This window comes from Podarcis filfolensis, assembly GCF_964270895.1.
Source record: "Podarcis filfolensis genome assembly, chromosome: 16".
NCBI classification, from domain to species: Eukaryota; Metazoa; Chordata; class Lepidosauria; order Squamata; family Lacertidae; genus Podarcis; species Podarcis filfolensis.
The window spans coordinates 30,139,606-31,254,051 of record NC_139620.1 but is presented as its reverse complement, the minus strand read 5'-3'; the positions used below and the strand labels follow the sequence as shown (position 1 = coordinate 31,254,051).

Genomic DNA, 1,114,446 nt, shown 5'->3' with positions numbered 1-1,114,446 from the left:
ATTTGCTAGTTTGTAGAGGTTAGTGGAGCTTCCGCAGCAATTATTACACAATCCTCTAGGTGTACATTGATGTACAGTGGTATTGTCTCATCAGGTTAAGAAGCATGGATAGGTTTAGAAGTGGGCATTATTATGTTCTTGGTGTAACCTTGCCTCCGTCTGTTACATGGCCACCCCTCCACCTCATTGCCTGTTCTGTGATGGAGCACAGATATGCAGCTGAGCATCACCTGTTGAATCAAAGCCTGCCAGGTAGTTGTTGAAGCCATGGAAAACTTGTAAGAAAAGGAAATGGTCTCAACCTTAGATTAAAGGTCACCTTACATGAACTCCCAGGTGTGTTGTTGCCAGTTTAACTCTGAGCATGTGGCAGCTCCTGATTAAGCTGTCATAACACAAAGATTTGGACTGTTTGGTATGTTAAGACACCATCACAAATTTATGCACAATTTGCCTGTAGGAGTTGCTCACAAACGAAAGGAACTAACTTGCACTGAGTCACCGACTGATGGTCCGTCTAGCTCAGTATTGTCTACTCCAGAGGTGAAGGAAGTTTTAGCTTGAGGGCTTCATTCCTTTCTGGACCATTTTGCAATGAACACATGTCAGGGGTGGATGAGGCCAGAGGTGAAAGTGGGTAGGGCTAAGAATGTAAAATTAACACTTGTACAGTAGGCTACTTTCTACAAACACAGAGCCACTATTACTGGTATATGCCATTCATGTAGGCAAGGATCTGTATGAGAGTTCAAGGACAGATTCTAGCCAGGCAAAAACAGCCAAGGAGGGTCCAAAGTAAGGCTAATGAGGGATGTAAGAGGATGCGACATGGGAAGAGTCCCAAGGCCCAGATGATGATGATAATGATGGTGACATTATTATTATTTATTAGATTTGCTAGTCACTTGTTACCTAAAGGTCTCAAAGTGACTTACAATACTGTTACAAATAAATAGATTATGCCATAACAGATGAAAACTTGGAAGGCTGCATTTGTCTCCCAGGCCTGAGATCCCCCATCCCTCGTCTACACTGCCTGGCAATAGTTCTTTGGGTTTTAGACCCAGGAGGAGGAGGAGGAGGAGTTTGGATTTGATATCCTGCTTATCACTATCCGAAGGAGTCTCAAAGTGGCTAACATTCTCCTTTCCCTTCCTCCCCCACAACAAACACTCTGTGAGGTGAGTGGAGCTGAGAGACTAGCCCAAGATCACCCAGCAGCTGCATGTGGAGACTTAGGGCAGGGGTTCAGCTGCCTTCTAAAGGTTGCATAGTTACTGTACTTGATCTTCTTGGCTCCAGGATCGCACGACTCCATGCCCTCACAACGTTTCTCTGATCAAAACAGGGACATCATACCACACCCTCCAACATTTCTCCGATGGAAATAGGGGCGTCCGAAGGAAAAGTGGGACTTTCCGGGATCAAATCAGAAACCAGATTGGCTTCTGTAAATCCAGGACTGTCCCTGGAAAGTAGAGACACTTGGAGGATCTGTACTCTCTCACACACACCCCTGCAGTGTCAACCAACAATCCACAGCTGAGGGTGTTTCTTAAGATCAGCTGAATTTGTTTTTATTTTAAACCAGAACATATGCCTCAGTTTGTAGAGCACGAGACTCTTAATCCCAGGGTGGAAGCCGTGCCATGTTGGGCAAAAGGATTCCTGCATTTCAGGAGTAGATGACCCTTGTGGTCCTTTCCAACTTTACAAGAGCTGTTTGAAATGCTGCTAAGTTACCCATTCCTGCAAAACTCTGGAATCCACAGCTAAGGGTCAACAGACACTGCTGTCAGTACTGGGATACGAACCATGCTTCCATTCAGAGACCAGAACAGAGGCAGAAGTACGAATGGCTTTCTGCTGTGAATGCCAGCAGGCAGACGCAGCAATACAGAGTTTTGCTGCTTAGCAAGAGATTTGGGGAAGTTGCAACCGTTCTTCACTGTGATCAGATTACACACTGAGTACTCGTCTCCCGTTTACTGTGCAAGCAAGTCAGGCAGGCCATAGCATGAGTACCTGCCAGCCATCTCATCCTAGGTCACCTCCTATGCAGCATCAGGCAGGTGAAGTCACTAACATCCATGTGGGGGGGAATACCTAAGGCAAATTCTGGGACTCCAGAATCCACAGATACCTGCACAGTCTCTAGCTCAGGTGTCGGGAACCTTTGGCCCTCCAGATGTTGCTGAACTCCTGCTTGCTGGAGTTGACAGGAGTTGCAGTCTAGCAAGAGCTGGGGTGGCCAAAGGTTCCCCACACCTCACCAGAGGAAAAGGATTCTGCATATGCTCAGGAGCATATTTGCCCTGCGGTCTTTGAAATGCTACATCCCCCTTGGAGGTCAAGGATTTCTGTGCATGCTCCAGGACACTCAGCCAAGGTGCCAGAATTTTGGTCAGCCAAAAGTTAGCTGCTGCACTCTTGAGACAGAACTTCTGCTGAAATTGCAGATAAATTTGCACTGGCTTCCTCGCCCTTTGAGACTATCTGAGGGGGGGACTGGAACAGGCCTGCCTCTTTGAGGACTTGTTAATTGATTTTAGCACTCCTTTGGAAAGAAGCAGGTATGTGCTCTTTAGGACTGGGCATATTTCCAAATGTGAATTCCGCAGAAAAACAACAGACTGTGAAGCATTCATGTGCCCATGGCTCTGGAATTCATGTGCTCCCATGCCAGAGAGGTTTTATGAGCGAATTTGACGGTTCCTTTCCCCACTTAGGCCGGACAGGTCCACAACGTGCCTGCCTTTAATGTTATGGCCCACCGTTAAACTTGCATGCACCACGAAATGTGCCCCCACATGGAAAGAGCAGGCTGCATTTACCCTTTTCTCTCCCGATTTGTGTTCCACCTGAAAATTATGTGGCAGAAGTTACAAATGCTTGCAAATCCATGCCCTGCTTAATCCACAGAGTGCAGAAGGGTAGTGATATTCTTAAGCCCCCCGCAGCAAACGTAGAAAAAGAGAGCCACCAAGCACCTTAGAAACAAATGGATTTATCGGGGCAGAGCCAGTCGTAGGGCTAGAGAGTTTGGGATCAGAGCATTCTGCAGGTGGAACAGCAGGTGCCTCTGAGTTCTGACAGAGGAGCATCACCACTCAGGAAGGGCCAGGTGGGGCCAGGTCCTGGTGGGGGGGTTGCCACGGTGACAAGGACCCGCCCTCCTTTGTGACATCTCTTGCTTCTCCTTTAAAAGCCACTGACTTGCAGGAGGCCATTGTGGGTTAGTGAGGAGAGCTTAGAGGAGGTGGCAGTTGGTGGTGGCAGTTGGTGAGAGTAAGCGGAGATTTAGTGATTTGTTCTTTTTTCATTTTGTTATTTTGATTTTGATTTCATTTATTACTTTTATTTGATTTATTTGATTTGATCTATTTTGATTTTCTTTTATTCTTTTATTTTAACACTTTTATTTATTTTATTTTATTTTTTGTTCTTTGTTTTAATATTTTAATTTTTTGGTTTTTTTGTGCACACCTGTGCATAGTCTGTATATATTTTTATTTTTTAGATAGAGGAATAGTTAGGGTTTTTGTGGACGACATGGGCAGACTGTGAGTAGCATCCTTTCTCTTCATCTCCGGGGGGTGGGTGAGTGGGTGTGTCACAAACTGGGAGGTTTTTCTGGTGGACACCTGAGTATCAGGTTTGTCCCTGTCCCTCCCTTGACCTCCACCTTACACCCATTCAGTAAAACAAAGAAAAATATATACATGTTCCTGTTTCCCAGCCAAGTTGAGTACCTCCTATTGTCCTGGCCAAGTCCCCAATCCATGTAGGTTGGATCTGTAGCCTTTTTAGCCTTGGGTGAGAAGAGCTTTGCGCCCGGGAAAGGGAAATGGGAGTCAACAGACACTCAAGGAATAGCTTCAGAGAAAAAGCTTTATTCTGCCATCCAGCTGGTAGAAGGAGCAAGTGTGATATAGTCACAAAACAAGCACGAGTTCACAGCCATTTGCACAGAGTATACATTCCCCTTCCAGTTCCCTCCCCTTCTCTTCCTCCTCAAGAGTCCTGCCTCTGAGCATGAACAGAAAGCTCCTGTCTTGGGACTCTTTTGGACTCTTCCCAGGAGAGGGGGATGAGAAGCCATAGCGGGGTGGGTCGAGGAGCCTTGCGGTTCAGCGTGTTCAAGATGTTGCAACTAGAGCGAGATAAGACTCAGTTCTCAGGCTTGCTTGACAGAGTCTATTCATTGGCTTTTTGAAGCTCTCTCGAACTGATAAAAGAGTAACATTTTGCCTTTCAACAGCATCTTGTTGGAAAACAGAGGAAAACTTTAGCTGTGGATTTTTTAGAAGAGGGAAAAGGAATTTTGGACAGTTTGAGGCCTGGTTGCGGGGGGTGACTTTGGGCCTAGGTGGGGTCACCTGTCCTCACCTCCTTCAGATCCACTCTTGTCCTTGAGATGGCTACCTGTCTGGCACTCAGAGACCAGGAGGGCAGTGATGATCACCCCGGCAGAAGGGTTGCTGTGTACGTGGTCTCATGCTTCAGGGATGATGGCTGCCCCTAGCCATGTCCCAAGTGCCTCCTCTGGTCGCCATCTTCCTTCTGAGCAGAAAAGAGTGTTTTAAGGCAGATCAAAGAAAAGGTTTTGCCAAAGAACAATCACTATGGATGAAGAGGTAAAAGAAACAATGGGCAAATGGGCACAAGATATCGGCCATACTATGTATTTAGAACAATGGGAGAAACTCTGTCGCGAGGATATTCGCTTTACCACCTGCTATACGATAAAGGAAAATTTGGTTAAAATGTTTTACAGGTGGTATTTAACACCAGTTAAACTCGCCAAAATTTATAAATTCAAATCCAACCTTTGTTGGAAATGTAACAAAGAACCTGGAATGATAATTCATATGTGGTGGGGTTGCAAGGAAATAAAGAAGTTTTGGGGAATAATACATGAGGAACTTAAGAAAATGCTAAACAAACCCTTGATAAAAAAATCCCAAAGCTTATCTGTTTGGGTTGGTGGGCAAAGCGAATATCCTCGCGACAGAGTTTCTACCATTGTTCTAAATATATAGTATGGCCGATATCTTGTGCCCATTTGACCATTGTTTCTTTTACCTCTTCATCAAATCATAGTCCAATAATAGTGTAAATTTTTGATAATAATTTCCTATTGTTTCGAAATATAATGGTGCTAAATAGCGATTGTTCTTTGGCAAAACCTTTTCTTTGATCTGCCTTAAAGACACTTTTTAATTGGATATATTGCCAATTATCCATCCCATATTGTTTTAATTCTTCATATGTTTTTAATTTTAACTTTCCTTGGTCTTCTTCCAGTATTTGTCTATATGTTGCCTAGCTCGGATTCATATTGTGTTTTTTAACTGCATGGGCTTCTAATGGAGAGATCCATAAAGGGATTTGTGGCTCTAATAGCTGTTTATTCCAAAACTTTAAAACTTTAAAGTTTATTCCAAACTTTAAACAATGAATTTCTGAGTATATGATTTTTGAAGCCATTATGTACCTTAACCTTCTCGTATGCTAGGTAGGCGTGCCATCCATACCTATTGTCAAAACTTTCTAGATTTAAAATACTAGTGTTTTCCAATGTAATCCATTCTTTTAGCCACACCAGACATTCTGCTTCATAATATAATTTTAGATTTCGTAATGCCAGTCCTCCTCTCTCCCTTTTATCTGTTAATAGTTTATACCTTATGCGTGGTTTTTTTGGTTTGCCATATGAATTTTGTTAGATCTTTTCTCCACTCATCAAAACAATTTTCTTTCATTATTATTAGTATTGTTTGTAACAAATATATCATTTGGGTAAAACATTCATTTTAATTATAGATATTCTCCCCATTGATGTCAGCTTTAATCTACTCCAGGTTTCTAGATCTCTTCTAATTTCCTTCCAGGCTTTTTCATAATTGTTTCCAAATAGATTAATATTTTTCATCGTCAATTCTATACCAAAATATTTTGCTTTTGTAACAATTTCCAAACCCAATTTCTCCTGTAGTTCGCTCTTTTCTAATTCCTGTATGTTTTTTACCATAAGTTTTGTTTTTGACATATTTATCTTGAAGCCTGCTACTTTCCCGAACTCATTCATTATCCTCAGTGCTTTCATTAGACTGGTTTCTGGCTCCTCAGGTGCTAATATAATATTGTACGCAAAAGCTCTAATTTTGAAAACATCCTTGCCTCATGTAATTCCCTTTATTTCTTTTTCTTTCTTTATTTCTAAAATCAGGATTTCCAAAGTTAGTATAAAAAGGAACGGTGAAAGCAGGCATCCTTGCCTGGTACCTTTCTCTAGATTTCAAGGATCCGTCTTTTCACCATTTCTTATTAAACATCCCTGCTGGTTTTCATATATTGTGTTTATTGCTCTGCAGTAGTTTTCGCCCAGTCCTACTGCTTCTGCTACTTCCTGAAGGAACGATCTTGATAGGTTATCGAAAGCCTTCTTGGCATCTGTTAGCATAAACGCCGCTTTTTTGTTGGGTCTCATTTCCAAATATTCAATTAGATCAATTACTATTCTCCTATTTGCTTTTATATGCCTATTTGGGAGGAATCCTACTTGGTCTTGGTCTATTACATCCTTTAGGACCGATTTCAGCCTATTTGCTAATATCCCCACGAACAATTTATAATCATTATTTAATAATGATATGGGTCTGTAATTGTTAACTAATTCTCTAGCTGTGCTTTGTTTGTGAATTAATACAATATTGGCTTCTTGCCACAAATTTGGTATTTTTCCTTCTTGCATGATCTCGTTCATTAATTTTTTAAAAGGCATTGTTATAGCGTCTTCTAACCTTTGGTAGTGTATCGCGGATAGTCCATCTGCACCTGGAGCCTTCCCCAGTTTAAGATTGGAAATTGCTTGTTGTATCTCCATTGTTGTTACTGGTGCGTTTAGCTGCTTCCGTTTGTTTTCACCTATTTTTGGGATTTGTTTTCCTTGAAGATATTTTATAATTTGTTGTCGAGTTTCTGCACCTTTTTTATATAGATTGGTGAAGTATTTTACAAAGCATTTATTTATTCCTTCTTCCGTCTCCACTGCTTTTCCTTCATATACTACTTTATTTGTCTTTCCCTGTCTTTTCTTTATCTGCCATGCAAGTAATTTACCTGGTCTGTTTCCAAATTCAAATGATTTTTGTTCATCCATTTTATATTTCTTTCTATTTCATGATTTAAGAGTGTTGAGAGCTGTGTTTGTAATATTTTAATGATTTGGTTTGCGATTTCGTTTTTTGGTGTTTTCGCTAATAATTTTTATTGTTTGCCTATTTCTTCTTGTAAATGCTTGATTTTAGCCTCTCTTATTCTTTTTTGTATTATATTTTGTTTATACAACATGTTTTTAGATTGGCCTTGAGATATTCTTTAAACCTCTTTTGTTGGCCACCAGCATTTCGCCTTCCATTTTTAAGTTTGGAGTAGAGTCGTTGCTTTGGAAGACAATCATCAGGCATCCGAACCACATGACCAGTCCAACGAAGTTGGTGTTGAAGAATCATTGCTTCAACACTGGTGATCTTTGCTTCTTCCAGGACACTGGTGTTAGTTTGCCTGCCTTCCCAAGTGGTGTGTCACATTTTTTGGAGACACCATTGATGGAATCTTTCAAGGAGTTGGAGATGGCGTTTATAAGTGGTCCATGTTTCACAAGTGTACAGCTGGGATGGTAGTTCAAGAGCCTAGACTGAAACTTGAAAGACTAGTTTCAATGGACCAAGAATGCTTTTCATGGCTGGTTCTGACTTTCCCCTTTTCCCAGTGGGAATTCCTACTTGTAGAGCAGAGGCCACGGCTGGTTGGCAGCTGCAGTGCCTGTGTGCTTTGTTCTGTTGTTGTCGTCATTGCTTTGTGCTGGAGGGCACTGTTTCGTGGTGCTCATTGGTTGCTATTGGATATTTGGATAGTCTGAGCTGATTGGTTGAGCGCCTTGCGAGCGAAAGGCTCAGCCTTCATTAGGGCAAATGTTCTACCCTTATTTATGGCAGCCTTTGGAATAGAAAAAGGAAAGGACTGTGTCAGGATGTTTTTTGTGGGGACATTTGCAGACGTGAAGGTGTTGATCTAGGGTACAGTCGGAGTGGGGTATGGTGCCTGCTGGAGGGCGAAACCCCCGCCACCCTTTCCAAAAATTCTGGTAACAATGCTTCATGAAATTTATACACTGCTTGACTTCATGAATGAGGGGGCCAGGCTCTCTGGGCCCTGACATGGCGGTAGCTCTTGAACCCAGAGCACTTGGGACCTCCTTTCTCTCTCTGCCAGCCCTTCATGCTTTGGGCTGCCTCTTTCAGGCTCTGATGATGCCCCTTCAGGTCACTGAACTGCAGAGAGATGGAAGGAATTGGTCAGAGTGCGCTGGCAAGGATCAATTAGGCTCCACATACATATTTCTGTTCTGCCAATTCGGCAGTGGTTCACTGTTTTCTCCAGACTCCCCTCCTCACCCCCAAACAGCCCCCAAGAATTGGGGCTGCCAGCATCTGAGTCACTCTTTCCACTCATCTCTTCTAGGATCAGGTGCTTAAGACGCCTCTTCAGGCGCTGCCACAGGGTGGCCCCCCAGCCAGACACAGAGCAGCCCGTGGCACCAGGTAAGCCAGTGGCCCTCCTTTTTTGGACAGAGGAGGGCAGGGATGGGCATGGGGGGCGACTAGACCAAGGATGCAAAAGAGGACTCACCTCTTCCCATGTCCTTCTGTTTGCAGTTCTGCTGCGGTTCAGCATCCCAGCCCCAGGGGTAAGTATTGGAGAAAACAAGAGCAGGGACTGGATCCCTCAGACCTGCCCCCCGCTGTCCCCCGGACTCTTTGCCCCCCACTCTGCACTCTCAGATGTGGAGAAGTCCTCCCCTCACAAGGAACTGACAGCCTGACTTTTGCATTTCAGCTGCTGGAGGATGAACAGCGCTACATCCTGGGGGTCATCGAGAGCTGCCAGGCAGCGGAGCTCAGGGGGCTCCGATCCCTGAAGTGCTCCAAGGAGGAGACGGCCCATAAAATTCTGGTGAGTGATGGGGGGGGTGAGGGACCCCCACAGGGAGGTGGGGGGAAGGGGTTGTGCATCTGTGGGGAGGAGGACCCTGCCAGCTTAGGGCATGGGGTTGCCATTCCCCTGCAAAGCCAAGCCTGGTGTTTGGGGTCGGAGCTGATTTTCCTCCTCTGTTCTTTTCCAGGACATCTTGGGGCCCTTGGAGCACTTCAGGGATTGCCCCCTGACCCTGGCCCTTGCCTTGGAGGCCCTCCTCCAGCTAAGGTGAGTGGGGTCTTTGGTGTGGATGGGGTTGTGGGTGGGGGGCAGAACTCCAGTGGGAAAGAGCAGGTGGGAGGGAGAAAGGGGCAAGGGAGACTCTAACCCTCTCCCTTTCATTTCTGCAGCACGATGAGGCCCAGATTCACCACTGACATGATCAGTGCCATCCTGCACAGGATGTTGGAGGCTGTACTGAGTGGGGCCAAGGAGGAGAAGGAGGAGGAGAAGAGAGATGTATGTCCTTTGTTTTGACTTCCCTTCACAGGCTCTTTCTTCCTCTTCGACACACCCTTGCAGAATCCAACCCAGCATTCAAACTCTCTCCTCTCTTTTCCCGCAGGAACTGAAGAGGCACTACCGGCTTCTGCTGGGCAGTCTTCTTATGGAGGCACCCAACCCTGGCACCCTCCTCCAGCTTCTCAGTGTAAGTGTCCCTATGGCATCCGGGGTGGTTTTAGGGTTTTTTCCCCTCCCATCCCTTACCCAACGGACTGCCCCATTTCTGGGGCACAGAGCCTGTTTGGCCCCCAATTTGGTCCAAGACCAAAGCTGACAACCCCTCATGGTCCAGAAGTGCCAGGGACTCCGTGGTGGGGGCAGTGGGGGCCGCTTTGGCCCAGATTGGCCCCTGACTCTGAAATGCTCTTTCCTCCTGCAGGACCTCAGAGGATACGCCCTGGGAGAAAGTGGGGAGGCCCAACAACTTGAGGCCAGCAGCATCTCTTTGCTGCTGGCCATTGCCAGGAAATACCCCAAACTCAGAGTAAGTACTTGCCTTCTTCTATTCATTTCTTTGGTTACTTCCATCCCCCCCAAGATCACATCCCCAAGTGATCTTTAGCGCAGATGATGCGGGGTGTGTCCCTGGGGGTCAGGATGAGGCCAGAGGCTTTTCCTGCCCCCTTTCCTGCTGCTGCCCTTCCACCTCTGCCCAGGAGGCTGCAGGGCCCAGGGAGGTCCTCTGGAACAAGGGATTGGGCCCAAGACAGAGGGAGACCCGTCCTTCCTGACTTGGTGTGCTGTTTCTGTGCTCTCTTGCTCCCATCTGACCCCGATTTTTCTTTCCTCTGCAGATGACAGTCGTTCGGCCGGAACTGGCTTACTTCCGCCGGAAGCCAAAAGAAGGTAAGCCCCACACCTTGGAGACAGCGCCCTTTGACTAAAGGCCTGTGGGAAAATCTCATTTTCATTTGCATTTGCATTCTCTTCTCATTCTCTTCCATCCAGATGACATCATCATTGAAGATCTATAGCCGTAACTGTCTGCAGCGACGTTGGAGCGGCTAGGGTCTGAGGATCAGGAAAGCACTCAGCGTCGGCTACTGGAACAGTTTGAACTGCTAGAGGACCACAGTAGGCGACTCACAGAGCGGCTACACCAGTTGCAGAGCCAGGCGGGACCTGAGGGTCAACAGAGGCAGCAGCTAGAAGCCGGTGAGTGCCAGCCAGGACTGTCCAGTCGGACTCTAAAGAGAGAGTCAGGAGAGATCGCTGGAGACCCCACAGAAGGGGCTCAGCAAACACCAGCAGAGATGGCAGATTTCCAGTCTTCCCAAGTTGTAAATATTGGGGGAGGCATCCCTTTTGAACTTCTCTCAGAAAGCAACTGGCTGAGTTGGTCAATAAAAATGCAGCAGTTGTTAAGGAGAGATGGACTATGGGACTGTGTTGAAACTGAGGTTTTGAGATGGGACTCTACTGAGAAAAGACGGCTGGATGAAAGGGCTCGTGCCCAAATTATGCTGTGTTTGAGCAACTCTCAGTTATTGCATGTAGCAAATGCCAGCACAGCGTTTGAGTGCTGGAATTTATTAAGGGCAATGCATGTCAGAGAAACTGCTGGAATTATAATTTCTCTGACCAGAAGGCTGTTCAGGACTGTTATCAAAGAAGGTGAGAGTTTGGCAACTCATCTTCAAACGCTGAAATCTCTGTTTCTTCAACTACAACAGAGAGGTAAGCGTTATGATGAAACTGACCAAACCTACATTATCCTTTCAAGTTTGCCTGAAAGCTGGTTGCCTGTGATTAACAGCATGGAGAGTATGCGTCCCCGAGATCTGACCCTTGAGTATGTGGTTGGAAGATTGACCGAAGAAGCAGAAAGAAGGTCAGATAGACAGGCTGAACTCCAAGAGCGGAGGAGTTACAGCCGAAGGGGCCAGCAGCAGGATCTGCCAATGGGGCAATGCCAAGTTTGGGACTTGGCCATGGCGGTGAGGAGATGCTATAGATGCAGCCAAGCCGGGCATCTCCAACGTCAATGCAGGGCAAGACCTCCAGGAGATGACATGGAGCAGAGACAGCAATCGACGCAGAAATGTAAGCAGAAGGGGTTCTCTTCAGGGAAGAAGAACACGCGTTCTGCTCAACTTGTGTCTGCATTTTTTTGAGAGGAGAGGAAGATACCTCGAGGAACATGGTTGCTGGACTCTGGTAGCAGCAGGATTATCTGCAACAGTTGGGAGGACTTTAAGACCCTGGGGAAGCCAGCTGATGGAAAAGACTCAATCTATCTTGCTGATGGTCATAGAAGCAAGATTGATGGCCAGGGAACATGTTTCCTGCAGTGCTTCAACACTACCAGAGACTCTGTTTGTCAGCAGTTTGGACTATTGTTTACTGTCTGTAAGCTGTTTGATTAATGCAGGGTATAGTGTTAAGTTCACGCAGGATGGTTGTCTGATAAAGAATGGAACTCAGGTATGTGGCCATGCAAAGTTGGAAAATGGGTTATATGTAATGCAGGACAAGTCTGTTAAAGCAGCCCAGGTGGTTCAGGATAATTTGCCAGTTCATAAGGGATGTACATGAACTGCACAGAAAACTGGGTCATGCCAATTTCCATGTGCTTTCAGAGATGCAAAAGGTGTGCAAGAACCTAAAAGTAAATAGCTGTAACTGTTTTCTAGATTGCAATGTATGTAAAATGGCCAAATCTTAGAGGAAGCCTTTGGCTTCTAAAAGTGACAGAGTATCTAAAGAGGTTTTAGAACTTGTCCATTGTGACGTGATAGGCCCTTTTCTACAGAAGACTGAAGGGGGCGCCAGATATGCTTTTCTGGTAATAGATGATAAATCACGTTTTAGTTGGTTGTTTTTGTTAAAGCAGAAATCGGAGTGTTTCCCCACATTCAGAGAATGGGTTGTCCAAGCTGAAAAGCTCTTCGCTCACCCTGTTGTGCAGTTGCAAACAGACAGGGGTGCAGATTTTCTGAACAAACAATTTGGAGCATGGTTGCGACGTAAGGGGATCACTCACCGTTTGACTAACTCTTATAGCCCTGCTGAAAATGGTCTGTGTGAAAGACGTGGGGCTGTAATACAGTCAGTAAAGGATTGCCTGCTAGTGGATGCAGGATTGGGTAACAACCATAGGCTGTGGGGTGAGGCTTTCTTTACAGCAAGCTTTTTGATTAATAGAACCTGGTCTAGCTCTATAAAAGATATTCCTTATCGTGTGTTGTTTGGGAAAGAACCAGAGTGGACAATGCTTCATAACTGGGTTCTTGGGCTCATGTAAATATCCCCAAAGCTCAGCGCCAGAAAGGGGGGGCTAGAGCGCAGAGACTGCGGTTTGTGGGATATCAGCCCTATGGCAAAGGGTGGCGTTTCAATTTATGCCCAGAACGCGTGGTTCTGTCACAAAGCGCAGACTTTGCTGACCAGGACAGATGGACTGCGATCCATGCCAACCCAGATTGCCTACTGCCTCTGCAAGTAAGAGAAGAGGCTTCTTCTCAGCCATTGGCAACACAGGAGCAGGATGAGGAGGCACAGATTTCTCCAAAAGATGTGGCAATAGATAATACTTCTCTAGAGGAAGAGGAAGAAGAGCCAGAGATAAGGGGGGAAGAAGAAGTAGTTGTACCTAGACGCTCCCAGCATTCAAACAAGGGCGTACCTCCTCAGCGTTTGACCCTAGGAGGAGTGAGAATATGCAATGTGAGTTGTGTGGAACCACAAAGTTATAATGAAGTCTTAGACTTACCCCCTGGGGAACGTGCTTTGTGGGAACAAGCTATGAAAGAAGAAATGGACTCTTTTAAACGTAACAAAGTATTTGGTGTCATGCAAGTGGGTTTATAAAAGGAAAACCCTTGCATCTGGGGAACCACGTTTTTGAGCCAGATTAGTAGCCAGAGGGTTCACTCAGATTAAAGGGGAGAGTTATGATGAAGTGTTTTCTCCAACTGTAAAGAGTGAAACTTTTCGTTTAATACTCTCTATTGCTGCTGCAAGACAATTAGCGGTGCACCATTTTGATGTTGATGCTGTATATCTGCATGCAAATTTAGACCATGAAGTGTTAATGAGACAACCCCCTGGGTTTGAAGAGGGGAATGGTGCAGTCTGGCCTTTAAAAAAGGCTCTTTACGGTCTCAAACAAAGTGGAAGGTGTTGGAACCAGTGTTTAAATGAAGCCCTTGTAAAACTTGGTTTTAAAAGGAGTGTGGTTGATCCATGCCTGTACACCAAGGGGACAGGCAACAAATATCTAATGCTCTTAGTCTTTGTTGATGATTTGCTTGTAGCAGGGAGTTCCACAGATGAGATCCAGAAGCTCACAAGTCAACTGGAAAAGAAGTTTAAGCTTAAAGCCTTAGGGCCTGTAAGCAATTACTTGGGAGTAGAAGTAAGTCAGGAAGCTGATGGAAGCTTCCTATTGAGCCAGAAAGAGAACATTCTTCGTTTGATAGAGCAGTTTGGCATGGAAAACTGCAAGCCAGATCAGACTCCCATGACACCAGATTTCCCAAAGACAGTGTGTGATGATGAATTTGATCAGCCTGAGTTGTATCACTCAAAAATAGGATCACTGTTGTAAGCCAGTGGTCAAGGCCAGACATTGCATGTGCTACAAATGTTCTGAGCCAACGTGTATCTAAACCCAGTACTGCCGAGTGGTGTGCTTTGAAAAGGCTTATCGGATATCTAAAGGGGACATTAAATGTATGTTTGAAGATATATAGTACACAAGACGAAAAACTAGAAGTATTTGTTTATGCGGACTGGGGAAGCTGTGTAGCTACTAGAAAATCTACAAGTGGAATGGTTATGATGTCTGTCAATTCCATACTTGGATGGAGGTCAAAGAAACAAGGATTTGTTGCGACCTCATCCTGTGAGGCAGAATATGGGAGCCTGTCGCTAGCATGCAATGAAATCATGTGGTTTATACAGATACTAAAAGCTCTAGATGGTAAAGTAGATTTGCCTATCCAAGTGTATGAAGATAGCCAATCGTACATTGCATTAGCGGGCTCGGAAATAATGAAATCCGCATCAAAACATATTGCTATCCGTCATGCAAATGTTAGAGATTGTGTACAGAATGGGGTAATCAAACTGGAGTATTGTCAATCACAAGATAATATTACTGATTTGTTTACCAAGCCTTTGCCAGCAACATGTCATAATGAATTGATGACAAAACTGGGTTTATGTATATAGTGTACTGTATGTATGTATGTATTTGACCCGCTGGGGTTTTTTGCATTTAAGAAACAGAAGGGGTGTCACAGCTAAAATGGCCGCTGTTTCTTTAATGCTTAAAAAAGCTGGGTCAGCATGAGTCAGCGGTCTGCACCAGATTGTATATATAGAGTGAGAAATGTTAGTTTGGTGTTGGGTTGGTTGGTTAGTTAGTGAAAGCTGGAAGTGTTGAGGTGTGTACAGTTGGTCAGTCGCTTTTGCACAAAGACTTTTAAGAATAAAAGCAGAAAGCACTCTGCAAGGATATTCTTGTGGACTCTTTTATGCCGACAAGGGTCTGAGGAGACAAAGGGAGGTCAGAACCCTTTCCTTTTTTTTTTTTTTTTACAAACACTGACAGGGATCCCATCGGATGGCTTCAGGGGAAGAAAAGGCTCCCAAGTAAACCCTACACAGATGCAGAGTGGAGTCCCTAAGATGGTTGGGTGGCATTTTGCAGGCCTCCTTCTGGCAACTCCAGCAGCCCAGCTGGTGCCTTATGCCTTGCTCTTCTTTCCTCTGGACCACCTCAGGGAGACCGAGGGGGGAGGGTCTTGCTGTCTGGGCACAGGGTTGACACCTTTGTTTTGCAAAAGACAGGACAGGGCAGGGGACAGAGAGAGATCCGAAAATTGTTAATATTATTTTGCCTCAAAAGATCTCACGGAATTTTAGGCTTTTCCATTCCTTAGGATATATGATCTACTCCCTGTGTAACTCCACGTGTCAAGAAGAAAAAGAACTGGAAGAGAATGGAATAAAAATAAATATTTTTAATGGATTATGAATAAATGCACAATAAATTGTTACTGTCTTGAATTTCATTGTCTTATTGTCTTCCATTCATCTGGACACCTTTGTTGTTGCAGCCTGAAATAGAATTAGCATTTTTTGCTGCTGCTGCATCACTCTCAGGTTGACTCATGTTAAGCTTGTGGTCCACTAACATCCCTAGATCCTTTTCCCTACCAGCAAACCAGGTGTCCCTCATCTTATATTGGTGCAGCTGGTTCTTCCTGCCAAAGTGCAGAACCTTAGATTGGCTACAGGTCCTCTTTGCTCACCATCCGGGAGTGACCATGTTGCAGTCAGTCCTGTGGTAGCTCCGTGTGGCAGGAAGAAGAAGAAGAAGAAGAAGAAGAAGAAGAAGAAGAAGGGGAGGAGGAGGAGTAGATCTTGATGGATCATGAAGATTTCATTAGAAATTGAGAGGAAGGGCATGGCCTCTGCTATGTAAGTGACCCAAAGCATTCTAAATGAATGCTACTGTATTCCTTTCTCTCCTGCTTATATCCAGCCCCCATCCTTTTTTTGCAAAAATGACCAAGGCAATCCAAACATCTCTTAACCTGGGAGTAAGCCCCAAAAGGACTTCTGAGTAGATATGGTTAGGACTGCACTGTACTACATTTATTGAGGCATAAGCCCATTTCAATAGATGCATGACAATTTTTTTGAGAGACGATGCTCTCTACTGGCCACATTTTGTAACACAAGGGACATGAATTTGAGATACAGATAGGTAGCCGTGTTGGTCTGCCATAGTCAAAACAAAAAAATTTTTTTTCTTCCAGTAGCACCTTAAAGACCAACTAAGTTAGTTCTTGGTATGAGCTTTCGTGTATCTGAAGAAGTGTGCATGCACACGAAAGCTCATACCAAGAACTAACTTAGTTGGTCTTTAAGGTGCTACTGGAAGAATTTTTTTTGTTATGAATTTTTTTTGTTATGAATTTGAGAGTTCAGGAAAAGTTGGCTGTAAGCACAAGTCAGGGCTGGTTCTGCCATGAGGTGGATTGCCTCAAGCGGCAAATTAAAAGGCAACAAATTATTAGTTGTTAAGATGACAATTTCACTACCCTATTTGGGGAGGCTGTGGATTTATTGTTGCAGAACCAAAAGGTCATAGGTCATCTTAAAACATAAATTCTAGCTCTTTCATATATTCCACCCATGGTATATACACATGGTATTTTCCACTTGACTCATTTGATGACTGCCAGTGAACATTGCCTGGTTTCTGTGGTCCTTGTAACTATTAATCAAGCACTTGGTTGCTCCATGCTGTAAAAAGGAGATGGGGTGAATCAATTTAACAAAAAACAGCAACCCAAAACTCAGCCTAAACAACAACAACAAAAGGAGCCAAGTCCAAGGTGCTGAAGACCAACTTATTTGAAAAACGCTCCACTAAAGGTCATAATGAGTTTCAAGTGCAATTGTTCTTCATCACAGGCAAGAATAAAGTGTTCTCTAATTTTCAATATATAAATTCAATAAATAATAATAAATGTAAGAATTTTAAGGTCATATATATAAAAAATAAATGTTCATAACTGTATATATAAACCACGTCTGAAACCCCACAGAAAAGGTCCTGAACAAATTGACCTCAAATATTTCTCTGCAAGGTCAAAGTGGGAAACCTCCCCATTGTCTCTTTCCTCACAAATCCTGTCTTAAGGGCACATTCAAGATATGAACAGGGTGTGAGCCTGTGACCTAGATTCAGGAATTAGTTATCATAACAAAAGAGTGGCCAGGATGCGATTTAATCCAATCAGCTAACCTGCCAGACAGGAAGAAACACACCCAGATTTCTGCTCCTTCTCTTATGTATTAAGGGGGTGGTCTGGGCTACACCCCTTCTGTGATGTATTCTGTGATGTATTTATGATGCTTCTGGGGGTGATCTTGTTCTCCAGGGCGGGCAATTTCAAATGTTTATATAGGGGCTTGTGCGCCTGTGCTAAGAAGTCTCCTCCCCGCCGCCCTGTGTGTGTGGGGGGAGCACCCTGTTGCAACAGCTTTAATAAAGATCAGGCTTACTAGCTGCCTTGCTTCTCAATATTCTCTGGTTGGCCTTTTATTTTCTCCTACCAATAGAGAACCTAAAAAGAGGACTCTGTATGGGTTCTTGGGTACCCCATAAGGGGAAAAGAGCAGTTTTTTCCTTATAAGAAATAATAAACATGCTCATATCAAAACAAGATTCTGAAAATAAGACAATATTGCTTCTGATGGTAAAAGGTAAATATAAAGGACCCTTGGATGGTTAAGTCCAGTCAAATTCGACTATGGGGTGCAGCGCTCATCTTTGCTTTCAGGCAGAGGGAGCTGGCATTTGTTGACAATACAGTGGTACCTCGGGTTAAGAACTTAATTTGTTCCAGAGGTTTGTTCTTAACCTGAAACTGTTCTTAACCTGAGGTACCACTTTAGTTAATGGGGCCTTCCGCTGCTGCTGTCAAACCGCCGCCGCGCAATTTCTGCTCTCATCATGAAGCAAAGTTCTTAACCCGAGGTACTATTTCTGGGTTAGCAGAGTCTGTAACCTGAAGCATCTGTACCTGAGGTACCACTGTATTGCCTTTGATGGACAGCAGCTACTCAAAATGGGTCAGGCACCACAACACATTTGCTAGAGTGTTTTTCAAAGAAAATCAATGTTCAGCACTTTGGGGTTCACCTTTCCTTTCTTTTTCTTTTTCTGTTTCGTGTTGCCCAGCCAATGTAAAAGAAAGTAGGAACATGTAAATCTAGTAAGTCTACAGGAGTTGTAAACTTTGAATTGAAGCAAAATGATTGTATTTGCTTTTGTTATGCCCAAACCTGTGAGTTGTTTTAGACTTCCATTAGGGGTTAGTTTTGTTTTTGCCTCTGAAATGCATCTCTGGCTTGAAGCAGTCTTCTAACTTGAAGAAAGGTAAGGTCCTCTGGAAAATAGGGGTGGGGTTTGTAGCCTCCCCCTGCTCCTGGACATCTCACTTCAACTATTTCCATTCCTACAGCAGGAAATATAAAATCAAAACTGCTTTTAAATCGTGAGTCATAGGAAAAGAGGAAGCTGCCTTATACTCAAGTCAGATTACTGGTTCATCTACCTCAGAAGCAGCTCTCCAGTATTTCAGAAACATAAAAATACAAAATGAGAACACAAAATACAGTCATACCTCGGGTTAAGAACTTAAATTCATTCTGGAGATGTTCTTAACCTGAAACTGTTCTTAATCTGAGGTACCACTTTAGCTAATGGGGCCTGTAACCAGAAGCATCTGTAACCTGAAGCATCTGTAACCCGAGGTACCACTGTACATAATTAAAGAAGAACAAAAACTCCAATAGGGATCTTCTACATACTGTGATAGCCTGGGGGGACCCCCTAAACTCTAGAAATTAATAAATGATAGGATTTTGATTATTTGAGGTGTGAAGGGAGAAATATAAACTGCAGAGGAATTCCTGGGCTTGGAAGCTTGCCAGGGTAACTGGGTGTGAGGTGTCAGGAAAATAAAGTTTTGAGCAGGGGTTGCTAGGAGTAAGAAGGTCTGGGATCCATCTTTAGGCAGGCTAGCTGAAGGCTGAGGACGATATGGTTGGACAGTGTTCTCGAAGCCACAAACCTGAGTCTGACCAAACTGCGGGAGGCAGTGGAAGACAGGAGTGCCTGGCGTGCTCTGGTCCATGGGGTCACGAAGAGTCGGACACGACTCAACAACAACAACAACAAGCTGAAGGCTGGCTGGGAGAGATGCCTTGGACTCTGGGGCTGCATATTCCTTACTCCACAAAGAATAATGGGAACTGTAGTTTACCCCTCACAGAGCTTCAATTCTCAGCACCCTCAATGAACCAGTACTCAAAACTGGAACATTTGCAGCTATCACAGTGGAAACAGAAAACGCAGACACTGGTAGTCTCTGAAGAACTAAAGACAAGGCATTAGCTGGAAAACGATAAGAGGATAACTTTATGACAGGACATCATTTTCTATTGCACACACAACGGATCCACAGTGGCACCCAGCCACCTCACTTGCACCTGACAACTTTGGGACAATGTTTTCCTATAAGGACCCTGTGTTTGGAGGGTATGGAGTGGGAAGTGCATAATGTTGGATGGGGAGGGGGGATAGTCATTATTTAGAAAAATCAATAAAATATATTTAAAAACAACAACACAAAGCAATGCATGACCACTGAATAGGGGAGGCCAGGCGCTCCGGCACATTTAAACAGCTGCATAGAAAAGCGAATTGCTGCCCTTCCAACCGCACCTTCTGAAATTCCCTTTTGTACACCACTACTAAAAGCCCAGTCCTCTTATGCATCTGGCTCCCTAAACACTGAACCGCTCCTATTCTGCGATTCCCCCACCCGTGCCAAAAAAACAAAGCAAAACAAACAAACAAAAGTTTTAGACCAGTTATTTGGCACCAGGCAGAAAGTCAAACGTCACAAAACCACCCAGAGCAACTTCCCTCCCGGCAGGTCCGACCACATAAACCGTCCGCCGCCGTGTGCGTAGCGGTGGCGGGGAAACACCGATTCCCTTTCCTGGTTCCGCCCCACCCTTGTTTTGACTCCTAACCTTCCCCTCCTTCCCACCCCCACCCCCGTCTTTTCCTCCGAGCTTTGGCGCACTGTGACGGGGGCGGGATCCGGGAGGCGCTTTTTTGCCGGCGGAAGGGGAGATAATCACACACCTAGCCCCGCGCCGACGGTTCTCGGCCCAACAAGCCGGGCGGTTGTTTCCGGGGGGACGGGAAAAAACGTCGCGCCGCTTTGGCTGGGCTGGAGATGCTGTAGCAGCGCCACGTCTCGGGCAGGAGGGAGGGAGAGAAAACATGGGAGTCCAGCTCGGGCAGGTCAGTGGGGAGGGGATGGGGCCTGGCTCGGGGTGGGTGGTGGGAGGGGGGATTGGCTTGACCCCCGCCCCTCCACAGCAGCTGGGTGTCTTGGGGCTGGTGGGTGCTGCCAGGGGGGAAGACAGTGGTGGCTGGAGGTGGGAGGCAGATGCTTGTTTTGAGGAGGAGGAGGAGGGTGGAGGAGATCAGCTGAGCTGGAGAGGGAGGGGAGCCTCTGTGTCTTTCTCTGTGTGTCTGTTTGTGAGAGAGGGAACATATTAGTGCATATAATGTATTTTGGGAAATATTCGGAATGGTCTCTGGTACTGTGTTTAGAATTCTAGGGCAGACCAATCCTATTTTTGTGTGTGTGTCTATGTGTATTACATATGAAGGAGAACAAAAATTTTTTTTTCCTTCCAGTAGCACCTTAAAGACCAACTAAGTTAGTTCTTGGTATGAGCTTTCGTGTGCATGCACACTTCTTTTTTTATTTTTTTGTTTTGACTATGGCAGACCAACACGGCTACCTATCTGTAATATGAAGGAGAGGATGCAATAGTGGATGTTGTGGATTTTAAGGAAACAATCGAATGCTCAGTGGCATAAATATGTTTAAAGATCTAATATATTGATTCCCAAGCTTATGCATGCTTAGTCAGAAGTAAGCCCTACTTAATTCAGTGAGACTTAACCCTCAGGAAGGTAGGCATAGGATTGCAGCGTAAGAACTATGTATCCTGGAATGATGATAATAATAATAATAATAATAATAATAATAATAATAATGTGCTTTGAAGTTCTTCTTAGATCTCTGCACAAAAACAATCTAATGTAGTGTGTGTTCTGTGTGTAAGAGAGAGGCATCCAGCTGGCTAAAAGGAAGAGGATGGAGACTTGAGCAATGGAGATGTATTTATGCCCTTATATGTGATTTTTCCTGCCTTCTGAAAAGGAGTTCAGGGCACTGTGCATGGCCCCTCCCTTTTTTTATATGTATTGCAACTCTGAGAGGTCGAAACTGAGTGACAGGCCCAAGGTTGCTCCATGAGAAGATTTTGGCCGAGTTCTGCGCCTGGCTGGAACGAATTATTAACTTTTAGGATGGAAAGGAACTTGGTGTTTGGAAGTCTGAGTGTATCGGAGCTGAATGTATGTTGTTGGTTTTTCATTCCATTTCTGCCTCAAGTTTCTTCATTCATGAACCCTGAGGCAATGTTCATCAGGGTTCTTGGGCAATTCAGGAAAAATGATCTTTTCCCAACAGATCCAAACCTGTTGAGGTTCAGACCATAGCCTTAGGTCTGAGTGAATTTTTGGGAGTCAGCAGCTGAGTAAAATGCTAAATTTAGATCACCCTAGAGCACCAGAAAACATTTTGATGCAAGTTACTCTATGAAAATTACTCTAAATTTCCTGAAAACCTACTTTACTGGTTTAATGATACAAAGCCTGTGTTTTTCTGTTTTGTTCAGTACCCTCACCTCAATTGTATGTGTGTAGGCAACAGTAACTGCTTTAGTCCCAGAGACTTAAAATATTTATAAATGGCAGTGATCTTTTAATTCTTGGTGAAAAGTATGAGTATGCAAGGCTTTTGATCACACAAACCATAACTAAACAACAAAGCCATATAATAGTGCTCTATTATTTTCAACAGGGATTGCTATTTTTGGTGCATGATCTATCTTCTCATTCAATCTGATCTCTCTAAAACAGAGTTGGAGAACATGTGGTCCGCCAACTGTTGTTCCCATTGGCCTCAGCCAGCATGGCCAGTGTTCAGGGATGCTGGGAATTGTAGTCCAACAACAGCGGGAGGGCCACAGGTTCTTCGGTATCCCAGAGGTTCCTTAGAGGACTAGTTGATGAGGAAAGGCTCCCTTTAAAGTAGGATGCTTAAACTCTGCTGGTCTAAAGGTTGCATTTGATTTCCATGGTTCTTCTTTCCTCTCCAATGCAACTTTTGCTATCATGTCTCTCTTTTCAATCTGACCATCCTTGCACGGCAGTGAACCCTCCTCACAGCCCACTCTTGTCCTAATTCATTCGTCTGCAATATGATATGAGTGTTGGTTGCTCTGCCAGATGTATAAGACTTCAATAAACAAGTGCTTAGTCCTGTAAGTGAAACTGTCTGGGCACGGAAGGATAAAATAGTCTAGCTGTCAGTGGGAATGGTGAAAATAAAAGGCAACTGGTGGTACAAATTGCAAATGAAAATAGTTTATGCCTATTGCAAGGGGCAGCCTTATTATTGCTCTGATCCAGCTAGTGCCGTCAGTGTACAGATATATGTTTCATGCACAGTAACCTCATAATTCTTGTGTGGGTGGGTTACTTGGGACTTGCACCTGTCTGGTGCTTTGTTTCTTACATCTTCATTTCACCATCTACACTCCAGATACAGCTCTGTGCTGCCGTTTCCAATCTGGTTGTTTAGTGCAGTCCTATGATAGCTGCACATTTGACACTCTGGTTGTGCTTTAAAGAGCTACTGGAGGCACCTTATGTTGGCTGCTTTTGTACCTTGTTTGTTCATTCTTGGTATGCGTTTAGTTTTAGGTGCTTCATATATGTTACCATGTAAACCTCACAATAACCTTGTAATGCAAGTAACTATTATTTCCTTATTGCATCTAAGGAACGGAGAGCAGGGAAGCTGAGTTTTTGAGGAAGTGGGTGATATCAAGCCACCTGGTCACTTAGAATGATTTTGCTTATTTCTCTAGCTGTTTCTTTACATAGAGTAATGCTGGTATGCTCTGAATACTACACGTGGGCTAAGCAAACCTTGCTTTCTAGGGAGTGCCCTTTTATCAGAAGCTTATTTGTTTAAGTATTGGGAGTGTTGTGCTACTACGCAAGCTGAGCGGTTATTGACACCTGCAAAAATCAGAGCTGGTTCTGTTTCTTCCTGGGCAACTGTAGCTCAGTGGTAGAGCCTACCTGTTTGGCAATCAGAACATCCCAAGTTTGATCCCTGGCATCTCTACTTTAAAAGGTCAGGTGGCATATAATGGGCAATATTTCACCCTGGAGAGCCACTAACAGTCAAGCTAAACCAGTGGTTCCCAAACCTTTTCCACCGTGGACCTCTTGAAGGTTGCTAATTGTCTTGGCAAACCCTTAAAATGTTTCTTCTGCCTGCTTCAGCAATTGTAATGTGCTGTGCCAGAAGCTGTACATTTTTAAATTGTATTTTTATGGCTTCTTTCATTTTCTGTATTGTATTCTTTTATATTGCATTTCGAATTCTGTATAGTACAATATAAAATACAATACCATAATAAACCATAAAACATAATAGAAGAAAAAGAGAGAGCAATAAGAATACAATTAAAAATCTGATATTTAATGCACTGTGCTCACCTTCCACAATTGCTGCTCCCACTGTTCTTCACAGACCCAGAACTGTCTGAATGAAGCTTGCCGTGGACCACCGTTTGAGATCCCCTGAGCTAGATTGAGTTTTGTGGTACTAGTTTCAGTTGATGGTGCCTAAGATTGTGGACACAACACTTGTAGCTATTTGATGTATTGTGTGTCCTCCCAGTTCTTCCCCATCATTCAGGTTAGGCAGGTGGGTCAAGCGAGTGGTGGATGCATTATTACTCCAGCCACCCTTAAAGAGGAGGTTGTGTGACAACATCTAAAGAAGCCAGAGGTCTATGATAATGATCACCCAGTCATTAATACCATTCTTGGGCTGGGATAGTCTAAGCTGTTGTGACTCATGCTTAGGAACCTTGAGGGTAACCTCACAACTGGATTCCTGTGATGTGCTCTGTGAAGAGCTACCCTTGAGATTGGCTCAGAAGCTGCAGCTAGGTTGCTCAGTGGGGCATCTGCTGCACAACCCCTCTACTGCCAATTAGCCACCGAGTCAAGTTCAAGGAGGGTGTTTGTTATTGTTGATTCTGGCTGCTGTAGTTGCTGCAACTATGTTCTATGGTTATCAGGGTTGTTTGCTTATTTTAATTATTTTTGTTTGGATTGTGCAGCACTTTGAGATTTTGGAATTGGAAAATTTGTATGTGTATGTATAAGTAGATAGAGAGATAGATATGAAATAAACAGATAAACAAATAGTCAGCCATAGGATCCCTGTCTCTGATGGACCTGCCATGCAGAATTCAGAAGAGAGGGCAGATTTCCCCTTTAAGTGCAGTGCTTTTTTTACTCTCTCCATAGGAGTGAATTCACACCAACAAGCTGATGGCCACCCACTTGGATGGCTTTAAAAGAGTAGACAAATTCATGGAGGCTAAGCCCAAGCTCTGCTTCTTTGCTTGGTATCTTTAGGATGCCTCCGAATACCAGTTAATGGGATCACCACTGGGGAGAGGTGCTGCTGAGCTTTGTTTCTGCTAGTGGGCTTCCTGTAGGCATCTTGGTGGCCACCTACCTATCTTGTGGCAGTGAATCCCATGTAAGGCATTTCCTGCCCCTTCATCTGCATGTAGTTCTGCCAAGGGTTGTGTCTGGGACATGCTAGAGTGCATCTAGGTTTTCGATGGACACAAGTGGGATCTGGAACAGAATGTCTCAGTGTGGAGTTGCAGCTAGCTAGCCATAACCTTTCCCAAGATAAAGTGTTACCCCAGTTTAAGAACAGCCCTGTTTACATACTGTTTGGTTTATGAACTCTGCAAAACCAGAAGTAGTGTCCCGGTTTGCAAACTTTACCTCGGTCTAAGAACGGAAGCCAAATGGTGAAAGGGCACCGGTGGCGGGAGGCCTCATTAGGGAAAGCACGCCTCGGTTTAAGAACGGTTTCGGTTTAAGAACGGACTTACGGAACGGATTAAGTTCGTAAACCGAAGTACCACTGTACTCTATTCCATCCCTTTCTCCATTTTCTGTTCTCCCTCCCAACACAAACACAACCTCCTCCCCTGACATGTTATGGGGCTGCTGAGTATGTCCACTCCCTCACTAGACTGTTTTGGGGTTCCCTCTTCCCTACGGTCCCCCCTCCCCAAAAAAATTTCTTCCTACTTCTGAAAACCTTTGTGTTCTGCCAAGCCAGCTATTATTTCCCTCTTGTGTATGGATGGTGCCATTTTCCCTATATGAGGTCCAAATAAAGAGAATCAGTTAACTATTGGTTTAAGTAGTGCATGTGATTGTTCCACTGTAACAGAATGGGGATTTTGTTGTTGTTGTTGTTTTACAAAAAATAAAATGCCTTTTTGTCTCTAGAGCAGGCTTCCTCAACCTCGGCCCACCAGATGTTTTGAGACTACAGTTCCCACCATCCCTGACCACTGGTCCCATTAGCTAGGGATCATGGGAGTTGTAGGCCAAAAACATCTGGAGGGCCGAGGTTGAGGAAGCCTGCTCTAGAGAGTGACACAACTTAGTAATTGCTTCCCCCCCCTTCAGGCTGCTGTAATGATCTCGTGGAAATCCTGAGCTGCCTGCTGACCGGACTTGGACTGAGTTGAGTTGCCTGCTGTAAAACTACAGATGAGAAGCTTGGTATTGTGTCCTCTTGCGCAGTCTCCTTGCTGGCAGTTCTTCTGATGGATAGAACCAGGACTCGGCAGTTCTCTTGAAAAGTGTGTTTTGTTCAGCTGGGGAAATATTTCCCCTGCATCTTAATAGCATCTGCCATGGACTCTTCGGGGATCCTGCTGGAGAAGCAAGCCAGCAACGGGGGCCCCTACAGCTCTGAGCAGCCTGTGGAGATGGAGGCCAAATTGGAGCGGCCAGCAGAAGGAGATGGCCTTCATGGTAAGCTGTTTCTGCAGATCAGATTTGTGTTGCTGCGAGGAATGTGTTTCTGAAGGTAGTGCAGTCAGGCTAAGGACATAAGGCGGGCAGTGGACAACCTGATGAATGCCATCCCACTTTGGGCCTGTCAAGAGAACACAGGTGATGTCCACTCTTTCCAGGATCTCTCCTCGTTTTGAGATTTTAGTGCAGTGGTTCCCAAAGGGCATGGCGTGCCACGCTGGTGTGACAGGAGAGGATGACAAGGGTGGCAGGAAGATTAAAGGACCATCAAAGAAAAATTCAAATGTTTCAGTGTAGTGTAGTATAGTATAGTATAGTATCCGTTTTTTAATTTCAAAATGAGAGCAAGAGCATCAATTGATAAATTTGGTGCGTTCCAAGCAAATTTTCATTCCGAAAGGGTGGCACAGAGAAAAAAGTTTGAGAACCACTGCTGTGCTTGGTGAGCTGAGAGTTGGTTTAAACCCTGGGTGAGAATCCAGAGGCTGAGGGTAGTGGTGTGTCAGAAGGAAACTGAATATATATTTAATTTTTAATGTACATTTTTTGTAGCTGTGTATTTTTGTAATATTTTGTTTAAGTTGTCCGTTGTTGCTTTAGTTTTTTGTACATCGCTGAGACATATTTTTAATATATTAAGTGATACGGAAATTAAATAACCCAATCGAATCAAATAAGGTGAGCCCTGCTGGATAGGACCAGATGGCCATCTGCGTTAAGCCCCTGTGCCTGAATTCCCCCATCCTTGTCCTAGCAGGTCTGGTTGAAGGGTCAGGAGCAGGCAATTTGACAGAGCTCTGCTTGAGGACCCAGAGAGCTGCAGCCAGTCAGGGTAGATAATACCCCTTTACAGATTTCATATAATGCTGTTGCCTGTGTTCCCAGTGCTTTTCTTCTGAACAGCCAAAGGTCCCAGGCTAGTCAAACCAGGTGAGCCTTTGCCAAGGTATTTCTTATAGCAGGGATGCTTTAAAGACCTCTCTTTAAAGGAAGGGGAAACAGACTGGAGACCCATCCTTCCACCCCTAAGTTTGTAAGGGATGTGAACCTAGTGCAACCCAATATTCTGCTCTTTTCCAGTGACTAGTGTAAATGACAGCAAAGTACCAGCTGAAGGGGAATGCCTGGTTCCAAAGAGCAGCGAGGTGCCATGTGCGAATGGACCAGCATCTCGCTACCCTGTCTCTTCTGACCCCAACGGCAGCCCACGTGAGGAAGTACCAGCTCCAGGTGTGCCCGGTTTCCATGACAACCTAAAGTCGTCTCAGGGAGCTAGTGCTGAGGGCATAGTGCTTAGGAAGGAAGCGTTGCAGTCCCTCAAACTAAGCCTTCCCATGCAAGAAACCAAATTGTGTAAGCATCTGTTTATGGCGGAGCCCCCTGTTTTTTTCTCTTGCTCCAAGAAAAAAAAAAAAAAAGCTCCCTCCCCCACTTTCCATTACTCTCCTGGCCTCTGCAGACTCTGTCTCCAAATATCACTTCAAAGAAGCTTGATCTGATGTTGTAATTTTGCTCTGTGGCAATTGGTGCTTGTGACTCTGTATTTAACACACTTACTTTACTTAACATTGTTGGGCTGAGTAAATGTTGCCATTAAAACACTGTTAAAAACAAAGGACCCTTATTGCTTTCCTTTTTTTTTCTTTTTGCATTCCAGTTAGACAAGTGCAAATTCAGAATAATTATATTGTATAAAGCCAGGCTTGTATTTTAACAGCTTGCCATGGGTGACCAGGAAATCCATGCAGGTGAATAAAAGTGCTGGCAGAGGAGAGATGAATTGCCTACTTGGTAGAAAGCTATATTTTTTCTACTAGAATCTTCTCCTTGGCCAGCATGAGAATACAGACTACATACTGTATTTTTCGCTCTATAAGACGCACCCAGACCATAAGACGCACCTAGTTTTTGGAGGAGGAAAACAAGAAAAAAAATATTCTGAATTTCAGAAGCCAGAACAACAAGAGGGATCGCTGCGCAGTGAAAGCAGTAATCCCTCTTGCTGTTCTGGCTTCTGGGATAGCTGCACTGCCTGCATTCGCTCCATAAGACGCACACACATTTCCCCTTACTTTTTAGGAGGGAAAAAGTGAGTCTTATAGAGCAAAAAATACGGTATATTAGTACGTATATATGTTTTTGCAGGCTGATAACTGTTTGTTGCACTTACTTACAAGCCTGTAACCCTGCACAACATCACCTGTTTAGATAAAAGCCCAAAACACTTGAGGTTTAGCTAGTTGTTTATCTGTGGGCATTTATATCTCACCTTTTAAAATGGTCCATAATATTAAAAGTTAATGTAATGAAACAAATATGAAACAAGCAGCATTTTAAAAAATAATAAATCAATTGGCAGAGAAGAAAAGCACATAATTAAAATACTTGGGGGTGAAACTTTTGCTAAGGTCAGACAAACCTTCCTTGTGGAGAGCTTTCTACAAGTGGGATGTCACCACTGAGAGTGATTGTAATAATCCGTTTTCAAATCTAACCGCGAGACCACAGTTCAGTCAACTTGTCCTGTGGCTGCCCAGCCCTTCCCTCATGCCAATAAAAACATGGCAATTAGGGTTCCGCAACAGGCAGTATTCTTAATCTGGAGGGAGCTGTTAACAAGTTGATTGAAGAGCTGTGGATCCTAAACTGTGCACTCTTAATATCAGTGCTTACACAAGGCATTGGGGTTTGGGGCACTTTTTTCAGCTGCACGCTCACCTGGCTAAAACCGCATGCTTTGCTTATCTGCATGAATATTGTAGTAAGTCGTGAGATAGGGGTAGTTATAATGCCCCCCCCAGATGTTACAGGACTCCCATCATCCTGACTGTTGGCCACAATGGCTGGGGCTGATGGGAATTGGAATCCAGCAACATCTGGAGGCCACCATGTTGATTAGCCCTTGAGTTACGGAAATAAGTTTGGCATCGCCCAGCTCCGTCCTTCTACACAATTCACATATAAGCGGGACTGAAGCCAGCTTTCTATGAACAACTTATATCGGGAGATGATGCATTTCAGTGGATAGCCAGTTGGAGGAGAAGCCTGGGAATCTGGATCCAAGCTTCTGCTCAGCTCACGGTGACCTGAGGTTGTCACAGTGCCTCAGTTCCTCATTTGTAAGAGGAGACTCTACTGACCAGACCCTTGTGGGGATGTAAAAATGGAGGATTCTAAATTTGCTTTGCGTCCAATTTGATTTGCTTTGTGTCCAATTTAAAGCAAGCAGAATCTTCAGATGTAACCAAATTATACATTGAGGTGGGTCTTGCTGACTAGTCAAACCCAAGAGCTGGAACTGATGTCCTTGTTCCCTTGAGCTGCATCTTCTCCATGACCAATTGTTAACAATCTCACAGTGCATCCCAAAATTTCTTTGTTTGTTGGTGTCTTTGAGGTACTGGGTCCCATTCTGGGCAGGGTACAGAATGGGTACTGTTAAGCCTTGGTAGATAGAAGCCTCATTGGATGCTCACTAAATTAACTTCATTTCCCCCAAAAAAGCATGCAACCTTTCAGTCTAGTAATTGAAATGAAAGAACTGTCACTTTTCTGCCTCTCTTGCTGTTTTTACTTTTTCCCTAATTTTTGCTAAGAAACATACATTTCTACCCAGCCTAGTAATACACACACACACACATCTAAATACATAAAACCTGTCTTTCATCCTGTAGGTTCAGCCGATTCTTCTCTCCCTTTAGAGAAGGAAGAACAAATCAGACTTCAGGCAAGAAGGCGCCTTGAAGAACAGCTCAAACAGTATCGTGTAAAAAGGCACCAGGAGAGAGTAAGAGCCTAGCAAGTGGTTTCTCTGGTGTTTATGAATTCTAATGACTTGGGAAATCCTGTAAACTGCTCCTTGGTGCTGCAAAGCATCATTTGAGGTGATGCTGTGGGGTGGACTCAGTTTGCGGAGGGGGTCACAGAATTGCAGCAGTGTGATCTACATATCTCCATTTATCCCTTTTTAAGGCCAGGAGCCTTAGCAGCTTTCACAGACAATGGGCCCCATTCAAAAGTAACAGATAGCTCATGTTCTCTTTCTATATGAACAGGCTGTGGTGAACATTGGGCTTATGCACCCATCACTCCCCTATCTTCTTCAGAAGCTCTTGCCTATGGTTTTACACAAACCACAGTTCCTTGTGACATCTAAACCTGAGGAACTGTTGTTTGTTTAAAGCCTTTGTTGGTCATTAAGCCAGGATCTGATACAGTCGTACCTTGGAAGTTGAACGCCTTGCAAGTCAAACGTTTTGGCTCTGGAATGCCGCAAACCCAGAAGTGAATGTTCCGGTTTGCGAACGTTCTTTGGAAGCTGAACGTCCAACTTGGCTTCTGTGGCTTCCAATTGCGTGCAGGAAGCTCCTGCAGCCAATCAGAAGCTGCACCATGGTTGTTGAATGTTTTGCAAGTCGAACAGACTTCCAGAATGGATTCTGTTTGGCTTCCAAGGTACGACTATACTATGGTTTGATCCTGGCTTGTTTTCACTAATTCTAGTTATAATTAACTGCAGTACCCTGAGTTTGGAAGTGCTGTGGCTAGCCCCAGCCATAACTCTGCGTTGGGTGGCAGATCACACTTCCATATCACATGGACATGCCAGTAGTATACTGAGTAGTGAGCATTCATTCACCCTCTTTATTCTCTGAGCATATACAGTGTGCATGCCCTAGAAGGTTACTTTCCACTCCCATCTATATTAAAAGCTAGCGGACAATTTGCCATTGAGGCTGATGCTTCTTTGACTTTCACTCTGGTGTGCCAATAGAGAACCTGTTGCTGGACTCCCAACCCCTGCCGTTGTTGATCATTTGCCATGCTGGCTGGGGCTGATGGGAGTTGCAGTCCAGCAACATCTCAAGGGCCACAGGCTCCCTATTTCCATTCCATACAATCACAGATAACTGAAAACAACAGTATTTGGCTCAAATCAATGACCTGGTTCCCACTAAACACTAAGCCAAACCATAGTTTAACTTGAATGGGTGGTCTCCTTGTGTGTTCGCCTGCTGCACTCAACCAAGCCATCGTTTGGTGTAGCATGTTGTTCAAACAACACACCAAGTCATGCCATGGCTCAGCTCAGCTCAGTGCAGCACAACAGCAGAGTGACTGAGGAGGAGCAGAGTGGCTGAGATTCACTCTCTCAGAGCCCACGTTTTTAGCTATGGTTTGATTTGGTGTGATGTGCAAACCAGACTGATGTCCACCCATGGATCTTTCACAAAACCGATGACCCTGACACTTGTTTGTTCAGGTAGAGCCATTTTGATGCGTTAACCGTACTGATATGGCAGGGATGTTTGCCATCCCTAAATCTGGTGGTGCGGGAAGAATAAGCTGGAACTTTAAATAGTAAATTTAAATATAAACTTGAAGTATTACATTTAAAGTTCTCGCACTGAAAGGAGGAGACTGACTTTTGCATTCGGGAACCTCAAAAAGAAACCTTGGTTGCCATTCTGTGATGATTTCCATTTATTTACATGATGGGCAGTTGATTGGTTTAAAATAAAAGACTTTGGTGATCAGAAATTGCATTCCATTTATACTACTGCTTGTCATCTTCTTTTTCTTGTCCAAGCAGTCTACAGCTAAAAGCCGTCCCTCCAGTACCCTCGATCCTGAGCTGATGTTACATCCAGAGTCTTTGCCGAGGGCCAGCACTGTGTCTATGACAAAAGAATACTCATTCTTGCGAACCAGCGTCCCGCGGGGACCAAAACTGGGAAGCCTGGGGCTTCCGACACAATCAAAAGAAAGGAAAAGTTCTAAATCTAACAGGTCAAGTAGAATCCGCTCTCTGGCAGACTATAGAACTGAAGATGCAGAAGGCCATGTTCCGCTTGATTCACCAAGTGGCTCCCTGAAGCAGAATCGAAGCAGCCTGACGTCTGTTGTGTCTGAGATCAGGCTAACCCCTGATCCAGATGACCGGCTGGAGAATTCCTCTCTGGCCGGAGATAGCATCTCTGATATTGACGGAAGTGAAGTAGGATTGAGGCTGGATGGCAACGAGAGCGACAGTTCTACGTACAGTAGTTTATCGGGAAGGGGGCCCTATGGCGCTTTGCTCAATTCCGAAAGCAGGCAGGGCACTTCGCTGACTGTAAATGGCCAGGAGGTCCCTTTGGATGCAGTTGGACAGTTTCCCTCCATCAGGGAAGTCTTGCAGGCTGCTGCTGCGACAGAGCACCATCCCGACGATCAGGAAGTCAATGGGGAAGTGAGAAGCAGGAGGGACAGCATTTCCAGTAGGTAAGTGCATTGCAGTGGCTTTCAAATATTTGAACCTCCAGGGAATATTTTCCTGCCTTGACTTGTCTGCGAAGGAATACCATTTGTCTCTGCTGTGAAAGGTGCTGCGGCGTCTTCTGCAGTGTGCAGTCAGCTTGTGAAGAGCATTAGCTTGGACTGTTATATGAAGGCGCTCTGTGCTGCCTTGGTTGGCAAGTCCATCAAGCTCAGTGCTGTCCACTCCAGGGATGGGGAGCTTGTTGCCCTCCAAATGTTGTTGGACTACAGCTTCCATCACACTTGACCACTGGCCATGCTGGTTGGGGCTGACGGAAGTTGGAGTCCAGCAACATCTGGACGGGCTCTGATCTCCTCATCCCTGGCCTACCTTGACTCACAGCAGTTCTCAAGAAGTGTCCTGATAGTTGCGACCAAAAGGCCCCTCTAGTCCCCACAGCAGCCAGCCAGGTGCCTCCTGGGGAGCCCACAAGCTGGGCATGAGCACAGCTATCGTTCCCCAGAGACTGGTATTCAGAGGCATATGCTGCCTTTGATTCCTGGAGGCAGCGTTGAGCCATCATGGCTAGTAGGCAGCAGCTTGGGTGGGAGACTCCCTGGGAAGGTAGGAAGCAGCCTTATACCAAGTCAGACCATTGGCCCTCGTTCATCCTGCATTGTCTGCTTTGACCAGCAGCATCTCTCCAGGGTTTCAGGCAGGAGCTTTTCCCTGCCCTACCTGGGACACCAGGAGTTGAACCTGCGACCTTCATCGTGCAAGGTGTTAACACTCTGCTACTGAGCTTGCAGTTCTTCCCAAAGCTACAGCTCATGTACGCTGCCTTGAGATCCATCATGAAACAAAGGTGGGATATGCATGGAGTAAGTGTAGTTGCAATGCATTGGGGAAGGGCCATAGCTTAGTGGTAGAATGACTGCTTTGCCATGCGGAAGGTCGCCAGTTCAATCCCCAGCATCTCCAGGTAGGAGAGCCTCCTTTTCTGAAACTTGGGAGAGCTGCTGCCAATCAGTGTAGATAAGCCAGAATGACCAATGATGTGACTCAGTATGTAGCTACTCTGAGTGCCTTTTTGCCTAAAGGGCTGGCTATAAATGCCTTAAGTAATAAGTGAACAATATGCACCCAGACCACCCCTGTGGGTTGACCACTTTCCGTGTCAGGTGGTTGACTGAATCGCATTCAGCATTTTGTCATAGAAGAGGACCTTCAGCGTGTCCCCCTGTTTATGAACCTTACAGCATCCTTCTCACACAACCCATTAAGTATTTAATCCATGCACAGATCTTTCCAGCTTTTAGCACTTAACGAGACGCAAGGGTTCCTGCCCTAGATGCACTTATCCACTTTAGCCCTTTTAAGAATGGGATTACTTGTTGGTTCTCAGAAGCTTACTCACCCATGATACTATAATGAGTTTCTCAGTGCCCATCTCTTTAGGACAAGTATAGAATTAGCAATTGGTCAATATCGCAGTGCCGATTGTGGTTGCTGCTCTTTCCCTTCCATCTTTCTTATAAATTGATGGCCAGTTTTTAGGTATCCTTTTGGCTTGAAAGTTATTTGAATGAAATAAAAATATTAAACACCCCATAGTTTTTTTTAAAGTGTCCATTTGCAGGGCTCAGAAAATCTATTCTCCATCATGCTCAAGAGGGACTAAATTTTCTGAGCAAGTGTAGGTTGGCTGTAAAGAGTTCCCAAGGGCATTTAGCAATGGCCCACATTGCATCGTTGTCATCATCCTGTGCCATCATCCCGCTTCAGTCTCATGATACAGTGTCACTTCGATGTTTTCAAATGGCAGCCGCGCTCATGGAGTGTGGTGGCGGCAGCAGCAGTGGCATGTCAGCAAGGAGGGTTGGAATACAATCAGATTGCCTTAGTATCTCATCTGGGGCTATGGAGAATCTATTGGGAAACAAGGCCCATCCTGTCAGCTCTGCTGAAAAACCAGCTCCATCATGTTGCTCCTGCCTTTGTACTCTTTCCATCCTGGTGGTATTTCAGTAAGGGGCTATCGTTTAATTTAAGAATTGGTCCCTGCTTTTGCTTTTTCTCTCCTCTCCCGTCCTCTTTTTCCTTTTGTGTCAAATCTTTTCGATTGTAAGACAGTGGGCAGGGGCTGTCTTGTTTTAATTCATTGTATGTAAGCCACTCTGGGAGCCTTTTTTTTTTTTTTTTTTGAAAGAACAGCCAGGTACAAATGCTCCAAATAAGAAAATAACAGGGACGATATCATGAGCTGCGAAATAGCCATGTGTATCACTGGCACAACGTGTACATTGATAAAGTGTGCGCACGCTTTTGTCTCTCCCCAGTATATCGATGGAGAGTTCTATCGCAGGCACGCATGACGAAATGTTGCAGGTCCTCAAAGAGAAGATGCGTCTTGAAGGGCAGCTTGAGGCGCTGTCATTGGAAGCCAATGAGGTACAAATGACGTCACCCCTTCTGTACAGGATGTTACTGAGGCTACTTAAAGCAGGAATGGGCACCCTTCATATGAAACTGCTGGGAGAGGATATCCAGAGCTTTGGGGTTCGGTGCCACCAATATGCTGATGACACCAATCTGTCTCTTTTTCATCTAAATGTGAGCTATTTCAGGGCTTAAATCAGTGTCTGGTGTCAGTAACAGGCTGGCTGAGGGTGAACAAATTGAAGTTTAAGCGAGAAAGAGATGCTCCTGGTTGGTGGAAAGGCAGATCAGAGAATTGGGATTTAACCTGTGCTGGTTGGGGTGACATTCCTCTGACAACTCAGGTTCGCAGCTTGGATGTACTCCTAGATTCAACCCTGAGTGTAGATGCCCAGGTTTTGGCAGCGGCTGGGAGTATGCTTGCATATTTAAAACCAATGCACAATATGCACCCGTTCCTGGAGATGTCTGATCTGGGAACAGGGACACATGCCTTAGTCACAAGGCAGCCCTGTATAGGGAAGTTTTTAATGTTTGATGTTTTACTGTTCTTAATGTTTTAATTTGTTGGAAGCCACCCAAATTGGCTGTTGCAACCAAATCAGATGGGTGGCATATAAATAAATTGTTGTGGTTGTGGTTGTTATTTGGTATACTCTAAAACACCGTATGTGTGTCTGCCTTTGGAAAGTGTTCAGGAACTTCAGTGGTCCAAGATGCTGCAGGCAGATTATTGCAGAACCTTACTGCAGCACCTTATTGCAACAGCTCCACTGGCTGCATGTCTGTTTCTGGGCACAATTCAGTATGTTGATTATTCCCTACAAAGGCCTATACAGTTGATTCCAGGCTGTCTGAAGGACAGCATCTCCCTCTGTGAGCCTGTCGGCTTTTGAGATCTTCAAGAGAGGCCTTTTCCTCAGTTCCGCCAGCCTCATAGGCACGTTTGGTGAGGACATGAGAGTGGGCCTTTTCCATCGCAGCTCCCAGATTGTGGCACTCCCTTCCACCGGAGGCTCGCCTGGCCTCCTCTTTGTTTTCCTTTTGCCAGCAGGCAAATACTGTTTCGTTCCCTCAGGCCTTTGGCCACTAACTGGCTTTTGTGGCAGGGTCTTCTAAGGGTGAAGGGACGCGGGTGGCGCTGTGGGTTAAACCACAGAGCCTAGGACTTGCCGATCAGAAGGTCGGCGGTTTGAATCCCCGCGATGGGGTGAGCTCCCGTCGCTCGGTCCCTGCTCCTGCCAACCTAGCAGCTTGAAAGCACGTCAAAGTGCAAGTAGATAAATAGGTACCGCTCCAGTGGGAAGGTAAACAGCATTTCCGTGCGCTGTTCTGGTTCACCAGAAGCGGCTTAGTCATGCTGGCCACATGACCCGGAAGCTGTACGCTGGCTCCCTCAGCCAATAAAGCGAGATGAGTGCCGCAACCCCAGAGTCGGCCACGACTGGACCTAATGGTCAGGGGTCCCTTTACCTTTTACTTCTAAAGGTGGGTGGCGTAAATGGTTCTAAGTTGTTTTGATTTGGTGGTTTTTTATATATATAATAGCTTATTTAACTGTTATTCAATATTTATAATGGATTGGTGTGCAATTCTGTGGCATCTTGTGAGCCACCTTGGGTTCTGCACTGAGAGAAAGGCAGGCTATAAATAAAATAAATTGTTTGTGGGGTTTCAAGCTGTAGTTTTACACTGAGGAGAAAAGAGGCTGTAGAGGAGTTAGGGTGGGGTGGGGTTTTCTTTTTCATTTGGTGGTGACATTTGTAGAAGATTATGCAAAAGCTGGATTTTATGGAGGTACTGAAGAATCCTATGAACCTCATTTGATTTTTCTGGTGCCTTGTGAAACCATCATTTTAAAATTATTATTTTTTAATCATTGTTTTTTGTTCAGGCTCTCAAAGAAAAGACGGAACTGCAAACCCAGCTTGCTGCTTTGAACATGAAGCTTCAGTCCCAGATGGAGCACAGTCAGAGCAGCCAGCAGAGGCAAGACTCGCTGAACTTGGAGGTGGCCACGCTGAAGCAGTCTTGTTGGGACCTGGAAAGAGCCATGGCGGAACTTCAGGCTGCCTTGGAGGCCAAGAATGCCAGCCTGGCTGCCTCCAACAATGACCTGCAGGTGGCAGAAGAGCAGTACCAAAGACTGATGGGGAAGGTGGAAGACATGCAGAAAAGCGTCCTCAGCAAGGATAGCACAGGTGAGTAGGTGCTGCTCTCTTTATTCTTAAGAATCATTAATTATCGAGCGGCGCTTTGTAAATTTATTTAAAATACCGTAGATTCCGGTGTATAAGGTGACTTTTGAACCTCGGAAAATCTTCTCCAAAGTCAGGGGTCGCCGTATACGCCGGGTATGGGTGGCGCGGAGCAGAGCCCGCCCCCTGTTGCTGCCCAGTGTATTGGGCAACTGGGCTTATAAGATGAACCCCCAAACTGCAGCTGCCAATTTGGGGGGTCGTCTAATACACCCAGTCGCCTAATACGCAGGAATCTACGGTATTTATTAAATGGCTTGATCTGAAAGGCCTCCCAGCAGTGTAGTAATAAAGTGGTAGAGAAAACGCAGCTAAAATCTACAAATGGATTAAAGATAGATAGATAGATAGATAGATAGATAGATAGATAGATAGATGCAAATAAATCTATAAAACCATCATCATTAAAGCGAAGGTAAGACCAATGAGGAGCTTTAAAAAATAAATATAGAAGCAAACAAAATATTTTCAGCAGGTGCCTGAATCACTTTAGCGATCATAGATTTGTGTTGCCCTTTTCTGCAGGTTCTGCAGCTCTCCTATAGTCAGAGAGAGGTCTCTATTGCAGTTGACTTAACTGCAACAAAGCATAAAACATGTAATCAAAAAACAGTAATTAAAAAAAGCTAAGAACTACAGTAATTGTTTTTAAAGGTGCGATGGAAATGTCTATAAAATTTGATTTTTGTTGCTTGATCGTTGCTGCTGATCAGCCTTCATAACCTTTCGAATGATTTCGCTTGGCTTCTTAGTTCATGATCTCCGACAGCAGCTTTCCTCATTGCAAAGTCAGCTCCAGCAGGTGCAACTGGACCGCACCACGTTGACCAATAAGCTGAAGTCGTCTCAAACAGAGATTGCGTCCCTGCAGAAAGTGCGGCACTGGTACCAGCAGCAGCTGGTTGTGGCCCAGGAGGCAAGGGTTAGGCTGCAGAGTGAGATGGCAAACATACAGGTAAGGGGGACTCTCCCTTGTTGGCTGCTGTGGCACTTCTTGGTGCGTGAATAATATCTTGCAATTGAGATGGGAGAAGCTGTTTTATACGCAGTGGCGTAGCGTGGGGGGTGCAGGGGGGGCTGGCCGCACCGGGCGCAACATCTGGGGTTAGGGCAAATCCACGGGTTAGGGGGCGCAAATCCACGGGTTAGGGGGCGCAAATCCACGGGTTAGGGGGCGCAAATTACTTGCCTTGCCCCGGGTGCTGACAACCCACGCTACGCCACTGTTTATATGCACCAATGGTCAAGCTGTCTTAGTAGTTTGCACACTGATTGGCAGTGGCTCTCTAAAATTTCTGGCAGGGTTCTTGTCCAGTCCTACCTGGAGATGCCAGTGGTTGAACCCTAGCATGTTCTGCATGCAAAGCAGATTCTCTTCTACTGAGCTACACCCATTCCCCAGTAAGTTAGGCTAAGAGGCTTGGCCAGGATGCACCTCTTGAGCTTTAGCAGCTGAAAGGTGATTTGCCCTGGCGGTCTTCCACCACAACACACAACATATTTCGAGAAACCATTGCTTCATTATTTGCATGTATATCAGGGGAAACTAATGTGTTGTCCTCCAACTCCCATCAGCCTGAACCAGCATGGTGTGAGTTGTAGACCCAAAACATCTGGAGGAGCACCAAATTGGCAACCCTTGGTATATCCATACATAAATATTCCTTTCTTCTTCAAGTTAGAAGAAAGGAGATTCCGACTAAACATACGGAAAAACCTTCTGACAGCAAGAGCTATTAAACAGTGGAATGGTCTCTCTCGGGAGGTTGTGGACTCTCCTTCCTTGGAAGTTTTTAAGCAGATGTTGGGTGGCCATCTGTCATGGATGCTTTAGCTGAGATTCCTGCAATCTAGGGGGTTGGGCCAGTTGACACTCAAGGTCCCTTCCAAATCTGTGATTCTGTGATTCCATGTATTTGACACTTGGGGCCAAATTAGGCCACTATGGAATTAGACAATTGGAGCCTTGCCATCTAGAAACCTAAGATGTGGTGCAACCCTAGTTGGACACCCTGAAGATTATTTAATTAAGATGAGAGCCCCTTCACTCCTCCCTTTGTCAGGAGCCATGATTAGACAGGGAAAGATTTGATTAACCATAGTTCCCTGTTTTGTGTGACCCGGGAAACTATGGTTACCAGCTTTTGAACAAGTTGGGCATTAAAATCATCACCAACCCATGGTTTAATATTGTGGCTTGTTCCGAAGCTGGTAACGCATTTCCAAGATTGGACAAAATGAGGAACTATGGGCTTCATGGTTTAATCATGGCTTTAGGTGAAGAGAGGAGCAGAGAAGCTGTGCTGGCAATGAAAAGATTCATGCATATCCCAGCTTCTTAAGAAGGTGAGAGATGGTTGTCCAGGTACAGTTAATTGGGAGAGGTGGTATCCAGCATTGGTCCTGATGTCATTCAAACATGCGGCAGCTAAAATCATGTGTTGAAAGGCCCACTGGAAAGGAGTGTCTTCAGTTTCTGGCAGAAGACACTCAGAGAGGGAGCCTTGATCGTGATTTTATTCCAAGACCATGGAACCACCACAAAGAAAGCCCAGTCGATTGTTCCCATCTCTCAAATATTGTGAGATGGCTCTGAGAGCAGGGCCTCTGAAATATGTCCAATAAAATGAAATATTTGTATATTTCTTTGGAACAGAGGACATGAACCTGACTGATTCAGTTCCCTTCCCCTTTGAACTGCTGTTAAGCAACATTTAGTATGACTTTTTTTCTCTTCCCTTACTGTCTTCCACAGGCTGGTCAAATGACCCAGGTGGGCATGTTGGAACATCTCAAGTTGGAGAACGTAACACTCTCTCATCAGTTAACAGAGACACAGCACAGGTCCATCAAAGAGAAGGAGCGTATAGCTACACAGCTGCAAAATATTGAGGTAAACTTCATAAGAATTTTCTTTGGACTCTCTTAGTGTTTCCTGCAATATGGGGATCTCTAAAACTTCAGAATTGTAATAGCTTAGAATACTGCAGTCAGCTTAGAATACTGCAAGAATATTGCAGTCAGAAGCAGTGTCTGGGCGGAAATGGCTAAAATGTCCAATTTTTTGGATGATTTTTCTTAAAAATAGCTGGGGGTGGGGGAGTGGTATAGAATTGTTCTGTGCATCCTGGGTACTTATGGAGTACAGTGGTACCTTAGTTTAAGAACAGCTTAGTTTATGAACAACTTGGATTAAGAATGCTGCAAACCCAGAAACAGGTGTTTTGGTTTGTGAACTTTGCATTGGAAACAGAACATGTTCCGCTTCCTGTTGAGTGTGTTCCATTTGTAAATTGAGTCCCGCGCTGCTATGGGAAAGCACGTCTTGGTTTAAGAACGCTTTGGTTTAAGAACAGACTTCCGGAACGTATTAAGTTCATAAACCAAAGTACCACTGTAGTGGGGAGCTGAGGCTAATACAAATGTCTCTATAGTATAGGCACTGGAGAAGCACATTCTCTATTGTTTCTATTTGTCCAGAATCGGAGGGACATTGTCTCACCGAGTAAGCAATCTTCCTGTATCGCTCTTCAATGACAGCCGAGGGGAGGGCACGACATCGTTCCAGGGTAAAGGCCCTCTGGTGCTTAGGGACTTCGAGATTAGTTAGATATGCCATGGGGGAGGCAGAGTACCTGATGGATTCATTGGCCATAAAAGTTGGGATCCTGGCTAGATCCAGTTGGCGCTCTGTGTCTGCTACACATTGCTTAATGAGTGCTTTGGCTTGATCGTATCCCATACAGCCATGGATCACTGCCTTGTTGTGGTGAAGGGGCTTGAATAACTCAGAGAAGCTATGAGCTGTGCCGTGCAGGGCCACCCAAGACGGACAGGTCATAGCCGAGAGTTTAGACTAAATGTGATCCACCTGGAGAAGGAACTGGCAAACCACTGCACTATTTTGCCAAGGAAACTCCATGGACATAAAAAAGGAGCAGCTTTGAGAAGAAAGTGAGAGAAGAAAGTGAGAGTTTCCAAGGCATGCTCTGGTTCATGGGGTCATGGAGAGTCGAAGACGGCTAAACAAAACAACAAAAATCCCTTTCAGAGTAGAAGACCTGAAGAGAAGCCTGGTCTCTGAGATTTTAGTTGCCACTGCCTGTTTCCGTGTGGATTGAAAATCATCATTCATAGTTAGTGGGGCAAGGCCAAGGGGAAATAAAGAAGCAACACCATTTTTCTGCCTCCCTGGGGCATTTGCACTCTCAGTTTGCAGTACAGCACGTGGTGCTTAGCAGTGGTTGTTCAGTTGCTAGCTTGCCCTCTGGTCTGAATATTTGTTAAATGAATAATAGGACAACCTTGTCATAAAATACTTTCCCTGCCCCCCTGTACCACCCAAAAGAAACCAGAATGCACATTATTTATTGAATTTGGAGGGGGTAATGTGGTAAGTGAGTGATTTTTTTGGAGCAGATTCTGGATCATCTGGGTGGGAAATTAATTTGGGGTGGTGGGTTTGGTAATTGAACTGATTTGGGGTATTTGGGGTGGGGTTTAATTTAATTTTAAAAATATTTGGGGTGATGAATAAGTGGAATATCAACCATATGTATAGCCTAACATCAACACTGGCCTGAAGAGTCATTTCTTCAGAGCTCAGCAATCTTGATTAAGGTTACATAACTTATTAAGAGAATGAAGGACTGGATTGTTTGATTCCCAAAACTCCTGCCTGTATTGTGTTGGTCACTTCCTCTTTCACTCATTAGAATTGTCTGCTTCTTCCTGACAGGCTGACATGTTAGACCAGGAGGCAGCCTTCTTGCAGATCCAAGAGGCTAAGACCATGGTAGAAGAGGACTTGCAGAGAAAACTGGAGGAGTTTGAGGATGAGAAGGAGCAGCTTCAGAAAATGGCGGATTCTGCAGCAATATTGGAGCAGGAGCTAGAACAGGTATATGCATCTGGTAGAGCAAAGAGCTTTTCACAGAAAGCCTTGCAAAAGCCTATTCCTAGTTTGCATCTTATGACTGGAGAGAAACAAAACTGGAAGCAGGAGATGCAATCCAGCAAACAGGAGTAAAGGACCCCTGACAGTTAAGCCCAGTCACAGACAACTCTGGGGTTGCGGCGCTCATCTCACTTTACAGGCTGATGGAGCCAGCATACAGCTTCCGGGTCATGTGGCCAGCATGACTAAGCCACTTCTGGCACAATGGAACACTGAAACCAGAGCAGCGCATGGAAACACTGTTTACCTTCCCGCCGGAGTGGTACCTATTTATCTACTTGCACTTTTTTTTTGTCCTGCTTTTGAACTGCAAGGTTGGCAGGAGCTGAGACCAAGCAATGGGAGCTCACCCCGTTGCGGGGATTCGAACCACCAACCTTCTGATCGGCAAGCCAAAGAGGCTCAGTGGTTTAGACCACAGCGCCACCCGCGTCCCCACAGCACCATCCACATCCCCCATCTATTACTCGTCTACATTCCACATCATCCTTGTTTGCCTACCACACTGGTTTCAAATTCCGACCCTCTACTCCAAGCCGCATGAAAATTGCTGCAGGTCTAGGGGGACCGCTTAAATTTTTTTTTGTCCGTTGTAGCAATTGCAATGCACTGTGCTAGATGCTGTAGGATTTTTAACTGTATTTTTTATTACTTCTTTTGTTTCTTATATACAGTAATGTATTACACCTTATTTATTTATTTATTTATGTATGTATTGAATGTATATACCGTCCTATACCCAGGGGTCTCAGGGCAGTTCACAGAATAAAATCAAGATATAAAACCACAAAACCACAAAATCAAGATATAAAACCACAAAATACATAATAAAAATAAAAACCCAGTAGTGCCCCCCCAAAACACATTTTAAAATGGCATAGGATGTCAATAAAATCAACCTAAGGCCTGGTTAAAAAGGGACGTTTTTGCCTGGCGCCTAAAGGTGTATAATGAAGGTGCCAGCCAAATTTCCCTGGGAGAAGCATTCCACAGATGGGGAGCCACTGCAGAGAAGGCCTGTTCTCGTGTTGCCACCCTCCAGATCTCTCGAAGAGGAGGCACATGAAGTAGGGCCTCAGAAGATGATCTCAGGATCTGGGTAGCTTCATATGGAAAGAAGGGGTCCTTGACGTATTGCGGTCCTCAGCCGTTTAAGGCTTTATAGGTCAATACCAGCACTTTGAATGGGGCCCGGAAACTAATTGGTAGCCAGTGCAGTCGGACCAGGATCAGTGTAATATGCTCAAACTATCTTGCTCTGGTGAGCATCCTGGCCGCTGAATTCTGCACCTTGACTTCCATAGAATGCAACCCCAGGAAATGTTCTCTTCCTTCCTGCCGCTGACCTAATCCCTTGGATTGGGGTAGCCAACTTGGTTCCCTGCAGATGGTTTTGGGTTACGACTCATACCAGCCCTTGTCAGCATGGCCAGTAGTCATAGATGATGGGAGTTGTAGTCTAACAACGTCTCAGGGTACCATGCTGGCTACCTTTGCCATAGGTGATAGTACTCTAGGCTCAGGGATGGGAACCTGTGCCTGCCTGGATGTTGTTGGTCTCCAGTTCCGTTCAGCCCCAGCCAGCATGGCAAACAGTCAAGGATGATGGGAGCTGTAGTCAGGCAACATCTGGAGGGTTCATGGGTTCCTCACTCCCACTCTGTAGACCTTAAGCGCTGGGTACGTGATGTGTGCATTCATAATGGGAGAACACCCTAACACATTTTCCCTTCTATCCAGCTGAAATTGACGTTGCATCAACGAGATCTTCAGGTTGAGGCTTTGCAGCAGGAGCAGCTGGACCTCATGAAGCAGCTGACTGCCACCCAGGAGACTCTACAGACCCGAGAGCAGTCGCTGGGCGACCTCCAGACACGTTATGATGAGCTGGAGGCCAGGCTGACGGAGTTGCAGGGGGAAGCCACCTCAAAAGACGACGCTATCCAGTATTTGCAGAACGAGAAGATTGTCCTAGAGGTGGCTCTGCAGGTAGCAAAAGCCGGCAAAGAAGGACTCAAGGAAGGAGTCCAACATTTAGGAGAGAGCACTGAGGCGGCATCAGATGTTCTGGAGCAGCTGAGACAAGAAATAGTTGTAAAGTCAAGCCAGGTAATATACACTCTTCTTAATTGCGTTTCTGCTCTTTTATGCACTTATAATCATCAACACACCTGTGGGCCAGGGCAACCTGAACAGAAAATGTTCACAAACCTTTTATAATTTTTTTAATTTAAATATTTTTATTGGTTTTTAACATGCAAAATTATAAAACATACCACACAATTTATCACAAATACATTCTTATTGGACTTCCATCAGCACCTCTGATAATCCTCCGTCTTAATCACTTCTTACGCATTTCCTAACTTAATATTGCCTTTACATCTCTTAACATACCACGTCTCCTTCATTTTTGCAATATTTCTAATATCATTCCTTACAGAACTTCTTGCAAAATTCACAAACCTTTTATAACAGGGATGGCCGATGTGGTGCCCTGCAGGTGTTATTGGACCACAATTCCCATTATAAAAAAAAAACTATTAATTTATATGCCACTTATGTTCCAGAGTGTCTTTTAAGCAACTTTCCCCTTCTTTTTCCCTGTTCTGGCTGTTGCTATTAAACAGCAGGTGCACTTTGGGATCATGTGCTGTAGAAATTACACCTGGGAAAATTCTTGCTTTGGATGCCACAAAACTAGTTCACTACTCTAATCCTCATCCAGTGCCCAAGTAATATTGATATTATTATTCCACCCCAATAGGTAGAAAATCTTCAGCTTGAGAGTGCCAGTCTCAAGAAGCAAACCCAGAAGGTCAAGGAGCAGTTCCTTCAGCAAAAGGTGTGTGTCTATATAAGTGTTTTAAAATACCGTATTTTTCCGTGTATATTTTCCATCTATTTTTGGGGACTCAAATTTAATAAAATGGGGGGAGGTGGCTCAGAGTTGTTGAGTTTTTTTCACTTTTGGGGGGGGGGATTGCACAGGGTTGTTCAGCTTTTTTTAGCGGGGGATTGCTGAAAATCGCTCACCCGCACGAAACGCAAAATCCGCCTATCACCTGTCCCCTCACCAGCAGAAGCTGCCAATCCCCCACCCAATTGCCGGAGCGTCAGCCAATCCACACCAGCCCTTGACGCAACAACCAATAACATGCCCAATAGCCGCTGACAGACATGGCAGCAACCAATCAAACGTTCACCCTATGCACTACCCATGTATAAGACAACCCCACTTTTAAGCATGATTTTAAAAGAAAATAACGTAGTCTTATACCCAGAAAAGTATGGTAATAAAAATAAATAAATGGCTCATAAGGATGTCAGCTTATGACTGGGGAACTTGGGGGTCGAAATATCACCCTTCAGGCCTTTCTGTCTGGCTCTCAGAACTCTTCACAGACCATACACCTCACCAACCTTACTTCTCTGCCTCCTTGAGTGCTTGAATATGTCCTTGAACCTGGACGGAGAATAGAGGTTTGTGTGTATGTGTGTGTCGAAACTTTCCTCCTTTACAAAGGCAAAAATTTCCAATGGTTGCTCCACCCACTTTTGCCTGTGGCCACACCCACCAGTGGCATGCGGCCTTTGGAATATTGGCGAGAAGGGAATGTGGCTCTTGAGCTGAAAAGGAGTCAACACTCCTGCTGTAGTTTTATATAGTGTAATTGCCAGAGTGGTGTAGTGGTTAAGAGCGGTGGACTCGTAATCTGGTGAACCGGGTTCGCTTCCCCGCTCCTCCACATGCAGCTGCTGGGTGACCTTGGGCCAGTCACACTTCTCTGAAGTCTCTCAGCCCCACTCACCTCACAGAGTGTTTGTTGTGGGGGAGGAAGGGTAAGGAGAATGTTAGCCGCTTTGAGACTCCTTTGGGTAGTGATAAAGCAGGATATCAAATCCAAACTCTTCTTCTTCTTCTAAAATGAGGACGCCCTTCTCTTAGTCCTGCCAGCCCTACGTGCTCGCTTGGTAGGAACTTGGGAGAAGGCCTTTTCGGTGTCTGCTCCCGGATGCAGGCAACTCCCTCCCGAGAGAATCTAGACTGGCTCCCTCCTTCACCGGCAGGTGAACACTGTCTTGTTCCAACAGGCTTTTGGTAACTGACTGCTTTTAACGAAAGGGTTGGTGCCGTGCTGTCTCGATTGTAATTATTGGTTTGGTTTTAATATGTTTTGTATACATATATTTTACCAATTTTTAAAAATGGTCCTCCCCCCCCCCCCCCGTTTTTTAGTGGGTCTTATTTTTAACTGTAAGCCTCTTTTGAGTCCCATTAAAGGCGGGGTATAAATAAATATGTAATGATATATAATGATAATAATAAAGCTAAGCATATCAATTTTTTTTCTAGGTGATGGTGGAAGCTTACCGGAGAGATGCAATTTCAAAGGATCAGCTGATCAGTGAACTGAAGTCCACCAAGAAGAGGCTGGACTCTGAAGTGAAAGAGTTAAGACGGGAGCTGCTCCAGCTTCAGGGTGAAAAGAAATCCGTGGAGGTTGAGAACTCGAGGCTGGGGAAGGAGGTGTCTCGAGTTCAGCAGCAGATGGAAGAATTGGAAAGCCAGTTGCAAGCAGTCCAAAGAGAGCGAGATGACATGGAGAGAGAGTTGCAGGTGCAGATGAAGCCTTTGTTGTCCTTCTTAACGTCCATAATAATGCTTCGGATCAGCCTGTTGGAATACGTAGACAGTAGCTATGCTGTGGACATTTTTTTGGAGGGCAACAAGCCCTCCATCCCTGGTAAACCGTGATGGGAATGAGCCTAGCCTTTCCCAAAGCTCTCATGATCTCCTGCTTCTCCCTTCAGCATGGCCACAATGGGGAAATCATAAGTTTTTACTTCCTTTACAATCATTGTTTAGTGTATAATTTGAAACTTGTTTTATGGGCGATGGTGGATTTTCCTTCCTTGGAGGTCTTTAAGCAGCGGTTGGATGTCCATCTGTCATATATGATTTCGTTGAGATTGCCAGATTGCAGGGGGTTGGACTAGATGTCTCTTGGGGGTTCCTTCCAACTCTACAAATCTATGATTATTATATTTAACAATGTATTATTTGAAGTCAGCCAACTGTGGCTTGAAGTTGCCTTGTTTCAGATAAACCATTGTTAAATTTAACCGCGGTTCAGCTGGCCAAACAAGCTGTGGTTCATTAAAAAAACACAAGTGAGACCTTCCTAATTCCTCGTGCCTGCAATGGAGTAGGATGGAGGGGAAGGACTAGGGGAAAGCAAGGCTCATTCCCATCATGATAAACTATGGTTTATAATGACAGCGCCGCCAGAACATTGACCTGCATAGATGTTGGAGTGATCTAGAAAGGCAGTTCATAAATTACCATCCCAGAGTAAATTGGATTGTTTGTGGGCCATAAAAGGTCCACAATTTAGTTTTGTTTGAGTTCAGCCACTGAATGTGTCGCCTTTGCCAAGTATATAAAATTAAGACCTTTTTATTAGAGAAGAACATGTAGCTTACAGTTCTCCTGTCCTGCTTTTCAGACTTTGCAGTTTGACAGAGAACAGATGTCTGCTCTAGCTGAAATGAATGAAGTATTAAAACGGCAGGTTGACGAAATGCAGCAGGAAACCAAAATGTGAGTATGACAGATTACGCCTTGCCTAGAATAGCCACAGCAACTAGTACTGGGCATAGTCTTCTTTTTGCCTTTTATCTGGCTTTCTGATTCCTGTAGCATTAATGTCATTTGTCACATAAAGGTAATCTAAGAACAATGCAGCACCAAATTAGCTTTTGACATGTTGGGATCACAAACATGCATTATTTATATGGGAGTGTCTCTTTTAATTAAAGGTAAATGGGTAGTTTGAAGTAGCTTCAATTGCCTTTAAAATAAGATAAGCTTTTCTTGCCCAATGAGACTAAAAATGTATGTAAGGCAGATTAAAAAGCATTAAAGCCCAAGAGTGGCTTTGATTCTTACAATATGCCTTTGTCTAATTGTGTGGTATGATTAATTTGCTTGCCTGTGTTAATGCGGTGCATGCTTGTGATCCCATTTGCTACTTAATCCTCTTTAGTACCAAACTACAGTGGAATTATTGTTGGGAACGTTGCCAACGTTCTGCTTTTAATGCTGTTTGTTCTTTAGCATATGCTGTGTACCACTGATGTCATATCGGTCTTCTGGGTCAGATTCAGGTTGGATTAAATTTAGAGTGATAGCCAATGTCTTAAGTAGGCTCCCCCCCCCCGCCCTCCTAGCGGGGGGCCAGCTCTGTTGCAACATCCTTGATGCAAAATGGGACAGGCTTTGGGTAGTCCTTAAGCTAGCAGTTCGGAATACAGACTTAAGGGATATAGCCCATTGGAAAGTTCTCCTATGGGTCTTAATGCAGTCCCGCTTTCAATGAGGCTTGGGCATGAGCTTGTGTAGTAGAGTGGCTAGACTAGGTCCTAGGAGGCCATGGTTCAATTCACCACTTGGCCATGAAACTCACTGGGTGACCTTGGGCAAATCACTGCTTCTTGCCCTAACTGTACATCATAGGGTAGTTGTGCGGATTAAATGAAAAGGGACTTTGAGAGAGTAATTCCTATTTCCCTAGTTATTGTGCTGTTGGGTTTATTTCAGAGTTTCCTGCCTATTTCCCACTTTGCCCATTTCACTTAATTAACAGTTGAAAGAGAACATGATCCTAGTGAACAATGACTAAGACTGGCCATCTTTGTCTGCCTTCTGTCTCCAACTTATCCATTCAGGTGTTAAGTAGGTTTTAAGGGTAGCTAGATTTACACCTGCTGACCTTTATGCAAGGCATGAGAATCTCGGGATGTTTCTAAATGCTCTCCAGGTTACATTTTTTGAGAGCAGACTGGTACCAGGGCCAGGAAAGTTTGTAATGGAGGGTCCCCCGTCTATTAAGTTATGTCAACTTTTTATAAACCTTAGAATAAGTTCAGATTGAAACATGCTTATTCGCATCATGGAAGAGTGTATAGCTGGCTGGAACCTTTAAATGTCCAGAAGGTGAGGTCCTACTTGTTCATCTTAATGTGGAGCTTTTTTTGAGGTAGTTTTTTGATATAACTTTTTTAAAAAATTACTTTCAGGGCCTTTACTGAACAGAAGCAAAAAATGAAACGACTGGGCTCAGATTTGAGCACAGCACAGAAGGAGATGAAAGCAAAACACAAAGCTTACGAGAATGCAGTTGGGATCCTCAGTCGCCGGCTACAGGAAGCTCTCTCAGCAAAAGAATCGTCTGAAGCAGAGCTGGCCAAGTTGAAGGCACAAATCTCTGACAGTGAAAACAGCCAGGCTGGCCTAGTAAGCAAAATTCCTGAGCAGGCCTAACTTCACTCACTTAAAACAGGAGTGGGGAACTGGATCTGGCCCAGTGAGTCAGTTGTCTATCTCCTCCACTGGAGATCACTGGTGGGAGAGGGCACCCACCTGACATCCAGAAGACATCAGGTGACCCATTTTGGGGGGCCTGCACAGTTTGAAATCAAACTGTTTGGGCAGATGTGCAGCCCGCAAAACATGCCTTGAAGCTATTTGCAAGACCCAGTGATCATTGAGTTTTGCAGAACCCTTTCAGAGTGCCTTTCCAAGCGCTCTGCAAGTTCTGAGAATCAGCTTATTGCTGGATTTTGCAGAGTGATTTGTGATGGACTCTGCACAACCCGACGATCAACTGATGGTAAGGTTCTGCCGAGTGCTTTGCACAGGGCCTGCAAAACCCCTTTTGGCTGAGCTATCTATCTATCTATCTATCTATCTATCTATCTATCTATATGATGGCATGGGGTGTGGCATCGTCGAAATGGCCTTGTGGGGCCTAATGTTGCTTGTGGGGCCGATGTTCCACACCCAAACTTTAAGCAATTGAATTCCTACCCCAACTGAGATGCCTAACTAGACTTACTTTGTCTTTTCGCTTTCAGGAAAGGATTCAGGCACTGGAGACAGAACTGGAGGTTCTCGGCCACAGTAAGATGGTTCTAGAAAAGGAGCTGCAAGAAGTGATCTCGCTCACCAGCCAGGAACTGGAGGAGTACAGAGAGAAAGTCCTTGAACTTGAGGACGAGGTAATTGTGTTGGCTTCTTGTTATCCTATATCTCCTTGATGTGGTGCTGCTTCTGTAGGCTGGATGCATGTAACCAGTTCCTGAGGATCAGCACTGGTCTAGATCTGTCTAGTGGAGGCAGACTGGTGCAGAAACTGACCTATGAACTACAGCAGTTGTGCGGAATATATCTCAGCCAAAGGGCCACATTCCTTTCTGGGCAGCCTTCTGGGGTCTACATGCTGTGGTGGGCGGGGCCAGAGGCAAAAGTGGGTGGAGCCATGAATGTACATCTTAGCGTTTGTACAGAAGGCAAATAACAAAAACAACAACAACAACACTATTATTATTTGTACCCCACCCATCTGACTGGGTTGCCCCAGCCACTCTGGGTGGCTTCCAATATATACAGTCATACCTCGGGTTACAGACGCTTCAGGTTATGTTTTTTTGGGTTACGGACGCGCCGAAACCTGGAAGTACCGGAATGGGTTACTTCCGGGTTTCGGCGGTCACGCATGTGCAGAAGAACTAAATCGCGCTTTGCTCATGCGCAGAAGCGCCGACTCACAACCTGCGCATGCGCAGATGCAGCACTGCGGGTTGCGAACGTATCCCTCACACGGATCATGTTCGCAACTCGAGCATCCACTGTATATAAATATAATGAAACATTAAACATGAAAAACGTCTGTATACAGTATATGCCCCTCTCTATCTAGGCAAAAATGAGGCATTATCAGATTTTAAGGATAGCTTCCAGCCAGACATAAAAACACTCAAGGCAGGTGCAAAGCCGGGCCAGTAAGGTGTGTGGCCTTGGAAAAGTACTGAGGGTCAGATGGAGAGACTTGGAAGTCTGCATTTGGTTCCTGCCCCTGAGGTTCTCAACCCCAGAACTATGGAGCTCTGATTCAAATTTCACCTCTGCCATGAGCTCACTCTGCCATTGCTGGCACAGAAGGTCAACAGTGTTGGGCACCTGCTAAGGCCCATGCAGGGGTGGGGTGGACTTTGGTAATCTTTTGTAATACGGCACCCCATGCGAGGCCAAAATTTGGTGCCCCCAAATGGATCTTCTCAATTATGGGTTTTCTCAGTTTTGCTTCTCCTCGGCTTGGTGCCCTGTGCCACCAACTGCCTATGTTTCACCATTTCCCAGCAGCCTCCTTGCTCTTCTACCACTGCTATTCTTCTTTGCCCGCTATGCACCTGCTCTCTCCAAATGAGTGTAACCTCTGTGTGCTTTGCCCTGCCCTGCCCTGTCTCTCCCCTGGGAGGCGAGTGCCTGTTGAGGCCAAGAGAAGGAGGGAGGTAAATGTGCAGCAGGAACAGCAACCAGCTGGAGGGCCCCCCTGCTAAGAGAGTCTCTTGCCCAAGGAAACTTGCACTGCCTTTGGCAAATCTATGCTTTACAAGTCCCTTCTGCAGTATGGAGGCAATCCTGCTCTGCCTTCCAGCATTGTTACGTTACAATAACATCGTATATGTCAAGCATCTTGAGCGCTGAAAAAAGCTGTACAAATGCTTGTTGTTGTAATGCCATATGTGGTGCTTGGGTTCAAGGCCTAACAGATTCCTTAGCCCTCTGGTTAATGCACAATAGCCAGTGTAACATGAGGCACTACGATGCTCTAGACTGGGCATTGATTTGTGAGTTTTGCCGTGCGGGAAGCTCAGCTGTGCAGCGTAGGACAACATCAAAATGAATGCAGATGATGAAAGGACATCCTCCTTCAGGTCCGGACAGAACTAGATTCGCGGGTGCACCAGCTGAAGTCAACCTGATGCAACAGCTGTACCTTAAATTGTTTTGACCAGGATGCCTCCAGGGTCTGAAGCTATACACAACACTTCTCAACTCTGCAGTTACACAAATATACTCGTTATCTCGTTTTCCTCCTCCTGGGAGAAGTGATTTTCTTTTAACGCGTGATAATTTTTGAGTTGAAAACACTGGAAATTTCTACAGCCCATTTAAAAAGTAGGAACTCCACAGCGGTCTGTCCCAAACCATCTTTTAGATTTGTATTTAAACAACCTGAAAAGCTTGGTTGAAAAAACCAATTAATTCCTCTGTGCTGTGCGTATCTGGGCAAGTAAGGTGATACAAGGATACATCTGGAATACAGTTTGATTGTTTTACTTCGCCAGCTATATTTCTGTACCACCCTTTAGCCAAAAAAAGTTATCTGGGCAGTGCACAGACAAAAGGTGAAACCAAGAAGTGAAACAATCAAATGAGCAAACAAACAAACAAAGAAACATAGTCATACCTCAGTTGGTTGGAGCCTGGTGCTGATAACACCAGGGTTACAGGGTTGATTCCCATAAGGGACAACTGCATATTCCTGCATTGCAGAGGTCTGGGCTAGATCAGGCACACCCAAACTCAGCAGATGTTTTGGGACTGCAATTCCCATCATCCCTGACCACTGGTCCTGTTAGCTAGGGATGATGGGAGTTGTAGTCCCAAAACATCTGGAGGGCCGAGTTTGAGGATGCCTGGGCTAAATGCTCCTCTGGGTCCCTTCCAACGCTATGATTTTAGTGTTGTATCCAACTTAGTCCTACTCAGAATAGACCCATTGACATTACTGGATGTAAGTTAGTCATGCCCATTACTTTCAGTGGGTCTCCTGTGAGTAAGAATATAAGAAGAGTCTGCTGGATCAGACCAATTGCCCATCCAGTCCGGCATCCTGTTTTCCCAGTGGCCTGCCAGATGCCGTTGGGAAGCCTGCAAGCAGGACCTGGGTGCAACACCACTCTCTCCTCCTGTGGTTCCTAGCAGCTGGTGTTCAGAAGCATCCTGCCTCCAACTATGGCAGTAGCATTGGATATAAAACAGCATCTGAATAAAGCCAGCAACAGAAATAAAGCAAATAACTTTAAAAGCACAAAAAATGGAACGCAGAAAGGTTTTAATCTGTACTAGATGAGCCTCTCTGGACAGTGCATTCCAAAACTAGGTGCCACTACTGAAAAGACCCTCTCCCTAGAAGCCATCTGACAGGTATTCGAGCAGAAGGGCCTCTGAAGATGACTTTAGGGTCTGGGAACTTCATCGGTTTATAGTGTTTCTTCATTGTTTGCTACTCAGTGACATTCAGTGAGCCTGCAAAGTGATTCCTTATGGTGGCTGCAGTAATCGTTCCTATTGTTCATTTAGCTTCAGGAAGCCAGGGGTTTCCGGAGAAAGATAAAGCGGCTGGAAGAGATGAACAAGAAGCTTTCCCTTGAGCTAGAGCATGAACGCGGGAAGCTCACTGGCCTCGGCCAGTCCAACGCAGCTCTTCGGGAACACAACCGCATCCTCGAAGCAGCGCTAGCAAAGAGAGAGGCGGACCTGGTGCAGCTGAATCTTCAGGTACCTTGAGCTGTTTCTGCCTGGGCTGGTACTGTAAATCGGTTCCAGTTCTTTAGGCTCTCATTCATTTTGGTCTGCAGTCTGTGAATATTACATAGGAGGGATGTATCATATTGGAGGGACACGGGAAAGGGCCTTCTTGGTGGCTGCTCCCAGGCTTTGGAACTCCCTCCCTGGAGAAGCTAGACTGGCTCCCTCCTTGTTCTTCTGTTGACCAGTGAAGACCTTCTTGTTCCAACTTGGGAACGACTGCTTTTAATGAAGGGCTGGTGCTGTGCTGTTTTTATTGTAATTATTAATATGTTTAAACAGATTGCATATATGTATATAGTTTTAATAATTTCAATGTTTAATTCCCCCCCCCCATGTTTTTAGTGGTTCTTGTTTTTATCTGTTAGCTGCCTTGAGTCCCATCAGGGGGAAAAAGCAGGGGATAAACACACAAAAACACACATTTGTACACCATTTAATCACTGTCAGCTCTAAGTGGTGCGCAAGAGGCTCAATACACTAAGACTAAAAATGAGCTAAAACTCATTATAAAATCAGAGTTTGATTAAAAAGCCTGCTGGAAAGGAATTGAAATCAAACTCAACAGGAAGAGAGTTTCACAAAACTGGTTCCACAATGCTGAATGCACAGCTCCTTGTCACTGTGAACCATGGGGAATGTAGTTTGTTAAGGTTTCCGAGAGTTGTTCAGAGACCCCTATTCCCTTCATCAAGCTACAATTCCCAGAGTGGTTTACCAGCCAACCCCTCTTTCCAGGGTGCTGTGGGAACTGTAGCTCTGTGAGGGGAATGGAAGTCTCAGAACAACTCTCGGAAACCTTAACAAACTACACGTCACATGATTCTTTGGGAGAATCATTGGCTTTTTCAAGTGGTATGTTGACTTTTTCAAATATGATGCTGCTTTAAAGAGCATGTGGGGCCTTAGTTAAGCACACGTGCTTTCAGAAAGCATCAGCCAGTGCAGTGAGCAAGCCCAAGGACACCAGCTTTAAGTCCTTTGTATCGGGAGGGTTCACCTTGTGGGTTTTGTTGATGGCCCAGGTCCAGGCAGTTCTGAAGCGCAAAGAGGAGGAAGACCAGCAAATGAAGCAACTAATCCAAGCCTTGAAGACGGCCTTGGAAAAGGAGAAGACAAAGGTCAACAGCCTTAAAGAACAGGTAAGAACTGGTGTGTGTGTTACTTTTCACCATGAGCATTTTAAGACTTGCCTGCACAACTGGGTAGAGGGTCCTGTGTGTGGTATGCATATAAATGAGCAGCAGCCATTAAGGACTGTTGCATGATTATGGTTAAATGGCAATGAGCTGCAAAGCCCTCCATTTCAGATCTTGGCTGAAGCCACTAGCTCACTGAGTGGCCTCTGATATGCTAAGACCTCCTTAGTCCCTATTTCTATCTGCAGCAGGAGGATGCCAAAATTGTCACATGTCAGGGTTTTGCTATGATTGCCAAGATAGTGCATGTAAGTGTTTGAACTACAATTCCCATCAGCCCCAGCCAGTGTGGCCAGTTGTCTGGGATGGGGGGAGTTGTAGTCCATCAACATCTGGAGGGCCAAAGGCTCCCCAGCCTCGAATGAGAGTGAGAAATCGCAGGTGATAAAGATGGAGAAGGGACAATCTTGAGTTGTAGGCTTGTGGTCCTTAAACAGAGATGCAGCGCACATGGGAGAAAGGGTCAGGGAAATGGATGGGTTAGGATGGTGGAGATATAATGATCCATACACTGATGCTCTTTGCTGCTGTAGGTTGCAACAGTCAAAGTTGAGGCAGCGCATAATCGCCGTCATTATAAAGCAGCTGCCCTTGAACTTGGCGAGGTGAAACGAGAGCTGCAGGCCAAAGAAGTCCTCATCCGGGCCCTTCAGGCTGAAGTGGACAAACTGCAGTGAGTATCACAAGGAAACTGAAACTACATTTCTATTAAAAATATGTATAGTTTGGTGTTTTTGGAGCAAAAAACCGTATATTTTAGGAGGAATTGCAAGGCCTCCTCATGGGTTAACTATGAATGAAGGACGAACACATGAATAACGAGTTTTGGGGCCAACCTGCTGGGCCTGCCCCCCAAAATCCCACCTGGTTCTACCCCACTGATTGTGGGCGGCGCTGTGGGTTAAACCACAGAGCCTAGGACTTGCCGATCAGAAGGTCGGGGGTTTGAATCCCTGTGTCGGGGTGAGCTCCCGTTGCTCGGTCCCTGCTCCTGCCAACCTAGCAGTTCGAAAGCATGTCAAAGTGCAAGTAGATAAATAGGTACTGCTCTGGCGGGAAGGTAAACGGTGTTTCCGTGCGCTACTCTGGTTCGCCAGAAGCGGCTTGGTCATGCTGGCCACATGACCCAGAAGCTGTTCGCCGGCTCCCTCAGCCAATAAAGCGAGATGAGCGCCACAACCCCAGAGTTGGCCACGACTGGACCTAATGGTCAGGGGTCCCTTTACCTTTATTATGTGGGGAGGAGCCTGCACAAGTGCAGAACTTCAGAATTTTGCCCAAGAAGTGGAGGTCAAGGATGGAGTCAGGTGGCTGAGCTGTGTTGGAAGCCAGAATGGAGAGCTGGTAACTGAAGGAAGCTGCATGTATCTGCCTTATCCCCAGGAGGGAGCTCCCTTTCTCCTCTGGGAAGCAGCTCTGAAAGAATTCTATCCGCTGATTGCTCTGTTCCTCCTACTGCAAGAAACACGGCAGTTCTCCTACTTTGTGGCCCTTTGGTTGGCTGCCTTTGGTGCTTACAGTCCCCCATTTTCATTCTAGCACAATTGCAACCTTGGTTGATAATGTATTGAACTAACTTTAACGTGTACAGTTTATCTCCCCTCAGTGTTCTTGCCATGCATCCTCGAGAGGTGTGCTCTTCAATCTGAGAGCTGTGTTCTCCTCACCGTGCTGTGAATCTGTCTTTTTCTTCTAGAGTTGAAGATGGGAAGCATTCAGCAGAAGTATCCCAGTTCCAGGAAGAGCTGGCAGAAGCTCGTTCCCAGCTCCAGCTCCTCCAGAAACAGCTGGATGAGCAACTTAGCAAGCAGCCTGCAGAAAACCAAGAGGTGAAGCATCAGTATTGCTCATTCTCTGCTTCCTTATATGAATGTCGATCCAGGGGCATTGTTAGTGGTGTGACATTTGACATTATCTTTTTCTGAGTGGGCAATGATTTGATGGGTGAATCTAGGTTATTAAACAGGGTACCAATGGGGTGAAATATGTTTAATTCAAAATTACATTATCTAGAGATTATGGTGGGGGTGGGGGGGATGAATGGGATCAACTGAGAGCAAACTGAATTTATTTGGGAAATTAATTGGGAGTAAATGAATTTAAAACGACTGATTTGGAGTTGGGAGCAAAATAATTGAAGAATTTACCTTGTGTGGGAATTTGCCGGCCTGCCTCCTGCGGCCTTTTAGGTTCTAGGTTTTGCATTAGTATGTATAAATTAGCAAACACACATTTTATGCAAAATTGTGAGCTTTGCAGAGGCATCTGTTTGGGCACAGTGAGAATAGAGTGCTGGGTTAAATAGACCATTTAGTCTGACCCAACTGGGCTCCTCTCCTGTTTTTATTCAATCAATCAATCAATCAATCAATCAATTAATCTTTATTACAATCCAGAGACCCAACAAATCGTTACAAAGCAATACACAATTCATACAGCCTACCTCCAGGTTAAACATGCATTTTGTTCAGAATATAGGGATCATTGGTTCTTGCAACCACTGATAAAAACTTTGCCACTGCTAGTGTTCTAGCATTTGTCCGGTCTTCCAATAGGAACCTGACATAGTGAGCCTCTGATTTTCCCAGGAAAGGTACCAGCAAGGGTAGTATCAGTTCAGCCCTGGCTTGCTCATATTTTTGCACAGCTGTTTTTAGTAAATCTCACTGAACTTCAATGTGATTTAATTGACCTGAAGTATTACAGCTTCTTATGTAATTATATTTTGAAATACTCCCCCCCAAAAACCCCCCACACACATTTCTTAGGTTGAAGATCTCAAGTGGGAAGTGGAGCAAAAGGAGAGGGAAATCCAAGCCCTGAAGCAGCAGTTGGACTTGACTGAGCAACGCAACCAGAAGGAGTTGGAAGGCGTACAATCCGTTTTACAGGTATTTAATTGGACTGTCAGCCAGTTGTCATGGAAGATCTGTTACGAGACATAATAAGACGCTAATGAAATAAAAGGTTTATGAGTGTTCCAAGCCTCCAGCAGAGTTCAGATTCTATAAGACTTGTAAGACCACAGCTGCAATCCTATAACTCCATGTGGGAGTTACCCACATTGAACTCAATGGGACTTGCTCCTGAGTAGATAGGTAGAGGCTTGCCATCTAAAAGAAGTGACCTCTTTCCTTTTTTTGGAATGATCTTTGGTTAATGCAGAAGGTCAATGTCTCCAACAATCCTTCTTCATTCTAGAATATCAAGACAGAGTTGGAGATGGTTCGGGATGACTTGTCCTTAACCCAAAAAGATAAAATCACGCTTCAGGCAAAAGTGACTGAACTCAAGAATAGCATGAAGACTCTACTGCAGCAGAACCAGCAACTGAAGCTGGACTTGAAGCATGGAAAGATGAAAAAGGTACTTAAGAAACACAGTCTTCATCTGTATTTCATCCTTTTCCTAGAGAGCACAATAATCTTAGTTTTATCATAATTAATTTGTAATGGTTCCTTTTTTGCAATAACTCCCCAAGGCTCTCAGCAATCGCCTCAAGCCCACTTTCTGTCAGAGACAAAAGTACTACATCTTCTGCATATGAAAGAATTGGCAGGGGTTCGTTTGACAGACTAGGATAGTGAGTATGTTCCACTGATAAGCTTCCTGCCAAATAATTCATATAAAAAGAATAGGGGCAAAGATGCATCCCTGTTTCATTCCTTTGAGAGCAAGGATGGAGTGGGATAGATTACCTTTGCTATTACTGCCCAAAATAAAAGGGTAAATGCATGTAACCTTCCAAATTGTCCCCCAGTAACCATCTTGGAAATTAAGAGTCTTATCTCTAAACTCAAAAGAGGCGAGGCCCCAGGTAATTGATGGTACTTGAGAAACAACAGCAGAACAAAAGGGCTTTTCCCTGAGAACAGTTGAGCTGTAAGAGCAAGACCATTGGTTGTATCTCATCCTAGACCTACTGAAATTAATGGACCAAAGTGAGTAGTGTCTATTAATTTCAATGGCTGCTTTTTATTTGAAACAAATACACAGTGGCATTTATGGCTGTTAACTTAAGCTTAAATGCCTGGTGAAGTGTTAGAAGCAGCTGTTGTCTTTTCAATAAAGAAGAAACAATGTAAATTGAGACGTGCTTCATTTTAGACTGGTCACAGAATCCAGCTTTTATTGGTTCATAGTTGTCGTACATTGTGTGGAGTGGGATTGTGCACACAGGGTAGGATGCACAGAGAGAGAGTGTGTGTCCCCCGCCCCCCAGTACAAATGCATTGCATTATGAGTTGCTTTGAACCATCTGTCTTGGCTTATTGAACTTTCACAAGCTGCAATTAAATTAGGAAGCTTCTAATGAACTGAAAAACAGTTGTTACCAGCTTCGGAACAAGCCAGGATGTTAACTAACTCCCAAACCCTGGATTTATCATTGTGGCTTATTTCAAAGCTGATAGCTCTAAGTTGGATGAAATGGGAAACGGATAATAAAATAATCTAAGCTGCCATTTATACAGTGGCATTCATGGCTGATTAAATGTCCTGACCATATTTGGGGGTCTAGTGAGAGCGTAGTCAATTTTAATAAATTATTATTAAAAATTATAATGCACAATAATTATGCAATTACAGAAAATGAAAAATAAAACAACAAACACTGAGAATTGTCTCTGAATACACCAACAAACTTTTGTCAGAGTGTATATGCTAAAACCATTATAATTTTAACAAGCAGCAAAAATGTAGTGTATCGGCAGCAATTATGGTCTATAGCAGTTTATATAAAGGCAAGAGGAAAAGAGAAAAATAATAATTAAAATATGTGCTTCATACATGCCAAACTGTGCTGTAGACCATAGGTCCTGTCCTACCGTATGCTTCACTGTGTAATTAGACAAAGGAAACATGACAATTTTTATGCAGTCTGGGACGACTTTATTAAAGAGCGTAGTCAATTGAACAGGATGCCAGCCCTATTTAATTCCAAAATATTTTCTTCTTGTTCTTTTCTATCATCTATCTATCTATCTATCTATCTATCTATCATCTATCTATCTATCTATCTATCTATATCTATCTATCTATCTATCTATATCTATCTATCTACCTTTCTATCTATATCTGTTATTTAATAAATTTGTTTACCACTTGATTGTAAGAAGCCTCAAACAGCTTACAAAAAAAAGACAGTAATATTATTGGGAAAAACAATTATAACTAATTAAGGTGTTCAAAATTTAAAACCAGCAATAAATTAAATCTGCATTCTAGATAGCTGGGTTGGCTTGTCTAAACAGGTGCCAAAAAGAGTACAGTGAAGGTGCCTCCTATAATAAATAATAATAATAATAATAATAATAATAATAATAATAATAATAATAATTTTTTATTTATATCCCACCCTCCCCGGCCAGAGCTGGGCTCAGGGTAGCTAACACCAGTAAAATTACAATAAAAAACCCAATTTAAAATACAGGTTAAAATATAATTTAAAATGCAGCCTCATTTTAATAGTAGTCCATAGATCAAAACCATAAGGGGAGGGAATCATAAGGGTCAGACTGAGTCCAAACCAAAGGCCAGGCGGAACAGCTCTGTCTTGCAGGCCCTGCGGAAAGATGTCAAGTCCTGCAGGGCCCTAGTCTCTTGTGACAGAGCGTTCCACCAGATCGGGGCCAGTACTGAAAAGGTTGAGACCAATCTACCCACCTTGCAACTTGTGACCTACAAGGTATTGTCAGTTGTGGACCTTAAGGTCCTCTGCGGGACATACCAGGAGAGGCGGTCCCATAGGAGTTCCAAAGCGTTAGCTGCTGCCATGATAAAAGATTGAGTTCTTACAAATGACCTTTTTCTGCTGGTGGAAAGCATGTCTTAAGAATTGTGCTTCAGGTATTTACAGTAGAGAGAGCTGCTTATTGTGTGTGGATTGATTTGTTTCTTCTTTCAAAAAGAGGAAAACACTGAAGGGAGAGTCAAATCCTTCAAACCCGGTGACTCCAGTGAAGATTCCTGACTGCCCCGTCCCAGCAGCTTTGCTGGAAGAGCTGCTGAAACCTTCAGCAGCTGTGAATAAAGAGCCTTTGAAAAACCTCAACAGTTGCCTCCAGCAACTCAAGTGAGTAAAATCCTGCTGTCTCTCTGGTATTTTTTTTTTTAACCTGCACATTACTACTTATAAGTATTTTAGCAGCTTCATGAACAGTGGCATGGACAGATGGTGTTTGCTTTTTTTGTCTGAAATGCTCAGGTCTTCTGTGTTGGAAATATGTCAATATTTATGTTCTGCTTTTAGGGGTTTTTTCTTTTTCTTTCTTTTTCTTTTAAGATATATTATTATCAAATGACAACTAGTAGGATATTGGGTTAGAGAACAAGGCTGCCATCCTACTCACACTTGCTTTGGAGTTCAGAATTACATTTTTTGTTTGTTTGTTTTGGATTTTTGTTTTGTATTTTTTCCCCCAGAGACACAACTATGACATGGACAGATGGTGTTTGCTTTTTTTGTCTGAAATGCTCAGGTCTTCCGTGTCGGAAATATGTCAATATTTATGTTCTGCTTTTAGGGGTTTTTTCTTTTTCTTTCTTTTTCTTTTAAGATATATTATTATCAAATGACAACTAGTAGGATATTGGGTTAGAGAACAAGGCTGCCATCCTACTCACACTTGCTTTGGAGTTCAGAATTACATTTTTTGTTTGTTTGTTTGTTTTGGATTTTTGTTTTGTATTTTTTCCCCCAGAGACACAACTATCTTTAATGAGCACATAACTCGTCTCTGTTCACTCCCATTTAGTATACAATTACTCCTCTAGCAGCGCAGTCCTATGCATGCTTGCTCAGAGTTGTAAGTCCTAGATTGTTCAATGGGGCTTACTTACTCCCAATAAATTGCTCCTAGAACTGCAATCCCAGACATATGCACAAAGTGGGTAAGTCCCACAATGGGATCCACTTCTGCAGACATGTTTGGTTCAGAATTACTTTTGAGTAGACGTGGTTAGGATTGCAGGCTAAGTGCTCCATCTCTGTGATTCTAAATGTAGAAGTTTCTATCCGTACAATTTAATTGTTTTCCTTGCCGTGTACATTGCCCTCTGTCACTATTCAGTTCTACCTTCTTACCTAACACTTTGTTTTCCTCCCAGTTCTGCTTTTTGATACTGTTCTTTTCGCTTGCTAAATACCAACAAGAAAGGGTGCCAAAGGAGTCCTCCTTTCCAATCCAAAGTAGACAACATGGCAGGGCATGGGGCATCTTTGCCCTGCAGATGTTGCTAGACTCCAGCTCCCATCATCCCAAACCTTTGGTCACGCTGGCTGGGGTTGATAGGAGCTGGAGTCCAAGAACGTCTGGAGGGCCACAGGTTTATCCCTGCAACACTGTGTCTGTCTTGTATTTATTACATTTATATCCCACTTTCCTTGCCAAAGAATTCAAGGCAGTGTACATGGTTCTCTCCAGTTCTTCACCTTTGGTAAAGGACCCCTGACCATTAGGTCCAGTCGTGGCCAACTCTGGAGTTGTGGTGCTTATCTCGCTTTATTGGCTGAGGAAGCCGGGGTACAGCTTCTGGGTCATGTGGCCAGCATGACTAAGCCACTTCTGGCGAACCAGAGCAGCACACGGAAACGCCATTTACCTTCCCGCTGGAGCAGTACCTATTTATCTACTTGCACTTTGATGTGCTTTCGAACTGCTAGGTTGGCAGGAGCAGGGACCGAGCAGGGAGCTCACCCCATTGTGGGGATTCAAACCGCTGACCTTCTGATCAGCAAGCCCAAGGCTCTGTGGTTTAACCCACAGCGCCACCCATGTCCTCTTCACCTTTGACCTTGCAACAAATCTGTGATGTGCATTTGGCTGGCCCAAGCTCACCCAGAGAGCTTCATGACTGAGTAGTCCTAGTTCAGCACTGACCACTACCCCACACTACACCTCTAAAGTTGGTTTCCTGCCCCCTTGTTAATGCTACCGTTAAAGTGATATAGACTCTTGTATGTTACCATTGTGAAAATGGAAAACCTGTATTTTTTCTTATAATATAGATGTTAATATAGAAGACATGTTTTCTGGCCATCGCAGTGCAGACTTAAGAGAGGTTCTAGATGATAAAGATCTATAATCTCTCTCAAGTCTGCATTATAACAGCCAGAAATGTGTCTTCCTGAAGTCTTGGTGAATCCTGTGATATAAACCCATCCCCTTGTGGAAATACTGCTAGCTGCCACTCAGCCTTCATCTGTAGTCTTGCCTTCTGACTTCATTATTTCATCCAATGAAAACTGACTGGCACTAGGTTCAAGGGCAACCAAATAACAACCTTCACAAAACTTAATTTCTGGAATTTTCTACCGTAAGCGTGGCAATGGCCACCAGCTTAGTTTGTCTTATCCTCGTTTTAAACCCAAGTCATGGAAAATAAGTCTGCCGGTGGTGATGACTAGAGAGACCTGTAACCAAACGTTGTGGCCTAGGGCTAGAGTACTCCAATGCGCCTGCTAGCCAGCCATAACCTCTCCTGGGGTACTCCAATTCTTTCCCCTTTGTCTCGCCACCCAAACAAGTTAGTCTTCTTAGTAATCATTGGATAGTTTTGGTTCCTCCCCCTTCCCCAAGATGCTTTGTGTTTCCACAAGCCTTAGTGTTCCATGAAGGCTGCTGATACTTCTCTTGTGTGGGTGGTATCATTTTAGCTACGTAAAGAACAGTGGCATTTAGGAGAATTGCAAATGCTATAGATCAGGGGTGGCCAACTCTCAAGAGACTGCAATCTACTTTCAGAATTAAAAACTGGCAGTGATCTATCCCTGTTTTTAGGGGTTCAGCTCCAAGTTGTTGAGCTTTTTTTAGGGGTTAAAGAAAGCTTTTGGGGGGATTAAGTCACTCACAAAGGGATGCGGGTGGCGCTGTGGGTTAAACCGCAGAGCCTAGGACTTGCTGATCCGAAGGTTGGTGATTCAAATCCCCGCAACGGGGTGAGCTCCTGTTACTTGGTCCCTGCTCCTGCCAACCTAGCAGTTCAAAAGCACATCAAAGTGCAAGTAAATAAATAGGTACCGCTCTGGCGGGAAGGTAAACGGCGTTTCCATGTGCTGCTCTGGTTCGCCAGAAGCGGCTTAGTCATGCTGGCCACATGACCCGGAAGCCGTACGCCGGCTTCCTCGGCCAATAAAGCGAGATGAGCGCCGCAACCCCAGAGTCAGCCACGACTGGACCTAATGGTCAGGGGTCCCTTTACCTTTTAAGTCACTCACAAAGGAATCGCTTTGGATTAAATCAGCAGCACAGAGAAAGCTTCTTTTCCTCTTCCCTTCCAGAGATCAAACAACAATCGAGGGCGGGGCAGGAGTCAGTTTTAGTGGCGCTAAGGAAAGGGAGCCACAGATCGACCGCAATATACCAAAACCTCACAGGGATCTACCAGTACAGCGGCTCTCAACCTGTGGGTCCCCAGATGATGTTGGACAACAACTCCCACCATCCCTAGCTAGCAAGGCCAGAGTTCAGGGATGATGGGAGTTGTAGTCCAACAACATCTGGGGACCCACAGGTTGAGAACCGCTGCACCAGTACATCGCGATCGACCTGTTGGACATCCCTGCTATAGATGATAACAAATCAGAATTTCCATGTTCAGCGTCAGTTTGCCACTCAATCCTGATTGCTGAGCAAGAGAGAGCGGGCTTGCTGTTTTCATTGTGGGCTTCTTGGAGGCATCTGCTTGGCCACTGTGGAAAACTGGATGCTGGACTAGACGGGACTTTGGTCTGATCCATTAGGGCTCATATTACATTCTTATCCCACCCTTTGCTCCTTTCTGCTTAACAAAGGCAGGAGATGGACAGCCTTCAGCGTCAGATGGAAGAGCATACGATAACAGTCCATGAATCGATGTCTTCATGGACCCAGATAGAAGGGCAACTAACGGACTTTACATCTAACTTTGCTGCAACTACGACGGGCAACCAGAGCCTCTCCATTGTAGACCTAAAGGATAATAACCTAAGTGCTGGGGAAAATGAAGAGCCGATGCAGTGACTTCTTCGCCTGTTGCTTCACTTCACAGCTGTTCGAAGTATGTGAAACATGTTCATCAGCCCTATTTGAAACCAAGTTTTAGAGATCTCCATCTGTTCTTCCTTTTGAGTAGGGGGGGAAATGTCAGAGGCAAAACATTTGAGGATAATGCTATATTAAAATACATTTTAATCTGTCTTGGAGGAAAAAGAAATGTGATGTTTGGTCTCCAGTAAGACATTTTCATCTGTTCAGAAGTGGTTAAAGTGATATTGTTGCAGAGGAATGTGGGCTTCATTACGCCACTTCCAACCTTTTTTTTTTGTTGTTGTTAGTAAAAAAAATCATATAGAAGGCTGAGGATTTTGCTGATATGCAAAGCTTTGTGAGCAGGGGTGAGCACACTAAGCTCCTTCCCCCCGCCCCGCCCCCAAACTTATGAAGGGCAAAGGTTTGAAACAAGGAGTCTTTTCTATTTGTGGGTTGCATAATCAGGGCCAGAGACTGAGGTTATAAATTGAGCTCTCTGCATCAGGGCTTCACCCTCCATAAGTGGAAGGATGGCAGGGGTGGGTGGAGCTGAGTGCATCCCCCCCCCACTCACATGGTACATTTTATATGAATTCAGAGTGGCCAAATAAGGCTAATGACTCGGTCTGCTGTAGACATGAGAATATGAACAGGAACTTTCATACACCCTAGGCTGGTAATTGAATCCCTTTTTTTTTTGTTTTGTTTTAGAGACACACCCTTGATTGATAGAGACGACCAGTTCTAACCAATAACTTATTGGTGGCCATGAATCTCAAAACCACCAACTCTGAAGTAGTTCCATTGCATCAATTGGGACTACTTCAAAGGAAATAGATTGAGGATTCACAACCAAAGGCCAGTGGGGAGCTTTGATTTCACTTTGGCAGATGCATTTTGCACCTTTATTTTTGTTGCTGTTCCCGTCTTTTGAGGACTCCTCCAGTGCAGGGTGTATATAAATACTTCAACTCTGTTTTTGTCCTGGAGTATCTGTTTTTAAGTGGACTTACTCTGTAGGTTACAAATCACCAGGGGTTTGGTTTTATTTTTGCTTTGTTAATCTTTTTGCATCTTATATTTTGGTTGGAAAATGAGATATATATATATATGTATGTATGTGTTGGGGCCTAAGGAAAGCCAGCCCCTAAAATACGGAGTTTTAGAAATTTACTTACTGTATATTTCAAACATGAATGTCATACTGCCTGTAACCCTTGTTTGTTGGCTTTAATCCCCCCTCTCCTTATGCAGGGATCCAGACCCTGCAGTCCTTCAGAAGTCATTAGACTCCCACACCCACCATCCCTAACCATTGGCCATGCTGGCTGTGGCTGATGGGAGTTGGAGTCCAACGTCATCTGGTCTAACGACTAGTTAGGAGCCTAGTGCTCATGTAGCTGCCTTTACAGATAGACCCTGCTGAGCTATAATTAGCAGGCTGAAACAACATGCCTTAGGTTTTCTCTTTTTATCTCCCCCTCTCCCCTCAATTACTGACAACAGAAAGCCACCTTTGCTGTGTTCTGAAGCACATTGACTTGGCTTGATTTACTTTCTGTTTTGAATATTGCCCCAAGATGCTTTAGAGAAAAAATACTGCTAGAGAACGAATGGATTGTCAGCAGTCTTGACTGAAAGGTATAGAAATCTGGGATGTAACAATTGCAGAGTCCGGAACTAGAAGTTAAGGTGCAGACAAAGCTGTTTTCAAAATGATAGCTACTTGTCTTACCACCACTACCACCCTGCACTGGTCTTCTGCAACATCACATTATGGTGTAAACCTAGCTACTACCAAAAATGGTGGCAACCTCTGATTTCCTGCAATATTAAATGCAGCTCATCAGTGATGTTGGTGTGTTTTACTGACTGATGATCTTCCGTGGGTGGGCCAGGAGCCACAGCGGATCATGCCCCACCCTAAGGTGGGTCACACCAGTGACAACATTTAGCAGTAGCTGACTTAAGGGGGAGAAACAGGGAAGGCAAAATGGAAAGCAAGATAGGCACTTAACAGTGGGTTTTTTTAAGCATCCCATGTTGCAAGCTGGGGTTAAAGGTGGACCCCAGCTTTGAAAAATTTTAAGATTTCTATATTAGATATTACAGTGGGGAAACAGGGTACTAGATGCATGATTGCCACTTCCATAGTGTTTAGTTCTGACCTGACTTTCAGGGTAGATAGCAAAAACAAAAACTCTGGGGTAAGTGGCTTTGAGGGTCTTGGCCTCTGCATCATTCTCAAACTGCATACCGTGTTAGACTCGAATTTAAACAAACTTACTGAGGGGAAGGAATGTCTTTGGATAAGGATAGTTTTATTGTGGGTTTCCTTCCAGATAACATACAGAGACCATCTTCCCATCAGAGTATGGTCTTCCCATGTTGCTTTTAAGAAAAGAAAAGAAAAAACCCGCTCACCACAACCCTGGCTTCATATTGAAGATTTGATTTTTCTACGGTTTGCACCCAATTTTTATCATATTCAGAGCAGATGTATTGAAATTAATGGACATAAATAACTTAGGTCCATTAATTTCAATGGATCTACTCCAATTATAATTTATTGGAAACATCCCATAGTCTTTTTTTTGATACTATGAACCATAATTTTGAAACTGCAGTAAAACATTTTAATATTTGCATATAGTATATGAAGGAAAGGTACTTTTAAAATGTAAATGTTTTTTGTTTCTGTTAATGTGACAATGACTATTTTATAAGACTAATCAAACTGTTATCGAGACGAAACATTGAAAGCTTTATTGATTAACCCGGATATGCTAATAGCTTTTACTAGTAAGTCTATTTTGCAGAGTAAATAGTAATGAGTGATTTCTTTTTGCTGCTGTTCACAATCTTGAAGCTTATGTACTTGCTAACTTAAAGAGGAAGAAATTCTATAGTATTTAAACACCAAAGGTAATACTATGTAATGATTAATATATATTCAGCTCCCCAATTTGCACCAGTGGGATTTTCATGTTGCTGTTCTACTTAGCACACGGTATTATTTCTCGTATTTATAAATCTTGATTCTCGTATTTATAAATCTTGACAACTTCTGTTCATGTGTTAAATACTAAATTAGGTAACACACCTCTTTCAGGCCTTTACAAATTCCTGACCAGCTCTTTAAAACAGAACCAGATTGTATATTCATAAAGCAGTATGTAGCCTTGTATGTCTTTCTCCTTTGGGAAAGGAAATATTATTTCTCTTCTTATTTCCCAGCTGAAAATGCTTCCTTCCTTTCTTTTAAGACATCTCCCCTCCCTTGTTTATATCTACTATTAACATGCCATTTTGACCAGGAAGGAAATAGGTCTAAACCTGAGAGAGCAAAAAAGAGCACACTTAACTAGCAACAAACCTAATTACAGAACTTTTATTGTTCTCTCTCTCTCTGTCTAGGATACTGTGCCCTTTTTAAAAGGTGCTGTCTTTTAAATCCATAGTTCAAGGAAAAGCTTCCAGAGCAACCACAGATTAGCTAAGTGGACAGGTGCCTCAGTTTAACACTGGCATGTTTTTAGAGACTGGAAGAATCATCTTGAAGGGATCCAGTGTATAAGATTATTGGAATGTGCTTCTTTTGTTGGCTTCTTCATCCCTAGAGGTCAATACCTATTAAGGTATATTTTTAATTGCAAAATGTTTTTTTAAAAAAAGCTTCAGCATTCCTTTTGGAGCATTGTTTGAGGGATTTTCTGCAGTCTTTCAGTGTTACAGTAAAAAGAAAAAGGCACATTTTATGCTTCTCTAAATTGAGCGTCTGCATTATTGCAGAATGTTGCATGTTAATTCCACTGTCTTCCAAGTTGTTTGGAAACTTGGGTACTCTGTTAACACACTTCTTCCTTTTCCTTGTGGAGGACAATGTTCTCTTTTTCCTATCAGGAAAACGTTATTGCTATTTCGGTAAAGACAAGCAGTTTTCTAGAATGACATATGCATGTTGGATGTATTGCGCATTACTGCTTCTTCAGTATGTACAATTCAGTACTTGTGGGAGTATCTATAAGCAGGTGTGCTGTTCAGCATGAGAGCATTAAAGGTAGATAACTCTGATCATTATAAACCAAAATGTATCAAATTCTTCTTTGATATGATAGATACGCAATTAAAAACAGTTAATCCCTGTCACTCTTATTTATAAGAGGGCTCTAACTATGCTGATCTTTTTACTCTTCCTCCTGAAAACTCAGAGTTAATGCTAACCTGCTGGAATTAGATGGTTTATGTCCCAGTGGCGCATATCATTCTAGCCACTAGGAAATTATCTATGAAAACCTGCCTTGCCTTGAATGGACCTGCACAGAGTTATTTGAAGAAATAATACCGAAATTTTCTCATACATATTCTGTCACATCTTAAAGGTTTCAATCAGTTGCTGTGTTGATAAGGAAAAGCATCCCCTCCATAACAATGTTCAATTGGGAGTTCCAAACAAGAGAGGAGTTATGAAGTTTTTGACTTAAGGATTCATGACTGTGACCTTTTTAAAAAGCATGTTAATGAAAAAAATAATTAGGATGTGCATAAAAGTTCTTGAACAGGTTTTGTGCAATAAACTATTTTTCATAAAAAGTGTTTCCATTGTTTATTATGGTAAAATGGGGAGGGGGGTGATTCAAGACAACAGCAAATTTTGAAGAGCTAACAGCACATTTTAAAGGACAGGAAATGGGGAAGATGACCCACAAGCTGATGAAGGTCAGTATACCAAGACAACAGAAGAATGGAGAGCTGTCCAAGATCAAGCTAGGGATTGAAATTCTACCAGTTCCCTGTTTTAAACAAGGAAAGTTAGAAGGATGTTAAGAGTATCTATCCAAGCTTTATAAGCTACAGTATATGTATTTTAAAAATAGGGTGGGCTCAGCGGCATAGCAACTTTTTTTAGGAAGTGCCAAAAAATTTTTAGACAGCGTCTGCCCTCAAGCTCCCCCTGCTGCCCAGAATCCCAAACCCTGACACACAGCAGCCAATGTGCTGCAGTACAGACCCCCTACGCCGCCGCCCCCCACCTGGTGCTGACTGCACTCACACACCACCCTGGGTTACCTACACTACTGGGTGGGCTATAATTGAATTCTCAATTCAAGGGTTCTTGCATCTGTAGGACCATATCACCGTGAGGATGAGACGTGGCACCAGAACCTCTGTTCCTCTCACTGAACTGGTTTATGATGACATCCTGCAGAACAGCAAAGGCAAGAATGAAGTGGCAACTTCAAAGAAGGGGCTTTAAATGGAACCTTATCGAAGTTCTTTTGGTAACTGGCTAGAGGTGAATTTCCCAGCTATGATACACTAGAACTAGATCAAATGCCAGAAATGGCTAATTTAATGAGTAGATTAAGAGACCAGGATGAAAGAACCTGTAAGGAAGATTGGAAAAGATTTGTAGATAATTGGAAAAATCATTGTAAAGATATTAAAACGTTGACAGGATTAGAATAAATTGAGCAGTGTGAAGTATACTGAAACCAAACTGAAAAAGAGAAAATATGGAAAAATTTGAATATGTGTTCTAAACGGAGGGAAGGGGGGAGGGTTGACCTTTTGGAATTTTATATGGTAATGTTCAGTTATGCCACTGGAAGAACAGCTGCACTATGGTCCAAGTCCTAGTTTATTGCAGGGAATCAAAACCATAGATTCTATAGCGTTCTGTAGCCATGCTTGTACTCTTTAGCATTGTTTCTGTGAAAAGGGTAACATAAAGAAGACAAAATAACTACCCGCAGAACAGTGATAAGGAAAAACACACATTTTATTCACAACTGCTATCAGCAAGGATGTGGGCGGAAGACTGAGATATATGGTTATGCAAAACACTAGGATGTGCCCAGACTTGTTCCGAACAGGAAAAACAATTAGTGCCTCTAGCAATGTCACACCTGTGGGGAGGAAGCAGACAGAAAACTACTGTATTAGCACTCTGTCACCCCATCCAGGCTTTACACACACAAGGAAACCGCGAGTTGCCTCATAGCATGCTTGTTATGAACACTGACCTGCTATTATCCTAAGGTAAGGCTAATATTGGGACGTGGGTGGCGCTGTGGGGTAAACCACAGAGCCTAGGACTTGCTGATCAGAAGGTCGACGGTTCGAAGGTCGACGGCTCCCGTTGCTCAGTCCCTGCTCCTGCCAACCTAGCAGTTCAAAAGCATGTCAAAGTGCAAGTAGATAAATAGGTACCACTCTGGCAGGAAGGTAAACGGCGTTTCCGTGCGCTGCTCTGGTTCGCCAGAAGCAGCTTAGTCATGCTGGCCACATGACCCGGAAGCTGTACGCCAGCTTCCTCGGCCGATAAAGCGAGATGAGCGTCACAACCCCAGAGTCGGTTAGGGGTCCCTTTACCCTTTACCTTTAAGACTAATATTAATAACTTAGTTATTACACGGCCCCCATACATAAGGGCAGCCGATACTGCCAATTGATCACAGGAGAAGTGCCACTGATTCAATAACTTGGGTAGACCGTTCGTACAAAACACTGTCAAAATGATCTGTCAAGTTTTGACCAATCAATGTTACTGCACAGTGCCACCTAGGGTATGTATTGCTGGTACTACAGCCTTACATTGCACTCCTTTCCATTCAACCCATTCCATCAAGGGGAAAAAATCCTATCAAGCCCGCAAGGCTTCAATGTAGCAACTTTTATTAATTACTTCCCGTCTAGGTCAAGGCAGTTTGCAGATGGTTACAGACTAAGGTAAACTAATATATATATATTTTTCCAATTTTTTTATTAGTTTTCTCTTATAACACAGACAAAAACACAAAAGAAAAACATTACATTTGACACAACATAAAAACTTAACAACAATAAAAACACACAAAATAAAAGAATAATTTTTTCTTCTTATTCCCTGGTGTATTTACATTGCTAAAAGACTTCCTCGACACCCTCCAATATGGATTTCATCCTATTACATATTTAGCAGTTCCCAATTTCATATTAATAACATCAGTATCTTCTTTCATTACAAACTTCTTAACCTTACTTCTAATTGTCATCCATTATAATCTTTATTATTAATCCTTTTCTATCCCTTAGCCTGATCTGTTACTTCTAGGGATTTCCTAATTATCTTATATTACAGTATCTCACTAAATATTCTTTAAATTTCTTCCAGTCTTACCTTCCATGGAAGAAGGTAAACTAATATAAATTCACTAAAAATCAACCACCCAACTGATCTTCTCCATTCCACCTTTGTTCCACTCAGAAAAACTATTGGGAAATATGACTCTAGAAGCCATGGCTGTGTTTCTTCTACGTTTTTGACCACAGAGAACTCTTGGACTCTACCGGGCTTTTGAGCGTCCTCTAAAGACCAGGAGCAGTTCTGTTTTTTACCCTTTTCATGTTGTTGTTTAGTCGTTTAGTTGTGACCGATTCTTCGTGACCCCATGGACCAGAGCACGCCAGGCACTCCTGTCTTCCACTGCCTCCCGCAGTTTAGTCAAACTCATGCTGGTAGCTTCGAGAACACTATCCAACCATCTCGTCCTCTGTCGTCCCCTTCTCCTTGTGCCCTCCATCTTTCCCAACATCAGGGTCTTTTCCAGGGAGTCTTCTCTTCTCATGAGGTGGCCAAAGTATTGGAGTCTCAACTTCAGGATCTGTCCTTCCAGTGAGCATTCAGGGCTGATTTCCTTCAGAATGGAGAGGTTTGATCTTCTTGCAGTCCATGGGACTCTCAAGAGTCTCCTCCAGCACCATAATTCAAAAGCATTGATTCTTCGGCGATCAGCCTTCTTTATGGTCCAGCTCTCACTTCCATACATCACTACTGGGAAAACCATAGCTTTAACTATACGGACCTTTGTTGGCAAGGTGATGTCTCTGCTTTTTAAGATGCTGTCTAGGTTTGTCACTGCTTTTCTCCCAAGAATTTCGTGACTGCTGTCACCATCTGCAGTGATAATGGAGCCCAAGAAAGTAAAATCTCTCACTGCCTCCATTTCTTCCCCTTCTATTTGCAAGGAGGTGATGGAACCAGTGACCATGATCTTCGTTTTTTTGATGTTGAGTTTCAGACCATATTTTGCGCTCTCCTCTTTCACCCTCATTAAAAGGTTCTTTAATTCCTCCTCACTTTCTGCCCTCAATGTTGTGTCATCGGCATATCTGAGGTTGTTGATATTTCCTCCAGCAATCTTAATTCCGGCTAGGGATTTATCCAGCCCAGCCTTTCGCATGATGAATTCTGCATATAAGTTAAATAAGCAGGGAGACATTATACAGCCTTGTCCTACTGCTTTCCCAATTTTGAACCAATAAAGGCTTAATAAAATGAACCACGGAGAAGGGAAGTCAATGATAAATTTATGGTTTGTATTCGGCCAAATATTGTGCAAACTTGTAAAACTGAAAACGATACATAAAATGAAAAAGAAATTAAAAGTGGCACTTTGCAATCCGTCTGTTTCTGGGAATGTGTATGGCACATCGCCTCCCTCCTTCCCATCAACGAAATTCTAGCCTTAGGGTTAAAGGGGCGGCGCCTCGCTCAAGGCCACCGCCGGACTCCCGAAGGAAACTTCATTTCCCATCATGCGCCGCGGCAACATTCCCACCCGTGACGTGACTCGATGCGATTTGGTATCGCTTCCGATGCTCCCTCATCTGTTTTCCTTTGGATTAAAATTCCTGTCAGGGAAGCAGGGGAGGGGGGGCAGGAAACCCACCCTGGCGTCTTGCCTTTCCATTTTTATCCTCGCTCAGTCCCTTGCCCTCGCTTATTTCTCCCCCCTCGCACCAAGAACAGGCAGCCTCAAACCCGTGAATGCCATTCTAAGGAAGGGGCTCCGTGTTATAAGAATGTCACCCCATAGAGAGCTGGAAGGGACCCCAAGGGTCGTCCAACCCCCTTCAAATGCAGGAATCTTGCGGGGGGGCCGTATAAATAAAACGCTCCCCGTTCAACTAAGCTAAGCGCCACTTAGAAGAAGGACATTTCCTTTTTTCCTCAGGCGCTAAACTGTTATAAAAATCCCTGACAGGCAGTACACTAGACAGCCCTCTTGCAGGTAGGGAGGGTTTACTGTGGCAAGTGGCCGTTGAAAGAGGTCCTCGCGCGCGAGGCGCCTGCGCACTGGGCCGTCTCCGCGAGGAGAGGGAGGGAGGAAAAAAAGCGCGAGGGAAAGAGACGGAAGCCGGGAGGCTTTTCCTGAGGTACTTGGATTTGTCCCTTAAAGGGCGTGGTGTGGTGTGTTTTTTTCCCCCTTTTGCGGGAGGGGGTGGGGCCGTGGGAATCGTCCGCGCACGCGCGCGCGCACTGGCTCCCTCATCCCTCCTTCCCTCGTTCGGTTCCAGAGGGAAGAAGAGGGGAGCGATGGAGCGCTGGGCGGCGGCCGCCGCTGCTGCTGGCTGGCCGGGCTGGGCCGGGGTGTGGGAGGCCTCGTGGTCCCGCTGGCCGACCTGGGAGCTGCTGGCCGCCTGCGCGGTGATCGGCGCCCTAGGCTGGATGCTGCGCTTGCTGGAGAGGAGGCCCGGCGGCCGGCGCCGCTGCCAAGGCCCCGGACCTGCCGCCCAGGGGGCCTCCTTGTCCGCCGCCGCCGCCGCCTCGACTCCTCCGCCGCCTGCTGCCGAGGAGAAGCAGCGCTGCCGCGGGAGCCCCCACCAAGGTGAGAGGGAGAGACGCCCCACAGACCCCTCTGCTCCTGCGGCTTCTGCTCCTTATAGCATGTGGACATTTGGCAACTGAGCGTCACGGCTTTCTTGTGGAAAGAATGATCTCTGAACGATTTTATATATATATATATATATATATATATATATATATATATATATATATAGACACACACACACACACACACACATATACACACACACACACACACACACACACACACACACACTGTATCTCGTTTTGCCTTGGTAGAGTTATGATCCCTGGTGTGCGTGGGGAGTCCGTGCTTTGCAACAACTGGCAACAAATGCGATTGTGCTGTTTTTCCTTCTCAAAATACATTTTAATATTTTGTTTTCCTTCATAGATTTAATAATCTTTGAAGATTGTCCTTATCTCCTGTGACGTGGCTCTGGTTTTATGTTTTCTTTATTTCCCCCCTGGTGGTTTTTCTTAAGTTTGTATGACGCAAGAAAGCCCTAAGCGTTGGTCTTAAAAATAGTAGGATGGATTATATCAGGCATCCCCAAACTCAGCACCCTGCACATGTTTTGGGACTGCAATTCCTATCGTCCCTGACCACTGGTCCTGTTAGCTAGGGATGATGGGAGTTGTAGTCCCAAAAACATCTTGAGGGCCGAGTTTAGGGGTGCCTGGATCATATATGGTGGTTTTGGTTTTTTGTGTGTCTCATTTGTTATTTGTAGGCCTTTGGGCAATAGAGGCCTTCAAGGTGGTGTACAAAGCGAATGCAGATACATATTGGGTTAGATCATAGACACGTTGAAAATGATGAATTTAAGTTCGCCATGGCTAACAATTGATTTTAGTATGATTGCTGGAAGTATAGCCTAGTTAAAACTCAGTAATAATAATAATGACATAAATGTGTATGGTATTTAACAAAGCGCAAGAGTGGAAATCCTTCTAATGTGAGAAGCAAACAGGAGCAGGAGCAGAGGAAGCTGTGTGGAGACTGGTGTAAGCATATACCATGCAGATTATGTGGAAATAATGTGCAGTTGTTTTAATTAATCAAGAACATAATGTTGTCTAACCTTGCTTTTAATTTGTGTCTAGTATTTAGCTTAATTCTCATAGTAGTTGTCATGTTGGAGATGAGTGTCATATTGTTACATGCCACCCCAATCACTGCCCAGCGATTCCAGGGGGTTCCAAGCACCCACCCAGCGTTGTGCTTCCGTAGAAATCAAGGCACATCAGAGTCTGCAGTGTATAGGAAATGTGGTTTATTCACACACATTTACACCTGAAGCCTGCAGTGGAGGGGGGCACAGAACATTACACCTCAGGAGTGTCTCGTGGCTCTTCTCATAACTTCAGCAAGATTGGGTCCAGCAGTCAGTCGTGGCCCCCTGCTCTCTTGCTGCACTTTCTCCCAGCCAGTGAACATGGAGTTCTGCCCAGTTTCCTCCTTGTTCCCAGAACACCTTGCCAGAATTCTCTGTGTAAAAACCCCTCCTTTACCTGTAGGGTCTTTGACTTGATGGCTTTTGCAGTGGGATGTCAGGGCCATCATCTCCCTTTGTCATTCTGTCTGGCAGAAAAAACAAGCTCAGCCTGTCAGCTCACCTTAATTATCAGGCTCTGATTAAACCCCAGCACCCAAGAATGGGGGGGACGGACCTGAGAGAACTAGGGATAGGGAAGAGAAAAATACTTTACCATGCTCATTCAGGTCTAATAACTTGAGATTTCAAGCTGTCAGAAATTTATCTCACTGAAGCTGATGAATTTGTACAGCATAGCCTGTCTTATCACATCCTGTAGTCTTATTTTCTCTCTTGCATTTCTTTCTTGATGTTCCACTTGATTTCTTTAATATTTCTCAGTTTTCCTACTTGAACCTTTAGATTTTTGTTTTTTAGTCTCACCCAGCCAGTTGTTGCAGATTTCCTAATTGCTTTTTTTTAAAGAATTTTTTTAAAGCCTGCAGATGTACTTCACCTTGACCTAGTATATATTTTGGGCACTTTTATAAATAAGTGTGGATGATTCTTCCCCCAAATTGATGTACATCCCTATGTAAAGAGATCTGTATTTATAGTTACACCTCTATTAATACATCTGAACTGTCGCTGCAAGCCTGCCTACTCCTGGGAACATTCCACTTGCAGAGTAATTGCCTACTCATCAATACATTTATTAAGATGAATTCCAGCTGCCAGCACTGACTCACAGTTTGGGAGTCTTTTCTATCACACATGGAGTTCTTATTGACATGAATACTTTATTGAGACTATTTAAATGTAAAAACCTTGCCCAGAAAAGTTAGCTCAGATCTCAACCTGCCCCTCCTTACCATATTTCTTTTCCCTTTGCTCTTAAATAGATTTTTCTTGTATGGGGCATGCCACCTACACAATACAATACTCAAATATTGTATTTTACGTTTTCCACAATATTTTTCTACTTTTGTTTTTAGGCAAATAAGAATTGCCTTTATCCTTGAGGTGCTAGGAAAAAGTGCAGTGGAATATTACTCAAGAGTGCTGTACCTTGATTATGTTGTTGGAATATACCTTCTACCAACTGGCACAATGTTTGGTAGAACAGAGGTGATGCTTTTCACCAGGGGTCAGCAAACTTTTTCAGCAGGGGGCCGGTCCACCGTCCCTCAGCCCATGTGGGGGGCCGGACTATCTCCTTATCCCTTTTGCTGCTGAAGAGGTACCCACACTTTAAAAAACAACTCAGCCTCTTAGAACAAAGAAACAGATTAAAATTTTCCTCTCTTTCCTAGCAATCATATCAGTTGGCAAAATCCTCCGTTTTATTTCTGTCAGATTCCGGTTTCCTGCTCACTTCCATTTTTTTGCTCATTTTTTCTCCCTTAGTTGTTTCACCTCCAAAACTTAGGTCCTCGTTTCTTTACAATCCACAGCCATCCACTCTAAATATTAACCCTTTTCTCTTAGCCTTCCCTCAAAATATATTACCTGATCTCTTCTGATTTTTACCTAAACACTTTCCAAAAGCCCCATTACCCAAACTCCCTTATTACCATCACAACCTCCCTTTCTCTTACTATAAAGCCAGCGCCTTCTGTCAAGAGCTTGGGTGTAACCGTCCACGCTTCCCTTTCCATGGAGGCGCAGGTTGCAGCCACAGCAAAGGTGGCATTTTTCCATCTCCGCCATATCAAGCAGTTGGTCCCTTACCTTTCTCACCCCAAACTGGCCACAGTGATCCATGTGACGGTTACCTCCAGGCTTGATTATTGTAACTTTCTCTACACGGGGCTGCTCTTGAAGCTGACCCAGAAACTCCAGCAGGTGCAGAATGTTGCGACGAGGCTCTTTATGGGGTCCTTGCCGCGGGATCACATTCATCCTGTGCTTTACCAGCTGCACTGGCTCCCAGTGGAGTACAGGGTCAGGTTTTAGGGTCTGGTTTTTACCTTTAAAGTCCTATGCGGCCTGGGACCCGCATACCTACGGGACCGCCTCTCCTGGTATGCCCCGCAGAGGTCCTTAAGGTCCACAAATAACAACACTTTGGAGGTTCCAAGCCGCAAGGTGGTTAGATTGGTCTCAACTAGGGCCAGGGCCTTTTCAGTACTGGCCCCGACTTGGTGGAACACTCTGTCACAAGAGACTAGGGCCCTGCGGGACTTGACATCTTTCTGCAGGGCCTGCAAGACAGAGCTGTTCCTCCTGGCCTTTGGTTTGGACTCAGTCTCACCCATATGTTTCCCTCCCCTTATGGTTTTGATTTATGGGCTACTATTAAAATGAGGCTGCATTTTAAATAGTATTTTAACCTGTATTTTAATAAACTGGTTCCCCCCCCCCATATTATCTTTTATTGTAATTTTATTGGTGTTGGCCGCCCTGAGCCCGGCTCTGGCTGGGGAGGGCAGGGTATAAAATAATAATAATAATAATAATAATAATAATAATAATAATAATAATAATAATTCACCCATGATCTATCCTCTTCTGATAGCGCCACCAGCCAGCATCCTCACCCACCTACTTTCCCTGACTGCATCCTAGTTTTCCTAAATAATTCTTAGGAATGCTTCTAACAAGAACTCTTATACAGTGGTATCTTTGTTTACGAACTTAATCCGTTCCGGAAGTCCGTTCTTAAACTGAAACCATTCTTAAACCAAGGTGCACTTTCCCCAATGAAGCCTCCTGCTGCCAGTGCCCTTCCACTGTTCAGCTTCCGTTCTGAGACCAAAGTAAAGTTTGCAAACCGGGACACGACTTTCAGTTTTGCGGAGTTCATAAACTATATAGTTTGTAAACAGGGCTGTTCTTAAACTGAGGTGCCACTGTATTTGGTTTTAATTCTCCTAAACTCAGACTACTATTTGCATGCTTATTGATTTTGTCTAATATTTTCTTAGTAAATTCCCTTTTGAGACAAGTTAATTCCCTCTTGATAGAATAAATTCACATTTGCTTCTCATCTGTTCTCTGTGTTAACTCTTGGGGTGCCAAACTCTGGAGAGTGACCAGGTCTCAATGCAAAAGACCCCTAGAATTGAGTGTCATATTGCATGTGAGAATTGCAGGCTTGTGTACTAACTGCACACCCTCCATAACACAATCTTATGCCAGGAGAGTCAGTTTACTTTGAATGTTAATAAGTAGCTAATCTGTTTCAAATTATTCACTGGGAACGTGGGCAGTAAGTTTGCTGTGACCTAAAAATAGAGGCAGTAGGTTAAATGGTTGAGTATATTTGATGTTCTTATCCCACTGAAATATTCTATTTATTCTAATCTATTTTAAAACTTCTTCCAGTTTTCCTTTTATGGTTGAATTCTTGCATCTGCTTCATTCTCTTTTTAAGTAGAAGAGCAGATGTGGATCTAAAGCTTCCTGCCAGATGCTTAATGACTAAGTACTGAAATGGTGCTCAATATTCTTGCTGCTAGCATTAGTCAGTATTTCTCAAACATGGGTCTCCAGCTGTTGTTGGACTACAACTCCCATCATCCCTAACCATTTGTCCTGCTAGCTTGGAATAATGGGAGCTGTAGTCCAACAACAGCTGGAGACTCAAGTTTGAGAAACAGTGCATGTAGTTAGTATACAAGAGGAACAGTCTCCCTTGGGAGGTTGTGGACTCTTCAAGGTTTTTAAGCAGAGGTTGGATGGCCATCTGTCAAGGATGCTTTAGTTGAGATTCCTGCATTGCAGGAGGTTGGACCAGATGATTCTTGGGGTCCCTTCCAACTCTACAATTATATGAAGTTACAGAATAAATAGTTTGAGGCTGGAATTCATATATTTGAATACACAGGTTTCCTAAGAGGCTCTTACTGAATCATAGCTTTGAATTCTGTAAGTTATTGACAGTAGCTATATATGAAAAGGGACGCGGGTGGTGCTGTGGGTTAAACCACAGAGCCTAGGACTTGCCGATCAGAAGGTCGGCGGTTCGAATCCCCGCGACGGGGTGAGCTCCCGTTGCTCGGTCCCTGCTCCTGCCAACCTAGCAGTTCGAAAGCACATCAAAGTGCAAGTAGATAAATAGGTACTGCTCCAGCTGGAAGGTAAACAGCGTTTCCGTGCGCTGCTCTGGTTCGCCAGAAGCGGCTTAGTCATGCTGGCCACACGACCCGGAAGCTGTATGCTGGCTCCCTTGGCCAATAAAGCGAGATGAGCGCCGCAACCCCAGAGTCGGTCACAACTGGACCTAATGGTCAGGGGTTCCTTTAACTTTACTATATATGAAAAAAACCACTGTTTTAAATATTTCCCTGTAAAAATTTGAAATTATTAGGAAATATTGCAAAAATGGGGAAGGGGTTAATACTGGGGTTTCTGTCTTAGTGCTGTACCCCTCTACTGAATTAGAATCATAGCATTGTAGAGTTGAAAGGGACTCTTGAGGGTCATCTAGTCCAACTCCTGCAAAGAGGAATCAACAATCCTGAAATTAAGTCTCATGCTTTACCAATGGAGCCATCCAGCTACATTTGCTAATCGCATATTTGCCTTGTTGATAGTAAACATTTGTAAACTTGAGAGCTTACAAAGTTTTAGCATTACATAGTGTGTTTAAATTTAGTTGCACAGTGCTATTATCTTCCCACACAATGCACATGATTGAGATAAGATGTATTTCAAAGTTGTCTTTGTAATCTGAACCTTTGCATTCAGAACAGAATTGCAAGTGTAATAAACAAAATCTGCCCTTATTCTCTTATGGGGGACACAAGAGCCCTTATAGAATCCTTTGTAGGTTCTCCATCGGTAGGAGAAAATAACAGAGGCCAACCAGAGAATATTGAGAAGCAAAGTAGCTAGTAAGCCTGATTGGCACAAAATATTCTTAAGAGTTGCTTTGAGCAATGCTTGTCATACACCTGGGTTTATTAAGATACTTCAGCTGCAAAGGGGGCCAGATTCCCAAAACAGATACAGGAGAGTGCAGGAGTGGTGTAAATTCTCCCCTTGCATTTCTAGTTAGTGCATTGATCTGCCCATCAAGCACCTTATCAACCCTTCTCTTCCCAGTTGGTGCAGCTATCCACTAGTGTGAGAACCTAGTATCTGACTTTGGAGACTTTGGTTTTCTGTACACTGTTTCAACCTGCACCTTCAGCTAGACTAGTCTCAGTGAGGGCCAAGCTAAGCAACCCTTGGGAGAGGATTCGAACGTCATGGGGCCAGCCACCTCTGAGGAAGGTATTAATGAATGAACAGGCTCACATGCAAGCAAGTGTTCCTTCTTTAGAGATTTAAAAACTTACCATAGGGTTCACACAGCCCCAATTACCCCTTTAGCTTTCACTTACCTATTCTTTGATAACAATGAGCTGACTTATTAGGAGAAATTGCTCTTCAGTATTTGAGCCCTCAAAGCTAATAATCTGTTTGGTCGTCTTTTCCTTTGGTGGTGGTTGTTTTTCCTCTCTAGGAACGGTAACAATGGATGCTATTTTATCACGATTAAAGCAGCTAACTTCTGATGAGCTCAGAGAAGAGATCGTTAAAGCTGGACAGAAATGTGGGCCTCTTACACTTACAACGAGATCAATTTTTGAAAAAAGATTGGCCCAGGCACTATTGGAACAGCAAGGAGAATTAGAGGCAGAAACCTCACTTTTGAATGGTGTACTTGGAACTGCTGCAGCTGATGCCAGCCAACTGCAAACAAAGAAACCTTCAAGGAATCAAAATGGTCACATAGGCTCCTCTGAGGATGGCGATTTTGGGTACAGTATGGGATTGAACCCCCCAGAAGAGGAAGCCCTAATGCACAAGGCAGACAATGATTCTCTGATCAGTTCTCAGACTCCATCTAAGGAGCCTCTGCTATACTATGGTGTATGTCCGGTTTATGATGATATATTGGCAAGAAATGGTAATTTATTTTTATTTTTACCACTGCAGTGTAGTTAAAGATCAAGTTAAGCAAATGTACCTTTCATGGAGGAAAAAGAGTGCTATTGGAGAATAGTAATTGTGGTTAATTTATTTTACAGATTAGTTATTTAAAATGTATACCCTACTCTTTTATAATATGTTGAGGGTGGCCAGCATTTAAATTTTTTAAAAGTGCAAAAAAACAGAATCCTGTATTCTTTCATATAGCCTTTTCATTTATTTCATTTATTTCTAGCTTTAGGTTTTTCCTATATTCATTATTACTATAGAAGAGTTTGTGGGTAATCTACCAATAAGCATTCCATTGGGAAGTAAATTGAAAGGAAATTCTTGCAATTAAGCAGTTTTCAATAGGTACTGCAAGCCAGTGTTAGAAACTAAGATGAAAGCTAGGAGCTAAATGGCACCTTAAACCTAAGTTATGGGCACAACAAGAGTGTCTAAGCGCGCTTTTTTTTTTTTTTTTGTAACAAGAATACAAAGCTGAAAATTAATGAACTGCAGCTAAAACATTATGTTCATTTTTCACATGGTCTAGTCCTTCCCCTGCCCACCCCCTAATATTAAGAGGGTCTTGTCTTCAGAGAGTAGCTGGAAGTGGGGAGGCAGAAAAGGGTCCTCCTTTCCTTCCACTCTGCAGTTTTAATCTGAAATCTTGGGCGCAGTACCACGTCCAGAGCTTAGAAATTGCTTGCTGTAATGAAATTCCCTGTCGCAAAATGCGCCTAATACAATGGGAGTTTCGAACACTGCTGCAAGCCTGAAACTAGAGAATCTAATGTTCTCTCTTTGAGGAAGCATAATCCCGAACAACCAAGGATGACATAACAGCTCTTGGGATGCTCAAAATATTTCAAGACTGATCTTAGTTCCACCCTTACTTGGTATGGGATTAGATTTGAGATTAAGTATTTAGGAGACTAATGCTATTTATGGAGTCAGTCCTAGAATATACAGATACTATTTTTAAGCTGCAAGAATACCAGATGTGCACAAATATCAGAACTTCACTGAAGAATTAGCCTAGTTTATCTCAATATATTGTTATTTTTTTATTATAGTAGCAGAGGATATTCAGGATGGGAGTGGGAGAATGCATGCCTTAGGCAATGAGAACTGTGTTCAATAAAGATTTTTGACAGTGTCACATTGATGTAGTTTGGTAGGGAATTTTTCAGTGACTTGTCCTTTCTTTGCCTGCTGATGAAAAAGTGTTTAGGGTTGTTGCATCATCATCATGATGAGAATGATTTGTAATAAGACAGATTTGCGGCATTAGTGCAATCTCATCACGATTGTTCACTTTCTCTGTAAGACCCCCAAAATTTGGCATATTACTGCAAATTTGCTATCAAAAAATGTATAAGAATTTAAGCCTCTTTTCCTGAAAGTAAAATTCACCAAGCCAATTTTGAACTCACTTGAGCATTTTCTCCTGCAGACTACCACGATGGAAATAAACTAATTTGATTTGTTTCTGTTCCAGAGAGGGTGCATGTGTATGAGGATAAAAAGGAAGCCTTGCAAGCTGTTAAAATGATAAAAGGGTCAAGATTTAAAGCTTTCACAAATAGGGAAGATGCAGAGAAATTTGCCAAAGGCATATGTGACTATTTCCCATCTCCAAACAAGGCCTCCTTATCTTTGTCGCCTGTGAAAGTTTGTTCCGTGTTCAACAGAGGTAAGTGGAGGCTTTTAAATGTTTTCCAATTCTTTAACTACTTAAGTGGCTTTTGGAGTTGGGACTGTAGTTTATACTTAAAATACTGCCAGTGCTGTTCTTTTTCTGCTTTTAAAATGTAGCTCTGAGAACTTTATTTTGACAGGGATCATGTGAATTCCTAAACTGGTTTAAAGCTTATAAATATTCTTTATTTTAAAATTAATGCTGAAGGATCTGTTCTTAATTTACCTCCCTAGAAGTTCTGAACAATAGGTATACAGCGTTTGCATATAAAATAACCTGACACACTTTCATGAGCAAAGATCACATCATGAGTAGAATACCATTTTTATTTTGATAGACGGCTTATGCTCTCCTGAGATGGAAACCGTTAGTAAAGAGAGAGCCAACAGTTACAAAAGTCCTCGTACGCAGGATCTTACTGCCAAGCTTCGGAAGGCGGTTGAGAAAGGAGATGAAACAGCATTCTTGGAACTTATCTGGAGTAATCCTCGCTATCTCATTGGCTCTGGAGACAACCCGACAATTGTTCAGGTGTGGGAATGGTTTGGCCTTTGCTAAAACGAAGTTTGAATTAAACCCTTTGCATCCTTTCCCCAACTTGCTAACCGAGGGAAATGGCTTCAAAACTCATCTGCACAAGAGATGGGCATAGTGTTAGTTCTACAGTGTTTTTCTGTGCTGTTTCTGGCGGCTTTCTTTCATGTAGAGAACTTCACTTTTTTAAAAAATGATATTGGGAGGGGGATGAGGTTTGAAAACAAAATCAGTAAAAAAAATAATTAAATTTGCTGGCTGTTTTTGGAAAGTCTGTAACCAAGAGTGACTAGCTTTTGTGGCCCCACCAACACCTTCCATCCCCTTCTGGGTGCTACATGCCAAAAAAGTAGTCATAGCCACCTCACAGCTGACATGCACACACAAATACACATACAAGGGACGCAGATCTTCCATCCTTTCAATCAACATTGTGCTAAAAAAAAAACGGATCTTGTTCCTGTTTGTTACAAACAGGTTTGCTCTACTCTCTCTCTGTCTCTCTCTCTCTCTCTCCCTACACTTTAAGCCAGGCACAGGCAAACTCTGCCCTCCAGATGTTTTGGGACTACAACTTCCATCATCTCTGACCACTGGTCCTGTTAGCTAGGGATGATGGGAGTTGTAGTCCCAAAACATCTGGAGGGCAGAGTTTGCCTATGCCTGCTTTAAGCTGTGAAAACTGAACATACAGGCTCAAATGGTAGCAATAACTTGTATAAATATGAGAGAGGCTTGTTCTCTGAGCAGATTGTTGTGGGGCTTTACTAGTATCCCCAAATGTGCCATGTTTGCTGTTTTCCAAATTCTTAGATTTCCCCTCTGAGACCTAACACCATCAGCTTGCTAGTATAGAGTTCTCCAGGTAGACTGAAGGCTTTACAGTATATGTTTGTGTTTCCTGAATTTTTGTGTATGTAAGATCTGGGGGAAAACAACAACATTGCTGTAAGCGTATTCCTCTCTAGCAAATCGTTCAGATTTCATATTTAGTGAATGTGTGCCTATTTCTTTTTAGGAAGGCTGTAGATACAATGTCATGCATGTTGCGGCCAAGGAGAATCAACCTGGTATCTGCCGGTTGCTATTGGACACTTTGGAAAATCCTGAATTTATGCGATTGATGTATCCTGATGATGATGAGATAATGTTACAGAAGCGCATCGGGTACATTGTTGACCTTTATCTTAACACACCAGATAAAGTGGTGAGTTTCAGTGTCTCACTGGTTTTTTTCCTTTTTGTTTGTGTTGGATACTGAAGAATAACACTGCTAGCCTGTTATTTTAAATGAAGAACATATGGGGTTGGATCCAGGCTACCATTGCATATCCACTGGAAATTAAGCCCTTTTGAGTTAGAGGGGACTTAGGCCCAGGTAAGTGAGGACTGGATTGCAGCCTAAAGATAGCCCTGTTAGACTAATGTGAAAAGTTAGTCATGACTTAATTTGTCTCATTGAGACAAAGTGCAAGTAATTTAGTCTAGCTCCAGCACAGACTTAATTAAAAGCCAGTGCGACTTAATGCCATATTAGCAGTTGGGGCAGCAGTAGCAACCTCCACATACTGTGACTATTATACATCACGGCCTCCCCCTGCCTTCCTCAATCACCACTGCCTTTTAAAGCAATATTTTTTAATCTTTTGTTTTTGTAATTATTGATTATCCCATGGAGGCCTGTTGTCAGACAAGATATAATAATGTTTTTAGATATGTAGTTTTAGAATTGGGGAGTTACGGGCCTGGTTTGCAGCTTAACCCAGCTCAGGTTTGGATAGAACAAGCTGCAGTATGTGGTTTGTTACTCCCTGTGCACCCAGGAGCTGGAGAGGACTAAGATGTGGACATTTAAGCAGTGGGCCACCAATGCATTGCTCATTTGTATTAAACTATAGTTAAACACTAATTTATGGGTTCATGTGATGGGTGAACACAACCATAATCTATTTTGCAACTTAAATGAGTTATCAAAGAGATTTAAAAAAAATAATTGAAAATTAACAACCCCAAAATAGCCTGCTTAAAAGGAAAAGTCTTCATTGTTCATCTAAATGGGGCAAGCCTATGAACTCGGTGGATCTCAAGAGGTAATGAAATTCCAGAAGTCTAGTCGGATAATGGTTAAAGTAAAAAATCGGCACCTTGAAATTAACCCACAAATGGGGCAACCAGTGGACTCCTGCAGTATCGGGGTTAATATGTGGTTATGTGCATCCCGACTCTTAATTTATTAATACACATACCTTTCCACATACCTCAAGTGAGCGTCACATGGATCTCGTTCACCCATGCAAATGGAGAGGCTTTTCCAAATGCACATATATACTTAGGTGAAAACAAGGGTCCAGAATAGGAAATAATTGTATTTTTTCTTTTTATAGGGATTTGATACACCACTACATTTTGCTTGCAAATTTGGGAACCCAGATGTGGTTAGTGTGCTTGCTTCACATCCAGATATTGTAAAGAACCCAAGGAACAAGTACAACCAAACTCCAGCAGAAGTAAGTTTGAAAGCACGTCAAAGTGCAAGTAGATAAATCGGTACGCTCTGGTGGGAAGGTAAACAGCATTTCTCTGTGCTGCTCTGGTTCGCCAGAAGCGGCTTAGTCATGCTGTACACCGGCTCCCTCGGCCAATAAAGCGAGATGAGCGCCGCAGCCCCAGAGTCGGTCACGACTGGACCTAATGGTCAGGGGTCCCTTTACCTTTATAAATTATTGGAACAGAAGTTCTGCCTATTGAGCTGTTCCAAATGGATAGATCAGTACAAAATGTGCAACTACTCTGTTCTTTAACCAATACCTTGATGCTTTTTTCTAACAGGTAGTTTGTGAAAGAAGTAAAAATAAAACTGTGGATCTGAAAGAGAAAATCAGGGAATACTTGAAAGGTTTGTATTTAATCTTGGTTGTCTTTAGAGGCTCTGCAGAAGTAATACCAAAAAAATTGTATCATCATTTAACTTTTTATTGGATTATGCCAGAAGCAAATGGCATGTATTATTTTATGTAACTGGGGTGTTAAATAAAACTTACATGGTCTCTGAAGTAGAAACAGAATGATGCAGAATCAAGTGAGTGTTTTATTTTTGAATTGTAGGGAAATTGAAACCACCGACCTGGGTAGTATTTAAGTGTATGATAAACATTCCTAGAAACTTAACACCATTTTCAATTATTTGTGACCTAGGTCAGTGTTATGTGCCACTCTTCAGAGCAGAAGACAATGCCTCACAACCTGTGATCGGACCACCTGTGATTGGAGCACCTTGGTCACCTGATCAGACAGATGATAGCCCTCATGCTTCTTTACCCAGATATTTTGGCAGCCCCAAAGATCCTGTGCTGACAGTAAGGGCTTATGGAGGCCCAATGAGCCCTTCTAAGGTAATAGAAACCAAGAAAATATTTAGTCTTGTTTTTCCTTTTTGGTGTTACTTTGGGCTATCATACACCTGGATTAAAATGAAATCAAGTACACCTGTAGAAGTCCAAAATCAGGTACATTCTGTAGAACAGTCTACAACAGGGGTCAGCAACCTTTTTCAGCTGTGGGCCGGTCCACTGTCCCTCAGACCATGTGGTGGGCTGGACTATATTTTTTGGGGGAAATAAACGAATTCCTGTGCCCCACAAATAACCCAGAGATGCATATTAAATAAAAGGACACATTCTACTCATGTAAAAACACACTGATTCCCAGACCATCTGCGGGCTGGATTGAGAAGAGGAATGGGCCGCATCCGGCCCCCAGGCCTTAGGTTGCCTACCCCTGGTCTACAAGTTTAGGAGCTCAGGTGAGGTTAGTGTGCTTACTTCAAACCCAGATATTGTAAAGACCTTCCTCACATGCAAATTCTTTTTTTTTTAAAAGATATTTATTGAAATTTTCAAAAAAAATAAAGAAAAAACAAAACAAAACAAAAAACAAAACACACATATAATTACATTCCTTTCTTTCAATAACATATTTCCTTGACTTCCCCACACCTCCCCTTCTTGTATTCCAATTCAATTTTTAGTTCAGCAAGTTCTTATCCCCAAATTTTACCTTATTATATTTAAATCCTTTTGGTTAACCAATTTTAACATAAACCTCAGTCTTTATGCATCAGTACTTATTCTTAATATCTTTTTCTAAGGTCGACCCCAATTCCCTTTCACGAGTTCCCCATTTTAATATAAGTAACAAAACAAAATATATAAAAACAAAGTATAATTGTACACCCTTTGGATACCCAAATCCCCACTCCCCACCTTTCCCGGTTTCAAGCTCCAACAGATGTCCATCAGTCTATCTGCTGTCAGCCTGGTGACCTCACGTCCGAGGCTCTTAAGTCTCTCTCATTTCCTCTCTGCCGGTTTTTTTGGTAGTCCTTTATATTAAACACCAAATCTCGGAGAAGCTCTGTCCCAATAAGGTCCATGTTTCTTCCAGCCAGACCTCCATATTTAAAATTGTAGTCCAAATCTTGTTTCTTACTTCTTTTAAGTCCAAATGTCCCAGAAACTCCAGCTTCCACTTTAGTCAGGTTTGTAATCCATAAGTCTTCAGATCTCCACATGAGGAGGTCTCTCCATTCCTCATTCTTCCATTTAAACCAGATTTTCATAATCTCATTCTTCTTCTCCTTTATATCCATCTTAGCAGGCCTCTGGCTCTCCTTAATCATCTGCGGCCTTATAGCTCCTCCTTCCTTTCCCTCTAAATTATCATGTATCTCTTTTCCCACTTTCTCAAATTTCTTGGATTTCTTTTCTTGTTCAGCTGCAAGAATTTTTAGCTCAGTTACAAAAGCTTTTTGTTCTGATACAAAGACTTGAGTCAAGTCCCTTCCAGTTTCAGCCAGTTTATTTACTGTTTCATTCAATGTTGTAACATTTGTAGCCAAAACATTGCTTTGTTCTTGAAATTTTCCCAAGAGAAGAAAAGTCTTTTCCAGTTCAATCAGCATTTTTCCACTTGCAGCCATTCTTGTAATGTCCCAGAGCCCCCTCTAGAGGAGTTCTGGTTACTTAGTATTCCTTCCGGTTCCAATCCAAAAATCAATTTAACTTTTTCTCTTTATTTTCAACAATTTATTACCTGAATGTAACAAATATAACCAGCCGAGGCAACAGAAACAAAGTTCTCTTTTTTCCCCAGCTTTGACAGCTAGTTTGACAGCTGTCAAAATCTTCTATGTCTCTTCAACAGGCTCTCTCACGGATCGCTCCCGGGTCCTGGGGGGTGGGTGGCGATTCCACTCTCAAAATTAACTCTTATCCTCCAGCAAAGTCACTTATACTGCCAAAACGTGAAATTAATTACTTTTATCCTCTCAAGAAGAAGGTGTTCTCTCAACCTTAGTTATCTAGTCCTTGCTTTAAGATGTTTACAAGACGGGGAGACGGACTTCCTCTTTGCGCCTTCCCCGCTCGTGCCAAATCCAAAGAAGAAATTTTAAGTCCAATTTCCGTATTACTCACAGGTTGTTACTTTTAGTCCAAATGTTCAAAGGAAGAAGTCAGCGCTCTCCGACCATGGCATGCGGCTTCACTCCGTAGGGGAAGCAGTCGACTCACAGCACTGCGCTGCTCCCTGTCCCCCGTTCCGAAGCCTTTAAAAAGGCTCCTTCGCGGGTCGGGGGGGCGCAAATGGTGCCCGCCGAGTCACCAAGTCCACAGGCTTCAGCGCCTGTGGTTTCTGAGGGTCCCCGCGTCGCCGCCGCGGCAGGACCCGACCCCTACTGAGCAGATTCCCTCCGGAGCTCGGAGGGAATCCGCCATTAGTCGATCGCACTAACCCGGAAGTCGCCCTCACATGCAAATTCTTCCCTCCCCCCTCAACCCCCCTCTGTGGGTTTAACATTTCCCGTGACACTTCTCAATCTGGGCTAAATAAAACCAGCCTTGGTGAACTTGAGAACTTGCTGTGAGGAAAGCTGGGAGACTGCTTGAACGAGTGGAGGAAAATTCCAGTCAAACACAATCAAAGCATAGTGAGGACTCATCACTGAACCTACCTAGTGGCAGTGAAGGCGGCAAAGAAGGCATACTTTTCTGCCTCCATTGCATCCTCATTGTGCCGTCCAGCAGAGCTTTTGCCAGGTAGTGCAGACCCTTTTACAGTCTGGCACTTATTTTACTTTAACATGGGTTATCTAACAATTTCACTTTGTGGGGAGGGGGAGTTGAGTGTGTGCAGGTGGTACCAGTAGTGCAGTCTTGCAGCCCAAGCCAATCTATTAATTATGGTTGTGTTAAAATTGGACCTAGGTTTGTTTGCCATTACATAGACCTGAAAGTGCAGCAGACCCTTGTTTATAAAGAACTAAATTTATAAAGTGCCACACTGGGTGCTCTTTGCAACTAACAAAATAGTAGCTCCCTAGAGGTCTCCATTTTATCTATGTAGCCAAGCACCTTATTGGCTCAGAGGAATTAATTGTCCTTCAGTGTCATAATCTTAAGCACACATGCAAAAATACAGTACATAGAAAATAATTGCTGTCTTCAGATGTCAGCTATGGAAAAGGTAGTTGGAAAGAATTAGATATTTTCAATTAATTTATTCATTTCAAGCTTATTGATAAATTACTATTTTATCTTTTTGGGGGGCATTTATGTCCTGCCCTTGTACTGTAAATATGCCACTCAGACTTATAACATATAAAACTGAAATTTCACAAAAACCAAACTCAAGCAAGGGACAAAAAAAGAGGTATTTGGGGGAAGAGTGCAATGGCTATATTGATGGGGGGGAATGGAACAACCCATTTTTATGCTCTTAATTTCTTAGCATAAGATATGCATGTACTACTTTACATGGTGTTCTAGACCTCTGATAACTAGTGTAAGCTGTAGTTTTTAAAAGTCAATAAAGCTTGCTTTGCTCTTGGTATTTTGTATAATTGAATAAGAACTCATTTTGAATATAGTTTAATGAGTAGAATCTCATAACAGAGACAGTAACACTGATAATGTGGACACAATGAAGCAAACTGTGTCATTTGACAAGGTTATATGGATCGTCACTATTTCGCAAAGCAATATAGGAATAGCTTTAACTTGGTAAAACAAATAAAGTAGGTGTTGTGCTGCATTTGTGTAATTGTTCAGATAGAGTCAGTTAAAATGTAGGAAACAGAAGTTGTGCTTCTGAAATCCTGTGTTGCAAAAGTAGTGTTTCTTGGGACATACTGATCTTGCAGCTCCTCTCTCCAAAACTAGGGCAGTGTTCTTGTTGGAAGTTACATTGTGAGCCTCATCCATGTGGCTCAAGGCTGTTTGGTGTTGGGAGCTGTACTATGCTGAAGCAAATTCTGCATCACAAAGGGTTACATCAGATGGGCCCCTAAGTTGATTGGAAGTTTGCATGAAAGCTGGATGGTTCTGGATGACTAAAAGATGCTCATTCCAGATTTTTAGGAAGAGAAGATTAGCATGCTCTAGAACTACAGTAACTGAATGCAATTTTCCTCCCTTAAAGGCAGAAGAGTTCCACAGACTTTGGAAGACTCCACCTCGAGAGCGAGCAGGATTTTTTAACAATCTCAGAAAATCTGATGTGGAAAGAGGCGTTGAAAGAGTTGGAAGGTACTTCAGAATTAATGCATGAAATAATATAGCAACAGGAATAAAAGATATTTCAATTGTATTAAATATCAAAACTTGGTAAAATGCTACGGATGAGAACAAACTGCGTCTGGAGAGGCTTAGGAAGTTGTTGAGAAAGCTCCCAGCTTCTATTAAGGTCTATCTGTGCATAAGGGCAGAGGGAGAATGGAACTTTGGAGGTGGCAGTGTGTTCTGTTAACTTAATTGACTTTATTTATTTTTAAATTTCTATACTGCCCTTCATCCAAGGATCACAGGGCAGTTTACAATATAAAAACAAAACAAAAACCACAATAACAAACAAAATTAAATTTTACACAGGCTTTTTAAAAATTCCATTTTGAAGCATATTCTGGATCTTAAAATGAATTTAAAATTAACTCAGTGAGGATCACTTGATGATGACTGTCTGCAAATCTACCTCTGAGATTTGTCATCATCTGTTTCCTGATTTCCATGCCGTCTGTCATTCTGTCTTCTTCGATTGCACCTCCATGACATGTATCCATGGCACATTTCATCTCTCTCTCTCCTTAAGGGCCCAGAATGTTTCAAAAGGCAAAAACTCCCAATCATTTTGTTTTGCAACTAAAACGTCCAACCTTTGCTAAAACTCTTAGCCCATGCTCTGATTGCAGCATCCAGGATTGTGAACACTCTGTGCTTAAATTGAAATAGCATCCCAACAAAAGCTGACTTCTGCAACCATATGAAAAAGATCTTGATATTTTAAGAATGTTGAATTCTGCACTGTTATTTTTATCCTTTCTGGTCTTGCTCATGCAATACACAGCCTACTTTATTAAAACCTCTTCCTCATTGGCTTATTCTGTCTTCAGTGCAGAAGTCACTGCGCTGTTTTGTCCTGGGTCCATGTTTTCCAAATCCGTGTCAAGCTTTTGTTTCATTAGCAACTTTGGCTCATTCCCTATCTTATTCTCCTTCCCCCTCTTCCTTCACTTGCATGCTTATGTCTTTTGCCATGTTGGAACCTCCTCTACTTGTCAGGCAATCCCCATTTTTCCTGCACCCTACCTTTCCCGAACCATTTCTTCTACACCTTTTCACTTTCCCTACCACCTGGCCTTATTTGTATCATCTGTGTTTTGTAAGTGCCAAATAAATACATTGCAGAAACAGGAGCAATGCTAGTAGACTTAGCAGTGTAGTGCATACATATGTGCTCTGTTTTTGGAAAGCTTCTGTCTCTTTATTTCTCATAGAATGCTTAATTCATTTTGTGTTAAGAGTATTTTATGTGCCTTTAAAGGTTTCATTCAGTAATAGAATTTCTGTTGAGATTGCTCATATGCTTTGACAGTAGAAAGCAAGATGGGATGGAAATTATTCTGAATTGTTTTTTGAACATGCGGGAATTATAACAATTAAAAAGAATTTGGTGAAGGCTTATGGTCATGCTTGGTGCAGAATTCACTTGTTAAAAGGATTTTTACAGTTGATGTACAGACTTGGGGCTGGCTAATTAAACATGTTTTAGTAAACTTGTCAAATTAATTTTATGTCTTCACAAATGATTCGTTCTATCTTGTTTATTGCAGGGAGTTAGCTCATGAACTGGGGTTCCCGTGGGTTGAATACTGGGAATTTCTGGGCTGTTTTGTTGATCTGTCTTCCCAGGAGGGGTTACAAAGGCTAGAAGCATACCTGAGTCAACGGGAAATGAGCTATAAGGCTCAGCAAGAGAAAGGGGAGAATGAAACCCACAACAGATACAAAACCCCACAGCTTTCTGGTAAGAGCAAAGCATCTCTTAGTAGCTGAAGGTTTGAAAATGTTTGATTACTGAATAGATCATTTTTCAGACGTTCCAAAATAAGTCTAATAAAAATTTCTCAAGTTTTGAGATTTACCAGTGTTAGATTAGTTGCTTAGCACAGGACACTTTAGAAGTATAAGTCAGAGCAGTGTTGGCAGCAGCTTTTCTTGGGCCTTTGGGCAAGGTGTTCTCTGTGGGGCTCCCTCTCACAGAGTCTCTGGGGCTCCTGTTAATGAGACCCCTGCTGGGATGCGAACTCTAGGCAAATGCCTATTCATGCCAATCCTTGAGGCCAGTATTGAACTGGAAGGTCGCTGCTTGTTAGTATATTTGGGAATAATAAAAATGCAGAAATTATGATGTCGGGTTCTTGGGGATGGGCCAAAGAATTTAAAAATCACTTTCATGTTGCCGGGACTTTCAGAACATGCCTTCCATGCTACAAATTGAACTCCGTAGCCCTACTGACATTCCCACTGTTACACTTGGAACAATCAGTTCAAAGTGACAGTTGCCCACAGTTGTATCAGTTTTATAGTAGAGGTGCTGAACAAATTAATAGATTGTATTCTAAACAGTGTAAATAATATTTCTTTTGAAGACTTCAGTATCTCTTATAAAATCTCTTCCCCCCCCCAGCTGTGAATTGAGTTTTGTTTGTAAGTTTAAGGGGGGAAACTCCCAAGTTTTATGAAGGCAAGAGCTTGTAGACGGATTCTTTGGGTTTATGCCATCTGCAACAAGGAAGAGGCACAGGAATTGCTGTAGCTGTGTAAATGGCAAAATACTGGTGTTGTGTTCAGTCTCTCCCCATACCAGCCCAATAAAGTGGGGTAACTGCTACCCAGAAATCTGTCAAACTGGATGAGGAATATCAGTGTACTGAGCAAAGGGGTTAAGCAACAGAGTTGAAGAGAGACAAGCAGAAAATGCACCCCTGTGTTGTCCTAGATGCATATTTTGCCACCACTAAACCAGCTGTACATTCTGTAGATGGAGGTGGGACATGTGCTTGGAAAACTTTTCCAATCTGTGCAGGTATAGCCCAGCTCCCTCATCCCTAGGTAGTTTTCTCAGACCTGCTCTAAGGAGCTGCTTCAGGCCTTGAACAGATACTTGTACAAAGCTTCCTCAATTAGGTTTTCACATCATCTGGCTACTGCTTGATTGCAAGCTATCTTCCATGCCCCTTTAGCCAAGGCAGCATCAGTCCAGGCATTATTTTGGTTGGGGATTTCAAGTCAGCAGCCCTTATCTTTCAGGGAGCAGTATTTGACAGTTAAAGGGTAGTGGTGCCCCATCTGAGAGAATGCTATTTGTATTTCAGGGCTGGGTCAGGTAACATTGTTTGTTTGAATCTGACTGAGTCCCTTGAAATGAAGTGGAATATAGAACGTTTGTTATTAAAAACTGACTAGTCAGGCAGATGAGATGTCACACACTAAAATTCTTTTATTTTGTTTTAAAGGCAAAAGTAAAAAAAGCTGCAATTCTATTTCTGTTGGGGCATTTCTTGATGATGATGATATGAGTTTGGAAGAAGTAAAGAACAGGCAGAACGCTGCCAGAAATTGCAGCCGAACTGTTACATCCAATGAACCAACCATCACCGACATCAGAAGCTCAGAGTGTGACATCCTGTCCATTGAGCGGACTGAAAGCATAATGCCTACAGCAGAAACTTCTGACAGGCACTCGGAGAAAGGAGTTCCTGCCAGTAAAAATGGATTTTGTAGCCCTGTGACCAGTGATAGGACATTAAATCCTCATAGGAGGCACCCAAGTCGAGGAGAAGAGTGCCTTCCGTCTCCAGTCTCCAATTTAATGGAAGAATTTGATAAGCTGTCTTGTCAGGATCAGATGGTGGCAGGAGAATGTTCACCAGAGAAGCCAAGCCAGGCTGCCACAAAAAGCGGGTGTGAGAGTGCTCAGATGGAAAATACAAGGCAGCTTAGAAAACCTAAGGACCATCTCACTAAGACTTATTCACCGCTTCTCAAGGCAGGTGCAGCTGCTGAGGATACAAAAATAAGGACAGAAGAAAAAACACCACTAGAAGTGGGGAGGCTGTCAGCAGAAACTGATGTCCGGGGAGGGGAGACAAAACAGTCTTGCAGTTCTGAATTGCAGTCTGAGATGTCCTCGCAATGTCTCCTAAAAATCTCATCCTCAAACGAAAAAGCCAAGCAGCTGTTTCTCTTAGGGTATGAAATAAACTGTTGCTTAACAAACTGACCTCTTGTCTTGTGGGCAATAATCATTGGGGATTGTGGCACTGCCAGATTCTGTTTTCCTAATTTAGCTCCCTTTCTGTCTCTAGGGAACAGCCAACAAAACTGGACAATGATGTGTTAACAGCATTACATGGGTTAGAGATGGATCCACAAAAATACCCTGCTATTTACAAGTGGAGTGTGTCCGTTCAGTCCTACTCTCCTTCTGACCGGCAAAGGTATATACTTGGTTTCAATAAAAGTTAGCTGATGTGCTCCATGGGTATGGCTTGCTAAAAGGACTAAACCTGGTCTGTGTGGTACGGCTTATAGGTTTACAGTGTGGCCATGGCATAATGCTTGCTAATGAACTGATTGGCTATTATGTTTCCCACCTTTCCCCAGTAGCTAGTTGTTCCTGGCAGGGTAGGAAATTCGCTCTGTCTTCTCTCCTCAGCTTGAAACATGAGGTAGAGGCATAGTGCCTTCTTCAGTACCTGACAGGCAGTTGGCAATCCTGTCATGTTCAAATACAAGCAGAAGTGTTTACTTCCAGTTTGGAGGTGGGACAGAGGAAAGCACAGGGTCAAGTCAAAACTCCGCAGCTACTTTTAAGGGTTCACAGTTCCAAGACTTTCTCACCAGAACCTGGCTGACCTCTAGGCTTGCATAATACTAAGTCTTGCATATTACTAAGAACAGTGGTACCTCTGGATGCGAACGGGATCTGTTCCGGAACCCCATTCACATCCTGAAGCAAACGCAACCTGTGTCTGCGGGTCGCAATTCGCCGCTCCCGCACATGCGCGTGACGTCATTTTGAGCGTCTGCGCGAGCAGTGAAACCCAGAAGTAACGCGCTCTGTTACTTCCAGGTTGCAGCGGAGTGCAACCCGAAAATATTCATCCCGAAGCTACTTCAACCCGAGGTATGACTGTAATTAACTAAACTGTTCTACAGTGGTACCTTGGGTTACAGACGCTTCATGTTACAGACTCCGCTAACCCAGAAATGTACCTCGGGTTAAGAACTTTGCTTCAGGATGAGAACAGAAATTGCACGGCGGTGGCAGCGGGAGGCCCCCTTAGCTAAAGTGGAACCTCAGGTTAAGAACGGACCTCCTGAACAAATTAAGTTCTTAACCCAAGGTACCACTGTATTTGGGTGCTCAAAGCATAACCACCTGGACAAGGTCTTTCTTAGAAGACAACAGCCAATTTACTTACAAATGATATTCAGTGATAAATGCTTGCATTTAAATATAATGTCTCAACTATATGTGGGTATTAATATTGATATCTAGAATAAAGGTCCTCACAGCAATTCAACTTCTCCACCTTGTTACATTTTCCTGATATATAAAAAGTGTTGTCTTTTCTTCCAGTTGGTCAACTCCATCACTAAAAGGAAGATTCAAATCTCAAACAGCTTCAAGCCCTTCAAGTGGTCTGGCATGCTGTAGCCCAGGAAAGAGCAGTCCAGTATTTGGTAGTCCTGGGAAATACAATGTCGGTGCTGCCAGCTTCTCCCCCGATTCTGGGAGCCCTGGATGGTACAGCCCAGCATATGTGAACTACGTTATGTCATCTAAGCGCCATCACTTCTAAGCACCCGCTCATCTATTAGAATGTGACTCTCTTTAAAATTTCAGTTAAGTATTTTTAAAAGGAAGGCATAAAATAGGGTGTTGAAACACAAATAATGTACCCCAAACTCATTTTATTTATTGCTGTCAGAGAAAGGGCTGCTTGTAGCAAATATTTTTATTCCATTTACCAGATTATTGGTGATTTGCAGATTAGTAAATTAAATTAGAGCACCTGAAGAGTTTAAGCATTTCCTAGAACCTAGAAGTTACTTTTCTTGGACATTTATCCATGTCCATTTTACTATCTGTACCGTGCTTCTCACTGGGATCCCTTTCACTGTAGCAACTGTAGATTAAAGGGAACTCAAGGCAAGTTGTCAAGTTTTAAGGTCTTCCAGTTGAGCTGAAAGGAGGAAAGCTCTTTTCTATGTATGTAGACTGCAAATTTATAGTTTGTTAATTTATCTAATTAGAGGTATTTTAAAAGAGCCAAACACTTTAGTGTCCTATGTTCTTAATGATAGAAACGAATATTTTGTATCCAAACAATTTCTCTACCACAATCCCACTTACCATGGGCAGATTTTTCTGTTCTTCAGGGGGGCAGGGCACATTAACTTTTAAATGAAAGGCCAATGCTAAAGTTTGTTAGCTACAGGAAAACTAATTCCCTTTTGGAGACTTCTGGAATAGATAATGCAGCTGCCATTAAAATAGTAAAACTTCAGGCAGCTTAAGTTTTGACATTTTGGAAGGACTCCTTCAGACTTTGATAAAGTCTGTGTTATTAGTGGCTGTATTCACTGCAAGCCTTTTTAGTAGCCTAGATCTCTACTGCACATAGAGCTGTCGTGGCTTCCTTATACCAAGTGTGAGCATTTTGTATACTGTTTCTGAGTGTGATGATTTGGTACAAAACTCCAGAACCGCACTTAAGATTCTTCCAGTTTTATTAGTGCCTTTTGTAACATTTTTATCTTGCTTTTTAATAAGTGCTGTTCTCTTATGCAAACAGTAACCATGTTTAACTTTCCAACACTTTTGGATGCAGGTTTTTTTAAGCTGTTCCCTTATAGTTTAAAGACTTGAAGAGATGCTGTAACCATCCATTTATTATTTTGTATATTTAATGTAGGTGGTCTAAATGTAAATTACAGAATAAATATTTCCAGATTGGCTGGGTCTTTATCATTATCCCATTGTTTAAATGGGCATGCAAATATACAGCCTCTCTTGGGTGCACCTCAATTCCCTTACATGACTATTATTTTCTGTATAATTTTCCATTAGAAATTAGCGTGCCGTTCAACAGATATACATATTGAAACTGCCTTCTAATATAGGTTTCTATGACTTTGACAAGAGACTATAGAAGGAATTTCTTGACTTCTGTAGTGGAATATTTAGAGGTGCTTAATTTAGAAGTCAGCTTTTATAAATCTGTCACCATGGTATATGGTTATCTAGGAAGTCCAAACCAACTTAAAATAGCTTGCTAAAAACACTATCACTCTGAGGTACGATGCCTTCCACAATATTGAAAATAAGCTCTCAACACTCACTGATCTTTAAGCTAATATATATGCCACTGTTCCAAGGCACAGCTGCCCCTTAAGTGACGCTCTCTATGGTGTATAAAGAGCATTCTTGCTTAGAATCTTCAGACTGTTGGTTTTAAAAGAAAACCAACTTTAAGAAATTGACAGTGTTTTGTTGTAACTTCTTTGCTTTATCCTTGTTATGCATACCTTTTTGTATTTAAGAGTAGGGGTTGTAGTGACCAAGTCATACTTGGAGCAGACCCAATGAAATTAAAGGACCTAAGTTAATCATGCTCATTAATTTCAGTGGGTGTACTCTCAGTAAGACTCACATTGGATATAACCCTGTGTTGTCGCAGCACAAGCCGATCAGTTTGTAACACTTGCCAGGGGGGCGTCTAAAGGGTTAGTGTTAGAAACATATTAATGTTTAGAATTCACATTCGAGTCCTTTTTGTCAATGTGTTCAAGTGAATTTTTAACAATCTTATTAAATTTGTTTATTTAAAAAGCTCTTGCCTCTATTTAGTGATTGTGTGTTGCAAATATATTCTTTTGCATATTGGACTTCATTCTTGCCCCCAGCCCCTGAGCAATATTGGTGGCAACCTGGTAGAATCAGGCTTCAAAAATAATAAACTTGCACTCACTCAATTCATAGAGGATAGGACTCTCGACTATGAGTCGTAATGCCCATATACCCACCACGTTTGAAGGCAGCCACCTCCAGCTGCTTGTTATGAGTGGAAGAGTGCCATTGCCTTCATGTCCGTCTGCTGTGAGAAAATGCTGGACTAGTTTGGTCTGATAACAGCAGAGTGCTTACGTTAACTGCTGCTGATTACAGTTCCTTAGAGCTGGTATTGTCTGCACAGTCCTACATAAAACACAAAACAGGAGAAATAAACAAGAACAGTGGGGGCCCAGTACCTGCTACTGCAGAGTGAAGCAGCCAGGAACAGCAGCAGCGCCCAAGACAAGAGGATCCATGGAGCTGGGCAGCGACAGCCATGGGGCTGGGGGTGTGCAAGGATCCCCATGGGTAGGGAAGGGGCTCCACAGTGCCATGCATGCGGCGAGATTGCCATGCAGCTCCCCTTGGGTATGCTCCATCAGTGCCGTCACCGCTTCCCGTTCCTACGGCTGCACTGAAAGGGACTCTAAATTCAGGGCTTGGCACCAGCTCATGAGTTTCACCCCTTCAGATCTTCCCCACACACTTAGAACTTACTCCATTAGCAAAATCATGTACCTACAGCACCATAAACAGACTAAAAACCAGTCTATAAATGCTAAGAGGTCAATTGTTTACCTGAAGAGAAAATAACCACTGCTATTTTAGCAACTCTTGATATCAAGGAAGCCTCGTGAAAGTTAATAAAAAACTATATTTGCAGATATTTTACAAAGACAACTTTGTTTGCATTGATTGAAAGACAGACCACCACCTTTTTCCAGGTAGCATTTCAGCAACAGCAGATTCCATTTCAAAAAGTAGTTTCGATACATTATAAAATAAGACAAATAAGCATGCTGAAGAAATAGTGCAGGCTATGCTCTTGGGGGTGGTAAGGAGGAGGCTCACTTCTAAATTTAGTTTAGCACCCGTGTCCCCAGGTGTGCTTTGCCTCAATGGGAATAATGACAAATGACATGTAACCATAACTACTGCTAATAAGTCCAGGCCTTGGAGAGTGGTTCAATTCAGACTTTAACACTAATTGTGTGAGAGGGGCATTTGTAAAGCAAACGAGAACACTCATTTTCATATAAGAACAATCGTATGTGATATTGAAGGGCAAGAAGAAAAGAATCAAGTCCAGTCTCCTTTTAGATAGTCTCTCTTCACCTTGGATACCATCGTGAGAAGGGCTGTTCCAAGCAGCCATTGCAGCATCATATTCTACTCTTGTTTCCAACATTTGCTCTAAAGTAACACAGACATGTAAGGGAGCTAAATTATTAAGTTATGAAAACTCAGCCACAATTGTAGTTGCTGAAACCGCTTTGCCCCCAACTCTTGCTGATCTAGCAAAAATAATTTTGCCGATTACCAATGCAAAGAATAGCTTTCTAATCCTGTGGTATTTCTGTATCCTCTTTCCACAGAAGAGAGGGGGAAATCATCTCTACACACAGCAATATGCTTTGGTAAGAAGCCTGGGAACCTTTCTTGTTGCAGCCAGGCAAGTGGCACCCTCACATGAGTTAAGTTTGTAGATTCTCTGGTTTCAGGTTCATTCATTAAGTACTGCTGTAAAGTCTCCATTCATTTTAATGGACCAGGAGACTGTACTGCAGAAGTACTTTGTGGAATGTGCCAAAGCACCATGAACACAGCAATGCTGAACAGCCCTTCTATTTACAGATAAATGAAGTGGGGGAAAGAGTAGGCATTCACTGAGTACACTGTGAAACGCAATTTCCTACCAAGCCATAACCTTGTACACCACAGCGGCACCAGCGGTGCCAGAAAAGGCCCACTCAGCTGCGTGTGATTTTCTCAGGAGGCATAAAGCCTGTGTCACCGAGCAATCGAAGCGCCACTTTGCCACTAGGGCGGATGACCAGGTGGGTGATGCTGCCATTGTTGAGGGATATCCGAAGCCAACCTTCGGGAGGAAATTGTAAAGCTCTGAAAAAGATAAGGAAAGCAGTTACTTCAGCATTTTGAAATGAGTTGTGCTTCTTTTCGCTGTTCTTTTTGCATAGAACACATTAGCATTTCAGCTGCAATATGTACCCGATAGCAAATTCAGAACAGAAACACTCCTACCCTTTGCAACTGAGACATAAACAAGGTGTGGTTTTGGTTTGCTTTTTTACAGAAATAAATGACATTGCAAGCACAGTAAAATCCTTCTGATTACAAACCTGAAGTCTCAGTCACAACTTAGTCCTCCTGCCCTCTTGCTTCCACCCCACACACTTGGCATTACAGTAAGCTTAGAGATACTACTTTCACTTTTGGCAAACACCTGCCTGCCGCTTGCTTTTGATGGCTAACTTGCTGACGTCCCTGCTACAACATGTGCTGCCTTGTGCAGATCCCACCTTACTTTTAACAAGCTGAAAATTCCCTCCAGGGAACCTTGCTTTGCCTCAGGAGTTATCCAAAACTGATTAACATTCCTACAATTCACCATAGCACTTTGCAAGTTGCAGGTACTTTAAGTGGGAATGAGATTCCTGTAAGAGGCTGGATTCTACAGTACAGAGCACAAGGCCATCCAAAGCATAAGGCCATCCACTGAACTGCACTTCAGTATCAAGGGTCCCAACTTCAACCTGAGGCTCTCAGTGGCTATGAGTGGCTTCCTAATCAGCAGCCAGGGCCAACTTGATATTTTTCATTTTCATTTTTCGGCTTACTGAGGGATTTTAAACTTCACCCAGCAAATCCATAGACAAGTTTCCAGAGGCATCACACAAAGAGGTGAAGCCAGCTTACCTATCCCTCATCTCCAAGGTTGGTTCACCCACCCTCACCATCTAGTGACTCAACCCCAATTCATAAGGCAAATTTATTCCAAGCAAAAGGACCTTTTGGCTCTTGCATTGTGTGAGATTATCACTTCCAGGTAGGAAGAAGAGACGGCCGCTGGAAATAACAAATCACCATGAGCATCAGTGGAACTGATCTCAGAGACAGCGTAAGAACATAAGAGTCTGCTAGATCAGGCCAATGACCAGTGTCTTGTTCTCACAGTGGCCAACCAGATGCCTGTGGGAAACCAGCAAGCAGGATCTGAGCACAAGAACTCTCCCCTGTCCTGTGATTTCCAGCAATTAATAAAATCCTACTTGGATTTAGAGGCCCAATACATTCAAGAAAATACCTAGCACACACAGTAAGAAGACGGGCTAAGCTATTTTGCCTGTTAATTGTAAATGTGGAAGAAAAATATACTCTGGGGAGATAATTTGTGATTTTGCAGTGAAAGGCCAGACAAATGAAGATATAAAGTTATCTAGTCTTTTTATAACACAGTGGTAAAGTCTGCGTCCATTACATTTATTTAAAAAAACACTGACCAGGTGAAACGTTAGGACAAATAAAGTTACAATGTAGTCAGCAAGCCTTCTTATGTGAAACAATATCAAAAGAGAGAGGTGGTTATGTGCACAGGAGAAAAACCCCACCATAGACCAATATGTAATTTCAGAAATGTAAAACATGGGATTTCATTGTGCCCATATAACATTTGTTAAATTTCAAAATTAAAACAAACATTTGGGATTGTATGAACGGTGAAATGTAGGAGGGGGGGGAGAAGAAAGGTTCATTGCTTCAAGGGTACAGGCTATAAATACTTAAATGAGTGTGCCCAATTTTGAGGAAGGAGGCAGACCTGCATGATCTTTCCTTTGACCTGAATTCCAAAGAGATACATTAAGTTGAACAGTAGTCCCAGAAGCTAAACTGTTCTTTTAAGTTAGTGTAATACTCAACCACCTTGCCTCAAGTCCAACAACCGTGCCCATCTTTTGCAAGAGTCAGTTACTACAATGGTTTCAAGTACAAATCACTCTTTCAAAAAATGAACATTTGTTGGCATAGTTTGATAAGTTAGAAGTTCAGCAGAAAGACATCAGTACAACTCTGAAACCATACAAAGAGCTTAATGTACCATCTGTTTCTACATACACTGAAATATGGTTCACACACAAACTACTCATTATGACTTGCACTGTTAATCTAGTTAGCCAGCGCAAGCACATATGTCACCCTCTATTAGAAATGTAATGTAACAGATGTGTACTAATATAGACAGGATATTAAATATTAAAGGGAAGCTACACGAGAGGTTGTTATGGAGGTTATAATCTAGCAAAAGGTCAGCAGACACCCTAGGTTTTAATATGCAGCTAAGAAGGCTTTTAACCTCTCTATGTGGCAATAGTCACGTTTCAATGTGGAAGGTTCTAGGAACAGGGTCAGCCTCTTATCAGGCTTGCACCACATGATATGACATTCCTTAAGGCAGATCCCTATCCAGAAGAAGGTGATCTTATCAACTTTTGAAATTTCAGGTCTCATTTGCTTTTGCAATGTTGACTGCCAGCTCATTTCTTGCTTGTTTGCAGTACATTGTTAAACAAATGCAGATGGGTGCATGAGTCTTGCAACACGATAGTCCAGCTCAAAACAGCTGAGCTGTGATGGAATATTTGATCTCATACTAGCTATTCCTACCTAATGTTTCTTGCCTACGCAAACAAAGCAACTCTAAACATACTCAACTTTCTGAGCTCATAATGTTCAATTCCTCTAATATATGGATGGCATACTGCGCTCCATGTCTCCCAGAAATGTTTAAGCCTCCCAGAAAACTACCACTGCACACATTTTCAACCACTCCTCCTGGATAGCAAACCCATTCTGAGCACACACCACCCCAATGGAACCTGTGAATAGATAATTAATTCCTTCACAGCATAAAGCCATCAAGGTGGTGTACAAGATAAAAACATAATCTCTAAAAATAAATTCAACAAGTTCTAAAAACAATGAAGTCATCCCTACGAGAAAAAGCAGCAAAACTACCTTTTCAGATATAAAATATTGGTATTCCACACATAACTGAGTCACAACATGGGCCAAATCCTTAAACAGAAATTTCCTCAGTAGGCACCTAAACATCGTGAGTTTGGATGGTACAGTCATACCTTGGTTTTCGAACAGCTTAGTTCACGAACAACTTGGAACTCGAACGCCGCAAACCCGGAAGTAGGTGTTCCGGTTTGCGAACTTTGCCTTGGAAGCCGAACTTACGGCGTGGCTTCCACAGCTTCCGATTGGCTGCAGGACGCCCCTGCAGCCAATCGGAAACCGTGCCTTGGTTTTTGAACATTTCGGAAGTCGAACAGACTTCTGGAACGCATTCTGTTCGAAAACCAAGGTACGACTGTAATTGATTAGAGAGCTCAAACTTCAGCACTAAAAGCCCAAGTATCCAGTGCAGGCTAAGTGCACTTTAGTTATGGATGCTTAAGCCTGTATGCTCTGTTCTCATGCTGCACTTCCAAAACAGAAGCACTTAACTAAATTCAGCATCTCTTTCAACCCAAATAGGTCTTCAGCACAGTTCAAAGAAACCAAGGTTACACTTAGAAGATGCAACCAAAAATGGTAGAGTTGAGCAGGATGTAACATGAGGGACAACTGTACATGTCTCAAAACATTTATTTGATGCCAGAACGGAAATCCAGTTTCACAGCTCAGGGGCAGAAGACCTGCTAGACAGTTACTTTGGATTTAAGTAATAATTTGTTTTGCTAACCCAAACTTTGGTCCAGGATTTGGAAGTTCTGCAAGCAGAGCATTAGATAAGCTGCATTCTCATTTTTCCATTTCTAAATTTCATAATACGTTTAGTATGGAAGGTCTATTTGTTTTAAAATCCCCTACTCAAAAATAGAGATTAGAGCAAAGCTTCAAATTAATCTGGCAGTCATATGCTCTCTGGACAGCTGTTCATTTTACTGTGCACACACCCTCTCCAAATAACTCAGAACCGCTAAATGCATTTGATTGCTTAAGTTAAGGGGTTAGCACATTATTGTTTTGGCCATGAAGAGCCAATCTAAATTATTTCAGAAGGTTTCCCATACCCACCAGTTTGTTTCAATGCCATAGTTACCTGCACACTATGTAACGAATGACATTAGCATGACAGACGTAGATTTCATAGCTATCCTCTTCCTGCTTTACATCAGCCCTATGAATGTAGTTTCGGAAGGCAGCTTCAATCCGAGCCCCATCTTCATAATACTGCTAAAAGGCAGATAATTGGTTATTGATGTATATATTTAAACATGCACAAGCTTTTCATCTTTAACTTACCATTAGTGTTGGCTACAGAAAAGGATTTTGACATTTCTGATCAAGATACAGAGGTCATTATCCAACCTCAATAACCTGATGGGATTACTGCCCTACTGAAGGCTATTTTTCTCCACCATCTGAAGTCCATCTTATCAATAGAAATGGACTGCACAGAACACACCTCTTCTGGACCAAACTCAGTGTGCTGGGTTGTGCCTTTTAAACTCTACGCCGCCTGGGCAATGGATAACTTATAGGAGGTGCTACTAACTGTGCATCATCCTGTTTATTAGGTCATTAAGCTGGGCTTTGTTCTGTGTTTCCTCATTCACCGAGTTCAGAATGATTAAAGAAAAAAGGTAGGACCTTGCTGCTGTGGCTCCCATTCTTTAAAGTTCTCTCTCTAGTGATATATTGAAATGTTAATTCCTTTTGCTGTTGGATGAAAATATTCTTGTTTAATAAAATATTCTGTTAATCAGCATGTGCCACTTTGGGTGGATTAGCAGTCAGAAGAAACCTGAGGAAACTTGTCTACATTGCTGTAAGTAAAGCCAAAGATTACACAACATTAAGGCAATTGCTTATACAAAAATCTTACCACAGCTTCTGGCTTCCAGTGGGAGCTAGGAGGATTCGGTTCAATTGGAGCTCCTTCACGCAGAAGGTCAGTGCTCGATTTCTTCACCCCTGGGGGAAGAAAAATGAAGACATGCATTTCAGAGCCTTGTCTCCAGGGCCATCTCTGACATTAAACTCTAGATCTTCATCTATACAAAGTAAGTTAGCATATCAAAGGTACTGCAAATCTTTTAATACCCTGGTTGTAAACTCGTGTTATGACAAGCAAGGAAGAATAGTGCATGACCTGAAGGTTTTGTGCTAGAATGTACTCCTTGTACAAGTAACGTGCATCATGTCAGAGACAGATTAAGAGAAAGGGTCTTGTTGGTGACTTGTGGAAGTCAGTTGGTTTTTCACATCTCAGCCAGTGTATCAGTATCAGCCAGTGTGATGTATCAGCAGAGTATGTGCAGCCCCCAGCAGAGTCTTAAGAGATTTCTTGCTTCCAGCAGCCAGTTTCTTCTAGAATTCCAAGTTAAGGGAAAAACTCCTCCCACTCAGTTCAAAGTAACAAAGAGTTTACTGTCTCCAGACACAAGACAAAGCTAAGCGCTACTACCTACTATGTACATTTCTTCTGGTCCTTGACGTAAAGATATATCACCATGCTAGCTAACGCTGCTGTGTAAAACCCACAACCTCTTCCCCCAACTCTCACAGATTCAGTCAGACCCTGACAGCAAACAGAACAATATCAGGACAGGCGCAACATCAGAACAGGACCAGACAAGATGTCACATAATGAAAGCAATGCCCCAGTGACTATTATACCTGTCTCTACTCGTAGGCATATCTCCTGAACCAATGGAAGGGTGAATGACTCAGCAAGTCATACACTTGAGCTTGCTCTGTTGCTATGGTAACCCAGTGCACCTGCGCTCTTATCTCAGAACATCCAGACATGGGGGATCAGAGTGGTTCCCCACCACTAACATAGAGGAAAGAATTTGGGCAAACCTCTGCAGCAACACCTTGGTAGTTTAGTCGGTAGAGCGCAAGACTTAATTTCAGGGCCGTGTGTTCAAGCCCCATGTTGAGCAAAAGATTCCTGCATTGCATGGTTGCACTAGATGACCCTTGTGGTCCCTTCCAACAGTACAATACAATTCTATGATTCTATGTACTAATGTTTTCTTAAACATATCACTATGTGTTATTTCCCACATTTCAGTCAATATTGGTTCTCAAACAATTAAAATTAATAAACAGTAAATATATTAGGAATACATGGGAGGTGTTTATCAAAAACATTTAACAGGCCTTCATCAGAATATTCCAGGGCAGGCAAACAATTCACGTAACACACAAATATAGTGCTTTTTTTTTAATGACATAAAGGCAAACTGAAGACATAAAACTTAGGAACAAAAAAAAAAAAGCCCAATTCCAACTATAATTCCCCATCTAAAATGCCTATGGCAAGGGCTTAATCAGGCACCATATGTCAATGCTTTGATTCAAGAATGCACCCAGCTTAGTCTGCATGGCCCACTCTGTGTTTATTAAAGCCACACTGTCTATTTAGAACAAATTATGTTTCCTGATTCAACAAGAGAATTCACTCACCAGGAAGATGCTTGCTGATGATGTTGGTTGTTTCAGTTGCTCTGGTCATAGAAGAATGGACAATTTTATCAAATTTCAGTCCCAAGCTTGCAAGCCTTTGCCCTGTCAACTCAGCTTGTTCACGACCTAAAAATTAAGGCGACGTATAAATTGCAATGTGTCTCTTTTAACACATTCGGGTGTGTGTGTGTGTAAAATAAGATTTCTACATTAGGTAGACCTTTTGTCCCAGCACAATGATACACAAACAGTTATTGCCACTGTTGTTCTTTCAACTTGTATCTTCATCCAAACAGATACAATGAATTTTTGAGTATGTGGAAGTACAAGTAGAATTCCAAATGGGGCCTCCTTGCTAATCAAGGGTTTGTTTAATCAGGAAGAAGGTTGCATTGTTTGTAGAACTATTTAATAATATTGTTTTATATATATGTATATATAAATATATTATAAAATATATATGTACGATGCTTTATAGCAGTACAAAATTATAATCTAAAATTCAACAGAGGATAAATAAGTAGAAGGGAAGGGTAGCGTAGGCAAATGTAAAGAAAATATATGCATTTGTTTCAGTTACATATGCATAGCCTTGGCGACAGGAATAGTTGCTAGGAGATTGGAACTAGGGTGCTGAGCCAAAGACTATATGGAAAAGGAGGGCTTTGAAAGATTTGAAGAAGCGGGGGGTGGGGCAACATACAGGTATTCTGGGAGGCAGTTCAAAGCATACCAATCAGCAAGGGTGGGGTCTTCTCAAAGAGTAGGAAACCTTCACATGGATTAGGGTAGTCAAGTACAGGTCATGGGCAAATAAGAGCAAAGGGATGAGAAGCAAGGGAAAGAGGGATTTGAAAGCCACTAGACTTAGTGATTTGATGAATAGGCAAGACCAAGTGAACCTACAGAGAAATGCTGCAATATAAAGTTTTCCTGTGCATCAGAAAAGCCAGTCATATTGGAGAAGAGGGAAAGAAATCATGTGTCCAGCTGTGCTCCTTACTGCAACAGCAAACTAGGCCAAATATTGCTCTTCCAGCATTGGCAGAGAAGGCACTGGGGGCAGAAAAGGCTGGGCAACAGACTTGGGGATGAAATGACACAGCTACTGCAACTATTTATTTACACAGCTGACCAACAAAAGTTTGTAATGCCTAAATGCCAATTCACAATGGAAATAATCTACCTGTTAAGAACACCACTCTGGTCTCTGCCACGAAGTACTAAGGGTGACTGAATAGTTTCCCTACCCCACATTTTAACGAGAGGCAATCAAATCAGTAAATAAACTGGCAAGTTTGCTTTCTCCCCCAGCTCTGAGGTATGAAAGGGCCAGTCATACATACCAAGCTTGGTCAGAATTCTCTCTTTATCACTGTTCCCATCTGTGTTGTACTGAGAATGGCGTATGAGGAATATGTGTCTGGTAGCTTTTGCTTTGTAGTGGGCTAGACGAGATGAGTCCTCCTCTTCCCCAGTCTCTTCATTTTTCTTTTTCAGGTTCATAAGAGCCAGTGGTTCTCTCCTGAAAATCATTTTGAAGTTTATCTTTCTGTATCAATAAATGATGGGGCAGAGGTAGCCAACATAGTGCTCACCAGATGTCTGACTACAATGCCCATAATTCCTGACCATTGGTCATGTTGGCTGGGGCCAGTGGGAATTGGGCAGTCCAACAACATACATAGAGCTCTATGTTAAGATACCCCTGTAATAAGATAACTGGACATGCAATTGAAGTGACCCAACAACATCCTTTTCAGTGCCAAGTGTTCGCTTGACAAAATCAACCAGATTTACAGTGGTACCTCTGGTTACGAACTTAATTCATTCCAGAGATCCATTCTTAAGCTGAAACCGTTCTTATCCTGAGGCGCGCTTTCGCTAATGGGGCCGGCCTCTGGTGCACAATTTCCATTCGCATCCTGGGGCAAAGTTCGCAACCAGGAGCAGCTACTTCCGGGTTAGTGGAACTCATAACCTGAAGCGTTCATAACCAGAAGTGTTTGGTACAGACGTACCACTGTAACAATGCTCACTTTATATCCCCCACGCAATCCCTCATTAAGAAGTTCAACATCTCAATAATGTCTCATTTCTACCCATTGAGAAAGGCAGTTTGGGGGCAGTTTGTGAAGCCAGAAAGAAAAGGCAGCAGTGCAAAGCTTCGGGAGTCTAGTGCAATGAGAGATTTAGAGGTATGACTGGTGCCCAAAGAAACACTTTTAGACATACCAAAGAACTGAGGCATGAGCCTGCAATGCGTGCGTAAAAAAACATACAGTATCTAAGCACAGTGCACTACAACTACTACAGCAGGCAAATAATTTATTAAGTGGTCTGCCAAGATCCTAAGCAATTTTTAAGTGATCTGTGGTGGGGAGAGGTTTGGGAACCACTGCACTAGTACATGAACCAGCCCTATACCAAGACTCATCTTCTGAAGCAGCCATTTGGAGTTGCTCAGTTTCATTCCAGTGTCTGAAATTATTAATCACTGTATTTTCACTGGTCCATTAATGCACCAGTTCAGCCAATATCTTTGGATCTTTTCTGCCAACGGGGTACAAAATTGTAGGTTTTCCCATCATCCATCTGGAACATCTCTCCATTCTTTTCCTTCTGTTCTGATTTCTCACAGCTGTCTCAGCTTTTAGCAATGAAAGGGGAAATTCTTGGAAGTAAATATCAGCTTATGTACTCAAATGTGGTTTTTTAAAGTTTTGGAATATTATAGAAGAGTCAAAGAGTTATTTTAACTTCTGGAAGACAAAGTGGACTAGCACAAAAGAAAGTATATATAAGACAGCCCTATCACACAGAACACATTAAATATTGATACATCTTTTTGATGATGTTTATGCTATTAATACATTTCACAACAGCAATATAGCAGCACCAAGTATTTCTCTTCTCACATACTTTGTAGGGGTGTGCACCAACCACTAGATTTGATTCAGACCCCGATTTGGTGCTTAAGAAACTAACCCAATTTAGTTTGACCCAGTTTGAATCAGATTTTTTTTAAGGGAAGAAATTGTAAATGCTACTTGATGAAGCTGCTACAATAGGAACAACTTAGTTTCCACAATACCACTAGCACAACTGCAAATACATGCACCACTTAATGCAATTCCGAAGTCTGGATGTTAGAAACAAGCCAGAACTGTACCCACCCCACATATTTTCCTTTAGTTTATTTACAGATAGTCTTATGTCCCATTCACACCCAGAAGTTATCTTAGTACTTAACAGTTTAAGCAGAACCATGAGATAAGAGGTATGAGATACAGAACAGAAGACAGATATGTATGGCCTTCACAGCTTTGGGGAAGGGCCATAGCTCAACAGAAAAGCATATAGGAGGTCCCAGGTTCAATCCCCAGTATCTCCAAATAGTGTGGGGGGAGGGAGGTCCAAGCCTGAAACCCTGAAGAGTTGCTGCCTATCAGTGTTGACAATATTGAATTAGATGGACTATTGCCTGGCTAATTAATTTTGATGAACTCTATTTTTTTTTAATATTAACAAAATTAAGAAAACTTGAAGTTTTAAAATGAAAAATATTGGCCTGGCAAGCAATATAACTAATTGTTCATTGCTATCACACCGATCCAAGGAACTTCTCTGCAAAGTCCTCAGGGACCCAAAGAATATTTATTATATATATTACTTCCTTCATCTGAAGATCACAGGGCGGTTCACAGCATAAAAGTTAAATGTGCTAAAAATTGAAACATGCTAGCAAGGCAAAATTTTAATACCAAAGTTTACAATTCTAGCATATGAGCTGACACATGATTGTGCACCTGTTCTGAGTTTACCTATTCACTGCTCTCAGAACGATTTTGAAGAAAAGCTAAATAATATAGACTTTGAAGTGAGACAGAAAAGTGGTTTTTCCCATGGTGGGTACAGTTGAGAAACTGCAGTGTTGTGCCATAGAAGGGAATAAGCCAAGTTTGAACAGATGTCACCAAATGACATATCCGTAATAAGCCTCTCATTTATTTGTGCACACATCTGCAATGTGTAGTGGTGCCAAGCCATTATAAAATTAGGAGGTGGGAGGACTTTTGCTCAGATTTAGTGTTATTAAACCAGAGATAGAACCATCTGGGAAGGAATTAAATAAAAGTATAAGCTTAGCACTTCCCTCTAGCTCAGCCTTCCCTACCCTGGTACTCTCCAGATGTTTTAGACTACATCTACCATCAGCCCCGTGGGACGCGGATGGAACTGTGGTGTAAACCACTGAGCCTTGGGCTTGCCGATCGGAAGGTTGGCGGTTCGAATCCCTGCGACGGGGTAAGCTCCCGTTGCTTGGTCCCAGCTCCTGCCAACCTAGCAGTTCAAAAGCATGTCAGAGTGCAAGCAGATACAGTGGTACCTTGGGTTAGTAACTTAATTCGTTCCAGTGGTACCCCAGTGGCCCAGTCTTAACCTGAAACTGTTCTTAACCTGAGGTACCACGTTAGCTAATGGGGCCTCCCGCTCCCGCCGCGCAGCCACTGCACAATTTCTGTTCTCATCCTGAAGCAAAATTCTTAACCTGAGGTACTATTTATGGGTTAGCGGAGTCTGTAACCTGAAGCGTCTGTAACCTGAGGTACCACTGTATATTATTTAATAGATTTATACCCGATCTCATCAGGAAACTTTCTGTTATTTTGAGATTCTCTAAAGGTTCTCTAACCCCAATTATTAAAATGTCCTTTCACATCCAATACTGGTGTAGAAGACTCTCCTAAACTGCCAGGAGTCAACATAACCACCTAAATATGTTAAGTGGGGAATTATATTTGCATTGTTGTGGCATGGTAAAGAGTCAAGTTTATTAACAATGAGTGCTGAATTCATAATTTTGACTCATCACCAATTTAAATCTCCTTGGATATTAAGAGAATGAATCCACATCCTGCTGAAAATTGCTAGGTATACTCCTCAATTTTCATTTTCCACCCCAGGCACAGCTGTGCTTCAGCAAACAAGGGTGAAGCATAAATACCAGTTCAAAAGCAGACATCCATTAGAGTTTGTTCACATTAAGCTTTCATAAACTTGGCAGACTGAATGCAACTTCTCCTATTAAGTTTCTCAACATTTCTTAAGGCGAACATAGGGAAGTGGCAAGAAGTACAAGTGTGGTTCTCAGATATATGTTCAGCAACCACATCTCACAAGATTTACCAGAAGTCTATCTAAATCACATATTCACAGTAACATACATGTGCATTTCAGCACTGCCTGTAGTTAAAAGCTGTGTAAGAAGCCCTCCGAGCCAATACAAGCCACAACTAGGGATGAATCTTGACCTGTGGCAGAAATAGTTGAAAATATAAAACTGCTTGCTGGACAGAGGTAGGTGGGGTAGCAAGTGCTGAGTACAAGTGACCATCAGGTTTCTGGGCACCCTGAGCATCCAGATACAATGGAATAAATGTTTGGCAATAAATACACTGGATCACATTTACCTCTTCAAAACAAAAAAAAATTTTTTCTTTCCAGTAGCACCTTAAAGACCAACTAAGTTAGTTCTTGGTATGAGCTTTCGTGTGCATGCACACTTCGTCAGATACACTGAAGCAGAAGTTGCCAGATCCTTCTATATAGTGAGAAGGTGGGGAGGGGTATTACTCAGAAGGGTGGTGGGAATGGGTGGTTGGCCACCTTCTCACTATATAGAAGGATCTGGCAACTTCTGCTTCAGTGTATCTGACGAAGTGTGCATGCACACGAAAGCTCATACCAAGAACTAACTTAGTTGGTCTTTAAGGTGCTACTGGAAAGAAAAAAATTTTTTTTGTTTTGACTATGGCAGACCAACACGGCTACCTTTCTGTAACATTTACCTCTTGTCACTCAAGGTGTTAGTAAGGAAAAACTACAGCCATTTAGTGCTGTAGTCAAATGCTAATGCAAATTAAAATGTACAACCATAACTGAACACTGAAAAGATGGGAGAAAAGTCTTCTTGTAAAAAATACAAGTTTGTTTTTTGAGGTATTTTTAACATTTTGCAGTCACTGAATAGATTGGGATTCTCTCCCAGTAAGAATATGGGCCTTAAAATCAATGTTAAGAATGGCAAGCAGGGAGTAAAAAATGGTAGGAAACAGATCGTGTGTATAGACTGCGTAACTCTCCAGGAAAAACAGGGAGATAATCCATTCTAAGATTGCAATTCAGTAAAGTTACTCAAAGTGTTTGGGTTAAGAATGTGCTTTTGTTTAATTAGGCTGCAGATATTTTAAAAACTGTACTTTTTTATTAGAGGTACTGAAGGGAATGGTTGTGTTATATTAGGAGAGACATTTCCCATCTCTCCACAATGAAGACTGCCCGCTGCAACAAATTCAGGCACTTAACTTAAAACATACATCTTTCCTGCAGAATTGCATTTACTCACATGCACGTTTCATCAACTAAGCCCCATTCAAAATGGATAAATTCTATTTAAACAAGTTATTTTTATTTGGACTCCTAGCTCATACAAAACAAAGACCCCCTCATAGCCTTCATTTGTGCCAGGGCAGAGTCCCTGCATCTGTTTATATTATGCCAGAACTCCATAATAAAGATTACACAACACATCATTTATGAAATACACTGCTACAGGATGTAGAGGTACCGAGGAACTTAGATGGCTTTCAACTAGGATTAGACAATGGCTCTTAAGCCGCAACTACTTTTCCCATATAGCATTCCCAGGAGCTATGCATTACCTTTGGGCTTTGCAGCTTCCTGGAGACATTTACCTGACTTTTTTTGGGACACATGAACTAAATGACTTTTTAGAATCCTTGTTTCAGCAGATTTATGTTCCACTTTTTGACTAAGTTCTCAAGTTTCAACTCACAAAAGTCTCTCCCTTATTCCCCAAGAGGGATTTCTCGCCATATTTTGTATTAACATGACGAAGGGCCTGTCATCCCTGCACTAGACGACGATAAAGTCAATCAAAGCTGTACCACCAACTCTGATTTATGAAAGTATTTCTGTATCAGGATGTCTTAAAACACCAGAACCTTACAACACAAAACACCTATTACAAAGCACATGATCTATCCGCCACTCCATGCCCTCAAATACATGTAATTAAGAGGCAGCAGCTCCTTAAAGCAACGGCCGGGTAAATCCACCCCCTCACTTTTAGCAACACTGCACTTCAAACCCACGAAATCGTCTGGAGATGCAGCTCTTTCGACAATCGGGAAGAGTCAGCGTTTCATTTTTCACTTTCATTTTCTTTTCTGGTGAAGGGAAAAGCCCTTTATATAAATAATAAAGCAACCGAACGATTAAAATATGACGACGGCGAAGTCCATGGCGGGGGGTGGGATGGGGGGTTGCCAACAGAGAGCAGCCTGGAGTGCTCCTGTGCTTTTGAAGGGTTGCCAACTTACGGCATCTTGGCCTGCTCCTATTACCTTGGGGAGGTGTTTTTTGGCGGCGGGGGTGGGGAATGGGATTTTCGCCCGCCCGCCAAGAGGCCTGAAGATGCTTCGCTTTACCTGTCCCAGTTGTCGTCCCAATAGCCGCAGTTGGGCTTCTCCAGCCAGCCAGGCGCCGTGGCGGGGCAGGAGGCTGCGTTGGCCGGCGAAGACAGAAGCAGCAGCCCCGGCGAGGGAGCCGCGGATGGAGGTAGGGGAACCGGGGCGTCGCCGGAGCTTTTCCCCACCACCTGCTGCTGCTGCTTCCCGAGAGGCACCGCGGAGAAGAAGACAGAGCCGCCCGCCAACCCGCAAGCGGCGGCCGCGGCCACCGCAACGACCCGCCTGAACGCCATGGAAGGAACTGAGGGAGGTAGGCAGGCGACGAAGAAGAAAGCGCGCGAGCGAGCGGCGCGGAATAGGGGCGCCCGAGCCTAAATAAGCGGCGAAGGAAAGGCGGACTGAGGGAGAGGGAGGAGCAGGAGGAAAAGGCACCGCCGGCAGCCCGCGTCACACGCCCCCTTCACAGCGCCGCTCTGCCGAGGCGGGCAAGGCAGGCAGGCAGGCAAGCTGACTCCCGCCGTCGACGGCGCCCAGCGTGGGACAAGATTGCTCCGTTCCTGAGGAGAAAAGCGTTTCTGAAGGAAACTGGCGAGAAGGGGAAGGGGGCGCCAACCTCCTCGCGCACGCGCCCTTTACCTCCGTTGTTTTTGCGCGTTTCCTTTTTTTTGCATTCTGTTATATTACTCGTTCTCCAGTCCTTTTATTTTATTTTAATCGAAGAAAGGAAACGAAGCAAACGCCTCGCCTCGCGTACATGATGTGAGCATACAAAATGAAGATGGGGTGCGGGATGGGGAAGAGAGCGTAAATACCGGTTTTACCTGAATATACACTTTGGAAAAGGAAAAGAAAAGAAAAGAAAAAGAATAAAACACCCCCTCCCCAGTGAATCTAATTGTGAGAAAAAGACTAGGAGTGGGTCACGAAAATACTAGTTGTTGAAATTATATATTTCTTTTATACGCCGCCTTTTCCCCCGGACGGGACTCGAGGCAGCTCGCAGATAAAAATAACGACTGTTCAAAACCAAAAGTTAGCGTCCAGTTACTTCCCGAAGAATTTATACCAACGTGTTTGCTTGCTTTGGTATTTGCATCTGCTCTTTCCCCCTCCTAACAGGAGTTTTCTGAGCGACTTTTCTCAAGGTTAGGTTTAAAACACACTTAACGTATCCACGCCATGCGTTTCAAATGCATGCAATGCACACACAACATGAAGAATATTTGGGAACTGTAGTTTCTCCCCTCACAGCTGCACTGCGTAGCATTCCTAATACAGTTCACAGATTCTTTGAGAGAAATCCTCTGCTTTAAATGTGTATCACAGAAAATTACATGCACTGAATGTGATTTAAATGCTTTGTGTGGATCTGCATGTACGTGCAAAACTAATATAGAAAAGCACGCACACAAAAAACTCAATCAATTCCTCTCTCTAGGCTTTATCAGCACTATACATTTAAGGCAGTATCATACCACTTTAAATTGTCATGGCTTCCCCCAAAGACTTGGGAACCGTAGTTTCTTAAAGGTGTTGCGAGTTGTTGAGAAACCCCTATTCCCCTCAGATAAGTGACTTAAGAGGGTGATGACCCATTTACTCAACAATCCACAGGCCTAAAAAAGGTTTCTGTGCCTTATTTGGGTTTTAAAGGTTGACTCCAGTAATGCTAAGACGATTGTGTTGACAATCACTGCTGCTGTGAAAAGTATTTCAATTGTAGGGTCACAGACTGTACTTCTAGCAGTTCATTGCCAATTCACTCCATCCTCACCTGCCATGTTTATATGTATGTGTATATATCACACATAGCCCCAAAATATTATTTCCAAAGTAGGTGAAAGGGGATTAAAACAACAAATAATATTAAATGTAAGCAAGTGTAAAGTAATGCACATTGGGGCAAAAGAATCTGAACTTCACATCTTGGAATTTCCATAGCTGAATGCAAATGCTGACCCAATGTGCAGCTGTAGTTGGTTTTTTTTAAAAAAAGATAAATTCTGTGGTAGGGATCGTTACAATTGATTGATAATAAGACTGTCCATATCATAATGCCCTTACACGACAGGGTTGGCCCTGTTAAACTTAGGCCAACCATCTGTCATTGCTACTACACCACACTTCAACCAGTGTGATCAGCGGAGCATGCACAGCTCCAGCAGAGTTTTCCAGCAGAACACCAGAGTTTTCCTAGGCTGGATCTGCACTGATCTGTAAAAATGCTGTAAAAACAACAATGTAATATACAGTAGCTCTCAAAGCAATTTCCCATTGTCGAAGGTTTGCTGCTCTACAGCGCCATTTGGTGTCACCTTTTTATAACACATGTTTAACGCTGTAACCGACCAGTGTAGATTCGCCCCTGCTTTCCGGTAGTCAATCTTTTACAGAGTTCTTGGTTAAAGAAACTCCTTGCCTGCTCAGTTCATTTCAAAGTATGAAGTGTTTAAGACAAGCTTAAAACACACTAGCAATATAAACTTTAAGAGTACATCATGAACTAATCTCCTATAGCACAGTTCTTCCGGTTTTAGCAAGGATGCTGGCTCTTGGGGGCTGAGCCCTTTTGGACCGCCTCAATATTTTTAGGGTGGGGGCCAGCCCTCCCCTGACTCTTCCGACATCACATGCATGTCATAGCCCCCCCCCCCATTGCCTTTGCAAGCTGGCGCCTCTGGATTTTAGAAATAAAGCTTGGAAATGTACAAGTTTACAGAGATCCACTAGGATTTACCATACCAGCTCACAATTCTCTACCATATAGCATGTAACCTTTAGCTTCACTGCCGATACCTTGCACAAAGCAAATACCTTGCTCTCAAGTGAACACCTCACACTCCTGCCGATGATATTGCATGTACACAGATTGCTTAAAGAAAGGGTGCGTGGATGAGCCATGCTTTAGGCGTTAACCTTTGACTGTTTCTAACCACCCCATTGCAACGGGGTCTTTCTCTAAGCAGAATCCGGACGTGGGGGTACGGGGGTGGGATGCTTAAGACATGCTCTATGCACCTGATGCAATTTCACCCATTTCCCCAAATTACACCAACAATACTGTGCTCAGTTCTGGTCACTGATGTAACATTTGTGCTGTTTGGTGATAGAGGCGCATAAAATTAAGCAAGAAAGTGGTTAGAGAGAAGTTTCTCTCTTTATTTCATAATAGTAGAAACCGGGGTCTCCAACGAAGCTGAATGGTGGAAGATTCAAGGCAGGCGAAAGGACACGTGGTTAGTTCAGCTATGGAACTCCCTGCCACAGGATGCTATGATGCTCATCAAGTTGGATGGCTTTAAAAGAAGACTATGTTCCGCCTCCACTGTCAGAGAGTCCCAGCTGCCTGGAATTAAAAGTGGGGAGAGTGCTGTTGCGCTCAGGTCCTACTTGCGAGTTTCCCATAAGCCCCTGGTTTGCCACTGTGAGAATTGCAAGCAGGACTAGAGAAATAGCTCTTTGGTCTGATCCAGCCGGCTGTCAAATTAGTTACAGTACTTTGGGCTGGCAAACTGAGTCTGTGCAGTTTATGCCATATACTGTTTAGCCACAAGGTGGCGCCGGACTTAAAGGTTAAGGCCAGCACTTTGAATGGAGTCCAGAAATAAACAGGAAGTCAGTGCAGATGGCAAAAGACTAATGTATCTTCCAGTCTCAGTTAGCAATCTTACTACCATGTTTTGGACCAGTCTCAAGTCTCCAGATTGTTTTCACAAGCAGCTCCAGGTAATCCAACTGGGAGATTTTACGAGAGCGTGGATACACTGTAGCATTTGTTATATTGATTTTAATGGATTACTGTTCCTACCTATTATGAATTACTGATTTTATATTGCAAACTGTTTTGTGAATGAGCATTGCAAAATGGCAGGTGAATGCAATTTCCCATCCCATTCAGTATTTTCTCACTCTTTCGCCACATCTTGTCACAACTTTTACACCCTCCCCTTCCTCCGTGAGCGAAAGATTTTCTGTTTTGCAAAGGCATGGAATCGTACGCGTGTAATAAAGAGAACTGAAGAGCTTGTGGTTATTTTCAGTTCCTGTTTTCTTCCTTTTGTGGCAAGAGCTACAGTTGCTTGTGAAACCCACAAAGTAAGAAAAACAGCTGTAAGGGTGGCCCTTAGGTAATTATGGTCTCTCTGCATTCATTTATTTATTTATCAGTGACTTTATATACCCAGTACTTTTTTCCCCGGGGGTACGCAGGGGTACGCATACCCCTAAACATTTTGTGAATCTTTGTACTTTTGTCCATTTACTGTATTTATTTTCCCCAATTTGACCTATAAAAAGGTGATTTTCTTGCATCAAAATTAGAGTACCCCTAAACATTTTTTAGAAAAAAACCACTGTATATACCAACTATTAGGGACGTGGGTGGCACTGTGGGTTAAACCACAGAGCCTAGGACTTACCGATCAGAAGGTCAGCAGTTCGAATCCCCGCAACGGGGTGAGCTCCTGCCAACCTAGCAGTTTGAAAGCACGTCAAAGTGCAAGTAGAGAAATAGGTACCGCTCTGGCGGGAAGGTAAACGGCGTTTCCGTGAGCTGCTCTGGTTCTCCAGAAGCAGCTTAGTCATGCTGGCCACATGACCCAGAAGCTGTATGCCGGCTCCCTTGGCCAAAAAAGCGAGATGAGCACCGCAACCCCCGAGTCGGCCACGACTGTACCTAATGGTCAGGGGTCCCTTTACCTTTACTTTATACCAACTATTACAAATCTGTCTCAATGGATCGTACAAGTTAAAATGATAAAATTGTAAAATTGTAATAATGTAAATGCATTCATTTGTTGCACTTATATCCCACCCTCTTCTCCAAGGAGCTCAATTTGGCATACATTGTTTCCCCCCATCTATTTAATCACTACCACCACAACAACCCTGTGAGGTAGGTTAGGCTTAAAGGCAGTAACTGGCCCAAGGTCACCCAGTGAGCTTCATAGCCAAGTGGGGACTTGAACCCTGGTGTACCAGTCCTAGTTTGACACTCTAACCACTATATCATAAATTAAATGGAAGTGGCAACCCAAAATTGTCATTAATTAATTTCTGACACTAAACACCAGAAAAGTTTAGACTACACAGGTAAGGTTTTGGCTGAATAGTGGAATTAGATGAAATTATTATGATTGGCCGATGGGGCCTGTTGATTGCATATACACCAGGCTTCCTCAACCTCGCCCCTCCAGATGTTTTGAGACTACAATTCCCATCATCCCTGACCACTGGTCCTGCTAGCTAGGGATCATGGGAGTTGTAGTCTAAAAACATCTGGAGGGCCAAGGTTGAGGAAGCCTGATACACACCATACATTTACAGTAAAGCAATTTTCCTCCCACTCACCCCCAGAAGAATCGTGAGAACTATAACTTACTTGTGACAGAGCGACGGTTCCAAAGCGCCTGCAACAAACTTCACTTCTCAAGGGCTCTTTGGGGGATTGTGATTTGAATCTGTGGTGTGTGTGCAGTCAACAAGCTCTAATAATAATCATCATCATTTTATTATTTATACCCCACCCATCTGACTGGGTTTCCCCAGCTACTTTATCAGCCAATCATAAACCATTTCATCAAATCCCAATATTCAGGTTGTGAGTGCCATTGGTGCTGTTGCTCGTGAAGCCAAAACAGCACCACCCATGCACAAGAGGGAGATACCAGCAGTCTTGGCATGAGGCCTCAGGTTTGCAGAAATAATAATAATAATAATAATAATAATAATAATTAGTGCTCTATGGAAGGATAAGAGAGGTTGACAACCCAAGAACAGCCCAATGAGGACTCAGTGAGAACACACCACAGACTTACTCTAGAGCAGGTGTGGTGGGAGGTAGAAAGGAATGAGAAGCAGTAGCCTGAGTGGAATAACCCTGAACGGGAGTGCTCTGCACTGCAACATTTTGCTGCAGTGCTTGTGAAAGAACAAATAGTATATTACAGGTGTGATGATAACATGTCACATCACACCATACAATCTGGCTTCTCCCAATGAATCCTGGGAACTCTAGTTTTTTTAAAGGATGCAGATAGATGTCACGGGAAATATTAACAAATACAGTTCCCAGGGTACCTTTGGGGAAGCCTTGATATAAGATAGCTTTAAATATATGGTGCAGATGTGGCCAACTCTCTCTCCCCACCCCTGCATTCTGAGTGTGTGTGTTTTTGTGGCTTGCTCCACCTTTCCTCCATTCTCTTTCTTAATGTTCTTTTTTTCTATATTTGCTGGATTTGGGACTCAAGAATATGATATAGGATACCCAGAGAGGGTGGTTACTGCTGCAGGCTCTCTGTTTTGGTATTCTAATGTCAAACTTTCTTAAATGAAGAATGTGAAACAAAACACAGGGTTTGGAGAGGGAGCCTGTACCAGAGTTGATGACAGAACACTGGTGATGCAAAAGGAGTGATTTTCTAAAATCAAACCATTTCGTAGACCTTCTTCATTCAGGAGTGTTGCCTTGGATTAAAAAGCAGTACAGTGGTACCTCGGGTTACATACACTTCAGGTTACATATGCTTCAGGTTACAGACTCCGCTAACCCAGAAATATTACCTCAGGTTAAGAACTTTGCTTCAGGATGAGAACAGAAATCGTGCTCTGGTGGTGCGGCGGCAGCGGGAGGCCCCATTAGCTAAAGTGGTGCTTCAGGTTAAGAATGGACCTCCGGAACGAATTACCGTAAGTACTTAACCCGAGGTACCACTGTATATAAATAAACCATAACAGGAGGCTAGCTTAATTCAGCTGAAATTATAGAATTCCTTTCGCTTGCTTCTTTTTAAAAACAACAGTGACCCCTAGAGGTTTGATATTTAACAGCCACATAAACAATTTTAATTTACTGTGGCGTAAACTCTTGTAGATTTGAGGCCACTTCAAGTAAGCCTACTTGAAGTGGCCTCTAATCCACAGGAGTTTAGGCCACAATAAATGTAAATAGTTTATGATGTGACTGTTAAATATCAAACCCCCATACACACACCCAAAACGCTTGATTTGAGTAAGCTGCAATTTTCTGCAGCATATATATGCATTGCCAGTGCTTTTTTTCTGGGGGGACGCGTGCCCCTAAACATTTCGTGAATCTAAGTTTGGCCTCATTGAGGAGCAGTATTTCAATATGAGTAGGAAAATGAGAGTACTCCTAAACATTTATTTTAGAAAAAAAGCACTGTGTATTGCAAACAGAAGGGGGAAAACATTCAGAAGGACTTTTTGCTGTGTGAAATCTACTACCTCCAATTTATCTGAAAGAGAGGCTCATTCCCTTTCATATTTGTAGGGAGCAAGGGGGGCAGTCTGTTTGTTGCTACGGCAAATGGGGGTGACTGGTTGGTACTTAGCCAAATTTTGCTTCCTGTTGCATCACAGTAGGCTTTGAGGTGTTAAGAGGAGTTTGGAAAGGTGGGGCAAGGACATAAGGCTTCCTGAGTCCAATAGTGCTTACTCCCAGGTAAGCATGCATGAGACTGAAGCTGTGGCGCATGAGCCTGTTCCATTAGATGTATTATCTTTATCCCACAAAGCATCTTACAAAATTTAAAAATTGTAAAACGTGCTCAAAAGCCTCATTGACTTTTATTGCATCACACTACATTGCATCCATATTCCAGATTTTCTCCACACAACAATCCTGTAAAATTGATTAGGCTGAGAGACTGTAACTGCCTCAAGGTCACCCAGTGAGTGTTATGGCTGAGAGCAGACTTAAACCCTTGTCCCCCAGGCCCTAGTCCACTACACTTCAGTGGGGCTTACTCATGTAAACATGTAAGGCTACAGCACCCAGAACAGATCTATTCAGAAAGATGTTCAACTGAACTCAATAGGATGTGCTCACAATTGTGCTCTGCATGGGAGTGCAGCCGGTGGAGGACAAGGATGCAAGACTCCTTTGCAAATAGGAGGACCAGATGCTGTGATTAAGAACATGTAGGTTTAACAGTTGTGTAGGAGAGGGGATTTTAGAAGTTGCAGCTTCTGTATTTTCGCGCTGCCAGTGCGAAAAAAGACACACCTGCTCAAATTCTTCCTTATGCACAGTCGGCTGATATGGACCAGACCAAAGTCCTGTCTAGTCCAGCTTTATGGAATACATAATAGGTTTTGTTGTTGTTGTCATATTGTATTTTCTCAATTAATGGAGCCTAAAATGACAACAAATAGCATGTGGGGTGTCTGCAACATTTTTTGAAGTTAAAAAGGGGTCATCATAATTGTAAAGATTGGGAACCGCTGTCCTAAATCATAAACTCCAATAAGTGTTTCAACAAAACTGCTTGATTGCTGTTGTTAGCAGTGTATGCAGTGTGTCCGTTGTGAGATTCTCTAGTGCAGTCTCCTTCTTTTATGTACTACTACAGCAGGGGTAGGGATGCGGGTGGTGTTGTGGGTTAAACCACAGAGCCTAGGACTTGCTGATCAGAAGGTCGGCGTTCGAATCCCCATGACGGGGTGAGCTCCCGTTGCTCGGTCCCTGCTCCTAGCAGTTTGAAAGTATGCCAAAAGTGCAAGTAGATAAATAGGTACCGCTCCGGCGGGAAGGTAAACAGTGTTTCCGTGCGCTGCTCTGGTTCGCCAGAAGCAGCTTAGTCCTGCTGGCCACATGACCTGGAAGCTGTACGCTGGCTCCCTTGGCCTATAAAGCGAGATGAGCACAACAACCCCAGAGTCGGTCACAACTGGACCTAATGGTCAGGGGTCCCTTTATCTTTACCTTACAGCAGGGGTGTCCAAACTTTTTTCAAAGAGGGCCAGATTTGATGAAGTGAACATGCAGGAACTGCCTGTGGGCTGAAGGAACTGCCTGTGGGAGCTGGATTAAACCGACTGCCAGGCCAGATTAGACCCCTGGGCCGGACTTTAGACATGCTGTACTACAGGGATCCTCAAAATGTGCTCCTTTGACCACCAGTGGTCTGAGAGTTTCATTAAGATTATTGGCATCCATCTGTCTCAGGAGACAATGAAAAAGTGCACCTTTTCAGGTAAAACCAAACCGTTGGAGCATTACACTGTGACTGTAGAGAGGGATACAGGAGAGACATATTTTATTTCAGGTGAGGCAGATGAAGGCATCCGCTTTTTTGCTGCTACAGGTGCATTAAGGAGTTTATTCCCTCTGCGCTCCTCCCAGAGGTCCACAGTATATATCTGTGACTTTGCAGTTGAAGACCAGAAACAGTACACGGCATTGCATTAAATAGGCATCTTGATTTTTAATTGTATGTCTTATTGTTTCTTTTATTGAATTTCAATTTGAATACTGTGGAGTTCAAATTGTAATACAATTAAATGCAATATAGAAGAAATAAAAAAGCAGCAGAAGGTTAATTAAATGACCCTACAGCATCTTGCTGTAAGTGTTACATTGCTACAGTTGGCTGAACAATCATTAAGGGGCCCACCGTAAACCTCAGTAATTTTAAAGTGGTCCATGCGAAAGGAAGTTGGGGGACACCGATTTGCCACATGCTTCTGCTCTGTGTGTCATTCCATACTTAATTCTAGGGGGTATACGCTGGTGGCCGTATTGTGGTGGCACCTGGGCTTGCCCCCCCCAAAGGGTTTGAACAACTAGTCTGAGATGGTATTTGATGGCAAGAGCCAGAATGATGAAGTAGCAAGTGTTAAGACTAGAACTTGAGGCCCCATCATGAATTTCGCTGCATGACTTTGGGGGCAGTCACCCTCTGAACCTAGTCTGCGTGATAGGGCTGTCGTCAGGATATAAGAAAGGAAGGGTAAAAGTGTGGGTGGCACTGTGGTCTAAACCACTGAACCTCTTCGGCTTGCCGATCAGAAGGTCGGCGGTTTGGATCCCTGCAACAGGGTGAGCTCCTGTTGCTCTGTCCCAGCTCCTGCCAACCTAGCAGTTCGAAAGCACGCCAGTGCAAGTAGATAAATAGGTACCACTGCGGTGGGAAGGTAAACATTTCCTTGTGTTCTGGTTTCCGTCACGGTGTCCCATTGCGCCAGAAGCAGTTTAGTGCTGCTGGCCACATGACCCGGAAAGCTGTCTGTGGACAAACACTGGCTCTCTCGGCCTGAAAGCGAGATGAGCGCCGCAACCCTATAATCGCCTTTTGACTAGACTTAACCATCCAGGGGTCCTTTAGAGGACCAGGTACGCCCCAAGCACTTTGGAGGAAGAATGGGAGTTGTCCACACAGGAGCAAAATGTGGACTGCCCTGCCCTGCCATGTCATTGTTGTCACTGATCTTTCTCACTTAAAATGGAGGTTGTTGTTTGTTGTTGTTTTTAAAAAAATCATTTTGAAGGCTCAAAACCACCAGCATTTAAAAGGGCGAAAGTCCAGGACAACACTAGGATGGGAAGAACATAATACAGACCCCCAACATTAAAGAGACAAGATGCCGCAAATGCTTCCTTGTGGGCAAGCCGAAAGATAAAAAGTGTAAAACTATACCTTTATCAGGGACTTTCTGATTATATGAGTGTGGAATCCTTTATGTACCTATGCTTTCCCATACCACAGGTATGAATGCCAACCAAATCCAATAGCGCAATAAATGTGTATGAAACATATTACAAGATGGCAGAGCTCATATACAAGAATTTGGTGCAGAGAGGACATAACAAAGAAAAAAGGAGGGAAGGAGAAGGTAACAGAGAATACATTTATTTTTCGTAGGTGATATGGGGTCTGCAGGGTTGTGTTTAAAGCTGCATTAGGTGACTTGTATGCCCAAATTATATTGCAAATTAATGGAAATTAAAAGCATTAAAAGGTTTTTTGGAGGTTTCAGAAAATCTCAGGCCACACATAAAAGCTTTGAATCATAGGTTAAAGAATCAGCTTGTGGGGTTTTTTTTTAATCACTCCAGTGCAAGGACAATCTAATCCCCAGCCTTCTCAAGCTACTCCTGTTTTATATGTAATCAGATACAGTGAGTGCCTGAGAGCACCCTCCCCACTTTCAAAAGAGCTGTTCGGCTTGTCTGGACTGCTTTAAAACGTTGAAACAGATTGGGGGATGCTGGCAAGAGATAATTTCCAGACACAAACTCATTTGAGCTTTTTATAGCTGGTTCTCTTCCAATTGTAAAGGATTTAGATTGTACAAATGCTGATATTTCAATATGAATAGCAAGTGAGCCTGTTTCATAGAATCAGACAGTACATAATTGGAGCCCTCGTTAAAAATAGATCTGTCAGACGTGTGAAATCATTTTCACTAATAACAATTTTTAAGTCCTTGTCCAATTTTTTTTTTAAATTAAAAAACCGACATTGATTGGCATTCTGCTGAGCGACACCATACTGTGTTTTAAACAAATGTCTTGTCTGAGTGAAAATAATTCCAAAGTTTCATGTATATATATTTTGGAATGTACAAAAAGGGCAGCGTTCAATTTGGATGAACATATTGCCATTTTCCAGCATTTTCCCTACGGAGAATTTTTACCACCATCTTAAATCCATGACAGTCCTAATGGTGGCAGTACTCTCTAAAGGTTGTAGCCATGGCTGACACTGTCTCCCAGGGGTAGCCAAGGTCCAGCAACATCTGGGGGCAATCTCAACAGCCACAGTTAGCTTGAACAATGAGCAGGGGTGATGGGAATTGCAGTTCAACATCTCCCTGCCTCCTTGCTTCCAACCAGACTCAGGGGTGACATATAGCCTGTCAGCTTCCTTCTCCTCCTGCTCATTGCTGCCCCCTGCAGAACTCAGCAGGGATGAGGATGGGCACAAATGAGTTGGCTGTGCCTGTCGTTGGCTCTGGCGCCACCTGCTGTTGGGCTCCCTGCTTTCCACCCTACAAGTCCCAATGAACACAGACCACCAGTGGAAATAAAAGGAGGTGTTGCCTGTTATGTACTGAGTTGAATAGGATCCAAAATGCAGCAGTCTGATTGGTCCTAGAACAATACAATCCAGAATGCAGCAGTCTGATTGGTCCACAGGAGCCACCCAATCCAGCTCCAGGTGGAAGAGAATCCGCAACCTTATTGGCCTACAGGAGAATCCCGGAATTAGCCAATCACGTGGGGCCCATTGTGTAAATAATGTATATAAAGCAGACATTCTGGGGGAACTTCCATTCCTCCTCACCACTATGAGCTGAATAAAGAGCATAAAATCCACTCTCGACTCCGAGTATATTTCATTGCCATTGAGGACTGATCATGCTCCATGGGGATGGAAAGCTGACTGTGGCAGGCCGGGGGAGGGAAACCAGAGGGAAGGCCGAATGGAGTGGGGAGACTGGGATCCTGGACAAAAAAACACTCCACATTGCAACGATCCCTAACTCCTATTCGTTTTGGTGCAGGGACACACACACTGACGCCAAAGCTCTGTCTTACCAATTGTGTGCCTCTTCCTTGGCTATTAATCAGGACTTGGTGTGCAGCTGCGGTTGTGCTACTCCTACACCCAGCGGTTGCTCCACCCCATCCCATTATCTTCTTGACGGCCGTGCAGGGCCATCTCTCACACAGATGCTAACAATAGCACCAAAGTGTGTCCGCAGGGATTAGCATAAGGGTGTGCATGTTTAATGCAGCTTCCAGACAGAAGCTTTCTTTCCATGTCTTCTCATTTTGATGCTTTTACTTTTTGGTGCTCGGGTTTCCCTGTGCTCCCCCCAAGCAGCAGTGGGAGTGTCGGGACCCACAATGATGGTATTGGGAACCTTTGACTCTCCAGATGTTGCTGAACTATAACGCCCATCCTCTCAGCCAAACAGGCACACTTGCCAGGTGGCCACTGGAAGCGATAGTTCGGAAGGCAAGGAGCCCGATAGTTGACCCAACACAGAGAGAGCCAGAGACAGCTGATTTTTGTCTTGTCCCCATTATGCCAAGTTCTGCAAGGGAAACACTCAAGACTGAGGAGGAACAAGCTGACAGCCAGTCTGGACAGGTTGTAAGAAAGAAGGCAGGTAGCTGGGGGCTGGCTGAAGACCAACTGAGTTTGGTGGGGCTGTGCCCCATTTGTTCTAATGGACTAGCGATGGGAGTTGTACCGTATTTTTCGCTCTATAAGACGCACCAGACCACAAGACGCACCTAGTTTTTGGAGGAGGAAAACAAGAAAAAAATTATTCTGAATCTCAGAAGCTAGAACAGCAAGAGGGATCGCTGCACAGTGAAAGCAGCAATCCCTCTTGCTGTTCTGGCTTCTGGGATAGCTGCGCAGCCTGCATTCGCTCCATAAGATGCACACACATTTCCCCTTACTTTTTAGGAGGGAACAAGTGAGTCTTATAGAGCAAAAAATACGGTAGTTTAGCAACATCTGGAGGGCCAATGGTTCCCCAAACAGAGAGCCAATGGAAATACAGTCATACCTCGAGTTGAATGCGCTTCGGGTTGAGCGCATTCGAGTTGCGCTCCGCAGCAACCCGGAAGTAATGGAGCGCATTACTTCCGGGTTTCGCCGCTCGCACATGCGCAGACACTCAAAATGACGTCACGCGTATGCGCGGAAGTGGCGAAATGCGGCCCGCGCACGCACAGGTGCGCCATCACGTCTTGTGTTCTGTTCGGGATGCGAACGGGGCTCCGGAACGGATCCCGTTTGCATCCCAAGGTACCACTGTATAGCAGCAGAGGCAGATTTATACAGTGGTACCTCGGGTTACATACGCTTCAGGTTACATACGCTTCAGGTTACAGATTCCGCTAACCCAGAAATACCTCGGGTTAAGAACTTTGCTTCAGGATGAGAACAGAAATCGTGCTCCGGCGGCGTGGCAGCAGCGGGAGGCCCCATTAGCTAAAGTGGTGCTTCAGGTTAAGAACAGTTTCAGGTTAAGAACAGACCTCCAGAACGAATTAAGTTTTTAACCCGAGGTGCCACTGTAGTAGCATGACCAGTTCTACTACACTGGGCACCGAGCCTAGGGGGTGACACAGGGCATTGCAACTATGGCACAGTGAATTTAGCTGAACGGAAGGTGAACAGTGGGGTGGTGGTGCCAAATTTTGGGCATGCACAGGGCGCCGCTGAAATGTGGAAGACTAAAGTCTGCTCCTGATGGCAGGATGCTCAAGGCCAGTGTTTCTCCTCCGACACAGGGAGAACAATGGGGATGGACACTGTGACGTGATGGAGGGGTTGGGACCAGGCAGCGTATCCCACTCTTCTTAAACATGTGAAGGCTGTGTTTTCTGCCATGTATAGGAGCCACTCACCCATAATATGCCTGGCCTCCACAGGCCCTTGATTTATTTGGTTGCAACTTGGCAGGCTTAATCTACTCTGGTGGCTGTGTGTGCAAATTTCATCTACTTCTGCCAAAAGGCGAGAGGGACTTGCAGACATTTTTAATACATTCCCCATAATAAGAAACGGTGTTTCGTTTTTAACGAAGTTGCTGCAGATCTGACACATGAGTCAGTTGGGACAGATCACAGAATGTCTCAGAACAGATTGGGCTTCTTCCTGAAGTGATGAGAGATCGGAACCAAATGTTATAAGGCCAGTGCAGATCCCTAAATTATAGTGATTGTTTCTAATTCATGCATATATTGGCACAGGAAGATTTTGTGCAAATATGGACCCTCCTTTCTTCTTTTTGCAGGGTGTGTGTTTTGTTGGTGACACAATAGTGCGCAATCAAGAGCCATTACTAATTAGACACAGTACATAAAACACAAACATCATCCAGCATTGTGTTCTCACAGAGGCCAGGTAGATGCCTATAGGAGGGCTATAAGAAGGCCCTAGAAGCAAAAGCACTTTTCATACTTGTGATTCCCAGATACTGGCCTTCAGAGGCATACTTCCTCCAATACTGGAGCCAGAACAGTGGAGAAGAGACAGTAATGGACTAACAAGATTGAACAGTGGTCTGATTCAGCATACAGCTCCTTATATCCCATACAAAATTGTGATATGAGGTACTTTTGTGCTTCTTTCCCAGAACCCACTATGTCGATAAGTCAAAACAAAGTGCTTAAATGCTGCAATTTTACACACCTCCTTCAAAAAAAACCACCACATTTAACTCAAGAAGCTGAAAAATATATACATATGTATTGAGAGCCACAGAAATTAGAATTACAGACGGAGGTCCACAAAGCCTGCACAGATACATTCCAAAAATTCAAGGTAGTAGAACAGGTGAAATACAGACTGTTAAAGAGATCCCAACGACAAGGTCCTCAAACCATGCACTTGGTAACAACATTTCCTCCAGTCTTCCAGTCAGTTTTGTCTTTATCTTTTAGGCTCTGGTGTCGATCACTCCAAACACTTTAGTGGCCACCATTTTGGTCAGGGATGAAGAACCTGGAACTCCTCCAGTTGCTGTTGGGCTCCAGCTCCCATGAACCTCAGTTGGCCATGGCCAATAGCATGGAATGATCGCAGCCGTAGTCCATCATCATCTGGGAGAGCCCCAGTTTCCCCATTCCTGATTTAGGGTCCTCCTACAGGCATGTAGTCCTCACTTGGGAGAGGCTCCCTTGTAGTCCCAATAATACAATAAACCTGGGCAAATATTTACACAATCCTGGGTTTGCCTTCTTCAGCAAGCCAGCTTTGCTGCTGCATATCAGATTTTCAACATTAAAGCATACATCTGCATAGTTTTCATGTGTGCATGTATGTGTGGTTGTTGGGTTTTTTTTACAGTTGAGGTTATCTACCGAAAAAAGATTAATTCATTTCACTTATATATATATTTATATATATATATATACAAAATAATAAAGGCCTTGGGAATCTCTTTGATACCTCTGAAAACACAGTTGAAAACTTGTCAGCCATTCCCATGAAAAATATATATCCGAAAGGAATGTTCTCTGTTCTCCCATCCTTAACATTGCAAGAGCCCTTTACTTTGTCATCATCAACTATATATATATTTTTTTAAAAAAGCATATCAGGGTAAATTCTGGTCTTCAACCCAAGCAGAAACATAGTACATGGAGTGTCTCTCATAAACTGTTCTCCGTTGCTAATTCAGACAAAGAAGTAAAATGTTAAGGCTTCAAGTTAAAAATAATAATCAAAAAATCAAAACTAATTTCTCTTTCTCTCTCTCTCTCTGCAAATATAAAACCCACATAATGTCAGAAATCTCAGCATCTTTTATCAAGAATTCAAGCTACAATACTGCAGTTTGCCCAACTCAGTGAAATGACAGTGATGGGAGGAGACGGGATGGCATACCCCAAAATCTGTAATGCAAAACTATTGCTGTTTATTCAGTACGATGGAGACTTCAATGCAAAAGCTGAATTGTACGGACCACATTTAAGAACGTAATAAGATTTCTGCTGGATCAGACCAAAGGCCTATCTGGTCCAACATGCTGTTCTCATAGTGACAACCTGATGCACCTGTAAGCCTGTAAGCAGGACCTGAGTGCCTGGAAGTGGTACTTAGCACTCATGACTCCTGGCCACCAATAGCTTGATCTGCCATTTGTCCAATCCTTGCCCACATCGATGGTAACCAAGACATCTTGCGATTGCATATTCCATTATCACACTGTGCGAAGCATTTCCTTTTATCTGTCCTGCATCTCCCACCAAAGATTTGCTTGAAAGGGTTTTGAAGGACAGGCTTTGAGAAAACTAAGATTTACCTGCATTCAATCATTTGTTGTCAGCTTATTCTGCCTTGATCATAATACAGTAAAGGATCCATGGCTGGTGTAGAACACCAGAATGGGGGGAACCCAAGTTACATCTTTGGCATATTGTGTTATGGCCCCCATAGGTGACTCCATCTAATTTAACCAACCGGAATAAATAACTCTGCAATCCCATACACATCTAGTCACAAGTGAGCCCCACCAAGTGCAATAGGACTTGACTCCCAGATTATAGGATTGCAGCTTCATTCTCACACCGGCCTTTGTTTTACCCAGTCAGGAGCTGGAAAAACACACCAGCTTGCTTGAACTTGATTGGATGCCTGTGTCCCCCTGATAGTTAAAAGAGTTAGCCAAGATCCAATGGGGTGTATGTGAAATCAGAGCATATGCCCTGAGTCTTATAATACAGGATACCCTTTGCTTTGAGACGCAGGTGACGCTGTGGTCTAAACCACAGAGCCTAGGGCTTGCTGGTCAAAAGGTTGGAGGTTCGAATCCCCGCGACGGGGTGAGCTCCCATTGCTCGGTCCCAGCTCCTGCCAACCTAGCAGTTCAAAAGCATATCAAAATGCAAGTAGATAAATAGGTACCGCTCTGGCGGGAAGGTAAACGGGGTTTCCGTGCGCTGCTCTGGTTCGCCAGAAGCAGCTTAGTCATGTTGGCCTTATGACCCGGAAGCTGTCTGTGGACAAACACCGGCTCCCTTGGCCAGTAAAGTGAGATGACTGGACTTAATGGTCAGGGGTCCCTTTACCTTTACCCTTTGCTTCAGCAATCGCCAGGTAAATGGGTAACCAAAAGGAGGAGAAGCAATTCCCTCCATTTTCTCTTGCTCTGTCCTTCCCCCAAATCCCCCTGCTTACAGTTGATGCTGAATAGGCTCTTTTCAATTGAGAACAGGCTATTTCAGGGCTCACCCCACTGCCAATGATGCTCTGGCATCATTATTGTCACTTTTTAGACATTGGGTTAAGAGACATTTTTTTTTACCCAGGCTATTGGTGGTTATGGTTTTGAAATCATACTTCTGCGTGATTTTAGCCTTAATTGTGGTGCTCAGCTTTTAGAAGAGTGGGATAGGATTCATATGTTTTTAATTCTATTTTTGGATAAGCACATGGCAGTGTTCTTTTTTAAAATTTTATTTGGCTTTTATTTTATCTGTTGGTACTTTACCTTCCTCTTAAGTTGCCCTGCAGCATTTTATTTTTTTAAAACAAACCGACAAACAAGTGCAATAAATAATATTACTGACAAAAGAGAGAGACCAAATCAGTACACAGAGAAACAACCCCTTCAGGTCTTCAGAGCACCTTGGTTGAGACAAGCCAGGCTGGATCAGAGCCTGTGTGCGAATCAAAACTGGCACCTATGAATTGTAAACTTTTATGGGATGCAATAGCCCTGTTCATATAGGGTGCCGTGTGCAGCCTCTCGCTCCATTGATGTTTGTGACACAAGTTTTATAAGTATGATTGGAACCATAAGAGATCCAGAGCTTAAGTGCTGATCCAAAGGTATCTATTTAAATCTATTACTGATTCGGGAAATTATCCTGTCTTTCCACAACCTTCCACCTTTTGTCCATTCCCTTCCCCACCTGCCACGGACACCCCTGCAATCCTGTTCGCCACCATAAATCTGCCCAATTCAGTGGCAAATTTAGCAAAACGGAAGGAATCTCTGGATTGACACCTGACAAGCTCGTCCTAACCCGTACGTGCACCAAAACTGTGCTGAACTCTCTGGGCCTTTCTTCTTAGCTGATGTATGTAGAATCACAGCATTAGACAGAAATAGGGCAGAACTGGGTGCCTCTGCCTTTTTTCAGGTTAATGCTAATCTGCAGATGCAGACTTCCAGGAAGATTTGAATAATTTACTGTCGTCTCTGGGCCATTCAGGCTATTTTAAATGCAAACTTCAAAGAAGAAAGGGAGGGGGGAATCTGGGGCTATCATAAGCCTATTAATATGAAATGTATCTCCCCATCCCAGAGGAGTCTTGTGTCTGGATTTAACAAGCTACTGTTTGCAGCTAGTGTGTGCACGGATCCATCATACATCTTAACCTAATGATATGTCTCCCCCAAATGCATTCAGTTTTCAACCACTATCCCTACAGCTACTGTAGCTTGGCAATAAAAGCTTCAGAATCACCCAACCCCCACATAAAAATAGGGTTTTAGCCAAGTAAGTGCTACTCGGAGTAGACCTATTGAAGTTAATGCACCAAAATTAAGTCATGTGCATCCGTTTCAATGGGTCTGCTCTGCATGGGACTAGCATTGGATACAGTCCATAGTCTTACTCAGGGGTCAGCAAACTTTTTCAGCAGGGGGCTAGTCCACTGTCCCTCAGACCTTGTGGGGGCAGACTATATTTTTTGGGGGGGGAAATGAACGAATTCCTATGCCCCACAAATAACCCAGAGGTACATTTTAAATAAAAGCACACATTCTACACATGTAAAAACACCAGGCAGGCCCCACAAATAACACAGAGATACGTTGTAAATAAAAGGGCACATTCTACTCAAGTAAAAACACACTGATTTCCGGACCGTCCGTGGGCCAGATTTAGAAGGCGATTCGGCCGGATCCGGGCCCCGGGCCTTAGTTTGCCTACCCATGGTCTTAACTTTGAGCAGGTATTCTGAAGTCTCAGGTGTGTCTCTTCAGCGGGCAACACTGAAGTTAACCTTTACCAATCATCTGTAGCTGATATTTCCCCCACAAAGTCAGGTAAGCACTGCTATCACTTGCTGACATTTCAGTAAACTAGGCTGCATCCTAAATCAGTTAAAAGGTGAAGTCAATACATAATAGATAAAGGCCTTTCAGCCGTTTGGGCTTCATAGCTTGAAAGGACACATGTTCAATGCAGTGAATCAAAAACTGGCACCGCTGTCAGTCTCTCTGTGCACCAGCTGCCCCCTTTACATATTAAAAATAAGTTTTAAGAGCACCGCAATTAGCACCCACGTGCTTAAGTTATTTGCTGCCTTATTGTGTGTGCTTTTAAACATTAAGAAAAAAAATCCAAAGGAGGCTGCTGCGCTAGTTTGGTTGCGTCTGTGGTGAGGCAAGATTCCATCTTTGTGAGTTCCAATATGAACCAGTGTGAATGATGACGCTTGAATGAATGGATTGTGGACGTACCCAGAGTAGACCCACTGAAATTAGTGGACATGGATAACTTAGGTGCTTTCATTACAATGTGTCTACTCTGAGTAGAATTTAGTTGGACCTAAGGGGACGCAGGTGGCGCTGTGGGTTAAACCACAGAGCCTAGGACTTGCTGATCAGAAGGTCAGCGGTTCGAATCCCGGCGACGGGGTGAGCTCCCGTTGCTTGGTCCCTGATCCTGCCAACCTAGCAGTTCGAAAGCACGTCAAAGTGCAAGTAGATAAATAGGTACCACTCCGGCGGGAAGGTAAACGGCGTTTCCGTGCACTGCTCTGGTTTGCCAGAAGCGGCTTAGTTATGCTGGCCACATGACCCGGAAGCTGTACGCCGGCTCCCTCGGCCAATAAAGGGAGATGAGCGCCACAACCCCAGAGTCGGCCACGACTGGACCTAATGGTCAGGGGTCCCTTTACCCTTTACCTAACCTAGTGTGTGGATTGGAACAGGGGTGTTGTCACAGATGGGTTGACAAGGCCTCAAATCTCTTCCTAAGTGCTCTGAGTGTTTCTGGGTTGGGTAATGGGGGGTGACCTAGTTTACTGGGTACATTATTATTATTATTATTATTGGAGGATGATAAATTGATTTGAGATGGCTTTATCTAGAGATGATTTGGGGTTAATGAATGGAGGTGAGGGAAGGGGACTTGGGTACAATGAGTGGGAATGAGTGAGAAATTAGCTAGCTTGTGACATTTATATTTTAAATTTGACTCTATTCATACAAATCACCATATGCTAATTTTATGCATTTCTGTGTATTTGGGCCCATGTCCCAAATCTCTTAAGTACATAGCAACAACTCTGGGAACACAGCTAGCCATTCGACTTTGCATTTTGCCAAATTTTGCAATGCAGCTCTCAAGTTTTAGTTTTTTTTAAAAAAAATATCAAAATAGGAATGCATATTTTGATAGAAAACGTGTTCAAAAGATTCATATTTAAATATGTACTTAAACGCAAACCTTTGAGCAGTTGTTTTTTAATTGAAGATGAATGTAGAAACAGGACACAGCAGAAGGGACTTGAATGAACACTTATGGTAGTGAGATGGTCCAGAAACTGAATGATTTAGCTATCCCTAACCCACTGAAGCCAAAACCACAATAAATCTTGTGGCACCTTAAATGCTAACACATTTATTAGGATACAGACTTTCATGACCCTGAGAACCTTCTTCATTGAATTCACAATGCATCTGATGACATTAGTCTGCAAGCTCATAAACAGATGCATTGTCCCAGTGAACTCAATGGGCTTGCAGGGGTCAGCAAACTTTTTCAGCAGGGGGCCAGTCCACTGTCCCTCAGACCTTGTGGGGGGCCGGACTATATTCTGAAAAGGAAAAAAAATGAACAAATTCTTATGCCCCACAAATAACCCAGAGATGCATTTTAAATAAAAGCACACATTCTACTCATGTAAAATCACGCTAATTCCCGGACCGTCTGCGGGCCGGATTGAGAAGGTGATTGGGCCAGATCCGGCCCCCGGGCCTTAGTTTGCCTACCAATGGGCTTGCTTCTCTTACTTCTGAGTAGGCATGCATAGGATTGCACAGTTATTTTAGGAACAGAACAGAATACAAACAACAGATAACAAAGCAGCTTACCAAAAAGGGAAAATAAAACAGTAGAATAATACCTCCATCAAAACAACAATCAAAAGACAACAGTACTAAAACTCCAGGAAAAGACCCACACTGTAATGAATTAAATTAATAAATGCTAATCACTAATTAAATTCTAGCTTGAATGAAAATATTTTACCATCCATCGAAAGGCACAGAGGGAGCCTAACGAATTTGCCCCAAAAGGCGTTTCTTCATTGTGGTGCCAGCACAGAAGAGGCTCCGTATCTCATGCCCTGCACTCCCTGCCAGATCTCACATATGGACAATATTGTAGAGATTCAGGGCCTGTAAGGCTGATTACAAAGACTGAGCAGATTCACACAAAAGCAGGTACTATAGCTTCTGAGATAATCCAGTCCTAAACCATTTAGGGTTTCAAAGGCCAATTATCACCACGTTAAATTGAGCCTGGAAACAAACAGATTACCAAAGCAGATGAAGTAAAATTGGAATTATATGCTCTAATAATCTCCAAGCACCAGTTAATCTTCTTTTGCAGGGCAGAAGTGGGCCCTGGGGCCATGAATGCTTCTAACACAATGTATTTGTCACAACATAAGGTGCCACAAGACTTTCCACTGTTGTTGCTGTAGCTGCAAAACTATCCCAAAGAATTGGGAAGGGAGAAATTTCTTGCTGATGTCATGGAAAGCCAGCCAATCAGCATCATGAACAGCCAGCCAGCTTTGGCTGCAGACTTTCAGAATTATTATGTTTTAGAGTTTTGCCCTGGAGACAAGGAGTCGTTATGGTTGGACTGAATACTGTAAAAGGATTCCCAGGCTAGTCGCATTGCTTCTTAAACATCACGTTTGTCTTTCCCCTAAAATCATGGAGTTTGCTTAATATTATGCAAAGGATCAGGCGCTAGGTTGCCAGTTCCAGCAAAAGGGAAGACCTCACCCCCTTGCTTGCTGTGACACTGTAGTCTAATTACATACATCCTGTCTTCGAACACTAAGCACTATCAATACTGGTGCTCCAATATCCCGAGGCAGCCCTCTGCACACCACTGTTGCTTTTCACTGTCCCATTTTGAAACTGCAACAATTTTAACCACCTCACCAGCGCAGTGCAAAGCCACAGCTTGTATCCAATGGTAAACCCCACTAATGGACATGGCTAACTCATTGTCTATGGGACGCGGGTGGCGCTGTGGCTTAAACCACAGAGCCTAGGACTTACCGATCAGAAGGTCGGCGGTTCGAATCCCCGCGACGGGGTGAGCTCCCATTGCTCGGTCCCTGCTCCTGCCAACCTAGCAGTTCGAAAGCACGTCAAAGTGCAAGTAGATAAATAGGTACCGCTCCAGCGGGAAGATAAACGGCGTTTCCGTGCACTGCTCTGGTTTGCCAGAAGCGGCTTAGTTATGCTGGCCACATTACCCAGAAGCTGTTCGCCGGCTCCCTCTGCCAATAAAGCGAGATGAGCGCCACAACCCCAGAGTCGGCCACGACTGGACCTAATGGTCAGGGGTCCCTTTACCTAACTCATTGTCTAATTTCCATGTGCTGTTCTATGACCCTGATCAGCTGAAACACTTGGACCAGGTTCATGCTCTGGTACTAAATTAGCTCCATATATTTTGTTGGCACGTATACCCATGTGAAGTCTGCAGGCATGAGCCGTCCAGCCCCAGGCTGTGATCCTGTGCGCAGTTACAGGGAAGCAAGGGCAGGCTCACACAAGTCTCCAGAACCATACATGCACTCAGGCAGCATATCTGTGCATGCACAGCCACTCACACATACATACCACATACATGATGGAACATGTGATGCAGCTGTACACATGTACATTCCTCCATCTGCACCTCCCCAGTTTTCTATGATTCCTCCACCCTTATTCTTTTGGAAGGCAGGACCAGAGGATGCCACACATTTTGGTGCGCACTGAGTAGGTTGTATTCGTTTTGCTAGACATTGTGCTGTTTCCAAATTGGAGATGGCACAAAACTGGCCACATGTTCTGTTGAAATTTCGCTCGGTAGTTCATCATTCCAGTAATAAATATCCTTGCACCTTTCCGTGAACATAAGAATGATGCTTCTGGGTCTCAAAATTGTAGTTTGAGGAATGGCCTCCACTGCGCCGAACCTTTAGCAGAACCCCAGGCAGACGGAACCACGGGGCTAGTTGGCTTCAGAAGACGAAGACTAATGACAAAACAAATCAACAAACCCACAGGTGCCATGAAACATTTCCTGATCCAGAATACTCATAGAGCGATGTGCTTATCCAGGTGTAAAATCCTGTACCATTCCCATGAAACACGTTTTTTGGGGGGGTTGTCTGCAGTTTAGACTTAGAACCTTTGCAGCCTTTTTTGCTTCCTCTTTAGAATCCTTTAGCAGTCCCCCCGCTCCCCTTATCTAAGAAACCAAAACAGTTGGGAGAATAATGAAACAAGGATGAGAGAAGAAAACTTAAAAGGCACTGAAGGTTCAAACCAGACATGGTGTTGAACACATCTTTGCATCTGATCTGCAGGTTTAGTCAAATGCAAAATCCATCAGTTGGAGGCTGGGGGCGGAATATGACGCATTTATAATGGGATTAAGAGAAGAGCGGAGGGGGGAATTCAACTTCCTCTTGCGATGTGGCCATCCTGGGGAGAAAACCTTCTTAGGAACTCCTTATACTGAGTCAGATCATTGGCTCATCTAACTCAGTATTGTCTATACTGACTGGTCACAGCATTACAGGGTCATAAACAGGCCTCTGTCGCAGTCCTACCCAAAGATGCAGGGGTCTGAACCTGATCTTTTGCATGCAGAGCATATGTTCCACCACTGAAGTATGGCCCTCCCCACTTCTGAAGCATGCATTGACTTGGGGAGGAAATCCCACCATTGATATCAATGGTAACTTTCCTTCCAATGCAAACGTCACCTTCAGATTAAGGATTTTCCTCTGGTGGCAGCAGAGGAAGAAAGGATTACCGCATTTTTCGCCCTATAGGACACACTTTTTCCCCTCCAAAAATGGAGGGGAAATATGTGTGCATCCTATGGGGTGAACGCAGGCTTTCGCTGAAGCCTGGAGAGCGAGAGGGGTCGGTGCGCACCGACCCCTCTCGCTCTCCAGGCTTCAGGAAGCTCTGCGCAGCCCTCAGGAGCCCGGCGCGAAGTCGCGCCAGTCTCCCGAGGGTTGCGCAGAGCTGCCTGCTGAAGAGCGCGCCCGGGCTTCACGCAGCTCTCCGCAAGCCTGGGGAGACCGGCGTGACTTCCTGCTGGGCTCCCTAGGCTTGCGGATAGCAGGCTGTTCTCGGGGCTGGGGTTGGGGGAAGCTCGGGCTTCCCCCGCGCCAGCCCCGCGCCTGGGGGGGGGGGAAATAAATTTTTTTCTTTATTTCCCCCCCCCCCCAAAGTAGGTGCGTCCTATGGGGCGGTGCACCCTATGGGGCGAAAAATACGGTAACTTCACCACTCCCCGCCTACGTGGATCCCATTCGTTATCACTAGTTGACCGGAAGGACCGGAAGCATGCCCCAGAGAAGGATCCATGCCTCTTCTATCAAAAAATCACCCTGCAGAGAGGAAGCCAGCTGTGGCTGTCACCAGCTGTGTGAATTTGCAGGGTGCCAGTGTCGGCTGAAGGGCTCTTGACTGAGAGGGCCTAAATATGCTAAAACAAAACACTCAAGTTTTTGAAAGCAGAGCTGTTTTGAGTGTCAGCTGGACATGACTTGGCTGCATGGTCCGCTGAAGTTGTGTGTGTTTGTATTTATTGCCACGTTTAGTTAATTTGATGTGCGTGATTAAATGCAGCAATGCAGGGAGGGGGCAAGAATAAGATCAGGATTGTTGGCGCTGCAGTGAGATCCTAGCTTAGTAGTAGAGACAGTTCCAGGTTCAATTCCAGGCACCTGCAGCTTGAAAAAGATTTGGGTGGAAGGATCAGCCAATGGGTGAGACTCTTTACTTGAGACTCTTAGTGGGCCGCTGACAGTCAGGGCAGATAATACTAGATGAACAAATACAAGGCATAAGACATCTTTCCGTCTTCTGCTGAGGAAACAGGGGCTAACTTTTCCACTCAATGGCTGTTGGTCCATTAGGGCGAATGGGGTACTGCCCCACCAACCTCAGTCTGCCCTCAGCCAATCCCTACCTGCCTCCCTCCTTACTTGCAGCCAATCCAGCTGTTGCACTGACTGTCACCTTCCTCTGTCCTAGTCTAACTGTTGCCCTTGTAAAACACAGTAGGGAGGAGGATAGGGACAAAATAGAATAAGCTGGCTCTGCTTGTCATTTGCTCTGGCACCACCTACTGTTGGCCTCCCTGCCTTCTACCCTACCAGTTCGACTGGCACCTGACATCACTGTTTCAGTTATTATTTGGAGACTCCCTTGCCTCATAGCTGGTGGTTGTGCTGCAAGGGAAAACCTCCAGGTTTCCCTGCAAGGAACAAATACAAACTTAATGGAGGCCATTTTTAATTAGTAAATAGAACAGGATTTACCTCCTCCCTATTCAGCACTGTAGTCATGATCTCATTCAGGTCTCCTGCAAATGGTCTCTGGTGTCACCTCTCATAAGTACACCTGGATGTAGAGGTTAAACTTTTTAAAATTCTTACCCCTTCACTTAGGGACACTTATAAAAGAAATCATTTGAATAATAAAAAAGAAAGGTTTAAGGCAATCACGTTAAGCATCAGGTCCCTAAATGCAATGCTTTTACAACTTGCTTTTCTCTAAAAACGTGCAAATCCAATAGTGTCCGTGATTGACAACTCTGGGGCGGCAGGGCAAGAAACACTTTCTAATTCAGAGAATGAACATCTTGAATCTTTGTAAACAAGTCGCTTGAGGATTTCTTTTGTCTCCAGATTCGCATTCATGGGAGCTCTAGCCAGCATGCGCACCAGCACTGGAATATACCTGACTTGTCTCTAAATATTTAGCGTTCACTGATCATCAGGCAAGCAATAAAATTTATCTCCTACAGGCATGTGCCCGGCTGACAATCACACACTATCAGTTACGCACGCAATCATGTGCGTGCACACACACACACACACACACAGCAAATTTCAACAGATCATAGAATACCTTGCATTGAGATTATACACACTGCACCTGTGCAAGACAATACACTGTATTACAGCCCATCTCCAGTAGCACAAAAAGAGGAGGAAGATGGCTGTTTACATTAATAGGTTACCATCTGGATATTTGATTCTCTCTCTCTCTCTCTCTCTTGAGCAAGACAGGCTTTTTTCTTTTTTTAAAAAAAACCTACCTAAAATTGTCCAAGGAAGAATGGAAGTTCCTTACTTGTTTAACGGTTCTAGGACATGGACAGATGCAGTTGTTGACACAGAATCTCCTACACAACCACAAATGGCAATAGGGTAACTAAAAAACCACCCTTATTTTGCCCATATAGACCAGTCTCCAAGATGGTTGCTAGATGACTATTGGGAACCCACTGGCCTCCTTCAGTTGAAGAGGGATACCATCAACATCACTTGGGAGTTCTTCCTCATGTGTTTGCTCACCAATGCAGAGATCCATACATGGCCACTTGTGCGCATGACCTTCAATGTACGTGTGAGCTTCCCCATTCATTCCAATGGAAGAAGCAGATCTGCCCTCATGAACATGAGGACAGGCACAAAGAATCTGCATTCTCCACGGAAATGAACCAGAAACCATTGTAGGCAAGGAACAAACCAACCCTGCTGATTGGGGGCAACGGTCTGCTACATATGCAACTTCTCCAAGCAGTTGAACAGTTTGATCACTTGTAGGCCAAACCCACTACCCAAATATATAAAACCCTTGTTGGGCCCAGCTGCTCCTTCATATTCTTTTCCGTCAACCCTGGAGAGTTTAAGAGAAAACACTAAGCCCACATGAAATTGTTTTTAGACCACAGCACGACAATGTCCACATGACAAGGTTTGGTGGACAGAGACAAACGCACAATAGCTTTCCCATTCTCTTCCACACACAAAAAAACCAAAAAAAACCTCTGAATTGTGGTGCCATACGTCAGTAGATGTTAAATTAGTTCCCAATTGTCTGTTCAGGATAGTTTCCAATGAGCTGTACAAAGTCTGATTCCTTCAAGAATAAGGCTGCAGCTGGTTTTTGGCCAGGAAAAAAAAAAGATTGTGTGTATGTATTTTTTTTTTAATAAAAACAACACAAAATAATACAGAAAGGTCACCATCAGCTGCTGCTCCTACTTTTCATCTTGTTGGCATTATTGTGTGACTCTTCACAGTGCACCTAGCTTCACGGCCGGGTTTGCGGATGGCTCTTTATATTACGAATTTCTTTTTATACTGAAATTTCGTAGGTTGTTCCACCCACTCCAGACACTTTCTTAACGTTTGAGTGTCTAGCAGGACTCATGGGGGCCCCCTGAGAGCTAGACGTTGAACCTAGTCGACACTCTACTCTGGAAATTCCTTTTGGCTGTCCATTAATTTTACTGTGAGGTGTCTTCAACTGGATGTCTTCCCTGTGTTGGAAGAAAGACAATGGGATTGGGAGTTAGTAGACAGAAAGCAACAGAAGCCAAAGCTCAACATAAACTTCCAAGAGGTTGTTTATGCTCTGGTTCTGCAAAGAACAGCCAAGGGAACACATTCGCAAGAGCCACTTGCTTAGCAGACAGAAAGACCTAATATGAACCATTGTTGGAGTGTAGTCACTGAGTTTTGTTTAGGAAGACAGCTTTTTTCCTTATGGCATTGGATGGGGAATCTGTAGCCCGCTAGATGCCAGACTACAACTCCCATCATCCCTGAACATTGGCCATGCTGGCTGGGGATGATGGGAGGTGCAGTACAACGACGTCTGGAGGGCCAAAAGTTCTCCATCTTTGTGTTATGGAATTAGCTCAGAAGAAAATGGTTCCATGTGTTTATGGTGGGAAAAAAACATGTTGTGTACAGGACTGATTGGCTGAAATATCACCCACATACCCAAGGCAGTTTTTACTCAACGCTTTAAAAAATAAATAAATCTGATTTAAGAAGAGAGAGAAGTATGGGCATACATTTAATTTAACAGATATGTGCCATTTTAATTATTTTTCAACATTGGGCAGCTTGGCTGAAGTAATGGCAAAAGGCAGTGTCTAATGAACTGCACTTGATTCACTGACTGATAATAATAATAATAATAATAATAATAATAATAATAATAATAATTTATTTATACCCCGCCCTTCCTGATTCAGAAAACCGGGCTTAGGGCGGCTAACAACTAATTTAAAACACTTAATTGATGCAACAAAAAAACAGCATAAAATACAGTATAAAACGTGAACAACAATAAATTCAGAATTCAAAAATCAATTTAGGGGGAAAGTCCATCCAATAAACATTAGATGATCACCAGGGCTAGCTGGCTAAATTAGTCCTATTTGGGCCAGCGAGGAGACCAGGGGAGAATTACTGTATTTTTCGCTCTATAAGACGCACCAGACCACAAGACACACATAGTTTTTGGAGGAGGAAAACAAGAAAAAAAATATTCTGAATCTCAGAAGCCAGAACAGCAAGAGGGATCGCTGCACAGTGAAAGCAGCAATCCCTCTTACTGTTCTGGCTTCTGTGATAGCTGCGCAGCCTGCATTCACTCCATAAGACGCACATACATTTCCCCTTACTTTTTAGGAGAGAAAAAGTGAGTCTTATAGAGCAAAAAATACAGTAGCTGTGGGATCCCAGAGCAGGTAATCTTCATAAAACGGGGAGGGGGAGGGAAGGAAGGGCCATAAAAGATCAGGCTAAGTTCAAATTGAAAGCCAGGTGCAATAGCTCTGTCTTACAGGCCCTGTGGAAGGAAGTTAAATCCTGCAGGGCCCTGGTCTCATCTAGCTGTCAAAGGTGGTGGGGAAGCTGGGCTTCAGCTTCAGGAGAAACACACAAACATACCAAGTCCTGTCACTGTAATTTCTGAATGTTATCTGCCTGACCTCCAAGGAGCTCAAGAAGACATACATGAGGTTGTCCCACTTTATCCTCACAATAGCCCTGAGAGGTAGGTCAGCCCATGACCCAATGCCACCTAGTAATCTTCATGGCTCAGTAAGTCTTTCAACCCATGTTTGCCTTCTCCACGTCCAGTAAGACAGGCTCTAACATACAACTTGAGAATGAAATGCTTCAGAAATGCCAGGTCCACCACCTACACGTGTGAGAGGAGAGAGGAGGATTCCACACACCTATCAGGGAAACCTAAATGTTATTCTACTCCAATGCAAACATGGCAAAATGCAGTTATTGTTGTTGTTTTAAAAAAATTGCACGTTCCCACACATCATTCAAATGAAACTGCTACATTCCCCAGGAACTATCCCAGGAATTGTCATTCCAATTTTAAAACGAGCTGCTGCCTGCACCACATATCTTTAGGCAAAGAAATCCCACCATGTTAGCTCATAAAAGGTTAGAATTAGGTCCGGCAGATATCCTTGATCCAGGTCACAATATATTTATAACGGGTGGGTGATTTTTTTTAAATAAAAAACCCCACTGTATCTGTTTTTAATTCATATTGTGAGCTGCCTTAGGTCCTGAACTAGGAGAAAGGTAGAATAATTAATTAATTAATAATGAGTTAATTAATGGTTAACACTGCAATCCTATATGCAGCACCTCTACGCAGACATCAGGAGTGCCACAGGTGGTGTCTTAACCCTGGTTTCACCAGCAATCCAGACACAGAGAGTCAGAGGCACCAGCTAAAGAGTTCAGGGCTGTGAGGTGACTGCTGGAGATCAGAAATCTACTGTGCTTGAGGCTGTCAGACAGGAGATCCCAGAAGAACCTCTCAGAATAGCAGGGCCCGTAGGATCAGAGCCTGGAGCCAGATGCCTCCCCCTACATGCCGCTGGGCCAGCAATGCAAGGAGGGCACCAGGAGGGAGGCTATGGAACAGAGAAGTGCCCGTCTCCAGATCACATGATTGGCCCTTGAAAGCTATGGCATTCCCCAGCAGGGGGCAGAGCCTGGGAACAGCATTTCCCAAGGCTTCAGCCTGATCCCCAACCCTTGTTGGAGCACGTTGCTCACTTGGAGCTATCCATGGTCCTGCAACTTCAGATGAGTCCTGCCTCTTCCTCCATGGGATGTTACAAAAGGCCCTTAATTATTGCTCAGTGACTTCCTTAGAAGCTTCAGAGGCTTGAGAATTTATTTATTTTCATTAAAAAAAGGGGGGGAACACTTCTGCTTTTAAAATCTACCCAACTACAGAAACAGCTTGAAAAAGGTGGACAAAGATTTAATCATTTAGTTATTTCTATACTCGTTTTTCAATATGTTTCTATAGTTGGCTAGATTTTAAAAATCTCTCTCTCTCTCTCTCTCTCTCTCTCTCTCTCTCTCTCTCTGTGTGTGTGTGTGTGTGTGTGTGTGTGTGTGAGAGAGAGAGAGAGAGAGAGAGAGAGAGAGAGAGAGATGTCAAGCTCATGGAGTTTTGCTTTTTTTTTTTTACTGAGAGGCACTGAGCTATAATAACAAGTCTTTCATCAGTGAGCACCAAAGCACTCTTTGTTCATTTGAAGTGCTTCTTCCCCCTTTTTCTTGCACGCCTGCTGTCAACAACAACAGTGATATGAAAGCTTATCCGTACCTTGGAGTCCCCATAGGCTGTGCCTCTGTTATCTCCATGGTGTTAACGAAGGAGACAGCTTTAGGGCCTCCATAAGAGGGCGACCTGGGAATCCCCCCGGGGGATGATGGGACTTGGTGGCTGGGTGACTTATAGGAGCCATTGCTCATCCTGCCCTGCAGTGCCTGATGGGCCTGGACATTGTTATTGGCTAGGTCAGCTTGGAGGGAAGGAGTGGAAGTCCTTGAGGTTCTGGTCATCGCACTTGAGAGCGAAGAAACGGATGCCTGCAGCACAGGATTCCTCACGCTAAAGCTGTTGCCGGTCATCAGGTTGTCCCTAGAGCCATACCTCATGACTATGCTACGGGGGTCTTCTGACAGCATGCTGACTTGCTGAAGGCTGTAGGAGCTAGGGGTGTCGTATACACCAGAGTCTGCAAACACCGAGTCTGGGTGAGAGAGGAGGAGCTTCTCCCTCTCTTCCATTTCTTTCCTCTCCTGAATGGATGCCATGATTGTTTTCGATAGGTTGTCGTAGCGCACTGGCGAGGGGTCACGTGGGTGCAGGGCCGAGCTGCCCAGCACAGGGCTGAAGCTTTGCGGGGGCACGCGCTGAAGCTCCCTGCCCCGCAGGTGGCACATTTTGGCAGACAAATATGGTGAGTGGTACCCGACGGAGCCCACGGCGGAATGAGCTATGCACCTCCTCCCTGAGGGGGACATGGGGTTGAGCAAGCTGTCGTACGACAAGCTCCCATTCCTGTTTGAGAGGGAGTTGGGGGAAAAGATGCTTTTGTAAGGTGTGGAGGTGGCCCCTTCTGACTTCATGGGATGCAGGGGCATTTTGTCTGGTCCTCCTCTCCTGCTGGCAGATTTCAGGCTCAAAGACCTCGAGTTGACAGCAAAGGAATCTATCTGCAGCGGGGAAGACTGGTAAGTCTTGTGAAGGGAACTCTTCCGGTAGTTGGGGATATCCAGGCTGGGCTCCGACTGGTAATCCAGGCTGCTGTCATTCTCCTCCATCACAGATCCTGGCTTGTGTCCTTCCTGAATGGAGATCTGATGGAAAAGTAAATATGAAGAGGGAGGGGAGACAGGTCAGGAGCAGTAAAATGTTGATGGTTGTTCCCACATCTCAAGCTATGACAGATCTCTTTTGCCATCAATGTACAGCTCTCCTAATCTCAACTTCTGAGTAAAGGTTTTGTAGCAGGGATGATGGGTTCATGACCCTCTAGATCAGCCATTCTCAACCTGTGGGTCCCCAGATGTTGTTGAACTACAACTCCCATCACCCCTAGCTAGCAAGGCCAGAGCTCAGGGATGATGGGAGTTGTAGTCCAACAACATCTGGGGACCCACAGGTTGAGAACTGCTGCTCTAGATATTGCTAGCCTCCCATCATCCGTGACCATTGGCCATGGTAACTGATTGATGGATTGATGGAATTTCTATGCTGCTTTTCATTCAAATAAATTCCAAAGTGGCCGACAAACAATAAATAGCAGTAACATAACAAGAGCACCACAAATTAAGCATAAATCATATAAAATAATTTAAAAATACCAATGAAACAATTACAATCTGTAAAACCCTGTTAGCAAAGCAGCAACTAAGAAATAAGATCAATGTCATAATTATAGCAAAAGTCAGTATTATACAGGTAGCGCCCTGTTTAATTGTGTTTAATATACACACGACTGTGCATACACGCATTGCGTCGGAAGTGACCCTAAAACGTCATAAAGACATCACTGAAACATCACTAAAAGGGCAGAATGGAGGCGGGGCTCCCGAACAAACGGGGGGCTGCCTGTATGATTAACAAATCAATATGGCATTTATGATCTATAACAACAATACTGACAACATTAACAGAGCAGCAACTAAAAAAATAAGCTGAGCACTGTTAAGTTCATACATATACACTCCACATGACTCAAAGACTCATAACCTTTCACTCTATTCCATTCATTAAAATGCACATCAAATACACCTAATGCCCATTGTTAAGTCCTTGGTGGAGATGGTGGGGCCCTCAGGCCTACTGGGGCCGAAGGGATTTGAAGTCCCAAAACCTGTTTCCCAATCTCTGTTTGACTGCATAGGCTGCTGAATTTATCTAACCCCTCTAAGAACATAAGAGCAGCCCTGCTGGATCAGGCCAAAGCTCCCCTGGCCCACCCCCTCAGTCCAGCGTCCTAGTCTGACGACGGCCCACTAGATGCCTGTGAGAAGCAGGACCAGAGTCAAACAACAAGCCCTCCCCACTTGTAACCTGCATCATTTCTCCTGTTTTGTGGGGGTAGATAAGAACATAAGAGCCAACTAGATTAGGCCAATGGCCCATCTGGTCCAGCATCCTGTGCTCGCAAGTGGCCAATCAGATGCCTGTGACAGGCACAGAAGTAGGACCTAAGCTAAACAGAACTCTGCCCAAGAACAAGGCATACTGCCTCCAACAGTGGAGATGGAACATGGCCATCATGCTGAATAAAGGTAAGGTAAAGGGACCCCTGACCGTTAGGTCCAGTCGTGGCCAACTCTGGGGTTGTGGCACTCATCTCGCTTTATTGGCCGAGGGAACCGGCGTACAGCTTCTGGGTCATGTGGCCAGCATGACTAAGCCGCTTCTGGCGAACCAGAGCAGCGCACGGAAACGGCGTTTACCTTCCTGCCGGAGTGGTACCTATTTATCTACTTGCACTTTGACGTGCTTTCGAACTGCTAGGTTGGCAGGAACTGGGACCAAACAACGGGTGCTCACCCCGTTGCGGGGATTCGAACCGCCAACCTTCTAATCGGCAAGTCCTAGGCTCTGTGGTTTAACCCACAGCGCCACCCACATCTCTTGTATCATGCTGAATAAAAAGGTAAAGGGACCCCTGACCGTTAGGTCCAGTCGTGACTGACTCTGGGGTTGCGGTGCTCATCTCACTTTATTGGCCGAGGGAACCGGTGTACAGCTTCCGGGTCATGTGGCCAGTATGACTAAGCCGCTTCTGGCGAACCAGAGTGGCGCACGGAAACGGCATTTACCTTCCCGCCAGAGCGGTGCCTATTTATCTACTTGCACTTTGATGTCCTTTCGAACTGCTAGGTTGGCAGGCGCAGGGACCGAGTAACGGGAGCTCACTCCATTGCGGGGATTCGAACCGCCGACCTTCTGATCGGCAAGTCCTAAGCTCTGTGGTTTAACCCACAGCACCACCCGCATCCCTTGTATTTTTTTTTTTTTTTTATAATATATTTATTAAAGTTTTCAAATAAAACATATATCAAATAAGCACTTATCGTTGTCCATTTAACATCTTTCAATTGTTACATGGGACTCCCCCACACCTCCCGCATACACTTACATCATTATTAAATTATTTTCAAGCAAATTATCATTTAACTCATCTTAATTAATAATCTTAATTTGGTTTGACATATAATTCGACTTTAAATCTATTTTAATGGTAGACAATTGTCTGCACTGGCATCCTATTCAGCACTCAGCCAGATTACAATATTTTTGTAAATAAGTCTTAAATTTCCTCCAGTCTTCTTCCATCCTTTCTTCTCCCTGGTCTCGAATTCTGCCGGTCATCTCGGCTAGTTGCATATAGTCCATCAGTTGCATCTGCCATTCTTCCACAGTGGGTAGCTCCTGAGTTTTCCAATTCTTGGCAATTAATATTCTTGCTGCTGTTGTTGCGTACAAAAAGAATGTTCTGTCCTCTTTTAACACACTCTGGCCGACAATACCCAGGAGAAAGGCCTCTGCTTTCTTAGTAAAGGTGTATTTAAACACCTTTTTTAATTCATTATATATTTTCTCCCAAAAGGCCTTCACTCTAGGGCAGGTCCACCAGAGGTGAAAAAATGTTCCTTCATTTTCCTTACATTTCCAACATTTGCTATCAGACGAATGGTATATTTTAGCCAGTTTGACAGGGGTCATGTACCATCTATACATCATTTTCATCACATTTTCCTTCAACGCATTACATGCAGTGAAGTTCAGCCCAGAGGTCCACAACCTTTCCCAATCTTCAAACATAATATTATACCCAATATCCTGCGCCCATTTTATCATTGTTGATTTTACCATTTCGTCATGTGTGTTCCATTTCAGCAGCAAGTTATACATTCTTGAAAGTACCTTAGTCTTAGGTTCTAACAGTTCAGTTTCTAACTTTGACTTTTCCACTTGGAATCCTAACTTTTTGTCGTTTTTAAACACTTCTTTAATCTGAGCATAGTGTAACCAGTCTCGCACTTTGTCTCTCATCTTTTCTAAACTCTGCAATTTCCAGTTGTCACCATCCTTTTCTATTATCTCCCAATATTTTGGCCAATTGGCCTCCATATTGGCTCTTTTCCGAGCCTTAGCCTCCAGGGGTGACAGCCACCTCGGAGTTTTATTCTCCAGTAAGTCTTTATATTTTGTCCAGACATTAAAAACTGATTTTCTGACAATATGGTTCTTGAAGGCCTTATTTATCTTAGCTTTATCATACCATAAATATGCATGCCATCCAAACGCATTATTAAAACCTTCCAAATCCAAGACATCCGTATCTTCAAGAAGTAACCAATCTTTTAACCAGCAGAAAGCTGCAGCTTCATAATACAACTTTAAGTCTGGCAGGGCAAAGCCCCCTCTTTCTTTCGCATCTGTTAATATTTTAAATTTGATTCTGGGCTTTTTGCCCTGCCAGACAAATTTAGAGATATCTTTCTGCCACTTCCGGAAGCACTCTGTCTTGTCTACAATCTGCAGTGTCTGAAACAAAAATAACATTTTTGGCAATACATTCATCTTGATGGCAGCTATTCGGCCTAGCAATGAAAGTTTTAATCTTGACCAACTATCCAAGTCTCTCTTAATCTCTGACCAACATTTTTCATAATTATCTTTAAATAAACTCAGATTTTTTGCTGTTATGTTTACCCCTAGGTATTTAACTTTTTTAACCACATTTAGTTCTGTCTCTTTCTGAAGCTGTTCCAACTCAATATCTGTCATGTTTTTCCCCAGAACTTTAGTTTTTTGCTTATTTAACTTAAATCCTGCCACTCGACCAAAGTTTTGAATCAGTTGTAGTACTCTTTTCAAACTAGACTCCGGCTCCTGTAATGTCAGAACTAGGTCATCTGCAAAAGCTTTAAGTTTATATTGTTTCGCTCCGACCTGAATCCCTTCCACCAACCGGTCCCCCCTAATCATATTCAGGAGCACTTCCAGAACCGAAATAAACAGTAATGGGGAAATCGGGCAGCCTTGTCGTGTACCTTTTTCAATTTTAAACTCTTCTGTAACCACATTGTTAACTATCAGTTTAGCCTTTTGTTCTGAATATATTGCCTCAATCCCGTTCTCAAACCCCCGTCCCACTCCCATTTCTTTTAAGTTCCCCTTCATAAATTTCCAAGAAATGTTGTCAAAGGCTTTCTCCGCGTCTATAAAAATTAAAGCTGCTTTAGTGTTTATGTTTGTTTGTAAAAGTTCCAATATGTCTATAATGTTCCTTGTGTTAGTAAACATATGTCTGCCCGGGAGAAAGCCTGCCTGGTCTTTATGGATTATCTCACTTAAAACTTTCTTAAATCTTCGTGCCAAAACATCTGCAAATATTTTGTAATCCACATTTAAAAGGGAGATGGGACGGTAATTCTTAAGTTGTGTCTTTTCAGTTTCTGACTTTGGAATCAATGTGATAAATGCTTCTTTCCACGATTCAGGCGCCTTCTTCCCCTCCATTATTTCATTACTGACCTCCAACAAAGGTTGTATCAAATAATCCTTCAATGTCTTATAGTAGTTAGAGGTCAGTCCATCTGGCCCTGGTGATTTGCCCTGTTTCAGACTCAGGATGGCCTGTTCAATCTCTTGTTGTGTTATTTTGCCATTTAAAATTGTTCTGTTTTCTTCTGACAGCTTTGCTAATCCATTTCTCTCCAAAAATTGTGTAATCTCTATTTCATCTTGTGGCCCTTGAGTATATAACTTTTTAAAATACCTCTGGAAGCACTTTCTAATCTCTCCCGGGTTCTGAATGTTCCTTCCTTCAACCTCTAAGTTTGTTACTGTATTTAATCTTTGTCTCCTTTTCAACTGCCAAGCTAGCAGTTTCCCACATTTATTTGCCGATTCAAAAGTTTTTTGTTTCATTGTTTTAATCTTCCATTCTATTTCCTGATTTATCAGCTTGGACACACAACACCTGAAAGGGGGAGAGAAGTACTCAAAGGACGAGCAGAAATGTGAGAAATTGAGGAGCCAGAGTGGTTAATTCTCAGGCTAGAAGCTGGGATACCAGAGTTTGAATCCCACTTGGCCATGAAGCTCAATGGATGACTTTGGGCCAATTGCTCACTCAACCTATCCTACCTCACAGGATTGGTGTGAGCATAAAATGGGGGTAAAGGTAAAGGACCCCTGACTTCCGGAGGCGGCGCGACCGGTAATGGCTGCCTTCTCCGAGTAAGGAGAAGGGAGCTCCGCTGTAAACGGGTCGTCCGCTACGGCGAAGCGGAGACCCATCCAGGAAAACCACAGGTGGCAGAAGCCTGTGGTCTCGGGACCCGGCGGGCGCCAGAAGCAGCCCCCAAAACGTTGAAGGGACCCCGTAAGGGGCTCCGGATCGCGGAGGGGGTAGCGGCGCTGTGGGTCGTTGCGCAAACAGCGAAGTGAAGCCGCATTGCTGTTGCCGGTCAGCGCTGTCCTTTCTTCCTGCAACTTTTCTGAACTTTGGAAACTACAACCCGTGAGTAAATTTGGACATTGAAAACTTTCTGAAACTTTCGTCAACTTTCTGAAACTTTTTGAGAACTTTATGGAACTTTTAAAACTTTTTAAAAAAAAAGTTGAAATTTGGCTGAAAACGGAGTGAGAATAAGCAGGAAGCCCATCTCCCGCGATACTGAACTTTAAGCAAAGAGCAGGAGGAGTGGAGACAAAAAGTTATGCTTTAACTAAATGCTGGCACCCTGTTAAAGCAGTTTTCTGAGAGAAAGACTTTGAGCTATTGACTTTTGCTGGTCATATGTGGGATGCACTGATATTCTTCTTCTGTGGTACCAGTGGATTATAAAATAAATAAGAATCTCTGGTGCTGGAGCTGCCTGAATGAGCACCAGTCTGCAACTTTGGATATATTGAATTCAGGTTTTGAAACATTCTGAGCTGGAACTGGATACTTTGAAACTGTTGCAGTCAAGGCACTGTAAGAAACACTGTTTTGCTTTAAGTTTTACTCTGCTAAAAATAACACACTGTGGAGGCGATAGACATGGATTTAAATTTATAAGTTTAACTTGGATTTGATCTTTTCCCTGAAGACGTATTAAGCTCCCTCTAGAGGATTTTGGGCTTACAGCAGTGACTTTGTTTTACTTTCCCTTTCCCGGCCTCTGTTTGACTATTGCATCTGGGACTCTGCTTTCTCATGGGAACAACTTGGATTGACCTTGGATTACAGATAACTTTGGAATGAGTGGCGCAAGGAGAAGAGGAAGGACTAAACAAACAACTTTAACTTTATCTGCAGCCTCACAGCGTAGATCTTCTGTGCCGGCCTTGCCTTCCACTTTGCCTCCAGACATAGAGGCGGCCTCCCTAATACAGGCAGGGGAGGGTGAGACAGAGGAGCTGCACCTGGGAGATATGGCTTCAGGGACAAGTAGCTCTGTCTTGGAGAAAATTTTGGAGAAACTGGAGGCTCTGGACAAGAAGGCTGATTTGCATACAGCTAAAATTGAACAGAACACAGAAAGTTTGAATAAGCTGACTGGACAAGTTGCACAGAATGCCCAATCCATTGGAGAATTAAAGGAGGCTGTAGGTGAAAATCGTAAACTGGCTGAAGATACTAGTCAAAGATTGGAAGAACTTGAGAAAGAAGTAAGACCACTCAGCAAACAAGTTGGAGAACATCAGATTTACTTTTTGATGACAGAACTGCGAAACAGGGAGACCAACTTGAGGATACGGTCAATACCAGAGGTGGAAGAAGATAATCTTATTGAATTTCTAACTAAGGAATTTGCCAAGTTTTGGGAGTTAGAGGAAAAAGACTTTAAAATTGCATCCGCTTTCAGGCTTGGCAGAGTCAGAAGGACAGAGAAGCCCAGAGATTGTTTGATAACATTGAGATCAAAGGAGGAAAGGGACAAGATTTTGGGCCTGCACTACGAAAAGTCACTAGACATCTTGGGCAAGAGAATTGAAATCTACAAGGACATTCCTAAGCAGTTGCTGGACCTTAGATCTAATTACACGGAATTGGCAAGACTGTTGAGAAGCAACGCAATTATCTTCAGGTGGGAGTTTCCACAAGGATTATCCTTTACCTACAGAGGGAGAAAGATCAAAATCAAAACAGTGGAAGATAGAGACAAGTTTTTGGGAGCACACGGAGAAGACCTCCACAAAGGACTTGGATTGCCAGCGCCAGAACCTCCAGGGGAGCCCGCCCCCTCGGATCCTCAAGGACCGGAGAACAAGGTACCACCCCAGAAAGAATAACCAGATCTATCCAGGATGTCTCTGCAGCTTTTGAGTTGGAACATAAATGGCTGTAACAGTCCCGAAAAAAGGTCTAAAATTTTTCATATTTTAAAAAAGGAACAATTGGACATCATATGCTTACAAGAAACGCATGTGATTAGGCTCCATAGAAAGGTGTTAAACAAATAAAAGGCTTGGTCAAGAATTTATATCATCGGATACAGTTAAAAAGAGAGGTGTAGTGATCTATGCAAAAGAGAGCCTTTCACCAAAATTTCTCTTTAAACACCCGCATCCCTTGTATCATGCTGAATATTCTGTTCTAAAAGGTGCAATTCTGTGCTTGCTTGCTTTTCTTGCCCAAGAACACAATATACAGAAAGTTGTAAGAACCCAAAAAGAGCCTTGTTGGACTGGACAAATGTTCAGCATCCTGCTTCTGTGGCATATGAGCATAGAAGCTCCACATAGTATACAAAATCCTGCTTTTTACCAAGATTCGCCTTGATCTATTCAGTTCCATGCTACAAGTTCAGCACTAGCTGAAGCACACATAAAGCAATAGCGGAGGGAAGCAGCAAGCCATTTGTCAAGATAATAAGGTGAAGCAGTTGAGATAATAAGCTTTTCAGCCAAGGCTAACTCAGTGCTGTAATCTTGCACTGCAAGGCTCCCTTTCAAAAGCTCTCCCTCCATCAGCCAGCAGACAAGTCCCCTTAGAGAGACTGATGAGTCACCACACTGAACTCCAATCCCCAAAAAACAAAAGCCCTGCATGTTTCTTAAAACCAAAGTTCTCGCTCGGTATCTCTGCCTCAGTTTTAAAGTTAAAAAGGATGGAGTGATTGCTTTATGCGAAGAGAAGAAACTTCAGCTCATAGAGAGTGAAAAATAAAATGGCCTGCACTGTAGCTAATTGGGAGGGACAGAAAAGTCCACTTCTGAAGTCCCCCCTCTGGTTCTTCTTGCTAGAAAATGTAATAAAGACCATCTTGGCTGTGAGACCTGCAAGACTTGCTCCCTCCCTTGCTGGCCTGGGAGGGCAGAGCCCAGATTGACTCCAGCTGCAAAATCTGAGGCTGCTGAAGAGAACAGAGATAATCTTGGCTGTCTCTCAGTGCAGACCCAGGTAATTGAGCCTGGGCTGCCAAGTCATCACCTGCCATGAACCACCACTGGCAAGATTAGCAGCAACAGCAGCAGATATGTATTTTGCTTAAGAAAATATTTTATTCTCTTGCTAATTATACTGTTTTAAATGTGCATTTTATACTTGACTTCTTTTAATTAAGTTTTCTTTTGAAATGTAAATATATATATATATTGTTAACTTTACTGCATTAAATGTGCATTCTGTCCTTGACCTCCTTTTCTAACGTTTTATTTGGAAATCTTATAATATTTTAGTTCCCTTTTAATTATGTTGCTTGGAATGTATACTTTATATTTTACTTTATTCTGTAATGTTTTATACTGGATTGTTTGATTTGATGAATTAATGTAGTTTGTAAACTGCTTTGAGATCCCCCCTCCTTAAAAATATAAAGCAATACAGAAGTGAAATGAATGATAAAAATTATCAAATTTGTTCTTCATGCAGATTTTTTCCTGCATAATTGCTGGTTTTGGAAAGACATTTTGATTATATTACTACAATGTAATCCTGTGCTTCTTGAGCTGGAAGTAGGCATCACTGTATTCAAAAGGGTCGTATTCCCAGTTACATGTCCATAAGACTGCAAATTATTGATAGGCTTACCTGTTCAGATGCTCCGTGGTAGTGCACTTTGGGATCGTTGCTGAAAGCTGGACGATACTTGTACATTGCAGGTGTGGGAGGGCTCATCAGTTTGGGTGAAAGGCTGCTCTCTGGTTGTGGGGAAGAGGAAAGAAAACTCACTTACTCCCTTTCTTTCCACTAAGTCACGTTCTCTGGCTTCAAGCCGCCCCCCTTTGGCTTTCTTCAGTAGTGATATATAAACAGACACCATATATTATTCCACAAGGTATAGTGTCTTTTACTATTCAGTGCCACTCAAGTTTAAAAGCCAGAACAGAGGCCCTATTTTGAAGCAGAGGATCAGCAGCCTCCTCACCCCAGGACCTACAAGGCCAGAAGTCCTGAAAGACTGTGCTTTCCTTGGCTGCTGCAATCCTTTGTAACCTATCTTGACTCTGCCCTGGACAATAGGATTCTTCTCTTCTAGTAAGTTCCACCACTTCAACCCAGCTTCCCCCGGGAACCTCAAGGCAAGCTGGGACAGTCACAGATAAGGCAATAATTTGTTCATGTTGATGTGCAAGCATATGAAAGAAGCACATGTGTAGTAGCACTGGATAAACAAGATGTGTTCCCCTGGATAATTTACACTCAGCATACGAAACCGCCCCTGAGCTACAGCCCCTTCGTGTTACAATGTGCAAAAGGATTTGGAGGTGGTGATAAAATGTTTGGCAGAGACTGGCATAGATGGAACAGAGCAGGTAAAGAAGGCAAGAGTCTTTGGCTGCCATTGGCTGATTTGTTTGGCTCTTCAGAGGGACAATGCAGTCAAAAAGGTCATAAGATGAGGAGAAGGGGGCGCGTCTAGGAAATGAATCAGGGGCCTGAGGAAAGTTAGGGAAAGCTGTGAAAACAGACTATTCTGTGATTCAATTTATACCCTACTTTTCTACAGACAGACACCCAAGACACCCAACTACCTTCATAAAGAGAAAAAACCAGGACAAACACCCCCCCCCGAATATATCAACACTGGAAGACACAGCAATCAAGACCAAAGGAGAACATGGCTCCCCTTTACCTTTTATTATTTGTACAAGCAAAGAAGTCATTTTGGCTGGTCCAGTTTTGTCATACAGGGATTTGGATGGTGTTGGTTTCAATTAAATAGTTACAATTAAAGATCCCTGTCTTTCTTTGCACCTTGTTACTCTATAAAGAAAAGAGGGGGTGGCCTAGAGGAACGGCAAAGGGATATCGGAGAACACCAGCTGGAGAACTATAAACTACGGAGATGCAGGGTGGCGTTCAACTAAGTTTTACTCAGAGTAGACCTGCTGAATTTAATGAGCCTATTTTGTTGCAGTGATTTATGCCAGCAGGTCTGCTCTGAGTAAAAATTAGCTGAATACCACCCGCAGAATCACATCTTGATTTGAACACTGTAGGTTGCTGGCTCTTCTATAAAATACATAGGATGCTGCCTTTTACCAAGCAAGAAAACGGGTCCATCTTGCTTCATACTGTCTACACTGCCTGGCAGTGACTCCACACAGGTCTTTCCAAACCTTCCCTGTAACAGGTAAAGGTAAAGGGACCCCTGACCATTAGGTCCAGTCGCAGCTGACTCTGGTTGCAGCACTCATCTCGCTTTATTTAGCTGGCGTACAGCTTCTGGGTCACATGGCCAGCATGACTAAGCCGCTTCAGGTGAACCAGAGCAGCGCACGGAAACGGCATTTACCTTCCCACCGGAGTGGTACCTATTTATCTACTTGCACTTTGACGTGCTTTCGAACTGCTAGGTTGGCAGGAGCAGGGACCAAGCAACGGGAGCTCACCCCGTCACGGGGATTCGAACCGCCAACCTTCTGATCGGCAAGTCCTAGGCTCTGTGGTTTAACCCACAGCGCCACCCACGTCCTTCCCTGTAGATAGTGGCAACTGAACTTGGGACCATTTGCTGACAAAGCGTGTGCTCTTCCACTGAGAGGTGGCCCTTCCCTGTAAAGTGGGGGGTGGCTAACCTGGGCCCCCCAGATGTTGGACTCTAACTCACTTCAGCATTGATGTCCATGAGCATGGTCAGCGGCCAGGGATAACGAAAGCTGGGAGTCTAACAACATCTGGAGGGCTACAGGCTAGTTAGAAGATGTGGGTCTAACGCTGAAAGTGGTGGGTTCCAACCCCCCCCCCCATATTATAACATCACTCTGAAGCTCTCTTTTACCAAGTCAGACCATTGATTGAGCGAGCCCAGTCTACTCCTAATGGCAGTAGCTCTCTAAGGCTTCAGGTGGATAAAGGTGTTTCTCACCACCTGCTATGAGTGTCAGCTTTGAGCTGGGCTCAACGACTGGGCTCAACCTCTTCAGCCCCGACTGGGACAAGTGAGCTGGGAAAGCACTTCCAGAGACCTTCTGCTGCAGGGAAGCAGGTCTAAGTGAAATGGACTCTCAACTTTGAGCTGTGAGTACCAAACTCAGTGCCAAAGTCAGCAGAGCACAGCAGAGTATGAACTACACGGATGACGAATCTGAAGCATAACTTCTTTATCCTTTACAGCTACTGCAAACTAAAAATGAACTAGAAACTAATGGAGGCTACTGGACTGCATGAGTGTTACGGTTGCCTAAGCAGTCATCTTATCTCTAGACAGATAACACTCACACTCCCACAGAGTCAGGCTGGAGCGGAAGAAGCGATGAGCAGATTCTGCCCCTCCTTTCTGAAAACATTGTCAGGAGATTCTTGCAATGGGACGGGTGAAATATCCACAATGAGATCTTTTTAACCAGAGAGGATTGAGATTTAACCTAGGACCTTGTGCACACGAGACATGTGCTTGGCTATGTCCCCTCTGCCAACTGGACAGTGTTTTCTGGATCACAGCTACCAACTCAACCTATGTTCACATTCTAGCAGAAAGGAAGTTTCAAGAGACCAAAGATATTTTCCCTGGTTTTAAAAGTACAAAGCACAAAACAGGGCACTTTACCTTCGCTGCTCCCCAGCTCACTGTACTTGCTGGAATCTCCTTTGGGGGGTAGAGGAGGCTGAATATCCATGGTTTTATCTTCCAGCCCTTCCAGGCTAACTTTAGACTGAAAATAACCACAAAGCAAATGAGGTCTTCCATACCATACCAGAGAGTGCGGCATAGAAGTTGCACAATCTCTTCAAGCAAGGAGGTCGATTCCAACCATGCCATTTTGCAGGCATTTGGCAATGTTTCAAATTACTTCTCCAAGTTGTCAGGGTGCAAATGAAAACACTTATGAGCTAATGCCTGGATTTCTCCTAGATTTGGTTCATAAGTGCACAGAGCCCCCAGAATTCATATCCCTGAATTACTCAGCTGTGTAACACATTACTGGTTTAAAAAGCAGCTAGGTGGTTGTTCTTCTCAATTCAGAGCAAAACTGGTTTGTGTCCAGGGTGTGTGTATATGTGTGGGCACCAGCATGCAGCATTTCATAAGAAACAGCAAGATAGATACAGGGTAGATACAGATTCTTTTCAAACTTGCAGTGGAGTTCACTGGATGCAGAATTAACAGGAGTGCGTACACAGTCCTAGAATCTTTTGATCACATTTCCATCTGTTTTCCTACTAGCTTTGAGAGGTAGCAACATGCTTAGTAAACAAACTAATGAATGAGATTATATATTTATGCCGCACACACAAGCATTTTTACTTCAAGTAATTAGCCTGAAATTATTATTTCCCTCTGACTGCATCTCTAGTACCTGTTAGAATTCCAGCTCAATCCATAAACAAACATTCAAAGGAAAACTCAGTCTTTAAACCACTCTGATTGCAAATACAATTAAAGGGTTAGGTCCAAACTATTTATTTTATTTTGGATTGCATCCAGCTAAATTCCATTCCGTTTAACTTAATGCTCCTGAATGAATCATGTCTATCAGTTTCAAGTGTCTAGCATTACAGTGGTAACTTGGTTGTCAAACAGTTTGGCTCCTGAACAAATCGGCTCCTGAACACCGCAAACCCAGAAGTAAGTGTTTCGGTTTGCGAACATTTTTTGGAACTAGAACTTCCGATGTGGCTTCCGATTGAGTGCAGGAAGCTCCTACAGCCAATTGGAAGCTGTGCCTTGGTTTCTGAACAGTTCCAGGAGTCAAATGGAATCCCAGAATGGATTAAGTTCGACAGCCAAGGTACCACTGTATTTTCCTTATCACCATGAGTCCCAGGGCAGGTAACAGCAATATAGAATTATAGAATAACAAACGGAACAGGTACAATCATAGAACAAGGAAAACAACCCATCACTCGTGCCCTATTATTGCATCAATGACATGTTGCAGAATATACCTGCCCCAAGCCGCCACCAATCTGGAGATACCCCAAATCTGTGATGCCATGCATGCTTTACCTTGCTCCGATTGAGATTGGCTTGGATGCCATTGTCGCTTATCTTCACTGTGATCTGTCGCTCAGTTAAGTCTGGTCTCAGGAACGGTGGTTTCACACTTACGGGCTGTTTCTTCTTTGGCTCAACAATGTACCTGAGAAAGTATGTAAGCAATTCTCCTTTGAAGACAAAGTCTTCTTGACATGCATCGGCTTCCCCCAACCTGGTGCCCACATCCAGATGCTTTGGACTACAACTCACATCAGATTCTGCCTAAACAGATCTGTTTATGGGCTTTAGATAATTCATTACATCTGTGAACTTTAAGCTACTTAGGGTATTATAACAATCAAGCAGCATCGAAATGCTGTGAAATAAAAATGTTTGAAATTGGAGAAAATCATTCCAAAGGAGAGAAAAAAGTATATGGGTTTTTGTTGATTAATCTATTAAATCTGCTAACATTGGAAATTGGAGGAAAAAACAATCATTCTGAAGGGGGAAAGGACATGGTTTTAGTTGATTACTCCAATAAATCTGTGTACACTGGGAATTGGAGAAAATGCAATCATTCCAAAGGAGAAAAAAGTATATGGGTTTTTTGTTGATTGATCTATTAAATCTGCTTACAATTGAAATTGGTGGTGGCGGGGGGGGGACAGTAATTTTGAAGGAATAAAGTATATGGTTTTAGTTGATTAATCCATTAAAACTGCATACAGTGGAAATTGGAGAAAAAGCAATAATTCTAAAGAGGGGGAAAGTATATAGGATATAATTTTTGTTTTTAGATTATGACGCCTGCCATGAGAAAGGCATCATTATTGGAGAGGCATTCTCTCCTGCCTCTTCTAAGATGACACCTCCGGTGAAACATGCAGGATTATATTTATTTAATACAAGTATATTTTAAGAAAACCTTAAGGTTGTTAGCACCATCTTAGAAGAGGCACCACCTCCTATGTGAGAGAAGAGAGGGGAAACCTTTTCTGAGCCTCTGATATGTACCCTCCACCCACCACATGTGAATAAGGCAAGCAGGTAGATTTGAAACAGGCTGTCCAGGCCCAAAGTTGACTTTTGCACACACTAAACACAGTGGGGATTCACCCTTGGTCAGTAGCTAGAGTTTCATATGTCCCTCCTCCTAGCTTACCTGGGTGCCAGAGGGCTGCAGAGAACGTGTTCCACATTACCGCAGCATCCTCGAGTGAACGGATTTACTCCCCCACGGAACTTACCCGTCACCTGGAATTAAAACATTCAGGGCACTTTGAACAGGTACGTGAAGCATTGATCAACCCTTTAGAAACCAACAACACATCGATCACCTGTGCCCCATATCATAAGACCTTAAGAAGGATCCTGCTTGCTCAGACCAGAGATCCATCTAGCACAGCATCCTCTTTCCAGCAATGGCCAACTTGGTGCTTCCAGAAATTCTACGTGCCAGAAAAGTCTGGCCTTCCCCAAACTGGTTCCCCTTAGATCAGGCATGGCCAAACTTGGCCCTCCAGCTGTTTTGGGACTACAACTCCCATCATCCTTAGCTAACAGGACCAGTGGTCAGGGATGATGGGAAATGTAGTCCCAAAACAGCTGGAGGGCCAAGTTTGGCCATGCCTGCCTTAGATGTTTGTTGGGACTCCATTTCACATCAGCCACAGCCAGCATGAGCAGTGGTCACGGATGATGGAAACTGTAGTCCCACCAACATCTAGAGGCAACTAAGTTGGGGAAGACTACAATAAACCTCTCCCAGCAGCCCACAGCAGTTCCTAGATGCCTTTAAAACAAAATTTAAATAGCAAAACTCCTTGGGGAGCGAGGGAGTACTTACTTTCCTTTCCCCTGCCTGTCATTTCCCTGCCCTAAAGCCCCCACCCCCTTTCCCATTTTCCTGCCACATGTAGGGGAAAGCTGTTTTTCTGCTTTATTTACATAAACCCTACTGGCAATGGGGGGCAGCAGAAGTTCAGTGAAAAATTCTGAGAGCATGTTATGGCCTAAGAGAAAATTATATGAAAAGGATATATCAATGGTATCTAACGCCGAGTAAATTGGCAAAAATGTATAAATCTAAATCAAGTAAGTGTTGGAAATGTAAAGAGAAAGAAGGTTATTTTTATCATATGTGGTGGTCATGTAGTAAGGTTAAAGCTTGCTGGGAAATGATATATAATGAATGGAAAAGGGTGTTTAAAATAACGTTTGTAAAAAAAACCTAGAAGCTTTCCTTTTGGGAATTATAGGGACAGAACTACCTAAACTGTACGGAAACGTATTCATGAATGCTACTATAGCACCAAGAATGTTACTTGCCCCCAAATGGAAAGAAGTAAAAGTCCCAGCAGGAAGAATGGATACAAAAACTTATGGAATATGCAGAAATGGCAAAACTTACCAGAAGAATAAGAAATCAAAATAACAATTTTTTATAAAAGAATGGAAATGATTTATTGACTATTTATAGACAAATTGTAAACTGATAAGAACTTTGGCAGGATTACTGTAATAACCTGCAGTTTCATAAGAGTATATTTTTAAAGTAGATGAATAAAGGAACAAATTAAGTTAATTTGGATAGGCAGAAGATATTAAAAACAAATTTAAGGAACTGCAGAAAGAGGGAGAAGGAAGTCAAGTTTTGAAATGGTGTTGCCGAACTACAGCTTCCATCATCGCTGGCCATTGGCTGCATGTGCAGGGGCTGATGGGAACTGCAGTTCAAGCACACCTGGAGGGCCACATGTTTCCATGGAAATATACATTACCATGCAAATTCCTGCTTTTATCTATCTGCTGTTTGCATCTTTGAATGTGTTTATTGTGTCGCTGAGTTCCTCTAGGCAAACTGTTTATTGAGCATCCATCTCTGATTTGCTTATACAGAGCTTGTTTGGAGATGATAAGATGTCTGCTCTTTATTGAACGCTAATCAATCGTTACCTTACGCTTTTTTGTGCATTCCCCTGTCACCTTCATAAGTGGTAAAAGTCAATTGAAAATGCAGGTATGTTGCAACAGAGCATGACAGAGAGCGACTTTAACTGTGCAAACCCAAATTTCCAGAACACTATTTAATCCCTCCCCCAAAATAATGATAATCTGGAGGTGATCTTTAATATTTTCATGTATGTTGCCCAGCTAATGCAGTCTAAGGGCAGGGTATACATTTTTACTACTACTGCTAATAATAATAATAATAATAATAATAATAATAATAATAATAATAATAATGCCATCTTACCTGTTCATTAGTAGTGCGTCCCCGGGCCACTAAAACAATATGGAAACCTGTGAGACCAATGACTGGAATAAAGAACAAACCCGCCACACACATGACAGCCATACTGTATGCTAGCATTAAGGAAATTCTCTACTTCAGGATGAAGAAATGACTGAAGGAGAAGAAAAAATAACCTGGAATATAATTGTCCTCCATTTGGGGGCAGGGAAGACCCAGTGAAACTTATTTCCCTCCATTTGTTTGTCCTCCGGCAAATACCAGTCGGTGGTATACTGCCTTTGACTACGGAGATTTTACTTAGCTTTCTTCTTCATTATCATAATTTATTATTGATAAAGGGGCCTAAAAATATACTAAAAACTGTAGAGGAATAAAAACCTGCAGGCTCACAATCTAGAAAACAAGACACAAAAGGGAACAGAATTACCATATTTTTCGCTCTATAGGACGCACCTGACGATAAGACGCACCAAGTTTGGGGGGGGAGGAAACAAGAAGAAAAAAATTCTGAATCCCAGAAGCCAGAACAGCAAGAGGGATCTGGCTTCTGGGATAGCCTCTTGCTGTTCTGGCTTTGGGGACAGCCTGTGAAGCCTCTGCAGGGCAGCGGGGTGAAGGCACCCCGCTGCCTTGCGGAGGCTTTGTGCAGTCATCCCCAAGCTAGAACAGCGAGATGGAGTGCTGCACTGCGCTCCATCTCACTGTTCTGGCTTTGGGCCTAGCTGTGCAGCCTGCATTCGCTCCATAAGACGCACACACATTTTCCCTTACTTTTTAGAAGGGAAAAAGTGGGTCCTATAGAGCGAAAAATACGGTAGAAGGAAGAAAGGGAAAACTCTGCACTAGCTGGGAGAGAGACTGGTCTGTTTCAAAACACAACACTAAGCCAAACCATGGCTAAGGGTGAACGATGGAGTGTGCTAGTACGCACACTGCTTTGCAACTCGCCTTGCGCCCAGCTGGAAATATGAGAAACAAACATAGGAAGCTACTTTATATTGGGTCAGACTCCTGGTCCATCTAGTTCAGTATTTCCTACACTGACGGGCAGCAGCGTTTTAGGATTTCAGATGGGAGTTTTGGGCCTTGGAGATGCTGAGGATCAAACCTGGCGCCGTTTGCAGGCAGTGTAGGTGCTCTAACATTGGGCCACAGCCTTTCTCCAGCAGAAACAGAGGAGGCCAGGAGGCCTTTTGGACTCTGTAACTCTGCATCATGCGATGTTGGCTGACAGCTGCGTAAAACATCTACACCAGGGATGGGGACCTAGGACTGTTATTTGGGCTGCAGACCTCCCATCGTCCCCAATCACCGGCCATGGGGCTGGGAGAAGTCGTAGAACTACCATGACTGAAGGGCCAGCTGTTTGTGCAGGTCCTAAGGGAGGCCCCATCTGCCCGGTTCCTTCTGCACAGTTCTTGAACATCCCAAACACCGAAGGAAGGATACGTGATGGCTGTGGGCGCCGCCCCCAGCTTCTGCGCATGGTGTAAAACATAGATAAGCCCAAAGCTGAACACTCCAACCATGTGGGCGCTTAAGGACAGCAAGAAAAGGAAAAAATATCGGTAGTTCCTCCGTCCTATGCAGTTATTAACCCAAGGGCAGTGATGGTCAAAATCCTTGCAAAGAAATGAAGAGACACAGCATAACATACAGCTACGGAAAGAAGCAACGTTATCACAGATACCACCCAAAATTTCCAACTTTGCTTTGCCTGGTATTTAGTTGGCAACAACAAAACCACAGAATCAGGCTGGATTGCACTATTTTGAGAATCTTGAGCTTTTCATTATTTTTAAACTTGGTCCTAGCTCCCATTGCTTAGAAAAAAAGGAACTCAGAAAGCTCCCTTGCAGCGAGTCAGACCATTGGTCCTTCTAGCTCAGCACTGTCGACACTGACTGGCAGTGACTTTCCTGGGTTTCAGGTAGGGACACCAGGGATCGAACCTGCGACCTTCTGCATGCAAAGCAGATGCTCCACCACTGAGCTATGGCCCTTCCTGTCAAAGAAAGACCCAATAAGAAAGTGGACATCTATGGAAAGAGAAAATGCGGGTTGATTATATCTGCATCATAGTTTGGTATGTGGCAGAGTAATTACCGTATTTTTCGCTCTACAAGACGCACCAGACCACAAGACGCACCTAGTTTTTGGAGGAGGAAAACAAGAAAAAAAATATTCTGAATCTCAGAAGCAAGAGAGATCACTGCGCAGTGAAAGCGGCAATCCCTCTTGCTGTTCTGGCTTCTGGGATAGCTGCGCAGCCTGCATTCGCTCCATAAGACGCACACACATTCCCCTTTTTAGGAGGGAAAAAGTGAGTCTTATAGAGGAAAAAATAAGGTACCTGATGGCTTCACCCCATGCCCAGGTAGAAGATGAATTCTCTGCCTCCCCACCAACACCACTTTAAGTTAAACTGCTGAAAGCAAAGCTTTCACACTCACATTTTCCTGAACTGTACATAACTTGGTTTCTAATTAGAACAGTAGAAAGTGTGCTGTAGTGTTGTTTGTCAACAACACTAAGGTGGTGAACAGCAATATAAAAGCAGACTTTTTCAAACCTGGGGCCCCCAAACACTACTGGACTACAACTCCCATCAGCCTCAGACAGCTTAAGTCAATGTCTAGGGATGATGGAATATGTAGTCAAAAAAATCCCCTGGCAACCCAAGGTTGGAAGACGCTGCTCTAGATATTGCCTCATTCTGGAGCATTCGGTGGTGGTGGAGATGGCAGTCATCATTCAATATTGTAACCAACTTATTTCTTCTCTCCCTCTATCTCTTAATGGTTGATAAAAAAAATAGCAGCCATCATAGGAACATGGCAGCCTGCACAGGTGGTGGCAGCAACCCCTCTCTCCCAGCAATGCCCATGAAAAGTGGCAACTTCTGGGGCATTCTGGGAATAATAATAATAATAATAATAATAATAATAATAATAATAATAATTTGTTATTTGTACCCTGCCCATCTGGCTGGGTTTCCCCAGCCACTCTAGGTGGCTTCCACAAAGACCAAAAATACACTAAGATGTCACACATTAAAAACTTCCCTGAACAGGGCTGCCTTAAGATGTCTTCTGAATGTCAGGTCGTTGTTTATCTCTTTGACATCTGATGGGAGGGCGTTCCACAGGGCGGGGAAATAAAGTGGTAGCCATCAGAAGGCACCTGCAAAATTTAGGCCCACTGCCTATCCCCAAATGACTGGGTACAAATGAGCTGTTGAAAACAAGCCCAACTGTTACTCGTGGGATTAGTGTTGAATGTAGGGCCTCATTTGGCTCAATCTTTCATTCATTACCAAACGACTGTGTGCCCCTACTGCAAGGGCACTATATTGAGTCGCATGCCCTACCCATTGCCATCCTTTCCAAGACTAGTTTGGTGGGACGGAGGGAGGTCTACCTGCTCAAGGGCCCGTCAAAAACTGGAGCCAACTGAACGGCAGCATGCAAAATTCAGGCATGTGTGGACAGAACCAATTTATCCCCCGTGCCGCTGGGAATGGAAGCCTAGGCTTGTCTTGTGCAAGTAGAATGGTTGTGGGGACTGGCTGTCTCCCGCATTTGCTATCTCGCCCTGCAGCATTTAAGTTATGCTTTCCATTGGAAGTGATTGTGAAATTTCAAACCTGGATGTGAATGAAACAAATGAATGACGACTCTTGCCTTTTAAAGGGAGCCTCTAGTTTGAAACGCCAATAAAGGCTTCATTGTGACCAAGTCTCCTGGCACCAGCGTGATACATAAGCACATAGGAGTTTCACCTCGCCAAAAAGGGAGGGGGAAATCAATAGACGGCTTGGTCTGATGACAAAGCTTATTGATTCAAGGTTTGTTAATGGCTCTGCTTATTCTCCTCGGTAAGCAATCAAAGCTTAATAATGTAGGAATGCTGTCTGCTACAGCAAACCAGGACAGGAAGTGATGCAAGATGGTCTGCATTATGTCTCACTTGGAAAACTGGGAGGAAAAAAGGACAGCTGGTCTCCTTGTGCTTCCTCGGGGGAAAGCTTGTAGGGCAACCTCCCCTAACTTGGATGCCCGCCAGATGTTGTTGGACTACAAGTCCCATCAGACCCACCCAGCATGATCAATGTTCAGGGATGATGGGTGTTGTAGTCCAGCACCTGGCCACAGTTTCCCCATCCCTGCCCAAATGGAAGGTTGGCCTCAGTGAGTGCACTTCCACAGTGAGCTCCCTGCTCAGATTAGGGCTTTCTCTTGTGCAAATGGCTCTTGCAAATTCTAGTTCAACATCATCTAGTTCAAGGGTGGAGAACATGACGCCCTACAGACAGCTCACATCCATTCAAGCCAGCATGGCCTATGTCAGGAATCATGGGAGTTGTAGTCTAACGTCTGGGTCTTGGAACAGGCTGAGTGAACAGGCATTGAATCCAATGCTTTTTGAATCTGGTGTCTTTTCCTGTTGCTCTGCAGGGTGGCAGAAAAAGGTGGGAAATTTTAAAAAGTGCCACATTCAAGCAGAGGCTGGAAAGGAAGTAGATTCTTTCTTTCTTTTTTAATTTGGCACAGTGGCTTATCTATCTATCTATCATCTATCTATCTATCATCTATCTATCTATCTATCATCTATCTATCTATCTATCTATCTATCTATCTATCTATCATCTATCTATCTATATCTATCTATCATCTATCTATCTATCTATCTATCATCTATCTATCTATCTATCTATCTATCTATCTATCTATCTATCATCTATCATCTATATCTATCTATCATCTATCTATCTATCATCTATCTATCTATCATCTATCTACCTATCATCTATCATCTATCTATCTACTATCTATCTATCTATCATCTATCTATATCTATCATCTATCTATCTATCTATCTATCTATCTATCTATCTATCTATCATCTATCTATCTCTCTCTATCTATCTATATCTATCTATCTATCTATCTATATCTATCTATCTATCTATCTATATCTATCATCTATCTATCTATCTATCTATCTATCTATCTATCTATCATCTATCTATCTATCTATCTATCTATCTATCTAATCTATCTATCATCTATCTATCTATCATCATCATCATCATCATCTATCTATCATCTATCTATCTATCATCATTATCTATCTATCATCTATCTATCTATCTATCTATCTATCTATCTATCTATCTATCATAATCACCATCATCTATCTATCATCTATCTATCATCTATATCTATCTATCTATCTATCTATCTATCTATCTATCTATCATCTATCTATCTAGCTATCATCTATCTGTCTGTCTGTCTGTCTGTCTATCATCTTTCTATCTATCATCTATCAATCTGATTCATATACCACCTTTCTGCCAAGGCACCTAAGGTGGTTTACAAGTTTAAAACATTGAAACAACTGCATTGTCTAATATGTAGAGTGACAGAGTCATCTCAGGCCACTGGGAGCTGATGATGTACGGTATGTCCTCCCTGCTCTGGGCCTCCTCACTTCTGCCTTCCCTGAGGCCACACAGATCAGGATAGCCATATGACATCAGGTGATGGGCAGATGGGTATTCCCTCCCCCCAAAAAACCACCTGGAAGGCTGGAGGTTCTTCACCACTGGACCAGATGATCTCCACACTCCCTTCCATTGTCATTAAGTTCAGCAGGTGTTAAGACTTCAAAAATTCTATGATAATACTTCACTAAATACAATATAATAAATAATTATCTGGCTCCAATATAGCACAATATCGACACCTGTTGAACCTTATGAGAATGTTGCTTTCTAAAATTTATAAACTAATATTAGAATGGCATACAAAAGATGAACAGGTTAAATTGGTTAAGATACACTGGGCGAGGGACTTTGGACATAATATACAACTTACAGCATGTGAGAGGTTATGGAACTGGGATTTGAAGTTTACAGCATATTATACTTTACATTTAAAATTACATTGAAATGATGTACTGTTGGTACTTCTAGTAAATTAGCTAAAATATATAAAACAAGGTCAAATACACACTGGAAATGTAAGGAAAAAGAAGGTACCTTTTATCACATGTGGTGGACTTGTAAAGTAGTAAAAGAATTTTGGGAAACGGTATATAATGAACTAAGGACGCGGGTGGTGCTGTGGGTTAAACCACAGAGCCTAGGGCTTGCCGATCAGAAGGTCAGCGGTTCGAATCCCCGCGACGGGGTGAGCTCCCGTTGCTCAGTCCCTGCTCCTGCTAACCTAGCAGTTCGAAAGCATGTCAAAGTGCAAGTAGATAAACAGGTACCGCTCCGGCGAGAAGGTAAATGGCATTTCCGTGCACTCTGTGCACTGCTCTGGTTTTGCCAGAAGCGGCTTAGTCATGCTGGCCACATGACCCGGAAAAACTGTCTGCGGACAAACATCGGCTCCCTCAGCCAGTAAAGTGAGATGAGCACTGCAACCCCAGAGTCGTTCGCGACTGGACTTAACTGTCAGGGGTCCTTTACCTTTTTTAATATAATGAACTGGAGAATTTTTTTTTAAATAACCTTTTCTAAAAAACCCCCCAAAGATTTCCTTCCAGGAATTCTAGGTACAGAAATACCAATGGATCAGAAAAGACTATTTATGTATGCGACCACTGCTGCTCGGATGTTACTTGTCCAGAGATGGAAAGAAGACATAGTCCCTACCAGGGAAGAATGGCAAATTAAACTGATGAAATATGCCAAAATGACTGGAAGAATTAGAAATAAGGAAGACACAAATTTTAATAAGGAATGGGGAAAGCATATAATTTATCATTGTAAGCAATTAATATTATTAATAGGATTGGAATGAAACTTGTAGTTTAATGTTGACCTATGGTTGTTAAGGAGATTTAACAGACTGGGATTAATAGAGAGGTTGCAGGAGGAAAAAAGTTAACATAAGGACCCACAAAGGGGAGGAGGGAAGTTCAGGAGAATCTATGGAATTCTCTTTTTATTTTGGTTGTTTGATAATTGTTTGTAAATTTCAAAATTAAGAAGATTTTATTTTTTAAAAAAGAGAATGTTGAAACCCGCTTAAAGGTTTGTTAGGGTTGTTTTTTTTTAATTGCTGTTAGAATTAAAATCCTGTTCTTGTTTCTCGGAGAATGAATTCTGCTCCGTTAGTTTTCATTGCGACCGATCTTGTGATTACAGTCAGAATGCTTTACAATTGACTCTGGCTGCCTTTGACACCTCGCTTAATGAGTTTCTGCTTATTACAACTGATTAGATTTCCCCTCCCTTTTTAATTACACAGTTGACTACTTTTAAACATTGTGTTAAAGACTTAAGAGTTCTATCTTACTCTTATTTTCTTAGAAGTAAGTCCTGTTGAGTTCAGTGGGGTTAGCATCACAACTTTAGTCAACCTGCTGATGGAAAGAAATGGTCTCACAACAGAAACGAACCCGAATAATTTTGGTATGGAGGACAGCTACACCTTGCCTGACAGTAGCATCCTAGAGTCACAGTTCTCTAGTTTACAAACAACATTTCCTTGTCTCTTTGGCTGCATTCTGTCAGGGAACTGCCATCAGTGCCGGAGGGAGAGAGCGGGCTCCAGAGGGACTCGAGAGAGCGCCCCGGGATGGGGAGAGGCAGCCCATCTTCTGGGGAAGAGAATCGGCGTAGCACCAGTGAAGAAGGGGGGCAGATGGGGGAAGCGGCGAGGCGGTCCCATGACTCTGTGCTGGGGACCAGCAGGGAGAGTAGGGGTCCTCCGCTACCCACACCCTCCTGGCGCAGAAGACTTCCGTGCAGGGAGAGTAGGCGGAGACTAGGCGTCAAAGAGCTTCTTTGCTGGAAGAAGTTCAAGAAACGCCCACTGACGGATTCTGCCAGCGATTGAGACAGCCACGGGCGAGTGGCTGTCCGGACAGAAAAGGTTCACTCAGGCAACCCAGCCAGGTGTGGCGCCGGTTTACGCACGAGCAACCCCTAGAACCATTACACATTCTTCACCAGATCAGGCTAGAAATCTCCACTATACTTTGCTATTAGGGGGCTGAAGCTAAAAAAGAAAAGAAAAAAGTCACAGTTCTGACCTCACCAAAAAAAGTCAATGGCTGAAAAGGTATATTGGACCCAGGGATTCAAGCTCAATGCTGTTGAGCCAAATATTCGTGCTAAATACTACCACCATACATTTTTATATCAATGCAGGATCCCAGGATGGTATGCAACATTAAAAAACAAACAAAAGCAAAATTAAACTAGTTAAAACTAAGCTATGATTTCCCTCTCTGCAAAATGCTCAAGGATACAGTCAAACCTTGGTTCTCGAACGGCTCCATTTTTGAACGTTTCAGCTCCTGAATGCTAAAAACGCGGAAGTAAATGCTCTGATTTTCGAATGTTTTTCGGAACCTGAATGTCTGCCGCAGCTTCCACTTGAGTGCAAGAAGCTCTTGCAACCAATCGGAAGCCACGGCTCAGTTGTCGAACGTTTCAGATGTTGAACGGTCTTCTGGAACGGGTTATGTTCAACAACCAAGGTTTGACTGTACTGGGGAGTCATATTTTGTTATGGCTCCACCACGGAACTAGAGTCTCTTCCCCCAAAGTGGGCAGGGGGGCCTTGTCCTACCTCAACACAATTGTCACAGACGCTGCAATGGGAACAGCGCGGAGGGCGGTAGAAATGGCAGGTGGCGCACCACTTCATCCGTACTTGGATCCCTTTAATCTCCACGTTCTTGTAGAGCGGAGCTCGGAAGTCGTCGTCTTTATCCTCGTCTTCGTCTGCTGCTCAAAGGTTTCAACCCCGTCCCCGGGAAAGGAGGAGAAAACACACGGTTAGATGGAGGCAGAAGATGGTTAGCGCCAAACCGCTAAGAGCACAGCACAACGTAATACAGAGCAACACAATGGGAATCTGCCTGGTACCAAGTCAGACTATTGGAGCATCTAGATCAGTACTTCCTACACTGCCACTGTTGGGTTTTCCAGCAGAGTTCTCTCCCAGCCCCAGCTGGAGATGCCAGGGACTGAAACTTGGACCTTCTGCATGCAAAGAAGCTGCTCTAGCGCAGCTCTGGCCATTCACCACTGTCTAGGCAAGAGGATGCAGTCACTGAACTATAGCCCTACCAGTGAGAGCCAGTGTGGTGTAGTGGTTAAGAGGGGTAGTCTCGTAATCTGGGGAACCGGGTTCGCGTCTCCGCTCCTCCACATGCAGCTGCTGGGTGACCTTGGGCTAGTCACACTTCTTTGAAGTCTCTCAGCCCCACTCACCTCACAGAGTGTTTGTTGTGGGGGAGGAAGTAAAGGAGAATGTTAGCCGCTTTGAGACGCCTTAAAGGGAGTGAAAGGCGGGATATCAAATCCAAACTCTTCTTCTTCTCTACCAGTGACACACAGCTGGAACGGGGAAGAGAGGAAAGTCCCCGGGTACGCCAGCCTTAAATGTGTTAGGCCACGCCTCCCCGGCCCTCCGATTGGCTGGCCAGGGCAGTGACGCGCCCGAGGATTCCCCTGCTCTCGCGGGGGCTGTGAGCCAGCACCCGCGTGTGAGGGGAGGGGGTGGGCCCGCAACCCCACCTCCTCTCCAGCTCGGAAGTGGCTTTGTCGAATGGCTTGGCTCCCGAACAAATCGGCTCCTGAACGCCACAAACCCTGGAGTAAGTGTTCTGGTTTGCGAACGTTTTTTGGAAGCCGAACTTCCAACGCAGCTTCTGCAGCTTCCAATTGGCTGCAGGAAGCTCCTGCAGCCAATTGGAAGCTGCGCCTTGGTTTTCGAACAGTTCCGGGGGGGCGAATGGACTCCCGGAACAGATTAACTATGACAACCAAGGTACCACTGTAGTCTGATCATTGGGAACAGAGGGAATGATACATTAAACTCATGTCTAAACTGTACAGTCACATTCACACCACGTATTTCAAGCACATGGCTTTGCCCAAATAATCCTGGGATCCTGTGGTTTGTTAAGGCTGCTTCTGTTGCCAGGATTCTTTGGGGGGAAGTCATGTGCTTTAAATCTAAGGTGTGGAAGTGCAAATAAATAAATAAAAACCCCAGCACATTAAAAATCAGAATATCAAGGGAGAAGGCTAGGCTAACATAACCCTTCTTCCTCACATCCCATTTTATATATTCAGTGTTTTCTGCTCTTATAAATACATATTCCATGGAGTGCCCACCTGCAGAATAAATTTACCTCCCTCGTCTACTATTTGTGACAGGCTTGGCGTCACTAGGAAATCTCAGCAGAGGTAACGCATTGAATAAAACCTAAACCCCAGAAAAACAAACATCAGCAGCGATTGCACTAAAGGCTCCTGAGAAGGCAGGAAAAAGCCGCTAGTTTCATGACTTAAAAGGACAGACACTTCAAAAGAAAGAGGCTAAGCTATCCAGACAAGAATCTGCATAGTGTTTACCAGCACATCTCCCATCAAACGTGATAAAAGCTGGCATGTTGCATGAGTTGAAGCCAGACACACACGCGAACACACACACCTGACAAGAGCATTTGTCGCTGTTCACAACAGCAATCCGTTGCAAATAAACAATGAACGATCCTATTTGGGATACGGGTGACTAACACATCTAAATAACAACAACAACAACAACTCCAGTATACCAGAGATGGGGAATCTGTGCCCTTCTAGATGCTACTGAATTACAACTCCCATCTGCCCATCCTTGATATTTACCAATAGTAAACTCACTCTCTGTTTAAAGAACACGACTCGGCCAAAATTGCACCATCCAGGAGGGAGGTATCAACATGTTCAGAGGAACCCCCAAGGGTTACAGAAGTTTAACAATCTGGGTGGGGGAAAACCTAATTGGAAGGAAACACCCCCCCCCCACCAGTCTGATGAGGACTGAGCATGCTCGATAGCAACAGAACGCAGAGTATCTGTTGCGGGAGGCAGGGGGGGTGGGGACAAGACTGGTGATGGTGGGGAGGATGGAACAGGGCACAGCTGGCTGGCTAGAACTCTGAACAGGAGTTCTCCAAACTGCAGATTAACGCTGCATAATCAGGTAACTAATTTTCCTATTAGGGGTATTAATGGGGGCAGGGAATAAAAGCTGGTTGTGCCATTTTGTAAGCTGAAAAACAGTTTCTATCCATGGGCTGTTAGGCTGCTGAACGGAAAATGATATAGTGCAACTGACTTTCGGGGTTGGTGTGTTGTGCGACAAGCACACAGAGTGCAATGAGACTGAGTGTTTGGAGGGGAGGCTCAGTTAATTTCATTGTACACAGGTTGTACATTGACAATAAAGGTATCATCATCATCATCATCATCATCATCATCATCATCATTCCTTTCTGCCCATATTTTCCCCAAGCCACCCACCCTCATCCTGTCCAGGTTTACCTCGTGGAAAAACCCCAGGGTCCATGAAGGTTGCCATGCTGAAGTTTGCGAGTACAAACAGGAACACGAGCCCATTGTATAGAGGGATGGCTGGAGAGACGGCTCTTGTTAACCAGGGGCACCTGCATACAAGAGAAAAGCGAGGTTGGAATTAGTCTTAGTTTGTCAAACGATTTGCCTTGTCAATGTCTCCCCACCCCAGAACATCTCAACCTGAACACATTTTAATACGGCATTCCCCAAAGGCAAAAAGAGGGGTGAAGCAGAGTTGTTGCTGGCATCTGTCCATCTCGAGAGACAGCGGAGTTTGAAGTCAAATTGCTGGAGAATCACAGCGCCTGCTGTGGTTGCAGAGAGTGGTAACTTGCAACTGCTGCCTCTTGCATTGTTTTCCTGCAAGCCAGGGCAGCATGTATGGAGGTCCTGGGTTACTCAGACGACAAGACCCGAGGTACCACTGTACATCAACTCTGAACGTGCTCTGAATGCACATGTACATGCACATGGATGTTTCTAGCCACTGAGCACTGTTCCCTCCCTCTCAGCCTTGCTGATGTGGCTTCAAAGGATGTGGAAGTGCAACCCATCAGGGGAGCGTATATAAGCCGGGGGCAGGGCGGGTCTTGCTGTCGCTGCAACTGCTCTGCAAGGCACAGATTCGTGGGGGACGGTGCCCAGTGGCTAGAAACATGTGTGTGCATGTGCACTCAGAGCGCATTCAGAGTTGATGTACAGTGGTACCTCGGGTTACATACGCTTCAGGTTACATATGTTTCAGGTTACAGACTCCACTAACCCAGAAATATTACCTTGGGTTAAGAACTTTGCTTCAGGATGAGAACAAAAATCATGCAGTAGCGGCGCAGCAGCAGTGGGAGGCCCCATTAGCTAAAGTGGTGCTTCAGGTTAAGAACAGTTTCAGGTTAAGAACAGACCTTCAGAACGAATTAAGCTCTTAACCCGAGGTACCACTGTAAGTGCTTCTTCATCAATAAAGACTTAACTATCAGACTTCCTTAGCTGGGGGGGGGGGGAGCAGGACACCACTGCAAATCCAACCCATTCACGCTTGGTTGCAATTCCACCACAGGCAGCTGCTGTTCAGTTTTTTCCTGTGCAACCCTGGCTTGATTTCAAGATGCAAGAATAATCTTGATTCTTCTTTTGCGGTTGAGGCTTGAACTCAATGCTTTTTAAAATTTGGCTTCTTTTTCTGACCACTCGCAAGGGGACTGAAGAAGGTGCCAAAAGAAAAAGGCGTTGAGTTCAAACTGCAACTGCAAAGGAAGAATTGGGAGCGTGTTTAGAGTGTGCTCCTGGGTCTCCCTTTGTAGCTACTGCTTGAACGTTCCCGTGTCTAATGTCGTTATGATGGAAAGGTGTTCCTGGTTTGCCCCAAACGACCAGGCAAGTCAACCTCCAACAACTGGTGGCCCTACCTCTTTAGACTCTGCAGCTAATTAGCTACCCAGTGAAAATTAATAGGCTATTTTTCAATAGGAAATTAGTGCCACCAAGTCCATCATGGAAGGAAACCTACAACCATAAACAAATCTGTTCATTTACTGGAGTTGCATATTTGAATGAGTTCACTGAAGTTTAAAGAAAGGACACAGTGAATCATTATAAGCATTAGCAAGAGTTCTTTCGTCTCCACCCTACCATTGTTCCTTGTATAATTTGTTTTCTGGATTTCTTTCTCTTTTCGTTTTTTGATAGGGTATAAACTGCACTGTGGAAAAAAAGAAACTGCTGCAAGAGTTCCTGAGATAAGCAGTTGTGAATTAAATTGCCAGCTTAAATGAAAAAGGTAAGATAGGAATACTGTATGTTGTTGCTGTTTAGTTGTTTAGTCGTGTCCGACTCTTTGTGACCCCATGGAACAGAGCACGCCAGGCACTCCTGTCTTCCACTGCCTCCCGCAGTTTAGTCAAACTCATGTTAGTAGCATCGAGAACACTGTCCAACCATCTCGTCCTCTGTCGTCCCCTTCTCCTTGTGCCCTCCATCTTTCCCAACATCAGGGTCTTTTCCAGGGAGTCTTCTCTTCTCATGAGGTGGCCAAAGTCTTGGAGTCTCAGCTTCAGGATCTGTCCTTCCAGTGAGCACTCAGGGCTGATTTCCTTCAGAATGGAGAGGTTTGATCTTCTTGCAGTCCATGGGACTCTTAAGAGTCTCCTCCAGCACCATAATTCAAAAGCATCCATTCTTCAGCGATCAGCCTTCTTTATGGTCTAGCTCTCACTTCCATACATCACTACTGGGAAACATTACTACTGGGTAAACATCACTATCAGGTAAAGCTCTGTCATGTCATTCGGCCGCATGAGGGATGGGGAACTTGCAGCCCTCCAGATGTTGATGAACTAAAGCTCCCATCATTTGTGGCCACTGGCCATACTCCCAACTGATGGAAGTAGGGACCTGGAAGCAACACCTGGAAGGTATGGGGACCCCATCCCTGCTTTAAAATGTCAAGAATAAAGCTTTTTCAAAAAGCTCACTATAGCTGAGTGGCACAGAGCACACTTTGTATGCTGAAGGTTCTGAGTTCAATGCTTCACATCTTCAAATTGATTTATTTTTTATTTAAAAAGGATCTTGGGTACCAGATGTTTTGCCAAAACTTCTGCCTGAGATACTTCAGAGTTGCTTCCAAACAGTGAAGACATTAACTGGACCACAGGGAGGGAAGATATTTGACTCTGCATACGGCACCTTTTGCCCATCTGTCTAATGGGAATTGTAGCACAGTAATAAGAATAATAATTTATTATTTATACCTAGCCCATCTGGCTGGGTTTCCCCAGCCACTCTGGGCAGCTTCCAACAAAATATTAAAATACAATAGTCTATTAAACATTAAAAGCTTCCCTAAACAGGGCTGCCTTCAGATGTCTTCTAAAAGTCTGGCAGTTGTTTTTCTCTTTGACATCTGGTGGGAGGGCGTTCCCCAGGGTGGGCGCCGCTACCAAGAAGGCCCTCTGCCTGGTTCCCTGTAACTTGGCTTATCACAATGAGGGCACCAGCAGAAGGCCCTCAGCGCTGGACCTCAGTGTCCGGGCAGAACGATGGGGGTGGAGACGCTCCTTCAGGTATACTGGACCGAGGCCGTTTAGGGCTTTAAAGGTCAGCACCAACACTTTGAATTGTGCTCGGAAACGTACTGGGAGCCAATGTAGCCCAGAGGGCATCAGGTTGGCGAAGCTTGGTATAAAGTATGTTTTTAAGTCTCTAAACCTTCATTTAGGACAGCATAGGCAAACTTGGCCCACCAGATGTTTTAGGACTACAACTCCCATCATCCCTAGCTAACAGGACCAGTGGTCAGGGATGATGGGAGTTGTAGTCCCAAAACATCTGGAGGGCCGAGTTTGCCTATGCCTGATTTAGGAAGTCCTTGAAGAGCTAGTGTTCTAGATTTGCCCAAAAGTCAAATCTAAACACGTGGGGCAATGTTTTTGCCCTATTCACGTATAAAGCAGAGTGGTGGTGTTGCACTTTTTCACAAAATGGTGTGCATGGGGAGGAAAGCCATACCCAACCCTCTCCCCATGCCTCACCTCCCTCCTTATAACTTTTAAGCATTTCCCCCCTGGCCCGGTTCTATTACGGAGCACCCTCTGTCCTCCGTCAGCAGCCAAGGGAGGAAGAGTCACTGGGAGGCTACACCTCATTGCCTCTGACAGTGAACATCATGGCATGGGGAGAGAGGCCAGCCTGGCGCTAACCATTGAAGAGAACTGCTTCAATTCGTGTTTTCCTCTTCCCTCCTCATTCGCTTTTCCTTTTGTATCATGCCTATTTGATTCTGAGTCCAATGGCAGACGTCTTATCTCTTGATGTGTGTGCAGCTTTGCAGATGATTTTGATAATGATAATGATAATATTAATACTGGCAGTGAGAAAAATCCTTAACAAGCTTCTGTTTTGTTTAAAAAGCAAACTTCTCCATTCCCCACTTTATATGTGAACAGGATAAGCTTTTAACACATAGGTGATTGCCTTGCACATCTAGTTTGGGCCAAAGCCGCTTGGTTGAATGAAACTACCTACCATGCTTGGTAGGCCAGCTGTAACACGCTTTGATTGACAAAGGATTTCCCTGAAATACGTTGGTACAAATTGTTCTTGTGTGGCTGGCCCGAGATGATACAAACTAGATGATGTGATTCCCTTCCTCCCACGCCCACAGAATGGGTAACATTTTAAACAAATATTAATAATATTATTACAAATTGCACAAAAATGCCAAAAAGAAAAAGTCTCCGAGAGCAGAAAAGAAAGGGAGGTTCAATTAAGTTAATTGCAAATCACTAGTCTATGACATCGCCAGCATGTGTTCCTTGACATTATGTTGAATAAATGCATTGTTCCAAAAAAACAGATGAACAATTCCCAGTCACAAACAAATACTTGCCTTGCCCTTGAATTGCTTTCACAAGCATGGATTATAGCAGTAATTTTACGCAAGATCCTAGCAAGCTAAGCCTTCTGCAACCTCTCCCTCATGGTTGGAATTTTCCATGAGTTCCAGCTTTTGGCAATAAGCTTATTTGCAGTTATCAACATCTCTGTTTTCATCCATAGCATCTTTCTGATTATTTTGAGAGGCATAAACAATAGGCTTTCCTGGTACTTCCTGAATGGTTCTTGCCCTTGAAATCTGAAAGGTTTTAATCCCTTTGAACAGCCACCAATGCTCCTAATGCTTTCAAGGCTAGATTTGAATTGCCGGAGTATCATATTTGATAAGCCACACATCTTTTGAGCAGGTGCGTATTGCCAAACCAAACTGGGCCCCCACATTTTGAAGGGCCTCAGAAATAGAAATTTCAGCATGTGGTTATCATGCTACTGTTACAAGGCCATAGCGGGCAGACAAACAAAGCCACTGTTACAAGAGAGCAAGGCCACAGCCGGCAGATGAACAAAGAAGCCTTCAAAAGGAAGAAACATGGAATGTTAGAGGCTGATTGGATAAGAATGTAGAGTTTCACTCTCTGTTTATTTAGTCTATAAAAAGTGGGCGCACCCTGATTGGGATGTGCAGATTGCGAACATATTGCGCTGCACCATTTGCTATGCATAAGGTAAAGGGACCCTGACCATTAGGTCCAGTTGTGGCTGACTCTGGGATTGCGGCGCTCATCTCTCTTTATTGGCCGAGGGAGCCGGCGTACAGCTTCCGGGTCATGTGGCCAGCATGACTAAGCCGCTTCTGGGGAACCAGAGCAGCACACAGAAACACCGTTTACCTTCCCACCAGAGTGGTACCTATTTATCTACTTGCACTTTGACGTGCTTTCGAACTGCTAGGTTGGCAGGAGCAGGGACCGAGCAACGGGAGCTCACCCCGTTGCGGGGATTCGAACCGCCAACCTTCTGATCGGCAAGTCCTAGGCTCTGTGGTTTAACCCACAGCGCCACCCGGGTCCCTATTTGCTATGCATATGCAAATCAAATAAACCTGCTTGAAACCTGAATTGGCGTTTGCCTCCCTGTGTCCAGTCCGTGCTCCAGAATATCCGAGTCACATGCGGTCCAACAATTTCACCACCTGATTTACAAGGCAGCAAAATGGTTTTACGCGGCATTTGGTGATTATTATTTTTTAAGGAGAAGTAAAAGTTTAGGGGTGGGGATGTACATAAAACACCCTATGCATCATTCCTCTTAATGGCCAATGACTGGCACCTGCCGTTTCCTCCCCAAAATGCCTTTCTGAGGTTTGTTGCTGCCACTGCTGGTGCCGCTGCACCCAGCAAAGACGAAAGAGAAGCAAAAGTGGGCGATTTCACCTCTGAAATACACCACATTCGGTGCTATGAGTGTTCCTGAATTATGCACATGCATGCATACTGCCAGTCTTATTATAGGTATTTTTACATAGGAACGTAAGGCCATTTCTAATGTTCTCTGTCTGCTAGCGCAAGCCCCTGCCCCACCTCAAAACGCACACGCACAAAATCTGCAACAGAAGCAGCAAGAAGTATGCACCTGAAATGTTCTAAGCGTTGCATGGAGATTAAACGAAAATAAATCCCTGCCTGCAGGCTCACAAAAGGAAAAAGGAATGAGGACTTCAGAGGAAAGTAGGAATTGGAGCAGAGTGTCCTTTCTGGGTGGAACGGAGGGGTGGCAAACTCCTTAAAGCTGCTCCTTCTCTGGCCCACTAGCAGTAGAACTGAATGCAGGCAGGCTATTTATTTATATATTTATTTATAGGTGTGAAAGCATTTATAAAGTGCTTACTTAATACAGTCATACCTCGGATTACAGACGCTTCGGGTTGCACACTGCGCAGAACCCGGAAGTACCGGAACAGGTTACTTCTGGGTTTCGGCGCTTGCGCAAAAACACTAAATTGTGCTTTGCACATGCGCAGAAGCGCCGAATCGCAACCCGCGTGTGCGCAGACACTGCGGGTTGCAAACGTGTCTCCCACATGGATCACGTTCGCAACCCGAGTGTTCACTGTATTTAAAAAAATCTCTAGGGGGTGTACCATATCAAAACAAACAATACGATCAAAACAAAAACACAATGTACAACACAAGCATATTATGCCTGTTTTGGGGTCACTGCCCTACGACATCCTGCAGGGCAAGGTGCCAAGAGAGGAATTTCCCCAGATGAGCTAAGGCATGGGTAGGCAAACTAAGGCCCGGGGACTGGATCTGGCCCAATCGCCTTCTAAATCTGGCCCACAGACGGTCAGGGAATCAGCGTGTTTTTACATGAGTAGAATGTGTCCTTTTATTTAAAATGCATCTCTGGGTTATTTGTGGGGCTTGCCTGGTGTTTTTACATGAGTAGAATGTGTTCTTTTATTTAAAATGCATCTCTGGGTTATCTGTGGGGCATAGGCATTTGTTCTTTTTTTCCTTTCAAAATATAGTCCAGCCCCCACAAGGTCTGAGGACAGTGGACCGGCCCCCTGCTGAAAAAGTTCACTGACCCCTGAGCTAAGGGATCTTACAGGTCTCTCTCTCTCTACAGGGGCAAGCTGTCTTTTGGGTAACCTGGTCCCAAGCTGTTCAGTACTTTATATGTTAACAACAAGACTTTGAACAAGACCTGGTACCAGATCATCAACCATTGCAGTTCCCTTAGCACACATGTAATATGTGCGCGTCCTGATGACCTCAACAAAAGGATCAGGGAAGCAAACTTCCTGCAGTTGCTCCTTTACTGGCCAATAGAAGGGCCAGGTTGGTCTCCCTTGCCCAGGATGCTGTTCGTCCTCTGAGACAGGAGATAGAGGATGTCAACAATTCTTAGATCCCTGGCCTGTGGCAGAGGTTAGCTCCATAGTCTGAGGTGGGGTGGGGAGACAGTGTTGCATAACGGTTAGGGTACTGAACTAGGACCTGGAAGACCAAGGTTCAAATCCCAACTCAGAAATGAAGCTCACTGGGCAACCTTTCAGCCTAACCTAACTCACGGGGTTATTGTGAGGATAAAAAATAAGGAAGAAGTGAAAACGATTATGCCACTTCTAGGTCCTCGAAGAAAAGATGAGATATAAACACAAAAACAAACTCACATGGGTACACAATAAACCCTTCCAGGAACCAAATTAGATTTTTATTTCCTCCCCCACCTGGAAGTTTTCTAGCAACTGTATTTACTAAATGCAGTCCCATGTTCTGTTTATTTTAGTCTGCAGTTTCGGCACCCTTCAGCACAGCTTTTCTCTCCTTTCCCAACCTCCTTTCCTCCAGGAAATGTCACAAGTGACTGCCTGTTAAAACTTGACTTCTCCCACTCATTTGGCAGAGCAAACTTCAAAAGGCTGGCTGGCTGGCTGGCTGTACGGAGAAAGGAAGCTTTGTTTTGGTTAACATGCAACCCGGCTCCTTCAACCAACTAGGAATTTCGATGTGGAGACAGGGGCATTCGGACATTATTTGTCAACCTGTACCTCCTGCCTTTCCTTCGGAGAGCTTTCTCAGTTCACTCTGGCAGGGTAACTTTAGCGGGAGAGCAAATCTTATCAATTGCTTGTATTGTTTCACTCAGCCGCCACCAACTCAGTGCCCACCAGATGTTCTGGGCTGCATCTCCCATCAGGCCCAGCCAGCAGGTCCTGACATCCAGCTTGGCTTTGGGGAGGCCCCACCAGACACCTCAACCCACAGGCTGATGGTGAATGACCTTGGAGAAGCCAGAGGTTAACTGCCCAGAGAGCATAGCAAGGGATTTTATGGTGGGTTTCTTCTCTGCATGACTGCCGCCTCAAGCCTCCCAATCTCCCACAGAAGCTATTTCATTCTTCACACTGCTGCACCGGCAATGCCAATTTCTTTCTTGTAAACAACACACACACACACCCCACACACAATGAAGCAAAAGCTGGCTGGCCAATAACAGCAGGGCATTCAGCTATGCCTAATTCTGGTAACCAACAGCCTCAAGCATGAATAGAGAATCACTTTTCAGCTCAAGGGCCACATTCCATTCTGGACAGGCTTCCAAGGGCCACATGCCAGGGGCCAGAGGCAAACGTGAGGACAGCAATAAAAGTGAATTTTACCTTTGTGCATTAGGTTAACGTCTTCACATTCACACATCCTTGTCTATCCTCCATCTAGACCACTAAGAAGCATCCTTAAGAGTTCAAGGACACACTCCGGCAGGCAAAAGCACTCAGGGTGTTAAATAGGGACAGTGATGGGTGTGACACACAAGGGCATGTGTCCTGGAAGAATCCAGAGCACTAGAACACAACCTGAGTCTTCCTGATTGTAGACCACAGGTCCAACGAAACCAGCACCCTGCTTTGCACAACGACAAATTAGATGCCTCCAAGGATCCCACAAACAGGAAGTAAATGCAACAGCATATCCATACTGTCTGCCCCCCAGCAGCTGGCATTCAGCAGTCTATTGCCTTGAAACATGGAGGTTCTATTTTGCCAAACAGCCATTGATCATATCCTCATTTTTAAATTGGCCTAGTACTGGGGGGGGGGGGGAAGAACCCAAATCAGTACTCCTCCCCACATCATGGGAATTCGATAAGTTAACTATGGAGCGTATGGTAAATGCAAAGATGAGAAGATCTTACAGTGCCTCTAAAGGAGGAGTGGGGAAAGCTGTTGCCCTCCCATTTGCTGTTGGGACTCCAGTGCCCATCTGCTCCAGCTAGCAGGGCCAGAGGTCAGGGATGATGGGAGTTGAAGTCCCATAACATTCACAGCAACACCAGAAGCAGATATAGGGTAGCCCAACCGGTTCGTCCGCACTGGGTGCTGAGCTGGGAGGGCACCGCAACAACAGCAAACAACGGAAGGGGCATCAAATTTTGGCATTGCACAGGGCACCGCTGAGATTTTAAAGCCCAATGTCCGCCACTGAGGCCACTGATTCACCATCTCTGCTCTAGGAAAATGGTCGTGATTGAGATGTTGAGTCCTGTGTGTATTGTTCACCATCACGTTGGCTTTACAATGTTACACTGCGTACTTTAATGTGTGAGTTCACGTGTGTGTGATATTATCTCGATCTATCTCCTCCAAGTGTTCCTGTTTTCCAGGGACAGTCCTGGATTTACAGAAGCCGTCCCAGTTTCTGATTTGATCCCGGAATGTCCCGCTTTTCCTTAGGACACCCCCATTTTCATCAGATAAATGTTGGAGGGTGTGGAGTTATGCGATCCCCAAGTCAAGGAGATAAGTAACAAAACCTTTAGAAGACATCTGAAAGCAGCCCTGTATAGGGAAGTTTTTAAAAGTTTTATGTTTTATTATGTTTTTATGTATGTTGGAAGCTGCCCAGATTGACTGGGGCAAACCAGTCAGATGGGCAGGGAATAATAATAATAATAATAATAATAATAATAATAATAATAATGGCTTTTTTTAGCAGGAACTCTCAGGTGGGCAGCACTGCCATTCTAAGAGAACAAAAGAGGTGTTCATGGGGAGTTCTGGCTCCTCTTTTTCTAGAAAAATAGCACTAAAAATACTAATAATAGTGGAACAGGACGTCCCCATTTTCATCGGAGAAATGTTGGAGGGTATGTATCGACGTATGTCTACATCCTAATGATGATAACGATTGGTTCCTTCCAAATAAACCCTGTGGTTTTGAGCTCTAACACTACCACCAACTTTACAAGGGAAATCTCCATGCACCCATCCTTTAGATTCAAGATTTGCAAAGTGGGCTAACAAATCAGGATCTTCTGAATGCTGCAGTTGCGTTCGGAGATCAATCTAATTAATACAAAGCATAACACACTCTGGAGTGTTGCTTGTATCCTTAATTCCTTTTGAAATTCCTGTTTTACATAAACATATTACCATATTTAGATATGATTTAGGGACGACTGGCCTAGAAAATGACGGGAGGCAAGTGTTGAGAGTCATTAAACAAGATTTGGCAAACAATAGGGAAGCCATGTATTCTCTCTCTACCACATTTTGAAGGGTGTTTGTGTGCATTAGAAACTGAAATTCCACGCTTACATTTAATGAAATGAATGCTAACATTTGTGCTTCTCAGGAATCACATGGGGGACTTTGTCTCTATAAGTCGAACCAATCTGGCTTTGAAGCAGGAAATCATATCTAGCATTTGGGCTCTGCTGGTAAAAGCAAATAATTAAAAAAACTCCAGCTTGTCTCAGCTTTTCGCTTTGAATGAAAACTGCCCTATAGGAAATGAAACTTGGGTAGGGAGGTGCACTCACACCCAGCAGCCTCATGACTTTTGCTGATGCCTACCCAGTCCAACAACCTCAGATATGCAGATGACACAACCTTGATGGCAGAAAGTGAGGAGGAATGAAAGAACTTTTTAATGAGGGTGAAAGAGGAGTGCGCAAAATATGGTCTGAAGCTCAACATCAAAAAAACGAAGATCATGGCCACTGGTCCCATCACCTCCTGGCAAATAGAAGGGGAAGAAATGGAGGCAGTGAGAGATTTTACTTTCTTGGGCTCCATGATCACTGCAGATGGTGACAGTGGTCACGAAATTAAAAAATGCCTGCTTCTTGGGATAAAAGCAATGACAAACCTAGGCAGCATCTTAAAAAGCAGAGGCATCACTTTGCCAACAAAGGCACGTATAGTTAAAGCTATGGTTTTCCCAGTAGTGATGTATGGAAGTGAGAGCTGGACCATAAAGAAGGCTGATCGCTGAAGAATGGATGCTTTTGAATTATGGTGCTGGAGGAGACTCTTGAGAGTCCCATGGACTGCAAGAAGATCAAACCTATCCATTCTTAAGGAAATCAGCCCTGAGTGCTCACTGGAAGGACAGATCCTGAAGCTGAAGCTCCAATACTTTGGCCACCTCATGAGAAGAGAAGACTCCCTGGAAAAGACCCTGATGCTGGGAAAGATGGAGGGCACAAGGAGAAGGGGACGACAGAGGACGAGATGGTTGGACAGTGTTCTTGAAGCTACCAGCATGAGTTTGACAAACTGTGGGAGGCAGTGGAAGACAGGAGTGCCTGGCGTGCTCTGGTCCAGGGGGTCACGAAGAGTCGGACACGACTAAATGACTAAACAATAACAACAAGAACAACCCAATCCTCACCCCACTTGGCAAAAAACAAAAAGGTTTCTAACCTTCTGGTGTTTTGAGTGGCACTAGGTAACCAGATCCCATCCCCATTTTAATTTTGCACAGTGACATGCACTCCCCCGTGGGTGGGGTTGGGTTGCCACCTTTGGTCAGGCAAAACATGGGACAGGTCAGGCAATTCACCATCCAGCTATAGATAAATGCACAGAGTCCAGTTCTGCACACACGATCCCCAGCCAGATCAGGGAGTCTATGTGTAATACAACTGCCTACATCCTTCTCACTGTTTCCTTTTAGATGGCCGATTCAGTGCCCTGAAGGCTGAAAGCATTTTCTATAAAGGTAGATCGAAAGCAAAGGCAAGCGTCAAGGAATGTCAGTTCATCACTAACACTGATTCAGAATGAAGCCTAGACCGTGTAGGCCGAATTAGACTATATCAAAGTAAAAATATAAGTCACACCACCCATTAGCAGAAAACTTGCTGAATGCAGTTATCTATTACTAAAGGTTGTTGTTGTAATTGTCGTTATTTTTAAAGAGCAGGTGAGGAGGAGCAAAGTACCTTTCAGGAAAAGGCAGCTAGATGCCCAATCCCCTGAGGTTCAACTCTATCCAATTTAACCCTGTTTAATTATTCAAATCAGCTGGGCTGAATAGAAATTCGCTGCAGTTTAATAAGATATGATGGGTTTCGGTGGAGCGTTCCATTACAACCTGGACCCTTTCCAAATACTAGTGATGTGCGTTCAGTATACTGCAGATCGGGTAAGGTGAATCGATTGAAAACGCAAGAGAAGGGAGCTGCTCTTAGTAAGGAAAGCTCTGTCTCACCACCAAGTAGAAACCGCACACAAAAGAAAGCTTCTCAACAATGCAGCTGCTGAGTGCAACAGACTGGTCTTCGATCCCTTTTTTTTAAATGGCACACCATCTTAGAATATCACCTCCTACTACGCAATGTTGCACTGGCGATTTTATTTCTCCTGCATAGCAAACTATGTGTATAAAAAATCAGCCTTCTTCAACCTGGTGCCCTCCAGATGTTATGTACTACAACTCGCAGCAGCCAAAACTAGCAACACCCCAGCAGCTTACAAGGCAGTAAGAGGAAAAGGTCGTTCTCTTTCTCTCTCTTTAAAGCAATTAATTGAGTGGCAGGGCAGCTCCAGCCATGACCTGCATGTTCATTTCAGCCAGAGCTTTGCTGGACAGCTTGCCCAGCTATCCCCAATACCAGGGTGCATAAAAATCAATGATTAAAAAAAATTTTTTTTAATCAGATTTTTTTTATTTAAATTGGATTTTTAAAATTTAAATCGGATTTTTTAAATAAAATACTTTTGGAGGAAAAATCTTTCTAAAGATAGTTTTTTTATTTATTGTCCAAAGGCTATTCATCAGGAAATAAGGATTTGTTTTAAGTTTTTCATGTGTGCTAAAACTCAGTCTAAGCTGGGGTTTTTAAAAAAAAAAAAAAATTAACCACATCAGTTAACAAACATGGATACATATGCTATGAAGCTATTGTTTTAAATAAATTTGTTTAAATTGCTATTAAGGAAATTATTATTTTTCTTCTTCCAATAAAGTACAGCAGAAATGTTGTCCAAATACAAACATACATGTGAGGTGAATGGGGCTGAGAGACTTCAGAGAAGTGTGACTAGTCCAAGGTCACCCAGCAGCTGCATGTGGAGGAGCGGGGAAGCGAACCCAGTTCACCAGATTACAAGTCCACCGCTTTTAACCACAACACCATGCTGGCTCTCCAGTGCAGGGCAGGAGAGGTGGCAGAGTCAATCTGACAGTCCTGCCACCGCGCTGGCACCTCAGTGAGCTCCCCACACCTCTCTGCTCTCAGTAGGCGGCAGCCAGTAAGCCAATGAACACATGCAAGTATCTCAAACAACCGCAAGCTCCTACCTACGCCAACATATAACAGTTCAGTAGCAACATTTAATGTGTTTCACATTCTCCATGGTCCAAAAATGACACTGAGCAGGCATGTGGATTTCTTAATAAGGCATTCTTATCACAAAGCAAAGGGCGGGGAGGAAACGAGGCTCGCCAGTATCCCTGGGATTCGGGAAAATAATATATTCTGGAGGGAAGTAATTATAATTACACATGCTGCTGATCACAGAGAAAATCAGGAGCTTCAAGAGAGTGGGTCACAATGCAAAGTCTGCAGCGAAAGAGTTTAACAATGCTCAGCTAACCAGATTTATTTTTGCTCACTGTAACTAATCTCTGAATGCACTTTGGTTATTATAACCAAATTGGTTATTATAAACCAAATTGCTTGATTACCAGTAGGGAAACTGGAGTAGGAAAAGCTAGGGCACTCACCCTTTGTGCTACGGTTGGCATTGCCAGGCACTTGACAAAGTCCAGGTTTAAGCAGGGGATACATTGCCAACCCTGGAGCCCTCTGTCCCAGCTGCTGTTCCTTGTAGCCAATGGAGCCTCTGTTTATCTCTGTTTGGGTAAATGGAGCACTGCCCCAATGATCTCAGTCCAGAGGTGAGTTTAGGGGAGCATGACCAGTTTGGTCACACTGGGCTTGGGGAGCCTCAGGGCACCGCAGCCAGGGCTTTTTTTCAGCCAGAACTCAGTTCCAGCACCTCTCAGTTAGGCACCATTGCCATTACAGTGGTACCTCGGGTTACAAACACCTTGGGTTACAAACACTTTGGGTTACAGACTCCGCTAACCCGGAAGTAGTACCTCGGGTTAAGAACTTTACCTGAGGATGAGAACAGAAATCGCGTGGTGGCGGCGTGGCGGCAGCGGGAGGCCCCATTAGTTAAAGTGGTACCTCAGGTTAAGAATGCTTTCAGGTTAAGAACGGACCTCCGGAACGAATTAAGTTCATAACCAGAGGTACCACTATATAAGAAAACATGGGAGGCATTCATGGTGGGTTCTGGCACCTCTTTTTCTAGAAAAATAGCATTGGCCACAACTATGATGTAGAATGGAAGGCAAGAAATGGGGGCCCCGAATTTTGGTGGTGCAAGGGGGGCACCACTGAGACCCGAAGCTCCGCCACTGCTCAGTCTGGTGCCAGTTAGCCCACACCTGACTGCCTTCTTAAAAACAGTGTTGGCACTGCCTGAGTCTCCTCCTTCTTAGTCTCGGCGTTGCCCCTTGTAGAATTCAGCAGGGAAAAGAATTGGGATAAAACTGGAATTAGCTGGCTCCACCTGTCATTAGTTCTGGCTTTTCCTACTGTTACGTCTTCCTTCTTCCCCGCCAGCCCCAGTGAACCCCACCCATGACTAGTTCTCACCGGTCATAGTTATCACTGACTGTTCACCTGCCCTCTCTGAGTGAACAAGATAGGAGAGGAGGAAGGAGAGGGAGCTCGCTATGCTGCTGCCCCACCCTGCCCTCGGATTGGGCCCAGAGGGCAAGCAAATAGGGAGTGGTGTTAGAAGTGGGATCACTAGGCCCAGTATTGCTTGCTTTAACCAGCCACAGCTCTCCAGGGTCTCAAAAGCAGAGGTCTTTTCTTTTACTGGCTCCCTGATCCTTTTACACCTGGAGATGCCATAGATGAAGCAAACCTGCACTCAGCTACAGCCCTTCTCCAAACTGAGTTTTCAAAGGCACAGCCTCCCTTGGCTCTCATGGGGGTTCATATTCTCTCTCTCTCTCTCTCTCTCTCTCTCTCTCTCTCTCTCACGCACACACACACACTTAATCCCTGTTACGAAAAAGGAGCAATGCTGCTGAGTGCTCCAGATGGCTGGAAAGCCAAACAGGATGTTTATGTTATGGGACTGTACCGTGGGAACCAGGGACAGTCTATTATGTGCTCTGAGCACCGGATGTTAGCTCAGAGTGTCACATGACCCTGTACTGGAAGTACATGGGTGGAGTTATTTTCTCTCTCTGCTGTGGCTGTAAAGAGGGTGCAGACATGTTGTTCTCTGCACTGAGGAAAGACAGAAATAAAGGCATGTAAATACATTTCTGTCTGTCTCTTTCCCCTCCCTGGGGATGGCAGGGAGTGAGGGAGGAGGAGTGGCTGTGTTCTTCTTTCACGTTTGAAGAAGGATCGGCCGGTAAAGACCTCGCCTTGTCTTGCCGGGAGTCGTTGACGGGGGGGTCAACATGGAATCAAGCCGGGCACCTGGAGAGTGGCCAAATTCCTCTGAAGATATGGCTTGATATCAACATATGGTAGCAGAAGCTGCTGGTTATCTGATCCATGGGAATCAGCATGAGAGGTGAGAGGTTGATGGATCGTGTGCCATCCTCTGCACCAAGGAAAGAAGATAACGTCTGCAATTGCAGCCAGAAGCTGAACAGACGGCTGGCCCCAAGATGGGGTGTTTTCCAAGCAACGGAGCCCCAAAAAGGTATGCTGAATATCGGGCTAAAAGTGTGAATGCAGATTGATTTATTCTCTGGTTCACGAGAGAGCTGCGTTTGGAAAAACAAGCTCTGAAAGAAAGGCTTGCATACCAGAAATTCCTGTGGGAGATAAGGATTCCCGTCCCGGGGAAGGTTGCTAAGCAACGACAGCAGGGCAGTGGAAAACTACTGACACCTGGGGCTGGCTCAGTCAGAGCCGGGAAAGCGAAAGTTGTTTTGACTTTGAGACAGTTTGGAGATTGCCTGAGAGAGAGGCAGAAAAACAGCTCAAAGGAGCTTTTGGATTTTAACTAGCTCGAGGGTGAAGAGCTGAGACTTGGATTCAAAATGGATGCCAAGGACAGGGGGAGGGAAGAACGGAGTTCTAATTCCCCCACTGATGTTGCTACTGGAAAGGATGCTGTAGCTTTGAACGTTGTACAGTGCTACAATTGTGGACAGGCTGGGCATCTTCAGCGGAACTGTAAGAAGCCACGTCAGCCAAAAGGAGCGAAGGGCCGCTCAGCAAAGCCTGAGGCGTCAGGCAAAGGTCATACCAAGCCTATGGTGGAACCTGCAAGGGCTTTGATGGCGAAAGGAACCACGCCAGATGTTGGGAACGCGTTTATTATCGATACTGCAGCGACGGTTCATATGTCCCCACACAGAGGACTCTTTTCGACGTTTAAGAAGCAAAGCTTCGCTGTGGAACAAGCCAACGGTCAGAAGCTGGAGGCGACTGGGGTTGGATCTGTGTATCTTAAGAGTCTGAACTTGACAATAAACAATGTTTACTTGGTTCCTGAATTGAAGTTCAATCTGCTGAGTGTTTCGCAGATTGCAAAGAGAGGACTGAGACTGTCCTACGATGATAAGAGCTGCGAGATCTTCAAAGATGGAGAGTTATATCTTTCTGCCAGACAGAAAGGTGGACTGTATTTGTTGGACTTTGAGCAAAGTGATTACATGGAATGTAATTCTGAGTCTAACTTGATTTCTCTTGCAGGTGTGACCAAAACGAGCACCAAGAAGGTGGCCAGGGTCGACAGAGCGTTTCAGCGGGTATATGCTGATGTGATTGGTCCTCTAGAACCATCTAGAGGCAATGCAAGATTTTATCTTGTGTGTGTGGATCATTTCTCTAACTTTGTCTGGGTTTATGTGTTAAAGAGGCCACAGGAAGCCTTGGAAAGGTTTCAGGTGTTCTGTGACAAAGTTAAAGATATGCATGATGCTAACATTGATTGTCTTTTGACAGATGAGAAGCAGATTTTTCTTTTACAGGATTTCCAGAGGTTCCTGCAGAAGAAGGGGATTAGACACAAGGTTGCTGTTTCAGCGGAAGCGTGGAACAGGGGTGTTTGTGTAAAAGTGAACAAAGAATTGCAAAAGGGAATGAATGCGCAATTGCTTAGTTCACATCTGCCACATGAGTTCTGGGCGGAGTCACTCATGTCGTTTAGTTATGCGTGGGTGAGAAAGGTTTCGAAAGAGTTGGGAAGTTCTCCTTTTGAGAAACTGTTCCAGAGAAAACCTTCTGTTGCCCATTTCAAGGTTTTTGGGTCTCATGTGAGGACAGAAGCTCCAGGTGGAGTAAAGAATGCCAGAGGCATTTTTGTGGGATATGAGAAGGGTCTCTACAGAGTAATTTTGTCTGAATCTGGTCAGGTGATTCTCACAAAATTTCTAGAGAGTGCTCCTGAACAGGAGAGAGTGATAGCACACACATTTCCCACAGAGGACGAGTCAGATGATGATGATGATTTCACAGAGTACAGTGGTACTGAGAGCGACAGTGATAGCTCAGAGAGCTCTGTTGTCACAGTCATTGAGAGGAAGTCTCACACAATGGATAGACCTTCACAGGTGAAGGTTGAACCACTGTTTACTGTTGGAACTGGTTCTCCTAAGAGTCCGGAGACAGAACCAGTGAGCAGAGAGGATCAGCACCTCATACGCAGGTCTGAGAGAGTCACAAAGGGTGAACCACCCAAAAGGTACTCAGAAGAGTATGCTAATTTAGCTGTTGCATGTGTTGCTGTTGTAAACAACCGAGGACAGGTTGGAGCTGTGTCTAAGTCAGAGACAAAGACACAACAGAGAGTTGCTAGCCAAGGTAATGCAGATGCACTCATTCCTTGGAAGCCAGACAACCAGAGAGGTACACTGGGGAAACCAGTGGCGGGTAGTTCCGAGGGTGGAACTGAAACAACAGGGGAGTGTTATGTGTATAACAACTGTTTGTTTTCTTCTCTGGATCACGCTTTGCTTGCCGCAACACGCATTGATTCTTTTGGGGGAGGTTGTTACGAAAAAGGAGCAATGCTGCTGAGTGCTCCAGATGGCTGGAAAGCCAAACAGGATGTTTATGTTATGGGACTGTACCGTGGGAACCAGGGACAGTCTATTATGTGCTCTGAGCACCGGATGTTAGCTCAGAGTGTCACATGACCCTGTACTGGAAGTACATGGGTGGAGTTATTTTCTCTCTCTGCTGTGGCTGTAAAGAGGGTGCAGACATGTTGTTCTCTGCACTGAGGAAAGACAGAAATAAAGGCATGTAAATACATTTCTGTCTGTCTCTTTCCCCTCCCTGGGGATGGCAGGGAGTGAGGGAGGAGGAGTGGCTGTGTTCTTCTTTCACGTTTGAAGAAGGATCGGCCGGTAAAGACCTCGCCTTGTCTTGCCGGGAGTCGTTGACGGGGGGGTCAACATGGAATCAAGCCGGGCACCTGGAGAGTGGCCAAATTCCTCTGAAGATATGGCTTGATATCAACAATCCCCCCCCAATTTTACACCTCAAAATAAACATTTTACATAATATTATATATCCAGTGACTTCTCTCCTTCTCCTTCCATGGTCCATTTTGCTTATCTATAATTCCTTCATATTTTACTTTAACCATTTTAATCTTACATCGCTCCAATATTAATTACACTGTTGAATTTATCTTAATGCTGCCAGGGTTTTTGGCCATATACAATTATTTCCCATATACTCAATACATACTTTCCACTCTTCTCTGATACATGTTCTACTTGCTCTCTTGTTCTATGTGCTAAACATGCTAGTTCTGCACACCCCAACACAGGGGTCAGCAAACATTTTCAGCAGGGGGCCAGTCCACTGTCCCTCAGACCTTGTGGGGGGCTAGACTATATTTTTTTTGGGTGGGGGGGGAATGAATGAATTCCTACGCCCCACAAATAACCCAGAGATGCATTTTAAATAAAAGCACACATTCTAGTCATGTAAAAACACCAGGCAGGCCCCACAAATAACCCAGAAATGCATTTTAAATAAAAGGACACATTCTACTCATGTAAAAACAAACCAATTCCCAGGCTATCCGCGGGCTGGATTTCGAAGGCAGTTGGGCCAGATCCGGCCCCTGGGCCTTAGTTTGCCTACCCATGTCCTGACATCTTAAGTTGCCAATCCTCCTTGCCTGGGACCTCCGTCACTTTCCATTTTTTGGGCTAACAAAACTCGCACAGCGTCTCATGGGGATTCGAACTGGCAACCTTAGAATTAGAAAGCATCTGCTCAGGTGTTACTGACTTGAGAATGCCAGATGAATTGACTGGAATGCACAAAGCTCCTTTAATCAGGTGAGCGTCCGAATCACTTGCTTACGTCCCTGTAAACCCAGGTAGGAAAAATGCCCTACATGAAACAGCTATAAGGGGGGGGGGGGGGAACAGACAAAATACTCATTGTCTTTATACTCTGTTCTGTGTTCTGGCTAAGGGTCGACAACACCCCATTGTAATACCCTGCTGGAACCAGATCTCCCCCCCCCCCGCCGACTCAGTATAAACAGTGCGCAAGGGGCATTAATAAACGAGGAAACGGCAGGAAAGGGAGCAATTTTGTAAATGTAACACAGTATATGCCTTTGTTGAGAAGTCGTTCCAGCTTATTAGCTGCACCTTTTCACCATGCACACTGCAGGGGGTGCAAGACATTAAACCTTTAATAGATGCCACCTTTCCTTGAAAGGCCCAGGGGGAAATAATTAAATGTAGCAGTGATGACCAAGCAGAGATGTACAGCATTCTGATTCATAGCTAAACAAAGAAAGCCAGTTAGGGCTCGCAGCGTAGTTAGGGTTCACAATATTACTTATGGCTGGCAGCCAAGAAAGCAATGTATTAATTGTGTCCTCAATGCACTTAGGTACTCTGATCATCCGTTTATCTGTATGCCACTTTTCCCGCAAGACTGGGCCCACAATGACTCGCAACGTATCAAATGAACAGCAGCAAATATAATATTTCAAAGAAGAGCAATAAGAGAAATAGTTACAGGGGTGTTTATAATGGCTGCCCACATGTAGAGATGGGCAAATCTGTCAATTTTAAAATATTATTAAAGGCAGTTGAAACAAACTGCAGTCAAAAGAGTAAGGTGGGCCCAAAAATATGTACCTCAGATGTCAAAGGCTAAGGTCAAAGGGTGAATCTTCAGCTCAGGGGCTGCCACAAAACATGCCGTCTCCCACCCAGGCCATCCAGGGCAGTGGAACTACCAAAAAGGAATGTTCTTGACAGCAAACCCTCCAATATTTCTCCAATGAAAATAGGGACGTCCTATTCCATAATGATATTCTTACTATTTATACTCCACACATCTTACTGGGATGCTCCAGCCACTCTGGGCAGCTTCCAACATACAGTCATACCTCGGGTTGAATGCGCTTCGGGTTGAGTGTGTTCGAGTTGCACTCCGCGACAACCCGGAAGTAACGGAGCACATTACTTCCAGGTTTCGCTGCTCGCGCATGCGCAGATGCTCAAAATGATGTCACACGCATGCGCGGAAGTGGCAAAACGCAACCCGTGCATGCGCAAACGTACCGTCGCTTGTTACGCTCGCTTCAGGATGCGAACGGAGCTCTGGAACGGATCCTGTTCGCATCCCGAGGTACCACTGTATATAAAAACACCATAAAACATTAAACATTCCCTGTACAAGACTGCCTTCAGACAGCTTAGGGGTACTCCTTACCCTCCAACATTTCTCCAATGAAAACAGGGACATCCTAAGGAAATGTGGGGCGCTCTGGGATCAAATCAGAAATGGGGACAGCTTCTCTAAATCAGGGACGTCTCTGGAAAAAAGGGACACTTGCTGGCAGACTGACTGTTTTAATAGCTATAGCAGTAGGCTATTGCTTGGTAATCTGTCATCTGTACAGTGGTACCTCGGGTTAAGTACTTAATTCGTTCCGGAGGTCCGTTCTTAACCTGAAACTGTTCTTAACCTGAAGCACCACTTTAGCTAATGGGGCCTCCTGCTGCCGCCGCACCGCCAGAGCACGATTTCTGTTCTCATCCTGAAGCAAAGTTCTTAACCCAAGGTACTATTTCTGGGTTAACGGAGTCTGTAACCTGAAGCGTATGTAACCCGAGGTACCACTGTAGTAGTCAGGCAACTACTTGGAAGAAAGCAGTGGTTAAAAATGCCCAAATGCAGGCTATGAGATCAGATGCAGGCCCAGTCAAAGCCATTTTGCTCCCCTATTCCATGTACAGAAGACAACCAGACTGGGAGTTGAGCCTTACTTCAACACTGGCAGTGCGCTGTTGCATCAATGTCCTCCACCACAACAGAGGGCAGCAGGCTAGCTAAAAGGGCACAGGGCAAGTCAAATGGCACACACCTCTGTCCTGTGACACCTTGTCATCATTCCCTGCCCCTTAGCCTCTGGCATCCACAGTGACTGCCTTACTGTGCCTAATGTAGAGATAGCGAATGTGGTGCCCTCCAGGTTTTCCAGACTACAACTCCCGTCACCCTCTATCATTGGCCATGCTTCCTGGGGCTGATGGGAGTTGCGGTCCGAAAATCTGGAGGGCACCACCTTGGCTACCCCTGGCTTGATGGTAGGGCCAGCTCTGTTCAGATAACAGGAGGAAAAGTAGTGTTTGCCTAGGGTATTATTATTATTATTATTATTATTATTATTATTATTATTATTATCATCCTTCCTTCCTCCTATTGCACTGCCATCTGGCCAATATTTCTCTGCTGGATTTTAGTGCAACAGACACACATGTATTGTCGCATTGTCAGTTCTGCTCATGTTTAGTATGCAAAAGGCATGGCCCCGCTGGGAGGTTGCTTCACTTTCCCTCTCCCTGGAAAAAGAAAGAAAGAAGTGTGCTTGTTTTTCCTCTTTCCATTTCTTCCAAGCTCTCAGTCTTTCCCCCTGCCCTGCTCCTAGGAATAAGCACCCTAATTGTGGTCTGCCACACTCTATTTCACAGCCTCCTGTCACCCAGTCAGTCAAGCCAATTTGACTGCAGCAAGAATCCCCGTATCGCCGCAAAGGTTACAGGTGCTGTAGGCTTGAACTGTGCAACAGAGTGGAGGTGTTCCAAATTTAAATCTCCGAACAATTTGCAGGGAGAGGTGTGATGAAGTCAGGAAGGTGGTCTAGAATAATCACAGAAGATGAGCGGCTGTGAGGCTCTTTTTTGCGGTGGGGGTATCTGAAGCAAGTTTGCTTAGCAAATGGTTTGCTGCGGGGTATTGAAGCAGATGCTTGCAAGTCCCCTTGAAAAGGCACTTGAGAACCCAGAGGTGAAGATATTCACTGCAGATGTTGTGATCATTCATTCACAAAGGCAAGTACCCGTGAAAATGTGTGAGCAGAATCTGGAAAAGTGCAGTGGGCCTTCTCCTTGGTGGGAATGGACCTCCTTTGTCCTCCTTTAGGGACACGCTCAGAGAGCTGATTTCAAAGAAATACAAGTTTCTTCAGAATCCTTAGGAAGCTTTTGAAATATTTCTTTGTTGGGTGTGTTTCTGTATCCAGTGCTCTCATATTGGATCTCACTGTTTGTGTGTGTGTGTGTGTGTGCGCGCGCATTTTACATAATGACATTTCTTTAGTAATTTGATTCATATATAATGTCTACAATACCTGTTAGGATACAAGTTACAGATGTACATTAATTAAGAGCAATCTTACATATGCTGGTTAACACAAGCAACTCGGGGTTTGTTTAGCTCAGGTGTGGGGAGCCTTTGTCCCTCCCGATGTTGCTGAACTACAACTTCCACTGGTCCAGCAAGCATGGCAAATGACCAAGGATGATGGGGTATGTAGTTCAGCAACATCTGGAGGGACAAAGGTTCCCTATACCTGTTTTAAGCTGTTGGGAGAACTGGAACTGAAGCATACAGTCACACTTCATGCGATGATTCATTAATGTATGGGATTTGCTACCATGTTGTTTGGTTATCATCAAATAATAGCAACTATGAATGGATGCTAATTGCAAACACCGTATTAGGAGAACTGGAAAAAAGAGCCAGTGTGGTGTGGTGGTTAAGAGCAGTAGATTCGTAATCTGGGGAACCGGGTTCTCATCTCCGCTCCTCCACACGCAGCTGCTGGGTGACCTTGGGCCAGTCACACTTCTCTGAAGTCTCTCAGCCCCACTCAACTCACAGAGTGTTTGTTGTGGGGGAGGAAGGGAAAGGAGAATGTTAGCTGCTTTGAGACTCCTTTGGGTAGTGATAAAGCGGGATATCAAATCCAAACTCTTCTTCTTCTTCCCAGGAGGCAAACAATGCATAGGACTTCACCTCCAGAAAATTTCCCAAGTCAATTCCCCACCCCCACCCCAAACCACTGGCTATTTGTTACCCTGGCTTGTAATGTGCAAGGATTTCCACTTGCACAACAGAACACTCTGCCCGCCCCCTAAATTTGTTCTGAAGTCCCACTCAAACCTCTGGAGCCGATGTGGGGGGCGGGGGAATGCTTCTGGGGAAAGAATGGAAGGAATTACCACTGTGCAAGAGAAAATACTTGTGTTGATGGAACACATTTGCTGGATACCGCCCACGGAGTACAGTGTTACCTCGAGTTACAAACGCCTCAGGTTACAAACGCTTCAGGCTACAAACTCTGCTAACCTGGAAGAGTTACCTCGAGTGGAGAACTTTGCCCCAGGATGAGAACGGAAATCGTGGGCCGGCAGCGCAGCAGCAGCAAGAGGCCCCATTAGCGAAAGCACGCCTCTAGTTAAGAAGTTTCAGGTTAAGAACAGACCTCCGGAACGAATTAAGTTCGCAACTAGAGGTACCACTGTATACACAGCCTTCTGGTTTTAAGAAGCAAAATGCCACAGGATTCCAGCTGCTTAGAACAGCAACCAGAGGGGACCTCTGCCCTTGTGTCCTGCCTTTGTGCTGCCTCAAGGCATCCAACTGGCCTTGGTGGGTAATAGGATGCTGGACTAGATGGGCAACTTACTGGTCTGATCCAGCCCTTCAGTTAAACACCTACCCTACAGTGAAAAGGACAGCCTCTGCGACAAAGTCTGAAAACAAGGGGCTGAATCCAGGGCCTGCAAAAAGGAATCATAATAATAAAAAAGCACCCCATGCAAAGCACTCGAAAACAAAAAGGCATTGTTCAGCAACTTTAGCAGTATCGTTCTCACCCAGGCAGCACACACTCCCACTCAGATTGCTAGCCAGCGACTCAGCGTCTGCCATTGTTTGTGGTTAAACATCATTAAAAAGCCAAAGGGAGTTTAAAGTGCCCCGTACAATACAGCTGCTTCTGTAACTCGCTTTGCAAGCTCTATGCCAAAGAGCAAATGCCCTGGGGGCAGGCAGCAGGCGAGGAGCCACAGAAAAAGGGAAATTTTGTTGGCCTTGCCCCCTCAGAAATATTCCAGTCCCTTTCTCTGAATTTTCAGCTTTCGCTAAATCGCATAAAGGAAAGCGTGCAGGCAACATTCTACCCAGATGCTCCCTAAATGTAGTTACACTATTCAATATGAGGCTACCTGTATTTCTACACTGGATGTTTCACCACGATTCCTGACTGTCTTAGGCCCCCAAGCTCAGGCCTGCCCTTGACATACAAGATCTTCAGTGGTCTCCCCTCACTGGGCAACTGAGCCTGAGCTGCCATTTTAGTTTCCAACATTGCCCTCAGATATACAGGCCTCAAGAAACTTGGGAGAGCAATACAGGGTGCCTCTCCCAAGTCAGGGTGCACAACATCCAAAGCCCACCAAATTATTCTGGCACCTGAGGCAGAGGATGCCGCAAACGTCTCTTTCCCTTCCCTGGTAGTCAAAACCCAAGAATAAATTAACTAACAACTCGCTGCCTGAGGCAATTAGCCTCACTCCGCTTAGAGGTTCGGCAACCTTGGGCCGATAGTGGTTGATACGGCCTTGGAAGGGGGCTGTTGTCAGCTGCCAGGAGAAGGGCATGACCTACAAAGGCAAGATGGAGGTTGGAGCAGACAATTAGGGTGAGGAAGAGGCAAAGGCACAGCCCAAACAGGCACAGTCAACTTCATATACACTAGGGTCCATTACTCAAGGCGAAATATTGTTCAGACTGACAGGCCAGGACTGAGGCCAAGGCTTGATAGGCCTAAGTGAGCTGGGAATGGTCTATGACAGGGCTGGGCAACATGTGGCCCTCCAGATCTTTGTTGGCCTCCAAGTCCCATCATCCCTGACCGCTGCCCATGCTGACTGGGACTGATGGGCATTGGAGTCCAACAGCAACTAAACATCAGGAATAACTTTCTGACCTTAAGAGTTGTTTGGCAACAATATGGACTCCCTCAGAATGTGGTGAACTCTGCTTCCTTGGAGGTTTTTAGGCAGAGGTTGGATGGCCATCTGTCATGTACGGTCTGGTTGATATTCTTGCATTGCAGGGGTTGGACTAGATGACCCTCGGGATCCCTTCCAATTCTACAATTCCATGTATCTGTGATTCTAACACACTTCCTTCATTTCAGGCAGAAATCTGACAGAAGCAATCTGTCACAGAGGTTGGAGCGGTGGGAATACACCAGTCCAAAAGACATTTAGATAACTTATCCATTTTTACTGTAAGAGGGAACTGATATTCCAGTCCAAACTTGCTTTCTAATAAGGATGCCCTGTTAGAAACCAAGACATCCTTCAAAGGGCTTTATGGCACGTGCTACTAATCGATGCTATTAAGCCAACAGTGTCATAGGATTTGTGTCAGGTCAGCAAGCTAAATTTATAAGGAGGCAATCTGGCTGGATGAAATGTAGAACTGAGAAGACGATGAAAATTCTGCTGAGTCTAGTGGGCTATGAAACAGTGTAGTTAGTAGTGGAAGGAAGACATTTTCTCAAAGACAGAGGTTTCCTTACACTGAAGCAGACCCATAGCCATATAACCCAGCCTTACTAGCCCTAGCTTTCCAAGGTCTCGGGTAGATAGCCTATCTGCAGATGCCAGGAACTGAACTCAGGGCTTTCTGTATGTGAGAAGCATGTGGTCCACTACTGACCTATGGCCTCTCCTTCCATTCTTGCCCATCAAAATTAGGGAATCTGGAAAAAGGTGAGGTTTTGGGGTGAGGGATATAGTAAGTTTCCTTCCAGAGTTTTCACCTGTCCTTTCTGGAGACCTTTTAAAAACTGTAGCTTTTTAAGGGCTCTACTAGACGACCTGTTTCTCCTGCCAACCTAGCAGTTTGAAAGCACATCAAAGTGCAAGTAGATAAATAGGTACTGCTCTGGCGGGAAGGTAAACAGCGTTTCCATGTGCTGCTCTGGTTCGCCAGAAGCGGCTTAGTCATGCTGGCCACATGACCCAGAAGCTGTACGCTGGCTCCCTCAGCCAATAAAGCGAGATGAGCACCGCAACCCCAGAGTCGGTCACGACTGGACCTAATGATCAGGGGTCCCTTTACCTTTACCTTTAGATGACCTGTTTATTCAGCATTCATTCTGATTCGCTTGAACAAAGCTCATAGTTAGTTAGTCTATACCTGGTATTTATTAAGTATTTGTTCTGCTTGCAGAGGGTCTACATGTCTTCCCATTCATTCTTCCCACACTTTTTATGGTGCATTTTGTAACCACAAGCCGTCTGTTGTTGTTGTATCTTATTTCATTTTGCAGCACAGTGTTTTAATTCATTTTAACGGTGTAAACCTAAATTTCCAGGACACACTCGAATCCTTCCTGCAAAACAGTGACAGCCCACCCATGAGGCAAGTTGAGGCAATCGCCTCGGGCAGCAGGATCCACAGGGGAGGATTCGAAATTAGCAGGGCGCCAGGTGCCTTTTGTGCCTAAAGATTCTCTATTTGTGAGCACTTCGAAAAGTCTGGGGGCCAAATTTTTCACCTGGCTGACACTCAAGGATTACTGAAATGTATGTGCTTTGAAGCCTCGAAGTATATGTTAAGGACAGACAATATATTTAGAAGTTTAACAATAAAGAGTAGAGTGTTTTGAAAACTGAAGTATGGTACCAATATTTTTATCGTAAGCACCAAATTAAACATGTATTAACCATTTCTGCTAAAAATGTGGTATTAAGAATGTGTCACTTATGTGAATTGCATATTAGTTTATGCTTATCAAAATAAAATAAAAAAAGTGTTGCCGACCCGCCACCCACCCCCAAATGGTGACTAGGCATTCTGTTTTGGTGCCCACAGCCCAGATCCCAGAAGCCATTTGGCTCCTAGCTTTTCTATCCCAGTTTCTGACACTGCCACAGGGGAAGCAGATTTGGCCTCCAAGGAATGTATCGGCTGCCACTGCTGCTGCCACTGCCGCTGCCACCACAATGATAGTGACAGCTCTTGGCCAATAGGAGGCACTGCTGGTCTCCTCCCAGATCTTTATACCCTCCTTGTTCCTGATGTAGACCTTATTGTAGACCCCTTATTCCCTGGAGGGAGGTGGCGCTATTTTGTGGTTCACCTCAGGAACCAAAATGTTGGGCCAGCCCTGCTCTGAGTAGAATAATAATAATAATAATAATAATAATAATAATAATAATAATTTATTGCTTATACCCTGCCCATCTAACTGGGTTACCCCAGCCATTCTGGGCAGCTTCCAACAAAATATAAAGGGACAAAACAAAACGTCAAACATTAAAAGCTTCCCCAAACAGGGATCCGATAAATGAAGTCACACTTAATACAGTGGTACCTCGGGTTAAGAACTTAATTCGTTCCGGCGGTCCGTTCTTAACCTGAAACTGTTCTGAACCTGGTACCACTTTAGCTAATGGGGCCTCCCGCTGCTGCTGTGCAATTTCTGTTCTCATCCTGAAGCAAAGTTCTTAACCTGAGGTACTATTTCTGGGTTAGTGGAGTCTGTAACCTGAAGCGTCTGTAACCCGAGGTACCACTGTATACCCATAATTACTGCTTCGGTTTATTTTGAGTTGCAATTCAACTGAGTTTTACTGAAAGCAGACCCACAGCTGATGGCTAACTGTGTATAAGAGTGTATACGGGAGACCCAGCAGTAAGTCCCTCCTTAGCCACTATGTTCCTTAACGGACCTGGGCTCTTAGCCCCCACAAAGGTACCAGCACAAGTCCACTAATGAACCTAGAAGAATCTACAAAGGTAAGTGTAGCATAGTGGCTAACAGATGGTACAGTGAATCAGGATTGTTATTATATTTTTGGAAGGATAGCACCTCTGCCATAGGGTTATACTTCTTGACTCCCATAAAAAAACATCACAGGAAGGAGGCCAGCCTGATCCCATCTATCATCCAGAAACGGAGCATCTGTAGGGAGCTTGCTTCCCCCTCTCCGCTAGAATGAATACTCAGCTCCATTTGCCAGTTGCCGTGCGACCGCAGAGCTGAAAGGAAGCCCACACTGGCCTCATCCATTAGCCAGGGAGCTGAGGGCTCCTGGGTTATACAGGCTTTGAGTTTTTTGTGCATCTATTGGTGCAATCTGCCGTAAACCACATTTATAATTACTTGATCTACAGGCAAGATAAAATTTATTCTAAAAGGATCAAATGAAGACAGACCGCATCCTCGCAATCACCAATATAGGGATAACAAGTGGTGCTGCAACAAAATGTTGTTGTGTGGAGAGCTCGAGCTCAGGGTTCCAGCCAGCCTTCTATGCCCTCTTACAAGTTACTCTGTTCCATTCCTTCTTCCCTCAGTTTTCTATTACCTCTGCCCAAGGCCGGATTTAGGTTTGATTTAGGACTTAAGCTACTGATTTAGGCCCTAAGCTACTGAAGGTAATGGGGCCCTTTATATGTCAACAACAAATTGTCGCTGTTTTTTTGTGTTGAATATATGCTATATGGTAATTTATGGACCTAATCCATTCTGAAGGAAATCAGCCCTGAGTGCTCACTGGAAGGACAGATCCTGCTGCAGAGCGCTTCTGCGCACGCGAGAGTGGCAAACCCACTTCCAGGTTTGCTGCGGCCGTAACCCGAAGATTCCGTAACCTGGAGGTTACGCAACACGAGGCACCACTGTACATAAATCCGGCACTCCCTCCGCTCCATAACTATCAACCAGTATTCTGTGGCCAATGAGCATGCACAGACCTCATTAGGTTACAGTGGACGCTTGGGTTGTGAACGAGATCCGTGCGGGATGCACATTCGCAACCTGCAGCTGCGTTGCAATTCGGCGCTTGTGCCATGTGCAACCCCCGAAACCCAGAAGTAACCCGTTCTGGTACTTCCAGGTTTCAGCGGGTCCGTAACCCCAAAAAAGCACAACCTGAAGTATCTGTAACCCGAGGTATGACTGTATTTAGGGATTTTCCCCTACCTGAGGTCTTTTTTCTGCTCAAAAATAGTATTTTTTAATTGCAATCCTGCAACCTGCAAACCTGCTAATACCTTGTGCATGGAAGGTGGTTTTTATTTACCGCATTTTTTTTTACTACAGAAGGATCTACATTAGAAGAACTGAGTTTGCTGTAGGTTATAGACCTACCCTACTTTACAAGGATTACAAGACGAGAGTACTTCTCCACATTAAGGCCTGCACATACATCATATATGGCTTCACCCGAAAAATCATGGGAACTGTAGTTTACCCCTCAAAGAGCTGCGGTTCCCCAGCACCCTTAACATGCAACTGTTCCCAGGATTTAAAGCCACATGCTTTAAATCTGCTTTAAATGTTTGGTGTGCACACAAAGCACCCTGTGAAGAGCTTTGACACTCTACAGCTAGAATATTACCTTATGAACACAAATGCTAATAACTTTGCAAAGAAAGCATTGCATATTAGACAATTATATATATTTTGTCAGGACTGTGGTTTTCTTTCCAATTGGCAATAGGATTTTGGGTGGGGGAAATCTCTGACATTTGTGTTTGCAGTGACCTTCCCCCAACCCATTTAGGTACATTCGGAAAGAAACTTAATTAAGGCTACAATCTGGTCTGTGCACACGAAGCAAGGACTTCCAAGTTTACAGACAGAAGGTCAGTCTGCAAAAAAATAATAATATTATCAAAAATCCTTGTTGCTCATTGCACGACTTGTTTTGAAAAATGTCATCCCATGAACGGAAAGGCATGGAAAAATTGCACAAGACTGGGCTTTCCCTTCAAGTGAGCAATCCGTTTTACTGGAATAATATGGCGACAGAGGATAGATTTTCTGTGCACACTTACTGAAATTAAGAGGACTAAAAAACGTTTGTGCATAACTTTTGGCTAGATCAGGCTCTGTGTCTTTAGCTTGTCACCCTTTGTTCTCCATCTCCTGTGTTCATTCTGCTTCTCTCTGCGTTTTGTACATCCACAGACAAGCCTGTTCTCTCCCAACTACTCCCCCCCATTGGCCCAATTTGATTTCCAGGGAGTCTATATTGGCAGCCTGTCAAGCCAAATGTTCACTCCGCTATCGACACAGCCAGGGGCAAGGGGGTTCGCCGATGCCAGCCAAGCCTTGCTTAACAAACGTTACTGTTTTATAACATGACACGCTTGGCGATAGCGAAAAGGAAAAGCATTAGGGAGAAAACTTAATCTAGTGATTAAAACGCAATACTTGGTGTTGCTGGCTGCAAACCCTGGCGCCGTGCCTCCCCCCTCAAGGCTGGGTGGGACCTGTATCTGGCGAGAAGTTGTTTCATTAACTAAACGTCCCAGGATACAGATGACGGCAAACCGCATACGAAAAGTGAACCGGGCCAAGCATGACCGCAGCTAACTACGTGCTGCTCCCAGGATGACTGTTCAAGAAGTACAATCCCAGGCACAAAAAGATACAGACAAATACACAAGAATCGTGAAGTCAGAAGGGAACCCCCCCCCCAAGGGTGATCTAGTCCAAACCTCTGCAAAGCAGGAATCTCAGCTAGAGCATCCATGACAGTTGGCCATCCATCGTCTACTTAAAAACTCCCAATGAAGGATAGTCCAACACCTTCCAATGGAGTCCGTTCCACTGTCAAACAGCTCTTACTGTCAGAAATTTCTTGAATCCATTGGTTCGGATCCTAGCCTCCACAGCAGGAGAAACCAATTGTTATTCCCCTGCTGAGCTGTTTTAGGTTGGAGGGGTGTTGAGAAGAGCTTTGATGGTGGTAGGACTACACAAGGTATTCAATTCCATTCATTCATTCATTTATTCATTATAAAAGCAATCATATACCACCCACCCATGTAGAATATAAAAACGGTGCACAACAAAACATGCAATGCAATAGAGACATACACACAGTACTGTAAAACAGGGACAGGGAAGATTTTGGCCCTCCAGAAGTTGCTGAACTTCAGCTCCTATTTATTCCTGGCCATTGGCTGTGCTTGCTGGGGCTAATGGGAGTTGTACTTCTGCAGCAAGTGTGCAGAAGACGGCAGCCATGTTGATAAAAGGTCTGGAAACCCAAGCCTTATGAGGAACAGTTTAGTGTGTTTAGCTTGGAGAACAGAACACTGAGAGGTGATACGATAGCCATCTTCAAAGATCTGAAGGGTTGCCACATGGAAGATGGAGCGTGTTTTCTGTTGCTCCAGAGTATACGACCTGAACCAATGACTTCAAACTACAAGAAAGGAAATTCCAACGAAAAACATTGGGAAGAACTTTCTGATAGCAAGAGCTGTTTGACAGTGGAATGGGCTACCTCAGAAGGTGGGGGGCTCTTCTTCATTTGAGGTTTTTAAACAATTTGGATGGTCATCCGGCAGGAATTCTTTAGCTCTGACTCCCGCATTACAGGATGTTTGAACTGGATGACCGCTGGGGTCCTTTCCAACTCTATAATTCTGTGATTCTAACATATGGAGGGACAACAGTTGTCCAGACCTGCTATGCATCAATACAAGATGGCAAGAGGGCTCAACAAATCTGTCAAAAAAAATTATTCTTTCAGATTCTTGGTTTTCCACATACAGTGGTACCTCATGTTACGGACGGGACCCGTTCTGGAGGCCCACCCGTAACATGAAAAGCCAGCAACTCGATGAGCTGTGTCTGCGCAGGTGTGCAGTGCAATTTAGCGCTTCTGCACAGGCGCGAGCAACGAAACCCGGAAGTAACCCACTCCGCATTTCCGGGTTGTCGTGGGACGCAAGACGAAAACACACAAGCTGAAGCAGACGTAGCAAAAGCTATGACTGTATTTGCATCAGTTTGCGTCGTTGCTGTTTTTCAAGCCCTAATGAAAATTTACCAGCAATTTAGAGAGTATATTCTCCAAGTTACACATTTTTGCAAGCAATTCCCTGTAATATAATGCATTTCTGTACATTATTTTCACAAATATATGCATTTTATACACACTTCCCCAGTAGATCTGTAGAAACATAGATGCACTGAACACCATCAGAATGGATGCCCCTGTTTGCCCACACCAAGTTCTCTGCACCTTTCTTTCCAAAGTGCTTCAGGGGCAGCCATGTGTCCTACTTTATATGGTTGCCAAGAGACTTACCGTATTTTTCCATGTATAAGACTAAGGTGGTTTTTTTTAACCAAAAAATTAGGTTTAAAATTGGGGCTTGTCTTATACACAGGTGGTGGTGAGGGGTGTTTTCTTAATTTGGAGTCCCCAAAATAAGGGGCGTCTTATACATAGGGATGTCTTATACACAGAAAAATACGGTATACTTTGAGTCTAGAAGGATAAATAAGCACTGCCCATTGCACAATGGTCCGAGTACCTTATGGCCCTGGCTACATTTAAACATACTTCACATAGACGTCAGTTTTGTGGTAAAACCTATCTGGCCATTTGGAGGGCTTATAGTAACTTAAGATGCAAGTTTCATTTTTTCTGGAGACAGTGTGGTGTAGTGGTTAGAGTGTTGGACTGAGATGCGGGCTTGCCTCTTGGGCTTGCCGACTGGAAAGTTGGCAGTTCAAATCCCCGCAATGGGGTGAGCTTCCCGTTGTCCTGTCCCAGCTCCTGCCAACCTAGCAGTTCGAAAGCACGCCAGTACAAGTAGATAAATAGGTAATGCTGTGGCAGGAAGGTAAACGGTGTTTCTGTGCGTTCTGGTTTCTGTCAGTGTCCCGTTGCGCCCAAAGCAGTTTAGTCCTGCTGGCCACATGACCCGGAAAGCTGTTTATGGACAAACACTGGCTCCCTCGGCCTGAAAGCAAGATGAGCATCGCAACCCCATAGTTGCCTTTGACCGGACTTAATTGTCCAGGAGTCCTTTACCTTTACCTTTAGTCTCCACTCACCCATAAAGCTCACTGGGTGCCCTTGGGCCAGTCAACATTTCTCAGACTAATCTACCTCGTGTGCATGCACACGAAAGCTCATACCAACAACTAATTTAGTTGGTCTCTAAGGTGCTACTGGAAGGATTTTTTTAATTTTTTATTTTATTTTATTTATTTTATTTTGTTTTGACTACCTCACAGGGTTAGAGTGTAAGGATAAAATAGGTAGAGGGAGAACCTCAAACACCTTGGAGGAAAAAAGTGGGATATCAGATTATGTTACTCTATCCCGCCCCCCTTCTCCCTTCTTTTCCTTTATTAAATTTGCAAATTCTAAAAATTGGAAAAATTATAGTGGATTATTTCTAAATTTTCAGAGACGCAAGAAAGTGTCCTCGCTTGTCCTCCTGTTTGACGACGCATTTCCTCTTTTTTCGCAAAGTATAAGCAGCAACCCCAAAAGCACTGCATGGTTGCTGGGAAATGTGCCTTATTCCAGACCATTCTGTTCCACTAACTGCTCCGTGCCCAATACTGAATTTGGCCTTGAGCTATGGAAAAACGAGCTGTCTGTTTCCTGCTCTGAACTCTGAAACATCTGCAATTTTTCGTGTTATGTCAGCCACTGCTTTCTGTGGTCCCCTGTATAAAATTAGAGGAGGTTGGATTGCCTTGCTGCAGAAAGGGAGGGAGGGAGGGAGGGAGAGAGAGAGGCAGATATAAAAAGTATAGGGTGGTAAGGGGGAAATGTAAACAATAATTAGAAATAAAAGAATTACTCCCATCTTTTCTCTTCCCCCTGCCTTCCCCGCAACCCCCTCTGCAGCTCAAAGGCTTTGCATCGCATAAATATCTACTTAGGAGCCTGCAAAATCTATACTGCGATCTCCAGAACAGCTTCTCAAGCACAATGCTGCTGAAGTGAGTGGACAGTTAAAAGCTGTTGAGTACTGCTCTCGTGTATCATAAGCGCTTCTGATGAAATCAGAGGCTTCTCAAATGTGGTCCTAGAAAGCTTTCTCCAAGCCAAGGAAGAACTTAGGTGTACCCAGGGCTGAATTTAGGTTTGATGAGGCCCTAAGCTACTGAAGGTAATGGGGCCCTTTATACAGTCATACCTCGGGTTACGAACGCTGCGGGTTGCGCGTTTTCGGGTTATGGACTGTGCCGAACCCGGAAGTACTGAAATGGGTTACTTCTGGGTTTCGGCGCTCGCGCATGCGCAAAATCACAAAATAACATCATGCGCATGTGCAGAAGCATCGAATCGCGTCACACGCGTGCGCAGATGTGGTGCTTCAGCCTGTGAACATTGCAGGTTGCGAACGTGCCTCCTGCACGGACCACATTTGCAACCCCAGTTAGTGGAACAGAATGGTCTGGAATAAGGCACATTTCCCAGCAGCCATGCAGTGCTTTTGGGGTTGCTGTTTACACTTTGCAAAAAAAGAGGAAATGCGTCAACAACAAATTGTTGCTGTTTTTGTGTTGAATATATGCTATATGGTAATTTATGGACCGAATAAGTATCTAAAGCCATTTGCACATAACAAAATATGTATTTTATGAAAGTAATTGTTACAACCAGTCCATGCAGAATGTAGGCACCCTATATATAGAAATGAGCAAACCAGTGATATTTTAGGGAGCAGGCTAGCAGGCAGGGCCCATGACTTACACCATAGGAGCCTACATAACACAGAACACTGTTGCTGTATGTAGGTTTTATTTTATTTGTTTTTTATCTTATATTTTGGAAATGTACATCCAGTTTTTTCCCTTTAATTTTTTTTTAGTGGCCCACAAGAGAGTGGGGCCCTAAGCTATAGCTTGTTTAGCTTATACATAAATCCAGCACTGGCTGTACCACCCAAATGTAGTCAGCCTGAGAATCGCAGGGCTAGCCCAAGCCATTTTGCTGCCTGACAAGAAGGGCAATATGGTGGCCCCTCTCCACATCATCCTGTGTATATAGAAGCTGGCTGGAGACCGGCAGCTTCAGCAACTGACAACAGGACAGTGTTGTCCATCTCAGCCGAGGAGAACAGGCTGCCAGAGGACACACCTGGCAGGCTGGGTGGTTCGCACAGCTATGCCCACAAGCATCTCGGCACCGACTCCCATTCTCCTGGCATCTGCCACTTGAGGAGGTGCCTCAAGCTGCCCAATGGTAGGGTCGGTTTTATAGGGATAAAACAGTAGAGCTAGATGCAATGGGGGGACGGACCTTCACCCTATGGCAGAATCCAAGGAACCTAAACATTCTGGTTAGTACTTGTATCTCTCCTACGAGCCACTGGCAGTTTGGAGGCAGCCTGGAGGAAGCAAATCACTAGCAAATCAGGATTGGTATGGAATGAAAGCTCATTATCATAGAACCTCAAGCTAAACAAATCAGAATAAATGCTCAATAAAGGACTGGGCATGGTGTATCTATCACTTGCACTTTGTGCAGGCAGATCAGGATGAATGCTCAATAAAGAGGTCATCTGGAAGTTTGCCCATGACAAGCATTTCCCCCCCTTGTTCCTAATTCAGGAACAAGGCAGCTTCAGAAGTTTACGCAATATGGTCCACTGTTCCGTTTTCCTTCAGCCTACCTTCTTCTTCCTCTCCCTTCAACCCCCACCCTGCCTTTTCAAAACGTTTGAACATGTGGTGTGATTTTTGGCTACCATCCTAAGCAGCGAGAACAATGAGACTTCCAAGTAAACAGTGATTAGGATTGGGTTCTTTTATTCGATTCCGGAAACACCTGGAGTGCTTTATTGTGTAGCAAAGTGTCTCCAAAGCTAACTGGCACTGTGTGTGTGTGTTTTGAGTGTGCATATGCATCGTAGCCTGTTGTCTTCGTCCATGGAGTTTTCTTGGCAGGGATACTGGAGTGGCTTGCCGGTTCCTGCTCCAGGTGGATCACGTTTGGTCAAAATTCCCCACTATGACCTGTTCATCTTGGGTGCCCTGCATGGCATAGTTCATAGCTTCTCTGAGTTATTCAAGCCCCTTTGCCACAGCAAGGCAGTGATCCATGAAGGGAGAGCTGGACCATAAAGAAGGCTGATCGCTGAAGAGTTGATGCTTTTGAATTATGGAGCTGGAGGAGACTCTTGAGAGTCCCATGGGCTGCAAGAAGATCAAACCTCTCCATTCTGAAGGAAATCAGCCCTGAGTGCTCACTGGAAGGATAGATCGTGAAGCTGAGGCTCCAATACTTTGGCCACCTCATGAGAAGAGAAGACTCCCTGGAAAAGATGGGAAAGATGGAGGGCACAAGGAGAAGGGGACGACAGAGGACGAGATGGTTGGATAGTGTTCTCGAAGCTACCAGCATGAGTTTGACCAAACTGTGGGAGGCAGTGGAAGACAGGAGTGCCTGGCGTGCTCTGGTCCAGGGGGGTCACAAAGAGTCGGACACGACTAAACGACTAAACAACAACAACAACAACATGTATCGTAAGTTCAAGGTGCTGATTCCTGGTGTGCAAAGTGCTATGGGACCAGGACACCTGAAATATTGCCCCACTCTTTTATATAATCCTTGATCACTGTGTTCTGCACGTGAGGACCTCCACCAGATATCCATCAATTCAGGAGAGGAATCACGCCTTTAGAGTTGTGGCATCTACCCTGTGGAATTCCTTCCCTTGAAAGGCAGGTGCCATTATTTCTGCTGCCTTTTTAGCATCCATTGGCAGTCCACGGATTGAAGTTGAATCCCAACAAGACCGAAGCACTGTCTCTTGGGGGGCAGGGGGAGGGCAGGTGTGGGGGACTCTCTGGTCCTGAATGGGGCAGCTGTGCCCCTAAAGGACACACATGCTTTCACTAGTTGTGAACAGGGGCAAAGGACTATGTTGGGTCTGGAAAACCCCACCTTCTGTCCACTGGACTTTCTATTGGTTTCAAATTATGTCACCAGCCTACATGAATTTCAGCGAAGACCCTTAACGCTTTTTCTGCTCGCCCCCCCCCCGTGAAAGTATCATCCAATCACATGCTGAGGAAATCTGCTTGCCCCGAGACCCACAACTCCCTAAGGCTGTTCCCAAACGGCTTGAGCTAACTAAGAATACTAGAATGCTGCAATGCACCACATTTTTAAGAGATGTGGTATTTTAAGGGCATGCATGCTGCAGTTACGCTACTAAACTGCTGTGACAGCTGCGACCTTAATGTGACAGCAAAATGGCAAGAAATGCCTTCAAATTTAGCAACGTTTTGCAACCCTGCAACCCTGCGGCAATCGCTGCAACGGCCCAATTTGTTCAGCAGAAGTACTTGGGTTGAAGCCGATTTAGAGATCTTATGAGTCGGGGGGTGGGGGCCTGCAACAAAAAGTTGCAGTGTGAAGTTTTCCTGTTCAGTGTTCTGAATTGGCCAGCCAACCCCCTCTCGATGATACTCCCTTCCATTTCCCTGCATCCTGCCTCCCCCCATAACAAAACAGTCGGTCAAGATTCCATGGCCACTGAGCCTCCAACAGGCCAATTTTAGGCCCCTTCTGTTGTAGTTTTTCTTAAAGAGTTTCTTTATGCACTTCTGCAAACCTGGGGGTTCCCCAATGCCTGCTGATATCCTTGCTCCTGTGAATGGATGGTGCTGCTTCAGCTACAAAAGCAACAGAACTCGTGCCTGAACACCTGAACGAGTCCAAGACTAGTTGTGCTGGTTACTTGTGTGCAAATCGGAGGAATTCAGATTTTTATTCATTGGGAAGAGAGTTTCTGCATCATCCATTCAGTGACTGCTTTTCCGGGAGTTCCACATGCTGTCATACATATATACTTGGTTGAATTCACACTGCATCATGGGTTAACTAGCCTGAAAATTGTTTACATACTTCATTGCTGTCACAGATGTAAAACAAGCAAGCAAGCAACACCACAAGTCCTGATAGGGCCAAATTTGGCGCGATGGCCTGGTAAGAAAGTAAAATAAAATGTGAGAATGCAGATAGTTTGGTGAGAAAGGCTTAAAACCTTTATCCATAATGCTCCTGATGTAGCTTGACAGCAAGAAAGCTTTCCCGGTTGGAGGATGAACATGACGATTTGGTTTGATTTATTGTATTTCGATTGTAGTTTCATTCAAATGAATCTCAAAGTGGTCTACACATAACATAATAAAAGATACAACATGAATCACATAGAACAATCAACAAATCAGTCAAACAATTACAATCTATAAAACACCGTTAACAAAACAGCAACTAAAAAAAAATGAGCAAAACATCACAATTACAGCAAAAGCATGCCAGGTTTTGGTATAGCTGCCCGCATGTACAGAATCCAGATTTGCAAAACTGCAACATTTGGTCTAACTATCGCTCCCCCACTCCCCCAATTCTAAAGGAAAGTAAGCAAGATTCCTGTCTTCCTTCCAAAAGCACCAGTTGGAGACACTTCCTACTGCAGGAGGCCTAACAGTTGATGTGGCAATGGTGGATAGTTACATATTTATATGCTAACCCCATTTACCTGCTGGAATGCTAAATTAATTCCATGCCCTTGTTAGATCCCTGACAGTTATACAGACAGACAGCTTGGTCTCTGGCCAATTCTAAGCATGCAGTTATCAAGGCAGACTGGCCCTTAAAAGCTGAGGTCTTCTCCTTGGCAGGCTTGAAGGAGTCGTCCTCAGTCTGACTCGGCTTTTCAGCTGCTAGCACAGGACTGACTCAGCATTTCTGATCAGGCAGCAGCGGGAGTCAGTGAAACAGAGAAAGAAGGCAGAGGCAGCTTTGTTAGCCCAGGGCAGAATCCCACGAAATCACCACTTCTGGTGGCTTTCAAATATCGCATAAGAAACAGAGGTGTCCTTATAGGAGGAAGGCTCTGCTTCTTGTACACTCATGCCCTTTAGCGAGAGGCTGCATTTGCACACCAAGGTAAGTCAAGGTTACTGTCTTTTCAGGGTTCATGGGTGATGCGCTAGCGCATGATGCGAAATTACTCCTGCTTTTGTTCATTCTGCAGTGCAAGGAGGAGAAACGACCCAGGAGGCTGCAATTAAGCGTGGCTTCCTGCGGTGTCTGAAACTGGAGTTGTGGTTTGTTTCTTCCTAATAAGGCCAGGACGCCTGCTTCTTGGGAGAAAAGCAATGACAAACCTAGACAGCATCTTAAAAAGTAGAGCCATCACCTTGCCAACAAAGGTCCGTATAGTTAAAGCTATGGTTTTCCCAGTAGTGATGTATGGAAGTGAGAGCTGGACCATAAAGAAGGCCGAAGAATTGATGCTTTTGAATTATGGTGCTGGAGGAGACTCTTGAGAGTCCCATGGACTGCAAGAAGATCAAACCTATCCATTCTTAGAGAAATCAACCCTGAGTGCTCACTGGAAGGACAGATCGTGAAGCTGAGGCTCCAATACTTTGGCCACCTCATGAGAAGAGAAGACTCCCTAGAAAAGACCCTGATGTTGGGAAAGATGGAGGGCACAATGAGAAGGGAACGACAGAAGACGAGATGGTTGGACAGTGTTCTCGAAGCTACCAGCATGAGTTTGACCAAACTGTGGGAGGCAGTGGAAGACAGGAGTGCCTGGTGTGCTCTGGTCCATGGGGTCACAAAGAGTCGGACACGACTAAACGACTAAACAACAACAAGGCCAGGACTCATAAGCCCAAAACAAGCCATGGTTTAAAACAGGGATGGGGAGTTTGTGGCCCTCCAGATGTTGTTGGACACTAATTCCCATCATCCCATCCAGCAAGGTCAAAGGACAGGGATGATGGGAATTGTAGTCCAACAATATCTGGAGGGCAACAGAAGGAATGAAAAAGTTTGTCACAATCTGTTTAAATTCTCTGTAAAAACTCTAGACATAATTATACTATCTAAAACTAAAAGCCCAAACTAAAAACTATTCATGAATGCTAATGATGTGCATCTCAGCAAAATTGTCTTTCCATTCCCATGTTTACACTTACGTAGGAATTTTCATGTGTCCAAGGCATACATACTTGCTTGCAATGCAGTATCATTAGTTAGCCATACTTTTATCCTATTAAAATAAATGTTAAATCATCCTTGTGGATCCATTCAGGAATGTAAGATTTTCCACTGGAGTGGTGGTAAGAAAGAATAGCAGGGCCTTGTCAGTTACAGCCCCAGTTTTATGAACATTCTTTCTCCGACGAGGCCTGCCTACCCATGCAGGAGAATGAGATGGCAAAAGACCCAAGGTTGTAGAGAGGAGGGCACTGTATCATTTCAAATTCCAGGTGGGGGAATCAATTTTTTTTTACAGTGGTACCTCAGTTCCCGAACGCCTCCGTTGTCGAACATTTCAGTTCTCAAACGCCGAAAACCCAAAATGCTTCTGTTTTTGAACGCACCTCGGAACCTGAACGTGCAACGTGGCTTCTGCTGAGTGCAAGAAGCTCTTGCAACCGATGGGAAGTTGCGCCTCGGTTTTCGAACGTTTCGGAAGTCAAACGGTCTTCCAGAACGGATTACGTTTGAGAACCAAGGTACCACTGTAATCCCTAATGGGGGGGAAAATTCCCTGACAGAAAAAAAGGTAGCCTAAGGGAGGAAGACTCTAGCTAGTCCTCGGCCCCTGCAAGTTTTCTGTTTCTTTAAAAAGAAAAAGAGCGAGACCATGTGGTTTGCTGTCATTTTGAAGTCACATAGAATTCTGCACTGATAGAATGGACTATCCTATTCCCACTTTGTAGGGACGGGGGTGGCGCTGTGGGTTAAACCACAGAGTCTAGGGCTTGCCGATCAGAAGGTCGGTGGTTCGAATCCCCACAACGGGGTGAGCTGCTGTTGCTCGGTCCCTGCTCCTGCCAACCTAGCAGTTCGAAAGCACGTCAAAGTGCAAGTAGATAAATAGGTACCGCTCAAGCAGGAAGGTAAACGGCGTTTCTGTGCGCTGCTCTGGTTTGCTAGAAGCGGCTTAGTCATGCTGGCCACACGACCCGGAAGCTGTACGCCGGCTCCCTCGGCCAGTAAAGCAAGATGAGCGCACCAACCCCAGAGTCGTCCGCAACTGGACCTAACAGTCAGGGGTCCCTTTACCTTTACCTTTACTACCCCTGGAACGTAACCCCCACGTAAGCTGCAGGCTTACTGTACAGATCCAGCATAAGTACAGCTCAAGAATTACTGTATAGTTTTTAGAAAAAGACGTTAAAGCAACAATATTCAGGAGGGAAATTCACTGATCTTTTATACTTGTGAACTGATTCCATGCAAGCTGCTTTTATCGCATATTTTCCTTACTGTAATGTTTTGTTTCCCCACCTCCAGTGATTGCTGCTGCTGCGTTTTGTTTTTCTGCACAATGTGCGTTTTTATTAAGGTAGAGCATTTATAGCTGCTAAGGATAAGGAGGAGTAATACAAAAATGTGTTAGTTAACGTGTACGTTTGTGTGCGCATGTGTGTGTTTTTATTTATAATATTTTTATTCTCCTTTTTGCCCTAAAGGCCCCCAGTTTGGCTAGCAAAATACTTTAAATCCGTAATTTAATAAAACAACACCAAAATACACAACCAGCATACCTGGCCAAACAAGAATCAGCATAGGTACAAGAAAATTAATCATATAACAATAAATAAAAGAAGTCAATGGAGAAACCCAAAAGAACAACCCCCTGCAATGCAAGGATATGCAGTTGCCCCATATGGGGATTGAACCTGCAACCTTGGCATTATCAACACCACACTCTAACCAACTGAGCTGTGCAGGTTAATATTAATAATACAGTGGTACCTCGGGTTACAGACGATTCAGGTTACGTGTTTTCGGGTTGTGCACTGCGCTGAACCCGGAAGTACCGGAACGGGTTAGTTCCGGGTTTTGGCGCTCGCGCATGCGCAGAACTACTAAATTGTGCTTTGTGCAGAAGCGCCGAATCGCAACCCACATGTGCACAGAGGTGGCGCTGCGGGTTGCGAACGTGCTTCCCGCACAGATCATGTTCGCAAACCGAGGTTCCACTGTAATAAAGATATCATAACCAAATCTTGCATGGTGATTCCTGAGATCAAGGAGCAGGTTTTTATCTGTGTTTGGGTAGAAATGGACACCATTTTGAACAAAGATGGTAGACTGATCTTTTCAAAGCTGCACTGATATATTTTCTTTTTTTTGAATTCCTGGACAATGCCAGGTAAAAGTTTGCTAGTGTGTGTGTGTGTGTGTGTGTGTGTGTGCATGTGAGTGTGTATTGTGCATATGTATAGCCAAAGGCCCAGTTTGCACACAGTGATAAATTTTGTTAATGGCCCTTCTGGGGGTCAAACAGTGTGCAAGAGCCTGTTGTCCAGTGGCTCTCACTTTGCTCCACCCATGTTGTGAGCAGAAGCAACAAACCCATAGTCCTTGGCTTGTTGTTATGCCTGAACCAGAATCACAGCGTGTTTCTCCCTAGCAAACCATGATCAGCAAACCATGGTTTCACAAGCACGGTTCGTTCAGGAGGAAAAAGCTGTGATCCTAGGCTGGGACACTGCAGCGAGCCAAGGATTCATGGATTGCTGCAAATGGAGGAGAAAAGCAGGTGTGACTGCCAAGGGCTAAGCAGCAGTTAGTCTTTGTTTTAAATCAGAGATGTGGTCCTTCCGCGAATTTTATATCTTCCCTCCAAAGCCTCTCCCATGATTCCATCTGGATGGTGCAGCCAAATTCCCTGGCCCACTGCACCATTACGGATTTGACTTCTTCCTCCTTGACCTCCCAGTCAAGGAGTAGCCTACATATTTTAGAGAGTGGTTTATATTTAATTTGGTACGCGGGTGGCACTGTGGGTTAAACCACAGAGCCTAGGGTTTGCCGATCAGAAGGTTGGCGGTTCTAATCCCCGTGACGGGGTGAGGTCCCGTTGCTCGGTCCCAACTCCTGCCAACCTAGCAGTTCAAAAGCACGTCAAAGTGCAATTAGATAAATAGGTACCGCTCCGGCAGGAAGGTAAACAGCGTTTCCGTGCTCTCGTTTGCCAGAAGCGGCTTAGTCATGCTGGCAACATGACCCAGAAGCTGTACGCCGGCTCCCTCGGCAATAAAGCGAGATGAGCGCTGCAACCCCAGAGTCGGTCACGACTGGACCTAATGGTCAGGGGTCCCTTTACCTTTACCTTTTATATTTAATTGAATCAAATCTTTTTCAAGTCTCGAAGGTTCTGTAGAAAAAATCTTTTTGGAAGGTCTCATTCAACTGGAAATATTGCATCCAGTCTGTCAGGTGATTTCGGATTTCTTCAAAAAAATTTCAGTTTTAGCCTATTGTCTTTTTCTTCCAGCAGCTCTTTTTCCTTTTTCTTTTCTGTTGATTACTTATGCTGCACAGTTTTTAAAACCAATAAAGCATATATTTATAAAAAGAAAGAAACCTGTGGTCCTTCAGTTGCTGCTGGACTTTGATTCCCATCACCCTTGATTATAAGCCACTGTTAGCTGGGGCTGATGGGAGATGGAATCCAAAAGCATCTAGAGGACCATGAGTTTCTCTCTGTGCTTTAAATGAAAGCTCAGGCTCTTGAGAATATACAACAGCTTTCCAATTCAGCATTTGCTCCTAAGATGCAAACTCTGTGACGTAACTGCATGCACACAGATTACTGAACATGCTGCCAGTTTGGAAACCAGCTCTTCAGAACATTGGGGATGATGCCAAACGGTTGAAACACGAGAGGATTTCAGAAAACCGCTTGACAAAGGGATCTCGAGGGACAGCAATCATGCCTCCTAATTTCTCACCCTTCCTCCCAGACAAAAAGGAACTGCTTTGAAGATTGACTTCATTCTTCACCCAAGCTACTAGGACTTGGAAAGCTCTCGCAACAGCTGCTGCTCTCGAAGAGCCAACTCATGGCGCCATAGATCACACTGAGATCCTCGGGAGCAGAAGACTATTTATGCTAGCCTCTTAATTGAGCGTTCCTCTGCCAGCCAAGACATTCCGTGCTCCGCCACGCAAATAATGTAAGCTAATTTGCAGCTAAGGGCTGCCGTTGGAAACATACTTTATAAATATCTTCCTCAGCTGAGAAAGCGGAGCCTGGCAGAAGGCAAGTGTTGAAATGGTGTGAGGAAATGCACATTGGGCATTGAATACAAACACCCTCTTTCATCGGAGAACGGGAGGTTGACTCTGGCCTATGACTTGACTGTGTGCCTTGGAGAACCTGTCTAATAGGTATTCTCATCCCCAATAGAAGACACAGCAGGGTGTACTTAACCCACAGCAGTGGGTTAAGACAAGAATGGCCCAACTTATGTATTTAGACCATGAGACTCAAAATATTAGGGTCGTGGGTTGGAGCCCCACGTTGGGTGAAAGATTCCTACATTGCAGGGGGGTTGGACTAGATGACCCTCGTGGTCTCTTCCAATTGTACAATTCTATGATCTAAGCGAGGGATTCCTCACTAAGCGAGGGATGCCTCACTTATGTGGACCTGGCACTGTTACATGTGCCACATACCATATTTTTCGCTCCATAAGACGCACCTGACCATAAGACACACCTGGTTTTTAGAGGAATACAAGAAAAAAAATTACAGTGGTACCTCGGGTTAAGTACTTAATTCGTTCCGGAGGTCCGTTCTTAACCTGAAACTGTTCTTAACCTGAAGCACCACTTTAGCTAATGGGGCCTCCTGCTGCCGCCGCTGCACCGCCGCTGCACAATTTCTGTGCTCATCCTGAAGCAAAGTTCTTAATCTGAGGTACTATTTCTGGGTTAGCGGAGTCTGTAACCTGAAGCGTATGTAACCTGAAGCGTATGTAACCCGAGGTACCACTGTATTCTGAATCAAATGTTGTACTAAACTATTTAATAAACTACCAGTGTATCAGAATAATATTTCAACCATGTAACGTGAACAGCAGTCAACAGTGGCATTAAGATCCATCATCACTGTCATTAACAAATGAAGAGAGACTTTATCCCCTAGTAAGGGGGGCCGGCAATGGAAACATATGAGCTTCCCACATTAAGTCCCTTAGATCCAAGGACTGTATGGTTTGGCCCTACACAATTATTTTAACAAAGCAAAAATAAGTGGGACTTTCTTCCTTGTTCATTGCAGAGAGCTCTGGGGGCTTTCATGTGAGGGAGGAATGAGGGAGAAATCTGATTCAATTCCCATTTAAAGTCGAACCTACCTAATTCATACCTTTGTACACAACACAAGGATCAAACCACAGCCGCCCTTCAAATTTCACTTCTGCAAAGGAAGGCACTACTGCCTCGGCAAGACCAGTGGCGGAGGGAGGGTCTTGCGTGGCAGCATGTCGCCTGTGGGGACGTGGGACATCGCCCACGCCAGCGTCATCCAAAGGGGGTGGTGTGTGCCCACCCGCCCATCCCAATGGGGCAGCCAAGCATGGGGGCCGAGGGATTACACGGCTCCTGCTGTGCTTGCTTTACACCTGTGTAAGCCATGGAAGTGGAGCCATGGCTCCCATCCGTCCCTCCTCCATGTACAGACATTTCCCCTTACTTTTTAGGAGGAAAAAGTGTGTCTTATGGGGCGAAAAATATGGTGATATGTGTTCCACATCTGTAAGAAATTGATCTTTTAATGTAGAAGCACCCACACTTCCTGCCTACTGACCTCAGGCAGGCAACTTCGCTGTATATACTCTTTTCGGGCCTTCTAAAAAAGACACCAGACACGTAGAATGTTGATGTGTTTTAATCTGCTTTCTAGCTTCTTGTTGATTTTAATTTTTTAATATTTAAAATCATTCTTTTTAAGAGATTCTTTTTTATTTATTGTTTTATTCTTTTTGTAAAGCACTTTGAGGCTTTATTACAAGCAGTATATACATATAGGGGAATAATTAAATAAATGTTCTCCCCAATTTTAAGTTCAGTTTTCCCTACTTCTGCACAGTTTGTAATTAAAAATGAAATAAAATCACAAAACTTTGTACAACTTTTTGTGTGATTCTCTTAATGTATGCAAATTTTGCCTATTACAGAGTTTTTGCAAGCCAGGTCCCTTAATATAATGTATTTTAGTATGTTAATTTCTCTAATGTACACATTTTTCTGTACACACTTTTCCTACTAATGCAATTTTGAACACTTTTTTAAAAAAAGTTTTTGAGAACTTCATCACAAGATTTGGAGAAGTCTGGTTTTTCCACTTTATAAAATCCATCTTCCAGTATCAGCTTTGTTTCTTCTCTCTCTTTGTGTCATGAGCCAAAATATGTGTTCTACAAGCTCAGCTGAGCTCAATCAATACTCCTGAGTAAACAGGAATGGGACTGTGCTGCACACATCACAATGCAGTACACCTTTCAAAATCACGAAGTTTCTATTAACGATTTGCTGTTTTCCATCAAATTGAAGAAGCACAGCAAACAAGAATATAAGGACCGCCTAGAATGTTGATGGACTAGATCAGGCAAGTCCAACTTCCAAGAGACTGCGATCTACTCCCACTATAAAAAAAACTGGCAGTGATCTACCCATTGGATTGACCAGAGTTGTTGAGCTTTGGCCGGGGGGGGGGGGCGAGGATGAAACAAAGTTGATGGGCTTTTGGGGGAGGAGGGTGAGACAAAATTATTGAGCTTCTTTGGGGGAGAATGAGACAAAGTTGTTGATTTTTGTGGGGGGGGGTCAGGATGAACCAGAGTTGTTGAGTTTTTGGGGGGGAGGGTCCCACGATCAACCATGATTGACCAGGGACACCCTGCGATCGACCGGTACATCGCGATTGACCTGTTGGGCATCCCTGGACTACACCACCCAAATGTGATCAGAGTAACATTCAAGGAAAGAAGATGGACCCTAACAACACATTATTTTTAGGGCTATCATCAAATTTAAGCTACAATCCTTGAAACATTGACTATGGAGTAGGTCCCATTGAACACAACTTCTGAGCAAAGAAGCACAGGACTGCACTGTTTAATCACATTGCTTTTAATCAATCGAATCTGCGTATATTCACATGCAAATAGGCAAAGCCACATGTCACATCAAGCACCCATCTTAGATGAGGCATTTCTTTCTTTATGTCAACAGCCTTGATAATTTTGGAAAGGCATGGCAAAAAAATGCATAAAACAAACGCAAGCAAAGAAAACATGAAAGTAACGTCACATCTCAGCCAGTGTTACCTTTACCCATTCCTCCCCACATTCCTTTCAAGTTTGATACCACCCTCCTTCAAATCAGCGGGGGGGGGGGGGGAGAACTACCTTAGATAGCTCCAAAGCAAGCCTGCTAAGAAGACAGTGGTCTTCTCTGCTGCCAAGATTGCTGGAGAAAGGTGTTGTTCCAGTGGGGAGCTGCACACAACTGGAAGTCTTATGTAAGCTGGCTCCATACCCCCAGAGAAGCTGGCTGGACTGCAAAATGACCCTCACCTGATTTTAGTCTGCAAGGTTGGGGAGACAGGGGTACTGCAGGGACTCTGAGGATGGTAGAAAGGTTGTACCCTCTAGGTGGGAGAAGTCTGGATACTGTCCTGGTGGTTTTTCACTGAGGAAATGAAAGCATCCCCAGAAACCTCTGCCATGCAGCTGCAAGGTCAAAGGGTCAGGGCTCACAAAAATTTCTGCACTGTATGGGGTGGCATTTGAATTTGTCTTGCAAATTTCAGCTAGTCCATAACAACTGGGGGAATGTATCTTTGCAGTTCTTTTATTTTCCTGACAACGCTAGAGGAAACCAGAGGAAAGAATGCCATGTGCAGAAAGCCTTGTCAGGTGGCGGTTCTAGGGCAAGGGGGGTTACATGCGCTTGTGGGGTGGGGAGGGGGTGTTTGCAACAGACAGCAGAGGTGACAGAAACCATGCCCAAGGAACAGGACATGGGGGGACTTGAGCTAAGACGAAGGGCCCAGATTTTTAGCAGAAGGTGACAGAGGCAGCAGCTGTTACATCACTAGTGGTTGGTACATTCGTGAGTGCCAAAAGTAGGCCCTCTCAAAGGATGGTGTGTATACAATAACAGGGAGGTATACTCTTCCAATCTTCAAGCTAGCCAAGGGAACCCTTCTTCAAAATATGGGGGAGGGTCTTTAAGAGAATAGGGAAATCTGATTTTTTGTCCCCCACCCCTCAAAAAGTTGCAAAAATATAATCTGCAGAAATGAATCGGCTGCAAAGCTTGAGGGTGGAGCTGAATGGGGAGAGCTCTGGCCCTTCACCCTGCTCTCTCCAGTGTTTTCTGACCCCCTCTTTTTTTAAAAAAAGAAAGAAACGGGGGAAAGAATATCTTACAAAACCTCCCTAAGATGCAACAGGCTGGATGGAGAGGAGGCTGCCGAACTTGAAGTGCTGGATCACAGGGAACTTCTCCAGGCATTCGGCTTTGTACATGCGAACAAGGCCTTGGTTGACCTTTGCCCATGTAGGGACAGCGCTAATGTTCCACAGCTGGTTGGAGTGCTCAGCAAATGGGCCTGTCTTCATTTCTGTAACGAACAGGATGCACTCGAGAAACATGAATTCCTTGTGGTTTTCATTCACCACCTTCTCGTCCAGGAAATGTTGAGGCTCCAGGTTTGGGTGATCTATCAGTTGTGAGCTGCCCCAGATGAAGGGCAGGAACTGGAAGTCGTCCAAGCCCCAGACTCCTCGGCTGCCGGCCGGTTCCATTCTGTAGGTCTTCTGCAGCTTCCGCATGACTTCCAAATACCTGCTGAACACTTTGAAGACAATGGCGAGCTGGTCATCCACTCGGAGAACTCCAATCTTGCAAAGGCAGCAGAGGAAGGCGACAAACGCTGCTTCGTGACCTGTCCCGTAGTCAATACGAGTAGGGTTGCCCACGGACTCCTTCAGGTACACCGCCACCTCGGAGACAGCTTCTGACAGCCCCCTCGGGACCACGGTGGCCACCAGGTTCTCAGCCCCCTGGTCCAGTTTGGTGTACCACGTCCGGAAGGCCTTGTTCCCAAAGCGGGATGGCTGCTCCACCGGTGGGATTTCATCAATCCACCTGTCAAGCGTGTCTAAGAGATCAACCAGCTTCTCAATGGGCTCAGAGACTTTGTAACTGCAGGTCAGCTTCTTGCCCTTGACACTTTCATTCAGCTTGAGAATAAAGCCCATGTAATCTGCATAAGCCTGTGAGTGTTTCCACTTCGCCATGTCAGGAACCATGTTGATTTCCTTCTTGGGGATCGTGAAACTTGGGCGGGGAGCAGGCCATGGTGCCTCCTTGGCGGATTCTAGATACCACTTGCTTTCTGCCATCTTCTTTGAGCTGCCGCCGATGTTTTTCACCTCCCACCGCCTTGTATCTTGTAGTTCTTAAAACAACTTTATGAAGGAGCAAACTTTATTAAGGACCTGCAGGTTAAACCAACAGTGAAGTCACCAGCATACTTCTCATATTTTAAGGAATTTCCCTCAAGAGAAAACAAGTAACTTTATTTTTTAAAAATATTTTTAAATAACTGATGCATGTAAGTTGTCTCAGATCAGGAGCCTACACCAAATGAAAGGCCACAATTTGTTTTTTTGGTCTAAGAGACCTCTAGGTTCCTTGTTTAAGTCCAGCTAAGTCAAGGAACTGAGCCCAAATTAGAATGTAAAATAAATGCAACTCCCCTGGCTTTATTAGTCCCTCGTTAAATAAATTATTTGCCATACCGCTTATATTTCACTGAGTTACTGTAAGATGTGTCTGATGACACAATCACCGTAAGACCGGGTGTGTGGAAGGCAATTAATTAATTAATACCCCTCCCACAACATTATTACTGTGAGTATCATTTCTTTCAAATAATTCCTACTTCTGGTTCTCTTGACTGCATTCCTAATAATTTCACGTTCAATTGTCACCATTTTTATCTTGTCGCTCATGACTACAGTGTTTGTTCTGCATTTCCTGGTCCCTAAACTTCCAGTTATTAACAGCTATCCCAAAAAATGAAAATACTGTCTTGCTTCCTCACCAGCAGCCAACAAGGCCATCTGAGCAGAAGAAAGATTCTGCAGTACAGTTTCCTTGGAGTTCCCTTTTAATAAGCAGTCTCATCCCAGGCTGTGCCTGCCCAGGAATGTAGCAAAAGCAAAACTTAATGCCTAATATTTGGGGTTTGCTAAAATACTAAACCCAGATCAATACCAGCCAGCCCCACACACCAGTTTACATCTAGCGCAAAAATTGCAACGGTAAGGTGTACTGGCTCACTTCAGTCCTATCATCTACTGATGCAAAATAATATACTGTGAATATATTTTCAAGGTCCTAAAAGCTCAATTCAAAGCATAAATAGCAAACGTACCACCTATTAAATCAGATGAACAACCTGTTAATCAAACATGATTTGCTTATCTCATTTCCCACAGCTTTGTGTGTGTTTTTAACTCCAGTGACATGAAAGGAAAAATGGGTAATCTGCTTCCATCCCACTGCAAGTGTGGAAGACATCTTCCGGGGAGATGTTTTCCTTTTACAGTGGTACCTTGGTTACCAAACTTAATCCATTCTGGAAGTCTGTTCCAAAACCAAAGCGTTCTAAAACCAAGACGTGCTTTCCCATAGAAAGTAATGCAAAATGAATTCCATACTTCCAGTTCCATACTTTTAAAAACAACCCCTAAAACAGCAATTTAGCATGAATTTTACTATCTAACGAAACCACTGATCCATTAAATGAAAGCAATAATCAATGTACTGTACTATAAAATAAAAAAGACGGTAGTGTAGATGATAAAAATTAAAATTACTTTTTTTCCCTTACGTGCATTGATGATAGTCATTGTTTGGAAGGGGGGCTTTTATCCATTTCTGCAGTCACACAGTCAATCAATCAGTAGCTGAACTGGGTTCCACACAGTCACAAAAACAAGTCACAGAAATGAAGTCAGAAGCCACAGTCACAAGCAGTCCCATAAAAGTCACAGTGGGGGGAAAACAAAAAAGCCACACAAATAAAAATGCATTTTTTTTAAAGCAAAAACAAAAGCTCCAAATATCACATCTGTGTTGTGTGGGTGCTCAGGACTCAACAGCCGACAGACTCAACAGGAAGCCTCTGATTAGCAGTGAGGGACTCAATTTACAAACGGAACACACTCAACAGGAAGTGGAACATATTCAGCTTCCAAGGCAAAGCTCACAAACCGGAACACCTGCTTCCGGGTTTGCAGCGTTCTGTTTCCAAGTTGTTCATAAACTAAGCTGTTCTAAGACCAAAGTACCACAGTACAATCTCCCAAGCATCTTAAGTGCCCTCCCTCTTTTATTTTTCCAGCTCTGCGAGCAGATCTGACTGTAACACTGACAGTACAGCAGCAGCCTTGTTGACGTTAGCAATCATGAGGGTTTTGCTTCCAGGTAGAATTATTACATGAAAAAAGGAATGCCCAACCTGCTTCCTGTAGCTTTAAAGGAGAGGGGTACATCGCTTGTGCCAAATTTTGTATGCTCTTAACAGGTGTGTCATTGGACTTGGAAGTCTTTGACAGCTTTCTTAACAGTTCCTACCTTTTTTGGGTAGCGGGAAAAGCAGGTGCTGATTATGCCCGGGAAAAGGGAGGACAGCCATTTCGAGATAAATCCCTTCATGTCTCCCTCACCCACCTCCTCTGGAATCCCATACAAAAGCAGGTTGGTCCCCCACATTAAAATTTTCAATCTCCTCTGTCAGGGAACTGCCATCAGCTCAGAGGCGCGAGGTGGAAGGGCAGTTGTGTTAGAGGGAACCTCCGAAAATCTTGCGAAGCAGTTCCTCCTCTGGCAAGGAGGAAAGCCCCACCTCCAGTGGAGAGGAGGTGGTGGGACCAGGGGATGCTAGGGAGAGACTCAACACCGACCCTGAGCAAACCGGAGAGGAGGGAAGTACCCCTTTGCCAGCACCCATTCTGCGCAGTAGGTTTCGGCGCAGGGAAGGGAGGAGAAGGTTGGGGGTCACGCGACTGTTATGCTGCGGGAGGTACAAGGACCAACCACTCCCAGATTCCGCTAGCGACTGAGACATGAACTTGCAATGCTCTTCACTGTAAATAGTTTGCACTAAGAATAAAGCCTGGAAAAGACAGGTCCGAGTCTTGCCTGTTTGCTCTCGAGCAACCACACCACCACCTGACATCCTCCTTCAGTGCTATTTTTCTAGAAGAAGAAGTGCTAGAACTCACCATGAACGTCTCCCTTGTTCTCTTTTATAACGGCAATGGTGCCAACCTGAGAGGTGCCGGAACTGAGTTCCAGCAAGTTCTGGGTGAAAAAAAAACCTGTCCTCCTCCTGCGTTTCTAAAAGTTAACGTTTCACTTTCTCTACTGAGTAATTCTGGGCTATGGTAAGATCTAAAACCAAAGAGGCAGTTGCTCAAACACTATCATTATAAATCTCCAAATCACAAAGCTTACTTTCCAAAAACTCTGTCCAACTTTCCATTAGCTCCAGTTCAAATTATTTGAGCTGCAGAGCCTGTTCGTTTCAAATGCTGAACCCTCTGTCTGAGTGCTTTTTGTCACTCTCTGTAGATATAGCATCATTCTGAAGCATCCAGACATTTTTAGGACTGTCTGGTTGTTTCCTTTTCCTAACGGTTTAAAGTTTGCAATAAGAGCCATTTCTTCGATGTGTCATGATACCACCCCTCACCTTTCTCACCTGTAAAAAAGAGAATCACATTCATAGTTACTAAAAGCTGGGCCATTTATGAATGAATGAATATTTATTTGCGTCAGCCATCGGCCATAGCAATAAAACAACAATACGATATACAAAGAATAGAAATAAAAAGTTGATTATATAAAACACAGTTTAGGGTCCTGAATCAGCAGGCCAATAATGGACCTTATTCTGATTGCCCCTGCTGAAAACCTTGCAACCGTTGCTGTCACCTGCTCATCTTGATCTGCCAAGAGAAAGGACACTGTGGCAGTAGCTGGACGACCGGGAATGGACAATAAAAGAGGGGTGATAACCTCATTCCTCAAATCTTTATAAAGAGCGCATGCCAGCAGGGCATGCGCCACTGATTTGGTACTGCCATCTCCACAGGGACATAAGCGTTTTGTGTGTGGAATCTGTTGGAATCTCAAGTACAGCCGAGGGCAATATATTCAATCTTAAGAGCATGTCTATATTTTAGAATTGCTAGGTGATGCAGAGAGGGTGCCAGAGAGCTGAAATGGGAAGGTGGAAAATACCATGGGCAAAATTTCCTAATTGTGACCAAGTTGTTCTGACGCTCGATATCATTTAGGTGCTGACAAATTAGACTGTTTGCTTTACTAAAACCCAAAGTGAGTAGCTGTTGTGGTGATAAACCACAAGAGTGAAGTTTTTGATAGACAATTTTAGTCCAGGCGCTCTTGTGAAAATCTTGCAGCACTAGGGATACTAGACCGGGGGGATTTAAGTTTAGGCGAAGCCAATAGTTAAGTGTCCTACAACTGGGGCCATCCATTTTGAGATGCGGTGCTCACCCCTCCATTCCAATCAATTTCCATTTTCAATGCAAGTTTCCACTGGCAACATTTGCTGCACCCAGACTAAGCCAAACACATTTTTTAAAAACAACCAAGAACAGCCCTAATGTTGCGGTAAAGAAGCAGCTGATGTTATAAATACTTGGTGGGCCTGTCTCAAAATACAAACATTTCTGAAGAAAAATGCCTATGCAATTAAGCTAATGGCAAGTTACATCATCTCCTTTAACCCTCTAAGTATACTTTTAGGCTGTCAAGACAGTTTTGTAAGAAAGGGAATATTAAAAGGAATCGCTTAACTGTAGCAAAACAATGTAATCGCCACTAAATTGCATATTCCAACGACCGCTACTGCTAAAGGATGGTTATATAATCCCTGGAAAAATAACTGAAACAGGGTCAGCCCGAGACATTTTGCTGCCTGAGGTAAAAAAACAAGATGGTGCCTTCGCTTCACCATTCCATCATCAGCGACTGAGTTTTGCATCAACACTGAAGATGGGACGGTATCGTCCACCACACCTGAGGGCAATAGACCAAGTCACTGTATATTTAAAGAAGTTTCATACTACAACAGTCATGCCTTCCCCCAAGGAATCCTGGGAAGTGTAGTCGAAAAGGGTGCTGAGAGTTGTTAGGAGACTAATTCCCTCACGGAACTACACTTCCAAGAGTTCCCTGGGAAAAGGCACTGATTGTTAAACCACTCTGGGAATTGTAGAGGGGAATGAAAATGCCATCAGGTGAGACACTTCTTGCTGAACTCTGGCATCATCATCATCATCAATTTATTAACTGCCTTCTAAGCAACTGTCTCAGGGCGATGTACACTAAAGATAATTAAGAGCAGTTAAAAGCAGCAAATGCATTTAAAAGTAAACAAAACAGAAAATAGAAACAAAATAGAAAATAAAAATGAAACCACAGACAACTGAAGCAACACTCTGCATTAGCACTGGGCAGCTGAGAACTGCCATTTTAATTTCCCACTGCCATAGCATCTCTCGAGAGCGTTGTGAGTAATTTTGCTATAAACCATCTACTCCTAAGGCAATCCGTCTTCCATTGGTTGGTTAGCCAGCATTCTTTAGAAAACGCTGGACCTCTGAGTCATTAAATGCCTAGAAAGACCGAACGGCTTTGAAAGCATCAATGCAAAATAAATATATTAAACGTCAGAGAGGAAGATTGAATGAACTCCGACATGGGTTTTTCAGAATGTAACTCCCAGTGTACTTGGACAGTGATCATATGCGTAGGATAATTCCAGTGAGATTTCTATGTCTGCTGGGCATGTTTTCCACATTATTTGGCACTGACCTTAGGCTCTTCCATATCATCCTATTATGGGGCATGAGGGAGTCAGACGGCATGATTCACAAACACTTCCAAGATGACACAGTTTGGGCCTTAAGCCATCTATGATTACGGCTGTGATTAAAATCCCAAGACTTTGGAAGTAAATCCATACCTAATGCAGGGCCTTCTCCCTTATGCACCTGCCTGGGGGTGCTCGCTTAATGGTGCCACACTTGTCAGAGACTCAATGCACAGCAACATGAGAGACAGGCATTCCACAGGCATCCCAACTGTGGAACCCTCTCCCACCCTCCTCAGATATGGATGGAGCAACAAGTCTTTCTGAGTACCAGCTAAAGACCTAGTTATTCGCCCAGATTTTGGGTTTGAATTTGCGCTACTGTACCTGATAGCTATTTAACAGTGCATATACTCTCACCGGGACACGGGTGGCTCTGTGGGTTAAACCACAGAGCCTAGGACTTGCCGATCAGAAGGTCGGCTGTTCAAATCCCCCGACGGGGTGAGCTCCCGTTGCTCGGCCCCTGCTCCTGCCAGCCTAGCAGTTTGAAAGCACGTCAAAGTGCAAGTAGATAAATAGGTACCACTCCGGTGGGAAGGTAAACGGCGTTTCCGTGCGCTGCTCTGGTTCGCCAGAAGCGGCTTAGTCATGCTGGCCACATGACCCGGAAGCTGTACGCCGGCTCCCTCGGCCAATAAAGTGAGATGAGCGCCGCAACCCCAGAGTCGGTTATGACTGGACCTAATGGTCAGGGGTCCCTTGACCTTTACCTGATAGCTATTTAATAGTGCCTGGTGATCCAAGTGATCACTCACCTGGTGGAAAACATGTCCAGCAGACATAGAAATCTCACTGGAATTATCCTACACATATGATCACTGTCCAAGTGATCTCTCACCTGGTTTTACTGCTTTATTGTTTGTTTGATTGTACTGTGTTTTCTCAATATTACACTCTGTAATATTAGGAAACTCCCACTCCAAAGAATTTTGTGCATGTGTTTGGGGTCACGCAGGTGGCCTCAAAGAATCTGGCTACCTGAGTGAAATTCACCGCCCAATACTGTCTGTGTGTTGTTGCAGAAGCCAGCTCTATGAGTGCTGCAAAGAGCCTTTTTCAAGAAAGATAGTTCTGGCCAACTGCATGCCTCACCTTTCTATTGCTAAGCTTGTAGTGAGGGAGCTCTCCGTGGAGCAGGGACAGCCTGTTCATTTTCTAATCTGCTTCTATAGCTCTCTAGACTTCTTCCAGAATGGAAGTATGCAGGGGACCAGAATGCAGAAATGACCATTAAAGTTGTGCAACCTCAGTCTTTTTTTAATCATTGGTTTTCAATAGCTTCTCAGCTTTTTGACTACGTACATGTGTAAAATCACAAGTTTTCATTTGGTAGCAATTCTAAGGCAACATTATGTATATTGCTCTGTGAATTGCTATTTTAGGACTAATAATGTGCCTTATTAACACTATTAAGTAGAACACATATTAAGTGAATATGGGAAAGCAAGACGTCTTCCTATGTTTTAATTGATTCATCAGGTAAACATCACAGCCCAAGTCCATAGCAATGACTTCTTTTTAAAGGTCTTGTCCACATAGCCTTTTCTCCTCTTCAATGGACACTCCAAGCAAACTTCAAAGCATTTTAAAGCTGAGCTTTGAGCTGTCATTGACTCTAATTAGACCTCTAATTAGACCCTAATCCATTTTTTCCACTGTAGTTGAGTGCAAACCAGCTTTGATCTCTGGCTTTTTGCTTATCTGTTTAAAGCACTTTTCTTTGTAGGTTCTCTGGAAATCCATAATCAGAATCTTTCTCTCTAAAAAATAGTCCAGACAGTCGTCCATGCTTACAGTTTCACCCATGCTCACTGGGCAAAACTGATGGACTGGAAAAATCAACCCAAGATTAACAAGCAAACCAGTGTCATGACCATAAGACTCCTCTACTTGGGGAAAAACCCGGAGGATCAACAAATCCACCGGAAAACAGAATTAATAACAGTAATAGCAAAATCGGTGCCGGTTTGAGATTACCATATAGTTGGAAAAAGCAGAATAATTATACGATAATAGTATCATACAATAAATAAGCACAAGAGTCAGAAGACAAAATGCCTGAAAATACAAAAATCCCAGCATACATGTCGCATATCACTGAGTATATCAAGAACTGCAATCTGCATGGAGGCAACTTTGCTAAATGCTCTATCAATGCAGGCAATAATTAGTTTCTTAGTTGTTTCCATAAATGTATACCCACCCTTCTTCCAAAAGGGAGGCCAGGGCAGATTGCAAATGTATAATACAGTAACAACAACAACAACACACTTAAAATACCCATCAATTCATTTTGAAAACTCCCTAATAAAATAAAATAAAACAGCAGTAAGTTCAGCAGAAGAATCATTGAACCTCACAACTCCTGGTGGTATATAAAAAAAGTTTTCACAGGTCACCTTAAAGTAGACAGAGCAGAGGACAACTAAACAGAAATCAGCAGGGAGTCATATAATCTAGGGTTCACTATGGAAAATCCCTTGTCAGGTGTCACTGCCTGGCTGATCTTAATGACTGGCTGCTGCAATACTGGAGATGGTGCTCCTTTGGGTCCTTGTGTCCCAGGTTGTTCAAGGCTTAACACTTTGAACCAGACCTGGAGGTTCTCAGGCAGCTAGTGAAGATTGGAGGATCAGTGTCATATGACCCCCGCCCTTGCCATCCTAGATAGCAAACTATGAAGTGGCATTCTGCACCAGCTGCAGCATCTAGACAGCCTTCAAGGGAAGCCCCACATGGAACACACTGCAGTTATCTATATGGGAGGTTAGCAGTGCATAAGTAACTGCAGTCAAGTTGTCTTAGTCCATCCAGTAAGAGCCGTAGCTTGCCAACCAGCTGGAGCTATGCATTAAAATAAGAGGTTATTTCTTAATGCTCTGAATACATTTTTTTCTGAATGAACACTGGGAGAAGGAATTGTTCCAGCAAAATATACCCCTACCTATTATCTCCTCTTTTATGGGACATGCAAAATAAATCTGTAAAAGGTTGTAATGCACAGCTGTTCCTTCATAAACTCAGCACCTTCCAGATGTTGTTGTTGGGACCCAAGTTCCCATCAGCCCCAGGAAGCATGGCCAATGGTCAAGGATGATGGGAGTTGTAGTCCAAAACATCTGGAAGGCACCAGAATGGGGAAGCCGCTGCCTTATAAGAAGACCAATTCCATAGCACTCATGCGATGGTTTTGACACTATGTATTCTGACACTGTATTTTCCAACTTGTCAGCTCTCATCTGGAGGAGCATTCAGCCGCTGTCACCTTCTGCATTTTTCGATTTATTTATTTGTTTAAGAGGTGTGTTCACTGATCTAAGAATGGAGGCTAAATGTGGGATTGGTAAGATTAACAAAATGGGGAGGTTGCAGGTTTCATAAGACTGCCACGAGAGGTTGTGAATATATGGAGCTATTTTATATTGAATCAAGCCATTGGTTCATCTGTGCTTATAAACATTATATACTCTAATTTGAAACTTGTATTCTTATGAACAGGATGCAAGGGCATATGGTTTTCCTTAGTTGTTTGTTCCCAACACCTGATTTCCAGGGTTATTCTGCCTTTAAACATTGAGCTATTGTGGCTTATAGATCACTGAGATCAAGCGGACAGGAGAAGCTTTGAGTAGGAGCCCAGGAAAGGTGTGGTGGGAGAAGTTTGTCAGGAAGGGTGGGGTCCTTCCTCCTGTCACCTGTCTCTAACCTCCATATTTCCTCCCAAAAAAGGCCAAGTCTGTCTGTCCTCAGCCTTGTCCTCACAGCTCTACAGCCTGCATGAAGGCTTTTCCACACAAGCACAAAGTGACCCTTCACTTTAACTTGCATAGTTGGAATGTCATCAACATTCTTAGGCCAACAGCTTCCCTCTGCAGGGAGAATTTTCATGAAAATTCTAGATCTAGAAAATTCTAGATTGGCCAATCCATGGCAGATGCTTCAGCACCATTTCCACAGAAACACTTAGCATATTTAAGTATAGAAAGAAGAGTACTCTCAAAAAGTTTGAAAACTTGAGCTTTCAGTAAAGATCAGGGCTTTTTTTTCCCCAGCTGGAACTCTCCATTGCCATTATACGAGAACAAGGGAGGAATTCAAGGGGAGTTCCTGCACCTCTTTTTCTTGAAAAATAACACTGGCAAATGTTATTTTGTAATGTTATGAATCTGGTGGCCTGATTACTGTGAATGGACACCACTATGATTTTTGCCTAAATCATTACTTGATTGGAGTCAGGGATTTGACAAAACAATATTAACAGTGTGACTTCAACAGATGTGGGCGTTTCCTGAATGGGTAATACACCTGCCAGAATGAGATTTCCAAAAGCTCTTCGTGGCGTGAGTCAACATATGTGTAGCAGCAGAAATAGCATATTGAACAAAGAGAATCTTGGGGTAGGGGAGTGGGAACGCTAGCTTTTACGTGGGAAAGCCAAGATTAGATCATCAGCCACTATTTCTTTTGCTAAAGGTAGTGCCACAGGATGCAAATCTCCCACCCACTCGCGGTTACCCATTCACCTTGAAGGGGAAAACATACAGGAGCTCGTATTGCACTCATGTGTTTTCCCCCACCCTGCTTAAAAGCAGCCCTAAGGAGATGTGTGATTTTAATCATGGTGAGAAGTGTGTGGTTAGATGGACACCCCTCCAACTACCACTCTCCAACTACCAGGTCTAAAACAGGGGCCGTGGCACTACTTTTAGCAAGAGAAGACAACAATGGGAGACCTAACTGAGGAATTCTTACATGTCCACACCATTCATTTAAAGCACTATGATACCACTTAAAGGTAAAGGGACCCCTGACCATTAAGTCCAGTTGCGACCGACTCTGGGGTTGCGGCGCTCATCTCGCTTTATTAGCCGAGGGCGCCAGCGTACAGCTTCCAGGTCATGTGGCCAGCATGACTAAGCCGTTTCTGGCAAACCAGAGCAGCGCATGGAAACACCGTTTACCTTCCCTCCAGAGTGGTACCTATTTATCTACTTGCACTTCGTGCTTTCAAACAGCTAGGCTGGCAGGAGCAGGGACCAAACAACGGGAGCTCACCCCGTCGCGGGGATTTGAACCGGCGACCTTCTGATCGGCAAGCCCTAGGCTCTGTGGTTTAACCCACAGTGCCACCCGCATCCCACATGATACCACTTACCCCCAATTAATTTTCAGAACTGTACTTTGCTAAGGGTGCTGAGAGGGAGTGGGAGGACTCTATCCCCTCTCACGGAGCTACGATTCTCAGAATAGTTTAACAATCCCTCTGTCTTTGCAGAGAACACAGGGAATTGTAGCTCTGCGAGGTGAATGGGGTCTCCACTGCCATTGGGAACAGACTCTTCAGGGAAGCCCACAACTCCAAGCGAACCAATCTTGTAGAGAGAGTCTTGTGAGCAAGCCGTGTCTCATCTTTAAAAGCTGAAATATACTCAGAGTCGAGAGTGGATTTCATGCTCTTTATTCAGCTCGTAGTAGTGAGGAGGAATGGAAGTTTCCCCAGAATGTCTGCTTTGTATACATTATTTACACGATGGGTCCCACGTGATTGGCTAATTCCGGGATTCTCCTGTGGGCCAATCAGGTTGCGGATTCACTTCCACCTGGAGCTGGATTGGGTGGCTCCTGTGGACCAATCAGACTGCTGTATTCTGGGTCCTATTGTTCTAGGACCAATCAGACTGCTGCATTCTGAATCTTATTCTTCTAGGACCAATCAGACTGCTGCATTTTGGATCCTATTCAACTCAGTACCTAACAAAAGCTGGTGGGAGAGGTGGGTTTGTTGAGGCTTCTTTGCCCCATCACCTGGTCTCAGACTCCTTAAGTTGTTCTTGAACTCTTTAAGTGGCACCTTTGGGGATTTGCACCTGTATCGCTGGAAGCCTTGGAAAAAAGCTTTCTTTCTTACATGCATACCAGAGCCTCTGGCATCATGCTTCGGACAACTGCCAGGACCAAAGTGGCATCATTTGCTCCTCCTGGCCACCACCATTGTCTGGGGCAGAGAGAAATGAGGGCAAGCGATGGGAGAAAGGAGAGGCAAGTCAGGGGGGCTGCTCTTGTCACCTGCCCCTTGCCTCCGCCCAGCTACATCAGCCCTTGAACGCAACCCTTGTTCACAGCAAACCTCCCCTTTCCTTGCACCACAGCCTTAATCCAAATCCCACCTCCGTGGCTGCTTTAGCAAGCGGGAAGAAGAAACGGAGAGTTTGACTCATTCAACTCCCACATAACATCTTGTTCGGTCCAGAGAAAGGGAGTTGCACTTTCCTAGCTGGAATTGGAGTGCATCTTTGAGGGAGGGGTGGACAAGTAACACCCTGGGGGTCTTGCAGAAGTGCAAGCTGTTTTGTCTCCGCTTACGTACTGAGACTCCAAAAGCAAATAGAATAGGAGCCAGAAGTCTTCACTCCCCTCTCATGCAAAGGAAACAAAGGGTGTTGTCCTATACAACAGGAGCGGGGAAACTTTTCAATTCCAAGAGTTGCATTAGTTTCTGGGCTATCTTCTGGGGGCCAAATTGGGTGCGGCCAGGGGTAAAAAGCAGGCAGAGCAATAAATACACTCTAGTTCCTACACCTTGCCTACATCACCTTGCCAACAAAGGTCCGTATAGTTAAAGCCATGGTTTTCCCAGTAGTGATGTATGGAAGTGAGAGCTGGACCATAAAGAAGGCTGATCGCCAAAGAATTGATGCTTTTGAATTATGGTGCTGGAGGAGACTCTTGAGAGTCCCATGGACTGCAAGAAGATCAAACCTCTCCATTCTGAAGGAAATCAGCCCTGAGTGCTCACTGGAAGGACAGATCCTGGAGCTGAGACTCCAATACTTTGGCCACCTCATGAGAAGAGAAGACTCCCTGGAAAAGACCCTGATGTTGGGAAAGATGGGGGGCACAAGGAGAAGGGGATGACAGAGGACGAGATGGTTGGATAGTGTTCTCGAAGCTACTAGCATGAGTTTTACCAAACTGCGGGAGGCAGTGGAAGACAGGAGTGCCTGGTGTGCTCTGGTCCATGGGGTCACGAAGAGTTGGACACGACTAAACGACTAAACAACAACATCTCGACGGGAATGCTGTTCCACGGAACAGGAGCAGGCACACTGAAAGCCCCGCTCCGAGTAAATTTGGGTGGTTGGGATTAATTCACCTTCAACCAATCCTGGAGGGAGGAGCAAGAAGGAAGGAACAGTCAACTCTGCTGGTTTCAATGCATCACCCCCTCTCTCCCTCTACCATTAGGCAGAGTGAAATGGCTGCCTCAGGCTGTTAAATCTGAGTGTCATGAAAAGACCACCAATTAGTCTTTATTATTTGGCCACCTCATGAGAAGAGAAGACTCCCTGGAAAAGACCCTGATGCTGGGAAAGATTGAGGGCACAAGGAGAAGGGGACGACAGAGGACGAGATGGATGGATAGTGTTCTCGAAGCTACAAACATGAGTCTGACCAAACTGCAGGAGGCAGTGGAAGACAGGAGGGCCTGGCGTGCTCTGGTTCATGGGGTCACGAAGAGTCGGACACGACTAAACGACAACAGTTCCTACACACTTGCCACTCCTATGTCTACCCTCCATCCAGGCAAGCGATGGGCACCATCAAAGGCACATTTCTGCCAGGTAAAAACACTCAGGGAGCACAGCTACAACTCCCAGAGTGTTTTACCAATCAATCCTTCACCCCAGGGAACTCTGGGAATTGTAGTTTGGTGATGGGGAATACGGGCCTTCCTCCTAATGACTCTCAGCACCCTTAAACTACACTTCCCAAGATTCTTTCGGGGATCCAGAGTGGCATGCTACTGCTTTAAATGTATAGTTTGGACAGGGAGTCTTGTTTTCTCAAACTATCTTTGCAGCCTTCCATTGTAAATTGGCATGAGCCAACACGCTTACAACAAAGTTTAGTCGAATAGACACAAGGTTGTTGTTGTTTTTCCAATGCCCCACGGCAAAGGGCAATTTATACAGAACATTTGTCAAGTGCAGAATGCTGTCGGTAAGCAAAATGCCTTCACCCACTCCTAGGAGTTGGGAAAAAACCCTGCTTGTTTTTAAGGGAAAGTGCTTGTCAGATTTACCATATTTTTCGCTCTATAAGATGCACCAGACCACAAGACGCACCTAGTTTTTGGAGGAGGAAAACAAGAAAAAATATATTCTGAATCTCAGAAGCCAGAACAGCAAGAGGGATCGCTGTGCAGTGAAAGCAGCAATCCCTCTTGCTGTTCTGGCTTCTGGGATAGCTGCGCAGCCTGCATTTGCTCCATAAGACGCACACACATTTCCTCTTACTTTTTAGGAGGCAAAAAGTGAGTCTTATAGAGCAAAAAATATGGTAACCTCCTTAACCCTTGTTTACCTGGGCATTTGAAAGACACTGTCCCTGGCACTTTTAAATTATTGGCTGTGAGGGTAGTAACTGTTTTAGATATTTAAAGCATGCTTCTGTTTTCTTCTTTATTATATTGTTTAAACTTTGTGTGTGTGCAGTTGCCCTTAAGAGCTCCTTTGAGTGGAAGGGTGAGGTATCAATTAAATAACGTAATTAATAAACAATACAAAATAATGTGGCCATCGCTATTGTGAGATATAAAGCTCTTTAAAGAGACATTTCTCCTCCCCTCCCCACCCTGCATTTCTGCAATTTAATATTGGGTTTATTCAAGAGCTGATCTTTAAACCTTGCCAAATGCCATTTCAGTCCTTAACCAAAGTCTGAAATGGTGCCTCTGGGCCATGCAATAATACTGGAAGGGCTCATGGTCCTTCAAGCATGTACAGACGTTCCTTTATTCTGAAGACATGATGTCAGCAGACTACTTAGGGCTCTGTACAATTACTACTGTGGTTTCTCTCGCTGCTGCTGCTGAGCAGGCATTATGCTCAATAAATTCAGGGTCCTGTGGAACATCAGTGAGGTCAAGCTGGTATCGCCGGTGGCTGTGTCAATAACAGCCATTGTATATCTTTGCCAAGTCCTAACCACTTCCTCCAAGATGCATCTCCAAGATCCTCCCGTATCTTTCTTGGCCAGCTGCTAAAACCCTCACACATTACAATCTGGTTCTCCCTCTTAAGAACGTAAGAACAGCCTTGCCGCTTCAGCCCAGTAGCCCATCTATTTCAGCCCCTTGTTCTCACAGTGACTAACAAGATTCCTACTGGAAGCTCCAAAGCAGTGCAACAGCATTTTCTGCACTTGTGATTCTAAGCAACAGGCATTCAAAGGAATCTTTCCTCCAACAGTGGGAGGAGAGCACTTTTTCTGCACCCTACAATCTTCCAGCCAGATGTTGTAGAAAGATGGTATTTGGGTGTGGAGGCAGCTGGCTTGCCTGGAAGGTCAGTATGGTGTGAGTCGTGCTTTTCCCCCCAAGAAAAATACCGTATTTTTTGCTCTATAAGACTCACTTTTTCCCTCCTAAAAAGTAAGGGGAAATGTGTGTGCGTCTTATGGAGCGAATGCAGGCTGTGCAGCTATCCCAGAAGCCAGAACAGCAAGAGGGATTGCTGCTTTCACTGTGCAGCGATCCCTCTTGCTGTTCTGGCTTCTGAGATTCAGAATATTTTTTTTCTTGTTTTCCTCCTCCAAAAACTAGGTGCATCTTGTGGTCTGGTGCGTGTTATAGAGCGAAAAATACGGTATGTCTAAAAAGTATCTCATAAGCCAGAACGACAAGAGGGATCACTGTGCAGCGGAAGCAGCGATCCCTCTTGCTGTTCTGGCTTCTGGGATAGCTGCACAGCCTGCATTCGCTCCATAAGACGCACACACATTTCCCCTTACTTTCTAGGAGGTAAAAAATGTGAGTCTTATAGAGCAAAAAATACGGTACATCATTTCACGACACAGTAATTCAGTTTTACTAGCAAACTGGAGGTTAAACTACAGTGGTACCTCAGGTTAAGTACTTAATTCGTTCCGGAGGTCCCTACTTAACCTGAAACTGTACTTAACCTGAAGCACCACTTTAGCTAATGGGGCCTCTTGCTGCCGCCGCGCCGCCGGAGCAAGATTTCTGTTCTCATCCTGAAGCACTATTTCTGGGTTAGCAGAGTCTGTAACCTGAAGTGTATGTAACCTGAAGCGTATGTAACCTGAGGTACCACTGTAACCCCTTTCCAGTCTCAGCATCATGCCCCCTCCTGTTGCAGGGGTCCTCGAGGGAGCAAACTTTGTCAGGACACCAAAGGTGATCCAGTATTTGTTGATTCCTGCCTAGAATTTGAGACCAGAGAGACATGGATTCAGATCTCTGTTCAGCTATGAGGCTCTCATCATGTGACCTTGGGTTAGTCAGGGATATGGAATTCATGGTTACACTTCAACTCCCATGAAGCCTAACTGGACTTCCAATAACCTTCAGCCTTTACCATTGGCCATGGTGGCTCAGGCGGATGGAAGATGGAGTCCAACGACCTCTGCAGGGCCACAGGTTTCTCCTCCCTGCTCTAAGTCTTACCTACCTCACAGGGTTACCCGGAAACTACAACTAATCCAGAATCCGGCAGCTAGACTGGTGACTGGGAGCGGCCACCGAGACCACATAACACTGGTCTTGAAAGACCTACATTGACTCCCAGTACATTTCCGGGCACAATCGTTCTGCCTGGACACTGAGGTCCAGCGCCGAGGGCCTTCTGGCAGTTCTCTCGCTGCAAGAAGCCATGTTACAGGGAACCAGGCAGAGGGTCTTCTCGGTAGTGGCACCCACCCTGTGGAACGTCCTCCAACCAGATGTCAAGGAAATAAACAACTATCTGACTTTTAGAAGACATCTGAAGGCAGACCTGTTTAGGGAAGCTTTTAATGTTTGATGGTCTATTGTATTTCAATATTTTGTTGGAAGCCACCCAGAGTGGCTGGGGAAACCCAGCCAGATTGGTGGGGTATAAATAAATTGTTGTTGTTGTAAATATAAAAATAAAAAAAATTATGTAAATAAAAAAACAGGGCAAGGAAGACTACATGTCTGTTTTTTTCCTGTGGGTTTCAGTTTTTATGTTAATTTGACACTGTGGTTTTAAGATGGATTTATCTGGCTCTTGTGTACAGTTCTTTCAGAGAAGCAGCAAGGACAGGGTTGAGGGAGGGGAATTGCATCTATTTATAAAAGTGCTTCTATCACACCTTTCTGCTGAATAGCACCCGAGGTGCAAAAAAAAATTACATAAACAAGTCAAATGCCTGGAAGAAGGGCCATAGGTCAGTGGCAGAGCATCTTCTTTGCATGCAGAAAGCGTCAGGTTCAACCCCCAGCCTCTCTAGACAAGGCTGGAAACGCCCCCTTTCTGAAACCCTGGAGGACCACTGCCAGCCATACTGTGGCCCCAATAGCGCCAGAAATTTAAAGCACCATCGTATCACTTGGTGACATCAGTCATGGCTTCCCCCAAAGAATTCTGGGAGCAGGGCCGTCTTTAGCAGATGCGGCGCAGGGGTGCAAATATCCGCTCAGCGCCCCCAAATTACCACGGATAGTGGGGGGGCGGCGAAGCTGCGCACTGCCAGCCATGGGGGGTGTGTGTGTGTGCAACTCTCCCTCATGCTGCTGTGGGAGCACAATCCCCGCAGAAGCTTGGGAAGGAAGCTGCATGCCCGCCAGCCATATAATTAGCGGGGCGCAGCTAATTCCAACAAAATATTCCAACAAAATATTAATATTCCAAATATTAATATTCCAACAAAATATTAAAATACAATAGACCGTCAAACATTAAAAGCTTCCCCAAACAGGGCTGCCTTCAGATGTCTTCTAAAAGTCAGATACAGTGGTACCTCGGGTTAAGTTCTTAATTCGTTCCGGAGGTCCGTTCTTCACCTGAAGCACCATTTTAGCTAATGGGGCCTCCTGCTGCTGCCGCGCCACCGGAGCCCGATTTCTGTTCTTATCCTGAAGCAAAGTTCTTAACCTGAAGCACTATTTCTGGGTTAGCGGAGTGTGTAACCTGCAACGTATGTAACTTGAAGCTTATGTAACCCGAGGTACCACTGTAGTTCTTTATTTCCTTGACATCTGGTGGGAGGACGTTCCACAGGGTGGGTGCCGCTACCGAGAAGACCCTCTGCCTGGTTCCCTGTAACATGGCTTCTTGCAGTGAGGGAACCGCCAGAAGGCCCTCGCACTGGACCTCAGTGTCCGGGCAGAACGATGGGGGTGGAGACGCTCCTTCAGGTATACTGGTCAAGGCCGTTTAGGGCTTTAAAGGTCAGCACATACACTTTTGAGGCTTGGGAGGCAAGCTGCATGCCCACCAGCCATATGTTTGACGGGGTGCAGCTGGCGAGCGTGCAGGGAAAGGGGAGTCCACGGGCAAAGCTGCGCAGCTCCCCCACTCATTGGGGTGCCCCTGAGAGGCTGGCGCCCTGGCGCAAAGCACCACTAAGCCGTATGGGAAAATATAAGCTCTGTCTGGGAGTATAGCTTATGAAGGCTGTTGAGAGTTGTTATAATAATACTACTAATAATAAATTTTATTTATACCCCGCCCTCCCCAGCCAAGACCAGGCTCAGGGTGGCTAACACCAGATATAAAACAATTGATTGAAATACAACTTAAAAAAACAAGATCAAAATACAGCATTAAAATGCAGCCTCATTTCAGCAGAAACTCAAAAACTTTTTTGGGGGTGAAAACGTCAAGTCTTCACCAAGGCTAACTATCCAGACTGGTCCTACCACTACATGGGTGAGAAAAAAGCCAGGGAAATCCCCAAATAGGACTTCCATCACAGAAGGAAAAAGGGAAAAAAAGAAAGAGGGGGAGGGGATCAAGTTAATTCCAAGCCAAAAACCAGGGGAACAACTCTGTCTTACAGGCCCTGCGGAAAGAAATCAGATCCTGCAGGGCCCTGGTCTCATGAGGCAGAGTGTTCCACCAGGCCGGAGCCAGTGTTGAAAAGGCCCTGGCTCTGGTTGAGGCTAATCTAACTTCCTTAGGGCCCGGGACCTCTAGGGTGTTGCTATTTGTGGACCTTAAGGTCCTCCGTGGGGTTGTTAGGAGGCAAGGACACCCCTATTCTCCTCATAGAGCTGATACGTACTCCCCTCACAAGAACTGATATTCCCAAAGATATTCCCCACGAAGAGGGAAATGTTGCAGCATTTCCTTTCTCCTAATAAAATTGCTGCTTGTGAAGGAACAGGATACCCAAATCCTGTCTGTGAAATCACCCCAGGCCTCAAAACTATCCAAAATTCCCTTTCGTCTTCTAAAAATCCAAAACAGCTTTTCTCTGCTCTCCTCTGCTCTATCACAAGATGCTGTGCAAAAGGCAAAATGTGACTTTAAAAGGCTAATGAATAGGCTCTGTTCAAAGCAGGCCTGAGAAACGAATCTTATCTCATTCGGTTGCAACATCTTTGGACATGCTGAAACGCTTTCATTCCCCTTTTCCTGGGAAGGGTGCCAAGAGTCCAATAGTCCCAAGACAGCTTTCTGTTCATGCTCAGAGGAACTCATGGGGCAGGACTCTGGAAGAAGGAGGAGAAAGGGGGAGGGAACTGGAAGGGGTACATACCGTATTTTTCGCACCATAGGGCGCACCGGACCATAGGGCGCACACAGTTTTTTTGGGGGGGGGAATCAAGAAAAAAAATCTTTCCCCCCCAGCCCCAAAGAGCAGTGTACAGGCTGCGCACAATCTCTCCCTGCCGGAGGGGTTGCGCGCAGCTATGGCACAAGCCAAGGCAGCGAGCAGGATGGATCTCGCTCGCTGTTTTGGCTTCCCCTTTAGCCCCGTGCAGCCTCTCCTTGCCGGGAGACGCTGCGCAGGGCTTTCCTGGGAGGTGGGGGGATTCCCTCACCTCTCGCAAAAGCCCGCAGAAGCCGCGCAACCCCTTTAAAGAGATCGCGGCTTCTCCTGTCTTTTCTGGGAGGTGGGAGAAGGGACTGATGCGGCCAGTCAGTCCCTTCTCCCTCCTGTGGAAAAGCCCGCAAGAGCGCACGGAGGTTGTGTGCGGCTCTTGGGGGCTTTTCCCGCCTGCCTCCCCCCTGTATTCGCTCCATAGGACGCACACACATTTTCCCTTGCTTTTTAGGAGGGAAAAAGTGCGTCCTATGGTGCAAAAAATACGGTATGTTCTGTGCACATGACTGTGAACTGGTGCATGCTTTTTGTGAGTTATCACACTTGCTCCTTCTACCAGTTCATAGATGGTAGAAATAAAAGCTTTTTCTCCGAAACTATTCCTTGAGTGTCTGTTGACTCCCACTTCCCTTTCCCGGGCGCAATATTTTTCCCACCCGAGGGCAAAGCCTCATAGGGCTACACTTGAAAGAGCCTGGCCGGCCATGCCCTCATCGAAGCCACTCCATTCCTTCCTCCCCTGCCCTTAGGTTGAAGAAAATAAAGGTGTTTTTTTTTTAAAAAAAGCAATGCATGGCTCACTAGCAGAGCACATGCTTTTCATGCAGGTTCAATCTTTGGTATCTCCTGCTGAAAGGATCAGAAAGATCATCTTCCCCGAGCCATGGAGCTACTGACTGTCAGAGTAGAGAATACAATGGTACCTCTAGTTACGAACTTAGTTCGTTCCGGAGGTTCGTTCTTAACCTGAAACTGTTCTTAACTAGAGACGTGCTTTCGCTAATGGGGCTTCTCGTTGCCACACACGATTTCCGTTCTCATCCTGGGGCAAAGTTCTCAACTCGAGGTAACTCTTCCAGGTTAGCGGAGTTTGTAACCTGAAGCGTTTGTGACCTGAGGCGTTTGTAACTTGAGGTACCACTGCGCTGGCAAGAGTGGCTGGGGCAACCCAGCGAGATGGGTTTATTTTATAAATAAAATAAAATAAAATATAATAATAATAATAATAATAATAATAATAATAATAATAATAATATGATGGGTGGGTCTAGATGTTCCTGTGCACAGCTCTAAACCAAATATATTAATACCTGCCTGCAAGCTTAATTCCAGACTTTTAATTGGGGGGTGTTGTTGTTATGTAATGTTGGCTGTGACTCACTGGAGCTTGGAGAAATGTAAAAATAGATGAAACGTTGAGAGATATAAGTTTATAAGTTATCGAGAGCTCGCCTGGCTGTGAAAGTGATATGCACAATAACGGCTAATTTTAAGATGAATGTACCCTGCTTTATTAATAGCAAAATTCCAAGATGATTTCAGAACTTAGGCTTTTGATGAATGGAAGAACAAGGGAGGAGAGGGGAGGGGGCTATTTTAAGACTTGGTTTTCCAAACTGGGACATTGGTACATTATTTATTTATTTATTTCCCTGTTTACAGCTGTAATATATACTTCTGCATCCCAGGTAAAAGAACAAAACTCTGCTTCTACCACAACATGAAATCCTGGAGCTCCTGGGCTTCAAAGCCTCTCATTTTTGTAAAAAAAAGGCACCACATTGCTGAAGCTAATCAGGTCTGGATCTGGGCAGTGTACTACAACTCCCATTATCCCACTGGCCATGATGGCTGAGGCTGATGGGAGTTGTAGTCCAACAATGTCTGAAGGGCTACCTCTGCCTTATGCACCCAGGCTAGAGTTTCATTCAGGGAGCAGCAATTGGGAGTTCCCTGAAATATTTAATAAAAAATAATGTTCTGTAAAGAAGAAAAGGGACCTGTCTCTCAAGGTGGTGATGGACCATACACAGAAGCTCACAGGATGAGTCCACAGCTCCCTCAAATATTTTACTGGGGGGGCAGCAAAGGGACCTCGGCCCCCACGGCTCTGGCTCATACACAATACTGTCAATTCCAACAATGCCCCAATGAAATGGATATATGAATGCTCTAATTTGATACCAACAGATATCAATACAGAGTTGTACCTTGGAAGCTGAACAGCTTAGTTCCCGAACGTTTTGGCTCCTGAATGTCGCAATCCCGGAAGTAACTGTTTCGGTGTGCAAATGTCTGATGGGGCTTCTGATTGGCTACAGGAGCTTCCTGCAGCCAATCAGAAGAAGCGCTTCGGTTTTCGAACGTTTTGCAAGTCAAACGGACTTCCGGAACGAATTCCGTTCGAATTCCAAGGTACGACTGTACAGATATAGACACACATACACATATAGAGAATTAGGTTCTTAATTTACCATCTGCTTCCTAATTTGTATTGGAAGATAGAAAGAATTCAGCAACCTTATCTGGGACATAAATAGTCGTCAGTTAAATAGAAAGATATCAGTTTCAGTGGTTTTTCTAGGTTCTTATTAAAGGAAGAATCAGCCTCTGTTGTCTGTAACTGTAGTGTTAACGGGCATAGCCAATAGATTCTATATCTCCATTTCCACAAGGACACAGAGCCTTCTTTGTGCATTACTGTACTTGCATGTGAAGAAATAAGTGTGGAGTTTGGGGGCTGCACTTTTACCACTGTCCCCCCAAAGCCACACTCCTCCTCCTCCTCCTTTTCCTGCTATCATGTGAAAGAGAGCACCTGCAATGGGCAGCTTTCTCTATGCTCCCCAGTGATTTAGAGCCCTTGCCAATTGCATCCATGCATAGAGAAGACTCCCTGTTGCAGAGCCTATCCTGAACATGGCCAGCAAAGGTGTGGACCCGGCCGGCCCTACTGTTTACCGTCAACATGGTCAAGATAATCTCTGCAGCCAGGAGATGCAAGGAGACCATTTTATGCATGGAGTGTGACTTTTGGAATGGGGCTAAAATGCACAGCTGCGATCTCCATTCAGCATGCTTAGCATCTACTCGGGAGTAATGTGCAAAGATTGTTGTAGTCATGGCCATGAGGCAGACTGAGGAAGCTGCCTCAAGCGGTGGAATCCAAAGGGCACCACCATGGCCACCGGCAGAAGCAGAGAGAAGTAGATGCAGCCGCAATGGACTTCATTTACCAGGTCTTGAAAAGGTCACATGAGATCTCTGGAGGCCTCCATGCAATCTTGCTGGAACCCGGAAGCTGCATCTATGTGACCCCGGGTAAGTGAGGCTCTGGTGGCTGCAAGGGTAGTGGGCGGTAGCTTCCCGTTTCACCTCAGGCGGCAAAACGGGATGGACGGCCCCTGGCTATAGTCATTCACTAAGCAGAAACTTATTCAACCAGCTAGTTAGGAGAGCAGAGGCCAGTACAGTCATACCTTGGGTTACAGACGCTTCAGGTTGCGTTTTTTTGGGTTACGGACACGCCGAAACCGGTTAATTCAGGGTTTCGGCAGTCGCACATGTGCAGAAGCGCTAAATCGTGCTTTGCGCATGTGCAGAAGCGCAGAAGCGCAACCCATGCATGTGCAGTCGCGGCGCTGCAGGTTGTGAAAGCTGCTGGTTGCGAACATGCCTCCTGCACGGATCATGTTCGCAACCAGAGCGTCCACTGTACTTAAAACATCTGAGGGAAGCAGGGTGGCTCAGGGGGAGCAAGGGGAGCCACACAGTTCTACCATCCATCATCTTGCCCCCACAACATCTGCAACCTGAAGCCATTGCTTTGAACTACCTAACGGCAGGGCTGGCCCTGCATTTAAATACATATGTTCATTGCTCAGTTCATGTATGGAAAACAGATGAGTCAACTGGCCTCCTGTTCAGTTTCCAGTGATTTAATACTATGACTGCACATGCTGTGTGAATTTTATCTATATGCTACAAAAACTCTGAGCCTGTAGAGTTATTAGGCATTGTGTCATCCCCCCCCCCGGTCTTTCTTTGGAGCCGAATATTACGTCTGAGTATGAATATATTTATGCTGCACTTTTAGTATGCAAGAACTGAACACAAACAAATTTGATTAGCCCCAAATTGCGATGCTTGAAAGTAGTCACTGGAGTGTAGATTTTTAAAACTGAAGCAACATGCTGCTCATTTTTGGCTCTATGTATAGGTGTTTATTTTGTTTTTGTTTCGTTTCTGTAATGTGAGGAAATTGCAATGTTTATCTGCTGGAAAGATCTCAAAAGAAGTTGCTTGTCTGTAAATACATTTGCTAGATTTACAGTCCTATTAAAACATGGCCTTTATCTAAAATTACTTTCTTTACGCTGGTACATACAAATAATGGGAGCATAGCTTTAAATCATACACCACAGGAAGCTGCGGCAATATTTGCTTAGGCAACACAAAAATGCCAGCAGATGGATGTAACACACACACACACACACACAGATAGAGAGAGAGAGAGAGACCCTGGCTTCAATGAAACAACAATATTTGTAGTGGCTCATTTTCCAGTTCTATATGTATCTGACTCATTGTCAAAAGAAATACCTCCTTTCTTTTTTAAAATATAAGCACCATTATAGCACCATATTTAATTCAAGAAAATTTCACGGTCATGGGCTATGAATCCAGTTTGTTTCAACAAACCACAGTTACAATTAGCTACAGCTTAGGGTTCAGGTGTGACACTAAACTGTGGTTATTAAAAAATGGAAGCAAAATCTGATTTCCTTGTGGCCACACTGGAGGAGGAGAGAGGAGGGGAGGAGAAGAACTGTTTGTTATGACCTCCAAGCTGGTACATAGTGTAACAAATTGGAGAGGCAATCCTTTTTAAATGTTCTTAGTTATTTCCACCGCTGGATCTTCAGATAGCTCTTGATTTAAAAAAAACCCCAAACAGTTCAAATCTCTGCTCAGCTATGAAGCTCACAAATGACCTTGGGTCTGAATCTCTGAGAATAAAATAGGTTGGAAAGAGGGAGAGAGAACCCACAGAAGTGCTTTAAGCTCCTAGAAGAGAGGCGGGGCAATTTAAGGTAATTAAAAGGAAGAAGAAATAACTGCAGTTTGTGATTAAATTGTGCGCTGCTTTAGTTACCTCTGGTAGACTAGCTTCTTTTTAAAAATGAAATCTCAGTGGCACCCTTGCAGGCTTGGCAACTCTGGGTAAATGGAATTACAGCCCCATATATAACTGTACAGTTTTCATGTGTGTCAAGGGAGTTTCTTTAATTTCACAGACCCACAATGCTAGGGCATCTTTCTTTTGGCTGTAAATGTTTTTCATGATGATAAATAATAATAATAATAATAATAATAATAATAATAATAATAATAATAATAATAATAATTTTATTATTTACACCCCCCACTCATCTGGCTGGGTTTCCCTAGCCACTCTGGGCTCTGGGCGGCTCCCAACAATATATAAAAAAACACGATAAAACATTAAACATTAAAAACTTCCCTAAACAGGGCTGCCTTCAGATGTCTTCTAAAAGTCAGATAGTTGTTTATCTCCTTGACATCTGATGGGAGGGTGTTCCACAGGGCAGGCACCACCACCAAGAAGGCCCACTGGTGGAGGAAGGTGAGTGCGGGGGTGCGGTGTGGTGCGTACCGGGTGTCAGCTGTGAGGGTGGGTGACATTGCCGCGCCACCCCCGCTCACTGCACGGTGCCCCCGGATGCTCACCGCACGGGCAGCACCCCCAGACGCTTGCTGCATGGGCGGTAGGCCACTAGGGACGCTCGCCAAGTGGCCAGCTAGCCCCGTCCCCACACCGCTCCAGGTGCTGGGACAGGTAGCTCCGCCCCTGAGAAGGCCCTCTGCCTGGTTCCCTGTAATCTCACTTCTCGCAGTGAGGGAACCAGCAGAAGACCTTCAGAGGAGGACCTCAGTGTCCGGGCTGAATGATGGGGATGGAGATGTTCCTTCACTCATTCTTTCGGTTTAAACTGTCTTGAACACTGGCCAAACACACTGACTAAACCAATTCATGGAATCACAGAATTGCAGCGAATGTCCTCGTTCTCTCAATATGTTAAAACAATACCGTGCTTCAGAAATAATCAGACAAGTGGGGGGGGATATATTAAGACAGCTATTCTTGCTCTGAGGGAGCTTGTAGCTAGGTTTACACTCTTGGAACATCCTGCTTTTAAGAGCTCCGAGGGGTGTGTGTTTTTTTTTGGGGGGGGGGGGGGGTTCCGCTTGCATACTGTTCTGCCATCAGCTTTGCATAAAGATGCGTTTCCCAGAGGGTTTACAGAGCTCACACACAGTCACTTCTTGTTAGTTTTGAAAGGCTGGCATAGGTCACTCGCTAGAAGATGAAACTATGATGCAATATCCATGTAGACAGTTGCTGCTGGGAGCAATCGGGACGAGACGCGCTGTCACATGGTACTTTGCAAGGCTTTGACTAACACGTAATTAAGAGAGAGAAAATGCATCAGCTTGCAGGGCCAGCCCTACCATTAGGTATATGGCAGGCAAGCAGCTTAGGCCGTAGGTGCTGGGGAGCAAGGAGTAACAGCAATGTGTGAGGGCGACAGAGCTGGGTGTACCATTTGGCCTGCTGTGCTAAGCCAGGTGTGGGGAACCTCTATGCCCTCCAGATGTTGCTGAGCTACAACTCCCATCAGCCCCAGAAAACATGGCCACTTGCATAAATAACAGCTGGAGGAAAGAGAGTTGCCTGAATCACTTTGCCGCAGTTGTTGTTGTTGTTTAGTCATTTAGTCATGTCCGACTCTTTGTGACCCCCTGGGCCAGAGCACGCCAGGCACTCCTGTCTTCCACTGCCTCCCGCAGTTTGGTCAAACTCATGCTGGTAGCTTCGAGAACACTGTCCAGCCATCTCGTCCTCTGTCGTCCCCTTCTCCTTGTGCCCTCCATCTTTCCCAACATCAGGGTCTTTTCCAGGGAGTCTTCTCTTCTCATGAGGAGGCCAAAGAATTGGAGCCTCAGCTTCACAATCTGTCCTTCCAGTGAGCACTCAGGGCTGATTTCCTTCAGAATGGAGAGGTTTGATCTTCTTGCAGTCCATGGGACTCTCAAGAGTCTCCTCCAGCACCATAATTCAAAAGCATCAATTCTTCGGCGATCAGCCTTCTTGATGGTCCAGCTTTCACTTCCATGCATCACTACTGGGAAAACCATAGCTTTAACTATACGGACCTTTGTTGGCAAGGTGATGTCTCTACTTTTTAAGATGCTGTCTAGTGCTCACCAAAACCACCACCAGAAGCATGAAGCAAAGGAAGAATTGTATGTGCATAAGCAAAGGTTTTTCATAAGCTAAATTACACCACAGTTTTATGGCCTCAGAAAGCCATTTTGAGTATCTGCTCCTATTGGCATGCTTTTTCCAAGCCTTGCTGCACCCACCATAATCTGAAATAAGAGCCAACCTGATGGCATTGCTTATGTCCAACAGCAAAGAGGAAGGCTTAGTGGGAAACCTTGCAACTATTCATTCCATATAAATATATGTGTACACACACATACACACATATAATGAAGCTATTTCCGGAAGCTTGGCGCAGATGCGACAAAACTGGACAGCTTGGGAGTATATTTATCCAAGGAAAAAAACATTCCAGCAGCTTTCGAGCAAATGAAACATAAGGACAGAGCGAAAGTCAATCTCTAGCATATTCCAGACTTGAATAGGACGAGATGGGTTTAAAAAATTGTTGCAGACCCGCTGGCTCTTGCCAGCTCTTCCTAACTAAAGATGGATCCTTTCAAGGCTACTTTGCCAATACAACAACAGCTGGCAGAGCAAACTATTATCTGCTGCATGTGTTACAGTTGTCCTACACCAGATCAGTCCCAGGGTCTGAGGGCACCTTGTTGAAGCTAAGTGGGTTGGGCTGTGGTCAGAAGTTGGATGGGAGACCACGACAAAACCCCATATTATTGGATTGGGATCCATGATGGGAGACAGGTGGGGATTAAGGGTGCCTTTCGAGTAGAAGCATAGACTTTGGAACAAAAATGTCTTCAGTTGTTTCTGGAAAGTACAAACAGTAAGCACCTATCTTGATGGGCAACATCAAAAAAACAAAGACCATGGCCACTGGTCCCATCACCTCCTGGCAAATAGAAGGAGAAGAAATGGAGGCAGTGAGAGATTTTACTTTCTTGGGCTCCATGATCACTGCAGATGGTGACAGCAACCACGAAATTAAAAGACGTCTGCTTCTTGGGAGAAAAGCAATGACAAACCTAGACAGCATCTTAAAAAGCAGAGACATCACCTTGCCAACAAAGGTCCGTATAGTTAAAGCTATGGTTTTCCCAGTGATGTATGGAAGTGAGAGCTGGACCATCAAGAAGGCTGATCGCCGAAGAATGGATGCTTTTGAATTATGGTGCTGGAGGAGACTCTTGAGAGTCCCATGGACTGCAAGAAGATCAAACCTCTCCATTCTGAAGGAAATCAGCCCTGAGTGCTCACTGGAAGGACAGATCCTGGAGCTGAGGCTCCAATACTTTGGCCACCTCATGAGAAGAGAAGTCTCTCTGGAAAAGACCCTGATGTTGGGAAAGATGGAGGGCACAAGGAGAAGGGGATGGCAGAGGACGAGATAGTTGGACAGTGTTCTCGAAGCTACTAGCATGAGTTTGACCAAATTGCGGGAGGCAGTGGAAGACAGGAGTGCCTGGCGTGCTCTGGTCCATGGGGTCACGAAGAGTCGGACACGACTAAACGACTAAACAACAACATCTCGACGGGAATGCTGTTCCACGGAACAGGAGCAGGCACACTGAAAGCCCCGCTCCGAGTAAATTTGGGTGGTTGGGATTAATTCACCTTCAACCAATCCTGGAGGGAGGAGCAAGAAGGAAGGAACAGTCAACTCTGCTGGTTTCAATGCATCACCCCCTCTACCATTAGGCAGAGTGAAATGGCTGCCTCAGGCTGTTAAATCTGAGTGTCATGAAAAGACCACCAATTAGTCTTTATTATTGGGGAGAAGGAGATGCTTGTGAGTTTTACTTTTCCCCTTCATGCGACATAAATTCAATCACTGGCCTTGGATAATGGGCCACATCCATACCTTACATTGAAAGCACATGGCTTCCCCTGTATAATCCTGGGAACTGCTGCTTGTCAAGGGTGCTGGGAACTATAGCTCCATGTGGTAAGCTACAGATCCCAGGATTCTCGGGGTGGGAAGCCATGTGCTTTAATGTGGATGTGAGCGCACGCACCTTGATTTGGCAGTGGGGGACATTTGCTGCTCCACTTCAGGCGACAAAACCCTTTGCACTGATGCTGCCTACCCCTTTCTACCCACAACAGCCAGTTCCTTGGAGACAGGATATAAAATGTGCCACCTTCATCGCCTCCTGAAGGAAGGTCTCAGAGGCAGGGATACACACATCCTGTCTCCCTTGTCAGCCCTCTGCTTCTCTGAAACCATCCAAGGGCGATAAAAGAGGCAGAAATGTCAAGGCTAATTACAGCTCTAACATGCAAACTCACTTGTCAAAGACCCAGTTTCAGCTGCATCGCGGAACAGTTACAACAGTGATGGGTGGGTGGGGAGCAAATCGCCTTGCATCCATCCTCATTCCAATGTGTTTCCTCTCCACCACCACAAACACAGGGGTTGTTGTTGTTTTTCCAAAGCACCGTCTAGTTCTAAAGCGCTGTGCTCTTGCCTTTTCTCCCTTTCTTTCTTTTTTAAATTGGCTCAGACTGTTTGCACTTCTGTCATTCCCTTTGGGAAAAACCCGATTCCACTGACTAATAACGCCTTCGCAGAAAATAAACTGGAGTGTGGGGAGGGGGGAGGTCACAAAGATTACAATTGAAACACGCAAAGGAGATCTCAAGCCGTTCTCTCCCCCTCTCTCTTTGAACCTCATGGAAGGTCAATGGAAAACGCGAGGTCAGCATAATTCTCTCGCCGGAACTGAGGCTGCAAAGAGAATCCAGTCAACCAGAAATCGGCAGAGAGCACGCAGCCAACTGGACAGGGGAGTTCTTCTGGAATTAAATAAGAAGGTGATGGAAGGGCAAGCCCTGGGCCATTGCTACCAGATAAGTCCCGGTCCTCAGCTCCCGGGTCTGAAGATGTGGTTCTGTCTTCTTCTGTCTTAGAGGACTTCAGTGTAGAAGACCTGACCCTTTTGTCCTGCCTGAACCTCAACCCACCTTTCTGTGCATCCAGATATCTAGGCCTCTCCTTGTCCTACAACCTGATTGAGCCTTGCTGCAATGCAGAGCAGGAAGAAACTCAGATATATAAGCTAATCACCAAATGGCACCTTAAACCTGGATTGCGGTCGCCACAACGGAATGTCTATGTGCCTTTCCCCCTTCCCCAGAAGTTTTTATTTTTTATTTCATTTCTATACCACTTTCTATTTTAAAATCTCAAAGCGGTTTACAGCACATTAAAACATCAAATAAAAACAATCCAGAATAAAACAAATTCAAGCTTAAAAGAAAATATTCCAGATCCTTGTCTAAGTGATATTTTGCTTTCCCCAAATTTATTTATCTACTTAATTTATATAGCTGCCCCATAGCAGAAAGTAATCTAGGAAGGCAGTGCAGTATAGTGGTTAAAGTGTCGGACTAGGACCTGGGAGATCAGGGTTCAAATTCCCACTATGTCATGATGCTCACTGGGTGACCTTGGGCCAGTCACAACCTCTTAGCCTACCTCACAGGGTCATTGTAGGGATTTTCTGAGGACGGGGTGAACCATGTACCCCCTGGAGAAAAAGGTGGGATATAAATGCAGAGAATAAGCTCTTCTGCTCACCTGCTTACGAAAGCTAGAGAAGCCAGCCAGATAGAGATGCAAGTCGCTAACCTGGCATCCAGAAATCTCCATGTGCTCACCAATTGGACCCATGTCAATAGTGGGAGATTTCTAACACTGAGAGCAGGACACTTTCTCAGCAACCACATATCACATTAGTTGTTCCTACTAAATATGTGGATTTAGTAGATATTAAGACATTTCACCAAATGGACGCCTGCCAGGATTGCTATAGCACAACAGCGAAATTTTCCACATGTAAAGTGATATTATAATATCACTTTGAGATGCCTCATGTCTTAATGAAATAATAGTAACAATATAAGTAAATAATAATAAGTCAACAGCAGATTTGGGGTGAAAGCCAGTTAATTTTTCAGTTCTTTAAATTCCATGTTCTGACTATTATATCTGCCCCACTCATCTTGTTCTACAGTGCCAGAGATGTAACTTGGCACACAAAATCTGCCAGCGCAGAATGAGATGAATTAATGTTTAAAGACAACAGCATTAGAGCATTAAATTTTCAAACAATGGCTCAGGGAAGACTCGTTCCAAGTCACACTGCTGCGTAAGACCTGTGTGTAAAAACAAAACAGCTGAGTCCAACAGCTCTGCTTGATTCTTGGCATGAATGCAATGGCTATATGATGACAAACCTTTGTTTTATTTTTAAGGGAAGGAGGAAATGGGTGAAAAGATGGGAGGCGATTCCTGCAAAATAAACTTGCTCCTGCCATACAGGAAAGGGCACATGCATCTGTATAAACAGGTAACCAAATGATAAGGGATTTACTGCAGAGGGGAAATTGTATTTTGCAACCTCAAGGCTACACTGCTATGCTGCTTTCTGCCTTGAGGGTAGACTTTAATGACTGTTCAAAAGCAGCAGCGGTTGCGAAAACACACCAGACTCCTCAAGAGGAAAGGTATCTCTGAGAACATCTTACCAATCCTCATTTATCTTGTGTGGGACCCTATAATCTTCCAAGCTACTTACTGAGATTTAGGAAGCTCTAAGCAGCTGAAGCCCAGTATACCTAAGAAGCAATCTCCTTCCCCAGAAGACATTTTTAATGAGCCAAATCTCTGAGATTCTTCTGTTTCTCATCTCTCTAGAAAAACAGGCCACTTTCTAGAATTGTCTCCAAATGTTCTCCACCATTTTTTGTGTGTGTGTGTGTGGTGGTCATATTCCAACCCCTCTCCCCCCCCCCCAGTCAATTTAGCTCGGCTTCCCATGTTCCCAGAGTGGCCAGTCCATGAAATCATAACAAACCAGAGCACCCTAGGTAAAGGGTAAAGGGACCCCTGACCATTAGGTCTAGTCATGACCGACTCTGGGGTTGCGGCGCTCATCTCGCTTTATTAGCCGAGGGCGCCAGCGTACAGCTTCCGGGTCATGTGGCCAGCATGACTAAGCCGCTTCTGGCGAACCAGAGCAGAGCACGGAAACGCCGTTTACCTTCCTGCTGGAGCGGTACCTATTTATCTACTTGCACTTTGACGTGCTTTCAAACTGCTAGGTTGGCAGGAGCAGGGACCGAGCAACAGGAGCTCACCCCGTCACGGGGATTCGAACCGCCAACCTTCTGATCGGAAAGTCCTAGGCTCTGTGGTTTAACCCACAGCGCCACCCGCATCCCAACCAGAGCACCCTATCCCTGTCCAAAAAAGATACTGATCTTTAAAGACCAGGGCGGGGAGCCTGTGGCCTTCCAGATGTTCTTAGACTACAACTCCCAGCATTCCTGATCATTGGCCATGGTGACTAGAGCTGATGGCTGGTGGATTCCAACCCCTGGAAGGCCAACGTTTTGCCATTCCCCTTGTAAGGAAGGTCTTGAATTTGCCAACCATTTGTAGTAGGCACGAAAACAATAGACACTGAAGTTATCCAGAGCAGAGTTCCCCAATTATGAAATTCACAGAGTACAAAATGGTATTTCTTCCTGGGCAAGTGGTGGTGTTTCCCTCCCCCACCCCCAAATGAACAACACAACCTTCCTACTTTTATCACCTTAACATTTAAAATGATGGGGCAAGAAATAAGGCTTGTCAGAAGCCATACTGCAAGGCCTGAATGGAAAAAGGTCCATCTGGAGTCCTAAAGCCTTGCGATCATTGCCTTAATACGTAATTCAGAAGAGCTTAGAGCTCCAAAGAAACATTCTCTAAAGAGCAGGACGTTCAGGAGGAGGAAGCAAATTGGTGCTGACGAACTCTGCCAAATGCAGAAATGACTAATAATAACAATAACAAGCACTTGGTGTGAAGCATGGAACACAGCTGCTATGGGGTGGGGTTGTATTTTGTCACAGTGATTTCCGAAATATCCTTAAAGTTGGTATAAGAGGTTCTGGGCCCATCCATACCTTACCTTAATGCAGATTATGAACCCCTTCTGCCTCTCCTCCAAGTACTGCTGCCCCACATTTTCTCCACCCTAAATCCAGAGATTCCCTATGCTTTGAAAATTTAAATAGGAAAACTACATTGTTTACATGATCACAATCCACATTAAGCCAAGGTATGGACAGGCTCATTTATAGCCACTCAACATATTATAGAGCTGCCCTTTTAAACACCTGCACAATTTTGTTTTGCTTTCAAAAATGTTTTATTTAGATATTGAAAGAAAACCACAATATAGGAACAGTAACAACAGGGACATACATGGGTCATTCCATGCCAAATCACCTGATTTTAATACTCAACCGTGCTCTCACAATTCACATTTTCTTCAAATTTTTTATGTGTAGATAACTATGAGACAACCTCAAATTAATTTTTGAGGTCCAACAAAATTTTTGAAATTTTTTATTTTTGTGTGATTTAGGCTAATGCAATTTCTGCGTCAGTTTAGAAAAAACCTCCTGTTTCGCTTATTTTTCAACCAATTGGGCTATAAGGTATAAAAAGGGTATTAAGTGCCACAGAAAAGGGTCACTGACCATTCAAAGTGACTTTTTTGTCTGAGTTGTGAGAGAACATGGCACCAGGTGATTTGGCGTGGAGTGACCCACATAGCTGATAAGTGATTGATAGTGATAATCCCACGAAAGAATGAGTACTTGCCACTTGCAGCAGAAATAATCTAAGGCCTCATCTGCACAGTATACAAAAAGCAGTATCATACCACCACTTTAAACCATCATGGCTTCCCCCAAAGAATCCTGGGAAGTGTGGTTTGTTAGGGGTGAAGAGAGTTGTTCCTCACAGAAACAAACAATTCCCAGGGTTCCCCAAGAAGAAGTACTGACTGTTAAACCTCATTTTGCCTCCAGAACTTGTTACACTATGGAGGCAGGAGTGAACCGAAGAAGTACTGAGACGACGGGAAACAATCCCATGGTTTGTTCAATGCACATTTGGAAGTTCAATCTATGCCGTGTGTTCTAAACTATGGTTAGCTGAAACCACATTTGGACTGTGAACGGAGCCAAAGTCAACATCTGCCCAGCTTTTTAAAACTCTTCCTCATATTATAAAGACTTTTTTGTGTGTGAATTAAGCCATTCTTAATTTGTTGTTGCTCTTTGCGATAATAAATAGTGACAAATAACTTGAGGTTATATTCTGAAGACAGCCTTCTTTGCTGCGAAGACTGGCCTGTGATGTTTGGATCTTCTTGTTGACAAAGCAACTCTCTAATTCAATTTAGAGAGCCTAACATAATTACGGGTACTCCTAATTAGTTCAAAGAGAACAGCAACCATTGTAAGAACTTGTCCACCAGAAACTGGATTGAGATAGCAATTTCACTGTATCATAAGGGCAACCTAAGAGAGCAGCAGAGATGCCTTGTCAGATTGAATCATATTTGAGCAGACACAATCCACATCCAACAAGCTGCACAGCCACACTTAGGAAAACGATCCATCATCACCAAATGATTCACTCAAAAAAAAAAATGGGCGGCCTGATCCTGCCATATTAAGATCTACAGATATACAACTCATCTCTAGGACAAGGGAGGGGTATCTTCACATAGCAGCCCATTGGAAAATTTAATGTAAGGTCATGGGAGTGGAGGCGGTCTTCAGCATCTTAAGTCTTTCTCAGCATGAAGGAGCAGAAATCTACAAAAATGAGTGTTCCTCCATGCCGGCAACAGAAATTCAGCTTTCAGGGGAACCAGATTATTATTATCATATAGCAAATTATTTATTATTTTGACAAAGTAATAATAAATAAATAAGAATAAAAATGTGCACCCCACCCCAAGACTATTCCATTACTATTCAACGTATAGAGGGCACATTTGGCCCCTGGGGCCAAAGGTTCCCAACCCTGTGTTCAAACTCGGGGCTGGCAGCCCAGTCCCAAACCAGAAACCTGTGACAGTATGAAAGTGGGGGGGGGGGGAGAGGGTGTTGGCATCTCTCCTCCCCATTCCTCTGAAGCTGCCCCACAAGAGGTCTGAACTACAAGAACTATAAGTATCCTTGTTCCAGGCTTGCTGAGAGCCAGTGTGGTGTAGTGGTTAAGAGCGGTAGACTCATAATCTGGTGAACCGGGTTTGCGTCTCTGCTCCTCCACATGCAGCTGCTGGGTGACCTTGGGCTAGTCACACTTCTCTGAAGTCTCTCAACCTCGCTCACCTCACAGAGTGTTTGTTGTGGGGGAGGAAGGGAAAGGAGATTGTTAGCCGCTTTGAGACTCCTTCGGGTAGTGATAAAGCGGGATATCAAATCCAAACTGGGTAACTTGACATGAGCCAACAGTGTGACGCGGCAGCTAAAAAAGCCAATGCAATTCTGGGCTGCATCAATAGGAGTATAGCATCTAGATCAAGGGAAGTAATAGTGCCACTGTATTCTGCTCTGGTCAGACCTCACCTGGAGTACTGTGTCCAGTTCTGGGCACCACAGTTCAAGAAGGACACTGACAAACTGGAACGTGTCCAGAGGAGGGCAACCAAAATGGTCAAAGGCCTGGAAACGATGCCTTATGAGGACCGGCTAAGGGAGCTGGGCATGTTTAGCCTGGAGAAGAGGAGGTTAAGGGGTGATATGATAGCCATGTTCAAATATATAAAAGGATGTCACATGGAGGAGGGAGAAAGGTTGTTTTCTGCTGCTCCAGAGAAGCGGACACGGAGCAATGGATCCAAACTACAAGAAAGAAGATTCCACCTAAGCATTAGGAAGAACTTCCTGACAGTAAGAGCTGTTCGACAGTGGAATTTGCTGCCAAGGAGTGTGGTGGAGTCTCCTTTTTTGGAGGTCTTTAAGCAGAGGCTTGACAACCATATGTCAGGAGTGCTCTGATGGTGTTTCCTGCTTGGCAGGGGGTTGGACTCGATGGCCCTTGTGGTCTCTTCCAACTCTATGATTCTATGATTCTATGATTCTAACTCCTCTTGAGGGAAGGAGGATTTGTTGCAAGTCTCAATTGCTCAACACTCTGCGGCCCAACCGTGTACCATTCACCAAGTCGCTCCTACCCTGGCAAGGAAATGCTTCCAGCCAGTTTGAGCATTTTCATTTAAATTGCTGCTATTTATAAATGGAATATGCTTGATATAGCCCAACACACACAGTCCCGACATTCCACAGAAGACCTCTTCAGCTGCACCCCAAGAGATGGGATGGCTTATATGGAGCTAATATCGGCCACAGCTCAGTTCTACTGGAGCAGCTATTTTGGACTGCAAAAGATTCTTCTGGCTGAGTTTGTTAGCAGAACAAGAAGAGGATTTGCTGGCTGCCTAGGTCACACATATGTTCACTGGACAGAGAGCTGGAGTCAACATCAGGAATAGCTTTCCTAAATATAGTCATTTCAATTTCTTGTCAAGCGAGGTGTATGAACAATACTCAAATGCGACTCGGAAATTCACAAAAATCACCCTTTCCGCTAATGAAGTGATGGTGATTCATTTAAAGAAATGGTTTGACACAATAAGGTTCATCATACCTCAGCGCAGCTAGAATATGGAAGGGAAACAATTGTGTGTTTGCAAAGAAATCAATGACTACTTGTATATGATGGAGGAGACTGAGAAAACAAACCATTTATGGGTTCTGTCTGTGAAGAAAAGCGAAGAAAACTCTTATTTCATTGATATGATGAAACCAAGTAAATGAACTAGACTTTATTTATTAATTTCTGACACTTATCAGACACCTATTTATAAAAACAATCTCTTAAATATTGCGTGACGCATTTAAAACACAACCCTATATAGTAAAAATGCATATCAAAACTTGAAAATCGAAATCAGCATGCCTTAATGGCACTAGACCTTTAAAGCACATTCTTTCCCTCAAAGAATTCTGGCTAAAATGGACGCTTGGGTTGCGAACATGATCCGTGCGGGAAGCACGTTTGCAACCCGCAGTGTTCGCAACCTGCAGCGCCTCATCTGTGCACGCGCAGGTCGCGATTTGGTCTTCTGCACATGCACAAAGTGTGATTTAGCGCTTCTGCGCATGTGCGAGTGCCGAAACCCGAAAGTAACCGGTTCCGGTTAACTTAAATAGAAAACTATCTTTAGAAAGATTTTTTTCCTCCAAAAGTATTTTATTTTAAAAATCCAATTTAAATTAAAAAAAATTGATTCAAATAAAAAATCCGATGTTTAATTTTTTTAAAAAAAATCATTGATTTTTATCCCCCCTGACTGCTTTAAATGTATAATGCAGATGGCACCAGTGACTGGGAGTGGCTCTGCAGAGTCTCAAGCAGGGGTCCCCTCACAGCCAACCCATAGTTTTCCAGTTTCCAGGAGTCTGGGATTAAAACGAAGACATGCTCTGCCACTGAGCCTAAAGCCTCCAATATTCATCCATTATGATAGGCTGTGACCCCAGCTCACACCGGCTGCTTAACTGTTGGCAAGGTTTTTTTGTTTCTTAAAAACAAATCAAATGGTAATCGTAGAAAGTCATCTTGGGAATTTATATTCGGCCCGGCAACTCCCTACCATGTAATTTTAATAAACACACTTCAAGGCCTTGAACTCTCAGCTTGGCTGAGCTACGCCCAGGACGAGAGCAGCTGTTCAGAGAGCAGCCACATGCTCTGGTCATTCAGCTCTAAGTAAAGCAGCATAGTTCATCAATCTACTCTAGCGTCTTACCTTGGACATTTATTGGCCAACGTCAAAGGCTCCACCAGCACCACAGGCTGCATTCAGAGAAGAGCCAAGCGCCAGAAATGGGAACCAGACCAGAGGAACGAAACCAAGAAACAGGGCACAGGAATTGTCAGGATCCCACCAAACCCAGAAGCGACTCTTCTGAGAAAGAGCTTGAGGGCCTACGGAGAACCCCAGTACTATTTATTAAATTTGTATCCTGACCTTTCTCCCAAAGGAGCCCAGGTCAGTAAACATCAAAATGTTAAAACAATGCAATGCAATGCAATGCAATGCAATGCAATGCAATGCAATGCAATGCAATGCAATGCAATGCAATGCAATGCAATACAATACAATACAATACAATACAATACAATACAATACAATGGTACCTCTGGTTGCGGACACGATCCGTTCCGGGGTGCCACTGGCACCCCGAAAAGTCTGTAATCAGAGCAGTGCTTCTGCACATGTGCGAAGCGCAACAGAGCATTTCTGCGCATGCGTGAACCGTGCAGAACGCTTCTGCGCATGTGGCGAAACCTGGAAGTAAACACTTTCAGGTTTGCTGCGTTCTTAACCTGAAAAAACGCAACATGAAGTGCTCGCAAGAAGAGGTATGACTATACAATATAATACAAAAAAAAATATCAAAAACAGGAAGCATTTAACTACCATTGCAGGGGACCTTTGCTGAATGTGATTTACTTGTGGACAAACATTACAGATGAATACACGTTACATGCAAATTTAGGGCAATGGCTCTGTGACAGCAAAGTTGCCTGGATGCAGAATGCCCCAGGTTTAGTCCCAGACATCTCTGTTTAAACGAATCAAGTGGCAATTAATAAGAAAGACTGCTGCCTGAGATTCAGGAGAGCTGCTGCTAATCCAACTGGCCAATGTTATGACATCGATGGGTAAATAATTTGACTTGGTATAAAGCAGTTTCCTATCTTGGCCATGTGGGGACGCGGGTGGCGCTGTGGGTAAAACCACAGTGCCTAGGACTTACCGATCGCATGGTCGGCGGTTCGAATCCCCGTGGCGGGGTGAGCTCCCGTCTTTCGGTCCCAGCTCCTGCCCACCTAGCAGTTCGAAAGCACCCCCAAGTGCAAGTAGATAAATAGGTACCGCCTTATAGCGGGAAGGTAAACGGCATTTCCGTGTGCTGCGCTGGTGCTGGCTCACCAGAGCAGCTTCGTCACGCTGGCCACGTGACCCGGAAGTGTCTCCGGACAGCGCTGGCCCCCGGCCTCTTAAGTGAGATGGGCGCACAACCCTAGAGTCGGACACGACTGGCCCATACGGGCAGGGGTACCTTTACCTTTACTATCTTGGCCATGTGGAAGGGAATCGGCGGATAACGTGGCACTAGATTAAGTGTTTGGGGAACGTCCCTTTTAAATCCCACTACCAGCTAATTGCAATCTCTCAGCTGCACTTAAAAGAGCAGAGAAGCCACCTAAGCCAGCTTCTTAGCCTCTCAGCGGCAGTCAGCTTCCCTAGTAGATGTTACACAGTCTTTAACTTAAAGTGACATCTACACCATGTTTGAACAAAACAGCTTTAATTAAGCTCTAGTCTTCCGGCGGACCAAATTACACCCACCACCTGGCATTCCACTCAAACCAATCCCATTTGAGAGAGCGCTGTGGTCAAAGTCGGCTTTCCAAACGCCGAAGCCGAGCTGCCAAAGCCTTTGGTATTTCCAGATCAGAGAAGAGCCAAGCGGCGCAGGTTGCCAGCTGAATGGATAAGGTTATAAACAACAATCCATAATGAAGCCTGACCAGATTAAGAGTAAAAGAGCTTATCGATTAAGCAGCGTAATCGAAGAAAGCTACCTTCATTTCAAAGTGGGACTTGGCCCAATTAATTAAAAAAATACATATAGGAAATTAAGCAATATTTTAGAAGGAACTAAGCTTTTTGAGTCTCTAATCCGTGCCACAAATTGAGTGAGCTGCACCTCTATGCTCCTATATTATGTTTCGCATGCATGTTTCTCTGTGTGTCTGAAGACTGACTGGGGGGGGGGGGTTGAAAATATTAAGGAGTGAAAGCTCACCTGCACAATTTGCAATCCACCAAAGTGAATATAGGATACCTACAAAGTATTCCGACTTGCAAGTTGTTCAGCACCCCTCCCGTCCAGTATAATTCTTCATTATTACAAAGTTAAAAATATAGACATAACCTACAAATGGGAAGCTTTTAATTAACACTGCATATGATTTTTATTGACTTAGCTGAAAGTAAACATTACTGGCAAATTTAGGTGAGCCGCTCAATAGCAAAAGCTTTTCTCTGTATGCAGGATGTCCCAGGTTCAATATTGCATGTCTCTAATTACAAATAAAGACATATACTGTAGTCCTGGCAGCTCCTTCTTATACCAGGAAATCAGCTTTCAGGAGGACATTTGGGATTGCAGTTGTAGTACAGGGCTAAACTGTGTCCCTGACTGCTGTTTCTCTGTTCTAAATTGTTCCAAGTTCTTCCCTCCCTCCCACCAGAGGGGAAAAGCTACAAGAGAGACCAAGAGGTGTGCAAGGAAAGGGTTAATCAACTCCTCATGTTTCTTCATTCGCACTCCCTTCTGCCACAAAAATGGGTTGTTGTTGTTTTTTAAAAAATCTAATTTTGCCTTAGGGTTCCAGTGGGATCTTTGACTACTTCCCTTTGAATAGCTCATCTCGCTTTATTGGCCAAGGGAGCTGGCGTACAGCTTCCAGGTCATGTGGCCAGCATGACGAAGCCGCTTCTAGAAACGCTGTTTACCTTCCCGCTGGAGCGGTACCTATTTATCTACTTGAACTGTGACGTGCTTTCGAACTGCTAGGTTGGCAGGAGCTGGGACCGAGCAACGGGAGCTCACCCTGTTGCAGGGATTCGAACCGCCAACCTTCTAATCAGCAAATCCTAGGCTCTGCGGTTTAACCCACAGCGCCACCCGCGTCCCTTATTGCAATAAGTACATAGCGATAAATCAACAAACAAACATGAGCAGGGTCCCATTTGACAAACATGCCCCTAACTTCCTCATGTGTTTCAAACACATCATGAAGTTGAATCCAGGCCATTAAGGTTTCAGATAGAGATCTTCTTTAATCAAAAACAAAATGGCGCCTCTGAGGCGTGTGTGGGGCTTGGAGATCTGCAAGAATACATCTAAGGTTGCCTAGAGATTGCTTAGTTGTCAAGACAGAGAAAAATAAATGGAAGACTTTGACCCACTACCAATTGCTCATCCAGGTGTATGAAACCTGGTCTCTGAGCCTTTCTTTAAAAAGAGAAAAAAACGTATCTAAAATCACTTTATTTATTTCAAACATTTATACACTGCTTAATTTACAACCATCTCCAAGAGTTGGACAGAAGACTCAGTACCCTAGAACTGTTTAAAACAAAACAATCAGAAATGAATTTAAAAGCCTGCTGTAGTAAAAAATGAAGGCGAGGGCTTTGGTTGGCTTTGAAGTTCAACTGTCTAGACTTCAACTAGAAGGGAGTTGAGTTCCACAAAATTGGGCCCACAATACTGAACACAAATTAACGTGATGCAGAGACACAACAGGGGTATTCACACATTATATTCAAGTTCAGGCTGTAAATGTTTTGCACTCATAAATTTATCTGCATGTAACATTCAGCGAGCAGAATACCTGTATGTACAACAGCGGCATCTGAGTACACCTGCAAGATCACCTTAACCAAATATATACCCTCTCAACCGCTTCATTCTGCAGAACCGGCACTATTGAAGGCACCACATAATACCCGTTCCACATCTGTAAGAAATCGATCTTTCGCTGCAATAGCATTCACACTTTGGAACTCCCTGCCCATTGATATCAGGCAGACACCTTCACTGTAGTCTTTTGCAGCGCCTGCTAAAAACATTTTTGTTTAGACGAGCCTACCTAGGTATCTAGAATGCTGATGCGTTTTTTTAAAGCATATTGCTGGTTTTCATTTTTCTGGGTGTTTTAATGGTTTTTACTCATCATTGTATTGTTTTATTCTTTTTGTAAACCACTTGGGTTGTTTTTTCAAAAAAACAATCAAGTGGTATATCAATTTTATGAAATAAATAGTTGCTCTGTATAACTCAACAAGCATACACCCTTCACACAAACCCTCCTACACTGAGAGAAAGAGAGAGAGAGAGAGAGAGAGAGAGAGACAGAGACAGAGACACTACGCCTGCATGCTGATGCATTAACCTGCAGGTTACCCCATAAAAGCCCTAAACGTCCTTGGTCCTGTATACCTGAAGGAGCGTCTCCACCCCCATCGTTCAGCCCGGACACTGAGATCCAACGCCGAGGGCCTTCTGGCGGTTCCCTCGCTGCAAGAAACCATGTTACAGGGAACCAGGCAGAGGGTCTTCTCGGTAGTGGCACCCACCCTGTGGAACACCCTCCCTTCAGATGTGAAGGAAATAAGCAGCTAACCTATCTTTAAAAGACATCTGAAGGCAGCCCTGTTTAAGGAAGTTTTTAATATTTAACGCTGTACTGTTTTTAACACTTGATTGGGAGCCGCCCAGAGTGGCTGGGGAAACTCAGGCAGATGGGCGGGGTATAAATAATAAATTATTATTATTATTATTATTATTATTATTATTATTATTATTATTAAATCAGGAATATTGCTGCTCACTCGTGCCTTTGCTGCTCACTCGTGCCTTTGCACCATGGGATATTATGCACCTTGGACCTCTGTTTTGCGTCCCCCTCCCCTTCCCATTCCTTGAAGGTGTCCAAGAAAAGATGTGTGTCCCCTTCTAACACAGTCATGAAGGATTTAAATTTTAGAGCATCTTTGGACCGGTGCTTAAGTAGACAGAAACTGTGGGTTACGGTATGTTTTGTGCTCTGTACTATCCAGAGGTGATGTGCCGTAGGGATTCAGTGCACGTGCTGCAAAATGGAATGCGTCTTGGCTATGACTAGATCTCAGCCTATCCTTCTGTGATATTAGGATCATAAAAGTTAGCTCATTGTAAAGGGCAGGTGGGCAGCCGGCAGCCCAGAGGCCACCTGAGGCGTTCCACCCACTTCAACCAGACCACACAAGCCCCAAAGGGAAGATGGAAAAGAATGATTGGATCAATAAAGGTGTGTGTGTGTGCGCGCGCGCACGTGTGTGTGCATTTATTTAACAAAATGTATAACCACTTAATTGTAGTACAGTGGTACGTCGGGTTAAGAACTTAATTCGTTCCGGAGGTCTGTTCTTAACCTGAAACTGTTCTTAACCTGAAGCACTACTTTAGCTAATGGGACCTCCTGCTGCCGCTGCACCGCCGCTGCACGATTTCTGTTCTCATCCTGACACAAAGTTCTTAACCCAAGGTAATATTTCTGGGTTAGCGGAGCCTTTAACCTGAAGCGTATGCAACCTGAAACGTATGTAACCCGAGGTACCACTGTAAAACCTCGAAGCTACGTGCTGCAGACCCCCTGTTTTTCAAAAGCTAAGCCATGGATCCCCTACTTTTGAAAAAAATTGATATTTCTACGATAGTTTTTGTTACGTGAATGAGGCCATGGTCCCTGGAACTCCAACTGTGAACCACTGCTCTAAGCAGTTTACAAGAGGTATTAAAATTATCAATTAAAAACATGTTTAAAACAACTAGGGAAAATTAAAATTAACAGGTTTTTTTTTAAAAAAAAGGATTAAAAATGCCAACATCTACATGTCTGCATAGTCTTGCCAAAAATAAAATGTTTCAAGCAGGTATCAAAAGAAGTACAGTGAAGGCACTATCCAGATGTCAATAGGCAAGGAGCTTCAAAGTGCAGGTGCTGTTGTTTTACAAAGGGTTGCCATATTTCAAACAGTGAAAAATCCAGATGGAAAACTTATTGACCTTTTTATTGGAAAGCTGTTGAGCTTTTTTACAACTGTGGTTAGTGATCTCCCAAATTGCAATTCTCAACAGTTGGCATTCAGAGATGAGGCATACTGCCTCCAACAGTGGAACTGAGGCCTTATCCTCCATTAATTTGTCTAAACCACATTTGCATTGGCTTCCAGTATGTTTCCGAGCACAGCTCAAAGTGTTCATGCTGACCTTTAAAGCCCTAAACAGCCTCGGCCCAGTAGACCTGAAGGAGCACCTCCACCCCCATCCTTCAGCCCAGACACTGAGGTCCAGTGCCGAGGGCCTTCTGGCAGTTCCCTTACCGCAAGAAGTGAGGTTACAGGGAACCAGGCAGAGGGCCTTCTCGGTAGTGGCGCCTGCCCTGTGGAACGCCCTCCCATCAGATGTCAAGGAAATAAACAACTATCTGACTTTTAGAAGACATCTGAAGGTAGCCGTGTTTAGGGAAGTTCTTAATGTTTTATCGTGTTTTTAATATTCTGTTGGGAGCCGCCCAGAATGGCTCGGGAAACCCAGCCAGATGGGCAGGGTATGTATGCATAAATAAATAAATAAATAAATAAATTTTATTATTATTATTATTATTATTATTATTATTATTATTATTTAAAGCAATCCATGCATCAGATATAGCCATTAGATATATAAGCTAGACGCCAAATGGCGCCTTAAACCTAGGTTACAGTAGTTACAATGGAATGTCTAGGCAACATTTTTTTACCATCAAATTATTATTATTATTATTATTATTATTATTATTATTATTATTATTAATTTCATTTCTCTACCACTTTATACTTTAAAGGGAAAAAAATTAAAGCAGTTTACAGCACATTAAAACATGAAATAAGATGATCTAGAATAAAACAAGCTTCAAGGAAAATATTTCAGATCTTCTTCTAAGTGACATTTTGCTTTCCCCATATTTATTTACCTACTTCATTTATACAGCTGCCCCATAGCAGAAGTAATCTAGGAAGGCAGCGCAGTGTAGTGGTTAAAGTGTCAGACTAGGACCTGGGAGACCCACTATGTCATGAAGCTCACTGGGTGACCTTGGAGTCAGTCACAGCCTCTTAACCTGCCTCACTGAGTTTACACAAGTTCATTGAGCTTGGGACAAATAAGCATTGCCTGCAATCACCTAGCAATGGTAAATAGGAAGGTGATAGATCCATTTAGCCTTCATCGTCCATAGTCAAAATGTTGTAGCGAGAGGGTCTAAGGCAGGCATAGGCAAACTGGGCCCTCCAGATGTTTTGGGACTACAACTCCCATGATCCCTAGCTAACAGGACCAGTGGTCAGGGATGATGGGAATTGTAGTCCCAAAACATCTGGAGGGCCGAGTTTGCCTATGCCTGGTCTAAGGAATAGGGAAGTTGAGCCACAACATTCAGAATCAGAACCAATCTGCAGACAGTTGAATAGGATTTCCTTGTGTTAAACAAAATAAATCAAACAGAATTTTAAAGTAAGAGCTTTGTGGTGGTGAAATTGTCCCGCTGCCTTTCTACTGACTGCCCAGAACATTGGAAAGGACTACCTCCTGCATATTTCTCCTTATATTTCTGCAAGTGAAGGAACTAGAGACTTAGGTGTCCTGTTGTGGTTTTTGCATGAAAGCTGAACAAACAAGGATAGGACTGGAATATCACTGATATCCCACAGGGCCGTTTATCGCTTCATTCCTGCCCTCCTATATCACAAATGCCAAATATAGACAAATATTAAATATTGCAGCATGGCTAATTTGAACTACATGGTCAAAGCGAAAATCAAGTCCCCAGACCAAACAGTCACGGCTGAAACATTTCTGGTTCAACACTGCTTTTGGGTCATGCACCACACAAATGGCCATCTGGGATTTGGAGGGCTCTCGCCATAGGTCACCATTGCTCCCAATAGTTTTTTACTCAGTTTCAATATTGCTCTTATACCAAGGTTTTCTGAATCACGGCGACTCTTCTTCCAGAAAATATATTTGTTTGTTTCTATTTAGCTAAACTGTTTTTTCTACGCTGGCTTCCAGCCAAAGCTTCCAGAGCGATTAACATATGTATAATTTTTAAAAGCTCATTAAATCTGAAATACTAAATAAAGCAAGCACCAACAATAAAGAAAAAAATAAATAAATAGCAAAACACCAAGATAACCATTCAAAGCCAAGGAGGTGATATACATCTTCACCACGTGTTGAAAAGACACTAGGGTCCACCACAGCCAGCTGGCTTTGGGTAGAGCATTTCACAACCGAGGTGCTGCCACTAAAAAGGCCCTTTATCCACTGCTCTGGTGTCCCCCAGATATTGGTGCCCATCAACCTTGATCACTAGCCATGCCGATTGGGGCTGATGGGAGCTATATCCCAAAACATCTGGAGGAGCACAAAGTTGGGGGACGCTAGTAGAGCCCTGGAAGCAGAACCTACCAAACGGGCAAGCTCATATGGGAAACAGAATTCTTTCAGGTAGCCTAGGAATACTCTCTTCGAAAATCTGACCTACACCTACAACACGTCAACTTTTCCAATGTCTTGTGCCATGGTAAGCTTGGATGCACTGCCTATAATTAGAAAGGGGGGGCTGGGTGAGTGGGAAGAGTCAGGAGAAGAGAAGAGGAAAGCAAGTCTTTAACCACCAGCCATGTCTATGTCTCATTCAGGAAGTATAGCCAGAGTTTTCAAAAGCAGTTTTCAATCAATGTGCCATTCAAAGCAAAAAAAAATAATACAATTTGTCCCAGATACAAACACACTAAAGCAACAACCCCGGAACCATTTGATTAGGGCAACACAACCTACGTTGATCTCTCATGCAAACATCCCATTTTACCATCAAGGTACAACAATGACTCCAAGGACATGAACCCTTGTTGGGTGTTAACACACGTACAGTGCATTTTTGCAGCCAAGCTAGACCTACATTTGATACTACATTCCCATAAATACCTTCCCTTGAGCTCAGATCCAGTGAAAATAAGACCGCATGCTAACAGCTAATCAGCAGAGAATAATGTGTGTTTTTTTCTAATCATCTCAATAAACATTTGGATTCTTTTACCATTCAGAGACCTAGAAGACCCAACAAACAGTTCAGAGCACAAACTATATCTATGCTGGAATCAAAGTTATATAGAGGTTTTCTTTAAAAAGCAAGTAATTGCAATTACTTTAACAACCTCCTCCTTTGCATGCAAAATTTAAAATGAGGAGAAAACTAAAAGAAAGCTACTGGAAACCTCCAAGCTAAAGCATTTGGGGGGTGTATGAAGGCATATGCTTTTAAAATCTCCCCCCCTTCCCTTTTAAATGAGGAAATGAACCCCATTAAGATGTGCACATTAAATACTGGAGTTTCCAGCACAACCAGAAGCTCAATGGTGCTGCCTCCGAAGGATTTTCTCCAGGCAGCCTTCACCATCCTCCCCAAACCAACAAGACATTTGCTGCAAAAAAGCCCCAGAGGCCAATTCTCTCTTTCGCTCCACACAGCCAGCTTAAGGAGGGACAAGGCTGGCGGGCTGAATCTGCCTATATATAAAAAAACAAGAGGCTTGATTTGGGTTGGCTAATTGCAGCAAAAAAAGAAAAAAGCCTTTTGCACTTCTCAGGATGATGCTCACTCAAAACATACATCAACTCCCCCCTCCTTTTTTCCCTCCCCTTTTGCGCACAGGAGCAGAGCGCGGGGGGGGGGGGAGGGAGGGAGACAGAAAAAGAAGACAGCATTTAATTGGCGCCTCCAATGTACACAGACAAGCAGCCGCAAAAGTCTGATAGGGCTGATTTGCCATGAAATGGTGGTTCCTTATGAGTCGAGGATCTTTTTTTTTTTAAAGGCTGCTGGAGCGAGAGGATGTGAATTAAATAACCAGGAAAATCTCTGCAAAGTCGGAAGCGTCCCCCTCCACCCCACCCAACGCCACGGCCGCCGCAATCGCCACCCCCAAGGGGGGGGGGAGAGATCTGGGCACCTCGAAAGCATCACCACCAACGCAGGGGCCTCTCCAATGGAGCAAAGCAACTCTCCTGCCTCCTCCATAGCAACCCGGTCCCCGAAAGGTACCCAGCCGGCACCACAAACCAGGCCTTATTTGTATTCCCCCCCCCCCGCACTCCCCGCTTCCTGACAGAAGCTCGTATCGTCGGGCGTTCTCCTTTTCAACTTACGTGAAGACGAAGAACAAAGTAGTAGATCCCACTAATAAGGCTGCTGCTGTGGAGACCGGGATGTATTTCGTAGGTTTAAATCTCTTTCCAATGCTACTGGGCATCCTGTAAGTTACACATCACTAGGTATAAAATCCCAAAGAGTCCAGGAGGCACCAGCGAGTCGCCAGAGAGAAGAGGGAGAGGGAGAGGGGGTCGGGGGGAGAGAAAGAGAGAGACACACACGAGAGAGAGAGAAAGACAGAGAGAGCGAGGTGAAGCCCTGGCAATGCGGAGACGAGGCAGGGGAGGGGGGAAAGGGGGTAGGGAGGAAGAAAAAAAAAGAGGGAATGAGACAGAAAAGAGGGGGAGGGAGTGAGAGAAAAAGAGGGATTGGGAACAGCTGACCTCTCCAGCACAGGAAATCCCACCCACACACCAGGCCTGCCCACTCGGCTGATGTCAACGAGCCCCTTAAGGTAGAACTGCGGAGAGCGCAATTGGAGAGGGAGGACGCGCGCCCGCGAGCGCGCAGGGAGAGAGGCGTTCAAGGGGCCCGGAAAGCGCCGCCGAGGAAAGGCAGTCCCTTGCCTCCCTGCCCTCCAAGGAGCTGCATTTGGTCCTTAGCTACCTGGCGGGGCTTTAAGGCCTCCGCCCGCCACGGAGGGTCCCTCCCGCCAGCTTAAAAAATAAATGGAGAGATTTTCATGCTTGCGATAGCAGAGCAGCGCGCTTTCAATCTGGCGGCGTCTCCTGCGTGCGCGCAGCATAATCGCGCCTGGGGAGCCCGCCGCGAAAAATGGAGCCCGGTGGGAAGGGAATGCAAGAATTGCCTCCTTTAAAATGTGTTTATTTTTTTAGTGGAGGGGGGTGATCTTCAAGTTTTGGAGGTCACCTTGCAATGCAGAAGTTGTTGGAATCAGGGCTTGGGCTGCTCCAGGGGTTTTTCCTTCCTAGGAATAATAACCTCCAGTTTGTTTATGGCGTTGAGGTCCCGCCCCAGAGCAGCCTTGTGTTGGGTCAAGCCAAAGGCCTATCATCCTGCTGTCACTGTTGCTTCCTGAAAGCCCACATGCAAGACCTGAGGACAACAGTCTCTTCAGCCCTTGCAGTTCCCAACAGCTAGTATATACCGCCTCCGATGGTGGAGGTAGAATATAGCCAACAGGGCTGGCCTGTCTATGAGGCAGCTGCCTCAGGCGGCAGAATCCACCAGGTGGCAGCTTCTGGGTTTCAGTAAGATCTTGCAGGGCTCTTGCAAGATCTTGCTGGATGCGGCCACTTCTCTGGTGCCACTGTGGCTGCCTCTGCCCCTGAAACAAGAAGTAGCTGCAGTAGTAGCTTCCAGGTTCTGGTGAGATCTTGCCTAGTGCTGCCCTGTGAATCATGATGTGTGTTCACGCTATGCAAAAATCACAATGTGGGGAAAACCCCTTGAAGCCAGAGACGCTTCTCGATTCCAGCAGCCGCTGTGAACTCTGCCGGCAAAAATCACGATGCGGGGAAAACCGTGAAGCCAGCCAATGCCTCTATGTAGCTCCATCCTTCTTTCAGACATCGTGATATATCAGTATATTGCAATGTTTAGCTGGTGATATGTCACAATGTTGAAAACCAGGTATCGCCCAGCCCTACGGATAACTTTGTCCTCCATGAATTTGCCTAATCCTCTTTCAAGGCCATCCAAGTTGGTAACCATCATTGCCTGCTTGAAGAGCGGGTTCCGTAGTTTAACTATGTGCTGTCACTTCTTTTTGTCTCCTCCATCTTCCAGCATTCAGCTTCACTGCATGGCCTTAGGTTCTATTATTGTGAGATTTGCAGAACTCGTTCACCAAAAGTCACACTGTACATCGTCTTTTGCTTGGCGGTGAGCAGCTGCTGCAGCTTCCTGGACATACAGCTTGATCAGTACATGTACCGATTTACGACTGACTCCGTCATACTGAACTACATGGTGGTATATGAATCTGCCTTTTTAGGTGGCTGCACACAGTGGTGGTTGGTGGTGGTAAGTGGAACCAGAGCTAACTAAGCCAGCTAACTCTAGCTTCCCCTCCATCCTGCTTTCTGATGAGTACTAGGAGAGCAACACTGGAGGAAATTGACTGCCAGTTCCTCCCCCTAGGTTGGTTTTAAGTTAGAAGGCAGGCAGGGAGACAGGTGCTAACAAAGAGGAGACTGAGGTTGGTGGGGCAGCTCCAGATTTGCCCTAAGGGATTAGCCTCCACTGGATGAACACTCTTAGGATACTGCTTCCAGACTGAGCTTCTTATCTCCTGTATAACTGGAAAAAAACAAACATATGACAGCACACACCAATGTTTGTGGATCTCTTCCCAGCTCCAGCCAAGAGTGTTGTTAGGGACTGACCCAGGAAATCTAAGTCCTGGGGCTTTGGAGCTGTGCCCTGGATCTTCTATCCCATTCTCCTTCTTAAAAAAAGAAAAACCTTTTTGGGTGGTACTATCCAAAGTAATGCTAAAGTAAGAGCCATTTAGTGATATACTTATCCTACCAGAGGTGGTTTTAGGATAGCCCAGAAGGGGGCGCCACAACGTTGTAGCAAGAAAGACTGGGGGCACCAAAATTTAGTGGTGTCCAGTGTGCCACTGAAATTTGAGCTACTGAACAGAGTACAGTCCCCCTTCCTTTTTAATTTTTACTTTGCTTACAGGGCAGCTGAGCACACTGCAAATGTGATACCTGGTAGCAGATACTAACTTTGATAGATTAATTTAAATGGCTCTATGAGTCTAACCCATCATCTATCTAACCTGTGCTTTTTTATAGCTGCTATAAAAGCAGAGGCACACCTTTGTGGAAGATGGATCCAATCCACCAGTCGAGTGGAAATTCCTTGGAGGTGCATAGCACCTGGACTGTGGAACTGAAAGGCTGTAACGTTGTGATGCCTAGCGTGTTTTTCATTCCAGGTCAAGAAGCCCAGCTGATGCAGCGTGGCTGTTCTGTTTATGGCAACAGAGTGGGACCATCCAGAGGAAAGAAAGCGACATTATAAATGGCTTGTTCTTACTATGTTGTGATGTTAACATAGGGGATGGTGGGAGGATTGGAGAGGCAAGTGACGTTATGTCTGATAACCATTCTTTTCACGCAGGATGTGTGCATGGGTCTTCCAGATTGCTGATGTCTGACACGAAGATGGTCAGGTGTACCAGTGCTCAGGACAAAGCAAAAGGAGGAGGCAATATGGCGCCCTATTGGTGATGATGACAGTGACAAGGCGAACCCAGAAAAAGCCAAGATGCCAATGATTGGATCTGACATGTGGGTTCCAAAGTCACAGAGCGATACACTCGGCAAACATAGTTTGCAAGGCATTTCCCTGGATTCAGACAGAGTTTCTGATGGGAACTGTGACAAGATAAACCTGGAAAAAGCCAGGATGCCAATGGATGGGTCTGACATGTGGGTTGAGATGTCACGAGGCAGGGAGCATAGATTCTTCCTGGGGCAAGGCTTGTACGGAGTACTAAGGCCTAATAAAGGTAAAGTTAAAGGGACCCCTGACCATTAGGTCCAGTCGCGGCCAACTCTGGGGTTGTGGCGCTCATCTCGCTTTCTTGGCCGAGGGAGCCGGCGTACAGCTTCCGGGTCATGTGGCCAGCATGACTAAGCCGCTTCTGGCGAACCAGAGCAGCGCACGGAAATGCCGTTTACCTTCCCGTCGGAGTGGTCCCTATTTATCTACTTGCACTCTGACATGCTTTTGAACTGCTAGGAGGGCAGGAGCAAGGACCAAGCAACGGGAGCTCACCCTGTCGCGGGGATTCGAACCACCGATCTTCTGATCGGCAAGTCCTAGGCTCTGTGGTTTAACCCACAGCCCCACCCGCATCCCTAAGGCCTAATACCGAGATGATTTTACTCACTAGGGAAGTTGAGTGCAATGCAGAATGGGAGGAAAATCAGGGTATTTTCCTAGGCTACCCCATTGCTGAAGACTTAGATACTAAATCTGTTACTGTTATAAACAGCAGGTGCTCTGAGTTGAGTCCCACTAATACAGTGGAGGAGATGCGCCAGGTGCGCAGGTGAGGAGGAGCTACAAAGGGTGAAATGCTCACCAGGTATGCTCAGGAGTTTGCTAACACAGCTGTTGCAGATTTAGCTGTGGTTAGTGGCTCGACACAGGTCTTGGAACCCAGAGTCTTGAAAGGGGTACAGGGTTTGTCCTCGAAGGACGGGAAACCACGCCCAAAGGCTGTGTGTGCCAACACTGATTCCTCAGAGAGGAACAGGGCTAGGGTTTGAGTCCCAACAAAGCCAGGTGTGAGACTTCCTGATAGTCAGAAGGGTGATGATGCCAAGACTAGTCAGAAGTGCAAGACGGTAAGGCCCAAGGCCAATCCAGTTGCAGGTAGTTCCAAGGGTGGAACGGGTGATACAGGGGTATACTGTGTGTATGACATCTGTATGGTTGTTGCAGTTGCACTGTTGACTGCAACACAGATCATGAATCGGGGAGGATGTTAGAATTCCTGCTCCGTGATTGCAGTCATGGGATTGTTGTCTATCACATGACAGTGTCTGTTTTGACTCGATAGTTCTATGATTCTAGATGTTGGGGCCCCCATCAGTTTCCCATCACTTGCTACATATTTTAAAAAGGACGAGAGGATGCCAGTGACTGACTCGGGGACTCTCTCTTGCAAAGCAAGTACTGTGAAGCAAGCTTATTGACCCTTTCCACTGCCAAGTCACATTGATCCCTGACCACTTTTGCATGACTAAAGGAAAGGGAAGCTGTTGCCTTCCAGATATTGTTGCTGAGTCGCAACTCCCAAGATCTCTGACCCCTGGTCACACTGGCTAAAGTGGATGAGAGGTGCCAATACCACCTGGAAAGTCACAGGCTTCTCATCCCTTGACCCAAAGGGTATTTTTCAGCCCCCAAAAGCTTTTCAAAATGTATTACATTTAAGAAAGGAAAGGGAAAACGTGCGGACTATTTGAAAAACTACTGTAAATAACTGAAAACATTAGCACGATTAAAATAGAACAAGCAGTTAAGAGACAAAGGAATGGGGAATTTTAAAGGGAATAATTAGAATATGCAGTAGCAAATATTAAACATAAGAAACCACAAGGGGGAATTGACTCAATGGGTTGGTTTTATTGAATTTGTATTATTGTTGTAAAATTGAAAAATGACATTTTAAAATATTCCGTATAATTATCCCAATCTTTAAGGATGAATGTGTCCTTGTTTTCTAAAAGGCCAGGCAATTCACATCTGATAATTAAAGTTTCAAAGTAATTATCTCACCTGCACAAAATGAGTGTTGGGCAAGGCCCACTTTCTGCAGAATACAGAGCATTTACAGCTTAATTACTGCTGCAGCCCTCAATGCTTATTTAATTATGAATCAATGTTCTTGAAACATTTTATATTTATTTCCCTGGTGCCATTTAGGTTTTTTCTTAAGTCAGTACTATTCAAAGCACTCAAGTCACACAACACAAGTCCTGGCCCGACTGTACTGGCCAATTAGTTTCCTGGCCAAATTCAATGTGATGGTTTTCACCTTTAAAACTTATGTGTCTCAGGGCCCCAATATCTCACGGACCACCTCTCCTCAGTTGAACTGACCCAGACCCAAGGCCCTTCTATGTGTTCCCTCCTTGGGGGCGTCCAGAGGGTGGCAACATGAGAACACTCATTTTCAGGGGTGGCTCCCCGCTTGTGAAAAGCTCTCCCCTGATGCCATCATTACATAGCTTTAGGTGCCAGGCAAATATTTTATTTTGCAAATGCTTTAGCTACAGTGGTACCTTGGTTTAAGAGCAGCTTAGTTTATGAACAACTTGGATTAAGAACGCTGCAAACCCAGAAGTAGGTGTTTTGGTTTGTGAACTTTGCCTTGGAAGCAGAACATGTTCCGCTTCCTGTTGAGTGTAAATTGAGTCCAGCGCTGCTATGGGAAAGCACACCTTGATTTAAGAATGGACTTCCGGAACAGATCAAGTTTGTAAACCAAGGTACCACTGTATTCTGGACTCAAAAGTGGGTGGAATGTTTTGATCCCGCCTTTTTTTTTCTTAAAGGGACTTAGATTTGTTTTTCTTTTATGTCAGTTTCAATGCATTTGTTTGTTTATATATGTTAAACTGCTGAGTAACCTTTTTAAAAACCTTTTTAAAAATAGTAATATTCCCATTCAGACTTTTGTTCATGGAATTAGGTAGTTCTGCAGACATTTCCTAAGGCAGGGTAAATTAGTTTTAGGAGCCTTGCTATCAACACATGCTTCCCAGAAGTTCATATAGCACCTCTATAAAGATATCCTTTTACACACACAGTTTGTGAATAACACAACTCAATCTAGAAAGAGTTCATAGCAGCAACCAGGCTCCAAATTCACCTCCCAATTTAAAAAGAGAGAATTAAATTATAACACCTCACTTTAGTATATTTATTATGTATAGAGAAGTTGAAATATTGTTTATAAAGTTCTGCTGTATGGCTTCGGTTCATTTTTGAAACATTCTCTTCCATAAAAGCATAACATGTATGAACAGACAATGTAACCCCCCCCCCAAAAAAAATCCAGTCTTGGTTCAACATTTGAAACCTCCAGATTTTACACTGGAGGCTCACAAAACTCTTCCTTCTGCGTAGTAAGTTAATACACTAACACATACAAGCACACCTTCCTTCCTCTCTGCTATAAAAAAACAAAAATGTGAAATATGTTTAACATCCAAAAAGCGCTCCAATCTCAACATGTTTTATGATCAGCAAATGTACCATATAAAAATCATGTCACCTGAATGTTTTAAACAGTTGTAAACAATCACAGGTACAAGTCAGAGGATGTGAAGAAGTATACAAATGTGTCCTGAGACAACGTATTTGAAGGAAGGCTAGGTTGCAGCAAAGAGTTGTTAGCATTGAAAAGGTCACATGGCGATGTGGCTTGTTGCCATTTTCTGTTTCTGTAACATCAATGTATATCTGATGTTATAAGAACTAAAAAAAAAAGCAAGAATGATGATTACAGTTAAATTTATTTTGAAGTTAGTTTGGTGAGCAAAATTTCTCCCTTTGACAAGATAAATCAGAATCCACTTATGGTGACTTTTACAGATGGGAGGATCTGAAGAGCAATAGACAATGCCCTTTTAACCTTCAAATGCATTACTATCATATATACTGGCAAAAGTCCTTAATAAGGGATTTGTTGAGGTATTTCTGCAGGTCTTATTCCCACCCCCACATAGAAAAGTCCGAAGAAATTCTAGCAGTCTTGACAGACTCAGCCATAAGAATCAAACATGACAAGGGCAAAATGCTACGCAGCTAACAGTATGCACAAAGAACAGGGGGGGGGGGAGTTAATCATAGAATCGAAATCCAAAACAATTATTGGAAACAGAAAATCAAGGAAGTGTTTATAATTCTAGGTAAAGACAAGAGGATGCATTCTAAATCCATTATATTAAGTGAAAGATTCGGCCACCCAGTTTCACGTGAAAAGGCTTGCATTTGAAGTGTTGTGCATACCATTACGAATAGGAAAAGCAACGTTTCACATCTACACATATGCACGCTCAATATACAGTCGATGTGTACCTGGGAGGCTCAGACCTTTAAAGACTGCATCAGTTACTCTCACCTCTCAAGTACGTTAGACAATCTATGTGTTTTGAGGAGACCCACACAGTTAACAGAAGTGGGACAGTATAAATGTATAAAAAATGGACTTGGACTGAGACAAGCCCCAATCCAGACACACACACTTGTGCAACAAAGACCTGGATACAGGAATATCATTGGCATTGTCAGCAATCATTGCCTATTTTGCAGTAGAAGTGTAAACTTGTGTGCCAAATGCAGTCAGTCGCAAACACCCTTGGCTGTTCCTACGTAGAGATCGAAAAGGACTTCCATGTGGAAGTAAGCTTCCACATAAGACTATCCTTGCAGCAAATCCTGCAACATAACCAATTTTTATTATCAGTGGCAGAACAAGTGATAGAACATCTTAGTTTAGGTACATGGCATTGAGGTTTAATGTTAAACTTCCCTATGAGTGATGCAGAGTCCTTAAATGTTGATGCTTTCCCCAAAGGATGCTAAGAGATATTCAACTTTCCCACAGCCTGAAGCCCCATTAAGATTAAGTCAATTCCCCCACCTGCAAAAAACACTGGGGTATGCTTTCATTAAGACAGCAACAAAGAACAGGATAAGTAATACACCAATCTTAATACTTGTGTTAAATGGATAGCTTAAACTGAAGATTTAAAGAGATCATAGTGAACTGGGCTTCGTGTCCCATCTATTCCGCAAATTGCGAGTGATCATAAAGCTTTCCAGACAGCACATTCTTGTTCTGCGTGGAGAAATATTTGAAATATAGTAAGGTCTTAAGCTTCATTGTTGCCAACCAGCATCACTTTCAGCCATGGCAAATTCAGAATGCATGTTCTGCCATGCTCGGTCAACTACAAAGGACCATTAGAAACCATAAGTATGCTGAAATCCATTGGAGGATTATGACATTATATTCTAAGGGGTACGCCATTTTCCGTAACAAAGTTTCACGAAACACATACGTTCACTCAAACCCCACTTACAAGGAAAATATAGAGTATCTTGTTTCATTCATTAACAGCTTTCAGTCACAGTATATGAGAAACATCTTTATTACCTGCACTTTTTCTACTGGTATAATTCAGTTATACTACATCTCATCTAAAGATATGCACTGAAAAATATAACCCAAGGTAATAATTGCAGCCACACATCTGAAGCATACAGAAAATTCAGTTCTGTCCTTTGACACCATTTTCAAACTTTTATTCACTCTCTTGGATGACTATAAATAAGTGTTTCCACTATGGAAAAGAAAGTTTAGCACAGTACATTTTCATGACTGGGGAATGGATTTTTTCTGAAGATCTCTTCAAAAAGGGCAAAAAGTTAGAAAAAAAAGTGAATGTTGTAATACAGTTCTTTATAAAGTCCCTTGTAAAAATTAAAAAATTAAGAAAAAAATAAAACACAAGGCCCAAGATGATTTATTGCTTTTCTTCAGTTTTCTCCTTGACTTCTTTCTCCGATTCTTTGATCTCCTCCTTTACAGAAAGTTCTTCTAGTTTCTCGGCAACTTTGTCAGCACTATCATTTTTTTCTGTTCCTGCTAAAAAATGTTTAAAGATATTATTAGACAGTGCGGTAGGTAATATGGAAACATGTCAAAAAGATCTGAGAGAATAATATAGTATTTTGTATGGTGTAATAATGCAAGACAGTCAGTGTGGCGAATGCTGTGATTTGAACAACAGATAAGCCAGATTCAAAGTTCCACTTAATGGGAGAGCCTTGGGAAAGCTGTTACATTTCTGCTCAGCTTACCCGAGAGGGATACTGTTGTAACATGCAATAACCCACCCTATGTGTACTGCCCAAAGTTCTTTGGAGGAAGCAGGGTAATTTGGTTAGGATAAAAGACACGCAACTACAGGCCCAGGAGGGAAGAAGGAAAAGGCATTGGTTGGTTCCTGACTTTCCAATTTCTCACAGGCAGGTCCTTATGGCACTCAGATCATAAGCAGCGGAGTTTTTAAAAAAGATACAGTGGTACCTCTGGATGCGAACGGGATCCGTTCTGGAGCCCCGTTCACATCCTGAAGTGAACGTAACATGCGACTGTGCGTCGTCGCTTCCACACATGGCGTCATTTTGAGCATCTGCGCATGCGGCGAAACCCGGAAGTAACGCGCTCCGTTACTTCCGGGTCACCGCAGAGCGCAACCCGAAAATATTCATCCCGAAGCTACTTCAACCCAAGGTTACATTATTTGAAAAGTAGAAGCTCTCTATTGCAACATGTCTATGTTTTTATGCCTTCAGGATAATCTGCAGGAAAAAGTAATGCTTCATAGTTTGAAAAATCATTAACTCAAAGGGGGAGGGGAGAATCTCCCCTCCTTACCCAAAGATTTTGAATTGCTAACCATTAATACAATTTTAATTACAAAGCAACTAGCTATTCCAGTGTAACAAAGTGCTGCAAGAAAGAAATAATTTTGGCATGTTCTGCTCTATCTATCTATCTATCTATCTATCTATCTATCTATCCATCCATATGAATTTGTATCCATGCAGAGCTATGACGCAGCTATATGAAAACCAGACACTTCAGTGAGAATAACACTTCACGTCCTGATGAGTACATAAAAAGTCAATTGAATACTAAGAGTCTCTCTTAAAAAATCCCAACGTCAAGATTTTTAAAACTGGTAACATTTCTATACCTCAAATTCATCAGTAATAATGAAGCACCTGGAATCATAGAATTGTGGATTGGAAAGGACAAAAAGGGTCATCTGTACCAAGATCAATTGAAACGGACTTCCACAAGTAGGGCAAGTGTTCACAACATCCTGGATTACTCTAGCAGGCCTAAAAAGCACCGTGACTGAATATTGCAGTCAGGCACAGAGTGAGCCTGCTATTAAGCATAAAAACGAAAATTGCTTACCTGTTAATCATGGCCCTGAACACTTGATGTAAGAGCCCTGTGCAATCAGACCAAAGGTCTATCTAGTCTAGCATCCTGTTAGGCCAACCAGATACTTATGAGAGGCTCACAAGCAGGACAGAAATCCAACAACACTCCTGCGTAACTCCCCCATTATGACTAACAGCCATTGAGAGCATCCTCTATGACTGCCTGATCCTCTTCTAAAGGCATCCGAGTTGGTGGTGATTATCACATATTGTGGTAATAAATTCCGTACCTATACAGTGGCACCTTGGTTTACAAACTTCCGGATGTCCGTTCTTAAACCAAGCGTTCTTAAACCAAGACATGCTTTCCCATAGCAGCGGGGGACTCAATTTACACTCAACAGGAAGCAAAACATGTTCTGCTTCCAAGGCAAAGTTCACAAACCAAAACACCTACTTCTGGGTTTGCAGCATTCTTAATCCAAGTTGTTCATAAACTAAGCTCTTCTTAAACCAAGGTATCACAGTATGTGTTTTGTGAAGTACTTCTTTTTGTCTATCCTGAATCTCCATCTGCGTTCTTAAGAGGAAGTCGCAAAAATTCAACTTATCCTTGATTGTGGATACTGAGCTACTTATTGGTTATCTGCCATCAGGCTGCAATCACTCATATCACAACTTCATTTCCTTATCAGCTGCTTGCAGGGCAGAGACATCCAACAAGGTGACAGAGATCCAGATGTCAAGTAATCCTGTCAATTGTAGCTGAGAGTTCCCTGGTCATAAGAACACCATGTTTGATAGTGAGTGTCCAGTTTGACTAGTGAGTGATGCGCAAGGAACTGAGATCAAGCACTGGAAACTTTTTCTTTAGAAGAGTATAGTAAGCCCCACTTGTATCAAATGGAGGAAACAGTGAGTACAGTCGTACCTTGGTTGTCAAACGTAATCTGTTCCGGAAGTCCATTCGACTTCTGAAAACATTTGCAAACCAAGGTGTGGCTTCAGATTGGCTGCACTCAACCAGAAGCTGTGTCGGACGTTCGGCTTCCAAAAACGTTTGCAAACCGCAACACTTACTTCCAGGTTTACGGCATTCGGGAGCCAAAATGTACAGGTACCAAGGCTTTCAGGAACCATGGTATGACTGTAACTGAGAAGAGATTCCTTTGCTTCCCCTCTCACATGTCAGAAACAGAAACAAGGCACAAACACTGAGGGCCATTTGAAAAGCAGAAATCATGTACAGGCAAGCCAAGAGCATCAGAGCACAATGGAATTCCCCTAAGATAAAGGATGATGTACAAGTCTTTCACTTCACATGTAACATGCCATGCCAAGGTTATCATATGAAAGACCTGCGATACCCTGGATGATCTTTATGATTTGGATAGCTGATGGCTTAAGCTTATAGGATGCTGGAAATGGAAACGGCTTCAAACATGCAGGTCCCCATTGTCTCTTTCAGCTACTGTAGCTAGGGATGGATGTAATTTGCTGTATCTCTGTTTTTAACGCGAAAAGCTATTATCCTGCCTAGGGGTGGTGAAACTACTGGTTGAGAAACATATTACTTGGAAATACTCTGAACGTAGAAGTCAGTTTTTAAGAAACCTCAGGCTTTGAGCTGTGCTTAAATTTCAATAAATTTGTTATGTACTAGAATAATTACATGCCTGGCCAAGGGAAAAGGTGCTATCTACAACACATTCCTTAATTATATAGAATTATAGAATGCATTAGTTGGTCATCCTTTTTCTGACTTATATATTTAGGAAATGTTTTGTATTTTTCTACTTTTATACAATCATAGAATTTAGTTGGAAGGGATCCAAAGGGCCATCTGCTCCAATCCCCTGCGATGCAGGAATCTCAACGAGATCATACATAACAGAAGGCCATCAAGCCTCTGCTAAAACAACCTCCAAGGAAGAAGAGTCCATCAACTCTCATTGGAGTCTGTTCCACTTTCAAATAGCTCTTATTGTCAGAATTTTCTTCTTTTGTTTAATTGGAATTTCCTCTTGTAACTTGAATCCATTGGTTCGGATCATAGCCTCTGGAGCAGGAGAAAACAAGCTTGTTCCCTCTTCCATGTGATAGCCCTTTAGATATCTGAAGATGGCAATCATAACTCCTCTCAGTCTCCTCTTTTCAAAGCTAAACATACCCAATTCTCTCAACCATTTCTCATAAGACTTGGTTTCCAGACTCCTGATCATCTTGGTTGCCCTCCTCTGCTTGTCAATAACCTTATTAAATTGTGGTGCCCAGAACTGGACTTGGTACTCCAGATGTGTTCTGACCAAGGCAAGACCAACAGAGCAGGATGAATACTTCCTTTGATCAGGACACTATGCTTGCCTAGGGAGATTTGAATTCATTTCAAGTAACTAGGTGTTCCCATGCCACCTCTTTTGCTATCATGGGCTGCAGCTCCCTCCTTGCAACATTTATTATTCTGTTATCACCAGGTTGGGCACTGCTTTTCTTTTGGGTGAAGACAGAGGCAAAGTAGGTGTTGAGCAGTTCTGCCTTCTCTGTCACCCAATAAAATTTCTCAGTGTTTTCCATCCAGAGGACCCACTACTTGCTTGTTGTTGTTCTTTCTTTGAACATAGCCAAATAAACTTACTTTATTATTTTTAACCTCTCTTGCAAACCTGAGCTTTGGCCCACCTGACCTTTTCCCTGCAACTGTGGATCCTCTCCTTTGTGATTTCCCCTTTCTTCCATTTCTTATATATGTCCTTCTTAAATCTCAGCTCATCGGTAAGCACCTTTTGCAGCTACACTAGTTTCTTTAGAAGTTTCCCACTTTTCTTGTTGGAATGGTCTGCCTTTGTATCTTCAATATTCCACTTTTTAAAAAACTCTCATTCTTCTTGGACTCCCTTCTCTGAGTATTTCTTCTCTTTGAGTATTCCTTAAGCTTTCTGACATCAGCCTTCTTAAAGTCCAGAGCACATGTCTGACTACATTCAGATTTCCATTGCCTCTTTATCATTTGTTGATCACTTCCTGGTAAGTACCAGCTCCAAGAGAGATGATCCTCTTGTTGCTTCTTCCACCTTCTTGCAGTTTCCTGCCCTTCAGCAGGTTTCTGGAGCAACACCTCCATCTCCTGTGCATAAGTGAAGCTGTTATCCTCAGTACCAGGTGTCTCCTTGTAGTCTGTAATGTCCTCTCCCTCTTTCTCAGGCTTTAATTTAAAGCTTTCCTGATCAGGTTCATAAGACTCTTAGCAAAAGCACTCTCGCCAACTGCCACAAGGTACAACCCATCACTTGCCAGACATCCTTCCTCAAAGAAGCAGAGAACATGGTCCAAGAAGCTACACCTTTCCTGACATCACCTGTGCCACCAATACTTTACTTCCAGCATTTTCCTCTTCCTGTGCCCCAATCTTCAACAGGAAAGAGTGATGAAAATACCACCTGTGCCCCAAGGCCCTTCAGCTTCCTGCCCATAGTGTCAACGTCCCTTGCTATTATGCTGAAGACTACATCTAGCAGAATCATTTGTACCCATGAATCAGAAGGGGTTGTCACTGTCAGTGGGCTTTATAAAACTTGGCAACCTGTCTGTCACATAGTGAATTGTTGCGCCTGAAGACAGTTCACCACCCAATACATCCTGTTAAACCTGCACACTGCTGCCTCTGTCCCCCTCAGCAGGGAGTCACCTACCACCAACACACTTCTCTTCCACCTCTGGGGAGTGACAGGAATTGTTCTGCACACTGCACCTTCCACCATCACTTCTATGTATTCTGAGGTCTCCAACTACTGTACTTGCTCCTCTAGCCCAGAATTGGTGTCCAAGTTGAGGGCATGGAATTGATTTTGCAGCTCCAGTGTCAAAGCATGGTTCCTGACAGTACTGCTTCTGTCTGTCATGTTCCTCCGGGCATTCGTTTCCTGCAATGGGCAATCTTCCTCCTTCCTAGGGGCACCCCACCTGTGTTGCTGTTCCAAGAGAGTCCACTCTGCTCTAACGAGAAATTCCTCACCTTGCCCAGTAGCTTGAAGTGTGGCTAGGCGGGTCTCAAGTTGCTCTATCTTCTCTTTCAGCACGGGAATCCGCTTGCACTCCTTGCAGGTGTAGTTTTCCACATTCTCAGGCATGAAGACAGACATGGCACAGGTGTTGCAGGTCACTTTAGTAGCTCCCTCGCTGTCCATGTCTCTTGGTCCTATGTACACTATAGCAAGTTAATTTTCTTATATACAGGTGTTAACAGAAAATTCTTTAGCAGTCACTGGCTGTGTTACATGCAACAATAAGTGAATAACCTTGGCTTAATAAATCATACTGTGTACATGATGCGTGCTGGTGCACAGTTCTGCTCCCGCTTCATTCCTCCCCTGACATGAACAGTTAAACAAACTAGAAAAGGAATAATTTAGAACTGTGTCCAAACCAGGCTTGTGGTTTGTTTCTCCTTATGAAAATCTTGTCAGTTCTCAGCAATTTATAAAGGTAAAGGTAAAGGTAAAGGGACCCCTGACCATTAGGTCCAGTCATGGCCGACTCTGGGGTTGCGGCGCTCATCTTGCTTTATTGGCCGAGGGAGCCGGCATACAGCTTCCGGGTCATGTGGCCAGCATGACTAAGCTGCTTCTGGCGAACCAGAGCAGCGCACGGAAACGCCGTTTACCTTCCCGCTGGAGCGGTACCTATTTATCTACTTGCACTTTGATGCGCTTTCGAACTGCTAAGTGGGCAGGAGCAGGAACCAAGCAACGGGCGCTCACCCCGTCGCGGGGATTCGAACCGCCGACCTTCTGATCAGCAAGTCCTAGGCTCTGTGTTTTAACCCACAGCGCCACCCGCGTCCCACAGCGATTTATACTGGCTAATTAGTTTCCGGGTTCAGTTCAAGCCTGAAAACCCTTAATGACTTGGGACCTGGATACCTTAGGAACCACCTTCTTTCGTGTGTCCCTTCTCACACACTCCAATATCATCTAGAACCTCGGGGACAAGACTGGTGTCTGCCAGTAGTAGGGCTTGATTTGTTTAACCATGCATGTGAAACAGATTAAGGTTGAACGCACTAGCACAGAGCTCATACAAGTACAATTTATTAAGTCCAGGCTCTTTGCTTGTTGTGAACACAGTCAATATGGCAAATGAGTTAGTCATCGCTGGATATGGAAACAATGTGTGCTGGACTTCTTATGCAAAGACCATGTATCTTGTTTATATTTCCAATTGTTCTCCAAGATTACATACTGTTTCTTGCAACTGCCATATTTTTAGTACCTTACCTGAAAGCCAGATTGTCTATCCTCAAAACAGCATATAAGAGTGTGCTAACAATGCACAACTTGCTTCTCGCTTTAGCAATAAATTGATTTGAATGAAGTTAACTAAACTTTATTTTGTACAATCAACTGCCTGCCTACTGGTTCATAAGAAGGATTTCTTAAGTGTCTGAAAGTCAGTTGCTCTGACATGCAAAAACGAGATAGCATGTCACTTTCTGACATTGCTAAGCTGTGGGGTATGATCAAGAAATTCTAAAATTAGGTAAACAGCAAGACGAGACAGTAACGCTGAAAGGTTCAGAGATGCATGTTGCTGAAGATAATGGAAAAAGGCAAGACCGCCTCAGTGCAAGCCTCTTTAACTCTTACATTTCTGCTAAAGTAAATGAGGATCTACTAGAGGGTCTAAAACGTGGCATATCGTACATATATAAAATGCTAGTTATTCTGACAGTTCAGGGGTTTTTGCAGAATTGTTTGCAGTCTCCTGACTGCAGTATTCCTTCATCAGAAGAAAACAAATTCTTACCTTTCTTTCCCTTGTCAACCTCATTTCTACATTCTTCAAATTTTGCCTTGAATTTCTGTGCATCTGTTTTAAGGAAATAAAGTATCATAAAATATGCTGCAATGGATCTAGACACAACTTAAAGTAATTAACGTTTTTTTCTCTGGTACCTCAGATTGCATAAACATTCATCCTCTTTGTATCAAGACCAGAGCTTTCCAAACTTTTGATGTTTGCAAGACACTTTTTAGACATGCATCATTTTAGGACACAGTAATTCAGTTTTACTAGCAAACCAGAGGTTAAACTATCCCATTTCCTGCCCCAGGAGGAGCATGGAGAATGTCTGTGTGACACACCTACATACTGCAGCTGACACACTAACGTATCGAGACACAGTTTGGAAAGCTCTGGTCTTAACAATGCCCAGTGGTGTAGCGTGGGTTGTCAGCACCCGGGGCAAGGCAAGTAATTTGCGCCCCCTAACCCGTGGATTTGCGCCCCCTAACCCGTGGATTTGCGCCCCCTAACCCATGGATTTGCCCTAACCCCAGATGTTGCGCCCGGTGCGGCCCGCACCCACCCCGCACCCCCCACGCTACGCCACTGACAATGCCTATGATCCACATGTACATATGCAGTCTACAGAGTATCTGAGTTTCTAGAACTGTTTATACATTTCAGTGTAAAATGCACTCTTTGATGTTTTGCTGGACAAGTAGGTGCAGTGGAGATTTGTATCGTAAGTCCTACTGATTAACTAGATCTTAAACTAGAGTTCATGTACTAGCATCACTGCCAGATTTTTCTTTAATAGAGTTAATATTAGCAAAAAGGATTTCTGATAAAGATAGCATATCAATACTTTCATAACTATCATAGAATGGAAGTTGTCAGGTGGTTTACCGTTACACTACAATATATTAGCAAAAATGACCACTTGAGGTCACTGTTGCTCAATGCTAGATAATGAAAAATGTCATTCATCAAAAAAGGCATTTTTATTCCATAGGCTGGAAAACAAGAAACAAAGGCCTGTGTCTGATTTGCTCCCCCCCACCCCCAACTTCCAAGTCCATAAAGCCAATTTCACACTATGCACAGAAAGTAAGATTGTGCTCCATTTCCCTGGGTTTACTGAATGGCTTACATGCAACAGCTAACTATACTCCTCACTGGCACACCACAAGAAGGTATCAACACAGAACCTGAAGGTTGCTATGGTAGTAAGTCAATACTTTTTATAGAAATAACAGCTACATTTGGCCAGGACACATGAGAGCAGAACACAATAACCTTTGCTTCCACTTGTTAAGAGGCAAGGATTTAAGGACCTCTAAAATCCAATCAATCCAAAAAGTAAATCCGGTATACTTAATTTGCTTGCCCACAATTTGCATGTGACCTATAATTATTATTTTTTTAATAGCCCAGACTGCCTACTTTATAGAAGTCATGAGACGTGCTCTTTAGGCCTGTCAACCCTGTTGAAGTATTAACAGAGTACTAGCACAGAAGGTAGCCTGTTTCATTACAGAAACATGGGATGCAATGAAATACAAAACATTCAGTTTACACCCACTTCACATGTCTTCATACATACACAGCAATTTTAAGTGATCGAAGTTATGTTGCTTTTAACTTACTTTCTGCATTTAAAAACCGAATTGCCAGAAGTTCTGGCTTAGGACTCTCATCTGCGAAATCAGCATGTGTATTCCACACCCATGCCCTGTCACTTCCTGCATTGGGCTTCAGCTCCATCACAGGTGTAACTAGAAAGGAAAAGCCGGGGCAGGAAGAGAGAGAAAAAAGTAGCTGGGCACAGGAAGTACTAGAGCAAACAACATAGCCTCCTTAACTGTCTGCCTGAAGATATCTACCTTATCGGCAACATAAAAGATTGTTAAAAATGCATTTAAGTTCTAGTCTAGCCTATTTATCAATGAATGCATGACTAGATTTTATTCACAATTAAGACTGCATTCTAGAATCTTGACGCTACCCTTTAGGACTAGTTTTCTGAAACCCTACTACATAGTGTGGCATGTTTTTCATGGTATTATTGTTAAGACATGTGAAAGTTTCACTGCCATTTTTGAACTAAAGAAGGTTGGGCTATAAGTGACTGGGCCCTGCGTAGTTTTCTCCATTTGCACAGCATGGTTCCCCTGCCTTGCTTAAAGCTAATTGCGTATCTTTGTGAAATATCTCATGTCTGCTTGTGGCATACTGGATTATATTTGGAGGCTGTATCTGAAGGACTTTTGCTAAGAGAAGGTAAACTACATAGCTTCTTGATCCTTTTAACCTCCAATTAAGCTCCAACATCGGACCAACTGATGATGCAGGCAGAAGCTCACTGTGCAAGTGACCTTGGGTATAACGCTTCCTTGGTAACCAGAACCAGAAGGACCTTCACCACCTTCTGTCCCTATTATTAATTTCCTTTCTTGCTATTACAGCAAAATAAGTAGTACTGTACAACAAGTGCAGTGTACCAAATCACATACTGTAATGATTTGCACAGATTTTTAGGGTTTTATCTCTCCTCATCAAGAGACGAATGGTCCCCTTCTCTTTGTGCTTCAGAAGCTTTACATCACCAGTGCCTCGTTCTTTCCATTCGGGAAGATCGTTTTCCGATGCAAAGCGGAAGAGTTTTGCTCGCCTTTTGGGGAGGGAGACACAAAATGAAAACAAGGCATAGCTTAGTTTATGCATGGGCCTTTTTACCAGATTTTTCACAGAACTGCAATCTCTTAACATGAATGCTCCATATGAATGCACATTTGATATGCTTCCCTCCCCTAGACCATTTGTTTCCCCAGTATTTTCTCTCAAAAACACACACACAAGTTGTTGTGGGGGACATACTAATCCTTACTAAAGACAGTAGTACTAGGCTTCTAGTTTACTATAGGTACATTGGGAAGAAATAGCTGTTGGAACAAGGTAGTCTCTCTTTTCATATGTGTATGTATTTTTAAAGTATTGCTTTATTTTGCACTTTCAAGTTGCTTTGGGGCATTCTGTTGTGGGATGTGATTCATAAATTCAATGAACTAACTGGTCTGAAAATTGACATTCCTTATATGATAGAAAACACTAGTTTCTGTCACAGAAAAGGAAACCAACTTTGCGCTCCTTGTTTCTAGGTAAGTGGATAACTGTTCAGTTAAAAAAAAAAAGATAGCCCTTCTATCTCACTGAGAATTGCTCACTGAGAATAAAGCCTTAAGTTGTTGAATACAGACTATCACATGTTAAAAGTATGGCCATTCGAAGATTTACATTGCCATCTAGAAAAAGACAGCTGTACTGACTCTTAAGAAAAAATCCCATAACCCAAAGCTTGGACACTATTTGCTGACATTTTGGTGGCCTAATAAAGGCATTGTCCTAGACAACATGTATGCCTTGCCAATGTACACATGCTGCAACCCAACAACACATTATTATGCCCCAACCCAAAGTTTGGAAGTCACTGACGCACCATTCTTATTGTACTTACATCTTAAAGAGTTCTTCCTCATCTTCTTCAAGAGTTTTGATCTCTTGCTCAGGAAGAGAAACTATGGGCTCAAACTGAGGGTCATGGTTAGAATCATCTACGTTGTCAGGTGCTAAGTCATGCTCCTCATGTGTATCCTGTGGAAAAAGTCACATGACGAACCTTAAAACAAAATTGCTAAGAGGCTTGTGATATTTAATTCAAAAAGACCCCCAATAATAAAAATGCAAGATCTTATGAACTTGCACATCTTAGCCATTTAAACCAATTTCTCTATTTTGGTCTGGAAGTGATAGTTGCATTCATTTTACTAATTAATGTAACAAGTATATACATCAGCCAGCCTAGGCAAGCAGGAATTCCATGCTGAGTGAGCTGGTGGAGGGGGCTCCACCCCTCCTCTAGTCTGCTTGTTAGAGGTGGCTTGCAGCCCCCACTTTCATCCTCACCACAAAGAAATGGGAGCTTTCCCCTCTTTGGAAGCCAGCAACTTTAAGGGCTGAGGACATGGTTCACTCATCCACATGCCTTTTGATACCAATGACAATGCGATGCCCATGGATTAGCTCAGTGTTAAGAACTGGTGGTATTGTTTTTCATTGGTTTTTTCCTACTCAAAGGACCAGTTTCAGAGTTGCACTGAGTGACTTGGCCTCCTGATAATTATGTTATGGGGTGTGCAACGTGCCATCTTCTCTCCAATGCTGTTTACTTATATGAAGTTGCTTGAAACAGTAATTAGGAAATTGGAGTATATTGTCATCAATAAGCTGATGACAGCCGCCTCTATTTCTCAGTAACATCTGAGTCAGATGAGGCCATACAAGTCCAGAACCAGTGCCTCAATGCAGTGATGGTCTAAAACTGAATCTGGACAAGGCAGAAGTCCTGTGGGCAGGTGGTTCCCAAGTCAGAGAACTGGAATGCTGGCCTACCCTGGATAGGGCTGCACTCTTCCAAAGGAGCAAGTGTGTAACAATGGGATGTTTTGTCAGCTTTGAACTGAAGGACCTGGTGGGCACAATGGCTAGGAGTACTCCCCCACCCCAGCTTTGGCTAGTGCACTAGCTATTATCATTTATGAACCAGGACAGCCTTGCTACTATGCCTCATGCATCAACCACCTCAAGACTGGATTACTGCAATGTGCTCTTAAGTGGGGCTGTTCTTAGGGTTGGTCTGGAAGCTACAGCTAGAGCAAAATGCAGTGGCTGGGATGCTGACTGAGCCATCCTACCATGTATATACTATACCACTCTTAAAAGCAGGTATAGGCAAACTCGGCCCTCCAGACGTTTTGGGACTACAACTCCCATCATCCCTGACCACTGGTCCTGTTAGCTAGGGATGATGAGAATTGTAGCCCCAAAACATCTGGAGGGCTGCAGTTGCCTATGCCTGCTTAAAAGTGTAGCAGTGGCTGCTAATATGAAACTAGAACAGATTTAATGCTTTGGTCTTTACCTACAAAGCCATAAAAAACCTGGGACTAACTTACCTGAAGGAGCACCTTTCTGAAAATCAACCTGACTGGTCACTAAGATTCTTGGATGAGGAGACCCTCCTAGTCATGTCACTGTCTACAGAGGCTCTTTAAACTGTGATTAGAATGTCGGTCTTTTTCAACAGTAGCACCCTCTCTGTGAAACCAGCTCCCTCTGAATACACCTACATTTATACAATTCTAGCGCTTGATGAAAACCATTTATTTTCTGAAACTTTGGCTGGGCAGTAATGCCAATTTTTAACTTACCTGATGTTGACCTAGCAGCTGCTGTTTAATCTGAATGGTGCCTGCTTGTTCTTACATATAAAAAGGCAATATAGAACAACTAGGATGCCAAGGACAGCAGGATCCTCCCAAGGACAGGGGATTGTGGTGTTAAGTTAATGTGTCTATTAGCAATGTGAGGCGTCAGAGAAGGTACAGCAGCCCCAACGTTTTTACTTAGTGATCAAAAGATGGGGGGTAGAAACCAAATCAAGGAAATACAAATATCACTATTTTAAACACAGTTTTCTCTTTGTAGAGTATGCACAACAAAGTTACTAAATTAAAACTGGTATTGTGGGATGTAAAGCGGTTTTACTGTGCTTAGTACAGTGGTACCTCAGGTTACATACGCTTCAGGTTACATACACCGCTAACCCAGAAATAGTGCTTCAGGTTAAGAGCTTTGCTTCAGGATGAGAACAGAAATCGTGCTCCGGCGGTGCGGCAGCAGCAGGAGGCCCCATTAGCTAAAGTGGTGCTTCAGGTTAAGAACAGTTTCAGGTTAAGAACCGACCTCCAGAACGAATTAAGTACTTAACCCGAGGTACCAGTGTAGCTATTTTACCTTCTGGGCCAATTGTCAAATTTTTAATTGTGCCCTCCCACTCTTTAGTTTTGTTTTCCTACCCATCCCATTTCTTCTATCATGCCAAATATATCAAACGAGCAAATTCGCATCCCCTTTTATATTGTGAAGGCCTGCGGCCTTAATGGATTCAACTGCCTCTTCCTCCAGCCAAGCGGGTGCACAGGATTGCATCCCTAGAAATACTTGGTAAGCATGGCAAGCAGCAGCAGCAGCCACCTTCTGCATCCTGTTTGAAGCCTTGTGACCCTGAGCGCGCTTTCAATGCGGGTGTTTTCTCCCCGATATTTTAAAAATTGAAATACTAACGAGAGGACATCGCTGTGACAAAACCGGGCTCTCCGAAGGAGAAGCGGGGATGGGCAGCCGAGCACGTGGGGCGGCCTCCTCCTCCTCCAGCAGGCGGGGAGGGGGGGAGATCTCAGCACACCCACACACCCCGGGCCTGGAGACAGAAAAGGGCCCAGTACACCCCCCTCCCCCCACAAAAAGAGGGGGGGAGGTTTATAGAAATTATTATAAACCCAAGGGAACGCCACGTCCCAGCAAGCGCGAATCGCGCGCAGCACGTTGCTGCTGCTGCTGCGGCGGCCCTGCCTGCGCGCCTTGGAGGAAAATAGGAGGCCCCAGGCCTTGTTAAGACCGGGGGGGGGGGTGGGGAAAGAGAAACGGCTGCCAGGCAGCGCTGAGGCAGCCCGTGGAAAGCGGGAGGAGAAATAAGGGGCGTCAACGGATTAATAAACCTGAGGTGGGGGAGGGGGGATGAGTCAAGAGGGCGGCCTAGTCTCAGGCTTTCTCTCTCCAACCCCCCCGCCCCCGGGACCTCCTTTAACTGCTCCTCGCTCTCGATTTCGAGGCTCGCCGGCGCTTTTCGTCAGCCCTCTCGAGTCTCACCTTCGTCTCGGCCATGGCGGGGGCTGGCGTGGCGTCGTCTCTTTCCTAAGGCTCGAGTGAGGCGCGTCTCTCGTCAAATGCAGCCGCTGCTTTTCTCTCTCCCGTTTCCCGCCGCGACCTTTCCCTGCCTGGCTTTTCGCCCCGTCCCGTCCGTTCGACCGACCGACCGTGCGCCCGCCTCCCGGCCTACACTTTCTGCCTCGCACGCTCCTTCAGCGCCGCTGCCGCTGCTCCGCCTCCTCCGTCGCTCGCGCTCCCCGCCCCCTCCTTCCGCCCCCCCTTGTTCCCCTCATTCCCGCAGCCCGCGCCGTTGCCGCAGGGGCTGATGGGAAAACGAGGCTCTTTAGTTCCCTCACGAGGGCTCGTGGCGCCATTGCAACGAGAGAGAGGGAGCGGGCGGAGTAGCGCGCCAGGCAGGCAAGGGAGGAGCGCGGGCAAATGAGATGACGGACTCTTTCCCCCCCCCTCATTTTTTTTAATTGGTTTTCACAACATTATAAACAAACAAACACATAAACATAAATCATAGCCTTATTAAAAATTACACTTAACATTGTCAAGTGACTTCCTCGCTTCCCCTTGGTTGAATTTCATTGCACGTCCTTTTAACGGTTTTCCAAATCACAGTTCTTAAAAAATAACATCCTTAGATCTTCACATTATGAAATTAAACATATTAATTCATCAGTTAACTTAAATAAAATCCTAAGCCAATTAAGTATCTGCAAGCTGTTTCAGCTAATTTACCTTAACATATTTAAGTGATCATTAAACTTGGAGATGACGGACTCTTTGCTGGGTCAGGCCCATGCCAACGGGCCACCTAAGCCAGACGCCTGTTGTCCTCAAGCAGGACGCGAGTGCAGTAGCGCTCTAGAAACAGCCTGCAGGCATCCTGAATGAAATTTCATTTTGTGTAGCCGGAGCCATTACGAAAGATATACAGTACAATACAAAAACACACACAAAATAAAAACCAGACATTCTGTCAGATAAGAGCTTGGCGGCCGCCCTTCTAAAGGCATTAACCATCCCCCCAAGGAAAAAAAATATTGTCGCTCTAAAAGCAAAACAGGCCATTTTTCTGAGGCAGAGGAGGACCCGTCCCCTAATAAAAAGTGAATCAAATCCCCACTCGATCTCCAAACCAAGAGACCTAAATCTTTGAAAAAAGGCCGGTCAGAAATCCTTGCAGATTGGGCAAAACTAGTAAGTAGGGCGGCAAATCTGCAGGCACGTTTATCTCTACATGAGCAAAGTTCTAAAAGTACCACATTAAAACCCACTCCGTAATAATAATAATAATAATAATAATTTTATTTATACCCTGCCCACTCTGGGCGGCTTCCAACAAATCATAAAACCTCAGGAAAACATCAAAAAAGTTATGTAGTTCTCCTTGATATCTGGGTTTTCCACAGGGAGGGCGCCACGACCCAGTGAAGAACGCACCTTCACTATGCTATTTTCGGCGCCTGCTAAAAACGTTCTTGTTTAGGCAAGTCTGCCCAGATATGTAGAAAGGTGACGTGTGTTTAATCAGGTTGTTTTCTTAAAAGCTTATTGTTTTAAAAGCTTATTAAAAGCTTATTAACTATTTGTGAATGTTTTATGGAATTGATAACCCGCCCTACACCCGGGCGTCTCGGGCCGGCTCACGCCACAGATCCTCGGCGGCTCCCGCCCCCTTTACTTAAAATGGCTGCCGCGCGTGGCGAATCCGAGGTGGGGGGGCGGAGGCGGTTGGAGGAATGAGATGTTGCATGATGGGAAAGAGCGGGAAAAGGGCGGAACGGCTCTGACATCTTCGCTTATAACTTTTTTTATTTTAGGTTTTTATTTATTTTACGGGTGGATACAATGTATTGAACACAAAAGTGTTCAGCGCATTTATGAGGCTACCCATGGATTCTCTCGGCGCCCTACGTTTTTTTTAAAAAAAAGAAAGGCAGAATAAAATAAAAATCATGCTTTTTAAAAGTTTTTTTTTTAAATGTAATAATAAATAATAATGACAAGGTGGAATCGAACCAAAAGGAGGAAGATGGCGTGAAAGGAAATAATACAACCTAAAAACATAAAAACCATAGTTTAATAAAAAAAATAATCCTTCCAGCAGCACCTTAGAGACCAGCTAAGTTTGTTATTGGTATGAGCTTTCGTGTGCATGCACACTTCTTCAGATAATAAGTTTAGTTTTTAATGTAATGACGATAATTAATGAAACAAGTTTTTGTTTAAGGTAATAATGACGAAAGGGAGAGGGGAAATCGAACCTAAAAAGTGAAATAAACAAAACACCAAGCAATAAAAATAATACTTTAATAATAATAATAATAATAATAATAATTTAAAAATACAACACAGTACAGCAATAATTAATAATGTCAATGACAGAGAAAGGAGGAACCGAACCGCAAACGGGAGAACCAAAGTATTTTTTCAAACGGACGGTCTCCCGCGCGTGCGCGGCGGGGCGGTGACGTCACCGGCGCTCTTCGTCGCCCCGCCCCTTTCCTCCACCCCCTCCCTCCCTGCTTGGCCGAGTCCCGCTGACTGACGAGGCCTCCTCCTTCGCCGCGGAGAGATGTGAGTAACCGGGTGGGGAGGGGGATGCGCGGAAGCTCTTACAAAATGGCTTGGCTTGCGCGAGGGGCTGCCTACGCGGGTTCGCACCTCTGCGGGGCGGGGGGGGGGGCGCCGGGGGAATAAGTGGCCTCGTTGCAAGGAAGGTGGCGGGGAGGAGGTTTATATTTTATTTTAAGGGTGGTCGTCTGCTGCGTTGCTGCGCGCGCACGGCGCGGAGAACTGCGCTGCTGCATCGCCTCAGCGCGTGGCTCCCCCTGTGGTGGTGGTGTGGTTTGGCGGAGGCCCCCCCTCAAAAAAAGCATGGAGTCATTTTCCTTAATCGTCATCATCATAAAAGTCAATGGTGAGCTAGGACTAGGGAGCTGCAATGTTCAAGCACAACCCCCCCCCCAGCTCACTCTCTCAGGCTGACCTACCTTATAGGGTTGTTGTGAGAGGATGAAAGGAGGGGAAAGGGTGAGGGAGAACCGTTTATTAGTGCTTGTTGTTGTTTAGTCGTGTCCGACTCTCCGTGACCCCCTGGACCAGAGCACGCCAGGCACTCCTGTCTTCCACTGCCTCCCCCAGTTTGGTCAAACTCATGCCGGTAGCTTCGAGAACACTATCCAACCATCTCGTCCTCTGTCGTCCCCTTCTCCTTGTGCCCTCCATCTTTCCCAACATCAGGGTCTTTTCCAGGGAGTCTTCTCTTCCCATAAGGTGGCCACAGTATTGGAGCCTCAGCTTCACGATCTGTCCTTCCAGTGAACACTCAGGGCTGAGTTCTTTTTTTTTTAATTAAAGATTTTCTTGTTTTACAGAAGTAAGTGTAATGTCTCTTGTATTTTTTCCATGTAGCATTTTTACAAATCCGTTTCATTTGTTGAGACATTAGGGGGAGGGGAAAAAAGGGGTGGAGGGAGGGAAGATGGGTGGGGGTGGCGATGTTTCAGTTATGCTTAATGTATGTAGGGTTTGGGGTCAGCGTTGCTTGTGCTGTTCACTTGTGTTCCTTTGGTGGTTGAGAGAGGTTGGGGTTGGCCCAGGGTGTGGTTGTTTGTTTGTGATTGGCTGTGGTGATCTTTATTTTCGTGTGTGAGTGGGGTGGGTGGGTGTTTTGGATCAGGTTAGCCATATTGATTTGTATGGTGTTGGTGGATTATTGTCATTGTCTTGTTGGGCTTTGTATGTGATAAAGGGGAGCCATACCGGGGTCTTCTTCTGTTTGTCCCCGTGTCAGTTTCAGTTTATTGGTTAATTTTTCTAGTAGGGCTGTTTCCCATACTATTTGGTACCATTGGTCCATGCTTACTCCTGACAGGTCTCCAGTGTCTGGTTATGGTGTTTCTGGCTGCTGAAAGTAGGTGGGTTATGAGTTCTTTGTGGTGTAAATGGGCATTGTTGTCTTGGAAGATGTTTAGTAGGGCCAGTTCTGGGGTGATGTCTAATACTTGCTTGGTTATTTTACATATTTCTCGTGTGCCTGTTGCCCAGAATAGTTGGATTTTGGGGCACTCCCACCACATGTGGAGGTATGTACCTGTGGAGGTGCACCCTCTCCAGCATTTTGGTGAGGTTCCTGGGTGTATTAGCGGTAGTTTTCTTGGTGTTAGGTACCACCTGTAGGTGAGTTTCAGAGTGAGTTCTTCTCTTTTCAATGATATGGATTTAAAGGGGGATTTAGACCACATTCTGGTCCATTGAGTGGGGTTAATCTCATAGCCTATGTCATTCTCCCATTGTTTTTTGATTGTGTCTAGGGGGTTTGTGGGATTTTTGAGTAGTATTTTGTATATTGCGGATACTGTCCCTTTACCATTTCCCTTTGTTGTTAGGAGGAGGTTTTCGAAGGTTGTCAGGGGCCTAGTTGCTGCTGATTTTACTGTTGGGTTGTTTAAGAGGGCATGTAGTTGTTGTTGTGTTAACCAGGGCATTTGGGTGTCTTCTCGTTTGTCTTGTATTTCTTGTGTTGACAAAGGTTTGTTATTTTTATAAAAGTCTATTAGGCGATATAATTCAAACGTATCAATTCTTCGACGATCAGCCTTCTTTATGGTCCAGCTCTCACTTCCATACATCACTACTGGGATGTATTAGTGCTTACCACCCTTGTTTAAGACAAGCCTACCCAGGTGCTTAGAAAGCCGACATAATCTTAGTCTGCCTTTTAGTATTTAAACTTTTGAATGTTTTAAAATAGGGTTGCAAATCTTCCTCAATTTTACCGTTTTATCTTTTTGCAAACTCTGTCGAGGCGTATAAACTTAACGAAAACATGTGGCGTATAAATTTAATGGAATGAACAGTGCTATAGACTTGGAAGGGGTCTCTGGCCACTGTCCGGGGGGGTACCTAGAGGTTAGTTAAGTTGCCCCCTGCCAAGGGCACAGGTTCCAGGGTGGGGTGGGGGTGGGTGCACACAAATCGCTCTTCTCCACCATCCTGGCCTCCCTGGGCCACTTCTCTGCTGCTCTGGGTGGCCAGGCTTCTCTGGGCGCCTCAACAGAGGAATCTGGTTGCTGGCGTGGGCCATTGCACAGCCCTGCAGGGCTCCTCCCCAGTTGGCCCTAGTGGAAGAATTGCAGGGGGGGAAAGGAATGGAAGGAGGAAGGAGGCAGAAAGGAAAGCAGCAAGTGGAGGGAGGGAAGGAGGCAAGCAGGCCAGTGGTCCCCCACGCCTGCTCTAACCCATCAGGTTCCCTCCAGGTGTTGTTGAACTCGCAGTTCCCATCAAGGCCCAGGCAGTGTAGCCAACAGTTGGTGATAATGGAATTTGTAGTACAGCACCATGTTGGTCATCTCTTGTAATCTCTACTCCACATAGGTAAGCCCCACTGTGTTCACTTCTAGATGAGTGTGCATTGGATTGCAGCCTGTCGGAGTGGGATGCCTCTTGCTTTTGAGACATTAATCATATTATTAATATGGCAGATACCTCAGTGCTGCTATGTGTGCTATAACTTATTGTAAAACAAACCTTTCCTTAGACAGTCTCCTCCATCCTCCAATACACTGCTGGGTTGTTAGTGCGCAGTGAGAGTTGGTGCTAGTTTTGCTAGTACTGTTCTTGTGTTTTAACATGTAACCTGATTATATTTCATCAGTCCAACTTGCCATGAGGCAGCCAAGAGATCTGATCACACTTGGGTAAGGCAAGGCCTGCTTTTTAACATGTTAAAGGTAAAGGGACCCCTGGCCATTAGGTCCAGTCGCGGACGACTCTCACTTTATTGGCCAAGGGAGCTGGCGTACAGCTTCCGGGCCATGTGGCCAGCATGACTAAGCCGCTTCTGGTGAACCAGAGCAGTGCACGGAAACACCGTTTACCTTCCCGCCAGAGTGGTACCTATTTATCTACTTGCACTTTGACGTGCTTTCGAACTGCTAGGTTGGCAGGAGCTGGAACTGAGCAACAGGAGCTCACCGCCCGTCGTGGGGATTCGAACCGCCAACTATTAGTTTCTGTTTCTCACTGTGCAGCTGCGTGGAGTCACAGGACTATGTTTACATTCCAGAGACCTTGCAGTCTCACGGGAAAGGGAGACGGGATGTGACGTTAGTGGTTTCATGTTTCCTTTGTTCAGTTGCTATCTGCTTCCATAGAGAGAGGATGTATATTTCTTAGCTGTCTGTGTAGCTTAGAAATAAACTCTTTAAAAATGTACCTCATACTGTCTCATCCTTCCTTGTGCTGTTTTGATGCTCTGCTGGGAGGACGTGCCTTGGAGCCTCATCAAAGGCTTGAGGTCGTTAAACACGTCGGGAGGCGATTTCAAAGGCTAGGCTCTGTGGTTTAACCCACAGCGCCACCCGCGTCCCTCTTTAACATGTTACCTGTGGATTAAAGCTGCCATATGTACATCCCCCTTCAGTTTCTTGAAATTTCATTCTTGGCTGTGCAGGTAAGCATGGAGCCAAACCTAAATGTGCAGCTAAAATAATAATATTGTTTTTCCCTATGTACCTCTGCCTCCACTTCTCTCCTCTTCCTTTTTTTCTTCTCCAAATTTTAGATTGTAAGATCCTTAAGGGCAGGGACCTGTCCTTAAGCACACTGACAGCTTATAGAAGAAATAACTGCTATGGCTAAACTTAATTCATCTAGAACTTGATAATTTCACCCTTTTGTCAATTCCAACACAGAGGAAAACCTAGTGGGCTTGATTTTTGCAGATGAGGCTTAACGAAACATGATTTGGCTAAGCATTTAACACATTTTGCCCTAGAATAATTAATTCTGTTACTGTTCTCTACAGAATGATGGAAGACATCAGTGGTGCATGCTTTACTGACACACAAACTGCAGTTCCTCTTGTGGAAACGGAGAGTGCAACTGAAAATCTAACAAATGAAGATGTGGGAGAAGAAAACAACACAGCGAACACTTCAGATACTTCCAGCATATATAGATATATTAAAGATGGCTTGTTTACGTCAGAGATCTATAAAGTAGAAATTCAAAACCTCCCCAAATATATTGGTTTTAACGAAGTAAAGAAGTTCCTTGCCAAATATGGCCTTATCCCTCACAAGATAAAACTGTTTGCGAGACAGACTTTTGCATTTGTCACCTTTAAGAGTGAGGAGGGTAGGGACAGAGCTATGAAGGTCCTTCATGGGGCCCAGTGGAAGAACCGAAACTTAACTGTGAAACTTGCAAAACCAAAGGCTGATCCCATCATAAAGAAGAGGAAAAGAGAAGAGGAGGGGGGAGAGGAGATGAAAGAGCAGACAGCAGCAAAGTGTTTGGCTTCAAATAATGGCAAAGAAGAGCCTCTGAGTAAGCAGATAGCAGATGTGGTGACCCCTTTGTGGAATATCCCATATGAGGAGCAGCTGGCAAGGAAGAAGGAAGAATGTGAGCAAGTGCTGCTGAAACTGACAAGGTAATTTTTCTGTTTGTAATAAATATTATGATTATCTCCATTTCTTCTGTTTAGAATGCCAACACTCGTGTAGCCAAAATGGCACCATCCAGGTACAGGAGGGGACATATCAGCTCCAAGACTTGCAGAAGTGCAATTGGGGAGGGTGTGAATGGAAATGAAGGGTGCATCTCCAGAACAGTGCACTGAGAACTGAGCCTGCTCAATAGGCACAGAATGCTGACTGACTGCCTGCTTGGGAGAGTGGAAGCAGGAGTGAGTACCCTGAACAGGAACACTCCACACTGCAGCACTTCGTTGCAGGTCTCACTTGCATGTATTCAGAAAGCTTTCTGAGACAGCGCAAGCACAGTCCAAGAAACCAAGCTGGTTTTGGCCTCAGCATTAGTGGAAATGAAGCTGATAAATCTAGGTATTCTTCTGCTTCATTGTGCTGAGATGTGGATTTTCTGGCTTCTATTCTCAAACTACAGTTTGCATATTTGCAATAAATACTTTAGAAATGTGTAAGGTTTTTTTTTATATATTTCGTCCCAAAATGCTCTGAGATGCTCTTCTCATCACATGCTGCCGTACATTGTAAGACCAGGCACCCCCAACCTTCAGCCCTCCAGATGTTTTGGACTACAATTCCCATCATCCCTGACCAGTGGTCCTGTTAGCTAGGGATCATGGGAATTGTAGGCCAAAACATCTGGAGGGCCGCAGGTTGGGGATGCCTGCTGTAAGACAAAAGGGCTGAGCCTGTTCCATTTTTAGGTCTTCGTGCAGCATCTTAATAATTTTAGGTGCTTTATAAATAAACACCAATGGTCAAATTCATAGGTACTTGTGCAGGGGAGGGGAGGGCATAATGTTCATTGATTATTTTTGCTCTGATTATCATGAACGATCAAATTGTTTTACAGGGACATAGGGAACAACAACCGAGCTCTTCTACCATGGCTTTTCATGCAGAAGGAGAAGTGCGGTGGCCTGTGTTGCTCCCTGGAAGGAGTGAAAGCATCACCATTACAGGTCATACATCTCAGGAACTGCTTATGAAGTGTGATACTGTGAGGAAATGAATCATAGGCATGGAAGGACAGGGTTAGCCTTACTACTGCACTGTCCATGGTCCATAACCTAAGCTGTGTAATTTTTGGGTGGGCACCTTTAATCCGGTAGCATGTTGCAGTACTGGGCATAAAATTCTGGAATTCTGGAATGGATAGATTATTACCATATATATTATTTTAATACTCATTTAGCCTAACCTGTTTTAATACTGTAATTTGCAACAACTGTTTATGGATGGAAGTAGCAAGCATGTCAGATTCTAGAGGAGTCGGATAGGCATTCTAAATTTTCCCTTACTTTAAATTTAGACTGAGTACCGCAACAAATGTGAATTTTTGATCGGCATAGGCCCGAATCAAGAAGATAAAACCGTGGGGTTTCGCCTTGGCAAATACAAGGGTGGAACATGTGCTGTAGTGGAACCATTTGACACCATTCACATTCCTGCTGTAACCAAAAAGGTAGCAAAGGCTTTTCAAGATTACATAAGGTGAGTCCTCCGTTGGGCTGGATGACAGACTCCTAAACACCTTGCCTGTATGAAATTTACCTTTTCTGTGAAACCTTTGGCACAACCTACTAGTTCCTGTGCTATACTGGAACTAAGCCTTTAGTATATGTAAATGAAATAATTGCCTGTTCTTCTCTTGTTTACCCCTGTCTCCATTGCCTTCTCTTCCTGCTGTTGTCTACTCCTTTGAGGCAGGGACCTGCCCTCTTGTGCTTTGCCATATACGTTAATGGCACTATATAGATAAATAAAGCCCAACTTAACCACAAAGCTCAACATTGTCTGTGTGAATTCCTCGAGGGACTGTACCAAAGAAGGCTAAGTGGGAGCCTTTTGATAGACATTAGTTTTCCCAAGGAGAGAAAGAGGAGAACTTCCAGTGTGTGTACATTTCATAGAATCATAGAATCATAGAGTTGGAAGAGACCACAAGGGCCATCGAGTCCAACCCCCTGCCAAGCAGGAAACACCATCAGAGCACTCCTGACATATGGTTGTCAAGCCTCTGCTTAAAGACCTCCAAAGAAGGAGACTCCACCACACTCCTTGGCAGCAAATTCCACTGTCGAACAGCTCTTACTGTCAGGAAGTTCTTCCTAATGTTTAGGTGGAATCTTCTTTCCACCTAAACATTAGGAAGAACTTTTGCAGCAGTTAGTACATAGAATCCATTTTTGGTCAAGTGATGTGAGCAGATCACTGTGAAAATTGATGCAATGCAGATATTTACATGTCATCGTCCAAAAAATTATAATGTTCAGGATCAGTCTCCTAGTTTAATGTGGCAGTTTCCTAGCAGAAATAATTTTAGCATTATGCGGTTATGCTTTTTAAAATCCAAGTTTAGTAACCAAGAATTTCAAAATTACAGGTCTACATCCTATGGTGTCTACAGTCCAGAAACCTACAAAGGTCACTGGAAACAGCTAACAGTTCGCACTAGTAGAAATGGCCACATCATGGCAATTGCTTATTTTAATCCACAGGTACTGAATATGTTTTATATAATAAAGGGAAACAAGTGCATGCTTGTAAAGCAGGCATTTCAGAAACTCTTAATGGTTAACAGTTTTTCCTGATTCTGGAAATGTATTTTGTGAAACTAACAGTGACACAATGTTTTAAAGGGAAATGTGTCCTCAGATGTGTTATGGAGGGTGCACTATTTAAATAAGTAGAAGCATACATATGCTGTTATCCCATAGTTCTTCACTACACTTGTAATCTGCAGCAACATTTTTCTTTGAAGTTTGTAAAACTAAGCACCTTAAGCATTAATTTTCTTTTTTTCCTTTTCTTTTTTTTGAAATGTCTAGAAACTAAATGAAAAAGAGCTTGCAGAACTGCAAACTTCTATGGCTAAGTACTTCACAGAAGGCACTGGAAAGGACAGTGGAATAACTTCTCTCTACTTCGTGCAGGAAGGTCAAAGGTGATTGTTACATCTCAAAAAAGAAACTTAGTATGACAGTGTAATGTATGGTGTACCAGAGTTTTAGAACTTGAGCTGCAGTCTCGGCCATTAAGGCACTTGAATCGATGACAGCAGTGGGTGACATCCAATACGAATAATTCTCAGAGTAGACCCATTTAAATCAATGGACCTAAGTTACTTAGCTTGATTGATTTAAATGGTCTACCCTGATAATGACTTGCGTTGGATGATACCCAATAAAAACTGCCATAAAAATAGTAAGATTCAAAACACTAAGCAGCCTATAAATCAGTATCCCAGGATCCATTAAACACTAATGGATATGGTCAAACATAATTCAGTAAAAATTAAAGTCACCCATAGTAAGGAGCTGTTGTTCCTGGTGATTATTTTTATGAGCATTAGTGCTGGGAGTCGATATTCCTTGCATGCTGAAATGTAACTATTTGTATTTTTCTCTTACTGTTTTGTGTTTGCCATTCCTTTGAGTAGCTTTCTTGGATGATGACATCACACAGAGAAAGGGCATGTCAGTTCAGTCATGCATATCTAAATCCCATTAATACCAGCGTTTTTTGAGCTTGCCCAGCTGTGTGTTCCTGCTAAAGAAATACAGAATGAATGCATTCAAAAAAGTCCCTAGATCTTTACAGCTTTTTTGCTTGAATTGGTTATCTATACTATTGCATCTGAATGCACTTTAGAAGATTAGGATGCAAAGGAAGGATAATGATTTAAACACTGTTTCTTGCTCCCTCCCTCTTCTCCCGCAAGAAAATCACCCAATCGTGAAGATTTGACCTTGGAGCATGTCGCTGGTGACAAGTACATATATGAAGATCTTCTTGGGCTAAAGTTCCGGATTTCTCCCCATGCTTTTTTCCAAGTAAGCATTTAAAGCATTGGGCTTTAAGTGTTTTGTAGAAGTTGAGATCTCTTGTTGATTGAGTTTTGCTTATAGCGAGGTACTCCATAAACAGTGGGAGAGAGTGGTAGAACCTCCTCATTGTCCTTCTGAAATATCCAGAAAGCCATTTGTGAAATCTGGAGTTCAGTGTAAAAAACTCTGGAATCAAGAAATCAGCAGTGGTGTATTTTTCAAACACACATTTCATCAACTTGCACACTTTTTAAACAGTAGCGTGTTCAGAAAGCAGCAGAGTCAGAGGTTTCAAGTATAATGGCTAATCATGCTCTGACTTTAAAAAAACTAAAAACTTGGGTAAGGAGCAGTATATACTGTAATGCTGTAGAGTAGATTTTAGCCTTTGACATGCTACCTGCCTGCTGAATACTGACACCCTATGTTGAAATTCTGTAGGTAAACACACAGGCTGCTGAGGTTCTGTATTCAGTCATCCAGGAATGGACCCAGGTGAACGAGGAGACGACTGTGATGGATGTTTGCTGTGGAACTGGATCAATTGGTATTTCACTTGCCAAGGTGAAATAACATCTTTCATGGGACATATGCCCTTTGGTATTGCTTTTGTCTCTTAAAAGTACTAATTCAAAGAACAAAGGTCACCCAACAAGTAGTCTCGCCATGTGGGTAGCTAACTGCATGCCCTGTGTTCTGGAAAACTAAAAACTAAATAAGTAATGAAATTATGACTACTATTGCAAAATGAATGATCTTAGAGCCAGCATAGATGTTACTTTAAATGTATGGCTTGTATCCAAAGTAGTGCTGAATCTCTCATTACATTAGCACAAATTTAGGAACAAATGCCTCCTAAATTTGTTCTGGAGGTTTTAACGAACCTTCTGCAGCAGATTTGGGGAGGGTGTATGTGGCCAGGTGGAGAGAGCGGCAGGTTCTGTTGTGCAAGTATAAATCCTTGCACGAGTATAAATAAACCACTCTGTAATTGCACTTAATATATCTTTTTTCTTTAAACGTAGCAGCTGTGGGGGGCGGGGATCAGGGTCAAGAAGGCACATTAACCCCACCCCCAAAAGGTGTCATTAGTCCCAGGTGGGAAACTGCTGATGGTGTCAGTTGCAGATTTGGAGGGGGGTGTTTATTGGTATTGGGATATGAGGGGAAAGGTTTAAATTGTGTGTTGTGGTCCTGACAAGGTCACCCAAGTATATTTTTCCTTTTGGTCCCTAGGCTCATCTATGATATGGTTTGATAGATTTTGGGGTGCAGTTTTCTTTGTGTTGCTGGGGCCAGGGTAAAGGCAGAACAACCAATCCTTTGCTCTCGCTCCTTCTCCTTTTCCTGGCTTCCTGGCAAACCTAATCTTTTCATCAGCCTCTCCGGTTTAAAACTGAGACACTCTCTTAAGGTCCCTAAAAGCACTAGCTCTGCTTATTTTTGTAACTATTTTTTTGTTTTGTGAGGTTTAGTTTGACTGCAAACAGCCCCTCTGTAAACCTGTTTTCAAGTCTAGTTCAACTCTGTGGAGTGGGAACACACAAAAAGGTTGAAGCAGCTCCTCAAGTTGCAATATCCATATTTATTTTGCTTGGTACTCAACTAAAAATGTAAAACTGTACATTATTGCTTTCATTCTACAGAAAGTGAAGAAAGTTATTGGAATTGAACTTTGTCAAGAAGCTATTGAAGATGCCAAAGTGAATGCTCAGCTTAATGGTTGGTAAAAGAAAGCATAATATCTCAGACTTTAAAGACAGCTCTCATTATTAAGCAATTCACTTTCTAGTCTCTTCTGTCCCAATTCTTTTTTCCTTGACTACTGGAAAGCAGCTTGTCAAGATGTTTTAGACGATTATTATTTGCCAGAACTGAGCTCTGTGTTGACCTTGAATAAATGTCAACTAAGGGATTGGCTCTTCTGGTTAAAATTCAGAAGGCACCTGCAACTAATTAGGAGCACCAGATTTTCTCTTGGTATCCCCTCTTGAGAGCAGAGCATTTTAGAGCCTCCTTAAGAAATCTGACCAGCTTCCTTTAAAAAAGCATTTATTGAGCTGTGTTTCAAGTGATGCCCACTACAGTCTTGGATGGGCACTACAACATACACAGACAGACTTGTATTTGTGGTCAACCTCAGATGGAAGACCTCCATCATTATCTGTTAGTCTTCCCCATATGTAGAGACCCAAGAGATCGCTTTCTGAAACCTTTGTTCACAAAAGCAAGCAGGTACACACCGGCAGAAATGGTCTGGTTTCTGAGCAGGGCCGTCTTTTTCCCGGGGGTGCAAGGGGTATGGGGCACCTGGCCGTTGAATTCGGGGGCGGGGCACCAGGCGCCCACCACAGAAACCGCCTAAGTGTATTGTATCGAGCTGCTATGCGGCAGCGGGGTCAGTGGCACCTTTGACACGACTGATCTCATGCCACCTGCCTGCTAATGTTGCTGCAGGGAGAGTTCTCTGGAAAGTCTCGCTCACCGATGCTGGGTGGAGGGGGAGTGACAGGAAAGAGGGACAGACAGAAAGAGAATGCGCCTATCTAGGGATGGGAGCACACCCAGGCTCTGGAAGAACTCGTATACGCGCTCTTGCAAAGGCCCTCCCAGCTCCTCTAGAAATAAGGTTGCTCCCACAATGAAAGGCTGCCCGAGATGGCTCTCCCACGCATGCACACAATGCCCGCCCATCTCATCTTTCAGACACCTCCCTACGATTGTAGTAAGCACATGCGTGGAGTCTTTACACTGACTTCCAATGTGTTCTTTTGTCTTCTTTAGAAAAGCTGGTTTTAAACAAAAAACACACAAAAACCCTCCCTTTTGGAGCCACACAAGCATGAGCGCTATTTTATCAAATGGTAATAGGGACATAAGGCATAATAAATGTTAATTTGGGGGCTAAACGAAATTTGGAGGCGCTGGGCAGAACTTTGCACCCCGGCGGCACATATGCTAAATGGCCCTGTTTCTGAGTGACAATAATAGCTTAACACAGAGTGGCCCTGTGTTCCGATGGTATTAAAATCACTAATTTTTTGCAGGGACTGTCTGGTTACTGTACCCAAACTGCTTGCAGTTATTTAGTGAGAGTATGCAGGCTATAGGTAGCAGTTAATAAAGCAGAAGGATGTGAGTTATGACCTAAAACTTTTACTGTAAAATATATTAAGATTTTTTGGTTACTAAATAAATCAATAGTCTGACCACTGACCCATCTAGCCAGCACTGTACAGTTTATTCTGACCAGCAACACTTCTCTAGGAGAATGGGTAGAGCTTTCCCAGTCCTGTTACTTTTGACTTTCTGTGTATCCTATTTTGGAACAGTAGATAGTTCCCCTATAGTTCATGCAGCAATGCATGTAGTTTAAATCAACCACCTGCAATCATGGCCTTAGCCATGTTTCTGATGGAGGTCTCTGTGCCTGAACAAGTTGCCTACCTTAGAGCCTTTATCATGAAACTTCATATTGATTCTGAAGTAGGTTACTTTATGACTTGTTCAAATTTTTTGTTTTAAATTGAGCGAATGAAACTCTGTATTTTAAGTGAGACTTGTTTTGCACTTAATTGTGGATGAGGTAAACATTTACTTCAGAGGAACTGTATTATTTTTTCAACCAGCATGGACATGAAAAACTGACAGTTGCAAGCATCAGTTATTAAAGGAAATATTGATGGGGCATATGTAAATAAGCAAATGTGTTACACTGTTTTGGATTTGTTTTCCCTCTCCAGAGCTGAATAATGTTGAATTCCACTGTGGAAAGGCTGAAGATCTTGTTCCTTACCTTGTTAACTTCCTGGAACTGCAGAATTCTATTACGATTGTTGATCCTCCTCGAGCAGGGCTGCGTGAGTTTTGTTTTGTGACCTTCTTTTAGTGGAATAGTTTGAGTAGAGATGGAGGTGTGCAACATAGTGAGCAGTAGTGACAAAAGTAAATGGGGAGATGTGCTGGTGGGCAGTGAGATCAGCACTGAGAATAAAACAAAGGGAAAGTGTTTCTGGTTCTGCAGATCAGCTGTGGAATTCCTTGGGTGCATAAATACAGCATTAGCTCCTTTCAGGCAGGAAAGACTGGTTTATGACTTCAAAGAATATTGTTAGTTAAAAATAAACCTTTTTTTTGCTGGCTAACAGAGGGGTACATAACCTCTTCTAATTTCAATGTAGACTTCATACTTTTCTGATGTCAACTATTCGCCACAGTTTAATAATATGGACCACTTGGGTCCATTCCCCGTTCTTTGTTATGATGGATGGGTTCAGGGTGGAGAAATATGGTTTGTATTGTTACTAGAGCTGTGCTGTAAATGGATGTATTGTCTGATATCAGGTTTTAGATCAAATTGTGATAACATGACTTTGCAATTTATTGCATATTGTGTGTGTGGTATTAAAAAATCACAATACTGGAAAAACCAGGAAGCCGATGCTTCTTCCTGTGTGTGCAGCCCTTGCTAACTCCACCTCAGGCAGCTCTTTCCTGCCTCCTGCAGAAACAAGAAATACTGTACTTTTCCATGTATAACACACCCCCTTGTATAAGACGCCCCCTATTTTAGGGGACTCAAACTTAAGAAAATGGGGGAAAATTGCCCAGAGTTCTACAAATACAAAAGGCATCTCTATAGCCAGAGAACGCCAAAATGCAAATTTTCCTTGCAAAAGATTAAATTTCATTTAATAATTTTTGTTCTGTAAACCTTTATCCATTCTTTCTGGTTTGGCTTGGTTTATAAAAGAAATGCAATGAAAATACAAATTTTGTTTATATTTTGTTCTGTTAAAATTTATCCATTCCATTCTTTCTATTTTGGCCTGGTTTAGAAAATAAAATTAACAATCAGTTTGGCATTGTGCGATGTATACATTCAACTAAGACTCAATGGTGAATTATATTTGAACATCTAAAAGTGTGACACTGATTTTTTTTTCTTGTTTGGTAATGTAAATAAATTTTTAGGGAATGCTACTAATTACTTCTGCAGCTTTTAGAGAAAATGTGCTATTGGTAAAGTACTACTATAACATAACAGTTGTAATAAAATGTTAAAGGTAAGTAAAAATCTACAGTTTTATAGATAGAGCCATATGTAGTAGCAGTTGGCAGGACATTATCATTACATAGCTCCAGCCTTATTTCAGATATCATGATATATCAAAATATCACAATGTTTAACTGCTGATACATCATGATGTAGAAAGCCAGATATTGACCAGCCCTAATTGTAAGAGTGGAGCTACTTCATGTCAGACGGTGCTGTCACAGTAAAGAATCTAATTTCAGTTTTTGTCAAAATGTTACCATTGCAGATTCCAAAGTAATTGTTGCAATCCGAAAAGCAGAACACATAAAGAAGCTTATTTATGTAGCCTGCAATCCTCGAGCTGCCATGAACAACTTTCTGGAGTGAGTTTACAATGGTGCTGGTGGGATGGAGTAATTTTTAAAAAGTTTTGATCCCTTCTTTCCCCCTCCCCAAAAATCAGCATTGATTTTCAATGTTTCAAACAGATTAATTACCCATGGGATTAGGAGGTAGTTAAATCTCTTACTGAAGTGAGGTGGGAAAGTCAGCCCTGGCACTTAAAGGACTTTGAACAGAGCAAACGGCCTTTGCCCTTTTCAGCCACATCATCTTTTGGGCAACTTGGAGGGGTGAGCTTAGTGGATGTGGGTCTAACAGTGGATGTGGCTTCATAGGTTTCTGAACCTATGCATTCCAGGAGGGCTGGTGAGGAACGTGGCCTGGAGTGATAAGATATTTGGCCCCCCAGGCCTGGTACCCCATTCCTGGCCCAATCAATTATAAAGAAATGTGTAAGACTAATACTGGTCTCTTTGGTAGCCTTTGTCGAGCTCCTTCGAATCGTGTCAAAGGAAGCCCTTTTCGTCCTGTTAAAGCAATAGCCGTGGACCTCTTCCCTCACACTATGCATTGCGAGCTGCTGTTCTTCTTCGAAAGAGTTCAGCATTCAAGTGACAAGCCTTCTGAAGCAGTCCAGAACTCAACTGAAATTCCAGAATTGAAACTGGAAACAGCAGGTTCTACAGAAGAAGGCAATGCACACCTGCCTAAAGAAGAAGAAACCCCTGACTGTTCCAGCAATTGATATTTATTCCAACTGGCTAGGCTGTGCCTATTTTCATTCTTAAAATTCAAAACAGCTGCTGTCCTGTTTAAGAAAATTGGAACATTGGTTGCTGGGACTTTGGAATAGTGGCCAATTATCAAAACTACTTGTACAATGCAATCCTGTATGTGTCTGCTCAGAAGTCCCATTAAGTTTAATAGGACTTACTCCAAGGTAAGTAGGTAAAGGATTGCATCATCATTGTGTAGCTCTAGAGATGTCAAAAGCTTATAGGAGGCAGAATGTTTGTATATGTGTGTATACACACACACACACACAGATGAAATTTAATTTGTTTTTATGCCAAACTGATTTGTTTTTAAATCATGGAATGAGAAAGGTGAGGAATGACTAGGGAAGCTATACTGCTACCTTAGACAGTAAATGATTAACAAAACCAGATATGCCAATGGTGTAACAAGCTTTCTCAATAAATGTTCAAAATATTATTTTAAGATTAGGCGAGTGCAAAAGCAAATACTGTACCACAATATCCAGTTCACACAGGTCTGAAAAGGAATTATCTGCAATGAGGAGGGAGACAGGGATTTCTAGTATCCCAACTCTGGAGCCTCAGCAATGCTACATTGCTTATGATATGTCTGTGTGCCTAGGCCAATTCAGCTTTAATGTGGAGTTCTGTCCACATCAACAAGGACAAATTTGTATGTGCTTAAAATTGCTACTATATAATAAATGAAATAAGTTATTGATTTTTTTTTACTCATACATTCAATATTAATGGGCTAAAACACAAAAATATTTAGTCAGGTGGCAGTCCTACTTTAAAATGTTACATACTGACAGTTCCATGACTTCCATCGAGAATGGTATGATTTATAGATATATTTAATGAAACAATGACCTGCAGCACCAGTTACTCACAGCATCTTATGCAATATCAAACTTTATTGCTCAAAACTAATGTTTGTGGGGGAAACAAGTACTTAAAAGACCTAACACACAGGCTCAACGATAGAGGCTTCATAGTTGTACCAACTGACCACCGGCATTGAGAAACTGCACTCAACATACAATCCATACAGCACCCAATAACATTGAGTTGGTCACATTAACTTTAAAAATACAATATTGTAATTGATCACTGCAAGTTGTTCCAAATGGCTGACTTAATTTGGAACCATTTCTACAACAGCTATTTCCATTTTCTGACCAGAACCAAAGAATTACAGACTAGGGCTAGAAAGGATACTTTTGTTAAGTGTGACAACCATTAGAATAGCATAGATAGATACTTGTTTCCAGCAGCTGGAAAGCCAAGTGCTAAAACAGTTAATAAAGCTTAATTGGATGTTTTAAATGGGTAGTATCCCCCCCCCCACTTATGTTAGTAAATTTCCACTCAGTATCAAACATTCAAATAAGAACCAATTTTTATCTTTCAAAAAAAAAAATCACATCTGTGAAGAAGCACATACTAATATGTAATGCAAAAGCTATCCCTAGAGGATGGAACAGCTATTAGTGAAGACCATCCACAATATTGATTTACTGAGAGAAAAAGAGGGCTTGAAACAGTTTTTGCTTTAGGCATTGTTAGGACTGAAACCATTACAGTTGACTAACTAGGGGGAAAAAATCACACAAGTTACAAAACAATTTTGGATGTCAAATCACGCTGCATAAGTACTCATGCAGAAGCTGAAATTAATGTAATGATTTACCCTCTTATCATAGCAGCTTATGCTCATGTGCAAATGCAAGACTGTTACACTTCAAACAAAATAGTAAACATCAGAAATACAATACTTCACAGTGACAACAGTAGTTACATTGTTTGTTCCAGCAGTTATTGCGCTTTGCCTGAACATTTTGCCGAAGAGGCTACAGCACATCAAATACTTTTTTTAAGAAAAATGCATAATTTGTACTAGCCTTTGGTTCACAATGACACATCTGGATGTTTAAGGGCAGTGGTCACCTTTTGCAGGATTCAAATCTTGGCAGACTGAGGTAAGACTAAATCAAGATGGTCAGCGTGGCGAACACTTAAAAGAATGAGGCATCTATGGATATATATGCTGCAGGTACCCTGCAAAACATTCTGATTTTGGAAAATATATATGCAGAAATTTGTTGAAAAAGTGCAGTCAGAAGTAGGCTTTTTTTTAAAAGCAAGGAATGCACAGATGTAAACACCTACTTTAAAAGGCATAGAAGAAAGCCTATTTGACTTTTAACAACTTTTAAAGTACTACATCAGTGATGGACAAAGATGAAGACTAAAGCTAGATTTTCTGTAGAACAGAGGCAGTGCATTTAGAACTATGTCCTACTCATTAAACAAATTGCGACCATTTTCAGATGTGCTGAATAAAGTTCCAAAATAAATTCATTCTGTAGAGAACACAAGGATTCTTTGCATAAAAACATGAATGAAAACACTTAAGCTTGAATAAAGGCTATATCTCAATGTTAGCATGGGCTCACTACTGCCAAAATTACCAAGGGTAAGCATAACATACTACAATAAGAGGCTTCCAGCTGGGAGCTTTCAAGTAGTCTGCTTCCTCTGGTTCATAAGACAAAACCCTATCAGCTGGGGCACACAGATGTCCAATAACATTTCATCAAGAGGTTTTCAGTATTACCAATTTATGCATCACAGGCTGCCTGCTCTTGGTAACTGGTGGCAAGAAACTGGGTGAATCAAAATGGCTGTGCCAAGCAGTAATGTACAATGCAGGGAGCATTTAAGCATTTTGCAAGATAATTTGATTAGGATCAGAAAGGTAGCTTTGGTGGAACACTACAGTTGAGTTAGCATATAGTACTAGACACCACCCAATTAAGTTACCACCTGACAAATCTGTGTATACCCAATGTCAAACTGAGTTGTGTAACGAATGTATGGCACTAAGAACTGTAGAAAATCTGCATTCCGAGTGGGAAGCAATGAAACTTGACATATAACTGGATCAGGCAACTCAATTTCTGGCACTCTAGAATGCCCTTTCATGGAACCTGTACAACCCATCTCAAGTGTGAGGTGGGACCCTGGGCCTACTTCCTCCTAAAAGGTCTTGGAACAAACCACTACCACTTCAATTGTCTCCTGCTGCATTATTTTCTTGTGACTGTTGCAGCAGACATCTAAAAATGAGTATAACTTAACAGATATCCACTGTAACATACACAGTAACATACACAGTACTAGGAGATACCTTAGCAAAGGGCCTGAACTGTAGTATTTCTGGAGTGTAAATCTTAAGTGTAGAAGTATTTCTGGACCACACTATGTTTTTTTAGGGCCATGTGTTAGCTATTCAGTATCTTGTAGCGGATATTGACAGCTTAAGAAACTATATAAAGACAACAACTTGCATATTCATATTCTTTATTTCAACTCAATACAACTTATGCAGAAGATCTTATTAAAGTCCTCTGATGTACCCCAATTTACATTCTAATAGTTTCCATGCAGAAACTACTCTGCAAATGCTAAACATTTAATAAAACAAAGCCAGTGACAACTTTTTTTGAAAATGTTAAAACTCTTCCAGTGAAGAATGCTTCCAGTGATTTTCATGACTGCCATTAGTCAATCCACAAAGGAAAGGGTTTTTCATGTTTGTTTAAAGGTAATAGGGTGCATGAGATTGAAGTATCAATTAGATCTAGCTGCATTAAATAAAAATATATATACCATAAAGGGAGATGCAATTAAATCTCTATTTTAATTGTTAGAACTGTCAGTATATTTTCAAACTGTTTTCAAGTGGGGTCTTAAAAATAGAAGGAAATGCAAATTACCAAGCACCATCACTGCTCACGCTCAGTTCATCCTAATTAATTGTGGAGGACTCTCTCAAGACCAGAATAAAAACAGGCTGCAGAGCACTGGTGCTTAGTCATCCACTCCCAATCACCTGTAATTAATTATGGTAAAAATAATTAGAAGCTATATACTCCTTTCCAGTTGTCTTTTATGTAAACTATTATGGTTTTTCCTATGTTTCCCTATCTTTTTCTTTTTTTAAAACATTTTAAGTAAATATAGCCAGCAATTTTGAAAACAGAGACACACTGGTGCTCAACACTGCAGGTGCCGTTCTTGCTGTCCAAAGACCACGGTACCAGGATATTAAAAATATTATGCCTGCCAAAATTCAAAAACAAGCAGCACTGGCCTAATCTTAATGGCATTAAGGAACATTGCTTTCCACTTTTCTTCAATGTAGTTGTCAAAAGTGTCTTATCAGTGCATATTATTTTGTGCTGAAATGCAACAAAGCTCTTTTTGAGAAAACAGTTGTCAGCATGTTCATACGAGAGTGTGTACAGCTGTATTCCTATATTATACATTCACTCCACTCTTTACATAGACATTCTGGATTAATCCTTAAACATATCCATTCAAGACAGCATAATAGTTTCAAAAGGGATGGGGGAGTGCTTGCTTCAGCTTATCCTGTGTGAACATGCTTTTCTGCCCACTTCTATACATTGACCCACACAGATTTTTGCTGTCTTGTATAAATGTATATTTCAGAGGTTTTTTAAAAAACCCCTCAAAAGTTCAGTACTATTGCCCTGATTATGCAAAAGAACAATGCATATTTGAAGCAGCTTGGATTGTTACATTATTTTGCATTCTGAAGCAAACCAATTATTAATTAAATTGGGTGGGGGGGACTAGCTTTCTTCACATGTTTTATTGCTCCCCAATTATTCTTTCTGATCACACATCAACAGTACACAGAGGCTCGCTGCCAGGTTGAGCAGATTCGACAATTGTCATCTTGGGTTTCTTTCGAGTTTCCTCCTTAAAGATATAAGAAGCCAACCATAATTATAAGCAAACTTGTACACATAGATGGTGTCAACATTCTGAAAACATTTCAACAGATCAAAAACCAGAATTTTCTACTTTTAGCCCCATGGCACCCTAATTACTAGAAGGAAGAGATTAGCATCTATATTGTGAAAATGCAGGACACAAAGGCTACTTTTTAGTGCAAGTCTCGATGTTCCCTTTTGCAAAGGGAATCTGAAATTGATCACAGATGAAAGTGTGGCAACTCCCCTTTCACACTTAACCTCTGATTTGGTGGGGGAAGATTTTCTTTTAGTGCTTAATAGCAATCAACCTATGCCTACAGAATACTTGCTAACTGAGAACTGAATTACAAAGATTAGAAAAAGAAAGAGCAATAGTCTAAGCAAGTTGTTTATACTGATGGGCCGTAAGGGAAAACTGACATGCCAACCCCCTGTGACAGCCACATTTCCATGCAAGAACAAAGACCAGTCATGAAGAAAAAGAAGTCATCACAGCAAGATTATAAACAGTCACAACACAGGAGATATTTCAAAGTGTTTGCATCCTAGATAACCATAGTGACCTTTGTTTGAACAGTAAGGAATTTGTTAACTGAAAAAGCATCACAGAAGAATAAAAACTAGTTCTTTCAAAATTTAACTTTAAATTTCTGCAATGCGTATGAAGTCAAACTGTCAAGAAATATAAACACAGCTTTCATGCATGTTCTCAGAATTGAACAAATTTTAAAATTAGTAATCATGCACTTACCCTTTCTTGTGCCAACTTCTTCATTTCTTCCTGTAACTTGTTCAGGATGTGCAGATTTGGCTTGTTCTTTTTGGCATACTGCTGAAGCTCTATCACACTTTTATCAGACGTCTCCTGTATCACAAAGTATCACAAAGACTAAAGAGCTCCCATTTTCATCAATAGGAAGATTATTTTTATAATATTTGTTTAACTTGCTCTGCTGAAAAATGTGACTAAATTTGACCCCCGTTTTCATCCGTGATGAAAACTGAGACAGTACAGCACCTTTAAAAGGAAACTACTTATGTATATGCTGATTTTCACTATATGTTCTGACACCTATTTTCTACCTTCATCCCTCTTCTTGGGTGGGAACATTTTAACAATACATCTTTTGGCTCGTGATCTAATAATGTGCCCAATGCCTCTATCGCATCGTTATGTGCTATGGTATGGCATCTACAGACACAACACAAGTGTTAGTACTCATGAAAGAAAGGAATATGTTTAGTCTCAAAACACTGTTACAGAATTGGTATGGATCAAACATTTCCTTTAACAAGATTTTAACAGAAAATACAGTTTTGCACCCACACTCAATTAATAGCTCTTTCACTTTTTTCCTTGTCAGTGTGTGGGAGCCCTTCATTTTTGAAGAAGCACAGGGTTGTATCTAACTTATACTAGTAGACCCATTGAAATCAATGGACCTAAGTTAGTCCTGCCCATTAATTTCAATTTACTCTGGGTACAACGAACACAGAATACAATCCATAATTTCGGTGGTTCAGTATTGGCCCTCTCTGCCCCAACCATGGTAATGTATATATCAACGTCGGCATATTCTGTCCCTAAATCTGCCTTTGTTGTAGTGCCTTAAACTTCTTTCACAGAATCACTGGGAGAAGTAATATGATTGTCCTATAGGATAATCTACACTGAGATGTACAAGGGGACTGCAACCCTGTTGATTCTCTTGAACCTCTTGGCTTTCAATACCATAAGCCACTGCTATCTTTCTGTATGGACTGCCTTGCTATAAGTTTGGTGTTATTGTAGCTTCAGTTCTTTCTGGAAGTACTGGGCCTCTGGGGTGCCTCTAAGTTCTAGCTCAACTCTATTGCTTTTCAACATTACATGAAACCACTGGGAGGTCATCTAGAGCAGGCATGTCCAACCGGTCGATCACTGAGTGTCCCTGGTCAATCGCATGATCCTGATTGATCGCCCCCCCCCCCCCGAAAAAACACAAAAAATGCTCAACAACTTTGGTCAAAGCAATGAGTAGGTCACTGCCAGTTTTTTATAGTGGGAGTAGATCGCAGTTGGACGTGCCTGATCTAGAGGCGGATGATGTGTCACTGTATGCACATTGTCTCTATCTGCTAATCCCAGAGAAATTATGCAAAGCTTGTGAAGTCAGTTCAAGAACGGATAAGGGAAAACAAGCTAAAATCCTGAGAAGATGGAAGTACTGAGAAGAACACCCATCTGGATAAATTGTTTGGCTTTGTATAGTGTTACAACTCCTCTAGAATCAGGTACATCATTGGGATGCATTTCTAGATCTACTGTCATCTACAGAGGTGCAGGTGACCTCAGAGGCTAGGAGTGCTTTTTTCCAGCTTAGACTGGTTTGACAACTGTAAATCTATATGGAGAAATTGGACCTCAGTTTCACATGCACTGGTTATGGCCAGACTAGCATACTGTAATGCTGTCTGTGTAGGGGTGACCTTGCAGATAATCTATAAAAATCAGCTGCCAGAACACTTGTAGGGGTTAAGCTGTTTTGTTCATATCATACTAGTTTTGCATGAGTCGCACTGGGTTTTTTTTACTCAATTTCAAGTGCAGATATTAACCTTTAAAGTCTTGAATGGTTAGGGACCAGGTTATTTGTAGCACCACCTATACACATATGAAACTATCCAGGCCCTAATCTCAGGTCTACTACTAAGGCTGACCAAGTTGGCGAGCGCTAGGGACAGGGTTTTTGCAATGATGGCCCCAGGGTTGTGGAATTCCCTCCCCTGGTAACTTCACTTGGGTCCCCTTTCTTGTAACCTCTAATTCTTTGAAGACTTTTTATTCTGGCACACTTATTGCTGATTCCTCCCCCCGCCCCAGCCCCTGTATATGCTTTCATCTATTATTAATTATATTTCACAATTGTTTTGTGGTTTTAGCTGTTTTATTGTAAGCCACCTTGTGGTGGCTTGCTTAGATATTAAGTCAAAACAAAAAAATGTTTTCCTTCCAGTAGCACCTTAAAGACCAACTAAGTTAGTTCTTGGTATGAGCTTTCGTGTGCATGCACACTTCTTCAGATACACTGAAACAGAAGTTGCCAGATCCTTCTATATAGTGAGAAGGTGGGGAGGGGTATTACTCAGAAGGGTGGTGGGAATGGGTGATTGGCAGATAGCTGTGATGAGCCTGTTGACGACTCTTAATGACGTCTAACATTGTATATGCCATCAAATGCCAACAGTGTCCTTCAGCTCTCTATATTGGACAAACAGGCCAAACCTTACGCCAAAGAATAAACGGACATAAATCGGACATCAAGAATCACAAGACAGAGAAACCAGTAGGAGAACACTTCAATCTCCCAGGACATTCTATACAAGATCTCAAAGTAGCTGTATTACTACAAAGGAATTTCAGAAATAGACTGGAAAGAGAAGCTGCTGAATTGCAACTCATTACCAAACTTAAAACCATGGAGAGACCTGGCCTGAACAAAGACATTGGATTCTTAACTCATTATACATGACAAAGCCATTTTTCACCTTCTCACTCCTTGCTTTTTCCTGTAAGACCTATTGCAGTCATTAAGAGTCGTCAACAGGCTCATCACAGCTATCTGCCAATCACCCATTCCCACCACCCTTCTGAATAATACCCCTCCCCACCTTCTCACTATATAGAAGGATCTGGCAACTTCTGTTTCAGTGTATCTGAAGAAGTGTGCATGCACACGAAAGCTCATACCAAGAACTAACTTAGTTGGTCTTTAAGGTGCTACTGGAAGGAAAAAAACTTTTTGTTTTGACTATGGCAGACCAACACGGCTACCTATCTGTAATTAGATATTAAGGTAATGCATAAATACGGGAGAAGAAACCACCCTGGAGATTTTGTACTTTCATTTTGTAGGATGAAACTATTTTCATAAATACATGGCAACATGATGGAAGTATGGTATCCCTCAAGTTGCACCCGTTCTCTTACACACAGGTAATGCTGTAAGGGCTCTTCCTCCTGATCTATTCAGCCTGCCAAACTGTGCCTAAAACTTTAAGAATGTCAGGACACTAACTGTTGCAGCAGCTCATGTGAGGAACCCTTTCTGGGTTGGTGTATGCATGTGCTCCCAGATTAGTGTAAGCATTTGTAATACATGCGCAGTGTAAGCATTTGCACTCCCTCGTGGGTCTTTGCTGCATAAACTCAACTTAGGGATCACGTTAGCATCTTTGCAACACAGCAGTCCCAATGTTAAGGAGTTTGCAACCACGACATTTAAATAGCATCATTATGAGGAATTGAATTTAAGTATTGCATAGCTTTAATAAGACGACAGAAAACAGAGCAAAGCATACATAACTTACCTGCTTAACCATCTTACTGCTCTCTCTCCCATACATGCGCAATAAGGACCCCCAGTTTTTCACATGTGGATGAAGCAGCTGAAGGATTTTCTGAGATGCCAACTGTTTCCCAACTCTCTTGTTTTTGCCTGCATAATCGCCATGAAACAAAGTTTTGGGAGGAAAAACAGGTCCACATCAGAGCTTTCTTAAACCTTTTATAGTAATTGGTTCATAACCATTATGGAAAGTCAAGATTAGGTCCACACTAAGCTGCAATCAGCTCCCATTTAAATAACTGCAACCCAAGACATGACTTTTCATACCAATTTCCACAGAACCTACGTAATTATTTATCTCTCTATTTAAGAAATTTATACTTTTCCGTTATATATCTCAAAGCAGCTCAGTCAGAATGAAATTGAATTTAAAACATCAGAAATAGAAACATTAGAACTGCATTCATAGTGCAAAGATCTCCTGAAATAAAACCATTTTAACCTGGCATTTGAAACCTAATAGGGACTGTGCTTAATGGAAACAAGTTCTATAGAACTTGGCCCACTACATTGAAGGCATGACTCAATAGCAAGAGTCATGCTTCTGGCCCACAGGGGACCACCATTAGCCCTCCAAGCTGATTTAAACTGATCCAACCCAGGAAGATAAAAAATACCAACTGCTTAAAAAGGGGTGTGTGTATGGAAATGTCATCTAATACTGGCAACATTTCACAACAAGATGCCTTTTCTATTCCTAATATTTGTGTATTTCCAATATACAAGTCCCGTATCTCAGGAAGAGCACTTCAGTCTCACAATGCCATGGAATTCCCAGGTGTAGTTCCTAAATACTTAATATCTAGATCCAAATTCCTATCTTAAATAACAGTGGTGTCAAGGCCATGAGACTGGTGTATACAAGAACACAGGTAAAGCACAAAGATCAGGAAAATTAGAAACAAATGCTACACAATCAAGCAGAGAATGAAGAGGAATATTCATCTCAAAGGCTTTCAAACCAGCCATCATACTTACACCAGCCACGCACGGTGTGCTTCCCACATGTCATGACATATTCACTCTTCTGATTTTTACCAGGAATCACTTCAAACTTGATGGATGTGTCACCCATTCCATGGTTTCTTACAGAGATGAAATGGTGTTAGCATACCAAACCACAATGTCTACTTATACCACATGTGGCTAACAGTGTTTCTTAAATAAGAGATCTGGCTAATGAAAAATTATTTTTATTTCTATCTAACCAACAAATCCTGTTTTCTACCCAACATTCTACACATGCTCCTAATATTGAAGTTTGCCGCTTTTGTGCAAAACAAACAACCAGTCAAAAATGAATGTTTTTTTAACATCTTAAAAAAAACCACAAAAATATTGCCAAAGTTAAGCACATTTGCATTTCTCAAGATTTCACTGGAGGAATTAACATGCCGAATGCTCTTCCATTTTAATTAATGTGTCTAAAGTGAGTCATTTGGAAGTATCGTGCCAAAACAAATAATTTAACATGCCTGCATATTTGAGAGGGCAAGCTAAACGATTTGGTTCAGAGTCAGAGTCAAACTTTACATCTGCTTTGTGAGCACTATTACTGAAAAGTATAGCAAATGTATAGGGGGCATGAGAGTTTGTGCTGACTTCTAGGCTCATGTTTCCCATCAGATGGTTCCATGGTCCCACTACTGTTGATGAATAGCTGTCACATGTTAGGGGACTGTCTGTAAGTATGAATTCAAGCATGAATTGTTTGTGCCATTGTAACATTAACAGAAAACAGAATAACATATAAACATAATTTTAATTAGTAAAAAAGCATCCCCCCTCACAACTGCTCAGGAGATTTGAATGTACACTGCGGTATCTGTAATTCTACTGAACACGTTAGCAGTACCCAACCTTACCTTTTAAGGCACTCATGAAGGATTTGATATGGAGACAATAGTCCAGCTTTACTGGTCAGTTCATATACCCGTGAGTCCTCAATACTGATATGGTTAAAATACTGCAACAAAATTGGTAGATCATCATTACTTAAATGGCAAAAAGGAATTCTGAGCCTTGACTTTACAGTTTATGCCTGAAGGATGGAGCTGCAGTACTAAGCAGAACACTCTGCATAGCATTGTGCCATCAAAATTTATTATTTATTGCCATTTTGTGCAGCCTTAAATGAATTCATTGGGAAATAAATGTTTCACTATATAAGAATACCACCACTTTATTTTGCTTTGGCTCCACTTTAGTTAGCAAGATAATTATGCTGGCCACATACTCCATTTTAAGCAAGCCTAAAAGAACAGCAACAAAGATTAATACAGTTTTGGAAGACTATGAGTAAAGCCCTAGATATATATAAGCCTAGCCTTAAAAGATAGTAATATTTGGAAAGAGGGGGAAATGACTGTCATAATCAGTTTATTACAAGTCACACACAGCAGTCAGACAATCTTATCTCAGATAAATAAGCCAAGAAAATGCCCAAGCCTTCTGCCAACCTGCTGCCTCAGCCCAGCACAATAAGCCAGGAACTCTTCAATTAACCATAATCTCTCATTTCATCTGAACCAGAAAACTATTGCTACCAGATTTGGAAAACGTCAGCTCATAAACTAGCTCCAAAAAGCTGCTAAGATCCAGCCTTGTTCTAAAACTGGTAACTGTAGATTCCCAACTGGTAAATGTTCAACTGAAGACTTCTATGCATAACTGAAATTTGCTAAGAAAGAAGGAAATAAGCAGTGATGTGCAAGACTCACTCATATTTCAGCTTATTAAGCAGATCATTTCAGCTTCAAAATTTTGACAAGTTCAATGAAATTTCATATTACCCACTTTCCCCCCTATTCTAGATAACCCAGGAAAATATCTAGGTTCATTGTTGAGTATTTCTGAAAGACTTTAAGTCTGAACATTTCCCACTGTCCTAAGGTTGATGTAGATCTGATTTGGCATTTATATCTGGCTTACATTTAATAAGACTAAAAATGTTGTATTATTTTTATATGCTGCACAAACATCTTAACTCTTCTGAAGAGCAAAGAACGACTGGAGCAAAAATTCAATAAAACGTATTCAGTGTGATTTAACTATTATATTTAAAACAAATTCTAAGCTTTATTTAGAAATAATTTTATTGGACTGGTTGTAAATATTCCAAACCATGACAATTCAACAGCAGATACATACATTTTAAGACACTGGAAATAGGTAATCATATGACATTGCTATCCTATGTACGTCTACTCCAAAGTTAAGCCCTTACTGAAATCAACTGAACTTGCCCTCAGGTGTGTATAGGATTGCAATCTAATTTTAGCATGTCTGAACAGCTATACTCATGAATCTATGAACTTATGTGTTAGAAAATGTTAATCACCTGTTTAAAAAAATATTTGACTACTAGTGAAACTGGGATATTTCCAACTAAGTCATACTCATTTAAATAAACTTTGAGTAACTTGATTTCAATAGGTCTACTCTTAAATGATGAGCACTTGGATATAATCCACTATTTCAAAAGTGTCAGTGTAAAACTTTTTGAAACTTTATCCTCAAAGAGCTTCCATACAGTCTACAATGTAAATAATGCAACTAATTATTAAAAGAACTGCAAAATGCTTCTGTGTGGGTTAAGCTAAAAATAAAAAGGTAAAGGTAGAGGACCCATGACAGTTAAGTCCAGTCGCGGACGACTCTGGGGTTGTGGCGTTCATTTCGCTTTACTGGCCGAGGGAGGCGATGTTTGTCCGCAGACAGTTTTTCCGGGTCATGTGGCCAGCAGGACTAAGCTGCTTCTGGCAAAACCAGAACAGCGCCGTTTACCTTCCTGCCACAGCAGTACATATTTATCTACTTGCACTGGCGTGCTTTCAAACTGCTAGGTTGGCAGGAGCTGGGATCGAGCAACAGGAGCTCACCCCATTACGGCGATTCAAACCACCGACCTTCTGATCGGCAAGCCCTAGGCTCAGTGGTTTAGACCACAGCACCACCGGCGTCCCTCAAGATAAAAATACACCACCACAAAAAACAGCAACAATATATCGCATTCCTTTAAAGTTGCAATCCTACACACACTGGGAAGCAATTCCCATGGAATTCAAAGGGATTTACTTCCATGTTAAGATGCACAGGATTGCATTGTAAAGTCCATACCTCTAGTTCCTCACTATCTTTGGGCTTTTCCTCAGAGGTCTGTTTAACAAAATCAGGAATGAGGATTTCCAGTGTAGCTCGGGCTATGGAATATAATGGAAGGGTTAGGGTCTTGCCAAAATCACATATTGCACAAAATTACATTTCTGACAAATGTCGATGAACATAAAACAAAAATTCCCAACTGTTTTTACAGTAGAAAAAAAGACTTCTATTTTACAATCAACTTGTGTGATAAGCACAGGATGTGTTTATACAGCATTTACAGAATCAATATTAAATACCACAGGCTCAATCCACCAAGCTCCAAGGCTATGAACTCTCCATACATTATGTTGTACTGAATATTATCCATTAAAGCAGGGGTTGCTAACCCATGACCTGCATATCCCCTACAACCTGTCATTTTTTTAAAAATAATATTTTTTATTTATTTAAAAAAATGGCTCCCCACTGTGATGTATGAAGCCCAAAGCTTTTTTGGTCCCCCCTTCCCAACTGCATTTTTTAAAAAACAAAATTAATCATGCCCACTTACTTATACATTATATCATGCGGCCCCTGGATGACTGAAAAGGTTAGCTACCCCTGTATTAAAAGGTACATACACCCTAAACTTGCATGTCTTTATTACGGAGTAAAGTCCATTTCGCAACAGTAGAGCTGAAATGCATACATTCTTTGGGTTGCAACCTTATTGGTACTAGCTATCAAGCAGACATTCAATATATGATATTTAAATATGTTTACATTACCAGCTTTATTCTTCGCAAGTTTCTTGCTGCTTGCTGTACCTGCCCCATAAGTCACTCCATCAATAATAACCGAGGCTCCAAAAGGCTCACTTGGGTTCTCTTTAAAAAGGAGAGAAAATGGGAAACCACCATATTCTAAACAAATCCTAAACCTACATGATTTAGGATGTCTGAGAACTACCAATTCTCTTTGTGTAAGATAAACAAAAGTGATTTTGACCAAATAATGCAAACAGGCTGCTTTCATCACAGGTTTACAGAATAAAAACGACAATTTCCTTATGTCATCTGTTTGTGACATAACTACTAAAAAAGAAGTTTTTGAAATGCTAACACAGTCCTCAGATGCTATGTTAAAGTTCTAAGATGTAATCTAAAAAGGTTGTACAAGTGCTATCAATATGCAACTCTTAATTTAGTAGTTCTCAGATTCCACATTAGCTGGTCAATGACCTGCTATCTTAAGACTTTGATTTCCATTTGTTGGTGATTGACATTTTGATGAACAAAACTAGGAATCTGCACATTACAATGAGTCAGTTTTTCCTTCAAAACCAACAAGGGACACTTCTTAATTTACGTTATTCTAGATGCAGTGCGCATCCTGTCAATGCCTATACTGTTTATTTTCCTGGAATACTTGGCTCAAGCTTAGATCGTGTACAGCCCAGACACTGCAAGTAACTGTTGTCCTACAAAAAAATACTATAGTGAAGACTTACCACATTCAAAGAAATTGTAAACAGGTCGAACCTTTAGGACTCGTTGCATATATTCATGAAGGATGCAAACTTCAGACTTCCCATTGGGATTAATAACAAACTCTATTAAGAAAAACATTTTACAAATGCCTTTAAGGATTTTACTACCAACAGCATAACATATAGATTAGGAGCTCCTGATCATAAAGCAAAAAGTAAAATCAGTATTCTAATTCAGCTTAGACAAGTTCACATACTACTCAGTTTACCTGAAAGAGGGGCAGGTACATACCCTCTTCTACTCCTCCCCAACATAACATTTCTCAAAGTGCAAGAATCACTTGGCCATGCCTCTATAACTGAAACACCCACATTACACAATACTTTATGTGTGAGGGGGAAAAGGAGACACATGTCTATCACATGCAGAGTCATTGGCTGGGTATGTGTGCACTCGCTCCTTAATTTCAGAGTGTTCATTTTGGAGAAGATATATAGAATATCTCCAATAACCAATCCCAATGACAATAACTGGACATCTTCTATTTCACGTTCAATGATCTGCTTATAGGAAGCTGCTTATAAAGTCAGAGCTCAGTACTGTCTATACCAGCATTTCCCAAACTTGGGTCTCCAGTTGTTTTTGGACTACAGGTCCCAACATCCCTAGCTAGCAAGACCAGTGGTCAGGGATGATGGGAACTGTGATCTGGAAACCCATGGTTGGGAAACACTGGTCAACACTGATTGATAGCAGCTTGACAAGGTTTCAGATATGCCTCTACCACCCCTTCCTGGAGATGCTCAAGATTGAACCAGAGACCTTATGCATACAAAGCAGATGTTCTGCAATAGAGCTCTGGCCCTTCCCATTCAGTTTCTATCACTTCCTGCTCCACAAAGCAAAGTATTTCAGGTAGACCATTCTACACTTGCCAAGTACAGAATTAGGTTCAAGCTACAGAAGTACTTGGGAAAGCTTCCATAAAGTGTAAGTCAGATAGCATGGCTTCACTACTTCTATCCCTCTCCTCACATGGTCTTCAACAAATTGGTCGCTGCACAATCAAACAAGGCAAGTATTATGTCCCAAGTTCTTCTAAAACAAAACATTACCATATCCAAAAGCAATTATCTGTAATGAAGACAAGCAGTTTTAATACTGTCATAGCTTGAAATCAAGACAAGACTTCTATAAGCATTCAAAAAAAGTTTTTTGGCAAGAAAGTCAGTTTTATGAAAGGCAAGGAAATCATCAATTGAGCCCTATTAGAACCTGGTGCCCTGACCATTTTGGGGTATGCAAACCCAAATTTTCATATTTAAAGAGGAACCAGGTGATTGCAAGCAACCTGTTCTGCAGGGAAGCTAGGATCATTTTTACACATGCATTTTGTTACTTCCAGTACTAATCCAACTCAAGACAAAAACTAAGCACTCGTCTAATGAAAAAAGTTTACATAAAACGGCTTACCTTTTTTTGTGGGTGCATCTTGCACAGACAAAGTAATAAGTTTTTGATTGGCTGGTAAAATGGGTCGCTCAGATTCTGCTTGTTTCCTCTTCATCTCACGATTGAACTGTCGTCTCTCTGCCCAGGTTCTGAATTTCTTTACAGTTACTTGTTCAAAATCAAAACGCTTTTCAAGATAGTGTCTAAAATCTTCAAGATCTAGGAAAAATATTCAATCCCCATGGTCAATTAAAACTACCACCTTTACATTACAAAGAAAGTGACAAAATGGTTAGGCTCAAAAGAAGCATTCTGCTGCTGTGTGCAAGCGTGCCCACTCAAATGTCCCCAGTTTGCAAGTGTGCCCACAGGCCTCAAAAGGTTAGCAACCCCTAGTTTTGATGGCTGGCACGTCCCAGCTATGCTACAATTCTAGCATTTCACTATGCATGATGGAATATTTGAAGTAAAGATTTATACATTAGTTTTACTGCACATCCAAATTATTTTAACATGTGCTTCTATCGGAGAACTGAAAAAGGGCTGCAGCATACAACAAACCAACTAAATGCTTATAACTACAACTAAATACAATGGAATTGTATTTAAAACACACAAGCAGCAGCAGCATTTCATTACAAATAGAAGGAGAAATGGAATACCGAATTAGCATTTACTGTATTGCAAGCTGGATTTCGAAGGGGCAGAGGAACCAGAGACCAAATTGCAAACATGCACTGGATTATGGAGAAAGCTAGAGAGTTCCAGAAAGACATCTACTTCTGCTTCATTGACTATGCAAAAGCCTTTGACTGTGTCGACCACAGCAAACTATGGCAAGTTCTTAAAGAAATGGGAGTGCCTGATCACCTCATCTGTCTCCTGAGAAATCTCTATGTGGGACAAGAAGCTACAGTTAGAACTGGATATGGAACAACTGATTGGTTCAAAATTGGGAAAGGAGTACGGCAAGGCTGTATATTGTCTCCCTGCTTATTTAACTTATATGCAGAATTCATCATGTGAAAGGCTGGGCTGGATGAATCCCAAGCCGAAATTAAGATTGCTGGAAGAAATATCAACAACCTCAGATATGCAGATGACACAACCTTGGTGGCAGAAAGTGAGGAGGAATTAAAGAACCTTTTATTGAGGGTGAAAGAGGAGAGCGCAAAATATGGTCTGAAGCTCAACATCAAAAAAACTAAGATCATGGCCACTGGTCCCATCACCTCCTGGCAAATAGAAGGGGAAGAAATGGAGGCACTGAGAGATTTTACTTTCTTGGGCTCCACGATCACTGCAGATGGTGACAGCAGTCACGAAATTAAAAGACGCCTGCTCCTTGGGAGAAAAGCAATGACAAACCTAGACAGCATCTTAAAGCCATGGTTTTCCCAGTAGTGATGTATGGAAGTGAGAGCTGGACCATAAAGAAGGCTGATCGCTGAAGAATGGATGCTTTTGAATTATGGTGCTGGAGGAGACTCTTGAGAGTCCCATGGACTGCAAGAAGATCAAACGCATCCATTCTTCAGGAAATCAGCCCTGAGTGCTCACTGGAAGGCCAGATCCTGAAGCTGAGGCTCCAATACTTTGGCCACCTCATGAGAAGAGAAGACTCCCTGGAAAAGACCCTGATGTTGGGAAAGATGGAGGGCACAAGGAGAAGGGGACGACAGAGGACGAGATGGTTGGACAGTGTTCTTGAAGCTACAAACATGAGTCTGACCAAACTGCGGGAGGCAATGGAAGACAGGAGTGCCTGGCGTGCTCTGGTCCATGGGGTCACAAAGAGTCAGACACGACTAAACAACAACAACAATGGGTTTAGTATAGAAATCTCCTAGGCTTGCAGCCCTCTGCGTTCGCAAGTTCTACATCTGTAAGCCAAGGAAGCCTACATGCTTGAGTTAGATTCTTATCACTCAAGAAATCAACATTTTTGACACTTACCTACTGATTCATCTTTGCACACCTCAACCTTGGCCTTAACTTGACCTAAGGCTCCTTGTGCTGCATCTCCCCCGGGTGGGTCTTTCTCATCTAAAGTCCCAGAATCAGCAGCAGTGGAGTCCGGCTCCTCTGTTTGGCAGTCAAATTCTAAAGACTTATTCATGAGTTTTATAGGCGATACTTCCCCATTTGGGGTGATGTCATTACTTTGTTCCCTTTCCTCATTTTCCTTCATTTTCTTATAATGCAAACATGGAATGCTACTCAACGGGGGATCATGTTTCTGCAAATATAAAATTTTAAAGTTAAAATTATGAGAACAAATCTAAAAACCCAGATCTAACATCTTCCAGTAGGGTTCAAAGTTTGCTATATGCCTCCCCTATCATACACCAGTAAAGCCTGAAGATCCTGAGAACTTTGTAGAGATTTGCTAGGTGAGCATTTTCAAGAAAATTGACGATGTTGTCGAAAAGCTATTTTATGCTTTATATAGCCAGCCACAGCATGTCAACCATTTATTTCCTTCAACATCTGAATGGAAGTTGTATGCATGTGAACAAAAGGGAATTGCACTTTGGAGCTATGCAAAGTCATGCTGAATTTATTATTTTATTTGTTAATGCAGTTATTCAGTTATTACCAGAGTACCATGTGAGCGTAAGTGCAATCCACTGGAACTGCATTGCTCCTATAAAATGCCCACTTTAATAAATGAAGATAATGAAGCAACAGCATGATATGATTGTGAAAATACAAAATTTTATAACATTGTTGAATTTGCTGTATGTTTCCAATTATGACTTAGATACAGCCTAGTAAAATTCTAAAATATATTTATACAAATGGCATTAAAAGAGGCAGTATTTCCCCATACAATCTACATATTATTCAGATACCTTCATATTTAACTTGGTTTCCCAAGCTACTGTGGAAGCTAATTCCTAGAAACACAGCGAATTTTTAGAAACATAGACTGAAACAGCAAGTAAAACCAAAGTAGGTCTTTAGGCAACTATATTCAGTGACATTTTGTCAACAATACAATAATCACAACAAAAGGCTACAGATATATTCAAAATCTAATTTCTCTAAATGACCAAATTTATTGAAGTCTGTTCCATACCCTTATGCTTCCTGTTCCTAAGAAGTAAGGTCTGGACCAGGTGACAACTCTGGATTCTCGGTGCAGATATACAGGAATGCCAGAGTTATGGAATGTCATGATCCATCCATCAGGCAAGGGCTCTGTAGGTGGACGGCCACGACCTTCAGAAAAAAGGAGAAACGGCTCAATGCACAAGATGTCTTATCACAACAAAAGTGGTTGGAAGGATACACAAGTAGTCTGAAGTTATATATCAAAGAAATATATCAGTGTAAATGATCAACCAAGAGTAGAGTAAAAGCTGCTGCCACCTCTCCCAACCCCTAGTTAATAGCAAGGCTGTGAAGGGGCTCCCTGTTTTTGAAGGCCCACAATGACATTCAATTGATGCCCCATACGTCCCGGTAATATTTTGAAGTGGTCAGATTGCATTTACTTCCAACCTGTACACAAAGTTAGCAATTTGCTTTCCAGGGTGAAACAGTATTTTGAACAGCAAGTTGCACATGAAAGCAAAATGGAAGTAAATATGAATATATTGTTCTCTCTCTCTCTCTCTCTCTCTCTCTCTCTCATCCTCAGTATTATTCAAGCTGCAACTTGTTTGCTGCACCATATCAACTTTTTAAAACCCTTACAAGCTGTTTACAAAAAGAACAAAATGATTAAATTATCAGTAAAAAACAGCAAAACAACTACTTAAAGCAGAGTTTTCCCAACTTTTCGTGTTGGTGACACATTTTTTAGACGTGCATCATTTCATGACAAGTAATTCAGATTTACTAGCAAACTGGAGGTTAAACTAACCCCTCAGCAGCACAGGGAGCATTCACGTAACACACCTACACACTGCAACCGACACACTAACATGTTGTCACACAATTTGGAAAGCTGACTTAAAACCTTCCAAAAAATAATTAAAATTGATGATGAACTGAAAGCCAGATTTAAACATGGGTAGACTTCCCTAACGTATGGCAGTGGGTGCTATCACACTGAAAGATTGATTTCTTACAAATACTGACCGCTGTTCAATATATTTATTGCAGGCCTCTTTTTGTACCTCTCCTTTTTCATCAGAAAAAGAGAAGGGAATGCAAATCCCTAGGAATATGCACTTGCCCCCTTTTTGTGGCATCAGAAAGGACTGAAAACATTCCATCTTGATTGTAATTTATTAACTTCAAGAGAAGCCATGTGCATTTTTTAAAAAAAATCAAGCAAAAGGCAAAATATTTAATACTCTTTTCCACATCACAACCAGCTTGATTTAGGCTGCAATCCTGAGCACACTTATTTGACAGAAACTACCACTGAACAAAGCAAGACTTATTTCCAAGTATACATGCAATGAATTGGGCTGCCAAGTACCACCAGCCTGCAAAACCTATGTGTGGCATTTTAATGAGATGTTATTTTTTCTCTGAGATACTGGTCCTACCAAGAATAAAAACTGCATATTCTCCACAAGTCTAGTACCCCTCGAAGATTTCTAATGAAGGTGTTCAGAGTTTACCTTCACAAACCTCACATTCAACATCTATCTAAAATATTCTCCTTTAGGATTCCACAACACTAACATACAATAAATGTCTATGACAGGGTAGAGCAGACTTAAGGCTTGCGGGATCTACTTTGGATTTTAATAGAGCCTCAAGATCAAAGAAGAGCTAGATCCAAAAGACGCACACTTAGATTTAAGAGTGTGTGATGTCTCTAAGCAGCTGCTGAGTAAATGGTTTTAAGTACCAGAACCAAGCAGAGTTCATCATTCTTCCACACAGAAATGTACTTTTGGCACTCCAAGCTTTCCTTGTTTCATCAGTCTAATGGGACATTGGGGGGGTGGTCGGGTCACAGTGCAGTTGATACTGTTCAGCAATTGAGACTCAGAAACCCTTGCCAATCTACTGCTGATCATCCAGAGATCCCAATCTACCTGGGTTACGCAGCCTGTGTGAGCCTCAGGGCCAGCCCACCCATGAGGCAAGATGAAGTGACCGCCTCAGGGGGCAGGATCCACAGGGGCAGTAGATCCAACCCTCAAGGAATGCATTGCCCACTGCTGCCACTGCACCAATGGCAGTGACAGCTGTAGTACACTCTTTGGAAGCCAGATCTGTTACCTCCTCCGCAGCTACAGTAGCCACTGGGCAAATAGGTGCTGCTACTAGTTTCCTTCCACCCTTGCTCCCGATACAGATCTTTATTCTCCCCATATTCCTGACGTAGCTCTTCACACCCCTTCTTCCCTGGTGGGGGGGCATTTTGTGGTTTGCCTCAGGTGCCAAAATGTATTGGGCTGGCCCAGAGGAGCCTACAACTCAGTATTTCTTATCATCTATGGTGGCCAACCAGGAACTTCCGGGTTTTGCTACCTGCTTCAGAAAGAAAAAAGAAGGCTGATATCAAGGAGGCCACAAGACCTGGCCGATTGACTGCTTTTGGACTAATATAACTAATATATTGTGGGTATGTTCAGACCATTACCTCAAAAATATTACTGCAAAAAAGAGTACATAGTAAACATATCTATAGTTATACATAATGTAAATAGCTTACTTTTAAGAACTGTTTTTATTTTGGTCATCATTGGCTGCACAGTTGTCTCTCCATCAGATTGATGGTCACTCTCCCCTGCATATTTCTCATCAATTCTCCTTTTCTTAGGAACAGAAAGGCCTTCTTCCAGCAAAGCATCCACATCATTATCAAATTCATCCTGAAAAACACATTGTGATATACCATGCCCCTATACCTAGTCTCCTCCTCAGATCATACTGAAGTCAAAGCAAGAATGATTTATACAGGGATCCACAAAATCCCATCCCCATCATAAGCCAGCTAAGAATTAAAGTGTCATGTTTTAAGTAAATTATTAGTAACTTGATGCTCTTAGCATTCTCTAGAATAACAAAGCTCACAGCCTTCATACTGAAACAAAAAAAGAAAACAAATCACAACATATCCTTTCTCAGTACTGTCTAAATGTATATTTCATACAGTTAAGCAACTCTTAACACCACTCCCAAATTTAAGCATTTGTTATAATCTGAATATTACTTGGTACAGAGACCTTTTAGTTAATATATAAAACCTGGAGAAATGTTTGAAATTAGAAACAGAATTTACTTACCTCGTAAGAATAGCTTAAGGTTTCTTCATCCACTTTGTCTCTCTGAACGATTGCTTTAGAGGTAAACCCTCCTTCTTCATCTATTTCCATCAAATTTTCTGTAAAATCTTCTAAATCATCCAGAACTGCATACTCAACTCGCTTTTCCTGATCTACATCATTTTCATCCTCCTTTTTGTCATCATTTTCACCAGCTACTCGTGTAGCTTGACCATTACTACCCCCACCCAGAGGACAAGCATGCATACCCCCATTAACATTATTAATACCTAAATCTGTATCTGCTTCATAACCATGCTCAGCTCCAGTGTACAGAACTTTTCTGTCTTTACTTTTGCAGCTCTCTGTAAAGCTAACACTAATCTTTACATCTTTAAGCAACTTAAGATCAGGGGTGAACTTTCTAACTGACGGCGCATGACGAGCAGTTCTTGGGCTTTGGTCACTATTAGGATCTACGATAAGACGACTTTTGTAGCATGACGATCCCTTTGTGAGAAGTTGTATTCTGCCGACAGTGTGTGCGTCCCCAGCAGGGGTATCTGACTGTCCATCACCACCAGAGCCAACGTCCATTACCTCTGCGTCACTGGACGTTTGCAGGGGAGGTGGTGGAGGCTGTTCATTAGGCGGCAGTGGTGGGGGACAAGAATGGTTCTCCACATTCGCTTCTGTTGCTGGCTCTTTTGGAAGGGGAGGTGCATTTTCATAATTCTCCATAATTAAAACTTACAAAAAAACAAGGCTTTAAATAAAAGGTATATTGATCTATACTCCTAACATGAAGAAGTCCATCAAGATCGGATTTGTCATGCTCTATTCAATATGCAACACTGATGATTCAATTAAGCTGACTACATTGTTCTTTTCATTAATGTAGACAGCTTTCAGAACCACTGTCTCAATTACTGGAAATCACAATGCATTCAGCTTAAATAGCTGATGTCGAAGTAAAGAGCATCTTCACTGGCCGCATGCAGGTGTCCTTTTCTTCTTTCAACCTACAAAGAGAAAAAAAAGAATAATCAGAGAAGCTTTCTTTCTATTGCTCTCTAATTCTAAAGGACAATTCTGCTACACAAAATTCAGAATGACATGTTTTACCTACATGCTGTTAAACAGCAACACAAACAGCAGTTTAATCTAAAAAATAATGCTTATGGTGACTGAACAAGCAGGTGGACTTGAACAAGCAGCTGAAGCATTAAAATGGGGCTATGCAAAAGTACCTATTCTTCTTTAAGTCAACGAACTGCTGAACAGACTACAACACAGTTACTGGCTCACATGCTATTGAAAGCTAATATTGGCACACAGAAAATACAGTTTTATTTTTAATTCCAAGTTTTTAAAAAAGCAAGCTCCTTTCATATGAAACATTTGACTACCTATTATTAACTAAATGCTAATTCTAGTAAGACAGTAATACCTCATAAATATTAGAGTATTATTATTATTATTATTATTATTATTATTATTATTATTAGATTTATTGTCTTTATCTAAATTAACAGAATCTGAAACCCAGAGACAACATAAAGGATAACTACAAGGATACTGGAATGATTCCAGTGATGTACACACAGTTACACCAATATGAGCAGTCACAGAATCTTAAGAATGACTTTACACAAGATGGTTCTCATACATGAACATCACTTCTGTGTAGCAATCTGCATGTTATTTTTCTCACACATTTTGACGCAACAAATGCATACATCTGTGCTGCAAGACTAGATAAATGACAAGTGCAGGCTAAAAGGAAGATGATGCAGGGTTCAAATCAGCTGAGACAGGCACTCACTGGATATCTTTAGAGAAGCTTAAGACCACCATAAATAACATATCTGAGGTTGGCATATTTTAGGGACTGCTTCCTTAATAAAATCCTAAATGAGGTTACCTATAAATGAGATGTTATTTTAGCTGCACATACACACTTTTAATCTGGGCTTCATATATATCTCTATATCCCTATCTAATATATCTCTATTTAATATTATATATAAATATATAAAATAGTTTGTGTGAGAGAGCAATTTGCGCAGCTGGTAGTAATTAAACCTGTGAATAAAATTCTTATTGCACTGTGGTCTTCTCTTGCACTCGTAGGGTGAAATTCAGAAAACACAACTATCTCTATGTGCCCTACCCACAAGACAGGAGATATTAATCCTGAAGAGCCTCTCCCAAAATATTTTCTACAGCAAACCACCCTTTTACTGGCCATTTTTAAAACCTACATTAAAATCAAAGGTTTTCAAGTACATTATATTTTAAAGACATATATACCATATTTTTCTCTGTATAACACCCCCCCGTGTATAAGACACCCCCTATTTTGGGGGACTCAACCAATCACCCAGCCCCACAATGCACGAGTCCCCCCTAACATTGTTTTTGAGCAAAAAACCCTAGTCTTATACACAGAAAAGTACGGTACTTATTTTCACTGCAGTGACCATGGAGGGATAAGATGGGAAATTCTTACCTGTTGCTAATTGATTTCTCCAAGTCCCTCTATATAACCACCCAAAAAAATCCTACCAGCAGGGAATAAAGGAATTACTCCCCCATCCCACAAAACCCAGCTGTTTGGATCAGCTCAATTCAAACTTCAAAGAAACCTAAATACTTCCATGCACTAAGGCTGGGTGATATATCAATATACTGTCCAGAACTGGTTTGATGTCCATATTGTGATATCAGTTTCATAATTTTTGACCTGGCAATATATCACCAATCATAAGGAGTGTGCGCGCACGCTATGCAAAAATATGGGAAAAACCGTGAAGCTAGCCAATGCCTCTGCATAGCTTCATCCTTATTTCAAACATTGTGATATATCACAATGTTTAGCAGGTGATATATTGCAATGGCAAAAAACTGGTATCATCCAGCCCTACCATACACAGTACTTTCAAACATTCACACCCCCAACACACTACATAGGAGATGCAATTTCAACACAACTCCCTCTCCCCATTGCTCCTTCCATGAATTAATAGATTTGCGGGGGGGGGGAAGGGGGGTGCAAGAGTTTAACTTTCCACATTAAGTTTATCTGAGAGGAGGAAGAGTACATAAATGCAGATGGATGGAAGTCTGGAAGAATACTTCTATTTCTTCTTTAAAAAGTGAGAATAGGAGAACCTACTGGTTTGTATAAAATGGAAGGAAGACCCAGCTAACATAAACTTAAAAGGAACAATGCTGTTTTGATGTGCAGATGTCACAATTCCATAAATGAGTGGTAGATGGTTATAACACAATGACTGTTTCCATGAATACTAAACTTGTTTTCTTCTAAACATCAGGAAGAACTTTCTGACAGTAAGAGCTGTTCAACAGTAGAACAGACTCCTTTAGGAGGCTGTGGACCCTCCCTTCAGAGGAGGCTTTAAAGCAGAGGTTGGGTGGCAATTTGTCATGGATGCTTTAGCTGAGATTCCTGCATTGTGGGGGATTGGAATAGATTACCCTTGGGGTACTTTCTAATTCTACAGTTCTATCATTCCATTCTTCTAGGGTACACATACGATACAGGCAAAGTACACATTATGATTGTACATATACAGTGCCGAAATTACAAAATACAGTCGTACATCAGAAGTCGAACGAAATCAGTTTCAGAAGTCCGTTTGACTTCTAAAATGTTTGGAAACCGCGGAAGCAGCACCAGGCATTCAGATTCCAAATAACATTCACACACCGGAACACTCACTTCCAGGTTTGCGGCATTCGGGAGCCAAAACATTTGACTTGCAAGGCATTTGGGATCCAAGGTATGACTGTACAGAAATATCTGTCAAAAATGTATTATCTGGGGAGGAATCTAGACTCATATAAATAACCCTGTTAAAGTGCTTTTTAAAAAAAAGTTTGAAAAATATATTGAATATATTGAATTTGCCATAGTTCACCATTGCCATCTAGTGTCACAATTGTATAATGCACTTTACAACACACTTAAAACGTTTTATTTGCAGCTGTATAGCTGAGTCCAAATACACCAGGTTAACATGCAAGTACCATTTACCTATTCAGAAACAAGTCCCTCTGATTTTAGGCTCACAATCAAAGTGTAAGTGGGTCTCAACCAGTGTGCCATAGTACCCTGGGGTGCCTTGAATGATGGTCAGGGGTACCACAGGCAACACTACCTCTGTTCCTCTTCCGTTCCTCCTCTGATGCCCTCCTGCATCTTGGCCTCCCAAAGGCTTGCGCAGCTGTTTATTGCAGCAGCCCTGGCTATAAGCTCCACAGTCGAAGAATGGTTTCACTTGGAGGCACCTCTCTTTGGGGCGGGGGCAGGGGGTCAGTTCAGAGACCAGGGAGGACAGCAGCAGCTGCCCAAAGGACTCCCAAGGAGAGGGGAAAGGAGGCTGAGGGAATACTCCACAAGGGAGGGTGAGAGGCAAGAGGTGACATAACTAGGCTCCTGAGCCCCACAGGGGTGCCGCAGAAAGAGTGTAGTTGGTCAAGGGAGCCGTGGTCTCAAAAAGGTTGAAAACCTCTGGTCTAACTGACTGGAATGTTTTAATGTTAGAATGCTGAAATTAATGACCGAATTATTATTGACCAAAGACAGAGAAAATTACCAAAAACTGCAGACAGACCCACTATTCAAACTCTGACAAAGCAAACAGCATAGAGTGGTAACAGATTTTGTAGCTTAGTATGTTATCATTAAAACTTTATTGCTGTCGAAAGACCAACAAAACAATTTCAAATTAGTATGTTTTTGTACTTATCTCCAATATTTAATTAAGTTCCTGAAAATCCACTAAAGTTCATAGTGTGAAAGTGATACCAGAAAATTACAAAATACAACTGGTTCACAGACCCAGGCAAGCTGTCATCACCCCATAACTATGTCTGAAAGAGAAAGTCCCCAGACTTCATAATTTCTTTAGTAGCAAAAGAAGAGACCAAACTTCAAGCCTCTCTCAGCTGTTGCATGGATATTCCCAATGATTTTTCCAGTATCCACTCAGGCAATCCCTGAATGTACAAAAATAGCTTATAAAAATCAAAGTTCTATATTATGTAGTAAAGCAGCTAAGCCAAATGTATTTTCTGTGCCTACTGGCCTCCCATTTGCAAGAACATGCTCCACTAAGTGACTTTGGCATATATGTTTTGCAATGGAGAAACTAAGCAACTAATTGGCTGATACATACTCCAAACTCCTTTGGGATTCAGAGGTGACAGGTTTTCCCAGCCCAGAGTGGTTCTCAGCCAAGTTGAGCCATGTAACCTTAGGCAGCCACGCTTCCCCCCTCCCCAACATGAAACATGACCCTAATACCAGCCTACCATGCAAAGCTGTTGTAGAAATCAGAGCTTCGAACACCCATAAAACACTATATACCATGTTTATTATTTTCAATTACTATCCAGTTATGAGGCATCAGTGTGCTAGGTGCTGTATACAACAAATAAATAAATCTCTGCCCAGTAGAACACACACACTATGATGCAGAAACTGCAGAATCACTTATGTGATGCTGAGCCACACCTCACCTAAATAAACACTGCCATTTAAATGCTAAGCCAAGTTTTAACAATGGTTTACATGTGTCAACACTTGTGAATACAAGCAAAGTTCTAGGATGGTGCGCTTAATAACAACAAAGAATTGGTCCTGCTACCATACTTTCAAAAGTCCAACAAACCAAAATCAAGTTGATTAAAGTTTCCCTCCTTCCTTTTATTTATTGGGGGCATGAAAGCAGGTAACCCTACTGGAATTAAACAAGCCTGAGTTAAACAATTTCTTCCCTTCCAAACACAACAGCACGTAAGATTACGTAAGATGCTCTGTAGACTATAGACCATGCAGGGTGCAAACATAAGGTGGGGGCTAGATCACAACCACCACACACTGTTTTCTGTGTAGGGGCTGTCTAGTGTTACAGAATAAGACACAAATCCTTTCAAAATGTAGCAAAAAAAGGGCTAAGAACAAGCTCCTCACCACCATCTTTTAAGAGAAGGCTGACCCTTCTTCAAATCCAGTAGGTAACAAATGATAGAATAATGAATGTGTGGGGGGTGGGAGAGAGGATGATCAAACTGAAGCAGGATGCTGGACTAGAGAAAACTATGGACTGCAGTCTTTGAAGAAACAGGAAACTGCTTCATAAAAAGTCAGAGCAACCATTCTTCAGGATCTTACAAGGCTCTTTCCTAGTCCAGCTACTAGAGATAAGTTTCAAAAACACAACGAAACCTGATTCTAGGGTGGTAGCAGTGTTAGTGTGTTAAACATTTTTTTTTTTTAATGAAACTGTCTTGGGCCATGATAAACACTGCTATATCTCCTAATCTTTCCTCTTAATATTGTTGTCTTGAGAAATTTTAGAAAGTAGAATACAGTATATGCATTACTTAAATAAATAAAGCAAATAGATTATGGCACTACTTTTTGTTCTCTATGGTGTGGCAAAAGCTCTCCTCAATCAATCTCGACTTATCAAAGGCATAATAAAGCCTCCTTGATCACTTTCTTTGAAGTGGCTCTAACCAAGGAAACCACCTGCAAGACTTTCAAAGGCCACAAGACCAGGGCATATTCTTTTTGGTGCTTTAAAAAAGCCCGAAGAAATTAAACCTCTTACCTCCTACCTGCACAAGTCATCACGCCAGTACGCTACATCCCCAAAACTACTACCATAAACAACTGTTCTTAAAGGCTGGGTGTATCCGTCCCATAATTTCACGACGGTGGTAAGTAATAGTATAGCCATCTTCGGCCTCACTTTTGTATCCCGCCCTGCTATCTAAGATACAGTATTTATTTATTAAATAAAAAAACCCAAATCTTGAGGGATCGGGGGTAGCACGCGCTGGTCTTACTAAGGTTTCTCTCCCCGCCACCCCCCAAAAAACCCATTTCGCACCCCCTTCCAAATAATTCCATTCAACAGTTTTTTTTTGTTTAAAGGCGGGCGAGAGAGAAAAAGTAATTCGCCTCAGCCGCATCAACAAGGTTCCACCACCAACCACGGAGCTTCCGCCTCCTCCGGGAACCGCGAGGCCCAAGCCGAATAAAAAGAAGGCCCGGGGGCTCCGCAGGGATGATTCCCCGTTATCATTCCGCATCTCCACCACCCGCTCCCTGCACACAAGACCGCTCCCCCCCCCCAGTAGCTGCGCAGGGCCTAGGCCCGGGAATGGGCTCTCTCGCACGCGCGCCACTACCGTCCAAGGACGGCGGAGCTGAGGCGGCCAGGCCGCGCCAAGGCCCCGTTCTCTCCTCGCCGCGCCCTGCCGGAGCCCACAGGCCCGGCACCCACCTGGGCCATGCCCGGAGTAGTCCCTGCCGCTCCTCGCTCGAGGGCTCGCGTTTGTGCTTTCTCCTCGCCCCACCTCCAAAGCCAAAGTGAGGGGGGAGAAACCAGCCGGGGTAGGAGGAAGGGGCCGCGCCGGCGTCGTTATCTTTTTTTTTCCTTTTTCTTCTCCTCCTCCTCCGTCGCGGGAGCTTCTTTTATTTCCCTTCCCTCCCGCCCCCTCTCAGGGAAACCGCCTTCTCGTTGCCACGGCCGCCATCTTTAAACGTTCTCTCCCTCCCCTCCCCTCGAGGCTTTTTCTTTTTTTGGCTGGGTCCTCTCCCAACCAATCGGCGTCGAGGGCTGGACGCGTTCTGGCTCCCGCCTTTTCTGCCCATTGGCTGAATGCCGGCTTTCTGCGCGCGGCGGCCGTCGGCGTAAGACACAACAGGCGCGAGAAGGGAGGAGGGGCGAGAGCAAGGAGGCGAAAGGCGGTTAGGTTTTAAAAACAACAACGCCAAAACGGCTCGGTCGTGTGAGGGAGGAGCCAAAGGAGGCTTCCATGAGGCAGGCGGGAAAAGATGGTGACTGTGAGGGAGCTTTCTGGACAGAATTCTGGAATTCTAGAGTTGGAAGGGATTCCCCCAGGGATCATCTAGTCCATGCACCCCCAAACTCGGCCCTCCAGCTGTTTTGGGACTACAACTCCCATCATCCCTGACCACTGGTCCTCTTAGCTAGGGATGATGGGCGTTGTAGTCCCAAAACAGCTGGAGGGCCAAGTTTGGGGATGCTTGATTTAGTCCAACCCCCTGCAATCCTGAATGCATCCCACAACCATCCCTTGAAAAGCCTTACTGAAATCAGTATACACTATACCTACAACATTCCACAAAGCCTGCAATTTAATCAAATAAAGGAATAAGATTCGGCAGACATGACTCGTTTTTGGAGAAACCCATGCTGGGTCTTGGTCCCTGCAGCATCCTTTTCTAAGTGCTCACAGGCGGACCATTCCTGGTATCAGTCTTCCATTTGCCTGCCTCCAACTGCAGGGATCTTATCTGTTTTCCAAGAATGCTCAATTATAATAGACAAAGATCACATCTGCAAGCTCCTTTAGTACCCTTGGGTGCAGCTCATCAGGCCCTGGAGATTTGAATTCATTTAAAGTACCTAGGTGTTTCCTTAACCACCTCTTTTCCTATCTACAGCTGCAGTTCTGCAATTGCAACATTTATTCTGTGTTCATACTGCTTTCCTTTTTGGTGAAGACAAAGGCAAAGTAGGTGTTGAGCAGTTCTGTTCTCAATGTCACCCAAGCTCAGGCATGGCCAAAGTTGGCCCCCCAGCTGTTTTGGGACTACAACTCCCATCATCCCTAGCTAACAGGACCAGTGGTCAGGGATGATGGGAATTGTAGTCCCAAAACAGCTGGAGGGCTGAGTTTGGGGATGCCTGCCCAAGAGCATTTCTGCACTGCTTTCCTTTTGGGTAAAGACAGAGGCAAAGTAAGTGTTGAGTAGTTCTGCCTTCTCAATGTCACCCAAGAACATTTCTCCATCCAGAGGACCTACTACTTGCTTGTGACGTAATAAAGTATGGCGGTTAGCTTTGGCGGAAAAACTGACGAACAAATTAAAGCTTGTGAGGGGTTTGCAGAGAAAGGACATGTTTACAACAGTTTGGTATAGCTTCTTCTTTGGTGATCACTTGTAGCCAAGTAAGATTGTCTTCCATGAGCATGGTCTTAACAGTGACTCCGTAAATGACTGTGGAGGCCAATTCTGGATCCACACATCCTTCCACAGTGGGGTTTCTGGGTAGGAGTTGATCATGGTTTGCCAAACGTTTCTTACTCATAGCTCGTTTCTCCTTTTCACCCTGAGTTCGTGCCTCTTCAAAGTCCATGACATCTTTGGTAAAGGCTGTTCTCCAACTGGAGCGCTCGCAGGCCAGTGTTTTCCAGTTATCAGTGCTTATACCATATTTTCCTTGAGAGCATCTTAAACCTCTTTTGTTGTCCACTAGTATTTCACTTTCCATTCTTAAGTTGGGAATAGAGTAGCTGCTTTGGAAGACGATAAACAGGCAATGAAAAATATCAACAGTTATTAAGCTGTAAAATCAGCCTCGCTAGCCAACAGAGTAGCCTGTACATACTAGTTTCAGATTTTTACTGCCTCTGAGAGGAATTTTGCTACAACTAGTGTAATAGTATCAAACTTATCCTTGACATGAAATAAGTCAGCAATTGCAGGTTGTCCCGTTAGTATTGGATTGATTAGATGCTGTCAAACCTGTTTGTACAGATTGCAATGCAGTAAAATGTGTTCCGTACATTCAACATCCTGGGAACAGCCTATCTTGGTATATCTGTATTATTTGTACAGCTAAAGAAGCGGTGGCTCGTATAACCTGTGACTGATGTATAACCTGTCAATCATCTGATGCCATTGATTGACAGGTGGATTGTCCTGCCCAGCTGTCAAACGTAGCTCTCTCAGCTAGGAATACAGGGAGCTACCTTAGATCAATTCAGACCCATCTAGTTCAGTATTGTCTACACTGACTGGCAGAGGGTTTCAGACTGGGGACATTCCCAGCCCTATCTGATAAAGCAGACATGGGGGTAGCCGTAAATCAATACAAATCTGAGTTTCTGGCCCCCCCAACAAAAATCCTGGCTACAACATGAAAGCAGATGCTCTACTGCACACCAATCTTTCATCCCTGACTGCCTCACATTGCAAACTCATCTTAAAACTATTACAAACTGTAATCCTAGGTTCTTGATCTTTCCTGGGAACTATTGTGTATTTTAAATCCAGGTGATAAAGAGTCAGAATAATTTTACCAGGCTTTTTTTTCCAAACCCAATAGGGATATATTCCCCTGAACTGGCTAATGCAATTTCTTTTTCCTTTATTCCCTTTTCTCCCCAACAACTACTCAGAGATTTTAAACAATGAGCCTATCATGTGGCAATGGAAATATCAGATTCAATGTCATTTGCCCACTTGATTGACTGAGGCAGTTTGTATAGGGAAAAATAAAGCCAAAATTTGTATGGATGATCCAGGCAGGATTTTATATTTAATCTCCTCTATAGATTGCATTCTTTTAAAAATTGGTTCTCTCTTGTATGAACCCTTACAAGATATCTTGCCTTCCCACGATAAAACCAACTCCAAAGAGGTAGCCTGGGCTCAGTGTAACACATTTAGCAAAGGAGACAGAAGTGAACCCACTCATTCATCTCCTAAAAGATCCAATGTGGCCTACTTTGTATTTGTCTTCTAGGAAGACAGAATCAATAAGCTATCAGTGGACTGAATTACATGCCAACATCCATGTGGTTTACCCCCAGATAGTCCCAACCCTTGAAGTGACATTCTATTAACTCTCCTCCAGTCCTTTTCAAGACTGCACAATTCCTTTTTCTTCCACTCCTGTTGAGGCAGAAGAGTCTCTGAAAAATGAAGGAACCGTTGGGAGTAACGCAGCAACACTTGCAATAAGTTACCTGAACTTGGTGTGTGTGTTTGTTTGTATGTGAGAGATAGATAGGAAGGTGAAATATTCTCCCCTTAATTACCGTATTTTTCGCTCTATGACGCACCAGACCACAAGACGCACCTAGTTTTTGGAGGAGGAAAACAAGAAAAAAAATATTCTGAATCTCAGAAGCCAGAACAGCAAGTGGGATCGCTGCGCAGTGAAAGCAGCAATCCCTCTTGCTGTTCTGGCTTCTGGGATAGCTGCGCAGCCTGCATTCGCTCCATAAGACGCACACACATTTCCCCTTACTTTTTAGGAGGGAAAAAGTGAGTCTTATAGAGCAAAAAATACGGTATTCCTTCTTGAATAGAACTTCCGGTAGATTATTTTTCCTCTCAGTGCTAAAAGACAACTGAAATAGGGAGCAGCCTCAAACAGCACATAATATCCAAGACAAAAGTAAGGCCAAGAAAGTCCAGATAGATACCGCGCCAACATGCAAGCAGCAAATAAGAGACAGAAACTCAGAACCACCTAATCAGTTTGATTTTGAAGAGTAGCCAGTTTCCTCCAGAGGCAGTAGTTATTTTTCCTTCTTATTCTCAGAGCCTTTGCCCAAGCAGATTAATAACAGAGCCTAATACTCTGCTGTACTGGATGCAAAGGACACTAGATCCATCATGTCCTATAGGCCAGCTGTATGTTGAACAGCAGTAAACAATCACTCGGTAGCAGCTATGTTCACAGGAGCAATCAGGCTGTGTAACTGCATTACAAAGCCAAGGGCAGGCTGTTTATTTTGTTGCATTAAAAAATGGCTCCGGCAATGGAAGGCCACATATAACGCCTCTCTGCAACGGTCTGTTTAGCACCCACTTAGGCAGAAGAATCAAAATAAAAACAAAGCCAAATAATCTCTAATTGTTAATAAGGTAGCAGAGGACAACACTCTGATTATAGGGGAAGAGGTAAGTAGCTCAATCAAATCTACAAGCCTACATAGTTCTGAAAAGCTATAAAACTTGCAATGGTGCAGTTTCTCCCCTCGAAGGGCTAAGTTCCCAGGATTTGTAGAACCAGAATATAAGGATTATATTATTATTAATATTAACAATAATTTATGAATCACTTCCCATGAGGCTTCCTGAAGTAATTTCCAATACAGTAGCATATATAAAACTGTCAAAACAAATCCATATTAAAAATGATTAGAAACATTATAAATATAAAGCCAGTTTAAAAGAACAAGACCAACTGTACTAGATATTATAAGCAGCATCAACCGCCTTTAAGCAGTTGTGGCTTCCCCAAAGAATCCTACGAACTGTAGTTTGTTAAAGGTGCCGAGAATTGTTAGAAGAGTCCTTTCCCCCTCACAGAGCTGCGGTTCTCAAAGTGGTTTAAAAATCAATCCTGCTACCTGGGGAGCTCTCAGAATTGTAGCTCTGTGAGAGGAGTAAAGGCCTCTGGTCCTAACAGCTCTCAGCACCCTTAAACTACACTTCCCAGTATACACTGGGGGAAGCCACAATTCTTTAAAGTGTTATGATGCCACTTAAAATATATAGTGCAGATAGGGCCGGAGTAGCTGCGTCTCATTCAGTCCATCATGATGATGATGATGATGATAATAATAATAATAATAATAATAATTTATTTACATCCCGCCCTCCCCAGCCAAAGCCGGGCTCAGAGCGGCTAACAACAGTAAAAATAACACAGTTTACATAAAATCACAATCAATTAATTGAAATACATTCTAAAATCAGTTCATTTTAAAATCAATTCAGAGTCAGATTAATGGTAACCATTGGGCTAGAGTTCTATGAGGATTACAGAAGGAGGGGGTCAGATTGTGCCTTGGCCAAAGGCCTGGTGGAATGGCTCTGTCTTGCAGGCCCTGCGGAAGGTTGTCAAGTCCCGCAGGGCCCTAGTCTCTTGTGACAGAGCATTCCATCAGATCGGGGCCACGGCCGAAAAAGCCCTGGCTTTGGTTGAGGCCAGCCTAACCTCCCTGTGGCCCGGGATCTCCAAAATGTTTTTATTTGAAAGCTGTAAGGTTCTCTATGGGACATACCAGGAGAGGCGGTCCTGTAGGTACGAGGGTCCTAGGCCGTATAGGGAGCTGTGCCTTTCCTTGCTCCTCTCCCCCTTTCATGCAGGCACCCTAAATGCTCGAAACACTTTGTTCCTTGTCCAGAGATGCAGTTGCACTGGTGGGGGGGGGGTTAATACATTAAAAAACAAACAAAAATGAAGCTTCAGTCACAGCAAGCATATCTCCATAGTGATGCAGCTGCCTGACATTGTAATCTGAACAGGTGCCAAGTTCAGGGTTATAAATTTCCCTGGAGCAGAGAATCCAAAGATTCTGTCAGTTCTGATTATTTCCCATTCCAGTCTAGCATCTCTCTCTGACATGAACAAGCCAACCTGAGCTTGCCCATGGAGTACCCTCGACGTCTTTCCATTGGGCATGGTACTTTCATCCAGAAAGACCTACTCGCTTCTTGAGGTCAACTGAGGAGACAGTGCTTCAGGTGCCTTGTCACTGCTTTTTCTTTGAGAGAAAGATGATTTCAGCTTTGAAATTGCCCCATGCATTCTGTTGGCGTACGCATAAAACAGAACTGTACTTTCCTTGTAAGTTAATCTTTTACATGATTGCAGCACCGTCATATTATGTGAGACAATGGAAGGTGCAGCATTTCCTCCGTAGTCTGAATGAGAAAGCTAATAATAATATAAGTATTATTATTAGCTTTTCTTATTGAATTTTCCACAAAAAAAGGAACAATAAGAAATGCAGTCAAATTATAAAACTTAAATCATGAAAGATCAATGCAACATGTTCCATGTGCACAAGGGAGAGGGGGGAATTGTTGATTCCTGCTCCATGATTGCAGTCATGGGATTGTTGTCTATCACATGACGGTGTATGTTTTGACTCCACAGGGTGGGAAGTGATGGAGACAGGATGTTTGTGTTACTGTGTTCGGTGAAGTGGGACTATTGTCCTTTGTCCTTTCTCTTTGCTATCTGATGCTAGAGAGAGAGGGAACCATGTTGCAGTGCTCCGTGTGTGTTTATATGTAAATAAAGTAGATTAGCCAAAACGCTGAGTTGCTGAGGTCTGTTACACAAGCAGCGAAGACTCTGCGGATCCCTAAGTGTGCCGATGTCTGTTGGCATCGGTCGCTGTGATGTTCAGGCAGAAGAAAGCTTTTGAAGTTCCCAAACGATCAACCAGGAGGGAGAGAACATGCCAGTTGGGCATGTGTCTCTGCCAGGGTCCTACTCGAGAGTTGGACGAGCTCGTGATAGAAATGGCTGCTCATCTGGACTAACCACTCCACTTTCATGAAGACACTGGAGGACCCTGAATGCTCAGGGAGGCTAACAAATCTGTTTGCACGTCTCTATCTGGTAACGCTACTGACCTTGAGCACTGGGATGGGGAGACACACACCAGCTGTTGCTTATTGCCCCCCTTTTGTGCACACCCATGTTTTTGCTCTGTGGCTACTGTGGTTAAGGAGTGGAAATTCCTTGCTCTGGTGGGATGCTTGTGGGCAAAAATTCACTCCACGCAGAGTGATAGCCTGGATGCTTTGGAGAGCTGGGGGTGCTGAAGTCTGTGAAGTTACTCAAAAGCCACTGAGTAGGGCCCTCTTTGTGTGAGACAGGAACTGTTGCGGTTGTTTAATCTGTTTCCATCTGCTTGACTGTTTTGCTGATTTTACACATGTATTTAGCTATTTAACTTTTGTTGATGTAGATTTGCTTGTATGTACCTTATGACATGGGTGGCGCTTTGCGTTAAACCACAGAGCCTAGGACTTGCCGATCAGAAGGTCGGCGCTTCGAATCCCCACGACGGGGTGAGCACCCGTTGCTCTGTCCCTGCTCCTGCCAACCTAGCAGTTCGAAAGGATGTCAAAGTGCAAGTAGATAAATAGGTACCACTCCGGTGGGACGGTAAATGGCGTTTCCGTGTGCTGCTCTGGTTCGCCAGAAGCGGCTTAGTCATGCTGGCCACATGACCCGGAAGCTGTACGCCGGCTCCCTCGGCCAATAAAGCGAGATGAGCGCCGCAACCCCAGAGTCGGCCACGACTGGACCTAATGGTCAGGGGTCCCTTTACCTTTTACCTTATGACAGAATTGTTAAGTTGCTGTCACAGAGCAAGTCGACAGTAAATGACACCATTCAAAGTTGGAGTTCACTATTAGCAAAACCACAATCTTCACAAATTTGGCTGAGTGTCAGGCCTAATGAGCACAGCAGCTCATATCCCTGGTAGGTCTTGTCCCATGGATCAGTTGCCGAGACTGAAAGTACCTGCCTCCCCACAGCCATCTAAGTCCCCACCCTCTGCAAGGCTTTCTCCAAGCAATGAGAGATTGCACTGTCACTGCTGTTTCAGCCCTCTTCTGGGAGACAGGGGAGAGGGTAAACTTATCACAGCAGGAGGGGAGAGACATCTGTGACTCTTCACCAGCCTGACTCATCTTTGCCTTTTGGCTGCCCTCTTCCCATTCTCCTGCTTAAGCTTCTGAGTCTGGACTCCTTCTGCCACAGACTCTCCCAGCTCACCAAGCCCTGTTACCTCCTCAGCTTCTCCCGACTCCTTCTCCTCCTCCCTGTCTTCTCCCCCTTCTTCCTCTGACCTCTCATCGTCATCCCACCACCACTCCCCGGGCTCTGAGTCTTCTTTCCTTAGTGGTTCCCCAGCTGGTCCCTCTCACCATTCTGGACGCGGGTGGCGCTGTGGTCTAAACCACTGAGTCTCTTAGGTTTGCTGATCGGAAGGTCAGCAGTTCAAATCTGCATGACAGTGGTGAGCTCCCGTTGTTCTGTCCCAGTTTCTGCCAACCTAGCCGTTCGAAAGCACATCAGTGCAAGTAGACAAGTAGACAAATCCCGCTGCGGCGGGAAGGTAAACGGCATTTCATGCACTCTGGTTTCTGCCATGGTGTTTTGTTGCGCCAGAAGCGGTTTAGTCCTGCTGGCCACATGACCCAGAAAGCTGTCTGCAGACAACCCCCCTCGGCCTGAAAAGCAAGATGAGCGCCACACCCCATAGTCGCCTTTGACTGGACTTAACTGTCCAGGGGTCCTTTACCTTACCCACCATTCCTCTGTGTCCAACAAGTCCACCACAGTTGCTAAATTGACCTGATTATACAAATTTGTAATTTATGTGAATTCATTTTCCTCTGCTCATTTGTATTACTTTGTTCCCTGCTTTGGAATTTAAAGCATTCAATGAAGAGCTGGCTAGAAATACTGTGCACATGCAAATAATGAAGAAGCATTCTGAGGAAACACAACACGGTAGAATTTTCCATTTTCTTTTAAAGCCCATCTAGGAACTCCAGAAATTTGTCAGACGGGTAGCAGGGCTGGACTCTCTGCCCCTTGTTGGTGTCCAAGCAATTGATCTTACAGCACAAGAATGGCTTCCCCCAATAACTCCTTGGTTGTAGGATCTCTCTTGCCACATATGAAAGAGCTGTTTTTGTTTGGTGGCACAAAGAAAAAATAATTCTGAGATCTGGGATTTCTATTTAGAACTGTTCGTGTGATCTGTTCACAACAGGAGTTTTACCAGAGCCTCTTCCTTCCTTCTCCCTTCCCTTCCTGCTTCTCCTTCTAATTCCCCCCCCCCATGTCTTTATTCCTATCCCCCCCCCAGCTTTGATTACATATGCCTGCTCTTCTTATTGGTGTTACAAACTGACATGCCGCTTTTTAAACATTATTGTATATGTTCATTACTTACATTGTTACAAAAAAACCCCTATAAAAACCCACAATAAACTATGCGTTAAAAAAAAAAACCTATCGAGGAAGATGGCAAACATTTCCATCAACCTTCACAATGCGTGGCTGCCATTCCAGATTAAATGTGTCTCCTGCCCACAGCCTGTAATGCTCCCAGTAGCTGCTCAAAACAGATATTACGCCCTTGGCAATAATTTCAGACAGCATTGTAAACAGACAACAAATTCTAGCAGCAATGGCTAACCAGGGCACCATTACAACACACAGATGAAAAACACAACTTGCAGAAAAGGGAACTTTGCCTATCAGAGATGAACCAATGGTGGTGCTATTGCATAAGGAAGCCTCAGATGAGGTGGTCCAGACCATCACTGTTTTACCGTGAAACAGATTTTGATTCCAAGGTCCTGAAGGGAGGATGAAAGAAATCCGGCATATTATCCTACGAAAAATGGACAGCTGCATAAAACTATTTTTATTTGGGGGTGGGGAGAGAAAACCCTTGAATAAAGTACTGTAATATATATTTCAACCTTCCTTATTGGTAATTCACACGTTCAGGCACTGTAACGCTCACACAATGCCTCTCACAATTCCCTAAGGATTATTTTGGAGCATCTGGATGACTCAGATGGGATCCACTCCTGCACCCTCTCACACCACTTCTGGGACTAGCCATTTAGCAACTCCTCTCAATCAGCTGGCATCTATCAGAATATCACTGGGACGTGGCTGTAGCTCAGTGGTGGAGCATCTGCCTTGCATGCAGAATGCCCCACCTCTGGCATATCCAGGTAGGGCTGGAAGAGACAGCTGCCTAAAACCATGGAGAGCTGCTGCTAGTCACTGTAGACCAGTGATGGCGAACCTTTTAGAGACTGAGTGCCCAAACTGCAACCCAAAACCCATTTAAAGGTAAAGGGACCCCTGACCATTAGGTCCAGTCGCGGACGACTCTGGGGTTGCGGCCCTCATCTCGCTTTACTGGCCCAGGGAGCCGGCGTACAGCTTCCGGGTCATGTGGCCAGCATGACTAAGCCGCTTCTGGCGAACCAGAGCAGCGCACGGAAACGCCGTTTACCTTCCTGCCAGAAGGGTACCTATTTATCTACTTGCACTTTGACGTGCTTTCAAACTGCTAGGTGGGCAGGAGTTGGGACCGAGCAACAGGAGCTCATCCCGTCGCGGGGATTCAAACCACCAACCTTTTGATCGGCAAGCCCTAGGCTCTGTGGTTTAACCCAAAGCACCACCCGCGTCCCCTCAAAACCCACTTATTTATTGCAAAGTGCCAACACGGCAATTTAACCTGAATACTGAGGTATCATACATTATACATTAACTCATACATTAACCTCTTTTGTCTTAAATGAAAAACACAATACCAGAGCTTTCAATGATACAAACAACTTTATATTGAAAGGTAGAAGTCTGCATTAACTTTGTTTGGGAAATCATGAAAAGGGGAATTGCTCCCAGACAACATGACCGTTTTGATAATTTCCCTTCAAGGAGTTCTTCTTTGGGAGATTTCAAAGCAGAAGCTGAATGGCCATCTGCCATAGATGCTGTAGTTGAGATCCCTGCATCACAGGGGGGTTCGACTTAGGTGATCCTCGGGTTCACTTCCAACTCCCCACAATCCTATGGAGAAAACAAAACAGTCTCCTTCGCCCTCTGCTGTGTGTCCCCTGGCAGGGAAGCTCGGAAAGTTTGCTTCCTGGCCTGACCAAGCAGGTGAAAAGGAAAACCTGGAGTGAAGTCCAGATGCGCGCAGCGGTTCAGCGCTCCGCTGCAGTTGGTCGTAGCCTGGAAGGGAAGGCGCTCCAGCAAAGAGTTTGTAGGGGCGCATGCGCAAGTAGCCAGTTTGCCGCCCATGGGCTACACCTGAAATGTGAACGTTCCATTCCACTGTCTTAGGGCACCTGCAGCATTTTGCTCCCTCCTGTAAGAGCAGGCTTTAGAAGTGCAGCCCGGCGGTCTAGCCATCAAATCATAGGATTGTGGGGAGTTGGAAGGGGCGACGGCGTGCGTGCCCACAGAGAGGGCTCTGAGTGCCCCCTCTGGCACACGTGTGATAGGTTCGCCACCTCTGCTGTAGACAGATCATGGGTAGGCAAACTAAGGCCCGGGGGCTGGATCTGGCCCAATTGCCTTCTATTTTTTTTTTTGGAATATTTTTTATTAGGAATTTCAACATAACAATTTGTCAAAAACACATCATCCTCATTCCCCCCCCTTTTCCCCTCCCCAAGGAAGACCGCCCCCCGACTTCCCTCAGCCACTCTCTCTGGTTTTTCAGCACGTTATTCTCTGCATATTATAAAATTGTAAAGATCCTTAATTTATCTGTCTATAGGTTACCAATAAAAAAATTGTGTATGTTTATTCAAAACCTGCCAAGGAGTCCAATTCATTTTGATGTTTCTTTAAGTACTTTGTGAAAGGTTCCCATTCTTCTTTAAATTCACAGTTGTCCTTATCACGTAGTTTGTGTGTCAATTTCGCCAATTCTGCATAGTCCATCAGTTTCTCTTGCCACAGTTCTTTGGTCGGGATTTCTTCGTTTTTCCATCCTTGTGCTATTAAGACTCTTGCCACCGTTGTCGCGTACATGAAGATGTTTTTCAATTTCCTTGGCAGGTCTTTTCCTACACGGCCCAATTGCCTTTTAAATCCGGCCTGCAGACGGTCCGGGAATCAGCGTGTTTTTACATGAGTCAAATGGGTGCTTTTATTTAAAATGCATCTCTGGGTTATTTGTGGGGCATAGGAATTTGTTCTTTTTTTCAAAATACTGTATAGTCCAGCCCCCCACAAGGTCTGAGGGATAGTGGACCGGCCCCCTGCTGAAAAAGTTTGCTGACCCCTGCATAGACAATACTGAGCTATGAGTACCATTGTCTGGCTCACAGTACGGTAGATTCCTATATATCAGCTTTCTATATTTTCTACCTGGCTACAGCAAGGAGAGATGATAATACGAATTAGTGTCAGGGAAAGGCTAGATCATGGATAGGCAAACTAAGGCCCGGGGGCTGGATGCAGCCTAATCACCATCTAAATTCGGCCCATGAATGGTCCAGGAATCAGCATGCTTTTACATGAGTAGAATGTGTCCTTTTATTTAAAATGCAGCTCTGGGTTATTTGTGGGGCATAGGAATTCATTATTTTTTTTCTTCAAAATATAGTCCAGCCCCCCCACAAGGTCTGAGGGACAGTGGACAGACCCCCTGCTGAAAAAGTTTGCTGACCCCTGGGCTAGATGCAGAGGAATGGTGGGATGCACCAGTTGGGGAACCCCCAAAGAAAAATCAGAGCCCATTAAGGCTTTCTGGGAGATGATCTATAATGAAATGAAAAAGGTATTTAAATATACCTTCTTGAAGAAACCAGAGGCCTTTCTCCTGGGCATAGTCGGCCAATTGGTGCCAAAGAAGGACAGAACTTTTTTTATGTACGCAAGAACAGCAGCAAGAATACTGATTGCAAAGTATTGGAAGACACAAGATCTACCCACCCTGGAAGAGTGGCAGATGAAGGTGATGGACTATATGGAACTGGCGGAAATGACTGGCAGAATCCGAGACCTGGGAGAAGAGTTGGTGGAAGAAGACTGGAAGAAATTTAAAGACTATTTGCAGAAACACTGTAAAATTAATGAATGTTAAAATGATGTTGGATTGAAAATAAGTGGCATTAGCAACAAAGTTAACAAGAGTATGCAAAATTGAATTGATAATGGATGAAAATATAGAGTTATAATATGTTAAGATACAGAGTTAAGATAAACGAAAGAGGGTAAGGATTTGCTGATTTGATTACTTAAATGGGAATACAAAATGGGGAGGTGTGAGGAGGCCAAGGAAATAAGATAATGAGTTAGGGTTACAAAAAACGGATTTGTTTTTATTCTTCTTTTTTCTTTTTCATGTATTTTTCTATGTTTTTTTTGTATTTCTTTCTTTTTATATGACCTTTTAAAATTTATGTTTTCGTAAAACTTCAATAAATATCTTTTTTTAAAAAAAAAGAAAAGAAAAATCAGAGCCCAGGGATTGGCGGTGTTATGACCATGAGTGGTTACAGCAAGAAGAGGGAGCAGACTGGGAGGACGTGTCGGAAGCTGAAGAGGTAACAGGGTTGCTTTGGAATTCCTTTGTCGTGCAACATTAAAATTCACCAGTGCACTAGACTAGTGGATGGAGAATGCTGGATCTTCTAGTATTAATTTAAACCTGTTCTACCCTCCATCCCCCCCCCCCATGCAATAGATGTTGATCTCTACCCTGGGCATTCCCTGCCCTGAAGCCGCTCAGATTATGAGCTTTAAAAGAGGGTTTGCTGTCTTCCCCTTGTGTGCCAACACTCCCCCCCTTGCTAATAGGGGTAAAAATCAATTATTAAATGCATTCAGCACAAACTGTGTGAAGCGAACTGGCACTGTAGGAATCTTCAGCTTTTAAATAAGCAGATGACACTGATCCCGGGCTCGGGCTGCAGAAGGCTGATTTTAATTTGATAAAAGTGGAAGTTGGTAAGGAATATAATAAAAAGAGGAAGACATGCATACCTCCTCCAGCACACAGCTTCCATTAAAAAGAAGCCGAGGAAGAAAGATAGATCACAGTATTTCACATTGGCTCCAACAGCAAGCCTTGCTTAATGGAATCCAGCTGCAGTCTCGCTCACTTTTTTGCAGTTTATGGGATGAAATGCTCTACATCATTGCCACTGGAGATAGAGGCCACTTCATGTTGAAATATTTTATTTATATGCTAGCTCCCAGACTATGCATTGCGAAGGACAAATGAACTACATATGCCTTCTTTGCAACTGTCAGGAGCCAAACTGAGCTAAGAAAGAACCAAACTGGGAATTCAGAAGCATCCAAGCACTCGGGCAACTTATTTTTTGAGCTTAAGGCCGGAAATCTAAACTTATGCTGTGTACTGTCCCATCCTGCCAACCAATGCATCAACCATCGGTCAATACTACAAGTGTTAATACATTTAGCAATGCTAAGATGTTATTTTATCACCTTTTTTTGCTGCTGTGAATGGTCACTTGCAATGCAAATGGGGGCCATTATGATCTGGTGCTGGGGCGATTGTTTTTATATATTGCTTCATTTATATCTTGGCTGTGTGTGAGTCCTGGAAGACCTTGCTCCCTGCCTTGCAGGAGTTTTCCCACTTGGTCTGGGAGGGCCCTGACTGACTCCAGCTACAATAGCTGAGGCTGCTGAACAGACTCTTGGGTTGGGGAATTGTTTAGGGGGGAGGTTGTTTGGAGAGGGGGCTGTTGCGGTTATGGATATTCATTTTGTATCTTTATTTTAGATCTTATTATGATTTATGTGGAAATTGATTTGGTTGTGTACTTTTTGATGTTTTATTTATTGCTTATGAATTTGTTATGTTAGTAATTATGTATTTTTCATGTTCTAAGTTGCCTTGAGCATGGTTTGAACTATGGAAAGGTGGCATACAAATAAAATTATGTATGTATGTATGTAATATTGACTCCAATCACAAATTCCCAGGGCAGCTTAGAGAGCGAGGAACAAAATACAGAATTAAAGTTCAATCTATTAATTTAAAGCATCAACAAAAAACCCCAATAAATCAAAGGATGAAAACTGCTTTTTGTTAAGAGACAAGAGTACTTTTATCATGTATCGGTGTAACAAAACACAAGATAATGCTGAACCAGGTATATGATTGGGAACACGGTAAGAACATCATGCATAAATGTGCTTTTCTTTAATTCTAACATTCTAAACATAAATAAGTTTAATATTTTGTGTTTTTTTATTGTGCAAATGCATCTTTAGTTTGGCAATTTTTGTATTTAAACTAATAAACCATTTGTGGCAGGAACAAATATAACACAGTAAACCATAAAATGCAACCTAAACAATTAAAGCCCAGATTTCATTTGTTTAAAAATGCTAGCCATTTAAAAGACCTGGGTAAACAGTAAGATCCTTTACCTGGTGTTGAAAAGACAATAAAGAATGTGTCTAGGAAAACTATTCCACAGCTGGGTGCCACCACCAAGAAGCCATGCACTCTACCTCTTAGAGGCCTTCTGTAACTTTCGAGCAAATTCCTTCTGACCCCATACATTCCTCACTACTCAATTTTATAACGTGCCAAATCAGCACAGGTCCACGAAGGATTGGGTCCTCATTAAGATCCACAGAATCCTGTTCTTTAAATGCCACATGGAGACAGTAACGCTACAACACAGTATTGGTCAAACAAGTTTATTGATTGCATTTGGACACAGGTGTAAGTGATAAAATATAAAACAATTTTTAAAAGAAAACAGAAATTATATATTTATATTCTTTTCTTTTTTTAAAAAAAAGTCACTCTACTTCAATGGACCAAACAACTTAAATCACTTCAGCACACACAGAGTTATGGCTTTTACAAGATCATTCAAAGTCACACCAAACCGCAGCAAGCTTTATTCTTAAGTCTGCCTCTATTTATTTATTTTTAAATACATTACAAAAATAAAGAAATTATTTTTTCCTGCAAGTTTTGCCTTGCGACACATTTCTCATTTGCATTTTTTTGGTGCACAGAAAGGAATAAAAATCTTGCATTGATCACATGTCACTTTGCCTCCATTTACTAGGCCCAAGTTCTAACTAAACCAGGTACGGCTGCAGCTCCTGGTGGTGCAAACGTCAAAGTTTTAATTGCGCCTCCTTCGAAAAAGCTATTTGCACACTCAAAACCAGGTTTCCGGGGAAATATCCTTTGCTGCAGTCCTGTGTCTGGGCATCACATTTTGAGGGCATTATTAACAAGAATAAATCCAGAGGAAGGCAACCTGGACGATGAGGTGGTCTGGAAACTAAGGTGATACCCCTAAGTGTCTGATACTCATAAGTGACCCACAGAAATCAATGCTAATAGCTACAAGGAATGGTCAAAAGAGCTGGGTATGTTCTGCCTGGTGAACCTTCACCAAGTTGAGGTGGGGGGGGACACAACAGCTGTCTTCAAATATCTGATGATTTGTCAAGAAGACGAAGCAGAACTGAGTCCCGTCTGTGTCGTATCACACCACTTTAAACAGTCATGGCTCCCTCCCACAAAGAATCGTGGGAATTGTAGTTTGCCAATGGCACTGGGAATTGTTAGGAGACCCTCCTATTCCCCTCACTGAGCTACAATTCCCAGTGCTTCCTGGGAAGTGGGTTAAACCGCTTGAGACTGTAGCCCTGCTGTGGGGGGAGGGATAGAGGTCCCCGAACAACTCCCAGCGCCCTTAACAAACTACAGTTCCCAGGGATCCTGATACAGGATTGCCTATACAGTGGTACCTCGGGTTAAGTACTTAATTCGTTCCGGAGGTCCGTTCTTAACCTGAAACTGTTCTTAACCTGAAGCACCACTTTAGCTAATGGGGCCTCATGCTGCCGCCGCGCCGCCGGAGCACGATTTCTGTTCTCATCCTGAAGCAAAGTTCTTAACCTGAGGTAATATTTCTGGGTTAGCGGAGTCTGTAACCTGAAGCGTATGTAGCCCGGGGTACCACTGTACAAGATTGCCTCCAGATGGCTTGGGGCGTTGTATAATTCCATACAGTGGTACCTCGGGTTACATACGCTTCAGGTTACATATGCTTCAGGTTACAGACTCCGCTAACCCAGAAATAGTACCTCGGGTTAAGAACTTTGCTTCAGGATGAGAACAGAAATCGTGCGGCAGCGGGAGGCCCCATTAGCTAAAGTGGTGCTTCAGGTTAAGAACTGTTTCAGGTTAAGAACGGACCTCCGGAAGGAATTAAGTACGTAACCAGAGGTACTACTGTACGCTCCAACATCTCTCCAATGAAAATAGGGACGTTCTAAGGGAAAGCGGGACATTCCGGGATCGTATCAGAAACCGGGATCTAAATCAGGGACGTCCCTGGAAAATAGGGACACTTGGAGGGTCCGTTATGGGATTATCCCAAATTACAAGAGGGGGAAGGAGGGGGGAATCCTAGCCACACTCTCCAAAACATGCCTATAAACCTCCATCATTAAGAACATGAGAAGAGCCTGCTGCTCTCAGTGGTCCATCTAGCCTAGTCCTGTTCTCACAGCGGCCAACCAGATTCCTGTGGGAGACCCACAAGCAAGACATAAGCACAGCAGCACCATCCCTGCTTGCTGTTTCCAGCAACTGCTACCCAGAAGCATTACTGCCCCTGATCTTGGAGGCATATAACAGCTGTCAGGGTTAGAAGCCATTGGCAGCCATCTCCTCCACGCTTTGGTCATGCCCCAAGCCCAACGAAAAAGCCCCAAATTATTTAGCTGTACCTTCGCTAAATCTGTGTGTTCATCTGGAGTGCATTCAAGGCTCTATTCGTTCATGGTTTAAAAGCAGGTCACATCTCACGTCTTGCACACCTTCCTTCTCAGTACTGTGTGTTATCAGTAGGCCTCCTACCGACACTTAAGAAATAAAAAGAACCGGCAGCGTCAAGTGCCAATACACAATATTGTACCAATACACCGAGCGATGTTTAAGGCGTGACAAAATACGGAGGTACTAAAGTGGAAACAGCAGCAGTAACTGACTGTGTCAGCATTTCCCATGCAACGCCAGGTGCATACTGGATAAAAAAATTCCAAAGTACATTCAGAAAGATAGCACATGCCTCACACATGGTATGTGTGTCCTTAAAACACACACACACTGCATAACCAACAAGACCCACAAATTCACGAATAAACTTAATATGTACTTAGTTCTTGTCTTTTCCTGGGAAGAAAAGGAACGGCCTCTTTGTGTCATAAAAAATCCAATCTGCATTTCCAAGACTTTAGTCTCTTGACAAAAAGGAAATTGATCCATTAAATGAGTCCTTACCAACTAATGAGGAACCAGAGGAACCACTTGTTACACAAGAATGTTTTGAGAACCTTTCCCAAAGATCCCGTATTAATTGGGCGTATTTGAAAAATAATTAATAATCAAATTGGATCTGTAACTAGCTGTTTTATTATTATCATGTATTGTCCTGTTTGTAGTGTTTGTTAGTATAAGACGTATAGCCATATATTTGTGGGTCTTCTTGTTAGGGCATGTTATATAGGGACTGTTACTGCACACAGCACTGCATTTTTTAAACAAAAACACCATCGAGATGATCTCCATGTAGTGAAAAAGGGTACACCATCACTGCAAATGTGGAACTTTTTATTTCGGCAGAAGTAATGGCTTGTGAATGCCAGGCGTTTGCCACCCACTCTTCACCTTGAGCCTGCATCCTGAAGGTCGGAGTTGCCAAACAACTGAAATCCCCTTATTAACAGTCGCAAGAAGGAAGCTGGAAAGTTAACACTTATTCCCTAAAGTTCACCAAGATGCAAAGTCTCCAGGATCTGAAACACGCAAACTGTATGCATGATTATACACCTGAACTCTGTCCGGGGAGCACATTTGTGAGTCTACCTACACAATATGGCCCAGCTACAGACACCACTGAATATTCAGCATTCAACCCTTTTAACATTCCCAGATATTTAAGCAAAAGGGTAATAATAATAATAATAATAATAATAATAATAATAATTTATTATTTGTACCCCGCCCATCTGGCTGGGCTTCCCCAGCCACTCTGGGCAACTTCCAAAAAATATATATATTAAAATACTCTAATACATCAAACATTAAAAGCTTCCCTAAAGAGGGCTGCCTTCAGATGTCTTCTAAAAGTCTGGTAGTTGTTGTTCTCTTTGACATCTGGTGGGAGGGCGTTCCACAGGGAGGGCGCCACTACCGAGAAGGCCCTCTGCCTGGTTCCCTGTAACTTGGCTTCTCGCGGGTTTGCTTTTATTTATTTATTTCAGCTGGCTTTGAACGTACCAGTACCCGCAAAGGAGGGAGACGCAACCCAAACCACATGCGAAGGCAACTGTAATGGAGGTGTAGATTTAGCAGGACAATGGGTCACAGCTCAGTGGTTCTGCTTTTTTGCATGCAGAAGGCCACGGATTCAACCCCCCTCATCTCCAGGCAGGGCTGGGAATTTCCTGCGTCTGAAACCCCTAAAGGGCCACTACTAATCAGCAGACACCACTGAGCTACTGGGAACAAGGGTCTGACTCGGTATAAGGCAGCTTCCTATGTTTTGAACCCCCAGTCCATAAAGCTTGCTTGTGGGAGAGGCTGCTAATCCAAAACTCTATGGCAGCTTCTTCTTCGCTTCCCCTGAAGTGCTTTTTGGGTTTGTAGGCCATCCAAGGCACACCACTAGTGTTTGCCAAAGCGAGAATCTAACATACAGTCACCTCCGATGGGTGTGCGCATCTTTAAATGATAGCGTCCAGGAATCCCATGCTAGTATTTGGAGATGCAAGTGCGGTGGTCTTTAAGGATGTGCACACCCATGTGTGACATTCTCACATCACCTGTGCATTGTGGGAAATGATGGGGTAATATCAGTGTTCCCTATGGCAAGCTCCCTGCCTCCACCCCCAGACCAGCCCATCTCTTTTACATTACCTTGCAACACAACCCATTCCCACACATACTTCAGTGAGGATTCAGCCGCTGTAGCTCAGTGGAAGAGGATTTGCTTTGTATGTATGCATGCATGCAGAAGGCTCCAGGTTCAACCCATGGCATCTTCAGGCTGGGAATATCCCACGCCTGAAACCCTGAACAGCCAGTGCTGGTCAGTATGGACAGAACTGAGTCCGATGGATGGATGGTTTGCCTTGGGGTAAAGTCGCTTCCTATGTTCCCATAACTGCTCCTGTCCCAATCTGGGAACAGCACCCTGCGATCCTGTCGCCGTTCTCCTAACCACACATTTCCCAACACATTACAGGCTATGCTGCAAGAAGCCTCACACCTGAAGTTGCTATCGAAGCCTTCGACACAGAGGCAAAGCGGCTGGTGAAATCTGCTGGATGTGTAAGAAAAGCTAAAACTTGTTGGGATACTGCCAGGGAGATAAGAGTCCATCTGAGCCCCGAGCTCGGATGCCGGACGATCCATCGACCTCCCGTAGTCAGGCAATATCAGCAATTCAGCGACACTAAGCCTCAGGCTTAGTGCACACTCTTTCAGCAGAATTCACACAACAGAAGTTGCACAGCATGAGAGCAGAACTGCATATTTACAGTTTTATTCAGCGTAGGTCAGAACAAAGAAATCATGACCGTCTCCTCCAACTGCTCAGGCAAGACAGGCAAAATCGAAAGGAACATATAACATAAACATCCTGTGAGACAGGAACTTACGCAGGGTGTTATACAAACATCCTGCACCCTTTTAAGGTGGAACGGAAATATCCTAACATCCTCCCCCTTTCCGTGTAACCTGTAGTACCTGTGGTTCAACCCAATTGCAACCTTTGTGCGTAAACCTTCAGTTGTTCTCTGTTAACAACCTTAGACAACAGATCAGCAGGAATTTCATTTCCTGGCATGTAGGACACCTGAATGAGTCCTTTCTGAATACACTCTCTTGCACGATGTAGTTTAATCTGCAAGTACTTGGTCCTTTGCTTGCAACTCTCCGAGTTCAGCAAAGCCAAACAAGATCTATTGTCTTGATACACTTGTATAGGACATTTCACAGAAACCCCAATGTCCTTAAACAGTTGCATCAACCATTCACAATCCATGAGTGAAAATGACAGAGCATTGAGTTCTGCTTCACAGGAACTTAGGCTAACTGTCGTCTGCTTTTTGCACAACCAGTCAAACAGGCAGTGGTTGTACATGTAGCATACTCCAGAAGTGCTTGTACCATCCGTGGTGTCACTTCCAAAACTTGCATCTGCAAAGATTTCAAGACCTCCAGTCTTCTGACTGGTGAACCTCAGCCTGTAGTGCATAGTCCCTTTCAAATACCGGGCTATGCGCTTCAGAGCTTTCCAATCCTGAACAGTAGGATTGTTAGCATGTCTGCTAAGCAGGTTAGTGCTTACAGCAATGTCAGGTCTTGAACATCTAGCAATGAAATTCAACTTGCCTAGAATGCATCTGTACAGCGTTGTGTCAGAAAACGCTTCAGCAGTACTGTCTACCTGGTAACCTGTCACCATCGGTGTGTCTGCTGGGTTTGCATCAACCAAATTCAACCTGGTTAATACATCAGCAATTTTCTGTGTTTGGTGTACCAGAAAATTACCTGCTTGGTCCCTCTCCACCTGCAGAGAAAGATAGTTGGATACCTCACCAAGATCCTTCATGTCAAAGTGCTCCTTCAGCTGAGCTAGGGTGCTTTGGTAGAAAGCCTGATTCTTCCAAAACATCAGAAGATCATCAACAAAACATAAACAATACAGTTTGTTTTGCCCCTCCTCCTTGACAAACACACATGGATCAGCTTTGCCCTGGTGAAAACCTAGAGAAAGCAACGTTTCAGTGAGTTTTGTGTTCCAACACCTGGCACTCTGCTTGAGACCATACAAGGATTTCCGCAGTTTACAGACCATTCCCTTCTGTATCTGCATCCCGTCAGGTGGAAGCATGTACAGCTCCTCCCCCAGAATCCCGTACAAAAAAGCTGTATTTATGTCATGATGGGAAACATGCAGTTTCTCCTCCGCAGCGATCTTGAGCATCAGCCGAATGCTCTCATATTTGACCGTGGGTGAGTAGGTCTCGTGGTAATCCTGCCCTGGTACCTGTGAAAAACCTCTGGCAACCAACCTGGCTTTGTGTCTGACAACCTTGCCATTCTGGTCTGTCTTGGCCTTGAAGACCCATTTGCTGCCAACCAGTCTCATTCCTGGGACTACCGGTACCAGTTCCCAAGTTTGGTTCCTATTCAAGGAATCAACTTCAGCCTTCATGGCATTAAGCCAAGGTTCAGCATCTTTAGAGGTTAACTCCTGGACCTCTTTGAAGCTTGAAGGTTCCCACACCTTCTCTGAGCTACTAAGAACAGCAGTTGCCATCTTAGCAAACTCATCAGCAAATCTCTTTGGAGGTTTGCCTTTGGTCGCCCTTTCAGACCTGCGAACTAGACGCAAGTCCTCTGGACTCATCTCCTCCTTCTTAGGAGAAAAGTGACCAATGGTGAACAGTGGTTCTTCCAGTTCATTGTCAGACGCATCAGATGGTCTGACTGAGGCCTTTGCGCTCTTGTAGTCTGCTGTGTCATCACTGTCACTGACAGCAGCAGCAGCGCCGCCCACTGAACTGGAATCCGAACTCTGATCATCATCATCATCATCATCATCATCCTCAGTTTCCTCAGCTTTCTCAGCATGATCTGCTTTCTTCACATCACCTTCATCCTCCTCTGGGTAACTCTGGAAAATTCCCACATTTTCCCCCCACTTAGGATTGTACTCAACACTCCTTGTGAACTTTATGGATTTTGAGTTAGTCATCCATACTCTGTATGCACCTTTGTCGTACCCCATGAACAAACCATGTGCCCCACGCTTCCCAAGCTTGTTGCTTTGTGGGGTGTGTACCCACATGTCAGAACCAAAGATTCTCAAATGCCTGGTGTTAGGTTTCTTACCAAACATTTTCTCATAGGGAGTGCAGCCAATAGGTGATGACAGTCTGCGATTAAAAGTGTAAACAAAATTCGAGAGAGCCTCCCCCCAAAACTTCTCAGGGAGGTTGGCATCATGCAACAAGGTTTTTATTCCTTGCAGCAACGTTTGATTTGCTCTCTCCGCAAGCCCATTCATCCATGGCGATCTAGGCGTTGACAAGTCATGCTGGATTCCCTTCTCAGTCAGGAAAGCTTCAAACTGCTGAGAAGTGAACTCCCCGCCCCGATCAGTAAACAGACAGCCAATCCGTTTACCATGAGCATTCTCCAACCAAGCACAGAATGCCTTGAACCTAGGAAATGCTTGCGATTTCTGCTCGAGCACAAACACATGAATGTACCTGGAAAAAGAATCAATTAGAACCATGAAGTACCTTGCTCCTCCCAAAGAGGGCGCTAGAGGACCTACCAGGTCTGCGTGAACTAGCTGGTAGGGTTTGGAAGCCTGCCTGCTAGACTCCTTGCCTTTTGGAGCAACCTTCACCTTGTTCTCTGCACAAGATACACATTTCATGTGAAATTTACAAGGTTTGATGTCCAAACCTTCAACCAACTCAGGCATCTTGGCTAGCGCTTGCCAAGAGAGGTGACAAAATCTTCGATGTGCATCATGAATGCATCCTGCATGAAGAACCTTGTTAGTTTGTGCAACACAACAAGTATCAGCATTAGACACAGCAACATCATCATAAGTTAGACAGAACAAACCATCCATCAACTTTGCATGCCACAAGTCCTCTTTGCCTTTTCTGATGACACAAACAGTCCTCTTGAAGGAAACTTCAAAACCACGCCTAGTCAGCTGTGGTACACTAATCAAATTGTCCACAGCTCCTGGAACAAAAAGAACATTTCTAATGGTAGTATGCAGACTTTTAAGTTTCACAGTCCCAACTCCTGTAGCTTGCAAAGTCCTTCCATCAGCCAGCTGGACCTCTCCATCTTGAGGTGTGAAGGAGACAAACAGATGGCGGTCTTTGGAGAGATGGCGCGTCGCCGCAGAGTCAACAATAAACCTGGCCTTCCCCTTCGAAGCAGATTTGCTGGCAAACAAAACCTTGTTTTCCACCAGCGTGGGCTTTTGCAGCTTGCCTTTAGCCTTTGGTGAAGCTGTGCCAGCAAACATAGCCGTGTTTTCCACTGGCGAGGGCTTTTGCAACTTGCCCCCCTGCTCCTGGCCATCAGACGTGCCTTTAGCCTTTGGTGGAGCTGTGCCAGCAAACATAGCCTTGTTTTCCACTGGCGAGGGCTTTTCACCCCCCTTCTGCTTCGGGCCATCTGCAGGCTTTCGTCTCTGTTTACTTCTGGCCTTCCGGCCTCTGCAAAGGCTCTGACCTTGGTTCCCACGAGAAACAGAGCTCTCAGCTGCCGACTCCTTGGCTCCCCCTGGAGGCTGGAATGCTGCCTGGGATGACGTGGCAGTCTTCTCCCCCTGCAGCTTGCAACCGGTGCCCTCAGCATCCCTGCATTCACTAGCATTCTGGGAAACAGCCAGGACCTCCGATGCATTCAAACACTGGGCTGGGATTATTGGCTGGTGGGCCTTTTTCAAAGCATCCCACATGTCACGTGCCGTGAGATTTCCAGCAAGCGTCTTTATTTCCTCCAGAGAGACGGATAAGACTATTACGTCTATGGCTCTCAAATTCTGGCTCTGCCATTTCTCTGTCCGAGGAACTGGAGGGGCTTCAGACACAGTATGCCACACTCCAAACTGACGCAGCAAACTCTCACACCATTTAGCCCAGGTCTCATAATTGTCCCGATTTAACTTTGGACACTCAGCAGCTTCAGAGGCTTGGAATAACTCCATTCCACCTCTTAACGCCAGCCGTGAGCCTTTATGCCTCCAAAGACTTCTTATCTTGGCAGCTCATAAATCACGATGCCTCTGGCCCGGCTCCCAGGCCAATTAATTGTGCCGGACATCAAAGACTTCTTCCGCGGCAACGAAAAGCCTTTACTTTCGCTTTTCCCACATACCTTTCAGCAGTCTGTTGCTGTTTTACTCTCCTGCAAGTGCCGTGAATCTGGGCCCGAAACCTGGTGTTGGGATACTGCCAGGGAGATAAGAGTCCATCTGAGCCCCGAGCTCGGATGCCGGACGATCCATCGACCTCCCGTAGTCAGGCAATATCAGCAATTCAGCGACACTAAGCCTCAGGCTTAGTGCACACTCTTTCAGCAGAATTCACACAACAGAAGTTGCACAGCATGAGAGCAGAACTGCATATTTACAGTTTTATTCAGCGTAGGTCAGAACAAAGAAATCATGACCGTCTCCTCCAACTGCTCAGGCAAGACAGGCAAAATCGAAAGGAACATATAACATAAACATCCTGTGAGACAGGAACTTACGCAGGGTGTTATACAAACATCCTGCACCCTTTTAAGGTGGAACGGAAATATCCTAACATCCTAACATAACAGTCACTTATGCAACTTGCGGAATACTAATGCAGAAATAATATGCTGTACAAGAGACAGAAGGGAGAAGGGGGGGGGATGAATAGAAATCCATTCTTACATATAATGCATTGCCTGCTGATTTAAATGCAGAGAAAACTTAACCACAGACTTAAGACTCCTTCACTTAAGCGACTCCTCCAAACTCCCGGTACTGTCTAACTGAAAAGCTATCTAGCATTTGCTCTGGAGGAACTGAGTTCAATGAGCTTCACTCCCTAGAAAGCTCACTCAGGACTGCAGTTTGCAGGATTGCAGGATTACCATTGCCCATTGGGACTGGTAGGGTGGAAGGCAGGGAGGCGGACAGTAGGTGCACCCAAAGCCAATGGTAGGTGCAGCCAACTATTTCTGCTTTTGTCTCCATCGTAATTTTGGTATCGTCTCCATCCTTTCCCCTGCCGAGGTCTGCAAGGTGCGACACTGAGACTAAGGGGAGGAAGCTAACAGGTGGCAAGGGGGCTGGTTGTCAGCAGGAAGGCAGGCAGGTAAGGGCTGGCTGAGGTTGGTGGGGCATTGCCCCATTCACCCAGCCTCCCACTCAATCCTGTATACACTGACCGGGTAGTAAGTATTCCCAGCGCACATGATTGCACTGGAAAATATGCACAATTAACAGCACTTGAGTGTCTGCCTGGAGGAGACAAAGAGACTATGAAATTGAAGAATTACGAATGGCAATCGAGAGTCCATTTTTTAAGGCCCCACAAAGCAGGCATTAGCAGTGCCGCGCATATGGCTCCATGGGGCTTGCTCCCAGCTAAATGGGTACACTAGAATTGCAGCCCAAGGCTCGACTTCCTGCGTTACATCACTCAAGTGTTAGATGCAAAGCAAAATTCACGTTAAAAAGAAAACCCAGTCTTAGCTTTGTTCTCTTGGAGAGCGTAAGATCGAGAGAGCAGTTGCCATGTTGCTTATAATCACACGTATTGCAACACTGAAACATACATATATTCACACATCAAAGGCTGCAAAATTATACATTCAGTTATAGTGAGAAAAGGGGGTTCCAGCTCTCCCCACAACTCTTTTCTTTTTTAATCTGCCTTAAAAAGCAGGCAGGACACAGCTTGATTTCTTTTACAAAGACACGCTTAACTTAGAAGTGCTTGACAAAAGAGTTAAAATCAAAGTGTGTTGATTTTAACCTTTCTAGGCTAATTCATTTTAGCGGTCCGGGGGGGGGGGGCAGGGGCTGGCTTACTGAAGAAGTTCCATCAGGATGTCAACATATAGGTAGGGTTTGTGTGGGAGCAGAGACTATCCCATTCACTTCAATGTTAAGGCCAACTCTGAATGCCCAATGAGAAAAGCACACACAGAATGAGAAAATTGGGAGTTCCTGCGAAAGTTGAGCTCTGCATGGGCAGGAGTACTCCAATGCCAGTGGACTGAAACTAGCAGGGTATCACCAATTCCGAATTGTGCTTTTTCTTTTTTTTTAAACAGATTTGCATTTTAGTTTACCAACTCTGCCTCCCCCTTTGGCCGAGCAAACAGGAAATGCTGCCCATGATTATTCACAGTTCCTATTTATCCCTTTCCACACACATGATTCTCAAGTTAAATACTTGCGCCACGTAACTGTGTTACCTGACAGCATCCCTTTCAAAAGTCAAACATGTACACTTGTGCAAAATGTGGTTTGCTTCTTAAATACAGCCCAGCTTTTCCTGTTCAGATTTTTCTGTTTTGGATTTTGTGCAAAAAAAAAAAAAAAAGGTTTTGGTGGTCGCTAGGGCGTGCTACGCAGCATCAGCAAGCCTTTGCTGTATGAAAGCTGCAGCCAAGGCCTTCCGCACCCCTACAGCTCAATAGACTGCACTTTGCCAACCTCCCCTTCTCCCCTTTTTGGTGTGACCCATTCACATGGAGAGCTGTCAAATCTGCAGTTTGAACTGGTAGGTGCTCGTTTTCCACTGGTCGACGTCCGCGTTCAGCATGGTGCGCTCAGTGAAGGTGACGTGACCGACTGCATCAATGAGAATAACTGTATTTGTCCTAAAGAGGAAGGAATAAGAACATCAAGAATGCTTCTAGGTAGACAGAGAAATAATACGATGTACTCTATTTATTTTTATGTTTTTAGGTTTGATGTTACTGTATAAATATGTTATTAGTATTTTTTTCTTTTAGTGTAGCCTTATTGGAGTTCACCGATTGGGTCTGCATTGCTCCCGGACAGGAGGAAGGAAGTCAAATGACACCGAGGGTTGGTTCAGAGAAAGAGTTCTTTATTTCTGCTCTCCGGAACAGCAGAAAGGCACCTGCGTGGTGTGTCCACAGCAAGTCCAAAGAAATGAGAAATTTCATGCAGTATATATATCCTCCAGGCACCCTCTCCCTCCTTCCCCAGGAATCCAACCACGTCAGCCTATACACGCAGGTTGACATCACATATGGTCCTGCTCCGGTATTCTTAACCATAAAAGGGTATTCCTGTTCCTACTCTTATCTTGGAGCAAGAGGTCATCAACTCCAAGAACACACTCTGGTGCTGTTCCCGGACTAGGTCTGTGCGTCAGGACGTAAGATAAGACCTAGACATGTCATCCCTACTCCACTGAAACAGCCAAGGTCATCCTTGCTGTCACGAATTGATAAAGGAGAGGGCTCTGAGCACTTGTTTATACAGCCGGGTTTTTGTTTATACATTGACTCAGAGCTCAAGTTAATGGATTTTGGCTAAGGAAAAATAGGGATTTTGGTGCCCGTTTCAAACTGCCTGCACAGTCAGTTTTGGGTTTGGGAAACCCATTCCTTCATTTGGAGGTAGCAAAGTGGGTGAAAGGAGAAACAAACCAGAAACGGAGGTAGGGGGAAGCCCAGGAGGGGAGGGAGGAAGGAATGCATAGTAAATGTTATGGATATGAAATGTATGTAATGAATGAAAAAGAAAAATGAATAATAATTTTTTTTAAAAGAATACTTCTAGGTAACCAACTCGTGGGAATCTAATTCTTCGCTCTTGAAAAAATAAATAATCCCCACCTTGCACAGTGAACCAAGCAGCAAGTTGTTGGGGTCAAAAAGGAAGGAGCGAAACTAATTCAATTTTCTGTTGTCACATTGCTAAATTCAGGCTCTTTGCTTTTGCTGCACTGCTAAGCCCACCAATGGTAAAAGTAAACGTAAATGACCCCTGGACGGTTAAATCCAGTCAAAGGCGACTACGGGGTTGCGGCGCTCATCTCGCTTTCAGGCCAAGGGAGCCAGTGTTTGTCCACAGACAGTTTTCCAGGTCATGTGGCCAGCAGGACTATACCGCTTCTGGAGCAATGGAACACTGTGACGGAAGCCAGAGCGCATGGAAACACCATTTGTCTTCCCAGCGGACCTGTACCTATTTATCTACTTGCACTTTGACGTGCTTTTGAACTGCTAGGTTGGCAGAAGCTGGGATAGAGCAACGGGAGCCCACCCTGTCATGGGGATTCAAACCGCCGACCTTCCGATCGGCAAGCCCAAGAGGCTCAGTGGTTTAGACCACAGCACCATCCATTCCCTGTAAAGCCTACCAATACAAAGTGATAGATAAGGAGAATATACCAACCCCCCCCAAGAACTCCTTCCTCCCCCACCCCGTTTTGACATATTATAGTTTGGGGCAGATTTGTATAAAAAGCCTCCCAAGTCTGCAAATTCACTTGCTGTAGACTCAGTGACTCTATAGCACAACCAATTACTTCTAGAGGGAACCACTAAATCATTTAAACCAAATGCAATGGACGGCCACATTTTCTTGCGCAAGGGCACTCCTTTACCTGGTTCCATAATCAGGACAGCGAACGCATACAGCTGCATACTTGTTCAAGATGGGGAGGATGTAGTCCTTTCCTTGATCCTCAATTGCGGGATCTGGCAGCTGACTGGAGACAGAAAACAAACCAAATGGAGGTGGCACAACTTCTGCTCCTTCCAGCAAACGTTTCCCACCATAGATATCGAAACCTCGAGAGCACACAGTAACGTGATAAGCTGTCAAAATACCAACAAGGACAGACTTCCTGGGCTTGGTGCTCTCTAGATGTTGATGGACAGCAACTCCCATCAGCTGCAAGCCATCGTGGCCAATGGTCAGGGGTGATGGGCACCAAGTGGACAAAGGCCGTCAAGGGCAAATTACAGGAGATGTCCACCAGGTATTACTTGGGTGCTTACTGACTTTATTGCTTGACTTCTGTTTTATTTTGAAGGTTCTCCTATATAAGATTTGTTGGTTCTTAATATATGAGGTTTTAACGGCTACCTGAAAGGTAGTCTTCTTCCCCTCTTACATACCCTACCAATCACTTCGTTCTGCAGGAGAGGGCATGCCGTCAGGAGGCCAATTCTGCATGATGGACAGAATCAGGCCTTTAGTGTGGTAGCAACACTGATGCTTTAGAACTCCCACCCATTACATATCAAAGAGGCACTTTTCCCATCCCCCCCCCCTGCTTTTGCTAAAGAAAACCCTCTTCCAACAAACCTTTATCCCAGCTGGTATCTATATTGAAGCTAAACTGATTTTATGCATGTGCTGCTGTTACTTTAAACTGTTTATCTCTCTCTCTCTATATATATATATAATGGTTTCAACTGTTTTTATACATGTAATTGTTTTGAATATGTTTCTGTTATACTATATATTACTTTGGGATGCCTCATGGGAAGTAGATAATAAATTAAATAAATAAACGCATTGTGACTGCAACCTACTTTGGGAGTCTTTTCTGTAATGAAAAGCCGGCTGGAAATATTGCAAATAAATATTGCAAATAAATAAGTAAATATGCTTTTACACACACAAAAACCATCCATCCCTGGTGTGGAAGATAATGAGCCAGATGGAACAATTGCCTGGCACCATTATCAGGAAGCTTCTTATTTTTCTCTCCGCTAATGCAAGCAACCGTGTACATAAGAAGGAATTTAGCTCAATACACTTAAGACTGAAAGCATTAAAAAGCACAAGACGAAAAACTGATCGTTTCCCCACAAGCATTCTTACAAAGCAAAGGCTTAGAGTTGCCGATCCCTAGGTAATGGCTGTACGTTACAGCCAAGGCACAGACTTACGGGTCTTGGTTATTCATCACTTTAATGAGCTCTTGCACCAGATCTTCCTTCACAAGGTCCTGGCTGTGCCTGATGACATCCGTGAAAAGCTGCTTTCCATACTGAAGCTTCTTCCATGGTGTATCCAGCAAAGAATTGCTCAAGCCATATACCCCTGCATGGGAGGAAAGGTCAGTCATAGCTCAGCAGTCATAGCTCAGCAGTACAGCATCTGAGTCTCAGGTCCCGGCATCTCCTGGTAGGGCTGAGAATGTCCCTTGTCTGAAATCCTGAGGAGCTGCTACCAGTCACTGGGTTGATGAACCAACGGCCTGACTTGGTATGTCCCATTTGACAATGAAATGAGGAGCTGACACACCATAGCAAATCACCCCCAACTCTCATTCACAGTTATTATGCGAGTGGACTGGTCAAAATTGCTGCTTTCGATGACATGCTCTACACACACACAAAAAGGCCCACTCTTGAGCAGTACAGTGGTACCTTGGTTCTCAAACGCCTTGGTATTCAAAGGCCGAGGGAGCCAGCGTACAGCTTCCGGGTCATGTGGCCAGAATGACTAAGCCGCTTCTGGCAAACCATAGCAGTGCACGGAAACACCATTTACCTTCCCACCGGAGCGGTACCTGTTTATCTACTTGCACTTTGACATGCTTTCAAACTGCTAGGTTGGCAGGAGCAGGGACCGAGCAACGGGAGCTCACCCCGTTGCAGTGATTCGAACCACTGACCTTCTGATCGGCAAGTCCTAGGCTCTGTGGTTTAAACATAGTGGCACTCAAATTGGTTCAAAGGTGGTATCCTATCTAGGGAGACTGACCAGATCCAAACTTGCAAGGTCAGTGCATCATGTGCCATAGCAATGCAAGCAGCTTACTTGAACTTTGCAATGTGGTGTTCCTTTTATCCTGTGTTATGACTTAAACAATAGAATTTGAACTCACAAACAAGTCAGTGTTTGCAACAGAATGCAAATCAAAACCAGGTTAATCTCAACCCAGAATTGTGCGATTACCTAGATTTGTTTTCTTTTAAATTTGCATTTCCCTCCCTTACAACCGTCGGCATTAAAGGGGAGGGGGAAGATTAACATATATATTAAATGTTTAATATACAAATATTAGCATATATACCCACCTGATAGTTCTCAGGGCTGTCTATATATGGCATAGGGCAGGTGGTTTTAAAATAGATTCTATATCTGGAAAACCTCATGTTTATTTCATTTGGCCTTTCCCTACCTCCAACCCAACAATGTAATTACTTATTTTATTTTAGCATTTGGAAGGGTCATTTTAAGACACTATGAGCCCACAAGGGAAAGGGGGAGAGCCACCCTATCCCGCGGCAGTAAAATAAATTGGGGCCGGGGGCCGGGATGGGACGACTCAAGTGCATATTCTAGATACTTAGTACTGTAAAATAAAAATCGTCACCATTTCTAAAAGCTCTGTATGTTTGAAACACTTGGTCGAACAAGGTGTGCATCAATACACAGCGTGCTTGCTAGACCAACAGACCTGCAGGCTTTTACCAGGGCACAATATTCCTATTTTATGGGCACATTTGTAGCTGCCTTACCAGACACAGTATTCCTGAGCTGTGTTTTATTGGTTGTTTTCATAAAGGCTGCTGTGACATGCCATGCCCTGAATTGATATAAATACAGTGGGGTTGGAGAGCCACGTTATTACCGTATTTTTTTGCACCATAACACTCACTTTTTTCCTCCTAGAAAGTAAGGGGAAATGTCTGTGCGTGTTATGGAGCGAATGCCTGCGGGTGCTGCAGTCGTGAGCAGAGGATCCATGGTTCCCCTTCCTTCCCTCCTCCGTGGTTACAAAGCATGGATCCACATGGATCCTCAGGATTTTTGCATTGGGCTACTCCAAACTCACTGTCAGATCACATGTCTGTGGCCACAGCATGAAGCACTAAAATCATATATCCACTATTTCGTTTAGAATATTTTTTTCCTTGTTTTCCTCCTCTAAAAACTATGTGCGTGTTACAGAGCGAAAAATACGGTAAATAAAATGCAAACAAGAAAACGGACTTTGACCTGAAAGATGCAGGACCATCTCAGCCTCTACCATAGATGTATTCTTTTATACTGCTATGCAATGGTGAATGGTGCCCATTCTGGTTAAACAGAAGGGAGGGAGACATTATTATTATTATTATTATTATTATTATTATTATTATTATTATTATATTAAATTTGCATACCAGCCTATACCCGTAGATCTAAGGGCAGTTTGCAACATAAAGTTACAATGTAAAAAACACAAAGTACATAATAAAAACAAAGACAACCCGATAATTGCCCTGTCCACAACACAATTTAAAAGGGCATTAGATGTCATGTTAAAGAGGTTAAAGAGGAATGTTTTCTCTTGGTGCTTAAAGGTGTATAATGAAGGTCCCAGATGAACCTCTCTGGGGAGAGCATGCCACAAAAAGGGAGCCACCACAGAAAAGACAATGGCAGGTGGAGCCAGACCCAAGGACAGTTGGAACTTGAGCCAATGACAGGTGGATCCATTTACCTCTGATTTTGTCCCCATCCTCTCCCCTTCTGACCTCTACAAGGACAAAACCGAGAGTGAGGAGGAGGAAGCCAACAGGCAGCTGGCTGTAAGTGAGATGGCAGGCAGGTGGGGGCTGGCTGGGGAACTGCCCCATTTGCCTTAATGCAGTGGTGGCCAAACTTGGCCCTCCAGCTGTTTTTGGACTACAACTCCCATCATCCCTAGCTAGCAGGACCTGTGGCCAGGAATGATGGGAACTGTAGTCCCAAAACAGCTGGAGGGCCAAGTTTGGCCACCACTGACTTAATGGATCAGCCTCCACTGCTGATATGGCTCTGTGTATTTCTAGATATTAACCATACCTGGGCAGTTGTTGGGGATGGGGAATTAATATCGCAACTACCTCTCGCGGGTGGCGCTGTGGGTTAAACCACAGAGCCTAGGACTTGCTGATCAGAAGGTCGGTGGTTCGAATCCCCATGACGGGGTGAGCTCCCGTTGCTCGGCCCCTGCTCCTGCCAACCTACCAGTTCGAAAGCACATCAAAGTGCAAGTAGATAAATAGGTACCATTCCAGCAGGAAAGTAAACGGCGTTTTCGTGCGCTGCTCTGGTTCACCAGAAGTGACTTAGTCATGCTGGCCACATGACCCAGAAGCTGTACGCTGGCTCCCTCGGCCAATTAAGTGAGACGAGTGCCACAACCCCAGAGTCGGTCACGACTGGACCTAATGGTCAGGGGTCCCTTTACCTTTACGTTTACCTCTCCACTGGCAAAACGAAAGCCCATTACAACAGGGCCTTGCTGAAAGGGAGGGCAACAGTGTGCCAAGGGTCACTCTGTAAATTAGTTAAACCATGCCTAAAGAACACTCTAATGAAACTTGCAAAACACCCAACTGATTAGTCTCAATAATTGACTAAATAACTCATCACAGATCTTCTTTTCCTGCAGATTTCAACTGGATCAGTCCCTCGTGAGCCCTCTTCATTAATGAGTCCTCTTCAGTCATTATTAGCCTAAAGACTCATCCGCAGACCCTTATTACCACCATTCAATTAGCTAAAAGGCGATTTAAGCATCCTTTTATCTATGGGGAGATGTACATTAAACAGGGTTCAAATGTCTGTTGCTCTCTAAAGAAGAATAGGAGGGGGAGAAAAAAGGTCTTTCATAAGTTGGTCCTGGATAGTTCCACTGAATGACACCACAACTCTTAATTCTTCTTAGAGGGTCCTAAAGCCTTGGAATAGATCAGGGTTTCCCAAGCATGGGTCTCCAGCTATTTTTGGACTACAGCTCCCACCATCCATAGCTAGCAGGACCAGTGGTCAGGGATGATAGGAATTGTAGTCCACAAACATCTGGAGACCCATGCTTGGGAAACCCTGGTATAGATGGTGTAACCAAACCAATAAAACCATTACTCCAGAACGTCCAATCATAGCTAGGAACCGGTTCAGATACTGGTAAAGCAGCAGCACATGTGAATTCTACCAAGAAACAGGAAATGTCTATGTGACGTCCAGAGGGTGGCAACATGAGAATGGGCCTTTTCTTTGGTTGTCTGGCACCTTTGTTACATATCTTTAGGTGCCAGGCAAAATGTTTCTCTGCTGCCAGGCCTTTGGCTGATAAACATCCGATACACTTTTTAATGTGCTGGGGGGGGGATCATTGGCTTGTTTTTGTTTTTATTATGTATTTTGTGTTTTTTGTATATTGCATTTTTATGTTGTACAATGCCCTGAGTTCTATGGATGAAGGGTGGCATGCAAATTTACAGACAGTTCCCCATTTCCGCGGGGGTTATATTCCGAGGCACTGCACGCGTACATGAAATCATGTATATTTGAAAAAGCCCCAAAACACCCTCTCCTGCCCCCGCCCCCTTTTATGGCATTTTTGGGTCACTTCCAGGTTCGGGCCGATGCGTGTATGCATGGTCACACACATAAATGGGGGGTTATCTGTAATAAATAATAACAACAACAATAATCGTAAACTCCTCTGCAAGCTATGCCATCGTGCCAAGTCAGCAAATTTAAGCTACACTCGCTCATTCTAAAATATCTCACAGGCAGGAAAGGGGCTCGGGGGGAGGACAATCTATGTAGCCCTGATGTGCGTACATGGAAGAACATTATATAATCAGCAGCATCATAGTAATAATAAAGAGTATTATTTACAAGAAGAGTGAATGAAGTCTAGGGCATGGTCATCAATGTGGTACCCTCCAGATGTTGTTGGACTCCTACCTATCCCAGGCAGCAAGACCAATAATAGACAAGAATGATGGGAATTGTGGTTCTGGAGGGCACCACGTTGGCTACCCCTAGTTTAGGGTAACATCAACGCTGTTGAACGTGCAGGTTGGTTTTATGCTGCTGTAGTCGTTCCCGTCAACATTTGTGGCGGTTTCTGCTCGTAACTTAAAGAAAAAAGCTTGCATCCAAAGCCAGTCCTTCTCAAAGTAGACCCATAGAACCAAAGAATTGTAGAGTTGGGACCACGATAGTCCAACCCCCTGCAAAGCTGGAATCTTTTGCCCAGCATGGGGCGTGAACCCACGACACTGAGATGAAGAGTCTCATGCTCCACTGGAATTGATGGACACGGTTAATTTAGGTTCATTAATTTCAAAGGCCCTACTTTGAGCATAACTTGGTAGGATACAACTCCAAAGTTCCCTAACATTCTGGCTTCTCCCCAGGGATAGGATGCAGGATACCGGGGGAAAGCTGCATCTCAGTGGTAGATTGTGGATTGCAGAATGTCTCAGGTTCAATCGCTGGCATCCTCCGGTAGGGCTTGGGAAGACTCCCTGTCCGAAACCATGGAAAGCCCTTGCTACTCAGTGTAGTACAGAACTAGCAGACCTGTCAGTGTGACTTGGTTTAAGGCAGCTTCCTATGTTCTTACACAATGATGACAGCGGACTGGATCTCACTTTCTTCAGACGAAAGATTGCAAGGCATTGGCACGCCGAAAGCGCTGCATAAATGGCTTAATGAAAGGCACTTTATCCCCTTTTAAACGCATACGGCACATCTCTCAAATAGGGTCCTTAACACTGCGCAGCAACACTGGTTGACAGCAGAGATCTCTCTCTAGCACTGCCCTACATTTGCTGGCCATAATCCAGAAGAATAAGCACTAGCTGTGTAATATAATGATTTATCCCACAACCCTCCAACATCGGCTACTCTCCCCGTGGAGGCCACATTTAGCAGAGAATGAACTCGTCGTTGATGCAGAAAGATCAGGGATGTCAGCGGCAGTACCTCTGGGTACCCAATTCTTGCATTACAGCTTTGTGGCACGGTGTGAATAAGTGATCACTGATCTCTTAATGTGGCATTAAGGCATGCAAAAACAAAGTCAGATGCGCTGAGAATTCTCAACACCCCACTTTTAATTAAAGGGAAGAGACGGGGCTTGAATCCCCTTGCTCTCCCTGGATTTATTTTTAACTTGTGGACTTAAGTAGCCGCCTTGTACTGCGCCTCCTTCTCACACTTCTGGGGGCCCTCGCTGAGGTCTCAGGCTAATGCAGAGACTGAACGTGGTACCTTCCACATGAAAAGCATGTGCTCTGCCACTGAGCTACGCGCAGCCTTTCAAGTCAACGACTTGGTTGCTTCCATTCTGAAAACTCATGCAACAGCCTGGCTAGGAGGGGGCAGGGTTGGAACCACTGTACAAGAGTGGAAGACAAAAAGGACAACAGCTCCAAAATTAAGCGGCTCTTCCTCTATCAAGAAAGTCACACAGTGGCCATGAATGTAGTTCTAAGTCAAAATTACTACCTTAATAAGCCAGGATATGAGTGATGCCAGGAACCCGGATGGCGCTGTGGGTTAAACCACAGAGCCTAGGGCTTGCCGATCAGAAGGTCGGCGGTTCGAATCCCTGCGACAGGGTGAGCTCCCGTTGCTCGGTCCCAGCTCCTGCCAACCTAGCAGTTCGAAAACACGTGAAAGTGCACATAGATAAATAGGTACCACTCCGGCGGGAAGGTAAACGGTGTTTCTGTGTGCTGCTCTGGTTCGCCAGAAGCGGCTTAGTCATGCTGGCCACATGACCCGGAAGCTGTACACTGGCTCCCTTGGCCAGTAAAATGAGATGAGCACCACAATCCCAGAGTTGGTCATGACTGGACCTAACGGTCAGGGATCACTTTACCTTTACCTTATGAGTGATGCCAGGTTCCTTTGTGATGCCAGTTACAGAGATGCCATGCTCCTTTGCAGCCCGTCCCTCCCTCCCTCCCTCCCTGTGATTATTGTTTTATTCTCAAATGTTGTATAAATGTAATGAAATAGTAAATGTCAAGCTTCAAAAGAAACCAGGATACAAAGCTATGCTTTGAAGCTGGCTTCACACTCTGGCTTGTTCCGAAGTCATTAACCATAGTTTCTGGATTTGCACGCAGTTAACTATGGTTAACTGCTGAGCAAAGCGGCTGCAAATCAGTTGTGTGCCCCTGCATACAACTCATGCATATCCTGGCTTATTATGCCCAGATTTTTTTTGGCTTTGCACTGCACGCAGATGTGGCCAGTGTCCCCATTTTATTTGCCTACAAACTTTCTAATGCTCTGCTTATACTTTTATATCCCTGCCTGATCACTGAGGTCTTGGGACGAGTCTCTCATAAGAGGTCCTTCATGGCACGGATGAACAGCTTGTATCCAGCAGGAGCTGTGTATTCAGTATTGTGAGCCCAAATTTGTGGAACTCTCTTCCTGTTGAGGTCAGACACCTCCATCCCTGTTGAACTTCTACACCTACTGGAGGCTCCCCAATTCCAGCAGACATTTTCAATTGAAGTTTGGCTTCAATCCATTTTAACATTTTATGTATTACGTTTAGTTAAGTAGCATGTATTTTTTTCTTTAAACAGCCTTGTGCAATGCAAGTGAGGGATGGTGGGATATGAACATGCGGAACGAGCTTATAGGTTTGTTGTTTAGAAGATGGAGCAGACTTCGTCTCTGTTGCTCCAGAGGGCAGGTCTAGAACCAAGGGGTGGAAATGGCAAGGAAGCAGATTCTGGCTGGGCAGGAGGAGAAATTTCCTAATAGTGAGAGCTGCTTGACAGATGGTCTTAAACCAGTGATGCCAAACTTGGCCCTCCACCTGTTTTGGGACTACAAGTCCCATCATCCCTAGCTAGCAAGACCAATAGTCAGGGATGATGGGAACTGTAGTCCCAAAACAGCTGGAGGGGCAAGTTTGGCCATCTCTGTCTTAAACGGTAGTTGGTTCGCTTTTCTCTGGGGACCTTTAAACAAAGGCTGAATGGCCATCTGTCAGAGATGCTGGACTCTGCATCTTGCACTGTAGATTCTGCATTGAATGGGGTGGGGTATGGATGAGATCAGGGGTGGGGAACCTTCTGGGCCAGATCTTTATCAGTTTCCACCCTGCAGGCTGGCCTTGACATGCTGACAAGAGTCAATCCCATCAGTCAACCTGACATAAATCCCCAAGTCATGGATCATGGAATTGTAGAGTTGGAAGGGACCGCGAGGATCATTTAGTCCAACCCCTGGCAATGCAGGAATATGCAGCTGTCCCATATGGGAATCGAGCTTGCAACCTTGGCATTACTGGCACCATGTTCCAACCAACTGAGCTATGGGAGGTTGATGCATGGCAGTGAGGTTCTGCTTCACCAGCATGTTCCCTGCAGGGAATGCACAGGCGAATCAGCACCCAGCAGGACTAAACTCCCCAGCTCATCAGCTGATGGGAGGAAGATTCAATCCTGCTCCCTGCAGCTTTGCCAGTGCCGAACCTGCCCCAGTGATGTTGCTGACTGACAGGTGGGTGTGGGTTTTTGCAGGCCAAACAGGTCCCCCCCCCAAGATTGGACTGGAGATCCCCCATCCTTTGACTAGATATACAGTGGTACCTCGGGTTACATACGCTTCAGGTTACATATGCTTCAGGTTACAGACTCCGCTAACCCAGAAATAGTGCTTCAGGTTAAGAACTTTGCTTCAGGATGAGAACAGAAATCGTGCTCCGGTGGCGTGGCAGCAGCAGGAGGCCCCATTAGCTAAAGTGGTGCTTCAGGTTAAGAACAGTTTCAGGTTAAGTACAGTGGTGCCCCGCAAGACGAATGCCTCGCAAAACGGAAAACCCGCTAGACGAAAGGGTTTTCCGTTTTGGAGGTGCTTCGCAAAACGAATTTCCTATGGGCTTGCTTCGCAAGACGAAAATGTCTTGGGAGTTCCTTGGGTTTTTTCCCTCCCCCCCCCCTTTTCCCAAGCCGCTAAGCCGCTTATCAGCTGATCCGCTAAGCCGCTTAACAGCTGATCCGCTAAGCCGCTAATAGCGCTAATCCGCTAAGCCACTAATCGGCTTGCTTCGCAAGACGAAAAAACCGCAAGACGAAGAGACTCGCGGAACGGATTCTTTTCGTCTTGCGAGGCACCACTGTACGGACCTCCGGAATAAATTAAGTACTTAACCTGAGGTACCAGTGTATGTCCAAAGTCCCTTTCAGCACTAAAAGTATCTAGTTCTAAGTTATGTTGAAAGAAGATCCTCCAAAATGATATACTACATCAGCAGTATGCCTCAGCACTGCCTGACTCCTGAATTCCCCTGCAAGCTGCTGTAGGCAAAGTAATTATTAGAACAAGCCCTCAGGCTACAGCCTCCCATGTTTTAGTTAAGCGCCCTACTCATCAGTATTTTTAAAAAAATATTATTTGAGATATTTATAAAGCCAGTTTACTCCACATGTAGCCAATGCACCGTTGAATGAGACTCCTCTTACAAACATCCAGTAGCTCTCTTTCATGGGATTCCGCTTTTCAGGACAAAGACTGTGCAAGCACACACACAACACACACAAACACATCCCACTGCTATAACATAAACCAACATTCCAACAGTTTTTGATATAACCCACCGGGATTTAAGAAGACAGGTTCTGGGCCGCCTTTGTTTCCGTAATACCAAATTACATCTCCTTTGGTGGTGCTAAAAGATAAAAATAGGGGTGGAGAGAAGAGTTTTCCTTGCAAAATGGCAACTCATATCTTTGATTAAGTTTAAATTCCGTGCAACCCTCCCCACAGTGAGACACCCCCCCCCGCCCACCCTCAGTTCAGGGATCAGTCAATTACTTATTTAAAATAATAATAATCAAGTCACTATTTAAAAGGCTGTTTAAAGAGGAAAATAAAAAGGAACACCCCCCACAAACTACGAAAAAGAAAAGAAAGGAATTTTTTTACAAGGTTAATAGGAGCTACAAAAGGAAAAAGGAAACAAATATCTGTATCCAACAGGAGTTTTCATGCTACGCAACAGAGGAATGCAATGCAACAGTTGCACTAGCAGAAACCCACTGCACAACCCATTGTGCATTCTATTGTGCAACAAAGTTACCAGCATGCTGCTTATGCATTCCCTTGCACAACAACCACCCACTGGTGCAAAACACTTCACCAGCAGAACAAGCAACCTAGTGAGTTGCTTTTAATTGTCGCAACACTGGATACAACCCCTTGAGTTGTTCAAAAACAAAGCAAAAACTTGTTATCTAGGGACAATATTCAGAGAGCCACTGCTCATGTGTGCCAAAGTGTGCCAATTTTTTGCTGATTCTTTCCCCCAGAGGCATAAGGGGCTGCAGAACCAAGGGTGCAAGGAAGTCTTGCTATGTGCCTTCAAACTCTACTTGTGCTTTTCTGGATCCAAGTCTGTGTGTGTGTGTGTGTGCGCGCGTACTTTGAACAAAGGGAAATACAATAGAGCTTTCCAGCACTTCCTCCCACATTTGCTTCAATTCTGAACAACGCCACCCTGTCTTGGATGAGAACCTGGTGAGCTCAGATATGCATCTGAACCACAGTAGTCAGGACTTACGCTGACCCCACTCATGTCTGCCCTGATGAGTCAACAGCAATTTGAGATTGGTTTTTTCCTCTCTTTTTTTACTTCTTCATACACGTTTGTTTCAGCAACAAGCCACAGGACATTTCAAGAGTGAGTTCACATCTAGCCATCACAAAACAGCTCTCCCGCACCCCACTTCATCTTAGTTATTTCCCATCCACATCATTGCTGCTTTTATTCTACCGGGAAAGTGGTACACAAAGCCCAATTACGTTTTAAATTTTTTTCACAGATGCTGAAAATATGAATCAAAGCGTGGAATGTAATGAAGCCCCCAGGGTACAGCACAGTTCAGCATACACCTACGTGTTGAAGGCAAAACTCAATCTTCACGGCAACAGCACACCATCCAACACTACAATTGTGCATATGTACAAGTTCACAGCACAAAATACGCAACTTGTCGGTCCCCAATGAACAAAAGCTTAGTTCAGTTTGGGTTTTGTCCAACTTAAGTTCTACCGTCGTGTTCTGGTCTGATGCAGAACCTGCGTGGAAAGGGGCAAGATTGGAGGCATGGCTACAGGACCACTTATGGGTGCAAGTGAGCAACTTGCTCTGACGAAGACTGGGAGCAGACTGGGCCTCTTGTGTCTGGAGACAACCTCCTCTAGGCTCCACCCCCTTGAGTCCAAATAACTTCAGAGCCTTAAAGAAGCAACCCTCTGGACTGAAGATGGACAAGTCTCCTTTGTTCCATAGCCGCCCCTCCTGGTGGACTTCTAGCACTGCTGGGCCGGTGATGTGCAGTGAGAGACATTTGGTTCTTCAAGGGAAGTTGTCTATGAGGGTCCCGGGTCCCTATAGGCCTTGATGGCCTGGGAGGTTCCTCTGGGAATTCTTGTCCAACCGTCTCAAGCCCAACAGCCTCCCTGTCTTCTGCAGTCAGCTCTGATACCTGACCCAGACTAGCTCCCCATCCAGTTCCCCTGCAGCCTTCAGCTTTGTGTCCAAATCACTCCTGGATACAGGGGTCATGGCATTTACTCAGACTGTAATTAAATGATCTAAGATAGTAATTTCCTTTCCTTTCAGTGCATCTACTCCGAAAATGACTAATGCTGTATACAACTCTAAGTGTGCAGTACTTGGATATCAGAGCAAACAGGCTATCAGTTTTCTAACACAAAAAGCCCTGTGTTGAGAAATCAAATTGCTCTCCAATATTTATCGAGCTCAAATATGGTGGGGAAGACATGGACCCTACATCCCTCTAGATTTTGCCAGATAACAATTCACTGACCACTGGCCATGCTGGCTGGGACCGCAATGAGAAATGTTACACAACATGCAGGCCAGCAACCAAAAACAGAATTGACACACTGCTTGTTTCACCCTTTCCCCACCAGGAGGGGCAGGTGAACGCATGGCATGGCCTCATCTTGTGTTTCACTGCTGTATGTTATGAGCAGGGGACAGTAGAGAAGCCCCAAGCCAGGGCCACATCCTGAATCACGCAGGCACATCCCTAGTTAAAAGGGAAACAACAAGAGTTCTGCTCTTGCAAAAGAAAAAGAGTTAGAGGAGAGGAAAAGAATAGGGGAATGTTGGATTTTAAGCTGTCAATCCACAGCATGAACGCTATGGGGAAATTGCAATATAGGTTAAGGACAGAAATGGGATGCAGTTTAGTAGGAGAGTTCATGCTTTGCATGCCAAAATCCATTAAGTTTTATTTATTTCCCAGGTAGGGCTGGGAAAAACTATTGGGACCTGGAGACCCACTTTTTGTCAGATTAGACCACTCTTCCTCACCTGGTGCCTTTCATATGCTTTGGGCTATAACTCCCATCAATTGCAGTCAGCATGACCATGTTGCCTGGTGCACATGGGAGTTGCAGTTGAAAACATCTGGAGGGCACCAGGCTTGAGGCAGGCTGGTGCGGACAAAACAGAGTGAGATGGACCAACTGGGACTGAGACGATGGAAGGCAGGGAGACCAAGAGCCAGAGCCAGAATGATCATATGAATGCTTGTAATGAGGGAGAAGGGACGCGGGTGGCGCTGTGGGTTAAACCTCAGAGCCTAGGGCTTGCCGATCAGAAGGTCGCCGGTTCGAATCCCCACAATGGGGTGAGCTCTCATTGCTCGGTCCCTGCTCCTGCCCACCTAGCAGTTCAAAAGCACGTCAAAGTGCAAGTAGATAAATAGCTACCCCTCCGGCAGGAAGGTAAACAGCGTTTCTGTGTGCTGCTCTGGTTCGCCAGAAGCGGCTTAGTCATGCTGGCCACATGACCCGGAAGCTGTATGCCGGCTCCCTCGGCCAATAAAGCGAGATGAGCGCCACAACCCCAGAGTTGGCCACGACTGGACCTAATGGTCAGGGGTCCCTTTACCCTTTACCTTTAACAAGGAAGGAAGGGTTCAATATTCCTAAATTTCTCCCAAGTTTTATCCAAGAAAATGGGACTGTGAAATTGACTAAACCAGATTACAAAGCAGCTGGCCTAAACAACTTTTCTCCCAAAAGTAGACTTGGCATAAGGCCACTAATGCCAAAAGGTGGATATGTGGATATACAGCAGGCATGAGCTAAACAAACAAACAAACAAACAAACAAACAAACAAACAAACAAACAAACCACTGAGGGAGTGGGGCCAACTGAACATAAGGTTGGGAAAATGAGAAACAAAGTTGACAAGATGCATCTATCTCTACCTCAAGGTCTGTGTGATTCGCTTCCTTCAGCTGTTACCAGAGTTGGTGTGGGAGCAGCCACGCCCTTGCTGCTAAGAGATGAACTGGCTTCCAAGCAAGGAAGGCATTTATGGGATTTAGCTTTCTTTCTCGATACGGAGTTTTAGAAATAAGCTAGCAGATGCTGCTAGTAGCATGTCAAACTCGAGTGGACTGGGGAGGAAATTGGACAAGGCAACAGTTTTAAGGATGTCTCTCCCCACCTCCCCACCTTCCTCTTTTTCTTTTATGAAGTAGCAAAGGAAGAATTGCAGAGCTGCCATTAGATGGCTCACTCTCTACATCCTTCAGCCCTTCCTGCCAGCACAGAAAGGCAATTCCTCAAACTGCTCTGGGATTATTAGGCTGGACGTCAGGATGAGATCATATCAGGCAGTATTTCACTCAAGCGATTCACTTATTATTTACAATGGTGGTGGTGGAGAAGCAGTTCTCCAGCGACAAATGAAGTACATCTGTAGTCAAGATTTTAATTCTATCCAAGCTTTCAGAATTGTCTTCTCCCTTTTATGCAGGATTCTCTCCCCCCTGCTCTTTCCCGTTGCAGATAAAAAATAATACATACGCACACAATTCTGTAGCAAATCATATAGATAAGCACACACACATACATGTATGCACTCACGTACACAAATATATAATGATAGTATGGAGTGTTTGCACAGCAGATGAGCAACCATTTCCCAGCATTTCATTTTGTCCGAGAACAGGGGAGACACACCAATAGGCCCTTGCAAACCAAAAGCAGGCTGGGTACAACCTCATTAAAACTAAATGTAACGCGTTGGGAATTTAAGCTGCCGGTGTATAAATTGGCATCTGGTACACAAAGTCTAACAAGCAGAAATTGTTCTTTAGTCAGCTATTTATAACCTATCCTATACTTTGCAGCTATAACCCAAACTGAGATGCGTTGCCCTCCCTTTTTAAAGCAGCCAAAGCTCTTAAAACACACTCACACCCACCCCACAACAACAACTTTCTCCTTATGTAGGGCATCAACAACAGGGTGATTGAGATCAAAACAAGATAAAAAAAGAAAATGAAAGAAACAGAAGCACTGGATTTACTCGACCTCTCGTGCTCTCCCTCTTTTCTACTTTCAAGGCATTCTTCAAAAGATGACTTATGCTACACAGCTCATTGCTATTAGTTAAAAAGCTCCCCCGGAAAAGCAATTGTTAGCTTAGCTAATAGTAAAATGCTGCCGTGGCACAAGGGACAGATCCGATTCAGTTCATGCAATTTGTGCTTTCCAAAAACAGTATGTGAACTGAAAAAAAAGCTGCCACTTTAAAATTCGCACTGCTCCGAACTGTACGGTACGGCTCTCCGCCCTCCCCTCAAAAATGTACAAAATTTGCTTGCGTTAAGGGAAACAGCACAAAAATGAATGTGCTAGTGAAAGCAAATGGAAATGCAATATATTTGGAGGAATTGCCTTGCAAAAAAATATATATGTGTACATTAGGCAAAATTACATGCAAAAATGTGTGCATGAGATTATTTATTTATTTCCCACCTTTCCTCCAAGGAGCTCTAGGTGATGTACATGGTTCTGGGGCTGCCCTTGAGACTGACCCAGAAACTCCAGCGGGTGCAGAATGCCGCGGTGAGACTCCTTACGGGGTCCTCGTTGCGGGATCACATTCACCCAGTGCTATACCAGCTGCACTGGGTCCTGGTGGAGTACAGGATCAGGTTTAAGGTGCTGGTTTTAACCTTTAAAGCCCTATACGGCCTAGGACCCTTGTACCTACAGGACTGCCTCTCCTGGTATGCCCCACGGAGGACTTTACGGTCTTCTAACAAAAACATCTTGGAGGTCCCGGGCCACAGAGAGGTTAGGCTGGCCTCAACCAGAGCCAGGGCTTTTTCGGCTGTGGCTCCAATCTGGTGGAACGCTCTGTCACAAGAGACTAGGGCCCTGCGGGACTTGACATCTTTCCGCAGGGCCTGCAAGACAGAGCTGTTCCACCAGGCCTTTGGCCAGGGCACAGCCTGACCCCCTCTTCTGGCAATCCTCACAGAACTCTAGCCCAATGGTTGACATTAATCTGATTTGAACTGATCTTATAACGAAATGATTTTATAATGTTGTATCACTGTACTGTTGTTAGCCTCTCTGAGCCCGGCTTCGGCTGGGGAGGGCGGGATATAAATAAAATTATTACAGTGGTGCCCCGCAAGACGAACGCCTCGCAAGACGAAAAACCCGCTAGACGAAAGGGTTTTCCGTTTTTCGATGCGCTTCGCAATACGAATTTCCCTATGGGCTTCCTTCGCAAGACGAAAGCCCATAGGGAAATCTCCAGGACAGCGGGGAAGCGCAGCGCGTCTTCCCCACTGTCCTCGGACCTCCTCCGAAGGCTGGTGGTGGGGCGGAGAGACCTCCTCCCGCCGCCAGCCTTCGGAAGGCTCCTCCGAAGGCTGGCGGTGGGGCGGAGAGACCTCCTCCTGCCGCCAGCCTTCGGAAGGCTGCTCCGAAGGCTGGCGGTGGGGCGGAGAGACCTCCTCCCGCCGCCAGCCTTCGGAAGGCTCCTCCGAAGGCTGGCGGTGGGGCGGAGAGACCTTCTCCCCGTGCCAGCCTTCGGATGGCTGTCCTGAAGACTTGCGGTGGGAGGAGGGTTTTCCTTCCCACCGCAAACATTCAGAATGCTGTTCTGAATGTTGGCGGTGGGGAGGAAAAACCCTCCTCCCACCGCAAGCCCCGGAACAGAGGAGAAGCGCTGCGCGCCTTCCCCTCTGTTCCCGGACCTGTCCTGAAGGCTTGCGGTGGGGAGAAAAGCCCTTCTCCGCACCGCCAGCCTGGCAAGCGGTCTCCATAGGAACACATTAATTGATTTTCAATGCATTCCTATGGGAAACCGTGCTTCGCAAGACGAAAAACTCGCAAGAAGAAAAAACTTGCGGAACGAATTAATTTCGTCTTGCGAGGCACCACTGTATTATTATTATTATTATTATTATTATTATTATTATTAGTCATTTAATCCCCACAACAAGCTTGTGAAGTAGGTTATTGACCAGCCCAGTGAGCTCCGTGGCTGTGTGGGGATTTGAACACTGCTCTCCTAGGCCCTAGTCCAACACTCTAACCACCACACTAAAAAAAATAATCGTGAACTGATGTGGAAATATCCAAGGCGTTGTTTGGTTTGCCAATTGCATTCACTGTTGAGTATACAACTCTTCGTTGTCTCTCTTCCCTTGGCAATCACAGGAAGGTTTGGCCCACAGAGTTCATCTCCCATCCCACAATGGAGGAAAATCCACACTGTAAAATATCTGTGTTCGGTTATTTACAGCGCTTATATCGTAAGCTGGCAAACTCTGAGGCACAACCCATTCTTCATATTAGTGTTATAATTTTATTTTCATTCACTCTTAGCCTTCACCACAGAGTAGACTGTAAATTCTAATCCACCTGAAAAATGCAACGAAGATTAATTGAATTCTCCGCATTTTCAACATAGGTGCCGGCTGCCTCGTTGTCATTTTACCAGCGTTTAATATTAGTTATAACCACTACAGAGTTCAAGCCTCTCTGTTCCTAAGGTTCAGCACAATAATTACTCATGTCTTGGCTGATGTCTGTACTGCAAGAAAGCAACCATATATTTTCTCTCTCTGGCTACAGCAACCTTCCTTACCTCCTTATTTTGTTCAGGACCAAACTAACATGGCTCCCATCACAGGTTGAGCATGAACCAGCTAGGCAGCCCAACTCCCTCATCTCAGAAGACTTCAGTGCAACCTGTTGCCTGGCAACTGCCAGCAAGGGAAGCCTTGCCTCCATCACGGACCACTGTGAAATCCAGTTGCTCATTTTCACTCCCTTGGAATCAAGGATGGGAGCATGAAACACTGCCCTAATAAGCTTGATTCTACATGGGCACCATGTCATTTCTGTTCCTCTCCCAGATCAGGGTCTGATCTTGGTTCGAGAACCTTTTGCACAACACTTTGAAGTTTTAAATTTTTATTGTTTTTAAAAAATTGTACACTCTTTACATCAGAGGATTTTACAACCAAAATAAACCATAATACAAACAAGAACATGACTTTGCTTTTCATGCATGTTAATCTCCTTCTTTTAACTCCTTGTTCTTAACCTCTTAAATCACATATATATCTTTAACAGTTTTCCAAATGGTACCCTATACCTTCTTCCCCCTGTTCCCATTACTTCCCTTCACCAATGTGCAATCTTCTCAGCCTAATATGGTTTCTCGTTGTGTTAACAAAAGTTTGTATTTGTTGTTCCATATACGTATGTCATGATATTGTTTTGTATCCTTGCATTTTACCTACTGAGAGTCTCCTGTTGCTATAAAGCAGGACATAAATATACTAAAAGAAATAACCTAAAGAAAACAAAGTACATTGCATTAAATGCAGGGTCACATTTAGGCATGTGTGTTTCAGATAGCAGGCATGGGCTCCCCCAATCCAGACAGCAAGGGCTGGACTTGCCTGCCACAATTCTACTAAAATACCCACCCCAGGGCAAATAGCAGCTTGAGTTGGATTTTCAACCAGGCCCTGTGGCACAGGGGGAAAGGGCCTTACCCATTCTTTTCAATGGATCTACTCTGAGTAGAACTACTGTTGCATACAACCCTCTATACCAGGCATAGGCAAACTCTGGCCCTCCAAATGTTTGGGACTACAATTCCCGTCATCCCTGACCACTGGTCCTGTTAGCTAGGGATGATGGGAATTGTAGTCCCAAACACCTGGAGGGCTGGAGTTTGCCTATACCTGCTCTATCCTCTCCACCACTTCCCCCCTAAAATAAGATTAATGCTACTAGTAACACTTGAGCCCGTCGCTCGCCCATAAACTTTAAACACTTTTCCGGCTTTTAAAAGCCGCTTATTTCTCATATACACAGCCTTTTTAAAAGTCTTTTGAACAACAACAAAAAGAGGTTATCAGACAAGCGCAAGGCTGGCAAACAATGGAAGATAGAGAATGGGACTATATATCATAACCCTGTGGTTTTCAGTCTTCCTGCCTTTAGAGGGCCTTTCCCCCCTCCTCCTTGCCTAGGAATCAATGCGCGTGCCAGAGGATTTCAGAGCATGTACCAGAGTACGCTCTCAGCTCAGAGAAGGTGACAGCCAACCCCCTTAGATGAAATAAATGTGCCCAACCATGCCTTGCAGCTGTGCATCGCAGGAAAAGATTGTCAACAAGGGACACCATCTGAGAAGAGAAGCTTGCCTTGCTGATCTTGCAGAGACACCTGATTCAACTGCAGAGGAGCTCCAGGATTTGGAAACCACTGTCTAAGGGTATCAGGGGGTTGCTCGAGAGCAATCAGGCAAATGCCTCCCTGGTCAGCTGTAAAGCCCTGTTACTGGTGCCAAAGAAACCTTCACCATGCAGAGCGCCACTATTCTGTGGCTCGCTCATTCACTGGCAGAATCTGAGAGTGGGCGGTCCTTAAACCTTCCCCAGCAGAGTAGTTTCTTGATGCCCAGTCTGCGCTTCCCCTCTCTGTGCGGAAGCCTACTGCGCAAGGAGGGCATGGGTAACGGAGGACCTCTCTCCTCCCCTCTTTGCCCAGGCAAGGTGTCCTGGCACCGCCTCGCCTCCTCCGAGCCCTGAAGCTCCTCTCCGTTGGAGGCGTGGTTACTCTCCTCCGCTGAGGAGGTGCTGCTTCCCACGATCTTTGGGGGCTCTCTGTAATCCATCTGGCTTTCCCCCTCTTGCCCCTGAGCCGATGGCAGTTGCCTGACACACTGCCTTAAGTCACCTTTCAACAGGCAGCACCTGGCAACTGTACCACTCCCCCTTCCCCCCCCAAAACCAACTAGCTTCCTTCTGTGGAAACCTGTCTGGATGCTCAGATGATTCATCCCATGGGAGCCTGCCCTGGCGCTTCTGAGCTCTCTCCACTGCCAGCAATTAGGTGGGCGCTACCTTCTGTCATCACATAAAGAGTTTCAAAGCATGGTTGTCAACTGAATCGAGCGCACAAAAATATCTTCATCCAAATGTCATTCAAGTTTCAAAGTAACAGCTGGATGTGCAGTAAAGGGCCATCAGTGAAAAGAAACCTCCAACATTTCCCTGTCAACAGAAGTTTGACCATCACAATCCCTATTAGTCGGAACACTGGGGCAGGCCTTCTCTCTTTTCTCTCTTTATTAAACACAAAAATCAATTTTACACAGCAAATTAAACATGAATTAAACCACCGTCTGGTTTGAACGCAATGTTAAGCCATGCTAATTTTTAGCTTAATGCAAACAAGTGACGTATTGCTGTCCTTGCTTCGCTCTTGACTTTGTGTTACAATAGCAGACTAATATACTCCACCAGCTTTTTACAACCTGGCGCCATCCAGATGGATTGGGATGCAAGTCCACCAGCCCCCCAATAGTCAGGGATGATCGTCAGTATGACCAACAACCAAAGATGATGAGAGCTGCAGTCCAATGCATCTGGGGTGGGGGGCATACCAGATTGCTGGAAGGCTGTACTAAGCACTGTGGGTTGTAACCAAAGCAGAACCAGCAGAGTTTTGCTTGCACAGCATCATGTTTGTTTCCTCCACTGCCTCTTTGCACCCCCAAAATCTTCTCTGGGGGGGTGTCTGTGAACCCTCTGGAACTGATTTTGAGAGTGCACAGGGGGCTGCAGGTGAGAGGAGAGGAGAGAGGAGAGGAATGGCCTGCTCTGCTAGCGCAAGTCCCAGTGGCTCTAATGCAGGGGTCAGCAAACATTTTCAGCAGGGGGCCGGTCCACTGTCCCTCAGACCTTGTGGGGGGCCGGACTATATGGGCCCGCAAAGAGGCCTGAAGATGCTTTGCTTTACCTGTCCCAGTTGTCGTCCCAAGAGCCGCAGTTGGGCTTCTCCAGCCAGCCAGGCGCCGTGGCGGGGCAGGAGGCTGCGTTGGCCGGTGAAGACAGAAGCAGCAGCCCCGGCGGGGGAGCCGCGGATGGAGGTAGGGGAACTGGGGCTTCGCTGGAGCTTTTACCCACCACCTGCTGCTGCTGCTTCCTGAGAGGCACCGCGGAGAAGAAGACACGAGCCGCCCGCCAACCTGCAAGCAGCGGCCACAGCTGCAGCAACAACCCGCCTGAACGCCATGGGAGAAATGAAGGAGGGAGGCAGGAAGGCCGGCGGTGAAGAAAGCGTGCAAGGAAGTGGCATGGAAAAGGGGCGCCGAGAAGGAAGGAAGGGCAGACTGAAGGAGAGGGAGGAGGAGCCGTAGGAAAACGCATCAGCAGTCGGCAGCCAGCGTCACATGCCCACTTCAAAGCGCCGCCCTGCTGAGGCAGGCAAGCGGGCAAGCCAACTCCCGCCGTCAACGGCACGCGGCGTGGGACAAGATTGCTCTGTCCCTGAGGAGAAAAGTGCCACCGTGTGAGGGAGAGGGAAAGAACGCATGTGCTGGCGATCCACGCAGCGATTCCTGGAATGTCTGCGTGCCGGATCTAGAAGGCAATTGGGCCTGATCTGGCCCGCGCCCCTTAGTTTGCTGACCCATGCTCTAATGCCACACATGGAACAGGCAGTAAACAACTAAAGCAGCGGGGAATAGTTGTGCCAAACAAATCAACGTCTGTCATTAGAAATGAAGGATTTGCACTCTTTTGCAACCATTTCGCGGCCCTCATAATTGCATGGCAAATATACACCTCTGATTTATCGCTTTCTTTTCTATGGAGGGAGCACCTTTACGCTTGAAATATCTCCCCCTCCCACAAAAGAACCCCAAGTGGATGATGCATCGCCCATTAGTCATGTTGCTATGTTTCACCTTAGATCTTTACCCCCACCCTTCTCAAAGACATACATTCCAGCAATTCCTTACAAAACCCAAGCTGGTCATGCATCGCTAAAAAGCCAAAGTTTTTTGTTTTAAGGAAAGAAAGCAAAATTCAGCAAAAAGAACGAACGTATCAGACTCGTTCCCAAGGCAAGTCAATCAGATGTTCTGCTCAATATAAATTCATCTCATGTACTATTCCACAACTCCTCCAGGATAAGAGATTTGTAGTTTCCAGGCTTCTAGATTTTAACTATGTATTTTGCTGGGGTTTTTTTAAAAAAAGAGAGACGAGAGAGGAGAAATCTATTAATAAAGATTGTGGCAAGAATTTAACATATTTTCAAGCAACCAAGCAAGTTTCAAATACAGCTATGGGCTTCCACAATATTTCACGTATTTGCAGTAGTGCACAACAGTTTAATGGAATGTGTGCTAAAACAGCAATGGTCATGTGCTTTCCATTTCACCCCCCAAAAAAAAATAAATAAAGCAAGAGTCGTGTATGTAACACCCCAGATACTCATCATTGTCTGAATTGCCCTTGTTATTACTCATTGCTAAAGAGTCTTCTTTGATTTCTGCATGCTATGTTAATTTAATCTGCTACTGCCTTCCTTCCAAGCTATTATGGTGTTTGCTCTTTTCAGCTGAACACACTAGAAAACCACAACTACCTTACAATAGGTTATCAACAATTCAAACTAAGCAGCAGCAGCGGTATGTGAATGTGCAGGCTGAATAATGCAGTGTGTCACTGTGTCCATTCAAATGTGTTGACACTAGGGACAATGCACCTACAACTTCAACGTTCTTCAACTCTGGTTCCCACACATTGCTGGACTGCAACTCCCATCAGCCCAAACCAGCTTAGCCAACGGTCAGGGATGATGGGAGCTGTAATCCCACAACATCTGGGGACCCAAAGCTGGAGAACACCAAACTACTAGAGATCCCTGTAAGGCAGATGAACCCTAAAGAACAAGTCCTCTAGCAATTCACTTATGTTAAAATGTTTTTCAAGAATCCCCCCCCCCCAAAATGCAAAAATAAAGACTGTACCTGATTAGGCTCAGGTACCTGAAAACAAAGACCATTCCTGGTCAAACAGGGATAGCTGCACACTATACAAAATTCAGGATTTTTCTTAAGTGGAGATTTAGCTCCTTCCATTTTCAAGCTTCCCTAGGTGGATAATACCGTTGCAACAAGTGCACTGGATAGCTGGTTCCAAGACAGCGCTGGCTCTGGTTCCAGTACAACATTCTAGCCACAAACAGAACCTGCCTAGGAAGTCTCTATAGAAAATGTCCCAACTTGACCATGTAGATCAACTCCTTGAAAGGCTATACGCTCCTAAAGACATAAGCAAAAAGAGCTAAATATGTGGAAAACATCAAGCCTAGTTTGCTATCTGCAGAGTCAGATGTAATATAAACCAGCTTGCTTAAATTCAAACCATCATTTTATAATCTGACTTCTGCCCCGTCGCAAACCAAAGTTTGTCAATTTAGACTCATCAAACCAGTTAGGCTCTGTAAACCATGATCTGACTGATATTTGTGCCAAGCCTGTATGAAGTATATTAAAAAAGCTGTCTTTGAGTGAGTGAGGGGGCACCCCAGAAGCTAATCCAGAGCCAGTTCTTACATGTATCTATTAGCCAAGCATTGCTGCAAAAGACTATCTTGTGCTGATTTAAGTAGTCACCAGAGACTTCCTTTAGTAGCAGAACTTGAGTGTGAAAGCAACATTAATACTTGCCTTGAAGTTCTGGTTTGAGAATTTCAGCAGTTAAGATTCCTTGGAGTTTAGGGGGTTGGGGGCAGGACAATGGGAGATGCATCTTAATTCAGGACATCTGTAGCTTATTTCCCCAACATTCCACATTTTCCCAGAAGTACACTCTCTATTCCACATACCTCAAACCGTAACAGATTTGAATAGCAAATAGCTTCAGCAGCTAGAAAACACACACATATACAAGCTGGCACTCACACATTCCAGGAAGGGAATGTTGTAACTAGCTCAGGAAAGAAGGGCCACATTCTGTCCTCTAAAACTGGGCTGGAAGGTCAGCTTTCCCCCAAAATACTGCCACCCGCTCTGATTTTTCATCGCTGTTGCCCGTATTAGCATGATCTTCAAAAATAAGATGCAGTGTCGGACTGGAGGGGAGCATCCAAAGTTTGTTCTACTCAGAAAAGACCCATTGAAATCAATGGAGACCAACAACAACAACAACAACAACAACAACAACAATAATAATAATAATTTATTTATACCCTGCCCATCTGGCTGGGTTTCCCCAGCCACTCTGGGCAGCTCCCAACAGAATATTAAAAACATGATAAATTTGGCTCAATTGATTTCAGCTGGGTCTGCTCTTATCAAAAACAGTTGGACCCAACCCTATATTCCTGCAATAGCTATTATATTGTTGTTAGCTGCCTTGGATATCTTGCATGACAGAAAGGAAGGATATACGTGCTTTTATTCATACGCATTTTATTTTAAAAGCAAGAGCTAGCATGAAAGACAAGGTATTTTTTATTTTATTTGAGAGAGCTTTCCTTTCCTTTCTTTTCTTTTAATCCTGCATTTTTAGAAGAATCTACTCTGCTTGGGTCCAGAGATGCCCTTAGATGGAGAGGTTTTGGTGAGCAGCTACTGTTCCACTTTCTGCAAGGGGCAGTGTTGGCGGTAAGCTGTGTAATGCACAGGGGATTCTGCGATGCCTTGCACAAACAGAAGCCGACCTCTGGTTTCCCAGTCCTTTCTTTCTTGTGCAAGAATCTTGCGCTATGTCAGAAAGGGTCCTTCTGCCCGCAGAAGAGGCCCTTCTGCTGCTCACGGGCAGCTCTGGATCCAGCCCAATATCAACTCGCAGAGAGCCTCTGAAAACAAGTGATGTTAACTTCGCCGCAGACAAACAGCAACATGAGCCAGCCACAGAAATTTATAGCTTCAGTGTAAACTGTTTGGAATTATGTTTCAAGATCAATCTTATTACCAAAGGGAATTCTGAGTGCCTTGCGGGCAACGTAGCCACTAGTATCAAAGCCTAAGGGTGAAATATCCACAAGACATCGCTGAAGGCTTTTGCAATTCAGAGATTATCGTATCCAATGTTGGCCGCAGTGAATATTTGGCATATAAGCCAACCACATTGCCTGGATTGTTTTACAGCCATCATAAAAAAAAACACCCAAAAAAACACAAGGGCAATGGAAGGGAGCAGCACTTTCAGAAGCTGCTCACATATTTCTACCCACTTTTGTCAAATGGTCACAAGCTAATCGGAACAGTCCCTTTATGTTCCGTTTTAAAAATATACCTACTTTGCTGTCTTTCCCTCTTCACAGAGCAGAGAAAACAGTTGGACATATAAGTGAAGCAAAGGAAAATCTGTGAGGACAGGGCCCATCTTGGGCTAGCTGAACCAAACTGGAGTTGGCACACTGCAGAATGGAAAAAGGTAAACTAAAGAAACCAGGAAAGCGAGATCTAACCACGTGCCCCCATGTAATGAGAACTCTACTTATCACTTGTTACAGTAGTGGGGGGAGAGAAAGTGCAGAATGGACTTCGAAACAGGAGCAAATTAAAAGCAAGAAAGAAAAGAACATAAGCACTTGAAAGTGGGCAGAAATTTCCTATTTATGGGAGAACACAGATGTGGCTCAGCAGGAGAGCACATGTTTTGAATGAAGACTTCCCCAGGATTAATCCCCATCATCTTCCAGTTTGAAAGATGCCCATTGCCAGGGTGGAAGAAAGGCTTCTGCTCAAGAGAACTGTTGCCAGCTGGAGTAGACAGCATGGCGGGTAGATGGAGCAATGGTTTTGACTCCGCAAATGACAGTTTCAGGTACTCATTGATGTCGGGAAAGGCAGGGCAGTGGAAGGGAATTTTTAGAAGCTGTACTGTATTTTTAGAGGCTCTTTAAATATGCTGTTCTGTTTTGCCATTCCTTTATAAGCCACCTCAAATATTCTTGAATTATAAAAAGGCAAGCTGTTTAAAAAAAGAATCCAAAGAAAGGAAGAAGAAGAAGAAGAAAGAGGGATGAAGGAAGGCGAAAGAAAGAAAGAAAGAAAGAAAGAAAGAAAGAAAGAAAGAAAGAGGAAGGAAGGAAAGAGAAACAAGACAATTTATTACCCAACCTTGTCCAACAGATTGTGCACAGAGCAGGTATTTGTGGCTTTGTCATTGAGAAGGGACGAGCAGGAGCTAATCGTACCCAGACCACAAAGATCTGGTCAGGGCTGACTCTGAATGATTGCAACAGAGAGAGGTCTAAACCGCCTGAACTTGTAGGGAGAGAAGGCTGCCCCCATTTCTGAACGGTGTCTGCCCTCCCTGCATGTCCTCCCCAGCCCCTGGTTCCAGGAGAGTGTTCATCTTCATTATAGAGAGACCAAGGGCAAATTAGCGAATCACAAAGATGCCCTACAGTAGTTATGATTCCACTGGGATTTGAAGATCATCGCTCTAAGCAGGAGACACTAGGAAATGTTTTAAATGAAAGCTTCTGCCTGACCTACCACGACTTGCGGCAGTCTGCAGCTGAATTCTAATGGTCCACTTTACTTGAAGCAGGGAAGAAGATTCTACTACGGATTGTTCTGACCTTCAAGCTATGACATTTATAAAAAGCATTCTCTCAAACCCATGCTCATGATTAACATGGCTCCATCACAAGCCACAGGTCCAGACAACAGAGTAAGGTTGCCATACGGAAGAGATCGGCACTCTAGAACTAAGGGGGAGGGAATGCAGTGCTAGTCAAACAAACAAAGCCAAGTGCTACTACTGGGAAGACGAAGGAGAACAGGCATTCCCCACTCCGTCCAAAAGAATGAGTGACTGCAGGTTCCAAGGGGCAGAACCAGAGACCGTCCTTCTAAAGAAAAGAAAACGCACCTGAACTAAGCTACACTTCAGGCCAGGGTTAGCCAACGTGTTGCCATCTGAATGCTGTTGAACTACAGCTGCCACCAACTCCAGCCATCATGGCTAACAGTCAAGGATGATGGGAGTTGCAGTCCAAGAATGTCTGGTGCCACGTTGTCTAAGCCAAAGGTTCTCAAGCTGCGATGGTGCAAAAGCTCCATTATCTACAGTAAGGTTGTGGAGCAGTCAGAAATATCTGCACTTGGTCTTGCACTCAATTTATTTTTTCTGATGACAGAAATCAAAACCATTTTGAACAAGGGCCTGTGACTTTCATGCACTGGCGCAGTCTACTAATTTCCCCTTAAATGTTTAAAAAGGAGCCCTTCTCAGTAGCCTGGCCCAAAGCCCATGATTTTCATAATACAGTGATGATATTGATGTTGATGCTAAAGAAAGAATAAGATTGTGGGTTTTTTTGCCTTCTTCCATTGCATTATAAGGCACCTTGACGGTTATTCAAATATGAGTTACATATGTACTGTATTTTGATTTGTAGAATAAACAAACAAAAATGCTATTAAGTGGTCTGCCAAGACCCCCAGCTTTTTTTAAGTTGTCTGTAGAAAACCAATTATTCTCCTTCCATTTATAAGCCTGGGATTCACCGGTCAGCTATCCCATGGCAGGTCACAACACATGCCCACCAACTCAGTTTCACTAGTAATCTCTGTATAGTCAAAGCTCCACTACATACAGGTGACGCTCAAACACCAACCTATTGATTACTAACAGCTGCAGTATGCATTTACAACACACTGGAACACAAATCATGTTTTATTTAAACATAGGCTCACCCCTGACTTGTGCATTGATTTAATTGCACAAAACTTACACAGAGGTTAGACTATGCCTGGTCTTTACTATCTGTTCCAATTTGGTTGCAGGGCAGGTGTGTGTGTGTGTGTGTGTGTGTGTGTGTGTGTGTGTGTGTGTGTGTGTTATACGGTCATGAGCTCGGATCTTGATTTCATCCTGATTTGTTTGTACTGTTCATCGTTCATTCATCCAACACTTTTCAGAGGATTTTCCTAACTGCAAAACATCCATTAAAAACACACACAAAAAAGTGGGTTTGCCACCCCAGGGCAACAGAGCCTTTGAATCCACTGAAATTGCACAAGCCTGAAATTCTGGTATGCACCTGAAATCCTACTGCAAAACACTGAGAGTCCAAAGGCTACCTATTTGAGGGGAAGAACTCTTATAACTACTTCTGAGAAACCAGAGTGCTATTTTGGGGAGGGAGAGCAGGAGGAGGACATGGTTTGTTTGGCATATTCTGAATACCCCCCTCTTTGGCTAGCAGCCATCCATCTTTGATACACTCTATTGAGCTGTCAAGAAATGGATATAGAAAGTAATTACTGCCCAGGGGAGTCTTCCTCTTCTTGTCAAAATACATATAGCGTATTTGAAGTAGTCAGCTATGCACTGTACACACATAAGAACGAACTGGCAAATGCACAACAGGGGAGCAACTTTTGGGGAGGGGGGGCGCATGCCAGTGGTGGGCAGGGCCAGAGTCAAAAGCAAGCAGAGCAACAAGCGGGACCTTTAACTCTGTACAGTCAAAGCTATACACCCATCTCTCAATCAGCCATCCATGCAAGCAAGAGGCATTATCACAGTTCAATAATGCATTCCTGCCATGCAAAAGCACTCAAGGAAGGTGAAAAGCTGGGACAGGGTGTGGCCTGGGAAATGTCTTGAAGGCCAGGCAGAAAGGCCTGGAGGGCTGCATTTGGGCCTTGGACTTGAGGTTCCTCATCCCAGATATACACCACAGAATCCTAACTATAGTGGTACCTTGGGTTACATACGCTTCAGGTTATATACGCTTCAAGTTACAGACTCTGCCAACCCAGAAATAGTGCTTCAGGTTAAGAACTTTGCTTCAGGATGAGAACAGAAATCGTGCTCCGGCGGCACAGCGGCAGCAGGAGGCCCCATTAGCTAAAGTGGTGCTTCAGGTTAAGAACAGTTTCAGGTTAAGTACGGACCTCTGGAACGAATTAAGTACTTAACCCGAGGTACCACTGTATACTGTTAACAGACAATGCTTTGGTTCCTGAGGAGTTCAGCATCTTTGGCATCTTGTTCAAGAAGCATTACAAAATACCGCAGAGGCCTACCTATCCTTCAATGCAACTGGCATAAATGAATAAATAATAATAAATTTAATAAGGCCAGTTACTGCATTTGAAAGCTAACCAGAAGGCAGCTCGGCTGGGCTGAGGCAGCCCCAGTAGGCAACAGGAATGCTGAAAGCAGAGCTGAACTAAGGGCGGCAGAGCCCCAGAAATAATTGATTTACAGATCGGCAAAGGGCCAAAAGGATCGTCAAGCAGCACACACTTCAGCATCCACTCCCGTTTCTGTATTCCACCACAGGAAAACAAAATGATATGATTTATGTTGGCCTGCACTGTGGGGCAGGGTTGGCAAGCAAAATGAAAACAAAATTCACATCAATTTGAAGCTTGCGGCAGCAAAGTCTTAGCAACACCCTCCATTTGTTTCAGCGGCAGGTTAACCCAGTGAGCGGGGAATGACATTAATTATACCATTTTAGAGTTAGAATGAATCTTAGGGGCCACCTAATGCAACCCCACCTGCTCAGTGCATGGTGCCACCACAGCATCCCTGATAGATGGTCATCCAGCCTCTGTTGACCCAAGATTTTTGCGCTCTAGCAGTGGATTCTTACATCCCTTTCAGGGCTACACAAACGCCTGGTGGATATCACAGTCCCACCACAACTCTGCATGATTAAGTGTGCCACAAAAGTGTATAGAACAAACAGGGTATATTGATAAGAGATTTAAACATGTGCTTAGTTTGCTGGATCCAAAAAGCTAAGCAGCTGTACTGTTCGTAATATACATCCAAACAATGGGCAATTTCCTTCATTGCTATGATTTCACAGATCCGGGGGAGGGGGGGGCGGCGGGACGCTTTATGCCTCCTTCTAGAAAGGCTACTTCAAATCCAGGTTGAGGTCACCCTCTTGGGTTAATTAGAGTTCTGCCAGGTACTGCAGAGCTCACTAGCGCTCTGTCTCTGCTTTCGCCCAGGACCGCATTCTATATTCATTATGTGACTAATTCAGAAAGCCCCGCAAAGATCTACAGAGCCATATGAAATGACACCTGAAGTGTGCTTGACTTCAGATCCACTCGGATTATTGGCAGTTCCCACTTGACACCTGGGATGTGCCATTTTACATTTCCAGGGAGCGACATCCTTGACTTCATCATTATCACCACATCTGTTTCTGCCTCTCGCTCCTTTCTCATTCAAGTTCTCCCCAGATGCCTGACCAGGTGAACAAAGCGAGCAGATTGCAGCCATTAGTTTGTAATAACTGTGAGATGGCACTGCGCTTCCTTCCTTATCCATGCCTACTTCTTTTAGTCATCTATGCAGCTTGCCTGGCAATCCCAGCTCCCTTCTCCACAACCGCAGTGTAGCATGGGTAGGGAACCTCAAGCTCAGAGGGCAAATGTGGCCCTCCAGGCCTCCCTACCTGGCCCTCAGATCTCTCCCCAGGCCACACCTCCCACTGGCTCTGTTTCTAACCCCATAACGTTTTTGCCTGGCTGGACTATGTCCTGATAATGCCTCTGGCTTGCCTGGATGAAGGACAGAATATGGTTTGTGAGGGCATGTAGAAACTAGCCTACTGAATAAAGGTAAAATGTACATTCATTGCCCAGAGTAAACCCATTGAAATTAAGACTGCTATGTACACCAGTTTCAATGGGGCTGCTCTGAGTACAACTCAAAGACTGCTACAACCCTAAATTGGTTCCTTAATAAAACAACAACAACAACAACACAATTTCTTCATTAAAAGGGGGGGGGACGACAGAATAGGCTTCGCTCTGACACATACCCATGCTACAAACATTTAGTGCTATCCATTATATGCACCCCATTGGCCCTTGCTTTTTCCTCCCCCTTTGCTGCCTTAGCTGTGAAGTTTTTATATACTTACTTCAAGTCTGCTGCTATTAAATTAAATCCATTGTAAAGGTGTCCTTCTAAGGCCACCTTCTTCAAGTAAGAGTAACTGTCCAGATCTGAAGTCAAAAAATTTGTCACGAGGGCACCTGAAAAGTGGGAGAAAAGGGGGGGGTTAGATGCTGGTAGAATGCTTTCCAATGAGGAAAACGGACATTTCCCCCCTCACTGGGCTAGCTCAACCAAGTAGCAGAAATGAATAAGCTTTCTGACTCACTGTAGTCAAGGACATAGCATGGAAACGGATTAACGGAAATTTGATCAATTGTGTACCAGGCTCACTGTTAATAAGCGACCTTTATATGATCATTTTTTTTAAAAGGCTTTTCAAATGTTTTATGCCCCCCTCTGAGACAAATTTCACAAATAATACCAACCCCATCAAAGCATCCTTTTATTTCCCGCAAGTCAGTAATGCTACACAATTAAGATCATTGCAAATCAGCTGTAGCAGACCCACCACTTAATACCACCAATTAATAATGCGGTGGATCCTCTCCCGCTAACTGCCCTCAATTAAATATAGTGCAGCCACCTCACAGTACACCAATTACATGAATTTCTACAATTTACCACAGATTATCTGGCGGGGGACTTGTGTGAGGGAAAACTTAATGATTTAGAGTCTCAGGCAGGAGCTGATCAAACAAACATGAAACGTTTTATTAAACAAAAATAAGTTTATGAAACAAAGTGGGTCAGGAAATGCGTTCTTTCAGGTTGATGTTAACTTATTTTATTTAATTATGTCTCAGGCTTAAACATAATACTATAGGCACAACTCTTCTTCAGTTACTAAAAATCAGGTGTTACACTTCAGATGGTAAATGTTTAGGTTTCTAGAATAGAGGGTAAAATGCTCAACTTAGTTTCTGTCACTTTGATATTATAGTTAAATACTTTCAGCACAGATTCCTTCGCAGCTTAATCCTTTGGTTCATGAGGTCTTCTAAATGGTATTACAGACCCAGGGGGATCCCCTCACCCCTTGTTACTGGTTTGGGAGTCTTACGTACCTAGAGGAACTCTCCCCTCCTGACTCTACTGAGACCCAGGTAGCCCGTACAGTGGTACCTCGGGTTACATACGCTTCAGGTTACAGACTCCGCTAACCCAGAAATAGTACCTCGGGTTAAGAACTTTGCTTCAGGATGAGAACAGAAATCGTGCTCCGGCGGCACGGCAGCAGCGGGAGGCCCCATTAGCTAAAGTGGTGCTTCAGGTTAAGAATAGTTTCAGGTTAAGTACAGACCTCCGGAACGAATTAAGTACTTAACCTGAGGTACCACTGTATTCCCACAAGATCTACCTCTCCCGGCTCAGACTCAGCCCTCCCAGGACACTCTGGCCTGTATACCTTCCCCAGACCCTCAACCCGGTCTCCCGATCCAAGCTGCGAGGCTCCACCCTCTTGCTATGGGTAGTCCTCCTCAGTGTGAATGCTTAACTTCCCTCAGAACCAGTTCTCCTGAACACACTCCCTAACTCCCAACTCCCACCAAACCCTATTTCTTAACCTGAACCTTTGCCCCTCCTCAAAACCAAGCCCAACCTCTCATCTTAAATCCAGCCTTGTCTACCCCTCTCCCTCAGAAACTCCTTTTATATCCCCACCCCCAAGTGCTGTTCCTCCCCACTCTGTGGCTAGCTGACTTTGTAGCCAAACAGAGAGAGGCTCCAGCCTACTCTGGAGGGGAGACTACATCACCAGACTGTGGTCTGGCTCTACTGTCCGTCAGACAGTATTTCAAGCAATGCTGGGAACGCAGAGCTAAACCCAGCTCCCCAGGATGTGGGCAGGCGTAATATATGCAGAAACGCTGAGAAACGCAATTAAGATATGCTCTATTCTCGGTACACATCACATTTTTAACGTGATCTTGCAAAAATTGCAACAGAGAACTGGTGGCTAGAGAAAAGACTTTCTCCCTTTCTCTTAAGAGTAGAACTGGGGGGCGTCTCATGGAGCTGGTTATTGGAAGATTCAGGACAACCAGGAGTAAGTACCCCTTTACACAGAGCATTGCTAAATGATTAAATTCTCTCCCACAAGATGTAGTGATGGCCACCAACTTGGTTGGCTTTAAAAGATGGTTAGACACTGTCAGGGAACTGCCATCGGCTCAGAGGTAAGAGGTAGAGGGAAGTTGTGTTACAGGGAGCCTCCGAAAATCTTGCGAAGCAGTTCCTCTTCTGGCGAGGAGGAAAGCCCCACCTCCAGTGGGGAAGAGGTGCAAGGACCAGAGGATGCTAGAAAGAGCCTTAACACCGCGCCTGAGCAAGCTGGAGAGGAGGGAAGCACACCCCTGCCATCACCCATCATGCGCAGTAGTTTGAGGCGCAGGGAGGGGTGGAAAAGGCTGGGGGTGACAAAACTTTTATGTTGGGGGAGGCACAAAAACAGACCACTCCTGGATTCTGCTAGCGATTGAGCCAGACATGAACTTATGACGCTCTTCACTGTAAATAGTTTGCACCAAAATAAAGCCTGTAAAAGACAGGTCGGAGTCCTGCCTGGTTACTCTCAAGCAACCGCAACAGCACCTGACAGACACATTCATGGAGGGCAAGCCTATCAGTTGCACTCAGGTCCTGCTTTGTGGGCTTCCATTGGGGGCTGGTCACTGTGAGAACAGGTTAATGGACGAGATGGGCCTGATCCAGCAGCCACTTCCAATGTTAGAAGCCAGAAGCCTTGGCATTCTCTAAGTCCTACCGCCATGGTTACGTATGGCAGGAACATTGGAAGCCGGCTAATACTGATCAGTCTATGCGCTGAATTCAACTAAATAGTTGCACTAGTGGGAGCCAGCGCAACCAGACCCATTAATGCAATAGGGTTCCCTTCCCTTTTCCTCCTGAGCCCCCCTCCCCAATCAGTTTGGGTGTGTGTGTGTGTCAGAAGCACCCCCAGAGCAGTGCTTGGAGGGAGGAGAGCGAAGATTGTTCCATGTAGGAAGCAGAAAGGTTTGCCCTGATGGAACCATCACAGTCATGAGACATTGAATTCCATCCTGTATCTCCAACTAAATCAGGGCAGCCCAACTTTTCATACCAAGTGGGCCGCAACTTTGACACAGAATCTGTGGGCCATACACTGCCTTGTCACGTGGCGGAGTGAGGCCAAAATTTGGTTCAGACCTTATGCTGCCCTCCCAAAGCTGGCAAAGGGAGGCGAGAGGCTCTGGCCGGCTCCTGGAGCCTTGCCTCCACTTTCCCAAAGCTGGGAAACCACTAACTAGGCTTGGGAAAGGAGACAGAAGGACTCTAGGACCCTGTCAAAGCCTCACACCTATTTCACAAAGTCCAGCACCTCGCTCACCCAGCTATGGGAAGGCAGAACAAGGGCTTGGAGGGGCGTCAAATGTTGTCGAGAGCTGCAAAAGAAGGTCTTGAGGGTTGCATGCAGTGCTTGGGGCATGCTTTGGACCACCCTGACCCAAATCCTACTATTCCCTATTTCTAACTGGCAGTGGTTCTCTAGGAGCTCAGGAAAATGCTTTCCCCATTACCTGGTTTGTAACTGGAAATGCCAGATTCAGAACAGATTCAGTACCACTGAGTTATAGATCCTCCAGCAAAGAAGCGGTTTCTGCCTAGTTTCAAACCTTTCGCACAGGAAACAAAGGTGATACCCACTATTCTACCTAAAATGAAGCTTCAATCCTGCTTAAGCTTTAGGTATCCAAACATAGGGATAACCCAGCTTTCCGGAGGCCACTGAATTATTCCAAAACAATGGGTTCCCAAGACAGTTAAATGCTATTAATTGTTCTACCAAAATCCCGGCTGGCTGGAACCCTAGCATTATCATCAATAGAAGCAACCTAGCAATTACAAGCCCATCACTTTAATATGTAACATATCTAAGTATTTTCTGGCAACAGTTGGAAGCATAAGCCTATGGAAATAAAATTATTTTCAAAGTAGCAGGCAGGTTTTTAGAGCAGAATTTTTAAAGCAGTTGTGTGTTGTTGTTGTTGTTGTGGCTTGTTGTTGTTTTTAAGAGGAACAGCACCACTTTCAACTAACTTGATGTAACCCTGGGAGCTGATGCATGCCATTTCCAAAAATGAAATATGTGTATCCTAGTAGTAGTAGTAGTAGTAGTAGTAGTAGTAGTAGTATATTGTCTTTCATCTATAGATTTCAGTGTGGTTCGCAACATAAAAATGCAAGCAGAAATTGGAATGTGACTTTGTAAACCCTGCAAAGACTGAACAAAGGAAGATAAGAATTAACTCTCCCAGCACACCAGGTCCAAGACAATAATGATTATGAAGGACTACACAAGCGAAATGGATTTTATATTTTTAAGAAATAACTGAGGCACTGTTGGTAAGGAGGCAATGATGGTCAGCTGTAAGAATGGACAACAACAAGTGAAGGATGAAATGGATATTAATGAAGAGATGATGTGGCTACAGGAGGAAAAGATGGACATATGTTTGCAACAGGAGCAGAGAACCTGATTTATTATTATTATTATTTAATTGTATTAAATTAAAGTAATTCGGTTTGATTTGTAAAAAACATTGGAAAACTAATAAAAATAATGGGGGGGGGGGAGAACAACCATAAAATGCAAGCTAAAAACGCATAAGAGAAGCAACTTTTCACTGCAAGCTAGCCCATAATGCTTGTGGCAGCAATACTCCATGAGTGCATCCCTATAATCAGTGATGGGAGTACCCCAAAGACACTAGAAGATGGAGGGAAAGAAGAACTGAGTTTGAAGTGAGCATATGAACCAGTGGTACAGAGCACATGGTCTGCATGCATCAGCTCCTAGGTGTAATTTCTGTCATCTCCAGTTAAGCCACCCCTGTTAAGGGAGACCTGGGAAAGATCTCTGCCCCAGACTCTGGAGAATTGCTACTGACATTGACAGTGAGTAGGGCCAGCTAGACCAACAATCTGTCTCCATGCAAAGAGATCTTCTGGATCTATACTGGAGGGGCAGGGGCTTGAAAGAAAAGATTCTGGTTTAGTAAGGGAGAGGGAACACAGGAAGTTGCCTTACACAGAATCCATTCAGCTCAATAGTGTTGACTCTGACTGGCAGCATCTCTCCAGGATTTCATTGGGGGCTCTCTCCCAGTCTAATCGGGAGATGCTGGGACCTTCTGTGTGTGAAGCAGGTGTTCTACCACTGCGTCATGGCTGTTCTAGGTTTGGGAACACCGCAACAGAATATATGACTGTAGTAAGGGCAGTGCTGCTGCAGTTTGTGTGATTCACTGTCGACTGCAGGATTTACAGCTGAAGAATTTGCATATTAAGGGAACTTCCAGGAATGTTAATGTAACCCAGTCCCCTCTCGTTTCCATATACATACCTCTTCCTTTTGCATTCTTGTCTATCTTTGGCTGCATGTAGTTCGTCAGGGCTGCCAATTTACCTTTCTTGCTGATTCCAAGCCACGTCCCGCCTTCTTTTCCTTCCTCCATATCCAAACCTGCTAAAAACATTTGTTTTGTTTAGACAAGCCTACCCAAATACTTAGAATGGTTAATGTGTGTTTTAATCTGTTTTCAGTTTGCCGCTGTTTTTAATTTTTTGAATGCTTCAACTTACTGTTTTTCATTGCTTTTATTGAACATTTTATGGTTTCATCTTTTTCGTGGATCGTGTTGAGGTTTGCTTGTTTGTTTTCCATTCAAGCAGTGTGCAAATTTTATGAAATTTTAAAAATACACAGCAACAACAGTAATAAAGTAAGCAGCATTTTAAAAAAATCTAAAAGGTGTCTGTAGTCTCTGTTCAAGAGCTTCATACTTTCATATCCTCCAACATTTCAGATGTGAGAACACGAGGGACATGCCCAGCTCCAGGGCTGAGTGTGTTCCTTGGAAGAACACTGCCTGATTTGGCTCTCAGTGGGTTTTAAAGTGTCCCAGGAGGTAGGTTAGGGCTGAAAGGTAGTGACTGGCCCAAAGTTACCTAGTGAAGAGTAATGGATGAGCAGATATCTGAACCTGAGTTTTTGCCAGTCTTAGTCTGATACTCTAAGCCAGTGTTCCCCCAACCTTGGGCCTCCAGCTGTTTTTGGACTACAATTCCCATCATCCTTGACCACTGGTCTTGCTAGCGAGGGATGATGGGAGTTGTAGTCCAAAAACAGCTGGAGGTCCAAGGTTGGGGAACACTGCTCTAAGCCAGCCTTTCTCAACCGTGGATTCCCATATAGTGTTGGACTACAACTCCCTAGCTTCACTGCCCACTGGTTCTGCTAGATATGGATGATGGGAGTTTTAGTCCAACAACATCAGGGGACCCAGGGTTGAGAAAGGCTGCTCTAATCCAAGGGTGAGGAACCCCAGGCCTGGGGGCCAAATGCATCCTTCAAGGCCTCTCTGTCAGGCCTTTGGGACCCTTCTTAGGCCACACCTCCTCCCCCCCAGCCATACCCCTCACTGCTTCTGCTTTCAGCCCTCCTTGAGTTCTGCCTTTTCCCAAACATCTCCCATTATCCTGGACCATTGGTTATGCTGCCTGGGGGTGATGGGTGTTCATGGAATCAAATAACTATGGGAAGAGACACCAAGAGTTCTCTAGCCCAACCCCCTGCAATGCAGGAATCTCAACTAAAGCGTCAACGACAGACGGCCACCCAGCCTCTGCTTAAAAACCTCCAATAAAAGAGAGCCCACCACTTCTGGAAGGAGTTGGTTCCACTGTTGAACAGCTCTTATTGTCAGAAACTTCTTCCTGATGTTTAGTCGGAATCTCCTTTCTTGTAATTTGAATCCACTGGTTTGAGTCCTACCCTCTAGATATTTGAGTATAGCTATCGAAGGCTGATCGCTGAAGAATTGATGCTTTTGAATTACGGTGCTGGAGGAGACTCTTGAGAGTCCAATGGACTGCAAGAAGATCAAACCTATCCATTCTTCAGGAAATCAGCCCTGAGTGCTCGCTGGAAGGACAGATCCTGAAGCTGAGGCTCTAATACTTTGGCCACCTCATGAGAAGAGAAGACTCCCTGGAAAAGACCCTGATGTTGGGAAAGATGGAGGGCACAAAGAGTAGGGGACGACAGAGGATGAGATGGTTGGATAGTGTTCTCGAAGCTACCAGCATGAGTTTGACCAAGCTGCGGGAGGCAGTGGAAGACAGGAGTGCCTGGCGTGCTCTGGTCCATGGGGTCACGAAGAGTCACCACGACTAAACGACTAAACAACAACAACAAATCCTGTGTCCTCTCAGTCTCTTCTTTTCCAGGCTAAACATACCCCAGCTCCTTCAACCATTCCTCATAAGGTTTGGTTTCCAGGCCCTTGATCACCTTAGCTGCCCTCTGCTGCACACATTCCAGATAGTCAATATCCGTTTTAAATTGTGGCCCCCAGAAACAGCAACATCCGGACACCCAATGGTTTCCCATCCAGTGGGTAGAAGAAGGTCAGAATGATCTTCCCCTCTGCCCTCTGCCAACCGGCTGCATTTCCATGCTGGTTGTAGAGGAAAGTGTGTTCCCCCATAGAATGATCCATTCTTCCTTCTTTCCTCTGCCAGCTCCACTCATTCATCCGCATGGAGTTCCCTGTTGCCTATGGGCTACCAGGCAAGTAAATACAAGGCTGCATAAAGGCAAAAATGATGCAAAACCATTTTACTGCACTTACTTTCCATACCGGCCCCCCACCGGCCCAGTGTGTCTGGTTTTATTTGAGACAAAAAAGGCAGGTGTCATTAATTCAAAGGGTGTTATTCACACAAGAAATGAAACCTAGACCACTAACACCCTTGAGAATATTTCAAGGCACTATTGCCTCAAAAATGAAGAAAAAAGAAAAATAGGCAGGGAAAAGCTTAAACAGGGACAACAACAACACATCAAAAAGTGGGTTCAGCATCTCCCCACTTTGCTACAGCCTGCTGCCTGGTTAAAATTCAGATTTCAGCATCAAAGTGTACCACTCCACACCCACACACCCTTTGCATTTGTATAAAAATGGGAGTGGGGAAGTTTGCAGCATACCCTGCAAGAATTTGGAATGAGTGAGAGACTTTCAGAAAGTAAAAGGAACTGCAGTGCAGAGAGAGTGATTTATCCTTACAATTCTTCCTGCCAATGACAACAACATCAAGCATAAAAGAAAAATCTTTGCACCGTCAAAAGATTTTAAAGCTATGCTTTGCCTGCCTGTGTCTCATTTTTATTTATGTGCCTAGCGAGGCTTATGCTTCAGTTTGGCTAGGCAGAGAAAAGATGTTTTTGGTTTTCTTTGAAAGAGAGGCAGAGCATTAAGTGAACAAAAAGGTTGGTTAACTTTTTAAAAAGTCACCAGGTAGAAGGTTGGTAGAGTCGCTTTCAGTAAATTGCAAACCGACAAAAGGCAAAGAACAACACACTTTCTCTTTAATCCCAAGCTATTAAACTATTTTTGAAGACACTTGTCTCCTGGCCAAAACTGCACACTTGAAAAATGGGATATCGGACCACATTTATGGGAGAGCAAAATGCATTTCTGTTATGATTTAACTATGGCTCAAATCACTCGATTTCAGGTGTCAAATTAAAACACTGTTGTGAAAGTTGCAAAAACAAAGACAAACCACCACAACCACAACCGCCAGCAATAAAAAAAACATTTCAGAAGACCTCGCCTGTAATAAGAATGCAGGGGTCTTTGAGAGGCATCTGAAATATCACATCACAGCCCAACTTACAGATGATAGGTGCCCATTCCAAAACCCACTTCACATAGATTTATAGTCAAAAGCAAAGAGAGAGAAAAATTAGCATCAGGATGGTTTAGTGATTAAAGTTTTGGACTAGAACCTGGGAGACCTGGGTTCAAATCCCCCAGCTCAGCCTTGATACTCACTGAGTGATCTTGGGACAGTCACCATCTCTTAGCTTTGCTTAGCCTATCTCACAGGGTTGCTGTGAGAATGAAAGGGGAGAGGGAAGACCATGTACATAAATGCAATATATGAATAATTACTCAAGGAGAGTGTTACGTACCGCTGAGGATCTCATTGCTGCCGTCCCAGAAGTCAGCTGATTTTGACGGTCTGTGATAAAATTCATCTCTGTTAGCTGCTAAGATAAGCCTGGAGGACAAGAACAGGAAAGCATGGTTGCCATGGATAATGTGAATAATGTTAGACATAGGAGCATTGTTGGCCCACCTAGAGGATGGTGGTACCTTGGTTCTCAAATGCCTTGGTACTCAAACAACCTGGACCCCAAACACTGCAAACCCAGAAGCAAGTGTTCCAGTTTGCAAACATTTTTCGGAAGCCGAACATGGTTCGTTTTGAGTGTTACGCTTCCGATTTGAGTGCCACACTTCCGTTTTGAGTGTTATGCTGAGGTCTGTCTGTTTCTGCTATTTAGTTTGCGTTTTTGTTTTTGCAGCTCTTTCTTTTGTTTTTGTGACTGTGTGGAACCCAGTTCAGCTACTGATTGATTGATTGTGGGACTGCAGTACATTGTTTATTGCTTTCGTTTTATGGATCCATGGTCTCATTAGTAAAATTCATGTTAAATTGCTGTTTTAGGGGTTGTTTTTAAAAGTCTGGAACAGATTAATCCATTTTGCATTACCTTCTATGGGAAAACACACCTTGGTTTTGGAATGCTTTGGTTTTGGAACAGACTTCTGGAACGGATTAAGTTTGAGAACCAAGGCACCACAGTGCAAAATAAACAACAATAAAACCCCACTGCATTTCCATTTAAAGACATTGCACATGGCAATGGTCCAACAGCTTCTTATAAGAAGGAAACACTGCTGACCCATAAAGTCAGTCTATCATGGAGGAAGGACAGGACAACATGGACTGCCTCACATGCAATGCTAAACCATGGCTTAGTGCTATGCAGACAAGCTGTAGTGAGACCCAGCAAAGCAAACCGTAGATTATGAAGCTGGCTTGCTCAAACATGTTGTATGCCAGGATGCCTGGTTTGCACTAATGTTAAGCCCAGTTTCTTTGAAATGGCAAAGGAACTTGGTAGAAATTCTCCTCCTCCTGGGGAAGTGAGAGCACATACCTGATGCTTAGCTTGGGCTCAGTAAGGCTCATCCACGATACACTCAACTATGGCCTAGTGCTACATGTGAACTAGTCCTGTCCTTCCTGCTGAGCTCCTTAAGGTATGCTCACACAGTCTGCTCCATTGACAACTGGCCAAACTGGATTGCAGGTAGTCTTTGCAAACAAAAGCCAAGCTATACTTGAACCCACACAGCCAAGATGAAAGAGCTCTTACTGCTGCAAATCAACGTTATCCAAAATCCTAAGAGTCATCAATCATGGACCACAGATGTTTTGATGATGGAAACAGAGGCAACACTTGAGGAAGACAGGTTGGTGGGTGGGGAGAAGTTGCCCCTTGGCTTGTGTGCCAAGTTTCCAGGTGTAATACAAGCGGGTGGGTGCAGGGGTATGGAGCCAATTTTGCTTTGTGTTTAACTGGTTCGATTATCAGATTTTACCACTTTTGAATTTTACAGGAAGAGCAATATACAGTGGTACCTTAGGTTACAGACGCTTCAGGTTACAGACTCCACTAACCCAGAAATAGTACCTCGGGTTAAGAACTTTGCTTCAGGATGAGAACAGAAATTGTGCTCCAGCGGTGCAGCAGCAGCAAGAGGCCCCATTAGCTAAAGTGGTGCTTCAGGTTAAGAACAGTTTCAGGTTAAGAACAGACCTCCAGAACGAATTAAGTTCTTAACACAAGGTAAAAGGTAAAGGATAAAGGGGCCCCTGACCATTAGGTCCAGTCGTGGCCGACTCTGGGGTTGCGGCACTCATTTCGCTTTATTGGGAGCCGGCGTACAGCTTCCGGGTCATGTGGCCAGCATGACTAAGCCGCTTCTGGCGAACCAGAGCAGCGCACGGAAACGCCGTTTACCTTCCCGCCAGAGCGATACCTATTTATCTACTTGCACTTTGACGTGCTTTCAAACCGCTAGGTTGGCGGGAGCAGGGACTGAGCAACGGGAGCTCACCCCGTCGCAGGGATTTGAACCGCCGACCTTCTGATCGGCAAGTCCTAGGCTCTGTGGTTTAACCCACAGCGCCACCTGCATCCCTAACCTAAGGTACCACTGTATAAATAAGTGATTATTCTTTAGGAGCACCTTTATCATCCTCTGGCTAGCTGATTGGTTCTACACAATGAATGATTATTCCTGTTAACAAACGAAATGGCCTGTGTTCAGTGCGTAAGTACCAAAAGGCAGGTCCGCACACATAGAGACACAGACAGACAGACAGAAAGACAGAGAAAAGAGACAGACAGAGAAAAGATAGCATTTATTTGAAAGACAGGCATTCCAACTAGCTGCTTCAGGTGGGAAGCAGCAAAGTCATCTATTCAACTGGGATCTGTTGCTATTTGGCTCCTCTCCTCCCAGAACTGCCACCTCCCCATGCTATTCTACTAGCTCATTATGGGCTTGTTCACACATTAACACAGAACACAGGTGCAAGCTCTCTCCACACATGTACACACGCGAAAGGTTGTGTGCACTGGTTGATTTATACAAATGCTGAATGTTGCCTGTATACAGCCAAACGAGCGTGCAGTTCAACTACTCGCATACACAGATTGTACTTTTGCTGAATGTGCCATATGAGCTCCCTTTATGCAGTTTCCCTACGGAACAAGAACTGAAGCAAGAGAGGTCTTGACAAGGGCAGTCTTCTCCAACTTGATGACATTCAGATGTTCTTGGACTTCATCAGTCCTAACCTGAATGACCACCTGGTCGTTCATGGATGATGGGAGCTCTGCCCCAACAGCATCTGGAGAACCACAGGTTCCCCATCTCTGCATTAGGGGCTTGGAGGATGTGACATAAGCAGGCACAACACCGCTCCTAAGCACTTGGTGAATAAAAGGAGGTCTTTTTATAGGAAGAGAGCCTGGAAGAGGTCGTGTGGCAATTCAATATGCAGCTGAAGCCATAAGACATCTAGAGTCAGGAAGAAGGGTCATTTCTCTTGAAGACATACAGAAACACAATTTTTTGAATTCAGAAACCAAGGAAGAGGATAGCATAAGAGCAGTCGATATGGGCAGCAATCCTCCAAGGAGCACAGAATCCATATATTTCAGCTCTTTGAGCTCCAAGTTTCACTCATCTACTAAAGCAAAGAAGGATGCTTTGGGTATTTGCTTTTGGAGCTCATTCTAATGCCCACTGGAAGAGCAGTCAGCTTCTCACCGTTATTGATGGAGCAGATCTAAAAAGTTCAGGAAGCCACAAGCCACTCCTTTGAATAAAGGCACAAAACATAATAAAAAGTCCCTATAATCTCATTTAAAGAGTTTTCAGAAGTCTCTCTCTCTCTCTCTCTCTCTCTCTCTCTCTCTCTCTCTCTCTCCCCCTCTGTGTGTATGTTTGTGTGTGTGTGTGTGTGTGTGTGTGTAGTCTACCACCAAAATCTCACAGCCCATCCACAGTGATTTTGCCTTGTATAAATATATACAGATAAGCCTCAAGCATAATGGAAATATGTATCATGTTGCTCAATATTAGCAGTTAATCAGAACCAACCATCAAGGTCTTCTAAATATATTATGCACAAACAGATACAGCTTTGGCTTGTAGTTAGGGAACTGTTCTTAGCTATCAACATAATTCAGTGTGCCAGGAAGGGCAGAAGCCTGATGACAGAAATAGTTTTCGGTAATGTGCCATGATGAGCATGTAGCTCATGGATTTACTTCCTGTGTATCATCTCCCAATCTAGCCACAGCCATGCAAAGGCACTCATAGCCCAGTCTTAGGAACACCCATGACCATAACTAGCAACTCACCTTCTGGTCTTTCTTCCCCAAATGGTTATCAGTCCTTGCTTGGAGCTGATGGCCAGGCCTATCAGAACTACAGAAGCTCCTACCAAGATGGAGGACTGGCCCTATCATTGGGCAAATTGGAACAGCCACCACATTCAACAGATGTGTGTGTTGGGTGGTGGTGGTGGCTGTACCAACAGCTCTCTCCCTCTACCGCAAGGTCATTCTTTTTAAGTCTCCCCAACACAGACAGATCAGGCACCAAAAGTACTTACTTATAGGTAATGCAGCCAAAAAAGCGGGGAAGAGTGTGTAAACCCAGAGGATGCACTATACCTTACAGGAAATAGTTATCTCTGCCCCACCTCAGTTATTTGGGTTTGGGGAGTTTGTATCTAAAAGGTAAAAGGTAAAGGACCCCTGGACAGTTAAGTCCAGTCAAAGGTGACTATGGGGTTGCGGCACTCGTTTCAGGCCAAGGGAGCCGGCGTTTGTCCACAGACAGCTTTCCAGGTCATGTGGCCGCTGGAGTGGTACCTATTTATCTACTTGAACTTTGACGTACTTTCGAACTGCTAGGTTGGCAGAAGCTGGGACAGAGCAACGGGAGCTCACCCTGTCGTGGGGATTCAAACCGCCGACCTTCTGATCGGCAAGCCCAAGAGGCTCAGTGGTTTAGACCACAGTACCACCCACGTCAGAGTCTGCTCCTTGGAAAAGGCAGCATGGATTTTGCAATGCCAAAAAACAGTGGTGTAATACAAGCGTTGGGAACTGCATCTGACAAGAAGAAGAAAAATGTTCCTCACCCATCTTGCAAAGATAACATAGTCTCTCATCCTCCCTAGGAAATTTACTTTAATTAGCGCCACCCATGTCCCAGTTTGTATCTAAGGTCCTTTGGGAAGAGAAGGCAGACTGCAAAGTAATGAGGATTCTGTTTGCTCCATCTACTGATATGAAATTAAAAGGAGGGATAGGGAGCCTGCAGTCTTCCTGTTGGATTAGTTTTCATCTTTCCCTCACTATTGACCATGCTGGCTGGGGCTGATGGAAGTTGGGAGTCCAACAGCCTCTGGTGGGTCTCAAGTTTCCCACCCCACCCCTTTTAAAGCCAATTCTGTGAATGTTCAGGGGGTATTATGCACCTTTTGCTGCTCTCACTTAGGTAGCAAAGTGTCTCAAGTCAGCCCTGTAAAGGTGGGAGGACTGCTTGGCTGAAAACCAGAGCACCATTCATGTAATTGGAGAAGTGGATAGCAGTTATTGCCCACTCCCAGTTTTACGACCAAGTGGTAACATTCATTTTTATTTTGCATTTAAATATGCAATATTTTATCCAGTGTAGGAAGGTTTCAGGATTGCAATTTTTCTGAAAGGCACAGTAGGTTGTATCCAGATTACATTATCTGAAATGAATGGGACAAGTTAGGAATGACTGGGTCTTTCTCTGTGCCATGAATTTAAAACTCTACTATGCCACTAAAAATTGTTGCTTCCCTCCAAGTGTCCTGGGAACTTGTTAAGGGTCCTGTGAGTTGTTGGGAGACCCTCTATTCCCCTCACAGAGCGGTTCATCAGACAATCCCTCTTCCCAGGGAACTATGGGAATTCTAGTTCCACAAGGGGAATAGGGGTGTCCTAACAACTCTCAGCATCTAAAGGGGATAAAATGGTACAGCGGTGATTTAAATATACGGTGCGGATGTGGCCCAAGGGACTTCAGTGGGGACTAACTTAAGTCTTTCTCCTACACAATGTTCCAAAGCAACACACTGGCCGGGTGCTAAATGAGAGGAAAGATCCTTCTTTCATCGACTTGAGCAATGAAGCATACATTAAAAAGGTATTCAGATTTAATGCAAGAAGTTAGTGAAGAAACACCAACATTTAAGGGTGACCTCTGAAGCAGTCTGCTTTCTTAAGCCAATTAGTTATAATATATTTGGTCATTATGAAGTAATTTTGATGATCTAGAAGGGACTATAAAAGCTGACATTAATTCATAGGAAGAGAGGGCTTTGGCTACAATGGCTACACACTTCTAATCAATGATCTAAACTAGTTTTACGTTCAGTGGAGTATCTTTAATCTCAATTACTGCTTGGTTTCATACTGCGCACATCACAGACTCAAGGGCTACTGCAGTTTCGCATCCCCCAAGCATTACATCCAAAGGGAAATGTTTTTTGGGGCTTCTGACTGATATGAGTTTGTCTTTCACTATGGAGAAAGGGAGAAACCTGCCCACAGGCACTGCTCACGAGCGGTCATTATAGAATTAGCAAGATTTGTCCACCTATGCTTTGGTGGAATGGAAAACCGGAGAAAACTGCTTATGCAAGTGAAGCAAAATTCCAAGTACAGGCAACATGCACAAGATGTTTGCTGGTGCTTCAGACTGGCACTGAGATTTGCCAGGTTCATTAGAACACTTCAGTATACACTTGTACCTTGGAAGCCGAATGCCTCGCCAGTTGAACGTTTTGGCTCCCAAACGCCGCAAACCCGGAAGTGAGTTTTCCGGTTTGCAAACGTTCTTTGAAACCTGAATGTCCGACGTGACTTCCACAGCTTCCGATTGGCTGCAGGACCTTCCTACAGCCAATCAGAAGTTGCGCCTTGGTTTCTGAACGTCTTGGAAGTCGAATGGACTTCCGGAATGGATTCCTTTTGACTTCTGAGATGCTACTGTACAAGGCCACACCTACCTTTGCATACTGGTGGGCGGACACCCTGCACCTCTTTGGAATCACCTGAAATTCCACTTGTTTATTATATGTAATGGCACGGTTCAGGCATCAGGGCCAAGCCACGGTTTAGTTGTTATGAATAAGCTTTATGCTTGCATGTTCCTTCTCCTTTCTTTCCTCCTTTCATCCAGTTCACTCGCTTAATTCCTGGCCTGAGCAAACCACAATTTGTGGCAATGGCCAAATCGGACAAACTTTGGTTTGGGCAATCCTGAATTAGAACCTCATTTCAAACCGTGGCTTCTAATACTGGTTCAAAAGCAAACAGGATGTAAGTGAGCAAATTAAAGTAGGCAAGGGAAGGGAACCCACGAGCCTGAAGCTTAAAGACCACAATCAAAACAGGGCCGTTATATCTGCAGTGGGGCTGGGTTTAATTCCTGAATGTCTGCTAGTCACAATGCAACCTAGAAACTAAACTTCTTAAATTGGGTGTGTGAATGCAAGGTTCTAAATTCGTACTTTATTAGAATACCTTACTTCTTTCTTTCAAAGTCTCCATATTGGAGAACAGCAGCAGAAGTGCTCTTCTCCAAATAAATTATACAAGACCCTAAAAATAGCTACATAACCTCAACTGTGTTAAGATTTATGTAACTTCTTAATGTGGGGGCAGAGAGAGATGGAAGCATGAGAAATCATTCCATTGAAGCAATTTCCTGTGATATAATTCAGTTCCATAAAAAGATTATGAGATTATGGCTCTGAAAGCTAAAACCTGTATTTACAAAAGTAGCAATTTGTATCTCAAAAATGAGATTTATAAATCTTTATATGTATGTGAGAATGAGTGAGAGAGAGAGAGAGAGGTGTGTGTTTAAATGGAAAACATTTATACACAATACGGAAGAAGTATATTGGAAAAACCTGGTTTTGGAGGAATCTCATGCCTAAACCCTAGCTACAAGACATAGCCAGCTGTCCCCTACCACAAACTCCAGCTATCTGCATGGTCACTCACTGCCCTGATTTTTGCCTTTTGGGTGGGGACTTCCTAATATTGCATTAGTATGAGATGCTGGCATGGTCATCAAAGAAACACAGGAAGTCAGACCACTGTTCTATGTAGCTCGGCATCACCTAAGGTGACTGGCAGTAGCACCCCAGGATTTCCAACAGGAGTCTTTTCCAGCCCTACTTGGTTTGCCAGAGACTGAACCAGAGACCTTTGACATGCAAAGGTTATGTCCTACCACTGGGCCATATATATGGCCCTATGCCCAAATAAGATTCTGGCTCCAAAGGTTCAATCTCACAGCAGGTTAGTACTTGCATCTGATTTCTATCACACGCAGCCTCTATAGATCCTGACCGTAGTATATGGTCTTGCAAACCAGTGTGTTCTAAGATGATGTGCCAATACATTTTATCCCATAGGCTTGTTTTACAACTGAGCAGTAAGTGGAAGAAAAATGGTACTCTGTGCTCAGTGTCTATTTTTACAGGTGGTACACACTTCTTTTGTGCAAGTTTTAGATCTAGTGAATATGATGATTAACCCAAGTAGAATAAAAAAACAAATAAATAAAGAGATGTTCACGTTACACGTTATTTTGCAAACTGTATTGTTTTGCCCCTTTGGTTTGTTCTCCCCCTGTGATTTATCATGCTGATGTAGCCTTGACCAAGTTTCTTTCTGTTCTGCAAATTCAGGATTTGCTTGTACATTTGTCATTTTTCTTGCTGTCTCTGTTATTTAGTATTTATTATTCTCGTACGGTTCCCAAGTATTTCGTCCTTCATTAATCTTACAAGTTTTGTTTACAATGCCAGTATCTTTTTTTCTTTCCTATGTGCATGACAAATTGATGGAGGATGCTGCTCAATGCTTTTATTTATTTATTTTAACAAAAACAACAACAAAAATGCAGCTTAACATTAAAATACTAAGGCAGTGGGCAAAAAGGGGGTGGTGGAAATAATGTGGTTACTGCTGGGAGGTGGAGAGAATGGGGAGGAGACTTTGGCTCAATGGGGCAGGGCATCTAGCTCCCCCTCCTTTGTGGGAAAGGAAGCCAACACAGGCTAATTTAATTTCACATATATGCTCACGGGGTCTGAACTGGCAGTGACGGACTAGGAACGAGACCTTGGGTTTGTAGCAGATGTCGACCCAGTGTGTTGCAGCAGTGGAAAAGGCAAAGTCCATGCTAGGGAGGATCATTAGGAAAGGAACCAGAAACGAAACTGCCGGTATCACAATGCTGTTATACAGATCTTTGGTGCCAAAGCATCAAGGATACTGTTGACAGTCCTTGTCACGCTCACATCGAAAGAGAGTCAGGAAAGGGTTAAGAAAGGGGCAGTGCTCAAGGGGATGGAGCAATTCCCCTATGAGGAAAGGTTTTGCAGTGTTTGGGACTTTTTCCGTTTGGGGGAAAAAATCGGGTAAGAGGGAATATGGAAATAGAGGGCTTTTAAAGAAGGTAAAGATGCGGGTGGTGCTGTGGGTTAAACCACAGAGCCCAGGACTTGCCGATCAGAAGGTCGGCGGTTCGAAACCCCGTGATGGGGTGAGCTCCCGTTGCTCGGTCCCTGCTCCTGCCAACCTAGCAGTTCGAAAGCACGTCAAAGTGCAAGTACATAAATAGGTACCGCTCCAGCGGGAAGGTAAACGGCGTTTCCGTGCGCTGCTCTGGTTCGCCAGAAGTGGCTTAGTCATGCTGGCCACATGACCCGGAAGTTGTACGCCGGCTCCCTCAGCCTATAGAGCAAGATGAGCGCGCAACCCCAGAGTCGGTCAGGGGTCCTTTAAAGAAGGTTAGACAAATTAATGGAAGGAAGGGATCTATTGAAGGCTACTAGCCATGGGGGCTATGCTCTGCCTCCACCATCAGAAGCAATAATGCTTTTCAATACCAGTTGCTGAAAAAACACAGGAAGGGTTTCTTGGGTCCTGCGTGCGGGTTTCCCATAGGCATCTGGTTGGCCACTGTGAGAACAGGATGCTTGACTAGATGAGCCATTGGCCCAAACCAGCAGGTTTGCTGATGCAGGGAGGCAGCAGGATTGTGCCCACCCCCTCTAGGCCAGCTTCCCCTCTTGCATAAGACTTACATGGTACAGTACAGCAGGCCTGGCGCTGCGGGGGGAAATGAGGATCGGATTTGTGACAAACGATCCTATGACAGGAGCCCTAAATGCATTGGGCTTTGCAACCGCTACATGTGGCATTTGGCATGTGAAGGCTAATCGGCTCAAGGAGCCATCAGGCAGAGGTGGATGGGTGCAATCCTGCTAACCCACGAGGCACTGAGCATATGCACGTTAAATTTGTGAAGAGGACTCTAGATCTACCTCCTAACTAGGAGAAATCCGAGGGCTCCCTTGGACAAAAAACAAGGACACCAGCCAGGAATATCAGAGCAAAACAGCAGTCAGTAGGCTTGGTCTTTATTGAAGACTGTCGCGACAGGACTCCCACCTGCCACAAGGTGAAACAAGATGGAAGCCCCATACAAAAGAGAACCCAAACTTTTATTAGCTGCTAATCCCCATGTTACACTCCCCCAAACTACATCACTAATACATCATGGTTACATCAGGAGAGGTCTGGTGGCAGTAATCTGAGCATCCTGGACCCTGCCCCGTTCCTCCCCTTGCCCTCCACCAAACACCTATCAAGTGGAACAAAAGAGATATTTACATTTTCCTGTTTCCCAGCCAAGTTAATCACACCCTTTTGTCTTCATCTGGGTTTGTTATTTCTGGAATGGCTACCTGTCTGGCACTCAGGTATCAGGAAGCCAGGGATTATTACTCAGGCAGAGGGGCTGCTGAGTAGCTGAGCTCACATGTCTATATGAATTTATGAAGTTTTCCCAGTGAGCCAGTACATAGATACATTTATCAGTGAATTGTTACATTTGGTATTGTGCAGCAGAAGCCCTTTGAATACAGTCATAGCTCGGGTTACAGACGCTTCGGGTTGTGCGATTGCGGGTTGCGCTCCGCACCGAACCCAGAAGTACTGGAATGGGTTACTTCCGGGTTTCGGCACTTGCGCATGCACAGAAGTGCCGAATCGCGACCCACACATGAGCAGACGTGGCGTTGCGGGTTGCGGACGTGCTTCCCGCACAGATCACGTTCGCAACCTGAGCGTCCACTGTAAATAGGAAGAAACTGTGATGAAGTGTTTTGTGGGGACAAGTCACAAAAGTCACAAAAGTGATTCTGCTGATTTTGGTAGTGGGATGCATGTGCATGATATCTGCTGGAGGGGCAACCTCCCCCCCAACATATACAGTGGTACCTCGGGTTAAGTACTTAATTTGTTCCGGAGGTCCGTTCTTAACCTGAAACTGTTCTTAACCTGAAGCACCACTTTAGCTAATGGGGCCTCCTGCTGCTGTTGTGCCGCCGGAGCCCGATTTCTGTTCTTATCCTGAAGCAAAGTTCTTAACCTGAAGCACTATTTCTGGGTTAGCCGAGTGTGTAACCTGAAGCGTATGTAACCTGAAGTGTATGTAACCCGAGGTACATAAATTCCTGCAACATAGGAAATATGAAAACAGGTGTAAACGACAATGCTCTGCCGATTCAATTCTACCTTTTCCTAGGCGCCAGAAAAAAAAGGGAGAGGGAGAGGTGGATGGAGGAGGTGTTTTTTTTTACGGCATTGGTTTTCCATTTAGGAGACAAATAGGAGGTTAGATTAAGGTCACAAACAGCACAGCAAAGCCAGCACAGTGAGCAATCCCATGAATAGTGTTACATATCCCAGCAGCTATGGCAGCAAAACATTTAGATAAGAGACTAATATAACCAGAGTTGAAAATTACCTGTATGCATTTTTGGAAACAGGTCGCGGGTCAAACTTAAAGAACAGAATGCACATGAGTAACTAAAGGGGAGAAGTTGTGCTTCTTCCGGAGAGGGTCAGTGAAGGGTCATACTGCAGCAGCCTGCAAATGAAACATATGCAATGAAGGACCAATCCGACTTGGAAATTTACAAAGAGACAGTCCTCGGTTCTCAGCTGGAGTTCAGAGTTCCCACTGTTCTCATTAGCAGTGCTCCTTTCTGAAATTAAGAGGGCTGCGGAGGTGCATATTTTCCCCCGTCTTGGTGACTCGTGTATAAGCATGCCTCTGAAAAGACGGGTCTTTGGCACTGCCTAGGTTTAAAATGGGAATTTAAAGTTCAGAGGAGGAAAGCTTGCAGACGGCTACTATTTTGGGGTGGGATGCAATCCCATACAGGCAAATTCCGGTCACACAATTGTAGTTGACTGGGAGGTCTGGTGCAGCAAACCTGCTTCCCCCCCAAAATTGGGCTTTTTAAAATAAGTGAGGGCAGGGCAAAATGCACCCAGAGGTAAGGCTTGCTTTGGTGCAACACCATCTAACCTTCTCGCAAACCATTCAGAACAAATGCTCAATAGGCATCCGCAATGTACTGATATACCTAAAAGCAACTAGACGCAAAGGCTTGGTTTAGACCAGATTTCTCTAACCTGGTGCCTTCTGGTTCTTTCAGAAAACAGTCCCCATCATTCCTGGCCATTGGCCATGCTGGCCGGGGCTGATGGGAGTCGCAAGCCCAAAGCACGGGGAAAGCACCAGAATTGTGGAAGGATGGTTTAGTTAATCATCCAAGTCGTATTTTGGAACCTTGTGTTCACGCACTTCTTTGTCCACTGGCATGTTTCAAATCCCTCCCCTTTTCTAATTTTGTTCAAGCCATGGTTTACTTCCAAACCGAAACGGAAAACTCAGACCAAGCCACGGTTTCCAATTCTGCCCTAGAGAAAAAGGATAGCTTGCCCGATTCAAGCGTCTTGACAAACTGCATCTCTTGAAACTACAAAGAATGGGAGCAAATCACCTTGTGCAAAGAGGAATGGGAGCCTGAAGTTCGTTCTGGCTCCTCCGAACCATGGAGGACCAGGCAGCTGTACCAGTTGGGAATGATGGGAGTTGTAGTCTAAAACCCCAGTCTGTGGAATGCTCTCCCCAGAGAGGCTTGCCTGGCACCATCACTACATGTTTTTAGACGCCAGGGTAAAAACAACCTCTTTACCCAGGCCTATGGCTATTAAATAATCTACGACCTGTGAAAGTGTGGGGGACTATTATTATTATGATTATTTTACTGTTAGACTGTCTGCAATTATGTTTTTTATTATGTTTCTTTCACTGATGTTCTGTAATGTGTTTTCTTAATGTTGTACAATGCCCGGGGATCTTCTGATAAAGAGTGGCATATACCATATTTTTCGCTCTATAAGACGCACCAGACCATAAGATGCACCTAGTTTTTGGAGGAGGAAAACAAGAAAAAGAATATTCTGAATCTCAGAAGCCAGAACAACAAGAGGGATCGCTGCGCAGTGAAAGCAGCGATCCCTCTTGCTGTTCTGGCTTCTGGGATAACGGCGCAGCCTCGATTCGCTCCATAAGACGCACACACATTTCCCCTTACTTTTTAGGAGGGAAAAAGTGAGTCTTATAGAGCAAAAAATACGGTAAATTGAATAAATAAACAAAACATCTGGAGGACATCAGGTTGATGAAACATAGGGGTATGTGAGAGCAGAAGAGGAGGAGGCCATAGCTCAGTGGTAAGGGACACGCTTTTCATACAGACAAACTATATAGGTTCAACACATGGCATTTCCATTTTAAGAGGATAAGATATAAGGCAGTGGTTGCCAATGTGCCATCTGGAGGCCCAATGATGCCCTTGAGGTCTTCCCCACCTGCGAAGCTTTTGAGCCCCTCCCCCAACCTGTTACCTTTTTCACCCTTGAGAAGCACACAGAATGGCCCAGGAAAAGACTAATAATATTAATAATAATACCTTTATTGTCATTGTACAACCTGTGTACAATGAAATTAAATGAGCCTCACTCCTCCCCCAACACTCAATCTCTTATCAAACAACACACCACCTCGCAAGTCAATTTCGCTGTGTTATTTTTCGTTCAACAGCCTAACAGCTCACGGATAGAAGCTATTTTTTGGCCTGTTGGTATGGCTGATTACACTTCTATATCTCCTGCCCGAGGGTAGAAGATTAAAGAGGTGATGGCTGGGGTGTGAGTCATCCCTGAGAATTTTTCTCGCTCTCCTAAGGCAACGATCCCAAGGGACAGCCCATGATATCATATGCTGTATTCAACACCCTCTGTAGAGACTTTCTGTCTGTGGCTGTCAGGCCAGCATACCACACTGTGATACAATACGAAAGGACACTTTCTATTGTGGACTGGTAAAAGGAGTTCATCAGTTGTTGTTTAACATTCTTTCGCATGACTCTGAGAAAATGGCGTCTCTGTTGGGCCTTTCTGACCACCTGAGTTATGTGGAAAATGACTGTTGTTAAAAAAAAATGAAGATATGATATTGAGATGTACAGGTTTTGATGGACTTACTGAACGAAAGATATTGTTCCTGTACTCAAGAGTCGATGTCAGGCCAAGACCTGCTAGCCACTCCTCCAGAAGGAAGACGCCTTCGCCAAAGAAGAAGAATGGCAAAATAAACTTTTGAACTATTCAGGATAAATTAGATAACTTGAAACCCAAGAAAGAAAGGACTTCGAATTTTTAAAAAGGGGGTAAATATTTAATGCATATCCTTTGAGCTTTGTGTACAGATTTTTACACTGGTGCAACTTTTAAACGTCACTTGTATTAAGATGAAGAAGGTTTAAAACTGGATCATGAAGAATACGTATAAGGTTTTATGGACATGCATGAACAAGTATTAAACAATCAAACCAAGAGGGGGAGGGGAGGGAAGTAAAGCAAAATTTACTTATGATTTTTTTCTGTTTTTTTATTTTACTTAATTTTTTATTTTTTATTTTAAAAAGATTGCTGTTGTTATTTTTTATTCTTTTATGCTATTTTTGGAAAATTAATAAATTGTTATCAAAAAAAGAAAAGGAAAAAAAGAGAAGCACGCGGAATCAGAGGAGGAAGTTACAAGAGTGACACTCTATCTCACTTCCTCTTTCAGCTCTATGTGCTTGTCAAGGCTCAGATTCAATCTGACTTTTACCCAGATCCCTTGGTGTGTGTGTGGGGGGGGGGGAGTATGTGTGCATGTGTGTTTCTGCACTCTTTCTCTCACTTTCTTGAGGGGAGGGGGCAGTTTGATAAAGGGGAGGAGGGAAGTGAGGTGGTGGTGTCCACAATGCTTGCTTAAAAATCCAGATGTGTCCATGGGTATAAAAAGGTTGCCGACCCCTGGAATAAGGTGACGGGGAAGATCATCTCCCCAAGACCACGAAGAATTGCTGCTGCAAGGGCAAAGCAGACAAAATATGGGGCTTAATGGACAAATCGTCTGACCTGGTTTAAGGCGGCTTGCTATTTGCTTTGTGTGCATTTCCTAACACAAAATCCCTACATTTGCAGCCTGCTTAAAGATTTCAGTCACATTTGGATGGCTCGAAAAACATTCTTTTACCTTTTCAAATATTTTCTAGAAAGTCCCACTTTGGGGACCGTGTCTGGTAATGAAACCGCAATGTAGCCTTACTCCCCCCCCCCGCACTGAAAACGGTGATTACAATGGCAGTAGCTGAACTCCCAAATGTTTCACTGCTACAGACAGCCTGCATGTATTAAGGGTTTTCCAGAATGTGGAGATGGCGGTACAGCAGAAAGGCAGATCAATACCTGAACTCTATAACGGCGCTGAATAATTAACTTAACCTTGCCCCAGTGAGTGATGACCAAGGGGTTTTTATTGAAAACAAATTAAATTATTTTTTATGAGCCCAGGAACATTGTTCAAGATAAAGTGATCTTTTCTCATTTCCACGCTACGCTCTGCTTCTAATTCAAGCCCTACATTTCACAGTACCTCGCCAAACCCTCCCACAATATCCCACATTCTTAATTCCAACAGAAGGAAGCCATTTTCTGCAGCATTTCATGCTGGGTTTTTTCCTCCCTTTTTTGCTCTTTACCACTAAAAACAGAGTTGCATGTGCAGTGTTCATATGAAATCTTAAAACTAATTCAAACCTGCCAAACCAGCAGCTTGCTGCTGTCAAGCCACAGATCACCTCAATACTGATAGAAGTCCACTACCCACTGTCAAGGTTCCATAATGTTCAATTGCCAAAAATTTGATTTTGTTCAACAATATTTAGATACCGCTTAATCAAGAAAAACTTCTAAGGAGGTTTACATAAAACAAAATATTAGTTTAAAAAATGACAATACGGTCGTACCTTGGATCCCGAATGCCTTGCGAGTTGAACATTTTGGCTCCCGAACGCTGCAAACCCAGAAGTGTGTGTTCTGGTTTGTGAATGTTCTTTGGAACCTGAACATCTGACGCAGCTTCCGATTGGCTCCTGCAGCCAATCGGAAGCCGCACCTTGGTTTCCGAACGTTTTGGAAGTCGAACGGACTTCCGGAACAGATTCTGTTCGACTTCAGAGTTACCACTGTAAAACCAAACACTGAGAACAAAACATAAAAAATATATGAAGTCAGCTTCCCTCTGTCGTATTTCTAATCTAGTCATTATTGGGCCACCAAAATGATCAAGGGGATTGGAGCAGCTCCTCTATGAGGAAAGGCTGCAACATTTGGGACTTGTAAATTTACAGAAAAGATGAGCAAGAGGTGCTATAATGGAAGTTATAAAATTATATACGACGTGGAGGAAGAGAAAATATTTCTCCCTCTCTCATGAGACTGGTACTCAAGAAAAACATCCAGTGGGGCTGAATGTTGGATGATTCAGGACAGATAAAAGAAAGAACTTCTTCAGGCAGCAGATACTTAAAGTATGAAACTCAAGAACAGTGATGGCATCCAACTGGGATAGCTTTAGAGGAGGATTAGACAAATTGATGAAGCATAAGGCTATCAAAAAATGAAGATCATGGCCACTGGTCCCATCACCTCCTGGCAAATAGAAGGGGAAGAAATGGAGGCAATGAGAGATTTAATTTTCTTGGGCTCCATGATCACTACAGATGGTGACAGCAGCAATGAAATTAAAAGACGCCTGCTCCTTGGGAGAAAGGCGATGGCAAAGCTAGACAGCATCTTAAAAAGCAGAGACATCACCTTGCTAACAAAGGTCCGTATAGTTAAAGCTATGGTTTTCCCAGTAGTGATGTATGGTAGTGAGGTAAAGGTAAAGGGAGCCCCGGGGTGCTGGACCATAAAGAAGGCTGATTGCCGAAGAATGGATGCTTTTGAATTATGGTGCTGGAGGAGACTCTTGAGAGTCCCATGGACTGCAAGAAAATCAAACCTATCCATTCTGAAGGAAATCAGCCCTGAGTGCTCACTGGAAGGACAGAGCGTGAAGCTGAGGCTCCAATATTTTGGCCACCTCATGAGAAGAGAAGACTCCCTGGAAAAGACCCTGATGTTGGGAAAGATGGAGGGCACAAGGAGAAGGGGACAACAGAGGACGAGATGGCTGGATAGTGTTCTCGAAGCTACCAGCATGAGTTTGACCATGGAAGACAGTGGAAGACAGGAGTGCCTGGCGTGCTCTGGTCCATGGGGTCATGAAGAGTCGGACACGACTAAACAACAAAAGGCTATCAATGGCTACCAGCCATGATGACTAAGCTCTGTCTCCACAGTCCGAGGCAGTAATGAATACCAGTTGCTGGAAAAACCATATGAAGGGAGGGAGCTCTTGTGTTCGGGATCCTGCTTGCAGGTTTCCCACAGGCATCTGACTGGCTGCTGTGAGCACAGGATGCTGGGCTTCATGAGACTTTGGCCAGATTCAGCAAGCTCTTGTTGTGTTCTTAAGGGCTCTTCAAGTTGCCAGGCTCCCTTCCCACTGCTTGTCTATCAGCTCCATCTGGTACACAGACTAAGACCCTACCTACCTGCAGACTGTCTCGCATGCTCTAGTTACGCTTGGACTACTGCAATGTGCTCTAAGTGGGGCTACCTTTGAAGGTGACTTGGAAACTGCAATTAATCCAGAATGTGGCAGCTAGACTGGTGACTGGAAATGGCTGTCGAGAACACATAACACCAGTCTGAAAGACCTAAATTGGCTCCCAGAACGTTTCCAGGCACAATTCAAAGTGTTGGTGCTGACCTTTAAAGTCCTAAACGGCCTCAGCTCAGTACACCTGAAGGAGCATCTCCACCCCCATCTTTCTGCCCAGACACTGAGGTCCAGCTCCGAGGGCCTTCTGGCGGTTCCCTCACTGAGAGAAGCGAAGTTACAGGGAACCAGGCAGAGGGCCTTCTCGGTAGTGGCGCCCGCCCTGTGGAATGCCCTCCCATCAGATGTCAAGGAAATAAACATTTGAAGGCAGCCCTGTTTAGGGAAGTTTTTAATGTTTGATGTTTTATTCTGTTTTTAATGCTCTGTTGAAAGCTGCCCAGAGTGGCTGGGAAACCCAGTCAGATGGGTGGGGTATAAATAATAAACTCCTCTCCTTCTTCTTCTTCTTCTTCTTCTTCTTCTTCTTCTTCTGCTTCTGCTTCTGCTTCTTCTTCTTCTCTGTTGTGAACATTCTCCGCAGCGCAACCTACCCAGGACTCGTGGACGACAGTTCATGCATTTCTATTCTTCTGTTTAATCATATGGTATATTGCTTCACTTCGCATTGCAACTTGTAAACAAATAATGAAATATTTTCTGCCAATAAAAATCATAAAACCATGAAGTCATTTGCTACAAAGAGAGGATGTGAGAAATCATTTATTATTATTATTATTTTAAATACAGGCTGGAAGTCTTGAGGCACTTTGTGAGAAAGTTCTCCTTTTTGCCACTTTTAACAGCAAAAGGCACTTCTGGGCCTTGCCTTCTGCCAAAATGCAGCAGATAACAAGCATCTGCAAACTACTGCCCTCTACTGTCAAGCGCCACAATTTCCTTTATCAAACGGCCTTTGAGAATACGCTGGGGAGCCATGAAGCAGAAATGCTCAACTGCTGGGTAAGGCGGTGTCAGTGTGAAAACTAAAGAGGACTTTGTTCTCTTGCTAATTGACATATTCTGACGGAAGACAACAGTGAATGAAGCAGCCTGTTCTTTCCTACTGGAAACAAAAGAATCCTCATCAGAGGCGGATTTAGGGGAGAGCAACCAGTGTGGAGCCTCTGGGGTGCCGAAAATATGATTTACAACGCAGCGTGAGAGGTGGAGGGGCACCGAATTTTGGCATCACACAGGGCTCTGCTGAAATTTGAGGCCCCAATATCAGCCACTGTCCCCATTTACATGGGAGACTTGCTGGTCTCAAGGCAGAAACAGAGCCAAATCATTGGTCCATTTAGTTCAGTATTTCTGCACTGATTTGCAGCAGTTTTCCAGGATTTTGGGTAGGGAGCCTTTTCCAGCCCTACCTGGAAATATACTGGGAATTTAACCCAGGTATTTCTACATGAAAAGCAGGTGCTGTACCACTGAGCTATGGCCACATCAGACCCACAACTCAATGGCCGAAATGCTGGACCTGAAGCATTCCCCCCCCCCAAAAAAGCACTTACACTTGATCTTAGCCAATAGCTATTATTTCACAGAAAGTATCAGCTGACTCTTTAATACAGTGGAGACTTGTACTAAAGTTGAACAGAAGCTCCTCGGGCAGTTAATAAAATCAGCATAAATATCACATCATAGTAATTGGATATAGCAAATTTAAAAAACAACTAAGGACAGACAGGTCAGGAACTGCTCAGCTACTGGTAAGTCTGAAATCTGAACATTAGCATTCTAATCGGCTGAAAGCCATCTTGGGGCAAGGGGGAAGGTATTTTTTTTTGCGAGTCTAAAAGCTGAGTTTCTTTGGGCAAGTGCCACGTGCAAGAAGGTCCTGGATCTCAGATTCACCTGCTGTGCCTTAAATGGAACAAGTTTTCCTTGAAAGATCTTAAGAGACAAGAGAAGAGGCATTTTTTAAGTGAACACCAGAATCCTGAGGATGTTAGTTAGCGTTTTGCAAGTGACAGAGGCTGTGTACCCACGACCACTTAATCTGGCTTCATCATGCTCCCATTGCTGGTTTTAAACTGAGGACACAATCCATAGGATTCCTGTAGCTTCTTGAGAAATACTCCAGTCTGGTGCACTTTCCCTCAAACCAGCTTTCATCTGATTTGAAAGAGCTGCAGGTAAGCTGCGGCGTGTACATTGGACAGCCATTGGACATGCTCAGATGACAACTTTGATGAATTGGAGTTTGGCATGTGGAAACAAATCAGGTGATGGGCATTGTGTGAAGACATCTCTCTGGCCCCTACCTGGTCCGTGCAGCGATGGTAAGACTGCAATGTGCAACACAGCAGAGGGAAATTACCTTGCCATGTTTCAAGCCCCTAAAGTGTAAATACTACACAAACAATACACACAGCACAGTATTAAATATCTGATGACTTGCCATGCAGAAAATGTGTTCATTGCATGCCCTCAGCCAATGAATGACACAAGGCATGAAGCATTAAGAAAATATCTTAACAGAACGGCATTCTGCAATGTGAATACACATGGGTCTTGTTTTAGTGTTCCAAAATTAAGAACCATGGTTTCATCACTCTCACCCCTTGGAAGCCAGCCAAGGAAGCATCCATGAGAAGTCATTCCCCTGCTTCTCTCCAAACTCCTATAAACATGCATCTCGAAAAGGCATCAAAACAAAATTTACAATTCCAAAGCAAGTTACAGCCCTCTCTGGTTGAAGCATGAGAGGTTAACATTTAACAGATTTCAAGAGAGATTAGCAATGTTGCAGCAAAAACAGCCAAAGAGTCTTGTGGCACCTTAAAGACAAATTTACTGTGGCACAAGTTTTTGCAGACTCAATTCCACTTAAAGAGACAAAAGTTTCTTAATCATTCCACACATGTTAATTAGTTTACCAATGCCAGGCTATCTGTGATATCTATGACTGTTTCTTCAAAATGGTTCATTGCCCCACTATAAATATTAGTAATACAATCATCTCAGCAATTGTCACCCATCTGCTACTGTAAAGGTGGCTATTTAACACACATTTAAACTCTAATAATCACTGATTTCAGTATCTCCTGGCAATTCAACTCTCACCTTACAATTTTCTGCTGTATATATCGTATTTTTCGCTCTATAAGACGCACCAGACCATAAGACACACCTAGTTTTTGGAGGAGGAAAACAAGAAAAAAATTATTCTGAATCTCAGAAGCCAGAACAACAAGAGGGATTGCTGTGAAGCCTGCATTCACTCCATAAGATGCACACACATTTCCCCTTACTTTTTAGGAGGGAAAAAGTGAGTCTTATAGAGCAAAAAATACGGTACCTGCCAACTAAGATTTCACCACATGCTTCTGTCAAAGGGGAGCTCGAGTCCACAAAAACTTACGCCACAACAAATTTCTTAGCCTACTTCCGTAAGACATCTTGATTAAAATTAGCAGGAAATTCCAGAGGCCTGTATGGAACGCTCCCTCCCAACCCCAACCCCCCGCCACCAAAGGAGGTGGATGTAACAAGTTTAAGGACAGATGTCAGATAACTATAAGCAGCAACAGCATTTCGTTGGGAACCCTGCCAGCAAATTAATTGGATTACTCAATCAAAAGAAACTGTTGACAGTTAATGGCTTGCAAAGACTCATGAGGGTTGCTTTACGGGAGATTTTCGTCTCCGTTTGCCGATTAAAATGCACTACTGAGTGGCGAAGTTTACTTCGGCAAGTAGAAGTTAATTTGGTTCCAGTATTAAAGCCAAAGCAGCTGTTTGCATCAAGCTGGTGCCTGCCGCAAGGCTCCGAGAAAAGCTGCTTGGCACAAGCCAACGATCTCAAGAGCTCAAAACAAGAGCGAGACTCTTACTCCCTGCAAAGTTTGTACTGCTGGGATACCGGAGATTGCTTTTCAGCTTTTTGGTGTTGATGCTTTCATAACCACTGGTGGTGGATCATGCAAAAGATTCTCCTGCTGGGTGTTCTTAGACCTGGACCAACACCCTCCCCCACAACCGACGGCCCACTGGAGATCCTTTGGTGTTGGGGAGCCTAGATAATCGCTGGCCAGGGTAAAAGCCAACCCTGTCAGGTAGCACTGCTTCCATCCCTACTATCCCCCAACCTGAGCTAGGGGAAACTCAGATTGTTCTCTGGGTGTCCTTGGAATTCACAAAGACAAGAGCCAAATAAACCACTCACTGTCTTTTGAGCCCCAAGTCTACGCTTTATTTGGCAGCACAGAACCAAGCAGCCAGGTATCAGATTCGGAGCCACACTCACTTCAAGAAACCACACCAGGATAAATGCACTGCTTTAAGGAGGTTATAAATACAAGCATTTATAATAGAAGACAGTTAAGAAAAGACTTAAACAGCATATACATAGCTTGGGAATTTGAGTACGAAATAGAAAATAACAAAGCTAGCTTGCCTCACCCTAACACAAACCATTAGAGTCGTGGACCCAGAGGCATCCTGTTTCACCACTCGAGGCGAAATGGGAAGTGCCACGCTGTCCTGCCGTTGCTTCTGCCACCACCGATCTGCTTCTGCCGCCACTGTGTGCCCTGCCATATCCACTGCTGGCAGAGAAGCTGTGCCACCCTTGGCGCCGATTTCAGGAAAGATTGTGCTGATTTGGGGGGAAACCTCTTGCACTCTGCAAAATCTGGTGCCAGCTTCTCTGTCAGAGGTGGCAGGGCATCCACAGGTGTGCCACCCGGGGCAGTGGCCTCGCCCTGCCTAATGGCTGGATCAGCTCTGCACGGACCCCACCAAACCGGCAAGCTGCATCCAGGCATACACAAGTGTTGCAATTCACAATCCTCATGCAACTGGGATCTGGCTGTGCTCACGACCTCCAAGCCTGATCACCTGTTTAAAGCCTCCTACAGTAGTCTGCATCCTTCTCACTGCTTTTTAAGTTTACCTTTTTGCCCCCCCATCTTTTCCCCTTTCATTTAGTTAAATATTTGCACTGATTCAGTACTGTCCTGCCATATACAGACGCTGACCCCCCAGCAGCAAGAAGGACCTGTGTGGTCCCATTCACACACTATTCCATATCCTGACCACACACACACACACACACACACACACAGTATATTCAAATAAGTCAGCAAAGCATCCAGCAGAAAATAGATCGCATGGTGTTTGGGCACTGGGGCATAGAATGATGGTTTGGCACAGAGAATGATGAATGAGGCACAACCAGCAGCCAACCAGCACAGAAGAAAGCAGAGGAAAGGGGATGAAGTGGAGAGGTGGGTGGGAAATTGCTCTACCCAAAGGTGTGATTTGCAACTTTAGCAGGGTGATGCACTTGGAAAGAACAGGCAGATTTCGGGGGGCCACTAGGTGGCGCATCGGAAGATGGCTGACAATAACATCTCTCCGACCCACACGAGGTAATTTGGAGGCTATGATGGGGGTAATTAGCCTCCTTAACCCCCCCAGGATTATGGGGGGGACGGCCCTTGCCTGCTGTGCCCTATACCACCCCCGAATTTGTGGGGGTGGGGGCACTAGGCACAAAGCCCTCCTGTGGGATTCCGGCACTCCTTGATGCCGTCTCTGATCCGCGCCTCTAGTTTGCAAGAATCTTCAAAAGAAACAATTTGGACGAGATAAATTGCACATACTTCAAGGAAAAAGGGGGAGTAAAGACTGCTGACAGAAGAGATCTCTGATAACAAGGCAAGAATAAAATATGAGAAGATATGACAAGATACGGTATTGCAAATGACTGAGGGGGGGGGAAAACCTTCCATTCCTTTTTACGTGATTTAACAAGAATTCCCTCCCCTAATAAGTCAGAACTTTAAGGACTTAAGCTGTGATTTAAGGCTGTGTGGAGATAAACTTTCGAACCAAAGCAATGTTTCAAGACGAAGCTGGAAAGTTAAGAGTTTTGGAATGACGCAGTTAAAAATGCCGTCGCCATCTTGGGAGGCATTGTTGGAGCTCTTGGGTCTGGGAGGAGAAAGAGAGAAATAGTGCTGTTTACATATCGTGGATAAACTCCTCTGTGGGATTTAAGAGCGGAAAAAATGCCTGATTTATGATGGAAAGAGTGATGTTATCTACGAAGGAGATATATGGAAACCATCTGGACTTAGATTGGAAGAACGGGAAATTCACACAGGATTATTATATTTGCTTATCGGCTTAAGGAGACTAACAGAAGAGATCGTAAAAGAAAAAGAGAAATTATATGAACAAGATATGATGTGGAAACACCAAGATAAGACTGGATAGAATTATGAACTTTGTCTGGACTGATTGGGACTGATTTGGACACTAACGCAGTAATAAGAAGATGATTTGAATCCCCCTTTGGATCTTGAAGTATGGGTTCCCCCAACAAAATTTAAAAATTTGGCTTTGTAATTTGGAATTTATGTGATGTGATTTAATTTGATGTGATTGGCCAGTTAATAAAAATTATTTAAAAAAAAAAAAAAAAGAACAGGCAGATTTCAAGAGTGGTGTTGCACAAAGTGGAGGAAGAACCCAGAAAGGAAGATCTGGTTTGGGGTGGGGAATAAAATATACATAGGAAGTTATCTTATACCAAGTCAGACCATTTGGTCCATCTAACTCAGCATTGCCTACACATTTCCTGCCATACCTGGAGATGCTGGGGGTTGAAACCAGGCACTCTGAGCACAAAGTGGATGCTCTAGCACTGAGCTACCTCTAATATGAAGCTGTCTTACATCAAGCAACACCAACTTGCTTAGTAGTGCTGCTACGAGATGACCCTTCTGACTGCAGGGGCCAGGGATTGAACCTGGGGCCTTCTACGCACAAAGCAAATGATCAACCACTCACGGAGCTACAGCTATTCCGCCTCCACCCGCACAAGGCAACACAATGCGGCAGGATCACCATAGGCTGATTACAAGAGCAGATGGTGAAAGGGTCACTGTGAGCAAACCCAAGCTCATTTGCACTCCCACTACCGCTCTGTATCTTAATCTTAAATTTGTTCCATTCATGAAGTTGATAGCTGTAGCAAATTAAATGCAAAAATGCCTTGGTGCCTGAATGAAAACAACAACAACAACTCAAGTATATGGTGGATCTATAGGAAGAGGATGCAACCCATAATTTTAGCTGCAGTTTCCAGCCAATCCACATCAAAGAGGAAGGGGGAAAACATATTTCTGTTGCCTTTCACTACAGGACTTTTGATCTGGCAGTACTCTAGCCGTTGAAAACTCTGCCCGAAGGAATAAATGGTTTAAATATTTCAGATACACAGATAGAAGTCCAACTGAGTTTTAATAGCTAGCGGGGACACATTTCACCACTTTTTTTTAATGTATCCAAAATCATTCCAGCCACATCTCTCCTTTTTTCACTTACCAGTTGGGGATTCAGAAACCACAGGTCATTCGTACAGCCCTCAAGCAGTGACCCAGCCTGTTTGACTCCAAAGAGTGAAGAGAGACAGTTGCAGAGAGACAGTCAGACTCCTAGAAAGAGGAACCGGATGTCTTGTTCCCAAAGAAATCACAATTTTTGTTGACAAAAGAAAAAGCTGGCTCGAAGGATGGGGTGGGGAGAGAAAGGAAACTAGGTCAAAAGTACAAGCAGCTTTTTTTACTTGTTTTGACGAATGCAGCTATTTTTTCATTCTTTATCTGAAGCAATGGAAGAAAGCGTCAAAATACCAGTCTCTCTCTCTCCCTCTCTGTGAAGGACCATGAACACAATGGTAGTTCATATGCTTCTTTGTATGCAGAAGGATCCAACTTCAATCCCTGGTATTTTCAGGTAGGGCTAGGAGGGTACCTCTGCCTGAGGCCCTGGAATGCTGCTGCAATTCAGGACAGGCGATATCAGGCCTGGATAGACCAATTGTCTGGTTTGGTATAAGACAGCTTCCTTTGTTCCTCTAACATCAAGCAGATTGGTGCCTAAGCAAAGGAAGTACAATAATCTCAGAGTCTATTGAATCTCAGGTCTATTGATAAACTGCACCACTCAGCATAAGGAGGCCCTCTGCCTGGTTCCCTGTAGCTTCACTTCTTGCAGAGAGGCAACTGCCAGAAGGCCCTCGGTGCTGGATGTGTGTCCGGGCTGAACGATGGGGGTGGAGACACTCCTTCAGGTATACAGGGCTGAGGCCGTTGAGGACTTCAAAGGTTGGTGCCAACACTTTGAATTGTGCTTGGAAATGTACCAGGAGCCAATGTAGGTCTTTCAAGACCAGTGTGATAATGGTCCCAGCAGCTGGAGATCCCCACGTTGATTACCCCTGCTCTAGAGCTTTGCACGAGAAAATGTGAAAATCTAGAGGCAGTGTTCTGCTTGCAAGAGGGTGAGCATCCGAAGAGCACTACACAAAGTATCATGTTACTGCAAACAGCCCTTGCAGTTGTGATCCTTCTGTTCATGGTCCCTTGGACCCAATCCATGATTACAGTTATAAACTTGCAGCTTTCGAACTCTGGGGCTGTGGAGATGGCACAGTAACTATATTGCTCTCCAATATGTTTGCTCCCCAAGGAGCAAACACGTTCTCCAGGGCGCAGTATTTTATGAAGGGCAAAAGCCAGGCCAGAAGCTTCACAACGGCTGGCACTTATATTCCACTGCAGTGTGCAAGGGTACCAGGCGGAATGATCGTAATAGGAAGCACTTGCCTTACAGCACTAAAATAATGGATTGAATTCTTCACAGGACAAATTGCAACTTATCAAGCCCAAGTCATTACACATTCCACCGCTTGCCTTCTTTAAGAATTCATGCTGCTTTATGCAAACATACATTTTTCATAAAGCCACCATCACAACTCGCACAAAGGAAGAAAACTGTAGTCTTTTCTCAACACCAAGAATCTGTGGTGAGTATCTTTTGTTAGTTAATAGTCTCAGCACAGGTCTTTAATGTGCTTTGAACAGAGAGAGCAGCAGCAGCCAAAGACTTAATGTTTAACCAATTAGGTTATTGGAAGGCTTCGTCATCATTGCAGGCGGGTCAAAATCGCACACACCAAGAACCAGAGCAGCATTCTGAGTAAAAATAGGCAGGCAAGAGTGGAAGCTGGCAGTTTATACAGTCGTATCTCGGAAGTTGAACGGAATCCATTCTGGAAGTCCATTCGACTTCCAAAACATTCAGAAACCAAGCCGCAGCTTCCAATTGGCTGCAGGAAGCTCCTGGAGCCAATCAGAAGCTATGGAACCCACGTCGGACATTCCGGATCCCAAGAACGTTCGCAAACCGGAATACTCACTTCCGGGTTTGCGGCATTTGGGAGGCAAAACGTTTGACTCGCAAGGTGTTCGACTTCCGAGGTACGGCTGCATATTTTAAAGTGAATTTTAAAACTCTTTTTTTTATAGTTTACATGTGCCATGTATAGGGATGGGCGTATCTGTCAAATCTGGGTTCTCTCAGTTTCTAGTTGTTCCTCTCTTAAATTCAGTTTCTGCATTAGCTTGTGAACCGTTTACCCCCACCCCAAGTCCTCACAAAAATTCATCAGCATTTTAATCTGAATTTACCTTGATATACACAAGTTTATATGCAATTTTGCCTAATATACATTTTTTTCACAGCAATTTCCCGAATATAATGCATTTCTGTATATGACGTTCACTAATACATGCCTCTTCATGTATACTTTACCTTAATATATGCATTTTTACACACATTACTTGGCTGGATGACTTCATTGCAAAATTTGGAGAAGTGCAAATTTTAAAGATGCCAATGTGTATTGCTTTGGAAAGTGTGAAATAGGCATTTTCACCATTAAATGTGAGCTGAAATGTGTGTGCCATATTCAGCACACGAGTGAGAAGGATGCAAACACATGGTCCTACTGTCACAGCTTATATCCAAAATGCACAGGCCTAGACAGGCCGCCAACAAACTAGCCTTCAAGCAATTAGCTAAAGCCTTTTTGTGCATCTCGAACTGCAGCAGAGAAACAAGCAATATCGACGCAGACTGACAACCTGTTACCAGGGTCAGGGGCCTGCAGGTGTCACTGGACTCCCATCATGTCAGGCAAGCATAGCCAACGGTCAGGGATGATTGGAGATGTAGTTCACAAACACCTGGAGGGCCCTGGATTCCCCACCACTGCTCTATTAGTTTACCGGAGTGTCTAGATCCTGATCATTACTGCCTTTTACCCCCTTATAATTTGATATGGAACGGCGTCTTTTCACTCACCTCTGCAAGCCGCTGCAATTTGCTGAATATTACTACAAACCTCTAAAGTCATTATTAATGAAGCTCCCTCTACAGCAGTAGCTACAGAGAGACCAGAGTAGAATGAGATATAAATCATAAAGTGATGGGCACATTAAAGCTGACATTTCCAATATTTTGCCTGTCTCACATCGCTGCTTCTCGTTATCACCCTTTGTTCCATATTTTATTTATTCTATGTGATTAACTTTATATGGATCTGTTAAAAACATGACAGCTTAACATTGTTATAATAATTGAAATCTATTTCAGAGCCTTGATTTGCCAGTTTGTTGTTCAACAACAACAAATACTCACTTAGCGGCCTTTGAATAAAGAAGTGCATTGGTAAGCTTATGTAAAAGCAAAGAACAAGTTTGCATTTGATTTTTAAGATGCGACGAGAAAATAAAGGGGATGGGGAGGGATGCACACAACTGCATTTTTACTAACACAATCAAAGGAAGGCAATTAAATATTTTTTAAATATTTTGCTCCCCATACTTACTAAAATGAATACTTGAAACAAAGAAAACTACTTCAACTCTTTTGAGTATACCAGAGGGACATGGACCAAGGAGAGTTCATGTGATTAAAAGAACCATTCCAGATAGCTCAGTTGTGCAAAATCAATATTGAAGAATCATTTATTGTTATATGATGAATACAGTGGTACCTCGGATTAAATACTTAATTCGTTCTGGAGGTCCGTTCTTAACCTGAAGCTGCTCTTAACCTGAAGCACCACTTTAGCTAATGGGGCCTCCTGCTGCCGCTGCACCGCAGGAGCACAATTTCTGTTCTCATCCTGAAGCAAAATTCTTAACCCGAGGTACTATTTCTGGCTTAGTGGAGTCTGTAACCTGAAGCGTATGTAACCTGAAGCGTATGTAACCCGAGGTACCACTGTATGGTCAACTGAATGAGTTCCTACTTTAACAAGCACAGCTTGGATTTTCAGGTACCTTTTGGCTTTTACCTGAAATCTGCTTTCCCCATTCCTGGTAGTTTCTACTGCACAATTACAAAGATCAAATTTGTGTATACCTTTCCATGAACTGGTTTGTTGCAGTTCCTTATGTACATCCCAATAGAGAAATACGCTTTCTCCTTGAAAGAAATTATTTTCAATCATATTGAGGGCTGCAAAATTTGTTCTGGAAAGTAAGGAATTCTGATCTCAGCATTTAAGAGACACTGAGATGTTTTGATTTTGATAACGCACTTCATATGAAAAGCACAAGGCTGCAATCCTAACCCCCACTTACCTGGGAGTAAGCTATACTGAATGAAGTAGGACTTACTTCTTAGTTGGCTTGCTCTGCCAGCAGCACACCTCAGTATATCTATTTCTTGATTATTTGTGATCCCACCTCCTTTTTTTAGCCTGTAGGGTGGGTACTGTTGTGAATTGTTAAAACATGTTCCTATTTAAACAGTGCCATACTTATAGATTGTGGTGGCTTTTTATTATTATGCAATAACATACATATGTATGCATTCTTGCACATAGTTCTGTAGTTTTACACCAGGCATGGGAAATGTGCGGCCCTTCAGATGCTGCTGCACTACAAAACCCATCACCCCTGACCATGATATCTAGGGTTGTTGGAAGCTGAGAGTCCAACAACTTCAGTAGGGCCAAATATGCTATGCAAGACCATGCTTTTGACCAATTTCCAGCATGCTATGGGAGAAACTATCCCCAGTAAATTACCTGCCTTGGTCCTCATCATTTCTAAAGTTATGTTTATTCAATGCATTTGTCTTGTGTTTTATTGTTTTTCTAATTTTAATCATCTATTTTGTGCTTGTTTTTAACTTGAGTGTACTTCCCTTGTCAATGCAGAATGTCTGTACCGTGGTACCTCAGGTTAAGTACTTAATTCGTTCCGGAGGTCTGTTCTTAACCTGAAACTGTTCTTAACCTGAAGCACCACTTCAGCTAATGGGGCCTCCTGCTGCTGCGCCGCCGGAGCACAATTTCTGTTCTCATCCTGAAGCAAAGTTTTTAACCTGAAGCACTATTTCTGGGTTAGAGGAGTCTGTAACCTGAAGCGTATGTAACCTGAGGTACCAATGAATTCAATAAGGACTTTTTCTTTTTACATTTTATGTTTCCTAGTAATGGTAACTAATGACTAATAAATGACTAGATATTGATATTTCTTGACTTTATTTGATGTACATTCCTAAGAATTTGGGTTGGGGTCCAGGACAACTTTGTAAGCACATCAAGGGGTCAATGAACTTAGAGGTTTGGGAAACTCTGCTTTAAATAGTTATTTCTGAACCTTATGTACACAACTGTGGCATGGAGCTCACACACTGGAACACACAGGAACGCCTTTCCCAAGCTATGATAAAGGGAGCTTGGGAAGAAAAGGTGATGGCAACAGTGAAATCTGTGGGATTGAGCGATCAAGAGCCAAGACTGAGCCATTTCCCTGTCTGGGAAGGTGGGTGGGTTGGGAGAGAAAGCGATGAATATATGGGCATGAAAAAAGAACGTGTGCCAAAGACGGCTGAGAGACATACATTGAGGGAGATGTAATAGGGACAGGGGCTGAGGGTCTTGGCAACACTTTTCATCCCCTTTGCCAGTCCCAAAAATTGGCTTCTAGTGTCGTTCACAGCAATTAAAATGAAATACAAGGAACAATATAAAACACTGGTGGGGCGGTGGTTCTTGGCTATGTCCACACATGATGGAAGGGTGCCTGGACAAAGCCTCTGCTCATTCTGACAGCCATAGCGTCTGTGACAAACACTGCAGATGATCCAAAGAATACCACAAATTCTCAACATACCAATTGGTTCTCTGCAAACATTATAGGCAAGAAATTAAGATACAGCAATCCAGTGCTGGGGAATCTAAGGGTCTCCAGCTGTCGCTGAACTACAATTCCCATCATCCATGACAACCAATCGTGCTGGTTAGGGCTGATGGGAGCTGGGAGCCTAACAATCTATGGAAGTGGAATACAACCACATCCTTGCATTAAGCAAAGCAATAAAAGGGACTTGGGACCATTAGGTCCAGTCGCGGACGACTCTGGGGTTGCAGCGCTCATCTCGCTTTACTGGCCGAGGGAGCCGGCGTACAGCTTCCGGGTCATGGGGCCAGCATGACTAAGCCGCTTCTGGCAAACCGCAGCAGCGCACGGAAACGCCGTTTACCTTCCCACCAGAGTGGTACCTATTTATCTACTCGCACTTTGACGTGCTTTCGAACTGCTAGGTTGGCAGGAGCAGGGACCCAGCAACGGGAGCTCACCCCGTCGCGGGGATTTGAACCGCCGACCTTCTGATCGGCAAGCCCTAGGCTCTGTGGTTTAACCCACAGCGCCACCTGCGTCCCATAAGCAAAGCAATATCTAACTACAAAACACGGTATGTATACAGCTATTAGGCATGGTCAGGATACGACACTTGTACACGATATGCAAGTGCTTGTGCACTCAATGCCACCACCATCATCCTGGCGCTTCCCTTGCCGCCCTCTGCCTTGCTACATCCTCACCCCAGCACATGGCAGCAATCCACCTAGTGCGCCATGACCGAGGTATGGACCTTCATAACATTGGTGTTCAACCCTCAGCCAAATCGTACAATACCTTATTGGTTAATTATTAATTTTTTTAGAAGAGAAGGTGAAAAGGGGAGAGCCCACAGCTTATTGGTAGAAGACATGCTCTGCGCGCAGAAATCCCAGGTTCACTTGGCATGTCCAGCTAAAAGCAGGGTTTCTCAAACTTGGGACTCCAGCTGTTTTTGGACTCCAGCTGCCATCATCCCTAGCTAGCAGGACCAGTGGTCAGGGATGATGGGGACTGTAGTCTAAAAACAGCTGGAGACACAGGTTTGGGAAACCCTGAGCTAAAACGATAGCATATGATGGAAATGACCTCTGCTCAAGACCCTGGAGAGCTACTGGCAGTCAGAACAGACAATACTAAGCTTAGGTCCACCTTCACAACCTGGTATCTTTCGGATGTCTAGGTCTACTGCTCCCATCAACCCTGGTCAGCATGACTAATAATCAGGGATGATGGGTAGTCCAAAACATCAGGAGGGCACCAGGTTGGGGAAGGCCATGCTTGAAGCAGAATTGGTCTAACTTGGTATAAGGCAGCTTCCTGGCTCTTACGCTTCTTCTTATGCTGCAGGAAACCCTTGGGAATGAGTCTTTGATCTACTCCAGCATACAGTGGTACCTCGGGTTAAGTACTTAATTCGTTCCGGAGGTCCGTTCTTAACCTGAAACTGTTCTTAACCTGAAGCACCACTTTAGCTAACGGGGCCTCCTGCTGCTGCCACACCGCCAGAGCACGATTTCTGTTCTCATCCTGAAGCAAAGTTCTTAACCCGAGGTAATATTTCTGGGTTAGCGGAGTCTGTAACCTGAAGCGTCTGTAACCTGAAGCGTACGTAACCCGAGGTATCACTGTATTCTCAAGACAGCAGTCCTCAAACTTGCAATAAGATAGAAGTATTTGTAGAAGGCATCACAACTCAGCAGGGAGCACATGCTTCCCATACATTCGATGCCAGGATCAATCCCTGGTATTTCCAGTTGCAAAGACCCAAAGCAAGGACTCTACCGCTGAGCTGTGGTCATTTCTTGGAAACAGGGGGCAAGTAGCTGCTGATAGGAAAGACCCATACCTGAGACCCCGGTGAGGCAGTAGAAAACACAGAGGCAGAAGGGCAAATAGTCTGCTATAAGGGGGCTTCCTGTATCGCTAAGGAGACTATAGGAATTAAGACCTTTTGTCTTTGAAAATAGTGGATCTCAATGTGACACGCTAAAATTGAAGACAGGCCCTATGTTTAATCAGGTTGAAGTCTACAGGTTTAAAGTATTCTAATGCTACTCCAGAATTCAACTACAAATTAATTGCAGTGGTACCTCCGGTTACGAACTTAAGGTCCGTTCTTAACCCGAAACCGTTCTTAACCTGAGGCGCGCTTTCACTAATTGGGCCTCCTGCTGCCGCCGCACCACCAGCACGTGATTTCCGTTCTCATCCTGGGGCAAAGTTCTTAACCTGGTTACTTCCAGGTTAGCAGAGTTTGTCACCCAAAGTGTTTGTAACCCGAGGTGTTTGTAACCCGAGGTACCACTGTACTATTGACAACTAGTCCTGCTTACATTTTAGTATATGGCATAACATTTCAATTCTCACTGATTCATTAAAATGGTCAGCTTTTAAAGTGATTCTGAAAACACAAAAATGGGTATTTCAACAACAAAACTTGGGTTTTTTGCACAATTCTCCCGGCTGAGGAATGACCACGTATGCTTTCTGTGTGGTATAAATATTGCACAATGGTTGGGGGGATGCTTAAGAGCAGCTCTATTATGCAATGCCAGAAACAGATGGCCAGAAAAAGAGTTATGCTTGAGAATTGTGGAGGGGGTGGGGAATCATAGCAGCAGTCACGAGTATTTATCGCTTTTCACAGTTACCAGGTAAAACATTGATCAATTCTCTCAGCTGTTACCCAACAGCATTAATTTCTTGCTTTTGTACTAAATAAGAAAGCCATTTATTAAGCCCTAAAGATGTGTAGCAATTCATTTACAACTCCAAATCCAGTCACACCTGTAAAGTACTGCTGCTTGTATAGTTCTACAGCTTGGGAAACAAATTAAACTTTGGCACATACTTAAATTTTAACGTGCATTTGATTCACAACACTTGCTTGTTTTTATGGGCACACAACATGTGCGCTTCCACTTGGCTTAAGCTTACCGCAAAATTCCTATCTTCTAAGTATACAAAACATGGATTGAATAAATATAGGAGCCAGAGGAACTGGAATAATCTAATTTTGAATACTATCTGAGAAACACCTTGTCACAGTTCCGAGTCCAATTCACTGAAATAAACAGGGATTATGCCTTAGCCTAGTGCTGTTCTTTGACAATTCCCCTATATTTCAACTGAGATTAAAGATACTTCTGATGGGTTGTGCTATTTACGAAGGCTGGTGTGGTACAATGCATTACACTGGGAACTACTATATTTAAACTACGTCAACAAAAAAGTAATATAACATCTACAACAATGTAAGAGGATTCACTTATTTTTACTAGAATACTAATACCATATAAAGCATATACATTCACTTTTAAAGTGATTTTCAATATCCACCCCGTTTCACTCAATGCCCAGGTGAGTTTACTTATAACAGATGTATCATGTAGCTTAATGTGCCATTTTCTTAATGCAGTCATTTGAAAATTCCTCAGGTATTGTTAAATCTTGGTGTTGCAATGATGCAAAACATAATCCATTCTTTTACTTCCGGTACAGTCCATTTTAATATTTAAAATATTGAATACTTTTTAAGGTAGAAACTTAACTTTCCAAAAGCACATATTTGCCTTCAGAATCCTCTAGCACTGCCATAAGATCACAACCAATGAACAAAGTCCCTTCCCTCTTGTCTACATTTCAGAAATTTCCAATCATTTTTATATTATAATTAGCTCTTGATATCACTGCAATATCATTTTTTAAATTTTATGTTCATTTAATCATATTTGATATTGTAATAGAGTTGCAATACCATTGATATCATTTTAAAACTATTTTCATGTAATACAGAAGCTACTTTATTCATTTACTTCTTAATTACTGTGACATGTGTCATTACTACCAATTTTATTTATTACATTTATACCTCACCTCTTTCTCCACAACAACCCTGTGTGGTAAAAGGTAAAGGACCTCTGGGCGGTTAAGTCCAGTCAAAGGCGACTATGGGGGTGCAGTGCTCATCTTGCTTTCAGGCTGAGGGAGCCGGCATTTGTCTGCAGACAGCTTTCCTGGTCATGTGGCCAGCATCACTAAACCGCTTCTGGTGCAATGGAACACCGTGACGGAAACCAGGGCGAACAGAAACGCCATTTATCTGCCCACCACAGCGCTGCTTTCAAACTGCTAGATTGGCAGGAGCTGGGAAAGAGCAAGGGGAGCTCACCCTGTCTCAGGGATTTGAACCGCCGGTTCTGATCGGCAAGCTCAAGAGGCTCAGTGGTTTAGACCACAGCGCCACCCGTATCCCGTGTGGTAGATTAGCCTGAAAGACAGTAACTGACCCAAGGACCAAGTGGGGAACCCAGGTCTCCCAGGTCCCTAGTCTGACACTTTTAACCACTACAGCACACTGGCTTTAAGGTGATTGTGATGGCACATGAAGTCCAATACAGCTTGGTACTCAGTTACTTAAAGGATCGTCTGTCCCTTTATCAGCTTAAAGGTAAAGGTAAAGGGAGCCCTGACCATTAGGTCCAATCGTAGCCAACTCTGGGGTTGCGGTGCTCATCTTGCTTTATTGGCTGAGGGAACCGGCGTACAGCTTCCAGGTCATGTGGCCAGCATGACTAAGTCGCTTCTGGCAAACCAGAGCAGCACACGGAAACGCCGTTTACCTTCCCACCGGAGCGGTACCTATTTATCTACTTGCACTTTGACGTACTTTCGAACTGATAGGTTGGCAGGAGCAGGGACTGAGCAACAGGAGCACACCCCGTGGTGGGGATTCGAACCACCGACCTTCTGATCGGCAAGTCCTAGGCTCTGTGGTTTAATCCACAGCACCACCCGCATCCCATACTTTATCAGCTTACCTGTCTGAAAACCATCAGTGGATACCCTTCTTTGTGCTTCGTGGCCTGGTGAGATTTGTTATGCTGAGACATGGGAGAGTGCTTTCTCTGAGCTGGCACCCAATTTATGGAATGCCTTCCTCTCTATGATCTACTGGGAGCTGACCTTTTGCTTTCCAGTGCCAGCTAAAATCATGGTTGTTCACTCAGGTGTTGACAATGTGTTACTCCCTGGACTGGGTGCTAAAATGTAGTTGGCTGTGTTCTGTAGACCAGTGGTTCCCAATTGGTGCTCCGCGGACCCCTGGAGGTCCATGGCACCATTCATGTAACAAAAAACTACCACAGAACTACCATAGAGGTATCAAAAATTTCAAAAGTAGGGGGTCCATGGCTTGGCTTTTGAAAAAGAGGGGGTCTGCAGTACTTAGTTAATTGGGAAACACGGGCTACAGACTGTTAAGAGGCTGATTTGCTTCATCTGTCCTCATTTTATTGTATAATTCTATATATTATTGTGGTTGTGGGGGTTTTTTAATTGCTGATTGCATCCCCCCCACCCACCCTGGGATGGCTTGCAATGAAAGGCATGTCACACATACTTTAAATAAATTAAAATATTATTGTCATTTAAGGGTCACAAACTCCACTTGGCCAAGAATATACAAAGAGGCTGCAGCAAGAGTTAAACACTAGCCTCACAGTAAAGACTCTCCACTGGATGACACCAGCAGCTGTTTGAATACACTTTACCAAGAATACCAGAAGGCTGGATGCTGCTGGTATATCTAGTCAGTTTTCACAACCAGCCAGCATCCGGGGGAGACCTCACCATAAAATAGTGTGAAAATAGTTAGATGATAGATTCCAGATTTCCATGCCTCCAGTCTCCATTTCCGTATGTCACAAAAAGGCTCAATGGGTCATTATTTTGCTTCAGAAGCAAAGTATCTCTTAAGGCCAGCTCTGACAGCATGTACAGTTGTATTGTCAGACAATGATCATCACAAGTACATCAGCAGAAAACCGCTACCTCTAAAGCTGTCGCACGCAGCACCCAAGGCTGACTGAAGACATTTATTCTTTAACTCTCACTGTAGTCAAAGGTTACTTACAACCGGCAGATGGAAACTGACTTCAAAAGAGCTTTGAAGAATCAAGGTCAGAGAGAGCTAATGCCCTGAGGATTTATAGCAGTCACGAAAAGGCATTGGCACATACAACTAATTATACATATTGGATGGTGGCTATTAGCTATGGCACCCATGTTCACGTAGCTTAATATATAAAAAATATGTAGATACTTATTTATAAATGGCTAACAAAAAGTGGTATGCAACACGCTTAACAAAAAATGAAGGTCAAAATACAATCAATAGAGCAAAACAAGTAATAATCAAATATATGCTGAGCAGCAAAAATGAGATACCAAGCCATATTGCTATTTCCCAAAGGTTTATTTAAAAAGAAATGTTTTTAACATGCGTCAGAAACCACAGATAGACTCATGTTGAATGTCCACAGGGAGTGTGTTCCAGAGTGTAGGCACCATTATGGGAAATGATCTCTTCTGAGTAACTGCCAGGTGGAGCTCATGAACGTGCAACCGTACCAGGAGGGCCTCTTTGAATGACCATCATGACCAGGAACAATAAGGGAGAAGGTGGTCTCTCCCATAAACATGTTCTATACTAAGGGAACTCTGGGAGAGGTGAGTGAGGGGAAGTTCTGTTGTGCAGCCAGCTAGGACTGCTCATGCTAGTGGAACTGTTTAGTTTCACATTGCCTGTTATTATTTTTGGAGAGGGTTGTTTGAGATAGTGTAGAATACTGCCTTCCAGTGTTTAAAAACTGTGCTCACAATGAGTTGCACTCAGCTAAGTCCTACTCATAAGGAAGCCTATTAGCTTCAATGGGTCTACTCTGAGTAGGAGTAGCATACACTACCCATTAACAATATTTTATATGAAAAAACAGTAAGAGAGGAACTAATATTGCAAACTAAGGGGGCAACTCTATATGCACTTATGTGGATAAACAACCATGGAGTAAATGAGACTTAACTTATTCTGAGTTGACATGCATAGGAATTAGATATGCACAGGAAGAAGCGGATAACTCAGTTGGTTAGAGCATAGTGCTGATATTGCCAAGGTTACAGGTTCAATCCCCAAACAGGACAGCTGCATATTCCTGCATTGCAGGCAGTTGGGTCCCGTCCAACTCAACAATTCTATGATGCTATGATTGACCTGTAGAACACTGGTGTCTGCTGTTAAAACCCTAACCAGGTTTTGAAGAGAAATTTCTGAACTTATCAGTGAAAAGGGAGGAGGGATCCAGGCAGATATGCCAAGGAAGAAGCTGCAAGGTTTTCTAATGAAGACTCTCTCACATATCCCAACCCACTTTTGCCTGAATAACTGTTAGAAGAGCATCTTCATCAGATCTTAGGGGACTGGCACTATGATACAAGATAGCCTGGACTTAAGGAATTTCGAGCTTTAAAGGTGACCACAAATATCTTGGATAGTGCCTGGAAACTAAATGGTAATGAACACTCCTGCAAGCATGGGAATCCACAGGAATGTTTTGGGGGAGGTGCTGAGAGGAGGTAACAGGTCAATTTCTTACAAAAAAAGGAGTAGCGTCTGTACATTTGGTCTCATATCTCAGGTTTTACAAATGGTACAAATGCAGTGTTCTTTTAATGAAAGCTGGGAATTATGGTTGGGGGAGGGCTTGCCCCCACCGTGGACTCCCATGGCTGCAAGTATGCTTCCACCATGAACCTAGCTGCCGCATTCTGGACCAACTACAGTTTCCAGAGACTTCTCAGAGGCTGCACCCATAACAGAGCATATTACAAATCCCATCAAGGTAGGATTAGTCTAACCATTGCTAGGGGCATCCAGCTCAAGGATGCTAACTGGCTGTTATATCAATTAAGCTGGTATCTCTGTAAAATTCATCTGATTTCCCTTCTACTACTCACAAAACCAGATTACTCCAATATCAGAAAAGAGAATTGTTCAAGGATTTTCAATTACCATTATTTGCTTACAATGAAATAAAGCCATTTTGCATTTAGTAAATTAACATTTAAAAGCTTATTTCTGAATATAGTCAACACTGACCATTTTGCATTCACCTTAATGCTTTCCTCGGGAGTACTGTTGTGTATTGTACTTAACAGCTTTCAATTGCCTTCTGCAGGGTGAAATGGCCAGGTGCTAACAACATTATACATAGTTCTACACATATTTAGCAAAAAGAAAACATTTTAGAACAGAAGTCACCAAGGAAAAACACAAACCTGTTCTTAAGAGTGCAGAATCTCCACTGGTTTGGTTTGCAGTACTAAAACACAACACCTTCAATCAATTATTTCCTAAAGGGCTGCTGATTTTGGCAAGAGCAGCAGGAAAGACAGCACTCTATCAATCACTGGTTTTGGAACAGACATGGTATCATAACCTATTCCACTACAATATTCTGAAATAGGGGAGAATGCAGGCAACACAGATTTGCTCAAGGAACATGTGTGGAACCTGTGGCCCTCCAAATGTTGGATTACAGCTCCTATCCCTGACCATTGGCAATGCTGGCTGGGGCTGATGGGAGTTGGAATCTAGCAACATCTGGAGGGCTACAGTTCTCCACCTCGGGCCTAAGGCATTTTAAAAATGTGTGATAGTGTATCAGAGCAATAAACTGAGCACTGTTTTCTTGCACAGACTTTTGAGGGAGATGCCACGCTAGAAACCTGGGTTCTGATACACTTGAATACCAAACTCTCATATTTTTTAAAAGGCAAGATAAAAAGGTATAACATACAAACAAATCAGTCCTTTGCTGACAGGTAGTCAGACAGGTAGTACAGAGCTTCCATCCACAGAGTTCCCACGCATATCATGAAAAGCTCACTCATTACAGAACTGTAAAGCGCTGGGTATAGTTTGGGGTTTTGGTGTGTAACACAACTTCATTTTCAGAACTTAAGTTTCTGAACCTCACAGTTGCAGAAAAATAAACACACAATGCTACTATGCACCCTGAAAAGTCATTTCGCCCAATGTAAAAGAATAAAAAGGATTGCCGTTCCTTTCTTGCTTTTCTACACCAACCCTCCTCCTGTGCATTTAATGTGCAGCTCAACATGGAAATAGTAGATGTTTATCTTATACCAAGGTATAAGGTAAGCCCCATTGAACTCAAAGGTGAGTAGACAGGATTGTCTAGCAGAGTATAAGGATTATGATTAAGCTTTCCCCATTACTTTACCTCAAAGCAAGGAACAACTTCTTTGCCAACTTTATTTAATGCTTTTCAACATTTACATGCAGCCGCTGGGAGAGATCATCAGGAGGTTTGGGCTGGGTGTTCATCAGTATGCGGATGATACCCAGCTCCACCTCTCTTTTAAATCAGAACCAGTGAGGGCGGTGAAGGTCCTGTGTGAGTGTCTGGAAGCGGTTGGAGGATGGATGGCGGCTAACAGATTGAGGTTGAATCCTGACAAGACAGAAGTACTATTTTTGGGGGACAGGAGGCGGGCAGGTGTGGAGGATTCCCTGGTCCTGAATGGGGTAACTGTGCCCCTGAAGGACCAGGTGCGCAGCCTGGGAGTCATTTTGGACTCACAGCTGTCCATGGAGGCACAGGTCAAATCTGTGTCCAGGGCAGCTGTTTACCAGCTCCATCTGGTACGTAGGCTGAGACCCTATCTGCCTGCGGACTGTCTCGCCAGAGTGGTGCATGCTCTGGTTATCTCCCGCTTGGACTACTGCAATGCACTCTACGTGGGGCTACCTTTGAAGGTGACTCGGAAACTACAACTAATCCAGAATGCGGCAGCTAGACTGGTGACTGGGGGCGGCCGCCGAGACCATATAACACCGGTCTTGAAAGACCTACATTGGCTCCCAGCACGTTTCCGAGCACAATTCAAAGTGTTGGTGCTGACCTTTAAAGCCCTAAACGGCCTCGGTCCAGCATACCTGAAGGAGCGTCTCCACCCCCATCATTCTGCCCGGACGCTGAGGTCCAGCGCCGAGGGCCTTCTGGCGGTTCCCTCATTGCGAGAAGCAAAGCTACAGGGAACCAGGCAGAGGGCCTTCTCGGTAGTGGTGCCCGCCCTGTGGAACGCCCTTCCAGCAGATGTCAAAGCGATAAACAACTACCTGACATTCAGAAGACATCTTAAGGCAGCCCTGTTCAGGGAAGTTTTTAACGTGTGATATTTTACTGTATTTTTGGTTTTTATGGAAGCCGCCCAGAGTGGCTGGGGAGGCCCAGCCAGATGGGTGGGGTATAAATAATACATTATTATTATTATTATTATTATTATTATTATTATTATTATTATTTTCTCATGCCAGGCTTCTGTGTAAAGATGCAGGCCCAGTAAAGAATTAAAGAAAGGTTTGCAGCTGCGGTTGTGGTGGGGGTGGAGTGTGAATCCTAATCTCCTCTTCTGCTCTTATTTGGTATGCAGAATCAGCAGGTGGACAGTTTCAAGGACTTGAAGACAAACACTATTACCTGATTGCTACTGACCAAATAGCTGCTAAAGGTGCTGCTAAATTCAAAAGTTGATTACACTTGTGACAGACTTAAAAGAAAATGTGTGGAGTTATCATTGTTCAAAGGTACTTGCCTGATCTCCTGCACAAGCCCACGTTGGAATCCACTCAGTTGTGCAAATTTAAGCATAGGCTTTCCTTAGGGCCAACCATATGTTATGATGGAGATCCATGGTTATATTTTAAAAGAATAAATTGAAAGGGGTCTCCATAGAGGGGTCTCAATTTGTCCACAATGGCAGCACTATTGTGGTGCTGTTGTGCTGATCAAAATTACTCCCCCAGCTGCTATTTGCCCTGTGAGGGTGTTGGACTGAAATAAAGTGACAACTCCCTCCCTCTTGCATTTTTCATTTTTAAAATAAATAAATAAACCACAAAATACAAGGACAGTTCTTCTACATCAGGCATCCCAAACTCAGCCCTCCAGCTGTTTTGGGACTACAATTCCCATCATCCCTGACCACTGTTCCTGTTAGCTAGAGATGATGGGAGTTGTAGTCCCAAAACCGCTGGAGGGCCGAGTTTGTGGATGCCTGTTCTACATAATGGCCCATTATGTAGAAAAGCCTAAGGTGTACTGCTTCAAAATGAGGTCAAGAACTAAAAAAATATTTATGTAACATCACTATCACATCTTTCCCTATGGAATTCAAGGCAGCACACACGAAGTTCCCAGCAGACGTCAAAAGGGTTATCATTAGCAAGGATTGCTAAACTTGTATCACTTTGTTACAACTGAAGTTCCCCCTTTCCTCCCAGGAAATCAAAGTTACATATGTGGTGTGTGGCCCTTCAGTTTTACCCTCACTACAACCCTTTTAGCCCTGAGAGGGCTAAAAGACGGTGATTGGGCCAAAATTAGAGTGAATTTCCGTACTAAGCAACGATTGACCCTGGATCTTCCAAGTCATGTGACTTTCTATCCCCAAAGTAGAAAAACAGCACGACATTTTTCCATACCTCAAGCAGAACTCCTGGGAATAAACACCTGTGTTTCCAATGGTTGTTTCCAGAACTGTAGTTTGTATTTTTTCTGCTTCCTTCCCCAACCCATATTTCTTGTTTGCCATGTCTTTTCAATTGTAAGGGTAAGAAATATCTTACTACAGGTTTTCATAAGCTGCTCTGGCCACCTTTTTGGCTAATCAGCAGGGACAAAAGTGCTTCAAATCAATAAAACAATTTACGACTCTTTTTTTCAATACAGAGAAAATACAAATTGAAGCAAGTCAATACAGACAAGGGTGGGGGGAGAAGAACGCATGAGAGAGAGAAAGTCCACAACTCTTTCCCCAAAAAGGTTACTTTTCAACAGACAGGGGGATCTGTTACATTTGTTTGATGCTGAACAAGACTTCCTCAGATGAGCCTCCATCTGCAATCTGTGAAGTCCAACACCTCACTGAGAACTAAGGATTGTTGTACACTATTCAACAAAGTGTAACATCCTTGCTATTTTGCTTTACTGTGTAAGTTGCATTGAGGCACTTGAATGTAAAAATGAAACAAAAATAATAATAATTCTCAGAGAGGTGGTCTCATTGGCATAAATGGACCTAACAACCAGATAAGCTCAGTTGGTAGAGCATGAAATACTTGATCTCAGGGTTGTGGGTATGAGATCCACGTTGGGCTAAAGTTTCCTGCATTGTAGGAGGTTGGACTAAATGACCCTAGCGGTCCCATCCAACTCTACAATCCTACAATTCCAATTTAGTTGTGACCATTCATTTCATTTTACTCCGTAAGTTCCTTTGAGGCACTTGAGTGCAAGAGGGCAACTAATAAATAATGATGATATTCAAGAATTGGTCCCATTAGAATGGAGCAAGCTTGTTTTCTCCTGCTCCGAAGGGCAGGACTTGAACCAAGTTACAAGAACGGAGATTCCGACTAAACATACGGGGAAACTTTCTGATGTTAAGAGCTGTTCGACAGTGGAACGGACTCCCTCGGGAGGTGGTGGACTCTCCTTCCTTGGAGGTTTTAAAGCAGAGGTTGGATTGCCATCTGTCATTGGATGCTTTAGCCCCATGGTTCCCAACGTGGGACATACGCCCCACAGGGGGAGCAATTTGATTTTTAAGGGAGGCAATTCGAGAATGAGTTATTAACAGTTAATGGCCTTTTAGGCTTCCTCCACGGAGTTCACTTTCCGAATAATAAGAATTATATGTCACATGGAGGGAGGGCGCTCCAGGATTTTAGAGATGCTTAGGGGGGCAAAGGGACGCGGGTGGCGCTGTGGGTTAAACCACAGAGCCTAGGGCTTGCCGATCAGAAGATCGGCGGTTCGAATCCCCGCGACGGGGTGAGCTCCCGTTGCTCGGTCCCTGCTCCTGCCAACCTAGCAGTTCAAAAGCACATCAAAGTGAAGTAAATAGGTACTGCTCTGGCAGGAAGGTGTGCAGCTTAGTCATGCTGGCCACATGACCCGGAAGCTGTATGCCGGCTCCCTCGGCCAATAAAGCGAGATGAGCGCCGCATCCCCAGAGTCGGCCACGACTGGACCTAATGGTCAGGGGTCCCTTTACCTTTACGTGGGCAAAAAAAAGGTTGGGAACCGCTGATCTACAGCAAAAGGAAAGAGCCTCACAGCTTAGATAGGGAGACTGGGCTGAGGGTCTGCAGAAGGTACACAGACAGGAGTTAACTGGAGCATGAGCTTAGCCAAGGTGGGGAGGCAGTCGCTCCCCACCCTCAGCCAAGGTTAGGAACCACTGCTTTAGCCGAATATATCCCGCATTTCAGGGGGTTGGACTAGAAGACCTTTGGCACCTCTTCCAATCCTATGAATCTATTTCTGAAGGAGCGTCTCCACCCCCATTGTTCTACCCAGACACTGAGGTCCAGCACTGAGGGCCTTCTGGCGGTTCCCTCACTGCAAGAATCCAAGTTACACGGAACCAGGCAGAGGGCCTTCTCAGCGGTGGCACCTGCCCTGTGGAACACCCTCCCACCAGATGTCAAAGAGAACAACAACTACCAGACTTTTAGAAGACATTTGAAGGCAGCCCTGTTTAGGGAAGCTTTTAATGTTTGATGCATTACTCTATTTTAATATTTTGTTGGAAGCCGCCCAGAGTGGCTGGGGAAGCCCAGCCAGATGGGCGGGGTATAAATAATAAATTATTATTATTATTATGAATGAATGTACCCAAGTTTGCCAAGGGACGGGGGTGGCGCTGTGGGTTAAACCACAGAGCCTAGGACTTGCCAATCAGAAGGTCGGCGGTTCGAATCCCCACGACGGGGTGAGCTCCCGTTGCTCGGTCCCTGCTCCTGCTAACCTAGCAGTTCAAAAGCACGTCAAAGTGCAAGTAGATAAATAGGTACCACTTCAGCGGGAAGGTAAACGGCGTTTCCGTGCGCTGCTCTGGTTCACCAGAAGCGGCTTAGTCATGCTGGCCACATGACCCGGAAGCTGTACGCCGGCTCCCTGGGCCAATAAAGCGAGATGAGCGCCGCAACCCCAGACTCGGCCACGACTGGACCTAATGGTCAGGGGTCCCTTTACCTTTATTATTATTATGAATGAATGGACTCAAGTTTGTCACGCCCATTCATTCCAACGGGTCTGCTCCGAGTGCCGCCAACACCCAAGGCAGCCCTAAGTCAAGAGCCCTCCATCCCTCCGCGGAGAAGGGAAGCCGCGCCCCACCCATCCAAACGTCAACAGCCGCTTCCCAGCATTGGAAGCGGGAACTGAACGGAGGGAAGAGCCGCTTCTTTCCTCGCCCACAGCCAGCTCCTCGTGCCAGGGCGCCGCCGAGCCCCGCCCTCAGCCGCCCGGTTCGCCTCCCGGCGGCAAACCGCCCTCAGCCGCCTCTCCTCTTCCACTTACCCCCTCAGAAGGCTAAGCGCGGAAGAACCGCCGAGCTCCCTTCGACCCGTTTCCGGGAACACAGCCCACCTCGCAACAACGGCCGCGCTCATTCGCCTCTCGGGTCTGACCACGCCCGGCGCCCGCTCATTGGCCAGGTTTGAACGCACCTCGCGCCGGCCCCTCCCTCGACCCCGCCTCCTCCTTCCTTTTTTTGCTCCTCGCTGATTGGCTGGCTTCGCCAAGAGCAGCTGAAAGCCTCTCAGGCTTCTAGAAGAGGCGTGGCTTTTTCCTTAGGGTAACCTGCTTTAGGTAGGGAATGTTTTCCCTGGCTGTTCCCTCCTCCTGCTCGGCCCTTTCTCTCCCTTTCAAATAAATTTTATTTATTTATTTATTATTCTTTCTGTAAATGTCTTTTTTTGGGGGATGGGGGAGAAAATATATGCGGTATATATAACGTTTTTGATTTTGCATGCACAGAAAATAGCGTTTTTGAAAAAAAATATTATGCAAATATAAGAGGGAAATAAGTCATAAGTTTAATAGAAATAGATAAAAGCAGTACCGGTACTTTTTTCTGGGGGGACTCAGGGGTACACATACCCCTAAACATTTTGTGAATCTTTGTACTTTTGTCCATTTACTGTATTTGTTTTTCCCAACTATAAAATAGTGATTTTCTTGAGTCAAAATGAGAGTTACCCTAAACATTTTTTTAAGGGAAAAAAAGCACTTGCCGATCAGAAGGTCGACGGTTCGAATCCCCGCAACAGGGTGAGCTCCCGTTGCTCAGTCCCTGCTCCTGCCAACCTAGCAGTTTGAAAGCACGTCAAAGTGCAAATAGATAAATAGGTACTGCTGCGGCGGGAAGGTAAACGGCGTTTCCCTGCACTGCTCTGGCTCGCCAGAAGCGGCTTAGTCATGCTGGCCACATGACCCGGAAGCTGTACGCCGGCTCCCTCAGTCAATAAAGCGAGATGAGTGCCGCAACCCCAGAGTCGGTCATGACTGGACTTAACGGTTAGGGGTCCCTTTACCTTTATCTTTACAATAGGATAGGTAGAGAGTTATACAGTGGGTTGAAGACAATGGAATACAGAAGAGAATAGGAGGGAGGAGAAGACACACAACATAATTAGGTGTACTGTATAAGATTGAATGCACCAAAATTCTGTTACATGCTGGATGCAGACTTAAGTTGTGTGCATATTTTATTTTTGCTTTTTATATCATACCTTTCCGCCCAAGTCTCAGGGTGGTGCACAAAACTCCTCCCTTCTCTATATTATTCGCTTAACAACCTTGTGAAGTAGGTTAGGGCTGAGAGATGGTGACTAACCCAGTGAGCTTCATAGTTTTCACTTTGGCATAGTGGGCAGTTTAGGTTTCTCTCTCTTTCTCTCTTTTAAACCCAATACATTATAGCTTGAGAGGGGAGGAGGTGCTATTGTGACCCACTTATGTGAAATTGCATTTCAATAAATTCATGCATGCTATTACCATTCAGCAGTTGTGGATGCTGAGACAATGAAAATTAAGGCCCATAAACAATTTTCTGGGGGGGTAAGCCCCACTGAAAATAGTGGGACTTACCTTCTGGGTATTACACACATATTTTTGAAGAATCATAAAGTCGTCGTCTCCCCCCCCCCCCCCAAAAAAAAAAATCTAAATGCTTTACAGATATGAGACTAGGATTGCCATATTTCAAAAAGTAAAAACCAGGACACCCTGAAAGTTGTTGAGTTTTTTTTTTCCTGATTGACTTGCCTAAGATCCAGGACAAAGTGCCATCTTTCGGAAATTTCTCCCTGGATGTCAATTCCACCTTTGAAATCCCAATAATGTCTGGGGAAATCCGGATGTACGGCAGTCTATTGAGGCCAGATCTCACAAAGAAAGCAGTGAGTCAAAGGTTGCAGAACATGGATAGCTCCAAGTGAACAACTTGTTCACATAAAGTTGGGAGCATACTGAGGTCTTTTTTGGCTATATTCACACCATACTCGTAAAGCACCACTTTAAATGTTCGTGGCTTCCTTCAATGTATTCTGGGAGCTGTAGTTTGTTAAATGTGCTGAGAGTCCTTAGGTGACCCTATTCCTCTCACAGAGCTACAGTTTCCTCATAAGAAGAACTGACTGTTAAACCACTCTGAGGATTGTAACTCTCTGAGGGTAATGAGGTGGGGTGTCTCTCTCAGCACCCTTGACAAAGCACAGCTTACAAAATTATTTGGGGGCAGCCATGCCTGTTTAAAGTGGTATCATAATGATTTAAATGGTTTGTGCAAATGTGGTCTAACCCTTCATCTCCCGACTATCTCCTCAGGCTCCACCCACTTGTAGAGGCCATCAAAATCTTAAAGGACCACTTCATTAGCTTAAATGCAGGACTGATGAATGCAGTGGTTCCTCAAGCTCAGTATAAGGCACCCATGAGGGTCCAGGCTCTGGTCCTGGCAGACTGAGAGGTTCTTGTCTGACAGCTTCAGTCACAATCAGTTCAAAGCCTTGAACCTGATCAGCCTCCTTAGCTGCTGCATCAGATTCTGTGTCTGGTTTGCTTCTGCATTCAGGGGTCATGCCACAACCTGTGGTTCTCCAGATGTTGTGGAACTATAGCTCCCATTAAATAAAATTATCAAGTCTTTGAAACTCTCCCAAAGGCATTGAATAGACTAAGTCTTCCATCATATTCCATGGAGAAAAAGGCAAGGCTCATCAGGAAATGCAGGACCACGGAGAGCTCCAAGTGAGCAACTTTCTCCACAAAGGTTTTCAGGCTCCACTCCACTCCTGTTTCATAACCTCTCTTTAGAGGAGAGCGCAAAATATGGTCTGAAGCTCAACATCAAAAAAACGAAGATCGTGGCCACTGGTCCCATCACCTCCTGGCAAATAGAAGGGGAAGAAATGGAGGCAGTGAGAGATTTTACTTTCTTGGGCTCCATGATCACTGCAGATGGTGACAGCAGCCACAAAATTAAGAGACGCCTGCTTCTTGGGAGGAAAGCAATGACCAACCTAGACAGCATCTTAAAAAGTAGAGACATCACCTTGCCAACAAAGGTCCGTATAGTTAAAGCTATGGTTTTCCCAGTAGTGATGTATGGAAGTGAGAGCTGGACCATAAAGAAGGCTCATTGCCGAAGAATTGATGCTTTTGAATTATGGTGCTGGAGGAGACTCTTGAGAGTCCCATGGACTGCAAGAAGATCAAACCTCTCCATTCTGAAGGAAATCAGCCCTGAGTGCTCACTGGAAGGACAGATCGTGAAGCTGAGGCTCCAATACTTTGGCCACCTCATGAGAAGAGAAGACTCCCTGGAAAAGACCCTGATGTTGGGAAAGATGGAGGGCACAAGGAGAAGGGGACGACAGAGGACGAGATGGTTGGATAGTGTCTTCGAAGCTACAAACATGAGTCTGAACAAACTGCGGGAGGCAGTGGAAGACAGGAGTGCCTGGCGTGCTCTGGTCCATGGGGTCACGAAGAGTCGGACACGACTAAACAACAAAAAGATGTGCTTCCTGCCCCACTGGATGCCTTCCTATAGCCCCCCTCCTGGAGTGTTCCCTGTGCCCACAGGACTGGTGATTTGTGGGGGGAAGCATCTTGTTCCCAGAGGAAGGCGCTTGAGAGAGTCTGGGCTCTGGCTCTACAGGCCCTGGTGGTCTAAGGGTTTCCTCTGGGAGCTTCTGTCCAACCGTCTTTGATGCAAGGACCTCCCTATCGTGGATTTTTTAAATAAAGGGTTTTTTTTGATTTTTGCAAATATTTTCTCTGATTCTGTGGATACCTCCCTCTTGTTCAAGTCAGTGCCATTTTGGGAACAAAACTGGGAAATGTTAAAGTCAGTATTATTATTTTTTAAAGAAAATAAACTATTCACCAGCTATGGGTTCCCCCTCCTTAATGGGTTGACAGTTTGGCTAGCAAGATTAAATTAGTCTATTAAGCTCATGCAAATATTATGCAGATTGAGTGGGAAAATCCAAACCTGCTGGAGTTTTCTGTTGCATAATACATTCTAATTGTGACTGCAGAACAATTTACCTGCTCTGGATTTTAAGGATGTTTTGTTACTGTGGTTGGAAGAATTATATTGTTATGATGGCCTCTGTTGTACACATCACGCACCAATTGCAAAACAGTAGCCGGAATAAACACACAGGCAGCATTTCAGTGTGAAATTGGTTTCCAAGGTGCAGCAGCTCTGATCAAGTCAAGCTGCAGTATCTATTAGTGCACACGGAGCTACAATTGATTATTTAATGTATGTGCAGTACTTTGAGGCAGAGAACACTCATCGTTTCTCAGGGATGACTCTGTAACTTACTATATTGAGACCAGCAGATAATTTTGATGTTAAGCAGAAGAGATTACATTGGGAAGCAGTGCCTCAGAAAATGCTTTTGAATGGTTGATTAGAGTATAGCGAAACATGTCATAAGCTATCACTCAAGAGCCCAGCAAAATGAAGTTGTTTACTGCAGGTGGATTTGGATTAAAGGTGGTGTAGAATTGTTCTGAGATAGCTTAAGGTAGTCTCTTGGAATATTCAGATTTGCATTACTGAGGCAGCCTTGGTGATAAATGCCAGTGAGTGGTGGGAGCAATTTGCTTTTAAAAAAAGTAATAATTCATGTTTTGCACCTGTCATCACAATTTGTGTTATGGGGAGGCGACTGCGCCTTTAATCACAAAAAAGGAAAAAACAAGATGGTATGCAACATAATCTGATTCAAGTTTTTACTTGGAAAGTAAGCCTAGTTGTATTCAAGGAGATTACTCTCTGGTAAGAGAATACATAGGAGTGCAGCCATTTAACCTGTGCATGTTTACTTGGGACCCTGAAATTTGCAATGTTTACAGAAAATGTTTATGGTGGGAATCATATGTGGAGAGTGGAATCTTTCCAAAAACAGCCCGATGAGGACTGAAGATGCTTAGCAGCCAAAATATACTGACAGACTGGACTGGAGTATCCTGGAGAAGGTACACCAGGGTGGAACAATAGACTCTGCACTGCAACTTTTTGTTGCAGGTCCTACTTGTAAGGACTGGATTATTGTGCTCCTAGCAGGAATTTAAAATAATATACTGTTTGTAGGATGTGCGCACACACACACACACACACACAATTGTTATGTTGTGTTGTTGTTATTTGGATTTGTTGGTAGTTTTATCTTGCCCAGGGCAACCCAAAGTAATTTGCAAACGACCAAATGAACAGACAAAAACCCCACATAGATACATTAAAACGAAGAGGGAAAAGAAATACATTAAAAACATCCCAGTAATAGGCCACTAATAGTTACAACATCAAAGGTCTGGTTTTAGAGGAAAGTTTTTGCCTGGCACATTATGTATACAAGGCCTTCTGTCTAGTGATGTCAGGAGAAAATTCAAGCACTTGTCAAAATTATAATAACACAGGTATCTTAGCAATCAGTTTGTCCAACTGACACACTATAAACACAATGAACATCATGGGAGCTTTTATTATGAAAGTTGAGGGCAAGTGAATGTATTTTTATTGATAACCAAGGGTGTGTCTATCTCCATGAGTGTGTGCTAATGTATGTGCATTTGGCTATTGAAAATGTATTGGCCAGAAAACACAGTTCACAACAGATCCATCAAAGTTTCAATCTGGTTCTTCACAAACTTTTAAGGCATTGGAGTTTAGTGCAGGAAACAGGGAGATGAGTTTACAACCCATCTCAGCCATCAAAGTCTTATTTTATCTAGATGACTATGTGGACTCCATTACTTGATTTTAAACATGGTGAGTTGGTCCACCGGGAAAAAGGAGGGGTGTGAATGAATGGAATCTTTATTGCTAAAAGCTATAAACCATCACAATTGGGAAAGGAGGGGTAGCATTGGTATATAGGTGATAACTCTGCTGGAATGGGATCATGTCAGGTTTTGTTTGGCTGTTGAAAAAAATGTGCCGGGTTTTTCACTGCAGGAGGTAGGAAGTCCACAGCCCACAAAGAACACAAATGGGTTCCTGAAGCAGTGTTGTTAGCAGAGGCAAAAGCCTTGCTGGCATTTGCAACTTTAGAAAAACAACTCAGTTTACTGTTGCCGCATGATTTGTGTTAACAGCAAGGATGCACCCATGACCTATACATGAAAGTTGTATTATTATTTTTTTAAGTTACCTTAGCTATAATCATTAATCAGTGCTGGATTTATGTATAAGCCAAACAAGCTATAGCTTAGGGCCCCACTTTCTTGGGGGCCCCCAGAAAATTTAAAGGAAAAAAACAACCTGGGTGCACATTTCCAAAATATAAGATAAAAAAACAAATAAAACAAAACCTACATACAGCAACAGTGTTTTGTAGGCTCCTATGTGGTAAGTAATGGCCCCTGACTGCTAGCCTGCTCCCTAAAATATCACTGGTTTGCTCATTAATTGTATTTCAGTTCAACAATTACTTTGATAAAATACATATTTTGTTATGTGCAAATGGCTTTAGATACCTGTTAGGTCCATAAATTACCATATAGCATATATTCAACACAAAAAACACCAACAATTTGTTGTTGACAAAGGACAGCTGGACATATAAAGGGCCCCATATAAAGGGTGGTGCTGTGGGTTAAACCACAGAGCCTAGGGCTTGCCGATCAGAAGGTTGGCAGTTTGAATCCCCGCGACAGGGTGAGCTCCCGTTGCTCGGTCCCTGCTCCTGCCAGCCTAGCAGTTCAAAAGCACATTAAAGTGCAAGTAGATAAGTAGGTACCGCTCCAGCGGGAAGGTAAACGGCGTTTCTGTGTGCTGCTCTGGTTCGCCAGAAGTGGCTTAGTCATGCTGTACACCGGCTCCCTCGGCCAATAAAGCGAGATGAGCGCTGCAACCCCAGAGTCAGTCACGACTGGACCTAATGGTCAGGGGCCCCTATACCTTTACCTTCCGTAGCTTAGGGCCTCTTCATACCTAAATCCGGCCTTGATCATCATCACCATCAACTACATCACATGCATGGAACAAGAAGGGGTGAAATGGGTGTGTGCCATCTCTGACCAACGATGCCACAGATACTGATAAGCATCAATGCTGCCCATGCCACCAAATTTCACACTGTACTCACTAGTGGAGGCATGGAAATCCCTGTAACCTTCCTGGTGGTGCTAGACTACAATTGCCATCATCCCTGGCCATTGGCCATGCTTGCCACGGCTGATGGGAATTGGAGTTCAATAGCATCGGGAGGATCATATGTTTCCCAGTGTTGCACTTCCACAATGGAAACACACATGTGTGATATTCAATAGTGTATTTGGGCAGGGAGGTGATTTTGCAGCTCCCTAAGCATTTAGGTGAGAGACGCGGGTGGTGCTGTGGGTTAAACCACAGAGCCTAGGGCTTGCCGATCAGAAGGTTGGCGGTTCAAATCCCCACCACGGGGTGAGCTCCCGTTGCTCGGTCCCTGCTCCTGCCAACCTAGCAGTTTGAAAGCATGAAGTGCAAGTAGATAAATAGGTACTGCCCCAGCAGGAAGGTAAACGGTGTTTCTGTGCGCTGCTCTTGTTCGCCAGAAGCGGCTTAGTCATGCTGGCCACATGACCCAGAAGCTGCTCCCTCGGCCAATAAAGTGAGATGAGCGCCGCAACCCCAGAGTCGTCCGCGACTGGACCTAATGGTCAGGGGTCCCTTTACCTTTACCTTTAAGCATTTAGGTGAGGACTGTTTGTGCCGTGACAATTGCAGTGATCCCGACACATTTGTTGCCAGTATTGAAAATAACTTCTAGAAAGGGCTACATACATCGGATGGCCAGGCAGGCTTGAACAAATTGCACCATCAGCCTCGGTTCCTGAGCCGTACAATAGGAATAACAGTGCCCTCTCTCTCACAGTGTCGTTTTCATGGCTGCCCCTTTTGAAAGCAGAGGGAAGGTGACAGCCCACATTACAAAGCTGTTTGAACCCATGTCCTAGCTGAGCTTCTGATGCCATTCAAGGCATCACATGCCTACTCTGGAATTTTCCCTGGGAAGCCTGCAAATGTCAACAAATGGACTCTAGTACCTGCGAGGGTGAGAGATTCATTGTTGTCTATTGAAATCAAATGACCCTTTCTGGAGAGGTTTAGTCAGGGGTTATTAGCTGTTCTTCCCATTTCCCAGAATGGTGAGCTGTTCCAGTGGAGCTTCTGTAGCTGATGCACAAACACAGGATAAAATGTGTCTGGGGAAGCCCATCCAGGGACCTAGAATGCGGAGTTGTGGGAGAGACAGAATGAGCCACCGACTGACTGAAACTGCTTTGACAGACAATCGGATTACCCAACACAAAGAGAGCAGCAGCCGCAAGGGCATCCGGCAAGACAGATCCCACCAATCGGGTGGTGGTCGCTGGGTATAAGAGAACCAATCCATGGACACAGCTGTAAAAAACGGGTGAGTAAAAAAAAAGTTTAAAAAAAAATGGTGAGTGGGGAGTTTGTCTGCGGCTCCCTCTGCTTGAAGCCACAAATGCAAGAGAGAATAATTAAGAAGGAGCCCCATGGAATCCAGTGGAGTGGGGACTGTGAGCCTTTTGTTGTTGTTGTTTAGTCGTTTAGTCGTGTCCGACTCTTCGTGACCCCATGGACCAGAGCACGCCAGGCACTTCTGTCTTCCACTGCCTCCCGCAGTTTAGTCAGACTCATGTTTGTAGCTTCGAAGACACTATCCAACCATCTCGTCCTCTGTCGTCCCCTTCTCCTTGTGCCCTCCATCTTTCCCAACATCAGGGTCTTTTCCAGGGAGTCTTCTCTTCTCATGAGGTGGCCAAAGTATTGGAGCCTCAGCTTCATGATCTGTCCTTCCAGTGAGCACTCAGGGCTGATTTCCTGAAGAATGGATAGGTTCGATCTTCTTGCAGTCCATGGGACTCTTAAGAGTCTCCTCCAGCACCATAATTCAAAAGCATCAATTCTTCGACGATCAGCCTTCTTTATGGTCCAGCTCTCACTTCCATACATCACTACTGCGAAAACCATAGCTTTTACTATACGGACCTTTGTTGGCAAGGTGATGTCTCTACTTTTTAAGATGCTGTCTAGGTTGGTCATTGCTTTCCTCCCAAGAAGCAGGCGTCTCTTAATTTCGTGGCTGCTGTCACCATCTGCAGTGATCATGGAGCCCAAGAAAGTAAAATCTCTTACTGCCTCCATTTCTTCTCCTTCTATTTGCCAGGAGGTGATGGGACCAGTGGCCATGATCTTCGTTTTTTTGATGTTGAGCTTCAGACCATATTTTGCGCTCTCCTCTTTTACCCTCAATAAAAGGTTCTTTAATTCCTCCTCACTTTCTGCCATCAAGGTTGTGTCATCTGCGTATCTGAGGTTGTTGATATTTCTTCCAGCAATCTTAATTCCGGCTAGGGATTCATCCAGCCCAGCCTTTCGCATGATGAATTCTGCATATAAGTTAAATAACCAGGGAGACAATATACAGCCTTGTCGTACTCCTTTCCCAATTTTGAACCAATCAGTTGTTCCATATCCAGTTCTAACTGTAGCTTCTTGTCCCACATAGAGATTTCTCAGGAGACAGATGAGGTGATCAGGCACTCCCATTTCTTTAAGAACTTGCCATAGTTTGCTGTGGTCGACACAGTCAAAGGCTTTTGCATAGTCAATGAAGCAGAAGTAGATGTCTTTCTGGAACTCTCTGGCTTTCTCCATAATCCAGCGCATGTTTGCAATTTGGTCTCTGGTTCCTCTGCCTCTTCTAAATCCAGCTTGCACTTCTGGGAGTTCTCGGTCCACATACTGCTTGAGCCTTCCTTGTAGAATTTTAAGCATAACCTTGCTAGCGTGTGAAATGAGTGCAATTGTGCGGTAGTTGGAGCATTCTTTAGCACTGCCCTTCTTTGGGATTGGGATGTAGACTGATCTTCTCCAATCCTCTGGCCACTGCTGAGTTTTCCAAACTTGCTGGCATATTGAGTGTAGCACCTTAACAGCATCATCTTTTAAAATTTTAAATAGTTCAGCTGGAATACCATCACTTCCACTGGCCTTGTTATTTGCAGTGCTTTCTAAGGCCCATTTGACTTCACTCTCCAGGATGTCTGGCTCAAGGTCAGCAACCCCACTACCTGGGGTGTACGAGGCATCCATTTCTTTCTGGTATAATTCCTCTGTGTATTCTTGCCACCTCTTCTTGATGTCTTCTGCTTCTGTTAGGTCCTTACCACTTTTGTCCTTTATTATGGCAATCTTTGAACGAAATGTTCCTTTCATATCTCCAATTTTCTTGAACAGATCTCTGGTTCTTCCCATTCTGTTGTTTTCCTCTATTTCTTTGCATTGCTCGTTTAAGAAGGCCTTCTTATCTCTCCTTGCTATTTTTTGGAAATCTGCATTCAATTTCCTGTATCTTTCTCTATCTCCCTCGCATTTTGCTTGCCTTCTCTCCCCCGCTATTTGTAAGGCCTCATTGGACAGCCACTTTGCTTTCTTGCATTTCCTTTTCATTGGGATGGTTTTCGTTGCTGCCTCCTGTATAATGTTGCGAGCCTCCATCCATAGTTCTTCAGGCACTCTGTCTAGCAAATCTAAATCCTTAAACCTGTTCCTCACTTCCACTGTGTATTCATAAGGGATTTGATTTAGATTGTATCTTACCGGCCCAGTGGTTTTTCCTACTTTCTTCAGTTTAAGCTTGAATTTTGCTATAAGAAGCTGATGATCCGAGCCACAGTCAGCTCCAGGTCTTGTTTTTGCTGACTGTATTGAGCTTTTACTTACATTTACTTACATGTATTTACTTTTATTTACATGTATTTACTTTTACTTACATGGGAGTAAACCCCTGTGGAATTCCATAGGACCAGGGCTGGATTTAGGTTCGATGAGGCCCTAAACTACTGAGGGTAATGGGGCCCTTTATATGTCCAGCTGTCCTTTGTCAACAACAAATTGCCGCTGTTTTTTTGTGTTGAATATATGCTCTATGGTAATTTATGGACCTAATAGGTATCTAAAGCCATTTGCACATGCAGAATGTAAAAAGGTAAAGGTAAAGGACCCCTGACAGTTAAGTCAGGTCACAAATGACTATGGGGTTGCGGCGCTCATCTCACTTTACTGGCAGAAGGAGCCGACGTTTGTCCGCAGACAGTTTTTCTGGGTCCTGTGGCCAGCATGACTAAGCCACTTCTGGCGAAACCAGAGCAGTGTATGGAAACGCCGTTTACCTTCCCGCTGGAGTGGTACCTATTTATCTACTTGCACTTTGATGTGCTTTCGAACTGCTATGTTGGCAGGAGCAGGGACCGAGCAATGGGAGCTCACCCCATCGTGGGGATTCAAACTGCCGAGCTTCCGACTGGCAAGCCCTAGGCTCATTGGTTTAGACAACTGTAGATAAATAGGTATTGTTCCAGCGGGAAGGTAAATGGCGTTTCCGTGCACTGCTCTGGTTCGCCAGAACTGGCTTAGTCATGCTGGCCACATGACCCAGAAGCTGTACGCTGGCAGACTATTTATCTGCTATAGCACGTTCACTCGTGCTCATTAGGGCTTACTTCCAGGTCAGCGTTCAGGGGATTGCAACTGGTTTAAAGCCAAACTTGTTTCAAATTGTACCCGGTTTGAAAACGAAGCCTTTTGAGTGTGGTGTTGCAGTTGTGGAGAGCGTCGCACCAGAGTTCAAATCGCCCCCTCCCAGCCACGAAGCTCATTGGGTGACCTTGGGCCAGGCAGTTTCTTAGCCTAACCCACCTCACAGGGTTGTTGTGTGAGGATAAAACGAACAGGGGGGCGGGAGGAGAACCATCGACACCACCTCCAGCTCCTTCCTTGGAGGAAAGCCAGAATATCAATGAATTATTATTGTTGTTGTTGTTGTTGTGGTACCTCAGGTTAAGTACTTAATTTGTTCCGGAGGTCTGTTCTTAACCTGAAACTGTTCTTAACCTGAAGCACCACTTTAGCTAATGGGGCCTCCCGCTGCCACTGTGCCGCTGCCACACAATTTCTGTTCTCATCCTAAAGCAAAGTTCTTAACCTGAGGTACTATTTCTGGGTTAGCGGAGTCTGTAACCTGGAGCGTCTGTAACCTGAAGCGTATGTAGCCCGAGGTACCACTGTACAACCTTTTTACTGTGGGGAGGGGATCTTTTGTGTTTGTTTGTGGCGAGTGCGGGAGGGGGGAGAAAAAAGTCGGGAGGACGAAAGGTAGGATCTGGTGCATCCCCGATCCTAAGCACGTGGCCTTGCAAGTAAGGCCCCGGCCACCTTCGCCCTAAAATGTGCAGGGAATGGCAGCTAAGGATTTTGAAAAGAAATAATAATTCAAACCTCCCCCCTTACTATAATGAATATCTGTGCATGCTGGTCTATTAAAATTATATTTGGAGGGCTAGAGAAGAGATCCAGACTTTCCCTCCCTCTCCGCGCTGCTTCTGGGGTCGTCGGCGTGTTCCCATTTTGCTCCCTCTGCGGGCAGCGAGGCAGCTGTGTGTGACTTCCTCTCCGATGCGCCCAGGCTGTTGGGCTAGACGAGGAAAGCTTTGCAGGGCCGGGAGAGGGCAGCTGGGAACGGGAGGCAATTCGGCTCGTCCCTGATGCACCTCCTGTGCGTGTTGTCTGTCTGTCTTCTTCCTCCTCCTCCTCTAGAGCCAGGCGAGAGAAATCTGCAAGGGGAGGAGGAAACCTTTGCGGGCGCGCTTGGCAGCTCCGGCAAGAGCGAGGGCGCAAAGCAGGAGAGCGAGATCCCGTGTGCGCGCGTGTGAAGCTTTGACCTTCTTGCTGTGCTGATCAATTGCTGAGTATTTGATTTGAAGGCGGCTCCTCCCCCTTCCTTCCTCCCAGCCCGCCTCCTCTGCGATCGTGTGAAGCGAGGAGGAATCTCTCCCATGACTATGATCATCCTCAAGCTGAAGGCGGAGACGCAGCAGAAGGCGGCGAGATGGTGAGCTGATCTGGGTCACTGGGGTGCTGATGGAGGGAGACCACGAGCATGCATCTTTTTTGGGGGGTGGAGTGGGGGGTGTATCTGATCTCGTGCAAAGAGAGTGCGCACCTTACCGTCCCCCCGCCCTCCTTTCCACGCTAACCTTTGTTTTGCCCACAAAGGTTGCGCTTTCGTAAGCGCCTTCCCCTCCCCCCTGTGGAAGGGTGGTTGGTGTTTTTTTTGCGGGGGGAGAAGCTAATCATATTAAGGATAATCGCCCACGTTTCGTGTGCTCGCTCATTGTTTCGGAGCGGTGGGGGAACAGCGCGTGTGCTGGATTGCTATGGGAATGGGTTAAAGGAAGAAAAGGGAAAAAAACCGCATATGCAAAAAAGGCTAAACAAACCGGCATTGTGCCGTGTGGGAACGCTGCATTGCAAAAGCAAGCCTTTGCTCTTGTCAGGGTAGGAAATCGGCGCCTCCCCCCCCCTTCTGCGTGGTTTGCATTGTGAACAGTCCAGATCCAGGGCTTAAACCACGCTGCCCTTTCCCTCCCCAATAGGTAGATGATTGTGAACCCTATGTCCCCCCCCCGCTAAAAAAACTAGCTTGCCCCTTAAACTTTCCTCTGTTGCCTGAAGAATTCTTTCCTGGGGCTGCAAAGAACTTGAGAGAACTCCTGCTTCTTCCTCCTCCTCCTTCCTTTTCAAAATCAGTGCCACCATGGTGATGAAATTGGCTAAACAGACTTGGCTGTCTGCAATGTGCTAATTCTCTGGGGAGAAAGCTGCAGCCCCGGGCAGGCTTCCCTGGGAGGAAGCCCCACCGAGCACAGTGGGGTTTACATCTGAGTGCACGGTTGCACATTCCTTTTAGCTGCTTTGGGTAGCATCGCAGTGGGTGCCACCCCCCCTTTCCCCTTCACACTGCAGAGCCTCTCATAGTCTCTCCCCCCCCCCGTTGTCCCTCCCCCTGCTTTGAGATGTTTCCAGGCGCCACTTATATATGTCAAAGCAGCAACTTGCTTGCAGATAAATATGTATTTTCTTCCAGGGAGCGAGGATAAGGTTTATTTCTGTGCCGTTTTAAAGAGAGAGAGTTCTAGTCCCAAGTGACAGAATATTGACATCTGCTGATTGTATCTTAGCCAGGATGACATGCTGCAGTCTCGGCTTTAAGCGGGTTGCCAAGTTTGAGTTTCCAGAGAGATTGGAATGGATACTCCTAAACTTACAAAATTGTAGGAACGGCGAAGCTGAGCGTTTGCTTTCCCACACAACCCTCAAGGGCACACAAATCAAGGGGGAAAGCAGTGTTGCTGTACCGAGCTGTGTGTGTGTAAAAAGTATATCTAAAACAGCATATGGCAGGGTAGCAGGTACTTGCAAACTAGGAAGATTGGTTCCTTCCTAGAAGAAAGCAGGTCTGTGCTGTAACCCCGATCATTGCTGGATGTTTGTCCTCCACTCGCTGTTTCCGTAAATGTATGAAATGTTTATATGATGTACTTCATTAGGCAAATTGTTTGCTTGTTTTTTCCTCGAACAAACCGGCTAAGTAAGGCTTAAGAATGCAAGAGAGTTCATGTTCTTTCAAGCATCCTGGCTTGGAAGATGTTGGTGATTCCCCACCCCCCCTTTTGTTATTTTCTTTCATTAAATGGTTTTTTCATATGAAAAACACACACACACATAATCATAGAATCATAGAGATGGAAGAGACCACAAGGACCATCGAGTCCAACCCCCTGCCAAGCAGGAAACAATCAACAGCATGGAAACCAAACCAACATAAATGTACCAGCTGCTGTTTTTTTGGTTTTCTTAAAAAACTGTTTCCTATGTAATATATTTGGTTGGACAATTACTTGAGGCTAGTTACTAGGGATGGGTGAATCTGTCAGTTTCAGTTTCTCAGTTTTTGCCTCTTCAATTCAGTTCTCCATATTTCCATATAAGTTTGTGATTCATTTTTTTTTAAATAAAGGGAAAGTCCTCATGAAAATTCATCCGCCGTTTGGTGCAAATTTCTCATAATGCACACTTTTCTTTTCTTTTCTTTCAAAGCAGTTTCCTCATATGTAATGCATCTGTGCATGTTTCACAAAAGCATGCAATTTTATGCGCACTAATGCACATTTTTGTGCTCGTCACTTGGCTCTCGAGAGCTGCCTTGCGAAACTGGCAGAAGTGTGGGTTTCTCAAAGGACTGCTTTGTTTCTGTTTGCTAATTGTTTCGGCAAGTGCGAATTAGGTGGGTTTGCCTTTAAATGCAAATTTAATCCTGTTTCTCCCCCCTCCCTAATCTGAGTTCAAGGAAACATTCCAGCCAGGCAAAAGCAGTCAAGTGTAATGGAGCAGAGCTTGGGAGAGGAGATGTGGCCTGGGGAGAGTCCCAAGGGCTACAGTGAGAGGCCTAGAATACTGCATTTGGCCCACAAGAAGGTGTGATTTCCCAGCATGCCTCACTCCTCAGGCCAGCGCCCCTGTTCAGTGTCTTGAATGGGCTGCCATATTGTACAGTCAGTCCCCAAGCCAGAGGTTCACCGCCACTTGGTTCATGGAATCGGTTGACTGCTGAAGGTTACCTTGATAATGCAGGGGTTCCAAAATTGTGGTGGTCACCGGCATGCCCGTATTAAATGTCCATAATTGGTTTCTTAATTGCATGTGTATTGCTTCTTCTGTTTCTGATGCATTGCAATCTGGAATCTACGGAGTTGTAATTTGCGATATACAATAAAATATAAGAAATAAAAACCGTGCAGAATCTAGCACAGTGCATTACAACTGCTACAACAGGCCGTAAAAAAATTAAGCGGTTTGCCAAGACCATCAGCAATTTTCAAGTGGTTTATAGGGAGGGAAAGCTTAGGCTGTGTTTGCTTCCTGTATCATTTTGGAAGGTGTCAATTATAGTGGTACCTCTGGTTATGAAGTTAATTCGTTCCGGAGGTCCGTTCTTAATCTGAAACCGTTCTTAACCTGAGGAACCACTTTAGCTAATGGGGCCTCCCGCTGCCGCTGTGCCACCAGTGCACAATTTTTGTTCTCATCCTGGGGCAAAGTTCTTAACCCGAGGTACTACTTCCGGGTTAGCGGAGTCTGCAACCCGAAGTGTTTGTAACCTGAGGTACCACTGTACGTAAGTTGATGGAATGTGAACTGAATCACTGAAAAGTGATCTGAGTCAGATTCTTTCCCCCAACCCTACTTGTTAACACCAATACAAGACCCACCTGTTCCATGTTTGCAATAAATGCCTTGTCAAGTTGCCTGCTTTCCCTCACCTGTACATTCTTAGTTAGCATTACTATATGGGCTATCTCCCAGTCTGTTATTAGTCGATTAAAAATACATATACACAAGTTGCTATATAGGCAGTTGCCAGCAAGTATATTACCTGTTTCATATCTACTGGTAAGGCGGACATATCCTTACATATGCAAACAGTGGGACCAATGGATCTATCAGCAAATCATATCCTGTTGTTAGTTTTATCTCATTTTCCAAAATACTTCTATTTTGGGCCAGCACCAGAAAATAGGAAGCACAGCCGCATTTACTGGATACTGTTGAATTTATTATCAGTGCGTTCCTTTATCAAACAAAAAATTGGTTTTCTCTCCCAGTAGTTGTTGGTAATATCAATAACTAGTTCTGTTATTGGGCTGAAAGTGCTGGCTGCTGTTGGCTTCCATTTGGTCGTTTGGGATTCCCCTGCAGAGAGTTCTAAAAATGCATTTGGCTCTTTGTTGGAAGGACTGGCATAAGGTTAGCAAAATGCGGTGTTGCTGTCTCTATGTGAGTACACACACACACACAGGATAGCTTTGTATCAGCACCAGATTCTTCCCTTTTGCATGTTGGTGAGCGCTACATATTCTGTCATAACTCTACTTAAAAAAACAATAATACACCTCTTGACATTTATCTAGGCCATCATGTGTATGCAGACATATCACAGTTATGGGAATCTGAGCTGGTGCATCTTATTTTCTTCGGTGCAATTTGCAAGAGCATTGCAAATGCCTCTGGAGGGTATATATAACTTCGGAAATGAGGGGGGGGGGAAATCTATCAGGAAACTCGTTAGAGCTGTTGTAACATCGGATCTATAATATGCTGCTCTTAATATTTTATTGTGTGGGTATAAATCATTGACATGGATGCTGTAAAGAAATCCCTTTTATAGCTATGGAGGAAAAAAAATGCTGGGGTTTGTTTCTCCCTTTTGAACTGAAGTGTAGTGTGACAACACTTAGGCCATTGGTTATTGTAATCTCTTTTGCAATCAGTTACTGCCCCTCCTCTCTGTCTAGTTTTCTATTTACTTGATTCCCCCAGGTTGTTCCTTTCTGAGGTCCCTCCCACCAGCCATTTCTTTCTGTTGCCTCTTAGCCTTTACTGAGCTCCCTAATCTGGCTTGCTGCCTTGAGTGTTGTGCAGGATGCTATTCAATTCACTAGTGTTGAAGTAGGATTCAGCTTCTACACATGGAATGAGGAGGGGCGCCATCTTGGTTCTTTGCCTTAGGCACCAACATGTCTTGGGATAGCCCTGCATGAGCCCCAAATCCAGCAGCTGATGATGATCATTGGGACGGTTGGGGCAGTAGGCAGGGAGCCCAAAGAGCAGGTGGTACTACAAAGCCAGGTAAAGTCAGGGGTAAAGGGACCCCTGGCCATTAGGTGCAGTTGTGACCGACTCTGGGGTTGCGGCGCTCATCTCGCTTTATTGGCCGAGGGAGTCGGCGTACAGCTTCCGAGTCATGTGGCCAGCATGACTGAGTCGCTTCTGGTGAACTAGAGCAGCACACGGAAACACCGTATACCTTCCCGCTGGAGCGGTACCTATTTATCTACTTGCACTTTGACGTGCTTTCGAACTGCTAGGTTGGCAGGAAAAGGGACCGAGCAACGGGAGCTCACCCCGTCACGGGGATTCGAACCACCGACCTTCTGATTGGCAAGTCCTAGGCTCTGTGGTTTAACCCACAGCGCCACCCGTGTCCCATACGCACAGCCAGGTAGAGCCACCTAATTCTGACCTTGTCCCCATCTTCCTCTCTTCTGAGTCCTACAAGGGCAACACTAAGGCTAAGGAGAGGAAACTGATAGCCAGGACCAACTCCCTGGGATGGTTGTAAGTAAAAAGTCAGGCAGGTGGGGGTTGCTTGAGGACAGACTGAGGCTGGTAGGGCAGTGTCCGATTTGTCTTAATGCACCAGTTTCCACTACTCAGATGTCCGGGCTGTGTTTGGTTTGTGTATTGTTTCAGAAAGTGTGAATGGCTTAAGTTGACTGAATGTGAACCGAATTGCTGAAAAGTTATCCAAATCAAATTTCTTCCCTGACTCCACTTAACACAAATACATGACCCACCTGCTCCAGGTTTTCAATAAATGCATCCTCAAGTTGCCTGCTTTCTCTCACCTGTGCATTATTAGTTAGTTTTACTATATGGGCTGTCTTCCAGGCTATTGTTATCTGGTGTCCTGGTGTGGAATTGACCATTCCCATCCCCCAAAATTGCATATAACATGTCACATGGAGTGTAGGGTTTTATAAGAACCCAATAAGAGCTCTGCTGGATCATCATCATAATCATCAGTTTATTTGTATATAGTTGTACCTTGGTTTTCGAACAGCTTAGTTCTCAAACGTTTTGGCTCCTAAACACGGTAAACCCGGAAGTGAGTGTTCCGGTTTGCGAACTATTTTTGGAAGCCAAATGTCTGACAGAGCTTCCGTGGCTTCTGATTGGCTGCAGGAGCTTCCTGCAGCCATTCAGAAGCATTGCTTTGATTTCTGAACGTTTCGGAAGTCAAACGGACTTCTGGAACGGATTCTGTTCAACTTCCGAGGTATGACTGTGCTACCTTTCCAAGAAAAAGAATCCCACTCAAAGCGGCTTAGAACAACAACAGAGAAAAGGAGAACACTTCAAAACCTGCCGTTGCAAGGGCGATTTTGTAACGATGCAATCATCAACATAATATCAAATACAGCGCTGAAAGAAAAAACAACATTTCGGTGTTATAAATAAAACAAGGCTACATTATAGCATCACACCTCCTGGCAGCAAGAGAAATAGCAAGGGAGCTGCATAGCTTCACCTTGGCCCCAGGAACACCTGTCATGTAATGTTTGCTGACAGTTCTTCTCCTGCAGCAACTTGCAAGGCTTCCAAAGGCAGGGGGTGGGATCAGCCCCACGTCCCTTCTAGTCCAGCGCCCTGTTTTCACAGTGGCCAACTGGAAGCATATGGGAATCTTGCAAGCAGGACCCGAATACAGTGGTACCTCGGGTTAAGTACTTAATTCGTTCCGGAGGTCTGTTCTTAACCTGAAACTGTTCTTAACCTGAAGCACCACTTTAGCTAATGGGGCCTCCTGCTGCTGCACCGTCGCTACACGATTTCTGTTCTCACCCTGAAGCAAAGTTCTTAACCTGAAGCACTATTTCTGGGTTAGTGGAGTCTGTAACCTGAAGCGCATGTAACCTGAAGCGTATGTAACCTGTCACTGTATAACATCACTCTCCCCATTTGCAACGGGTATTCAGAGACTTCTTTGCCCCTAGGATTCAACAAAGCACTATCTTTTGCCTAATTTCTCTCTCGCTTGCACCGTCAATTCTATTTCACCTATGCTTGACACCGACTGCTGAGAGTTATCAGTACCTGAAAAAAATATATAAACTTGCAAGTTTGCATTATTTATATTGCGCCCTGCTTTTCTTTCAAAACAGGAATTCAAAGTGGACCGAAGGATGGATAGATTAGTATCCATAGCAATTTCACAGACGCAGATGTCTGTTGAGCCTCATTAGCACATTAATCTGTGACTTTAAAAGCCAGTATGAAAAAATTGTTAGAATACCTATTTAAATATCCCGCTGTACATATTTCTAAAACATTTTATTCCTAAAATAATGTTTGTCGATGCATTGGGCTACAATGGCATTTTCTTTCCATGAGCCAAGGGCTGTGTCATGCAGAATCGGAAAGATAATTACATTCCAATTGTGAACTGGTCCAGGAGATGCGAATTAGATTAAAAAAGTCTGCTTAAAAATGCAGACTTAACAAAAATCTTCTTCTATCCTTGAGGACTAATTTATTCTTCGTTGCAAATTTAACCCTAGAGAGAAGGAAGCGATGCAAGGCCTGAACTTCGAGTAAAAATCGAAAGCCTCTGTTAGCTATGATTTTCAGTGAGGGCGGAGGTTTGTGGTTCTAGCCCTTGCATTTCTCTCATGAAAACTCTCTATACCTTGAATAGAAGTTAGAATGGGAGAACCAGTTCAGTTTTTTTTTAAAAAATAATTTTTATTAACAAACCAATCAAATCACATTAGTTCCAAATTACAAAACCGAATTTTAAATTTTTGTTGGGGGTACCCATGCTTTGAGCTCAGAAAGGGTCCAATCATCTCTTATTTCTGCTGCTTTGATGTTCACAGTTCTGTCCATTCATCTCTTTGTTGTTTTCCTTTACAAATCATCTTTCAATTTTCTTGTTGTTATCGTATTTTTTTCCTTTCTTTATAACCTCTGAAAGTCTCCACAAGCAAGTTGAAACGAACGTTGTTATAGTCTTGTGTGGATTTTCACATTAATCCAAAAGTCGTATTCAGATGGCAGATGCCATTTCGACATTTCCATAAAATACAGTCTCAGCGTCTGCTCATTAGCTTTCTCAGACCTGTTGCTCTGACATCAATCTTTTCAGGGGGTTCTGCCAGATCAAACGCAGAGTCAAATATGATAACAAAACCGTGGCTTCTTCCCCCTCTTGACCGTCAATCCTGCAACAGAGCCTGTCTTGTCATGGCGGGAGAACCAGTTCAATTTTAGGCTGGAAGTGCCAGTAAAATCTCCAGCGGTGGATCTAGACTTCTTCTTTCTATGAAGATGAATGCCTTGTTCAAGTCTGCCTTCTACAAGGTGTGACCAGAAAGTTTGGTGAATGGTCACAGAAATCGGACAGCGAGAAATATTCGAACATACATACCTTATAGGCCTTCAAAATAGGCCCCCTCTGATACAATGCACCGTTGACAATGTTCGTAGAACTGTTGGAAGCGTCTGGAGAAGTCCTCTTTTTGTACTGCTTTCAGTTCCCTCGTCACAGCAGCTTGGATGTGTGAAATGTTGGGAAATCTGTGCCCTTTCAGTGCAGAGTTCAGTTTTGGAAAAATAAAGAAATCCGGTGGGGCCAGATTGGGAGAATATGGAGGGTGGGACAACTCAGTAACCTCAGTAAGGATTTCACGTGGAATGTCCAATTCCTCCGCCATCATTCAGACGGACAAATGCCGATCCCGCAGTGATAACTCGCAAACTCTGTTGACGTTTGCCGCCGTTCTGCTCCTCAACGGTCTACCAGATGAGGGTCATCTTCGATGGTTTGCCGTCCTTCACGGAAACTCTTAAACCACTCATACGCTGTCTTTTGAGTTACAGCTTCATCTCCGTACACAACTGTGAGCATTTCGTGGGTTTCTGATGCTGATTATATGTTGAAATATTTCTTGCTGTCCGATTTCTGTGACAATTCACTGAACTTTCCAGTCACACCTTGTGTTTTTATCCTCTTTTGAATCTTACTTACTTTCCTTGTCACTTCCTAGCTTTCTCTGTAGCTTTTTCAAATGTTCATCTCCTTCCTCAAAAACACCTCATCTTTCTTTCTTTCTTTCTTTCTTTCTTTCTTTCTTTCTTTCTTTCTTTTCTCTCTCTCTCTCTCTCTCTCTCTCTCTCTGTGTGTGTGTGTGTGTGTGTAAACATTTTGTTTTTGCTATTGGGAACTGTGGCTGATGTGGGACTGGTGGGCCTGCTGTAATAGGAGATAAATAAGAAATAGAAATATACCCACCATGTTATTGACTTGAGTACTTACTCGCTTCCAGGACTGAGCATGAGGTGAAATGATTCTGCAGGTGATTGGCTGTAATCCTCCCTTCTTTGACATGCTGCAAAGTGGGTTATGCTTTTAAATATGTAATAAAATGTAATATAAAAATAAGATGCCAAATGAGCAGATAAAACTAATGAACATTCATGCTGCAACTTTTTTAAAAAGCATAATCTTATTGCTGTAATCCGCTCTGGGGATGAGGGAGGGTGGGCTGCAACTGTTGGCCAATCAGTGCTGTGTACAGGCAAAGCTGTAGCAAAACTTGTCAGAGGTTGCTCATTTCACCACACAAATGGGGGGGGGGGCAGGGGGAGAGATGAGGTCTTCTAATATTTACTGGAGGGACGCGGGTGGCGCTGTGGTCTAAACCACAGAGCCTAGGGCTTGCCGATCAGAAGGTCGGCAGTTCGAATCCCTGCGACGGGGTGAGCTCCAGTTGCTCGGTCCCTGCTCCTGCCAACCTAGAAGTTCGAAAGCACACCCAAAAGTGCAAGTAGATAAATAGGTACTGCCCCGGCGGGAAGGTAAACAGCATTTCCGTGCGCTGCTCTGTTTCACCAGAAGTGGCTTAGTCATGCTGGCCACATGACCCAGAAGCTGTCTGTGGACAAACACCAGCTTCTTCAGCCAGTAAAGCGAGATGAGCGCCGCAACCCCAGAGTCGTCCGCGACTGGACTTAACTGTCAGGGGTCCCTTTACCTTTAATATTTACTGGTGCATAATGCAAGCATATTTGTACCAAGCTGATAATTAATTAATTTGTACCAACTTGATAATTAAGGGGGAAACTGTTGTGTGCACATCCTTGGATATCGCAGCTCAGATCTACAATCCTCGATTGCAAAACTTAAGAGGCCTGGTTCATTTGTAACAACCCTAGTTTATTAGAGAGAAAATAAGTGCTGTGAACATTGCAGCCTCCCTTCCCTTTAAGACTTCAGGGTTTTTGCTAAACCTTAGTTAAACCAAGAAACTCTGATTTGCTTTGCTTAGTAATGAAGATGTTGAACTAAGATCCGGCGGTTTCTAGTGCTTTAAAAAACCTGGAAATAATAGAATTTCCACACAAAGAAGAGAGCGGAAATTGGAACAAGTGGGCATAACTCTTGGTTTATTTGGCTGGCTATTGTGTTTGAACTGAGCCAGAGAATAATCAGAAATAGTGACAATTAATACTATAGTATGCCAGGCAGTTATGGTGATGACTGAGTCTGGATGGGCAAGCTCTCAGCTCATCAGAAAAGGAAACAATGATAGGAAATACAATTTGGTATGTTCCATGCCTCTGAGAATAAATTATATTCCAACTCAGACTTGGTACATCCTTGGGAAGCGTGTCACAAGCATTCTCTGTTGCTGTCATAGGTAGAAGAGAACACCACGGTTTTCAGAAAATCAAAATACTTTTCGTGGGGGGATTAAGGAAGTGATCTTGGAATGCTGGCTAACTGTTGAGAGGAAAGCCCTCCGCTGGAAAAAAAAAAAACTGGAGTGAAATAGAACAGAGGCCATGGCCCGAAACAGCAGCACTCTATGCTGCAACTTTTTGTTGCAGGCTCCACTAGAATGGGTTACAATTTCTTCATAATAATAATAATAATGATGATGATAATAATAATAATAATAATAATAATAATAATAATAATAATAATATATTATTTATGCCCCACCCATCTGGCTGGGCCTCCCCAGCCACTCTGGGCAGCTTCCAAAAAAAAATATTAAAATACTGTAATACATCAAACATTAAAAGCTTCCCTAAACAGGGCGGCCTTCAGATGTCTTCTAAATGTCAGGCAGTTGTTTATTTCCTTGACATCTGATGGGAGGGCGTTCCACAGGGAGGGCGCCACTACCGAGAAGGCCCTCTGCCTGGTTCCCTGTAACTTTGAGCCCTCTTAGTAATTAAATTATAATTATTTTGAGTTTGGGCAGTGGGGAAGTTGGTGCGGAGAAAATGTAGTAATATAATCATACTTCTGTTATGGGATGGGTACAAAACACCCCCAATCTCAATGGGCATGGTGAGGGGAGGAACTGTAGCTTAGTGACAAAGGCCATTTTTGCACGGAGAAGGTTGCAAGTTCAATCTCAGTACTGAGGACCAACTGGGTTGCCGGAGGCTAGGTGGGTCAAACAGTCCGACCCAATATAAAACAGCTTTGTTTGCTGTTTTGAATTTTATTATTCTCATCCAGTGGTTGTTGCCCTCATGTGTGAGAGAAAACCACTGGCTTTACGATTCTGTATGAGTATGTGTGGGGATCTCTTAAATCAGGCACGGGGAACCTGTGACCTTCCAGATCTTGCTGAATCGTGATTCCCATGATCTCTATCTCTAGGCCATTCTTGCCTGGGCTGATGGCAGCTGCCATTCAGCAAGGTCTGGAGGGCCTAAGACTCCTTAATTGAACCAAACATACGAGTACTACATATGCAGCTAGTATCCCCTCCTTCTTTAAAGGTCAGGACCTCAATACCTTAAGGACCGTCTCCCATCATACGAACCGACCCGGACCCTGCGTTTGTCATCCGAGGCCCTTCTTTATGTCCCCTACCCCTGAGAGGTTTGGAGGGTGGCAACAGGAGACCGGGCCTTTTCTGTGGTGGCTCCCTGTCTGTGGAATGCTCTCTCCAAATGGACTCACCTGGCACTTTCATTCCGTATCTTTAGGTGCCAGGCAAAAGCATTCCTCTGTACCCAGGCCTTTGGCCATTAAATAATATATGGCCTGTTAAAGCTGTGAGGGGAGGGAATGTTATTACGATTTTTATTTAAATTATGCTGATTGTTATGGTGCTTTTTATTATTTTGCTCCATAAAATGTGTTCTTCTTGCATACCACTCTGAGATCTTTTGATAAAGGGTGGTATAATAATAATAGTAGTAGTAATAAGAATAAAAAAAGTTCAACAAGAGAATAATAAAATCTTTAATTGTAAAGTTGGAAGAGACTACAAGGGTCATCTAGTCCAATTTCCTACAATGCAGAAATGTTTTACCCAACATGGGGCTCAAACTTACAACCTTGAGATTAAGTGTCTCCTGCTTTACTGAGCTATCTTTTCTTAGAATATTTCTGAGCAGTGGAGGACATAACCAGCTCTCCTATACTGTGCCTGAAGGCAAAGCCATTGATTTATGACAAGTTTATACCCTTTCCTCCAAACAACCAAGGTCCATGGCTCTCCCTCCCTTGTTTTTTCCTTGAAACAATCCTGTGAAGCAGGTCCGTCTAAGATCTCTAGGTGGCTCAAGGTTACCTGGTGAACTTCATCATGGCAGAGTGGGCATTTGAACCCTGGTCTCCCAGGTCCTGGTTCAGCAGCCTAGAACCACACCACACCACACTTGCTTTCAAATGGTGTTTTCCCATCTACCGTATTTTTCACTCTATAAGACGCACTTTTTCCCCTCCAAAAATTAAGGGGAAATGTGTGTGCGTCTTATGGAGTGAATGCAGGCTCCATGGCTTCAGCGATAGCAACGCGAAGCCTCCGAAGCGCAGTGGGAGCGCTCCTGCTGCACTCCGGAGGCTTTGCGTTGCTTTCGCTGAAGCCAGGAGAGCAAGAGGGATCGGTGTGCACCAATCCCTCTTGATCTCCTGGCTTTGCTTCGCTGGAGAGGTGCTGCACAGCTTTCCCTCTCTGCGCAGCGGCCCCTTCAGCGAAGCGGGAGGAAAAATGGAAGGGGCTCCGTTTCTCCTGCCACTTCGCTGAAGGGGTGCCGCGCAGAGAGGGAGATATATTTTTTTTCTTGTTCTCCCCCTCTAAAACTAGGTGCGTCCTATGGTCGGGTGCTACCGATAGAGCGAAAAATACGGTACCTCTTTTAAAGGAAGAAATTCAGAGGGGGTTTATTCTTCTCTTGCAAACATCCTAGAATGCTCTTGGAGTAAGCGGAAAACACTGGAGAACCTGTTGCTCCCCAGATGTTGCTGAGCGCCAACGCCCATCATTTCTTGCAGTGTGGCCCAAGGTAAAGAGTGATGGGAGAAACCATATACAGAGGGCCACACATTTCCTCTCCCTGCACCCATCAAGCTCATGCAAGCAGGTTTCGAAGGTGATATTTCACTATCCTGCCTCCGAACAACGGCCAGAGTTCCATTTGTAACTGTTGCAGCTTATGGCTTGTCAATGGACTTATCTCCACGACTTTTTCCCCCCTAATCCTTTTAAATAGAAAAGCTGTGTAAATGAAATCTGGCTTTCTCAATACTCCAGCAAAAAACTGTTTGTGTGGTGGGTGATTAGGGAGGCAGATGTTGTCCACACTTTAGCCTCTGAGCATTGCAAAAAAAGAGAAAAGGAAAAAAGTTTTGTTTAAAAGAAGTGAGCATCTGTTAAGCTATTTTTAAGCATGAGGTTAATAGGGGGAAAAACTGATGTGGAGCGGTTGAGAGCGAGCTTGTAGTTCAAAGCGCGCGCACACACTTCTGATCAAATCCATTGTGAGTCTCCTAATTGGAAGGAGGCTCAGCTAGCCTTTCGGTTGTGGAAAGATCTCCCACGTTATATTCAGTTTTTCCACAGCAGCGAATTAGGAGAGAATGAATGCCTTTTTTGAGAAAGGGGGAGAGGGGGAAAAAAGACCAGTATGAAGGATAATCCTTTGCCAAAAAGCAGCCTCGGGTTTAGTTTGGCAAAAGGGTAGTAAGGTCCTGGTGATTAGTTTTCAAACCTTTAGATGAGGTTTAGAGGGAGTACAAAAACACGTTCCTTCTTTCTCTCTGCTCTCTTCACTATAAGGACACAATGAAAGCAGTTCTTTGTATGGCAAAGGCATGTGTGTGTGTGTGTGTGTGTGTGTGTGTGTGTGTGTAAAATGAAATATACATTCTCTTATCGCTGCAATAATACTGCTGTAATTTCATTTGTTTCGCTGTTGAACAAGTGAGCTAAACCCAGTGCCACCCCCTGGCAAATCGCTGAATTATTTGTTTTAACACTTTGTTCGTCAGCTCTTATGGCAGTATAATTTTGGTCACACATGACTTGAGAGCATATCACTGTCACGCCTCCATTGCATTTTACTCATTATAGTTAAGCAAAACCTGTTTTCATCCAGGTTATGCAGTGATAAAGTGCCTGGCTCCCCCCGCTCATTGCCAATTCCCCCCCCCAGCCTTTCCATTTTATTTTGCTGTTTTGATCACTGAGGTTGGGTCCACGGAATTAATCTCATCCTAGACAGCACTAAAACAGCTCGTCTACATTATAATTAGATTATCGTTATGGCGGGTGGACTTAAAACGCAGCATGATTAAACAGCGGTGTCTGCTGCCGGCGGATAAATGGTGGCTTGTCACGCAGGTGAGCATGTTCAGTTAGGGATGTTTTGAAAAGGCTCTTTGAGCATTCAGACTGATGGAACACTGGGTTGGAAGGGCTGGGAGAGTCGAGGAGGGGATTCTGTTTATCCTAGGCCAGTGGTGGCCAAACTTGGCCCTCCAGCTGTTTTGGGACTACAATTTCCATCATCCCTGAGCACTGGTCCTGTTAGATAAGGATGATGGGAGTTGTAGTCCAAAAACAGCTGGAGGGCCAAGTTTGGCCGCCACTGGCCTAGGCTGTTTGGCGTCTACTAAGTTGACCTAGGGATGGTCAGTTCTGCCAATTTCAGTTTCTTTCTTTTTCTAGTCTTATGTTCAGTTCAGTCTTATGAACAATGTCCACCTATATCATAATAAGATCTGAAAATAAAGATGCAAAAATTAAAATCAACAACTCCCCCTAATCAATTCCAACATCCTAAGCACACTAGAAGCCTTGCAGGTGAACCAAGCCGCTATATCAAGCAATGCTATAAAGATCCATGAAGTCATTAAGGCCATACTGATGAATCTTGAATTTGGTTCCTTTTCCACACAGGGGAGCATGTTACTTTACGAAAGGTTGGGGGACCTTCAGCCCTCCAGATGCGTTGGACTACACTTCCCACCATCTCATACCTGCCAAATGTCCTGGGAAAAATGGAACATCTCATTTTTCTGTGCATGATCATGGCGGCCATCTTGGGTGCCATGTGACACCTCACCCTGGGTCACGTGTCTCGTCTGGGAGCGTGTCCTGGGTTTTGAAATGAAAAGGTTGGACAGTATGCCATCCTTTACCGTCGTCTGTGCTATCTGGGCCCGAAGTCCAGTTGTTGGCCACACACGCTGTGCTTGGAGTCCAACAACATCTGGAGAGCTGTAGGTTCCCAATCCCTGCATTACAGCTGTGCTGTCCCATCAGCTGTGGACCAGAGGTCTGGATTCGCACTCTCAGCACCTAGTTTCCCATCTTACTGCTATGTATTGAGCCCAAATTTTTTTAGGTCTTGAAGGCGAAAGTGGGCTGACTCTACCCATCCTTGATATATTGTCATTGAATAGATTTGTTCTGTGCCACATTCTGCCGGTATGTCAGTAATATGCACACAGAGAGGTGTTAAAAATTTTTTACTGTAGATAAGGGTCATAAATTTAAAAGCTTTCCGCTGTGTTTCAGTTGTAAGTCTTTCCCTCTGGCTGGATGAGTACAATATCTGACTTTATTTTCTCAGTGTAATGTCAAGTGGAGTATTGAAGATGAATCTTGCCTGAAACTGGCAGCGTTCTGCTTCCTGTCCTGTCATTATGGCATAACTTCATTTTTTAGAAAAAACTCCTCTTCTACTTTAATACAGTGCGACAACACAAGAAGTGAGTTATTGACAGCGGCTGAGGTTGAGACTATTATAACCATAATCAATAACATGCCTGCCGGAATAATAACCACTACCAGGAATGCATTTTTTTTGGTGGTATTGATCTCAAAATTATGTCTCCTCTTCTCCCCCCCACCCCGCAAAAAAGATTGCTTTGTTACTTTTGATTTATATGACGAAATGTTTTACTTTGGACAGATAGCAGCGTCTCTTAAATATTAAGGAAGGATGATGGCATCTCAAGGTGTAGCAGAGCCGCACTGAAAGCTGCCTTATAGAGAGTCAGACTGTTGGTCCACCTAGTATTGTCTGCACTGACTGGCAGCTGCTTTCCAGGATTTCAGACAAGGGTATCTCCCAGCCCTGCCTGGAGCTGCTGGGGATAGATAGAACTTGGGACCTGAAGCAGGGAGTTGTTGTTGTTTAGTCGTTTAGTCGTGTCCGACTCTTCGTGACCCCATGGACCAGAGCACGCCAGGCACTCCTGTCTTCCACTGCCTCTTGCAGTTCGGTCAAACTCATGCCGGCAGCTTCGAGAACACTGTCCAACCATCTCGTCCTCTGCCATCCCCTTCTCCTTGTGCCCTCCATCTTTCCCAACATCAGGGTCTTTTTCAGGGAGTCTTCTCTTCTCATGAGGTGGCCAAAGTATTGGAGCCTCAGCTTCAGGATCTGTCCTTCCAGTGAGCACTCAGGGCTGATTTCCTTCAGAATGGATAGGTTTGATCTTCTTGCAGTCCATGGGACTCTCAAGAGTCTCCTCCAGCACCATAATTCAAAAGCATCAGTTCTTCGGCGATCAGCCTTCCTTATGGTCCAGCTCTCACTTCCATACATCATTACTGGGAAAACCATAGCTTTAACTACCGTATTTTTCGCTCTATAAGACACACCAGTACACAAGACACACCTAGTTTTTGGAGGAGGAAAAGAAGAAAAAAATATTCTGAATCTCAGAAGCCAGAACAGCAAGAGGGATCGCTGTGCAGTGAAAGCAGCAATCCCTCTTGCTGTTCTGGCTTCTGGGATAGCTGCGCAGCCTGCATTTGCTCCATAAGACACACACACATTTCCCCTTACTTTTTAGGAGGGAAAAAGTGAGTCTTATAGAGCAAAAAAAGGGATATGCAGACCTTTGTTGGCAAGGTGATGTCTCTGCTTTTTAAGATGCTGTCTAGGTTTGTCATTGCTTTTCTCCCAAGAAGCAGGCGTCTTTTAATTTCATGACTGCTGTCACCATCTGCAGTGATCGTGGAGCCCAAGAAAATAAAATCTCTCACTGCCTCCATTTCTTCCCTTTCTATTTGCCAGGAGGTGATGGGCCCAGTGGCCATGATCTTGGTTTTTTTGATGTTGAGCTTCACACCATATTTTGCGCTCTCCTCTTTCACCGTCATCAAAAGGTTCTTTAATTCCTCCTCACTATTGATGCCTTTTGTAAATCTAAATAAATTAAACACCCAGATCAAGAGAGGCATGGCAGTAATAAGAGTCAGGGCGTTAAAATAATTGTGTGCTGTGTACAGTTCTGGCTGCCTCACCTCGAAACGGATATTGCAGAGTTGGAGAAGGTTAAGAAAAGGGCAACCGAAATTATCAAGCGGATGGAGCAACTGCCCTATGAAGAAAGGTTGTAGTGTTTTGGACTTTCAGGCTTAGAAAAGCAGTGGGTTAGAGGTGCCAAGGTAGTTTAGAAAATTTTGCATGGCATGGAGAGAAAATAAGTTTTTCTCCCTCTCCCATTGAAGTGTAGGTGGGTTCCTACGAGGCAAGACACAGTGATAACAGCAAGAACCTTTATTGAACTAACAGAACTGGACAACAGGGGCAAAGCAACTGCTTATATACATTTCTGAAGGCCTAGGCCACTCCCACGCCCAACGTGATTGGCTGTCTAAACTCCCAAGCTGCGAATCATGACTCAGAGTTGAAGGGCAAGTGACAGAGGCCCAAATCCTGAAATGTTCTGTGATTGGATATCATGTATTGAATCAGAACACAGGGGCTTAGAATCCTTAGTCCAGACCATGGGTAGGCAAACTAAGGCCCGGGGGCTGGATGCGGCCCAAACGCCTTCTCAATCTGGCCCGCAGACGGTCCAGGAATCAGCGTGTTTTTACATGAGTAGAATGTGTCCTTTTATTTAAAACGCATCTCTGGGTTATTTGTGGGGCATAGGAATTTGTTAATTTTTTTTCTTTCAAAATATAGTCCGGCCCACCGCATGGTCTGAGGGACGGTGGGAAAAGTTGCTGATCCCTGGTCCAGACTCAAGCACAGGCAAACCCAGACCACTGAATACATAATGCTTGAACTTGCGGACATGCAGTGAAGTTGAATGCTGGAATGCAGACAAGAGGAAATAATTCTTCACGCAGCAGATAGTTACATTATGGAACTTGCTTCTTCAGGAGGCGCTGATAGCCATCACCTTGGATGGCTCTAAGAAGAGGATTAAACAAATTCATGGCAGGGAAGGCAATTGATGGCTGCTAGCTTTGATGGCTACGGTCTGCCTCTGTGCTTGGAGGCAGCAATGCTTTGCACAGGCATCTGGTTGGCCACTGTGAGAACAGGATGCTGGACTAGATGGGTCATTGGCCGGGTCCAGCAAGCTCTTATGTCTTAGCTGAACATTGAAAATTCTCTTGTGATTTGGTTTTTATAGTTCTCCCAGTAAATGCTGATAATTTTCCTTGTTTTCTTGGGTTGTGGTTTTTTTTTTATAAAAATGCTCTATGTTGTATTTTATTGGTTTTCTAAAGACTGCTACATTAATACAATACAATCCAAATTTTGTTATATGGTCACAGGCCCATTAAGACTTCTGTATTAGGATGCTTTTAGTTTGTGTGTTGCCGTTGTGGGTCAAACCACAGAGCCAAGGGCTTGCCGATCAGAAGGTTGGCGGTTCGAATCTCCGCAATGGGGTGAGCTCCCGTTGCTCTGTCCCAGCTCCCGCCAACCTAGCAGTTTGAAAGAATGTCAGTAAATAGATAAATAGGTACTGCTGCGGTGGGACGGTAAATGGCGTTTCCGTGTGCTGCTCTGGTTCGCCAGAAGCGGCTTAGTCATGCTGGCCACATGACCCAGAAGCTGTACGCCGGCTCCCTCGGCCAATAATACGAGATGAGCGCCGCAACCCCAGAGTCGGCCACGACTGGACCTAATAGTCAGGAGTCCCTTTACCCTTTACCTTTTACACTGCCTTGAGCACTGATTTTTGGAAAGGCAGAACTGAAATATTATCTATCAATCAATCTATCAATCAATCAATCAATCAATCAATCTCTATTAAAGGGCATCCCTGGTGCACCCATGTCCCAGCAAATATATTCTGGCTCCCTTAGCTCTTTTGTAGCACCATTTAACTGGCATGGGGCTCAATGCAAGATGTTATTTTTGACCTATAAAGCCTTAGGCAGCTCAGGACCCCAGTACCTCAAGGACCACCTCTCTCCTCATGAAATGACTTGAATCCTGTTATCATCACCTAAGGCCCTTCCCTGTGTGCCTCCTCCATGGGAGGTTCAGAGGCTGGCAACATGAAATCAGGACTTTTCAGTGTTGTCCCCCTTTGTGGAATGATCTCCCTAGGCGCCATTTTGATTTTTAGGTGCTAGGCAAATCCTGTTTTCTGCACTCAGGCTTTTGGCCCTTAGTTGACATTGGGCCTCCTCTAGGGAGGTGGGATCTGTAAATCCTGCCGTGTTTTTATATTTTTACTGGATGTTCTTGAACGATTTTAACCTAAGTCATTTTGGGTCCCGCTGTGAGAAAAGTGACTTGTGAACGATAATGAGAACAGTAATGTTCCTTTTGAACAGGGATGGGGAACCTCATGTCCAGGGGTCAATTGCAGCCTCTCTCTTAGGCCCTCAGGACTCTCTTCAGGCCACGCCCCCTCTCCTCAGGCCACGCCCTTCGCTGGTCCTGGATTGCAGTTTCCTTGGTTGCTTTTGCCTGAGCTCTGATAATGCCTCTTGATTTCTTGTCCAGACAGTGGCGTAGCTAGCTGTTCGGGTGCCTGGTGTGGGGGTGTGTCCTGCAGCTGGGGGCGGGGCAATCCGTGCCCATGGGGGCAGGGTGAACCTCTCTCTCTCTCTCTCTCTCTCTCTCTCTTTTTTGTAAATATTTTTTATTAATTAATTTCCACATAACAAATTATCAAACCATATAATGACACATTATTTCCCCCCCCTTTCCCCCCCACCAAGGACTTCCTCAGCTCGTCTCCCTGATGTCTCTTCACATATTTTCTCTGCATATTATAAAATTGTACATATCCTTAACATGTCTATCCATCATGTTATCAACCAATAAATTTGTGTATGTTTATTCCAAACCTGTCAAGGAGTCCAGTTCGTTTTGTTGTCTTTTTAAATAGTTTGTAAAAAGTTCCCATTCCTCCTTGAAGTCACACTTGTCCTTTTCTAGCAGTTTATATGTCAGTTTAGCCAGTTCTGCATAATTCATCAATTTCTCTTGCCACTGTTATTTCATCGGGGTTTCCTCATTCTTCCACCCTTGTGCTATCAAGACTGTTGCTGCTGTTGTAGTATACATAAATAAATTCTTTATTTTCCTTGGCAGGTCTTGTCCTACAATCCCTAACAAAAATGCTTCTGTTTTTTTAAATACAAATGTCATTTTAAACATTTTAAAAAAGGGACGCGGATGGCGCTGTGGGTTAAACCACAGAGACTAGGACTTGCTGATCAGAAGGTCGGCGGTTCGAATCCCCGCGACGGGGTGAGCTCCTGTTGCTCAGTCCCTGCTCGTGCCAACCTAGCAGTCTGAAAGCACGTCAAAGTGCAAGTAGATCAATAGGTACCGCTCCAGCGGGAAGGTAAAGGCCATTTCCGTGCGCTGCTCCGGTTCGCCAGAAGCAGCTTAGTCATGCTGGCCACATGACCCGGAAGCTGTACGCCGGCTCCCTCGGCCAATAAAGCGAGATGAGCACCACAACCCCAGAGTCAGTCACGGATTGGACCTAATGGTCAGGGGTCCCTTTACCTTTACATTTTAAACATTTTCTTCAATTCATTATATATCATTTCGCAATTTTTTTTAACTTCTCAACATTCGTGGGGCCAGCCTCCCTGACGCTTTGAGCCTCTCTGCTGCCTCCCCCTGAGCTGTAGGATGGCTGAGGGAGAGGCAGTAGGCAGAGGCAAGCCCCGCGCTGCCGTTTCAGGCAGTGCGGAACCTGCAGGCTCGAAAGCCATCATGTCACTCCTAAAAGGTTTCGTGAACCCAATTTAAAAAAACCTCATTTTGTCACCCCCTCTCAGTGATGACTGTGGCGATCGCACAGGGTCCCGGGACGTTTCACCGTCTATTGATCCCTGTGCCACCACTTTATTTCTCGCTGCCACCACCCAGGCCCTACCTGGTACAATACTGAGTCCAGTCAGGGTTAAATGGGAACATAAACTTCTGTTTATTTATTGCAGTTTAACAAGCGTGTGGTTTCATAAACGGTCTCAGTCAATTACAATCATGGGGTGCCTATGCAGACCTATAACTTCCGCTACCTGCTTTCACTCACTAAACCACCTCTCAGATATTTACTTGTCTTCCTAGCTCCTAACTGTTCCTGACTCAGCATATTTCGCTACACTAAGTCAACCTACCCACAGACTCTATCCCAACTCACTCCAACCAACCACCCAACTCCCAACGAACTCCTCTTCTTCGCCCCTCCCACAGCTGGTTTTATAGCCCTCTGACTCCACCCCCTGGGTTCTGATTGGGTAACCTGTTTAACTGTTTCACCTCCAGCACTCTCATATGTTAACGTCACAATGACACCCGGGGTGAACTGCACGCCCACTCCCCCTTCCTCCGCCACTGTGTACAGATGGATGTGTGAGAGTTTGCATACTAGCCTAATGTCCAAAGGCACTTTTTGCTCTGTTCACTTTTGCCACCGACCCAGTCCACTTAGGCCTCAGGCGCAGCCAGGGTTGCTGTCCTTGGTCTGCCAAAATACAGGACAGGATGGGGTGGGGGATTGCATACAGTGGTACCTTGGGTTAAGAATTATTATTATTTTTTAATCATTTTTATTAAGTTTCCCATTTTAACAGTCCAATCAAATCACATTGAATGTCCCAAATTATACAAATACATATCAAATAGTCCAAATATTCTGCCTAAATTATATTTTTTTTGTTGGGACTTCCCATGCTTCAAGTTCGGGTTAAGAATTTAATTCGTTCCGGAGGTCCATTCTTAACCTGAGGTACCACTTTAGCTAATGGGGCCTCCTGCTGCTGCAGCGCTGCTGCTGTGCGATTTCTGTTCTCATCCTGAAGCAAAGTTCTTAACCCGAGGTACTATTTCCGGGTTAGCAGAGTCTGTAACCTGAACCGTCTGTAACCTGAAGCGTATGTAACCCGAGGTACCACTGTACCCCACAAGTGTACCGGACTGGGATATCCCGCTTTTTTTAATTGCGAAAGCATAATGGCCATTTTGGTTGCCATGATCTCCTGCGATTTTGCGGTGCAATTCCCCTCCCCCCACAAAAGTGCTTTTTCGGGGCTTGATTTTGCGCAGTGCCCTTTCTGGGCGCTGTGTGTGAAAAAACACTTTTTTGGGGGGGGAGGAGAGAAGCGCAGGGTGAAATTGCGTGTGATCATCAAAATGGCCGCCATGCTCTCATGAGAAAAAACAGCAAGAGGGCATCCGGAAAGATGGCGTGCCAGATTTTGGCTTCCAAGTATTGGAGGGTATGGGGGAGGGAGGGAGAGAGAAAGAGATTCAGGAAAATGGAAATATAAGGCAAACTGCACCCTGTGTATTGAATCAATACAGGACATAGCATTTTACACTGAAATATGGGACAATCTTGTATTATACAGGACAGGTGGCAACCCAACACTGGCATCTGGTCCCTGGAAGGTTGTACAGTAGAGAATTTGGCTCTCAGCCTGAAAAAACCGCTTCCCATCCCCGGTTCAGAAGATAAACATAGTACAGCAAGCATCTTGGTTAAAGGCAGAGCATTTAAGTATAGGATTTACTGGAATCTCTCCCCCTTTTCAGGCACTAATCTACCTGGTCAGGGAAGACCAGCCTTTCTTCCTAGTTGAAATTGAGGCTTTGGTCACGCTTCAAAGCAGAGGTTTATCCCTTTGGTGCTTCTCGTTGTCGGAGGCATGTTGCTTTGGCCTGAAACCTTATCCACCCTCACCTGGGAGTGCATCCCGATGGACTCTGTAGGGCTTGTTTCTGAGCAGAAATGGATGGGCTTGCTCTGCAAATGTCATCATTGTCTAAAACAGCCTTTTCCCCAAGTAGTACCCTCCAGATGTTTTAGACAAAAACTTTAATCACCCTGATCACTGACCAAACTGGCTGAGGCCAATGGTGGTTAAACTGAAATTGAAATTGAAATACAGTGATACCTTGGGTTACATACGCTTCAGGTTACAGACACTTCAGGTTACAGACTCGGCTAACCCAGAAATAGTACCCCAGGTTAAGAACTTTGCTTCAGTATGAGAACAAAAATTGTGCTCCGGCCCCACGGCGGCAGCAGGAGGCCCCATTAGCTAAAGTGGTGCTTCAGGTTAAGAACAGTTTCAGGTTAAGAACGGACCAATTAAGTTCTTAACCCGAGGTACCACTGTATACTTTATTGTCACTTGTACAACTTGTATACAGTGAGATTACACGAGAACCTCCCACTCAGCTCTCTTAATTCCCTATTAATTCCATAATTTTATAATATTTTTATTTTATAATAATAATAATAATAATAATAAATTCCATAACATCTGGAGGGCACCAGGTTGGGGAAGACTGGTTCACTGAAATCCTGTGTGTTATGTGATAGTGAAAATGGAAGCAATAAAATATTGGAAAGGATGAAATCAGGGTTTGGAAAACTCAGGGAAGAGAGACTCGTTGGAAACAGTGAGAGGAACGGTGAATACTGAAATTGAAATTAGAGCTGGTTTATTTTTTTAATTAAACAAAACTTCCATAGCTCAGTTGGTTAGAGCATGGTGCTGGCAACACCAAGGTTGCAAGTTTGATCCCCATAAGGGACAGCTGCATATTCCTCCATTGCAGAGGGTTGGACTAGATGACCCTCAAGGTCCCTTCCAACTCTCTTGATTCTTTGTCACCAAAATATCTGGAGGACTGTCACACAGAAGAAGCAACAAGCTTGTTTTCCACTGGCCCTGAGGGCAGGACCCGAACCAGTGGATTCAAACTACAAGAAAGGAGATTCCGACTAAACATCAGGAAGAGCTTTCCTGACAGTAGGAGTTGTTTGAAAGTGGAACAGACTAGATAAGCCTTTGGGTACCTTCCAAATCCACAATTCCATGAATTCACAGCTGTACAGGGTGGATAAAAATCAATGATTTTAAAAAAACAAACAAAAAAACCCCCACCACATTGCTTTTATATAAATTGGATTTTTTAAAATTTAAATCATTTTTTAAAATTTAAATCATTTTTTTTTATTTAAATTGGATTTTTTAAATAAAATGCTTTTGGAAGAAATAATCTTTCTAAAGATAGTTTTCTATTTAAGTTACATTATAGTCCAAAGGCCATCAAGAAATAAGGATTTGTTTTAAGTTTTTCATGCGTGCTGAAACTCAGTCTAAGTTTTTTTTTTTTTAATGAATCATAGAATCATAGAGTTGGAAGAGACCACAAGGGCCATCGAGTCCAACCCCCTGCCAAGCAGGAAACACCATCAGAGCACTCCTGACATATGGTTGTCAAGCCTCTGCTTAAAGACCTCCAAAGAAGGAGACTCCACCACACTCCTTGGCAGCAAATTCCACTGTCGAACAGCTCTTACTGTCAGGAAGTTCTTCCTAATGTTTAGGTGGAATCTTCTTTCTTGTAGTTTGGATCCATTGCTCCGTGTCCGCTTCTCTGGAGCAGCAGAAAACAACCTTTCTCCCTCCTCTATGTGACATCCTTTTATATATTTGAACATGGCTATCATATCACCCCTTAACCTCCTCTTCTCCAGGCTAAACATGCCCAGCTCCCTTAGCCGTTCCTCATAAGGCATCGTTTCCAGGCCTTTGACCATTTTGGTTGCCCTCCTCTGGACACGTTCCAGTTTGTCAGTGTCCTTCTTGAACTGTGGTGCCCAGAACTGGACACAGTACTCCAGGTGAGGTCTGACCAGAGCAGAATACAGTGGCACTATTACTTCCCTTGATCTAGATGCTATACTCCTATTGATGCAGCCCAGAATTGCATTGGCTTTTTTAGCTGCCGCGTCACACTGTTGGCTCATGTCAAGTTTGTGGTCAACCAAGACTCCTAGATCCTTTTCACATGTACTGCTCTCAAGCCAGGTGTCACCCATCTTGTATTTGTGCCTCTCATTTTTTTTGCCCAAGTGCAATACTTTACATTTCTCCCTGTTAAAATTCATCTTGTTTGTTTTGGCCCAGTTCTCTAATCTGTCAAGGTCGTTTTGAAGTGTGATCCTGTCCTCTGGGGTGTTAGCCACCCCTCCCAGTTTGGTGTCATCTGCAAATTTGATCAGGATGCCCTTGAGTCCATCATCCAAGTCGTTGATAAAGATGTTGAATAAGACCGGGCCCAAGACAGAACCCTGTGGCACCCCACTAGTCACTCTTCTCCAGGATGAAGAGGAACCATTGATGAGCACCCTTTGGGTTCGGTCAGTCAGCCAGTTACAAATCCACTGAGTGGTAGCATAGTCAAGACCGCATTTTACCAGCTTCTTTACAAGAATATCATGGGGCACCTTGTCAAATGCCTTGCTGAAATCAAGGTAGGCTACATCCACTGCGTTCCCTTCATCTACCAGGCTTGTAATTCTGTCAAAAAACGAGATCAGGTTCGTCTGACATGACTTATTTTTCAGAAATCCATGCTGACTATTGGTGATCACAGCATTCCTTTCTAGGTGCTCACAGACTGTTTGCTTAATGATCTGCTCCAGAATCTTCCCTGGTATTGATGTCAGACTGACTGGGCGGTAATTATTTGGGTCCTCTCTTTTCCCCTTTTTGAAAATAGGGACAACATTTGCCCTCCTCCAGTCTGCCGGGACTTCGCCTGTTCTCCAGGAATTCTCAAAGATGACTGCCAGTGGTTCTGAAATCACATCTGCCAGTTCTTTTAATACTCTTGGATGCAGTTCATCTGGCCCTGGAGACTTGAATACATCTAGACTAGCCAAGTATTCTTGTACTATCTCCTTAGTTATTCTGGGCTGTGTTTCCTCTGCTGAATCATTTGCTCCAAATTCTTCAGGTCGGGCATTGTTTTCTTTATCGGAGAAGACTGAGGCAAAGAAGGCATTGAGGAGTTCAGCCCTTTCTGTGTCCCCTGTTTGCATTTCACCATCTTCTCCTCTGAGTGACCCCACTGTTTCTTTGTTCTTCCTTTTGCTACGAACATACCCATAAAAGCCTTTTTTGTTGCTTTTAACCTCTCTAGCAAGCCTGAGTTCATTCTGTGCTTTAGCTTTTCTGACTTTGTGTCTACACGTGCTGGCTATTTGTTTGAATTCCTCTTTGGTGGTTTCCCCCCTTTTCCATTTTTTGTACACATCCTTTTTTAATCTTAACTCAGTTAAAAGTTCTTTAGATAGCCACCCTGGCTTCTTTAGGCACCTTCCATGTTTCCGTCTCATTGGTATTGCCTGAAGTTGTGCTTTTACTATCTCCCTCTTAACAAACTCCCAGCCATCATGAACTCCCTTTCCTTTTAGTATTACTGTCCATGGGATCTCACCCAGCACTTCCCTAAGTTTTATGAAGTCGGCTTTCTTAAAGTCAAGAAATTGAGTCCTAGTATGCTTGGCTGCTCCTTTCCGCTGTATAGTAAACTTCAGAAGAGCATGATCACTCGCGCCTAATGATCCTTCCACTTCTACGCCACTAACCAGGTCATCAACATTGGTTAGGACCAGATCTAAAATGGCTGTTCCTCTTGTTGCTTCTCCCACTTTCTGGACAATGAAGTTGTCTGCAAGGCCAGTGAGGAATCTGTTTGACCTTATGCTCTTGGCTGAGTTTGACATCCAACAAATATCCGGGTAATTGAAGTCCCCCATTACTACTATCTCCCTTCCTTTTGCATGCTTGGCCATCTGTTCCAGGAAGGCATCATCTATGTCCTCCGTTTGGCTTGGGGATCTATAGTAAACTCCCACAATGAGGTCACTGTTATTCTTCTCTCCCTTAATTTTGACCCAAATGCTCTCACTTTGGCTTTGAGGTTCTAAATCTTGGATCTCTTCACAGGTATACACATCCCTGACATATAGCGCCACTCCTCCTCCTTTCTTGTCTGGTCTGTTTCTCTGAAATAGATTGTATCCCTCCATTATTACATTCCAATCGTGGGACTTATCCCACCAGGTTTCAGTGATTCCTATTATGTCATATTTAGTTTGCTGCACCAAGAGCTCAAGCTCATCTTGTTTATTTCCCATGCTTTGCGCATTAGTGTACAGACATTGAAGTCCATTAATCATTCCCCCGTGTCTCTTATTTAAGGATTTTTTCCTCCCACCACTAGGTCTGCGTGCTGTTTGCTCCATTCGGTCTATGACATTTGGATGATCATCTTCATCAATTGATAGACTCCTACCTTCAGGACCACTGTCTCCCTCCCCCACATTAGTCAGTTTAAAGCCCTCCTGATGAGGTTTCTGAGATTTTTTGCAAAAACATTCCTCCCAACCGTTGTGAGGTGCAGCCCATCGCTTGCCAGAAGTCCATCTTCAAGAAACTGCATTCCGTGATCTAAGAATCCAAACCGTTCCTGTTTACACCATTTGCGAAGCCAGTTGTTCACTTCCACTATTTTTCCCTCTCTCCCTGGGCCACGTCGTTCAACTGGGAGGACAGATGAGATGACAATTTGTGCATTTAATTGCTTCAATTTCCTGCCCAGAGCCTCGTAATCTCTTTTGATCTTCTGGAGGCTATTGCTTGCAGTGTCATTGGTTCCCACATGAACCAAGAGGAAGGGGTATTTGTCAGTGGGTTTTATGATTCCTTGCAGTCGTTCAGTTACATCTTGGATCTTAGCCCCGGGGAGACAGCACACTTCCCGAGACATCTTGTCAGGCCCACAGATAACTGCTTCTGTTCCCCTCAGTAGGGAATCCCCTATCACCACTACACGCCTCCTCTTGGGTCTGGTCGGGGTTCTTCCGTGAGCTGTCCGTTCCAAGGTCGCCTGCACATTCCCTGAGGACTGACTTTGCTGCTCGTCTTCATATACCTGATCGACTGTAATGAGGGAGAGATCCTCAAATGGAGTCTGCTCTTCGTCTTCCATGCTAGGGGAGAGGACCTCAAAGCGATTGTGTATTTCTAAACAATCAGAGCGAACCCTGGGCCTCCTACTTCTTTGAGTCACGTTTCTCCATATATCTGGCTCCTGTGTTGGTGAACTAGCCTCCTTCTCAGGGGAGTCGCCTGTCTCCTCCTTGGTGGAGACGGTGTGCTCTGCTGCTTCCAAGAAGAGCTCCAGCTCTCTAATTCTTTGAAGCGTAGCTACACGTTCCTCCAGTTGCTGGACTTTGTCTTTTAAGAGGGCAATCAACATGCAATTGCTGCAGGTAAAGCTTAACCTGCATCAGTTAACAAACATGGATACATATGCTATAATGTTATTGTTTTAGCTAAATAAATTGTTAAATTGTTATTACGGAAATGATTATTTTTCTCCTTCCAATAAAGGACAGCAGGAAAGTTGTCCAAATATAAACAGTTAACTTATGGAAGCCGCCCAGAGTGGCTGGGGAGGCCCAGCCAGATGGGCGGGGTATAAATAATAAATAATAATAATAATAATAATAATAATAATAATAATTATTATTATTACAGTATTAAACCTCACAATAATTTCATAATTATCTGTCTATGTATTTCTAATAGTACAGTAGTACCTCTGTTTAAGAACAGTCCTGTTTACGAACAATTTGGTTTATGAACTCCGCAGAACCGGAAGTTGTGTCCCGGTTTGCGAACTTTACCTCGGTCTAAGAACAGATGCCGAATGGTGGAAGGGCGCTGGTGGCGCGAGGCCTCATTAGGGAAAGCATGCGAACAGACTTCCGGAATGGGTTAAGTTCTTAAACCGAGGTACCACTGTATAACCCAAATCAGTATTTTTTGATATAACTGCAAAAACTACTCTGAAAATTTATTATTCCAAAAATGAAACCTTCATCTGGTTGTAAATATTAAGAATATACCAGCAGGAATACCTTTCTGTAAAAAGAAGAAGATTTAAATCAAGTCTGACTGACTAGTGATTTAAATCATGATTTAAATCAATTTAATTTAAATCAAACCCACCCTGCAGCTGTAGGAATAGGGTGGGTTCCAAAACACACACATTTCAGGTGTCAAAGGCCAAGCTAAACAGGTGCCTTTTCAGCAGTACAGTCATACCTCGGGTTAAAGTCGTTTCAGGTTAAATCTTTTCAGGTTGCGTCCTGGGTTACTTCCGGGTTTCGCCGCTCGTGCATGCGCAGGTGCTCAGAATGACATCACGCGCATGCGCAGATGCGGCGAATTGTGACCTGCGCACGCGCAGGTGCGGGTTGCGTTCTGCTCATGATGTGAACGGGGCTCCAGAATGGATCCCATTCACATCCAGAGGTACCACTGTACCTGAAAGCTGTACAGGGAAGGTACCAGGCACGTTGCTATGGGGAGAGAATTTCACAGTTTAGGGGCTGACACAGGGAATGCCCACTCCTGGTCCAGCACCACTTGAATTTCTGGTGGCAGAAGACCTGCCAAGAAGGCTCCCACTGCTGATCTCAATACCCAAGAGGGAAGGAGCTGGTCTCTTAGATATTTGGGGCCTAGGTCGTCCGCATGTCTTCCCATTAGTCATTTGTCCACCCCACACATTTCAATGCATTTCTCCATTACTTTCCAAAACTCAACCCCCCCACACCTTCACAGTGCGTTTGTGTGTTTTAAAAGCGTTGGTTTGTTGTGCCAGGGCGACAGAGCCCTTTAATCCACTTTAAATGTGCAGTTACGGCATGTGATTGAACGCAGACTGTTTGCAGGCGCCTGCAGCTTTTGGGAACTCTGAAAAGGTGGTCCGTGGATGTTTCAGCAGCCGCTTAGTTGAAAGTTGTTTTCAGTTTAATAGATTTAACAATGCCGATGTCCCAGATAAAATGCTGTGCAAAGCTTTTTTTTTTTTTACACTATTTAATCCCTCCCTTTTGTCCTCGAAGGGCCTCTGCTTTTGTCAATGTCAAATTAGTTTTTGTGGCCTCAATATGGATAGGAAGTGGACTTGACGCTAAATGGGACAGGAACAAAATATTTTTTGTTTCTCTGGACTCTTTATGTCTCTTTCTTTCTCTCTCTGTGACCGGTTTCTCAAAATCAAAGAATGCTTCCTTTGCGGGAACTGTAAATGATCACACAATGATGAAGATTAGAAACACCTTCTTCTTCTTCTTCTTCTTCCTCTTCTTCTTCTTCTTCTTCTTCTTCTTCTTCTTCTTCTTCTTCTTTTTTCTCTCTCTCTCCTCCCCCTTCTCCTCCTCCATTGCTTATTATCAAACTCTCCAAAGAGATATACCTTTCAAAAAATGAACATAATGCACCATTAAAATCCTTGTGAAGCATTAATGTTCTCATACAAACATACTGGGATACCTCAGTCAATAGAGCAGGAGACTCTTATTCTCAGGGACATGGGTTCGAGAGCCCCACATTGGGCAAAAGATTCCTACATTGCAGGGGGCTGGACTAGATGACCCCAGTGGTGGTCCCTTCCAACTGTACAGTTCTATGAAACACCTTGAAATATACTCGGAGTCCTGTAGTGATTTCATGCTCTTTATTGCAGCTTGTAAAACAGTAATTGAATTGCCCCCCAAACCTCAGGTTTTTATATCCATTATTTACACAATGAGTCCCGTCTGATTGGCTGATTCGGCTTCCCTCCTGGAGCCTGATTGGTCTTCCCCTGCAGGCCAATCAATTGTTGCATTCTGGGATCCTACCAGCCTAATAGGCTGATTAACTTCCTCCTGGAGCCTGATTGGTCTTTTCCTGAAAGCCAATCAGTTGTTGCGTTCTAGGATCCTACTTGCCTATTGTTCTAGCATCCAAGCTTAGTACATAACACACCTACACATATAAATACCCCCACATATCCCAGAGTGGTTCAGCAGTCGTTCCTCTCCGCAGAGAACTCTGGAATTGTAACTCTGTGAGGAAAATAAGGGTCTCCTAACAACCCTCCTAACAACAGCATCTTAAAAAGCAGAGACATCACCTTGCCAACAAAGGTCCGTATAGTTAAAGCTATGGTTTTCCCAGTAGTGATGTATGCAAGTGAGAGCTGGACTATAAAGAAGGCTGATCGCCGAAGAATTGATGCTTTTGAATTGTGGTGCTGGAGGAGACTCTTGAGAGTCCCATGGACTGCAAGAAAATCAAACCTCTCCATTCTGAAGGAAATCAGCCCTGAGTGCTCACTGGAAGGACAGATCCTGAAGCTGAGACTCCAAGACTTTGGCCACCTCATGAGAAGAGAAGACTCCCTGGAAAAGACCCTGATGCTGGGAAAGATGGAGGGCACAAGGAGAAGGGGACGACAGAGGACGAGATGGTTGGACAGTGTTTTCGAAGCTACCAGCATGAGTCTGACCAAACTGCGGGAGGTAGTGGAAGACAGGAGTGCCTGGCGTGCTGTGGTCCATGGGGGTCAAGAAGAGTCGGACACGACTAAACGACTAAACAACAACAACCCCCAACACCTTTAACTACAACTTCCAGAGTTCTTTGGGGGGAAGCCATTAGTTTAAAGTGGTTTCATAGTGCTTTAAATGTATGGCATGGATGTGGCCCACATTGCTCAGTATGCTCCACACTGACTGGCAGTGGGTCTCCAGGGTTTTACACAGCCCCCAGCCCTACCTGGAGATGCCAGTGATTGAACCTGGGACTTTGTGCATGCAAATAAATCTCCCACTTCACCCCCTCCCTGGGCCGGATTTAGGTTTGATGAGGCCCTAAGTTACTGAAGGTAATGTGGCTCTTAAATGTCAAGCTGTCCTTTGTCAACAACAAATTGCCGCTGTTTTTGTGTGTTGAATATATGCTATATGGTAATTTGTGGACCTATTAGGTATCTAAGGGACGCGGGTGGCGCTGTGGTCTAAACCACAGAGCCTAGGACTTGCCGATCAGAAGGTTGGCGGTTCAAATCCCCGCGACGGGGTGAGTTCCCGTTGCTCGGTCCCTGCTCCTGCCAACCTAGCAGTTTGAAAGAACGTCAAACTGCAAGTAGATAAATGGGTGCCGCTCTGGCGGGAAGGTAAACGGCATTTCCGTGTGCTGCTCTGGTTCGCCAGAAGCTGCTTAGTCCTGCTGGCCACATGACCTGAAAGCTGTCTGCGGACAAATGCCAGCTCCTCGGCCAGTAAAGTGAGATGAGCACTACAACCCCAGAGTTGTCCACGACTAGACCTAACGGTCAGGGGTCCCTTTACCTTTAATAGGTATCTAAAGCCATTTGCATGTAACAAAATATGTATTTTATCAAAGTAATTGATATAGAAATGAGCCAACCAGTGCTATTTTAGGGAGCAGGCTAGCAGGCAGGGCCCAATACTTACATCATAGGAGCCTACAAAACACTGATGCTGTATGTAGGTGTTATTTTATTAGTTTTTTATCTTATATTTTGGAAATGTACATCCAGGTTTTTTTCCCTTTAATTTTTTGGGGCCCCCCACAAGAGAGTGGGCCCTAAGCTATAGCTTGTTTAGCTTATACGTAAATCCAGCACTGCCCCCTCCTATAATGCAGCCCTCTGATTAATATGTTTCCACAGTGGTCCTCGAATCTGAATCATACGATTCCTCAATAACATGGTGACTTTCATAGATGCAGTTCCCTCCAATTTCCCTAAGCCTACATTATATTCCCCCCCCTTTTAATTAGAAATCATCCTCCCCCTTTTAAGACCAGGTGCATTCTCTTTTATCCTCTTAGCTCAGATTAGGGGGGGGGGAGAGAACCTGCTCTTTGTTCTCTGGATTCCAGAAGGGCAATGCAGCTGTTTAAATGAAATATTCCACATCTTCTTGAACGGCGACGGTGAGTGATGGAAGCGATCAAACCTTCTGGGGTCAAGTTCAATTGATGTCACATACTTCCCATCATTCATATATACCAGACATGTCCAACTCCCAAGAGACTGCGATCTACTCCCAGTGTAAAAAAAACCTGGCAGTGATCTACCCATTGCCATTGCCCAGAGCTGTTGAGCTTTTTTGGGGGAGCATTGCCAAGAGGAGTTGAGCTTTTTTTTAGGGGGGAGTGCCAAGAGTTCTTTTTTGGGGGGGATTGCAAAAAACCGCTCACCCAACAGTCCACTGCCCTCTGCCCCCAGCGGCGATGGGATCTAGCACCAGGGGTGTCGACATTTCTTGCCCACTTTATTTAATCCCGCGATCAGTCAGGATCACCCTGGCTATCTACCTGCCGATCGTGGTCAAACAGTTGAACATGTCTGATACAGTCATACCTCGGGTTGAAGTCGCTTCAGGTTAAGCCTTTTTAGGTTGTGCTTCACGGCGACCCGGAAGTAACGGAGCGTGTTACTTCCGGGTTTCGCTGCTCGCGCATGCGCAGATGTTCAAAATGACGTCATGCGCAGAAGCGGAGAATTGCGGCACGCGCAGAGTGGGTTGCGTTCACTTCAGGATGCGAACGGGGCTCTGGAACGGATCCCATTCGCATCCAGAGGTACCACTGTATATACCTAGTGGACTCTTGTAAATAAAATAATTCTTAGAAGTCTGCGGAAAAGGTTCCTTAAAGGGCAACCAAGATGTTCAAGGGGCCAGAGCGATTCCCCAGTGTTGCAAACTTACAACATTGGGGGCCTTTTAAAATCAAGTAAGTGCTGGAGGGATGGACGGGACTTGACAGAGGTGTGTAAGATAATGCACGGGGTGGAGCAAGTGGATAGTGATAATTTATTTGCCTTCTCCCATAACTAAACTTGGGGACGTCCAACGAAGCTGAATGTTGGCAGGTTCAGGACAAACAAACCGCACTGCTGTGGCTGAAATCCAGTGCAACATGTCAGCAGGTTGATACAGCCGTAGTCCCATAACATAGCAGTGTGAAAGGAACATTAAAAACCAGGGCAGAAGCATCCTGAATGCCTTTAGGGAGGTATTTTTATATGCAACGGCTGCAGCTTGGACTTTGGTGGCAAAGGGGTGGAAGGAAGAAGAAGTCCTGACCATAACAGATTAGCATAACAAGCTACAAGAATTTGCTGAAATGGCGCAGTTGACAAATAGCCTGAGAGGCAATTCAAAACAAAAAATTATGGAAAAGTGGGATAGATATAAGATATATGTTCAAAAATACAGTAAAGGTTCGCTATCTATGCTAGCATTCGATTGACGTTGGAGAGAGACTGAGTTGAGAAATAAGACCAAGGGTACATATTGATATAGGAATGTATTAGATAAAATGTAAAGAAATATACAATAATAAGAGTACATTCATTTGTAAAAAAGGAATTTAGACAGGAAGTCCGAAGTGTTGGTACATATATGATTTTGGAATAGTTTTTTGCCCTTGTTTTTCCCCCTTTAGGTATATAAACTTTGTTTATAAACTTTGTATACATGCTGAAAATTATATTATAATAAGCTTTGTGATGTAATATGATAATGTTTACCAATGTAACATAAGAGCGTTAATAGCGTTTATTAATTTCCCAATTAAAACATCTAATTAACATATCAAATCCAATCCAATAAAAATAAAAAACTAAAATAAAAAAGTCCAATTGTCTTCCGAATTTTAATAATATTTGTTTTGGCTTCCTACGGTCTGAATTCTGAAGCACTTTCAACATCATAGTCCTGCCTCACATCATCTTGATCAATGTTTTTCATAATTCCATATCTGATTTTTCCCCTCCACGTTTTGACTCTGGTTCTGTGATCCTCATTCATGTCAGAAAACAGATACTTTTTTTTCTATGGAGTGCAGATTTGTCCGTATATTGTACTCTTTCAGCTGTTTCTGTTTTTCCATCGCACATAAGAACGTTAATAAATAAATAAAACTCAAAACAACAACCAGGGCAGAAGCATAACCAAGAAAGTTGGCATGAGAATTGTAGAAACTGGGTGGGACCCTGTGGGGTCATCTAGCCCAACCCCCTGCAATGCAGGAATCTCAACTAAAGCATCCGTGTGCAGACAGCCGTCTGGCTCTGCTTAAAAACCTCCGAGGAAAGGAGAGTCCACGAGCTTCCAAGGTAGTCCGTTCTACTGTTGAACAGCTCTTACTCTCAGAAAGTTCTTTCTGATGTTTAGTCGGAATCTGCTTTCTTGTAACTTGAAGCCACGTCTGAATGCACCTGAATGTCTGAATGCCTGAATGTCATTCTGTTTATTGCAGAATTCCAAATAGCAGAAACGCTGCTATCCCTGCAGGAGGAGACCATGCCAGGCTTCTACCCTCTTTCTGCCAGTTCCCAAGTTTGAATACTGCATTCAGTTCCACCCCCCTAAAAAAAAATTTAAGTGGCTTCCGCAGGGGCTCAAAACGGCAGTGATTTCCCGCCTCTAAATACAATAATTGGCCAATTCGTCCCTTCCAATGAAATAATTCATTTCATGCCCATAAGAGAAGAAAGACAATGTAATGTATGTATGTTCTTCTCCTCAGGAGGCTTTTGACATTTCTTTGCTTGTTACTTTTGCCCTTCTTGGAGCAAATGTCACTTGAGACCCTTTAACAACAGCCAAAAAAGGAAAAAAAAAAAAGAATTGTGTTTATTTTGGACCACTTGTGTCATTTCAGATGACATCAAGAGGCTGAGTTACGGGAAGTCAAAATGTCATGTTCGTGGAGGCTCGCTTCTTCCCTTGTTATTATAACTTTCACGTTGTTCGTACAAGGAACCTCAGAGCCCAAAATCATATGTGGGGTTGCTTAAAAATGGTTGCATTAAAAAACAAGAGGGAAAAGTTCCTGTCCTATGAATGCCATGACATAACCTGGCGTGGTCTGCAAGGTCCCAGCAGGAGTTTCCCCACAGGGAATTCTACAGGAACGGAACGAGAGATAATTGTGTTGGTTTTCCTCATTATAATCCTAGCTCTTTGGTCCTGGTTTCTAACATTCCCTTTGCCTGATGCGTTATGGAATTGTGGCTTTTTGATTGACGTGCCGCCATGTCGCACTGAACTTCATTCGTGCTAGCTGAAACTTGTCCTTCAACTCTGACAATGCCTCTTCCTTTTCTGGAAGAAGGGTCAAGACTGTGTGTAGAAACTAGCCTTCTGTGGAAGGATAAAATTCACATACCGTATTTTCCCGTGTATAAGATGCCCCTGTGTATGAGATGCCCCCTATTTTGGGGGACTCAAATTTAAGAAAATGGGGGGAGGATTACCCAGAGTTGTTCTTTTTTGGGGGAGGGGGTGGATTGCCCAGGGTTGCTGAACCTTTTTCGGGGGAGAATGCAGAAAATCACTGATCTGACTAACAAACACTGACAATCTCTCCCTCCTGAGCACTATCCATGTATAAGACGACCTGCCTTTTTAAACATTATTTTAGAGTAAAAAAAAGCTCGTATTATAGACAGAACTGCAAATTGTTCCGTCCACTGTTGCCTCTCGACCCGCCCACCACAAGCTTCCCACAAGTGGCCCTCTGGCTGGAAAAGTTTCACCTCCCCTGGGGCAGTATTATTATTATTATTTTTATTTTTTAAAAAAGATATTTATTGAGATTTTTCATTTTATACAAACCAAAAAGAAAAAAGAGAAAAAAAGATTAAAAAGAAAAAATATTAAAAACACATAAATTTCATGTCATATTTTCCAGTAACATATTTCCTAGACCTCCTCATACCTCCCCTTCTTGTATTCCAGTTCAAATTGTTCATCCAGCAAATCCTTATCTCATAGCATTACAGCTATAAACCTTATTTTCAATCCATCTTCTAAAATTATTGTAACTTATACTTTAACTTATGTACAAAAAAAAAACTATTTTTTCATATTCTTTTGTATCATTACAGCTAATAACCCCTTAATTTCAATCCAACATCACTCAGTGTTCCTTAATGTTACAATATTTTTGCAAATAGTCTTTGAATTTCTTCCATTCTTCTTCTGCCGATTCTTCTCCCTGGTCACGGATTCTGCCAGTCAATTCTGCCAGTCCCATAAAGTCAATCAATTTCGTCTGCCATTCTTCCAGAGTGGGTAGGTCTTGCGTCTTCCAATACTTTGCAATGAGTATCCTTGCTGCTGTTGTAGCATACATAAAGAAAGTTCTATCCTTTTTTAACACCAATTGGCCGACCATGCCCAGGAGAAAGGCCTCTGGTTTCTTCACAAAGGTATATTTAAATACCTTTTTCAATTCATTATAAATCATTTCCCAGAAAGCCTTAATCCTAGGGCACGTCCACCAAAGGTGAAAAAAAGTACCTTCAGTTTCTTTACATTTCCAACATTTATTATCAGGCAAATGGTAAATTTTTGCAAGCTTGACTGGGGTCATGTACCACCTATATATCATTTTCATAATATTTTCTCTTAAGGCATTACATGCCGTAATAGTATTATTATTTTTAAACCCCCACCAATTCATGGAGGTAATGGCCTTTTGCATGGCCACTAGTAAGCATTAGGAAGAACTTTCTGATGGTAAGAGCTGCTTGACGGTGGAACGGACTACGTCAGAAATTGGTGGCGTCTCCTTCATTGGAGGATATTAAGCAGAGATTGGTCGGCCTCTTTAGCAATAATAATAATAACAATAATTTATTATATATAAACCGCCCTTCTGGCTGGGCTTCCTCAGCCACTCTGGGCGCCTTCCAACAAAATATTAAAATACCATAATACATCAAACATTAAAAGCTTCCCTAAAGAGGGCTGCCTTCAGATGTCTTCTCAAAGTCTGGTAGTTGTTGTTCTCTTTGACATCTGGTGGGAGGGCGTTCCACAGGGCGGGCGCCACTACTGAGAAGGCCCTCTGCCTGGTTCCCTGTAAGCTCACTTCTCACGGTGAGGGAAGCATCAGAAGGCTCTCGGAAGTGGACCTCAGTGTCCAGGCAGAACGATGGGGGTGGAGACGCTTCTTCAGGTATACTGGGCCAAGGCTGTTTAGGGCTTTAAAGGTCAGCACCAACACTTTGAATTGTGCTTGGAAACGTACTGGGAGCCAATGTAGGTCTTTCAAGACCGGTGTTATATGGTCTCGGCGGCCGCTCCCAGTCACCAGTCTAGCTGCCGCATTCTGGATTCGTTGTAGTTTTCGGGTTACCTTCAAAGGTAGCCCCATGTAGAGCGCATTGCAGTAGTCCAAGTGGGAGATAACCAGAGTATGCACCACTCTGGCGAGACAGTCCGCAGGCAGATAGGGTCTCAGCCTGCGTACCAGATGGAGCTGGTAAACAGCTGCCCTGGACACAGCTATGATTCCTGCATTGCAGGGGGTTGGACTGAATGACCCTTGCGGGTCCCTTCCAACCCTAAAATTATTTGATTCTGCTAGCCATAGTGGCTCTGATCTGCTTCCATGGTTGCAGACTGCATGCTTCTGAATACCCGCGGCTGGAAAATGCAGGAGGGGAGAGGGCTCAGGCCCTGCTTGCAGCTTTTGTACAGGAGCTGGATGGCCATTGTGAGAGCAGGTTACTGGATTAGGTGGGCCATTGGCCTGATCCTGCAGGCTCTCCTTTTGTTCTTAAAGGTGTGCTTAGATTCTCTCCAAACATCACTAACATTACATTTTGCTAATGAAGCAACCTAGGTAAGCAATGTGCATCCTCATTTGGTATCTGTAGGAAGGAACTGCCTAAAAATAATATATATATATATATATATATATTATATATATATAATACTCCGCCCTCTCTGGCTACAGCCGGGCTCAGGGTGGCTAACACCAGTAAAATCACAATAAAAACATAATAGGGGAGGGGGGAAAAACAATTTAAAATACAGTGGTACCTTGGGTTAAGTACTTAATTCATTCCGGAGGTCCGTTCTTAACCTGAAACTGTTCTTAACCTGAAGCACCACTTTAGCTAACGGGGCCTCCTGCTGCTGCCGAGCTGCCAGAGCACGATTTCTGTTCGCATCCTGAAGCAAAGTTCTTAACCTGAAGCACTATTTCTGGGTTAGCAGAGTCTGTAACCTGAAGTGTCTGTAGCCTGAAGCGTCTGTAACCTGAAGCATATGTAACCTGAAGCGTCTGTAACCCGAGGTACCACTGTACAGGTTAAAATGCAATTTAAAATGCAGCCTCATTTTTAATAGTAGCCCATAGATCAAAACCATAAGGGGAGGGAAACATAAGGGTCAGACTGAGTCCAAACCAAAGGCCAGGCGGAACAGCTCTGTCTTGCAGGCCCTGCTGAAAGATGTCAAGTCCCGCAGGGCCCTAGTCTCTTGTGACAGAGCGTTCCACCAAGTCGGGGCCAGTACTGAAAAGGCCCTGGCCCTAATTGAGACCAATCTAACCACCTTGCGACTTGGGACCTCCAAAGTGTTGTCATTTGTGGACCTTAAGGTCCTCCTCGGGGCATACCAGGAGAGGCAGTCTCGTAGGTACGTGGGTCCTAGCCTGCACGAGTACCGATTAGATCTGTTGCCTCTGCACCAAACAGCTGCTTCCAGTTGTGTCACTAGGTCCAGTCCTAATGGTAATCACAGAATCATAGAATTCTAGAGCTGGAAGGGACCTTGGGGGTCATCTAGTCCAACCCCCTGCGATGCAGGAATCTTTTGCCCAACGCAGGGCTTGAACCCAATATTCTGGGATTAGGAATCTCATGCTACCGACTGAGCTACCTCAGGTGTAAGTTGTGCCTTTGTCATCCTACAGGGCTGCAGGGTGGTGGAAGGAAAATTGTGCTGTTTTTTTTAGCTCTTAAAACAGAAAGAAAGGGAGGGCTTTTACTCTGGGGTGTGGTTGGAGGGGAGGGAGAAAGGTGTCACGGGAAACCCTTTTGCATATATTAGAACTCATTAAGCAAATGCTCTCCGCTGCTCAAAGAATGTAACTCATTAGTCTGTGCTATAAATGCTGCGCTAGACATTTGTTAGAGCTTGTGATAGTTGATTAGATTAAGTGCTCTCTCCCCCCCCCCCATCATTAATGATGTTAAGCTATATTAGTTGTATATATGGGGAGTTAAAACTGCATTTCCCTTTTATGCTGCCGCTTGTAGTTTCTTGGGCATTGTACTTCGCTGGCCCTTTGGGAGCTAATGTTTGGCAGATGAAACATTCAGAGATAAAAATATGACATGCTTTGGCTCCCTCCCTTCGGCTGTGAGCATTATATATTTCTATAAACAAATTCTGATGCATGTGTTGGTTTTGATTTATTTTGATTTATTACATTTCTATCTCCCTGATTCTATCTATGGGACGCGGGTGGCGCTGTGGGTTAAACCACAGAGCCTAGGACTTGCCGATCAGAAGGTCGGCGGTTCAAATCCCCATGAGCTCCTGTTGCTCGGTCCCTGCTCCTGCCAACCTAGCAGTTCGAAAGCACGCCTGTGCAAGTAGATAAATAGGTACCACTCTGGTGGGAAGGTTAACAGAGTTTCCGTGTGCTGCTCTGGTTCGCCAGAAGCGGCTTAGTCATGCTGGCCACATGACCCAGAAGCTGTACGCCGGCTCCCTCAGCCAGTAAAGCGAGATGAACGCCGCAACCCCAGAGTCGGTCATGACTAGACTTAAATGGTCTAGTCCCTTTACCTTTTTATCTCCCTGTTCCTCCACAGAGCCCAAGGGAGGACACCTGGTTCTCCTCCTCCCTGTTTATATCTTCACAACAACCCTGTGAGGCAGATTAGTTTCAGGGCACGGTGCTAGTTTTGACCTATAAAGCCTTATGCAGCTCAGAATCTCAAGGACCACCTCTGCCTATCTGAATTGACTCAGACCCTGTGCTTGTCATCTAAGACTCTTTTTTTGTGTGCCCCCTCCACAGGAGGGCTGGAGGGTGACAACACAAGAACAGGCCTTATCAGTGGTGGCTCCCTGCTTGTCGAATGCTCTGCCCTGGGAGGCTCACCTGACACCATCATTACATAGCCTGATGTACAAGGCAATGCCTTTTCTTCTTCTTTTGGTTAGACCTTAAGCTCTTAATTATCTGCGGCCTTGAGTGTGTGGAATGTTTCAATCCTTCCTTTTAAAAATACAGTGGTACCTCGGGTTACATACGCTTCAGGTTACAGACTCCGCTAACCCAGAGATAGTACCTCGGGTTAAGAACTTTGCTTCAGGATGAGAACAGAAATCGTGCTCCGGCGGCGCGGCAGCAGCAGGAGGCCCCATTAGCTAAAGTGGTGCTTCAGGTTAAGAACAGTTTCAGGTTAAGAACAGACCTCCAGAACGAATTAAGTTCTTAACCCGAGGTACCACTGTATGGTCTTCAAACTGGTTTTGGACGATATACCTTCCAGCCCTGGTCACCTCTGGAGGTGCACTCCATTGTCTCTTGAGACGGATATGAACTCCCAACTATACTTGGAAGACCATAGGTTTTCCCTACCTGCCCTATGGCAAGTAAATTGCACGGGTGCCGTGTTCTAACTGCCAACTTTTCACCTGGCAATTGATGGGCAACCCAGCTGTTCACTATGCAAATTGGGCAAAACAAGTGTGGCATCAGAGGGCTTATTGTGATGAGAACCTAATCGTGCTTCTATAGTTGTGTTTTGGTTTTTTGCTATTAAAACGTAATGAAGAAAGAGTATGCGGTGGAGAAAGATTGATGCCTAATTATTGTAATAGCCCGTCTATTATGTTACATGGCTGCTTCATTCTCCAGAGTGGAACAACGCTAACATGAATGATCTTTTCTGCAAAACAACTCGCTCACTTATTCATTTTAAAGCATGCTAGCTGCTGGTTTTTTTGCCAGTTCCAAAATTCCTGTCTCACTCTCGAATGCGTATTTCTTGCAGCGGAAAGCAAGAAACACCAAGAAAACTCTGTCCTTAAGTGTGGGCAGAGCTCTTGAAATACAAATGGTCCATAAAATACTGTGGATTGGAAGGAACCCTCATTGCAGGATAAGTCCTTCTCTGTATGCACCCACAGATTCTGTTCCAGGAGTCATCTCTTCTACGCAGAATGCTACATAGAAGCTGACCTTTTGCGTTGAGCAGCTGACATTAACAAGTGTGATAATTAAACATTGCTACTGGCTTTATTATCTCTTGGCAACCTCAATACTGGGGGCGGGAGGTTTGATTCTGATGTAACCTACTTTCATCCATGGAATTCTTGCTCTCTCTCTTTTTAAGTTATGCTGGAACAGATAGGAGTTGATTGGATTTTGCTTGAAGAAAGAGTGGAAGCTGATCTGGCCTCCGGCTTGTGAGTCTTTTCGGGAAAAGTGAACAAGACTTTATATGCCAAATCTTTGGGTGTGCCCCAAGGTAGTGGAGGAGGAGGACAGGCCGAGGGATTTTATGAGAACAGGTATGGGAGGTTTTATGATTCCCTGGCCTATAGAGCGAGATGAGTGTGCCACCCCAGAGTCGTTTGCGACTAGACTTAACGTTCAGGGGTCCCTTTACCTTTTACCCTTCTCAATGGGACGCGGGTGGCACTGTGGTCTAAACCACTGAGCCTCTTGGGGTTGCCAATCAGGAGGTTGGCGGTTCGAATATCCCGTGACGGGGTGAGCTCCTGTTGCTTGGTCCCAGCTCCTGCCAACTTCGCAGTTCAAAAGCATGCCAAAAAGTGCAAGTAGATAAATAGGTACCACTCTGGCAGGAAGGTAAACGGTGTTTCCATGCGCTGCTCTGGTTTCGGTGTTCCATTGTGCCAGAAGCGGCTTAGTCATGCTGGCAACATGACCTGGAAAAACTGTCTGCGGACAAACGCTGGCTCCCTCGGCCTGTAAAGCGAGATGAGCGCCGCGAATCCTAGAGTCGTCTGTGACTGGACTTAACTGTCAGGGGTCCTTTACCGTTACCTTTACCCTTCTCAATGACCCAGAGCTCTAAAACCAAGTGTCACACTTGTTCCAGGGATGCTTAATTTGTATTAGACCATGGGTACAGAGCCCCAGACCTGGAGGACAAATGAAACAGCTCAGTTGGTAGAGCGTAAGACTCTCTATCTCAGGGTCATAAGTCTGAGACTTGTGTTGGGCAAAAGGATTCTTGCATTTCAGGGGGTTGGCCTAGATGACCGGTCCCTTCCCACTCTACAATTCTATGATTTTATGTGGTTCTCCAGACCTTATTATTATTACCATTATCCTCCGCATCATGGATTCTGTAATCACCTTCTGATCTCAAGGTGATTTATACCTAAGATAAATAAAAAACACACCAAATCCCTGGGCAGAGGAATTGAATTTTAAACCACTATGGAAATTGTAGCTCTACGAGGGGAATAGGGTCGCTTTAACAATTCTTGGCACCCTTAAGAAATTACCGTATTTTTTGCTCTATAAGACTCGCTTTTTCCCTCCTAAAAAGTAAGGGGAAATGTGTGTGCGTCTTGTGGAGCGAATGCAGGCTGCACAGCTATCCCAGAAGCCAGAACAGCAAGAGAGATTGCTGCTTTCACTGCGCAGCAATCCCTCTTGTTGTTCTGGCTTTTGAGATTCAGAATATTTTTTTTTCTTGTTTTCCTCCTCCAAAATCTAGGTGCGTCTTGTGGTCTGGTGCGTCTTATAGAGCGAAAAATACGGTACACTGCCCAGGATTCTTTGAGGGGACGTGGTTAATTAAAGTGGCATGATACTGCTTTAAATGTACATTCGTACCTTGGTTTTCAAATGGAATCTATTCCGGAAGTCCGTTCGACTTCCGAAAACATTCGAAAACCAAGGCGTGGCTTCCGATTGGCTGCAGGAGCTTCCATTTGGCTTCCAAAAAAAGTTTGCAAACTGGAACACTTACTTCTGGGTTTGCAGCGTTCGGGAGCCAAAATGCTCGAGTCTCAAGGCGTTCAAGAACCGAGGTACCACTATACAGTGTAAATGGAGCCTTAGAATAGTGAGTTTTCTGGGAAATGTTGAACTGGAATATTTTTTCCTGCGAATTAGGTTAATTTTGATTTCCCCCCTGATGTCCTAGAACAGAGGTGGGCAGCCTCTGTCTGGCAGACTGAATTAGGCCAATCAGCTCTCCCCATTTATTCCACCCACCTGCGCTATACCGGATGCCAGGTCAGGGCAACTAGCATGGAGCCTGGCCAAAAGGGGGTGACTGACAATGTCTGCAAAGACTCTTGTGCAGCCCTTCCCATGGCCTGATAGTCAATTGTTTGTCAAGCACTTTGGTAGCACTTTGCAAGTCCTTGGAACTCCCTCCTCCCAGCTCCATGGGCTCGCTTTGACAGAGTATTTATAACATCAGATGATTGACAGATATCACCTGTCAAAGTTGTCCCACAAGAGGGAGGGATAAGAATCTGGCCCACACGCTGCAAAAGATTCCCTTTTCCTCTCCTAGCAAACTTTTTCAGCTGGGGGCCAGTCCACTGTCCCTCAGACCTTGTGGGAGGTGGACTATATTTTGAAAAAATAATAATGAACAAATTCCTATGCCCCACAAATAACCCAGAGATGCACTTTGGATAAAAGCATACATCTTACTCATGTAAAAACACCAAGCAGGCCCCACAAATAACCCAGAGATACATTTTAAATAAAAGGACACATCTTACTCATGTAAAAACATACCAGTACTGATTCCCGGACTGTCCACAGGCCGGATTGAGAAGGTGATTGGGACGGATCCGGACCCCGGGCCTTAGTTTGCCTACCCATGTTTTACTGGCATTAGGAAACAGAACTAAAAAAGAAAAGACATATTTAGCCCGGAATATTTTAGAGGGGGAAATGAAACTGCACTTAATGCACTTTTAAACTTTATATTATTTAGGTATGTTTATTATGATCCTTGTAAACGTTTATAGTTGTGTACTTCCTGTGCGTTGTTTATTGTTTATTTTTTAAAAGGAGAGTTGCTGGAAACTGTTGACGCGCAAATAGGTTTTAGCAGCCCAGTGAACTGTGCATGATGTGCTGACTCACAGACTTCCTAGTGATAATCACCTGAAAGACATTAATTACAATGTTAAAACTGCCATGCTTGCCTAATACTGTATCCTTGCTACTAATGAACTCACGAAATTGCAACTTTTCTGTGGAAAACGAAAGCAGCAGAAATTTTTTCGTCCCACTTTCTGTTCGCTCTGATTTTTAAGCTTTTTTTTTTTTAAAAAAAATATCAATTGCTCCTGTTCTTGTTGTTTTTCTTCTCATTTTAATTGGTACTGATATTGTAAGACTGGTTTCTTGGCTGTATTATCATCGAATCCTTTCCCCTGTTTTTAGTGGTCTCAGTGGACCAGTTTAGAAAGATGGCTTGTAAATTTAAATAATAAATAATCTTGACAATGACCTTGTGAGGGAGGCTCAGTGAGGCATTACTGACTTGGCAATGTGGTGTAGTGGTTAGAGTGTTAGGCTAGGTTGTGGGAAGCTGAGTTCAAATTCCCACATGGCCATGAAGGCTCACTGTGTGGTTTGGGGCACATTGCCTCTCTCTGCTTAGCCTACCTCACATGGTTGTTATGAGGATAATACGGAGCAGGGAAGTTTTGGGAAATGATATACAATGAATTGAAAAAAATGTTTAATATGACATTTGTAAAAAAACCAGAAGCATTTTTGTGAGGGATTCTAGGACAAGACCTGCCATGAAAAAAAAAGAATCTGTTTATGTATGCTACAACAGTGGCAGGAGTCTTGATAGCACAAGGATGGAAGAATGAGGAAATCCCAACAAAAGAACAGTGGCAAGAAAAATTGATGAGTTATGCAGAACTGGCTAAGTTGACGTACAAATTGCAGCACAAGGACAACTGTACTTTAAGGAAGAACGGGAACTTTTTACAAATTATCTAAAAAGACAACAAAATGAACTGGACTCCTTGGCAGGTTTTTAATAAACATACACAAATTTATTGGTTGTTAACATGATAGATAGACAATGCAAGGATATGTATAATTTTATAACATGCAGAGAATAATATATGCAGAGAAATCAGAGAGAGGAGCTGAGGGAAGTCCCTAGTGGGTGGGGGGAGGGAGGGATGGAAGGGGGGGGGAGGGAAAAAATAATGTCTGTGATTTGATTATATGATTTGATAATTTGTTATGTCAAAATTGCTTAATAAAAATATTTTTAAGAAAATACGGAGCAGGGAAGAATGATGTACACCACCTTAAGCTTCTTGGAGGAAAGGCGGGATATAAAATCATAGAATTGTAGAGTTGCAGAATTGTAGATTTCAAAGAGACCACAAGGGGTGTTATGTATTCAGTGGTCTGTGTTTGCCTGAGCTTGAGTCTGGACTAAGGATTCTGAGCCCCTGTGTTCTGATTCAATACATGGTATCCAATCACAGAACATTTCAGGATTTCGGCCACTGCCATTGGCCCTTAAATTCTTGAGTTATGATTCGCAGCTTGGGAGTTTAGACAGCCAATCACGTTGACAGTGGGAGTGGCCCAGTCCTTCAGAAATGTATATAAGTAGTTGCTTTGCCCCTGTCGTCCCATTCTGTTAGTTCAGGCTTCCTCAACCTCGGCCCTCCAGATGTTTTGAAACTACAATTCCCATCACCCCTGACCACTGGTCCTGCTAGCTAGGGGTCATGGGAGTTGTAGGCCAAAAACATCTGGAGGGCCGAGGTTGAGGAAGCCTGTGATAGTTCAATAAAGGTTCTTGCTGTTATCGCTGTGTCTTGCTTTGCGGGAACCCACTTACACTTCAAGAGTCACCTAGTCCAACCCTCTGCAATGTGGGAATCTTTTGCCCAGCGTGGGCAACATCAATCAATCAAAGTGAATCAGTAGCTGTCACCCACTGAGCTTTGTGGCTGATCAGGAATCTGAGCTCCAGTCCAATCTTATGCATGCTGTACTGCAATCTCCGGATGAACGGTAGAATTTCTATGTTCCTATTACTGAGTTGGCTCCCTGTGAGCTCGAGATACTATTTGCTCCTATGATAGACAGATTATGTGAGGCATGATAGTTTGCCTTAGTCCTGTAAACTTTCCTGGGGTCCTTTCCAACTCTACAATTATATGATTCTAAGAGTACAGTGGTAAATCAGGTTACATACGCTTCAGGTTACAGACTCCGCTAACCCAGAAATAGTGCTTCAGGTTAAGAACTTTGCTTCAGGATGAGAACAGAAATTGTGCTCTGGCGGTGCGGCGGCAGCAGGAGGCCCCATTAGCTAAAGTGGTACCTCAGGTTAAGAACAGTTTCAGGTTAAGAACGGACCTCCGGAACGAATTAAGTACTTAACCCGAGGTACCACTGTATCTGTCTTTACGATGGGGTTCTTCTCTGTTCCTTCTTCTAACAAAATGGAAGGCGAAAATATTGCCATTACAAGCTCTTGACGTATGAGAGGCCTCATTAACATCGTCTCTCATAAAGCAATCATGTTCTAACATATATGGTCCATTTCCGAGTAATTTAAACTATTGATCTTTCTGCCTACCCCTCCTTCCGTGCCCCTTCATTTCCCGTGAAGGAGGCAGTCTTGTTTTGAATTCTTCCTTGTCCCCTTTTACCTGACTGAGTTACTCATCTGCCTCCCCCCTTCATTTGGACTTAATTGCATTCAGAAGCGAGTTTCTCCCAGGTTATGCTGTCTCTTTACTTCAGGGCACGCCTCTTGTGAGTTGCCGTTGGTTCCTCAGAACAGGCATTGTAATCACTCTGCTCAAGAGTCCACCCCCCCCACTCCACCCCGGGACTTCGAAAATAGCTTTTCTGATTGCAAGGCAGGCTGGTATATATGAAAATACATTTCGTTTACTCATAGCCTCTGAATAGATGATTGAGGGCTGGAAGGAACACATGTTTGGGCAGAAAATAGCAAGTGAGTTAATTGCAAACAAGACCTCTTTGGAAGGCTGGGGGGGGGGCACAGGGCAAACTTTAAAAGGCACAGGCGATCCTGTTGATTGGATTGCGCCCCCCCCCCAGTCGGCGATGCCCTGAAGTGGTGCTCCTCAGCTGGCTGGCATGGTGCATTTTCAGGGCTGGGCCAAGAGACAGAGGTGAGTGTCCTTTCCTTCGAAATTGCTTCGTTGGCCTTTCGTTATGCTTCTAGAAAATTGCTGTGCCTCTTTTAAAGAAAGCGGTTTCACATAGTACCATATAGGGCAATAAAAGCAACACAGGCCACATCTGCATTCTATGTTTAAAGCAGCATCATACCGCTTTAATTGTCACCCGCGACTTCCCCCAAAGAATTCTGGGAGCTGTAGTATGTTAAGAGTGCTGGGTGGTGTTAGATTCAGGTAGGTAGCTGTGTTGGTCTGGCACAGTAGAAATATACAGTGGTACATTGGGATGTGAACGGGATCCATTCTGGAGCCCCGTTCGAATCCTGAATAGAATGTAAGACGGGACAGCGCGTCTGTGCGTGCGCAGGTCGCGTTTTGCCGCTTCCGTGCATGCGCGCGACGTCATTTTGAACATCTGCGCATGCGCAAGCGGCGAAACCCGGAAGTAACGCGCTCCATTACTTCTGGGTTGCCGTGGAGTGCAACCCGAAAGCACTCAACCTGAAGCACATTCAACCTGAGGTATGACTGTATATAAAAAATAAAAATGTCCAGTAGCACCTTAGGGACCAGCTAAGCTTGTTCTTAGTATAGCTTTTGTGTGCATGCACACTTCTTCAGATACACTGAAACAGAAGTCACCAGACCTTTATATATAGTGAGAGGGTGGGGAGGGGTATTACTCAGAAGGGTGGCAGGAATGGGTGATTGGCTGGCAGGTGTGGTAGACCTGTTGATGTCTGTTAACGACTGCAATTGGTCTTACAGGAAAAAGCAAGGGATGAGATGGCCCAAAATAGCTTCATCATATATAATGAGATAAGAATCCAATGTCTCTATTCAGACCAGGTCCCTCCATGGTTTTAAGTTTGGTAATAAGTTGTAATTCAGCAACTTCTCTTTCCCGTCTATTTCTGAAATTCTTTTGTAATATGACAGCTACTTTGCGATCTTGTATAGAATGTCTTGGGAGATTGAAGTGTTCTCCTACTGGTTTCTCTGTCTTGTGATTCCTGATGTCACATTTATGCCCATTTATCCTTTGGCTTAGGGTTTGGGTGGTGTTAGGAGACCCTCCTCTCTTTCCCTCACAGAGCTACAATTCCCACAGTTCCCTGGTAAGAGGGACTGGTTGTTAAACCACTCTGGGAACTGTTGCTCTGTGAGGGGAATGAGAATTCATAGTTCTTTGCACCATTGAAGTAAAACACGATAGGTGAACAGAACGGACAGATGAATGATAGCCTGGCTGATGTGGTTTGTTCTTTGGGCCTCCTGGTGCAGTTTAAGGAGTGACACAAAGCCTTGGGGAGGTAGCAGTCAACTGGGGCAGGGAACTGAAGAAGAAGAAGAGTTTGGATTTGATATCCTGCTTTATCACTACCCTAAGAAGTCTCAAAGCGGCTAACATTCTCCTTTCCCTTCCTCCCCCACAACAAACACCCTATGAGGTGAGTGAGGCTGAGAGACTTCAGAGAAATGTGACTAGCCCAAGGTTACCCAGCAGCTGCATGTGGAGGAGCAGGGAAGCGAACCCGGTTCACCAGATTACAAGTCTACCGCTCTTAACCACTATACCACACTGGTGAGGATATGAGAGAATTAAACTCTGGTTCTCCTCCAGTTGTATTGCTCCCCCGTGAAATCTGCCCAAGGGCCCAAACCAAATGTGCTGCTTGAAAGTGTCTTTGTGAAATGGGTGGGAATGCAATTTTTCAGCCCATAGGACACACTACGTTCTGGGCAACCTTCTGAAGTGTGTGGGGGGCGGGGAACATGCCAGTGGTGGGTGGGGGCAGAGGTAAAAATGGGCAGAGCGAGGAATGTAAATTTTGCTTTTGCGCAGTAGGTTTCAACACCCCCTCATGCACCCCTCCCTGCCCTCTATCCAGACAAGTAAGAGCAGAGATGGATTTGAGGGAGTGTGATTGGTTTGCCTGCACTGGGAGCTGAGCCGAGAGGGCAGTGCAGGGGGCATCGCAACCACGAGGAACAAGGGAAGGCAAGGGGCAGAGGGAGGTCTGGAATTTGGTGTCACTCAGGGAGCTGCTGAAATTTGAAAGCCCCAAGTGTGCCACTGGTAAGAGCAGGGGTCAGCAAACTTTTTCAGCAGGGGGCTGGTCCACTGTCCCTCAGACCTTGTGGGGGGCCGGACTATATTTTGAAAAAGAAAATGAACGAATTCCTATGCCCCACAAATAACCCAGAGATACATTTTAAATAAAAGGACACATTCTGCTCATGTAAAAACACGCTGATTCCTGGACTATCCACGTGCCGGATTTAGAAGGTGATTGGGCTGGGCCTTAGTTTGCCTACCGATGGGTAAGAGGCATCATCGGAGTTTAAGGACACATTTCATCCAGGCAAAAACCTTGGTGTGCAAAACAAGACCAGTGAGGATTGTGGCCTAGGGAGAGGAGGTGTGGCCTGTAAGGAGTTCCAAGAACCAGATGAAGAGGCCTGGTGGGGCCGCATTTGGCCCCTAGACCGGAGATTCCCCACCCTTGTTATAAAACGTTTCCATGTTTTTTAATATTGTGTTGGGACCCTCTGCTTTTCTATTTGGATTGCAGGAGGGAAGGAGTAGTCTTCTCATGTCACATTTCTGCCAACGATGGCCTCGCTTGTGGAAAAAGGAGAAGGTCTCATTGATGTCAGTGGGAGTCTCCCCCCCCCCAAAGAAGCATAGGCATGATGATTTTCATCAAGAATGCAGCTTGGAAGCGAAGAGTTGAACCTCCCACCCCCACGGAAATCTCCTCCTGCACCTGCTATTATAATAAAACAGCAGCCCTGACATGCTCTCTGGTAACTGCTCGGAGTTGCCTTGCGTTTGCCTCCCCCTAAGTACTGTCATTTGCTGTGCTTGCAGTTTTCTTTTCCCCTTTGGATCTGGGTAGGGGTGCTTATTTTTAGGAAATGAGTTAGCAGGGAACAACTGGATCTAAAATAATGCCAAGATCTTGCCTCCTTGACTTTCTGAGCGCGGATTTGCTCAGCAGGTAAGAAATTACAATTGGTAATTGCAAGATGTGGGGGGGGGGGAAAGAAATCTTTTGCGCCAATATTGGATATGCTTATGCGTGACTCACGGCTGCTATCCTTACCATCCTGCATCAGCTCCTACAGCATTGTAACCCTCTTAAGCCAATTGACTCCTTAACTATTATTTTTTTGATAAGCAGAATTTCTTCAGTACGTGCTTGACTTGCCACTATGTTTCTTCCATTTCCGAGGGCATTTCGCTTCCTGACCTGCTCATGTGAGCACAATGCCGAGCAAACAAAGTGTTTTTCAACAGTTATTGCTGTACAAATGATCACAATCAAGCAGTTTCCTTTGCATTCAGGCACAAGTTGTCCTGTTAAGAAAAGCTGCACTGTTTTCTACCTGTGCAGTGACTAATTGTGAAACAACAGATTGCCTGGTGCTTACTGGCTTAATGGGCAAATCTTGAGTTCAGATCTTATTTCTGCACCAGGCATGTGTAGTACCTGTGTAGAGTTGAGAGGGTGAGTGAGTGGGCCTTACTCCCTTTTTCAGTGGTCATTCTACATTATTCTGTTTGCCCCTGGGTTCAAAGGGTTGACAAGCCAGCACACACACACACACACACACACACACACACACACACACATTTGGGTTCCTGCAAGTGGTCTTTGCAACCACTTAGGAATCAAGAAGTCATTAAACAAAACAAACATCTGGTTTGGGCGTAACCTACCTAGAGAGCTTGCGTCTCAGGAGAAGTCAATCAGTGGCAATAGTCTTGAGTCAGGAATCCATGGCTCCCCAAGCATTTTCAGGACCTTGGAGAGCTCCCAGAGTCCAGCTGAAGCAGTATTATAGATGGCTCTGCAAGCACCTGCCGTATTTTTTGCTCTATAAGACTCACTTTTTCCCTCCTAAAAAGTAAGGGGAAATGTGTGTGCATCTTATGGAGCGAATGTAGGCTGTGCAGCTATCCCAGAAGCCAGAACAGCAAGAGGGATTGCTGCTTTCACTGCGCAGCGATCCCTCTTGCTGTTCTGGCTTCTGAGATTCAGAATATTTTTTTTCTTGTTTTCCTCCTCCAAAAACTAGGTGCGTCTTGTGGTCTGGAGCATCTTATAGAGCGAAAAACACGGTATATCCAACTGAAGCCTTGTATCAAGGATGGGGGAGCTTATTTTAGCCAGTGGGCCAGATCTTTATCTCCTTACACCCTAGAAGTCCAGATTTGAGAGCTGGGCCAAGTCACAATGATGTCAAGAGATGCTCCAACTCTTGGGACTTCAAAGCACACTGAGGGGGCTTTTTTTTTGAAAACCTTTTTGCAAAAAGCCCCAGGCTGCTCTTTGCACCTCTGAAAACCAGAGAGGTAAAGAGCAGCATGGCGTTGTTTGCAAAAGGGCTTTCAAATAGCCCCACACTGTGCTGGGGGTTCAACCTGGGGTCTTCTGCATGCAGCGCAGATGCTCTTCCACTGAGCTATGGCCCTTCCTTTTGGGAACTTGGATCTTCGTATGTTATTCCTTGCCTTTTTTCAGAGGTGTTTATGGGTTTATCTCGTTATGTGAAGCCAACAGCAGATTTCTACCAGCTGGCCAACAGGGGGAAGAGTTGTTATTTCTTATCCACAAAGCAGGCAGACGTGAATTAAATGTGCAGACATGAATCCTGGACAGAGGCGCCACCTTGCTTCCAAGATTGGGGGGTGGGACCCTGTTGCAGGCATGTGACATCATGCACCTGGCACTTGTTGCACATGTGTGATTGTGATGGCCTGGGATTCAGACTCGGAGGCTGAACCTGAGGAATCCCAGCCTGCACAGGGTTCACCGCCTCAAGAACCAGCTGAGCCGGGGCCGGGGCTTGAGCCTGAAGGGTCCTCACCTGTGCTGGATCCTCAGGTGCAGGCACCAGCTGAGTCTGCTCTGGCTCCTGAGGTGATGGAGGACCCATTGCCTGCAGGTGCTCCACTCTCAGCCCCACCAGAGGAAGCTGAGGTTGCCTCTGGGTCCGGTAACCCTCCAGCCTCTCCTGAGCTGCAGAGGCTCAGGGCAGAGAGGCGGAGGGAACTAAGTTCCCGCAGGAGGAGTGCTCGCCTCCAGGCCAGGAGAGGCGAATCACCTCCAGGCCGCCCTATGCCTCGGGGCAGATAAAAACCGGCCAGCCCCAGTCGCGGGAGCAACGTTGTTGGTAGCCTGTTCCTGCCGGATCTCCTGACCTCACCCGACTCCCTGCTTTGGACCCAGCTTCAGCTTTGATGGACGGCTTCAATACAGCACCCACGACCTTGGACTGGACTCAGACCATGCCTCACGGAAACCCATGGGACCAGCACAGTGACATCATGTGCATGCAATGTTGCATCATTTGGGAGGAGGCTGAGCATTGAGCTCTGTGCTGTGCATCATCTTCTCTTGCTCTCAGGAGGAGCCAGCTACTGAACCACACCATGTTCAGCCTCCTCTGCCCCCTCAAGATTGTGGGGCCTGGCCCCACGCTAGCAGATATTGAGGGGGTTGAATACACCTCCACCCCTAGGAGTTGGTGTGCCTGCTGGCTGAATGTAAAAGTTCCTCTCGTAAGTCATTTAGAGCCTTCCTGACCTTTGCTGTTCCAAGATCTCTTAAAAGTTTCTGCTCCTTTTGACCAGAAGTTGTTCCCTGTTATACTGAGTTCAACTTTTGGAAATTACTTGTAGTGACCTTTTTTTTGTCAAATAACAAGACAGATGAGTTTCAATGGCAGGCTTGGAGTTCTGAACCGGCTTTCCGGGATTTAATCAAGAACACCAGAGAAAACAAATGCCTGGCTTGGAAAACTGTTGCTTAGGAGCTGTTTTCAGTTAAGTGTAGATTATTTATCTATTTTATTTGCATCCTCCCTCCCAAGAGGCTCAAGGAAGTGTCCATGGCCCTCTCACCCCCTACACAGCAACCCTGTGAGGTAGGCTAGGCTAGCAGCTGATGACAGGATCAAGGTTCATGGAAGATAAGTCTATCCATGACTGCTGGGCCTGATGATTATGTTCTGCGTCCCATGTCACAGGAAGTAATGCTTCTTTGGAAACCACAAGGAGGGGAGAATGCTCCAGTGCTCAGGTCCAGCTTCTCAGTTTCCCAGAGGCATCTGGTTGGCCTCTCTGAGAATGAGATTCTCATCTAAATGGGACCGAGTCCAGTAGGCCATTCTTGGCTTCTCATGGTACCTACTGAGCTTCATGGACAAGTGGGAATTTGAACCCAGGTTCCCACCCCATCCTAGTTCAATATTCTAACCACTTTAGTCTGCTACTCTAGCCATTATATCACTGGGCTTGTAATTGAAATTGAAGCTGAAGTACTTTATTGGGTTTTTTTTTTGCTCATGCTGGGAGTGCCTTTGGTCCCACACATGGTGGTGGAGTCCAGGGTGTGCTTCTTTCCAGCTCTGCCATTCTAGGGCACCTGTAAGTTGAAGCAGAGTGTCCTTTCTGCCATGGCAGGAAGAAGCAAACGCCTTGCAGCTGCTTCTCCTTTGGCCAACGGATGGAGGCAATGTGATCTCCCCTCACTCCCGCCATGCTGTTTGCCCAAGGAGGCAGGCATGTGGTTCCTCCATGGCCATCTGAGTGCAGATCTCAAAAGAGGTTCCTACGCAAGGAGGGAAATATTGAGTCGCGTTGGTCTTCAGGCAGTTGAGGGCTTTAAATGGCAAAGCCAACACCTAGAGTTGAGTCTGGAAATAAACTGGGAGCCAGTGTAGCTGGAATAGAAAAGATTCCATCAACGGTGTCTCAAATTTTTTTACACATCACTTGGGAAGACAGGCGAACTAATACCAGTGTTCTGGAAGAAGCAAAGATCACCAGTGTTGAAGCAATGATTCTTCAACATCAACTTTGTTGGACTGGTCATGTCGTGCGGATGCCCGATGATCGTCTTCCAAAGCAACTACTCTATTCCGAACTTAAAAATGGAACGTGTAATGCTGGTGGTCAACAAAAGAGGTTTAAAGACTGTCTCAAGGCAAATCTAAAAAAATGTAGTATAAACACTGACAACTGGGAAACTGTGGCCTGCGAACGCTCCAGTTGGAGAACAGCCTTTACCAAAGGTGTCATGGGCTATGAAGACACTGGAACGCAGGATGCAAGGGAAAAACATGCTAAGAGGAAGGCACGCTTGGCAAATCCACACCGTGATCAACTCCCGCCCGGAAACCACTGTTGAAGGACGTGTGGATCCAGAATTGGCCTCCATAGTCACTTATGGACTCATTGTTAAAACCGTGTTTATGTAAGACAATCTTACTCGGCTACGAGTGATCGCCAAAGAAGAAGAAGAAGGCTGAAATGATCTGCCTGTCTGCAAGAATCTGAACTTTTTGGTCTTCCTGGACATTCTTTGAGGGCAACCCTAGGTGGAGTGGGTTATAATAATCCAATGATTAAAACATGCCTATAAGTATTAGAGCTATCTACTTGCAAGGCACAATATGTGATTTATATTAGTATGAGATGCACGCCCCTCAGCACACTGAATATATGAGGCGGAAGGGGCTTTAGCCCCCTCAATATTCTGAGGCGGGGGCACTGCTACCAACCAATATTGAGGGGACTGCCATCACCCGCTACCCCTGGGTGAGCGCTGGCACCCTCTGTGGCACCTGCTGCAATCTCTTGAGTGCTAGGCTGGGCGGGAGACTTGGAGGGCGATTTTCACTCCCTGCACTGCCCAGCGGGATCGCCAGAGTGCATCCGTGCAGGTGTAGCCAACATGGTGCCCTCAAGACTCCCATCAGCCCCAGCCAGAACGGCCAATGACCAGGGGTGATGGGAGTTGTAGTCGAGGAGCATGCCGGTCAGTAATCACACAGTTCAAGTTGGAGTTAGCTCTTTATTATCTAAAACACGATCTTCACAGACTTGGCCGAGTGTTAGGCCTAATGAGCAGAGCAGTTCATTCCCGGTGGTCTTACTTCATGGACATCAGTTGCCAAGACTGAAAGTCCCCACATCCCCACAGCAGTCTATGTTGCCTCCTTTCCAGGGCTTTCCCCAAGCAATCAGAGACTGTGCTTGCATGAAGCCTGCTGCAGCTCCACTCGTTTCAGCCCTCTTCTGGTTCTGGGAGATGGGGGGGGGGGAGAGGATCTTGTCACAGCAGGAGGGGGAGACACTTGTGACTCTTCATTAGGCTGACTCATCTTTGCCTCTTGGCCTCCCTTCCCCCATTCTCCTGCTTCTGCCTCTGATTCTGGACTGATCCTGCCACAAGCTCTGTTACTTCTTCTGCTTCCAACACCTCTTCCCATTCATTCCTTCTTCTCCCTCTGGCCACTCCTTGTTGTCCCACCACTTCCCCCCAGGTTCCCTTCTTCCCTTGGTGGTTCCCCAGCTGGTTCCTCACGCCATTCGTCTGTGTCCAACAAGTCCATGACATTCTGCAATACCTGGAGTCCACTACCTTGGCTTCACCTGATTTATATGGTGCATTTAGGATCCAGTACAATACAGCTTTGTGAGTTGCCTTGAGCATGAGCGAAGAGTAGAACAAACACTTTGCCTGGGAGTGCTGAAAAATAAATTCTTAATGTTCATTGTAATGCTTCTGAAGTGTTGTTGTCTTGACAACAAGACCTCTCTCTTGTTAAAAAGAAATCTACCTCTCAGCCAAGCTATATTTTCATAGCATTTTTAAACAACAAAGGTTCCAACTTATACAGATAAACTAATAACAATACAGCAAATTAGAGACAGTGCAGGGTGTTCTCCATTGCCATTAAACTTACTATCCCAGAACATTGCAAAAAAACCAGCCATCTCTCCATAAACGTGTTAGCTTGATTATTATCATGTTTATCACCTGCTAATTGTACCTGGTTTTGGGTCACAGCTATCTTTTCAAGCTAGGACTTCAGATGATCTTTCAAGTACCTTTTGTGGATGATAAAAAGGTAAAGGGATCCCTGACCATTAGGTCCAGTCGTGGATGACTCTGGGGTTGCGGCGCTCATCTCGCTTTATTGGCCAAGGGAGCTGGCATACAGCTTCCGGGTCATGTGGCCAGCATGACTAAGTTACTTCTGGCGAACCAAAGCAGTGCACGGAAATGCCGTTTACCTTCCTGCCGGAGCGGTACCTATTTATCTACTTGCACTTTGACGTGCTTTTGAACTGCTAGGTGGGCAGGAGCAAGGTACTCAGGTTTAATTTTTCATGCAGATAACTGTGGTTTTAGAAGGCACATGCTAAAATGTGAATATGGAGCCGAGATAGAAGAGTGTTTGTGTGATTGGCTCCTGGAACCGTACAGTAGATGAGGCCAAGGAGTTATCATTTTCCAAAACTGGGTAATTGTTGCCCTCTGCAAAACAAAAGTTTTTGAATACTACTGAGATCTTGGGAGCAAGGCAGGAAGCTCAGCTGTTAGCAGTCTAAATTATAGGCTGCAGATGTGTTTGTGTCGCGAGACATCCTGTTATTGCTTTGCACTCTCCCTCTTGTACTTGGGGACTCGCTGGCTTTAATACACCGAAATAAAGAGCAGCGAAATTAGGCTCATTGCAACATCTCTCCCCCCACCATCTCCTATCCCAAGAGATTGCAACTCAGGCTGTGTGATTTGCTTCTTTCAAGACTTAGATGTGCTCTATCCCTTTTTGCGAAATATGTGTCAGCTTTAATAAAGGCAGTGAAATGTTTTCTGAATGGCTGTGCTACCCGAGTTCATTGTGGGGCACGGCCTACTGTGTTGGTGCCTCATCCATTTTTCTTTTGCAAAATTTGGGCCTGGGTTGTGTTCCGGTCTAGAAAGAGCCTTTGTTTTAGAAAGGTGATTTTAAAGAGATTTGCTTTGCATTTCCCACAGGGGATTTGCCGGGTGGTGTGTGTGTGTGTGTGTGTTGCCTGTTTCTCTAGCAGCAGGTGGTAGAATTTGCATTGCATTGAAGTGGGTGTAGTGGCAAGGATTGCAAAAATAAAGATTACATCTCTGCTTCTCAATAATATAACAAACAGTGCAATCCTACACACACAAACACACACACACACACACACACACACACACACACACACTGCTAGAAACTCAGATATATAAGCTAGGCACCAAATGGCTTCTTAAACCAAAGTTACAATTGCCAAAATGGAATGTCTAGTTGCCATTTGACCAAACTGCGGGAGGCAGTGGAAGACAGGAGTGCCTGGCATGCTCTGGTCCATGGGGTCACGAAGAGTTGGACACGACTAAACAACAGCAGTTGCCATTTTGGAGTGAGATGGCTCCAAAGTATTTGTTTTCAAATGATGGACTGACTGTGCCGGATTCACAGTTAAACATCTGGCTAGTGCAGATGAAACCTTGAGCTCAGTTAAGAGTTTTGAGAACTTAAAGAAGAAAAGTCCCTTGATCCAGGGACCGTCCACATATATATTGGCCTCTTCCTACCTCCTTTGGTTAATGGTGAAACGGACCGTTCGCAATGTAAGAATATTCTTCACAACTGTGAGCAGGGCAGTGGGGTGGGGTAAATGAAGACAAGCTATGACAATTAATTATAACATTGCTCACCGCTCCTGCTCAGGCTGCGCAGAACAAAAGCATTTTTGTTCCAGAAATTCATTCCAATTGTGCAAATGAAATAAAACTGATAGACTTCTACAGAATGGGGTAATAGTGTGTGGAAACGGTCCAGATCCAGTGTGCACCTCCAGATGGTGGAGATGTCAGGCACCATCCTGGGGCCCAGACATCTTCACTTGGTCATAAGTGGTCGAAAGCAACCCCCCCCAGTCTTTCTTGGTTCATTGGGGCTTACTCCAAGCTTAGTATCTATAGGATTGCAGCCTAATAGTGCAAGTCCAGGCTCCCTGGAAGGGCATTCAGGGGGAAGAGCATGGATGGGGAACCTTATGCTCAGGGGCCAAATACGGCCCTCGAGACCTCTGTGACTGCCTTTGGGACTTCCCCCAAGCCACACTCCCCACCACCCCTCGATGGAGTAAAGGCAGTGGAGAGAGTGCACATAGTAACTGTAGGGACATGGGTGGTGCTGTGGTCTAAACCACTGAGCCTCTTGGGCTTGCTGATCAGAAGGTCAGTGGTTCGAATCCCAGCGATGGAGTGAGCTCCTGTTGCTCTGTCCCAGCTCCTGCCAACCTAGCAGTTTGAAAGCATGCCAGTGCGAGTAGATAAATAGGTACCACTCCTACAGGAAGGTAAATGGCGTTTCTGTGCGCTCTGGTTTCTGCCATGGTGTCCTGTTGCACCAGAAGCTGTTTAGTCCTGCTGGCCACATGACCCGGACAGCTGTCTATGGACAAATGCCAGCTTCCTCGGCCCAAAAGCAAAGATGAGCGCTGCACCCCATAGTCACCTTTGACTGGACTTAACCGTCCAGGGGTCCTTTATCATTTACCTTTACCTTTACATAGTAACTAGGGCTTGCCAATCAGAAGGTCGGCAGTTTGAATCCTTACAACAGGGTGAGCTCCAGTTGCTCGGTCCCTGCTCCTGCCAACCTAGCAGTTTGAAAGCACGTCAAAGTGCAAGTAGATAAATAGGTACTGCTCCAGCGGGAAGGTAAACGGCATTTCTGAGCGCTGCTCTGGTTCACCAGAAGCGGCTTAGTCATGCTGGCCACACGACCCGGAAGCTGTCTGTGGACAAACGCTGGCTCCTTCGGCAGTAAAGCAAGATGAGCGTCACAACCCCAGAGTCGTCAACGACTGGACCTAACGGTCAGGGGTCCCTTTACCTTTACCTTTAGGCAAACTAAGCCCCGGGGGCAGGATACAGCCCAATCACCTTCTAAATCCGGGCTGTGGACGGTCCAGGAATCAGCGTGTTTTTACATGAGTAGAATGTGTGCTTTTATTTAAAATGCATCTCTGGGTTATTTGTGGGTTATAGGAATTCGTTCATTTTTTTCGTTCAAAATATAGTCCGGCCCCCCACAAGGTCTGAGGGACAGCGGACCAGCCCCCTGCTGAAAAAGTTTGCTGACCCCTGGTTTAGACTGTGTGTCAGAAAAAGACCGTTAAGCAGCTTGGATGTGAAGCACCCAAATCCATATTCCCCATACATGCCCCTCACGCCAAAAAACCAGGGAGTGTTTTAAACCAGCTCAGATGGCTCAAATACTTCTTTTTTTCTTTCGCTCCTCATGGGAACAATGGGGAGTTTTTAAAGGCGAAATGACAGAGGAACAAAAGTGTTTCTCCGCAGATCATTTCACTTCTCTCTGTTCACTTTCTCCACACCTTCCTTCATCATCTCCCTCCATCACATTCCCTCCTTCTTCCTCACCTTTTCTTTGACAACTAAATCCCCCTCCCCAGTGCTGTTAATCTTTGCTCATGGGAAAGCTGCCCTAGTCCTTCAACACCGTATTTTTCGCTCCATAAGATGCACCAGACCACAAGACGCACCTAATTTTTAGAGGAGGAAAGGGGGAAAGCCCCATTTTGGGGGGATCAGCTCACAGTTTTGCAGCTTCTTTTGCCAAGGGGGAAAGCCCCGTTTTTTTTGAGGATCAGCTCAAAGTTGTTGAGCTTACTTTGCAAAGGGAAAAAATCCTGTTTTTATGGGGTTCAACTCATGGTTCTGGAGCTTCTTTAGGAAAGGAAAAGGAGCCATTTCTACAGTCACATGTCGCTGGGGAAACAACCAGCCTCCGCCTGCAGAACATTCAACAATGGAGGCCTGGGCAAGGGGGCAGGGCCAGAAAGGGAGCCTGCGATCGACCACACACATTTCCCCTTACTTTTTAGGAGGAAAAAGGTGCGTCTTATGGAGCAAAAATACGGTAATTTTTATTGCCCTTTTCTCACTTTTTTTTTACAGTATTCTTTTTGGTGGTGTAGTGACCAGAACTGTATACAGCGCTTCAAGTGTGGTTGCACCACTGATTTTTAAATATATATTTTTTATTAAAGCTGTTACGATAGTGGCTGTTTTCTTTTCAATCCCTTTCTTAATAATCCATAATTTGGAATTCATTTTTTCCACAGCTGGAAAATGCCCCCCACCCGGCAGTGTAGTGTTTTGAGCAGGCATAGGCAAACTCCAGCCCTTCAGATGTTTGGGACTACAACTCCCATCATCCCTAGCTAACAGGCCAGTGGTCAGGGATGATGTGAGTTGTAGTCCCAAACATCTGGAGGGCCAGAGTTTGCCTATGCCTGGTTTTGAGGAATCATTAATATTTTATAGCAATTGGTTTAAGTTCTGGTTCACTTCTAACGAGGACCCCCTAAAGGTATTTAAATTGTGCATCTCTGATTTACTTTGCAAACGTGTGACTTGGAAATGTGTGAACATCTCTTTGTGTGAGTTTTATATCACTTTGAAACTTTAGGTGTGCGTTTTCAGATAGTGTTGGGTTCATTTTTCTGCCTTAGCTGTTTCAAGAGATGTTCACATGTAGAAGAGAGTAAAAAGATATTTAAAAACACCATAAATAGTGGTGTGGGCAATTGTATGTGATAGGGCTTAGCCTCCTGAGTGTTTTGGTATATGATCAGTGCCAGATTTATGTATAAGCTAAACAAGCTATAGCTTAGGGCCCCACTCTTGGGGGGCCCCAAAAATTTTAAAGGAAAAAAACCTGGATGAACATTTCGAAAATATAAGATAAAAAACAAATAAAACAAAACCTACATACAGCAAGAGTGCTTTGTGTTGTGTTGGCTCCTATGATGTAAGTAATGGGCCCCACCTGCTAGCCTGCTCCCTAAAATATCAATGGTTTGCTCATTACTATATACAGGGTGCCGAGTGGCCCTGTGGGTTAAACCACAGAGCCGATCAGAAGGTCGGCGGTTCGAATCCCCGCAACGGGGTGAGCTCCCATTTCTCGGTCCCTGCTCCTGCCAACCTAGCAGTTCGAAAGCACGTCAAAGTGCGAGTAGATAAATAGGTACCGCTCCGGCGGGAAGGTAAACGGCGTTTCCATGTGCTGCTCTGGTTTGCCAGAAGCGGCTTAGTCATACTGGCAACATGACCTGGAAGCTGTACGCCGGCTCCCTCGGCCCATAAAGTGAGATGAGCGCCACAACCCCAGAGTTGGTCACGACTGGACCTAATGGTCAGGGGTCCCTTTACCTTTACCTTTACATTCTGCATGGTCTGGTTGCATGGCAACATGTGCAAATGGCTTTAGATACCTATTGGAGCCATAAATTACCATATAGCATATATTCAACACAAAAAAGCAACAATTTGTTCTTGACAAAGGACAGCTGGACATATAAAGGGCCCCACTACCTTCAGTAGCTTAGGGCCTCATCAGACCTAAATCTGGCCCTGTATATGATATGCTTCCTGCACCCTTTTGTCTCTGGCTGCACCCACCAATATCATGTGGCCCCTGAAAGGTTGCACAGACAGAAAAGTGGCCTCTGGGATGAAAAGCATTCTCCAGGCCTCCATACAATGGAAATCAGAAGCAATAGAAATGCACAAAAAGTTCTTTAATACTTAGGCTTGTGTCGTGCTGGGATAAATATTTGCCAGGCTTTCTTTTTTCACTCCCTCCAGGAAGGAGCTGTTGGAGGGAAGACAGTTGTCTGATGATTAATGTAAAAGTATGGAACTGTGAATGTCCACTCAACCGCTGTGCGTGTTGATAGTCGAGGGGAATATTCTTTTGGAATGAGAGCAGGGGGAACGTGATGGCGGGAGCAAAACAGAGGGAGTCTCGCCTCCCTTCTCTGAGGTTGATTATCCTTGCAGTGTGCTGTATAATAATTTGTGCCAACATGGAGAGTGAAAGATTAAGGGGATTCTGCAAAGTGATTTGAATATTCTCGTAGTTTTAGAAGCCACTTTTCAACCTCAAAGTCCCTCAAAGTGCTGTAAGTTAGGACAGATATGAAGGAGAAGAAATGAGAAAGGCTTCTTTGTGTTGATGAGCAGGTGAGAGTTTGTTTGTCTTAAATCAGACCTAATATAAATGAGCTCAAGCTCACACCTCTCCTTGAGTCTGTATACGTTCTTAAGGGGCATATGTAAGAGGTTCATTTATAATTATATTTTGAGTATGATTCATGTTCTCATGTATATGCATTGTTTTATACTTTTGGGTGTCCCTTGATCCTATTATAAAGCGGTTATGTTCTATGTTTCTTTTCATTTCCCAGTGTATTTCTTATCAATAAAAAATTGGGCATGGCACGAGCAAGTTTTTAATTCTGAAAGTTTGAAAACCACTGTTTAAATTTATGGTGCTGGGGGGCAGCCATGTGCTTTAATGGAAGAGGGTCCTCTACAGCTGTGAACTCTTAGGTGGAATCTACACACAAATAGAAAACCGTTCTGAAAATGCTGTTTTTTAAAAAGCATTTTTAAAAATACAGTGGTACCTCGGGTTACAGATGCTTCAGGTTACAGACTCCTCTAACCCAGAAATAGTACCTCGGGTTAAGAACTTTTCTTCAGGATGAGAACAGAAATCACGCAGTGGCGGCATGGTGGCAGCGGGAGGCCCCATTAGCTAAAGTAGTACCTCAGGTTAAGAATGGTTTCAGGTTAAGAACGAATTAAGTTCTTAACCCAAGGTACCACTGTACATTGAATTTTCCATAAGGCTCACCATCTACTGTCACACTGTATATTCCACTTGAAACATTTTATTTGCAGCAGTATAGCTGAGTCCTTAGGCTCTCACCCAGAACCTTATGACTGTTGAAATCAAGGTGTATGTAGAATCACAGAGATGGAAGGGACCGTGAGGATCATCTAATCCAGGGGCTGGCAACTTAAGGCCCATTTAACCAACCCATGGACCCCCATTGCCCGCTTGGTTGGCTCCCGTGCGCTGCGCTAAACCGGCGCAGAGCAGAGCAGGGACCGCCTTCCTCGATGCTGGCCAGCTTCCGATTGGCTGCAGGAAGCTCCTGCAGCCAATGAGAAGCTGTGCAATGCTCCTCTGCACTGGAAGGAGCACTGGAAATATCTTTTGCACTGTGGTGTCTGCGGGACTGTGAACTGGCCCAAGCCATAAAAACTTTGCCAACCCTTGATCTTATCCAACCCCCCATGCAATGTAGGAATATGCAGCTGTCCCATACAGAGATCAAACCTGCAACATTGATGATATGAGCAACATGCTATGGAACCTTTGCTCTGTTACTCCTCAAATGAATGACACCAGGGGAACAGTTCTTCCGCAGCTTGCTTTTATGGGCAGACACCAAGGGACATGGGTGGCGCTGTGGTCTAAACCACAGAGCCTAGGGCTTGCCAATCAGAAGGTCGGCGGTTCAAATCCCTGCGACGGGGTGAGCTCCCGTTGCTCGGTCCCTGCTCCTGCCCACCTAGCAGCTCGAAAGCACGTCAAAGTGCAAGTAGATAAATAGGTACCACTTCAGCGGGAAGGTAAACGGTGTTTCTGTGCGCTGCTCTGGTTCGCCAGAAGTGGCTTAGTCATGCTGGCCACATGACCCGGAAGCTGTACACCGGCTCCCTCGGCCAGTAAAGCGAGATGAGCGCCGCAAACCCAGAGTCGTCTGCGACTGCACCTAATGGTCAGGACCTTCCTAAGGTTGAGCACAGCTATGTTTCATACAGCAATCAGCTGTGCCCCCAAGTCCAGGCTGCAGCAGAACTTAGTGAGTTTCCCAGAGACCAGCAAATGAGGCTGGTCTTTCTCTCGCGTCCGGTTTCTCAAGGGTTCTTGGGGAAATTGGTTGCTGCGTTCTCCCCCGTAGCTCTCCCTGACTCCCAGCGAGTTTCTCGAAAGGAGAGCCGGGCTTCATTAAGAACCTTGGCTCCACTGTTTCCTCTCCAGGGCGCGGGGGCTTTCAGCTGATTCTACAACATTGCTTTGGATGGCTGCCACCAACATTGGTATTGCTCAATTATTCATTTTCCAAGGATGCATTATTTATTGGCTCAAGCTGCGCCAGGGAGCCAGATCTGAAGCTCCGTTCGCCCTGTTAATGTTTTGGGGGGTACCTCACCAATGCTTGAGACAAAGGATGCTCTCACATGGTGAGGAAATCTGCCCAGCATCTTGAGACCATTTGTATAACTTGCAAAACAGTAGATAAATCTTAGATCAAAGCAGGGGCTTTATACTGTCCCCTCCCATAACGATGCACGAGTGCTTTCCCTCTTGTGTTGTCAGTTTGTCCCCACTAGGGGGAGATGTGTGTGTCGATGGCTTGATAATACTCTTTTTTTGAGGCAATGTGGTGTAGTGGTTAGAGCAGTGTTTTTCAAAATGGATCTCCTGCTGTTGTTGGACTACAACTCCCATCACCCCTAGCTAGCAGGACTGGTGGGTCATGGATAATGGGAGCTATCATCATAATGTAGCAGACTCACCCCGCTAGGCCCTTTCAACGAATTTCTACAATTTACCGCAGGCTATCTGGTGGGGGCCTTGTGTGAGGGAACAGTTAGTGATTTAAAGTCCCAGGCAGGAGCTGATCAAACCAGAAAAGCTTTATTTACAAAAGGAAAAAGTTTGTGAGACAAAGTTGGGTCAGGAAATGCGTTCTTTCGGGTAGAAGTTGACTTATTACTTAAACTTAATATAAAGATATTACAGTAGCATATGCACAGCTTTCCTTAAACTTCACGTGCTAAAAATCAGTTGGTACACTTCAGGTGGATGTTAAGGTTTCTAGAATAGGTGGTAAAATGCTTTACTCAGTTTCTGTTACTTCCCATTCATTCATTCATTCATTTATTCGTTCCCTTACTTAGTTATTACAGTTAATTACTTTTAACACAGCACAGCTTCCTTCACTGTCTAATACAGGGGTGCCCAAACTTTTTTCAAAGAGGGCCGGATTTGATGAAGTTAACATGTGTGAGGGCCGACCAAAGTTGTTGGCCTTTTTTTTACAATTTTACCCCAAGTTGTTGACCTTTTAAAAGATTTAAGTTGTTGAGCTTTTTGTACGATTTTGGACGCTGTGGGTTAAACCACAGAGCCTAGGACTTGCCGATCAGAAGGTCGGTGGTTCAAATCCCCCCGACAGGGTGAGCTCCCGTTGCTCGGTCCCTGCTCCTGCCAACCTAGCAGTTCGAAAGCACGTCAAAGTGCAAGTAGATAAATATGTACTGCTCTGGTGGGAAGGTAAACAGCGTTTCCATGCGCTGCTCTGGTTCACCAGAAGCGGCTTAGTCATGCTGGCCACATGAGCCGGAAGCTGTACGCCGGCTCCCTCGGTCAATAAAGCGAGATGAGCGCCGCAACCCCAGAGTCGGCCACGACTGGACCTAATGGTCAGGGGTCCCTTTACCTTTACCTTTACCCCAAGAGATAGACTGCCACAGGTGCCGGATTAAACAGACTGGCTGGGCTGGATTAAGCCCCCAAAACGGACTTGGGACATGCCTGGTCTAATACTTTGGTTCACGAGCAAGGGGCACTTTTTGTCTGTTGCCCATTCCCTTAACAATCCCACTCCTGAGATATTCCAGTTAGTATAACAGACCCTCGTCCCTTGTTACTGGTTTGGGAGTCTTAGAAGAGCTCTCCGCTCCTGGCTAGAATGATTCCCAGGGAATCTGTATTCCCACAGCTTCTTCCTCTCCTGGCTCAGACCCAGCCCTGCAGTTCATGGGTGTAGCCAGGATTTTTTTTGGGGGGCACCGAAAGTTTGTTTAGGGGATCTGCCAGAATTGCTGAGCTTTTGGGGGGAGACCATTCCCTTAAGGTGTTGAGCTTTTTTTTTTTTAAAAAAAATCATGGGTAAAAATACCCTCCAGGACATTACGGGGGGGGGGGGGGAGGCTTTCGTTGGTGGGCAGGCTTCTGCTAGGTGGGGCAGAACCTCAGTTAATTGAATACTTTCAATGATTTTCAGTACTTGTATTTGTTTTGTCTGATCCCTTGCCCACTTGGGTCCCCTCAATGGAATATTTCTGGTCTTGGGCCTGTCTACCATTAGGCCATTGCTGCAGTTATTTCTATTATCTACTGTTCTATTGACTTAATGGTTATATTTGTTTCTACTTTACATCATGAAAAGTTCTCTTCTACTTGCCATGCATTTGGATACCTCTTAACCACGTTTTCCATGATGTTTCCTGAGATCAAGGGACAGGTTTTTAATCAAGATATGGTGAGAGTTGGGTGCCATTTTGAATCAAGATGGTGGACTGAACCTTTTAAAACTGAACTGCTTTGAACCACTGATTTCAAAATTGCACTGATTTCTTTTTTTGTGTCTCTTCTAAAATTCCTGAGCAATACTTGGGTATGAGGCAGCGAGTAAATTTAATAAATACCTCTTAGAATGTTACCGGAAATAACAATTGCGGGTAAAATAAGAAGTTAGTTGGGTGGGGATAGCAACAGCCTGCCTCTGAGGTAATAGCGACTACTATTGTGAAGAACATTTGAACATTATGGTGTATGCCCTTCAGTTAAAGACTGGAATCTCAGTAAAGATAATTGAAATGCTTCCATTGTAGATTTATTTCTTAAGGGATACACACACACGTCTTTTTCCTTCCTTTTATGGCTCGCAATAAAGAAAAAAACACCTCTAAGTTAATTACAGAATTGCTTCGAAAGGGTCAGCTCTTTTCCAGTAACATCTTTAATCAGTAAATTGTTAGGAAGAGTCAGGTTAAATGAGCTTGCCATTAATTCTTATTCTGCCCAGTGGAACTAGCTCTATTGTCTTTAATTTGGAGGAAGCGATAATCTTGAAATAGAATCCCTGTAGGTAAGACTTGGACAGAGGAATATTGCAGTATTAATGACTATTGACACGTATTCTCCCACTTTCTCTGTTGTAGTGGACAAGCTTGACTATTATCAAAGTGGGCCTACATTTAATGGTCAGAACCACAGATGGCAATGGGAAGCTATGGTTGGCTCTCCCACTGGTAGCCTTTGGACATCACACTAAACCATGGTTTATGTGGAATGAGCCTTGCCTTCTCTTGCCAGTGCACTTCTTTTCCTGTCTTTCAAAAAAATATATATTGCATATATAAAGGTAAAGGTAAAGGTAAAGGTACCCCTGCCCGTACGGTACCAGCACCAGCGCCGCACACAGAAACGCCGTTTACCTTCCCGCTATGAAGCGGTACCTATTTATCTACTTGCACTTAGGGGTGCTTTCGAACTGCTAGGTGGGCAGGAGCTGGGACCGAACGATGGGAGCTCACCCCACCGCGGGGATTCGAACCACCAACCTTACAATCAGCAAGTCCTAGGCACTGAGGTTTTACCCACAGCGCCACCCGCGTCCCGTATTGCATATATACACACATCAAATATACAAAAAAAGAGAAAAAAGGAAACACAAAAGCATATATACATACCAAAAAACACACCAAAAAAACAAAAACAAAAGAGAACCAGAAAAAAGGATACAGTGAATAACCTTCAAGACAAACATTTTCGAATACACTTCTACGTAGGGAGTACAAGCTGTCTTTTTACAACTACTGGCTTGACTCCTTGATTTATAACACGGCTTCCCGCTACTCATGAACGTTACTTAATAATTCCTCTTTCTAAATATCTGTAATTGGTTGTTAAGTCTGTGGAGAAACAATCTAATTCTCCTTCTCCTGTCAGTGTGGCTGTGAGGAGCAATTTGTATGTTATTTATTTACCCTGGCTTATTGTGTTGTTTGAACATGACAAACCGTGGTTAATTGTTTGAAACAAGCCAACATCAAGCAGTGGGTTGTGGGTTTGCACGTAACACCAAATTGTAGTGTAGAGAGCCAGTGTGGTGTAGTGGTTAAGAGCGGTGGACTAGTAATCTGGTGAACCAGGTTCGCTTCCCTGCTCCTCCACATGCAGCTGCTGGGTGACCTTGGGCTAGTCCCACTTCTCTGAAGTCTCTCAGCCCCACTCACCTCACAGAGTGTTTGTTGTGGGGGAGGAAGGGAAAGGAGAATATTAGCCACTTTGAGACTCCTTTGGGTAGTGATAAAGCGGGGTATCAAATCCAAACTCTTCTTCTCTTCTTCTAGTTAATCTAAAGCAGAAGCTGCTTACCTTTTCTTCATGGTAAGGCAGGAGGAGGGGATAAGGGAAGCGTATCAGCTCAAGGACAGACTCAGTCCTGCTACATAAACCATGGCTAATTGTGATGTCTAAATGTAGCCAATCTCTTCTTTAAAAATTCCTCCCCAATTTGGATACGATCGTAGGTGGAGAGTTAATGCTTTCTCTCCCCTGCACACGATTATAAATACTTCAGTAAATAAATAACACATTCACTGTGGCATAAGGTTTCATGAACTTGAATCCTTTTCATCAAGGGTTATCGTTAGTTGACTGATTTGTATGCAGTGGGTGTGAAGGAAATAAAAATGAAAGTGTTGTAAACAGGAGCTTTGGAATTATAGCATTTAACCTTGATGAGTTGTATTCCTCTGAACATTCATAGAGGTTCCTTGCATGCTCCTGCAATGTGGATGCAGGTCTCTGGATGTGATAAAAACACTTGAGACCTGAACAAAGAAACAATTCTTCACTGTGGAAATGAGCCTGGGTTAGCCCAGCATTCACACACCTTCCTTTTCCTCCAGCATGACTGCAAGGAAGCAATTTGAAGATTTTATCCCCAATTTACTGCAGATACTTGTTTCTTCCAAACCATGAATCATAGTGTTAACTATGGTTTAGAGCAGGGTTCCTCAAACTTGGGCCTCCAGCTGTTTTTGGACTACAACTCCCATCATCTGTAGCTAGCAGGACCAGTGGTCAGGGATGATGGGAATTGTAGTCCAAAACCAGCTGGAGGCTGAAGTTTGGGAAACGCTGGCTTAGAGCTGTGATATCGATCTTGTGGCCCAACAGATGTTGTGGGACTACAACTCCCATAATCCCTGACCATTGGCCATGCTTGTGTGGCTGGTGGAAGTTGTAACCCAACAACATCTGGAAGTTGAAAGGTTCTCCATCCTTGGTTCAGGGAAACAAGCCATGGTTTGAAGCTTTCTTGTTTCCCAAAACCAGCCTCTCACATCTTGGTACACTCCAAATGTTGCCTGAGCCCCCATCAGCCTAAGCCGTTCTGCAGTCTGATGGCCAAGGATGATGAGAGCTGTGATCCAGCAACATCTGAAGGGCCACCAGCTCATCACCCCTGCACTAATCCACAGTTTACTGTTACATGTGAACCATGACCACTCTAGAACTGCAAGTCTTCTGAGCGGGGAGAGTGTTGCATCCTTGCTGCTGGTGCTAAAGCATGCAAGATGAAGAAGAAAAAGAGAAGAAGACTTTGGACTTGATATCCTGCCTTTCACTCCCCTTAAGGAGTCTCAAAGCGGCTAACAATCTCCTTTCCCTTCCTCCCCCACAACAAACACTCTGTGAGGTGAGTGGGGCTGAGAGACTTCAGAGAAGTGGGACTAGCCCAAGGTCACCCAGCAGCTGCATGTGGAGGAGCGGGGAAGTGAACCCGGTTCCCCAGATTACGAGTCCACCGCTCTTAACCACTACACCACACTGGCTTACCACCATGGTGGTAAGGCAGGGGCAGCTTGAGAAGAAATGTAGTAGGAAAAGTGACTGCTCTGGCCATCTCAAATTTATTTTCCCACCATTTCAGCCAGTTGGATTCCGGCTTGCTTTACAAGGTTCGACTGCTGTGCCGCAATACGTAAGGCTCACGGTAGGGTGGAAAGCAGTAATTAACTCGCAGCAGGGCTGTGCGATGTTTTTGGGGAAGGAGGCAGTGAGTGCGTGCCAACTGGAAAGTGCAGCGAGAAAGCAATTTACCCGGAGTGGAATTTGTGAAACAATCCTTCTCTGGCAGGGCTTGCCATTGGGATTATTGACGCTTACAAATGGTCATGAACTGCGATAGATGTTGGCAGACTAACGCTTGTAGCATTTACTCTTGGGGTTAATGAGTTTCATGTAGAGCTGCAATTAATCGGTAGATGAATCAACTAAAGCTTGGGTTGATTAATTAGAGGAGGCTAATCGGAAGGTGGGTTTGATAGAAGAAGGTCTGGTAAGGTAAATTTGTGAAATTGCAAACCATCTTGCACTTCCTTCTCTTCCTCAATAAGGCACCTACATTGTATTGAGGTTCTAGCAATAGCCACATTGATACGCTTCCTTTATAATGAGCGTGATTGCTTGCCTATGAACTTTGGAAGCTCTGCTTGGCTGTCAAATATCAGTTGCTGTGGCTTATGTAGTAAGAAGGTGACAGCAGCCACGAAATTAAAAGACGCCTGCTTCTTGGGAGAAAAGCAATGACAAACCTAGACAGCATCTTAAAAAGCAGAGACATCACCTTGCCAACAAAGATCCGTATAGTTAAAGCTATGGTTTTCCCAGTAGTGATGTATGGAAGTGAGAGCTGGACCATAAAGAAGGCTGATCGCCAAAGAATTGATGCTTTTGAATTATGGTGCTGGAGGAGACTCTTGAGAGTCCCATGGGCTGCAAGAAGATCAAACCTCTCCATTCTGAAGGAAATCAGCCCTGAGTGCTCACTGGAAGGACAGATCCTGAAGCTGAGGCTCCGATATTTTGGCCACCTCATGAGAAGAGAAGACTCCCTGGAAAAGACCCTGATGTTGGGAAAGATGGAGGGCACAAGCAGAATGGGACGACAGAGGATGAGATGGTTGGATAGTGTTCTCGAAGCTACCAGCATGAGTTTGACCAAACTGCGGGAGGCAGTGGAAGACAGGAGTGCCTGGCATGCTCTGGTCCATGGGGTCACGAAGAGTCGGACATGACTAAACGACTAAACAACAACAACAAAATGTAGCAAGAAAAGGGCTATTGTCTTTGTTCCCCACTCAGGGGCTTTTCAGAGGCATCTGAGTGGCCACACTGGAAATGGGTTGCTGGAACGGACAGACATTTAATCCAGTTCAGACTTCCCCAACCTGCTGCCCTCCCAAACTGCAATAGGTAGGTGGAACCGGTCCTGAAGTTCTTTTGAATCCCGTCCATGGCCTATCATCCCAGCTGTGTTCTTTGAAGCCAACAGGGCTACTCAGGAGCAAGCAGTTCACAGTTGGAAGGTCTGTCTGCACTGATAGGAACGTCTCGCTCTATAGGTGCAAGAAAGGATTTATCCCTCCCCCCCATTGTATGTGCCTCTTAAATGGAAGAAAGGTCATTCAAGGAAAGCAATTTTTAATGAGAATGAGCGAGGAAGCTGCTTGCTCCCTTCTTGCCCTCCCTTTCTTCATGGATAACAATGTGCTTGGATTAATCCTCACCTTTATGTCCCAAAGCTAATCAAAATTTGTTATGTAAACACTCATGATTTCTGCATAATAGGCACTTTTGGGAACAGAAGAGGGTGGGGGAATCACACCCCGCCTTGATGTTTCAAGGCGATGGGCATGTTGAGTTTGCCCTCCCTCCTTTAAATAGCTTTTTCAAGAAAGTTGCTCTGATATCGTGAATTTAAGGTTCAGCGGGATCAGAAGCTATCGGATAAAATGTGATAATGAAATATGATTGCAGCTTTTAGAGCTGCAAATAAATTTTTTAAAGTGTTTGAGTGCGATTTATTTTTTTCAGAGAAGATGTACTATGCTTAAAGGCACACACTCAACAATTATGTTTTTTTACCTTGTTCACTGAAGTTGGAAGCTTATTGGATTTTTTTTTTAATGGGAGGGCAGTTATGTGTGTGATATATTTTTGCCTTCTGGTTTTTGCATCTGTCTGTGTGCACTGCTGTGTTTTCAAAATACTTTGATCGGGTTCTTTGGAGAGGATAAATGTAAGGTTATCTTGTTAGACTAGAACAGTAGAATTTCGTCGTTTTGGGCCTGTTCTAAACATGCAGAAGAAAAAAGGAGTGAGGAACCTTTTTCTTTTCTTTTTTAAATAATTTTTTATTGAGTTTTCCATTCAACAATCCAATCAAGTCACATTAGGTATTCCAAATTGTACCAATACATATCATAAAGTCCAAATATTTTGCCAATTTTTAAATTTTTGTTGGGGGTACCCATGCTTCAAGTTCAGCAAGGGTCCAATCATCTCATATTTCTGCTGCTTTGATGTTCACAAGTCCCATCTTCCAATCTTCTTGTTGTTATCATTTTTCTTCTTAATAACCTCTGAGTTGTTTCCACAGGCGAGTTAAAAGCAAGCATTATTATGTTTCTGTGTGAACTTTGTAAGGCTCTCCAGTCTTTTGTTTGTAGTAAATCATCATACGCTGATCCAAAAGTCCTGTTCAGGTGGCAGGCGCCATTTTTGTCAGTTCCAATGAAAAGAAAATCTAAGCGTCTGCTCATTAATTTCCCCAGATTTTGCCAGATCAAACATACAATCCAAACATGATAACAAAGCATAGCTCACCTCCCCCTCTGACTGTTAATCTCGCAACATAGTCTGTCTCATAATGGCGGATCCCGATTAATAACTACGTCACCAGAGAGTCTTTCATTTTCTTTCCAAATCTTCTCAAAAACAAAACCTTTAGTTAATATTTTTATTTCCACACAGTTTGTTTTCCAATCTCACTTGCTGTCAGTCGTGTGACGGTTCTTCTAGGAGTGAGGAACCATTTCAGCTCAAAGGCACACCAGTCGCAAAAGTGGGCTACTGAACAAATGTAAATCTTCCCTGCGTATAGTAGTTTAAGTAAGTTTCTACACAAAGACACACACCCATCTCTATCCAGACAGACAAAGGGCATCACCACCATTCAAGGACACATTCCAGCCAGGCAAAAACATTCAAGGTGTGATGAGGGGCCATTGTGAGGTATGGCTCCTGGAGAGTTCCAAGGATCAGATACAGAGACCTGGAGGGCCACATTTGGCCCCTGGGTTTGACATGCCTTACCCCTGCAGTAGAAGGAGTCAACAGAACGACTGTTTCTAAATATATTTGCTACAGGAAAGCTGACAGGAGCTGAAGAGCATCCAGTTTGGGGCATGATTTATGGCTGTGGCGATCACACAGGGTCCCCGGACGTTTGACGGTCTATTGATCCCTGTGCCACCACTGCGATTGTTTCCCCGCTGCCACCAACCCGTTTCTCTCGGGTATACACAGAGTCCAGACAGTTGTTAACATTAATCCAAATAAAGAAGTTTATTTGATAAGCTTTAACAAGTTTATGGTTTCAGATTATATTTCTTGTCAGTTTCTTGATCTTAGTTTCTTTACCGGCCTCTATACCTTCCTAATAACGACTAACTGATTATCCCAACTGTCTATCTGACTCCTCTTAACAGATTCTCCCACTCTCTCACATCAAACTAGACCAACCCACAGACTTATCCTCCCTCTCTCTTCTCTAACACCCAACTGACTCCCCAACAACTCCAACTCCTCCCCTTGGGTTCCCACTGGCCAATCACTTCACACTCATTTAACCCTTTCCTTATGACCCAGCATGATGTCACCTAGGAGGGCAAATGCTACAATGGCCATCCAAAAAGAAGAGAGGATAGAACTAAGGAGCACATCCCGGCAACAATGGAAAGTGGCCAAAGCACATCTAACATATTTGTAGAGAGATGCTGCTAGATGCTGCTGAGCCAAGATGCGTGAGCTGATGTTCTTGGTCTTAAAGGAAAGCACAGAAACAATAGAGAAGAATGCAGAGCAGGTAGAATGGAGAGAACCAGTGGGATGCAGTTGACTCTGGACATGAACTCTGTAACTCTGAAGCCAATAGTGCTCGGGAACCCCACTGTTCAATCGGACCAAAGGCTCATCTAGTCCAGCTTCCTATTTTCATGGTGCCCAACCAGATGCCCTTTATGGAAAGCTTCCAAGTGGGACCTGATGGCCACAGCAACTCTGCCCACTTGTAGTTTCCTGCAACTGGTATTCAAAAACATACTGCCTCCCACACTGGATATAAAATGGGCAGCATTTTGCACCTGGCTATTGGCTACTTGCAACCAAGTGAAGGTGGTTGGGTGCCAGGATGGCACCTGACATCTCCACCATCTGGAGTGCATGCCTGGGAATCCTTGGATCTTGCCCGTTTTCATTCTCTAACAGCACATCCTTTCGATGTTTTATCTGCACGATCAGAATGAATTCCAGGCTTAAGGGCTGCTGCATCATGTGACCTTCAAACCACATGACCTTCAGATTTATCAAAGTCGTGTGTGTGTGTAGGCGGTCCTATAGGAATCTGTGTGGGCTTGTTGTTTTCTGCAAAGTCATTTGCAAAGCTGAATCAATTTTCTTTTGGTTTTCTCTCTTCCCACACCCCAGGTTTGAAATATTAGAGATAGCCACAACCGTTAAAAACAAAGGGGGGGCGTGATTCATGGAGGACTTGCAATAGGAAGCAAGAGTTCTTGTTATCTTGGGAATCGATCTGGCTTTATTTGCTTGAATTTACAGCTTGGCTTGTCCCGAAGATGTGGAGCAAGGTTATTGATTAGAAAAAGAAGTCGCAAATATAAAATATCCCATTAAAATTCAATTAAAAGCTCATTAGGTTAAAAAAGTAACAGGTGCAGATTCGACTCCAGCGTCACCAGGATGAGCCATGCCTGCGTCAAAAATGGCAGCTTTTGGAGGGTTCCATTGAAGGACATCTAAATGATTGATTAAAGCCGTAGTCTTAAGCTTGCTTGCTGGGAAGTAAGTCTCAATGACGTCATTGTGATTTACTTCTGAAAAATTGCATGGGACAGGGATGCAAGCTGATTATATAGAGATCATGGTGGGGAGAGGATTTTGTTCCTCAGGAGTGAAAAATATCGACTTCCGGTCAACGCCAGCAACTGTAATGGCGGATTTCCTCCGATCTCCGGAGGAAATCTGCTTCGTGGAGCCAGGGTTCTACCGCTACGGCGAAGCGGGGACCCGAAAAAAATCACAGGCGGGGAAGCCTGTGAACTGAAGGCTCGGCGGGCTCCATTTGCGTCCCCCCCCCACTGCAAAGGAGCCTTTTTAAAGGCTCCGGAACATACCGGGGGTGAGCGGCGCGGAGCTGAGAGCTGTCTACCCGTCTCCGCGAAGCGAAGCCGCATGCCATGGTTGGAGAGCGCTGACTTCTTCCTTTGAAATTTGGACTAAAAGTAACAACCCGTGAGTATTACGGAAATTGGATATTAAAAATCTCCTTTATTGATTCGGCACGAGCGGGGAAGGTGCAAAGAGAAAGTCCGTCTCCCCCTCTTGTAAACATTTTAAAGCAAGGACTAGATAACTAAGGTTGAAAAGAACATCTTCGTGAGAAGTCAAAAGTAACTAATTTCACGTTTTGGCAGTATAAGTGAATGTGCTGGAGGATAAGAGTTAATTCTGAAAGTGGATTGTTACCCCTCCCCCAGGACCCGGGAGCGATCCGCGAGGGAGCCTGTTGGAGAGATTTAAAAGACTTTGACAGCTGTCAAACTAGCTGTCAAAGCTGAGAGGGAAAAAAAAGAGAGAGAACTTTGTTTCTATTGTCTCGGCTGGTCATATTTGTTACATTTAGGTAACAAATTGTCGAAAATCAAGGAAAATAAAGGACTTTTGGATTTACAACTGAAAGGAACACTAAGTAACCAGTACTCCCCTAGAGGGGGCTCTGGGACATTACAGAATGGCTGTAAGTGGAAAAATACAGACGGCACTTGAGAAGATCTTTCGTAGCCTGGGAAAACTTCATGAACAAAGCACTGTTTTGGCTAAAAATGTTACAATATTGAATGAAAAAGCAAACAAACCTGCGGAAATTGGAAGGGACTTGACTCAAGTCTCTGTACCAGAACAAAAAGACTGTGCCCTTGAACTAGAACAAGAAAAGGAATTTGAGAAATTTGAAGAAGCTACACATGACAATTTAGAGGGAAAGGAAGGAGGAGCTATAATGCAGCAGAGGATTAAAGAAAGAAGCAAAAAACAAGATTTGGATTACAATTATAAATATGGAGACCTGGCAGGCCAAAGGCCTGTAAAGATGGATTTAAAGGAAAAGACAAATCTGATCAAAGTGGAAGCAGGAGTCTCTGGGACATTTGGACTTAAAAGAAGTAAAAAACAAGATTTGGATTACAATTTTAAATATGGAGGCCTGGCAGGAAGAAGTATGGACCTTATGGGGACAGAGCTTCTCCGAGATTTGGCGTTTAACATAAAGGACTATCAAAAAAAACGGCAGAGAGGAAAGGAGAGAGACTTAAGGGCCTCGGATGTGAGATCACCAGGCTGATACCAGATGGATTGATGGACATTGGTTGGAGATTGAAACCGGGAAAAGTGGGGAGTGGGGTTTTGGGTATCCAAAGGCGGTACAAATATATTCTTTTTTTCTTTTTCTTTCTTGTAAATAATTTGTTTTGCTATTCTAGATTAAAATGGGGAAATCGTGAAATGGAATTGGGGTTGACTTTAGAAAAAGGTATTAAGAATAAGATTTGATGTATCAAGATTGAGATTTATGTTAAAATTGGTTAAACAAAAAGGATTTAAATATAATAAGGTAAAATTTGGGGATAGGAACTTGTTGAATTAAAAAATGAATTGGAATACAAGAAGGGGAGATGTGGGGAAGTCAAGGAAAAATGTTATTGAAAGGTATATGTTTGTTTTTGGTTTTTTTCTTTTTTTGTGTGTGTTTTGTTTTTCTTTAAATTTTTTGAAAACTTCAATAAATATTTTATAAAAAAAAAAAGGAGTGAAAAATATCAAGGCAAAATCCCAAAGTTTTTGCTAGTTTAAACCACAGGGTGGGGGGACATTTTTTGACCCCGGGAGACACCATCTTTTATGGGAAACCTTTTGGGAGCTGCATACTAGAGCAGGCTTCCTGAACCTCGACCCTCCAGATGTTTTGAGACTACACTTCCCATCAACCCTGACCACTGGTCCTGCTAGCTAGGGATCATGGGAGTTGTAGGCCAAAAACATCTGGAGGGCCAAGGTTGAGGAAGCCTGTACTAGAGACAAAGGTAGGTGGCACAATGGATGTGACTCTTAAACGATTTGGTTTTTTACATAATAAAACTTATATACTGCTTGATTGTAAAACAAAACAACCACCATCAAAGCCCTTTAAAGGTAAAGGTACCCCTGCCCGTACGGGCCAGTCGTGTCCGACTCTAGGGTTGCGCGCCCATCTCACTTAAGAGGCCGGGGGCCAGCGCTGTCCGGAGACACTTCCGGGTCACGTGGCCAGCGTGACGAAGCTGCTCTGGCGAGCCAGCACCAGCGCAGCACACGGAAACGCTGTTTACCTTCCCGCCTGAGCGGTACCTATTTATCTACTTGCACTTTGACATTCGGCCGTTGTTGCAATTCTCAACACCCTTACGAAACCACAGTTCCCAGGATGCTCTGGGGGAAGTGATGGCTGCTAAGTGGTATCACAGTGCCATTCATGTTGGCCGCCATCACTGCCTCTTGTGGCAGTGACTTGTCCTCTGTTAAACTGATAAGACAGTTTCCTTCTTTTTTTATATCCCTGAATCTTCCAGCATTGGTTAGCTGCTGGACAACATAACTTGGGCTTGGCCAAACTTGGCCCTCCAGCTGTTTTGGGACTACAACTCCCATCATCCCTAGCTAACAGGACCAGTGGTCAGGGATGATGGGAATTGTAGTCCTGAAACAGCTGGAGGGCCAAGTTTGGCCATGCCTGACATAATTGAACAGGAGCCAAGGCCACCTGGTTCCCACTCCGGTAAGATGCAGTGGATTTCCGTTAACTTCCGTTAATTATTTCTTTGTGTGCATCTATCGCCATAAAGTGTACACAGTCAAACACTTTTGTGCTTCTGTCAACAAACCTATCGAGCCAGGGAGCAGAGGGGTTGTATGTGACGACTGTCGTTGAACGGTTGCTTTTCAAAATATTTCCACATACCTCTGAAGGTATAATTATGGCATTCGTTCTGCCGCAAGTGTAATTACTGCTCTCTGAATTGCACCCCACCCCCTCGAGTAATAAGAAGGAAGCAAAGGATTCATTTGCAACTGTTATACTGCCTTGTTTTGTGAAACGATTGGCTGTTACAGTTTCGCTCTTTCTCTGGAGCAGCTTCTCTTTCGAAGGATAGAAACTCCCTGTTTTATAAGCCACTGTGTAAATTAGCTGACGCGTGGCTTTTGGCAGGAGGACACAAGCGGTCAGATAATCTCCAGTCAGCTGTTGCAATTATTTCCAAGCATCTGTAGTGTGTATTCTGTCCTGAGCCACTTAAGGCTGGCTAGGCTCCATTATCCAGCAGCCTTGTCCAGAAACACTGGCTTCTGGGACTGATTGCAGAGGCGAAAAATCAGGTGGCCATCGAACATGGGTTTTATGCCCCTGAAGATCTGGACCAGGGCTGGCTCTAGACCAGGCATAGGCAAACTCCGGCCCTCCAGATGTTTGGGACTACAATTCCCATCATCCCTGACCACTGGTCCTGTTAGCTAGGGATGATGGGATTTGTAGTCCCAAACATCTGGAGGGCAAGAGTTTGCCTATGCCTGCCCTAGACCTATAGGCCTCCAGCTGTTGCTGGATCGTGCCTCCCATCCAGTGTTCAAAACTCCCATTGTTCTAGGAGCATTTTGCGACGGGGAATTTCATTAATGCGAGCAGTTTCTGAGCTCTGGGAGCAGTACTGCCACTGCTGGAATGAAATTTCATGAAGTTTGTGAAAACAATGCGATTCAAGATTTAGTATTTCTATGCATGTAGTGCATAGTATTTCACGAAGTTTGTGAAAACAATGCGATTCAAGATTTAGTATTTCTATGCATGTAGTGCATAGTATTTCACGAAGTTTGTGAAAACAATGCGATTCAAGATTTGGTATTTCTATGCATGCACGATCCTAGTACAGTGGTACCTCCAGTTGCGGATGGGATCCGTTGCGGAGCTCCGGTCGGATCCCAAGGTTTTTGCAACCAGAGGTGCCTGTTCTGCGCATGCGCACAGTGCGGTAGAGGACTCCTGTGCATGCGTGTGGCGAAACCCAGAAAAATACTTCTGGGTTTGCTGCTTGCGTATCCCAAAGGATATGTAACCCGAGGTACCACTATATATGCGTTTTGTGGTTGCTTTACTTGGCTAGACAACAGCATTGCATAAATTGGCGGAGTGTGAATTCCAAATGATAGCCACCTTTTCTTTTTGCGTATTGATTTGGAAGGCGCACAGTTGGTGGCTCTCCTTTAAATGCGAACTGCATCGGATTTCCCCCCTCTGTCCTCGGATATGTGAAATGCTTTACAACCTTGTCTCCTTTCCACAGCCTCTTCCTCCTCCCCCCCCCCGTTCTCTCTCCCACTCCTCTCTTCCTCTTCAGAAAAGGAACCAAAGGTGCATTGGTGTGGCTGGCACACCCTCCCGCTGCCTTCCCATGTCCCCTGCAGTGCTGAGGATGCTTGTTTTTAATGCTGAGGATGAGGCAGCCCTGTTGCGCTCCATGCTCTGCAGCGGCACACTAGCTGCACACAGAGCGAGGCAGAGCGGCAGGCTCTGGAGCTCCCGCGGGCATCTGTGCGCCGTTATTGGCTCCCTGCATGCTCCCGTCTGCTGAGAAGGAGGCTGAAGGGGAAGCAGGCAGAACGCATGCAGGGAACGGCGGTCTTGGGCCCACAGCTTTCCTCCCATTTCCTGCAGCGCCCGGCTGCTGTGAAAAGCCATCTTCCATCATCGTCAGCATTGATTAAATTTTGATCCATCCCGGGAGCGCTAGAGCCTCATTCGGCCGCATTGTCTCCGAGAGCCCAGCTCCTTGACCTGATTGCAGAGGAGAGAAACAGGGGGCAATTTCTGCAAATGGTTTCTTTGTGCTGCTGGATCTGGAAAAACAAAGCCCTCCTCCCTCGGGTTGTGTGTTGGGTTGCGCTAGTGCAGTGTTGTGGTTCGTGAAGTCTTGCTCCCTTCTTCCTTTCTGCCATGGACTGGTTGGACACAGAGGAGTAAGCTGGGAGAGTCTGAGTCAGAGAGAAGTCCAAAATTGGAGGCAGAAGCTGAAGCAGGCGAGTGGGATGAAGGAGGCAGAGATGAGATGGTTTAGTCATTTAGTCGTATCCGACTCTTCGTGACCCCCTGGACCAGAGCACGCCAGGCACTCCTGTCCTCCACTGCCTCCCGCAGTTTGGTCAAACTCATGTTAGCAGCTTCGAGAACACTGTCCAACCATCTTGTCCTCTGTCATCCCCTTCTCCTTGTGCCCTCCATCTTTCCCAACATCAGGGTCTTTTCCAGGGAGTCTTCTCTTCTCAGGAGGTGGCCAAAGTATTGGAGCCTCAGCTTCAGGATCTGTCCTTCCAGTGAGCACTCAGGGCTGATTTTCTTAAGAATGGATTGTTAAGGGCTTTCTATGTTGTTAAGGGCTTTCTATGCTAATAGTAACACCTTGAACTTGACCCGGTAACAAATGACCATGGCTGATCTCTGAACACAGGTGTTAATATGCTGACAAGGCTTCACTCCTGTCAGCAACTCTGCTGCAGCATAATAAAGAGGATTGGCAGAAATCATCTCCCTTTTGTGTGTACCTCAAGTCTTTGGGGAGACCACACTCCAGTTTAAGACACTGCAATGGTCATTAGGACACCCCTTCATTTGCAGATTCTCTTATCAGGGTATTTTTCTTAACTAAGCCAGAAAGCAGTTTCCTACTCCCTGTGGTTTCCTCCTTCAGAGATGGTTTGGATGCTATTGCCTAGCAACCGCATCACTGCTTTCTGCCACATGCTAGATCCAAGATGGTCCTCCACAGATGAAGAAATGCAAATGATCTTAAGAACTTGTGCGCACCTCCGGTTCAGAAAGGTCTGCTCTGATTCTGTACTGTTGGCACTTCTTTTGTTCCTATTTGGTGGGCTCGATTTTCCTTTGCTCAGCTAGCTCAGGATACCATACTTTTCCATGTATAAGACTAGGGTTGTTTTTTTTTTTTACTTTAAAATAAGGTTAATAATAATAATAAATAATAAATTTTTATTTATATCCCGCCCTCCCCAGCTGAAGCCGGGCTCAGGGCGGCTAACAACAATAAAATAATACAACATTCTAAAATCATTTCATTATAAAATTAATTCAAATCAAATTGATGGCAACCATTGGGCTAGAGTTCTGTGAAGATTGCCAAAGGAGGGAGTCAGGCTGTGCCCTGACCAAAGGCCTGGTGGAACAGCTCTGTCTTGCAGGCCCTGCGGAAAGATGTCAAGTCCCGCATGGCCCTGGTCTCTGGTGGCAGAGTGTTTCTCCAGATTGGAGCTGCAGCCGAAAAAGCCCTGGCTCTAGTTGAGGCCAGCCTAACCTCTCTGTGGCCTGGGACCTCCAAGATGTTTTTGTTTGAAGACCGTAAGTTCCTCTGTGGGACATACCAGGAGAGGCGGTCCCGCAGGTACGAGGGTCCTAGGCCGTATAGGGCTTTAAAGGTTAAAACCAGCGCCTTAAACCTGATCCTGTATTCCATCGGGAGCCAGTGCAGCTGGTATAGCACCGGGTGAATGTGATCCTGCGGCAAGGACCCCGTACGGAGTCTCGCTGCGGCATTCTGCACCCACTGGAGTTTCTGGGTCAGTCTCAAGGGCAGCCCCACATAGAGCGAGTTACAATAATCCAGTCTGGAGGTGACCGTCACGTGGAACACAGTGGCTAGGTCAGGGCGAGAGAGATAAGGAGCCAACTGCTGGAGACAAAATCTGGGGGCGTCTTATACACGGATAGTGCATATGCCCATTTTCTAAATTTGGGGTCCCCAAAAGTAGGGGTCATCTTATACATGGGGGCGTCTTATACACAGGAAAATACAGTAGTTATCCTTGTCTAGCAGCATCTCTGCAGGGATTCAAATCAAGTTTCTTTCCCATCTCTACCTAGAGATGCCAGCGATCAGACCGGAAACCTTCTGCATACACCAGTGGTCTCACTCTGCATAAAATAGCATTTCCTGTTCACTCGGGACCCTTGATTCGTTCTGGGGTTATGTAATTACACATTGTAGATCATCTTTATTGATGGAAATGTTAAAGATTTGTTTCTTTGTTTTTATTATATGCGGCTGAATTTGTCCAATTATGTTCTTCAGAGGCCCTGCAGTGAATGCTGCTGTCATTTGGGATTTGCTGGGCTATTTTGGTTGTGCCCCCCTGTATTTATAAATATTGTAAATGTATAGAGTCATAATACATATGATATAAATTTATAGATTATATGCATGCGATTTCATGCAAGCGTGCAATGACCCCGTGCAAATCAGGGGTTGCCTGTATACAGTGTGTATATTAAGAAGGCTTTGATCGAGATGTGACCCAGTTATTTATGGAATATCAGTTTTACATCTGAAGAAACCTGCTTTGCTGTTTTTTAGAGTTTGTTTGGATGCTTTTATTATTAGAGTTTCTTGAACTGATTTTTTTTAAGTGTGTGTTTTTCTGATTTGTTTTGCTTTTAGCATGTATACTGTTTCCATGACTTTATGCTCCAAAGCAGTCTATAAATTTGTATAATAATAATAATACAGTGGTGCCTCGCAAGACAAAATTAATTCGTTCTGCGAGTCTTTTCGTCTTGCGATGTTTTTCGTCTTGCGAAGCATGGTCCGTCACAACTGTGCCTCTTCAAGTGGCTTTAAGAAAAAAGCGAACAAACTCGCAAGACGTTTTCGTCTTGCGAAGCAAGCCCATAGGGAAAATCGTCTAGCGAAACAACGCAAAAACCGAAAAACCCTTTCGTCTTGCGCGTTTTTCGTTTTGCGAGGCATTTGTCTTGCGGGGCACCACTGTAATAATAATAATAATAATATTGGGATGCGGGTGGCGCTGTGGGTTAAACCACAGAGCCTAGGACTTGCCGATCAGAAGGTTGGCGGTTCGAATCCCTGTGACGGGGTGAGCTCCCGTTGCTTGGTCCCTGCTCCTGCCAACCTAGCAGTTCGAAAGCACGTCAAAGTGCAAGTAGATAAATACCGGTAGGTACCGCTCTGGCGGGAAGGTAAACAGCGTTTCCGTGCGCTGCTCTGGTTTGCCAGAAGCGGCTTAGTCATGCTGGCCACATGACCCAGAAGCTGTATGCCGGCTCCCTCAGCCAATAAAGTGAGATGAGCGCCGCAACCCCAGTGTTGGCCACGACTGGACCTAGCGGTCAGGGGTCCCTTTACCTAATAATAATAATAATTTATTTCATTTATTTCATAACATTTATATAATACTTGATTGTAAAGAAAGCCTCAAAATGGTTTACGAAAGGACAAAACAATAAAACTGAGACAAATTCACAACTGTACTTTAAAACATATAAAAGTTAAAATGCTGAAACAGATTAAAAGAATAATGTAGCGGCATCTGTGTGCATTGGGCTTTATGGTGTACAAGATGGCAGGCCCCTGCCCCAAAGAGTTTACAATCTAAAATTTAGCACAGAACAGACAACAGGTGCAGGGGGGAGGCAGGAGGAAATAGCTGTATGCCAATTGTTCTGGTATCTCTGCTTAGGTTGCATTCACACGGCAATTTATTCCATTTCTGCGAAGTTTCCCTAACTGTTTATTTCTGCAATATATTTGAGCTTTCACCTAATGTGAAAGCTGCTTCCAAAAAAACCTAATGGAATATAGTGCATGTTCAGCGCTCATTTCCATGCTGTTCGATTCCAGAAAAAGATCCATTTGCAGCCCTGTTAACCTGGAAAATGGCCGGAGTCAAATGATGAAATTTGGAGTGTTGTCTACAATTCTTTCCTGCTCGTTTCACGGGGGTGTGCTGGGCCCGGGGGTAACCCATGAAACACAGTCCAGGACCAGTCCAGAATCCGAAGGTTCCGCTAGGAGTCAGTCCGACAGGGCCGAGGCAGGAAACTAGGCAAGGCCAGGTACAGGATTTTAGGCAGGATCTAGCATACAGCAATGTTGCTCCCGCAACCTGGGGCGGGGTCCGACAGCCTTTTATCTTTATCGGGGTAACAGCCGGTCCTGATCCCCCGGCGACTCACCTCCCTGTTTCGCCCGAAGGCGAGCACTCCTCCTGCGAGTACTCAGATCTCTCCTTCTCTCAGACCTGAGTCTCTGCAGCTCGGGAGATCTCGGTGGGTTACTTGACCCAGGGGCTGCCTCAGCCCCCCCTGACCAAACCGGTAGTGGAGCAGCTGTAAGTGATGGCCCAACTGAAGGCAAGGAGGTCATCCCCACATCTGGAGCCAGGGCAGGCTCAGGCCCCTGACTCGGCCCAGCTGGTGTTTGTTACAGGGGAACCTGTGCAGACTGGGACTCTTCAGGATCAAGCCCCAGATTTGGTTCAGGTGATGCCTGAGGCAAAGGATCCTGTGCAGACTGAGTCTCCTCTGGTTCCGGGTCCAAGCCCGAGTCCCAGGCCATCACAGGGGGGAACAGAAGCACACACTGGCAGAAAGGTTGGGGGAGCCGTGACATTGCCCAGTAATGTTCATTGTTGTGTCACACCATCCGCGCTGGTGTGAATAAAATCAACACAGTTTCCATAACAGCACAGGAACGGCAGTGTGAAAGGAACACTGGAAAACGGGATGGAAGCATAGCTCACTTGGTTAGAGCATGGTGCTTGTAATGCCAAGGTTGCAAGTTTGATCCCCGTATGGAACGGCTGCATAGTGTGACTGCATAGAGCCAGTGTGGTGTAGTAGTTAAGAGCGTTGGACTCGTAATCTGGGGAACCGGGTTCGTGTCTCCGCTCCTCCACATGCAGCTGCTGGGTGACCTTGGGCTAGTCGTACTTCTCTGAAGTCTCTCAGCCCCACTCATCTCACAGAGTGTTTGTTGTGGGGGAGGAAGGGAAAGGAGAATGTTAGCCGCTTTGAGACTCCTTCGGGTAGTGATAAAGCGGGATATCAAATCCAAACTACTACTACTACTACTACTACTACTACTACTACTACTCTTCTTCTTCTTCTTCTTCTTCTTCTTCTTCTTCTTCTTCTTCTTCTTCTTCATAGTCTTGCATTGCTGGGGGCTGGACTAGATGACTCTTAGGGTCCTTTCCAACGCTACAATTCTATAATTCCATCGGGAAAACTAGCACAGTATTCCCCTTGTCTGAATTCACCCTTAGTTATGGGCTGAATGACTATAGCCCAAGGATAGGAAACCTCAGCCCCAGGAGCCAGATGTGGCCCTCTATGGCTCTCTATCTGGCCCTTGGGTTATTCCCAAGCCACACCCCCTCACTGGCCCTTCATGCCCCCTCCCTGAGTGTTTTTGCCTTGCTGGCATGCAGCCTTGAACTCCAATAATGCCTCTTCCTTGCTTGGATGTGTGCACAGATTTGCCTACTGTTGTTGTTGTTGTTTAGTCGTTTAGTCGTGTCCGACTCTTCGTGACCCCCTGGACCAGAGCACGCCAGGCACTCCTGTCTTCCACCGCCTCCCGCAGTTTGGTCAAACTCATGCTGGTAGCTTCGAGATCACTGTCCAACCATCTTGTTCTCTGTCGTCCCCTTCTCCTTGTGCCCTCCATCTTTCCCAACATCAGGGTCTTCTCCAGGGAGTCTTCTCTTCTCATGAGGTGGCCAAAGTACTGGAGTCTCAGCTTCAGGATCTGTCCTTCCAGTGAGCACTCAAGGCTGATTTCCTTCCGAATGGATAGGTTTGATCTTCTTGCAGTCCGTGGGACTCTCAAGAGTCTCCTCCAGCACCATAATTCAAAAGCATCAATTCTTCGGCGACCAGCCTTCTTTATGGTCCAGCTCTCACTTCCATACACCACTACTGGGAAAACCATGGCTTTAACTATACGGACCTTTGTCGGCAAGGTGATGTCTCTGCTTTTTAATGGCATCCAGCCACCCACCTGCCTTTGCCTCTGGCCACACCCAACACTGGCATGTGGCCCTCAGAAGCTTGCCCAGAAGGGAATGTGGCCCTTGGAGTCACAAAGCCTCCCTACCTATGAATTGGAAAGCTCTAAAAAAATAAAATAAAGAATTTCAATGTGGGCAGAGCGCCTGGGAGCATTCCAGAGTTATGAAGTGCATACAATTCCAGAATACACCTTTTGGGTTGGGATTTATCTCTAGCTTAATGGAGCTTATGCCCTTTACAGTTTTGTGGTAAGTCTTTTTATGTACTGAGGGCTTTTTTCTTTCTTTCTTTTTCAAGAAAAAGAACCTGGCAGGTAGAGTGCTTTAAAATTATGAGGCTGGACTTTGAAGTGTACGGTTTCACGTTACAGGTTTGATGTGCTCTGTGAGTCTTAAAATGTCTGCAAGGATGCCGCAGAGAATTGAGGAGGAAATGAATAGGGCATTTAAGGGAACACTTTACCTGCCCAACCGGAATCTTGAGTTTCAATTGACTGGTGGCTTGCCTTTTGCCTGGACGATCTGGATTTCATGCCAGAATGTCAACCGGAAATTTTTGTGCTTTCAGTCCCAAAGCATCAGAATTCCGTCTCATTGGGTGGCTGTCTCATAAGCCTGGCAGGGATGAATTTTGAGTCTTTCCTTGCTGTGGATCTATGCAGTGGCATAGCAAGGTCAGGTGGTACCCGGGGCAAAAAATTTCTCATCACCTCCCCCATTGAAATTATTAAAAGAAGGAAAAATAAGATACTTACAGTTGCAAGTGTTGTTTTCTGGTTTATTTACTTAACATTGTGAGCATAAGCACTTAAAACCTTTTTTTCGTGATGGGAATTTCTTAGGTGATACGTAAGTAAAACATCCTGTTTCCTCCTGGCTGGGACATACTTCCTTTGCATGTGACTAAAGGTGGGCGTGACCTTACCTGTCCAGGTAACAAAAAGGACAAGGCTCATAGCACACTCTCTCTTTCAACTTCCTCCGTTGTTGGAGCAGCTTTTAGCTTTTAGCTTCCAGCCAACAGAGGACACTGGGATTATCCCCATATGGGATAGCTCCACATGTATATGCTTTGTAACTAAGTCTGCCTTCAGGGATCCAACTGTGAACCGAATGTGAGTAAACTACTTTTATATACTTTACACAAGATTGTGGCGTGTCTATTCTTTTAAGAGGGATATAAGGGAACTTAAAGGTAAAGGGACCTCTGACCATCATTAGGTCCAGTTGTGGCCGACTCTGGGGTTGCGGCGTTCATCTCGCTTTACTGGCCGAGGGAGCCGGCGTACAGCTTCTGGGTCATGGGGCCAGCATGACTAAGCCGCTTCTGGCGAACCAGAGCAGCGAACGGAAACACTGTTTAACTTCCAGCCAGAACGGTACTTATTTAAGGGAACTTACCCGAAACCTAATAGTGAGAGGTTTACACAAGCCTGCAACCGGCTACCCACTGTGCATTTAAAAGGGGAACGTGAAACTCTGCTAAGTAAAGGAAATTGCTAGTGCAAGTTAGGAAGGATATTACAGTCATACCTCATGTTACGTTTGCTTCAGGTTGCGCGTTTTCAGGTTGCGTCCTGCGGCGACCGGAAGTACCGTAAAGGGTTACTTCTGGGTTTCACCGCTCACGCATGCGCAGATGCGCAAAATGACGTCACATGCATGTGCAGAAGCAGTGAATTGCGGCCCGCGCGGATGCAGACGCGCAGATGCAGGTTGAGTTGTTTTCAGGTTGTGAACGGGCCTCCGTAACGGATCCCGTTCTCAACCAGTGGTACCACTGTAATAAACAATATACAGTGGTGCCTCAGGTTAAGTACTTAATTCGTTCCGGAGGTCCGTTCTTAACCTGAAACTGTTCTTGACCTGAAGCACCACTTTAGCTAATGGGGCCTCCTGCTGCCGCCAGCTGCCAGAGCACGATTTCTGTTCTCATCCTGAAGCAAAGTTCTTAACCTGAGGTATTATTTCTGGGTTAGCGGAGTCTGTAACCTGAAGTGTATGTAACCTGAAGCGTATGTAACCCGAGGAACCACTGTATCCTCTCCTGCCTCCCTGAACATTCCCACATGTTTTACTTATGCAATCACAGCTTTGTGTGGGAAAAATAAAGAAAGAAATGGAGAGTGGAGGAAAGCTATTCTACATTTATTTGTTCCTCCCTGACATCGGTGGAATGGTGTGATTGCTGGCTTTATGCATGTTTGCGCTTACCTGTGCACCCCTGGAACCAAACTCTCACATAAGCTGCAAGTTACCTATAAGTGCTTTTTGAGAGGGGGAGTTTAAAAATGAGCTGCCAGTACTTCTACCTTGCTAAAAGTGCCGTGGGTGCCAGCGCACAATGGATGCCATGGGCAACAGAAAACAATGTGATGTTCCTCTGTACTAGCAAAAGCTGTCACAAAAAGAAGCGCTGATAATAATATATAAAAGGAGGTTCTAGTGGTGTTTCCCTCTGCTGCCACAGAGGTTTAGGTAGGGTGGTTTTGCATCCTGTTTTGCTGACAGTCAAACAGGGGACCTTTTATCTGAAGAGATGTCAGAAGACAGAAGGACTGTCTGGTCCAAATCCATTTTAAAGATGAAGGACCACAGAAAAGGGAGAGGAGGGGCACTGAAATTCCCCGTCAACCATTAGCACCAGGTGAGGAGGTGCACAGGTGCTCTGTCCCCCACTGTGGCACAACACACTTGATTTCTATTTAAGTTCTAGTGGTTGCTACCGAAAGTGTATACGAGGCATGTCCAACTCCCAAGAGACTGTGATCTACTCATCTACTCCCAGTATAAAAAAATCTGGCAGTGATCTACCCATTGTCATTGGAGGAAGGAGGAGCGTGTGTGGGGTGGATGGGTGTGGAAGGAGAGGATTGCCCACACACAGTAGTTGAGCTTTTTTTGTGGGGGGGGGAGGCAAAAGTTGCTGAGCTTTTTTTGGAGGGGAAAGGCCAAAGTTGATGAGCTTTTTTGTTGTTGTTGTTTAGTTGTTTAGTCGTGTCCAACTCTTTGTGACCCCCTGGACCAGAGCACGCCAGGCACTCCTGTCTTCCACTGCCTCCCGCAGTTTGGTCAAACTCATGTTCGCAGCTTCGAGAACACTGTCCAACCATCTCGTCCTCTGTCGTCCCCTTCTCCTTGTGCCCTCCATCTTTCCCAACATCAGGGTCTTTTCCAGGGAGTCTTCTCTTCTCATGAGGTGGCCAAAGTATTGGAGCCTCAGCTTCAAGATCTGTCCTTCCAGTGAGCACTCAGGGCTGATTTCCTTCAGAATGGAGAGGTTTGATCTTCTTGCAGTCCATGGGACTCTCAAGAGTCTCCTCCAGCACCACAATTCAAAGGCATCAATTCTTCGGCGATCAGCCTTCTTTGTTGTCCAGGGCGCTGATTAGGATCCCACGATCGACTGCAATTACCCGGGGAACTACCTGTCAATCGCAGTTGACCAGTTGGACATCGCTGGTGTATACAAATTGGCGTATGCAAATCTGGGTAATCTTTTAACCCCTTTTTTGTTGATGATAAATTCCCCCCTTTTTGATGATTCATAAGAGGCTACTCTAAGCTGTACAGCAAACAACAACAATTTTTTTTTTGGGGGGGGGGTATACCTCCCTACATCTGTAGGTCTCAGGGTGGTTCACAACACAAAGTTGCAACACAAACGCACAAAATACATAATAAAAATAATTAAAACAATTAACAATACTAATGTATAAAAACTAATAAAAAATACACTCCCCAATAAAAGCCCCTAAACAACCCCCAGCCCAGAAATCCAAATCCAAAAATCCAAATTAACAAATAGCATTTAAAAACAATTTAAAACAACCCCACTCTCTAAATAAAACAGCACCCACCCAGGTTAAAACCCTATCCCTGTTAAAACAATAATTTTATTTCCTGGGCGTATTAGTCATTGCCACTGAAGTGACTTGCATTAAAAATAGAAACATATTATGCCATAGAAGAAAGGAGAGAGGAGAAAAGTGATATGAAACTTATTCCAAACAACCCTTCCTAACCTTGGAAGCATCTTGTAAAAAGCACAGATCAATTTATTGGTGGGACTCATCCTAAACTAGCTTTTGTATATCATTAGACAAAGGTGTTGCCCACAGTCATACCTCAGGTTACAGACGCTTCAGGTTGCGTTTTTTCAGGTTATGGACTGCTGAAACCTGGAAGTACCGGAATAGGTTACTTCTGGGTTTCGGCGGCTGCGCAGAAGCGCTAAATTGCGCTTTGCACATGCGCAGAAGCGCCGAATCGCAACCCGCGCATGCACAGACCCAGGTTGCGAACGCTGCGGGTTGCGAACATGCACCCCACATGGATCATGTTCGCAAGCCGAGCGTCCACTGTATTTCTGTTCATGTTATGACATGCAGCTTCCAGTGGAATGGGGAACCTCAAGCCAAGGGACCAAATGTTGGCCTCCAGGCATCACCGTCTGGCCTTCAGAACCCCTTCCTAGGGTGCAACCCACTTCCCAGGCCACACTCTTCATTGGCCCTGCTGTGTCTCCTCCTTGAGTGCTTTGCCTGGTCGGACGCTGTCCTTGAACTGAGATAATGCCTCTTGCAAAACCTCTGGGTTTTGCATGGCTGCAATGTAGCCTACTATCCAAAGCTCAGAGTTGCAGCTATTAACTTCGTCCCCTGACCCCATCCACCAATGGCATGTGGCCCTCACACTGCAAAAAGTTGGTGACAGACAGGAGAGGCTCTCCTGATGTTGCTCGACTACAGCTCCCATCATCGCTGATCACTGACCATGCTCATTGGGGTTGATAGAATTGTAGTCCACCTGCAGCATCTAGACCAGCGTTTCCCAAACTTGGGTCTCTATCTGTTGTTGGACTACAACTCCCATCATCCCTAGCTAGCAGGACCAGTGGTCAGGGGTGATGGGAATTGCAGTCCAAAAACAGTTGGAGACCCAAATTTGGGAAACCCTGATCTATGAGGGTCACAGTCCCCTGCTGCTGCAGTCAACAAGGCCTTAGCAACTTACAAGCTGGGCTTTTGGCGTCGTCGCCGTGTGGCTGATGAATCTCAGGTGTGCTGATGCAGCACACCTGGTTGTTTTGGGAGGCCTGCTGCCAGCAAAACGGAATCAGCAGAACGGGATTATTTTTCTACGGAAATGCAGAGTCACCGTTTTATTAAGTAAAGAAATGCAAGATTGGAGGCACAAAAGTGCTGTCGCTGCAGCCATGCCTGTGAAGTTACAGCACACGCAGAAGGAGAGAAGCAAAACCTTGTTAAGTGTGCTTTCCTGGCCCAGTGTGGTCAGGAATTGCCCATTTTTAATTTAGAAGCTTTTGGGTCTAAACCGACTGTAAGAGGTATAGGTTGGTTGCTCGAGAGCAATCAGGCGATATACTTCAATAGTCTGTCTTAAAGCTTTCTTATCAGTGATAAAAACCTTTGGAATGCAGTGCGCCTCTATTCCGTGTCTTGCTCATTCACTGGCAGAATCTGAGAGTGGGCGGTCCTTAAACCTTCCCCAGCAGAGTAGTTTCTGGACGCCCAGTCTGCGCCTCCCCTCTCTGCACGGAAGCCTACTGTGCAAGGAAGGCGTGGGTAACGGAGGACCTCTCTCCTCCCCGCTTTGCTCAGGCAAGGTGTCCTGGCACCGCCTTGCATCCTCCGAGCCCTGCATCTCCTCTCCACTAGAGGCGTGGCTATTCTCCACTGAGGAGGTGCTGCTTCCCACGATCTTTGGGGGCTCTCTGTAATCCATCCGGCTTTTCCCCCCTCGCCCCTGAGCCGATGGCAGTTCCCTGACACCGACAAATCATGAGAACGAATAGTGTCTCATCCCTCATATACCCAACTGATTGCTGGGGTCTGCAGGAGAAGGCCTCCTGCAGGTACCATCTTCTCAGGAGGCCTGTTCCATACAGTATAGGAATTGAGCCTTTAGCTTGGCACCAGCCATCCTTTGGAATTCCCTCTCTTTACATCTCAGCCAGGTGCCATCTGTTGTCTTTTTGACACCTGGTGACAATCTCTTCCTCCTCCAGCAAGCTTTTTAAGCAGAGATTGTTCCCAGTCCGTGTCTGTGTTTTATCGTTTGTGTGTTTGACACCCCGGGCTCCTTTGGGAGGAGCAGCCTGACACAAATTCAATCATGGACTACCTCGGCAGGTTGTGAACTCTTGCTTCACTGGAGGTTTTTAAGCAGAGGTTGGAGGCAGTGTTTGAAATTTGCCAGGCACATTTTGCACCTGGCTATCAGCCACTTGTGACCAAGTGAAGATGCCCGTGTGCCAGGAAAGTGCCTGATGTCTCCACCATCTGGAGGTATATGCATGGGGATCCTTGGATCTTGACTGTTTTCAGCATTGGCAACACATCCTGTGGAATTCTATCCATTATATTTTATCTGCACAATCGGAACGAATTTCAGGAACCAAAAAATTGTATTGAAATGGCCACTAGGCATTCCATTTTGGCAACTGTAAATCCTGGTTTACCGTATTTTTCCATGTGTAAGATTAGGTTTCCCCCCTAAAAAATAATGTCCAAAATTTGGGGGCATCTTATACATGAATAGATCTTCCCCCATTTTCTTAAATCAGAGTCCCCCCCCTTATACATGGGGGCGTCTTATAGATGGAAAAATACGGTAAGTAGTCATTTGATGCCTAGCTTGTATATGTGAGTTTCTAACCCTGCTTGGATCGTCATCTGTCATGGATGCTTCTTTACTTGAGATTCCTGTATTGCTGTGTGTGTGTGGGGGGGGGTTGGACTAGATGACCCTCGGGGTCCCTTCTGACTCTACAGTTTTATGATTCTTTGAATAAAATGCACCCATCCATTCCTGTCCAACAAAAGAAGCTTTTCTCTCTCACACACAATACTTGAACCCAGTGAAGCTGAATCAGGACGGACAGAGGAAAGAGAGCATCACGCAGCCTGTTGTTCGTTTGGTCCCACAAAATGTAGCATTGGCCACCAACTTAAGTGAGGATAAGAATGTCAGGAGTTCAGCCTACACTCGAGTAGGACTCTGGAAGAGACACATGCCCGACTGGCATGTTCTCTCCCTCCTGGTCGATCGTTTGGGAGCTTCAAAAGCTTTCTTCAGCCCGAACATCACAGCGACCGATGCCAACCAACACCAGCACACTTAGGGATCCGCAGAGTTTGCGCACCTTTCGCATGACAGACCTCAGCAACTCAGCATTTTGGCTAATCTACTTTATTTACATATAAACACACACGGAGCACTGCAACATGGCTCCCTCTCTCTCTAGCATCAGACAGCAAAGAGAAAAAAACAAAGGACAATAGTCCCACTTCAGGGAACACAGTAACACAGACATCCTGTCTCCGTCACTTCCCACTCTGTGGAGTCAAAACACATACCCTCATGTGAAAGACAACAATCCCATGACTGCAATCATGGATCAGGAATTCTAACAGAGAAAACCCTTATGGAGGACAAGGCTATCCATGGCTACTAGAAACAACGGCTGCACCTCTAATGTCAGAGACAGTATGCTGGGGATCAGAAATGGGGAGAGTGTGGTTGCCCTCTCTGCTTTTTCCATACGGTGCATAATTTTATATGCCTCCACACCCCCTCCCCTAAGTTCCCACTTTTGTAAGCTGAAAAAGCTCCAAACGTACTCTTTCCACACATCCCCCATTTTCTTTGGCTGCCCTTCCCCACCATTCAGTCCGTCCTTTGCAGTTCACAACAACAAAGGCATTTAAGTACAGACTTCTGTATGATGTAGCTTGGCGCTGCTGTTTCTGCTGCGTTAACTGCCCACCAGCTCCCTTATTCTTCCCATCTGCTGTTTGGGAGCTAAAGTCCCTTCCTGCTTAGGTTGATAAGAGTCTCCTGTACATCTGTCGATGTCTGTTTCTGAAGGATAGCTCTGAGTGACGGCCCCGATGACCACGTCTGGCAGCTCTGTCTTCAGGCCCTGATTATAAATACGTAAAGCTAACGGGGAGAGTACACGAGTTCCATATTGGCAACATCAAGGGGGCAGGACTGTGTTTCCTCGCTTTGCTTGCAGAACGTGCCCAAGCTTCAGTTCCAAGGAGCAAGCGATGGGGAAAGCATTGCTTGAGATGCTTTAGAGCAGGGTGTGATGGCCTGGGATTAGCACTTGGAGGCTGAACCTGAGGAATCCCAGCCTGCACAGGATTCCCCGCCTCCAGAACCAGCTGAGCTGGGGCTGGGGCTTGAGCCTGAAGGGTCCTCACCTGTGCTGGATCCTCAGGTGCAGGCACCAGCTGAGTCTGCTCTGGCTCCTGAGGTGATGGAGGACCCATTGCCTGCAGGTGCTCCACTCTCAGCCCCGTCAGAGGAAGCTGAGGTTGCCTCTGGGTCTGGTAACCCTCCAGCCTCTCCTGAGCTGCAGAGGCTCAGGGTAGAGAGGTGGAGGGAACTAAGTTCCCGCAGGAGGAGTGCTCGCCTTCAGGCCAGGAGAGGCGGGTCACCTATGGACCGGGGCCGCCCTATGCCTCGGGGCAGATAAAAGCCAGCCAGCCCAGTGCCAGGTTGCGGGAGCAACGTTGTTGGTAGCCTGTTCCTGCCTGCATCCTGTCCTGCTCTTCTGCCAGAGTTCCTGACCCCACCCGACTCCTCGCCTTGGACCCAGCTACAGCTTTGACGGACAGCCTCCCTACTGCACCCTCGACCTCGGACTGGACTTGGACCTCACCTCACGGTTAACCCACAGGACCAGCACACAGGGTTTCCCAACCTCCAGCAGTTTTTGGACTACTACTCCAATCATCCCTAGCTAGCAAGACCAGCGGTCAGGGATGATGGGAACTGTAGTCCAAAAGCAGCTGGGGATCCAAGGTTGGGAAACACTGCTTTAGAGTAAGGGCAGTAACTCGGTGGGAGAGCATCTGCTTTACTTGTGGAAGGTCCCAGGTCCAATATCTCCAGGTAGGGCTGGGAGAGGCCTCTGTTTGAACTCGTGGTGCACCACGGCCAGTCAGTGTGGACAATGCCCAGTGCCAGATTTATGTATAAGCTAAGCAGGCTATAGTTTAGGGCCCCACTCTCTTGCCCCTCCCCCCAAAAAAATTAAAGGAAAAAAACACCTGGATGTACATTTCCAAAATATAAGATAAAAAAAAGGAATAAAATAAAACCTACATACAGCAACAGTGTTTTGTGTTGTGTAGGCTCCTGTGATGTAAGTAATGGGCCCTACCTGCTAGCCTGCTCCCTAAAATATCACTGGTTTGCTCATTTCTATATATAGGGTGCCTTACATTCTGCATGGACTGGTTGCATGGCAACATGTACGAACGGCTTTAGATACCTATTAGGTCCATAAATCACCATATAGAAGAAGAAGAAGAAGAAGAAGAAGAAGAAGAAGAAGAAGAAGAAGAGGAGGAGGAGTTTGGATTTGGTATCCCGCTTTATCACTACCCGAAGGAGTCTCAAAGCGGCTAGCACTCTCCTTTCCCTTCTTTCCCCACAACAAACACTCTGTGAGGTGAGTGGGGCTGAGAGACTTCAGAGAAGTGGGACTAGCCCAAGGTCACCCAGCAGCTGCATGTGGAGGAGCGGGGAAGCGAACCCGGTTCACCAGATTACGAGTCCACCGCTCTTAACCACTACACCACACTGACTACAGCATATATTCAGCACAAAAAACAGTGACCATTTGTTGTTGACAAAGGACAGCTGGACATATAAAGGGCCCCATTGCCTTCAGTAGCTTAGGGCCTCATCAAACCTAAATCTGGCCCTGACAATGCCTGATCCAGTAGGGTTTTAAAAAAATGTTCTCAAGAGACCCTGGAGAGTTGCTGCCAATGACAGCTGAAAATTTGGCTGGGTAGTCCAACTGGTCACTTTCTCATATTGTGTTATGTCAGGCTTTCGGGTTTGCCGAACACAAAGATCTGTTTGGCACCTGTTCCAACTTTTTCTCCTTCCTCTGCCACTGCATTGCATCCAAACCAGGGGTTATGGTTTGTTTCTCCCCAACTAGCCATGGCTGCAAGGCAACCTTGAAGCCATGGTTTGTTGTTGGCTACCTGATTGTGGCTATGGTTTTCCCAGTAGTGATGTATGGAAGTGAGAGCTGGACCATAAAGAAGGCTGATTGCCGAAGAATTGATGCTTTTGAATTATGGTGCTGGAGGAGACTCTTGAGAGTCCTATGGACTGCAAGAAGATCAAACCTCTCCATCCTGAAGGAAATCAGCCCTGAGTGCTCACTGGAAGGACAGATCGTGAAGCTGAGGCTCCAATACTTTGGCCACCTCATGAGAAGAGAAGACTCCCTGGAAAAGACCCTGATGTTGGGAAAGATGGAGGGCACAAGGAGAAGAGGACAACAGAGGACGAGATGGTTGGACAGTGTTCTCGAAGCTACTAACATGAGTTTGATAAACTGTGGGAGGCAGTGGAAGACAGGAGTGCCTGGCGTGCTCTGGTCCAGGGGGTCACGAAGAGTCGGACACGACGAAACGACTAAACAACAACAACCCGATTGTGGGTTTTAAAAAGCGACACGGTGCTCTAAATGTATGGCGTGAACATGGCTTGAGAGTCTGCAGAAGAACACATACTTTATCAGAACGAAAGGTTCTTCTGGTCCAGCATTCCATTCTCACTGCGGCCAACCAGATCCCCCTGGGAATCATCCAGGCAGGCCGTGAGTGTAATGGGATGCTATCACCAACCGCAGGAGATAATATTGGGCAAGACGGTGAAGCAGTCTGATCTCACATCTCCTTGTTGCCATAGCTCTGAGCATCAAACATTACTTTAGCACTTAAGGGGGGGGAGGGCAGGAAATAAGGCCCTCTCTGAAACTGTTCACGTTGTGCAAGAATGCTACACAGTAATTTGCAGCAACAGATAAAAAATAAATAAAAGAGGGGGTGGAGAGAGAAAGAAAAGGTAAACAAGCATTTTTAATCCTAAAATCCATGAAACGAACACATTAGGCATGTCGTTTTTTGTATACATAGATTTGTTTTGCTCTTGAACTGGTAAATGAGGGTTGTTTTGGTCCGAAGCCAAATAATATATTGAGGCAATTTCATGCCTCATGAATTATAGAAGAGAATGCTTGGTACGTGGAGCTCCAGTCTCGGCTGGGCTGGCTCTCCCCCCCCCCCCATTTTGGTTTAATCCCTTTGGGAATCTCGGTTTTGAACTGCCTTCCAGAGCCTGTGCGATGCTTCTGAAAGCCCGCAGACTGGTCCGACAGAATGGAAGGAATTCTAAATATGAGCCCCTTCCCCCCCTTGACTGGAGCCTTCTCTCCCACCCCTTTTATTTTGCTAACTCCCAGATGGTAGCAAGAATGCTTTGATCTTATCATAATGGTCAGTGCTGCTTACAAAAGAAGAAACACTTTCCTGAACTCTGAGCTCTGAAAGAGAGCCCGGGCGCGATGCATTTTAAAATTCCTTCTGGGCTTTTTGGAAATAAAAAAAAATGTTGCTTGCATCTTCTTTTTCTTTATTTTAAGCTGCACGTTGCTTTCTAGGAAGGAGGACTGAATTGTTTGGGCTTCCTCGTTAAGGCGGAGCCGCTCACAATTTAGGATCCTCTGTCTTGGGGTTGAGCAATTTGCTCAGAGCCCAGAGCAGGAATAGATCACAGACCCCAGAGGGCTGCTCCTAATTTGCATTCGTTAGTTACAAGTCATTAACTGAACCCGCATGTTGTTTTTTTCCAGACTTGCTGGATGCGGAACACTGGCTGGTGGACGTGTTGCATGCATTTTGCAAATTCCTAAAGGAGCTGCTGTGTTAGGCTGTTGTGAGGGCAGAATGTGCCACGACAACATAGGGATTAATCCATTTCTAGTGGCATGCCATAGATCTGGAAGCAACCTCATTCTCTTGTGTATACCAGAGTGCATACCAGAACGTTAGATTTGTGCCATTGGGTTTGTGGCTGCTTGGGGCTGCCAACTTGTGACAGGGCCTTTTCCGTGGTGGCTCCCCAGTTGTGGAATGTCCTCCCTAGTGAAGTGCACCTGTCTCCATCACTATTACCTTTCAGGAGGAATTGGAGTGGAAAATCCTATTTACCCAGGCATTTGGTAGATGAAGAATATACTGCTCCTGGCAACCCCGAGAGCGTTGGACAGAATAATGATTTTAGCTGTAACTGGTTTTTGAAAACTTTTAAATTGTAACTGCTTTACAGTTTAAAACTGCTTTAAAACTGTAAATGTTTTAAACAGGCATTATTTTATTTTTAAGTTGTGTGTCTGCTTACCACCCTGGGCTCCTTTGGGAGGAAAGGAGTGATATTAATTCAGTAAACAAATAGGTAAATACAGTGGTACCTCGTGTTACATACGCTTCAGGTTACAGACGCTTCAGGTTACAGACTCCGCTAACCCAGGAATAGTACCTCAGGTTAAGAACTTTGCTTCAGGATGAGAACAGAAATCACGCAGCGGCTGCAGTGGGAGGCTCCATTAGCTAAAGTGGTACCTCAGGTTAAGAACAGTTTCAGGTTAAGACCGGACCTCCAGAACGAATTCAGTTCTTAACCTGAGGCACCACTGTAGGTTAAAAGATAAAGGGCCCCTGGACGGTTAAGTTCAGGCAAAGACAACCATAGGCTTGAGGGGCTCATCTCGCTTTTCAGGCCGAGGGAGCTGGCGTTTGTCCACAGACAGCTTTCTGCGTCATGTGGCCAGCATAACTAAACCGCTTCTGGTGCAACGGGACATCATAACGGAAACCAGAGCGCATGAAAACACCGTTTACCTTCCCGCCACAGTGGTACCTATTTATCTACTTGCACTGGCGTGCTTTTGAACTGCTAGGTTGGCAGAAGTTGGGACAGAGCAACGGGAGCTCACTCCATCGCAGGGTTACGAACCGCTGACCTTCTGATTGGCAAGCCCAAGATGCTCAGTGGTTTAGACCACAGCACCACGCGCTTCCCTTAGTGAATAAATACAGTGGGTTTAAAGCACTCTGTCACCACAGTGCAACAAATCCACTTTTCAAAAAGAAGCAAACAAGTCCCAGACTTTATACAGTTTGGAAAGTGATGGGGAAATACATTGAAATGTGTGGGGTGAATGGATGATTAATGGAAGGGGGTATAAACTCCCGATGGATTACATAGAACCATAGGATGAATGCAGTTTGTATGCTTGCTGTTGCAGAACCTCCCCATCATTCAATAAATCAGAAGTACGAACTTCTCAGTGAAGTCCGAACATTGTCCAACTACAGTGTAAGCTTTGTGCAAGCACATTGGGATGAAAGATCAGTAAAACAGGAGATCTGGAGGAGCCCTCAATCAAACTGGCATGTGTAGCTACACCTGATGGATATGCATGACCCGATCAATGTCTCTGTGTTTTCTTTAAAGCAGCTGTGTTCATTGATGTAGGAATTGGACCAAAACCTGGTGAGGTCTGAGGCAATCAGTGTGGTTGAGGATGGGCAAGTAGTCAGGCTCTTGAGATGGGATTGTTGTTGTTGTTTAGTCGTTTGGTTGTGTCCGACTCTTCGTGACCCCATGGACCAGAGCACGCCAGGCACTCCTGTCTTCCACTGCCTCCCGCAGCTTGGTCAAACTCATGTTGGTAGCTTCGAGAACACTGTACAACCATTTCGTCCTCTGTCGTCCCCTTCTCCTTGTGCCCTCCATCTTTCCCAACATCAGGGTCTTTTCCAGGGAGTCTTCTCTTCTCATGAGGTGGCCAAAGTATTGGAGCCTCAGCTTCAGGATCTGTCCTTCCAGTGAGCACTCAGGGCTGATTTCAGGCTGGAGGCAGATGGCACGGTCCACGATGGGTCAGTGATCAAGTTCTAGACAAGGCAAGGAAGGGGCGAGGGGCAAGGCGAGTCCATTCATCAGCTTCTCCCAAGAATGATACTAAAATCCGCACTAGCACAATTCCTTTATCAGGACCAACCAAAAAGTCACGAAATAGTGACCAAGTTCTTGAGTTTTCCAGAGCTCTTCATCAGATTGGATGCTTAAGCAATGCAGGAGAAAAGGGAATTTGAAAAATCCAGCTTGGTGTTAAAGCCAGGCAATATTTATTTATTATTTATTATTACATTTCTATCCTACTTTTTATCCAGCGTGGTGTACATGGTTCTGCCTGTTTCCGTTTATCCCTCACAACAACCCTGTGAGGTAGGTTTGGCTAGAGATGATTGGTGACCCAAGGTCACTCAGTGAGCAGGGATTTGAACTTCGGTCTCCAAATACCTGGCCTGACACTGTTCTCAATCCAAAAATGGAGACCAAGCCAACTTTTCTTCTTTCTCCCCCTTAATTAACATCCAGTGTAATAAAAAAGAACTTCAGAGAACCCAAAAGCTTGCTTGCTATTTTGTGACAATTTATGTTTGGTCATTATAAAGGTATTGTATGTACTCTGGATTTTGGAATTTTTGTACTCTGGATTTTGGAATTTTTATTGGCCAGGATGTCAATATCTGCCTTTTGCATTCTAAGGAAGAGCTGCTCAGGTAGAGGAACCAAACCTGGAGTAGCAGTTGCACAGAGTCAGCCAGGCCACCAGTCGTTTCTTTAACAAACCTAGCCAGACTGGGCAGATAAGCTGCAGTACCCTTTTTGTCCATTTTAGAGCATGGCACTGTGGTCCCCCGTCACGTTGTAACTTCCCTGCATGTCACATTCCTCCACCCCCAAACCCGTTGCTGTTTAGCTCTGCAGCTCTGCAAAAAATAAAATATAATGCAGTATAGTCATTGTAAAGATCATGTTTCTAAATCTTGCTTCCAGTCCCTGAGGACATTTCCTGGTACATTTTCAGATACGGTACTTTTTTTGCATCCCTTGGGGACAAGAGCATGCTTGTTTTTTAAAAGTGAAATATCAGATTCTCTGAGTTATAAGAAAAGCCTGCTTTGATGTCACAAAAGTACTTTCATGGAAGTTATCAGTGTGGAACCTTTGACCCTCTAGACCAGCGGTTCTCAACCTGTGGGTCCCCAGTTGTTGTTGGACTACAACTCCCAACATCCCTGAGCTCTGGCCTTGCTAGCTAGGGGTGATGGGAGTTGTATTTCAACAACATCTGGGGACCCACAGGTTGAGAAAGGCTGCTCTAGACTTTGCTGAACTACAACTCCCTTCATTCCTAGCCATTGGCCATGCTCGCTGAGGCTTATGGGAGTTGTAGTTCAGCAATACGGAGAGGGCCAAACATTTCCTACACCTGCTCTTCTGATTTTTCTTTAAAATTAAAAAAAAAGAAGAATGAAGAGACTATGGTGTTAAAAAGTGACTCTCCTGCTCTAAAAAAAACTGGATGAAGGAGATTTTAATTGTATTGATTGTGGAAGTAATTAAGGTACTGAAGTGTCCAGGCTAAGAATGTGAACAAGGAAATCCCAGACTCAAAATTGACCGCAATCATAAACTTACTAGGTAGACTTATGCAGACTTCCTTTGATTTGCAATAATCAAAGCAAAGCAAAAATGAGACAAAGTCATGCCAAAGTCACATTTTGTACCATCATCAGTTCAAAATATTGGGAACTGTCATGCTGAGTTTGGTGATGTTCTGTTGAGAGGTGGCCAAACGTCTACCAAAAACCAAGTCTCACCCAAGTGATGTTTCAGCCACCATCTTGCTTCAAAATGGCGTCTGGCGTGGCATCCCGACATCAACAAAACCTGCTGCCCCCATATTGGGGGTCTTTGTGCTGAGTTTAGCGATGATATCTCAGGAGGCATCCAAACCTCTTGGGGAACAAATGGATGAACCGCTTCCCAAAATTTATTGTAGATTGCTGTAACAGATTTCTTTTAACTCTGTCATTAGTTATATTGGCTGCCTGTATTTTTCAAGAAGTGCAGGAGTGGGGAAGAGACAAAGTGTGCCAAATTAAGGAATAATGATGTTTGTGCTGCTGTGGTTTGAAACATAATGCATAAAATAGAAGAAAAAAACTATTCGCTTTCTCTGTTTTAGGCTAATGGCGTTGTTTTTTTAACTTGTCGTTCCAGAATTCTCCTCCTTCATCTCCTGTGGAGCCAGTCTCAAGTTAGAAATCTGATAAGGTAAGAACATTTAGTATGTTCTAGGAAGAACTTCCTGACAGTAAGAGCTGTTCGACAGTGGAATTTGCTGCCAAGGAGTGTGGTGGAGTCTCCTTCTTTGGAGGTCTTTAAGCAGAGGCTTGACAACCATATGTCAGGAGTGCTCTGATGGTGTTTCCTGCTTGGCAGGGGGTTGGACTCGATGGCCCTTGTGGTCTCTTCCAACTCTATGATTCTATGATTCTATGATTCTATGTTTCATTAACAGAAAAGGCAAGACAATGACTTTGGAGGGAATGGTGCCTTTGGGAGAGACCATAACTCAATGTCATGCTCTAAGAAGCGCCTTCATGGACTCAGTCCAAAGAAGGTAAAGTCTTTTACCAAAATACTTAGGCAAGAGTTCAAGGTGTGGTGTAGTCTCAACAAGCCGAGGTCAAGCACAGAGAATCAGTCTTGGTCCAAAACATAATCCAGATGTTGAGGTCAAGATACAGTCCAGCATCAATACCACAGGAAGAGCTCCTTGCCAGAAAAAGTGGCATATAAATGTAATAGCACAACACAAATATAAAATAAACTAAAATAAAATAAAATAGTTCTTCAAGGACTCCGTGTCTGGAACCAAGTCAGGGCTAGTGTGATGCCCAACGCAGGGCACACATGTTGCCTTCAAAAGGACCATATGTTCATTCCCTGGTATTGCCAGTTAAAAGGACAGGGAGTGTGTGATAGGAAACAACCTTTTACCTGCAGCCTTGGAGAGAGGTCGCCAGTCGCAGCAGATAAAATTGAACTAGGCTGACTAGAGGGACGCGGGTGGCACTGTGCGTTAAACCACAGAGCCTAGGACTTGCCGATCAGAAGGTCGGCGGTTCGAATCCCCGCGACGGGGTGAGCTCCCGTTGCTCGGTCTCTGCTCCTGCCCACCTAGCAGTTCAAAAGCATGTCAAAGTGCAAGTAGATAAATAGGTACCGCTCTGGGGGGAAGGTAAACGGCGTTTCCATGTGCTGCTCTGGTTCGCCAGAAGCAGCTTAGTCATGCTACCCACATGGCCCAGAAGCTGTACGCTGGCTCCCTCGGCCAGTAAAGCGAGATGAGCGCCACAACCCCAGACTCGGCCACGACTGGACCTAATGGCCAGGGGTCCCTTTACCTTTTATGCTGACTAGAGTGCTGAGTTTAAGGCAGTTTATTATGAATGGAGAAGGCTAGGCAGTGATGGGACATTTGTAGAGGAAGAGTCAGAGCTCAATGGCTGAAGACACACTTTGTATGTTGAGGGTCCCTGGGTCATTCCCCGTATCAGGTAGAAGATATTGATATTGGGCCAAGCAGAGCCACTATACTGCTCCAAAAAGCCTGCTGGAAATGTTTCTGTTTTCGCAAGCCTGCCCAGAAAACGATTTAGTTAACCTTTGTTTTAAATGTTCTATTGATTTTATCTTTGCGTTTAACGATGGGTTTATGTATATTTGGCTCGTATCTGATGCTTTTGTACTCGGAGGAGAAATTAACGCACCTAAGTTAATCACATTGGATGCAACCCTTTGCTGTGTGCATTTTCATTGTGTTTGATATATAATTGGACTTGTACACCGCTCAGAGATTTGTTTTCTGCAAATGGTTAATAAATGATATAAATGACTAATGTGAAAGACTTCTGCCTGCCAGTCAGATTAGACAAAGTGGGACTCGGTGGACCCAAGATCTCAGGGCAAGATGGCTGATTATGCTTCACAGGGGGTAAGCACTTTAGATCCATGGAAGGGCTTTCACTAGAGTTTATTACAAGGAAAGTTAAAACTACAGTGGTACCTTGGTTCTCAAACTTAATCCATTCCGGAAGTCCGTTCCAAAACCAAAGCGTTCCAAAACCAAGGCTCGCTTTCCCATAGAAAGTAATGCAAAATGGATTAGTCCCTTCCAGACTTTTAAAAATAACCCCTGAAACAGCAGTTTAACATGAATTTTACTATCTAACGAGACCATTGATCCATAAAATGAAAGCAATAATCAGTGTACTGTACTATAAAATAAATAAGACAGTATTGTAGATGATAAAAAAAAATTCTTACCTGTACCGATGATAGTTATTGTTTGGATGGGGGGCTTTTATCCATTTTTGCTGTCAATCAGTCAATCAATCAATCAATCAATCAGTCAATCAATCAGTAGCTGAACTGGGTTCCACACACACACAAAAAAATTTTTCCTTCCAGTAGCACCTTAAAGACCAACTAAGTTAGTTCTTGGTATGAGCTTTCGTGTGCATGCACACTTCTTCAGATACACATGCACTTCTTCAGATACACATGCACACGAAAGCTCATACCAAGAACTAACTTAGTTGGTCTTTAAGGTGCTACTGGAAGGAAAATTTTTTTTTTGTTTTGTTTTGACTATGGCAGACCAACACGGCTACCTATCTGTAACTGGGTTCCACACAGTCACAAAACAAATTAACCAAAAAAGCCTCCAAAACAAAAATGCAAAATAAATAAATAACAATAACAAAAGCGCCAAACTTCATCCGTTCCGGAAGTCCATTTGACTTCTGAAATGTTCAAAAACCAAGCCGCAGCTTCTGATTGGTGCTGGTGCTCTGGAAACAATAGCTGACAGCCACATTGGATGTTCAGCTTCCGAAAAGCATTTAAAAACCGGAACACTTACTACCGGGTTTTTGGCGTTTGGGAACCAAGACGTTTGAGAACCAAGGTACCACTCTATATCCAACAATGTTTTCCCACTGGCATGCCAACTTATGCAAGTGGACATGCAATAATGGATATAGGGGTTGTAGCCAATGTGGTGTTAAGTTGAAGTCCTTTAGTGGCATATTTGTTCCACTGGCAGAATGTTTCTATGCCAGGAGAGCATAGTTGTGCAGAGGAATGCATAAGCAGAATGCTGGTAAATTTGTTGCATAACAGATGGCACAGTCTGTTGCATGATGAGTTTCTGCTAGCACAACTATTGCACAGGACTCCTCTGTTGTGCAATATTACAGCTTGCCCACCTGATAGCGCAACAATCTTTGCGCCAGCAGACAAGAGAGTGTTGGATGCAGCCTGCAGAATCTACCAGTTACAAATAGTCAGAAATTGCCTGAGTCCTGTCCCTCAGTGTTACAGCAAAAAAAAAAAAAAAAAAAAAAAAAGGTTTGGGAATTCAAAGAGGGTAAAATGTGCTTGATTGTGTTTCAAGGCATAATTTAGCAGATGCAGAAGGAATTCAGCACTGCAAAAGAAATAATGTAGACTTAAATACATACCGTATTTTTCGCCCTATAGGACGCACTTTTTCCCCTCCAAAAATGAAGGGGAAATGTGTGTGCGTCCTATGGGGCAAATGCAGGCTTTCACTGAAGCCTGGAGAGTGAGAGGGGTCGGTGCGCACCGATCGCTCTCCAGGCTTCAGGAAGCTATCCGCAAGCCTTGGGAGCCCGCGGGAGTTCCCGCCGGGCTCCCAAGCCTTGTGGACAGCAGCCTGCAGCCCGAAACCTGGGGAGCGCAGCGGAGCGCACCCCGGGCTTCGGGCAGCTCTCCGCAACCCTTGGGAACCTGGCGCGAAGTCGCGCCGGTCTCCCCAGGGTTGCGGAGAGCTGCCTGCATCCTGAAGCCTGGGGCGCGCCTGGGGGAGAAATAATTTTTTTTTCTTTATTCCCCCCCCAAAAAAACCTAGGTGCGCCCTATGGGCCGGTGCGCCCTATGGGGCAAAAAATACGGTAAGTAAAGAGCAAAAAAGAAAGTTAGCTGATGATAAAGTTCCAGGTCCTGAACTTGCTACATTCAAGGACTGGCTTCAGTGCAGTTCAGAGGGCAAGGGATCTTCTCAGCAGGCTAGATGACTTACAGTTGGCTCTCTTGTCTCTCCTCCAGGGTTGGCAGCAATGCACCTTATGAAATGATGATATGTGTGCATGTTATGAATTGATAATAAACTGCATCTAACAGCTTGAGCCCTAAATGTATATTTCCTCAAACATGATGCAACCAGGGATGGAAGGATCTGTCAATTTCGTTCTGGCTGTTTCTCATTTTGCAGTTTCCGCATTTTCTGCAGCAGTTTTCTTTAAAAATAAATCCTCATAGAAACCCTTCAGCATTTTAGTGCAAATTTCTCCCAATAATTTGTAGGCAGTTTTGACTAATGTAAACACCTTCCAAGCAATTTCCCCTGATATAATGCATATCTGTATGGCTGTTTTAACTAAACTGTACATTTTTATCTATACTTTCCCCTAATAAGATGCATGTTAGGGCAGGTGTTGGGAGCAAGTCAGCAATAACAGACAATGTGTCAGTGAAATTGACTCTTTATTCAAAGAAACCAAAGCAGTGCAGCCCTAGTGAGCATAGCAGCTCTTCTCAGTAGGTCTTGCCCCAATTAGGCAGTTGTGAGGACTGAAGGTCCCTGGCTTCCCACCACTCTCCAAGGCTCCTCTTCTCCTGATTCATTCCCAAGCAATCTGAGACGCCGATGTCTTGTCTGTCTCTGCTCATCCTTCTTCATGCCTCTTCTGGTTCTGGGAGACCAGAGGGGAGCTGGTCACAGTAGGTGGGGGAGACCCTCTGTCTTCTTCAGCAGCCTGCCTCCACTCTGCCTCTAGAACCCCCTCTGCTTCTGTCTTTGCTTCTGGGCTGCTCTCTGCCACAGCCTCTCCCTGCTCACTAAACCCTGTTCCCTCTTCAGCTTTTGACATCTCTTCCCAGTCTGCTCCCTCTTCTCCCTTTGACCACTCGTCATCGTCCCACCCAGGGCCAGATTTAGGTTTGATGAGGCCCTAAGCTATTGAAGGTAATGGGGCCCTTTATATGTCCAGCTGTCCTTTGTCAACAACAAATTGTCGCTGTTTTTTGTTGTTGAATATATGCTCTATGGTAATTTATGGACCTAATAGGTATCAAAAGCCATTTGCACATAACAAAATATGTATTTTATCAAAGGAATTGTCGAACTGAAATACAATTAATGAGCAAACCAGTGATATTTTAGGGAGCGGGCCAGCAGGCGGGGCCCATTACTTACATCATAGGAGCCAACACAATACAAAACACTGTTGCTGTATGTAAGTTTTACTTTATTTGTTTTTTAATCTTATATTTTGGAAATGTACATCCAGGTTTTTTTCCTTTACTTTTTTTGGGGGTCCCCAAAAGAGTGGGGCCCTAGGCTATAGGCACTGGTCCCACCACCACTCCTCTGGCTATGAGCCGTCTTCCCCGGGGGGGGGGGGGTTCCCCAGCTGGCCCCTCCCACCACATTCAGCCAGTCCATGACAATGCATTTCTGTAAACATTGTTTGCAGAATCCTGATAAGGGCAGGTTTTGAAAGATGACTGTTTCTCACATTGTTTTTGGAAGGTGCAGACTTGGTTTTAAATAACATCCGAATCCAGTTTCTCCCAGGTCCCAAAACACAGCCTCTTAGTTTGCTTGGCCAACATGCAAAGTGGGGGCCCCTTCTCCGCCACAACGTAAAACTGCTGCAAATGCACCACCGGCCTGTTGTTTCTTCTGACAGAAGCAATCCTTCAGCTGAGGTGGGCTGGGCCGCGGTTGCCTACATGTCTCCTCGCATCAACGACCCATCAGGAGAATTAAATCACTTTTATTGCTTTTATTGCATTATCTCAGGCCAGTATATGTCTTGCTAGCATTTATTGCCCTTAAAAGTGCAGCAGCTTCAAGGTATTTAGGTTAGGAGTCAGTCTGCCGGGGTTTCTTTGTTGCTAGGCTCAGTTGGAGGGATTCCATGTTAAATGGTAGCGATGGATTGTGAATTATGATTCATGGAGCAGCCTGTGACTTTATAGCTTTTAAGCTCGGAGCTCTTCTGTTGTTGATGGATTTGTTTGGGGCCTTTCCAGTCCCCGGTGTCATTTCGGCTCATCACGTGTCTCCTATTTATTTTTTTAACCAAGGCTCCTTTCCTTGGCATATCAATTCCATTTGATTTCTGGTTTATCCACACTCCTTCTTTTGAAATCTGACTTCCTCTGCAATCTCCCCTTTGCCGTAAGAGCAGCCTCTGCCAGGCCTGGTGCCCTCTAGTTGCTTTGGACAACCGCTTTGCCCCATATATGCCCACTCGGCCACTTTGATCTGTGGAATCAGTGCTATTTCGGGTGCCACAGAACGCTCATTCTGCATTTGTAGGAAATTGTTCTTTAAGTGTGGCAGCACCTACACTTTGGAACTCCCTGCCTATTGATGTCAGGCACGTGCCTTTGCTGTACAGTGGTACCTCGGGTTACATATGCTTCAGGTTACATACGCTCCAGGTTACACACTCCGTTAACCCAGAAATAGTACCTCGGGTTAAGAACTTTGCTTCAGGATGAGAACAGAAATTGTGCTCTGGCGGCGCGGCGGCAGCAGGAGGCCCCATTAGCTAAAGTGGTGCTTCAGGGTAAGAAGAGTTTCAGGTTAAGTACGGACCTCCGGAACGAATTAAGTACTTAACCTGAGGTACCACTGTACTCTTTTCAATGCCTACTAAAAACATCTTTCTTTAAGTTAGCCTTCCCAGATATGTAGAATGCCAATGTGTGTGTTTTCATATGATTTTTATCTCACCGTTGATTTTAATTACCTCTTTAATGCTTTAAAGAGTCGTTTTTACTGATAATGTCACCGTGCGTGTGTTTCTGGTAAACCCCTTTGAGTTCTTTTTAAAAACGATCAAGTAATATATAAATCTTGTGAAATGAACAACAGACTTGGAAAAGCTCTGGCATAACTCTAATCATGCCATTTGGGGCCTCGGTCTGTAATCTCCAGAAATGGTAAATAATGCCCCATTCTGGCTGAAGCCAACGGGCCCATGACAGCCAGAAATGTGCAGCTAGGGAGCAGGGATGGAAGGAGCTGTCAATTTACTCTGCTCCATAAAATGAGCTGTGCTGCTCTGATTGCTTTCGTGGATCTTATAGCCAAGGCTGTCTCTGAAAGCGCCAGATGAGCAAGTTGCCATCCTTTCCTCTTGATTGCGCATCATATAGCAGGCCACGGAGCGTGTCCCATTGCACTCCGTTGCTTCTCCCCGAAAGGAGTACAGATGGGTACTGCTTTATTCAGCCGATGAATTGACCAGATTATAATCGGTTAAAAGCAGTTTGAGCATATATATTTTTTAATGTGCCCTGCATAATCAGGGATCATGGTTTCCGAACCAGTTATCTACAATTGTCATTTATTTGTGTGCTGCCTTTCAATAGTTAAAATTAAATTAAAACAATCCCCACGTAAGTTATAACAATAAAGATGCAAAAACGTAATACCGATAACAGCAGAAGTTAAACATCTCCAAAATTAAAAACTTCACTCCAACGAAAAAGCTCCTAGATATCAGGATGCCGCCAGTGGCTCCCGGCTGGTTGCCTAGGAAAGTATAAAGACAAGGAAAAGTTTCTTACCGTCCTTTTTTATTTCAATCCTTACAGAGGGAGGCTATAGAACCCAGCCTCTTGGATAATGGCATTCTCCTGAGTGAATCTCCACCCCTGTCTCTCCCACTTCCTCATTCATATCCTCTACAGGTGCTGCTACATGCCCTCTGTCTTTGAGCTCTTTGCTCTCCTACTTTTAAAGCTTGCTGGGTTCTGGGAGATGGAGGATCTGGGATGCTTTCTAATGACAACATGTCAGCCAGGTGTTGCTCTGGCTCTCCCATGATCTCCCAGATTTTCCCCTCATCTGCCTCTGAGCTACGACCTCCCTCAAACCCTTGTTGTAAATCTATACAGTGGTACCTCGGGTTACATACGCTTCAGGTTACAGACTCTGCTAACCCAGAAATAGTGTTTCAGGTTAAGAACTTTGCTTCAGGATGAGAACAGAAATCGTGCTCCGGCGGCGCGGCAGCAGCAGGAGGCCCCATTAGCTAAAGTGGTGCTTCAGGTTAAAAACAGTTTCAGGTTAAGTACGGACCTCCGGAACGAATTAAGTACTTAACCCGAGGTACCACTGTACTGTCTTCTTCTTCTTCCTCCCTGGAAGGGTCAGGATTGGGGAGGCGGTCTCCACCATTCCTCCTCCTCTGCTCAGTCCCTGACACTAGGTGATACCCCAACCCAAGAGCATCCTGAGCAGTAGGTTCCTGCAGGACCCACAGGTACGATGGTCTCTGGCCTCTTCATCAATACTAGCAGGTGCAGAGGGTGTCAGTCAGGACTCCGCCTTCCCAGGACAGGTAGAAATAGGCTAGCAAAGCAGGTATGAGGACTTTTTAAACAACAACAAATTTATTATTTATATGCTACTCACTTGGTTCAGGTGTCCCAGTCGCTCTGGGTGGCTCCCAACAAAGTATTAAAAACACAATAAAGCACCAACCATTGAAAACTCCCCTGAACAGGGCTGCCTCCAAATGTCTTCTAAAAGTTAAATACAGTGGTACCTCGAGTTACAGACACTTCAGGTTACAGACACTTCAGGTTACAGACTCTGGAACCCAGAAATAGTACCTCGGGTTAAGAACTTTGCTTCAGGATGAGAACAGAAATCATGCGGCAGTGGCATGGCAGCAGCGGGAGGCCCCATTAGCTGAAGTGCCACCTCAGATTAAGAACAGTTTCAGGTTAAGAACGGACCTCCAGAACGATTTAAGTTCTTAACCCGAGGTACCACTGTAGTTGTTTATCTCCTGATGGGAGGGCTTTCCCCAGGCTGGGCGCCACTACCGAGAAGACCCTATGCCTGGTTCCCTGTAGCTTCACGTCTCACAGTGAGGAACCTACAGAAGGCCCTCGGAGGTGGGCCTTAGTGTTTATTATTAATACGAGGACGTTGAAAGAATGGTGTGTGATCCTTGGGTCGAAAAAGCTTCCTCACCACTCCATTAGGGCAGCAGCCCTCTCCTGCTCCCGTTCCCTGTGGAGTTGCATTCAGAGGCATTACTGGTCTGATCCTGGAAGGCAGTGTTGCCATTCATAACTAGTAGCCATGGACAGCCTAGTCCTTTTAAGCCGTCCAAGTTGGTGGCCCTCGCCACACCTCCTGGTAGCGATCCTTACATTTAAACTATGCACGGTGTGAAGAAGTACTTTCTCTCATCTGTTCCATTCAGCTTCATTTGGATGACCTGCAGATGAGAGTCCCCCAGACTCATGAACCTGGGTGTGTCCTCAGCCCCAAGCCCGAGACGTAGGCTGCAAGGTGGTCAGAACACCATTTGGATTCTCCCCACTCTGTCCCTAAAATGCTCCACGTCTGGTACAAAGCGTCAGAACCACTTCATTGCAAGGAAGGAATTATGGAGTGAGGGGGAATGGATAAAAGGCCACCTTCACCCAATCCTCAAGCCTGTTATATGTTCTAAATCAAGAGTCTGTGTTGCTGACTATACCCACTATGCTGAATACTAATTTAGTTGTGGGACGCGGGTGGTGCTGTGGGTTAAACCACAGAGCCTAGGACTTGCCGATCAGAAGTTTGGTGGTTCGAATCCCTACGACGGAGTGAGCTCCCATTGCTCGGTCCCTGCTCCTGATAACCTAGCAGTTCGAAAGCACATCAAAGTACAAGTAGATAAATAGGTACCGCTCCGGTGGGAAGGTAAACGGTGTTTCCGTGCGCTGCTCTGGTTCGCCAGAAGAGGCTTAGTCATGCTGGCCACATGACCCGGAAGCTGTACGCCGGCTCCCTCGGCCAAAAAAGCGAGATGAGCGCCGCAACCCCAGAGTTGGTCACGACTGGACCTAATGGTCAGGGGTCCCTTTACCTTTACTAATTTAGTTGTAGTGCCAAAAGTGAGTCACCAGGCTGGGTAGAGCTCCTTTGCTAGTTCCCCAAAAGGCAGTGTGGTGCAAAAGTAGCGGCAGAGCCAATCTGGTGTCCCTGCTGGTGCGTTTGCACCATGTCAGTCTCCCCTCTGCTCCCTCTACTTCCTGAAAAGCAACAAGGTCCTGCCTGCTGGACAGCTAGTACAGTAGTTCCACCCCAAAGCCAGCATGCTACATCCAGCACGATATCTTCTGCCTATTGCCTTTGAAGACAGGGGACCTCTTCACATTGAATCCTGCCGTGTACACTGGGCTCAAGGAATTCTTTGTGTTTAATTTTTTCCCAAAGCAGACTTTTCATTCAGACTAATTTAGCATGACAGGACCAATCATTCCACACACACCCCTTTTAACCATACCTTCTTTTAATTAGCAAAAGAGACACATATATCAAGCTTTATATAGTACCCTGTGGTTCTTCTGCTAACTTTGATGATTTGGGAAAGTGCCTGGGCTTTTTTTTTTTTTTTAAATCTTCTAATTGGGAGGTCACTGAATGTTGAAACCAGCCTATTATGCAAAGTACTAAATTTCTCAATGCTCTGAAATGTAAAATCGTTAATCGGACATTAAGAAGGGATGGGACAGAGGTCAGTTCCTCCCTTCCCTTTGACAAGGAGAGAGATTTAAGAGGGCTTCTCTAAACATTTTGCTCATAATGGGTAATAATGGTTCCCTCTAATAGCAAACTCAGGTGGCTGAGTGCCGACCAGTTTGGTGCCCACCCGCAAAAAAGTAGTGGCACTTTGCATACTTAGGGTATATGTCCTTTGCATGCAGAAGTAGCTAACTTTGTGAATTAAAAAGAGACTTACATTTTTAAAACAACAGTGCACCAGAAACCTAACGATGTTAAGGGCAGTTTTTCTTGGCGCCTAAAGGTGGCGCTGTGGGTTAAACCACAGAGCCTAGGACTTGCTGATCAGAAGGCCGGCGGTTCAAATCCCCGCGATGGGGTGAGCTCCCATTGCACGGTCCCAGCTCCTACCAACCTAGCAGTTCGAAAGCACGTCAAAGTGCAAGTAGATAAATAGGTACCGCTCCGGCGGGAAGGTAAATGGCATTTGCATGAGCTGCTCTGGTTCACCAGAAGTGGCTTAGTCATGCTGGCCACATGACCCGGAAGCTGTACGCCGGCTCCCTTGGCCAATAAAGCGAGATGAGCGCCACAACCCCAGAGTCGGCCACGACTGGACCTTATGGTCAGGGGTTCCTTTACCTTTTTAAAGGTGTATAATGAAGGTGCCAGGTGAACCACTCTGGGGAGAGCATTCCACAAATGGGGAGCCACTGCAGAAAAGTCCTCCTCTCATGTTGCCACCTTCTGGAGAAGGAGGCATATAAAGAAGAGCCTCAGAAGATGATCTCAGGATCTGGGTAGGACTAGATACTATACATTTACGGCAGAGAAGACTATCAAAGACTGCTTGCCCTGATGACCTTGCTCTGCCTTCCCAGCTGGAGGAAGAAATGCTTCTGAATGCAAGTTGCTGGAAACCTCAGGACTAGATGCTCTTGTGCTGAAATCCTGCTTCTGGGTTTCCCGTTGGGGTGTCTGGTTGGCCACAGCAGTGACCAGAGAAGGAAAGACTGCTGGGAGGAGCACAGAGAGAAGCAACGTCATGGTGCACCTGTAGCAGCAAAACCGTATGCCTTCATATGCTCCCATATTGATCTCTACAGCCACAGCAGGCGCTGTAACTCTCCAATGGTTTAACTTCACCCTCGAAGGCTCACTCTTCCATTGTCTCCTGAGACAGACAGATGCCAACATCTGGTTGGCCACTGTGAGAACAGGATGCTGGATTGGATGAGCCACTGGCCTGATCCAGCTATCTCTTCTTATGATGCCTCAGGCCCTTTCGAAGGGCAGAGAGGCCCCATTACTTGTTTGGAAAGGAACCTTGGGACTGTGCCCCGAAAGACCAGGTGCGTAGCCTGGGAGTCATTTTGGACTCACAGCTGTACATGAAGGCGCAGGTCAATTCTGTATCCAGGGCAGCTGTCTACCAGCTCCATCTGGTACGCAGGCTGAGACCCTACCTACCTGCAGACTGTCTCGCCAGAGTGGTGCATGCTCTAGTTCTCTCCCGCTTGGACTACTGCAATGCGCTCTACGTGGGGCTACATTTGAAGGTGACCCGGAAACTACAACTAATCCAGAATGCAGCAGCTAGACTGGTGACTGGGGGCAGCCGCCGAGACCACATAACACCCATCTTGAAAGACCTACATTGGCTCCCAGTTCGTTTCCGAGCACAATTCAAAGTGTTGGTGCTGACCTTTAAAGCCCTAAACGGCCTCGGCCCAGGATACCTGAAGGAGCATCTCCACCCCCATCGTTCTGCCCGGACACAGAGGTCTAGCGCTGAGGGCCTTCTGGCGGTTCCCTCACTGCGAGAAGCCAAGTTACAGGGAACCAGGCAGAGGGCCTTCTCGGTAGTGGTGCCCGCCCTGTGGAACGCCCTCTCGTCAGATGTCAAAGAGAACAACAACCACCAGACATTTAGAAGACATCTGAAGGCAGCCCTGTTCAGGGAAGTTTTTAATATGTGACATTTTAATATATTTTTAATCTTTGTTGGAAGCTGCCCAGAGTGGCTGCGGAAACCCAGCCAGATGGGCGGGGTACAAATAATAAATAATAATAATAATAATATTGGGGTATGGATGTGGTCCTCTTAACCTCTCTGTTTGACTCCTGACGAATCTCCCAAGGACATGCCCCCTCACCTGCTTTGCTCCAGATCCTTAAAGGCTTTTGGCTGGCTGAACTTGCCTGATGGAGGATGGGGAGGTTGTGCGTGTGTAGAATCTTTGGGCTTCTGCATTGCTGCAATATAGACTCTCTCCCATTAATGCTCTGCCTAATTTTGCCTGTGGCCCCATTCACCTTTTTCTCTCTGACCTCATTCATCGCTTTCATGTTGCCCCTGGAATGTGTCTGCCCCCACCCCCGAGTCGCCTGCAGGTTCCAGGGTCCTGTGAATCCTGCTCTTAAAACCCAAGAACCAATTTGCTGCATTGGAGGCTAATCAGCATTTAGCTTATAGTTATTAGGATAATTAGGCGGCTCCCCTCCGTCATGAAAATTTTTGGTTGTCACTTTGGAACCAAGTGCTGATTAGTTTTATATTCTTTTCCCAGTGAACGAATCTGGAGTAATGAATGGTTTATGAGGAAAGCATAAATTGTAAATGCTTGCGTCAGAATCATTTTACAACTTTGCTTCTCTTATTGCCGGCTGATGTAAACTCCATCCCCATCCCTTTGGATTACATTCCTTCCAGTCACCCCTGTTTTGGCCTGAAGTCCTCATTAGTTTAGTAGTCTTGCATCTTGGTATTTGCATAAAAGCAAACCATATAAATTGATGGGGGGGGGGGGGGAGGAAGAGGAGAGACAAATGTAGAAAATATCATGTTCTGAAATGAGCCCCTCCACAACCTTTGTAGCCTCCTACTGTTTGGAAATTAAAGTTGCAATTAAAGTGTCATATTTTTCCCCAAGGGATCCTACTCCCAGTAATCTGTTTTGATTAATTTTGCAGCAAAGCCTTGCCTCTCCCTTTGCCCCCCCACCCCCCACTCCTCCAAAAGGCTCATTATATTCTGTAACTGACACAGGAATGTGATGCCTAAGAAAGGAGCTTTGCTCCTTTTTATGTGCAAAAAGTTGAGTAGTGCAATTTTCATATGCATCTGAAATACCACAAGTACATAAATTCAGCCAGGCGTTAGGCATAGCTTGACAGTGATTTGTAAAAAGTAGCATTTTGCAGAGAAGTACACAGGAACACGGGATGTGGGCGGCGCTGTGGGTTAAACCACAGAGCCTAGGACTTGCCGATCAGAAGGTCGGCGGTTCGAATCCCCATGATGGGGTGAGCTCCCGTTGCTCGGTCCCTGCTCCTGCCAACCTAGCAGTTCGAAAGCACGTCAAAGTTCAAGTAGATAAATAGGTACCACTCTGGCGGGAAGGTAAACGGCGTTTATGTGTGCTGCATCCTGCACGGATCACGTTCGCAACCCGAGCGTCCACTGTATCGTCTACTGTTGCTTACAGTAGAAGTGGTCAGCAAGGCAAGGCAGATCAGAACCCTGAACAGCTCCCAGTGAGCCCTCCTGACCGAACTATCAAAGATGTTGCTTCAACAGAGACCCAGAATCATATGAAGGTTGGGTTCCAGTGGCTCTCCAGGAAATTGGGAGAGTTGTTCCCACAGCTGATTCTGAAGCCATGTGCTCCTGCATGGCTGTAGAGAAGGAGAAGCTACTGGGAAGTCAACCACAAGTCCAGGGATTATGGGAGAACCTTGGGCTGGGCCAGTGGGGCAGTGTAGAAGGGAATACTGAGGTTTCCACCTGAGTCAAATGACCTGTGAGTTGTCTGCATATGAGTCCTCCATGGAGTGACACTGGGGCCAGGATGCAAGCGTCATAACAGTTGCACCCTTGCCTTCTTGGTTGCCTGCAAGATGAGAATTTCCACCTAAAACCTGAACGCATCTGGATTTTCTACTCTCGACGTTCTCCAAAGATTTTTTGACATTTGAAATATAAAGAGAGTATTATTCCAGAACTTTTTTCAGTGCCCTGGAGCTTTGTTTATTTTTCAGGGCAAAGAAAAGGACCTTCTGTTTAAATCAAAATGTATGGAGATAAATACCTCTTCCAAAAAATGAAAGAGAACTGTTTTTCTTTTCCTTTTTGCCTTGCTAGGACTGAACAGCTCTATCTATATTATCTAGATTTACAGATCTTTGCCTGTTGCAAGCTGCTGAAAAAAATATATAAAAAATTGGCTTGTTTGTCTTGGCTGATGATTTTCTAACCTTGTTGTGAAGGTCATACTGCAAGTTGGCAGGACAGTCTACCTGCAGTATTTAAGTTATGGCTCCAGCGTTTATTATATTACATGTTTTTGATGCATGATGGTATGATCGTCCACTAAGCTCACAAGGTGATTCATGGGACCAAATTTTATAGTGCTTCCACTGCTACCAGAGGCAGTATTATGGTCTTGGCATTATGTGTTATGACTCTACCTTAGAACACAATTCATTTTCATCTGAAACATCGTCGGGGTATCTCTCTGTCTGTGTAAGAAAAAGACTGGGCTTGGGTTTATGACAGAGCTATGCTTCAGCCTTCACTGATAGATTGGAAAAAGAAATGAAAAGGCAAGAAGCTTTCAGACCTGAGGAAAGATCTTAAGGTGCTTCAGTATTCCTACATGTTACAACAGTACATTGCACAATCAATATATGGGGAGTGAGGAGTCAGTTGTGACTGGAGGCTATGCCTTTCCAGGTCTACTTATTTAGATCTGAGTCATGTGATCAGCTGTTGATCATGTGGTACAGCTGCTGTGGGCCCACCCTCCTCAGTTCAGGTGGGTTCCTTTAGCTTGAGGAACTGCTAGAGCTGTCTGACAGTGGTTTGAATGGACTATCACAGAAGGTGGTGGAATCCCTTTCATTGAAGGTTTTTTAAACAGAGGGTGGGTGGCCATCTGTCTGGGATTCTTCAGCTGTGAGTCCTGCATTGCAGGAGGTTGGCCTAGATGATACTTGGTCTAGGGCTGGGCCATATCTGGTTTTCAACATCGTGATATATCACCAGTTAAACATTGCAATGTACCGATTTATCACAATGTCTGAAATAAGGATGGAGCTATGTAGAGGCATTAGCTGGTTTAATGGTTTCCCCCACATTGTGATTTTTGTGTAGTGCGCATGCACACATACACATCATGATTCACAATATATTACTAGGTCAAAAATTATGAAACTGATATCATGATATGAACTTCAAACCGGTTTTGGACGATATATTGCCCAGCCCTAACACACATCATGATTTGCGATATGTTGCCAGGTCAAAGATTATGAAACCTTTATCACGATATGGTCTTCAAACCAGTTTTGAATGATATATCGATATATTGCCCAGCCCCAGTCCCTTCCAACTCTACATTTTCGTGAGTACTTGTATGAAAGATTTCTTGTGTGTAGGAAGCTAGCATGTCAGACTACTGTATTTTTCGCTCCATAAGACACACCTGACCATAAGACTCACCTAGTTTTTAGAGGGGGAATGCAATATATTTTTTTTTAAAGGGAGCGCTGAGCAGAGCCTGCATGCATCCCAGGCTCTGCTCAACGCTCCCTTTCATGAGCTGTGTGGAGTGTGTGTGCGGCGCTTGCAGGCTTTTCCCCAGGAGGGAGAAGAGCTCCACGCAGCTCGTGAAAGGGAGTACGGCTCTTGGGGGCTTTTGCGGGAGTTGGGGGAAGGGACTGAGGGGCTGCCCTCTGTCCCTTCCCCCACCTCCCACAAAAGCCAGGAAGAGCCACGCGCTCTTTAAAGGAGCGCGGCTCTTGCGGGCTTTTCTACGAGGTGGGAAAAGGACAGCCTGTCACTGATGGGCTGCCCTTCTCCCTCCTCGGGGAAAAGCCTGCAAGAGTTGCTCGGAGCATGTGTGCGGCTCTTGGGGGCTTCCCCCCCCGCCTCCTGCCTGCATTCACTCCATAAGACGCACACACATTTCCCCTTACTTTTTAGGAGGGAAAAGGTGTGTCTTATGGAGCGAAAAATACGGTACCTTTTTTAAACATTTGGCAGATCAAAATGGTTTCTGCAAGGTGAAAGCAATTCTACCCCAAAAATTCACTGCAGGAGAGTGGGTGAGATAATTAGCAAGCTACATTTATACCAAGTATTTTTTAAAAAAATAATATTTATTAACAGTTTAAAGACTATAAAAGAAAGAAAAAGAATTAAACAAAACAATACAATACAATACAAAAACAAAAACACTACGTAACCCTGACACTAAAACATTGAATTAACAAAACACAACAAACACAATTTAAAACACATCCATAATTTCAGTATCTTATCTTTCATTCACTTGTTTCCACAACCTCCTCACACCTCCCTTTTTGTATTCCACTTCAATTAACTGTTTCAGCAATTCCTTTCCATCTTCCTCAGTTTTCTGTCCTGTAATTTATCTTAACTTATTCTAACCTTATTTTTTCCCCTTTAATACATTAAAAATCTATTTATACTTAATTCCTTATAACCTTTCTGCTAAAGCCATATAACTTCATTCCAACATTTTTCTAACATTCATTAATTTTACAGTATTTCTGTAAATAATCTTTGAATTTTTTCCAGTACATTTATACCAAGTAACCCCATTTCCCAGGTTGAAAGAAACAGCAAAGGAATCCAAGAAGAAGAAGAAGAGTTTGGATTTGATATCCCGCTTTATCACTACCCGAAGGAGTCTCAAAGCGGCTAACAGTCTCCTTTCCCTTCCTCCCCCACAACAAACACTCTGTGAGGTGAGTGAGGCTGAGAGACTTCAGAGAAGTGTGACTGGCCCAAGGTCACCCAGCAGCTGCATGTGGAGGAGCAGAGATGCGAACCTGGTTCCCCAGATTACGAGACTACCGCTCTTAACGACTACACCAATACAATAGCTTCCCTAGCAGAAGCTTGCACAACAGCCGATTCTTCTTCTGTAATCAGTTGCACAGCTATCTTTGGTAATGTACTTGTGTTCCGCCAGTGCAAAAGGATATACTGCCAAGTGACATTAACATAGTGCTAAATTGGATATGACCTTATGGTTTTAAGTGGGTTTAGGGTTTCAGCTGCAGGCTGCTGGAAACCTGCCCCTGTTTTCATCATGGAATGTTGCAGGGCATGGGACTGTTTTCATGAGGTCTAGTTGCATGTCCTACCAACATTTATTTGTTCGCGTTAGCTTCAAATTGTACAGGGAAATGCCTGGTAGATGCTGTGAGCCATATCAGCTTACAGTATAGCTTGGAAGACTTCCATTGCACATAGCTCTGTGCAAGAGAGGTGCTTGTGTTTATATGAGGGCCCCAGACAATAGTTTGTATTGAATTCTTCAGCTCTTTCAATGTGGTCTTGGCTTGCATGCATTTGTAATTTTTAATTTTTTTAAAAAAATAGAAATTAGAAAGCTGTTCCTTGTTACCGCTGAAAACACTTAAACTGAGCACATGGATTTGTGAAAAGCTATGCTCCTCACCCTTATGGTTCAGAATGTGGATTTAATTTGGAGCTGTGTTTGATTGCAGAACATCTTAATCTGTGAAAACAGGTAGAAGGCAGGAGTTGATGAGGCTTTGGCATCGGGTTCCATTTGCCTGTCTAATACAAACACGTCTGGCATCCTGTTAAGCTCTAATCCTTGGCCTGCTATTACTGGATGAGCTCCAGATCAGGAATTCCTCTGTAATCCCTTGTATTTAGCTGCCACGCGCCATCGTGTGTGTGTAATATATGGCCTAATTATATGCTATTGGTCATTGTCTCATGGTGCAAATCAGTTTCCTAACCTGCTGATAATTAACGACCATAGGAAGATGCCTTATGCTGAATTAGACCATTGGTCCCTCTGGCTCAGGACTCCCTCTGCACTGACTGACAATGGCTCTCCTCCCGGGTGTCAGACTGCAGATGTTTCCAGTCCTATCTGGAGATACTGGGGATTGAACCCATGACCTCCTGCATGCCAAACAGATTAACAGATGCTCTACAGATGCAAATATAACAATTTAAGTGCATTATACAAATGTGACACTAGATGGCGATAGTGAGCTTATGGCAAATTCAATATATTTTTCAAAATGCATTTTCACAGCGTTTTTATTTTATGTGTGTCTAGATTCCACCTAGGACTTGCATAAAATCTTACACGCAGCAACAGAGGAGGAAGAAAAAACTAATGCTTCCAAGGATTCTGTAGTCAGGGATGATGGGAGTTGTAGTCCAGCAATGTTTGGATGCTCATTGCTCTCTCCCCAATTATAACACATAGAAAATTGCAAGGGATCCCCCAGTATGCATTTTTGAAGTTAGTCTGGGAAGAGGAGGTGTCGGAAGCTGAAGAGGTAACCGGGCGTGGTGAGCTGGGAGAGTGTGCGGCAGAGAGGAGTCCAGAATCAGAGGCAGTAGCTGAAGCAGGCGAGTGGGAGGAGGGAGGCCAAGAGGCAGAGATGAGTCAGGCTAGGGCAGAGTGACAGGTGTCTCTCTTTCCTGTGCCAACAATATCTCTTCCCCCACCCGTCTCCCAGAACCCAAAGAGTGCTGAAATGGGCACAGCAGCCAAACTCGTATGGTTAAAGCAGTTATGAAACATAAGTCTCAGCTATTGCCTACTTTTGTCTCTAACGTCACCCACCACTGGTGACAAAATGCCTGGTGGCACTCACCACGGGGCCTGCAGCACATCAAAGCCACGTGTCTCTTCTGGGAGAGACATGGTGGCTTGGGCACACGCAGGCTCCGCGCTGCCCAAACGGTCTGTCTGCTGCCTCCCCCCAGTTGTAGGGCGGCTGAGTGGGAGGAGGCAGACAGACTCTGGAGGCCCTGTGGTGCACCCCACCCCTATGGGCGGCTCGCCCCACCCCTGGGCATGCCTGAGCGGCTTCCTCCGCCGCTGCCTTCAATCCTAACAAATCTATTGTTGCATAAGCTTTCATAGGTCGGGGCTCATGGCAGCTTGTGCTACAGTAAACTTGCCAGTCTCCAAGAGGCCACCAGGCTCAGAGAACAGCGATGATAAAAAGTTCTTATTGATTAGTATATTCTTGAGCAAGAGTCATGCATATTCCATGACGATTGGACCATCCTTAAATTAAATTACAGTTGAAGAGTTCAGAAGCATCTTCCGCAACACTCCTAATTAGCTGTATCAATAGCAGCGGCTAAGTTCAGTGGTTGCCTAGGAAATGTCTCTGTTTCTTGCAACCAGCCGCTTCAACACCTCTGCCATAAGATAGGAGATTTGCAGGAAGAGCTGGAATAATCACCCTTCGACAGAGATCTTGCCGACTGGATGCAGTATCCAATTTAAGCAAACTTTGATTGCAGCAGACAGTAGATCTTGGACCCTCGACAGAAGCTCTGAGCATCCTGCAAGCCTTTCTGGGAGTGAGGTCTCAAATGCCGCGCTGTAGGTCAGGTTGAAATCCGGAGGTCGCCGACCTTTAATATCAAACATAATATGAATATATGGCAAAGGCATATAAATCCAGTTTCGCCTTCCTCCACACTTCAGCTCTTGACCTAGAGGGATGCTTGCCAAACAGAACTGAACAGCTGAGAAGGATAACAAAAGAACCGCGTGAAAGCTTCGTTTCCCTATTCAAAGGATAGGAGGAGAAGGAGAGGTGTTTCAAAAAGCCACTGGCCTGTCTTTAGGGATGATTGTGAGTGGCAGAGGTGTGGAGGTGCATAATAAGAAGAGGGCTTTGACAGATCTGTTGCTCTTTGGGGAGAGAAGTGGCTTAAAAGAGCTGTTTGCCTGGATTTAGGCTTGCGGAGCAGCGAAATCACTTGAACAGAACTGCTCTTGCTGGCCTCTTGTCCCTCATTCATTCATTGTTTCTCTCCAAGGAGATCAAGGTGGTGCACACCGTTCTCTCCCCTCCTCAGTTTATTCCCACGCCAACCTTGCAGTGTAGCTTAGGCTGAGGGGCAGTGACTGGCCCAAGGTCACCCAGTGAGCTTCATGGATGAGAAGGGGCCTGAACCCTGGTGACGTTTAAATTATCTTTGGACTGGGCCAGGAGTGTGAAGGAGCAAAGCAGAGGAAGAAGATGAACGGCCGCTAATTAAATCTGGCAAGAGGCTGTGTTTGAGAAAAGATTTTGTCTTTAGCTGTGTGCTGAGGAAGAACCCCAGAGTGGAATTTTAATGGCGGAGACTGGCCGTGTTATCTGGGAGTTATTTATTGCCGCAGCCTGTACGTAAGTTGGTGAACAGTGGAAGGAATGGAATGTGAATTGACCTTGTAAACACTGCAGTGGACTGAACAAAGGAAGATAACGCTCCCAATACACCAGGTCTGAGAACACTATTTATGAAGGACTACACAATGGATTTTATATTTATGAGAAACAACAGAGGTGCTGTATGTAAAGAACGAATAATGGCCAGCTGCGAGAATGGATTAACATCAAGTGAAGGATTAAGTGGATATTAAAGAAGAGGTGAAGTGGCTACAGGAGGGACTGATGGACCTATGTTTGCAACAGGAGTGGGAAACTTGATTTTTTTTAAAAACCAAACTGTATTAAATGAAAGTAATTTGGTCTGATATGTACAGTGGTACCTCTGGTTGCGAATGGGATCCGTTCCGGAGGCCCGTTTGCAACCTGAAAAGAACGCAACCCATGTCTGCGCACGCGTGGGTCGCGATTCGCCGCTTCTGCGCTTGCACGTGACGTCATTTTGTGCGTCTGTGCATGTGCGAGTGGCGAAACCCGGAAGTAACCCATTCCATTACTTCTGGGTCACCGTGGGACACAACCTGAAAACGTGCAACCTGAAGCAAACATAACATGAGGTATGACTAATAATTTGGAAAACCAATAAAATTTATATCTATATCATCTATATCTATATATCTATATATCTATATATCTATATATCTATATATCTACATCTACATCTACATCTACATCTACATCTACATCTACATCTACATCTACATCTATATCTATCTATATCTATCTGTCTGAACCCTGGTGACCTTCACGACGAGTGAATATTTGAACCTGGGTCTCCCTGGACCTTGGTTGAAATGACTGTATAGATATTAAATAGCACTGGAGGCAAGATGGTGCCTGGCAGTACCCCATAGCATAACCTTAGCCAGGGGGTCAGGGAATATTCACCCAGTGTTAGCCTCTGGAACCAGCCCAGCTGATAAGAGCAGAACCACTGCAATAGGGTGCCTCCTACTCTGAACCCACCAAGTCGCTCCAGTAAGAGACTGTGGTTGACAGTGTCAAAAGTTGCTGAGACAGCAGGCAAGAGCAACCAGGGTCATGCTACAGATCCTTTTCTGGTCACGATAATTTGTCAGGGTGACCAAGGCCAAACCAGGCCCAGAAGGTAATGCAGAACCTTTCTGTGTAATATACAAGTTTCCTGCTGGCTTGCGGTCTCAGATCTTCCCTGAAGAAAATCTATAAATATATATATTCTGACCTAACATATTCCACATCTGTACCTCACCAGGGAGCATCCCAGGAGCCTCCTGTGGAGAGAACTGCTAATTTGGAAGAAGCTGTTTGCTTTCTTTCTGTTTTTGCCTCTCAAAAGGTTGTGTGTGTGTGTGTGTGTGTGTGTGTGTGTATGTGTCTGCAGCTCATCATCTTGAGTATTCCTACACCAACAACAGTTGGTCCCATGACAGTCATTGCCTCATCTCTCCTGCATTTCCATTTCCCAGGGAAATGGCATCCTGGAAACATCCCACCTTCACTGCAAATCGGGCCCCTCCCCCCTCCCCGAGTTTATTAAAGAGCTTTTGATAAATCACATTTGCATGAGCTGCCGCTCTTCGCATAGCGCCGGAGCTATTAATAGTTTATGTAGCATGAATAGGTAGAGAACAAAATATTATTACTAGAACAAAAATGTTTAGTGTGTTTATCATTTTGGCTTGATAGCTGACAGCCAACATAAATCAGAATAATTAAATAACACTTGGGAAGGAACGGCGGCTGCACTGACATTTCCTCCTGATTTGATTTGTGCCTTGTTGTAAGGAAGTGTGATAAGGAGTTTCAAACTGCTGCGCTGTAACCTTTCTGCAACTTTTATCTGCATCTCCTGATCCTGGAAAAGTAAATCCACTACCAATACCGCTAGCCTCCTTAATGGCGGTGGAACAATCTGATAGTGAAATCCAATACTGTTTTGCTGCACGGACCTGTGGGTGGCCAGCCCACACACACACAGATTGCCACCACCGGTCTCCATTTCAAGTGGTGTGGATATTGTACTGTGAGCTGAGCCGAATCTCTAAGAACTGCTTCTCCTCTTTAGCCCTCTGTTCTTTCTCCAAGGTGGTTCTCACTCTGCCAACCTACAGAATGACAGGTGTGCCCTGAGAAGTGGTTGTAGAGCAGGGGTAGGCGACCTAAGGCCCGGGGCCCGGATGCGGCCCAATCGCCTTCTCAATCCGGCCCATGGACGGCCCCGGAATCAGCGTGTTTTTACATGAGTAGAATGTGTCCTTTTATTTAAAATGCATCTCTGGGTTTTTTGTGGGGCCTGCCTGGTGTTTTTGTTGTTGTTTAGTCGTATCCGACTCTTCGTGACCCCATGGACCAGAGCACGCCAGGCACTCCTGTCTTCCACTGCCTCCCACAGTTTGGTCAAACTCTTGCTGGTAGCTTTGAGAACACTATCCAACCATCTCTTCCTCTGTCGTCCCCTTATCCTTGTGCCCTCAATCTTTCCCAACATCAGGGTCTTTTCCAGGGAGTCTTCTCTTCTCATGAGGTGGCCAAAGTCTTGGAGCCTCAGCTTCAGGATCTGTCCTTCCAGCGAGCACTCAGGGCTGATTTCCTTCAGAATGGAGAGGTTTGATCTTCTTGCAGTCCATGGGACTCTCAAGAGTCTCCTTCAGCACCATAATTCAAAAGCATCAATTATTCGGCGATCAGCTTTCTTTATGGTCCAGCTCTCACTTCCATACATCACTACTTACATGAGTAGAATGTGTCCTTTTATTTAAAATGTGTTATTTGTGGGGCATAGGAATTCCTTCATCCCCCTCCCAAAAATAGTCTGGCCCCCCACAAGGTCTGAGGGACAGTGGACCGGCCCCCTGCTGAAAAACTTTCCTGACCCCTGGTTTAGCTGCCACTAAAGAGATGTTGGCCGTGCTCCAATGTATTATATGCCAGCATTGTGTTTTTACCTTTGCCTGATCACCTATGGCAGGCATGTCCAAAGTCCGTTTTGGGGCACGCTGGTTGATTATTTAATCTGGCCCCTGTGGCAGTATATGTCCTGCGGTAAAATCCTTTAAAAAGCTCAGCAACTGCAATCCTAAAAAAAAAAGCTCAATAGCTTTGTTTGGCCCTCACGCATGTTCACATCATCAAATCTGGCCCTCCTTGAAAAAGGTTTGGGTCCTATGGTGAGTAACAGTTGCCTCCAGGCAACCAGACCTGCTACCACAAGGATAGCAGCTCCCCACATGAAGCTATCACAGCACTGGCACCGATCAACATAGGACTGTGCTACGGAGGCTAGGCATACATGGCTTGTTCACTATGGCTGGCTGAGGCTGATGGCAGCTGGAGTCCAGCAACATTTGGAGGGCTACCTGTTCCCTACCTCTGACCGAGCATCTGCTTCATAAGCTCGAAAGGAGGTTCAGCATCTGTCCTAGCGCTGGCCTCTCTTTAACTTGCCAAGTTTAACTTGGCAGCGTTACAGATGCTGCATGCATGGCTGGCTCATGACGTGCGTACGGAACCAACACATACATAATGCAGATCAGATGATGGTGATTGTGTTTAATATTGTGTGTGTCTGTGTGACGGCTTTGCTTGCTCCTGTTTGTGTAAACATTTCGCCTCCTCAACGTGATATTAAATATGCCCGAGTCGATAGGGCTTGTTCATGAGCGTGTTTTAAGGATAGCATTCTGGAAAGAGTCCCAGATGCTCAAGCTTTTACTCTTTCCTTCTTCTTTTTTTTGGAAGACACCTGTCCGGGTTAAACACTTCAAAAATTGAAACAAGGAAGTTCTGTAAAGAGGAAGAAGAAAAAACTTCATATTCTTGTGATGGTGGGTTTTTGTTTTTTTTAAGACTCAACCTTCAAGTCAATATGAGTGGAACATAAAAGTGTGACTATTTAACATTTTAGATTTGATGTGACAGGTACCATATTTCAGGTACATATGTACAATGCCTTCAGAATCTAAAAGGTTTTATAAAAATGAAAAGGAACTATGATAGGAGGCAGACAGTATCTCCCTCCTGAGAGATTAAAGTCATTTAAATTGGATTATATTCCTCCACACGCCATCACTGACAAGGCAGCCGAACCCCCTTTGCTCCATTGTGTGCTGTAGAAACGCAAAAGAAGGTTGATGAAGTTTCACAAATATTGTTGAGCGAAGCTCCTAGCATACAAACTAGTATTTCCCACTTCCTCTCTCATTCAGGTTGACTGATGGTCCCGATCCAGAAAACATTAGCATCTCACGCTTGAGTTATGGGTGGGAACCACGAGAGCATCATACTAATTTTCTCTGGACTGGGGCCATCAGTCAACCCACGTGAGAAAGAAGGAGGTTGTCATATTCACTAAGAATATAGCCTTATTCCCCACGAAGCCACACAAATTGGTGGCCATCACATCCTCATTTGAGGAAGAGGAATGGGACTCTGCAGAAACCTCCACCCTCACTGGGTGTGATGACCTGGGATTCGGACTCAGATGCTGAACCTGAGGGATCTCAGGCTGCACAGGATTCCCCGCCTCCAGAACCAGCTGAGCCAGGGCTGGGGCCTGAGCCTGAAGTGTCCTCACCTGTGCTGGATCCTCAGGTGCAGGCACCAGCTGAGTCTGCTCTGGCTCCTGAGGGGATGGAGGACCCATTGCCTGCAGGTGCTCCACTCCCAGCCCCGTCAGAGGAAGCTGAGGTTGCCTCTGGGTCCAGTAACCCTCCAGCCTCTCCTGAGCTGCAGAGGCTCAGGGCAGAGAGGCGGAGGGAACTAAGTTCCTGCAGGAGGAGTGCTCACCTCCAGGCCAGGGGAGGTGAGTCACTAGAGGATCAGGGCCGCCCTATGCCTCGGGGCAGATAAAAGCCAGCCAGCCCCAGTCCCAAGTTGCGGGAGCAACATTGTTGGTTGCTAGTTCCTGCCTGAACCCTGTCCTGCTTTCCTGCCTGAGCTCCTGACCCACCCTGGCTCCCTGCTTGCATGCCTGTTCCTGACTTCACCCGGCTCCCTACCCTGCACCCAGCTTCAGCTACTACGGACTGCCTCCACGTTGCACCTTTGACCATGGACTGGACTTGGACCTCGCCTCTCAGGTAACCCACGGGACCAGCACACTGGGTGACAGTCAAGCAACCCACATTGCCCAGCCTCCCTCCCTTGACCCCGGACAGCACACCTGGATCCTCACCTTTGCACCAAACATTCTTCCTTCTCGCCCTCCCTGTCTCTTGAGTTTTGGCACCAGTGAGCAGTCCAAAGCCAGCAGAGAAGCACTTGCTGAGAAGCCAGCAGGATTCACTACTCGGGAGGAGAGAGAAGCCAGAGAAGAACCAGATGTGCATTAGGACCCATTAAATTAGTGGTAGCCAACATGGTGCCCTCTAAGTGTTGTTGGACTATAGCTGCTTCCATCCCAAAACAACCTGACCAATGGCAATGAATGGTGGGATTTGCATTCCAGCACTGACTGGAGGGTCCCACATTGGCTACTCTTGCAGTAGATTATCTGGAAGGGGGAGGATCTGCCTGAGCCGATGTAACCTCTCCTTCGGGTTCCTGTAGACACCATCAGTGCATCTGAGCTCCCAGCTCCAGGTCACCCCGCTCTCATGTATGGGGAAATACTGATGGGCAACAATATGGTCGTACCTTGGATCCCAAATGCCCTGGAACTCAGATGTTTTGGCTCCTGAACACTTCCAAACCGGAAGTGATTGTTCTGGTTTGCAAATGTTCTTTTGGAACCAGAACATCTGGTGGGGCTTCCACGGCTTCTGATTGGCTGCAGGAGCTTCCTGCAGCCAATCAGAAACCGTGATTTGGTTTTCAAACGTTTTGGAAGTTGAACGGACTGCCGGAACGGATTCTGTTTGACTTCCAAGACACAACTGTATATATCAACATTTACCTTCAGTCCCCAGATGGAGAACTAGGATATGTTGGCCAACTACAAAGTATTACTCTGTGCGCACACACAGACATTGCAGAAATGGATTTCACTGTTGTTGGATGTGGGTCAATGTTATCAAAGCCACAGAGGATCCAGAGCGAGAGACTAATTTGATCTGGCATGAATAGCCATCTGTCACAAGCTGGAACTTCATGCTTCAGTTAACAATCCTCCTTTAACTACTCCTGTAGCCAGAAAATAAACTACATCAGTAGTGTGGTGTAGTGGCTAGAGCGTTTGACTAGGACCTGGGAGACGGGGGCTCAAATCCTGACTTAGCTATGAGGCCCACTGAGTGACCTTGAGCATGTTGCTATCTCTGAGCCTAAACTGCCTCACAGGGCTATTGTGAGGATAAAATGGGGAGCGGCAGAGCCATGTACACCACCACTTTCTTACTTACAATTTATTTACGGCTATTAGCCCATAAAATATGTACAAACATAAAAACACAGGGACATAAAAACAGATATATCCGACAACAGAAGGTGAACACCACGATGCAAGGGTGGGTCATTGAGCAGAGCCAAGTGACAGCTTGGGGCCAGGAGAGCTCCAAGGGACGGATCACAGAAAAGGAAAACTGAAGACGAACTCCGACATGCACTCTCATCATAACAGTCCGATTAGTTTTGATGTTGTTGTTGTTTTTTGGTGGTTTTTGAGTGTGAGATAAACGCATTCAGAAATCTCGCCACCTGCAGAGTTACAGAAGGATCTGTATCCTGCAAAAGCAGTGCGGCATGTGACTCAACAGGCCTGCCAACCAAGCGTAGTAAAGCAGGACCCAGGAATTTAGCCCTGGCTATGCTATGTAGGGGACAGTTGAACATTATATGTGAAAGAGATTCAACAGTTTCCCCGTCACACGCGCATAGCGGAGACACCAAACCCTTGGAAAATCTGTGGTTCAGCAGGTTCGATGGAAAGACATTGAACCTTGCACGAATAAATGCATGTCGGTGTGGTACTGATGAAAGAGATGACATGTATGATGGAAGGCCAAGTGGTGGGGTTATTCCGTGATACCTGGGGGAGCAGACACCCCCACCCCTGGCGAGGTTACACCACCACTTTGAGATCCTTGGAGGAAAGACTAGGATATTAAAGTATGAGTAAAAATAGACTTAGAAATGACTTCTGTAGACACGTGTGTGTGTGTGTGTGTGTGTGTAGCTTTCTGGTTCTTGTAATTGCAGAGATGACTTTGCAATTACAATATGTGTCAAACATTCAGCAGCCAGAGAATAACAGGGAATTCCATCTCTGCAGCTCTAAGAATAGCAATCCCGTGTGGCAGCTAATAGCCTTTTTAACAGAGAATCATGACATGTTTTGAGAACCTCAATCTCCATTTGATTTCATTGGAGAGCTGGAGGCTGTGTGGCTGTACTTTCCACAAGGAGGAAATCATTGTAAAAATTTGGTGAAGGCTCTTGACGGTAGCCTAGGTAGCATTAGAGTTGATGTACTCCTGTACTGAGATGACAATGGGATGCACTGGTCCAGGCTGTGGATGGCATTGAATGCTGCTGTTCTGTAACTCCTTGCAAAAATGGCTGATGCAAGTGAAAAATAAGATGCTATAAATAGATCTGTATTTACCTGCTGGCAGCTGTGCCTACAACTAAGCTCCTTTTGCTCCGCGGGTAAATGAAGGCTGCTTTTGGGAACTGGGGTGGGGTGACGGGTGAGACTGAGGATTCGGCAGATCTCTTCTCCCCCTGGATTTCACCATTTTGCTCCTGTACGTGACAGGAGGTTCCAACTTATTATTCAAGCTTCAAGCTTAATGGCACCTTCAGTTAATGAAGCAAGACTGTTTTGACAGACTGCTCTGCCGAGTCAGCATCCCGGGTGTATTTGACCAGTCATTATGGAATAGATTAACTCTCCAGAGGGTAGTAAGATTGAATATTAAGCAGGTGAAGTGACAATTAAAACTTTGGTGCCTAAAGCTGGAACGCTAGAAGGAGCTCACCTAGGTTTTTTGGTTTTTTAAAAACTCTTCTTTGAGCTTGTTCAAATAAGGGGAGTGTGGGGGCTCTGACATCCACATCCCTGCTAGATTTTGAATCCATGAGAAATGGAATCCCTTCTATGCATCCCTGTCCCAATTGTTCTTGTATCTTCCTGCCCCTTTGGCCTGTCTGCTTCTCTTCTCTTCTCATTAACAGTAAAAAGGTAAAGGGACCCCTGACCATTAGGTCCAGTCGTGGACGACTCTGGGGTTGTGGTGCTCATCTCGCTTTATTGACCGAGGGAGCCGGCATACAGCTTCCGGGTCATGTGGCCAGCATGACTAAGCCGCTTCTGGCGAACCAGAGCAGCACATGGAAACGCCGTTTACCTTCCCGCCGGAACGGTACCTATTTATCTACTTGCACTTTGACGTGCTTTCGAACTGCTAGGTTGGCAGGAGCAGGGATCGAGCAACGGGAGCTCACCCCGTCACGGGGATTCAAACCGCCGACCTTCTGATCAGCAAGTCCTAGTCTCTGTGGTTTAACCCACAGCACCACCCGCGTCCCTTTTTCATTAATAGTAAACATCCCTTATTGCCCTTACCTCCTGCTTGAGGTGCCCCTCTAGCCTTTATCCTCTTCTGCCAGGTCTTGGGCAGGCTTCCTCAACCTCGGGCTTCCAGATGTTTTAAAACTACAATTCCCATCATCCCTGACCACTGGTCTTGCTAGCTAGGGATCATGGGAGTTGTAGGCCAAAAACATCTGAGGTTGAGGAAGCCTGGTCTTGCGGCTTACAGGGGAAGTGGCAGTAATTTTCAGCACCTATTTCAGGACCCTGGACAGCTCCCAGTGGGCCTGCTGGTGGAGCAATGGAGGAGGTTGGCTCAGCAAAGGACTCAGACCTGTCCAAAGGCTCAAGAAGGCTGACAGGGTCTTGTATTCCAGTGGCTCTGCCCCCCAGGGGAGCTGCCTGTAGTCCTTAAAGGGACTGTTTTTGATTCTGCAGTTGCATGCAGAATAGCAGGATAGCTGTGGAGCAGGAGAAGCTACCAGGGAGTCGTTGTTTGAATCTCAGAATGATGGGAGACCATGCCTTTAGACCAGAACAGTACAGAAAGTGGTGCCAAGGACTCCTCGAACCCCAAGCAGTATTTGAGTCCTCCTTGAGGCAACACTGGGACTCTGAAGCAGGAGACATGGCAGTCTTTTTTCTCCAACTTTTTTCTCCCTGCACAGGTGTGGAGCCACAGAGCAACAGACATAGACGAGAGGAGGCTGATCAGGCACATGGTCAAGGTCGGGCAAATGGTGATGTTACAACAGGCAGAAGGACAAAGTATAGGCACCTGTATAACTACTGTAGAGATGAGCTGCTCAGACTGGGGAAGGAAGCCTGAAGCTACTGCTATTTAACCCTTGCTAGACTTCTGTTGGCTCCCTAGATCACTTGGTTCTGTGGGGCTGATAACCTTGAAGCAGTCCCCAGGGACTAGAAGCGCAGTCTTTTCTAACAAAAATTTGGATTCCCAGAAAGTCAACAAGATACTTTGGATTAAACCAGGGGTCCCCAACCTGCGGCCCATGGGCCGGAAGCGGCCCATGGAGGCCATTTAACTGGCCCCCGAGCCGCCCCCGAACTGAGCCAACCACTTAGCAAGTACCCACACGCCCCACACTCTCTTCCGCAGCTCCAGAAATCGCCCAGTCACTGAAAATCACATCTATGCATGTCCATGGTGCTGAAAATCGCTTCTGCACATGCCCAGACGCCGGAAATCGCATCTATGCATGTCCATGGTGCCAGAAATCGCTTCTGTGCATGCCCAGATGCCGAAAATCACTTCTGCACAGGCGTAATTTTTGGCATCTGGGCATGCGCAGAAGCGACTTCTGGTGCAGTGGACATGCATAAACACGATTTCCAGTGTCGCGCTGCGCTTGTCCGGCCCACAGAGGATCTCCGCGGGAGTAATCTGGCCCATTCCTGGTAAGCCTTGTGGAGCCCTGGATTGGACCAAAGGGGCTTGTGGTCATGTCTGTCTTGCTGAATCTGTAGAATGTCAGTGCTATGTTAGTGTCAGCAATCACTAGGAATCTTTGCCTCTTCATACAACTGTCATTTTGGAGCATCTTCTTGAGCAGTGAAGTATTCTTAGGTTCTAGAGCAGCCACACCCACTGAGGCTGGCCATTGTTTCCTTCCAAGCAGAAAGTGCTAGAAAGCACCCTGTCCTTGCTGGGTTTCAAGGGACCTCCCAGGTAACAGTGTTCCCATGGATGCAGACAGCAGCATCTTCCAAGATCAGTATGAGGTCCAATCCAGGCAAGCAGAGGTCCAAGCAAGGGCTCAGGCAGGAGGCAAGCTATGGGCATTCTAGGGTCTAATTCCAGGCAAACAGAGAATCAGATGTAAGGCACAATGTTCATAGAAAGACATTGTTCCTGCCTGGTACTGACACTTTCGAGCTGAAGCGATGCCAGGGCCTCTGAGTCACCCTCTGATGAGGAATCCTCAGGACAAGACATTTCACAAAGGACTTCCTATTTGGGCTGGGTCCTTTTCTGAGCAAACGTCTTTTCACCCCTATCTCTTCACCTTTGATTCTCTGTCAGGCCGCTGCCTCCTTCATGATAGTTACATAGCAAACTAGCAATGCAAAATTGTACAAAAACAGTTTCTCAGATTGACTCATTAAGTTGGGGTGTGTGTGTGTGTGTGAAAGTTTGCCCTGCTCACATATTTGGTATTTTTTCCCTTTGCTACTGAAACTCTTATTAACAATGAAAGCCCAAAGCCTTAAATACAACCTTAGCATTGTCTGGGTAATAAGACGTATAAGTGCAGCCTCATAAAATGGAGTCGGCCTCGCAGCCATTACCACTGCGTGCATCTATTCTTGTGCCTCAGCAGATAATTTGCCTTTTAACTGGCTGTGAAGTGTATTTGCAAAGATTGCAAAGCTATAGGCCCTGATTATTCGGGTGAGTCTGTTGAGAGGAAGGGCAGATTTGGCAGACAAACAAGTTTTGAAGGGTCTGGCTGAAAACAGTTGCCTCTTATTTAATTACGTTGCACTAACATACCCAAGCAAAGCTGTAATATCAGAAATACCGGAGGGTGGGGTGGGGAGGTGGACTGTTTTGAAAATGACCACGGAGTGAGCTTTGCTGTAGCATACGTTTTGTGAAAACTCACTCAGTGTTTTCTCCCTGTTAACGACGGAACGTGCTACACAAAACGTCTGGGGAGAGAAAAGGAAAGCCTGCCATTCTTGGACAGCTCTGGCTAAATACTGTGGTGAGAATAAAAAAGAGATGATCTTCAGGCTTGCAGGGGAAAGTATGTGATGGAGTTCTCTGGGACTGTACCGCATCAGAATGTGGAAGAGGGAGGGGTGCAGCTTTTGAAATATGTAGAGGTAGAAAATTGGAAGAGCAAGGAGTCTGGGCTAGGACTTTTCTCCCTTATGTAGACTTTTTTGTTTTGTTTTGCTTTTGTATACCTGAGGGAGCGTCTCCACCCCCATCATTTAGCCCGGACACAGTTCCAGCGCCAAGGGCCTTCTGGCAGTTCCCTCATTGCGAGAAGTGAGGTTACAGGGAACCAGGCAGAGGACCTTCTCGGTAGTGGCGCCCACCCTGTGGAACGCCCTCCCATCAGATGTCAAGGAAATAAGCAGCTATCCTATTTTTAAAAGACACCTGAAGGCAGCCCTGTTTAGGGAAGTTTTTAATATTTAATGCTGTATTGTTTTTAACACTTGATTGGGAGCTGCCCAGAGTCGCTGGGGGAAATTTAGCCAGATGGGTGGGTATAAATAATAAATTATTTATTATTATTATTATTATTATTATTATTATTATTATTATTATTATTATGTTTGGTTTTTTGTTTTGTTTTGTTTGCCGGGAACCCATTTTTTCCCTGTTGAGGTCCATTCACCTTATTCCATTTATTTGTTTCCCAAAATGCATACACCTCTTGATTGGGTACTGTGTGGCGGCTGTAACAGTGGCATGCAAATTTCACATTTGTGGCTGCCTCTGACATGTGGCACTCAGAAGGTTGACCAGAAGCAGGGGCATAGCGTGGAGAGGGCCAGGGTGGCCGTGGCCCCTGGAGCAGATTTTTGAAAGGGTATGAGGGGGCACAACCAGTGTGGCGTTTGCCCGTTTAGAGCCTGTCTATACAGGGGAAAAATAAAGGGTTAAAAATGTAGACCAACAGGAAAGCTGGAGGCGGAGCCTTCATGTGTATAAAAGGGCTTAGCCCGAGGTTTGTTAGAGTTGTTGGTGGGTAAAGGTAAAGGGACCCCTGACTGTTAGGTCCAGTCGTGGACGACTCTGGGGTTGCGGCGCTCATCTCACTTTATTGGCCGAGGGAGCCGGCATACAGCTTCTGGGTCATGTGGCCAGCATAACTAAGCCGCTTCTGGCGAACCAGAGCAGCGCACGGAAACGCCGTTTACCTTCCCACCGGAGCAGTACCTATTTATCTACTTGCACTTTGACGTGCTTTCAAACTGCTAGGTTGGCAGGAGCAGGGACTGAGCAATGGGAGCTCACCCGGTTGCAGGGATTCGAACGGCCGACCTTCTGATTGGCAAGCCCTAGGCTCTGTGGTTTAACCCACAGCGCCACCTGCGTCCCTTGTTGGTGGCTAGTTGGTTGATTTTAGTGGGTTGGCTGGTTGGGAAAGGCAGTTGGAAATAGAGAGACAGTTAGGGCAGTGGGTTCTTGAGTGAGGGGAGGTAGAAGAGATAGAGAGAGGAAAATAAGACTAAGAAAGTAAAGAATAACAACGTTTGAATGCCGTAAAAGTTTGTTTGTGTCTGAAATAAAATACACTCTCCGTTATTACCTTGAGAACCTGACTGAGACTGAAGTTATTTTACTGGGGAGGACCTGGTTGGTGGCAGTGGATTAGTGGTGTACGGGTCAATAGTCCGTGAGACGACTGGGGACTCCGCACGAACGCCACAACCAGGCACCCCCACGTAGGCTCACTCACTCACCAAGCCATGCCTGGGTTGGGCCTTCAAGGATGGGGCAACAGTGGTGCCTCCTTCTCTTGTGCATGCTCCGCCCCTGGGCAGGCCGAGAGGGAGGGAGAGGGCAAGAGGCTGTGGCGACCATCTTTCCCTTTGCGAATGGGGCACCACAGCCTTCAGGTCTGCTCCCGGTGGCTTTGAGCCTCTTTCTCCCTTTCTTCACTCACTGCTGTGGCTCTGTTAGTGAGGAGGTCTTGGGCTGGCACGGCCACCCTCTGCGCCCTTCCCCCTGGCATGCGCACCCGTGTCCCGGGCACCGAGAACCTGTGCTACGCCACTGCCCAGAAGGGCTGTAAAACCTTCCCAGCCCTGCCATAGCTGGCAGCTTCAGCAAAGTGCTGCTGTTTTGAGCATGTTGCTTAAAACGAAAATGGCAAATAGCTGAGTATGGCACGCAGACTTTCCACCTCGCCTGTGTGACGCTTATGCAGCGAGAAGCCGGCCTTATCAGTTTTAACAGATTGGACCATAGCCTCTGAGAGATGAGATTTTTATCTCAGGAATGAAAGGAAAGGGAGGTGGGAAGGATGAAAATGATGTGGATTTTCAGATCTAAAGCTGAGGGCAAACAATGTCTTTTCAGTTGCCAAAACAGTAACTACATGTTTTCCCCTTTACAAAGAGAGAGAGAGAGAGGAAGAAAATGTTAATTAGAAAAATGCACATTTCAAAGGAAGCCCTATTGGTTTCATTATACAGCTCCCAATTTATTTTACTTCCCATTGATTTATAATTAGCTTGGGCCAGATTCTAGGCTACACTAATCAGTACTTCAGGAATCCTAAATTACTCATTTCTTTCTCTCAGTGGAAAGTTAATCACTGCTTCAGGTTCACTTTAACCGATTGCAAGGAACACCCGGTGTCAATTGCGAAAGTTTGAGACAATTCCCTGGTGTCCTTTGGCCTTACGCCCCTCTTTGACCCTGATATGTCTGAATCCTCTCTTGCAGAAGTGCAGAAAGGTATGTGGCATTATGCCTGGAATAATTTTTGTGGGTCTCTTTTTGTTGGGAGGTGAGCACAGAACTTCATACATGCAAGGCAGGGTTAGTAAAAGAAAACAAGAAAACACCTCTTCCTCATTGTAAGGATGAGCCTTTTCAATGTGTTTTTGGGAGGGGGAAATTGGGTTTATTGTTGTTTTTGTTTTATTATGCATTTTCTGTCACCATTTCGCATTTTTACGTTGTGAACCGTCCTGCGATCTTGAGATAAAAGGGTAGTACATTTGTACCTTGGAAGCCGAACACCTTGGAAGTCAAATGTTTGGGTTCCCAAGAACGTTCTTTGAAAGTCGAAAGTCTGACGCGGCTTCCACAGCTTCTGATTGCGTGCAGGAATCTCCTGCAGCCAATTGGAAGCCGTGCCTTGGTTACTGAACGGTTTGTTGTTGTTTTTTTTAATTTTTTTATTAGTTTTTCAACACATATTAAAAGACAATACAAAACAATACATAAACAAACAAACAAACATATAAACACGTATAATTTCTTAACCTTTTTTTCCTTAAGCCTTCTTTCAGCGACTTCCCCATACCTCCCCCTTCTGCATCCCTGTTTTAAATCTTTCCAGCAACCCCTAATTTCAGTTACTTGTAGCACTTTCTTTAAGTCCTTTTTCTCATATCCAATTGTTTGTCACTGCAATTCTATTTTGCATTACCCAAGACATTTTAACACTCATTAATTTTACAACAGTTCTTAAGATAAACTTTAAATTTCTTCCAATCTTCTTCCACCGTCTCTTTCCCTTGGTTACTGAACGTTTTGGAAGTCGGACAGACTTCTGGAACTGCATCCGTTCAGCTTCCAAGGTACGACTGTATATCAATTTAATAAATGCTGGTGCTGATGCTGGGTGGTTTGGAGTGCTCCCTGTACTCTGCCCTGGAAGGAAAGTGAAAAAGAAAAAGAAGAATTAAGTTCAGCAAAAGGTAGAGGGAGGAGATAGGAGATAGGAGATTCAGAGGCTGGTGGAAAAGATCTGGGTTTCTACGTGCACACACAGAGAGACATATGCAGACACACCAGACCTCAGCAAGAGTCAAGCCCAGGTAGTCAGTTGAATGAAGTTCAAAAATCCAGAGATACTATACAAGAAAGTGAATTTTGGGGCAAAACTTTGAGTGATTTCTAGTACATCTTTGCATGCACTAAAACCACCAACCCTGTTAGGAGGCCTGGATTCTTAGACCTCATTTCAAAAAAAAGTAAGTCAAGCACTGGGAATATTAAATGGATTTCATCTTGTTGGTGGGTGATTCCTTCCTTCCACATAGGGCCTCTATAGATGGGTGGTTGTGTGAACATATCTAGAGTTACTCTCTTAGCTTAGCTAAGAGAAATCAGGAATATTGTTATGAGGTGGCCCCCAGAGTCCCGAGTCCTAGGGTTTTCCCACCAGGCCCTTCCTCCCCCTTCAAAAACTTGATTTGTTTTTAACACATTGCAACATTCCCTCTGAAAGTTGGCCTGAATTTGGAGCTATGCATATAAATTAGTTTCCGTAAATTTTATGCAAATCCAGAATATGGTCCTGTGTCCCGGATTTTTTTAAATTAAAAAATAAATGAAAAATGGATCTAGCAGCTGATGTTTGGGAAATAAATAAAATAAATAAAATATAATAAATAAAATAAAATAAACTGATGTTTGGGAAAGAGAAGGAGATGCAAACATCAGAAATCTATCTTGTAGGCTTTAGTTAGTTAGAGGGGAAAGCAGGAAGGACAAGTTGCAGATATGTGGGATGGCTTCTTGCATTATGTGGCTCGTCAGACAGGGGTATTAAAACCACCACTTTTTCAGAATTATTATTTTTTGGTTCAATTTAATACTGAGATACCTCTGTTGCTATGCAATCCCTGATGGTCTTTGCTAAGTGAATGTATTCTGTTGCTTGTGAATGTTCTCTTTTAACATGTAGTAAACTGCCTTGTTGTTGCTATAGTTGTTGTTGCTGCGATAATTTATTACCCACCTAAGGACCTGTCAGGGAACTGTCATCTGAGACTAAGGAGGTGAAAGGGCTCATGGAGGGTGAGAGAGACCACTCAGCGGAGGAGGGGACCAGCAGGGGGAGAAGTGGAGTTCCAAGGGAAAGTGAGTCGGAGGGAGGGTTCAGAGACACTTCAAGCGAGAACAGTGGGGAGGTTTCAGGACCTCCCGTAGGGACACCCACTCCTCGGCGGAAACTGTCACGCCGAGAGTCCAGAAGACGCGTTTCCGTTAAGGAGCTTTTATGCTGGAAGAAGTTCCGTAAACGCCCACTGTCCGATTCAACGAGCGATTGATGGAGCCATGCTTAAGGAGCTCCATCACAGACAGAGGTTTGGGGACTTAGCCAAACTCTGAGGGATCAGGATTTTACGCACAAGCAGCTCACCATCCCATCACAGCAATCGGACAGTCCCTGAAAGCAGCTTGTGCAGAGAGGCATCATGAGCAACCCAGCCGGAGCCGGAGGAGCAGCAGGAGCTGGAGAAAGTCCAAGTCTGGAAGAAAGGTACAGAGTGTTGGAACTCCAGCTAGCAATGCAAACGGCGAGGCTAGAAGAAAGGAGGGCGCAGGATGCAGAAAAGGCAAAAGGCGCTACACTAGCAAGAAAGATGCCAGGAATGGTGCAGAAGTTTGGGGGGGACCCCAGGAACTACCAAGCCTTTAGGACAGAGATGCAGTATGCTCTCGAACTGCAGTTTAACGACTTTCCCGATGAGGCATCGCGAGTGGCGTTTGTGATTGGCCATCTCGAAGGGGGGGCGAGAGACTGGGTGAGGCCCCTGATGGCAGGGAATAGTGACATGCTGAAGGACGCGAGGAAGTTTTTTCGCGCCATGGATTTGATGTTTTCCAGCGAGATTGAACAGGGACTGGTGCGCAGGCAATTGATGGCTTGCAAACAGGGGAGCCGATCGGTTCGTGAGTACTGGACTGAGTTTACAATGTTGATACATAAATTGGGGTGGGACTTATCGGCGGAACCCATTCAAATGCTCTTTGAAGAGGGGCTTTCTTCGGCGGTGAAAGACGAACTTTCCCGGGCGCCCAGGGCGGAGTCTATGGACCAGCTGACCAAATCAGCGCTGACCATTGGAGCGCGCCAGGAGGCAAGAGCCTTGGAGAAGCGGGAGGGGAAAGGAGAGCGTTGGAGGGATTTCCGCATTCCAGAGATTCCAGAACCAAGTTTCCCGCCCGGAGAGCCGATGGAAGTTGGAACAGCGCGCGCGCGCGCAGTTTCAAATCCCAGTGAAGGGAGGAAGAAGGAGGGAAAGAGCGCCAAGAAATGTTATCTCTGCCAGCAGCCAGGTCACTTTGCCAGAGTCTGCCCGCAAAGAAAGGAATGGCAAGGGATGGCGGGAGCTGTTGGGGGGAAGGAGGAGGAAGTCCAGGAGCCAGTAAAAGCCAACGCCTGTCTGCCACTGTCAGGGCACTGCAGACAGGCCAAGGAGCAGTAAAAGTGCCCACTCCGGAACCTCCAAGACCAGCCCTAGTAATAGAGGTGTTGCTAGAACTGGCAAACGGATACCCACTAAAGACCAAAGCGCTGTTGGACTCAGGCAGCTCCTGTAATTTTATGAGCAAGGAGTTTGCAGCTGAACACCAGATACAGACACTCCCTTTAAGCAACCCCCTGCAGGTCACCACGATCGATGGGAGGGAGCTGTTGGGGGGAGAAGTTAGCCTACAGACCGTCCCAATGGTTATGAGGGTGGCAAGGCACACTGAAAGGATAGCGTTCAATGTAGCCACCCTGGGAGGGGCGCCAGTCATTTTGGGAATGAGCTGGCTAGCGTTGCATGACCCGCTAGTGGGCTGGCATCAGAGAGTGGTCTCCTTTGGGTCAGCACATTGCCTGGAACACTGCAAAGAGGGAAAGGTGCCAGAAGGGGCAAAAGCCTCCCTAGCAGGGACGGAAGTGGCGGACAAAGGGAAGGTGCCCAAACAATATGCTGACCTGAGCAAGGTCTTCAGCGAAAGGGAAGCAGATAAACTACCACCGCATAGAGACTTTGACTGCCAAATTAACCTGGTCCCTGGGGCCCAGCTCCCCGTGGGCAAGCTGTACGCCATGTCAGACAGGGAAATGCAGGAGTTGAGGGAGTTTATTGACAAAAACCTGAAGAGAGGTTTCATCAGAGAGTCCAGAGCGGTGGGGGGCAGCCCAGTGTTTTTTGTGGACAAAAAACACACGGATAAACCGAGATTGGTCGTGGACTACCGGCGGCTGAATGCCGTGTCAGAACCAGTGACTTTCCCCATGCCCAGGATTGATGACATTTTGACCAGGGTGAGGAAGGGAAAGATATTCACGAAACTGGACCTGAGAGGAGCGTACAACCTGATACGAATAAAGAAGGGGGATGAATGGAAGACAACGATGTTCACCCCCCTAGGGGCTTTCGAATATCTTGTTATGCCCTTTGGATTACAAGCAGGCTCCGCCTGTTTTCAATCGCTCATGAACCATGTACTGGGACCTTTGCTCTACAAGAATTGCGTGGCCTTCCTCGATGACGTGCTGATATATTCAGAGAATGAGGAGCAGCATGTAAAGGATGTCAGGGAAGTGCTGAGCCAGCTGCAAGCAAACCAGTTGTGGGTGAAATTGGAGAAGTGTCAGTTCCACACCAAGGAGGTGGAATTCCTGGGGTACCGCCTATCAGACAAGGGATTAGCCATGGATCCAGGCAAGGTCCAGGCGGTGCTGGAATGGAAGACACCGAAAACGAAAAAAGATGTGCAAAGGTTCTTAGGGTTTGGGAACTTTTACCGTAAATTCATCAAGAACTTTGCCCACTTAACGGCTCCCATCACGGACTGTCTAAGCAGCAAGAAGAAATTCGTTTGGACGGCGGAGGCGGAGCACGCTTTTGAGGAATTGAAAAAGGCATTCGCTTCGGAAGAACAGCTCCTGCATGTGGATTTACAAAAACCCATGAGAGTGGAAACTGATGCCTCAGACCGGGCGGTGGGGGCGGTGCTGCTTCAGCCAGGGAGCAATGAGTCGGAATGGAGACCGTGTGCCTTCTTTTCGCGTAAGCTGAACAAATCCGAGAGGAACTACACGGTATATGACCGAGAAGTGCTCGCCATTCACGAAGCGTTCCGGAGATGGAGACACTTACTAATTGGCGCACAGCATAAGGTGCAAGTGTGTACGGACCACAAGAATTTGGAGTATTGGAGAACGGCACGAGTGCTCAACCAACGACAAGTGAGATGGGCCCAGGAGTTCTCCAAATTCCATTTTGAAATCTGCTATGTGCCAGGTCCAGAAAACATCAGAGCGGACGCTCTCTCTCGCAAACCTGAATATTTGGAGGGGGAGGGAGCGCCAGAAGAGAGACATATTATCCCAGAGGACCACTGGGTGTGTGGTGCGGCCTGGGTGGGGCAAAGAGAACTGGTAGAGGGAACGGTAAATGATGAGTACGCCCAGGATAAGCTCAGAGGTTTAAGGAGAGAGGGAGAAGACCCCGGAGGTTTTGAAGAAAGAAACGGGGCATTGTATTACAAAGGGGCGCTATATATACCCGAAGGGGAATTGAGGGGGAGAGTACTCAAACAGCTGCACGACAATCCCACAGTGGGGCATTTTGGGCAACACAAGACCATGTGGTTGGTGACCAGGGAGTTTTGGTGGCCCAAGGTGAGGGAGGATGTACGGGAGTATGTGAGAAGGTGTGACCAATGCCAGAGAGCCAAAGGAGAAAGGCGGGCACCAGCGGGGTTATTAGAACCGTTACCCACACCAGAACGACCGTGGGAGGCGGTGTCGATAGATTTTATGACTGATCTGCCCAAATCCCAGGGGAAAACCGCCATACTAGTCGTAGTAGACCAGTTAACTAAGATGGGTCACTTTGTAGCTTGCTCACATGCAGTCACGGCGGAAGAGACAGCGAAATTGTTTGTAGAACATATTTTTAGGCTGCATGGCGCCCCCTTGAGGGTGGTTTCCGACAGAGGGAAACAGTTCACGTCCAGATTCTGGAGGAAGCTTATGAGCTTGTTGCACGTAGAGGTCAACTTTTCGACTGCCAGGCACCCTGAGACCAATGGGCAGGCGGAGAGGGCAAACGGTATCCTTCAACAATACCTGAGGTGTTATGTCAATGGCAGAGAAAATGATTGGGTCGAAAAGTTGGCACTAGCGGAATTTGCTTACAATAATGCAGAGAATGTGTCCACCGGGATGAGCCCCTTTTTGGCTAATTATGGGTGCCACCCCAGGGCGTTTCCAGGGGAAGGAGGAGAGAGATGGAGTGTTCCGGCCGCTGAACTTTTTGTAGAAGAAATGGAAGCGATCCATCGTCAACTCCAACACAACTTAGAAAGGGCCAAAGAAGAATATAAGAGGCAGGCAGACAAGAGCAGAAGGGAAGGTGAAACAATTAGGGTGGGGAGTCGGGTCTGGCTATCTACCCAAGGATTGCCGTTCAAGGGGGGTTGCAAGAAATTGAGACCCAAAAGATTGGGACCATTTGAGGTCATCCAACAGGTCAACCCAGTGGCTTTCAGACTCCGGTTATCGAACCACATGAAACTGCACCCAGTATTCCACAGGTCATTACTGTCACCATACAGGGGGGAAGGTGTAGGGGTATCCACACGGGGGCCAGCCATAGAAGAAAGGGAAAGCCGTAACTATGTGGCGGAAATCATCGACTCCAGGTGGAAGGGTAATCAGGTGGAGTATTTGGTCGCGTGGGAAGGGGAACCGGAGTCGGAAAACACCTGGGTGAAGGCAGAGGAGGTCCATGACGAGGTCTTGATCGAAACGTTCCACCAAAGGTTCCCCAGGAAACCTCAGCCAGTAGCGAGGTTCCGGAGGGAGTACTTTGGCACCACCGACGATGAGGAGGAACTGGAGGGATTCAGGGAATCGGAGTTGGAAGGAGGTACAGACTCCGAGGAGGAGGAGTACTTGGAAACCGGAAACAGCAAAAGGTGGAGGGAAGTGTTCGAAACTTCGGAAGATGAGGGAGGTTCCTTCAGGGGTTTTGCTCCCTCGCCTCCCGCAGAGGAGGGGAGGGAAGGGGGTGAAGGGGGCCCTGGAGGGGAGGTGGATGTCAGGGAACTGTCATCTGAGACTAAGGAGGTGAAAGGGCTCATGGAGGGTGAGAGAGACCACTCAGCGGAGGAGGGGACCAGCAGGGGGAGAAGTGGAGTTCCAAGGGAAAGTGAGTCGGAGGGAGGGTTCAGAGACACTTCAAGCGAGAACAGTGGGGAGGTTTCAGGACCTCCCGTAGGGACACCCACTCCTCGGCGGAAACTGTCACGCCAAGAGTCCAGAAGACGCGTTTCCGTTAAGGAGCTTTTATGCTGGAAGAAGTTCCGTAAACGCCCACTGTCCGATTCAACGAGCGATTGATGGAGCCATGCTTAAGGAGCTCCATCACAGACAGAGGTTTGGGGACTTAGCCAAACTCTGAGGGATCAGGATTTTACGCACAAGCAGCTCACCATCCCATCACAGGACCCAAGATGGGTTACCACATTAAAACACACACACAACATTAAAAACAGTTTAAAGCAACTTACAACCACAGAAATAAGGTTTTGTAGAGTTCTTTTGTATAATTATGTATTGCATGGAGTTGTGATGTCATGGATTGGCAAATAATTTTTTTAAAATAAATTATCTAGGTCAACCAGTTGTGCACATCGGTGGGAGTTGTGCAAAGGAAGTTCTTCCACTCAACAGACATTACAAAACTGGTTTGTTTGTTATGGATAAAATGAAGAAATTCCTGATTTATCAGTGGGAAATACCATATTTTTCACTCCATAAGACGCACCTAGTTTTTAGAGGAGGAAAACAAGAAAAAAAAATATGCTGAACGAAACAGTGGATGTATGATTTTTCTGTTTCATGCTGTGGCCACAGACATGATATGTGATTTGACAGTGAGTTTGGGATAGCCCAATGCAAAAATCCTGAGAATCCATGTGGATCCGAGCTTTGTAATCATGTTTTTGCGCCATTGCGGCCCCACAAAACAGTGGATGTGTGATTTTTTTGGTGCAGGCTGTAGCCATGGACATGCTATGTGATCTGATGGTGAATTTGGTGTGACCCAATGCAAAAATCCTGAGGATCTATGTGCTTTTACCTCCCCCCTCGCAGGCAGCCTCCTTTATTGCTAGCGTCCCTTATCTTCCTCCCGATCGCTTGCCGATCAGCTGCTCAGCGGCTTTGTTTCAACACCCCCCCTCTTTCTAAAAAAAAACAACAACAAAATGATCTGCTTTTTGCCCCTGGGCAATTCAGTTTCAGGGACCACGCATTCGCTCCATAAGGCGCACAGACATTCCCCTTACTTTTTAGGAGGAAAAAGGTGCGTCTTATGGTGTGAAAAATACGGTATCCCTTGTCATCCATAATCTATCATTGTTGTTTACACACAGAGGGGAAAGTAGCTCAGTGGTAGAGAATCTGCCTCACAAACAGAAGGTCCCAAGTTCAATCCCTGGCATCTCCAGGTAGGGCTGGGAGAGAACCCTGTCTGGAACCCTGGAGAACCACCGCCAGACAGTATAGACAGTCCTGAGCCTGGTGGACCAGTGATCTGACTCAGTATAAGGTAGCTGCCTATGTTCCTATTTTCAGGAGGAGCAGCTATAAAGAGACTTAAAAAAACAAAAGAGAGAGGAAAAGGCAATTGAAAAGGCTGTTGGTTTGCACGAACCCTAATTGTGCCGCTCTCCTAGGTTTCATTATTCCTGAATGTCTTCAGTTCAGCAAATGACAAAAGGGCTGAGTGTGAAAGTGATGCCAGACCACATCCCTTAGGAGATTATTGCTGACACTAGCGATAGTTCATTGATTTTCGTGTAGGGGTAATGCGTAAACAAAAATGCATTCCATCAAGATTTAAGACTTTCTGTCGATACTTGTGAGATCCTAGTGAAGAAAATCTGCCTGGCTTTATTGTCTTCTCTATCATATTATCCTCTTCGGTGTTTGTGAGTTGTATCCAGCTAAGTCCTACTCGGAGTAGGCCCACTCAAATTAATGGACCTTGGAGCAACCCCACAGTTTGTTTTAAAGCAATGTATACTATCAGGTTTTAGGCCTGGGTAAAGTTGGGATACATGCCATCTAGTAGCTACATCTGTGCTTCTCTGCTGGGTTCTGGGATCACATGGCTGAAAACTTAGGTAACCTTACATAGTCTCTTCTGGTAAGGTCATGCAGGCAAAATGTTAGTAAGGAAGGCCACACCACGTAAGGTCTCAGGAAGCTGGGTCAGGTCAGGTAACATCAGGTTCTGGATATGGTAGTATGATTGGGCCAGATATGTCTAGACTCGGGTAGTTCTTTAAAGTACCATGGACAGCTCAATGTGAGCTTTGCTGGTTGTAGTTGTCCCTTTGTTGTAGGTAATTGGGGGTGCTATCAATGACCACAGAGAGCTGCCAGTGAGATCTGTGGGATGTGGCTCTCCCTTTGTTGTAGATAATGGAGGAAGTAATTACAGACCCTGCAGAGCTCCTAGTGAGCTTTGTGGGCTGCAGCTATCCCTCTGTTATAGCTAATGAGGGATGTTGTCTCAGTAAAGGCTGAGCCTTATGAAGGCTGCAGTTGGCCTCACATCATTGGGTGTCCTTATTAAGGGGCTCCTGTGCCACTCTGTAAGTGCTGGCTTTTACAAGGTGGAGCAGACAGGGGACTTTTCTTCAAAGTCTAAGAAATGCAGAAGAACCATTTTGTAGGAACATAGGAAACTGGCTGAGTCAGACGATGGGTCCACCTAGCTTAGTATTGTCCACACTTCCTGCAATTGCTCTCCAGGGTCTCTTCCAGCCCTCCCTGGAGACGCTGATGACTGACCCTTCTGCATGCAAAGCAGATGTGATAACTCTATGCTACAACCTTCTCCCTTCCTTGGGTTCCTCCTCATTTTTCTTGGGGTGGTGCAGAGCACTGTAGCAGGATGGGTTCAGGGGTCATGACAGCACCACAGTGGAGGTTGGAGTCGAGAGGAAGAATCAAGGGTGAACGGGACAAAGCAAGGCAGGACAGAAAAGGCAATGAATGGCAGCAGAAGCATCCTGAAAGGAGAGGTGAAAATTAGGAAGTATGGCAGATCAGATTTCCTACCTTGTTGCCCAGGATGTCGGATTTGAGTTGTTGGAGAAGTGTAAGTTGCAACACCTGTAAGTACTGGCTGCCATGTGGTGCTGGTCACTCAGTACAAGTGGTGGTGTCCTGTTTGTAGAATGCCACTGCGGAGTGGTTGAGCACATGCTTTGAGTGCAGAAAGCCCCAGGTCCAACCCAGGGGAAAATTACTATTGACTTTTAACGATTTGTTAGTTAACTCTCTAGAGCAGACTTTCTCAGTCTTGGCTCTCCAGATGTTGTTGGACTAGGGATGATGGGGGCTGTGGTCCAGCAGCATCTGGGGACCTAAGGTTGAGAAAGGCAACTGTAGGACCACCTCACTCGGAATGCCTTGCTCTGAGGGAGGGCCCTCTTCCTTTGAGGGATTGTCCCGTGAATCCACTGGACGAAAGAGCGGATGCCTCAGGAGAGTGAAGAAAATTCTCAGGGATGATTCACACCCTGGCCGGCACTTTCTTGATCTCCTGTCCTCAGGCAGAAGATACAGAAGCATGATTAGTCACACCAACAGGGTAAAGAACAGCTTTTATCCGTGGGCTCTTAGGCTGCTGAATGAAAAGATAACAACAGGGCAACTGATTTTCGGGTTTGGTGGGTGTGCGTCAGTAAACGAGGGGAATTAAGACTAAGAGAGCTGAGTGGGGGGGGGTGCTCGTGTAATCTCACTGTATACAAGTTGTACAAGTGACAATAAAGTATTTCAATTCAGTTTCAATTGCAAGAGAGCATTGGCACTGCTGATAAATCAACACCAGCAATTTTAAACCAGGGTAGTTAAGGAGAGGAAGACAAGAAGGAGTGGGGATACCAGCACTGCTCCTCTTAGTTAGCACAATGACCTGTCCTGTTCTGGTCCTGTTCAGGGGGCCATGCTGATTTATCATGTGCTGGGGACAGCACTAGTGCTCCCCACCCCCCGCCAAATGCTTCTGTAAGAAACGCGTTTCTCTCTGAATGTGTGGCATGACTCACAGGGGGTGTGGGCTTAGTTGCCCCAGATTGCCAACATATACCCCCCCCCATGATTTTGCTACCCATTTTGGTTCAGCCTGACCTTTTCAAGCAACTTTGAAGAGCTGCTGCCAATCAGCCTGGACAAGGTGCAAGGAACCTAAACTGTGCAAGGACAGAGCCAAAACTGTGTGCAGAACAATAGCTGTGATTCTTACCTTGACACCATAGGTCAGGGGTTGCTAACCTGTGGCACATGGAGCACCAGTGTCCTGCAAGCATTCAGTAGCCATTGCGCTGAATAATAGTATTGATTTTTAATTGCATTTTTATTGCTTCTTTTATTTCTTACATTGCATTTTATCGTGTTACAGTATGAATTCCGTGGAACACAATAAAATCCAACGTATAAAAATAAAATAAAAGAAGCAATAAAAATGCAATTAAAAATTATGCAGCATCTAGCACAGTGCGTTACAATTGCTGCAGTGGGCAGAAAAAATAACATTAAGCGGTCTGACTAGATCCTCAGCATTTTTCATGCGGTCCGTGGGGGGGGGGAGATGTTTGGGAAGTGCTGTTGTGGGTCGCATTCTGGCTGTGCAAAAAAGCAGAGGCTTCTACACCCCCACAACACACTGAAATTTCACTATCCTCTATCGAGGCAATGAGAGCTACATTCCAGCCAAGCCAAGGCACTCAAGAGCAGACCCTGTGAGGGGCGTGTCCTGGCAGAGAGGGGGTGTGGCTTGTGGAGAGTCTGGTGGGGGTGGTGGGGAAAGTGCAGGTTCCCCAACCCTAGTCTACATCGTCCTGAGTTAGATGGGTCAGTGCTCTGACTCAGGCAGGATGTTCCTATGTTAGCATGGTTGCAAGAGCTCAGGGAAAGGCTTAGCACTTGTAGGCATGTAGAGTTGATCAATATGCTATACAGCAGCGGTTCTCAACCTGTGGGTCCCCAGATGTTGTTGGACTACAACTCCCATCACCCCTAGCTAGCAAGGCCAGAGCTCAGGGATGATGGGAGTTGTAGTCCAACAACATCTGGGGACCCACAGGTTGAGAACCGCTGCTGTAGAGCCTCGTGACTTCATTTATAGCAGGGGTCAGCAAGGTTTATCTTGCCTGGGCTGGATCAGTCCCATGGAGATTCTTCCGTGGGCCAGATCACATGCTTGCACTTGTGATTTCCGGCATCTGCGTGTGCGTAGATGCTATTTCCGGCGTCTGCGCAGACACGATTTCCGGCCCCATGGAAGCGAGTCCCCAAGCCGTGCCAGTTTACCGCAGCGTGCGAGTGGGCAGCTCGGTTCAGGGGTGGCTTGTGGGCCGGTCAAACGTCCTCTGTGGACCACTTCCAGCCCATGGGCATTAGGTTGCTGACCCCTGATTTATAGGGCGCCTGTGGTTCTCCAGATGCTGCTGAACTTCAAATCCCATCAGCCCCAGCCAGCATGGGCAATACTCAGGGATGATGGGAGTTGTAGTTCAGTAACACCTGGAAGGCCAAAGGTTCCCCACCCACAACTCTTGTATTGTATTGTATTGTATTGTATTGTATTGTATTGTATTGTATTGTATTGTATTGTATTGTAGTTCCTCGGTTCCACCGTGTGCTGCACATACTGGTGTTTGTTATTTTGTCAGCCGCTTAGAGACTGTCTTTAACATCAAGCAGCATAAATAGACAATCTCACCAGAGAACAACAAAAATGCAGATGGACGTATCATTACAATAAAAACCAAAATACCAAATGCTTTCAAAGTTTAGCATGATTATCCAACAAATAAGTCAGGGTGATTATAGGCACAATTTCAATCCATCATAAAACAAAGTGGAAATCTTTAAGACTTGCCTATCAATTAATGGCAAAATTCCAGAGCAGTCGCATGTCAGTGATAATATAACCAGTCACCACTGCATGGCAGTGCTTTACCAAACGGTACAAAAATTAGCAAAGTGTATACAAATTTTCATAGAGGCTAAAATTTTGGAATACAAGTAACTTGCATCTTATGTGATCATAGCTTTGCTTGGGTGGGGCTGGATGATGATGATGATGATGATAATAATAATAATAATAATAATAATAATAATAATAATTTTATTATGCCCAACTTTACAATTCTATGATCTCTGAATGGGGCTGTCGCTTGAAGGGGATGCTTGCAGCTCTTCCATTTCCTGTACCCTTTGGCACCAGTGTTTCTATAGCAATGCATTTCTGTCTGCCTCAGGGATGAGGAACGTCAGGCTTGGGTTCTCCCAGGTCTCTCCGCCTTCTTCCCAGAACTCTTCTGAGGCCACACCTCCCATTGACCCTGCTGTGTGCCCCAAATGCTGCCAGGAACGTGCCACTGAATTCTGACAGTGCCTCCTGCCTGCCTGAATAGAGGGCAGAGAGGGGTGTGTGAATGTGCGTAGCAATGAGCCTACTGTGCAAAGGTCAAATTTGCATCCACTGCTCCACACATTTTGCCTCTGGCCCTGACGGCCACTGGCATGTGGCCCTTGAAAAGTTGCCCAGAAGAGACTGCAGCCCTCAGGCTGGAAAAGATTCCCCACTCTGATCTAATCTACTCCCCATCGTGTGTATGCTACAGGGAATTGAGAATAACTCTTCACACATCTGATGAAGTAGATTCTAGTCCACAAGAGCTTGTGCCGTCATAACAGACCCTCCAAGGGTCCCTGTTTTCCAGGGACAGTCCTGGATTTATAGAAGCCATCCCGGTTTCTGATTTGATCCCAAAATCAGGACGCCCCTTAAGACGCCCCTATTTCCATCGGAGAAATGTTGGAGGGTATATGGTAGAATGTCCCTGTTGTCCCCAGAGGGCAAAATGTTGGAGGGTATGGAGTTATGCAGCCCCTGAGCCAAGGAGATAAGTAATGATGAAACCTTTAGAACACATCTGCAGGCAGTCCTTTATAGGGAGGTTTTTAATGTTCAGTGTTTTTTTATGTTTCTGTATATGTTGGAAGCTGCCCAGAGTGGCTGGGGCAACCCAGTCAGATGGGTGCGGTATAGTAGTAGTAGTAGTAATAATAATAATAATAATAATAATAATAATAATAATAATAATAATAATAGGATAAAAAGGTAAAGGGACCCCTGACCATTAGGTCCAGTCATGGCTGACTCTGGGGTTGCAGAGCTCATCTCGCTTTATTGGCCGAGGGAGCCGGCGTACAGCTTCCGGGTCATGTGGCCAGCATGACTAAGCCGCTTCTGGCGAACCAGAGCAGCGCATGGAAACGCCATTTACCTTCCCGCCAGAGCAGTACCTATTTATCTACTTGCACTTTGACGTGCTTTTGAACTGCTAGGTTGGCAGGAGCAGGGACTGAGCAACGGGAGCTCATCCCGTCGCGGGGATTTGAACCGCCGACCTTCTGATCGGCAAGCCCTAGGCTCTGTGGTCTAACCCACAGCGCCACCCGCATCCCAATAATAGGATAGGACATCCCTATTTTCTTCTGTGAAAGATATGTATGTGTGTGGCCATCACTAATGGGCATTTGCTAATTGCTCCTTTGTTAACATTAAGGCTAAGCTTTAGAACAAATACGCAGAACCAGCAGGGAGGTGAATCACAGGAAAGCTGGCTCAGTCTTCTTTCCTTTAAGGAGCTTAAAATCACCCCGTTTGTCTGAGGTGTTGCATTGCAACCTGTTAATTTGGTTATGATGGTTTATAACTCAACATTTAAACTGAGAATCATAGAGTTCCATATTTCTATACCCCTGCTTGTAAATTTCTTTAGATCAAATGTGGGAGTCTTTGACTTGCCAGATGTTGTTGAGCTACAACTCCCATCAGCCCCAACCAGCATGGCCATTGGCCAGGGATGATGGGAGTTGTAGTTCAGTAACACCTGGAAGGCCAAAGGTTCACCATGCCTGTTTTAGGTCAATGCATTTTTTTTAAAGTAACCCAGAAAAGGAAGGTGTAGACATGGGTCTAGTGAAAACTGCAAATTTGTCACAAGAGCTTAGGTACTTTTCCTGAGATGGCAGGTCACTGAATTTATACACAACCGAGAGAGAAGCTAGCTTTAGAAATGGGTTTCAGCTCCAGTTTGAATGCTGACTGGGCAAATACCTTCATATATCCACTTTGCATAACTTGTTGTGCAGTTGAGAAGTTTAAAATAACATGCCTGGGCCACACCAAATCCAGAGTTTTGGGCAAGGATGAAGGAAGGAAGGATGAAGGAAGATGGAGAGAGATTCAGTCATGAGGCAATTATAGGGTTTCAGGGGTCAGCAAACTTTTTCATCAAGGGGCCGGTCCACTGTCCCTCAGACCTTGTGGGGGGCCGGACTATATTTTTTGGGGGGAAATGAACGAATTCCCATGCCCCACAAATAACCCAGAGATGCATTTTAAATAAAAGGACACATTCTACTCATGTAAAAACACGCTGATTCCTGGACCGTCCACGGGTCAGATTGAGAAGGCGATTGGGCCGAATCCGGCCCCTGGGCCCTAGTTTGCCTACCCATGGTTTAGACTGTGTCCAATACCCTCCATCCAATAGCATAAGAGCCCTTGTGCGAGTGGATGGCAGAATTTTAATGTCGCACAATAGCTCAATTAGTTAGTGTGTGGCGCTGACAACACCAAGGTTGCAGGTTCGATCCCGGTACATACAGCTGTGTTTTCCTACATTGCAGGGAGAATCAGAAGAATATTTATTTGCATCAGCCATTAGCCATAGCAATAAAATAAAATACAATGTACTGAAGATAGAGGCAAAAACTTAACTATGCAAAATACATTCTGGAGGTTTACATCAATAATCAAATAATAGATCTTATTCTAATTGCCACTGCTAAAAAATGTGCAGTTTTTGCTGTCTTGATCTGCTAGAAGAAAGGACACAGCAGCAATGGTTGGGTGACCTGGTAAGGATAGTAGTAGAGGGGTAATAACCTCACTCCACAAATCTTTATAAAGGATGCAATCTAAAAGCACATGAGCTACTGATTCAATGCTGCCATCCCCACATGCAAATAAGCTTTTTTCCAGCATAATTTTTTGAAATCGACCCTCAAGTGCAGCTGAAGGCAGTATATTTAATCTTGCGAAAGTGAAGGCGCATCTGTATTTTGGAATTGTTAAATTTTGCAAGTGGGGCGCCAACGTATCAAAGTGACTAGGTGGAAAATAGTCATACCATGGACAAAGTTTCCTTATCGTGGCCAAATTATTCTGCATTGAGGGGGGTAGGACTGGATCATCAGGGTCCCTTCCAATTCCACTATTCAATGAGATAGCCTATGGTCTGAAGCTCAACATCAAAAAAATGAAGATCATGGCCACTGGGCCCATCACCTCCTGGCAAATAGAAGGGGAAGAAATGGAGGCAGTGAGAGATTTTACTTTCTTGTGCTCCATGATCACTGCAGATGGTGACAGCAGCCACAAAATTAAAAGACCCCTGCTTCTTGGGAGAAAAGCGATGATAAACCTAGACAGCATCTTAAAAAGCAGAGACACATCACCTTGTGAACAAAGGTCCGCATAGTTAAAGCTATGGTTTTCCCAGTAGTGATGTATGGAAGTGAGAGCTGGACCATAAAGAAGGCTGATCGCTGAAGAATTGATGCTTTTGAATTATGGTGCTGGAGGAGACTCTTGAGAGTCCCATGGACTGCAAGAAGATCAAACCTATCCATTCTGAAGGAAATCAGCCCTGAGTGCTCACTGGAAGGACAGATCCTGAAGCTGAGGCTCCAATACTTTGTTTGGCCACCTCATGAGAAGAGAAGACTTCCTGGAAAAGACCCTGATGTTGGGAAAGATGGAGGGCACAAGGAGAAGGGGACGACAGAGGGCAAGATGGTTGGTCAGTGTTCTCGAAGCTACAAACATGAGTTTGACCAAACTGTGGGAGGCAGTGGAAGACAGGAGGGCCTGGCGTGCTCTGGTCCAGGGGGTCACGAAGAGTTGGACACGACTAAACGACTCAACAACAACAATGAGATAGCCCCCTCATATGTTCTCTTAGAAAGGAACCCAACGCAGCGGTTGTGCTGGAAGAAAGGAGTTGTGCAACTGATGGTTGTTGTGCAATCTGTGTGTCTGGAACTCTGTGGAAAGACGCAGTGGGCAGTAAGCTGGTCCAGAGGGGCAGATGGGTCACTGCTCCACATGCCTCCACCTGCCCCCAGCCATCTCCCACCTGCCTGCCTTCTTACGAGCAGTCCAGGGGCAGCCCTGCCTGTCGGCTGCCTCCTCTTTCGTCTCCTGTTGCCCTTATGCAACTCAGCAGGGAGGAAGAGGATGGGGGCCAGACTAGAATTCGTCGGCTCTGTCATTGGTTCTGGCTCCCCCTACTGTTGGCCTCCCTTGCCTTCTGCTCCATCCATCTCAATGGGCACCAGCTGCCATTGGCACAATGGATGAATCTCTTGTCTAAACGTTTCCGCTTCAGCCGAAAAGCAGCACCCGAGAGTCAAAGGATTAAGCTTCGTTTCGCCACTGCTATCTGTAGAGTACAGCATTTGGGTAGCTTCAAAAGAAATGTGTCTGCGTCGCAAAGAATTAGATTTCAAATGGTGTGTTCTGCGCTCACCCGCCTTCAAAATAACCGCAGCAAACCCTGAGCTTCTGTAGTCTACAGTGAATTTTTGCATTCATTTTTAGTCAGGTTATCTCATTTGAACCGGTGGGGAGAATCTTTTCTCCTGAGAAGTTAAGCTCGTTGCTATAGCTACGGAGCTCCTTTCCCCTCCCAACTTTTGAACGTAAATGGTTAAATAGTACGGTTCTTATTGCCTGTAATATCTGGCACTGGGGCTACTTAGAGATGCTTCTCAGAGGCTAACATGGGATTGCATGCATGTAGCCCATTTTACATTATCCACACAGGCGGGCTGGGCAACATTTAAATGCAAATTTGTAGATGAGCAAAAAATTCAAACTCTTAAACATGCATTTATTTTTTTAGAGGGCCATCGCGAAAAGCAGGCTCGGTCAAAGTCTAAACCAGGGGTCAGCAACCTTTTTCAGCAGGGGGCCGGTTCACTCACTGTCCCTCAGAACTTGTGGGGGTTTCTCTATCCCATTAGAAGTGTTCACCATTCCTGTTGCAGAGGTCAATCTGTGTCCAGACTGGTCTGGAATACTTTTATGGCGAAGTCTGTGTTAAAAGGACAACAGTGATGTAGAGTTATGAAACTTTTTAAAGAGGCCTGCGTCGTACTTTATCAACAGCCCATATGTCTGGACAGATGGCTTCTGTGGAGAAGAAAGTAAGCAGTCTGGATCTTTTGGCCTTCATGTTTTTGACAAGAAATAACATGGGGGTCTTTTTTTTTAGACTTCACAAGCCATTAATCTTGTGGCTGTGCTGTTTCTTTCTCGCTCGCTCTCTTTGTTGGAAGCACAATCATTTTGTGTCATGAATATGATTTCAACGCTGTTCTCTTAAAAGACCATTGTGCGGTTTTGCAGCACATCTAAATGTGGTTCTCGGAGCCAAAAAAAAAAAAAAAGTTTCTGTCAGAGCCTTCTGATAGACCTCTGCTCCCCAATTCAGACAGTGTGTCTAATTTCCTGCTCCGAAGCTTTGATTGGACAGACCACTAATCCTGCAAATTATTTTTCTAAAGTTTTCTTTGCCTAGGCCTTCTTGTACAGTGGTACCTCGGGTTACATACAATTCAGGTTACATACGCTTCAGGTTACAGACTCCGCTAACCCAGAAATATTACCTCAGGTTAAGAACTTTGCTTCAGGTTGAGAACAGAAATCATGCTCTGGCGGTGTGGCAGCAGCAGGAGGCCCCATTAGCTAAAGTGGTGCTTCAGGTTAAGAACAGTTTCAGGTTAAGAAGGGACCTCCAGAACAAATTAAATACTTAACCCGAGGTACCACTGTATCTGGATTGTACTACTTCCATTTGCAGGCAGCGACTCGCATGACAGAATTCCTCTGCACTTAAGAAAATAACCACCCTCCATGCACATAGAAAGTTAGCATGTCAGGGATAAGGTGAGGGCAGAACCTTTCCTCCTGATAGGCTGCTGTTCTGCATGCGTAGTATTTTAGTTAATTATATTTTAGTATTTTAGGTAGAGTATTATACAAGTTTTCCACCTCAGAACTTCATATCAGAATCATATGTCTGCTTCAGAATATCTGGGCTAGGCGACTCTTGCCTTTACGGAGTAGGGCTGATTTCAAAATATGTGCTGGTCTTTAATGTGCATAATTGTCTTCATGTCTTAGAGACGTGGGTAGACTTTAAGCTTGTTGGATCTAGTTTGGGTTTCATTTGTTTTTAACTAGAAATCAAAGCTCTACCAACCAGAGCCAAGCTCTAAGGGCATATAGTTTGAATTAGGCTGTGTGCACATCATAAGTTAAAAGGACATCGCTCCCCCCAAAGAGTCATGGGAACTGTAGTTTGCCCCACACAGAGTTACAGTTCCTAGTGCCCTTAGAAAACTGCAGCACCCAGGATTCTTTGGGGAAAGTCATGTGATTTTGAAGTATGCTACATGAACAGCCTTAAAGAGCACATTGCGAGCCTAAGACTTGGTTTTCAGGACCAGAACTGCACTGAGCTCACTGTCTATTCACACAAAAGTCCACTCTTGGTTAACTTTCTTTATTTCAGTCACCCAGTTCTCTAACAGTATAGGGGAAGAGGCATATAGTATAGTGGAATCTCAGTTTCTGAGCATCTTGGAAGCCGAATGTTTCGGAAGCCAAACGCCAAAAACCCAGAAGGAATTGCTTTCACTTTCAAGCGTGCCTCAGACGTCGAATGGCTTCCACTGCATGTTTTTCTTTTTTCTCAACCGCAGACCGCCCATTGCTCCTTGGTTTTCAAACGTTTCGGAAGTTGAACGGTCTTCCGGAACGGATTACGTTTGAAAACCCAGTTTCTACTGTATAGGACTAGGTTGTTGGCATCCGTCTGTCTCGAGAATCAATGGAGTGCGCCTCTCGGGGTGAAGTCAAACCGCTGTGTTAGCAGTGCTGAAGTGACCTCCTTAGGGTGCAAGCCTAGGCAGTGCATATGGCAGTCCTGGGCTTCCCAAACAACAACACCTCTCTCTTTGCCTTGCTGATGTGGTCCGAAGGAAAGCAAAACAAAGCATTTGGCAGCAGCTTGGCTGCACAAGTTGACAGAAGGAGGTGTACAAGGGGCCGTCCAACTGTTAGAATTCCTGATCTATGATTGCAGTCATGGGATTGTTGTCTATCACATGACGGTGTATGTTTTGACTCCACAGAGTGGGAAGTGATGGAGACAGGATGTTTGTGTTATTGTGTTCCGTGAAGTGGGACTATTGTCCTTTGTCCTTTCTCTTTGCTGTCTGATGCTAGAGAGAGAGGGAGCCATGTTGCAGTGCTCCGTGTGTGTATATATTGTAAATAAAGTAGATTAGTCAAAATGCTGAGTTGCTGGGGTTCTGTCATGCGCATGATGCGCAAACTCTGTGGATCCCTAAGTGTGCCGGTGTTGGATGGCATCGGTCGCTATGATGTTCCGGCAGAAGAAAGCTCTTGAAGCTCCCAAACAAAAGACCAGGAGGGAGGGAACATGCCAGTTGGGCATGTGTCTCTGCCAGAGTCCTACTCGAGTGTAGGCTGAACTCCTGACACCAACCATCTTAGGGACTCCACTCTGAATTTGTGTAGGGTTTACTCCTTAGCCTTTTCTTCCTAGATGAGTCCTACCTTCCCTGGGCGACGAGCCCCATCTGCCCCTCGCTTCCCTCTATAGCATGTGCTTTCCTGAAGTCGCCAGTAATTTGCTCACATTGATTTCAGGGCCCCCACTACTAACCCTTATCAATGTACGAAGCTGTCATTAACGTTCTTGTTCCGGCGCCAGATTTTCACAACGAGCTCCACCCACGTGAAATGAGTTTCTTGGCTTGGATTGAGCTGGAGAGGGGAGGAAAGACCTTGGGAACCGATTGTAAAGCATGCTTAACAAGAGGATATTTTTACTGCTTAAGCTAATTGGTAGGAAACACACCCCAGAGGGAGTATGGTTCCACCCCCCCCCCGGACGTGTCAGTGCTGAAATGACCCCTATTGATTCCCTCTCTGCTTCATCTGGGAGACTTGTTGCAGCACAGGCTGAGCTACGGGAGGGGCAATTTAAAACAAAAACAGACAGTGACAAGGTTCTGGGTTTCACACTGTAGATTCATAAGATGTTTCTTTGCTAATCATAGAAAAGCTCTTCTTGTTAGGTCTGACAGCCTGGCAGACTAGGATAGAGGGCAGTAGCAAAAATTATGTTTGACAAAAAATGGAGAGGACAAACAATAGAAGTGTGGGTGGACAAGGCCTGGAGATTTGCTTCAATGGCAAAAATCAGTTTGTACTTTAGAAGAAGAATAATGACGCAACTTTATAATAAATTGAATTCTCTTTATTGGTTATTGCAGAAATAATTTGCTGCTTCCAAACCTCCCCTTTAAGAGAAAGTAGATTCTCAGTCTTTTAAAATACATTAGTGACTTGAGTTTGTTTTTCGTTTCTTTTTTCTGTTTGTTAATGGTATATATTACTGTATTTATTCACTGATATTAAGCTATTAACAGAGCTTGTTTATTACACTGACTTGTTTTATTTGTAGATGCAAATATTTATATTCCTCTCTTGGTTTTATTCATTTGCTAGCAGCCTCATACCTGCCATTGCTCATAAACTCTGAGAAACCGGTGCAGTTTTTATTATCAGCAGTTAAGATCAGTGAAGTTCTGAAAGGTTCAGTCTGCCATATTGATTCGAAATGGTGTCTAATTGTATCAAACATAGGTGAAAACATAGGCTCCTTAATCTCAGGTACCATCATGCAAAAATTGGTTATTCTCTTTTAAGAGGTGTCCAAATGCATAGCAAACAAACAGCTTTAGAAAATATAGGGCAGATGGAAGTTGGTGGATTTGAACTCAGCACCAGACTCTTTTGTCTGGTCTGAAGAATATTGCTGTGTGGACTGGAAATTCTCCCAGAAGGCTGGTGGAAGGAAGGAATAGGACCAGCCCAGGGGATTTCTTCCTATATGCATAAAAATGTAAGGTGTAGTCACACACTGTGGCATGAGGTCAGGCAGCCCAGGTGAATTTTTTAATGGAGGTGGAGAGCTGGATTTAGGGCCAGGAAGGAATTTTATCCCACGGGGCTTTTGCCTCCATCAAAGCAATTGGCACCACTTTGTTGGTGGAAGAAGCACTGGGTTGGATCCTTAGTTCATTGGGAGCAGGCTTTCCTTAAGCGATTAGGAATGGCAGTGATTTCTGCCCAGAAGCCCAGATCGGCAGCTACGCTGTGCATGGGCCCTTAGTTAGCACCACCAGGTAGAAACAACAACAGCAACAACAGCAACAACAGCAACAACAGCAACAACAACAACAACAACAACAAGCTTGCAAAAATATATCATTTGCCCGATAATAAATGTTGGAAATGTAAAGAAAATGAGGGTACATTCTTTCACCTTTGGTGGATGTGCCCAAAGATTAAGGCTTTCTGGGAGATGATCTATAATGAAATGAAAAAGGTATTTAAATATACCTTCCTGAAGAAACCAGAGGCCTTTCTCCTGGGCATAGTCGGCCAATTGGTGCCAAAGAAGGACAGAACTTTCTTCATGTATGCAACAACAGCAGCAAGAATACTGATTGCAAAGTATTGGAAGACACAAGATCTACCCACCCTGGAAGAGTGGCAGATGAAGGTGATGGACTATATGGAATTAGCGGAAATGACTGGCAGAATCCGAGACCAGGGAGAAGAGTTGGTGGAAGAAGACTGGAAGAAATTTAAAGACTATCTACAGAAATATTGTAAAATTAATGAATGTTAAAATGATGATTGGATTGAATAGGGGGTATTAGCAACAAAGTTAATAAGAATATGCAAAAATGAATTGATAATGGATGAAAATATAGAGTTATAATATGTTAAGATATAGAGTTAAGATAAATGAAAGAGGGTAAGGATTTGCTGATTTGATTATCTAAATGGGAATACAAAAAGGGGAGGTGTGAGGAGGTCAAGGAAACAAGTTAATGAGCATAAAGTTATAAAAAATGGATTTGTTTTTAATTCTCTTTTACCTATTCGTTTTTTGTATATTGTATTTTTATTTGTATTTCTTCTTTTTTATGTATTTTTTTTAGGTTTTCTTTTTTTTATTTTGTTCTTTTCATATGTTCTTTTTTGTATTTTGTAAACTGATGTTTTTGTAAAATTCCAATAAATATTATATGAAACAACAACAACAACAACAACAACAACAACAACAACAACAACAACAACAACAACAACATATTTATACCCCCACCCATCTGGCTGGGTTTCCCCAGCCACTCTGGGCGGCTTCCAACAAAAGATTAAAAATACATCAAAACATCAGTCATTAAAAACTTCCCTAAACAGGACTGCCTTCAGATGTCTTCTAAAAGTCAGATAGTTGTTTATTTCCTTGACATCTGATGGGAGGGCGTTCCACAGGGCGAGCGCCACCACCGAGAAGGCCCTCTGCCTGGTTCCCTGTAACCTCACTTCTCGCAATGAGGGAACCACCAGTAGGGCCTCGGTGCTGGATCTCAGTGTCTGGGCTGAACTATGAGGGTGGAGACGCTCCTTCAGGTATACAGGACCGAGGCCATTTAGGGCTTTAAAGGTCAGCACCAACACTTTGAATTGTGCTCAGAAATGTACTGGAAGCCAATGTAGGTCTTTCAAGACCGATGTTATGTGGTCTCAGCGGCCGCTCCCAGACACCAGTCTAGCTGCCACATTCTGGATTAGTTGTAGTTTCTGGGTCACCTTCAAAGGTAGCCCCACGTAGAGCGCATGGCAGTAGTCCAAGCGGGATCCTGACATTACCAGCAGCACAGGAAGGGAGTGCCCTATTCCTTTTTGATAACAGCCTTCTCCCCTGGTTGAGTGCTGTTTTGATGCCTCTGTCATTCTTGGAGCTGTAGACTTTGAGTTTCAGGGGCAGTTGACTTCCTCCAAAGGGACAGCTTAAATACCTCCATGCTCAAGGGAAAGGCTGTCCATGGGGACTTAGATATTCCACCAAGTTTTTACGTTGCCCCGGGCCCTGAGTCCGTAGTGCAAACTTGATTCACCTTCCATGTCTCAGAGCTTCTTAAGTTTCCTTGTTTCGTTTAAGATACTCCTTAAATAGACTTAATAAGAGCTTCAGTTCCCATGATTGCCTCTTTGGAGATGTCGCCGAGTATCCCAGCTGTACGAGAAGTTCAGCGCAGCATTAATTATGCACTAAAAACATAATGAGAGCTCTTGACATTTTTCCCAGATCCGTATTGCATTGTCTTGTCGTGTTTTTGTTTCCATTGTCTCTATTGATTGGGGGGAGGGAGGGAGAGAGAGAAAATTTTGGAGCGCTACATTCTAATTTAATCCTGAGCTTGGGGTATTTCCCCTCCTCGGTAAGATCTATTTTCTCATGTTCTGGCCTGTATGATACGATTGTTTAAATCAAGATCAGAACGACCCAAACCCTGTGTGACTAATTATATATCTGGTAATTACTTATTTTGCCTCCCTATTGTCGTTGCCAATCTACAAGCTTGCAAATAACACATTTTTGTACCGTTTAGGTTCGGTTTAGTTAATTGCTGATTGCGTCTGAGATGAGGCCAGTTAATTAATTAATTAATTAATTGTATTTATTAGAACCATAGAGCTGGAAGGGACACTGAGGATCATGAAGTCCAACCCCCCGCAGTTCAGGGATATGCAGCTGTCCCTTACGGGGACCGAACCTGCAACCTTGGCGTTATCACCACCATTGTACAACACCACAATGTACAAAGGGTGCACGGGGCACTTTCATGGGTTATGAGAAAGGTCAATACGTTTTATTGCCTGATTCTGACACAGTGATTCTTACTAGGAATGTAGAAGGCACTGCATAACAAAAGAAGAAGAAGAGGAGTTTGGATTTGATATCCCGCCTTTCACTCCCTTTAAGGAGTCTCAAAGTGGCTAACATTCTCCTTTCCCTTCCTCTCCCACAACAAACACTCTGTGAGGTGAGTGGGGCTTGGGGCTGAGAGACTTCAGAGAAGTGTGACTAGCCCAAGGTCATCCAGCAGCTGCATGTGGAGGAGCGGGGAAGCGAACCCGGTTCCCCAGATTACGAGACTACTGCTCTTAACCACTACACCACACTGGCTCTAACTGTGGAGAGAGGTTCTCCACAGTTTCCCCATCAATGCCAACACACATGTAGATTCTGACATTGAGAGTGACACTGAAAGCACCACTGAGAGTTCTAGTACAGATGACACAGTCATTGAGAGAAGTACACAAGCAATGTCCAGGCCATCATCTGAGGCTGAACTGGAATTGCCAGAGCCACTGTTTACTGTTGGTCGTGGTTCTCCCAAAAGTCCCAAGGAAGAACCAGCCAGCAAGGAGGATCTGCACCTGATATGTAGATCTGAGAGAGCCACAAAGGGACTGCCACCCCAGAGGTTCTCTCAGGAGTTTGCTAATACAGCTGTTGCATGCATAGCTGTGGCTAGCAGCTCAAACCAGGTTTCAGACACTGAGGACTTGAGTGAGGTACAAGGTTTGTCCACAGGAGGGACAAAGCCACACCTGAAGGTTGCAAGAGTCAGCACTGTTTCCTCAGACCAAGATAGAGCAAAAGCTCTAGTCCCATGGAAGACAGGTAACCAGAGGTTTGAACTGGTCAATCCAGTTGCAGGTAGTTCCAAAAGTGAAACTGGTACAGCAGGGGTATACTATGTGTATGACAACTGTTTGTTTATGTCTCTTGATGCTGCACTAGCTTTCACAGCTAGGGTTACCTAAAAATGGGGGAGTGATGTTAGGATTTTTATTCACCCGTGCTGCTCAGCAAGTAGCGCTATGTTGTTTATATCATGTGAGTGTCTGAGAGAGTGTGAGACAGGAAGTCTTAGCACTGTTGCAAGTTAGTTTCACTTCTCTGTGTTCTGCTGTTCTGTTCTGATGCTGAGAGAGCACAGACATGGATTCTTTGTATATAGACTGTAAATAAAGTAGTTTTAGAGCTACTAATTGACTCCTTCTTCTGCTATGAGATGCCAGAAGACGAGTGTGCTCCTCTCAGGAGGGAGGGGTCGCTTATCACCAGTCTCTCTGGACTGAGGAAGATTTACAGCCAGAGTGTGACCACCGGAGGGACGCCCAGGTGTCTTGGGAAGGTTGTGGCCTTCCCGGGCCTTTTCCCAACAGTTCTAACCAACTGAGCTACCCAGGCTGACGTGAGACCTCTTCATGAAACAAACCTTCTAGATGTCATTCTGCGCTCCTCTCTCCTGTGCCTCTTCTCCACCAAGTATAAAGTAGAGAGAGTATATTTTTGGTTACAGATAGGTAGCCGTGTTGGTCTGCCATAGTCAAAACAAACAAACAAAAATTCCTTCCAGTAGCACCTTAAAGACCAACTAAGTTAGTTCTTGGTATGAGCTTTCGTGTGCATGCACACTTTTTTTATATTTTTGGTGTTATCATGTAGGCAGGAGCGAAGTATATTTGCTTTATGAGCTTTTGGAGAGGGCAGAGGATGAGTGTCAATGCCCGTTGTGGTCAGAGGTAACAACATCAGAGAAGGGCTGTAGCTCAGTGGTAGAGTGGTGGACTCAGCAGCGGATCTTTGGCTTATTTTTGGGGCCTGCCTGGTGTTTTTACATGTGTAGAATGTGTGCTTTTATTTAAAACGCATCTCTGGGTTATTTGTGGGGCATAGGAATGTGATCATTTCCCTTCCCAAAAAAATATGGTCTGGCCCACCACATGGTCTGAGGGATGGTGGACCAGCCCATGGTTGAAAAAGTTTGCTGATCCCTGTTCTACATAGATAGCATTGGGCTAGAACAGTCTTTCTCAACCTGTGGGTCCCCAGATGTTGTTGAACTACAAGACCCATCATCCCTAGCTAGCAAGGCCAGAGCTCAGGGATGATGGGAGTTGTAGTCCAACAACATCTGGGGACCCACAGGTTGAGAACCACTGGGCTAGAAGGACAATTTGTTGTACCTGCTATCGGTTGGCATTCTGTGCCCTCTTACAAATGTCACTTCCCTTCCTCCATCGTTTTATGCAGCCATCGTGCTTATATCACCAGCGCCATTAATTGCCAATTAATTATTTGACAATTAATTGTGAAAGAAAGCTGGGAGGCGGATCAAATGCAAGTGGAGGGAATCCCAGTTGATAGGGACCCCCACCCCAGGAACATACAGAGGCACAAGAGGAGAGGGAGGGAAATTTCAGCTGTGCAAGCAGAAATCCATGCACATACAAGCACAACCCTATTATCTATCTGTAGAAAAATAACAGCTCCCAACTCTTTTAGATAAGTTTCCTAAGCCAATCTTGATTTAAGCATGTGAAATTAGTGCTTTAAAGAGATAAGCTTTTTCAGAAAGAAGAGGTGCAAATTAGGGCTCATGGGGGCTTTATGCCATCGCTACCTCTTATGAGGATTCATTATTTGTATTTATTTTGTAACAAAGAGCTTTGGAGTGGATAATTGGCCTCTAAAATGTTACCGCATTTGGGGACTAGCTGAACACTGCTAGGCGGCCAGCAATTGCCACTGTGATCATGTGGGATGTGAGAAAATGGAAAAGTTGGCAAAAACGCCAGGGATTGCATCCAGGCATGCTCATGCAAGCGTAATGCTCTCGCACATTGTTTTGAACTTCTCCATCTCGGATTCAATTCTGGCGCTCCAGGTAGCCAGGAGCTGAAAGAGAGACAGAGCAGCGTGGGGCCCATGACATTGTTTGTCCCTGAAACAATTTTCTGATTTGCTAAAGAGAACCCTTAGCTGGCTCTGGTGGAATAACGTGCCCCTAATACGAGATGGGACGAGTCTCTTCAAACAAGCCTAGGCTTCCTTGAGCTTATGGGCCTCAGATCTGGGAGGACACGGGTGGTGCTGTGGGTTAAACCACAGAGCCTAGGACTTGCCAATCAGAAGGTCGCGGTTCGAATCTCCGTGACGGGGTGAGCTCCCGTTACTCGGTCCCAGCTCCTGCCCACCTAGCAGTTTGAAAGCATGTCAAAGTGCAAGTAGATAAATAGGTACCGCTCCAGCGGGAAGGTAAACGGCGTTTCTGTGCGCTGCTCTGGTTCGCCAGAAGCGGCTTAATCATGCTGGCCACATGACCCGGAAGCTGTACGCCGGCTCCCTCGGCCAATAAAGTGAGATGAGCGCCGCAACCCCAGAGTCGGTCACCACTGGACCTAATGGTCAGGGGTCGCTTTACCCTTTACCTTAAATACGGGATGGGACGAGTCTCTTCAACCAAGCCCAGGCTTCCTTGAGCTTATGGGCCTCAGATCTGTTTTCAGGAGCCTCAAAGTTTAGGGCACCCCTGGCTAGGAAAAGCTGCTTTCCTTGGAAGTCTGCATGAAGAGTTCAAGTCAGCGGGAACCAGAAACTAGGGAACAAGGACATTTCCCCCTCTTAAAGCTTCTGGTATTCGCAGGTTTCCTTCCCAACCATATGCATGCGCTCTCTGGATCAGTGGTTCCCAAATCCCCACCCCTCCCCCCATGGACCACTTGAAAATTGCTGAGTTTCTTGGCAGACCACTTAATATTTCTTCCAGCCTTTTGTAGTAATTGCAATGTGCTGTACTGGATGCTGTTTACTTTTTTAAAATTGCATTTTCATTTATTCCCCCCTCATATATTGAGATTTATTGTATTATAATAACAACAGCAGCAGCAGCAACAACAATTTTATTATTTTACCCACCCATCTAGCTGGGCTTTCCCAGCTACTCTGGGCAGCTTCCAACACGTGTAAAAATATCAAATATTAAAAACTTCCCTATAATTCTATGTATGTTATTACTATTATTTAGTTACGATTTTCAATTTTATACATTTCAGTATTTTACAATCATTTTAACATTTTGAAACTTGACTTCCTTCCCCTTCTTTCTGTGGTTCCTTATTTTTTTTAAAAAATATATATATTTTCTGCATATTCCAAATTAACTTCACTTGCTCATCTACTTTAAATATATAAAACTCTTATAAAACTGCAGGTTATTACAATAATCCTGCCAATGTTCTTATTTGTTTACAATTTATTTATAAACAGATACAATGACTACTTATGTTATTTAGTTTGTAAACCAATAAAGCATTTATAAAAAAAACCAAAAAACCATTTCCTTTTTTTAATACAATTTTTTATTAATTTTCCAACACAATCATACAATTTTATCCAAATTTTAACAAATTTTAACAAATTACTCTTTTTGGACTTCCTTCAGTTTCTCTGGTAATCATCCATAATTACTCTTCAATACGCATTCCTTTCATTGCATTGCCATTTCTCTTCCCTCCCTTTTCTATTTCTTTTGACAATACCTCTTAAACTTTTACAGTGCTTCTTGAAACCCCACTAGCGTTGTTTGCACATCACATACATTTTTCAGATAATCTACAAATTTTCCCCAATCTTCGATGAACTTTTGGTTTCGAACATACCAAAAAACCATTTCCATTATTTTATTTGCTATCTTGATTTCTTATTTTCCCGGTAAGTTTTGCCATTTCTGCATATTCCATAAGTTTTTGCATCCATTCTGTGTATTGGAATTTGCAACCCATTCAGTTTCAACTGCACTGCATTGCAACGTGAGAAATAAAAACAATTAAAAACCAAATGAATGTATAAGATGATGAATGCATAGTCTCCTACCTTCAACTACAAACCTGCTGACCTGCCGCAGACCACCTGAATGACCCCTGGTGCTTGTGGAGCACAGTTTGGAAACCCCTGACCCAAAGGTTATTTTCAGAGATTCCATTTCTGTGTTGTGAAGGACTGGGCCGAGCCTGGCTCTCTGGGGAAATGGAGGTCAGGATTTCCCCTTCCCTATTTGCCCAACTTAGGCCATGATGGGACATGGCAAAAGCATCCCTCCCTCTCCCCACCTGCCCTGCAGTTGAGAATTACTGGTAACTAGTGTGAGGTGCTACTGAAAACATAGGTTATTGATCCTGATGTATTTCTTCTTAGCTCCCTCAAAGAAGCAGCCATATAGAAACATAAATACTTTTATTACTCATTTTCTTTTTTTTTTTAAATGAATATTTATTGAATTTTCCAATTTTATATAAAGACAAAAAGAAAAAGAAAAAGAAAAAAAAATTAAAAACAATTCAGTTTCAATAACAGTTTTCAGTCACATGTTTCTTTGACTTCCTCATACCTCCCCTTCTTGTTCTCTAGTTCAATTTGTTAATTCAGCAAATCCTAATCTCTTAACGTTCCTTTTAAAATATCGCCTTATTTTCCACTCAACTTTTTTAAATTTAGTAACAAAAACAATTATAATCCCCATTATCTTTATCATAACAGCTGGAAACCACCAAAGTTCAAACCAACATCTTTTCAAAGTTCATTAATTTTATAATATTTCTGTAGATATTCCTTAAATTTCTTCCAATCTTCTTCTGCTGACTTTTCTCCCTGGTCGCGGATTCTGCCGGTCATTTCTGCTAGTCCCATACAGTCAATCAACTTCATCTGCCATTCTTCCAGAGTGGGTAAATCTTGAGTCTTCCAGTGCTTTGCTATAAGTATTCTTGCTGCCGTTGTAGCATACATAAAAAAGATTCTGTCCTTCTTTGGCACCAAATGGCCGACTATACCCAAGAGAAAAGCCTCTGGTTTTTTCAGGAAAGTATACTTAAATATCTTTTTCATTTCATTATAAATCATTTCCCAAAAGGCCTTGATCTTTGGGCACGTCCACCATAGGTGAAAAAATGTACCTTCCACTTCCTTACATTTCCAGCATTTATTATCGGGCAAGTGATATATTTTTGCGAGCTTGACTGGGGTTATGTACCACCTGTATATCATTTTCATAATATTCTCTCTTAAGGCATTACATGCCGTGAATTTCATACCTGTGGTCCATAACTGTTCCCAATCAGCAAACATAATGTTATGTCCAAGATCTTGTGCCCATTTAATCATAGCTGACTTAACCGTTTCATCCTGTGTATTCCATTTCAGCAGCAAGTTATACATTTTTGACATGATTTTAGTTTTAGGTTCTAGCACTTCTGTTTCTAATTTAGATTTTTCCACCTGGAAGCCAATTTTCCTGTCCAAATTGTATGCCTCCCTTATCTGAAAATAATGTAACCAGTCTCGGACTTTGTTTTTTAATTTCTCAAAACTCTGCAATTTCAGTCTATCTCCTTCTTGCTCCAAAATTTCCCAATATTTTGGCCAACTGGCCTCCATATTGAGTTTTTTCTGAGCTTTCGCTTCCATTGGTGACAACCACCTTGGGGTTTTGTTTTCCAGTAAATCCTTATATCTAGTCCAAACATTAAACAAAGATCTCCTAACAATGTGATTCTTAAACGCTTTATGAGCTTTAACCTTGTTGTACCACAAATATGCATGCCATCCAAACACATTGTTAAAACCTTCTAAATCCAAAATGTCTGTGTTTTCCAGAAGCAGCCAGTCTTTCAACCAGCAGAATGCTGCTGACTCATAATAGAGTCTGAGGTCTGGCAGGGCGAAGCCACCCCTTTCTTTTGCATCAGTCAAAATCTTATATTTTATCCTAGGCTTCTTGCCCTGCCAGACAAATTTAGAAATATCTTTCTGCCACTTCTTAAAACATTCCATCTTGTCCACAATTTGTAATGTTTGAAACAAAAACAACATTTTAGGCAATACATTCATCTTTATAGCTGCTATTCGACCCATCAAGGAAAGCTTCAAATTTGACCATGTTTCGAGATCTTTTTTCACTTCTGACCAGCATGTCTCATAATTATTTTTAAATAAGTTCCCATTTTTAGATGTCATATTAATCCCCAGATATTTCACCTTCCTCACCACAGACAGACCTGTTTCATTCTGAAATTTCTCTTTTTCAAACAATGTCATATTTTTCTCTAAAACCTTAGTTTTGGTCTTATTCAATTTAAATCCTGCCACCTGACCAAATTCTTGAATTAGTTCTAAAACTCTTTTAGTACTAGATTCTGGCTCCTGTAACGTCAAAACTAGATCATCTGCAAAAGCTCTCAGTTTATACTGTTTGGCTCCGACCTGTATACCTTTGACCAACCGGTCCCTTCTAATCATATTCAGCAAAACCTCCAGGACCGATATAAAAAGTAAAGGGGAAATTGGGCATCCTTGTCGTGTCCCTTTTTCAATCTTAAATTGTTCCGTAACCACATTATTTACAATTAATTTGGCCTTTTGTTCAGAGTATATTGCACCTATACCATTTTCAAAACCTTGGCCTACCCCCATACCCTGTAGATTCTTCTTCATAAAACTCCAAGAAATGTTGTCGAAGGCTTTCTCCGCGTCCACAAATATCAGAACAGCTTTAGTATTTATATCCACATCTAGCTTTTCCAAAATGTCAATTACATTCCTCAAATTGTCAGATATGTGTCTTCCCGGCAGAAAGCCCGCTTGGTCCTTATGTATCTCTTCAATCAATACTCTTTTCAGTCTCTTGGCTAAAATGTCAGCAAAGATTTTGTAATCCACATTTAATAAGGATATGGGACGGTAGTTTTTAAGTTGAGTCTTTTCAGTCTCTGTTTTCGGTATAAGTGTAATGTAGGCCTCTTTCCACGATTCTGGTGCCTTTTTCCCTTCCAAAATCTCATTGCAGACTTCCTTCAGAGGTTGTACTATCCAATCCTTCAAGGATCTATAGTATCTGGAAGTCAGTCCATCTGGTCCCGGGGATTTGCCCAATTGCATATTTAAGATGGCACCTTCTATCTCCTGATCTGTTATTTTACAGTTCAACAATGCTTTACTTTCCTGTGAAATTTTTTGTAATCCATTTGTTTTCAAAAATCCATCAATGTCCCTTTCATTCTGTGGCCCTTGTGTGTATAATTGCTTAAAGTACTTCTGGAAACAATTTCTTATCTCATTTGGATTGTTTATATCTTTTCCTTCTACTTCCAGGTTTGTAATTGTATTCAGTTTTTGTCTTTTTTTCAATTGCCATGCCAGTAATTTCCCACATTTATCCGCCGATTCAAATGTCTTCTGTCTCATTTGTTTAATTTTCCATTCTATTTCCTGATTCATCAATTCCATATATTGTGTTTGATATATCTTTATTTCTCTCAGAATCTCTTGTGACTTCGGCTTGGCTCTCAATTTTTTCTCACCTTCTTTAATTTTCTCCAAAATTTTATCTTTTTTCTCATTTTGCCTTCTCTTTTTTAATGCATTCTGTTGTATCAAAAACCCTCTCATCACGGCTTTACTTGCGTCCCAGATTACTCTTTTCTCCACATTTGTTGGCAAATTTAATTCAAAATAGTCTTTTAGAGTCTTTTGGGCCTTGTTGTATACTTCTTCGTCTCTAAATAAGGTGTCATATTACTCATTTTCTGGCAGCAAAAAGAAAAAGAAAAATATGAATTCTCGCCAGATATAGGCAAACTGCTGCTATATCAAATGGCTTTAAAAGGCTTGCGACACCAGCCTCTGTGGGAACGCGGATAGCAATAAGACATGTAAGTGAGACCGGCAACAGAATTTGTTTATTTATTCATGGCATCTGTAAGTCACCCCATAATAAAAGTTAACAGGGTGGCTTGCGGTCCATATAAAAGCACTTTTAATTTGAAGCGAAACATAGAACCATGAGAATTTGCAGTGTCTGCTGACCAGCCAGCCAGCCAGCCATTTTACTCCAGTCCATTCACCTTCCCCGATTTTCCATTTAAGAGTATAAGAAGAATCTGCTGGGCAAGGCCAGTAGCCGAACTAGCCCAACATCCTGCTTTCACGAAAGCCTGAAAGCAGGGCCTGAGTGCAGCAGCATCTCTCCACATTTGTAAATCTCAGCAATTCAGTATCCCAGAATACTGCCTCCAACATTTGAGGGTCATAAGAGCCGCTGTGACTAGTTCGTTATATCAAGGCTGTCTTAAGCATATGTTGTGCTGGGGTGCAAAGATCTGCCCGGCGCCCTCCCCCCAGGTTGCGCCGTCCCAGGTGCGCAAGAGGGCAGAGCTGCCCGGCCGCCTCAGCGTCTCGCTGGCTCTGTTGCCCCCGAACTTGCGGCACAGAGCCACCCGCAGCAGAAGAGCCTGCTGTGGCGCTCCGACCGACGGGAGGGCTCTTCCCTGGACTCAACTCTCGGGCCCTGGACTCTTGGTCTGGTGCCCCGTAGAGCCCAGCGCCCGCGTGTCCTGCACCCCAGTGCCTATGGGTAAGACGGCCCTGCTTTATATATTGTTTTCCAAAATTCCCTGATTTTTTTTTGCAATTCCACCACATGTGGATCATGGTGCCTTCCGCCTCCCTGCATCTCCAACAGATGTTTGATCTAGATTTGTACATTTTGGCCAGTTTTACAGGTGTTAAGTACCATCTGCAGAGCATTTTCATGAAATTCTCTTTCAAATTGGAGCACCCTACACAACTCCAGAGAGACGTCCCTAAGGTGGCTGGATGGTACCTTGTGTGCCTCCTTCCGGCAACTTCTGAATCCAAGGTCGTACCAAACGTATTGCTCTGATTTCCTTTGGTCCACATCAGCAAGGCTGTGTGTGTGTGTGTGTGTGTGTGTGTGTGTGTCTTGTCATCTCTGCAACCCAGGACCTCCATACACACTGCCCAGGCTTGCGCTTATGGAACTTGCTCATGTAACATTCAACTTTGATTTATAGATCCCTTTTCATAAACACACACAAAAACAGTAAAAGAGTATTTACCTTGAGCTAGTTTTGCTCCACGTTTCCCTTCAATACATATTGTTTCGTATTGAGCCATGCACACACACACACATATATATATATATATATATATATATATATATGCACACATTTTACTTTGGAAATTAGGTCAACGTTGCTAAGGCATATTTCCTATGCACACGCCAGAGCATGTTGCATTGTCCAATTTTCTGTACAAATCTGGGTGTAGGTCACATTTGCCTTGTCCCTTTTTTTCTGCATAAAGAGTTCGGTTGTCAGCCTGTGTATATTTATTTTTTTTCTTGTTTATCAAATAGTTGCATACTGTCTTTCGCCCACAGAGCAGGAATCCAAGGCAGTTAACAGCATAACAATAAAACACCATGGAAACAGCAGCTAGAAAGAAAGAAAAATAACATGCAATTGTACAACAAACAGCAGTAGTTAATAAAGAAATAAAATTTGTGCTCCCTCCTTGCTTTCCCAAGGGATCTAGATAAAAATGTGAGCCAGTAGAATTAATCTGAGCCTTGGAAAACACGTATAGTGCGGTAAAGGTAAAGGTAAAGGTAAAGGTAAAGAGACCCCTGACCGTCAGGTCCAGTCGCGGACGACTCTGGGGTTGCGGCGCTCATCTCGCTTTACTGGCCGAGGGAGCCGGCGTACAGCTTCTGGATCATGTGGCCAGCATGACTAAGCCGCTTCTGGCGAACCAGAGCAGCGCACGGAAATGCCATTTACCTTCCCGCTGGAGCGGTACCTATTTATCTACTTGCACTTTGTGCTTTCGAACTGCTAGGTTGGCAGGAGCAGGGACTGAGCAATGGGAGCTCACCCCATCGCGGGGATTCAAACTGCCAACTTTCTGATCGGCAAGCCCCAGGCTCTATGGTTTAACCCACAGCGCCATCCGCGCTGAAAATGCCAATATATTTCACATCTGGCAACCAAAGCATCCCTTTTGTTTCTGATAGTACATTGGTAGATGAGTCTAAAAAGGCTGGGACACAAATTTTCACGATCCTCTACAGCTATGGTGGCTCAGTTACCAGAAGTCATGTATTTAGTGTTTAGTCTGGAAGTGTATGCTCAGTTCTGAAGTTAAGCCTCCTAGAGCAAAATATAGATCAGCTGTTTTAACATTCTATGGCCATTCAAATGTATCTGTGGAAGGGGCGTTATTGGTTCCTTTTGCTTTTGTTTTATTATGTATTATGTATTCTGTATTTTGTATTTTTATGTTGTGAACCACCCTGTGATCTTCGGATGAAGGGTGGTATGTGTGACGTTAACATATATGAGAGAGTGCTGGAGGGGAAATAGTTAAATAGGATGCTCAGACAGGACCCAGGGGGGTGGAGTCAGCGGGTCTATAAAACTAGTTCTGAGAGGAGTTCTGGGAGGAGTTCGTTGGGAGTTGTGGGTGGGTAGTTGGTTTGAGTGGGTTGGCTGGTTGGGAAAGGCAGTTGGTAATAGAGAGATAGTTAGGGCAGTTGGTCCTTGAGTGTGGGGAGGTAGCAGAGATAGAGAGAGGAACATAAGATTAAGAAAGTAAAGAGGAACACCGTTTGGAATGCTGTAAAAGTTTTGTTTTATGTCTGAAATAAAATACACTCTTCTTTATTAATTGAAAAGCTGACTGAGACTGAAGTGATTTTACCAGGGAGGACCTGGTTGGTGGCAGCGGATTAGTGGTGTACGGGTCAATAGTCCGTGAGACTACCGGGGGCTCCGTACAAACGCCACAGTATTCAAATTTAATAAATAGTGTGTTGTGCTGCTTACTGTCTAATGAACAGAAGTAATGTGAGACCTGTTCTTGTTGCATCTCTTGGGAGCACAGGGTGTCAGCCAGAGGGTGCATGCAGCAGTGGTGTCAGAAGTGGTGTAAAAAAACAAATGAGATACACGTGGTGAGTGGTTGCTAAGGAACTCCAACCACAGGCTGGATCTCAGTCAGGAACAGGGAGTTCCCTTTGGTCCTAGGTCAAGCTGTTTCTCTTGCCCCCAGAAAAAAAATGCAGGGGGATGGAAGCTATGAGGTTGTGGGAATGTTAGCAGAGTGAAATCCTCAGCAGGCCCCACTCACTGAAATTGGCACTGCCCAGATATGAAGTATGGGTTGTGAATCAGCTTTTTAGATGTGCAGAAGACATTTAGAGAACTGAACCATTTCCTTCACATTATTGCTGGAGTAGATATACAGGTTATCTTGCCCATCTCTGCTTCTGAAATACTGTGTGTGTGTGTGTGTGTGTGTGTGTGTGTAATTGTTAAAAATATACTTAATTGTATTCAGAATTGCAGAACCTTAATAAAGATGCTTTTGAAAATACAGTTTCGGTGATAAGATATATCCAAGGTTTCTAGTTTTTATGTATTATTTGTTGCTTTTCCCCTCAGAAAGGCGCTTTTAAAGTGGCTTAGAATGTTGTTTCATAGTCCTAAACATCTGGAGGGCACCAGATTAGAGAAGGCTATCCTGTTAAGCATTGTTATTGCCCTGTTGGAATCGGAAAGGAAATCCTTTCCAGTGTATTCCTTTTAGTTTAAAAAAACAAAATTGCAGTACTTTTAGTAAGTCAAAATTATATTTTCTTCTTTAGAATCTTCTCAGGGCTGATGGCAGCCCACTAGAGAGATCTCTGAACTTTCATGATGTTTAGCACTGTAATGCCCAAGAGGCCAAGTTTTCAAGTTTTACAGGCAACAATATTAGATTGCTGTTGTTGTTTTTAGAAAAGCTCTGGAGAATAATATGACCTCTCTGCATTACAGATTTAGGGAAGGGCCGTGGCTCAGTGGTAGAACATCTGCTCTGCATGCAGAAGGTTTCAGGTTCAATCCGCAGCATCTCCAGGTCAGGATGACGCAGGGGAGGAGGAAGTTAGCGAGACCCCGTGCTGCTGGAACAACTGCATCAGCGAGATGGATGGAGGAGGAAGAGGGTTACAGGCATTGCTATATTTTCAGAAAAAGAGGTGCCGGGACTCACCATGAACTCAACTTGTTGTCAGGCTTCGGGGAATTACCGTATTTTTCGCTCTATAAGACACACTTTCCCCCTCCTAAAAAGTAAGGGGAAATGTGTGTGCATCTTATGGAGCGAATGCAGGCTGCGCAGCTTTCGCTGAAGCCAGGAGAGCGAGAGGGGTCGGTGCGCACTGATCCCTCTTGCTCTCCTGGCTTCGCTTCGCTGGAGAGGCGCTGCGCAGCTTTCCTTCTCTGATCAGCACCCCTTCAGCAAAGCAGGAGGAGAAATGGAAGGGAAGGGGCTCCGCTTCTCCTCCCGCTTTGATGGAGAGGCGCTGAGCAGAGAGGGAGAGAATATTTGTTTTCTTGTTCCCCTCCTCTAAAACTAGGTGCGTCTTATGGCCGGGTGCGTCTTATAGAGTGAAAAATACATAGACCCCTCCCACAGTGGCAGCCAATAATAAGAGAAACGATAAACGTTCTTATCACCCAATTTATTCAATAATTCACAGACAAAGGAATGCAGCCTTCCCTAATAATGGCGTTGCTCCAAGTAAAGTCCCACCCCCTTTTGTCTCCCCTATTCTACGTCACTCCTGCGTCGACTAATATGAGCTTTCTGCCTCTGAGCTCTGTGTTCTACTACCTTCAATGCCCGCCTGGTCCTGGGAGAGGGAGGCAGGTCAGGAATGCTTTCCAAGGTCACTGAGTCTGTCACCTGTCTCTCCCCTCATGCTTTTTCTTCTTCCTGCTGTTCCTCTCCCAATATTTCCCAGATTCTCCCTTCTGCAACCTCTCAACTGTGCCCTTCTGCAAACCACTGTTCTCAATCTCTACTGTCCTCCTGTTCCTAGGAAGGTTCAGGAGAAGTGAGGGGCGGTGGTCTCCACTATTCCTTCTCAGTCCATCCCTGACACTTGTTCTCTTAGAATGGCAATGATGCCCACCTGAATAAAAGCCCTGGTTATAGGCAGGACCAGCCCAAGACTTTTTGGCTCATGCAACAGGTTGGCGATTAATATACACAGAACAATAATTATACATATTTTATCAACCTTATGAGAAAAATACAAAAAGGTAAGTTCGGTGATATTCACAATACCGAGAGATGCTAGTAGAGTTGTAGATAGATGTTAATAAAGTTTTAGACAATGAAGTTGTAGATGACAGGGTGCTGGCGTTTTGCACCTGTTTCGCCCTGTTTGGATCTGCATATAAATACACTCTTTCATTGCTATAATTACTCAACAGAATATCACCAAACTTACCTTTTGTTGGTATCTTCATGAACTTATCTAATAGACTGAGTTAAGCATTTGAAAAATCGATTGAAACCAGACATTATAAGTTCAGTTTAGGCTGGGTAGTTCGCAAGTCTTTGTGGCTTTGTTTAATGTTTTGTATTTTTCTCAGAAGGTTGATAAAGTATGTATAATTATTGTTCTGTGTATATTAATCGCCAACGTGTTGCATGAGTCACGCTACTAATATCATCAGCACAGGTGGCATTTTTCTAGCAAGACTTTTGGGCACCTGAGGCAAACTCCAAAATGGCACCTCCCTCCCCACCAGGAGAGAAGGGGTGAGTGAAGATCTATATAAGGGACAAGTTGGGGAGAAATATCAACCATCAGGTGTTCTGCTGCCCCTGGGGATTCTGCCACCTAAGGCAGTCACCTGGTGTCATGGGTGGGCCGGTCCTCATTATAGGTAAGCGGGTGTTAAGGAGGAGTCAGGCTCTTCCCTGCCTCAGATGAACATCTGCAGGAAAGAAGAACATGGGTTGATGAGTGAGTTTTAATTCTGATTGTATTTGAGGTGTGTATTTTGAGTCACTGAAGTTCACAGTTAGTTACCATATTTTTCGCTCTATAAGACGCACCAGACCACAAGACGCACTTAGTTTTTGGAGGAGGAAAACAAGAAAAAAAACATTCTGAATCTCAGAAGCCAGAACAGCAAGAGGGATCGCTGCGCAGTGAAAGCAGCAATCCCTCTTGCTGTTCTGGCTTCTGGAATAGCTGCGCAGCCTGCATTCGCTCCATAAGACGCACACACATTTCCCCTTACTTTTTAGGAGGGAAAAAGTGAGTCTTATAGAGCAAAAAATACGGTAGTTAATTTGTTTTTACATTTATATCCCACCATGCCAAGGAGCTCAACGTAGTACACATAGTTCCCCATACTATCCCCACTCCAACCCTGTGAGGTTGGTTAGGCTGAGAGCGAGTGACTGGCCCAAGGCCACCCAGCGAGCTGCATGGCTGAGTGGGGGTTTGTATCCTGATCTCCCAGGTCCTAGTCCAATATTCCAAGCACCACACCACACCAGCTTTCGACATTCTAAGTCCAATGGACCACAAAGCTTGGTGGAATCTCCTTATTTGCCACATTTGGATTTGATTTTATGGCCACCTCTCTCCTGTGCATTTTCTGTTGTGCTTGCCGTCTCCCTTGTGCGAGCAAGATTGCACATCCTTTCCACGGAGAGCCCTCCCTTTGAATTGAGTTTTTGCAACAATGCAAGAAAGGGAGTTAGTGTGTTAGACGGCGTTGATGACAGATGCTATTATTTATAAAAATATGATGTGTGAAAAGAGTGAGAGTGAGACAGAAACAGAAATAATTGGAGTTGAACAAGGGACTGTGGCTCAGTGCTAGAGTGCATCTTCTGCTCCAATTAAAGTATACAGCACCATTGAGCCTATTACCTTTTCTCTAACTTAGGGGGTCAGTGGCAGACTCACCCCCCAAAAAACACCAAATATATCTCTTTTGGCAGCACAAATCATCTTGCAAAGGTGCAGGTGTGATATTTTGGTGCTTATTTTATTTATCTATAAAATATTTATATGCCTCTATATACTCGGATGAGATGAGTCATCTGTGCCAAACAAGTAAATGTCAGATTGATATTACCTTGATAAAAGTCTGTAAACAAGCATACTTTTGTAAGTGTCTCTGAGTCCTTTGTTCGAGCAAAGTGATTAATAAAAATACTAAAGTGGCTTACAACAATGATATTTGTATACAACGAAAACCATGTGAAAAAAATTAAAACTGGAGATCATAAACTGTCACAGAAAGACATTTTCTTGATCGCCTGCATGAGTTTGGTGGCGTAGAAAAGTTTTCAGGAGGCGTTTAAAGGTGAGAACAGTGAATTTGACAGGATGAGGCTGTTGATGTCAAATGGGTTTCACCATTTTGGAGGGTGGCTGGGCAATGCTCCTGCAGGTGATCTTAGTGATCGAGCTGGGATATAAGGGTTCAGGTGATCTTTAAGGTACTATGGTTACCAAAGGATAGGTAGGGCAAGAGCACGGATCACTTTAAAAGTGATGCAGAAAGTTCTGTTGGAGAAGGGATGTAGCTGAGGGTGAGATCACCTGCCTTGCATGCAGAAGGTCTCAGGATCAGTGGCAATCATCTTCAGGCAGGCCTGGGATTGCGCTCTCTGTGAAATCCTGGAGAGCCACTGTCAGTGTATCTTCACCCTTTTCAAGCCGAGGACCCATTTTTAACCCAAACATACAATTGTGGAGCCTTTTCTTTCAGTACCTCCAAGAGTCCCTATTTTCCAGGGACAGCCCTGGATTTCTGACTTGATCCCAGAAATAGGTAACGGTAAAGGGACCCCTGACCATTAGGTCCAGTCGTGGCCGACTCTGGGGTTACGGTGCTCATCTCACTTTATTGGCCGAGAGAGCCGGCGTACAGCTTCCGGGTCATGTGGCCAGCATGACTAAGCCGCTTCTGGCGAACCAGAGCAGCGCACGGAAATACCGTTTACCTTCCTGCCAGAGCAGTACCTATTTATCTACTTGCACTTTGATGTGCTTTCGAACTGCTAGGTTGGCAGGAGCAGAGACCGAGCAACGGGAGCTCACCCCGTCGCGGGGATTCGAACCACCAACCTTCTGATCGGCAAGTCCTAGGCTCTGTGGTTTAACCCACAGCGAAATAAGGTGTCCCTATTTTTGTTGGAGAAATGTTGGATGGTATGGAGTCATGTGACCCTCCCCCCCAGGCCAAGGAGATAAGTAACTGTACAGCCTGAAGACACCTGAAGGCAGCTCTGTATATGGAACTTGTTGAAAATTTCATGTTTTACTATGTTTTTATATATGTTGGAAGCCACCCAGAGTGGGCTGAGTATACATAATAAAATTGCTGTTGTTATTATTATGGAATAGGAGGTCCCTATTCTCATTGGAGAAATGTTGGCGGGTATGTTCTTTGCGTGATGCTGGTGCTCATATTTGCTACCCACCTTGGACCAGGCTGTGACCCACCAGTTGAAGGCCTGTGGTGTACAACATTGAGTTAGATGACTTCATGGTCTGACTTCCAGTGTTCCAGTTTCAATCCCTGATATCTTTAGGAAAACTCAAATGATCAGGCAGTATGTGGTGGATCAGGCCCTTCTCTCCTGAGAACCCAGAGAGCTGCTGCCCGTTCCAAGTAGACACTGAAGGAGAGTCTCCACCTCCACCTCAGCCCCGACACTGAGGTCCGCCTCCAAGGGCCTTCTGGTGGTTCCCTCACTGTGAGAAGCCAAGTTACAGGGAACCAGGCAGAGGGCCTTCTCAGTAGTGGCACCCGCCCTGTGGAATGCCCTCCCACCAGATGTCAAAGAGAAAAACAACTCCCAGACTTTTAGAATACATCTGAAAGCAGCCCTGTTTAGGGAAGCTTTTAATGTTTAATAGACTACAGTGGTACCTCGGGTTACAGACACTTCAGGTTACAGACTCCACTAACCCAGAAATAGTACCTTGGGTTAAGAACTTTGCTTCAGGATGAGAACAGAAATCACATGGCGGTGTGGCGGTAGCAGGAGGCCCCATTAGCTAAAGTGGTACCTCAGGTTAAGAACAGTTTCAGGATAAGAACGGACCTCCAGAACAAATTAAGTTCTTAACCTGAGGTACCACTGTATTGTATTTTAATATTCTGTTGGAAGCTGCCCAGAGTGGCTGGGGAAACCCAGCCAGATGGGCAGTGTATAAGCAATAATAATAATAATAATAATAATAATAATAATAATAATAATTATTTATTATTTGTACCCCGCCCATTTGTACCCCACTCTGGGCGGCTTCCATAGAAACCAAAAAACACTAAAATATCATACATTAAAAACTTCCCTGAACAGGGCTGCCTTAAGATGTCTTCTGAATGTCAGGTAGTTGTTTATCGTTTTGACATCTGATGGGATATCCCATCAATAATAAGTAAAATATTATTATTATTATTATTATTATTATTATTATTATTATTATTATTATTATTGCTACTACTGCTGGACCAGGTGGACCATTATTCTGTTCCGGTGTGAGATGGCTTCCTTGCTTCCTACATTTCCCAACTCTGCTCCACCTGACGTCTGGCAAAATGTTCCTTCTTGCCAACTAAACACGTCCTCCTTCTTCGTAATCAGCTTGCTTACGGTGAGAAGGAAGGGCACTCTTGCTGTAGCCCGGTGTTTCTGTGTCGCTCTTATGAGGAATCAATCTCCTGCGCTCAATAGGTTGCCAGAAATAGATACAGTGCAGGGAGTTAGAGCAGCTGTGGGCTTATTTTTCTTCCACAAAGATATTGTTTCCTTTAACCTGGGCATGTCTTTAGTTGTGAATAATGAAGGGTTGGATAGCAGGGGGTTGTTTTGTTTTTGCAAAGGTGCTGGAGGCAAATTTAACGCAAAAGGCATCAGGACACGCCTGCGGTGTGTTTGGGTCAAAGTGAGAATTTTCATTTCTTTTGCTGCTGTTTCACACAAATACCTGGCTGTTCTTTATTCAGCAGCAATACAGAAAAGTCTCTTGGCTACACTCATACACTTGTGTCTGTGATTTTGGGTGGCAAAGTGGACAGGAAGACATTTTTCTTCCTCGTAATGCAAGGACCTGGAGCCACCTGAATGCTGGACAATTCAGGACAGACGAAATGAAGGCAATCTTCACACAGCACAACTATAATGTTTGCTCCCACAAGATGTAGCGATAGCCACTGGTTGCATGGCTTTAAAAGAGAATTATATGAATTAATGTAGGATAATGCTCAGTGGCTAATAGTCACAATGGCTATGCTTTCCCTCCACTATCAGAGGGAAAGTATGTCCTGAGTAGCTGGTGAGAATCACAGGTGGGCAGAATTCATCTACAGGTCAGTTCTGTGTCTACCAGCTCCATCTGGTACGCTGGATGAGCCCCTACCTGTCCACACACTGTCTTGCCACAGTGGTACAATTCAGCATGTTGGTGCTGACCTTTAAAGCCCTAAATGGCCTCAGTCCAGTATACCTGAAGGAGCGTCTCCACCCTCATTGTTCAGCTCAGAAACTGAGGTCCACCTCCGCGGGCCTTTTGGTGGTTCCCTCACTGTGAGAAGTGAAGTTACAGGGAACCAGACAGAGGGCCTTCTCGGTAGTGGCACCCTCCCTGTGGAACACCCTCCCCTCCGATGTCAATGAGATAAAGAACCACACAACCTTTAGAAGATATCTGAAGGCAGCCCTGTTTAGGGAAGTTGTTCATGTCTGATGTTTTGTGGATGCAGGTGGTGCTGTGGTGAAACCACAGAGCCTAGGGCTTGCTGATCATAATGTTGGCGGTTCGAATCCCCGCGACGGGGTAAGCTCCCGTTGCTCGGTCCCTGTTCCTGCCAACCTAGCAGTTCGAAAGCACATCAAAGTGCAAGTAGATAAATAGGTACCATTCCGGCGGGAAGGTAAACGGCATTTCCGTGCGCTGCTCTGGTTCGCTGGAAGCGGCTTAGTCATGTTGGCCACATGACCCAGAAAAACTCTCTGCAGACAAACGTCGGCTCCCTCGGCCAGTAAAGCGAGATGAGCGCCGCAACCCCAGAGTCATTCGCAACTGGACTTAACTGTCAGGGGTCCTTTACCTTTTTAAATGTGTGTTGGAAGCTGCCCAGAGTGGCCAGGGCAACCCAGCCAATTTTTTTGGGGGGGGGGTATATAAATAATACTATCATAGAATTGTAGAGCTGGAAGGGAACCCAAGGGATCATCTAGTCCAACCCACTGTAGTGCTTAGGTCCTGCTTGCGGGCTTCTCACAGGCATCTGGTTGCCCACTCTGAGAACAGGATGCCAGACTATACAGGCCTTGGGCCTGTTCCACCAGGGCTCTTACGTTTGTGTGTGTGAGGGGAGAGACTCCATCAGGCAAGGCCTCTTTCTGCTTGCCTTGCTCCACCCTCTAGTCTCTGCTTCTCAATTTGCATTGTATTATTTTGTGTACTGTGGCTTGCCATTGCTTTATTGATTATAGTTTAGAAATTATTTATTCTAACTGTTGAGTGGATTTCTGTTTAACTTTTATATGCTCTTATTATTCAATAATATTCTAATGATTGCTGAACGTTACTTTTTGATGTGGGTTGCCCATTTTAAAGTTATGTTTTATTATCACATTTTTGTATTGCATTAGATTGTTATAAGATGTACATTTTTTGTTTCTTCAGCTTGTAAACCGCCTTGAGTATTGTCAGATAGAAAGACGGTATACAAATTAAAAATGATGATGATTGTTAAGTTGTGGCGCTCATCTCGGCTTGTGGCACTATGACTGCAGTCTGTGGCTTACATAGGAAACTGCCTTACACAGAGTCAGACCTTTGTGCCATCTACCATCTTTCCCCAAAAGTAAGACATCCCCGATAATAAGGCCTCCCCTGAACGTAAGTGTTAAGTTGTGGGTGAACATATCAGACGACACAGCGATTCTTCAACAGCTCTTGTTTATTTTTATTTTTTTATAATAGATTTTTATTGGTTTTACAACATATATTAAAACACAATACAACTAACAATTAACGACACATAAACAAACAAACATGTAAACACATATAATTTCTTAACCTCTCTTTCTTGAACCTTGTTTCAACGACTTCCCCATACCTCCCTGTCAGGGAACTGTCATCGGAAGAACTGGGGGTGCAAGGGCTCCCAGAGGTTGAGAGAGACTTATCAGCGGAGGAGGGAACCAGCAGGGGGCGAGAAAGAGCTCCAAGGGAAAGCGAGTCAGAAGAATGGCTCAGAGACAATTCCAGCGAGAACAGCGAGGAGGTTTCAGGACCTCCTATAGGGACACCCACTCCTCGCCGGAAATTGTCACGTAGAGAGTCCAGAAGACGTGTTTCCGTTAAGGAGCTGTTATGCTGGAAGAAATTCCGTAAACGCCCACTGTCGGATTCTGCCAGCGACTGACAGAGCCATGCTTATGGCGCTCCGTTACAGACAGTGGTTTGTGGACTTAGCCAAACACTGAGGGACTAGGAACTTTACGCACAAGCAGCTCAACATCCCATCACACTCCCTTTTCTGCATCCCTGTTTTAAACTTTTCCAGCAACCCCTAATTTCAGTACTTGTAATTCAGTTTCTAATCTTTTTCCTCTTACCCAATTATTTATCACTGCAATTCTGTTTTACATTACCCATGACATTTTAGCACTCATTAATTTTACAACAGTTCTTAAGATAAACTTTAAATTTCTTCCAATCTTCTTCCACCGTCTCTTTCCCTTGGTCACGGATTCTGCCAGTCATCTCAGCCAGTCCCATATAGTCAATCACTTTTGTCTGCCACTCTTCCAGCGTGGGTAGTTCTTGTGTCTTCCAATACTTTGCTAAAAGAACTCTTGCTGCTGTTGTAGCATACATAAAGAACGTCCTATCTTTCCTTGACACCAATTGGCCTACCATGCCCAGGAGAAAAGCCTCTGGTTTCTTATGAAAGGTACACTTAAGTACCTTCTTGATTTCATTATAGATCATTTCCCAGAAGGCCTTGATCCTTGGGCACGTCCACCAAAGGTGGTAGAAAGTACCTTCAGTTTCCTTACATTTCCAGCATTTATTATTGGGCGTATGATAAATTTTTGCAAGCTTGACTGGGGTTATGTACCACCTATAAATCATTTTCATAATGTTCTCTCTTAAGGCATTACATGCCGTAAACTTTATACCGGTAGTCCATAACTGTTCCCAGTCAGCAAACATAATGTCATGACCAATGTCTTGTGCCCATTTAATCATAGCTGATTTAACCGTCTCATCCTGTGTATTCCATTTCAACAGCAAGTTATACATTCTTGACAAATTCTTAGTATTGGGTTCCAACAGTTCTGTTTCTAGTTTTGATCTCTCCACCTGGAAGCCAATTTTCCTGTCCTGTTTGAAAACTTCATTTATTTGGTAATAATGAAGCCAATCTCTTACTTTTAACTTCAATTTCTCATAGCTCTGCAATTTCACTTTTCCCTCCTCTTGTTTATTCACAGGCCAGAACAGAACTGAAATGAAGGGTTCAGGCAGCCTGCTTATATAGGGCTCCAGTACAATGTAACTGTAACAATTTTCTAAAACTATCCAATCACTGAACGTCACTTTCGATCCCTTATTTGCATAACTATCTACAGTATCCCCCTGCTGGCCCAGGGTGAGAACTTCAGTACATAACACCCCTTCCCACCGAGATAAGGCGTTAGTTACAATCATAATGGTGGTGATGATGATGATGATGTGTGTGTGTGTGTGTGTGTGTGTGTGTGAGAGAGAGAGAGAGAGAGAGAGAGAGAGAGAGATATGCTGGAGGAGTCTTGAACAGGGGCTGCCAGCAGTCAAGCTCTGCCCCCTTTACCTCCATCATCGCCATTACTCTTCCACAGCAACCCTCTCAGACCCAGGGAAGGCCATCATTCATTGCTCGAACACGTGCTTTGCGTGCAGAAGGTTTCAGGTCCAATCCCTGGCCTCTCCAGATAGAGTTGAAAACACCCTCTGTCTCAGTATTGTCTACACTGACTGGCAGAAGCTCTTTGGGATTTCCGGCAGGTGTCAATCCCAGCCCAGAGATGCTGGGGACTGAGCCTTGTGCCTTCCTTCTGCATGCCAAGCAGGTGCTCCACAGCCCTGAGCTTACAGCCCTTTGAGGTACCGTATTTTTCGCCCTATAGGATGCACCGGACCATAGGACGCACCTTATTTTAGAGGGGGAGAACAGAGAAAAAAAATTCTCCCCCTCTCTGCGCAGTGCCCTTTCAGCGAACTGGCAGGAGAAACGGAGCCCCTTCCATTTCTCCTCCCGCTTCACTGAAGGGGCGCTGTGCAGAGAGGGAAAACTGTGCAATGCCTCTCCAGCGAAGCCAGGAGAGCAAGAGGGATCTGTGTGCACCAACCCCTCCCGCTCTCCAGGCTTCAGGCGGCTATCCGCAAGCCTTCGGAGCGCGGCGGGAACTCCTTCTGCGCTCTGAAGGCTTGCGGATAGCTGCCTGAAGCCCCCGGAAGGCAGCGGGAGTTCCCGCTGTGCTCTGGGGGCTTCAGGCGGCTTCAGCAAAAGCAATGTGAAGCCTCCAGAGCGCGGAGGGAGCTCTCCCTCTGTGCTTTGGAGACTTCACGTTGCTATCGCTGTAGCCAAGGAGCCTGCATTCGCTCCATAGGACGCACACACATTTCCCCTTAATTTTTGGAGGGGAAAAAGTGCATCCTATAGAGTGAAAAATACGGTAAATGTTCGAAGCAGAAAACAGTGAGAAGGCTTTCTTCCTGCCGAAAGCTTTGCAGCCTGGGAATATCTAGACGCAGACGGGGTGAATGCGGGTTTCCACTTCCCACTGCTCAGCTCATCTCCCCGCCCCCGTTGGTGCTTGACAGATGTAATGTAAGGATATGACTATTTCTCTGCCACTTTTCCAACTCCAGTTTCAACACTAAGGAATTAAAGGTGACAGGCGGAATTGGAAATATTCAAATAGAGTGGCACATTTTTATTTTATTTTCCTGCAGTTCGTCTCTCTTTCTCACTGTCTGGTATTATATAATGATGGAATTGATTTCTTGATCTCACCCATTGGTTCTGCCTAAATAACTTCTTCGTTCTCCTGTCTTTTCCTAAATTGCACCCGAGGGAATTTAAGCCTGGGGGGCAGCGGGTGGGGGGTGTCAGGAAACCAAAGGTGGGATGCAAAAACATTTGCTTCCTGGTGCTGTTTCCCAGTGTGCATTCTCTCTCTTTTTTTTAACTTCTTTTTATTCATTTTCTATAACCAAACAAAAAGCAAAGAGAGAAAAAGAAAAATAGCCAACACATACCAAAAAAAGAAAGAAAGAAAACATCAACCAAAACAAAACACCTAAATGCACCAGTGTGCATTCTCAGTGCATTCTTCTTCCTTCCGAAAGGAGTTAAGGCATGGGTAGGCAAACTAAGGCCCGGTGGCCGGATCTGGCCCAATCGCCTTCTAAATGCAGCCTTCTAAATGCAGCCCACAGACGGTCTGGGAATCAGTGTGTTTTTACATGAGTAGAATGTGTCCTTTTATTTAAAATGCATTTCTGGGTTATTTGTGGGGCATAGGAATTTGTTCTTTTTCCCCTTCAAAATATAGTCCGGCCCCCCCACAAGGTCCGAGGGACAGTGGACCGGCCCCCCTGCTGAAAAAGGTTTGCTGACCCCTGAAAGGGTTCACAACAGCACAGGCAAGAGGGGCCTTCGTGTGGATTTCATCCCCTCCCCCTCCCGGTCATTCTTCCCTGTTCTCTGCTCTGAAATCCCACTGGGTTTGCCAGCTCAGCAGAGCTCCAACTCTTGAATATATAAACCACCAGGTGTGATGGGAACTGAATATTTTAAGCCGGGCAGAAAAAAAGAAGCGAGTGAGCAAGCAAGCAAGGGAGGGAGGGAGAGAGAGATGATTGTGTCTCACGCATCTGTTAACCTGTGTGTGTGTGTGTGTGTGTGTACGCACAAGGTTGCACATTCAGCACACAAAACCCTGTTGCATTATTTTTTTTTGCACTGATTTGTTATTATATATTGCGGTGTTTATATGTTGCGCTTTAGGGAAAAAGTGGTTCTCAGAGCAGCTAACAAGAAAAAAATCTGTATTGAGTAGGTTTCTGCCTTCAGACTTGCAAACTTAAAAAGATACAAGTAACACACAAGTAACAACACACAAGTAACAACAACAATTATTATTTGTACCCCACCCATCTGATTGGGTTTCCCCAGCCACTCTGTGCGGCTCCCAACAGAATATTATAAACACAATAAAACATGAAACATTTAAAACCTCCCTAAGCGGGACTGCCTTCAGATGTCTTCTAAAAGTTGTGTAGTTCTTTATCTTTTTGACATCTGGTGGGAGGGCGTTCCACAGGGCGGGCACCACTACCAAGAAGGCCCTCTGCCTGGTTCCCTGTAACTTCGCTTCTCGCAGGGAGGGAACTGCCAGAAGGCCCTCAGAGCTGGACCTCACTGTCTGGGCTGAACGATGGGGGTGGAGACTCTCCTTCAGGTATACAAGGAAGAGGAAGGGGGAAAGCAAGTTCAAGCATAAGTTTCAGCTGACCTCAGTGGTGGTTCTGGCTGCCTTGTCCTTGATGAAGGGCAGTCCCTTTCTTGAAAGGCTCTTCCACATAAACACACACACACACACACACACAATCAGATATCCAGGAGAAAAGCTGACATTGTTCAGAACAGGAGGAGAGGGCAGCTCCTGCCACAAAGTTCTTCTCTTTGGCTTATTGCAGGGTGTGCACCCAAACCACTAACCTCTGCAGCCTGTTGGGCATCTGTGTGTGTTGCTGTGCTGTGGTTGAAGAATACAGTGGTACCTCAGCTTACATACGCTTCAGGTTACATACGCTTCAGGTTACAGACTCCGCTAACCCAGAAATAGTACCTCGGCTTAAGAACTTTGCTTCAGGATGAGAACAGAAATTGTGCTCTAGCGGTGCAGCGGCAGCAGGAGGCCCCATTGCCTAAAGTGGTGCTTCAGGTTAAGAACAGTTTCAGGTTAAGAACGGACCTCCGGAACGAATTAAGTACTTAACCTGAGGTACCACTGTACGCAAAAGTCTCCCTTGGAACATTTCTCCAGATTTGTTTACTAGAGTGATGAGCATTCACCCTGATTTAGTTGCTCACTGGTTATGCATCTTCCCATTAACCATCTCATGCTTTGCAATGTCCACCCCCCCTTCCCCCCTATTTGCAAAAAGTCAGAGGGGTTTTTTTCCCCTTTAAAAAAGAAGAAGTGGATTTGTTATTGCAGAGTGCTCTAACCCATCTGAAGTGTGCAAGCCTACCTTTTCAACGTGGGCTTGAACCCGTCCCACAAAATGACGAGGGTCTGAAGGTGCCCCAAGCCCAACTGTCCCGTTTGCAAAGCTGACCTCAACAATTAGGGTGAGATTGATTGATTTTTGGTTGGAGCCCAGTAATGGGAATGAGGACGGGGTAGTTTAATACAGTCGGCCAGTATGACAAATCCGTTAGATAAAGAATTCAGACTGCAGAATGGCTGAGCCTTCGTGGCTGATTGATGATAGCGGTAACCAAATGACTTATCACCCATACTGGGAGCTTCCTCCACGCTACTAGAGGGAAGAGATGTCTTGCCTTGTGCAATAGATTTACTTTGGACTGCACAGCGTTGGTCTCCCTTGCCTATCAGAAAAGCGAAAGAGAAATGAGGTCAAATTGGATGGTTCCCTGCATTTCTTCACAAAGGCGCTGCCCAGGGGTATGGGGATGAAGGCTTGTTTTTTGGTTTGTTCCTCCGTGCTTATCGGGGAATGTAGAAGCTAATCTCCTAACGACCTCGGCCACCGAGTCTGTTTTGATAAATCAGCCAGAACAGAAGCAGAGTTAATAAATAGGGAAGGTGGCACCTCTGTTCCAGACATCAGCGACACACTCGATCACTGAGCTGACGAATGGCACATAATGGAGCCATTAAGGACTGTGCTGAGCAATGGTGCAGAACTGCATCGTTGTAGGACAGTATAAGTCAGAGCTGCAACAAAATGTTGCAGTATGAAGTGCTGTTGTTGAGGACTCTGGTTACTCCATCCTTCCTCCTAGTCTCTCCTCCAAAACAAAATAATCAGTCAGCGTTCTATGGTCCCTGAGCATCCTCAGTCCTCATTGGGTTGCTTTTATTCTACCTTGAGTTATTTTCCTTATAGGTACTTTTTGTGGTTCTGTAAAACCTTGGGGTTTCCCAAATTCCCTATTTTGCATAGGTGGTACCACATGAGCGATCACTTCTCCTACCTAGGCAGTTATCTTTCCACAAGGGTCAACACTGATGCCGAAATCCAGCATTGTCTGAGCTCTGCGAGTGCGGCTTTCTCCCGATTGAAGTGCAGAGTGTTTGAGGACCGGGACATTCGCAGGGAAACCAAAATGCTTGTTTACAAAGCTATTGTACTACCAACCTTACTGTATGCTTGTGAAACATGGACCACTTACAAACGCCATCTCCAACTTCTCGAAAGATTCCATTGACGGTGTCTCCGAAAAATCTTACACATCACTTGGGAAGGCAGGTGAACTAATATCAGTGTACTGGATGAAGCAAAGATCACCAGTTGAAGCAATGATTCTTCAACATCAACTTCGTTGGACTGGTCATGTTGTGTGGATGCCTGATCGTGTGATGGCCTGTGACTCGGGCTCGGACTCAGAGCCAGAGGTGTCTCAGTCTGCACCGGATCCTTTGCCTCAGGCGGCAGCTGAACCTAATCTGGGGCCTGATTTTGAAGAGCCCTAGTCTGCACAGGTTCCCCTGCAGCAAGCACCAGCTGGGCCGAGTCAGGGGCCTGAGCCTGCCCTGGCTCCAGATGCGGGGATTACTTCGTTGCCCTCTGCTGGGCAATCACTTACAGCTGCTCCATTACCAGTTGGGTCAGGAGAGGCTCAGGTGGCCTTTGGGTCTAGTAACCCACCGACATCTCCCGAGATGCAGAGACTGAGGTCTGAGAGAAGGAGAGACCTGAATACTTGCAGGAGGAGTGCTCGCCTTTGGGCAAGACAGGGAGGTGTGTCACCGGGGGATCAGGACTGGCCGTTACCCCGACAAAGATAAAAGGCTGCTGGACCCCATCCCAGGTTGCGGAAGCAACATTGCTGTTTGTCAGAACCTGCACCTGACCTTGCCTGGTTTCCTGCCTTGTGTCCTGCCTTGGCCCTGTCGGACTGATTCCTTGCGGCACCCTTGGATTCGGGACTGGACCTGGACCTGGACCCGCATTACTCAGGTTACCCCTGGGCACAGCACAGATTGTCTTCCAAAGCAACTACTCTATTCCGAACTTAAAAATGGAAAGCATAATGCTGGTGGGTCAACAAAAGAGGTTCAAAAACTCTCTCAAGGGTATCTACAAACATGGACAAGTCGCAGAGACAGGTAGTTACCAAAGATGGCAGACTACCAAAAACCTTTTTTGAATTGACTGACAATATGGATTTCATTGACATCTGGAGAACTAAGAATCCCTTGGGTAGAGAGGGAACCTTCTTTTCTGAAGCCAAAATGACATGGACAAGAATTGACCAAATCTGGATAACTAGAGGACTGGCACCTAAGACTCGAAAAGTGGAGATTTGCCCTAAAACTTGCTCCGACCATAAGGCTGTGAAAATGGAGATGAAATTAACACCAACCGGTTCCTTCAGATGGAGGATGAATGACACCTTGTTTAGAGATCAAGAGGTTATCAAGAAGGCCCAAAAAACCTTGAGAGACTATTTTGAGATAAATTTGAACACCACTACTGAAAAAAGAGTAATCTGGGACGCAAGTAAAGCAGTTATGAGGGGGTTTCTGATTCAACAGAATGCAATAAAGAAGAGAGCTCAAAATGAGAAAAAAGATAAAATTTTGGAAAAAATAAAAGAGGGTGAGAAGAAACTGAGAGCGAAACCAAAATCACAAGAGATTCTGAGAGATATAAAGTTATATCAAGTGCAATATATGAAGATGACGAATCAGGAAACTGAATGGAAAATTAAACAAATGAGACAAAGGACATTTGAATCGGCTAATAAATGTGGAAAACTGTTAGCCTGGCAAATGAAAAAAAGACAAAAGCTCAATACTATTACCAATTTGGAAGTGGAAGGAAAGAACATTCAGAATCCAGTGGAAATTAGAAAATGCTTCCAGAGGTATTTTAAACAGTTATATACACAAGGGCCACAGAAAGAGTTTGATATAGACCAATTCTTAAAAACAAATGGATTACAAAAAATCTCTCAAGAAAACAAGATAATGCTGAACTATAAAATTACAGAACAGGAGGTAGAAGGTGCCATTCAGAATATGCAGTTGGGCAAATCTCCAGGGCCGAATGGCCTAACCTCAAAATATTATAGATCTCTGAAGGATTGGATAATTCAACCACTAAAGGAGGTCTGTAATGAAATTTTGGAGGGGGAAAAAGCGCCAGAGTCGTGGAAGGAAGCCTATATTACGCTTATACCGAAAACTGAGTCTGAAAAGACACAACTTAAGAACTACCGCCCCATATCCCTGCTTAATGTGGATTACAAAATATTTGCTGATATTTTAGCTAAAAGATTAAAAAAAGGATTAGTGGAAGAGATACATAAGGACCAAGCTGGCTTTCTCCCAGGTAGACACTTGTCTGACAACATGAGGAATATAATTAACATTTTGGAGAAGTTGCAAGTGAACATCAATACTAAAGCAGTTTTAATCTTTGTAGATGCGGAGAAAGCCTTTGATAATATTTCTTGGAGTTTTATGAAGAAAAATCTTCAGGGGATGGGGGTTGGTCAAGGGTTTGAAAATGGTATAAGTGCAATTTACTCAGAACAAAAGGCTAAATTAATAGTTAATAATGTGGTGACAAAGGAATTCAAGATAGAGAAAGGTACATGACAAGGCTGCCCAATTTCCCCATTGCTCTTTATTTCGGTCCTGGAGGTTCTGCTAAATATGATTAGAAGGGACCGTCTGATTAAAGGTATACAGGTCGGAGCCAAACAATACAAACTGAAAGCTTTCGCAGATGACTTAGTACTGACGTTACAGGAGCCAGAATCTAGTACTAAAAGAGTATTAGAACTGATTCAAGAATTTGGTCATGTGGCAGGATTTAAGTTGAACAAGTTAAAAACTAAAGTTCTTGAGAAAAATTTAACACCAATTGAGAAAGAGAGGTTTCAGAAGGAGACAGGTTTAACATTGGTCAAGAAAGTAAAATACCTGGGGGTTAATATGACTGCTAAGAACTTAAACTTATTCAAAGATAACTATGAGAAATGTTGATCAGAAGTGAAAAAGGACTTAGAAACATGGTCAAATTTGAAGCTTTCCTTGTTGGGTCGAATTGCTGTTATAAAGATGAATGTATTGCCAAGAATGTTATTTTTGTTTCAATCATTGCAAATTTTGGACAAAATGGACTGTTTCAAGAAGTGGCAGAGAGACATTTCTAGATTCGTCTGGCAGGGCAAGAAGCCCAGAATAAAATTTAAAATACTAACTGATGCAAAGGAAAGAGGTGGATTTGCCCTGCCAGACCTTAAACTTTATTATGAATCGAATTGAAGACTTTTTTATTGAGATTTTTAAAGACATTCCTAAGAGTATCTTGGACGCAAGAGGACATTATAAGGACCTGGTGACACTGCTGAAGAAGAACTACATACCATTCAGGTGGGAATTTCCCCAAGGCTTGTCTTTTAAATATAAGGGAAAGAAGAGAAGAATAAAGACTGTAAGCGATAAAGACAAGTTCTTGGGAGAGCACGAAGAAGACCTACAGAAAGAGACATTTCCAGGACAGGGGCATCCATCATTGGACACGAACACGGCACCACCGACGGACGAGGAACAAAAACAGGGAGCTGTAGGAGGAAAGAGTTAATCCCATCATGGCTCTGCAACTTCTAACCTGGAATTGTAACGGCTTAAACATTCCCAGGAAGAGAAAAAGTATATTTCATGCCTTAAAGAAAGACCAATTGGACTTGATTTGCCTACAAGAGACCCACGTGACAAGAGCACACAGAAAATTACTAATAAATAAAAGACTGGGACAGGAATTTATATCTTCAGACAGAGTAAAAAAGAGAGGAGTGGTGATCTATGCAAAAGAAAAATTGCAACCGAAACAAATCTTTAAAGATGATCAAGGAAGATATTTGGCAATTGAAATTCAATCTCAAGGAGAGAAGTATTTGATAGTGGGAATCTATGCACCAAACGAAGGGAAAGCTGAATTTTTTAAGAAGTTGCATGAAATCTTGATGGACCATATGGATTACAACTTAATTTTGATGGGAGATATGAATGGAGTAGTTTCAACAAATATGGACAAGGCACAAAGACAGGTAATAACAAAAGATGGAAGACTACCAAAGACTTTTTTTGAAATGACTGACAATATGGACTTGATTGATATTTGGAGAACAAAACACCCATTAGAAAGAGAGGGAACCTTCTTTTCTGAAGCCAAAATGACATGGACAAGGATTGACCAAATCTGGGTGACTAGCAGTATGGCTCCGAACATAAAAAAAGTAGAAATCTGCCCAAAAACTTTCTCCGACCATAATGCTGTAAAGATGGTGATGAGGCAAACAACAACTGGTTCCTTCAGATGGAGAATGAATGACACCTTATTCAGAGATGAGGAGATCTGCAAGAAGGCCCAAAAAACCTTGAAAGACTATTTTGAAATCAACTTAAGGTCTGAAGTAGAAAAAAGAATAGTATGGGACGCAAGCAAAGCCGTGATGAGAAGGTTTTTGATTCAGCAAAATACTTTAAAGAAGAGAAAGCAAAATGAGAAAAAGGAGAGAATTTTGGAAAAGATAAAAGAAGGGGAAAAACAATTAAGATCGAAGCCAAAATCCCAAGAGATTTTAAGAGAAATCAAATTTCATCAAACACAATATATGGAACTGATGAATCAAGAACTAGAGTGGAAAATTAAACAAATGAGACAAAAGACCTTTGAATCTGCTGATAAATGTGGCAAGTTACTGGCTTGGCAAATAAAGAAGAGACAAAAACTCAACACGGTAACAAATATAGAAGTGGAAGGAAAAAACATAAGCAACCCAGCGGAAATTAGGAATTGCTTTCAGAACTACTTCAGACAACTCTACACACAAGGGCCGCAGAAAGAAATGGACATACAACAGTTCCTCGAGGAAAATGGGCTGAAAAAGGTTTCGCAAGAAAGTAAGACAATATTGAACCAGGAGATATCAGCACAAGAAATAGAAGATGCCATTCAAGGCACGACGTTGGGCAAATCCCCCGGACCGGATGGACTGACTTCCAAATATTACAAAGTTTTGAAGGAAGGGTTGATACAACCTCTGAAGGAAGTCTGCAATGAGATTATGGAGGGGAAAAGGGCACCCGATACGTGGAGAGAGGCCTACATTACACTTATACCAAAGACAGAGACTGAAAAGACCCAACTTAAAAACTACCGACCCATCTCGCTACTGAATGTGGATTACAAAATCTTTGCTGACATTTTAGCAAAGAGACTGAAAAGAGTTTTGATGGAGGAGATTCACGGGGACCAAGCGGGCTTTCTCCCAAAAAGGCATTTGTCGAACAATGTAAGGAATATAATTGACATTTTGGAAAAGCTGGAAGTGAACATAAACACTAAAGCTGTTTTGATATTTGTGGATGCCGAGAAAGCCTTTGACAACATTTCTTGGAGTTTTATGTTGAAGAACCTCCGGGGGATGGGGGTAGGCCAAGGGTTTGAGAATGGTATAGGTGCAATATACTCTGAACAGAAAGCCAAACTAATTGTAAATAATGTGGTTACAGAAGAGTTCAAGATTGAAAAAGGGACACGTCAGGGGTGCCCTATCTCCCCATTACTTTTTATATCGGTCCTGGAGGTTTTGCTTAATATGATTAGGAGGGACCAGTTGGTTAAAGGGATTCAGGTCGGAGCTAAACAATATAAACTGAGAGCATTTGCAGATGACTTAGTACTTACATTACAAGAGCCAGAAGCTAGCACGAAAAGAGTTTTGGAAATAATCCAAGAGTTTGGTCAAATGACAGGATTTAAATTGAATAAGTCTAAGACAAAGGTTTTGGAGAAAAATTTGACACAGATAGAAAAGGAAAGGTTTCAGAACGAGACAGGGTTAACTGTGGTTAAAAAAGTGAAATATTTGGGTATAAATACGACAGCTAAAAATGTGAATTTGTTTAAAGATAATTATGAAAAAACTTGGAGAGAAGTGAAAAAAGATTTGGAGATTTGGTCCAACTTAAAGCTTTCCTTGTTAGGCCGTATTGCAGCTATAAAAATGAATGTATTGCCAAGAATGTTGTTTTTGTTCCAAGCATTGCAAATAATTGATAAAATGGATTGTTTCAAGAGGTGGCAAAAAGACATATCTAAATTTGTCTGGCAGGGCAAAAAGCCCAGAATTAAATTTAAGATATTAACGGATTTAAAGGAAAGAGGGGGGTTTGCCCTGCCAGACTTTAAACTTTACTATGAAGCGGCAGCTTTCTGCTGGCTGAAAGAATGGCTACTTCTTGAAAACACAGACATTTTGGATTTGGAAGGTTTTAATAATATTTTTGGGTGGCATGCATATTTGTGGTATGACAAGGTTAAAGCACATAAAAGTTTCAAAAATCATATTGTCAGAAAAGCACTATTAAATGTCTGGGTCAGATATAAAGACTTGCTGGAAAATAAAACTCCAAGGTGGCTGTCGCCAATGGAAGCTAAGGCAGTTAAAAAGTTAAATATGGAGTCCAAGTGGCCAAGATATGGGGAAATTTTGGAAAAGGAAGGGGACAAATTGAGATTGCAGAGTTTTGAGAAATTAAAAGGGAAGGTGAGAGACTGGTTGCACTATCATCAAATAAATGAAGCGTTTAAACTGGACAGTAAAATTGGCTTCCAGGTGGAAAAATCAAAATTGGAGACAGAACTGTTAGAACCCAGTACTAAGAATTTGTCTAAAATGTACAATTTGCTGCTGAAATGGAATACACAAGATGAAACGGTTAAATCGGTCATGATTAAATGGGCTCAGGACATTGGTCATAATATTTTGTTTGCTGATTGGGAAAAGTTGTGGACCACCGGGATGAAATTTACGGCATGTAATGCCTTAAGAGAAAACATTATGAAAATGATATATAGGTGGTACATAACCCCAGTCAAGCTTGCAAAGATTTACCATTTGCCTGACAATAAATGTTGGAAATGTAAAGAAACTGAAGGTACATTTTTTCATCTTTGGTGGACTTGCCCGAAGATTAAGGCATTCTGGGAAATGATCTATAATGAACTTAAAAAGGTATTTAAATATACTTTCCCCAAGAAACCAGAGGCCTTTCTCTTGGGTATTGTCGGCCAAGGGGTGTTAAAGACGGATATAACTTTCTTTATGTATGCTACAACAGCAGCTAGAATACTCATTGCGAAGTACTGGAAGACGCAAGAATTACCCACACTGGAAGAATGGCAGATGAAGGTGATAGACTATATGGGCTTGGCAGAAATGACGAGCAGAATCCGAAACCAGGGAAGAGAAGCAGCGCAAGAAGAATGGAAAAAATTCAAGGACTATTTAAAGAAATATTACAAAGTTAATGAAAGTTAGAATGATGTTGGACTGGAAAGTAAATGGTTACTATTAGTAATGGTTAAGACAAGGAGAATAAGGAAGAATAGTCTAAATTTAAATTAAAATAAGGGAAGATTTGCTGAACAATCGATAAGAATTTGGAATACAGAAAGGGGAGGCATGAGGAAGTCGGGGAAGATAGGATATGAAATTAGGATATGAAATGATACATGTTTTTTGTTTTGTTTTTGTTTTTGTATGTTTATGTTTGTTGTATTGTGTTTATATCGAAAAATAAAAATATTATAAAAAAAAAAATAAACTTTATTATGAATCAGCAGCATTCTGCTGGTTGAAAGAATGGCTGCTTCTTGAGAACACAGACATTTTGGATCTAGAAGGTTTTAATAATGTTTTTTGGTGGCATGCATATTTGTGGTACGACAAGGTTAAAGCACATAAAGCATTTAAAAACCATATTGTCAGGAAAGCATTGTTTAATGTCTGGATAAGATATAAAGACTTACTTGAAAATAAAACCCCAAGGTGGTTGTCACCGATGGAAGCAAAGGCTCAGAAAAAGCTCAATATGGAGGCCAAATGGCCGAAATATTGGGAAATTTTGGAGCAAGAAGGAGACAAATTGAAATTGCAGAGTTTTGAGAAATTAAAAGACAAAGTGCGAGACTGGCTTCACTATTATCAAATAAGAGAGGCTTATAATTTGGACAAAAAAATTGGCTTCCAGGTGGAAAAATCAAAATTGGAAACAGAACTCCTAGATCCCAAAACAAAGATACTTTCAAGAATGTATAACTTGCTGTTAAAATGGAACACTCAGGATGAAACGGTTAAATCTGCTATGATTAAATGGGCACAAGATGTTGGACATAACATTATGTTTGCTGACTGGGAACAGTTGTGGACCACAGGTATGAAATTTACGGCATGTAATGCCTTAAGAGAGAATATTATGAAAATGATATATAGGTGGTACATGACACCAGTCAAGCTTGCAAAAATATATCATTTGCCCGATAATAAATGTTGGAAATGTAAAGAAAATGAAGGTACATTCTTTCACCTTTGGTGGACGTGCCCAAAGATTAAGGCTTTCTGGGAGATGATCTATAATGAAATGAAAAAGGTATTTAAATATACCTTCCTGAAGAAACCAGAGGCCTTTCTCCTGGGCATAGTCGGCCAATTGGTGCCAAAGAAGGATAGAACTTTCTTTATGTATGCAACAACAGCAGCAAGAATACTTATTGCAAAGTATTGGAAGACACAAGATTTACCCACCCTGGAAGAGTGGCAGATGAAGGTGATGGACTATACGGAATTGGCGGAAATGACTGGCAGAATCCGAGACCCGGGAGAAGAGTTGGTGGAAGAAGATTGGAAGAAATTTAAAGACTATTTGCAGAAATATTGTAAAATTAATGAATGTTAAAATGATGCTGGATTGAAAATAAGTGGCATTAGCAACAAGGTTAATAAAAATATGCAAAAATGGATTGATAATGGATGAAAACATATAGCTATAATATGTTAAGATATAGAGTTAAGATAAATGAAAGAGGGTAAGGATTTGCTGAATTGATTATGTAAATGGGAATACAAAAAGGGGAGGTCAAGGAAACAAGCAAATGAGCTTAAAGATATCAAAAAATGGATTTGTTTTTTAATTTTTTCCTATCTATTTGTTCTTTGTATTTTGTATTTTCTTTTTTTTATGTATTTTTTGTATTTTGTATTTTCTTCCTTTTCTTTGCTATCTTTTTATTCTGTAAATCTTTGTCTTGTGTAAAACCCTAATAAATATCTTATAAAAAAAACAAAAACAAAGACTCTCTCAAGGCACATCTTAAAAAATGTAGTATAAACACCGACAACTGGGAAACACTGGCCTGCGAGCGCTCCAGTTGGAGAACAGCCTTTACCAAAGGTGTCATGGCTTTGAAGACACTCAAACTCAGAACGCAAGGGAGAAATGTGCCAAGAGGAAGGCACGCTTGGCAAATCCACACCATGATCAAGTCACACCTTGCAACCAATGTCCCCACCGTGGAAGGACGTGTGGATCCAGAATTGGCCTCCAAAGTCACTTACAGACTTACTGCTAAGACCGTGTTCATGGAAGAGAATCTTACTTCTCTACAGGTGATTGCCAAAGGAGAAGAAGACCACCACAGGAGCAATAGCACTCAGTTCTGGAACGTTGGAAATCGAAGGTATGCAGCTGATAACATCTGAGCTGTCCTGTGGAAGTGCACTGGAGTGTACGCATTTATTGATTGTTTACATAAAATATGTTGGAAGTGCAACAGCAGGGATCATCCAGGTTGTAACTTAAGTTTTAATTTTGTTTTAAATAGGGTGGTGGTGGAGGAGGTGTTGCTTAGAAACCAGGCTGGGTGCATAGCGCTTGCTCTGATTGACTATGTAGTTCTGAGGGAGTTTTCCCTTTGTATGTTTAGTTGAATGCCTTTCTGCTGCGTACATACAAAACTTGAAGTAACGAAGGCAAAGGCTCTCAGATTATACATTGGGTTTTCTTTCCAGATTTGCTGGCTCTGGACTCCATCTCTGATATTTAAATGATTTTGCTAATAATAATAATATTAATAATATTGTATTGTGCAGTTCAGCCCCTCGGGATCCTCAGGTGGCAAAGAGCAATCTGAAAGCACTTCATAAAACAATTTCCACAACCATTTGTTCCCAGACTACTGTGGTACACTCCACAAGAAGAGATCCCATTTTCAAGTGGCCCCGGAGGAGGTTAAAAATATAGAGCAACTGCCTGCCATCTTACAGAGCTTGGAAACCCTCCCATATAGAGCAGAGATTTTCAGCTTGCCTGGAGAATTGGGGCACCTCTAGATGGCCTGTTCACTGAGCATTCATTCTGATTTGTTTGCACACGACTTGCGTGGAAGTTATGCTAAATCTCGTTTTTATTGGTCATCTGTTCTGATTTTTGTGTGTGGAGTGAGCAAAAATCACCCCACATTAATCTTTATTGGTTTGCAGATTGCGTATTGCGTATTGGTTTACAGATTGTAAGCTTCAAGCTTACAAGAAATGAGATTCTGACCAAACCTATGGAAGAACCTTCTGACAATAAGAGCTGTTCAACAGTGGAAAAGTCTCCCTCCTTCCTTGGCGGTTTTTAAGCAGAGATTGGATGGCCGTCTGTCATTGGATACTTTAGCTGAGTTTCCTGCATTGCAGGGGGTTGGACTAGATGACCCTTGGGTCCCAATTCTGCAGTTCTATGATAGGAGCCTGGGTGCATCCACACCACAAACTTAAGAAACTTGTAAAGCACTTCTGCTCTCTTGGCTTGCCTTAAAGAACTTTGGGCATTGTTAAGTCCAGTCAAAGGCGACTATGGAGTTGCAGCGCTCATCTCGCTTTCAGGCCGAGGGAGCTGGTGTTTGACCACAGACAGATTTCTGGGTTGTGTGGCCAGCAGGACTAAACGCTTCTGGCACAATGGAACACTGTGACGGAAACCAGAGCGCATGGAAACGCTGTTTACCTTCCTGCCGTAGCGGTACCTATTTATCTACTTGCACTTTTTGGCGTGCTTTCGAACTGCTAGGTTGGCAGGAGCTGCGACAGAGCAACGGGAGCGCATCCTGTCGCAGGGATTTGAACCGCTGACCTTCTGATCGGCAAGCCCAAGAGGCTCAGTGGTTTAGAGCACAGCGCCACGCGCTCCTCCGATTAGGAAAGGAGCCCACCATGGCTGCTTTGAAGTGAGTGTCTAGGAGCCGAGAGATGAAACCCTAGATTTCCCTTGTCATGTCTGTTTTGAGTTTACTTGCCTGCTTGCAGATAAAAGAAGTATGGAATTACAAAATACACATGATGGAACATTTCCCCTATTGCATGATAACAAGTGATTGCTAGTTCAAGTATATGCATAGTGTATAGCAGGAAGGGAACCCACCCCCCACCTTCCTCTCGTGGTTTCTCACCTCTAAATTATTATTGTAGAGCTGGATCTGCTGGCATGTGTGTTGGAATGCGAATCTGCTCAGGGGTCTAGAAGCACACAAAGCACGCATGCATCTACTTGTGGAGGAAGTGTGACTGCAAAAGGATTGCAGCCTCGAGGCAATTTTTGTAGCAAATGCAGATTGGAAACTGACTCTCACTTTCTCCTTGCAGAGGCAGCATCTGGTGGAGAACTTGGAAGGCATTAAGAGCTGCGTGTATTGTGTACATGATTGTGCATTTGGGTTGGGTAACTTCACCGGCTGCTACATTACCTATTAAGAGCAATAAAAGAGAAACCAATGTTGCAGCGTGGAGCACCTTCCAGGGGCTGCATGCCAGTGGTGGGCAGTGCCAAAGGCAAAAGTGCGTGGAACAATGAATGTAGATTTGTCTTTGTCCAGTAGGCTAGTGTCTACACATATGCACCTATACAAGGACACATTCCAGTCAGGAAAAACACTTTGGGCCAGGGAGGAATGTCTAGCCTGGGGAAGACTCTGGGGGCCAGATAGAGAGGCAGGGAGGGCCACATTCTGGCCCCAGGACCTGCAGTTCCCCCTTCTGAGGTAGGTGGAGCATTGCACCATTTCACTCCCTGTTTGGAAGCCATTACCCATTTCATGCTTCCGTCTAGTATCTTGCAGTTTTGCAACTTAGGCATGTCTGGAAGACGGCTCTGAATGGTAAATTAGCTTAACCTGATACCTCTGTGATTGAGTTGGCCTTCTGGGGCTTATAGATCAAAACAATTGATATCTAGACTGTTTAAAGTTCAAACACATCTGCGCTCTTGGCTCCGTTGAGCCGTCTCTGGCTGCGGAATTCTGCAAGAGCAGCAGGGAACCGATTTGCAGCACGGCTGCCAGGATTGGAGAATCCCAGTGGCTTGGCAACGCAGTGTGGGCATTAGTCCGAGGGACAGAGATCACTTAAAATACAATATTAAGGCAATGAAAGAGGTGAGGGGAAAATGCTTCCCAAGGTCACAAGCATTTAGTTAGACAGGAGAATCCTAACATGCAAGAATAAGTTACTGTATTTTTTGCTCTATAAGACTCACTTTTTCCCTCCTAAAAAGTAAGGGGAAATGTGTGTGCGTCTTAAGGAGCAAATGCCGGCTGCGCAGCTATCCCAGAAGCCAGAACAGCAAGAGGGATTGCTGCTTTCACTGCGCAGAGATCCCTCTTGCTGTTCTGGCTTCTGAGATTCATAATATTTTTTTTCCTTGTTTTCCTCCTCCAAAAACTTGGTGCGTCTTGTGGTCTGGTGCATCTTATAGAGTGAAAAATACGGTACTAAGCCTGGGTTGGGAGTGGAACTCTATTTTGCTATTACAGTGGTACCTCGGGTTACATACGCTTCAGGTTACATACGTTTCAGGTTACAGACTCCACTAACCCAGAAATAGTACCTCGGGTTAAGAACTTTGCTTCAGGATGAGAACAGAAATTGTGCTCCGGTGGCGCGGCAGCAGCAGGAGGCCCCATTAGCTAAAGTGGTGCTTCAGGTTAAGAACAGTTTCAGGTTAAGAAGGGACCTCCAGAACAAATTAAGTACTTAACCTGAGGTACAACTGTATTTCATTTTTAGGTTAATTATGTCTAGGAGAAGTGTTAAGGGTTGCATAGGTGGTAGTAAAAGCCCTAGTTCAAGGCTGGGGGAACTGTGGTCCTTTCAGATTTTGCTGGACTACAAGCTCTATCACCCTTGTCCATTGGCCAAGCTGGCTGGGGCTCTTGGGGGGGGTGCCACACCTGGAGCACCACAGACCCCCCTTCCCTTCCCTATATTATGGAGGGGCAGGTATGATCTGAAGAACCAGCCCCGCTGCTGTGTTTGAGAGAGCAAGGTTCAGCTAGCAAGCCCATTACAGCTGCATGCAATTGATGCTGTTTGGCAGACGGTTTCTTTTGAAGATGCGAGACAGCGGCAAAGCCTGTATTGTCAGCTCCTAGTCATCTGAGCCCTGCACTCAGCTCTCACCTGTGGCTCCTAGAAGCTGTCAGCATGCGACAGCGGTCACACCCCTGGAACAGCTTTGGCCGGCCAACTAAACCAGGTGAGGGTAGCCAATGGGCCTCAAACCATCAGTGAATTAGGGACCACCCCTCCATGTGAAGGTAGGCTCGTGTGGATTGAGCAGACAAGACTAATAGTGGGTCCAGTGATTAAGACGGCAGTTTCTGAATGTGCTGTAGAATGTGCTGTAGAAGGCAGACCATCTAGGACAGCCTTTCTCAACCTTGGGTCCCCAGATGTTTTTGGCCTACAACTCCCATCATCCCTGACCACTGGTCCTGCTAGCTAGGGATCATGGGAGTTGTAGGCCAAAAACACCTGGGAACCCAAGGTTGAGAACCACTGATCTAGGAGAAGGAAAACTCTGATCTTAAACCTCCTCTGCCTTGTGGGATATCTTCAGGAGAAGAAAAAGCTAAGGAGGAAACCCTACACAAATCCAGGAGTGGAGACCGTAAGGATAGCACCTTGTGTGCCTCCTTCCAGCAACTCCTGCAGACAAGCTAGGGCCAAATGTATTGCTTTTCTTTCCTTTAGACCACATCAGCGAGGCCAAGAGGGGGGTCTTGCCATCTGGGCAGCCCAGAACCGCCAGACACGCTGCCCAGGCTTGCACCTTTTGGGAGGTCATTTCAGTGCTGCTAACACGGCAGTTTGACTTGCGTGGCGAGTTCCCGCCCCCCCAGTGGAAATAAAGACACATGACACAATTATTAAGGTTAATGGGCTAAATAAGGCCACAACTTTATTGGTTACAGGTGATGAGCAGTATTGGCTTAGGCATTGGTCCTAACCGACTATATCCGGCTTCAGCCCGTCCGCTTGAAGTCCGGGAAGGGTTAACCACCAGTAGGGGGAGTCCTGCTGATGCACATCAACTAGGAACTTCCCCAGGGTCATTGCTAGGGGGCGTGCCTTAGGCCCTCACCTCCATAGGCTTTGGACAGGGCCACGCCCCCCGAATCCTTTATCATACTACCCTTCAATAAGCGGGGCAGGTGATGGCGCTTCCTCCCCTCTTCCATCTACAAAACGATACCAATACCAATGCCTAACCGCCAATACCCAAGAAAGTTGTGACGATTTGCTCCAAGGTAGGCGAAAACCAAGTGGCTGGTGCCAATTTGCCAAGTGGAAAAATTCCTACCAGGCCCCTCAACGGCGACCAATCAAGGTCCATAGCTAGGTCAAGGAGCGGAAATCTTAAAGGGCGGGAGGGTAGGAAACAGGAACAGCTGGTATGCGGGAAAAGAGGGAGATCCCCGGCCGTGCCTGCGTTTAAATCGGGCAGGCCACGCCCCCAAAGCCAGCCGATTGGCTGGCCAGGGTGTGACGCAGCTGGGGATTCCCCCAATCGTGCAGGGGCTGGGGCCGTGACGCCTGCAATCCCACCTCCTCTGCAGGGCGGAAGTGGCTTTCACCCTGGAGGCGCACTTCTTTGTTTCACGAGACAGACGGATGCCAACAGTTATCTGAATCCTGTGCTGTGTGGTCTTTTTAATCCAGGATGGGGAAAACTCTGGCCTATGGGTTGGGAGAATCCCCAGAACAGCTTGGGGGGACAGAGATGGAGAGGAGAGATTGATCCATCTGGCAAGCAGCAATGCTTGTGTTGATGGAGCAATGGTCTTAGCATTTATTTTATTTATTTCATTTCTATCCCGCTTTATGTTTTAAAGAAAACCCTCAAAGCGGTTTACACTGTATTAAAACATCAACAAATCAATCCAGAATCAAACATTTCTGAAGAAAGTCCAATATAATGTTTGCAGTCAAAGCAACATAATTGACAGAAAACTGAAATATTATCCTAAAGAGTTCAAAATAAAGCATTGCAAAGGAGGTCAGCTACAGAATACATATTTAACATAAACAAAGTTAACGAAAAAAAATCTTAAACATTTCAAAACAACAACAACCCACCATTGCTAAGTGGAGTCAAATATAAAATGCACATTTAAAACAGCATCATTAACAAGAGAATAAAATAGGATAAACAAGACACGGCTGTTTGGCAGACGCAAGAAGATGGAGCAAATAATAATAATAATAATTTATTGTTTATACCCCGCCCATCTGGCTGGGCCTCCCCAGCCACTCTGGGCGGCTTCCATAAAAACCAAAAATACAGTAAAATATCACACGTTAAAAACTTCCCTGAACAGGGCTGCCTTAAGATGTCTTCTGAATGTCAGGTAGTTGTTTATCGCTTTGACATCTGCTGGAAGGGCATTCCACAGGGCGGGCGCCACTACCGAGAAGGCCCTCTGCCTGGTTCCCTGTAGCTTTGCTTCTCGCAATGAGGGAACCGACAGAAGGCCCTCGGCGCTGGACCTCAGCGTCCGGGCAGAATGATGGGGGTGGAGACGCTCCTTCAGGTATACTGGACCGAGGCCGTTTAGGGCTTTAAAGGTCAGCACCAACACTTTGAATTGTGCTCGGAAACGTACTGGGAGCCAATGTAGGTCTTTCAAGACCGGTGTTATATGGTCTTGGCGGCCGCCCCCAGTCACCAGTCTAGCTGCCGCATTCTGGATTAGTTGTAGTTTCCGAGTCACCTTCAAAGGTAGCCCCACGTAGAGCACATTGCAGTAGTCCAAGCGGGAGATAACCAGAGCATGCACCACTCTGGCAAGACAGTCCGCAGGCAGATAGGGTCTCAGCCTATCTGAGCTGGTAAACAGCTGCCCTGGATACAGATGAGCTGGTAAACAGCTGCCCTGGACACAGATTTGACCTGTGCCTCCATGGACAGCTGTGAGTCCAAAATGACTCCCAGGCTGCGCCCTTCAGGGGCACAGTTACCCCATTCAGGACCAGGGAATCCTCCACACCTGCCCGCCTCCTGTCCCCCAAAAACAGTACTTCTGTCTTGTCAGGATTCAACCTCAATCTGTTAGCCGCCATCCATCCTCCAACCGCTTCCAGACACTCACACAGGACCTTCACCGCCCTCACTGGTTCTGATTTAAAAGAGAGGTAGAGCTGGGTATCATCCGCATACTGATGAACACCCAGCCCAAACCTCCTGATGATCTCTCCCAGCGGCTGCATGTAAATGTTGAAAAGCATGGGGGAGAGGACAGAACCCTGAGGCACCCCACAAGTGAGAGCCCAGGGGTCTGAACACTCATCCCCCCCACCACTTTCTGAACATGGCCCAGGAGGAAGGAGCGGAACCACTGTATGACAGTTCCTCCAGCTCCCAGCCCCTGAAGACGGTCCAGAAGGATGTTATGGTCGATGGTATCAAACGCCGCTGAGAGATCCAGCAGAACTAGGAAACAGCTCTCACCTTTGTCCCTAGCCCGCCGGAGATCATCAACCAGTGCGACCAAGGCAGTTTCAGTCCCATGATGAGGCCTGAATCCCGACTGGAAGGGATCCAAATGGTCCGCTTCTTCCAGGCGTGCCTGGAGTTGTTCGGCAACCGCTCGCTCAATCACCTTGCCCAAGAATGGAAGATTTGAGACTGGGCGATAGTTGGCCGCATCTAAAGATGGTTTTTTAAGAAGCGGTTTAATAACCGCCTCTTTCAGCGGGTCTGGGAAGGCTCCCTCACGGAGGGAAGCATTCACCACCCCACGAAGCCCATCGCCCAGTCCTTCCCAGCTAGCTTTTATAAGCCAGGATGGGCAAGGATCCAGGAGACAGGTGGTTGGTTTCACTCGTCCAAGCAGCCTGTCCACATCCTCAGAGGTAACAGATTGGAATTGATCCCACTCAACTTGACTAGACATAACTCTAGCACTCTCCCGCCCCGGCCCTGCTCCCACGGTGGAGTCTACTTCTTCCCGAATCGGAGCGATTTTATCTGCAAAAAACTTTGCAAAATCATTGCAGGAGAACATGTGGCCCGTACTGGGCCCTGATGTTGCAGGTGGTTCCGCTAAATTGTGAACCACCTGAAAAAGTCTCCTGCTGCTGTTTTCTGCAGATGCAATAGAGGCGGCGAAGAAATTCTTCTTTGCCGTCGCTATCGCCACTTGGTAGGCTTGACGTTGAGCTCTAACCTGTGTCCTGTCAGATTCGGAATGAGTTATCCACCACCGGCGCTCTAGCCGTCTCAACGATTGTTTCATTGCCCTCAGATCTGTGGAAAACCACGGGGCTGTCCGGGCTCCATGCAATCGGAGAGGGCACTTCGGCGCCAAACAGTCAATAGCTCTGGTTAACTCCACATTCCAGTGGGCCACCAGGGAATCAGCTGAAAGAACCAGAGCAAAAGAATCCAATAGTTAAGGGTTTGTTGTCAGGCATAGCGATGTCCCTTTGGTCTCACCAGGGGCCTCTTTGGTAGAGCTGGTGAGTGTGGGCCCTGCCACCTAGGCCAGGTGGAAAGGGCCTTGCAGGCAGCAGCGAAGCAAGCCGATCGGGCACCTGAGGTGGCGCACATGCCCTGTGCCCATGGGCGGGGCCAGCTGCCTGTGGGGCGGGGCCAGTCATCGTGGGGCAGGGCCAACTGGGCAGGACGCTCTATGGGGCCTCTGAGGAGTCTGCATGCCTCCTCCCACTCAGCCGCCCTATAGCCGAGGCATTTTGTCACCCCCCCTAGTGGTGACACCCAGGACGGCCCGCCCCCATGCACACCCTTCCTCCGCCCCTGCTTACAGGGAGCAGCCTTCACGACTCAGCTGGGCGCTGGCATTTAATTCCACCCGAAGTGTCCTGTTTACTATAAATTACAAGGTAAATTACAATGTGGTATTTAAAATGTATTGCCATGTACTTATTGTACCCCCCTGTGGGAGCCATTGGATGACGGGTGGCTTGGAAATACTTTAAATAAATTAATGCAATCAATTCCTATTGGTGGACCAAGTGCTTGAGACACAGTGGTTCTTTGGCCCAAGATGGTGTACAGTCATAACTTGGGTTGAAGTAGCTTCAGGTTAAGCATTTTTGGGTTGCGCTCCGCGGCAACTTGGAAGTAACAGAATGCGTTACTTCCGGGTTTCGCTGCTCGCGCATGCGCAGATGCTCAAAATGACATGCGCATGCGCAGAAGTGGCGAATCGCGGCATGCGCAGACGCGGGTTGCGTTCACTTCAGGATGCGAACGGGGCTCGGGAACGGATCCTGTTTGCATCCAGAGGTACCACTGTATTACAATTCGTCATAATAACACTGCCTTACTACTTTTGACCTTCGTCATTGGAGGACAGCAACATCCATTTGTATTCTATAACAAGGCCCAGAGGTTTCCCAAAGACTCATGATTTCCTTCTTGCGCTTAAGTTTCCAAAGTTCAAACACCCCCTTTGGAGATGGGGAATGCTAAGGGCACTGAAATGCCAGAGGCTGGCCTATGGGCAGAAGTTTCAGTTATGCAGCACACTTGGGGGTGGTGAAGGCAGTTGGGGGGGGCGCGTCTATCCTTTGATGCTAGATGGCTCCGAGGAAAGGATTGGTCAATATGGAACGACTAGGTCACGGATATTTAAGCTCCGTCCAGCATATGCTGTCGCTCCCAGATGGGCTATATTGCTAAATGTCCACATCTGGCTAGTTTGAGAGGGTGCACACAGACCGGAATCTTATTATACTATTGCTGCAAATCTCAAACATGCTTATCAGATGGTAAATCCCATTGAACTTGACCTGTAACCAGACATTTTATGCTTGTGGTGCATAAGCGTTTGCTAGGTGTATGGGCATTCTATAAAAATTTAAATCGAAAGGAGTCTTAATATACTGAGATGTGTTCAAATTATAAAATAATTGCTATGTGATAGTTTTAGGGTGCGCGCACGCGCGCGCGCACACACACACACACACACACACACAGAGTACTTTTATAGTTATAGTCTTTTTCTCAAGAAAAAGAAAGGAAAAGGGAAAAAATAAGAACAGGCTTAAACCATTATAAACCCATTACTTAGGATAGCCATGCCAAACTTTTCAAGTTAAATATATAGCATTTTATTTGAATTGTTTCAAAATAAAACTACAGCTGCATTCACATGGCTCAATCATAAAAACCCCAAAGTGGTTTACAGAATACTAAATATACATTAAGATTCTTGATTAAAACTCAGAGTTAAAAACAAGCTAACCTAAAAAAAAATCCAATGCAAATAAAACCAACAGTTAGAAAATATAAAAATAAGATAAAACCACACATATAAAGCTGGCATGTGTTTTAATATCTGTAAACTTGCCTAAGCAGAAAAGATTTTATCATGCACCAAAAACAGCACAACTGCATAATATCAATGGGCAGGAAGTTCCAGAGGGCAGGTTCTGCCATGCTAAAAGATTGATTCTTTACAAGTGCAGAATGAATAAATTATCTAAATAACTGCTTTGGGTCCACATTTATAAGGTGCCTAACCTAGGGATCATAGTCTAATACCTATATATCAGGAGTGGGGAACCTTTATTCAGAGTGAGGGAGGAGCAAGTCAGCAAGAAAACACTTGGTGTCAGTGAAGTTAGCTCTTTATTCAAAGAAACAAAAACAGCTCAGCCCTAGTGATCACGGCAGGTCTTCCCAGTAGGTCTTGCCCCAACAAGGCAGTTGCAAGGACTGAAGGTCCCCAATTTCCCGTAGTTGACTAAGCCGCCTCCCAACCCGGGTGTTTCCCAAGCAATCTGAGACTTCGTCTACATGTCTTTCTCTGCTCCCCCCTCTTCATGCCTCCATCAGGGACGTGGGTGGCGCTGTGGTCTAAACCACTGAGCCTCTTGGGCTTGCCGATCAGAAGGTTGGCGGTTTGAATTCGCACAGTGGGGTGAGCTCCTGTTGCTCTGTCCCAGCTCCTGCCAACCTAGCAGTTTGAAACCACACCAGTGCAAGTAGATAAATAGGTACCACTGCGGTGGGAAGGTAAATGGCGTTTCCATGTGCTCTGGTTTCCGTCACAGTGCTCCATTGTGCCGGAAGCAGTTTGGTCTGGCTGGCCACATGACCAAGAAAGCTGTTTTGAGGACAAACACTGGCTCCCTTGGCCTGAAAGTGAGATGAGTGCCACAACCCCATAGTCGCCTTTGACTGGGCTTAACCATCCGGGGTCCTTTACCTTTACCTTTGCCTCATGCCTCTAGCCTGCCTCACCTCTGTCTTCTGTCCCTCTTCTCTCCTGCCTCTGAATCTGTACCGCTTTCTGTACCACTTTCTGCCCCAGCAGAAAGTTTTACATAACAAATTTAAATCCAGACAAAACATCCACATTATCATTTAGGATTTCCTGAATCCTTCGACTTCCCTCCACCCTTCCATGGTTACCATTATCAATCCATTTTTCCATAGTTTTTCGTACATTACAAGCATTACTCAAATCCTGCCGAAGTTTTAAGCTGTTTACAGTACAGTGTTCTCTTAAATGCATCATAAATTTTTCCCATTCCTTCTTAAAATTCTTCTCTTCCTGGTTTCTGATTTTCCCAGTCAATTTCGCCATTTCGGTGTAGTCCATCATCTTCATCAGCCGTTCATCTCTGGTTGGAACTTTGTCTTCTTTTCATCTCTGGACCAGTAGTATCCGTGTTGCTGTCTCAAATTTTGTTAGCCTTGCTTTAAATGTGTTTGCTGCTTTCATGTTTTTAAATGTTTTTAATTGTCTAATGTGTAAAGTGCCTCAAGATGGTTGTTTAGAAGGCGATCAATAAATCAAGGATGATTATGGTGATAATAATAATTATATTCTCAAAATTGCCACTAGGCAACTTACCTGCAAACACACTTACACATAACATCTTAACAGAGAAAGGATATGGATTGATTGAAAATGATAAATTTTTATCCAATTTACTAAATTCCAATTGATGCCAAACGAGATCCGTTTTCAGCCTGCTGTTAAATGTCTAGAATATTTTTAGCAATCCAGCCTCACCCAGATTTTCTGTCTGGCAACCAGAAGAGCTGTCTACCCCCCGTAATGGTGCTGGCCTGTCAGGCCCCTTATATAGATAGCTGGAAGGCATCCAACTATAGCATTCAAAGGTTCAGCAAGACAAACTGTTCTCAAAATAAAATGGAAGTTTCTAGGCTCTGGTTGCCAAAATAGTTTCACTCCCACAACACATGAAGGAGAAACAAAATTTAGCACCCAACGGAGCTCAGCTGAATCCATCACATCCAACATCCTGTTTCTCACGGTCGTCATGCAGAGGCTCAGGGCTTGAGGGCAACCAGTGCCGGCCCACCCATGAGGCAAGGTGAGGAGTCTGCCTCAGGTGGCAGAATCCCCAGCAGCAGCATATTCGGTCCCCAACAAATGCATTGCCCACAAGAGTGGTTGTCTCTCCAATTTTGTGTTCTTCCCCCACGGCAGGTATTTTGTGACTGTTGCCCACAGCACACTCTCTAAATCAAAAACGTGCCTCCCGGTCTTATAAAGGTGATCGACCCCCCTGTTGGCAATGTTGGAACCACGCTGTTTTTAAATTTTACCGGGTTGTTCAGTGGAGCTTTCTTCTTTCCTCTAATAAAGCCGTACAGCATTTTGTATTATGCCATCACCTTTCCAATCTTCACCTCCTGCTCTCCTCCGTTTGCTCGTGCCATCGCACGGAAAGCTGTAGAGCTTTCTTCAGATTGTCAGGGAGTGCCTTGGGCAATCTGCAAATTAGATGATGGAAAAGATGCCCTTACCGTGAAGAGGGAGAGATAGAGATGAACCCTATGGAACAGCTCCAGTGTTTAATTTGAAATATTAGAAGCAAAGGCACTCACTTGTTATCTCCTGCGTCCTTGCTCCTCTGGTGGAGATGTAGCTAGTTCTGAATACCTGCAGAGACACCTAGCTTTCTCTGCTGGCTTATTTTCTTGGCTAGTGGTCTAGATCTGTTACAATGGCCTATCCCATTTTTCTGGATTTTATTGCCTTTCTAGCATGCTGCCATTTGACCAGGATAATCAGTGTGGAGTCCACAGGAGTCCACAGGTGCAAATGTACCCACTAATACCTTCTGCGCCATCAGCCCATCTCATTCCACACCTGAGATGAAATGTTAGTTTCTATCTCCTGCCATGCCCCCCACTTCCACCCCACCCTACCCCACCCCAAAAACTCCTCAGCTCTCCACACTCGACAGCAGCTGGTGACCTTCCACAAAGTGTTGCCTCTCAGTTTCTCCACCCCAGTAGCAGAGCCTCCTAGTGTCCCTGTTTTCCAGGGACAGTCCCAGATTTACAGTAGCCATCTCAGTTTCTGATTTGATCCCAGTTTGCCCCGCTTTTCTTTAGGACAGCCCAAGCAGCCTGTCCACATCCTCGGAGGTAACAGATTGGAATTGATCCCATGCAACTTGACTATACAGGACTCTAGCACTCTCCCGCCCCGGCCCTGCTCCCATGGTGGCGTCTAACTCTTCCCGAATCTGAGCGACTTTATCTGCAAAAAACTTTGCAAAATCATTGCAGGAGATCATGTGGCCTGTACTGGGCCCCGATGTAGCAGGTGGTTCCACTAAATTGCGAACCACCTGAAAAAGTCTCCTGCTGCTGTTTTCTGCAGATGCAATAGAGGCGGTGAAGAAAGTCTTCTTCACCGTCGCTACCGCCACTTGGTAGGCTTGACATTGAGCTCTAACCCGTGTCTGGTCAGCTTCAGAATGAGTTACCAGACTTTTAGAAGACATCTGAAGGCAGCCCTGTTTAGGGAAGCTTTTAATGTTTGATGTATTACGGTATTTTAATATTTTTTTGGAAGCCGCCCAGAGTGGCTGGGGAAGCCCAGCCAGATGGGCGGGGTATAAATAATAAACTATTATTATTATTATTTTCATTGGAGAAACGTCGGAAGGTATGGAGTTATCCAACCCCTGAGCAATTTGAAGGCAGCCCTGTATAGAGAAGGGTGGGGGTTTTTTTTTTGGTTTTTTTAAAAAATGCTTAATGTTTTATTTTGTTTTTATGTATGTTGGAAGTTGCCCAGAGTGGTTAAGAACGGACCTTCAGAATGAATTAAGTTCGTAGAGGTACCACTGTATCTGATGTATGTCTCATGTGGGTGATGTTTGCCTCTGCATTCATTAGACTGAAGCAAGGCCAGGAATGTGATACGACTCCAATGAAACAGCTCAGAGGGCTGTGGCCACGTTGACAAACTGAATGGCTACCGGATCAGTCGACTGCAACGGACGATCAACAACCTGTGGAAAGTAGGGAAACAAACAGAAACCTTTTGAGATAAGCTGCGAATGTTTTTTTCACTCTGTGTTGTGCTGGACACTGGCAGGTCTGTTTTGTGTAAGGTTAACAGCTTGGCGGGTCCACTGACACAAATAACTGATTCTTAATTGTGCGTTGTATTAAATTGCCAAAGTGGGAGGTAATAATAGGTCTCGACATTACCAATATTGTGCATCACATGGGGCAGGTAGCTTTAGTGAAGCGCCAGCGATGAAATGCCAATCTGTGTTGGTGGATGTTGACTATTTCCCCCACCCACTTGATATAACCTGTAACTTGTTTCGACCGGTTGGACCCAGTCACTGAAATGACAGTCTTCAAATAAAAATATCTTGGAGATCCCGGGCCACAGGGAGGTTAGGCTGGCCTCAACCAGAGCCAGGGCTTTTTCGGCCGTGGCCCCAATCTGGTGGAACGCTCTGTCACAAGAGACTAGGGCCCTGCGGGACTTGACATCTTTCCGCAGGGCCTGCAAGACAGAGCTATTCCACCAGGTCTTTGGCCAAGGCACAGTCTGACCCCCTCTCTCCTTCTGTAATCCTCATAGAACTCTAGCCCAATGGTTGCCATTAATCTGACTCTGAATTGATTTTAGACTGTATTTCAATTAATTGACTGTGATTTTATGTAAATTGTGCTATTTTTACTGTTGTTAGCTGCTCTGAGCCCAGCTTTGGCTGGGGAGGGCAGGATATAAATAAAGTTATCATTATTATTACAGTGGTACCTTGGGTTACATACGCTTCAGGTTACAGACTCCGCTAACCCAGAAATAGTACCTTGGGTTAAGACCTTTGCTTCAGGATAAGAACAGAAATCGAGCAGCGGCAGCAAGAGGCCCCATTAGCCAAAGTGGTGCTTCAGGTCAAGAACAGTTTCAGGTTAAGAACAGACCTCCAGAACGAATTAAGTTCTTAACCCGAGGTACCACTGTATTTTTTTTTAATTATTATTATTATTATTATTATTATTATTATTATTATTATTATTATTCCTGGAGATGCTGGGGGAGCAAACCTCGATCATGGAAAGCAGCATCACTCAGTGACAGCCTTCCCAGTCCTTGCAGTTCGGATCTGGCCCGTGGTCTGCTAAGCGTTCATTGCTGCCATACTAAGGGATCCTTCCTTTGCTTTCTGCTAGCTTGGCCCAAGATGCTAAGCCGTGTTCTCTGTTTACTGAAGTGTGGGGGACAGTTGGGTGATTAGTGAGTGACACGGTAGTGTATTCCTTGCGTTGCATCGGGGGGCTCTTTTCAGATTACGTTGTGGATGTTCAGGGCTCTCCCTCCTCCTCCTTAAGCACCTGTGTTTCCTTTGCCTCATTACCTTTCAAGGTATGCTTAGAGAGCTGCAAGGGCCAATTTGTTTCCTGTGCTGGCCGATATCCAAAACACATTAATTTAAGTTGGTTGCAGGCAATACATGCTTTGTCAAGAAAGCTCTCCTGAGTGTAAAAGAGGAAAGCCAACTGTTCTCTCAGATTGGAGGTACTGGGGGCATAGTAAAGCTCTGCTGTACGCTCTCTTTAGGGTGCTGGAATGCCAACATGGGCACCTATGGGCACCTGCATGTCTGCCAGTACCTCTTACAGCACTTTGGAAAGGTTTCAATAGATAGTCCCTCAGAAATCCACAGTGCTCTTCCTGCCCCATTTTCCATTAAAATGGTTGCTCCCAGATCCCCCAATGGGGACTGCCATTTAAATTTTCCACAATGCTCCAGTGTAGTGCTATGTCAGAAGCATTGCGGGAAGTCAAAAGGGAGTCCATTGGTCCATCTAGTTCAGTCTTCTTCTTTTGCGATCTCTTGTAGCCGAGTAAGATTGTCTTCCATGAACACGGTTTTAACTGTGAGTCCGTAAGTGACTGTGGAGGCCAATTCTGGATCCACACGTCCTTCCACTGTGGGCATGAGTTTCCGGGCGGGAGTTGATCATGGTGAGGGTTTGCCAAGCGTGCCTTCCTCTTAGCACGTTTCTCCCTTTCGTCCTGAGTTCGAGTGTCTTCAAAACCCATAACACCTTTGGGAAAGGCTGTTCTCCAGTTGGAGCGCTCGCAGGCCAGTGTTTCCCAGTTGTCGGTGTTTATACTACATTTTAAAAGATTTGCCTTGAGATAGTCTTTAAGCCGCTTTGGTTGACCACCAGCATTATGCTTTCCATTTTTAAAGTGGGAATAGAGTAGTTGCTTTGGAAGATGATAATCAGGCATCCACACAACATGACTAGTCCAACAAAGTTGATGTTTGACACTGGTGATGTTTGCTTCTTCCAGTACACTGGCATTAGTTTGCCTGTCTTCCCAAGTGATGTGTAAATTTTTTTGGAGACACTGTTCATGGAAGCTTTCAAGAGCCTTAAAGGGAACCCTGACCATTAGGTCGAGTTGTGACCGACTCTGGGGTTGCACGCTCATCTCGCTCTATACGCCGAGGGAGCCGGCGTTTGTCCGCAGACAGCTTCCGGGTCATGTGGCCAGCAGGACTAAGCCGCTTCTGACGAACCAGAGCAGCACATGGAAACGCCGTTTACCTTCCTGCCAGAGCAGAACCTATTTATCTACTTGCACTTTGATGTGCTTTCGAACTGCTAAGTTGGCAGGAACAGGGACCGAGCAACGGGAGCTCACCCCATCACGGGGATTTGAACCGCTGACCTTCTGATCGGCAAGTCCTAGGCTCTGTGGTTTAACCCACAGCGCCACCCGCATCCCTCTTCAAGAACCTTACTACCTCGTTATTGTCTACATTGACTAGCTCTCATGTTTCAGGCAAGGGTCTCCCCCAGCCCTCCCTGGAGACGCTGGGGGTTGAACCTAGCACTTTCTCCCCCCCCCCTGAATAATGTTTATTAGGTTTCTTACAAATATAACACATACTGAAAAACAAATAAAATAAAAATAAAAAGAGAAATAAAACAAATAAAGCAAATAACAACAAAAGATATAACAACAAACACATAAATACAATACAAATTAATAATTGATTAAACTTCCAACCTCATCAACATATTACTTGACTTCCTCTAGTCCCTCAACGTCTGAATTTCCTTGTAACTAAATGTAGCAGTTTCCCAATATCATTATTCAAAAACAATATTCCAATTATAGTCAAGTTTCTTAACTTTTCTTAACCTTCTAAATCTCATTTATTTAATTAAATCCTAACTGAATCCTCGGCCTAATTGATCCTTTCAGGTAACTTCTAATTTTTAATGTTACAATGTCTATTCAAATAGTCTTTAAATTTCTTCCAATCTTCTTGATATTCCTCTTCTTTCTGGTCGCGGATTCTTCCAGTGAACCAAGCACTTTCTGTGTGCTAGCAGATGCTCTACCAGTGAGCTGTGGTCGTTCCCCATAGCCCAATGCTTAGCTATCACCAGAGTACAAGGGGGGGAAATTGAGACAGAGCAGTAGTTTTATGATTTCTCCCAGTACTGTTGAGGGTGCATTTAACCCCACCTGTCCACAGTGGGTTAAACAGTTGGTTGTATCCCGTACTAGTCCTACTTGGAGTAGACCCATTGAAGTTAATGGAACTAAGTTAGTCATGGTCCTTAATTTCAATGGGTCTACTCTGAATAGGACTAGCATTGGACACAACTCTGTACGAATCCACTGTCCTGCACTTTCGTTTTAGGAGGAAGACACTACCTGGTCCTACATATTTTTTCTCTCGCTCTCACCTTTGGAATAAAATGTGTGTTTTTTTGTGCCTAGTTATTAAAACTGTGTTCTGCTACTCCAGTTAACACACATTTTGTGCCTTCCTTCTCCCCCCCCCCTCCGGCTCTCTTGATTAGGAATGGTTTCCACAGTCTGATTTATTTGTTTATACACAGGGAGGGAAATCTAATTTCGGAAGAGAATCAGATTATGTGATTTTATTCATTTCTTTCGGTTAGAGAATCATACGAGCACACATATAAATCAGGAGATATATTTTATGCGTGCGTTGGAAATGGCTGAGTTGCACGGTATTCGGAAAATGGGACATCTCCGTCCTCGTGTAGTCCTTAAAATGCTAATGACTTTTAGCATTGTGCTGCAGCAAATTGAAAACACAGCGCACACATGTATATTTATCTGACAAAGCTAATGCAAAATTATGCACTGCATAACTATTTTACTCGGATATAGTCGTAAAATTCAGGGAGATTGGCCGTTGCTTGTACCTCTTGAGTGCAGGCATATGGCGTACTCCATCAAAGATTAATCAGGCCTGGCTGCTGGGCCCAGGCTTTTCAGATGATCCTTTGAAATATCAACCAGAATCGCATGCCTGTTTTTTCTTTTGGGTGGGTATAAGAAGCCTTCACAGCTGATTCTGTTTTGGCACGCATGCAACACTATCATTTATTAATTAAACGGCGAGCTTCAATATACATTTTGCTGATGCTTTCTCAACTCTTACTTTTGCAGTAATTTAAAGTGTAGCTTTTAGGTGCTGGGCACTGCCAATACACGCCAAAATTCTTGGAAAGACTGGCAGCGATCCTTGCTTGTTGCAAATGGAGAAGCTGTTTAATGACCTGCCCAGCAGTCGAAAGCAGAGTAATGTGTGTGTGTGTGGGTGTGGGGGGGGGAGAGATTACAGTGGTACCTCTGGTTACGAACTTAATTTGTTCCGGAGGTCCGTTCTTAACCTGAAACTGTGCTTAACCTGAGGTACCACTTTAGCTAATGGGGCCTCCCGCTGCTGCTGCCCGACTTCTGTTATCATCCTGAGGTAAAGTTATTAACTCGAGGTACTACTTCCGGGTTAGCAGAGTCTGTAACCTGAGGTGTTTGTAACCCGAGCTAAAGGTAAAAGGTAAAGGGACCCCTGAGCATTAGGTCCAGTCGTGACCAACTCTGGGGTTGCGGCGCTCATCTCGCTTTATTGGCCAAGGGAGCCGGCGTACAGCTTCCGGGTCATGTGGCCAGCATGACTAAGCCGCTTCTGGCGAACCAGAGCAGTGCAGGGAAATGCCGTTTACCTTCCCGCCGGAGCGGTACCTATTTATCTACTTGCACTTTCACGTGCTTTCGAACTGCTAGGTTGGCAGGAGCAGGGACCGAGCAATGGGAGCTCACCCTGTCGCGGGATTCGAACCGCCGACCTTCTGATCGGCAAGTCCTAGGCTCTGTGGTTTAACCCACAGTGCCACCCGCGTCCCGAAGTACCACTGTATATTAATTTATATTTCTTTGGTTGTATCTAGTCATTCACTTGTGACAATCACAAATCAGCAGTTTAGCAGTATTCATTTACTTATATCATTTATATCCCACCTATTTCTCCAAGGAGCTCAAGGTGGGGTACATGGTTCCTCACTCTTCGTTTATCTTAACTACAGCCCTGTGATGTAGGTTAAGCTCAAATCACCCGATGAGCTTCATGACTGAGTGGGGATTCGAACCCTGGTCTCCCAGGTCCCAGTCCGACACTCTGACCACTACGCCACACTGGCTCTGTGTGCAAGTAACATCAGTAGTTCCTAACTCAGACAGAAAGAAACTGCAACATAAACTTAACATAGCAAATTTCCCTGGCAGATCACAATACATCCCTTATTTTATTTTATTTTTTTAAAGGGAACCACTGTTCCTCTTTTAACAAACACTTAAAATGAAATATTGAAATAAAATAAGATGGGATGGGAGAAATTGAATTTATGCAAATCTGAATAAAATTATGTAAAACACACATGAATGAAAGCATAAAATAAATGTAAAATCCTGAATCTCAGTGACAAGACTCTCCATTTTCTGTGTTGATGGCTGCCCATTTATCTTGTCCTTCCAGTAGATAAATTATAGGCTCCCTGGTTGAACCTCCCCACCACCCACCATCTCTCTCTAAAATTGTGTGTATGTGTGTGTATGTGTTTATGAGAGAGATAGAGATTTGGCTGCTGCTGTTATTTTTTAACCTCTTCTCCCATCAACAGACCCATGGCGCTCATATATTAATTCATTTCATTAACACAATTCATTCATTTATATACTTCCTTCCTGCCCATTGCCGGCCCAGCAGGTTTTGCCGCTGCTTTTTAATTCCTAAAGTTTCTAAACAGTATAGATTTAAAATATTTAAAAAGCAAGCAATGGATATAAGTGAATTATATATGTTATCAAGCAAAGTTCATTTGCTCTTCCCTTGTAATTTGGGGAAGTAGAGTAGAATATTAAATGTGCATAATTTGTATAACTCAGGTTGCAGAATGTGGATTCAGGTCTTGGATGAATCATACTCGAATTCGGCTTTCTATCCGGGGGCTATCCTTGATACCCTTTGGACCATAATTTGCTTATTCCTCAATCGGATGAACATTGTCCTGTGATGATGTCCACACAAGGAGTGCCCTCCGTTTTCTGCCATGCAAGCAGATAACCCACTACATGTGCGTCCACAAAATGAATTTTCTGGCACTTAAGGGCTGATGGTTTAGCATGAGCTGGAGGTCAGTCGTTAGATGCACGAAGTGTTGTCATCTTCGCGGGGCAAATAGTCCCGTTCGGCGCTATAGAGAACCAAATTGTAAAAGGTGGGAGGAAAAGGCGATGAAATGCAATAAGTACACTCCGAGTGACATTTTGTATGCAAAGCTGTAACGGACTAACACAGCTGTCTCTGTGGAATTTGTCATCGTATGGGAAGCTGCTTTGTGTTTTGAAAATGCTCTGAGATATGAACACCCCTTGCAGGAGTGATCATGCACTGGCTTGCAGTCTGCCAGTCAATTCACACCTAGGCCAAAAGCAGGCGGCTCTCCTAATGCCAATTGGCAACTTGCTAATGTTCCGAGCTTGACAACACGGAGGGGGTAATTAGCTGCCTGAGTTATTTGTCAGGCTCTCCCATCCAGCCCTGTGCAGGCGGCTGTCAGAAATCCAAGTGCTAAAAGGTGAATGTTGCCCTCTTCAATACAATGGATGATACTGCTTTGTCACACGTTGGGTGTAGCAAATGTGCAGCCCTTGGTGAGAGTGGGAGGTAGATTAATGCACTGGAACCAGGGATGGAGATATCTCCCCATATCTGTGCCATCGGCACTATATGTTTAAAGTGGTATCATGCCACTTTAAGGTAAAAAAGGTAAAGGACCCCTGGACGGATAAGTCCAGTCAAAGCCGACTGTGGGGTTGTGGTACTCATTTCGCTTTCAGGCCGAGGGAGCAGGCGTTTGTCCACAGACAGCTTTCCGGGTCATGTGGCCAGTAGGGCTAAACAGCTTCTGGCACAACGGGACACTGTGATGGAAGTCAGAGCGCATGGAAACGCCGTTTACCTTCCTGCCGCAGCGGTACCTATTTATGTACTTGCACTGGCATGCTTTTGAACTGCTAGGCTGGCAAGAGCTTAGACAGAGCAACAGGAGCTCACCCCACCACTTTAAACAGTCATGGCAACCCCGAAAGAATCATGGGAATTGTCATTTGTTAAGGGTGCTGAAGTATGTTAGGAGACCCCTTGCAGCGGAGCTACAATTCCCAGAGTTCCCTGGGTTGGTTGTTAAACCACTCTGGGAATTGTAGTTCCATGGGAGGTGGGGCTTTTCACAAACTACAGTTCCCAGGATTCTTTAGAAGGAAGCTGTGACTGTTTAATAGCGCCATATCACAGTGCTCTAAATGTATATTGTGGATGCAGCCAAATTTCTTTCTCTCTGTGTGTGCAAAAGGAAGGATGGTCTTTAGGGGTTAAATTTAAACTCTTGGCTAGGAAAAGGATCGAAACCTCCTCCAGTTACTTGTTTGTATAGTGCTAAGGATAGCCCACTTGGCAAAGGCCGCTCATGCCACATCCTGGAGTATGTTTCTGTTTATTTTGTAATTTGGCTTGGAAGAGAAATTCTGCAACAGATTGCACAGAGGGAGGCTTACCAAAATAGCTCAGAGAAGATGGCTCCTCTTGCTGTTAGTGGAGGTGGAAAAGTTAGCCAGGGAAGAGATGATTCCTGAAGTAGGAGGTGTAGACAATCCTCAGTGGAAGTGTGAGCTGTTCCTTGACCTCTCCTCCTGTGCATCACAGTCAAGCCACAATATCATCTTAGCCCTTCCTTTCCATCCCCTTGTCTTTTGGTAAAGGATGGGTGATTCTCATTTTTCCAGTTGCAAGTTCGGTTCTCCTCATTTCCACATCAGTCTGTGAATGTTTTTTAAGTCTTTGTGAAAATTCATCAACATTTTAGCGCAAATTTCTCCTAACATGCACAATTCTTAATATGCACATTTTTGCAAAGCAGTTTCCCCGTCTATGATGCGTATTCTTACTTTCATACATATGTGCATTTTAATGCACACGTTACCTTAGTATATGCCTTTTTTTTGGTACACATTACTTGGGTGCAGAACTGCGTTGCAAAAATCAGAAAAGTGCAAATCTCGAAGGATGGCTCCATTTTTGTTCGCATACTGTTTCAAGAAGAGAGAATTTGGTTAAGTTTGCCTTTAAATGTGAACTGAATTGAACCTCTCCTCCACCACTACTTCTGGGTCAGCAGGTTCTATGTTTCTTAAGGGGCTGGGAAGCTTTTTTGAGTCCAAGAGTTGTGCAAAAGCAGGTGGAACAATGGATGCAACTCTTAACCTTTGTACAGTAGCTTACATTCCAGCTACACAGAGGTCAGAAGTTCCTTCTTCTCCTTCTCCTTCTCCTTCTCCTTCTCCTTCTCCTTCTCCTTCTCCTTCTCCTTCTCCATCTCCATCTCCATCCTCCACACAAGACAGGAAGACACATGATCATGGTTCAAGCACACATTCCAGCCTGGCAAAATCACTCAAGGAGGTGTAGCCTGTGGGAGGATGTGTGGCCTGGGGAGAGTCCTGAGGGCTGCATAGAGAAGGCTGGAGGGCCACATTTGGCCTCAGGCCTGAGGTTCCCCATTCCCTGCCTAGTACTGAGTACCAGAATATCTCTGGATATCTCTTTGAAGCAGGGGTGGTAAACTTCTGCCCCTCCAGATGCGACTGGACTACAATTCCCATCTTCCCTTGCTTGCTGTTGTGTGTAAGTGTGCGTGCACATGTGATAATGGGAGTCGGAGTCCAGAAATATTTGCCAGGCATGGGCACAGGTTCCCCATCTCTGCCTGAAGCATCCTTTGTCTCCTAGTAAGGTAAAGGTAAAGGGACCCCTGACCATTAGGTCCAGTCGTGACCGACTCTGGGGTTGTGGTGCTCATCTCGCTTTATTGGCTGAGGGAGCCGGCGTACAGCTTCCAGGTCATGTGGCCAGCATGACTAAGCCGCTTCTGGCGAACCAGAGCCGTGCACGGAAACACTGTTTACCTTCCCGCCGGAGCGGTACCTATTTATCTACTTGCACTTTGTCGTGCTTTCGAACTGCTAGGTTGGCAGGATTGTCTCCTAGTAGAGATGAGTAATTGCCTCCTTCTACCCTGAGGCTTTTCTTGTGCTCCACTCTAACACCTGACAAGTCTTAACGAGCTTCACAGTTAACAGTATTTGTTACAACTCTTGAAGATGCCCTGACAAACCAGCATTGCATAATATACCAACACTGGTCAGTGGAACAATTTACCATGGTCAACCTTTAAGGCCTCAAATGGCTGTGGCCCTATATACCTAAACTCCACCCGCCTTGTTCAATCCGGACACTGAGGTCCAGCTCCAAAGGTCTTCTGGCGGTTCTCTCATTGCGAGAAGTGAGGTTACAGGGAATCAGGCAGAGGTTCTCGGTAGTGGTTTCCGCCCTGTGGAACGCCCTCCCGTCAGATGTCAAAGAGCAATTATACTCTGAAGGCAGCCCTGTACAGGGAAGATTTTAATGTCTGATGTTTGTTGCGTTCTTTTTATATTCTGTTGGAAGCCACTCAGAGTGGCTGGGGCAACGCAGTCAGATGGGCAGGGTACAATAAATATCTTAAAAATGATTATTAGGACTGTGAAATCAGGAACAGGAATATAGGTCACAAAAATTAAAAAAGGTACAATTCAGTTTTACTGGTTGCAAGTATAATGCAAATGTCCACTGTACATTTGCCCAGAAGCCTCTAAAACACAACACAGGCCATAATTACTGATTAATGGTTGCTTACTTGCCACCTTCAGCAAAGAGGGATGTCCAGTCTTCCAGTCTTTGGGTGGAAGCGAGTCTTGGGTATTTTCTGGTTTAGTCTGAGGCAGTGGCAAGGAATTGGATCTGGCTGCTGGGCTAGATTTGTAAATCCGCCCACCACTTGCATCTCAACTTTTGGCTAGCTTAGTGCAGATCCCTAAATGATCAGCAGTAGGCACAAGTGCATCTACCCATGAAATACCTGAATTATTCACTCACCTGAGAGAGGATGTATTTTGATAGCTGGCATTTGGGTTTCTGCAGACAGGATTCACTTTACTGCACTGGTAAAGTCAACAAAGACTGAATCATGAACCTCCAAAGTCTAGAATCACCTGGTTTCACTCATGGACATCAAATGAACCCGAAAATTGGAAAATTTAGGACAGGCAAAAGTAAGTTCTTTTTTATGCAGTGTATTGAAAACAATGGAATTCTCTCCCAGAAGAGATAGCATAGCCTTCAGCTTTTCTCCAGTGCAAATAGGGATGTCCTATTCAATGATGATGATTATGATGAAGATTTATACCCTACCCATCTGACTGGTTTTCTCCAGCCACCCTGGGCAGCTTCCAACATACAGTCATACCTTGGGTTACAGATGCATTTTTTCGGGTTATGGACCGTTGAAACCCGGAAGTACCGGAACGGGTTACTTCTGGGTTTCGGCTGTTGCGCATGCGCAGAAGCACTAAATTGTGCTTTGTGCATGCACAGAAGCACCGAATCGCAACCCGTGTGTGCATAGACACACCGCTGCGGGTTGTGGATGCTGCGGGTTGCGAACGTGCATCCCGCACAAATCACGTTCGCAACCCGAGCGTCCACTGTATATAAAAACATAATAAAACATTAAACATTTAAAAAATCCTCCCCTATACAGGGCTGCCTTCAGATGTCTTCTAAAGGTTGTGCAGTTACTTATTTCCTTGGCTCAAGGGTTGCATAACTCCATACCCTCCAATATTTATCTGATGAAAATAGGGACATCCTAAGAAAAAGCGGGACATTCCGAGATCAAATCAGAAACCTGGACGGCTTCTGTAAATCCGGGACTGTCCCTGGAATATAGAGACACTCGGAGGTTCTGAGATAGTGATGGCCACCAACTTGGATAACTTCAACAGAGGATTAGACAAATACCATGGAGGATAAGGCTGTCACTGGCTAATGGTCAAAACGATTATGTCCTTCTTCCACTGTCAGAGGCAGTATGACTCTGAATGTCAGTTGCTGGGAATTGCAAGAGAATAAAGCGTTTATTCCCAGGGATATCTGGCTGGCCACTGTGAGATTGGGATGAAGAAGAAGAAGAAGAGTTTGGATTTGATATCCCGCTTTATCACTACCCAAAGGAGTCTCAAAGCAGCTAACAGTCTCCTTTCCCTTCCTCCCCCACAACAAACACTCTGTGAGGTGAATGGGGCTGAGAGACTTCAAAGAAGTGTGACTGGCCCAAGGTCACCCAGCAGCTGCATGTGGAGGAGTGGGGAATCGAACCCGGTTCATCAGATTGCAAGTCCACCACTCTTAACCACTACACCACACTGGCTCTGGGATGATGGTCTTGATGGTTTTTGGCCTGAACCATCAGGCCTCTTATTATTAAACACCTGCCCTTCCCTTTTCTGCATTTTTCTCCCACTTTGTATTTTACACAGAACATTATTTTTGCTCTCATTTGGAATAAAATATTATTGATCATTCTGACAAATGAGTCCCTATTGTGTAAATGCTCTCCATTTTTCGATAGCAATATTACTTCTCCTCCAGCGTGCAGCTTGTAGAAAATCCAATTAAATTTTGGAAGATGAATATTCATGCCCCTTTTTTCGGGGTTCCTAGTTCTAAAGCATTGTGGTGGGCCTGAATAAGCCCTGCTGATGCTTCACGTTTGCCCAGGGAAGTTCACGAGGTTTGTTATATCCCAGGGTAAAGATGGTCCTTTTGAACACAAAAAAAATGACAACTCAAGATTGTCATGAAAATAGGGCACATCCTGCATCCTGCTAGCTAATGAAGAATGCTTATTCCTTTTTTTAAAAGGAAGACTTTTCATATTTAAATCTTTTTTCTTTTTGGAAGAAAATATCCTGGCAGAACACACTGCTTCAAGCAACAGGGCCATTAACTGTGATTTCATTCAGCTTAAATTATGCAAACTTGGCAGTTTTAATAAATTGCATGAGCTACGTTTGGTTTTCCTTCCCCGTAGCCCCTTTTTGCAGCTGAAATCCTGAGTCGTTGGCATGATCCTGGGTTTCCATAGCAGCAGGGTTGGAACGGGATAGCAAGCAGAGATCTCCAGGAACCACTTGCTTTGCTTGCAGAAGGTTCCAGGTTCCCTCCGGGGAATTTTCAGTTAAATCAGGAAAAATTAGCAAGGGGTGGGAAAGACCTTTCTGGGTTTGAGACCCCCAAAGGCCCTAGGGCCCATCCATGGAATCTCCTGATATGGCTGAGATTGACCCCCTTTCTGCAACTCTGGAGGCCTGCTGTTTGTCAGTGTAGACTGCACTGTAGTTCAGTAGGTAGCTCTGAGCTAGATCTAGGTGAACTACAGTGGTACCTCTGGTTACGAGCTTAATTCGTTCTGGAGGTCCGTTCTTAACCTGAAACCATTCTTAACCTGAGGTACCACTTTAGCTAATGGGGCCTCCTGCTGCTGCCGCACCTCGGAGCACGATTTCTGTTCTCATCCTGAGGTAAAGTTCTTAACCCGAGGTACTACTTCCGGGTTAGTGGAGTCTGTAACCCAAAGTGTTTGTAACCCAAGGTACCACTGTAATGGTTTAATATAGACCACATCGACAGCATATGTTTGGAGCACTACAACACCACTTTAAACCATCATGGCTTCCTCCAAAGAATTTTGGGAGCTGTAGTTTGTTCAGGGTGCTGAGAGCCGTTAGGAGACCCTCCCAGATCTAAAATTCCCAGAGTTGTGTAACAACCAGTCTCTCTTCACGGGGAACCCTGGGAAGGGAATAGGGGTCTTCAAACAACTCTGTTGGGGCAAAGTAAAGCGAGATGAGCGCCGCAACCCCAGAGTCGGCCACGACTGGACCTAGTGGTCAGGGGTCCCTTTACCTTTACCTTTACCTTTAGTAGTCATTCATAGCCTTCTCCTCCATGACTTTGTCATGTCTTTTGAAGGTATCCAAGGGGCTCCAGTGGGAGTGAGTTCCATAGTTTAACTATGTGCTATGAAGAACTCCTTTCTTCTAACTGTCCTGAATCTTCCGACATTCAGCTTCATTGCGTGTCCATGAGGCCTAGTGTTACGAGAGGAGAAGAAGTTTTCTCCATCCACTTCCTCCATGCCATGCAGAATCATGACCCTTCTTACTTAAAGGTAAAGGGACCCCTGACCATTAGGTCCAGTCATGGCCGACTCTGGGGTTGCGGCGCTCACCTCGCTTTATGGGCCGAGGGAGCCGGCGTACAGCTTCCGGGTCATGTGGCCAGCATGACCAAGCCGCTTCTGGTGAACCAGAGCAGGGCACGGAAATGCCGTTTACCTTCCCGCCGGAGCGGTACCTATTTATCTACTTGCACTTTGTCGTGCTTTTGAACTGCTAGGTTGGCAGGAGCAGGGACCGAGCAATGGGAACTCACTCCGTCGCGGGGATTCGAACCGCCAACCTTCTGATCGGCAAGTCCTAGGCTCTGTGGTTTAACCCACAGCGCCACCTGCGTCCCTCCTTCTTACTTACCTTTACTCTAAATTTAAAACTCTAATGGTCTGACCTGGTATACAGCAGCGCCCTATATTTCTAGCCCAGGTCTTCCTATTTCCAGTTCAGCTGTGTATTTGCTACATACATGCCCCCTCCCCCCGGACCCTGGACTCCATCCTTACATGCTGCCAAACCAAATTTCATTGTTTGCAAAGGAAGTGGATTGATTGCCAGAGAGAAGCTGAGAGCAAATAGTTTTATTCTGATAGCATGGGATTTTGTGTGTGTGTTTCTCTAAGCCTCTCAAGCCCTCCCTGCCCACTCGCGCAGGGGAGTGATTAACATTTATTTATTTATTTCGGAGGAGCAGGTTTTAAAACATAATTTGCCCGGATGATGGATGGCTAGTGCCTGTTGAGTAGATTTAGCGCTAGGGGAGCGGCTAAAGTTACCTGGCAACTTTTGCAAGCCTTTTCTTTCTTTGCAAACCTCATTAATGTGCCGTGCTGATTGTAACGATATCCGTTTCACTCTGCGCTCTTTTATGCTGATAACAAGGGCAATGAGCTCACTCTAGCCATTTGCGAATACTCCCTTTCCCCTTTCCCTGTGTGTTTTCTTTGTCGTTATTCATTCAAGAAGTGGTAGCACAGGCGATTCTGAAATCCCCTCTGCCCCTGGACTGAGGTGGTATCTTCACCGTCAAGTTAAATTCATATCCTGCTCTTCCTAAGCCCTATACGGCTTAAGTCCTCGAGAGCTCTGGAGGGTGTTAACACGAGAACAGGGCCTTCTCTGTAGTGGCTCCCTGCCTGTGGAATGCTCTCCCCAGGATGCCTGGTGTCTTCATTATACACCTTTAGGCGCCAGGCAAAAATGTTCCTTTTTAACCAGGCCTTTGGTTGATCTGATTTACATCCTATGCCCTTTTAAAATGTGTTTCTTTTGGCGGGGGGCTATTGGGTTGTTGTTTTTGTTTTTATTATGTATTATGTGGTTTTATATCTTGATTTTCTTCTGTGAACTGCCCTGAGACCCCCAGGTATAGGCTGGCATATAAATTCAAAAAATAAATAATAATACAGTGGTACCCCTAGTTGCGAACAGGATCCGTTCTGGAGGCCCGTTCGCAACATGAAAAGAGCGCAACCCACAGTGGTGTGTCTGTGCACGAGCAGGTTGTGATTCACTGCTTCTGCGCATGCGCGTGACGTCATTTTGTGCTTCTGCACCTGTGCGAGCGGCAAAACCTGGAAGTAACCCTTTCCGGTACTTCCGGGTTGCTGCGGGACATAACCTTCCGGGTTGCTGCGGGACATATATATATATATATATATATATGAAAAAACTTCCCCACCCACCTCTCTTAGGTAGACTCTGGTATCTTGGTTCATGGGCCACCCTGGTATCCAAACCAAGGTCCAAAGTCTTTTGTCCAGGGACTCCTAACTCCTGTATGGCTTTAGAACTTATTATCCTCTCCCTGCACGATTTCCTGTAACAGCTGCCTGAGACAGAGAAATGCCCTCGGAGGGATAAGAGCTGCAGTGAAATGATTCAGGGCCTTTTCTTGACACGGTTTCTGTTTTTAGCTCCAAATGCATGCTGGCACCTTCTTGCCTTGCCAGCTCTCACTTGGCACGGCTGCTTCTCCTGACAGAGTGAAAATGTGGGTCCCTTTAGGTTTGTTTCCTTGCCGGCTTTATTTTTGTTTAATTCGTTTTTATTTTGCGGCATCCTTCCTTCCTTCCTTCCTTCCTTCCTTCCTTCCTTCCTTCCTTCCTGCCTGCCTGCCTGCATTATGAATTTGGAGTCGGCAGGTTTGAGGTGCACAGCCTTTTCTCGACTCCCCCCAAGTGCATACGCGGGTTACATACGCTTCAGGTTACATACGCTTCAGGTTACAGACTCCACTAACCCAGAAATATTACCTCGGGTTAAGAACTTTGCTTCAGGATGAGAACAAAAATTGTGCAGCAGTGGTGCAGCAGCAGCGGGAGGCCCCATTAGCTAAAGTGGTGCTTTAGGTTAAGAACAGTTTCAGGTTAAGAACAGACCTCCAGAACGAATTAAGTACTTAACCCGAGGTACCACTGTATCTCTTGTTTCTGCACAGAGCGGGTGCTAAGATGGCTGGGCCAGGAAAGTGTCATGACCCTGGGTTCAGATTTCCCTCTTTTTCAGAGGATGAGGTCAAAGACTGCAGAACTGAGCCCATCCCTCCTGAAGATGTCATCTTTCCATCCTCGGATGCAGAGGACTCCACTGCAGAAGCCAAAGGACAACCAGAGTCCCCTCCAGGATGGTCATGGATGATGGGAGTTGTAGTCTAGCAACACAAGAAGGTTGCATCCACCACCACTTCAACAGTATTGGCTCTCCCCAAAAATCCTGGGAACTATCGTTTGTTAATGGTGCTGCTGGTTATAGCTCTGTGAGGGTCTCCTAGCAACTTTTTAGCAGACTACAGTCCCCAGGAGGGAACCATGACCTTATATAAAGGGTAAAGGGACCCCTGACCATTAGGTCCAGTCGTGGCCGACTCTGGGGTTGCAGCGCTCATCTCACTTTATTGGCGGAGGGAGGCGGTGTACAGCTTCCGGGTCATGTGGCCAGCATGACTAAGCCACTTCTGGCGAACCAGAGGAGTGCACGGAAACATCATTTACCTTCCCACCGGAGCGGTACCTATTTATCTACTTGCACTTGATGTGCTTTCAAACTGCTAGGTTGGCAGGAGCAGGGGCCGAGCAATAGGAGCTCACCCTGTCGTGGGGATTCGAACAGCCGACCTTCTGATTGGCAAGTCCTAGGCTCTGTGGTTTAACCCACAGCACCACCCGCGTCCCATATGACCTTATATAAAAGTGCTTTAAATGTATAGGGTGGATGTGAACATAACTTCCTCATCCCCATAATAGACAGCAGAGATGCAGCTGTGAGAACAGGTGGTGCTTTGTCCTATTTTTCAGCAGTCTCTGTCACTTTTCTAGGGCTTATCCTGAGCATCTTTCAAGGTGAGAACTGCCTCCCCCCACTACGGTACTGCTTACTACTTCCAATGACCCTCCATTGTTTATGATACTCTGCTGGGCTAGACATTCTTTTACAACTCTCATGGAAGTCACGGAAGTCTTCCTTATGGAGAGAGGGCTATTGTGTGCATGCCCTGGTTGCAGACTTCCCACAGCCATCTAGTTAGAGAACACTATGCTGGACTAGTTGGGCCATTGGCCTGATTCAGCACACTTTTCTTAGCTCCTTAGCTATGCCCACTTAATCAACCTGAATCACTTAATCAACCCGAATCCCATTAACCGTAGCGCTTTGATGGGCCAAGCCATTGTCTCAAGGTGGAAGCAAGATGATACCAGCCATCCTTGACTGACTTTGCTGCAGATTTCTCTCAAAATCTCATCCGTGCCGCAGAGCAGGGAACTTAGCGAGCGCTTCTGCTTTACAACTTAGTTTCCCGGGCCTCCCGATTCCTACTGTTTCTTCCCATATGGCGCAGAGCAACCCGTGGCTTTGATCTTTCAATTAGCAATTAGGGATTCTGTTTTTGTTTTTGGTGTTTAGAGGAAGCTGGCAACCTGACAGATGGGCTGAATTCTATAGCTAATGACCCTCCCAACCTGGAAATCTGCTTAGGGTTTTACACAGCCTCTTTTCTGTGTCTATATCCTTTCCTTTCCTTTCCCCTTCTGCTAGCATATAATATGGTTGTTCAATCGATATCAGATGATAGCAGGTGGTCTCAGGTGCAGTTATTTTCATGAGCTGGACATAACTGCATGCGTTTAGGAGTTAATCAAATTTTGTTCTGCCACAGAGGTTATCATAGCTCTCAAGCGTCCCTTATTTGGCGGGACTGTCCCTTATTCCAGCGCCATGTCCCTCTGCTGTCCCTTATTGATGATGTCCCTTAAATTTCCCGGGTTTCAAAGGAAGCAGCTCCTCTACCTCCCTCCCTGCCGGCCAGGGTGGAGAGAGGCTCCAACTGTGTTGCTTGGCTGTGTTGCTCACCCAATAAGGAGTCTAAGAACGACTGGAGGGTGGAGCTTGCATGCCTTGTGCCGATCAAATTGGCCGCGTTGCCTGGGGACTCGCCTTTGCTCAGCGCTTCCCAGCGGAGAGGTGACGGTGGTTTTCCTTGCTGCATCCCCTTTGCCGGGTTGCTGCGCTATGGGAACCACCACTTGAGGCTTCGTTTGGCTGCTGGTTGACTAAAATCCCTTGTTTTGGCTGCTGATCCCTTATTTTCGAGGCTGCTGGTCCTTTATTTTCAAATCTGTAAGTTGACAGCTATGGAGGTTATCAGTGCAGAGCTGGGTTTGCAACCAGGTTGTTTTGGGAACTGAGAACCACTGAGAAGGTTTGTTCCTGGCAGTGGCTTCCTGGATGATGCAGGTGTGTCTGGGATGGGGATATTTCACTTTGCAATCCAGGGCTGTCCCAACCTTTAGACCAGGGATGGGGAACCGCTGACCTGTGGGCCAAGTTGGCCTACCAGCCCTCCCCATTTGGTCATGAGGCCACTTTTATGAAACCACCCACACCTGCCTCATACATTGTGTCATATGTGTGGGATGTGATCCACGAGAGACAGTCAAGTGCAACATTCCTTGTAACGCTAGAGAAGACATGCAAAGGGAATGTTTGGTCCAGCCAGTCGAAACTTCCTGTTCCTCCTGGCTGGAGCATCCTTCCTTTTGCATGTGATAGAAGGTGGGCGTGACATAACCTAAGGTTAGCAGATTTTTTTTCAATGAATCTGGGGACATTTTTCAACTTCCTACTAAATAGATAGATTTTGTCAGGGGGCTGATTTGTAAATTCAGGGACTGTCCCCGGGAAACAGGGATGTCTGGTAACCTTAACCCAACCTAACCTGTCCAGGTAACAAAAAGATGGATCACACTGCACACTTCCCTCTTTTTGCCTTCCTTCTTTGTTTGACCAACTTTTAGCTAGGACTGCCCTGCTAGCTCTTAGCTAGCAGAGGCACTGGGATTATTCCCCCATATGGGGTAGATCCACATGTACATATTTGTAACTAAGTTTGCCTTCAGGTATCCAACTGTGAACTGTCGTAAGTAAACTTCTTTTATTGGCCTTGAATAAGATTGTGGCATCTATTCTTTTAAGAGGGATTCATGGTTACTTACCAGGAACGTACAATTCAATCTTAACAGACTGAATCGTACAATAGTGAGAGGCTCACACGAGCCTGCAGCCAGCTATCTGCTGTGAATATAAAAAGGGGAATGTAAACTCTGCTAAGTAAAGGAACTTGCTAGCGCAAAAGTTAGGAAGGATATTAATAAACAATATGACCTCTCCTGCCACCATTAACATTCCCACAATATTTGACTTCTGGTGTGGGGCGGGTACAGATGCAGCTGCAGAAATCAAGAATGAGCCTTCACCCAGTCACCAGCTGATGCACAGGGAGTTCAGTTCTGCTCTGCTCAGGTGCTTCAGCCAGTTCATTCTGAGAATTGGCTGGCATGCCCTCACCCTGCACTAACCAGGAACGAACTCCCCTTATATCAGGTGTTCCACAGGCAGTTCGACCCTGTGCAGTAAGTATCTCCCCCTACCCCAGCAGGCCAGGTTTGACAGACAGGTGGGACAACCTATCTGTCAATCACCAGGTGTCAGTATTTATCCATTTTTAGGTATACATCTTAGGGTGATAGATATTTTTAGATTTACATCTTGGGTGCTACAAGCATATGTGCATATATATTTATGCAGTTATGCATATTCATGCAGTTATGCAGTTTTTATAGTCTACATTGGGACAAATGTCTCAATGTTTCGCACACAGAAAACTTGTCAGTAACTTGGTTAATCCTAATTAAAGTCCAAATCTCAATAGTGCAACAAAGGAGAACCAGCAGAATCCGCTTGATTTGTTTCTCAGAGGCAAAAACGGAACAGCAGAATGTTTTACCTGTTTTACATATCCACAGAGGAACCTATATAGTGTGAAGAGAAATCTGTTGTGAGTCAATGCGGTGTTATGGCTTGAGTGTTGAGATTTAGTGGATTTAGACAACTCCTTAGCTATGCAGCACATGGGGTGATCTTAAGCAAATCTCTTATTAACAAAGCCCACATAACAGGGCTGTTAGGAAGAACACACCAACCTGAGATCATTGGGGTAGAAGGACTGTTAGTCTTCAAGGTGCCAAATATATACATATACATAAGGTAAAAGGACCCCTGACCATTAGGTCCGGTCGTGACCGACTCTGGGGTTGCGACGCTCATCTCGCTTTATTGGCCGAGGGAACCGGCGTACAGCTTCCGGGTCATGTGGCCAGCATGACTAAGCCGCTTCTGGCGAACCAGAGCAGCACACGGAAACGCCGTTTACCTTCCCGCAGGAGCGGTACCTATTGATCTACTTGCACTTTGACGTGCTTTTGAACTGCTAGGTTGGCAGGAGTAGGGACCGAGCAACGGGAGCTCACCCCGTCGTGGGGATTCGAACCGCCGACCTTCTGATCGGCATGTCCTAGGCTCTGTGGTTTAACCCACAGCGCCACCCGCGTCACATACATACATATATATATATATATATATATATATATATATATATATAAAATCTGGGTGCTTCCAGATGATCATTTGAGCATTCAAATGAGAGAGACTAGATGGCATCACCTATTTAATTCATTCATTCATTTTGATTTGCTTGCAGGGAGATTGTGTCAATTCAAGTGTTTTCCTACTCTTTCCGAGTGCATTTCCCTTTCAATCAACTATGATTGCAGAAACTGAATCTGCTGCTATGAGATCAAATCCCACCTGAAACTTTTGATGCTCTAAAAGGCCATTTCTTGTTTTGGGGAATGAGCGTGTGCCAATAATGGGCCAGATGAATCGCTTTTAAATAGTTATTACACCATCCTGAATGCAGATGCGATATTTAATGGTAATAACTGTTCCTTTCTGTCAGGGAAAATATCAGAGGCAAATGATTTATGATTGGGAAAGGCAGGCAATTTAAAATGTGTTCCTTGAATGAAAACACTGGTTCCGATTCCTGACTTGATAACATTGGTGGCGGTTTTTTCATTGATCTTTATTGAAAGTTGCGTTGAACAGATTGTTTCACCACTGAGCCAAATGCACCGGACACTTTCTCAGGTGGCAACTCTGAGTTAATCCTAATTAAAAATCTATTATTATTGGTTGAATGCACTATGCCTCCTAACTGAGAACATGGAGAGTTAACAGGTAACTAATTAGTAGCAGTAGCCTAAATATACTTCCATTTTGAGGTGGGAGGCAGAAGGTGCAGAGCGACATGTCACAAAGGCCACCTGATGAACAATCCAACATCTGTTTATAAAACCTCCAAGGAAGAAGAGTCCATCCCCTTCCCAGGGATATCATTCCACAGTTGAACAGCTCTTACCATTAGAAAGTTCTCCCTAATGTTTCGTTGGAACCTCTATCCTTACCATCTGAATCCATTGGATTGGGTCCTACCTTCTGGAGCAGCAGAAAACAAACTTGCTCCATCGTCCATGTAATAGCCCTTCAGATTTTTGAAGTTCTCAAAGCCTGAGCAAGCTCTTTTAGGGAGATATGGTCCTTCAGATAGCCTGGGCCCAAGCCAAATAGGACTTCGTAGGTCATAAACAGCACTATGAATTGTGCCCAGAAATGAACTGGCACCCAGTGGATCTGTTGTAACAAGGAGTTTCTATTCTCCCTGTGACCAGCGAGGGCAAGCCTTTTCTAGTAAGAAAATCCAATTATGGGGAAAGTTTTACCTGTTGGCATACTGTTTGTTCAACCTCTGATTACTTGTGTGGAGCCCCTGATTTATTTTTGGACCTTATGCTTCAACACAGCAACTTGCAATATTCCGAACGCTGTGGGGCAGTGGGATGCAGAGGATAAATTTATTTTTTACAAACTAAATGAAGATTCGAATGAATTTGGACTTTGAGAAAAGGGCAGACTCGAACTAGAGTTCCTTTTTTAAAATGAACTTTCCAAGCACTGTCTGTTCTCGTAATCCTTACAGCAACCCTGTACGGTAGGCAAGGGTTGTTCTCCTCATGTTGCAGATGTTGTGGGTGGTGAGGATGAGAGAGAGAGAGAGAGAGAGAGAGAGAGAGAGAGAGAGGATTGCCAAAGGCCACCTGGAGAGTTCATAGCTGCTTCAGGGATCACATCGCATCTTGTGCTAATGTCCTCCCATAAGCCATCATTTTGCTGAGTGTCCCTTTCTGTGCTTTCCCAATAAGGATTCCTAAATGTGGAGCGAGCGCTGGTATAAATTATTAATTCTTTCTCACAAGTCTACCCAGTCAGCTTTCTCTCTCGTGTACCTGCAGGTTACAGCTTGGGTGATGCTATTTTTATCTCTCCCTCTCTCTCATCTCTGCAGTGATGCTCCCGCAACACCACCGCCCCAAGTCTGAGCGCCACCACCTTTCGCCTTTAATTTTAACCTTTTCTCTCTTAGAGCATTTGTATTAAGCTATCTTAATCTATGCCAGTGCAATGCTGGTCTGCAGGTGTCTTAATTGCGTGGCTGGGAGGGAGGAGCTCCTTATCTTCTGTCGTGTTTGAACTTCGCCTTTTGCTTTCAGATCGATGCAGATAAACGCTGGTCTCTGGAATCCAGGTTATTTAGGGAGGTAGAGTTGACCCTGGGAAGCGTTTTCTTTTCGCCATGAATTCAGAGGCATCTTCGTGCCACACGCCGTCTCCTTCCTTTTGCCTCTTCACATCTCTGCTAGGAATTTGAAAAGTCAGGAAGAAAATCATTCCTTCTAATATCGAGCTCAAGGGACGCGGGTGGCGCTGTGGGTTAAACCACAGAGCCTAGGACTTGCCGATAAGAAGGTTGGCGGTTTGAATCCCCGCGACGGAGTGAGCTCCCGTTGCTCGGTCCCAGCTCCTGCCAACCTAGCAGTTCGAACGCACGTCAAAGTGCAAGTAGATAAATAGGTACCACTCCAGTGGGAAGGTAAACGGTGTTTCCGTGTACTGCTCTGGTTCGCCAGAAGCGGCTTAGTCATGCTGGCCACATGACCCGGAAGCTGTACGTCGGCTCCCTCGGCCAATAAAGCAAGATGAGCGCCACAACCCCAGAGTTGGCCACGACTGGACCTAATGGTCAGGGGTCCCTTTACCTTTACCTTTAATATCGAGCTCAGGTGGACTGGAGCAAAAAAAGAAAGAAAGACAATTGAGATGCAATCAAGTTCCACCCACCAAGGCTTGTTTTCAGAAATCATCCATGTGGGAACTCCATGTCTCACCATCTCAGGCTGTGCTTCCCAAGGCGGATGGGAGTTGTAGTTCAGCAGCAGCTGGAGGGTCAAAGAACCATTTTCTCTGCCTGCAGAAGAAACACACACACACAAACACGGTCCTGGAATATACATGGATTTTCTTTTAATCTGTGACATATTTTTAATCTTGAATATTAATCTGTAAATCATGGATGAGGGACAGGTGTCTTTGCAAATATTGTTGTGCTATGACTCCCATCATCCCTAGCCATTGACTGTGCCGGTTAAGAATGGTATCAGATGCTATCTCTGATTTAAATGGTTTCAGGTTATCATTACAGCTCTAGAACAGCAGTTTTAAAATAGCTAAAATACAACATTCTAAAAGCAAGATACAGTAATTATGAAAACAAACCAGAATAAGAGCAGGAAGACAAGTGTCTCTGACCGACAGGTTAAAACAACTAAAATGGTAACTATTACTATTTCCTGTATGGTTGTGGTGAACAACTGAGAAAGAGGGAGAGACAGAGATGAATAGTGGTATACATTTCTTTAGAAATAAAGGAAATAAGAAATACTCTAGATTGTGCAGAAAGACCTTCATTTCTAACTGGGTCTCCTGGAAAACCCATTTCTCCAGAGAGCCTGCAGCTTTTTCCTGGGGGGTCTTCCCCAAGGTCAGCAGAGAGGCTATAGGTGGGCAGTGTAGTGGTCAGAGGGTTGGACTAGGACCTGGAAGACCAGACTTCAAATCCCTGCACAGCCATAGAACTCCCTGGGTCACCTTGGGTCGGTCACAGCCTCTCAGCCTCCCCTCCCTCACAGCTCCAAATGCGGATGAAGAGAACCATATACGCCACTGTGAGCTCCTTGCAGAAAATAGTGGGGTATACAGTGGTACCACGGGTTACAGACGCTTCAGGTTACAGACACTTCAGGTTACAGACTTCGCTAACCCAGAAATAGTACCTTGGGTTAAGAACTTTACTTCAGGATGAGAACAGAAATCACACGCGGCGGTGCAGCAGCAGCACCGGGAGGCCCCATTAGCTAAAGTGGTACCTCAGGTTAAGAACGGACCTCCAGAATGAATTAAGTTCTTAACCCGAGGTACCACTGTAAATGCAATAAATAATAAGCAATCAGGCTCATTCCATGGGGTATTGGCATCCCGAGTGCTTTCTCAGAGCTTCCATTTAAAGAGACTCCAGAAGTCCTGTTCTAAGCCGATGCTCCACCAGACCCGTTGGAGAGAAATCGCTCCTCTTAATTCTGCATATTTCTGCAGACATATCTTTTCGATGAAATGCTTTTAATGGCCGGCTTGTTCTGTGCTTTCTCGGTGTCCTTTGGGGGCAGACCGATTCTTTCCACCCACGAAAAGGGGGGCTTTTCAGTGTACATATGTTAGGAAAGAAGCGATGCATTCAGCTCAATAACTAGTAGTTCCCTTCCTCTCCACCCCCCCCCGGCCTCTGTCTCTCTTGTTTTGTTTTTGGAGTTCGAGATCCTGCCAGCTTAATTGCTCAGCCGGTGGATACTAGCTACTGGCAGCGTCCCATTGTCCTGCGTAATTAAAATTCGAGCAGAACGTCTGCTAAGCACGGAATCGTTTGACAGCGTCGGGTTGCAGAGTGCTTCTGGTTATTGCAATTATAACCAAATGGCTGCCGTTCTTGTTTGTGTGTGTTTTTATAGTGGCTAATCTCTGTGCTTGTAAGGAATACAATCGAGAATGTTTCTTGGGCGGGAATAGCGGGCTCCTTTGTAAATTCACAAAGTGTTGGTGTTGGTTTGCTTCTTGGAGTTGTTGTGGTCTTCTCCCCCCCTTTAAACTGCTAACAAAAGCAATTTAGATTGCTTTGAAGAGACTGCATGGCTGTGGCATAGGGCAAGTGTTGGATCCTTTGCCATTTTCTTCTTTGAAACCACTAAAGCATTGGGGAGGAGGAGCGGGGGAACCAGTATATAATGGGATCAGCAACCAGTTCCTCTGGAGAGGTCCTGCTGAACTCTGTTGAAAGGGAAGTGGCAGCTATAAGAGGCAACTTCCAGCCTTCCAGGATACGGATTGCTACTCGAGGCTTCAGGAGCACCCAAGTCTCTCTGTATTCTCCTCCGGCTACCTGAGACCGAAAGCAAATAAGGTTTCTGGAAACGCATTGCAGCAAGGACTCCTCCTAGAAGATATTTTCCTGGCACAGGCTAGCAGGCAGGCTGCTCAAGCTTATTGTGCAGTGTAAGGGAAATCAGCACTGCAGGTGGTGTAGCTTGGGCAGATGCCTTCTAGACGTTACTGGACCTCCAACTCCCACCAGCCCCAGGCAGCATGCCAGTGTTCAGGGATGTGGTCCAACATCATCTAGAGGGCACTGTATTGGTTACCCCTGAGCTAGGGGTAGTTCCAAGCTTACTCCAACTGAGCTTTCATAAAGTAGGAGCCAGCCTGGTCTTAGTATGGGAGGATGAGCTATAGGCAGCTGTCAAGTGGGAGCCAGACTCGGGTCAGGGCAGAGGGGTTCAGTCCCAGGAACACACCAAGAGTTGGAAGAATCCAGAAAAGACGACCATTGCCAAAGTGAAATTCCAGTCCAAATCAGATAGAAGGGCCGTAGCTCAGCAGTAGAACAGTGGGGTGTAGTGGTTAGAGCGTTGGACTAGGATCTGGGAGACCAGGGTTCACATCCCCGCTCAGCCATGACGTTCAGTTCATGACCTTGGGCCAGCCACTCATTCTCAGCCTAACCTAGCTCACGGGGTTGAGGATCGAACGGGTAGGAGGAGAACTTGAGATCCTTGGGGGAAAGATGGGAAATCAATGCAACAAACAAACATCTATTTTGCATGAGGGAGATCCAGAGTTCAACCCATAGTATCTCCAGGTTTTTGTTGTTGTTGTTGCTGTTTAGTCATTTAGTCGTGTCCGACTCTTCATGACCCCATGGACCGGAGCATGCCAGGCACTCTTGTCTTCCACTGCCTCCCGCAGTTTGGTCAGACTCATGCTGGTAACTTCGAGAACACTGTCCAACCATCTCGTCCTCTGTCGTCCCCTTCTCCTTGTGCCCTCCATCTTTCCCAGCATCAGGGTCTTTTCCAGGGAGCCTTCTCTTCTCATGAGGTGGCCAAAGTATTGGAGCCTCAGCTTCAGGATCTGTCCTTCCAGTGAGCACTCAGGGCTGATTTCCTTCAGAATGGAGAGGTTTGTTCTTCTTGCAGTCCATGGGACTCTCAAGAGTCTCCTCCAGCACCATAATTCAAAAGCATCAATTCTTCAGCAAGGGCCGTGCCAGTTAGTTTAGACCAGGGTTTCCAAAACCTCCAGCTGTTTTTGGACTACAATTCCCATCAACCCTGACCACAGTTCCTGTTAGCTAGGGATGATGGGAGTTGTAGTCCAAAAACACCTGGAGACCCAAGCTTGGAAAACCCTGATTTGGACACTACTGAGCTTGGTGAACCAGTGGTTTGGTTCAGTATTAAGCAGCTTCCTATGCTCCTAAGAAATCTTTTACACTCCTTCCCATGGAGGACAATGGGTGAGCAGTCTGGGTTGGGGAAGCCACTCCTGTACCTGGGAACTATTTCATTACTCGGGGAGGTTTTCCCACCTCTTGGGGGCAGCTGTGGCTGGAGCTGAAGATTCTGGGTTGTAGCCCTGGTAGCCCTAGCAAGTGGTTGCTATAGCGTTTGAGTATAGTACGCACTTGCCACCTGCAAATTTTATTGGTGCTTACTATAAAAAATACATATTTTTAAAAAGGAATAAATATGCCGCTCAAGTTAATTGGATGCACCTCTTAGTCAATTAAAATGTTCTAATAATAATAATTAATAACTATTTATACCCCGCCCATCTTGGCTGGGTTTTCCCAGCCACTCTGGGCGGCTTCCAGCAAAACACAAAAATACAATAGTTCCAATAGATTGATTGCAGTAATTGCTTAGCTGATTAAAAGCTGCATCCTTGCTTTTTTATTTTTCATATAGTACACATATTAACATAATTCACACAGAGAAATACAAATCAACCTCCCTATTATTTCAGCATAATAATAATGCTGATAAAATCACATCAAACTTTTTTTGTGTTTTAAAAGCAAGACTCTGTTTAAAAGCATGAAGAAAAAGTTGCTAGGCAGGAAGAAGAAAAATTAAACCTTTCCTTTTTGATCTCAGAAGCAACAAATTAATGCTATTGATTGAATAGCTTTCCTGACCAAAAATAGAAAAAAGGTGGTATCCTTTTGAGAATGTTATTGGGGTGAAGAATTGATCTTCTACTGCTTTGTTGTCCAGAATGACAGTCATTTATAAAAAGGGCGGTCATGACACACCCTTGCAGCCTTGACCGCTGCTTCTGTTAAAAAGAGAATATGGTGTTAACACCTTAGGACAGCTTCATGGGAGATGTAGTCTAAAACATCTGGAGGTCACCAAGGCAGGGTAGCAAGACCTCCAAAGTTGACCTGAAATCTCCAAGCTTGCCTTGGAGTGGTGCATGCTCTAGTTATCTCCCACTTGGACTACTGCAACGTGCTCTATGTGGGGCTACATTTGAAGGTGACTCGGAAACTACAACTAATCCAGAATGTGGCAGCTAGACTGGTGACTGGGGGCAGCCGCGAGACCATATAACACCGGTCCTGAAAGACCTACATTGGTTCCCAGTATGTTTCCGAGCACAATTCAAAGTGTTGGTGCTGACCTTTAAAGCCCTAAATGGCCTCGGTCCAGTATATCTGAAGGAGCATCTCCACCCCCATCGTTCAACTGAGACACTGAGGTCCAGCGCCGAGGCGCTTCTAGCAGTTCCCTCACTGCGAGAAGCCAAGTTACAGGGAACCAGGCAGAGGGCCTTCTCGGTAGTGGCACCTGCCCTGTGGAACGCCCTCCCATCAGACGTCAAAGAAATAAACAACTATCTGACTTTTAGAAGACATCTGAAGGCAGCCCTGTTTAGGGAAGTTTTTAATGACTGATGTTTTAATGTATTTTTAATATTTTGTTGGAGGCCGCCCAGAGTGGCTGGGGAAACCCAGCCAGATATTATTATTATTATTATTTCTTAAAGAAGATTGCACATACAGCATGGCCAGTGATCAGGGATGATGGATGTTGTAGTCTAGCAATATCTGGCAGGCTGTAGATTCCCCATCTTTGACATATGCTTTGTGAGCAGAAGGTCCCTGGCATTGATGGTCAAAGACTCCCTGGGATGAATCACTGCCAGTCAGAGAAGACAACACTGCTTTTCAGGGACACAGTGCCTGAACTGGCATAGGCAACTTGCTATGTAATACAGGGTTGAGATCATTTTAGCTCTAAGACACCAAGAAGTGATTCGAAATGCCAGGGGAAGCTGGTCTTAGTGTTCTCCTTTTAGAACTCAGCTGGGAGGATGTTGAGGGGAAAAGTAGAATTAGTTGGTTCTGCCTGTCATTGGCTCCAGCGCCACCTACTGTTGGGTTCCCTACCGTCAGCCCCACCAATCGCAACGGGCACAAGCCATCACTGAGAAATACTGAATTAGACTGCAGGGGTCAGCAAACTTTTGCAGCAGGGGGCCGGTCCACTGTCCCTCAGACCTTGTGGGGGGCCAGACTATATTTTGAAGAAAAAAATTGAACGGATTCCTATGCCCCACAAATAACCCAGAGATGCATTTTAAATAAAGGCACACATTCTACTTATGTAAAAACATGCTGATTCCCGGACCACCTGTGGGCCGGATTGAGAAGGCGATTGGGCCGGATCCGTCCCCTGGGCCTTAATTTGCCAACCCATGGACTAGAGCAGTAGGAGGCAACCTATGGCCCAGGGGCCAGATCCAGCCCAATCGCCTTCTCAATCCGGCCCATGGACAGTCTGGGAATCAGCATGTTTTTACATGAGTAGAATGTGTCCTTTCATTTAAAATGCATCTCTGGGTTATTTGTGGGGGATAGGAATTCGTTCATCCCCCCCCCCAAAAAAATATAGTCCGGCCCACCACATGGTCTGAGGGACGGTGGACTGACCCACGGCTGAAAAAGGTTGCTGACCCCTGGACTAGAGGAACAACTGCCATTTTGACAAAAAGAAAAGAGGATGCCACCATCTGATGGCCTTCTAGGGAGCCGATTGTTCTATTCCTGGAAAAAACTAGAGTCTCTTAAACTTAATTCATAAGCTCTGTCTAATGTTTAATGTTACGATGATATAAGGAGCAGGGTGGGTGTTAGGGTGAGGGATCCTGAAAACGAGATCTCCCTTCTCTCTCATTGCTCTGTAAAGAAAGGAAGAATTAAACTCTTGGCTTGGAGTCTGTTTAATGGACTGGGCAGCACAATTGGGTAATTCATCATCTAAAGGATATGAAACTCAATATTAGCATATAATGTAATAAACCCCTTTAAAAATTTGCATAAAAGGTGATTGCGTGTTGCATTTTAATTTAATTGGGTCCAATGAACCCTCGCACGTATTAGGTTTTTTAAAAATTAAATGATGGGATTTCGTATCGGTTTCATGGCAAAATAAATTCCAAGGAGAGGCTCTTCTGTTGGCAGATAGGAATTTTAGGTTTGCACATAATTATTTCTACCTGCCTATTAGCAAGTCGTTAATGTTCCATGGGCATAGTGCTTGTTTCCCTTCTACCCCCAGTTCCTACGTGTCTTTTATTTGTAATCGGAAAACCGTACAAAAGGTAATGATCTCAGCTTTTCCACAGCACCTTTGCAGAAGAATTATGGTACATTAGCTTTAAGAAGTCAGTGATGTATAATTCATGGGGGCTCAGTGGGTTTTGCAAATCTCCTGGCTGTGTACAGCTGTTAATTTGCAGAGTTCGTTGGAAAACAAATTTTGGATGTGCTGCAGCTTGATGCTGAGTTTCCATTGTGATGGCAGCACAGTTGGAATGGAAAGATTCTATTTAGTTTACATTTAAAGGTGAACTTACTTAATTTACACTTTTCGAAAAGCAACTCTGAAATCCAGCCATCCTTCAAAATTTGCACTTCTCTGAATTTTGCAATGACATTTTTTCCCCAGCCAAGTAACGTGAACCAAAAATGCATATGCTAGGGTAGTTTGCACAAAAGTACAAATATTAGTAAAACTAACACACATAAATGTATTATATCAAATAGCTCTGTTTAGGGTAGGTAAAGTCTTGATAACATAAATGTTTTAAGTTTTTTGTATTAATCCAGTATATTTTCTTTTAATTTTTGAATGATTCTGTGTACATTGCGGCAGCCTTTGACTATGTGCAGTAAAACTGACTGACTGACTGTTACTGAAAAATGTTGACTTTGCAAAATGTTTCTGTTAGGCAAAATTGCATACAATTGCGTGTCTTAGGAGAAATTTGCACTAAAATGCTGATGAATTTTCGTGGGGATTTTAAAAGTATGAATCGTGAACTAATGTGGGAAACGGAATGATTTCTCTCTTGCCAACACCAGCTTTTCTTTCACTCCTCATAAGAAGCCCTTTAAGTCTGGGCTAGTATCTGCCCTAGCTTTTCATAAATTCTACTTAAATTACCAACAAAAACCTCTGACAGTATCTTTGATATCCCGAATTAATTGAAATGATTACTTTCTGTTGAAATAAACTCAAAACATGTGCCTCACATCTGCTGTACTATAGCTTGAAGTAAGGTTCAAAAGTGTAACACACACACACACACACACACACACACACAGTATAAGCAGTGTGCTAGCCACTGTCTTTATTTATTCTCTTTTATGTGAATTAATACTGGAGAACCTCTTGAGAATATCAGAGGCTGCTGGATCATGCCAATGGCCCATCTAGTCCAGCGTTTTGTACTCACGGGGGCCAACCAAATGCCTGCAGGAAACCCGCTAACAGAATTCGAACTCAAGACCACTCTCCCCTCCCCAACCATGGCGGCAGTGCAGCTTCAATGGCTAGCGGCTGTTCCTTCTCCTCTTCCTTCTCCTGCCACCACAACCATCAAGGGCGCTGCTTTCCCCCTCCTTCTCCTCCGTGATAGGAAGAGGATGAGAACGAGCCAGTCACTGAAACTGCGTTTGGCCCTGATATTTTTGAATACTGGGGGGTGAGCAAAAGGGTTGGGTCCCTAGTAGCCTGTGATAGTCCTCTCCTCCATATGGACCATTAGCCTGATCCAGTAGGCTCTTTTTCTAAGGCTAGGGATGTCGCCTCCCTGATACCTGAGAGTGAAACCTTTGCTTGTAGAGCCAAAAGTACCATTACTGGGAACGAGCAATAGCTCAGTGCCTCCAGATGGCACCGGGTTCAATGCCCACCATCTTCAAGTAAGGCAGGGAGAGTTCCTTTCCTGAAACTTTGGAGAGCCATTGCCCATCATCAACAACAACAATAATAAAAATAAAATTTTATTTATATCCCGCCCTCCCCAGCCGAAGCCGGGCTCAGAGCTGCTAACAACAGTAAAATAATACAGCATTCTAAAATCAATTCATTATAAAATCAGTTCAAATCAAATTGATGGCAACCATTGGGCTAGAGGTCTGTGAAGAATTACATGCAGATCATATGGAGTTACCTGAATGCAACCGTCTGAAACCGTCAGGTAGTTTTCACTGTTCCTGTGTTCTACTTAGATGGAAATTACTACAGTCACACCTTGGATCTCAAACACCTTGGCTCCCAAACAAATTGGCTCCTGGACGATCGAAACCCGGAAGTGAGTGTTCTGGTTTTTGAATGATTTTCGGAAGCTGAACGTCTGGCGCGGCTTCCGATTGGCTGCAGTACACTCCCGAAGCCAATTGGAATCCATGCCTTGGTTTTCGAATGGTTCTGGGAGTCGAACGGACTCCCGGAACACATTCTGTTCAAGAATCAAGGTACTACTGTAGTTCAAATATATAAAATTGAACATGATTTATATCCCACTTCATAATAATCGGAATAATACAAATCTATAGATAACAAAAATCCTTAGCATTTGCTTCTGAAGGAAACTAGCAAGCTCCCTTAGTCAGCGAATGAGTCACTGGCTTTCTGGTAATTTTTCTGGACTTTTTGCAGCTACTGCATCTAATCGTTATTCGTTTTTTTAAAGAAGCAAAATCATTTTTAATTTGCAGCAGTCTTCCCCCTCCCCAATCACCATAGGGTGCTAAATGTACATTATCAGTTACAAGCATACATTTATGGAAGGGGTTCAATTTAGAAAACGGTGCTTAATGTTTTGAAGCGATTCATTACGAACCAGTCTGGAATCCTGAGCAATAATTCACTCCTTAAGAACACAGCAAACCACTGGTGTTTGATGGATGGAAGTCAGTGGGGTGGCCATGCTCTGGGAATTGATCCAATGGGGGCAGAAGCGGCTGGCGACTTCTGAACAACCTCCGTTGGCATTGCTGCTGGAGGCAAATTCACAGTGTATCTGCTTTCAACCCCTGACATCTCCCTGGAGGAAGAACTGTGAGGGGAGAGACTCCATCAGGCAAGGCCTTCTTCCACCTGCCTTGCCCCACCCTCCAGTCTCTGCTTCTCAATTTGTATTGTATTATTTTATGCACTGTGGCTTGCTGTTGTTTTTTTTTTTATTATAAATTTTTTATTGGTTTTTCAACACATATTAAAAGACAATACAACACAATACATAAACAAACAAACATATAAACACGTATAATTTCTTAACCTTTATTTCCTTAGACCTTCTTTCAGCGACTTCCCCATACCTCCCCTTTCTGCATCCCTGTTTTAAATCATTCCAGCAACCCCTAATTTCAATTTCTTATAGCACTTTCTTTAAATCTTTTTTCTCATATCCAATTGTTTGTCACTGCAATTCTATTTTGCGTTACCCAAGACATTTTAACATTCATTAATTTTACAACAATTCTTAAGATAAACTTTAAATTTCTTCCAATCTTCTTCCACCGTCTCTTTCCCTTGGTCACGGATTCTGCCAGTCATCTCCGCCAGTCTCATGTAGTCGATCACCTTGGTCTGCCATTCTTCCAGTGTGGGTAGTTCTTGTGTCTTCCAATACTTTGCTAAGAGTACTCTTGCTGCTGTTGTAGCATACATAAAAAACGTCCTATCTTTCCTTGACACCAATTGACCTACCATGCCCAGGAGGAAGGCTTCTGGTTTCTTCACGAAAGTGCATTTAAGCACCTTTTTCATTTCATTATAAATCATTTCCCAGAAGGCCTTGGTCCTTGGGCACGTCCACCAAAGGTGGTAGAAAGTACCTTCAGTTTCCTTACATTTCCAGCATTTATTATTGGGCGTGTGATAGATTTTTGCAAGCTTGACTGGGGTCATGTACCACCTATAAATCATTTTCATAATATTCTCTCTTAAGGCATTACATGCCGTAAACTTTATACCGGTAGTCCATAACTGTTCCCAGTCAGCAAACATAATGTCATGCCCAATGTCTTGTGCCCATTTAATAATAGCTGATTTAACCGTCTCATCCTGTGTATTCCATTTCAACAGCAAGTTATACATTCTTGACAGATTCTTAGTATTGGGTTCCAATAGCTCTGTTTCTAATTTTGACCTCTCCACCTGGAAGTGTGGCTTGCTGTTGTTTTATTGATTGTAGTTTCGAAATTATTTATTGTAATTGTTAAGAGTGGGTTTCTGTTTAATTTTTATATGCTGATATTATTATTCTATACTAGTCTAATGATTGTTGAATGTTACTTTATTTGATGTAGATTGCTTATTTTAAAGCTGTTTTATTACCACATTTTTGTATTGCATTAGGTGTAAGGTTACATTCTTTGTTTCTTCAGCTTGTAAACGAAAGCCAGCAGTGCAATGAGGTGGAAGCACTGCTGCGGCCGCATTTTGAGCCGCTAAAACCCGCCCCCAATTGGATCCCCCTGATTGGATGGCTGCCAGGGGATGAGATGCGGCAGGAGGGACAGCAGAGCAGGGTCAGAACGCCCCCTGCTAAAGGCGGGAAATGGCTCCCGCTCAGAACTCTTCCCCTCTGGGAGGAGGAGAGGCTTTGTAAAATAGAAAGGCGGTGTACAAATTAAAAGTGATGATGATGATGATGATGATGAAGGAGATACACTCAGGCAGCTGGCTCTAGTAAGACACAGAGGAGCAGCCATGAGAGGTTGGGGCATCTCCTCAGCAACCATCCAGCTCCTTTGCTTCCCACTGCTTCTCGTCCTCCACTTCTGAGTTTGAAACGGTTTTGCAAGCGAGATGGACAGTGGTGGCGGCAGCAGAGCAGGATGGATGCCCTGCCCTGGCTGTTGCTCCACAACTCCCCTGAGCTGTTCTTCATGAGCCCTGTTCAGTTGTCCTGGAAGAGATAGTCGGATTGGGAAGAAGGGGGGAAAGGTCCTGAAGAGTTAGACAGCAGAGATATTGGGAAGGCTTTCAGCAGGTTCAGACAGGCTTCATCTGGTCTCTGAGATGTCTCAGTTTTGGCAGAGGGGGAGGTGGTAAATCCTGGATCTGGATCCTGGGGAGGGGCTGTTAGAGAAATCAATGAAGTTTGGCTTCAGGATTAAGGATGACCGACTTTGATCTGGTCAACAGTTGAAGTGTGGATGTAACGAAGGATAGGGGGTGAGGGTGGCTCCAGTTTCATTCTGCTCTAGCTGCTGAAGATGTGCAAAGATGTTCTAACATGTTCAATAATCACAGGCTGTGAGCAGAGCAAAATAATTGCTAGACGAGCAGATTTTAAAAGGGCAAACCTATTTTAGTCAATTGTTGGAATCTTCTTGCAACTTTTGCCGTTTTTCACTTTTGCACATTCAAGGAAGCAGCTCACGTGCTTGTTGCGTGTCGCCTACCATGTAGACATTTTGCACTTTGTGCAATGTTCAGAGCCCCTCGTGGCACAGATGGGCAAGGTGACTTCTGATGGGCATATCAGAAAAGGAAAGCTATGCCACTGGCCCCTGTTTCAGGTGATTATCTTGTAGTCTAAACATTGTGCCTGCCCCTCCTCAAGAGCAAGGCGTAGGGGAGGTGTCACTCATTGACTCAACATCTTAGCTTGCTTGGCCATTCACATGTACCATACCGACTTGAGCATTAAAGCTTGTGGCAGAAGCCATAACTTGATTCTGAGTTCTTCATCCCATGAGAGACCAGGGAAGCCAGCCACTGCCTCCCACCTCTGCTGCTGCGATGGTCTAGAACAGGGGTCAGCAAACTTTTTCAGCAGGGGGCTGGTCCACTGTCCCTCAGACCTTGTGGGGGGCTGGACTATATTTTGAAATTAAAAATAAAAATGAATGAATTCCTATGCCCCACAGATAACCCAGAGATGCATTTTAAATAAAAGGACACATTCTACTCATGTAAAAACACACTGATTTCCGGACTGTCTGCGGGCCGGACTGAGAAGGTGATTGGGCTGGATCCGGCCCCCGGGTCTTAGTTTGCCTACCCATGGTCTAGAAGCTTTCACAAGGCTGTCATTGCACTGCAGTTCACAGTGCCATCTGTTGGCAGCTGGCTGTACAAACTGCAGCGTGACGACAGCCTTAGGAAAATATACTATAGGAGAGAGTTAATTTATGTGGCTAGTAACCATTGATTAGCTTATCTTCTGCAGATTTGTCCATTCCTCTCTTAAAGTAAGCACAGTTTCGAGGCAGGAAATATAGATGTGGAATCTTCACTAGTATTTTTCAGTGGGTGTGAATAACTGATCTATGAAGAATGCAAGTGCCACTTATTCTGTATCCATTATAACACTCATTTAGTTCTTGGCTGCATTCCATTGTCCGGATAGTCTTTAGAATATGTTTCTATGCAATGTATTGTCCTGCGTGTGCGCGTTTTCTGGATCAATAAAGTGTTTTTAGGGGATAGCTAATCTAATTCTCTGTGTGTGTGGCTCCGGCTTCTTACGAAGCAGGCCCAAAGCAAATAGACTTTTTCTTTTCTTTTTGTATTCGTAGTGCATTACATCTGCAATACAAAGAAGAAAAATTGTACTTATGACAAACACTAAAAGCTCTATTTAAAAGATAAAAAGTATTTAGGATCATACTGATCTGGGAAATCACAGTACCAATAGCAAAGAAATTGTTTCCATGTCTTCTCAAGGACATTATGTATACCAGTAATTTCATACATTGCAATTTTTCCATTTAAAAATCTTCCTGTTAGGTTTTTAATATATAACAATATCGCTACAACAATTACACAGCTCTATCACTCTCTCTCTAATGAAATCATATGTTTAATTTCACCGACGTCTTTTATGAATTGCAGTTTTCTCAGTTTTGGTAAACAGGGGAAAGTTGCAAAGGGAATGATTACATACTGTAGCTGTTACCTGGCAGAGGAAAAGAAAATAATGGAAAACTACATACAGTATTCCAATTTTCTATAGGCTTCTGATATTTATTGCAGCCTTTGATGGAGGCATTTAATGCGTGTTGAGAGATGTCTAGATGTGGGAGTCAGATGGGCAGGTGACCCTCTCGTTAACTTCTTCCTCCGAAGAAAAGTATTTTATTTTTAATTTCATTCATTGCCTCTTCTAAGGGGATACTCCTGATTTGTGTTTATGTGTGAGGGAGGAGATAATTAGCCGGTTGGGCTTGATTCAGAACTCTGCAGGAGTGAAGCATGCTATGACCCACATCCAGGTAGTTTTTGCATGGTAGTGAAATATGCTAGTTAAACTATTATAGTCTGTTCTCCCTAAGTGCAGAAACAGCTCAAAGTAACTCCTTTGGATGACATGCATAAGGAAAGGAAAATTGGGCATTTCCCATATCCCTACGAGCAGGAAATCAGCAAGGGTGGTGAACCTTTGGCCCTCCAGATGTTGCCAACTACAACTCCTATCATCCCTGTTGAGAGCCAGTGTGGTGTAGTGGTTGAGAGCGGTAGACTCGTAATCTGGGGAACCGTGTTTGCGTCTCCGCTCCTCCACATGCAGCTGCTGGGTGACCTTGGGCTAGTTACACTTCTCTGAAGTCTCACAGCCCCACTCACCTCACAGAGTGTTTGTTGTGGGGGAGGAAGGGAAAGGAGAATGTGAGCCGCTTTGAGACTCTTTTGAGTAGTGATAAAGTGGGATATCAAATCCAAACTCTTTTTCTTCTTCTTCTGTTCATATGTAATGAACAAACTATGTATGTAATGTCAAACTATAGTTAGCCATGAATGTCCAAGCCTGCTGTCACTCGCAACAAAACTGATGGTGACTTTCATCCTCCTCCAGCCCTCCTGCTGCTGTTCTACCCAGAGCTAAACCACAATTTGGCTTATCATTACGTCTGAACCAGAGCTCATGGTTTGTCTCCCACAAGCAAACCATGAGCAATAAACCAAAAACAAACCATTGCTACGGCTTGCGGTTTGTCTGGGACACCAGCACTTTGACTTGTACTTGAAAATGGGCTGGAAGCCAGGGGAGTTATTTCCATCCCAACATGATATGTTTCCACCAATTGATCCCCCAGGCAACCCACGGGTGGCTGTATTTTGAACTAAGTGTAGTGTTGAAACAGTCTTGAAAAGCACTAGTGTGTACAACACAGCATAGGAGTCAACCCTAGATTTCCCCAAAGTTATGGATACCTGTGGGCAAATCCTCTCTTTTGAACGATGAAGAATTTTGAGCAGAGTATTGGGTCTTTGTAGCTATCACAAGCAGAGTCAAAGGCATCTGGTTGGTCACTATGGATAATAATAATAATAATAATAATAATAATAATAATAATAATAATAATTTATTTATACCCAGCCCATCTGGCTGGGCTTCCCCAGCCACTCTGGGTGGCTTCCAACAAAATATTAAAATACAGTAATGCATCAAACATTAAAAGCTTCCCTAAACAGGGCTGCCTTCAGATGTCTTCTCAAAGTCTGGTAGTTGTTGTTCTCTTTGACATCTGGTGGGAGGGCGTTCCATAGGGCGGGTGCCACTACCGAGAAGGCCCTCTGCCTGGTTCCCTGTAACTTGGCTTCTTGCAGTGAGGGAACCACCAGAAGGCCCTCGGCGCTGGACCTCAGTGTCTGGGTAGAACGATGGGGGTGGAGATGCTCCTTCAGATATACTGGACCAAGGCCGTATAGGACTTTAAAGGTCAGCACCAACACTTTGAATTGTGCTCGGAAACGTACTGGGAGCCAATCTAGGTCTTTCAGGACTGGTGTTATATGGTCTCGGCAGCTGCCCCCAGTCACCAGTCTAGCTGCTGCATTCTGGATTAGTTGTAGTTTCCGGGTCACCTTCAAAGGTAGCCCCATGTAGAGCGCATTGCAGTAGTCCAAGCGAGAGATAACCAGAGCATGCACCACTCTGGCGAGGCAGTCTGGACAACTGGCCTAATCCAGCAGGCTTTTCTTATGTTCTTGTTAGCTATGGTCTACATGACATATGCCATGTTCTGCACAAGATGGGGGCCTTCTTTTCTCATGAATTTTGGCTGTTTGAGTGATTTTGATCCAGCAAAATTTTATTGCCAGAAAATATTTCTTCACATTCGTTGCTAGAGATGGTTGTCACCAGGATGGCTTAATTGTGCCTCTCCTTTTCATTTCTTTTAATGCTTGAAGGTATGCTTCAGTTGCCTGAGTGTTACAAAAGAAAGAGCCCCAGAAACTATACAGGAGTATGATTAGGGTAATTAGTTACAAGTGACAGAGAACAAGCAATTAGAAAAGCCATTACACTTCCTCCCCCAAATCCTTTTTTCACATTCACCTTTTTCATCTGAGAGCTGTAAGATATTTGATTAAAACCCATGATAAAAGTATATCATTGGAAAGAGAGCCGTGTTTTACAATGAAGTACAGTTTGGGTTTTATTACATGTTCGGCACACAGCATCTCCTCCCATTTTCTATTTTGCTCTGGTTCAGGTCATCAAAATGGACAGCAGCCAGGAATGGAAAAAAGGGCACAGTATAATCAGCTTCATGCAATGTGGGAATCTCAACTAGATCATACATGACAAATGGCCACCCAACTTCTGCTTAAAAACCTCCAAGGAAGGAGAGTCTGTCACTTCTCATTCGAGTTTGTTCCACTGCCAAACATTAGAAGTTCTTCCTGATGTTTAGTCAGAAACTCCTTTCTTGAATCTACAGTGGTACCTCGGGTTAAGAACTGAATTCATTCCGGAGGTCCGTTCTTAACCTGAAACTGTTCTTAACCCGAAGTACCACTTTAGCTAATGGGGCCTCCTGCTGCTGCCGCGCCGCCGGAGCACAATTTCTGTTCTCATCCTGAAGCAAAGTTCTTAACCTGAAGCATTATTTCTGGGTTAGCGGAGTCTGTAACCTGATGCGTATGTTACCTGAAGCATATCTAACCCGAGGTACCACTGTATAGGTTTTGGAGGAGCAGAAAACAAACTTGCTCCATCTCCCATGTGACAGCCCTTTAGATATTTGAAGATGGCTGGCCTATCTCCTCTTAGTCTCCTCTTTTCCAGGCTAAACATACTCACTTCCCTCAACCATTCCTCATAAGGTTTGGTTTCCAGATCCTTGTTCAGCTTGGTCGCCCTCCTCTGCACACATTCCGGCTTGCCAATATCCTGCTTAAACTGTGACACCCAGACCTGGACACACTACTCTTGGTGTGGCCTGAGGAAGGCAGAATAGAGCAATTCTATGACTTCCTTTGATTGGGAGACTAGACTTCTGTTGGTGCAGCCTATTACAGCACTAGATTTTGATGCTGCATCACACTATTGACACATGTTCAGCTCGTGGTCTACTAAGACCCCTAGATCCTTCTCACATGTACTACCGACAAGCCAGGTGTCCCCCAGCTTACGTTTGTGCAGCTGGTTCTTCCTGTCTAAGTGTAGAACCTTACCTTTGACCCTGTTGAAATTCTTTTTGTTAGTTTTTGCCCAGTTCTCCAATCTGTTAGGGTCATCTTGAATTTTGTCCTCAGCAGCATTGCCTACCCCTCCCAGTTTGGCTAGCCTTCTCATTCGTGAATCTGTCTAATCCTCTCTTAATGCCATCAAAGTTGGCGAGCGTCAGTACACCTTGCAGGGTGGTGAATTTTATAATTTAACTCTTAAACCTTTTAACACTGTTGGAAATATACTTTTTTTGGGGGGGGGGTCTGTCCTAAATCCTCCAACATACAGCTTCATTGGATGTCAATGACTTCTTCTTCTTCTTCCTCATTTCCTCCCCCCCATTTTAATATTCTTTATTGATTAAAAAATTGCATGTCTATGCAAACATTATGTACTATCTCTTAACAGTTAGAATTTTTTTAATATAAAATAGAAAATTTAGAAAGAAAGAAAAAAATAAAAAATAAAGAAGTAACAAAGAAATAAAAAAGACAAAGTTATTTACATAGTAAAAGTACTGATCGACACCAACCCTTCCCACCCTTCTCAGTATACTGTTTGCTATAACATTCTTTTTTACACAGGTTTCCATTATACATTATCATTTCTTTCTGCTTTGTATACATTCCTTTGATCTTTTTCTTCACAAATATCGCTCAGTTTCTGCTAATATGGAGTTATTTGTACAATCACGTTTTACATAATTCTTCAATATGATCCATTCTCTAGTTGTTTTTTGTTTCGCTATTCCTCTAACTGATCCCGTCAGTTTTGCTAATTGTAGATATTCTAACATGAGTATCTGCCCATCTGTAATCTCTGAGAGCGTTTCATTTTTCCAGTTCCTTGCTATAAGGGATGTCACTGACCTCTAATGTTAAGAGAGAAGACTATCAGTGTCCACTAGCGATGGTGGCCATGCTCTGCTTCCACAGTTGGAGGCAGTAATGGTTCTGAATACCAGTTGTTGGAAACCGCAGAAGGGGAAAGTGCTTCTTGTGCTCAGGTTCTGCTTGCATGTTTACCACAGGCATCTGGTGGGCAACTGTGAAAACAGAGGGTGCTGAAGTAGATGGGCCATTCTCAGCCTTCTCCTTTCCAGGCTAAACAAACCCAACTCCCTCTATCATCTCTAATACGGCTCGGTTTCCAAAGACTTTAGCATCCCTTTATCTTTCCTTCTGCCATTTCAACCTTCTTTCTTTGGCGACCACTCATAGCCAAGTAATAATAATAATAATAATAATAATAATAATAATAATAATAATTTATTATTTATACCCCGCCCATCTGGCTGGGCCTCCTCAGCCACTCTGGGCAGCTTCCAACACAATATCAAATACAGTAATGTATCAACCATTAAAAGCTTCCCTAAACAGGGCTGCCTTCAGATGTCTTCTAAAAATCTTTGACATCTGATGGGAGGGCGTTCCACAGGGCGGGCACCACTACCAAGAAGACCCTCTGCCTGGTTCCCTGTAGCCTCACTTCTCACAGTGAGGGAACCACCAGAAGGCCCGCAGCTCTGGACCTCAGTGTCCGGGTAGAACGATGGGGGTGGAGACGCTCCTTCAGATATACTGGACCGAGGCCGTTTAGGGCTTTAAAGGTCAGCACCAACATTTTGAATTGTGCTCGGAAACGTACTGGGAGCCAATGTAGGTCTTTCAAGACCGGTGTTACGTGGTCTCGGTGGCTGCTCCCAGTCACCAGTCTAGCTGCTGCATTCTGGATTAGTTGTAGTTTCCGGGTCACCTTCAAAGGTAGCCCCACATAGTAAGAGCGTTTTCCATAAACACAGTTTTAACAGTGGGTCCGTAAGTGACAGTGGAGGCCATTCTGGATCCACACTTCCTTCCGAACAGAAAAATGGAAATGCTGGTGGTCAACAAAAGAGGTTTAAAGACTCTCTCAAGGCAAATCTTTAAAAATGTAGTATAAACACTGGGAAACAGTGGCCTGCGAGCACTCCAGTTGGAGAACAGCCTTTACCAAAGGTGTCATGGGCTTTGAAGATTCTTGAACTCAGGATGAAACGTGCTAAGAGGAAGGCATGCTTGGCAAACGCGCACTATGATCAACTCCTTCCTGGAAACCTATGTCCCCACTGTGCCATTTTGATTTCCCACCTTTTGCTGCAATGACATCATTACCACCTCCAATTCCCTTTCTAGGGACCTTTTCGATAAACCTTTTGATATTGGTGAAACCACGAAGACTGCGGTTATAAAAAGCAAAGGTTATGCGTATAGAAGGGAGAAGAGAGGGGAGAGGAAAGGAAGAATGCCCCCCATGATTCAGAGGCTGACTAGTGTATTAAACATTGGTGTTTATATAGTGATTTTGAGAATACACGTAGGCTGTTGCGATGGGTAGAAGGACCAGAAAGATGAATGGAATCAGAAGGAACATTAAGTGAATCTGAAGGCTAATGAGATTTCCCTCCAAACTTGTTCCGACATCAGAGAACTCCATTCTTTGCTGTAGAAGGAAATTATGCGGAGACATTTCAGAGAGGTTCCTAGTAGAAGAGACAGTTTGATTGCTGGACATGTTCCTCAGCCAGGGCATCAAGATCGTTTAGCCTTTTCATTGGCAATATGTGTCAATTATACCTTTCCCTTAAATTCTGAGAAGGCTCTTTTTCACTTCGTTTGTCTGCTCCCCTCCGATGATGTGCTGGGAAGCTAGAGTAGTTCAGGGGGGAAGTTACACTCAGTGCTGACTGACAAAGCACTCATTACGGCTCTATTAGGCATTGCCCAAGGGTGGTCTGTGGCCTGGGCTTCTTCATTAAGAAACCACCCCAGACTCTGCAACCCGAGCCAATGATGCAGACATGGCAAGGTGGATTGACTGAGTGAAGTGTTCTAACTTGAGATGGATTTGCAAGTGTTTTATGTTAGTTTTATTTTCCTGGATTTCCACCGGGATCAGCCTTGCTGAGGCCTGGCGATTATCGGTTTGCAGTGATGCGGAGGTGGGCTTTTTCACTGGTGTCGCTATTGTTATGGAAAGCTCTCCCTGCTGAAATACAAGAGAATGCACATCTGTATTGGCATTCTGCCAGCTTTTGAAAGCACACCTGCTTGTATGGGCATTCCCTTGATCTCTTGAACTGAGCATCCTGTTTCAATTGCTGTGTTGCTCTAATGGACCCGTTTCATTGCATATTTTAAACGACAGATGTTTACAGCCGTACCTCAGAAATCAACCGGAATCCATTTTGGAAGTCCGTTTGACTTCCAAAACATTCGGAAACCAAGGCTCAGCTTCTGATTGGCTGCAGGAGGCTCCGGAAGCTGCGGAAGCTGAGCCAGACGTTCGGGTTCCAAAGAACATTTACAAACTGGAACACTCACTTCCGGGTTTGTGGCGTTCAGGAGCCAAAACATTTGATTCATAAGGTATACCAGAACCAAGGTACAACTGTATTTTTTAACGCCTGTGTAACTGATTTTTATGCTTGTAAATAACTTAGAAGTCTATTTTGGCATTGGCCAGTATATATATATATATATATATATATATATATATATATATATATATAAAGAGAGAGAGAATGGCTAGTTTGTTCACATGCTCACACACTCCTCTCCTGGGTAAGCAAGGAACATTATCAGAAGGACACATTCTAGGCAGGCATAAATAGTCAAGGAACGTACCAAGCAGGGCTGGTGGAAGGTGTGACCCCCGAGAGTCCAAAGGGTCAAATAGACAGACCTGGAGGGCAACATTTGGCCTCTGTGCCTGACTCTCCCTACCCTGGACCACATTGGTTCTTAACCTGTGAGAAATCTCCCCAGCATCCAGGATAGGCACAATGAAAGAAATCCTTTGTTCCATCTCTCCCACACAGCGTTGTGGTTTTTTTTTTCTGTGAAAGTTGTGCTAAAAGCTTAGGATCTTCTATTGTGGAACTTTTGTAAACATATTCATTCCCTTTGCGTTGTTGCGTTATTGAAGGTGTCTTTCTTTTCCTTGACAGTTTTCATCAAGCTAGGAATTCCCTGGGCTTAATACCAAGCAGGAGGATTCAGCTATAAGGAGAAGAGCCTTCAGAAAAGAGGTATTGAATTCCTGCACTTGATTCCATTCTCTGTTCCTCCTGTGATGCTCTGTTCCTTTGATATTACATAAAAAAACATTTTTTTAATTCACAGACGTCCTTGCTGCTTCCTGTGTTCCGATTAATTCTTGCTGTAATTAATTGGATTCCCCATTTGCTGCTAATCATCAGCCTGAAGTGTGTGGTGTGTGTTGCTGCTGCTGATTCTCCATTGTGAATGGAAGGCTGGGAATGGGCTGAGATGGGAGGGCAGAGCCTGAGAGCTTTAAGATATAATGTCAGAAACTTGACTTTTCCAGCAGGACTGGAAACTCGCTGCTAAGTCTGCTGGGTGGCTGTGAAATGGGAACAAGGCAAAATGAGCTTTCTGCTAGCAAAATTAGCATTCCAAAGTATTATTCGAGCTTCACTTTTCCGTGCCATTTGTGGGGAAGGGCTGTCTGTTGCTCAGTGATAGAACGTCTACCTGAATCGCTGGAGAGTAATCGTCTTCTCTCCTTGGTGATCACTCATAGCCGAGTAAGAATGTCTTCCATAAACACAGTTTTAAAAGTGAGTCTGTAAGTGACTGTGGAGGCCAGTTCTGGATCCACACGTCCTTCCACAGCGGGGGCATTGGTTTCCAGACAAGAGTTGATCAAGGTGTGGATTTGCCAAGAGTGCCTTCCTCCTAGCATGTTTCTCCCTTGTGTCTTGAGTTCAAGTGTCTTCAAAGCCCATGACACCTTTGGTAAAGGCTGCTCTCCATTTGGAGCGCTCGCAGGTCAGTGTTTCTCGGTTGTTGGTGTTTATACTACATTTTTAAAGATTTGCATTGAGAGAGTATTTGAACCTCTTTTGTTGACCACCAGCATTGAGCTTTCCATTTTTAAGTTTGGAATAGAGTACAGTGGTACCTCGGGTTACATACGCTTCAGGTTACAGAGGCTTCAGGTTACAGACTCCGCTAACCCAGAAATAGTACCTCGGGTTAAGAGCTTTGCTTCAGGATGAGAACAGAAATCGTGCTCCGGCGGCGCAGCAGCAGCAGCAGGAGGCCCCATTAACTAAAGTGGTGCTTCAGGTTAAGAACAGTTTCAGGTTAAGAACGGACCTCTGGAACGAATTAAGTACGTAACCAGAGATACCACTGTAGTTGCTTTGGAAGACGATAATCAGGCATCTAACACTGGTGATCTTTGCTTCTTCTAGTACACTGGCATTAGTTCGCCTGTCTTCCCAGGTGATGTGTAATATTTTTCAGCGACACTGTTGATGGAATCTTTCGAGGAGTTGGCGATGGCATTTATAAGTGGTCCACGTTTCACAAGCATACAATAGTACAATAGCTTTGTAAACAAGCATTTTGGTTTCCCTGCGAATGTCCCGGTCCTCAAACACTCAGACAATGTTGAGCTGGGTGGACCAGTGATTTGACCCAGCGTAATGATGTTCACCTGTCTACACCATCACTTGCAGGGCTGGCCCACTCATGAGGCCTCTCCCCATATGGATCAACCCAGACCCTGTGGTCATCCTCTAAGGCCCTTTGTTGTGTGCCCCTTCCACAAGAGGTCTGGATGGTGGCAACACGAGAACAGGCCTTTTCTGTGGTGGCTCCCTACTTGTAGAATGTTCTCTCCAGGGAGGCTTGCCTGGCGCCTTCATTACATATCTTCAGGCACCAGGCAAAAACATCCCTCTTCTTCCAGGCCTTTGGCTAATTAAACAATCTATGACCTGTGGGTTAAACTACAGAGCCTAGGACTTGCTGATCAGAAGGTCGGCAGTTCGAATCACTGCGAAGGGGTGAGCTCCCATTGCTCAGTCCCAGCTCCTGCCAACCTAGCAGTTCGAAAGCACGTCAAAGTGCAAGTAGATAAATAGGTACCACTCCGGCGGGAAGGTAAACAGCGTTTCCGTGCACTGCTCTGGTTCACTAGAAGCGACTTAGTCATGCTGGCCACATGACCCGGAAGCTGTACGCCGGCTCCCTTGGCCAATAAAGTGAGATGAGCGCCGCAACCCCAGAGTCGGCCACGACTGGACCTAATGGTCAGGGGTCCCTTTACCTTTTTGACCTTTTAAGCTGCTTTTGGGGGGAGGGGTTATTGTTTTCGTTTGTTATTATGGTATACATTTTTGTGTTTTTGTATTGTAAACCCCCCTGTGATCTGAAGGGCAGTATACAAATTTAATAAATCATAATACTGAATTGAATGTGCTCAATCTGCTTTTGATAAGGGACACTGTGGCTGAATAGACTTTTTTTTAAAGCCCTTGCAGAGAATCTAATGCAAAGCTAGTTCTTATTTGTTTCCTTAAAAGAGAGAGAGAGAAAGAAAGAGAGTCTTGCTCACTGCATCACATTTCGTGTGCAGGTGGATTTAGTCCTTATTTCAGCAACTTTCAGTCATTTATTTCTGATTTCCGGAAATAGTTCCTTTTGCTTCTCAAAACAACCCAAATCAAATTTTGTACATCAGTGCTACTAAGCTCTTCCCATTGTTACCACTGAATGTCTCCGATTTGGCACCAAAGTTGGCAAGGATCTGCCATCTACACAAATGTTTATTTTAAATTAGACTTTGCCTGTCCTCATCCTTGGAATTCTGCCTTGCAAAGTTTCTTCATATTTTGCCCCTTCCTACTCCCCTCCCTCTCCAATCCTTTAATCTCATTTCATTTCTTTGTTGCTTTGCTTTAATGGGCAATTCTGTTCTCATAAATAGAAATGTTCAGTGGTATTCTGCTGCAATTCAATACAGTTGTGTTTTTCGACTGGAAAGTTTTTTATCAAAAGGTTGGGTACTGCTTTATGCTGCTCCTGCATAGGATAAAGGGATGGAGTTCAATTTGTCCTAAGCGCTTTGATCCCGTTGTGTACAACTTTCTGGTTTATGTAGACTTCTGTTTAAAGAAAAAACAAGTTTTTCATTATGGCTAAAAGCTATTCATGTTTTGAACAGTCCGGGATCTGGGGTTTAAGAGTGAGAGATATTTATTTTTAAATGTTTTATGAGGTTAGATATTTAAAAAAAGTATAAAATCTTTCTTTTCCTGTTTCTAAGCAATAAGCAACAACAGAGTAGTTGTCTCTGGTTAAAAAGAAAAGAAAAGAAAAGGTAAAGGACCCCTGGATGGTTAAGTCCAGTCAAAGGTGACTATGGGGTTGTGGCGCTCATCTTGCGTTCAGGCCGAGGGAGCCGGCGTTTGTCCACAGACAGCTTTCCGGGTCATGTGGCCAGCAGGACTAAACACCTTCTGGCACAATGGAACACCGTGATGGAAACCAGAGCAGCGCACGGAAACGCCGTTTACCTTCCTGCCACAGTGGTACCTATTTATCTACTTGTACTTTGACGTGCTTTTGAACTGCTAGGTTGGCAGGAGCTGGGACAGAGCAATGGGAGCTCACTCTGTTACAGGGATTTGAACCGCTGACCTTCAGATCGGCAAGCCCAAGTGTTCAGTGGTTTAGACCACAGCACCACCTGCCTCCCAGTAGTTGTCTCTGGTATCTCCCCCTTAAAGGGGGAAATGTGGAAACCAGTTTTCCTAGACAATCTATAGTACCTTTCACCAACCTAATGTCCTCTGGATGTTTAGGGCTACAACATACCTGTCAATTGCCCTGGGAAAAACCAGAACAACCCATTTTTTGTGTGAGAGTATAGTAGCCATTTTGGGTGCTTTGTTCTCTCGCGATTTTAGGCTGAGATCTCGTACAAAAAACATGCTTTTTCCAGGTCCACGATCTCAGTGCCCCAAAATGCATGTTTTTGGGTGCCATGCCCCCCAAGAAGCATTTTCCCCAGATCTGTGATCTCATGTGGGTCATGGGACTCATGCAGGATTTCAGATCCGGAAGATGGTGTCTCAGATTTGGGCTGCATCATGTTGGCAGATATGCTACAACTCCCGTTAAACCCTGTCTGGAAAAGAAATAGCAAAAGAGGCATATATATTTAGAGACAATATGCATAGTCCCTGGAGAATGTCCATATTGCCCAGAGAATGTACAAAATGCTATTAGGGCCTGTTGAGGGTTATGCATATTGAGTGGGAAATGTGCACAGTTCCTTCTTCATGGAAAGATAATGTGCACAGTTTCTATGTGGCCTGGTGAATGTGCACAATGACTGGTTATTATGCACATTAACCGCTCAACTTACAGTCCTCTCAAAGAGAAGTCTGTGCAAACCTGTTTAGAAAGTAGCCTACAGTACAAAAGCAATGTTTGCATTGTGGTGCACACTTTTGCTTCTGGCCCTCCTAACCACTGGAATGTGGCCCCCAAATGGTTACTCAGAAGGAAATGCGGCCCCTGAGCTGGAAAAGGTTCCCAAATCTTGGACTAGAGCAAAGGTGGTGCTCTCTCGATATTGGTGGACTCCAGCTCCCAACAGCTCCAGTGAGCTTGGCCAATGGTGAGGGATGATGGGAGTTGTGGTCCAGCAGCCTTTGGCGGCACACCTTGGCTAGAGTGCCACCATGCCTAAGCCTGTATCTTGTGCTTCCTGCTCACTTCTGGAACTGCAGGTGAATGCTGACTGCACCAGCCCCGAAATAGAGCTTGTTTGTATGCATGGAGCCTCATAAAGCCTTTTTCTGGCTGCACAAATGTCTCCGGCATAACAGACGTAGGCTGCAAAGCTATTTTGGGCTTCTCTTGAGCACCTGCTGTGCTTTGCTTCACGGCAGGTGTGGGGCATTTTCCTAGCCTGGAGGAGAGTCGTCATAGCCTGTTGTCTTAGTCAGCCTGGTTCTTTGGACCAGAATTGCCATGATCCGCTCTGAGTTCAGAGGTGTTTTCCATGTACCTTGGAAATGTAGGAAGCTGCGCCTTATATTGAGTCAGACCATTCAGGGGCGGAGGAAGGGGGTTGCTGTGGGTGCGGTCTGCCCTGGGTATCACCGCTGAGTGGGGTGGGGTGACAAAATGCTGGGCAGTACTCACCGTAGGGCCTGCAGCGTGGCTGAGCCATGCGTCTCTCCAGGGAGAGACATGGTGGCTTGGGTGCGCGCAGCCTCTGCGCTGCCCAAACAGTCCGCCTGCTGCCTCCCCCCCAGCTGTAGGGCAGCTGAGTGAGAGGAGGCAGGCAGACTCCGGGGGCCCTGTGGTGCACCCCGCCCCTATGGGTGGCTCGCCCCGCCCTCACCCTGCCCCAGGTGCCCGAGCAGCTTCCTTCGCCGCTGAGACCATTGGGCCCATCAAGCTTAGTGTTGCCAATTCTGACATTCCCCAGTGAAAATAGGGACATCCTATTCCATAATAGAGAGACATAACCTTGCCAACAAAGGTCCGTATAGTTAAAGCTATGGTTTTCCCAGTAGTGATGTATGGAAGTAAGAGCAGGACCATAAAAAAGGCTGATCGCTGAAGAATTGATGCTTTTGAATTATGGTGCTGGAGGAGACTCTTGAGAGTCCCATGGACTGCAAGAAGATCAAACCTATCAATTCTGAAGGAAATTCAGTGCTCACTGAAAGGACAGATCCTGAAGCTGAGTACTCTGGTCAACTCATGAGAAGAGAAGACTCCCTGGAAAAGACCCTGATGTTGGGAAATATTGAGGGCACAAGGAGAAGGGGAAGACAGAGGACGAGATGGTTGGACAGTGTTCTCGATGCTATTATTGTTGTTGTTGTTGTTGTTGTTGAATGTTGTTGTTGTTGTTGCCTCTTTCTTGCTTGGATGTGTGCACAGATTTGCCTACTGTTGTTGTAGTTGCTATTTAGTCATTTAGTCGCGTCCGACTCTTCGTGACCCCATGGACCAGAGCATGCCAGGCACTCCTGTCTTTCACTGCCACCCGCAGTTTGCTCAGACTTATGTTGGTAGCTTCAAGAACACTGTCCAACCATCTCATTCTCTGTCTTCCCCTGCTTCTCTTCTCATGAGGTGGCCAAAGTATTGGAGCCTCAGCTTCAGGATCTGTCCTTCCAGTGAGCACCCAGGGCTGATTTCTGTAAGAATGGATTGCAGTCCATGGGACTCTCAAGAGTCTCCTCCAGCACCATAATTCAAAAGCATCCATTCTTCGGCCATCAGCCTTCTTTATGGTCCAGCTCTCACTTCCATACATCACTACTGGTAGCTTTAACTATATGGACCTTTGTCGGCAAGGTGATGTCTCTGCTTTTTAAGATGCTGTCTAAGTTTGCCATCACTTTTCTCCCAAGAAGCAGGTGTCTTTTCATTTCGTGACTGCTGTCACGGCTGTAGCTTTAGCTTCACTTAAATACCTGCCCCGCCATAAGGAGGCAGCAGAATGTTGGGGCTGGGCTTGGAAGAGCGCATGATGAGCCTAAGCCAAGACTGCTTGGTTTCTCCCACCCCAGAGTCGCGAAGTTAATTGGCGGCTCTCGAGATTCCACTGCCGATGCTCCTAGTCAGGCGGCGACGCTCTGAAGCGGGAGGCAACAAAGACAGTTCTGTTTGGCAGCCTTGCCCGAGACATTTCCGTGCCAGAATCCATCACTTGGGACGATGGGCCTCTGTGAGAGTCGTCATTAAAATGTATCTGTTTTCCCTTGCCTTTGAATGAAGAGACTGATTATTCCCGACATCCAGCGAGACCCAGTGCATTTGCTTCTCGCAGATATTGCTTATTTGTGCTCTGAGATGGGTTGCCTTGCTTTTTCTTGCATTAGAGAGGACTTTTCCTCCGGAGGAGTTTCTCCCCGCTCCAAGGGCAGGAGACTGATATTCAAAGTCTGAGGCTAGAATTGATGGATTTCAATTGATATGGAAGTGAACCTTCTTGAGCTGTGTGCATAATGTTTTCAGGTGGGAACAGGAAAGGGAGGAGGAAAAGTAAAGTCCCGTTTTCAATGGCTGCGTTTGGATTATCATATAATGCAGAGATGAGGAACCTCCAGTCAGAGAGTGGGGGACAAACGCAGCACTCGAGACTGCTTTTTCTGGCCCTTGAGGCTCTCCTCAGCCACGCCCCTCAATAGTCCTGTTTTATGGCCAACTTTGCTGTTTTTGCCTGGCTGGAATGTGTCGTTGAACTCTAATAATGCCTCTTTCTTGCCTGAATGGAGGACAGAGGTGTGGAAACTACCCTATTCAACAAACAGGAAAAAATAATAATTTACTGCTCTGTTTACATTTGCTATTCTGTCCTCTTTGGCCTCTCCTACCACTGGTATCTGGCCCCCAGAATGTTGCCTAGCAAGGAATGTGGCCCTTGAGCTGAAGTTTTCTCACCCCAATATATTGGTTTAATAAGCTGAGATACAAATGAGCCTTTCCTCTTGTGTATGAACTGGGAAACGTTGGATAATGACTGGACATCCATGGCTTCAAAATCTAACCTGGCTTGGTCCAATGGATCAGCCATTAAGGGAAACCATAGTGAACTGAAGACTTCCTGGCGTGATCCTCATCTGACAGCTGTACTTTCCTAGTTCAGACTCCACTGACTGTGGGTCATCTGGAAGGGAGATGAATGGGGCCCTTGGATTCAGGACACAGCATCTTCTCGAAGCTGTAGGGGGCCACAGTGTCCGTCCCCCAGCTCTCAAGGTACCATTTTAAATTCCACCAGTTTCCTCTATGCCTGAGGGCATTGTGGGAAATGATGGTTCGCAGCTGCCTGCCATCACTACCTGGTATGCCTGGGGACAAGTCCACCAGTGTAGGAGGACTCCTGCTAGAATTGATTCTGCAAAGAGGCTCTTCAAACCTAGAGCCAATCCCTGCCTGACCTGTTACCCAATATCTGATCCCGCTGCAATTTGGTGGGGAAAGTAGCTGTTCCTCAGGGTTGTAGGGCCATAGCTGTCAACGTTTCCCTTTTTAAAAGGGAAATCCCCTTATTGCGAATAGGATTTCCCTTAAAAAAAAGGGGAAAGTTGACAGCTATGTGTAGGGCTCCAGAACAGGGTTTCCCAAATGGGTCTCCAGCTGTTGTTGGACTACAACTCCCATCACCCCTGACTGTTGGTCCTGCTAGCTAGGCACGATGGGAGTTGTAGTCCAACAAGAGCTGTGACATTTGCTGCTATGACATTTGCTGCTACAAGATTTAGTGATGGCTGCCAGCTTGGATGGCTTTGGAAGAGGATCAGATAGATTCATGGAGGACAAGGCTCTCAGGGGCTACTAGCCATGACAGCTGCCATTTATGATTACAGTTGTACCTCAGAAGTCGAATGCCTTGTGAGTCAAACGTTTTGGCTCCCAAACGCTCCAAACCCGGAAGTGATTGTTCCGGTTTGTGAACGTTCTTTGGATCCTGAATGTCTGTCGTGGCTTCTGATTGGCTTCAGGAGCTTCCTATAGCCAATCAGAGGCTGCACCTTGGTTCTTGAATGTTTTGAAAGTCGAACGGACTTCCGGAATGGATTCCATTTGACTTCCGAAATACGATTGTTTTTATTTCAACAATTTGCATTCCGCTTAATCACAGCTATCTCTAAGTGGTGTGCATGCGACCCAATACAATAAGACTAAAAATGAGTTGAAATTATAAAATCAGAATTCAGTTAAGAAGTCTTCAGGAAATGTCAAACATTCAACAGCGAAGGGGCCTGTTTGACTTCAACTGGGAGGAAATCGCACAAACTGGACCCACAGGACTGAAAACACTTGGAATAGAAGCTGTGAATTCCAAGCCATGGGGGGGGGGATCACTAACAATGATTCCCCCAAAGACATCAGGGATCAGAATGTAAATAATCAAGCCATCCCTGAATTATCCTGGACCCAAGCTGTGAAAGGCTTTGTAAATTAACACAAGAATTTCGAACCTGGCCTTGTAGCATATGCACAGCCATTGCAAGCATTTGAATAAATTCTACCTCCAGTCTTAGATGCAGGAAGCCTCTGAATACCAGTTGCTGCGAATCACAAGTTGGGAGATCGCTGTTGCACCCAGGTCCTGCTGGTGGGGTTTCAAGAGGCAACTTGTTGGCCGCTGTGAGAACAGGATGTTGGACCAGATGGGCCACGGGCCTGATCCAGCAGGGCTCCTCACTGGTTCTCATAAGAGTAGGCAGTTGGAGGATGGATGGCAGCTAACAGATTGAGGTTGAATCCTGACAAGACAGAAGTACTGTTTTTGGGGGGCAGGAGGCGGGCAGGTGTGGAGGACTCCCTGGTCCTGAATGGGGTAACTGTGCCCCTGAAGGACCAGGTGCGCAGCCTGGGAGTCATTTTGGACTCCCAGCTGTCCATGGAGGCCATGGAGGTCAATTCTGTGTCCAGGGCAGCTGTCTATCAGCTCCATCTGGTACGCAGGCTGAGTCCCTATCTGCCTGCGGACAGTGGTGCATGCCCTGGTTATCTCCCGCTTGGACTACTGCAATGTGCTCTACGTGGGGCTACCTTTGAAGGTGACCCAGAAACTACAACTAATCCAGAACACGGCAGCTAGACTGGTGTCTGGGAGCGGCCGCCGAGACCATATAACACCGGTCTTGAAAGACCTACATTGGCTCCCAGTACGTTTCTGAGCACAATTCAAAGTGTTGGTGCTGACCTTTAAAGCCCTAAACGGCCTCGGTCCAGTATATCTGAAAGAGTGCCTCCACCCCCATTGTTCTACCTGGACACTGAGGTCCAGCACCGAGGGCCTTCTGGCGGTTCCCTCACTGCGAGAAGCCAAGTTACAGGGAACCAGGCAGAGGGCCTTCTTGGTAGTGGCGCCCTCCCTGTGGAACACCCTCCCACCAGATGTCAAAGAGAACAACAACTACCAGACTTTTGGAAGACATCTAAAGGCAGCCCTGTTTAGGGTAGCTTTTAATGTTTGATATATTACAGTATTTTAATTTTTTTTGGAAGCTGCCCAGAGTGGCTGGGGAAGCCCAGTCAGATGGGCGGGGTATAAATAATAAATTATTATTATTATTATTATAGGAGAGTTTGCAGAGAGGAGGAACTGCATGAATAATGTGTGCATTTCTCTCTAAGCCCTTGAGAAATCCCATGCAATAAGCTTGTTTTGAATTCCATACAATACTTTATTCTTTCTCTCTCGCAGTAAGAATTTGTTCACAGCAGAAAGGGGGGGGGGAGAACACAACCCCTAAACCAATAACCCACCACATGACAGATATTAATTGTTTGATTCAGGCATATCCATTTTGCTTTAATGCGTTTATTCGTGTTACTCCCTCAAAGCGGGAATGAACGTTGTTCTCATAAATCCAGAGAGACAGAAAGAGAAAAAAACATGCCCCGAAGTTGTACAAACATTTTTTGGGGTTGCAGAAATGGAGCTATACAGTGGTGTGTTTGCATGTGTCTATTATTTTTTTAAAAACCGCCCGAAAATGAAATAAACAGACCCGCAAAAGCTTTCCTCCACACTCCAATCTCTAGACCTAATTAGCTCTCTGCAATATGGCACCTTCCCAAACATAAAGGCAGAGAAGCCTCCCAATAGCCTGAAATCAAATTATTTGACTGGGCTAATTGACATGTAAAACAACCAATCCCTCTGCCTTTTTTTGCTCATCCAGCCAGCGGCAGACCTTCCCCATGAATTCAAATCCATGTCAGTGATTAATCACATGGCTAGACGGTGCGTTTTAGATCGGAGCATTAAGTCTCTCTGTGTTCTCAGTGTCTGTGCAATACTATTTATAGCATCAATTAACTCCTCATCTTTGGAATATGCCGTTTGACACATCTGTTACAGAGCCCACACAGATACTCGGCTGTGTGCACAAACTCCCTATTGTTCCCATCAGGGCCTTATTACGGCCGGGACCCACCCAGACATTGACACTGGGATTGTTTTCTTTCCTCTCCTGAAGCCTCAGGGCTCAATTCTATAATCGGAGTACAAAGAATCAAGAAATCATTGCCATAGCCTTCTAACTTGCCATCAAGGCCCAAACCGATAATCTCCAAAGTTAATCCAAAGTCACTCATTCATAACTACAGTGGTACCTTGGGTTACATACGCTTCAGGTTACATACGCTTCAGGTTACAGACTCCGCTAACCCAGAAATAGTGCTTCAGGTTAAGAACTTTGCTTCAGGATAAGAACAGAAATCGGGCTTCGGTGGCGTGGCGGCAGCAGGAGGCCCCATTAGCTAAAGTGGAGCTTCAGGTTAAGAACAGTTTCAGGTTAAGAACGGACCTCCAGAACGAATTAAGTACTTAACCCGAGGTACCACTGTACATTGGATTGCTTTGCTTGGACTCCTGGTTCTGGGTGTCACATTGAGGAAGGACTTTGCGGTCCTCCAGACAAGCATTTGTCTTGTTTTGCTTGCACGAGGCTTAAATTGAGGTTAGACTGTGTTGGGGGTTTCACTGAGCACCTGTTTTGATTTGTTTGTGGAGTGGTTAGACGCCAATGAGCATTCATCCTGCACCCATCCCTATTTGCTTGCACTGTGTTTCTTTGTTCTTCCACGAATCATTTGTTCACCTCACACTTTTCACTGCATTTTGCTGCCACTTTCCAAACTGCGTTAAATAAGTTGGAGTTTGTGCTGGTCCCGGGGGCTAACCGAGAGGTGAGGTCCGAGTCCAGTCCAAGGTCAATGGTGTGGTATAGAGGCTGTCCGTCAAAGCTGTAGCTGGGTCCAAGGCGGGGAGTCGGGTGGGGTCAGGAACTCTGGCAGAAGAGCAGGACAGGGTGCAGGCAGGAACAGGCTACCAACAACGTTCTCCCACAACTTGGGACTGGGGCTGGCCGGCTTTTATCTGCCCCGAGGCATAGGGCGGCCCTGGTCCACAGGTGACTTGCCTCTCCTGGCCTGGAGGCGAGCACTCCTCCTGCAGGAACTTAGTTCCCTCTGCCTCTCTGCCCTGAGCCTCTGCAGCTCAGGAGAGGCTGGAGGGTTACTGGACCCAGAGGCAACCTCCTCTTCCCCTGACGGGGCTGAGAGTGGAGCACCTGCAGGCAGTGGGTCCTCCATCACCTCAGGGGCCAGAGCAGACTCAGCTGGTGCCTGCACCTGAGGATCCAGCACAGGTGAGGACCCTTCAGGCTCAAGCCCCAGCCCCGGCTCAGCTGGTTCTGGATGCGGGGACTCCTGTTCAGGCTGGGATTCCTCAGGTTCAGCCTCTGAGTCTGAATTCCAGACCATCACAGAGTTCTTGTTATTAAATATACCAAGAAAAAAGCACACCAAGAACTCAGGCCAATACAAGTTTAGTAGTGGGAGTGGTCCCTACTCGCAAATCAATAGTCAATTGTAACTAAAACTAATCCATTCAAAATAACTTACTGTGATGGCCTGGGAATCTGATTCAGAGGCTGAACCGGAGGAATCCCAGCCTGCACAGGAGCCCCCGCCTCCAGGGCCGGCTGAACTGGGGCAGGGCCTTGATTCTGAAGCGCCTGTACCTGTGCCGGATCCTCAGGAGCAGGCACCAGGTGAATCCACTCTGGCTCCAGAGGTGGTTGAGGACTCAGTGCCTACAGGTGAGTCTCCCCCTGGGCCCAGTAACCCTTCGGCCTCTCCTGAACTGCAGAGGCTCAGGGCAGAGAGGCGAAGGGAACTGGTTTCTTCCAGGAGGAGTGCTCGCCTTAAGGCCAGGAGAGGCGGGTCTCCTGGGGGCCGGGACCGCCCCTGGCCTCAGAGAAGTTAAAGGCCAGTCAGCCCGGTCCCAGGTTGCGGGAGCAACGTCGTTGTTGAGTACCTGTTCCTGCCCGGACCCAGACCTGGCTCTCCAGTGTTCCTGTCCCCGCCCGGCTTCCTGCTTCGGACCTCGCCCCGCTCCTTGTGAACTGTTTCCAGGCTAGTGACCCAGGACCGGACTTTGACTACGCCAATGATAACCTTCCCCCCGGGACCAGCACACTTACTGATTTCTGATCCCTAATTGGATATACATATCCTTATGAGTTTGAGTTTGTAATCTCTATTTGAGTCTGTAATCCTTGTCAGAATACATACTTTTGAATGGATTAATTTTTGTTACAATTGGCTATTGATTCGCGAGTAGGGACCACTCCCACAAACTGTGACATGTCTTCTTCTTTGTGGCTCTTGGGCAGGCATCCCCAAACTCAGCCCTCCAGCTGTTTTTGGGACTACAATTCCCATCATCCCTGACCCCCTGGTCCTGTTAGCTAGGGATGATGGGAGTTGTAGTCCCAAAACAGCTGGAGGGCAAACGCTGGGGATGCCTGCTCTAGAATCACAAGAGCACTTCAATGCACTTTACTTGTCCAGCCTAAATCTGCAGGTTGTGCTTGAATCGCTCCATCAAAAGAATGACAGCTCAGAGGCACCCATTGACAAACTGCTGTCTGTCTATCAGAGAGCCACCTGGGTGGTGAGACGTCTGGATGCTATGAGCTATGGGGGGTGGCTAGAAGAGTTGAGTATGCCTAACCTGGGGAAGAAAATGTGAAAGGTAGACACAGCTGCTGCCTTCAGCTGTCTTTTGGGGACTTTTTAGTTTCAAGAAAAGTTGAGTAAGAGGTGACATGATAGAAGCTTATGAAATTATGTATTGCCTGGAGGAAGTAGATAGAGAAAAGTTTTTCTCCCTCTCTCACCACACTAGAATTTGTGGACTTCCAATGAAGCTGAACGCTGGGAGATTTAGAACAGGTGAACGAAAGGTCAATGGGATGGTGGGAGCTGTAGTTGAACAACATAGAGAGAAGCAAAGGTTCCCTAGCCCTGATCTAGACTGAGAGAAAGAGTTATGTATAAATCAACAGCTTGCACACTTACATTTTTAAAATAAAAATGGCCATGTTATGTACTGAAGTTCTCACCCTGGGCCAGCAGGGGGATACTGTAGATAGTTATGCAAAGAAGGGATTGAAAGTGACGTTCAGTGATTGGATAGTTTTAGAAAATTGTTACAGTTACGTTGTACTAGAGCTCTATATAAGCAGGCTGGCTGAACCCTTCAGTTCAGTTCTGTCCTGGCCTGTGAATAAACAAGAGCTGTTTGAAGAATCGCTGTGTCATCTGATATGTTCACCCACAACTTAACAGGCCAAGCTAATAAAAGCATGGTGTTATTGACCCTAAATGTGGTACCCTGAGACTGAAGAACCAGGATCCAGTTTGGATGGACACTATAACCAAAGCATACCTATTTGTTTCTAAAATTCTTGTTAGTTTGTTAGTTTGTGTGTGAAGAATCCGTATAACAAAGGGGGGAAAGATGCAGTGTAGGAATCAACTTGCTAAATAAGAGCCGTGAGAGGTCAGAGTAAAAGAGTGAAGCCTGTTTCTGTATGGTTCTGTTTTGTGGAATACAGTCGTACCTTGGAAGTCGAACGGAATCCATTCTAGAAGTCCGTTTGGCTTCCAGAATGTACAGAAACCGAAGCGCGGCTTCTGATTGGCTGCAGGAAGCTTCTGTAGCCAATCAGAAGCTGCGGAAGCCCCATTGGACATTCGGCTTCCAAAAATATTTCACAAACTGGAACACTAACTTCCGGGTTTGCAGCGTTCGGGAGCCAAAACGTTCGAGAACTAAGCTATTCAAAAACCAAGGTACTCTACTGCCCTCTTATAATTGTCTCTAGTTGGCTTAAAGGTTTCCTCACTTTATTACAGTGGTACCTCAGGTTACATATGCTTCAGGTAACATACGCATCAGGTTACAGACTCCGCTAACCCAGAAATAGTGCTTCAAGTTAAGAACTTTGCTTCAGGATGAGAACAGAAATCATGCTCTGGCGGCGCAGCAGCAGCAGGAGGCCCCATTAGCTAAAGTGGTGCTTCAGGTTAAGAACAGTTTCAGGTTAAGTATGGACCTCCGGAACGAATTAAGTACTTAACCCGAGGTACCACTGTATTTGGTTTCAATATTAACAGAGTGGGCATATCCCCCGGTTCCAGTGAAGACATATTTTTTTTGTTAGATTATGATGATGAGGATATGATTTATATAATTATTTTCGATTCTGATTCCAACTTTCAGTTATGCAGCGATCTTCTGATCCAGTTATTTGTACTAATTTAGCTCTGTTTTCTTTTACAATATGCTTTGGGTTTGTGTTGATTAATAAAATAAAACATTGTTTTTTTTAAAAAAAAGGATGAGCTTTTCCAGAAAATAATAGACCACTGAGCAGTAATAATAATGATGGTGAGGAACAAACAGCACTGAATTAGCTTAATTGTGTTCTGTTTGTTTGTTTAATAGAGAATGAAAAAACAGGGAACAAATGCATTTTCGCAGATGCGGAGTGCCTTTAATTTTCAGCGGAGCCCTTGAAACGTTGTCTTCAGCCTTATTTCAAAATAAGAAGAAAAAATAATAATTACATTTGGATTAGGCGAGAGCCCCAGCACCCTGACTGAGAGAGCTGGTCTGGTGACTATGAAGCGAAGGATATTGGCATGTTGACAGCACTGAGCTGATGGGGAGAGGATTAATGGGGAGCTGGGCCTGATTTATACTTATTTCATGCAGCTCAGAAATGGAGACAAGGAAAACTAGTGAATTTATTTGGTCTTTTCTTTCGCTGGGGGCAGGAGGGAAAGTCTCTAAATGGCGCGGTGTTGTAAATACCAGTGACTTCAAAATACAGTGGTACCTCTGGCTACGAACTTAATTCGTTCTGGAGGTCCGTTCTTAACCGAAACCGTTCTTAACCTGAGGTACCATTTTAACTAATGGGGCCTCCCACTGCCGCCGCGCCGCCGCCATGTGATTTCTGTTCTCATCCTGAGGTAAAGTTCTTAATCTGAGGTACTACTTTCGGGTTAGCAGAGTCTGTAACCCGAAGTGTTTGTAACCCGAGGTACCATTGTACGATGCTGGAGGTTACAACCTTCTTAGAAAGTGGCCTTTGTTAGCCTCGTGGCGCCCCCCTACCCCCACGTTTGGGCTGCCACTTTCATCAGTCTGAGGCAAAATGGGCACCAGGTTGGCAAAGGGGAGGAGTTGGAGGGTTCCAAACCGGAAAGGGAAGGGTGTGCAGGATGAAACCCAGAAGTGTGGCTGCCCTAGAGGAACCTGTGGGGCCAATGTCACCTCGCCCGCCCCCGCCAGATGATGTGGCAATGCTATACTCAGACTTGGAGGACTCAGTGTGGCGAGAAACTCCCCTCATTTCATCTCGGCAGGAGACAAATCCTTTCCTCCTCAGCAGGAGGAAAGAATTGTCTGTCCTCTGCTTGATGACATTCCTCATTTGCTGACTTCTTCTGTGCTAATCTGTCAAAACTTGTAAGCCTCCTTATCGCTTCATTCACTTGCTAGAGCAAGGGGGGGGGGTCCGTCAGTTCCTCAGAGCACCGTGACATCACTTCCGCTCTGAAAAAGACAACCCTGGGCTTAGATTGCCTGTGTTAACCTCCACAACCCTGCTGGCTTTTAATACGTGTATAAAACTGTGACACCCGTTAGATTTGTGGAAGAGATGCAAGCACATGCCTGAAATTTAGGTTTGCCTAACTGAAGTGAATCGAACCACTCTGCTTTGTTTGATTTGACTGGGAATCTGGTTTGGTTTCCAATGCTGATGTTGCTGGTCTGCTAGTACAGATAAGTGTCTCAGGGTCCCCCTTAGGCTTAAATCAGATACAATTGATTTCTGTCAAGTGGGGGCGGGGCATAATGGTGTCTGGGTCCAGAAATGCTTGTGCATGCTGATTGGATGTATCTGTCTATTGCTGTTGTTGTTTAGTCATTCAGTTGTGTCCAACTCTTCGTGACCCCATGGTCCAGAGGTTGTAGGGCATGGGACTTTTCAGTTTAGAGAACAGGCGAGCACGAGACAACATGATTTGTTGTTGTTTAGTTGTTTAGTCGTGTCCGACTCTTCGTGACCCCCTGGACCAGAGCACGCCAGGCACTCCTGTCTTCTACTGCCTCCCGCAGTTTGGTCAAACTCATGCTGGTAGCTTCGAGAACACTGTCCAGCCATCTCGTCCTCTGTCATCCCCTTCTCCTTGTGCCCTCCATCTTTCCCAACATCAGGGTCTTTTCCAGGGAGTCTTCTCTTCTCATGAGGTGGCCAAAGTATTGGAGCCTCGGCTTCAGGATCTGTCCTTCCAGTGAGCACTCAGGGCTGATTTCCTTCAGAATGGAGAGGTTTGTTCTTCTTGCAGTCCATGGGACTCTCAAGAGTCTCCTCCAGCACCATAATTCAAAAGCATAATTCAAAATCTGTCCATATCTGCATGCAATTCAATGTGTAAATGTGCATGAAGTTCAGCGAGGGAGAGGAGTTCGTGCACAGTTCCTTGGTCCTGAACAAAGAATCTAAAGAATGTGGGAGTTTGGGGGGTATTTTTATATTGTGAACTGCCCTGTGATCTTTGGATGACAGCCGATATAGACATTTAATAAATCATAATAATAGTGTCAGGCTTTCTCCTCGTTTCTGCAGCAAGTCTGAGGAAGTTCCATATGCTGTAGGAAACTGATAAGTCACTTGTCAGTTTCACCCACACAGTGAAGATGCTTCTCTTAGGAAAGAGGGTGTCAGTTTCACCACTGTTCTTGGTAGCCATTGTGCAAGGAATCACTAGATGAAGCACAATCAGTGCTGAAAATGAGAGCGATACAGCAAGCTTCCAGCACTACTGTGCACAAAATACATAGGATGACGGCGACATGGAGTTCCCTGTGTAGAGCAATTGATTGTTCAACCGCTCTGGGAATTGTAGCTCTGTGAGAGTGGTGGTGGTCTCCTAACAATTCTCAGTGCCCTTAACAAACTGCAGATCCTAGGTTTCTTTGGTGGACGCTGTGACTATTCAAAGTAGGTAAGGTAAGGTAAAGGATTCCTGGACAGTTAAATCCAGTCAAAGGCAACTATGGGGTTGTGGTGCTCATCTTGCTTTCAGACCGAGGGAACCAGTGTTTGTCCACAGACAGCTTTCCGGGTCATGTGGCCAGCATGACTAAACCGCTTCTGGCACAATGGGACACCGTGATGGAAACCAGAGCACACAGAAATGCTGTTTACCTTCCTGTCACAGCTGTACCTATTTATCTACTTGCACTGGTGTGCTGTCAAACTGCTAGGTTGGCAGGAGCTAGGAAAGAGGAACGGGAGCTCACCCCGTCGTGGGGATTTGAACCGCCAACCTTCTGATCAGCAAGCACAATAGGCTCAGTGGTTTAGACCACAGCACCACCCGCGTCCTTATTCAAAGTAGGATCATAGTGTTATCAGTGTTGTGACCAAAGAAATTTCCTTCAGTTGGAGAATTCCCAACAACAATGGAACCATCCACACCTCCAGAAAGGGGGTGTTCCAAACTGGCACACCACCATCACTATGCTAAAGCCCCTTGGGTCTTCCTTTCCTCCATCTCGGGCTCCCTAGATTGACACTCTGTTAAGGTTCTTTCCATCTCATAGTCAGATTGCTTACACTCAGCTGAAAGCCACAAGACAAGAGGTCTTTGACCCTTGCCAGGCACCAGATTAACTGTACCTGGGGAGGCAGGAGGGGAAACAGTGTGAAGAGGAAAGGAGCTAAGGCAGGGGACGTTCTACTCCCTTGTAGGGTCTGGGTGGAGTTGGGATGAAGAGACTTGGGATGCTATATACAGCGTTTCAGTGCACTGCTCTGGTTCGCCAGAAGCGGCTTAGTCCTGCTGGCCACATGACCCGGAAGCTGTACGCCGGCTCCCTCGGTCAATAAAGCGAGATGAGCGCCGCAACCCCAGAGTCGGTCACGGAGCGGTACCTATTTATCTACTTGCACTTTGATGTGCTTTCGAACTGCTAGGTTGGCAGGAGCAGGGACCGAGCAACGGGAGCTCACCCCGTTGTGGGGATTTGAACTGCCAACCTACTGATTGGCAAGTCCTAGGCTCTGTGGTTTAACCCACAGTGCCACCCGCGTCCCTCAACCTAAAAGGTAAAGGTAAAGGGACCCCTGACCATTAGGTCCAGTCGTGACCGACTCTGGGGTTGCGGCGCTCATCTCGCTTTATTGGCTTTAAAACCTAGATGGCTTTAAAAGAGGATCAGACAAATTCATTGAGGAGAATGGCTACTAGTCACAATGGCTATGCTCTGACTTCGCAGTTGAAAGCAGCAATGCTTCTGAATACCAGTTGCCGGAAACTACAGGAGGGGAGAGTGCTCTAGTGCTCGAATCCCACTTGTGGGTTTGCCACAAGCATCTGGTTGGCCATTGTGAGAAGAGGGTGTTGGTCGAGAGGGACCACTGGCCTGATTCAGTGGGGCTCCCCTTGTGTTCTGCATAAGAGAGGTCTGCTTTGCACATCTCCATATTGCCAGTTTGTTTGGCATATGTGACTTTTTTGTGAATTATCACTTTGCTATTTTGTTCTTGGAACCTGAGTTTTATTAAGCTAATTGTTAATTTAAAAACACTGTGGGACTCCCAGTTTTCTTAGCATTGTGAATATTAAATTCCAGCTCATGGGATCACCGAGGCTTGGTCGAGGCTGCCTAATTTCTAAAATCAGCAGTTGTAATCTCATGTTGAAGTGTTATTCTTCCCTGTCCTTTTTTCTCCCCCTGCTGAGGCACAACTTTCATTGACCTACCCATACAGTTGAAGCTTTAAATAATTCCAGAATTCCTTCTGAAAGGAATGTCTAGTTAGGGAGCATTTCTTTTTCTGGATGGCATTTCCTTTTGCTCTCATTTCCTCCTTGGCAGAGCTCTTTGTTTCACGGGTTGCTTTTCTTTTTCTTGGTGCTGAACAAAACCTCCTAACCAGCCCTATTTTTGTTTCCTCTGACACCAGCACGCTGTGCCTGCCTCTCTTGCCCTTACATTGAAATCACCTTCTTTGTGGGTTCCTTTTCGTTGGCATGGGATGGTGGGCAACGAGCCAGATTGGAAGTTGGCCAACCAGAGCTAGGGTAGTTGTGTGGAGGAAGCATCCTGCTCGGGTGAAACGAGGCAAGGCAGATCTCAGGCTGGGTGTATGGTGGGCTGCCAGACTCAGAGCTCTGATGTTGCATCAGCAAGGAACAAACTGACTCTCAGTCCTGTATAGCAGCAGCAACATGTGCAACCTAATTGTCAGCTGAGAAAGGTCCCCCATGCCATGATCCACAGGGATGCCCACTATCAAAGAGAGAATTCACCCAAGGGGAGGGCAGAAGTTTCTGGTTCTCTAGGCAGGACAGCAAGGCACCGTCAGTACCTTGGAGGAACATAATGGTGTGGTTTCAGGACCATGGACAGTGGTCCAGCAGTTGAGACTGAGCATTCAAGTTGTTTCAGCAAGGTCCAGGAGCACCTGGCTGAGTTTTATAGCAGAATTAGATAGTTACTGACTGGAAGTATGTCTCTAGTCCACATAGTTGTAAGAAAAAAACTTAGGCGTAGCTAGGGATGGACGAATCTGATAATCTTACTTTCTCTTGGTTTCTCATTTTTCCACTCTTTTAAGTTCAGTTCTTCACATTTTCCTATCAGTTCTTGATTATTTTTTTAAAGTCCTCATAAAAATTCACAAGCATTTTAGTGTGAATTTCTCCTAATACACACATCTTTGTATGTAGTTGTGTCTAACATACACACTTTTGCAAAGCAGCTTTCCCTAATACTTTTTGGATCTTAATTTTCTTAATACATGCATTTTAAGGTGTACATTTTTGTAGCATGCTATGTGGCTGGAGAACTGCATTGCAAAATTTTGGATCTGTGAATTTTGAAGGATAGTTTTGAGATGGTTCACGCATTTTGGAAAGTGCAAATCAGGTAGGTCCACCTTTTAAATACAATTGGATTTAATTTCTCCCCATCACTGTGTCTACCAAAGGAGGATACTCCAGTTACTAACCCCTCTAGAACTAACTTTTCTTCTTTCCTCCTCTCTTCTCTTACAGTTGATTCGACTTGAGGCCTTCTATGGGTTTATTTTCCTCTAACTTTTAAAGTGCGATGCCCCAGCTTCATTGACACAGAGACGTTCCTAATCTTATTGGGTGTGTATTGCCTGGTTTTCAGTGCATGCCTTCCAAATCTGCATGAGAAATCACATGCCCTTGAATGCTGTTTGATTACTGTGCCATCACATCTAACCTGCTCCATGAGCTATCAATTTCATTGCAAAGAGGATACTGTCTTTGTCCTGTCGTCTTCAAGACACTCCTCAAGTGCACAACTCTACACTCTGCAAAAATATTCTAGGGGTTATACTCAATGCTAGACCTTCTCAGAGTAGACCCATTGAAGTTAATCATCAATTTAAGAAGGATATTGACAAGCTGGAAAGTGTACAGAGGAGGGCAGCCAAGATGAGAAAGGGCCTGGAAACCAAGCCTTATGAGTAACAGTTGAAAGAATTGGGTATGTTTAGCCTGGAGAAGGGAGGACTGAGAAGTGATATGAGAATCACCTTCAAATATCTGAAGGGATGTCACATGGTGGGTGGAGCAAGCTTGTTTTTAGCTGTTTCACAGGGCAGGACCCTAACCAATGGATTCAAATTACAAGAAAGGCGATTCTGAATAAATGTTAGGAACAACGTTCTAATGGCAAGAACCTTCAACAGTGGAATGGGCTACCTGGGAAGGTAGAGGACATTCCTTCATTGGAAGTTTTTAAGCTGAGCTTCAATGATCATTTTTCAGGGAATCTTTAGCTATGATTTCTGTATTGCAGGGAGTTGGACTAGTTGACTCTCGGGCTGTCTTCCAACTCAACAATTCTATGACTAACTCAGGCCCTTTAATTTCAGTGGGTATACTCTAAGTAGAACTTAGTTGGATACCACCGCCTGGTCTATTTTCTTGCACTTGTGCACAGCATGGAACAATTGTTAATTTGCTATTCAAATTAAGTCTCTGGCCCTTGTTGCTGACTGACCAAAAATGCTTCACCAACATGCTCCTCTCCCAGAGGCTCTCAGGAAGGTTGCATCCTGTAGTGATGGGTAGGGAATAAAAAATTATGCAAGATCTGGCTCGTGCATAATCTTTTGACTTTCTGCGGCAAGTATTCACCTATCACCAGTTTTGTTTATGGGTGGTGTTTTTCAATCCAGTTCCATTTTTACTGCAAACGATGGCAAATTTGCAAATGGCAGCTCATTTTAACTTCACAATTGGCACTATAGCTGGATAAAAATTTGGAGATTCAGTTAACTGAGGTTGTAAGGAAGGAATAAGGAGCGCAGTTTGTCCTCAACTCCAACAATTTCTCTCCAACAAACACTTCCGCTTTCTCTCACAAATGTCCAGCCCATGACAACAGATGCTCTCACTTGAGAGTAATAAGGAAGAGATCTTTAATGAGTCAGAGAAGAAATACAAGCACAATGACAGGTGATACACTCCAGCCAAGCAACAGAAAAGGCGAGACGAAGCAACAGTCCAAGTCTTAAGTAATCCAAGATCAGAACTGCACAGAAGCAATGGAGGTGTCCCAGTTGGGGTGGCATGTCCACCTGGCAGGCTGTTAAAGACAGGGCTTTGGCAATAGGGTACGGTGAAGCCGAGAGCAGACTCAAGCCTCTTCCCCTTCCTCCACGTGCGCACGACGGATGATCGGGGGTAAGTTATTCTCACTCTGCTGGAGCCTTAGGGTCCCCACTCTTCCATGAGGGTTTTTCGGGGGTGTGCCGAGCCCTGGCGGCACCCTCAACCCTTAAATTGCAGGACTTGTGTCGTCTTTTACTCCGACGACACAAAGCCCGCCGCTATAACCTCCGCAGCAGACCGGAAGTCTCCACTTGCAAGACTCTTGTGCCTTGCAAGACTGCTGAGCATGCAGACATTCACTGCATCAGGGAGGCTACGTCTGTTCCCAGAGATGGGAGCGCTGCTGGTTCTTGGCCACCAGGTTGCACCCTCCACTTCTGACTCTGCTTCCTCCACACCCTCTTTTTCCTTTCCCCAGGAGGGAAGAAGGCAGAAGGGATTCCTGTATCCAGATCTCTGTTCCCTGGCTTCAGCCTAGCCCCAGGTCACCCACCTGTTTCCCCCTCCTTGTCCACACACATTTGATCACATGGAGCATGTTCACACATGTGACCACACTGGAAGTGAGTGGGGTGTAGGTTTAGAGTGTTGGACTAGGACTTAGGAGACAAGGGTTCAAATACCCACTCAACCATGGAGCTCATGAGCTGACCGTGGGCTAGTCACTGCCTCTCAACCCAGCCTACCTTACAGAGTTGTTGTGGGGTTTAATTGAGTAGGGGGAGAAGCATACATGCCACCTTGAGCTGTTGGGAGGAAAAAGGTGGGATATAAGTCCAATCAATCAATCAATCAATCAAATATCAAGCATCTTTTGGAGCAAGTGGAAGGATGCTTCTGTGCTGCAAAGCAATGAGCCTCTTTTTGCAGAGCCTGGAGAGATAAGCTCCCCCCTCAGCCAAACACATAAGGCCTCCCTCTTCCATGCTCACCTTGGCTAGGATTGAATGATGAGCAGTCCAAGGGAAAGACCCCCATTCCAGAATGGAATCCTATGACCCCCTTTTTTGTATTGCCCATTACGCTATTGTCTAGACACCCTAGCTTTAATCTCTGCTTTTTCAATCTCCGCTTAAGACTCGGGCATTGCACAGCACAAAAGACAAAGCAACGAAACAAAAGGCCTTGCAGTGCTCATTGAAAGTGAGAATTCTTGGAGTTCCTTTAATGGGTGCCTTAATTTGCAAGGAACCGTAAGTGGCATCTGAAACAGGCCTCGGTGGTTCCTGAATTCTTCATGAGCACTTAAGAGGTCCTGAGTGGGGAGGTGGCTATTCCCCACCAACACCCGTCTCTGTTCTTAGCCCCTGCTTACAATTGGGAGCTGCCATAGTGCGTTTAATACGCTCGGATGTGCAAAGATAGTGGAGCCTGTGGGTTTAGCTTCCCATTGGCCCTGGAAGAAGCCTGGGGATGGGGGTTGGTAGCAGAGAGAGAGAGACAGACAGAGACAGAGAGAGACCCTGTACAGCTTCAGTCTTTTAAATGGGCAATGGAGCAGAAATATCCGGGATTCCTCCTGGATAGCCAGCCATAACCCAAGTCTCTCCATGCCTCACGGCTACAGAGCTATGCAGGCTTCAAAAAAGCACCCAGCAGTGTAGAATCTATAAAGCAGCATCAAGGGCCCTATTGTAAGATGTTGGAAAAGAGGGAGGGGAGCCACATAAGCTTATGTTGATGGGGAGTGGAAGGAGAGAGGTTTCCCTGCTCTGCCTCCAGTAGACAGAAGAGATATTTCTGGAAGGGGAGGGGTGTCATTCCTCCCTAAAGACATTTTCTTTCTGCTTACTGCAAAAGGATCTGGGGTTGCTACTTAGTCGGCCAGCATTAGAGCCCGAAAAGTCTTCTGCTTTCTCCTTTTTGTGATGGAGGACAAAGGGAGCAGCAGGTCAAAGGCTCGGACAGGTAAGCATCCTCTGATTCCGATGCCAGCCTAGAAATAGAAGAGAGGTTGTTGTGGCTGTTCAAGTCAGCACCGGGACTCTATGAGGACAGGTGGTAGGAAGTGAATGGAGTCCCTAGATAACACTGGCAGCATTTTGAGCAGAGGTTTAACACTGGTGATAGATGCAGCACGAATGGGCTTCTGCCAGGGGTCTCTGTGTCCTAATTCTAGTCTGTGGACCAGCAAAGCTGTAGCTCACTGGTGGAGCACATCCTTTGCACATCTGCTGCCAGTCAGAGTAGGCATTGCTGGGCTTAGATCAGCCTTCTCCATCCTGGTTCCCTCTAGATGTTTTGGAGCTCGGAGCATCTGCTTTGCATGCAAAAAGTCCCAGGTTCAATCCCTGGCATTGGCTGGGTTACAGGAAGGGAGTCTTTTCCAGCCCTACCTAGAGATGTTGGGGATTGGACCCATGACCTTCTGGATGTTAGGCCCATTGACCTCTGCTTAGCTTCAGGAGGGTAATTGAATCACAGCGGGAATGTTCACATTCTCCTCCACCCCACCAAGATCCCAATGCAGATAACATCCCCACCTTTTATTCTAAAAATATGTGCAAATCACTAATTTGATGCAGAAAGTCTGTGGCCCTAAACCTGCAACTGTAATGTCCTTTTAACCTTCATCACAAACAATGCATGGAAGCAATAACAATTGAAAAAGGGTGTCCCCCCCCCAGTTTTGACTGGGCTCCCTTTAGTCCACAAATGCAATTATAACATTTCTGTCTGGGGATTGTGAGATGAACAATGGGACACAACATGCAGGTGCAAAAACAGGAGGGAAATCTAGAAGATGTATTACTAGTGTTTCCTCTTCTTGATGCAACCACATGATAGAAACTTTTAAAGCAGAAGAGCCAGTGTGGTGTAGTGGTTAAGAGCGGCGGACTCATAATCTTGTGAACTGGGTTCGATTCCCTGCTCTTCCACATGCAGCTGCTGGGTGACCTTGGGCTAGTCACACTTCTCTGAAGTCTCTCAGCCTCACTCACCTCACAGAGTGTTTGTTGTGGGGGAGGAAGGGAAAGGAGATTGTTAGCCGCTTTGAGACTCCTTCGGGTATTGATAAAGCGGGATATCAAATCCAAATCCAAACACCTCCTGCTGACAAGGTAAAAGAAGCTCTAGAATTTTTTGTCGATAGCTTTTGAGACTCCCAGGACATGAAGCTGTCAGGCATGCACAGAACATGCAGGCCACAGAAGTGGTCCAACCACACCAGGAACCCCAGTTCATCCCAGAAGTCAAATACAAGATGCTCATGTTGCCTTTACTTGTACTCTGAGTGACGACTTTGCTGTGTCTGACTTTGCTGTCCATATTCTGAGTGAAGCTCCGCTCTCTTCAATGGAGCTCCATATGCTTCCATGTGTGTGTGAAGCTCCCAGTGTTTCTTCCATGTATACCATCAACTTCTGCCAAAGCTACAGGATCCCATTCTCCCCCTCCCCCTTTTTTTGCAACTCCAGAGAAAAGAGTCTCAGTTAAAGTGCTCGGCCATCTCTGCACAGAAATAGTACCATTTTGCAGGAGCCATTTCACTTTGCAGCAACCAAGCGACCTTGCCAGGTCAACGCAAAGTTAATTTTCACCCTGTGCCTCTGCGCAGGTGAGGATTATGCACCAATCCTTTCTGTGGTTCCGCTGACATTCCTTTGAAGAGGGATCAGAAATATATTCCTTTGTGTGGCTCCTTGCTTTCTTCCAAATCATTTGATATACTCAGCAGCCCCTACACTTCCTTTGCGGGAGGCGATGGCCACAGTGTCCTCTGCTTAACCATGTTTCAAAGCAGGCTGCTGCATGAATTGCCTCTTCCAGCTTGTGACAATCCTTGCTGATTAGCTTGTGCATGCAGACGATCTGCTAATGAGATGTGAAAGAGCATGCCAAGATCGTGCCTGTCTCCAGCAAGCTTACCTTGTCATCCTGCTCCCCATATTTCTCTCTGCTTTAAGGAAACCAACAAGAGGGTCACCACTGGAATTCACCTCCCTCTAATCATAAGAGACCGTTAGAGTAAAAATTCTGCAACCAGAAAAGCTGGGCTTTGTGACCTCCATGAAATATTCAGGCACACACCAATTTTGAGATTTTATGCTGCTGGGATGTGGAAAGGAGTTGAGGATTGGCTCTGAAGGCCATCCCTCTGGCAGCTGAAAATCTATTCAGCACTTCCTATGCTTCTGAGATTTTCAGCAGGCATTGAATGCAACCATTTAAGCATTGTATGCGTGTGTTCATAATGGCTAGAAACTTTTTTTTTAAGCAGAAGCTGGGATTCTTCAGAAGGTGAATTGTATACCTCTCATTTGTGCAGGATTTCAACTCCTGCATCCCACCCAAAAATAATCTTGATAACTGGAATGGCTGTATCTTTCTCTTTCACTATTACGTTTTGATGTCTGGGTTTGTGTGCATGTAAGCATGCTTAGCCTCTCTGCAATATGTCAGTTGTCTTATTTACAACAGCTGTCACATTTTGCAGTGTACATTGTGCTGTTATCCTCTCAATAAGGGCTAGTGAGCTAGTGGCTCTCAGTGTAAATGCTGTAGCATGTGAATATTTTCAAATGCATTTGTAGATTTTTTGCTTTGAAAGAAAGAAAGAAAGAAAGAAAGAAAGAAAGAAAGAAAGAAAGAAAGAAAGAAAGAAAGTCTGCCATGCTACAAGACAAAACACCACACCACACCACATTGGAGGAACCCTACTTTGGGCTGCCTCAAACCTGGAGCTGGCCCCTACCAGGCAGACAGCACAAGAAGGAATTTATCAAAAATTTGGTTGACCACCACACATTGCTAGCAAGCTGCATTTGAACCTGTTCATGAGCATCTATCCCTTCTGGGTTATGTGAATGAGCAGATTTGACCTTTGGGCTCGCACCCCCCCACTTTCCCTATTTTCTGCCATGACTTCAGGAAGGATATCAGAAGCATCCTTTTGCCCCTTTTAGCTAACAGCAGCTTCTTGTTAAGTATGAATTGGAGGAAACTCTGGTTTGTTTATGCTTTATTGAAGCATGCCAGGGTGAAGCTGTGGCTGATCTTAAGAACATAAGAAGACCTCCATCTAGTGCTGCAGCCAGATGCCTAGCGGGAAGTTTAAACCATAGTTTAAACCAGGCACCCCCAATCTTGGCCCTCCAGATGTTTTGGAACTACAATTCCCATCATCCCTGACCACCGGTCCTGTTAGCTAGGGATGATGGGAGTTGTAGTCCCAAAACATCTGGAGGGCCAAGTTTGGGGGTGCCTGGTTTAAACTAACTACAGTCCCTCAGTTCAAATGCACCAAGAAACTGGTTAATTTCAACTAGGAAGGAGATGCTTCTTCCATGCTCCTGAAGGAGGGAGTGCATGAGTCACATGCTCATTCACATAGCACTGGAAAGCCATTCCTAGCAGCCCAGGCTTCCTGAGCCTTGGCTCTCCAAATGTTTCTGGCCTATAACTCCCATGATCCCTAGCCAGCAGGACCAGCGGTCAGGGATGATGGGAATTGTAGTCTCAAAACATCTGGAGGGCCGAGGTTGAGGAAGCCTGTAGCAGCCCATCAACCCTCTGCCAAAATAGGGCGCCTCTTCTTAGCTTGCAATAGCACGTCTTCTTCCTCTGCTGTGTGACCATTTCCACAAGGACTCGGAGACGCAGGAAACAGGAAGGACAGCGGGGCCTGACTTCCTGTTTCCTTCCTTTCCTTTTATTAATCTAGATCTCTGAACTCCTGAACTCCAAAGCTGTCTTGCAATAGCACCACACCAGACTGAGAAGAAAGAAGGGGAGCGCTTTCTTTCCCATTGCAGTGCTGAGCTAGGCAGAGAGAAAAGTCTCCTCTCTTCCCAGTGCTGCAGTGGGGAGGGGGGCAAACACACCCCTCCGCTTATTGGCAGAAGAGTACGTGCAGGGTTGTCTTGAATACATGTGCATGTCTATACCCACTTGTCAATCAGTTCAACTTATTGTATACAGTGGTACCTCGGGTTACAGACACTTCAGGTTACAAACGCTTCAGGTTACAGACTCCACTTATCCAGAAATAGTACCTCGGGTTAAGAACTTTGCTTCAGGATGAGAACAGAAATCATGCGGCAGCAGCGGGAGGCCCCATTAGCTAAAGTGGTACCTCAGGTTAAGAACAGTTTCAGGTTAAGAACGGACCTCCCAAACAAATTAAGTTCTTAACCCGAGGTACCACTGTATATGGGACGCGGGTGGCCCTGTGGTCTAAACCACAGAGCCTAGGACTTACCGATCAGAAGGTCGGTGGTTCGAATCCCCGCAATGGGGTGAGCTCCCATTGCTCAGTCCCTGCTCCTGCCAACCTAGCAGTTCGAAAGCACATCAAAGTGCAAGTAGATCAATAGGTACCGCTCTGGCGGGAAGGTAAACGGCGTTTCCGTGCACTGCTCTGGTTTGCCAGAAGCGGCTTAGTCATGCTGGCCACATGACCCGGAAGCTGTACGCCGGCTCCCTCGGCCAATAAAGCGAGATGAGCGTTGCAACCCCAGAGTCGGCCACGACTGGACCTAATGGTCAGGGGTCCCTTTACCTTTACCACTGTATAGCCAAAGGCCTTCACAACAGAAAGCAAGACATTCCTCTAAAATCAAACAACACACAAGTCTGTAACTTACAGCATAAAAATTTAAAATCACAATGCATCACCACAACTGGAGCGAAGCTTCTTAGCTGCCAGAGAAAATTTGCCTACCAAATGTGTCATTTGTATTGGCTAAGAGTTCAGCTGTCACTTCCTGGGAGAACCAATAGAAAACTGGAGATAATCTATTCTCCCCGTCCCCCTTTGGGCACTGTATATAAAGGGCAAATCTGCCTGTCGGTAGGTACACCTGCCTGCCTGTGTTAGTGCCTCTTTGCATGTTCATTTGCCTGCCTAGGGCAGGCTCGGGATGCAAAACTGGGGTGGGGTGGGGGACTGGAAAAGGGCTGCCCACCCCCATAGCAACCCTTGCCTCCTCTTCCTCCTCCTCAAACCTCCAACAATTGGGAGAGGAGGCCCTGGCAGTGGGCTGGCGAGAGACAACTGGCTGGCATCTGAGTGGGCAGGGACTGCAGCTGCACTGTCCCTCCTAGTTCTCCAGAGCCTACTGACCTGAGCAACCTCCTCACCATGCCTTATGGGTGTGCTGGCCCTTCCTGCCTGTGTCCTGTGTGCACAAGGCAATGTTTATTGGTCGCTTTGGCCACACCCACCTCTGTGGCCCTTGTAGGGTTGGCCAACCCTCAGGCCAGATCTCAAGACATATGGAAAGAAGATCCACTCCCAGTTTGGTGCAATGCTCAAGCCATACATGCTTGTGCAAATATAACATGCACTGATCTATAGGTGGACATCATGCTTTTGGGTTCTTTTTGCATGGGGAAGCTTCCGGTGAAAGAACCCCCATTGTAAACATCTACAAAAACATGTGTTAGAGCAGCTCAGCCTTGGGAACTCCTCTCCCAGCTGTTTTGTGAAGTCGCAGCAAGTCTCAGTCAACCTTGAAGCTTCATATTGCCGCTAGCAGTCCTCTGGTGTGGTGCTTTTGCAGCTTAAAAGAGTTAATTCTGGTCCATCTATTAAAAGCAAAGGCATCAGATGTGAATGAAAGTTATAGAAATAATTGGTCGGCCGGGAGGTGGGGGGGAGGAGGGGGAAAGAGAAGAAAATGGGAAGCTAATGTATTCTTAAAAGTACATTATTGTTTGCATAGTGAAATTACTTTCATGAAAAGTGTGAGAATCGCTTGTCAGACAGAAAGCTTGGGGCGGCGGCGGGGGGGAACAGTGCATGTTGAGATAAATCTGAATTCTGTTCAAGGTGTACATAGTCTTTATAAAAATTAAAAAAAAGATTTGGTGCAATGCCATTAAGTAAGTGTCTGGAAATTAAACCTTTTCTAAACGTTATGAACAAAACAACAACCACCACCTTGGGTTTGTATCCAGTGCTGATCAGAGAAGACACATTGAAATCATTGGACATGACTAAGGACATGTTCACATCATATGTTTAAAGCATTATGATGCTACTTTAAACACTAGGTAACGTCTGGCCCCATGGTTCATTTTACATATCATAAATCCCTGCATATTTTACAGAAACTATACCATTCAGTATTCCATTATTACATCCATCATAACTTTTTTACACTTTTGATTTTATCTTAATGCTGCCAGTGTTTTCAGCTGTACACAATTATTTCCCACATATTCAGTAAATGTTTTCCAATCTTTTCTAAACGTATGTTATTCTTGTTCTCTTATTCTATATGTTAAGTCTGCAAGCTGCGCAGATTCTGTCAACTTAAGTTGCCACTCTTCTTTAGTTGGGACCTCGCTCGTTTTCCATTTTGGGGCTAACAAAACACGGGCTGCAGTAGTGGCATACATAAATAACCTTTCCTGACACCTGGGAATTTCAGTCTGAATTATCCCCAACAGAAAGGACTCTGGTTTTTTGGGAAAGTACTTTTAAACACCCCCCCAATTCATTATGGGTCATTTCCCAATACTCTTTTACCCTTTTACAAGTCCGTCACATATGCAACTGGGAACTGTAGTTTGTCAGGGAAATCTGGGAATCACAGCTCCATGAAGTTAATAGGGGTCTCCTAGCAGCTCTCAACACTCTTAAGAAACTACAGCTCCCAGAATTCTTTGGGATATGCCATGACAGTTGAAAGTGGTATTGCAGTGCTTTCAGTGTATGGTGTGGATGTGTCCTAAGCTAAGCCTATGAATTTCAACTCGTCTGTTCTGATTAGAACTTAGCTGGATTCAGCCCTTTTGCCTTTGAGCATAGATATGATGTCGCAGACTAATTAACCTGTGCCGTTTTCCTTTTCCTTTTCATTCCTGACCTCTGACCTGTGTCTCCTTTCCCCCCACCCTTTCCCTGACCTTTGTCATTGGCCCATATCAGTGAACAGGCAAGACAGTCTGAGCCCAGTCATGGAAGACTATGATATCAGGTCTGCTGCCAGCATTTTGGCATCCGTTAAGGAGCAAGAGGCTCGTTTTGAGCGCCTCACCCGGGCCCTCGAAGAGGAGCGGCGCAATGTCTCCTTGCAACTCGAACGCGCCAATCAGCCCTCCGACCGAGTGACCATGTGCAACATTGGCAGTGCTCAGCCCCTGGCAACCGCCTGGCAGCAGCTGGTCCTGCAGGTAAACTGCCTGCTCTTATTGCTTGTCCCCTCTGCGTTATGCATCATCCACACCCCTGTCTCCATCACCAACGTCCATTTACCGTATTTTTTGCTCTATAGGACGCACTTTTTCCCCTCCAAAAATTAAGGGGAAGTGTGTGTGCGTCCTATGGAGCGAATGCAGGCTCCTTGGCTTCAGCGATAGCAATGTGAAGCCTCCGAAGCGCAGAGGGAGCGCTCCCTCCGCGCTCCTTGGCTTCGCGTTGCTTTCGCTGAAGCCTGGAGAGTGAGAGGGGGTGGTGCGCACAGACCCCTCCCGCTCTCCAGGCTTCAGGGATAGCCACCTAAAGCCTTCGGAGCGCAGCGCGAGTTCCCTCTGCGCTTCGCAGGCTTCAGGTTCCTTTCGCTGAAGCCAGGAGAGCAAGACTCTCTTGGCTTCAGCAGAGAGGGAGAGCTGCGCAGCGCCCCTTCAGCCAAGCGGGAGGAGAAATGGAAGGGGCTCCGTTTCTCCTGCCGCTTCGCTGAAGGTGTGCTGAGCAGAGAGGGGGAGAATTTTTTGTCTTGTTCTCCCCCTCTAAAACAAGGTGTGTCCTATGGTTGGGTGTGTCCTATAGAGCAAAAAATACGGTAAATATGAAAGACATTTATTCGTGGGTCATGTTTTGTATACCAGCCACTTTTTCCATTTTGTCGGTTGTTTCCTGAACCAGTGCGGGGCAGTAGACGGAAAGGCAACCTCTTCTTCCCTCGCTGATTCCTTCTTGATTAACTTCCTGTAGATTGCTTTCTCTCTCAGGCTTTACTTCCTTCCTGCTGCTTCTTCGGTGTTAGTGTTGGACCTGCCTTTTTTCGTTAACCTCATTACTCCGTGATGGCCAGGTGTAAGCCTGTACTCAAGATGGCTTGGTTTGCTAGGAGGAATAAACCTTAAGTTTCTTTTTTCTTTTTCTTTTTTTCAAGATAATCTTTATTGGTTTTTTAATTACATACACATATTGCATTACATTTTACATTTATACTTGCTCCTAGGAGCTGACTTCCCTCCTTCCTTCTTCTGGCTTTTTCACATCGTCTCTAAATTTTGGAATAAACCTTAAGTTTCGTTACCGTTTCAGTCGACGGTCTTAACCCGGCTATTTATCAATGCACTCTGCTGATATATGCATTATATATAACATCCTTCAAAGAGCTCAAGCTTAGGCCTGGTCAACACATGTTGGGAAATGAGGTAGTTGGATGTTGTGAAAAGATTGGAATGGACTGCAAGGGCAGAAGCTGCATATATTGCAAGGTAACTTCTGAAGGCAGCCCTATTTAGGGAAGCTTTTAATGTTTGATGTATTAGAGGATTTTAATATTTTTTTGGAAGCCGCCCAGAGTGGCTGGGGAAGCCCAGCCAGATGGGCGGGGTACAAATAATAAATTATTATTATTATTATTATTATTATTATTATTATTATTATTACTATCTGGAGTGTCAGACTTGGGCATATGCGCGTGAGGCTCAGGGCCACTAAAACTGAGGATTGTTAAAACTGAAGGGAGACCTAGAACAAATCACGGCAATGAGGAGTGCTCATGCTCAGAGTTTCAGTCACCTGGACACACTCCTCTCCAGGATACTCAATTCGCCACCCCGGTTTCCTGTCCCCCACCTCAGCAGCCATATAGAAGTGTAAGGTTTGAAAGGGTTCCGAGGGTCATCTAGTCCAACCCCCTGCAACGTAGGAATCACAGCTAAAGAATCCCTGGCAGATGGCCATCCAACCTCTGTTTAAAAACCTCTAAGGAAAGAGAGTCCACCACCTTCCAAGGTAGTCCTTGGACTACAGCTCTTGCATCAGGAAGTTCTTCCTAACGTTTATTTGGAATCTCCTTGTTTTTTGAATCCATTGATTCAGGACAATCGGCATTCTTTGCCCAATGAGCATGCTTATTCTACGCTGGGCTGCTTTTCACTTCCACCCCTATTTAACCCCCCCCCCCATTCTTTCTTAAGAATGGCAGTGACCATTTTGAGCGTGTCCAATTGATGTGCATCGTTTTTGGCCCCAGAAGGTGGCAACGGTGGAGGTGGCCTATGCCCAACCACTGATGTGCGCAGTGACCTGGAACCCAATCGTGTGTTGTTTTTAAACTGTCCTCACCTTTCCGGGGGTACTATTTGTAAAAGCAATTTAAAAAATGTGTTTCTAGCTGCTTTTATCGTTTGTAAATTGCCACAGGACATATTATTATTATTATTATTATTATTATTATTATTATTATTATTATTTTTAATGCATAGTAGGGAGATGGGTATCTGATAGAAGCTGCTTTGTATGGTCAGAGACTTAGTCCACCTAGCTCTGGCATAGGCAAACTTGGCCCTCCAGATGTTTTGGGACTACAACTCCCATCATCCCTGACCACTGGTCCTGTTAGCTAGGGATGATGGGAGTTGTAGTCCCAAAACATCTGGAGGGCCAAGTTTGCCTATGCCTGATCAAGCTCAGTATTGTCCACTCTGACTGCCAGCATCCCTTCAGGGTTTTAGACAAGGGGTTTTCCTAGCCCTACCTGAAGATATCAGGGATTGAACTGGGGACCTTCTGCATGCAAATCACTGAATTATGACCCCATTGCCAAATAGAAACAGCTGTGCTGGTGTTCTCTCTGCAGCATGTTCAGTAAATGGTCAATCCAACTGCCATCTCAGGTAATGCAGTCTGTTCTGCTACCCCATATTGCTGCACATATAGGCTACACCTTTTCTTGTATAGCATGGAGGGTGTCCTCCCCACCTTGCTACCTGGGGTTCCTGGGCTCCTTCATACTCCAGCAATGCACTCCAGACCGACTCTCCTACGCAGTACTATTGTAAATTGGAGCACTTCTTGGTGATGAGATTTGGTTTTTAGTGTGCATTCTGTTCCCCGAGAACATATTTTGAGTAAAGTCAACAAAATGGGAGTGGCGGATAGGCTTGTGTCAACTTCTCCAAGGTCTAGATTTTGTTTTTGGGGGCACCAAGTGCTCTAGGTACTGGCTGAATTGAAATGCATGTCCAAGTCTTTTCTGCAGAGCAGAAGTGAAGGCTTGGTTTCTCTTTGTGAATATCTTGTGTTGTGATATTTGCAATTGGCCTCATGTTGATTTGGGTCCAGTGTTATGTTGGGGTCCAGTGCTGGAAGCCCATAGAGAAGGAGGCAAGGTTGCTGAGGGATTACAGGACCACGGATAGCTCCAAGCGAGAGACGGTTGAACCTCTGAAACAGGGTGGTCCAACTTTTCATTCTAAGTGGGCCACAAAAGTATAGTACTTCAATATGGAACCTGTGGGGCACACACTGCCTTGTTGCATGAGTGGGGGGAGCAAGACCAAAATTTGACCCTCCCAGCCCTAACAGGTTACACCCTGTTTTACAATGTCCTCCTCCTGCTTCTATTTCAAACCTCAAGATGATATGTCGTCTTTATTTATCTTCTGATGGAGTAAAGGAGCAGGCATGGGTGCCTCATTTTTCTCTAGACAGACCAGAACTAGAAACTTTTCTACCCAGGTTATGTGTTTCCTACAACAAACAACTTCATTGTGTGTGGTTTTTCAAGTATCTTCAGACCTCTCTGTGGGGTTAACAATGGCAAGGGTTCCATCACAGGTGCAAAGAGAGTCACTTGGTACTGCAGTAATCAAGTGCCAAGCATACATGTGTGAACTAGGCTTTAGTTTCAAAGGCAGACCCAGAAACTGCTACTGAGAGTTTGAAAAAGACCCTGGTTGTGTTAGGTGACAGAAACTGGGCAAAAAAGCTACTTGGGTTTATCTTCTTCTTTGGGGGTTAAGGGGTTTCTGAGAATTCTGCTTTGGGACTAGGACTGTTCCTGTTGGAGAACTTTATCCATTTTCTGCAACAGTAGTTGGGAAGGACCATAGCTCTGTCTGTCTCCAAATCAGTCTCTTAAGCATAAGCCAAGAAAGAGTATTCTCTATAAGACTGAATATCAATATACACATCAAGACTTTGAGATTAGACCACTGAAGAAGCCCGGAAAACTACACTGGGAGTGTCCTACCTGCAAGCCACAGTTAAAGGGCCCCATCGGGGCGAACAGCGGCCTTTTGATTACTTGGACTGACAGGGCAAAACAGGTGCAAAACGGCGGCACCCTGTCATCTACAACTTCATTGTCTACAACTTTATTAACATCTATCTACAACTCTACTGGGATGTGGGTGGCGCTGTGGGTTAAACCACAGAGCCTAGGACTTGCCGATCAGAAGGTCGGCGGTTCAAATCCCCGTGATGGGGTGAGCTCCCGTTGCTCAGTCCCTGCTCCTAGCAACCTAGCAGTTTGAAAGCACGTCAAAGTGCAAGTAGATAAATAGGTACTGCTCTGGCGGGAAGGTAAACAGCGTTTCAGTGCACTGCTCTGGTTCGCCAGAAGCGGCTTAGTCATGCTGGCCACATGACCCGGAAGCTGTACGCCGGCTCCCTCGGTCAATAAAGCGAGATGAGCGCCGCAACCCCAGAGTCGGTCACGACTGGACCTAATGGTCAGGGGTCCCTTTACCTTTACCTTTTTACAACTCTACTAGCATCTCTCGGTATTGTGAATATCACCGAACTTACCTTTTGTTGGTATCTTCATGAGCTTATCTAAAAGACCGAGTTAAGCATTTGAAAAATCTATTGAAACCAGACATTATAAGTTCATTTTAGGCTGGGTAGTTCGCAAGTCTTTGTGGCTTTGTTTAATGTTTTGTATTTTTCTCAGAAGGTTGATTAAGTATGTATAATTATTGTTCTGTGTCTATTAATCGCCAACGTGTTGCATGAGTCGCACTACTGTCTCCAGGTAGGGCTGGGAGAGCCAGCCTTGCCTGAAACCCTGAAGAGCATCTGATAGAATTATCAGAATTGTAAAGGTGGAAAGGACCATGAGGGTCATCTAGTTCAACCTCCTGTATTGCAGGAATCTTTTGCCCAATGTGGGGCTCGAACCCATGGCTTTGAAGTTAAGAGTCTCATGTTCTATGGACTGAGCTATCCCAGCCATCATAGTACATAATACGGAGCTAGGTAGGTCCAATGATCTGACTCAGTATATGGCAGTTCATATGATCCTGAGGTCCTAATCATACTATGGTTTAGAGCAGGGGCCGTAGCTTAGTGGTAGAGCAGATGTCCTGTGTGCTGAAGGTCCCAGGTTCAATCCCTGGTATTTCCAGGTAGATCTGGGAGAGACTCCTGTCAAAAATCTTGGACAGCTGGTACTGGCCAGAGTAAACAGTGCTGAACTAGACAGACCAAAGATCTGACTCAGGAGAAGGCAATATTCCTATGTTATAAATTTATCTTTTCCGCTTTTTGTTTATACAAGGACCAACCTCCAAGGGAATCTGACCTTGCAACTCTTTCCCCCACCCCAAATTTCCCATTGCTTTTGGGGAATGGGGAATTAAATAATAAGTTTATTTCTGTTCCAGTGGCCAGTCTTTTCCCTAAGGAAACCCGTGACCTGAATATTTCAGCTGTGCTGGCTCCTTCCTTCGGCAAAATGTAGATTCTCCGTTTCTCACACCTGGCAGGTCAAAGGGGGTAGCTGCAGATCAATCAGTCTGCCGAGGTTCATGATCCTCTTTGGACTCCGTAGGTGTCGGTACTGTTATAATGATTTCCCTTTTTCTTTTGAGCTGTGAACCTCTTGCATTTGAGATCACACCCTGTGATAGACCTTGTTGTGATTCTTAGGAAGAGTTGCTGTGCCCTTTAAGATGAAAGGACCAGGCGATATGTCGAAGTGTCCTTGCAAACAAAAACAAATGATCTGCAATCCTCTGCGCACTTCTCTGGAGCAAAGGCACATTGGATAGTTTGGTCTGAGTAGACCTGTGGATGATTAGACTCCACATCTGCTGTGATAAAGAACCTCTAAGTGACTTCAAGGAGAATCGCATCATATTCATTGACTTTATTAGGATTTTGGAAAGCACCGGGGTTGTGATAGAGCTTAAGTCAGAGAGACAGAAAGAGAGAGAGTGAGAGAGAAGCCCATCTGCACTAGACATTTCAAACAGCATTGTTGTTGTTGTTTAGTCGTTTAGTCGTGTCCGACTCTTCGTGACCCCATGGACCAGAGCACGCCAGGCACTTCTGTCTTCCACTGCCTCCCGCAGTTTAGTCAGACTCATGTTTGTAGCTTCGAAGACACTATCCAACCATCTCGTCCTCTGTCGTCCCCTTCTCCTTGTGCCCTCCATCTTTCCCAACATCAGGGTCTTTTCCAGGGAGTCTTCTCTTCTCATGCTTCTCCCACATAAACAGTATTATATCCCTTTAAACCAGCGGTTCTCAACCTGTGGGTCCCCAGATGTTGTTGGACTACAACTCCCATCATCCCTGAGCTCTGGCCTTGCTAGCTAGGGGTGATGGGAGTTGTAGTCCAACAACATCTGGGGACCCACAGGTTGAGAAAGGCTGCTTTAAACAGTTATGGGTGCTGGGAGTTGCTAGGAGACCTAAAGTTCTGAGTAGTTTAATAATCAGTCCCTCTTCCCATGAAAATCTGGGAATTGTGGCTTTCTGAGGGGAATAGTGGAGTGGTCTCCTAACAACTCCCAGCACCCTTAACAAACTACAGCTCCCAGAAACCATGACTATTTAAAGTGGTATGATACTGTTAGATGTTCGGTGAAGATGGGGCCAGTGAGAGAGAGAGAGAGAGAGAGAGAGAGAGAGAGAGAGAGAGATGTCACCTAGAGCAGTGGCTTCCAAACCCAACTTTACCACTATAAAATTTATAAGGGTCTTGGAAGACCACTTGATTATTTTTCTGCCTGTTGCCTGTGGACCCAGGTGCAGTTGTGCAGAACAGGCAGCACATGAAGACCAGGAGGACCAATCACCAGATCAAACCATAATTAGCAGCTGTTTGGAAGGTTGTATTGTACTACATGTGTGTGCATGGTGAAGGTTGTTAATGGTTCATGCGTGGCATATGTCCACAGCTTCTAGTAGTGATGGAAACCCTTGGTTTTGAGCCATCTTTGCTGGACCACTGGAAAGCTTAAGACAGAGGATCTTGTTGTGGGTTTATGGAGTAGTTTACGGGACAGGATGGCACTGGGGAGAGAGAGAGAGAGAGAGAGAGAGAGAGAGAGAGATTAAACAGGAAATCAGAAGCATTGCCTAATGGAGCGACAATAGATTGTTAAATGTTTTTCAAGGATGTGGGAGAAGCTATTTGTGACCGTCAAGTCAAGGGGCAAGGAGGCAGACAATTTACTGAGCCAGTTTGAGGGTGTGGGTTGGTGAATCCAGTGCTGGTGTGTAGGGTGGGGAAGAGGTTAGACCTTTTACATTTTTTCATCTTGAATTTCTGAAAAGGGAAGAGCTAGTCCTCTCCTTTCCTTGTGCCAGCCTAATGTGAAGAGAAACGGGAGCTTCAAAAACATGGTCAGCGGTTGGGAAGGAAAAGCAGATCTAAAAAATGTAGCAAGTTGTCTAGTTCAGTAGTGTCTACATAGACTGGTAGCAGCTCTTGAGGGGCCTTTCTCAGCCTGATGTGGAGATGCAAAAGATTTAATTTGGAGCTTTTCGTGTGCAAATATTGTGCTGTACCACCAAGCTGTGGGCCATGCCCTTAAGAGTTGTATTGGTTGCTGCCTTAAACTGACCTGATCATAAGTCATAAGAAGGTAAGAAGAGAGTTGCTAGGTGAGGTCAGTGGCCCAACTAGTCCATGGGTAGGCAAACTAAGGCCCGGGGGCTGGATCCGGCCCAATCGCCTTCTAAATCCTGCCCGCGGACACGTATCAGCGTGTTTTTACATGAGTAGAATGTGTCCTTTTATTTAAAATGCATCTCTGGGTTATTTGTGGGGCATAGGAATTCATTCATATATATTTTTTTTCAAAATATAGTCCAACCCCCAGAAGGTCTGAGGGACAGTGGACCAGCTGAAAAAGTTTGCTGACCCTTGTCCTAGATGTATTCACAGGGCCTTGCTAACACAAGAACGGACCTTCTCCGTGGTGGCTCCCCATTTGCAGAATGCTCTCCCCTATGAGGCATGCCTAGGCCCATCACTATCTGTTTTTAGACAACTGGCAACAGAATCTGAGTGCAAGAGCAATCACTCTACCTATCTGTCCATGATTTTAGCCAAGTACATTCCCAACCTTACCTGAAGATGCTGGGAGGTCTTAGAAGGAGATAAATTAAAATTGCAGAGCTTTGAAAAACTAAAAAACAAAGTGGGAGATTGGCTTCATTATTATCAAATAATGGAGGCATACAATTTGGACAAGAAAATTGGTTTCCAGGTGGAAAAATCAAAATTGGAAACAGAACTGTTAGATCCCAAAACTAAGATTCTGTCAAGAATGTATAACTTGCTGTTGAAATGGAATACTCAGGATGAAACTGTGAAATCTGCTATGATTAAATGGGCTCAAGATGTTGGACATAACATTATGTTGGCTGACTGGGAACAGTTATGGACCACAGGTATGAAGTTCACGGGATGTAATGCTTTAAGAGAGAATATTATGAAAATGATATACAGGTGGTACGTGACACCAGTCAAGCTTGCAAAAATCTATCATTTGCCCGATAATAAATGTTGGAAATGTAAAGAGACTGAAGGTACATTCTTTCACCTTTGGTGGACGTGCCCAAAGATTAAGGCTTTCTGGGAGATGATCTATAATGAAATGAAAAAGGTATTTAAGTATACCTTCCTGAAGAAACCAGAGGCCTTTCTCCTGGGCATGGTTGGCCAATTGGTGCCAAAGAAGGATAAAACCTTTTATATGTATGCAACAACAGCAGCAAGAATACTTATAGCGAAGTATTGGAAGACACAAGATCTACCCACCCTGGAGGAATGGCAGATGAAAGTGATGGACTATATGGAACTGGCGGAAATGACTGGCAGAATCCGAGACCAGGGAGAAGAGTCGGTAGAAGAAGATTGGAAGAAATTTAAAGACTATCTACAGAAACATTGTAAAATTAAGGAATGTTAAAAGGATGTTGGAATGAAGTAATGTGGTTTTTGCAGTAATGTTATATAGGGTTAAGGAAGAAGGGATTGTTAACAGGTCAGAATGTAAAGTTACAATATATTAAGATAAATTAATAAGATAAGAATGGAAAGGACTTGCTGAAACAATCAATTGAACTAGAATACAAAAAAGGGAGGTGCGAGGAGGTCAAGGAAATAAGTAAATGAAAGATAAGTTATGGAAAGATGGATTTCATTTTAACTGTTTTTACTTTTTCTGTATTTTGTATTTTCTGTTTTTTCTTTTTCCTGATTTTTGTAATTTTTTTGAAACTTTAATAAATATTATTTAAAAAAAAAAAAGATGCTGGGAGGTCTTTTGGCATGCCAAATGTGTTCCCCGCCACTGAGCAGCAAGGGCCAGTCGTGAGTTAAGCACGAGCCTCATGGCTGCCTGGTCTTCATTTCCCCTGTGACGTTTCCTTGCTCCCCTTCCTTCTGTGAATTTCTTCCCATGCCTGTGTGAATTTATTCCCTTCGCCGTCTATTTTAAGATACCATTTGCGAATTCGTGTCTAGGTGGAAATGCCTCTTCTAGCTAAGCACCCATCATATTGCTACAGCTTGAAAAGAATATCTGAGCAGCTGAGATTTGTTTTATTTTAAATGATTTAAAAGCACAGGGTCTTTTCTGCAAGATGTTTGTAGTTGCAAACAGACTATTGCGGGATGGAGAGGGGGAGAATTGACCCCCACCCCCCGGTCTTTATTATGCTGCTTAGTTTTCTGGTGGTAGAACACAAAATAGTCCAGATGCAACCTCTGAGAGAGTTTTATTTGAAAGCGAGAAGTCGGGATGAATGGTCTGGAAATGCTTCCTTCCTCCCTGCGATGCTTGTCATTTGATTGATGCAACCAGCACGTGATTACTCCAAACAGTGGAAGCATTTTCTAGGAGAAGCTGAGGGTGGGGGGAGCATAGGAGATGCTGGAGATGAGAGGAGGCAGAGAGAGAGTGAAGGATGAAAGAAGGGAGCTTTGCAGTGTGAAAATGCCTTCCCTAAAAATAAACAGCAATCTATGTGACCTGACTTCCGGATTTGGCTTTTTCTGTTGTTGAAGGCTGCGTATCTCTCTCCCGCTTGGCAAGGGAGAATATGGGTCTTTTGGACCCCTTAGCTAGGCTCACACAAGAAGAAGAAGAAGAAGAAGAAGAAGAAGAAGAAGAAGAAGAAGAAGAGTTTGGATTTGATATCCCACCTTTCACTCCCTTTAAGGAGTCTCAAAGCGGCTAACATTCTCCTTTCCCTTCCTCCCCCACAACAAACACTCTGTGAGGTGAGTGGGGCTGAGAGATTTCAAAGAAGTGTGACTGGCCCAAGGTCACCCAGCAGCTGCATGTGGAGGAGCGGAGACGCGAAGCCGGTTCCCCAGATTACGAGTCCACCGCTCTTAACCACTATACCACACTGGCTCTCAGTGTGTCTTCAGAAATGTCTTCAGGATTCAGGACATTTGCACCCCACTCTTCCTCCAAGGAGCATGCATGGGATTGTTCCATTTTCTCCCAGCACCAGCCCCCATGAGGTAGATAAGACTGAGACTGTGTGACTTTTGACCCAAGCCAGCCCATGAGTGCTGTGGATGAGAGGAGGGAAACCTGAGTTGGAACTCCCAAAATTCTGGCTTCCAGTTGGAGAAGGGGAAAAATTTGACTCAGTTCATGTTCAAAGGTAAACCTAATTCGCACTTTCCCAAACATTCTGAGATTTGAAAGGGAGACATCCTTTGAAATCCGCCCTTCTCTGAATTTTGTAATGCAGCTTTTCAGCCAAGTAATATGGACACAAGTGGATATATAGGGCTGCATTCCATTCCATACCAGTGTGGTTTAGTGGTTAAGAGTGGTAGACTCGTAACCTGGTGAACTGGGTTCGCTTCCCCACTCCTCCACATGCAGCTGCTGGGTGACCTTGGGCTAGTCACACTTCTCTGAAGTCTCTCAGCCCCACTCACCTCACAGAGTGTTTGTTGTGGGGGAGGAAGGGAAAGGAGATTGTTAGCCGCTTTGAGGCTCCTTCGCATAGTGATAAAGCGGGATATCAAATCCAAACTACTCCTCCTCCTCCTCCTCCTCCTCCTCCTCCTCCTCCTCCTCTTCTTCATGGAAAAACACACACAGAGAGAAATGGGTTCTTTTCGGGAAAATCGCTTTACAGAAATGAGCATATTGGGTGAAATTGCATACAAATGTGTGCGGGGATCACAAATATTTTAGGCCCTTGTGAATTTTCACAAGGCCCTAAAAGCATTACAGACAGATGCAGAAATGTACAAGACTAAACTTAAGATGGGAAAATAATGAGAAGCTAAGGGAAACCAAAATGGTTCAGTTTGCCTGTCCTGAAAATGTACTGAAATATCCTGAAAATATTGCTTGCTTGCTTGCTTGCTTGCGGATGGTGCTGTCTACATCATTTAGTGGTTGATTTAGCATTGGTGTGATTTGGCTTCATGGCTTTGGGGATGGCACTTAAGAAAGAATCACAGAGTCATAGAATTGTAGAGTGAGTCATCCGAGGATCATCTAGTCCAACCCTCTGCAATGCAAGGATCTCAACTAAAGCACCCATGACAGATGGCCATCCAAGCTGTGCTTAAAAACCTCCAAGGAAGGAGAGTAAATGGTCAGTAAAGAAATATAAGATACAGTTATGTGATTTAATGAGTCAATAGGAAAAAAACACCAAAAGGAAAAGGATGTGTGATCTATAATTTCAAAGGGTTCCATGGTCCAAATTGAAACTATTTTTAAATTTCAAAATAGAATTTAAAAAGCAACTTTGAACTGTACTAAATCCAGACACGTTCACAGACCTGTAGTTTGCTGTCACTCCTGAGCTGCTGTGTTTGCGTATAAAATAAAACTATTTTTTATATATGCCAAAGAAGCAATCTCCAGCACTTTGGCCCTTGACATTTTTAACTTATGAAAGATCCTCCCCCCAAAAAAAGAAAGGCCATTTGCCAAGTCTTCAAATATCAATAATCCCGATTATTGAGATCACAAGTCTTCAAAACCCCTTTTAAAAAAACAAACCAATATTTTATTAAAAGAGTTTCACTTATGAAAATAAAGTGAGAAGAAAAAAAAAGAAATAGAAAAAAAGTACAAGAGGTCAAGGTCTTCAAAAAATTGACAATTATGGGCCATGCCACTGTCAAACTAATCACACACACACACACACACACACACACACACACACACACACACACCTTCTTGCATTTCTTCTTTCTGTACCTGCCTGTTGTTATTAAAACTCAATAAAAATATTTAGGAGAAATGTACTTTAAAAGCTTTAATCCAGAATGATTAAATCTGAGGGCAGGGCCACCACATGAGGGCAGGAAGAGCCAACAGTCCACATCTCTTGCCTGACAAAAAAGTTAGTTTAGGCACAGAGATCAGCTCTACATCTTCTGCTGGGAAGATGCAAATAACCCTCTTCCTTTCCTCCTTTAGCACAATGTTGACTTCCTTGTCATCCAAGGTCTCCTTAGCCAGCTTCCTGCTTATAATGTATTTAAAGATTTTGTTAGTTTGTTTAAAGGTGAAAGGGTTATCTGAGCTGAAAAGAGCCTAGAGCACTGGCTCCCAATTAGCTAATTGCTGACGACCCCCTATTTTTCAAAAGCCAAGCCATGGAACCCCTACTTTTGAAAATTTTGATAACTCTATTGTAGCTACGTACATGTGCAAAGCATTTTTTTTGGGAAGAAAATGTGGGGTAGCCCCTAATAAGCAAAGAATTTTAGGTATGCTAAAAAACAGACCATAAAAGTTGTTGCCTATCCCCAGACAGTAGGAAAAACATATCTTCATTGCTTTACTACAACTGAATAATAATAAAAAAACTAACTGTGTCCTTAACTTGCAAGTGTTCTATATGCAGAAGGTGTTTTCATTTCATGCTATTCCTTACTTGTAATCTGAGATGGTACATTTTAGCAAAACTTTGCAGCATATTGTTCTGCTGGCTGAGGGATCTCGCACCTTCCAAGACATAGGTGAAGGCTTGGTCAGGGCTTGATAAAGTCTTGGTGAAGACTGAGTAGAAAACAGCTGGATTTTTGTAATGTTTGTAATAGCAGCAGCAGCAGCAGCAGCAGCAGCAGCAGCAGCAACAACAAGTTTAGTCCTCCTGTGCCCGTATCATCCCTGGTTTAAATAGATTAATGAGTTAAATACAGTACTTATTTGGAGTGAGTTTTTTATTCTTGCTGATTACCCAGTAGGAACAACCAGCTTTTTAATTTAGTAGGATTCTGCTGTCCATCTGTTTTGAAATGCTACAATGATTGTGAAATTATTGAAATGTATAAAACTGAATATGGGGCATGGGTGGCACTGTGGGTTAAACCATAGAGCCTAGGACTTGCTGATCGGAAGGTCAGCGGTTCAAATCCATGTGACGGGGTGAGCTCCAGTTGCTCGGTCCCTGCTCCTGCCAACCTAGCAGTTCGAACGCATGTCAAAGTGCAAGTAGATAAATAGGTACCGCTCCGGCGGGAAGGTAAACGGCGTTTCCGTGCGCTGCTCTGGTTCGCCAGAAGCGGCTTAGTCATGCTGGCCACATGACCCAGAAGCTGTACGCCGGCTCCCTCAGCCAATAAAGCGATATGAGCACCACAACCCCAGAGTTGGTCATGACTGGACCTAATGGTCAGGGGTCCCTTTACCTTTTTTATAAAACGGAAAATCATAAATCAGAATAAAAAGTAGAGAGCAAGAGGTAAGGATCCCTTCCATTTTTTAAAAAAATGATAAACATTTCAACCTGCCCCATGGAGCAAGTTGTTTGCACTCCCCCCCGCCCCCTCCAACTGCAAGAGCCCTAAGAAACTGACAGAGGTTTGTGCCCAATCCCAGCTCACTTGCTATCCAACAACTCTTTCCTAAATTTCCCCCTGCCAGCAAGCAGGCACTGGTCGCGAGCAGAGGCTGGATGATCCATGGAAGGCTTTCACTGTGCAATTAACAAATGAGTCTCTAGCAGGGGGTGGTGCTGTGGACCCCCAGGGGTCTCCGGACCCCAAATTAGGAATCACTGATCTAGAGTATGAAGGAGAGTCTCCACCTCCATCGTTCTGCCCGGACACTGAGGTCCAGCACCGAGGGCCTTCTGGCGGTTCCCTCGCTGCGAGAAGCCAAGTTACAGGGAACCAGGCAGAGGGCCTTCTCGGTAGTGGCACCCGTCCTGTGGAACGCCCTCCCACTAGATGTCAAAGAGAAAAATAACTAACAGACTTTTAGAAGACATCTGAAGGCAGCCCTGTTTAGGGAAGCTTTTAATGTTTAATAGGTTATTGTATTTTAGTGTTTTGTTAGAAGTCGCCCAGAGTGGCTGGGGAAACCCAGCCAGATGGGCAGGGTATAAATAATAAATTATAATATTTTTTATTGAGTCTTCATAATGCAATCCTGATTTCAGGACTCTTTGAACCTGAATTTTTTGGGATAGCTATCCTGCTTCATTTCCAATTGCGTTGGTTGGCATTGATTCATGGCAGGGCCTCCTCAGTGGTGGTTCCCCATTTGCGGAATACCCTCCCTGGTGTGGTGCATCTGTCTCCCTCATTATTGACTGTCAGGAGGGATTTGAAAATGTTTCACTTTAGCCAGGCATTTGGTGGCTGACAGATACTATTCCCAGCAACCCTGGAATCATTGACTGAGAGAACGTCACTATTTTTAGACGATATTGTTGTATGTCCTTGGCTCCTTTGAGCAAAAGAGTGATAAAGAAATTGAATAAATAAATAAATGTTGTGCAGGATCACCCTTCAAGGTGGCAATAGCACCAAGGAAGCACCATAAAGTGGAATGTTTTGTTGAAGGGACTATAAAAATTTAGTGTTTTGACCCTATCAGTGCACTCCTAGATTTCTCTCTCCCCCCTTTTTTATCTGTTATTGTCTGCTTGCATTTCTTTAGAAGCCAAATGTTCATCGACACTTCCATCTCGGACACTTTAGCCACCCTATTGCACAGGTTTTCAGTATGAATTAGGAGAATCCTGAGGGTTGCCAAACAAATCTGAGAAAAAATATTATACAGTGGTAGGTACCTCAGTTCCCGAATGCCTGTGTTGTCGAACGTTTCAGTTCTCGAACGCCAAAATCCCGGAAGTAAATGCTTCTGTTTTTGAACATTTTTCGGAACTCAAACATGAGACACGGCTTCCGCTGAGCGCAAGAAACTCTTGCAACCCATGGGAAGCCACGCCTTGGTTTTCGATTTGTTTCGGAAGCCGAACAGTCTTCCGGAACGGATTACGTTTGAGAACCGAAGTACCACTGTAACCTCATCCAGAAGAGGCTGGCTAGCAGATCCACCCTCTGGCACTCAGATCCTCTTTGACTGTGATGATATTTTGTTTTATTTTGTTTACAGGGAGAGCATTTCCGTGTTTCAGGGGCAAGAGTGCGTGCACTGCATGTGTGACATCGCATTATGTCATTGCACACACGCCGCATGTATTTTCCTGAAATACGTGCTACAAGACAGTGATAGATGCCCTTCATGGGTGACTTCGTAGGTGTACCCAGGTACGAAAATTAACATTCCCAGAGACGCCTTTTGGTGTTGTTTGGAAGTCTCTGAAAGAGGATAATGCACCAGAAGAGGTCGCAGAGGAGGCAGGTGTGCGGCACCTGTTGCTGGTGTTGCACCCGGTGCTTCCCCTTGCCTTTCAAACCGGCATGTTCTCAACTCCTTTCGAAAGAGAGTGAAATTTGCTTGCCTGGCTTGGGTCGACGCTGTCAGTGGGGTCTGCTGTGTGAGCCGACCGTGCCTCTCTGGAGCGGCTGGCTGGCTGGCTGGGTGTGGCCAGAGGCTGCTGTAGTGGAGCTTCCAGCTGTGACTGTCAGTTTCCGCCCCCTGAAGCGGACGGGGAGAGTTTGCACAAGCCACAGCTTTGCTGTGAAGATCGGCACTCTCCAGGAGCAACAGCACAGGAAGGACATCAGTTTGGGGCTTTTCGCCGCCCTCTCCTGCTCCCCCTCCTCCCCCAGGAATGGAGAAAGGCGGGAGGGAGTGAAATCAAAAGCATGTGAAGACCTTCCTCCTCCTTCCTTTCATTCAGAGCCGGTTTGATTGGGGGGGCCGGCCGTTTTTCTCCTTTCCGGATTGGTTCTGCTTCCCGTCTGGATTGATTTGAGGGGCTCTCCAAATACTAGAGAGGGAGGGAGAGGAAAAGAGTCCATTGCCTGCCAGATTGTCAAGGCAAGAGGGACGGATCTCTTCCCTAAAACACCTTGCCTGCAAACCGGATTGATTTGGGACTTCATGTATTTTTTCCCAATTATAAATATCTATTTTTTCAAAATATTTTTTGCCCAGTGGGAACTACAAAACTGATTCCTTGCATAAATGCCTGCAGAACTCAGACAGGTTAGTAGATTAACTTGACACCTGCTTGTCTTCTCTGCCTGCCTTTTCAGGTTTCTTGGGTGTGTGTGTGGAAAAGGTGTTTGATGTTGATGGCGCCTAATTTTATGTGTGTGCATGTAGTGTTTTCCTGTGTGAGAGAGGGAGAGAGCTAGAGAAAGGGCGAGCTGTTTTTCTTCTTCTTCTCCAGAGAGAGAGAGAGAGAAGCAGAGAAAGCAGTTTTAAGTCTCCTCACCTAAAACCAGCTTTTCGGAGAGAGGGAGAGAGATTTTGCTTTTTTGTCTTCTGCTGTGCTAAGAGTCGAGGGAGAAACCGGCTATTGTTTCCTTTGACCTTCCAGCTCTAGCTCAGTAAATCCAGGGAAACTCTTTTGAGACCTGAAAAGCTGGGAATGAGGATCTGCCCTGCCAAGTTGGGGAGGGTGAGGAGAGGTCTGTTGGTCCTGCTGTTGCTGCTCTGGCTTTTGCCCACCGCAGGTTTTGTTAGGATGTGTAGAAAAGGGAAAATGTTGGAGGGGATGAAAGCAAAAGTTTTAGGCCAGGGGAGACCCCCTGCTCCTCCTTTGAGGAGGAGACGACCCTGTTCAATATCATGAAACACTAGGGACTATGGAGGTGCTGAAATACATTTCTGCCTTAACCTCGTAGTGAATTTATGCAGGTCCTGTTAAGAATAAATAAACGGAAAATTGTGCTCTTCTGCAATGAATGTTTGCTCACTTACCTTTGCAGATGGAAGAAACTCTGATGGAAAAGAACAGAATCTAGTCAGCTGTGAAATGTGAAACCCCTGTGTTTTTTTCTTCTGCTTTTAAACCCGGCTGTGTTGCTTTCAATCTTTGCACCTGGAAAAGGGAAAGGGTCAACTCTGGTGCAGCAGGGGTAGTAAAAGTTACTTGTTGGTGCTTTGAGTTGTGCATGCATCTTTTAATTGGATGGTGACGGGGAGAGAATTGCCTGCCTTGCTTTGATCTTTAAGGGCTCGCTGTATACCTTGGCAGCGAAAAGTTGAACGAGCCTTTGAGACCCGGGTCGCTTCGATCCGGTTTAAGATACGGCGTGCCTTGAGTGTGGTTTCTGTTCCTTGAATTGGTTGGCCCCCTCCATAAACTGGGTCACGGGTGAGCTAAGATGTTAGGCATGGACGCTGATGCATGAAGGTCTTGTCTCGGGGGCCAAAGGAGTGATTGGGTGACCTTCAGCTCCGTTGCAAAGCTTGTCGTTCATCTGTTAGGAATGCACTCCTGTCTGCCACAATGCATGGTCTGTCTTTTGCGGGAATGATGAGTTGGTGGTCCTGCTAGTGGGTTAGTAGAGTTCTTAAGCGGCGGCTTTGACCCTGACATCATATATGCATTCTTCTCCTCGTTAAGTGCTTTCTCGTGTTTGCATTCCTTGAGGAGTGTGTGTAACACCTGTGGATGTTGTAAGAAGTGAAAGTCTTTCTTATTGCCTTTTCTGCCGCCTGACCCAAAACTATTGCAGCTGTCTCCTTGCATGCAGTCAGCTGCTGATGTACACAAAATTAGGAACAGAAATCTGTCTCTTTGAATATTTTCTACTGGGAAGGGAGAGGGGAAAAAAGGGGGAGACCCCAGATACATGCAATAATCTTAGAGGTAAGGAGGAGAATGTTAACATGGATTGCCAGGAGTAATGTTAACATTCTAAGGGGGGGAGTCATTGACAAAGGAATGTGTGTGTATTCTGGAGAATGATTATTGTCTTAACAGTGTCGGAAATAAATTTTCCCATGCCACCCTTAATTTTTCAGGCTCAGGCAGAGAGAGATAAGTGTTATGGTTTCGCTTTTCAATGGACTGTCAGGCATTTAGGAGAAGACAGATGTCTGTTTTGCTTCCTGTGCTCTTCTTGGGGGGCGGGGGGGGGGGCGATGGCACACGGGACTAGATTAATTGAGGCTATTTTTCTAAAGTCTGAATTCCTCATATGTCCTTGGACTGTCGATGAGTGCAAGAGGGGTCTTCCTTATAAGGACAATGGTGGCTCCTCAACTCGATGCTGTCAAAGGAATTTATTTTACCGACAGCAGAAGTTTCACAGACTGGGGGGGGGGAGAACGCTTGTAAATCTCCCCCCTTCCTCCAATCACCTCACAATGGCTGATAGCATAAAATTGGCAGAGAAGAAGGGACCCCTTGAAACATTAGCCATTTCGGTTGCACACCTCAAAACGTGAAGCCTGAAGGCCAAAATGGATATGGAGTGGGAGATTTTTGATTGGTTCTCCTGGAGGGAGTGCTTAACCCTTTCTTCTTGCACCATTTCCCTGATTGAAATCACACCCCCTCCCCTTCCCGAAGCTGTTTTTAGCCTCGCCGAGGGTAATAGACAGAAGACAATAACAGAAGCATCAAGCAGATCTGTGATGGGCACCATGCAGTCCTCAGCCTAATTTCATGGGGTGGGGGCAGGTTAAGAAGGGAAAGAACGGGGTTGAAATGGGGTGGTCAAAAGAGGGAGAGGAAAAAAGTCCCTCCCGATTCTGGGATCTGGTCCCATCTGCTGCTGGTTCTGCTCCTGCCAACCTCTTAGTGAATGTGCTTAATGGCTTAAAGGTTCCTCAACCCTTGGGGTAGGTGGTTTCACTTTTGCTCAGGAAAAATTGTACAGGGAGGGAAGGCAGAACTTTCTCTGGTGTCACTGCCCTACTCAGAACTGAAAACTCCCCCCACAACTACTTTTCAAAGTAAGTAAATAAATAGAAAGGAGATCTAATCATGGACCTCCTGTGATCACGCCTGTTATGACTTCCAGGTTCTGAATGTTTAATTTGTTTCCATTTATTTATTAAAGACCTTCACGTCCTGGTTTTTATATGCCATATTTTTCGCTCCATAAGATGCACCTGACCATAAGATGCACCTAGTTTTTAGAGGAGGAAAACAAGAAAAAAAATATTCTGAACAAAACAGTGGATGTATGATTTTTGTGGTTCATGCTGTGGCCACAGACTTGTGATTTGACGGTGAGTTTGGGGTGACCCAATGCAAAAATCCTGAGGATCCATGTGGATCCGTGCTTTGTAACCACGTTTTTGCGCCATTGCGGCCCCACAAAACAGTGGATGCGTGATTTTTTGGTGCAGGCTGTAGCCATGGACATGCTATGTGATCTGATGGTGAATTTGGGGTGACCCAATGCAAAAATCCTGAGGATCCATGTGAATCCGTGCTTCGTAACCACATTTTTGCGCCATTGCGGCCCCACAAAACAGTGGATGTGTGATTATATAAAAAATCAAAGCACTACAAACTTCACTGTATTTATTTTTTTATTGCATTTTTTTACCCTGCTTTTCTTCCACCATGGAATGCAAGCCAGTCTACATATTCTTTCATGCGGGCACTGACCAGACCTGTTTGCCTTCAGCAAGGGCTTCCTACCCAAAGTTCATTCAGACTCTGCTCTAGGACCAACCCAGGCATTCAGTTGCCATTCAGTTAAAAATCCCATGAACAGGGATGGGGAACTAGTGGCCTAGATGTAGGTGGACTGCAATTCCCATCAGTCCCTGGCCATTGACCTCACAAATAAAATCTGCCCTTCTTCCCTTATGGGGTATCCAAGAGCCTGTATAGAGTCCTTACGTGGGTTCCCTTTTGGTAGGAGAAAATAACAGAGGCCAACCAGAGAATATTGAGAAGCAAAGCAGCTAGTAAGCCTGATCTTTATTAAAGCTGTTGCAACAGGGTGCTCCCCTCACACGCGGGAGGATGGAGGAGGACCCAGAACAAAGGTGTGCCTGCCCTTATATAGACATTTTAAATTCCCTGCCCTGGAGCTCAAGACCACCCCTCCATACATCATACCTACATCACAGAAAAGGTGGTCTACAACAGAAATTTGAATGTTGTTGTTTTTCCTGTCTGCCAGGTTATCTGATAATGCCTTATCTGATTGCCTTTCCTGGTAGTCTGCCCATTCCTTTGAAATGGTGATTACCCAATTCCTGTAACAAGGAAGGTTTTTTCACCTCCTTCCTCCTTGCAGAGAAACATTTGGTCAGTTTGAGAGTCAACATGGTTTCAGGTCAGTCTTCCTGTGCTGATCTATGTACATGCTTGGTTGGTACATTTATGAACATTTATTATTATTATTATTATTATATATATATATATATATATATATATATATATATATATATATATATATGACCTTAAATTTTATTATTACACCTGGCTCCTCAATGGCACTGATTTTGTGCCTCATGAAAGTTTGCTGAGTTACTACCAGCCACCAGGTCACCATCAATGAGTCACCACAAAGGTCCTTCCTCCATCTACCTCTCACCCAACCTCCCAAATAGAACCTGAAAATCCAGTACGTTGGTATGGGAGAAGGGTTCCTTCAGATTCTGAGCTCCGCAAACACTTACACTGTTATCCGTGAAGAGCTCTTCATTTCCCCCATGCCACATCACTTCTGGCCTTGATGCTGCTGCTTTGAGGTGGGTTCACAGCAGCAGGGCTTTTGCAACTCAGCCACTGTGGCTGTTCAACCTGGACTTGTCATCCTATTTTGGCTGATAGCAGCAACGCTCACAAAGCTCCTTTTGTGAGGACAGAACAACAGTCTTTTTGCTGGAGCCTGAGAATACGGGCCAGCAGAACATGGATGTGAGGTTGTGTGCGTATGTGTGCGTGCATTTGTGTTTTAGGAGTCCAAACTTCAAATGAAGGAGAGCAGAACCAGGCAACGGCTGGGGAAGGTTTTGCTACGGTTGTAATGAAACCCCACACCTTAGCAGCTTGTACGCTTCTCACCAAATCATGCTTGGCTTGCGGGCTTGAAGCTCTTGTTCCAGAAGAATAAAGGCAGCTTTATAGAGTTCTCATTCAATTAGTGGTGGGTGTCTGTTCTTCCCTAAAAGGGTAAGGAAAGGTGCACCCACCTGGCTAATCTGTTTATTTGCAAGCATACCTGGATCAAAGGAAACGTTTTGTTTGCTTTTCGTGGCCTTTTGTGTAAGCTGGTCTTCACAGTGGGTGCTGTAACTCAATACCCTGGGAAGTACATATTAAAGTCAGGTGATTCCTCAGGGCTTCATTCATGCACACCTCCTTTAAAACATATAATATCACAGCTTTTTTATTGAGCTGCTTCACTGGATAATTCTATTCAGGGAGGGCTGACTCATTAGGGCAAATGGGAAACTGCTATTCTACCTGACCTGCCTGCCTTCATATTTAAAATCCAGGAGGTGGCCCTGGCTGTCAGCTCCCTCAGTGTTGCCCTACTAAAATTAGGGTTGGCTCTGCCTGTCAGTAGGGTCGCGGGTGGCACTGTGGGTTAAACCACAGAGCCTAGGACTTGCTGATCAGAAGGTCGGTGGTTCGAATCCCGGCAACGGGGTGAGCTCCCGTTGCTCGGTCCCTGCTCCTGCCAACCTAGCAGTTCGAAAGCATGTCAAAGTGCAAGTAGATAAATAGGAACCGCTCCGGCGGGAACGTAAACGGCGTTTCCGTGCGCTGCTCTGGTTCACCAGAAGCGGTTTAGTCCTGCTGGCCACATGACCCAGAAGCTGTCTGCGGACAAACGCCGGCTCCCTCAGCCCATAGAGCGAGATGAGAACCGCAACCCCAGAGTCAGTCACGACTGGGCCTAATGGTCAGGAGTCCCTTTACCTTTACCTGCCTGTCAGTTGCTCTGGCACCACCTACTGTTGGCTTCCCTGCTTTCTGCCCTACCAATCCCAAGGGGACTCTGCGACTGCTGATTCTATCCCATGTCAGGTTTGTAATACAAATTGCCCAACAGTCTGGTTTTTACCAAGTTAGTAAAATACACCCATGCAATTGATGTCTCCAAAAGCAAAGAAGGTCTTTATGGCAGAAAAGCAGAATTCTTTGACGACCGTATTGAGAACATCAGCATGAAGCTGAATGTTGGAAGGTTTGGGACCGAGAAAAGGAAGGACTTCTTCTCGTGGCATGTGCTTAAACTTTCTCTGGGAAGAAGTAGAGGTGGCCACCAACTTGGATGACTTTAAAAGAGGATTAGACAAAATTATGGAGGAGAAGGCTATCAGCCCTGACGGCTGGATTCAACTTCACTGTCAGAATGGTGGAGACCGCCCCCCCTCCTCTTGAACCTTCCAGAGAAGAGGAAGGCAGTAGCGATTTACAACAGTAGTTTGAGGGAGGTCACAGCTCAGTGAGAAATGAAGAGAAGAGTTGGGAGATAATGGGAGAAGAGAAGGGGGAGACAGAGACAGACCAGCCAGGTTATCACTGGAAAGCATTCCCGACCCCCCCCCCAAGCCCGGCGTGCATTGAAAGTGCAAGAGCAAAAGACTCAGAGACAATTGTCCCCTGGCGGCCACCGTAAAGGGAAATGCTGTTGCTAGGAAGGGAGGGGGGAGGAGCCCAGTTGGAGCAACAACATCTTCTGAGCGGTTGCACCTTCCGTATCGCTCTGTGAATCTTGTTTTCCCGTTTCTGGCATCCAGTTGTGAGGGAGGGGGGATCGGATTCCCTTGAAGTCTGACATCTAAACAGCAGCAGCAGCAGCAGCAACAACAACAACACCCCCCCCCCCTCAGGATTCCTCTAGGTGTCCTTATACCCTTTGCTTCACAGTAGCCCCTTTGGAGCTCTGATGCTATCGGCACTCGCTACTTGGGTTTGCAATAAGAGGGAGCCATCCTGCCTTTAAGCCATGGAGATTCCATTGAAAGGCCTCTTATTTCCAAACCGGTAGTGATTTCCACATCTTGCAAAATTCCTTAAGAGAAGTGTATTATGGTGCGAAGAGGTGCTTTCTTTTATCCAACCTGAATCCGCTGCCAACTGATTTCAGTGGTTGTTGACCTTGAGTTCTACTGTTTACGGGAGAGGAGGAAGCGATGCTTTCAATCTGCTCTTAGGAGTAAAGCTTTGGTTTATAAACAGGCTAAGAGTACCTGCCCACTCTTACTGTTTTAACACCCAGCTGATCTAGAAGGTGCAGGGCACATTGTAGCTATCAAGCAGCCAAATAAAAGCAACCGAGCAATAACAAAACAACCACATAAAAACCACATCCCAAATTAATAGAAGTCCAGCTTCTCAGATGTTTCCCTTTGGCAATCACCACAGCAAGAACACCAGTCCCAGCTTCTTCGCTCTCCTAAAAATGCTACGTGGCTCATGGCTTTGACCCCAGCTCCAAATGCCCCCTAAAACAGATGCATCCTGATTTCAAGGGATGATGCCAGATTAGAGTCATCACTCCACCAGTCTCAGTCTACCCTCAGCCAGCCCTCACTTAGTTTCCCTTCTTAGTTACAACCAGCCCAGGGGGTGGGTCCAAGCTGCTGGATTCCTCCTCCCTGGTCTTAGGTTTTGCCCTTGTATAACTCAACAGGGAGGAGGATGGGGACAAAACTAGGATTAGTTGGGTTTGCCTGTCATTGGCTCTGGTGCCCGCCCTGCCCTCTGCCCTACTAGTCCCAATGGGTGTCACCCACCACAGAGCTGCACACACTTCAGCAGGTGAAGAAGCAGGGAGCTGTCTTAAAAACCAGTTGCTGTTGTTGGCATCCGTCTGTCTCAAGTAGACAGACAATGGAGTGCACCTTCGAGGGTAAAGTCAAACCGCTGTGTTTGCATCACCAAGTGACCCTGCACCCCGGGCACAAGCCTGGGCAGTATGTGTGGAGGTCCTGGCCTGCCTAGACAACAAGTTCCTTCCTCTCGGTCTTGCTGAAAAGGAAAGCAGAGCAAAATGTTTGGCACCAGCTTGGCTGTAGGAGTTGCCTGAATGAGGCGTACCATCTAACCGTCTTAGGGACCCCACTCCAGATTTGTGAAGTGTTTACTCCTTAGCCTTTGAATGAATGAATGAATCTTTATTTGCATCAGCCCTCGGCCAGAAGCAATAAAACAACAATACGATATACAAAGAATAGGAATAAAAAGTCAATTATATAAAATACATTTTAGGGTTTTGAATCAATAGTCAAATAGTCGATCTTATTCTAATTCCCCCAGTTAAAAACCTTGCAACCTTTGCTGTTACCTGCTCATCCTGATCTGCCAAGAGAAAGGACACTATCCTCCTTAGCCTTCTCCTGAAGATGTCCTGCAAGGCAGTTGGTACAGATTTTTCCACAGGATTTACTCCTTAGCCTTTTCTGCTCTGGCTATATCCCACAAGCAAGCGGATGTTTGGAACCAGAGTTTTCCTTCTCCTAGGTGGGCTACCTTCTCAAGTTGAAGAGTCCTATCTGCCCCTCACTTCCCTCTACAGCACATGCGGAAACCACCTACTTGACCATTGGACCCACTATTGGTCTCGTCCACTCAGTCCGCCAGGTCCTGTCTTCGCATGCAGAGGAACCAATTCGCCTTGGCTTATTAGAGGGAACCACACCTTGACCCCTGGCTTGGATGTAGCACTGAGCTTGTTTGTTTGCCTGTTTGCAAAAGGCGAGGAGCAGAGGAGATTTCAGGCTGTGTGCACCAGCAGGAGGCCTGCGTACAGCGTGGTTCGTCCAGCCAAAGATTCTTGGCTCGCTGTTATGTGCGAACGTAGTCAATCAAACGGATTGACAGCGGATTCAGGAGGAACAAAAGAGAGCCCGCTTTCACACAACGTGGAATTATTTTACAGAATTTGCTGTTGCAAGATTGATGAGGCTGTGAAGGGAGATTAGAAAAATTTGTGGAAGATAAATCTAATCAAAGGCTACCGGCCAAAACAACAGAATGGAACCTCTTGGGTTCAGAGGTATATAATTCTGAAGACCAGCTGCTGGGTGGGGTGGGAATAGCAGCCTCCATTCCTTGATGTGGGGAGGGAGGGCTTTTCCCACTGTGCGAAACAGGAAGCTGAGCTGAATGGGTCTTCGTTTTGAGGCAGCAGTGCCCTCTGCCTGGTTCCTTGTAGCTTTGCTTCTCGCAGTGAGGGAACCACCAGAAGGCCCTTGGCGCTGGACCTCAGCGTCCGGGCAGAACGATGGGGGTGGAGACGCTCCTTCAGGTATACTGGGCTGAGGCTGTTTAGGGCTTTAAAGGTCAACACCAAGACTTTGAATTATGCTCGGAAACATACTGGGAGCCAATGTAGGTCTTTCTTAAAAATGCGTATGACAGTGAATACAACATACAAAAGTACACTGGACCAGTTTGATGGACAACTTCAAGGCTCCTGCTCTCCCTCTTCAGGACAGATGCAAGGAAATACAGTATGCAGCACATACTGTAGACGGTGGAACTCTCTCCCACAGGAGCCAGTGGTGGCCACTGCTTTTCACAACAGATCCTTATTTGAACACTGAAAGGCCAATTCTTTGTGGGATGCGGTACTTTGAAAAGTAATTATAGTTTGGGTGTTGCAAGGGGTTGAACTTGATGACTTTTTCAATTCTTTCTCTCTCTCTCTCTCTATATATATATGGCTTCAGCAGCCATCTGGCTATCACCTTCTGAAATTCCTTTGTTATAATTTTGATCTTGTATATTCTGTATTCCCTCAGCAGCCCTGCAAACCCTGAGCTTCCGGTCGGGCGTAAGGGCTGCCTCAGCGGCCTTCCCATGGCTGCATAATCTCTTTATGAACAATGATTTGATTATCTCCCCACTTCCTTATTACATCAACCCTTTTGCAGATAACCCATGAATATCCTTACTATGAAAACAGCATTTTTAATAAAGGAGGTGGGAAAGCAGTAAATATTCATCAGACTGGCCTTTTTGTCACCTAAATATTTCTGTGAAGAACGGGTTTCTGTGGGTGTAGGAAAACACTCGTTGTTGATAAATCCAACCTTTTGCCAAGTTTTAAACAAACTTAGATCTCTGTATTGTTATTTTTTTTAAAAAAACCTGTAATATATTATGTCACTCCATTGACTCATTTAGTTCAGTATTGCCAGTGATGGGGGAAGAGAATGGGGCTTGAAGCTGGTCCTTGGAGATGGATCACAGTGCTGAGCCAGATTTGTATTCAAGGTAGGGATGAGGTGGGGGAGGGAATTGGGTTCATTTTCCACTATTATGCAGATGGTACCTAGTTGCCAGGGACGCAGGTGGCACTGTGGGTTAAACCACAGAGCCTAGGACTTGCCGATCAATAGGTTGGCGGTTTGAATCCCCACGACGGGGTGAGCTCCCATTGCTCGGTTCCTGCTCCTGCCAACCTAGCAGTTCAAAAGCACAAAGTGCAAGTAGATAAATAGGTACCGCTCCAGCGGGGAGGTAAACAGCATTTCCGTGCGCTGCTCTGGTTCACCAGAAGCGGCTTAGTCATGCTGGGAAAGCCCAGCCAGATGGGTGGGGTATAAATAATAAATTATATTATTATTATTATTATTATTATTATTATTATTATTATGCTGGCCACATGACCTGGAAGCTGTACGCCGGCTCCCTCAGCCAATAAAGCGAGATGAACGCCGCAACCCCAGAGTCGGCCACGACTGGACCTAATGGTCAAGGGTCTCTTTACCTTTACCTTACCTAGTTGCCATTTCCCAGAAGAATGTTTTCAGAAATGCAGCAATCTTCCAAAATTCACCCTCTGCTGAATTTTGCAACACAGTTTACCAGCCAAGTAAAGTGTGCAGAAATGCATGCATTAGGGCAAAGTGTTCATAAAAACACATATATCCGTATGAAAATAACATACAAAAATGCAATGCTTTTGGGAGGGGTGGGAGTGTATATTAGCCCATGCAGAAATGTGCATGTTGGGTGAAATTCACAGTAAAATTGCTTACGAATTTTCACAAGGACTTTTTCCAAGCAAAATTTGCCAATGGGGTGGGAATGCAGAGAACATGGGGAGCCCAGAAGCAGGACCCAAGCACAACAGCACTCTCCCCTCTTGTGGTTTCCAGCAACTACTGTTCGGAAGCATAAAGCCTCTGACCGTAGAGGCAGAATGTGGCCATCATGGCTAGTAGCCACAATTTGTCCATCTCTACACACATGCAATGGTTGTATTTGCTGGGAGAGAAGTGTTGCCTCCCAGAAACTGAATTGAGTGACATGAGTACAAGTGAATGACAATTCCCTGACAATTCCTGCCCTTGCTGGGAGGCTCAGGGCACCGAGAAAAGGATAGCGTTTTTGAGGGGTCCACCCTAAAAGTTGGGTATAAAATAAAATCTTACATCACATTCACAGCATACATTTAAAGCACTATGATACTGCTGTGTGTGTGTGTGTAGTGTGGTGTAGTGGTTAAGAGCGGTGGACTCGTAATCTGGTGAACCGGGTTCGCGTCTCCGCTCCTCCACATGCAGCTGCTGGGTGACCTTGGGCTAGTCACACTTCTTTGAAGTCTCTCAGCCCCACTCACCTCACAGAGTGTTTGTTGTGGGGGAGGAAGGGAAAGGAGAATGTTAGCCGCTTTGAGACTCCTTTGGGTAGTGATAAAGTGGGACATCAAATCCAAACTCTTCCTCTTCTTCTACTTTAAACAGTCATGGATTCTCCCTAAGGATTCTGGGAGCTGTGATTTGTTTCGGGTGCTAAGAGTTGTTAGGAGGCCCCTAGTCCCCTGTTTACATTCCTACAATTCCCAGAGTTCCCTGGGAAAGACGGATTGACAGTTAAACCATTATGAGAATTGCAGCTCAGGTGGTGGAGGAAATCGTGGTCTCCTAAGAATTTTAAGCACCCTTAATGAACGACAACTACCAGAATTATTTGGCTGCTTGAAGTCGTATCATACTGCTTCTGTTTTTCATAATTCCTTAATAAAAAGACCATGTGATTGTGTTTCTTTTGGGGGGTGGGTGGACTTTGGAAGAATGAATCGCCTCTATTCTGTGTTGATTGGTTTGTGTGTTATCAAGACTTGGCTGTTTCCTTTCGAGTTGATAATATTCCACAATGCTGACATTCAGCCAAAGAAATACATTATCCGAGACTTGCTTATCACCTTCTCTCCCCCCGCACCACACACCCTGCTTATTTTATTGCTGCCTCATTTTATACAGCAGCACTGTAAATCAGTCTTTGCGAAGAAAAAGCTTCTGTATCTCACAAAATTGTGTAGGGTCCAGAATATTAGTGGAAGAGAGAGAATTGGACTGAATGGGGAAGATAATATTTCTCCTTAACGTGTGCTAGCTTTTCAATAACCTGGCGAGGTAAACCGGACAGAGAACAATTGGCTCAATGTTATAAAGACCATAGTGTGGTCAGAGGCACTAGAATTGCTTGCAGGTGCAACTGAATGAAGATTATCACTAGCTATGAGACTGTGATATGCACAGTCTCATAGCTAGTGCCTGTAAATGAAATTTTGGGAAGAGGTGTGTTTTGCATGAGAGCACAACATAAGAAGGAAATTGTTGACTCTTTTGTGGTAGATCTTGCAACACATCACTATGCATGTTGGCAAAGAAGTAAATTAAGCTTACTCACAAGTAAGGATGTTGGAGTATACTGATGGAAATGGAAACAGGAGCAGAAATTGCTGGTATTCACTTATTTGTCCGATGTTGAGTGGATATCAATCCAGTGATTACAATTTGAAATCCCTGTTGTTGTTGTTGTTTTCAGTCCGCAAATGGTAAGTAAGTGATAGATCATCTTCTCTGGTTTGCATTGCATCTCCTTTGTTTCGAAATGAATGGTTTGGAATAAATACATAAAGATCTGCCACATTGTGGAATAACATAGTTTTCGTTGGAAGTCGATCTGCAGCAGAACAGAAACAGCACGGCATGGGTCAAAATGGAAATTGATTCTCTCTACATCTCTGCTCCCGAGTAAGTGTGCATAGAATTGCAGCTAAACAGTGCTACTTAGCTGTAAGCCCTCCACTGTCCAGAGGCTTACGCCCTACAAAGTCTGTTGAGATTGCAGCCTTAAGGCTGTTAAAACAGACATGCAGTTTTATAAGACTCACAGGCACACTTATCAGGAATCAAACTGTAATTAGCTATCAGGGATTCAGAAGTTAAAATATATGGGATATTTCAATTTGAATGACACAGGAAACAGTTGGAACAAATCTGCAAAAAGATACACAAATGATTATCTATGTTGAGGAAGCACAACAAAGATTGAGGCACTACCTTTTGCCAGACCTGCCGTATGTGTAACTCAACTTTGCAAGTTTGCAAGTATTCACAGGCTGACTCCAGAAAGAAACAATCTGCATGGTGCAAAAAAACCCCCTAAAAACTAAAAACAAGCAAACTGGAAAAGTCTATGGCACCAGAGCAGGAGCCTTTTTCTTGAAAGTCTGTAAGCAGCGTCAGTAGCTAGAGCAGGGTCAACCCATGGGGTGGGGAGAGACGACCTCCAGATGTTGTGGACTACAACTCCCATCACCCCTCGCCACTGACCACACTGTCTGGGACTGATGGGAGTTGTAGTCCACAACAACTGTAGTCCACCTCCTCATTGGCTACCCCAATCTAGAGGCTGGAAAATTGCTCTAAACTTAAATGGAACTGTGTTAAGATCTGCATGTGTGGCTGGATTTTAGCTATCATGGGATGGTGCACATTTGGGCAAGGAAATAAGTATGCAGCTGAGTGCCACATTTTGGAGGAAGAATGCAAAGAAGAAATGCAGATATTTTCTGCTTGCTCTCCTGCTACCCACAACAAAATATTTTAGAAGAGCTATACTTCCTATCGCTTCAAGACATAATTAGGATTTATTTATTTTTGCTTAATGCTGTCTAATGTCATCACAGTGATTTTGCAAATTTAAATATAGTAGATGTTTTCTGGATGCACTTCAAAAGGGATCACATAAGCATATGAAAAAAAAGCTTGTCTTGGGTTAGAAGCTTCCCCCTCCCTTTCTTCTGAAAAATTCAACACTCTTGCCAGGTAGCTTGGTGGATAGTTATTTGCAAGCAACATTGCATCTCAACCCATACTGTGAATCTTTTTAAATGTGTTCCTGTGCAGGAATGTAAGAAAAATCTCAGATGTAAAGTCAAAACTAAACAAAACCTTCCTGGACTAGAGGTTGATTTTCACAGCCATCCAAGTGCCTTAGCATATATCCAAGGAACTCGCCTACTGTGTGCCTCCTTGTCTGTAAAGGAAATAAAATAATACAGTTTGGCAAAAAGGAAAGTCTTTTGTGGTCTGCCCTTTAGATACTTTTCATTTGTGGTCATTTCCCCCCCAGGAAAGGCTGTTTGCCATACTCTTGAGGACCAGTGCCCTGTATTAGTCTGATCTAATGTCTTCCAAGATGCCAGGATTCTTTGGCAGAAAACAGTATTATACCAGGAATGTTGTTGTTGTTTAGTCGTGTCCGACTCTTCGTGACCCCCTGGACCAGAGCACACCAGGCACTCCTGTCTTCCACTGCCTCCCGCAGTTTGGTTAAACTCATGTTGGTAGCTTCGAGAACACTGTCCAACCATCTCGCCCTCTGTCGTCCCCTTCTCCTTGTGCCCGCCATCTTTCCCAACATCAGGGTCTTTCCCAGGGAGTCTTCTCTTCTCATGAGGCAGCCAAAGTATTGCAGCCTCAGCTTCAGGATCTGTCCTTCCAGTGAGCACTCAGGGCTGATTTCCTTCAGAATGGATAGATTTGATCTTCTTGCAGTCCATGGGACTCTCAAGAGTTTCCTCCAGCACCATAATTCAAAAGCATCAATTCTTCGACGGTCAGCCTTCTTGATGGTCCAGCTCTCACTTCCATACATCACTACTGGGAAAACCATAGCTTTAACTATTCAGACCTTTGTTGGCAAGGTGATGTCTCTGCTTTTTAAGATGCTGTCTTTTGTGGCAATGACAAACCTAGACAGCACCAGGAATGTTAAGATGGCATAATACAGTGTTAAATGTAAGGTGCAGAGACATATCTGAGGAGCCTGATTGCATCCACTTTTTGCCCTTAACAGTGTGATCTTATCACAGCCCTCTCCCCCCCCCCCGTTGATCTCCTGCATTTCTGATACATCCCACGAAGCCAAGGTACTTATCGTGTGTTTTACGATGTGATCTTGTCTCAGTGTTCTTTCCTGCTCAAATTTTCATCCATCAATTACAAGTCCAAACACCAGCCAATGGCACAGTAATGTGAAGGTTGTGTGTGAAGTGGAGCTTCTAGGCATTTATTTTATTTTATTTTATTTTATTTTTTTAAAGAATTGTACCTTGTTTTCAAGATACAACATTTTCCCCAGCAGGTTATTTCTGGAGCAGGGGGGAACCATTTGAAATCGCGCTGGAAGTGCTCAACATATCCATCATCTCCCTTCTCTGCTTCCTCCCCCAAAGGGGGAGTGTGTGGCTAAAAAGAGGCGTGCAGATGGCATAGATGAAGAAAATAAGAGGTGACATTTGACAGTCCTCCTCTCTTTATTGTAAGATTAAAAGGAGGCAGAAGGCAATACAGTTTCTATTATTTATTAAGTGTCAGGAATGACCTTCACATCTGGAGTTGCAACATCCCTGGTGCAGAATCTCATTATTTTAATAGCCATCAACATTATTTACTGTGTTTCAGCACCTTGCTAAAACAGGAGGGTGATGTCTTACATCTGTGTTGGTTGTCTCATAACTGAAGACACCACAGTGCCTTTAGTAGGCAGTGACAGAAGTGGAATTATTTCCTTCTGCTCCCCCCTCCCAGCCCAGCCAGTTTCGTTGTATTCAGATGAGTTTGGGTTCTGCCATCTTCAAATTACTCTCCTGGCTTTTAAAAAATGTGCGTATTCCATTTGGCTGTTATCCACCATGCAAACTGCAGAATTTGACACTGCTAACAATTTCCTCTTTTATAAGAATCCCATTCCTTGTAACTGGATTGAATGCATTTTAAAAATAGGGTCGTCTTTGTTTCAGATGGAGAAATAGGTTGGGTAACGTTATCTCTACCTCTCCTCAGCAATTCAGTGTCTCCCCTCCCTCCCCACCATTCCATATTCCTTATGTAGTGGGGAAAGACTTTGTAAAGTGTTGCAGAAGAAGCATCGGTAGAAAATTTAAGGCAACCATATTTCTGTGGCTGCTTCATTTTTGTGTGTGGATCAACTGTTGGAGCTGCAGTGGCAACTGGCAACTTAAGGGTTAATTCCATTGTCAGGTGCTGATGTGGTTGCTCGAGAGCAAACAGGCAAGACTCCAACCTGTCTTTTTCAGGCTTTATTATCTGTACAAACTATTTACAGTGCAGAGCGTTGCAAGTCCATGTCTGCTCAGTCGCTCGCAGAATCTGGGAGTGGGCGGTCCTTATGCCTCCCCCAGCATAACAGTTGTTTGACCCCCAACCTTCTCCTCCCCTCTCTGCGTGCAAACCTACTGCGCAGAATGGGGGTTGGCAAAGGGGAACTTGCCTTCCTTCCGCTTTGCTCAGGCTTGGTGTTGAGGCTCTCCCTAGCATCTTCTGATCCCTGCGCCCCTTCCCCACTGGAGGCGGGGCTTCCCTCCTCGCCAGAGGAAGAGCTGCTTCGCAAGATCTTTGGAGGCTCCCTGTAACACAACTGCCCTTCCACCTCTTGCCTCTGAGCTGATGGCAGTTCCCTGACATCTGTTGTCACTGTTTATGGGGTGTTAGGAGAGGGGGGTATCTCTGGTGGGAGATGCACCATGCTCCTCCTGGGGTAGTTTGTCCTCATTTGGTCCTCACCCTGCACTCGGCTCTCATCTGTGGCTCCTGGAAACTGTCAACATGTGACAGCAGCCACACTCCAGGAACAGCTTTGACTGGCTGGGCTTAACCAGGTGAGGTTAACCGGCGCATCTCAAACCTTCAATGAGTTAGGGACTTCCCTGCCATGCAAAGACAGGCTCCAGCAGACAAGATCAATAGCAGGTCTAACAGTCAAGAAGGTGGTTTCTGCATGTGGTGTAGAAGGAAGCGAGGGGCAGACGGGGCTCGCCAACCTGGTAAGGTAGCCCGTCTTGAAGGAAAACTCTGATCCTAAACCTCCACCACCTTTGGGAGGAAAAAAGGGCTACACAAATCCAGATTGGAGTCCCTGGCAATTGGTTTGTACCTTGCCTCAGTGGCGTAGCGTGGGTTGTCAGCACCCGGGGCAAGGCAAGTAATTTGCGCCCCCTAACCCGTGGATTTGTGCCCCCTAACCCGTGGATTTGCGCACCCTAACCCTAACCCCCAGATGTTGCGCCCGGTGCGGCCGGCCCCCCCTGCACCCCCCACGCTACGCCACTGCCTTGCCTCCTTCCTCCTGCAACCAAGCTGGTGGCAGACATATTGACCTACTTTCCTTTGGAGCACATCAGTGAGAACCCGAGAGGATGGTCTTGGCATATAAACACTGCCCAAGCATATGCCCCAGCGAGGTCACTGGAGTGCTGCAGCAATTGGACTTCACCCCTGGAGGCACACTCCATTGTCTCTTGAGACAGATGGATGCTGACAAATTAAAGTCAGCAACCCAGGGTAGTGGTGGAGGTATTACTTGGCAACCAGCCATTGGCTGAGACAGGAGGTGCTCTGATTGGCTGTGCTGCTGTGTGCTGCTGTGAGGGAGTTTTCTGGTGAATGTTAAGTTGGACCTAACCCTGCCCCTGATGAGACCTGCCCCTCTCTGTTTCTTTATCCTCAAACGATACGTTTTTGGGGGGTTCAGTTTCCTCTGTAAAATGCCATCAGGATTTCTTTTGTCTCTAGACTTCTGTGTTCTGTAAGTGACTTTGCTAACACCAACAACCGCAGTGTAATCTTGGCAGAGTCACTTATTCCAGGTGATACAGGGCAAGGGTGAAGTGCAAACTCTTGGCTCTTATGTTTGCGTAACCCAATGTACACATTCTGTAGATCTGTAGTCATATCCCATTTCTTTTTATCTTAAAAACTGATAAACCACTCTTCAGATGCACATTTATGAATCTCAGAGTGGTTCATGATACACATAAAACATTCAAATCCATAAATAACAATAGTTTAAATGTCCAGATGGGACAGGCAGCCCTGTATCTGGAAGTTTTTAATGCTTGGTGTTTTATTATGTTTTTATATATTCTCTAAGCCGCCCAGAGTGACTGGGGAAACCCAGCCAGATGGGCGGGGTATAAATAATAAAAATATTCTTATAGTTATTATGATTATATACTTTCAGCAACCACAGCAGCCAGAACTACAACAAAAAGGAATCAGTTCAATAGTCAGGAAGTACCAGAGTAACTCCAGAGGTCTCTGTCTGCAAAATAACCCCATCATCACTGCTTGCCTTATTGTTTTACCCCTTATGTATTTGCCGCCTTGTGCTCCTTTGGGAGGAAGGTCGGGAGATGATTTTAATTAATAAACACACTTATTTCCTCTGCATAGTCTAATCTGAGTTTGGGCCTGGTAGTTGTCAGGAGCGAGCCAGCAGTAAATCACACGGAGTGGTTGACGTTAACTCTTTATTAGAAAACAGGATCTGCAAAGGAGTGCTAAGTCTACTGAGCACATAAATTCTTTTTCGGTAGAGACAATTGCGAAGACTGAAAGTCACTGCCTTCCCACAGCTGCCTAAGTACCCTCCTCTTCTAGGTTTTCTCCAGGCAATCTGAGACTGCACCAGTGTGCCTGGATCTGCTCCTGCTGCTTCATGCCTTTTCTGGTTCTGGGAGAACATCAGGGAGGGGAGCTTGTCACAGCAGGCAGGGGAGACACCTGGGAATCTGAGCAGCCCAACTCATCTCTGTCTCTTGGCCTTCCTCATCCCACTATCCTGTTTCAGCTTCTGCCTCTGAGTCTGCTCTCTGTCACAGACTCTCTCTCCTCACTAAGCCCTGTTACCTCTTTAGCTTCCGGCACCTCCTCTTCCCAGACTTTTCCCTCTTCTCCCTCTGACTACTCACTGTTGTCCCACCACCAAACTCCAGGTTCTAATCCTTTTTCCCTTGGGGGTTCCATAGTTGGTTCCTCCTACCATTCCCCTGCGTCCAACCAGTCTGTGACAGTAGTTGTGAATCATTTCACCTTTAATCAGGAGGGTGGACTAGGCAATCTTTGGTTCTTTCTATATCTTTCATTTTCTGCTACTCCGAAGAACTGACTGCTTTAGAAATCTAGTCCTGAGCCACTTCAAAGGTGCTGATAAATGCCTTTGATCTGCCAGGTTGGGATTGGAGGATCCTAATCTCCCTAACCAACATGGTATTACTTATATTTTTCTTTTCTCGTGTGACTTCGCATTTTCTCTCTTGCTTGTTTAATATAGCCGAATTCAAAAAAAGGGGGGGAAGGGAAACCATCTTCGGTTAAAAGCCAAAAAAAGCCAAAGACCCAAAGAAAAGTCTCCTTCAGTCTTTGCTCCCCGCCCCCCTTCAGTCTGTACCAGAAGCTGAGCAAATACCAAATTAACCCCCCTCCCCCAAGATCCTGGCTGGTGCCCAAAACCCTTCCAGAAAAGGAAACATTGATAAAATCAGCATCTGCCTTATACAACAAGATATCTGAAGAAAGGCTTGTGCCTTTGGTGGTTTGGCTGTTTGAGTCTGTGTATAATCCATGTTGTATTTTGAACTGCGGGTGCCTATCCACAATTACAGCTCTCTCGCTGCTCAAGAAGCCTGGCCAAAGTACATTGTGCCATGATCGTTTTTGTTGGTTGCTTTTGCACAGCAAAGGATTCCTGCAAATGAAAAAAGTCTTTAACTTCTCTCTCTCTCCTTCCTGTTTTGATAAGAAAATAATATAACAAGAGTCGAGTTCCTTCTTTACAAGGATGAGAGCCAAGACTTTTTGTTGTTGATTTAAGGGCAAGGACTCGGCGTTAGGTTTCCAGTGGGAATAAACAGCGTATAATTTGAGATCTGAACCGACTCCCTTGCTAAGATGTATTTTGGGACACGTGGAATAATAAAACTTGTTCTATATTTGAACTTCAGTGGTATCCAAGGTTTTTGTTTCATTTCCAGGCCAAGTCCAGCTCTTTGGGGGCCTTTAGTCAGCTTGGCTGGGGTGTGTGTGTAGGGCTAAGTAGAGGCACAGCCTGGTGTAAGGAGGCAGTCATTTCCATCCTGTCCTGTGTTCATGGCAATCAAAGCTGTTTCCGTTCTACTACAGTTCAGCTTCTGCTAAAACCTACCGTGCTCTATCCTCTACAGCCAGAATAGATGTGATTTACTACAGAAAAATCAGCAAGGCATTTCAATGGAAGGGAAATATTAAGAAAATAATGTTATTATTTATGTAACATTCGTGGACACAAACATATTATCCAATACTGCTCAAATTCACTTGCATATTTGCACTTGGGCATGCTAGAATGTATTTTGTTAGACTAGTAAAGTTGTGATTCCTGCATTGTCGGGATTGGCCCTTCCAACTCTACAACTTGATGATTCTATGAGAAACCTTACTTTGCTCCTGAGAATTAGCCTGATGAAGCCAAGTGACTAATACACATTGCAACAATGCAGCATGTACTGAGAACTGGTCATTTGAAATGAGACCACTATGCATGTGATATACCAACGGCAGAGGAACAAACAGGCTCTGACCAATACCAATGGAGGGCATTGGTTACAGGATTGGTGTGGGGCTCTTTCTGCATTTCTTGATTGCTGAGTACCAGACCTCATGGCCAAGTGCTAGATCAGACAAAAAACCTATCAGCCTCACCCAATCAGAAGGCTCTCTAGATCAGCATGCTTTTTCCCCATAGAGGCTGACCATTGTGGCCATCTTTTCTTATATGTGAGTTTGAGTTAGTTAATTCAGATAAAATGTGTGCCATAAAGGGTTCCTTTGCGCCAATTAAACTGTAAGAGAAGCAGTTGTGCACCAGATGATTAACGGCGATCTCAGAATGAAGAAATACAGTAGTAGTAATGTTTGTGGCTGCCTGGGATCCTGAACAGGATCCCACCTTTTGCTGCAGATTTCAGTTGTATCTCTAAATGCATCGCTCTTATGTCTGAACTGTAAGCTTTCCAGAGGCATGTGGTTTCTTAAAAACAACTCAATGAAGTGGTTGGATGGAAAGGTCCGTATAGTTAAAGCTATGGTTTTCCCAGTAGTGATGTATGGAAGTGAGAGCTGGACCATCAAGAAGGCTGATCGCCGAAAAATTGATGCTTTTGAATTATGGTGCTGGAGGAGACTCTTGAGAGTCCCATGGACTGCAAGAAGATCAAACCTATCCATTCTGAAGGAAATCAGCCCTGAGTGCTCACTGGAAGGGCAGATCCTGAAGCTGAGGCTCCCATACTTTGGCCATCTCATGAGAAGAGAAGACTCCCTGGAAAAGACCCTGATGGTGGGAAAGATTGAGGGCACAAGGAGAAGGGGACAACAGAGGACGAGGTGGCTGGACAGTGTCCTCAAAGCTACCAGCATGAGTTTGACCAAACTGCGGGAGGCAGTGGAAGACAGGAGTGCCTGGCATGCTCTGGTCCATGGGGTCACGATGAGTCAGATACAACTAAACAACTAAACAACAACAACAACATGCAGATTCCAATCGCCTTCTCTCACCCCACCCCAGCTTTTTTTTACTCCTCTGAAAAAGCACTGGTCTGAGCTGCATGTGAACAATTTCTGTGCAGTAAATCCACAGCCTGTCTTTGGGCTTCCAGAAGCATTAGTTGAATTGTTTGAATCAAGGGCACAGTGGAGACTGTTCCATTCAGCGCCCATGTGTTCATCCTGATAGCCCTTTGTTCCAAGAGTTGGAGGGCTGCAAATTTTTGCTGATGAAAGTGCAAAAACAGCTGGGTTTTTTTGTTTTGTTTTTTAGCAGCTCTCTAAGATCAAGCTACTGTTTGTAGACCTCGGCAGACAATTGGAATGCATCCTCTGTTCGCTGGCTTTGCACAATGCAAGCTTGTGACCTCTGCCTCTGGATGCTGGGGATCTGAAAGCATTGACGTAGAAGACTTGGGCCTGTGCAAAAGTTTAATTATGTTGAGTGGATGTGGATGGCAGAACTGACCGAATGCTTCTCTGGAAATGCTTCCAGACATTTATCACAGAAGTTGTGGCATCCTAAATTGAGTTGTTCCAGATGGTCGCCATGTATTGTAAGCAGAGAGCAGGGAGCAATGGGACAAAAAAAGCCCCCGGTGTGCCAATTCTAGACCTTCACCATCCATGACCTACCAAATTGGTTGTGTTTAGGGCAACGTGCTTCCCAGTTTCTATCTTCAAAAGCGTAACCACTGCATTTATTTAATGGGAGCCCTTCTGAGATCGTATTGCAGTCTCCCCCACCCTGGTTGCTATGCAAAAACCCTGTCCAGCAAACTGGGGAAAGTCTTTAGTATTCATAGAACAAGTTGTACATACCCTGAACAAGGGTCATTATTTTTTAAAAATCATTTCGGAAGGGCATAACATCCACTTCATACTGTCCTGGCCCTCGGTGCCAGATGTAGAACTTGTTCTCCCAGTCCAGTTTCTGCCAAAGGCTTTAATGCATAAATCAGATTGGAACGTAGCCAAGGCATGTGTTACAAGGTGCAGCTGGCACAAAAGGGTTAGATGCCTGGTTATGTGGAAGCTATGATATTGATCCAACATGCCCCGTACACTTTCCTTTTGAAGAGTGGGGCAGATACAGCCTTAGTGCAGTAAGCAGCCTGAGTTCTGGGACCAGGTAAGCATACAGGTGCTCCTTTGAGGTGGTTGGGTTTGTGAGGTCTGTTTGCTCCTGCGCTGGTTTCTCCATGTCCTTGGAGATGGGGGTGGTGTTGACACTGACTGGCATCTGATTTAGTCACCTCTCCAAAAGAGAGGTTTTTCACTGATACAGCACAGCTCCACAGCAGGAGGTGGCTAAAGGTAAAGGGACCCCTGACCATTAGGTCCAGTCGTGTCCGACTCTGGGGTTGCGGCGCTCATCTCGCTTTATTGGCCGAGGGAGCCGGCGTACAGCTTCTGGGTCATGTGGCCAGCATGACTAAGCCGCTTCTGGTGAACCAGAGCAGTGCACGGAAATACCGTTTACCTTCCCGCCGGAGCGGTACCTATCTACTTGCACTTTGACGTGCTTTCGAACTGCTAGGTTGGCAGGAGCAGGGACCGAGCAACGGGAGCTCACCCCGTCATGGAGATTCGAACGGCCGACCTTCTGATCGGCAAGTCCTAGGCTCTGTGGTTTAACCCACAGCACCACCTGCGTCCCAGGAGGTGGCTAAGGGTGTTTGATATCCTAGGGGTGGAACAATCCTTTGCCAACCCACTTGAGCCCTCCATCCTCATGACTGATTGCCTTCCTGAGCTCAGACACTTCTTGGATGCTTGGTTTCACCTATCCCACCCTCCTAGGACGCTTCCCAAGGGCATAAAGGTGAAGGGACTCATGACTGTTAGGTCCAGTCGCAGACGACTCTGGGGTTGCGGCGCTCATCTCGCTTTACTGGCCGAGGGAGCTGGTGTACAGCTTCCGGGTCATGTGGCCAGCATGACTAAGCTGCTTCTGGTGAACCAGAGCAGCACACGGAAACGCTGTTTACCTTCCTGTGGGAGCGGTACCTATTTAAGTTACAGGGAACCAGGCAGAGGGCCTTCTTGGTAGTGGTACCCGCCCTGTAGAATGCCCTCCCACCAGATATCAAAGAGAAAAATAACTACCAAACTTTTAGAAGACATCTGAAGGCAGCCCTGTTTAGGGAAGCTTTTAATGTTTAATAGGTTATTGTATTTTAGTGTTCTGTTGGAAGCCGCCCAGAGTGGCTGGGGAAACCCAGCCAGATGGGCGGGGTATAAATTATTATTATTATTATTATTATTATTATTATTATTATTATTATTAATCTACTTTCAGTTTGACGTGCTTTCAAACTGCTAGGTTGGCAGGAGCAGGGACTGAGCAACAGGAACTCACCCCGTCATGGGGATTCGAACCACCGACGTTCTGATCGGCAAGCCCTAGGCTCTGTGGTTTAGACCACAGCGCCACCCGCGTCCCTCCCAAGGGCATACAACTCCCCAAGTTCCTCCCATTCCTCCTCAGGATTCGGACATCCCCTCCAAGACAGCTCCACAGGGTTTATAGCACACACAGAGAGATTTCTGCTTTCTGGGAGGTGCAAGCTATTTTGGTGATGTTCAATATTTTCCCGACACAGAGATACCCTTGTAATGTTGTTGCTTTTCTTAATTTTCATAGTGGAATATAGACAATTACCAGCTGAGATATCTGTGTAAGGTTGGTTGGTCTAATTGATTTTTCTCCACTCAGAGGCATCCATGCACACTATAGGTATTTGGTGCTCTGAATACTGCGTTAATGGGCATTTAATGTACATTGCAGCAGGGAGACTGACCTTTAGGAATCAGGGAGGTAAAATACAGTTATCTCATTGTACTGTTGCCAAATCGCTCTTGAGGGAGAAACACAAAACTGTTATAAGAAAAAGCTTCTTGAAAATACTTGATTGTGCCTGTCCCTTGATAGTAGTCTGGGGTCTCTCATTCTTCTTTTTGGGGGGTGAGGCTACACACAGAGGTGTTGGAGAATTCTGATGGAATAAAATATGGCAATGGAAACTGCTGGTGTTCACGTATTTATCCCATGTCCAGAATGGAAATCAATCCAGTGAATAAGAACAGTATTCATTGTAGTTCCTTTCAGTCTGCAGATTATATGTTATTGATTTCATCCTGCTATTTGCCTTGTGTTTCCTTTGCATTGGAATAAATGGGTTTATTAAAAACCGTAATGACAATGCACTTTACATAAAAATTGTGTGATTTATTTAACATCTAATTTCACCACAGAGGACAGTGAGAAAAATAGTGTCGTTTTTGGCAGAATCTGAACTGCAGCAGAACAGAAACGGTGCTGCGTGTGATGAATACAAGGCAGAACAGGAGATGGGGAACAACATTATGGTGCCACATAGCTTAGTGAAAACTAGCTTGGTCATAGACTGCTTTTTTAAGAGGTATTATCCATCCTATTCTTTTGCATAAATAGAACTGAGAAAGCAGGTCCTTTTACCCTCTTTATATCCCTTTGGTTGCCGGTTATGTATGTCTTATTCGAGATAGGTAAAGGTAAAGGGGCCCCTGACCATTAGGTCCAGTCGCGGACGACTCTGGGGTTGTGGCGCTCATCTCGCTTTACTGGCCGAGGGAGCCAGCGTACAGCTTCCGGGTCATGTGGCCAGCATGACTAAGCCACTTCTAGTGAACCAGAGCAGCGCACGGAAACGCCGTTTACCTTCCCGCTGGAGCGGTACCTATTTATCTACTTGCACTTTGACGTGCTTTCGAACTGCTAGGTTGGCAGGAGCAGGAACCGAGCAATGGGAGCTCACCCCGTCGCAGGGATTCGAACCACCGACGTTCTGATCGGCAAGTTCTAGGCTCTGTGGTTTAACCCACAGCGCCACCCGCGTCCCTAACCTTACTCCAGATAGCAACTAGTTAAAAGTTTTCTTGAGATGATGTACAATCTGCCAGAGAAGTGAGAAACTGAACTCTCAAGGCGGAAGCTTCTTCTCTTCCTCCTTTTCTGCCTGGAGACAGAATCTTGAGGTCACTGTTTATTGGCCACGGTCATCAAAGTCTGCTTGGCCGGCTATAAATATGGGACGCTGAGGCAGAACAAGCTGTTCCATTAGTTAGTAGGCAATGACCTGCCACCGTCCAAATTAGGGGAATAATTCTATCTTTAGAGAGCTCAGCTAGATGAGGTGGCTACCCACCAATTACTTCACAGCCTTAGAACGTCCGATGTTGTGGTTTATTCATTTATCTCTGAGTATTCTAAGCACTGCTCTTATTCATGATTGTATGCTATTAAAAGTTCTCTCTTTTATAAAGATTCTTATTACAAAACAATTTACATAGAACATAAACACAACAAAAAAAGACATAAACAGACCATAGACACTGACTAACAACACCTCATTTGACATTACATACCCTTTAACTTCCGATTCACCTCATGGTGCTTTTTATACCTTATTAGTCTATACACACTTCATTTTTATTATTCTTTTCAGGTAATTATCAGGGGGGAAATTACTTTATAATTTCCTTAAACTTCAAGATTCAATCCAACTCTGTCAGGAGATTTGTGTTATTGCAGTACTTTTTAAGATATTCTTTGAACATTGTCCAATCTTTACTAAATTTCTGGTTAGAATTTCCTCTTATTCTCACAGGCATCCTTGCAAGTTCTGAATATTCTATCATCTTTACTTGCCAATCAGTTTTTGTGGGGATTACATCACCTTTCCAGTTTTTTGCTATTAAAATCCTCGCCACTGTGTATATGAAGAGGGTTCTGTGATTTTTTTTGTATATCAATGGACATAATGCCTAACAAAAAGGTTTCAGGTTTTTTTAAAAAACGAGAATTTAAAGATATTTTTGAGTCCATTGTATATTATATCCCAAAATTCCCTTATCTTCGCACAGTCTCACCACATGTGCATAAAGGTACCAACCCTTTTTTTTGCATCTCCAGCAGACGTCAGAGCTTTTCTTGTACATCTTGGCCAGTTTGACTGGGGTCAGATACCAGCTATTAAAAGTTTTCTTAAGGCCATATTCAGTGTTCTCCAGCCATTAGCACAAGGGGTCTTGCACTAAAGGATGGGTGAGTTTCAGTGTAGCGCAACTGAGGAATCCAGCGCTGCAGTTGTACAGGCGGAAACGTCTTGCACAACAGATTGCTCAGTATGTTGTGGAACAAAATTACCAGAGGCTGCTTATGCATTCTCTTGCACAGCAATGTCCCACTGGCACAAAACAGTTCACCGGGAGAACCATTATGCTGCTAAGTGACTTTAACTTAGAGCCACATTGGCTACAACCCTCAATCTGTAGCGACGACAGATACACTGCTGAATCTTACCTGTTATGATAGGAGGTACATGCTACCGTGCACAAAAGCAATAATCTGTTCGTGACCCCATTTTAAGATTCAGGCTTATGAGGTAATGTCTCAATCAGGCTCAGATCTCCAATCCTTGAAAGGGGGGCTTGCGGGAGATTGTCACCACAGTGTCGTACCTTTCCCCCTGTTAACCTTAGATGGCAATCCACATATATAAGCTGCCCAGCTCCCTGCTGGAAAGAACTAATACCCTTGGATTTCTGGCGCTTTGAAGTAGGAGGTTAAATATTTACCTAATTTGGTTATTTCAAGCAGGTCATTAAATGAAATCCAGGGTGGGGGAGTAGCAAGCCTTGCATCTCTGGAGACAGGATTGATAAACAAAATAACATATAGTTAAATCCTCACATCTTACCTTTGTGTTGCTTAAAAATGGGGTCAAAATTCAATTCATTTTGCCTTTAATGGGGGATCCTATGTATTACACTCTTTCTGAGATCACATGCAACCCAAGACACAGCCACCCTTCAGAATTCACATTTGTTTGAATATTGCAATGCAATTCTCCAGCCAAGTAATGTGTACAAAAATTAATATACTAGGCTGAAGTGTGCATATAAATGTATATGTTCGTGAAAATAACACCTGAAAATGCGTTATATTTGGGAACATTGCTTTGCCCCAAAAATGTGTCCATTAGGCAAAATTGCATACAAAAATGTGTATATTAGGAAAAATGCTGATGAATTCTGATGAGGACTTTATTTATTTATAAAAACATTTTTGCAAACTGAGGTGGAAACATGGAGAATTCAGTGGAGGCCAGTAGTGGACTACTTGTTGAATTATCATTCTTATATGAAAACCTGTACTGGATTTGAGATATGAGCAATGGAAGAATGTAGCAAATGGCTATTTGGGGCTTAGAAAATATGTAGATGTGATTTAATGCAGCTGCTAAGGGGGAAGAAAAAAAAATCAGGGAAGGATGGATGGGAAATCAAGAAGAAAATGTGTAAAAAAAAGAGATACATATGATTGGAATATTTAATAAAAACCATTGTAAAGAAATAAATAAATGTGGGGAACCATACTTAATATTGGATTATTTTTTTTAAAAAAACCAAAACAAGAAACTGAAATGGTCAGATTCACATGTCAGTAGTTGCGGCTCAAGATTCCCCCCCCCCCACACACACATAGAGAGACACGTGAGGGACACTTACAAATTTTCACTTCAGTTTGTTGCAAATAAATTGGCTATCTTTACCTGCGCTCTCTGTTAAGGAGGAAAAAGCCTCCTCTTGAAGGAGGTTGTCAGTGAGAAAATAGTAGAAGGTGAAGAGCCCTGAGGGAAAAGGGATCAGTTTGACAAAACTACTCAAGGGCAAGGTGCTTGTGTAAAAGGAGGATATGGCAAGTGAGTAACAGCTTGAGGAAGCGATACATGGACCGTTTTTGGGTGGCACAAATTGCATCACAAATCTGAAGAAGAAGAAGAAGAGGGGTTTGCAAAAGCTGAGGGGGGAAAGAGCATCACCTCAGGCAGATGGGGGTCAAGAGTGAGGTGATAAAACGAAGAACTCAAACTGATTGATTCACAGAGGTGAACGACCAGGTCAAGGAGCTGAAGGCACAGAATTCTCATTTGGAGAAGGCACTGATGGCAAAAGGCAACTCTGGGAAGAGCTTTAGTGCAGCTCAGGCGAGGATGTCAGGTGTGTGTGCAGCAGCCAGGCCCTGTGACCAATAGGACTCTGCAGGACTGGGGCCTTCCTAAGTTTGTTCTGAAGAGGCAAGGTGCAGCCACACAGGTGAGACCGATTGGTAACTCACAGCACCTGGTGGCAAGAGCTGGGAAGGGCTATAAGGTCAGCATTTACCTTCGGCTCTTTGCCACAGCAACACATTCCCTGCCTTGCTGTGTTTGGCTTCTTGCTTCCTGATCCTTGGCTTCTTGACCCTTGGACTCTTGAATTCATGACTCCTTGCTTCTTGATCCTCGGACCCCTGACTTCGTGACTCCTTGCTTCTTGATCCTTGGACCCCTGACTTCATGACTCCTTGCTTCTTGATCCTCGGACCCTTGGCTTCTTGACTCCCGGCTATCTGAACCTTGGACTCTTGGCTTTCTGACTCCTGGCTTCTAGACCCCCATTCCTGCTCCCACCCCGCCATCTTGCCCCCGGTCCTGACGTCCCCTGCCAGGACTTCGATCACCCGTGAACCAGACCATGACAGAGGGGAGTGAAACGTCAGGTGTCTCAACACCCCACACCCTGGCAGAAGAAGAACCCTGCGGATCAAACCAGAGGCCCATTCTCTTCTCACAAGGGCCTCTGGGAAGCCCACAAGAAGAACCCCAGTGCAAATTTATTTCCTTGCTTGTGATTCCCAGCACCTTGCATTCAGAGAAATACTTGCTTCTGACAAGAATGAGAGAGACAGGCTGAGGTGAAGAAAGGGAAGTAAAAGACTGTCCAGCCTCTAAGAAGCTACTCTGTCACTGGGAAAAAATTGCTTGAAGCCAAGGCCCAGAAGGAACAACAACAACAACAAAATGGCGTCAGGTGAAGGCACCTGCCTGGTATCCATAGGTACTTCCACCCTGAAAAATCTATTCTTCCAAATGCAGAACGGATATTATGTGGCAATGCCAGTCCCTCAGACTGATGTGCTGGAGTGGACCTGTGCGGGGTAAGGCAATCTTGCAAGGAAACTGTTCCCAAACTCTACTGGATCCTCTGGTTTTAGGGGCAACACTTTCTGTCATTTTGCATTGCCAGTTGCTGGTCCAAATACAGATGCCAATCCTCTTCTAATCTTGTCCTCCACTCCCTGCTGTTACGCTTCTGAGCTGCTCCTGTTAAACCCTGGTGTGTTTCTTCTGACAGTACAATGGCTTCCTTTCCCACAGTGTCATAAATCTTACATTATAATCTTTATGATCTTTAATGATTGAATAATAACATTTTCTTGATGGTAACCTGCATCTCCTTTCTCTTTGATAACCAAAGCAACATGTGGTGTTTTTTTGTTTTGTTTTTAACTAACACTGCTTTAATGATAAAAAAGAATCACTTTCATCTTTAAATCACATCAATTTACTTGCATGATAGTATAGCCCACGTATGCCTAATCCTCTCTCCCACCTCCCTTTAATCTTGGCCTGATTTACAATTTATCTTAGGCCTTTCGCTGTTTCGTGTAAAAACTCAATTGCTTTCTTTTAATCTTTTAGTAGATTATCTCATATTAGCAAAGGTATATTCTGGAATGAGTAAAAAACAACTCTTGGCATTAGATTAATTCATATTGTGTTTACTCATCCAAAAGCAGGAGGCTTTTAGTTGAGATGGGGCTTGTACATTTTTTGGTAACCTTTGAGAACCACTTTGCCTTATAGAAGGTCTTGCGCAGGTGTAAGGAACCTAAAGTCTTCCAGATGTTGCTGCACTACAGTCTCCATGATTCCTGGCCATTGGCCATGCTTGCTGGGACTGATGGGAATTGTAGTTGAGAAGCACTTGGAGGTTTCTCACACTTGGTCTTGGATCTGTATCAACTGTGTGTGTGTGTGTGTGTGTAATTTCTACTATACCAATTGTGAGCCACTGCTCTTTATAAGGTAAAGGGTAAAGGGACCCCTGACCAATTAGGTCCAGTCGTGGCCAACTCTGGGGTTGCGGTGCTCACCTTGCTTTATTGCCCGAGGGAGCCAGCGTACAGCTTCCGGGTCATGTGGCCAGCATGACTAAGCCGCTTCTGGCGAACCAGAGCAGCGCACGGAAACGCTGTTTACCTTCCCGCTGGAGCGGTACCTATTTATCTACTTGCACTGTGATGTGCTTTCAAACTGCTAGGTTGGCAGGAGCAGGGACCGAACAACGGGAGCTCACTCCGTCGCGGGGAATTGAACCACTGACCTTCTGATCGGCCAGTCCTAGGCTCTGTGGATTAACCCACAGCGCCACCCGCGTCCCTGCTGCTCTTTATAGGAGATAATAAAATCATAGAATTGTAGAGTTGGAAGGGATCATGAGAGCCATCTAGGAATCTCACCTAAAGCATCCATTGAACCCCTGCTTCAAATAGGTAGCTAAGTGGCACTTGGTGAAGTAAGCAAATCATGATTGATTGTGACGAATAACATTTAACATTTAACCTATGCCGAAGGAAGGGAGCATAAGAGACGTATTTGTTTGTCAGAATGCAAATGCGCCTTGAAAATAACCCTACAGAACCTTGCATTCTAACACTGAGAAGAGTTCTCCTGGGCAAATGCTTTCACAATTTCCAGTGGCTTTCCTTTGGGTTCAGAGCTGCAACACACACTGTTTACCCATTGCACCCCTTGAAGCAAAACATGAACCCTGGAGTTCTTCCTAGTTTGGGACCGACCCACAGCAAGATGAGGCACAGAAGGTCTTAGACAGGGCCTTGTCAGTAGCTGCATCTTCTTTTGACTCTTCTTTCTCGGAGAAGCCTGCCAGGCTTGCTGCCAGTCTCCACCTTCCAGAAATTGGTTTGGCCTTTTCTTTACATGTTGCCGTTAAATGTTGCCCAGGTCACATCAGCGCCATGCATTTCTTCCTATATACATAGAAATGTAAGGCTGTCATCACGCAGACCCCATGGGAGGTTTGTAGTGCTGCACACCACAATTTGGGTTTGCCCAGATTCAGAGCGCAGCCCCCATTGGAGAATTCACAGTGCCCATTCAGAATCCTGCATTTGCACGAAGCCATAGGAGGAGAAGAGAGAGAAATGAATGCCGTTTTAAAATGGCAGTTTTGCATCTGCTGGATCAGGCCAAAGGTCCATCTAGCCTGGTATCCTGTAATCACAGTGGCTGATCAGTTGCCGGTGAAAACTATCATCCGGGTTCTTTAGAGGAAATCATATTCTCTAAATGTGTTTTAAACATATGGGGCAGATGTGACCATTATTTTTCAGCACTGTTTTGCAGTTGTAATAGTTGGTACATTTCTAATGACCATTTGGCCTTATTTTGGTGCCGTGCTTGCAGTGATAAGCTGCCCTGCAGCCTTTTTAAAATGGATAGATTTAAAATAAATAAATAGGTTTGGGGCATGTGAACTGCCTGTTCACCTTTTCTCCCGCTCACTGGTTTTCTTCTGCAAATCTCTCCCTGCCCCCAGCTGTTTTTTAGCCTCTTTTTCCCTGGCCAGCCTGAAAGGCAAGGTTAACCTGGCTGAGGAAGAATGCCTTTTGGGATAGGGAGATCATTTTACCTTAAGCAAATGGTGATTAATGAAGAAAACATTTGCTGAGGGAGCATGCAGTTGTCAACACCTTGGTTATTTCAGGTCCAGCAGAATTTTCTGACTTTCTTAAAAACAAAAACAGAACCCAAAATGTTTGCCAGTTTAGGAACAAGTATTTAGTCATGCTGGCCACATGACCCGGACGCTGCACGCCGGCTCCCTCTGCCAGTAAATCGAGATGAGCGCCGCAACCCCAGAGTCGGCCACGACTGGACCTAATGGTCAGGGGTCCCTTTACCTTTACCTTATAGTGCATATGGGGACTTAGCCACAGAACATGCTTACTCCTCACTGGGGATTTTGGCTCCTTATGTTCCACCCCTGACTATTAGGTCCAGCCACGACTGGACCTAATAGTCAAGGGTCCCTTTACCTTTACCTTATTTGTTGAGGTGAGGTGATAATTATATCTCAGATTATTTTGGGCATAGCTGAAATTTATGACTTTGAAACAAAAGAGAAAACTGCTTTATATAAAACATGTTTTATGTTGATTTAGGAAAAGGCATTTGCTGAGGAATCACCTAAATGTTAGCATCCTGATTACTTCAGGACTAGATTAATTTGTTTTTTAAAACAAAAACAAAAACAGTGCTTTAAATAAAACAAAATAAAACTATGTGGCTAATCATCTATGTATTTCAAATTATATATGTCAGTTATTAGGTAATAAAGATGGGGGTTGGGAATGAATTTTGAAAGGAAATGGTGGTCCTTTGTTTACTCCTCAGTGTAATTCTTAAATTGAATGGTCCGGAAAGAATGTTTATTTTATTTATCTGTAGCCTATTGTTCAGGAATACCACAGTTAAAGTTAATGGGGAAAACACAAGTTTTCCTAAATTGTTTGTTCTGGCTAGCAGAGCAACGCTACAAATCTCCCAGCACATGGAGCTAATTCATATATCCAATTCCCAAGCTGCTGCTGCTGCTGTTTATCTAAACAGGATGGACAGGCAACAAAATGTTGCAGCGTGAAGTGTTCCAACAAGTGACCAGGGGTCTATTTCCAGGATGCCCCATACCCCTGCTGCCTTGATTTTTGCCCAATAGGCCCAAAATCACTGTACTTTTAAAGCAGTATTATAGCACATTAAATGACAACAGCCTCCCAAAGAATCCTGGGAACTGTAGTTTGTTAATGGTGCTGAGAGTTGCTAGGAGACCATTATTCCCTTACCAGATCAGTTTAATAATCCCTCTTGCCCGAGAACTCCGGGAATCGTAGCTATGAGAAGGGGAAATGGGTCTCCTAAGAAGTCTCAGCCCCCTTAACAAACTACAGTTCCCAGGATTCCTTGGGGGATGCCGCAAGTGCTTAAAGTGGTATGATACTGCTTGAAATGTACAGTATAGTACAGGGACGCTGGTGGCACTGTGGGTTAAAGCACAGAGCCTAGGACTTGACGATCAGAAGGTCGGCGGTTCAAATCCCTGCGATGGGGTGAGCTCCCGTTGCTCGGTCTCTGCTCCTGCCAACCTAGGAGTTCAAAAGCATGTCAAAGTGCAAGTAGATAAATAGGTACCACTCTGGCAGGAAGGTAAACGGTGTTTCTGTGTGCTGCTCTGGTTCGCCAGAAGCGGCTTAGTCATGCTGGCCACATGACCCAGAAGCTGTACGCCGGCTCCCTCAGCCAATAAAGCGAGATGAGCGCCACAACCCCAGAGTCGGCCACGACTGGACCTAATGGTCAGGGGTCCCTTTACCTTTACCTTATAGTGCATATGGGGACTTAGCCACAGAACATGCTTACTCCTCACTGGGGATTTTGCCTCCTTATGTTCCACCCCTTCCAGGTCGTTCCCCCCCCCCAAGCACACCTGCAAATATTTGAGTTTCCTGGAACAGGCTGATATCTGGCTCCTTTCTGGGAGTGGTAGTGCCATTTTGGCTACTTATAAATCCACACATTGAGAGGTGAAAAAGATAAGTATCTCTTGGCCTGTCCACAGAATATGGGCTGGGCCACACACTTTGGTCTGGTGGGTCCCCTGAAGTCTGTGTCACTACATTGGGTTGGCAGGGAAACCTACAGGATGAGAACATGTTGTGTTCTGATCCAATGACAGATCCCACAGGAAAAGAAGTGAGGTTGCAGGACCACGGATAGCTCCGACTGAGACACTTGCTCTGACAAAGGTTGGGAGCAGCCAAGAGGCCCTTTCAGTTTCTGTCTCCAGAACACTACTTCTAGGCTTCACCCCCTGGCAATCCTCTGTTCCATTGCCTCCCTCCTGGTGGGCTCTCTCTGCTGCTGGAACATTGATGTGTGTTGGGAGGCAACTGGTTCTTCAGGCTCAGGGAAAGGTATCCATGAGGTCCAGCCTCTGGTCCTACAAAACCCTGGTGGTCCATGATGTTCTTCTGAGGCTTCAGGTCTTTTCCAGCAGTCTGCTCAGAGCTATGAACTTGTTCTGGTAGCCATCTTCAAAAGCTAAAGGGCTGTCACATGGAAGATGGATCAATCTTGTTTTATGCTGCTCCAGAGAGTGTGACCTGAACCAATGGGTTCAAGAAACGAGATTCCAAATAAACATTAGGAAGAACTTTCTGAAGGTAAGAGCTGTTCAACAGTGGAACTGAGTACCTCGGTAAGTGGTGGACCTTCACTGGAGGTTTTTAAACAGAGTTTGGATGGCCATTTGTCAGAGATTCTTTAGTTGTGATTCCTGCATTGCAGGGAGTTGGACTAGATGAGCCTTCATGTCCGTCTTAGCACTACAATTCAAGATTCCATAGCTCCTTAGTTGGTGCCTCTGCAACCTCCAGCTCTGGGTTGTTTTTTGGATGATGGGTCCTGACAGAAAGACCCAGTTCATTTGGCTACTAGGAACTGGATTAGAATTCCTTTGCAGTTGATTTTTATTGATGAAGGTCTCAGTGATACAAGCAGAGAGCTATACAGACTCAATGTGGTTCCTGCTCTTTGTTTATTGGGTGATGATGAAGAGTGCGGGTATCCCAGGAACATTGGGTAATATCAGAGAATTAAGGTGAGGCTAGAATGACTCATTGGGACACGGGTGGCGCTGTGGTCTAATCTAAACCACAGAGCCTAGGGCTTGCTGATCGGAAGGTCGGCAATTCGAATCCCCGCGACGGGGTGAGCTCCCGTTGCTCTGTCCCAGCTCCCCCAACCTAGCAGTTCGAAAGCACGTCAAAGTGCAAGTAGATAAATAGGTGGGAAGGTAAACAGTGTTTCCGTGCGCTGCTCTGGTTTTGCCAGAAGCAGCTTAGTCATGCTGGCCACATGACCTGGAAAAACTGCGGACAAACATCGGCTCCCTCGGCCAGTAAAGCGAGATGAGCACCGCAACCCCAGAGTTGTTCACGACTGGACTTAACTGTCAGGGGTCTTTTACCTTTTTTTAGAGTGACTCATTGTATTGAACGTGTAGGCTTTGAGAATTGCTGCGTATTATTTTGCATTATAGCAGCTTGGTCATATCTTGGCTGCGAAAGTTTCCAGTGTTGGCCATTGTGTGCCTATCACTGTCATTGCCTTTGCTATTTTATGCTCCCATTGTCCTGTTTATCTTTGATGTGTGATAAGGCTGATAGCCAAATTTCCAAGAAAAGAAACTGAACCGGATCTGCTGAAAGTTTTTGGCAAATGGAGTAGGCCGTTCCCAACTTAGCAAACAGCAGAGCTGGCCTGGCCATGAGACAGGGAGAGGCGACCCACTTTAAGGAGCAGATTTTGGTGTATAATTAACACGGAGCAAATAGTCTATTGTTTTGTTTATTAGAATGCCTTTACCGCCATGTGGGTGCAGTTTGGATTTTTCTCTTGCAAGAAGCAGAAGATCTTGGACAGTTGCTGGGCAGCAGGCATAGCAGAGCTATTGGCAATTGTACCCCTGTTCTCTCTTCTTTTTTGGCATGATGACTGCTATTACGACTGGCTGCTTGTCGTTCCCTGTCTCATTTCATGTTTTGACCATTTCCTGGTGAGCTATTGATCTGAAAGTATGAAGACACTAAATGCATTTGGTACACACCTCTTTGTACCTGCTCCCTATATTAAAGGTAAAGGGACCCCTGACTGTCAAGTCCAGTCACGGACGACTCTGGGGTTGCGGCGCTCATCTCACTTTACTGGCCGAGGGAGCCGGCGTACAGCTTCTGGGTCATGTGGCCAGCATGACTAAGCCGCTTCTGGCGAACCAGAGCAGCGCAGGAAATGCCGTTTACCTTCCCGCTGGAGCGGTACCTATTTATCTACTTGAACTGTGACGTGCTTTTGAACTGCTAGGTTGGCAGGAGCAGGGACCGAGCAACCGGAGCTCATCCCGTCATGGGGATTCGGACCGCTGACCTTCTGATTGGCAAGTCCTAGGCTCTGTGGTTTAACCCACAACACCACCCGCGTCCCTTGCTCCCTTTATTAGTTGCTGATAATCCCAGCTGGGGAAGAGTTTCTGTTGAATTCAGGTCTGGTTGACCACTGGGAGAACAGGATACTGGACCGGTCTGATCTTTCCGTCTGATTCTGGAGAGTTCTTTTTATGTCCTCACATTTCCACACAAGTTAATCGCGTAGCCTGAAGATTTTGAGCTATAATAGGGGCTGCCACCTCTTGTTTGCCAACCCCATCTCTCCCTTTGCCAACCAGCCCTCCATTTACACCTCAACTTCACCCATCCCCACACAGCTTAGCCCACCTTTCCCCCCTAGCAAGCATGTAAACTTCAGCATGATGCCAGCCTTACATTTTTATGTATATAGAAAGAGATAAATTGAATTTCTGTAGGCATGTAAGGTTAAGGGTAAAGGGACCCCTGACTGTTAGATCCAGTCGCGGACGACTCTGGGGTTGTGGTGCTCATCTTGCTTTACTGGCCGAGGGAGCCGGCTTACAGCTTCCAGGTCATGTGGCCAGCATGACTAAGCCGCTTCTGGCAAACCAGAGCAGCACACGGAAACGCCATTTACCTTCTCGCCGGACCGGTACCTATTTATCTACTTGCACTTTTATGTGCTTTCGAACTGCTAGGTTGGCAGGAGCAGGGACTGAGCAACGGGAGCTCACCCCATCGTGGGGATTCGAACCGCCAACCTTCTGATTGGCAAGCCCTAGGCTCAGTGGTTTAACCCACAGTGCCACCCATGTCCCTAATGTAGGCATGTAGTTGCACATATAAACTTTGATATAGCCTTTTGCGGTTTGCTGAAAGGGCAATGCTCCCTTGGCCTTAACCTCCGAACATCTCTCTGGAAACAAATCAAATTAAAATCTCCTTTCAAGGTGCAACCTGGCTCTGTGCGCAGCACCACACCCAGGCTCATTAGAGCTGATTAGTTCCTGAAAATTGCGTTGTGATATTCTAATCAACCAACTGCAGACTTTGACACAATTCTATGTCCAACCAGGGTAGACGGAAGATATGTTTCTGCATCCATCTCCTCTTGTCCTTCCCCATTTAAAAATGTGTGCGTTATCTTCGGTCAGTGCACATTCCTTTCAAGAACAGGCTTGTAAATAAGGTTGCTTTCCTTGGCGAAGAGAAAATGCTTTGAAGGCAATGCAAAGGAGTCCTTTGAGACTGGGAGGGTGAGGAGCTCTGGGTAAATTTCCTACTTCTGACCCCTTCTTTCTTTTGTTTTGGAATATGTTTGCACTTTCTACCTCTCAGGGGGACCTTTGAAGCAGTTACAAAGACAGGCAAAACAACCCCCCCTTGTGTTCAGCTCAAAAGAGGGAAGTGCCCGATACCTTATGAGGGGATTTGCTTTCTAGGGTTTCCTGTGTATAGAACATGCTTGGCAGCCCATTCAGTGTGGGGAGAGGTGCAGTATATTTGAATTATGGCCTGAGCCAGAAGGCAGTATGTGGATACTTGCAAGATGGGGCTGTCGGCAGCAGCAGGGGATTTCTGGTAACCCTGTCAGAAGGTAAAGGCAAATGTGAGGTGAGAGAATAGACTCACAAGGTGGGGATGGGAGGGAGAGGCACAACTCAGGAAAACAGGAGAAGCAGGTGATTAGAAGGCAAACAGGCAAATTTGTCTGAAGTATTTCAAAAGACTTATTGGTTTATAAGCCTGAAATTGCTAGAGTGCTCTTGCACTCAGGTCCTGCTTACAGCTTCCAGTAGGCATCTGGTTGACTACTGTGAGAAAGGTAAAGGTAAAGGGACCCCTGACCATTAGGTCCAGTTGTGGCCGACTCTGGGGTTGCGGTGCTCATCTCGCTTTGTTGGCCAAGGGAGCTGGCATACAGCTTCTGGGTCATGTGGCCACCATGACTAAGCCGCTTCTGGCGGTGAGATAGGTAAAGGTAAAAGGTAAAGGACCTCTGGACAATCATCCAGTCCAGTCAAAGGCGATTATGGGGTTGCAGCGCTCATCTCGCTTTCAGGCCAAGGGAGCCGGCGTTTGTCCACAGACAGCTTTCCGGGTCATGTGGCCAGCAGGACTAAACTGCTTCTGGCGCAACGGGACACCGTGACTGAAACCAGAGTGCGCGGAACCACCGTTTACCTTCCCGTCAGAGCGGTACCTATTTATCTACTTGCACTGGCGTGCTTTCGAACTGCTAGGTTGGCAGGAGCTGGGACAGAGCAACGGGAGCTCACTCCGTCACGGGGATTCGAACTGCCAACCTTCTGATTGGCAAGCCCAAGAGGCTCAGAGGTTTAGAGCACAGCGCCACCCGCGTCCCCTGTACTGTGAGAGCAAGTACAGTACAAATACAGTAGGTTGGCCACTAACCTGATCCAGCAAGACTCTTCTTATGTACATATCTAGGTGGATGTTGAGGCTAACAAGATAAGATGCAGAATGAAATTAAACCAGAGTTCCCTCTTTTTTCAAAAATGTTTTCTGTGCCCCTTGTCAAAGCAGTCAGGGCATGGAAAGGCATTTATGGAACGTGTCATCTTCCTGTCTTTCCATCAAAGCCTGGGAGCAGTGGGTGGTGGAGGTTTTGTTATGGCTGCTTGCTAATCTTGTTGATACTATTCTTGTCACTGGTGCAGATGAGCTTCTGAGACTGAGGGAAAATATTTGAAAAATTCCTTCCCTTTCCCCATAGAGAACCACAGAAATTGACCCTTGCTGGGAGGTCTGGAGAAAGGACGGTGCACTTTCTGCTTCTCTTCTTTAGAGCTGTTTGTAGTAAAAGAGGCCCCCCTCCCTTACTCATATATAACTCATACATTACTCACAGAGCTCTTCTTCCCGGGGAGACTGGAAAAGGAACAAGAACAATGCAATGGATGTGGGAGATTTCACATTCTGTTTGCATGACGGATAGCTTTTGCTTTGTGTGTGAATGCAGCCGGATGAGGGTAGGAAGTTACCTGCTGATAGGGATGGATTCAGTATGCATTTGAAGCCAAATCTATCAAATAATGCACTTTCCAAAACAATACATGAACCAAAACATAGCTGTCCTTTGAAAGTTGCAGTGCAGGTCTACAACCAACCAGTGTTTCCCAAAATGCATAGATTAGGGAAATGTGTGCATAAGAAGGAAGCTATACAAACTGAATCTAGTCCCTCACCATCCCTAACTGAGATATAGATGCTTCCTCCTTGCTAAGACGCCATCTGCACTAAACATTACCGTATTTTTCGCCCTATAGGATGCACTTTTTCCCCTCCAAAAATGAAGGGGAAATGTGTGTGCGTCCTATGGGGCGAATGCAGGCTTTCGCTGAAGCCTGGAGAGCAAGAGGGGTCGGTGGGCACCGACCCCTCTCGCTCTCCAGGCTTCGCGGACCTCTCCGGAAGCAGCGGGAGCGCTCCCGCTGCTTGCGGAGAGTTGCCAGCATGCCGAAGCCTGGGTGCGCTGAGCTCAGCGCGCCCAGGCTTCGCGGACCTCTCCGCAAGCAGCGGGAGTGCTCCCGCTGCTTGCGGAGAGTTGCCAGCATGCGGAAGCCTGGGTGTGCTGAGCTCAGCGCGCCCAGGCTTCGCGGACCTCTCAGCAAGCAGCGGGAGCCAGCGCTGGGCTCCCACGGCTTGCAGAGAGCTGCCTGTTTGGGAGCTGGGGTCAGGGGAAGCTCGAGCCTCCCCCGCCCCAGCCCTGCGCCTGGGGGAAAAATAATTTCCCCCCCTTTATTTCCCCCCCAAAAACTAGGTGCGCCTTATGGGACGGTGCATCCTATAAGGCGAAAAATACGGTAAATCAGTATCATACCACTGAGTGGTTTAATAGTCCATCCCTCTTCCCAGGGAATTCTGGGAATTGTAGCTCTGTGGTCTAAACCACAGAGCCTCTTGGGCTTGCCAATCAGAAGGCCGGCGGTTCAAATCCCCGTGACGGGGTGAGCTCCCGTTGCTCGGTCCCTGCTCCTGCCAACCTAGCAGTTCGAAAGCACATCAAAGTGCAAGTAGATAAATAGGTACCGCTCCAGCAGGAAGGTAAACGGCGTTTCTGTGCGCTGCTCTGGTTCGCCAGAAGTGGCTTAGTCATGCTGGCCACATGACCCGGAAGCTGTCTGCGGCAAACGGCGGCTCCCTCGGCTGCTAAAGCAAGATGAGCGCCACAACCCCAGAGTCGTCCGTAACTGGACTTAACAGTCAGGGGTCCCTTTACCTTTAAACAACTCTGAGCCCTTAAGAAGCCACGGTTCCCAAGATGCTTTGGGGAAAATTATGATAATTTAACATGGCAGGATACTGTTTTAAACGTATAATCCAGGTGGAGCCTAAGATGCATATTATATTCCATAATACCCAATGAGCACAGAGTTGCAGGGAATTATGGGAAAAGAGCAAGGAACTCTGCTTTTCCTGTTGCGACTTCAGGTGTTTCACCACATGTGCCCTGTGGCACTGAGAAACAGCTGGGAGTATTCCAGTCTTCTGTTCTGCTTGACGTTCCCACAATTAAAATCTGGTGCTTCAAATTTTTTGAAATTTTCCCATGCTCAGCTGGCGAGTCCAAGTCCATCCAGTGGCACATTGGGCTGTGAATAGACTTGAACATGAGGCAGTGCCCACATCCAGCGTGCCATCTATTGATCCTCACTGGCCAGATGCTTGTGTTGTGGTATAATTGGCACGATTTCAGAGCCCGAACAAAGACTTATTTTTCCTGGTGTCCTAATGTGTCTCTTGCAGGAGCAGAGCCTACTGTTTAATGCACAGTTCTTTCCTTGAAGAGACTAAATTAAACAAGGCCAGTTTTCAAAGGGGGGAAAGTGTATCAAGATTTATTGAGAGATGAAACAAGGATGCATGAAGTAGCTGAGATCTGAAGTAGCTGAAATTGGAGGAGGGGTGGCGGTTGCTTAGTATGAAATTGCAATTCACACATTTTTACCTTTGCTAGGTTTGTTTGCTTTTTTACAGATTATTTGGATATGCTTCTGTGAAGTGAGAACAAAGATATGGTTGAATTTTTAAAACACTTTTTTAACAATATTTATACTTTGCCTGATAACAAAGGTTCTTTGGGCAGCTAACAGCAAATAATCAAAATGTCATATTGCTAGATGAAAGTCAGCTCTGCAGAGACGAAAGGAAACTATATGTCCCCAGAGCTCAGTAACAAAGAAGCCTCGGTTGAGGTTTTTGAACTGTGGCTGGGGGCCAAACCTCACTTTGCAATCTGTGATGGGATCTTCCAATGTGTTTCCCTTTGCTTTAAAGTAACTGCAGAGTAGGAGAAGGGAGGCACATAGGACTGTGGCAGGCATGTTAGAGGACGATTCCCTGCCCATCAAAACATCATTTCCCTGGCACAATGTTCCTGATTAAAATAACCACCTTCACCTGAACTGTTGGAGAGAGAAGTTTGAAAGAAAGATTCTTACTCTCTCATAGCAGAGTTACCACAGTGGTGATTGCTCTAAGCTCATTAAGCCTTGGTTAGATTTACATCTGCCTTGACCCACCTTTAAACAAATGTTCTCCACAAAAATACTTAGGCTAGAATAAATCACAGACATTTATCTTTGCAAATAAGTGGAGATTTTACTCATAGTTACAGCAAACAGGTTTCCATCCATTGGCAGTAAAATAAAGAAGAAAAGGGTTCCAAACAACTTAATAAAGAAAATAATGTAGTTTCCGTAGAAAAGAATCATGCAATCTTCGCATTGGGAAAGAAGCAGGCTGTAAAAATCCCCTTTTGGAGAGATTAATTAACTTGCAGCCAGCTTCTTCAAGGAAGCAGAGACTGCTGGGAGCATGCTGAGCTCCTTCCACTGGTTACTTGAGCTCAGGGCTCAGGTTAACCCTTTCATGCATGCAAATGTGAGTCAGTAACTGTATATTACAACAATCCCTTCTGGGGGTGAGTGGTATCAGTAATGGGGGTAGATGAGGTATCATTTTATGCTTAGGGTCACATTCACTCTGTACATTTAAAGAAATCTTATACCATTTTAACTGTCATGGCCTCCCCCAAAGAATCCTGGGAACTGTCTTTTGTTAAGTGTGCTGGAAATGGGAGCTCTGTACAGGGGACGGGGTGTCTCCTAGTAACTTAAGATTCCTGTTATAGGAAAATTTTAATTGTATGGTGTAGATGTGACCAAAATATGTGTATTGAGTTGCTTGCTGAAATAAGTGTGCTCTTTTATTGTTTATTATAACTGCATTGTGTATTATTACATATGCTTTTTTGCAAGATTTTTGAGATATCATAAGCTCCCTTGGGAAAATAATTGCATTTTGTGTTGTATCTTGAAAGGCAGCCAACACATTTGTTAAATAAAGAAAAGCATTGACATTGTGCCCTTCATTTTCCCTGCTGCTTTAGTGTATTTGTGGAATTTGTTTTTTATTTATTTTTACAATTTACATACTGCTTAATTACAGTCGCCTCTAAACAGTGTATAATAAGCTTAATAAATACAATAAAGCTATGAGATCCGAAATGCTGAAATAAAAAGATATTCATTGGGCATCCAAAGTTCAACAGGGAGGGTTGCCTAGTCTCACCTGGAAGGGAGTTCCATTAAATTGGACCCACAATTCTGAGCGGCTGATGAAGATGAGCCATGCAGCTGAACCACGGGAAATCACTAACAGTGTGACTCCCCTGAATTTCAATTGGGAAACTCCTGAGAAAGAGTAAGCATCATATCCACCCCAGCACATTTTAGCAATCAAATCAGCAGCCTTCAACAACTTCTTTGGCGTAAAGGAAAGCATTGGATACGGTTGCCAGGTCAGGAGCATCCCAGACCCTGAGAGTTCAGGGCCCAAATCTGACAAAACTGGGGCAGCCCCTGGTGGTATCATTTTGGGGTGGGGGCTGGAGACGGAAGTTAATTGGGAGACAGGAGCAGAGAAGGCTAGACCTCCCGTCCCCCTGAGTGTCTATGTTCCTGCTGGGCTGAAACTTGCATGCACATTCATATATATATTACAGTGCTGTTTCTAGAAAAAGAGGTGCCAGAACTCTCCACGAACACCTCCCTCGTTCTCTTAGAATGGCAATGGTGCCTACCTGAGAGGTGCCAGAACTGAGTGTCAGCACATTCTGGCTGGAATAAAGTGGTGTGTGTGTGTGGGGGGGGGTGCTCTTGCCCACCTGGCGAGATTAACCCCTCCACCTCCCACCTGGAGGGGGGGTCCAGGCAGACCTGGAGACTTCAGGTCAGACCTGGAGATCTGGGAACCCCAACTTGGGCAGCTTCTATCATGCACATCTGAAACTGACCCTCAGCTTGTGACTTGCGGAGGGTCCACGGAGTGTTATGTCTTCTCGGTAGTGGCGCCCACCCTGTGGAATACCCTCCCTTCAGATGTCAAAGAAATTAACAGCTATCCGACTTTTAGAAGACACCTGAAGGCAGCCCTGTTTAAGAAACCTTTTAATATCTGATGAATTATTGTATTTTAATGTTTTGTTGGAAGCCGCCCTGAGTGGCCGGGGAAACCCGGCCAGATGTGCGGGGTATAAATAATAAATCATCATCATCATCATCATCATCATCATCATCATCATCATCATCTAGCCTCTGATCTGCTTCTCTCTTTATTAACTCATCTGACCTTCCTGTGGGGAAAAAAAAATACTATTTTGTGATTTCATTTCAAACCTCACATCCTTTTAGTTATAGTTAAGTGCTTTACAATCATGGTTAAGTGCCAGAAACGGAGAGTTCAGAACCAGTGAAGATGTACCCCTTTCATACAATGTGTCTATCTTAAGAAACACACAGTTCCCTTTGAAATGGCATCAGAATTGGCCCTTGAACTCAGCTTGATTCATGCCTACAACATTTTCAAGTGTTCCTCGCTGCTGTTTCCCTCTGATTAATCTGTCTGACTAGCCCATTTACTGTTTTCCATGGGACACTCATTTTGTTCTTGAGCAGGAAAATGCAATCTGACTTAATTGGTACTAAGGCGGTAGCTAGGTTACTATTCTGTGTTTCTTTCTGCATATACCCAGTTCTTTAATTTTTTTAATTTCCTGAAGCAAAGGGTAGGGATTCTGCTTGTGGCTGTTGGTTTGAAAATATCACGTGAAGTCCCATTAGTGCCCTGGGTTTCTCAAAGTGGTTTGGGGAAGCTGGCTGCGAGGGAGAAAAGCAAAAGATGTATGGAAAGAAAAGTATAGGAGGGTGTTATCCCCGGTGGTCAGAATAAGCTATTGCAGAATTGGGGAAATGCAGGTGTTATATTTTTCTGGTTATGAGTTTTATGGGTGTGTGAAATTACTTTCTAGTCCAGCAGAGGAAGAAATGGACACTAATCATCTCCGAGCAGCGGCATTTTGGACTGACTTAGAAACATGTGTGAATGAATGAAAATGAAATATGTAGACATCCTACCATATTCTTCATGCTTTATCTAGAGTGGCAAATAAAATAGCTCCAATGACTTGATGAGGAGTCTGCTTTGTTGCTTACCCAATACCTTAATCATTTTAATCACCTGAATTCTTTTTTTTCCTCCCCCTGTCTTATCCTTCTTTTTTCTTAAGTCAAAACTACTCACTGTTCTAACAGAAAGCAACAGTTGGGTGTCATTCTAGAGTGAATATTTGGAATACTTTATTTTATGTAACTGGCAGAAAGAAGCTTGGAAGTCCTTTTTATTTTTCCTCTCTTCTCTCTCTTGTGTGTTTGTTTTCTTTTGGTGTTTTCTCTTTTTCTCTTTTTTTATTTATAAGTTTCTTTTCCTTATTGTATTATGAATAAGCTTTAATAAAATATTATTTAAAAAAACACTATTCACTGTTCTTTTGGCAGTACCAAAAACTGTTTTCCTATTTTATTTTATTTTATTTTATTTTATTTTATTTTAGTACTTCTTGTGGAGATATTTGCCTTTTTGTTTACACTGCCTTTTCTTGCCCTCGCTTGCTCTCTCAGCTGACGTCACTTGGCCTTGCTGATATTGTGGGTGATGATATACTGTACAGTAATGTTTTTGTTAAATTCAGAATATTTCTAAAAAAAATTCAAAAGAGTGCAATCATAGGTAATTTACTAAGACTGCACAATCATAGAACTGGAAGGGTTCCCGATGGTTCAACTAGTCCAAAATCTTGCAGTGAAGGGGTGTTTATTTTTGGGGGGGATATTTATTTTTAGATTTCTACCCCACCTTTCTTCCAAGGAAAGGTCTATACATGGTCCTCTTCCTCGCAGTCACACTGTCAAGTAGATTAAGCTGAGATATAGTGACTGGCCTATTGTTGTCAATATCACCTGGTGAGCTTCTAGTGACCCAGGAGGGATTTGAACCCTGGTCTCCTGGGTTCTAGTCCAAGACTGTAACCACTACATCACGCTGGCTCTATGAGTCAGTAATTAAGGAAATGATAAGATAGTAGCTACATGTCTTTGCACAGACAGAAGCACATTTTGCATCTGCTGATTAATATGTTACACCAGATTATGGCCTAATTGTCTTTGCATTTCCATGCACACACAACACGAAGGTGTCAGCAATTTTTGAGTCACATTTTGCGTGTCAAGACCCTGTAACCAGCCCCTCGCTGATGAGTAAAACACCAGAACACAGATATTAGGTTAATGTATTTGGGCAAATTTTGGCCACAACTTTATTGGTTACAGAATGTGAGCAGTATTGGCTTAGGCACTGGATTGACCCAACTATATCTGACTCCTGCCCATCATGCAGAAAGTCTGATAAGGGTAAACCACCGGAAGGGGGAGCCCCATCGATGCAAACCAACTTGATCCCCCCCCCAGGGTTCCCAATGGGGTTGTGGCATGGCCCTAGCCCCACCCCGGGCTTCGGACGAGATCCACCCCCCCAATTCCTTTAATGGAATACCCTTAAGCTTGGAGGGGCAGGTGATGGCCACACCTCCCCTCCCCCACCATAAGATCACCCAGTGCCTAAGCGCAAAACCTTACAAGTTGTGATGATTGCTACGAGGTAGGCGAAAACAAAATGGCCCATGCCAATTTGCCAAGTGGAAAAATTCCTACCAGGCCCATCAATGGCAACCAACCGAGGTCCATAGCAAGGCCAGGCGCCGCCATTTAAATGGGTCTTGGCCACGCCTCTCCAGCCAGCGGATTGGCTGGCTGGTCGATGACGTGGCCAGGATCCTCCAGGCAACACGGGACTCCACCCCCGGAGGGGAATGTGTAGCCACATGGTCCACCGTAACTCCTCCCCACAGTTAAGTGGAGCAGATCTTTCAATCAATGATTTATGGATTGCCAGGAACAATATCTTTCAGGAGTCAAATGCCTGAGTAAACAGGAATGTTTAGATTTCAACTGAGGGCCAATAATGAGAAGACACACTTCACCAGGAAGAGCATCCCACAAAAAGGGAACCACCACCGAAAAGGCCCTGTCATGGATCAACATATTAACCAGATATGTTGTCACAGGGTGGCTCCTTCTACAACAGTACACAAACACAACAAGGCCTAAAATAAGAGGCTGTGGTGGTGGCTAATCTTGCCATTATATTTCCAGGTGTATCTTCTTTCACACGGTGAAATCCAGAGAGTCAGTGGTGAAACTTAAGTTCTGAGCTGAATGCATCATGGATTTGAATGGCACACAAGAACCATCAATGGAGTAAGCCACCAGTTATTCAAATGCAGGCTGTGGGGTGCACATCCTTGTTTTATAGCATGTAGCCTGCCTTGCTGCTTAAGCATTCCCTATATTTCACGAGCCATCAAATCTTGAGCTTTTAACAGCCACTCTTGAGCTGTTATGTCCCATAGGGTCACTGTGGATTCTTTCGATAGTGAGGTCAGTTGGAGTTCAGACTTGAACTCCTTTGCAAACCCATAATTTGTCCTGAATTGCAGCGCTCTTCCCATCTTAATTCAATTTGAAATTCATAGAACTGAATTAACCAAGAGAAAGGATTGCTTCAGAACACAGATGGGCTATCTAGAGTGATTTTTTAATTTTATTTTTTGTTACTCTGCTTCTTGTGTTCTTCCTATTCTTTAAGGGCAGTGATGGTCAGTATCTGCCACATCTGGTTCCCCATGACCAGGGGTGTGTGTGTGTGTGTGTGTGTGTGTGTGTGTGTGTGTGTGTTATTTAAATTCAGTTACGTCAAACAGTTCACCCACAGTTTTGCATGTTAGCAAAAAGACACAGCGAATTTCTGTGTGTATATGACACAGAAATGTCATTATATGCTATCTTCTGCACATTCAGGAATAGCAAAGGGGTCACTTCCAAACTGCATTTTATGGGGATATTTCAAGGCAAATATTTATCTGCCTCCCACCTCATTAGAGACCTCACATTTGTGGATGGCTTCAAAGTTGTGAAGCACTTATGGCTAGGGGGTGATTTCAGCTGAAGCTGACTGCCGAGGAACGAAGGCCCCATCCAGACTTTACATTTAACACAGTATCATACTGTAGCCGTGGCTTCCCCCCAATGAATTCTGGGAAGTGCCATTTGTTATGGATGCTGAGAGTTGTCAGAGACCCCTATTTCCCCTCCCAGGGCTACAATTTCCAGAGTGGCTTAACACTCAGCCCCCCTTTTCCAGGGAACTCTGGGGATTTTTGCTCTGTGAAGGTCTCCTAACATCTCTTGGCAGCCAAAACAAATGGCACTTCTCAGGATTTTTGGGGGGTAGGGGTGGGGAGAAGCCATGACTGTTTAAAATTGTATTTTTTTTAAAAAAAGATATTTATTGGAGTTTTACAAAAACATAAATTTAAAAGATCATATAAAAAGAAAGAAATACAATAAAATAAACATAGAAAGATACATAAAATAAGAAAAAGAAGAATAAAAACAAATCCATTTTTGTAACCCTAACTCATTATCTTATTTCCTTGGCCTCCTCACACCTCCCCTTTTTGCATCCCCATTTAAATAATCAAATCAGCAAATCCTTACCCTCTTTCATTTATCTTAACTCTATATCTTAGCATATTATAACTCTATATTTTCATCCATTTTCAGTTCAATTTTGCATACTCTTGTTAACTTTGTTGTTAATGCCACTTATTTTCAATCCAACATCATTTTAACATTCATTAATTTTACAGTGTTTCTGCAGATAGTCTTTAAATTTCTTCCAGTCTTCTTCCACCAACTCTTCTCCCAGGTCTTGGATTCTGCCAGTCATTTCCGCCAATTCCATATAGTCCATCACCTTCATCTGCCACTCTTCCAGGGTGGGTAGATCCTGTGTCTTCCAATACTTTGCAATGACTGTTTAAAATTGTAGGACACTAAATATATAGTGGGATGCGGGTGGCGCTGTGGTCTAAACCACAGAGCCTAGGGCTTGCCGATCAGAAGGTCGGTGGTTCGAATCTCCGCAACGGGGTGAGCTCCCGTTGCTCTGTCCCAGCTCCTGCCAATCTAGCAGTTTGAAAGCATGTCAGTGCAAGTAGATAAATAGGTACCACTCTGGCGGGAACGTAAACAGCTTTTCCGTGCACTGCTCTGGTTTCGCTAGAAGTGGCTTAGTCATTCTCGCCACATGAGCTGGAAAAACTGGCTGTGGACAAACATCGGCTCCCTCGGCCAGTAAAGCGAGATGAGTGCCGCAACCCCAGAGTCGTTCACGACTGGACTTAACTGTCAGGGGTCCTTTACCTTTTTTAAATATATAGTGCAGATGGGAATGAACTGTAGCCTGCTACCTGAGGACAGCACAGTGTCCTGTGACTTTGCTCCAAGATACAGAAGTTGGTTCTCTCTGGTTGAGCTTAGTCTGAATGGGCTGCAGCTCAAGATGTATATTAAAAGTCCCTGAAAAGTGATCTAATATGAAGCTTGTAAGTCGCTGCAGAAATATTAAGTGTTTATAAGCTCATCTATTCCTGCATTTAACAACAGCCCATTGGGCAATTTGGGTACATTTTAATATCTAGCTATCAGCAGGTCATCATTTTTATTTTATTTTTACTATAATTGTTGCCTCCTCAGCAATTTTATCCTGACATTTTATTACTCAATTCTTGAAATAGCCCTGAATGGGCTATTTGATTCTCCTTGAGTTTGCGGTGGCAAAGGAGCATCTAAGAAGCTTGTTAAATGTGCAAGGTTGGTTATTAGCTTCTGTGACCAGGCCCTCACTGAATAAGGCTTCGGTGTGGGGGCAAGCGATATTGACTAAGGGTGAATTCAAATGTTGCATTAGTTTTCCTGATTTTGGAAAAGCCATGACTGTTAAATCGTATCTTTAACAGTTATGGCTTCGCCTAAAGAATCCCGGAATTGTAGCTCTGTGAGGAATAAGCTACAGTTCCCATGATTCTTTGGTGGAACGTATTTTAGAGTTTGGATTTGATATCCCGCTTTATCACTACCCGAAGGAGTCTCAAAGTGGCTAACAATCTCCTTTTCCCTTCCTCCCCCACAACAAACACTCTGTGAGGTGAGTGGGGCTGAGAGACTTCAAAGAAGTGTGACCAGCCCAAGGTCACCCAGCAGCTGCATGTGGAGGAGCGGAGATGCGAACCCAGTTCACCAGATTACGAGTATACCGCTCTTAACCACTACACCACACTGGTTGAATGTATTTTAAAAGCAACCCTAGAGAGATTTTGAGGTTGAAAGCTGACAAAGAGTCGAAGCGTGGATAATGTGTGTGTGTGTGTGTTTTATACACATCCTCTGCTCTGAAAACAAACAGGTAGGAGAGTGTTTATGAGCACACCTGAGAAATGGGGGTTAGGACAAAATGGCCTCTCTCATTCGTCTCCCCTCTCTGACAGAACAGAGAAGTTGGAAGTTTGAGCAGTGCTGATTTGATACAGCAACATGCTCTACAGAAGCAAAGACAGGTGAGAATTGAGCAGTATGATTACAGTAGTTTTAGGGCTGCCATATTTTGAAGAGCAAAAAAAGAGGACATGTTCTTTTAAAATGGTTTTGGGGGGCGGTATTGGGTTGCTGCTTTTATTTTTATTGGGTATTTTGTGGTTTTATATCTTGATTTCATTCTGTGAACCGCCCTAAGACTCCCAGGTATAGGGCATTATATAAATTCAATAAATAATAAAATAATAAATTTGGCAACTACTACTTCTAACTATGGATCGCTATGACGACCCTACCCATGAGGACATATGGCAACCCTAGCTGGGGTGCGTGGACCCCTCTTTTGTTTCTTTTCCTTTTTTTCCTTCCTTTTTTTACTTTTTAAATTCAGCATTAATACACACATATTGTGAATATACAAGCATACAAACATACATTTCATACAATCCTTAAAAATATTCAAACATACCTACATTCAGTCCCACAGATAATTCCTTTTCCCACCACCATCCCTCACCCCACCTTTGTGTTAGACTTCCAATCTACTCAACTGCAATTTCTTTCCACTTCTATTATTTTCTTTCACACACCTTTAACCTAATTTCATGCTTCTTTTTCTATTATACATTGTTATCCATCTTATTTAGTATTTCAGTATTTAAAACGGAACTTGTTTATTCTAATAGGAGTTCTGATTTTTCAATATGATTTTGCAAGTATCCTTTCAACACCTTCCAATCCCTGTCTATCTTCTCTTTTGAGATCCTTCCAATTTCTCCCATTGTTCTGGATATATTGTGGACCCCTCTTTTGATGTGCTGGGAGGCACAAGCTATTTCACACTGTCAGACCTGGTGTATCAAGAAAGCAGGGTGAGGGAATCTGCACAGAGTCTGGCAAATGGGTTAGAAGCAAATGCATCTGCCGATCTCTGTACACATCCTTGCACACCAGATTGAGTCTTGCAAAGTGTCCCCCACCCCCTCAGAAATTATCCTCCTCTTGTTGTCCCCAAGTTAACAGAATGGCAAACACCACTCATCCACAGAGAACTTTCTGAGTCTTGTTTGTCTAGTCCTCCTTAGATCTTTTAGGATGAGCCATGGAACTCCCTCTGACATGAGTGGGAGACTTAAATTGATTTGTAATGTGCAAAATCAACTCTGAGCGCTGTGTAATCTTGTTCCAGAGTCTCTTAATGCAGCTTGTGAAAGTGTTCCAGCTCTCTTGAGCTCTGCCAATGGATGAATGTGAAAGGGAGAAGAGAAAAGAGGCCTGTAAGATGTTTTGGAGAGGGAGTGGCTGGGTGGTAATTGCAGAACAAAGGCTTTTGATAGTTCAAGAGGGCAAGGGAGCACTTGCCAGCGTTTGAACTGTGGTGGGCAGATCCTGCTAATATTTCCAGATGCTCTGGGGATGGCCAGGATAATTGTTAGGCCAAATTTAGAAGAATCGTGGTTGGAGGCGGAGTGTGTGTGTGTGGGGGGGACAACTGCCCTTCCCCTCTAGATTTCTTAAATTGAAAAGAGCACCCCGAGACAGAGGCCTTTTCATGTGGAACATGCTGCCAAAATGCTTGTTTCTATTCCAGGGACTGATGTGAGTTTTCCATGGAACTGCCTTTGGAACAATACATATTTTGTCTGCACCTTCTGACGATCTGTGAAGCTTCTGGTTCATAACCTATGATAGGCTCCAGTTCAGAGTTCCACATCCTGCCAGCTGCATCCATCACCAGGATTCTCTAAGCTCCTGGGGGCTCAGTCAGGGCAATTCCATCTTCTTTGTGTGTGTGCTCTCACAAGAAGTGGGCATTGCACAAATGGGGAGGCACCACTGAAAAGGCCCTGTCATGGGTCAATGCCAATGTTCCCACACCCAACTGTGGGACCACCACCAAGGCCTCACTGACTGATGTAGGGTCCAAAATGGTTGATATTGGAGAAGACACTTTAAGTCCTTGGGTTGTGAGCCATTTAGGGCTTTATATCCACATACTAAGACCTTGATTTGGGTCCAGTAGCTCACTGGCAGCCAGTGAAGTGCTTTCAGGGATGGTGATACATGGTCCCATAAGACAGCTCTACTTTATATCCTAGCAGCTACTTTCTGCCATACTTGCAGCCTACAAACTTGTCAAGGGCAGCCCCACCTTACAGTAGCCCAGATGGGAGACCACCAGAGCATGGAAAACTAAGGTCAGGCTATCCCAGTCTTGGGATATCACAGAGCAAATGCTACCATTTGAAATTCATGAGCTTTTGGTCTCATTTTTTACATTTATCCCCCCCCCCCCATGTGTGTGTTTATGTCAGTGTTTCCCAAACTTGGGTCCCCAGATGTTGTTGGACTACAACTCCTATCATCCCTGACCACTGGTCCTGCTAGCTAAGAATGATGGAAGTTGTAGTCCAATTCTAGTTTATGTGACTCTCACACACACACTGATTTTCTAACTGAGCATAACATTTTGTCCATCTCATATCATAGCATCTAGTCCATTAAAACCTTTGCCAGAATAAATTCTAGGGCCTCTAAGACTCCTCATCATTTCTTTGCAACAGCCAAACATGACTACAGTGGTAAGGGAAGGGAAAACCAAGCCTGAAGTGACTCACTGCTGAACCTTCTATTCTATTGTGTGGATTAGGATGAAAGCTAGTTTCTTTTTAATGGACTTCTGTCAGGGTTTGTCACTGGCTGAGCCCTCATTCTGTGCTTTACAGTGAAAGAGGTGGAGAATCATTATTTCCATCCTGGCGAGTGAAACCAAGGAGCACCTGAACCGAGAACCTTTCTCTTATTTGCCCTGCTGGGATGGAATGAGTGCGTAATGGCTCCTCGTAACGGAGGATCAAACGATTGGGAAAGCGGGCCAGTGTGGGCAGAGTAAATGGCGCATCCAAGCAACTTGGCATTGGGTCTGAAGGACTGTCAGATTTTCCACAGCTGTTCCCAAAGCTGCCAGGGGCATCAGATGCCCACAACATGCGAGAGAAGTTGTGGGCAGTAAAAATCCAGTGACCCATCTAACTAAAGCAGGCTTCATGCAGTAAGCAAATTTCGCCCACAGGCTGCAGCTGTTGACAGGCTTAGAAGTCATGGGGAAGCAAGATCTCTGTGTCCTTAGGACACATACATGAGTGGTGGGTGGCGTCAACCTTTTTACACCTGAAATTAAAGAAAAGCAAAACAACAACAACTCCTTTCGGAGATTAAGGATACCGTATTTTTTGCTCCATAAGGCGCACCTACTTTTTTGGGGGGGGGGGGGAATTGAAGGAAAAAAAACATTATTTAAAGGGAGCTCTGAGCAGAGGAGGGAGAAGGGCAGTCCGGCAGCTTCTCCATCCTTGGGGAAAAGCCCCCAAGAGCCACCGCACAGCTCTTTAAAGGGAGTGCGGCTCTTGGGGGCTTTTGCAGGAGGTGGGGGAAGTGAGAGAGCCTCGCTTTGTCCCTTCCCTCTCCTCCCGCAAAAGCCAGGGATAGCCGCACGAAGCCTCCCCAGGGCAGCGGGATGAACGCCTTCCCGCTGCTCCCAGAGCTTGTAGGGCTGGCGGGGGGGGGGGGACCGGGCAAAGGGACCACACATTCGCTCCATAAGACGCACAGACATTTCCCCTTAGATTTTAAGAGGAAAAAAGTGCATCTTACAGAGTGAAAAATACGGTAATGCTGGACCAGATGTTGTGGGTGTACATTTTCTCTGCACAAACGAAGGCCTAAAGAAATGAAAAGGAAGGAGAAAACACATTTCAACCCATATCTTTTAAAAACTGATTATTATTTGTTTCCTTGCTCTTTTGGGTTTGTAAATATATTTTATTTAATTTCATAAAATGTATATACCAATTGAATGGGTTGTTGTTGTTTTTAAAGGAAGCTCAGAGCTGCTTACAAAAAAATAATAATGAGAAGTTAAATCAGCTGAAAGGAACAGTTTAAAACCTCTGGAAAATAATGAAAATCAATGTGAAAAACCAGATTGAAAAGTATGTCAACATCCTACATGTGTATTACACTTCTTCTTAGCAGCTATGTGACCCAGCCAATCAGGGATCACGCAGCCACAACACCATCAGACTTGGCAGAATGACAATGCCAATTCAGTGTAAGGGACAATGCTTCTTGCCCTGGTTTGGAATGAATGGAACTGCTTCAGGTTGCTTTGCGATAAATCCAGCTATTGAATGTAAAAGGTATTCATGGTATTCCCTCCCTCCCCCACAGTCTTCACTGCAAGCTGCAAAAACAAGGGATTCTCAGACTTCTGACAGACCACCTTTTTTTTGTTTTATGGGCTGCATGGCTAATTGTTCAGGGCTGGTACGGAGGTTTCCTGTTAACACAACGTTACCTGCAGTGGATGACTAACTAGGGGAAATACTGTCATTCTGACTCATAGGAAGGACCCTGCTAGAGAAGAACAAAGGTTCGTCTATTCCATCATCCTGCTTTGTCCAGTGGCCAATCAGCTGCCTCCAGGATGCACATAGTCAGCGCATGGGATGCAACAAACTTAGCTGGCTTTAAAAGGAAATCAGGCAAATTCATGCAGGATTGCTAAGACTGCATACACTTTTATGTGCATTTGAAACTGCATTCGAAGCTCATGTCTTCCCCCAAAGAATCCTGGGAGCTGTAGTTTGTTGGGGGTGAGGGGGAAACTGCGGTTCTCAGAAATCTTTGAAAGAAGCTGTGGGCTTTAACGCGTATGGTGTGTGTGCTTTTGTTGTTGTTTAGTCATTTAGTCGTGTCCGACTCTTCGTGACCCCATGAACCAGAGCACGCCAGGCACTCCTGTCTTCCACTGCCTCCCGCAGTTTGGTCAGACTCATGCTGGTAGCTTTGAGAACACTATCCAACCATCTCATCCTCTGTCGTCCCCTTCTCCTTGTGCCCTCCATCTTTCCCAGCATCAGGGTCTTTTCCAGGGAGTCTTCTCTTCTCGTGAGATGGCCAAAGTATTGGAGCCTCAGCTTCAGGATCTGTCCTTCCAGTGAGCACTCAGGGCTGATTTCCTTAAGAATGGACATGTTTGATCTTCTTGCAGTCCACGGGACTCTCAAGAGTCTCCTCCAGCAACATAATTCAAAAGCATCAATTCTTCAGCGATCAGCCTTCTTTATGGTCCAGCTCTCACTTCCATACATCACTACTGGGAAAACCATAGCTTTTACTATATGGATGGCGTGTGTGCGACTCATAGCTATCCTGCTCAAATTTGCCTTTTCAGTTCGGCTAAGCCTTTGCCACACCTAATGCCAGCAAATTCCATACCAGCGTTTCAATGGTGGTAGTGTTTTTAAGAAAGATGTATCTAAAATGTGTTAGGTCTTGCAACATGTACAACTTTTTGTACGTGTGAGAAACGTCTCGCTGGCACTACCTAAGAGGTGTGTATAACAAAGATCCTTTTGTGTCTGGCTCATTCCCACACATTATCTGTGTGATTACAAATAATTTCTGTCTCTCGCATGTGCCTTGAAGCTTGATGCATGATTATCATGTTGTAGACCGGGCTTTTCTTTTCCCTTCCCAATGCTGGAAATTTGTGTGGGGCTCAGCTGGCAGAAATGAGTTTGGGGTTTAAATAAATAGTGCAAGGGACCGCCAGATTCCCAAGCAATCCCTGCACCAGCTATTTATTTATTTATCTATTTCATGATATTTATACACTGCCTGAATATTAAAAACAGAAACAGAAAACCATCAAAGCAGTTTACAGAAGATAAAACTGTAACATGAATTTAAAAATCACAACCATGGTTTAAAAACATACAAAAGTCGAACTTCTAAAACAGATTAAAAGTAACTCAACTTTCTAAGCATTTGGATGGCAGAGAGTACAGTCGTACGTTGGACCTCGAACGCCTTGGCTACCGAACAAATCGGCTCCCGAACAATCTAAACCCGAAAATGAGTGTTCCTGTTTTTGAATGGTTTTCAGAAGCCGAACATCTGCCGCAGCTTCTGCGGCTTCCGATTGGCTGCAGGAGTTTCCTGCAGCCAATCAAAAGCCGTACTTTGGTTTCTGAACATTTTGCAAGTTGAACGGACTTCTGGAACAGATTCTGTTCAACTTCCAAGGTACAATGAAGGCACCTGCTTGATCTTCATGGGCTGCTGTCCTCCCCATCATTTAAAGTTTGGACTGATGCAGCTTAGGTTACATTTTGTTTACAGCTTCCATTTTCTCTGCACCTCGAGGCACAAGGTCATTTTGTGTGTATCTTCTGGAAACAAAGGGACAAACATGACTACTGCAATGCACTCTACGTGGGGCTACCTTTGAAGGTGACTCGGAAACTGCAATTAATCCAGAATGCGGCAGCTAGACTGGTGACTGGGAGTGGCCGCCATGACCACATAACACCGGTCCTGAAAGATCTTCATTGGCTCCCAGTACGTTTCCAAGCACAATTCAAAGTGTTGGTGCTGACCTTTAAAGCCCTTAACGGCCTCAGTCCAGTATACCTGAAGGAGCGTCTCCACCCCCATCGTTCAGCCCGCACACTGAGGTCCAGCACTGAGGGCTTTCTGGCGGTTCCCTTGCTGTGAGAAGTGAGGTTACAGGGAACCAGGCAGAGGGTCTTCTCGATAGTGGCGCCTGCCCTGTGGAACGCCCTCCCATCAGATGTCAAGGCAATAAACAACTATTCTACTTTTAAAAGACAACTGTTTAAGGAAGTTTTTAATGTCTGATGCTGTATTGTTTTTAATATTTGATTGGAAGCCACCCAGAGTGGCTGGGGAAACCCAGCTGGATGGGCAGGGTTTAAATAAATTATTATTATTATTATTATTATTATTATTATTATTATTATTTATTATTATTATTTTGTTTCTTCAGGTAGTTAGTTAACTAGGGCTATAGGACTCCTTCCTATAAAGTATGCACTTCCCTTAATGAACATTAGCTTTCTCAAGTCTCAGTCGGAACACCTTACCATTATGCTCCAAGCAGGGATTCAATTTGCTAAAGTTAATCTCCGCTGTTGCATATAAACTCTATATGTCATGCAAGCTCCAGCGATCTCCAGCACCCTTGGTTTTTTTCCAGCTTGGTGCAATTGTAACACTTCCTGTCAATTTCATGCCTGGCAGTCGGCAGGGAGCAGATAAGGACTGAATCTTTGCCTGCAAAATCTGGTAGGAGTCGATTCGTTCTCCTTCGGCGCTGCTGGGAAAGATCCCATCAACAGGCCTATCTGTGGCGAATGGAAAACATTGCTTACAAGCCCTTTCCTACTTGTGGAGCCTTATTCGCTAACATGGTGTTGAATGCCTAGTAACTTTCTGTTCCCACCCCAGACTTTCTCATGGAAGCCAGATGATAATTTCCTCCCAGTGCTCTCTGCCTTGATTAGGTTAGAAATGTGGCCTGCATATTGTGTGGCGGTGGTGTTTCCCTCCCGCCTCCGTGTAATAAACCTCATTGATTGTTTGAAATTGATTAGCCAGGGGTGCTATTCCCGTATAATAGAATTTGGCTTACTACACATTCTAACGCTCTTGGCGGAGGCTGAATGGGAGTTACTCAGCTGTGAATTTCCCAATGACATACAGGATTGAGACCTGGCATTGTGTGACTTGTTTGTTAGAATGAAGGGGATTTACTGGAATATGGCAAAGCGACAAACCTTCCTGGCAGAGGAAGGCGAGAGAGCTTTGATTCTCCCCCATTCTCTCACACAGTGTTTTATTAATAGGAGGCATGTGTTTCCCATTAATAGATGCTTAGGTAAGCATTTTCAGATAGTTGTAGAATCGTGTTATCACCAATGAGCAACATGAGGGAGAAAAGGTCATTTTAGGGGGTTAGCCGGCTGCCCTACATTGAGTCAGACAACCATTGATCCATCTAGCATTGCCTGCTAGGGATGAACAAGTCTGTCCATTTTTGATCTCCAAGTTTCTCTCTCTATACACCCCCACCACAATCTTCAGTTTCCTACATTTCTGCAAAACTTCTGTGATTCTGCATGAAAATTCACATTGCATTTTTCACGCTAATATCTCGTAGTAAACCTATTTTTGTATGCAGTTTTGACGAATGTAGACATTTTTTCATGAAGTTTCCTCTAATGCAACACAGTTTTGTATGCTATTTTCATGAATATATACATTGTAATGCATAATTTACCCCAATATATGCACTGGCTGAAGAACTCCATTGCAGAATTCAGAGTAATGTGAATTTTGAAAGGTTTCTGTGTTTCAGTTTGCACATTCTTTTATATAGTGCAAATTTGCCTTTAAAGGCAAATGGAATTGAATCGCTCCCCCCTTGCCACTGTCTCTGCTTAAGGACAGCAGCCCTCTAGACCAGAGCTTTCCAAACTTTTCATGTTGGTGACGCACTTTTTAGATATGCATCGTTTTGTGATGCAGTAATTCAGTTTTGCATCATTTTGTGACACAGTAATTCAGTTTTACTAGCAAACTGGAGTTGCTCAGAGAGTGTTTGTGCAACACACCCACACGCTGCAGCCGACACACTAACGTGTCACGACACACAGTTTGGAAAGACGTTCAGGCTGAGAATCTTTTCCAACCTTACCTGTGGATGCCAGGGATCGAACCTAGAACCTTCTGTGTGCAAACTGCTGAGCTGCAATTTTCAAAATTATATTCCAGCTTTTCACCTTCCCAGTCTCAAAGTAGCTGTACAGCTCAGCAAAGTCAAATGTGCATGAAATAGCTGATTAGTACCAGTTAAATTTTTTACCAGTACAAACCACCTACTACCCAAATCTTGTATTACCGATATATGCTTGGGCTTTGCTGAGCTGCCAGAGTTGTAAAGGAGTCTCGGGTAATGTTTGAAATTGGTACACTGATGCCATAATTGGACATTATGCTTTGGAGTGATCAGAGATACTAGCTGGGGGCCTCCTCATGTAACATAGCCGCATAACTGGGTGCCCAAAGGGAAATGGAGTCATCCGCTGTATGAGAATGCTACTTCCATCCCTTTATGCAAAATGCAGGCTTTTAAAAACCTCTGCCACTGCTGGCTTTGCAGCTGCATGCCAGACATGGCTCCTATCAAGGCAGAGGATCTGACTGTGGGAGAAAAGCATTATGGGAAAGGCTGTAGCTCACTGGTAAACTATATGCTCTGCATGCAAGATTGGCCAATCCCTGGCACATATATGTAGGGTTGGGAATAATAATAATAATAATAATAATAATAATAATAATAATAATTTATACCCCATCCAGCAAAATATTAAAATACAATAATTCATCAAATATTAAAAGCTTCCCTAAACAGGGCTGCCTTCAGATGTCTTCTAAAAGTCAGGTAGCTGTTTATTTCCTTGACATCTGATGGGAGGGCATTCCACAGGGCGGGTGCCACTACCGAGAAGGCCCTCTGCCTGGTTCCCTGTAACTTTGCTTCTTGCAATGAGGGAACTGCCAAAAAGCCCTGGGTGCTGGACCTCAGTGTCCAGGCAGAATGATGGGGGTGGAGACGCTCCTTCAGGTATACTGAGCCAAGGCCGTGGATGATAGCCATGCAAGTCAGTATAGACCAGGGATGGGGAATGGCCCTCCAGATGTGGCTGGACTACAGTTCCCATCATCCCCGACCATTGGCCAGGCAGGCTGGGGCTGATGGGATTTGGAGTCTGACAACAGCCAGAGTACCATAGGCTGCCCACTCCAATCCAACTCGGTATGGTGCAGCTTCTTATGTGTGGCAGGGCTGAGAATCAGAGGCTCCTTCTTTTTCAGAAGAGGGTACAAGCCCAACTTGGAGGGTTTTTAAAATAAAAAAATGTGGGGCCTAACCCTACCACACAATGGTGTTTTGTTGTTGTTGTTGGCTTATTGCTGTTTAGGAGACTAATTTTCTGCTATGGCAGTGGACTTGCTGAATGTTTACCGCCCATCCCTTGGTCCACTAGTTTAAGACCTCTAAGACTTGGGATGCAGGTGGTGCTGAGGGTTAAACCACAGGGTTAAACCACAGCTTGCCGATCAGAAGGTCAGTGGTTCGAATCCCCGCAAAGGGTTGAGCTCCCGTTGCTCGGTCCCTGCTCCTGCCAACCTATCAGTTCGAAAGCACGTCCAAGTTCAAGCTGTACGCCGGCTCCCTCGGCCAGTAAAGCGAGATAAGCGCCACAACCCCAAAGTCGGCCACGACTGGACCTAATGGTCAGGGGTCCCTTTACCTTTTAGACTACATCACATCCGCAGTTCCTTTGAACCGCAAGCTGAACCTCTTCTCTCGCTGGTCATTTCACCGTCTTTAAGCAACGAGACTGCTGTGCATCTTCTGCAACATGGAAGCTAATTCACCCAGTTTATTGGGTGACCTTGTTCTCCTAACATCTTAACCCATTTCTAAGGGAAGTGTGTCCTATTTTCAAAGTGTCTCTCTTCACCCACTTCTAAGCAGAGCTATTTATGTCTGGAAAAAGGGCCTCCATACGCAGTGTTCTGTTCCGAGACTCTTGATTAATAACTGATATAAACTCAGGAAAGGTTGTTGACCTTAGTGCAGATTACTTAGCTTTGATGCGTTTTAGTTTGATACACCATTCTCTCCCCCCTCCCCCTTTCCCTTAATGTTATTTTTCTTGTGTGGCTTAATTAGGTTAATTTCCAAGCTCCTTGACATGCTGATTTATGCCTTTTCCTTCCCCCACCCCTCAAAGCTCTGATTGCCGAGAGTTGGCATGAATGAGATCAGAGAATCCCCTGTGGTGTCTTGGAATTCTGCCAGCAAGATTCCTTTCTTGGACGAGGGTCTCTGTAAAATGGGGACTTCATAGATCTATTCAAACGCTGCTGCTGCTTTTTCTTTGGCAACATCCAAGTCCCAAGGCAGCTTGAATCTGGACTCTGGCTTGCAATTATTAAAACAATAATACTGGTTGTTGGTGCTTTTTTTACCATGAATTTAAAAGTTAGGCATTGGGCTACTGTATTCCTTTGTGGCTGTCCACAAAACAGGCCAAACAAAAAGGAAGGAAATCCCAACAAGCCAAGAGAGGGGATTACAAATTCCTCTCTATCGGAGGAAAAAAATTCAGCTAGGGATATAATAACTTGATATTTTGGAGCAGCAGAACCCACACTTTGGAACTCCCTGCCTATTGATAGCAGGCAGGTGTAATGATCTCTGGCAGGCAAGCCCCGATAATAAGTAATGACGCTCTGGCAGTTTTATGTACGTTTATTTTCAACAAAACACATCCAGAGCATGGCTTCTCGCCTGCTCGCATTGACGATAGTTGGTCAGTCTGAATCTTCGCCCCTCCCACCGCAGGAAGGATACCAAACTTCCGCCTTTTCCCACTTGCCCTTCCATTGCCCTCTGATATTATCCAATCTCCTAGAACGAGGACTGAGAGGCTGGCTTTCGCCCTCCCCGCTTCTACTTGATACAGTCTCAGACCTCTGCTTATCTGCTGATTGCCTAGCAACGCTCTGGCTACCTTCCAACTCTTCCTCTTCTTGAGAGCTAACAGTGTATTCCTTGAGAAGTGGGAGGTCGAACTGCCCTTTCTCGACTCCTGTCAGCCCGCTCTCATCTGCAGAGTCGGTCCCTCCTTCACTTACCTCAAATTCTGAGTCTGACTCTTCCCCTGTGTTCTGGTGAGCCACATTCCTAACAGCAGGCCCCTTCCCTGTACTTTCTTCAGTACCCACTAAACACAGTTTTGTTTAGACAAGTTCAGAAGGTAGATGTGAGTTTTCATCTGTTTTTAGTCTATTGTTGTTTTAAGTTTTTGAAAGCTTGATAACGTTACGGTTTTATTAAATGGCATATACATTTTTAATGAAATAAATGTCAAAGGATTCCACCAGAAACGGACTAGAAATTGCTACAATTCACATGGTCTTCATCCAAGGTCAAGAACAGAAAGGATGCAAACAGCATTGGCTTTCTCCACCCCCCCTTTTTTCTTTTAGTCTATCCATGTTTATGTTAGTCTCAGCCCTCACAGATGGTGAGATGAATATTGTAAGCCTTGGCAGAAACTGAACTGTAGCAGAATAGAAACATCACTGGTTGCAACGAACGCAGGACAGGGCAGAAATAATTGCCTCCTCGTGTCCCTTGTATCAACCTCATGGCTTGTTTCCAAGTGTATTTTGAATGTTTCTGACTTATGGGTCTGTCATGGCGAGGGGCCTCTTCCAATGACTCACCCTTTAATAAGAATTAGCATTATTGTTTAGAAGCAGGGAACTATCCGGCATATTGGGTATACTTCATTTTGTTTTATTGAGTCATATTATGTTTTGTTGGTTTACAATTGTTTTATCATATAATTGTAGAGTTGGAAGGGACCCCAAGGGGTTTCTAGTCCAACCCCTTGCAATGCAGTAATCTCAACTAGATCATATGTGACAAATGCCCATCCAATCTCTGCTTCAAAACCTCCTTACTAATTTAGTTTGTAGGTGCTGGTCATGTTCTGTTGATAATCACCTTCCTTGGTGGTCATTCCAAGTAAGTGGCAATGACAGTGTTTATCTAGAACTATCTCTTTGGATCTCCATCGTTCTGCCTGGACACTGAGGTCCAGCGCCGAGGGCCTTCTGGCGGTTCCCTCGCTGCGAGAAGCCAAGTTACAGGGAACCAGGCAGAGGGCCTTCTCGGTAGTGGCGCCCGCCCTGTGGAACGCCCTCCCACCAGATGTCAAAGAGAAAAACAACTACCAGACTTTTAGAAGACATCTGAAGGCAGCCCTGTTTAGGGAAGCTTTTAATGTTTAATAGGTTATTGTATTTTGGTGTTCTGTTGGAAGCCGCCCAGAGTGGGAAAACCCAGCCAGATGGGCGGGGTATAAATAATAAATTGTTGTTGTTGTTGTTATCTTAAGAAGCTGCAGACCATTGGTTCATTTAGCTCATCATTGCCTACCCCGAATAGCAATGGCTTTCCAGAGTTTTAGATACAGTAAAAGCCTCACCCTCTACTACTTGGAGATGCCAAAGATTGAAACTGGGACCTTCTGCATGCAAAGTAGATGCTCTAGCACTGAGCCACAGCTCTTCCTCTTAAGTAGCAGCTGGAAATGATATCCAGGAGTTCTCAAGACAAGGCCATAGCTGCTGTTACCAAGTTCCATATAGCTCTGTGGCTTTAAAACATTTCTGTTCATTCTTTTGGCTTTCTCCCAGGGGGTGGTCGCGGTGCAACGTGAAACAACAGCAGCTTTTCAGAGAACGATTCAACTGTTTGCCTGTAGTAGCGGCAGACAGAGGACAACCCATTTAATAAATCAGCCGAAGCAAGAAAGCTCCATAAAAACGTTTAACTAACCTTTCTCTGAACCTGCCAGCTTCAATTCTTTCTCAGTTTTATGTTTTTTCTTTCCTGATTTGCATATTTTCTCTGTTGCCTAGCTTAACAAAGAATCCTGAACCTGGTCTCCTAATCACAGAAACATCTCCTGCCTCAAAAGCAACTGTTGCTTCTAGGGAATGCTAGATACATTTTTTTTCTGTTGGGGAGGTAGGACCAGATACTGGCTGCTGGTGCCCCTGCCTTGCTGTGTTGTATGTTTTCTGAATTCCCTTTGATATTGACCTTGGGCTGTTGCTTGACTTTGGATCATGTTTGGATCTGGACTGCTTCTCCACGCTTGACCTTGGTTCATTTGGATTGTTCTGCATCTGCCACCCTCTGCTCCTTGTTGAGTTCTTTAGTGAAGGCTTGTATCTCCTGTAACTGGGAGCCTGGGGGGCATCCCCCAGAATGGGACATTGCGCTTGACAGGTGTCTGTATTGGGGAATGTACATAACAGGATGGAGACCCAAGACTCCAGGGCCAGTAACTGAAGGCAAAGCATAGACTCATAGAATGGTAGAGTTGGATGGGACCACAAGAGTAATCTAGTCCAAGCCCCTGCAATGCAGGAATCACAGCTAGGTGGCCACCTGATCTGTTTAAAAGTCTTCAATGACTTCCTTCTGAGATTCGGTTAGGACCTAGATCAGATTACAGGGATGCTTGGTCCTGAGCAGCAGACATCTTAGACCAGAGCTGGTGAAGAAGAAGAGGAGTTTGGATTTGATATCCCGCTTTATCACTATCCTGAGGAGTCTCAAAGCGGCTAACATTCCCTTCCTCCCCCACAACAAACACTCTGTGAGGTGGGGCTGAGAGATTTCAGAGAAGTGTGACCAGCCCAAGGTCACCCAGCAGCTGCATGTGGAGGAGCGGGGAATCGAACCCGGTTCACCAGATTATGAGTCCACCGCTCTTAACCACTACACCACGCTGGTGAATGACCTTTCAGCCCCAGCCAGCATTGTGCAAAGCTCTCCCTCCTCACCTCTGCATTCCTAAGAGTTGCCAATATGCCCCTTGGCCATTTACAATATACTTTTAAAAACCCCACCCATATATGTAGTTGTGGCTGCTCCATTAGGGTGAATGGGAAACTGTCCCACCAAGTTCAGCCTGCCCTTGCCTGCCCTGCCTTCTTGCTTACAACCAGAGGTGGATTTAGGGCAACCTCAGCTGTGCAGGAACACTAGCCATGCAGCCAAGGAGGGTCCTTTCTCAAAGCCCGGGAAGTGCTTACCAGCTTTGGGAATAAGGTGTGATGGCTCTGGCAGGGTCCTAAAGTCCTCCTGTCTCCTTCCCAAAGACAAACAAGAGTCAGCGTGGTGTAGTGGTTAAGAGAGGTGGACTCGTAATCTGGTGAACCAGGTTCGATTCCCCGCTCCTCCACATGCAGCTGCTGGGTGACCTTGGGCCAGTCACACTTCTCTGAAATCTCAGCCTCACTCACCTCACAGAGTGTTTGTTGTGGGGGAGGAAGGGAAGAGAGAATGTTAGCCGCTTTGAGACTCCTTAGGGTAGTGATAGGACATGGCTGGCATTGTGGGTTAAACCACAATGCCGATCAGAAGGTCGGTGGTTTGAATCCCCGTGACGGGGTGAGCTCCCGTTGCTCGGTCCCTGCTCCTGCCAACCTAGCAGTTCGAAAGCATGTCAAAGTGCAAGTAGATAAATAGGTACCGCTCCGGTGGGAAGGTAAACGGCGTTTCCGTGCGCTGCTCTGGTTTGCCAGAAGCGGCTTAGTCATGCTGGCCACATGACCCGGAAGCTGTACGCCAGCTCCCTCGGCCAATAAAGCAAGATGAGCACCGCAACCCCAGAGTCGTCCGCGACTGGACCTAACGGTCAGGGGTCCCTTTAGGGTAGTGATAAAGTGGGATATCAAAACCAAACTCTTATTCAGGAAGGAGCAGGAGGGTTCTGGGACCCTGCCAGAGCCTTGTGCCCACTTCTCCAAACCCGGTGACTCACTTAGCTGGCTTTGGGAAGGCAGTGCAAGGACTGGGGGCGTCAAACGTTGGCCTTGCACAGGGTGGCATATTACCAAGGTTGGCCCCTGTTACAACCAGTCATGGGGGAGCTTTACCTGTCATTGTCTCTGGCTCCACTTACTGCTGGCCTCCCAGCCTTCTGCCCTACCAGTCCCAATGGCCACCAGCCACCATGGCTGCATTCACCCCATTTCATTTGTCCCTTTGTATATTGGTTGGCTGCTATAGGATGCACCCCTGTGAATTGCATCTCAGTGGTTCTGGAGTGCCATGATGAACCTGGAGGCTGGGAAAGACAGCTCCTCTTTCTGTACTGGTGAAAGCAGGAGATGGATTGCAGTCATGAGACTCTGCAATACTCCACTTATTATCGGAAGGGATGAGGTTCCAGTGTTGGTTAAGGCAGGGGGTGGATTGCAGAAGCAGGATGCTAGCTTTCAGTTGCTAGGTCTGGAAGAGCTGAATGCAAGGATGTTCTGGAAGCGCTTCAAGGATACAGCTGAAGCAGTGCTGAAATGGTAATATGTGATCACGTTGAGGATTTCAGGAACGAGAGATCAAGCTACAATCCAGGACAGCTTTCGCCTGCAGGAAAAGGATAGAGTAGGAGGGAAAAGACAAGGAAAGGAGAAGAAAAATCCTGGGCAGGGTTACCCTGCTGATAAACCAAGGAAAAGCTTTGGAAAGCAGGACAGGGACCTAAGAGATGCTCTCGCTGCATATGGATATGTAGAAGAGCTGCTGGAACTGCGGCCATGTAAATCAAGGCTGGGTTTCCACCTCTTCTTCCTCTGCTAAAGGGGAATTGTGGAGAGTGTTAATCAATTTTGCATGTAAATCCCTGCACATCTAATCCCTCCGATACGAAAAAGCTGAGCAAAATGTTTGCATTTCAACAAAGGGCGTCTAAAAGTGATAGGCAACATCTGCATTCAGCGTTTCTGAAATTGCTTACAAATGAGTTCCAGCGGGACGCTGCTCTAATTCTTTCCTCCTTCCCTGTTCTGGCATTTTCTTTATCTTTAAAAATGGCACAGGACACCAAATCCTGGCAACCCCATTCCCCCACAAAAACTGCTCTTCCCCTGTCCCACTTTATAGCCATGGGGTTGTAGCCATGGTGTATCAGGGGCGGGTGACAGGAGCAAGTCAGTAAAAACTCACATACATGTGAGTTCAAAATACACGTGGACTCAAAATTAAAGGTTAGTTGGCTCTGAGACAGAAACAAGGCGAATGAGGGAAACATTTTGGAATCAGGGTGCTGAGAGTTATCAGGGGATCCCTGATCCCATCATCCCTTTCTGGCTAAGGAATAAAAGGATTTGGGAGTGGAACCAGCACCTGGCAAGGACCAGCTTGGCTACCCCTGCCCCAGGGTAGTTAGAAGAGCAGTGTTTCTCAAACCTGGGTCCTCAGCTGTTGTTGGACTGCAACTCCCATCATCCCTGACCACTGGTCCTGCCATCTTGGGATGATGGGAGTTGTAGTCCAACAACAGCTGGTGACCAAAGTTTGCGAAACACTGCTTTAGAGTCATCCCCTATGTAACATACTTACTTGGTATCTGTTGGTATATGTTGTTGTTTAGTCGTTTAGTCGTGTCCGACTCTTCGTGACCCCATGAACCAGAGCACACCAGGCACTCCTGTCTTCCACTGCCTCCCGCAGTTTGGTCAAACTCATGCTGGTAGCTTGGAGAACACTATCCAACCATCTTGTCCTCTGTCATCCCCTTCTCCTTGTTCCCTCCATCTTTCCCAACATCAGGGTCTTTTCCAGGGAGTCTTCTCTTCTCATGAGGTGGCCAAAGTATTGGAGTCTCAGCTTCAGGATCTGTCCTTCCAGTGAGCACTCAGGGCTGATTTCCTTCAGAATAGGTTTGATCTTCTTACAGTCCATGGGACTCTCAAGAGTCTCCTCCAGCACCATAGTTCAAAAGCATCAGTTCTTTGGCGATTAGCTTTCTTTATTGTCCAGCTCTCTCTTCCATACATCACTACTGGGAAAGCCATAGCTTTAACTATACGGACCTTTGTTGGCAAGGTGATGTCTCTGCTTTTTAAGATGTTGTCTAGGTTTGTCAATGCTTTTCTCCCAAGAAGCAGGCATCTTTTAATTTCATGGCTGCTGCCACCATCTGCAGTGATCACGGAGCCCAAGAAAGTAAAATCTCTCACTGCCTCCATTTCTTCCCCTTCTATTTGCCAGGAGGTATGGGACCAGTGGCCATGGTCTTCGTTTTTTTGATGTTGAGCTTCAAACCATATTTTGCGCTCTCCTCTTTCACCCTCATTAAAAGGTTCTTTAATTCCTCCTCACTTTCTGCCATCAGTGTTGTGTCATCTGCATATCTGAGGTTGTTGATATTTCTTCCGGCAATCATATACCACATCCTAAATATAATAATTTGAAGGGGTCTTACAGTACGCTTCATGTCAGGAGCTGGAAACCCAATTTCCTCATTGTGAACCTTTCAGGGGCCACGCGCCAGTGGTGCATGGGGTCGGAGGCAAAAATTGGGGTAGCAATGGCCATGGCTATTGCCTGTGTGCCATAGGCCATGTGTAAATTGGAGGTGTTGATACACACCTCACATCTTTCCATGCTCCATCCAGCAGGGAAGACGTACCCTCACAGTTCCAGGGTTTATTCCAAGTGAGTGAAAGTTCTCAGAGACGGTGGAGTGAAGGTTGTGGCCTAGGGGGCCAGACAGAGAAGCCTACGGTTCGCGCTTCCCTGTTACATAAGCTTTCTGCCGCTCCCACTCTTGCTTGCTCATTTGGTCCTCTCGCTGTGCTTTCCCAGCTTTACTGCTTCACATCTGACATTGTAGTTTATTTGGCGGGGGTGGGAGAGCTTATCTCAATTTCATTATGGATGCAGCATGAGAAGAGGGAGAAAGCGAGCTAAGCTTTCTCTCTCCCCCCCCTCTCTTTCCCTTCAGCTCTGTCACCTTTTTCCTGCAGCAAGTGGATCAGAGGATGAGATGGTGGGAAGCTCATGACTGTGAATTGCCCACACTATTGTTAGACGTTCAAAACAGCCACGGGAGGGGGGCACAGACCAACCCTCCCCCTGCAACCTAAATTGCCCCAAAGCTCCTGTTTCCTTTTCGGGGGGGGGGGGATTGCATAAAGGAGTCCCACCGTCCTCATCTCTGCTGAAATATTCAGGATGGAGTATTTCTTCAAGCAGTGGTCAAACTTTGGAATTTGCTTCCCCAGCAGGTGTCAGGATGCTGTCAGCGGCTCCCAGCTGGTTGCCCAGGAAAGTATAAAGACAAGGAAAAGTTCCTACTGTCCTTTTTTATTTCAATCTTCACAGAGAGAGGCTATAGAACCCAGCCTCTTGGATAATGGCATTGTCCCAAGTGAATCTCCACCACCCGTCTCTCCAGCTTCCTCATTTGTCTCTTCTACGGGTCATGCTACCTTCCCTCTGTCTTTGAGCTCTTTGCTCTCCTACTTTTAAGGCTCGCCAGGTTCTGGGAGATGGAGGGTCTGGAATGCTTTCTAATGGCAACGTGTCAGCCGGGTGTTGTTCCGGCTCTCCCGTGATTTCCCAACTTCCCCCCTCATCTTCCTCTCAGCTGGGACCTCCCTTAACCCCCTGTTGTAAATCTATACTGTCTTCCTCTTCCTCCTCCATGGAAGGGTCAGGATAGGGAAGCAGTCTCCACCATTCCTCCTCTGCCCAGTTCCTGACATCAGGCAGTGATGGGCACTGACTTGGATGACTTTGAAAGAGGATTAGAGAAATTCATGGAGGAGAGGACTATTGATGCCCACTAGCCAAGATGGCTATGCTCTGCCTCCACAGTTTGAGGCCTTTTCATTGGTAGCCCCCTAACCTCTCAAATGCTTCGTTCAGGAGGATGCACCTGACACCTTCCTTGTCCGTGTTTAGGTACCAAGCTAATATGTTTTTGTTCGCTTAGTCCTTTGGCAATTAAGCCACCTCCTACAGCTCAGTTGGTAGAGCATGGGTAGGCAAACTAAGGCCCGAGGGCCGGATCCGGCCCAATCGCCTTCTAAATCCAGCCCGTGGATGGTTCGGGAATCAGCCTGTTTTTACATGAGTAGAATGTGTCCTTTTATTTAAAATGCATCTCTGGGTTATTTGTGGGGCATAGGAATTTGTTGATTTTCTCTCTCTTCAAAATATAATCCAGCCCCTCACAAGGTCTGAGGGACAGTGGACCGGCCCCCTGCTGAAAAAGTTTGCTGACCCCTGTGGTAGAGCATGAGGCTCTTAATCCTGCACTGCAAGGGGGTTGGACTAGATGACCCTCGTGGTCCCTTCCAACTCTACAATTCTGTGATTTCTAATAATCATTCTATGGTGGCATTCATCTTTTTGTGGAGTGGGTAGAACTTGTCCTTCATTAATTTGTTGCTGGAGGAACATTTTTTTGTATTGTTCGTTGGGTTAGGTTTTTGTTTTGTTTTAGATTGCGTTTATCTGTTGCGTTTAATCTTGCCAAGTTGCTTTGAGACTTTTCCCTTTCTGTAAACTGACTGATAAACGTTGATGATGATGATAACATTTGTTCTGGTGATGATGTAGCATATTAAGAGGTGGAGTTGGGGAACGAAAGCTCAGTTCTCCCCCCCCCCCTCAAATCTTGCAATTCATAAGGCGGTTTCTTCCCCTGAGCTTGTTGACACAGCCGTACCTGGGAGCATTTATTGCCTGTCCGCAGCTATCCCTATCAACCACTCTGAGCTACTTGTTTCAGGACTGGTAGAGGGGCAACAGAACAAGCTGCCCCATGGGGTTGCCAGGTGAGGAACATCACAGGCCCTGAGATTTCAGGGCCCAAACCTGAGACCAAGGAGAGGCCCCTTGTGATATCACCATGAGGTAACGCTGGTGGTTCTTCCTCTGTGCTCCCTCCCACCACTGAACCATGGAAATGGAGATTAATTGGAAGAGGAGAGACGGGCACGGAGGAGACCAGACACTCCAGAAAATGTGTGCAATAATTTGGCTCCCCAAATCTCTTTTCTGATGAGAGCAGCTTTTGCATCTCATTTGGAAACCAAAGACTCAGAGTCTGGAGGAACAATGGGGAGGCACACAATGCCAGATGCTTGAAGTCCAATGCAAAGTTTCCACAGTCTGTGTTGATTTGGGGAGCCATGTCATCAGCTGGTGTTGGTCCACTGTGCTTCATTTAAGTCCAGGGTCAACGCAGCCGTCTACCAGGAGATTTTGGAGCACTCCATGCTTCCTTCCGCAGATGAGCTTTATGGGGATGCTGACTTCATTTTCCAGCAGGACTTGGCACCTGCCCACACTGCCAAAAGTACCAAAACCTGGTTCAATGCCCATGAGATTACTGTGCTTGACTGGCTAGCAAATTCGCCTGACTTGAACCCCATAGAGAATCTATGGGGCATTGCCAAGAGAAAGATGAGAGACATGAGACCGCAGTGGCGTAGCGTGGGGGGTGCAGGGGGGGGCCGGCCGCACCGGGCGCAACATCTGGGGTTAGGGCAAATCCACAGGTTAGGGGGCGCAAATCCACGGGTTAAGGGGCGCAAATTACTTGCCTTGCCCCGGGTGCTGACAACCCACGCTACGCCACTGTGAGACCGAGCAATGCAGAAGAGCTGAAGGCTGCTATTGAAGCATCCTGGTCTTCCATAACACCTCAGCAGTGCCACAGGCTGATAGCATCCATGCCACACCGCATTGAGGCAGTAATTGATGCAAAAGGGGCCCAAACCAAGTACTGAGTACATATGCATGCTTCTACTTATCAGAGGTCCAATATTGCTCTATTTGCAGTCCTTGTTTTGATGATTTCATTTAATATTCTAATTTTCTGAGATTGTTAATTTGGGGTTTTCATCAGCTGTACACCATGATCATCACAATTATAACAAATAAAGGCTTGACATATCTCGCTTTGCATGGCATGAGTCTATCTCATATATTAGGTTCACTTTTTAAGTTGAATTACTGAAATAAATGAACTTTTCCACGATATTCTAATTTTCCGAGTTTCACCTGTAATTCAGCAACTTCTCTTTCAAATATGTTTTTGAAATTCTTTTGTAATAAGACAGCTGCTTTGAGATCCTGTACTGAATGTCCTGGGAGATTGAAGTGTTCTCCTACTGGCTTCTCTGTCTTGTGATTCCTGATGTCAGATTTATGTCCATTTATCTTTTGGCGTAGGGTTTGGCCTATTTGTCCAATATAGAGAGCTGAAGGGCACTGCTGGCATTTGATAGCATACACAATGTTAGAAGATGAGCAATTAAATAGGCCTGAGATGGTATGTTTGATGTTGTTGGGTCCATTGATGGTGTTGTCTGGGTGTATGTGGCAGCAAAGCTAGCATCTGGATTTATTGCAGTCTCTCCTCCTACCCTCCTGAGAAAAACCCCACCCCACCCTCCCACTATATATAAGGGTCTGGTGACTTCTGTTTCATTGTATCTGAAGAAGTGTGCATGCACACGAAATCTTATACAGTGGTACCTCGGGTTAAGTACTTAATTCGTTCTGGAGGTCCGTTCTTAACCTGAAACTGTTCTTAACCTGAAGCACCACTTTAGCTAATGGGGCCTCCTGCTGCCGCCGCGCCACCGGAGCACAATTTCTGTTCTTATCTTGAAGCAAGGTTCTTAACCCGAGGTAATATTTCTGGGTTAGCGGAGTCTGTAACCTGAAGCATATTTAACCTGAGGTGTATGTAACCCGAGGTACCACTGTAGCAAGAACAAACTTAGTTGGTCTCTAAGGTGCTAGAAGGACACGGGTGGCGCTGTGGGTTAAACCACAGAGCCTAAGACTTGCCGATCAGAAGGTCAGTGGTTCGAATCCCGGTGACGGGGTGAGATCCCATTGCTCGGTCCCTGCTCCTGCCAACCTAGCAGTTCGAAAGCACGTCAAGTGCAAGTAGATAAATAGGCACCACTCCAGCAGGAAGGTAAATGGGGTTTCCATGCACTGCTCTGGCTTGCCAGAAGCGGCTTAGTCATGCTGGCCACATGACCCGGAAGCTGTACACCGGCTCCCTCAGCCAATAAAGCAAGATGAGCGCCGCAATCCCAGAGTCGGCCACGACTGGACCTAATGGTCAGGGGTCCCTTTACCTTTTATGGTGCTACTGGACTTTTTAATTTTTTTAATATATATTTTGACGCATCAGACCAACACGGCTACCTACCTGAATAGAAATTTAAGGTACTCTTGCCCACTTGGAGATTCAAGCCCTGCCACTGCCAGGCAAACCTGAAGATTTCAGGGCTGTCCTGGAGGCCTATATTGCCCAAGACTCTGTTGGGCCTCCAGAACAAGATTGCAGCGTCTGTGCCATTCAGATTCTTCTTGGTGACACAACTGTATGGCTACATAAGCTGCTTGCTGCAGAGCTGCTACAGCAGCTTCCCTGCAGGCGGGTCATTGTTGCTTCCTGGGAGGGGGCAAGGGAGCAGGGAGGTTGGCAAGATGCATGTTTCCCCAGCAGGAGTGCCATATCAGCTGCACTGGGCCATTTGCACCAGATCACCTTCCCTACCAATATCCCCTCTTTCTCCCTTGGGGAGCAATCAGATGTTAGGAAAGTTGTGTTGGCTTTCATGATTATAATGCTGGCATTTCTGTCCTGCTTTCTAATGTTCCTTTCTAATGTTGAGAGCCAGTGTGGTGTAGTGGTTGAGAGCGGTGGACTCATAATCTGGTGAACCGGGTTCGCTTCCCCACTCCTCCACACGCAGCTGCTGGGTGACCTTGGGCCAGTCACACTTCTCTGAAGTCTCTCAGCCCACTCACCTCACAGAGTGTTTGTTGTGGGGGAGGAAGGGAAAGGAGAATGTTAGCCGCTTTGAGACTCCTTAGGGTAGTGATAAAGCCGGATATCAAATCCAAACTCTTCTTCTTCTTCTTCTTTCACATTGTAGTACCTGTTGTGTTACAGAACTGTGGCTTTTTGTTTTTACCGAGACATCAGCGTGTCAGGCTAAATTCACTCACACCAGCGAGTGGGGTGTTACTGGATAACGTCTCTACACCCCGATGTTTCCTGCGTGCATGTGCTTCTGTTCCCCTCTGATTCTCCAATTTAGATACGAGGCAATAGCTGGATGCTGGTATACCGCTCCAAGTTTCATCACTTCACTCCCACGGTTTTCCAGATTAAGAGGGCTGCAAACGGATTGTTTCTGGAATCAAATAACGCGGAAATGAGCGCTGAACATACACTATAGCCCATTAGATTCCCAGAAGTGGTTTTTGCATCATATGAAAGCTCAACTATAATGGGGAAATTACCCTTTTCGGAAAACATTAGCGCAGTGGAATAAACCACCCTGTGAAACGGCATCCTTGGCTGTTGGCTTCCATCTTTCTCAGGAGACGATGGAGGAGTGTGCCTTTGGGGGTGAAGTCAAACCATAGAGGGGAGGAGATGGATAGACATGTGTAATTGCAGCTGGGACAGATGGAGGAGTCTGGTTTTGCTGCTACAAGGGCACCGTGGTGTTTCTTTCCCCTGCGCTCCTCCCAGCAGTTGCTGCTGTGGCCATGTGGCCTATCTGTCTCCAGGCACTGTGATTGTCTGCAAGGGATTCCCACACAGTGGGCTTAATGTTGCCAGCCTTCAGGAAGCTGGTGCAAGAGCTCTGCTGCTACCCAGGAGGACTCCCCTGCTCAGCGCCTGAGGGCCCCAGTCCTACCACTCACCACCTGGCCTAGGGCGGGGCCTGACGGGCTCCATAAATGACTGCTGCCGCTGCTGCTGGGCAGAGAGGGCTCCATTTTGTGTGTGTGTGTTTTAATTGCTATTGCTATTTATTTAAATTGTTACTTTTTTACCTATGTCATTTTAAACTGTGATATTAATGCTGTATTCTTAGTTTCAGATTTTGATTGATGTGGAAATTGTTTTCCATTTGGTTGTGTGTGTTTTTTGATGTGGTTTACTTATTGTTTATGACATTTGTGATTGTGTAAATCGTGTCATGTTGTAGAAATTGCTGATCTCCGCCAGCAATTTCTAGATCAACTCTGCAACCCCAAATGGAAACCAGAGTTAGAGGTCATATATTCTCTATTACTGGGGAATGATCAGAAGCTCACCAAGTTAGTGGCTAAATATCTCTATTTGGTTTTTTGCCCTCAAAATATACTGCAGACGCCTGATCTCCCTGGAGACCTAGAGATGTGACGATAGACTGCTCTGCCTCCTTTCTTTTAGCAAATGCTTTGTGCCGCTGGGGAAGTGGTAATTCTGTATTGATTTGGTTTGGATGTGATGCCAATAAAAGGTTTGATGATGATGAGCATCAAGCCACCTTGAGCCTTGTTTTTAACTGTGTAAAGGCGACATACTAATAAAATGATGTTGATGATGATGATAGCTACTTCTGGTTTCTGGGCACTTTGGCAAAGCCCTGCAAGTCTTGGGGTGGCTCCTCAATGACCTCTGTGCTGAGCGGTGGCTGCAAGCGCTGTAGGAAATTTCAGCGGGTCCTATCTTGTCTTGGGTGGCAAAACGGCTTGGGCAGGCTCTTCAGATCACCCTGCAACCAGGGCCCTAGGTAACAGGTGCTGCCTCGGGGAGAGTGTGGTTGAGCCAGGCTGGCTCCAGCTGTACTTAAAACCGAGGCTGCATATCATCATCTGAACCTTTGATGAGAATCAAGCATTTTTCCACTTAAAAGGAAGAGGATTATATATTAAAGAGAAGCACTTCATAACGTAAACTCATCCAACCCAAGAAGCAAGGCCAAGCGTTTCCTCTTTGAAATGCGGAGCGTGACAGTGTCATAGCTTGGGGGTGTTTTAATATTCGAGGCAGTGTGTACTCGATAGCAAGGCTGAGCTGTGTGGTGGGTTTAATCCAATCAAAAAAAATTTTCTCCCTCCCCCACTCCTGATGAGTTTTTACCCCTATAAAAGTCTCACACTACCGAATTCTGTGATATGCCTCCAGGGTGAGCAGGCTTCTGTTGTTTTCCATACAGTTAGATTCTGGACTCTGTGAATTTTAGGAGGGGGAAAGCTTGCATCACTTGCTAATGTCGGGCAGCAAAGTTAGCATCTGGGCAAACTTGGGATCTGAAAATTTCTATACAGTGGTACCTCGGGTTACAAATGCTTCGGGTTACAAACTCCGCTAACCCGGAAGTAGTTGCTCCAGGTTGCGAACTTTGCCCCAGGATGAGAACAAAAATTGTGCGGCGGTGGCGCGGTGGCAGTGGGAGGCCCCATTAGCGAAGCGCACCTCGGGTTAAGAACAGTTTTGGGTTAAGAACGGACCTCCGGAACGAATTAAGTTCATAACCCGAGGTACACTGTACATCTTTACGGTCCCATCTACACTATGCATCTAAAGCAATGTCATAGCGTTTTTTCTTTCAGACGGAACTTGCCAGAACTCAGTTCTGGCACCTCTCAGGTGGGCGCCATTGCCATTCTAAGAGAATAGGGCATTCATAGCGCTGGTTACCCTACTTTAAGCAGTCATGGCTTCCTCAAAGAATCATGGGAAGCGCAGTTGGTTAAGGGTGCCCAAAGTTGTTAGGAGACCCCTCACAGAGCTACAATTCCCAGAATTCCCTGGGAATAGGGATTGTTAATTCCCACTGTGGGAATTGTCGCTCTCTGAGGGGAATAGGAGTTTCCTAATGGCTCTCAGCATTCTTAGCAAACTACTCTTCCAACCCAGCGTTGTAAAAAACACTGGACAAGGCAGCTCCAACCACCACCTTCTTCCATACCGCGTGTGCATTTTTTCTGCTTTAAAAAAAAAATCAGTTGCTTTACAAAGAAGGAGTTGGATGAGGCAGCTATAGCTGCTGCCGTTATCTTCCGTATTCCCAGTGGCTCTGGGCATCACCTAGTATGCATTGGGGAGTCCCACCAGGGGGGTCTTGTGGAGCCCCCAGAGAGCATGTTGTCCTGAGCCCCATCATACCTGGCATCAGTCTTATGCCTTCCCTTTCGGGTACAGGATTAGGAGGGCCGGGCCTGTGCCATCGAATGGCCTTGATGTAAATGACATGCATTGTCTGTTTCCAGGAGCCTGGAACTCATTCCCTGGCAAGGAAAGATGCTCAACCAAAATCTGTAAGAGCTTGCTTCCATCTTTCTATGTTCCATAGAAGGTTTCTGGACCTTGGGGAGGGAGTGATGGAATGCTTTGAGAGCCCCTGCAAGGATTTGAATCAAATGTTTGCAAAGGCTTGGCCCTTTTAGGGAGAGCAGTGGGATGCCTGAACACCTCAGTTGTCTTGCAGTGTTGGCCCTTTGATGGGTTTTGGATGGAATGGTAGTTTGATTTGTTGCAAATTCAGCATGGGCCATGGGGAATATTTGTTTTAGCTACCTCCCAGAGATGATCCGAGGCTTCCTTGTACTTGCTAAGAAACATAGTGCCCTTTTGCCTGATCTGAGGAAATTGTTAATGTGTTTGTGAAAGAGAGAAGTGTGTTTTTTTATGACAGAAGGAGGTAGAAGTATCCTGGTGAATTTGTTGGGGACAGACAATTGCCACATTACATTCTTTAAATCTCCCATAAAATGTTGTTGTTCCTTTGCAAATACCTTCTCCAATAGCCAAGCAGGTCCCTTAGCTGTTTCTTCCATTACAGTTATAGCTTCCCTTCTCCTTCCTCATAAATACTGGCATTAACATCCTTTGTGCCTGTAGGAGGTAACGATCCGCATCGTCTCAGGTGTTCGATAAAGTGCCAGGAGTAAATTGTTCTCTGTAGTAAATGTGGAGGATTTAAAGCAAACATCATTGCTCTCGTAATGTTGTAGTTGATTACGGAGAGAGGAAGCTTTTATTTATCCGATGTAAAGAAGGAAAAGTTACATGTGTTTTCCTTTATCGGTATTGGTAATTACATTGTTCTGGATGCAAATTTGCTAGATGCTCACTGCAGATCTTTCCTACATACTCACTGGCTTGGTGACTGCTGCAGATGGAGGAGTGAATATCTTCCTACAACTTTTTAACTCTGCCGCAGTTTATTCCCAGTGCTGAAAAGCATAACGAAACAGTTGAGTCCTTTGTCTTCAGGAATGATTTTAACCAGGATGGGCAACAATTTATCCTGGAACTGAATTCAGCACTTCGCCATGACTATTGCTATTGCAGGCATAGTCGAATATTGCAACTGTCATGGAGGCACTGTGGACAACGGTTTGGCAAGAGTTAGGAGCCAGGATTGAAGAGCAGGCCAGGATCCCAAAGGCAGGACCAGGGAACAAACCAAGAGTCCGGACAGAGGAGCAATGGGGATGCAGAACCGAAGCCAAGAGTCAGAATTGAGAGCCAAACTAGAAATGAAAGATTCGCTCAGGTAGACCTGCTTGCTGCAGATAGGTGCTCATCATGTGAAGCAGTGATCAGCTGTTCTTGAGTAGGGATGGGGTGAGAACTATGTTTCAGTTCATATTTAAAGTTGGGCATCCTAATTCACACTGCCTGAAACAATACAGGAAACGAAAGATGACCTTTCTTCAAAATTCACAGTTCTCTGAGTTTTGTGATGCGGTCTTCCAGTCAGGTAGAAAAATGCACTTACTGGGGTAAATGTGTATAAAAAGCATATATTGGTGAAAACAGCATATTTGGGTAAATCACAGCGCTATGGTTCCCAGATTTCCCTGAGAAGAGGGTTTGATAGTGGGGATTGTAACTCTGGGGGGGGGGGAATGAGGGGGTGTCTCCTAACAGCTCTCAGCACCCTTAACTGGCTAAAGTTTTCAATATTCCATGACTAAACATGGTGCTTTCAGTTCTGATGATTGCAGAGAGAGGTAAATAGAATTCTGTATTACGTGCTTTAAAAAAACAAAACCAGAATATTTCAGAAGTGGTGCCGCATGTCTTCCAATTGTAGTTTGACATCTGTCGTGTTTAGAAAAATGATAGGCAATTGTGCTAATTACATGCAAATTAGCAGCCGCTTTCTAGCTCACGGTAACCAATCTGAAGTAGCCCCCGCAGTGCTGAAGAAGCTTGCCTCCCCTGCTGAAAAATATGAGTGTACATTTCTCATCTAGGCAGCGCACTGAAAGTTGTTTTGCAAACAGTGAATGATCTTGGCTGCAAGAACAAATGGAAAGGAAGTTTGATTCCCTTTGAAGAGCCCCAGTCTCCTAACATTGATTTTCATTACAGAGCTGATGGATGTATTGGTTAAAGGCAGCTTCATCAAATGGCCAAGAATCTCTCTTCTCTCCCCTGCTCCCTCCACACTAAGGTTACCAGATGTCCCTGTTTCCCAGGGACAGTCCCCAGATTTACAGATCAGTCCCCATAGAAAATCCACTGAAGTTGAAAAGTGTCCCCAGATTCATTGAAAAAAAACTGGTAACGTTACTCCACACAGCTATTTTTGGCATGTTTTTGATTCATTTTTCAGTAGTCTCTTTTTTAAGGTTTTGTAGTATGTTTTTCTAATGAAAATATGTCATTAAAACTATCCAGGCCTACACTCTAACTTCCTGCATGGCTTCTGTTTCGAAGGGTGAATCCCCCTCCCAGACTAAGATGTCATCTGAGATCAGAACCTCTTAGCTGGAGAGACATCTCAAGGAGGGAGGGTCCTGGATGTTGCTGATCTGGATTGTTTTGAAGTGTGGGTTGGGCGTCTGGGCTTGTTTGATCTGCTTTCGGTGCCGTGCTACTGGGGTGATCTTGGAGGTCTCTAAGCACAGAAGCCAGGTGCAACGCATCTCCAAGGCATTGCAGTTCATGCAGTGCCCACTTCCTTTCATTGCTTGAAAGGAAAGAAGGAGAAAGAAGCTGGTCTTAGGTCTCTTGCAGATCTTGGTGTTGTTGTTTTTCTGCCTGATGGCAAAGTTTAGGTTCTGGCCTGGGTCCCCATGTAAGCATGAGATGTCATGATCTTTAGACACATTCCTGATAGAAAACTCCACACACACACACACACACACACACACACACACATTTGCCAACATGGGATAATGTTGCATGCATCTGAAGAAGTATACTCTAGTGCATGAAAGTTTAGGCCAGGGGTACTGTTATAAGAAAAACCGCTCCCTTTCCCTTATGGTGTATTCCGGAGCCCTTATAAAGTCCTTAAGTGGGTTCCCTATTGGTAGGAGAAAACAGAGGCCAACCAGAGTATACTGAGAAGCAAAGCGGCTAATCAGCCTGATCTTTATTAAAGGAAGAAGAGTTTGGATTTGATATCCCGCTTTATCACTACCCAAAGGAGTCTCAAAGCGGCTAACATTCTCCTTTCCCTTCCTCCCCCACAACAAACACTCTGTGAGGTGAGTGGGGCTGAGAGACTTCAGAGAAGTGTGACTAGCCCAAGCTCACCCAGCACCTGCATGTGGAGGAGCGGAGACGCGAACCCGGTTCACCAGATTACGAGTCCACCGCTCTTAACCACTACACCACACTGGCTGCTGGAACTGTTGCAATAGGGCCCCCACTCACCACACGCAGGAGCAGAACCCTGAACAATGGTGCGCAAGCCCTTATATAGACTATTGAAATTGCCCATCCTGCAGCCTAAGATCAGTCCCCAAAACATCATGCATACATCACAGAAGGAGGCGGTCTACAGCAGAAACCCTGTCTGCCAGGATACCTGATAATGGTCACTGATTGCATTACCTGGGCAGTCTGGCCATTCTTTTGTGTTGGTTTGTATTTTCGTTCCTGAATCCAGGTCACAGGCTCACCCTATTCATGCCCTCAAGACAGGATTTGTAAGCGGGAAGACAATGGGAAGGCTTTCCCCATTTGCCTCCCTTACTGCAGAGGAATATTAGAGGTCATTGGGAGAGTCAAAATGGCTTCAGGGTTGCTCTCCCATACTAGTTCAGACACATGGTTCATATATTTAGATATGGTTCATATATTTAGATATTTAGATAGTGATTTATGGAAGTGAGAGCTGGACCATAAAGAAGGCTGATCGCCGTAGAATTGGTGCTTTTGAATTATGGTGCTGGAGGAGACTCTTGAGAGTCCCATGGACTGCGAAAAGATCAAACCTCTCCATTCTGAAGGAAATCAGCCCTGAGTGCTCACTGGAAGGACAGATCCTGAAGCTGAGGCTCCAATACTTTGGCCACCTCATGAGAAGAGAAGACTCCCTGGAAAAGACCCTGATGCTGGGAAAGATGGAGGGCACAAGGAGAAGGGGACGACAGAGGACGAGATGGTTGGACAGTGTTCTTGAAGCTACCAGCATGAGTTTGACCAAACTGTGGGAGGCAGTGGAAGACAGGAGTGCCTGGTGTGCTCTGGTCCATGGGGTCACGAAGAATCGATCACGGCTAAACAACAACAACAACAATGTGTGCATTTATGAATATTTATTCTATATTTGAGACCTTAAAATTCTTATAACAGTACCCAACATGGTGACCTCCAAGTGTTGCGAATGGCGACTCCCACCAGCTCCAGCCAGCATTGCCAATGGTCGGGGCGATGGGAATAGTAGCCTACAGTTTCTGGAAGAAACCACATTAACCATCTCTAGCTTACGGCATAAGAAGCTGGGTAGTCTTTCGGTTGCCACAAACCTCTTTGTTGTTTTTTGTTTAAATAGATCTGATTATAGGTGGGGCAAGGCAGGTTATTTCCCCCCATTGTTCTCTAAAAGGTGTCAAGGTTCAGGCTTGGCGCTGCAAAAGAATCTTTCACTTGTGAGTCTGATGAGGCATTTGCCATGTCTGTAAATCAAAACAATCCTTTGTGTTCTGCATTATAACCTTGGAGAGTCAAGAGATTGCGCTGGAAATGGAAATGAAAAATGCCGCAGGATTTTGCTCCCATGGTTCTGACTCTTCAGGTGAAATTAGAGTCCCTTCTGCATTTTCCTTGACTTTAATAAAAGAGGGGGAGAGGATCCTTTGTAGGTGTTTGTGGCATCTGTGCATCCCTTTCTACAGATGAAACCATTATTGTTATTATATTTGAACCTGTATTCTACTTTGCCAAACCAATGAGCCACCCCAAACAGCTCAAAAACCCCACCATTAAAACTCCTACCAGTAATATAATGTATAAATTAATACATTAGAATTAGAGTAAATTATAAACTTAATAGGTTTATATTTTTTCTAATTTTCTAGTTTAAGAAAAATCACAATAACCAGCCTAATATCACCAAGTCGCAAGAGCGCCCCAATCCCTCCAGGGCGTCTGACCCCGAACACATCAATCTCCGGCCTCCTGTCAAGTGTGCATTGCAGCTGTAAGCCCTAACATTGGCTTGCAGTGGCATTGAAAAGGTGTGACTTGCTGCAACAATCCTTCTGCTCAGTTTCCAGCGCTGGTGTTCCCTCCTGCTGTTTCCACTAACAGAGCCATGGCTTGCCTTGAGACTGTCAGTGTTTCCTTGGACAGATGCCAGCGAATTCTGGAAATTTAGGTTTGCACAATTAAAGCCACCTCCATCACCCTGGTGCAGGCATAGGCAAACTCCGGCCCTCCAGATGTTTGGGACTGCAATTCCCATCATCCCTAGCTAGCTGGACCAGTGGTCAGGGATGATGGGAATTGTAGTCCCAAACATCTGGAGGGTCGGAGTTTGCCTATGCCTGCCCTGGTGCAATAAATCCACTTTAAAAAAACACACAACATCATCTCTGGACTTTTTGTGGTTAGGAATGGGATTTTAGACCCTCACCTGAAGAGTTGCACTTGGCTATTGACATGAGAGATTTGCTCCTCTTTGGCAAGACAAAATGCCAGGTCAGGTCAGTGGTGGACACTGGGCTTTAAAGATTTCAGCGCCACCCTGTGCACTGCCAAAATTTGGTGCCCCCCTGCCTCTTGCCTTCAGTTGTTGGCCATTGTTGCTGCATTCCCTGAGGTGCCCTCTCAGCTCAGCACCCAGTGAGGGCCAACCAGTCGCAGTCCCCTAAATCTGCCTCTGATCAGGACTCATAAAGTAGGGAACTATTGAGAGCAAGTTAGGCTGGGAGACTGTGACATCATCATCATCATCATCATCATCATCATAATTTATTATTTATACCCCGCCCATCTGGCTGGGTTTCCCCAGCCACTCTGGGCGGCTTCCGACAAAACACTAAAATACAATAACCTATTAAACATTAAAAGCTTCCCTAAACAGGGCTGCCTTCAGGTGTCTTCTGAAAGTCTGGTAGTTATTCTCCTCTTTGACATCTGGTGGGAGGATGGTCCACAGGGCGGGTGCCACTACCAAGAAGGCCCTCTGCCTGGTTCCCTGTAACTTGGCTTCTTGCAGCGAGGGAACCGCCAGAAGGCCCTCGGTGCTGGACCTCAGTGTCCAGGCAGAAGAATGGAGGTGGAAACACGCCTTCAGGTATACTGGACCAATGCCGTTTAGGGCTTTAAAGGTCAGCACCAACACTTTGAATTGTGCTCGAAAATGTACTGGGAGCCAGTGTAGGTCTTTCAGGACCAGTGTTATGTGGTCTCAGCGGTTGCCCCCAGTCACCAGTCTAGCTGCCGCATTCTGGATTAGTTGTAGTTTCCGGGTCACCTTCAAAGGTAGCCCCACATAGAGCGCATTGCAATAGTCCAAGCGAGAACCGCTGTTCTAGACCAACCCTCCAGCCGCTACACCACACTTCGCTGGTACTCTTTGCAGGTGACGTGTTATACAAATCTTGCCTTCTAACCCACACCCTGAGCCAAATGAATATCTTTCTTTTAAATTAAACCTGTTGTGCAGAAAGGAGCCATCGTGGTTAGGTTAAAAGGAGAGAGAGTTTTGACTTGAAAATGCAAAATCGAGCCTCTTCTTTGACCTCCTTCATTTCTGGTGAGTCCGTGACCTGCTGTGCTTCTCTCGGTAGGGGAGCTTGTTTCAAGCACGTTACATAATACATACATTTATTTTTGGAGCACTTCAACCTGATCGCCTGCAGCAAAAACCCCTCTTGGAGGATCAGAGGCTTGAGGTGCATCTGATATGATGATCCTTCAAAGAGAGAGAGAGAGAGAGAGAGAGAGGTTTTGTTCCATTCAAATCCAAGAGCCTGACTGATCTCGGTCCCACTGTCAAATTAAAAATAAAATAAAATGCTGCAGTTTCTTGCTGAATCCATAAATACGAAAAGTTCAGAGGAGCACCTGGAAGAAGTTTCAGGGAGGTGGAGAGGTTTGTTGTCAAAAGAAAGCAAGGCGGTGGTTTTTTTGATGAATAGGAGAAAGATCAGGAGGAAAGTCTGTGAGGTTGACAAGCACCAGGAAACTGGGACGGCATTTGAGAAGTTGCCTTAGACTGAGTAGCTCAGTGTTGTCAGCACCATAAAGACATAAGAACAACCCTGCTGGATCAAGCCAATGGCCCATCTAGTCCAGCATCCTGTTCTCACAGCTGCCAATTAGATGCCTGTGAGACAAGAGCAGTCTCCCTTCCTGTGGTTTCCAGACCAGGGAGGAGGGGAGCTTGTTGCAGCAGGAGAAGGTACCTCTGACTCTTCACCAGCCTGGCCCATCTCTGCCTTTTGCCCCTGCCCTCCTCTCCTGCTCCAGCTTCTGGACTGCTCTCTGCCACTGAGTCTCCCGGCTCACTAAGCTCTGTTACCTCTTCAGCTCCCAACACCACATCCTCCCAGTCTGCTCCCGCTTCTCCTTCTGAACACTCGCTGTTGTCCCATCACCATTCCCCGGACTCCCTTGGTGGTTCCCTAGCTGGTTCCTCTGCATCCAACCAGTCCATGTACACTTCCACAGAGTAATGGTAGCACCTCTGGCTTTTGACACTTGAGGTGCCTATTGTAAAGGCCCACCTCATTTTTGTAAATTGACGTTGTTTAAAACTGTTTTTAATATTGTGTTTTGAGATGAATGCTGTGTTTCAGTTGTTGTAATCTACCCTGTGACCTTAGGATCAAGGGCAGGAAATTACCGTATTTTTCGCTCCATAAGACACACATGACCATAAGACACACCTAGTTTTTAGAGGAGGAAAGCCCCGTTTTTTGGGGGGGGGGATCAGCTCACAGTTGTGCAGCTTCTTTTGCAAAGGGGAAAAGCCCCTTTTTTTGAGGATCAGTTCAAAGTTGTTGAGCTTACTTTGCAAAGGGAAAAAATCCTGTTTTAATGGGGTTCAACTCACAGTTCTACACCTTCTTTAGGAAAGGAAAGGGAGCCATTTCTACAGTTTCCTTTTTTTAAAAAAAATAATTTTTATTAACCGACCAATCAAATCACATCACATAAATTCCGAATTACAAAGCCGAATTTTAAATTTTTTGTTGGGGGGACCCATATTTCAAGTTCCGAAGGGGATTCCAATCATCTTCTTGCTGCTGCGTTAATATCCACAGATCTGTCCAAATAATGTTCATAATTCTATCCAATCCCACATCTCATCTTGTTCGTATATTTTTCTTTTTTTCTTTATGATCTCTTCTGATAATCTCCTTAAGCAGGTAAACAGCAGTTATAATCCTGTGTGAATTTTTCCGTTCGTCCAATCATCACGTCGAGATGGTTTCCATAGATCATCACTTTCATAAATAAAAGTACTCTTTCCATCATTAGTCTCACAAATCTGCCGTCTTCTTTAGTCCCTCTGAGGAGGCTCACCCACAATATGAAAACAGATCTATTCCTCCTCCCAGACATAAGTCTTTCGACAGAACTTGCCAAAATGGCAACACTATTTTTTGCTGCGTCATTCCAAAGCTCTTATGCTTTCCACGATCTCCTTAAAACATGCTTTGGTTAGAAAATTATCTCCACACAGTCTTAAATCCTCAGCTTAAGTCATTTAAACGGCATTTCTGACTTGTGACTTGTGGGGGGGGGTGGATACTTGGTTAATCACATAGAGGAAAGAAAGAAAAGTCCACCCCCATCCAGTCCCGTTGCCGAACATACCGAGCCTTGGTGTGTCTTTTCATGATTTATTCCTGTTCCTCCGTCTTGTTTATCAGAGATCTCTTCAGTTAGCAGTCTTTACTCCCCATTCTTCCTTGAAATATGTGCATTAGCTTCCTCCTAATTGTTTCTTTTGAAGTTGCTGCAGCTAGAGGCGCGAATCAGAGACAGCGTCCAGGAGCGCCGAAATCCGCACAAGGGCTTTCTGCCTAGTGCCCCCACCCCCTCAAATTCAGGGGTGGTATAGGGCACAGCAGGCAAAGGCAGTCCCCCCCACACGCTTGGGGGGCTGGAGGCTGTTTACTCCCATCACAGCCTCTTAATTACCTCGTGTGGGTCGGAGAGATGTTATTGTCAGCCATCTTCCGATGCGCCCCTAGTGGCCCCCCATTTCTACAGTTTCCAGACGGATAATCTAATCAGCCAGTCACATGTCGCTGGGGAAACAACCAGCCTCCGTCTGCAGAACATTCAACAATGGAGGCCTGGGCAAGGGGGCAGGGCCAGAAAGGGAGCCTGCGATCGACCACACATTCGCTCCATAAGGCGCACAGACATTTGCCCTTACTTTTTAGGAGGAAAAAAGTGTCTTATGGAGCAAAAAAGTCAGTACATTGTAATAATAATAATAATAATAATAATAATAATAATAATAATAATGGCTGCACTTTGTCCTGGACTTAGAGAGGCCAATCGAAAAGTCGTGGTTTATTTGGCTCAGCAACTTTCAGGGTGTCCTGGTTTTTACTTTTTGAAATATGGCAACCAATAATAATGAGGAGGAGGAGGAGGAGGAGGAGGAGGAGGAAGTGGCCGTGTTCAGTTTTAGAGCGTTTCCTTTGCTTTAGCAAAAGGTCCCAGGTTTCGCGTTGGACTTCTGCTGAGGTTGAAGGAGGGAGGCAGTTGGGACCTCCCAACTTATATTTGGCGGGGATCTCTTCCTTTGCCAGCTTGTGCTATTTTTGCTCTTGCTGTTAGCAAGCAAAAGACCCGACAGCAAGGGATGAGGCCAGGCGGTTAAGAAATCATGTAGGTAGGAGAACCTCCAACTCGTCACAGATGAAAATAGGAACATGCTTGCAACGCTCTCCTCCTCATACCAAAGTCTACAGCCTCCCACCACTATGACATATGGCTGAAAACTTGACTCTGCCTGCTGAATGCAACAATTATTTATTTAGAAAATGTTTGAACTGCTTGCTCAGAAGAAAAGAGAAGTATCCAATTATATATAAAGCAGAACTAAAACACACAAGCCAATTGAAAACAAATAGGCATAAGACCATAATTAAAAAGAAGCATAAAGCACTTAAGAGGAATGTAACTAAAGCATGTGTTTGGTTTTCAGCAGGCGTCTAAAACAGGACAACAAAGATGTCTGCCAATATCAATAGGCAAGGAGTTCCGCAGGATAGGTGTTAAACTACAACGTTAAACATTAAACTACAAGTATTATTCCAATCCCACTAATAATTTTAATTGTTTACAATGATTTTTGAGGTAACTTATATATTTTCCTCATTTCTTATTAAAGTTTTGGTCTTTCTGATTTCTGATTCTTTCGGTCATTTTTGCCCTTTCAGCATAGTCCATCAACTTAATCTGCAATCCATCTCTGGGCTAGTAACATCCGAGCAGCAGTGGTCACGTACATAAATTGTCTTTTCTAGAGTGATCTAACAATCAGTACCTCTTTACAATACCAGGCAGAGAGCCTTCTCGGTAGTGGCACCCACCCTGTGGAACGCCCTCCCATCAGATGTCAAAGAAATAAACAACCATATGACATTTAGAAGACATCTGAAGACAGCCCTGTTTAGGGAAGTTTTTAATGACTGATGTTTTAATGTATTTTTAATCTTTTGTTGGAAGCCGCCCAGAGTGGCTGGGGAAACCCAGCCAGATGGGTGGGGGTAGAAATAATAAATGATGATGATGATGATGATTACTACAGGGAACTCTGGGAACTGTAGCTCTGGGAGGGGAATAGGGATCTCCTAACAACCGTCAGCACCCTTCACAAACTGGAGCTCTCAGAATTTTGGCGTGGGCGGTAGCCATGGCTGTTTAATTTGCACAAGTTGTGCAAATTGTGCAAAACGAGTGGTGTTGTGGTGCTTCAAATGTACATTGTGAATGTGGCCTGACTTAGGGCTCTAAGGTGGAGTCTTTTTCATACCCCTTGACCTTGATGCATGGATGTAATAGTCTGCTTTCTTTAAAAACGTCCTCCTCACTGAAAATGCAATAAGAGGGAAGAACTGCATTTATAGGTTGTTGATTTTTTTGCTCCTCTCCTGCTCAAGCCCAGGCACGTAGCCACCTTAGCAGTGGTCAAACATCTGCTCCTTGGCCAGAACAGCTTGCTTTTGACAGCATGTTATTACGCCAGTAAAAACGGTAGCAAAAAAGCTTGGAAAGTGATATGCTTCCTTAGCAAGGGAACAATTTCCTGCCCCCTGGAATGCCAACATTAAAATAGATATGGAAGGAAATTAGAGGGGAGTTAGAGGGAGAGGCTGACCATCGTCCTCATTTATGGAGACTGCTAAGGTCCAGATCTGCCGGCTCAGCCTCTCTGGATTAGCAAAGCCTCAGTCAGACGGAGTGATTTGCACTTGTAGCCAAACGAGTCGCATATCAAGAGCTGCTGGAGCAAGAATCAGCAACCTCAGGCGTTGTGCAGAGCTTCACTGTGTGGTAAGCCACCAGTTGCACATGTTGGATCGTTTCCTAGTTTTCCACGCTGCAGGAAACTGCAGGAGGGGAGCGTTCTGCTTGAGTCCTCCTTGCGTATTTTCGACAGTCCTCTGGTTGGCCACCGTGAGAACAGACTGCTAGGTTGAATGGCTTGGTCCAGCAGGCTTCCTTATGTTCTTAAGTGCTCGTTGTTCCTGATTTTATGCCCACTTAATCAACCTGCATCACTTAATCAACCTGAATCCCAGGTCAGCTGAGCCAGTGCCCCAAACTGGAAGCCAGGTGGCACCACCCATCCTTGATGGACTTTGGTGCAGATTTCTCTCAAAGCCTCTCCTTATATCCCAGTTAAGGGTTTGTTTGTTTTAAAAAATAACAAGTTTAACAAAAAGAGAGGAAGAAAAACAAGGCAGAAATAAAAAAGTGAATATTGGCTCACATTTAAAACACAGTGGCTAACAATATATCCGTCTCAGTTTGAGCATAAAAGTCGATTTAGGACGTCCACAGTCACTTTAGAATCATAAGAGCTGGAAGGGACCACAAGGGTCATCTAGTTCAATGTAGGAACCCATGACCCAGAGATAGGTTCATGGCCATCTCTTTCTTGGAGGCGGTAGTGATTCTGAATATCAGTTGCTGGAAACTCTAGGAGGTGAGAGTGCTGTGGTTTTCCACAAGCATTTTGTTGGCCACTGTGAGAACAGGCTGCTAGACTAGACAGACCATTAGCCTAGTCCATCAGGCTTCCTTATGTTCTTAAAGGCTCATTGTTCCTGATTTTATGCCCACTTAATCAACTTGCATCACTTAATCAACCTGAATCCCATGTCTTAGGTTCTTAAGGTATAAGAAGGTGCCAGCATATGCTCCAGCTGTTCCTAATTACCCCTCTTTCCAAACCTGCTGATGGGTGAATTTAGCCAGAGTTAACAACACGTTCTGCCCCTTCCACAGACAAGGTTGCTCCATCAAAGCAGGTACAACGAGATCCATGCAGCTCTAGGTCACAGAACTTAATTTAGTTAAGATCCCTAATTTCAAGCTTCCCGCACCCTGTGTCAGACACACCCTTTCCCTCGGCGTGACAAAGAGGAGACATTTATGTCATGTTCCAGTTGGTGCCCTTGGCGGATAGGATCCCATTGCAGGATGTTGTATGAGTCCTACTCAAAACTCGCACCAATAAGGTCTGGGATGAAGGTGCAGGACTGTCAAAATCAAGCCAAGGCCAAGCACAGATAATCAGTCCAGGTGCCGAAACAATCCAGCCCTATCTTGAGATGTCAGGGATCAAAACTTGGACCTTCTGCATGCAAAGCAGATGTTCTAACCCTGAGCTTAAGGACTGATGGGAGCCACACTCCAAAACTTCTAGAGGGCACTAGGATGGGGAATGCTGAACGAAGCACAATATTGTCGACTTGACTGTCAGCGACTCTGCAGGGTGTCAGGTAGCAGGTCTCCTATCATCAGCGAACTGATTCTATTTTAACTAGAAATGCCAGGAATAATAACATCAATATTCCAATTTATAATCCACCTTTCACCCCAAAGCCCCAGAGCAGTTTAAAACCATTGAAGTAAAGGTAAAGATAAACTGACCCCTGACCATTAGGTCCAGTCATGGCCGACTCTGGGGTTTTGGTGCTCATCTTGCTTTATTGGCCGAGGGAGCCAGCGTACAGCTTCCGTGTCATGTGGCCAGCATGACTAAGCCACTTCTGGCGAACCAGAGCAGCGCACGGAAACGCCGTTTACCTTCCCGCCGGAGCGGTACCTATTTATCTACTTGCACTTTGATGTGCTTTCGAACTGCTAGGTTGGCAGGAGCAGGGACTGAGCAATGGGAGCTCACCCCGTCGCGGGGATTCAAACTGCCGACCTTCTGATCGGCAAGCCCTAGGCTCTGTGGTTTAGACCACAGCGCCACCCGCGTCCCTTACAACCATTGAAACACAACATTAATAACAGTTTTAAACAACGTAATATTACAAAAACAAGGTGGTACCTAAAATTAGGTGGGACTTCGAGTGCCAAAAAGCCAGAGTAAAGATGTGCTTCTTCAGCATTTGCCGAAAAGCTGTATAATAAGGATGAAAGGTTCTTGTAGCCTTTCTACAAGCACAGCAGCTGTTCTGCTACTGAATTCCAGTGCCTCCCAAAATCACTGTTTCACAAATATCATCTGCATTAAACCGTTGCCAGAAAGGAGAGGAGAGGCAAAACTCTTATTTTTTTACAAAACAAAGCAATTGGCAGCCCTAGGACTCTTGCTGTTCCTTCGCACAACAGCAGCAACCCACGAAGTGTTGATCTGTTTGAATTTGTTTGGTTTTATCCTCGCATCTCTTCTCTCTTTGAGACAATCCTCGGAGCCACGGAGGAAGAATTAAAAAACCCAGAAAACAAAGCCAAAACCTGCAGCCCAAGCAGAGCATTAGGCGAGACCCCCGAGCCCACAGGCGGTAGATGAATCCCACCCATGTTTTATGTTTTTAATTTGCGAGCAATGTTTCCAGGGAGTGAGGGGAGAGGGTGAGTGGTGGAAGTTAGCTCCAGCCAGTCAGCGATTCTCTAAGCCCCCCGCCTGGCCTGACACAGCACGATCGATGAAGGGAAGCTCCTGCTTCTGGAAATGAAAGGAGCCTTGGAGGCTGCCAGCTGACGTGATGAATGTCTGGTGACTATAGAGGCATCCCCTGAATGAGATGGGTGGTTCTGGAAGTGATGTCACAGGCTGTTCTGCTGCCACGTGCTACAGCAAACCAAAAATACTCCTCTTGGCTTACACACCAGCGACCGGGGAGGATGGCTGGGAGTTTGAGAATGCATAGAATTCAGAGTTTAATAAGGTGCAATGGGTGTGGGGGGGGGGGACTGAGACAAAATGCTGCAGTGTTCGGGGTTCCTGTTTAGGATGCCAGCCAGCCATGCTCTTTTCCAGGATACTCCATTCCATTCCTCTTTCCCAGTAGCCAAGTCAGCAGTAAAGGTAAAGGGACCCCTGACCATTAGGTCCAGTCGTGGATGACTCTGGGGTTGCGGCGCTCATCTTGCTTTACTGGCCGAGGGAGCCGGCGTACAGCTTCCGGGTTATGTGGCGAGCATGACTAAGCCGCTTCTGGCGAACCAGAGCAGCACATGAAAATGCCGTTTACCTTCCCGCCGGAGTGGTACCTATTTATCTACTTGCACTTTGACGTGCTTTCGAACTGCTAGGTTGGCAGGAGCAGGGACCCAGCAATGGGAGCTCACCCCGTCACAGGGATTCGAACCGCCGACCTTCTGATCGGCAAGTCCTAGGCTCTGTGGTTTAACCCACAGCACCACCCGCGTCCCTAAGTCAGCATTAGGGATGGGCTAATCTGTTGGTTCTCCACATTTCCACATGTGTCTGCGAGTTTTTTTTAAATTATTTTTTAAAGAGACCCGGTGAAAATTCGCCAGCCTTTTAGTGTGGATTTCTGCATGTTTTGCACACAGGTTCGCCTAACGTACATACTTTTGCAATGCAGTTTCCCCTGAAATAAGGCTCTCTTTTTTTGCATGCATGCATGCATTTTTCATGCACCCTTTGCCCTAGTAAAATGCATGTTTGCTTGGGTGGAGAATTGCACTGCAAAGTTTGGAGAAGAGTGAATTTCAAGGACAGCTGTGTTTTGGTTCATGTATTGCTTCAGAAAGGACGAATTGGGTAGGTTTGCTTTTAAATGCAAACTCAATAGAATCTCAGGGGAAATGTCTTCTTCCTTTACCTTCCATTAGATCGTTTCAACAGAGAATCAAACCTAGAACTTTTTGCATGCCAGTCATGTAGACCACAAGCTTAACAGGAGTCAACAGTGTGATGAAGCAGCAACAAAACTAATGCAATTCTGGGCTGCTTCAAGAGAGGTGTAGTGTTGATGAAGGGAAGTCATCGTCTTGCTCTATTCTGCACTGGTCAGACCACACCTGGAGTCCTGTGTCCAGTTCTGGGCGCCACAATTTAAGAAGGATATCGACAAGCTGGAACGTGTGCAGAGGAGGGTAACCAAGATGATCAAGGGTCTGGAAACCAAGCCTTATGAGGAACGGTTGAGGGAGTTGGGTATGTTTAGCTTGGAGAAGAGAAGAACTGATATGATAACCATCTTCAAATATCTGAAGGGCTGCCACATGGAAGATGGAGCCAGTGGATTCAAATTACTAAAAAGGAGATTCCAGCTAAACACCAGGAGGAACTTTCTGATGGTAGGAGCTGTTCACCGGTGAAACAGACTTCTTCAGGAGTTGATCAACTCTCCTTCCTTGGAGGTTTTTAAGCAGAGGTTGGATGGCCACTTGTCATGTACACTTTAGTTGAGATTCCTGCATTGCAGAGTGTTGGACTAGATGTGTTAGAATTCCTGCTCCATGACTGCAGTCATGGGATTTTTGTCTATCACATGACGGTGTATGTTTTGACTCCACAGAGTGGGAAGTGACAGAGACAGGATGTTTGTGTTACTGTGTTCCGTGAAGTGGGACTATTGCCCTTTGTTCTTTTTCTCTTTGCTGTATGATGCTAGAGAGAGAGGGAGCCATGTTGCAGTGCTCCGTGTGTGTTTACATGTAAATAAAGTAGATTAGCCAAAATGCTGAGTTGCAGAGGTCTGTTATGCAAGCTGCAAAGACTGTGGATCCCTAAGTGTGCCGATGTCTGTTGGCATCGGTCGCTGTGATGTTTGGGCTGAAGAAAGCTTTTGAAGCTCCTGAACAATCGACCAGGAGGGAGAGAACATGCCAGTCGGGCATGTGTCTCTGCCAGGGTCCTACTCGAGTGTAGGACAATCTCCTTACAAGATGACCCTCGGGGACACTTCCAACTTGACAATTTTATGATCCTATTTCCCATACCACTGAGCGGTGTCCCCTCCTTGTCACAGAGGTGCCCGGCGTCAGTTCTTCTCTGTGCTTAATTCAGTTTTGGTGGTGCCATACATGAAAAAGTAGACAGCACCTAGGAGTAACAGCAAATTAATCACCATTTCAGTCGTTTCCGCTGCTGTCTCTCAGCAAGAAACTGATTCTGATGACAGGAAGGATAATCAACCTACTTCTGAATTCTGTTTTGCAGTATTTGACAGTGCAGATCAGGGAAATGTTTTACCGCCTATTCTTCAAAGTTAATTGCTTTTTTCCTTGCTTTAAAAAAAAAAGGTCTCCTCTGTAATAATCATACACAAGTGGATTACGAGGCCTATTTTGTAAATATCCATTGGTGAATTTTTAACCCAATGGATTGGAACGGGGGGGGGGGGGAGTCCAGGCCGTGTTCAATGCCTTTCAGTAACGAAAAAGCATTTGTGCAGCCCATTTGTGGTTGATTTCTGGGTTGCAGCCAAGTTTCCCCCCACCTGACACAAGACACACCAGCCACTATTGTAATAGGCAAGCTCCTTGCTACTTGTTTATCATATTTCCTGATGGGGCCAAGATAACAAGGCGAGTGTTGGAAGGCTAATAGGCCTTGGTGTTGCGAGATCACTTTCAGTCTATATTTGCATTTTTGCTCTCTTCTGTTCCCAAGGGGACTTGTCCCTCAGTACCACTACAGGCACAGCAGATTATGGATAGAAAGCAGATGAGATATCTTAAACACGGGCCATTAGAATATCTTGCCAAATTAAGCTTTGGATTTCAGTCGAGGGTAGTGGGATTCTCACACAACAACCTCATCATGAATAGGGTCCTCTTCAGGCCTCAGTTGCTCAGAGCTGATCTAGATGGGCTGGTCTTGGTGGTGTCCCCAAGTTTAATGATTTTCAGAAGCCATGGAAAGGCACACCTTTTTAGCCAGGCTTTTGGAAATAACCTTATTGTTGGTCATCTGTTAATGGATTTATTGCTGTAATGTTGTTACAGTGATTCGTTTATTAAGCTATAACTCGTTGGGACCTTTGCAGACCTTCCAAGTATCCCGCTTTTCCAGGGACAATACCGGATTCCTAGACCTTGTCTCTGTTTCTGATTTGATCCCAGAATGTCCCGCGTTTCCTAAGGATGTTCCTATTTTCATGGGAGATATGTTGAAAGGTATATGACTCCAGAGCCATCTGAAGGCAACCCTGTATAGGGAATTGGTTTATTTTAATGCTTAATGTTTTATTATGTTTTTAAATGTGTTGGAAGCTACTCAGAGTTGGCTGGGACAACCCAGTCAGATGGACAGGTAGTCAAATTATTATTATGGAATTGTTGTTTAGTCATGTCTGACTCTTCGTGACCCCATGGACCAGAGCACGCCAGGCACTCCTGTCTTCCACTGCCTCCTGCAGTTTGGTCAGATTCATGTTAGTAGCTTTGAGAACACTGTCCAACCATCTCATCCTCTGTGTCCCCTTCTCCTTACGTCCTCCATCTTTCCCAACATCAGGGTCTTTTCCAGGGCGCCTTCTCTTCTCATGAGGTGGCCAAAGTATTGGAGCCTCAGCTTCAGGATCTGTCCTTCCAGTGATAACTCAGGGCTGAGTTCCTTCAGGATGGATAGGTTTGATCTTCTTGCAGTCCATGGGACTCTCAAGAGTCTCCTCCAGCACCATAATTCAAAAGCATCAGTTCTTTGGCGATCAGCCTTCTTTATGGTCCAGCTCTCACTTCCATACATCACTACTGGGAAAACCATAGGATGTCCCTATTTCATCAGAGAAATGTTGGAGGGTATGCTTTTGGTGAAGGGTAGGAAATTTATGTACCAAATAAATAAATAGCCTAGCGCAGGTGTGCGGGAACTTTTGACCTGGTTCCAGTGTGGCTCACAAGACTGTTTTCCCAAAATCATGTCCACCTGCCCCACAGCTGATGTCATACGTGATGTGGGGCAGGTTGAGATGCCGCTGGATTGGCACATTGGGAAACTTGGCCATGTAGCTGAATCCTGAAGAAAATAGCTTTGCCACCTCTATGCTTGGGCAGTGGCGAAGCTCTTGCCCTATGGTTCCGAAATGTTTGACAACTAGTTGGCTTTCCGGTGCTGCACAAGGGATTTTGACAGGTGGGCGGGGCAGCCCACATGTCAGTCACTTGATGTCATAATGATGACAGGTGGGTTGTACCATCCACTAGTCAAAGTCTTCCCCTTTCCTGGCCTAGCAGTTTTTAAGTGTATTATAAGCACTGGGCTGAAGGTCCTGAATTCAAATGCTAGCTCACTCCAGAACCCACTAAATCACAACCCCAGTCTCCCTCCCACCCCCATCAGCAATATGAGATTTTCACATGAGCTTTGTAAAAAAAATTACTGAACGTTGAAACGTTTTGAGCCATCAGGGAAATGGCAATATATAAATATTTAACAGTTATTACTGTTATTGTTTCCCAGACAGTTCTGACACATTGCATGCATCCGTGCGTCTTTTGTTACTGTAAGATCTCCTGTTTAACTGAAAAGATATTTACAAGCATTTATGTATTTAGAATGTTTCATATGCTGTTTTTCAACAAAAGTTTCTCAAAAGTAGGATGCACGGTGGGGGAAAATGGGCTACAATTAAAACATTCTGGAAAAATACTAATCCTGGGTTGTATCCAGTAGAGTAGACCCACTGGAATTAATGAGTGTGCTTAACTTAACTTAGATGCATTCATTCCAATGGGTCTACTCAATGTGTAGAATTCAGGTGGCTACAACCCAATTTAGTATACTCACGTTGTAAAGATACTGTTTTCTTTTGTGTGTGATCTGTATGCGATATCCAGTGGATATAATTCAGTGGCGATATCCAACAGACTTAATCTGTTGATTTCAATGGAGTCCAGCTTCCCGCGGGCTATCACTCTTTTTCTGTGAAATCTGCATGCAGACTGTGCACTGAAATGTTTGCTAAGCTGCATTTACAGGTTTATTATATCCCTACATCCAGGAGCACCTTAGCTGTGGAAATTATTAGTTGCCCAACGATAGCTGTTGAAATGATTTCATAAAGTCAGCAAAAACGGGCTTTTCGTCCAGCCAACAGACCAAGCAGGTTTAACGCACTTGGACAAACTGCAGCTCTCTGCAAAATATTATGGATCCAGAGAGAGAGAGAGAGAGAGAGAGAGAGAGAGAGAGAGAGAGAATGTGTACAAATTAAATATGCCCATGAGGTTTGACGTGTCTTGAAAGATAATAACAGATAAAGAATGACAGTGCTAGATTGTGGAGAACAGGTTTGCAGAAGCAGGTCTCTGTTTCTATAATGCTCACAATGGATCTGTTTCAAGGTTCTTGTTCGTAATCTTAAACAGAATGACCAATTACCCTTTTGGATTTCCTTATGGGCTGCGTAGGTTTGAGATGGGGGTTCTGTGCTCCCGTAGGATGCTTCCGAACAATCTGTGTATTCATCATTCACCCAAATTTGCTTGCAAAGAGATCAGACAACGCTGGCTATCCGTCGAGCACTCATCCTAATCTGTTTGCAGGGAGATTAGATGAGGTTGACTTGTTTACTGAGCACCCGCCCTAATTTGTTTGTAGGGATATTAGATGACGTTGGCTATTTTTGGAGCGTTCCTTCTGATTTGTTTGCAGGGAGGTCAGATGATGATGGGTCAAATTAAGCCTTATACCATACTTCCAGGGACACGGGTGGCGCTGTGTGTTAAAACACAGAGCCTAGGGCTTGCCGATCAGAAGGTCGGCGGTTTGAATCCCCGCCACAGGGTGAGTTCCCGCTGCTCGGTCCCTGCTCCTGCCAACCTAGCAGTTCGAAAGCACGTCAAAGTGCAAGTAGATAAATAGGTACCGGTCCGGTGGGAAGGTAAACGGTGTTTCCGTGCGCTGCTCTGGTTCGCCAGAAGCGGCTTAGTCATGCTGGCCACATGACCCGGAAGCTGTACACCGGCTCCCTCAGCCAATAAAGCGAGATGAGTGCCACAACCCCAGAGTTGGCCACGACTGGACCTAATGGTCAGGGGTCCCTTTACCTTTTCCTTTTTACCATATTTCCCACTGCATTTTCCAGTCACTTTCCATTGCAAAAAGTTCTCAATGTGGGTTTGTGTGTATACACAGGTTCAGGACCTTGCGATCAACTGCAATTGTTCCACCTGGATTTCCCAGTATGTGATTGAACCCCACCTGAAAACCATGGCAATCTGAAAGCCCTTTGAGTCTCATAGTCTTCCTCTGGCAACCCTACCAGGAAACACATGCATGTTTAACTTATTCTTTTCTCCTTTGCACCCCCCCTCCCCCGCAATCCTGGCTTTCGTAATCCCATCCAACTCCTATCTATGCAATTTTGTTTCACCTGGGAAGAAACCAAAACCCAAAAACCCACTGCTTGTTTTCTCTTCCTTGTTCTGTCCCAACCTGTTGATGATTCACCCCAACTTAAGGGGCTGCCTATCTGGACTTGACTGCCGTTCTGCTTTGATAACCAGCCCCTTCTTAAAAGGAAAGGTGAAAGGCCACAGGCCCTTAGTGAAAGAATTCGAGCCCCAGATAACACGCTGCGGTGCTAACCTACATGCTCGGTGAAGGAAGTTTACAGAAGCGGCAAAGGAGGGGTGGGGGGAAACATCTCAGAGAAGGTCAAGCTTGTTTATGTTGAAGCTCCCGTTCAGACAAGTCTAGCCTCAGGGAAGGAGATGTAGCTCAGTGGTACAACATCAGCTTTGCATGCAGAGAGGGCCGGATTTAGGTTTGATGAGGCCCTAAGCTACTGAAGGTAATGGGGCCCTTTATATGTCCAGCTGTCCTTTGTCAACAGCAAATTGTCGCTGCTTTTTGTATTGAATATATGCTATATGTGTTGAATATATGCCAAACTGGGAGGGGTGGCTAACACCCCAGAGGACAGGATCATACTTCAAAACGACCTTGACAGATTAGAGAACTGGGCCAAAACAAACAAGATGAATTTTAACAGGGAGAAATGTAAAGTATTGCACTTGGGCAAAAAAAATGAGAGGCACAAATACAAGATGGGTGACACCTGGCTTGAGAGCACTACATGTGAAAAGGATCTAGGAGTCTTGGTTGACCACAAACTTGACATGAGCCAACAGTGTGACGCGGCAGCTAAAAAAGCCAATGCAATTCTGGGCTGCATCAATAGGAGTATAGCATCTAGATCAAGGGAAGTAATAGTGCCACTGTATTCTGCTCTGGTCAGACCTCACCTGGAGTACTGTGTCCAGTTCTGGGCACCACAGTTCAAGAAGGACATTGACAAACTGGAACGTGTCCAGAGGAGGGCAACCAAAATGGTCAAAGGCCTGGAAACGATGCCTTATGAGGAACGGCTAAGGGAGCTGGGCATGTTTAGCCTGGAGAAGAGGAGATTAAGGGGTGATATGATAGCCATGTTCAAATATATAAAAGGATGTCACATAGAGGAGGGAGAAAGGTTGTTTTCTGCTGCTCCAGAGAAGCGGACACGGAGCAATGGATCCAAACTACAAGAAAGAAGATTCCACCTAAACATTAGGAAGAACTTCCTGACAGTAAGAGCTGTTCGACAGTGGAATTTGCTGCCAAGGAGTGTGGTGGAGTCTCCTTCTTTGGAGGTCTTTAAGCAGAGGCTTGACAACCATATGTCAGGAGTGCTCTGATGGTGTTTCCTGCTTGGCAGGGGGTTGGACTCGATGGCCCTTGTGGTCTCTTCCAACTCTATGATTCTATGATTCTATGATTCTATGGTGACTGATGGACCTAACAGGTATCTAAAGCCATTTTCACATGCAGAATGTAAAGGTAAAGGGACTCCTGACCATTAGGTCCAGTCGTGGCCGACTCTGGGGTTGCGGCGCTCATCTCGCTTTATTGGCCGAGGGAGCCGGCGTACAGCTTCTGGGTCATGTGGCCAGCATGACTAAGCTGCTTCTGGCGAAACCAGAGCAGCACACGGAAACACCGTTTACCTTCCCGCCGGAGCGGTATCTATTTATCTACTTGCACTTTGACGTGCTTTCGAACTGCTTATTGTTGAGGGGGTGTAAAACTGTGGGGTAGGAGAAGGGCCACATTCCCTTGCAGGCAACCTTGTGAGGGCCTCATGCCGTTGGTGGATGGAGCCATGAATGTAATTACCATATTTTTCTCTCTATAAGACGCACCAGACCACAAGACGCACCTAATTTTTGGAGGAGGAAAATAAGAAAAAAAAAATATTCTGAATCTCAGAAGCCAGAACAGCAAGAGGGATTGCTGTGCAGTGAAAGCGCAGGCTGCATTCACTCCATAAGACACACACACATTTCCCCTTACTTTTTAGGAGGGAAAAAGTGAGTCTTATAGAGCAAAAAATACGGTATTTGCCTTTGTGGAGTCATCTAGCTTCAACACACTCCTCTCTGCCCTCCATCCTGGCAAGCAAGGGGCATGATCACAGTTAAGGACACATTCCAGGCTAGGAGGGGGGCACTTGGGGTGTGGCCTAGGGATAATTTCAAGGGCCAGGTAGAGAGACCTGGGGGGCCACGTCTATGTTCTCCCCACCCCTCCAGCTCTGAGGTTTCTCACTCCAGGATTTTAAAATTCCTGTAGGGCACCTCTGCAGTGCCTCTTTGATAAGACTTTAGTTTCTTCTCAAATGAAAAGCGTTCTTGCCTCAATCTGGCTTTCCAGCTTAGCTTGGAATACAACTGTCTCTCTCTCTCTCACACACACACACACCCAGATGAAACAAACACTGATCCAATTGAGAGGAGCATGATTTCCACTCTAGCAACCTGAGCGAACACTTGGTGATGGATTTCTTGACTCCCAGCTCCTAATTTCCTCCTTTTCTAGGGAGGCTTGTTGCTGTTATCTTTTACTGTCCGGTTTAATACTGAAAGAACATATTGAGTGACCCAGCGCAGCTCTTGGATACGAGAATTTAGATTGGTTCCTTAGGCACAAGCACGGGCCTGTTCTTAACCTTATCTGTCAAACTCTTGTTATCCGGGGCCAAAAACGTAACTTGAGCGCTGCAGAAGCAATGAAGTTCAGAACAAGCTACTCAGGGCTAAACTGCACACGAGGCAGGGGATCTGTGCTGGCTGGCTGAAAGCAAAAAGGTGGCTGGGTAGAGATTTAGATCAGAGGTAGGCTCTGGTGGATTGGGTGTCAATCCTACCCAACCCTGCTCCATCTCCTCGGTTTAAGAGGAGAGGAGGAAAAACAACACCCAGGATGCCGTATTGTGTCTCTTAGGCTTTCCGCTCTGCTGCTGATAGCAGCTGTGGTGGAGGGGCAATTTGAGCTGGAGGAACTGTGCAGGGGGAAAGCGTACATTGGCTCCTGGTACATTTCCAAGCACCATTCAAAGTGTTGGTGATTACCTTTAAAGCCCTAAACAGCCTCGGCCCAGTAGACCTGAAGGAGCATCTCCACCCCCATCATTCAGCCTGGACACTGAGGTTCAGCTCCGAGGGCCTTCTGGTGGTTCCCTCACTGCAAGAAGCGAGGTTACAGGGAACCAGGCAGAGGGCCTTCTCGGTAGTGGCGCCTGCCCCTGTGGAACGTCCTCCCACCAGATGTCAAGGAAATAAACAACTACAGTGGTACCTCAGGTTACATACGCTTCATTACAGACTCCGCTAACCCAGAAATAGTGCTTCAGGTTAAGAACTTTGCTTCAGTATAAGAACAGAAATTGTGGCCCGGTGGCGCGGCAGCAGCAGGAGGCCCCATTAGTGGTGCTTCAGGTTAAGAACAGTTTCAGGTTAAGAACAGACCTCCGGAATCTGACTTTTAGAAGACATCTGAAGGCAGCCCTGTTTATGGAAGTTTTAAATGTTTGATTCTATTATTAATATTCTGTTGGGAGCCGCCCAGAGTGGCTGCGGAAACCCAGCCAGATGGGCGGGGTATAATTAAATTATTATTATTATTATTATTATTATTATTATTATTATTATTAATTACCCTGCATTCTGGAGGCCTCAGAATGTGGATTTCAGAATCTGCAAGAGTGTGCACTGGACGCTGGGTCATAGAGCCACCCTCACGTCGGCTTCACTTTGATTCCTAGACTAGACTGGGCAAAGGGTGAAACATGACTGACAAAGGAAAGAATTTGCAAACGATTCATTTGGTAGGGTGTGCTTTTTTTGTTTTTTGTTTTTACACATGTCTGTTGGTAGGCATGATGTCAGCAGCAGGTGGAGAAAGGTAGGGGAAAATTCCCTGTTAGGAGATTGTAGTAGTCACCGGCATTTTGTAATCCCAACCAGTCTCTTGTGGCGTCTTTTGCTCATATGTTCCGAAGGTGCTTTGGGGAAAGCGAAAGCTCTTTGAGGTGTTTCTGGAATGCCACGAGCGGCAGGTAAGGAGGGTCTTAAATGCGTCTTAAATGCGAGGTGTGTTTTATTTGCAAAGATTCTGTTGATCCAGAGAGACTCGGGGCATTTGCTCCCGCAATGCTGAGCACTGCATTTTGAATCTTATGTCATTAACGCAGGAAAGGAAGCAAAAAAAGGGAGACTTGTTTTTCTTCCCAGATCAAGGTTGCATTCTAAATTATCATCAGCACAGCTCCTTAATTCAGCTGATAGATTTAGGTGGCAAGGTAGCAGTTAAGTCTGTATCCTTCTTCCCACCCACTCCCCAGCTGCTGGGGTTTAAGTTCTAAGTAAACAAATTTTTAAAAATTAAATATTTTATTGATTTTGCTAAGAAGTGCAAGCACAACAAAAAGAGAGAAAACTACGGATAAAAAAAAAGTAAACCTTAGAGTGTCACAGCCTGGAAGGATGAAAGTACAAAGGAGTGGCTCCGCTCCAAAGGAATAATAAAGTATTGACTCATACAAAGATTCCCTTTGCGAAATGACAAAGATATGTAGAAATGAAAGTCTTCTCCACCTGCGAGTTCCATCCATTATTGAGAATAAAGGTTCTGCAAAGTCTTAGATGAGCCAGGCATTTGCATATCCTGGTGGCGCTGAGCAACCGCGTGCCTGCTTATTGTTATAAGAAATAAAATCATGTCATATAGGGGGAAAATGTATATCTATCATTAGAGCACTGTTGTTTAGATACTTCTAGCTTATGAGATACCTGTTCCAGGACGGCAATAATGCAACAAACTTCTGTGATGGGGTTGTGCTTGTTTAGATCCCTAGCATAGACCAAGGGAAGGTAAAAGCAGGGGTCAGCAAGGATTATCTTTCCTGGGCGGGATCAGTCCCCTGGAGATCCCTCTGCGGGCCAGATCGTGTGTGCGTGCGCGCGCCTGTGATTTCCGGCGTCTGTGTGTGTGCAGACGCGATTTCCAGCGCTGCGGAAGTGAGTCCCTGTGCCACACTGTGCCAGTTTAGCACAGTGCGCAAGTATGGGCCGGTCAAACTATCTCCGCAGGCTGCTTCCGGCCCATGGGCCTTAGGTTGCTGACCCCTGGTAAAAGGGACACGGGGGGGGGGGCACTGTGGTCTAAACCACTGAGCCTCTTGGGCTTGCCAGTCAGAAGGTTGGCGGTTCAAATCCCTTCAACGGGGTGAGCTCCCGTTGCTCAGCCCCAGCTCCTGCCAACCTAGCAGTTCGAAAGCACGTCAAAGTGCAAGTAGATAAATAGGTACCACTGCGGCAGGAAGGTAAACGGCATTTCCGTGCGCCCTGGTTTCTGTCACGGTGTCCCATTGCGCCAGAAGCGGTTTAGTCCTGCTGGCCACATGACCCAGAAAGCTGTCTGTGGACAAACGCCGGCTCCCTCAGCCTGAAAGCGAGATGAGCGCTGCAACCCCCTAGTCGCCTTTGACTGGACTTAACTATCCAGAGGTCCTTTACCTTTTTACCTAGACCAGGGGAGCAATCCTATGCCAAGAAACTGTCCTAAAGCAGGCCTGTGTGAATTAAACTGGTGCGAAGTGACATTAGAGCCAGACCCCATCAAGCAGCGGTGTGCAGCTTTACCTAACCCTAACAGAGGGGAAATGAGCCTGTAAAACCGTCTTCTATGCTGTGTTGCCAGGTCATGTGTCTGAGCTGAACTGACTTCAGAATCCACGCTAAATCTGCCCTCACCATGCCTCCAAAATAGCCCTTTTGGGGGACTTACACTAACCCCAGCTTGCTGAGCATGTTGCAATGTGGTAGCTCCAGCTGAGCTGGGTTTGGAGACTTAATGTTAGCTGAGCCAGAGATCCGCTGCCCCTAAGCTGCTCATCCTGTTGTAGCTCATCACAGACTTGCCCCCTAAGTATATCCTCTTCAGAGATATAGAGTCAGTATGTTTCTCTTTATTTATTTCCTTGTTTGGTATTACCATTGGTAACAGAAGCAGCGCTAAGTTCTCGGGCTCGGCTCCTGTTTGCACACTTCTCGTAGGAGTCTGGTAATATAATAATAATAATAATAATAATAATAATAATAATAATAATAATAATAATATTTTATTATTTTTACCCCGCACATCTCGCTGAGTTTCCCCAGCCACTCTGGGCAGCTCCCAATCGAGTGTTAGAAACAATACAGCGTTAAATATTAAAAACTTCCCTAAACAGGGCTGCCTTCAGATGTACAGTGGTACCTCGGGTTACATACGCTTCAGGTTACAGACTCCGCTAACCCAGAAATAGTGCTTCAGGTTAAGAACTTTGCTTCAGGATGAGAACAGAAATCGTGCTCCGGCAGTGCAGCAGCAGCAGGAGGCCCCACTAGCTAAAGTGGTGCTTCAGGTTAAGAACAGTTTCATGTTGAGTACAGACCTCTGGAACAAATTAAGTACTTAACCCGAGGTACCACTGTATTTTAAAGATAAGATAGTTGCTTATTTCCTTCACATCTGAAGGGGGGGGGTGTTCCACAGGGCAGGTGCCACTACCAAGAAGGCCCTCTGCCTGGTTCCCTGTAACCTCACTTCTTGTGGTGAGGGAACTGCCAGAAGGCCCTTGGCGCTGGATCTCAGTGTCCAGGCTGAACAATGGGGGTGGAGACGCTCCTTCAGGTATACAGGACCGAGGCCGTTTAGGTCAGCACCAACACTTTGAATTGTGCTGGAAAACTTACTGGTTGGCCACTGTGAGAACAGGATGCTGGACTCGATGGGCCATTGGCCTGATCCTGCGGGCTCTGCTTATGTTCTTATCCCCCGTGATAAATGCATACGTACTTTGCTTTGATGCTTCATTGTGATTGAGCATTTGAGCTCATTCCTTTTGCACCCTGTCTGTCTAGCCGGAGCACAAGGAGAGAAAAACAAACTCTTAAGTGAGCCGAGGTGCTGAAGGAGCCCCGAGAGACATATTTCTTGTCAAAATGACAAACTGCTCTTTCTGATCCTCGGGGGCGGTTTGTGTGGCAAAAACGCACGAGGCATTAGCCTTCCTGTAATGGAGAAGGCAAGAGGGAGCATCAGGTTATTTCCACCTCCTCCTTGATTATTATTTTCATCGTCATTTTTTAAAAAACTACCCTTCCTTTTCAGAAGCAGCTTTCCAAAAGGTGACACTCGGCTCCTCCTTCACATTTCCCCCTGTTGCTTTCTCTGCTCTGTGCTGCAATTCCTGGAGAGGTACCTATGACCTCTTGCTGCCCTCTGGGTTTTGTGGGGAATGAGTTCAGCAGGTCGGCTGCATCCATCATTCCAGTCCATCAGAAACAGTTGAGCGCCAATTGCACCGCTCTTCCATTAGCGGAGACGCTTCAGATTGTTAAAATGGCGTAAAAGCCCTCTTTGCCGAATTGGTCAGACGGTGTTGATTTCCGTGTTCTTATGAGGGGTTAATACACGGCGGAACGCCGCCCTTGTGCTTCTCTCAGAGCAGCTTTGAGAAATATCGCCTGGGCCTTTCTTGCCTTCTAATAAATAGCCCTCGGATAGGGCTGTATAATACGGGATCGTCCCGTAGTTCAGTGTAAAATGCTATGTATGCAAGTAGGACAGGTGTGGGGAATCTGTGGTTCCCCAGAGGTTGGTAAACTACAACTCCCACAATCCCCGGCCATTGACTATGTTTGCTGGCACTGATGGGAGCTGTTGCCGAGCAATATCTAGAGCAGGGGTCTGCAACCTAAGGCCCACGGGCCACAAGAGGTCCACGGGGGTCGTTTTACCGGCCCACAAGCCACTCCCAAACCGAGCCACCCACTCGGCGAGTTCCTGTGCGCTGTGCTAAACTGGCGCAGCACAGCGCAGGGACTTACTTTGCGGCACCAGAAATCATGTCTGCTCAGGTGCTAGAAATTGTGGGTGCACACACTCACACGCCCCCTTGATCTGGCCCACGGAGGGGGCTTCGCAGCAGTGAACCGGCCCAGGCAACCTTGCCGACCCCTGATCTAGAGGGTTGAAAGTGAGTGGGGTTTTCCCCTTTTTCTGCTCTGTTATTCCACAATTGACAACCCATTGCATGCACACCGCTGATATTTCCTTTCTGCCCCCAGCAGATGCCTAGGAGAAATATCCACCTAAGAACTTGTGTTGATTTAGCCGACTCTAATTTGACAATGTGTCTCCAATATCCCTGGGTTATTCCCCTGGGATCTCTCCTCCAATTTATCTCTGGACTAAAGATCCAGCTCCCGAGAGTCCCTTGGGGAATCTGAACATACAACACAGAAGGTTTATTCTCTCTCCCTCCTTATAGCTGCAAAGCATTAAAAAAAGCTGTGCTCAGGTACCAGCAAGAAAACAAACCTTTCCAGCTGTGTTTGTCTTTTAAAATGGATGGACAAGCCAAAGGCTATGACAGCTGAATCCTGCCCATACTTCAACCAAAAATAAATAAGGGTGAGAGCTGCAACAAAACGTTACATGTGGAGTACCCCTGCTCAGGGTGCCACCAAGCCAGCCATGCCCATTTCCGGACTACTCCATTCCAATCCCCTTCCTCCAGTTTCCCATTTTTCTTCTCTGTCCAGCACTCAGAAGGGACGCGGGTGGTGCTGTGGGTTAAACTACAGAGCCTAGGACTTGCCAATCAGAAGGTCGACGGTTCGAATCCCTGCGACGGGGTGAGCTCCTGTTGCTCAGTCCCTTCTCCTGCGAACTTAGCAGTTCGAAAGCACGTCAAATTGCAAGTAGATAAATAGGTACCCCTCCGGCGGGAAGGTAAACGACGTTTCCGTGCGCTGCTCTGGTTTGCCAGAAGCGGCTTAGTCATGCTGGCCACATGAACCGGAAGCTGTACGCTGGCTCCCTTGGCCAATAAAGCGAGATGAGCGCTGCAACCCCAGAGTTGGCCACGACTGGACCTAATGGTCAGGGGTCCCTTTACCTTTACTACCAGCGCTCAGAATTCTGCAGCCACCAACCCTTGCTCAATGCTCATTGAGTTGTTTGCCACCCTTCTCCTGCCCCAAAGTTTTTCTGTAGTTCAGCGAACCTTGGTGTTACTGTGTTCACCCTTCCTGAAGCCTCCTTCTTTTACATGGGCATTGCCATTTTAGCTTTAAGTGTTGGCATGCAGGGAACTGAATTAATGATTGGTACATTCAGGGGAATGATTGTAATTTCACAAACCTAGAGCGTAGTCAGAAGCAAAACATGGAAAATCAATTACCCCCACCACCACCTTTCAGTCCAACTTACTTACACCCTAGATGTTGACAAAGAGTAGCTTTCTGTACTTAAGGTTATAAATAATTTTCTGCTTTGAGGGGTTTTCCCTAGGTATGGGCTTCTACAGAGATTTTTCCAGGCAAAACACTGGGCTGGGTGTGGGGAGCGCAGGCCAATGTCTCACAAAAATTGAGAATACAGTGGTACCTCGGGTTACATATGCTTCAGGTTACATACACTTCAGGTTACAGACTCCGCTAACCCAGAAATAGTACCTCGGGTTAAGAACTTTGCTTCAGGATGAGAACAGAAATCACACGGCGCCGGCACGGCAGCAGCAGTGGGAGGCCCCATTAGCTAAAGTGGTGCTTCAGGTTAAGAACAGTTTCAGGTTAAGAACGGACCTCCGGAACAAATTAAGTACCGTATTTTTTGCTCTATAGGATGCACTTTTTCCCTTCCAAAAATGAAGGGGAATAGTTTGTGTGTCCTATGGAGCGAATGCAGGCTCCTTGGCTTCAGCGAAAGCAACACGAAGCCTCCAAAGCGCAGAGGGAGTGCTCCCTCTGCGCTCCGGAGGCCTCGCGTTGCTTTCGCTGAAGCCTGGAGAGCGAGAGGGGTTGGTGCGTACTTTATGGGGAAACTCCGTGCTTCAGCCCTGACGCTGGCCGGGCTGGCTGGGGGGAACCCCCGGCTTCCCCATAAAGCCCCGACAAGCTCAGCCGGGGCTGGCTGCTTGCCGGGGCTGTAATTCAAGCAAAGGGAGAGCTGCTTGCACGCGTGTAAGCAGCTGTTACTCTGCTAGATTTGCAATGTGCCGGAAGGATGGGGACTGCTCCTTCTGCCCCGCCCCCCACCTTATTGTGCCGGTAATTCCCGGCATTTCCTCCTTTTGCGCTGGTTCCACGAGGCAAGGCAGCTGCAATGATTTGATTCAGAATATTTTTTAATTGTTTCCCTACTCTAAAAACTAGGTGCGTCTTATGCTCGGGTGCGTCCTATAGAGCAAAAAATATGGTGCTTAGCCCGAGGTACCACTGTAATAGTGTCTACATTTCCCTCATATCCTGAGTTCTACAAATGCAGGAAAGCAATAAAAATTGTTTTAAAATGCTGGAAACTTTCTCTCTCTCTCTCTCTCTCTTTGTAAAGGAAAGCTAGGGATTTTTGATTTCCCTAGATATCCAAATGCTTAGATTTGAGGTTGGGAACGTTGAGCTATCTGTGTCCCACCACTGGAATTTATGGAATTCCAAAAATCCCCTCAGCCTGATATGTTCTCCCTGATATCTCTCTCTTATCTTAACTCCATCTCTTTTACACTAGAGGTTTCCAGCAGATTCTGTCCCTGGAGATTCTAGACTTGGATAAGCCATAATTTACATGCCCTTGACAAGATAGGCATTTGGCCAAGTGACTGGCAAACGAATAGTCTTTTCAGTCTACGCCCATGTCACTGAACTCTAACTTGGGATACCAGCATTGTGTAGACTGGCTCCAGAACCAGGGCCAGATTTAGGTTTGATGAGGCCCTAAGCTACTGAAGGCCCTAAGCTTACAGACTTCGCTAACCCAGAAACAGTACCTCGGGTTAAGAACTTTACCTCAGGATGAGAACAGAATTCGCACCGGCGGCAGCGGGAGGCCCCATTAGCTAAAGTGGTACCTCAGGTTAAGAACGGTTTCAGGTTAAGAACGGACCTCCGTAACGAATTAAGTTTGTAACCAGAGGTACCACTGTACAGGGAAATCCGGTGGGGAAAGATGGGACTCCACAGTGCCACCTGGTGTCACAGTGTTATATCACACATATAAAACGGTTTTTCTTTACCAATCTAGCTGAGTCCTGAGTTTCTCATTTTCCCTGTTTTAAACTCAGTTCTGCAGATTTTCCACATCCATATGCAATTTTTTTAAAACTCATGAAAACTAATCAGCCTTTCTGTTTCTCCTAATTGTTGTTGTTATTGTTATTAACCCGCCCTTCAACCTAAAGTCCCACACAATATGAAAGACAATATTTAAAATGGTTTAAAAGAATTTACAATCACAGAAATAAAGTGGGTCCTAAAGATATATATCTCAAGCGTCAAAAGCAAGGGTATAGAGGTGTATTTGCAGAAAGCTCGATAATGAAGGAGGGAGCTCCACATCTTACAACCAACCAGCCACTCAATCTTTATTCTTGCAATCACAGATCAGCCACAACTCACAAGAAAAAACACATTTCTGCATGCAATTCTGCCTAATATGCACACTCTAATATTTACATTTTCCCTAATATAATGCATTTTTGTTTGCTATTCTTCCTAACATGTGCATTTTACGTAGAATCATAAAATTGCAGAGTAGGAAGGGACCTGGGAGCTACCTAGTCCAATCCCCTTCAGTGCAGGAATCTGCTCACAGCTGTCCCTGTGTGGGCTCGAACCACCAACCTTGTGGTTAAAAGCCAGACACACTTACACATTGTGCAACTGTTGGCCAATCTACGCTTTGCATTTCTTGCAAATTTATGTACACTTTTCTCAGCCTCAATTGCAATGTTTGCTAGAAGTGTGAATTTGGAAGGATAGCTGCATTTCGTTTGATATACAGTGGTACCTCGGGTTAAGTACTTAATTCGTTCCGGAAGTCTGTTCTTAACCTGAAACTGTTCTTAACCTGAAGCACCACTTTAGCTAATGGGGCTTCCTGTTGCTGCCGCGCCATCGGAGCATGATTTCTGTTCTCATCCTGAAGCAAAGTTCTTAACCCGAGGTAATATTTCTGGGTTATTGGAGTCTGTAACCTGAAGTGTCTGTAACCTGAAGCCTATGTAACCCGAGGTACCACTGTATTGCTTTAAAAAGTGTGAACGGGGTAGATTCACCTCTAAACATGAACGGAATCAAATTTCTCCCCAGTCCCAAACTCCCTCACTGTTCTGTTCAAAACAAACAAACAAAACCCCAGAAAGATTTCTTGCCACATCACAATCCAAACTCAGCCATGAACAGACTCTTGAGTGGCAACAGTTCATTAATTAACACGGCCTGCGATTCAAATAACTGGGCTTGGCTCCTATTTTGGATACCAAAGCAAATCTCGTTGGAGTGACTCCTCTCCAACTTCCTGGGTAAGAAACCAGCTGAGCCTTGCAAGTGGAGAACATGTTGTGGAATTTAAATCTAAGCCGCTCTGGTATCAGAAATGATTCCCCTGTCCCCAAATCCATCTTGTGCCACAATGAAGTTCTCTGGCCAGCGAAAAATTATCTTTGTCCTTCAAATAGGAGACAACTAAAGAGGAAGGGAGAAGAAACCGCTCTGCCGCCACATGACTGCCGAAAGGAATTGCTCAAGAACAGCAAGCCTTGCAGGAGTTATGTGGTCATGTCAAGGCAGTAGCATAGTTGGGGTGGGGGGTGGGGCATGGCCCCGGGTGCAAATTTATGAGGGGGCACAACCAGGTGCCCCCACGACAGGCCCCTTCATTGATGGTGGATATTCTATTCCAGGCACTTCCAGCTTCCAAGAGACTGCAATCTACTCCCACTATATAAAAACCTGGCAGTGATCTACCCCATTGGATTGACCAGAGTTGTTGAGTTTTTTGGGGGGAAGATTCATCAAATTTGTTGAGCTTTTTTTGGGGGGGGGGGTTGGGGCACCATGATCAGCCAGTAGATTGTGATTGACCTGTTGGACATCCCTGTTCTATTATCATTATCTATCTATCATTATCTAGCTAGGTTTCTCCAGCTACTCTGGGCAGCTTCCAACATATATTAAAACATTAAATATTAAAAACTTCCCTATACAGGGCTGCTTTCACATGTCTTCTAAAGCTTGTATAGTTGCTTACTTCCTTGGCTCAGTGGGTCACATGACTCCATACCCTCCAGTGCTTCTCCAATGAAAATCGGGATGTTCTAAGGAAAAGTGGGACATTCTGGGATCAAATCAGAAACTGGGATGGCTTCTGTACATCTGGGACTGTCCCTGGAAATTAGGGACACTTGGAGGGCCTGCAGTTTTCAGAGTCTTCAGGGAAGAGGGATTGATTGATTGATTGATTGTTGTTGTTGTTGTTTAGTCGTTTAGTCGTGTCCGACTCTTCGTGACCCCCTGGACCAGAGCACGCCAGGCACTCCTGTCTTCCACAGCCTCCCGCAGTTTGGTCAAACTCATGCTGGTAGCTTCGAGAACACTATCCAACCATCTCATCCTCTGTCGTCCCCTTCTCCTTGTGCCCTCCATCTTTCCCAACACCAGGGTCTTTTCCAGGGAGTCTTCTCTTCTCATGAGGTGGCCAAAGTATTGGAGCCTCAGCTTCAGGATCTGTCCTTCCAGTGAGCACTTTGAAAGTTGTCTTTCTGCGAGTACAAGGTCTTTCTCCCAGTACAATGTACTTAGGGAAACAGCATACCTATGTTGTATTGACAGTTCAATGATAATCTGTCAACTGAAAATTCAGTTACTATTGATGCTTCATCTTCTATATCAGATAATAAATATAGGCCATTTAGATGTCAATAAGCAATTTAACATGGCTTATTGTAGGTTTCTATTGCATAATATTAAATGGAGCAATACGCAGTGAGAATAGACACAATAAAATATGGCTGTCTTCTAGGGAAAAAAAGTTGTCTTTCTGCAAGGCAGACAGGGGTCTCCTAACAACTTCCATTGCCCTCAACAAACTACGGCTCCCGTAGCTGCTTGAAATTGTATGAAACTGATTCAAATGTATGGTGCAGATACGGCCTAAGGCAGGATATTCTGGTTACCTCAAATAGCAGTAAGATAGCAGTGCCATCCCAACTCCGCCTGGAAATTTGCTCTTGAAACTGTGACATCTGCATAGGGAGCCAAGCAGGAATTTAATTTATTTTTTTGACGGGAGACCATCTCTTCCAATGGATAGTGAGCTACTTTAGGAATGCAGATCCGTCCCCAAAAGGCTCTCGGGACTCACATTTCCAAGGCAGTCGCTGGATAAAACACTAGCTCACCAGCGCTCATTTAAAACCAGCATGCTCCAGTTTTGCAGGATGCTTATGTCTCAGTGCCAGGCTTTAAAGATTTGCTTTGCCCACAGGCAAGCCTGAATACAAAGTGTGAATTTTATTTTCATTCTAAACACGGTGGATTTTCTTTTGGGGGTGGGGTGGGGAGCAGAGAGAGAGAGAGAGAGTCACAAAAAGTGCATGAAAAGAGCAGAAAAATATTCCTTTCCCTCCTGTTATTCTCCCTGGGTTTATTGTCACAAAACAGTTTTACTGCAGAGGGATTTAGAGCAAAGGATGAAAAGATTCCCAGTCTAGTACGCCCCAGAATGGACCCTGATTTGAAAGACATTAGCATCTGTAATATAATGAGATATCCAGAGCTCTCGTATTCCAGAAAATTGGGAGGATGCTTCGTGGTGGTGTCGGCAAGACATGAAATTTCGGGACGTGAAATGCATTGGAGAGCCTGTGTGGTGTAATGGTTAAAGTGTTGGGCTAGGACCTGGGAGACCTGGGTTCGAATCCTCACTCGGCCATGACTGGGTGACCTTGGGCCAGTGACTGTCTCTCAGCCTAACCTACCTCACAGGGTTGATGTGGGAATTAAAGGAGAACCAGTGTATGCCACCCTGAGCTCCATGGTGGGAGGAAAATGGTGGGATATAAACACAATAAGTAACTAAAAAATATAGTGGCCACTTTCAGATTGCCTGTTTCTTGGGCACTCGTCCTGATTTGTTTGCACAAAGTTTTGAAGGGAGGAAGATAGAAAAGCGTCCTTATAGAACCATCTAGCTCAGCTCTGCTCACACAGTGTCATGAATGAGCCAGCTCCAAGGAAAGGTTTGCAGCCAACTGCAGAAAGCAGCCTTTCGGAACAGGGAGGCTTTGATGTTAGTCAGACAGAGGAAAACCGGCAGCTGCAGACTTCGGCTTCTCCTGACCTTGATGGGCTGGCTGATAAGACTGTAGCTGAGAGCAGGCTTGAACACAGCCAAAGCTCACTGGAAGCACACACAGGAGCAAATAACAGCCTCTTGGAGCAGGAAGAGGTTGAGACTGTCCCACTACATCTGAGGAGTCGGCGAATGGGAGGGCTGATAGATAGGAAGCAAAACCAGAGATGTAAGGGTTGTAAGTTCAATTTCTTCTGTCGACACCGGAAGGACTCTTAAGAAGGGTCATCTTGAGTAATGATGCTTTGTTAGAGCCGTCTGAAGCTATTTGTTTGTTTTTGCAATAAATCCTCCTTTTTAATTATCTACACTTACTGTGTTATCAAGCTGGGAACTTGGACTCCTGACACACAAACTAGTAGCAGCTCTCAGGATTTCAGACATTCCCAACCGTACCTGGAGATTCCAGGGATTGAAACTGGGACCTTCTCCATCCGGAGCACCTCCTCCTCCACTGAGCCACAGCCCTTCTGGAGGTTAGATGATGCCTGCAGGGAAGTTTGCTGGGAAGTTAGGCACCATTGCATCAAGCGAATATTGAGAGTTGGTAGGAGAACCCTATTCTCCACACAGAGCAACTGTCAGTTGTGTGTGCAGGAGCCAGGCCCTGTGACCAATAGGACTTTGCAGGACTGGGGCCGTCCTAAGTTTGTTCTGAAGAGGCAAGGCGTGGCCGCACAGGTGAGGCCAATTGATAACTCACAGCACCTGGTGGCAAGAGCCGGGAAGGGATATAAAGCCAGCATTTCCCTTCGGCCCTTTGCCACAGTAACACGTTCCCTGCCTTGCTGCGTTTGACTCCTTGACTCCTTGCTTCCTGACCCTCGGACCCTTGACTTCTTGACTCCCGGCTCTCTGACCCTCGGACTCTTGGCTTCCTGGCTTCTGGACCCCCGGTCCTGCTCCCACCCTGCCATCTTGCCCCCGGTCCTGACATCCCCTGCCGGGACTTCGATCACCCGTGAACCATACCGTGACAGCAACAATTCCCAGAATTTCCCTGGGGGAAGGGATTGGCCACGGAACCACTCTGGGTACTGTACTGTAAGGGGAATAATGGGGGTTCTATGAACAGCTCTCAGCATCCTTAACAAGCTATACATCCCAGGATTCTTTGCGGGGGAGCCAGGACTGTACTTTAGGAAAGAAAGAGACTGGAAGTGGGAAGTGCGGAGCAGCGGCGGGGCAAGCCGATTGGGCGCCTGGGGCAGCAGGTGGGGCCAGCCGGCCACGGGGGCGGGGTGAGCCGGGGCAGGATTCTCTGCTGGGGCCTCTGAGGAGTCAGTCTGCCTGCCTCCTCCCACTCAGCCGCCCTGCAGCTGAGGGTGAGGCGGCGGGCGGACCGTTTGGGGCAGCGCAGAGCCTGCGGACGCCCAAGCCACTGCGTCACTCCCAGGAAAGACGCGTGGCTCAGGTGTGCTGCAGGCGAGTGCCGCCCAACGTTTTGTCACCCCCCCCTCAGTGGTGACACCTGCCCCAACTGCACCCCCCTTCCTCCACCCCTGGTGGGGAGGCAGGAAATAATAATAAACATGCAATAGTTGCTGTGCAGGAAGAGAAACCTTTTTTTAAAAAAAATTGTAAAGTGAGCACAACAGATACAAAGCAAATGCGATTTTCAGAAATGAATTCTGAAAAGGAGTGCTGGGTTTAAATAACAAAAATGAACGGAGCAGTGAAATGGTTGAGGGGTCAAAATCCCATTTTTCAGTTGGAAAGAGTTGTGTGAGCAGCATAGCTGAACAAACAGGATCCTCTTCCTTTCCTGGTCGGAATCTGGAGCTGACAGGTGTTCAGGTCCGTTTGTCCCCCGTCCGCATTTGCGGGTTCTTTCGGTGACATTTTTAGGCGCCACTGTCTTCAGCTAAGATAGTGGTGTGCCAAGATTTGACGATGAAGAAGCCACATTTTAACGGATTGTTATTTTCCTTCCTGTCCAATTTCCGATTCCAGGGGGCGGGTAAGGAGACAGAACAGGCCTCATTAAAAGAAGGGATGACTTTGTGTGCGTCCCGGTTTAAACAGGGCAGCGCCTATTGAAGAAGGTTGGGAAGGCTTTGTGACTGGGCTTATTGTTTGAGCTGACTGGGAGCTAAAACTGCCTGCAGGGTTAAACTCCAAAGCCCTTAATTGCGACGTTCAGTATTCTTCCAAAATGTCAGTCTGTAGCTGTAAATAAAACTGTCCGGAACAAGGGCACCTTAGCCGGTTTTGTCTCAAAGGAGTTTTGGAAAACCACGTGAGGATTAAGAAGAGCATTTTCTTCCCATGTGCTTTAACAAAGAGCATTCAAAGCTGTTTGGCTGCGCAAACAGACAACTTTGTTGTTGCTGCTGCTGCTGCACAACAATGGATAGGCCTTACCTCTTAACCCCGCAGGGCTGCAAAATGAGGGACGAGGTGGGGATCTGTCTGGGAATATAACGGCAAAGCATCGAGGAATGAAGGACGTTATCAAACACTCGTGAAGGTTATCAAGAAGATGATATCTAGTGAACAGAACGTCTGCTTTGAATGCACAAGGACCCAGGTTCCCTTGCATCTCCAGGAAAACCTTGTCTGAAATCCTGGAGAGCTTCCTGTCAGTGTAGCCAACAGTGGCGTAGCGTGGGGGGTGCAGGGGGGGCCAGCCGCACCGGGTGCAACATCTGGGGGTTAGGGTTAGGGGGCGCAAATCCACGGGTTAGGGGGCTTGCCTTGCCCCGGGTGCTGACAACCCACGCTACGCCACTGGTAGCCAATACTGGTCTAGATGAATGCGGGTGGAGCTCTGGTCTAAACCACTGAGCCTTGACTCATACAAAGATTCCCTTTGCGAAATAACAAAGATATGTAAAAACAAAAGTCTTCTCCACCTGCAAGTTCCATCCATTATTGAGAATAAAGGTTCTGCAAAGTCTTAGATGAGCCAGACATTTGCATATTCTGGTGGCGATGAGCAACCGTGTGCCTCCATATTGATATAAGAAATATAATCATGTCATATGGGGGGAAATAGATATCTATCATTAGAGCTCTGTCCTTTAGATACTTCTAGCTTATGAGATACCTGTTCCAGAAAGGCAATAACACAACAAATTTCAGTGATAGGGGCTGTCCTTGTTTAGACCCTTAACCTAGCACAGGATAGACTAAGGGAAGGTAAAAGGGACGTGGGTGGCACTGTGGTCTAAACCTCTGAGCCTCTTGGGCTTGCCGATCAGAAGGTTGGTGGTTCAAGTCCCCATGAAGGAGTGAGCTCCCGTTGCTCTGTCCCAGCTCCTGCCAACCTGCAGTTTGAAAGCACGCCAGTGCAAGTAGATCAATAGGTACCACTGCAACAGGAAGCTAAATGGTGTTTCCGTGTGCTCTGGTTTCCGTCACGGTTTTCCATTGCGCCAGAAGCGGTTTAGTCCTGCTGGCCACATGACCCGGAAAGCTTTCTGTGGACAAACGCTGGCTCCCTCAGCCTGAAAGCGAGATGGGCGCCGCAACCCCATACTTGTCTTTGACTGGATTCAACTGTCCAGGGGTCTTTTACTTTTAATTTACCTAGATGAACCAGTATAAGACAGCTCACTGTGACCCTTCATTGTTTGGAGAAGGGCTGTAACTCAGTACAGTGGTACCTTGGGTTAAGGACGCTTCAAGTTACAGACACTTCAGGTTACAGACTCCGCTAACCCAGAAATAGTACCTTGGGTTAAGAACTTTGCCTCAAGATGAGAACAGAAATCATGCGGCGGCAGCGGGAGGCCCCCATTAGCTAAAGTAGTACCTCAGGTTAAGAACAGTTTCAGGTTAAGAACAGACCTCCAGAACGAATTAAGTTCTTAACCTGAGGTACCACAGTATTAGATCATCTGCCTTTTATGCAGAAGGCCCCAGATTCAATTTCTCCCGTCTCCCATTAGGGCTGGGAGTGATTCCTCCCTCATACCCTAGAAAGACAATGCCAGTCATGGTGGACAATACTGAGAGAGACGGATCCAGTGTCCTGGCTTGGAGTTAAGCGGCAGCTCTTTCCTCGCTGAACCACTAGGATAGCTCAGCTAGTGGACTCTGGTGCCTTCATTTTTTTGTATGTAGCTTGCATTTTTGGCTGCAAAGCTTGGTTAGCCACATAGTAGCTCAGCGTATACCTGGACAAGCTCCTTCAGACTCGGTTTTCTGCACTTTGGGTTTGTCAAGGCACATCAGTTGTAGAGAACTGAGCCCACCAAGCAACATTCAAAGCAGCCCATTCCTTACTTACAGACGCTTTAAATAAGAACTGGTTGGCTCGTTGTGAGCAGCAAATAGCTTTTAAATATGTAGAAATGGCCTTTTGTAAATAGGGAATAAATGACACCTTTGAATGAACTCCACTTACTGGCGTTATTTAGAGCATCTGCAGGGTGGCCTCTGCAGGCAAGCTGACCCTCTTTTCTGTTCAGTTCAGTTCCTTTCCTCCCCACTGTATATTAACTATAATATATAGTGATTTACGTTTACAATCAAGTGCTACAGAAGAAAGTAAAGCTATTGCCATAATTAAGCGAACAAAATTAAACCAGCCCATTGCAATTAATTTTTAAGTGAATCAGAATTATGCCTAGTTTTTATTCTTCCTGCTCTGTGATTCTATGCGATCGATAGAGAAGTCCCTGTGATGTGCTTTTTCTGTAGATTTAAAAGGAGTGTGCCAGTAAGTCTACTCACCTATTCTGGTGGGTGGCGTTGCGACCGGCCATTGGGCCCTGCAGTGATCCGGCTGGGGGCGGATATCAGCCCCCTCCTCGCCGCTGCCCGGCTGAGTCACTGGCGCTGGCTGGGGCCCTGCCCAGGGGAGGCCCTTGTGGTCCAATCAGCACTGACGGGAGCCATGGCCACTGGAAATTTAAACCGCGGCGTGGCCAGGGGCCATCCTCTCTCGTCCTTCGCCAGATCCTGTAGATGCACCCCTGATTTAATTGTTGGGTTGTGATGGCACAAACTCCATACTGAAGATGCAGCGCGAGTTTGCCATGTGACCAGAATGCCTGCCTTGCTAGGGGAGACACAACATGCCTAATTCTTTTATATAGATATAATATAATATAATGATATTATTATATTATATTATATTATATTATATTATATTATATTATATTATATTATATTATAATATAGATATAATTTTTATTAGGAACTTAAACAAAACATATTATCTTAAAACATACCATCCTTAATCCCCCCCCATTTTTCTCCCTCCTCCCTCCCTCCCATAAAACAACCCCCCTCCCCACCCCCTGACTTCCCTCACTTCCAATCTCTGCTGTTCTCTGCATGTTACAAAATTGTATAAATCCTTAATTTATCTAGCTGGTTGTTATCAATAAAAAGTTTGTGAGTGTTTATTCAAAACCTGCCAATGAGTCCAATTCACTTTGTTGCGTCTTTAAATACTTTGTAAAAGGTTCCCATTCATCTTTAAAGTCACAGTTATCCTTGTCCCATAGCTTATGCAGTGGCGTAGCGTGGGTTGTCAGCACCCGGGGCAAGGCAAGTAATTTGCGCCCCCTAACCCATGGATTTGCGCCCCCTAACCCGTGGATTTGCCCTAACCCCAGATGTTGCGCCCGGTGCGGCCGGCCCCCCTGCACCCCCCACGCTACGCCACTGAGCTTATGTGACAATTTTGCCAGTTCTGCATAGTCCATCAAGTTTTCTTGCCATAGTTCTTTAGTCGGGATTTCCTCAGTCTTCCATCTTTGTGCTATTAAGACTCTCGCAGCCATTGTCACATACACAACATGCCTAATTCAATACAGGAGCTAAAGCCTGGTGATGGGATGCCGGGGTTGAGCATTTATCAGGAAGGACTCACTTCTCCTAATTGATCAGGAGGGTCCACAGAGGTTGCTGCTGAATTGGTGTGAACGTGGGGAGTACAAAAGGGGTCTTTGAAGGTCAAGGAGGCACCTGAGTCTTACCTGCATGTGGGTGTTTCTGTGCAGTTGTGACATCCAGTTCTGTCCCAGCATTTTTAAAAAAATAATTTCACTATAACAAATTATCATAACATATCATCTTCATCATTTCCCCAATTATCCCCCTCCCCAAAAAGAATCCTCCCTCCTCTCCCCCAAGACTTCCCTCCATTCCTCTCTCTGATTTTTCAGCACATGTTGTTCTCTGCATATTGTCAAATTGTAAAGATCCTTAAATGGTCTATCTATTATATCAACAGTCAATAAATTTGTGTATGTTTATTCAAAACCTGCCAAGGAGTCCAGTTCATTTTGTTGTTTTTTTAAGTTGCTTGTAAAAAGTTCCCATTCTTCTTTAAAGTCACAGTTGTCCTTGTCTCATAGTTTGTATGTCAATTTCGCCAGTTCTGCATAATCCATCAATTTCTCTTGCCATTGTTCATTTGTCGGGGTTTCCTCATTCTTCCATCCTTACGCTGTTAAGACTCTTGCCACCGTTGCCGCATACATAAATAAATTCTTTATTTTCCTTGGCAGGTCTTTTCCTACAATCCCTAACAATCTGGTTTTTTTTACAAATGTTAATTCAAACATTTTCTTCAACTCATTATATATCATTTCCCAGAATTTTTAAATTTCTCCACATTCCCACCACATATGGTAAAATGTCCCTTCTTTTTCCTTACACTTCCAACATACATTTGACCCAGTTCTGTCCCAGCATTGACACAATCCGTCCTTTATTCTCTAGGAGCAAAGCCCCAGCAACCAGACGTCAATAGCAATGATGCAGGAGCCCCAGGAAATGGTAGAAGAGACTGTAACTGTGGAGGAAGACCCTGGAACCCCAACGTCCCACGTTTCCATTGTGACTTCAGAAGACGGGACCACAAGGAGAACCGAGACCAAGGTAGGAACCATCGGCTTTGGCCTTTTCTCTGCCAAGACCTCTCAACAGGGTATAGGGAGGTGAAAGGAGCACAGTTTTATCTAGGGTTTATTGTGGTTTGATTTAAATACTTTATTGTCACTTGTACAACTTGCATACAGTGAGATTACACGAGCACCCCCCACTCAGCTCTCTTAGTCTTAATTCCCCTCGTTTACTGAAGCACACCCACCAAACCCGAAAGTCAGTTGCCCTGTAGTTATCTTTTCATTCAGCAGCCTAACAGCCTGTTGGTGCGACTAATCATGCTTCTTTATCTTCTGCCTGAGGGCAGGAGATCAAGAAAGTGCCGGCCAGGGTGTGAATCATCCCTGAGAATTTTCCTCACTCTCCTGAGGCAACGTTCGTCCGCTATTTCATCCAGCGGATTCATGGGACAGCCCATAATATCTTGTGCTGTATTCACCACCCCCTGTTGGCACTTCCTATCAGTTGATGTTAAACCAGCGTACCGCACCGTGATGCAGTATGAAAGGACACTTTCTATTGTGGACCGGTAGAAGGAGATCATCAAATGTTGATTGACATCGTTCTTCTGCAGTACTCTGAGGAGATGGAGTCTCTGTTGGGCTTTCTTAACCACCTGGGTTGTATTGATTTTCCAAGTAAGGCCTTCACTGAGATAAACTCCTAGGAGTTTAAAGGAAGAGATCCTCTCCACACAGCCCTCCCCGATGTACAGTGGGGCTAGTTCTCCTCTCTTCCTCCGAAAGTCCAACACCATCTCCTTTGTCTTGCGGATATTAAGGTGCAAGTTGTTCCCTATGCACCATGTAGATATATTGATCTGACGCTTATGGAGTGTAGGCATTGAAGAAGAAAATGCGGCCCTCCATCTCTTCATCTGGCCCTTGGAGCCCTCCCCAGGTGACACCCCTCTCCAGCACTCCTTGGCACTCTGAATATCTATGCCTGGCTGGAAGGTGTTGATGGACCTTGAGAACGCCTTCAGCTCCCCTGGTTGTGCAACAGAGAGGGGTGTTCTAGTTACAGGTAGGTAGCCGTGTTGGTCTGCCGTAGTCGAAACAAAATAAAAAAATTCCTTCCAGTAGCACCTTAGAGACCAACTAAGTTTGTTATCCGAAGAAGTGTGCATGCACACGAAAGCTCATACCAATAACAAACTTAGTTGGTTTCTAAGGTGCTACTGGAAGGAATTTTTTTATTTTGTTTCGAAAGGATGTGTGCAAGGGTATGTAGAAGCTGTCCGCCTGTACGAGGGTGAACTGTTACATGCATTCACTGCATGCTTTGGCCTCTGGCCCTGGCCATCACTGGCGTGTCGCCCTGGGAAGATTGCCCAGATGGGAACGTGGCCCTCAAGGTGGAGAAAAAGTTCCCTGCCCCTGGATTTAATAAGCCAAAAAAAGCAAAATGCAGACAGCTCAGGCAGGTGACCAGGGGGAAAACAGAAACGTTCCTGTTCTGAAAACAGAACAGAAACCTCCACATAACTGGGCTCTCCTTGCTCTCGAGCGCTTGAGAACTCACTTTTACTTGGGGGTTTTTGACCCTCCTGCCTGGGATGCCACTGGGTGCTGGGCTGGTTCCCAGAGCCTGTCAAAAGCTAAAGGTAAATTGCATATATCATCACCAAGCGTTCTTTGGATAGTTATCGGAGGAACTATAGGGACGCGGGTGGCGCTGTGGGTTAAACCACAGAGCCTAGGACTTGCCGATCAGAAGATCGGTGGTTCGAATCCCCGCAACAGGGTGAGCTCCTGTTGCTCGGTCCCTGCTCCTGCCAACCTAGCAGTTCGAAAGCACGTCAAAGTGCAAGTAGATAAATAGGTACCGCTCCAGCGGGAAGGTAAACGGTGTTTCCGTGTGTTGCTCTGGTTCGCCAGAAGAAGCTTAGTCATGCTGGCCACATGACCCGGAAGCTGTATGCCGGCTCCCTCGGCCAATAAAGCGAGATGAACGCCGCAACCCCAGAGTCGGTCACAACTGGACCTAATGGTCAGGAGTCCCTTTACCTTTACTATAGTTTGGTGGAGTGCATAGGTTGCTGGTACAAGGGGCCAGGTTCCATCACCTGCATCTGCCATTAAAATAAACAGGTAGCGGATGATCAGAGGAACCTGTCCCTGTTGCCAGTCAGAGTAGACAGCACTAGACTAACTGGACTAATAACCTTGCCTGATATAAGGCAGGGTCCCATTTCCCCGTTTTTGCACAGCTGTGGATCTTACAAACCTTTTCTGACTATTTCAAACATACCATATTTTTCGCTCTATATGACACACTTTTTCCCTCCTAAAAAGTAATGGGAAATGTGTGTGCATCTTATGGAGAGAATGCAGGCTGCGCCCCTAACCCTGAAGCCAGAACAGCAAGAGGGATTGGTGCGCAGCAATCCCTCTTGCTGTTCTGGCTTCAGGGATAGCCTCTTCAACAACATTTGATTCAGAATTTTTTTTCTTCTTGTTTTCCTCCTCTAAAAACTAGGTGTGTCTTATGGGTGGGTGCGTCTTATAGAGCGAAAAATATGGTATTTTATTTTGCGGGGAGAGGGGGAATTAGATGTGTGAATCATAGCAGAGATTAGACTTGGTGAGGCGGACGGGGGGCGGCTGGTGCCCCTTGGAGCCCCAATGGTAGGTGGTGCCACAGCCAATGGCAAGTGAGCCACCTAACTGCTTTTGTCCCCATCCTCCTCCCTCTTGGGTTGTACAGGGGCAACAAGGAGACTCAGGAAGATCACAAGCTGGCAGCCAGTGTAACCTCCTGGACTCCTTGCAGGTAGGAAAGCAGGCAGGTGGAGGTTGGAGGGGCAACACTCTATTTCCCTAATGCATCAGCCCCTGCCAGCTCCTCCTTAGAAAGTGAAAAGGAGAGAGGGAGGATCAGATCCGAGGTGCCGTGTTTGCCGAGGCTGCAACATAAGCCTTGCAGGGAGATAAGATGGAGGATTGCACTTTAATGGGCATTGTGCTTCATGGAACTAGCAGGGGCCTCCGCCGCACGCTAACTGTTAGATAAAGAAAGACAGGCACACAGATGACAGAATTTGCCCAGAATAGTCATACCACTGATAAGAAACATATTTGCGGTTGGAAGAGAAATGTATATGATACCTGGTATCTTTTTCCCAGCAAGGGAGCCGGTAAATCATTTAAAACAAAGGCGAGCATCCTATCCCGGAGGGGCCCAGAGCTCAGTGGTGGAGCACACATGCATTGCAGGTTCAATCCTTGGCGAGGGAAGATGCCCAGTGGAGACTCTGCAGAGTTGCTGTGTCTGAGCATAGACCAAGGATGGGGAGCCTGTGACCCTCCAGTTTCCATCAGCTGCAGCCAGCCTGGCCCATTGGTTAGAGGCGAGGGGAGTTTTTGCCCAGAAACATCCTTGCATTAAAGGCTGCACACTCAACAGCCACATTGGGCTGTTTGTCAAAGACTCCTGTTAGAGTTTATCTCCTCTTCCTTCAGATGACGGGCATTGAACCTGGGACCTTCTGCATGCGAAAATTGGATCTCTGTCACTGAGAACTGGCCCTTCCCTTAAGACAGCCTTTCTCAACCTGTGGGTCCCCAGATGTTGTTGAACTATGTGATAGGAATTTTATGGTCTTAGATATATCGTAATGTTCATAAGTGTATCAACCAAGCACATACATAGATCAGCACAGGAAGGCCAACCTGGAACCATTTTGATTCCTAAACTGACCACATCTTTTCTCTGCAAGGTCAAAATGGAAAAGCCTCCCCATTGTCTTTTCCTTCACAAATCCTGTCTTAAGGGTATGTCTGTGTTTGAATAGGGTGTGAGCCTGCGACATGGTATTTATCATGACAAAAGAATGGCCAGGCTCCCCAGGCAATCCAATCAAGTAACCTGCCAGACAGGAGATAAACAACAACAGGAGAAAAACAATATTAAAATTTCTGTTTTAGACCGCCTTTTCTGTGATGTAGGTGTGATGTATCTGAGGGGTGGTCTTAGGTTACACCCCTTCTGTGATGTATGTATGATGTTTCTGGGGGTGGTCTTGATCTACAGGGTGGCAATTTCAAAAGTCTTTATAAGGCCTTGTGCGTCATTGTTCTGGGTTCCTCCTCCTCTCCTGTGGGTGACGGGAGCACCCTGTTGCAACAGATCAATAAAGATCAAGCTTACTAGCTGCTTTGCTTCTCAATATTCTCTGGTTGGCCTCTGTTATCTTCTCCTACCAATAGGGAACCTATGTAAGGACTCTATATGGGTTCTTGGATACCCCATAAGGGAAAAGGGCAGATTTTTGTTTACAACAACTACAACTCCCATCACCCCTAGCTAGCAAGGCCAGAGCTCAGGGATGATGGGAGTTGTAGTCCAACAACATCTGGGGACCCACAGGTTGAGAACCGCTGCCTTAAGACACAGGAAGCTGCCTTCTACTGAGTCAGACCACTGGTCCACCTAGTTCTGTATTGCCTTGCACTGACAGGCAGCAGCTCTTTAGGGTTTTGGGTTGGGGAATCTCTCCCAGCCCTTGCTTGGAAGTGCTGGAGATTGAATTTGGGGCCACCTGCATACAAGGTGGGTACCCTAACACTGAGCCATGCCCCTTTTGCAACGGGCACTACCCACCACTGCCTTAATCCTGTTTCGAAACCTGGCAAATGTCATTGAGTTGCAAGCACAGGCCTTCCCCCATACGGGGTGTGTGTGTGAGAGAGAGAGTGTGTGTACACACAACACACACACACAAAGAGAGAGCGCTTCTGTGAATAATTGCTTTTCCAAACTCCTGTTTGGCTCCTTTCATCTAATGTACCTCGCCAGCCAGGACCCTGCGTAAGTATCATTCAAAGCACAAAGGACTCTTTCAGAGGTACCAATCGCAAATCTTCGCAATTGCTCTTGAAAGCCAAACATTTTAGCATGTTAAAACAATGAAGGTCACCTTGGACAGGGAAGGCACAAACCGTTTACCTTCCCCGCCTCCCTTCCGCAGACTAATACTGTGGCTGATTAAAAGGATCCCGTGGTTGGCTGGCTGGCTGGTTGTTTTTAAGGGCTGGGGAATCTCTGCATAAAAAGGTGTCTGATGAAATCTGCTCTTTCTGAAATATGTCTCTTACACTCTCTCACTCTTCTATATCCTTATCATGATCTGCCTTTGCTGCAGTGAACATAATTAATCTCTCCCCCTCCCGGGCCTGTTCTTTCTCAAATGCATGCAAGGTATTTGTGCTCAGCCTGTGCCCAGAGGTCTACTCAGAGGAGGAGCAAAGGAGTCAGGACCCTTCCCCCCCCCCGCCATCTGATTTCCAGACTTCCAGTGGCTTCATAGTGCCATTCAGTCTGGACACCCTTCCCTAAGACTGGGAATCCTTACCTGGGCTCATGGCTGGCTATCAGATCACACACCTCACCTCCTCCAGGGCCACAGGAGCAAAGGATTCAGTGAGCCAGGCAAGAGCTTCAGGGCTACTGCAAAAGTGCACGGCTACCTGCATGTGGGGCAACTCAGGAGGAGAAGGAAGCACCTGGAAGCACCTACCCAGGTTAGGTCATGGCTGAGGTCACATCCATTTGAAGCACCTATTTGTTGTTGTTATTGTTTAGTCGTTTAGTCGTGTCCGACTCTTCGTGACTCCATGGACCAGAGCACGCCAGGCACTCCTGCCTTCCACTGCCTCCCGCAGTTTGTCAAACTCATGTTTGTAGCTTCGAGAACACTGTCCAACCATCTCGTCCTCTGTCGTCCCCTTCTCCTTGTGCCCTCCATCTTTCCCAGCATCAGGGTCTTTTCCAGGGAGTCTTCTCATGAGGGGGCCAAAGTATTGGAGCCTCAGCTTCAGGATCTGTCCTTCCAGTGAGCACTCAGGGCTGATTTCCTTAAGAATGGAGAGGTTTGATCTTCTTGCAGTCCATGGGACTCTCAAGAGTCTCCTCCAACACCATAATTCAAAAGCATCAATTCTTCAGCGATCAGCCTTCTTGATGGTCCAGCTCTCACTTCCATACATCAATACTGGGAAAACCATAGCTTTAACTATACGGACCTTTGTTGGCAAGGTGATGTCTCTGCTTTTTGAAGCACCTGTGGATTCCCCCAAAGAATACTGTGAACAAGTCAGGTCTGTGAAGCAGATCTCAGAATGTGGGAAGGCTAATATGGGTGCAGACAATCCCTTCAAATATACGGAGTCTTCCCTCGAGATGACCTATTTATTGAGCCTTCATCCTCATTTGCTTGCACCGATCTGTCAGGTGTGCGTGCAGGAGCCAGGCCCTGTGACCAATAGGACTCTGCAGGACTGGGGCCTTCCTAAGTTTGTTCTGAAGAGGCAAGGTGCAGCCACACAGGTGAGGCCGATTGGTGGCAAGAGCTGGGAAGGGATATAAGGTCAGCATTTTCCCTTCAGCTCTTTGCCACAGCAACACGTTCCCTGCCTTGCTGCCCTTGACTCCTTGCTTCTTGATCCTCGGACCCCTGACTTCGTGACTCCTTGCTTCTTGATCCTCGGACCCCTGATTTTGTGACTCCTTGCTTCCTGACCATCGGACCCTTGGCTTCTTAACTCCCCGCTCTCTGACCCTCGGACTCTTGGCTTTCTGACTCCTGGCTTCTGGACCCCCATTCCTGCTCCCACCTCGCCATCTTGCCCCTGGTCCTGACGTCCCCTGCCAGGACTTCAATCACCCATGAAGCGGACCGTGACACGATCTTACACAGGGGTTAGATTATCCCTGGTCTTTATCGAATCTTCATCTCAAATTTGCTTGCAGGCTGTTTACACACCTTCCTGTTAGTTCATCCAGCACTTTTGAGTCGGGTTTCTTGACACTCTTCATTCTTCAAAGTGTATTAAAGTTGTTGGACGGCTTTATTTGCACAAAGCTATATTTCTGGTGGGACGCGGGTGGCGCTGTGGGTTAAACCACTGAGCCTAGGGCTTGCTGATCAGAAGGTCGGCGGTTTGAATCCCCGCGACAGGGTGAGCTCCTGTTGCTCGGTCCCTGCTCCTGCCAACCTAGCAGTTCGAAAGCACGTCAAAGTGCAAGTAGATAAATAGGTACCGCTCTGGCGGGAAGGTAAACGGAGTTTCCGTGCGCTGCTCTGGTTCGCCAGAAGCGGCTTAGTCATGCTGGCCACATGGCCCAGAAGCTGTATGCCGGCTCCCTCAGCCAATAAAGCGAGATGAGCGCTGCAACTCCAGAGTCGGTCACAACTGGACCTAATGGTCAGGGGTCCCTTTACCTTTACTATATTTCCGGTATGCTCCTGAATTCCACATGCAAAATACTGGTGGTCTGGAGGAACCATGATTCATCCACCCACCTTCGGATCAGGCCGCTAGTCTTGGTGAAGGCAAGCAATGATGCTGCCCCTCAAACCACATTTTCCCGCCTCATTCAGATTTCCGTGGGAGGCAGCCTTTCTTGGCCTCTCTCAGAAAAGCTCCACCACTTTCAGCGTAAGTGGACATTTGGGAGAGAAGCTTGACCTCCCCATTTCATAGTCTTCTAAAGGGTATGTTCTTTCATAGCCTCCTGTTAACAAGGTAATGGCTTATACCTTTTCGGCCTGGTAATTTTACAGTCTATATGTCAAAAGTAAGCTCTTGGAAATGTCAAAATGCTTTTATACTTGAGTGCTTTCTCCTTACTTATTTTCTGTTTTATGACACAATTTGGGGTGGGGAGAGAGAGAGAGAAACTTGTTCCAGTTTTGGAAGTTTCTATAAATTATTTAAGTCATCTCAAGCTTTAAAAGGAATGGGGGGGGACGCCACCCGTCTTTCTTACCCAACCATACATCCTACTTAGAGTCTGATGGCTTCATTCGAGCAGAGAAGAAACCGGTTCAGTCTTGTTTGGCATTAATTTTTGTGTTCCATGCACTTGAAGAAATGAAGGTTGAGTAATAATAATAATAATAATAATAATAATAATAATAATAATAAATTTATTATTTATACCCTGCCCATCTGGCTGGGTTTCCCCAGCCACTCTGGGCGGCTCCCAACAGAATTAAAACCACAATAAAACATCAAACATTAAAAACCTCCCTAAACAGGGCTGCCTTCAGATGTCTTCTAAAAGTCAGATAGTTGTTTATTTCCTTGACATCTGATGGGAGGGCGTTCCAAAGGATGGGCACCATTACTAAGAAGACCGTCTGCCTGTTTCCCTGCAACCTCACTTCTCGCAGTGAAGGAACCACCAGAAGAACCTTGGAGCTGGACCTGAGCTTGAGCTGAGCCAGTGTGGTGCAGTGGTTAAGAGCGGTGGACTCATAATCTGGTGAACCAGGTTCGCTTCCCTGCTCCTCCACACGCAGCTGCTGGGTGACCTTGAGCTAGTCACACTTCTTTGAAGTCTCTCAGCCCCACTCACCTCACAGAGTGTTTGTTGTGGGGAAGGAAGGGAAAGGAGAATGTTAGCCGCTATGAGACTCCTTCGGGTAGTGATAAAGCAGGATATCAAATCCAAACTACTCTTCTTCCTCCTCCTCAGTGTCTGGGCTGAACAATGGGGGTGGAGACGCTCCTTCGGTTATACAGGGCTGAGGCCATTTAGGGCTTTAAAGGTCAGCCCGTACTGGGAGCCAATGCAGGTCTTTCAGGAGCGGTGTTATATTGTCTAAGTGGCATACCCACTCAATCATCTCAGTGGTTCAGACCAGGAAGGTAGGTGTGGAGAGCATTTATATCAGGCTTCCTCAACCTTGGCCCTCCAGATGTTTTGAGACTACAATTCCCATCATCCCTGACCACTGGTTCTGCTCGCTAGGAATCATGGGAATTGTAGGCCAAAAACATCTGGAGGGCCGAGGTTGAGGAAGCCTGGTTTATATTATCTGTTTATTGCAGGGGTGGGAAACCTTTGCACCCCAAGAATCACCTTCCCTTCTGGGTGCCAGATGTGAGTGGTTAGAGAGGGGCCCTGTCCATTTTGGCCTTCAAAACAGCTTTGAAGATGTTTCAAAAAGCTTTAATTGAGATTGTCTTACAGAATATGTGTTCGTTGTGGTGGCTCGAACTGTATTTTTCAATGGATTCTTGTCAATTGGTTAGTTGTTGGTGACATTTTGAACGTTTTTAATTTGTGGTTTGAAACTGTGCTATATTATTGAACTTTCCGCTTTCATCGTTTGCATTTGCTGGAAGCTGACATGCAAAGATCTTCCCCAAAATGTGGCCTAGGTAAAGGTAAAGGGACCCCTGACCATTAGGCCCAGTCGTGACCGATTCTGGGGTTGCGGCGCTCTCTCGCTTTATTGGCTGAGGAAGGCGGCGTACAGCTTCCGGGTCATGTGGCCAGCAGGACTAAGCCGCTTCTGGCGAACCAGAGCAGCGCACGGAAACGCCGTTTACCTTCCCGCCAGAGCGGTACCTATTTATCTACTTGCACTTTGATGTGCCTTCGAACCTCTAGATTGGCAGGAGCAGGGACAGAGCAACGGGAGCTCACCCCGTCGTGGGGATTCGAACCGCCGACCTTCTGATCAGCAAGTCCTAGGCTCTGTGGTTTAACCCACAGCACCACCCATGTGGCCTAGCCAGTTACAAATAGATATATCATTTTTCTTTAAAGATATATTTTCTTTTGTAATTATGTCTCTGATGAGATCAGAGTGAAAGAAGTTGCAGTAGCTGCAAATTCCCACCCTAAAAAACCTGAAAATGAACCATACCTGGATGGTGGGGGTACCAAAGCGGAAGAACTTTGGGGCAAGACAAGAGGCTCTTATAGGAACACAGAATCACAGAATTGTAGAGATAGAAGGCACCCCAGAGGTCATCTAGTCCAACCCCCTGTGATTGAGGAATAACATGAGTTGGACCATTGTTCAATACTAGCCCAATACTGTCTACACTGACAGGCAGTTGCTCTTTGCGGTTCCAGGCAGGGACTCTTTTTCCAGCCTTGCCTGGAGATGCCACAACTTGAATTTGGGATTTTCTGAATGAATGGCAGATGCTCTACCAATGAACTAAGGACTCAAACACAACACACACACATTGGAAGATTGGCGGACTAAGATGGTCGAATGCGTCGAGCTAGCAAAGCTGATGGGGAAGATCCGGAATCAGTGTGATGAACTGTTTCAAAAGGACTGGAGCAAATTTATATTATATAGTGGTACCTCTGGATACAAACGGGATCCGTTCCAGAGCCCCGTTCGCATCCTGAAGTAAACGCAACCCACATCTGTGCATGTGTGGGTCGTGATTCGCCACTTCCGCGCATGCGTGTGATGCCATTTTGAGTCTGCGTGAGTGGCGAAACCTGGAAGTTACACGTTCCGTTACTTCCAGGTCGCCGCGGAGCGCAACCCGAAAGCACTCAACCTGAAGCAACTTCAACCCGAAGTATGACTGTATATGAAAGAATATTGTAAACATCTGAAAACGTTTGTAGCTTTGAGTTGAAATGTTTTGTAATGACAATATATTTAATAAGGAGAAATATAAAAATAAGAGAGAAGGTAAAAAAGTGGTTATAGAAATCCTAACAATAAAGTAAATATGTATGGAAGTCAGGAAGAGGAGCGGGAGGAGGTCGATGCTCGGTTAGAGCGATGTTTAAGCTTATTGATTTATGTATGGATATTGTAATTACAAAAAAATTAAAATGTAATAAAAATTACTTTTTAAAAAAGAACAACAAACAAACACAACACACACACACCAGCATTTGGGGGCTGCAGCATTTTATAATCATCCCAAATATTTCAGTCGCTTGACTCACACAGTTTGCTGCTGCGGTTGTTTGCCAAGCAAGTGAAACGATTAACGCAAACCCTCTTTTAAAAAATGTTATTAGATGAGTTTCGCCCAGGGAAGTCCCCGCAAAATGCACCTTGTAAGATTCCAGGGATGTTGTTGAAGTGGATTTATTAACCAGCCTGGCATTTTGCAGATTATCGTTGAACAGGAGGGTTCTGTCTCCTAGGAAGGAGAAACGGCCTTTTCTTGCAAGGGAAAGTTAACAAAAACTGGAGCCCCAATGAGGGATGGTTCTGGGATGCGATTTGACTGGTAGCAACTGTTTCCAGGGCATTTCATGGGGAACAGCTGGTGTGGGCACAGTCTGCCCGCTCCAGGAGGCCATCTGTATGCCGAGCAAATGATGAAAAGCCTGTCAAAGAACTGGACCGGTTACTCCTCTGCATTGGTAGAGCTCTCGCCGCCTTTTAGCTATTTTCCTGCGTTTGTTTCCTGCCTTTCCACCATCAAGGAACCCAAGATGAAGAGAATATGTAGTTCTGAATACCGTATTTTTTTCGCTCTATAAGACGCACTTTCCCCCTCCTAAAAAGTAAGGGGAAATGTGTGTGTGTCTTATGGAGCGAATGCTGGCTGCGCGGCTATCCCTGAAGCCAGGAGAGCGAGAGGGATTGGTGCGCACCGATCGCTCTTGCTCTCCTGGCTTCAGGGATAGCTGCGTGAAGCCTCTTCAGGGCAATGGGAGGAACAGTCCCCCTGCCCTGAAGAGGCTTGGCGTGGTGTGGTGTTTGCCTCCTAGGTGGGTCAATTTACAATTTACAATTTATTTATTTACGGCTATTAGCCCATAAAATATGTACAAACATAAAAACACAGGGACATAAAAACAGATATATCCGACAACAGGAGGTGAACACCACGATGCAAGAGTGGGTCATTGAGCAGAGCCAAGTGACAGCTTGGGGCCAGGAGAGCTCCAAGGGACAGATCACAGAAAAGGAAAACTGAAGACGAACTCCGACATGCACTCTCATCATAACAGTTCGATTAGTTTTGATGTTGTTGTTGGTTTTTGGTGGTTTTTGAGTGTGAGATAACCGCATTCAGAAATCTCGCCACCTGCAGAGTTACAGAAGGATCTGTATCCTGCAAAAGCAGTGCGGCGTGTGACTCAACAGGCCTGCCAACCAAGCGCAGTAAAGCAGGACCCAGGAATTTAGCCCTGGCTACGCTATGTAGGGGACAGTTGAACATTATATGTGAAAGAGATTCAACAGTTTCCCCGTCACACACACATAGCGGAGACACCAAACCCTTGGAAAATCTGTGGTTCAGCAGGTTCGATGGAAAGACATTGAACCTTGCACGAATAAATGCACGTCGGTGTGGTACTGATGAAAGAGATGACATGTATGGTCCTAGGTGGGTCATAAGGAAAGGGTTAAATGAGTGTGATGTGATTGGCCAGTGGGAATGCAAGGGAGGAGTAAAAGTTAGAGTGGGAGGTTTTGAAACTCAGTTGAGGTTTGGGAATTGGAGAAGGAAGAGGGAGGAATAGGCAGTGGGTTGATCGAGTTGTATTGTGAGAGAGTGAGAGGAATTGTCAGGTGGAGTCAGATAGAAAGTTGGAATAATCAGTTTAAAGTTGTTAAGAACAGATAGGTCAGTAGGAAACTAAGATTAAGAAACTGTCAAGAAAAACTAACTGAAACCATAAGCTTGTTCCGGCATTTAAAAATAAACTTGATTATTTGTTAATGTTAACAACTGACTGGACTCCGTGTGCCCCCGTGAGATATGAGGTGGTGGCAGCGCAAAAAGCAATCGCAGTGGTGGCACAGGGTCAATAGACCGTCAAACGTCTGGGGGCCCTGTGTGATCGCCACACATGGCTACCCCAGAAGCCAGAACAGCAAGAGGGATCACTGCTTTCGCTGCGCAGCGATCCCTCTTGCTGTTCTGACTTCACTTCGCTGGAGAGGTGTGGCGCAGAAAGGGAAAGTTGCGCAGTGCCCCTTCAGCGAAGCAGGAGGAAAAACGGAGCCCTTCCATTTTTCCTCCCGCTTTGCTGGAGAGGCGCTGCGCAGAGAGGGAGAGAATATTTTTTTCTTGTTCTCCTCCTCTAAAACTAGGTGCGTCTTATGGTCGGGTGCGTCTTATAGAGCGAAAAATACGGTATATCACTCATCTAAGCCCAGACCGGGAGCAGGGAGGAAGACGTGTTGCTTACTGGTCGGAGCATCCACTTTGCATGCAGAAGCTGCTAGCTGTCAATCCACAGCAGCCCCAGACAGGGCTGGGGGAAATCTCCTTGTCTGAAACTCTTGAGCGCTGCTGCCTTTCCACCCATGTGTGCTTCTGTCCCTCCATGATTCACCCAAGAAAACAGCAGGAGAGAATTATATGCCAACACACCTCCCCAGTTTTCGTTGTTTTACTCCTGCAATTTTCCAGGTCAAGGAGGCTGCAAACAGTTCGTTTCCTGGAATAAAAATCTATGTACATATTTATTTAATTGCATAAAATTTATACGCCTCCTGGAAGAAAAACCCTCAAAGCAGTTTGCAAAGAGAATAAAAACCATAAAATTATCAGCGACAAGAGTTGAAAACAACTACAGTGGTACCTTGGTTTTCGAACAGAATGTGTTCCGGGAGTCCATTCGACTCCCAGAACAATTCGGAAACCAAAGCACAGTACTACTCCTCCTGCAGCCAAGTGGAAGCTGCGCCGAACATTTGGCTTCTGAAAATTGTTCGAAAAATGGAACATTTACTTCTGGATTTCGATTATTCGAGAGCCAATTTGTTTGGGAGTGAAGGCATTCGGCTTCCAAGGTACGACTGTATTTAAAACATTTTTTAAAACCTTAAAATTGACGAGAAACTAAAAAAATGACATGTCCACATTCTACATATCTGGGTTGTCCTACCAAAAATGTTTTTTGCAGGTGCCAAAAAGAGTACAGGGAAGGTGCCAGCCTGATGTCAATAGGCAGGGAATTTGAAAGTGTAAACGCTACCACACTAAAAGATGGATTGGGTATTAAGTGGTGCTTGTAACTGAGCCAGTTTCACAGATCAAAGTGGCCAAGTGGGAATATATGGCATAAGGCGATGCAACAGGTAACAACGTGGAAATGAGTGTGAAACATGTACAGTATTCCGTTTGGTTTCTGGAATTTGCATCTTGTGAAAGCTCAACTACAATGCAGGAATTAACAGTCAGGGAAATGGAATGCATAGGCCAAGGGTCAGCAAACTTTTTCAGCAGGGGGCCAGTCCACTGTCCCTCAGACCTTGTGGGGGGCCGGACTATATTTTTTGGGAGGAAATGAACGAATTCATATGCCCCACAAATAACCCAGAGATGCATTTTAAATAAAAGCACCCATTCTACTCATGTATAAACACACTGATTCCCGGACCGTCCGCGGGCTGGATTGAGAAAGCGATTGGGCCGGATCCGGCCCCCGGGCCTTAGTTTGCCTACCCATGGCATAAGCCTTTCCTCCTAACCCACAACCTGTTCTCTTTCTTGACCTCGTTGCCGATCTAAAAATGCTACGTTTGAAATGTGACCAACATTCCAGACCCGTGAATCTGCCACGGCTGTCCTAGGTGTGGCTCTCGCTCCTCGGTATAATTCATCCTGAAACAGTTAAAAGAAAAGGCAGACTGGCGCTGCCGAGGAAAGCATAATTGCTGACGAAACCCCCTTGGGGCACAGTGAGTCCTTTGTAGATCTTAGGGTAGTGGAGACACTGTTGGTGCTGGTGCAACGAGAGCTTGGCTCACGGAGTGGCTTAATTATTCCTCCGGCGGGGGATCTTGACTTGCAGCTTTTTATGGACTTTGCGGGACCTCATTAGGCAAGAGTATCATTTGCTTGCACATGTCTTGGGGAAAAAGATGCTCGGCTTGTTCCTCTGTCAACACAATATGGGAGCCGAGGACATATGTTTTGTAGCTTGCTCTAAAAACAGCACGCTCTAATTATTTCATGTTTTTAATTTTTTTTTTCATTCGGCCGCGACTTGGCTAATCTGTTGCCTGATCGATATTTTTTTAATCAGTCGCTTTAGGTCACAAATGCCTCTCCCCCCCCTCCCCTTTGCTTTCAACTTCCAAACCACTGAGCACACCATGCGCAGATTTACCAGCTGAGCACTGATCTTAAGATTCGGACCGCAGATGGACCGACGCTCGTTGCGTTTTCAAACGCATGTTGATTTGTAAAGCTGTCGTTTGTCAAAGGGAGGGGGTGGGAGCTCATAAAAGAGCATTTAATCTCCTTTTTCAAGATTCTTGGCTTCTTCTCGGCTCGTGGAAGCTAATATAATCTCTCGAATGGAGAAGAAATTAAAATAGCTGTGTTTTGCTCCTTTTATGGACAAACCTCCAGCATGGATAGTGGCTAAGTATTGTGCGGTAAAAAAATAAAAATAAAAAGTACTTGTTATTGCTACTGTAAAGCCCTGTGGAATTTTCTACTCCCACCCTGGGTGGGACAATGAAACGTTTTGTAGTCGAGGAGTAAAAAAAAAAGCTACTTTGAGACTCAAGCCAAGGAAACTGAATGTTGGACACTTCGGGACAGGCGAGAGAAATTGCTTCTTCACACAGCACATATTTGAACTATGGAATTTGCTCCCACGAGAAGTACTGGTGTCCACCAACTTGGACGAAATTGTGAAGGATTAGGTCATCCATGGCTACTAGCCATGATGGTTATTGAAATACACTCGGAGTCGAGTGTGGATTTCATGCTCTTTATTCAGCTCATAGTAGTGAGGAATGGAAGTTTCCCCGAACTGTCTGCTTTATATACATTATTTACACAACGGGCCCCACGTGATTGGCTAATTCCGGGATTCTCCTGTAGGCCAATCAGGTTGCGGATTCACTTCCACCTGGAGGTGGATTGGGTGGCTCCTGTGGACCAATCAGACTGCTGCATTCTGTATCCTATTGTTCTAGGGCCAATCAGACTGCCTCATTCTTAATCCTATTGTTGTAGGACCAATCAGACTGCTGCATTTTGGATCAACCCAGTACATTACAGTTATGCTCTGTGGCCACTGTTGCAGGAGATACCACTTTCTAGGGATACCAAAAGGGACGCGGGTGGCACTTTGGGTTAAACCACAGAGCCTAGGACTTGCTGATCAGAAGGTCGGCGGTTCAAATCCCCACGACGGGGTGAGCTCCCGTTGCTCGGTCCCTGCTCCTGCCAACCTAGCAGTTCGAAAGCACATCAAGTGCAAGTAGATAAATAACTTCCTCCAGCGGGAAGTTAAACGGCGTTTCTGTGCGCCGCTCTGGTTCGCCAGAAGCGGCATAGTCATGCTGGCCACATGACCCGGAAGCTGTACGCCAGCTCCCTCAGCCAATAAAGCGAGATGAGCGCTGCAACCCCAGAGTCGGTCACGACTGGACCTAATGGTCAGGGGTCCCTTTACCTTTACTTAGGGATACCAAATGGGGAGAATTCCTGTTGCTCTTAGACCCTACTTGCAGCTTCTCATAGGTATCTGGCTGGCTGGCCAGGCATCGTAAGATCAGGATGCTAGACTAGATGGGCCATTGGCCTCATCTAGCAGGGCTTGTCTTATGTTCTAAGCCAATCTCTACTGGAGACATGAAGGCAGGAGACACAAAAGATTGCCCTTGGGATAGATCAGCTTTTATAATTATGTCTGCTGCTGCTTGTCTCCAAACTTCTAGTCTCAATTGAGTCATAACTAGGGCTAGGGGAGAAAGTTGGCTCAGTTGACAATGCAGGGTTCCCGAAACAATACATGAACAGAGACGCAGCCATCCTTTGAAATTCGCACTGCTCTGAATTTTGTAATGCGATTCTCAAGTCTGGTAACATGTGCCGAAAGAAATTAATAATAATAATAATAATAATAATAATAATAATAATAATAATAATAATATTATTTATACCCCGCCCATCTGGCTGGGTTTCCCCAGCCACTCTGGGCGGCTTCCAACAGAATATTAAAATACAATAATCTATTAAACATTAAAAGCTTCCCTAAACAGGGCTGCCTTCAGATGTGTTCTAAAAGTCTGGTAGTTGTTTTTCTCTTTGATATCTGGCGGGAGGGCATTCCACAGGGCAGGTGCCACTACCGAGAAGGCCCTTTGCCTGGTTCCTTGTAACTTGGCTTCTTGCAGCGAGAAAAGAGCATATTAGGGTGAATTGTGCATGAAATGCGTGCCATTATTACCTTTAATTACTGAAAATAACATGCATTACATTAGAGGAATTTGCTTGCAAAAGTCACATTATATTAGTGATGCAAGGAAGTGAAGTAACACTGCTCTCCACCATCTGATAACCAATATGGACAAGGCACTGGAGATCTGGGATGGCTCTCCCATTGCTTTGAACACCAGCCCAGAGAATGTGGCAGGGAGAGAAACCATTGCCTTGGGGCCGATGGCTGGCACCTACAAAAGTGTCGCATCTCAGTGGTAGAGTATCTACCTCACATGCAAAAGTCCCAGGTTTGATTCCCAGTATCTCCAGGTAGGCTGGGAGAAAACCCAGTCTAAAAACCTGCATAACTGCTGGCGGTCAGTGTCAGCAAGGCAGAAGTAGGTGGAACAGTGGCCTGAATTTGCTGTGTTCTTACATTGTTGTTGCTTTAGGTGGGGGAGAATCTTTCTCCCTCCAGTTTTCTCCTTCTCCAGTTGCTCTTCGTTCCAGTAAGAAAAGCTTACCGTGCACCTTTAAGTTTATCCTTTGGAGAGTAACTCTCTCAATGGCCACCTGTTCGGATGGTTACATGGTGCCTCCAGCTCCAGAGGTAGTTTGTGGGCGGCGCTGTGGTCTAAACCGCCAAGCCTCTTGGGCTTGCCAATCAGAAAGTTGGCGGTTCGAATCCCCGTGGCAGAGTGAGCTCCTGTTGCTCTGTCCCAGCCCTGCCAACCTAGCAGTTTGAAAGCATGCCAGCACAAGTAGATAAATAGGTACCGCTGTGGCAGGAAGGTAAACGGTGTTTCTGTGCTCTCTGGTTTCCGTCACGGTGTCCTGTTGCGCTGGAAGTGGTTTAGTCACACTGGCCACATGATCTGGAAATCTGTCTGTGGACAAACGCCAGCTTCCTTGGCCTGAAAACAAGATGAGCGCCGCAACCCCATAGTCGCCTTTGACTGGACTTAACCACCCAAGGTTCCTTGGTGTGGTGTAGTGGTTTAAGAGTGGTGGACTTGTAATCTGGTGAACTGGGTTTGATTCCCCGCTCCTCCACATGCAGCTGCTGGGTGACCTTGGGCCAGTCACACTTCTCTGAAGTCTCTCAGCCCCACTCACCTCACAGAGTGTTTGTTGTGGGGGAGGAAGGGAAAGGAGAATGTTAGCCGCTTTGAGACGCCTTTGGGTAGTGATAAAGCAGGATATCAAATCCAAACTCTTCTTCTTCCTTTACCTTTTTTTACCTGCTAGGCTGCTGCTTTCATTTTCTGTTTGTTTCCAAGTGGCCTCTATCTAGTGGGCGACTGTGCAAAACCAGAAACTGGATAGACCTTTGCCCATATGCAGCAAGGCCCGTATGTTCTTATAGACGCAGGGAGCTGCTGTTTACCAAGTCAGACCATTACATCTAGCTCAGTATTGCCTACAACGGGCATGGTCAAACTCGGCCCTCCAGATGTTTTGGGACTGTAACTCCCATGATCCCTAGCTAACAGGACCAGTGGTCAGAGATGATGGGAATTTTAGTCCCAAAACATCTGGAGGGCCAAGTTTGCCTATGCCTGGTCTACAAAGACTGGCAGAGGTTCTCCAGGGTTCCTGGAAGGGGACATTCTCAGTTATACCTGGAGATGCCTGTGTTTGAACGTAGGACCTTCTGCATGCAGACCTTCCAGGTGTTCCTATTTTCCAGGGACGTTCTTGTCTCTGTTTCTGATCCTGGAATGCCCCACTTTCCTTAGGATTTCCCTGTTTTCATTGGAGAAACATTGGAGGGTATGGAGTTATCTGACCCCCAAGCCGTCTGAAGGCAATCCTATACAGGGAAGTTTTTTTAAAAAAAGTTTAATGTTTTATTATGTTATTTATATCTGTTGGAAGCTGCCCAGAGTGGCTGGGGCAACCCAGTCAGATGTGTGGGGTATAAACAGTAAAATTATCATTATGGAATGGGACGTCCCCATTTCCATCGGAGAAATGTTGGAGGGTATGTTCATGCAAGGCAGATACTCTGCATGTATCTCTGCACCTGGCTGTTGTTTATGCATGCATGTTAGTCTCTGTTTGAGCAAAGGTCTCCAACCCCGACACAGAGACAGAACGATTGCCTGCCATCTTTATTAGTTGACTGCCCGTGTCATTGGTGTGCGTGGACTGTACTGAATATTCTGCTGTGAACCACTATTGCCATCCTTGATAAATTTGCTAACAGGCCTGTTTAAAAATAAATAAAAGAGATGGGTCTTGAACTCCGGTGCATGAAATCAACAAATTTGACTCACGGCGACTACAGAAATTGCTTTTGGCAGTAAATAGGAGGCGGCCGTGGCGTGCCCTGGAAGCAAATTATCTGCACCAATATTAAAGTCTATTCCTCCCTGCCCTGCTATATTACACCACCGTGAAATGGTTGAGCCTTAAGGGGGCATTGGGTGAGTAATAGATGTCCACAGGAAAATGTTACATTATGTGATTCCTGGTGGCCTTCGCTTTTAGGTGCTCCGGTGATCTTAAAAAATGGGGGGAGTTTTGTTGATGGCTTTGCTACGGTTTACTTAGATGTTGCTTAGAGCAAACATTCAAAACATCAGAATACAAATATAGCAATTTTCAGAGCGTGTCAGCAAATTCAGCAAATTAACAAACGCAGAATAAATTCAACATTACAGACAAAAACCACAATAATCTAGGTTTAAATACATGAATACAAAGCAAAGTAAGAGTTAGGATTCTGGCCATCGTGCACCCAAAGGAGCCTGGCTTAAGTACAGTTCAGAAATTAGGGGTGCTGTCCCCAGTCTAGATGACATACAGCTGCCTCCTTACTCCAGAGGAAAAGAAAGAATGGGAGTGTTCTAAATGGGAGGAGCTAGAGGGCCTGTGAATGGAGCAAAAGGATGAAGCTCAGGGGGTTTCATTCACTTGAAACGAACTAGTTCAATGAAGACCACGGAATTCATTCTAAACCATTTGACCTACCCCTGAAAGTAATTCCCATAATAGCCAGGTGAATTTTGCATGAATTTAATTCATTTTGGGGTGAACTTTGAATGATTTCGAGTTCGTCTACAACAGGTTTCCTTAACCTCAGCCCTCCAGATGTTTTTGGCCTACAACTCCCATGATCCCTAGCTAGCAGGACCAGTGGTGAGGGATGATGGAAATTGTAGTCACAAAACATCTGGAGGGCCGAGTCTGAAGAAGCCTGGTCTACAAGTTCATTCCCTTACAGGTGGTGGGTTTTTTTCCATTTATTATTTAGACTCTCTGGGTGTTTAAGCTTAAGAATCATAGTTGCTGCGGGAAATAAAGAATTCACATTCCAGTAACAATGTGTTGGGGTTTTCTTAGTCTTCTTAAGTACTTTTTATACTTAAGTATACTTTAAACAGGGACGCGGGTGGCGCTGTGGGTTAAACCAGAAAGCCTAGGACTTGCCGATCAGAAGGTCAACGGTTCGAATCCCCGCGACAGGGTGAGCTCCTGTTGCTCGGTCCCTGCTCCTGCCAACCTAGCAGTTCCAAAGAACATCAAAGTGCAAGTAGATAAATAGGTACCACTCCAGCGGGAAGGTAAACGGCGTTTCCGTGCGCTGCTCTGGTTCGCCAGAAGCGGCTTAGTCATGCTGGCCACATGACCCGGAAGCTGCTCCCTCAGCCAATAAAGCGAGATGAGCGCTGCAACCCCAGAGTCGGTCACAACTGGACATAATGGTCAGGGGTCCCTTTACCTTTACCTTATATTTTATACAGGCACAGCAGCTTGTAACATTCTAGATGCTGGGTAGGGAATTGCTGAAGATCATTTGGATGAATTTAAATCACACTGTGAACTGGACAAACTGGTTTTTGATGGGGATGTAGGAAGCTATCTTATACAGAGTCAGACCATCTAGCTGAGGATCGTCTACACAGAATCATAAAACTGTAGAGTTGGAAGGAACCATGTGGGTTCTGTAGTCTAACCCCATTCATCGCAGGAATCTTTTCCCCAATGTGGGGCTCAAACCCACAACCTTGAGACAGAGGTGCAGCCTCATGCTCTACCGACTGAGCTACATCTTCCTCTGAGCTATGGCCTCTCCAATAAGGTGGAAGGTTACCTGCAGCTGCCAGGTGGATGTGCTTTGTCAGTGTGGCGTAGTGGTTAAGTGCGGTAGACTTGTAATCTGGGGAACCAGGTTCGCGTCTCCGCTCCTCCACATGCAGCTGCTGGGTGACCTTGGGCTAGTCACACTTCTCTGAAGTCTCTCAGCCCCACTCACCTCACAGAGTGCTTGTTGTGGGGGAGGAAGGGAAAGGAGAATGTTAGCCGCTTTGAGACTCCTTCAGGTAGTGATAAAGCGGGATATCAAATCCAAACTCTTCTTCTTTGTGTCATCTGGCGCACTGTGAAAATGATTTCAAAAGTGGGCCCAATTGATGGTGTTCGGGAAAACGTTCATGGCTCTATCTTTCCTCTCTGTTTCTCAGGTGACGAAAATGGTCAAAACGGTCACAACCAGAACTGTCCGGCAGGTCCCCGTTGGGCCTGATGGGCTCCCTGTGATGGACGGGTCATCTCCCATGGGCAGCTACACTGACTCCATAGACAGGAGACACATGAAGAACGGGGAGCGGTACATCACACCGCAAGCTTCTTCCACCTTGACCCGCTCTTACAACAGCTACGACTCCTATCCCGATGGTCACGACAGCCAGTACCGCCCGTTCATGGGCCACGACGGTTACGGAGAGCTGCCTGATAACTACGGTAGCTTGTCCCGGGGTGTCAATTACCGCCCGCGCTACGGCTATGTCCCTGGGAACAGTTACCGGCCGGAGGACGGCAGCTTCACGTTGCCAAGCAGAAGGGATAACTATGGTCCACTACCCCAGCCCCAGGTCCCGACGGGGAGCAACGCAGACCTGAACCGCTCCCAGCCAGAACGATTCCAGCCGGAGCCATACGGGCTCGAGGATGATAACCGCAGCCTCGGGGTTGACGACGAGGGGTACGAATTGGATCCGGAGTATTCGACCGTGAACCGTCGGACATCAGCTGGGATGCCTGAGAGAGGAAGACCTCACAAGACGAGGTAAAGGGATTGGGTTGTATATTTTCTTTTCCCTACCTATCTGCTCTTACAGGTTGTGAAAACAGGTACCTACCGGGGCAGACATTAGTAATACAGAGCCCTGAGCAAGGGTAAACTTTTGCACTCCCCTCCCAAAATATTTCTCATATATTTACTATTTATTCTTATTTACTTTAATTCACTGTTACATATGTATTTGTATGTGTGTGTATTACAGTGAATTAAAGGAAAGAAGAAAAAGAAAAAGGGGGGAAATATAAAACATTTTAAAAAGCAGAGGAAAACAGAACAACCCTAAAATATTATTAAGATTGCAAAACTATGTACAGTGGTACCTCTGGTTGCGAACGGGATCCGTTCCGGAGGCCCGTTCGCAACATGAATAGAATGCAACCTGCAGTGGCGCGTCTGTGCACGCGCAGGTCGCGATTCGCCGCTTCTGCGCATGACATCATTTTGCGGGTCTGCACATGCGCAAGCGGTGAAACCCAGAAGCAACCCTTTCTGGTACTTCCGGATTGCCATGGGACGCAATCTGAAAAAACGTACAGTGGTACTTCTAGATGCGAACTGGGTCCGTTCCAGGGCCCCATTCGCATCTATAAGCAAACGTAACCTGTGTCCGCGGGTCATGTTTCGGCGCTTCTGTGCATGCGCGTGACATCATTTTGAGCATCTGTGCATGCGCAAGCTGCAAAACCCGGAAGTAACGCGCTCCATTACTTCCGGGTTGCTGCGGAGAGCAACTCGAATGCCCTCATCCCGAAGCACATTCAACCCGAGGTATGACTGTATCATGAAGCAAACGTAACATGAGGTATGACTGTAGTATATATGCAAGTAGATAAACTTACGGTTACCCTCGAGTATATATTGGTTTGTGGGTCACTATGGTTTTGATAAATATGTCCCAAATATAATTAAATTCGTCCATCCATAATCTTCACCTGTAAACAGTCCGTTCACGGGTTGCAAGAGTTGTCACGTCGTCCATTCATCTATCAAGGGGGGCCATGTTTTTGTCCTTCCAATGTATCAGTATCAATCTTCCTGCAGATTTAAGGGCAAATGATTTTCACAAGATTGCCTTTTGGTACAGTCGCCCTTTTATGGATCCTCTCAGGAGGTAGCCATATAAATATAGCTTTTATCATTATTATTTTTCACCCTCTGACTCATTTCCCTGTGCAGGGGAACTGCCCACACTGTCCTAAATCCGGAGCTGAACCCAGAGCAGGAGAGCAGTTCTGGCTTGCTGGCATCTGCTGAATGGCTGGCTATCCTGGAGGAATAGTATATATATACGGGGCTCCCAGTACACTGTACAGCTGCCAGCATCAGAGGCACTGTGCTTCTGGGCAGCAGATGATGGGGAGCCACTGCAGCAAAGGCCCTGTTTGTGGGTTTGCCGGAGGCATCTTGTTGGCCTCTCTGAGAACAGGTTGTTGGATTAGATGGGCATTTGGTCTAGTCAAGTGAGGCTCCCCTCAGGTCCCCGGCTGATACTGCATCCCTATAAGAAATGGATGACAACTTTTCAGAATGATGTGACAATTAAACAACTCGAGTCTCCTAGTACCTATGCAATTGCATCTTTTAAGAATCGTAGGCATCTCTTTCTGGCCCATTATTCTTTGGCAACTTGCTCACGAGGGTTCCCCTCCCCCCCTACCCACTTTGCATTTCTTCTGGTGTGTTTTTTCCCCATATTTAAATACAACCGAGGAACTATTGACAAGCAATTTAATTTGACTGCAGCTTGTAGAAGCATAAAGAGGCACGTGCCAGGCCTCCTCTATAAGGCAGCGTTTCTTGTTGGCTTAAAAAAAGGAAAAATATTCAAAGCCATTTTTGCACAAATAAATTAGCCTTCGCCTTTCATTTCCCAGGAACCTTTGACAATAAATAATGCCTTCTGTTTAATGATGAAACCCCACGGTAATTAGCCTTTGATTGTGGGCTGGCCTTTGTTTTGTTTCTGTTTCGCTCCTGAGCTTTTCTTCCTTAAAAACAGATTTGGCATTCAGTTAAAGGCAGTAGGTTTGATGACGCTTGAAACCAGTGGAAGAAATATGACTGTCAATACACTTCAGGTGTCGTACTCCATTGCAGCCTCCCCTTCCTCTTCTGCCAGTGGCAGCTTTGCTCCTTTTCAGGATATGCCATTCACCACTAAACTCCGGTTCAGAATGCTTCTCTGAGCTTTTGAATTGGTGTGATCCAGTAGTTAGAGCTACCTGCCCTCGGCTTAGCTCCTTGCAGGGAGGGGGGGCGACATGGAAAGAGAAGAAGATGGGAAATACAACAGCCTTTGGGAAAGGTTATTCATTTATGCATTTATTGAAATATTTGTAGACTGCAATTTCATAGTAACACAGCAAGGCAGTTGGCAACGTGCAAAATCGCAGTAAGATAAATAAAAACATCAATCAATAAAGAAATTCACATGGCAAACTCCTTTCTGAGTAACAGAGCTCTTAGGGGACAGCCAAAAGAAAGCAGGGATTTCTCCCAAACTTCTGCTGGCAGGGAGTTCCACCGGACAGGACCTGTCACAGTAAATACTCAGCCCTTAGTAAAGACCAGCCAAACCTTAGGGGAACAGTTCAGGCTGAGAAGGCACAACTGACCCCCAAATCACCGAGCAAGCTTAATGGCTGAGTGAACCCTTGAACCCTTAGTCTTACTGACTAAATGCTAGCCCACACTTGCTCTCAGCTTCTAAATTTCTCAGAGTAAAGTGACTCATTTGTTGTCCCTACATGGGATGGATGGCTTAGGGCTCCCAATGAGAAACGGGAGCCTGCGGCAGCTTTTGCGGCTAATCACGATGAGACTTCTCATTGATAGCATATTCAAAAATTCAGGGCAGGGTCCCTTTATGATAGTTACAGCCGCGCCCCTTGTAAGATGATAAAACCTCCTAAGATTATTGTGCAGTAATCTTTCAAAAATACAAAAATGATTAGGAATACGTTGCAACAATCAGTGGAGATCTGCTGTTTTCTGTGCACCTAACACGGGCAAATGATCTGGAGCACTCCTTCTTTCAGAGGGGCAAGTAGTGCTTTCCTTGAAATACCATTGTATGTAATAGAATTTCCACCCCATTCTCTTGAAACTGAAGCACCCAGTGCTTTCAGTGTTTCCCACTCCCAGTTTTCCATGATGCTTTTCCCAACAGGCATTCTGTAATGTCTTCTTCTTCTTCTTCTTCTTCTTCTTCTTCTTCTTCTTCTTCTTCTTCTTCTTCTTCGATCACTCATAGCCAAGTAAGATTGTCTTCCATGAACAGGGTCTTAACAGTGAGTCTGGGAGGCCAATTCTGGATCAACCCGACCTTCCACAGTAGGGGCATAGGTTTCCGGGCAGGAGTTGATCATGGTGAGGGTTTGCCAAATGTGCCTTCCTCTTAGCACGTTTCTCCCTTTCATTCTGAGTTTGAGCGTCTTCAAAGCCCAAAACACCTTCGGTAAAGGCTGTTCTCCAACTGGGACACTTGCAGGCCATAATGTAACCACTCGTTGGCTGCTTCGGGACATCCCTTCCTTAGCAGGGACGGATTTCGGTCTTTCAGATTTTGGCAGTGCCCTGGGCAAGGCCAACATTCAGCATCCCCTGCCCCTCACCTTCTATTCTGTGCATGCACTATGGCAAAGCTGGGGCAACCCCCTTGGCCTGGTACCCTGTACAGTGGTACCTCGGGTTACATACGCTTCAGGTTACAGACGCTTCAGGTTACGGACTCCGCTAACCCAGAAATAGTACCTCAGGTTAAGAACTTTGCTTCAGGATGAGAACAGAAATCGTGCTGTGGCGGCGCGGCGGCAGCAGGAGGCCCCATTAGCTAAAGTGGTGCTTCAGGTTAAGAACAGTTTCAGGTTAAGAACAGACCTCCGGAATGAATTAAGTTCTTAACCTGAGGTACAACTGTACAGGGGAACCGGTCACTTTCCCTAAATCCGCCCCTCTCAGTGCCTCCACCTTGTGCATGAACAATTCTGTTCTGACTACAAAACTAATGGCACCGACATCCAAACACTGGAAATGTAGGGGATGAGTATACCAAACTTCTAAGGGACACGGGTGGCGCTGTGGGTTAAACCACAGAGCCTAGGACTTGGTGATCAGAAGGTCGGCGGTTCAAATCCCCGCGACGGGGTGAGCTCCTGTTGTTCGGTTCCTGCTCCTGCCAACCTAGCAGTTCGAAAGCACGTCAAAGTGCAAGTAGATAAATAGGTACCGCTCTGGCGGGAAGGTAAACAGTGTTTCCCTGCGCTGCTCTGGTTCGCCAGAAGTGGCTTAGTCATGCTGGCCACATGACCCGGAAGCTGTACACTGGCTCCCTCGGCCAATAAAGCGAGATGAGCGCCGCAACCCCAGAGTCGGCCACGACTGGACCTAATCGTCAGGGGTCCCTTTACCTCTTATACCAAACTTGAGACTCATCTTTCAACTCAACCTGCAACTTGGGACCCAACTGGAATGATGATTATTACTTTTCCATTGACTTTTGAAAGTACCCTTTAGAAAGGCTTTAGGTCTTAAGACACCACTTGCTTGGCCACATTTCTGCAGCTCAGCTGCCTCCCCTCCACCAACTATTTCTCCACTTAGTGACATGTTGTGCTGATTTATTGTTGCTTCCCACTAACCCCCCCACTCTCCCATCCTGGTGTAAACAACTATCCCTCAGAGATCGGACATGAAAAGAGAGCCTGGCGGCTTCCTTCCCACTTAGAAATGAGTGCAGGAATCGATTTTCAATAAGTCTTGAAAGGTTAATAATTCTGGCGATAAATGAAACTCGGCCAATGGACAAACAATGCAGCTGGCAACAGGCGGCTAAAGCAGATATTATTGCCGCATTCAGAAACCAACCAAGCTGCTGAGTGTTCCTCTGCAGGAACTGGACTTTTAGCCACACTTGCATGACACGGTTATTTCCTGCCTTGATAACCATAGTTGCCTGGGCAGCCTCTGCCTCTGTGCGGCTGCCATGCCAACTTCTATATAAAGTTCTGAATTCAAGTATTGTCATACAGAACAGATATAATGGGCTGTATCCAATGTTTCCCATCTTCCACTAGGGTCCTCAATCTCCCAAATTCTAGTTCAGCACTCTAGCCAATATCACACCCTGGTTAACATCATGCCCTCCAACATTTCTCCAACGAAAATGGGGATGTCCTATACAGTGGTACCTCTGGTTACGTACTTAATTCATTCCGGAGGTCCGTTCTTAACCTGAAACTGTTCTTAACCTGAAGCACCACTTTAGCTAATGGGGCCTCCTGCGGCTGCTGTGCCGCAGGAGCACAATGTCTGTTCTCATCCTGAAGCAAAGTTCTTAACCCGAGGTACTATTTCTGGGTTAGCGCAGTCTGTAACCTGAAGCGTCTGTAACCCGAGGTACCACTGTATTACAGTTGTACCTCAGCTCCTGAACGCCTTGGGAGACAAATGTTCCGGCTACCGAACAACTGAAAATCAGAAGTGAGTGTTCCAGTTTTCGAACATTTTTTTGGAAGTTGAACATCCAATGTGGCTTCCACTATTGTTTCCGGCGCGCCTGCACAATCGGGATCCAAACAGAAGCCACGCCTTGGTTTCCGAACTTTTTGGAAGTCGAACGGACTTCCAAAACAGATTCCTTTTGATTTCTGAGGTACGTCTGTATTATTATATCCATTCATTCATTTTTATGTATACCCTGCCCATCTGACTGGGTTGACCCAGCCACTCTGGGTGGCTTCCAAAATATATAAAAACATAATAAACATTAAGCATTAAAAAGCTTCCCTTCAGATGTCTTCTAAGGGTTGTATAGTTACTTATCTCCTTGGCTCAGGGATTGCATAACTCCATACCCTCCAACATTTCTCTGATGAAAATAAGGACGTCCTAAGGAAAAGTGGCGGGGGACGTGGGTGGCGCTGTGGGTTAAACCACAGAGCCTAGGACTTGCTGATCAGAAGGTCGGAGGTTTGAATCCCCGTGACGTGGTGAGCTCCCGTTGCTCAGTCCTTGCTCCTGTCAACCTAGCAGTTCGAAAGCACATCAAAGTGCAAGTAGATAAATAGGTACTGCTCTGGCGGGAAGGTAAACGGCGTTTCCGTGCACTGCTCTGGGTCGCCAGAAGCGGCTTAGTCCTGCTGGCCACATGACCCGGAAGCTGTACGCCAGCTCCCTCGGCCAATAAAGCGAGATGAGCGCCGCAACCCCAGAGTCGGTCGCGACTGGACCTAATGGTCAGGGGTCCCTTTACCTTTACCTTTAAGGAAAAGCTGGCTTCTTCGTGGATCACTGCCTTGCCATGGCAAAGGGGCTTGAATAACTCAGAGAAGCTATTAGCTATGCCGTGCAGGGCCACCCAAGACAGACAGGTCATAGCTGAGAGTTTAGACTAAATGTGATCCACCTAGAGAAGGAACTGGCAAACCACTCCAGTATTTTGCCAAGAAAACTCCATGGACATAAAAAAGGAGAAGCTTTGAGAAGAAAGTGAGAGTTTCCAAGGCATGCTCTGATTCATGGGATCACGGAAAGTCAAACACGACTAAGACGACTAAACAACAAAGGAAAAGTGGACACTCTGGGATCAAATCAGAAACTGAACGGCTTCTGTAAATTCAGGACTGTCCCTGGAAAATAGGGGCACTTGGGGGGGTCTGTGGCATGTTCATGTTGACTTATAAGAGCTGCAGCAACAAGCGTAGAAACCAGAGCTCAAAAAGGAGAGAGGGAGGGAGGTTGATTTCCTGATGGCTCCTTGTAGCAGTCGGCCTTTTTCTTCCTGGACCGGCGCTACAGTGTTCTCCGCGTACCTGCCGGCGATTCCAGCAGATGGGTTAAACCTGTAATCCTTTTGCTAATTGTCAGTTGCCTGGTTCCTTGCATATCTGATTGGACAGGTAGCTGGCTATTTGCTCCTCTCTCTCTCCCTCTCTCCTCTCACTGCTGACCCAATTTCAGAACACTCGCATTTGAATATAGATTGGAAAGCGGGGTGGCGGCGAAACGGAACGGCTTCTTCCGAGAGCGCCTTCAAATGCACAAGAAGCAGATTTTCGGTCTGTCTGCACACCAATGTGCGTCCATACGTCTTGTGCTAATTTTTGTCAAGCCGTAACAGCAGATGATGATAAGAGCCCTGCTCAGCCAGACGAAAGGGCTGCCGAGTCCGGTATCCTGTTTCTCCGGGCCACGGCATGGAGAAAGTGAATAGGGGAAAGTCTTTCTCCCTCTCTTATAGCACTAGAACTTGTGGAAATCCAATGGCGCCGAATGTTGGAAGATGCAATGCAGGCAAAAGGAAGCACTTCTTCCAGCAGAGTATTGTTAAACTATGGAACTCACTGCCACAGGATCCTGGCAGGGATGGCCATCTACTGGGGTGGCGTCAAAGAGGACTGGGCAAATTTGAGGGGGATAAGGCTATTGAACATCTTCCAAGACAACGACACACACTCAAATTAATAATAATAATAATAATAATAATAATAATAATAATAATAATAATAATTTGTATCCCGCCCTCCCCAGCCAAAGCTGGGCTCAGAGCAGCTAACATCATGTAAATCAGACAATATGCATAATACAATATGCAAATAAAATAACAGTCAACATTCATTAAAATAATATAGAATATTAAATATGGCAAGTCAAAATGGAGGATTTTGCAACACTGAACAAGATATATTTGATTTTATGGGTAAAGCAAGAAGAAAAAAGTTGTAAAGGTTTCGAGCAAGAATGAACTTCTTTTTTAAGAAAAGGAATGAAAAATAATCGGAGGTCATTTATATTGTTAACCATTTTTGGGGTCTCTAAGAATTGTAATTTAGAAAAATAGCAAAAATAAATAAAATCATTCTGTCCCGTGACAGTTCTCATCTTGTGAGTTCTTTTCCTTCTTTCTTTCTTTCTTTCTTTCTTTCTTTCTTTCTTTCTTTCTTTCTTTCTGTGTTTTAATCTTACAAAGAACTCATAAGCCACCTCGTCACGGGGATTCAAACCACCGACCTTCTGATCGGCAAGCCCTAGGCTCTGTGGTTTAGACCACAGTGCCACCCGCGTCCCTTCAATTATGGACTAGAACATCCCTATTTTCATCCGAGAAATGTTGGAGGGTTTGCTATGTTGGTCTACCCACTCTGGCCTGTGGCGCCACCCATGACTGCCATGCGGCCCCTAGAAGGTTGTGCAGAAGAGAATGTGGCCCTGGACTCATGTGGCCCCCCATTCCTGGACCAGGGAGGATGCCATCACCTTTCCCCCTAGACTGTCTTTGCACTTCCTTCTCCATGTTTTCTCCTGTTTCCTTCTCCATCAGTCAGCGGCGCCTTTCCCTCCCTCCTGCCTTCTGTCAAACTCACTCTGTGCTTTTATAGGGATGTCTTTCCTGTGGTCATATTTCTTAGATCTTTCTGCTAGCTTTGCCAGGAATCCTTCATCCTCTCCCTCACTCCTACCTTCCCAAGAATGCCCATTTGTTCAGCCTTGTGGCCCATCCATCTTGCTCTGAATATTCCTCATCTTCCACCCACAGAGCTAAAAATAAACAAGCCATCCCTCTTTTCGTTTGTCTTGAGTGAATAGCTGCTGTTTGGGCTTCTCCCCACCCTGCCCTCCTCCCGTGGTGATATTTTCATTTGTTTCTTTTTCCGATTCCCATTCTCTCTCTCTCCTCCCACCCTCCATCTCCATCATTAATCTACCTTTCCTTCTAACAACAGCAAAGGCACTGAATCATCTTCATTTGTTTAATTCTGGAATTACCCAGCTGAGCCAACAAATTCAAGATATTTGTTCTGTGCCCCCTTCGTAACTTTGATCGCGTGAGCTTTCTCAATCTGCATTTTCATCAGGAATCCTGAAGGCCACCAATCACAGCAATTCTTCAGGATGCTCCAGAGACACATTAAACTGTATTCGATTTGGAGCTCCAAGAGCCATAACATTAGGCCTCCTTTATAGCATAAACCTACCTTCTTATATAAACAACAGATAAACAACAACAGGAGAAAAACAACATTCAAATTTCTGTTTTAGACCGCCTTTACTGTGATGTAGGTATGATGTATCTGAGGGGTGGTCTTAGGTTACACCCCTTCTGTGATGTATGTATGATGTTTCTGGGGGTGGTCTTGATCTACAGCATGGCAATTTCAAAAGTCTTTATAAGGCCTTGCGCACCATTGTTCTGGGTTCCTCCTCCTTTCCTGCGTGTGAGGGGAGCCCCCTGTTGCAACAGATCAATAAAGATCAAGCTTACTAGCCGCTTTGCTTCTCAATATTCTCTGGTTGGCCTCTGTTATTTTCTCCTACCAATAGGGAACCTATGTAAGGACTCTATATGGGCTCTTGGATACCCCATAAGGGAAAAGGGCAGATTTTTGTTTACAACAGGTGCATTGGGAAAATGCATTTCCTTGTGTCCCTGCAGCCTAGGATTCTGCTGTTGTGGCCTCCGTGAGGCACCAAGCTAGAAAGGGGCTTTCAGGTGGAAAAGATGCACACTTTGTAAAGCAAGCAAGCATTATGCAAGTGGGAGGGAAGTTTGCATACCGAACCAGCATCATCGCTACTTAGATCAATCCAAAAGAAATGCAAGAAAGCGCTACCACAGGAAGCTGCGGGTGAGGGTTGTTGCCTGCTTACAACCCATCCATCTGTTACCCCGCATAAATGCACATTAAAAGCATCTGGCCCCTTTCCATGTGGACCTCTCTCATTCTATTTGTGCATCTGGAAAGGGGAAGCTGTTCGAAGCAGAGAGCATCCTTACGGGTTGCTCCTTGTGTGCTGTAGTTTTCTGGGAAAGGCTTCCAAAGTGTTAATCTCGTTGTGAAGGCTAGCGGCTGTAAGAGCTAATGGGATGGCGGCAGGGTCTGTAATCCTGTTTGTTTTGCAATAATGGGCTCATTGACGGAGGCTTTGGTTGGAAAGGGACAAAGTCCGAACAAAGAAGGCCTTAGACACAGTTTAATAGTGGTGGAGTGAGTTATAGGAACTCCAAGCCAGTGTCCCTCTGACTCCAATGACTATGGTTTCTCTTATCAATATGCTGCTGCTCTTCTGACAATGACAACCAACCTGCGAGCTTATCGGATTCCTCCAGGCTGTGTCTGGATAGGCAAAAGAAGATATCGGTAGGTATAAAAACAGGGGTTAGAGAGAATGTGTGTATGTTGTTTGTTTGTTTGTTTGTTTGTTTTTCATAGAACTGTAGAAAAGGCACTTCTACAAGTGCCACATAATGTTCCTTCTGCATTTGCAAGAAAGCGATCCTTTAGTATAACAGCACCTATATTTTGGAAATCTCTGCCCATTGATATTAGCATCCTGCTTTAAAAAAAATATGGTTTTTTTTTGTTCTGGCAACCCTACCTAGGCATGTCATTTTAGCTTGTAGGGTTGTTGGTTTTTTTGACATCTGTCTTCAAATTACTGATTGTATTTTAACTTATTTTTATGTCACTTGTTTTTAGCGTTTTGGGTTTTTTATTTGCAGCTTTGATTAATCTTTTGGACTGGCTATTGCAAACTGCTTAGAGGTCTTTTGTTCTAGAGAGCAGCATATTCATTTTGTAGAAGAAATGAAGTGGAATGGGAGCACCCACAGAGCCCCAGAATCATTCTCTTAACACCAAGGATTCTGAAAGCTGTGAACAAATAGGCAGTGCCTCTGAGCATGTGAAGAGTGCCTTAACCTCAGCATTGCGTAATGTGCTGAACCTTGAATGTGACTTCTCATCAGACTTTAGTTTTGGTGCCTCCCAGGTTCAGAAGTTAACCAGAGGGTGGGAAAGCATCGTAGCTCATAGTTTGCATGTAGGGAAGTCGGAGAAATTTGATTTGGTTTGCACTGAAAGGCGACTCTTACCCAGTTCCTTGAAACAATACGCACAGCCATCCTTCGAAATTCACATTTCTCCAAATTTTGCAAGCCCGTTCTCCAGCCATTTAATGTGGACTGAAAGGCATACATTAGGGGGAAGTGTGCAGATGTTCCCTGCCTGGAATGTCACAGCCAGAGCAGCTGTCTTGCATGGGGAAGTCTCCATGCTCATTCCCTGAGATCTCTATTTAGGGCTGCCCTGCGGATGCTCAATGCCTGAAACCCCGGAGAGCTATTTGGGTGCACAGGAATTGAAATTGAAATACTTTATTGTCACTTGTACAACTTGTATACAGTGAGATTACACGAGCACCCCCCACTCAGCTCTCTTAGTCTTAATTCCCCTCGTTTACTGACACTCAACCACCAAACCTGAAAGTCAGTTGCCCTGCTGTTATCTTTTCATTCAGCAGCCTAACAGCCCACGGATAGAAGCTGTTCTTTACCCTGTTGGTGCGACTAATCATGCTTCTGTATCTTCTGCCTGAGGGCAGGAGATCAAGAAAGTGCCGGCCAGGGTGTGAATCATCCCTGAGAATTTTCCTCACTCTCCTGAGGCAACGTTCTTCCGCTATTTCATCCAGCGGATTCACAGGACAGCCCATAATATCTTGTGCTGTATTCACCACCCTCTGTAGGCACTTCCTATCAGTTGATGTCAAACCAGTGTAGCACACCGTGATGCAGTATGAAAGGACACTTTCTATTATTGACTGGTAGAAGGAGATCATCAGATGTTGATTGACATTGTTCTTCTGCAATACTGTGAGGAGATGGAGTCTCTGTTGGGCTTTCTTAACCAACTGGGTTGTATTTATTTTCCAAGTAAGGAACCATAGAGCCCACCACCCCACACAGTATACGAGATCCAGGAACCACTTGTGATGGCATTCTTTTGGTTCAAATTAAGCCACAACTTTATTGATTACAACCGTAAGGGGTTTGGGCTTAGGTCTTGGGTATAGCCTGCATTGGAGGGATGTGGGTGGCGCTGCGGTCTAAACCACTGAGCCTCTTGGGCTTGCCGATCAGAAGGTCGGCGGTTCAAATCCCTGCAACGGAGTGAGCTCCTGTTGCTCAGTCCCAGCTCCTGCCAACCTAGCACTTCAAAACCACACCAGTATAAGTAGATGTGACGGGAAGGTAAACGGCGTTTTCATGCGCTCTGGCTTCCGTCACAGTGTCCCATTGCGCCAGAAGCGGTTTAGTCCTGCTGGCCACATGACCTGGAAAGCTGTCTGCGGACAAACACTGGCTCCCTCGGCCTGAAAGCGAGCTGAGCGCAGGAACCCCATAGTCGCCTTTGACTGGACTTAACCGTCCAGGGGTCCTTTACCTTTCTACCTTATAGCCTGCATCAACTGACCCGCCTGCTGGTTGATTCTCTAAGGGGCTCAAACCAGTGGCATACCCTGCAAGTGTCCTGATTTTCCGGGGACAGTCCTGGAATTACAAAAGCCATCCTGGCATCTGAACTGATCCTGGAATGTCCCTATTTCCCCTACCAGTGCCGCCGCTGCTGAGCTCGGGGAGGAGAATGAGCCGGTGCTTCTCCCAAGCGAGAGGGGCAGCTGCGAAGGAGCATCCGGTTGCCTCCCCATGGCCTCTCCGTGGACACCGCTGCCGGCCTCCTCCCTTGGGTGGCTTGTAGCAGCTGCTGGAGTGCGGGCAAGGCCGAGGCCTCAGATAGGGTGTCCTGGAGAGCCACCTTTGAAAAAGAAAACTGGGGGGCCTAAAGGTCTCCATCCCAGTTTGGGGGTCATCAGGGCAGAAGCTCTGGCTGTGCTGGTTCCTTCTGCCTGGGGCCGAGAGCAACAGCATTGGGAGCGAGTGCGAAACACCTGTTCGCACCATGCACAAAGAGGGTGAAGGGAAACCCCCGCACCTGTGAGTGGCGTTTAGGCGCTCATTATCCCTGCTTCTTACAAGGAAAAATATTGATGTGAATGTAACATTATTATCTTCCTTTATGCTGCAGAATGGAAACAGCTCTCCTGCATAAAAGCAGACATAATGGCTGTTGAGACAGTGTAAATTGCAGCCCTAAAAACTAATGAATTATACATATTCCAATAAGTGCGTCAATAAAAGGGCCTCTTGGTTTTTTTCCTCCCCCCCCCCTTTTCTTTTTTTGCTTTCCCATGCTTACCCAAATTCTTCAGGCTATTTCTGTTTATTGATTTCTCCAGCAGCTGAATATAATCGTACGGTGGAAGTCTTTGATAACACAAGCATTAATTGTGGCATCAAGAAAGGCTAATTTGGAGGATTAGTCACCCTGAGAGTCTAACCTCTTAATTTGGTTCAGTCCCTGATTGGAATATATGACCCAGGGGTTAATTAGGGGGTTAGGCCCTCCAGGCGTTCTTGAACTACAAGTCCCATCATTCCTCACCATTCATCATGCTTGGTGGGGCTGATGGGACTTGTAGTTCAACAACACCCAGAAGTCCCGCTGGATCAGGCCAACGGCCCATCTAGTCCAGCACCCTGTTCTCACAGTGCCCCAACCAGATGCCCCAATGGGAAGCATGTAAGCAGGAAACAAACACAAGAGCCCTCTTCCCTCCTGTGGTGGTTTCCACCAATTCCACCAATCTCCACTGTCAATAATTTACCGTATTTTTCGCTCCATAAGGCGCACCGGACCATAGGGCGCACCTAGTTTTTAGAGGGGGAAATCAAGAAAAAAAATCTTAGTTCCCCCCCCCCCCCCAGCCCCGAAGAGCAACGTACAGGCTGCGCACAACCTCTCCCTGCCGGAGGGGCTGCGTGCGGCTATCCCTGAAGCCTGGAGAGCGAGAGGGGTTGGTGCGCACCAGGCTTCAGCAAAAGCAAAGCGTAGCCTCCGGAGCGTGGAGGGAGCGCTCCCTCTGTGCTTTGGAGGCTTCACGTTGCTATCGCTGAAGCCAAGGAGCCTGCATTCGCTCCATAGGACGCACACACATTTCCCCTTAATTTTTGGAGGGGAAAAAGTGTGTCCTCTAGAGCGAAAAATACGGTAAAAATAACAAGAGAAATTAAACATAAACAACTAACACTTCCATGGCTGGCCTTGCTTCTCATTGCTCACAGGCTTCGGCCTTCCTGTCCTGTAAAATATGATGGGTCATCTTTAAACAAGTCTTTGTGTAACTCTGCTGGCCAGTTTTAGAATGTTGTGCTTAAATCTCTGATCTGTAGTAACTCAGATGTAACAACAACAACAACAATTTATTATTTATACCCCGCTCATCTGGCTGGGTTTCTCCAGTCACTCTGGGCGGCTTCCAACAGAATATTAAAAACACTATAAAACATCAAACATTAAAAACTTCCCTAAATAGGCCTGCCTTCAGATGTCTATCTGTTTGACATCTGATGGGAGGGTGCCACCACTGAGAAGTCCCTCTGCCTGGTTCCCTGTAACCTCACTTCTCACAGGGAGGGAACCGCCAGAAGGCCCTCGGAGCTGGACCTCAGTGTCCGGGCTGAACGATGGGAGTGGAGACGCTCCTTCAGGGATACTGGGCCGAGGCCGATTAGGGCTTTAAAGGTCAGCACCAACACTTTGAATTGTGCTCGGAAACGTACTGGCAGCCAGTGTAGGTATTTCAAGACCGGTGTTATGTGGTCTCGGCAGCCACTCCCAGTCACCAGTCTAGCTGCCACATTCTGGATTAATTGTAGTTTCTGGGTCACCTTCAAAGGTAGCCCCACGTAGAGCGCATTGCAGTAGTCCATGCGGGAGATAACTAGAGCATGGACCACTCTAGTGAGACAGTTTGCGGTTAGGTAGGGTCTCTCTAATACAGCGGTTCTCAACCTGTGGGTCCCCAGATGTTGTTGGACTACAACTCCCATCATCCCTGAGCTCTGGCCTTGCTAGCTAGGGATGATGGGAGTTGTAGTTCAACAACATCTGGGGACCCACAGGTTGAGAGAGGCTGCTTTAATATATGGATGGGGTGGGGTCTGGCTTAGCATTCCTGGATGACGCAAGGCACGATTCTTGTTTTAATATCAGAACACCTTCTAATATCTTCCCCTCTTTCTCTTAGCAGGGGTTACGATGACCCGATTGAGACCGAGATTGTCGACGAGAGGATCCCCTATCTGCATGGCAGCTATGCGGCGCCCTTGGCGCAGCCCGAACGGGGGAGCATGGCCAGCATTGACCGCCTGGGCAAGCGCTCGCCTTCCATTGACAGCATCCGCAAAGACCCCCGCTGGCGGGACCCCGACCTCCCAGAAGTCATTGCCATGCTCAGCCACCCCATCGATCCGGTCAAGTCCAACGCGGCAGCGTATCTGCAGCACTTGTGCTACGAGAACGACAAAATCAAGAAGGACGTGAGGCACCTCAAAGGCATTCCCATTTTGGTGGGCCTCTTGGACCACCCCAAGCCCGAGGTGCACCGCAAGGCTTGCGGGGCGCTCAGAAACATATCCTATGGGAAGGATAATGAGAACAAGGTGGCAATAAAGAACTGCGATGGGATCCCGGCTTTGATCCGGTTGCTGCGGAAGACGAATGACATGGAAGTTCGGGAGCTCATTACAGGTCAGCACCTCTGTTTGTACCTATGGGGATATGTTTATTTTTATGGAAAGCTTTTGCTTGCTTCAGCACCAGTCTGCAGAGTTTGCCGCGGAAGTAGGGACCGTAGTCTGCCAACCACTTGGTCTGAATTTATTCCTTGATTTATTAATCGTTTAGGTAAGGTAAAAAGGTAAAGGACCGCTGGCCGGTTAAGTCCAGTCAAAGGCGGCTATGGGGTTGCGGCACTCAGCTCGATTTCAGGCCGAGGGAGCCGGCCTTTGTTTGCAAACAGTTTTCCAGGTCATGTGACCAGCAGGACTAAACCGCTTCTGGCATAATGGAACACCATGACAGAAACTAGAGCGCATGGAAACGCCGTTTACCTTCCCACCGCAGTGGTACCTACTTATCTTTTTTTTTTAATTGATACAGCAAGAAAAGAAAAAGAAAACACAAATACCAAATTACACACAGAAATAACCATAGACACAGAATTTTCTTAACAAACGATAAAACATAAATTGGTCTTAACATTAAAGACCCAACCTCCCATCTATTCCATATTTTGATTTCATATTTCTTATTGTCAATAAACACTTTTATCGTAATTAAACATTTTCTTAATATATCTTAATTCTTATATCTCTCTTGCAACTATTACTGAAGTTCCTCGAATGCTGCAACAGAGTTTAAACTACTATATTTATATTTCAAATATTCTTTGAAAACCTCCCATTTTGAAACAAATTCCTGTTTTGATTTATTATTTATTTTTTCTGATGGTACCTACTTATCTACTTGCACTGGCGTGCTTTCGAACTGCTAGGTTGGCAGGAGGTTAATCATTTTCTTGTTGTTGTTGTTGGCATCCGTTTGTCTCAGGAAACAACAGAGGAGTGCGCCTTTGAGGGGTGAGATCAAGCTGTTGGGACACTCGCAGTGCCTGCGGTGGCTGTAGAGACCGATGTGGGAGAGACATGCCATTTATTGATGTATATCTCACCCTTCCACCCAAAGGAGCCTAAACACACACAGAGAGCGGGAGAGCGAGTGCAAAAAATATCTAAAAACTATCAGCAATGAAAACGCTTCCAGCACAGTTTTGGGCTGAGGCAAGGATCTCTACTTAAAAAGCATGTTTATTTGTTTGTTTGCTATTACATTTCTATCCCACCTTTCTTCCAAGGAGCTCAAGATGGTCTCAGCTCTTGCTTGCAGGTTTCCTGTAGGCATCAGCTGTCAACTTTTCCCTTTTCTTGCGAGGAATCCTATTTGGAATAAGGGAATTTCCCTTTAAAAAAGGGAAAAGTTGACAGCTATGATCAGGTTGGTCCCTTTGAGAGCAGGGATGCTGGACTGGAGGGGTCGTTGGCCTGGATTCAGCGGGCTCTTTTTATATTTTATTTCATCAAATTTATATACCGCTTTATGGTAAAAACCAACCAACCGTCAAAGCAGTTTGCAAACTGTGTCTTAGGTTCTTAGCACTCCTTCTCATTGTCCCAAGGCAGCCAGCCAGAGCCTCTTCTATGCCTCTTCCCTGCCTGTCCCCACATTATTCACCCAACATTTGACACTCACTGGGCATGCTCAGTGCTTTTAGATTTCTGCTGCCCCTCCCCACAGTTTCATCCCCCACCCCAAGTTATTTTTGTTTCCCCAAGTGTGCTGGTGCCTCCCTCTTGATGATATTTTGGCTACATCAGAACCAGCACTCAGAGGACCGAGTTTGCATTAGTATATAAGATGTTCCTTTAACTTGTATGGATTGATTGCTTCAGGTCCTGGATTATTTTGCAGACATTTCTTTAAAAAGGTTCTTCCTTTTTTTTTTAAAAAAAAGAGTGAAATCCATTTATTTTTCAGTAGTAATTTGTCAGAGAAGCTAATTTCCCAGCAATATGCACATTTCCTTCCTCGCCCCCCTTTTTTTAAGATTCAGAAATGGAATGGCTGGCCCATAATTTGACCTGCATGGATAACATTTTAATGTTAAATGGTTATCAGGCTTCTCTGCAGTGACAGAATCGCGTCAGAGTTTGCCCTTTCCCCTGTTGAAAGGGGTGGCTGCAGCGGCTTTGAATCTTGATTAATGAATTCATTTTGTGCTCTGAACATGTGCTGTAGGGATTGGGGCCAAACGAACGAAGACACTAGTCATTCTGTCAGGAAAGGCATTAATGGCTTTTTAAAAAATAAACAGCAGATCTGGAGAAGGGTGCCACATTTTGCACCAAGCGCATAAGACCAGATGAGCTGGATCAGGCCCATGGCCCATCAAGTCCATGTTGGCTATTTTTGTGACTCATGCAGAGTGATACAGCTGTTTCACCCTTGAAGTAGACTCCATACACAAGACTTTGAAGATGACTCTTTACTTGCAGGGTGGCCAGCAGTATCATCCTAGGTAAAGGTCAAGGGACCCCTGACCATTAGGTCCAGTCGTGAACGACTCTGGGGTTGCAGCGCTCATCTCGCTTTACTGGCCGAGGGAGCCAGCGTACAGCTTCCGGGTCATGTGGCCAGCATGACTAAGCCGCTTCTGGAGAAACCAGAGCAGTGCACGGAAACGCCGTTTACCTTCCCGCCGGAGCGGTACCTATTTATCTACTTGCACTTTGACGTGCTTTCGAACTGCTAGGTTGGCAGGAACTGGGACCAAACAACGGGTGCTCACCCCGTCGCGGGGATTCAAACCACTGACCTTCTGATCGGCAAGTCCTAGGCTCTGTGGTTTAACCCACAGCGCACCAGCGTCCCCCATATCATCCTAAGAGCAGCGCAATTCATTTCACTCTCTTGAGCCCAAGAGAGGGTTCTTCTTCCTTCAAAAACTCCTGTGAAGCAGTCCCTAAATTATACCTTTGTCTGTCCTCACCAACTCCTACGGGTAGCGTGTTCTCGGAGTCTCCACGCTCAACAAAACAATGGCAAAACAACCATCCAAACGCCAACCTCCCCCCCTCCTTATCTAATACACACACATACTTTTAAAGGGAGTTAACCCATTAACAGAGCAACGGTTCAGCGTTTCTGTGACCTTCTGTGACCTTCTGTGGCCACAAGATTTTGCAGCTGTTGCATTACATTATGTAGGTTTTCTTTTCCCCAATGCACTTTATGCTTTGTAAAATGCATTTTCTAATGCATGCAGTACGAATACTAACTGTTATGTACTGAGTTGAATAGTTGAACTGAGCTGAGTTGAGTTGAATAGGATCTAAAAGGCAGCAGTCTGATTGATCCTAGAACAATAGGATTCAGAATGCAGCAGCCTGATTGGTCCTAGAACAATAGGCTCCAGAATGCAGCAGTCTGATTGGTCCACAGGAGCCACCCAATCCAGCTCCAGGTGGAAGTGAATCCGCGACCTGATTGGCCTACAGGAGAATCCCAGAATTAGCCAATCATGTGGGGCCCATTGTATAAATAATGTATATAAAGCAGACATTCTGGGGGAACTTCCATTCCTCCTCACCACTATGAGCTGAATAAAGAGCATGAAATCCACTCTCGACTCCGAGTATATTTCACTACGTGTCCAGAATCCTGTTCTCACAGTGGCCAAGCAGATGTTCCAGAGAGAAACCTGCAAGCAGGACCTGAGCGAAAGAGCTCTTTCCCCTCCTGTGACCTCCAGCAACTGAAAGCCTTTCTGCCTCTGACCATGTAGGCATAAGATTGCCACCATGGCAGGCAGCGATTGCACTGGTCAACAACAAATTTGTTGTCTGCGTTTTTTCAGATGATTTAGGACAAATCTGATGCGCTGAATCCAAAAATCACATTGGTTTTGCTCAATCAGGTCAAGTTTTTGAGCTATGGCCACATGTCGTTTTTTTACGTTTTTTTTCACATGTACGCTTGTGTGGAGCATTTTAGAAGAAGTTGGTGGGGGTAAAATGCCATGTCAAATAATTGTTTTGATTGGAAATGATTATTTTAATGACAAGAAGTATTCAGGTCCGATAGTTCTGGGTGATTATGTCGAAAAGGGATCAGTTGTTGGAAAAAAAAAATTTTCTCTTAAAAACATATTTAGGATGATATGTGTTGACAAAAATCAGCTGATAATGCCACAAAAATGTAATCGATTTTGTCATAAGATCTGATTTTTTTCAAATCAACATACCACAAAAACCTGACCTGATGGAGAGAAACGGATGCCATTTCCTGATTCAGCAGTGCAAAAATACCCTAAATCAGTTGTAGAAATCTAGACAACATTCAAAAAGTAAAAAATTGTTGCCCAGTGTAGCCCATCCTCCATGAATTTGTCCAGTCCTCTTTTAAAGCAATCCAAGTTGGTGACCATCCCTGCCTTGTGGGAGTGAGTTCCGCAGTATAACTGCATAAAGAACTTGACCTGAATCTGGCAGCATTCAGCTTCGTCGCTTTCTGCCCCCAAATCTAGAGTTGTTGTAGGAGCTGCCTTGGCCTCAGCGATCTCACAGTATTTATTTAGGCATGTCTTGAAACTGAGCTGCAACCAGCAGCAATCCGTTTTCTTCTTATTATTTTACTGTGCTTTCTCCCCTGCTCTTCCTGCCCCCCCCCCATACTGTGACTTGCATGTGATCTCTTGGGACTCGGGGCGGGGGGCAACGTTATTTCAGCAGACCATTCTCTCATCCTCAGTGTGGAGAAGAATGAGGGCAGGTCTGATAAGGGAAGTAATACGTTGTGATTCGGCAAGGCAGCGAAAGGTCTTATTTTATCGTGAGCGATAAGGCTCAGCGCAGAACGAATGTTCCCCATCAGAGATACAGGACGTGCGGCTTCTATTATGTGGCTCGGACAGGCAAGCAGAAGTTAGGGGCTTTTAACGAGCTTTTCCGTCATCGGGTACTTACCGCAATGTAATTTGTGTGGATTATTTGAAAATGCTGCAGTACTGTGGCCACGGGGTCTGGTATTCTCTGCCAGACAAATCCCTAATCCTGTAGGCCAGAAACTCCATTTCTGTAAAGAATTGATTCCAGCTCGCCCTACCTGCAGAGCAGGGTTTACACAGCATATATATATTTTTAACAACTGAGCTTTGTATCTTTAGTTTCCAAAGAGGCTACTGCATTGGGAGCAGATTTCTTGCCTGACCTCTTGCAGCTTGGGATGTGTGAGCTTCCATTGGAGGTGGTGAGGAAGATTCCTGTATTTTATATCTCCCCCCACCCCACCCCCAAGGAATGGCTGCATAACCAACTTGCTGTCAGAGTTAGACAACATTCACACCATTCATTTAAAGCACTATGATACCACTCAGGGCCGGCATGCCCATGAGGTGGACTGAGGAGGCTGCCTTGGGCTGCGAAATCTCGTGAGGGTGGCACCCTTAAAGGTGCTTCACCCACCCTACTGCCACCGGAGAAGCGGTGGCTTCTGGTGAGATCTCACAAGAACTCGCAGAACTCTCGTGAGATCTCACAAAGATTGTGAGGTCTCACCACAGCCATCACTTCTCCTCACTTCTCCCACCACTGCCACCAGAGAAGCAAGAAGGAGAGGCTGTGGCTTCCGGCGAGATCTTGTGGACCTCTCGCTAGAACTCACCAGAACCTAGAAGCCACAGCTGCATGATCCCAGTTCATACCTTCCAACATTTCTCTAATGAAAACTGAGACGTCCCATAATGATAAATTTTACTATTTGTATCCCACACATCTTTTTGGGTTGCCCCAGCAGTCTGGGCAGCTTCCAACAGTTATAACAGCGATCGGGAGGGAGATAAGGGACTCCAGAGATAAAGGAGGCTGCCTGGGAGGGTGAAGGTAAAAGCACATGGATCCTCAGGATTTTTGCACTGCGTCACCCCAAATTCACCATCAGATCACATAGCATGTCCATGCCTACAGCCTGCACCAAAAACACACACGCATCCACTGTGTCATGGGGCCACAAAGGCACAAAAACGTGGTTACAAAGCATGGGTCCACATGGATCCTCAGGATTTTTGCATTGGGCATTTGCCTCCTCTAAAAACTAGGTGCGTCTTATGGTCAGGTGCGTCTTATGGAGCGAAAAATACGGCATATAAAAACATAATAAAACATTAAATGGTTTTTAAAAAACACCCTTCCCTACATAGGATTACCTTCAGATGGCTTGAGGGTTTGATTACTCCATACCATCCAACATTTCTTCAGTGAAAATAGGGACATCCTAAGGAAAAATGGGACATTCCGGGATCAAATCAGAAATCTCTAAATCAAGGACATCCCTGGAAAATAGGGACACTTGGAGGGTCTGCCAGTATGCAGGACCTTGGTGGGGGGCTGGCGTTGGGGTGGCAAAAGCTTCCCGTTTTGCCTCAGTTGGCAAAAGAGGATAGGCCACCCCAGATACCACCTTAACAGTCCTGACAGTCCTAGGAACTGTCATTTTTTAAGCTTGCTGAGAATTGTTAGGAGGCCCCTACAGTGGTAGCTCAGGTTACATACGCTTCAGGTTGCAGACTCCACTAACCCAGAAATAGTACCTCGGGTTAAGAACTTTGCTTCAGGATGAGAACAGAAATCGTGTGGTGGCAGCGCGGCGGCAGTGGGAGGCCCCATTAGCTAAAGTGGTGCCTCAGGTTAAGAACAGTTTCAGGTTAAGAATGGACCTCCAGAATGAATTAAGTTCTTAACCTGAGGTACCACTGTATTCTCCTCCCAGACCTACAATTCTCAGAGTTCCATGTGAAGAGGAATCGACTGTTAAACCACTCTGGGAACTCTAGCTGTAGGAGAGGAACAAGTGTTCTCCTAACAGCTCTCAGCACCCTTCACAAACCATGTCCCCTGTTAAGTTGTGGGTGAACATATCAAATGACACAGCAATTCTTCAAACAGCTCTTGTTTATTCGCAGGCCAGAACAGAACTGAACTGAAGGGTTCAGTCAGCCTGCTTATATAGAGCTCCAGGACAACGTAACTGTAACAATTTTCTAAAACTATCCAATCACTGAACGTCACTTTCGATCCCTTATTTGCATAACTATCTACAGTATCCCCCTGCTGGCCCAGGGTGAGAACTTCAGTACATAACATCCCCCTCCCCAAAGAAAATGGCAAAGGTTCTCCTGTATCCACTTCCACATAATACATTTAAAATACTATAATACCACTTTAAGCAGCCATGGCTTCCCCAAAAGAATCCTGGGAGGTGTCAAATTATCCTCCAGGGAGGGGAAAATAATCCAGGTTAGATTTCAAAAAATAAGCGGTTGTCATTGTTCTGAGCTCCCCGCCCATTTTTATTTATTTATTATAAAAGCTCCAAACCTTGGAAATTAATTCTGCGAACAAGCCCCTGGCCACGGGGCCTGCAAATTTAATTGTTTGCACACAGAGAACTTAATACGGTGTCTTCTCCTTTCTCAACCATGCAGAGTAACCGTAATCTTCTTTGAAAAGAATAAACCTTATTACAGAAGCCAGTGTTTCATGTTTACAATAGCTGATTTGAAAATGTGTCGAGCTGGAAATCTTCTGCCAATTGGGACGGCAAGTTTTCGAAGAAATCAAAAGAAGATGTCCCGAATGGTGTGCGAAAAAGAAAAAAAGGAAAGGGTGTGTGTGTGTGTGTGTGAGGAAAAAAGCCCTTTGGCACATCTCTGCAAAAACTAATATGTATGATCAAGATAATGTTTAAGCAGGGTAGGAAAATGCCTCCTCTGCAAGGCGCAGACAAGAGAACATTCCACCAGAAGAGCCCTCTTTTCTGTAGAGGGGAAGTGTCGGTGGATAAAATTATTTCAGCAGGAATGTTGCATGGGGTTTGCTTTTAGGGTGCATTGCAGGTTTTTTGTTTTTGCAACCCCCCACCCCAGTGACAGGGACCCGGGTGGCACTGTGGGTTAAACCACAGAGCCTAGGACTTGCTGATCAGAAGGTCAGCGGTTCGAATCCCCACAACGGGGTGAGCTCCCGTTGCTCAGTCCCTGCTCCTGCCAACCTAGCAGTTTGAAAGCATGTCAAAGTGCAAGTAGATCAATAGGTACCGCTCCGGCGGGAAGGTAAACAGTGTTTCCGTGCGCTGCTCTGGTTCTCCTGAAGCGGCTTAGTCATGCTGGCCACATGACCCAGAAGCTGTACGCCGGCTTCCTCGGCCAATAAAGCGAGATGAGTGCCGCAACTCCAGAGTCAGCCACGATGAGCTGCTTATTCATGCTGGTCCCCCACTCTCTCTTTAACATAAAGGTAAAGGGACCCCTGACCGTTAGGTCCAGTCACGGACGACTCTGGGGTTGCACTCTTATCTCGCTTTATAGGTTGAGGGAGCTGGCGTTTGTCCGCAGACAGCTTCTGGGTCATGTTGCCAGCATGACTACCGTAAGTCTCTTCTGGCGAACCAGAGCAGCAGACAGAAACGCCGTTTACCTTCCTGGCAGAGCGGTACCTATTTATCTATTTGCACTTCAGCGTGCTTCAAAGCAGCATAGGCAAGGCCCTCTGCAAGTCATGTGTGGTGCTTTGAAGTCCTGATGGTATTACCTGAGGAAGAGGGAAGGTAGAGATCTGGCCAGATCAGTTTCCCTACCCCTGGAAACCCAACAGGAAGGATGCCCTGCAACATTTTATTGCAGACCTGCTCGTTCCTGGTGCTTGAGGGCCTTTGACAAACTCACAACTCCCTTGCCAGACAGATTGCAGATCTTCTAGTTTTAAAGGAATTGGCCTTACATTGTTTGGCCGCTATATAAATAAATGCTTCATAGCAGAAAATAGTATGTTCTGTGAAAATACCCAAAATATCGGTTCATTGACTGGGATCGCTGTGCTTAGGGAAAAACAAAACAAAACCCTTCAGCTGGTAATGGATTCCGGATTAATTACTCATTTTCTTGTTCTCAGTGTCTAGCCGTCAGGAGCTAATTTATTCCTTTTTATTTCTATTATATTAATTTGTTTAAATGCTAAAGTGACTTGCTTTTTTAAAAAACAAAATCTATGTTACTATAATTACCGCTGTGCCTTGTGTGGACATAAGCTGCAATGTAGTGAGTGAAGTGATTCAAGGAAATAAATACAGTGATTAACGTCCCTGCTGGCAGTAAGTAGCAAAAGACTCTTGGCAGCAGGTTAAAGCAAAACAGAGGAAAGGGCAGGTTACAACTGATTATTGGAGTCAGGAAGTTTAGATTATTGGAGGCAGGAAGCAGGGTGTTTGTGTGTCCCACTTGGCAAAAGGCCGCCCTCTGTTTGCAACTCTGTAGTTTAGAGAAAAAGCGACTGCTGCCATATTTGCACCATACATTTCAAGCATTATGGTATCACGTGAAGCAGCTTCCCCTCCAAGGAATTCTGGGAGTTGTAGTTTCTTATGGGTGGTGACAGTTGCTAGGAGAACCCTGTACCTACCCACCCACCCAAAGCTGCCCAGAGTGGTTTAACATTAAGTCCCTCTTCCCAGGAAACTCTACATGCCATGAGCAGTGTGGTTACCGCTGCTGGCAAATTCACCCGTTTGAACCCTTATGAATCCCACTGCCCCCCAAATTGCCAAAATGCTCCCCTCAGATTCTCACCAGGGATCCAGTCACATATTGGCAGATCCAGGTTCTGCGATTAAGGTTGATCTGGAGGTCTCGCTCAGTGAACCCATCTGTTGGATGCCATTGGAGCCAGTGTGGTGTAGTGGTTAAGAGCGGTGGACTCGTAATCTGGTGAACCGGGTTCGCGTCTCCGCTCCTCCACATGCAGCTGCTGGGTGACCTTGGGCCAGTCACACTTCTCTGAAGTCTCTCAGCCCCACTCACCTCACAGAGTGTTTGTTGTGGGGGAGGAAGGGAAAGGAGAATGTTAGCCGCTTTGAGACTCCTTCGGGTAGTGATAAAGCGGGATATCAAATCCAAACTCTTCTTCTTCTTCTTCATCTGTTCACCTGGGATTCCTACAGTTCTACAATTCCTACAACTCTACAATTCTATGATTCTGTGAACCCGCTTCCTCCAAATATTGGGCTCTTTGCAACAAGGAAAGAGATTGGGGAAATACACTATAATGTGTGGGATAACTATTCCTTTGACACGTCATCTAACCTCTCTTCAAATGTGTAAAAGCGAATGTTCATAAAATAGCCAGTGTCATTGAACTGCCCTGCAGACAAATTGGAGTGAATGTTCAATAAACAGGGCATCTAGAACCACCTAAAGCCAGAGTAGGGAACATTTGGGCCTCCAGCTGTTGCTGAACTACAACTCCCATCAGCCTTAGCAAGCATGGCCAATGGGCAGGAATGATGGGAGTTGTAGTTCAACAACCTCCAGAGGGCCATGGGTTCCCCACACCCGGACTATAATGTCCGGCTAAGGGGAGGCAAGTTCAGCACCGACCTTGCTTATCCTTTTCCCACTCGCCACTCTCAGCCACCCTATGTGGCTTTCAAGATGTGCGCTGAGCAGAGCTAATGTGTAGCAAACTGCCCCCCCGGAAATGTACACCTAGTCACTGTATCCTATACCCCAAAGCAGGTAAAGGGACGCGGGTGGCGCTGTGGTCTAAACCACTGAGCATCTGGGCTTGCTGATCAGAAGGTCGGCGGTTCAAATCCACGTGGTGATGGTGAGCTCCCAATGCTCTGTTCCAGCTCCTACCAACCTAGCAGTTTGAAAGCACACCAGTGCAAGTAGATAAATAGGTACCACTGCAGCGGAAAGGTAAATGGCGTTTCTGTGTGCTCTGGCACTCGTCACAGTATCCCGTTGTGCCAAAAGAAGTTTAGTCCTGCTGACCACATGACCTGTCTATGGACAAACGCTGGCTCCCTTGGCCTGAAAAGCGAGATGAGCCCCTCAACCCCATAGTCGCCTTTAGACTTAACCATCCAGGGGTCCTTTACCTTTTTCTTACCCCAAAGCAGGCCACAAGCAAAATCCCAACTTGGATGCGCCAAAGCTGTTTGGCTCAGCTAAATTTAAAGGAGCCCCTTTCAGAGGTCACTTTGCAGGGAGGAATGTTTTATATCACCAAAGATCTGTTAGTCATCTGGGTCTGTTGGGCTCTAGCTGAAGTGCCACTTAACCGCTGGGGAGCTGGGAGATAAAATTCCTGCTGGCACACGCTACCTACCTAAGAATGGCCCTAAAAGGATTGCAGCCTAAAAGCAGATGCCCTTGGGACGTGTGGGAAGCCACAGACAAGTAGCGACAAGGGTACCGGCTATAGATTCCAGGGAACCTTTGGCCCAGCAAATGATGGAGTCACAGCTCCCATTGTCCCTGAGCATGCAGAGTTGGAGTCCAGCAACATCTGGAGGGCTGGAGGTCCCTGACCCTTGACATACCGTATTTTTTGCTCTATAGGACACACTTTTCCCCCTCCAAAAAATTAAGAGGAAATGTGTGTGCGTCCTATGGAGCGAATGCAGGCTCCTTGGCTTCAGCAATAGCAACGCGAAGCCTCCAAAGCGCAAAGGGAGCGCTCTGTCCGTGCTCCGGAGGCTTCACGTTGCTTTTGCTGAAGCCTGGAGAGCGAGAGGGGTCGTGCGCACCGGAGGCTTCGGGTGAATGCACCTTGAACGCACAGAATGCACCTTGTTTTAGAGGGGGGGAACAAGAAAAAAAATTCTCCCCCTCTCTGCGCAGTGCCCCTTCAGCGAAGTGGCAGGAGAAATGGAAGGGGCTTTGCTTCTCCTGCCACTTCGCTGAAGGGGTGCTGAGCAGAGAGGGGGAGAATATTTTTTTCTTGTTCCCCCCCTCTAAAACAAGGTGCGTCCTATGGTTGTGTGCATCCTATAGAGCGAAAAATACGGTAAGTATCAGCTTGGTCCAACCAGTTTTCTTTCCCTACTGGTTCAGGCAGGTTGTAGGGTTGACTGGTTTCCTTGCATACCAATCACAACATTACATAATCTGTCATAATTATTTCTGGTGTCCTCACAGAATATTGATCCTTAAAATAGGCCTACCATATTCACATTGAGGCATAGAATCATAGAACTGTAGAATTGGAAGGGACTGTGAGGGCAGGAATCTTTTGCCCCATGTAGAGCTCAAACCCACACCCCTGAGATTAAGAGTCTCATGGATTACAAGCAGCTAGCTATGGCTGAACCACTGAGCCTAAGGGCTTGCCGATCAGAAGCTTGGCGGTTTGAATCCCCGCGATGGGGTGAGCTCCCGTTGCTCGGTCTCTGCTCCTGCCAACCTAGCAGTTTGAAAGCACGTCAAAGTGCAAGTAGATAAATAGGTACCACTGCGGCAGGAAGGTAAATGGTGTTTCCGTGTGCTGCTCTGATTCGCCTGAAGCGGCTTAGTCATGCTGGCCACATGACCCGGAAGATATCTATGGACAAACGCCAGCTCCCTCGGCCAGTAAAGCGAGATGAGTGCCGCAACCCCAGAGTCGTCCGCAACTGGACTTAATGGTCAGGGGTCTCTTTACCTTTAACTTTGGCTATGGTGCATTTTGCGGGAGGCAGTGGAAGACAGGAGTGCCTGGTGTGCTCTGGTCCATGGGGTCACGAAGAGTCGGACACGACTAAGCGACTAAACAGCAACAACATGGTGTATTTAATCGAAAGTGGTAGCACTCACACACTGGAATTCCCTGCCTATCAACATCAGGCAGGTGCCTTCTCTATAGTCTTTTTTGGTGCTCGCTTAAAACATTTGCCTTTAGGCAAGCCTATTCAAATATGTACAATGCTGACATGTGTTTAGGTCTGCTTTTTCACTTGGCATTAACTATTATTATTTTGCGAAGGTTTTCAGTACAGTGGTACCTCGGTTTTCAAACATAATCCGTTCCAGAAGACCATTCGAGTTCTGAAAAACTCAAAATCTGAGGTGCAAAGGGCAGTCTGAAAATTCATTGGAGAAAATTGAAAAACCCCCTCAGTGGAAGCCATTTGACTTCTGAGGCACCTTCGAAAATGGTAGCATTTACTTCCGGGTTTTTGGCGTTCGAAAACCGAAACATTTGGCTTCTAAGACGTTCGAAAACTGAGGTACTACTGTAGTTGATTTCAACTGTTTAGTAGACAAAAATCGTGAGAATTCCTATTTTGAAAATCAAAAATACCTGGCAAGTAATGACTTGATATTAGCTTTGGGGAAATGTGTGGCCTTTTGGAAAGGTTACTTTCTGCCTGGCCTGCCCCTAGGAAGTTTTCAGCTGGCATCGCCGATTAAATTTCCAGTTGGCCACTTAGGTCTCAGGTACATAATTCTGCTGAGAGCTTGCTCTTTTTTTTTTTTTTTTTGCAGGTTGTGGGTGTCCCTGCAGCATGCTAAGTAAAGAAAAGAGGGATTTCAAAATGGAGAGTTTTCACTTGGGATGCTCATGGGTCTTGCTTAGCATTTATATAGCAATTTTGGGGGAGGGGTGGCGTTATTACTTTGCCGTCTCTCCCTCCTCCATCCTGACAGTTACTCTCGGAAGTAGATTATTATTATTGTGCTGTTTTACTGGGGTGGAACCAAGCCTGAGAGATTGCGACTCTCACAAGCATCTAATTCTCTTGCTTTCCCTCCCTACTCCAATCTCACTGGAGGCAGTGCATTTAAAGCGTTTACATTTACAATCTCGATTCCAAGCAACAGCAAAGAATTAAATGGAGATCTTGGGAGCAAAGTATAGCCCAGGATCTGCAACGAGAAATGTAGATTAGGCATGTATTTATTTATGTATTTAATAAGGGGTTGGGAGCCAGTTCTGGCCAGTGGGCCAGATCCTTTCTTCTCTACCACTCATGGGTCAAAGGTGACAGATGGGTGGGGCCAACTTTCAGTCACCTGATGCCGCAATGACGTCAGGTGATAATTGTCGATACTTCAAAGCACCCTTTGCACCTCAGTTTTCGAGGATCTCAAATGGTCTTCTGGAACAGATTACGTTTGAAAACCGAGGTACCACTGTACTGAAAACCTTCACAAAATAATAATAGTTGATGCCAAGTGAAAAAGCAAACCTAAACACACGTCACCATTCTACATATTTGGATAGGCTTGCCAAAAGGCAAATGTTTTAAGTGGGCACCAGAAAAGACTATAGAGAAGGCACCTGCCTGATGTCAACAGGCAGGGAGTTCCAGTGCGTGAGTGCTGACACTTTCGATTAATTGCACCATAGCGAAAGGTAAAAGTAAAGGGACCCCTGACCGTTAAGTCCAGTCGTGGCCGACTCTGGGGTTGCGGCGCTCATCTCACTTTATTGGCTGAGGGAGCCGGCGTACAGCTTCTGGGTCATGTGGCCAGCATGACGAAGCCGCTTCAGGCGAACCAGAGCAGCACATGGAAACGCCATTTACCTTCCCGCCAGAGTGGTACCTATTTATCTACTTGCACTTTGATGTGCTTTCGAACTGCTAGGTTGGCAGGAGCAGGGACCGAGCAACGGGAGCTCACCCCGTCGTGGGGATTCAAACCGCCGACCTTCTGATTGGCAAGTCCTAGGCTCTGTGGTTTGATGCCTAAGGTGGCGAGCAATAAATAAGGTAAAACAACATGAAACAATCCTATGAAAACACAAGCCAGTTGCCACTGGTGGCTTAGACTGGGGTGGCTAACCTGTGGCCCTCTCCAGAAGTTGTTGAACCACAACTCCTATCACATCAGGCTCCTGGCCACGCTGGCTGAGGCGGATGAGAGCTGGAATCGAACAACTTCTGGAGAACCACAGTTTAGCCACCCCTGGCTCAGACCTGCAGAAGGCAAACAAGTCAGGGAGCTTGACAAGAAATTTATTGTCTGTCCTAAAAAAGAACAGGACAGAGACAGGCTTACCCAAAGTTGGTCTGCATTACAGCTTCTTGATATTTACACCTTTCAGTCCCCCTGTAAGCTTAGAGAAAACTGATGGGCATTTCTTTGCTTATATACAGCAGGAATAAACACAGATTTACAGACCTATGCATTCAAATTTATTGCCTTATATGACTGGGATAAATCACACATGCAGATTGAGCATCCCAGTTGTGGAATGAGATGCAAATAAACAGGAAGGTCATCAAAAACCGAAGAAGGGAACATCGGAAGCTGCCTTATCCCAAGTCAGTCCATTGGGGCCTATCTAGTTCAGTATTGTCTACACTGATTGGCAGCAGCCCTCCGATGTCTCTCCCTGCCTTACCTGGAGGTGCCAGAACTTGAACCTGTGATCTTCTTCATGCAAAACAGATGTTGCACCATTAAGAAATGGTCCTTCCCCATAACATTTGGAAGAGGGCGAGGGGAGAGGGAATGAGAGGGGTGGGGATGAATTTCAGAACTCACTACAGTGGTACCTCTGGTTGCGAACGGGATCCATTCTGGAGGCCCATTTGCAAGCCGAAAAGAACGCAACCCATGTCTGAGCATGCACGGGTCGCAATTCACCGCTTCTGCGCATGCGCGTGACGTCATTTTGCGCGTCTGCGCATGCACGAGCGGAGAAACGGGTTACTTCCAGGTCACCGTGGGACACAACCTGAAAACGCGCAACCTGAAGCAAACATAACATGAGGTAAGACTGTAGTTCTAAGCGCCTTCAACCCAGACTTCAGTTTACTGTAGATTTGTTTTCATTGTTTCGTGAATTAACGTTGCCAGCTTTTACGTACATCCCTGCTTAAGAGCACGGGTGGGGAATCTTGGCTCCGGGGCCAAATGCAGCCCTCTACACCTCTCTGTGTGGCCCTTGGGATTCTCCCCAGCCCACACTACTCACCAACACTGCTTTGTAGCCCTCCTGGAGCGGGTTGCTGTTGCTTTGGCCTGCCTGGAAATTGTCCTTGCACTCCAATAATGCCTCTTGCTTGCCCAGGTAGAGGACAGAGAGGGCTGTGTGCAGAAGCTAATCTATTTTATAAAGGCAATATTTACATGTGTTGCTCCGCCTACTTTTGCTCTTGGCCCTACCCACACTGTCACGATTGCCCGGAATGGAATGCAGCCATCAGGATGAAAAAGGTTCTCCACCTCTGGTCAAGGGTCTGAACGCTAGGGCTGGGCGATATATCAATATATTGTGCAAAACTGGTTTGAAGTTCATATTGTGGTATCGGTTTCATCATTTTTGACCTGGCAATACATCACTAATCACGATGTGTGTGTGTGCTATGCAAAAATCACAATGTGGGGAAAACTGTGAAGTCAGTTAGCCAATGACTCTACATCCTTATTTCAGACATTGTGATACAGTGGCACCTTGGTTCTCAAACATAATCCGTTCCGGAAGTCCGTTCCAAAACCAAAGCGTTTCAAAACCGGGGTGTGCTTTCCCATAGAAAGTAATGCAAAACGGATTAATCTGTTCCAGACTTTTTAAAACAACCCCTAAAACAGCAATTTAACATGAACTTGACTATCTAACGAGACCATTGTCCACAAAATGAAAGCAATAAACAATGTGCTGCAGTCACACAATCAATCAATCAATCAGTAGGTGAACTGGGTTCCTCACATTCACAAAAAAAGAGCCGCAAAAACAGACAGACCTCAGCATAACACTCAAAATAGAGCATGTTTGGCTTCTGAGAAAAGTTCGCAAACCAAAACACTTACTTCCAGGTTTCCAGTGTTTGGGTTCTGAGTTGTTTGAGTACCAAGGTGTTTGAGAACCAAGGTACCACTGTATGTCATTATATTGCGATGTTTAGCTAGTGGTATATTGCGATGTTGAAAGCCAGGTATCTCCCAGCTCTACTGAACACCTGCATGGATACTCACACTTATGCAGTGCTGTTAGCATAGGTAAGACAGCTGCAAACCAACGGTTAAAAGATCAGAAAGGCAGCAGTCCCAAGAAACCAGTGAAATGTTGCTGTTACAAACCATAGTCAGTTGAAACACAGTTTTGGTTTCGCTGTAATCCTTGAACCAGATTGCGCTTGAATAATATTCTCCACAGCCACTTAGCAACACAGGTTCCCATGACTCTCCGCTGCCATTTTCTCTTCTTCAAGGCACCCTCTGGAACCTGTCCTCCTACGAGCCCCTCAAAATGGTGATCATTAACCACGGTCTACAGACCCTGACCAACGAAGTGATCATCCCCCATTCCGGTTGGGAGAACGAGCCAAACGAAGACTCGAAGCCTCGAGACGCCGAGTGGACAACCGTCTTCAAGAACACGTCAGGATGTCTGAGGTGAGATTGGTGCGGGGCGATTGCGGCAATTGGGGTGGGGTGAAGAAAGGTGAAGAAAGCAGGAAGGGGGGAATGGTTAGAGATTCACATTTTGCCCAGAATATGCATAGGAGCAAAAAAGAGATAGTAACGAAACATTTAAAAAGTCTTGGCTTCTGTTACACCTCAAGTTTTCCATTCTACGTGTTCAGAAATGTTGTGTTGATAATCACAGCTGTCAACTTACAGATTTCAAAATAAGGGACCAGCAGCCTTGAAAATAAGGGATCAGCAGCCAAAATAAGGGATTTTGCTTAGCTTATGCACGTCGGGGCTGCCGTCGTCCTGGCGCGAGGAGTTCCATCGGCCCTTCCCCGCCCAAGAGAGAGGGAGGAAGAGAGACTCTCACCCACGAGCCCGCATTGAGGCGGTTGCGGCGCCGCAGTGGCCGCTGAAGCACCACCCTTCTGCGTCCCTCCCCATCCCCTCCTCTTCCTCCTCCCTCAGGCCGCCTCCTCAGCCTCCTCCGGCTTCCCCTGGCAGCGCGGCAGAAGTCTCGCGAGAGAGGGGCTGCCTGCCCGCCCGCCGCCACCCGTCTCCTCACCACACGCCCCTGAGGGGGGAAAGGGAGAGACGGAGACGCGGTAGCTTGTGCGCGCTCTCTCTCTCGCAGCGGAGGACCCCGAGCCGCTGCTTGCCGGGCGAGCATGAAACCCGGGAAATTTGAGGGACATCATCAATCCGGAACAGCAGTGGGACACGGCGCTGGGATAAGGGAGTTTCCCGCCAAATAAGGGACAGTTGACAGCTATGGTAGATAATACTAGATCCAGGTTTCCCTGTAGTAGCTGCCTGAGCCTTGATACCCCAGCTTGATCACTAAGGTCATGCGAATCTCAAGACTTCCCTCCTCCACTCCGTGGGTTCTTAAAGTAACTTTTTAAACTACGTATTATAAGTCCATCCAATTTCCAATCCTTCATTGTATCCAAAGTCTGTGTAACATTGCAAGAGTTATTTAAAACCTGCCAAAGAGTTCAAGTGTTTACAACGGTCTTTCAAATATAATGTTAATTTGTCCCATTCTTTGATCCTCCTGGATCCTGAAGACCTTTTCATGCTGCTGGCAGGTCTTTACAGCTGTTTCAGACTTCCTTGATTGGCCAGTCATTGTTTCGGACTGCTTTTAAATGTCTTTTATTGTGTGCACATTGCCCTGATAATTTTAGATAAATACAAGTGTCACACACACACACACACCCACTTATAGGGGGTTACATTAAGGGCTCCCGCGCACATAACTGAAATCACATAAAGTGAGGCGCATGCTCTGAAAAGCCTCTACACGCACTTTCTCTCCAACTCTCTCTCTCCTACTCTATCCCCAATCCAGATCAAAATCTCTATCCCCAATCAAAATCAAAATGGAGGACGTGGCTGCACTTGTCCGCGCATCAGCTGTTACCTGGGGAGGCTGAGCAGCTGAAACAAAACGCCACTGCACCTCCAGTCTCTTAGGGGCTTCCTCTGCCCTCACTGATGTCCTCTTTGGGTCTCCTCACAAGTCACAGGGACTCTCCAGCTCTCTCGCGCCATTTCTGGGTTTGAATGACATTAATTGCTTATTTCCCAGCACGGCCGTATACGCAGTCATGTGTGAGTGGGGCTGGTGGTGGTTATGCCTGTACTTTTACAAATAAAAGCAGTACATTATTAAATTTCTACCCCTGCCTTCCAGACAAGCCCAGACGGAATGTGTGCAAAACATTTGCCTACGTTTTTGAACTCCTGTCTCTCCATATGTGCCATTTTTAGGTTAGGCCAGGTTTTATGAATGATGTGTCAGAGCCACAGTGAACAGAGTGGACTTCAGTGGCTAGCTAAGGGTATTCTATTTAATTGGTTGCTGCATTTATATCCCACTTTTTTCCCCTCCAAGGAGCTCAAGGTGAATTACCTGGCTCTCGCTTTCCTCCTGTAATCTCCACAACAACCCTGTGAGGTAGTTTAGGCCAGGCACTGACTAGCCCAAGGTTATGTGGTGATTTGAATCCTGGATCAGGATGTTTCATACAGGAATTCACAAAAATCTAATTCCGCAAGCATCAGGAAACAGACCTGTCTTTCCCTTATCTGTAGCATTTCTCTCACATGCCAGGATAGTGTCTCAGCAGAAAGAGTAAATATTGGCCAATCTCATTTCCAGACTCCCCTTGTGTTTTTTAAATTTTGCCTTCATGACCAAAAAGCATCCAATGTGATTCTCTTGTGCTCCCAGAACTCAAATTTAGGCATCTTCTAATAACAGAGACTTCTAAACACTGCCAGAGCAGTGGTAAATTTGTGATTGATCATCCACGCAAGGAAAAAAAAGACGAATGTTTATTTTTAGACTTCCTCGAATGGAGATAAGTTTCTGAAAAACACACTTACATCAGCTCAAACTTAATCACGACAGCTGAGGATCACCTCGTGGGTCTTAGGATGCGGCTGAGGCCAGTAGGCTGATACTGTCTTCTCCATGCCAAATTTGTATTTTGATTAATAAAGCATTTATTCCTTTCGAATGAGGTGCTCAGTGTGACTTACAACAAATATTAAAGGGAAACAACACGCAAGAGAATAAGGCTTCAATCGCAGCCCCCTTACTTGAGAGTAAGCCCTGTTGGATCCATTTGGACCCGCAGATCTTGATAGCGGCAGGATATGAGAGAGCCAGAAGTCAAGTGCTTCAACGCATTAGGGACATAGAGCTGCAATGTCATATGGGCAAAATGGATAAACATGCCACAATTAGAGACTTTGGGAGAGGGTTCTCACCCGCAAATTATCTGGCTGATTTACAAATACCTAAGTACAGACACTCCTTTACCCTGGCCAGATTTAACGTTCTGCCCTCTGCCCTGCTGCTAGGCAGATATGAGGGCAAACCATATGAGTCACGTGTTTGCCCATGTGGCTCATCGGAAGTGGAAACAAGTCTGCATGTATTGCTGCACTGTAGTTACTACGAGGATCTACGCCTGACCTTTATTGCCCCAGTTCTACAAAAGCTTAAAAATGAACCAGAACTCCAACGTATGAGAGCCTTGGTAGAAGATAAGGTTCCTGAAATTACGATCAATGTTGCCAAATTCTGTGTAGCCGCTATTAGGCGCAGGAAACAAGAGCTTTCCAATGCCAATATGCAGCCGAAGGCAAATACTTAATTTTATTTATGCTGTCTAATTTTAAATTGCTGTTATGGCCTAATCTGTATTGAAATTGTCCTTTGTTTTTTCCGGTGTTATGCTTTGCTGACTAGCTGTACGAGTTAATCTGGTCTGTGACCGTTTAATAAAATTTTGATCCATTTGGACTTCCTTCTAAGCACACGTGGTAAAAAAGTTGGAACGGCAGATAAAAGCTTGTTCTCCTATGTGTCCCTTCCCTTATATCAGGAATAGGGAACCTCTGGCCCTCCCAATGTTCTTGAACTAAAAGTCCCATTATTCCTGGTCATTGGCCATGCTGGCTGAGACTGATGGGAGTTGGGCCCCATCCACACTATAAATTTAAAGCAGTATCATACCACTTTAACAGCTGCGGTTTCCCCAAAAGAATCCTGTTAAGGGTGCTGAGAGTTGTTCGGAAACTCCTCTTCCCCTAACAGAACTACAGTTCCCAGAGTTCCTTGTGAAGAGGAATCTATTGTTAAACCACTCTGGGAATTGTAGCAGTAGGAGAGGGAACAAGGGATCTCCTAACGACTTACAGCACCCTTGACAAACTACAGCTTCCCCAAAACCCCTCTTCCCAGGGAACACTGGGAGCTGTAGCCCCAGGAGGGGAACAGCACCCTTACCAAACTACAGTTCCCGAGATTCTTTGGGGAAGTCGTGCCTGTTTAAAGTGGTATGATACTGTTTGAAATGGCTCATTGGAGTCCAACACCATCTGAAGGGCCCGTGTCTTAAGTATTCTGTAGATAGCCTTGAAGATGGAACGTTTAGCAAGTTAGGGGAAGAGTAATTTTTGGCCTCATGTGGAATAATAATAATAATTTATTTATACCCCACCCATCTGGCTGGGTTTCCTCAGGCATTCTGGGTGACTCCCAACAGAATATTAATAATAATTTAAAAAGCGATAAAACATCAAACATTAAAAACTTCCCTAAACAGGGCTGCCTTCCGATGTCTTCTAAAAGTCAGATAGTTGTTTATCTCCTTGACATCTGATGAGAGGGTGTTCCACAGGACGGGTGTCACTACCAAGAAGGCCCTTTGCCTAGTTCCCTGTAACCTCACTTCTCAGAGTGAGGGAACCGCCAGAAGGCCCTTGGAGCTGGACCTCAGTGCTGAATGATGGGGGTGGAGACGCTCCTTCAGGTTTACTGGGCCGAGGCCGTTTAGGGCTTTAAAGATCAGCACAAACACTTTGAATTGTGCTCTGAAACGTACTGGGAGCCAGTGTAGGTCTTTCAGGACTGGTGTTATATGGTCTCGGCGGCCACTCCCAGTCACCAGTCTAGCTGGAAGCTTTCTCATTGCTGCTTGATGCCCATTGGGACTCAGAGAGCAGAAGCCTGGAAGACTAACAGTAGGTGGCGCAAGAGCCCATGAGCAACAGAACTGGCCACTGATTGATTGTAAAGGAAAAGGCAGGCAGGTGGATATTGGCTGAGGACCGGCTGAGGTAGGTGGGGCACTGCTTCAGCTGTACCATGATGGTCCAGCCTCCAGTCAGTTTTCTAATGCAGATATGGCAATGTGCTGTCTACGCTTTTGTGATGTCAAGGATCGGTGCCTGCGAGGCTTTAAATGCCTCCCTTAATACTGGCTAAAAGGAACTTGCATTGCCAACAAAGTGTCCTATTTGGTAATATAAGATAAACAGAAAATCCTTGGAAGTAACAAACAGGCTTAGGGGTAGAATAAGGATAAAGGTAAAGGGACCCCTGACCATTAGGTCCAGTCGTGACCAACTCTGGGGTTGCGGCGCTCATCTCGCTTTATTGGCCGAGGGAGCTGGCGTACAGCTTCCGGGTCATGTGGCCAGCATGACTAAGCTGCTTCTGGCAAACCAGAGCAGCGCACGGAAACACCGTTTACCTTCCTGCTGGAGCAGTACCTATTTATCTACTTGCACTGGTGTGCTTTCGAACTGCTAGGTTGGCAGGAGCAGGGACCGAGCAACGGGAGCTCATCCCGTCACAGGGATTCGAACCGCCAGCCGTCAGATCGGCAAGTCCTAGGCTCTGTGGTTTAACCCACAGCGCCTTCATCCCTAGAATAAGGATACGTGGTAGTAAATATTAAGGATTAGAATATTAATAAAGGAGAAGGGGTTAGTAAATGAAAGGAGTTAATATTATTAGAAATAAGAACTTGGAGAACTGTTATAAAGGTGATATAATGAAAGTCAGTCATCAGTGAGATGAAAGTTGGATATTTGAAGAGCTATTGTTTTCTTCTTGTGTGTTTAGTTTATTGTAGTGTGTGTTTTCTTGTTGTTGCGTATTTTGTTATGTTATTTTTGTGATAAATGTTGAAAAGCAATATTATTTTTTTGGGGCGGGGGGAAACAACAACAAAGTGTCCTATTTGGGGCATCGCATCACTGCCCGTCACACCTTCCTAAACAGAGAAGTTGCTAGCACAGCAAGTTTTTTTTGAGATTTAGAGTTTGTGCATCCATGATATCATGGGCGCATCACTCCAAGGCAAAGAAATGTTAGCCCGGAGACAGCTCGGAGGCTTGCTGGTACCTCGAGATGATTTATGCAGCAGCTATTTCTTGCTACAGCACATAAATAGAACAGCGCCATTCGCCGGCAAGCCAGCTGCTTCTTGCATCCATTGGCAGTTTGTTTGAATGGGTGGGTTAACAGCAGAGCCAGCCCTGGGAGATGGTGTCTTGTTGGGAATGTCCACAGGTGAGCAAGATTTCTCCAAGCAGCTGGTGAGATCTGGGAGAGTTAGCTTTTTAGCATTTCCGGGGCCTGGGAAGCTTTCGCCATAAAGCAAAAGTCCATAAAAAGGCAAAGTGTTGTCGGTTGTTGTTGTTGTTTCTGGCCGTGCTTTGAAATCGTTCGGTTTTTACGGCGAGGGCGAATAAGTTCGTTCAAAGCTAATAAAAGGAGCTGTGGAGCTCCTTGATGAGCGCTGAAGTGCTCTTCAGACCCGTTGTCGCTGATTAATGCGGACCTCCGGAATGTTTCCTTCATTTCCATTCCTTGGGCTTGCGGTCTCTGCATTGCACTCTGCCGTTCCCCGGAGAGCCACTTTCTAAATGCAGAAAGTAATGAAAAGTGGTGTGAGGTGCCTCGTTACTGAAATGATCATTGGTCCCGGAAGAGAGTGGGGTCCAGGCGCGGCCATTTATTTATTTATTTATTTTATTAACATTCCCCCCCTCCTTCCCTTATCACCACAGTGCAAGACCTTATTAGATGTGGCAGGGCGAAAAGGTTTATGGGAAAGGAAACTAGATTCCCCCAGATGCTGCAGAAATATTAAGCTGATCATTAATAGGTTGGCTTAATCTATGCTGCGGTGTTTCTTTCCCTGCCCTCCTGTCAACAGGGAACCTCGGTGGTTATGGTCTAAGCAAAGAATTTCCCTTGTGCGGCAAGCAATCTTTGGCTTTCCTTTCGGAAGACCACCCACCCCCAGCCCAAGACACAAAAGGGATGGGTAGTTCAGCAGAATTTCCTTTTCTGTTAACGTGGGGCTTTGGGGGGTTGTTGCAACCGCAGAGGTCTTTGGTTTCTTGAATTTGATGTGGAGGTCTAGTGTGAGGAATAACACGTTGCTTTCAAATACTCGTGCTTGGCGCCGAATAAAGGTAAAGGTAAAGGGACCCCTGACCATTAGGTCCAGTCGTCTCCGACTCTGGAGTTGCAGTGCTCATCTCACTTTATTGGCTGAGGTAGCCGGCGTACAGCTTCCGGGTCATGTGGCCAGCATGACTAAGCCGGAGCGGTACCTATTTATCTACTTGCACTTTGACGTGCTTTCGAACTGCTAGGTTGGCAGGAGCAGGGACCGAACAACGGGAGCTCACCCTGTCGCGGGGATTCGAACTGCTGACCTTCTGATCGGCAAGTCCTAGGCTCTGTGGTTTAACCCACAGAGCCACCCGCGTCCTGCTTGGCGCTGAATGCGGAGCTGCAAATCTAGGCAGGTTTGCATATTGTCTCTTAAGGATTGGAAAGAAGCCTCATGTTTGTCAGGAGAATGAATTGGGCCATTTGAATATTCCAGGGATGAGGGACTTCAAGCCCTTGAGCCGAATGCGGACCTCTAGATCTCTTTCCGTGGCCTGCAGGCTGCCACACCTTCAGCAGCTCTGCTCTGTGGCTTTGTTTATTTACTCACAGCAGGGGGCAAGGTGTGAAGGAGCGTCTCCACCCCCATTGTTCTTCCCGGACACTGAGGTCCAGCTCCGAGGGCCTTCTGGCAGTTCCCTTACTGCAAGAAGTGAGGTTACAAGGAACCAGGCAGAGGGCCTTCTCGGTGGTGGCACCCTGCCCTGTGGAAGGCCCTCCCGTCAGATGTCAAGGAAACAAACAACTGTCTGACTTTTAGAAGACATCTGAAGGCAGCCCTGTTTAGGGAAGTTTTTAATGTTTGATGTTTTATCATGTCTTTGATACAGTGGTACCTCGGGTTAAGTACTTAATTCGTTCCGGAGGTCTGTTCTTAACCTGAAACTGTTCTTAACCTGAAGCTCCACTTTAGCTAATGGGGCCTCCTGCTGCTGCCGCGCCGCCGGAGCACGATTTCTGTTCTTATCCTGAAGCAAAGTTCTTAACCTGAAACACTATTTCTGGGTTAGCGGAGTGTGTAACCTGAAGCGTATGTAACCTGAAGCATATGTAACCCGAGGTACCACTGTATTCTGTTGGGACTCACCCAGAGTGGGCGGTGTATAAATACATCATGATGATGGTGATGATGATGATGACACAACAATGAATGTCATTGGACAACGTTGCTTCTCCTCCACCCTTTCTGCAAATGCACCATTCTGTTCCCCTATGATTCCCCCATAAAAACAGCAGAAAGAACTGCACACTCATATACCGCCCCAAATTTCATAGCTTTCCTCCCACAATTTTCTGAGTTAAGAGAGTTGCAAATGGATTCCCCCACCCCACGCCCTGAAATCAAATAACACAGAAATGAGCACGAAACAGATTCAATTACTTTTCTGGAAGTGGCTTTCACTTTGAGTGAAAGCTCAGATACAATGTGGAAATGAACAGTTAGGGAAATGTCGGAGAAATGGAATAAAATGCCACGCGAATGCAGCCGTTGTTCCTACGAGTGAATGGGCTCTTCACCTGAATTCAATTGGCTGGGCCTCATTCCACCTTTCTGCAAAATGGGAACAGTTTCTCCATTGCCTCATGCTTTGGTTTGCAAACACAGGCTGCTGTTGCCTGCGAGGGCTTGAGATTATTAAGTCTGTTGATGCTGATGGCGGCCTGGTGCGATAAATAAACCGCTCTGTCTGCTGTGCGACACAAAGCCTGCCACCAGCATGGCGAACACCAACAGAGAATAAATTTTGCAGCCATCTGTCTGTCTGGCTTGCGTGTTAAGTTTCCCTTTTTACCATTTCTGGCATGGAGGGTAGACCCAGGGATCCAATCTTTGATGAATGACACTAACTTCAAATTACAGAGCATGCTCCACCTTTAAAAAAAAAAACACAAAACCTGACATGTTTTGATTTGTTCCTTTTCTCCTCCTTGATTTCTCTCCCACTGGAAGGATGCAATCTCAGTGGAGAGGGGCTGCATTAATTTTATTGCACCAGGGAAGGTGTTTGGAGGGGAAGGGAGAGAGAAGAATAGGTCTGATTGTTCAGAATTGCGGAATTTTAAAATAACTTGGATCTCGGCAGTGCCAGCTCTCAGCACGTCTGTTCCACAATCACAGATACTTTTCATTTCAAATTATTATTATTTTATTTCAGTTGCAATGTTAATGAAATTTGCCCAACAAGTCGTGGCACGTGGGCAGGGGCTGTCAAACTCCTTGCAGCGCTGTGCAAATTAGCTGGATGTGCTCTCTCTCTCTCTCTCTCTCTCTCTCTCTCTCTCTCTCTCTCTCTCTCTTAGCTAGGGCAAAAGGACCCAAGCCACACAGGATCTTAAATGTATGGATATATTTCTTTATCTGATCCGGGTCAGAGCAGTGGCACAAAGGGAGGCGGTTTAAAACTGCAGTCCCAACAAAAACGACGAGTGTTTGCCCCGGAAGGGAATCTCTCACTCGCTTTGTATTCATTTATTGCAGCCTTTCTCAACCCGTGGCTCCCCAGATGTTGTTGGACTACAACTCCCATCACCCCTAGCTAGCAAGGCCAGAGTTCAGGGATGATGGGAGTTGCAGTCCAACAACATCTGGGGACCCACAGGTTGAGAACCGCTGATTTATTGTCTTGGGCCCCATGTGTGCTTTGATACCCTGGGAAGAGGGATTGTGATTGTTAAACCACTCTGGGAATTGTAGTTCTGTGAGGGGAATAGGGGGTCTCCTAACAACTCGCAGCACCCTTAACAAACTACACTTCCCAGGATTCTTTGAGGGGGGAGCCACAACTGTTTGGAAGTTGTGTCATAGTGCTTTAAATATATAGAGAATTCCAGTTCGTTCCTTATTTTCGAGTCAGCCTCCTCATTTCACACCCTCTTGGATACATGAATGGATCGGAATACTGATCTATGGATTAAGCTGCATAATCAATTGAGAAAACTGCGCATGGATCTGTACTTATAAGGAGGTCTAAGGGCTGCCTCTTTTCTTTTCTTTTCTTTTCTTTTCTTTTCATCCTTCCTTCCTCCCCCCCCCCCTTCTTTCTCCTTTTAAACTTTTTATGTTGCTTAGAGCAGCTTTGTGGCCGTGTGACAAAAAAGTGCCTTTTAAATGCTTCCAGGAAGTGACGATAGATAACAACATCATGTGGTCTCTTCCTGAGGAATTGTATGGAGGGGTGAGTGGAATGCCCCCACAACCATGTCATTATGGGGATTCCTTTAAAAGTTCCAATAATTCTTTAAATGTATTGTGTGGGTGTGGCCTAAAGCGTGTGTTTTTTATGCTTGAGGGCAGAAGTCCTCTCAATGTAAAACCAGGCACAGCATCCTTAATAAAAGCCAGTAAAATTAAAAGATGCAACCAACCCGAAACAGGATTACCTGAACAGAGGTTAAAAACACCCATGACTGGACTCATCTCTGCCTCTTGGCCTCCCTCATCCCACTATCCTGTTTCAGCTTCTTTCTCTGATTCTGAACTGCTCTCTGCCACAGATTCTCCCAGCTCACTAAGCCCTGTTGCCTCTTCAGCTTCTGACATCTTGGCCCAGTCTTCCAAACCCTCCAAGTATCCCTATTTTCCAGGGACGTCCCTGATTTAGAGAAGCCATCCTGGTTTCTGATTTGATCCTAGAATGTCCCACTTTTCCTTAGGATGTCCCTATTTTCATTGGAGAAATGTTGGAGGGTATGGCAAGATATCCCGGTTTTCATTGGAGAAATGTTGGAGGGCATGACAAGATATCCCTGTTTTCACTGGAGAAATGTTGGGGAGTGTGGAGTTATCTGACCCCCGAGCCGTCTGAAGGCAACCCTGTATAGGGAAGTTTAATGTTTTATTATGTTTTTATATCTGTTGGAAGCTGCCCAGAGTGACTGGGGCAACCCAGTAAGATGTGAGAGATAAAATTATCATTGTGGAATGGGGTGCCCCAATTTTCATCAGAGAAATGATGGAGGGTTAGGCTCCTCTCCATTTTCTGCCTTTGACCTGAGCCTTCTCCCCTTGGTGGTTCCCCAGTTGGTTTGTCCCACCATTCTTCTGCATCGAACCAGTCCGTGGCACCTACCTGGAGATGCTGGGGCCTGAGCCCGGGACCTTCTGCACACAAAGCAGGTGTTCTTCCACTGAGTGACAGCACTCTCTGGCAGAAGGCTTCTGTACCGATCTGAGACAACAGCTCCCATTGTGTTCTTCTGTGCCTTTATCAGACATAACTTTGCCTTACCAGCAAGTGCCTCTGTTGCGGTCAGCTTCATCCGTGTGCCTCAGGCTGTGTGCCAGGACAGAAAACGTGCTTTGCCTGCTAGGGACCCGGGTTCGATCCTTGCCCTGTCAAGGATCCCAAGTAGCAGGACTTGTGGGGAGGGATTCACCCTGAGACCATGGAGCACCATTGCTGGTCAGAGGAAACTGTGATAATGTCTCGGTGTCAGTGCTGAAGCAGAAGGTGGGAGTCTAGAGGGATGGGGTGGAATATAACTGTGTCAAAATGAGCGAGCCACGGTCCCTGCTTGCCTATTAATCATGATTAATGTACAGCATTTCTCCAAAGAAAAGTGTTTGGGAATTAGAGCCTTCAGAATGAATTACTCTGTAAGCTTTCTCCCTCTCTCTCTCCCCCCATCTTTCAGGCGTGATAATAGCACACGGTAACAGCCGCAACATATATCCTCTGCCGCCGCCTCCTTTGGAAATCCTCCCCCTGGTGCGAGGCAGGGGCTGGTCTCCAGACTGACAGGGGGAGGACGGGAGTGAAGCAATAAATCTTCAATTCTGAGGGAAAGAGCTGGCTGGGTGAGCGTCTCCCGATTTAGCTTGTCTGGTGAAGAGAAAAGGCATAGCCTGTGTGTTTGTGTGCTTCTTCAAACTTTGCCAGGAGAAATCGCGGGTTTATATTCCTGCTTCAAAGCAAAGGCGGATCAGGGAGAAAAGTCCTCGGAGTGCCGAGGGCTTTATTTAAATGGCATGAAAATTTAAACAGGTTAAAATGAAGGGTGTGCAGAAGCTTTTTTTCAGCCAGGGGCCTCATTCCTTGCTGAGGGCCGCATAGTAGGTCAAGAGCTGCTCAGACCCCGGCCAAATTTCAGGGCCAAAATCTGAGACTTGGAGGCAGTCCCTGGTGATGTCACAGAGGGGAGGCCCAAATGATGTCATTATTATGATATCATTATGTTTTAATATGTGTTGGAAGCTGCCCAGAGTGGCTGGGGCAACCCAGCCAGATGGGCGGGGTATTATTATTATTATTATTATTATTATTATTATTATTATTCACAACACATGAAACATTAGCTGCAGTCTCTGAGAGTATGCCATTCAAATGAAAAAGATGAAGTCTAACAAATGAGCAAATGTGTCACTAGCTGGAAATTAAGGTAGAAACTTTAGCTAAAGGGTGCATTCCCAGGTCCACCTGAAATGAAGGGATCATCAGTGGTGGACCTATGTTTTGGGAGGCCTGCAGCCTGAACTGTTATGAAGAGCCAGCAATGAGATCTGTGTGACCACTGTTATCTTCTTCAATGGGGTTGTTTACAACAACCTTTACAACGTCTGTGCTGTTGTTGTTTAGTCGTTTAGTCCAAATCTTCATGACCCCCTGGACCAGAGCATGCCAGGCGCTCCTGTCTTCCACTGCTTCCCGCAGTTTGGTCAAAGTCATGCTGGTAGCTTCGAGAACACTGTCCAACCATCTCGTCCTCCATCTTCCCCTTCTCCTTGTGCCCTCAATCTTTCCCATCTGTGCTATTGACTCTCAAACTTTGGGATTGTTGAAATACTTACAACCAAATATTAATCAATGTGAGTCATGCAACTCAGCTTGTGTCTGCTAGATCCATTTTTCAGAATCAATGTGGGCTAAAGTCACTTTGGGGGCCCCTCTGGAATTAGGGCCCCTGAAGCTTAAGCTTCATTAGTTTTATAGCAGACCGGTCCCTTGGGATCCTTCCTTCTCATCTGTTTAGGGAGCCTGGGTAGGGAAGGTGCTCTTGCCCACCTGGAGATTCAATCTCTCTCTGTTGCCACCTGGGGGTTTGTGTGGCAGACAAACATGCAGACCTCAGGTCAACCTTGAGGGTCTGACAACCAGGCTGGGAAACCTTGGGGTCAGGGGCAGATAGAATCATAGAATCATAAAATTATATTCTTGGAAGGATCAATTCTGTGTCCAGGGTAGCTGTCTACCAGCTCCATCCAGTGTGCAGACTGAGACCTTACCTGCCCTCAGACTGTCTCGCCAGAGTGGTGCATGCTCTGGTTATTTCCCGCTTGGACTACTGCAATGCGCTCTACATGGGGCCACCTTTGAAGGTGACCCAGAAACTACAATCAGTCCAGAATGCAGCAGCTAGACGGGTGACTGGGAGTGGCCGCCAAGACCACATAACACCGGTCCTGAAAGACCTACATTGGCTCCCAGGACGCTTCCGAGCACAATTCAAAGTGTTGGTGCTGACCTTTAAAGCCCTAAACGGCCTCGGTCCAGTATACCTGAAGGACCGTCTCCACCCCCATCGTTCTGCCCAGACCCTGAGGTCCAGCTCCGAAGGCCTTCTGGCTGTTCCCTCCCTGCGAGAAGTGAGGCTAAGGGAAACCAGGCAGAGGGCCTTCTCGGTAGTGGTGTCTGCCCTATGGAACGCCCTCCCGTCAGATGTCAAGGAAATAAACAACTATCTGACTTTTAGAAGGCATCTGAAGGCAGCCCTGTTTAGGGAAGTTTTTAATGTTTGATGTTTTATCGTGTTTTAATATTCTGTTGGGAGCCGCCCAGAGCGTTTGGGGAGACCCAGCCAAATGGGCGGGGTATAAATAAATTGTTGTTGTTGTTATCTAGTGCAACCAATACGCAGTTGTCCCATACGGGGATCAAACTTGCAACCTTGGCATTATCAACACCATGCTCTAACCAACTGAGCTATGCGGGCCTCTCTATTTAGCCCTTGGGACCCTTCCCTAAGCCTCACCTCTCACTGATCCTGCTCCATGTCTGCTTTCTTATAAGTGTCCTAAGAGGGCCACCTCTTTTTTGATGGAGAGTTGTTGTGCATGGGAGCCTCTTGACGGAATGTAGCCTGCTGGCCAAAGACAAGTTCCCCATCTGCCACTCTGCCACTTTTGCCTCTGGCTGCACCATCCCTGACTACCTGTCACCATCCCTGACATCCCCCACTACAAAGATTGTCCCATAAGAGGATATGTGCTTTGCAGGAGAAAACATATATATCCCCCAAGCCTGCAGCAGAGGATGGCGGTGGGGAGGGGTATATTTTACCCCACCAAGCAATGCTGGTTGAATGAGCCAGTGCTTCTCAGGAGCCATAATAAAGGAGGCTGAGCTGGAAGAGATTCTTAATTAGCTCTCAGATCCTGGATGGGATCAGGGCATATGGCTTTCCCCAGGCTTATATCGTGAGCAAGGGAGTGTAATTCCTGCCACTGTTGGAATCGTTCAAGTTCAGGCTGATGGCGCCTGATGTTTAGCTTGTAATAGCGATGCATTATGCATTGCCTTTTTTTAACTGCAGAGTCACAGCCTGAGCCCACGTGCCCCTTTTATGCTGCACAACCTGACTCCAAAATGCAGATTAAAAAGCCGCCCTGCAGCTCGTCACCTTCTGGCGTCCCCTCGGAAGCGAAGGCGAGCCCCTTACCCCTTGATCTCCAAATGCAAATGGCCCGCTGGCAAGGGCCTCTGCCCCAGGATTTCATAAAAAACCCCACACACCCTGAATGGTGTCCTTCGTTGCTACCCAGTTGTCTCACCTCTGGCAAAGGACCGTGTCTTTAACCCTTTTATCTGCTTCCAGTCTTATGGCTTGCATTTGCATGTTCCGATTCAGCATGGAGCTCATGCACCTCAGTGCCTTCATGGCATAAGTATAGCAATGCCACAGTTTATGGAAACCACAGGAGGGGAGAAGGTCCTTGTACTCGGGTTTCCCACAGGCATCTGGTGGACCACTGTGAAAACAGGATGTTGGGCTAGATCCTGCAGGTTCTTCCTATGCTCTTGTACTCTGCAGGGTTTCAGACATTGGTCTCTCACAGAATCTTAGAATTGTAGAGTTGGAAGGAACTCTGAGGTTCATCTGTTCAACCCCCTGCAATGCAGGAATCTCAGCTAAAGCATCCATGACAGATGGCCATCCAACCTCTTCCAAGGAAGGAGAGCCCATCACCTCTTGTGGGAGTCCGTTCCACTGTTAAGCAGCTCTTACTGTCAGAAAGTTCTTCCTGATGTTTCGTCGGAATCTCCTTTCTTGCAACTTTAATCCATTGCTTTGGGTCCTGGCCTCCAGAGCAGGAGAAAGCAAGCTTGTTCCATCTTCCATGTGACAGCCCTTGAGATATTTGAAGATGGCTATCATCTAAAGTGGGAACATGACGTCCCTTGATCAGGACACTATATTTCTGTCGATGTAGGATAACATTCGCTTTCCCCCCTTTCTGCTGCATCACACTGTTGACTCATGTTCAGCTTGTGGTCTACTAAGACCCCTAGATCAGTGGCGTCCAAACTTTTTTCAAAGAGGGCCAGTTGTCGAGCTTTTTTTAGGATTGAAGTTGATGAACTTTTTTGGTGGGGGGGTTCTTTCTCCAACAGTTGTTTTTTTTACCTTTTTTCTTTCTTTTCACAAGTTCACCAAGGGGTGCATAGGTAGGCGAGAGCGGCTCCAAGAGCCCACAGGCAGACGAGCAGGAGAGCAAGCCGCACAGGAGTGAGGCCAGCAGACACGATAGAGAGCCACACACAGGGCACCTGTGCGAGCTGACCAGCAGCTGGGATAGAGAGCAGGGAGCATGTGCGAGCCGGCGGGTGGGCGGTTCCAAGAGCCGCACAGTGAGCGGCTGCGAGAGCCGATTGGCGGGCGGGTCAGCAAGCTGCACCACATAACCACCCACTGGGAACGTAGCCCACCCCCCACCCCCAGAACACAGCTGCCTCTGGGGGCCGGATTAAACCAACCAGATTAAGCTGCCTCTGGCAGGCCGGATTTGGCCTGGGACCGGACTTTGGGCATAAAGTGTTGGTGCTGACCTTTAAAGCCCTAAACGGCCTCGGCCCAGTATACGTGAAGGAGCGTCTCCACCCCCATCGTTCTGCCCAGACACTGAGGTCCAGCTCTGAGGGCCTTCTGGTGGTTCCCTCACTGTGAGAAGCAAAGCTACAGGGAACCAGGCAGAGGGCCTTCTCAGTAGTGGCACCCGCCCTGTGGAACGCCCTCCCATCAGATGTCAAAGAGAAAAACAACTACCAGACTTTTAGAAGACATCTGAAGGCTGCCCTCTTTAGGGAAGCTTTTGATGTTTAACAGACTACTGTATTTTAATACTTTGTTGGAAGCCATCCAGAGTGGCTGGGGAAGCCCAGCCAGATGGGCAGGGTATAAATAATAAATAAATAATAATAATAATAATAATAATAATAATTTATTTGTACCCCGCCCATCTGGCTGGGTTTCCCCAGCCACTCTGGATGGCTTCCAACAAAGATTAAAAATACATTAAAATGTCACACATTAAAAACTTCCCTTCAGATGTCTTCTAAATGTCAGGTAGTTGTTGATCTCTTTGACATCTGATGGGAGGGCGTTCCACAGGGTGGGCGCCACTGCCGAGAAGGCCCTCTGCCCTAGATCCTCTTCACATGTACTACTGGCAAGCCAGGTGCCCCAAGACATTTTGGGACCTCAAAATGGTACCACCCCACCAGGGAAGGAGGGATGAGTGAAGATGTGCATTGGGAACAAGGATGGAGGAGACCAGCAGCCCCTCCGATTCACCAAGAGGGACATTGAGTGGGGTATGCTGAGGGGGCAACAGATCTGACCTCCAAGGAGTACGCTACTGCAGCCATCACTGCCACTGTGGCAGCTGCAGCAGTAGACAAAGTATTCCTTGTAGGCTGGATCTGCTACCCCTATAGATTCTGCCACCTGAGGCAGATGCCTCACCTTGCCTCATGGTGAGGGCTGTCCCTCTCCCTCAGACCTACCTGGAGATGCTGGAGATTGAACCTGAAGCCTTCTGCATTCAAAGCAGATGTTCTTCCACTGAGCTACGGCCTTTGCAGTGCTAGATAGAGTTTGCGGATCTGTCTGTCTGTCTATTTCTCTAGCTCTCTGTCTTGGCAGCTGTGCCCATGTTCCACCAGACAACTCAAAATTTCTGCATGTTCTCTTCACATTGTTTCAAATGCACTCAGCATCTCAAGCTGCCTCTGCGCACAGAATAATAATTTTAAAGTTGAGCAGGCGCCAGCTCTCTCTCCCTTGCACAGCAGGCCTCTGAACCGCTCAGCATGACAGTAGCGAGAAGCGAAACTCTTGCAGAAAGGTCGCCTTTAAGGTGACCTGCAAATATCCTTAAAGCTTTTTTTTTTTTTTTAAGTAGCTGCATGCAGTTTTATCTGCTGAATTGTCTCCAATGACAGGGAGGCAGCTGCAAGTCAGCTTAGCAAGTCTGCAGAGCATGGGTGTGTGTTTCTTTGCAGGGGGGGGGCTGTATCTGTGTGCAGAAAAATCTGAGGATTTGGAGGGTGTGAAATTCATTTTCTTTAGACCGTGGAAGGTGCCTTTTCATTCCTATCTCCTTTTCTTTTGCCCGAGCACGTTGCTATCATCCCCTTGTAAAGGTAAAGTGAAAGAACCCCTGACCATTAGGTCCAGTCGTAACCGACTCTGGGGTTGCGGCGTTCATCTCGCTTTATTGGCCGAGGGAGCCGGCGTACAGCTTCCAGGTCATGTGGCCAGCAGGACTAAGCCGCTTCTGGTGAACCAGAGCAGCGCACGGAAACACCGTTTACCTTCCCGTTTATCTACTTGCACTTTGACGTGCTTTTGAACTGCTAGGTTGGCAGGAGCTGGGACCGAGAAACGGGAGTTCACCCCGTCGCGGGGATTCGAACCGCCGACCTTCTGATCGGCAAGTCCTAGGCTCAGTGGTTTAGCCATAGTGTCCCTTTCATCCCCTTGAAGAGATGGGCTAATCTTTCTATTTTGGTTTCTCTCAGTTCCTTGTTTTTCCAATCTTGCATTCCATTCCTCATGTTTCCACACTGCTCCATGCTTTAAAGCAGGCATGGCCAAACTTGGCCCTCCAGCTGTTTTGGGACTACAACTCCCATCACCCCTAGCTAACAGGACCAGTGGTCAGGGATGATGGGTATTGTAGTCCCGAAACAGCTGGAGGGCCAGGTTTCGCCACGCCTGCTTTAAACCAACCAGCCATCCTGAAAATTCATGAGCCTTTCAGTGCAGAATTCTCATAAATTTGAGTCCCGTTATCCGCACGCTCACTATCTGAAAATACACTTATCTGCATCTTAAGAATTCTGCCCAAACCTCATTATATGCTCCACAGATGCACTTATCCAAACAGCCAACTTCCTTGTCAGTTTGTGCTCTGCTGGTCAGTGGAGGCCATTTTCAGGCAGATAGGTGGAGGGACGATATCTGACAAATCAGGGAGCAGGAGAGATCGGTGTTTCCCCTTGTCCTTCTTTTGCTGATTGGTTGCCGCCATTTCAGGAAGAAACCATTGAAAAGGAGGGGGGAAGATTGGACAAATCCCACATTAGAAATATTTCCATAGGGAAAAATGGAAACACTGGACTCATTATGTGAACAAAAGGTTCCCATGGAACACTTTGTGTTTGGTAAGCAGGACCTGCGTACATACACATTTTTGCATGCCGTTCAGCCTGACACCCACCATTTTGCAATCAATCTCTCCCAATATAATTCATTCCTCATGCCTACTTTACCTTGGTGTGTGGATTTTTGCATGTATTTGACTTACTCTACTGGAGAACTGCACTGCAAAATTAGGAGAAATGTGAATTTTGATCAGTTCACGTATTGTTTCAGAAAGTGTGGATTCGGTGTATCAACCTTTCAATGCAAACTGAATTTGATTTCTTCCTCACCCACATTCCATTGTGGCTGTCTAATGTCCTTTGCACACCCAGAGTTCCCTGGGAAAAGGGATTGATTGTTAAACCACTCTGGGAATTGTAGCTCTGTAAGGGGAATGGCAACTCACAGCACAATGAGCAGACTATAGTGCCCAGGATTCTTGGGGGCCGGGAGCCATGACTATTTAAAATTGTATAACACTGCTCTAAATGTATGGCACTAATATGGCCTAGACCACTGGCTTCACTTCCCATCTCACCTAATGCCAGAGCCCCCTCTGCTGTTGACCTGTACTCTGCTGCCTTCTCTTTTTTATTATCATTAAACAAACATCACATACAAAAAACAAAACAGAAAACAAACTAATCTTACATTAGATATTTCTAGACTTAAGGTAGTTATTACAATATACATTATCAAATTGTCAAGAGATCTAGAATAAATGTGTATTATATAAAAGAAATAAAAAGAGAAAAAAGAAGAAAAGAAAAAGAAAAATGCACGACGACAAAACCAGAAAATTAATGAAATTAAAACATACCTATCAAACAGAAAGCATTATTTAGTTAATTCAAACCAGTACCAGGGTATTCTGCTCACAAAGTCCCTGGTACTGGATTTAATCCCATTTTTTAATTTGTTGGTTTGTTGACTTTCCTTCTACTCTTCAATTCAGCCATTTCTGTTTTTTGATCTGTATTTAATTATTTGTCTCCATCTCCATCATCTGCCTGCGAAATTAGTCTAAACACAGCCGAGTGTTATTATTGCAACCATAATTATTCAAGTAATTTTTAAAGCATTCCCATTCTTTCTTAACCTTATCTATTGATTGATTTCTTATTAAGTGCCTTTTCACTGAACCTCCTGCACTCCCGTTCCGCTTTGTTCCAGGCTCCTTTCCCCCCATTGCCCAGACACCTTCTTGCTCCCCTGCCTGCTATTACTTTATCTGCTTCCTCCACGTCAGAATTCAGACTGCTTTGCTATTCAGCGAAAACGCCTTCCTTCTCCCTCTCCGCTAGCATTAAGGGGAGAAGGCTTTTTCGTTTAAATCGAGTTAATGCGCAGATGGTGGCGCTCACCAGCGGGGGGTCTTTTTGCCACATCATGGAAATGCCCCAAATAAAATTCAGACCATGCCTGGTGATGTCCTTTAATGTTTATGGGTCACCTTGGGCAGGCTTCAAGTCGGCAACTTTAATAAGAAGAGACTACAGGGCTGCAGCTGAGGATTTTAGCAAATGCGCCAGGGCAGGAGGTAGAGTTAATATAAGCATACTGAGAATCTTCTTTGCAGAGGACATTCGATAACTCACTGTGTTTCCCGCAGTCAAATGAAAGGAGTCCATAGCAATAGATTTTTAATGATGGTGATGGGCCCAATTGATTAGGCTCATCTAAGGACTTTTGATCGTCTGAATCAAAGTGGAAGAGCCATCGCTCAGTAACAGAGCATTTTCTGTGCATGCAGAAGGTTCCAGGTTCAATTCTTGGTATCTCCCTTTCCCCCCGAAATAATTTTTATTTGATTTTACAAGTGTAAATTTATAACAATACCAAATATACATCCATATTTAGAGATTTCTCTGAATCTCCAGACTTCCCACCATCTCCTCCATGGGTCCTGTTGTCAACATTTTCAACTGCATATTATTTCATTGTCCATATTTTATATCTCTCCATTTAAATTTTGCCAAATTACAAGAGTTATTGAAATCCTGCTAATGTTTTCATCTGTTTACAGTGGTCTCCTAGATAAATTATATATATATATATATATATATATATATATATATATATATATATATATAAAATTTTTATTAACTGGCCAATCACATCAAATTAAATCACATCACATAAATTCCAAATTACAAAGCCAAATTTTTAAATTTTGTTGGGGGAACCCATACTTCAAGATCCATAAATTATAATTCCCCCCCATTCTTTGTTCAAGTTCTGGTCTTCTTGGTTCCTGAGCTTTCCAATCAGTTTTGCCATTTTGGCATAGTTCATTTGGCATAGTCCATAGTCCAATAATTTGCCATTCTTCTCTGGTAGGGACTTTGTCTTCTTTCCATCTCTGGGCTAGTAACATCTGCACGTCTATTGTCGCATAGATGGAAAGTCTTTTCTGCTCCTTTGAAATGTTGGTACCTAGAATTCCTAATAAAAAAGCTTCTATTGTTTTTGTTCTTTTTACAAAAGTTATTTTAAACATTTTTTTCCCAATTCATTGTATATCATTTCCCTAAGTGAAATCCTGGAGATCTGCCGCCCCTCAAGGTAAATCAGAATGGGGAGCTCCCAGGGAAGGGTTGCAGCCAACTGAAGAAAGAAATACAGAACAACAAACCCCTGTGTTGCAAACTTAACACAACAAACAACACAAGCAACACGAAGACCAGTATACTAGATAGCACTGTAGTTCTTATTGCATAATATACATGATTTAGTACAACAAAAACAAAATGTGTACACTTGTAAATTCTCTAATATACTTGAAAACAAATGAACACACACCTGTCAATCTTTGAAAGTCCATAAAAGTATAATAAGTCTATGGTTGAAACAAAGGAATAGATGCTATCCTGTGGGCTGAGCGGTAAAACTTTTTAGGCGTTCATGGTGCCGAAGTAGTAAGTGAATAACAACGTAGGACAGTGATTCCGGATAATCTGACAGTTTCACTGGAATCTTCTTCAGCACAACCCATAGATTAGAAAAATGCATAAGGAGCAGTGGTCATGAGGATATGTAACCACTTTGTTTCAACCATAGACTTCTTATACTTTTACGGACTTTCAAAGATTGACAGAACTGAAGAAAGCAGCCAGGAGCAGAGAGGGTTAACTGCCATGCAGGATAAGCAACGGCTAGTTCTCCCCCGCCCCTTGGAATGCCAGTTGATAAGGGAATGGCTTGAGAGCAGGCTTCAAAGCTTGCCGGAAGCACGAACAGGCAGGAAAGAGTTAAGAGACAGCCTCTCAGAGAATAGGGAAGAGACGGGGGCTGACCCACTCAGTCTGAGGTCTCGGTGAATGGGAGGGCTGCAAGATAGGAAGCAAAACAAAAGATGTATGAAGCGAAAGTTCAGTTGCTTCTGGTAACTCTGGAAGCAGTCCTCAGAAGGGTCATCTTGATTGATGATGGTGGAGGCTGTGCTAAAGCCGTCCGGAGTTATCTGTTTGTTTTGACAATAAAGCATCCTTTTTAATTAACTACGTTCAGTGTGTTATCAAGCCGGGGACTGGACTCCTGACACCTGGTCAGAATCCCTGGTGTGGACAATGCTGAGCTGGATAAATCGGTGTAAGAAAACTTACTAAGTTCCTAGCTTGCTGGAGCAACGGCAGCTGTGATGAAAAGGTGGGTTACTCACTGAGGCAGATGCGGTACTCATAGCATCTTTCCACAAACTCCCTCCAAACCTGGACCAGGTGGGAGTGCTCACGACATCTTGTCCTGCTCTCCTTAATAGTGTCCCAGCTCTGTTACCCCCTAGTAGTATGCTCCAGCCCTACCTGGAGATGCTAGGGATTGAATCCAGGACCTTAGATGCTCTACCACTGAGCTACGTATGGCCCTTCCATAAGTATTACTTATGGTTGATCCTGAATGCCTTTCCGGATGCCTTTGCCTCCGTACGTGAAATCAAGAAGAGATTCCTAACATCTCTTCCACCACTCTCCCTCCCGCAATGCTAACAGAACACATTCCCCGTCGGATGGGTTTCTCCAACGATCGGAATTTACTTTTCTTTTAACATTTACTCAGGGCTCCTCCGTTTTGTTTTCCTAAGGAAAGCAGAGATTTCAACAGCCAGACAAATCCTCTTTACATCATTTCCAAGTTGGCAAGGTGGTTGGAACTCGAGGGGTGAATGGAGGTCATTCTTTCTCTGTTCCGCAGCGATGGTGGTGCGTTTGCCTTCAAAATGAGTGTGCAATTTTTTATACCTGTGTAAACATGCAATACATCTGTGCACGCGTACAATTGCTAGTGTGTAGCGTTCCGTGAGGATGTACACTGTAGCTGAGCTGTGCAAATCAACAAGTGTACATGCTTTCACACAAACAGGTTTTTTGAGATGCTCTGTTGAGTGTAACGTCTGAATAAGCCCACAGTGTTGGGCTTAGACTTTGGCATGGTGCATTTGAAAACAGGGACATTCTTCTGTACTGCTACCGTACCAACAGTGGCGTAGCGTGGGGGGTGCCAGGGGTGCCGGCCGCACCGGGCGCAACATCTGGGGGGGGCGCGAGTCCAGAGGGCCCAGCCGCGTCGTGCCCTCGGCCCGCCCCTATTGTCAGAGCGGCCGGCCAGCCTCCGCCTGCTCCTACCTTGCCCACCCGAGGACTGCGGCAGCGCCCGCCCCCGTGGCCACCTACCCCCGCCTCGCCCATTGGCTTGCCTCCCTCGGCCCCGCCTCTCTCCGATGGCCGCGGGGGTGTCCTGCTCGGCGCCGGCGCCTTTTTTCAGGAGGTAGGGAGGCTGGACGGGGAGGTGGGGTCGGAAGCGGGCAGAGAAGGAGGGGAGCTCGTAGCCAAAAGGGCTGCGCCGGCCGGCAAAGGGCCGGGGAAAGTTTGGAGAGGAGAAACGCACCGTCATGATTTCCTGGTGGAAGCGGCAGAATTAGGGATGGCGAAGCGTAATTACGCACGAATTTCGCTGGGTGAGAGCTTCGGGGATCGATCGGCGGAAATGGGAATCAATTGGAATATGAGAAAGAGAGAGAGGGACCATCATTCATAGGCATAGATTTGTAGGGTTAGGGGGCGCAAATTACTTGCCTTGCCCCGGGTGCTGACAACCCACGCTACGCCGCTGCGTACCAAATATCACCTCCTGAGCTTTGGAGCTTTTTCTCGCCACACCACACCACTGTCCTCCGCTTCTGACATATTGCAAAAGGTTCTTTCCTACATTCTGGAGTGACGCATCCATTTACTTTCTGGTAGCATATCCTGCATAGCAATGGCCTCTGAAGCAGCTGTGTTAGTAAACTGATCATAATCCCTCTTAGAAAAAATTTAACCTCAAAAATCCTTCAGAGAACGTTTAATCTCACAATGGATCTGGTTTTACTTATTCCACAAATAGTTTATGTGAAATCAAATTCATCTAGCACCAGATGCAATTTGGATAAGCAGTTATGGTGTGTGTGTGTGTGTGTGTGTGTGTAGCTAGTTCTTATACAATCTCAACCGACCTTCTTGGGTGTTAAGAGCTGCAAAGGGGCCTTGTTGGTAGTACTGCTACCCTCAGAAGTGTGATGAACAGTGGCCCAGGAGAAGACCTTATCTGTGGCAGCTCCTAAACTGAAGAATTCTCTTCTACACCAAGGTGCTCTAGCACAGGACAGGCCAAATTTTCACACAAAATGGGCCATGAGAATGCTTTGACTGAGAACCCACAGGCTGCACACTGCCTTGGGGAGCAGGCTGGGGAGCAAAGCCAAAATGTGATTCCCCCTATCCCAGCCCTCATGCTGCCTTCCCAAAATCGGGTAAGCGAGACGCTATCAGCAAGTTGTACCATGTTTTGTGTCTAGGGATGGCCAGGTCTCTCAATTGCAGTTTCTAATTTTTCCCATCTTAGGTTCTGCTCTCTACATTTCCACATCAGCTTGCAATTTATTTATTGAAAACATGCTCATGAAAATTCGCTGGTGCTTTAGTGCAAATTTCTCCTGATGTACGTATTTTTGAAAACCATGCTTTCTAGTACGGTGCTTTCTTGCATGTTATTTTTCACATGCATGCAAGTGTTGCTCTGGTTATACTCACTTTTGTCCATATGACATGGCTGGAGAACTCCCCTGCGAAATTCTTAGAAGTGTGAATTTCGAAACGACGGCTGTCTTTTGGTTCACGTATCATTTCAGAAAGTGCAAATGAGGTGGATTCGACTTAAAATGCAAACTGGATCTAATATCTCCCCCAATAAGAACACAATAAAAGCCTTTGGGAATTGGAGCAATGGCAAACCAGAAGGAAACTTGGAAGCAGGACATGAGCCTAAGACCACTCTCCTCTCCTGTGGTCTCCTTCTGCTCCATGAATTTGCCAAATCCTATGTTAAAGCCACCCTAGTAAGTGGGCATCACTGCCTCTTGTGGCAGAGAGTTCCATAGTTTAACTATGTGCTGCATGAGCAAGTGCTTTCTTTTATTGGTCCTGAATCTCCCAATATTCATATTCATTGGATGTCCAGGGGTTCTAATGTTATGAGAGAGAGAAAGAAGCTTTTATCTATCCACTTTCACTATGCCATGCATAATTTTATACAGTTCTATCACAATTGCACTCATTTCACAGCAAAGTTATGCTTAAAATTCTACAAAGCAGGCTTAAGCAGTATGTGGACTGAGAACTCCCAGAAGTGCAAGCTGGATTTAGAAGAGGCAGAGGAACCAGAGACCAAATTGCAAACATGTGCTGGATTATGGAAAAAGCTAGAGAGTTCCAGAAAGACATCTACTTCTGCTTCATTGACTATGCACAAGCCTTTGACTGTGTTAACCACAGCAAACTATGGCAAGTTCTTAAAGAAATGGGAGTGCCTGATCACCTCATCTGTCTCCTGAGAAATCTCTATGTGGGACAAGAAGCTACAGTTAGAACTGGATATGGAACAACTGATTGGTTCAAAATTGGGAAAGGAGTATGACAAGGCTGTATATTGTCTCCCTGCTTATTTCACTTATATGAAGAATTCATCATGTGAAAGGCTGGACTGGATGAATCCCAAGCTGAAATTAAGATTGCCGGAAGAAATATCAACAACCTCAGATATGCAGATGATACAACTTTGATGACAGAAAGTGAGGAGGAATTAAAGAACCTCTTAATGAGGGTGAAAGAGGGGGGCGCAAAATATGGTCTGAAGCTCAACGTTAAAAAAAATAAGATCATGGCTACTGGTCCCATCACCTCCTGGCAAGTAGAAGGGGAAGAAATGGAGGCAGTGAGTGATTTTACTTTCTTGGGCTCCATGATCACTGCAGATGGTGACAGCAGCCACGAAATTAAAAGACGCCTGCTTCTTGGGAGAAAAGCAATGACAAACCTAGACAGCATCTTAAAAAGCAGAGACATCACTTTGCTGACAAAGGTCCATATAGTAAAAGCTCTGGTTTTCTCAGTAGTGATGTATGGAAGTGAGAGCTGGACCATAAAGAAGGCTGATCGCTGAATAATTGATGCTTTTGAATTATGGTGCTGGAGGAGACTCTTGAGAGTCCCATGGACTGCAAGAAGATCAAACCTCTCCATTCTGAAGGAAATCAGCCCTGAGTGCTCACCGGAAGGTGAGATCCTGAAGCTGAGGCTCCAATACTTTGGCCACCTCATGAAAAGAGAAGACTCTCTGGCAAAGACCCTGATGTTGGGAAGGATGGAGGGCACAAGGAGAAGGGGATGACAGAGGATAAGATGGTTGGACAGTGTTCTCGAAGCTACCAGCATGAGTTTGACCAAACTGTGGGAGGCAGTAGAAGACAGGAGTGCCTGGTGTGCTCTGGTCCAGGGGGTCACGAAGAGTCGGACACGACTAAACAACTAAACAACAACAAATCATGTTGTCTCGTGCTCGCCTGTTCTCTAAACTGAAAAGTCCCATGCCCTGCAACCTTCCTTCATCCCTGAACAAAATGAATCAACTTAGATTACCGCTTGCACCATGCACTCCAACTCTGGGCAAAGTCCGTTTGTGTCCGGCATAAGATGTGAGCGGTGCATCATTGCCAAATTTTGCTAGTCTGATCTCTGTGTTCTTCCTTGTCATCCAATCAGAAAGTACATTAATGCTAATGCTTACTAATGTAAGAAAATAAAAAAAACAGTGTCATCTTTGCATTCTCGGAGCATTAATATACCTGCAAAATGGACACTGTTAGAAGTGTAGTTGCCCTAAATGAGCCACTTAAAATTCTGTTCGGAATAGGTGGCAGGAAATTGGCGAGGCGGGAATTGTCTTTGGGAAATAATCTGATCATTTCTTCATTAAAATTCTGCCCAGTTTCCCTTAAATGAAGGGCGCTTCAGAATGAAAGAGAATTAAAATGTATAATAAAAGGGTTTTATTTTTTTAATAAAAAAAATTACATGTTGCTCCAGGTGGTTCATTTTCATTGCAGTGGTGTCGCCCTCTGAGCTTTAACTAAAAAACACACCAAAAACCCTCCTGTTTCTACTTAAAGGTACTTGAAGGTGGATCTCCAACTGTTATTACTGCAATAGCTTCAAGGTGTCATCAGAGTATTCGGGTCCCTAATTTCCATTTCATAAAGGGCTCAACTTTTTCAAATTGATTGCTTGGCCTGGTTCCCTATTTTAGTGTAGCACTCTGGTAGCCGGCACAGCTTCCTTCAAAAGTTGTTGGACTACAACTCCCATCATCCCTGACCATTGGCCATGCTGGCTGGGACTGATGGGAGTTGGAGTCTGACAACATCTGGAGAGTGCCATGTTGGATAGTACATAGTTGTTGTTGTTGTTTTTAAATGCACTCCACTCAATTAGAAATGGCTAGCTGAGACTGCGAGTTAACCATTGTGGCCCAACACTCTTTATTCGCCAGGAATCTGTGCACTGTTAACTTTGTTGTAAGTTGGACTGGCTTGGTTGGTGTGAAGGACTTGGACAAAAGACTGCTCATAGGCAAACTCTGGCCCTCCAGATGTTTGGGACTACAGTTCCCATCATCCCTAGCTAACAGGACCAGTGGTCAGGGGTGATGGGAATTGTAGTCCCAAACATTTGGAGGGCCGGAGTTTGCCTATGCCTGGTTTAGAGCTCAGGATCGTCCGCTGAAATTGTGCGTTGAAGCAAGTATGTCTTTATGCAGTGCGTTTTTTAACTGTGGCATTCGCTCCCGGAAAATGTGGGAATAAGCTAGAGCAGGGCTAGCCAGCCCCAGTCTGCATGGCTATTTCATGATCAGGGATGATGGGATTTGTAGTCCACCAACACTGAGGGAGGCTGGATCAGTTGTGTGGAGTTCACTCCAAACAAACTTTGGATTTCACTTGTCGGAAGTAAGGAAGAGGATGGCCCTGGGATATGGCCACTCGACGGCTGATATCTCCATCTTGTGGTTCTGTTTTTGAGGATTTGCACTCCAAAAGTGAGCTTGCAAGCACATACCCCTGCCCTAGATGTAACAGCATGTCCCTCCTGATCTTTTCAGGAATCTTCCAGCGCTCGCTAAGGCCCTTGTGCGGCACAGTGTGACTTTCTACATGCCGTGCCGGAAGATTAAAGAGAAATATAAAGCAGCGCTGCGGTTTATTTCCTTTGATCTACATATCTAGAAGACATTTCCATATCAGTCTCTGTGTTGTTTGGCACAGGAACTAGGGAGCTCCCTGAAGATGTGTTAAAAATAAATGGAAACAAGGCTCTTCACACACACACACACACACACACACACACACACACACACACACCACGCTGCCCCAGCTTTCTCAAACAAGTCGGCAGAACCTCAAAGTTGCACAAGTGCTGATGTTAAGTTCTGCAGCTGGCTTCTGAGAGGGCCACTTCCCTTCCCGGGGGGGGGCAGTATTGCAGGCAGGCCATGTGCTCTCCCCGTGTTCAGCAGGGGGCGTGGCAATGCTGCCCGCCTCACAGGGAGTCCCGGCCGCATCACGCCCCTGGCCAACCAATCCGGTCGACTAGGGGGCATGGCTTGCAGTATTTAAACAGCCGTGTGGCTGGGGGTTCTCCCTTCTTGCTTCGGCTTCATTGGATCTCCCGCCCTCCCACCCTATTTTCATGTGTTTGCCATCGTGGCCTTGCTACGGATGTACGGAGTACGTTTCCGAGCGCAATTCAAAGTGACCTTTAAAGCCCTAAACGGCCTCAGTCCAGTATATCTGAAGGAGCGTCTCCACCCCCATCGTTCTACTGAGGTCCAGCACCGAGGGCCTTCTGGCGGTTCCCTCACTGCGAGAAGCCAAGTTACAGGGAACCAGGCAGAGGGCCTTCTCGGTAGTGGCTCCCGCCCTGTGGAACGCCCTCCCATCAGATGTCAAAGAGAACAACAACTACCAGACTTTCAGAAGACATCTGAAGGCAGCCCTGTTCAGGGAAGCTTTAAATGTTTGATGCATTACTGTCTTTTAATATTTTGTTGGAAGCCGCCCCGAGTGGCTGGGGAAGCCCCGCCAAATGGGTGGGGTATAAAAATTAATTGTTGTTGTTGTTGTTGTTGTTGTTGCTGTTGTTGTTATTAGTTGCCTGTTGAGGGGGCCAGGTAGGAATTTTTCCACTTGGCAAATTGGCACCAGCCATGTGGTTTTCACCTGCCTGGTAGCGATTGTCACAACTTTGTAAGGTTTGCCGGTTGGGTATTGGTAAAACCTGGTTTATGGGAGGGGAGGTTGTAGCCATCACCTGCCCCTCCTTTTTAAGGGATCCGTTAAAGGGATCCGGGGGTGTGGATCTCGTCCGAAGTCCAGGGATGGGCTAGGGCCATGCCACGACCCCATCAGGGCCCCCAGGGGAGCTCTCAGTTGATGTACAGGGCTCCCCCTACCAGTGGTTGACCCTTACTGGACTACCTGCATGGCAGGCAGGAATCAGATAGAGTCGGTTCAATTCCAGTGCCTAAGCCAATACCACTCACATTCCGTAACCAATGAAGTTGTGGCCTTAATTATCCTATTAACCTAAAATACTGGTGTCTTATTATTCAACAAATGGGGGAGGGCTCAGGGCTTTGACATCCAGTACCGAAGCAGACTGAACTACCTGTCAGGATCCAGGTTCCAGGCAAAACAGCACACAACCTGTTGTTAAGCCAGCCATGACGTACCCGTATCAAATATCATTCCAGAGAATCAGCTGGTGTGTGGAGATGATACCTGGCCAAATAGAAAGAGGATGGGCTGGACTGCCGTGCTTCGAACGCCGGCTCCATTTTACTGTGGAAAAATGTGAAATTGAATGTGGTTCATTCCACCATCCCCGTTAGACCAGGCATAGGAAAACTCCAGCCCTCCAGATGTTTGGGACTACAATTCCCATCATCCCTGACCACTGGTCCTGTTAGCTAGGGATGATGGGAATTGTAGTCCCAGAACATCTGGAGGGCCGGAGTTTGCCTATGCTTGCTTGGACTCAATGGTACATAAGTGTGCTTAACTATGCGGTGGATTTCTGTTTATTAATGATGATGGACTTCCACCATCTATTTCAGGCTATGGTTTATAATCCGAACTATAGATTCCTTTTCGAAACGAGTGAAACAAGATGGCTATTTCTTTTGAAAAAAGGTTATCTGCTAATGTATTTGTTCCCAACCTGGTGCCATCCAGACAGTTTGGACTACAACTTCCATCTACCACAGCTAGCAAAGCGTTGGTGCTTCCGGCCAATAGGCATTGTATTCCAACCCACCTGAAGGTCACCTGTCTGGAGAAGACTGTGCCAATATATAGAGGGTCTTTTGCCTTTAACATTGCAACAACCACCTGTTAAACACTTTTGCTATTATACTTATTTTGACAGGTGGGGAACTCTGGAATTTACAGAACGAGAACATAGGAAACTGCATCTTATCCAATAAATATTCATGGCTTTCAGCCACAGGCCATTGCAAATACAAGAAAACGCTTGTTGGCAGAGACATAAAACATGGATTAAAAATATACTCCCATTTAAAATGCAGCCGAAATGAAAACAAACCCAAAAGCTTCCTGGGGTTACTCTTAGATTTAGCTTGCTCAAGTCAGCGAGTCACTTTTACCGAACCACCACTGTTTAAGATTCTCTCTTGAGTTTTCTTTGAGAAGGGGGGCATAAAGATACACGTCAGGGAGAAGGAGGGAGTGAAGATCTACACCCGGAGGCCGGATCTGCTACCCCTGTGGTTTCTGCTGCCCAAGGCAGTTTCCTCACCTTGTCCAATGGGTGGGCCAGCCCTGCCAAGAGCTCCTGGTTATGGTGCAGAGCTGCAAGCTGAGAATCTGCTTATCATGCAATACAGAAGCTGTGGTTCCCTGTTGGTTCGCAAGATGATCTTTTGTGTGCGTCTTGGTTAATTCAAGATCATTAGGTTCTTAATGTCTGTAATTGACGCAGGAGGGTGCAGAGGGCTTGGCTTAATTTTGCTATGTGGAGATTATGGCTTGTAACGTTTGCCTACCTCTCGTTTGCAGGAATGTCAGTTCGGATGGAGCGGAAGCACGCAGGAGGCTCCGGGAATGCGACGGCTTGGTAGACGCCCTCCTTCATGCCCTGCAGTCTGCGGTGGGCAAGAAAGACACGGATAACAAGGTGATTCTGCTCTCTGGTGCTGGTGTGAATAGAAACTCACTTTGGCTTAAGCAAATGTGGGTTTCTTGATGTGGGGGCAGTACAGGATGCATTGAAGGTGAGGGGGCGAGGTCTAGCTGGGAACATCTGCTGGCTTGAAAGATGCTTGTATTCACAGAAGCTTAAAAGGCAGCCAGGCCTGCTACAGGTAATAATAATAATAATAATAATAATAATAATAATAATAATAATAATAATTAATAATAATAATAATAATAATAATAATAATAATAATAATAATAATAATTTATTATTTATACCCCGCCCATCTGGCTGAGTTTCCCCAGCCACTCTCGGCGGCTCCCAATCAAATGTTAAAAACAGTACAGCATTAAATATTAAAAACTTCCCTGAACAGGGCTGCCTTCAGATGTCTTTTAAAGATAGGATAGCTGCTTATTTCCTTCACATCTGAAGGGAGGGTGTTCCACAGGGTGGGTGCCACTACCAAGAAGGCCCTCTGTCTGGTTCCCTGTAACCTCACTTCTCGCAATAAGGGAACCGTCAGAAGGCCCTCGGCGCTGGATCTCAGTGTCCGGGCTGAATGATGGGGGTGGAGACGCTCCTTTAGGTATACAGGACCGAGGCCGTTTAGGGCTATAAAGGTCAGCACCAACACTTTGAATTGTGCTCGGAAACATACTGGGAGCCAATGCAGATCTCTCAGGACCGGTGTTTATCTCAGTGCAAGCTGGTCCATTAGGAGGAATCAGGGCCACTGACCCACCTAGCTCAGTCCGCCTGCAGCCAGCCCCCACATACTGGCTTCCTCCATACTGAAGGAGCGTCTCCACCCCCATCGTTCAGCCCTGACACTGAGGTCCAGCTCTGAGGGCCTTCTGGAGGTTCCCTCACTGCGAGAAATGAGGTTACAGGGAACCAGGCAGAGGGCCTTCTCGGTGGTGGTGCCCGCCCTGTGGAACGCCCTCCCATCAGATGTCAAGGAAATAAACAGCTATCTGACTTTTAGAAGACATCTGAAAGCAGCCCTGTTTGGGGAAGTTTTTAATGTGTGATGTTTTATTGTGTTTTTAATATTCTCTTGGGAGCCACCCAGAGTGGCTGGGGTATAAATATTACTACTACTACTACTACAACCAGTCCAGGGTGTGTGCTGGCGATCAGCTTCCCCCTGCTTCTACCCTCTCCTGCTCCATAGGGTAGGATCCGATCCAGTAGATTCAAATCACAATAAAGGAGATTCTGAGTAAACATTAGGAAGAGATTTCTGACATCAAGAGCCTGTTTGACGGCGGAACAGGCTATATTGGAAGGTGGTGGGTTCTCTAAGCAGAGGTTAGAGGGCCACCTGTCACGGATTCTTGAGCTGTGATTCCTTCATTGCAGGGGAATAGACTAAATAGCCCTTGGGGTCCCTTCCAGCACTACAATTCTGTGATTCTGTGATTCCTCCTCCTTAGTCTCCATGTTGCCCTTGTAGAGCTCAGCAAGGAGGAGCAGGGAGACATCACAGATGCTTCAGTTGGGATTCCTGCGTTGCAAGACTAGATGACTCTCAGCTCTACAGTTCTATGATTCTGTGAAAACTAGAAAGAGTTGGCTCTGTCTGTCATTGGTTCTGACTCAATCTACTGTAGGGCTTCCTGCTTTCCGCCCCACCCATCCCAATAGGCACCAGCCACCACCGATGAATACTGGACTGCTGTTATTGACAGGCATAAATGTATTTTCTTCCCGAACAGTGGACTTTGGTAGGCGCATCCACCCAGCGCCGGATTTAGGTTTGGTGATGCCCTAAGCTACTGAAATTAATGGGGCCCTTTATACAGTGGTACCTTGGGTTACAGACGCTTCAGGTTACAGACTCCACTAACCCAGAAATAGTACCCCTGGTTAAGAACTTTGCTTCAGGATGAGAATAGAAATCATGCCCCGGCAGCACACCAGCAGTGGGAGGCCCCATTAGCTAAAGTGGTACCTCAGGTTAAGAATAGTTTCAGGATACGAACGGACCTCCAGAACAAATTAAGTTCTTAACCTGAGGTACCACTGTATTATCCAGCTGTCCTTTGTCAACAGCAAATTGTTAGTTTTTTGTGTTGAATACATGTGATATGGTCATTTAAGGACCTAATAGATATCTAAAGCCATTTGCACATGTTGCCATGCAACCAATCCATGCAGAATGTTGGTACCCTATATATAGAAATGAGCAAACCAGTGATATTTTAGGGAGTAGGCTAGCAGGCAGGGCCCATTACTTACTCATAGGAGCCTACACACCACAAAACACTGTTGCTGTATGTAGGTTTTATTTTATTTGTTTTTTATCTTATATTTTGGAAATGTACATCCAGGTTTTTTCCCTTTGGATTTTTTTTTGCCCCCCCCCAAGAGAGTGGGGCCCTAAGCTATAGCTTGTTTAGCTTATACATAAATCCGGCACTGCTTCTACCTACCCCACCCCTCACCCCTGGTAACAGCTTTCCGCAGTATCATACAGAAGTCTTTCCCAGCCCTGCTGAGCAATGCTGGGGGAATTAGAATCACAGAACCATAGAATTGTACGAGACCCTGGCCCAACCCCACCCCTGCAATGCAGAAATATGCAGCTGCCCCACGCGGGGATTGAACCTGCAACCTTGGCATCGTCGGCACCATGCTCTATAACCAACGGAGCTACGGAGGCTGAAGCTGGGACCATCTGCATGCAATGCAGATGTTGTGCCACAGTCCCAACCCTGACTGTTGTTGGTCATTGGCCTCTGTGCCGAAGGAACAAGACATGCTGAGTCTCTCTTTTTCCCAGCTAGGGCATTCAGCGGAGATTTGCTTGCATGGGGTGGATGGGTGGAGGGGCCCGTTTCCGGGTGGGGGGGGTACCCTATGGGATTTTGATGCTCTTTTTGTTCTTCCTCGACTCCTGCCAAGCCCCTGATGAATGACCCCGCTCTGGAGTCTGAGGCAGTGGCCTTTCTGCCTCCCGAGAGACTCATTAGCTGCAGACTGAACCTAGGGGGCCTCTTGCATAAAATGTATGTTTTCCATCACTGAGCTGCAGCAAAATGGAGGGGGGGGGGAAACGGGTGCTTAAAAATTTGCAAGTGACTTCCCTTGATGAGGTTTTGTTCATTAGGGGAAGGAACAAAACTCAGCTGTAGTGAAGCTGCTTTTCTCGCATAAGGTCCCGGGTTCATTTTACGGCACCCCTGCAAAAAAGAAAAAGGGAAAAAATTAATAATAATAATAATAATTTATTATTTGCATCCCGCCCATCTGGCTGGGTTTCCCCAGCCGCTCTGGGCGGCTTCCACAGAGACCAAAAATACACTAAAATATCACACATTAAAAACTTCCCTGAACAGGGCTGCCTTAAGATGTCTTCTGAATGTCAGGTAGTTGTTTATCGCTTTGACATCTGATGGGAGGGCGTTCCACAGGGCGGGTGCCACTACCGAGAAGGCCCTCTGCCTGGTTCCTTGTAGCTTTGCTTCTCGCAATGAGGGAACCGCCAGAAGGCCCTCGGCGCTGGGCCTCAGCGTCCGGGCAGAACGATGGGGGTGGAGATGCTCCTTCAGGTATACTGGGCTGAGGCTGTTTAGGGCTTTAAAGGATGGGAATGGCTCCATTTCTCCCTGAGAGCTACTGACTGTGTCATGCTGGCACAGCCCTCTACAACCTGGGGCCCTATAGATGTTTTGGACTACAACTCCCATCAGCCCCTTCCACATTTGCTGTGGCTGATGGGAATTGCAGTCCAAAAACCTCTGGAAGGCACCAGGTTGGACAACGGCTGGCGTACGCCATACTCAGCAAATAGTCTCACCTGGTTTAAGCAATTTCCTATGTCTGCTTGTTTTGCGCATCTTCGGTGGTGTAAGATAATTGCTTACCAGTGATGGTTTTTCCTTCCTCCCCCCTTTTTGGGCAACCGCCTTGCCGCAGTCTGTGGAGAACTGTGTGTGCATCATGAGGAACCTCTCTTACCACGTCCACAAAGAAGTCCCGGGAGCGGAGAAATTCCAGGAGCTAGAAGCAAATCAACTTGGAGGCCTGGGAGGAACTCAGAAGAAGAAGAAGGACGATGCGGGCTGCTTTGGAGGAAAGAAGGCCAAAGGTTTGTGTTGCTGCAACCCTAAAGCAATGGCGGCTGCTCCACTGGGGCAAACAGAGCACATCCCCACCAACCTCACTCTTGAGTTCTCCAATCCCACCTGCCTTCTTGTTTATGAGTCAAGGAGCAGCACTTACTTGTCATCTTCTTCCTCCCCCTTCCTTCTCAATGTTGCCCTTTCAGAACTCAGTAGGGAGGAGGCCGCGTGCAAAACGAGAATTGGTTGGCTCAGCCTCTCATTGGCTCTGGCGTCACCTACTGTTCGCCTCCTGGCCTCCTGCCCTACTAGTGCCCTACCAGCCATAACTGAAAGCCAGAAGCAAAAAGCTTGTGTTCACATCATACAACCCAGCTTCTCTGAGGGCCAGCCTTTTGCACTTGGATCCTGTGTGTGTGTGTGTGTGTGTGTGTGTGTGTGTGTGTGTAGCTGTCCCCTGACCTGCTCTGTTTGAAGAGGCACTTCTGTCTCTTTCTTCTGAACCTTCCAACAGTCAGCTTTATGGGACAACCCGTGAATCTTATTCACCTCTATCATGCCCCCGCTTACTTGCCTTTTTTCTAAACTAAAAATTCCCAGGCATCATAACCTTTCCTCCTAAGGGAGTCGCCCCAATCCCTTGATCATCTTGGTTTTCCTTTTCTGAACCTTTCCTTCAGTAACTGTTTGGAAACAAGGCGGCCAGACCTGTATCCTGTATTCCGAGTGTGTTTGGCCATAGATTAGTGTAACAGCATTATGATATGGGCGGTTTAATGAATAATGGCATAGAAGATGATGAAGTAGAGGCTGGGGAGTGAGGCTCATGCAAGCCCCAGTAACCCAACACTCAGGAATCTCTGCACACCTGTTGGACCAGTTTGGACCAGCATATTAAATGAAAGAGAAAAGACACAATGGGAGGTGTGGTTTGCATTACACATCTAAATCAGGGTCAGTCTCTGGTACGTCACAAGCTTTTAACCTAATCTGTGCAGAACAGGCCTGGTGGCTACTGAATGTTAAGAATGTTATACAATAAAGATCCATTGGTATGTAACACCCATGTATTCCATCCCTCCATCACCCTGACCTTTGTAAACAGCTGTTTCGTATCTCTGATCCATGGGCCTTTTAACCCACTGACTCTGTTTCTGTCGTGTGAGAGTATATTGGAATCTGAGTGTGTGTGTACATTTGAGCACAGTTGTGTTAAAGGGTGAGAGGGAAGCTGCTGGAGAAGATTGGAAGGCAGAAAACCAGGATCAGAAGCAGCAGATTGCAGTTGGGAGCTCACACAGAGCCTAGAGTTGTACCCAATATAGCAGTAGGTTTATGATTTGATTTCTTTATTTAATTTATTGATCTACATTTTAGGCAGTCCGATTAAGCAAGCTGCAGAATAGCAAAATAAATTGTGTACAACAACGCAACTGAGAAAGTAGGATAGAATGCAGTGCATTGCAATATTAAATAAAACTGTGATCAAAACAATACATTCCTAAAAACTGACAACAGAGCAGAGCATTTTGAAACGACTTTAGAGTCACATATCCCTTCCTGCTTCAGCTTCTGTCTTGGCAAAACACATTGTGGCTCATGAAACGCTACACGTCACCCCCAAATTCTGCCTTACATCTACTGAAATTGTATAGTGCTTATGACTCGTTCCGTTACCACTCTTCCTATTCTACTCCCACACCTCACATGCACCCACCAGTATGCACAAATGCGGGTGGCGCTGTGGTCTAAACCACTGAGCCTCTTGGGCTTGCTGATCAGAAGATTGGCAGTTCAAATCCCCGCGACGGAGTGAGCTCCCGTAGCTCTGTCCCAGTTCCTGGCAACCTAGCAGTTTGAAAGCACACCAGTGCAAATAGATAAATAGGTACCACTTTGGCGGGAAGGTAAACGGCGTTTCTGTGCGCTCTGGCTTCCGTCACGGTGTCCCATTGTGCCAGAAGCAGTTTAGTCCTGCTGGCCACATGACCCAGAAAGCTGTCTGCAGACAAACGCCGGCTCCCTCGGCCTGAAAGTGAGATGAGTAGCGCAACCTCATAGTTGCCTGTGGCGGGACTTAACCGTCCAGGGGTCCTTTATCTTTACCTTTCACCTTTTTACAAACACACCATTCACACAACCACTCCAGAGTCTCCAATTCTCAGCCACTAACCACTATCACAAGTCTCTCCTTTGACTCAACAAAACAATTCACTGCAAAAACGGAGAGGAGAGGACAGGAGAGGATTAAAGTCACTGAGTGATATATTTGTTCTTGTTCTGCTGGTGGTGCCCTCCATAACTTGCTGCACCACAACTCCTGTCAGTCCTGATTGTTGGGTCATACTTGCTAGGGCTGTTGGGAACTGTAGCACAATCACATCCAGGGTGCACCATGCTGGCTTTCCTTGGCATAGGAGCTTAGCCTACTTCAACCCCACCCCACCCAAACTCTTCTTCTTCTTCTACAAACATCAAAGTTTGGATTTAATATCCTGTTTTATCACCACACGAAGGATTCTCAAAGCGGCTAACATTCTCCTTTCCCTTCCTCCCCCACAACAAACACTCTGTGAGGTGAGTGGGGCTGAGAGACTTCAGAGAAGTGGGACTAGCCCAAGGTCACCCAGCAGCTGCATGTGGAGGAGCAGGGAAGCGAACCCGGTTCACCAGATTACGAGTCCACCGCTCTTAACCACTACACCACACTGGCTCTCAAAATCAAACAGAGAAAAGTGGACTCTCCTTTTTTGAAAGTAACGAGTGTGGTATACACCATGGGGGCAAGTGTGTGTTTTTCCTCTCTTCAGGAATTCAGAGTTGCTATTTACCTGTAGCTCTCGGGTTTTGAACCTGTTCTGTGAAAATCCTGCAACTGATTGTTCGTCTGTTTCCCCCCCTCTCGCTTTCCTCTTGAAAACGTTTGTTTCTTTTTTCTTCTTTGGCTGCTTTTGTGGTTATTAGAGGAGTGGTTCAATCAAGGTGAGTCTTTTCTACGTTTCTTCTCTGACTTCGCTGTCCTTTCCCCTTTCCTCTTCCCGTGTATACAGAGGCAGAAACTGGGAGCAGAGGTTGGCTCCGCCCTGCCGCCCCTCCCCGGTTCCCAAGGTGTGTTGCTGCTATGATGCCCCATATCCCACTTGTTTGCTTCTGTTGCTGTAGATTGCAAATTGCTATGATGAATTCAGACTGCTTTGAGTTACTCTTCTTCTAGTGTGATATGGAGGAGAGCTACTCTTAGAAGACCTTCCCGTGGCCAGTCCATTAGGGCAAGTGGGACTCAGCTTCCTCCAAGCAGTAGTGTAGTGGCAAATCCAGAAATGCAGGCTCCCTCCAGGATAGTCTCATCCTTCCCCCCTCAATAATCTTCTAATTCTCCAATAATAATAGCTGGGAATGCATTGCAATGATCATTACAGATCTCCCAACCCCATGCCCTGCGCCAGGAGTGGAAAGCTGCCTTTCAGCTAGATTTTCTGTGCACGTACATGGGCAAATGATTTGGAGTGCTCCAATATCTTATTTCAGAGTGACTTAAGATGTGTTTTCCTTGAATTTCCATTGTACATAACAACTAGCATGCCATTCTCTTGAAACTGAAGTGCCTTGTGTTTTCAGTGTTCCTATAAATGCTTAGTTTTGGAGCATTCGGTACAAGTCCTCCTTGAGATTCTTCCCACGAAACTTCTCCAGTGTGACCCTAGGAGCCAATCCTCAATGGTTAGCTCACTTCATTTTACACTGATGGACTCCGATCAACACAAAGTGTGGCAATACTTCTTCTCAGTGGTTAAAAAGCTCCCCTTTCATGCTGATTGGCCGGATCTAGGATGCTGGAGACAAAAGAAACTACTGCAGAAATAGTAATTGCTCTAGGCCACTACACCTCTGCCTCCAAACCCATCTGACTTGTTACTTAGATCCAGTCCAGAAGCTGGCCTTGGCTGTCAGTGCCCTGGGACAGGTACGGAGGTCTGGAGGGCACATTTGGCCTAGCCCAAAGCTTCCCAGCCCTGGCCTAGGACATGGGGTTGGGAAGCACAAGATAGGAAATGGCCCCAGTATCCTTTTGCATGCATGCCCTCCCAAAACTTGAACCCGCACTCCACATAGTTCCCCACCACCAGTGGGGTGGGGAGTTTTTCTGCCAGTACCAGCTGTTGTGGAATTCTAGCATGGGAGTGTTCCATGTGATAGGCAGAATCCATACTTTGAACAGCATTTATGAATGCTCTTGTGCTCAGCTCCTGGTTGCATGCTTCCTGTGAGCATCTGACTGGTCACTGTGAGATGGGCCACTGGACTAATGAAGCCACAGTCTCCTTGTGTTCTTGGTGCCATCCATTGGTTTGGGATGCACCCAGATGTTGAAGCCATTCCTCCAGCTTCTGTGTGTTGGTCACCATGTCATCCTGTTAGATTCCAGTGATGTGGCCCTCCAGATGTTGTGGGACTCCAGTTCCCATCAGCCACAGCTAGTGTGGTCAGTGGTCAGTAGTTTTTACAACATCTTGAGGGCCACAGGTTTCTCCGTGAGCATGTATATCTCAGTGCGAAAATCAGAGCAACTGCCTTTTTCTGGATTTCTTGGTTGAAAAGGTTTTGTTTTACTACTAAAAGGTTAGAACTTCATTTGTAAATTCAGCCTTTCTCGTCTTTTCTCAGTGGCCAGAGCAGGGGATAATGAAAGTATGGCGATTGTTTATATGCTGGGAATCAGATGCACTTGACAGCCCCCTGTTTCAGAAAATATGGCGCTCAAGAAGCTTTTAATTTCACGGCTTGAGAGATTGCAAATCGTTTATTATACAAGCAAGTTTCCTGTCAGGCAGCCCTTCCTGTCCCCAAGGTCTTTGCCAGCTCTGATAGCCAACTCCCATAAAGCAGGCCTGTCAGCTGCCATCTTAAAAGCTGTCTTTCTTCTGCTGAGGGCTTCAGCAGCACTTCTCGTCTGAAAATATACCTCTGTCCCCTTTGGGACGGGGCCCCTGGGTGTTGTCAGACGCCACTTGATGGCGGGAGAACGAGAGGAGTGAAGAGGAGGGAGAGGATACGCTGTAAAGATAAATCTGATGTGCCAGAACTCCTGACAGCTGCTGAGTGCCACATAGGTTGTAGACCTGCCATTGCTGAACTCTGAGGTAAATCCAGGGCAGGGGGAGAGAGAACAGCCCTGGATTTCCCTAAACTTTTCCTCAGGAATTTAAAAGCCTCTAAGGCTGCTGATATGTTGGTCTTCTTCCAAAATACTACATCCTGAGGTGCAGTTAGGTCAGGGGTGAGGAGCCTTTATCTTGCTGAGGGCCTTATTCCCTTATGGACAACTTTCCAGGGGTGGGTGGGGCCAGTGGCGTAGCGTGGGGGGTGCAGGGGGGGCGAGCCGCACCGGGCGCAACATCTGGGGTTAGGGCAAATCCATGGGTTAGGGGGCGCAAATCCACGGGTTAGGGGGCGCAAATCCACGGGTTAGGGGGCGCAAATTACTTGCCTTGCCCCGGGTGCTGACAACCCACGCTACACCACTGGGTGGGGCCTGAGGGAAACACGGATGGCGCAATGGGTGTGAACCTTCCTTTTGTACATTAGGCTAGATTTCAACCATGCAAAAGTCACTTGGTTCTACACATAGTGGCATAGCGTGGTTTGCCAGTGCCCGGGGCCACACAGAGTAGTGGTTGGGAAACGGATGAAGTACGCATGCACATTCAACTGCCTAATGGCGTCCGCATTACCCAGGACAGAGATAAGAAAAGAAGAGGCATTCTATTGTCTGGAGACAATAGTCCGCATGGAGAAGTCATTTTCAACAGAAGTGTGCAGTGATATTGAGGCAGCACACCTAATCATTTTGTGCCTGGGGGCAACCAGCCCTCTGCCCCCCCATGCTACACCACTGCGCACACACTGCCTCAGCACAGCTGCACACTTCCATTGCAAAAGGCAATATTCCCATTCCAGAAGGGATTCCCTACAGGCAAAAACTCACAGAGGGGTGGTAAGGGGTGTGGCTTATGGCGAAACTCAAGTGCCAGGTATAGAGACCTGGAGGATCGTGTTTGGCCCACGGGCCTGAGGTTCCCTACCCCTGAGTTAGGTAATTTTAAATTCTGGATCGAATGGTCTTATGGGGTGGTGGTCTTCACTTACTTCAAATTGTCTTCTCTTCTCCATGCCCCCCCCCCGTAACGTGTACCATTTTGCTTGCTTCACTATGTGGTGTCCAGTTGCCTTTGGGTGACCCTTCTGCTCATTCTGCTGAGTGGGGGTCCTGGACTTCTGCCCCACATCATCACTTATTGCCTGCACCTGCATTCCAGCTATGTCGCTCTGCCCTCCAGCTGCTGGGATCAGGCCCCAGCTGAAGACCAAGACTGGATGGGACATTATGCCCATCCAAGAGCTGCTGCACATTTACCGGCAGTAGAGCACAAGGAAGGGATATCTGTGGTCTTCTGGGTGTTGCTTGACTTGCAGTTCCCATCAGCCTGCATGGCCAAAGGCCAGGGGTTGTGGCAACATCTGGCTTCCCACAGATTCTCCACCCCCTGCAGTTAACTATGTAAAATTCCACCCAAGTGGACAGCGTAGCTTTTGCTGGAAGCCAAATGCAGCAGAACAGAAACAGCACTGCATGCAATCAGCATGGGTTGGAATGGAAATCAATGCTTTCTCATCATGCACACCCTTAACAGGGAGCAAAGGCATTGTCATGGGAGCTAAAACAGGGCAGGTGTTGAAGCAGAGAAAAAGAGCATAGGGATCTGCAGGTCAGTAAGACCAGGCAGTGTTTTGTGGAGAAAACGGAGTGTGTGCTTCAGGGGAAGTGTGATGTTCTCCACTTTTGCATTCTACGTTCTCCCTTTCCTTCTCCCTTTCCCTCTCTTTCCTTCTGCCATAAATTCTTGTCATTTCCGAAGTGACAAGTTAAGAGTCCTCTTCTTAGAGAAGCATATGGGCTTAGCTGTCATCAGAAGAAAAATAAAATAGTGGCGTTCTGTCCCAACAGCTGACATCTTGCCTCTTTGCTGTTCTGTTTGTCTCCCAAAGCAGGGTGCTCCTGTCTTGTTTTGAGTGGTCTAAAAGAAACAAAAACAAATAAGAATGAAGGATCTTCTTCAGATTGCTATCATTGACCCTAGCCAAGATTTTGTCAAAAAGCGAATAAGAGAGGCCAGTTGGGTGGGGATGCGACTTTGGTTTTGACATTGAGCCTGTTCTGTCGACAGACACAAACAAACTCTGTTAGCCAAGTTGTCTGGTTAAAAAAGTGATGGTTGGATTTAACGGGTCTTGAAACCCGACAGCTAAAGTGTATGAAATATTGAAAATCTGTGATCAGACCTCCTGTTTCCATGGCAGACAAAAAGGCAGGATATCAATGCAATAAACTATTAATAATCATGAAAATATATCAGGGACATCATGCAAGCAGGAAGATAAACCCCATTCTCCCCATGAATGCCACCCACATTAGATGTTTAACATTGGGCCATGAGATATTTTGGTCAAAGATCTCTACCAGAATTCTCCCCAAAGCATGTCCTCCCCATGTATTAGAGGCAACGACAATTGAGCCAGTTTGAAACCGGCTTACGTTTGTAGTGTAAACATGCCCTTGAATCTGATCAGACCTGCACATTGACGTTTGTCAGTTTCAGATTTAAAACTTTGCTCTTGCGAATAAAGAGTATACCAACGCACATTTAAAAACACTTGACCTGTACTCTGGGAATGTTTTGAGGAAACTGGTTGCATTTTTCTGTGTACATCATGTTATTTAAGTGGAATAAGAGGTAATATTTAGGTTTTTTCTGGTAGCAAAAATATTTGGGGAAGACCCCTTTAGAACATGTGGGTTCCCCCCACTAACTCTTTGAGGCCCAGATAATGGCCACTGATTCGCTGAATAGTTGCTTTGTTTTTCGCTGTGGCCTTTTGTTTTTAGATGTTTTTATTGTTTTGTTGGTGGTGTGTTTGCCACCTGGGTTCCTTTATGGAAGGAAGGGTAGGTTTTTTAAAAAAGAGAGAGAAAAGGACGAATAAATAACTAACACTTAAAATAAATAAAGAAGTGAAACAAATTCAGGATTATGCCCGGTGGTTGACATTGCAGCAAGTCTCACTAACCAGTACATAAAAAATATGTGTTTATTATCTTGGAATGTGAAGACATGACAAATGTTTCCTTGCATGCCTGGAACTCTCCTGCAAATGGTGCACGCATGTGATGATGTTGTATAATGTTGGGCTTTGTGCCCCATTTGTCCTCTTTTCTTCTCTGGACGCAACAGTGACTGATTCAGGTTTATTCGTGTGCTGCTGATTCCTTTCATTGCTCATTCTTCTGTGTCGTGCACAGGGAAGAAGAACGGAGATGTGGACAGAAACTTTGATACACTGGATTTACCTAAGCGGTCTGAGTCAGCAAAAGGTAATGTGCCTTTTCTCGCGAGCGTGCTTTTTCAAAGATCAGCAAGGGGCGAGGGAAGAAGCATGCTCTTGAGGGGTCTTGCAGAGGGATTGAAAAATGCCACATTTATCCTTATCTTTCATGCTTCTTTAATTTCACTATTAAATGAGCGTTCAACGGCCGGTTCTGTTCCCGTCTATTATTTTGCTTTCTGATTGAATTGGTTTGGAGAAGATATAACAAGAGCTGAAGTCTTCCTTTGCAAACAATGTGCATTTTCCACTTAAAGGATTTTCCATTTAAAGGATTCTAACAATATTGCCTAACGTGTATGTGTGTGTGTGTGTGTGGTGTTACAAATTTCATGCATATCTAATAATTTAATTTAATATTGAGGAGACGCCGTCTTTGCTTTACGTCACCCAAGGGCAGCTCCAGGGATGGGTGCTGTTTGTGAACCACTGTTACCTTGGCACCGCTTTTCTTCTGTCACTCATCGTGGTCAATGTGTGGTTTGAGCTGTATGTTCTTCCTTCTGTTTGGGTTTGACGGGTTGAAAAGATAACAAAACTTAAGGTTTGTTATCGTGGCAAACAAAGCCATTCTGAGTATAGGCTTTACACGTGGCCAAAATGGAATCACAAGTGCATGCGAAAACATATCGTACTTTTCCGTGTATAAGACTAGGTTATTTATTCAAAAACCATGTTGAAAATTGGGGGTCATCTTATACATGGATAGTGCGTTGTGGGGACGTGGGATTGGTTGTTGCTGCGAGTCGGATATTGTTATTGGTGGCAAGGGATGGTGTTGATTGGCTGTTGCTGTGGCAATTGGTGGGCGATTTGCTGCTTTTGTCGGCGAGGGAACAGAGGATAGGTGGCTTTCGCAACATATGCGAGCAGCATTTTTGGTGTGGTGGGTGAGCGATTTTCAGCCATCACCCCTAAAAAAAGCTCAACAGCTATGGGCAATCCTCCCCCCAAAAAGTTCAACAACTTGGGGGAACCCCTCCCCATTTTCTAAATTTTGAGTCCCCCCAAATAGGGAGTGTCTTATACACGGAAAAATACGGTACTGGTTTTTTTCTTCCTAGGGAGGTGATTTGAGATGGGTTGCAAAAAATGCAAAATGTTGAGGCTCCCCCCCCAAGAGTGGGGCAAACCTCTCTGGAGGGGAGTACAGGTGCGGGCCAGTGGAGGCAGCTGTTTTCTTCCTGGAAAGAAGGTGTTTTGGGACTCAGCTACATTAGTAAAAAACAACAACCTGTGTTTTGAATGTGTTACAAACATGCAACACCAGATGGGTCTGGAATGCAATAATAATAATAATAATAATAATAATAATAATAATAATAATAATGTGGTTTTTCTATAGCGGTTTTTTCTTTTGTTAAAACGATTTAATTTCTGACTTATTTATAGCGTGTGTGTTTCCCCCCTGTGTGTAGATCCACCCTTGGTAAGGCAGAGAAACAGAATGCCCGCCTTTGTGTCGATCAGGGTTTGATGAACAGACAGCTGCATTTCTTGATGCCTGTTTTAAAAGTTGTGGCGACTGGTGCCCTTTGGAGCTTCTAGGGTAGAAGGCAGGAAGGCCAACAGTAGGGGGAGCCAGAGCGAATGATGAGCAGAGCCATCTATTTCTGGCTCTGTGCCTGTTCTTCTCCTTGATGGGTTCTAAGAGGGCGACCCTGAGACTAAGGAGGGGGAAGCTGACAGCTAGGGGTGCCCCCTGGGTTAGCTATAAGTGGGAAGGCAAACAGGTAGGGGCTAGGTGAGGTTGGTAGAGTAGCTGCCCGTTCACTACTATGGTACAGTCTCCACTGCAGGGAGCCCAAAGCATTCACCCAATTCCATCCAATTTTATTGTTGTTAGCTGCTCTGAGCCCAGCTTCAGCTGGGGAGGGCAGGATATAAATAAAATTTTATTATTATTTATTATTATTGCGTGGCGAGTTCCCGCCCCCCCCCCAAGAAATAAAGACATAGGACACAAGAATTCGAGTTAATGGCTCAAATTAGGCCACAACTTTATTGATTACAGGAATTGAGCGGTATTGGGCTTAGGCATTGGTTTTAAAAACTAACCGGCTTCAGCCTGCATGGTTGAAAGCCGGTGAGGATTAATCACCAGAGGGAGGAGTCCTGCTGAGGCACGTCAACTAGGACCTCCCCCCGGGGTCACCGCGTGGGGGCGTGCCGTGGGCCCACACCTCCATAGGCTTAGGACAAGGCCACGCCCCCCCGGAATCCTTTACCAGACTACCCTTTTGTTCGGGGGAAGGTGATGGCGCTCCTCCCCCCTTCATCTGCATAACAATAGACTGTACCCCCACCAATGCCTAACCGCCGATGCCGTGGAGTTGTGACGGTTTGCTACGAGGTAGGCGAAAACCAATTGGCTGGTGCCAATCTGCCAGTTGGAAAAATTCCTAGCAGGCCCCTTGACGGCGACCAACCGAAGCCCATAGCAACGTCAAAGAACCTAGCCTGAAGGGTGGGAGGGGAGGGGAAACCGGGTCAACTGCGGCGCGGGAAAGAGGGAGACCCTCGGCCGCGCCAGACCTAAGTAGGCGAGGCCATGCCCCCTGAGCCCGCCGATTGGCTGGCTCGGGGTATGACACGTCCGAGGATTCCCTGTTATCGCGTGGGCTGAAGCCAACCCCCGCGATTGTGGGGAGGGGCGTGAAGCCCACAACCCCACCTCCTCCCTATCTCAGAAGTGGCTTTATCCCCCCCATAGAGAAAATATACAAAGGTTAATATTAAATATCCAGTTCCAATATCTTTTAGTCAAAGATAGAAGAAACTAATCTAAATAAAAATGCAAACACAAAGGGGAGCAGGGAACAGGGGAAAATAAAAAGGAGAGCTTCTGATCCTTCTTCTGTCAGCTATATAGAGAAAATAGATCAATGCATCCACTTCAAGATAACACCCAACATTTCACTTTCTACAAACCAATATATTCTTCAATCCTCAAACCCAGATATCATAAGTTCATTTTCTTTTTCACGCAAAAAGCCTATAAGGGGTTTCCAATCTTTAGCAGATATCAACAATGGTTTTTCTCTGATTAAACACGTCAACTTTGCCAGCTTTGCTAAGTCAAAAAATTGTGACTACCATTCCTCCAAGGTAGGAAATGACGACTCTTTCCATCTTTGTGCATATAAAAGTCTTGCCACTGTGATTAGGTATTGAAATAATGTTCCATAGTCAGTTTCTAATTGTATATCCAACTGTATTTCCTAGCAGGAAAATTTCTGCTTTCAGTTGAATGGTCACATTTAAAATCTTCTGCATCAATGTTTGTATTTGTATCTGACATTTCTTAGCTTTTTCCACCAAGCATGAGAAAATGTCCCTTTATATTTTTCACACATCCAGCAAACATTTGGAACGCCTTTATACATTCTGAATAATTTCCAATAAGGCTTTAGTGTCTATGATCATAATTGGAAGCCCTTCTGATTAGAAGTTGGTTAGAGATTGGTGCTGATAACACAAAGGCCGCAGGTTCGATTCCCTTACAGGGCCCCCTATAAAATATTTGAGGAATACATAAAAACAGTCGGTGCTGGAGCTTAAAAATTAATATGCAAAAGTTTAAAAGGCGCAAGGAGATAGGATAATATTATACTAAGGATGGAATAACAAATAAAGTGAGTAACGTAAAAATAACAAAAATAATAGTAGGCAAAGAAGATAGCACACAGGTAGAGGGAAGTACTGGGTTGTGGGGGAGGGAGGTGAAGGGATTACTTGAAATTGTTAAAGATTGGTATAGGATTTAAGAGATTTAAATTTCCATAAAGATTCTATAAGGAAAGCAGAAAGAAATATCAGGTAAAGGTATCGGAGAGGACATCAGTGTAAATGAAAACATGAGACGTATGGTTTTGCTATATATGATTTTATTTTGGAGTTGTCCTTTGTAAATATTGTAATGTATATTGTGTGAATAAAATAATAAAGATGGGGAAAAAATATTTGAGGGGGTTGCCCCCCCAGTTGTTGGGTATTGCAATTCAAATGACGTGTGAGCATTGTGTCATGTGATTGATCATGCGGGGCTTACCAGCCAGCCAGCCCCCCCAAATTTTATTCAAGTTGGCACCCCTGATGCCAGGTATCTCCTCTAAGGGAGGTGCTATGGGCAATTTCAGTAATGACTCCCCGTTTGTGGAATGCTCTCCCCAGAGAAGCACCCCTTGTACAGTGGTACCTCGGGTTAAGTACTTAATTTGTTCTGGAGGTTCGTTCTTAACCTGAAACTGTTCTTAACCTGAAGCACCACTTTAGCTAATGGGGCCTTCTGCTGCTGCCGCGCCGCCGGGGCACAATTTCTGTTCTCATCCTGAAGCAAAGTTCTTAACCTGAAGCACTATTTCTGGGTTAGCGGAGTGTGTAACCTGAAGCGTATGTAACCTGAAGCGTATGTAACCTGAGGTACCACTGTACTATCATGGACAGCCTTTAGGCACCAGGTTAAGACACTTTTGCTTACCTTTGGGCTGTTAAATTGCATTGTACCGAGATATGACTTCTGGCCTATTTTACGGTGTTAATCTAAGATCCATTGTTTTTATGGTTATTGATGGGTGAGTGTATTGGGGGCATTTTGTTCCATTGTTTTATTTACTCGGTTTTAATGCTTGTTATGCTGTGCCTGTTTTTTGAATAGACCTCTGCTGGGCTAGATTATAAACAAAACAGTGGTGTTCAAGTGGGAGGAATGACTGGTGTTAGAAACCCTGGATGGAGTCAATAATTAATTACAGTCTTAAACTGGAGAGTAAGGGGAGGGAGCTAACATTCAAATGAGGCTCCAATTACCGTGGTACCTCAGGTTAAGTACTTAATTCGTTCCGGAGGTCCGTACTTAACCTGAAACTGTTCTTAACCTGAAGCACCACATTAGCTAATGGGGCCTTCTGCTGCTGCCGGGCCACCGGAGCACGATTTCTGTTCTCATCCTGAAGCAAAGTTCTTAACCTGAAGCACTATTTCTGGGTTAGCAGAGTCTGTAACCTGAAGCGTATGTAACCTGAAGGGTATGTAACCCGAGGTACCACTGTAGTTGCTTTGCATACTTTCGGTTGCAGATAAGACTGATGGGAAGGACATACATACAGTAGACCCTCAGCTTATGTTACCCTCGGGTAACGTAAACGTCAGGTTGCAAAAGTGGCAAACTCAGAAGTATTCTTCTGGATTTTGCTGCTCGCACATGCACAGAAGTGACACCTCCGGTTGCGGAAACTTCGGGATATGGCCAGACCTCTGGAACGGATCCCGTCTGCAACCGGAGGTACCACTGTATTACGCTTGGTTCCCCCTTTTTGGGGTGTGTGCAGTGGAAACCTATCTGTTAAAATTCATCCATTCTTATGAGTAAGACACATGTTTTTGTTTACCAGTTAACCTGATGGACTATTCTGGAGAATAGCAATCAAGGTCTAATAAAGGAATTGCCCTAATGTGGATTTTGGATTTTAGCTAGCTCTCCAATTCCTTTTCTTCTTCAAAGCAGGTATCTGGCCAAAGCAGCCGGCCTACATAGTTACTTAACGTTATAATGAGAGTGCAGCAATTTGGAATTATTAGGTGAGATAAGCAGAAGCAGAACGGCCATTTTCAAAGTCTTTGCCTCAAAGGTCAGATCCGTGGCACGGAGCTTTAATTGGTTCTGATGAGATCAGTTGCCAAGACCAAAAAGGTCTTAATAATCACATGAATTTGATTTGAGTGACATAAGGTAGGCTTTTTCATTTTTTAAAAAATGAATAATTGTAGATTGATCTCTTTCAAATGAAAGCCTATTTTAGGTTCTGAATTTTTATTTTTATTTAGCAAATGGCACTGCAGGCGCCGTCAGAACGGCTCATGCAAAGCTTGAAATCATTCTGCCCTTGATTCTGGCCACCATTTAAGATTGCTTGGCTTTCCACATTTGTAAGAGGTACAGCGGATTAGAACACAAGGCAGGGCCTTCTTTGTAGCTGCCCCTTCTGATCTTGTATGTTTCAGCTTCTGTTTGTTGATCTTTATTCACTGACTGCTTAACTGAATCATGGCGAATGACCATGTCCCAGGACCTTGATGCTCTACAGTGGTACCTCAGGTTAAGTACTTAATTCGTTCCGGAGGTCTGTACTTAACCTGAAACTGTTCTTAACCTGAAGCACCACTTTAGCTAATGGGGACTCCCGCTGCCACCGCGCCGCCAGAGCACGATTTCTGTTCTCATCCTGAAGCAAAGTTCTTAACCTGAAGCACTATTTCTGGGTTAGCGGAGTCTGTAACCTGAAGCGTATGTAACCTGAAGCGTATGTAACCTGAGGTGCCACTGTACTAAGGTGTTGTTGTTGTTGTTTTGTTGTTATTTTTAAGAAATCTACACAAACACCTCCATTTAAATACAGGTTTGCAATTTCTTTTTGAGCAAAATGTGCATTTCTAAATGTCCACCCTCCATCCAAGTACACATGTCTAAACATGCATTTTCATATGGATTTTGCTTTGCTTTTGAGCTAAGACCTCCCTTCTCAATTTGGAGAAGAGTGAAACCTGGAGCTAAGTGCCCTCCTGTGGCGCAATGGGTCAGTGCGTCTGGCTATTAACCAAAAGGTTGGAGTTTCAAGCCCACCCAGGATGGCTGTGGACTGGATTCCTGCATTTCGGGGGTTTGGACTAAATGACCCTCAGGATCCCCTCCAACTCTGCAAATCTTTGATTATATGGTAAGAATAACTTTGTCCTGATCTGTGCATTAGCTCAGGAGGTGCAGATCAGGTCTGTTATTTTTTTTGAAACTAGCGAAGAATAAATTCCTCAAGCATTCCTAGTCCCTAGCTATTAAAATGGTCCCCTTGATCAGTCCCAGGAAGTCTGTTTTGAATGCCAAGATTTCAAATCCTAGAATGTGTGAAAGAATATAACACAGGAGAGTGCTTCTGAGCATGTGCAGAATCTCTGGCTCTCTCTCACATCACATCTGAGGAATGTAGAAGCTCACATTTGCGACTTGCGCACCGATTAAAGAATGGCCCATATCTTTGGCGGGACTGACAGCTGCTAATTACACAGCAGCCAGGCTGAGCAATGCAAAATCGTCCCAGGCAATTTGAACCTGGCCTGTGGGAACCTCAATTAAGATACAGTTTGATTAAGCTTAACTGCTCTACATTGAGCTGCCCTTGAAAAGCATTTGTAGGCTACAATCAATTCAGAATGCAGTGACCAGGTTGTTAAGCAGAATGTGCTCCCCTCTGGTGCTGAAAGAACTGCACCAGCTTTCAGTTTCCAAAAAAATACAACTCAGCTGCTGCCATTTACTCCTCCTCCTCCTCCTCCTCCTCCTTCTTCTTCTTCTTACAACCTACATCTCAAACCTCTGAGGGCTAAAAAACTTCCCTTTCTGCTGATCACGCCCAAGACAGTCTGTAGGGAAGGAGGCAGCCTCTAAGATACAGTGGTACCTCAGGTTATATACGCTTCAGGTTACATACGCTTCAGGTTACACACTCTGCTAACCCAGAAATAGTGCTTCAGGTTAAGAACTTTGCTTCAGGATAAGAACAGAAATCGTGCTCCGGCGGCACGGCAGCAGCAGGAGGCCCCATTAGCTAAAGTGGTCTTCAGGTTAAGAACAGTTTCAGGTTAAGTACGGACCTCCGGAACGAATTAAGTACTTAGCCCAAGGTACCACTGTATCTGAGATGTAAGAGAATGCCTTTTCATCTTGAATTCGGCCCGGAAATGAACTGGCAACTAAAGATCTCAACCTATGTATTTCTAAACCCATTGAATCCTAAAATATGCATTTGTTAAGCCCTTAACATATGATTCCTGATCTGAGGACTGTATCGCAAGTTGAGAACTATGTTGCAAAATTTGAAAAAGCATGAAACTGGAATGTTTCCCCTCAAGATGAGCTTGCCCTCAACTTACCTACCTGTCTTCTTCTTTAGTTACAACCAATCCAGGGGATCTGTCCTGTCCATCACCTTTCTCCTCCTTTATCTCAGTGTTCCCATTGGAGAACTCAGTAGGGAGAAGGATGAGGACAAAACTAGAATTAGCTGACTCTGCCTGTCATTGGCTCTGGCGCCACCTAGTGTTAGCCTCCTACCTTACGCTGCCCCACTCCCAATGAACACCAACCATCTCCACTGCAAGGACACTATTGTCTTTCTCTCCCCTCTCTGAATGGCTCCTCCAGAGACGTCATGTCTTGGTAGGTATGTAGTAGTAGGGCCTGTGAAAACCCGCCTTCTCTTATTAAAGCTGCACTCTTTGAGCTGAGAAGCTTCAATCCGGTCGTGATCCTCTTGTAAAGTCCTCAAATAAAAGAGGTAGTTAAGTTGAGCCGATCTAATGTTCATGACGACCTTGGGGAACTGGAATCGGCGCACGTCCTTTTCTGGCTCCGGAAAGTCAAACTGTTCTCCACGGGACTTTAATCACAAGGGTCTTTTGTCTAATAGGCAGTGATATGTGCCGTTTAAACAATTCTGGGTTTAAAGCACCATTCGTTCCGAGCACTGAGTTTGAAACAAACCGAAAGATGAACTTTTGTCTCTCTTTCGCGAGACACAAAGGGAAGGAAGATCTGGATTGCTGCCTGGCAATCTCAAAGCATGTAGTGCTCCAGGATATTTTAAATGGTACTATATTCATGAGAGAGCTGTTGTGATGCAGAATGAGCCTGAGCTGCTGAGGCTCCCGCTATTATATATTTACTCTCATGGGGAGAAAAGCAGCTGGGGGTGATTTTTGAGTAGAAAAGCAGCCTGAGAGGAAGGAACGATGCAGGCCATTCTCTCCCTATTCCCACCACTCAGGAGTGTAGTCTTGTGACACCACCACCCCAAACAAACCTCCATTTAAAGCAGGCATAGGCAAACTCGGCCCTCCAGATGTTTTGGGACTATAACTCCCATCATCCCTGACCATTGGTCTGTTAGCTAGGGATAATGGGAGTTGTAGTCCTAAAACATCTGGAGGGCCGAGTTTGCCTATGCCTGATTTAATGACATCCCACTTTAAGCAGCCAGGACTTCACCCCCAAGGAATCCTGGGTAGTTGGTTAAGGATGCTGAGAGTTGTTCGGAAAGACCCCTGTTCCCCTCACAGAGCTACAATTCTCAGAGTAAATTGACAATTAATCTCTCTTCCAAGTGGGAATTGGCGCTCTGTGAGGGGGGGATTTGGGGCCTTCCCAACAACTCTCACTTCCCAGAATTCCTTGGGCGGGAGTCATGACTGTTCTAGGATAATGCTCTGAATCAGCGGTTCTCAACCTGTGGGTCCCCAAATGTGGTTGGACTACAACTCCCATCAGCCCTGAGCTCTGGCCTTGCTAGCTAGGGGTGATGGGAGTTGTAGTTCAACAACATCTGGGGACCCACAGGTTGAGAAAGGCTGCTCTAAATGCATTGTGCAGATGGGGCCCCGTGTTTCATCAGCAACGATTTCGTCACATGTTTAGGATGCTTCCCCTCAGAACCTGACCCAGTTTAACAGCCAGCCATTTTCTCGCCGGCAGCTTCTGCTTCGGCGACGTCTGACCTGCGCTTGCAACCCGCCAGTTCCAGCCGCTGGTTCCCCTGGCAAGATCTGTCACGTCTCTTTGAGGAGAACGCAGGGCTGCTCCCTCAGACGTTTCCTGCCATGACAGGAACATTCTAGACCCTGTCAGAGGGGATTGTTTTATTTTTATGTGGGTCAGCTCCTGAAGACAAGGTGTCACTTAAACCACGGCAAGCGCATGACTAAGCAGCCTCCGTATTGGAAGCGGTTTGTGCTTAACTTATAAAGAAAGAAATATGCCAGCACTGACATCCGCCAGAAAGACTCACTCTCTGTGCTGGAAGTCTTGGTCACATTGACATCACACTTTTTTAATTTTTATTTTAAATCACTCTTTGTTGTTGTTTAATCGTTTGGTCGTGTCCCCATGGACCAGAGCACGCCAGGCACTCCTGTCTTCCACTGCCTCCCACAGTTTGGTCAAACTCATGCTGGTAGCTTTGAGAACACTGTCCAACCATCTTGTCCTCCATCGTCCCCTTCTCCTTGTGCCCTCCATCTTTCCCAACATCAGGGTTTTTTCCAGGGAGTCTTCTCTTCTCATGAGGTGGCCAAAGTATTGGAGCCTCAGCTTCAGGATCTGTCCTTCCAGTGAGCACTCAGGGCTGATTTCCTTCAGAATGGAGAGGTTTGATCTTCTTGCAGTCCATGGGACTCTCAAGAGTCTCCTCCAGCACCATAATTCAAAAGTATCAATTCTTCGGCGATCAGCCTTCTTTATGGTCCAGCTCTCACTTCCATACATCACTACTGGGGAAACCATAGCTTTAACTATACAGACCTTCATTGGCAAGGTGACGTCTCTCCTTTTTAAGATGCTGTCCTTCATGGAGCACTGCCTTGCCATGGCGAAGGGGCTTGAATAACTCAGAGAAACTATGAGCTATGCCGTGCAGGGCCACCCAAGATGGACAGGTCATAGTGGAGAGTTTTGACCAAACGTGATCCACCTGGAGCAGGAACCGGGAAGCCACTCCAGTATCCCTGCCAAGAAAACTCCATGGACAAATCACTCTTAGACCATTCTTAACATGCAAAGCTTGCCCCCAAGGATCTTGGGAAGCGTAGTTTGTTAAGGACGCCAAGAATTAGACCTCTGTGAGGGGTCCCCTGACACCTCTAATCACCCGTAACAAACTACAGTTCCCAGGAGTCTTTGTGGTTAAAGGAGTACTTTAAACGTGTGGTGCGGATGTGACCTTTTGCTTTCTCATTACCAATACGGAAGAATGGAAGAACTGAGGGGAAGCAGAAATAAGATCCAAACAGGATCAAGCACCCAATGGCGTCATATGCAGCTGTGTGAATCGTTTTATGAAACGTCACCAACATCCCTCATGAATGCATATGCCAGCTGCTTCAAGTACTTCTTGATTTTACCCCAATCTTTTCCCTGTCCTTTCCTTCTGTTCTTTGCAATTAAGATTGAATTCTTGCTGCAGTGTTGCAGGTGGCCCAAACCAGTGGCTTTGCCATTTTTGTTTGTTTATGTCCATTTATATCCCTCATTCAAGGACCTCAGGGTGGAATATATAGTTGTCCTCCTCCCTATTTTACCCTCACAACAACCCTGTGAGGTGGGTTAGGCTGAGAGGGAGTGACTGACCCAAGGTTCACCCAGGGAGCTTCATGGCTGAGTGGGGATTTGAACCCTGGTCTCCCAGGTCCTAGTCTGACACTCTAACCACTACACCACATTGGCTCCCACTAGTAGTTGACTTCACTGCAGATGGTGACAGCAGTCACGAAATTAAAAGATGCCTGCTTCTTGGGAGAAAAGCAATGACAAACCTAGACAGCATCTTAAAAAGCAGAGACATCACCTTGCCAACAAAGGTCCGTATAGTTAAAGCTATGGTTTTCCCAGTAGTGATGTATGGAAGTGAGAGCTGGACCATAAAGAAGGCTGATCGCCGAAGAGTCGGACATGACTAAACGACTAAACAACAACAGTAGTTGACCACTAAGCAGCTCCACCTCCCTGAAACCCAATACTTCCCCACTTAGAAGCTGTGTAGCACAAATGGCACACAGATCAGCAAGGGGCCACCAATAGGAAGGCCCTGTCTTGCATGCAGGAGGTCCCAGGCTCAATCTCTAGGTAGGGCTGGGAACGTCCCTTGCCTGAAATCATGGAGAGCCATTGCCTATCATTGTACTGGGCTAGATGGACCAATGGTCTAACTTGGTATAAGGCAACTTCTTATTAGGGGAAGGGCCAAAGTTCACTGCTAGGACCGTGGGGGGCCTTGTCTGAAATGTCAGGGAGATGCTGCCAATCAGTGTCAACAGTATTGAGCTAGATGGATCATCAGTTGTGACTCAATATAAGACCTATGTTAGAAAGACTTGCAGGGAGGGCCAGGAAGGAGTTCCCTGCCACCTTGAACCCTAGCAAAAAAAACCTAGGGGGCATGATCCCCTCCCCCCAAAAGACCATGAAAAGCATTAATTTCATTTCTAAGTAAATTATCAAGGAGGGGAAAAAGCGGAACACAGTGGAACAAGAAGCCAATGCTTCTAATTCCAGCTGAAGCTGAGAAGCAGGCAGCTGGTACCCAGAATCTACATTTGTGATGGATGAGGAGAGGTGAGAATTTAATGTACTGAGCGGAGGACGGGTGGGGGGAGTTTGCCACATGAAAAGATCCGCGAGGGAAAAATCTCCTATCCAAGGTAATAAAGTTCTGCCGACACGAGACACTGCAAGACAGATGAGCAATCCTTAGCTCCTTTGTAAATTATGACCGCCACAGGGGATTGCGATGAGCAATGTACTTAGCAAAAACCATTGAAATATGAGAATTCTCACCATTGCATACCAAATGCTTAGTGGGTGTTAATGCAATAACATGTGCTTTTGCTTTGTTGTTGTTGTTGTCTTGGGAGAACATCTTGCAATGGCCATTGCAGAGGAGGAGAGGCATGACCAGTGATGTTAGCCTATTAAGGGGCACACAGAGATGTAGTGGGGAACGAAGAACAGGTGCTGTTTCTGAAGCATGGTCCCAGCTTTGAGCCAATCAGAGTGAAAGGAGATAGGTCCGCCACTGAGGATCAGCTCCTAGGATCACTCTGGAGAAAGGGGTTTGCCAGGGACTGGTTGGATGAGCAAGATTGGTGGGAGCCACCCACCCAAGAGCCCCCCAGGGAGGACACAGAAGAAGATGACTTAGATCCGGGATCCCGCTGGTGGGACACTGAAGAGCAGCCTGCAGAAGCGGAGGGTTTGAGTGATCAAGAAGGGTGGGGTTGGGAGAAGGAGGACTAGAGTATGGTTACCAGATGTCCCCATTTCCCGGGGACAGTCCCCGGATTTACAAATCTGTCCCCGGACAAAATCCATCCCCGGAATGTCCCCGGATTTCATTTAATGTCCCCACATTTATATTTTAAGTGTTATAGATTTATTAATAGGGAATGAATGTTGCGTGATTGGTTCAATGGCACAAGACGCATCCTATGGGGACTTCCGGCGAGGCAAAATGGCGGGTGCCACGGCAGCGAGCAGCTCCTGAAGCCAGCCAGAGCCAACTGCGCTACCAGGTTGGCTCCAGGCTGCTGAGACTGCTGCTGCCGAGGGGGAACCGGGGACGCCCAGCACGTCAGCTGGGGGAACCACTGACCCCCCCCATGACCCAAATTGAGCCGGGAGTGAGAGCACCCGGTCATCTGGCTGACTGCCCAGCGGTGCTCCAGGGCCAGTAAAAACCCCAGAGCCAACGCAGGGAGAAGGAGGGAAGGAAAAGGAGAAGGAAGAGGAAGAGGAAGGAGAAAAAAGAGGGGAGCCCTGACCTTGCCACACTGCTGCTGCAGGTTGGAGAGCACTGGGAGGGCAAGGACACGTGGCTGAGCCCAGGCCTGATCCGAGCCTACTCCATGGCAGATAGCGCTCCAAGAGATCAGAGGTAGGCCGCGTGACAGAGGAGACCCAGAAGAGAAGATAGTACTTTTAATTTTTTTAAAAAATGATTTTTTAAAAAATAACTTGTTTCTCTCTTTTTTAAAAAAAAATGTCCCCGGATTCTTTGAAAAAAATCTGGTAACCTTAGGCTAGAGGCTGGTTAGAGGCTGAGAGTCACAGTGTGAGCACAGACTCAGAGAAGCATCTGAGGTTGCCCCTGATCCCAGTCCTGTTGGCTCTCTTCCCCCTCTGACACCCCAATCGAGGAAAGTCACAGCCTTTGTCTGCTTGGGAGGGATCCAAAGTGAGAGGCTACAGGGGGAAGGGTGGTCAGTTTCAGCAACATCTCAACTGGATTAAGACAAACCAGAGGACTCAACTGTGCTGCTATTTTCTGTTAATAAAGAGGTACAGTGGTACGTCTGGATACGAACAGGGATCCGTTCCGGAGCCCCGTTCGCATCCAGGAGAGAACGCAACCCGCGACTGTGCATCTGCACGGGTCGCGATTTGCCTCTTCCACGCATGCGTGTGACATCACTTTGACCATCTGCACATGCACGAGCGGCGAAACCCGGAAGTAACGCGTTCCATTACTTCTGGGTCGCCGCACAGCGCAACCCGAAAGCGCTCAACCTGAAGCACATTTAACCTGAGGTATGACTGTAATGGGGATGCGGGTGGCACTGTGGGTTAAACCACAGAGCCCAGGACTTGCCGATCAGAAAGTCGGCGGTTCGAATCCCCGCGACGGGGTGAGCTCCTGTTGCTCGGTCCCTGCTCCTGCCAACCTAGCAGTTCAAAAGCATGTCAAAGTGCAAGTAGATAAATAGGTACCACTCCGACGGGAAGGTAAACGGCGTTTCCGTGCGCTGCTCTGGTTTGCCAGAAGCGGCTTAGTCATGCTGGCCACATGACCCGGAAGCTGTACGCCGGCTCCCTCGGCCAGTAAAGCGAGATGAGCGCTGCAACCCCAGAGTCGGCCACAACTGGACCTAATGGTCAGGGGTCCCTTTACCTTTACCTTATGACTGTAATTGCATTCTGTGTCTTCTGTGCTTTCCTACCCTGTGCTTGACCTGGGCTCGCTTGGCAGCTGCTTGACAGGTGCAGGAAGTGTCATGAGACAAAGGTTCTTGAGAGCAAAAGCAGCAAGGCCTACAAGGCTTACACAGTCATTCAGCCCTAAGCCTTCTAACTGTTAACAGCAAACTGCTAAGTCACTGTCACTTCTGACTCATCTTGAGTGATGACTCATTCTCCTTATAAAAGTAGCCAGCTTCTCAATGGGCCTAAGCAAGAGAGCTGCATGGATCCTGTATGGAGTAGTCTATGGAATAGTGCTGTTCTTGTTGCTTGTAAAACTATGGCAGGCAGAGGGGCTCCAGGACTCTAGTAAATCACTAAGACTGTGCCTCTGTGAAGAGTCAGACAGCTGCTATGAGCACTCTGTGCATGCTCTTTAGCTATGCTGTTTCTGAACAAGTTTATTTTCTTCAGTAATGTTTTATTCTGTTTATGAAGAAGGCTCTGCACTGATTAATTTACCGCTGCACGACAAGAAGAGCAGCAAGGAGTTGTTGTTCTGTATGCGCCAAAGCTAGGCGTTTAGGAACACTGCTAACACAAGGCGCTTCAGTCTCAAGATTATGGCAGGCAAGTTCTGTTCCGCACTATGGAACTTCAAGGAAAACACAACTTAAGTCACTCTGAAAGAGCACTTCAAATCATTTGCCCAAGTATGTGAACAGAAAACAGTAGATCTAGCTGAAAGGTAACACATGGAAGCAGTGCTTGCTGCAATGCATCCCTAGTCTTTATTATTATTGTATGTTTATAAGATTATGGTGGGACACGGGTGGTGCTGTGGGTTAAACCACAGAGCCTAGGATTTGACGATCAGAAGGTTGGCGGTTCGAATCCCCACGACGGGGGGGAACTACACTTCATTGGGGGGAGAACAGTGTTCTAAATGTATGGTATCATCCACACCCAAAGTGGCTTTTCCAGAAGGAGAAGGCGGTAGTAATAATAATAATAATAATAATAATAATAATAATAATAATAATTCATTATTTCTACCCCGCCCGTCTGGCTAGGCCTCCCCAGCCACTCTGGGCGGCTCCCAACAGAATATTAAAAACATGATAAAACATCAAACATTAAAAACTTCCCCAAACAGGGCTGCTTTCAGATGTCTTCTAAAAGTCAGATAGTGGTTCATTTCCTTGACATCTGATGGGAGGGTGTTCCACAGGGCGGGCACCACTACTGAGAAGGCCCTCTGCCTGGTTCCCTTTAACCTCGCTTCTTGCAGTGAGGGAACCTCCAGAAGGCCCTCGGAGCTGGACCTCGGTGTCCGGGCTGAACAATGGAGGTGGAGACGCAGTTGGGACTCAACTGCACACGTCTGTGTGTTTCATATAGCTGGACCATTAACCAGAACGGTCTGTGGATGACTTTTCAGTAGGATGTGCATTCTCCGAAGCTCTTTTCCTCCACGGGAGGAGAGCCTCGTTGCTCCACAGATGTTGAATAAAAGGAAATCATTAGCCCAGCTCTTAGAAGCAAAGCTGCTCCCCTGTCACTTTCATTCACAGAATACATGCTGAATAGTTTGCCCCTTGGAGCACATGTGACCCCAGGATGACCCCCGTTTTTTCCCCGTTAGCAGAGGAGGCTGCAATGCTAGCTGCGTATTTGAGCACCCGTCATAGAAAATATGGAGCTTTATTTGAAATAACTATTGCATGGCGTGAAAACAGCAGCTTTCAACCCTGGGAAGGAAAAGCAGTTTGAGGACACAGGAACATGGGAACCTGATTTATAACAGGTAGACCATTGGTTCATCTTGCCCGGTAGTGTCCACACGGACAGGCAGCAGCTCTCCAAGGTTTCAGGCAGGAGATTTCCCCCACCCTTGCCTGGAGATGCTGGAAATTGAATCTGGGCTGCCATATTTTGAAGAGCAAAAAAGAGGACACATTTGCTGACTTCTATTTTTAACTACAGATTGCTATGACGGCTCTCATTTTCCATACCCATGAAAAAGAGTATGTGTCCTGGAAAAAAAAGGACATATGGCAACCCTAAGATTCTGAGGCCTTCTCAAGCCAAGCAGATGCTCTAACCATGGAAGCTGCCCCTTAATGAGTCAGGCGATTGGTTATTCCAGCTCAGTATTGCCAACACTGACTTGATTCATAGAATTGTGGAGTTGGAAAGGGCCAGTAGGAACATCTAGTCCAGGCTTCCTCAAACTCGGCCCTCCAGATGTTTTGAGACTCCAATTCCCATCATCCCTGACCACTGGTCCTGCTAGCTAGGGATCATGGGAGTTGTAGGCCAAAAACATCTGGAGGGCTGAGTTTGAGGAAGCCTGATCTAGTCCAACCCCCTGCAATGCAAGAATTTTCCCCCAATGTGGGGCTTGAGGGATCTGGGGGAGCTTTCGCCGTGAGATTTGGAGGTTTCCTATGCTGGCCCTCTTAGCTCTTGCAAAATAAAATTGATGGGTTTTTAAACACCTATCTACCTGCCTGTCTAACTAATGAGTTGGCAGCCTGAAAATAGATGTTCCTCCTGCCTCTGCTCATTCTATGACCAGTGGCTTTCCTGAGGCTATGAAATATTTTAGTTTCCTAGGCAGAGCTGAAATCTGTTGTGCCTGAGGGATGACACCCGAGAATGCAATTAGGCAAGGACTGTAGCTAAGTGGTTGAGCATCTGCTTTGCATGCAAAAGGTCCCAAGTTCAAACCGTGGCATCTCTAGGTAGGGCTGGGAGACACCTCTGCCTGAAACCTTGCAGCGCCGCTGCCAGTCAGTGTAAAATATACTGAACTAGAAAGAACAGTGGTCTGACTTGATGTAAAGCCGCTTTTTATACTCCTGTGATCTTTGTTGCTAAACAATGGCATTTTTGCAAAGTATGGATCCTGGGTAGCAAATTGCCCTCCCCTTTCCTTCCAAAACTTCTGTTAAATGTTATGTGTCTGCATTCCAAATACATGCAAAAGTAAAAGCATTAACCGTTTCCTACTCTTCTGTTTTTCCAACAGTGGAGGCAGAACATAACCATGAGGCTTAGTAGCCACTGTTAGCCCTGTCATCCATGCACTTGTCTAAAGACAAATGGGCATCAGAAGGGAGTTCCATACGTATCCCTAGTGGCCACTCTCCTCACCTCAAATGGTGGAGTTTGAGTTTTGAGCAGGGCCTCTGATGAAGATCAGAACAGCTTCAGCAATGCTGCAACATCAGATGTTCCCAGACTGCCCTAGGAGGAAGGGGGGGGGAACCCACAGCATTAAGAAAAATAAAACCCACAGCATTTTTAAAAATGCAATTTTCAAAGAGAACATCGTCGGATTCAAACAGCGCTAACCCACTTGTGTAATAAAACAGCCCGCGAGAAACTGCACGGCAGGCTTTTTCCAGCTGCGCTGAATTATTAGAGGAAGCTGAGAGAACTGGGGGAGCTTTTGCAATGGGCTTTGGAGGTTTCCTATGCAGGCCCTCCTAGCTATTGCATCGCTGAGTGTGTCCATGGGCAGATTACCTAACCGGGAGAAGCGGCACCTACACTGAGCTTGACGGATGCCCCCGCTGTTGCTCATTCGCTGGCAAAGTTGGTTGCTGGCATGTTTCTGTGGCCATGCCTTCTAACCCTGTTCCAAGCAAACCAAGGCAGCAGGATAGGAAGCCAAGGAAGTGTTGCCAGCTCCGTGTTTTCAACTGGAGCAGCTTTTGCATGGTTGGGGAATCTTAATAAAACACCTCCTGACCAACAGCCCAGGTGCTGTGCATCGCAGCTGACGCCGCTCTGAGTTTCCAGGGGGTGTTGTTGAGAATTGATTAAGCTGTTCCGTGCTTACCTAGGCTGCTTTGATAGTGTTGAGTGTTATTCTTCTATAAGCACTTTGTACAGATATATTTTTAATAGGGCAGGTGTCAAACCGTTTCCCTTCTAAATCTTCATAGATAGGGCCCTGCGCTTTGTTATTTATGAGCCTCTCCATTAAATATACATCTGCACCACGTTGGGAGCCTCTAAATAAAAATTATAGATCTGCTGGGAAGATTGGGCTGTCTGGGTAGAATGCTGAATCTTTGCTCACCCACAAGGGAACAGTGCGGCAATTTCTGTGCAGCTAATGGCATTTTGAAAGGATGAGCCACTGATGGCTGTTTTATATTTTGCTTTTTGCTAAAGAAGGACTGAGATATCTGAGTCCCCATTTTCCGATAATAAAGAATGATCAAATAGATAACACTTGGAAATGACAGCTGCCAATTTGCCAACTCTGGTGTTTTCCCCATTGTTCTCTTGCTCTGAATGTAGGAGGATTTTAGGACTGCTGTTGTTGCTGTTGCTGTTGCTGTTGTAGTTGTGCGTGGGCATGCACACTTCTGTTCCTTTTCTCACTGTTGCTGTTGTTTTCAATTTGTCTTTTTTTAATTTTCAATATTTTCTTCCTGCCTTTTCGGCTCAAGGAATTTCCAGGATGCCTTATGGACAATCAATCAGTTCAAGGCAACATGATAGAGAACAACAGGCTACAGGCATGTCAAACATTTAGAACAGCAGGAGCAGGATAGAAACAGCAGCAGGGACAGGGTTAACAACAAGCAGCATTTTTGAAAGACCCAGGTAAATGGGAAGGTGTTCTCCTGATACCTAAAGATGAGTGCACTGTAGCCAGCATTCTCTGTCCACTAGTGAAAAGGCTCCAGCAAGGAGTCTTGCACTAGTGAGTGGGTGAATTTTTATATTTCACAGAGGAGGAATCTAGCACAACAGTAGCAGCAGAAGAAACTTGTGCAACAGACTGTGCAATCTGTTTTTGTATCTCAGGCCCTATCTGCACAATACGTTTAAAGCAGTATCATGCCACTTTAAAAAGACATGGCTTCCCCCAAAAAATCCTAACAAACAAAGCCCGAGTCCTGTTCTCCTACCACCAAAAAAGAGGCAAAGTATTTTGACCCCACCATCCTTAAAATTAAAACCCCCATTTTTTAGGTGGGGGGGTTTATCCCTCGATTTCAGATGAGATTAGGGAAGGGTTTGTGTGTCTGTATCCATGCATTTGCATGATTCCTTTAGAATTTATATTCCCTGAGCAATTGTGTCAATGCCTGTGTGTGTGTGCTCTTTAAAAAAAGAAAAGAACTGACTGCCTTATGGAGCCTAGTTCATTACCGAACTGCAGTTGCAGAGCGCGTTTGTCAAATGAGCACGTGCCAAGCCAGGCAAATCTGCCAGGGATGAGAAGCAGGAGTTGGAGTGGGACGTGGTTTTTCCACTTCGCTGCGGCTGGCTCAGTCTTGGGATTTCAGGCGGGAGACGCCAAAACAGGTCTGCCCATCCACCCAGAACTGTTGGATTGGAGCGGATTCCCACCATGCTTTTCCCCCGCTATTTCAGCTAAACAACATCACCTCCAGCAGCAGCAGCAACAGAATCAACTCTCCATGGAAGGCCCTTCAAGCCAGCACAGATTTCAAATAGGTATACACATCCTGTAATGCACACACACACACACACACACACACACACACACACACACACAAGGAAGTGGAAGAACTTCAATTCAGCTTGCATTTAAAGACAATGCTACAGTTGAACCTCAGTTGTCAGACGTAATCTGTTCCGGAAGACCATTCGACTTCTGAAATGTTTGACAACCGAGGTGCAATTGCCGGTCAGCAAAATCCATTGAAAAAATGGAGAAATGCACCTCAGAAACTGTTCAACTTTTGAGGTGCTTTCAAAAACGGAAGCATTCGCTTCCGGGTTGTCGTTGTTCGAAAACCAAAACGTTAGACTTCCAAAGCATTTGGCAGCTGAGGTTCCATTGTGCCTGATTTGCAGCCTTGAGAGCATCATGTGAACCAAAAGGCAGCCATCCTTCAAAATTCACACTTCTCCAAATTTTGCAGTGCAGTTCTCTAGCCAAGAAACATACACAAAATGCATAGATTAATGCGCGTTGTTGCGGATTATCACATGCGTGCATAATTAAAAGGTAAAGGACCCCTAACAGTTAAGTCCAGTTGTGAACGACTCTGGTGTTGTGGCGCTCATCTCGCTTTACTAGCCAAGGGAGCCGACGTTTGTCCGCAGACAGTTTTTCCAGGTCATGTGGCCAGCATGACTAAGCCGCTTCTGGTGAAACCAGAGCAGCGCACGGAAACACTCTTTACCTTCCCGCTGGAGTGGTACCTATTTATCTACTTGCACTTTGACATGCTTTCAAACTGCTAGGTTGGCAGGCACTGGGACCGAACAACGAGAGCTCACCCCGTCACGGGGATTTGAACCGCTGACCTTCTGATCGGCAAGCCCTAGGCTCTGTGGTTTACATCACAGCGCCACCCGCGTCCCATAAGTAGTGAAAACAATAATAGGTTGGAGTTCATGATTCATGATGGACAAGCAGCCTGAGTGGGGAGAAGGCAGCTTCCTTTGCTCTTGTGGACGTATTAAAATCCAACTTCAATTTGTTGATACCAACCAGCTTCTGAATACCCTACATCTGGATCAGGGACCTAGCATTTTCTTTGCTGTCGGTAATGATTTTGTGGGTGGTATTCAGGACTGCAACCACTGTATTCCTCCTCCAGGTTTTTTTTATTATTATTATTATTTGAAGACCTCTGTTGCCTGCTAGGTACATTTCTTACTGGCTTCCCCATGGCATAACTACCTAAAGAACAGAACACACTCTCAATAGTTCAATCCAATAATTCAGTTCAAGGAAAAGAATAGAGTCGTAACTCACAGTGGACTTCACGCTTCGTGTGTGTAAAGGTCCCAGATTCATTCTCCAGCTTTCCCAGCTTCAAAGGATTGAGATGGCGGGGAGATTTAATTCAGTTTGCATTTAAAGGCTAACCTTCCAAACCTTTCAAAATGATATGAGAACTCAAACACAGCCTTTCCTCTGAATTTTCACTGCTCCAAATTTTGCAATGTCCAGTCAAATAAAGTGTACAAAAAAAAAGTATTAGGGGAATGTGTGCCTAAAAATGTGTACATATATCACTCAAAATAACATACAAAAGTACATTAAATTAGAGGAAATTGCTTTGTAAAAAAAATGTATATTAGGCAAGATTGCATAGCAATGGGTATATCAGGAATTATTTGCACGAAGATACTGATGAATTCTTACGAGGGCTTATGCAGAGAGTGCGAAGAAGAATCACAAGCTGCTGTGGGAATGTGGAGAACTGAACTTTAGAAAATGAGAGGCTGCGAGAAACCGATATTGACAGATTTGCCCATTCCTAGTGCTTTGCACTGAGACCAAAGGCAATTACACACACACACAGACAGAGAGAGAGAGAGAGAGAGAGAGACTTTGCTGCACAAAATTAGGGGTGCCTTGGCTGTCCATCAAAATCACTGCAGCACACTGTTTTGCTGACACAGAGGACAAGTTTGGAGAACGGCAAAATTTTCCAGGAAAGGCTGAGGCAGAACAAGTGACATGAGATAGTTCCCTTAGGTCAAGTGCTTCATTGCTGAAAACTTCCCGCAGTTGAAGACCTTTTAAAAGTCTGGAAGAGACGCCAATGTCTACTTGTATCCTTCTATTCCTGCGGTCAGGGCTTTCTAAGAGAGGGGCATACTTAATGATTCCCCAGGAAATCAGAAATACGTTTGTTAGTCCTTATCCCCATGCCAAGGGCCACAGGCCAAGGCCGTACTGCAACCACTGTTACACTCTTTTGTTGAAGGCTCTGAATGTAAGACTACAAGAGTAGCTCAAGCCAAAGGAGAACTATCTAGTCCAGCTTCTTCTTCTCATTGTGGTCAACCATATGCCTGTAGGAGACTTCCAAGCATCATTCGAGCGGAAGAGCACGCTCGCTTCCTGCACTTTCCAGGAATGAGTATTCAGCAGCGCAATCTCCAACCACGAAGCCAGTAGCCAGCAGAAGTTGATAGGCCTCTCCTCCATGAATCTGTCTAATCCTCTTTTAAAGTCATCTAGGTTGTGACCTGTTGTCTTTGTCCATGGAGTTTTCTTGGCAGGGATACTGGAGTGGCTTGCCGGTTCCTCCTCCAGGTGCTGGACTCTTGAGAGTCCCATGGACTGCAAGAAGATCAAACCTATCCATTCTGAAGGAAATCACCTCTGAGTGCTCACTGAAAGGACAGATCGTGAAGCTGAGACTCCAATACTTTGGCCACCTCATGTGAAGAGAAGCCTCCCTGGAAAAGACCCTGATATTGGGAAAGATGGAGGGCACAAGGAGAAGGGGACGACAGAGGATGAGATGGTTGGACAGTGTTCTCAAAGCTACCAGCATGAGTTTGACCAAACTGCGGGAGGCAGTGGAAGACAGGAGTGCCTGGCGTGCTCTGGTCCAGGGGGTCACAAAGAGTCGGACACGACTAAATGACTAAACAACAAGGTTGTGACCATCACTGCCTGCTGTGGAAGCGAGTTTCATAGTTTAATGATGTGCTGTGTCCTGAATTACTTCATTTTATCTTCCTATATTCAGCTTCATTGGATGCCCACGAGTTCCGGTGTGTTATGAGGGAGGGAGAAGAGCTTTTCCCTACCCACTTCCTCAACGCCATGCCTAATTCTGTCTATTTCTCTCATGGCATCTCTTACTTGCCTTGCCTTTTTCCATAAACTAAAAAGGCCCACACGCTCAACCTTTCTTCATAGGGGAGTTGCTCCTTGATCATTAATTGGGTTGGCCTTTTGTGGACGTTTTCCAGCTTACAATATCCTTTTTGAGGTGCATATAAGAGCACGAGAATAGCATCGCTGAATGGAGCGAAACGCAGCTGCATGTGTTATTCTGCTCCAGTTCTGCAGAGCATGCACTGCTCTCCCACCGTTGTCTTCTCATAGTTGCTTGATCTAAGTCTTGCAAGCAAGTCCACAAAAATCACTAGCCCATGGAAAATGTTAGTAGTCCAGTCTGCCCTATCCTACTTGTTTGAATCACTTGTGGCACATGGATGGCCTGAAGGAAGAAAAGGGGACATGACCAACTCTTACTTGCTTTTTTTTCAAAGATGTCTTTGCCTGGAAAACCCCTTTTTCTCCACAGACAACCAGAGGGCACAGGTTATTCTGTGAACTGCCCTGAGACCTCCGAGTATAGGGCGGTATATAAACAACAACAACAACAAACCTAGCATCCTGTTCTCATATTGGCCCCAATGAGAAGGGATAGATGATAGATAGAAAGATAGATAGATGATAGATGATAGATGATAGATGATAGATATAGATAGATAGATAGATAGATAGATATAGATAGATAGATAGATAGATGATAGATGATAGATAGATAGATAGATGATAGATAGATGATAGATAGATAGATAGATAGATAGATAGATAGATAGATAGATGATAGATAGATAGATGATAGATAGATAGATAGATAGATAGATAGATAGATAGATATAGATAGATAGATGGATGATAGATAGAACTTTATTCGCGTTAGCCAATGGCCATAGCAATAGTAAAACAGTATGTGCAGAAATGGGAATTGCAAATTCCACTGGTTCACCTTGAAATGCAAACTGAATCAAACTAATGCTGACAGGGAACATCTCATGTAGCAAATTCCAATCTGGAAGTGCCTTGAAATCACAAGCTTCAAAGCAGTGATATCAATTGAGCATATAATTACGACAGCGGCCTGCCAAGATCTTTAAAATGGAGGATGAAGGGGAAAGCTTCTCTAATGGCCTTCTGCCTTGTGATAATTTCTGAGGTGATTTTTTATTTAAAAGGAATATGGAATGGATCAGAGGATAGGGACATACATGGTTTAGATTGGGGTCACCAGTCTTTTTGAACCAGTACATACATTCGAAACTTTGAGAGTTTTGGGGTTGCCTGTCACAAAATGGCTGCCGTGGGGGATATGACGTAATACAAATGGCTGCAGTGGGGCATGGCATAACTCAAAAAGGCTGCCATGGGGATCTTGGCATCATATCATATAAAATTAGAGAGATCACACACACACACTGCAGGAAGTTGGCTACTTGCTACTTGTCCTGATTGTGGAGATCACATAGTGTTTCTCTCTCTCTCTCTCTCTCTCTCTCTCTCTCTCTCTCTCTCACACACACACACACACACACAAACACACACACCACACCACACACATACACCCCAGTACCAGGAGAAATATACAAGGTGGTCACATAACACTCACTCCCATTTCACAGTTTGACCTATAACTTTCTTTCTTAAAAGGCTGGAGACTTACTTTTTAAATAATAATAATTCTAATACAGTAGCACCTCGGCTTACGTTACCCTCGGGTAAGGTAAACTTCAGGTTGCAAAAGTGGCAAACCCGGAAGTGTTTCGCTGCGCGTGCATGAGCAGAAGAGCTCTACTGCACTGCGCACATGTGCAGAAGCGTTCTATCACACCGCACGCATGCACAGAAGCAGTCTGCCGCCGCGCACGCATGTGCAGAAGCAGTCCCTCCGGTTGCGGAAACCTCAGGATCCGACCGGAGCTCCGGAATGGACCCCATCCGCAACCGGAGGTACCACTGCTATAATATCTCAGAGTTTGGTGCACCAGGCCAGGGACACCCATGAAAGTCTTTGTGGGTGCCATGATTTCCATCAAGCTCAGTGATTACAGCCTTTTGACTTCCCTGCGGTGGGGGCTTCCTGTTGCCATCTTTTAGATGCTGCACGCCTTGTGTGTACCCGGAGGATATTGCAGGAGCAGCTGCAGAGCCTTACAGGGTGTGGGTGTGGGTGTGCAAGGAAAGCAGTGAGCAGATGCTCAAAGCCAAGATGAGTACCAAGGAAGGGTGTGAGGTTTGCATGCTCAAGCAACAACCCCAGGCCGTGTTTTTGCAAGCAAAAAGGGTATATTAAGAGCATGCAAACTAATCAGCCATGCTCAATTAAATCCCGTCCAATCCAGGAAGGGAGCATTCTCCTTTGGGATGCAGCTGGTAAATAAAAGTTTAACAGAGGTGGATGCACATGATTAGAAGATCTGAACAAGATCATTTGCGGCTCTGGGCGCCTTTCCGCCGTCCACCGCATTCTTAATTTCATTAAGCTCTGTGCAGACAGAAACAGACTGCGAGACTTTTGTTCTCCATAGGAAGAACATAAGAAGAGCTTGCTGGATTAGGCCAATGGCCTATCTATTTTTTTTTTTTTTTTTATTGATTTATTATGCAAATACAAAACCCTTTCCGGTACTTCCGGGTCGCCGCGGGACGCAACCTGAAAAAACGTATCGTGAAGCAAATGCAACACGAGGTATGACGATATTCGGTTGACGAACTTCGCAATACCGGAAGTAGTGTTCCGGTTTGCGAACTTTACCTCAGTCTACGAATGGAAGCTAGACGGTGGAAGGGCACCGGCGACAGGAGGCCTCATTAGGGAAAGCATGCCTCGGTTTAAGAGCGGATTTGGTTTAAGAACGGATTTCAGGAATGGATTAAGTTCGTAGACCAAGGTACCACTGTACTGAGGAAGGCTGCATTCTCTCTGTTCTGTGTTGCAGTCACTTGTTATACAATAGCCAGTGTCAATTTAATCACCAAGACATGTAAAAGGCAGTAAAAAGGTAAAGAAGCCCTGGGCGGTTAAGTCCAGTCAAAGGCGACTATGGAGTTGTGGAGCTCATCTCACTTTCAGGCCAAGGGAGCCGGCGTTGGTCCACAGACAGTTTTTCAGTAGTGGCAACTGCCCTGTGGAACGCCCTCCCACCAGATGTCAAAGAGAAAAATAACTACCAAACTTTTAGAAGACATCTGAAGGCAGCCCTGTTTAGGGAAGCTTTTAATGTTTAATAGGTTATTGTATTTTAGTGTTTTGTTGGAAGCCAACCAGAGTGGCTGAGGAAACCCAGCCAGATGGGCAGGGTATAAATAATAAATTATTATTATTATTATTATTATTATTATTATTATTATTATTCCAGGTCATGTGGCCCACATGACTAAACTGCTTCTGGCGCAACGGAACACCGTGACAGAAACCAGAGCGCACACAAACACTATTTACCTTCCCGCTGCAGTGGTACCTATTTATCTGTTTGCACTGGTATGCTTTCGAGCTGCTAGGTTGGCAGGAGCTGGGGTGGAGCAACGGGAGCTCACCCTGTCATGGAGTGAGCAGCAAGCCCAAGGGGCTCAGTGGTTTAGACCACAGCGCCACCCGCACCTGCTTGTTATGCAATAGCCGGTGTCGATTTAAGTACCTAGACATGTCGAAGGCAGTATGCCTCTGAGCAGACTCATTGCTGGAAATCACAGGGCTGGAGAGCATTTCCACCAGTAGGGTTCATTGGGTGAATTTTGCCCATTATTATTATTTTTTTGCCCGGCCCTCCTGTCAGTATCCTGTATCCCCTGAGCATCCTTAGTCCACATTGTTTTGTAGAAACTAGCCTACTGTACAAGGCTTGCTCCGTTTTCCATGGGACAGCCCTTTAGAGTTGTTGAGCCAAATATCCTCTGAACAGAATGGCTGAACCTTAATTTGAAGTGTTTTGAACTCTCAAAAGCACAATGCAGATGTTGCCATTACTACTACTACTACTGCTATATCAGAATTACAGGTGATACCCAGGCACCTTTCTTAAACCCCTTGCCAAACTTTGGAGAAGCAATAAGCACGAATCTTGCGCGGCAGGGAAGGCTGGATTGTGGACACATTAAGCAAGTGCTTTCATCATTCACCTGGAGATGAGAGGACTTACCTCTGCAAAGTCTCCTTCCCTCCATAAGCCCTTCTCTTTGCTTCCATCGCAGAGGCTTTCTCTTTGATCTGCATCCTTTGAAGGAGGGGGGAGCTGGAGACACCTGTTGCGCTCAGAGAGCCTGACAAGCAGCTTGTATTCTCCCTTCTTTGGCGCTGAGCTGACAACAAATTCGAGAGGATCAGGAGAGGGGTTTTTTTTAAAAAAAACTTTATTTTATTTTTTTGCTCCTGTTATTTCAGAGCTGTATGAATAGTCTCCCTGACAGCACTGCGGCGGATGCAGCCAAGAGGGATTTAGAAGTCCTTGTGCTTCCGCTGAAGACAGGCAACAGCTTTTCGAAAGCTGGGAAGAGCCCAGAAAGGAAGCTTTGACTTTGGGAAGAGAGTTGGGGTGGAGATTCTGGCTAATTAGCAGCGTCAAGTAGCAAGGGTGGAGGGTATTCTAAGTCATGTGTACATAGCTGTCAACTTACAGATTTGAAAATAAAGGACCAGCAGCCTCGAAAATAAGGGACCAGCAGCCAAAATAAGGGATTTTCCAAGCACAGGTATGCTCAACTTCTGAGCCCCTCTGAGCCAAAGGCAGAAAGCCCAGCCAGCAGCCAAACGAAGCCTCAAGCGGTGGTTCCCACAGCGCAGCAACCCGGCAAAGGGGATGCAGCAAGGAAAAACACCGTCACCTCTCTGCTGGGAAGCGCTGAGCAAAGGTGAGTCCCCAGGCAACGTGGTCGATTTGATAGGCACAAGGCATGCAAACTCCACCCCCCCCCAGTCGTTCTTAGACTCCTTATTGGGTGAGCAACGCAGCCAAGCAACACAGTTGGAGCCTCCCTCCTCCCTGGCCGGCAGGGAGGGAGAGGAGTTGCTTCCTTTGAAACCCGGGAAATTTAAGGGACATAATCAGTAAGGGACAGCAGTGGGACATGGCCCTGGGATAAGGGACTTTCCCACCAAATAAGGGACGGTTGACAGCTATGCATGTAGTAAGACAGGGCAAACTCCTGTATTCCTTTCTTCCTGCAAGCAGAACCACAGGTCTCCCACAACCCAGTGCTGGAAAAGAATTAAAAACAGCAGGATTTCTGCCAGTCTCCTGGCATCCGGGCCATTTCAGTTTATGTTTTCTTGCTAAAAATGAAAGGTTTTTGTTTTTTGTATGCTTGAGCTGAAAAGGAGGGGATTGAGCTTTGTGAAACAATTTGTCTTCCATGAAATTTGCTTCCTTTTACCTCCCAGGTGGGAGTTGTGGACTGAGATAAAAACATCCACCTATTCAGAGGGAGGGTACGAAACATTGCCTTCACTCTGAGTTAGCTTAGCGCTCTCTCATAAGGAGATGGCCATTAGCACTTTACCCCCTGCGTGATCTTCAGAAAGCAGAGCGGCTATGGGTCCTATGTCGCAGAGACCAGTCTGCTACTTCTAGAAGTTCATAGGCCAAGAATGGGGAACCTTTAGCCTGCAGGCCAAATTTGACCAGAGGCAGAGGCAGTTTTAGGGTAGCGTGAGCGGTATGGCCACACTGGAAGCAGGTTCTGCTACAGGGGCACCACAACAATGATCCAGAATGGAGCGAAAGAGGTGGAATGCATCGAATTTTAGTGTCGCACAGGGCGCCACTGAAATTTGAGAGCCCCAAGTCCACACTGCCAGAGGTCATAAGTTTTGTCGGCCAAGGATGTTGCGAGGCTGGTTTTCCTCCAGTGAGAGCCAGTGTGGTGTAGTGGTTAAGAGCAGTAGACTCGTAATCTGGGGAACTGGGTTCGCGTCTCCACTCCTCCACATGCAGCTGCTGGGTGACCTTGGGCCAGTCACACTTCTCTGAAGTCTCTCAGCCCCACTCACCTCACAGAGTGTTTGTTGTGGGGGAGGAAGGGAAAGGAGAATGTTAGCCGCTTTGAGACTCCTTCAGGTAGTGATAAAGCAGGATATAAAATCCAAACTCCTCCTCCTCCTCCTCTTCTTCTTCTTCTTCTTCTGCCATGCCCACCTTCCTCCCACTGTTGGCATTGGTTCCACTCAGGAGCTCCCAGCTAGAGTTGGCAGTCAATGTGATAGAGGGTTTGGAGTGTTGGACTAGGAACTGAGAGGAACTCGAGTTCAAATCCACATTCAGCCATGGCTCCCATTGGGTGACCTTGAGCTAGTCACTTCTTCTCAGCCTATCCTCCCTCACGATGCTGTGAGGATAACATGGGGAGGAGGCAATCTATGTAAGACTCCTTGGGCTATTCGAAGGAGTGGTGTGATACAAATGGTGGTAATAATAATGATGATGATGATGATGATGATGATGATGATGATGATGATGTTCCTAATTTGAGTGAGTTCTTGCAGGAAGAGGCACTTGCTTTTAAATTTGGCACCAAATGCAAGTACGGATCAGGTCAGTTCATATCAAGAGTTCGTAAAGCTCTACTGCTATTTTGTATTGCTGTCGTTCTTTAATTGGCTTAGAATTCACATGGCTAAGAATAGCTTCCAAGGCACAGTCGTACCTCGGCTCCCGAACGCCTTGGGTGTTGAACGTTCTGACTCCCGAACGATCGAAAACCAGAAATGAGTGTTCCGGTTTTTGAACGTTCTTTTGGAAGCCGAACGTCCGACGGGCTTCCTCAGCTTCCGATTGGCTGCAGGAGCTTCCTGCAGCCAATCAAAAGCCACACTTTGGAAGTCGAACGTTTCAAAAGTCAAACGGTCTTCCGGAGCGGATTCTGTTTGACTTTCGAGGTACGACTGTACTGGACCACTTAAAAACTCTGACCCTCTGGTGTACCTTTCAAGCTTAATGGTTGCCATTGTTGGTTTTTAAAAGGAAATGCGCCCAGGTATTTTGTGTCTGACCTGTCCGCTTCTTCCTCTACACCACCGGCCCCCTCCTTCATCTAGCTTTGAAGTGGAATAATTTGTCACTGCAGCTGAATAAGTAAAATGTTTTAGGAGCTGGGAACGTCATTGTGCGGGAACCAATTAACATCTCCTCTGCAGTACTTGAAGGAATCCAAGGATAGAGACAAATATTGGGGGCCTAGTAGAAGGAAACGTCTATTTTCTTGTGAACTGCCATACAACAGCTGGGGTGGGCTTTTTGGGGGTGGGGGTGGAGCTAATATAGCCTGTTCCTTGATTTTTTTTCTTTTTTAATTGAATTTTTTATTAGACAAACATTCTTAAAATACATGGAATACCAACAAAATAACATTCACTATGTTATAAAGATTATAGAGAATATAAATATAAAAAGAAAAGAAAGGGAAATAACAGAACAGAGAAAAGAAAAAAGAAAGAGAAAGAAGAATGAAAGTGTGAATAAAGGCAAAGACATAATGATATCCACTGTTTGAATCAGCAAAGAAAAGAAACTTCCGACTATAACCATTGTACTAATTTACAATTAAATTGTTATTTATACAGTTGTGTGAAGTTGTTTTTCGTTAACTTAATTTAACTTTATCTAACAAATACTTTATATTGCATGGCTCATTCAATATCTGCCAGAAAGCATTTATTATCACAGTACTCTTTGAGATATTCCTTAATTATTGACCGTTCCTTGTTTACTTCTTGTGTTGAATTTCCTGTGTTGAATTTACTTACAATTAGCAAGGAGAACGGGGGCAGTGAGAGGAAATTCAAGACAGGAAATTCAACACAATATAGCCTGTTCCTTGAAAGAGGTCTCTGCTCCACTTTTCTTTGTGATTTTCTGTGTTCTAACTAAGCCACCTTTCCTATCCATCGTTCTGAGCCCTTTGCTGCTGGGTCTGTCTACCGCCAACTAACTTGAAAAAATAAAATAAAAATCTCCGCTCCGTCCCCAAAATTCAGTTTTATCTCGACATTCTGATTGCTGGCAGACGAGGAAGTGCAGGATACCAACCAGGAGTAGCAAGGTTGTTGTTAAAAAGGTAAAGGTAAAGGTACCCCTGCCCGTACGGGTCAGTCTTGCCAGACTCTAGGGTTGTGCGCTCATCTCACTCTATAGGCCGGGAGCCAGCGCTGTCCGCAGACACTTCCGGGTCACGTGGCCAGCGTGACAAGCTGCATCTGGCGAGCCAGCGCAGCACACGGAACGCCGTTTACCTTCCCGCTAGTATGCCGTCCCTATTTATCTACTTGCACCCGGGGGTGCTTTCGAACTGCTAGGTTGGCAGGCGCTGGGACCGAGCGACGGGAGCACACCCCGCCGCGGGGATTCGAACCGCCGACCTTTCGATCGGCAAGTCCTAGGCGCTGAGGCTTTTACCCACAGCGCCACCCGCGTCCTAAGGTTGTTGTTTGTTTTGTATTAAAGGTGTCTTGCGCTAGCAGGCGGGGCTCTTAAAGGGCAAATTTGCACGTCTTTTGTCGGGCAGGGAGAGGCTTTTGTGCCACTTGCATCTTTGGAAAGGGCCCAGCTCCTGCTTTAAAACACTTTCTATTACAGTCGTACTTTGGAAGTCGAACGGAATCCGTTCCGGAAGTCCGTTCGACTTCCAAAATGTTCAGAAACCAAAGCGCGGCTTCTGATTGGCTGCAGCAAGTTCTTGCAGCCAATTGGAAGCCCCGTCGGACGTTCGGCTTCCAAAAATAGTTCGCAAACCGGAACAGTCAATTCTGGGTTTGTGGCGTTCAGGAGCCAAAACATTCGAGAACTAAGCTGTTGGAAAACCAAGATACGGTTGTATTATTATTATTTATTAAAATTATGTATCGCCTTCCATTCAAAAATCACAGGGCGGTTTACAACATAAAAAACCAAAATACATAGCAGAATAACCAAGAAAACAAACCACTAATCCCCCCATGAACACTAGTTTACATCTCTTTCCAATTTGCAGAATAGTGAAATATATCCCCCTTTGCAATTGAAGTTGCTAGAGCTTCATCTGGGGAAAAACAAGAGTTCAAAATCGTCTAAGTTTTCCTTCATGTTTGTGGTTTCTGTTGAAGTTGTTTTTAATAAAATGGGATATTCTTTTGCTTTTCAACTCACGTTTTTCTAGTTGCTTAGGGTTTGCGTTCTCTTAGGGCTGCCGTCTGTCTAGAATTTCCCAGACATTTGTCTGTTGCAAATGGTGTCCGGGCAGAATTTTGAAAAGCAGCTATAATTTCTGGGGAAACCCAGGCAGGCATATGGAAGCCCATATTGGAAGTGTCAATTTTTTGGTGATTTCCCTAAAAAAATGGGTTTTTTAAAACTTCCCTTTTTTTGAGATTTTGCAAAAAAAAAAAAAAGCCCAAAACCTTGGACACACCCCCCAATTTTTTTTTACTTTTTGAAATCTGGAAACCGTACCTTCTCTTCGCAAAGCATACTACTCTTTAAATATATATGTGACCTTGCAGAAAGAAGAACAGGCGTCTCTGCTTTTGGATTCCCTGACTGCCCTCTGGTGGTCGTCCTTTGGTATCTATTCAGTCCGAGGTTGAACTATAAACCTCAATAATAAAACAAACAGACATTCTTTATTACGGTCCAAAGACCCGCAAAACAATTTCGAAAGCAAAGTAGAGCAAAAATGTGGAAGAGACGTTACTAGGCAGACACAGTGTTTTTATAAAAACGGATAATCATCAAGCTGCGAAACTTTGGGGCATGTGCCGTTAACCATTTCAGACCTGAGGCCCACCTTCCGGCCCCAGCTTTCAATATGGGGCCCACTTTTATTTATTTTTCCTTTTTTACGGAATTGTCCATTCCTCATTTTCATTTTTTCTCCTTTGTCCAGTCTTCACTTATCTCTTAAAGGCTTAGGAGGCCTTCTTGGGGAGAGGAGGCAACCTTTTCAGGAGTTCAGCCATGGCAAAGCTGGGCTCAAATTAGCCCCATAACCTGATCAGTTGGGTGTTTACCGTTATTATAGCAATTCAAAATCAATTGGGCTGATCATGTGCGCTTAAAATCAGTGGTAAGCCAGATCCTCACTCACTTCCCCCCCTCACCCCCCCAAAAAAAATCACTGCCAGCACAGGACAAGACGTCAGTAATCCACCTTGGAGGGAAAATGGGATAGAAATGCAATAAAAGATTATTGTTGTTGTTGTTGACATTATTATTATTATTATTATCATCATCATCATCATCATCATTATCATTACTATAATTATTTATTAAATTTATATACCACCCTTCATCTGAGGATAACAAGGCGGTTTTCAATAGTGTAGTAGCAGGTTATTAGTAGTAGTACTAGAATTCAATATATTTATATATCACTTACAATTAGCATTTCTGTTTCTGCTCAGAATTCTAGTAGCCAATTTATTATTATTATTATTATTATTATTATTATTATTAGCCCTAGCAGTTATGGTTGCTAGACTTGTGTCCTGTGAGATACTTTACATGCACCAGACCTGCCTGTATTTTAATTGCCGCAACAGACCAAGCAACAGAGCAATTAGCATTTTGTCGATTTCTTTTTTCTTTCTTTTTTGTCTCATTGGCTCATTAGCGGCATTGATTGACCTTTTCGTCTCTTCAAAATTCCATGGCGCGTTTAAAAAAAAAAAGAAAAGACACGAAACAGAAAGCGGCGGCAGACAATTAGCCATATATTACGCAAAAAGTAGCGAGTACGGCAGGGGGAAAAATAATTAAGATGATTTTGAAATTAAGAAAATGGGTTTAAGGAGAGAAGCAGGTGCTTAATGGGAGGCAGAACAGCTGTGCCTTGCAAGGATCTGCTGCGGAAGGTACTTCAAGGAAGGGTTTGATGGCGCCACACACAGCTGGAAGAACCATTGCAATAATGAAATAAAAATCCCTTCCGCAAATGGGGCAGCTGGATTGATGGCGCCTAAGAAGTTGGTGTATGTACGCGCCCATGCCTTTGGCTCGGTTTGGGATCTGTTGCGATACGTCCAAAAGGAGTATTTGAATCAGCACATCTACTGGTATAGCGCATAGCTGTCAACCGTCCCTTATTTGGCGGGAAACTCCCTTATCCCAGCGCCGTGTTCCGCTGCTGTCCCTTATTGATGATGCCCCTTAAAATTCCCGGGTTTCAAAGGAAGCAGCTCCTCTCCCTCCCTCCCTGCCGGCCAGGGAGGAGGGAGGCTCCAACTGTGTTGCTTGGCTACGTTGCTCACCCAATAAGGAGTCTAAGAACGACTGGGGGGTGGAGCTTGCATGCTTTGTGCCAATCAAATCGGCCGCATTGCCTGGGGACTCGCCTTTGCTCAGCGCTTCCCAGCGGAGAGGTGATGGTGGTTTTCCTTGCTGCATCCCCTTTGCCGGGTTGCTGCGCTGTGGGAACCACCGCTTGAGGCTTCATTTGGCTGCTGGTTGACTAAAATCCCTTATTTTCGAGGCTGCTGGTCCCTTATTTTCAAATCTGTAAGTTGACAGCTATGGTATAGCGTCAGCAGGAAATTGTTCTTTCACTGCTGGAATAGAGACTGGGGTAGATGGTTGCTGGTCATGTTCTTCTCCCACACGATCCTTTTCATTTGGGCAGTATGTCAGTTTGCATTTCTTAGTGCAGAAAGCATTGATCTGATGTGTTGAATTCTTTCCTATTCTAATTAATTCCAGAGGGTTCCAGAAGCTTCTGGAAGCTTCTCTGTGTAAAAGAAACAAGCAGCAGGTTCATGATGTTTGGGTTATTCGCAGTGCCAGATTTACGTATAAGCTAAACAAGCTGTTATGTACTGAAGTTCTCACCCTGGGCCAGCAGGGGGATACTGTAGATAGTTATGTAAATAAGGGATCGAAAGTGACGTTCAGTGATTGGATAGTTTTAGAAAGTTGATACAGTTACGTTGTACTGGAGCTCTATATAAGCAGGCTGACTGAACCCTTCAGTCCAGTTCTGTCCTGACCTGTGAATAAACAAGAGCTGTTTGAAGAATCGCTGTGTCATCCGATATGTTCACCCACAACTTAACACAAGCTATAGCTTAGGGCCCCGCAGCAAAACTTTGGCACCAGTTTCGAGGGGGTCTCAGATTTGGGGTTTCGTCATTAAAGAAGCTTGCCCATGTTAAGCCTGTAAGCAAGGACTAAGGGCAACAGCACACTCTCCACTTGTGCCCACAGCAACTGGCATTTGGAGGCATGCCAGTGGTCTTGCAGGTCCTCCTCCCTGCTGTTTGGATGGCAATTCAGGAGACGCCAACATGGTGCCCATGGGCACTTCTTCACCCACAGAGGCCTTCCCTGGAATGCACAGGCTTCTCTCCCCTGCTGGCCATGAAAAATTCACTTGAAAACATCCTTCTCTTGCAGCCAGTATGATAGGTTGTGGTGTGTGTCAACAGTTTTGCCAGCTTGTGTATGAGCCTATGAGCCCATGAAATGTTAGCACCCCCTGTAGGGTACTTAAATATGTATTGTTGTTGTTGTTTAGACGTTTAGTCGTGTCCAACTCTTCGTGACCCCAGGGACCAGAGCACGCCAGGCACTCCTGTCTTCCACTGCCTCCCGCAGTTTGGTCAAACTCATGCTGGTAGCTTCAAGAACACTGTCCAACCATCTCGTCCTCTGTCATCCCCTTCTCCTTGTGCCCTCCATCTTTCCCAACATCAGGGTCTTTTCCAGGGAGTCTTCTCTGCTCATGAGGTGGCCAAAGTATTGGAGCCTCAGCTTCAGGATCTGTCCTTCCAGTGAGCACCCAGGGCTGATTTCCTTCAGAATGGATAGGTTTGATCTTCTTGCAGTCCATGGGACTCTCAAGAGTCTCCTCCAGTACCATAATTCAAAAGCATCAATTCTTTGGCGATCAGCCTTCTGTGTGGTCCAGCTCTCACTTCCATACGTGAGAAGCAATACAGCAATATGTATTACAGCAATATGTATTAAAGGTAAAGGGACCCCTGACCATTAGGTCCAGTCGTGGCCGACTCTGGGGTTGCGGCGCTCATCTTGCTTTATTGGCCGAGGGAGCCGGTGTACAGCTTCCGGGTCATGTGGCCAGCATGACTAAGCGCTTCTGGCAAACTAGAGCAGCGCACAGAAACACCATTTACCTTCCTGCCGGAGCGGTACCTATTTATCTACTTGCACTTTGACGTGCTTTCGAACTGCTAGGTTGGCAGGAGCAGGGACCAAGCAACGGGAGCTCACCCCATCGCGGGGATTTGATCCACCGACCTTCTGATTGGCAAGTCCTAGGCTCAGTGGTTTAACCCACAGCGCCACCCATGTCCCAGCAATATGTATTACTTTACTTCAAAATACAGTCGTACCTTGGAAGTCAAACAGAATCCCTTCCGGAAGTCCGTTCAAATTCCAAAAGGTTTGGAAACCAAAGTGTGGCTTCCTATTAGCTGCAGGAAGCTCCTGCAGCCAATCAGAAGCTGCTGAAGCCCCGTCGGACGTTCGGCTTCCAAAAGAACGCTCGAAAACAGGAACAATCACTTCCGGGTTTCGATCATTTGGGAGCCAATTTGTTCGGGAGCCAAGGCGTTTGAGATCCAAGGTACCACTGTATGGCAAGCCAGTCCTCCTGATCCTAATTGTCAGGGGACTGCCATTGGAACAGGGGAGGGAGGCAGGGGGGCCGTTAGGCTACAGAGAGCCTCCGAAACTCCTGAGGAGCATCTCCTCTTCCAGCAGTGGGAAAAGCCACACCTCCAGTGGAGAAGAGAGAGAAGGGGCCAGCCAAGCGAGGAAAGGGCTTGAGGATGCTACTGAGAACCCCAGCGCCTCACCTGGCCAGCAGGGACGCACGCCACTTCCGTCGCACAGCTTGCGCAGAGGGGTGAAACGCAAGGAGGGAAGGAGGAGACTTGGGGTGCCGAAGTTCTTATGTTGGGGGAGAAGCTGGAAGGGGCCACTCCTGGATTCTACAAGTGACTGTGACAGACATGAACTTTGTAGCATAGCTGTCAAGTGTCCCTTATTTGAAGGGACAGTCCCTTATTCCAGTGCCATGTCCCGCTGCTGTCCCTTATTGATGGATGTCCCTTAAATGATGTCCCTTAAATTTCAAAGGAAGCAGCTCCTCTCCCTCCCTCCCTGCCGGCCAGGGAGGAGGGAGGCTCCAACTGTGTTGCTTGGCTGTGTTGCTCACCCAATAAGAAGTCTAAGAACGACTGGGGGGTGGAGCTTGCATGCCTTGTGTGTGGCTAGTTAATGCAAGCTGGGGGGGGGGGGGGTTGAATGCTGGACGCCATTTTGTTGCACGTGCTGCTGCAAACTTTGCAGTGCAAAGCCAGGCCGGGGAGCCATCTTAAGTTGAGGCTGCATAGGCCTTGTGGTGCATGTGATTCAGATTCTATTCAGTTGAACCTCTGGTTACAAAGTTGGTTGGACAGTGTTCTCGAAGTTACCAGCATGAGTTTGACCAGACTGCAGGAGGACAGGAAGTCTGGAGTGCCTGGAACAGGTGAGGCTGCAGGTCCCTTATTTTGGCTGCTGGTCCCTTATTTTCAAGGCTGCTGGCCCCTTATTTTCAAATCTGTAAGTTGACAGCTATGCTTTGTAGATCTGCACTGTAAATAGTTTGCGCAATAAAACCTGTAAAAGACAGGTCGGAGTCCTCATGAGCAACCACCACCAGCATCTGACACTAATGATGAGCGGGGGGCCAAGGACATCTGCCCTGAAGTCCTCCTCTGGTGTTGCCACTGCTCCTTAAGAACCCCTCCCTTCCTTTAGATTTGCCTGGAGCAACCACATGACTGATGCCTGCGCTGGGTCTACTTTATCCTGCAGGGTATTAGTTCAGCGGCTTCCTCCCTCTGCCGCTTACAAGTGTCTCTGTCTATTTAGACTGCAAGCCTGCAGGCCCAGTATTCTTGTTTGTATGCCATGCTCTTTTTTTAAAGTGTTTTGTTGTGCCCCCCCCAACACTTTGTTCAGCACCTTGTTGGTGTCGCCGGCTGGTTTGTTTTCTGCACCTCCCTCGGGCACCGAAGAAATAATAAACGTTGCTATCAAAATCTTACACCGCAGAAATCTAGCATAGTGTGCCTAAAAACATCATTATATTGTTTAGGCAAGCCGACCCAGACATGGAATTTTAATATGGGATTTTATTATGTCTGTCTGTTTTACGACGCCTGACTTTATCCTTTTTTCTTTTTTTGATGAATGTTTTAAGTCCCTTTGCTTTTAAGGTTTGATTTTTATCGGGATTATTAAAATGAATATTTTTGTACTGTCTTACAGAAACCACTTAGAACGGGGGGGGGGGGAGCGATCTCATACCGTCAGGTCTATCTAGCCCCACCAGCCCTCCCTATTTAGACAACCTAAGGCCCGGGGGCCGGATCCGTCCCAATTGCCTTCTAAATCCGGCCTGCGGACGGTCCAGGAATCAGCGTGTTTTTACATGAGTAGAATGTGTCCTTTTATTTAAAATGCATCTCTGGGTTATTTGTGGGGCCTGCCTAGTGTTTTTACTGGGAGCCAGTGTGGTGTAGTGGTTGAAAGCGGTAGACTCGTAATCTGGTGAACTGGGTTCGCTTCCCCGCTCCTCCGCCTGCAGCTGCTGGGTGATCTTGGGCCAGTCACACTTCTCTGAAGTCTCTCAGCCCCACTCACCTCATGGAGTGTTTGTTGTGGGGGAGGAAGGGAAAGGAGAATGTTAGCCACTTTGAGACTCCTTAGGGTAGTGATAAAGCGGGATATCAAATCCAAACTCCTCCTCCTCTTCTTCTTCTTCTTCTTCTTCTTCTTCTTCTTCTTCTTCTTCTTCTTTACATAAGTAGAATATGTTCTTTTATTTAAAATGCATCTCTAGGTTATTTGTGAGGCATAGGAATTTGTTCATTTCTCCCCCAAAAAATATAGTCCAGCCCCCTACAAGGTCTGAGGGAAAGTAGACCGCCCCCCTGCTGAAAAAGTTTGCTGACCCCTGATTATCAGGGGAAAGTAATAATAATACATTTGTTAGCCTTTAAGACACTGGAAAGTCACATCCATATCACACACTTAAAGCATATAAAAGAATCGTTGGAACTGTAGCTTATTAAGGGTCCAGGGAACTGTTTTTCTGTCAGGGGTGAACTACAGTTCCCACGAATCTTTGGGGCTTTACACGTGCTTAAAAAGTCTGGTGTGGATTTGACCCAAGACCCTTTCGTTGTCTTTGAGGCAACTGGCCTCCCTCTCTTTAAGGTAAAGGGACCCCTGATCATTAGGTCCAGTCATGGCCTACTCTGGGATTGCGGTGCTCATCTCGCTTTATTGGCCGAGAGAGCCGGCGTACAGCTTCCAGGTCATGTGGCCAGCATGACTAAGCTGCTTCTGGCAAACCAGAGCAGCGCACGGAAACGCTGTTTACCTTCCCGCCGGAGCGGTACCTATTTATCTACTTGCACTTTGACGTGCTTTTGAACTGCTAGGTTGGCAGGAGCAGGGACCGAGCAACGGGAGCTCACCCCGTCGTGGGGATTCAAACCGCCGACCTTCTAATCGGCAAGTCCTAGGCTCTGAGGTTTAACCCACAGCGCCACCCGCATCCCATCCCTCTCTTTAGCAGCCTTACAAATCTAAATGTGGTTTTTTCCGCCTTCCCTGCTTTTAGGTTTCGAGTTGCTCTACCAGCCCGAAGTGGTGAGGCTTTATCTGTCGATTCTCACCGAAAGCCAGAACTTCAACACTCTGGAAGCGGCAGCGGGAGCTTTGCAGAACCTCAGTGCCGGAAACTGGACAGTGAGTGATGTGTGTTCTTCTTCTACCCTTACTGTCATTTAAGTACTTTACGGTGAGATGCATTATACCCGCTTAGGTTTCATCTTGTTGCCCAAGTTTGCCTTGGAAAGATGATCTGGCCTCCCCCCACCCCCAGGTTTCCTGTGAGGCTCATTTATGCCTCAGGTGGAGAACCTTTTTGACAGTGATCAATATTCACAGTTGTTGTTTTCCAGTCTGCAACTGATACATAATTGATTACTGTCTCCCCCCCCTTTAAATGATGTTTCTTTTGCACTGAAATGAATGGAGTGTAAATAATTATGTCATTAATTCAGTTAAATCAATTAACTTACATAAATCATGTGCATAGTTATGTAAATTACATGAAATAAAGGACCGCAAGACAAATGGCATAGTATTTGATGGAAACTGAAATGCAGTGCAATGAAAACAGCGCTGATTGCGACAAAGCCAGGCTGGAATGGATCCATCCAGTGTTTCTCAGACTTGGGTCCCTGGCTGTTGTTGGACTACAACTCCCATCATCCCTGATCACTGGTCCTGCTAGCTAGGGGTGATGGGAGTTGTAGTCCAACAACAGCCCAGAGACCCAGGTTTGAGAAACACTGCATTAGATTGACTTTCTTAAAACGCAAAATCTATTTTTTTTATTAAAAAATGTCTATAGAAACATGGGTCTTTGACTTGAAGCCCCTCTAAATTTCTTGAGTGTCCCCTTGCCCCATTTCTTCCTGGTCAGTGGTCCACGTATATCCGGGCGACAGTGCGAAAGGAGAGAGGCCTTCCGGTCCTCGTGGAGCTCCTCCAGTCCGATTCTGACAAAGTGGTGAGAGCCGTGTCCATCGCTCTGAGGAATCTCTCCATGGATCGCCGCAATAAGGATCTCATAGGTATGTTCCAAGTGGTTCCTACAGCAAATGGGTAGGTCCCCTGAAACAAGGCACAGAGGATGTCTTCTGCTGGAGATTTATCCACCCAGCCAAAGTTGAGGTGAAAAAATCCTTTCTCATTCCCCCTCCAAAAAAAATATAGTCCGGCCCCCCACAAGGTCTGAGGGACAGTGGACTGGCTCCCTGCTGAAAAAGTTTGCTGACCCCTGGCTTAGAGCTTCATCCTGCTGAACTGCAAAAAATTGGCATTGGGGGATACTAAGCCTTCGTCTCCTGAAAGCATTCTCAGTGCTATTAACATGAAGGATATGCACACCTTGTTCGGGGCTGAGCTGAGAATATGCAAGGCAGTGCTCTTTGTGACCCTGTGGTCTCTTCCGAGGACATTTTGAGAGTAAACTGTTTATATATTGGCATTAAAGCACGGCCTAAGCAACTGTTCCCCCGTGCCCGTATGATGAAAGCTGCAAAGGGTAATATATGATAGCAATGAAATCTGCAGCGAAGGATGCAAACCCCTGTGCTTTTTCCTGATGACCACAACTTTTGTTTTGCAGAATGTGCTCGCTTTGGGCAATGAGTCTTCAGAAAACTTTCGAGCAAGGATCTGAAACTTGTGGAAAGGCTCACAAAGATCTATTGATAGCCCCAAGTTACAAAGAGGAGCCTTAGGGCTAATCAGAAATGGCATTAATGTTTAATCTATTGTCTTCCTCGTTTGTAAATAGGGTGGATAAAAATAAATGATTTTTTTTAATTGGATTTTTTAGAAAAAACAAAAACATTTAAATCAATATTTTTTTTGAATCAGATTTTTAACATGAAATGCTTTCGGAGGAAAAATATTTCTAAAGATAGTTTTCTATTTAAGTTAAATTATAGTCCAAAGGCTATTCATCAGGATATAAGCATTTGTTTTAAGTTTTTCATGTGTGTTAAAACTCAGTCTGTTGTTTTTTTTTAATTGTTAACAAACATGGATACATATGCTATAATTCTATTGTTATAGTTAAATAAATTGTTTAAATTGTTATTAAGGAAATGATTATTTTTCTCCTTCCAATAAAGTACGGCAGAAAAGTTGTCCAAATATAAACAATAATTTCATAATTATCTGTCTTACGTTTTCTAATAGTATAACCAAATCACTAATTTTTGATATAACTGTAAAAACTACTCTGAAAACTTACTATTCCAAAAATGAAACCTTCATCTGGTTGTACATATTAAGATTATACCAGCAAGAATGAGTCTTTCTGTAAAAAAAGAGATTTAAATCAAGTCTTATTGACTAGTGATTTAAATAATGATTTAAATCTATTTGATTTAAATCAAATCCACCCTGTTTGTAAATATAGGGTCTAATTTTATATTGAAAGAGGAATGTGTGTACCCACAGAAGCATAGCGAGCTGACCTGTACTGAACCGGACCATCTAGCTCAGGCATAGGCAAACTCTGGCCCTCCATATGTTTGGGACTACAATTCCCATCATCCCTGGCTAACAGGACCAGTGGTCTGGGATGATGGGAACTGTAGTCCCAAACATCTGGAGGTCCGGAGTTTGCCTATGCCTGATCTAGCTCATAGAATCATAGAACAGTGGAGCTGGAGGGAACTCAGGTCATCTAAAACATTCAGATGCTAAAAACATTTTTTGTTTAGACAAGCCTACTGTACTGTATGTACTGTATTTTTCGCTCTATAAGATGCACCAGGCCACAAGATGCACCTAGTTTTTGGAGGAGGATAACAAGAAAAAAAAATTCTGAATCTCAGAAGCCAGAACAGCAAGAGGGATCGCTGCACAGTGAAAGCAGCAATCCCTCTTGCTGTTCTGGCTTCTGGGATAGCTGCGCAGCCTGCATTCGCTCCATAAGACGCACACACATTTCCCCTTACTTTTTAGGAGGGAAAAAGTGAGTCTTATAGAGCAAAAGATATGGTAGATTGCTGATGTGTGCTTTAATCTGTTTATTGCTGGTTTTCATCTTTTTCTGGGTGGTTTTCAATAGCTGCTTTTAACTGTTTATACGGATAACTTGTATTGTTTTATTGTTTTTTGTGACGAGACCTTATACAATCAAGCACTGCATATGTTTTATAAAGCAAAATAGACGGAATAATACAAAGCATGAACTCCCGGCTGAGTCGTAACCTGTTCTTTCCCTTGAATTGAATGATCGGATTGAACTAACGAGAGCCCTTTCTGTTCCTCAGGTAGTTATGCCATGGGGGAGCTAGTGAGAAATTTGCCCAGCAAGCAACAGAGGTCTTCGAAAAACCTGGAGGAGGACACTGTGGTTGCAGTCCTGAATACCATCCATGAAATCATTACCGACAGCGTAGAAAATGCCAGGTCCCTGATCCAAACGCAAGGCATTCAGAAGCTGGTCGCTATCAGCAAATCGAGGTTAGTTTTTCTCTGGATCATTTCAAAGGATCCTTCATGTCACCTGCTACCTTGCTCCTTTTCATCTGGCAGCGCTGGGTTTGGAACATGAATGTGCTCTGCTGATGAGAGATGGTGCAAACAGGAGAGGGTAGCTCAGTTTGGAAAGAGGCCCTCAGATAATGAGTATTTATAATAATGTATAATAATAATAAATTTTTATTTATACCCCGCCCTTCCCGGTTCAGAAAACCGGGCTCAGGGCGGCTAACAACAAATTTAAAACACTTAATTGATGCAACAAAAAAGAGCATAAAATACAGTATAAAACGTGAATAACAATAAATTAAGAATTAAGAATTAAGAAATCAATTTAGGGGGGAAATCCATCCAATAAACATTAGATGATCACCAGGGCTAGCTGGCTAAATTAGTCCTATTTGGGCCAGCAAGGAGACCAGGGGAGAATTAGCTGTGGGATCCCAGAGCGGGTAATCTTCATAAAAAGGGGAGGGGGGAAGGAAGGGGAATAAAAGATCAGGCTAAATTCAAATTGAAAGCCAGGCGGAATAGCTCTGTCTTACAGGCCCTGCGGAAGGAAGTCAAATCCTGCAGGGCCCTGGTCTCATGGGACAGAGCATTCCACCAGGTCGGAGCCATCACTGAGAAGGCCCTGGCCCTGGTGGAGGATAATCTGACTTCCTTAGGGCCCAGGACCGCTAAACTATGATTATTCATGGACCTTAAGGTCCTCTGTGGGGCATACCAGGAGAGGCAGTCCCATAAATACGAGGGCCCTAAGCCACAAAGGGTTTAGGGAGTGCAAATAAAGAATCATGGGAGTGCAAATCCTGTTTTTCTCCCCAAGAATTCCAAATGCACTTGTATTCCTGATTGTACTAGAATGCAGTGCCAGCTCCTGGTTTCAGAGGGCCTTGGGTAATCAATAATCATCATCATCATCATCATCATCATCATCATCATCATCATCATTATCTATTATTTATACCCCGCCCATCTGGCTGTGTTCCCTCAGCCACCCTGGGCGGCTCTCAACAGAATACCAACAACAACAATAAAAAAGCGATAAAATATCAAACATTTAAAACTTCCCTAAACAGGGCTGCCTTCAGATGTCTTCTAAAAGTCAGATAGTTGCTTATTTCCTTGACATCTGATGGGAGGGCGTTCCACAGGGCGGGCGCCACTACTGAGAAGGCCCTCTGCCTGGTTCCCTTTAACTTCTCTTCTCGCAGCGAGGGAACCGCCAGAAGGCCCTTGGCACTGGACCTCAGTGTCCGGGCTGAACGATGGGGGTGGAGACGCTCCTTCAGGCATTCTGGGCCGAAACCTAGAAATCTGTCTTATACCAAGTCCGATCAATCTTTCATCTGGCTCAGTCTTGTCTACACTGGCTGGAGCTCTCCTGGGTTCAGAGAGGCGTTCCTTACTGCCGTCCCTGGAGATGTTGCAGAGAGACCTCAAGGCCTTTTGCTTTCCAAGCAGATGCTCCACGTCCCTTCCTCTTGGCCCCCACCCCACCCCTGTTGCTACTGCCTGTTGGTTTCCTTCCACTTTGAACCCAACCAACACGGAGTTGAACCCAGCCAGCACGGAGACGTTATTTCCTCCTTGTCCTTGTGTTATTCTCTCTTCTGACACCAGCTATGCTGGAGACACCTGACATCTCACTTCTTTAGTCCTTGTCCTGGGCATTAACGTTAGCTCAGACAGCATCCTGTATACCTGAAGGAGTGTCTCCACCCCCATCATTCAGCCTGGACACTGAGATCCAGCGCCAAGGGCCTTCTGGCGGTTCCCTCATTGCGAGAAGAGAGGTCACACGGAACCAGGCAGAGGGCCTTCTTGGTAGTGCCACCTGCCCTGCGGAACGCCCTCCCAGCAGATGTCAAGGCAATAAACAACTATTTTACTTTTAAAAGACAACTGAAGGCAGCCCTCTTTAGGGATGTTTTTAATGTCTGATGATGTATTGTTTTTAATATTCAGTTGGAAGCTGCCCAGAGTGGTTGGGGAAACCCAGCCAGATGGGGGGGGGGGGTAATAAATAAATTATTATTATTATTATTATTATTATTATTATTATTATTATTATAGCATTTGCATTGAACAAGGAGCATACCGGAGGACGTCTTCTGTGAGTGTGTGTGTCTCTTGTCCTAGGATAAGCTAAAGAGGTCATGAAAAGCACAGATCGAGAGGATAGGTTGCCAAGTCTGGGCTGATGCTCTGGGCTGTTTGGGTTAGCACACTGCTTAACTTCCCAAGACCCAGGAGCACCATTGGACTTGCCCAGGTGCCTATTTGCTGAGCTAAGCATAAACACTAATTGGTGTACAGTCATACCTCATGTTACGTTTGCTTCAGGTTACGCGTTTTCAGGTTGCGTCCCGCGGCGACCCAGAAGTATCGGAAAGGGTTACTTCCGGGTTTCGTGCTCGCACATGCGCAGACCCATAAAATGACGTCATGCGCATGCACAGAAGCGGCGAATCATGACCCGCAGACGCGGGTTGCGTTCTTTTCAGGTTGCTAACGGGCCTCCAGAACGGATCCCGTTCACAACCAGAGATACCACTGTATTGGAATTAAATATATATTTGAGCTTTAAAGAACACTCCCTGTGCATGTGCAGGAACTGATTTTCTTCTCCGAGCCACAGAAGGACTTTTCAGGGCTCACCTCCTCTACAAGAGTTAGGAGTGTCATGCTGGCCATCATATTCCTAAAGCAGGAAATGAAATAACTCTGGGACATCTGTGGCTTCCAACTTTTGCGTTTCATCTTTTGGTTGCGCAGCTGGAGCGCTTAATGCACATGCCGTAACTGCTTATCGTAAATCACCGCCCTTAATAGGTTGAGTTGACTTCAGAGACAAGATCAATAGAACGAAACGATCAGTCATCTCGGGACAGATTCCCTTGTTGCCTGCTCTATTCCTCAGCATCAGGCATGCATTTATCAGGCATCATCATTTAAGGAAATCCAGACATTTATTGGCAGAGTGGGAGACGTTTGTCCTTTCACAACATTCCATTATATGGATGGCAATGATAAGGCTGTTAACAAAATAAACTGCCCCAATGTGCAACGATCGTAAGGAGATGGGCAATAATCTCAAATAGCTCTCATTTGCACCACAACAGTGCTAGAGAGAAGCTGCCCTTTGATGGTGGGGCGGAAATATTTTTATTTTTGCATACACTAACCCAGGCATAGGCAAACTCGGCCCTCCAGATGTTTTGGGACTACAACTCCCATCATCCCTAGCTAACAGGACCAGTGGTCAGGGATGATGGGAGTTGTAGTCCCAAAACATCTGAAGGGCTGAGTTTACCTATGCTTGCAGTCTAACCACTTTCATGCGTTGTGGGTTTTTTGAGGGGGCATTTACTGAGACCTTTCACAGGTGCCATAGGAGGTCCTGGTGGGCACACTGGTGCCCGTGGGCGCCAGGTTGGCAGCTACACTTATTAGTCTTGAGTGGAACTGCCACCACCACCTTTCCCTTTTTGAGGCAACTGGAAGGGAAGCACAACTAAGTATCGCAATGAAATAATTACTGTGAGTTTAAGCATTTGGTCTGTTATTTTGGCCCTGAGACCATTCAGCTCCTCAAATTACTCCATAGGAGTACCTTGGTAGTACAGCCATACCGGAAGTTACATTTGCTTCATGTTACGTTTTTTCAGGTTGCATCCCACAGCGACCCGGAAGTACCGGAAAGGATTACTTCCGGGTTTCACCACTCGCGCATGCGCAAAAGCGCTAAATTGCACTATGCGCAAAAGTGCCAAATCACACCATGCACCTGCGCAGATACGGTGCTTCAGGTTTCAGGCTTTTCATGTTACGAACGAGCCTCCGGAATGGATCCCGTTCGCAACCAGAGGTACCACTGTACATGCCCAACTTACAAAATGCAGAAAAACCCAAGCAAACAAAGCAGATATATAATGACTAGTTCAATAAAGGAAACAGAAATATAGGGACAGAGTTAATAATGCCTGAAGTGTAAACTTTGTCTTAGGCTATGTATTATCTGAAGCCAAGATCCTTAAAGCTTATTTGCAGAAATGTTGGTCAGAAGCTGCTTTCTCCTGGCTTATAATTCCAAGGCATGGCATGGATGCAAATATTTCTCAAACTCATCACAGGCAGAAGCGAGTCAAAAAGGGCAAAGCCACATTCCAGAGCCTTAGCAAGCAAGACAAGTGAACTGTTAAATGGGAGAAGTTATATTTATATTTAGGGTTTCATGAAAATCCAGGGGTTCGGATGGGCTAAGCAGTTTCTACCTCTTCCTTACACCCCAGTTCCATCCAATCACATTTGAGGCATTGCTTGTCATTCAGTGTGTGAGTACCCCAATTTTTTTTGCAGGCACCAGCAGTGTTGAAAGCAGGGCTGTGTGTGACCATCCTTAAAAGCGTCCCGAGCACAAATAATCATGCCTGAGCAATAAAAAGGATGTATGCAGGAACCCTAAGATAAATGTACCATGTCATAAACATGGTCGTGAGAACTGGCCCTTTGTAATAGTTTCGGATTCAAGAGAATGGCTGACCAGTCCCTCCAGATGCTTGCATTTGTTAATGACTTAAATTGTCAACAGGCTTCAATATCTGAATTTGTCTGACTTACGACGTTTGCTTCTTTGCCTGCTTTCTTCTCCCCACGCCCCGCCCCCTCCAAAATCAGCCAGTCTTCCAGGGAAACGAAAGCAGCCTCTCACGTCCTTCAGATGACCTGGAGTTACAAAGAGCTACGGAGCGTTTTGCAGAAGGAAGGCTGGAACAAATCCCATTTCCAGGTGAAGGCGACTGCAGAGGTCTGCTTGAGAGCTATTGGAGCAAATGGGGTTGGGGAGGCGAAAAGCGAGCTTAGTGGTTGCATGAGTTTGGGAAGGGAAAGCTCAATGGGATTAATGTGGGGGTTGTAAGAGGTTGCAAGTGGAGCAAGCAGGAACACAGATCTAATAAATAACATTTGTGAAAGCAACGTGGTAGCCAAATAAAGCACCACACCGCTGCAAATTAAATGTTGTCAAGGAATTCCACTCAATATTGATCCAGAGCAGAACTCCAGTGTATAGTTAGCAGAGTAAAAACTTAAACACGTTGCAGGATTCTCCCCAAAACAGACTAGAGGCAATTAATATCTCATCCAGCAGAGCTTTACTGCTACTGAAGTACAAATGAGCATAGTGGTCACAAATCCAATACATTCAGGATTGGCACTGTCCATAAGAAATCCAGATGCGGCGTACTTTAATTTACAATAATTTACAATAAGACTTGGGGCGCGGGTGGTGCTGTGGGTTAAACCACAGAGCCTAGGACTTGCTGATCAGAATCGCACGGTTCGAATCCCCGCAACGGGGTGAGCTCCCGTTGCTCGGTCCCAGCTCCTGCCAACCTAGCAGTTCGAAAGCATGTCAAAAGTGCAAGTAGATAACTAGGTACCACTCCAGCAGGAAGGTAAATGGTGTTTCCATGTGCTGCTCTAGTTCACCAGAAGCGGCTTAGTCATGCTGGCCACATGACCCGGAAGCTGTACGCCGGCTCCCTCGGCCAATAAAGCGAGATGAGCGCCGCAACCCCAGAGTCGGCCACAACTGGACCTAATGGTCAGGGGTCCCTTTATCTTTACCTTTGCAATAAGACTTAACCAGGCAACCGACAAAAGTCATCGCAAGGCCATAGTCAAACCACGCAAGAAAGGGGGTGGGTGGGCTGGGAGATCCCGCGAAATGGAGGCAAACAAGGAGAATGCTTCCCCGGCCGTGCCACGATTTAAACAGGCGTAGCCACACCCCCGGGCAAACCCGATTGGCTGGCCTGGGGCGTGACATGGCCGGGGATCGTGAAGACATGGGCGGCGTTCCTCCGCCCCCTCCAGGGTCACTGCGAGGACCCAGATTCCCACTCGCAAAGCAGCCCCTCCTAAAAAGGGGAGCTGACTTCACCTGCCAGGAAAGTAAAATAGCAGCGTTGTCACACTTCCGTCCCCCCACCCCACCCCAGTAAGACCATAAAGCACACAAGCTGGAAAAATGAGCTCTCAGCATGCCGACTTATTGCTGACTACCGCCGTACTTAAAATAGGAAGTAGGACGCAGATTGGTTTTGTTGGAATGAGCGTTTCATGATAACTTTCTGAAGCGGGTTTTGCTTTCCGCTCTGTTCCCTGCGAAGCTGCTGACTCTGGCGTTTTCCTTTCTTTCCAGTCTGCGTCTGCGACTCCTAAGGGATCCAAAGGCACCTCGTGCAAGTCTGGCTATGACGACAGCACCCTGCCTCTCGTGGATAAAAGTCAAGGTCTGTGCTCATCCCAGAGTCTTGAGCTCTTCTAAGCAGTCGTGTGAAGATGAGAAGATACTGGGGATCAGGCTGGACGCGATGCCAAACATTCATTCTAACGTGTTTATTCAATAAATATATATTCCACCTTTCCTCCCAAGGAGTTCAAGGTGGCACAACAACCCTGCGGAGTAGGTTAGGCTGAGATACTGGCCTCATTTAAAGCAATAACATGCCACTTTAAACAGTCACAGCTCACCACAAAGAATCCTGGGAAGTTTGCCTGGCGCCCTCATTATACACCTTTAGGCGCCAAGCAAAAACGTTCCTTTTTAACCAGGCCTTTGGTTGATTTGATTGACATCCTATGTATGCCATTTTAAAATGTAGGGGTTTTTTGGGGGGGGGGTTATTGTGTTGCTGTTTTTGTTATGTACTGAAGTTCTCACCCTGGGCCAGCAGGGGGGATACTGTAGATAGTTTTCACTCAGGTCCACATATGCAAATAAGGGATTGAAAGTGACGTTCAGTGACTGGATAGTTACAGAAATTTGTTACAGTTGTGTTGTAGTGGAGCTCTATATAAGCAGGCTGGCTGAACCCTTCAGTTCAGTTCTGTTCTGGCCCGTGAATAAACAAGAGCTGTTTGAAGAATCGCTGTGTCATCTGATATGTTCACCCACAACTTAACAATTTTTATTTTGATTATATATTTTGTGGCTTTATATTTTGATTTTGTTCTGTGAACCGCCCTGAGACCTTCAGGTTTAGGGCAGTATATAAATTCATTATTATTATTATTATTATTATTATTATTATTATTATTATTATTTGCCTCACGGAGCTACAATTTTCAGAGTGGTTTAATGGTCAGTCCCTTACCCCAGGGAACTCTGGGAATTGTAGCTCTGTGAGGAGACTGGGGCAGGGTGGGAGAGCTCCTAACTACTCTCAGGAACTCTAACAAACTATATGGAGTTATTTGCGGAATCCGTGACAGTTTAAAGAGTATAATAGTGCTTTAAATGTAAATAGTGCTAAGAATTGCTAGGAAGCCCTTGTTCTCCTCTCAGAGCTACAATTCCCAGAGTTCCCTGGGAAGAGGGATTGATAGTTAAGCCGCTCTGAGAGAATAGGCATCTCCTAACAAACTACAGCTCCCAGGATTCTTTGGGAGAAGGCATGGCTTTTTAAAGTGGTATCATGGTGCTGCCTCACCAGAGTGGGGCATACTCTGGTTATCTCCCACTTGGACTACTGCAATGTGCTCCACATGGGACTACCTTTGAAGGTGACCCAGAAACTACAACTAATCCAGAATGTGGCAGCTAGACTGGTGACTGGGAGTGGCCACCAGGACCATATACCACAGGTCCTGAAAGACCTCCATTGGCTCCTAGGATGCTTCCGAGCACAATTCAAACTGTTGGTGCTGACCTTTAAAGCCCTAAATGGCCCTGGCCCAGTATACGTGAAGGAGCGTCTCCACCCCCATCGCTCAGCCCGGACACTGAAGTCCAGCTCCAAGGGCCTTCTGGCAGTTCCCTCACTGCAAGAAGTGAGGTTACAGGGAACCAGGCAGAGGACCTTCTCGGTAGTGGCACCCACCCTGTGGAACGTTCTCCCATCAGATGTCAAGGAAATGAACCACTATCTGACTTTTAGAAGACATCTGAAGGCAACCCTGTTTAGGGGAGTTTTAAATGTTCGATGTTTTATTGCTTTTTTATTCTTATTAATATTCTGTTGGGAGCCGCCCTGAGTGGCTGGGGAAACCAAATGGATGGGGTATAAATAATAAATTATTATTATTATTACTCTAAGTGGGTTGGAAGTCACCAGCCTGTAAACATTTGCTTTTAGCACACGCTCCCTCCACTCAGAAAATTCTAGCCTCCTTCCCTCTCCCTGCAGATTGTGAGGCCTGGTCCGCCTCTCCAATAGACCAACTAGTTTCTATTCTTCTCTCCTGTAGATAATGAGAAGACTGGAAGTCGGGATATGATTCCTATGGATGAACTCGGGCCAGGTAAACACAGTTACGAATCAACCTCTTCTGCCTTTTTTCCATAGTGAAGCCTTTCCCTCACAAGGGAGATCAGCTTCTCAAGAATAAGTGCTTTCAGGCGTCTGAACTTGACATTTAGAGCTGATTTTTTTTCTTTCCAAAATATCAATAGCATTTTTAAGTGTGTGTGTTTGTAAAAATGTAAAGAGGCAGGTAGAAATATAGATATGTAGGTGTGGGCAGCTAGTCTAATTTTATGTGGCCCTCAAGAATAGGGATGGGTGAACCTGACAATCATGGTTTCTCTCAGTTTTTCAGTTTACTAATCTTAGGTTCAGTTCCCCATTTCCAACATCAGTTTGTGCTTTTGCGTTTCTTTAAAGAGAGTCAGCACTTCAGTGTGAAGTTCTCCTGATATGCAAATTACTACATGCATTTTTGTCTAATATACATATTTTTTGCAAGCAATTTTCCATAAGATACTGCGTTTTTGTGTGTGTATGTATGTTGTTTTCACTAATGTTGTACACACATTAGTTCACTAATTTTGTACACACTTTACCTAGTGTATGAATTACTGTATTTTTCACTCTGTAAGACGCACCAGACCACAAGACGCACTTAGTTTTTGGAGGAGGAAAGCAAGAAAAAAAATATTCTGAATCTCAGAAGCCAGAACAGCAAGAGGGATCACTGCGCAGTGAAAGCAGCAATCGCTCTCGCTGTTCTGGCTTCTGGGATAGCTGCGCAGCCTGCATTCGCTCCATAAGACGCACACACATTTCCCCTTACTTTTTAGGAGGGAAAAGGTGAGTCTTATAGAGCAAAAAATACGGTACTTGGTTGGAGAACTGCATAGCAAAATTCAGAGAAACACCCATTTCAAAGGAGGACTGTGTTTCAGTTTGCATATTGTTCCAGGAAGTGCAAATTAGGTAGATTTGCCTTTCAGTGCAACTGAATTTGAACTGAATACAATTTCTCCTCCATCCCTACCCTTGGCCTAACTTCAGAAATGGCCTGGAAGCAAACTATCCTTTCCTTAGCTGCCCACTGGGCTTGGGAAGAAGAGTGAGACGAAAGGCTATCAGATAAAGTGTGTGAGAGAAATGGGGACGGGGGTGTCAGAAAGAGAAAGAGGCGTTAGAGTGGCAGAATGAGAAGGGAGAAGATTTTGGGTACCACCACTTTGGAATCTGGCTCCACTCACCGCTCGCTTCAGCCCCACCCTTAATTGGCAAGTGAAAACGGCCCTCCACAGGAAAAAGAAACATCTACTTGTCAAAATTAAAAATTAAAAAATAGTCCAGTAGCACCTTAGAGACCAACTAAGTTTAGGTATAGGGGACGCAGGTGGCGCTGTGGGTTAAACCACAGAGCCTAGGACTTGCCGATCAGAAGGTCAGCGCTTTGAATCCCCGCGACGGGGTGAGCTCCCGTTGCTCGGTCCCAGCTCCTGCCAGCCTAGCAGTTCGAAAGCACGTCAAAGTGCAAGTAGATAAATAGGTACCACTCCGGCGGGAAGGTAAACGGCTCTGGTTCGCCAGAAGTGGCTTAGTCATGCTGGCCACATGACCCAGAAGATATACGCCAGCTCCCTCGGCCAATAAAGCAAGATGAGCGCCGCAACCCCAGAGTCGGTCATGACTGGACCTAATGGTCAGGGGTCCCTTTACCTTTACCTAAGTTTAGGTATAAGCTTTTGTGTGCATGCACACTTCTTCAGACTGTTTTTTAATTTCTAATTTCGACTGCGTCAGACCAACACAGCTACCTACCTGAACCAACTTGTCAGTAAAGTATGATTATTTAATTGCATTTTCTGGTAATCTTCTCTTATGGTCTCTTGCTCCAGCTTGTGGAGAATCACAAGTTTGAAAGATCTCAATGATACAGCATCATTCTAGAGGCATTTTGGGAATCGCTGGGGTGGGGGCATTGAGAAGGAAACAGGGTTGTACAGGAATCCTGCAAAAGAAAAAGATGAAGCAGATGAGTTAAGGGGCAATTGTGGGGGCTGCTTTCAAGTGTAATTCAGAGGGATTATATATATATATATATATATTAATAAACAAAATAAGCCAGAGAAAAAGAGCGTAAAGAAAAATACTTTTACAGCAGGTTGAAATCAGCATGTGGTTGGATATCATCACTGAGTAGTTAACTTGGTTAAGTTCCCTGAATTAGTTCATTCCAAACGATGTTCATTCCAAATGATGACCACTGATTGTGGTGTTCAAACGGAGCCCCCGGTCATCTCACGGACTATTGACCCGTACACCACTAATCCGCTGCCACCAGCCAGGTCCTCCTTGGTAAAATCACTTCAGTCTCAGTCAGCTTTTCAATTCATAAAGAAGAGTGTATTTTATTTCAGACTTAAAACAAAACTATTACAGCATTCCAAACAGTTTTCCTCTTTACTTTCTTATTCTTATGTTCCTCTCTCTATCTCTGCTACCTCCCCACACTCAAGGACCAACTGCCCTAACTGTCTCTCTATTACCAACTGCCTTTCCCAACCAGCCAACCCACTCAAACCAACCAACTACCCACCCACCACTCCCAACTAACTAACTCCCAGAACTCCTCCCAGAACTCCTTTATAGACCCACTGACTCCACCCCCCTAGTCCTGTCTGTGCAACCTATTTAACTATTTCCTCTCCAGCACTCTCTCATACATGATAACGTCACACTGATGTTTACTGCAGATAACGCTATGCTAAAGGATATGGCTCCATTTACAGCTGGTTCCTATGTTTTAAGTCTGCGCTGATAAAATCCTCATCTTAAGAGTTTTGGATTTGCATCTGGAATAAAAAGCATTTAAAAATAAATAAATGTTAGATCCAGCTTTCTCATCTATGAGAGGGAAGGTTGCGTGCGTTTTTAAAAACCAAGTACAGCTCCTCTTGAAACCTAAAACTGTAACAACAGGAAGGAAAAAGATTCTGTTGTGATGCTTTTCATATACCTCACTTCAAACCTTCCAGCCAGCGTGAATAAGCTGTGAATATGTTTCTTGCTTAAGGGAAAGCTCCGATATACATCCTCTTGGTGGGAAGAGATTCACTTCAAATGAGAGCGCACTGCAGGGTGACCATGTATTAACCAGCCTGGCAGTGTAAAGCTGAGGATCAGAAGCTACTTTGTTGGAACACATTAGTTATGTGCCCAGAGTAAAAAGGGTTTTCCATCGATCGGCATGCATTGTGAATTTAAGGAAGACGGGGGTGTAGAGGGAAACTGGATCTCAAATGCAGGCAACGGCAGATGGTAGGATTAAGAACGCCATCATAGACCTATTAGATGAGGCTGATGGACCAAGCTAATGGCCCGTCCTGTTCAGCATCCCATTCTCACAGTGGCCAACCAAATACCTGTAGAAAAGCCTGCAAGTTGTGAGAATGTTCATGGATGCAGGAGAGGATATATTGTCTGATAATAGCCTTTCCAACTTGTGTTAACAAGTTCACAATTTAGCAGAGTAACATTCCCCTGTTTAAACTTGGAGCGGATGCGTTTGCTGAGGCTCGCTAAAGCCTCTATAATAACTGTTCTGGTATTTTCCCCTTATTCCCTCATAAAAGATAAGACACGACACAGTCTTCTATAAAAGTATAAAAAGGTTTTCTCACACATCATTCTGTTCACAATAGGATCCCAGAAGGCAGACTTAGCTTAGAAAAGTAACATATACCTAGAAACTATCTCATACGAAGACAGTCCCTTTGTCCTCTCTTGGCTGGAAGCCAAGAGGGCATCTTTGGCTAAGCAGATGTTGCTTCTTCGATGCATGTTGTCAAAAGAGAGAGATGGCTGCCCTGCCCTGTGCTTTTGTCGTTACCTGCACAGGTGAGGCCACACCCACCTCTAGTCACATGCAGAGGAAGTCTGTCCCAGCCCAGAAGGAAACAGGAAGTTTACCTGCTGGCTGGACAAACATTCCTCCCCATGTGAAAACTTGTTCACTCTAGGAATGTTGTACTTGACTGCTCTTGTGTTTCACATCCCACACAAGCTGGGCATGAGGGCAACAGCACTCTGCCCATCTGCAATTCTCAGCAACTGGTATCCAGAAACACTATGCCTCTGACAGTGGAGGGGGCACATAGCCTACATTGACAGCCTTGTCCTCTGTGAAATTGTCTAATCTTCTAAAGCCGTCTAAGTTGGTGGCAGCCACTGCCTCTATCAAGCTTGAGGTGGCATATGTGGTTTTCCATCTCCCCATTTTATCCTCTCCTCCCTGAGCAGAGGAGCAGCCTGAGCTCCTCATCTGCATCTTCCTTAGGGTAGTGTGAGGGGTTGTGACAGGTATTTGTGGAGGTGGTCCTTCAGGAGAGGGGCTAGAGACCCGTTTCCTAGGAGGTCTTCACCTCTGAAAGTTAGGGGTGTCTGAAGCAGGGCTGCCAGTGGACATCTGAATAGCCTGGCAGGTTTGTGGGGTGGCAGGGAATCCTCCATTATGCCCAAGTGCTCAGATAGCATAAGAACATAAGGATGACAATTGCTACCCTTTGAAAAGACCTTGCAGGTGTTCACCTGACATCATGGGATCAAATAATAATAATAATAATTTATTATTTATAACCCCCCCCCCATCTGGCTGAGTTACCCAGCCACTCTGGGCGGCTTCCAATCGAGTGTTAAAAACAATACAGCATTAAATATTAGAAGGGCTGCCTTCAGATGTCTTTTACAGATAGGATAGCTGCTTATGACTCCCAGGCTGCACACCTGGTCCTTCAGGGGGCACAGTTACCCCATTCAGGACCAGGGAATCCCCCACATCCGCCTGCCCCCTGTCCCCCATAAACAGTACTTCTGCCTTGTCACGATTCAACCTCAATCTGTTAGCCGCCATCCATCCTCCAACCGCCTCCAGGCAGTCACACAGGACCTTCACTGCCTTCACTGGTTCTGATTTAAAAGAGAGGTAGAGTTGGGTGTTATCTGCGTACTGATGAACACCCAGCCCAAACCCCCTGATGATCTCTCCCAGCGGCTTCATATAGAGATTAAAAAGCATGGGGGAGAGGACGGGTCCCTGAGGCACCCCACAAGTGAGAGCCCAGGGGTCTGAACACTCATCCAGCAGAACTAGGAAACAGCTCCAAAGGGTGTGGCAGCACTTTTAAACAATAAACTTGCACCTAAATTAAGAATAGCAGGAGGAACCAGACAGACACACATTTGTGGGGTAATGATGGAATTCTAGTTTGTTTGCAAATAATCTAGATAACAAAAGACAGGTCCTTGAAGTCTACTCTTAATATACAGACATTATAATATTTTAGTTTCATTGGACATTACATTTCTGCAATCCAGGGAGAAGATTTTCTTTTCAGCTAAGGCAAAGTACCTTGTCGATTCATTATGGGTTTTATGTTTTTATTCTATAATTTTGCTGCATTGTTTGGGGCAATTTGTTCTAATGTATCTAGAGAAATATTTTTTAAAAAAATAAAAGAAAAATACCTACAGATGCTAAGCAGTGGAACGACGTCTTTGTATGTGCGTGTGACCATGTGTGCTAGTTTTGGGATGGGGTGAAGGTTTGTATCCAGTGTGATGTTGTTTTTGAAACAGTGGAACGGGCACCCGTTTAATGCCATGCTGCCATTGATGCCGCAGATTCCTTTATGGCCTTCTGTCATTCCTCTGCAGATGGCTACTCAACCATCGATCACCGGGAGAAAGAGCGAAAATACAAAGCCAACGACAACATGGGGGACGCGTCAGAGAAAGAACCACTAAAAGTAAGCTGTGTTCTTCTGAGTTGCACATCAGGCATTTGCAATGCCCCCCACCTTTTAATGGAGTTTTGTGGGCCAATGTAGGGCAGAAATAATTTGAATTGTTCTATATAGAGGTGCAGACCTCCCCTTTGAATATCCCCAGCCGTCATGGCTCTGATAATTTGAATGCAAGTTTATTCGAATGTAAATCACGGCTATAGGGCTTTACAGCTGCCACACTTGGGCCAGTCCGACCATATGTCTTTGTTCCTGGTACCAGCATATATCCCACTCAGGAAACGGGCTCCCACAATATTAAAATCTGTTAAAATCTGGCCTGAAGGTGCTATTCACCAGCTGCAGGACTGTTTTGAGAGAACTAATTGGGATATTTTCGATCGTTCAGACCTGGAGGAGCACACGGCGGCAGTTCTGTGCTATATCAATCACTGCACAGACACTGTCACAGTAAACAAATCCATCCGGTTTTATCCCAATCAGAAACCCTGGATGAATAGAGAGGTCCAGGGCCTGTTGCGGGAAAGGAACAGGGCTTTCAGGTCAGGCGAGGTGCAGCTTTACAGTGTGGCAAGAGCAAACTTGAAGAGGGGTATTCGACAGGCAAAACGGGATTATAGGCTGAGGATTGAGGATAATTTAAGGAGCAACAACACAAGACAGATGTGGCAGGGGATTCAGCACATTACCAACTACAAACCTAACCTTGGTGCTGTCGACGGTGACCCTTTGCTGGCGGAGGAGCTTAACCTCTTCTTTGCTCGCTTCGAGAAGGAGCCACCTGAGACGCCGGTATTACAGCCACCAGCCCTTAGGGGCCCCTCATTCACGGTAGAGGAGCATGAGGTGAGAAAGGTATTGAGGATGGTGAATCCGAGGAAGGCGGCTGGACCTGATGGCATCACTGGAAAGGTGTTGAAGGGCTGTGCGGATCAGCTGGCGAGGGTCTTTACTAAGATCTTCAACAAGTCCTTACACCAGTCTATTGTCCCACCCTGCCTGAAGTCGTCAACTATTGTCCCTCTGCCCAAAAAATCCACAATCAGTAGTTTGAACGACTACAGACCAGTTGCACTGACTCCAATCATCATGAAGTGTTTTGAGAAACTGGTGCGCCGTCATATTATTTCCTGTCTTCCATCAACTTTTGACAACTACCAGTTTGCATACAGGGCAAATAGATCCACAGAGGACGCTATCACCACCACTCTCCATGCTGCTCTGTCCCATCTGGAGCAGCCGGGGAGTTATGTGAGGCTGCTGTTTGTGGATTTTAGCTCAGCTTTTAACACTATTCTCCCCCATAGACTGGTGTCCAAGCTAGAGGCGATTGGACTCTCCAACTCCACCTGTCTCTGGGTTTTGGATTTTTTGTCAGAACGTTCTCAGAGGGTTAGAGTAGGGTCACATATGTCCACAGCCCTTAGCCTTAACACCGGCTCACCACAGGGTTGTGTGTTGAGTCCCCTGCTCTATGCTCTCTATACGTATGACTGTACAGCCATCTATTCCAGCAACAAAATCATCAAGTTTGCTGATGACACTACGGTGGTAGGGCTCATTTCAGGAGGGGATGAGTCCGCCTATCGGGACGAGGTGGAGCGGCTCTGTGTTTGGTGTGGAGAGAACAATCTGGCTCTTAATACGGCTAAGACCAAGGAATTAGTGGTGGATTACAGGAAAAAAAAGGCGGACATTCAGCCCTTGCATATCAATGGGGAACGGGTGGAGAGGGTGGCGGAATTCAGGTTTTTGGGAGTAACTATCGATCAGGGCATGACTTGGAGCGCAAATACCACTGCTCTGGTGAAGAAGGCCCAGCAGAGAATTTATTTCCTCAGACTTTTAAAGAAGAACAATCTGAGTGAGAGACTGCTGGTGTCCTTCTACCGAGGCTCCATAGAGAGCATTCTTACATACTGTATTTGTGCTTGGTTCTCCAGTTGTACAGCTAGGGAGAGGAAGGTGCTCCAGAAGGTCATAACCACAGCACAAAGGATTATTGGTCAACCTCTCCCATCCTTGGAAGAATTGTACGGTTCCCGTTGTCTTAGGAAAGCAAACAACATCCTGCAGGATTCATCTCACCCGGGATACAGTCTGTTTGCACTACTGCCGTCTGGCAGGAGATATAGAAACATCAAGTCAAGGACAAATAGACTGAAAAACAGTTTCTACCCGAGAGCTGTGGCCCTTTTGAATGCTGTAACTCGATAGTGTGACTTGGGAGATTGATGGGTGTGGGTGTGGGTGTGGCTGGAATGTGGTTTGTGGGTTGTTGTTGTTGTTTTGCTTTTGTTGTTTTTAAGGGATGGCATCCAATTTCGTTGCACTTGTGCAATGTTGCACGTGTGTAATGACAATAAAGAATCTATCTATCTATCTATCTATCTATCTATAATACCATCTGCTCTTCTACGGAGGAGAAGATACTAGGCCTCACCTCCTTGCCTTTGGCCTCTGTGTTGCTACCGCTGGTGCCTACGGTTTTCACTAGCACTGAAGATCAGGGAACCTGTTGTATTCATTAGCAGTGAAGACCAGAGAATCCACTGTATTTGTTGGTAGTGAAGATTGGAGAATCTGTCGTTCCCCTCTATGGTGTTCCCAACCCTCGTACAAGACACTGTGCTTCCTAGAAGCTGGATTTTCTCCTGTGGAAATTTTGATATAAAGAATGGGCGTAAAATGAAACCTTAGGTTGAGACCTCAGTGTTGGCCCACCCTCCACACCACCTGCCCAGCCTGTTGGGATGGCAAGGGGAATTCCTGTGGGCCACTGTCTCTCAAGGACCTCTGCTTCCCTTACTCTCTTAGAATGACCCTTCATCCTTGTGGTTCTATGAAGAAGGGAGTGTGTCCCCTCGCTCCACATCCTGAGGCCATTTCTTTCACAGGAAGTTTGAGTGGAGGAGAAAGAGCTCTTGGGGCAAGGCATTTCTGAGAAAAGCTAAGACCGAGACTCGGGGTGACAGCAGCAGCCATGTTTGACGGGGTCCTGGGCAAAGTGTGTCCTAGCGAGCCCCTTCCTCTTTTGGTTTTGCCTGGCATCACTAGTTTCTAAGACTGGGTGGCGGAGGGCCAGTCTTTTAGTGTCCCTGGGAGACATTTCCTCCACAAGAGGCATTGTGTGGAGTTAAAATGGCAGCTGGACTCAGCCACCTGGTTCTGCTCAGACCACTGAGTTGGAGAATAAAAGCAAAGGGCGGACCTCAGTGGTGGGCCCTGCCAGGATTTTTGGAGCCAGTGGTGCCATCGGGGCAGGAATTTGGGGACTAAGGAGCCAAATGAGCAGGAGAATCCCTCAAATGAAGCGCTGCATGAAGTAACACATATGACCGTCTAAAGAGAGCTCAGGATACCCCTAAGACAAGGGTGGGAGACCTCAGGTCCCAGGGGCCAAATGTGGTCCTCCACACCTCTCTGTTTGGCCTTCAAAACTCTCCTCAGAACACATCCCCCAGGCCACACCCCTCACTGATCCCCCCCCACCCAAATGTTTTTTTCCTGACTGGAAGGCGTTCTTGAACTCTGGCAATGCCTCTTGCATGGCTGGATGGAGGACAGAGAGGAGTGTGGGTAGAAACTAGCCCATTGCATAAAGAGAAAATTTACATTTGTTGCTCCTCCCACTTTTGCCTCTGGCTCCACCCACCACTGACTGACATGCGGCCCTCAGAGGTTTGCCCAGAATGGAATGCAGTCATTGGGCTGAAGAAGGTGAAATTTACATTCATTGCTCCCACCCAGTGAGAGTCCTGAGGTCCAGATAGAAATACATGGAGGGCCGCATTGAGCTCCAGGGCGTGAGATTCCCTGCCCCTGATTTAGCAGCTCCTTACATATAAGGCACACATGGTTTGCTTTTGTTCTTTGTTCTGTTGCTTTCAGTTCCTCCATTTGGAAACCAACCCCAACCTTAAAGTCTATAGCTGTGCAGGAGACTTTGTCCTGAGAATAGTCACTGCCAGTACCTCTGCTCCCTTGTGGTTTCCGTGGTGAGAAGAACTGGAAATGCGTGCGAGTGTCTGTGCAAAACTAGGCGAAGTTGACTCCGCAGGCTTGTGCTCAGATATAATCTGGTTTCCCATCCATCCAACTTACTGGTGGACATGGAACATGGAACCATCACGTGCTGTGGATTCCACAACACTTATTCCCTATGTTATGGGTTCCAGTGTCCCTGGGAAGTGATAGAGCATCTACTTGCTACCAGAGAAGCCAGGGACCGCACCTGGGACCTTCTGCATGCCGAGCAGGTGTCCCTAACACTGACCAGCAACAAATCAATATGGCTTCTGCCTTCGAAAATCTCCCTTTATCTGGGCCCTCGGTCCTCTCCCAATATGTCAAGCTGCGCTCATCATCTTCTCTCTTTTTTTGTCCTTACGGTTTTGTAGTTAGCATCCTGTCTTGGGGAACTTTGTATCATTCAAGTTGCAAGGGTTGTTTCAGCTCAGCAATTTTGTCAGGGACTTTTTAATTTTCATCCGCCCGCCTCGTTAGGGTAATCCCTCGTCTTCCCAGACACACTCCCAGTGGCAACTCCAATAAGCCACTTGCTTTATTTAGCTGTGCTTGCGAGCCTTAAAGCTGTGGTGTGATCGCAAGACCCACTGCCCTCTTGACCCGCTGCTCTGCTTTCCATATGAAGTTCCACCGGGCAGCACTGTTAGTGGGTGAAGATTACAGCTGTGCGTGGATTAAGAGACTTCAGTGACCCTTAGAGCTGGTCGTGCCCCAAGGACACAATTGTCGTTGATACCCATTTGGCCTGACTGCGATTTTCTCCTAAGCCTGTCCTTGGCCAGGAAAGGGGACTTACCGTATTTTTCGCTCTGTAAGATGCACCAGACCACAAGACGCTCCTAGTTTTTGGAGGAGGAAAATAAGAAAAAAAATATTCTGACTCTCAGAAGCCAGAACAGCAAGAGGGATCGTTGCGCAGTGAAAGCAGCAATCCCTCTTGCTGTTCTGGCTTCTGGGACAGCTGCGCAGCCTGCATTCGCTCCATAAGACGCACACACATTTCCCCTTACATTTTAGGAGGGAAAAAGTGAGTCTTATAGAGCAAAAAATACGGTACTAGCTATCCCCTTTTGGCCCTGGAGAGCAGCACACAGATCGCACCTGCCTTTTGTGTCAGGAGCACAAAAGATAGGAGAGGAGAGGATTTTTTTGCAGAGCTTTCTCACCCCGTGCCATTGAGTGAAGGTGGTGTCTTGACTGAGCTGTAGGCAGAAACCTGCGGCAAATCAGCCCCTGAGAACCAAGAGCCAGGAAGCAAAGCGAGCACTCGGGTCTGAAGAGTGAGTCAGAACTAAAGGACAAACCGAGAGGCAAGGTTCCAAGCTGCAAGTGAGAAGTCAGGACACCAGAGCAGCGTCCAAATGACTTCTCATTCTCCAACCTGCTTGTGGGTAGAGGAATCGGGAAGGTGTAACCACTTGACTGAATTTCTCGAGGGGAAGGAAAAGTTCTCCGACAGTTTCTCAGAGAGGTGGACCTCACTATTAGCAGCAGCACATGTTCCTGCTCTCTGTCGACATGCAGAGGGCCAGGAGGCCAGCTGATAAGCCCCAGCTGTGCCGTTTCCTTCCATCGGCCCGTGCTCCGACATACATCAACGACCCGAGCTTCAAAAGCCAGGGCACGCTATTAGCAGAATGTACTGCGCACCCAGAATAGGCATGAGGCTTGTGAAGTCATGCTACAGATTTATTAATCATAAATCAGAACAAAGAAACATGTTGTCTCTCTCTCATGTCGTCTCAGAGAGAACAGCAAAAGCAAAAGCTATACATACACAAATGGCAGTTCCCAGCATACTGTGCTGGAATGTAAACAGACATGTGACATGCAATAATTCCACACGTCTGTTCCTTAAGGTGGAACGGAATTCTCTACACTCTCCTCCCCCCTACAGGTATGTGTGTGTTAGAGCCACATTGCTCCATGGGCTGTATACCGTAGAACAGGCATGCCCAACAGGTAGATTGTGATCTACCGGGAGATCTGCGGTAGATCATTGACTCCCCCCAAAGAAGGTGAACAACTGTGGCTCCCCTAAAAAAAGCTCAACATTTTACCTCCTCCCTGAAAAAACTCAACAACTTTGACCTGAACCCCCAAAAAGGGAGTAGATCACTGCCAGTTTTTAACTCTGTGAGTAGATCCCAGTCTCTTGGAAGTTGGCCACCCCTGCTGTAGAACAAGAAGAAGGCACATGATTCTAACAATGCAGTCCTAGGCATATCTACCCATTGAGTTTAATGGGACTTATTTTCCAGCTAAGCATGTATGGCTAGTCCTGTCTGCTGTCTGCTGAGCAGCAGCCATTGGGTACCACAAATCAATACACAGAGTCATCCTCTGAGCTAAACTGGGCGTGATGCAGGATATCGATGAAATGGCCTGGTGGATGTTGTTTTTACTTTGAATGCAGCTGTGGGTGTTCTGAATTTTATCAGAGTAGTAGCCACGGGGTGGTTAATCCTTCCTTTGTGGGCTATCTTTCCAATCAAAATCTCCTCCTTTCCCCTCCCTGCAAGTGCTTTCTCAACTACAAGGGGAAAGATACTGGTTCTAGGCATATTTCTCCCTGAAAGGAGAAAAGATGCTCAGGAGAGGAGCAGCCGGCAGCTGAAGGATTAAGCACTTGTGCTCCAATCAAATTCAGAGCCTCCACAACTGCTATTTAAAAAAATAATAATTTAAAAAAATAGAAAACATGCAGCAAGTGTCACTGCTTTGTTTTATCTATTTATGCAAAAAGAATTTGATTTTCTAACAACGAGAACAGTCATAAAACATTAGAAAGCAGTAGAAGTGTGAAAGCTCCCCAATCTTATTCCTGCAAATTGAGTATCCAAATGTTGCAGGTGCCGAAATGTCTCTGCCTTTGTGGAAGTTGAAACATGTAAGCCAGTGCTTCATCTTGGGCTGCTGGGGGTGTGCCATGTGCCATTGCTTGATGTCTTAAGCTAATAAGGCGTTAGACTTCTGGTAGGTCTCTGTATTTTCTCTAAGGAAGCCGTTCTTCACCCCAAAATGCCAAGGAGCTCAGCTGGTTCGTAGGGGTGCTGGGTGAGGTCCTTCTGCTGCTCACTACTCAGCAAGTTCTGCTTTGTATTCTTCAAAAGTGTTTGCCGAAGATGTGAAGTTCTGTTCATATTAGGAAAGCAAAATATACACAAGCCGGATATTTTGGCTTCCCTGCTCTCTCTCTCTCGGTTCAAGTACATGCTTTTCCTTTTTGATCTCAGGCTCAAACATGAATCAACACAAAACATGGATCAAGGAAGGAGAATGAAATTTTCTTCTAATGCCTTTCCCAAGTTCACCTTATTTCTTATCTGTTCCCTGACTCAGCCTTCCTATAGAAAGGTTCATTCCCCCCCACTTCTAGGTAATGTGGACAGGCTGTGTTACTTTGCTACACTCTGAGCAAGCCAGTAGCAGCCACTGTTGGAATGCAAAGCAATACATCATTGGGGAGGACCTGTGGCCCAGAGGCAGAGCCGCAACACTAGCTCCTGGACAGCAGACTTGCTGCTGCTTACCGGGAAGAGAAGGGGGCAAAGCAGTGGGGAGGTTGCCGCAGTGTTTACACACTGGCAGGATTGCCAGATTGGCTCTGCTGATGTGCTTGCACTGTGTTAACCTCCCTGCCACTTTGCCACAACTCCCCTGCTGGGAAGCTAACACTCTGTCCTAATCCCGCCCTGGGCAAGTCACTTCCACTGGGTAGCCCTCCAGATGTTGTTGTACTCCAACTCCCGTCTGCTTCAGCCAGCATGGAGTGATGGGAGTTGTCGCCCAGCAATTTCTTACGGGGCAGGGTACAGATTCCCTACCCCTGCAATGCAATATCCTCCTCTCCTCCAAAGGCAAGGTGTGTGTTGATCTCCAGTGCTTGCAGTTGATTGGCTCCGCTGCTGGGAGATCCACTTGTCGTGAGCTGCAATTACATTGATGCATCCAGCACTGTCTGCCTAGCGCTCACGGCTGTTGTTACTGGAGTTTGGAATGAAGCATGCTTTTTACTGATTCTGTCTCTCTCCCTGTTTCTCTGTCTCTCTCGTTTTCTTTTCTGCACTAATGCTACCTTGCAAACCTTTTGAACTGGCAAGTTTGTTTGTCTGTTTGATTAATCTGCTCTGTTTTGCCTTTTTAACGCCTCACCCTGTCTGCTGCAGAATGACACAAATAGGAAAACCATTAACAGGAGTAACAGGGCTTCGGTGACTCTGGTGGATGCCCGTGACCCTAAACCCCAGCCTGTTGACTCCTGGGTCTAATTTGCATGCATGGTAGGTCCTTTTCACGGTAATTGGTGCTCGTGATTAACTTTTCTTGTTTGCGCATGGTGTCGCATCGCTGTGTGTTCTCTCTGCCCGCCTGGCTCCTTTGCAGGCAGAAGCAGATAGGAAATTGCTTTCAGTGTGTTCTGTTTAATATATATTTCACTCATCACTGTTTGATAAAATGCTGCAATGCACTGCTGGTGGAGTCCATTGTAACCCATACGAAATGTACGTGAAGCTAAGCAACTGGTCGCAAAACTCCCCGCCATCTGCTTTTGAAACAGAAATTCTTGATAAAAATTTCCTGAAAAGGAGGTGAATTGGTGTTCTTATATATGGAGCCAGAATACTTCCAGTTCTCTGTGTATTTTCACTTTTATTAGCAGCCTGATGTTGAGGGTCTTCTTCAGTGCCTTCAAGGATTTGGTGATCAGTCCACTACCACAAAACTGAGAGGGGAGAGGTGGCCACGTAACAGCTGAGATCAAAATGGATCCCCATGTCCCATGGACAGAAGAGGCAGCCCTTAGTATCCCGAGCCAAAATTGCAGGAGCTCTGCTTACCATACCCTGAGTGAAGCTCAAAACCACTCCCAGATCAACAAGCTTGATCCAAGGCAATCTGGAGCAAGTGGATGCCTTCTCCTGGAAAACAGGCACAGTCTTCTGACTCCTAGCCCTTTAGACCAGGCTTCCTCAACCTCGGCCCTCCAGATGTTTTGAGACTACAATTCCCATCATCCCTGGCCACTGGTCCTGCTAGCTAGGGATCATGGGAGTTGTAGTCCCAAAACTACAAGGGCCGAGTTTGAGAAAGGCAGCTTTAGACAATGGCTCATTGTGCTCTTGCCTGATCTGGTTACTGGCCAGTCCAACCACAGATCAACAGTTCCATTTCTTGCTGCAATCCCAACCTGATAGGCTCACTTTTTCTTCCACGCTTGCTTGCTTTCTTCTTCCACATTGATTTCTCACAGATATTCTCTCTCAGCTGCTCTAGCCGCAGCTGGTCTGTGGTACAGTCATACCCTTGACCCAAGTTTGGCTTCCATTTTAGAATTTGCAACGGTTTGTCAGCTATGGCGTTGTGTGTAAGCAGTGTGAACCTCATTGTTCTGACTGTTGAGCAATGAAACAGTGCTTTGCAGCCCTGGTAGCCAGCACAACTTGGGTCTTCCTGTCTCCAAGGTCTCAATAGGCAAGAACCTAAGCTCTGTTCCAGTGGTTCAAGAAACATCTGTCAGGAACACAAGGGGATGCTGTAATGGGCAGCATCGTGGCAGCTGGCTTCACCCCTCCATGTTGAAAATAATAATAATAATAATAATAATAATAATAATAATAATAATAATATACCCACACATCTGGCTGGGTTTCCCCAGCCACTCTGGGCAGCTTCCAACAAAACATTAAAAACATGATAAAACATCAAACATTAAAAACTTCCCTAAACAGGGTTGCCTTCAGATGTCGTCTAAAACTCAGATGGTTGTTTATTTCCTTGACATCTGATGGGAGGGTGTTCCACAGGGCGGGTGCCACCACTGAGAAGGCCCTCTGCCTGGTTCCCTGCAACCTCGCAGTGAGGGAACTGCCAGAAGGCCCTCGAAGCTGGACCTCCATGTCTGGGCTGAACGATGGGGGTGGAGACGCTCCTTCAGGAAAGCTAGGGTTGCTGCTTGCATACTGTCAAAAGAGAGGGCGCAGATTAACATGAAATGCCCAGATGCTAATTTATGTGTATAGATGGGAAGTTTGGAAAGAATTGCTATAATTCAAACACTAAATTCCTCCCCACTGTAGAGCAGGAAGACTGTGATCCAGCTGAGCTTTGTGCCTGCTTAGTTTGCTGTCCAGGTGCTAACAGCTGGCAGGTAACCTCAGGGTTCTGCTGTTAACGTATCTTGTTAACGTATTCATCTTTAAACTGGACTTGGAGCAAGTAGCCCTTTGAATAGCTGCATCCTCCAAATAAAGGATTGTGCTCTGGAAAAAAAGGGGGGAGATACAGGCAGCCTGCTGAAAGCTCAACTACACTGGTACCTTGGTATTCAAATGGCTTAGCTGTTGAACAAATTGGCTCCCGAACGCCGCAAACCCAGAATTACAGTAAGTGTTCCTGTTTGCAAACATTTTTTAGAAGCCAAACATCCGACGCGGCTTCCGATTGAATGCAGGAAGCTCCTACAGCCAATCAGAAGCTGCACCTTGGTTTTTGAACGGTTTCGGGAGTCGAACGGACTCCTGGAACGGATTAAGTTCGAGAACCAAGGTACCACTGTATACGCACAGGTACACTGTTCAGGCATTTAGTTGAAAACGTATAGGCCAGGGCAGAGGTTGTCACCCGGGCGCCAGCAGCTTCCACAATGCTTTCCCCTCGGTGGGACGGTTTCACACACCCAAAAAGGAGTTGCTTGCTGAAGTATGGTCAGCAGGAAAAGATTTTGTGGCCACCATGAGCTCTCTTGGTGGCATCCTTTCTCTTCACAAGAGGGTCACTTGAGTGGCCGTGATGGAGCAAGGATATGAATTTAAGCTGCGTCTTTGTGAGTGCAATCACTTCAAATCCCACTATCTGCTCCTTTGTGTGGGGGTGCTTGCTGGTTCCTGTCAAGCCTAGTCGAGGTCTAGTCAAAAATTTAAAAAAATTAAAAATCCTGTTGAGGCCTTGTTGAGGCCTAGTTTAAAAGAATCCCTGCTGAGACCAAGTCTAAAAGAAATTCCTGTCAAGGCCTAGTTACTTCTTCTCTTTTTTCCCTGCTCTCCAAGAAGGAAAAGAAACCAGGAGCATTTTATATCTCCATTTTATCCGCTCCCTCAGGCAGGCAAGAGTTTGGGAGAAACAAGATGGTTCTTCTGAGAGCTCAGCACAGCTAGTAGTTACTAAAGGACTGAGCTACGAACCAGGAAATCCCTTGTTTGAATCTCGCCACTTCCAAGCTCGCTAGACGGCCTTAGGCCAGCCACTCTTTCTGACCTACTTTACAGGGTTGTCAAGTAAAAGAAAAAAAATATTGACCTGCTTTACAGGGCTGCAGTATAGATCGCAGCAAGTGAATGGATGTGCCGTTCTTTGGATGCTGCATTAAAGCACAACTTAAATGCTAAATATTATTAATGTTGCTGTGATTTATCCCCCTTGCCTCGTTCATTCTCTAAAGAAGGTTCCTTCCAGACATTGCTGGTCTGTAGCTCCCATCTTCCCTGACTGCTGGCCATGCTGGTTGAGGCTGGTGAGATTTAGAAGAACTAGAGGGCACCATGTTGGCAACCTTTGTTCTAAAGAAAGGACCTGTTTCAAACCCCAAAGTGTGTTATAGCTGGGGTTATTTAAGGATTTTTGCAGAGGGGCTGCTCTACGCAGTTCTGCTCCAACTATGTAGCTTACCCTGTGGCAGAGTTTTGCCTATTCCTTCCTCTCTTCTGTTCCTTTAGAATACAGTGGAACCTCAGGTTACGTTACCCTTGGGTAACGTAACTTCAGGTTGCAAAAGCGGCAAACCTGGAAGTGTTTCACCTCTTGCGCATGCGCAGAAGTGGTCTCTCCGGTTGCAAAAACTTCGGGATACGGCCGGACCTCCGGAACGGATCCCGTTCGCAACTGGAGGTACCACTGAAATATGTTACCTTCCAGGTAGGGTTGGGTGTTCTCCTTCCTGTTCACCTCAATAGGAGCGGAGACTTTTCAAGTTTCCCAGTCAAGATCGCCAAAGAAAAAGCCCCTGTAGTTCCCACCATCTCATCTGTCACAAACTCCCTACCCTGACTCAGGGCTGGCCCAAGACATTTTGCTACCTGAGGCGAACCACAAAATGGCGCACCAAGGAAGGACGTGTGAGCGAAGATCTACACCAGGAACAAGGGCGGAATGAAGATCTACATTGGGAACACGGGTGGGAGTCATATCTACCTTACCCAACGATTGAAGTGGGAATCAAAGGCCGTTGTGGGAGCGAAAGGGCCCCTCTCTGAATGATGCTAAGTGGGTGCAGAGCCCAGGAGACCCCAGAGGGAAGCCCCTGCCATTTCCTCCCTAGGGGTGGGGAGGAGACCAGCAGCACCTCCTATTCACCAAGAGGCCATTGTAGAGGTGGCATGGCGGAGTGGGTGGGGGCAGCAGATCCACGTGGCAGATCTGCCACACACACACCCCTTGGTGGATCCTTGGTGGCAGATCCAGCCTCCAAGGAGTGCATCACAATTGTAGCAGCAGCAGCAGATGTGTTCCTTGGAGGCCAGATCTGCTGCCCTTGTGGATTCTGCCACCCGAGGCGCTTTTCTCACCTTGCCCCTTGCATGGGCTAGCCCTGACGCTGAGCACCCACCCACCCCCAAAAAAACTTGAAAGAGAGGTAGCCCCTGTGCCAATGCAGTCAAACCTCGGTTGTCGAACATAATCCGTTCCAGAAGACCATTCGACTTCCGAAATGTTTGACAACCGAAAACTGAAAGCAGAAGCCTCGATACAATAGGGAAACTCAAGACAGAAGCCGCGTAGCACATTCAGCTTCCAAAAATTGTTCAAAAACTGAAGATTAATGAATGTTAGAATGATGTTGGAATGAATTCATGTGATTTTACAAAGATTTGGAAAAAACAGACTGTTAATTGGTGAAAGGAGGGAAAGTAAATTTATATTAATATCAAGATAAATTTACAGGACAAAAATTTGAAAAGAGGGAAAGGATTTGCTGAAATGGATAACTGACTTAGAATACAAAAAAGGGAGGTGTGAGGAGGTCAGGGAAATAAGCTAATGAAAGAAAACAAATGGGAAGATTTGCTGTATTTTTTCTTGATTTTTCTTTTTGTTTAATGGATTTTAATTCTTTGTTCTTTCTTTTTCATCTTTCCTTTTTCCTTTTTGTATTTCATCTTTTTTTGTTTAAAATGATGGGGTTTTTTAATTTTTCTCTTTGTACCTTTAAAAACTTTAATAAATATTATATATATATATATATATATATATATATATATATATAAATGTTCAAAAACTGGAGCAGTTAATTCCAAGGTCCCGGCATCCGGGAGCTGAAATGTTCGACTACAGAGGCGTTTGAGAACCGAGGTTTGACTGTACCTTGTTTTAATTTTCTTCCTTAATTTCAGCTGCTTTTAGAATAAAACCTATTTGGAGTTTGTGGCGCGTCCCTTCCCCGTTACCCCTATTAATTAACTCTTGCTTTTCTTTTTTTAGGGCTAAAGTCCCGCCGCTTTTTTTGTTATTGTTATTATTATTTTTCCTCAACTAAAAAAGAAGAAGAAGAAGAAGAAGACGACAACTCAACAAACAGGATCTCATTAATTAACCATCACTGCCATTCAGATATGGAAAAGCCTTGGCGCTTGCGTCGGTGGAACCAACCAACCAGGCTGCAGATTCTCTATGGGGCAGGGACAGGGCGACGGACCATCAGCCAATCCCAGAGCAGCATGCCTTACAGCAGGGACCGTTCTGCTTTTTAAGAACCAATCACATTCCCGCCCTACATCTCCCTGCCCTTTCAAACTTCCGCACAGAAAGGCGCAAGACAATTTCTCCAAGCTTATGTCAGACAGGTTTGGTTCTTAGCTGACTCTTCTATGTGGATGGTGCCAAGTTATGAGTTGAAGGTCATGAGATGGGTAAGGAGAAGAAGAATGAGAAGTTTTTTAAAAAAGAGAAAGAATTCACACGTGGAAAGAGAAAGTGCAGAATATTCGGAGTATATCTTAGGTATAGTCATAAAAAAAAAACCTTAGCACTTTTTCCTTTCTTTTTGAACTGTGATTTTTTTAAAGCAAGTTTTTTTTTGTGGCCTGTTGTTGAGGTTTTTATTCTTTGATCCAATGGAAATGCAGAATTGTGGAGCTGAGTTGGATGGATTTTGATGAAAGGAGAGAAAGAGTTGGGGGAAATCTTGGTGGACTGGCTTGGAAAGGTGGAAGCTGAAATTGACGTGGGCTGTATACTTTGCTTTTGAAGTAAATGATATCACACTGTGCTGCCTATATTATCATTAGTGTTCCATTCATCTGCCTTTTGACTTCTGTAATGGCTCTGTTTATACTTTCCAAACATATAAATGATTCATTCGAGGTTTTTGCTGTCCTCCTTCAGGGAAAAAAAAAGTGATAACGACATCCCCTGACCACAGAGACATGGTTGACTTTTTGTTGTTGCTGATGAGTGCTTCTTAATTTTCCAGTCTGCCGGTGTTGAGTTGACGGCAACATTGCGCTCCCCACCCCCCACCCCCAATAGATAGTATTTAAAACTTTTGGAAAAAGTGGAATCTTCCTTGCAAGGAAGATGTTTCAAATGCATCATAAACTTCATATATCTGTTCTCTTTTTTGCTGGTAAAATGTTAATAATCGCCACCCATTGCTGGATCTCATGTATGATTTTGGCTAAGCTATTAACAGAGTGCTTCAAAGGGAACTATAATATGTTTCGAGCCACCCATGTGTGGATAGATTAGTTTGTAATTAATTAGGGTTGTACACTCGAGGAACGACGACATCCTATTTATGAGCAAAGCCTTATTACCTAGGATCTTTGTTGTTATGGGTCTTTGGCGAGATGTTTGCCATTGGTGCATATTACCATATCCCTAGTCCCGTGCATTGTGTACAATGATGCTTTGTGCTTTAACCACATTAATTTCTTTCGGGTTTGGTCTGTTGTAGAGAGAAAGTGGAAGCAGAACCTTTAACCGTGCAGTGCTATGCACCCCCCTGAAAAGTAAGTCCCATTGAGGTCAATGTGTCTTACTCCTCAGAAATCAGGCATAGGATTGCAGTCTGAATCTTCAATTCCACTTACTCCTGCCTTCTTTCTCTCTCTCCCTTGTTGCTAAAATTAGTTGGTTGCCATATTCACTTAAATGATGTGATTGGAAAGCACTTTTTGTTTTTTTAAAAAATAATAATCCAGCAAATTTCATTGGGGGGGGGTCCTGCTGTTTCCTTTGTAATTTAAAATGAAGTTGGGGTTGGGTGGGTGGGGAGGGCAGGGGAGAGAATAAAATAAAAAAAATGCTGTATTAGTTAAACATCTAACTTTTTGTAAAAAATAAATAAATAATAGTAATAATAATAATAAAAATCCATAAAAAAGAAAGAAAGAAAGAAAAAGCAAGCATCAATAGCTTTGTATCTTCTGGAATATAAAGAAAATAAAATTTGACATGAATTACATATACAAATATATATCTCTATCTATATATTGTGCAGAAAATAGGTTGCCAAAACCGTGTGACATTTGTAGCAGGAAAGCATTTTGCAACAATTCAGGGAAAAGACTGGTGTCAGAAGCTATTTGGCAACTTGGCTGGTGCAGACACAAGCATGTACCTGCCCTTCTCTGCCCCCAGTCTCTCGCCCCCTAACCCATCACAGTCACATAACTGGGGTTACCTCTGAGTCTCTTTATGGAAACAGAGGCACATGGTGCCAGTGACCTATAGGAGGGAGGCCCATGCTGGCCCAAGATCTCTTTATTGGCCAAAGAACACATGACAGGTAGATCCCTCTTTGGATTCTAACTGGACCTCTTTGCCTCCGTGATCTAAACAGTGAAGAGTGGAACAGGATCAATATCTTTCTTGCTTCTAACAATGGTGCTCTTTTCATACTTCTACTCTTGATAAGTGAAGACCCTTTTAACCGGGCTGTACATTTTTATATCATCTATATACGAATCGTATGTAATTCCTCTTTTCTTTTTCTTTTTTGTATACAAAGGGTTTTTTGTTTTGTTTTGTGTTTTTTTAAAAAAGAAAAGAAAAGCTCGTCTGCAAGTTGTAACTAATTGAGTCTGCTGCTCTGTGGTTTTATTAGACCCCCCTGCAAGCGAATCGTCTCTGTCACCCTGGCTTCAGTCTATGCTCTGGTCCTGCCTTTTATTTACCAAAAGAAATGGGAGTCAAATTGCTACTTGGGGGGGTGGGAGGGTGGGATGGGGGTATAAATCTCCCCCATTTGTTAACTGGCATTTCTGATGATCATGTGGCTGCCCTTTTCCTGATGACTGTCCCAAAGATCTCTTGAGCCTTCCAGGAACATAGGAAACTGGTCCATCCAACTCAGAGGCAGCAGCTCTCTGAGGTTTCAGAGAAGGAGCCCCCTCCTAGCCCTACCTGGAGATGCTGGAGAATGAATCTGGGGCCTTCTGCACGCAAAGCAGGTGTTCTACCACTAAGCTGTGCCTCTTCAAATATTTTGAGGCAGAGAGATCCATAATCCGAAGGTCTAATTTCCACGGGGAGGTTAATATAGGCAGGAAGAAATGGCCAGGGAGGGGAAGGGGAAGATGACCGGCAACAGGGACGCCTGGAATGCGGAAGCAAGCAATGGATTGCGGAATGGAATGCAGAAGCAAGCAATTGGCACAAGCTTTCCCAGGGCTATGTGCTCAGTGGGTGAAATTGGGGGGGGGGGAGCAGAGCTACTAAGTTTTCATTAGCGAGAGGGAAAGCTTCATTCTTCTGCTCAGTCATGGTAGCTCATTGGACCTGCTACCTATGGATTGCAAAACCACAATAAATGGTACAGTGCAAGCAAATATTTGCATCCTTAATCTGCATAATTGATTTTGGCTGCCACATTTGGCTCTGTTCGCTATATATGTGTGTGTGTGTGTGTCTAATCACATATACCCCTCCTAGACATTTAATCCTTCTCAAGGGCTCTGGAGAGTTTCACTTCTACAAGGCACTTGGAGGATTAATAGCCTAGTTTTTGGAACCGTGATAAACTGCTTATACAGAATCAGACCAATGGTCAGCCTGTCCCTGAATTGTTTTGTGAATATTCGAGCAGGGAGCGCTCACTCATGATTGCAGCAGGATCAATTTGAGCATAGCTCAGTTTGTGGCCAGCGGTAGTCTCTGTTGGTTTCTATTTCCCTCACTTGGGAAATGGAAACCAACAGTCTCAACCCTGCAAGCTGCCACCATCCCCTTCTACATTGGACAAGGCAGTGCAGTGGACATTCTCAGATTAAAATGCTGGCAAGGGATTGGCCCTTTTTCAAGGGTGGTAAGACTGCTCAATCAACTGTACTGTTGAATCTTGTTGTCAGTGGCTCTCCAGATTTTCAGGCTGGGATGCTTCTTGGTCCTGCTAGCCAAGTTGGAGGTGCTAGGGATCAGTCTTGGAACTCTCAGCTTTCAACACATGTGTTCTACCTGTGAGTTAGGACCCCTCTCCAAAAGGCATTCTCCAACCCAAAGACCATTCAGGCAATTTCAGGATTCCCCCGAGTCAAATTGCAAGCCATACGACTCATTTGAAACCTAGTTACAGGTAGGTAGCCGTGTTGGTCTGCCATAGTTGAAACAAAATATTTTTCCCCCTTCCAGTAGCACCTTAAGGTAAAGGTAAAGGGACCCATACCATTAGGTCCAGTCGTGGCCGACTCTGGGGTTGCGGAGCTCATCTCGCTTTATTGGCCAAGGGAGCCGGCGTACAGCTTCCGGGTCACGTGGCCAGCATGACGAAGCCGCTTCTGGCGAACCAGAGCAGCACACGGAAATGCCGTTTACCTTCCCGCCGGAGCGGTACCTATTGATCTACTTGCACTTTGACGTGCTTTCAAACTGCTAGGTTGGCAGGAGCAGGGACTGAGCAACAGGAGCTCACCCCGTCGCGGGGATTCGAACCGCCAACCTTCTGATCGGCAAGTCCTAGGCTCTGTGGTTTAACCCACAGCGCCACCCGCGTCCCTTATCACTACCCTAAGGAGTAAGTAGCACCTTAGAGACCAACTAATTTAGTTATTGGTATGACCTTTGGTGTGCATGCACACTGAAAAAGTATCTGAAGTGTGCATGCACATGAAAGCTCATACCAATAACTAACTTAGTTGGTCTCTAAGGTGCTCTGGACAGGAAAAAAATTATTTTGTTTCATTTGAAACCTGTTAAGATGGTGCTCTTAAACATCATAAACCTAGGCTTGCCATTTGTCATGAAAATTCCTGAAATGTCCTGGTTTTCGGGTGTAAAAATGGTGTTAGGGAAAACCTGGGGGGTGGAGCGCAACAATGTGGGGGTCTTCCTTAAAAAAAGCTCAACAGGTGTCAGGAATTTTTGAAATATGGCAACCCTACCTAAACCAGATCCAAAACATCAGTGGGGGGAGCCTTTGGCCTTCCGGATATTGCTGAACTACAAGTCCCCTCGCCCCTTGCAAGCAAAGCCAATGGCCAGGGATCATGGGAGTTGTAGTTCAGCAACATCTGGAAGGCCAAAGGTTTTCCACCCCTGCTCTGCACAAAACACATCACTGATGTTGTAGTCTGAGCCAGGATGAACACTTAGCGATGCCATTGGGCCAGCAGTGTCTATAAGGACCCAAATGAAAGGACATTTGAAAAGTCAGGTGGTGATCCAAAAGGATTCGTCTATCATTCAGGAGACCTTGCCAGGGAGCAAAGTGGCTGCTAGGATCACTTGTTCCTCACCCATGGGGCCTGTTTCTTAGTATTTGTATTGGCTGTCTGTCCCTTTAGTACGCCAGAGCTTCTTGTAGCTGATCCTCACCAATATTAGCTGTCCATGAGATGTAAAACTGACAGGGAGAACCTTGGCAATGTGTGCCAGGGCTGTCAGTAGGAGTCTAGGTGGCTTCTCCTTCCGTGTTCTGTCTAGTGGCAATTTTTACTCTGCTTGTACGTAGCAATAAGTAGGCATTTAATAGGTCAGTTGTAGGAATCTTAGTCAGCACTGCTACCTTTCCATGGGCAGTGACAAAAAAACCACAATCTCCACCCCTTTTGTTAACCCTTCTATTGTGAATGCCACCACCTGCTGGCTTTGAATGCTCAAAATAGAGCCTCCTAATTCAGGGGCAGTATTCACTTCTTATTTCTAGACACATTGTGGCCAGCTAGAGGGTATAGGAAGAAGGAACTATCTGTGGCCCTCCAGATATAGTTGAAAATGGACAAATCGTGTCAGTTTCGATTTCTCTCCATTTATCCTTTCCCCACACTTTAAGTTCAGCTCTTCACATTTCCACATCAGTTTGCATTTTTTTAAAAAAGTTACCATCAGCATTTTACTGCAAATTTCTCCCAATGTACTCATTTTTGTATGCAATTTTGCCTAACACACTCATTTTTTTTTGCAAGACAGTTCCCCCTAACGTCATGCCCTTTTGTATTTTATTTTCACGGGTACATGCTTTTTTAATGCACACTGTGCCCTAATAAATGCATCTTTGTACACGTGACTTGGCTTATACTTGGCTGGAGAACTGCATTGCAAAATTCAGAGCTGCGCAGATTTCAAAGGATGGCTGTTTGCATATTGTTTCGGAAAGCGTGAATTAGGTAGGTTCGCCTTTAAATGCAAACCAGATCCAATTTATCCCCCTAGATATGATTGGACTACAGTTCCCATTGTCCATGGCTATTTGGGTATGCTGGCTGGTGCTGATGGGAGTTGAAGTCTCTTCCCCTTAGGTAAAGCTATGTCCGTTGTGGCTTGTACATCCCCAGGGCAGTTTGCTGTGGGACCAGATTGATGTTGGTTCTTGTTTATCAGTTCTCCGTGGTCCCTTCATTGCTCCTGCTTGCATCATGGGCATCCTCTCTGATCCATGGCGGAGTTTGAATGTGCTACAAATCTCCTTGCTTCTCCTACCCCCTGGATAGCAAAGGCAAGATAAAGTACACCACATGTGCAAATATATGAAAAGGTGCTTATGTCATATGCTGTGCGGAGCTGACCTAATACTATTTTCTTGGCACAGCATTGTTTTTACCCAGCCCTGCCTGTCACACACGCTTTGGCTGTTGTGTTATGCTGCTGTTTCACACAATTGCCAGTGCAGTAGCATCAAGGCAAGAGCCTTCCTTGTTTACCCAGGCAGGCAACAGTGGGTCAGGGTTCTCCTAGCCTCCTTGTCCTACCTATGGGCTTTTATGTAGGGATTTGATTGGCCACTGTAGGAAATGGGGTGCTGGTATAGCTCAAGAGTAGCTAGAAGTTGCTGGACCACAATTCTCACCATCCCTGACTATTGGCCATGCAGGCTGTGATGGAGCAGAAATCTCATCCAGAAATATCTGGAGAACCCATTGGACTAGATGGGTATGCCTCTGTTTACCATTTGCTGGGAATCACAGGCGAGGAGAATGCTGTTATGCTCAGCTCCTGCCTTCAGGCTTCCCATAAGTTTCTATGAGAATAGGATGTTGGAGGAGATGGACCACTAGCCTGGTGCTACAGAGCTGCTGCTGCTGCTGCTGCTGTTCTTAGGATCTTTGGTCTAACTCAACAAGGTTCTTCTTAAGTTCTTAACTGTCATGGCTCAGTTTTGGCACTGTGGGACTCTCATTCTATTGGCCTTCGTTCACAAGAGACAGGCCAGGGTTGAATTTATTGTGCCAAATTTCCAGATTAAGCCAACCTGCTCCATCAGTCTGAGCCACCATCCCTGTTCTGTTAGTGATGGATGGAGTTGGTGGGATACGGCTCTGGACCAATAACAGAACAGAAAGGAGAACCTGTGGTCCTCTAGATGTTGCTGGACTATAGCTACCATCCTCCCTGAACATTGGTCATGGTGGCTGGGACTGATCGGAGTTTGAGTCCAACAGCACCTGGAGGGCGATAGGATTCCCATCTCTGGTTGAAAGGTGGCACAGAACACAACGGTCCGATGCTTGACCCATGAGATCACGGCGTGCTAATGCTGATGGGATATGAGCTGCTGGTGGATGTCAGGCATAGCCTTTTCATCTCATTCAAGCAAAGCTTCTGCACCTGAGACCACTAGGATGCTCAATGCAACCCTTTGTCACTCCTTGGCTCCATTTGGGCAGTATCAGATAAGACTAAAGATACCAAAGAGAGGCAGGTGTATTGGTAATACCTGTGCGGAATAAGCTGGGGCAATGGGATGTGGAATGTGTGGCCCAACCATGATAGTGTGTGTGTGTACTCAGTTTGGCCAAACTACTGCATTGGGCAGAGGATGCTCTCTGTGTTCCCAGAACTCTTGTAGGTAGTTTTGGACAAGGATACCTCAGAACTCTATAAGCAGATAGATAGTTCCCAGACTGTCTGAGTGAGACAGTGGTTAATGGAAGGAAGTGTTATGGTTCCAAGAGGCAGCCACATCACGGCGTCTCTAAAGATCATACCTGGAAGATTATCAATGCTAGAGCTGACCCCAAAGGACCTTTCAACTTTTGACTTGAAAGTGAATTGAGGAGGGAGAGAAAGTTTCAATGACACCCACCCAATTCAGCTTTTTGTTGTTGCTATCTCCTGTTTCATCGCCTTGGCGTTGATGGAGTCCCTGCTACTAGTGGGCATTAAAAAAAAAATCACCCACAAGGCTATGGAGTGAGAGGTCAGGAAACGTTTGCCCTCGCTCAGATTGGCCTTTGTGACAATCCCAGGTCCTTAAGTACAGTGGTGGAGCTTTAAGCTCCAGCAGGGGTGTAGAGAGCAGGCGGGGGCGTGGCTGGCACACATCCCGGGGGCGTGGCATGGTGGGATTGCATGTCCCAGGGGCACGACGCGCTGCCTGCAGGGGCGTGGCATGCGTCCTAGGGGCGTGGCGTGCCGCCTGCAGGGGTGTGGCGCCTGGGGCGGGCAGCCGCGATGGCACCCCACCGGGATTGTGTCTCCAGGGGCGATGCGCTCCCCCCGCATCCCTATTCCTCCGCCAGTGCTTAAGTAGCAGCAACATGAATCTGAGTGAGGGCAGTGCTTCATTTCCTGATTGGTGCATTGTGGGTCAAGGATAGGACTCCCCCTCCGGCAGCTGGGGATACTATCAACACTGCTGGTGATCCACATACTTTTGACCCCTGCTCATGCCCCCTCAAAATCAGTGAAACCTCCTCCAAAGGACAAAACAGAAAAACATTACAGCCTGAAAACAGGGTGGTAAACTTACTTTGGGGCATTTGAGTTCAGCACTCACTAACACCCATAAACCACAATGTGTGTTTCCATTTACCTGGTTTGGGACTATTGTATATTACATTACGCTCAGGGCAGACTTCCTTGACTTGGTGCCCTCCAGCTTTGACTCCAGCTCCCATCAACCCCAGTCAGAAATGGTCAGAAATGATGGGAGCTGTAGTCCAGCAACAGCTGGGTGGCATCAGTGTGGGAAAGGCCGTGGCATATGAGAAGGTTTAGCAACATCCCAACACTGTTGGAGGCAGTAATGCCTTTGAACAGCCGTTGCTAGAAACCACAGGAAGGGAGAGAGCTCTTGTGCTGGGCTCCTGCGTGCAGATTTCTCACAGGAATCTGGTTGGCTGCTGTGGGAAGAGGATGCTGGACCAGTTGCACCCCTGGCCTGATCCAGAAGGCCCTTCTTGTGTTCTTACGTTCTCAAGATGAGTGCATTCTGTTCCTGTTACTTTGCTAAATCAGAACCAGTGTGCAGACACACCTGGTGATTGCTCCCTCTCGTTCTTCACATGAAGATCTCTGCTAAGCCTCTGTTGAAAAGCATTGTGTCGCAAGGCAGAAGGAGACCTCTGCCTGTTGCATAAGATGTATTGTGGCTCTTTCATCTCAACAAACAGTGCAACCCCAACCATACCAGCTCAGAAATGCCCCCACCTCCTGCAAAAGCCAGCAGGAGCTCTTTAAAGGGAGTGCGGCTCTTGCAGGTTTTTCCCACCTGCCTCCCGCCTGCATTTGCCCCATAAGACGCACACACATTTCCCCTTACTTTTTAGGAGGGAAAAAGTGCGTCTTACAGAGCAAAAAATACGGTAAGTCCTATTGACAGTGGGGCTTACTGCTAGGTAAGAACTGCTGCCTTTGCCACTCTCAGATCTCTTGTACTCCCAGAGTTCCGGCAGCAAAATGAGGTGGTAGAATCTGGACAGGACCACCTCAAACTGTAGTCACCACTATTCTGTTGATATGCTGGTGCTTGAGTAAGTGGATCACATGGATTTGCCATGTAAGCAGAAATCGAGGACATCCGGTGGAAAGATTGAGGCCCGAGTTACCGTATTTTTCGCTCTATAAGACGCACCAGACCATAAGAAGCAACTAGTTTTTGGAGGAGGAAAACAAGAAAAAAAATATTCTGAATCTCAGAAGCCAGAACAGCAAGAGGGATCGCTGCGCAGTGAAAGCAGTGATCCCTCTTCCTGTTCTGGCTTCTGGGATAGCTGCGCAGCCTGCATTCGCTCCGTAAGACGCACACACATTTCCCCTTACTTTTTAGGAGGGAAAAAGTGAGTCTTATAGAGCAAAAAAATACAGTAACTGTTCCAAGGAAACCCAAGCATTTCAACCCAAAAAGGTTACAAGGGCAAGCAAAACAATGAAAATACAAATGCTTGCATGTCAAATACGGGAGGTCATTTAGCCCAGAGTTCTTCAACATCTAGGCCCCCAGTTGTTGCTGAACTACAGCTCCCTTCATCCCTGACCTATGGCTAAGCTAGCTGGGGATGGTGGGAGTTGTAGTAAAAAATAAATAAATCTGTGGACTCCAGATGTCAAAGAACACTGATCCATTCCAAACTCCAGCTCATGCACAGAATTTATGGCTCCGGCCCCAGAGGTGGATTTACGGCAGGACAACCAGTTCTGTCGCACTGGGTGCCAAGCCTGGGGGGCGTTTCAAGGCGCCACAGCTATGATGTAGTGAATTGAGGAGAATGGAAGACCAGAGACATGTTTGTGTGTGCCAAATTGTGGCCTTGCACGGGGTACCGCTGACTTTTGAAAGACCCAGGGCCACCTCTGCCAGCATCTCTGATAGGTAGACCTTCCAGCCTCTTCTTCCAGCAAAGGTAGAAAGATTCTGGCCCAACCTGCTCACTCGTTTCTTACTCGCAGGAGGTGTGTTTGTTTGACACGGACGAATGTCGCCAACGTTGCATGGACGTTTCTGACCCCTTCTTCCTTGTCAGGGGTAGCCATGTTGAGGGACTGCAGTGCCCATCGTCCCTGACCATGCTACATACAGCGAGTTGTGAAGCAATGAGCGCATCGGTGCACGTGTGTGTCAACTGGACCTTAGTGGCATGCCTCAGCAATGTCCCTTTGTGGCCACCACCTTTGTGGTCCAATTCATGCCTCTGAGGAGCATCTGCCACAATAACCCCACAGACAGGGGGATCTCTTTAAATCGCCACCTGGCAGTTTGGGCTTTTGTGTCTTTGGAACGTAAGATGAGGGGTGCGCTGAGCAATTTTTGGGGGAGGCAGCTGTGGCCCCAGACTTTTAAGTGGATGTAAGATCATCGTGTCGCAGGGGGGCAGGAGCCTGTGCATCCCACAAATCTAGCGGAGGCCGCTTTCAACCCCAGCAAGTTCCTGGCGAATTAGTAGCCAATGTGTTTGTAAACAATCATGTGCCTTAAAATTTTCTCACGGTGGGGTGGGGTGGGAAGGAAATAACCCAAACCCTTAAAAAGAGTGGAATTTAAAGAGAGAGAAAGAAAAGACAATTAAAACCAACAATGTGTGCTTCTGTACTCTTCCTCAAGGTGGTCGCTCTGGTTTAGACTGGGGGAGGGCGGTCACAGGGCTGGGGCTGGGGAGTCCTTTTGCATTGTATTTAAACTGTACTATAAACAGACTGGTTTGGTTTTAAGATTCAAGAAAGGGAGGGGTGGGGGGTGGATTATACGCTTTACAGAACCAATGTTTAACATAACCCGAATGTATTAATATTATTCTAGGAACTTTCCGTAACAGAGACAAGTAGAATGCTTGTTGGAAGCAGGTGTGTAGGTTAACAATTTGGTGTGTTTTCAATAAACAATGCCTGGAACGAATTCCTGTGTTCTCTGTTATTTTGCTTTTGGTCTGCGCGAAATCTTTGGCCTCGGATGCCTGTAGTGATTGGTGGGACAGCATCTCTTCTGGTGCCGCTAGCTAAGGAATGGGCAAATCTGTCCATTCCAGTTTCTCCAGTCTTAAGCACAGTTCTCCACATTACCACCTCCATCTGGGTTTTCTTTTTAAAGCCCTCGTGAGAATTCATCAGCATTTTAGTGCGAATTTCTCCTCAGAGACATTTTTTTTTAATGCAACTTTGCCTAACATAAAAATAATAACAATAGTAATTTTTGTATGTTACGCTCACAGATATATGCATTGTTATGTACACTGCTGTAACCCCTTTATTCCTTTGTTCCATTGTTTATTTCCTACAAGTTCCTGTCTGTTTGCTTTTCTTTTTACCCTACCCAGTTTGAAAGAACATGACCTTAGTGAGAAATGACTAACTAGCTGTCTTGTATGTTTCCCAAATCATCAGTTTACCTTTGGAAGAAGATTATATTATGTGTACAAACACCATTCTTTCATACCAGATATTATTATATAAATTTAATTAATAAATAAAATAATATTTGCTGGTGGGACAGGATTAGTGTGCTGATATTTACATTAAGTATTAGGTCGTGAGAACTTTTATTCATCCCTTCCAGGTTACATTTAAGATAAAGACCAAGACCAAGGTCAAAATTGTTCCATGTTGCGGAGTCTTTTTTTATACCAAGTTATGCCATGATCCACAGAAATAAGCCATAGAAAAAGTTCAGATTGGCACATAATGTTACGCTTGCTGAACATCTTCAATGTTCTGCTCCACTGGAGGGTTTTTTCCAGGGTTTCCCCCCTCTTCCCAGGTGGACTAAAATGCCCATGAGCCATAGATGCTGCCTGAGAGCTACAGAAGTGAAATAAATTGCAGTATTACTGCATCTTGACCTTTTCCAGCTGTCAGAACTGCTTCATTCGGAGCCCATCACAGCCTGAGCATGTTGGAGAATGGGGTCTCAAAGGTCAAAGGTTATCCTGGGAATCGCGAGCATGAAATATAAGGGCCCTAACCTTATATTAGGGGTGGGGATCTAACAGAATCAGCTGTGTGCTCCAGAAGTAGTCACTGGAGTAGCTTTGGTTTCTCTTGTGAAGGGAAAACTTTTGTGTTTCAGAATTGTGTCTGACTGAGTCGCGGCTTGCATTTTCTTTCATGATTTGTTTCAATTTGGTCACAACAGCACTATTTAGAACACTGAGATACCACTTGCAAGAGTCATGGCTTCTCCCAAAGAACCTTGGGAACTGTAGTTTGTAAAGGGTGCTGAGGGTTGCTAGAAGACCCCCTACCATATCTGTCAACTTACAGATTTGAAAATAAGGGACCAGCAGCCTTTAAAATAAGGGATCAGCAGCCAAAATAAGGGATTTTAGTCAACCAGCTCCTTTCCTTTCCCCCATAACAGTCAATCGAAGGAACCTCCAAAACAAATCTAAAAGCCCCCCCTCCCACGAGATCGCCACCCGCCATTGTACTCAACCAGCTCCTTTCCTTTTCCCCCACCATGTGCCCCCGCTCCAGACAGACCTTTTCCCCAGCAAGGGTGAGTGGGCCGTCGATGACGTATCCATCTGATTCCGAGCACAGGTATGTTCAACTTCTGAGCCCCTCCGGGCAAAGGCAGAAAGCCCAGCCAGCAGCCAAACGAAGCCTCAAGCGGTGGTTCCCACAGTGCAGCAATCCGGAAAAGGGGATGCAGCAAGGAAAACCACCGTCACCTCTCCGCTGGGAAGCGCTGAGCAAAGGCGAGTCCCCAGGCAACGCGACCGATTTGATCGGCACAAGGCATGCAAGCTCCACCCCCCAGTTGTTCTTAGACTCCTTGTTGGGTGAGCAACGCAGCCAAGCAACACAGTTGGAGCCTCCCTCCTCCCTGGCCGGCAGGGAGGGAGGGAGGGAGGGAGAGGAGCTGCTTCCTTTGAAACCCAGGAAATTTAAGGGGCATCATCAATAAGGGACAGCAGTGGGAAACGGCGCTGGGATAAGGGAGTTTCCCGCCAAATAAGGGACGGTTGACAGCTATGCCCCCTACTATACCCCCTCACAGAGCTACAATTCTCAGAGTGGCTCAACAATCAACCGCTCTTCCTAGGGAACTCTGGAAATTATAGGTCCTCATGACACTTAGTGCGCCTTTAACAAACTATGACTCCCAAGATTCTTTGGGAAAGGGAATGGCTGTTTAAAGTGATATGGAACTGTTTTAAATGTAGAGGGCAAATGGGAGGGGGTCTTTGATTGCATCCCTCTTGTTACTGTGCAGCAATTTGAATAAATGCAGTTGACAGATGTAAAAGCTGAGGTGGTTAGCAGACAACAGGAACGGAGCTTTAAAAGATATACTGTTGGTGGCCATGTCGTGCAGGGGTTCTGTTATGCCATGGACCCATTCCACCTTGTTGTGCCCTCTTCCGGATCGCGCGTCCACTGGGAGTGCCGAAAATGGTCTCCACCTGTATTCCAATATGCAACTGCTGAATCAGAATTCATCAGGAAGTTTGATTCTATCCATCTGGGCAATGCCTGGATTGAACGCTGGGAAAACATCAGCTAACTGGATGCTACTTTGTATTGAACATTGGACTATTATGAGGAACTCTTGCAGGCCCAACTTACAGATGGGATAGTTGGAAGGCACTGTTACTTATCTCTTTCTCTTTATTCTTCTCTCTCTGCTTGTTTGCTGTCTTCATTTTCATTCTTTCTTTCTTCTTGTCTTGTTTCTGTTTTTTATTGTCCGTTGAAAAGTTTCAATACTACTACTACTACTACTAATAATAATAATAATTTATTATTTATACCCTGTCCATCTGGCTGGGTCCCCCCAGTCACTCTGGACGGCTTCCAACAAAACACTAAAATACAATAACCTATTAAACATTAAAAGCTTCCCTAAACAGGGCTGCCTTCAGATGTCTGCTAAAAGTCTGGTAGTTGTTGTTCTCTTTGACATCTAGTGGGAGGGCGTTCCACAGGGCGGGCGCCGCTACCGAGAAGGCTCTCTGCCTGGTTCCCTGTAACTTGGCTTCTCGCAGCGAGGGAACTGCCAGAAGGCCCTTGGCGCTGGACCTCAGTGTCTGGGCAGAACGATAAAATATAAAACTATTAGGAGGAAAAATCACTCCAGCCTGAGCATCAGAAATAGGAGGACATCTGGTTACAGTGGCTAGGTGGTTCTGAAAGACTGAAGGGTTTGGAAGGCTGCTTGCTTTTGTTCTTCTTTTGCAATTATTGACTGAGAACAGTGTCTGGCTCCTTCTCCTTCCTCCCGATGTTTTCTGATGCAGCTTATTAAAAACCACACCTCGAATAAATGAGAAGTAAGCAAGAAAATGTATCAGCCATTGACCCAATTGTTTGCTCTTGTGTTAGCAGATCATTAGCTACTGGGCCCAGCCAATATATCTTGTTTGGCTAATTGATCTTAATTAGGCCTAATTGTTTGAAATCAACTTGTCTGAAACACACACAGAGCTCCCTTTGGTGTGGGGTAGGGTGTTATTTTGACCTTGTTTTCAATCCATCAAAGGTGCTTTGCTTATTGACATCTTTCCCTCAAAAGAATTGAAAACAGATCCATAACTCCTGGGCTGTTGAAACCATGCTGTGGGTTGTCAGCTCAGAGAAAAGTACTAACCTGCGTACTTAGAAATTGCCTTCGCCTTTCAGGCGGCAGTAAATATATAGCTGCAATGCATCGTCAAATAGCTGAAGAGCTGCCGCAATGAAGAGGGCAAAGGTTTGTTCTCTGCTGCCCCAAAGCACAGGGCTGAAGTTTTGGTTGAACATTAGAAGACCAGCTTAATGGTATGAGTGGTTCAGCAGTGGAGACAGTTGCCTGGGGACGAAGTGGGTGCAAGGGTGTATCTAGATCAGTGATGGTGAACCTTTTAGAGATTGAGTGTCCAAACTGCAACCCAAAACCCACTTGTTATAATAATATAATAATAATAATAATTTATTATTTATACCCCGCCCATTTGGCTGAGTTTCCCCAGCCACTTTAGGTGGCTCCCAATCAAATGTTAAAAACAGTACAGCATTAAATATTCAAAACTTCCCTAAACAGGGCTGCCTTCAGATGTCTTTTAAAGATAGGATAGCTGATTATTTCCTTCACATCTGAAGGGAGGGTGTTCCACAGGGTGGGTGCCACTACCGAGAAGGCCCTCTGCCTGGTTCCCTGTAACCTCACTTCTCGCAATGAGGGAACCGCCAGAAGGCCCTCGGCACTGGAACTCAATGTCCGGGCTGAACGATGGGGGTGGAGACGCTCCTTCAGGTATACAGGACCGAGGTCGTTTAGGGCTTTAAAGGTCAGCACTAACATGCTGAATTGTGCTCGGAAACATACTGGGAGCCAATGCAGATCTCTCAGGACCAGTGTTATGTGGTCCCGGCGGCCACTCCCAGTCACCAGTCTAGCTGCCGCATTCTGGATTAATTTTAGTTTCCGGGTCACCTTCAAAGGTAGCCCCACGTAGAGCGCATTGCAGTAGTCCAAGCGGGAGATAACTACAGCATGCACCACTCTGGCGAGACAGTCCGCAGACAGGCAGGTAGGGTCACAGCCTGCCTTGTTTATCGCAAAGTGCCAACACGGCAATTTAACCTGTATATCTCATTTTTTTCTGTGCGTTTCACATTTCTTCTTTATGACTGCTGTTGTAATAAATAATCCTTCATAAAAGTGATTGCATTACATTCTTCATTAAATTATCTTTCCATTGATATATGATTTTATGGTATAACTCAGTGCTCTTTTTCTAAATAAATGTTTAGGCGTACTCTCATTTTGACTCAACAAAATGACCACTGAGAGAAAATACAGTTCAAATTGGGGAAAATAAATACAGCGAATTTCTTCTCCTGTTAAATTCACAAAATGTTTAGGGGTATGAGCCCCCCCCCCTGCATTCCCACAGGGAAAAAAAAAAGCACTGGTACTACTCCAAAACAGAGTGGTGTTATGAGCCATCAAACCTCGGAAATATTTTTTTTTCCAGAAGGTTCCACAGTTCTGGACTCTAGTGTACACTGGAGGGCTGTACTAAGAGCCACCCTCTCCCAATTTTTAATATGAGATAATAATTATTGTCTGTGTGCGCACATACAAATCAATATAAATAAATAAATAAACACAGCGAACGTGATCCATGTGGGATGCACGTTTGCAACCCGCAGTGGCGCGTCTGCGCACATGCGGGTTGCAATTTGGCACTTCTGCGCATGCGTGACAGCCAAAACCCAGAAGTAACCCGTTCCAGTACTTCCAGGTTTCGGTGGGTGCATAACCCGAAAAAACGCAACCTGAAGTGGCTGTAACCCAAGGTATGACTGTATCTGATTTTGCCGGACGCCTGGACTGGACACCCACTCTTCCTCCTGTTCGGAACAGGAGGAGCAAAGAGCTTTTCAGCGTAAGCAAATGCAGCCATATGCTTATGTACTGTAGGGGTGTCTTGTCTACACTGGTGGAGGTATGTTTTGTGGTCCTCTTTTTCTGCTGCTTTTAATATGGCAGCCATTTTGTCTTTTGCCACACACCTGACAGCAGCCATTATGTAGTTATGCCACACCTCCATGGCAGCCATCTTGTGAGCAGCGACTCCAGCATCTTCTCAAAATTCCTCGTTTGCCCACAGGCCCCAAAAGGCTGGCAACTCCTGTTCTGATAATCGTTGGAGGCCCTCTTGGTTGCTAGCAGCCCATCTAGGGAATTCTTCCCCCAAGGAATGCTCACCTGGTCCCACCTGCTATCTTTTCAGTGATTGGCAAATAATTTTAAAAAAAAAGTCAGGGTTTTAATTCTTAACCAATTATGGGGTTCCCTCCCCCCTCAGTGGCTGTTCTTCATCTTGCTTATAAATTTTAGTCCGTTTATGATTGTTATATTATGTACCAGTCGTTACTACTGTGTGCGTATATATACCCTCAGGGATAGGCGCATCTTTAAAGGCAGCACGGAAAGAAATGAAACAAGCGTGCGATATATAAGAGAGTCTGTAATAACGTCGAGAATTTATAAAAGAGTACAGGCATGAGTGATGCAAGAATGGCAAATTACACAAATGGTTCTCTTTGGGTGGGTGGGTAAATCTATTTTTTTATTTATAAATCTGAATTCTATATGCCCTTTGGGAACCTGCAACAGGGAGTACACAGCCAGGGGATTTATTGAAAGCTCTGAGGAGATACATCATCACTCTCTCTGCATTGGTCCCTCTCACCTTGGAAAGTGAGGAAATCACTCAGCAATTTTACAGTGCAGAACACAAACGACAGCTCAACCAATGGGAGCACGGCTATCAACCGCAGCAACATGAATTTCCCACGGATCATTCTGGAAGGATTCCCTTGGTTTACAAGCAATGCCCAAAGAGATAAAAGTGAAGAACAGCTACACCTCCATCAGGGTCTTTGTCACCTGCACATTCTGGGCCTTTAGTAGAAAGAAACGGCTTCTCTTTCTGCAACTACCACAACGTTGTAAGATTTCATAGAATCAAAGAGAGTTGGAAGGGACCCTGAAGGTCATCGTCAATCAGTTCAGACGAAGGACCCACCATAAATCCAAGCATTTATTTTTTCATTTAATCTGTTTACAAGGCAGCAGTATAACCTCTCCTCAGATGTCGCTGGGCTGCAGCTCCCATCTTCCCTGACCATTGGGCATGCTGGCTGGGACTGGTGGGAGCTGGGAGGTCCCGACACTGTTCGGAAGACCACCAGATCCCCCATCCATGCACTAATGGGAACACAGGGGAGGTAATTTTGTCCAAATTCCCTCAAAAACCTGTTCAGGAGGGTGGGGACAACAACAGTGTACGCGGCCCCAATTGGTATATGCTTAGTGGTACATCTTCAACCTAAGAAACCAACACTCTTTTTGACTCTTAAAACTGATAAGCAACAGGCAGTTTCAGGGTAAATGAGAAAACCATGAGCAGGAGGGTGAACCCTCAGCAATCATGTAATAGGGAGGGGAGAAGCTCTTAATAAAAGCATGCGCAGATGTGCTTATTTGTGCCCATTTCTTCTATGACACACTTTCTGTAACATTACATATTTGTCAACGTTCTTTTCATTAATGTACCCATTTTTGCACACACGCTTGCTGAATATATGCTATTTTTGACAAACTTCTTATCCCAAAATACAGATGTGCTTTTACACTTGCAAGACTGGATGTTTTGCCATCTGCGGTATTTGAGGGTCGATTCCCAAAGATCTCGCCCGAGAAACGTCTTTGCCCCTGTGGAGATGGCAGCACCAAAACAGCGGCACACGTCCTTGTGTCTCTACAAAGACCTGAGGAATGAGATCATCACCCCACTAGTACTAACCATCCCAGGGCGCTCAACCATTGCCACAATGTCCTTTCTTCTATCAGATCAAAATGAGCAGATAACAACAAAGGTTGCTAGGTTCATAGCAGGGGCAATCAGAATAAGGGACACTAACTGACGGCGGATTCAGGACTTTTAATTGTGCTCTTATACCAAATTTCCTTTTCTGCGTATACTGTAGTGTTTTACTGTTGCTATGGCCATTGGCTAACGCGAACAAAGTTTTATCTTATCTATCTTATGCTATTTTTGGTTATTGTAAAAATGCAGAGGAGACTGGATTTTCGAAGAGAGCTGCGTTTTGAGGCTTCCAGTGGTTCAGTAAAAGTGTGGATTTGCTGAACCACTGGACCTGCCAAAGTACACCTTCCAGGTTGCCAGTTTGCACCTGCTTGCTTGTCTATCCACATTCTGAAGGCTTTAGAGGAAGAAGCTCTTGTCAGGCAGTAGGAACCCAGTAGGGTTTCCGGGAGGGAGGGAGCGGGGCCGAGGACAAGTGCTCTGACCTTCTACCTTCCGCTGCTCTTTCAGTCAGCCCCCCCCCAACTTGTGAGATGTGACCATTTGAAGCTGAGAACTTTTTCTGTGCGTTGAGACTCCTAGCCTGTTCTCGAATCCAGGGTTCCAAAATGGGAAGGGGGAAGACATTGCCTTCCACATGTTGGAATAATAATAATAATAAATTTTATTTATATCCCGCCCTCCCCAGCCGAAGCCGGGCTCAGGGCGGCTAACAACAATAAAACAGTACAAAAGTACAACACAACACTCTAAAATCATTCATTATAAAATTAATTCAAATCAAGCCACTGGCAACCATTGGGCCAGAGCTCCGCGAAGATTGCCGAGGGAGGGGGTCAGGCTGTGCCCTGGCCAGAGGCCTGGTAGAACAGCTCTGTCTTGCAGGCCCTGCGGAAAGATGTCAAGTCCTGCAGGGCCCTAGTCTCTTGTGACAGAGCATTCCACCAGATCGGAGCCACAGCCGAAAAAGCCCTGGCTCTAGTTGAGGCCAGCCTAACCTCTCTGTGGCCTGGGACCTTCAGGGTGTTTTTATTTGAAGACCGTAAGTTTCTCTGTGGGACATTACCAGGAGAGGCGGTCCCATAGGTACAAGGGTCCTAGGCCGTATAGGGCTTTGAAGGTTAAAACCAGGGACTAAAGTGACAGGAGGGGCTCCGATTTCTCCTTTCCAAAACCAGAAGGCAGGAAATGGACCAATTTGTAAGCTTAAATTGCACTGTGCATATATGGCTTGCAGCGCAATGACTAGTCTTGTCACAGCCACATCCAGCCCCTGCTGCTTCCTATGGAACAGACTCTGCCCCCCTGTTTGCAATTCTCATGTCGCTTCTGGCCGCTGCGAAAGAAGAAGATGGGTCTGACTGTTCATTGCTTTCCCCCATTTTTTTTTTCCAGAAATGCCCCTTTTATGTCTGTCTCCAAAGGCAATTTGGTCTTGTTTGGCTGAGAAACACAAAGCGAGCCACTGGGCTTTGGCATTGTTGGGTAAAAAGCAGAAAATCCAATAGGTGAGGCCATCAATGAAAATGGTCATTCGCTAAAATGGAAATGTAACAAAACTGCCCATCACCTCCAGATGGATCCTTAGCTGCCTAGCCTATTTATACACAAGGGGTTGTATCCTGCTAGGGTCTACTCTGGGTATACCCACTGAAATCAATGAATCTAGGTTGGCCATGTTCATTCATTTCAGTGGGTCTCAGTTGACCATAACAGAAGCTCCCTTGTTCTCCTGCTGACTTGCCTTCTTTGCAACTTCTTCTACTGTGACAAATTCGCTTTAGCCACAAGCCCAAAACTACAGAAAGCTAACGCCGACCCACAGACAGGACTACGGTGTGTGCTCACACATACAAGCAGTGGCTTGACACTAAGGTTTTAATACCCTCACTCTCATCCCATGTAAACGGCCTTTTCCATTGCGTCCTCCACTTTCATGTACTCCAGGTGAGAGGGGTAGTTAGTGCAGTCAAAGCTTTTGTGGCTACGGATGTACTTGACAAAATCTGGAGCCCCCGGGTAGACGATGTTGTCCGCCAGAAGGATGGAGCCCTTCCTTAGGTAGCCACATTCCTGAGAAAAGAGACAGGAGATAGACGATTAGCTCTCTCTTGAGAGTGGTCCTACCACTCTAAGGGAGGTCTTTACTTCATTTTGAAGAATCCCAGAAGTTCTTCAAGGAGATGTTCGGAAGATCTACCACATAAAAACGAGATTCCAAGGAATCTCTTGGACTTCCCTCCTCCCCTTTGTGGGTCCTATTGTTAATCATTTCCTCCCACATCTTTTATACTAACCCAAATCTTTTACCTCTCCATTGTGTCCAAAATTCGCCATTAAACTACAAGCGATATTCCAATCCTACTAACGATTTTAACTGTTTGCAATGGTCTTTAAGATAAGTTATAAATTTCCCCCATTCCTTATTAAGATTTTGGTCTTCCTGACTTCTGATTCTTTCCATCATTTCTGCCATTTCGGCATAATCCATCAACTTGATCTGCCATTCTTCTCTGGGAGGGGCTTCATCTTCTTTCCATCTCTTATCTAATATGGTTGGAAGTGGAAATGTGGAAGTTTGGAAGTGGGCTGGGCGAGTTTGTTTTGTTTCTACACTGGCTTGAACTGTACTTTTTGCATTACTTCCATTTGTTGTTCGCTTTATGGCTTGAATGGGAGACCTGGCCAGACTTCTGTTGCCTCTAACTTCAGTGTTTTCTAGGCATTCTGTGATGACACCACCCTCCCTTGGCTAAGTGCAGGCAGGGTCCCCATTTTGCAGACCCCATTTTCACCTCCGTCAGTTTTACTGTTCTCCCGCACCCTCCACCCCTGGTGTCTTCCTAAAATATTGTTGTGCCCTTTACGCCTGCTTCAAACTCTCTCACTGTTTTCATCACCGTAGAAACCAATGAAAAACAAAGGTAATTTTCATTTGGAACTCGTTCATTTGAATTCCCATTTGTTTTCATAGCTAAAACAAATGGGACTCCTTAAAAAATGAATGCAAGGCCCCTAGCTGGCAAGATGTCCCTCTCAAAGGACACAAGGCAGCCTAACTCAGTCCTCCCCAAGCTGGTGATATCCAGATGTTTTTGACTCCAGGTGCTCTGAACTCCCATCACCTTTGGTCTTTCGGAAGACCAAAATGAAAGACAAAATGTAGCAGGCTCTAGGCCGCATGAGAGTTCAGACCGCTGCGTGTGGTCCACACCAGGAATATGGAATCTCTTAATTTCCAGAGAGGCATCGCTCCAACTTACTTCGAGGAGGATGGTGTCGGGACAGTATCTTTCTTTCCAGTGGTCCAGAAAGACAAAATCGACCTTGTCCACCTGATATTTTTCCCTCAGCTGTGGGATGATGTCCTGAGAATGGCCCTCGATGATTGTGATCTGAAAGCAAAGAAGAGCTGTGTTACAGAGAGTTCGGCGTCAGTACCCGCCTTCCTTGGGCAGCTTCTGGGGTCTCACTGCACTTGGGGGGCATTGCTGACGTCTCTTCTGGAGCCCCCTTTAATCCCTCCTCCCTGACCTGGTACTGTGAGCAGCATCTAGTGGCTGGGTCCAGCGGCCATTTTAAATTTTCCACAGTGCCCCTAGGCCAGGCTTCCTCAAACTAGGCCCTCCAGATGTTTTGAGGCTACAGTTCCCATCATCCCTGACCACTGGCCCTGCTAGCTAGGGATCATGGGGGTTGTAGGCCAAAAACATCTGGAGGGCTGAGTTTGAGGAAGCCTGCCCTAGGCAGTGTCTCTCTGGGCAATATGAGACATCAAAAGGGCAGCTAAAAAGGTAAAGGGGCCCCTGACCATTAGGTCCAGTCGTGGCCGACTCGGGTTGCGGCGCTCATCTCGCTTTATTGGCCGAGGGAGCCGGCGTGCAGCTTCCGGGTCATGTGGCTAGCATGACTAAGCTGCTTCTGGCGAACCAGAGCAGCGCACGGAAACGCCGTTTACCTTCCCGCCAGAGCGGTACCTATTTATCTACTTGCACTTTGACGTGCTTTAGAACTGCTAGGTTGGCAGGAGCAGGGACCGAGCAACGGGAGCTCACCCCGTCATGGGGATTTGAACCGCCGACCTTCTGATCAGCAAGCCCTAGGCTCTGTGGTTTAACCCACAGCGTCACCCGCGTCCCACAAAAAGGGCAGCTAGTGTGAGTTAAAATGGTGCCGTTGTCTCTCGCCAACGCCAGGTAAGCCCGCCAGGTCCCACCAAGAGAAGAGGAGGCTCACAAGAGGCCACTTTGCCCCAGGCCCCAGAGCCAGTCCCAGATACAGAACCAAGATTGTATGCTATGGATAGACTGCTGAATGCTCTCCCCAAGGCTGACTCACCTGGGGCCACCTTTTATCTATTTTTAGACACCAAGCAAAAACTTTTCTTTTAGCTCATAACTGGTAGGGTTTTGAGCACTTGTGGTTGTTTTTAGAGGGGTAGGTTATGAAAGACCTGCCTTTTATTGGCATACTTTTTAAACATTTCAGTGGCTCGTTTGAGTCATTTGTTGTCAGAAACTAAGAAATTACAATAATAGCAATAGTCAGCTCTTCATTTGAAGAGTTTCAAGTAGTTGTGGTTGATATGCATAGAGTAACCATTTTAGTGGCTTGTTTGAGTCACTTTCGGAAGTAAATCAACTAATAAATTAGTAATGATGATGATGATATGCTTTAGACGTTGAAAGCAGGAGGGCCAAAGTGGGTGGTCCACAGCTGAAAATTAAACTAAATCATTTTAATTGGACCTTGAATAAATGTGCAATTGATTGCTACTGTTTTGAATCTTACTGTGCTATTATCTTCCATAGCGGATTGTGCAAAGCGCTTTTCTGAAGAATGCTTTTTATGGGGAACAACAACAACAAATTATTACTTATACCCCGCCCATCTGGCCAGGCCTCCCCAGCCGCTCTGGGTGGCTTCCAACAGGATATTAAAAACACAATAAAACACCAAACCTTAAAAGCTTCCCTAAAAGGGCTGCCTTCAGATATCTTCTAAAAGTCAGATAGTTGCTTATTTCCTTGACATCTGAGGGGAGGGCGTTCCACAGGGCGGGTGCCATTACCGAGAAGGCCCTCGCTTCTCACAGTGAGGGAACTGCCAGAAGGCCCTCGGAGCTGGACCTCAGTGTCCAGGCAGAATGAGGGGGTGGAGACGCTCTTTCAGGGGGCACTGGGGATGAGTTTATGAAGCCAAAGGGCAGTGGCCTGAAAAAGTTTGGAAACCATTGCAGTAGAGGCTGGTTTATTAGGGGGCACTGCCCTCAACCAGCCCCCATGCACCTGCCTCCTTATTTACAACGAATCCAAGAGGAGTAAGTTGGAGCAATGACTCTGTCAGCTGCTTCTTCCTCCTTCGTCTCAGTGTTACCTCTTGCAGAACTCAGCAGGGACAAAACTAGAATTGGTTGGCTCTGCTTGTCATTGCCTGCAGCGCCACCTACTGTTGGTCTCCCTGCCTTCTGCCCTATCAGTCCCATTGCGCACCAGCCACCAAAGCAGTTGAATTGCCCTGCTGTAAACAACAAAAAATGCTTCGGTCAAATACGACTTGGGGGGTCACTTGGGTTTTGTGTGCGCATAATAAGCTGGCTTGGTTATTTCTTCCCCAAATGTTTTCTCTCTGTGTAGTTATAAAGTAGATGACCTTTGCTCCTGTTCAAGGGAATGTTAACACTTCTGCCAGTGGCAAGGGAAGTCTCTGGTGGGAACTAGTGATTCGCTTGGCTTATGATCCGGGAAAGTTTATGAGGCTGCAATTGTTTCTTCTGTAAGGGCAAAATAATAAAGAGCAAGGCCTTTCCCAACAACTCAGCTCGGTCAAGGGTCACTCAGGGCCAAACTACCCCCCAGTCAAACCCAGCTCTGCCCCAATCATCTGCAGGGATGGGGAACCTGTGGCTCTTCAGAAGTGGTGGACTACAACTCCCATCAGCCCTGGCCAGCATGGCCAGTGGCCAGGAACGATGGGAGCCGTAGTCCACCAAAGATCTGGAGAGCTACAGTTTCGCCATCCTTGATCACAAAACAGAGTGTGCACTCCATTTCAGCAGCAAAACGGATATGTAGTCTAAGATAGGGTTACCAGATGTCCCCAGTTCCTGGAGATTTGCAAATCTGTCCCCAGACAAATTCTGTCCCCAGAATGTCCCCAGATTTGCAAATCTGTCCCTGGGAAACGTGGCAGCCTCAGCAGCCCGGAGCCAGCCTGGTAGTGCAGTTGGCTCTGGCTAGCTTCAGGAGCTGCTCGCTGCCGTGGCACCTGCCCTATTTCCTGCACCAAAGCAGTGAGCAGCTCCTGAAGCCAGCCAGAGCCAACTGCACTACCAGGCTGGCCTCTCCTGGGCAACGGCCACCTGCCCGTGACTCCCAAGCCTCCCCTGATCTGTCAAAACAAAGGGGGAAGGAGGAAGGAGATCAGGGAGGGCTCGGGAGTCACGGGTGGGCGGTGCGCCGTTGCCCAGTTTTTTAAAAAACTCTGGGCATTTATGTTTCACAGGGTGCGAAAGAAGGGCTTTGCACCTTTATACAATATGCATGTGTGCTTGGGACCAGGGTCTTTTGCCTCAACATCCCCACTATTGACTCCCTGTTGCTACTCAGCTTCACAAAAAAAAGTGTCCCCGGATTGATTGAAAAAAAATCTGGTAACCATAGTGCAGAAATCGTGCTTTAAATGTGTGCCGGATATGTTTCAAATGTATAGTTTGCATCTTCCCTTTCCTACCTCATTCTGGCCTGGCATCCACCCACATCCTTAGGCAGGGCTACCAGGACTGATGGACAGATGCCCTGATTTCCAATCCAATGAGCACTGGGCCTGACATTTTAATTTCCAGCAGCACGGCTGGTGTGGAGGTCTGCCATCTAAATTTCCCACAATGCCCCAGAGCGTTGCCACCTATCAGGGATGCTGTGGGAGCGTTGGGAGGGACTTGGACCAGATGATCTTTGATGGGTCCCCTCCCAACTCCACAATTCAACGGAATTAAAAACAACGACTCTCTCAGAGAGCCGCGACCACCATCCATTTGCTGCTGACAAACATTTCGGAGCTCTCTGTGTGCCGGATAGTACCTTCTCGCTGAGTCCAGCAATTTCGATGATCTCTCTGGCAATGGAGGCAAACTCGGGGTTGAATTCGATGGTAAGAAGACGGGCGTTTGGTTTCAAAAGGCGAGCGATCCTGATGGCCGAGTAGCCTACATACGTTCCAAATTCCAAAGCGATGGTAGGATCCGCCTCTTCAACGACCTTATCTAGGATCACACCTGGAAAAGGAGGGTGTTGACTTTAGCAGGGCTCGATTAATAGGCCTGGAGACCTGATTAGTTGACAGAAGAGCCCTAAAAACTGCCTTTTCTTCTTTTTTCTAAATTACAGTAGAGGTGTCTGAGACAGGGTACCTGGGAGCAAGATCATATGTATAGATTTACCACTGAATAGCTATTCAGAATTTGGGACATGGTATACCCAGTGAAATTGACTAAGACAGTGAGAGACTGAGAGAGGGGGGAAACAGGCAGTGCTTCTGTTTGAAAATGGAGGCACTGGATGAGAAACGGACAGGACAATGTACAACTTTATGCTTTATTAACAAGTGTTTAATATTGTTTAAGAACAGAATGCATTGGAGTTTTTGTTGTCGGTTGATATATCTGTTTCATTTGTCTGAGTTTGACTTGTTGATGTTTAGAACAGAAATGCCACATCCTAAAATTTTTAGGTTACATTCTGATTGAAATTTTCAATCTGCGATGACCATAGCTCGAGACTGAATTGTGCACATCTTACCAGGAGGCAAGGCAGGTAATACAGAACTGTTCTGGGTACTGAGAGGGAGAATATTTTCCTTGCCATGAGCCAAATCCTGACATGTATCCTCACCTCTTGAAAGGGCTATTTAGGGATGCATGCAGTTGGTAGGTGGGGCCAAAGTCACTCCTCCCCTCTCTCTGTCTTTCCCATCACAACAACACCCTCCATTCATGTCCCCTATCAGTCCCATTCATTAACAAAAACCCCATCCATTCACATAAATAGACACTGCATTCCTTCATCCCCTGCATCAATGCATTCACCAGCTTCTTTTATCCATGCCCAGGGGCACTACTATGTACTCGAAATGAACTGGGGCTCCCCTTCCCCTGTAAAGGTAAAGGGTAAAGGGACCCCTGACCGTTAGGTCCAGTCGTGGACGACTCTGGGGTTGTGGCGCGCATCTCGCTTTATTGGCCGAGGGAGCCGGCGTACAGCTTCCAGGTCATATGGCCAGCATGACTAAGCTGCTTCTGGCGAACCAGAGCAGCGCACGGAAACGCCGTTTACCTTCCCGCTGGAGTGGTACCTATTTACCTACTTGCACTTTAACGTGCTTTCGAACTGCTAGGTTGGCAGGAGCAGGGACTGAGCAACGGGAGCTCACCCCGTTGCGGGGATTCGAACTGCCGACCTTCTGATCGGCAAGCCCTAGGCTCTGTGGTTTAGACCACAGCGCCACCCGCGTCCCACCAGCACCAAAATGCAGCAGGCTGCCAATGGGAAAATGAAGAGATTGGTCTTTTCTCCACCAGGTGTCTCAATGGCCTACATGGAATTGTAAGGATGTGCCTGCATGGAATTCCTGGCCGGCTGTGGCTACCAGGCACGTTGTTAAATGCAAGGCTGTCCGGAGGCAGTCTGCCTTCATTGGCGGAAGCAGAATGCCTCTGAAGGCCAGTTGCTGGGAATCACAAGGAAGGCTAGTGGTATGCTCTCTCTATGGTACACCTCTCCTGGTACGGCCCACGGAGGACCTTAAGGTCCATAAATAGCAATACCCTAGAGGTCCTGGGCCCTAAGGAAGTTAGATTAGCCTCAACCAGAGCCAGGGCCTTCTCAACACTGGCTCCGGCCTGCTGGAACGCTCTGTCTCATGAGACCAGGGCCCTGCGGGATCTGATTTCTTTCCGCAGGGCCTGTAAGACAGAGTTGTTCCACCTGGCCTTTGGCTTAGAATCAGTTTGATTCCCTCCCCCTCTTTCTTTTTCCTTTCACCTCCTGTGAAGAGGCTGCATCCTAATGTCTTATTTTAATCTTGTTTTTTAAATTGCATTTTAATCAACTTGTTTTTATTATTGGTTGTTAGCCGCCCTGAGCCCGGTCTTGGCTGGGGAGGGCGGGGTATAAATAAAAATTATTATTATTATTATTATTATTATTATTATTGTTATTATTATTATTATTATTAGTGTTGTTCTGCTGGCTCCTTTCCATGAGACTCTGGATGGGTATTGATGCTGGACCAGACGGGCCCTTGGCCTGATCCAGCAAGGCTTTCTTTATATTCTAAAGAGAAGCCATCTCCACATCTCTTGGTGGCGACCAAAGACCAACTTTAAAGGAGCTCCAGCCCATTGTCAAAGAGCGAACCGACAGCAGATCACACTGCTCAAAGTTGGAGTTGACTCTTTTTAAGCAAAAGCACAATCATCCCTTGGCTGAGTGTCAGGGCTAAGGAGCACAGCAGCTCATCTCTGGGAGGTCTTACGCATCAGTTGCCAAGACTGAAAGTCTCCATCTCCCCACAGCCCTCCTCTCCAGGGCTTCTCCCAAGCAATCAGAGACTGTGTCTGCATGAAGCCAACCCCTCCTCCCCTCTTTTCACACCGCTGGGAGACCAGGGAAAAGGGAGCTTGCACCGCAGCAGGAGGGAGAGACACTTGTGACTCTGCACCACAGACTCTGCATCCCAGCTCACCAAGCCCTGTTACCTCTTCATCCTTTGAGACCTCCTCTTCTCCCTTTGACCACTCATTGTCATCCCACCACCACTCCCCGGATTTCGGGCCTTCTTCCTTTGGGGGTTCCCCAGCTGGTTCCTCCCACCTTTCCTCTGCGTCCAACTCGTCCATGACACCCGTTTACCTTTCTCATCGCCCACGTTCATGGCCCACTCTTTCTGGGAGCAGTAGTTGTCGATGCAGTCCAAGACGCTCTCGGGGTCCCCTTTGACGGCATTGTAGGACACAGAGTTCAAGATCCGCTGCTCTTTGCTCTGATCCATGACAAAGTTGGTGATTTTCTCTAGCACGATTTCATTCCAGAACATGGTAGCATGGATGTTGTTTCTGAGGAGGATCACCAGCGCCACCATAAACAGGAGGGAGCCGACACCGACAGATACCAGGATGGTCAATATCCAACCTTCCAGCATCTGGAAGAGATAGGTAGGCAACCAGTTAGGGATGGGGAAGAAATCCATTTCAGAACACATTGAAAGCTGGATTTATCACCAGAGGCCTGCCTTCTTGGAATAATAGGTTTGGAACTGCCCAAGAAAGATGTTAAATTATTTTTGTATGCCACAACGGCTGCTCGAATATTACTTGCTAAAAATTGGGAAACACAAGAACTCCCAACAGTGGAAGACTGGCAGATGATGCTGATGGACATTTTGGAGCTAGCTGACCTGACTGGAAGAATCCGCGACCAGAAAGAAGAGGAGCTTCAAGAGGACTGGAGGAAATTTAAGGACTATTTGAATTAATATTGCAATATAAAAAATTAAAAACTACTTGAAAGTACCAAATAGCCCTAGGATTAGAATAGGATATAAATAAATAAATGGGATTTAGACTATTAAGAAAAGTGAATAAAATGGATTTAATTGGAGTGATTTTTAGTTTAATAATGATATTGGAAAGCTGTTACATTCAATTATAAGGAAACTCAAAGGGAGGGACTAGAAGTCAATTAAGAGGTGTAAAAAGGTGGGATTTTCAAAGAATTAAGTTTGTTTATTTGTTTATTTTTTTGGTCTTTCCGTGTTATTTTGCTTTGTGGTTTTTGTTACAATTGTGGAAAATCTAATTTTTTTTTATTTTTAAGAAAGCTGGATTTATCACATGCGTGCTCTCCGAAACAACACGTGAACCGAAACATTGCATCCTTCAAAATTTGCACTCATCTGAATTTTGCAGTGCTGACTAAACAATGATTGCAAAAGATACATATATTAAGGTATGCATAAAAATGAGGATATTAGTGAAAACGACATACAAAAAATGCATACGAGGGAAACTGCATATAAAAAGGTGTCTATTAGGAGAAAGTGCTGATGAATTTTCACAACGACATTTGTTGTTGTTTTTTAAAAAAACGACAATTGCTGCAAAATGTAGATAACTGAATTTAAGACTGGAGCGAGAAACTAAGCTAATCGGGGTCGACAGTTCCTGCAAACACTTATGATCACCGTGTGACTTGCACTGGAAAGATAATCACCCACAATCTACAACCAGGCAATGGTCTGAGGACCTTACTACCCTTGCATTATAAATGACTATTTCATGTGGATATGTCCCAAGCTGGCTGGCATATTTCGGCTTGTATGCTTAAGCTGAGACGGGTGTATTGACGGCCCCTGGGCCTCGTTAATGTGAGCTGGTGCGCTAAACTTGGTATAATTTTTTTTTTTTAAGATGGAACATTTATTTTATTGAAAGATTAATACATCAGTCAATGAGCTCTCCAGACAGAGTACATCATAAAACTGCTAATAAAACCACAGCTAAAATCCACAAGACGCATTAAAACCAACTATACAAAAGGTTATCATGAAAACACAGATTAAAAAACACTAAACATTTTTAAAAGGTCTCAGCAAAGCTGCTAAGGCAAAGGAACGCAAAGAAAACCACCACTTTTGTCACCACCCAAGTTTATTGTTGTTGTTGTTGAATTCAAATTCAAATTTTTATTACGTTCGTAGACCAGGATAAGTAGGATGGGGTACAATCATTTAAAAACTGTAAAACATTTTGGAAAGCTAAAAAGTATTGAAACAGAAGGTATATATAAAAGTCTATAAGAATCTAATTAAACGGGTGTGGAAGAGCATAAAGGGTTAGTATATTAAAAACTATGGCTATCAATTTACAGAGCACTCTGATACGAGTTTTCATCCAATCTGGTTTGTGGCACAGGTGGTTGCTGTTGTTATTTTGCAAGCCCTCCAAAAAAGAATGATTCCCAAACTGCTAGCATTCCCTCACATTTTCTTATTGAAATAAAATTCAGGAGAAGGAGAGCCTCTAGTATAGTCCAGCTATCGAAGACAGAGACAAAGAGAAGGGAACCCAGGCATGAAAGGTCCACTCTATCATAGGCAAGGTTTTATAACTAGCTAGTTGTCTAAGGAGACTGAGGCTACTGCTTCTATGACAGGCATAGGCAAACTCAGCCCTCCAGCTGTTTTGGGACTACAGCTCCCATCATCCCTAGCTAACAGGACCAGTGGTCAGGGATGATGGGAATTGTAGTCCCAAAACAGCTGGAGGGCCCAGTTTGCCTTTGCCTGTTCCATGAAACCTAAGCCAAGATTCTATGCGTGCCTATTTTAGCTATTTTACAGAGCAATCCTACCAGGCATGGTCGAATTTACCACTTTTGGTTTCCCATTCCCTTACTCAGAAAAGGGATTTATGATGATGATGATCATGATCATCATCTATTCAATTTATACACCACCCTTTATCAAAAGATTCCGGGGTGGAAATTTTTAAAATCTATTTAAGAGACCATTGCAAGCAGATGAAAACGTTAGCAGGATTTTAATCTCACTTGTAATGTAACCAATACTATGGACAATATGGATTGATATAAAATATAGAACAGAATAATATGCAATTGTGAATGCTGACAATAGGATCCATGAAGGGGGTGGGGGGAAGTCTTGAGATTCAGAGTATTCGGAGTGTTATAATTCTATATTTGTAAAATCAAATAAAAATGATTTCATAAAAACAAAAGACCCCAGGGTGGTGTGCAATGTTAGGAGCACATTATAAAACATCAATGATAAAAATGTAATAAAGACATAGTAAAAAGCATACTGACTGACAGCCTAATAGTAAAATAACCATAATAATAAAAGTCCTCCCCCCACACTTTCACAGGCCATAGATTATTTAACAGCCATAAGCCTGGGTAAAGAGGAATGTTTTTTGCATGGCGTCTAGAGACATGTAAGGATGGCGCCAAGCAAGTCTCTCCAGGGAAAGCATTCCACAGTCGGAATGCACAATTTTACATCTGCTTAGATGCGACATGATTTGTGGTGCACCAGCGAGGAAGGGCCACAATTTCACTACCTAAGCTAACAGGTGAGTCATTATCTCAGGTGAACGATCGGACACAGGCCGCAAACACGGCGAAAAGGTGTCACCAAATGATGCCACTGTAACGGCAGTAGAAGCGATGGACATGGTCTCTGCACAAATCGCTGAGCTGCATGCCGACTTGGCAGCAAAGCTGTAAAACTTTGGAGGACGAAAATTGCACCTTTGCTACCTGAGTGTCAGGCTTCAGTGAATCCTATCCCTCCCACAGTGGCAGCCACGGAGCAGATAAAATAAGAAGAGTTCTTACCGATTATTTATTCAGTATTCACAGAGAGAGACAATCTCCGCTAAATAATGGTGGTGTTCTGAATAAGTAACATCCGCACCATCTCTCCTAATTCTACGTCATCCCTGCGATGGCTAAACTGAGCTTTCTGCATCTGAGCTTTCTGTTCTACTACTCTCAATGCTCACCTGGTCCTGGGAGAGGGGGGGTCAGGAATGCTTTCTAAAGACACTGTCAGCTGTCTCTCCCTTGGTTCTTCTTCCTGCTGCTCTTCTCCCAATATTTCCCAGCTTCTCCCCTCTGCAGCCTCTTAATTATGCCCTTCGCCAAACCACTGTTCTAAATCTATGCTGTCTGTTTCTTCTATGGGAAGTGTAGGAGAAGGGGGGGCGTCTCCACCATTCCTCCTCAGTCCCCTGACACTGAGTGGTTGATGGCTGAAGACCTAGAGGTAAGTGCCTGACATTCGGACAGGATTCAATGCTCAGTGATGAATCCAAGAGACATACAGTCGTACCTGAAGGAGCGTCTCCACCCCCTCATTCTGCCTGGAAACTGAGGTCCAGCACCGAGGGCCTTCTGGCGGTTCCCTCACTGTGAGAAGCCAAGTTACAGGGAACCAGGCAGAGGGCCTTTTCGGTGGTGGCGCCCTCCCTGTGGAACGCCCTCCCACCAGATGTCAAAGAGAACAACAACTACCAGACTTTTAGAAGACATCTCAAGGCAGCCCTGTTTAGGGAAGTTTTTAATGTTTGATGTAGTACAGTATTTAAAAAAAATAATTGTAAGCCGCCCAGAGTGGCTGGGGAAGCCCAGCCAGATGGGTGGGGTATAAATAATAAATTATTATTATTATACCTCTACTTACGGATCCCTCTGGATATGGAATCTTCGGGTTATGGCCACGGCAAACCCAGAAGTGTATACTTCCAGGTTTCACCGCGCACGCATGTGCAGAAGTGCTCGATCGCGCCGCGTGCATACACAGAAGCATGCCTCTATTTACATAATTTTGGGGGTGCGAATGGACCCCCAGAATGAATTAAGTTCGTATCCGGAGGGTCCACTGTACAGGTAAAACCAGAGGACAGAGGCTCACAGAAGCCTGGGGGCCTGTTCGCAAGAAAAACTCCCTGCCACAGGATATTATCATTGGCTTTGCTAGTTTGGAACCAGAGGACTGTCTTCTTTCAAAGCTCTGCCACGGATTAACTGTATGGCCCTTCCCTCAATGCTGGCACTGCACGGGGCTGGTATCTTGCTTAAACAGGGATGGCAGCAGCTACACGTGCCCTGTTAGCTTACTCTCTCCAGTCGGTTTTGCTGGGGAAGCAAGTGGGAGAGATGTCCCTCCTCCTCTCTTTAAACTTCTTATCGTTATGCAGGACGCAGATTGAAGTCAGAAAATAATTACGTTGCCATGGAGACCCTCTCCGCTCACAGTGCAGTTGGTCTTTGTTCACCCATCTACTTATCTTGGCTGCGCGAGGAGCGTTATCCCTTTCAAAGTCTTGCAAACGGCCTCTTTTTCTCCTCCACAAAACTTTGTCATGCATTTTCTTTGCCTTGCAAAGGCTGGAACTTCAAACTGCCCTTTTATATTGCTTTGTTTTGCTTTTTGTGCACAGGAGCAATTCGTAGAAAACCGGAACCGTAGCAGAGTGGTAAGCGAAAGCAAGACCAGGCTCAGGTTCAAATTCTGATCGGGGGAAATAGAAGAAAGATGAACCTCTAAGTCTAATGCATTTCCAACAGAGTTCTTCCTGAAGGCAGCCTTGAACGACACAAGGTGTATCAGGATCTCTTCACACGGTTGCAAGGTAATTCAGAATTATCTTGAGACAGGGTGAGGAGGCCACAGGCACAGAGGAAGCTGCCTACACCAAATCAGACCCACTCGGCCATCTAAGTCATTGTTGCCGACACAGCTCACTCAAGGTTTCAGACAGAAGCAATTCCAAACCCTACCTGCAGATACTGTGGACCAGACCTGGGACCTTATTCATGTAAGACGGATGCTCTACCTGAGCACCAGCCCTTCTGAGAGGAAAAGGTCAGGACTGAAAAGTTGAAGAACTCCATTTCCACATAGGGAGCTATGGAGTCAGACCATTGATGCATCTAGCTCACAGCGTTAGAAACTGAGATATGAAAGATGGGAGCTAAATGGCACCTTAAGCCTAGGTTATGGGTGGAACAACAGGGTGTCTAGGTGCACTTTTTAATAACAAGAATACAAAGCTGAAGGGACACGGTTGGCACTGTGGGTTAAACCAGAGAGCCTAGGACTTGCCGATCAGAAGGTTGGCGGTTCAAATCCCCATGACGGGGTGAGCTCCCGTTGCTCAGTCCCTGCTCCTGCCAACCTAGCAGTTCGAAAGCACGTCAAAGTGCAAGTAGATAAATAGGTACCGCTCCAGCGGGAAGGGAAACGGTGTTTCCGTGCGCTGCTCTGGTTCGCCAGAAGCGGCTTAGTCATGCTGGCCACATGACCCGGAAGCTGTACGCCGGCTCCCTCGGCCAATAAAGCGAGATGAGCGCCACAACCCCAGAGTCCTAATGGTCAGGGGTCCCTTTACCTTTTTACAAAGCTGAAAATGAATGAACTGCAGCTAAAGTACTTTGTTCATTTTTTGCATGGTCTAGTCCTTCCCCTGCCCACCTCCCTAATATTCTTAAGAGGGTCCCTTCTCCAGTTTTCAGAGACTAGTTGGAAGTGGGGAGGCAGATAAAGCTCCCCCTTTCCTTCCCCTCTGCAGTTTTAAGCTGAAATCTTAAGCGCAGTACTGCACCCAGAGCTCAGAAGCTGCTCACACTACAGAAATTCCTTGTTGCAAAATGAGCTACAACAATGGGAGTTTCAAACACTGCTAGCTCAATATAGTCTACTGGCAGCCGTTCTCCAGGGTTTCAGGCAAGGGACTCTCCTGGCCCTACCTGGAGATGATGGGGATTGAACCTGGGACCTTCTGCATGCCAAGCAGATGCCATACCGATGAGCTATGGCCTTTCCCCTTCCTACGCTTTTACCCTGTGATACGTATTTGTTCTTTTTTTCTCCTTGCTTCTTTCCTTGCTTCTTCTCAGTGCCAAAATAGAGAAGATGCCACACTTCCTTCTGTTTCCAGCGTTTGAGTTCTGAGTGCTTGTGTAGTCCAAGCATTGGCATCCAGATATAAGAGGGAAACAGTAGCAGGTTTGCAGGAACCCCAAGGTATGTAGAAGGATGCACAAATACACACACAAAGAGATCCTGTGTGTGTGTGTGTGTGTGTGTGTGTGTGTGTGTGTGTGTGTAAGAAGCCCCCAGAATGTTCAATGAGGACTGGATCTGTTTTATAGCCACTGTGCACCTTAAGTGCTACCGTGAATGTATTCTTTGTCAATAAATATTAAAACTGCCAACCATTTGCCCTCCTTGTGCTCCAGACGACTGGCTGCATCCCACATGCACAAATGTGACAATGTCGTGTAGCACCCAGCCTGATGTTTCATATGCACACAGGGGTGTGCCTTACACAAAACCAGACCTTCTCCTCCAACGTGCTCTATTGGGATTGCTTCTGATCCCAGTGGGGTTTGCCAGCAATACAGCGCGGCCATCATGAGTTAGCAAGATGGGGTTGTAGCCAACGAAGTTTCACTCTGGCCAATGCACCTATATTAATCATGCCTGTTAATTTCAGTGGATCTGTGCTGAGTACGAGTAGCACTGGATACAGCTCCTGTTCAGCCTGCTTTCTTTCCCCTGTGTACCGTTCTTGCTGTTTTGTGCTGCCAGATTAATCTGTTTGTTGTTGTTTTGGTTGAAGCACTGGCAGCTGGTGCCACGAAAGACAACTAGAACAAGCCAGCACCTTCCTTCCTTATCCCCAGGGTGCACACAGCAGGGGCAGAAGAAGGACTTTGCTGTTGCAACTGTTGCTCCACAACATGCGGAAAAAGAGGGATCATTTTGCTGCCAGCGGGTTTATGTAGGTGGTGGTGGTTGTTGTTGTTGTTGTTGATGATGATGATGATGAATTAATTAACTTATACCCTGCCCATCTAGCTGGGTCTCCCCAGCCACTCTGGGTGGCTTCCACCAGAATATTAAAATACAATGATTCATCAAATATTAAAAGCTTCCCTGATCCATTGCCATTGCCATTTCCACCACAGACGAGAGGTGATGGCAAAAGCAAGATGGAGACCAGCAGGCCAAGGGATCTGGTGTTGGTTGTGAACTAAGGCCGCGGAGGGGCTGATGCAAAGTTCATGACATTCAGCACCACGGTTAGCAACCCTGCAGCTGAGCCAAAGATGCAAGTTGTTTCAGCCCCAGCTTGGAACAACTGCCAGAACTTTTATCTTCTGGACCATACAATGGCTATGCTCTGCCTCTGTAGTCAGAGGTAGCAATGTTTCTGAGTACTAGTTGCTGGAAAACACAGGTGGGGAGAGTGTTCTTGCGCACAGGCATTTGGGCGGCCACTGTGAGAACAGGATGTAGGTCTAGATGGGCCATTGGCTTGATCCAGCAGGCTCTTCTTACATTCAAAGTCAAGATTAAAAATTCATCCCCCAAGTGCTACATCTGGCCATGCAAAGGATGAGCATCTTTTAATGCAGTCATTTGCTTCCTCTAGACAGTGGGTTTTCAAGCTGTGGGGGAAGCTGCTCATATCTTTCTTGATCTTCCAAGGTATCTGGTTTATTCACAGGAGTCCTGTGGCAGAGCTACCTCCATGGGGTACGGGGGACAAGGTGACAGTGGCTCCACAGTGGCTCCTAAGGTGTGGAGCCATCTCCTTCCCAGGGTGGAGGTTGTAAGAGGACACCGGAAATGGGTATTCCTATTCTAGAGCCTAGACCATTTGTGCATCTTGCTGATTAATCATTCAGCAAGTTTCACAGCAATTGTAGTTAATGTCAGGAGGGTTAATCATGTGGCTGACACAGCTCCTCACACCAGCAGAGGACAGTAAGATCTAGGTTGAAGATTAAGCCCAAGTGGATTTGACCCACCAAGAATTGGTGATGAATTGGGAAAAGATAATTACTTTCCGCTCGTCTGAACTCAAGTCTGAAAATCAAACTTGGCAGCTTCACACTGGAGTTTTCTTTTGAAAAGTTATTGTTGTTGAGAAGTGGCAACTTTCAAGTCAGTTCAAAGAGTGTTCAGGGAGACTAAAATATTCCCCGCTGGTTTCTGTGCGTGACAATTTTTTAAATAAAAAATGTCTCTTTTATTCTCTTGCATAGAAACAGTCTCCGTTTAGCCTCTGGGAATGGCAGGGAGCCAACATGGTGTGCAGAGGCTGACAATCTTTTTGCTCCTTGTCCCCCGGACAGAAGGGGTATGTGTGTGTGCGCATGGACACATGTGCAATATGTGCACCTCAAAACTCCTGAAGGCGCAGTAAAACTGTTCTACTTTGCCAAAGACTAAATTCATAATGCACAGATAATTTCAGGAGCTCGCAGAAAACCTGGCATAATCATGCCATTTCTGGTAACATGTCTCACAACTCCTCAGTGGGGAATTTAAAATTATGTCCTGAATAATGGAATTATGCCCGTGAAGCAGTTGGCTTGGATGAAGAGAGTGTGTTTTGCTCCTTCTTTCTACTTTACTGCTGCCAGTCAGTACAGCAATAGTGAGCTGGATGCCCCAATGGTCTGACTTGGGGAAGAGGCACCTCCTTATGTTCCCAATATTGTCTCAGCCATGTGCTGAGGCCATCCGGGGTCTTATACAGGCTGGCCCAGCCTCTTTGAGCAGTTGGCTTGTGTGATAGGAATTTTGAGGTCTTGATATATGGTAATGTTCATAAGTGTACCAACCAAGCACGTACGTAGATCAGCACAGGAAGACCAACCCGGAACCATTTTGATTCCCAAACTGACCAAATGTTTTCCCTGCAAGGAGGGAGTGGGGGTCAGGGAGCCTTCCCCTAGTCTCAGGAATTGCGTAATCAGCATTTTAATGGGTGACAGACTATCAGGAAAGGCAGTCAGAAAAGGCAATCAGATAACTTGGCAAACAGGAAAAACAACATTCAAATTTCTGTTTTTCTGTGATGTAGGTGTGATGTATCTGGGGGGTGGTCTTAGGTTACACCCCTTCTGTGATGTATGTATGATGTTTCTGGGGGTGGTCTTGATCTACAGGGTGGCAATTTCAAAAGTCTTTATAAGGCCTTGCGCACCATTGTTCTGGGTCCCTCCTCTCTCCTGCGGGTGAGGGGAGCACCCTGCTGCAACAGATCAATAAAGATCAAGCTTACTAGCTGCTTTGCTTCTCAATATTCTCTGGTTGGCCTAAAGGGTCCTCAACCAATTCTGTTGGCACCGACATCCACACTATGGAGTGGATGAGGATCCCACTAGGGGTCCATCCTCAGAGACTGAAGAAGGCAGGAAAACTACATCTTTAGGTCAGGACGGCCCGGTTACTAAGGGGCAAACAGCAAGAGAGCACTATTGCCAACCAAGTTCTGCTCACGACATCCTGGAGCCAACTGATCTGCCAGTGGTCAAACAGGATGCTGGACTCAATGGGTCCCCCAATACAGGGCATTTCTCTATTGCACCCACCCCCATTAAAATGGGGCGTTTTCCGACGGGTCTATGGCTTGTGGAAGAGTTGTAGCTTGGTGCACAGACTCACATACAGGTTCGGTCCATGAACCTTCAGCTCGGGCTAGGAAAGGCTTCCATTTGGAACCTCACAAGAGCCAGTATTATAGGCCAAGACATTAATAGACAAGATGTCAAACTGTTATTATATGCAACAACAGCAGCAAGAGTATTGTTAGCCCAGAAATGGAAGCAGAAAGAAGAAAGATGAAAAAAGAACGGCAGACGAAATTAATGGACCTTGCAGAATTGGACAAAATGACAGGAAGGATTCGAAACCTGCGGGACCAGAGATTTACAGAAGATTGGAAGAAGTATATGAATTATTTGAAGAGCAACTGTAATCAACAAATTACATTAGTAGGACTACAAGACGTTTTGTAAAAAGGAATATATGAAGTGTTACAAAGTAGAAAAAGATATTGTTTATGAGTTTGAAATGTAATAGGGAAAATAAGAAATGCATACTAAGAGATTAGATTGGAAAATTTTCAGACAGGACTGATGGAAGTCAAAAAAAATGAATAAGATGTAAAAGTATGTTTAATTACTGTTGAAAATGATATGTTAAAAAACTAATAAAAATGTGTGTGTGTGTGTGTGTGTATAAACTTCAAAGAGCCACTGCAAATTGGCATAGACAAGGGATAGAGAACAAAATGCCCTCCATGTTCCCTCCATGTTGGCTGGAGCTGAGTTCAACAACATCTGCCCTTCTATAATGTGTTGGGGATGGGGGTTATTGGGTTGTTCTTGTTCTATTTTGATGATGTTTTTTATGTTTTCGCAGTGTAATTTTATCTTGTGAACAGCCCTGAGACCTGTGGGTATAGGGCAGTATACAAATTTTAATCATCACCATCATCATCACCATAGAATCATAGAATTGTAAAGTTGGAGGATCATCTAGTCCAAGCCCCCGCAATCCAGAAATATGCAGCTGTCCCATACGGGGATTGAACCTGCAAACTTATCACCACCATGCTCTAAACAACTGAGCTCTCCAGGGATAATCTGGAAGGCAACATGTTGGCTATCCCAGGCTGTATGTAGTAGGAATGCTCTTGAGATTTTCTGCCTCAGGTGTCAATATATCTTTGTCCGTCCCTGTGGAGCAGGTAGCGCCATGGTCTAAACCACTGAGCTTCTTGGGCTTGCCGATCGGAAGGTCGGCAGTTCGAATCCGTGTGACGGTGGTGAGCTCCCGTTTCTCTGTCCCAGCTTCTGCCAACCTAGCAGTTTGAAAGCACGCCAGTGCAAGTAGATAAATAGGTACCGCTGCGGCGGGAAGGTAAACGGCGTTTCTGGTTTCCGTCACAGTGTCCCGTTGTGCCTGAAGCGGTTTAGTTCTGCTGGCCACGTGGCCCAGAAAGCTGTCTGTGAACAAACGCCGGCTCCCTCGGCCTGAAAGCGAGATGAGCGCCACACCCCATTGTCCCCTTTAACTGGATTTAACTGTCCAGGGGTCTTTTACCTTTACCTTTACCCTTACCTGTTGCCTTTCCCTGTATTTTTCAAGCCACCGATTATTTATCTCTAGGACCGGAAGGTAACAATACTACATCCAATTGCAGCATTAGTTTTCAAATTCCTTCCAGGAGCATGATTAGCTTCTCAAGGTTTATTACAGGGTTTTGAGGTTTGTGCGGCGGAATTCAGGCACACAAGAGTTTACAATCTAATCTAGATGTTATTAGCTCATTCTGGCCGAAGGAGTGCTCAGGAAATCCAGTCTACTTTTCCACAAAAATGAGCTCTCCATCGGCCTGGTGGTGCTGATGGTAGCCGACGCAAACTTTAATGGCACAGTGCCTGGGGGAGAGCAGTCCTGATCTCATTGCAGAGGTGTTACCACTAATAACCAGAGTCCTCCCCAGCAAGAGTGTAATGATACTTTGCAATTACACAGTGGGTTTATTTCCCAAAATGGCAAAGCAAAATTAATTAGCTCTTTCAGCAAGTTGCTATAGCCAAAGGCCATTGTAAAACTGATGTGTACAAATTAAAACTCTCCCTCTCTCTCTCTTCCTCCAGAAATGATACGACGAAAAATACAGCAGTCTGGAAATTGTAGTCAAAAGAACAGGCCCAGTTCTTCGTCCTAGAAATTCATTTACCTGTGGTGGTTGTTTTTGTGATCAATTCAGTATTAATCACGATGGGTTTCAAAAGATGTTGAGAAGTAAATTTTTCATGCATTTTTTGTTTGTTTGTTTGGTGGCCACCAAATGTTATGACACAAAAATAAGGGATGAAATAGATTTGATGTGGGAGATAAAGGACCGGGGTGAAGGGGTGGGGAGAGGATGAAACAGAGGGAAAGGTTGTTGATGGAAAAGCCATAAAAAGGGGGCGGGATGGTCCTATTACAGATCTTCTGCATCACATCTAATTTCTCCCTCCATTAGTCACAAGAAGCTGCCTTAGTCAGATCTTTGTGTCACCCAGCACAGTACTGTCCACACCGACAATCAGACTGAAGTTTCTCCCAGACTTTCCTGTGAGCCTGAACTATGTGGCTGTTCCCTGAACAATGCTGTAGACACCCCTCGCCTGAGAGTCTGCACAAGCCACTTGTCACAGATTAACTCATAGCATTTATTGTTATTTATTTACACCCTGTCCATCTGCCTGGGTTCTCCAGCCACTCTGTGTGGCTTCCAAAAAACTATAAAACCACAGTAAAACATCAAACAATAAAAAATTTCCCTATACGGGACTGCCTTCCGATGTCTTCTAAAAGTCAGATAGTTGTTTATTCTTTGACATCTGCCAGGAGGGCGTTCCACAGGGCGGGTGCCACTACCGAGAAGGCCCTCTGCCTGGTTCCCTGTAACCTCACTTCTCACAGCAAGGGAACCGCCAGAAGGCCCTTGGAGCTGGACCTCAGTTTCCGGGCTGAACGATGGGGACAGAGATGCTCCTTCAGGTATACAGAGCCAAAGCCGTTTAGAAGGTCAGCACCAATAATGTGAAGCGTGCTCTACAATGTATAATGCTGTGTATTTCAATTTTAGAACTGGATCAAGGCCGAGTGATACTGATTAGCCCAAATTGAACCAAAGGCTTCACGGGCTGGTTCAGACTAGTTCTCCCAAGCCCGACACTCTTAACAACAACAGCCCTCATGCTTTTGTGGATGGCGAAACTGATTTTTCAAAAGATATGGTCACCAGACATATATTCACAGAAAAGCTGCGGATGAGAGGGTGGTTCTCAGGTATGCGTAAAATCCCTTACACTTGGTAAGCTCTCATTTTCCTGGCCAAAGAATCTGAAGCAGCTGGAGTTCTGTTTTTTCCTCTTCCTTTTAAAAAAAGATATCCCTAGCAATGTGCCCCAGTGGATATTTTAATTCTACCTACAACACGTGCCCAGCATGTGTCACACAAGCAATTCCACTGTTAAGATTATGTTGCTGTGGCAATTACCATTAAAACAGGAGACGGGTTGTTAGGGAATGCTAAGGAATATTCTTACCTTCAAAAAAGGGTTTATTTGGTCATGAAACAAAATTTATTTTCCCCCCCCCCCCGACTAAGAAGACCGACTTTGCTCCAAATTTCAGCGACTATGAGGAATAAGTTTTCTCTTCAATATCCTGGATTTTAAATACCAATATTTTCCCCCATATGGAGAACTTCATCACAGTCAATGTGAAACCAGCAGTGCAACTTATTCATGTCATCTCAGAAGTTCATTAAACCAGGTACACGTGGGAATAGGATTGTGGCATAAATTGTTTTCTTTGCCCATTTACCAAATTTTATAATTTAAAACTTCATTACAATGCAAACAGAAATGAGTACATTAAAAAAGCAAAAACATAGTGTTCCGATTTCATTTTTGGCTTTTAAAAATCCCACTTATTTAGAAGCTGCAGGAACTGTTTTTTGTTTTTTTAAGGAAGTTAATATTCCCTTCTCTGAAGATGTCTAAAATTGGCCACACAGCGTGTTTCAGAAAGTGAAGACCACATCTCACAAAGAAAGATTGAATGTGTTGAGATTGTTTTGTTGGGAGGTGATGTGACAGCTATCTTCAAAAACCTAAAAAGCTGTGAGTCACATAGATGATGGAGCAAATGTGTTTTTTCGTTCCAGAAGATAAGCCCTGAATAAATGGGCTCAAATGACAGAATTTTGAATAAATATTAGAAGTACTTCCTGGTGATGTAACAGCAGAACAAGACTGCTTTGGAAGGTGGCAAGTTCTTCCTCATGAGAGGTTTCTAAGGATTTGTTTATTTAACAAAGTTTATATACCGCTTGGTTGTAATAAAACCTCTGTGGTACGCAAGAAATATTAAAATCATAAATAAAAACATTTAAAGATAATTAAAATTAACAATAAAAAACAGTATATGTAAACATGGATAGGCTTGCCCAAACCAAAATGTTTTCAGACAGTACAACAAAGTGTCAGCCGGCAGGGAGTTCCAAAGCATACTAAAAGATTGATTTCTTACAAGTACGGCATGAGAAGGTAACAGTGGCCGGATTGAAGTGGTTGAGTGAGAACATATGGGGCGAGGTGATCCTGCAAGCAAACCGCTCTCAGGCTGTTGAGGGCCTTATGCACCAATAGTAGCACCTTGACCTTTGGGCTGGCAACAAGGCTATTTACAAGGCTGAAAACCACCCTGTGGTCCTTGGTTGAAGGGCGGTATATCAATTAAATAAGTAAGTAAGTAAGTCAGCAACCACAGCAGATATCTGAGCCAGGCTGCTGAATGATGACAGGGTCGACCAGGAAGTGCAGGCCAGAGGGCCACCCTACCAACCAGGGTTGCCGTATACTAGGTCTCCTGCATTAGGGTTTATAGGAATATGCTAGATCAGGGGTAGGCAACCTAAGGCCCGGGGGCCGGATGCAGCCCAATCGCTTTCTCAATCCGGCCTGCGGACGGTCCAGGAATCAGCATGTTTTTACATGAGTAGAATGTGTCCTTTTATTTAAAATGCATCTCTGGGTTATTTGTGGGGCCTGCCTGGTGTTTTTACATGAGTAGAATGTGCACTTTTATTTAAAATGCATCTCTGGGTTACTTGTGGGGCATAGGAATTCGTTCATTATTATTTTTTTCAAAATATAATCCGGCCCCCCACATGGTCTGAGGGACGGTGGACCGGCCCACAGCTGAAAAAGGTTGCTGACCCCTGTGCTAGATGTATTCACAGGGCCTTGCTAACACAAGAACGGACCTTCTCGGTGGTGGCTCCCCATTTGCAGAATGCTCTCCCCTATGAAGCATGCCTAGTCCCATCACTATCTGTTTTTAGGCACCAAGCAAAGATATCTATATCCACCTGGGCTTCTGGACCATAATTTCCTGCTTTTTTAAATAGTGGATCGGCTTTTTGGTACATATTAGCATGTTAGGCTTTTAAAAACTCTCTTGCTTTTACTCACTTCTAATGCTGCTTTGAGTTCATCTTGCAAAAAAAAAAAAAAGGAACTACCAAATATTAATAATAATTATGAATAATATATTTTAGCTAAAGCAAATGACCTTAAACATCACAAATGCATTTCAAGGGCCGAGAACAAATGCAATGTTGGGGGCTGAGTATGGGGATTCAAGTAACCTGAGTGCTCAAAGCACCCTGTCTCTTCATAATCATATCCCTTCCGCTAGGCACCGACGTACCAAAGAAGTTCAAAATGAAACAGTCGTGAAAGAGACAGCCAGAGGGTTGGATCCAGACCATCAGCACAATCTTAGGTGCGCTGACTTAAAAATTAAATTCCACTAAGGGGTGTCTGCCAAGGGAACCAGGAGATTATCATATCCTGAGCTGCTTGCACTTAGCTCCCATTGAAATCAATGGGGCTTAAAGGCCCACCTGACTTATCCCCTAGTCTTCAATGAGATTCAACTGCCGCTCAGCCTGGATCTCAGAACCAGATACGCAAATTGCCGTATAAACACCACTTCATTTGCTAACTCCCTTTCGATTTTTTAGCTTCTTCAGAATCTGAGGGTGGGAGTGGGGATTTGCTTCGGAATTCTAGGCAAATTAGCGTTATCTCTAGCTAAGTGCCACTCAAGAGTAGATCCGCTGAAATTAGGGGTCCTAAGTTAGTCATGTCCGTTGATTTCAATGGGTTTGTGACAAGTAGAGTTTAGTTGGCTACAGCGCCCCCCCGTTTCTGAACTCATTGATAAATTAAATGTGCTCAAAAAGCAATGTTTTTAGAAATGGTTTCTGAAACAGCAGAACCCAGCAATCTTACAATTCCACGTATGGACAGGAGTCAGCAAGGTGGTGCTAGGCAACCACTCAAAATCTGTTGCTGCATAAGAAATGTGGCTTTCTCCCCTGAATAGCTATTTTACAGACATTTGCTGTGTTGCTTGGGGGGGGGCAGGGGAGGTCTAAAGGTAAATATTTTCTTGCTGCTCTTGTTTAACAGCTTGGCTCCCAGCAGAAGGTTGTCTGAGGCCAGACGGCAGCTGGACGGACAAAAATCTCACAGGCCCCAGAGACGCCAGCGGTGTTCTGGCATTCAGGCAACGGAGTGGTATAACGGACACCATCAACTGCTCGTGTCAGACTAGCATTTGTAAACTTGCAAAAGGAACACCCGATAAGACGGCAATAAAATAAAACACACTGAACAAAAGCAGCATTTTTGCACCTCAGCGATTCAACACCAACACTAAGCGGGTCTGGAAGGTTTACAGCGCAAATCAAGCCATCTGTTTTCCAAAAACAAACCAATAGCATTTGGGCAGGCAAATGAATTTTGATAGTATAGTCATTGCTACTTCCCTGAAAGCAAGCACAGAGGCAGACAGGAGCATGGAAATGAAGAAATCAGCTTTTAAAAATGGGTTCAGGGGTTGGGGTGGGGGATAGAAAAGTTGTTCTCACAAGCAAGGAAACAACCAACCACTTTCTTCAAAATCAGGTTCTCCTGTTGGGCATACAAGTGGCAACAAGAATTTATTGCCTGCTTTTCCATTTCAGAGAAAGGGAGAGGGAGAGAGATTATAACAGAAGCTCTTTAAGGTGAAACACAATCCAGGAGTTAACGTAACTTGGCAGCCGACTCTATTTAAAGTATCAGCCAACCCCCCACTTCTGCTGTTCTGTCATTTCTTGAACAAAATCCTTTCTGTAAACATACTATAGGTTCCACTGCAGGTAGTTATCCAGCCGTTACGCTTTCAACTTAAACAACATCATCAACAACAACACAAAGCTATCTTTGTGTATCTTTCATCTTTGTTGGAAGCCGCCCAGAGTGGCTGGGGAAACCCAGCCAGATGGGCGGGGTACAAATAAATTATTATTATTATTATTATTATTATTATTATTATTATTATTATTATTATTATTATTATTATCTTGTTTCACCCCTTTGAAGTGCCACTGTTCCACACTGGGTGCATTAAAAAATAAAACGTTCTTTTTCCTGCACAGATTAGCTTGTACAAGCGAGAAGCAAAGTGGAATTGAGAGAGAGAAAGAAGGCTCCCCCGTCCCTCAAATTTTTCCTCCTGACCTGGCTCCTTAAATCTTGGCATTAAAACGCAACAAAGATAGAGGTCTGCAGAAAAACAGGAAAAATATAAACGGGTACCTTTCCGAAAAGGATGGGAGCAGTTTGCAGTGATCTTTCTCTGTGTTGGAGGGATGTGGATCTTACAGATATCTTGGAGGCTGCAGTATTCTCTTTGGTCACAATTGATCACATTACGACAAGAGCTTAGGGATTCCGAGAGCAGGAGCTTCTTCTAAAAGGGGCAGCGTCCTCCCTTCTCGTCCTCCGTCCCTGCTGCTCCCAAACCACACTCAGCTTGCAGGGGCTGTTTCTTAAAGCTGACCTCAGAACGCACTTTCTTGTGACACGCCCCCTGTTACTTGGTTACTGACACATAGCTGACATGGCCAAGAGCCCAGGTAAGGAGCCAATTCACCCCTGAGCTGAATTCCTTTGAAAGAAAGCGCTCTTGCCCAGGGAATACCATCTGGCTTTGGAGAGATTTTCAGGCAAGTGCTTTGCAGGCAAAAAGTCCCACTAAAGGAGCTGGAAGCTGGAGAAAGCCTCTGCCTGAAACCTTGGCGAGTTGGCACCCATTCACACTTTCGGGCATGTGCTTCGTTTTCTCAGCATTGCTGTGTTTTTATTTTCCACATATGTGTTTCGTTCTGCCAGCAACAGGAAAAGATGCTTGGAAAGGGGGAAGAGGGACTGATGTGTGACTGAGGTCACAAAAGAATTAGGTGCAAGGAGGACATAAAGGCACACGCTTAATCCTTTGCTACATTAAGCCTGTAGATTTCACCCGTTTACTTTTACATCCTTTGTTTCCCGGTACTTTGGCTAAAACCATCCCCATTCTGCATCGATTCTTAAAGTCAAATTCTGCACTAAGAGCAGCTTGATTCTGCAACTTGATTAAATTATGCAAGCAAGACTCATTTATACAATTTCTTCTGCATGGCATGGGGGCGTGCTGTTTTTACTGAAATTATTGGTATGGTTTTAATAGATTTTTTAGAAGTATATAGTTTTAATCTTATCCAGGTTTAACTGTTTTTAGTGACTGTTTTTAGGGGTTCTTATTTTTGTCTGTAATCTGCCTAGAGTCCCATGAGGGGGGGCGGGAAACAGGGTATGAATAAATATATTATAATAATAATTAATGCAGACCGGCCTTTCCCAACCTGGTGCCCTCCTGATCTTTTGGACTACAACTCCCACCAGCCCCTCAAAGGCTTAACAAACTGAAGGACATCATCCTCTTTCTATGCTCCTCCCGATGGAAACATGCAGATGGGGACAGATATGCCCCTGCTTGAAGTCATTTACATACTGTCTTCTCTTCTATATTATTTACAGTGGTACCTTGGGTTAAGAACTTAATTTGTTCTGGAAGTTCGTACTTAACCTGAAACTGTTCTTAACCTGAAGCACCACTTTAGCTAATGGGGCCTCCTGCTGCTGCCGCAGGAGCCCGATTTCTGTTCTTTCTGGGTTAGCGGAGTCTGTAACTGAAGCGTATGTAACCTGAAGCGTATGTAACCCAAGTATGTACTACAAAGTTTGATGACTAAGCTCTTTAGTAACAAAACGTCTGATTACTGGAACGACGTCCAAACACTGAACCACTGGTATATCAAAAAAGGATTCTTTATTACTGCGCTTGCAACTGTTCAAGATAAAATCTATTCTGGAAAGAGAAGAAATGAGCACTGAACCACTGATATATTACAAGTGAACTATTTATTTACTGTGTTTGCAATTGTTTAAGATAAAGAAACTATTTGGGAAAGAAACTACTTTTGCCATACTTATGGACATTTATTGTTTGTTTACAAATAGTTGTCTTGGTGATATTATCTTGCGTCGATTGCAGTAGTCAAAAACAGTGGAACCTCGGTTTTCGAATGTAATCCATTCTGGAAGACTGTTTGACATTCGAAAACCGAGGAGCAATGGGCGGTCGGCAAAAAAGAAAAAAGAAAAACATGCAGCGGAGGCTGTTCGGATTCCGAGATGCTCGAAAACCTAGGTTCCACTGTACCACCACCCTGTTCATTGTTTTATTGTCAGAGCATCACAGAGCATCACATTCAAAGAAAGATGTGCTCTTCCAAGCCCATTTTCCCAGCATGTTTGCACTCCTGTCCCAGCAACGACTACCCTGGCTTTGTCACAGACGCAAAATGGCAGGATCCCCAAGGACATGCTGTATGGGGAACTGGCTTCAGGCACCAGGCCCACTGGCAGACCAACTCTGTGTTACAAAAATGTCTGCAAATATAATAATAATAATAATAATAATAATAATAATAATAATAATAATAACAACAACACAGTTTACATAAAATCACAATAAATTAATTGAAATATTCTATAATCAATTCATTCTAAAATCAATTCAGAGTCAAATTAATGGCAATCATTGGGCTAGAGTTCTATGAGGATTACAGAAGGAGGGGGTCAGGTTGTGCCTTGGCCAAAGGCCTGGTGGAATGGCTCTGTCTTGCAGGCCCTGCGGAAAGATGTCAAGTCCCGCAGGGCCCTAGTCTCTCATGACAGAGCTTTCCACCAGATCGGGGCCACGGCCGAAAAAGTCCTGGCTCTGGTTGAGGCCAGCCTAACCTCCCTGTGGCCCGGGATCGCCAAGATGTTTTTATTTGAAGACCGTAAGGTCCTCCATGGGACATACCAGGAGAGGCGGTCCTGTAGGTACGAAGGTCTTCGGCCGTATAGGGCTTTATAGGTTAAAACCAGCACCTTAAACCTGATCCTATAGTCCACCGGGAGCCAGTGCAGCTGGTATAGCACCGGGCGAATGTGATCCCGCGGCGAGGACCCCGTAAGGAGTCTCACCACGGCATTCTGCACCTGCTGGAGTTTCTGGGTCAGTCTCAAGGGCAGCCCCACGTAGAGTGAGTTACAATAATCCAGTCTGGAGGTGACCGTCGTGTGGATCACAGTGGCTAGGCCAGGGCGAGAGAGGTAAGGAGCCAACTGCTTAGCTTGGCGGAGATGAAAAAATGCTGCCTTTGTTATAGCTGCAATCTGCGCCTCCATGGAAAGGGAGGTGTCGAAGATTACACCCAAACTCTTCACGGACGGTGCTGGCACTAATTGCGCCCCCCAATCCCATATCGTCCCGACCCAGCCAAAGGACCTCTGTCTTCGAATATGATATGGAGGCTGACAATGTCAACCCTGCTGTAAGGGAATCCCTTGCAGACGACTGCAGTGGCTGGAGACAGAAAGTCAAGTCATGTTTCCACAGCAGTGACCAGAGGAGGAATGACTGCTCGGAGGAGCGCAGAGAGGAGAAATGCCATGGTGCATCTGCAGCAGCACAACCGGATGCCTTCATCTGCCCCAGCTGCAACAAAACATGTCTCACCTGCATTTTTTCTCTACAGCCACAGCAGGCGCTGCAACCGTCCGACAGTTTGACTTCACCCCCAAAGCTGCACTCCTCCATTGTCCCAGAGACAGACGGATGCTAAACGACAACAATAAGAAGCTCAAGGCAGCACGCTTGGTTCCTGAGCATTTTTATCTATACAACAACCCTGTGAGGTAGGCTGGGTTAACAGGTACTGAAAAAGCATCCACTGAGCTTCATGGCTAAATACTAGGCTAAAAGGACTAATATTTTGACTTATCTATAAGGCCGCTTAATATGTTTATATGGTACAGTGGGGTGGCCTAGGGTAGGACAATTGAGATCGCAAGACCCTGGCAACCGGTGTCATTTCATGATTCTGCCCAGGATCTCCCATAACTGCACACATGAATTGCTTCCACATGTTAATGTCACGTCTAATTTTTCCACCCCAACTTCTTGAAGTGGAAATAACAACTATGATCGTGCATGATCAAGCTTAGCATTTAAACCTGAGGGGTTTAACGTGTATTATTTGACCTGATTTGTTGAGGCTCCAGCTAAACAAGAGCTAGGGCAATAGACTTTTTCTGCAGGGTAGCAAAAGTATCCATACTCAGCCAAGCACAGCCCGTACTTTCCAAGCGTAATCGTAAGGGCTAGCAGCTTGCCTTGTTGTCGTCGTTTTTTAAAAAATAAAAACTGAGGAGCTCAAGAAGCCTGGCAAACGCTGCCCTCGCAATTTCCCAGGCATCTTAAAAGGGCTGGAAACTTGCCTAGTTTTTGTTCTTCAATGGAGAGGTTTCCCAAAAGCTGGATCCCATGCTCAGGATCACATTCTGTGCTTGCAGCACAAAGTGCAAGGACCTACCCCACCCCACCTCCTGGTATTTCCACACGCAGGTGTCCAGCTTCTCATTCTCAGTTCTTAACTCAGACCGCAACCCGACTTACCAGGTAGCAAACTCCACTGAGTTCAAGACAACTCACGTCTGTGTAAACATGGTGCAGACTGTGCTGCGAGTCTGTTGAGACCAACTCCAGAAATTCCTGTGGCGCAATTAATGCTGCCTGGAATGCTGAGTGGGCGCTATTGCTTCCCCATTGTGTGCTGTTCCAAAGGTCATGGCTGATGTGGCAAGCATAGATGCAGCTGGAGCGCAGCACAGAGCCTGCAAAAATGCAAGCCGCCGTCAACAAACTTTTGGTAGCGCTAGCTGTGAGAGGGCATTGTTGCAATTATTATTATTATTAATTATCACAGCAACTTTTAATCAATTAACCAATTGCATTTAAAAAAACAACAACAATGCACATTTGTATTGACTAAACCAGGGGTCAGCAACCTTTTTCAGCCTGGGCCCATCACTGCCCCTCCTGGGGATCATTTGTGCAGGTTCACATCTGCTCAACATGTAATTATTGCGCCATCTCTAGGGAAGCCGAAATGCTGATGTGCTAAATCTGCCAGCAGCAAACATGTCTTAGTAAACAGGAGCCATCCCCATCTGTAGGATCAAGGACTGAGGACAAGTTCCCGGATTACCGTATTTTTCGCTCCATAAGACACCCCTGACCATAAGGCGCACCTAGTTTTTAGAGGAGGAAAACAAGAAAAAAATATTCTGAACGAAACAGTGGATGTATGATTTTTGTGGCCACAGACATGATATGTGATTTGACGGTGAGTTTGGGGCAGCCCAATGCAAAACTCCTGAGAATCCATGTGGATCTGTGCTTTGTAACCACGTTTTTGCGCCATTGCGGCCCCACGAAACAGCGGATGCGTGATTTTTTGGTGCAGTCTATAGCCATGGACATGCTATATGATCTGATGGTGAATTTGGGGTGACCCAATGCAAAAATCCTGAGGATCCATGTGGATCCGTGCTTTGTAACCACGTTTTTACACCATTGCTGTTTTTTGCTCCTCCTTTTCTTCTCTCTCCTCATTGCTTGTTTTAGTATGCCTGTTTCCTCAAGTTCACTGTCTTTACCTCCCCCCCCCAGGCGGCCTCCTTTATCGCTAGAGTCCCTTATCTCTCTCCCGATCGCTTGCTGATCAGCTGCTCAGCGGCTTCGTTTCAACACCCCCTTCACTTTTTCTAAAAAAAAAAAAAAAGCACAATCTGCCTTTTTGTCCCTGGGCAATTTGGCTCCAGGCACCAAGCATTCGCTCCATAAGATGCACAGAAATTTCCCCTTTTTAGGTGGAAAAAAGTGCGTCTTATGGAGTGAAAAATACGGTCATAGGATGCAGCCAAACACCCAGAATTAAATTAGTGCTGGAACTGATCCTGTAACAACATCTGCATTAACAATTTCACTTCTGCCCCACTTGCAACAATGGCAGAAGCGGCTGATGGCCATGAAACAACAGCCCCAAGGACCAGTGGTCGAAAGTGCCATTATGACAACAGTGTGAGTGGTAGAGGCCTCTGTGAGAGAGCCATCAGCCCCTTATTTGTGACTCTCCTGATTTGAGGACACAGCCCTCCCACCATCCTCTGCTTTGATCCTGTTTCCTTTTGAGCTGTTTTAAGATATATATATATTTAACTTTGCTGCGTTAAATGTGCATTCTGTACTTGACCAGCTTTGTAATGTTTCATTTTGAAACATTTAACATAATATTTTAGTTTCCTGTTAATTAAAGGTACAGTAAAGGGACCCCTGACGATTAGGTCCAGTTGTGGCCGACTCTGGGGTTGCGGCGCTCATCTCGCTTTATTGGCCAAGGGAGCCGACGTACAGCTTGACTAAGCCGCTTCTGGCGAAACCAGAGCAGCACACGGAAACACCATTTACCTTCCCGCTGGAGTGGTACCTATTTATCTACTTGCACTTTGACATGCTTTTGAACTGCTAGGTTGGCAGGAGCAGGGACCGAGCAACGGGAGCTCATCCCATCGCGGGGATTCGAACCGCCGACCTTCTGATCGGCAAGCCCTAGGCTCTGTGGTTTAACCACCTGCGTCCCTTTTCCTGTTAATTACATTGCTTTAAATGGATACTTTATATCTGACTTTCTTCAGCAATGTTCTGTTCTGGATTGTATTGTTTGCTGTTTTAATGCAGGCTGTAAACCGCTTTGAGATTGTTTCCCCCCTTAAAAATATGAAGTGGTACAGAGATTAAATGAACAGCAATACAACAATAATATTCTATGAACTGGTAAGTCTGCATAACTCTGCAAAGGAGTGGAACAACAATTACATCAAAGGGGCAAAACGATCCACCCCTCTCTGTTTTTTAGACGTGCGCAGTGTACATTTCACAACACGGCGTCCATGCTGACACATTGCATCAACAAATGTTTCGATAGATAGCAATGTGATGAATCCATGACTAAGCAAAGCCGCTGGGCTTTCAACATGCAAAGACCAATGCTGGAAGAGACTAAGGTTTTTGGATCAAGTTACACCAAC

General features: G+C 45.0%; 12 protein-coding genes and 5 long non-coding RNA genes across 82 annotated transcripts in view; 8 read left to right on the top strand and 9 right to left on the bottom strand.

The window, feature by feature from the left end:
* The first annotated feature begins 3,150 nt into the window (after positions 1 to 3,150).
* LOC310751338 (uncharacterized protein) lies at positions 3,151 to 15,566 on the top strand. 2 transcript variants are annotated; one of them, XM_083590647.1, is made up of 11 exons: positions 3,151 to 3,288; positions 3,521 to 3,563; positions 8,530 to 8,609; positions 8,724 to 8,755; positions 8,905 to 9,021; positions 9,191 to 9,270; positions 9,393 to 9,501; positions 9,608 to 9,691; positions 9,926 to 10,030; positions 10,341 to 10,392; positions 10,495 to 15,566. In XM_083590647.1, the coding sequence occupies exons 2-11, from the start codon at positions 3,553 to 3,555 to the stop codon at positions 10,518 to 10,520; spliced, it is 696 nt and encodes a 231-aa protein (XP_083446773.1). In that variant the 5' UTR covers positions 3,151 to 3,288; positions 3,521 to 3,552; the 3' UTR covers positions 10,521 to 15,566. The 2 variants fall into 2 exon arrangements, with proteins under 2 accessions (XP_083446773.1, XP_083446772.1); XM_083590646.1 differs by having other exon boundaries at positions 3,152 to 3,563.
* Positions 3,874 to 5,174, bottom strand: LOC310751512. The gene is made up of 2 exons (XR_014542579.1): positions 4,390 to 5,174; positions 3,874 to 4,264 (listed from the first exon to the last, which is right to left on the bottom strand). It is a non-coding gene; the product is annotated as an uncharacterized lncRNA (long non-coding RNA).
* A 4,459-nt stretch (positions 15,567 to 20,025) lies between the features above and the next one.
* Positions 20,026 to 69,250, top strand: GOLGA3 (golgin A3). Of its 8 annotated transcripts, XR_014542367.1 has the most exons (26): positions 20,055 to 20,389; positions 25,757 to 26,107; positions 27,191 to 27,463; positions 29,785 to 29,897; positions 31,704 to 32,374; positions 34,691 to 34,802; positions 36,685 to 36,991; positions 37,801 to 38,003; positions 39,804 to 39,941; positions 41,787 to 41,948; positions 43,746 to 44,114; positions 44,773 to 44,850; positions 46,363 to 46,626; positions 47,516 to 47,610; positions 49,089 to 49,305; positions 49,926 to 50,069; positions 53,221 to 53,418; positions 54,474 to 54,590; positions 55,181 to 55,320; positions 56,344 to 56,476; positions 57,416 to 57,538; positions 57,849 to 58,013; positions 60,557 to 60,720; positions 64,441 to 64,685; positions 65,369 to 66,315; positions 66,380 to 69,250. XR_014542367.1 is itself a non-coding variant. In XM_083589711.1 (25 exons), exons 2-24 carry the CDS (start codon positions 25,987 to 25,989, stop codon positions 64,646 to 64,648), a joined length of 4,515 nt encoding a protein of 1,504 aa, XP_083445837.1. In that variant the 5' UTR covers positions 20,055 to 20,389; positions 25,757 to 25,986; the 3' UTR covers positions 64,649 to 64,685; positions 65,369 to 69,250. The 8 variants fall into 8 exon arrangements, 4 of the variants coding, with proteins under 4 accessions (XP_083445838.1, XP_083445837.1, XP_083445836.1 ...); XR_014542366.1 differs by having other exon boundaries at positions 20,026 to 20,389; positions 27,191 to 27,340; positions 64,441 to 66,315; XR_014542368.1 differs by having other exon boundaries at positions 64,441 to 66,315.
* Positions 69,251 to 73,263: 4,013 nt separating this feature from the next.
* ANKLE2 (ankyrin repeat and LEM domain containing 2) lies at positions 73,264 to 99,143 on the top strand. 2 transcript variants are annotated; one of them, XM_083589863.1, is made up of 13 exons: positions 73,264 to 74,310; positions 81,219 to 81,665; positions 83,175 to 83,369; positions 83,713 to 83,906; positions 84,928 to 85,116; positions 86,294 to 86,416; positions 86,739 to 86,805; positions 87,105 to 87,301; positions 91,386 to 91,492; positions 93,073 to 93,266; positions 94,759 to 95,494; positions 95,611 to 95,742; positions 96,888 to 99,143. In XM_083589863.1, the coding sequence occupies exons 1-13, from the start codon at positions 74,019 to 74,021 to the stop codon at positions 97,108 to 97,110; spliced, it is 3,096 nt and encodes a 1,031-aa protein (XP_083445989.1). In that variant the 5' UTR covers positions 73,264 to 74,018; the 3' UTR covers positions 97,111 to 99,143. The 2 variants fall into 2 exon arrangements, with proteins under 2 accessions (XP_083445989.1, XP_083445990.1); XM_083589864.1 differs by having other exon boundaries at positions 73,380 to 73,858.
* Positions 99,144 to 100,000: 857 nt separating this feature from the next.
* On the bottom strand, positions 100,001 to 115,761 carry PGAM5 (PGAM family member 5, mitochondrial serine/threonine protein phosphatase). 2 transcript variants are annotated; one of them, XM_083590551.1, is made up of 6 exons: positions 115,166 to 115,761; positions 108,998 to 109,176; positions 107,652 to 107,777; positions 106,063 to 106,151; positions 105,277 to 105,407; positions 100,001 to 101,267 (listed from the first exon to the last, which is right to left on the bottom strand). In XM_083590551.1, the coding sequence occupies exons 1-6, from the start codon at positions 115,438 to 115,440 to the stop codon at positions 101,117 to 101,119; spliced, it is 951 nt and encodes a 316-aa protein (XP_083446677.1). In that variant the 5' UTR covers positions 115,441 to 115,761; the 3' UTR covers positions 100,001 to 101,116. The 2 variants fall into 2 exon arrangements, with proteins under 2 accessions (XP_083446677.1, XP_083446676.1); XM_083590550.1 differs by having other exon boundaries at positions 105,277 to 105,410; positions 115,166 to 115,658.
* Positions 115,762 to 130,151: 14,390 nt separating this feature from the next.
* Positions 130,152 to 272,186, bottom strand: ZDHHC8 (zDHHC palmitoyltransferase 8). The gene is made up of 12 exons (XM_083590046.1): positions 272,047 to 272,186; positions 175,332 to 175,453; positions 172,582 to 172,739; positions 165,437 to 165,609; positions 163,988 to 164,090; positions 161,894 to 161,985; positions 160,759 to 160,891; positions 159,358 to 159,463; positions 156,396 to 156,505; positions 146,159 to 147,198; positions 140,018 to 143,033; positions 130,152 to 139,512 (listed from the first exon to the last, which is right to left on the bottom strand). The coding sequence occupies exons 1-11, from the start codon at positions 272,148 to 272,150 to the stop codon at positions 142,850 to 142,852; spliced, it is 2,325 nt and encodes a 774-aa protein (XP_083446172.1). The 5' UTR covers positions 272,151 to 272,186; the 3' UTR covers positions 130,152 to 139,512; positions 140,018 to 142,849.
* LOC310751264 (serine/threonine-protein phosphatase 2A activator-like) lies at positions 222,574 to 272,185 on the bottom strand. 3 transcript variants are annotated; one of them, XM_083590539.1, is made up of 2 exons: positions 272,047 to 272,185; positions 222,574 to 224,967 (listed from the first exon to the last, which is right to left on the bottom strand). In XM_083590539.1, the coding sequence occupies exon 2, from the start codon at positions 224,869 to 224,871 to the stop codon at positions 223,903 to 223,905; it is 969 nt and encodes a 322-aa protein (XP_083446665.1). In that variant the 5' UTR covers positions 224,872 to 224,967; positions 272,047 to 272,185; the 3' UTR covers positions 222,574 to 223,902. The 3 variants fall into 3 exon arrangements, with proteins under 3 accessions (XP_083446665.1, XP_083446667.1, XP_083446666.1); XM_083590541.1 differs by lacking the exon at positions 272,047 to 272,185 and adding an exon at positions 246,254 to 246,331; XM_083590540.1 differs by lacking the exon at positions 272,047 to 272,185 and adding an exon at positions 226,368 to 226,678.
* A 6,855-nt stretch (positions 272,187 to 279,041) lies between the features above and the next one.
* Positions 279,042 to 296,794, bottom strand: RANBP1 (RAN binding protein 1). Of its 6 annotated transcripts, none has more exons than XM_083590585.1 (7): positions 295,061 to 295,372; positions 291,807 to 291,943; positions 290,806 to 290,963; positions 289,939 to 290,067; positions 288,314 to 288,376; positions 286,524 to 286,715; positions 279,042 to 281,198 (listed from the first exon to the last, which is right to left on the bottom strand). In XM_083590585.1, the coding sequence occupies exons 1-7, from the start codon at positions 295,073 to 295,075 to the stop codon at positions 281,077 to 281,079; spliced, it is 816 nt and encodes a 271-aa protein (XP_083446711.1). In that variant the 5' UTR covers positions 295,076 to 295,372; the 3' UTR covers positions 279,042 to 281,076. The 6 variants fall into 6 exon arrangements, with proteins under 6 accessions (XP_083446711.1, XP_083446712.1, XP_083446713.1 ...); XM_083590586.1 differs by having other exon boundaries at positions 279,042 to 281,195; XM_083590587.1 differs by having other exon boundaries at positions 286,524 to 286,706.
* On the top strand, positions 293,870 to 457,954 carry LOC310751493. Its single transcript, XR_014542559.1, has 3 exons — positions 293,870 to 293,937; positions 381,077 to 381,375; positions 457,936 to 457,954. It is a non-coding gene; the product is annotated as an uncharacterized lncRNA (long non-coding RNA).
* TRMT2A (tRNA methyltransferase 2 homolog A) lies at positions 297,557 to 313,259 on the top strand. Of its 2 annotated transcripts, none has more exons than XM_083590179.1 (12): positions 297,557 to 297,649; positions 301,884 to 302,513; positions 303,422 to 303,530; positions 303,881 to 304,062; positions 304,955 to 305,069; positions 305,400 to 305,515; positions 306,293 to 306,404; positions 306,840 to 306,962; positions 308,045 to 308,120; positions 310,142 to 310,258; positions 311,723 to 311,819; positions 312,259 to 313,259. In XM_083590179.1, the coding sequence occupies exons 2-12, from the start codon at positions 301,885 to 301,887 to the stop codon at positions 312,521 to 312,523; spliced, it is 1,941 nt and encodes a 646-aa protein (XP_083446305.1). In that variant the 5' UTR covers positions 297,557 to 297,649; position 301,884; the 3' UTR covers positions 312,524 to 313,259. The 2 variants fall into 2 exon arrangements, with proteins under 2 accessions (XP_083446305.1, XP_083446306.1); XM_083590180.1 differs by having other exon boundaries at positions 297,574 to 297,661.
* On the bottom strand, positions 313,434 to 342,557 carry DGCR8 (DGCR8 microprocessor complex subunit). The gene is made up of 14 exons (XM_083590047.1): positions 342,265 to 342,557; positions 334,964 to 335,964; positions 334,390 to 334,549; positions 331,846 to 331,988; positions 330,720 to 331,002; positions 328,785 to 328,982; positions 327,332 to 327,433; positions 326,610 to 326,708; positions 325,855 to 325,937; positions 323,601 to 323,701; positions 322,714 to 322,820; positions 321,698 to 321,825; positions 318,099 to 318,212; positions 313,434 to 317,330 (listed from the first exon to the last, which is right to left on the bottom strand). Exons 2-14 carry the CDS (start codon positions 335,681 to 335,683, stop codon positions 317,247 to 317,249), a joined length of 2,322 nt encoding a protein of 773 aa, XP_083446173.1. The 5' UTR covers positions 335,684 to 335,964; positions 342,265 to 342,557; the 3' UTR covers positions 313,434 to 317,246.
* On the bottom strand, positions 368,622 to 456,313 carry TANGO2 (transport and golgi organization 2 homolog). Of its 4 annotated transcripts, none has more exons than XM_083590579.1 (9): positions 456,219 to 456,313; positions 422,831 to 422,953; positions 411,499 to 411,587; positions 407,863 to 407,985; positions 402,499 to 402,613; positions 382,064 to 382,134; positions 372,605 to 372,758; positions 371,308 to 371,412; positions 368,622 to 369,544 (listed from the first exon to the last, which is right to left on the bottom strand). In XM_083590579.1, the coding sequence occupies exons 2-9, from the start codon at positions 422,884 to 422,886 to the stop codon at positions 369,424 to 369,426; spliced, it is 834 nt and encodes a 277-aa protein (XP_083446705.1). In that variant the 5' UTR covers positions 422,887 to 422,953; positions 456,219 to 456,313; the 3' UTR covers positions 368,622 to 369,423. The 4 variants fall into 4 exon arrangements, with proteins under 4 accessions (XP_083446705.1, XP_083446707.1, XP_083446708.1 ...); XM_083590581.1 differs by having other exon boundaries at positions 407,863 to 407,982; XM_083590582.1 differs by lacking the exon at positions 456,219 to 456,313 and adding an exon at positions 436,325 to 436,468 and having other exon boundaries at positions 407,863 to 407,982.
* Positions 457,955 to 468,644: 10,690 nt separating the features above from the next.
* ARVCF (ARVCF delta catenin family member) lies at positions 468,645 to 1,063,130 on the top strand. 43 transcript variants are annotated; one of them, XM_083589868.1, is made up of 22 exons: positions 468,725 to 469,126; positions 571,511 to 571,564; positions 725,314 to 725,394; positions 746,105 to 746,203; positions 756,579 to 756,823; positions 892,307 to 892,465; positions 913,851 to 914,455; positions 929,399 to 929,901; positions 946,747 to 946,930; positions 977,809 to 977,926; positions 981,872 to 982,043; positions 984,982 to 984,999; positions 990,377 to 990,448; positions 1,030,134 to 1,030,270; positions 1,031,004 to 1,031,154; positions 1,033,375 to 1,033,567; positions 1,038,269 to 1,038,380; positions 1,039,797 to 1,039,887; positions 1,041,845 to 1,041,898; positions 1,047,550 to 1,047,641; positions 1,055,837 to 1,055,950; positions 1,061,145 to 1,063,130. In XM_083589868.1, the coding sequence occupies exons 5-21, from the start codon at positions 756,608 to 756,610 to the stop codon at positions 1,055,936 to 1,055,938; spliced, it is 2,979 nt and encodes a 992-aa protein (XP_083445994.1). In that variant the 5' UTR covers positions 468,725 to 469,126; positions 571,511 to 571,564; positions 725,314 to 725,394; positions 746,105 to 746,203; positions 756,579 to 756,607; the 3' UTR covers positions 1,055,939 to 1,055,950; positions 1,061,145 to 1,063,130. The 43 variants fall into 43 exon arrangements, with proteins under 43 accessions (XP_083446029.1, XP_083446025.1, XP_083445997.1 ...); XM_083589901.1 differs by having other exon boundaries at positions 468,726 to 469,126; positions 929,402 to 929,901; XM_083589906.1 differs by having other exon boundaries at positions 468,727 to 469,126; positions 1,030,134 to 1,030,261.
* On the top strand, positions 905,095 to 905,352 carry LOC310751515. The gene is made up of 2 exons (XR_014542582.1): positions 905,095 to 905,152; positions 905,248 to 905,352. It is a non-coding gene; the product is annotated as an uncharacterized lncRNA (long non-coding RNA).
* LOC310751485 lies at positions 936,758 to 1,050,643 on the bottom strand. Of its 2 annotated transcripts, none has more exons than XR_014542550.1 (3): positions 1,050,082 to 1,050,643; positions 1,042,874 to 1,043,845; positions 936,758 to 936,912 (listed from the first exon to the last, which is right to left on the bottom strand). It is a non-coding gene; the product is annotated as an uncharacterized lncRNA (long non-coding RNA). The 2 variants fall into 2 exon arrangements; XR_014542551.1 differs by lacking the exon at positions 936,758 to 936,912 and adding an exon at positions 1,039,832 to 1,039,918 and having other exon boundaries at positions 1,043,656 to 1,043,845.
* An 18,863-nt stretch (positions 1,063,131 to 1,081,993) lies between the features above and the next one.
* COMT (catechol-O-methyltransferase) overlaps positions 1,081,994 to 1,114,446 on the bottom strand; it is a 36,147-nt gene continuing 3,694 nt past the window's right edge. Inside the window, exons 1-5 of one of the 2 annotated variants that reach the window (XM_083590607.1) lie at positions 1,107,739 to 1,107,980; positions 1,090,045 to 1,090,333; positions 1,087,216 to 1,087,409; positions 1,083,397 to 1,083,528; positions 1,081,994 to 1,082,206 (exon numbers count right to left, since the gene is read on the bottom strand). In XM_083590607.1, coding sequence (XP_083446733.1) covers positions 1,082,027 to 1,082,206; positions 1,083,397 to 1,083,528; positions 1,087,216 to 1,087,409; positions 1,090,045 to 1,090,333 — 795 coding nt within the window. In that variant the 5' untranslated portion in view covers positions 1,107,739 to 1,107,980 and the 3' untranslated portion in view covers positions 1,081,994 to 1,082,026. Of the gene's footprint in view, positions 1,082,207 to 1,083,396; positions 1,083,529 to 1,087,215; positions 1,087,410 to 1,090,044; positions 1,090,334 to 1,107,738; positions 1,107,981 to 1,114,446 lie in introns of those variants that run through there. The other variant, XM_083590608.1, reaches the window with a different exon arrangement.
* LOC310751492 lies at positions 1,101,630 to 1,104,433 on the top strand. The gene is made up of 3 exons (XR_014542558.1): positions 1,101,630 to 1,103,077; positions 1,103,166 to 1,103,368; positions 1,104,252 to 1,104,433. It is a non-coding gene; the product is annotated as an uncharacterized lncRNA (long non-coding RNA).

What these genes read in the sequence shown, in the direction of transcription:
- ARVCF (XM_083589890.1), top strand. Translation starts at nt 756,608, where the DNA reads ATGGAAGACTATGATATCAGGTCTGCTGCCAGCATTTTGGCATCCGTT. An exon ending in GCGGTCTGAGTCAGCAAAAG is followed by an intron (nt 990,449 to 1,030,133) that starts GTAATGTGCCTT and finishes CCCTGCTTTTAG; the next exon opens with GTTTCGAGTTGCTCTACCAG. An exon ending in TATGGATGAACTCGGGCCAG is followed by an intron (nt 1,041,899 to 1,047,549) that starts GTAAACACAGTT and finishes ATTCCTCTGCAG; the next exon opens with ATGGCTACTCAACCATCGAT.
- ANKLE2 (XM_083589863.1), top strand. Translation starts at nt 74,019, where the DNA reads ATGGAGCGCTGGGCGGCGGCCGCCGCTGCTGCTGGCTGGCCGGGCTGG. An exon ending in AATCAGGGAATACTTGAAAG is followed by an intron (nt 86,806 to 87,104) that starts GTTTGTATTTAA and finishes TTTGTGACCTAG; the next exon opens with GTCAGTGTTATGTGCCACTC. An exon ending in AAGCAGCTGTTTCTCTTAGG is followed by an intron (nt 95,495 to 95,610) that starts GTATGAAATAAA and finishes TTCTGTCTCTAG; the next exon opens with GGAACAGCCAACAAAACTGG.
- RANBP1 (XM_083590585.1), bottom strand. An exon ending in AATCTGTGCAAATCATTACA is followed by an intron (nt 290,068 to 290,805) that starts GTATGTGATTTG and finishes TTTCCTTTCTAG; the next exon opens with TTACACCTGTGATGGAGCTG. An exon ending in TCGGTTTTTAAATGCAGAAA is followed by an intron (nt 288,377 to 289,938) that starts GTAAGTTAAAAG and finishes TCCTTAAAACAG; the next exon opens with ATGCACAGAAATTCAAGGCA.
- LOC310751338 (XM_083590647.1), top strand. An exon ending in TCAGCATCCCAGCCCCAGGG is followed by an intron (nt 8,756 to 8,904) that starts GTAAGTATTGGA and finishes TTTGCATTTCAG; the next exon opens with CTGCTGGAGGATGAACAGCG. An exon ending in GAGGCCCTCCTCCAGCTAAG is followed by an intron (nt 9,271 to 9,392) that starts GTGAGTGGGGTC and finishes TCATTTCTGCAG; the next exon opens with CACGATGAGGCCCAGATTCA.
- ZDHHC8 (XM_083590046.1), bottom strand. Translation starts at nt 272,150, where the DNA reads ATGCCCAGTAGCATTGGAAAGAGATTTAAACCTACGAAATACATCCCG. An exon ending in CCAATCTCAATCGGAGCAAG is followed by an intron (nt 159,464 to 160,758) that starts GTAAAGCATGCA and finishes GGTTATTTTCAG; the next exon opens with TCTAAAGTTAGCCTGGAAGG. An exon ending in TGAGCTGGGGAGCAGCGAAG is followed by an intron (nt 156,506 to 159,357) that starts GTAAAGTGCCCT and finishes CCCCACAACCAG; the next exon opens with AGAGCAGCCTTTCACCCAAA.
- TANGO2 (XM_083590579.1), bottom strand. Translation starts at nt 422,886, where the DNA reads ATGTGCATTCTGTTCTTTAAGTTTGACCCGCGACCTGTTTCCAAAAAT. An exon ending in GTTTCCAAAAATGCATACAG is followed by an intron (nt 411,588 to 422,830) that starts GTAATTTTCAAC and finishes CTTGTCCTCCAG; the next exon opens with GCTTATCTTAGCAGCTAACA. An exon ending in CAGCAATGAGATCCTCAGCG is followed by an intron (nt 407,986 to 411,498) that starts GTACGTAACACT and finishes AAATGTTTTTAG; the next exon opens with CAGGTTTGGATATGGAGGAA.
- GOLGA3 (XM_083589711.1), top strand. Translation starts at nt 25,987, where the DNA reads ATGGACTCTTCGGGGATCCTGCTGGAGAAGCAAGCCAGCAACGGGGGC. An exon ending in TGGTGCAGCTGAATCTTCAG is followed by an intron (nt 53,419 to 54,473) that starts GTACCTTGAGCT and finishes TTGATGGCCCAG; the next exon opens with GTCCAGGCAGTTCTGAAGCG. An exon ending in GCTGAAGTGGACAAACTGCA is followed by an intron (nt 55,321 to 56,343) that starts GTGAGTATCACA and finishes TTTTTCTTCTAG; the next exon opens with AGTTGAAGATGGGAAGCATT.
- DGCR8 (XM_083590047.1), bottom strand. Translation starts at nt 335,683, where the DNA reads ATGGAGAATTATGAAAATGCACCTCCCCTTCCAAAAGAGCCAGCAACA. An exon ending in AATAAAAACAGTTCTTAAAA is followed by an intron (nt 331,989 to 334,389) that starts GTAAGCTATTTA and finishes TTTTTTCTGAAG; the next exon opens with GTCGTGGCCGTCCACCTACA. An exon ending in GCAGTAAGATGGTTAAGCAG is followed by an intron (nt 318,213 to 321,697) that starts GTAAGTTATGTA and finishes TTTGTGATACAG; the next exon opens with GAGACGTCTGATAAAAGTGT.
- TRMT2A (XM_083590179.1), top strand. Translation starts at nt 301,885, where the DNA reads ATGATGGAAGACATCAGTGGTGCATGCTTTACTGACACACAAACTGCA. An exon ending in TTGGTATTTCACTTGCCAAG is followed by an intron (nt 306,963 to 308,044) that starts GTGAAATAACAT and finishes TTCATTCTACAG; the next exon opens with AAAGTGAAGAAAGTTATTGG. An exon ending in TCCTCCTCGAGCAGGGCTGC is followed by an intron (nt 310,259 to 311,722) that starts GTGAGTTTTGTT and finishes TTACCATTGCAG; the next exon opens with ATTCCAAAGTAATTGTTGCA.
- LOC310751264 (XM_083590539.1), bottom strand. Translation starts at nt 224,871, where the DNA reads ATGGCAGAAAGCAAGTGGTATCTAGAATCCGCCAAGGAGGCACCATGG.
- PGAM5 (XM_083590550.1), bottom strand. Translation starts at nt 115,440, where the DNA reads ATGGCGTTCAGGCGGGTCGTTGCGGTGGCCGCGGCCGCCGCTTGCGGG. An exon ending in GAGAATTCTGACCAAGCTTG is followed by an intron (nt 107,778 to 108,997) that starts GTATGTATGACT and finishes CTTAATTTTTAG; the next exon opens with GTCGTGAACAAGCTGAGTTG. An exon ending in ACTGGAAGCCAGAAGCTGTG is followed by an intron (nt 105,411 to 106,062) that starts GTAAGATTTTTG and finishes TCTGCCTTTTAG; the next exon opens with CAGTATTATGAAGATGGGGC.